Raw genomic sequence first — 1,153,433 nt, 5'->3', positions numbered from 1 at the left:
GAGTCAGCTGCATGTAAGGCAAGTGTCCTACCCCCTATAATATTACTCAACCAGAATGTCTGTTCTTTTCTTTTCTTTCTTTCTTTTTTTTTGAGTCTGCAGTGCTCAGTGGTTACTCCTGGCTCTGTGCTCAAGATCATATGTGATGCCAGGATTTGAAACATTGTTGCTGCAATCGGATTGAAACCTTTTCAGCTGAAATTTTCCTTAGTAAATAGTCTCTAGCTAGAACGGAGCTTGGAAAATATCTAGTAGAATTTACAAGATGAGTGATGAAGTTTGGCATCATGGTCTGATTGTTTTGAATAGCCCTTGTTGTGTTTCCTCGAAAGATGTGAGAGATAGCACAGAAGTCAAGGCACATGTCTTGCATGTGACTATGGCAGAAACAACAACAACAACAAAAAACAACATTGAGCAATCTTGCAGTACTCTATGTTGTGGAAAGACTTTATTTCATAAAACTGCTAAATGTTTATAAAGAAAGGGTGCTTCAGATTTGATATCAAATTGCATACAGGCCACCAAAATAATAATAGTATAACAACTAGTTTAATTTAAAAATGCACCCTATGGGGGGCTGGAGCAATAGCACAGCCAGTATGGCGTTTGCCTTGCACGGGGCTGAACTGGGTTCAATTCCCAGCATCTCATATGGTCCCCTGAGCACCACCAGGGGTGATTCCTGAGCGCAGAGGCAGGAGTAATCCCTGTGCATTTCCAGGTGTGACCCAAAAAGCAAAAAAAAAAATGCACCCTACTGCTAAACTATTCTATGTAGCACCATAGTTCCATTGTTCATCGAATTGCTCGAGCGGGCACCAGTAATGTCTCCATTGTGAGACTTGTTGTTACTGTTTTTGGCATATGGAATACGCCACAAGTAGCTTGCCAGGCTCTGCCATGTGGGCGGGATACTCTCAATAGCTTGCCAGGCTCTCTGAAAGGGACAGAGGAATTGAATCTGGGTCGGCTGTGTGCAAGGCAAACACCATACCTGCTGTGCTATCGCTCCAGGCTTCTCTGTATTTAATCTTTTTAGCTGTCTAGAGAAGAATACGGCAGCAGGTTGAAATAATCTTCCCAAATCAACTAGCTAGTAGAAAGGTGATCTCCGTATTGATTTATGTTGTTGTTTTTGTTTGGGGGACAAACTTTGGAATGCTCAGGGCTTACACCTGGCACTGCTCAGGACACACTCCTGACAGGCCCAGGAGATCATATGGGTTGCTGAGGATGAAACTCAAGTCAGCTGCATAGAAGGCAAGTGCCCTACCAGCTGTGAGATCATGGCCCTTGAATGTTGAACCCGTGCATGGCCCTTGAATGTCAAACCCTTGAATTTTGAACCCTGTGAGACCATGGCCCTTGAATGTTGAATCCTTTCATCATAATGTTTGCTTGGGTAATACATATGGTGGGAATAAAAAGTAAGAGTAGTGAATGGGGTACAGCTTATAGGACTGCAGCATATGATTTTCACACAGGAGATCTGGCTTGATTCCTAATGCCACACAGTATTTTTTAGCACCAGTGGGTGTGACCCCATAGATGTCTTGGACCTTGCTATAAGCTATGCATTTATTCATGTATTTAACATTTATTTACTCTGTACTTACTGAGTGCCCATCACTGTTCTAGACACTAAGGATATAATGGAATCTGGAATAGCTCAGTTTGAGGCTGGAGAAATAGTACAGCGGGTAGGGTGCTTTCCTCCCATACAGCAGACCCAGGGTTCAATTCCTGGTACCTCAGATGGTCCAACAAGCCCAGCCAGAAATTATCCCTAAGCTCAGAGCCAGGAGTAAGCCCAGAGCATTGCCAGGTGTGACCCAAAATCCCAAAAACCAAAAACAGAACTTTGGAATGCAGATATTCTTCCACATCCCCTTGTCACTCCAGGTGCAAGGGACTGTAGCTCATGTTGCCAGGCTGCTTGGCCTTGGATTCCCCTCCGGAGGCTTGGACTGTTAGACTTGCAAACATGACAAGAACAATGTAGTGTTTGATGTCTTGGATATCCTCCTGTAACCCACTTCTCCCCGTTAATGCTTTCTTTGTACTGAGTGCATGTGTGTAAGTAGGATAGTGAATGAAAGAGGCTGCAGGGTGCTTCTTCGCGCTTCTCTGCCTGAGCGAGCAAGGAGCCACTCTAGCAAATCTCATTTCTCTCAAGTCTCTTATCACAGGGCCCCTGACTGAAAGAATATTCACACAACACAGAACCCAAAGCCAAAAGCCAGAGTATCTCAGTTATTTCAATGTTTATATTTTATTTCTAGTCACCATATTAAAAAAATGTTAATAATATGATTTTGTGCACTTAACATTCCAGCACCACACCCTCCACCAGTTTCCCAGCATTTAACCATGTGTACTCTCTCCACATCCCTCCTCACCCCAACCTTCTTACTGAAGATGAGTTCTCAATTCTACTGCTTTTGGCCATTTGTTACTTCCTCATTATGTTACTTTATGTCTCACATATGAGAGAGATCATTCTGTGTCTGTCCCTCCTGCCTTCTGACTACTTGGTTACCTTCAGATATATCCACATAGAAGTACATTTCATGATTACATTTTTTTCCTTAAAGTTGAGTAGCATTCCACTATATATATATATGCACCATAGTTTCTTTATCTAGTCATATGTTCTTGGATACTTGGATTGTTATCAATTTGGACTATTGTGAATAGTGCTGCAATGAACATAGGCAGCAAATGACTTTTCTGAATTTAATGCTTGGGTCTTTGGATGCCAAGAAATAGAATCACTAGGTTATATAAAAAGTCCTTTTGTTAGTATTCTGAGAAACCTCCATAATTCTTTCTGTAGAAACATTAGTCAAATAATTTTTACCAGTCTAACGATGAAGATACTCAGCAAAGAGTCAATATCAGGCCACCTTTCTACTAATATTATCTAATTAATATTAACTAACTTCTACATATTAGAAACCTCATATTGTTTTCATGTCCTCTTTTTCACTAGCAATACATTTTTAAGATATGCACTACTGCTTAATTCATTTTCACCACTCTGTAGTATTTTATTAGCTAAAAAGACCATGATTTCTTTTTTTTCTCATTGTGATAAACATATAAGTTGGAAACAACTTAAATGTAAAGTTCTTTGACTTATTTTACATATACCTTAAGTTATTTAGATTTTGCCATTCATAGCTTCCTTCAACCCTATTTCAATGATTATCGTGATTATCTGAGATATACAACTACTATCTCAGAAAGTAGTTTAAAGAGAGAGACAGCATTGCAATAGTAACTAAGTTTGTTTGTGTTAATTAAATTACAGCTTGTACATCATGTGATAAAGTTTACAAATGAAACTAATTAAAATTTTCTAAATAGGGAATAGCCAGATATAACCTGAGGCCCAGGTTATATTTCATAACCCAAATATTTTATAGTACCAATGAGTTTATAAAAGAAGCAAATAAGTAGTTACCTATAGAAAAATACTTTTATATTAAATTCTTAGGGGAATACAGTAGGTTCACCTTTAAAATTAGTTGCATATTGCAAAAAAAGGCACCAAATCAGACCTTGTTACACACACACTCTTTTTTTTCTTTTTAATTTTTATTTATTTTACTTAATTTTTTTTTTATTGGTTCACTGTGAGAACAGTTACAAAGATTTCAGGATTAAGTCTCAGTCACACAATGATCAAACACCCATTCCTTCACCAGTGCACATGTTCCACCACCAAGAACCCCAGTATGACCCCCTCCAGCTCCCCACCCTGCCTGTGTGGCAGATGACTTTCACTTTACTCTCTCTTTATTTTGATTACATTCATTTTTTGACAAAAATCCTATTATTATTTATTTGGAATTTTCCCCTAACAATCAGACCCGCCAAAAAGTCATCATTAGATAATTTGTTTTCCATTGCTGATAATGAAGAGCATATGATGTCGCATGGCTGTGAGAGCGGCTGCACAGTTCTGGAATTCTGGTATTTTAGTAACTAAGTCCAGAGGTATTTCTGCCAGAAGCCGCTGCATTCCGAGATTGGTTTGTGTACCTCTGGGATCATGGCTGTTAGGAGGGAAGGAGCCATTCATGGATGGCTGCTTGGGGTCTCATTTTGGTGGGGAGCAGGGCCGGTTCTTCCCCCCACCCATAGTGAGATTTCCTATGTGCCTGTTCACTGAAAGTTCTCACCTCTCTGTCCAGTTGGCTCTGAAAGTTTGTAGTTCCCATGCTGCTGCAAAGGGGAAAAGGCCAAGGGACAAAAACCCTTCCCCTCCCGGGGCTGCATGGGGCCATAGCTAGGTTCACAGTCCAGGAGCATTTCTGCCAGCAGCTGCTGCGTTTCTGAGATTGGTTTGTGTGCTTCTGGAATCATAGCTGTTCAGAGGTGGAGGAGCCGTTCCTGAGTGGTTATTTTTTTTGCATATAAGGAAAGGCCCTGCGGCTGCATAAGCAGCTACACGGTTTGGAGAAATAGTCCTGGCCCCCACATACCAGAACCACGTTAGTAGAAGCTCGGTGTCACTGGGACTCCATCTGGAGAAGGCGGGGAGACTGCACCTGCTCCATCTGGGGCACCCCGGTGTTATTGGTTGGTTTGGGGTCTGGAGCATTCTCTGATGTGTGGTACCCACCGGCCAGGATTCTTCACTGCTGAGTGTGGCAAATTGGAGCCAGGGGCAGGCTGAAGGAGTGACTTCTGAGGTTAGGGGCAGGCTGGAGATGCCCAGTTCCAGTGCCCCCATGTGTTTTGGAGAAATAGTCCTGGTCCCCACATACCGGAGCCATGTTAGTAGAAGCTCGGTGTCACTGGGATTCCATCTGGAGAAGGCGGGGAGACTGCACCTGCTCCCTCTGGGGCACCCCAGTCACACACACACTCTTAACCTCTCAGTCTTCAGTTCTGAATTATAAAAAGTTTTTATTTTCAGTCGCAATTTTTTCAGAATATTTTAGAAATATTTGTTTCATGAACCCGGAGGTATATATATTAGTATGACCTAACTATGAGAATTATTGTCCTCTCCCCAAATATTTTCCCTTTTGGTTATCACTTAAGCTGCAAATAATTTCCCGGAAAGCTTACACTTTCTCTTCCGTGGCTAAAGATAATGTGTGTTTAATTTGAGTGATACAAAGCTTGACAGATGACTTGTAAGCTAGAAAACAGAGCTCGTAATTTTAGATACTTGAAGCATATAAAATCACTTATTTTTACTTAATTATACTTCAATCTTTCCAATGTTCTTGAAGTGTCAACGTTTTTCCTTTTCATGATTTGTACTACATTTTCTTTAAAAAAAAAAAAAAACAGGGGCTGGAGCGATAGCACAGAGAATAGAGAGTTTGCCTTGCACGCAGCCGACCCGGGTTTGAATCCCAGCATCCCATATGGTTCCCTGAGCACCGCCAGGAGTAATTCCTGAGTGAAGAGCCAGGAGAAACCCCTGTGCATTGCCAGGTATAACCCAAAAACAAAACAAAACAACCTAATCATTGAAGTCCCTAAAACAACATAGAATGTGGATCTTTTTACCCCACTCAACTCCAACTCATAAATGCGGTTAACTTCCTAAAACCTGCAGGTAGTCTCACCCCCGCCCCCCTCTTCTGTATTGACTGGTGGTTCTCTCTCATTGCTTTTCTGTTTCACCACTGACACCAAGATGAAGAGGAATTTATTCACTCGTCTTAATACTTATATCTTCTGTCAAGACTTCATCCAAAACCAATACTTTTTCTTTCAAACATTTTCTCTTTGCTTCCCTTGACTCAAAAGACAATGATCCTGTTTCCCAGAAGTTCTCCTAGTTTAAGACAAAACAGTTATACCTTAATTTTTTTAGTATATGGCTGATAACAGTGAACCAACTTCCCTTTGCCACTCAAGAATTTGAGTGGTACTAATTGGAGTATTAGAACATGTGTAACAATCAAATATGGGTTTACTAATAAGGCTTAATTAGGCACTGTGCCAAATTTATACCTGCCGTATAGTTCTTTCCTTAAAGTAATTCTTGATACTATAGGTGCAACAAACTTAAAAACAGGTCATGTTATGGTGATGCTATGATGCTATTGTAAAGGTATTTACACCACAATTAGAGATCCAGAAAATATGAACCTGCTGTTGTGAAGATATTGATAAGACAGAGATGCAGAAAGTAGAAGTTAAACAAATGGTCATAACAGAAGGTACCATTTTCCCATTTAATTGTAGTTCATTTGCATGCATTAAAATGCACATATTTTATGTGAACAGTTCGATCAATTATAATAACTGCATACATATGTGTACCACTCTACCAATCAGGAGAGCCAACATTGTCATCATCATTCTTCCTCCCTTCAAAAGGTAATCTTTGTTCTAATTAGCATCTCTCTAGGTTTTACTCTGCCCAACATTTCTCAGTTGAATTCTGCAGTTAGTACACTTCTGTGCTTTGCCCTAATTTATCCTGATATTTTGGAGACTTATCCTCGTTTGGGGTATCAGTATTTCATTCCTCTTTATTGATAAGTAGTATTTTATCACATGAATGGATCATATAATCTGTGTACAAATCACCTTGTAGTAAATCTTGTAGTTTCTAATTTTAGATAGTAAGGCACCACCTGTTTGTGTTATATATTGCAAATATTTTCTGCCAATTTGTAATTTATTTCGACTTTTGTTACATTTTTAATAAAGAGGAGATGCAAAGCAGTAGGAAGTTCTCATCAGTATCTGAGCATAATATCTATATATTCACAAAAACTAAGGAATAACAGTATGCATTATTAACTTTGCTACAGATATTTCAAATTTTTTACCAGTTTTTTCCCACTGGTGTTTCTTTAAGAAACTACTCTAGTATCCCATATTCCGTTGAGTTACCATGTCTCCTTAACCTTTGTCATCTTTGAAGAATCACCAATCTTTCTTTATTTTTCACAATTTTTGCAATTTTGGAAGATACCTCCTGCTAATTTTTGTAGGATTGATGCCTGTTAAAGTGGATTTGTTTGATTTTTTTTTACATGTGGTTGGTAAGAAGTTATGTTTTATTGTTAAAGATAGCTTTGAGGTGATGTCTTCTCAGTGTATAATATGAAGGGATATGATGGTTGTGTTAACTTGGATGATTTGTTCAAGGTGGTGGAGACAAAATTTATTTATTACAAAGTCTACATTTTCTGGCTGTAATTAATGCTTGGGGAAAGATACATTGAAACTATGTGAATATTCGTGTCTGGTTTTGTTCTTGTTTGTTTCTTTGGGGACTTACCTACAGTGCTCATGGCTTACTCCTTGCTCTATGCTCAGAGATCACTCCTGGAGGGGTTCAGGGGACCATGTGTGGCATGAAAGGCAAGAGAAACCCTACCTACTGTACTATCTCTTTGACATTTTGAACAGTCTCTATCTTAAGGTGTTTTTGTTTTACTATCAGAGTATGTTGCCTACAACAAATATTAATTTGTTTCCCAATGGCTGTTTTTTAAGTCCTTACTTTTTCTGTATGTATGAATTGAAATTTTCCATAAGAACTGTTCCTATTCCCATTTGTTATATAATGAATATGGACTCATAATATATATTACTTATAAATATTGATATTTTAATATTTAAGATGTACCATCTTTGCCTTTAGGAATCCTTTCATATTAGCATATGTGACTTTTTTGACAGATATTTTATTAAGCACTTTCTTTCTGGCATTGTAAGATGCTTCAGGCATCGATTTTTTTCCTGCTCTTATAAAAACACCTCTGTACAAAATGACCTGATTCCTTTCATTAGGAAATGGCAGTTTAAATAGTAAATAGAACAGTTTTATTTACTGTTCTATTTAAATAAATAGAAATTTATTTAAAAGTTATTAAAAATTAAATAAATAGAAATTTGGTTTTCAGGATTTGTCGCCTATTATTGAATGTAACTTTTAGTCTTTCTGATTGGATAAAGCTGAGAAACATATATATATATAAACCTCTTAATTCACATTAATTTATTTCTGTATGTGTAATTATGATGAAATCATATGTCAATACTGATATCTCTAACAATACAGCATACTGGGTTTTCCCTCTTGGGTTTATTCTATCTTTTGCCTTTTCCATCTTTATTATTCTTCCTCTGACAGTGATAATTATGCATGACTCTCATTTTCTAAAATATAAACAAATTTTTTCAGTTCTCGCTCATACTTCAGGGGTTCAGAACACTTAACTATACTTCTAGGATTGTTTGTCAAGGGGAGGGTGGGGTCTTAAGCAATGTTCAGGCAAGTAGGACAGACAGTTCAATGCTGTGGCTACCACCAGGACTAGACCCGGCAATGCTTGGTGGATGGTGCAGTGGTGGGGTTTAAACTTAAAGTCCTGGGACCCTCTCGCCTAAAGACTTTGATTCCAAAGATGTAACACTTTTGGGCATCTAGCGCAACATCCGATAGCGATGCACTGGGACACCAAACTGGGCTACAACTCTCTGCTGCCGGGGGTGGATTTTTTTTTCCTCCCCACCCTGTCTTCCTGCACGGAAAGCAGCGGGCTGGCGGCACCCATGTGGCAGGCGCCATCTTCTGGGACTCCAGACCCACAGGTATTCAGATTTTACTTTGGGGGCTCCCAGAAACTCATGGGAAGGGGGCGTAACCGGCACGCCCTCGGCCCAGATAAATCCAGAGCCGCTGAGCGCGAATCGGACCCTCTCGCCTAAAGACTTTGAATTCAGAGACTTCTTACAGCAATGCACTGGGACTGTGAGCTGGGCTATGTAATTTCTGGCAGAATTTTCCCTGGACTTTATACAGAAATCCAAAACCAAGACTTAACATTTATAATTGTCAGCAATGTGAAACGGTTCCATTTGAACAGGTCTGACTTGGGGGGGAAACTCCAAATAATAACAGTAAGTTTTTGTTGAAATATTGAAGGTTTTTAATGTAGCAGCCACCTCTGGACTGTGAACTAAGCAAAAGCCCCACGCTGGCCGACGCGGCGTGGCGTACACCATACTATGAGGCACAGGAAGGGGGATGAGGGGGAAAAAGGAAAATAAAAAAGGGAAAAGGAAAAAGAAAAAGAGAGAGAGAGAGAGTTATGTCAACTATAGTGAGTTTTGTGTTGAATTATGGAATGTAATCAAGGTAAAGAAAAAATGAAGTGAAATTCATTAGTTATACAGTAGGGAGTAGGGGGTGGGGGCGGGGGTATACTGGGGTTTCTGGTGGTGGAATATGGGCACTGGTGAAGGGATGGGTGTTTGAATATTGTATAACTGACATATAAACCTGAGAACTTTGTAACTTTCCACATGGTGATTTAATAAAAATTTTTTAAAAAATTAAAAAAAATAATAAAATAAACTTAAAGTCCTGTGCATGTAAGGCATGCACTGCTGCCTATTGCTCTGGCCCCCCAAAACACTAGAGTATTCAGTCAAAATTTGTTCATTTGATCAAATTGCCAAGTGATGCTTAGAAGACCTGGAAGCTATATCTGATGATAAACAGCCAACTAAGTTGCTGTTTTAGTGGTGCTAGGGAGGCCACTAGAACCACACCTGGACATGCTTAGGGACCTTTGTTGCTACAACTGGTGCTGTCTGGGAAGCCACATGGTGCCAGAAGTTGAACTCTGAACAAGGACACTGCCTCACTGCTGCCCTATCTCCCCATCAAGATGTTTTAAAAGTTACTTAGATTAGTTTTATTTTCCAGTCTCTTGGGTGAGTTTGTGATACATTTGCATGCTCTAAAGTTTGTTTGCCATGCTCTAACTTTTGTCTTTCCCTGTTCTGATTTTTAGAAAGTCTGTGGTATTTAGATTTGAGTTTTGGCCAATGCATAGAGCCATGTCTGTGTAAGCATAAGCTATCACCACACTGTTCTACCTGCAATACATGATGCATCATCCATATAAGAAATGATATTTATTATATTTTTGTTTTTTTTCTATGCTGAATGGTCAGAAGATAGCTGGCAGTCTTCTTAGAGTTCAGCAATAGGCTATGAATTTGACTGTAATGAACTAATTAGTAATTTGGAGAAATAACCATTTTGAACATTTCCTTCAGTACTTACTGATCCATGCTGACTTTGCTGGCAAACGTGTCTGCTGCTTTGATGCTATTTATATGAAAGATCTGAATCAAATTGTGTATCATCCCAATTGTAAAAAGGTGAACGTTGTTTCATATTGAAGTCCCAAACTTGCTTCTGAATACTAGGGTCTAATAAATTTTTCTCAATATTAGACCATACTCCAATATTCCTCATGTTTATAAAGTTAAAGAAGTGAAAAAACATAGGATAAATCTATATGCAAGAAAACTCATTTAAAAAGAATACGTGCTATTTCAAATATCTCAGTTTGTGGGTATCAGGGGCATAATATCAAATCAATTTCCTTTCTTTCTCTTTCTTTTTCTCTTTCTTTCTTTCTTTCTTTCTTTCTTTCTTTCTTTCTTTCTTTCTTTCTTTCTTTCTTTCTTTCTTTCTCTCTCTCTCTTTCTTTTCTTTCTCTTTCTCTTTCTCTCTTTCTTCCTCTTTCTTTCTTTCTTTCTTTCTTTCTTTCTTTCTTTCTTTTTCTTTTTTTTTTTTTTTATTTATTTTTTTTTGTTTGTTTGCATATTTTTTTTTTATTTTTATTTTTATTTTTATTTTTTTTTTTTACAGTTACAGATTTATACACTTTTGTGCTTATACTTCCCTCATACAAAGTTCGGGAACCCATCCCTTCAACAGTGCCCATTCTCCACCACCCGTAAACCCGGCGTCCCTCCCACCCTCCCCACTCCCATCTCCCCCCCACCCCACCCTGCCACTGTGGCAGGGCATTCCCTTCTGTTCTCTCTCTCTAATTAGCTGTTGTGGTTTGCAATAAAGGTGTTGAGTGGCCGCTGTGTTCAGTCTCTAGCCCTCATTCAGCCCGCAACTCCTTTCCCCCACATGGCCTTCAACTACAATGTAGTTGGTGATCGCTTCTCTGAGTTGCCCTTTCCCCGGAACGTGAGGCCAGCCGAGAAGCCATGGGGTCAACCTCCTGGTACTTATTTCTACGGTTCTTGGGTATTAGTCTCCCACTCTGATATTCTATATACCATAGATGAGTGCAGTCTTTCTATGTCTGTCTCTCTCTTTCTGACTCATTTCACTCAGCATGAAACTTTTCATGCCCATCCACTTAACTACAAAATTCTTGACTTCCTTTTTTCTAACAGCTGCATAGTATTCCATTGTATAGATGTACCAAAGTTTCCTCAACCAGTCATCCGTTTTGGGGCATTCGGGTTTTTTCCAGATTCTGGCTATTGTAAACAGTGCTGCGATGAACATACATGTGCAGATGTTGTTTCGATTGTACTTTTTTGCCTCTCTGGGATATATTCCCAGCAGTGGTATTGCTGGGTCAAATGGGAGCTCAACCTCTAGTTTTCTGAGAGTCGTCCATACTGTTTTCCAAAAGGGCTGAACTAGCCGGCATTCCCACCAGCAGTGTAGAAGGGTCCCTTTCTCCCAACATCCTCTCCAACAGCGGTTGCTTTTGTTCTTTTGGATGTGTGCCAGTCTCTGTGGTGTGAGGTGGTATCTCATGGTTGTTTTGATCTGCATCTCTCTGATGATTAGTGATGAAGAGCATTTTTCATGTGCTTTTTTGACATTTGTATTTCTTCCTTGAGAAAATTTTTGTTCATTTCATTGCCCCATTTTTTGATGGGGTTATATGTTTTCTTCTTGTAGAGTCCAACCAATGCCTTGTATATCTTTGATATCAATTCCTTTTCTGATGGGTATTGGGTGAATATTTTTCCCATTTCGTAGATTGTCTTTGTATTTTGGTCACTGTATATTTTGCGGTGCAGAAGCTTCTTAGTTTAATATAGTCCCATTTGTTTATCTCTGTTTCCACTTGGTTGGTCAGTGGCATGTCCTCTTTGAATATACCGTTAGCTTCAATGTTGTGGAGAGATTTGCCAACCTTGTCTTCAATGTACCGTATGGATTCTGGTCTGATGTTGAGGTCTTTAATTCATTTTGATCTGACTTTTATGCATGGTCATAGGTTGAGATCTAAACCCAATTTTTGCAAGTGGTTGTCCAGTTATGCCAGCACCATTTGTTGAAGAGGTTTTCTTTGCTCCACTTCACATTTCTTGCTCCCTTATCAAAGATTAGATGTTCATACAATTAGGGTTGCAGCTCTGTTTACAATAGCCAGAATCTGGAAAAAACCCGATTGCCCTAGAACAGATGACTGGCTAAAGAAAATTTGGTACATCTACACAATGGAATACTATGCTGCTGTTAGAAAAGATGAAGTCATGACCTTTGCATATAAGTGGATCAACATGGAAAGTATCATGCTAAGTGAAGTGAGTCAGAAAGAGAGAGACAGACATAGAAATATTACACGCATCTGTGGAATATAAAATAACAGAATAGGAGACTAACACACAAGAATAGTAGAGATAAGTACCAGGAAGTTGGCTCCAAGGCTTGGAAGCTGGGCTAACATGCTGGAGGAAGGGTCAGCTCACATAGAGAAGGGAACACCAAGTAAAGTGGTGACCCTCACGGGATGGGAGATGCACACTCAAAATAGAATATAGACCAAACACAATGGCCACGCAGTGCCTCTATTGCAAACCACAGCACCCAAAAGGAGAGAAAGATCAAAAGGGAATGACCTGCCACAGAAGTGGGGTGGGGTGGAGGGGATGGGATGAGAGGGTGGGAGGGATACTGGGAACACTGGTGGAGGGAACTGAGTACTGGTGGAGGGAAGTAAACAAAATGCAAACATGAAAGCTCATAAGTTTGTAACAGTAACACATGGTGATTCATTTGTGTGAATAAAAGTCTACAAAAAAAAATTTTGTGAATTAAGAATTCAGTTGCAGTTTCCCTGAGTTTTCTGGCTCAGGGTCTCTAACAATGCTGTACTCAAATTATGTGCTAGGATTGTCATCACAAGACTTTTCTGAAACAGGGTCATCCAAACTCACCATCTTGATTGTTGGAAAGATCTGGCTCCTCAGAGGATACTACTTAATAGTTTCCATAGATACCTTTTCGTTTGAATCTCTCTCAGTAGGGATGCACATCATGTGGCAATTTCCCTCATCAGTGCAAAAATGACAGGAACAAGAGCGCACTAGTAAGACCTGGGTCATAATGTTTTTTTTTAACTAATCTTGGAAATGCCATCCTGACATTTTAGCTTTTTCCCACTATTGGAAACATGCCATGATGCCACTAAGTTTCCCAAAATTACTTAGGAATTATCTGTATTTGGACTCAGACTTTATTAACAAAGACCCTTCAGTAATTTGAAAACTAAGATATTAGAATGTTTAATAAAAACCTGTCAGAAATTAGACAAGCTTAATTTTAATTTTTTCTAGATAAAGCTACTTTTCACAAACATTTTAAATGAAAATGTGTGTTAGTTAGATGTTTGTGATGCCACATTGATATTTAACCCTCCAAAATTCTACATGAGTACTCGGTCATGTGAAAAGCAAATTCTCCATGAAATTGTGCAACTAAAACAAAAATACAAATAAACTGATAATGAAGCATATCTAATATGGTAACTTTTTTACCTCCTAACTTTATTTGAATTTAAAACATAATATATCTACATTGTTTTTATAATACTAGTTTTAGACACAAATTTATTCATGCTAATGAGATGCCATTAAGTGCAATTATGAAGCCAGGTAAGAATTCACACAAGCAAAGGTTTACACATGTGTAAAAACTAAAACAACATTGAGAACCACTAATGTAGATTAACTTTATTCATCCAGATTAACTTTACTTTGGGCTTGTAAAGAGAATATTTTAGCAAGAGATATTTTTAGTAAAGATTATTTTCCTGAATAATAAAATAGCCAATAGAATTAAAGACTGCTTTTCTATAATAGTTAAAATATTTAAGATTCATACTCTAAGGTATAGCACGATATTGAAGTGACCTTATTAATCGTTCACAAGTAGAATATGTATAATTCCATTTTTAAGTTGAAGAGATTGCTGTGCCCCATGTTTGTTCAGAAGTGCCCTTTGCAAAAGCTGAAACTGAAATATGCAGTGTAAAATCTGAACAGTGAATCAGCCTTTAGCCCCTTGAACAAATCAATTGTTGAAATGGTTTTTATTTCTTTCTTATTTCCCCTCCACATTAGTGATCTCTTCTGTAACCTTTAGCACATGCATTAGCATGAACCTTTGGGATGCCCACAACCTTTCATTCCTGCTTTTTTGAAATGGAGAAATCAAATGTATTCTATATTTTTTTACCACATCATACTGAGATTTCTATCTCACAGAATAACAAACTATATAGGCATGTATAGCTTCAATCCCTTGGCAATATCATGACCATTAGTATTATATCTTGGTAACTAGTTGACATTAAATCCAAATTACTCATTATCTTTCAAGGCTTCTCAATTCACATACGATGCTGAATTTTGGTGGTGTCACTTTTGTAGCAGTTAAGACAATGATTGTGAGCAATGTTTTTCTGCCTTTAAAGCTGGTCCACACTGAACTGGAAACTTCCTATTTCTCTAATTGATCTATGTGTTCTTAAACGTAAGTGAACAACATAACAAAAAGTATGGCAAGTTAGTTTTCACAAATTCAAACAACATTTACTGCTCTAATAAGCAATACTATGAGATATTCTTAAGTATGGTCTAAGTTATGTGAAGTTTCACGCATGAGGGAGGTAATCGGTCTGTACATAAAAACATTTGGAGGGGTTGCTATGTTGGTAACTATGCTAAAGCTTCTACCACGTTGTGATGTCTGGGGGTTGGAGTTATTGGATTTCTTCTATTGTCTTTCTAAAATTGTCTTTTCTTCTTCTTTTTTCCTGGTTACCAGCTTGCATCCCACGGATTCTTTAAATTAAAACTTATAATGTGATGATTCCAAGCAGTTTTCTATATTTATACAAAGGTTCATGGTACTATATGTATGAGCACACAGCAGGTGCTCAGAAATATTTCTTTAGCAGATTGAAAGAACCATAAAAACATGTTTTCAGGGCTGGGGAGATGGTTCAAAGGACTGGGATATCTATGTTGCCTGTGGGAGCCCTAGGCCCTATGTCCCACACACCATGGTCCATTGAATACCACAAAGTACACCTCCCAAGTACTGATTTGGAAGTAGCCTCCAAACAGCACTAGGTGTGCTTCTTTTTTTTTCTCACTTAAATAAGATGGTAACTTTCACCTACCCCTCTTTCTGGAGCCGTATACATCACTCTTCCTCAAAGATAAGGATGCAGAAAGTGCACAGAAGAAAATTATTCAAGAATTTATAAAAGTGGGGTTTTATTTTTGCTTTTTGGGTCACACCCAGCCACGCACAGGGGTTAATCCTGTCTCTGTACTCGGGAATTACTCCTGGCGGTGGTCAGGGGATCATATGAGATGCTGGGATTTGAACCTGGGTCAGCTGCGTGCAAGGCAAATGCCCTACCTGCTGTGCTATCACTCCAGCCCCAAGAATTTATAAAAGTGTTTTAACGAAAGATACCTAAGATGCATGTTGATTTGCATTTATGATGGCATAATGACATGGCATAGGTTTTAACACTTATTCACTTTTGCTCAATTTCTCTTCCTTTAGCTTTCTAGTTTATAACATATACAAAGTAGAGCTTCTTTGGTGGCAGCTGCACCATCCTGACCTCTTTGGACCCTGTGCTTTGTCTTTTGACTCATTTCAGCAATGTGGTTTTGTGATGCTCCATAATCAGCTCTTTTTGACCCATTGAAATGCAGAAGAATCATCAGTCAATCAAAACTGCATTTTATTCTTCCTATGATCAGTGTTATATTAGATGCTCAGTATTTCAAAACTACAGAAAATGTTAAGTCACTTCTCTCCAGGTACTAATTTAAGAGCACAAACAATCAAGGATAATTAAGTCTAACTAGGTGGCTTTTCTGGGGTTTGGTATTACTGACACTCTTCATGTCAGCTGCAGAGGCCAAGTTGATGAATAGCGGATAGCATTTATTCAATAGTGTAGGCCACTATTTTTTGCCCCTGACCAACCAGGGACAAGTTGGGTTTTCAAGGTTGTAGGAAAGATCAATGAGAATTACACAGGGAATGGGGGTAAGGATCCTGGGCTTCTTTCTCTTGGTGTTTTTTGCCTTGGAAAATTGATGTACCACTTAAAAAACTTAATTAAATCATAGTGAGATACACAGTTACAAAATTGTCCATTATGTCGTACAATGTTTTAACACCTGTCCCTTCACCAGTGTACATTTCTCACCACCAATGTCCCCCATTTCCCTCCTTCTACCCCCACCCGGGTCTATCTCTATGGCACACACACCCCTCTCTTTCATATTCTTTTTTTCTGTCTCTCTCGCTCTTAGTGTATCTTTACATGAATATGAATCTTGACATATATTTTCTATGAATAATATATATGGTCATTTCCACACTTTTGTTTGTTTTTTTTGGAGCCCACACCTGGCACGGCTCAGGGCTTACTCTTGGCTCTCTGCTCAGGCATCATACCTGGCAAGGCTCAGAGGACCATATGTTGTGCTGGAGGTAGAACCCATTGGTTGCGTTTAAGGCAAGAACCCTACTCACTCTACTATCACTCCAGCCTTATGGTCATTCCCACTTTTTCTGATATCCACGGTCTCATCCCAGCAGTGCTTTCCAGCAACCAGTATAGCTTCAGGGCAGAACTACTAGCTATTTGAAAAACTGATTCCTCTTGGGTCACTGAATGTTAGCTACTACTATAACAGCTCTTCTTACATCCTTTTTAGAAGCAGACAGGGTATTATGATTAATGCATTGTAACATTTTAAAACCTTAAAGCAAGTACATCAGAAAGCCACTGTCACAGAAGCTTCTGCAGAAAAGGGAAAAGACTTTCAATGCAGTCCGAAAAGGAAGCTAGGAATGCTCTTATTTCCCTCCATATCCTTTTGTAGCATAGAATATTTATGCTCTAAGGAAGGGTTACAAAGTAATTACAAATTACTTTGTAATTTTTAAGAAAATGTTTTTATATTTACCAAGGTACTGTATTTGGCAACACTGTTAATGATCATTTCATGCGTCTCCATTCTAACACCACACCCATGGCCAGTTACCTGCTTTGCTCCACCAGGTTTCGAAGGCCCTTTCCTATGATTTACAAGTTCCCCCAATTATGTACTAATGAATTGCTCGTCTCCTAATTGCATCTGTAAAAGCAATTGCTATATCTGTGTATAGCTATAAAACTGTATTTCTATATAGAGAATAATACAAAGCTATACCAGTGGGCATATCCTGAAACTCTTTTAATAAAGTATCAAATGAGTGATTTTCATAAAAAAAGGAGAAAACTCCCCATTTGTACCTGAGGAAAATTACCCACAGGAAATAAAATTCAGAGTGTGATAAGGTCCAGATCAAGTGTCTAGCATTGTTCTTTTTTTTTTTTTTTTTGCTTTTTGGGTCACACCCAGTGATGCTCAGGGTTACTCCTGGCTTTGCACACAGGAATTACTCCTGGCAGTACTTGGGGGACCATATGGGATACCGGGGATCGAACCCGGATCGGCTGCGTGCAAGGCAAACACCCTACCCACTGTGCTATCACTCCGGCCCCATAGCATTGTTCTTTAGTTATGATGGCATTGATTGTGATAGCACCTACTTAAACTAGCACTAAAAGGGACGGTCAATTTTATTGTCATCCCAGATCAGTAAGTAAAGTATAATCAAACCTCCTGGAGATCAGTACTGGAAATGAGGCACTCTTACAGGTTGGTTCCCTTCATCTTGTCACTTAGAGTCAACTTCATTTTGTTTTGTTTTTGTTTTATTTTGAGACCACACCCTATAGAGTTCAGAGACTATTCCTGGCTCTGTGCTAAAAAACGCCCTTTGACAGTGCTCTGGATATCATATGTGGTGGCAGGGATTTGAAACAGAGTCAACAGGATGCAAGGTAGTGCCTTAGCTCCTGCACTACTTTGGTGTGAACCCACACTTTTATTTTGTTTTCCTAACCAGTTCATTTTGCTTGTTCACATTGGATATTGCATAGTCAATAATTTTTTGGTTGCTCAGAGATAAGCATTGCCTTTTTATTTCCTATATCCACCTGAGAGCATTTTATTCATAAGTTGATTCAAATTCTTGGGACAATCTCATGGATGGTTAATGGGTTTGGAATCAGACATTCATACCTGATTCTTTTGTAAGTTTCATTTCCGTTTGTTGCTTATTTTGGCTCACATCATATGTGTGGTGCTTATATATTTTTTTAAAAAGATTTAATTTTATGGAGTCAGGTATTGCATAAGGCATACACTTTCCTTTTGAGCCACATGCCATGCCTGATGCTTATGTATTTTTCTTGTGGAATTGCAGGGATCATGCTGCAATGTGATCCCATTTTTTAGTTGTGGTACATGCTAGGACATCTCACTCTTTAGTTTTGGTGCCTGCAGCCATATCTAGTTGTGCAGCCTGACAATTTTCACACTTTTTTCAAACTAGGGCTTGTCAGCAACAGAACCACTGGGGGAGTATATTCAGTATATATGAGGAAGGAGCACTAGAGATTGAATTATTTGTCTCACATTACATGATAGCTACCTAACCACTGAGCAAACCATTTTTGGATTACACCTAGTGGTGATTAGGAATTACACCTGAAGTTCATGCTCAGGGATCACTCCTGGTAGTGCACAGGACAGGGAAGCTAATTTGGTGCTAGGGATTGAAAAAGGGTGACTGGAGCCAGGGCAAATGCCCTAGACACTAGATTATCTCTCAGGCTTTTTGACTCTTAGTAGTTTGGAGGCAGTACAGGTACAGGCAACAAAAGAGATCTAGGAAAACCCATTCAGATAGATTTTTAAAATTTTATTGAATCACTGTGAGATAGTTACAAGCGTTCATGTTTGGTTTACAATCTCACAATGATCAAACACCCATCCCTCCACCAATGCACATTCCCCACCACCAATACCCCAGTATACTCCCCCTTTCCCACCTTCCCCCTGCCTCCATGGCAGACAATATATCCATACTCTCTCTACTTTTGGGCACTATGGCTTGAAACAGAAACTGAGAGGTCATCATGTTTGGTCCATTATTTACTTTCGGCAACATCTTCCATCCCGACTGATTTCTCTGCCCATCATTTTCTTAGTGATCCCTTCCCTATTCTATCTGCCTTCTCCTCTCCGCTCATGAAGCAGACTTCCATCTATGGGGAAATCCTCCTAGCCCTTGTATTTACTGTCCTTGGGTGTGAGCCTCATGTGATGTTTTTCTACATTCTACAAATGAGTGCAGTCCTTCTATGTCTGTCCCTCTCTTTCTAACTCATTTCACTTAGCAAGATACTCTCCATGTCTACCCATTTATAAGCAAATTTCATGACTTCATCTCTCCTAACAGCTGCATAGTATTACATTGTGTAGATGTACCAAAGTTTCTTTAACCAGTCATCTTTTCTAGGACACTTAGATTATTTCCAGATTTTGGCTATTGTGAACAGTGCTGCAATGAACATATAGGTACAGATGTCATTTCTACTGTGTGTTTTTGCATCCTCAGGATATATTCCCAGAAGTGGTATTGTGGGATCATATGGAAGCTCAATTTTCAGTTTTTGAAGGACTGTCCATATTATTTTCCAGAAAGGCTGGACCAGTCGGCATTCCCACTAACAGTGAATGAGCATCCTTTTTCCCCCACATCCATGCCAGCACTGGTTGCTTTTCTTCTTTTGAATGTGTGCCAGTCTCTGTGGTGTAAGATGATATCTCATTGTTGTTTTGATTTGCATCTTCCTGATGACTAGGGATGTAGAGCATTTTTTCATGTGCCTTTTGGCCATTTGTATTTCTTTTTTTGAGGAAACTTCTGTTCATTTTTTCTCTCCATTTTTTGATGGGGTTGGAGGTTTTTTTCTTATACAATTCTACTAGTGTTTGTACATCCTGGATATTAATCCCTTATCAGATGGGTATTGGGTAAATATTCTTTCCCATTCTGTGGGCTCTTTCTGTATTTTGGTCACTGTTTCTTTTGAAGTGGAGAAGCTTCTAAGTTTGATGTAGTCCCATTTGTTTATGTTTGCTTCCACTTGCATGGTCAGTGCTGTTTCATCCTTAAAGATGCCTTTAGCTTCAATGCCATGGAGAGTTCTGCCTACATTTTCCTCTATGTACCTTATAGATTCATGTCTGATATTGAGGTTTTTAATCCACTTTGATCTGACTTTTGTGCCTGGCATTAGACAGAGGTCAGAGTTCAGTTTTTTGCAGGTAGCTATCCAGTTTTCCCAGCACCACTTGTTGAAGAGGCTTTCCTTGTTCCACTTCACAATCCTTTGTCAAAGATTAAGTGGCCATATATTTGGTGGTCTGTGACAGAATATTTAACTCTGTTCCACTGGTCTGCAGGTCTGTTTCTAGCCTAATAGCATGCTGTTTTAATTAGTACTGCTTTGTAGTAGAGTTTGTAGGGAACATGATGCCACCTATCTTCTTTTTCCCAATGATTGCTTTAGCTATTCATGGGGTTTTATTGTTGCTTATGAATTTCAGGAGTGTCTTGTCTTGTATCACTTGTCATCCTGTTGCTCATCAATTTGCTTGACCAGGCACCAGCAATGTCTCCATTGTGAGACTTCTTGTTACTGTTTTTGGCATATTGTATATGCCACGGTAGCTTGCCAGGCTCTGCCGTGCAGGTGAGATACTCTTGGTAGCTTGCCAGTCTCTCCAAGAGGGGTGGACGAATCGAACCTGGGTCGGCCTTGTGCAGGCAAACACCCTACCTATTGTGCTATTGCTCCAGCCCATATATATATCTGTGTGTATATATATATATATATTAAGTATCAGGCTAGAGAGGCTGAAGCATGATAGTACAGGGTATGGGGCATTTGCCTTGCATGTGGATAACCTGGGTTTCATCCCATATGTCCCCCCTGCAGCACCTCCAGGAATAATCTTGGAATAATGCCAGTATGCCACCCCTCCCCCATAATAAACAAAATCAAGCTAGAGAGTACAGCGGTTAAGGTGATTGCCTTGCATGCAGTGGATCCTGGCTTAATGCCTGCACCACTTATACTTTGAGCACTGTCAGGCATGACCCTTGAAGACAGCCAGGTGTGGCCCAAACTTATTCCATCTCCCCTCCCCCTACCTTCCAACCCTTTCCTGCCTACCTGAAAAATGAAAGTAAACAAAAATTCATTTCTTAAGGATTTTTCTCAAAGGGTTTTGCAAACAGGTTCAATCCCCAGCATTGCAATCCTCCAAACAGCCCTGGGAGTGCCATTTCATCCCTAGAACTGCCTAGTGTGGCCTCCAAAAATCCAAAATATCCATTAACCAAGTCCTTGGCTAAGTCCTCTGTGATCCTGCGGAGGCATTACTGGGGGCTGCCTGAGAGTGCACTTCCTACCAGACGCCTGATGTCCTAAGTCCCCCCAGGGTCACTAGCCAAGGTAACTGTACTGGGGACAGGATGATGGCTTTTTTTGGAGGACAGATTTTGATGAAGAATCCCAAGACACACATGGCAAATGATAGTGGCCACCATGCCCTAAGGAGGAGCGCCTTGCTGGCACTGCCCTCTTATCTTCCAGATGTGGAAATGATGCACTGAGTGTGAACTGTCTGTTTTGGAGACTGCAGGTTTCCATGATTTCCAATTAGGAATGTCCGATACAAGAGCTCAGGAGTTTATTTTCTCCTGAACAGCAGCAAGGCACTGGAAATAAAATGGCCAGCTGACCCAGTCGGTGTTTCTAATATCTTCACAAACATGTCGGAAGAGGGTTAGTGGAAAAGTATTTCCTCCCTCTCTCACGTCATCCTTACTACTACTCTTCTCTACTGATGACCATTGTGTGCCTGCCTCTATGTCTGAAACTGAGGACCAGCTGCCCTGCACTGCTAACTACCTTTCCTGTCCTGGATTTCCATCTGTTCTGGTATTAACCTCCCTGAGATAGCCACTTCTCTGACACTGATGAAGAATCACTGATGGGGAAACTGCATATGCTCCTTCCGAGAGCAAGTCTAACCTCCAACACCTGGGAACTGAGTCCCTGTTTCCTCTGCCCCTCTTGGAGAGCCTGGCAAGCTACCAACAGTATCTCGCATCTCGCCTGCATGGCAGAGCCTGGCAAGCTCCCCGTGGTGTATTAGATATGCCAAAAACAGTAACAAGTCTCATAATGGAGACGTTACTGGTAGCCACTCTAGCAAATAGATGAGCAACGGATGACAGTGATACAGTGATACAGTGATTGTTTTGTTTTTAGTTCACACTCAGCAGCGTTCAATAATTATTCCCAGCCAGCACAGTGGTCCAGGGTCATTTCTGAGGGTACTCTGGAAGTCATGCAGTGCCAGAAATTGATCCCAGGCCTTATACATGCAAGGCAAATACAGTACCATTGAGCCACTTTCTTGACCTCTTAAAATCCTGTTCAAATGAAAACTTTTAGAAATGTGTCTTCTACCTTATTTGTTGGTACCTACTATATACATATATGCAACACACAGGCCCTTGCTAATAATGCTGGTGGTTAGAATAATTGCATTCTCAGGATGCTGGTGATGATTATGATACCATCTTTCAGCAGTTCGCTGTATAAGTTATTCTCTGAAAGGTGAGGTTGTTTGCTCTGATGATCTCTAAATATTTTACTCAGGGATGTCTGGTATATATTTTTTCTATCTTCTTCCATTTCCTACTGCTGTCAGTGACTCATTTTGTTAATATCCTGCTTTTACTTCTCTTCCCAATTACTGTAGGGCATTTGCCTTACACACAGATAACCTAACTTTGATCTCCAGCATCCCTTATAGTCCCCTGGGCACCTCCAGGAGTGATTTCCTGAGTGCAGAGCCAAAAGTAACCCCTGAGCATCACCCTGTGTGCCTCCCTTCCCCCCAAACAGTAAAGACTAGCAGAACTAGAACCAACGGTTCTTGGGGTCCATGTGGTGTAGGGTATCAAACCCAAGGCCATGGCTATGTGCCTGCTAGGTTTGTGTTCTATCACTTGAGCACTGTCCCCAGTCCTTCTTCATTGTCTTTGACCCTATACCCTTTATTATTTTGCATCCCTGTCTGTTTCCTCTTGTTAAAATGTGATATGCTGGGGCAGTGGACGTAGTGCTATAGGTAGGGTGCATCCTTTGCATGCAGTTGATCTGGGTTCAATCCCTGGCACTGAATATGGTTCCCCAAGCCCTGCCAGGAGTGAGCCCTGAACATTGCTGGATGTATCCCGCCCCTGCACACCCTCCCCTCTCTCTCTCTCTCTCTCTCTCTCTCTCTCTCTCTCACACACACACACACACACACATACACACACACACATACACACACACACACACAAGGTATCTGGTACTTAGGTCTCTATGCCCAGTCCAGAAAGTCCCTATTCTTTTCAGAAGTCAGGGTAAACGGCAATCACCTGGGTTCTGGACCTGAGAAGGTTGCTGGGTTTTGTCTATTTCTTTGAAAAATGTCATGGGTATCCTGATAGGGAGCGCATTAAATTTGTATAGTGCTTTGGGCAGTATTGCCATTTTGATAGTGTTAATTCTCCCTATCCATGAGCAGGGGATATGTGTCCATTTCCTAGTGTCCTCTTTAATTTCTTGAAGTAGTGTTTTGTAATTTTCCTTGTATAGGTCCTTCACCTCTTTGGTTAAGCTGATTCCAAGGTACTTGATTTCCATTCAGACAGATTTTGTCGTATAAAAATAACTGTAGCTAACCACTGATTCTTTAAACTGTAAAGGGAGAAGCAAATAAAATTATGTGCCATTGGGGAAGTTGGCAAGACTGCTTGAAGAGTTAGTTAGTGGTCAGGTAAGTTGCAGTGTGTGTTAGCTGGTAATTCTGAGACTATAGCTATTTCACTTTAAATTCCCTCCAGCTTATACTAAGAACTTTATCCCCAAAGTGCATTAAGATATGAGCACTAAATAAATGACTTATTTGGAGGGTTATTAGAAATTATATGGTTTTTAAGCTACTAGGATATATAAAAAGTGGACTATTGCCTTGACTTGTGCAGGAGAAAAATGATACAGCTGTTTGTTTCCAAGTGTTGAGGTATTAGTGCTTAATCTTGACATTTAGAGATAGCATCATTTTTTAATTCCAAAGGCAAATAAGTCTTAAAAGCACTGCAAAAAGGGTAAATAAAATGTGTGTTGGGGGGAATAACAGATTAGCTCAATTGCTAACTTGAAATAATTACTTTTTATAACATTAATATACTTAATTTATGACTTCCTTAAAAAACTATTCTCATTTTCACTTTGGAAATTCTGGGATATAGGGAGCATTGCTTAACTGTACTACTTATAATTTTGAGTATATATCAGAACTTAGACATCATTCAAAAATAAATGTTAACTAGTTGCTCTTATTTAACATTCTACACAAATTGTGGGTTGGGTATCTATCTAATGAAGTTCTTTTTAATGAACTCTGTAGACACTATGAAATACAAATTGAAAAAAAACCAACTGCTCATCCTTGCTCTTAAAATGCTGTTCATGAAGCAGGACCTGACATTTTCCGTGTAACCACCTCACTCTCCTATAACATGTTTCTACAGACTAATTCTGCTGTAACCTGAGGCACTATGACTAGCAGAGATGTTATTTCTGGCATCATGTGTCAGGGTGGACAGCTAGTTACATATAAAATTGCTTAATGAATTAAGATAACTTTTATTTAAAGGAATTTATTGTATTCTTATAAGAACTATTTTGAGAACAACTATGATTCTTAATAACTTTTATCATCATCTTATTGGGTGAATCATTTGGATAATTTATGTGACTTATCTGTTGGGACACTCACAGACAAAAAGTATAATATTCCAGTGAGGTCTCTTTCTACCTCTAAGATGGCTTATGGTCAAGTGAATGCCAACTGATTTTAATCATCTAAAATATTTAGCTAAATAGCACTGCTGATCTTATGAAGAAATCTCAAAGTAGATTAAATATGGCTCACCACTATTTCTCACAGTTCCCAAAATTTTCACATTGTCCATACAAACAAAAATTATTTGACAAAAACTTCAGAGTCAATGCTCTGTTTCAAACCATATGCACTTTCATTGATATTTTTATTAGCATTTTTTATTCCTATATCAAATCTTTATACACTATTAATCTCTTTAACCAAAGTTTTTTCATTTTTGTGGTGTCTTTTAGTTGCAGATTTTTTGCTTACATATTAGTTTTATCTCCTCACACTGTATTATGAGCATCTTTAACATAAAAATATTTCTTATATCTCTATACATGCTAAAATTTGTTCACCAAATTAATGTATATCTACTAACTTCTCAAGAGACATGTCATGAATGAGTAAGGATGTATGTTTTCACACAGCTAGGACTCCTTATCAGCTTGTATGCGTGTTTAATCTCCATATCTGGTATTTTATATACTAAGAAGTTTTTTTTCACTATTACTATCATACTTTAGCTAATGAAATAGGTATGTTAAAATGGTGGGGGATAAAAAAAGAAATACATATGTAATTCACTCTATATCTTGCTAGCAAATGCAGACAATTTATAACTTTATTTTTTGTGTTCCTTGTGTCTTGTGACATAATCTAGGAATAGAAAGTCTCTTATGAATATTTTATATAATGTGAATTTTAAAATTTTTGTTCATGGTTTCATATGAATAAATCTGTTTTTCTTATTATTTTATTTTTAAAATGTTTTTAATTAAATCTTTAAGTAAAGTAAGAGATATATAATCTTTTTCTTTGGATCAATTTGATTTCATTAGTAAATATATTAGAGAAGTACAAATTGGAAATTGAGAGATCAGTTCAAAGTGATCAGGTAAGAAATTGTAAATCAGGGTCTAATTGAATGGCATTGGGGTTGGAGAAAATTGGGATAGATTTGATTAATATTTAGTATATAGAACAACACATTTTAATGATTGAATTTAAGACACAGTCAGAAACATGGTTTGTGTTTTGAAATATTTCTCTGATTGCAATGTAGCCAGAGAATAATAGAGTTATTGGGAAAAACCAAGAGAAATCAATAGAAGAGGTGGGAAGAACTGAGTTGACTTAATAGGAATTTACTGTAGTTGTCCATGGTGGTAGCTTAGAATAGTCAGGAGCAGCACAAATATATAAAAATGAACTGATTCAAGATAATACTGTATTTATAAAGATAACTTGTGTGTGATGACTTAGATGATAGAGAAGGTGGATGGAAAGGAGATGGTCAAGAATGGCTCTGATGTGTGGTAAGATGCGTGAATAAATGTTTGGTACAGAATTAAGGAGACTGGTGTATTTGGGAATATCACATGTTTATTTCTTACATGTTTATTTTGACATGCATTTGGAGCACCTAAAAAGGTTTTTCAAGTGAGTAGGTACATGTGTCTAGAGCTATGAAAGGAGATCTGGGTCGAGGATATACAATGTGAAGCATCTACTTTAAACGATGGAAATGGATGCATTTGTCAGGGCGAGCATAAAAGAAAGCTGTGTATTTAGATGAGAAAATCTCCAGCATTTGCACTCTGGGTTATGAAAGGTAAACTTGAAAAGAAGATAGAATAACTGGATTAGGGAATGTAATGTTTTAAAGAGGGGTACCCCAATTAATGTTGGCCCCAAGACATAGGAAGAAGAAGGAAGGAAAGAGTGGAGGCAAGGGAAGAATAGACCGATGAGAAGAACCAGAGGCCAGGTCAGGGGGGTAGTTTCAAAGGTGGTGTTAAGGAATGATAGAAACAAATATCCAAACCACAGAGTCTACAACACTGAAATCAAAATACCCAGACTTTAGCAAGCAAACTTAGAAAGATGCCTGTCAGGAGGGCAGGCTGGAGTGGGGGATGGGATACTGGAGGGAATCTGGGAACATTGGTGGAGGGATGACACTGGTGGTGAAATTAGTTTAGCAATATTGAAAGTCTAAAACTGAACTACAAATAACATTGTAAATTACAATGCCTTAGTACAAAATGTGGAAAAAGAAAAAAAAAGAAATAAAAGGCATCTTGCACAGGATTTCAAAGTAAAACAAATGATCTAATTTATTTCCCCATGTTATTAATGTAGAGAGTATATAAGCATTGTATTTACTAATGTAAAAGCTACAATTTTGCCTATCATAGACATGATGAAACTCAATAACAAAACCTGTCTAGTGGTTAGTCACAGAAAATGTTATTAAACCAGAATGTAAATATCATTTACCAATAAATCATGCAGATATTCACTTCAATAAAAGGAAGGAAGGAGAAAAGGAAAAGGTAAAGGAGATGGTGAAGTGACTAGTGTTGATTTCCACTGGCTGGATAAAGAATAAACAGGGTATTCATCGTAGAGCATTTCCCCCCCTCTTGTTTCTGACCAAAATAGATATTTTCTTGTTCTAATATGTTGTCTGATTCATTTGTGGAGACTCTTCTGATAAGCCAAGAATTCCATTTCATCAGCAAGTGCTCAGTGTCTAAGCTTTAGAAACTATGCTAATTTTTCTTTTGAATTAATATTGCAAATATATTTGCAACAGCAGATTTTTTGGAAATGTAATTCTAGAATTCACTCTATCCTATTTCTCTGTTAAAAAGATCTTTCACACTTTCACAAATAGTATTTTCTGAAATGATTGTATCCTTGAAAAGCTGGCTCCCCTACACACAGAGATGCACTCTGTAAAAATTTCTCTTTCTTACAGCAGCTTCACTAGAAGTTGTGCTTTAACTGTTCTTTGACCATATCTTATTAGAAGATAGGGAAATCTTAAGATAACAAAGTACAAAGATATTAAGTCTTGTAGTAAGGGGTGTGACTTAGTGGTCATCCATATACATTGCATATGTGAAGCCCTGGGATTTTAGTTCTGGTCTGAGAACAACAACACCATGTCTTAGAATTTTATCATCACTGTGATCCCATTGCTCATTCATTTGCTCAAGCAGGCACCAGTAACATCTCCATGGTGAGATTTGTTGTTACTGTTGTTACTGGCAACTTGTTGTTACTGGCATATCAAATACGCCACGGGTAGCTTGCCAGGCTCTGCCATGCAGGCAGGATACTCATGGTAGCTTGCTGGGCTCTCTGAGAGGGGCGGAGGTATCAAACCCGGGTCGGCCACGTGCAAGGCAAATGCCCTACCCACTGCGCCATGCTCCAGCCCCATCATTATTACTATTATTTTTTTAATTGAGTTACTGTGAAATACACAATTACAAAGCTGTTCATGATTGGGTTTCAGTTGTATAATGATCCAATACCCATCCCTCAACCAGTGCACATTTTCCACCACCAATGACCCCAGTTTCCCTCCAGCCACCCCACCCTCGCCCAACCTGCCTTTATGACTCTGTGGCCTCTCTCTCTCTTTTCTCTTCCCCCTTCTTTCTTTTTCCTCTCTCTCTTCTCTCCTCTCTCCCCTTTCTCTTTTTCTCTCTCTCTCCTCTCTCTCTCTCCATTCCATTAGTCTCCTGAGTCTTTGTTCAATGTTCAACTGCAGGGAGACCAGAGGAGCTAGCAAAAAGGGAACCTGGAGCCTCCCCAGAATGGTGACTAGACATCCATCTTAAGTGACATTCCTTTCTCAGACTAGTCTGTGGGCTCAAATTCACACCCATGACACTCACCTTCCAGGAATGATAAGGAGTATCAGTAGGCACATGGATCACAAAGTCAGGCTTCCCAAAGATACCGAGGGAAACAATCAGAGCCCATCAACAAAATGTTGGGTGCCCAGGAGTCAAGATGCCTTTTGGTCTCCAGCACAAGACATACAAGTGTTGGTGGCTGCATTAGTGAAACACCTGTCACTGTCAGCTGCCTGGCTTTCCCTTGCCCCTAAATGCCATTCACTGCTGTGGATTCTTCAATGGGCGCCCCCACTTTACATAATTAACAAAAGAATTTTTCATAACAATTTTATATTCTTTACATAAGAATTTTATAATTCTTCCTATTATAGCATCTTAGGTACCAGAAACAATAGCACTGGGGAGTTCATAGTCTTTCTCTCTCAAACAGCTTTGTTTCATGCAGTAATAATCATTTTTATAGCTTGTTACCAAAGTAGTATAATGTCTAGTCTAAGTTAAATAATTTTTAATTAAAATTGGTTTCATATTTTGTGTGAGTTCTAGGGACATTGCCTTACAAATCAACATCTGTGTGTGTTACATTATAATAGACATCAAAAGTCTATTTTCTTTGGGGGTGGGGCACACTCAGCCATGGTCAGGACTTACTCCTCGCTCTGCACTCAGAGATCACTTCTGGTGGACTTGGGGGAACCATATGGGATCCTGGGAATTGAACCCAGGTTGGCCATTGACAAGGCAGGCACCCTATCTGCCATACTATCTTTCTGATAGTACAAAGAACCAGCTTTTGTTCTTAATACTGCTTGTCAAGTGTGCTTTATAGAAAGGCCAATTAATGGAGACTAAGAATTATCTTAGATGGTTTCCTTCAAATTAATAGCTTTTTTATTAATTTGAAATTAACCTTTCAAATTAATTCCTTCAAATTAATAGACAAAAACAAAATTAAAGCCCACTGTACTATTGTTCTGACACCTCAAAAGTCTATTTTCTGTATCACCATACAATCAATCCCTTGAGGTCGACATTTTAAAGTAGGTATATTAATTTAATAATAACTTACAAAGTACATGTAGCATTTGGCCATTGAAATAATTATGAATCCTGGCTCATTAATTTGTTCACAGGAAGTTAATCGTGTGAATATAAAAATAACTGTAGGAATACTACTCAATAATAAAAAGGAGAGAATAACAAGTACTCAATAAGATAGCTGAATCTCAATCACTTTTCTGAGTAAAAGAAGTCAGGCAACAAAACTGAAAGGTTTAGTATTATTTCAGAAAATGCAAATTTATCAATAGTAGCAGCAATTAAGTAAATGGGTACTAAGGATTGGGAGGGATCTAAAATGGATTATTAGCAATTAACTATGATCAGGAAAAAACTTTAGTAGATAATGGAAAAACATTCTTTTTGTTGTAGTGATATTTTTAAATATCAAAACAAATTGAACTGCTTTTTCAAATATCTAAGGCTCATTTATTTCAATTATTCCTTAATGAATTATTTTCACCACCTCATCATGGCAAGGGTGTGGCAATGGTACCAGCTGGCGAAGAGCAAACCAACAGGTGCTGCACAGAGTTGCAGGCAGGTGCAGGGCTGGACTCCTTGCATTGACTGTGTAGATCTGGCCAGTACTTTCTGTACATGAGCAGCACGTCTATGCACAAGGTGTGTGGTGTGTTTGTCAGCATAAAGATCATTGCAACATACCACCCGCATGGCAGAGTCTGGCAAGCTATCCGTGGCGTATTTAAAATACCAAAAACAGTAACAAAAATGGGCCCCGTTCCCCTGACCTCGGAAGAGCCTCCAATACAGCAATGTTGAGAAGGAAGAGCAAGGAAAGGCTGCTAAAATCTCAGGGTCTAACTAGGCTGCCAAAACGAAGAAGGACTAAAATGACTGTCTGAACTTTTAATGCATGTATGCTGGCATTGGAAGCATCCATCGGGGACCTGATGGTGCAAGCACATAAGATCAAGTACGACATCATTGGATTGACCAAGACAAGAAGGTATCTATCACATCATGCTGTTTTCAACACCGGAGAAGAACTTTTCCTTGGAACATGCGACAGTAGAGGCGTCGATGGTATTGGTGGAAGGAGGAAGAGAGTGGCGTGGAATGCCTTCAAGAGCATTGAAGAAGTTGTTCTTCAATGGACAAAGAAACTCCAGCTCTGGGCACATCTTTTAAAATTTTTTTTTTATTTAATGAATCACCGTGAGATAGTTACAAGCTTTCATGTTTGGGTTACAATCTCACAATGATCAAACACCCATCCCTCCACTAGTGCACATTCCCCACCACCGATATCTTTTTGACTCATCGTTCTTCCTGTGCTAACCCATGCCTTAGAGACCTCAGAGACTGAGCCCTAGGAAAACAGGATGAGAATGCTATTTGGGTATCCCAAAGAGAAATTGAAAGAGATATGCTTGGAGTATCACCTTTCACTCAAGTAAGAGAAGGAGTCTGGAATCTGGAATCTGGAGTTCCGACCTCTGTCGACGATGGAAAATCCGGGACACTGTCTCGTTTGCCAAGGCATCAAAAATCAGATGAGCCGGACACATAATGCGATTTGGAGTTGACTGCTGGACTAGAGCTGTTACCAACTGGATTCCACAGGATGTCAAAAGAATGCCTAGCCTCCCACCTACAAGATGGTCAGGTCAGACTTACCTCTCAAATGCCCTTCAGTTCTAGGCAATAAAAACTAATTCCAAATGTAGATTTAAGGAAGTCCTGTTGTAGTTAGGAACAAGTCAAGATTGGGGATTTTTTTGTTTGTTTGTTTAAATGTACCATTCAGTTGTCAGATGTAGCGTTGTGAATGGAACATGATTGTATTTGATATGAGATTATTTGATGGTAAGCATTACAAAATGTTTTATGTTTCCAAACGTATGATTTTTCCAATATTTTAATTACAGAATTGAATAATAACAAATATGTTATTGAATTATTGCGATCCATATTAAATAGAAATCACTTAAAAATACTTTGCCTCAATCTATTTTCAATGATGAAGCCGAACATTTTGCCTACAGTTTTTCTAGGATGCATTTAAAAGTAATATCTTTGTTTTCATTAAAAAAATTTTGCCACGGATGGGCTCATATTTAATGAACATCTTTTGTAATCTTTCTGAAAAATTTGAAATACTTTCTTATAAATGTATTTTATTGGTAAAGAATAATGCTTCAAAATTTAAATGGAGTTAAAATGATAACTTTTATGATTGTTCTGTTTTGGATATTTTCTATATAGAAAATACAAAAATATTTTTACAACCTCTGTTTTCACTTACTAATTCTTGAAAAAATATGTTAATTCCTGATCTAGTAAGAATAGATCTTTTTCCTATGTCCACTTTATTTTGCATGTTTGTTTTGGGTCATAGCTGGAAATGCTCAGGTCTTACTCCTGATACTACTCTCAAGGATCACTCCTGGCAGGCTTTGAGAACTATACAAAATGCTGGAGATTGATCCTAGGTCAACTGCATACAGATCAAGTGTTTCTGTTCCTAGTGTTATCTCTCAGACCCCAATGCTTTTTTAATTTAATCCTGGCACTCAGGTGCATGCTACAATGCCAACACAGTGTTGCCAATAATCTGACTGTTAGAATGCATCCTTCACATTTTTTTAATTATACAGAATCCTAGCAGAATTACAGAAACCAAAAGATAATGCAAGGAACATATGCTTATGTATAACTTCATAAATTGCAACCCCCCTTAATGCTAATTGGAGATTTAATAGGTATACATTTTACCTGTAAAGTAATATAATTGAAAAGTGATGATGTGAAACTGTGAACATTACTTACCTAAACAGCATGATATCATCATACTCTGTTATCTGTGCTTTCACTTTACAAGGTTTCAGTTACCGAGGGTCAACAGAAATCTGTAAATATGACATGCAATAAGATATCTAAAGAGAAATCACATGCTTATAATTTTTATTATAGTATAAAGTTATGATCTATTTTATTATTAGCTGTTAGTAATATTTCTGTGCTAATTTATATAGTAAAACTTTATCACAGATAAACATATGTAAGAAAAGTTAGATGCATATATCTGTTTGTATATGTAGATATAATTCTATATTTTCTATGGCTGGCTTCTGCCATTGACTTAGACGTCTGGGAATCTATTTTCTCACAGAGCCCAGCATTCCAGGATTCTACTGTACTCAACTAGCCACAGATTTATTTTTTTCTGTAAGCTTGTATGAGTTTTTAATTGTTGCTGAAAAAATTCCCGTAATGGGTGGTATAAAGCTGCATAATAATGTGAACTGTAGTGATGATATATTACAAAAGGGTTTTCTAGATGAAAAAATCCAATTTTGGTTCATAATACTAAAAAAAGGATGGGGCAAATCTCTGCTGGCTGTTTCAGAAAGAATCCATTCCTTGTTCTTTCAGTTTATAGAGGTCTACCCAGTATTCCTTGGTTCATGAACTCCTTTATCTTCAAACCAGCCAGATTTTCACTTTGCATCAGCTTTCTCTTTTTCTCAGCCAGAAGAAATAAAGTTTCTTTAATCATTTAAGAAATCAAGTAATCAGGTTGGACCAAATAGCACAATTCAGAATAATTTTCCTTTCCCTAGGTCTTCGACCTAAGTAAAACTGCAAAGTCTTTTTTGCAATGTCAGACAATTTAGTCACAGAATCCAAGGATTACCTATCATTTGGGTGAGATGCTAAAGCACTTAGGTACTAAAATTAGTCACTATCACATAGGTGGCAAAAGGGCAGGGGAGATGGAATTAATGGGCATGCTTTAGAGTGTTGCTGGAATTATCTATAGAGGCATCATCAAATGAGAAAGGAATTTATCAAGAGAAAGAAAGGTAGGTATTAGGATTACACTTTTTCGTTGCCAGACTTGCATATAAAGAGATCTCCTCTTTGTTCATTTAATATTTTAATAAACTAATTACACTGATAGACTGTTCTATCATCTGTTTCGCAATCTGGGGAGCAGATGCAACCCCATTATTGTGGTACTTGAAGTTCTGTATCAAACAGTTATGAGAATTAGTCGAAAACTATTAGGGTAAAATACAACTAGGTTAACAGATAATTTTTAAAACCAGAAGTTCTTGACGGGGTGTATTTGGGGGAAATGACAATATTACCGATCATATAAGCTGAACCAAATATCTATTCAGTAGAATCCTTTTTATCTGAACAGATAAAAGTTTGATAAGTGACTATCAATAAGTAGAAGAGCACATTTATTTCAAGCCTTTAAATTAGCAAAATTAAAAACTTCGGTTTTCACACAACTAAGTTGATAAAGGAAAACAGATTAAACTTTAAAATCTTGTAAAACATTACTGATTATTATCCTCTTTGTTTTCATTAATTAAATGTCTTTAGTTTCTTACAGATTCTTTTAAACTATTTTGTTACTTAAATTGATTTTAACAAATGAGCTGGATAAATTAATATTCAAGTCAATCTAATACTTGTAAGTATAACTGGATTTGATAGTCTTAAAATTAATTGTAGCTTGAGTTCTATCATCAATTTTCAAACTATTAAAATAATGACAAATGAATTAAGCTGAGATCCAAACAGAGTAGGAAGGTAATTTTACATGTTTTGCAAAAGTCCTCAGCTTCATACAAAATTTTAAAAATGCAGTCCCTTGCATAGCTTTCAAAGCAATTAGTTTTATATCCCATAGATAGTCAACTTATACAACATAAATATTTGATCAATTTCATAATTCATTTGGAATTGTAAATTAATGCTACAACTTTATCTGCATCATTTTCTTAACCCTCCTCCTAGATTGGGTCAGACAACATAGAATACAAAATCTGCTTGTATTATTTGTGTCTAGAAGAGGAAAGAGAATGGCTGACAGAAGTAGTTATCTGGAAGGGTATTGATGCTATTTAAATGTCTACCATGTACTCAATACACTACTTTATGTTTTATACATATTTCCATGACATTTTGAATTATTGTCTAGACAATAAAATCAAGAATTAGAGTAACTCAAAACTTAATTGGAGATCAAAACTTTCCCAAAGTCTTATAATCTGACTTGAACTCACAAGGACTTGCCTTTAAAACTTTGTTTTCATTTTTCCTTCTAAAATAGAAAGGCCTACCTTGTTCCCTCAAAAAGAAGAGATATGTGTTCCTCATTCCCAAAGCAGATTGAATCCCTCAAAAGTTGACATGGACTAGTTAGCAGGATTGTCAAAAGAACCTCAGCTTTTCCAAATCTGAAGGATTTCACATCAAAGAGGCTATATACTTTCTGGTTCTGTCACCTGTTCACTCTAACTGGGGTTCTCTTTATTCCCAAATTATGAACCTCTTCTGGGAGCCTAGCAGTCTGCCATGTTTTCTGTGAGTGTAGGTCAATCAAATTTACTCTCAGATCTTCTTTTTTTTTTTTAAAGAAATATTTTATTGAACCACCGTGAAAACAAGAAAAAAATACAAAGCTTTCAGGTTTAAGTCACAGTCAAATACTGATTAAACCACCATCCCTTCACCAGTGCACCCGTTCCACCACCAAGAACCCCAATACACCCCCCTCCCACCCCACCTCCCATCTAAGTAGCTAATGATATTCCCATTATTCTCTATATATATTGAGTACATTTCATATTTCCATACAGAACTCACTATTATTGATTGGAAATTTTCCCCAACAATCAGGCCTGCCGAATAGGCATCATCTAATAATTTCTCTTCATTGGTAAGAGTGAAGACTTTGAGTCTGCGTGGCCGCAATAGCGGCCGCGCGGTTTTGGGTTTCTAATATTTTAGCTCAGTTCACAGTCAAAATGGATGGCTGCAAGCATCCGCTCTGGTGCCAAAATGGGTTAGGAGACCTCAGGATCACAGTCAATAGGCGCGGAGGCTCTGCTTCTCGTGCCGCGGCTCTCGGTTCATCTCTGGGCAGAAGGCGCGCCAGGAACACCCTCCCTCCCAGGACCACCTACAGGCTACGTCACTAAAGAAAGTCCTACCTCCTGGTGGAGGGGTCTTAGAGGGTGGCTCTCACCGCGTGGCTGCTGCCGCTGCCGCCATTTTCGCTCAGAAAAATGGGGTGGAGAGGGAAAAAAATCCCTCCCTGGCCTGCACAAGGTTGTAGCTCAGTTCACAGTCAAAATGCATGGCTCAAGCATCCGCTCTCTCAGATCTTCTTAGCCTATCACTCTGTCTGAGATTTCCTTAATTGTTCTGGTTCTCTGCTCATTTTTGCTTTTCTTAACTCATCAAGGATAGGTGGACCAAAATAACTTTAACTGATTTTTTTACAGAATTTCTTCAACTGTGTGCATTATATTTGAAATTAGATAATAACAAGAATGATCACATAAACTACTTAATGAAGGAAAAACATGTTGACAGAAAGAACAGGTGGACAGATATGAATAAAATTATCTTCAACATTATTTTATTTGATAAATATTAATTATATTCATGGCATATTTATTATAGGTAGAGCATTACCAGATTATTAATTATATTCATGGCATACTTATTATAGGTAGAGCATTACCAGATGCTGTTTCTTGATATAATATTCTTAGCTTCTAACAGTAGTGTTTATAGAGAATTTGTAATCATATGACAATAATATTTATAACATTTTAAAAACAAGATGATATTATCTTAGTTATGAAAATGCTTACAAATTCTAAACAAAATTGCTAGCATGTTAACAGTAGTTGCCTGGGGATTTCTAGTTTATTGCTGGCATTTTTTTCTGCCTTATTATATTCGTTCAATATTTAAAGTTGCTCTGATAGGAAAGAAACGCAAAGTTTTATTAGCATTTTCAAGTGACCAATGAGTAAACAAAATATTCTCCTGTCCAGATGGCAATTATGTTGTAAGTTAATTGAATAGGTTAGCCTTCTGTTTGGAGTAAAGCCAGCAGAAGCAGGTAGAGACCATGAACCTACCTTCCATTTTATCTAGCAACAGGGGGTAAAAAAGCATTAGAAAAGTTATGGCAACAAAATATTTTCCACCATGGTATGTCAATAAAAGGTAGATTGGCAATCTTTTAAAGTGTATGTTTCTGACATTGAAATGCAATATTTGTTGTATAAGAAATAATTTAACAACTATATAATTTTGAAATGAAACACAAATATCTTACTTCGTTCACTTTGTTCTGTCTTCCTTTTCTGAAAAACTAACTCTAGCCAGAGAACCCAGTAAATCGTACAGAAATTCAGGAAAGAGCTGTAAAGCATCACTTCATCTAGGAATGGGAAGGGGTGAAGAAGAGAAAGAGTAGAGGGGTCTTTCTGTGATGAGGTGACTCTGGAATCTCAATAATAGAAGTACTGATAATTTCAGAGCTAACCTACTAAAATTTCATTTAATTTATGAGCTATCAATTAAAAATTAAATTTTAATCTTATAAATCTCAGTTTGAGATTTATAAATCTCAGTTTGAGATTTATATAAGTATCCAATGACTTAAGGGTTGTAAATTTATACAAATATTTATATTTTTATCTTCAGTTAGATAGACTTTAAAGAGCAGCTTGTTTCAGAGAAAAATATAAAATACTTTATTTTATAAAGCAGAGAATATAGACTCTCATGTTTCTGTATATCTCCTCTCCCACTCTCAAAATCACATGCTATAGTGACTCACTTGTTATTTTTTTTTTTTAGTTTTTGGGTCACACCCGGTGATGCACAGGGGTTACTCCTGGCTCTTCACTCAGGAATTACCCCTGGCGGTGCTCAGGGGACCATATGGGATGCTGGGATTAGAACCTGGGTCGGCCACGTGCAAGGCAAACGCCCTATCCACTGTGCTATCGCTCCAGCCCCACACTTGTTATTGTTAAACATCCATTGTGAACCAGAAGTTTGTAGTTTCTTTACATTAAGATTCATTCCTGTTGTTACATAGTCAATGGATTTAGAAAAATATTTAATAACAAGCATCTAGCATTATGCCCTTACACAGAATAGTTTCACTGCCCAAAGGATTTCCTATAGTCTGCCTATTTGCACTTCACTTTTCTAGCTCCCAGAAACCACTTATTACTTTTATGGTCTCCATAGTTTTGCCTTTTCTCCCATAAATTATATGGCTGAAAATAAGCAGTACAGTCTTTTCAGATTGGCTTCTTTCACTTAGCCATATACAAATTAGGTTTTCTATATCTTTCAAAGACTTGATATCACAGTTCTATTTAGTGATGAAAATATTTTATTGCCTGCATATACCAAATTTACTGAAAGTTGTCTTAGCTTTCAACTTTGGGCAACTATGAATAAATCTGCTTTAAACATCTGTATGCCGAGGTTAATGGCCATACACTTTTGACTCCTTTAAATTAGTAGCAAGGGGCTCTATTGCTGTGATTTATGTGTTTTGTAAGTTTTGCCAAATTGTTCTTTAGAGTAACTGTACTATTTGGTTAGCATTCCTACCTACAAACAAAAAAATAGTAAGAGACTATTTTTAAAGATCTACATCCTTACCAATGTTTGGAGTTGCATGCTTGGATTTTAGTCATTCTCATAGGTGCATATTTTATTATTTTCATTTACAGCTCCCCATGCTGTTTAATATGTTTGAAATAATTTTTCATATATTTGTTATCTATAGATCTTCTTTGAGTTCTCTGTTCAGATCTTTGGCCTGTGTTTAAATTGGGTTGTTTTCTTACTGAGATTTAAAGGACTCTTTATACACTTTAGAAACCAGTCTTTTATCTGTTGTATCTTTTGAAAATATTTTCCCAGTCTGTGCCTTGTATCTTCAATTCCTGAGAGTGTTTTTCATCTACTATAAAAAGTTTAACTTTAAAGAATCCCAGCTTATTAATTAGTTCTTTTATGGATCCTGATTTTGGTGTTGTATTTGAAAGGCCACTAACATATTTAGAGTTAATTCTTTCTATGTTATTTTCAGAAATTTTTATGGTCTTAACTTTTGCATTTTGGCTTGTTATCCATGTAGAATTTTTTAGCTCATTTTTAAAAAATGTTTTATTTGTGAATCACCGTGAGCTACAGTTACAGACTTGCAAACTTCCATGCTTGCATTTCAGTCATACAATGGTCGAGTGCCCATCCCTTCACCAGTACCCATTTTCCACCACCAAAGGTCCCAGCATTGCTCCCACAACCCCCATACCGTTCTCCCCCCACCCCACCCCACCTCTGTGGCAGGGCATTCCCTTTTGCTCTCTCTCTCCTTTTGAGTGTTGTGCTTTGCAGTAGAGGTATTAAGTGGCCATCATGTTTGGTCAATAGTCTACTTTCAATCTGCCTCTCCCATCCTGAACGGGCCCTCCTAGCACCCTTTACTTGGTGGTCCCTTCTCTATCTAGCTTCCCTTTCCCCCATCATGTGAGGCTGGCTTCTAAACTGTGGAGTAATCCTCCTGGTACTTATCTCTACTGTTCTTGGATGTTAGTCTCCCATTCTGTTCTTTTTCTTTTGTATTACCAATTATTGCAAATATTTATCCTATTTTTTAAAATTTATCAAACTATACATATTTACTATTTACTATACATATATAAAACTGTATTATAATTAAGAACAAAATGACATTTTAGTCATATAATAAAACAAAAACTGATCGTCAGTCTAATTTGGGCATTCTGGGAAAATTGAAGCTCTGACTTCAAAGTAATCTCAATGTAGACATAAGATTATTTATACTGTTTAAAATGAGATCCTGAGAAGTATTCATTTTCCCCACTCAACTTGCCTGCCAGAACTCTGGGCTGCTCTAAAGCCCCACACAGAGAAACAATTCTCATAGCTAGAAACCTGGAAGATATATACTAAAACATTCCCCATTATGTTTTTTTATATTCCACAAATGAGTACAATTTTTCTATGTCTAGCCCTCTTTTTCATGTAGAATTAATTTTTATGTTAAACATAAGGTCTGCATCTAGAGTCACTTCTTGTTCATGTGGATGTCTAGTTGTTAGTGCCATTTGTTGAAAAGGTCATTTTTCTCAATTCTATTAGCTGGGTGACAAAATTATTTGACTGCATTTCTATTTCTGTATTCTCTAATATGAGTCATTGATCTATTTACCTATTCTTTAGCAATGCCTCACTATATTGAGGAGACTTTATTTTCAAGTTTAATAAGGGTATTATATAGCTGAATTTAATAAACATTTCCTAAAATCTAAAATAGTGTTCTTTTGGAGTATTTCTTTAAATGCTACACAGTGCTACAGATATAGAAAGCTTAGTGTTGGAAAGATGAAAAATACTCTTTAGTGGCAACAATATGATTTCATTCTAAATGTGGCCAGGTAAGAAAGAAAAGACGGAAAGGTGGGAGGAAGGAAGGAAGGGAGGGAGGGAGGGAGGGAGGGAGGGAGGGAGGGAGGGAGGGAGGGAGGGAGGGAGAAATTCTTGATATTATAGATTGTCTTAGCCATATTCTAGGATGAAATATTTAAAATAACTTTTGGGTTCATTTCATGATAAAAATAAATGTAGCAATTTTTTTTTCTGATTGACATTCTTTTGGTGCTTTGATTTTGGTAAAGTTTGTTTTAGAATATTGTCCTATTCTTGAATCTTTGGCACATATCTGATCAACTGCAGGAGATACAGCCCAAAATATTGATTCCCAGTAGCCAGAGTCACAAAGACTGATTTATAAGTTGTAATGTTCACGAATCATTGATTTGTAGTGGGAGTTACATTTACTATAGTAACTGGGTCAGTTAACTGTACAAGACACTTTTTTGGTAAGTAAATGTATTCCGGTGACCAAATTATAGATAAGAAACTTGTTGGAGGCTATGAAGTTAGAGGTTTGGTAGTTAAATATTAACACTATTTCTTTCTAGCTAGGGAGCCAGATAATTTATTCCTTGATCCTCCAGGGATGTTTTCCTATTAGAGGAATCAAAGATTCACATCTCACCTTAAAATATTTTATTCTACCACTCTTTACTCTAGATTATTTTCAGTTAATATACCATATTGTCAAATAATTCTTTATGAAGCATTTTTCTACATCTAATATCTATGGCATATTTTATATTTCATTTGGCTCTGAATTCATCCTGTTTTAAAAATCTCTCTCACTTATAAATAAACTGAGAATAATGACAGATTACAATGAAATCCAGCTATTGTGTGTTGACTCGACCATTTATTTAATGTCAGAGCATGAGGCTTTGATTTTGAATTACAACCTATTCTTTGTCTTCCTGTTTATTTTCCTGTGACTTATTGAATGAGATTATTGAATGAGTAACTATCTTCCTGTAACTTATTGAAAGTTATCTGAGACCTGAATTTTGATTTTATATTTTAGTTTTATCATTTACAAGTAATAGTTGTTAGTTATTTTTGCTTTTTTCTTGATCTACAATCCACTTTCTTTTGTGAATAATTTATTCTAAGAGTTTGTCCTTCAAGTTCCTTCATTGTTCAGTTAATGGACTGAATGACAGTGATAGAAATACCACATTTAGTTTTTAATCCTACAACTCACATTTGCCCAAAAAAAGAAAGAGAGGGAATTATTTTTTGTCATTTTTATCAACCATGATATAGTTTGATGAAAATGAACACCTATGCATTTCACTTGTAAATTGACATGTCAACATATAAGTTGCAAGAGGTATGTCATTCTAACAAAATGAAAAGAATTCAATATTCCTGTTGTCTTTCCTTGTTTTCACTTATATTCAGGCTGTTAAAGGGAAAATAACTAAAAATCCAGAATTAGAAAAATGAAATTGTTTTGATTCTTTCCAAGCACACTTTAATTTAGGGTGCATGTGCTAGATAGTTTCCTTTGACTATGGCTACTAAAAAGTAAAAATTATTTTCTCCTTAACAATCTGTACTGTGACAGGTCATTTCTATTTGCATTAAAAATAAAACTATTATATTGATATATTTTGAGAAAATGTTTATTTTCACATTTTAAGTCTATTTGTATAAGACAGGTAAAGAAATATGACAAATTTTCATGAACATGGCACAGAAGTGGATTATGGAACTCACTTCAGAAAGTTTAGGAGTCATAAACATTATAGTGATAAGGAAATGGGAAATAAGCAAGAGTGTTGTGAGTTGTGAGTCCTTTTGAAATGAAAAAAGTATCTAGAAAAGCTCTGTGGAAATCTAGTGCAGGGTTAAGTCACTTGTCTACATGCAGCTGGTCCCAGTTTGATTTCCTAATACCATATATGGTCCCCTGAGCACTGCTAGATGTGGCCCCAAGACAAACAAACCAATGCACATTGAAATAAAGAAGTAAAGATTCAAATTGTGGTACATTCATATTCCACACTAGGTTCTATTTCTTTGAGAGTCCCAGGGAATGCCTTCGAATATTTGTCAGGCCAGTGGAGGATCCTACCCAATTAAAAACTCTCAAATTCCAATCTTATGTAAGTTAATGTAAGAATGAATTGTTCTCTAACAACCTTGGTAAGCTAATTAAATAGGAAGTTAATATTAAAGAGAAAATGCACTATTAGTACCAATACAATGTCCTTCTATATTAGACCTGGTTTCATTACCTTCCTAAAATCTTAACTAGACCACCACTGGTCTATGTTTCCTATTGTTGAAAGTTTGCTCTGGCTTTCTGCTGAGCTTTCATGGTGTTTGCCTGAGCTTCAATTACAGAGCACAGCAGTACTGTTTATGTCAAAGTCCCCATTACTTTGTTTGCTGAAGTATAAACTAATTTTCATTCTGAGCCAATAGAAATCTGCCTAATCTCTAACTGGCCCTGGAAAAGAAAATGATTAGGTTCTTTTATTTAGGGGTATTAAATACTACTTTTAGAATGGGCATATTATTGAAGTGAAAATTGTTTGTTAAATAGTTATGACAACTATGTTATGCCTGAATTGCTAATAAGATGAGATGAATGTATTAATTGCAAATTGATGTTAAAATAGAATTTATAAACAACTTTATTAATCTTCCCTCAGTTATCCTGGATTTGTGTTAAGAAAACCTTAAATAGGGGCTGGAGCGATAGCACAGCAGGTAGGGCATTTGCCTTGCACATGGCTGACCTGGGTTCGATTCCTAGCATCCCATATGGTCCCCTGAGCACGGCCAGGAGTAATTCCTGAGTGCAGAGCCAGGAGTAACCCCTGTGCATTGCTGGGTGTAACCCAAAAGAAAAAAAAAAGAAAACCTTAAATTACACTCTATACTTATGCAAAAACACAACAACACAACGTGATAAAACTAGCCTTTTTTGTTTGGAGTTTTTGTTTCTTTTGTGTTTGGTTCGCTCCTAGCAGGCTTACGGGACTGTATCAGGTGTGCCAGAGATCAAACCTGCAGAGTGTGTGTGTAAGGCAATCACCTTACCTGCCGTACCATCTTTCCAGCCCCACTTATATTTTTAAAGAATAACTATTCTCCATTAGTATGAACACTTTCGTATAGGTCATTAGTTAAAATATATTGAAACTTAAACCTTAAACATTTAATAGTTAAAATATGGGTAAAATTCTCAGATAAAAATATTTTCAAGGGGAAATTTACAAAAAGCACATAAAACTCTAATCCTAAAACATAACTATAGGCCCTTTGCTGTTGTTTTGTTTTGGGGGTCTTGCCAGTGTTCTTAGGGCTTATGCCTGGCTCTGTGGTCAGGGGTCACTAATGGCAGATAGAGCTCAGGGTACCATATGGGGTGCTGGGGATTGAATTTGGGTCAGATGGGTGCAAGGCAGACACCCTACCAACTGTCCTTACTCTCTGCCCCTATAGCTATTTTTGGAGACAAGATAATGTAAAACATGAAGTTGTAAAGTTAGATTTTAAAATACAACAAGCTGGGCCAGAGTAGGGTAGAGCACGTGCACTGCATGTGCTGATCCAGCTTTGATCCCTCACACCCCATATAGTCCCCTGAGCACTGCCAGGAGTGACTCCTGAGTGCAGAACCAAGAGTAAGCCCAGAGTACCACTGCATATGGCCCAGAAAGACCAAACAAACAAACAAATAAAAATAAGACAAGCCAATTCAAATAATTTTGATTTATCCTATAATTTGTTCAATATTAGTAAATTCATTAATCAAAGATATTCAGATCACAAACAAGTGAACCTAGGAGCATGAATGTTATATAAAATAAAGTCATTTAATAAAAATTCACAAAAATGTATAAAACTACTAAAATGTAAACATAAGGATTCTTCTTTGACATAATCCAAGGCAATATGCATATCTATCTAAAAATTGTTTCTTTTAACATAAAATGGCAAACTATTGTCATGGTATGTTGGCAAAATATTTTTTAATATTCTGAGTGGTTTGAAAATTGAAATGTTATATTGACCCTAGCACATTAGTATTATAATAACCAGGAAAATTTAGTGGTAGTAGTTAATAATGTTTCTGGAGATTGAACTTAGTGTCACACACATGCAATGAGCCATATCCTCATTCCAAAATAGAAATAACTTTCAATGAAGACTCCTGTAAAGTCAAAACACACAATATAAATAAACAACAAAAATGCCCTATTATAAAGTTATTGAGAAATTATGATAATACTTATACTAGATTGTAATAAATATCTAAAAATAATCCACAAATAATATAAATTTTGAATAAAATTTAGCAATAAAAAGCAAATGTGAATGACATATGTGTTGTGGAAAACTAAAGTTCACAAGTACCAATACTTTCGAACTTCCTATTTAAAATAATGCTTTTCCCAAAGAGAAGATTTGAATTTTTGAAAAATATATCACTACTTAAGAACCCTAATATTTTTTCATCTTTTAAAAAATTTTATTGAATAACTGTGAGATAGTTCCACTTTCATGTTTGGGTTACAATCACACAATGATCAAACACCCATAACTCCACCAGTGCACATTCCCCACCACCAATATTCCCAGTATACCCCCCCTTTTCCCACCCTCCCCCTGCCTCCATGGCAGACAATATTCCCCATACTCTCTCTACTTTTGGGCATTATGGATTGCAACACAGACACAGAGAGTTCATCATGTTTGGTTCATCATCTACTTTCAGCACACATCTCCAATCCCGACTGATTCATTCCAGTCATCATTTTCTTAGTGATCCCTTCCCTATTCCATCTGCCTTCTCTCTGCTTATGAAGCAGGCTTCCAGCTATGGGGCAATCCTCCTGGCCCTTGTATTTACTGTCCTTGGGTGTCAGCCTCATGTGATGTTCTTCTACATTCCACAAATGAGTGCAGTCTTTCTCTGTCTGTCCCTCTCTTTTTGACTGATTTCACTTACCATGATACTTTCCATGTTTATCCATTTATAAGCAAATTTCATGACTTCATCTCTCCTAACAGCTGCATAGTATTCCATTGTGTAGATGTACCAGTCATATGAAGAACCCTAATTTTTAAGTACATATACCTTCCACTCCCTAAAAGAGGAAAAACGGGCATTATAAAGGCATTATAAAATAAATGACTAACAACTTAGGAGTCAAGTTTAGTTAGATGCATATTTTACACAACTTGCTGTAATATTTACAAATATTTAAAATATAAATATAAATTTAAGATACAGAGTTGATTATCAGTTCTCAATTGCTAAAAGATTAATAAATTTAATTATACAAGCCTTTTTAAAAGTATACTGAAAGAAGCAAAATATTTTGATAATTAAATTAGGCACTTGAAGAACAGAGCAAATATTTCTCAAGAGAATACATTAATGTAAAACATACATACACATTTTTGTAATATGTTATAGGTAATGTTTATGTTAAAAATATACCATAGAAGTGTGTTATTTGACAAGAGATACATTTGATTTAAATCAAAGATCAAACCAAACAAGTTTAACAGTGGAGTTTTGCTTGTAATGTGAAACTAAAAGTAAAATAATCTATTGTACTCAGGAGAAGTTAAAAGAACAAACAAAGGAAGAAGAAAAAGTAAAAAGTAAAGGGTTGAATGTCTCACCTGATGAGCTTAAAAATCATAAAATCATTGTTCACGTGTATTGCAGCAGTCAGTCCCCCCAAAAAACAATCTAAAATATTATTAATATTTACAAAAGTTTTCAGTAATTCCATTCTGACATTTCACTTTAACCCACAGGAAGCACAAAGCCAAAACCATTAATCTTCTAATTAATAAAATATATAGCTCAACAGATTTATTTGAGAAAAATTAGAAGCAAAGAAATGAAGAAAATAAAGCATGTTAATAATGTTGCATAGTAATAACAAAGGAATATTTTGCAGAAGTTATTGACATAATTTTAAAAAGTGGAAATACCTTAGTGAAGAACCAGGAGTAAGCGCTGAGAACCTCTACTTTAGGGCTGGGTAGGTAACTTAAAGAGCTGGAGCACATGCCTTGTCTGCATGCTGAAGGCCCAGATTTGATCACTGTTAGCTCATGGTCTCCAGACCACTACGAGGAGTAACTTCCAAGAAAGCCAGAAGTGAGCTCCTGAGTACCACCATTATGGTAATACAGCAGTAAGTAGCAAAGTAAGTCTATCTCTTTCATTTCTGCCTGGGAGACTAGGCACTTGAAACAGTGAGGATATGCAAACAATTAGGATAAAAATCAAACATCCTTTTTATTAAACATCCTTTTTATAGGGCAACCATAAAACCCAATGAGAAAATTATATACTTGAAATACAAAATGGTAAAATTCAGTGTACTTGTACTGCCTTTCACAGATGTGCTCCTTATGTTAATAGAGAAAATTGTGAAGAAACATCCTCATCAGGAATAAGCCTTGATTGAATAAAGCAACTTCTAAAAGAATAATTATAATATATTGTTCTACAATAATTTGTGGTATATGCTGATAATAATATTTGGCTGGGAATAAGAAGAAAAGTCATTATCATCTAAAGACAGAAAGAAAGCCAGGAAACTCACCTTACCTTTAAAGAATCTACTCATGTAAGAGCTCCCATTACATGCATGTATATATATCATCATTATCATCATCCTGTTGATTGTTCAAATTTCTTGAGTGATCTCAGTAATGTCTCCATTCATCCTAGCCCTGAGATTTTAGAAGCCTCTCTTTACTCATTCTTCCCAACAATGCCACATTGGAGGCTCTTTCAGGGTCAAGGGAATGAGACCCATCATTGTTACTGATTTTGGCCTATGAATATACCATGTGGAGTTTGCGATATATATGTATATATGTATATATATACACACACACATGCACACACATTTAGAATGATGCTGTAGAATGATTTTTTTTAATTTTTTTTATTGAATCACCATGAAAATAGTTACAAAGCTTTCAGGTTCAAGTCTCAGTCACTCAATGATCAGATCCCCATCCCTTCACCAGTGTACATGTTCCACCACCAAGAACCCCAGTATACCCCCCACCTCCCCCCACCTGTGTGGCTAATGATCTTCACTTTATTCTCCCTATACTTTGAATGCATTCAATATTTCAACAGAAAACTATTATTATTTAGAATTTTCCCCCAACAATCAAACCCGCTGAAAAGGTATCATTTGATAATTTGTTTTCCATTGCTGAGAGTGAAGAATATATGAGCTCTGGTTTTGGATTTCTGATATTTTAGCTCACTTCACAGTTTCGTGTGTGGCTGCTCCGGATCTCGTCTGGGCGAAGAGCATGTCGGTAACACCCCCATCCCAAGATCTCCTGCATGCCACGTCACTGCAAGCTCATACCTCTGGGTAGTGGGTTCTAGAAGATGGCAGTTGCCACATGGGTGCCGCCACCACCGCTGCCACCACTCCCTCCAAAAGGAAAGGTCTAGAGAGAAAAACCTTTCCCCTCCCAGGGCAGCATGGGGTTGTAGCTCAGTTCACAGTCTAGATGCATTTCTATAAGAAGCCACTGGGTGCCAAAAATGATTAGTAGACCTCCAGGATCATAGTCTTTAAGGAGCAGAAGAGCCATTTCAGGCACTGACATCCAGGCATGACAGAACAATTCAAATTTCTGAGTGTGGATTTAAGTATTAGTATTTTTAAGTCTCCTAAGAGATACCAATATGTACCCCCCAAGAGAAGGCCAATGATGAGAAATAGTGCCTTTGTAAAATATTAATGATTCAAAAGCTATTTCATAAAATAGGGGTTACAAAGGGAAGTGTAAGTTATTTTTTGCATAACAATATTTTCAGTGGTATTCTCAAGCAACTCTAAAATTTTATTTTATTTTATTTATATTACTTTTTGGGTAACACCTGGTGATACTCAGGGGTTACTTCTGGCTCATGCACTCAGGAATTACTCCTGGTGGTACTTGCGGGACCATATGGGATTCTGGAAATCGAACTCAGGTCTGCCGTGTGCAAGGCAAATGCCCTATCCGCTGTACTAATGCTCCAGCCCCTCTACTAACATTTTTAAATATAAAGGACTGATTCACACTTCTAAGGAGAAAAAATGCTACATTTAAAACACATGATCATTTGGAGTTTTCTTTTGTTTGGCCATTTTTATACAACTGGGAAGAAGAAATTTATCTGTTTACTTTATGAAAACATAACACTAGGGTGATAACAAAAGACAATTAACATTTGTTAGTTACATGAATAGCAGTTGCTTTCAACTCTGGCCTATTGTTATCATGTGCCAATGCAGGCCCAATCACAAACCATATTTTCTCATACTTAAGATAAAAACAGATTCAGATTGAATACAAATTCAGAAAATATTTAGATTTGAAATCAATTTGATTTTTAAAGAACCCAATGCATTTCAACAATGTAATCAAAAGTAATTTATAGTAGTTTTAATAACAGATTCAATCTAAATGGCAGTCTTTGGTTTAAGGTAAGTCAATTGAGGCCCCCTTATCAATGAACTTTAAGTCATGTGAGAAAGACTTAGTCACTGACTATAAAAATAAATAGTACAAATTGATTTGAGACAATTTTAGTTGTCTCAAATTGTCTCAAATCAGGTCAAATTGGTTCCACAACAGCAGCTGACAGTGCTGGTCACACACACACACACACACACACACACACACACACGGATGGTCTGAGCTTTATGGCCATCTGAACAGCCATAAGTCAGTTCACAGATTTGCCATTTGTTCAACACACCATTTTCCCACTACCCTGGCTCCCAATATGTGAGTCATTGTTTAACAGAGATTTTTAAAAACACTTAGCAAGTCATCAAAATTCAGTAGGCACTTTAGAAACAGAGACTGGGCTAATTCACATATCAATCGGTGTGCACTCCTATAAAGTCGTGATCATTTTCTATTTCATTTTTGCCTATATTACCCTCTACATCTAGAAGAACCTAACTTGTTGTACTCTATTCTTTCCCGGCTGTGTTTTTGCTTGCCCTGTAGTGCATTCTATTCTGTCCTGAGTTCTGCTGCCCAGATCATATTCTAACAGACCTAAACTGTTATGTCCATTGGGTTGCAGTCTAAACTGGGGTCTGTCTAAACCTGGGGGTTATTCTTAGGGACATGAGTTCTCACATGTCACTGTCACTGTCATCCTGTTGCTCATCGATTTGCTCAAGTGGGGATCAGTAACATCTCCATGTGAGACTTGTTACTGTTTTTGGCATATCAAATATGCCATGGGTAGCTTGCCAGGCTCTCCAAGAGGGGTGGAGGAATCAAACCCGGGTCAGCTGCGTGAAAGGCGAACATCCTAACCACTGTGCTATCGCTCAGTATTTAATACTCATTTAGTCTCAGGCTATTGACCAGAGATTTTTAAAAAATTTTTAAATTTTATTTAATCATCATGAGATAGTTACAAGCTTTCATGTTTGGGTTATAATCACACAATGATTAAACACACATCTCTCCACCAGTGCACATTCCCTACCACCAATATCCCTGGTATACCCCCCCTTTTCCACCCTCCCCCTGCTTCCATGGCAGACAATATTCCCCATACTCTCTCTCTAATTTTGGGCATTATAGCTTGCAACATAGACACTGAGAGGTCATCACGTTTGGTCCATTATCTACTTTCGGCACACATCTCCCATCCAAACTGATTCCTCCAGCCATCATTTTCTTAGTGATCCCTTCTCTATTCCATCTGCCTTCTCTGTTCCACTCATGAAGCAGTCTTCCAGTCATGGTGCAATCCCCCTGGCCCGTGTATCTACTGTCCTTGGGTGTCAGCCTCATGTGATGTTATTTTATATTCCACAAATGAGTGCAGTCCCTCTATGTCTGTCCCTCTCTTTCTGACTCATTTCACTTAGCATGATACTCTCCATGTCTATCCATGTATAAGAAAATTTCATGACTTCATCTCTCCTAACAGCTGCATAGTATTCCATTGTATAGATGTACCAAAGTTTCTTTAACCAGTCATCTGTTTTAGAGCATTTGGGTAGTTTCCAGATTTTGGCTACTGTGAACAGCGCTGCAATGAATATATAGGTACAGATGTCATATCTACTGTGCTTTTTTGCATCCTTGGGATATATTCCCAGAAGTGGCATTGTGGGGTCATATGGAAGCTCAATTTCTAGTTTTTGAAGGACTGTCCATATTGTTTTCCAGAAAGGCTGGACCGGTCAGCATTCCTACCAACAATGAAGGAGCGTCCCTTTTTCCCCACATCCACACCAGCACTGGTTGCTTTTGTTCTTTTGAATGTGTGCCATTCTCTGTGGTCTGAGATGATATCTTATCGTTGTTTTGATTTGCATCTCTCTGATGACTAGCAATGTAGAGCATTTTTTCATGTGCCTTTTGGCCATTTGTATTTCTTTTTTGAGGAAACTTCTGTTCATTTATTCTCCCCATTTTTTGATGGGGTTGGAGTTTTTTTTCTTATACAATTCTACTTGTGTCTTGTACATCCTGGATATTAATCCCTTATCAGATGGGTATTGGGTAAATATTCTTTCCCATTCTGTGGGCTCTTTCTGTATTTTGGTCACTGTTTCTTTTGAAGTGCAGAAGCTTCTTAGTTTGATGTAGTCCCATTTTTTTATGTTTGTTTCCACTTGCATGGTCAGTGCTGTTTAATCCTTAAAGATGCTTTTAGCTTCAATGTCATGGAGAGTTCTGCCTACATTTTCTTCTATGAACCTTAAAGATTCATGTCTGATATTGAGGTCTATAATCCACTTTGATCTGACTTTTGTGCCTGGCATTAGACAGATTGACCAGAGATTTGATAATCAATAAATCCTTACATCAAATCACCTCTTATAAAAAGCATGGCAAGTTCTATTGTCTCTAGAAGGTCTTCTAAATCAGTGTTTCTCAACTGTTTTCCAATTGTGTCCCCCTTTCCGACCTTGTTTTTTTTCCTGTGGGGCCCCTGACCTACTGGTTGACCTGCCTAATATCATGCTGTGCTCCACCCCACCATGCCCCATTTGCTTGATGCCCCATTTCACCTGTGTGCTTGGAATATACTGGGGGCCAACAAGAGGCCATATAGCACCGTGTTAAAAATCCCTGCTCTGAAGTGAGAGAAGATGAGAACTGACAGAACAAAGAGGCCTAATTTTAATCACATCTTAAGCTTGGAATGAATTTCCCTTGTTGAACCATGTATAACTTATGCATGTGCAAACCACATCTACCTCTTGCTAATACCATGATGAAAATAGCTCATGGACTCTTTCCTGTGATGGAAACTGGTTTGGGGCAAGAAGTGGGTCAGAAAGTATGTTCTCCTCTGCCTGACCAGACTCAAGGTAGTGACTAGTATTTGTCAATCCTCCAGAAGATCAGAATCTTTGTTAAAACAATGATTGCTGGGCTTCTTTCTCATAGCTTTTGATACAGTGTGGAGAGTGGATCTGAAAATTTGAATTTCTAGTAAGCTTTCAAATGTTGTTGCTGCTGCTATTATTGTTGCTGTTGCCCACTGTTGAGCAATTCATCTTATATCTTTAATTTTATTTTTCTCACCAAACTTTTTGTTTCTGAATTGGTTGCGAGTATTCTTTTGGTGTGTTTGTTAATGTGCTTCATAGAATTAATCCAAAACATAAATGCTGGATAAAAATTATAATATCTCTTCAGAGGGGTTGGCAGAAGGGACCCTTTGGTTTTATTAATTGGCAATTTTGAGGAGTCACTTGAGATCATTTCTCTAAAAGTTTCATTGGCAATCAACATACATTTCAGCACTTCAAAATATCTTGGCATGCTTATAAATGCAGTAACTGATGGATTCCAGGGCCGTCCTGCAGAAGTTTAAACATGAATGTGCAGGTTACCTGGTTGAAAGCTTGTTGTGTATTGTTTTATTTCTCATACTATTTTCTAGGACAGTGGACTCATGAGGCACATTGTGGAAGTTGTTTATGATTTCCTTGTGCTTATGATATTAGTAGCTAGAGCTGCCATTTGTTAGGGTGGCACAGACCCAGTAATTGAACTCTCTAAGGGTCAGAATTACAGAGATGGGGGAAAACGTTGGAGTATTTAATTCAGCAGGACATTTTGTCTGTCTTGTTTACTGGGAGGGATACTGTGTGTTAGCTGTATGAGTATCATTTGGAAGCAGTCAGCCACAGAACTGACCAGTGCTTCAGATCACAGACTAAGGCATTAAAATCTCCTAGGCAACTTACTGAGAGGGAGAAGAGAATGCCTGGGTTCCTTCCCAAGCTAAACAAATTTCACGCTCCATGGATGTAGTGTAGCATTTACATTAAAAAATCTCCCTGAGTGGTTCTCAAATTTTGGTCTGCATCAGAATGAGATACAGTCTTGTTGGAGCTATGCAATTACATATGTAGAGTTTGGATTGGGTCCAGGTGAGTTGCCAGCAATGTGTTTTTCTAGCAGCTGTCCAAGTTATGTTACTGCTGCTATTACTGCACTTTTACTTTGATTTGGGGGCCACAGCAGCTTAACTCAGGACTTCCTCCTGGTTCTTAGCTCATGGGGATCGTAGGCAATGCCAGAAAGTTTGTTCTTGTTCCAGCTCTTCATCTCTGCACGAGTACTTTGCAAAGCACTGATTTTAGAGGTTACTGTGTGCAACTTCCACGTGGGCTATGGCTCTGAGGAGAGGCTGCCTTTTCTCTGAGCTCAGCTGCTGTCACTTCACTAAACATGGCTAGCTAACTATTAACTCTTAAATCTGCCTGATGCCTTTTATACAGAATTTTATTTTGGAGGGGGAGTGATTTGTGCTGTTACTTTGAAGTCCATTCAATTAAATGTCAATTTCATTTTGCATAAGCAAAACTAATGTTATATTAAAAACTCACCTTAGCCATTTCTAACTGCCTAAATCAGTTTGAAAGAATGCTATTTTTGCTGACATTTTTACTACATTTTTTCCTGAATTTTTATTTATCACACCCTTAAATTGAAGAAAAATGACAACAGTGGGTCTAAAATGAATTAGAACCATTAGGCAGGGCTTTTTCCAATTATATCTTCCTTGTGTAACAAATTCCATAATCATATTATGAGGTGAACCATTCCGGGAAAGATTATCTTTGCCAGAATGTCTAAAGATCATCCTCCTGTTCAATAAGCATAGCTTTCAAATCATGATTCTTACCTTCCCCTTGTTTTGAGTGTTTTTTAAACAAAGCATATTTTTCAGACATGCATGAACATTGATATTCTGACTGCACTAAATGCTCTAGCCTCTATTGCTAGTGTAATGAGCAGAGCAGGCCTGCCAGACATAACCGTATTCCTATTACTGGCTGTCTACATTTGGGAAAATTAATTGGTCTCTCCCACTCTTGTTTTATCTATAAAATGGGAAAGTACTTCCTCTCACAAGGTTATTTCAAGGATCAAATAAGGAAAACCAAATTTCCAGTAGAATGGCTGCTAATAGTGCCATATTATTGGGAGATGTTATTTTGTGTTGGCAATAATTTGTCTAAGAAGTTCTAATAAGTTTATGTGTTGTGAGAGGAGAACAAGTGAGAACTAGATTTTCACTGCAATCCATAGAACAAAATCAAGTGAATCATGGATTCATTGCATGTCTAAAGTATGATTTTTATGTTAGAAGCTTAAGTATGCATCACATGAAGGAAACATTTGTAGATATATTCAGATTGTGAAATAATTCTAGTAAATATAAATACTTTTATTTTTAGTGCTTTACATTTACATGGTTGCATATAAATAGGCCCTGTTTTCAATAAGAATCTTAGGTCCATTTAGGCTAATTTAAATAAAATTCTATTTTTAAGAGACGGATAAACTTTATAATAAAATCAAGATTGGATTTTTAAAATCTTCATGTAAATCATCACACGGCTTATGCTTTGTAAGTCTATGCTTATATACCAGTCAACTAAATCTTTAAAATGCAGTCTTCTCTTCTTTCTGAGAAGGTTTTTGGAATTTCGTCCTCTGTTGGCAGAAGTGACTCATATTTAGGCTGCTGTAGTTTTTCCAAAGCTGACACCAGGATGAAAGAATAAAGTTGATGAGAACAAAAAGGTCAGAACAAAAATGTGTATAATTATAATTATATGGATAGACAGTTTTTTTAAATGTAAGCTAAGTCGTAGTTGGCAGAAACCATTTCTATGCTCAGTCTTCAACTTTGACACATAAAGCTCTAGAAATTCATCATTTCAATACTAGTTGACCTCTAAAAATAAATAATTTAGATCTTGCAAGTGCATTTCTTTTTAAATGGACATTAAGAAACTATTTTTTTCAGAACTCAAAGGTAGAATATTATTTTATTTTTATGTCCTAGATCTTTTTTCTCAAACCAAAGGATATCTCAACTGTCAAGACATGAACTGAGGACAAAAAATAAAGATCTAAATTATATGAACTCTTTCATAATTATTGATACTTCTTCAAGTAGGCTTGTATGTTGCAGATCATGTATAGTCATGTTGGTCCAACATTGTTTCATAAAATACGTTGGTGGTTTTGTAATTTCAAATCAATTAACCCTGTTTAGTTTTCTGTTGGTCTTCAAATCTGACTATAAAGTACTATGCAGTTGTAATACATAAAATATTTATTAATAGTTATAACAACTTTATATAATCTCAGAATTATTAAGAAATACAGATAATTACTTTTAATCAGTGTGCTAATTTTTATTTTAATTTCTTATTAAGGAATTATAATTTACGAAGTTATAGTTGAATTTCAGGCATGCAATGTTCTAACACTAATCCACCAATGTCAAATTCTTTCCAATAGTATTCCCAACTACCTTTCCATTCACCAGCCTCCCTCCTTGACAGACATATTTTTAAGTTTTGGTGTTGTAATCTGGATTTCCTTCTTTTAGTGTGATTGGTTCTGTGCTTTGGATATATGTATATCACAGCTTTACAACATTTATGTGTCTGAGGCTCCTGACCTCTACCCTATTACAGGTAATAGGTATACCCTGTTACCTTCCATCTGCCTCTTCTTACATTCCCCTCAATTTTTTTACTTCCTTGTCCTGAAACATACAAGCCTACTTTAAATTATAAGTAGTTCATATAATCTCTATTGTTTTGTTCTCAATTCATGTCTTGACAGCTGAGATATCTTTCAGTTTGAGAGAAAGATCCAAGACATAAAAATAAAATAATATTCTACATTTGAGTTCTAAAACAATCTAGGTTCTTAATGTCCATTTCAGAAGCTACCTCAGCTGGCATGGGTTTTTAGAGCAGAGTGGAGGAGATGCTCACATGAGATGGGGTTCCCCCAGAGTTCAGAGACTCGGGGAAGTCTCCAAGTGGACTGATCTGTTGATTTAAATAACTGAACTTTATTATATTTAATTGATGATTTTAAACACTACAGTTACATAGAAAATAATTTGAAAACTTGCAGCATATTGGATGTGGATTTAATTTGTGACAACAAATTGTACAGTTATTTCTTGGTTTGTTTTAGGAAGACATTTCAAGTTTGCTCTATTTACAAAGCTTTAACAACTCTCTTCAGTGTTTCAGAATAAAGAAGCGTGTAAACAAAATTGAAGCTATTTCAATATAGTTAATTCAATGTAGAATTGTAGGGAGAATAGAGGATCAGATTTCTCTTGAGATTACCTGCTGATGGTAGATTTATTTTCCCACAGAAACATAAAAATTGATCCCTGAGGGTAGCTATATGATTTCCTATAATTGCTTTGTACTGTAAAATGCAGTATGTGTAGGAAGTTCCCTATACATATATCCACTTCATGTAATGGAAACAGTAAACTAAAGTCTTGATTTTCAGTAGCATGGAATCTAGTACATAATAGCTCTTGAAGATATATTAAGCACATTGATTTTTTTTTAATTTAAGATGTTACTTAAGATGAATGAAGGTCTGCCAATGTGATAGTTACAGTAGATAGGGCATTTTCATGCACTTCACCTACCTGGATTTGATCTCCAGCACCCTATATAGTTTCCGGAGCTCACTGAAAGTGATCCCTAAGCATAGAGCTAGAAGAAACCCTGAGCACCACAAGGTATGGCCCCCAAACTGAAGGAATAAATAAATAAAAATCACTGAAGGCTAATCTTGCTAGGGAATTTGATTCAATAGAAGATATAATTTTTAAGCTTTAAAATCTAGCATATCTTTGAAAAGCATCACTGACAATGGGGGTCTTACTTTTGTCTCTTTCTTTTTTATTTTATTTGAAGCAACATGATTGACAACACCTTAAAGATAGTGTCCCAACACTACACCTTTCAGCAGTGCTTCCCTTCCACCATGTCTCAGGGTCTCACTCCATCACCCCTACACTTTACCCTCAGTAAACTCAGTTTTGTAAGCCAGTTCTCAGATTATGTTGTCTTTGACCATTTGTTATTCCAATACCTCACTTCTTTATAAGGAAAAAATATTTAAACCTGCCATCTGTAAGTTAATTCAAGAACTTAAAAAAAAACTCAGGGGCCAGAGCAGTAGCACGGTGGGTAGGGCGTTTGCCTTGCACATGGCCAATCCAGGTTCGACTCCCAGCATCCCATATGGTCCCCTGAGCACCGCCAGGAGTAATTCCTGAATGCAGAGCCAGGAGTAACCCCTGCATTGCCAAGTGTGACCCATAAAAAAGAAAAAAAAACTCGGTGGCAATTTATTAATGAACTCATAGATCTTTTATAAATTTATATTGTAAATGCCATTAGGTAAGCATTCCAAATTTAAAAGATAGAGAATTCTCTATAATCTTTTTATTTTTAATTTTTAAAAATTTTTAATGAATCACCATGAGATATAGTTACAGACATAAAGTTTCATGATTATGTTCCAGTCATACAATGATCGAGTACCCATCCCTCCACTGGTGTCCATTCTCCATCACCAATGCTGTCAGTATCCCTCCCGCCACCCCCCAACCCACACTTCTTCTATGGCAGGCACATTCTCTTTTACTCTCTCTCTCTCTCTCTCTCTCTCTCTCTCTCTCTCTCTCTCTCTCTCTTTGGGTGTTACTGTTTGCAATACAAGTACTAAGTGGTCATCATGTTCAGTCTATTGTCTACTTTAAGCACACATCTGCCATTCTGAGCGAGTCCTTTAAGCATTATTTATTTGGTAGTCCCTTCTCTATCTCGGATTTCTTATCCCCAGCATGCGAGGCTGTCTTCCAAGCCATGGAGCAATCTTTCTAGCCCTTATCTCTTATCTCTACTATGTTGGGTGTTAGTTTCCATTATGTTACTTTATATTCCACAAATGACTGAAGTCATTCTAGGTCTGTCCTCTCTCTGACTCATTTCACTTAGCATGATACTCTCCATTTAGATCCACTTACAAGAAAATTTCATGACTTCATCTTTTCTAACAGCTGCATAGTATTCCATTGTGTAGACTTACCAAAGTTTCTTTAACCAGCCGTCTGTTCTCGGGCACTTGGGTTTTTTCCAGATTCTGGCTACTGTTAACAGTGCTGTAATGAATATACTAGTACAGATATCATTTCTACTATACTTTTTTGCATCTCCGGGATATATTCCCAGAAGTGGTATTGCTGGGTCAAATGGGAGCTCAATTTCTGGTTTTCTGAAAAATGTCCATATTGTTTTCCAAAATGGGCTGAGCCAGTCGGCATTCACACCAGCAGTGAAGAAGAATCCCCTTTTCCCCATATCCATGCCAACACCAGTTGCTTTTGTTCTTTTGGATGTGGGCAAGTCTCTGTGGTGTGAGATGATATCTCATTGTTTTGATATTCATCTCCCTGATGATTAGTGATGAAGAGCATTAATTCATGTGCTTTTTGGCCATTAGGATTTTTTCTTTGAGAAAGTTTCTGTTCATTTCATTGCCCCATTTTCTGATGGTATTGGATGTTTTCTTCTTGTAGAGTTCAACCCGTGCCTTATATATCCTTGATATTAACCCATTATCAGATGGATATTGAGTGAATGTCCTTTCCCATTCTGCAGACTGTCTTTGTATTCTGGTCACTGCTTCTTTTGAAGTACAGAGCCTTCTTATTTGTTTAACTCAGTTTCCACTTGCTTGGTCAGTGGCATTTCATCTTTGAAGTTACCTTTAGCTTCAATGTCGTGGCATGTTTTGCTGGCATTTTCTTCAGTGTACCTTATAAATTCTGGTCTGGTGTTGAGGTCTTTAATCCATTTTTATCTGACCTTTATGCATGGTGTTAGGTAGAGGTCTGAGCACATTTTTTTTTGCATTTAGCTGTTCAGTTTTGCCAGCACCATTTGATAAAGAGGTTTTCCATGCTCCATTTCATTTATTTTTTTGCTCCCTTATCAAAGATTACATGATCATATGTTTGAAGGTGTGTATAAGGATATTAAACCCTATTCCATTGGTTTGAGGCTCTGCCTTTGTTCCAGTACCATGCTGTTTTAACTACTGCTGCTTTGTAGTAGTTTGAGGTCGGAGGAGGTGATGCCTTCCATCTTTTTTCCCCAAGAATTGCTTTGGCTAATCTTGTCCCATATGAAATTTAGGAGTGTTTGATCTATTTCTGTGAAGAATGTCCGGGTACCCTTATAGGAATTGAATTGAATTTGTATAGTGCTTTTGGGAGTATTGACATTTTGACAATGTTAATTCTCCCAATCCATGAGCAAGGAGTGTGTTTCCATTACCTTGTGTCCTCTTTTATTTCTTGAAGTATAATTTTGTAGTTTTCTTTGTACAGGTCCTTTACCTCCTTGGTTAAACTGATTCCAAAGTATTTGATTTTTTGAGGCATGGCTGTGAAGGGGATTGCTTTTTTTCATATCACTTACTTTTCTCTCATTATTTGCATATAGAAAAGCCATGAACGTTTGGTTATTGATTTTATAGCCTGTGACTTTACCATGCAAGTCTATTGTTTCTAGGAACTTCTTGGTAGAGGCCTTGGGGTTCTCTAAATATAGTATCATATCATCTGCAAATAGTGAGAGCTTGATTTCCTCCTTTTCTATCTGGATGCCTTTAATATCTTTTTCTTGTCTAACCGCTATTGCAAGTATTTCCAGTACTATATGGAATGGAAGTGGTGAGAGTGAGCATCCTTGTCTTGTCCCTGAACTTAGAGGAAGGGCTCTTAGTTTTTACCCATTGAGGATAATGCTTGCTATAGGCTTGTGGTAGATGGCTTTGACTATATTGAGGAAAGTTCCTTCAATTCCCATTTTGGTAAGAGTTTTCATCATAAACAGGTGCTGATCTTGTCAAATGCTTTCTCTGCATCTATTGATATTATCATATGGTTTTTATCTTTTTTATTGATATGATTATTATGTTGATTGATTTCCAAATGTTAAACCATCCTTGCATCCCCGGGGTGAATCCCACTTGGTCCTGGTGTATGATCTTTTTCATGAGTTTTGGATTTTGTTTGCTAGGATTTTGTTGAGGCTCTTTGCATCTGTGTTCATCAGGGATATCAGCCTGTAATTTTCTTTATTTGTGGTGGATCTGTTTGCTTTTGGTATTAGGATGATATGTGCCTCATGGCAACTGTTTTGGAGGGTTTCTGTTTCTTCAATTTCCTGGAAAAGCTTGAAAAGAACTGAAAATAGATCCTCTTTAAATGTTTGGAAGAATTCTCTAGTGAATCCATCTGGACCTTGGCTTTTGTTTTTGGAAAGACTTTTGATTACAGTTTGAATTTCCTTGATAGTATTAGGTCTATTCAGGTATTCCAAATCTTCTAGGTTCAACCTTGGGAGGTTATAGGAATCCAGGAGTTTATACATTTCTTCTAGGTTCTCTTATTTCATGACATACAGATTTTTAAAGTAATATCTAATGATCTTTTGAATTTCTTTGGTTTCTGTTGCGACGTCTTTTCATTTCTTATTCTTTGTGAGTCTTGATAATGGTTTATCAATCTTTTTTATTTTCTCAAAGAATCAGCTCTTGATTTCACCAATCTTTCACATTGTTTTTTTGCTTCCATGTTGTTTATTTCTGCTCTAAGTTTTATTATCTCTTTCCTTCTGCCTGGTTTGGGCTCCTTTTGTAGGTTCTTTTCCAAGATCTTGAGCTGTGATGTCAGGTTGTTTATGTGGACCCTTTCTTCCTTCCTGAGAAATGCTTGCAGTGCTATAAATTTTCCCCTTAACACTGCTTTAGCTGTGTCCCACAGGTTCTGGTAGTACAGTCATCATTCTCATTTGTTTCCAGTTATCTTTTGATTTCTTTCTTATTTCTTCCCTGACCCACTCATTGTGCAGTATTGTTATTTAGTTTCCAGGTGTTTGATTTGATTCTCTGAGTCTGTGTGTGATTGACTTCTATCTTCAGTGCATCGTGGTCTGAAAAGATGATTGAAGGGTTTGAGCGATGGCACAGCGGGTAGGGCATTTGCCTTGCACACGGCCGACCCAGGTTTGATTCCCAGCATCCCATATAGTCCCTGGAGCATTGCTAGGAGTAATTCCTGAGTACATGAGCCAGGAGTAACCCCTGGGCATCTCTGGGTGTGACCCAAACAGCAAAAAAAAATTAATACAGTTTATATTTTCCTAATTCTATTGAGGTATGCTTTGTGACCAAGCACATGGTCTATCTTGGAAAATGTTCTGTGTGCACTGAAAACGAATGTGTATTTGGTTTTTTGGTATGGGAGGTCCTGTATAAATCTATTAGCCCTCTCTCTTCTCTTTCTTCCTTAAAATCCAGTACTTCTTTGCTGAGTTTTAATCTTGCTGATCTATCCAGAGGTGATAAGGTGGTCTTGAAGTCTCCAACTACTGTTGTATTGCTACCAATGTCCTCCTTGAATTCTATTAACAGGTGTTTTAAGTATGTAGCTGGTCCCTCATTGGGTGTGTATGTTTAGGAGTGTGATTTTTTCCTGCTGTGCATGTCTCTTGATTATTAAAAAATGGGCGTCACTGTCCCTTCTGGTCTTTTTTAACCTGAAATCTGTGTTGTTGGATACTTGTATGGCCACTCCAGCTATTTTGAGAGAGTTGTTTGCTTACAGGATTGTTTTCTGTCCTTTGACTTTAAGTCTGTGTTTGCTCTCACTGTTCAGATGTGTTTCTTGTAGGCAGCAGAATGTTGGGTTCAGTTTTTTAATCCATTTGCCACTCTGTGTCTCTTAATTGGTACATTTAGACCATAGACATTGAGAGAGGTTATTGTCATGGGGTTTTGTGCCATCTTTCTGTAGAGGTTTCTTGTCTTACAGTAGCCCCTTTAATCCTTTTAAGGTTGGTTTTGGGTCTATGAATTTCCTGAGCTGTTGTTTGTCCATGAAATAGTGTATCATTCCTTTTAGTTTGCATGAGAGCTTAGCTGGATAAAGTATTTTTGGCGAAGCATTCATTTCATTGAGTTTTTTCACTATATCCCACCAGTGTGTTCAGGCTTGGAAGGTTTCCTCTGTTAAATCTGTTGTAAATCTAAGGGGTGCTCCTTTGTATGTGACATCCTTCTTTGACCTTGCTGCTTGCAGTATTGTGTCTCTATCCCTGGTATCTGTCATTCTGATTATGTTATGTCTTGGAGTCTTTTTATTAGGGCCTCTTTTAGCTGGCACACTTTGGGGTCCTTGGATCTGTATGGCTGCATTCTCCAGCTCTGGGAACTTCTTAGCAATGATACCTTTAACTATGGTTGCCTCCCTGTCCTTTTGGTACTCTGATGATTCTTATGTTGTTCCTCTTGGGTTCTTCCCCTAGGTCTCTGATTCACCCTAGAGCTATTTTGAAGACTTTTCCCATTGTATGTTGTTGTCTGTATGCTTTCTGCAGCTTAACCTCACTGATTCTGTCTTTGGCTGTACTTATTCTACTGTTGAGGGAACCCACTGTGTTTTATATTTCATCTACCACATCCTTTGTTAGTGACACTTCTGTTTATAGCTTTCTTATTTCTGCTCTCATTTCTTCCTGTATTTTATTGGCTGTCCATTCCACTGTTTTTTTCATGTCCTCTAATTTACTGGATGTCTGTTCCATTGTTTCTTTGAGTTCATTGATCATCCTAAGCATTTTATCTCTGAATTCTTTATTGGGCAATTGTATTTGTGGGTCATCCCTGTTGAGGCTCCTGGACTCTTCTCTTCATCCACTCCTTGGGGTGAGGATTTACACTTTTTCTTTATGTTGTTATGGTAGTATGGAGGTGCGACCCTCCAGTTCACTATCAGTGTACCTCTTTCTCTGCAAGAAAGGTTTCTGGATGAGCTCAGTCTATGGTGGTCACCTTTCTCCCCTTCCTCTTTGGTGCTCCTCTGTGACTTATGTGAGGCTTCTAGTGAAGATTCAGAGGGTGTGTTCTTTTTTGGGGGAGGGCTCACACCCATTGATGCACAGGGGTTGCTTCTGGCTCATACACTCAGGAATTACTTCTGGTGGTGCTCTGGGGGACCATATGGGTTGCTGGGAATTGAACCCTGGTTGGCAGTATGCAAGGCAAATGCCCTACCCATTGTGCTATCGCTTCAGCCCCAGGGTGTGTTCTTTTATATTAGGCTTGTTCAGTTTCTTGTGTTCACCGTTATTTTGGTGAGATTGTAATAGGCTACTAGACTATTGGCCTAATGTGAATGGAATAGCCAGGATATTAGAATAAGGTAATGAAGATTAAAATGCGAGTCCAGAGCACTGGGAAGGGGAAAAATAACTGCGGCTGCCCCACTGCCACATAGTACCTGTAAGGAATTTGGCCTCATCAGTATTAAAGTCCCACTTCTGATGCAGTCTAATGCTTGCTGTAGAAGTCCTCTGGCCCAGGTGCTTCAGGACATCTTGGACAAGGAGGTGTGGGTGTTCTTGCATGTCCTGGGTCTTTCTAGAAGTATTTTTCAGCTCTTAAAGCATACATTGGAAAACATATAAACAGAATTCTATAGTCATAAGTTAGTGGGTTATTTTGACTTAGCTGTATGGAACTAAAAGGATTAAATACACTACTTGTTAAATGTGTATCATACGTATATCTTCACTCAACAATTTGAGAAAATTTAATCCTTGAGAAAATATTAAATTGTTTATGTAAGCTACGAAATGTTTATACCAACAATTAAATTCAGAAAGACTCCAATTAAATAATTTCCTAGCCCATGAGTAGACAGGCATCCAGGTTGTATGCTTCTATGCTAGTGCAATTAAAACAAGCCTGCACTTCATGCATTTTGGAAATGTGTTTATTTTGGAAATATAAACTCTCTGGTGGTTTGGGAACCACCAACAAGGATATACTTAAATTAAAATTTTGTAAGGCTATTATTTAAATTACTATTCTTCTGGTTACCTGAGGATTAATATTTCTCTATCATAGATCTCCATTTAAGAGTCATGAAATGAGATATAGTGTTAATGGTCTCCTCATTCCTCATAGCTACAAGCACACAGAGTTGGAATTTTGTCTTTTTAGAAATTACACTCTTTTTTCTCTCTCTCTCCCTTACATTGTAGTTTGCAAAACTACATAAATTTAGATTATTTTTGCTCCCGTTTATCTAGAGTTCTTTTATGTTTTTTTCCCCAGAAACGTTCCTGTCTGTCCTATATTTATAAGAACAGCAAGAACAGTTCAGGTGAATATATGTTGTTGTCTTAATGAAAAGAAAATTCTAGTGTTGGAGAGACAGTACAGCAGTTAGGGCAATTGCCTTGCATGTGACTATCCCTGAGTTCAAGGGACTGAACATATAGCGCTAGGGACTGAACTTAGAGCCCACCAGGAGTGATCTCTGAGTGTAAAGCCAGGAGAAAGCCCTGGGCACAGTATAGTGGCCCAAAAGACAAAAAAAAAACAATAAAACAAAAACCCTAAAACAAAAAAAGAAAAGAAAGGACAGTGTTTGTTCGCTTAATTTTTAAAATTTTATTGAATCACTGTGAGCTAGTTACAAGCTTTCATTTCTGGGTTACAATCTCACAGTGATCAAACACCCATCCCTCCACCAGTGTACATTCCCCACCACCAATATCCTGGTTATACCCCCCCTTTCCCACCCTAAGAAAGGACAGTGTTTAACACAATGTTTTACCCAATAACATAGGTGAGGTTTGTTTGCCAATTCCAACTTTCTAGGTAAAGGGGCTATTTTTTGTTTTTGTTTTTGTTTTTTGGGTCATACCTGGCAATACATACAGCTTACTCCTGGCTCTGCACTTAGGAATTACTCCTGGTAATGCTCAGGGTACCATAAGGTATGCTGGGAATCAATCTTGGGTTGGCCGCATGCAAAACAAACACACAAACACCTACCCACTGTGCTATTGCTCCAGCCCTGGTAAAGGGGCTCTTTAGATTTTCTGAGACCAGGCACATTTCACGTTAAAACTAAAAATCAACCAAAACATTGGAATAGTTTCTTTTTCACTTTAATATATCTTCTTATCTTCCTTTCTTGTCTTTTTCTTTCTTAATTCCCTCCCTACCTAACTTCCTAATTATTCTCTTTATATCCTTCTTTGTTTTGTCTTTTTTTTACTTTTATACTTTTAAATTTTGTTTTACATTATAGGTACATACCTATAATTTAATACCTTTATATTATAAAGGTAGTGTAAGGAATCTCCATATACCATTCAACTGACTACCCCTCAATCTACATCTTACATACTGCTGCATTTATCATTACTCTTCCTTTTATATTTTTCATTCACTTCAATCCTCTATCCCAACTCTTGTTAAGCACCCTATATTATAGGAGTGATTTACATTAATGAAAATAATGCATATTGGGGCTGGAGCGATAGCACAGTGGGTAGGGCGTTTGCCTTGCACGCAGCCAACCCGGGTTCGAATCCCAGCATCCCATATGGTCCACCTGAGCACCGCCAGGGGTGATTCCTGAGTGCAGAGCCAGGAGTAACACCTGTGCATCACTGGGTGTGACCCAAAAAGCAAAAAACAAAAAGAAAAAAGAAAAGAAAATAATGATAATGCATATTTCTACAAGAATATAATTGAAGCTCTTAGCTCATGTTCTTGTTCTTCCCCTCTGTTTTTACAACAGTTATACCCTGGTAGTGTGCATATATATGTGCACTCAGTTTTTATAATGTGAGCTACATTTGACAGTGTTTGGGAAGTTGGAGCACTCCCAGCAGATCATGGCTGTCTTAGATTGGCACTGCTGGGCTTCAGATTGTTTTAGGGACCACCAGGGCTGTACCCAGCAATGCTGCAAGACCACCAGGGATATATCTGAGTTTGTGGAGAAACATGCAGTATCAGGGATCAAAAGGATGGTTTTGTACCTGCTAGGCATGTAGTCTACCAGTTCCACTTGAATTATCTCCCTAGCCCCAAATAGTATACTTTTATGAATAACTTTATTCTTCATAAAATAACTTCAATTTCCATTATAATATTATTAATACATGCTTTTAGAGATTTGTACCAGTGGATTCTCAGCACCCAAAATTGATTCTTTGAGTGCTTATGTCAATTCTGACTTATTCCAATTCAGTCTTAACTCCCTCTTTTTTCAGCCAGCTTCCATGACAATATTTTTAGAATGTATATCTAAATCATGACATTCTTCTGCTTCATATCTTCCTGTGATTCCTAATTAAGGGGCTATGTTGTTCCCAAACAAAGCCATGTGTTAAGGCAATGATGCCCCAGGCATTGCAGTGAACTCACCTGGATACCAAGGGATGGACTAAGAAATCAATGACTCCGGTGAACACTCTGTGTACCAGGTGCTCTAGGTAGTATAGTTTCAACATTAAATTGCCTATGTGCCTCTTATGTCGTTTTCATAAAGCTGCACTTTTTCTGTTAGCTGTAATGAAAAGAAAGTGCCACACTAAGATGTAAAATAAGGGTTGTAGAGATAGTGGGTAAGGCACCTGCCTTGCGTGCTGCCCACTGGGGTTTGATCTCCTGTATCACATATAGTTTCTTGGGCTCTGCCAGAAGTAATCCCTGAACACAAAATCAAAAGTAACACCTTTACACAGCCAGGTATGCCTCCCAAAAAAGAAAATGTGGGGAACAGAGGATAATACACTGAGTAAGATGCTTGCCTTGATGCAGCCATCCCACATTTGATTTCTGGCACCAAGTATGGTCCCCCATGCACTGCCAGGAGTGATCCCTTAGCATAGAGCATACAGGAATAATTCTTCAGATAGCAGAGTATGGCCCACAAAATAAACATAATTTTAAATCGAAATGATAAACAAATAATGAGATAGGACTGGGATGATAGCACAATGGTTTAAGCACATACTTTGCATGAAGGAAGCCGAAGTTCCATCACTGACACCTTATTCTCCTCCAGAGTCTGCAGGGAGCCCCTGAGTACAAAGCCAGTAATAGTCCCAGTCAAAACAAAGCAAAAAAAACATTAAATACAGATAAGTTATAGGGTCTACCACATCTAACACAAATCTGAGGATATTCAACCAAACATATCCTATTCTCTAAATAGTGTGACAATTTTAGGATGGAATTTAAAATGCTGTTTTTCTATTTGTTTGTACGAGATTTTAAATGATTACTAAGCTTTTAGAGCAAAAGTATTTTTATTACAACTGCTCATGAAGAAAGGTGCTGGTTAGGTATGCTTTGTTTTTTATTAGTGAATCAGCGTGAGGTACAGTTACAAACTTATGAATTTTCATATTTGAATTTCATACAGTGGTCATTTACATCTGCACACCAGTGCCCATTATCCTCCACCAGTGTTACCAGTATCCCTCCCACCACCCCCACTCCAACACCCACCCCCTGACCCTGCCTCTGCGGCAGGGCATTCCCTTTTGTTCTTGCTCCTTTTGGGTGTTGTAGTTTGCAATAGAGGTATTGAGTGCCCATCATGTTCAGTCTATAGTCTACTTTCAGCATGTATCTTTCAACCCAAGTGGGTTTTCCCAACATCCTCTACCAGATGTTCCCTTCTCTATCTCAGCTACCTTTTCCCACAGCATGTGAGGCCAGTTTCAAACCTCTGTAGCCAACTGGAATCTATGTTGTTTGATACTAGTAAGGCCACCCCAGCATTTTTGAGGGAGTTGTTTGCTTGCAGGATTGTTTTACATCCTCTGACTTTGAGTCTGTGTTTGTTCTGGCTGTTCAGATGTGTTTCTTATAGACAGCAGAATGTTGGTTTCAGTCTCTGAATCCATTTTGCCACTCTGTGTCTCTTAATTGGTGAATTTAGACCATTGACATTGAGAGAGTTCATTGTTATGGAGTTTTGTGCCACCTTTCTGTAAGGGTTTGTTGTGCTTATAGGGGGTTTTCTTGTCTTACAGTAGCCCCTTTAGTCCTTCTTTTAGGTTTGGTTTTGAGTCTATGAAGTTCCTGAGCTGTTGTTTATGCACAAAATACTGTATCATTCCTTTGAGTTTGAATGAGAGTTTAGCCAGATTATGTATTCTTTTTTTAAAAAAAATTAAATTTTATTGAATCACTGTGAGATAGTTACAAGCTTTCATATTTGGGTTACAATCTCACAATGATCAAACACCCATCCTTCCACCAGTGCATATTCCCCACCACCAGTATCCCGGATATATGCCCCCTTTCCAACCCTCCCCCTGCCTCTATGGCAGACAGTATTCCCCATACTCTTTCTCTACTTTTGGGCTTTATAGCTTGCAAAATAGACACTGAGAGGTCATCATGTTTGGTCCATTATCTATTTTCGGCATGCATCTCCTATCCAAACTGTTTCCTCCAGCCATCACTTTCTTAGTGATCCCTTCTCTATTCCATCTGCCTTCTCTGTTCCACTCATGAAGCAGTCTTCCAGCTATGGGGCAATCCCCCTGGCCCGTGTATCTACTGCCCTTGGGTGTCAGCCTCATGTGATGCTATTTTATACTTCACAAATGAGTGCAGTTCCTCTATGTCTGTCCCTCTCTTTCTGACTCATTTCAATTAGCATAATACTCTCCTTGTTTATCCATTTATAAACAAATTTCATGACTTCATCTCTCCTAACAGCTGCATAGTATTCCACTGTATAGATGTACCAAAGTTTCTTTAATGAGTCATCTGTTTTAGGGCACTTGGGTTGTTTCCAGATTTTGGCTATTGTGAACAGTGCTGCAATGAATATATAGGTACAGATGTCATATCTACTGTGCTTTTTTGCATCCTCAGGATATATTCCTAGAAGTGGTTTTACAGGGTCATATGGAAGCTCAGTTAATGTATTCTTGGTGAAGCATTCATTTCATTGAAATTTTTCACTATATCCCACCATTGCCTTCAGGCTTGGAGGGTTTCCTCTGATAGGTCTTCTGTGAATCTAAGGGGTGCTCCTTTGTATGTGATTTCCTTCTTTGACCTTGCTGCTTGCAGTATTGTCTTTCTATCCATGACATCTATCATTCTAACTATGATATGCTTTGGAGTTTTTTTGTTAGGGTCTCTTTTAGCTGGCACCTTTCAGGCTCCTTGAATCTGGATGGCTGCATTCTCCAGCTCTGGGAACTTTTCAGCAATGATTCCTTTGACTGTGGCTTTTTCATTGGGGTTGCTTCTCTGCCCTTCTGGTACTCCAATGATTCTAATGTTGTTCCTCTTGAAATAATCCCCTAGGACTCTGATTTGCCCTAGAGCCATTTTGAGGCTCTCCCCATTGTTTGTTGTTGCCTGTAGGCTTCCTTTTGCTCATCTTCAAGCTCACTAATTCTGTCTTAGGCTGTAGCCATTCTATGTTGAGGGCACCCACTGAGTTTTTATTTCACCTATGAATCCTCGTGACATTTCATTTAGTAGCTTTTTTGTTTCTGCTCTCATTTCTTCCTGTATTTTCTGGGCTGTAAAAAACTATCTGCCAGGGGTCGACCGGGAAAAAGCCCCGGCGGCTCTCCATCGACCACCCCCTGGGTTTCTGGGGTTCAGTCCCGGGCGCTTGCCCAGCTGGAGCGGCCTGGGCCATGGGGCAAAATACCTCTTAAGGTGTTTTTCTCCTCTCCTTATTCCAAACACTCGTTAACATCTTAATACTAGTTATTTTTGTATGACATAGAAAGAGATACATTGAAGCTTGCAAGGCAGCTCTCCTGGCAACATCTTGCCACAGACTCAGACTACAGCACTTAGGCCAGATCAATCATTCCTCACCCTAGCAGGGTCTGAATCGAGTTATTACTTTTGGGATCATGACAGCATTTGTCCATGACCAAGCTCTTATAGTTGAGCATTAGGCGCTTTGGCCAGGCCCATCTCGATGCCAGGGTAGCACATAACTCACTGCTTGCCCTGGTTCCGTCTTGTCCCTCCTCAGGACACTGCTCTTGGGGGTGCTAAAAAGTAAGGGCAACTGAGGCTTAGGTCGAGATAAAAGATGCCCAGGAGGAAAATATCATGTAGAGTCAAATGACTCCCAGGTTACAAAAGCATAGCATTTGCTAAGTCTTCCTGTGTCCATACAAATGGACATGGCTCTGAATAAACTGTAAAGGACTAAAGGAGAAGAGAAAAACAATATTTACAAGTCAACAGAACACAAAGAAAGAGGTTACAAATAAACACAGAGGAATGGGAGCACTGTTATGGGAGTAACTCAATAAACCTAAACTACCTGAGGCTGTGTTATCCTACACTGGGCTGTCTGTTCCATTGTTTCTTTCAGGTCCTCCTTTAATTTAATGGATACCTGTTTTATCTTTACATTGAGTTCATTGAACATCTTCAGCATTTCATCTTTAATTCTTTATTGGAAAGCGCAGGTTTGTGGGAAATGCCTATTGAGGCTTCTTGACTCTGTTCTTCATCCTCTCCTTGTGGTGGGGATTTACACTCTTTCTTCATGTTATTGTGGTGGTATGGAGGAGAGACCTTCGAGATCACTATCCCTGTTCCCTCTTGTTGCGAGCAAGGATTCTGGATGGGCTAGGTCAATGGTGGTCACCTTTTTATTTTCCCCTTCTAGAACATATCCTTCCTAGACGTTCCTCTGTTCCTTACGTGAGGCCTCAAGTGATGCTTTCAGAGAATGTGCTCTTTTACACTGGGCTTGTACAACTGCTTGTATTGGTATTTTCGTGAAATTAGAATAGACTTGTGGCTTATTGGCCTACTGGTTTTGGGATAGCTAGAATATTACTCATGGACATGGGTGATGAAGACTGAGATGTAACAACCGATTGTTCGGTTTGAGGAAAATAACGGTGGCAGGCTCCAAAATAGGCCACGCCCACTTCTGCGGAGGCCACGCCCACTACAGAGATGTGGTTTGGGTGCCTGGGTGTTGGCGGGGCGGTGATGGCAGCCTATTGGTTCACTGACCTGCCGGAGGGTGGCAAAGGGGCAGATGGGTCGGCGCTTGGGGAGAAAGGGAGTTCGGAGTCCAAAGGGAAGACGGGGTGCTATGCTTGTTTTTTAAATTTAACTCTCAATTAAGAGAAAAGGAAAAGGAAAAACTGAGCATATGAGTGCCACATCAAAATTAGCAAATATCTAATCTACATAAATAAAATTCAAGCTTTATGGAAAGTCATGCCAACTGCTTCAGTATAAAGTTTTTTATTTTAAAATAAGAAAATTATGTTGTGTATGTATTTTTTAGGCTTCAATTTCTTCTTCTATAGTATGAACTAATTTTAGTATCTAATGCATCTTAGGCAATTTATTGAATTGAAGTAGATTATAAATCAATACATCTCAGGAACAGATTAAGTAGTCCAACAATTATCATAGTTATGGCATATGTAGAATTAAAATGTGAATGACCCAATATCTTCAGATTCCTAAACAAAACTATTTCCATCTTAAAACATACCAAAATGGTTTAATAAATTTACAGTGATTGAAATCATGTCAAACAATTTCAGATTACAGTGACATGAAACTACAAGAAGAAGAAAGAGGGGTACTACATATTTGTAGAGAATTAACTTGCTAGCAAACAATTGCTGGGCTAACAAGGAAATTAAAACTGAAATATTTTAAAACCTGTTGATGAATGAAAATGATGACATGGCTTATTAGACTTTGAGATGTAGTACTAGGGGCAAAGTTTGTATTAATACAGGTGATCCTCAGGAAATGAGACAAATTACAAATAAAATCTAAATTCATACCCAAAGGAATTAGAAAAAATTCAAAAGGACTAATCAAAAGTCAGTAAACTGAGGACTTGGAGAGATAATATAGTAGTTAAGGCACATGCCAACACAGGTTTGATCTCATCAGTGGTCCTTCCTCTGAGCTCACCAAATGAAGATCTAGGAGTAAGCCCTGAGCACAGCTGGAAGTGACCCAAAAAACAAAACTAAAACAAAACTCACTAGACTGAAGCCTACTTTATTAAAACCAAAGCAAGAATTAATTAAGTAGAAATAAATGACAACCTAAGTGGTCAATGAAAGCAAAAGCTGATTATTGAAAAATATAAAGAAAATTAAGTATTTAACCAGACTCACAAAGAACACACAAGCAAAATCAGAAATTGAAGAATTATTAAGGTATATTATAATAATTCCAAAGATCATGACAGATTGTTACAAACCTGGCAAATAATTGGACAGTCTAGAAAAAACAGACAAATTCTTAGAAACATACACACTCCAAGTTGCAAGCCCTAATGCCCAAAAGTAGAGAGAGAGTGTGGGGAACATTATCTGCCATGGAGGAAGGGGGAGGTTGGGAAGTGGGGGTATACTTGGGATATTGGTTGTGGGAAATGTGTACTGGAGGGATGGGTGTTTGATCACTGTGTGATTGTAACTCAAACATGAAAGCTTGTAAGTATCTCACAGTAATTCAATAAAATTAGAAAAACAGAGAGAGAGACAACCTGAACAGACTTGGAAGAACAAGAGTAGAAGAGTGGACACGAAAGAATCTCGAAACTGAGCAGTTTGATGCAGAGATGACTTGGGACTTTGCCTCAGATGGGAACAGGCATTGTTCCTCCACCTGCCCCTAGGAATACTGGCGGCCACCAACTTCCAGAACCCAATGAGAACCCAGGTACATGGGATCAGTGACAGCAAACTCCACATCTCAGTGGAAAGGAGATGGGCCAGTCCTTCTTATCTCTCAGTCCTTATGGGACCCTGGAGGTCATGCCCACAAACAGCCTCCGGCTATTTAAGCTCCTTAACAGCCATGATCCAGTGACACACAAAAGAATGTTGGAACTGAGCAACTCTGCAGAGATTTCTCTGGATTCTAACAATCTAAAATTTTAGAATTCCAGGATTGCGTGGCCGCTCTTGCAGCCATGTGACATCTTATGCTATAACAAAAAGTACAAAATAAATTATCCAGCATCTGTCTTTTCGGCAGGTTTGAGTGGTGGCAGGAAAATTCAATGTAATGGTGGTAAGAATGTGTAATGGTGGTGGGAATAGTGTTGAAATATTGAATGTAATCCATTATGGTGAACAAATTTATGAAAATTGCATTGTGGCACTGTGGTGACCTCTAGTGAAGTAGCACTCTAGCACTGTGGTACCATTGTTCATTGATTTGCTCGAGTGGGCACCAGTAACATCTCCATTGTGAGATTTGTTTCTGTTTTTGGCATATTGAATATGCCACGGGTAGCTTGCCAGGCTCTGCCATGCAGGCGGGATACTCTTGGTAGCTTGCCAGGCTCTTCGAGAGGGACTGAGGAATCGAACCCAGGTCAGCTGTGTGCAAGGGCAACACCCTACCTGCTGTGTTATTGCTCCATTCCCTTATGAAAATTTGAAAATATACATTTTAATGAAAATTTTAAAAAAACAATAGTGGAAGAGTGACATAAAAATCTTCCCACCTAACAAAGATCCAGAAACACCATTTGTAAATTTTACCAAATTTGAAGAAGGTTTAGTACCTAGCCTTCTCAAACTCTCCTACAAAATTTACACTACTTCAGAAAATAACAGAGGACATGAGGAAATGGAAAGATATCCCCTGCTCATGGATTGGAAGAATTAATATTGTCAAAATAGCAATATTCCCCAAAGCATTGTACAAATTCAATGTGATCACTATAAGGATACCCATGACCTTCTTCAAAGAAATGGAGCAAACACTCCATTTCTTTATTTCCACTCCATATGGAACAATAAGCCCCCACGAATAGCTAAAGCAATTCTTGGGAAAAGGAAAATGGGAGGAATCAACCTCCCCAACTTCAAACTCTACTACAAAGTGGTAATAGTTAAAACAGCATGGTACTGGAACAAAGGCAGAACCGCAGACCAATGGAAAAGGGTTGAATATTCTGACACACCATCCCAAATATATGAGCATCTAATCTTTGATAGGAGAGCAAGAAATGTGAAGTGGAGCAAGAAGAGCATTTTTAACAAATTGTGCTGGCAAAACTGGATAGCTACATGCAAAAAAATGGTCTCAGATCTCCACCTCTCACCATGTATAAAAGTCAGATCAAAATGGATTAAAGACCTCAACATCAGACCAGAATCCATAAGGTACATTGAAGACAAGGTCGGTAAAACCCTTCACGACATTGAAGCCAACGGTATCTTCAAAGATGACACACCACTGGCCAAGCAAGTGAAAACAGAGATAAGTAAATGGGACTATCTTAACCTCAGAAGCTACTACACCTCAAAAGAAACAGTGACCAAAGTACAAAGACAGTCTACAGAATGGGAAAGGATATTCACTCAATACCCATCCGATAAGGGGTTGATATCAAGGATATACAAGGCACTGGTTGAACTCCACAAGAATTAACTGCCAACCTGATCAAAATATGGGGTGATGAAATGAACAGAAACTTTCTCAAAGAAGAAATCCGAGTGGCTCAGAGGCACATGAGAAAATGTTCTGCATCACTAATCATCAGGGAGATGCAGATCAAAACAACCATGAGATACCACCTCACACTGCAGAGAATGGCACACATCCAAAAGAACAAAAGCAACTGCTGTTGGAGAGGATGTGGGGAGAAAGGGACCCTTGTGCTCTGCTGGTGGGAATGCCTACTTGTTCAGCCCTTTTGGGGCTGAGTGCTTCTCAAAAAATTAGAAATTGAGCTCCCATTTGACCCTGCAATACCACTCCTGGGAATATATCCTGAAGAGGCAAAAGGTACAGTAGAAATGACATCTGCACTTGCATGTTCATTGAAGCACTGCTTACAATAGCCAAAATCTGGAAAAAACCGGAGTGCCCAAAAACAGATGACAGTTAAAGAAATTTTGATACATCTACCTAATGGAATACTTTGCAGCTATTAGAAAAGATGAAGTCATAAAATTTGCATATAAGTGGATCAACATGGAAAATATCATGTTGAGTGAAATGAGTCAGAAAGAAAGAGGCAGACATAGAAAGATCACACTCATCTGTGGAATATAAAGTAGCAAATGGGAGACTAACACCCAAGAGTAGTAGAGATAAGAACCATGAGGTCTGCCCCACAGCTTGGAAACTGGCCTCACATGCTGGGGGAAAAGGCAACTGAGATAGAGAAGGGAACATCTGGTAGAGGATGTTGAGAGAACTCACTCAGGTTGAAAAATGCGTGCTGAAAGTAGACTATAGACCGAACATGATGGGCGATCAATACCTCTATTGCAAACTACAACATCCAACAGGAGAGAGAACAAAAGGAAATGCCTGCCGCAGAGGCAGGGTGGGGTGGTGGATGTTGGGGTGGGGATGGTGAGAGGGATACTGGGAACATTGGTGGAGAAGAATGGGCACTGGCGGAGGGATGTAAACGAAATGCAAACATGAAAGTCCTACAAAATTGAAGTAAAGTGAAAATTAAAAATACATTCTAAGAAGCCAGTTCACCCTGATTCTGAAACTACACAAGGACATCAGACAAAGAAAACCACAGATCAATATCCCTGATGAACAGAGATACAAAAATCCTCCACAAAATTCAAACAAGCCACTATATTAAAAGAATCATTGAATAGATCAAGTACAGTTTATTTCAAAAGTACAAGCATGGTTCAATATAAATCAATAAATGTGTAGACCACATCAACAAAAGGAAGTATAAAAAATAAATTTCAATAGTTGAAGAAAATTTATCCTTCTATGATAAAACCCTCAATAAAAGAATGTACCAAATTTAATAAAATTCATATTTGAAAATCCATAGCCAACATCATAAACAATGGCAAAAACTGAAAGCTTTTCTTCTAAGATTAGCACTAGTATTCAGTTGTTTGTATTAGATATAACAACAAGATCAATTAGATAAAAACATATAATACTAATATAAATTGGAAAGGAAGAAATAATACTATTAGTGTCTGAAAGTGATAATATACATAAAACGTTTCCAAGTCTCCAATGAAAAAACATTAGAGTAATAAATGAGTATTGTAAAGTGGTGGACTAAAGAACTAATATTTTAAAAAGCTTATTTAACAGATCATAAACTAAGAGAAAGAAGAATTAGGAAAATCAGTTTCATTAAATGCTCTATCAAAATAATTAAGTTTTTTGTATTTATTTTTACTATTTTTATAGCAGTATTAATATTTGGATAAATTTGATCAAAAGAAGTGAATTACATGTGTGTACTCAGAAAGCTATAATAGGGACTGTTAAAATAGAAGATAAAAAAATAGAAATAAATTCCTTGATCATGGATTTGTAATAATTGTCATCAAAATGACCGTATGACCTAAAGCAATATACAAATTAACTGAAATCCCTATAAAACTCAGTAGTATTCTTTACATAGACCAAAAAAAGTTGGAACTATAACAGACACTGAACTTCAAAAACACTACTGAGCGAAAGAGAACAAATGTGAACGTATCACCTTCCCTGACTTCAAACTACAATACAAAGCAATATTAATTAAAATAATTTTTAATAACTAAAATTTAATCGAGTGAAAAAACATCAATGAAACCCAGAAAAGAGTCTTGAAATAACATCAAACATATATGGGTAGCTAATTTATGGCAGAGGAGCCAAGCATTTACAACAAAGCAAGGAAAGACTTTAATAAATGTTGCTAGAAAACAGAATGGTCATATGCAAAACAAAAAAGAAGAAATTAGATCACTCTAGCACTCTACATAAAATTTAATTCAAATGGATTAAAGACTTATATCTAAGACATTAACTATAAAATGTATAAAAATACAGATGATATGATCCTTGATAATCAGTTTTCAAAATATATTTAATGCCTTAACTCCTACTGCAAGGGAAATATAAGCAAACATAATCAATGTACTACCTTAAACTAAAAATGTTTCTGCACAGTGAAAGAAACTTACATGAAATAAAGCTGAAGAGCTTAGATAGTAGGGTGCTTACCTGTGGCTGAACTAGCATGGCTTATTGTACCCTTAGCCCTGCTAGGAGTGAACATACAGCCAGGAGTAAGTCTTGAACATTTCCGGGTGTGACCCCCAAAGGAAAAATAACAAACCCACAAAAAACAACAATATATATCCCGTGAAATATATGATGGCACAGTATATTTTAAAAAGTGTTTTAAAAATATTTAAATAATTCATAACTTAATAATAAAAAATTAACTGATGAAAAATAAGAAGAGGACCTGAATAGATAGTTCCCTAAAGACATAGAGATGGTCAGCAGCCACAGAAAAGATGTTCAGCAATTTTTATTATGAGAAAATGCAGATCAAAACAATAGGCTATCACTTCACACCTGTGAGAATGACTATTATCCCAAAGACAAGAAGGAAGAAATATGTTGGAGGGAATATGGGAAGAATTATACTCTATCAGTAAGAATGTAAGTTGGTGTAGCAAATAATATAGGATTATAGAGTCCTCAGAAAAATAGAAATTTCATGTGGTCCATTTATTTTGTTTACTTATCATGGCAGAGCCTGGCAAGCTACCCATGGCGTATTCATATGCCAAAAACAGTAACAAGTCTCACAATGGAGATATTACTAGCGCCAGCTCAAGCAAATTGATTAACAACAGGACTACAGTGCTACAGTGCTACCCCAAAACTAAAAGTACATTTTATTCTATTATATTTTGGGGTTTGGGAGCCACATCCAGTTGTTCTTAGGGAACTCCTGGCAGTGCTCAAGAGACCATTTGTAGAGTCAGGGATCGAACCTGGGTTGGTTGCATGCAAGGAGAGTGGATTACACAGGGTGCTATCTCTCCCACCCTAAAAACACTACTAGTTTCAGAGATAAACCCCTGGGGTTTCTGTTGTTCTTTCTGGGCCACATCTGGTAGTGCTCAGGACTTACTCCTGGCTCTGTGCTTAGGGAATCATTCCTGACAGGTTTTGGGGTATCCTGTGGTATCCAGAATCGATCCTAGGACAGCTATTTGCAAGGCAAACGTCTTAATCTCTGTATTCTTGCTCATGCTACTACACCTCCATTTTGGTTGATGCATTGCTAAGAACTGGGAACAATAGCACTCATCAATTGATGAATAAAGAAAATTTGATATATGTGTATGATTGAGTACTATTTAGCAATGAAATAAGATAAAATCCTGCCATTTGCAACAACATGGAAAGACCTAGAAAGTTATCAGGGAAAGTAAGCAAGATGTAGAAAGATATGTACCACGGGCTACAGTGATAGTACAGTAGTACAGGGTAGCAAGTAGGGCATTTGCCTTGCATGAAACTGACCTGGGTTCAATCTCTGGCATCCTTTTGGTCCCTGAAGCCATCAGGACTCATTCCTGAGTGTAGAGCCAGTAACAACCCCTGAGCACTGCTGGATGTAGACTCCAAACAACAAAAACAAAAGTTCACTCATACATGGTATATAATACTTTGTAATATATGATAAAATAGATATACCAAGTAAAGCAAAAATAAACATTTGAACTGTAAGACCAATTAGAGTTACCACATGTTAAGGAGAAAGTAACTAAAATCTGGACAAAGGTAATAAATGTATGATGAAGAAAAAAATTAGAGAAAGTGAGAGAAAGAAGGCATAGAGGCAGGCTGGCAGGAGGGAGGGGGGAGGGGATGGGAAGTAAACCGGGGACATGGGTGCTGGAAAATGTACACATGTGGAGGGATGGGTATTGGAACACTGTTTGACTGAAACATAATTATGGACATCTTTGTAAAGGTCTATCTCATAGTTATTCAGTAATAAAATCTAAAAAAAATAAAGTAATTAGGCTTTCAGTGACAAACTTAAGGTAGTATTGTAGCACTGTAGCACTGTCATCCAGTTGTTAATTTATTTGCTCAAGCGGGCACCAGTAATGTCTCCATTGTGAGACTTGTTGTTACTATTTTTGGCATATCGAATATGCCACACGCAGCTTGATAGGCTCTGCCATGCAGGCGGGATACTCTCAGTAGCTTGCCGAGCTCTCCAAGAGGGATGGAGGAATTGAACCTGGGTGGCCGCATACAAGGCAAACACTCTACCCGCTGTGCTATCGCTGTAGTCATATATATACACATATGTATATGCATATATATATATTTTTCCCCCCACTAATGCACATCTGAAATTTATGCTACAATGCAATATTACTTCAATTTTTTAAAAAAGAAATACTGAGTGCTAGTGTTGCTTAACTTAAAGTTTTCCTACTTTATACTGGCCAAGTGAGAATTCTGCCACACTTTACCTATAGATCGTTTCCTATACTCTACAAGCAATATAAATTGTTGTTTTATTTTTCATCATTTAGAAGGTGAGTATTAGAAAGTACTTAGAGTAGAAAAACCCTTCTTTGTTCAAGGATAAAAATGTAAAAAATCATATCCATTACAGATTTTTAGTTTTTGTTTTCCTTCAGACAAAGACTAATCTGATATTACATTTGTTTAAAAAAATAAAAAGACTAGCATAATGAATTGTTTGTCTTACCAAAAAAAAAATAGTAGGACAATGTAGGCTATAATTTAAATTATTTCTTATTCTCACATTGTTGTTTTTTAATTCTTTTTCTTATTTTTCTGGACAGAAAAACTATATAAAATTACTTAGATTTATTCTGCAGGTGAAAGCACATTTGCTTAATGACGCAAGTACACTAAAGGAGGCCTGTGTTGAGCTTGAAAGACGTAGAGAGAGAGCATAGATGTGACATTAAAAGGTCTTTTCCTGAGTCGCTACCTGCCGTTTGGTCTTGGGCTTTGTCCAAGGAGTGATGGGGCATCTGTTAGGCTCTAATTTTCTAACATCAAGAAAAACAGAACTTTAAAAATGAGTAGATGGTAGTCCCAGAAACTTAAAATTGTGAACTTTAATTTATTTTTTTAATTTAAGCAACAAAAAATATTTCATCAGATTAGTTTTAAAGTCTCTTCTTGTTGTATATGCTAATGAGTATCATTCTGTGTCACATCTTAGTATTTTATGGCACTTTCAAATATTCCAATTGTGATACATTTGAAGGTACTGAAAAAGAGGTATAAGAGATGCCTCTAAAATCTCAAAGAAACAAAGAAACAGAGTCAAACTTGAGCCTGGATCTTAGGACATTGAATTTTGAATTTCTCTCACTGTATCACTTTCATGCTGTAACATATGCTTTTTAAGTTTATGGAGAAATCAAGATATATTTTCATATCCCAGAAGAAAACGTTATAATCCTTTTTTGGGAAATAAACACAAAGACTTCCAGTGCATGTTAGAGTTAATTAACTCTGATCTCATAACTTAAAGTAACATTTTATTGTTAGCCACATATATATATATTTTCATTTCATTTAAGAATCAACATTTGGTATAAACTCTTTATTCTATAGTGTTATACTCTATCGATTCTCTGATATGGCATTAAATTTTTATTTGCAAACTTTGAAAGTATCAACATCATTCCCCATTGTTGTATTTAATTCATTCTTATCCTGCTGAGCTTTATGTTACTTCCACAAAAATCTAGCAAGATTTCTCCTTAGCTACTTACATTACTGACTTGACTGCACACATTGAAAATGTATTGTGAAACATATCATGTATACAAAAGTATGTTTAGCAAGTTTAAATAATAAAAGTTAAAATTTATAGGTACTTTCAGCATCAAGATTATAACAATAGCACATGATCTGTATCATGGATATTTTCTGCGTGCTCCTCCCAACTCTCTTTCTAAGATGATTGCATTTGATTTGGGTAATAATCATTTCTTTGTATGCCTAAACAATGTAAGTTAGTTTCATCTTTTTTGTTGTTCTTTTCATCTGAACTGAGTCATGCTGTATAGATGTCTTTGGTAACTTGCCTTTCATTTTATAATATATATTAAGATTCATCTGTGTCAATGAATATAACTGTGATTCAGTCACGCTCACTTCAGTACAGAATTTCATTGTAGGAATAAATCACAATTTATTTCTGCATCATCTTGCTGATTGATATTTAAGTTGTTTACAGTTCTTTGCTACTATAAATTCTATTGCTATGAACAATTTCATATGCTTGCTGGTGTCTCTATGTCAGGGTCTTTCCAAGGTTTAGACCTACAATTTGGTATTACTCAGACACAAGAAAATATTATATTCAACTCTACTATGAAATACCAATTTATTTTCCATACTGATTATATCAAATTATATTTTCTTCCGTTGACACATGAAAATTCATAGGATTTTTGTATCCTGAATATTGTCAGACTTAAAAAAATTTGGTAGTGTGGCAGGTGTGAAATGGTACCTCCTTAAGATTTATATTTGCATTTCCTTATTAAAAGAGTGAGTCTTCTGTCATATTTATTGGGCATTCCCACTTTTCTCTTTTGGGAGAGTGGTTCTTGTTTTCTCTACCATTAGGCTGTTTGTGTTAGTTTTAGTGATAAACTGTTCTATTGTTAATTTTATATACACTTCATCATACATTGAGAAAACATTTACCAGTTTGGGACAATAATTTCTTAGTTCTTGATAAATACAATTTTAAAATTTTAATCTAGTTGAATTTATCATTCTTATTCTTCATGGTGTATTTTGTTTTGGAGCCACACCCAGCAGTCCTTGGGCTTACCTGGCTATGTGCTCAGGGATCACTCTGATTGGTGTTCAGAGGACCACATGGGGTGCCAGGGATCAATCCAGGTCAGCTATGTGCAAGACAAGACTGTGCTCCCAGTACAATTTTCTTGACCACAAACATCAGCTTTAGTTTTTATGAAACTGGATATTAAGAATTTTCTACCTTAATGTCACAAAAGAATTCTATATATATTCCAAATAGTTTGCAGCATTTAACTATTCATATTAAACTTATTGAATTAACTTTCATATGTATTTAAAAAATTCACTTTGTGTTTCAATATGGATTTATAATTAATCTAGCAAAATTGTTTCCAAATTATTTTGGAAAACTATGCCTATTCTTTATAGATGTGCAATATGAACTTTGCCATAAATCCATAAATGTACAACATAATGAATTTATGGGCCTTGCCATAAATCCATAAATCCATAAATGTACTTTTTTCGCCTGCTCATTTCTTGATGTATTGGCCTTCTCTAGTTTTAAATTGCTGTATCTTCATAGTAAGTCAACATCACATCCACTTCCACCACAGTCCATTGGATCGTCTGACCCCTTCAATCCATTTCTGCCCCATCGGTGTTACCTAAGAACTCAGTTCTCTGATCCAAGTCTAAGCACTTGTTTTTTTTTTTTTTCTGTTGCACATTGTTCCCTTGTTTTGCTTCATTTGGGTGAAAATTTCCAAGAGTTGTCTTTCTCCTTCTGACTTATTTTACTTACCATGATTCCCTCCAGTTCCATTCTTGTAGCAAAAGGGAATTTTTTATCTTTCTAGTAGCTGATTATTTATTGCTTCTGTATCACATCTTCCTTTTGTTTGTTCCTTATGTATATTTAATTTTAATTTGTTGATTTTATATGTGTGCTGCCTTATAGCTTAGGTGTCAGGATTACAATGGTGTTCAAGTTTATGGTGTTGATGGACAAACACTGCACAGCACTGCTGTCCATGTGCCTATAACCCTCACCACCATCCCTCTGACACCTCTGGTCTGACTCCCCTTCCAACCATCCCCCTGTTATTTCTTGGTTGACAATTACAGTTTTGGTGCAGACTGTTACTTCCTTTGGCACAGTCCATGTATACGGCTTAATGTTCACAATTGTGCATTTTTTAAATAAATACATTATGGTCATGATATATTTTGTTATTTTGTACTCTGTTTGGAATGCCATTTTGTTGAGTGCTTTCATATGTATTTTTATAATAAGGGTTAGCCTGTTATTTTTTCCCCTGCATTTGCATGTCTGCCTTTAATATTTAGATTCATAAAATGATTTGAAGAGTTTTTCTCTCATTTTAGTCCCTAAAAGTAATAATATATTGTGATATATTCAGTAACTTGAAGAATTGTATAGCTCGCTTATAAAATGCTTTGGATGTATACTTGAAAACTTATTCTTTAGAAAGTGATTTATTATTGGAACAAGCGCAATAGTACATTGTGTAGAGTGCTTGCCTTGCACACACCTGAACTGAGTTCCATCTCCAACATGCTGCTTGGTTCCTCGAACCCTGCCAGAACTGACCCCTGACTGCAGACCCAGGTGTAATACCTGAGACCTGAGCACTGGGTGTGGTCCAGGAAATGATTTATTATTTTAAATATTAGATTGCCCAAATTTCCTATTTATTTTGAATAAATATTAATAATTTACATATTACTAAAACTGTGTTCTTTCACCCTCACTTTATATATTTAGTTGTATCTTATTGCTTGTAATATTTTCTTATCTTCAAAATTATTACTTTTACTTCCAATATTAGTTTTCCTTAAAACTTTAATTTTTTAAAATATCTCTTTCAAGAGATAATATTGCCAAATGTTTTTAGCTTCAATAAACAAAAGATTTTGACTTTATGGATTCTCACTTTTGTATTTTGAGTTTTCTATTTTTATTTTTTTCTTTATGTTTTCCCAAATATATTTGCAGATTAAAAAAATTCTCCCTTTTTTGCCTTTTAAAATGAACTTAGTCTATTTTATTTTATTTATTTTTTTTTTAATTTTTTAAAAAATTCATTTTATTGAATCACCATGTGGAAAGTTACAAAGTTCTCAGGCTTATGTCTCAGTTATACAATGCTCAAACACCCGTCCTTTTACCAGTGCCCATATTCCACCACCAAAAAAACCCCAGTATACCTCCCACTCCCCCACCCCCTCACCCCCCACCCCCGTCTTCATAACTGGTAAATTTCACTTCATTTTCTCTTTACCTTGATTACATTCCATATTTCAACACAAAACTCACTATTGTTGGAGTTTCAACACAGAACTCACTATTCTTGTTGGAGTTTACCTCCCAAAGATACAGCCCTACTGTCAAGGAAGCATTTTTTTTTAAATTTATTTATTTTTAATTAGAGAATCACCGTGAGGGTACAGTTACAGATTTATACACTTTTGTGCTTATACTTCCCTCATACAAAGTTTGGGAACCCATCCTTAGTCTATTTTAGTACTTGTGTATGAATGCACAAATTGTATTTCAAAGTGAGCCTTAGTGGCTTATATATTGTAATTTTATCATTTTTGACATATGACAATTTTATTTCATTTTATTATTCTATAATTAGAATTATACTGTTTAATTTGTATTTTTCTACTATTTTATTTTTTTCTGCTCTTGTTTTCTTCCACTTTTTCTTTTTTGTTTTAATTTCACTGTAGTAAGAAAACATGATCAATGTGATATTTCTGAAATGTGGTGAAATTTTTTTATGTTCTAAATTGAAATTTTTTTCTAAATGTCCCATGTAAATGAATTTAAGAAATACATATTTATTGTTAATTGCATCATTTTATTTTATCATTCAAGATAGTTTATTTTATCATTCATTATAGTTATGTTTCATTTTCAGGTGTTCTCCATTCCCAATTTTAAATAAATAGAAATTTTGCTATTCTTTTTTTAACTATAGGATATTTGCATGTGAATTTCTATTTATTAGTGGACCATCTTGAACTGTTTTAAATGTGTGAAACAAATTTTGAGAAGTACTAAGTAATTGTACTTTAGATACTCCTCTTCCTGTTAGTCTTGCCTCTGTTAGGAGATTTGAATTTATCTCTGCATCTGTATTGCACTTTCTCGTTCTGTTACTGAGCCTTCTGGTTTCTTAATTTTGTTGCTAAATTCTCATTCGAGCAATTTCTTTGATTTTTGAAATTTACAGTTTTCTTGTTTTCTTTTTTCATTTTTTATATATTTTATTTTCATAAAGTGATTCACAATAGTTCATTACAGATAATATTCAAACACCAATCCCACCACTGATCACCTTCCCAATACAATAAGAGGGAAGTGTGTGAAAGTTATTGTATTTCATTGTGTAGCTATTTAAACCCATATGTAAGAGAAAACAAGCAAGTGTGCTACTTTTGGTAAGTAAGTGGGCAAGAGTATAAGCAAATGCAGTCACATGCTCCAGGAAATTCTGTGTAGCTCTCTTCTGGGAGCTTTAGTTTAAATTCTCTGGGTCTTGGTTGTTAATGAGATTACATGGCACTAGGGGCAGTTTGTGGGTGTGACTGCCAAGCTTCTAGAAAACTGTGGAACTGGGGAGAGGAGGCCTATTCCCGATCTGAGATGGCTTGGAGATCTCAGTTACAGGTCCTGCATTACCTGGATTTTTCTGCTGGTTCCCTCTTGGGTGAGGCTCGACTGAGCATGTGGTGGTGGTTGAGCATTGAGCATGGTGGTGGTTGAGTTCTGGAGGTTTTCAGCTTGCCATGGTTCTGCATGGGGTGGGGAGGAAAACTCAACTCACCTCCCTCCGAGGTGCCCCAGTTCAGTTTTCTTAGAGATTGCTTATATCTTGTTACACTCACTTCTTAATTAGGATATAACTTTTATTATTCTTTTTATCTGTAGAAGCTTTATTGCTTTTTTTCCTCTAATATATTTTTGAGTCCCGGGTTTGATTCCTCCACCTCTCTCAGAGAGCCCGGCAAGCTACTGAGAGTATCTTGCCCACATGGCAGAACCTGGCAAGCTACCTGTGGTGTATTTGATATGCCAAAAACAGTAACAAGTCTCACAATGGAGACATTACTGGTGCTGCTCGAGCAAATCGATGAGCAATGGGATGACAGTGATAGTGATAATGATATTTTGAATAATATGTTTTCAGTACTCATTTCTCTATGGCAGCTAGCATATTTATATTTACTAGATATTTGTGACTTACAAAATTGAGCATGTGGTTTACAGTTTCTTTTGAGTCACTATTTCTTGAAATTTTTTGGAAATACTTTCAGGTTATCTTTTGCAGTGTGCTCTTTCAGTAACTGACTTGCTTTGAACGTTTTGCTAGAGGCATTATCCATCCATTGTCTCTATGAGTTGAATATAGACATGGACTTTTGAGCAGGCCAGATTATGTTACCTACATTTTCCCAAATCCCAATTGGGTTTGGAGATAAAAAGTATCAGAGTATGTCCCCCTCATTTCCACAGAGTCAAGATCGAGAGGACAGTATAACCTCAGCAGGAGCTACTTTTCTAGCTCAAATACTTGAGAAAGTCTAGTTTCTAGAGCCATATTTTTGTCTGACCAACTATCTCTAACTTTAACTTTTTCTCCTATTTTCTCTCTATGCAACCATCAAAAACCAGCTTCTGGAAAACGATGGATTATTCCCAGGATAAACACTGACATCACTGATCACTGTTGCTTCCCTCTTCACTGTATTTTCACCAGTGCTTTTATTCTATTTTTTTTCTTTTTGACGGTAGCAATTGTAACAGATTTGAAATGATGTTTAACTAAGGCTTTGATTTGCATTTCCCTGATAACCTACATGTTCAGCATCTTTTCATGAACCTTTGGTAACATATACGTCTTATTTGGAAAATTCCTTTTACTTCTGCTGTTTTTGAAAGTCAGATGTTTTTTTACTGTTAAGGTTAATCAATTCTTTATGCATTTTTGATATTAGCACCTTGCCATATATGCTTTCAGATATTGTATCCCATTTAATATTTGTTTTTGATGTCATATCCAAACTTTTTTTTTGCCAAGACAAATGTTATGGGGCTCACCACTATGTTTTCTTCTAGGTATTTTTTATGGTTTCAGCCCTTATATTCAGTTATCTAATCATTTTGAGTTTATGTTTATGTGTAATGTAAGATAGTGATCAAGTTTCATTGTTTTAAATGTGATTGTCCAGTTGTCTCAACACCAGTTATTAAAAAACTGCATTCAGGGGCTAAAGCGATAGCACAGCGGGTAGGGCATTTGTCTTCGCATGCAGCCGACCCGGGTTCAATTCCCAGCATTCCATGTGGTCCCCTAAACACCGCCAGGAGTAATTCCTGAGTGCATATGAGCCAGGAGTAACCCCTATGCAATTCCGGGTGTGATCCAAAAAGCAAAAAAAAAAAAAAAAAAAACACCTGCATTCAACATTGTATATTTTAGACTTTCTGCAATAAGTTAAATGATCATATATGCATGGCTTGATTTCCTGGCTCTATTCTGTTACATCAACTTATGTGACTGTTTTTATACTAATGGAATATTATTTGGATTATTAAAACTTTGTTAACGAATTTTTATTTTTTAATTTATATATTTTTACTTTTAAAGTTATTTTTTGGTTTACAATACTATTAGTAATGGTATCTCATCATTTTGATACCCCACCTGTCACCAGTTTACATATTTTTCCTTTACATATTTTTAAATCAGGCAACATGATGTCTCCATCTATCCTCTTTATTCTCGAGATTTCTTTGACTATTCAGTATTTTTTGTGGTTCAATTCACATATGAATATCATTCTTTCTATTTAAATGATATTGGAATTTTGATAGGAATTGCATTCATTCTATAATTTGTTTTAGATCACATGGTCATTTAAATAATATTCTTTCAAACAATAAGTACAGATTATCTTTACATTTATTCATCTTTAATTAGTTTCTTACAGTTTTCAACATTCAGACTTTTTATCTCTTTGGTCAACATTATTTTAGGTATTTTATTCTTTCTAATGCAATTCCACATGGGAACATTTTTCCAAATGCCTGTTTTGATAGTTTGTTTTTTCATGTATAAAAATACAATTAATTTTTGTACAGTATTATATTTACCATCATTTAAATAAAAATTCAGGGATTTTAAGGGGAATAATAAGGTAGAATTCTTCACTTTAAGGAAGGAACAAATTTTATAAAAATTTCATCCAGCCAGCAAAGAATAAATAGCAGTAATAAACACTGAGAATTAGATTTACCTCACCAAATAACATCATTTGACATAATTTTAAGGGCAGGATCTTTGAATATATCATAAATGTCTGAATTAACTAGCCTAGGATTTCTCAGAAATGTGAACTTGCCTGCAACTCTTTCTTGTAGAGTTCCCTTCCCAGCTCTTGCTGTCACATTGGGCAACTTGCCTCACCTCTTTAGTTCCTGTTTCTGTACTTAGTAAACAAGTTAATGAAGGTTTATCTGTCTTATGTAGCTGTTGTAAGAAAGATCACATTCAGTTGTACTTGCAATGAGTAACTGAAGGGTCACTACTAGGCCAGATCTAATGTTTCTGATAAATGACACCGTGTTCTATGGTTCTGAAATGTGTTTGTTTTGTGCATTGAAGAGCAATGTCTAAGTATTAACACCTCCCCTTCTACAGCCCCTAGAAAATTCAGAACCTCTTCTCTGTTGTGCCCTTACTATATTGAATATTGTCTTACTTAGACATTGTATTTCTCGGATTAGATAGTAAAATTTCAGAGGATCGGTGTCCTTATAGGGTTGATTTATATTAATTATTCAATATATTTTCAATCTTTTGCAAGAATTATGTTCTTCACTCATTCAGCAAGATTTTGGCCCCTACACAAAGAAAGGCTTCTAGGATCTAGGGTGTATATAATCAGTGAGCAAGAGTTACAAGGCCATACTTTTACAGAATTTATGATGACTTAAGGGCAACAGAAGAATAAATAGATGAATTAATAAGGATCATAAATAGTGGTAAGTGCTTTAGAATCTCTCGAGGGATGTGGGACAAAAAGCAGCAGTTTGGCCAAGATGGTCAGACATGTCCTCTGTGAGAAGTGACACTTGCCCAGCCAGGGCTATAGTGCACGGGTGAAGGCATTTGCCTTGCACATGGCTGAACGTGGTTTGATCCCCAGCACCACAGCATATGGTCCCCACCCTCCCATCACAGCTTTGCCAGGAGTGATTCCTGAGCATCAACAGGTGTGGCCCAGTTCACTCCTCTGCCCCCCATAAAAGAAATGACTCTTCAGCTTGAGAACAGTGAAGAGAAACTAGGCAAGCAAGGGCATGAAATAAGAAGACTCCGAGAAGGGGAGAGAATGGCATTTTGTAAAGCAGAAGACTGGTGTAGCAGGGAGGTAACAAAGCATGGGACAATACTAGATGAAATGTGAGAAGTCGATCAGAGCTCCAGATTTAATGCAAGATTTTTTTTCTTAACCGTGCCAGGTGGAACTAAAGAGGATTTAGCATTCTGACTTTTCTTTCATTTCTCTCTTTTTCCTTTGAACTCAATGCCATTCACTTTGCTTATGTTTCTGGTGTCTGTGAATATTTTATTTCCTATCTCAGCCTTCCAGACTCATTCTAAATCTTGCTTCAAATGATCAACAGAGCTATTTTGATTAGTAAGATATTAGAGAAATATATTCATGGGTTACTAGAATCTGTGGGAAGAGTTCTCTCTCTCTCTCTCTCTTTCTGGAAGACATATTCTACAAAGAAAGCTTTGCAGATGAAGGGCAGATCACAGCAAGATTCTGGCTTCTTGCAACAAACAGATTGCAAATCTGAATAAATTACATGCCCTCCCTTGGTTTAGCTTAATTTGAATTACTACTGTCTAATAAGACTTTCCTGAACTGTTAATCATGCTTTATCAACAAGTTGATTGGGATGCTTTAAAATTATGATTACTGAGCAGATGTAAAGAAATTAATTACAGAATCTTTGAGGCTATTATATTTTTCTATCCCAATCTAGAGTTTAGGATAGGAAATTCTTTTTTGTTTTTGTTTTCGTGTCACAACTGGCACTGCTCAGGGCTTAGACCTGTCTCTGTGCTCAGGGATCATTCCTAGAGGGTTCAGGGGACGCTATCAGATGCTGGGGATCAAACCCAGATCTGCCTTGTGCAAGGCCAGCACCCTACTTGCTGTCCTATCACTCCTAGAAAAGAAAATTCTTTCTGTTTTTAAAATTTTATTTTATTGAATCACCATGAGATACAGTTACAAGTGTTCATGTTGAGTTACAATCATAAAATGTTCAAACACCCATCCCTCCACCAGTGCACGTTCCCCACCACTAATCTCCTCAGCATACCCCTCCTTGCCCACTCTCTCCCTGCCTCGGTATCTGTGTTGCAAACCATAATGCCCAAAAGTAGAGAGAGAGCGTGTAGGAAAAGAAAATTCTTATGGTTTTAGGAGTAATTGTCAAATCTCACTATGAGAAGCTGGGCTCTCATTCAGTATAGGAGAAGGAAGAAAGAGTGAATGGGAGGGAGAGAAGAGACAGATGAGAAGCAATAGGAGCCAAGTCAGAAAAGTCAGGTAAAAGGTTGGTGTTAAGGAATAATAGAGTCCAGTATCCAAACCACAGAGTCAGCAACAGTGAAGTCAAGAGTGACACAAATTTTTACCAACTGAACTTTCGGATATGCCTGTCGAGAGAGCAGACTGCAGAGGGGTCAGTGGTAGCGGAAAGGAAGGAAACCTGGAACACAGGTGGAAGAAAATTCACATAGGTGGTAGGATTGGTGCCGTAATATTGTTTGTCTAAAACTTCACTATGAATGACTTTTTAAAACATAGTGTTTTAATTTAAATTAAATAAATAAATAAATAAATAAATAAAAGGAGGTGGGGGAAAAGTAGGGCCCTTAATCCTGTAGCTTCAGGTTTTCCAAAATGTTGATATAAGGCCACTAATTTCTAGAGCCACATTGGTTTGTGCATTAGAGGAAAGAAATATTTGTAGAAAGGTTACAGGCCAGAGTGAATGATTTTTTTTTTCTGTGACATTTTAAATCTGCTTTTGTCAATTGGATATTACCGTTTTAAAATTATAGGGCATAATGGCTTTATTTGCACCTGTAGTGTAATCATTAGGGGTAACTAGATGCCAGTCTTCTGTGAGGCCTGGTTGTGAAATTTGGTACAACCCCCGGCTGGGAATTCGGCTAAAGAAATCATCAGGGCAAATAAAGTGGGTGTGAAGACTGGTGATGTGGGCTCTTGCTCACAACCAAGAGTGCTGTGTCTGATGTCTGAGCACTCTCGAGCACTTTGACCCAAACAACTCAGGCATTATTTGATTTTAATTAAGTAATCCTTGGATGAAATGGCTTTTCATTCAACTTTGTTAAGTGTGAGGGCTTGCTGGGCCTTGCTTCACTCCGGCTTTGCCAAGTAAATGATTGGCAGTCACGGGCCAGAGCAAGACATTTATTTCAGTCTCTTGATGGCACTCCTTCAGCCAAATAATGGACGGATTTTCTACTCTGAGAATTATTCTGTTTGCACTGTGTTTCTTTGCTTATGTGGGTACATATAAAAAAAAAAAAAACAACAGTAAAGAGAAGGCACAGCTCTTTACACTATGTAGAGTGGGCCCTCTAGTGGATGATGGTCAGTATGCAGGTGCTTTGAAAAGCATTGGAAATCTACTGTCAGGTAACATCAGACACATACCAACAGAACTGGCATAAGCTTAGTAGAATCTAAAATTGCCATAGTTGGAGATACCTGTCTCTTTAAGAATGAAAAATATTTTGCATGTGTTTTTAAAAATATGCAAATAGGTAAACACGACAGGATTCCTCCTTTATCAGCTCATGTTCTGGACTTAATGATTCTGTTTTTTTAAAAAACTTAATTAAATTTAATGTTTTTCTTTTGTTTGGGGTCCACACCTGGATATTCTCAGGAATCACTCCTGGTAGGGTTCTTAGGACAGTATGCGGTGCCAGGGATCGAACTAGGATATGCTGTAAACAAGGCAAAAACCCTTACCGGCTGTGCTATCTCCCCAGCCCCCAGGTGGGTGGTATTTTTCATGTATAACCTGTTTCATTATACTTCTGAGTACACAGTCCCACCACTCAGAGGCATCTAAAGCAAACTAAGTATCCTGCTGTTAGACAAGTCAGGAATTGTCTTCCCACGTTTTCATAAGTAAGGATGGTTTGATGGGAGAGCGGAGCTGCAAGGTCTCTACCAGTGATTCTTAGCCAAATGCACTGTTGGTTCAATGAGTGGGTTTGAGGATGTGGCTCTATGGTGCTAAGGATACCTACCCACCCTCCCTCCCCACCCCCAACACACACAGTGCTGGGTCCTCCAGGACTGCAGCTAGTGGATGCTTGGGGGACCATGTGGTGTGTGGGAATGGAACCAAAGGTAACTGTACTCAAGGCATGTGCTTTAACTCTCTTCTTGCGAATCTATTAATACGATTTCTCTCTGGCCCACGGTGATTGAATTTAAGTTGAACTCTTTGGTCTCCATGTACTTGCAATATTCAAAGCACTGGGCTATGAGCTTGAATCACTAGTTGCTTTTTATATGAAAATACAGGTTACCTTTTAGTTTTGCAAGAAATCTACTTTGATTAAAAATCTAAGGTGATATGTTTTTAAATATATCGAGCATTTATCCCCTTTCCATTTAAATGCTTCTGCTGTGTTATTCTTTTTTCTCTTTACACATCCCTTTGAGGCTGGGGCTACAGAAGGAGGAAACATTGGGCCATGAGTTTTAGTAAGTGTCTCAGAGTGACTGGGAGGGTTCAAACCCAAGTATGAAGTCTATTTGGAATTTTCACATTCTGAATGGCAGCGGGAGGACAGTCAGAGAGGAGATCTGATTTCCAAGAGAAGAATTAGAGTAGAAAGAAGCAGCTGAATGTAGAAACTCAGGAAACATTAGAGGTGAGCAGACTGGGAGAGTGAGGAAGCAGTTCCTAAGCAGGGACAAAACTCAGGACTGAATCAACCTGCAGTACAGCACCACAGTCTCCCTGGGCAAGAGCAGTCCAGAGTGACCCAGAGGGTTCTGCTCCCAAACAGCTAAATTTAGTGACTCATTCATTATCTTTCCCAAAGACAAGGGGTTGTTTCACAGGAGAGAATGGATAAGAGTGGCATTCTGAAATAAAACTGAAGCCGTGAATGTTAAGTTCTCCTGCCGCTGAGCCTCCAACAAGAAAGAGCATGCTGCTTGCTTTCATTCTAAATTCTGATACAGATGGTGCTAACAGATGTTTCCAAACACAGACTTCTGAAAATCACAACTCTACTTGAAGTTTCAAACATAAATAGGCACAGCTTTTCTAGTGCATTGGCATACCTCTTGTTTAGAAATAGTCCAGACTCTCAGCTATTTGGGGTGGGCTAACCTCTGTAGAAAGATAATTTTTTTTTTACATTTAGATGAGCTTTACTGTTGGAAATATTCATGTGCACTTGAGTGTGGCTTTCTTCTGTATCATTCATGACCTTGATGTGAAATAAAAGAATATGGTGGTGCAAGGATGCAACAAATTCAAATAATTCAAATAATAGGATAAACATTTCTCCAGTTAAGAAGACGTGGTCTATGAGATATACATTACAATAAAAATGACAAGTAAAAATGACTTACCTGTAAATCACCATGAGAAGAATCCATTCAATTTCGGAATATTTATTCATTCAATTATGAGGGCACAACATAATAGATACTGTATCTGGAAAGATAACAATGAACAAAATTACAGGTGCTGAGGACATAGTGAAGACAAGATAAATTCTTACCTACGCTGATAGAGTAGATAAAGGAAAATATAAAAGAAACATAAAAGAAACACACAAACACTCAAGTGAAATGATATTTGCTATAAAGAAATCAAGCAGGGGAATGACAAGGAGAATTACTTTGAATTTAAGTATGGTGGTCAGAGAATCAATCCTTGAAGATGCACCATTTAAAGTGAATATGTGAAAGAAAGGAGTCAGCCTTTTAATCTATGCATTGTGTCAGGCCATGTGAACACCATATGTAAAGATGCTTAGACAATGCAGGGGTGTGGGAGATAACCAGACAAACTTTTATAGTCTATTCAGATCTTTCTTTAAAATTTTTTAAATTTCGGGTTGGAGAATAGCACAGTGGGGAGGGCGTTTACCTTGCACACAGTCAACTCAGGTTCGATTCCCAGCATCCCAAATGGTTCCCCGAACACCGCCAGGAGTAATTCCTGAGCGCAAAGCCAGGAGTAACCCCTGTGCATTGCCAGGTGTGACCCAAAAAGAAAAAACCAAAATTAAAAGAACTTTAAATCTCTTTAATTTTTACTAAATTGCATAAATTTATATGATTTATTTCATGTATATTTTAAAATTCATTAGTTTAGAATTATCCATACTATTTATTTTTTAAATTGATATATCTGTAAAAATACAATTTTAAATATTTTTAAATTAGTTTATTTATTTACAGTTTTGTGAAATGTCAGGAGTCTCATTCTCTTCATGTCTGTCACCACCTCCACAATCAAAACAGATATCTCATATAGGTGGAATATAAAGAAACATAGTAGGGAACAAAACATGGCCAATTTCTTAAAAACTAGAGATTTGTCTACTGAGAGTGGGAGTGATTAGGACGGGCATTTGGGACACTGGTGACTGGTGGCAGGCCCGGGTGGAACTCAACATGTGAGGGTGTGGTGTTAGAGCAATGTATGAATGAAAAATATAATTAATCGTACTATAAATTATGATCCCTCAAAATGACAAGATAGAATAAAATAAAAATTTAAACAAATCAAGCCAAACCAAAAGAATCCACTTATAATTTATTATAGCAGCAGTAGGAAACTAACAACAATTATTATTTGTGTAAATAAAACACCATACATTTACTAAAAATGATTGAATTATACTGTAAAAGATTAAATTTGTATGTTTCATAAGTAATATTTCTATAAAGCTTCTGTTTAAACTGCAAAATGAAATAAATATAAGTTCTTTTTCAAAATTGTTAGGTGGGCAAATATTTAATTAAACCACAGTTGCCTTTGAAGACCTCAATAAGCCAACATATACTTAAGTTCTGTTGTGTAATTATCCATACTTGAATTTTTGCATAAGGTATTTTTTGCCCAGTGGATACCACATCAGCTGTTGATACTTTCCCCAGGGAGGGGCTTGCTTTTCTTTGCCTGTGTGAACATTTTGGCCTTAGTAGTTGAGCCAAAAGAAATATTTGTAGTAAAGGACTATCTGTTAAAGAAACAGTTTCTTTCTTTCATTTCCACTATGAGGTATTCTTTAGTCATTTGACTGGAAGAAAATAATGACCATAAGTGATAATAATTGTGTGTTGTGTGTGTGTGTACATACATGTACAACCTAAACTGAATATATTTGGTAAGAAGAGAATTTGAGGAGTAAGTGTAATCATTGCCAATCTAATTACTAAAAATTAATGCCTTATCATTGTTTGAACATGTATTGCTCAACTGTTGAAATTAACATATATGTTATGTTTATGTGTCATATTTTCCTCACACATTGTTTCTTCTTATCTGTATTTCTGCTGATGCTCAACTTTTCTTATTTATGGAGAAATTTTTTGTCCTCACATATGAACATGTTAGAATATAATCATTAACCTCTTGTCATGCTCATTTCCTGTCTTGTATTTTTGATCAAACCTCTTCGTTTCTTTATATATTGTCACTATTTGTATCATATATGATTAAAAAAATTCCAGCAATTACATACACTTCAACCTAGTTTATGTCTTTGATATCAAACTTAGAATGTTGTATTTATTCCAAGTTACATGGAGTTTTATCTATACTTCCTCATGCCTAATAACAAATACTTGTTCTTTTATGAATTTTGTATCTTTGAAATGAATACCATATATCCTCTACAGTTTCAAATGATCCAACTAATAGAGTAATTATTTTTACATATTTCAACCTCCTTGATGTGGCACTGAGAGAAATAATAAAACCCCAAATCAAAGTGTGTTGGACTGTTTTGTATTATTATTTTATACTCTGATTTTTGATTCTGATCATTTTTCAACTTTTCTGATTTTGTTTTATTTTGTTTTTCTTTTCTTTTTATTTGAGGCACCTTAATTTATAACACTGCTCTTGACAGGATTTCAGGAGTACAACATTCCAACCATGCTAGAATGTCTGCTTCCCTCCAGAAAATCTCAGAGTCCCCCTCCCAGCCTCATCCCCCATGTTTCTCACCCTCCAGTCTCACATTTCTGAGACTATTTACTGTTTAGCTATTTCACATGTTTATCATGATGAAGTATTTTCCTATATGCATATTTTACTCTTCATTTTAGTTAAATAAGAGCTGTGTCTGCTGACAAAAACAACAGGAAAAATATTATGAGATTTAGGTTGGCCTGTGGACATTTCTATTTGAGGAGATATTCTGCAATTTTCTTGATCATATGAGTATATTCTAGTCCATTAAAATACATAGTGGCCGGAGTAATAGTGCAGGAGGTAGGGTGCTTGCCTTGCATGTGGTGGACCAGGAATATATCCATGGCATCCCATATGGTTCCCTGAGCACTGCCAGATGTGGCCCAAACCCCTCTCCCTGAAATAAAAAATAAAATGCATTCATAAGCTGTTGAATTCTCTGTATTATACTATAGTTTACTGCACATATCTTCCTTTTCCTAATTATGTTTTAAAAAATCAAGAAATCCATTTATAATTCTTTTTGTTGTTGTTGTTGTTGTTTTGCTTTTTGGGTCACACCCAGCAGTGCACGGGGGTTACTCCCGGCTCTGTACTCAGGAATTACTACTGGCAGTGCTCAGGGGACCATATGGGATGCTGGGATTCAAACCCGGGTTGGCTGCATGCAAGGCAAACGCCCTACCCGCTGTGCTATTGCTCCAGCCTCAAGAAATCCATTTATACCTCTTAATTTGTTGCATTAACTTGTTCAAAAATGTCCTCTCATGCATATTTTTGCAGCTACTCTAATTGATTATAAGTCATTTTAGAAGACAAAAATAAGAAACATGAGGATTTTTACCAGTTATTAGCATACGTGCACTGGGAGAATTTTAAGTTGTCATTTGTCAGGCCAAGTCCCACTGGATGAGCAGTGGGCAAAGGCAGGCCCAAGCAGGAATCCAGGGGTGGAAGATATGGACTCTGGGGTCAGGAAAGTCTCTCATAGGACAATTTCTGTATCCACTCATCTGTGCTTGAGTTGCTTCTAGAGCTTGGCTTTGGATAATAACTCTACAATAAACGGGTGTGTAACTCTTTATGATTTTGTATTTCTGAGTGAAATGCCGAGTAATTGATCATTTAGTACCTCTCTGTTCAGCCTTTTAAGATTGCTTCATACAGTATTTCTAAGGATTTAAACCAGGTTACATCTCTACCAACAGGAAAGATCCCTGCCAACTACATCCATGTCAACATTGTTTATTTCCAGCCTTATGGGTAGAAGTCTTTGAACTGGTTTCTGGCAGTTGCTCATTGTGATTTGGATTTCCTTTTTCCTAATAGTAATTGTTGAGAAATACTCCTTCATAAACCTATAGGTCATTGTTTTTGAAGAAGTATCTGTTCACCTTCTCACCTCAGTGTTTATGGGGTTGTTTCTTTGCTGTTAAATGTTGTGAATATTCTCTATATCTCTGCCATTAACCCTGTATCAGATTTATGGAATGAGGATATTTTCCAATTTAGTAAGATATCTTCCTACTGTTATTACTTTACTTCATAGTGCAGACTTAAGAAAAAAAAATGTTTTGTTTTTTGGATCCAGTGGCCCTCAGGGATTATTCCTGGATCTGTTTGTTGAGAATTGAACCTGGGTAGGTCACGTGAAAGGCAAACACCCTATCTGCAGAAACTTTATTATTTGGCATAGTGCCATTTGTTCATTTTGGTCTTCACACCATTGAAGGTAACTCATTGAAGATACCTTTGAAGTCAGAATTTATTTTTAGTTTTTTGAGATGTCATATATCATAGAGTTCTGCTTAGGATTTCCTCAATGTGTTTATATAAATTCAGGTCTAATATTGTGGGATAAGATCCTTTTGAATTAAATTTCATGAATGATGTAATATTTGGGTCTAAATTCTTTATTTAAAAATTTTTTTGATCCGACTATTTGTTTCTTTTTATCCCTTGGCATGTGACTAACTTGTATTCCCATCACTGTTGAAGAGATTTTCTTGCTCCATTTCATATATTTTACTTCTTTGTCATAAACTATCCACACATGAGGACTTACTTATGAGCTCTCAATTCAGGTACATTGATTTGAGAGTTTGCGTTGATTCCAATACCACACATAATCTTGATTACTATAATTTTATAGTAGAATTTAAAACCTGAGAATTCATTGACTCCCATCTTATTTTTTTCTTATAATGTCTTGATTCTTTGGGGATTTTATGATACAATACAAAATTTAGCAGTACTTATTTGTTTGGTATTGTTTTGGTTTTTTGTTTAGCTTGAGTTGGTTGGTTGGTTTTTGGGGGCCACACCTGGTGGTGCTCAAGATTTATTCTTTGCTTTGCAATCTGGGATCACTCTTGTAGAGACTTGGGGAACCCTATAGGGAGCTTGGGGAACAAACAGGATTGGCTATGTGTAGGGCGAGTGCCCTATCTGTCATACTCTCTTTCAAGCCCAGCAGTATTTGTTTGACTTTTACCTCTGAGGAATTCCTGGGTAATTTGGATGATGCTTGCATTGACTCTACAGAGTACTTGGGAGGGATGGTCACTTTAATGAAGTTAATTATTCCAGTCTGTGACCATAAGATGTTTCTATTTCCTTATGTCTTTTATTTATTTAATTATTACTTATAGTTTCTCTTAATGTCTTTTACTTCCTATAAGTTTATCTCTATATATACTTTATATTTTGCCTAATTGTAAATGAGATCATTTTTCTGATTTCTTTCTCTTTATCATCATTTGACAATAAAATTGCAACAGGCTTCTTTACATTTTTTTTCAGCCTGCCTACAATAAACTTTTTGTGTCTAGAAATTTTTTATCGAGTAGTTAGTATATTTTATGCATGATTTTATATAATATGCAAATAGTTATTGTTTTACTTCTTTTTGAGTTTAAGTCCTTTAATTTCTCTTTCTTTAGTAATTGCTGTAGCTAGGACTTCCAATACTAATAAAATAATCATGGTGAAAGTGAAATTTTAGTGACATATACTACATTTTAAAAAGCTTAATAAAGCATGCACTTTAAGAACTGTAAAAAAAACACATGTGTATAATTCACTAATAATTAGAAATATATTTACCACTCTTTTTCTTTCATCTTCTATCCTACGTGGGCCTTGGCAGGGGCTGTTATCCTAAATGCCATGTTAGTTGTTCTCTTGATTTTCTTAATAACTTAAAAAAGTAAATCTTTATAGGAATTCTAAGTGGCACAGTTTTATCTGTTCATTTAACTTATATGATAATACAATGAAACTGTATACAACATACATTTTAAAGTCATATAATTCTATTTGTTTTATATTTTCCTTGATGAAAATAACTTAAATTTATTCTTTTTTATACTAACCTATGTTCCATTTTCAAAAAAATAGTTTCAGAACTTCTTATTTTTATATTTTATTTTGAGGCATATATAAGTTCTGATATTATTTTAGAATAAATTATGGAAGTGAATTTTCTAACTCATGTGTTAACCACGTTTAATTTTCTTACATGAAATTTAAAGTAGTTTTCTACTGTTTTTGTGTCCAGTTATAGTGTATTACAGTTCTCTTTACAATGTATTCATGCAACACATAGAATTATTTTCTTTTGTTAGTTTTGGGGCATATATATTATCATTTTATGATTTTAATTTAGACTTCCTTGATTTCTAGAATAGTTATATATTATTTTTTGCCAGGAATCAAATCCAGGGCCCACAGATGCAAGGTATGCATGCTGTCATGGAGTCACAACTAGCCTTTAAGTTTTTTTAATGAGTTATCTTATTGGAAAAAAAATAGGAAGTAGAGCCTGGAGTGATAGTACCATTGATGGTGTGCTTGCCTTCTATGTGGTCAATCTGGGTTGATCTCCAGCAGTCTATATGGTTCCTCTAAGAACAGCCGGGAGTGGTCTCTAAGCGCAGAACCAGGAGTAAGCTTTGAGCATTGATGGTTGTGGACTCCTCTCCACCCCTAAAAAGAAGTTAGTCTTTTAAAACTTAGTTAAAATATACATTTTTCTTCCCAGTAAAAACAGAACTCTCCTAATTCTAACTTTTAAAAAATTATTATTAATATTTTACTTTAATGAATCACCGTAAGATACAGTTACAGACTTACAAACTTTTGTGCTTATGTTTCAGCCATACAATGTTCGAGTACCCATTCCTCCACCAGTGCCCATCCTCCACCACCAATGTTCCCACTATCCCTCCTACATTCCCCCTCCAATCTCTGTGGCAGGTGGATTTCCTGTTCTCTCTCTCTCTTTCTCTCTCTCTCTCTCCCTCTCGCTCTCCCTCTTCCTCGCTCTCCCCTTTAGGGTATTGTGGTCTGCAATGCAGGTATTAAGTGGCCATCATGTTCTGTTCAGTCTATAGTCTACTCTCAGTACACATCTCCCATCCCTGGCGGGTCTTCCAAGCATCCTTTACTTGGTGGTCCCTTCTCCATCTGAATGCCCTTTACCCCAGCATGTGAGGCCGATTTCCAGGTCATGGAGAAATCTTCCTGTTTCTTCTCTACTATCTTTGGGTTTTAGTCTCCCATTTTGTTATTTTATATTCCACAAATGAGTGCAATCTTCCTATGTCTGTCCCTCTCTTTCCGACTCATTTCACTTAGCATGATACTCTCCATGTTAATCCACTTATAATTGATGCAGCTTTTGATTTCATTGATCTTTCAGATTGTTTTTTCGGCTTCCATGTCATTGATTTCTGCTCTAAGTTTTATTATGTCTTTTCTTCTGTCTTGTTTGGGCTCCTTTTGTAGGTCCTTTTCCAAAATCTTGAGCTGTGAAGTCAGGTTGTTCATGTAGGTCCTTTCTTCTTTCCTGAGAAATGCTTGCAGAGCTATAAATTTTCCCCTTAACACTGCTTTAGCTGTGTCCCACAGGTTCTGATAGTTCATGTCATCATTATCATTTGTTTCCAGTTATCTTTTGATTTCTTCCTTATTTCCTCCCTGACCCACTCATTGTTCAATATTGAGTTATTTAGTTTCCAGGTGTTTGATTTGATTCTCCGAGTCTGTGTGTGATTGACTTCTATCTTCAGTGCATCATGGTCTGAAAAGATGGTTTATACAGTTTCTATCTTTCTGATTCTATTGAGGTACGTTTTGTGGCCCAGTACATGGTCTAATTTGGAAAATGTTCCATGTGCACTGGAAAAGAATGTTTATTCTTTTTATGGGGATGTAAATCCCTGTATAGATCTAGTAGCCCTCTCTCTTCTATTTCTTCCTTCAAAGCCAGTGTTTCCTTGCTGAGTTTTAATCTTATTGAACTATCCAGAGGTGATAGGTGGTCTTGAAGTCTCCAACTACTATTGTGTTGCTAGCAATGTCTTCCTTAAAATCTGTTAGCAGTTGTTTTAAGTATCTAGCTGGTCCATCATTGGGTCATATACACTTAGGAGAGTGATTTCTTCCTGCTGTACATATCCTTTGATTATTAAAAAATGCCCTTTGCTGCCCCTTCTAATCTTTTTCGACCTGAAATCTATGTTGTTGGATATTAGTATGGCCACCCTGGCTTTTTTGAGGGAATTGCTTGCTTGCAGGATTTTTTTTCCATCCTTTGACTTTGAGTCTCTGTTTGCTCTGACTGTTCAGATGTGTTTCTTGTAGGCAGCACAATGTTGGTTCAGTTTCTGGATCCATTTTTCTGCTCTGTGTCTCTTGATGGTACATTTAGACCATCAACATTGACAGAGATTATTGTTATGCGTTTTGTGCCATCTTTCTGTAGGGGTTTGATGTGCTTGTAGAGGTTTTTCATATCTTACAGTAGCCCCTTTAATCCCTTTTTTAAGTTTGGTCTTGAGTCTGTGAAGTTGCTGAGCTGTTGTTTATCCATAAAATAGTGTGTTGTTCCTTCGAGATTGAGTGAAAGTTTACCTGGATAAAGTATTCTTGATAAGGTGTTCATTTCATTGAATTTTTTCACTATATTCCACCATTGTCTTTGTGCTTGAAGGATTTCCTCTGATAGGTCTACTGTAAATCTAAGGGGTGCTCCCTTGTATGTGATTTCCTTCTTTGACCTTGCTGCTTGCAGTATTGTGTCTCTGTATGTGGCATCCATCATTCTGATTATGATATGTCTTGGTTTCTTTTTATTAGGTCTCATTTAGCTGGCACCCTTCAGGCTCCTTGGATCTGGATGGCTGTATTCTCCAGCTCTGGGAACTTTTCAGCAATGATTTCTTTAACTGTGGCTTTTTCATTAGGGTTGCCTCCCTGTCCTTCTGATACTCCGATGATTCTAATGTTGTTTCTCTTGGCATCATCCCCTAGGTTTCTGATTAGCCCTAGAGCTATTTTGAGGTCTTTTCACATTGCTTATTGTTGCCTGTAAGCTTTTTGGCTCCTACTTTGAATCCCATCAAATGTGGTGCGGTACTCTTAGAGTATGGGTAGGTTGTGTTCTATGAAATGTTCAGGAAAAGGTTCACTTGTGGGTGATGCTCTACCCGAGTATGTGAAGAGCGGCTGTGGGCATGGTGGTTATTGAGTTCTGGAGGTTATCAACTGTGGGGGCTGTGTCCCTTGGGGTGGAAAGGGCTCTCACCCACCTCCCTGTGGGGCACCCCGAGTGAAATAGACCAGCATGGGGTCTGACAGCATGGTTATGGTGAGCGTCAGTGTTATGCTCCCTTCCAGGAGAGAAGGTCATGCGATCTGGGTGGTGGCCGATGATGAGATTATCTGGCACTAGTCAGGGGTGGCTCATGGGCATGACAGCTGTGTTGCTGGAGACCTTAGCATGGTGGGGGATATGGGCATAGGGTCTCTGTTCCAGGTTCCGTTGAACCCAGAGTTCTCAGTCACAAAGTTTCGCAAACCTGGGTTTTCTGGAGGTTCACTCGTGGGTGAGGTTTGGCCCAAGTATGTGGAGCATGGCTATAAGCATGGTGGTGCTTGAGTTCAGATAGCATGTCCTTCTCTCCCCGAAGGGAACATAGCATGATGCCTGCCATAACCCTGTCCCAGAATCCCGCACCAGGCTGTTTCACTTGGGGCGCCCCAGAGGGGCTCTTCCCTGTCCCAAGGGACCAAGTGCTGGCAGCTGAAAACCTCCAGAGTTTTGTGTAGTTTACTGCCAATTAGACTTTTAAGTTTTATAGCCTTTATTTTAATGCATAAGTTTGGTTTTTGATAACTTTTAAATAATGACTTTTGCTACTAAGATTCTATCACCGATAGATTCTGTGAACTTTAAAAGTCTGCTTCTCAAAATGAGACATCTATTTCCATGGTATCTTGATCATAGAAGTGAAAATAAAAGATAAGAAATCACTTTCTTTCTGTACTCAGGCATTGTTTCAGCAGAATGCTTCTCATTTCAATTTACTACCCATGGGCATCCCTTACCACATTTCCTCTGAAGTTTATCTGAGTTTTCTAAGTTTTGAAATAAAAGGGATTTTCTCCAAATTATGTTTGAGACCATCCAGCTGACAAAGCAAAGCTAAATTAGTAGTCCTGATCTGCTTATTATGAGAGAGGATAAGGGCCAAGAAGGGTCACCTGCTTGGCTCCCAGTGGTAGGGAATAAATCCATCTTCCTACTTTTTCTCCTTTTGTCATACTTCTGCTCATAACTTTTCCTTCACACCCTGATTCAAGGAGATTGATTCACTTGCTGTTCAGGTGGAAAAATTACTCTACTCTGTGGGTTTGGGCCTTTGTCTAGGGCTTCTGGGACAACAGTTGCACTTCTGATTGAAGATGTCAGTAAGCTCTGTTTGTTAGGCTAGTCATAGTCCAATCAGACCAGGACTAGCAGGAGCCCTTTGTGAGTTTTTGAGGTTTAAGATTTTCTGGTCACTTCCTATGCCACCACCCCTACCAGATTCTTTTCTTCTGACCCACTTCAGAGACATGTCCCTCACTTAGCATCATTTCTCAAAAATACACACATTCTATTTTCCTTTAAAAAATGACCTCTCTTCCCTTTTTCCATTACCCTGGTAAACTGGTGCTAAGTTTGCATCTGAAGTGGAGGAATAGAAAAATATGTTTAGTCAAAAAATAAGAGAGTCACTTCATCTGTAATTTTCTGAATTCAGTAATTTAATTTTGGCGCCAAAGGGGGTTAGTAAATTTTTTTTAATTAAGGCACTGCAATTTACAGAGTTACTCGGAGTTGAGTTTCAGAATATTCCCACAGCAATCCCACTCAATTGTAAGCACGTTATTTACTTCCAAGGTGCAACATCAATTGATGATATAGCTGGGGTGGTTTTAGATTTCAGTTTAGTGAGTCGCTTGAAATTAGTACATAGGAAAATCTCTGAGAGGCTAGCCACTGGCTAAGTGAGGAGGCAGTGGAGGAAAGCTGCAGCAATAGTACAGAATCAAATAATTAGCCTCCTGCTGGAATAGAGAAAGGAAAGTGAAATACCCCAAAGATGCCTCTGCTGTTAATATCAAGGAATTTGCTCATTATGTTCAAACGCTCATAACTTAGAAGGAGTTCTAGGCTACAGAGCATAAAGGGATGAACAAATTAGAAAATGAAAAGCAAATAAGTTTTGAAACCAAGGCTTAAAACAAATGGCATGGGTAAGGAAATATTAGAAGTTAAATGCGCTAAGAGGGCCAAAAAGGTAGTACAGACTAGGTGCTTAACTTACATTGCATGGGGCTGTGCCCAGGACACTGATTTGAATCTTCCCAACAGGAACCAAAGGTCTGACGAACAAGCCTAGAGCCAGGAGTGGCCCCTGGTTATTGTGGGTATGGCCAAAAAAAGAAATTAAGTGAAATCAAATATGCCTTGAACTTTGGTCTATTTATTTATTTATTTTGATTTTGGGGTCACACCCAGTGATGCACAGGGGTTACTCCTGGCTCATGAACTCACGTGTTACTCCTGGCAGTGCTTGAGGGGCCATATGGGATGCTGGGAATCGAACCAAGTTGGCCATGTGCAAGGCAAATGCCCTACTGATGCTATCAATCCAGCCCCAAACGGGTCAATTTAATGTACGCAATCAAATGAGAACAATAAAGTTATTACTATTTAGCTCACACATTCACTTAAATATTATAATTTTAGAAATATAATGTAATATTTTGGAAATATAATATTGGAAACACTGTAATATTAAATATTGTAATATTTAAGTGACATACATATGTTCACTCTTTATTTATTTTATTTTTTTAAACGTTTTATTAAATCACCATGTGGAAAGTTACAAAGTTCTCAGGTTTATGTCTCAGTTATACAATATTCAAACACCCATCCCTTCACCAGTGCCCATATTCCACCACCAAAAACCCCAGTATACCCCCCCACCCTCACACCCCACCCCCGACTGTATAACTAATGAATTTCACTTCATTTTCTCTTTACCTTGATTACGTTCCATATTTCAACACAAAACTCACTATTGTTGGAGTTTCCACCAAGAAAGACAGCCCTACTACCAAGGAAGCATTTGATAATTAGTTTTCCATTGCTGGGAATGAAGAGATATGTAGCCCCACTGCTCCAAGTACATAACTCTTTTTTTTCCCCTTTTTCCTTTTCCTTTTCCCCCCCCACCCCCCTTCCTGTGCCTCATAGTATGGTGTATGCCACGCTGCGTTTCTCCCTGAAAATGGGAAACAACCTGGAAACAGGGATATTTCCTCTTCTCGGCCGGCGTGGGGCTTTTGCTTAGTTCACAGTCCAGAGAGGTGACTGCTACATTAATAACCTTCAATATTTCAAGAAAAACTTACTGTTGTTATTTGGAGTTTCCCCCCCAAGTCAGACCTGTTCAAAAGGAACCATTTCACATTGCTGACAATTATAGATGTTAAGACTTGGTTTTGGATTTCTGTATAAAGTCCAGGGAAAATTCTGCCAGAAATTGCATAGCCCAGCTCACAGTCCCAGTGCATTGCTGTAAGAAGGCTCTGGAATCAAAGTCTTTAGGTGCAGAGGGTCCGCTTCACTGTCAGCAGCTCCGAATTTATCTGGGCCGAGGACGTGCCGGTTACACCCCTTCCCATGAGTCCCTAGGAGCCCCAAGTGTAAAAATCGAATACCTCTGGGTTAGGATTCTTAGAAGATGGTGCCTGCCATGTGGGTGCCGCCACCGTTTTCCATGCAGGAAGACAGGGTGGGGAGGAAAAATCCACCCCCGGGCAGCACAGAGTTGCAGCCCAGTTCGCGGTCCCAGTGCATTGCTATTAGAAGCTGCGCTGGATCCCCTAATGTGTTAGGTCTCTGGAATCAAAGTCTTTAGGCACAGAGGGTCCGCTTCACTGTCAGCAGCTCCGAATTTATCTGGGCCGAGGACGTGCCGGTTATACCCCCTTCCCATGAGTCCCTAGGAGCCCCAAGTGTAAAAATCGAATACCTCTGGGTTAGGACTCTTAGAAGATGTCGCCTGCCATGTGGGTGCCGCCGCTGCCGCCGTCCATATGTTCACTCTTTAAAAATAATCCTTGAAGGGTCCCTCTGCTCCTAAAGACTATGATCTGAGAGGTCTTTTAACCCATTTTGGCACCCAGAGCAGCTTCTTACGGAAATGCATCTAGATTGTGAGCTGTGCTACAACCCGGTGCCGCCTGGGGAGGGATTTTCCCTCTCCACCCTGTTTTTCTGGCGGAAAATGGCGGCAGCGGCAACATCCATGTGACAAGAGCCACTTCCTAAGACTCCCAACCCAGAGTAAAGCAGAATTTGCAGATATTCCAGGACTCAACTGGTGTTCCATAGATAAGTACAGTGGAAAGTTATATCCATTACAGAAGTCCTGGGACTCCAGGATCACCAATGGGTGATGAAACAGCAATGACACCAAGACCCTACAGGAACATTGCACATGGAAGCTCATAAATGACTTTCTCTCAAAAAAAAAAATCCTTGAAAAGTTGAACTAGAGAAATGGCTCAAAGGGTTGCATATGGTAGGTCCTGGTTTGATTCCCTATACTACATGATTTACTGAGCACTGCTTTGAGTGACTCCTGAGCACAATGAAAAGTAGACCTTGAACAGTACCGGGTATGGCCTTCAAACCAAAACAAGTATCGGCTTTACTAATTTGTAGTTCCACCTTTTATCCAAATAGTTCTCAGTTCTAAAGGATGTAAGATAAGTTCAAAAGCTGTGTGAGAAATTAAACTTCACATAACAATGCAAGTCATGTGACTACTACATGGAATCTCAATATGAATTATATTCTATATTGAATTTATGTTGAAATTAAAGTCATATAATAATTTTATATATTACAAATATATGTCATATATGGGCTGGAGTGATAGTACAATGGGAAATGCTTACCTTGCATGTGGCCAACCCAGATTCAATCTTCAGCATCTCACCTAGTCCCCAAGCTCATTAAGAGTTATCCCTAAGCACAGAGCCAGGAGTAAGCCCTGAGCACTGCCAGGTGTTGTCAGCCAAACCAAAAATAAATATATTTTATAATGCATGATAACTTCATTAACTTTTATTTTTCATTTTTTATGAAAATTCTAATTAATCATTCCTTAATTCATATTAGAATATTAAAGATACCATCCTTGGCGGTAAGAGACTTAAGTGAGCATTTTAGACTTATTAAAAATCTTTGTTTTCTATAATTCAAATTAAAAATATTCTTTGTTAGGACACCAAGTAGTTAGATCTAAACATTCTCTTTTCCCATATTAATGAGAAATGATACATCCACACAGCCAACATGCTTCTGAGATTTTTTTTTAAATTGGGCATTAAGCAGATTTTTAAAATATACCTTGTCATGGAAAAACTCTGGGGAGAGAGATGAAATAAGATGAAATGCTTCCATAATTTGAAAATAAAGGCAAAAATGAAGATTAAGGAAAGTCAGAGAAGCATGATGGGCACATGTATAGACCTGAATTTGCTTCTCTGGATTCTTACTCAAGTTTGTTCAAGGCCAACCTCAACCTACACACACACAAATTTTCTTGCCTCAACATTATCTTAGGTAAAATGGTCACCCATTTTATGTTTTTGAACATGGTTTTAGAATATGTATGCATGAAAACTCATTGCCAGTATTGTAACTATGGTGCTTCAATGAAAGAGAGGGAGGGAGGGAAGGTAGCAGGCAGCCAAGCCTCATTTCACTGTTGGTGGGACTATCAACTGGTTCACCTTCAATGGAAAAGAATATAAAAAGTCCTCAAAAAATTAAATATAGCTTTAATGTAATCCAGTGATTCTACTCCTTGGCACATATTCCAAAAGCACAAAACATCAACTCAAAATATATTTGTATGCTATGTCCATTGCAATAGAAACCAAAATCTGGAAACAACTCAAGTGCCCCAAAACAGAGAAGTTGACAAATTGTGGTGTATATGTCTCTGTCACTGTCACTGTCATCCCATTGCTCATCGATTTGCTCGAGCAGGCACCAGTAACGTCTCCATTGTGAGACTTGTTGGTACTGTTTTTGGCATCTTGAATACTCCATGGGGAGCTTGCCAGGCTCTGCCATGCAGGTAAGATACTCTTTGTAGCTTGCTGGGCTCTCCAAAAGGAACGGAGGAATCAAACCCAGGTCGATCATCTTGCATGGCAAATGCCCTACCCACTGTGCTTAGATATAAGCAAACATGACATTTTTCAGTTTGTTATTCAAGGTATATTATACCAGTCAACTTTTCCTTAAGTCCCTAAACACCTAAAAATATTTCTGGAATAATATTAAAAGAACTGACATTCTTGGAATGCACTTTGTGAAATATGCTATTATTTGCATTTCAGGGCCTTCAAAATTGCATTCATGTATAAATTACAGTACAAATTCTTTACCATGCTTATGAGAGTTTCTACAATCAGCATCTATTCTACTTTGATTCCATGCCTTGCATCTTTTCTCTCAAACATACCCCTTATTATGGCTCCACTAAACTATATCTAGATCCCTGTCATTAATATTGCCATACCTTGTTAGTTCTGCTAGCTCTACTAATAAAATTTCCCCTTGTCTTTTTTTGCTTGGCAAACTCTACTTCATACTTTAAGATAGGGTGCAAATAATATCTCCTTTGTAAAACTTAACCTGACCAGCCCAATCTGTCAGTCTCTGCTTTATAGCCACCCTCCCCTTCCCCCCAGTATTTGTCACTCTTGTAGTTTAAGTTATCTTTTTAAGACCTTCTGTGCTAGGCTGGAAGCTTCCCCATATTTTGATGTTTGTTAATTTTGTGCCCTGAAACTTAGCACGTATGTGGTGATCATTAGAGATCACCACTCTCTTGTCAGAGGTAAGAGCTATGCTGCAATAAAGTTTGCTTGTCCACCATTTCATTATGTTCCCGTTTGGTAAATAATATATGGCAACTTCAGGGATTAAAATATTGCCAGGAGAAACAGCATTTGAATTTCAACTTCACTGTTGAAATTCAACCTACTATAAAAGTTATCTTCCAATCAACGGGTAGGCTTTTATAACTTTAAGGCTGATTTTTACCTCTTCGCTTTTATGCTTTCATGGTCACCATACCTTTAAATAAAAAATAGGAGAAGGCTTCAGAGGGACTGAAATCATTATTGAATATGTCACATCTCCAATATTGGAATGAGATCAAAGGAGAAGCAATAAATAGGTCTCTCCTCCCTCCCTTTTGATTTAACCAGTCACTCCTGGTTGGCTGTAGATCATTCACTTTTGAAAACAAGATAATTGTGGCAACAGCTGTCTATAAGAAGCATAGAACAGAGTACGCTTTATCCCTGGAGAAAAGATCAGAGGATGAAATTGCTCAGAAAATTAACCTTATATAGTTTTACAATTAAGATGAGAATACAGAACCATTAATATTGCACATAAGAAAATAGCTGGAACAGGATAAAATACTTTGCCAAAGGCCCAAGCATCAAAGATTTATGCTTTATAGTTTATAGTAAGGTATGCTTATGCCAGTCTTTAAAAACAGTTGAAACAGACTAGAGAAATAATCTAGAGTAGGCTTTAAGATCATCAGGCAAGAGATCTTTGGGCTTTGTAATTTAAATATTACATACACCACATCTCTGCAACACTGAGGTGTATGAGGCCCCTAACCCATGTCCCTATTAACTGCTGCCTATGTCTTCCTACTAAAACCTTGATTTCTTACCTTTCCTGTCCTTCTCGTTTCTTTTTTTTTTGTCCTTCTCATTTCTATGCCTTAATATCAAGAGTAATATAGGCATTCCAGCATTCCTTTGTCTTGTTTTTCTGTCTGCCACAGATATGTGAAATCATCTGGCACTTGGTTTTTTCTTTCTTCTTTTCATTTACTTAACACAATATCCTCTACTTCCATCCAGTTACAGCAAACTGCACAATTTCATCCTTCCTTGCAGCTTTATAGTTTTCATTGTACATATAGACCACACCTTCATTATCCTCTTAACTGTCATCTAGGTTAAAGTTGCAATGAACAATGACATACATAAGTTCTTTTGAATGAATGTTTTTATGTCCTGGAAGGGATAGATTCAAAGAAGTAGAATTACTGGGTCAGATAGAAGTTCTAGCTTTTACTTCTCTGAGAAGTGTCTATACTCTTTTTCTATTGGAGTTAAACTAGACAACATTTCCTCCAACAGTGGATGAGTATTGTTTTTTTTACCACATCCCGACAACATAGGTTGTGAAGACATCTAGGAGCTGGACGAATTCTACAGGGGTTAAGGCAACTCTTTTATCTATGATGACCTCTGTTCAATGCTCTAGCATCCTGAGCATCTCTCAGCACAGCCCTGGAGCACTGGCACCTTCCAACTATACCACTGAATGTGCTCCTGGGGCCCAGAGCACCATTGTGGTGGCCCAGACTATCCCTAGCACAGTATACATGGCCCAAGCAATAAAGTATACTAAGCCCTTTCAATAAACCAGCTGATGAAGAAACTCTAGAGGTAGACTTCCCTCCCTCCAAAACATATATTTAAAATAAGAGACATTAAGAGATATAAGGGCTGGAGCGATAGCACAACGGTAAGGTGTTCACCTTTCACGCGGCCAACCAGTGTTCGATTCCTCCACCCCTCTCGGAGAGCCCGGCAAGCTACCGAGAGTATCACGCCTGCACGATAGAGCCTGGCAAGCTACCCATGGAGTACTCGATATGCCAAAAACAGTAACATTAAGTCTCACAATGAGAGACGTTACTGGTGCCCGCTTGAACAGACTGATGAGCAACAGAATGACAGTGACAGTGACAGTGAAGATATCTCAAAGAAGTGGGAGCATGCCTTACATGTGGAAACCCTGAGTTTGATGCCTGGCACTGCATACCCTGCCACAGCACAGCCAAACCCAGCAGGATCATATAGCCCACTGAGTGGCCCCAGAGCACCTCTGGGGAGTCCCTCTCAAAAGTCCAGAAAGGGGGAAAAGTAAACTGTGAAAAATGTGACAATACTGTCCTCTCCTTTAATTCATCCTTCCATTCAGACATCTGTATGTCCTTGCATTCATCCAACAGTACTTGGGATCCTTGGGAGCAAATAAAATCATTTTACTCCTGGTAAATTTCTCCCTTGGATTTGTATTACTCATTAACTACAAATCAAATTGCTACCCCGAACTAAAATAAGTTTTTTTTACAAAAAAAAATAGAAATGACTTCTTTTTATTGAGGTCTGTGATTTATAGTGTTGTGAGTGTTTTCTCTTGCATACCTAAAAAAAACTTCTGTGAATTTCCTGTCCCCTCTGTCCTCAGGTCAATAACAATGTCAATAACAATTTTCCCCTTGTGCTTTGACTCCTCTGCCATTCCCTTCATTGTATGTACACGATTCTTTTCCTTCTGTTCTTGGCTTCTGCAATTCACTCTGCTAGCTCCTTCTCTTGTTTCACATCATTGCTAAAATGTCATTTCCCTAGAAAAAGCCCATGTTGAAACCTCTAATCATTGTCCCCTTTAAGCTTCAAAGCACTGGTACAGAGAGATAATACAGTGGGTTGGAAATTTGCTTTGTGCCAGACTGACCCAAGTTTGGTCCCCAGTGCTTCATGTGATTCCCCAAGCCTTCCAGGAGTGATCCCTGATCACAGCCAGGTGTGGCCCAAAAGCAAAACAATAAACAACTAAAACTTTCAAAGCTCTCTTTCAAAGTAGGACTCTGTCTAATTTGACAAATGCAACCCTGAATAAGACATAAAAATCAAGCTCAGTACATGTGTTTTGAATGAATAAACATGTACAACTCTACTCCTATACTGTAAAGCAAGTGCATGTCTAGTTTGCAGTTTTTTGATTGAAGATAAGTACATATTTTGGATATTGGTGATAATGCCTTTTTAATGAAAACAAATCAATTATGATGTCTATTACATATAAAAAGAAAAAAGAGCAATGCCAATAACAAAACCTGAAAATCCATGATGTCAGGATTAGGTACAGTTATAAATGTTGGTTAAATTTGAACTTGTTATGGATAAATTTCCTAAAATAATTAGAAGATGAAATGTAATACTTTCAAGAATTCTCATTTACCCCTTAGAATTGACTGAAACTCCATTATTTAGAATTAACGAATCTGTCATTATTCTAGGACTAGAGCGATAGCACAGCAGGTAGGGCATTTATTTGCCTTGCACGTGGCCGACCCATGTTCGATTCCTCCATCCCTCTCAGAGAGCTCGGCAAACTACCAAAAGTATCCTGCCTGCACTGCAGCCTGGCGAGCACCCCGTGGCGTATTCAATATGCCAAAAAAAAGTAACAACAAGTCTCACAATGGAGACGTTACTGATGCCTGTTGGAGCAAATTGATGAACAGGAGGACAGTGCTAACGTGTTACAGTCATTATTCTAAGTGGCACAATGAAGGTTGTTCATGGATTTACATTATCAGTGCCATAGGAGACTTAGTTATTAAGCCTGATGTCACGAACCATACAGAAGACCAATTTTTATATTTATTCACTTTGAATAGTTTTATCAGTTTAAAATTATTCCTAATATTGGCCACCAGAGGGCAAAAGATGAGAAGTTTCCCTATTTGAAGAATTCTTTCTTCTGCCACTTGATGGCATCTGTCCATTGTTTTAAAGAACTATTGACCTACTCATTCTGATTTCTTTTGTTTCCTGACTGCATTGTTCTCATTCTGCAAGGTTTTTAATTTTGTCTATCACTCATTCTCCTGTCTGCAATATCAGGAAAGCCCCGAAAGAGAAGGCCTTTAGGACATTCCTTTGAGGGATATTAATCGTGAACATTTATTGTAATTGCTTAAAATGCTTTTTAAGGCAAATGGTTTTTCTTCTTGCAATGTTTAATAGAAATGGTATAGGATTCTTCAATATTTTGGGAAAATTATAATGAATTAAATGTGTGATTTGTTTTTGTTTAAAGATTTTGTAATTTTCTTGTACTGTAGCATATTGACTTGTAAAATTATAATTTCATAAAGGAAACACTAACTTGTATCCTTAATAGTAAAATTACCTCCTACCATTATTAAAAAATCCTCTTACTTTAAAAAATGTTTAATGTGAAAATACACAATACCAGAGTTCTGGTGTAATTTAGAATTTAAAACTATGCTTGCAGACAAATGAATATTTAAATTGTATTTCTTTTCTTAAATGTTGGCCATATTACAGCACCAGGGATTAAACCAAGTCACTATTAGGTACCTACCTCTCCAGCCCCAATTTGTTCTTATAATAGAAATTTCTGTTGACATTCTTTGGGTGATTATACCTCCAGAGGTCATTCTTTGAGAGCATTTTAAAGATGCTCCAGATTGAATATGGGGAGATAATACAGTGGGTAAGACACTTGGCTTGAACATAATCAAACCGGGTTTGATGCTTGACCTCCCATCTGGTCCCCTGACCCACCAGGGGTACAGAGCCAGGAATAATCCCTGAGCACTACTGGGTGTATTCCCAAAACAAAACAAAGATGTTCCAGATAAATTTTGCTGTTAACAGTTTGCAAATGAAATGAGCAAGTTTTACAAGTGCTATTTTAAGTTTTTAGAAAAAAACACAATTTTCATTGCCTATGTTGAAAAGAATAATAGACATAGTAAAGCTTATTAGAGATGATCTCTTTTGAAATCTATTTTCAGAATCTTTATGAGAAAGTTTGTGTCTTCAAGTAGATTTTCTTTTACTTTGTACTAAAAATGACTGTCTTCCACAATATACCGAACTTGCATTTATGATATTTAGGCTCTTTTGCAATGTTAGTACAACCTAGTATGTATATAGCAATAATTGGAGATACACTGCATGTTTTGTTGTTGTTGTTTTGTTTTTTCTTTGAAAAAAAACCTGGTTTAATGACAGTGAAAGAGCTTTGTAAGTAGCTATAAATATGGACTTGATGTCTTCTGAATCCTATTTAAATAGGTTTAAATGATATTTGCTTTAAGTTTAAATGACAAACAACAACTCTATTAAAATAGAATGATGTATAAGAAAAATGTTATCTCAAATAGAAGTAAAGACTGAAGCATTGCAGTTACCTGCTTGGTTAGTGCAGAGCTGATGACTCTCCGTTCTGTCTTTTCTTTCTATTTCTGTTAGATTTCATTTTTATCTTTTGACTTATTCCCTTGTAGACACTGGATAGTTTTTATTTCCAGGAGTCATATCTAAATACTTTTCTGCCAGAAGAAAGAAAATATTGTCTATCCATACCCTGAGTACCTGTAGTTAAGTCCTGAGGTCTCACAGGGCAGGAATAGTTACGTAAGGGGCTGGAGAGTTAATACAGTGCGTAGGGCACTTTGACATGACCAACCCAGGTTTGATCCTTGGCACCTCATATAGTCCCTTGAGCACTACTAGGAGTGATCCCTGAGTGCAGAACCAGGAATAAGCCCTGAGAACTGTAGGGTGTGGTACAAAAACAAAAAAAAGTTATATACCTTTCTAAACTCAGTTTACAAATGAGTCACATAGTAAAAGAAAAATTTTCCAGTCAAACTCACTCAAGAATGATAGATGGGCTTTGAGTAAGCAATTAGTTTCTGGTACCCTAGGTTTTTCCTCAGTTATTAGGAGTTTTGCAGGGCTTGAGCAAATTCAGTAACCAGATAAGAGAACAGTTTGCTTAAAATCTTTTTTTTCTGTTTTTTTTTTTTGCTTTTTGTTTTTGGGGTCACATCCAGCAATGCACAGGGGTTAACTCCTGGCTCTGCACTCAGTAATTTCTCCTGATGGTGCTCAGGGGACCATTGGGATACTGGGAATCGAACCCGGGTCGATCATGTGCAAGGCAAATGCCCTACCCACTGTGCTATCGCTCCAGACCCTTAAAATCTATTTTTGTGTTTTTTTGTGGACCATATGTAGTAGCAGATGTGCTGGGGAGGAAAGGGGTGTTGGACTTTGTGATGCAGGCAATTGAATGTGGACCTACTCATAGAAAGCATTCACACTAGCTAGCTCTTGAATCAGTTTTGGGAATTATGGTCCATTATTAGCCTTTGGGATCTCAACAGTCAGCTCTGGAAAAGCTGGTTTCCATTGTGTTTTCTCAGTATTTTACTATTATGTCTACTTGAAAACCTCAACTTAGCTGGTGAAAATAGATTATTAGTTATAAATATTTGGAGTTCTGGGTTTCTCATTTTAAACTTGAGTTCATAATAGTTGAATTTCATATTTCTACAGATAATGTCTTTCCAGGGCATCATTGTTGATGAGAATGCAGAATTTATTCTGCATTCCACTATTCAGTTTCACACAGCAGATGTTTGCTCACTCTGAGCTTGTGTCACCAAGGAAATAAAGGTCAACTCAATATGAGACCAAGTGACTGATCTTCCCTTTATGATCGGCGTCTTTCCTCCTTCCCACCTATGTTGAAGAATAACTCTTCTCCCCCAATGTTTGTGATTCCATTTTTGTTTGTTTGTTTGGGGGCCACATCCAACAGTGCTCAGAGCTTATGCCTGGCTCTGCACTCAGAGACGATTCCTAATTGGGGCTCTGGGAACCATAGGGAATGCAGGGGATTGAACCTGGGTTGGCCACACACAAGGCAAGTGCCCCCCACACTCTACTATTTCTTCGGCCCTTGTGATTCCATTCACTGCTTACTCCTTGAACCTTGACATCTCAGTCTTACAGTCAACAAGGCTGGCTACTGGTGACTTGGTTTCATCCCTTTGACACCCACAGCAATGACTTGACCATTTTCATTGGCAATTTCTCTCCAATTTCACTCCACTCTCTATTGCAAGTATTGTTTTACTGAAGTAATTTTGATTCTTGAAACTCAGTAGATTATGTATCCCTGAATGTGTTTGTCCAGTCCTCTCACTTTTATAATAGAGTTTCTGTTTTGTTATTTTAGGGGAGTATTAAGTATTCTGAGAAGTAACCTTTCAGTAATCTATATTTGTTTTGAAGTACATGAGAATTACAGGGTGCACATAAATCTTAAAGAGGCTAAAATGGTGGTAACAAAGTACCAAGTGCAGAGAGAACACTAATTAAAGTGTCTTACAACCAAATCTTCCTGATGTTAGGGTGGATAAATTAGAACTGTGTGAATTTATAGAGAGTGAATATGATTTGGCAGAATGAATCCCTTTATTATTCACACCCTGAAAGTAGGTTGAAAAAATTGTAGGCGAGTGTCAGTTAATTTTGTGAAACTAGTTATTTGTACAAATGACTGTTAAATAAAGTCAATTCAATCCTTGGTATTCTTTGTTGAAGCCATTGTTTGTGTTTCTCTTTTAGATAAAATATCTCAATTAATCTATTTTATATTATGGCCAAGACTGAAGATCATGGGGAAGCATTTTATTTTCCAGATACACCTACTAAAAATATAAAAGGAAAGCATTTTTAAGAAATTTTAATTAGTTTGGATAATGCTCTATTAACTGTTCTACTGTTGATTTCATTGATATTTGTTTTTTTTTTGGAGGCACATCTCCTGGAGGTGGTGCTCTGGTCTTATTCCTCGCTTAATGCTCAGGGATCATTCCTGGTGGGCTTAGGGGACCATATGGGAGGATATTGAGGATTAAACTCAGATAAACTGTATGCAAGGAAATCACCTTACCCACTATACTCTCTCTCTGGCTCCTGTTTTCATTGATCTCATCCATTCACAGATCTAAAACATAATCATTCTTCTTTGCACACTTGACAAACTTGTCTTTTACAATGGGTTTCTAGTATAGAAATCAATGGAAAAAATGTTTAATCATTAAAAATTCTAACAAACTCTGGAAAACAACATAAAATGCTCTTCAAAAGCCATTATAATGAGTCAGAGAGATAATAAAGTGACTGTTTGCCTTGTAGATAGCCTACCTGGGTTTGATTCCTGGGAAAACATCTGACCCCCCTCCCTGTTCAAGGAACAATCCCTGAACACAGAGCCAGAAGTCAGCCCTAAGCAATGTCAGGTGTGTGGCTTAAAAATTAAGACACAATTCACTGTTTCTCTTAAGGTGCAGAAGCTTCTTAGTTTGAGAAAGAAAGAGACAGACATAGAAATATTGCACTCATATGTGGAATATAATATAACTGAGAAGTACAAGTTGGCAGTGATGCAATTTCTGGCAGATATTTCTCTGGACTTAGTTACTAAAATACTAAAATCAGAAACCCAAATCCGTGAGGCTGCTAAGTGCGGTCACTCGACCTCATACCTCTTCATTCTCAGCAATGGAAAACAAAATATCAAATGCTTCCTTTTCAGCAGGTCCGACTTTAGGGGGGAGACACTCCAAACAATAATAATGAGTTTTGTTGAAATATTGAATGTAATCAAAGTGAAAGTAAAGTGAAATTTATCAGTTACACAGGCGGGGGGGGGCTAGGCATGTGGGGGTGTGGGGGACTCGGGGTGTGGGGGGATGGGGTAGAGCTGTACTGTGATTCTTGGTGGTAGAATATGTGCACTGGTGAAGGGATGGATGTTCGAGCATTGTATAACTGAGACTTAAACCTGAAAACTTTGTAACTTTCCACATGGTGACTCATAAGAAAATTAAAAAAAAAAATTAAGACACAATTATACTATTAAAGCTTTCACTGAATTACTTGTCTGTATATCAGGTAATCAAATAAGGATCCAAATTATTCAGCAATTCATTCTGTTAAGGCCCACCTGAGTCTTATTGTACAACTCTTTAAAAGTTTTCATTGATTAATTTTGTGCTTTCAAAGTAACATTGAGTGGGTTTCAGGTCCCGTTCTTAGTGATACACAGTTAACTCTGCTGGAGAGTTCCATGCCCAGACCCAGCCATGGGACACTGCTTTGGCCGATTGGTTCTAGAAAACACAAAACTACACCAGAAGTGTTCAGGGGCCACATTATTTAAAACTACAAACATTTTTCAATTCCTTCTTTATCAATTTAATGATTGTGAGTTTTGCTTTACTGAGAAAACAAAATATTCTCCTTTGTTTCATCCTAAATTTTTATAATTTTCTTCTGTTTTCTCTTGTATCTGAAATGGAGTCCTTTTCCCTTCCAATAACACATGTATATTCATGATAACACCTGTAACATCTGTTTCTGTCCCCTGAGCCTTTAGCCACTATCCTTTCATTACCAGGGTGAACACTTTAAGGCACTGTCAGTTCTTTCTAGGAGTTTCTTTCTTTTTTAAAAAAAAAATTTATTGAATCACATGTGAAAAGTTACAAAGCTTTCAGTCTTAAGTTAGTCATACAATGATCAAACAGCCATCCCTTCACCAGTGCACATGTTCCACCAGCAAGAACCCCAGTGTACCTCCCATCCCACCCACCCCCTGCCTGTGTGGCTAATAATAGTCACTTTACTCTCTATCCTTTGATTATATTCAATATTTCCACAGAAAACTCGCTATTATTATTTGGAATTTTCCCCCAACAATCAGACCTGTCGAAAAGGCAGCATTTGATAATTTGTTTTCCATTGCTGAGATGAAGAGCATATAAGGTTTTGGATTTTTGATATTTTAGTAATTAAGTCCAGAGAAATTTCTGCCAGAAGTCACATCATTGCAAGCTCGTACCTCTGTTTAGTGGGCCTTATAAGATGGCCGTTGCCATGTCGCCAGGGAAAGGAAAGGCCAAGAGAGAAAAACCTTTCCCGTCCCGATGTGGCATGGGACCATAGCTTAGTTCACAGTCTAGAGGCATTTCTGGAAGAAGCCGCTGGTGCCCAAAGTAGTTAGTTGACCTCCGGGATCATGGGCATTCAGGAACGGAGAGGAGAGGCCGCTCATGTGCGGCCACTCGGGGTCACATCTAGGTGGAGAGCTGTCCAGGAGTTTCTTATTAAGTGATTTCTAATTCCTGGTCTTTCAAAAGATTCCTAAGTTTTCAGTCCAAGTTTTAGAATTTTCACCACTGCATTGCTGCCCTGCTTATAACCTCTCTCTCTACCCATCTGTTTGTTTGGTTTTAGGCCAAACCAGGTGGTGCTCAGGGCTTGCTCCTGGCTCTGCATTCAGGGATCACTGTTGGCAGTGCTCAGGGGACTACATGTGAATCAAACCTGGGCTGGCCAGGTTTGATGTAAGGCAAGCATCATGCTCACTGACTATCTTCAACACCTTAAAACATCTACTTTACATGCTTCTAGCCAATTTATTCTCCTTATAAATTCCTCCAGGTATGTTCCTAAAACAATTGAAATTATTTTTACTTTTATCTAAAAGCATTCATTCAGTGCATCCCTGTAGAACAATGATTCAATTTAGATGCCTTCGAATTTCATTCACAGTCTTTTTCAGTCTGACATAAAACTGTCTTTCCAAAATCTCTTTCCAGATTATTCTTTGATTTACACAAATTGTATTTACCATTTCTATGCCAGTCTTTGTGATAGGCATGTAACTGTTCGTGTTGTCTCATCAACCCAGGTGGTTCTCTCAACCAAAACTGAACAATTAAATCTCTACTCTTTCAAGATACACTTGGAATGTCATGTGGATTCTCACAAACTTTGCCTTCTCCATCAGTCAGTATTAGCAAAACTGTAATTCTCTGTAGGTCCCTGTACTCCTAATATAAATTCCATATAGTGCTTTCAGGTTGTTTTATTTATCCTCTTTTTAATCCTGGCCACTAGTTCATTTGCATTTTCCCTTTGACTGACACTGTTGAGGAGGGTAACTGAGTCTTATTTATCCAGAGAGCCATTTATATTATCTGTGTTCCAAAGTACTGAGCAGAGTACTTTAAACATAGTAGGAACTCAATAATTTCTGGACTACTGCTTGACTGAAATAACCTGTTATTCATATCATCTGGCTTTTAAAAAGTTAGATATTTACAATTTAATGACATTTATAGTAAGATAAAACACAATATACAAATGTTCAATGCACTGGATTTCCTCTAATGTAGTTTTCTTCTATGGATTTTCAATATTCAATTAAAGAATATTGATCCTTTTAGCATTTAAGGTAGCAGGGACAGTTTCAGGCAGCTTGAAGGACTTATCCCATGCACATTACAAATATTGTCATTTTTGTTTTGTTTGCTATGACACAATCAAGGTATTCAGTACATGGGGAATCCAATCAGAAAGGCTGGATTACAAATCAGATTCTGAAACTAAGATGATTCAAACTTTTGATCCTTGGTTTTATTTTTTAGATTTAGATAAATGGAGTTCCTACTTTGGAAAACTCTGCTCTGACCTCTCTTTAGATGTACCTTTCATCACAAGATCAGGAGTCCAGGGGAAGTGATTGTCTGGTGTAGGATTACATAGCCTCAGGTAGTTTAGGCTTATTGGGTTACTCCCATTACAGTGCTCCCATTCCTCTTTGTTTATTTGTAGCTTCTTTCTTAGTGTTCTGTTGACTTGTAAATAATGTTTTTCTCTTCTCCTTGAGTCCTTTGCATAGTTTATTCAGAGCAATGTCCTTTTTGTATGGACACAGGAAGACTTAGCAAATGCTATACTTTTATAACCTGGGAGTCATTTGACTCTACATGATATTTTCCTCCTGGGTATCTGTTCTCTCAACCTAAGCCTCAGCTGCCCTTACTTCCTAGCAATCCCCAAAGCAGGGTCCCGACGAGGGACGAGACGGACCCAGGGCAAGCGGTGAGTTGTGATGGCATTGAGATGGGCCTGGCCAAAGTGCCTAATGCTTAACTGTAAGTTAAGAGCTTGATCATGGACAAATGTTGTCATGATCCAAACAGTGATAACTAGATTTGGACCCTGCTAGGGTTAGGAGTAATTAATCTGGCCTGAGTGCTGTGGTCTGAGCCTGTGGCAAGATGTTGCCAGGAGAGCTGCCTTGCAAGCCTCAATGTATCTCTTGCTATGTCCTTACAAAAATAACTAGTATTAAGATGTAAATAAGTTTTTGGACTAAGGAAAAGAAAAAAAAAACACCTTAAGAGTCAGGAAGGGCTTTGGAATGCCCTGCCCTCAGGAAGGGCTTTCTTATGTTGATTTTGCTACCTGGCTGGGTGTAGCCTAATGGGCAAGGTGGGAGAGAGAAGTAGGAGGAGAGACAGAGAAGCCAGAGAAAATCTGGAGTAGATCGAGAGAGAGGACGGAGCTGGGAGTGCGGGAGATGAGAAAGATGGAAGATTGAACAAACGGTAACTAATCAGCAACCAGCTTGGTCCTCGTTCTTCCTTCGCCTGTCCTTGGCCAACGGCTGTCCTGATCCAGCACATACACAATGGTTCCAGAGCACCAAATGTGGGTGGTGAGACACAGCCTCCCGGAGAGCCCCTGAGTGCACGCGCCCTTCGGCGAGCTTTAGGTTTTTACAGTCTGGAACATGGCTCTTCCCCAAATTCCTGGGACTTCTGCTCAGATGACCTAATGGTGCCTCTGAGATCCTGTTTCCTGAGTTTCTTCTTCAGTGGTAGGACATAGCCACAAAGCGTGCAGCAGGAAGAGCTGTTTAATAGCCACAAAGTGTTCAGTAGGGAGATCTGTTTAATGGGACATGAATTGAACATTGTAATTTAAGCTGAGACGTCCACACAGTATGACCATGATGACCCTTGCATGTGAGACACAAGCAGAGGCTGTGAGATACAAGCGGAGGCTGTGAGATAAGAGAATGGAGGTACAATGTTTCTGTATAGAACTTAGGTGATTCGAAAATTCAAGCTTGATCTTACATTCACTTATGAATTCAGCATAATTCAACATATAAAGATAAGAGTAGATGAGATCTAGAGACATATTAGAGAAGGTAAGTCACTTGCTTTGCACATAGCTAACCTCCTTTTGACCCTTGGCACCACATGTGGTCTCCTAAGCCCCATCAGGAGTGAACTCTGAGTACAGAGCCAGTAGTAAATTCTGAGCATAGCCGGGTGTGACCTAAAAACAAAGGAAGTATAAAGAACATGCTTTGTGTAACAGTTTATTAAGTTGGCTTATCGTTTTTGAGTGTTTAAACTCATGGTACATGGGTCTCCGTTTGTCTTTGCCTTAGCCATAGAAACAGTAATGTCAATTATCTCACTTCCTGGCTGCCAATAAAACATGATAATGTCATCACAGTAAATTGTCAATGCTTAGTAAGTGATCAATAACTACATGTTTCATTGGTAAAAATTTTCTTTACTCATTTGTTAAAAATATTTTTATTAATATATAGTGTGCCAAACATAATTTAGGTGACAATGACAGAGCGGATTCTCATCCTAATGAAGCCCACATTTTAAAGAGACAAACCATAATGACAGAGAATCAGTAAAGTTGCAATTTATGATAAGAACAATAAAGACATTATATGCTAGAAAGTGATTGGGCAGGCAGCACAATGCAGCAAGGAGAGGACAGTTGAACCATGAGACTGATTATAGCTAGAAGGAACCTCCATATCAAGCTCAAATCATTCAAGTTCCAGATGGTGGAAATATCAGTTCCATATGAGCAAGAATCTGGGGACTGGATAGTTCAATGAGACAGGTGGCAGTGCCTGCCACTATGTCTGGCTTCATTTGTGTGGTATGAAAACCATAAATAGGAGCAAGTCATTGGTGCTTAATTCTACATATAATCAGCTGACATTTTTCTTTGAGAAAATGGGAAATCACTAGAGGCCATTGACCACAGGGAGAGCTAATCTGATTCACACTTCTAAAAGCTCAATTCATTGCAGGAATGAATGGTGAAAACTGGTAATCCTGAGTGATAGAAGGGCAAGAGTAGAAGTAACAAAATTAGTGAGAAAATTATTACAAAAGGTCAGGTACGAAAAAAAAAATCTCAAGACTCAGGAATATGTAAGACATACAGAAAATTTTGAAAAATGTTTGCCCCAAGCCTCAACTAGGCTAATATTAAAATCCCTTGTCCTATCCTTGTTCATAAAATATATATTTTTGAGGCAATAAGTAAATTAACATGGAAACTTTACATTATAATGGTGTCAGCAACCTTCAAAATAGTGTGTAAATCAAAACTAATCCAGGGGCTGGAGCAATAGCACAGTGGGTAGGGCATTTGCCTTGCATGCGGCTGACCTAGGTTTGATTCCCAGCATCCCATATGGTCCCCTGAATCAGGGGTGATTCCTGAGTACAGAGCCAGGAGTAACCCCTGTGCATCGCCAGGTGTGACCCAAAAAGCAAAAAAAAAGACACCTAATCCAATTAAAATCCAAGAATTATTATTTTTTTTAAAAAGTTCCAGGCAAAGAGTAGATATGGGAATGATGAGAGCTCTGATTGCAATAACAAGAGTAGTACTGCTAATTTAAAATTAATGTCAATAATACTATCAGTTTGAAAGAAATAACAATAATAGTATAGATTGATATTGCTTTGTCATGTTCTATATTGAAATTGATAGATATAGGACTTTAATCAACTTGAATTCTCACAAGAAATCCAAATTCTTTATTGATGTGCTATTCTATAAACAAAAGTCCCATTTGAAATATCAAGCATTTTCTTCACTTATTTCTTATTTTATTAAAACTTTTTCCTATTGAGACATATTTTTTTTACAAGTGTTAACATTTTTGGTTTTGATGTACACAATTGCCTTACCTTGACACCACCAAAGTGCCCAGGCTCCCTGACTAATGTCTTTATGTTATATCCAGTTCACCTCTGATTTCCCCTTCAGTGTCCCCTTTGCTTAGTATCCTCAGTTCTGTAATCATTGACCCAAAGTTTTCTATCATTTTATACTATTTATTCTCTTATGTTGTTTCTCTGTATGCTACAAATATGTGAGATTATACAATATTTGTCTTTTTCTTCAGACTATTATGCTTAGCATAATACATCCAGTCTCACCAAGTTGCAGCAAATGACATGATTTTATCTTTTCTTTTCTGGTGAATGCATAGTTTTTATATATATTATACATTATATATTATATACGTAATGTACCCGGACATATACAGTGCACAAAGACACACACATTTATATGTGTACATTATATATGTGTATATATATATGTATATATATACATACACACACAACTTCTTTATCCAATCATCTGGGAACACTTGGGTTGCTTCCATATCCTAGCTATGAATAAGTGCTGTAATGAATATAGCTGTGCATATATATTTTTAATTAAGTTTTTGTGTTTTGACATCTTTTTCATTTAATCAAATTATGTCCTAGACTTTAAGCGCAGTGCTATGAACTTAGAGGAGCTGTTGGACTGCATAGAACAAGAACTTTTTTAGTTAACTAGTGATCACATAAAACCGGCCCCTCAGTACTTCAAGTCATCCTCTGGGACACCAACAGTTGCCCAAAACGAAATCAGTGAGCCTTTGTTTTATTATCTGCATGGACCCAAACTATAGTTGCCTGTTTCCCTTTGACTTCTGGTCTGTATGGCAGTCTTGAGCTAGGTATTGCTTAGTACTTTTTTGCTGTTGAAAAACAATAGAATCTAGAAGATTGCTTTCTTAGTCTATCTGCTAAAAAGAAAGAAAGATTTAAAGCTGTTGAAGGCAGAGAATTCCAAGTGGATGCATATGCAAATGAGATAGATGTTTTTGTCTTAAAATCTCCTTACAAAAGCAATAATACATCTGAGTTATCCGATGTTATGTGCCTCCTGGTGCTGGAGATCTGATATAATGAATGTCCTGAGAATAGCCACCTGAGACGGATTTTCTCATAGGGATATTTTAAATCAACACCAATTTAGATCAAGTTTAGAGTTTATCTCTAAAGCCTTTCATTATAAAGTGAGTCTGCATATATGATGTTATTTTCCTATGACTTCTGATATTTTATAGGATGGATTTAGATGAATAAGCTTATAAAGAGCTCATGTGCTACACAATAGATTTCTAATGTATTCTGTATAAATGTTATTAAATGAATCTAGGCTTCAATCAGGAACTATTTTAAAAGTTTGAAGGAATTGAAATTTTGGCTATGTGCTGTTAAAGCAAAGGCCACCTTCAACTATTATGAAAGGAGCTAGGAAGAGCTTAAGCAGGAAAAACTGTCAGCTTTGCCCGTTGTCACTGTAGATTTTAAATTTAAAGGTGTGAAACAAGAGAACTGGTGAGTATGTGACTGTCCTTCCCCAAAGTTCAAGGTCTATTTGAAAGTGTTTGAATTTAAGTGCAGTAATGTATTCTGCTACTAACTTTAAACCCTACAGAGAAGTGATAATTTTGAGTATTTTCCTCCATTTGCATTTCTCTTGGAAGCCAAGTAACACAGAACATTTTTAAAAGCTTTTTATGCCTTTAGAAAGAAAAGAAATAATCTTAAAAGGACAAGATGTTCATAAAAAGTTCTAATGACCAACTAATCATATAAAGCATGATCTACATTGTAGGAATTTCTTGCCATAGAAAATGTAGTTTTCTTCTAGGAGCCAAAAGAGTTCAATTAAAATTTTATTCCTGACATGACCTAGATACCACTCTATGAATTCGTTTTAGCAGGCTAATTCTACAATGGATAGACTACAGACTTCTGTTTTGTTTTATTTTGGCTTTTCTAAAAATGTTGGTATTCTCTCTCTTTTCTTGCCAGTCCTCATTTTTTCATCTCCCCCTTTTCCTTTCTGAATCTACTTTTAATGTTAAAAAACATTATAAAAGTCTTAGGCAAATAATTTTTCCTAAGTTTTCTGTTTCAAAGAAATTACATTCATTTCTCTTACTTTTTAATTCTGAATACTCAATGCAACCAGTAAGCACTTAAGTCAAAATTTTATTGACACTTTCATAAACTATATTAGTCAATATATACTGATAAAAGATGTTAAATTAAGTAAAAATATGTCTTCAGTAATAGTAAATCTTGTATAATAGTTGGATTTACAATGTATATATATATATATATTTACCCATTCAAGATTCTCTTATTTATTGCTTACTCTGGTGTTAAATGATATGGCAGAGATAAGAACATGACCATGGCATAATTCCAGTCCTTTAGGAATTTGTAATTCATAAATCTCTTTTGGTTTTCATTTTGAATATTATAATTTAACTAAAGACTTCCTAAAAATCATTTTGAATTAAAAAATTATTTATGATATAAGTACCTATAACAGGTGCAAAATGGAATACATTTAAAATTTATTCAATTCCAGTGGGAAAGAACATTTTCATATCTGTAATAAATTTTATGATAATTGAATTATTTTGAGCTATATTTAAGTTGCAAAGGTCTCTGCATTGAATCCTTGACAAAAGAATAAAACCTTTCAAGGGAATAAATTCTTATGTAGCAAATGTTGTAAATAAGTTTCACAAGCTGTCCTAATTGACTCCATTTTTCTATACACAATTAAAGTCCTTTAACAAAGATCTAAATAGAAAAGGCAAATTTTGAAAACTCAAATTCATAGGGCTTTTTTATGATAACAATAGTTTCAATTCATAACTTTTGTATTTGGTATACTAAAGGACAAGAAGTTGATAAACTGCATAAAATATGTGTTCCTCATCTCTCACTGAAAGTAAATAAAATAAAGGTTATGAATAAATTACTCATTCTAAGAAAGGCATAACCAATTATTATTCTAAAGAATGAATAAGTACATTGTGTATTCTCTTAAATTATATTCTGACATATGTATCAAAGGAAATAGGCAAATATTTTCTGTAACTAGTGCAATCTCTGTTTTTGCTTTTGTTTTTGTTTTTGTTTTCTAATTAGTGAATCACCATGAGGTACAGTTATAGGCTTACAAACTTTCGTGCTTGTGTTTCAGTCATACAATGATGGAGTATTCATCCCTCCACCAGTGCCCATTTTCCACCACCAATGGTCTCAGCAACCCTCCCCCACCCCCACCCCATCCCCTCCACCCCACCCTGCCTCAGTGGTGGGCATTCCCTTTTGCTCTCTATCTCCTTTTGGATGTTGTGGTTTGCGATAGAGGTATTGAGTGGTCATCATGCTTGGTCTATAGTCTACTTTTGGCACAGATCTTTCAACCCAAATGGGTCCTCCCAACATCCTTTAGTTGGTGTTCCCTTCTGTATCTCAGTTGCCTTTTCCTCCAGCATTTGAGGCCTGTTTCCAAGCCGTGGAGCACACCTCCTGGTCCTTATCTCTACTACTCTTGAGTGTTAGTCTCCCATTCTGTTAGTTTATATTCTGCAGATGAGTGCATTCTTTCTATGCCTATCCCTCTCTTTCTGACTCATTTCTCTTAACATGATACTTTCCATCTTCACTTATATGCAAATTTCATGACTTCATCTTTTCTAACAGCAGCCTATTCCATAGTGTAGATGTACAAAAGTTTCTTTAACCAGTCATCTGTTCTCAGGCACTTGTTTTTTTTCCAGATTTTGGCTGTTGTAAACAGTGCAGCAATGAACATACAAGTGCAGATGTCATTTCAACTATACTTTTTTGTCTCTCTGGGATATATTCCCAGGAGTGGTATTGCTGAGTCAAATGACTTTTAATGTAAAACATAGTCTTATTTATTTTTTGCCATTTTATTATCTATAATTTCTTAAAAATAACCAGTTTATGACTTTGGAATCATAAATCCATGGATTGATAGGGTAGTATATTTTTCTAATGACTATTAAGCTGCAATAAATATAATTTAATATTTTATTGATTCAACTTTTCTAGTGATATTTACATTTCAAGAGCTATTAGTTTTGAAATGCTTATCTAGGAAAATATCTTTAAAATATACAAATAGTTGTTGTAATTCTGTTTCAGGGCAACAATAAGACTCCTGAGATATACTAGAGAAGAGAGAAATCCTAAATACTCCACATTTAAAAAGTATATAGATAATTGATTGTATGATGTTCAGGATCTTGAAAATCCAATATTTCCTTGGCTTACTTGACAAAATTCAAGCTTACATATATTATAGATATATTTAATTTATAATTGATTTGTGGGTGATCTGGCAGTGACATGGTACCCCATTGATCCCTCAGGTTGATTTGTCTCATCTGACTGGCTGGGTGGGTATATCATTACCTCCTGACTACTCCATGTCTGTCACTCCCTACACTACATGTACAGATTAAGAGGATGGCCTTTCCAAAATAATGATGGCATGGCCTTTGGTCAACGATATATGAATAGCTGCATTCTCTTGCTCCAAATCAACTTTCAAGAGTAAAGATATACAATGCCTGGGCTGGAGAGATAGTACAGTAGGTAAGGTGCTCTCTTTGCACAAACTAGACCCAAGTTCAATCACTGATATCTCATATGATCTTCTGAGCACTGCCAGAAGTAATTCCTGAATGTAGAGCCAGGAGTAACCCCTGGTCATTGTCAGGTGTGGCCCCCAAACTTAAAAAGAATCAAAGCACAATACCAGTATTTATATTTATGGGACCTTTATTTTCCACTATAACCTTAGAAATAGAACTTCCTTACTCAGGTAAATATTGAACAGTGGGAACTGGAGACTAATTGGTGCTTGAGAAATGAGGGAAAGGGAAATGTAAAGTTAAGTAAATATTCCACAATGTAAAATGGGAGGATACTGCAGTGTGGTTTGAATAGTTTTTCAGTAGTTAAGATAGTAACTTGATTTATGTCATTATGTAATACTTGAATGGGGACAGATAGCTTCATTACACATGTTATGAAATAATATGTAGAAAAAGATGATCCAGACTCACTCCTAGAAAGATCAGACATCATTCTGGCAGACATTATTTATAGTCCTTACAAGATGAAATAAAAGAAGGTTTTTTTTCCCCTGAGGAGAAAATAGATATCCCAATATATAATACTGATAGTATTAGTATTAAATAAAGCAGCAACTGCTGGTAGCTGCTTTATTCTTCATGAGAATAGAGTATAGAAATGAAGAAAAGTTTGAAATATTTTAGGATTTTTGCTACTCCCTCATTTCTATAGGCAAGTATACATGTCAGAGATATAACCTATACTCACCAAGGGATAATATAAAATTAAAAAAAATTTTAAATCATTTTGTGGAGGTAGTTTCCTTCTATTTTATATGGGGGAGACATGTTGATACTAAAAATGCTGTCACAACTAAAATAGTATTATCTTTATTTTGCCTTAATGTCTTTTAAATGTACTGGAGCGAGAGAACAGCAGGTAGGGCATTTGCCTTGCATGTGGCTGACCTGGGTTCGATTCCTACGCCCCTCTTGGAGAGCCTGGCAAGCTACCAAGAGTTTCCTGCCTGCATGGCAGAACCTGGCAAGCTACCCATGGCTTGTTTGATATGCCAAAAACAGTAACAACAAGTCTCAAATGGAGACGTTACTGGTACCCACTTGAGCAAATCGATGAATAGCGGAATGATGGTGATACAGTCTATTAAATTAAATTAATCTCCTAGACAATAGAATCAATAAAAATATATAATTTGGGCTCTGGCTATCCATGACCCTACCCCATGCCAAGTTGTAAGAAAATTGAGCAATTTCTAAAACAATGTTCTTGGATGAAGAAAGATTTATAAAAATTGTGAGAAATGCTTCCTTAAAAAGTAATCTAAGACCTAAAGAGGCAGTACAGCAGATAAGGTACTTGCCTTGAATGCAGCTGATCTGGATCAGATTCTGGGCACCACTCAGGCTTCTTAAAGTACCACCAGAAATGATCCCTGAGCACGGAACTAAGTAAGAGCTCAGTCTAATCTACAATTAGAAAAATTCCACTATCATGATTGAATTCTGGATAATGTACCAAGCAGTGTGTATCATTATGATTTAATTTTTGGATAATGTACAAAGCAGTATGCATCAACAAAAAATCCTTTTGTAAATACAGGAACCTAATCTGAGTATTTTAGTGTTGAAAAACTCTAGGAAACATCCCAGATTGCCACCCCTTAGAGTACTTGTTCAACAGTACATATATAACATATAAACATCAGTGTCTAAGCCTTTAACTGGCAATTTCCGATGTGATTAAAACAATTTACTGAAATCAGTTTAGTGAGGCAAAAAAACTCACATATCCTATTAGTGGTGTTCAGAAATCTGGAACTGTAGAAATAAAACATAGATACTTCCTTAATTCATTTTTTCCTCTGTTCCATCCACAGTCAAACTATCCTAATTTATAAAGTTATTTGTTCACTTGTTTGTTTCCAGATTTTTTTTTATTGAATCACCATGAGCCACACTTTAAAAAATTTCATGTTTGAGTTTCAGTCATATGATGATTGAACACCCATCCCTCCACCAGTGTACATTTTCCACCACCACTATCCCCAGTATCCCTCCCCCCCATCTCAGCCCTCCCCATGCCTCTATGGCAGACAGTTTCTCTCTTACTCTTTCTCTATTTATGGGCATTATGGTTTGCAATATGGATAAAGAGAGGCCATCATGTTTGGTCTTTTATCTAGTTTCAGCACACATCTTCCATCCCGAAAGATTCCTCCAACCATGTTGATCTCTGTCCCAGCTGCCTTTCCCAGCTCATAAGGCAGGTTTCCAACCATGGAGCAATCTTCATGGCCCTTTCTCTACTATCCTTGGGTGTTAGTCTCATATTATGATATTTTATATTCCATAAATGAGTGCAGTCATTCTATGTCTGTCTCTCTCTGTGCACTCTCTCTGTATTTTGGTCTCTGTTTCTTTTGAGGTATATAAGCTTCTTAGCTTAATGTAGTCCCATTTGTTTATGTTTTCAACAAATATATTGATTTACCACTATTATACAGCAGGAACTGGGGATATATAATGGGCAATATATATAAAAGCCCTCATTATCATGAATCTCTCAAGTCTCATGAGGAATATAGGCAATAATAATTATGTGTCATGTTCTGTGATGAAAAACAAATAACATGGAAAATTGGGGTATAATGAAGGAGGAAGGAAGCTTAAAACAGAATGGGTAGCCAGGGAAGTTCTCTCTGAAAAGAGTTATTTGAGTAGTGGCCTGAATAACTGAATAAGGAAACCATGTGATAATACAGCAGAAGGATTTTCCAAAGAGAATAGCATGGGCAAGGTCTGTGATAATAAGTCAAGCCTAATAGAGGAGGAGGCTGGAGTGAATAAAGGTGTAGATGTTAGACTGAGTGGTTGACAGGGGGCCAGATCTGATGGGGAGAACTTTGTTTATAAGGCATTTGAAGTTAGTTCTTGGTCTTGGTGTTTTCTCTTTAAAGCCTAATATTTATATGTAGATAAAGATAAAATAATAGTTTGGTCCCCATTTGTTTAAGGAATTCCTGGTAAGAATTTTATTTCTGGTTTTCGGTTTTGGGGTCACACCCAGCAGTTTTCAGGAGTTACTCCTGATTCTGCACTCAGGAATTACTCCTGGCAGATACAAGGCACTGTATGGGATGCCAAGAATCAAATCCAGGTTGGCTATCTGCAAGGCAAGGGCCTTACCCACTGTACATTCTCTCTGACTCCTAGTAAGTATTTTAAATACCTGCTTTTATATAAATCTAAGAACAATGTATAGCTGTGTGAAGTTGGGTAACTGGGTTTTATGAACTAAGTAGCATGATATCGAAACCTTCTGTTCAAATGGTTTTGAATGTGGTTGCACTTGGAGACAGGGTCTTTTTTTTTTTTTTAGCTCTTCCCATTGTTTTATTTATTTATTTATTTTTGCAGACACAGATACTTAATGTTTTTTACACAAAGCCAATGTTACAAAGACAAAAATGACTTTTTCTCCTTCTACATTTGCTTCCCCCTCTTTTTTTTAAAAAAAAAAAACTGAATCACCCTGATCACCATGAGATACAGTTACAGACTTGCAAACTTTCATGATTATGCTTCAGTCATACAATGATGGAGCACCCATCCCTCCACCAGTGCCCATTTTCCACCTCCAATGTTCCCAGTATCCCTCCTGCTACCCCCACCCCATCCCACCCCCTCCCTATGTGTCAGGTGCATTCCTTCTTACTCTCTCTCTCTCCTTTTTTTTTTCTTATGAATTTTTTATTTTTAATTAATGAATCACCATGAGGGTACAGTTACGGATTTATACACATTTGTGCTTATGCTTCCCCCATACAAAGTTCGGGAACCCATCCCTTCACCAGTGCCCATACTCCACCACCAGTAAACCCAGCATCCCTCCCATCCTCCCCAATCCCATCTCCCCCCACCCCACCCTGTCACTGTAGCAGGGCATTCCCTTCTGTTCTCTCCCTCTAATTAGCTGTTGTGGTTTGCAATAAAGGTGTTGAGTGGCCACTGTGCTCAGTCTCTAGCCCTCATTCAGCCCGCAACTCCCTTCTCTCACATGGCCTTCGACTACATTATAGTTGGTGATCCCTTCTCTGAGTTGCCCTTTCCCCAGAATGTGAGGCCAGCCTCCTAGCCATGGAGTCAACCTCCTGGTAGTTGTTTCTACAATTCTTGGGTGTTAGTCTCCCACTCTGTTATTCTATATGCCATAGATGAGTGGAGACAGGGTCTTTAAATGAGTGATTACTTTGACACAATATCATTATGGTGAGCCCTAATCTAACATGGCTGATGCCCTGTAAAAGGAAGTGATTGGGAAAACCATGTGAGACACAGGGAGAAGATGGATCACCTTTATACTACAAGAACTTGAGCAGAAACCACCTTGCCAATAACATGAACTCAAATCCTAATCTTCAAAACTATGAGAAAATAATAATTTTGGAGGTGGGGAAGGTGATGGACAGCACTTCTAAGCAGTGTTCAGGGGGCCCACGAGGTCACTCTCAGTGCTACCAAGTCAACTGGGCTGGATTGTTCATTGCTCAGTTCCTGCAATGCAGTGTTGCTCAGGCTGTTGCAGGACCATATTGGGAGGTTGTCAGGGTCTCCTGGACTATACTGACCAGTGCAGGGAATGGGGGATGGGGCATGCAGTACCAGGGATTGAACTCAGGGCCCCTAGCACATAAGGCTTGCATGCAAGCTTTATGTTTCTCCATTCCTGGAGAAAATTAAGTTCTTTGTTTAAACCACCTAGTCTATGATATGCTCTGGCAACCCTAGAAAACTCATCTGGAGTTTTCAAAATGTTATAATTAGGCTACTTTGTCCCTAAAGTACCCTGAGAAATAATCCTTACCTCCTATCACCACCCTTGGAGTGTTCCCTCACACATGTAATCTCTAGAAAATAATGAATTCCTAAACTAGGTCATGAATTATGCTTTCATCATGCTTTCTTAAGGATTATTCATTCTGGACAAAATCAACTGCCACAATATTTTTAAAATTACTTTTATTTATTAAGGGAGAAGTATTGGGCCATACTCCACTGTGCTCAGGGCTTCCTCCTGGCTCTGCATTCAGGGATCACTCATGGCTGGCTTGGGACCATATGAGGTTTCAGGGATCAAACCTGGGTCAGCCATGTGCAAGGCAAATGCCCTGTTTGCTGTCTATTGCTCCAGTGCACCTGTCACATTATAAGAACATACAAATAGATTTTCATGTGGCTATAAACTGTGTGAAATACATAGACATGATCGTGAATAGCCTTAGAATCAGACAATGCAGGACACTGATATGGATATTTTTCTTGTGGGGGGGGTACTTTGATGAGGGTTTCACCCAGTGGTGCTCAGTGATCAATCATGTAGGTGCTCAGGAGACAACATATTATGCCATGGATTGAATCAGGGCTGGCTTCATACAAAAAAAGCACTTTAATTCCAGTACCATCTCTCTGGCCCTCCATAAAAAGTTTTGAGCTGGATCTACCCAACCAAGATGCTGTTGAATTCCCTGATCCATAGGCATCATTCAATAATGAAGTGTACAGTTGCAATATACTAATACTGGGAGTAATCTGTTATGAAACAGTAGATAAGTGAGATAAGAATTAAAATGGAACTCAGTGAGATAGCTGTATTCCTTCTTATAAATCTGAAAGTAGGTCAATGGGATTTTATTCAGCATGAATTAAGGGAAAATACTTTAGTGCTTCACTGAAAAAGGAAATGGCAAGCCAGGAACTGAAGAAGTCCAGCTGATTTTTTGGTTAGTGTTTTTGAAATTGTGGCTTCATGGGAACCTTGGAAAACTTCCTAATGCTCGTAATAGCCTACTGAATTTACTTAGTTTTGAATATGTATTCACATGTATTTAAATTATTTGGAAAATGGCATATTTTTTGGTAACTTGCTGAAATTTTCATAAAACAGCAGAAAGAAAATAAAGTACAGTGCATTTGATAAAGTTCATAGTGATTTGTTATTCTTTTTAAGAATTCAAAGAGGAATATGAAAACCATTTGATATTAAGGGGACATTGTTATTACTAGATTTGTTAATTCAGTTGTCCTACACTCTTAAAGATAATGTATACTGCAGGACAGTAAAACAAAGATCCTGGCTTGCCTCATCCTGCTACATGGAACAATTTCTTTGACTTTTAGTAACATGGACATTTTAATTATGTCAAGTCTTCTGATTCACAAATAAAGGATATTTTCTCATTCCTTTGTACCTTTCATTTCTTTTAGCAACTTCTAATAGATTTTGGTGTATAGATTTTCATCTCTTTGGTTAAATTTATTTCAAATTATTTCATTGTTTTTATACAATTGTAAATGGGACTTTCACTTTATTTCCCTTTCTGTTAATTATTTGCATATAGAAACACAACAAATTTTACACATTCAGTTTAGAGCTATAACTTCTTTGCATTTGTCTAATAATTTTAATAGCTTTCACTGAGGTCTTTGGGATTTTCTATATATAATACATTAACTGCAAACTGTATAGATTCTTGTTTTTCTTTTCAATTTGAAGGAGTTTTCAATCTTTTAGTTATCTAAGTGCTTTCTGCTAGGACTCCAATACTACATTACAGTAATGGAAAATGTGGACAAATATTTTTTCCCCTCTGAACTGAGAGGGAAAACTTTTATATGGTTGTTTGCTATATAGCATGATATTGGATGTAGGTTCTTCGCATAACCATTACTACATTGAACTGAGTCCTATATTCATTTTATTGGGAGTTTTTATTATTTAAATATTTGAAATCTTGTCAAATGCTTTCTCTTCATCTCTTGATATAACATGGCTTTTGTCTTTTTATTGGTGCAGTGCATTTATTTCACATTGATTTGCTTATATTGAACCATCCTTGCATCCTTGAAATAAATACAACTTGATTATAATGTTAATTCTTATGTATAAGAGAGTGGTACACCTGGAGGTTCTCAGGGACTACTCCCAGCACTTTTCTCAGGGGTGACTAATTGGTAGTGCTTTGGGGGGCCACAGAGACAAAGATCAAATCCAAGTCTCTCACATGCAGAGCACTCTCAGCTGTCTTAGTGATCTTGTAGTGTATGATTCTTCTCATCTTTGTTGGGTGATTGTCAACTCATTGTTGAATCTAGTTTTCTGTATCTAGTTATTTTGTTGAGCATTTAATAATACCAGTAATGTTTTTTCCATTTGTTATATTCTATTTTTTATTAAGTTCTATCTTATTTATTTATTTATTTATTCTTTTATTGAATCACCATGTGGAAAGTTACAAAGCTTTCAGGTTTAAGTCTCAGTTATACAATGCTCAAACACCCATCCCTTCACCAGTGCACATATTCCACCACCAAGAATTACAGTATACCTCCCTCCTCCCCCCCACCTCTCCAGCCCCCCACCCCGCATGTGTAACTGGTAAATTTCACTTTACTTTCACTTTACTTTCATTCAATATTTCAAAAAAAACTCACTATTATTGATTTGGAGTTTCTCCCCCCTAAAGTCAACCTGCTGAAAAGAAAGCATTTGATAATTTGTTTTCCATTGATGAGAATGAAGAGATATGAGGTCGAGAGGCCGCACTAGCAGCCGCATGGTTTTGGATTTCTGTATTTTAGTATTTTAGTAACTAAATCCAGAGAAATATCTACCACAAATTGCATCATTGTAAGCTTATACCTCTCAGCTACTTTATATTCCACATATGGGTGCAATCTTTCTATGTCTGTCTCTTTCTTTCTGGCTCATTTCACTCAGCATGATACTTTCCATGTTGATCCTTTTATATGCAAATTTCATGACTTTATGTTTTCTGACAGCTACATAGTATTCCATTGTGTAGATATACCAGAGTTTCTTTACATTTGTTATATTCTTATCTGGTTCTGAAATCAAGGCTTTTTTCTGCTTTTCAGTTTTATGGATATTTCGGAGGGATAAGTATTCATTGTTTATCTAGTGTTTGCTAGAATTCATTAAGTCATCTGGTCCTGGGATTTTGTGTTTTAGGAGGTTCTTTATTGTTGTTTTAATTTCATTATTTATGATGGATCCATTTGGGCATTTTGTTTCTTTCTGATTTAGACTTGGAATCAGGGTTGGTCATTTCTTGTGGGTTGCTCACATTTGTTTCCTATAATTGTTCAAAATGTTCTCCTGTGATCCTATATATACTTATCTGCAATATACTTTGAAACTTTTCTTGATTTCTACTAATTTCTGTTTTGTTCTTTTTCTCTTCTTTGTGATTCTGACAATTTTTTTAAATGTTATTAGTTTTTTTAAAAAGGTTTTTAGGGACTGGAGTTATAGTTCAGTTGGTAGGACATTTGCCTTGCACATGACCAACTTGGGTTCAACCCTCAGCATCCTATATGGCCCCCTGAAAATCATCAGGAATGATCCTTAATCATGGTACCATGAGTAACCTGAGCATTACCAGGTGTGACAGCACCCAGCCCCTTAAAAAATATAAAATGGCTCTTCATTTGTCTTGTGCATGCTTTTTAAATTTATTGCTTTTCATGTCTGCTCAAATTTTTATTATTCCATCTATTGACTTTGTTTTTCTTTTCCTTTATTTTTTTGTTCCTAGTTCCCTTTGGTAAAATTTGGTGCAAATATGTTTTTTCCTGAGTCTCTCCCCTCCCCAGGTAGGCCTATGTTGTTCTAAACCTTCCCTTATTACTGCTTTTATTACATAGTTCTGCCTTCATTTTCATTCACCTCAAAGTATTGATTTACTTCATTTTTTAATTTCATATTGAACCAATAGTTGCTTATTTTCTAAAAATGTATACAGTTTTTCCTTTTTGGTCAAACCTGGCAATACTCAGAGGTTACTTCTGGCTCTGCACTCAGGAATTACTCCTGGCGGTACTTGGGAACCACATGGGATTCCGGGGATGGAAACTGGATTGACTGCATGCAAGGCAAATGCCCTACCTGCTGTACTATCGCTCCGGTCTCTAAATTTATACATTTTTACTGATTAATACCATTAAGATCTAAAAAGGAAGTTTTTGACATGACTTTAATATTCATAAATTTGTTAGAACTAGGTTTTGTTTCCACTCTATATTCTATCTTTGACAATATTACATGAGCACATGAAAGGAATATGTATTTTGGTATTTGGAGATTGGGGTGTTCTGTAAAATCCTATTAAGTCCATCTAGACTAATTTGTCACTCTTAGCCATTGTTTTCCTTGGTGAATTTCTGCCTAGTTGTTATCTATTGCTATAAATGGAATGGTAAAGTCCTCTGCCATTACTGTCTTACTGTTAACCTCTCCTTTCAGATGTTAAAAGTTAACTTTGTATATTTCAGAGCTGCTATGTTGGGTACATCTATATTATTAATTGTAAAAACACAAGTCAATATGCTTCTGTTTCTTTTAGATTTGGTTAAAATACCACTAGTTGTGTAACTTTGCCCTAGGAAACAGCTAGTTATAAAGTCTTCTGTGCTCCTACAGGACTTTCAAAAACAGATCAGGAAGTAGTCAATGAAATGTAAGCTACCTTTCCCAGTCTAGTTTTCTTTCATTCATCTCTGTATCTCTAAAACTAAGAGCAATGACTGATGCTATAAGTGCTCAATAAATGTGTGGTGGGTGAATTATTGGGGGATAAATGTAAGAAGAATAAAAAATACACAGGTAAACAGATGAAGAACTTAAATATCTGTGATGAAAGTTAATATTCACTCTTGTTGGTATTTCTCTCTACCTCTATTTTTCTCTTTGTTTTGGGTCACACATAGCTATGCTCAGGGCTTACTCCTGGCTCTGTGTTTAGGGATCACCCCTGGTGGTGCTTGGGGGGGCTGTATGTGATGTTAGGGATGTAGCTAGCACATTACCATTGTACTCTCTCATCCCTTGTGCTATTACAGAACAAATTTCATAGATGATGAAGAACTTTAGCAGTTTAGCTTTGGGTTATTAATCCAAAAACTTTATGGCCCGTGTATTCAATTGATTCTACAAACACGCAGTGAGCTAATAGTAAGTGCTAAGTGCTGTTCACTTATAGAAATAAGATGATAGATTTTTCCATTCTTTGGTCAAATTTATTGGGAGAAGGATATAGCTAATATAAAAATGCTAGGTACCATATTTATTTTAATGAAAACATGCCCTTTTCTTATCTCTTAATTATATCCCAGAGAAAATAATGATCAAATTAACAAATTTTCTTTCCCTGTATTGACTAGAGGTCATTATTAAATCATATACTAAAGTATAAATGCAAAGGCACAATCAAATTTCCAACAGTTTGCCAAAGAATGGAGTTAAATTTTGTTATTTTATGTTGGTCAAGGTATATAATAAGTGGAATAGCACTTTATATAGCTAAAATGTAAAAAAGATTTACAGTATTTGGGGGGTGGGCTTTACCGTCAGTGCTTTAAACTTATTCCTGTTTCTGTGGTCAGCAGATACTTCTAATAATCCTTGGGGGACCATGTGCAGTTTTGGGGAACAGACCAAGGCTGGCCACATACAAGTGACCTAACCACTATACTATTTATCTGGTCCCTGATTTGTCATCCTTTATTCTATTATCACTCACCAAGGACAAGGGATAAGATAGAGCAATAAGCATAAATGTTCTTAATCCATTTTAATCTGTTGGACAGGTATTTATAAAATTAATTTATTATAAGTGTACACAATTCAGTAGAATAATCATTAATATGATAATTTATCATATTTATATTTTAATAAAAATCACATTCGTGAGTAAATAACCAGAAGTTTTTAATAACTTTTCTTATTTGGAAGTCAAATTTGTCAACAATTACAGATTTTAGTAATACTCAAGGTATAAGTTCTCACTAAAATATCAAATGATTAGCTTACATGGTGCTGTCCAGCTTCCAACAATTTCCTTTTGTTACATCATTAATTATAACATATATCTCTATCCTCCCATCCTGGGAATACACTAGGCAAGACACTCCCTTATGTTGTCAGTAAAGTGTTACTCTGTAAAAAATGCCTTTGTCTGTTTTACACTGAAATTTTTGTTTATTCTGACATCAAAAAATTAAAACCATAAAAACCCTTTAAAACAATATGTGAGAATATGCTTATGCAATTAAAATAACCCGTGGAAAAATAATACTAATTACCTTCCGAGGTAGAACAGAGATTTTATTCTATTTCACTATTTCAAATTTAGGAGGAAATATGCCTCCTAAATTTGCCACTTTCTTTTTTCAAATTGAATCACCATGAGCTACAGTTACAAAGTGTTCATGTTTGAGTTTTAGTCGTATAATGATCGAACATCCAGTGCACATTTTTCACCACCAATGTCCCCAGTATCCCCCCACCCCGTCTCCCATCCCTCCACCTGAGTCTATGGCAGACAATTTCCCTCTTATTTTCTCTCTACTTTGGGGCATTATGGTTTGCAATACAGATACTGAGAGGCCATCATGTTTGGTCCTTTACTTTCAGCACACATCTCCCATCCCAAGAGATCCCTCCAGCCTTGTTGATCTCTTTTCTATCCCAGCTGCCTTATCCCCCAGCTCATGAGGAAGGCTTTCAACCATGGGGCAATCTTCCTGGCCCTTATCTCTTCTGTTCTTGGTTGTTAGTCTCATGTTATTTTATATTCAACAAATGATTTTGGTCATTCTATGTCTGTCCCTCTCTTTCTGACTCTTTTCACTTAGCATGATACTCTCCATGACCATCCACTTATAAGCAAATTTCATGACTTCATCTTTCCTAAACTACTTTCTATTTTTAAAAAAAATTTTGTCATACACCATTATTTACCAAGATTTTCATAATATGGTTGTTTCAGGGATTAAATGTTCCAACACCAATCCCACCACCAATGTGACCTTCCTTTAATGTTCCTAGTTTCCCGCTTACTACCACACCCTGCCTCTTTATCAGACACAAACAAATTTACTTCATATTGATTGCCATTACAGTGCAAGCAGAACTATAAAAATTTAGATCAATCAAATTCAATTTGTGATAATTGTCATATTTCACAATGGTGTTGTTGAATTTGAGGATTTATTGAGCTTGTTGGTGTGACTAGAGCCTTCTGTGTTACTGTGTTTGCTCATTGAGCTGGTGGTCATTTATACAATTTTCTCCTCAGATTCACTGTGACCTGGGGCTGACAGTACTGTGAAATTTTGAGGTGTCCTAATTTCCAGGAGCCATGTGCTCTAGGAGTTATGGTGTTAGAACCTGATGAGGTTCAACTTGATAAGGTTCAGTTGTGGAGCCAGGCTATTGGAGCCTGTGCTGTGCCTTCAGGCAGAGAGAGGAACTGCCCACCCCCATTTCAAAAAGACCCCAGAGTTTTCAGATCAGACCAGTCTACCTAGGGAGATTGAGCATCACATTCTTTTCAAGTTCAGTTGTCTAATCACAGTCTTTGTATTCAAAAGGATATCAAGAAAATTTATGATACCCCTTGGTAATTTGAATCCTGTCTTTAGTTAAGATAACACCAGAACAGACATTTCTAAACTTGCATTGCTTCTGAAGGGAATTTCTTAAGCTGCAACGTAAGAGAAGCTAAGGTTCTGTGATATAACTTGGCTTTGCAGACTTTTCCAAATGGAACTACAGAGAATCCTATTGTGATCATACAAACAAGATGCCATGCAAGAACAGCCTTTTGTCTGCAATGTTGGCTTTTCTGAATGCTTTAAAATGGGTGCCATAAACCTCTTTTCCACATACAAGTTAAAGGCAAAGTACATTGAGAAATAGAAGTTTTAAAGATAAGGTGAAAATATTTGTGGTGCTTAGAGATTTCACTCACTTAACTAACACTTTCTGAACAACTCCTTTAAATCAGACTTTTGCATTAAGCATGGATATAATACTTGAGTTTGTAGCTTTGAATATTTTTCTTGATTTGTTTTGTTAAATGTAGACAAATATATAAAATATCTACTATGAAGTTAAATGCTTAAAACAAAAGTCTGATTAAAAGTAGCTGTTCACAAAGTATTAACTAGAAAACAGTAGATATGTAGATTATTCTCATTATTTTCCTACTACAAACAATGCTGTCATGAACGTTTGTACACAAATATTTTCTTGACTTATAATTTCATTGTTTTGGAGGGAGAGTAAACCACAGCCAACTGTGCTCAGAGTTTACTCTTGGCTCTGATCTGAGACATCACTCTTGGTGGGCTTGGGGGACCATATGGGTTGCTAGGATCAAACCCAGGTCAGCAAATTGTATGACTTCATTTTGCCTAAAGCTGTGTAGTGTTCCAATATAGATATACATTTCTTTGTACACTCATCTGTTCTCAGGGACTTGGGTTGTTTCCAGATTCTGGTTATTGTGAATAGTGCTCCAATGAACATAGGACTGCAGATGCTTTTCTGCATTGAGTTTTTGGGCCACAGGGTATATTCTCAGGAGCAGTATTGTAAGTCATATAGAAGCTCAATTTCTAGCTTTTTGAGGGATGTCCATATTGTTTTTCAGAATGGCTGGACCAACCAACATTCCCTCCAGGAGTAGAATAAGAGTCCCTTTCTCTCCACATGCATACCAGAACCGGTGTTCTTTTTGATGTGTATTAGTTTCTGTGGTGTGAGATATCTCATTGTTTTGATTTGCATCTCCCTGATAATGATGTAGAGCATTTTTAATGACCCCCTTGGCCATTTGTATTTCTTATCTGAAGAAGTTTTTGTTCATCTCACTACAATTACCACTACAAAATGGTGGTAATTAAAACAGCATGGTATTGGAATAAAGACAGACCCTCAGATCAATGGAATAAACTTGAATATCCTGAAATTGATCTTCATGGATATGATCAGTTAATTTACCATAAAGGAGTAAAACATATGAAGTGGAGCAAGGAAAGACTTTTCAACAAGCAGTGCTGGGAAAACCAGTCAGCTACATGCAAAAAAATAAACTCAGATCTCTTTCTAACACCATACACAGAAATCAAATCAAATTGGATAAAAGACCTTGATATCACACCAGAATCCATAAGGTACAAAGAAGAAACAATATAGGCAGAACTGTCCATGACATTGAAGCTAAAGGTATCTTCAAGGATAAAACACTACTGACCACGCAAGTGAAGACAAAAATAAACAAATGGGACTACATTAAACCAAAAAACTTCTGCACTTCCAAGGATATGATGACTAAAATATTATGACAGCCCTCGGAATGGGAAAACTTATTTACCCATCATTTATCTGAAAGGGGTTAGTATCTAAGACATATAAAGCAGTGTATTTATATGTCTTAGATACTTATTCTTGACTTCTTAAAAGTCAATGAATAGAATTACTTATTTATACAAAAAAAAGTAGTTTTAGACTACTGGAAAACAGAGGCCAGAACTCAGCCTTCAAATAAAAGTTTAACAGTCGAAGATTGTTATTTATAATGACTTTTGAAAGTACACCCACTTTATAGAGTCTAGATTTCCCATTTGTGTCATATTCCTTCCTTCAAAGCATGAAGTCAAAAGATAAACTATAATCTAGTGATTCATGACACCTTTCTAGCACATAATGAAATATTATTTGTTCTGCACTTAAACTTCATAGAGCGAGGAAAAATTAAAGTAAATATCTAAATCAGTAATTGGCAGGTTTCCTGCTAAGGGCCAGCCAGGAAATATTTTAGGAGTATGTACCATGCTCCTTGGAACAGAAAAGCATCCAGAGGTGGAAGATGAATGACTATCATGACATAGTCAATAAAACCTTATCCATGAACACTGGTGCTAAAATTTTATATAATTATCATGTATTATATAATAATATCCTTTTAAACAACTTGAGATAATAAAAGTTCTGATCTCCTGAGCTACACAGAAACAAGGAATTAACCAGATTTGGTCTACAGCCAGGAACTTGTAGGCCTACTGGAGTAGTTCTCCCTCTGTATAAGTAGATTTTCTTTGCTTGTCTCCCAAATTTGTCCAAACTCACTGCTTTAAGTAGCACTGTAGCACTGTTGTTTTGTTGTTCATCGACTTGCTCGAGCGGGCACCAGTAACGTCCCCATTCTGAGACTTGTTGTTACTGTTTTTGGTATATCGAATATGCCATGGGTAGCTTGCCAGGCTCTGCCGTGCGGGCGCAATACTCTCAGTAGCTTGCTGGGCTCTCTGAGAAGGACGGAGGAATCAAACCCAGGTTGGCCCCATGCATGGCAAACACCCTACCCTCTGGGCTATCGCTCCAATCCAACTGCTTTAAGTACGGTAGCAATATTTGGCAGACCATAGGCAGGAAATTAGATGGGTTCTATTACCTTCTCTGTTAGTTTGAGATTACTTTGTGAGGTCCTCCCCACCTGTCCTGCCTTTTTTGTCCAATTGCTTTGTTATTCGTACTAAGAAGAGAGAAATAAGTTCTGGAACAAAACAAGTTCTCATTCTCACTCCCTCTCCACTTCCCTCTCTTTCCTCCTCGCTCAGCCTCCCTCCTGCTCTCTATCTTTATCTCTGCAATTTAAAATTTCTTCTTCCTCCTTTAGCTCACAAAATGACTTTTGGAACTAGTTTCTGCATCTGAGAGTTAATGTAAGAAATAAAACTCGCTTATGTAAGGCAAACATACACTTCCTAATACTTATAGAGAAATCACAAGCTTATTCCTTGAAAAGCTAGCAGTTTTAGCAGTCATGATGCTGAATAAATATGGGACATCATCAGTTTGCTAATTATTCTTTTCCACTCTAACATTGGCTAGAATTCAATTCTTAGCTATGGCATGTGAATAATTAAAAGATTGAAGCTTCATGATTTACATTGTGTCTGTATATGTTGTCTATAGGCACTTAAATTCTTCCTAAGTAATTTCATGGATTGTTACCAAAAATACTGAGATTTGTACAAATGGAAATATTTTAGGTTTAATGGGATTTCTAGGATATGTAATAAAACTTTGTCATGACTTTTAAATCATGGAGTGTTATAATTATGTTTATATGGTTTTTATCTGTTTTGGTTTTTATCTTGGGAAATGGGACAATAAAAATGAGGAGTAGCTAGTTTATAAGTAGTGTAGAAAAGTAGAAATGGGATTGTGACATGAGATCTGATCCTAGAGTAGTACATACTTTTGATTAGATTCTTTAGAAAATTTCTTATGTAATTGCTCTTTATGCAAGCCCTAGTAACATCAACAAGAATAGGAGACTCAATTCTGATAGACATCAAAGACTCAGTAAATTCCTGGTACTTTATTGAAACAATATCATAGTAAATATTAGTGTAAACTAAATTGGGCTTTCATAAACAATGTGTACTATGTATTTTTAATTACCTTTTTACACACCCACCACAAAAACATTCCAGGTGTTTGTTTTATCTTCCTCTGCAGGAATATTTTCTTCATTTATTCCAAAATATTGCATGAAGAATAAAAGTCAACATCTAACATTTGACTCAATGTTTCAAAAGCACTTAAAAAATCTTTCTCTTTCATTTTATTTTATTCTTTTGCCTGTTTGTTTGCATTTTTGATTCTTGGGCCACACTCAGCTATGCTCAGGGCTCATCCTTGACTCTTCTCTCAGGGATCACTTATGATGGATGGGGGCTCAGACCATATGGAGTGTGGGGGTCAAACCTGGGGTTTGATTTTCCCTATTGGACCGCCCTCTTCTAAAAAGTAATTCAAAGCCAGAACAGACAGAGGAAGAGTATGAGAAGTGAGAGGGGATGAGAAAATAGTAGGGAGATTTGGCAATTGAGTTCACTAAAGAAACTGATCTTGAAAACAGAGTTAAGATGAATTAGAAAGAGTTAAGGAAATAGAGTGAGCCATGTCATCAAATATTAAGGGGAGTTCAAAAAGGGCACCAGTGACCTTTTCCAAGTATATTCAATAGAGTCTAAAACAAATAAATCAATCTCTTAGCTGTTAAACACAGTTCCTGGAGGATATATAATAAGAGCTCAGAAAACAAACATTATTTTTCTGTAGTAAGGAGCTCCTATCAAGTGTAATGCTAAGTTTTATTAGGGTGCTTGATTGAAGAAAATCAGTGAATGGTCTTCAGTTTAATCTGGGGAAATAGAGATTTCTGTCTGCAGCACTATGGTGATCACAGTGGTTATATCACTGGAGAATAGGAGTGAAAAAGCAAAGTGGCCCAGAAAAAATGAAATTTTGATTCTCTGTATGTAGTTAGTTGTGGAGACCTATTTCATAAGTCAGTGAATGTCACAGATAGATGGAAATTGTGACATTTTCTTTACCATTCTTCAAAGTTTCTATACAAAATTTAAATGTTTATTTTGCCTCACATTTTGTTATTCTACCTTTCTCTCCTTATAGAGGAGCATCAGTTACCTAGATGATTTGTAATGTCCAGATCTTTCATGAATTAAAGAAAATCATCCAATGTGAAAAGAGGCTTATTATCTCTAAACTGATTGCACCATTTTTGACAAAAGCTTCACTATGATATGTGGACATACATGGGTAGATGTATTTTCATCGATGTGGGACAAAAAGATCTTTTATTCAACCGGCATAAATTCACTGAATGTTTGTTACTCAGTTCATGGGGGCAGTGTGTGTTGCTGTTCTCCAGGAGATATATTCAAGGACAAAATCTCATATAAGTGCTTAGCATTCTAAATTTCTTCTAGATCAATCCAAGAATGGAATTTCATCTAAGGGTGTATTGCTTTCTCCTTTCCTTAGCCAGTATTTATTTAAACAATCATATTAAATTTACTTCTTATATTTCTAGTCATTTTGTATGGACACAGTAAGAGATATATTAAGCTTAAAGGTAGTTTTATTTTTTTTTTCTTTTTGGGTCACACCTGGCGATGCACAGGGGTCACTCCTGTCTCTACACTCAGGAATTACTCCTGGCCATGCTCAGGGGACCATATGGGATGCTGCGAATCAAACCCGGGTCGGCCATGTGCAAGGCAAATGCCCCACCCACTGTGCTATTGCTCCAGCCCCTTAAAGGTAGCTCTTCCTGGGGACATCTTACTATATATCTCAGACTACAGTGCTCAGGTCAATTTAGTCTTTCCTAACCCAACAGGGTCCTTATTCACACTTATTTTGGGATTATGATAGAGTTTGTTCCATGAACATGCTCTTATTATACTTCTTATGGGACTTAGCCTGTTCCTTTTAGATGCCAGGATAGCTTATAGCTTGCCCTGGGTCCATTCTTGTCCCTCTTTGCAACCCCCTTTTGGGGTGTTAGGAATTAAGGGCAACTGAGGCTTAAGTCAAATAAATATGATATTTACCCAGGAGTAAAATTATTTGAAGTCAATTAACTCCCAAGTTGCAAAAGCATAGTATGAACTGTCTTTCTGTGACTATATGAAAAGGACATTACACTAAAATAAACTATGCAAAAGACATAAAGGAAAGAGGAAAACAATATTTCACTTATATACATGAAATCCAGAGCCCTAAGGAGAATTTGACGCTACAGGTTACAGGGTCTGATTTGGGTATATAAGTGATCAACAGGGTAAGAAGAGCACAAAGGAGAGGTTAAAGAAAAACACAGAGGATGGGCAGTGCCTGATGAACTGTGTGTGCTTCAGGAGCACTGTGGTGGAAGGAAATCAGTAAACCTAAGCTCCCTGTGTGGGGAGAAAGGACAAACCAATGTTATTTCTTAAAAAGCTTAGATCTGTAATCCAACAAGTATGGACTTAACATGTTCTATATTGTCATAGCTGCCTTGTCTACATTGAGCAACTGTGTAAAATAACACGGAACTGAACTAAACTTACAAATGCTTGCTGTACTAAATTACAAGCACAACCAAGTCCATGTCCTCTTAACACAGATAACAGGGCAGAAGACATGTGTTTGGTTTGTTCTTTCAAATCCTGCCATCTTTCCTGGCCATTAGGGAACTTAATTTATGAAATTAATCACGTGTATCACTCGTATCACTTGTCATCCTGTTATTCGTCGATTTGTTCGAGCGGGTGCCAATAACATCTCCATTCGCCCCGGTTGCATGCTTGTATAGCCCAGTGGCATCTGCTTGATCCAGGAACACAAGGGATCACTAAGAATATGATGGCTGGAGGAACCAGTTGGGATGGGAGATGCATGCCAAAAGTAGATAATGGACCAAACATGATGACCTCTCAGTGTCTGTGTTGCAAGCTATAATGCCCAAAATTAGAGAGAGAGTATGGGGAATATTGTCTACCTTAGAGGCAGGGAGAGAGTGGGGGAGGGGGGTATACCCGGTGGGAATGTGCACTGGTGGAGGGATGGGTGTTTGATCATTGTGAGATTGTAACCCAAACATGAAAGCTTGTAACTATCTCACAGTGATTCAATAAAATTTAAAAATTTTTTTTAAAAAAGAGCCTCAAACTGTTTATTCAGGGTCTTGACAAAGAAGTCTGACTATCTCGTAGGTAGGTGGCCACGCCATCTTTTGACGTCCCATGGAATCCAGTTGGTAACAGCTCTAGTCCAACGGTCATCTCTAAATCACATTACGTGTCCGGCCCATCTTATTTTCGACTCCTTGGCAAACAAGACAGTGTCTCTGATGCTTAATCATCTATGGAGGTCAGAATTCTGAATTCCTTCTCTCACTTGAGTGAAACATGATACTCCAAGCATCACTCTTTCAATTCCTCTTTGGGATACCTGAATAGCATTCTTATCTTGCTTTTGTAGGGCCCAGGTCTCTGAGGCATATGTTAGTGCAGGAAGAACGATGGAGTCGAAAAGTTGTGCCCAGAGCCGGGGGTTCTTCGTCCTCTTAACCACTTCTTCAATGCTGTTGAAGGTGTTCCATGCCGCTCTCTTCCTCCTGCACAGTTCAAGTGTCAGGCTCTTTGTCATGTTGAGTTCTTAACTTAGGTACACAATAACTGCTGCATTCAGAAATGTTTATTCCATTGAGGGAAAATGGAACATCAGGAACTAGTCCGTTTCTCATGAACATTGTCTTTGTGAGATTCAGCTGCAGTCTGACTTTTCCACACTCACGGTTGAAGTTGGCCAGCATTCGTGATATTGGCTGATTTGGTGTTATTAAAACGATGTCATCAGCGAAGCAGAGGTGGTGTAGTTGCCGACCGTCTATCTTCACTCCCATTCCTTCACATTCTAGTCATCACATGATGGTCTCGAGGGTGGCTCTGAAGAGTTTTGGTGAAATGGTGTCGCCCTGCCGAACCCCTCTCTTTTCGTTGATTACTTCTTTGTAGAATGGTGAGATCCTGGTGGTGAATCCATAATACAGCTCACGGAGGATCCTGATGTACTGAATTTGAACATTCTGTTTGGCTAGGGCTTTGATGACCACTTCAGTTTCAACAGAATCAAAGGCCTTCTTTAAATCAATGAAAATTAGACAGAGCGGCATCTTGAACTCTCCCGAAACCTCAATGAGCTTGGTCACCATGTGGATATGGTCAATTGTGCTGAATCTTTTTTGGAATGTGGCTTGCTCTCATGGTTGTCCTTTGTCTAGTGTTCTGCCAATCCTATTCAGAATGACTTGAGTGAATAACTTGTAGATGATGAACAACAGGCAGATTGTGCGATAGTTGCCTGTGTTGTGGATGTCTCCCTTCTTGTACAACAGGACAGTCCTTCTGGTTTTCCATTGGGACGGAACCTTGCATTCAGACGGGTAGTGTGTGAAGAGCCGAGCCAGTGTATTGACGAGTACTGGCGGCAGATTCTTCAGGTGCTCGGGTCTGACCTTGTCTGGACCGGGTGCTGTACACTTCTTTACCAACAAAACGTTGTGTCTGATTTTGGAAGGGAGAACAAATGCTGGGAATGACATATCCATCCTGCAAAATTTGGTATGTGGGCAGGTGGACATGGCTATCAAAGAGATCTGAGTAGAAGTCGTGAATATTCCTCTCCATTGCCCTTCTGGAAGATGTAATAGATACATCAGGATCAGAGGGCAATCATCTTGGTCTTGTAGTTGGCAAAGGACAGGCAAATACTTTTCCTGGCTTCTGCCACATCGGCCTACACTGTTGCTCTTCTCTTCTCTCTTTTTGTGGCTTTCTCTCTCTCTCTCTCTCTCTCTCTCTCTCTCTCTCTCTCTCTCTCTCTCTCTCTCTCTCTCCATTCCTTACACAATCATGGAGGTGCTGATCCAGTTGATCATATTCCTCGTCAATCTTGTCAACAACGGCATCTTCCCATATTCCTGTAATAGTGCCAAAGAGCTCCCGGCTGGTGGTCGTCTAGGAGTTCCCTTCTTAAACTTTGCAGCCCTTTCTTCTCACTCCATGAAGTAAAATTTCGCATGAAGGAGACAATGGTCTGATCCCATTTGGAATTTTGGGACAACAGCAACATTGGTAGGGCAAAACCATTGATTGAATATGATGTGGTCAATTTTGTTGTGGAACTGCCCACTGGGAGATCCAATGTCCAACGATTAGATTCAACTTTCTGGAACTTCGAGTTACCATGGATGGTCTTGGTCAACATGATGAACTCAGACAGTCTCTCACCCTGTTTGTTCCATTCTCGGCAGTGGGGTCCCAATGTGGACTTCTTTGGGTGACCTTCTAAGTCCTACCTTGGCATTAAAATCACCGACAATGACCTTGTAGAAGGTGCAGTCTTCTTTATAGAACTTCTCCAGCTCCATGTAGAACCTCTCAATTTCTTCTTCGTAGTAGTTGGATGTTGGTGCATAAACAATGAAGATAGAAACTGCCAGCAATGAGCCACATCTATTCAAATGTGTCTGGTTCGGGTTGTTAGGCATTTGAACTAATCAATGCTCATGGCCAAATTCGTGTTGATAAGGACACCAACACCACAGATACCTCTACTGTCGCATGTTCCAAGGAACAGTTCTTCTCCAGAGTTGAAAACGGTGTGATGTGTTCAATGCCTTCTCGTCTCGGTCAATCCAATGATGTCGTACTTGGTCTTCCGCGCTTGCACCATCAGGTCCTTGATGGATGCTTCCAATGCCAGCATACGTGCGTTAAAAGTGCAGTCATTTTAGTGCTTCTTCGTTTGGGCAGCCTAGTTAGGCCCTGAGATTTTATCAGCCTTTCCTTGTTCATCCTTCTTAATGCTGCCATATTGGGGCGCTTTCAGGGTCAGGGGAATGAGGCCCATTGTTGTTACTGTTTTTGGCATATCGAATATGCAATGGGTAGCTTGCCAGACTCTGCCATGCGGGAGGGATATTCTCAGTAGCTTGCCGGGCTCTCCAAGAGGAATGGAGGCTTTTAGGGAAGCCTCTAATCGCCATTATAGGTATTCTGATGGTTCACACCATATTTGAACTCCATCACATATGGTGCGGTATTGATGGAAAATGAGTAGGAAGTGTTTGTGGTGTGTCCGAAAAGTGGCCTGGAGCATGGCGGCAGTTGGGTAGTGAAGGTCCGCCTGTGAGGAATTTATCTGGTGCTAGCAGGGTGGGTTTTATGGGTGTGATCCCTGGGTTGCCATCAATCAAGAGGGGGAAAATCGACAGCTGATTTGTGAAACATTTTTGGAATTATCATGACTGAAAGATTAATTGATGGTGATGGCTCTTGACAGTGCTCAGAGGACCTAATCACTACTCTTGGCGCTAAGGCTCTCTGCATTGCTGTGCTGCTGTGCTGCTCCAATCCAGTGATGTTGGGGGCCACCAGGCAGGAGTGTTTGATTGGAGCAGGGCCACACTCAGCAGTGCTAAGGGTGCTCTGTGATGTCAGGGATCAAACTCAGGGCCTATTGCATGCAAGTGTGAACTTGAGCCTTCTGTCTATTTCCCACCCTTCAGATTCATTTTCATATTGAGACAAGAATCAAGCTGCTGGCAGAATGTGCTCTCACACTGTTTTTTGCCATTTTGCTGACACTTGCAGCAGATCTCAGGATGTGGTTTCACATCTGTCATACCATTAGAGTCCAAGAAGACAACCCCCAGGTAGGGGGTTATATATAAGAAATGGTGCATAGAGTTACTTCTTAGGAAAAATCCCATCCATATCTCAGCTAACCAATAAGTTTCCCTGTTCCTTACCCCTGACCACTTTAAACAAAATCAAATACCATACAAAACTCAAGGAAGTTGCCCCCACAGAGGGAGTTTGTTCCCTGTCCTCTTTGCTACCTGTATTTTGTCTTTTGTCCCCAGTAAAATCCATTTGAATACAGTCTCATTTTTCCACTGTTACCTCATTGTAACTGACTGGTTCTTTAAATAATAATAATAATAATAATAATAAAATTGGGTGGTTTCATTCAACAGTGTTTAGGGCTTACTCTGTACTCCAGGATCCTTCCTAGAAATATTGGAGGCTATATGAGATGCAAGGGATCAAATCCACATCATGGAAGGAAGAGCCTTATCTGTTACAGCAGCTATCCAGCCCCTAACTAACCTTCATCTTAGGAATCCCAGATATCAAGTAAAGGCTACTGATGATTGACAGACTGGCAAGTTTTTCTCACTGAAGTACTGTTGGTAAAGGTTGATTTAAAATCCATCTGTGGGGGCTGGAGAGATAGCACAGCAGGTAGGGCGTTTGCCTTGCACGCGGCCGACCCGGGTTCAAATCCCAGCATCCCATATGGTCCCCTGAGCACGGCCAGGGGTAATTCCTGAGTGCATGAGCCAGGAGTGACCCCTGTGCGTTGCCAGGTGTGACCCAAAAAGAAAAAAAATAAAAATAAAAAAATAATAAAATCCATCTGTGGGCCAGAGTGATCGTATTATGGTCAGGGTTCTTACAGGCTGCTGACCTTAGTAATATCCCTAGTATTCCATATGATCTCACGTGCCCATCAGGAGTGATTCCTGAGTGCAGAACTAGAAAAAACTTCTGAGACTGGATGTGATCCCAAAACAAAAACAAACAAAACCCCAAAAAAAGCCCATTGAAAATATTACATGTTTCCCTTTCTTGAATTTTTAAAACAGGCTGTTTTTTATTTCTTTATTTCTATCCAGAAATAAGAAAGATTTCTTATTCACAGTAATAAGAAAGATTCAATTTTATATATACATACTTAGCAAAAACACTGTACCTGTTTGTGAAAAACTTCTGGTAGGGGGCGACTGGCGAGAGAGCCCCCTAGGCTCTCCCCTTAGGCCGCCCCCAGGTTTCAGGGGTGGCCGGGCCATGGGGCAGACGGAGGAGGAAACGAGGGCCACGCCGTTTGATTGATCAGATGCCATTTATTCCATTTTCTCCACGCACCTGTTCTAGTCTCTCTGAGCTCCCCATTTCTCCTGTCTCCTCTCTCTCCCCCAGCATTCTTTCTTCCTAGCTCCTTACTCCTCCATCCCCACTCTCTGGAATCTCCTCCTCTTCACTAGTCTCTCCCACTACTTGTCTCTCTCCACCTTGCCCTCTAGGCTACACACAGTCAGGTAGCAAAATCAACATAAGAAAGCCCATCCTGAGGTTCAAAGGAAACACCACCTAGGAGCATTCCAAAGCCCTTCCTGAGGGCCTGCAGGCAAAATACCTCTTATGGTATTTTTCTCCTTTCCTCAGTCCAAAAACTCAGTCAACATCTTAATACTAATTATTTTTGTCTGGACACAGTAAGAGATACATTGAGGCTTGCAGGGCAGCTTTCCTGGGAACATCTTGCAGACTCAGACTACAGCGCTCAGGCCAGATTAATCATTCCTAACCCTAGCAGGGTCTGAATCTAGTTATTACTTTTGGGATTATGATAGCATTTGTCCATGACCAAGCTCTTAACTTACAGTTAAGTATTAGGCACTTTGGTCAGGTCCATCTCAATGCCAGGGTAGCATATAACTCACCGCTTTCCCTGGGTCCGTCCCGTCCCTCATCTGGAACCTGCTTTTGGGAGTGCTAGGAAGCAAGGGCAGCTGAGGCTTAGGTCAAGAGAACAGAAGCCCAGGAGGAAAAAGTCCTGCAAAATCAAATGACTCCCAGGTTACAAAAGCATAGCATTTGCTACAGTCTTCCTGTGCCCATACAAAAGGACATGGCTCTGAATAAACTATGCAGAGGACTCAAGGAGAAGAGAAAAACAATATTTACAAGTCAATGGAACACAAAGAAAGAAGTTACAAATAAACACAGGGGAAAGTTTCCAATAAACCTAAACTACCTGAGGCCATGTTATCCTACACCTGTTCATCAATATTGTGTCGTTTTTAAATCAGCATTAAGAGACAGGCATTATTTATTATCTATATTTTACAAGATTAAAAGAGTAAAACAGTGATGTTGAATAACTTGTTCATCAGTACAAACCATGTGAATAGCTATAGATTTGCCCTGCTTTTCAAAAGTTTGCATTATGGGGCTGGAGTGAGGCCAACCTGGGTTTGATCCCTGGCATCTCATTTGGTCTCTGAGCCTCCCAGGAGTGGTCTCTGAGGACAAAGCCAGGACAATCCCTGAACACTGCCAGGTGGGCTCAAAAACAAACAAACAAACAATAGAGTCTCTTGCCCCCAGGCCTGGCTGTCTTCCCCAGGGGCCCCTCGGAGGGGATGGGCTCCAGCTTCCCTCCCCACCCTGAGCAGAGCTCCCGGCAGCCAAAGACCACCGGAACCTAGCTGCAGCATCTATGCTGGAGGCCCCTCTCCACACTTTGTGGCTGCATGATATCTTTAGCCTACTTCTCCCTTTGGGATAAACTGGCAATCCTTTGAGAGTTTCCTGCATACATGGGACAGCCTTGCAAGCTTCCCATGGTGCATTCATATGCAAAATCCAGTAACAAGCTGGATCTCATTCCCCTGACCCTGAAGAGCCCCCAGTGCAACATCGTTAGGAGGGCCGAGTTGATATAGACTTCTAAGATCTCAGGGAAAGGACGAAATGAGATGTTACTGAGCCTGCCTGAGAAATCGGTGATTAATGGGATATTGTGATCGTGATCGTGATCCTGTCTGGCTTTTGTGAACAATTGTCATTAGTGCCTGTTTTCACTAACTGAAAGAAAACTGAAGAGTTATACCTTTGGGTTGGTTTGCTTGCTTTTGGTTTGGGGCCACACTTGGTGGTGCTCAGGATTTACTCCTGCTCTGCACTCAATGATCTCTCCTGACAATGTGAGGGAGACCTTCTGGGGTACCCTGGAATCGAATTTAGGTCTGGTGCATGCAAGGCAAGCACCCTATCCTGCTACACTATCTCTCTAGCTCCCATTGAGTTACATCTTTGTGACAAAAGAAAATACAAATAGAGCACTCAGACTTTGTTTATTTAACAGCCAATCAGGAGGCCCGTGCACCTGGAGCAGCTAGAGTGGCATCGCCACGTTCCTTTCTTGGAACTACCTTATATGTACACACTATGTATTTATCACATTGTTGTTGTTTTAAATTTTACTCTATTTAGTACTATATTAACTAATATATGTTGTATGGTATGATTGGTAAGTTATTTGGGGAGTCTCAAATATAATTTTGGGTGATAAGAATAAGACCACATTCAGAGGTGCTGTACTCCAAGGGCTAAGAAGTCCTGGGAGACTATGAAGTACCAGGAATCCCACCTGGGTGGGCTGCATGCATGGAAAGCATACACCTTAAGCCTTATATAACTTTCCAGTGCTTTAACCGTTCCTTATACTATTCTCCCCACTCTCCCAACTTTTAAAAATATACAGTAATGATAATTTCTTATTTCACACCAGGTTTTAGGGAAACTTCCATAGGAAAGCTCTTCTTTTGTGTAGTAGCAGAAACGTTGATGTCCATATCAAATGTAAAGAAACTTGGTGACTCCTGGACCATGTGGTTGACCACAGTTCCAAGACATTTGCCTCAAACAGTTCTGTAGGTGAGGAGAGAAATGCACCCCTTGCCTAGTTCTTCAGTGCTTTGCAAACTCTGGAACTCAGTTTTCACTATGCAGCATTATTTTTCTTAATATCACAGGGTAACATCAAAAGGCTCATCCTGTAGATGAAATAAAATGGAAAACTATCATTTTGCCTGAACACTGTGACTACAGTGACAGCACTCTAGGGATAGGGTCAGTCTCTGCATGTCAGCACTATAAATGAGCCCTGGTGCTATGTTAATGTATTCTTAATTAAAATTCCCCTTTCTAATCAGATTGAAAAATATGAAAGTTGTTTGATGGACCTACTCTTGGCCAGGGTGTTGGGGAGCATTCCTCACATATGGCTGCCAGAAGTGGAAGATGCTACAATATTGGTTATTTTATGCTCAAATAAAAAATGTGCAATGTTTGTCTTGAACATTCTTGACCCTTCTAGAAACTTATTGTATACATATGCTTGCATCATGTTCCAACGATGTTTATGCCACTGCTTAGGTTTTTTTTTTTAATTGGAAATAACCAAGTGTACTATCCATTTATCATGAATTATGAGTCATACAATTAAAGACTTTAAAAAAAACAAAAGGATGTAGAGGAATTAATTTGTTTTTCTGAGAGATGGATGAGATTTTCCTGGGAAGCAACTTTGTACTCCATTTCTTGTATATACACTCTTATCTTGGATTTGTTCCCATGGATTCTAATGGTATGACAGATGTGAAACCACATCTTGAGATCTGCTGCAAGTATCAGCAAAATGGCCAAAAAAACAGTGTGACAGCACATCATGACAGCTACTTGGTTCTCATCTCAATATGAAAATGAATCTGGGGGTGGAAGATAGAGGGCTCAAGTTCACACTTGCATGCAGTAGGCCCTGAGTTTGATCCCTGACATCACAGAGCATCCTCAGCACTGCTGAATGCGGCCCTGCCCCAACCAAACACCACCTGCCTGGTGGCCCCCAACAGTAGCAACACAGCAGCACAGCAATGCTGAGAGCCTTAGCACTGACACATCAGACCTGCATGGTCAGGCTGCGGATCTCCAAGAGTAGTGCCCGGGTCCCTGAGCACTGTTAAGAGCCCTCACCACCAATTAATATTTTAGTCATGAAATTCCAAAAAAGTTTCACAAATCAGCTGTCAATTTTTTTTCCTCTCGATTGTTTTTGATTTCACTTTCATACACTTTAAGTAACAGAGTGATTTCCCTAAGGGGATGAAAATGGCAAGATTTGAAAGAAACAACCAAATACTTGTCTTCTACCCAGATATCTGTACTGATCATTCAGTCATGATTCATTTTTTGTATTTTTCTGTCAAACAATTCATTGTGAGACAGAAATCAGTTGCCTTTCCATAAGTTAGTTTGTAAGCTAAAAGTCCTTGGAGATTAGAAGTTAAGATAAATGCTCAATCTAAGAAAAGAGATGATATCAATTTTAAAATAAATTGAGGTTTTAACTGTCTTTTAAACATTTGCATAGATTTTTTAAAATTCATGGTTTAAAAATAATTATTTTATCTTAATTAAGTTCCTTATTATTGTGAATAACCTAGAAATTAAAATATTTGATAAGAATAATTTCCTTAAAATATGAGACCATGACATACCTCATATTTTTTAATTTTTAATTTTTTAATTTTAATGAATCACCGTGAGATACAGTTATGGACTCACAAGCTTTCATTATTAAGTTTAAAATTTTATTGAATCACCATGAGATAGAATATTGCAAAACTGTTCCTGATTGAGTTTCAGTCATACAGTATTCCAATACCCATCACTCCACCAGTGTAGTTTCTCAGCACCAATGTCCCCAGTTTCCCTCCTACCCCCCAGAACCACCCCCAACCCCACCTGCCTCTATGGCAGGCACCTCTCCCTTTCTTCTCTCCCTTTCTTTTTTCTTTCTCTCTGTCTCTCTCTGTCTCTTTTTGTCTCTGTCTCGCGCTCTCTCTCTCTTTTTGTTTTAGACATCATGGTTTGTAATACAGATGCTGAAATGTTATCATGTATATCCCTTCAACATTCAGTTCTTGTTCAGAGTGATCATTTCCAACTAATGTTTTCACAATGGATCCTCCTCTATACCAACTACCCTCCACCCATCATACCCTTGTAGTAATTTTCAACCATTGAACTGTCCTCCTGGTCCATTTTCCCTGGTCTTAGATATTAGTTTCATACTTTATTTTTTAATATCCACAAGTGAATAGTTATTAAATATCTGTACCTCTCCTTCTATTTTATCAGCATGACATTCTCCAGGTCCATTCATTTATAAGCAAATTCCATAACACTTTTCACACATACATGCTTTATTCTCTCCAAGTGTTTTTGCTAATCAAAATGATTAATGAGCCTAGAGATAAATTATTTTGTTGATGTAAGCCTCAGTTTCCTGGTCTATAAGATGCAAATTTATGGGCCAAATAGTTGGGGTTAAGGTCCTTGCCTTTCATGCAGCTGCCACTATTTTGATCCCTGGCATTGTGTGGTCCCTAGAGCACCATAGTGAGCTACTCATGAACACAGAACTGGGAGTCGCCCTGAGTACTGCTGAATAGAACACACCACACTGCACCGCCAAATATGGATTTATACTTAGTAGCAGGATAATGCCTATACTGAAAAAAAAGTGGCCCAGAACATTGCACACAATAAATGTTTAATTGTGAAAATAGTTTTCAAACATTATTTGAGTTGTATTGGGCACTTTACAAGAAGCTTCATCCAAAGGTTATCTTAAGTAATATCTCAATAATAGAAGCCATATCTATGTCAGCAATGGGGTCATTCTCCACATGGCCCAAGCAGCTTTGCAGGAAACAAAGAGGTAAGTTAGAGGTCACTTTACATGAAAATATAAGTATTTGTGCAATTTATACAAATTAATAACCTTGCTTCAGATCAGTGTATCATATTATGTTTTTCAGTGGTAAAAAACAAGAAGTGATTAAAAATGAACAAGTGGTTGTATTGATTTAGCACTCAACATTGCTCTGATTTTACTTCTTTACAGTATCTCCTCACTCCTTTAATGAACCAGTTGCACAGGAAATTTTATTTCTGAAGTTTGTGCTTATCCCACAGCAACTTTTATGTCCTCCAAAGTTCCCTATGTTTTGAGAGAATAATCTAAAAGATCACTTTATTTCTCATTGCATGCATTTATCTCATCAGTGCATAATTGTGCAGATGGAATACCAAAAGACCTAGGTCTGTTATTCTACATCTGGATGTCTGCACTTGTACTCTATGCAGATGTGTGTATATGTGTAAGTGTATGTACCGATTGCTAATTTCTTACTGTTCCTCGTGCATTTTTATACAAATGAAACTGATTCTTTCATCAATGAGAAAAAAGATCTAGTTGTAAATTCTCCAGTAAGCAAAAATGTGAAATAAAATATGGATGAGTGGGCTGGAGAGATAGTACAGCCTATAAGGCACTGGCCTTGAATACAGCTGGTCAGGGTTTGATTCCTGGCTTACACATATGATTCTCTTCACCTCTTCAAGAGTGAATATAAAGTAACAGAATGGGAGACTAATACCCAAGAACAGTAGAGATAAGTTCCAGGAGGATTACTCCACAGCTTAGAAGCCAGCCTTGCATGTTTGGGGAAAAGGCAGCTCAGATAGAGAAGGGACCACCAAGTAAAGGGTGTTAGGAGGGCCTGTTCAGGATGGGAAAATGGGTGCTGAAAATAGACTACAGACCAAATATGATGACCATTTAATACCTCTACTACAAACCACAACACTCAAAAGGAGAGAGAGCAAAAGGGAATGCCCTGCCACAGAGGCGGGGGGACGGGGGACGTGGGAGTGGTGAGAGGGATACTGGGATCATTGGTGGTGGAAAATGGGCACTGGTGGAGGGATGGGCACTCGATCATTCTTTGCTACCTGGGGACCCACACTTGTGATATCTCGATGAGCACCCCAGGAGCTTCTTCTGAATATTTGTATTACAATTTTGGCTGTTGCTAAATGGATGCATCTGGAGAGTAGTGTGCTGAGTGAAGTTAGAAGGAGAGGGACAGACACAGACTTATCTCTCTCATATGCGGGTTATAAAGAAACATTAAGGAACTAACAAATGGCCAAAGTTCAACAGAGCATAAGAAGTGGTCTATAGACTGAGTATACCATCACAGAGCTTAGGGGTTAAGGAGAGGCACAGAGTGTAGCAGAGGGAACTGGGCACTCTGGTGGAGGGTATGATATTGGAAAGTTGTATGTGTGATATTCTGTCATAATCAGCATCCTCAATTCCAGTGCCTCGAGCAAACAAGCATAACTGGGCTCAAGGGTCAGAGCACATGCCAGCTGCTCAAGACTTCGAGTTACATTTCAGCTCTACATTGCCATCACCACCACCACCCGGTACTGTCAGTTTATTATCATGATAGCCCTAGAATTTTCAGCTGTGCCCCTTCCCAAAAGTTGTTGTCTTCTGGTATAATTAGAAAATTTCCCTGATTTTGGTGGCACTGATGTAGTACTCTGTGACAAAGATGTGGCAAAACTATTATAGTGTGATTCACTTCTTGAATTAATTGCTGCTTAATTACCTATATTGTATTATGGGTAAAAGTGAAACTGGAAAACTATTACCTGTATGTTTTTTCTTCTAAGATTTAATCCATATTCCACAAAGGTGAAACATCTTACACTTTTTTTTTTATTTCAGATGACCCCATAGGCTACATGTTATTGACACACTTGTAAAAGAACAGAGTGAATTGAGAAAATTAAGCCACTTATATCATTCCTATTATTAGTCCGGTTAGTGAGTCATGTTATTAACCACTGTGATATGATAAAAATGGAAGAGGGAGAAAGTTTCCTCACTGTGTGAGTATATGGATGTGAAAGGGGTCAAAATAAATCATATTTAACATTACTTGTGAAATTAGCAGGAAATGAGTAAGCAAAACCTAAAAAAAGGATAGGTTAGTATATAATGAGGAAAAATAGTATGCATTGCAGCTGTCCTTGGCTGGGACTGTATCCAGTGCAGTTTTCAAGACAAGGAGCCAATAATTGTAAAAGAAAGGAAATTAAACAGCAGAAGAGCAAAGACACTTTTAAAAGAGTTGGCTGCCTAAGTATCATGTTAAGTGAACTGAGTCACAAAGGGATAGACATAGAAAGATTGCACTCATTTGTGGAACATAAAGTAACAGAATGGGAGACTAACACCCAAGAACAGTAGAGGTAAGTACCAGGAGGATTACTGCACAGCTTAGAAGCCAGCCTCACATGCTGGGAGAAAAGGCAGCTCATATAGAGGACCACCAAAGGACCATCAAAAGGACCACCAAGTAAAGGGTGCTAGGGGGGCCCGCTCGGGATGGGAGATGAGGGCTGAAAGTAGACTATAGACTGTACATGATGGCCACTTAATACCTCTACTGCAAACCACAACATCCAAAAGGAGAGAGAGAGCAAAAGGGAATGCCCTGCCACAGAGGCAGGGTGGGATGGGGGGAGGACGGGGAGGGGGTGGTGGAAGAGATGCTGGGAACTTTGGTGGTGGAAAATGGTCACTAGTGGAAGGATGGGCACTTGGCCATTGTGTGACTGAAATGCAAGCATGAAAGTTTGTAAGTCTGTAACTGTACCTCACAGTGATTCACTAATAAAAAAATTAAAGAAAAAAAGAATTGGTTGCCTAGAGGTAGAAGCACTCCAATATCACCATGCTGAGAAGGACTGCCTGGAGGAGGCCTGATTGAAGTGAGGTCTCCTACTCCCTTCCGCCTTTACTCTCCTTAGAGTACCTAATCAATTCCCACAGCATAGACCAGGAGCTTGGCTTGCAGTGTTCACAGATTGAGCTTATCTACTGGGGTACACATTGTGTACACATGTACACATAACATTTATTAGATTTTTTTTTTGCTCTTATCCAAATGATGTGTGATAGGTAACCTCCCAAAGGACATTTGTCTCTATACAACCCACCACCCCTCACGCACTGTCTAGTATATTAAAATTCTAATTAGAATTAGATTAATTAAAGTCTGTTTTTCATCATACCTCTTTGAGAGTGAGTTTAATAATTCCATTTCTAAATGTGTTTTTAAACTTCCAGAGTGTTCAATAGCGAGAATATTTGGTAATGTGAGTAAGCTATTACACGAGTTTATGTTTTATTGTGTTTAATATACTCAAATGAGATTCAAAACTTCCTTAGAAAAATGTCTTCTAGGACAAATTGTTTTTTTGTGTTTTTGATTGTCACATGTATGAAGCTAGAACCCTCCACTATATTGATGTCTACTTGCCATTAAAAATAAAATTAGATAGTAATTGGTGATGTAGACTTATTTAAAGACTCAGAGGAGCGCATTCAGACTTGAAAGTAGTTCTTCCAGTGCACTCTCTGCCACTCTCTTCAGGTACCAGCCCCGGTAGGGGTTCTTTCCCTGGGGCCACAAACCCTTGGTCTTCAGGGGACGGGAATTGAAGGATTCGGCACAACAACCAAAGCTGAATTGTTCCATGCACTCTCTGCCACTCTCTTCAGGTACCAGACTGGGTCGAGGCTCCTGCTCGGAGTCGCAGCCGCTTTAGCCGCGAGCAAGAGAGTTAGTTACTCTCTCCCTTCCATATCCCACAAGAACCAGAAGTTACTGTCTTAGCTGGAACTTTCACCAGGTTAGCTTAACCAACAGAAACACATTAGCCAATATCTCATTAAGCCCACCTAAATTAGTATTGCATCATAAACAGAATAGTAACAGTGAGCGTGAAAGGTTGAGCCACATAGGTCACAATGGTAAAGCAATGCAGATTCCCACCAAGCTTACTTGTTGAAGAGGCTAGCCCAGAAGACCCCAACAGCAATGAAGTGATATACAACCTCTCTGACAAGGAATTTAGAAAGGAGCTACTGAGGATGTTTAGGGAGCTAAAAGAAACAATGAAAAGCAATGCCAATAAAATACAAGAAGATTTGAAGGTAGAGATGTGGAAAATACAAATGGAAATGTCAGATGTGAAAAACCTGGTAGGCGAATTTGAAAACTCACTGGATGGCCTCAGCCGCAGAGTAACAGCTGCAGAGGACAGAATTAGTGAGCTCGAAGATGAAATCCAGAGACTGTCTAGAAAACAACATAAAATGGAAAAGAGACTGACAATCCGGGAACAGATGGCAAGAAAAGATTGTGATGAAGCCAATAAGAGTAACATAAAAATTATTGGAGTCCAGGAGTGACAGGAAGAAAACCCTGATGAAGAAGAAACTGTCAAAGACATCATTGCTACGATGTTCCTAGAGCTGAAGAAAACATGTGACCATATTCAGAAGGCCTGAAGGGTACCAGCTAGAAAAAATCCAAATAAAAATACCCCAAGACACATCCTGATCTAAATGACCAAAACCTTAGATAGAGACAAAATCCTGAAAGCAGCAAGATCAAAGAAAGAAATCGCCTATCAAGGAGCATCCTTAATATTCACAGCTGACTTGTCTGATGAAACCCTCATGGCCTGAAAACAGTGGTGGGATATAGTGAAAAATCACAATGAAATAAATGCCTCTCCAAAAATACTTTACCCAGATAGACTCTCATTCATAACAGACAGAACAGCATACAGCTTCACAGATAAACAACAGCTCAGGAACTTCATAGACTCCAAACCATGGTTACAAGAACAACTGAATGGACTACTTGAAGACAAGTCAAGACCCTCAAATACACCAAACTTCAGCAGAAAAATGGGACACAACCCCATATCAATAATCTCTCTTAATGTCAATGGGTTAAATGCACCAATTAAAAGACACAGAGTGGCAGGATGGATTAGAAAATTGAACCCAACATTCTGCCTGCAAGAAACACATCTCAACAGTCAGAGCAAACACAGGTTCAAGGTCAAAGGCTGGAAAACAATCCTACAGGTGAACAACTCCCATAAAAAAAGCTGGGGTAGCCATCTTACTATCAGACCACATTGATTTCAGGCTGAAGAAGGTCACAAGAGACAGTGAAGGTCATTTCTTATTGATAAAAGGATCTGTACAACAGGAAAAACTAACAATACTAAGTATATATATGCACGTAATGAGGGATCGCAAAGTCCTTAAAACAACTACACATAGACTTGAAGAAAGACATTGATTGCAACACAATACTAGTGGGAGACTTCAACACTGCTTTATCACCTCTCGATAGATCAACCAGACTCAAACTTAGCAAGGACATACAGCATCTGAAGGAAGAAATGGAAGAAAGGGATTTAGTAGATATATACAGGAACACTTCATCCTCAAAAAGCTGAATATACATTCTTCTCAAAGGTGCATGGAACATTCTCCAAGACAGACCACATGCTGAGCCACAAAACATACCTCCATAAAATTAAGAAGATAGAGATTGTATCAATGATCTTCTCAGACCACTATGTGCTGAAATTAGAAATACATCACACACACAAACAGAAAATGAAATCAAACTCCTGGAAATTAAACAACTCACTATGGGACAATGAATGGCTTAGAAAGAAAATCAAAGAGGAGATCAAAAATTTCCTGGAAACGAACAAAAATAAGGACATGAGTTACCAAAACCTATGGGACACAGCAAAAGCTGTGTTAAGAGGAAAGTGCATAGCTCTACAAGCATTCCTCAGGAAGGAGGAGCGAGCCCACATAAGTAACCTAACCTCACAGCTTAAGACCTTGGAGAATGACCAACAAAAGGAGCCCAATTCAAACAGGAGGAATAAAATAAGAAAACTCAGAGCAGAAATAAATGAGATGGAAACCTAAAAAACAATCTGAAAGATCAATGAAACCAAGAGCTGGTTCTTTGAGAAAATAAACAAGATCGATAAACCTCTAGCAAGACTCACAAAAAAAGGGAGAGAGAAAACCCTAATAAACTGAATCAGAAATGAAAAGGGGGACATTACAACAGAAACTACAGAAATTCAAAGGATCTTCAGAGATTACTTTGAGAATCTTTATACCATGAAACACGAAAACCTCGAGGAAATAGATAAATTCCTAGATTCCTATAGCCTCCCAAAGCTGAACCAAGAAGACCTGGAATACCTGAACAGACCTATCACCGTAAAGGAAATTGAAACGCATTTTTTTCCCCCGCGCCACCAAGTTCATACCTGTCTAAATGTCCATAAGATGGCATACACCACGCCACTTCCTCCAAGAGGGAAGAAAAACCAAGGAGGAAGGATATTTCCCTCCTTAGCTGATGTGGGGCAAAAGCTTAGTTCACAGTCAGGGGACATGGCTGCGAGCACTTGCTGGGTTCAGAAGTAATCTAGCTGGCTCTGGTTCATGGGCAGTCTCGGGCTGGGGCTGGTACCGGCTCCAGCTCACACTCCGCCGAGATTCGAAACGGGTGGCCATGCATTTGCATGGCCTCTTTACTGCTGAACGACCAAGATCCAGAGCCAGCTAGATTACTTCTGAACCCAGCAAGTGCTCGCAGCCATGTCCCCAGAATTGGAACTAAGTTTTTGCTTTATGCTGCCCCAGGAAGGGAAATGATGAAATTTCCCACTTAAATCTCCATGTACTTAATTACTAAAACGCAGAAATCCTAAACCGCACAGCCACTACCATGGCCGCTCGACCTTTTACCTCTTCATTTTTATTAGTGGAGAACTAATTATCAAATGTTTCCTTGTCAATAGGGCCGTATTTTGGGGGAATAAGCTCCAAGAAGAATAGTGAATTCTGTGTTGAAACCCCAACAACAATAGTGAGTTTTGGGTTGAAATATGAAATGTAATCAAGGTAAAGAGAAAATGAAGTGAATTTTATCAGTTATGCATGTGGAGGTGGGGGTGGGTGGTGGGAGGGTCTGTATTTTTTTTTTTTTTGGTGGTGGAATATGGGCACCAGTGAAGGGACGGGTGTTTGAGCATTGTATAACTGAGACATAAGCCTGAGAACTTTGTAACTTTCCACATGGTGATTCAATAAAATAAATTTAAAAAATAAAGGAAATTGAAACGGGAATCAAAAGTCTCCCCAAGCACAAAAGTCCTGGCCCAGATGGATTCACTAGTGAATTCTTCCAAACCTGTAAAGAGGACTTACTCCCAATCCTCTTTAAGCTTTTCCAGGAAATTGAAGTATCAAAAACACTTCCAAACAGTTTCTATGAAGCAAATATCACCCTGGTACCAAAAACAGACAAAGGTAACACAAAGAAAGAGAATTACAGACTGATATCCCTGATGAACACAGATGTAAAGATCCTCAACAAAATATTAGCAAACAGAATCCAAGGATTCATCAAAAAGATCATACAACATGACCAAGTAGGATTCATCCCAGGGATGCAAGGATGGATTAACATTCGCAACTCAACATAATTCATCATATTAATAAAAGAAATAGTAAAAACCATATGATCATATCAATAGATGCAGAGAAAGCATTTGACAAGATTCAGCACCCATTTATGATAAAAACTCTCAGCAGAATGGGCATCAAAGGAACTTTTCTCAGTATAGTCAAAGCCATCTACCAAAAGCCCATGGCAAGTATCATTCTCAAGGGGGAAAAACTGAAATCCTTCCCTCTAAGATAGGGCACAAGGCAAAGTTGCCCACTTTCACCACTCCTATTCAACATAGTACTGGAAGTCCTGGCTATAGCAGTTAGACAAAAAAAGATATCAAGGGCATACAGATAGGAAAGGATGAGATCAAGTTATCACTATTTGCAGATGATATGATACTATATTTGGAAAACCCTGAAGACTCTACAGAAAAGCTCCTAGAAACAATAAGTCGATATAGTAAAGTGGGAAGCTACAAAATCAACACCCAAAAGTCTATGGCTTTCATATATACAAATAATGAAAGAGAAGAAATAGACATTAAAAAGACATCCCGTTCACAATAGTACCTCAGAAAATCAAGTACCTTGGAATCAACCAAAGATGTGAAGGACCTATACAAGGAAAATTACAAAACACTACTTCAAGAAGTAATGGAGGACACTAGGAAATGGAGACACATCCCCTGCTCATGGATAAGGAGAATTAACATTATCAAAATGGCAATACTGCTCAAGCACTATACAAATTTAATGCAGTCCCTATCAGAATACCCATGACATTTTTTTAAAGAAATAGACAAAACACTCCTGAAATTTATATGGAACAATTTTTATGGAGCAATATGGAAATTTTATGGAAAAGTATGGAAATGTTTATGAAACAATAAACCCCCACGAATAGCTAAAGCAATCCTTGAAAAAAGATGGGTGGCGTCGCCTTCCCCAACTTCAAACTCTACTACAAAGCAGTAGTAATTAAAATAGCATGGTATTGGGATAAAAACAGATCTGCAGACCAATGGAACAGAGTTGAATATCCTGTCACAGATCCCCAAATATATGGCCACTTAATCTTTGACCGAGGAGCAAGAAATGCAAAGTAGAACAAGGAAAGCATCTTCAACAAGTGGTGCTGGGAAAACTGGATAGCTACCTGCAAAAAGAATGAACTCTGACCTCTGTCTAATGCCAGGCACAAAAGTCAGATCAAAGTGGATTAAAGATCTCAGTATCAGACATGAATCTATAAAGTTCATAGAAGAAAATGTAGGCAGAACTCTCCATGGCATTGAAGCTAAAAGCATCTTTAAGGATGAAACAGCACTGACCATGCAAGTGGAAGCAAACATAAACAAATGGGACTACATCAAACTAAGAAGCTTCTGCACTTCAAAAGAAACAGTGGCCAAAATACAGAAAGAGCCCACAGAATGGAAAAGAATATTCTCCCAATACCCATCTGATAAGGGATTAATATCCAGGATATACAAGACACTAGTAGAATTGTATAAGAACAACACCTCCAACACCATCAAAAAATGGGGAGAAGAAATGAACAGAAGTTTCCTCAAAAAAGAAATACAAATGGCCAAAAGGCACATGATAAAATGCTCCACATTGCTAGTCATCAGGGAGATGTTAATCAAAACAACAATAAGATATCATCTCACACCACAGAGACTGGCACACATTCAAAAGAACAAAAGCAATCAGTACTCTCGTGGATGTGGGGAAAAAAGGACACTCCTTCAATTTTGGTGGGAATGCCGACTGGTCCAGCCTTTCTGGAAAACAATATGAACAGTCCTTCAAAAACTAGAAATTGAGCTTCCATATGACCCTGCAATACCACTTTTGGGAATATATCCCAAGGATGCAAAAAAACACAGTAGAAATTACATCTATACCTATATATTCATTGCAGCACTGTTCACAGTAGCCAAAATATGGAAACAATCTGAATGCCCTAAAACAGATGACTGTTTAAAGAAACTTTGGTACGTCTATAAAATGGAATACTGTGCAGCGGTTAGGAGAGATGAAGTCATGAAGTTTGCTTATAAATGGATAAACATGGAGAGTATCATGCTAAGTGAAATGAGTCAGAAAGAGGACAGACATAGAAGGACTACACTCATTTGTGGAGTATAAAATAATGTCACATGAGGCTGACACCCAAAGACCATAGATACAAGGGCCAGGGGGATTGCCCCATAGCTGGAACACTGCTTTATGAGTGGAGGGGAGAAGGCAGATGGAATAGAGAAGGGATCACTAAGAAAATGATGGCTGGAGGAACGAGTTGGGATGGGAGATGCATGCCAAAAGTAGATAATGGACCAAACATGATGACCTCTAAGTATCTGTGTTGCAAGCCATAATGCCCAGAAGTAGAGAGAATATGGGGAATATTGTCTGCCATAGAGGCAGGGGGAGGGTGGGATAAGGGGGGGGGGGTTATACCAAGGATATTTTTCGTGGGGAATGTGCACTGGTGAAGGGGTGGGTGTTTGGTCATCGTGAGATTGTAACCCAACCATAAAAGCTTATACCTATCTCGTGGAGTTCAACCAGTGCATTGTATACCCTTGTTATCAACCCTTTATCGGATGCATACTGCATAAATATCCTTTCCCATTCTGTAGATTGTCTTTGTATTTTGGTCACTGTTTCTTTTGAGTTGCAGAAGCTTCTTAGTTTGAGATAGTCCCATTTATTTATCTTTGTTTTCACTTGATTGGCCAGTGGCGTGTCAGCTTTGAAGATACCTTTGGCTTCAATGTCGTGGAGGGTTTTGCTGACATTATCTTCAATGTACCTTAGGGATTCTGGTCTGATGTTGAGGTCTTTAATCCATTTTGATCTGATTTTTGTACATGGTGATAGATGGAGGTCTAAGCCCATTTTTTTTGCATGTAGCTGTCCAGTTTTGCCAGCACAATTTGTTAAACATGCTTTCCTTGCTCCACTTCACATTTCTTGCTCCCTTATCAAAGATTAGATGATCATATATTTGGGGGTGTATGTCAGAGTTTTCAACCCTATTCCATTGGTCTGCAGCTCTACCTTTATTCCAATACCATGCTGTTTTAATGACTACCGCTTTGTAGTAGAGTTGGAAGTTGGGGAGGTTGATTCCTCCCATTTTCTTTTTCCCAAGGATTGCTTTAGCTATTTTGGGGGCTTATTGTTCCATAAGAATTTCAGGAGCGCTTGCTTCATTTCTTTGAAGAATGTGAAGGGTATCCCTATAGGGATCACATTGAATTTGTACAATGCTTTGGGGAGAATTGCCATTTTGACACTGCCAACCCAATCAAAAAATGGGGTGATGAAATGAACAGAAACTTTTCCAAAGAAGAAATCCGAATGGCTGAGAGGCACATGAGAAAATGTTCAACATCACTAATTATCAGGGAGATGCAGATCAAAACAACAATGAGATATCATTTCACACCACAGAGACTGGCCCACATCCCAAAAAACAAAAGCAACCGGTGTTGGCGTGGATGTGGGGAGAAAGGGACTCTCCTTCACTGCCGGTGGGAATGCCGACTCGTTCAGCCCTTTTGGAAAACAATATGAACGATTCTCAAAAAGTTAGAAATTGAGCTCCCATTTGACCCAGCAATACCACTCCTGGGAATATATCCCGGAGAGGCAAAAAGGTATAGTAGAGATGACATCTGCATTTCCATGTTCATTGCCGCTCTATTTACAATAGTCACAATATGGAAAAACCAGAGTGCCCGAGAACAGATGATTGGCTAAAGAAACTCTGGTATATTTACACAATGGAATACTATGTAGCTGTCAGAAAACATGAAGTCATGAAATTTGCATATAAGTGGATCAACATGGAAAGTATCATGCTGAGTGAAATGAGTCAGAAAGAAAGAGACAGACATAGAAAGATCGCACTCATATGTGGAATATAAAGTAGCTGAGAGGTACAAGCTTACAGTGTTGCGATTCCTGGCAGACATTTCTCTGGACTTAGTTACTAAAATACTAAAATACAGAAATCCAAAACTATGCTGCTGCTAGTGCGACCTCCTGACCTCATATCTCTTCATTCTCAGCAATGGAAAACAAATTACCAAATGCTTTCTTTTCAGCAGATGGACTTTAGGGGGGAGAAACTCCAAATCAATAATAGTGAATTTTTTTTGTTTAAATATTGAATGTAATCAAAGTAAAGTGAAAGTAAAGTGAAATTTACCAGTTACACATGCGGGTGGGGGGCTGGGGAGGTGGGGGGAAGGGGGGAGGTATATCGTGATTCTTGGTGGTAGAATATGTGCACTGGTGAAGGGATGGGTGTTTGAGCATTGTATAACTGAGACTTTAACCTGAACGCTTTGTAACTTTCCCATGGTGAATTAATAAAAGAATTTAATAAAAAGCTTATACCTATCTCACAGTAATTTAATAAAATTTAAACAAAATTTTAAAAAGTAGTTCTTCCTTTTGTGGCTGCTGTTTGAGAAGAAAAGTTTAATGGATCTGGAAGTGGATGCCTTTCTACTGGTGTGCGACCTGATGGATTAACATTCCTATTTGCAACACACAAACACATGTACCAAATATTGCTCTCTCTCTTTTAACTTAGGAAACACTCTAGGGGTCAGAGAAATAGTACAGCAAGTAGGACACTTGTGTTACATGCAAGCCTATCCAGGTTCAATCCCTGGAAGACCATGTAGTCCCTCAACCACTGCCAGGAGTAACTCCTAAGTGCAGAACCAGGAGTAACCCCTGAGCTTTGCCATGTGTGGCCCCCAAAACTTAAAAAAATAGAAATAACTCAGGAGAGCTAGTTGTTTAGCTTCAATATGTAGGAGTAAAGAACTGAATATTATATTCAACACATACTTCAAGCCCAAGTGTATGTTTGTATGGATCTGACAACATATGACCCATACCAAAAGTAAAAAAGACCTTTTAACATACAATATGTAAAAGTTGGTGGCAGGCATCCTGTTGGAGCTTATAGTTTTCATAATTCAATCTTCTTTAAAATGGCCTGTTGCTTTAACTAGGGGATATAGCTCAGGGGTAGAACACTTGCCTGCTATGTGTGAGACCTGAATGTGATTCCTAGCACTGCAGAAAAAAAATAACAAAAACCCTTGTTTTTCAAATACACAGGTCTCTATAGAGCCCATGGGTACCAGTTCTGTATGGAGTGGCCCAAGAATTTTTATTTCTCAAAACATGAGGTGATTATGGCATAGTTAGCACAGGTAATGCTAGGGAATAATCCCCAAATTGTACTTTACACTAAGATGGGCTTTCAATATTACTTGGGACCAGATATTTGAAGACACGTTATATTTCTCAGTTACTAGTTTACTTCCAGAAACTCTATCTGAGTAATTGTGTTTGGCTGAGAGAAGAAACAATCATGATAACGAAATCCCATTAATCATCGATTTCTCGAGTGACTCAGTAACCTCTCCATTAGTCCTTTTCCCTCAGATCTTAGAAGTCTCTCTCCACTCAGCCCTCCCAATGATGTTGCATTAGAGGATCCCAGGGGAATGGGATCCAGCTTGTTACTGGATTTAGCATATGAACACACCATGGGAAGCTTGCAAGGCTGTCTCATGTGGGCAGGAAACTCTCAGAAGCTTGCCAGTTTCTCTCAGAGGGAGAAGTAGGCTACAAGATATCGTGCGGCCTCGAAGTGGCCATGCGCTTCTGGGAGCTCGCTTTTAAGTCTCTGGATGTTGGCCGTTGATGGGATTACACACACCTGGGTTCCCCTGCCGGTACCTTCATGTGTGAGGCCCATCCGAACGTGTGGAGAGGGGTCTCAAGCATGGCTGTAGCTAGGTTCCGGTGGTCTTCGCCGCCGGGAGCCCTGCTTGGGGTGGGGAGGGAAGCTGGAGCCCATCCCCTCCGAGGGGCCCTGGGGAAGACAGCCAGGCCTGCGGGCAAGAGACTCTCTGCATCACTCTCTTCTGGGAGCTCACTTTTAAGTCTCTGGATGTCTGGATGTCTCTCTCTCCAACATCCAGAGAGAAGAAAAGGGAAGTAAAAAGTGGACTCTTCTTCATTGTTAAAAGACAATGATAAATTTGATATAACTTTCGTATGCTTTGAAAAGAAAAACCAATCTCTAGGAATGTAGTAGTTATAGTATTTACATCAAAGAGAGGATTACATGGAGATAATGAAATACTTTCCATAGTATTTCACTTGATATTAGATAATAAGATATATAATAAACATCTGCATTCTGTTTACTATCAGTCTGTTATGATGTAAACTGCACAAATCTTGTTGCGGCTTTAATTTTTTTTTTCTTTTTGGGTAATACCTGGCAATGCACAGGGGTTACTCCTGGCTCTGCACTCAGGAATCACCCCGGCGGTGCTCGGAGGACCATATGGGATGCTGGGAATTGAACCCGGGTTGGCCCAGGGCAAGGCAAATGCCCTACCCGCTGTACTATTGCTCCAGCCCCATGCAGCATTAATTTTAAATAGAGTCAGTCGACTCAAGGGCTTGGCTTAACAGCCTACTTATCATTTTGTGGTTTGAAGAAATGTTATTTTCTAAACAAATAAGAAAATAATTATTTTTCCCTGCTATTATTTTAAATTTAGGATTTGTGATTTACAGTTATTTATAATTGTTTCCAGTATACTGTTTTTTCAACACCAATCTCATCACCAGTGTCAACTTCCCTCCACCAGTGCACATTTTCCCTTGGTTACCCCCCAGTCTGCTTACTTGACAGGCACATTTTTAGTTTGGTTATTATAGTTTGTATCTCCTGTTTTCAGTTTTGTTGGGTCTATAGTGGTCCATATATATATATATATATATGTATATATATATATATATATATATATATACACCTCACTGTATCACTGTCATGCCATTGCTCATCAATTTGCTCAAGCAGTCACCAGTAATGTCTCCATTGTGACACTTGTTGTTACTGTTTTTGACATATCAAATACACCACAGGTAGCTTGCCAGTCTCCATCATGTGGGCGAGATACTTCAGAGCTTGCCGGGCTCTCTCGAGAGGGGTGGAGGAATTGAACCCGGATTGGTCGCATGCAAAGCAGATGCCCTACCTGCTGTACTATTGCTCCAGCATATAGATAGATAGATAGATAGATAGATAGATAGATAGATAGATAGATATGTAATATGTGTGTATATATGTATATATACATATATATATACATAAAACACCTCTGCACCATGAGTGTGTCTGAAACCCCTGTCCCTGTGCTTTACCCTCTACCTTCCTTTACTTCCTCTCCTCCCTTCAGTTTAATTCCTTCTCTATCCTCGGTTTTATAGCCCAGATTCCAGAGTAATCTAGTTATTCTTCTTTGACACAAGGTTAACCAAGACATCTACTATTATTTCTATTTTAGTTTGTTTTGGATTTTTGTTTTGTTTTATTGTTTGAGGGCCACACCCAGCCCATGCTCAGAGCTCACTGCTGGTTCTGCGCTGAGGGATCCTCCCGGAGAGTTCTGAGGATCATATAGGGGTGCCAGAAATCAAAGCCAGGTCAGTCACATGCAAGGCAAGTGTCCTACCAACTGTACTATCACTTTGGCCTACTAATTTTTTTAGATAAGCAAGAATTTGATGAAAAATGTTACTGTCACTGTCATCCCATTGCTCATCAATTTGCTGGAGTGGGCACCAGTAACGTCTCCATTTTGAGACTTCTTGTTACTGTTTTTGGCATATAAAATATGCCACAGGTAGTTTGCCAGTCTCTGCTGTGCAGGCCAAATACTCTCGTTAGCTTGTTGGGCTCTCCGAGAGGGGTGCAGGAATCAAACTTGGGTTGGTCGCATGCAAGGCAAATGCGTGCACGGCAAATGCCCTACCACTGTGCTATCGCTCCAGCCCATGAAACTCTATGAAAAATGTATTTTCAAAAGAGCCATATTTCACAGGGTTCAACATTGTAGACGGTTGTGATCATAATAAAAAGTCAGCTTCCATAGTATATAAATTAAAACCTTTGTCTGAATGTCAAATGACTGGGGTAATTCCTTTGTTCTTAAGATGATCACAGATCTTTCTTGTTGTATAAATTAAGCTTATTTTTTAAAGCATAGTTAAATTAATTTTAATGAAATTGAATCCAACTTCTGAAGATTCTGGTTTCTTAAATGAGGGCAGTTTTGTTAACCCCCTGTGATAAAATTAGCATGATGAAAATAAACCCTGTAAGCCTTCAGGAACCCTTTGCTTTTATGATAGCAACTCAATTCTCATGGGACTGAACATATGAACCTTTAAATAGCACTTTTATTCTGTAATTAGAAGATTTGTTACTCCAGAATTTTGGAGGGGGTCGGAAAGGGACTCTTTTTTAACAATTATTAGCCTTTTATTTACTCTAACTGCCTAATCCTGGGACTTAGAACTTTGTACTGAGGTCAAAACATGTGATTCTCATTTTTTTATAAGAAGAAATATCTATGAGACAGTCTTTATTCCTTTTGGCAAATTATTTTTTGGAACAGACAACAGACAGAGCAAATGACTTAATATTTCAACAAGGTGTGGGGAGCTAGTTCAAAGGGCTAGAGTAGAGTATTTGTTTATTGAAGCCTCCAAGTTCTGTAGGGGGGTGACACTGTAGGGAGTGACCCATAAATTGCCAGGTTAGTGCTGCCAAGTGTGGCTCACTCACAAGCACACACACATATGCACACACACACGCGCACACACACACACACATGCACTCACGCACAAATGCATGCAAATGCCCATCTGTATCCTCACATGTATTCCCTGATATTCCAGTGGGAACAGTATGGAGCTATATAGTCACTCACCTTTCAGACTCCTTCCAATTCTTTCCACTCAGATACATACCCAGATATCAATTTTATTTTATGACATCTTTATAGATATCCAGTTGAGGCATTTCAATTTGTATTTCTTATTCAATGCATACTTTCTTTTTTTTAATTTTTAAAATTTTATTGAATCATAGTGAGATAGTTCCAGGCTTTCATGTTTGGGTTACAATCTCACAATGATCAAACACCCATCCCTCCACCAGTGCAAATTCCCCACCACCAATATCCCGGGTATACCCCCCCTTTCCCACCCTCTCCCTGCCTCTAAGCAGACAATATTCCCCATACTCCCTCTCTACTTTTGGTCAATGCATACTTTCAAATGGTCAGTTTCTTTCTATAATGAAGGCCAGGCTATGACCCATACTTTACCAAAATTAACTATACAAATCTTCTTCCTGGTCAGGGGGGCAAGCATTGGATATCATCCACAGTGGGCAGTTATGGGCAGTTAGGTACAGTTTGAGGGGTGGGAGAACTTTCTGCTGTTCACTGCAAGAAGATAAACTTCTTGGGGAGGACAAGGCACTGAGTGTTTTTTTTTTATTTCTGAAAAGATTGGTAGGTCAAATAAGTTTGGAACCTTTGCTAGAGAATTCTACCCAGAAAAAATTCCATTTCAGATTAACTAAATTGATAACACATTGAGAATTTTGCCCCTGTCTGAAAAAAGTGGATGATAAAGATCTCACTTGTATTGTCTGATGGAAAGTCTTTTATATTCTACTGAGAGATAGGTGATGTCTAACTCACTAGCCCAGCACAGTAACTTCCTGCAGTCAGGCTCACGGCATCCAAGAAACGTGAGTGCCATATGGCAGATCCTTCTGCTATTGTCAGGTGGATCACTAGAATCTGCTTTCTATTTTGGGAGGAAAATTTGATTTCATATGATTTTATAATATCATTATGATCTTATATTTTTGTTTCACAGGTTGTTTATGGAAAAATATATTCCCCAAATGAAAAATTCACCACATAGGAGTATCTGCTACAAGCAGAATATTTGATTGCTGTGGCAACTGCTTTGTCGTCACTCCAAATCCCATGGGTATTCACTTGAGTCAGTGTCCTACCCATTCAGAGAAAGCAAGGAGTCTAGTTTCCTTAGTACCTTGCCTGAAACACTTCAATTTGCACTGTTAATGTTTTCTAAATAGATTTTGTTTTTAAGATGCTTATTGCTTCAGAATCATATAAAATTCTCAAATCCAAAGGAAAAAGCTAGTGAATCCTCTGTTGTATTTTGTATGATAAACATAGGCATTTGGTTCCTATTAAGACAAATCAAAGTCAAGTACAGATTGAGAGCAGAAACATGGAGAGATCACCTGAAATGTTGGAGGTGGTATTAACTTTTGATTTTTGCTAGGCACATGGAAGTCTGTCTGGTGACTTAATTCTCTTTGGGTTTCAGAATTGTGATATTCTAATCTTCTTGTGTTTCTGTGGGGAATCTATCCAGTGATTCTCAGCCAACTGGAGCCATGGTTTAATGAGAGGGCATCATGGTGCCAGGTATTTCCAGGTTGCTCCGAAAGTACTTATGGGGGCCTCAGGGCTGCACCAGGTGATGCTCAGGGGGAGCAGGTGATGCAGGGATTGGACTGGAGTCATGTTCCCCATAAGACAAGGCCTGTGCAATAATATAACCTGTTCTTTGTCTCAGGCCCTAGTTTATTTGAACATTTTCCTTGTTTATTGATCCTTTTGAGTCCAGTCTGACTAGTTCAGGCCTGTCCAGACCTTCATACTGAAACCAACAAAGCTATTTCAACCAGCCTATTGCATTTTATATCACGTTGTGCTGTCTCAGCTTTGTTCACTTTTCTTTCCTCCAAAATTGTTTTGTTGTTTCCTCAAAAATAGGGCAAAGGATGTAAGAAACTAATGACATAGTTCAATATCTTTTGGAAGTGCCCTTATATCTGGTTCAGTATTCAAGTTCACATTTTAAAAAGTTTTACTAAATGTAATAAAAGCTTACTCTGTTCTCCTAAGAGTGGTTTAAAATATAACATTCAAGTTCAGAGTCTAGGTTCTATGGCTGTTGCCATGTCATTGAGGAAATAGAATAGATGGTCTTGTCTTCATAGGAGGAACCCTTCCAAAGGAAGAGAGGATATATGCTGCCAGATTATCAGAGAACAGCAATCAGGCCTTTTTGTTTCTCTTTTTGGTACAATTAATGCAGTTCATATTAATCCTTGCTCGGTGTTTAAGGTTCACTTCCAGCAGTGCTCGGGGAACAATGTGGTACTGGGAATAGAATCCAGCTCCCAAATCAAAGCATGTGCTCCAGCTGTTTAAGCTATCTCTCTGGCCCTTGAGAGGTGTCAGTCCTTTCCCCACCCCCAAAGGAATCATACCTGGCGGGGTCTGGGGGACCTTTGCCAGGGATCAAATGGAGTCAGTAGTGTGTAAGGCAAGGGCATGCTGTACTAATTCTCCAGCCCGTAAGGATTTCTTTTGTTATGAATGAGGGTGGGGGAATGTTAATATGTATATTGTTAAATGTTTGTTGTTTTCATTGAATCACTGCAAATTACAGAGTGACACATTTATGATTGAGTTCCAGGTGTATAATGTTCAGACACCAATTCCTTTTCCAGTATCCACTTCCCTCCACCAATATCCCAATTTTCCCTTGTATTCATCCACCTCCCACCCCTCCTGCCTTCCTCTATGGTAGATACTTTATACATCCTCTTAGCATCCTATTCTTCTGCAGAGTGGCCATGTCCCTCCACCAATGTTGTATTGTAGTCTTTCTTGACTTATTCCATCCCTCACTCCCCAGTGGCAAGCTTCCTACTGGAAATCCATTCTCATACTCTGTTTCTATTGCTTTTAAGCATTTGTCATTCTTCTGCTATGTTTCTTTATATCCCACATATTCTGTGTTTGTGTCTCACCCTCTGACTATCTTCACTCAGCATAATGCTCTCCAGATCCAGCTACATAGCAGAAAATTATATAACTTCATCTTTCTTATGACTGAGTATGTTTCCATTGTGTATATATACCAGAATTTCTTTACTGGGCCTTCTGTTCTTGGACACTTGGGTTGTTTCCATATTTTGGGGTTTGTGAATAGTGCTGCAATTAAGATAGCAGTGCATATGTCTTTTCTGCTTGCGCATTTGGACCTATAGGGTATAGTTCAAAGAGTGGAATGGCTGGGTCATATGAAAGTTCAATTCGTAGTTTTTTGAGAAATGTCGATATTCATTTTCAAAAGGCTATACCTTTTGAAGTCAACATTCTCCTCAGCTGTGAACATGGATTCCTATTTTCCCCATATCTATGCTACACTGGTTGCTTTTGTTCTTTTTGATGTGTTCCAGTCTCTGGAGTGAGGTGATATCTCATTTTGATTTGCATCTTCCTGATGATTAGTGATGCAGAGCATTTTTATGTGCCTTCTGGCCATTTGTATTTCTTCTTTGAAAAAGTTTCTGTTAATTTCTTCTCCCTATTTTTTAATAGAGTTGGGTTTATTTTTCACCAATGCTTTGTATATCCTAGGTATCTATTTGTATCAAATGAATGGTGGGGAACACCATGAGGTGTCTTGGTATTCTGGTCATCATTTCCTTTGAGCTACAGATGACTTAATTTAAAGTAGTTCCATTTATATATTTTTGTGGAGTTGATTTTTTTCTCTTTTGGGTCAGACCTGGCAATGCACAGGGGCTACTCCTGGCTCTGCACTCCGGAATTACTCATGGTTGTGCTCAGGGGACCATATGGGATGCTGGGAATCAAACCCGGGTCAGCCGTGTGCAAGGCAAATGACCTATCCGCTGTGCTATCATTCCAGCCTCTGGAGTTGATATTTTTAATAACTACTAGACTTAGTGTAAGTGGTTGATGACTAAGAAATGCTTGCGAATACTATGACATTAGCTTAGTATGCTTTTTGTTTGATAATAAAAGATTGTTAAAATAAAATAATTGATGAATGGAATGATAGTATAGGGAGTAAGATGCATACCTTGCATGTGGTACACCCAGTTTGATCCCCAGCACCATAGAGTACTCCCAAGTATCTCTGAGTGAAGCCTCTGGAGACCCCCAGCACTGCTGGAATAACCCACATAATCACCAGCATTGCTGCACCCATGCAGCACCACACTCACACATTGAATCCCTGGTGTGGTAGCTGGGGATTGCTAGGGTGGTCCCTGGGGACCCCTGGACACCATGCAGGAGTTCCATCCCAAATAAAAGAAATGTACTGAATCTAAAGTTGCTTTTTTCTCTCATCATTCTTCATTCCTGTGACTTGTCTTCTCATAGTATACCTTTTCCATAAAGTAGTGAAGTAGTTTTACAGATGGAGGATAATAATTCAAAGAAAACTTTATATTTAAAGAAAGAAAATAGAGGTGAAAACATAAAGGAAATTTGTGTCCTAAAGAAAACCAAGGGTGACCCTGAGGTGGTTTAGTGTAAGGTGAAAAAAAGATGATACAGCATTAATTTATAGGATGATAAATTGAGATGTAGGGGACCCCAGAGTGAAGTGTCATAATTGTTCCTTTTTTTCAATGATTTACTTTTTAAGTACTATTTCTAAATACCAGTACATAAAAGAAATAATAGTTCACATGAAACACAGTCTTAAGTATTTCTGCAAATATGTTTTACAGCAAATTATTTATTTATAAGATCATGTCACTTTTAGAGCTATTGAACCTTAAAAGTCTTTGTAAAAAAGCCAAAAATTGTATTTCCCAGACACTTTATTGAGGAATACTAAACAATGATTAATTTGACCAAAAAAATTGCCTGAAATCTTTCACCATTAATGGAACCATATTTTATTTTTACTTCCCTTTCATTTTAAATGCTTTATATATTTCCTACTTTATCCAGAAAAATCTAAGTAAAATTATGGGAAATAGCATTGTATTTATACTGTCCAAACCCAACTATATTGATTATACCCTCTTTCTGTTAATCAGCTTCCATGTTATATTTTGAATAATGATATATGTAAAACAAATGCAGAAGAGTTCTATCTTGAAGTATGGTATTGTCAATATTAGATGCAAGGATACATTAAGTCATGTGTTATCCATTGGAACATTTGCCATCATCTTAAAGATTAATCTACTTTTTCAACATTATGGATCTATGATGAAAATCTTCTACAGAGGAAAATAAATTCCAAGAACTACCAAGCAGAATAATGCATATATTTGTACTGAGTTTAAAATTATGTCTTAGTTCATTCTGAAACATCTTTGGTAAGCAAAAGCAGTTTCATCAAGAGTAATCTTGTTTTGGGGTTGGAACAATAGCACAGCAGGTAGGGTGTTTGTCTTGCACATGGCTAACCCAAGTTCAATTCCCAGCATCCCATATGGCCCCCCCCAAGCATCACCAGGAGTAGTTCCTGAGTGCAGATCCAGGAGTAACCCCTGAGCATCGCCAGGTGTGACCAAAAAAAAAAAAGAAAAAAAGAGTAATCTTGTTTTAAATTAATGTTTTCCATTTACAAAACAATAGATTGCTATAACTTAAAGTATGCCAAGCAAAAGATGATAACTTCATAAAATTCAATGGAAGATGATTTTTTGTGGTGCTTCCATATTTTTGAAAAACAGGTCTTTATGTTATACTCTTAATGTCAGAAGAAACAAGATAAAAATCTTAAAATTCAGTGAAATTTGGGTCTGTATTGAATAACTTTTAGAATTAGGCCCCGCTATTAGTTGAATTATCTTTAAGTTGGGTGCTTGTGGGAAGGAAAAAAAACTACATTTTTTAAATTCATGAATTATAGGGTATCCCTATCTCTAAGTATGAAAATATGGCATTCCGTGCATTAAAATTATATAACCAGAGAATTATGGTTTGCCTACCTTCTATCACTTATCCCCTTTTGGCTCAGATTTTAAATGTTAGTCTGTCGATGTCTTTTACATTTGATTATCTCAACATCTATGTGAAAACCAATTTGACCCCTCTGTTCTCTGGCTTGTTCCTTTTCGGATGGTACACTCACCTGTTTCACAGACTGAATTTCTCACTGAAATTTACCAGTGAGTATTGTTTTGTTTCAGAAGTCTTTCACTGATCCTCTTTCCTTTTTGTACTATCCTCACTGACTGCCTGTCAATGGAGACCAGTCATCATTCAAGTCTACCTGTCACAGCAAGATCATTGTCTGTCTTCTATAACATCATATAACTATATGTCTTTTACTTTCAACCCTCATTTTATTTGAGATTACTTCCTTACCCACCGGCCTCAGATCCCTGGATCCTTGATCTGCTTCAGTTTCCCATTTGTACTTATGATGCATGTATTGCTTTCAGCTCATGATTCTGCTACTCAATTGAAGGCTAATAGGAGAAGAACTATACTTTTCTTTCCTGCAACTCTAAATTTACTCCCTCAGAGATTACCTGGGATCACTCTTCCTCTTATTTCATCACTGCCTTTCCAAACTCCCAAGTTGCTATCAAAGATAATCTCTTTGGTGGGATTTTTTTTCTTTCTCTTTGGTCCTGCTCATCTCCATCCACCACTTCCTCCCCCACAGTGTGTCTCTCCCCATACCTCATTCCTCCATAGAATTCTTGCCATTCTTCCGGCCATTCTCGTAACAGGGCTGCATGCCTCTTGATCTCTCATGAAACTTCCACTTCCACTTTCTAAACTACTGTCAAACAAGAATATGTTACAAATAAAACAGACAAAAAAAACAAATAATTTTTACTGAATTCCACTGTTCTTCCTTAATATTCTCATACTTGACTCTTTTCCCACCTCCCGTTTTTATGAGCTGTCAGGCTGTGTGGTCCTCACTTGGTTTCACATCAGTTTCATCAGAAACATCTCTTATGTCCTTGAACTCTGGCTCTTAACCTTGTTTGTTGAAATTATCTTTGTCAAAATGGTCAGCTCTGATCCCGCTCCTGTTACATGATGACTTCTCCTTACTCCTAACTCTACTTTCAAATGGTTGTAAAATTGCCTTTAATCATTTTTGCTCCTGCTTCTTGTCTTGGCATTCTCCTGATCCAGCTGTTAACTATATTTTTATATTCCCCAAGTATTCCTTTACACAAATGTCTCTACAACTCCATTTTCTAAAGTCAATTGGTTCTTTCAACCTAACTTTTATTTATTTTGATTTGGGGTCATTACTATCTGTTTGCAAAAGCTACTTTTAGCTGGATGCTCAGGAGTCATACCAAAGTGTATAGGAACCCATGTACTCAGGTTTGAATCTGTGTTCCTGCATGCACGGTATGTACTTTAACCCTCTGAGCTAGCTCCTTGGAATTCAACTTAATTCTCATATAAGTCCTTCAGTTTTCCCCTTATGCATGGTGCCCGCTCAAGCAAATCAATGAGCAATGGGATGACAGAGATACAGTGATGCATATTTTCAGTTATTTTCTTCCTAAACATTTCCCTCCTTGACCCTTCTTTCTCACTTGGCTCTATATTTCCAATTCCTTTTACTTTAAATTTTGAGAAAATATATAATATAATCCGAATAGGAGCATACTCTTTGGGATGAATACTAGAAAAATAATATGCAGAGTCATATTCATATTATATGCAGAAGTTATTATTTCTACCAATTCTGCAATATTTTCTTTTTTAGAAAGTACATTGTATTTCTGATGATTATTGGGATCCGGTTTATTGTAGAGTGCAGGGAATGTGGAATGACTTTATTTTTAGCTGTGTCTAATGCAAAAGCAATGCCCAGATCATGTCAATTATTTGATAATCAAATTCATTGTCTGTTTTACAAGTAAAGGTTCACAAGTAAGAACAGTAATTTTAAAAAGTAAATTGGGCTTCCTAGGTAATATATTTAAAAACAAAAGTTGACTCAAGCTGACCTACAGCCACTTCAATATTGTTCTTAAATGAGATAAAGGTAGAAAAGGAACCCTATTTGAACAGTTTCTGATTTGTTCATCTCTGAAGTATCTTTATCACTGATAGTGATCATCTCTTTCCATATGCAGCTAAGGAATTTTCCACTAAGAATCAAGATGTCTCCACCAATAAAGAATCAATGATCCTTTTTCAAATATAGGAGTCACATTTGCCAGCTCTGTTTTTCAGAATTAGAATCTAGCAAAACTCAATTCATTCCTTTCATTACCATCAAATATGACTTAAGAAATAAATATATAACCTTTCCATAAAAGTTTTACATGACACATGAGAACTTATAATGAAATGAAGACCTGAAAAAGAGTTTAAACCTACAGGTGTTTTTAATTAAACCAAATCATGTTGTAATTCTCATGTTTGAATTTGTTCCTTTAAAAATCAACATCCGTGGCTCTGGACAGATAGTAGAGCAGATAGGGCACTTTCCTTGCATGCAGCTGACCCAGGTTTGATCCCTATATCCCATATGATCCCTGGAGCACTGCCAAAAGCAATTACTGAGTACAGAGCTAGAAGTAACCCCAGAGCATTGCCATATATGAACCTCAAACAAAAAGTAAATAAAATCGACATCTGTATGTCATACCTTGAGGTTACCATACAAGACTATTTTTACATTTGGTCTATTGTTTAGTGGATAGCTGTGTAGAAGTGGAATCAATCAGAGTATGAGGTAGATATGGTAAAGTGGGGGGCCCTAGCCAGACCTTTTTATTCAGATTGTTCTGAGCACCTCTCTGTCTTTGAAGCTAAGCTTCTTTTTTTCTCTGGAAATGAAGGGAACACCTCTTATATCTGAGGTTCTGACATTACAAATTGTCTCCAAAAAGAAATTGTGCAGAAAAAGTCAGAGTGGCTTCCCATGCTACTGATTTTTCTTTACTCCACTTTTTAAAAAGTGTGTGCAGATGCATATTTTGGACCATATCAGTGATAATTTCCTTTATTTTTTATTCTTACTGCCTTATTCCGTATCTCAGAAAATGAATTATAACATTCCATTATGGAAATGTGTATTTGAAACAGTAGTGTTATTTTAGGGGGTTGGGCTCCCAGGCAGTGCTCAGAAACTCAGGGGTCTCCCAGTGTTGTACCTAGGGATGCTTGTTGTGCTAGTGATCAAAACCTAGGTTGAACACTTGCAATGCATGCTGGGGTCTGAACCACAGTACTCTGTCTTCTACTTCCAAGACTCTTTAAACTGATCATTAAATGTATGTGTGTGTGTAAGTTTGGGGAATGTCAGACAGTTAAATTGCTATGCGTAAGAAATAGGTGGGAACATTAGAAGTTTAAAAGGAAGGTCAGGATAAATGGAAAAGAACCTAAAATGGAAAGCCCCATAGAGGGCTGGTGAATGGTCTGGAGGAAAGGGAACTTGTCAAATAGGTAATTGTAAAGTGTGCTGAAGGGAGTAATGAAACCCAGCCTCCTACTCCAAAGCTTTTTTGGGGAAAAAAAAGTTTATTTGCTACAGCAAATTAAGACAAGGAAGATGGCAGGATCTCAAATCCAATTCCATTCAGTCCTTAAGCAGTGTTTGAAGTGAGTTACAAGGAAATGCAAATATGTTATCAATCAGATCAAGAAAGAAAGATGGGGTCCGGGCTTTGTTATGGTTATAGGAATTTATTGCACCAGACTTTGTGGCATCTTGAAAGTTGTCAGTCATTCTGTCTGTGGCTCAAGGAAGAAGAAAGGACTCAAAGGAGAGAGGAACAACTGTTTCAAACACATATACCAAATATGGTTGGAAGCTTGCCAACAAATGATGGTGGTGGGTGCAGTTAAGATAGAGAAGGGACCACTATGACAATGATAGTTTGTAAATCAGCACTTACAAACTGGGTGCTGAAAGGGATAAACATGATAACCTTTCAGTGCCTGTATTGCAAACCATAATGCCCAAAATGAGAGAGAGAGAAAGGGAGAGAGAGAAAGAGAGAGAGAGAGAGAGAGAGAGAGAGTAACAGGCTGGAGAAAGGAACTAGAAAGGAAAATAGGAAGGGAACTTTGGTGGTGGGAACTGAATATTGGTGAAGGGATAGGTGTTGTTTGAACATTGTATGACTAAACCCAATCATGAACAATTTTGTAACATTTATCTCATGGTGATTCAATTAAAATACATATATACCAAATATATATAATATATTTATATATTTTATATATATTCCCATATATCTATTTGTTTCTTATTAAGGGATCATTGATTTGAATTGAATAACCAGAGTTGAGTTTCAGACATACTGTTCCATCATCAATCCCACTACCAGTGTCCTTCCACCAGTGTCCCCAGATTCCTTCCACTCCCCCACTCACCTTCCTGACAGACAAATTTTTAAGTTTGACTATCATAGTTTGCATCTCATACTTTCAGTTTCTATTTTAACAGTTAGGGTGCACTACATTATGGGAAATCATGCATATTCACAATGATTCTTGTCACTGTCATCCCCGCCCCCCTTGCTCATCTATTTGCTAGAGCAGGCACCAGTAAGGTCTCCATTGTGATTCTTAGCTAAGCAAAATCAACAAGGTGAGAAAACAATGAAAAACTTCAGGAGCTTGGGGCATTCTCACAGTAAGATACAATGCCCTTCTTTGTCATGCTGTAAAGCAGTTAAATCTATTTGTTCACTGTCCATTTTCAGTGTAAACCAATTTTCTGGGGCAAATGTAAAGAATCCTGCATACTTACAGCCTTATTCCATGCACATGAGGTGAGAGAGTTCACAGTGCAAAAGCCACAGCCAATGCCATTGTTTGCTGTTCATATTCATTATATTCATATTCATTATATTCATAGCACAGCAAACAACATATGCTCCAGGTATAGATTAATGTGTGGTGAAAAATGCAGTTCTAATACACAAGGGTAGTAGAGATAGGGACCAGGAGGTCTGCCCCACAGCTTGGAAACTGGCCTCACATGGTGGGGAAAAAGGCATCTGAGATAGAGAAGGGAACACCAAGTAGAGGATGTTGGGAGGACCCATTCGGGTTGAAAGATAAATGCTGAAAGTAGACTATAGACCAAATATGGAGGCCACTCAGTACCTCTATTGAAAACTACAACACCCAAAAGGAGAGAGAACTAAAGGGAATGCCCTGCCTCAGGGGCAAGGTGGAGTTTTAGGGGTGGGCGAAGGGTTACTGGGATCATTGGTGGAGATGGAGAATGGGCACTGGTGGAGGGATAGATAAATGATCACTGTATGACTGAAATACAAACACGAAAGTTCATAAGTTTGTAACTGTACCTCACGGTGATTCACTAATAAATTTTTTTTTAAAAAAATGCAGTTCTATGATGAGACAGTCAGAATCTGTCTACATGTAAAGAATGCATTTTACATTAAAAAAGCAGGCAGATCATCATCACCAAGGGGTTGGTTCCCTCAAAATTTGTCCAGGGACCAGAAAGATAGTACAGTAGGTAGTTACACCCAGATTTGGTCCCCAGCACCACCTATAGTCACGTACATCCCATCTGAAGTGATCCCTGAGCACCTCTGGGTATGGCCCCAAACTCCCTGCAAAAAAAGTGTTCAGAACAGGGAGACATAGTTCAAAGAAAGAAAAGAAAAACACACAAACTCTTAGCTATATTTTTTCTTTCCATACTGGTACACTTCTGTGGTTTGTTTTGCCCATTTGTGCCCAATTACTACAAAATGTCTTTGTGCTTCAGATACCTTCTGAAGATATCACCCATATGTGATATCCTTGCTTTCCTTTCCACTACCTCTTCTTCTTCTTACACTGCTCCCTGATTCAGTCCATTGCAGCTTGGTAGTAAGAATCAGTTTACATAATCTGCTACTTCATGCACATCATGTTGAGTAACTGCCACAGTTAGAGTGAGGCAGCTTTGATCTTTCCCGCTGGCGGCTTCACAATTGCAGATTATGAAGCCCTGTCTGACAGCAGTCTCTTTGACCTTGAAGCATGACATCAATGACAATAATTAAGAAAATTTAGTCAGCTTGGTTAACTTGTTTGTTTTTACCAATTCTACTATCATGAATAAATGCGTTTCCCTTCCCTCCATATTTCTGCATGGCTGATTTCTGCTGATGCCTTTAAGACTTGGTCCAGGAACAATTTCTTGCAAAGGATTTTTGTATGATACTGAACTCAGTTAGATGCCTAAAACTGCCACATAACCCAGCCCTAGAAAACCAAATTCACTTTCAGACTCTGTGAATGGCACCTCCTGAATATTTTTCAGCCACAACCAAGCACAGGATGCAGCAGCCTTCAGTATGGCACTGTCACACCCCACAGGTACCCTCTGATTTCCCCTTTCCTTTTTTTTTTTCTATTTCTATCTCTATTTCCTAACCTTTTGCAAGTATTTTGAAGACAGGGATTCTGAATTAATTTCTGCTTGTTGTAAGTAATGATTACAATTATTTTTAATTTGGAAAGGGCACAACTGGCAGTGTTCAGGGCTTAAGCCACCTGGCAGAACAATACTGGTTCCAGGAATCAAACCCACATAATTTGTGTGTGAGGCAAGCACCTCATCCACTTTCCTATCTCTGTGGCCCTTAGATTAAGTGTTATTTTATTCAGGAAAAAATTGAAATTGAATGGAACAATTTTGTAAAATTCACACCTTAATGATGGCTCCAAAGAACTAGGTTTAAACCCTGGGTGGAGGTGTTCAGATTTTCTTCCCATTTCTATTGATCCCAAATACTGGGTGTACATTTTCTATGAGTTTTAGAAAAAAATTATTTTGTGCTTTGGCTCCCACCTGGTCATACTCAAATCTTACTCTTCATTTTGTGTTCAGGGATCATTCCTGGTGGTGCTCAGAGGAGCATATGTGGTGCTGAGGATCAAATGGGGGTCAGCCACATAGAAGACAAGCACCTTCCTCTGTGTTCTCTCTCTCTGGCCCCCAGTCCTACAAAATCCTGAATGCTTCTGCTCCCCATCACTGTAGCTGAGTAGTCTTTCATCTAATGTAAAGTTAGTTGTTCATTGGCCATTATCACCTGATTCCCTGACTTTTTTGAAATTTATTTCTTTTTATATTGAGTCACCATGATATACAGTTAGAAAGCTTTCTTTTCTTCTTCCTGTTTTTTTGCTCGTTGGGTCACATCCAGCAATGCTCAGGTGTTACTCCTGGCTCTGCACTCAGGAATTACTCCTATAGGTGCTGGGCAGCCATATGGGATGCTAGGGATCGAACCCAGATTGGCTACATGCAAGGAAAACGCCCTACCCGCTGTGCTATCGATCCAGTCCCAGTTAGAAAGCTTTCATGATCAGCTTTCAGTCATACAATGTTCCAACACCCATCCCTCTACCTCTATTGGTGGTGTACATTTCCCACCACCAATATTTCCTTATCCTCCCTGACTCCATCCTCCACCCCCCACCTCAAGCCTATCTCTATTGCAATCTCTCTGTCTCTCTCTATCCCTCTCTCCTTCTCTTCTTCACCCTCTCTCCCCTGCCCCCCCCCCACTGGGCATTATGGTTTGCAATACAGATACTGACAGGCTATCATGTTTGGTCCTTTACTCACTTTAAGCATTCATTTCCCACCCAGAGTGATCCCTTCCAACCATCATTGTCATAATGGCCCCTTCTCTATCCCAGCCGCCCTCTCCCACAGTCCTTGAGGCAGGCTTCCAACCATGGACCATTCGTCCTGGCCTTTGTTTCAATTGTCCTTGGGTGTTATGGTTTTTTTTTAATATCCCACAAATGAGTGCAGTTATAAGCAAATTTTATGATTTGATTTTTTTCTAACAGTATTATATAGTATTCCATTGGGTAGGTATACCATAGTTTCTTTAACCAGTCATCTGTTCTCAGGCACTTAGGTTGTTTCTAGATTCTGGCTATTGTGAACTGTGCTGCAATGAAGATATAAGTGCAGATGTAATCTCTGCTGTTGATTTCATGACTTTTAAAAACTTTCTAGAAAAGGCATCTCTTACCATTCTCTACACTTGACACTGAAAATTAGGAATAAAATGAAAAAGTTGGTTTGTATTTTTTATCGTTATATTCCTCACCTCTGCCTTCCTTCCCCAGAAGGGGGTAAATCATAGGTTAAATGATATACTTATGTAATTAAATACTTGTCTACTTGAAACAAAATAACCAATTATAAATTTTCCCTCTAGTTATATTTTCCACTTGTTTAGACATAATTTTCTGTTGACTTTCCTGATCCATACCCTCAATCTATGATGGGTCTCATCCCCTTGACCCTGAAGAACTTCTAACGTGGCACCCTTGGGAAGGACAAGTAAAGAGAGGCTGCTAAAATCTCAGGACTAGGATGAATGGAGACATTACTGGATGAGCAAATTATTGATCAACGGGATGACAGTGATACAGTGATACCCTCAATATGTATGCACAGACCTGTTCTATACATCAGTTGTCTGATGCACATAAAATGGTAGTTACTAAAGACTTTCCCTTTCCAATCTCCTTCTAAGGAGAATGATTTAGGAAGTCCTACTTTTTGCCATCAAGAAACAAGATTTGAGAGACACATTTGACAGATATTTTGCGGGGAGAGAGGAGGAGCCACTCCCAGTGGTAGCTTATTCCTGGCTCTCCACTCAGAATCACTCCTGGTGGGCTTGGGGAACCATATGGAGTGTCAAACCCAATTTGGCTGTGTGAAAGGCAAATGCCCTTTGTACTATGTACTGTACTATTGCTCCAGCCCCTAGACATATATTTTTATACTGTACACAGTCATCCCAAAGGAAATCACATGAGAAAAATAAGCTAACTGGATAAATCATCTAGCTAATTGGGTCAGCTAAAACAGACATTTCTTAAAAAACTATTGTCTGAATGTTGTTCTATTGGTTTTAAATAAATAATTGACTAGTCCAAAGAATACTTTATATATATCTCATTTCACTTAACTCCAAATGTTAGCCATAATTGACTTGGCCTTTCCTTCCTTCCTTCCTTCCTTCCTTCCTTCCTTCCTTCCTTCCTTCCTTCCTTCCTTCCTTCCTTCCTTCCTTCCTTCCTTCCTCCCTCCCTTCCTTCTTCCCTTCCTCCCTCCCTCCCTTCTTCCCTTCCTCCCTCCCTCCCTTCCTCCCTCCCTCCCTTCCTCCCTCCCTCCCTCCCTCCCTTCCTCCCTCCCTTCCTCCCTCCCTCCCTCCCTCCCTTTCTTCCTCCCTTCCTCCCTTCCTTCCTTCCTTCCTCCCTCCCTCCCTCCCTCCCTCCCTCCCTCCCTCCCTCCCTTCCTTCCTTCCTTCCTTCCTTCCTTCCTTCCTTCCTTCCTTCCTTCCTTCTTTCCTTCCTTCCTTCCTTTATTCGTTTCTTCCCCCCTCCATCAGTCCCTTCCTTTTCTTGCTTTCACTTTTCATTCTTTTCTTGTGGGGGGGACACACCCTAGTGTACTCAGGGCTTACTTCTGGCTTTATGCTCAAAGGTTCACTCCTGAAGGGGTTCAGGGAACCATCTGTGGTACCAGGAATCAAATCCAGGTTGACTGTTTGCAGGCAGGACAAGTGACTTACTCATTTTTTTTTGACAGTAGAAAATTGTATTGTAATATAGAGAAAAGGAACTCCCCGTCAAGAGGAACTTAGTATAGTTCAGACTTACTCATGTTTTATCTCTCCAGATCATTTTTCTTTTCTCTTCTTTTCACAAATACTCTTTTTATCTTTGAATGATCACATTTTACAGGCCAACTCTATTGATAGTTATTAAGCATGAGAGCAAAATAGTCACTGAAATTCTTGAAATTCTTTTATCATTCATCTCATTTTACCCCAAACAAGATAAGAAATTTGAGTGGTGTTGACAATACCTAAGAAATTTCTATATTAATTCCTGTAATGCAGTTAATTAATTCAATTTAATCTTGAATCTTTGTCTCTATAAGTTTCCAAATATTTCACTTTTTTTAGAACTAGATTTAATTTTATATCCACAATAGAATGTAGTTGATTTACATTTGAGTTTCTGCATTGATAAACCACTAATCCTCATCTCTTCAAAACACTGCTTTGAGCAATAGAAAGAATAAAAACATATTTTTATTTTTTCAGTCACAGTTTTCGTCAATCATGTTGACTTTTATTCCATTTTATTTTAGACAATCAACTTTTCTGAACACTAGGGTTATTCTGTTTAAAAGATATTTTATTATTGAATCACCGTGAGATACACGGTTACAAAGTTGTACATGATTGGGTTTCAGTCATACAAGTTTCTATCACCAGTCCCTTCAACAGTGTAAATTTCTCACCATCAATGTGCCTGGTTTCCCTCCTAGCCCCTCCCCACAGCCTACTTCTGTGATAAGTAGCTCTCTCTCTCTCTCTCTCTCTCTCTCTCTCTCTCTCTCTCTCTCTCTCTCTCTCTCTCTCTCTTCCCCTTCCTCTCACACCCTCACCCCACCATTTACTGTCAATATGGTTTGAAATACAGGCACTGAAAGCTTACATATTTGTCACTTTACCTACTTTCAGCACTCAGTTCTTGTTCAGAGTGATCATTTCTATCTTTGGCATAGTGATCCCTTCTCTATCATATATGCCCTCCCCACTGCCATTAATTTTAATCATTGAAACTCAGGCTATGATTGTGGCTACTTGAACTTTGACAAGAGTATAATGTCTCCATCCTATACACTAGATCATCATTCCCTTTTCTTCTGGAGGATGAATCCCTGGAAATGGGAAGAGAGGAATGGTGGGGGGTTGTTTTGTAACTGGACTACTCATAATTCTTCCTGTTCCATTGATACTCTTGAGGGATGGTCTTTATTTCTTTCCCCTGATTTTATTTTATTTTAATAAAGGAGCAATAGCACAGTGGGTAGGGTGCTTGCCTTGCATGTGGCCAACCCAGGTTTGATTCCTCCACCCCTCTCAGAGAGCCCGGCAAGCTATGGAGAGTATCCCACCCACACAGCAGAGCTTGGCAAGCTATCCGTGGTGTATTCAATAAGCCAAAAACAGTAAGAAAATTATGGCTGGAGGAATCAGTCGGGATGGGAGATGTGTGCCGAAAGTAGATAATGGACCAAACATGATGATCTCTCAGTGTCTGTGTTGCAAGCCATAATGCCCAAAAGGAGAGAGAGAGTATGGGTAATATTGTCTGCCATGGAGGCAGGGGGAGGGTGGGAAAGGGGGGGTATACCGGGGATATTGGTGGGGGGAATGTGCACTGGTGGAGGGATGGGTGTTTGATCATTGTGTGATTATAACCCAAACATCAAAACTTGTAACTATGTCACAGAGATTCAATTATTTTTTTTAAAAGTAACAAGTCTCACAATGGAGATGTTACTGGTACTCACTTGAACAAATCGATGAACGATGGGACTACAATGCTACAATGCTATGGTTCACAGTAATTTACCATATTCAGTATTCCAACACCTATCCCACCACCATAACACCTTCCCACCCCTTTTACTTATCCCACCACCACCCAAGCCTGTCATGTAGAGTAAAAAACTCACATGGATGCTTTTGCTCCAAGGTTCTGAGATTTTAGATAGGATGATATAACCTGTGGCTCTCTTGTGAGATTTATCTGTCATGTCTGAATTGTGGCCAGCGTTAATGAGTTTGAATGGCGCCATAGATGGCACATGTGTGTGACTCTTAGGCTCCTGGAATACAGGGATATAGATGGAGGTCACTCATTCCCAACTCCACAAGAGCCTGGAGGTTCTGGTCACAAAAGCTGTATACTTGAGGTGTGAAGTACTCAACCTGAACCTGTGGAGATTGGTAGTGAGCATGGATGCGATAGGGTTCTGGAGGTTTTCAGCTGCCAGGGTTCTGCTGAGGCAGGTGGAGGGACTAGACTGACTGCCCCTCCAGGTGTACTAGATGAACTTCAGCCTGGAGTGGCATATGGGTTCATCTTGGTAACTGTGACTCTTTTTTTTTCTTTCTTTTTGTGTCACACCCGGCAATGCACAGGGGTTACTCCTGACTCTGCACTCAGGAATTACTCTTGGCAGTGCTCAGGGGACAATATTGGATGCTGGGAATCGAACCTGGGTCAGCCGCATGCAAGGCAAATGCCCTACCCTCTGTGCTATCACTCCAGCCCCACTGTGGCCCTCTTGCAAGATTTATTTGAAGGTCTTAAATAAATGTCTTACATGTTGGTGTTGAAAGACTTTGGGGGAAGAGTGAGAGGTGTTGCTCTTCTTCTTTTTAGTGATTTCTGTTGCTGAGTCTCTTGCCATGAAAGGCTGCTCAGTTTCTTGAGTCCTCTCAGAAGGGATGTTCCCAGTGTATTCTCCTGGTGGGTTTTTTTCTCTTCTTCTAGCCTTCTTTCTCTTTCATAGAGGGCAACTGGGATCTTTTCCTGTGCTCCCTGATGGCCTCTGAAAACTGAGAAGGGGCTACTGTTCCATTTTTTCGATATAATGTGCATTAGTTCATTTAACATCTGCTGACAGACTAGCTTAACATTCTTCTTGTCTTCAGACAGCACTTGTCCAGAAAAATGCACCAGATTCTATGTGTTCATCCCACATACCAGATGATGGATATGTATCTCACCGAAGAACTTTCTCTCCACATTCCACTCCCATGCAGGAATCAACTAGCTGGAATCCCTTGTCAATCACTATGAGTCTCTGCCTTTCCTGAAGTGCTAGACTTTCAGAACAAATTGTTCTTACCTTTCTCTTATGTTAGGGTAAGGCTGAATACCTGCCCACCACAATCCTGTGGAATCAAAGATTTCCGCTGTTTTCCTTTGTGAACCTGGGGAATATAGTGCAGGGAGGAAGGTCAATGATGGAGGGAGCTGTCTGCCCTTTCTTAATAAATCCCTGTGTGGAGAAACACTTTGACTGACCTGTTTGTACCATTTTTCTGTGTACTTTCTAAAAAATAAAAGGTTCCACATTGCATTAAGCTAGAATGAGCATGGGAAGGAGTGGGAGGGGAGGGCACTATTTATGTGATATTTATCTTTGAATTTCAATCTACCTTGTCACTGTCACTGTCATCCTGTTGCTCATCGATTTGTTCGAGCAGGCACCAGTAACGTCTCTCATTGAGAGACTTATTGTTACTGTTATTGGCATATCCAATACGCCACAGGTAGCTTGCTAGGCTCTGCCACTCGGGCTTGATACTCTCGGTAGCTTGCCGGGCTCTCCAAGAGGGGTGGAGGAATAGAATTCGGGTCAGCCGAGTGAAAGGTGAACGGCCCAACCGCTGTGCTATCGCTCCAGCCCAATCTACCTTGACATATCAATATTTGTAACTTCTTTCCACCCCAATAACCATCACACTAACAACAAAATGATAGTGCAAACAATAATAGCAAACATTTAACTGGCGCTTACTGTAAGCCAGGGCATTATTCTAAAAACTGGGATGCATCTACTACCCATCAACCCTACTGCTCACAGCAATGCAGGTTTGTGAAAGTAGGTATAGAGTTCTTAAGGAACTGTCCTTGATCATATGGCTGACCAGGGGTGACCCTGAGACTTGAGCCCACCATACTGGCCTTAAAGCTCCTCCAATCTGATTGTGCTTGTGAAACATATGGCATCACCGTGAACAGGTGTTGGTAGAAAAGCCCGTATTAACAGGGAAAATTTGCTAAATCAGGATTGATATGTGAAAGAACATATCAAATTTTAATCTTAATAAAATACTTTATTTAGGAAAAACATCAGATTACAGCTGCAACTTCATAAATTTTTGTCCACCTCAGCAAACATGAAACTTTATGGATTCGCATATAAGCAAAAAGATTAACCATGCAAGATTGAAAACATTATAGCAATTCCTTTCACAAAGGGTCAAAATTATTACATTATAAGTTACTCTTTTGCATGTATTCAATGTGTTTATGAAGGTACCTTTTCAAAGGTTCTACACTCAATCATTGTCTACTCTAAAATGCTAACTTAAATCTCAACTTTTCTTAATTGGAAATGGAATTTGATCAAACAACATTTTAACATTCAGTCAGATATTGTTAGGAAAATAAATTTATTATTGTCATTTTGCATCTTCTTAAAAATCATTGATAATTTCAGGTTGGAGAGATAGTGTTGAAGAGAAAGGTGCTTGCTTTGCATCTTGTCAACCCCTGTTGTAATCCATACACCACATATGGTCCCCTGAATACTGTTAGTCACTGCTGAGCAAAAGAGCCAGAGCACTTCTTGGTGTGATCCAAAAACAAACAAACAAAAAAACTGAGAATCTCTACCTAGTTTTAAGCAAATACCTTTGGAGAAAATGTCTTCTTTGTTGCACTCACTTTTTCTCTCTCCCCACTGCTGTGCCCTCATTTTCTTACGTTTTTTTTTCTTTTTGGGTCACACCCGGCGATGCACTGGGCTTACTCCTGGTTATGCATTCAGGAATTACCCTTGGCAGTGCTCAGGGGATCATATGGGATGCTGGGAATCGAACCTGGGTTGGCCACGTGCAAGGCAATTGCCCTACCCACTGTGCTATCGCTCCAGCCCCTGTGCCCTCATTTTTACCCAGTGTTTCCCTTTCTTTCTTCCTGCAGCATCAGCTGCAAAGAGTGCAGATTTCTCCTCCTGTCCAGCTGTGGGATCCTCAACCTCTGTTCCTTCTTTGACCATTTCTCTTCACCTCTCACAGCAGGTATCTGAGGAAAATGGAGCACTCTTCACAAAACTAATAGACCTCTTCACAAAAATAAAACCAATCAATTTACATGAAGAAGTTTTGTTTTCTTTTTATTTGTTTTTTTGTTTTTTTAAAGAATTGTTCTTTGGGCATTCCAAACTGTGTTTAGGGTGAACTCTTGACTCTGCTCAGAGGTCACCTATGACAGTATCAGATAAAACCAGGGTTGGCCAGGCACTATGCAATTGCCTTACCCTCTGCGCCATTTCTTGGGCCTCCTGAGAATTAGTTTTTCACAAGTTTTTTTCTCTAACCCATTCAACACAAATTTCTGTCAAGCATTTCTAATTGCTACAGAAATGAGTAAATTCAGCGGAATGGGGGGCTGGTGCAGTGGCTTTTAGCAAACTGACTTTAAATGAAGTGGCCATTGAAAGAGCTGATGAAATGGAAAATTACCTTTGGGGTGATGATCTGAGGCTGCGCTGGTTTCTGTCTTCCTGGTTGTTCAGCTTGGACATCATGAGTAATAACAGCATGCTCTGTGCTAAGCTCATTTTGTGTGGCATCTGTTACTTGATAGAAACAGTACTGACTTCTGTTGGAAAAACTTTGGGTTCCTATGATCATGTGTACTCTGCATCTGCTTGCTCACAGCTTAGTTTTAGGTCTATGTAATGTATGTATATGTGTACATATGGGTGATATTTAAAATGATACATGTAAAATCTGTTTGTTAGTAATAGGTTAGAGTTAGGGAATTAAAACTAGGGGATCAGGATTAGAGTTGTAAGCAATTAGATTTAGTACTAATTCTTGGTGCTTCAATGAAATTTGTTGGTACAATAGTCATTTACTTCCATATGGCCAAATCTAGCAAATAGAGAACTCTCAATATATTTTTTGCTAATCCTATTGAGGGGGAGGGGATATATTCACCATTTCTTGCTCTTTAAAATCTCTTCCTTAGTTTTCCAAATTTGTGACTTCTCTGACTTTTGGGTTTGGGGTCACACTTATTGGTGCTCAGGGCTTACTCCTGACCCTTTGCTTAGGGATCACTCCTGGCAAGCTTGATGAATCATATGGGATGCCTAGAATAAAACCCAGCTCTGTCATTTGCAAAGCAAGTACCCTACCTGCTTACTATGGCTCCAGCACTAGACAAATCCAACTATTTATTATCTCAATTTTATTCTTGATTTTTTATCATCTCTCTCCAATTTCTCATTTTTCTTTTTCTTTTTTTGCTTTTTGGGTCACACCTGGTAATGCATAGGGGTTACTCCTGGTTCTACACTCAGGAATTAGTCCTGGTGGTGCTCAAGGATATTGGGATATTGGGAATCGGACCTGGGTCAGCCACATGCAGGGCAAGTGCCCTACCTGCTGTGCTATCGCTCCAGCCCCCTCAAGTTTTCATTTTTCTAGTTTCTAGTGGTCACTCTGTACTATCCCCTAGGGTCATGTTAGTCATTAAATTCTGCATTTCCATTTCCCATATCAATACCAATTAGTCTCTTCTTGCTCCCATATCTCCCCATCATAACATTTCTTCGGTCCTACAACTGAATCAGTTATCTCCTAGATCACAGCAACTGCTCCTGAATCTTTTCTTTCCATTCTCATCTTCCTCTACTTTTTCACACTTTGGCCTTCAAAAGAACTTTTTTTTTTTTGCTTTTTGGTCACACCCAGCAATAACCTAGTTCTGCCTCAGGAGTTACTCCTAAGAGTGCAAGGCAAACACCCAACCCTCTGTGCTATTGCTCCAGCTCTTTTGAAAGAAACTTCTAACATGCAATACTAAGAAAGTCACTTATCTGGCTAAAAGTTGTCAGTAGTTGTCTATTCTCTTAAGAAAAAAGAGAGTCATTTTCTTAGTATACATATAAGAGCTTCATAACTTGACTTCTACTCAACTCTATTACATTTAATTTTTTTTGACCTGTATCCATCACTCCAGAGGTAGGTAACAAGGTAACATTTTTAAAAATGTATCATGTAGATTACTGTTTTCAAGCTCCGTGCTTGTTCTGCAAGATCCATGTGAAGCATTATTCCAATCTAGAATTTCTTCCTCTGTATTCCTATAGCTGCGTCTATAGATATATCTCTACCTTAATGCTTATCAAACAGTTATGAAATAGTATCTTCTGTTTCTTTCACTGAATGTAAATCCTATTTACTTTATCTCACTAAAATCTATCCCAGTAAATAGTAGGTAATCAGTATTTAGCAGATTATTAGCATATAAATGAATACATTTATTATCATAATAATGTGAAAATTAAGATGCCAGACTTTTTCTCAGTTAAAAAGTTCAAATGATTCATCTGAATGATTCCATTTATATAATAATATTTCTATTTTCAAATCTCCTTTGGCTCTAGGGGATTTGCACTCTTATTAATGAAATTTTGAGTAATGTTGTGTAAAGAATTATGTCCTGTAAAGTATGCCAATTTTTATTGACTTTGATTTTAAGTATATAAAATACATAGTAAAAGAAACTGCAGTCTTAATGGTTGGGTTTATGGTGATTTTCTTATCCTATTTATATAACTTCAAATTATTATTTTGTGGTAGATAAGGAACATGTAGATTTTCAAGAAATTATAAATGTATTTATTATAAATTCATCTTTCTATAATCTCCTGTGCAGTCATTTTATTGTAATAAGATTGCTTTAAAGAATATTCTAGTCTCAGCATATGCTCTGTAAGATGAAAATGAGAAACTTTTAGGTATTTTTCTTGTCACTGTGCAACATTTTATATTAATAAAAAAATCTCCTTTTGAAATAATTTCTTAGACTATATTTCAAAAAACTTATACCTTTTCTAAAAGTCTAAAATGAGAGGAATCAGAGGTTTCTTTATTTGCCCCTTCCTTGACATGTTTCCAGATGCTCAACAGTTACTGGAACTACGTCGCAAGTCTACATTCCTAAAACTTTCCTTTCAATTTTACCGCATTTAAAATATTTTCAGGGCTGGAGTGGTAGTATAGTGACTAGGGTTATTGCCTGGCCAGCAGTTAACATGGGTTCGATCTCCAGCACCACATATGGTGGTGTCATATGTGATGACCTGTCATGAATGATCCCTGAGCAAATAGCTAGACTTAAGTCCTGAGCACAGCTGGGCATGGACCTCAAAATAACAAAAGACCTTCAGTTCACTAAGCCTTCTGCAAAGCCTCCTTGTTTCTGTATTTAAAGCTATAATACAACAGAGAACAGGAAGTAAAATAGTGGTGATTTGTTTTCTGTTATTTGTTTTAATTTCCTTGGCATTAGAACACCTTGAGAATCTGATATAGGTAACATAGTAACATACAAACATAACGACATGTGTAGGGGAAAATTAGATCATTGCTAACCTTCTAGAATCAATGGAATTCTGCTTAACTATGGAATAAGATTTAGTAATTACTAAAGTTAAGGATGTTATGTTGAGATATAGAAGAAGATGAAGCCAAACCAGAGTTAATCAAGAATATGGGTAGTGGGGAGTTGTATTCTATGATATTAATTGCAATTTTATCTTAAGGAAACATTGTAACTTATGATCTAAAGGATACTATATAACTAAAACTAGTAATCAGAATTTTGTTTTTTATTTAATAGATAAAGGAATTTTTTCTTTCAGGAGTAGTTCTACTTCTGGAGAACACTGAATTTGTAGTCACAACTTTGCTAGTAAAAGTCCCTATATATACTATATATAGAAAACCTCAAATTAATTTTTCTTTTGGGGGATTTTTTTGAACTGCATATGGCTGTGCTCAAGGAGAATTGCTAGTGGTGCTTGGGAGACCATATGTTGGTGTTGGTGATCAAACATCAAACTAGAGTTGATACACGGCAAGTGCCCAAATCCCTGTACCATCTCTTCAGCCCTGGAAAACTTATATTTAGTTAAATTGAATTCATTTGCATTAAATTGAAAGTAGTTAAGTACCATTCTCTATGAAATGTAAGGTTTGTTTGGGCTTTATGTTTGTCTAATAAAATCACAAAATTATGAAGTTTTATCTCATGTGTATGCCTTTCACTGTCAACATTGTCCTAGGCTCTAAACAAACAAGGAATATGATTTTTTTTAAAATGACTATCAAATCTTAGCATGGGAAATAGTCTGCAAATGTCACAATTCAGTCATACTTTGTGGAATTACATCTATGCAACAATGCAACAAAGCAGTTTTATTAAATGTAAAACATAGTATAATCAATCGTTTGTAATTGCCAGTACATGGATTGGTACAGGTCCACAGGTAGAAATAGATTTGGGAATCATCCCAAAATCATTAGCTATTTTGTTGTTGCTTTGGTTTTGGGATTATGCTTGGCAGTGTTCAGGGTTTACTCCTGGCATGGGGTTACCTTGTGATACTAGGGACAGACAGGACCCTGTACTTCCACACATAAAGTCTGGGCTCCAGCCCTTTGAGCCATCTCCTGGCCCCAGGAAATTTTCTGGTTTCAATGACTGAATCTCTAATGACTTTATCTAATGACTTCTAGATAATGACTTATCTAAAATTAAAAAAATTAATGACTTTTTTTTAGGTAATGACTTAATCTGGGCTGGAGCGATAGCACAGCTGTTGGGCTTTCGCCTTTCACGCAGCCAACCCGTGTTAAATTCCTCCGCCCCTCTCAGAGAGCCCGGCAAGCTACTGAGAGTATCGAGCCCGCTCGGCAGAGCCTGGCAAGTTACCCATGCATACTGGATATGCCAAAAACAGTAACAATAAATCTCTCAATGAGAGATGTTACTGGTGCCCGATTGAACAAATCGATGAGCAACGGGATGACAGTGACTTAATCTAATGAATCTTTATCCAGTGTCGTAAGATCAGTTATATTTTTTGTTTGTTTGGGAAACATGGGGTCTCTAAAGAGAAATGTGGGAAGGCTTCACAAAACAAGATGGACTTGAGTAATCTTCAGGAATAGTTGGATTTTGACAAGTGTGAGATTGAAAAATTAAATTTTACTGAAAAAAAACATGTTCTGATCAAAAATATAGATACTAGAGAGAGTAAAGAGAATGGCCATTGTAGTCTTGGGTTTAGGCAGAGATGGCATTGTGTGAAAGAAGGAAATTAACTAAATTGTAGAATTTACTCTGCATTTTATATTCAAAATAATGTAGCAATTATTATATGCAAGTGGAGTGAAGCAAGGGGCTGATAATAATAGAGAATTATCAGAGTTTTATAAGGTTATTATGTGATATGATTTTTTTAAAGTAAGGGACAGAGAGAGAGAGAATACAAGAGGTAAGTTTCTTAGCCTCACATGCTGCTGATCCTGGATCCCTAAGCACCAGCAGGAGTAAACCCTGAGTACTACCAGAAATGGTCCCAACTCACTCCCCTCCAAAAATTTTATTTAAAGCAGTGTAAGTGGATTGCTATGTCCCATAAGATAAAAAGTTGTCACTGTATTTGAGTAGTTCAATGATAATTCAATGAGAAAGTAATATTTGAGCAAAAACCTGAGATGAGTAGGAGAATCATTCAGGTATGATAGGGTAGAATGATTTAAAGACAATGGTTAAGGCGAAGGACTCGGAATTTGTGTAAATAAGAGAGAAGTAAAAATTAGGGAGAGAGGTATAGTGGTATTTGGTGAGTGCAAGGGAATATTTGTCTGTTTTCCAGAAAAAAAAGAATCAATAAAGTTTCTGTTATTTGATTGATTTATTTTGTTTGTTTTGGGGCTACACCTAGGAGTGCTCAGGGCTGAATCCTGGGTTCAATTCCCAGTGCCCCATATGGTCTCCCAACCCACTAGGACTGATCACTGAGTGCAGAGTCAGGGGTAAGCTCTGAACACAGTCAAGTATAAACCCCCAAACAACACATATTTAAATGAACAAGGAAGTAAAAGTTCTGGATTCATATCTAAGCTTCACCCCTCAGTATGCATCTGGTTAAGTTTTGAACTTTAATATTCTTTCCTATTAAATTAGGATAGTCACATATATATATATATATATATTGTTGAGGGTTTTTTTTGTCTTTCGTTTTTGTTTTTTTTGGGGGGGGGAGTCACATCCAGCGATACACAGGGGTTATTCCTGACTCATACACTCAGGAATTACTCCTGGTGGTGCTTGGGGGACCATATGGGATGCTGAGAATCAAACCCGGGGCCACATGCAAGGCAAACAACCTACCCGCTGTGCTATTCCTCCAGCCCCTATTGTAGAGTTTTTGGAAAAATTGAATATAACAATATTTTGCACTAAATAAACTTTTTTGGAGGGTGGCTGGAGATATAGTACAGTGGGCATATAGCAAGTATAGTACACTTGTTTTGCATGGAACTGATCTAGGTTTGATCCCCTGAAACATATATGGTTACTTGAGCCCACCAGGAGTGATTCCTGAGTGCAGAGCCAGGAGTTAACCCTGAGCACTTTAGGCCCCAAAATATAAAAGCAAATTTAAAATTTTTAAAAGCTTTCCATTTTTATTAATCAAATATGCTAGGACCTTTTTTAGTGTGGTTTGGATGAATTTTAATTTATCAAAGTTTAAGTCTAAGCCATGCAACATATCTTAGAATGTGCACAGGGGCCAGAGAGAGAGAGAGAGAGAGAGAGAGAGAGAGAGAGAGAGAGAGAGAGAGAGAGAGAGAGTACAGTGGAAAGTGTTTGCCTTGCATGCAGTCAGCTGGATTCCCATCCTCAACACTATATATGATCCCTTGACCCCTGCCAGGATTGATTATGAGAGCAGAAACAGAAATAATCCCTAACCTTGGAAGGGTGTGGCCCAAGCCTCTATTCCCTAACAAAAGAATATACATGATATAGCTCAATGTATAATATGACAATGAGATTTCACTATGAAAAGAATATTACCAGTCTGACATGTGAAATTGAATTAACCTCACTTAACCCAGATGAAGGTCCTGAAGTGCCAAATGCAGAAATTTTTTTTTACAATCTGTCCTGATAGTTTTTGCATGATTTAATTATTTCAGTTTCAACAATCTGTGTGTTCTTCAGCTTAGAGTCTCTGCTAAACTACTTGTTACCTCCTATTCACAAAAGAATAGCTAAAAATAGCCTCTCTTTAACCCAGTTCCTTTTTATTACTTAAAATCTGCACTCAGATACTAAAGCATTAGCTAAATATTAGGCCATCACAAACCTATTTTTGTTTTATTATAATATTTAAAGGCAATAATAATATAACAAAAGAAGCACAGGCTAGTAGAGTGTCTGCTTTTTGAGCTTTTGATCTGAGTTTTGAGTTTATATAATAGCATATATTAGTATAAAATCAGAATGGCTTTGCTATCTATGCAGTGTTATAAGATTCTTTGGAGAGTGTCATTGGTTTGATTTTACTTTGCTTTTACTGGGAAAGAAGCAAAAATTGGACTATCTGTATGTGGGCTGGAAAATAGAAACTAACAGCTTTTAAAATTGACAGCTATTGTATTTTAAATGTTTTGAAAGACTTTTAAAGATATTTAGGTAGCATTAAAGGTGCAGTCATAGTGCTGGTTTCCAGACCCAGGTCCAGCAGGGATGTGTGGAGATGTCCAATTACCAGCAAGCATTTATGAGACCCCAGTAGTGCACTCAGGAATTCAACTCTCCTCTGACACCACCAGGAGATACTATCAGATTCTGTAAGTTAAGGGTTCGGTCTCCCCAGCTCCTCATCCACTTCAGACACTGATTACAATGTTATGCCATGGCCATGACTGTGCTTCTGTCCCATCCGCTCCGGAGACGAGATTCCCACCTCCTTCTCAGACATCAGGTTCCAGCTGAAAGCCCAGATTACTCTTTTCTGGTTTTGACCAATTACTGTAAACTAAAGATTCCCAAGCTACCCACTTCAGGTGAAAACAGCATATAAAACTCAGGAGACCTGCTTGTGCATCTGATGGTCAATATACTACCAAGGGTATTATCTAGGATGCGCCACCTTGCCGGACAAGGTACAAGAAAAATTTGCTTCTGTGCCCTGTTCAGGCTCATGCTTTTCTCCAAATACCCATTTTTACCCATCCAGCTCCTTCTTTTGGATTGTTTGTTTTCCTCTGGGGGCTATATCCATGATGCTCAGGGGGCACTCCTCTGTGATGGTCAGAGGTCCATGTGGTGCCAGAAATTGAACTGGGGCCTCCAGCATGCAGAGCATGCCTTCAGCTGGTTGAACTATCTCTCCACCTCACCTTGGGTTTCTATGGGCCTTCATTACTTAGGTGTAACTGATTAGCTCATTGAATATTTGCAATCGAAGTCAGTCTACCCTCCATGGAGAGAGTGGGACTGGTGAGGTTAGGGGTGAGGAAGTATTGCAAAGGAAATCTGGGACTGGAATTTCCAACTATTTATTTACCAAGTTGCCTTTCCAAAGGTTACCTTCACTAATGTAACAGAGATATCATCATCACTCACTCCACTCAATTCAGTTTCCCAGAATTTGGGGCCTGTGAAAACCAAATGCATATGAGCAATACATATTGCCTGTAAATCACAATTTCAATTTGCTTCTGGTTTATTATTGTCAGAGATTATAACTGGCAGTTGTTGGGGAGCCAGCAGGACCACACCTGTGGAACCCAGAGCTTCAAACTAGCAAGACATGTGCTCTATAAACTTGAGTCCACATTCCCCAAACAGCTCCTGGATTCTGATTATGAGACATTGCTGTTTATTTAGGTGATAGTCTTCTATCAGACTATAACATCTAGTTATAGTTAGTACAGGAAACCAAAATGTTCCCTAATACTGTGTAGATGTTATGCTTTTTTTGTTGATAATGTACTATTGTTCATCTTCTGTTAATGTGTGGAAAATAGATTTAATGTCCAAAGCAGTCTGATCATGTCCAGTGTGGATTGTTAGAATCAGGGAAGTCCATGAGGAAGTCCATGATTGTAACAGGGAATCCATGGATTCCCTGTAATGGATATGGAAATAAGGCATAAGTGGAGCATTCTTGTTCTAGAGAGAGAGTGCAGTAGTCAGAGCATTTATCTTACCCTTATCCAACCTGGTCTGATCCCCATATGGTCCCCTGAGCACCACCAGGAGTCATCCCTGAGCACAGATCCAGGAGTAAGCCCTGAAGCACAGTCAGGTGTGCCTCTTCAAATAAAAATTAAAGAAATTTGTTCTGCAGAGATATAGTATAAAGATTTAAGGTGTTGATTAGAATGCAGCTGAGACTGTGACCCTGGTTCAAATCCTGGCACCACATATGGTTTTCCTTGCCCTCCCAGAATAGCCCTGAGTAAAATAAAAGAAGTGGAAAATGTAAATGTTTGATCAAATGTGCTGTGTTGGAGATTTGACTAGAATTTCATTATTCATAAACAGAATTCTTATGTCTGCATAATCTCAGATGTAGCTAAGGTTATGATTTAAAGGATTTTAAAGTAATTTGGCTTAGAAGAATAGTTGCTATGAAAATGCCTATTTTTACATCAAATATTATCACTTTTTTCCACAATAATTTGAAATTCATTCACAAGTGATATTGACCATTCCTTCATTAGAATTTGAACATTTTCAATAGGCTTAAATGTTTCTAATCCTATCTGTGAAGTTTCTATTTCTCTTGAGACTTCTGAAGAATGTAGAAAGTTCTCTTAAGATGAGGACATACTGACTGAAATGTAAGCACGGAAGTTTTTAAGTCTGTAACTATACCCCATGGTGATTCATTAAAAAAAGGATAAGAATACACCATTTCAAAATAAATATAAATGCAGTTTATCTTACTCATAATTCAAAAAACATTTAAAAATAATTACATGGAAATTGTTATATGGCTACCAACCTAATCGCTATCAATTTTGAGAGCAAGAGATTTGATTTGCTTTTCAAAAGTGCAGGGATTGGGGAAATGACTCAGAGGCTTGGAGCATATGCTGTGCAAGTATGAACTTCGGGTTCCAGCACTACATGAATCCATGAGCACTCATTGGGAGGCATCCCCCAAGCTTTAAACCAGGAATAACCTCTAAACACTATCCTATTTACCCCCAAACAAATAAACAATGTAGGTGGAATAAGACTAGGTTTTTCGTTTAGCATTTTATGACCGTAATTAATTTAGTTTAGGATTTTGTTTGTTTGTTTGTTCTGTGGGGAAAGGTTTGGGACACATCTGACTTTGCCTAGGGATAACTCTCGTGGTCTCAGGGAACCATGCCTGAGATCACACCTGGGTCGGTATGCATGCAAGGCAGTCGCCCTACCCACTGTACTATCTCTCCAGCTCCCATAACTAGTGTTAATTTGAAATTGTTTTTTCTGCAGTTTAGTTAAACTCTGGAATTATGAAACACAAGGTTGTGTGTGTTTTTTGGTTTTTGGTTTTGATTTTTGGTTTTTTTTTTCTGAGATTTGAACTTTGCCATTGCAGCTCCCTACAGGTTAACTCCCCGCGTGTCAAAATAAAGTTCTACCTGAAGTTTGGGTACTCGCTTTATGGAGAGGTGGCTGCATAAACCTCAAATTGCTAAACATTAAAGAATTTGGACAGGGATGCCTTAAATTAGTCTATGTGCAAGGAAATCCGGTTGTTCTGTGACAGTAATATTGAAGGTTCTAGAGAAGGGACGATAATGAAAAAGATAATAGGAAATGGTCACTCTGGATAGGAACAGTGTGCTGAAAGTAGGTAAAGGAGCAAACATGATAATCTCTCAGTATCTGTGTTGCAGACCATAGTGTCCAGAAGGAATGAGACAGGGGTGGAGGGAGAGGGAAAAGGAGAGAGAGTGAGAGAAGGAAAGTACCTGCCATAGAGCCATAGAGGCAGGCCAGGGTACGTAGGGTAACAGGAGAGAAACTGGGGTCATAGGTGGTAGGAAATGGACACTGGTTAAGGGATGGGTGTTGGATCATTGTATGACTGAAACCCTGTAATGAACAACTTTGTAACTGTGTATCTCATGGTGACTCATTTAAAAAAAATAAAAATTAAAATGTAATAATTTTTTATTATTAAAAAATATTGAAAGTTCTTTATACGATGAACACAGTGAAGAATTCTGTATTATTGTGGGGTGTGTGGTAACAAGTACAGACTTCAAAGTCCAGTGAGCCAGAAAGCAAGTCTCATCCCCCTGATTTTGAGCCAGGTTCTAGGCTAGTCTTGATTCTTTTTTTTGTCTCAGCTGTAAAATTACCCTAAGATAAAAGAACAGTGGAGTGCACTGGGGTTTTTTCCAAAGTAAGAGTGTTAAGGAAGTACACACATGAAAGGAAAATTTAGGGCCAGAGATATAGCTCAGCGGTAGAGTACTGGCCTTACAAGTTTGAGGTCCTGTGTTCAATCCCCAGGACCATCTCCCTGCCTCCAAATTCATTTTTTTTTCTTTTTTGGGTCACACCCATCTATGCTCAGGGGTTACTCCTGACTTTGCACTCAGGAATCATTCCTGGTGGTGCTCAGGGGACCATATGGAATGCTGGAAATTGAATCCGGGTTGGCCACATGCAAGGCAAATGCCCTACCTGCTATGCTATTGTTCCAGTCCTTCTGCCCCCAATTCTTTAAAAAATTGAATCTATTAAATAATTTAATGATGCCACTTCCATATCGCTTTTACATATTAACAGTAGATGCACTGAATTTAGCATCAGGAAAGTATTTAAAATGGAATACAATCATATGACAAGCATTGTTATGATTAACTGCCAGAGAGAGAGAGAGAGAGAGAAAGAGAGAGAGAGAGAGAGAGAGAGAGAGAGAGAGAGAGAGAGAGTGTAGGGGGCTTACTCCCAGCAATGCATTGGGCTTACTCTCTGCTCAGGGAACACTCCTGATGGGTTGAGAGGACCATATGGAATGCCAGGGTAACCTGTGTACAAGGCAAGCACTTTACCTTGTATGATCATTCTGCTCCCACCCCCATGAACTGCTTTTCCTGGGTTTTGTATTGCAGGGCTATACATGAAGCTGACCTGAAAGAGTGTCCAAAAGCTGCTCGTTTGGTTGTGGTGTGAAAGAGTGAGAGAATGGTAATGGTTGACCTTGTAAGAGTTAGGTGCTTTGCAGTTCTCTAAATTTACCATTTAAAAATTTACAGTTAGTACTGAAATTTACCATTTCAGTACTAACCGTACTGAAACCATTATTACTTCTACTGGACTGTCAATGGGCATCCTGTTTTATTCTATGGCCACCAAACACAGTGCCTGATATCGAATAGATCTTCTGGAAAGAATTGAAATGCAAGTGCCAAGTCATCCAAATATTACTTATTTTGAAAGCTCAGACAGATCTCTGTTCTGATAGGCTAGATGAGTGAATAGTATATTTTAATAAATGATGGAATGGTCTGTTTGACTTATATGTTAGCCTCAAGCCTTCTTTGGCTGCTAAAAGGCCAGGTTATCATTTCAATATGAATGCAGAAAATTTCCATGCATTATTTCCCACCTGTTCTTGTCATATGTATTTCAGTTCATTTTAAATGTATGAATTGAGATTTATAAATTAAAGAAATATGTATTGTTTATATTATTTTCAGTGTACATTAATAGTTTGCTTAAGTGAAACAGAACTTTTGCAGGGGGGAGAGTAATTTTGTATCTTCTCTCCCATTTTTAAAGATTTCTTTGAGATTGAGTTCTTTTAACCATGATTATTTACTTACACAAATACAATCATGATTTCTTAAACATTAAAAATAAATCTGTCAGGTCAGTAAGTCCTTAGAACCAATATACAATTTATCAATATTCAGCTCTTTTCTTGAGAATACATAGCATATGACCTCTAAAATGATTTCATTTTTAGTAGTGGCCTTGCTTGAAAAATAAATCTCCACATTCCTATGCAGTAAATCTCAGGAACATTTCCATTACAGTTTACAGCAGAGCAAGTTGACGATAATAAAATTCTTATCAATAAGGAGTTTACAGTTGTATATGTGATTAAGGACATGCACTTCTGGTTATTTATAGCATATGTCTTGAAGTAAAGAACCCCCATTATCATAAAATCAGCTATGACACATAAAGTTAAAAGCAAGCCATCACTCTTACACCACTTCTGGAAGGAAAGAGAGATATGTCATAGTGTGGTTTTTGTAACATACGTTTTTCACTAGTTGATGACACATAGTGAAGGAAAAATCTCTCAACTGTCATGTGAGAACTAGGGCCTTGTTTTTTGCACTAATGGGAACATGAAATAATGTTCGTCACTTTTCTTTTTCACTTTCATTCCATATTACTACATATAGGATCCTCTGCCTTTTTAAGAAGTATTTTGGGGGTCTCACCCAGCAGGCTCACGGACTGCTTCTGACTTGGTACTTCTGACTCAGGGTCCCTTTCAGCAGTTCTTAGGAGATGTTTGTTGCTGATCATAAAACCCCGATTCCTACCACCGAATCAGAGGCGCCTTCCTATTGATTTCTCACTCTTGCCCTGTCTCAGTTTAAAAATTAATTTTCACTTTACTGCCCTTTCACACTTTCTTTTCATTTGCTTTTAATAAGACTTTAGTGGGGCACAGCAAAACACCTCAGTATATTTATGGGATTAACCATATCAACTACTTGAATTCTAGTTTCATCTACCATTTAAAACACTCCTCTTATTTCTCCCACATCCCTTTCACTCTAGAAATCACTAGTTTTCACTCTAAGCCTTAAATTTTGTTTATTTATATGGTTTGCTTGCTTAAGTTATTCATATTCCATATTGTGAAACTGTCTGGTAATTGATTTCAATTTTTTACTTATTTCATTCACTTTAATTGACTCAATTTTCACCCATTTTGCCCCAAATTACACAATTTGATCTTTGTTAATGACAGAGTAGTATTCCACTTAGAATATATGCAATAACTTCTTTATCTAGCCATCAGAGGGTGGACTTTTGTATTGATGACCTCTTTTAGATATAGTAAATAATTTTTCTATGAATTTACAAGTATGTTACACTTTTAAATAAATGTTTTCAGATATTTCAGATAATTGTTTGGAAAAGAAATCATTGGATAACATAGGATTTCCATTTTAATTTTTTTTATTAATCTCCTTGGAATTATCTAATGAGGCTGCCCCAGTTTACATTTTGCCAACAGTATCTCAGGAGGATTTTTTCCACCATTTTCTCACCAATATTTGTTGTTTATAACCTTTTTGATATATCCAATACTTACCAATGTGGCAATATCTCATAGTTTGCTTGTTTTTCCCTAATAATAAATGATGTTGAACATTTTCTTTTCTATGCTTGTGAACCTCTGCATAACATTTTTCCAGGAGTCTCTGTTCAAATCTTCTGTTCATGTTTTGCTGGGATTGCTTGTTTTTTGTCATGAAGTTTTGTGAGTTCTTTATATATTCTGCATGTCAGTCAATTGGCAGTTGTATGATGTGGAAATAAACATCTTTTTCAGTTGCTAGATATTAACTTTTTAATGGCAGCTAAATAGCCCTTTATTAATGCTTACATAATATATTTATACCATTCTCCTAAAAGTGGAAATATATATTCTTGCCAAACTTTTGCTACTGTGAACAATAATGCAAAAATATCTGTGTGCATGTATCATTGATCTCATGGATGAATACTTGAAAAATAAATTCCTAGCAATAAAATTGCTAGGTACTTACAATTCTGAGGGGAGAAATATGGCATCTATACACTTTTTGTTGACACAGCTATTGTTACAATTAAGAGCATTTGAAAACATTTTGTATTCTATACTTCTTGAGTATTTTTGTTTTCTTTTATGCACCTTATTTTACTGTTTTTTGTGTGTTTTGTAATTTGTTTGTTTGTGGGTCACACCCAGCAATGTTCAGGGATTACTATAGGCTCTTCACTTAGGAATCACTCGTGGGGGTTCTTGGGGTACCATATGGGATGCCAGGGATCAAACCTGGGCCAGCCATGTGTAAGGCAAGTGCCCTACCTACTGAACTCTCTCCAGCTCTATCTTCTATGTATTTTTTTTTGGCTTTTTTGGGTCACACCCAGCGATGCACAGGGGTCACTCCTGGCTCATGCACTCAGGAATTACTCCTGGCAGTGCTCGGGGGACCATATGGGATGCTGGGATTTGAACCCGGGTCGGCTGCGTGCAAGGCAAACGCCCTACCCGCTGTGCTATCACTCCAGCCCCCTCTTCTATGTATTTTAACCTCAGATTGTTAATCTTTTAATTTTAAGTTTTACATGAAACGTGTACAGTACTGTTAATGACAGGGTTTCATGCACAAAATTTTCCTGCAGAGAGTCTATTTTTTTGCCACATCTTCTTAAGGTGCCTTCCCAACCACCACTCCTTGTCTCCACCTTGTTAAATTCAGATTATTGGTCTTTATCTGATTTGTTAAGACCTTTTTACTCTTTCATAATAGAAAGCATATGTCATTGTGAGAAGGCATAATGAATTTGAACATTGTTTTTCTTCTTCTGTCATTTATCTTGAGATATTTTAATGACATTTTGCCAACAAGGAACTTTTTAATTTTATGACATCTTATTGAGACTCTTCTCACACACATATTTGTTTATGGTAGTGTTAACTGGCATTAGTTTGATAAGAAATAGATATTCAGCCACAGTGTTTCCCAGATGGTTTCCCAGTTGTCTCAACACCATTTAATCTACTTTTCTACTGATTAAATATACTACTTGTAAAATGAAGTTCCATGTGTGTTTGTATTTATGTGTAGACTTTATTCTGTTCCATTGCTCTGTATTGGTATGCAACTGAATAAAATATTTTAATACTAGTTGACTTATAATAAAATTCATTTATAACTTATATATTTTTTCCTTCTTTTGGGTCACACCAACGATGCACTTGGGTTACTCCTGGCTCTGCATTCAGGAATTATCCCTGGCAGTGTTCAGAGAATCATAGGGGATGCTGGGAATCAAACCCAGTTAGCCATGTGCAAGGCAAATGCGCTACCCACTGTGCTATTGCTCTAGCCCCTATATAATAAAATTTAATATCTAATTTTATAAATTAATTTTATAATAAAATTTATAATAAAATTTCCAGTTCCCCAGAATTTCTTGCTAAAATTTTCTTTTTATACATATTTATTTTTCCATACAAATTAAACATACAGTGCAGTATAGGTTTTAAGAAAATTTGGGATTGCGCTTGCAGTTTGTGTATCATTTTCTTAAGTGCTACTCATTTATGGTTTTAGTGGGAGGCTCTTTCATTGAATTTTGGCACCAGATCCATATTACAATATCTTTTTAGATAATTTGAAAGTCTTTTCTCTTTTTCTATGCATTAGAACTATTTAAAGTGTATGATTGCTCTCCAGTGTTGAATACCTGATATCCCTTTGAAACTACATCTTCCTTAAAGTTTCTTTTTATCTATGGGACTGGAGCAATAGTACAGCAGGGAGGGTGTTTGTCTTGCATGTAGCTGACAGGGATTCAATTCTCAGCATCCCATATTGTCCTCTGAGCACTGCCAGGAGTAATTTCTGAGAGCATGAGCCAGGAGTAACCCCTATGTGACCCAAAAAGCAAAAAAAAAAAAAAGTTTCTTTTTATCTAGTAAGACTGGTGCTTTTTCAAAGATAAAAGAAGTGATGGGAAATTGTTCTAATATTTTCTCAATTTTGTATTATCAGTATTTCATATTCTGTTTTTTCTTGATCAATGTTTTTGATAAAGATTATACATTTTGGTCATGTTTACATCTGTACTACTCACTTACAGAGAATCTTGAGAGGAAGTAATATTCAGAGGACAGCAGAGTAGAGTCTTCTCTCAGATCTCACACATGAATAGTTTCCTTCAGTATCAATATTACTTACCAGAATCATATATTTTGTTGTTTTTTTATTAACCAAAGGTAAACCTATTTTGGGATATCATAATCACCCAAAACTTATAATTTATTTGGAATTCACTCTTGATTTGGTATATTCTGTGACTTAGAACAAATGTATCTGCATATGTCCATCTTGTGATTAAAGTAGATTATTTCCCTTCCCTAAAGATCCTCTTTCCTACATTAACTCATTTTTCTCTCACTCTAGTCAATTTTAAATTATGTTTTCCTGATTAACTGTATATTTTTACGAATTTCCAAGTTCATTTTCAAATTGCTGAGAATAATGGTGTTTTGGTTTTGTTTTTCTTGTTTGGGGGCCACACCCAGCAGTATTCAGAGCTTTATTCTTGGCTCTGCTCTCAGGGATCACTCCTGATGGTGTTCGGAGGACTCTATGAGGTGTCGGGGATAGATCCTGGGTCAGCCACTTGCAATGCCAGTCAGTGTCTTACCTGCTGTGCTATCTCCCCAGCTCTAATGGTAGTTTTATTACCTTTAATTCCCTTGTTGGTGATCATTATTACCTCTTTCATTCAATATGTGTGTGTGTGTGTGTGTGTGTGTGCATGTACTTATTCCTATTTGTCTTGGCTGTGTTTTATTATGTACTTCTTAAACAGAACCATCTCCAATATCTTTAAATCCTAGAAAACTTCTGTATTTTAATTATCAGTTTTCATTTTTCTTTACTATTTCTTTCTTTCTGTGTTTTGGTCTTGTATTACTCTTCTCTTTAAAATTTCTGTGTAAGTTTGCATAATTATGATATAATGCTTTATTTTGTTAAAAGTATTTTGTACTATATATTTTGTTTTAAATCTGACTTTGCTAATTTTCATTATTTTGTATTCTAAGTATTGTGTACTTTTACATATATTTTCTCTTTAATTCAAATGTATTTATGTTTGGGAAATTTTATTGTGGCATTATATATGATTTAATGCTATGTTAATTTTTTGTGACATCAACATAAATTCCAAAAAAGTATTATTTTTTTATTTATAGATTATATTCTATATATTGATTAATTGACTTATATCAATAAATGTATCACTTTTGTCTTTTAGGTATAATATTTCTGTAAACTGGGAAACAGAAATTAAAATTTTCTGCTAGGTTATGTGCCAACTTCCATATCTTCTTATGTTTCTTGTAGTGTTTGACTTATAAATATTAATAATATTTTATTCTTACATACCATAACTTAAATCATCAGTGCACTGAACACTTAATTATCACTAAATGATTTAAAACATGTCTGTGTCAGAAAATACTTTTCTGTTTTTGTTTAATGCTTATTGTCCTGATTTTAACCTATTTGATATTAATTTGTGATCCTTAAGATCCTTTTGTTTTCATTTCCTTAAACAACTTAGTTTACCCTTTCATTTTCAATCATCTTTAATCACTTTGTTTTCAGTGTTTTTTTATACTTGAAAATTTTATTTTCAAAAACATCTTTTTCTGTGTAAAAGGGTATTCTTTAATGAGCTATGTCACCTAGCATAATACCTTGTGCTGTGTGTTTCATTTCCATTTATTCAGAAAAAATTCACTATCTCACCTCTGAAGACAGTATTTATACATTTATTTATTGGTTTGGGGTCACACCCATCTGTGCTCAGGGCTTCCTCCTGTCTCTGAATTCAAGGATCACTCCTGGCAATGCTTTGGTGACCATATATGGTGCCAGCAATCAAACTCAGTTGTGTATAAAGTGAACAACTTACCAACTATAATATCTCTGGTCCCTGTAAGTCATATTTAATTTAGTATCTCTCTATTTCTTCTACTTTCCTTCACAATATAGAATAACTATGTTTTAATTAGTCCATACATTTATATCTTTGAATGTCCAGATCTTTACTTAGTCCTTATATTTATATCTTTGAATATCCAGCTATAAAAAGAGAGCATCAGCATACCTCCATTATCATTTCCTTGTTTCTCATTTAAGTTTCTTATTTATGTGTTTTAGAGTTCTATTAGAATAATGAATATAGGTTTGATTTCTTTTTATTTGTCTTAGAGCTCAGTAACTACAAGTCATTTTCATTAGCTATGCATATTTTATTTTCCTCTTCAGGTAAAATTTATTCTCTGACTTTCTAAATTCTCAAAAAAGTTTTCTTGAGGCAGTCAGTATTTTCCTATTTCTATTAGTCTATTCAAAAACAGAATTTGTAGTCAAGTTACTGCTTTGCTGATAATCAAATTCTCTTTTGGTGAAGGGAGGATTGACCACAGTCAGCAAGTCCTTGGAGGCTATTCCTGGCTCTGTGAACAGGAGTGAGCCCTGGCTGTGCTTGTGGAAACATACACAGTGCTGGGAAGTAAACTGGGATCAGCTATATACCAGGAAACCCTTGTACTATCTGGCCCTGTGTATTAAATTCTTAATTCATTTTCTGATTCATGACTTCACTCTACAACCTGCCAATTATACTATTCTTCTCTGAAGAATTCTTTGAACAATTGACAGAAAAAAAAGAGTAAATTTAAAAGCATACACACAAAATAATAAATTTTAAATAAAGTCTTCCAATAGAAAGCATTTCAAATAAGCGTTCAGGAGGATACCTCAGTTAGATCTGAAAGCGATATTGTTGTATATCACAGAGCAAAGCGATGGCACAGTGGGTAGGGTATTTGCCTTACATGTGGCTGATATGGGTCCAATTCCTCCACCCCTCTCCGGGAGACCGCCAAGTTACCAAGAGTATCTTGCCTGCATCACAGAGCCTGGCAAGCTACCTATGGCATATTCAATATGCCAAAAACAGTAACAAATCTCACAATAGAGATGTTACTGGTGCCTGCTCAAGCAAATCGATGAGCAATGGGATAACAGTAGTACAGTGATATAGTGATATATATATATATTATGTATGTATATTATATATAGATATAAAGTACTGGGTTCCAAGAGGGTTAGGAAAATGTGAAATTATGAATTGATTTTTATGATATTTATTTTAAAAGATTTGGGCAAATGCATAATTCATTTTAAAATATTCTAGAAATTAAAGTGATATTCTACTATGTTAAACAATACCTTATAATTTAAGCTAATTAAAAAATTTGTTCTGGAGGGGCTGGGACGATAGTGCATTGGATAAGGTGCTTGCCTTGCATGCATCAGACCCAGGTTCTATCTGTGGTACCACATATGTTCCCATGGGGCCCACCAGGAGTGATCCCTGAGCAACAGCCAGCAGTTTGGGTATGGCCCCAAACCAGTGGGGGAGGATAGAGAGAGATTTGTTTTGCAGAAAGATAGTACAAAGTTTTAAAGTGTTTTCTTAGCATGCCATTGAGATGGTGACTCTGATTCAAATTCTGGTGCTAATATGGTCCTCCTAGCCCTGCCAGAATGGTCCCTGAGCACAGAGCAGGTGAAGTGCTTGAGAGTCTGAACACAGAACCAGGTAGGCTTCAGTCCCTGAGCCCTGCTAGGGGTGCCTCTCTCCCCAAACAATTATTCTGTGAAATTTTCTATTCCTTATGAACTCAAGAAATATGTGATTTTTCTACTACATTTGGGTGGGAGAACTATTTGAGGACAGTAGGAAAGCAGAAGATTTTAAATTTTCAGATGATTCCACCCCATCACTGGTTGACATAGGCATTTTGAGAAGTGATAGTTCAAGACCAAAAAAATTGTAGCAGTGACAGGAGAAGAAAACATTGTTGACTTTGTTTACCAAGAAAGTCTTGGTGACGTAATTTTTCAGCTAAATACGGTTTTGTTAAATTGAAGAGGACAGAGAAAGCGTCGCCAGATACCTAGAAAATAAAACAGTGGCCAGAAATCGCCACATAGCCAGTCTGCCTGTGAAGCCGCTCTGTAGTGTTGCTGTGTCTCAGGCAGGTGTGAGAGAGGAGTCGTGCACCAACATTTCTCCAGAAACAGTGTTCTGTTCTGTCTTGATGCTGCAGGGTTACAAATGAAGTTATTCTTGCAGTCTGTTATGTATTTAGACCTCTTGAAACAGGCTGGATTCCGAAATGCTATCTTAACCTGATTTCCTTTCACGCTGGAGATTGTTTTTGAAAGAATCACTTGGCATGCAGTCGGATCTCTAGAGGGTTTCTGTCAAGTGTGGACATTGTCAAGTGTGGACATATGACTTCAGTGAAGCTCTGAAACAGAGTTCCCTGATGAGGAAGAGCACTTAAGTTCGGTTTAAGTTAACTTTGTCCCAGCCAGTAGAAATGTATTGGCCTCTGTGTTTGTCTACATGCCAAGGTGTGGGAGAGGGGATCGGATGGGGTGTGGGATATGTCATTTGTTTCACTATTTAAGAGAAATAGTTACTTGAACTATGTTACAGTTATATTTTTATACTTCTTTATGGAATTTATGTTCTAAATGTTCCAACGTCTCTTTTATAAACACCTGCCTGTTTTATTTTATTCTTATTTATTTATTTGGCTTTTGAGGTCACACCCAGTGATGCACAGGGTTTACTCCTGGCTCATGCACTCAGGAATTACTCCTGGCAGTGCTCAGGGGGCCATATGGGATGCTGGGGATCAAATCCTAGTCGGCCATGTGCAAGGCAAACATCCTACCTGCTGTACTATCGCTCCAACCCCACCTGCCTATTTTTAATCAGGAGTAAATTAACCCATGCTGTTCATGGGTTAATTGCCATGTCTTTTTAAAATAGTAATGTATAGGTCTTTCTGTTTTCTAAGATATAACTATAGATAAGTTGCATATTTTCATTTTTTATTTTATCTGGCAAGGTTTTGTTTCATATTCTGAATTGGGGAAACACACACTAAATAAGATAACACACATAGATTTCAAAAGCAAATGGATGCATTGGTTTACAGAGGGGGGAAAACAGCCTACTAAAACTATGTAAAGTAGAAAGAAGTGAATGGTAGTTCTATGGTGTGCTTGGTATTTACAGGGCTTAAGGTTTCTTAAGCATTCAATTTTTTTCCCCAAAAATCTTTTGTCTCCCAGAATAAACCATTAATAGATTGCCTTTGATGCTGTTTTGTGTGCTTTCTTTTCTTTTCTTTTTCTTGGGGAGTGAGGGAGTGGTTCAGGCCACTTCTTCTGGCAGTGCTCAGGGGTTGCTCCTGGCTCTGTGCTCAGGAGTCACTCCTGGGGCTGCCCCAGACACTATGTGGGGAGCTGAGAATGAACCTGGGTCAGCGGCATGCAAGGCCCTCCTCTCTGTACTGTCTCTCTGGCTCTCTCCCTTTTCTCATAACCAACATTCATCCAACTCAAGAAAATTTAATTTTAGCATATTCTATGTGAAGTTTATGAAATGTTTGTAAATTTGAGACTTCAAGCTATTTGATTTGTAAAACAAGAATGATGTAAGGTCCTTCTGAATACTAATTGGGGCAATATAGGACTTAGCAAAATGCCTTGCAGAAAAACAATTGTAATAATAGTGCTTGGCATATATTAGTTGCTAAAATTATTGCAATTAACAATAAACTTTTTAAATATGGGAGCTAAATCTTTTAAATTTCTCTCCCTGGAGAGTACAAACAATGTTTTACTTTGGAACAATTATTTAACCTATACTTGTTCAATTAAAAGATAAGCTTCTGTTCACCTATTGATTTATATATCCATTCATTTTTATTACACCTTTCTCAATCTTCTCCTTACAAACTTGAAGAACAAAGTACTTCTGAACATATAAACTAAATTGATAAAAAAATAAATATGGTGGGTGTTGGAGAGTCACTGTCACTGTCATCCCGTTGCTCATCGATTTGTTCAAGAGGGCACCAGTAATGTCTCTCATTGTGAGACTTATTGTTACTGTTTTTGGCATATCCAATACGCCACGGGTAGCTTGCCAGGCTCTGCCGTGTGAGCTTGATACTCTCGGTAGCTTGCTGGACTCTCCGAGAGGGGCAGAGGAATCGAACACAGGTCGGCCGCGTGAAAGGTGAACGCCCAACCGTTGTGCTATTGCTCCAGCCTGTTGGAGAGTAGGAAACAAAATATTTTTTCTGTACATTTTTGCAAAGATTACTAAAGACATTTCTTGTTTTAAAAACTGTATTTAATATCAAGCAAGAAATACAGGGTTCTCTAATCTTATTTAAAAATATATTGAATCATGCCTTTTAGGTTGCCAGTGAACTACTGGCAACTACTTACTCAAACTAGCTTAAGCAAAAAGGGGGACATTTGACTCCAATTCTGAAAAGGTTTAGTTAGTGTTATTCATCTTGGATAGACCAGATCCAGGAGATCATGTTCTAGGTTCTGCTGACTCCAATTTGACTACTCATAGTCTTTCTCTTTGTGAGGGCAGGAAAACATCAAGGAACCACAGACACATCTGAATCAGCTTCGTGGTCTTAGCATTAGCATTAGTAGTAACAATTCCACGTATATTTACAGGAGTTCCTGGGAATCCAGTGTGAGTCCCAGTCCCAGTTTTTAACCCATTACTCTGGACCATTCTGCAATACTCAAGTTGTGTCAGCAGGAAACATACACAATTGGCTACCTTTAGAAAAGAATTGTGTTTCTAGAAAAAATTAAGAAGATGCGGTTAAGGCATGATAACTTATCTCTACAACTCAGCAAAACCTTACTAACTTCAACCTCAGTAATAAGATGAACAGTGCACTGCCTTGATTTTAGTAATACTAATGGTATCTCAGTGTTTGCATAGGTCCCAAATAATCATATTTTAGGTATTAAATAGATAGCTATTTGTGTATAAATTATACCTTAATAAATTTTGGAGTGGTTATAATTAAAAATATTATTTTTATGTATCAGTCATTTATACAAACACCAAAAGTAGATTTGTAGGGTCATGTATAAATTTAAAACAAAAAATAAGATGAAGCATTTCAGAGACATCTTGAAATATTTCAAATGAATAGATACTGAAACTCTACAGTTAAACTTCACAATAGGTTATATTGATTTCTGCATTTTGTCAATAAGTTCTTTCTTTCATTTTCTTTTCTCTTTCCAGCTTGTTAAGGTTTGATTTTGTGCTCTAGAATTTTTTGCCCAAAACTTGTCAAATTCAGCCAGATGATAAACACCTTACAGGTAAATGTCCACATGGACATTTGTGTTAACCTTTTCAGATGACACACATTTAGAACAGAAGACTTTTTTTTTTCAGTACATCTGAACTCCTTTGTCAATTTTCTGACCTTGCTGTATCCTTGAACCACCTGGACGACAAGTTTCCTGAGGAAGGGCCTGGAGTAGCTGTTGTCTTTCTGCTATAGCTCCTTGGAGAATCAGATGACAAACTCTATTCACTGTATGAAGGGGCATTGAAATAGGCTTACATTTTTATGATATGGTCCAAGGTCAGAAATAGGTTGAACTGGGGCTGGAGCAATAGCACAGTGGGTAGGGCGTTTGCTTTGCACGCGGCCGACCGGGGTTCGATTCCCAGCATCCCATATGGTCTCCTGAGCACCGCCAGGCATTAATTCCTGAATGCATGAGCCAGGAGTAACCCCTATGCATTGCCAGGTGTGACCCAAAAAGCAAAAAAAAAAAAGAAAAGAAAAGAACAGAAATAGGTTGAACTTTGTGGTATCTGTTTACCTGCCACTGTGCTGGATAAAAACAAGCTGTTAGAACAACAGTGAAACATAAATGAATTCTGGGGATGTGGTGACAATAGTTAACAATACTATATGGTATACTTAAGAATTACCAAAGGAGGGGCTGTAGCGATAGCACAACGGGTAGGGCATTTGCCTTGAACGCGCTGCAGACCAGGATTCGATTCTCAGCATTTGGTCTCTTGAGCACTGCCAGGAGTAAATCCTGTGCATCGCCAAGTGTGACCCAAAAAGCAAAAATTTAAAAAAAAGAATTACCAAAGGAATAAATTTTGAATGTTCTCACTCCAGAAATAAAAAATGGTCTTGGATGTGTTATCTAGTCAAATGGCTATCATTTTATATTGAATTATATTTAAATCACCCCAGTGTACACAATATACATGTAAATTATATCTTACAACTGAAACAAAAGGAATATCTGAGTATGAATCAAATAGGTAAAAGTGTGGTAACATTTTGTTTTGCTTTCCATAATACACAAAGGAAAGTATTTTATCTGCAAGCAGAGAATTGAACTAAAGAACAATTATAGTCTGAATGATTAACATACAAGAAAGATCGAGTCAAATTCAATCAGATTAACCTCATAAAACTTATAAAGAACCATATTATGAGTCAGACTCTTAGTTTTTTAGAATTTTTCTCCATCATAACTTAGTATTGTGGGGAATTTTTTTTAATGTGGTGCTTTGAGTATGCTTTAAGAATTTTTTATTGTTAAAAGAAAATTTAGAGACTAATGGAAAATTTGGATCCTATAATTAAAACGTATTTCTTTCAACATTTTTCTATATATTACTTATAATTAAAATATATGTGAGCAGGGGACAAAGCGTTAATGCAACAGGTAGGGCACTTGGCTTGCACATGGCCAACCCAGGTTCAAGTCCTGGTATCCCATAAGATCCCCTGAGCAACAACAGGAGCCATTTCTGAGTATAGACTAAGAAGTTACCCTTGAGCATTGCTAGGTGTGACTTAAAAGCAATAATAATAAAAAATAGCATGTTAGTGACAGTATATATGCTTTTTCATATTGATTAGAGTGAAAGTTAGAATTCTATATGGAAAATGGAATAGGAAATTAGGGTGCCTGTTTTCTTCTTTCCCTATGATACTAAGATTATTATTGATATATTCAATTTTATATTTTGAATAACAATTATTCAAAATTAATATATTTTTAATTAACAATTATTCAAAATAATTGTTAATGGGGCTGGATAGAATAGGGGTTAGGGTGTTTATGTTGCACATGGCCGACCCGGATTCAATTCCCAGCATTCCATATGGTCCCCTGAGCACTGCCAGGAGTAATTCCTGAGTGCAAAGCCAGGAGTAACCCCTGAGCATTGCCGGGTGTGACAGCAAAAAAATATATATATTATTATTATTTTCCCAGAAACCTACATTTTCCTGAGGACACCTCCAGGCTTCATACCTGCTTACAGAGCTTACAGGGAATCCTGAATGAACAGTTAGGACATCATTTGCATGTATTCTAGAATTCATTTTCAAAATTTCTTATAAAGGAACTTATACCTCTCACACCTCTTATGAAGGCAGAAATAAAAGGACCCCTTGTCTGAATGCCCTGATTTACTATTTATTCTACACAATTTTTTAATTGAATCACCATGAGATACACTTACAAAGCGTTCATGTTTGAGTTTCAGTCATACAATGATCGAACACCCATCTCTCCACCAGTGCACATTCCCCACCACCAATGTCTCCTGTATCCCCCCACATTACAGCCCTCCCCCTGCTTCTGTGGCAGACAATTTCCCCCATACTCTCTCTCTACTTTGGCGTATTATGGTTTGTAGTATAGATACTGAGAGGCTATCACATTTGGTCCTTTATCTACTTTCAGCATACATCTCCCATCCCAAATGATTCCTCCATCATTGTCTTAGTGATCCCTTCTCTATCCCAGCTGCCTTATCCCCCAGCTCATGAGGCAGGCTCATGGAGCAATATTCCTGGCCCTGGTATCTACTGTACTTGAGTGTCAGATTCATATTATGTTATTTTATATTCCACAAATGAGTATAGTTATTCTATGGCTGTTCTTCTCTGACTCATTTCACTTAGCATGATACTCTCCATGACCATTCCATTTATAAGCAAATTTCATGACTTCATCTTTCCTAACAGCTGCATTGTATTCCATTGTGTAGACTCTTTTTTCCTTTTTCTTTTTCTTTTTTTTTTCTTTTTGGGTCACACCTGGTGATGCACAGGGGTTACTCCTGGCTCTGCACTCAGGAACCACTTCTGGTGTTGCTCAGGGGACCATATGGGATTTTGGGAATCGAACCGTGGTCGGCCGCGTGCAAGGCAAACCCCTTACCCGCTATGCTATTGCTCCAGCCCCCATTGTGTAGACTCTTAATGTTAATCAGGGGCTGGAGCGGCAGCATAGCCGGTAGGGTGTTTGCCTTGCACTCAGCCAACCCAGGTTCAAATCCCAGCATCCCATATGGTCCCCTGAACACCGCCAGGGGTAATTCCTGAGTGCAGAGCCAGGAGTAAGCCCTGTGCATCGCCGGGTGTGACCCAAAAAGAAAAAAAAAAAAGACTCTTAATGTTAATCAGTGTGAATCTGTTCTAGTTTGTTGTCTCCATTTTGGTGTCTACAGTAGCATGTATTTTGGTGTCTACAGTAGTATGTATATTTTCCAATTTTGGTGTCTATAGTTGCATTTTGATTTCTACACTACCATGTATATTTTCTTCAGTTTTTGTATCTTCTTTCCCTTTGTCACATTAGAAGAATGTAATTCTTTATTTCTTGCTCTTTATTACAATTATGTTCATAAACAGTTTTTCCAGTTTCTCTGACAAAGGTATTCAAAACATATCCTAATGTGTGATTTGCTGGAAAGATTTTGTTGCTGTTGTTGGACTGTTAGCTAATGGATATTTATAGACACAAATGATTTTATCTCATTACAACTTTTTAAATAATTAACATATTCCTGGTAACGCATCTCTTTGAAACTCAAGAATATAAACCTAGTTGCCATGGATAGTGCATACAGAAGCTTATTTCAATGATTTGTTATAAATCTATTTATTGTTAGTAGAGAAATGTAGTTTAACCCAAAGTAATGATGTTGTGATATCCTTATTTCTCATGAATGCTGTTTGTGTGTGTTTGTTCTTGGCCTATACACGACGGTGACCAGGTCTTACTCCTGAATCTGTGCTCAGGCATAAGTTCTGACTCAGGGACTGTATGTGGTTCAGGAAATTCAAAATGGGTAGAACCTTACCATCAAAGTAACAGGAGTAATTCACACCTCTGGTCCCAAAAATTGTTGGGTTTTTTTCTTCCCTCTTAGAGATATTTTATTGCCAAAGGGCAACAGTTTAAATTCTGTGTCAAAAATGACTGATCAGTGATCTGGGTTCACTTTTGCTACATTTACTTTCTCCAGCTGATATGTCAAGTAAGGTTTATATATAACCTTCAGAATAATGCTCATTCTAATGAATTAGATAAACCCACTAGGGAATTCATAGAAATCTAATTGACTCTGAGTGGGGGAAAAATAAAATCTTATCTTTCCTAAGAAAAGTTTCAAATCTCACTATACTTTGCCTATTTTAAGGTCATAATAGCAATTATTCATGAGACCAGAAGCAAAAACAAATTAACTGATATCCAAGAAAAATAAATCCATGAATGAATAGGTAGGATCAGAAACAGAGTTTTCCATGAGCAGAGTTGGGAAGAAAGATTTGGGAAAGTTTTTTAATTTGGGGAAGAGGTCGAGGTCAAGGTCAGATGGGACTTGTTAAAGAAATTAGTTTCAATAGAACGTGCTGCTGTTAAGTGTACCTGATCAAATTTAAATAAATAATTTCCTTGTTTCTTATACTTTTTTTCTCCCATGTACTGGGAAATGAAGTATTGTTTTCTGTGGATTTGGACATATTTTCTAAGGGCCAGAAAAGAAGGAATATTTTGTTGAAATATTACAGAAAATATATGTGAGAAGTGTCCAATATGAAAAGAAATTATTTAGAATATATTTTAAGTGACAACTTACTTAAACAATCTAATAGCTAATGGGATAAACTTCTACCAGTGGAAAAATACAAAAACTATTTTGAAGACTATGTACTATTTATATAAAGTAACAGAATGTGACAGTGCATGAAAAATGCATCTTCACATAGGCAGAAGAGACAACTTAAATTGCCAGACAAGCTTCTTTTTATAAATTATCAGTGAAAAGAAAATCTGAGGATGTTATCTTTGTTGAAATTTTTATGCTGAAATTAGCTTGAATTTCTGAAAATTTGACTTAAATATTAAAATGTAAACATGCAATTTGATCTCAGATTAGGTATGTATTATATATGAATTACCAACAAAATGCTTTTATACATAAGCATCTTGTTCTTAGCCTTTTTAATTTACATGTATTTATATATAGTTGGTTCAGAATATTGGAAAATTCATAAGCAGCACCTTAATCATATTAGGTATCTGGTTTTTACTTGTTGGAATTGGCACTACTGAATGAATTTTTCAAATATGGCTTGCTGAATTTTTGGTGTTGTGAATTTGAAAGCAGAAATAAAATGTCAGCCTAAACTATTCCACTACTTAGATGTCTAGATAGTTTGAGTCATAGTATGATGCCTCTTTGGCATAAACATTATAGTAATTTCTGCATAATCTGTCTCCTTGGAGAAATGAAAAAAGAGGCAGCGGTAGGGCATTTGCCTTGCATGCGGTCAATCCAGGTTCGATTCCTCCAGCCCTCTCAGAGAGCCTGGCAAGCTATGGAGAGTATCTCACCTGCTTGGCAGAGCCTGGCAAGATACCCGTGGTGTATTCAGTATGCCAAAAACAGTAACAACAAGTCTCACAATGGAGATATTACTGGAATGTAATGCCCGCTGGAACAAATCCATAAGCAACAGGATGACAGTGACAGTGACAGTTGGTGGATTCTATAATTTTATAAAAGAACCATTGACTTCTCCCATAGTATAGTCGAAATAGATGTAAGTGTACTGCTTTGCAGGAGATAGAAAGCTTTGAGTAATGGGGGATAGGCTTGATGTATAACTATGCTGCACTATCAGAACATAGTAGGACAGAACTTGGAGTCAGGGGCAGTGTCATAGAGGTGACGTGACATGTGAGCTCTTGAGAGGATGATCTCAAGTTTGGTGGGGGGGCAGGGGGAATAACTGAGGAAGGTGAAGGTGCAGCTGACCCTGTTACTTTCTCACCTATATCCATTTGGCCCATTAATATGAACTGACCCAGAATGCAGAAGCTAGTGTATTTCTTTGCTTTAGAACTACTGATCCCTAAAATCATGCTTGAGTCTGGAAGGGTGAATGAATAATTCTGTTCCCATTCAGAAGCTTTTAATCAATGCATGAAGAAGTTGGCGTACAAATGCCCCGTTCCCTCAGCCCACTGACAACTCTGAGAAACGGGTTCTCTATCATTGTGAAAGCTTGTACCACACAAGTTATATGAGAATCCAGATTATCAATGAAATAACTACAACATTCTTGTTATGTTTCCCTTATGTGAATATATTTGCATATCATAGATCTAGGAATGTACCAATTTCCAAGATATTAAAAAAAAACTCAAGTTCAACAATAAAAAATGTCATTGAACTTGAGGGACAACAAAAAAATGGGGAAAGTAACTTACCCTAGAAGACATATACTGGTCAATAGGCACATGAAAAAGCACTTACCATCACTCACCAGGGAAATGCAAATCAAATAACAAATTACACAGTAGACTAGCCTATATCAAAAACCTACAGACAACCAATGTTGGCAATGGTGCAGTGACAAATGAAATATCATTCACCATGGTTAGAAATATTGTCTGGATGAACCTTTATGGAAAACACTATATAAACTTCTCAAAAAATTGAAAAATAGAATTACTAAGATTCAGAAATTAGACTTCTTGATCTACCACTAACACAAAACATTAACTCTCTTCTCTCTCTATATATGTATATATATATATATACACACACCCATACATATATATATATGCACACTATGTTTACTGTGGCAATGTTTGCAGTAACCAAGATCTGAAAGCAATCTATATATCCAAAAAGAGATGAAAGGATAAATAAATTTTGGTTTCTTTAGAATTCTAGTTAATTCTAAAAGTTGAATTCACAATAGAATTCTACTCAGCTGAAAGTAAAGATAAAATTATTTTCAGGAAGCCACACCCAACTGTGCCCAGAGATTACTCCTGGCTCTGTGCTTTGCATCACTTCAGGAGATCATGTGGGGTACCAGAGATCTAACTGGGGTTGGCTGCATGCAGTGCGAGCACCTTCACTTTCTGTACTATATCTCCAGCCCCAAATTTAGAATACTGAAGTTGCTACAACTTGAATGGATTTAGAGATTGTCATATAAAGCAAAATAGCTTAGAGGGATAAGGACAAATGTAACATGGTCTCTTCATATGTGGAATATAAAGGAACAAAACAAGAGAATGGACAGTATCCTAGGATAACTAATTTGGGGAATTTGACTACAGAACAAGGTTGCCAAGCAAGTGGGTGATGGATTGAGGGATGGTAGTAAAATAAATAGACCAGAAGTAACAGAAGGACAGTAGCGGACAGTCCTGAGCACTTTGGTTGTAGTGAAGGTGCAGAAATTTTGCACATCAGAAGGATAAATGTTAACACTTTTGTAGCTATGTTAGCTCAAGTACAAATCTGGGGGGGAAGTGTTAATCATAGTAATATTATGAAATCCATTGATCCAAGTTTTCAGAAATATGCTTTAAGTGCTATCATATTTTACCAGAGAGATGTGCTTTTTTTCCCCTCCAAATTTTGGCCTCTGTGCTCAGAGATTACTCCTAGAGGGGTTTAGGGATAATTACCAGCTGTGCTCTCTGTAATCTACCATAGAATTTCAGATATCCTATATATAAAGTCATTGACTTTGATTATTCCATGGTTTTGTTTGAAAATCCTCTCTAACATAACAAATAAAGGATTACAAAAGGATATTGAAATTGAGATTATTTTTTAAAGTTCTACTTTGAAATCTTTAGTAATAAAGAGACTAGAATCAAACTTTAGGTAAAATGGCAGAGACAGCAATCCCCAAACTAAACCTAAATGTTTATACTTTGTCAAAATCATTTTAAGCATTAAAATCCATATTAAAGTTAAATTTCAGTAGTTTTCTATTTATGTTATATGCTCAAAATGCAAATTTTGCAAGAATATCAAAGTTCTACTCAATGTTATATTAAAGTTCTGAGTTAATGATGAAAAGTTATAATACGTTCACTGTATCACTGTCATCCCATTGTTCATCGATTTGCTTCAGTGGGCGCCAGTAATATCTCCATTCATCCTAGTCCTGAGATTTTATCAGCCTCGCTTTACTCATCCTGCCCAATGGTGCTGCATTGGAGGCTCTATCAGGGTCAGGGGAATGAGACCCATCATTGTTACTGGTTTTGTCATATCGAATACAATATGGGGAACTTGCCAAGCTCTGCATGCAGGCAGGATACTCTCAATAGCTTGCTGGGTTCTCTGAGAGGGAGAACTAGACAATAAAACATTAATAATAAAATATTAATTATTAGAGATATCAGAAACAAGAATATATTAATCATCTATCTTAGTTTTCCTATGGAAATTTTAAGTGTCAAGATGTATCAAATTCGATATATATGATTTATGTATTTATAAACATAAAAAGACAAAAATAGGACAAGCATAGTCACAAGCCTTTGGACTCCCAAATTACATCTGAAAAGAATCAACTGCTTTATTCCTCTAGTAAAAATCACAGGTTTTTAACAGTTCTGCTACTGTTATTTTCACTAAAATGTGTTCCATATTAACAGATATAATTTTCCTGTGTATATATTTCTCAGTTGTTTAGCACTAGTCCCATTTTTTTTTCACTTTCTCCAGGACCTGGTAGCAATTCTGTAGGCACTTGGGTATATGGATAGATCAATAACGAGAAAATGAATGAAGAATGTTGAAAATAGTAATTCAGGGCAATTAGATGATGTTGGCTTTAAAAGTGCAATGACACTGAACTATTTTTTAAACATTATCACTCTAGGACAGGTAAAAGGCAAGGATTTGGAGGTATCAAAATGCCAAAATGAGGAATAAAAGATTAGAATATGTAGAGTTGGGTCCATGAAGATAGTACAGGAGATTAAGGGTTTACATTACATGTGTCAGATTCTAGTTCTATCCCCAGCAAAAAATTAGGAGAAAGCAAAAAAAAAAGAAGAGAGAGAGAAAGGTTACTTTACTTTTAAATACTGCCATTTCCATTAAAATAAATGACAATGTAAGTTAGAGATTTCAAACATCAGAGGCAAGTGCTTGGTTTAAGTAGTCTCTGCTACTTCCTAGTTCTAGAACTTTGAGGAAGTTCACTTTGTGTTCTTCTGTCTTTACTATTTGCTTCATATAATTGTTTATACTAATGCATAAGATTGTAAATACAGAAAACTTTTTAATTGCTAAGGAAGAAAGCCATTTAATTTTCTTGTATAAATAGATGTCTTAGAAGATTCCAGGTTGGTTAGAAACAGAATATGAAGTCACTGGACTGTCAGTTCTCAATTTTTTTTTAACTTTTCCCTAATGACATGATTAGGGAGAACAGTTCAGGGATCCGTTCAGGCCTCCACTCCTTTAAGGAGAGCATTCCAAAGGTAAAGAACAAAAGAATGGACAGGAAGAGGTTTGGCAAGGGTATGAAGTAAACTCAATGCATTCCTCAATTTTCAGAAAGAAAAATCTCGCCCCCCAACCTCAACATCATATCAGTTCCTTTTCCTTTTTGAACAGAATTAACTGCATAGAAGGATTTTTAAAAAAACAAGCAACTTTTCTTTCAGAAAAACAAGTATAAAACATTGTGAATGACAATTGGGTCAAGAGTGTGTGTCATGATTTTTAATAAGGATTATTACAACAAAGAACAGATTTTATATTGCTATTATCAAATACTTACTGTTCTGTAAGTACTCATACTATTGTTTTTATTACTCTGAACTTCACTGAGGATACTAATACCAGTATAAGTTAAGGTTTACCATTGTGAAGTAGGCTTATTCCCTGCTACTCATAATTTATTTTAGAAATTGCTTATAGATCAGACAAGACTTTTATCCTTGGATCACTTCCTCCCCCATTTCTTGATCTGAACTCTTTGTTTTTAATGCAAATAGTCACTTAGAAAAGGTAGTAGGTTTCAGTTTCTATTAGTAGTATCTAAACAGCAATTTTTCAGTTTCTATTAGTAGTATCTAAACAGCAATTTTTCTAAAATATCAATTTAGGTGAATGAAAATTTTTGTTTTAAGTATTTTCCAGCTCTCCACAGAAATTAGTTAATCGTATCTCCAAGTTTTATAATTTATAAACTTTTTCTTGTAAAAAAATCTCCAGAGATAGTATTTTGCCACATAGTCATTTCTATGTGGGCTGTTTTATTAAAAGAAAAGCTCATCTAATATGCTCTTACCATCAACTTAAGAGTTTGAGGACATTTCAGCTGCTACAACAGGAATTATGGGGAGAGAGAACAATATTTTGGAAAGACAGAATAACTTGTATTCAGGGAATCAAAACAACAGAGAAAATAAATCCTGACAAGATAACAAGTAACTTCTACAAAAAGTGAATGACCAAAGTTATTAAAAAATATGCACTCAATGGGGCTGGAGCAATAGCACAGCGGGTAGGGTGTTTGCCTTGTACTCGGCCAACACATGTTCTATTCCCAGCATCCCATATGGTCTCCGGAGCAACGCCAGAAGTGGTTCCTGAGTGCAGAGCCAGGAGTAACCCCTGTGCACCGCCAGGTGTGACCCCCCAAAAAAATATGCACCCAAGTTTATTCCACTAGCATATTCAGAAACCCATTTAAATAAGTATATTACTCAGGAAGCTGTTCTATACATGATATAGTCTAACATAGCTTACTTGTAAAGTCAGGAGCCTTTAGAAATGGTATTTTTTTACATTTGCAAGTGTGAAAATAATCACATTTAAAAATCAATATTGGAGCAATGTAAATGTGCATGACTGAAATGTATAATTTCTATATACTTGATAGGATCAGATGATCAATCAGATGACTGTGTGAATTTAATAGCACTGTAGCACTGTTGTCCCATTTTTCATCAATTTGCTCAGGCGGGTACAAGTAACGTCTCCATTATGAGACTTGCTGTTACTGTTTTTATCATATCGTATACGTCACGGGTAGCTTGCCAGGCTCTGCCATGCAGGCAGGATACTCTCCATAGCTTGCTGGGCTCTCCGAGAAGAACAGAAGAATTGAACCCGGGTCGGTTGTGTACAAGGCAAACACCCTACCCACTGTGCTATGACTCCAATCCGTGAATTTAATAAATAGTTAAAGTATTAGGGATGCAAAGTGATAGTACTAGGGGCTAGGATTCTCGGTTGCACGCATCCAACCTCACTTCAGTCTCCATCACTATGAACTCTCCTTTGAGAGGACCCCCAACACAACTGGAATGATCCTAAGACCCCCTAATCCAAAATATTAGGGAAATGGAACTGCTATCTAGAACTGTTATTGTTAATATGCTATGGTCCTGGTTTTTTAAAAAGAAATAATAGAATTATTATTATTGGGCTCGGGATAGTTAGCAAGAATTGATTAGAAAGCTAAGTAGGGTTAAAGAGTGAAAATTACTGAAAAATAGGTTTTAATCATACTATGATCCTAGGACCCAAACTACATACTCATGTGGATGAGTCCATATAACATAACTGTTCTGTATTTTTCAAAACGAGTGTCCATGTTTGGCATCAATGTAGAGTATTTTAGGCACTTAGAAGAGAGCCTTGATTTATCAATTTTGAATCATTTCCTGCATAACTTTCAGCCACTCCACCAAAGCAAGGTTTGTAGATATAGGAGTGATCCAGGAGCACCAATAAGTAAACCTCCTCCCCACCAAAAATATTAACTTGTATGATTTATCTCAGAGGCTCTTTGTCTACTATTTATCTAGCACTCACATGCTATGTGAACTTTAACTTGTGGTCTCAAGTAATATGCTGATGTGTAGACTATATATTAATCTCTTCCTTCTCAGCACCTGGCACAGTACTGGACATATAACTGAAATTCAGGAATTGGCTGAATTAATAAGTTTGACCAAGTGGTATAGTCAATATTAATCACTTTCAGTGTCATTTTCATAAATCTACTAAAGTCATATTTATGATTAGGCTATAAGTATGATATCAATATATTCTTGATCCAGAGGAATATACTATTCCACAGAAAATAAGAAATAATATTTATATATATCAATGACCCTAGAAATGTGAATCTTTTTAACTCAACTAAAAAAGTAAAGCAAATCTAAAATTTGCTGATGTTTTTCTTTTGCCTGAAGCTAAGCATATGTTCAGATCTCTGTGGCCCAGATGTTTCACAGCATAAACTCTTGCAGCATGCAAAAAGCTCCACTTGCATTTACAATTCCACATAGTTTTGGGTCAGTTTAGACTCTTAGGATATCTGTTTCATGGACTCTCTAGTAAATCACTTCACATGGGCATTATATTATATTTACAACAGGTAATTTTGAATATATTTTATTTGTTGCAGTCCTAAAATTTAGAATGAATAAATAAATATAGGGAGGAATTAGTCTTCAAATTTAAGTGTTAGTTTTGGAAAAACTCAACAGATAATTTTACTCTTAACCTATATCCTAAGGCCTAAAATGGAATGTGCTCTGTGAAGTTCAGGAAGATACTTGGTGTTTATTACTGGAGATGTATCCAGCTTCTTTGCCTTGTGCATTGCTCCACCTATTTTTCTTTTTTGATTAGTGAATATCCGTGCAGTACCATTACAGACTTATAAACTTCTGTGCTTGCATTTCAGTCATACAATGATTGAGTACCCATCCCTCCACCAGTGCTCATTTTCCACCACCAATGATCCCAGCATCCCTCCCACCACCCCTACCTTGTTCCCCCCCACCCCCGGCCGCACTCCACCCCACCTCTGTAGCAGGGCATTGCCTTTTGCTCTTTCTCTCCTTTTGGGTGTTGTGGTTCAGTAGAGGTATTAGGTGGCCATCATGTTCCTCTATAGTCTTTCTGCCCGCCTTTCCCAACCCCAAGCAGGCCCTTCAAGCACCCTTTACTTGGTGGTCTCATCTCTATCTGAACTGCCTTTTCCCCCAGCATTTGAGGCTGACTTCTAAGCTGTGAAGTAATCCTCCTGGTACTTATCTCTGCTGTTCTTGGGTGTTAGTCTCCCATTCTGTTACTTTATATTCTACAAATGAGTGCAATCTTTCTATGTCTGGTCCTCTCTTTCTGACTCATTTCACTTAACATAATACTTTCCATGTTCTCCACCTATATGCAAATTTCATGACTTAATCTTTTCTAACAGCTGCATAGTATTCCATTGAGTAGATGTACCAAAGTTTCTTTAATTAGTCATCTGTTCTCGGGCGCTTGGGTTCTTTCCAGATTCTATATATTGTAAGCAGTACTGCAATGAACATATAAGTGCAGATGTCACTTCTACTATACTTTTTTGAATCTCTGGGATATATTCCCAAAAGTGGTATTGCTGGGTCAAATAGGAGCTCAATTTCTAATTTCTTGAGAAGCTTCCATACTATTCTCCAAAAGAGCTGAACCATTCGGCATTCCCACCAGTGGTCTGTATTGCTCCACTTTTCTATTTACATATCTTCATGATTTCTGCTGCTCACTTCAGCTCAATCAGAACTGAAAAGTGAGAGATAGTAAAATTTATGAAAATAAGCAATTAGAAGAGTAAGTAAAGACTTTCTGCCCAGTATATGGACAAGATTCAAATAGAAAATGACCATATTATAAGTCCCAAAATAATGTCTCGCTTCAGATAAATGCTTGATTTAAAATTGTCATAATCAAAAAAATAATAAAATTGCTATAATCAGTCATTCCAGATATTTTAGGTGTTTTTTTCTGTATTTCTGATGAGTTCCTTTTATTGACTTTTTTTCTTTGCTTATTTGCGTCCTGCCCATCTTTTTTACCTTGAGGATTCAATCAATTTCAAGCTGTATCCTACCCACCTCGCACCCTAATTGGTCTGGTGCCAGGTTGACAGTGGTTGACTCATACTTGCTCAATTTTCTGGCTACCAGTCCAGATACTGGCTCTGATTATCAAAGTCTCTAGTGACTTAGACTCTGGCAAACTAATAAATGTATGCTGTACTTGTTCAGTAGTCAGTAAAGTTTGTGACAGAGATGAAGGCCACACCAAATGCTGCAGTTCTTCATTCATTCGAGTCTGGGTGACAGTTTTAAAGGTATCTGATTTTCTACTCTATGGGAACAGTGTGTCTAAGGAAAAAAAACATAAGACTACTGTAAAATGTGAAGTAATGAGTTTCATTTAGAAAGACTATAGATCAAATCATGAAATAAGAGAACTCTGTATTTACACTTGCTGTTAAAGAAATTTTATCACATTACTTTGGTAGACCAATGGTCTATGGGATTGTAGTTTGGTTAAGTATCATTAGGGAAATTTTAGTCAAAGTATTTTAAAATGTAATAAAAAAAGGGTGGGTTAGAGAGAATAAAAACTTAGAAAGGTGCAGAAATAAGTAAATGCAAATGAAGTACTTTATAGAAAGAGCAAAAAACATTAGGAAGAAAAAGAACCAAAATGGTGTTAAAATCTGAAAGCATAGAATATCTTGAAACTGTCTTTCAAAGTATATAAATGAGCATTTACCTGAGTTGGGTCAAAGGTGATTTTCCTCAGAAAAACATTTATTGCAGGAGCTTCAAAGAAAAGTATAGCTCAATTTGTATGTAAATATGTTCAAATTTTCTTTTAAGTAACAAAAAGAATATAAGAGCAAGTATAAAATTAATAACACTAGGCATTTATATGACAATGATTTTTTTCATTGTAAACTGATACATGTTTATAAATTAATAAGATAAATAAAACACATAAAAAAGAAGCTAGCTACTAGAGTTACTAATGTCGCTGAAAAAATAAAACTTTATAAATCACCAGATAAATTCATTTCTTTTTTTTATGATGAACTTGGGTAAAAAATACCCTATATACTTAGTTTGTCAGGAATTTAGTAATAGGGCCATTTTTATGCATGGCTAAGGGGCATGTAAAATGGTACATCATTTCTGGGTAGCAATTTGGAAATACCTATAAAAAGTCTAAAAATATTCATGACATTTATTCTTACCCTAAATTACACCTTAAGGAACTAATCAGAGTTAGGTATAAAAAATGTATAATCAAGCATATCCATAATACTATCCTTTGTAGCAATAAAAATGAGAACAGACTCGTTATCTTGCAGTGAATAAAATAACACAATAGAATTTTATATAAACACTTACTACTGTCCTAAGAATATTCAACAGCATGGAAATCAACTTATGGTGCAATATTTATGTTAAGCTACATGTGAAGTATGATTCCTAAAGTGCTTGATGGAATTTCCACATAGCACATAAATCATTTGTCAGTAACAAAATTACATTTTTTAGTTTTTTTACACTATATGAATTAAATTCTACATAAAATATTTTGCATAATTAAGGTAAAACAATTAATATATTATCCTCAGATTTATTATAATATAAAAATTCATTAAGTTTTAATTATAATTTGAATTTCAGCATTACACTTTGCTGGGTATAATTTTGATGAATTCCAGCATTATATACACTTGATTACCATTATAATCAAGGTAAAGAACATTATTATCATCTTAAAAAATTTCTAGTGTTCTCTGCAGTTAATTCCACTTACTAAGCAATCTCCAGAAGCCATTTGTCTCTTACATATAAAAAAATTACATATTATTTTATATGTAATTTATATGATTTTCAAATTTATCCAGGCTTTAGTATATGATGATATTTTATGTTGAGATTGTATGTTTAAAGGGGTGTTTAATACATCGATAACTCAAATAATTAATCTTGAAGTGAAAAACTATAAAGAATGATGATGAGAGAGGCTGAAGAAATAGTACAGAGGACAGGGCACTTGCCTAGCTTGCAGCCAACCCAGGTTCTATCTGCACCCGTGATGGTCTGTCAAACTCGCCAGGAATGATTCCTGAGCACAAAACTGAGAATACCCTTAAAACTATTGGGTTTGGTGCCAAAACAAAATACGAAGAAACAAAAAGAATAATGATAAGAGCATGGATCTTGAGTCTGAAGAAATTGAAAGATCTATTTACAATTTCTGATTCATGGTTTGCCTGTCTGTAATAAGAAGTTAATAATAGCAAGATTCCTACCCATGCTTCAGCATCTTCATGGGGAATAAATCACAAGAAACTTGTTAAACTACTTTGTGAAATACAAACATTAGTTTCTGCTTTAATTATGATCACATATCTGACTGTTATTGCTGATGTGTGCATAAATGTTCCTGTCTCCTTCCAAAAAAGATTACTCCCGCATCCCAGTCTGAGTCTCGGACCCAGACCATCCCAGCCACTCCCCCCCACCCCAGACTGCTACCCTGGCTGGCCTAACGCTGACCCCCAGCACCGAAGCCGTTTTCTCTTCTGGCCCAGATGTGCGATGTCCCCCGATCTGCCCTTCCTGATCCCCAGACAACCTCTCAGATTCAGCTATTATGCTGCAAGGGGCGTGGCCTAGCCGCAGGGGCGTGGCCTCGGTTAAAGTGGGCGTGGTCTCGGCCAAAGGGGGGTGGCATCTTTGGGGGCCTGCAGCCGCTCATGTGGCCGTAGTTATTTTCTCAACACCCAGAAATCTGTTGTTACATCTCAGCCTTCATTACCCATGTTCATGAGTAACATCCTAGCTATCCAAAAACCAGTAGGACAAGAGACCACTAATCTATCCTAATTTCACTCAAATGCCAATGAATACAAGTACCTGTGTAAAGCCCAATGTAAAAGAGCATATTCTCCGAAAGCATCACATGAGGCCTCACATAAGGATTAGAGGAACATCTAAGAGGAAGGACATGTTCTAGAAGGGTAAAATAAAAAGGTAACCACATTGACCGAGCCCAGGTAGAATCCCTTTTCACAACAAGAGGGAACAGGGATAGTGAACTTGAAGGTCCCTCTTCCATACCACCACAACAACATAAAGAAATAGCGCAAATCCCCATCATAAGGAGAGGACAATGAAAGGAGTCCAGAAGCTTCAATAGGTGTTTCCTACAAACTTGAGCTTTGTGATAAAGAATTCAGAGTTGAAATGCTGAAGATGTTCAATGAACTCAACGTAAAGATTGAAAAAGTATCCATTAAATTAAAAGAGGACCTGACAGAAGCAGTAGAATAGACAGCCAAGAAAATACGGAAAGAAATGAGAGCAAAAATAAAAAAGCTACAAAAAGAAATGTCAGGAATGAAGGATTCCATAGACGAAATAAAAAACTCAGTGGGTGCCCTCAACAATAGAATAGCTATAGCAGAAGACAGAATCAGTGAGCTTGAAGATGAGCTGCAGGAAGCCTATAGGCAACAACAATGGAAAGAGACCTCAAAATAGCTCTAGGGCGAATCAGAGTCCTAGGAGATGATTTCAAGAGGAACAACATTAGAATCATCAGAGTATCAGAAGGATAGGGAACCAACCCCAATGAAAAAGCCAGTCAAGGAAATTATTGCTGGAAAGTTCCCAGAGCTGGAGAATGCAGCCATCCAGATTCAAGGAGCCTGAATGGTGCCAGCTAAAAGAGACCCTAACAGAAAAACTCCAAGACATATCATAGAATAATGGACGTCATGGATAGAGATACAATACTACAAACAGCAAGGTCAAAGAAGGAAATCACATACAAAGGAGCACCCCTTAGATTCACAGCAGATCTATCAGAGGAAACTAAGCCCAAAGGCAGTAGTGGGATATAGTGAAAAAACTCAATGAAATGAACCTTCAACAAGAATACTTTATCCGGCTAAACTCTCATTCAAGCTTGAAGGAACAATACACTATTTTGTGGATAAACAACAGCTCAGGAACTTCAAAGACTTAAAACCAAAACTAAAAGGACTAAAGGGGCTATAAGACAAGAAAACCCCCTACGAGAACAACAATCCTGTAGAGGAAGATGGTGCAAAATCCCATAACAATAATCTCTCTCAATGTCAGTGGTCTAAATTCACCAATTAAGAGACAGAGTGGCAAAATGGATTTAGAGACTCAACCCAGCATTCTGCTGCCTGCTAGAAACACATCTGAATAGCCAGTACAAACACAGACTCAAAGTCAAAGGATGGAAAACAATCCTGCAACCAAAAAGGATTACTTGTGTCTCAGAAAGATATGTTCTGGTGTTTTCTTTAAATCAATTACTCTCAGGGAGATGTGTGAAGATGGGACAGTTCAGGTTTTCACAAATGATAAATGATTAAATTCTCCAGCATAAATAAATATTTTTTGGATTCTGGTTTTGATACCTATGCTTTCCATTTTATTCTTTTACATTTGCTTTCCAAATTTTCCTGCATAAATCTTGGGTTCTATCAGAGGGTTAGTCTAAGAAATCCTCCTTTAATTTATTGTTTTAATATTTAAATGTCATTCTTGGAATTTTCAAGGTAATGCAATTAGGTATATGGAAATTAAAAGGTAATGAAATATCAATGTGTCTGAACCAGTTTGCAAATAAAGAGTAGAAACAATGAAATAACTTTTAAGAGCTTGAAAGAAAATATAATATAGACAGGTCGGGTTATTTATTTATAAATTATTCATTCTATAGTCAACAATCTTTTCTGTTTTTCTTTTTTCTTTTATTTGCAAATCCCAATAAAAATGGAACCAGGCTCTCATCCAGGTTCTGTATATCTGCTTTACCTCTGAAACACATCTTTAGTCCAATCACCGAGTTTTGATTAAGATTTTATCATGTTTTAGACACTTTATAGGACTCCCAGGTTCATAATTACCATAAAAGGCATTGCATTTCAGTGGGAAATGAAGACCAAAAATAAAGCAGTTAACTAAATGGTTATAAATCCTCCTGTGCCTAAAAAAAAAAAAAAAAAAAAAAAAACCTGAAACAAAGAGATCCAAAATTAAAGGCTCAAGAGGAATCAAGGTTGAATTCTCAGTTTAGCTGTAAACTGAGACCCGAAGTACTCATTCCTAATATTGTGACAAAGTAGATAAAATAGTATTAGAAGCAGTGATGATGTGTGTGAATTTCCGATTACAGGAGGTAAAGAGACTAGAAGAAATCATTGTTGCAGAAGCATAAGGAGGGAGAACAGCCAGAGTTAAAGTTAGGGAGTTAAACAGAATCAAATCAGTCCGAGTACTACAGACTGAATGGAAGCATTTGGTTTTTATCCAGGGGGAGAATGGGATAGCTTTTCTTATTTGAGTGACTTGATTTAGTTTAATCTTGGGTATTTTTTATAATATTGAGCTGATCCTTCTTTTATTTATTCTATTTGCGGTGGCAGAGATTGAACCCAGGGCCTCAAGGGCCTCAGTCCTTGCAAGACAAGTGTTCTCCTCAGGGCTAAATCAGACCCTGATCATGCTCCCGTGTTTGATCTGTAGCCACTTACTCTCAATGAATTTAATTCAGATGCAAATATTAAAGATTTATCTATCTGTAATTTTCTAAAACAATAATTTTTCAAGATTTTCTCCTTGGGATAATTGCAGGAACTTCAGAACATTAGTTATTTCCTCTATTATCAACTCTCCACTTCCTTCATGAAGAATTCCCAGGGACAGCTGCGCTCCCGGGGACAGCTGGGTCCCAGGCAGGCAACTGCCTTCCCATGCCAGCACTGCTATCTTTTAGTGGGTGGCTCTGCCTGGATTTAGAATCTGACTTATGGGCTCATTTAAAAGCTATTATAAATCAAATTCTTCTTTAATACCTTCACTTTATAACTTAATGGCATCAAGGTCATTATTCCAGTTTGATAATACATTATTTTCTCCCCAGATACTTCCTACATTTCATAGAAAGGTCAAGTAACCTTGAATAATTATTATCATTTTACATATATGATTATACAGATACCCTTGCAATTTAGTTATAAAGATTATCAGGTTTTCTGAATTATCATATCTTTTGTGTGATGTAAACCTCCTGTGGCCTGAAAAAACCTTCATAATATTGTCATTCAGTCCTGAAAGTCAATAGGTCATGCTATCATAAGCTATCTCAGTAGAATATCTGAAAATAATTCTGCTGCCTAGATGAACTTTTATTTTTATTTTTATATTAAACATTATATAGGATGTCAAAACATGACTGAAACTCACTGTGTCAACTTGGGCAAGTGTTTACATTTCTGCATCTCAATTTCCTGATATAGAAAATGCAGATGGTGACAAAAGTAAAAGGAGTAGTAAGAATTAAATTAGTGTGTGTATGTATATATACACAAATATATATATACATATACATATAATGTATTTGTATATATATTTGTACATATGTAGGAAGCAACTAGTCCACATTTGTAAGAATAATGAGAGTTCCTTAGTAGCATTCATTTTCCCACTTAATAAATACTGTGTCTCCAGCATCTTGATCTATACTGGATAAATTTTCTCACCAGAAAGACCTGAATTTCTGGACACTACTTCAACTAGGTAGAACTGGAGAAGAAAGGAAGGACTGCAAAAGTCATGAGTTAAAACAATGCCAAAGTAAAATGCATTAGGGAATCCAGAGCCTTGGGTCTTTGTTTGCCTGTTAGATTCTGAAGTTAAAGTGGATTCATTATGTTCCTTTACTTCTTTTCTGATTGTGTCAGGGAACAAATACTATCTTCCTTTGGGAAAGACACAGGATACTTGTATAAATGTTTTTCTAAAATTTGGTTGTAGCATATTGAAGCAGGTAAGAACACACAGTACAACATCATATCCACAGATTATAGAACCAAAGAAATGTGAATTCCAGTCTGTTTAACTAGCTATGTGACTTTCTCCAACTTTTTCTTTTTTAAACTTCTCTGGGTCTCTGCTTCCCTGAAACTATTTCCTCATCTGAAATATGAGGAAAATAATGCTGAAAGTTTCATAGGCTTTTATGGAAAAAAGAGATTAATTGTGAATTTAGAAGGAATGAACCATGCACATTATAGCATTATAGTATGAAGTGTTCATATTGTTATCTTAACATTATTGTATGTTATTAAGATAATTGTATATTACAATATTAGCTTTATATTTAAAGATTATGTGATCATATTTAAAAATTATGCGAATAGCAGAGGAGGTAAGTCACTTGCCTTGCAGTTGGCTGACCCCATTTTGATCCCTGTTGTCACATATGGTGACAACAATACGTCACCGCCAGGAATAGCTCCTGAGCACTGCTGGCTGTTGACCAAACCCTGCCCCGACCCCAGAGGGAAAAAAATGTTATGTAAGTTTCCAGATGACTTAATATGGATTCAAACCCAGTTCTCCCTGACTTCAAAATTCATGTTACTTTAAGTTTTATATTTATATATATACACACACACATATACACACACATGAATACACGAATAGACAGTACAGAGATGGAAGCACTTGATTTGCATGGGAGCAATCCCAGTTCTATCTCTGTACCACATAGTTGCTGAGCACTGCTTGCTTGAAATGTTCCTCTAAATACAGAGCCAGAAAGAGCTGCTATGTACCACCAGGTGTGGGCCTCCTGTTTCCCTCAAGTAAATAAAAAAAGAAAAGCAAAACAAACCCGAAATGGTCATGTACCTCTCTATCTCTCTATCTCAAATTACATAATTTCTGAAGCTATCATCAATGGAAATTAAAAGTGAAAGACCCATGGTCGTTAAAAATTTGATACCAGAATAAAAATAACAATGATACATTTCACATATGCTAAAACAAAAACAGAAAAATATGGCTTTAATTAGGTTCCTTGATTAATTTTCTGTCACTTGGAGCTACTGCTTTGAGGATTTTCCAGATTACAAATCTGTTTCCAAAAGTAAGAGGTCCTTATGGTTAAATCCAGTGCTGGTTTAAGTATGTCAAGCCCAGATGTGCAAAGGGCCAGGCTCTTTGTTCTTTAGGGGAGGAATAAGATAGTGGTAGAAAGTATATGTGGGGCTTGAGCTTGAACTTGTTTTTTTGTTTCAGTATCCAATATTCAAAAGATCTTTTTGTTTTGTTTTGTTTTTTATGCACACCCTGCAGTGCTCAGGGAACATGCCAGTACTGTGGATCAAATTCTGGACAACTGCATGCAAAACCTGTGCTCTAGTCCTTCCAGAAATCTCTCCAGCCCCTAGACAAAGGATTTCAATGCTGAAATGTTAGCAGTGAAATCTGAAATTCTCCTTTTACTAATATAATTTATTTAGATATTAACTGGAGATTCAGTGCTTAAAACCTCCCTCTTTTCCAGAGTTTCTATTCATGATTCTTTTATGAACTTGGTTAGAAATATGGTATTTCCAATGAAGATTTACATAAAATATCCAGTGTGTAGGTGAGTATAAACATCTAGGTTTAGAATAAAGAATAGCAACAGTAACAAATAGCTTTTCAGATCTTAGAATTCTACAAATAAGAAGTTTAGAAATGAACATCTTAAATTCTATTGTTTTTAGGAGGTCTCCGTGGGTCTTTGTTTAAATTTCAGAATAGGAGCCGAAATGATAGTATAGTAGGTAAGACATTTGCCTTGCATGTGGCCGACCCAGGTTCTATCCCCAGCATCTCGTATGGTACCCCAAGCACTGCCAGGAGTACTTCCTCAGTGCAGACCCAGGAGTAACATCTGAGCAACACCAGGTGTGATCCAAAAAGCAAAAAAGTTTAAATAATAATAAATAAAAAAGTAAAATTTCAGGATCATAGCAAGAAATCATCTGCCTTGTGAATGGAAGTTTAAGAATCTCAAAGTGGGGCTGGAGCAATAGCTCAGTGGGTAGGGCATTTGCCTTGCATGAGGCCTACCTGGATTCAATTCCCAGCATCCCATATGTTCCACTGAGCACCACCAGGGGTAATTCTTGAGTGCAGAGCCAAGAGTAACCCCTGTGTATCGCCTGGTGTGACCCAAAAAAGCAATAAATAAATAAATAATAAAAAAGAAGAATCTCAAAGTTTGAATGAGGATGCATTTTCATATTTGGTCTTTGAGTAGTGTGTGTGTGTGTGTGTGTGTGTGTGTGTGTGTGAGTGTGTGTGTGTGTGTGTGTTTTCAGTGAGACAGAAGCTGCTTATATACCTTAATGTCTTGTAAAGTGAAACATTTTGCACATTAAAATTTTGCACCCTATTAGTGGAAGATTTTTTCCTTCTGTTCCTCTGAGAGAAAAGCTGTAAGCAAATCCAGGTGTTCTCACCTATACTCTGAAGTTTATCCTCTTACTGAAAGAAAGAAAAGAGGAAATGAGAGTGTTTCCCTTTGCTTTCCCTAGAGCAGTGACTTTGGGCTACATGGCTTCAAAGCACTATTAACAAGTAACAATTAAGAATTTTCAGTTCTTGGGGGCTGGAGCGATAGCACAACGGGTAGGGCATTTGCCTTGCACATGGCCAACCCCTTTTTGATTCCCAGCATCCCATATGGTCCCCTGAGCACCACCGGAAGTAATTCCTGAGTGAGTGAGCCAGGAATCACCTCCTGTGCATCGCCGGGTGTGACCCAAAAAGGAAAAAAAAAGGAATTTTCAGTTCTTTTAACTGAAATACTATGTGGTAAAATACTATGTGGTATTTTACCTCTAAGGACCCTGCACATATTAGCTCATTACTCTGCAGTATTCCTTAGACATAAATAGTATTGTAACCCCCAATTTGCATATGAAAAAACTAACACTTGGGAAGGTGAAGAGACTTCCTAAATGATATGTCAAAAGTTAAATTGGGTTTCAATCCAGGCCACTAGAGTCTGGTCTGTGCTCTGTTTTAAACTACTTGCCAGTATCTCTATGGAAAGAATTAACAATCCTCCTCATCCTCTTCTTCCTCCTTTTTCTCCTCCTTTCCCCCATTTAAATGTATTTTACTTACATCAGCACTATGATAATTATCATTTGCCTGTGACTGCTGTGACCCCCTTATATATCACTAAAGCTTAAACCAGGAGGGCAACGGGGAGGGCTAGAGAGCTAGTGAGAGATGGGTCTTGGGTTTAAAAGGACTTTTACTTCAAAGCTGGAGACACAAATGAGGAAAAAGAAGCACAGATTGGCCAATTTTGTCCATGTCTTGGTAACATAAACTTCCTATTAGCTAGGATTTAATTTTTCCTATAAAATGGAGTTTCTATTTTGCACCCTTAGGGAGGTAGGTGGGGGAAGAGAGAATACATATGTATGATATCTGTATGTGACATTTATTATTTAAATTGTATAAAATAAATTCATTCATTCTTGAACATTATTTTTAGAATAATCATTTTTAAATTATTCAAGTGAATTTCCTCTCAAAGTTCCTAAAAGATTGTTGTAAAAAAGTTATTCAAGGAATTTAAGAGAATTATTTTCTATTCTATTTAATGTGCCCTATAATATAACAATATTTTACTGGTGAAGTAACTGTATCCTTTTATGTGAAGAAGAATTTTTTGTTTGTTTTTTGGGGTGCCTGCCTGTCATCAGGACTTACTCCTGGTTCTGTGCTCACGTATCATTCCTGGTAGGCTTAGTGGACCATATGGCCTGCCAGGAATCAAACCCAGGTTGGCCATGTGCAAGGCAAATGCCCTACCTGCTATATATACTATTTCTCTGGTCCTGAAGAAGGATTATATTTTTGGGATTTGGGGATCATACCCAGCAGTATTCAGGATTTATTCTTGTCTTGGTGCTGAGGAATCACTCCTGTTGGTGCAGGTGATCGGATCAAGTATGACCACATGCAAGATAAAGACCTTACCTCCTGAACTCTCTCAGCACTACATGAAAAAGAATTTAAGGTTCAATATATCTATTGTAGAGAAGAGGAGGTTTGAGTGGAGCTTCGTGTCTATATTTCACACATAAAGTACCACCTGAAAGTTACAAGGGCTATATGTTACTACTCTTAGAGCTTTCTGTCAACCAGAACTGTCCAACCAAGGAATGGCCTTGCCCCTTCCCTGTTGTAGTGTTTGTTCAGAAGGTAAACAGCAGGCTGGGAAGCTGGGAAAGAGAAAACAATATTAGGAGGTTAATGGGATAGACAACTGTTCTTATTTTGAGATCTTTTCATTTTCATGCAGAAAGAGTTCTTAACAAAGCCAGTCAGTTATTTTAATGGATTGTAATCTGTTTAAGATTATTAGCTACAAGAGATGCCAATATGAGAAAATAAGTTAAAATTTACTTTATTAATTTCAAAAACATATTTGAGAGACTGGGGAGGTAATACAGGGTTAAGCACTTGCCTTTATGTGGCAGGCAATTGTTAGATTGTTAGATCCCTGGCAGAGATATTGCCCCCCCAGGACTGCTAGATGTGACAAGTGAGTACAGAGGCAAGAGTAGCCCATGGGAACCGATGGGGTAGTACCCAGAATGATTAAAAAACAGGGAACAGAGTGATAGTTTGGGAGGTAAGACACCCTGCATGTCAATGACCCCAATTTCATCTCTAGCGCCATACATGGTGTCCTTAGCATTGTAGATGTGGCTCAAGTGTCAAGGGGGAACAATAGCACATTTGAAAATCATTAAGATTTGCTCTGCAAGCTTATATAAAACAGAGGTCAAATATTTCATAATGTATTATATAAATGGACTGGAGTGATAGCACAGTGGGTAGGGCATTTGCCTTGCACATGGCCGACCCAGATTCAATTCGTCTGTCCCTCTAAGAGACCCCGGCAAGCTACCGAGAGTATCCCGCCCGTATGGCAGAGCCTGGCAAGCTACTCGTGGCATGTTCAATATGCCAAAAACAGTAACAACAAATCTCACAATGGAGACATTACTGGTGCCCGCTTGAGCAAATCGATGAACAATGGGACAACAGTGCTACAGTGCTATATAAATGGGGCTAGAGAGGTAGTACAGTGAATAAAGTGCATCACATATGATTCCCTGAGCCCTGTCAGGAGTGATCCCAAGCAAAACTAGGAGTAAGTCCTTAGCATCACTGGGTGTAGCCAAAAAATAAATAAAAAATACGTACATATACATTTATATATTTGTTTATACAGAGAGAAATATCTCTATACTTTTGAACTTTATTTGTATGTGGTTAAATAAATAGGAGTAACTTATTTTGATAGATAACAAATTACTATCACATTTATAGTACAAATGATTTCTAATAAAAATCCTGAATTATCAAATACTAAGCTAATAAGTGGGTCTAATCATAAAGCAAATAGGATACTCATACTGAATTATAAAATATTGAGGCAAGTGAAGTTATCTCCAAAGGATTGCCACTGGACTGGTTCTGGTATTTCCTTGGGCTGTTTAAATATCACCTTCTGCACTCTGTACTCTCTATTTGCTCCTGAAAATGTAGGGTTTAATTAATATTCAGATACTATGAACTTCAGTGCTAAGATTACAGACCAAAAAATTTTATTAAAGCAGTTTTCAAGTATAGAAAACACATTTCAGAGCAGAAGGTTTTGGAATACTCCACACATATTTCTGGTCCTCTCTTTTCTGTTTTTCTAGGCTTTTGTTAATTAACCCCTTTCATATGTAAGGTATACAAAGGAACACTGTACAAAGTGGTGCAGTGCTAAGTTGAGGATACCCTGATTTTTTTTTTAAAGAAACAACACACTTTTCAAAAGAAAGAAATGTGGACCATAATGTGGTTTATTTTGGCAATGAGAGTACTCAGATCTCAACATGATTTTTTTGAGGGGCCAGGGGGCAGGCCCAGTGGTGCTCAGAGGAGCTGGAGCAATAGCACAGCAGGTAGGGTGTTGCTTTGCACGAGGCCGATCCAGGTTCGATTCCCAGCATCCCATATGGTCTTCCGAGCACCGCCAGGAGTAATTCCTGAGTGCATGAGCCAGGAGTAACCCCTGTGCATCTCCAGGTGTGACCCAAAAGGCAAAAAAAAAAAAAAAAAAACCAAGAAAACAAAAACAGAACAAAAAAAAAAACAACAACAGTGGTGCTCAGAGCTTACACTCTATATTCAGGGATCACTCCTGAAAGGGTTTAGGACCAGATTAGGGTGATAGGGTTCAAACCCGGGTTGGTAGCATGCAAGCCAAGTGCTCTACTCAATGTTCTATCACTTCAGGTCCCTCACTATGATTTTTAAATGTACTTTTCTATATACAGGAAAAAAACAAAGATGATCAGCAGGAAATGGTTTATGTTTATAGCAGAGTTTGTTCAAAGTCAACTTTGATGTGAAGAAATTTAATGTACTTATTTTGCTATTTTTTAAGATACTGAAGACAATTATGAGTTGGAGCGATAGCACAGCAGATAGGGTGTTTGCTTTGCATGTGGCCAACCCAGATTTGATTCCTCCACCCCTTTTGGAGAGCTCGGCAAGCTACCCAGAGTATCTCACCCACAGGGTGGAGCCTGGAAAGCTATCAGTGGTATATTCGGTATGCCAAAAACAGTAACAAGTCTCATAATGGAGACATTACTGGTGCCCGCTTAAGCAAATTGATGAGCAATGGGATGACAATGATATAGTAATACAGTGATACTGAAGACAATTATGGTTGTGTCAGACTTTTTAGTCTGTTAGAATTTTGTCTGTAAATCTGAAAGCATCTGCAATCATAGCACTTATAAATAATCACTTGGGATATAGAAGTTAAACTTCAGGGCTGAGCTTGTTCCACTCCTGCTTTTTCTTCACTAGATTAGGTGAGTCTCTCAAATCTTAGAAGTCATTATTTTATGTGAAAATTTTATTTTTGGAGGGGAAATGGGGTGTCCTGAAAAGCCTACTTCTGACTTTTGATAACCAGAGCTCTGGCATGAACTACTCTAAGGATGAAAGAAAAACCTCCTCATGCTACATCATCATTCTTTGATCTTCCCCTTATTTGCAGTGGATTCTTCAAGTCATTTCCCCAGAGATCGTGTGCTTCTCTCCTTTAATTGCGATAGAGAGAGAGAGAGTCCTTCTACTTCCCCAGTCTACATTACTATTTTCTTTTACCAAATATATTCGGTAAAAATTAAAGGGACAAGGAGGATCAAAGAGGGTGTGTTTCTGTGTTTCTAGAATGGTGCTGTCTGGTTTTGGTGGATTCCTCTACATGTGGAACAGAGAGGGTGAGGAATGACAACTGCAGTGTTTCAGTATTTTAATGGAACAGACTTTTTACAGGGACCTCAAATCATTTACTACCTCAGAGAGGTTGGACCTTGTAGCTTTGTAGTAACCTCATGAATACTACACAGTCCTGGTGTCTGAGGAGCCCATACTGCCCCTGTAGTCTTCTGACATTGCCTTTGCCCTATTGATTGAACTTACCATAATTTACAGGAGACATGCAGTTTTATTTTTCTTGTTTGACTTCATTACCTAGCATTATCAGTAAGTACCCTAGTACCTACTTAATAGAAATGATTAGGAAGTTTGTACCTCCCTGATATCATGGCATAAAGAATTTAGTATGTTCCAGGAACTTTCCTAAATGCTTTGACCATAATTACCTGGAAAGTCTTCACAACAAATTTATATGTGCTTTTTCTTTATTAGTTGTTTTGCAAATGAAAACTCTAAAACACAAAGAAGGTGAGAAATTGCTGAAGAGTGGAACCAGAATTGGAATTTGAATATGCAGACTGATCCCAGAATCCCTGGTGCTAGCTACTGGCATTGTCATGCCAGAGTAATCATTTGAAAGAAATGCTAGTACACACTTCAACTTTTATATAATACCCATCACTGAGAAAGCTGCGGCAAGGCACTGGCTTTAGTGCCTTGACCCCTTGAATCGATAAGAGAACTTGGAGAGAAGCCAAAGCTCTTCTTTGCAGCCAAGGAGTAATTTAGCATTGCATTCAAATTCAGAATTTATTGGTTGTGCAGCTTAGTTGGGTTGCTAATTTCTCTGGACCTCACTTGCTTAATCTGTGAAATGGGAGTTGGACAATAAGTTCTCCTTCACAGTGTTTTGTAGTTATGAAATTATGCAGTGCATGGAGCGTAGCTACCAGAATGTTAGAATGCACATAGGCTGCTATTGTTTCCAACCCCCTTTTAATCCTTTGAAGAAATGGAATTGTGACAGAAAGTGAAACCAATTGTGTGAGAGATCTATGTGATATCATTTAATAATGCCATTTAATATAATGGAATTATTTAATGGACGTGTATCAGATATAAGTGTTCAACTACATTTCAATGAACATTTTCTGCCACACTGTCCTTGGATTCGTGGCACAGGACCACTGTGAAGGAAACAGTGTGCAATGCGGCACATTGGGTATTTAATAATATGCCAGGGAGGGTCCATGTTGTCCCAAATTCTGAACTACATCTGGGTCCTAAGAATCACATCTGTTCTCACCTCTCTCCACTTTGCCTCAGAATGCACAATAATCTTGTAACTGGGAGTTACCAGTTCTCTCAGACTTAATTAGAACAGAAAAGCCATACTGTCAAAGGGTGGAACAGGAGGAGGAAAGTAAGACAGCAGTTCCCTAAGGATTTTAATTCTCAGGGGCTGCAAAAGAGCAATTGCACCCTCTGAGGTTTGATGCGTGGGGGGACTGAAGCTCTTTCCTTCCCAACAACCCCAACTGCCCTGTGGCAGTGAAACTGTCAGGTTTCTTCCTTCAAATCAAAAAGTTCCCCTTGATTTTCATTCACCACGGGACCCTTAACGACCAAAAATATACCAGTACAGCAACTCTCTTATAAAAGTCATGCCTCTTTCACTGGATCCTGGGTTTGGGAAACCCACTTGAGGGAACTCCACGTTCTTGAGAAAGCACACTCCAAGGCACAGTAAGGGTTAAAGTTGGTTATAGAGAGACTTTCCAGGAGGGAATTAGCCCCAATTTAGGACCTGCCATTTCTAAAGAAGCCAAAAATTCAGGTGATGCTGCTTTCGATGAGGGAAATAACTTACCTCCTCCAGAGTGTGGTGTGTGTGTGTGTGTGTGTGTGTGTGTGTGTGTGTGTGTGTTTGCTGATCTGTCATTTGTCTATCTTTCATTCATATCCTCTGTGTAGCAGACTGAATGTAATCAATCACCGTCCATCAAAACCCAACACACTACAGCGATTCCTTTCACTCCAGCCCAGTTTCCCAATAGCTCTCCATTGATTATGACCCAGCAGTCAAAAGGCAAGTGTTTCTCTTATCTTTCAGAGGCATCCTCCCCCTCCATCCTAGCCCCTCCTCCCGTGCCAGTTTCCAGCCCTCAAAGATGCTTTGTGCAAGAAAGTGCGAGTTCCCTGTTGTGGCTTTATTGATGTTTCCTTTTGCTCTCTTCCGGGCTCCCCCGCCCCAACCTAGGCGAGCCGAGCAAACGGTCCGGGTTTTCCCCCAATGCCTGACTTGCCTTTTGCTGGGAGGAGAGCGGGAGAGGGAGCGCGCATTCGGAGCGGGTTGCTCTGACTCCAACCACAGGCTGCTTCATGCAGGCTGTCCCTCTCCTTCCAACCCGTGCATCCCCTCCCAGAAGCAGCAGGCAGGGTGCCTCCATTCAGCCACGTTTGGTATGCATGAGCACGGCTGCAGGCAGCGGGGAGGCGGCTTTCTTAAGAAGGTTCAGTGGCTCAGGCAACGCCTCTTGACTAGTCTCCCAAGTTCCAGGAAGCCTCTGCCCTGATGGAATTTGCAGGTGTGGAGATGACCATGGGATGCCAGGGCCGTGGGGGACGGTTTCTCTTCTAGACATTGCTCAGGGTTGCAGTTTCGGGTGTGACCGTGGAATTTGCAAAGGGTCATGAATCAAACGGATGCTCCTCGACCCCTAAACTGGACCATCCGGAAGCTGTGCCACGCAGCCTTTCTCCCATCTGTCAGACTTCTGAAGGTACTGTAAACTTGCTGCTTTGGCTCTCGTTCTGCTTTTCGGGTCTAAATCGACAACTTCGCACTCTGCCGGGGATGCACCTTTAGGGGAGCCCCAAGGCATGCGGTTCTGGCTCCAGTGCCTTTGGCTAGAGAGGTTCTCAGCACCACTTGTGTCCCGGTGTCAGGAAGATGGTCAGAGCCACGTTTGCGAGTGAGATTATGGTGGCAGAGTATGGGCTGCCTGAAAGCTCTCCCCTCCTCTTAAACATTCCTAAAATAGAATTAATTAACTTCTTTGGATGAGTGGGAACCGGAGTGGGAGTGAAATCTCTTACTCCCGTGTGTTTGGCTTCTGGGTGGTTTTTTTTTTCCTCCCTCCCTCTCCCTGGGGAAGCCCTTCCACCCACTTTTCCTTTAAATGGAACCTAGGAGAACAAAGGATTCTCCTCATTATTTTTAAAACTCTTGCCCTTAGGTGATAGCTCAGGTGAAACCTGAATAAGAACCTCATCAGATTGTGGCATTTAATGTGCCTTTGTTTTTGAAACCAGCTTCATCATTTTAGCCAGCTAAGTGAAGTCAGTAATGGGAAAGTATAGTCAAATGCAGGTGCATCGCGTGTCCTGTGCTTTCTCAGCAGCTGAGTTACACAAAAGGAAGGTACTACACCTGAGCTGGAGTCCTTCCCTCTTGTAAGTGGCTCTCTTCTCACATACACACACACACACACACACACACACACACACACACACAAAGACTGGAAAAGTCCCACAATGCCTTAATTATCTCCCCTTCGCCATTTGCCTCATAGGGAAAGAAATACAAATACAATTTAAAAGGTGCAGAAAATAAGTATTTCCCTACAGAAAAGAAAATGTGGCAACACTTATTTCACACCCATTTGAAGATTAAAAGATGAGTTTTTAATTTTCTTTCCTGTAATAAATATGACATTGTGATTTAATTGCCTCTGGATATTAAATCCAGCCAGCAACAATGAAAGATGAACAAATTAGCCCTGAATAAATTGTGCTTGAATATTTGTGTGTGTGTGTGTGTGTGTGTGTGTGTTTTCTGGTGGGCTTAAGTGAATGTGAACAACTAATTTTATGCAACTAAAAGGTAATTCAGTATAGAATTACCCATTGTCTGAATTTTCTTTATGTTTTTAAATGTAAATTTATATAAAGGATGACCCGTATCAATAAATCGAGAAGCATTTAGGAGAAAAAGCAGGTTTGAACTTGTGGAGTGGGAGAGTAACTTTCTTGGTTTAAAGTGCTTTCATGGTATTGGAATAACATGTGTGATAAGGCATGAAAAATAATGAGGCCAGGTAACTAATAAATGAATATAAATTTTCCTTTAGAACTTCTACTAAAACAAGGATCTGGGGCAAAATATATCTTGCAACTTGCCAACATAAACCTACTATCACTGAGAAAACTGATTCCAGCTGTCAGATGAGCAATGAGAAATACTTTTTTTAGTTCAAATAATTTACTTATTTTACCTTCAGATAGTACTTTTTAATTTATAATGGTCTTAATATTGTGACATTGTTAAGATAATATGTATATTCTATATTGTCCCCAGTATATTTTTTATTTATATCCTCTTTCACTAGAAAACGTTATTAGTCGTTTGTAGTCAGAATCAACAGAAGTATCTATTTGGGGGGGCTTACTTTTTTGGGGGGAGAGATGTCGTGTTTATTAAGTGAAAGTACTATTTATGTTATACACCTACATATATTATTGACACACAGGTCAATCATTCTATCCACATGATCCTTTAAAAAATAATTTATCCTCTAAAAGTACATTGAAGGAGTCTTTCCAATCTGTTCAAAATTCAAAAGTCAGTTTTACTAGAGAACTCTTTTTCCAAATGACTTCACATATAAATTCATTTCAAACTCTTGAGACAAAAAGTGACACTGAATTTTTTCAGTAATATTTAAAGAAAACAAAAAATGCTTTTGTGTATGAGTAAAGGTATTCCTGGCTTTCTGGTCCTGAGTTGCTATCTGACCAATCCCAACCCCTTTATTTTGCTTTGTTAGCCCCTATGCACTCTTGAACTGCTTTCGTATTTTGAGTAAGGTAGAATGTCTGAATAATCACATGGCTAATGTTCTCCCTGTTTTCTTTAGAAACTAAATATATAATTACAGTAATTTCTACCATTTTTTAACTTCCTATTTCCTCCCTCCACCAACCCCTCTTTTCAGTTTCTTATAGCTCCTTCCCCATATACAACCACCTTGTTAATTTGAGGGATGATTTCTCTGGGCATCCAAGAGTCTATTTAAATAATAAATTTACTAGCCCAATTTTCCTATTCAACAGGTAACTTTTGTTTCCCTTCCAAATGTTACTCTCATATGATATTATCCTTTCCAGAGTACTGACTTTTCGGTCAATGCATTGTAGGGCAGGAGGGCATGATTCAATTTAGTTAAACTCATGTCATCCACCATTTCTGACACATTGGGCTCAAGCCAAGTTCATTTCCCATTTTTTCCTTGAGAAGATGTGTTTCTTTGTTAACTTACTTTAGTACCACACTAATGGTTATAATTATGTTTCCTGTATTTACCACTTCCTAATGGAAGCTGGCTACTAAAGGGGAAGTTCAGCATTCAAAACCCAGTGAATACTGAAATATGCTTATTTTTTTTCTCAAAACATATCACTTATACTTTTGCCAATCTCAGAGCAAATTTTGAACTTGCCAACCAGCTCTCATTTTGCTTTTGGGATTGCATTTGGAAATAACATACGAAAGTGAATTTCTGGACAGGCACAAGATGATGATAGCCAAAAGACAGAGGCTGTTGTCAGACAGACACATTTCAAATGGGAATCATTCCAAACTGTTTCTCTGGTTGTTGTTTGTTTCATACTTACATGTTTCAAGATTTTATCTTACTATTAATTTTTGAAAAGTCAAGTTTATTCCGGTGACAGAATGTTTTAAACATGTTTCTTATTTATTAGCAGGTCTTTTTCAGCCATTGTTTTATTTGGGAGATATTCTTTTTATAACTTCTGTTGAATTTCAAAATTAAATTTAGAGCAAAGAAATTTATTTTGAAGTCTCATATTCTTACTAAGGGGAAATCTTCTGAAAAGTGGGTTGTATTTGGGGAAAGGAAAGCTATATACTTACTATGAAATTTGTATGTTTAAACCACTTTATTGATGCCAATGAGGTAATCTGTATCATTTTAGTATGTGTCCAAGTTTTATGATAGGAAATTGCATGATTCTGATCACTTTGAGCAACATTAAATGAATATTTAATAAATTTTATTCTGGGCAAGTAGGCCTAAACTAATGTTCTTCATTTGATTGTGTTCCCAGCTAGCTGTGTGGCCTTAGGTGAGTTATTAACCTCTTTGGAATTGGTGTCCTCCTCTTTAAAATGAAGAGTTTAGATCTTGACTTAGGTCTGATGTTTGGTTCCTGTGAAGATGGCTGTGCACTGTGTCATAGAAAGCTATAGTCCACTGGAGTCAACAAATAATTGTAAACTGGGATATTAAAATAAACAGACTAGAAAAATCAGCAGTGTTTAAGTTCCAGAGGGCCTTGTTTTCCTAGCTTTTGTACAGCATCCTGAAAGTGTCTAGATGGAAGATGCTAGGATCTGGAGTTGACAAATTAGAAACATTGAGATTAATGAGGACCTGTACCAAGGCAATAGAAATAAAGTAAATGAAACAAAACATTCTACAATTCATTAGTTGCGGTGAAGGGAAGAATTTTATGTCATTTCTGAATTTTTAATCTTTGCACTATAACTAGATGATGATCTCAGTGACTAATTTATTAGCCTAAGTGTCTTTGTAAAGGTCCCAAGGAGGGAGGCCATAGCATCTCACTTTGTGTTTGCTCTTTGGTTTAGCTAGAAAGGATATGGCAGTTATTGAATAGAATAGTAGGAATAACAAAAAGTGGGGAATCAAGTTCCATGTTATATATGAATGAATATAAAATCTTCTGAATGCCTGGTAATAGAACTCTTTGAAATAGATAAAAGACCATCAGTAGTATTTTTGATGCTCCTATACTGTATTTTGATAATTTTTACCCCGCCTTTCTGTAAAACTATGAATTATAAACTCCAAATTTTAAAAATCTATATAAGATGTCAGATTTCTCTTCTTCTTTTTTTTTTAGCTCTTTTAGCTATTGCTTAAAAAAAATATTAATGAAAGTGACTGGGTAACCCAAGGGAAAAAATTGTAAGAACACTGATTAGGTTAGGCTTCCATATCCATACAAATTTTACACTATTGCCAATGTTTTCTACTCCCATAATTTCATGTGATAGTTAATAATTGTTAATAATGTTCATGTTACTATCCTTGAACATAGCAAGAATCTCATGATAAAATGAATTGGGCTTGTCTTTAGTTTATACAAGTTATTCTAGAAACAGTTTTTTGGTGGTGTTCTCCAACTTCTAGAAAACAATTCTATTGAAATTTGCCACAACTGTGACATATTTGTGATCCTCAAGTTTTTCCATCACACAAAAAGTTCTGACTTTTTAATGTTGTATAGAATTCTATGACTAAACCAGAGTTTTTGCTTAGCTTGGCCAAGGTACTTCTGAACAACATGCTAGTGAGTGGCAGTTAAATTTCCAGAGCAAAAGAGAAAACAAACATCTATTAGACTTAGATACATGACAATGAAGAGTGGAGCCAGGGACTTGCTATGAACCAATTTCACTAAGTGCCTTTAAGACAGGAACTTTGCTAATTGCTTTTAGGAAAACATAGTGTATTGCCAGGCAAATTTTACAGGATAGTAATAAGAAATCTGTGTCTTTCCAGCTGGGCTTGCCAAATGCTGATACATTTTATGAAGTGAGAGCAAGAGTTCAGTGGCACAGCACCTGCCTAATATGAGGCCACAGCTTCAATCCCTAGCACCACCTTATATGCCAAGTTCCATCTCCTCAATCCTGGTGACAATGTCACTGGTTTTTCCCTAGTGTCCCTGGTAGACTGTGGCTAAGTGTGTGTGACCACGATCTGATAGGACACCCTGGGTCACAAAAACAGCAGAGGATGAGGGAAGTGAATGGATTCATTTTTCCAAATTGGGATTTTTTAAAATGAAGTAATGAGATAAAGAAAAGAAAAAAGAAAATCTGCCCAAGCTAAAACTCAGGAGAGAGGAAAAACTGGTGTGAATTCACTGGAAGCTTTGACTCAGACTGCTGAACCATCACCATGTGACTTGCCTTTTTGTGAAAAGTTCCTCAGGCAGGCTAAAGGAAATTCCTGAGGCAATGAGAAGCCCCGGGTCTCTCTGGAGAATGCTGCTTCCTGAGGCTCTGCGCTGAGGAAGAATAGAGGAAGAATAATGAAAATGTGCGGTTGCTGGGGAAGGAAGGAAGATGTGGCAGGGACATCAAGGTCCAGAATCACCAGGTTCAGGAGCAACTTGTAGAGTCCCGGTAGCACAATCCAAGGGGCAAACTCTCATTCTCCAGGGAAAGGATTCCCCCTTCCCTGGTTATTACATCCTGCACAGAAGGGGCTGAGCTGAAATGGCTGCCGACTTGACCTCAATTAACTCCAAGATCTTCTACAGATAGCTAAAGAATATTCTTTCTCCTTTTCCTTTACTAAATGTGAAAAAAGATTGAAAGGAGGAGCAGAGCTTTGTAAGACAGAGGGAACCAGCGCAATGCTTAAAAATCTCTTAGGGAACTGGGGAGTAAAGCAGATATCCAGGCCCACCTCCAGGGCTGCTGGCCCAATAGGTAGCTAGTAGGCTTAGGAAATAGCACCTTAAGAAGCTCTTTCAGGGATGCTGATACATATTACCTACAGCTGATCAAAGGACCGTGCACATACACATTGGGAAACAAGTTGTTGAAGGTTTAGATGAGCTGGAAGAAAACTGTTAAGTGTCCTATGTTTTGCTAGCGTCTAAGCAGAACATATTATGTCTTAGTTAATAGAGAAAGCAAAAGGTTTTAAGTAAATAGTTCACAAAGTCTTAAAACTTAGGAAAGAAGAGATAGAGGAGCATGTAGAGTGGGTGCTTACTTCCTTGCACACAGACAACCTGGGTTCTATCGTAGGCACCCCTAGGAGTAATCCCTGAGTGCAGGAATAAGCCCTGAGCACCTCCAGGTGTGGTCCTCAAATAAAAATAACGTTAATTACTGAGAGGTCAGCTAAAGAAATACATTGAATTTAGCTGTCCTGATTTGGTTTATAAATGATAAACAATCATAATCTGAAGACATTTTTGTCCCGATTATTTTTGTGTGTCTTTATGTGGTCTTTTGTGTATTTTAAAAGTAATTTTTAGGGCTGGAGCGATTGCACAGCGGGTAGGGCGTTTGATTTGCACGCGGCCGACCCGGGTTCTAATCCCAGCATCCCATATGGTTCCCTGAGCACCGCCGGGGTAATTCCTGAGTGAAGAGCCAGGAGTAACCCCTGTGCATCACCGGGTGTGACCCAAAAACAAAAAAAAAAGTAATTTTTATCATTTAAAATAAAATCTTAGATTTATTTTGCTTTGGCTTTGTTTTGGGGCCCACACCTGGCAGTGCTCAGGGCTTACTCCTGGCTCTGTGCTCAGAAATAATTCCTGGCAGGGCTCAGGGTACTACACAGGGTACCAAAATTGACAACACTCCCAAGTGTGGCCTACCAATATATTAAATGCAAGTAAAACTAAGATGTTGTCATGATCAACATTTTTCAGAAATTCCCCTTATCCTTTAGAGTAAACTAGAAGCTCCTTGGTGGTATATAAGCCGTCAGTTATCTCTGTCAACGTCACTACTTCCCTATTGTGTTTTTTTTTTCCTTCCTCAAATAACGAATTCTTTATAGCTGGGCCTTTTTGTGCAAGCTATTTTCACTGCCTTGAAAATGTGAACCACACCTCCTACCTAACTCTTGTCTTCTTTTAATACTCAGCTCATGAAAGCTGGAAGGATTTAGAAAAAAAGTCCTGAATCCCCAAAGCCAGTTTAGTTTCCCTTTTTATACTTGTCCATAAAATTGGTGGATATTTCTACCTGAGCTTTTAGCATATTGTCATATTATCAGGTCTTCCAATTCATTCTGAAGGTCTTAAAGTTGGGGAAAAAACTTAAACAATTTGGTGAGTACAATATTTTGCAGAAAACAACATAGATGAATTGCTTTGGAAAAGTTAGATGTTGGAGGGAATAGATAACCGTGCCTTTTATGCAGTGCTCAAAGATCTCTATTTAGAAATCATAAATGGAATTAAAAGGTCTTGGCATTTTTATTCAATTAAAGTTGAAACCGACATGCTTCACATATTTCCTAAATTAAGAGATTAAACTAGCAATTAGTGTTCAGTAAAGTGACATAAGATATCCACACTTAAGTAAAAACTATTGGTCAGTTATACCAGATATTTGGATGAAGCTACTTATTGGAAAGGAAAGTAAGAGATTGAAATAACTTTATTTATGGATTATGTCAATAAAAAGTCATTTTTAAATTTAGTGATAATAGATTGTAACATACTACTTTTAGTAATATTGGCAGGATTTTTCCATGAATTAGAGACATCACTAATAGAAGAAGAAAAGCTAACTTTAAACTTTATGAAGAAACTTTTTTTGCTGTAACCATTAATATTGCTTTGGCAAACTTCTAGAGACAACTACATAGATATAAAACTAGGAAATAGTTGATAGTTTAAACTGTGAATTAGGATTTCTTTTTCTTTAGTTTTGGTGATTTTACAGTGCCAGGTATAATGGAAAGAAATGTTAGTTTATCAGGTTCTTACTGGGTTAAAATAGGTCAAAGTCATAACATTCCATGTGAAAGAAATCAGAATAAGTAAAAAAAAAAACCATATCCTTTATGGGTTCAAAGATCAATGTGACTATAAATAAGGTAAATAATTATTCCTGAAAGTATATATAATAATCTACATTTTTCTAGAAAAAAGATATGAATAAAAGTATTTAGAAGAGTTTCCAGCAGTCATATAGGTGCTCTTAAAAAACACCAGCTCTACAGGACTTGCTCATGAATAATGAAGACTTGAACAGTTGGGGCTTCAGCTATTTAAATTTTGCTTCTTGAATATTTTAGATTAGCCTAATTAATTTTTTTTATAATGGCTTTTCAGGCGCGCGGGGGGGGGGGGAGAGAGAGTGAGAGTGAGTGAGTGAGTCAGTCAGTCCTCAGCACCACATCCCCTGAGCACTATGAGGAGTCACTCTTGAATACAGGCCAGAAAGAGCTTCTGAGCTCTGCTGGGTATCCCCCAGGCCCTGACCCTGACATAATAAAAGTATTTTCATACTCAGCACTATGGATATTTTGATCTGAATAAGTGTGTGAGTGTGTGTGTGTGTGTGTGTGTGTGTGTGTGTGTGTGTGTGTGTTTGGACCACACCCAGCTGTGTTCAGAGTTTAGTACTGGCTCTGTGCTCAGGGATCAACTCCTGGTGGTATCAGGGGACAGAATGGGATGCTGAGGATAAAACTCAGGTTGGCCGAATGCAGGGCAAGCACCCTACCTGCTCTATTATGGCCCCAGGTCAATATTAATAAATTGCTTATGAAGCTATCTCCTAAGCACTATAAGCTGTGTATCATATTTTGTCTTTATCTAAGGATACCAGGAACATCTTCATAACTCCCACACTGTACTCCACAACTAAAAATGTCTAGACATTTCTAAATGTCCTCTGGGTGGCAAAAGTTACCTTCAGTTGAGCACCTCTGCTTTAGTCACTAAAGGTGATATTTTAAGAGTTGAGTAGGTCATTGATTTCACTGAAATCCCAGCAGAGACTTTCTAGTGATGTGAAGGGGATGTTGCCATATTAGACATAATGTCTTTTTCATTTTATAACAGACTGAGATTTAACTTACATTTGGAATGTTTCCTGATCAAATTCTATTCCCTAAATATAAACTATTTTTTCATCTTACCATCAGTCATCTTCTTATATATTGATTGTGGCCAATTTGGAAATATTTGAAATTTATGTATATGTATATATATATTACACATATATATGCACATTCATACTAGTTTTTGTGAGTGAAATGCTGAACAAATTTTTATTGATATATTAACTGAAATATTTAACTTCTACCATTTTTCTACTCTAACTTCTAGTCATACTATTTGACCAAGGCAACAAAACTTAATTTCAATGAATAAAGTAAAAATATTTCATATCATTAAAATAAATGCTTCGAATGATGTTAGCATATGTGGACATTCAAAGACCTTGATAATTTCAGTAATTTGTAAGAAATCTATAATATTTGGGGCAGGAGTAATATAATAATGACTTGGGCACTTACCTTGCGTGTGACCAACCATAATTTGATCCCTGATGCTGTATATGGTTCCCCACATCCTTCCTGGAATGACTACTGAACACAGAACCAGAAATAAGACCTGAGCACTGCTGGGTGTGGCTCAAACACCAAAAAAAAAAAAAAAAAAGAAAGAAAAAGAAAAAGAAAAAAAGAACAGAGAAAGTTAATTGGTTTAATTTTTAAATGACTGTAATTAATACTAATCTTCACCATTAATTTAAGCATAATTAAGTGAAAGGGGGAAAACTAGGTTTTAGAGGAAAATGTGCATTAGCTAATATTCTTGCTGAATTGCCTAGACTAGTTTTTATTTTATGTCTTTAGCATTTCCTAGAAGTCCCAGAGAACACTTTGTTTTATTTTACTATAAGTCTGCAACTGTATATAAATCTGAAGCTGGGAAGAGGATCTTCACCAGACCATTTTGGAACCATGGTCTTGACCTTAAGCCCCCAGAACTATAAGAAACTATATTTTTCTGCTATAATTTTCTGCTATAAAACTATAATTTTCTGCTAATTAAAACTCACTCAGTGGCTCAGAAGATGGCTCAGTGGTTTAAAGCACAACTTTGTGAGTTCAAACCCTAGTGCCTCCACATGTACCAAAGTAGTTATGACAGCTACACAATCTGAGATCCCAGTGAGAGAAAAGAAATGAGGGCCAGAGCAATACAGTGGGTAGGGCTCTTTCCTTGCAAGCTGCCAACCTAGGTTTGATCTCTAGCATCCCATATAGACCCTTGAGCCCACCAGGAATGATACCTGAATGCAGAGCCAGGAGTAAGCCGTGAACAGCCAGGTGTGACCCAGATACAAAAATGAAATGAAAGTAAAGCTAAAGTAAAGCTACCCAGTCTGTGGAATTTTGTTGTCAGTCCATATGGACCAAAATACATCATTGTCATTGTCATCCCGTTGCTCATCGATTTGCTCGAGTGGGCACCAGTAACGTCTCCATTGTGAGACTTGTTACTGTTTTTGGCATATTGAATACACCACAGGTAGCTTGCCAGACTCTGCCATGCGGGCGAGATACTCTCAGTAGGCTTGCTGGGCTCTCTGAGAGGGGCAGAGGAATTGAACCCGGGTTGGCCACGTGCAAGCGAACGACCTACCGCGGTGCTATTGCTCCAGCCCACCAAAATACATAGAATTTAGAATTTCATTTAGTTGCCACATGTGACCAGTAGGCTGCAGTTGCCAGCTGTGAGGTGATAGCAAGTCTTTTCCATCCCTAACATTCTTGAATTGAAGGAGGTGTGACAGTAAAACTGTTTTATGGCCTCTGTACTCAAATACTACTTTGATAGTAGAAAGCTCTAACTGTGAACTGTCAACTCCCTGTAAAGATATTTTATGTTCATAGGGGAACAGTGTTTGATTCACTCTCTGTATCACAATGCCATTCATTGTCAGTAAATGATGTGGCAGGGAGATATTTGTTTACTCTTACAAAGAGAAAACCTCACTTCTTCAGAAGACAGCCTCATTCCCAAATTTTGTAGAAATGAATAGATGAAAGCAAAATGATATTAAAACTTAACATTTGAAAAGTCCTTTTTAAACTGAAGATTGCTTTGCTTACTGTAAAATGAGCCTGTACTTCATAGCAGTCCTGTGCAACAAATGTGGTAGACACAATTACTCCGCCTTTTATTATTTTTTGGTTGAATCTTCATGAAACACACAGTTACAAAGTTGTTCATGATTGAGTTTCAGTCATGCAGTCTTCCAATACCCGTCCCTTCACTAGTAAACTAGTAAACATTTCCTGCTACCAATATTCCCTGTCTATGGCAGATGCTTTTCTTCTCTCTCTCTCTCTCTCTCTTCTTTCTCCCCGCTTTCTCTTCTCCCCCACTCCCTGCTCTCTTCCCCCCTTTCTTTTTCCCCCCTCCTCTCCTCCTCTCTCCTTTTTTCTTTTATTACTCCACATTTTAGCTGAAGAACATATGGCTCAGATTAATTAATCCACATATTATGGGACTTTTCTAATTTGAAATTTAGAATTTTCTGTTTGCACCTATATGCAGTGAAGTTATAGGAAAATTTCTTCTCTGCCTATTATCTCTCTTCACTTGCACCACAAGCAGAATATAGAGTGATTCCATGTATTGATATTATGAACAAATAAATAATTTTGTACTTGACAACAAGAATATTGAAAGACATATTCTCAAAATGGTCATGTTTTGTTGCTCAAATATTAACACATTTAAGCTTTACATAGGGCTGGAGCGATAGCACAGTGGGTAGGGCATTTGCCTTGCACGTGGCTGACCTGGGTTTGATTCCTCCATCCCTCTCAGAGAGCCCAGCAAGCTACCGAGAGTACCCCGCCTGCATGGCAGAGCCTGACAAGCTACCCGTGGTGTATTCGATATGCCAAAAACAGTAATAAGTCTCACAGTGGAGACGTTACTAGTGCTTGCTCGAGCAAATCAATGAGCAATGGGATGACAGTGATATATAATTTATATGCAGCTACTTGCATTTTGTAATTTTATATGTAGTTCCTATTAGGGTTCTACAGTAAAGTAATGAATACATATGTATATATACACACATACACATACACATATATACATATACACTCATCTATAAGTATATATGTATTCATTTTAAAAGTTTTTAAAAAAATGGGTTTTGACCCACACCTGGCTGTGCTTGGGGGTACTTCCAGTTCTGTGATCGGGAACCATATAGTGCCACAAATCAAACTGGGGTCTGCTGCATGCAAGGTAAAAGCCTTAACCATTATACCATCTATCTGGCATCTAAAGATATTTAAGGAGTTGGCTCATGTGACTACAGGATTAGAAAGCCTCCAATTTAATGGTGGAGACTAGAAAGCCAGACATTCAACTCTAAAGGCATTTTTCTGAGAACCAGGAAAAACCAATGCTGCAAATGCAGTCCAAAGTCATATTGTTGGAGAATTCCATCAGCTTGGGAAGATTTAGTCTTTCGCTCTTTTCAGGTTTTCAGTGAATCAGAAATGACCCACCTCCTTTATAAAGGTTAATTGACTCCAATCAGTCACTAACTTAAATGTAAATATAATATAAAATATGCTCACAGAAGAACCAAAATAATATCATATCAAGTATCTGCCACTTAGTCCTAGACAAGTTGACAGTTACCTATCACATGAGACCTTTTTTTGGCCTGCTGCATATTGTTCTGAGGTCTCACACTTGCAAGCACTTTGCTGCTGAGCTGCATTCCCCAATCCAAATAGGTCATATTAAAGATATATTAAAATTATTAATCTGCATGTAGTTTGCTGAAAAATAGCAGGAAGTAGCTCATGTTAACTTGAATGTTTTCCTGTGTAATTAATCTGTTTAACTGCCATTCCATTGCTCATCGATTTGTTCGAGCGGGCACCAGTAACGTCTCTCATTGAGATACTTATTGTTACTGTTTTTGGCATATCCAATATGCACGGGTAGTTTGCCAGGCTATGCCATGCGGGCCCCATACTCTTGGTAGCTTGCCAGGCTCTCTGAGAAGGGCGGAGGAATCGAACACAGGTCTGCCGAGTGAAAGGCGAATGCCCAACCGCTGTGCTATCGCTCCAGCCCTTGGTTAATCTGTAGACTGTTCAGTAACAGGATATCCAGACAACACAGCAACACAGTCTCTATTAGTTATAGAACTATAGTTTGTCATACTCTAAGCTTTTTGTTTTCTATATAGCTCAGCTTATTCTGTTTTGTTACTTTGCTATTTTGCTACCTTTTGCCCAGTACACATTATATAAGATCCGTGACATTTCTTACATCATATCAATTTGTTTCTCCCTTTCTTCTAGGAAATCTCATTGACTCAGGTTTGGTCAGATTTCCATTCTTTTTTTTTCTTTTTGAGTCACACCCAGTGATGCACAGGGGTTACTCCTGGCTCTGCACTCAGGAATTACTCCTGGCGGTGCTCGGGGGACCATATGGGATGCTGGGAATCGAACCTGGGTCGGACGCGTGCAAGGCAAATGCCCTACCCGTTGTGCTATTGCTCCAGCCCCAGATTCCCATTCTTACCTAGAGAACTATTGTCAAAGAAATTAAATAACCAAATATAAAGCAATCACCTCCACCCATTCTTCTAGTAGGTGAGACAGATTCCCTTAGTAAGGCTGTGAGCACCATGCTTCACTAATTCAATTAACAGGAATTCCCTAAACACATGTTTTGGAAGCTTAATGGTTCTGGAAATTACCCAGGTCTTAATAGGTGCTGCAAGGAATCCCAAAGTAAGATTTCACTGCAAGTGTAGATAACCAGTTACCCTACACTTTTGGTACCATACAGACACTGATTCTGGCAGAGAAACTTTGAAAACCTGGGGAAGATTGTAGGATTCTTCACCATTGAAGGAACATCATCAAATCATGAGTAAATACTTTGAGACCCACTATAAGATAGCATGATGGGTTCCACGGAGCCCATGAAATCCTCCTATGAACTTCCCCATTGTTTATGTTTTCACTACTGAGAGGTTCTATAGTGCTTTTACTGGGGTTTATCAACTATTAGAGGGAATGAAACCATAATGTTTTCTAATTTGTATCTCTATAAGAAGAGCATAAAAATAGCCTGTTGTTTTATATAGGCAGTAACTGGATTGAGAATTGAAATTATGATTTATGATTTTTTTAAAAAAACAGCCATGTTTAGAATGTTCAGATGAAGCAAAATTAATGTTTTAATCAGAATATTTCTATTTTGACTATAGAGACAAGGGCCAGGGAGATTGCTGTATGGTTGGAAGCCAGCCTCATGAGCTGGGGGGAGAAGGCAGCTGGAATAGAGCAGGGATCACTAAGTCAATGATGGTTGGAGGGATTGCTCAGGATGGAAGATGTGTGCTGAAAGTAGATAAAGGACCAAACATGACGGCTTCCCACTATCTGTATTTTAAGCCATAATATCCATAAGGAGAGAGAGAGAGTAAGGGGGAAATTGTCTGCCATAGAGGGTGGGGGTGGGGTGGGACATGAGACAGGGTTAGGGGAGGGATATTGGAGATATTGGTGCTGGAAAATGTACACCAGTGAAGGGATGGGTGTTTTATCATTGTACAACTGAAACATGAAAGTTTTGTAACTGTAGCTCACAGTGATTCAATTAAAAAAAAACAACAGAATATTCTGTTGTCCTGTTTTTGTCAGATTCTTTGTGTTAATAGTGGCCACCCCTAGTGGTGCTAAAAGGTGGGGTTATAGAGATGTGGCCTTTAGTGGTGTAGTGCTTGCGTGCATTGGTCTAGCAGTGTGACAGGCCACACCAGGGTCAAACCTGGTATTGTGTGTGTTTGGTGGGGATAAGCAGGGCTATACTGGTGGTTCTTGGAGATCATGTGGCAGCTTGGATCAAATTCAGGGCCTTGTACATGCTACCCACGTGCTCAATCACAGCTCTCTTTCTGGTCCTGCTGATATTGTTTTGAAGAGGAGACATTTTTAATAAGTTTTGTGTTATATATACCTGACTAGTAATTTTCCAAGCAGGAACAAAACAGGAACAGAAATAAGCTTTAAATAAGTGTTTTGTTTCAAGTTCTTCAAAATGAACTTGACTGACACACAATGTTCCAACACCAGTACATCAGTGCGCCATGATTGATTTGTATATGATTTATCCTACCTAAATAAATTGAAATCATTTAAAGTAAAAAATAATTAAAAATATTTCATTTTGTTCCATGATTTACAAATACTGTCAATGATATAATTTTATGCATACAACACTCCAACACCACACCTCGCATTCAAGTGTCTATTTCCCTCCACCACTATTGTAGGGTCCTCCCCTCAACTCTCTCCCGCCAAATCAGTTTTTAACCCCTATTCATTTTTAAAGATTCTTCACTGCTTACTAATTCTATGTGTGAGAAAATATGCAAAGGTCTTACAAATTAAAAACTGTAAATTACAAAGCCCTTGATAGAAAGTGCTAATAATAGATACAGAGATATAGATAAACAAGTTGGAATTGATGCTGTGTCTTGATAGATGTTTTAATACAGCTGAGGACAGATAAAGGGTAGCAAATGCAACTGAGACAGTAGACAAATACCTTTTACTATCTTTTAGAAAAGGTATTTCTGATGTAGGTATTAAATTCCCTATGGGAATTTGGAATATTCCATGCAATCAGAGAGGAAATTATAAAGGTGAGGAGACATTCTAGAAGGTTTGGGTCATGAAAGGACTAGCAGGAGGGAAACTGGGCTATGGACTGTTAGGGAATGCCCTGGTAAGGAGGAGTGTGATGAGAGTGGTGTGAAGCTCAGGGACTGTTGCTGGTGGTGGGTGTGGGGTATATTTATATTGCACTGGTGTACAGCTCGTACTCACTTAACAGTCTGCCCAGTTTAGGCTGCTCACGTTGAAGTGCAATGTAGACTCCCCCTCACCCTCTGCCTCAGAGAAGCCCGGAGATAGCAACATTCCCCCCAGCTGTGCCAATGCAGAGGCAAACCCAGATTCATTAGTCATTAAAAGTAAGAATTGTTCATCAGCAGCAGGATGCTCTATTAAGAGGGTAACACCACAGGAGGGATCTTTGTTTTCCTTTCTGTGTGTGTGTATGTGTGTCTGTGTTTGTGTTTGTCCCCTGGAAAAATCATTTTCTATATTCAAACAACTTTGCAAACTAACTCATCATGAAGAAATGTTTTGTCCTGTTTTCTCCATTTTAAAATGTCTTTATCTACAGTGATAATAGCCATATGAGAATTATAGTAAAACAAGAGTTTTGGCACAGAATCTCTGGCTCTTGGCAGCTATAAAATATGAGGCAAAGGGAATATTGAGCTTAGTTTGCAGTTGTTAGTAGTAGCATATTACTGAGCAGGGGGAGCTGTATATTATGATATATCTGATGTATTCAATAAGCCAATTAATGCTAAACATCTGGACTGTTTATACCTAAATCCACTACTCTGGGGCAGCTGTCCCTCAACTATCCTACAGAAGTCACTAGCAACAGATCTACTGAAGCAAACAATTTAAGAAGGGATATCATCAAAATCCCTTCTTAAATTGAGGGTAATGTGCTTGCTTTATATTGTGTCTGCCTTATTCCATTGAACATATTTCTGATAGCTTTCCATTTTTTAGCTGTAATATCATGAATAAATATACTATTGATACCTTTTCCTTTTACTGAAAATTTGCATTATTTTCCATTTTGAGCACTTATGAACAAAACTACTGTGAACATACTTTTGAACATATGCACCTATTTGTCTTGATTGTCTACTAGGAACTGAATTCCTACATTACAGGATAAGTACATGTGTAGCCTTAGTAGAAGCTCTCAAGGAGTTTTTCCAGACAATCCTAGCATCTTATATTCCCCCTTTCCACATACACATTATTTGAAAGCTTCAGTTGCTGCATACATATATCAAAATAGGCTTTGTTTTAAAATGTTAATGGGCATAAAGTTGTTATTACTACGTCATAATTTTGTTTGCTTGATGAGCAGTATAGTGTCAAATTTCACAGGAGAAAATAGTTTTTGATATAATAACGAGAGTTAAGGTTGATCCCTGGCACCACGAGGTACTGGTGCCTCCCTTCTCCTGGCACTGAGCCCCAAGACCCTCACTGCTAGGCTGAGCATTGCAGAGAAAGGCCTTAACACCAAACGCCAGTATTGCTGTTTATGGTTCCTATGAGAATTATTTGCTTTAGCCCCAGAATTGTGTTAAAAACACAAAGTACTGGAAGGGAAAGTCTGCATTCATATGTCAGAGGTTTATAGAGGTAAAGGAAAAGAAGAGGTAAAGCTTTTGGACTGGATGCAGCACTCCAAAGTGTTATTCAAAAAAATATTTTTTTCAACACTACCAATCTCCATGCTAAGCAGTAGCAATATAAATATGACAGTATCTGTACATTCTAGAGTCTGACCAATTAATGTAGAAATTGACATTAACAATTAGTCATTGTGACCAGAATGTGAAAGAAATGAACTTCACTTGAGTAAAAGACATGATAGAATGGATTGATGATATTGGGGGTTAGATCTTCAAAGATGATTAGGATTCCAATAGGGAAAAAGGAGGAATGGGAGGGTAGTCCAGGTGAAAGTCCATAAGCACTGTTGGGTGATTCGAAGTAGATCAGTGCAGTTGAGTAGATGAGAGAGAAAAGGGGGCAATATGCAAGAGTAGGGTAGAAAATTAGAAGGGTCTCTTATGCAATATTCAGCCAAACTTTGTAATTTGTTTTTAAGGAAGTTCGTATTCACTGTGGAGGAAAATAAATCCAACAAATATTGGCAGAAATCAACCTTCCCAAAGTCTGAGTTAGGCACAAGGAGTACAATGATAAAAAAGAGAAAATTGCTCCTGACTCTCAAAGGACCTTAGACCAACATAAAAACAATGGTTGCTGATTCAAGGTTTTCTCTCTGTTGAAAGGGAGTTAGAAGTACAAGAAGGGGAACTTTGGCTTTAGCTCTGAAAGAACACATTATATTCACTACTGAGATAAAAACAACAACACCAAAACTCCATGCTGTGAACCAAAAACTTAATGTATCTATAATGTCATTCTGATTTGCTTTGGTATGGAAATGATGCTTGAGATATATTTGAATTCTGCTAGAAACTTCCACTGTCACAGATGCATTGTTGAAAGCACATCATATTCCTGTAAAAAAAAAAAGCTGGAATAGAGTCCTGGATTGTTTCTTCTAAACAGCACAGAGAGGAAAGTGTTGAACTTTGCATGACCTTTGCAGTTTTGCTCTCAATAATGCAAGAGATGGATGCTGCACGTGGCTTTGTCACGCAGCAGAAAGGCTGTAGTAACAGGTACCTGTGACCTAAATAATCTTTGACCATTGAACTTTTTCTAAAGTGAAGATGGCACATCTATCATTTGAATATTAAACTAATCACCAACCTAGATCAGAAATCTGACAAAGACCACATTTACAACATTTTAGTCTCAGAAAGAGATGTCTTAGATCAAGTTTTGCACATTGAAGACATTATATTTCACGTGCAAATTGCTTCCAGGAGAAGTTTTATTTCCTTCAATGAACTTGAACTAATTCCTTAGTAATTACTCATCCCACCCTATGCACTCCCATTTTCCCTCTATTTCTGTCATCAGTTATACACGCATACACAATTTTCATATGCAAATTGAATATGCACTGATTCCTCCAGGCATTAAGAACAGTGTTAACAATTATTTGAGATGGCTTCAGCAAATTTTCTTGCATCAGTTTCCTTTGGAAGGAGGAAGCCTAAGAACTAGGAAAGTATCTTGGGCCAGGTGTGTTGGAAGATTATGGGCCGCTGAATAACGTGGGGTTCTCAAGCCACTAAATACCTACAACCACATCAAGAGCAATGAGCATGTATTATTCATGTAAATGTAGTCCACAACATTTACATAGAAGTCAATGATGTTCATATGTCTGACTAAGTAAATGAGTATGCAGAAAGTAAAGACATGGATCTGTATTTGAAAAAAATGAGCAATAAAGGAGTGTGGATGGGTTTTAGTGTGTAAATGGCCCCAGAGAAAATTTTTAGTTTTTTTTTTTCTAAGAGAAAGCAACCAGAGAGAAAGAAATTTAAAATTGAGTATGATTTGAAAAGGAAAAAAAAGTACAAGTCAAAAGCCAATGCAAGGAGATTTCTTGGGATCAGGGAAGTCTTATGATGGCTACAATAAAGCTGTGTGGAAGTGAAAGGGTGAGAAATGGTATTTCACCTTCCAAGTCAAAAAAAAAATTGTTCTCAAAGACAAAAATTCTGATGGGGAATAAAAGAAAATTGCTGATTTATGCTTTAATCATCCAAAATAATTGTAATTAGGAATTAGGAAAATTTGTTATTGCATGTTATATACTTTTAAGGTTGTATGGCTTTTGTTTATTTGTTTGTTTGGGATCACTCCTGGCAGTACTCAGGGCTTATTTCTGGCTCTGTGCTCAGTGCCAATCCTAGCAGGGCTCGAGGGACCATATGGAGTGCTGCAGCTCAAACCCAGATTGGCTGAGTGCAAGATATGCACTTTTCTAGATGTTCTATTGGTCTTGCCCTTACTATTATATAATTGATAATTATTTCATCTTTCCCTCAATAGTGTGAGCTTAAGCGTGGATGCACTATGCATTTGGTGGCCGAGAACCACCTCCCTGACCTCCGCAGCAGAGGAACAAAGTGACAGGGGACCACAGACTGATGTTCAAAATGACCTGTGTAATGCAGAGCTGTTATCAAACTTACACACATCTGAGGGAGTTCAAGGTATAAGATCGCACATAGGTGTGATTGATCATTTACAAAGGTAAATGATCAATTGCTTCAATAGAGGCAATTCTCTTGGGGGGGACTAACTCAAGAAGACACCTTTGTCTCCAGGGACATCCATATTGCTTTTATCTTTCCCTTTAATTGTACATCATCATCATCATCATTATTCTGTTGATCAGAGGTCTAAGTAACGTCTCCATTCGTCCTAACCCTAAGATTTTAGAAGCCTCTCTTTACTCGTCCTTTCCTGCTCTTTCAGGGTCAAAGGAATGAGATCCATCATTGTTACTGGTTTTGGCATATGAATACACCATGGGGAGTTTTTGAGGCTCTCCCATGTGGGCAGGAAACTCTCAGTAGCTTGCCAGACTCTCCCAGAGGGAGAAGTAGGCCATAAGGGAGAACTAGACCATAACCAAGCTTCCGGGAGCTTGGTTTAAAGTCTCTGGATGTTGGCCATTGGTGGGATTACACGGTGCCAGGGGCAGTCCCTTGGTGTGCCTGCCTAGTTACTGGAAGATGGGAAATCTGGGCGGAAGATGCCCAGTCCCAATCGGAGCAGGCCTGGAGGTCTCGGCCCTGAGTCCCACACCCCTGGTTTCCTCAGCTGGTTCCTTCATGCGTGAGGCTTGTCTGAACGTGTGGAGAGGGCCCTTGAGCATGGCTGTGGCTAGGCTCCAGAGTCTTTGGCCTTGGAAGCTCTGCTCAGGACAGGGAGGGAAACTAAAGCCCACCCCCTCCGAGGGGCCCTGGGAAACACAGCCAGGCTCGGGGGCAAGAGACTCCCTGCATATTAAACAATTTGTACATACTAAACAATTAAATTTACTTCTTATTAATACCCAGGTGTAGATAAATTTCAGAGTCAGTCAACTCCCAGATATTAGGAGCACAGAACTAATGGTCTTTCTGTGTTTAAGCAAAGGTGAAGATATGGATGTGGTACCACTGAACTACCAGTGCCTAAGAAAATGTTTGGCTCATTGTTGCCAATTAGTATTGGTTCACAGACTTGCCCAGTAAAGGAGTTAAAGTTGGAAAAATTGTAATAACAGAAAATCAAAAGAGAGTGTATGCAAACCATGATGAAACAGAAATATAAATTCTTTGAACTATGGCCAAGGAGGTCTGACCTGCTGCTGTGTTGGGTGATAATTCTAAAATAAAGCCATGTTCATTGTATCACTGATGGGAGAGACTACAACACACTGTCCGGAAATTAATATCCACCATCAGAGATGTAGAGAATCATAGGCATTCAGTAAGACTGCTGATGTCCAAATCTCCACTCAGTTGCTAATAAACTGAGCAATAGCTTAGCTTCTTTATATTTGTTTTCTCATCTATAAGGGAAATTTTAACCCCTCCCCCATTTTCCTAGAGCTATGATAATCAAATGTACATAGCCTCTAGATCAAGATCTTCCAAAGAGAAAAATGCTAAAAACAGTAGCTAATTTATTTGATGTTGAATGTATGAAAGGAAACCTAATCATAATATAAATGTTTCTTATCTTTAGAGTCTAAATGCTGCTTATAGCTAGAGTCTAAACTGCCTTTTCTGTCCTAGTATAGAAGCAGCCAATGCAAGAGACTTTAGATTTCTCGGGAAACAACACTTTTAAAGATTGAATCAAGGGCCAAGGCAGTGGCTCAAAGGTGGATCAATTCCTGGTGCCACATGGTCCCTGAATACCAACTAGAGCTTTTCCAGAGCACTAAGTTGGATATAGGCTCAAAGCACCAAAGGGTGTGATCCCAAACCACAACCCCCACACCAAAAGAAAAAAATCCCAATAAATATAAACTTGTATTAGTTAAAAGTGCTCATATTTAAAGAATGGTAGTATGGTGTTGTTTTAACCCTAAACACTTTATGAGATAGGTGTTGTAAGTTAAGTATGTTGATCTTGTACAATACAGTTTTAAGCTGCTTAAATTCACTTATAAACACATTTTCTTTAAGAAGACATTATGTAGATTTTTATATTTAGAAATACAACATAATACTATAAATGTATTTTCTCTGGACTTTTATTGTTTGGAGACCACACCAGGTGGTGTCTGGAGTTACTCCTGGCTCTGTGCTCAGGGATCACTCCTGGTAATGTTGGAGGAACCATGTGCGGTACCTGAGATCAAACCTATGTTGGCCACATTTGCCCTTCCTCTGTTCTATCTCTGTGGTCCATTTTATGAATGTCTTAATCATTTTATGTTATACTTATAAGAATACAGTATATGATACTGTATACAACTATAGTATATAATACTGTAATATTCAAAATATATAATACTATAGTATTCAAAATATATATTTATCAACTGTTTATTTACCCTCCTGCCAACAGCAAGCTAGTATTAATTAAGTTTGGAGAGAATCAGTAACTACATGCAGATTTTTCAATTTCACAGTGGGTTGGTATCCCTAACCCATCAGTTGTTTAACGTCAGACAATAGTGTGGAAAGGGGAGCACTCATTCTTGTATAACACTGGAGATATTAGAAGTCTGAACTAGCACTGAGTTTGTTTCACTGTTCAAAGCAGTTTTAGTATAATGACAAAGGATAGTGCCTGAGAGACAAAGCAGCAGGTAAACTGCTTGCTTGGCTTATGCGTCATCAAAGTTTGATCCTGGTACCACATATGGTTCCCTGAGCGCTGCCAGGAGTGATTACTTAGCACAGACCTAGGAGTAAGCCCTGAGCAAAGCTGCATGTGATCCCAAAACCAAAAAAGTAAAATTAAAGCCCAAAGAATAGAGAACATATATGTCTCTAGTCTTTAGAGTTCATCCTGGTCCAGTGACATATAATATCAAAGGGAAAACAGAAAATTCAGAAAGAAAACAATTCCATGAGGGAATAGTGTGGGAAGAGCATAACGTTGGGATGTTGTTTTAAGCATGAATTTCAGTGGAGCTGGATTTGCACCTTTGTACAATTCTAAGAGGTGTTACATTGACCACTACACTATCCAGGGGGCTGCAAGAAATCCTTGAAAGTGCCCTAATGGGAAGTAGAAGTCCTATGTAGAAGTAGTGGAATCCATGCATAAAATGTTATAAATGAAAAGCTATACTAAAATATGTCTGTTTATAAATTCCAGACCAGTGGTTGGAGGAATAAAAATTCAAGAGCTAAAAAGAATGTATCTGGTCATCTAGACCTATTTTATCCCGCTTAATCTCTGATTCATGAAGCTAAATGATGTTCCCCAAGGTTGCCTGCCTTAAGAATCTGTTTTGAAAACTTCAGTGATCAGGAAGCTTCAGCAAGCATATAGCCTTTACTTACTAGCATGAGGTGAAGTGTGGCCAAGCCAAAGGGTATAGGAAAGTGGTCTCATTCAACCAGAAAGCACAATATAAACAACCAGCCTCACCATCTTGGTTTGTTTCTCATCTTACATCTGTTCTTCTCTCTCTCTTTAAGCATCTCCAGGTAACCAATTATGTGAAGACTTTTCTTAATTCCTACACACCAGTTCAATCAATGTAGTGCCACTAGATTCACACTGAGAATCTCTAGTTTCTACTCCTTAAATTGTGTATTTTTTTTTCATTTCATTATGTGTTTTGGTTTGGGATTTTGTTAATAAACTGGGGATGTCTGATATTAACTATGTCCCTAAAAAAGGAGCTGATGGAATAGTGATAACATTACTCATGCTCTGGGGTAGAAAAGAGAGTCATCATTACACAGTGAAAGTCTCGTGGCTTGAATACACATCAAAGAGGCCACGCATGTGTTGATTGTTATTGCCTCTCATCTCTGTCTCTTTACTACTGGAACACTTGAGAATCCTGGATGGTTTTTAGACTCTTCCCTCCCTGAGTTCATTTAACCTTACTGGGTTGATTTAATCATAGATCTTCTCCTCTCCCCACATTTCTAGCGTCATGCCATCTGTGATATTTGGCAATAGTTTCATACAAAGTACTCTTTGGCCCCAGTATCTATCAGTTTGGGTGACTCTGGAAATAATTTCATCTGTTGGCATATATTTAAGCCATAATTGAATATTTTGTCATCTATCATATTATGATAATCATCTTCATTCTATATGGCATGGTTGTGTACTTGAACCTATGTAAACAGCTAATTTTACGCTTTAAACTGTAGAGGCACATTAGCATTAATAGTAGAATTCTTTTTCCTATTGGGTGTACATTTAACTCTGGAAGAAATTTAAGTTATGTACCTAAATATATAGAAAGAGTGTATAGAAAGAGTGAGAGCATGTAATATTTATTTTTATTTTAGGCATTGTAGTTTATACTGTTCTTAATAGTGGGGTTCATGCATAGAATGCTCCACATTCTGTACATGTCAGATTCTCTCCACATTGCCCCAGTGATGTCCCATACACCCCAAACATCTGCTATCTCCCCTTCAGTATTGAGCTTCCTTATGAAAATCAGTTCTCAATATCTATTGCCTTTGGAAATTTTCTATGTTTATGTCATATTGATTTAAATTTTTGTACTATATTGATGTATAACACATGTGAAAGAGGTCATTCTGTATCTATGCCTTTCCTTCTGACTAATTTCACTCAGCCTGATACTGAGTCCAGATCCAGTCACATGGCAGCAAATTATATTTCTTCTATTCCTATACACAAGTAGTATTCCATTGTGTGCAATGCTATAGTTTCTTTTTCCAGTCATCCTGGATATTTAGGTTGCTTCCAGATTTTGACTAATGTGAATAGTTCTGCAATGAACATAACAGTGCAAATGTCTTTTCTAAATAGAATTTTTGTGCCCTTGGGGTAATCACCAAGAAGTGGAATTTCTGTATTATATGGAAGCTCAATTCTTATGTTTTTTTTGAGAAATATTTGTATTGTTTTCCAAAAAGTTTGGGCCAGTCAATGTTTCCACCAGCAGTGAGTGAGGTCTCTTTCCCACATACTAACTAACACTGTTTGCTTTGTTCTTTAGAGTGAGTGTCAGTCTCACTGGTGTGAGATGATATTTCATTGTTATTTCAATATGTATTTTTCTGATGCTAGTGACGCAGGGTATGTTGTATCTTATATCTATATGCTTCTTGTATCTATTGTACATCTCTATGACTTTTGTGAGGACATTTCTGTTCCTTTCTTCCCATTTCTTTGAGGGGGTTAATATTTTTTTCTTAAGTTTTGCCAGTGCTTTACATATCTTTGATATTAAACTTTGTTAATTGAGAGTGGTAGGCAAATATCCCCCACACACTTTATGGGGTATCTTTTTATTCTTTTTATAATTCTTTTCTGCTGCATAAACTTCTTAGTTTTATTTAGTGCCATTTGTTTATCTTTGCTTCCATTTGGTTGATCAATGGAATTTAACATTGAAAATGCCTCTAGATTTAGTATCTATGAGTGTTCTGTATATGCTCTTCTTAAAATAATTTATGGATCCAGCTCTGATAACAGATCTTTAGTACATTTTAATTGACTTTTTGGGTATGGTATGAGATAGAGGGCTGATTTAATATTTTTTTTTATCTCTGGCCAGCCAGTTTTTCTATTTGTTGAAGAGTTTTCCTTTGTTGCACTTTGCTACTTTATCAAAGATTAACTTTCCATATGCTTGATTATCTGTCTCTTGACTCTGACCTTCATTCCATTGGTCTGAGCATTTGTCTATATTTCAGTACCATGCTGTTTGATTATTGTGTCTTTTTTGTATAATTTAAAGTTAGACATAGAGAAGTCGTCAACCTTCTTCATCCCTAGTTTTGTTTTAGCAATTCTGAACTTTTTATTACATCATATAACTTTCAGCAGTATTTGGTCTATGTCTTCGAAATATCATAGACCTGGCTGGAACTATAATACATCAGGTAAGACACTTGCTTTGCATATGGCTGTTGTGGGTTCAATTGTTGGCATCATGTAAAGGTAATGGTACCCTGAGCCCTGCCAAGAGTGATCCTTGAGCACAGAGCCAGGAGTAAGCCCTGATCACAACCACGTTTAACCCCCAAAACCAAAAACAAGCAAAAATATCCAGGGTACTTTCATGGAAACTGCATTGAAAATGTATAGTACTTGAGTAGGATAGTAATATTGACAATATTAATTTTTCCAACAATGACATAAGATGTGTTTCCATTTCTTTGTGTCTTTTAAATTTTATTTTAGTAGTGACACTCTGTTTCTCTAGATTGGTGAATTCAGTGCCTTGACATTGAGTGAGATTACTGAGAGGTTTGTATTATCTTTTAAAGATGCTTTTTTGTTTTTTATTGCTTTTTGGGTCACACCCGGCAATGCACAGGGGTTACTAATGCTCATGCACTCAGGAATTACTCCTGGCGATGTTCTCGGGACCATGTGGGAGGCTGGGAATTGAATCTGGACTGGCTGTGTGAAGGCAAACACCCTACCCGCTGTGCTACCGCTCCAGCCCCTAAAGATGCTTCTTTAATTCTTCTTGCAAAACTGATTTTGAGGCTATGAAGTCCTTAAGCTGTTGTTTGTCTATAGAATTTTGTATCATTCAAATATGAATAACAATCTAGCTGTCAGAGTTTTTGGTAAGGTGTTCATTTCATTCATCTTTTTTCACTATATCACATCATTATTCTCTGATCAGTACAATCTTATTCAATAGATCTGCTGTGAATATTATGGGATTTCCTTTGATTTTGCTACTTGCACTAATTCATTATTGTCTTTGGTTTTTGTCACTCTGATAACAATGTATCTTGGAATTTTTCTCTTTGTATCTACTTTATATGGAAACTTTCCAGTCTCTTAAGTCTAATGCACATGCTACTCAACTCTGGAATTATCTCATCTATGATTGATTTGTGGTTCTTCATTGAATTTGTATATAAATTCTTTAGGAACTCCATTAATTTTTATATTGTATCTCTTGAAATCATCGCATAATTCTCTGGTGTATGGTTCATTTTTTCACTCTCCATCTTCTAATTTTTTTTTTGGATTTCCTGCATTCCATCTCGTAGGTCACCTTATCTTTCCTCAGTTACTATTACTATCCTATTGAAGACTTCCATTGTGTTTTTTATTTTACCTATAATACTTTTCATTTCTGTTCTCTTCTGTTCATAGATTTCTCAATTATACTCACACATGTTCTTGTGCATTATTGAATAGCTGAACCATTGTTTCTTTGTGCTCATTAAATATCTGCATTTAGTGCCCTTAACGACACTCCACTGGGGATATTGGTGTCTTCAGAGTGAGAATAGAGGAATAGAAGTCTATTCAGGAAGGAGATGTTTGTACTCCATTGGGTCATTTTATGTCTCTGTTAATTGGTGGAACTAGATAAGCACTGTCAGGTGGCAGTACATTGTAGCTCAAACTGAAAGTTGGTTATGATAAAATAGTTTGAATGTTACAATTATTTCTGTCAGCATAAACAACTTTTATATGTTTACTCTTCTTATTTGTTTTGGGATGGTCATACCTGTTAGTGCAGAGTTTACTTCTGACTCTATGGTCAGGCATCACTTATGACAGTGCTCAGGGACCTTGATCAGCTGTGTAAAGGAAAGAATCCTACCTCCTGTACTGTCTGTCCAGCTCCTGGAACTCCATTATTAAAAGGAACAACCATGGTAAAGCAAAGATGACTGAGTCGTTTTGACACGAAAACTGTTATAGTCAAGAAGATTCAGAAACTGCTATATTACTTGGTCTCTGGCCAATAAGGTTGTGGGAATTGTCTTCTCTAAAGATCTACCTACATTGTGCCAAAATGCAGTATGTGGTCAATAAGGGGGCTGTTACAACATGACTGGGTTACTTTAGCAATTGTTCTAGAGACAAAATTTGTTGATGTGTGAATTTCAAATTTTTGTTTTCTCTTAACTACCACCATGTAGTGTCTTCACAGAAATTGTAAGTATATGTTAAGTTGACAGTCCTAGTCAGGAAGTTGACTTTAATTTTAAAGGTCTTTTTGTTTATAGACAATGGCAGTCACACTACAGATAAAATCTGCCCATGCCATGTTATATATGTGTGCTTCTGTTGTATTTTATTTCACTGGGGATGCATATGTGTATGGCAATCATAGTATTAATTTTCAATGTGAATTTCAAATTGAGGAAACATGATGTACAACAGTGTACATGCTTACAATCTAACCACATGCTTGTGGTTTTGTCTTATAAAACTTGCTGCTCCAAAGTGCCCTAAACCACATCTCTCCCTATGTCTTTTCTTGATCACCCTAGATTTCACCTCTTTTACTCCACCCCCACTCATTGATAATTTCAGTTCTATTGTTAGCATTCAAGGGTTGTAAATTATAAAGAAAATTAGTTCCACTTAAAGTTAAATTTGGTCCTGGAGAAGAAATGACAATGCTGATCTTAGAAACATAATCCTGCTTAAATACCAACTGCTACAGATGTAGGTGGGTCCTGGATTCCAGGTTCTTGTTCTTTTGGACACAAGAATATCATGGCAGGGGCTGGAGCAATAGCACAGCAGGTAGGGCATTTTCCTTTCACGTGGCCAACCTGGGTTCTATTCCCAGCAACCCATATGGTCCCCTGAGAACCACCAGGAGTAATTCCTGGGTGAAAAGCCAGGAGTAACCCATGTGCATCACCAGGTGTGACCCAAAAAGGAAAAAAAAAGAATATTATGGCAGAGAGTTAAGATAAAACATGAAGGGGCAGTGTACCAGAATGGACAGTCCCCACACATCCTGGGTATGTAAGTGTCCACTTCAGAAAGGAGAACCAAGTGGCTAGAGAGAGTGTTCAGGGTTAAGGAACTTGCCTTGCATACAGTCAGTCCTGTATGTAATTCCCAGACCTGCATATGATCCCTAGAATAATCTCTGAGCACTGAGAGGTAGGAGTAAGCTCTGAGTACCCTAGATGTGACCCCACAACAAAGCAAATAAATAAATAAGGGGAAGTAGGAAGGAGAGCTCCATAAGTGCAAGTAGTTGGGGCCAAAAAGGGGAAACACAAAATTTCTTTTTTCACCTCATTTTATGGTGTCATAATGTTTATTCAATATGTTTTATTCCTTCCTTTCCTATTCTCTCCCATTATCCTCCCACATACCCATGTCTGAGGTCCTGATCATAGTTGATTTGCTATGGTAACTATGATATTGTCATGACATCTGTTGACGTGATTTTAAAATGTTCAAGTTTCATGATTGTAGAATGAGAAAAATTTTGCTATCTACCCCAGGTGCCCTGCGCTACTCTGCACCCTTCTCCCAGGTTCTATGTTCTTTTATGAAAGATATGAACAGAAAAGAAAATCTGGCAAATGGTTCTATCACTTATGCATGATGAGGTCAGTTTGACTCCTTCTGATTTCATTAAATAAGCCAATCTTTTGTTAGAGAAAACAGGAGAGTTTTTGTTCACAGAAATTTTAAGAGCCAAATGTAATCAGAAACTTGGTCCAAGAAGTGAAAAGGGAAATGGTAATATGTCCTTTGAGCCTTAGTTGAGATAAAATCCAAGGCATTTCCCAGGGCTTGGATTACAGGCCATTTGGTAGATAGTCATCTCTGAGGATGATTAGGGTTCCTCTTCTGAATACAAAGTGGTTGTTTTGGATAGAGTACTAACAGGATTCAAGTCCTCCTTAGAGTAGTGTGTACTTCTAGGAGAGCTTCATGGTAGGTTTTTTTTTTCCCTCGGCCTTTCCTTTAATCCCACATTATATTCCAGGGGATCAGTATTATTCAGAAGGAGTGAAAATAGCAAGAGCATTTTACTTCACATCATTTTATTAAAATGTTAATGAGAAAAGTGAATCCCATTCAGTAATGGAATACAGGATTTTATTTGTGTACTTGGTTTTAGCATACATTATTTCACTCAATCTCTAAGAACCTATTGATCACTATGAGCAAGGAATTACTATATTGCTGAGTTGAGTGTACTTTGTTCTGAGGATAGATTTGTTTTCCTCTAATCCATATGTGATTAAAGTTTGAATTTTAGAATGTGCCTTTGTAATAACATCTAACTTACCACTGCACATTACCATGTGGCAGAACACTGTGCTTAATACTTTCACATATTCTTGTCATTCAATCTTCCCAATCACAACTGGACATAAAATCTTGCTCTGTACTACATAAAATCCAGAACAGCATTTCCGAATGTGGGTGATGGCTTGCTCTTGGAGCACTGCAGCACCCACAAGATTGATAGAAGCCTCAGGTGCAATTGTGGGGTGCTTTCTGTTTGCTTGCTTAAAGAAGGTAAATTTTCAGGTGTTTGCTACATAATTGTTTTTTCTCTAAAGAGTGTGATAGGTTAAATAAATTTGGGAACCTATGGTCTAGATTATAAATTGTGTTACTGGTAAATGGTTGCTGTAGTTTTAAAGCAGACTTTAGTCTTAATCACTAGCTGATTTTCTTCTACTCTAGTCTTCTTACTAAAAATCTTCTGTTTCATCATGGAATTTTAAAGGAGTATCTAAAACCAGAAAGCACAAAAAGTACAGGAAATAGAAGAGAAATAGAGAAGCTGTCAAGCTAATTAAATGGGAATATGCCGAACTAGAATAAGAGTCAATTTTTTTTTAATTCTAAAGTCTGGCAGGGATAATTTCTAAAAAAGGAGGGACCCTGTCTATTCTTTGCTTACATTCTTAGTACTTAGCACAGGGCTTAACACAATGGAGACAATCAAATATTTTTAAATAAATGAATATTTATATTATCCCATTTATCACAACTAATATAAGACCTTCATTATAATAGCAACCAAAGAGAAGAGGATGCTGATTTTGTTAACTCAAATGATTGCTGCCATAATGGTCTTAAGGATTCAGAAATGTAAAATCAGAACAAAAGAAATAGAACACTTAATTTATTTAGTCTTTTTATTCCAGGCTCCTAAGAAATATAATTGACATCATTTGTATGCCCCTTACTAATTAGAAATTGACATTTAAAATTAGGTATATTTTCTAATTTATAAAGATTATGAAAGAAAAAAAAATGAAATCTAAGTAAAGAAGTTAGTCGGTCATATTGTCATTAGGGAAACAGATTTGTGAGAAATTACATTTAAATTTCAATAAATCTATTTTGTCTTATGTTTATCATGAAGATGAATTGTCAATATTATTTTCTACTCTTTCAAAACCTTCCTCTGGGCTGAGAGATAGTAAGTCACTTGCCTTTCCTATGGTTGATTCTGGTTCAATTCCTGAGTGCCACTAGGAGTGGCCTCTGAGCAAAAACCCAGGAGTAAAACCTGAACACCGCCCTATGTAGCAGCTTCCCCTTCAACAAATAAAATTAAATTAAATTAAAGTATCCTTGCTCAGGTTGCTCTATTGCACAAATCCAGAGGGTGCCATTCTACTGTGGTGAATGTATATGCCTCCCTAGGCTTAAGGAATGTTCTGGCTTTATAACATCAACAGCTGTTCCTTTCTGTCTCTCTTTATAGACTATGTAGGCCAAAGCAATAGATTCTTACTTGAAAAAAATCTATTGAAGAATTTCTATGTCACTATTATGTCATTTTACTTTAGTATTTATTGAGTACCTATGTCACATTCTGGGTTAGAACTTCCAGATAAGTAAAACATCATCTCTAAAAAAAGATTAACCATCAAAAAAAAAAAAGACAAAAAAAAAAAAAAGATTGACCATCAGTCAGAATGAAAAGTACTAAAGTGACAGAATCTTTAACCACAGACAGATATGATTGATGATATAGAGGAACAGAAACATAGATGTATGTACATGCTTCTGTTTTGGGTAGTTAGAAACCAAGGCTATTATAACATTTAAAACTTGGGGCATCTAATCAAAATTCCTTATCCCTCATCATTCATAATAGTCAAAAGTTCTCTTTCCCCATCTACAGGCTTTCCAATACTTGAAGATGCTGATCTTTTATACAATGGCGAGCCTTCCTTTTCTGTAGTAATACAGGAACTAGTGCTTTTGTTTTTATCAGCTGTGGATCTTTATGAGATCTGAAAAAATGATCCGATCCTCAGTAATTTAAAGCATAAATTCATTGAATTGGGTCCTATAAGTAAAATTCCCAGGAGTTGTTCAGCTCAAGTAACAGTGTCTCTAGGATCCAATTTCTCTAGTTTCAGCTTTTTATAATTTGTCATTTGGGTTGTTTCTGCCCTGGTAGCACAGATAGCAGCAATAATACCAGATTTCTACAATCATGTTAGGAGTCTCTAATCAGGTTCCATGCAAATCCAAAGTACCCATTGTCAAAATGGGTGTGACACTGACCTTGAATTGGGAAGAATTACTTTTTTTGAATTATTATAGATTAGGTCACATTTTTACAACAGAATTAACATTTATAATTTTGATGCATTGTTACCATGCCTCTCCTCTACCAAATTCCCTTAATTACACTTTCAACCAAAGTCTTTATGGTAATTTATTTTTTTTAATTTTTTAAAAATTTTTTATTTGAGAATCACTGTGATGTACAGTTACAAACTTATGAACTTTTGTATTTGCATTTCACTCATACAGTGATCTAAAATATCACCCATCCCTCCACCAGTGCCCATTCACCTCCACCAATGTTCCCAGTATCCCTCTCACTACCCCCAACCCATCCCTCACCACCCTACCCTGCCTCTGCAGCAGGGTATTCCCTTTTGTTCTCTCTCCTTTTGGGTGTTGTAATTTGCAATAGAGGTATTGAGTGGCCTTCATGTTCGGTCTATAGTCTACTTTTGGTTCGCATCTTCCAACCCGAATGGGTCCTCCCAACATCCTCTATTTGGTGTTCCCTTCTCTATCTGGGCTGCCTTTTCCCCTAGAATGTGAGGCCAGTTTCCAAGCTGTGGGGCAGACCTCCTGGTCCTTATCTCTACTACTCTTGGGTGTTAGTCTCCCACTCTGTTACTTTACATTCCACAGATGAGTATGATCTTTCTATGTCTGTCACTCTCTTTCTGACTCATTTCACTTAACATGATACTTTCCATGTTGATCCACTTATATGCAAATTTCCTGACTTCATCTTTTCTAACAGCTGCATAGTATTATATTGTGTAGATGTACCAAAGTTTTTTTTTTCTTTCTTTCTTTTTTTTTTCCTTACTTTTTTTTCTTATTATTGGAGCAACATGGTTTACAATAGTGTTACTATTTGTGCTATTGGTGCAAAGACGTACTGAATATTACCCCCACAACTAAAGTTCCCCAAATCCCTTCACAATTTTCTTTTTTTTTTAATTTTTATTAGTAAATCACTGTGGGGTACAGTTACAAACTTACGAACTTTCATGTTTGTATTTGGTTTATATCCCTCCACTAGTGCTCATTCTCCTCCACCAATGTTCCCAGTATCCCTCTGACCACCCCCACCACCCCACCCTCCCTCTGCAGCAGGGCATTCCCTTTTGTTCTCTCTCCTGTTGGATGTTGTAGTTTGCAATAGAGGTATTGAGTGACCATCATGTTCGGTCTATAGTCCACTTTTGGTACTCAGCTTTCAACCCGAGTGAGTCCTCCCAATATTCTCTACTAGGTGTTCCCTTCTCTATCTCTGCTGCCTTTTATCCCAGCATGTGAGGCCAGTTTCCAAGCTGTGGGGCAGACCTCCTGGTTCTAATCTCTACTACTCTTGGGTGTTAGTGTCTCATTCTGCTACTTTATATTCCACATATGAGGGTGATCTTTCTATGTCTGTCTCTTTCTTTCTGATTCATTTCACTCAACATGATACTCTCCATGTTGATCCACATATAGGTAAATTTCATGACTTCATCTTTTCTAACAGTTGCATAGTATTCCATTGTGTAGATGTACCAAAGTTTCTTTAACCAGTCATCTGTTTTTGGGCACTCTGGTTTTTCCAGATTTTGGCTATTGTAAATAGTGCTGCAATGAACATAGAAATGCAGATGTCATTTCTACTATACCTTTTTGCCTCTCCGGGCTATATTCCCAGAAGTGGTATTGCTGGGTCAAATGGGAGCTCAATATCTAATTTTTTGAGAATCATTCATATCGTTTTCCAAAAGGGCCGAACCAGTCGGCATTCCCACCAGCAGTGAAGGAGAGTCCCTTTCTCCCCACATCCATGCCAACACCAGCTGCTTTTGTTTTTTTGGATGTGGACCAGTCTCTGTGGTGTGAGATATCTCATTGTTGTTTTGATCTGTATCTCCCTAATGATTAGTGATGTAGAGCATTTTCTCATGTGCCTCTCAGCCATTCGGATTTCTTCTTTGGGAAAGTTTCTGTTCATTTTATCACCCCATTTTTTGATTGGGTTGGCAGTTTTCTTCTTGTGGAATTCAACCAGTGCCTTGTATATCCTTGATATCAACCCCTTATCAGATGGGTACTGGGTAAATATTCTTTCCCATTCTGTAGGCTGTCTTTGTACTTTGATCACTGTTTCTTTTGAGGTGCAGAAGCTTCTTAATTTAAGATGGCCCCATTTATTTATCTCTGTTTTCACTTGCTTGGCCAGTGGCATGTCATCTTTGAAGATACCGTTGGCTTCAATGTCGTGGAGGGTTTTGCCAACCTTGTCTTCAATGTACCTTATGGATTGTGGTCTGATGTTGAGGTCTTTAATCCATTTTGATCTGACTTTTGTACATGATGATAGGTGGAGATCTGAGCCCATTTTTTTGCATGTGGCTTTCCAGTTTTGCCAGCACCATTTATTAAAGAGGCTTTCATTGCTCCACTTCACATTTCTTGCTCCCTTATCAAAGATTAGATGTTCAGAGAATTTCAATGTGTGTAGGGATATTCCACCCTGTTCCATTGGTCTGTGGCTTTGCCTTTGTTCCAGTACCATGCTGTTTTAATTGTTACCACTTTTTAGTAAGAGTTTGAGGTTGGGGAAGGTGATGCCTCCCATCATCTTTTTCCCTAGAATTGCTTTAGCTATTCCTGGGCATTTGTTGTTCCATAAGAATTTCACATGGATGTACCAAAGTTTCTTTAACCAGTCATCTATTTTTGGGCACTCCGGTTTTTTCCAGATTTTGGCTATTGTAAACAGTGCTGCAATGAACATACAAATGCAGATGTCATTTCTACTGTAGTTTATGGTACTTTAAATCTATACTTTCTTCATACGCCAATGTCCTCATCTTTTGTTGGTAATCTCACTTTGTTCCAAAGTCAAGGGTTTGTCATCATTAGAGAATGTGTTCCCTTGATGTGTCTTTTGTATATCACAGAGGAATAAGATTATCTAGTATTTGTCTTTCTATTTCTGACTTATTTTGCTTAACATGATGCTCTTAGTTCAATCTAAGTTGCAGTGAACAGTAAGATTTTTTCTTTTCTTGTTGTTGCGTAGTATGCGTGTGTGTATATTTGCCACACTAATGATTTATTCATCTGTCATTGGACATTCAAGGTTTTTTTCATATCCTGGATGCTATTCTAAGAGTTGTAATGAACATTGATATGCATATATCCTTTACAATTAATGTTATGTGTTTGGGAGGTAGGTGTTAAGGCGTGGAATGGCTTTGTCATGTCAAAGCTCTATTCTTAATGGTTTAAGAGGCCCCCATATTGTTTATGCAGAGGCTGAACTAGATGACATTCCCACCAACAATGAATGAAGGTTCCTTTTTAACCTCCTTCCCAGCAATGCTGGTTATTTTTATTCTTTTTGATATATGTCATTCTCACTGATATCAGATGATATCATATCATTGTTTTGGTTTGAATTTCTCTGATATTAAGTGATTATAAACACTTTTTGATATGCCTACTATACATGCATCTGTTCTCTTTGGGGAAGTATCTGTTCACCTCTTTCCCCAATTTTTTAATGGAGTAATTGGTACTTCTGTTGTGAGATTTGTGAATACTTTATAGATATGGGCTATCTGACTTTTAGTGTGAAAATAAATTTCTCCCAAGCATTTTATTTTAGCTCAAGGGTTTTTTGTCTAATTTTTTCATATAAAACATTTTAGTTTGACATTGTTGCATTCGTTTCTTTATTATCTTTACCAATGAAGATAAATTACTGAAACTCTAAAACTCATATCCTAGAGGATTTGGCCTGTGTTTCCCTTAATGTATTTTATGGATTCTCTTCTTCAATCCACTTTGAACCAATTTTAGTGTCTGTGTGAGGTATGGATCCTATTTCATTTGTATATGGTTATCCAATTTTAAGGAAGGATTCTTTAGCTGCAGAGTAGACAGTGAAACAGAAAAAAGGAAATGTTTCTTCAGAAGTTTGGATTCCAATTCTTGTAAATGGAGTAAAAGAAGTTTTGTGTAGCAGAAACAATTCAGTCTAGGTATGGTTTCCAAAAGAAGAAATATGACCTTCTTCATCTAACCTTTGCCCTTATTAGCACTTTTGTAATAAAAGGGATTAGAGAAGTAACGCAGCAAGTAGGGTGTTTTCCTTGCAAGTGGCTGACTCTAGTTAGATCCTCAGTATCAGATATGGTTGCTGAGCCCTGTCAGGAATGATCCTTGAGCATAGAACAAGAGAGAAACCCTTAGTGCCAATGGATGTACCTTCAGAACAAAACTTAGCAGAGCAGAGAATAAGGTGCCCTGACTGCCAGGAAATTGTAAACATGGCTCTGGTACTTCAGGGTGTTACTTATCAAGCCACTTAGAGCAATAGGGAAATCAGTATTCATTAAGCAAAACTTAATTTAGAATGCAGAAAATAACTGCATTTTTTATGTAGCTTATTCAAAAAGAAAAATGACAGAGAACTGAAAAATCTCTTGCTATAGTTATAAATCAAGAATTTAAAAAATTTATTGGAGCCTTTAAAAATTATTACAGTGGCTGGAAATAAGGTAAGTCACTTTTATTGCATTCCGTTGACATGGGTTAGAGCCCCAACAGCTCTTAATATGCTTCAGGCACACCTCCAGGGGTCTCTCCTGAGAAGAAAATCAGTAATTATCCTAAGCGCTGCTAACTACAGACCAACAAATAAATAAATAAACAAAAATTATTGCAGATGGATGCATTACTAAATTTATTAGGCACTTTCTATATGTCGAGTTCAATACTATTTTCCATTCTTATTTAATTTTCTCAGTTATGAAGTAGGTAGTAACTATCTTCATTATACAAATGTGAACACTGAGGTTTGGAAAAGTTAAATAGTGAATGAGCAACAGTGTCAGACTTGAATTCTGATGTGCTTTGAGAAACAATGACTTAACCTGGGCTCTCGGCTTCTTCTAGGAATAGGAATAGACCCGAAGCAACACGTTCGTGCCATTGCTTTGGGGCTTGTCAGTGAAAATAAAAAGAGTATAAAAGTTTGCGACACATATGTTAGGGACACATACTTTGATAGTTATAAAATCATGCCAAGGTGCTGGTGGGTCTAGAAATTGGTAGATGGGAAGGCATGTGTTAAGAAAGAGTGGCATAATGTTTCTGACAATTATAAAAGAAAAATCTGTGTTTGTGCCTTCAAAAACAAGCAATTCTTTCTGTTCTGGAAGCCTGAAGTGGGGGAACTGTGTGACAGCAGAATCAGGTTCTGGTGAGCGCCCTTTTCTCCTTCCCACATGGAGCTTCTAACTATGAGTTTCCGTGATGGGGAGAGGAGGGGAGGGAAGAAGATGATGGAGATGAAAGGAGAGCAAGGGGAGGACAACAGAGGAGAGGAAGGAACAAACTCGTGTCTCATTGTAGCAAAGCATTGATCCTATTATAAGGATTCTACACTCATGAACGCATTACTACTCAAAGTCACCACCTTTAAGTACCTGCATATTGGAATTAGATTTTAATATAAAATTTTTCTATTTAACCCAAAGTATCTTTGGGAAACCAGATTGTAGCTCTGGAATTATACATTCCCTGCTGAATAGATGCTGTGGTATTTCAGGTAGACAGTTTGTAACTAAGGAAAGAATGTCTAAAGAATTGTTCTTTGGCATGCGCTGTTCCTTCTGTCAAGAATGCTTCTCCATTATGTACATGTTTAAATATAATCCATCTTGAAACCTTAAAATGTTACTTAGACTCTAAGGACTTGCTTCATTGCCTTTGTCGCTGTAGTCAGACAAGTAGCTTCTTCCAGTAATTCCCCAAATCCAATTCTGTCCCTAAGACACTATTCTGCCTTGCACTAATGTGGAGATATTATCTATGACTCCACATGTAGCTCTCTGAAATATTTAGCTACCTTCACCCTGAACCAGTTTGATGCCCCATTTGAAGCCTGAACGCAGCCAACTCCGTAGACTCCTGTTTCATAGCGGACAGGAGGATGGAGCACTGAGACGCCGTTTCCGGAAGTCTTCAACAGAGAACTGAGATCCTGTTCTGGGGGGCATAGTCTTGCATTAAGTGGAAAATATTTTATTCAAGTCTCAAGACACCATTTTATTCTGAATCTATGAAAGCATACATTTATAACTATTTTGTGATTTTTAAAATTTTATTCAAATATTATTTGATTCTATGGCAGAAAAATAGCCCTAGATGAATTTCTGGATCTTAAGTATCTAGATATCTCTATTTAAAGATATATATTTATAACTCTAAATAGAAAAATTTGTATAGCATTTGTGTTTGTACTATATTTTAGTATGTGTTTATACTATATGTTTATTCTGTATATGTGATTAAATTTTTTGTAAAATTAGTTCTATTTTATTGTTGTATAAAGCTACATATATAATATATGTATATACATTTAAATATATTATGTATAGCATATATAACAATACACATTTCCTGTTTATGTAAATGCATGGTGCATATGTCTATATTATACAGACATAAAGTTACTTACACGTTTAGCTTGTAATTTGAGGCTGATTTTCATCCTGGTAAGCAAGTAAAATGAAATCAGGATTTTTTTTGAGAAAATGGACTAGAGGAAAAAGGGAACAGAACATTAGAGGTGTCTCCTTCACTCTCAAGTCTCCAATACCAGCTCATTCGTCTCTCTTTCCACCTCTGGTCTACTGGTGTTATCAGTCAAACTCAATATATAAATAAAAATAGAAAGCATCAATAGAGTGTTTTCCAAAACTCAAGAAGTAAAACAAATTTGTCAGGAGAGGAAAAACTGGGTGAAGAGATGGTGTAAACGTTTAGATCTCGTATGAGCTCACCTTAATCCACATAAGAGAGTTTATTTGGGGCTAGTTAACAATGAGGAAAATTCAGTATGCTTTTGAAGTGCTGCTACTTATATCTAGACAGTCCTCTCCTTACTTGGCACAGACAGTTTCAAATTTTCTAAAATTAAGTAATGGTGGCTAGCTTAAGTCTAGACCCAGAAAGAAAACTTATTGACACATTTGGAAATATTTTGATAGTCAAGCAACTGCCGTTAACTCGTAAAATAATCTGCCATTAGTTTTTGTTTATATATTGTGTTGACTTTCAAAGGCATTTCATATTATTCTTTATAAATGTGATAAAATGGATCCTGGGATAAATTAGTATCATTTGAGCTTATATATAATTTCTGTTCCTGTTTCATAAAAATGGAGCTTTTCCTTGCCAGTTGGAAAAGTCCCACTCAACCTTTAAAATCTGTTTGAACAGTTTCTCTTGAACCCCATTTTCTTTCTATTAAAACTGAGATATAGTTATCAGATCATACTAATTTTAGATATAGTCATTCAATATTGTGTATATTTCAGACTCATCATCACCCTAAGTCTAATCCTCATGGTTACAAATACACTGAAATTTACTTCTTGTGATGAGTATTTTGAAGATTTGCTCTTTTGGTAACTTTCAAATATGTACAGTAATATAAAATATAATATTGTATAGCAAATGTTCTGCCATCTCAATAGTATGGGCTCACAAATGCTCCTGTAGACTAAAGCTTGTCTCACGTGTCTTTCTATATTGGCTATCAAGTCATTGTAACTGAACAGGTGTGGATGAAATTCATTGTTGACTGGAGTTCACTGAGAACCAGTTTCTTTTTTGTCTTTGTCTTTCTAGCACCTAATCAAGTACAGTGAAGACAGTAAACACTTAAAGAATAAAAACACTGTATGGGTTAAGGCAGATGGGCTGCCATGCATGTGATTTCTTCTTATCAACATTTGAATCCAAAGAACACCATGTCTGCATTTTGGGGGCTTTTCAAATATTTGAGCTTCCAATACTTATTTGTTCTGTATTCATGCAAACTGTAATTCTCAAAATACAGTTACACCATGTACTCACCCTGAAATCATTTATTAGTTATTAAGTGTGTTCCTAGTCTTTATGCACAGTAGAATTGGCTTTAATGTGCAGCAGCCTATGTTTAAAATCTACTTTGCTGATTAAAAGAAGGAAATGAGCTTTCACTTGCTTGTTTGCTCTCTCCCAATGCTTATTAATCTATGTGCATTTACTTGACTAAAGAATGTACTCAGTCATGCAGTGAGGTGCAAACAAGGCCCACCACATGCAATCCACTGTTGAGTTCCATGGGAGTCCAGAAAGAAATAAAATGGGCTCTTCCCTACAGGAGATTAAAGGGAGGCAGAGAACAGATATAACTGCAAATACATTTTTTTAAATAAAAAGAGCACTGAAATACATGCCCTCTCAATGTGAATAAAAAGACTGGTAGAACAAGAAAAGAAAAAATTAATTCCTTTGGGTAGAATCTGAAAAAAAAACTTTCAGGGGGAATGGCATTTAAATTGAACTTTGTATTATATAGTATTTAAGCATTGTACAGTATAAGCAGTATAGAGAAGGGATTTTATGAGAGGCAAGCATATTTTGGTTAAAAGGTTGTAAACAACAAAATTAGAGCTATTGGTTGGCAAACGTTGCGTGTGGGAGTGACTATGGGACATATTAGACTGGAAAATAAGGTTTGGGTCAAAATTTATCAGTAAATTTAATGACAAATTTTATTGAGTTCTCTGGTTATAATGTCTCAGATATCCATGAAATATTGAAAAGTTTTGAGGGAAGTAAAGAAAGCAACAAGCTGTGGTATTAAAGAGATAATGAAAAAATTAGATGAAAGTAAAACAAGGGACAGACAATTCAGGTATTCAGAAGTTTTCCAAATAGGAGCCATAACAGAATCAATGGTTGGTGAATATATAAACATGGTAATTTCTTAAGGAAATAAAATGCTCAGATATAAACCTCTTCTCAAGTAAAGATTAGTATTGGGACAAAGTTTGAGAGGTATATATTGTGTAAATGAAGAAGGCACTTGCTCTCAGAGTGACCAGACAAATGCATGAAAAGGTGACTTAACTTTAAAAAAATATTTTTAATCATTGTTTAGGTCAAATGGTTGCAATAGTGTGAATTTGCATGATTTTGATGAACAAGTTTCTGTACCTTTACTGCCACGAAAGTGCCCAAGGCCTTCCAGCACTCTCTTTCTTTTGGCACTTGCCCTCCCTCTTCATCATGGCTCACATCATGGTGTGAGATGCTATATCATTGTCATTTTGATTTGCATTTTGCTTATAAATAAGTTTCAATGAAAATGTTTTATCCTTACTGACTGTGTTTCTTCTTAAGGGAATAAACTCTACACCTGTTTAATGCTACACCTCATTTTTATTTTTATTTTTTATTTTTTATTTATTTATTTATTTTTGGTGGAGATGCCGGGGAACTACACCTCATTTTTAATTGAACTATTTATACTGATGTTTTTGAGTTTTGTGAATGTTATATATTTTACCTGTGGTATAAATTTTTTTCATTCAGTATGGTGTCTTTTTTTTTTTGCTTTGGTTTTGATTTGGGGACCACATCTGGATGTACAGGACTTCTTCCTGGCTCTGTGCTGAGTGATCATTCCTGTCAAGTCTTGTAGAATCATATGGGGACTACAGATTAAACCTGCATTGGCTGGAAACACTGTACCTGCTGTATTATCTCTCTATACTTCCATAGGGATTTGTAAAAGCCAAATTGTATTTTCCATGCAAAATCTTTTCATGTGATATCATTTGCTCTATTTGTTTTTGTTGTCTTTACTAGTGGAGTCACATCATTGAAAACACTTCTGAGCTCTACGTCCTACAGAATTCTGTGTTTCCCTCAGCATATTTTATGGAATCTATTCTAATCTCAAAATCCATTTGCAATTAACCCATTTCCAATTCACTTTTGTTAATGGTGCAAAATATGGATCTGGTTATATATTTTTGCCTCTGACTTTCCAGTTTTCCCAACACAATTCCTGAAGAAGTTTCCTTATTCTACTTCACATTCCCAGAAACTTTATCATAAATTAACTGTCCATCTATTTTAGGCTAATCTCTGGGTTTTCAGTTCTATTCTTCACCTTAACCGAGTTCTGACCTTGGTTAGAAAATTAAATTAGCACCACTATATGACATTTCCAGAATATTAAACATATTTTCTTAGGAGAACTTTTAAAGCAGATGATTGGATTCATTCCTTGGGTCACTATTTTCAATTTCCCTAAGAGAGGAGAAAGACTGATTTGCATAGAAGAGTTTCTCCATCCTGAGATATTACTGTGAACCAGACCAATTAGGAAAAGACCTTACTTTTCTATAGCCTGTAGCATCTACTTATCGTAATGGCACAAGTGTAATGATGCCCAGGTCTTTGACCTCATTTGACTTAGATTTTCTTTTTTATTTCTCTTTTCATTTTTACTTTAACTTAATTTTATTTTTTTAATTTAGATTTTCAATCTGAGGCAGAGATCAATGATGAGTGCTAAACTCTGAGCAATGAATTTGTTTGATGTGTCAAGGGCCCAGTGTGATAATCTGGACTTAGCTTCATTTTTAAAGTTACTGAAGAGAAGAGAAAAAGAACAAGCCTTTTTTAATGTGACGGGACATTTGCTCAGTCATGGCTAAGATCTCTTCATATTATTACAAATTCATTCTTGGTTTCTTATGTGAAGCTATTAAAACCACATATTTTAAAAGCAGCTATTATTTTATAAATATATTGCGTGGTTCATTATTTAAAATAGTATACATGCAGCAGAGAATTCCTATTCACCCCGAGTCCACCACTGTGTTTCTCATCCCAGAAACAAAAAATATTCAGAAACCACCTAGGATAACCTTGGTACATTGTTATCCATTGAATATACTTTGCTTTCTTCTTTCCTTTGAAAATTCTCCTTCTTCTGTAGGAATACTTACTTGTGCCCCTAAAAAGACTGATTCTATATCACTTTATTTCAAAATTCCGTCAGTGAAATATTTTTATACAGTATTATGTGACTATCCTAGACCAGTTGATTGGTTCAAATGAGCACAGAGCATGGGTAAACCAAAACATCAAAATAAATAAACTTTACCATCACTTGTAAAGTTGTATTAAATTATATTACATTTATGCCTATAACCTATGTATATATTTCATCTTAAATGTTTATTGGTATCTATATGTACACACATATGTGTACATACAAACCATATCTCCTTCAATTCAACATAGATCTACTAATTAAAAAACCAAAATAATACATAGTCATTAAACATAGGGGGTACATTTATATATTTAAAATACTTCCTTGTTCATCAGAAATAGCACTATGAGGTCAGAGCAATTGGTGCTTATAATTTCATGATACTAGGCTTGTAAAATACATTTGTTCAGAAAAATATAGAGGAAAAATGGGGTTTGGAAAACAGCACAGACTTTGACTCTATCAGGCTTGGGTTTCAACAAACCGTCTCCAAGCCCTGTGACCTTGAGTATCTCTTCTGCCTTTCTGAATGTTTGTTTCAGTTATTAAATTGTCCCTGTGTGATGTTGTTAAGCATGAGATGAGATGGTGTATGCAAATCATCCAACATAGTTTCTGATACATGATAGACTCTCTACTCAATAAATGGCAAGAAATATTATCAGGTTGATATCAGTTACATTATTTGAAATTATTTTCATCTCATGTAATCAGATGAAACTCTTCCCTCTGTATATTTATTCCAAGGAATTCTATGGGATTTCAGATTCATTCCTCCTCTGAGTACAGTGGATTCTATGAAATGACTTACCTGTCACACTGCAGAATCTCATATTGGAATGTACATATTGAGATGTTTGAAAGATTTCCCAAGTTGGTAAAAACTAGGAATCTTCATGTAAAAGTCTCTACTTAAGACCTTTTTTTGAGATAACCTAAGATGTTCTCTGTCCCATTTCTGTCATTCCTTCCTGCTACTCTGAAAATCTCTTACAATATAAGTAAAATTTGGTACCACAATGTGTTTTTATATAATTTTCTTATCTCTGCCACCACAAAGATACCGTTCATGGTAAACTGATATTAGTGGTTAAATTATTATATTTTCACTTCTTTCCCCGACACCTATCATTTTAATTCAAATACCAACCTTTTTCTTCTTCCTTGATTTAAGAAGGAATTGGGCTCTTGAACAACGCTTAATTCACTAACCATAGAATCAGGGACCTTATAGCTGCAAGGTATTTTTACAAAGCACCTTGTTCAACTTTATTTTTTATACATAGGATGAAGTGGAAGGGTGGAGGTGTTTTAAGAAAGACATTCAGGCACATCGTGTGGTGTCGCTCAATAGTTTCTGTGACTTATGTCTTAAAACAATCATAGGTTTTCTTAGTTTTCTAGAATCAAATTAGAAAACAACAAACAACTTTTAGTAAACTTGTAAACTTCCACTCAGTTCCTTATGTCAGTAGTTGTTACATAAGAAGACATTGTAGAAAAGTTAAAATGAAACAGTCTTGCCAATGAAATAACATTCTATAAATGTTTTTAAAAATGGCATCTGAGAAGATATTAAAGTGCATGTGGCTGACCCAGGTTTGGTCCTCCTGAGCATAGCCAGGCATGGCCCCTAAACAAAACAAAAGAAAAAGATAAGGCATCTTTTAATTGATTTTCTAAATTTCAAAATTCTTTTTTTCTCTTTTAACATCTGTATGTATAGTATTAGGAATAAGTACTCATTAAAGCAACCAAATAACCATCCATATTCACCGAGGGAATGTCCTTTTTCCTTTTAAAGTATTTTCATGATCCTTGAGGTTGGTTCCATGGGTTAGTCAGGACTATATAATTGTTAGCTGAACACATAGTTAACTAAATTGGTGTCTGAGAAACCCTACCTATTTCATGTAAATGTTAATAGCCAGAGAGATGCATTCTATTCAATGGGATTTATTTGAAAAGAACAATTGATGTTGTTGCATCTGAGCAAGAATGTGAAGTTTACTTAGTAGAAAAATAAAACTATTGGTGGGTAGGCAGATGTGGCTTTTATTTCTAAATTCTAACTCTCCTATATGATGGGGTGCTAAAGACAATGTAGCTAAGAAAAGAGCAGAATGTAAGTTAGGTCTTTGTGCGCTTTCATTAGAACTACTTAATACCAAATGAACACTCCGAGATTGGAAAAACCGATGGTAATCATTTCAGAAATAGCTTTCAAAGCATGTAGTTAAACTCAGTCTCTTAATTCTAAGTGTTCCCTTGTGTACATGTGTGTTTTCAAGTAACAATGGCATAAACCATTTTCATCTAGATACTCTACCAGAGATCCTTTTTAATGAAAGCTCTTTTATTAAACTCACACTTGCTTTCTTAGCAATGCCATAAAAATTTCCAATAAAGGGCTCTTGTCTTGGCACCTTGCAAATCTTTTTCTGATTCTCCTGAGTCTCTTAAAGCCTCCTTTTCTTTGATCCCTTATATTTGATATTGATTCAGCACTTTTATGCACTGGGTACAATTCTAAGCATTTAATCCTTTTAGCAACTACTAGAAAGTGACTCTTATGATTCTATTTTAAAAGCAAACTAAAACACAGAGGTCAGCTGCTTTGCACGCATGCAGCAAGAGAGAGCCGAGCCAGTAGCAGATCTTTTTAATTACTTCCATAAATTGCCTCACTGGTTGACTATCAATTCCCAATCAACATGACTCTACTCTGTTTTTCCAGGTAGTTTTCTCTCTCTGTCTTTCTCTGTCTCCTTCTGTATCCATCTCTGTCTCTGTGTCTCTGTCTCTATCTCTGTCTGTCTGTCTGTCTGTCTGTCTGTCTCTCTCACTTTTCTTTATATCTGGGTGCAGGAAAAGGTTTGAGTAATACCTATGATGGTTCAGGCTTACTTCAGGGGCTATGATTAAGGGTCACTCCATGACAGTGCTCAGGGGACTATGCAATGTTGGGGACTAAACCTGGCCCTCCCATGTGTAAAGTGGATGTACTTGTCATTTCAGTTACCTCTCTCCAACCCTCCAAGTAGTTTCATAATATGCATTGGTCCTCTTTATGTATTTGTTTTTGTAGCATTCATACATTCGAAGACAATAAATTTTTATTTGATAAAGATCAGTTTATCTTTAGGTTCAAAAATATGAGTGCAGGGGTTTTCCAGGTGTTCCCGAATTCAGAGTCCTACAACTCCTTCCAAAGAAGTAGTCCTACAACATACAAACCATGAATTTCTGTTCTTTCCCTTCATTGCCTCCTCACCTTTGGTTCTGATCTTTTTAGGGGCACTTTTGACACCAGAAAGTGTAAGTGGATGAAGTGCAAGATCAGCTACTCAGTGAAAACAGGGATTTAAAGGAATTTTAAACCTGCTGTGTTTATATAAGATCAGCTAATAATTTGCTAGTGTGATCCTTTATGCATTAACAGAGGGGGCTAGAGAGATACTACAGATGGAAGGGCATTTACCTTGCACTCATCCCACCCAGGTTCTATCCCCAGTATCCCTTATGGTCCCTCAAGCTCCACCAGGAGTAATTCCTGAGTGCAGAGCAAGGAGTAACTCTGAGCATTGCCAGGGAGGCCAAAATAAAACAAACAACAGCAACAAACAATTATTCTTTCTGTCACTTCTCTCTGAGATGGTGAAGTTGTTTTAATTTGCCCTTGGTATCTATAAGATATTGGTTTCAGGATCCTTCCTCACCTTGGCTCCTAGCAAAATCCAAAGATGTTCATGTCCCTTATAGTCTATCCTTTGCTTCCTTGAGTTCTGCAACTTCAGCCTCATGGTTCAAATATAAAGGTGGATCCTGCAGATAGAAAAAACTAGATGTAAATAGATAAAGTTAGTTCAAACTGGTGCTATTCAATGATCAACTTTCTTTCTCCCTTTCTCCCTCCCCTCTCTCTGTCCCTCCCTCTCTCTTTCTCTCTCTCTTTCTCTATTTCTTTCCTTTCTCTCCTTCCTTATTCCTTCCTTCCTTCCTTCCTTCCTTCCTTCCTTCCTTCCTTCCTTCCTCCCTCCCTCCCTCCCTCCCTCCCTCCCTCCCTCCCTCCCTCTCTCTCTCTCTCTCTCTCTCTCTCTTTCTTTCTTTCTTTCTTTCTTTCTTTCTTTCTTTCTTTCTTTCTTTCTTTCTTTCTTTCTTTCTTTCTTTCTTTCTTTCTTTCTTTCTCTCTTTCTCTCTTTTCTTTCTTCACCACTCAGGTACTTTACCAAAACATAAAACAAACAGACAAAGCACTCCAAAACACAGTTACCAACCCTGATGATCACAAGTATTTCTTCTCCTTGAAAGGTTTGTATTTTGCAATTGGAACTGGTCAGACTGATTCTGAGACTTTTCTTCTCTCTCTCCCCAGAAATTCCATATGGATGGAAAGATAGACTGATTAGACCTGATAAGAAGTTAGTTCTCTTTCCACTCAATTGTTTCTACTCACTTTTAGTTATCCTGAAGGATTCTGGAGCTGTAGTAGTGGGAAAGTGGCCCTTTAGGCAGTGAATTCATTAATGCAGAAAAAAGGATTATGGAGCCAGAGAAATAGTATAGGGGTTAAGGCACAAGTGCTCAGTCTGATTCAAATCCTCAGCATTACCAGGAGTGATTCCTGAGCATAGATCCAGGAGTACGAGCTGAGCACTGCTGGGTTTGGCTCCAAAATTAAAAGGAAGGAAAGGAAGGAAGGGAGGGAGGGAGGGAGGGAGGGAGGGAGGGAGGGAGGGAGGGAGGGAGGGGAAGGAGGGAAGGTGGCACTTTCTCCTTGCTTTGTTTTCCGTAGGTTTTGATGTTTCCTTGATATTCCTACCTGGATTTTTAGGCTATAAATTGAAATGTTTGAGGGAAATATTCCCACTAAAATTCTAGGCTCATGGATTAAACTTTATAGCAGCTGCCTGCCAGCATAAATCCTCTCATTACACTATTTTGAAAAGGAAGATGATTAGGGGAAGGTGTGTTTAATAGTTCCTTTCACATTTCAAATTTTCTAATGAAATATACCTACATGCGTGTATATATTTAAATACTTTAAAAATATTTTAAGTCATGGTAATTTCTGTTCTTTTAAGTTGTAAATGAAAAAAGAATATTATCCATGGCAAAATTTTTAAAAGGTATAAGACATTCAAAGAAAAATATTATGACCTATCATCACCAATAATTCATTTCAAATCCTCCTTCCAAGAGGCGATTACCACAAAACATGCTTTCTGATTTCTCCTACAATTTGCTATCTATAAACAAAAGTGTATAAATGCATACATGGGAAGATATCTACAAATTATTCTGTAAAGTGTGTGCATTATTTTTAAATTTTTTATCATTTGGGGTCATACTAAGAGCTGCTTAGAGCTTTCTCCAGGCTTTGTGTTCATGGTGACACACCTAGCAGGTCTCTAGGGATTTTATTTGGATCAAGTTGGGGACGCTACATGCAAGACAAACACTGAACCCTCTGTACTGTCACTCCACCCCCTGTGTTGTATCTTTTAGTAAAATTATATCTGGTAGTCACATAGTCACATTCATATGTATTTTTTTTTAATTTGGGGTCCTACCCAGTGGTGATCAGAGCTTTCTCCAAGCTCTGTGGTCAAGGATCAGTTCTGGCAGGTTTGGGGGACCATATGGAGTATTCAAATGGAGCCCAGGTTGGTCACATACAAGGCAAATTCTCTATCCACCATATTATTGCTCTAGCCTGGTATTTAGTCAATTATTTTAGCACATATATACATTTCTATTTCAAATATGTTCCTTAATTTATATGAAAAATAATCTAAAGATAGTGATTTCTGTAAAGAGACAAAAAATTTGAAAGGGGAGGCATTACTGTTGATGCTTGGGGTTACTTCTGGCAATACTGAGGGGAGCATATGGTGCTGGGAATGGAACTGGGGTTCATCACATGCAACATAAGCTCTTTAACCCCTGGACGTTGAACCATCTAGGTTTTTGAAATATAAATAGCATCAGTAAAAGTAAGCAAAGAACATGATTTTTTTCTGTCACTTGTTCATGACATGTTTAAAATTATTTTCTACGGGTGAGTTTGTTAACTCAAAAGATACCTATATTTAAAACTTTTGATAAGCATTTCCAAACTACCGTCCATGAAGTTTGGGTGATTGGCTAGTATTTGGAAAATCACAAGGGTATTAAAAGTAATAAAGTCATACGATTACAAATTAAATGATCAAGTCATAATTATGAATTAAATGAATGTTACAAAGTACTGAAAATATAGAAAAGTAACTGAAATGGAGTTAAAAACAATAACTAGGTTAGTTCAGTTTGTGAAACACGTAGTACCTGCTGTATGCTAAGCAATGTTGGAGGAGAATGAAGTGGAGCGCGTGAAGCAGAAAGTGAGCACGAGAGCTGGAGAGATAATATAGTGAGTGAGGCACGTTTGCCTCGCACACTGCCAGATGGGTTTGATCTCTGAATCCCGTAGAGTTCCCTAAACCTTGCCAAGAAGTAACCCCAGAGTGCAGAGTCAGTACTAAGTCCTGAGTACTCGGGATGGTGCGGCTCCAAAAAACAAACCCAAACAAGCGAACACAATTAAGCCTATTTGCTTTCCTGTCTCCCTTAAGGGGTCCCCAGTCCACTAGAGCAGGTGGAATTGTGGTTAAAAGTGCAAGCTTTAGTTACTCAAGTGAGAAGTTTTAAGAAAGGTTTAGAGTTAGTAAAGTGAAGTTCATTTTATTGTACTTTTATTTCTACTTCAATCTGTAACTTTTTAGCATAATCAGGGAAAACTGACAAGGTGCTGTTCCTTGTTAAACTGGTTGAATTCTAAAGTGGGGTTTAAAGTCCTTTTAAAGATCACAGTAACTTGCCTCACAGAAACATGGCATACATTATTTCAATTCCTAAGGGCAAATCTTACCAAAATATGGCAGAAATATTCTGTACCTGTGGCTTAAGACATAGCCATATTGTAAATTTTGTATTGGAAACAGATAATTAAACAAAATATGTAAACTTTTGTTTTTTAAGTCAGTACTTTACCATCAATGCCTATATTTGAAGACTGGGTATTTGTTACAAGTGGACTAAGGGTTTTTTTTTTTTTTGAGAAACCCTTAGACTAAAGGGTACTGTTTTGTTTCTTTAGGAACTTTCAGGAATTTGCCAACATTGATTGTGTAATCACAAAAAAAGAAAAGATGAGGATCCTCTGGTGGCTGCTGCTGCTACTGGACACCTGTGTGCGTTCCGTAGCCCTGAGTCGCCTACCCATTTCCCCACCTCCCCAGGGCCCCCCAACAGAGACACAGAGAGACGAGGAGGAGACAGGGAGGCTGGGGCCCATAGTCAGGTGGTGAAAATGGCCTGTTTAATGCAGAGTTGCTAGCATACTTATAGAACATCTGAAGGGGGGTTGAGGTAAGCACAGGTGTGATGGTCATTTACATAGATTAACATTTGGCAGAGGAAATTGTTTTAGGGAGATCAACTCAAGGAGACACTCTGTCTCCCAGGGACAACTGCATTGCTTTTATGTTTCCCTCTAATTGATACTAGCAGTTGTTTGGATAAACACAGTAAGAGACAAAGATCCCAACACTTAGTTCTCTGGGCTGAGAGCAAACAAGGCTTTAAACACTTGGTTGTCTGGGCTCTGAGTGCAAGCAAGGATTTTACCATAAATCCCAGACTAAGTCCTCAGGCCAGTTCAGCTAGTTTGGGGGAGTCCTGTCTCTAAAGTTGTAACAGTTTGCATGAAAACCATGCATTTATGCTTTCTAGAATGTCCCATTTCTCTGCCGGGTAGTTTTGCCACTCGCCCCAGGTCCATCCCAGTCCCACGGCGGGACCTCCCCTTTGGGGTGTCAGGAACTACAGAAACTGAAGCCTGAGTCATGTAGTTATGATCAAGTAATTATGTCCAGGAGCAGATATATTTCAGAGTCATTCAACTCCCAAATATTAGGAGCATAGCAGTAATGGTCTGTCTGTGTTTAACCAAAGAACACTGCTCTACCGTAAAGTATAAAAAGGCTATAGGGGAAACAGAAAAGCAAATACAAATATACAGCACTTCAAATACAAAGCAGTATCAATACAAGTTCAGAATTACCAGAAAGTTTTGTTTTACAAGCAATCGAGATTAACATGGGGGACTGTGACAATGGAGGTAAAATACAAGGGAAAGTTTACAAATAAGCTTTAACTAAATTAGGGATGCTAGCAAGGGTAATATAAATTCCTCTAGGAGGAGAAAAGGAGACAATTCACTAATTAAGCCTAAAGCACTTAGGGTTAATATGCAACACAAAGGGGAGGTTGAGGATGGACTTTGACTAAATTAAGGATGTTAGCAAGGGCATGGTAAGCTTCTCTGGGAGGAGGAAAGGGGTAATTCACTGATAAAACCTAAAGCACTTAGGGTTGATATCCAACAGTTAATGTTTATTTCTGCATCTCAGTCTACTTCTAGGTTTCCAGTATTAATTTGGGGCTATTCCAAAGTCACTTCTTTAATTCCCGTTGCCAGGAGCACCCTCTGTCTGTCCTGTCTGCTTCAGTAGTACTTATCTTAAAGAAATGATTTTAAGTAGTGGAAGTACCTCAAAGTTATTTGAAAATCTTGGAAATGCAGATTTCTGGGTACCACACTGAAGAACTGATGCTTCTAAGTTAGACCCCAGTAATGAGTATCTGTCTAAATAAATGTAGAGTCCAGATGACACAATGCCTGCAAGATTTAAGAACAGCTACAAGGTTGGACTATATCAAAAAATCTTGGGTGAGAGGGAAGAAAAATTGTAATAGTATGTATTTCCTGATATAAGAAACATCTGTTTATATTTCTAATGTTTATGATATTACTTGCCTTTTAGAAAAGTGTATTCTCCTCTTTTGGAAAAGCACATAACGTAAATTTTCTGTGCTTGGGGACAGGATGATAAACAAGGCAAATCCCTAATGCCTCTGGGTTTGTTTGCCTCTCTCTCTCTCTCTCTCTCTCTCTCTCTCTCTCTCTCTCTCTCATGTGTGTATTGCTTTTTGGTTTTTTTAATTTTGGGGCCTCCCCCTGGGGAGTTCAGGGCTTACTCATGGCTCTGTGTTCTGGGATCACTCCTGACGGGATTGAGGGATTGAACCTGGGTAGGCCATGTGCATGGTAAGCACCCTACCCACAGTACTATCACTCTCGCCCCTCTCAATTTGTTCTCTGGTTTTGGATTTCTCCAAAGACCCTGATAAATATTTCTCAATCACACTGCACCTCAGTCTGAGCTGAACTAATGCTATCTTTTTTAAGCACCCCAGGTGATACTCAAGGAGAGAAGTATTGAGAACCCTGCTCAGATATATTGGAGGTTAAAGAGTTAACAGCTATTATCTCCAGCTATTTTCCTTTCCCAACCATTTTACACACCCCCTTCACCCCTCCTCCCCACCAGCACCATCTCAACCCCCAGATTTCTGGCTCAGGGGAAGATAATCACTGTCATCATCACTGTCATCCCATTGCTCATCGATTTGCTGGAGCAGGCACCAGTAATGTCTCCATTGTGAGACTTGTTACTGCTTTTGGCATATCGAATATGTCACGGGTAGTTTGACAGGCTCTGCCGTGCAGGTGGGATACTTTCTGTGGCCTGCTGGGCTCTCCCAGAGAGACAGTGGAATAGAACCCAGGTTGGCCACATGCAAGGCAACCGCCCTACCCGCTGTGATATCACTCCAGTATTGTCAAACATTTTGCTGATGGGGGAGGAGCATACTGCTCTCAGTGCCAATAAGTGAAGACTGCTAAGAGCAGCAGAGCAAAGATCTTCAGTGACTCCCAGAGGCGTTTTCCTACTTCCCAGTTAATGGCTCCTGCAGGGAACTCTCCACCCAGTCCAGGAAGCTGAGAACAGATAAAAGCTTTTTTCTCCTTTTCCCTAGGATGGCAGCTTGACCCACTAGCAAATAGCCTATTGTTTTCATTATAATAGTGAGTGATGTGATAGTAAATGTTTAACAAGTACCCTGAAAAAACCTGCAATCCTTGATTGATAACATTTGCTAATTTCAAGCTGTGAATACACTGCTCTAGTTGATTTCAAACCAGGGCAGTTTAACTAAGGACTTGTAAGTTTCCTTGAAAACTAAATAATTGACTGGCCCTGTGTGAGCCTCCTTTAGCAGGGCTCCAGTGTCTGTTTCCCCAACTCTTACACCTCCTATATTAAGACATAAAAATTTTTCTAAAGTGCATTTAATATAAAGATGTAGTTGGCACTTTATATAAGAGATCTATTGATTAAGCAAAGACACAAACTGGGATGAAGATTGAAACTCGAGTTTCATTGTTTTTCTCCTGAGCGGGGGTTTTCATCTTTGTCCTGTTTGTGTTTCACTTATAGTGACAAGTTTTCTTCATGCTAGTAAATTTAGTTTTTAAAAATGTGTATTTTATTGGTATTAAGGTAGTATTTGTGTAGGAGCAGTGGTGGTGGTTCTCTGTGTTGGTCCATGGTCCCCAGGTTCTTTAATATTTTCACTCTTGAATATTATTCAATATTGAGTGTTATTCAATATTCAAGAGTGAAAATATTGAATAATAAAGGTGCTCAGATTCAGAGTTAGAAATAGGTTTATTGAAATAAGGGAACGAAAGGGAGAAACTTAGTATGAGACTCAGTAAGTATAAACAGTTTAGTGGGAGGTTATAGGAAAACTGGATCTTTGTGTTAGCATCAAGTGACAGGAATATTTACAATCAGTGCAAGGAATATACAGGGTAGTCAGACTTTGGATGATCTATTTGGCCATTGGCCTTAGGTATTACCCATTGTCTTTTAGTCTTCTTGAGTCTAAGGTCTGGGGTAAAAATCTATGATTTTGGACAATTGTTACTTTGCCCTTCATCAGAAAGAGTCAAAGAATTTGCAGGAATATTAAAAATGTAGGATGGGAGCAGTTACAATGAACTTATCACAACAGCTGGCAAAGGGAAACTCAGACTTCCTCTTTTATTATGGTTCCAGTAGTGCTAATATCTGTGCATTTAGTGTAGAAAGTTATTGTACCACCACCACCTTCAAAATGTATCCCCCCCACTATCTTAATGTCACTTCTAAAGAATCTCTATTGACCTGATTATGACAAAAATAGTGTATGTTATTTTTATTGCAATGGATTCTGTTGGGCTGGAGCGATAGCACAGCGGTTGGGCATTCGCCTTTCATGCGGCTGACTGGAGTTTGATTCCTCTGCCCCTCTCGGAGAGCCGGGCAAGCTACCTGTATCACTCCTGGGGGTGGGGTGGGGTGTCAGGGGAATTGGATATGCCAAAAACAGTAACAATAAGTCTCTCAATGAGAGACATTACTGGTGCCCACTCGAACAAATCGATGAGCAATGGGATGACAGTGACAGATTCTGTTATAAAATTTATGCCAAAAGAGTTGCAGTTTTCCTTCAACTGGAAAAAAATCAATATTTTCCATTTTTAAAAAATATATGGCTATTTGTATATCGTTTATGGCTTATTTGTACCCCACAAATCATTAATTAAGAACTATAAGATTCTTTAATACATAACTATAGTAGTTCTACAGAACTATAGTAGTTATTTAATAGAACTATAGTAATGCTATGTAGAGTATATGGTCACTCATAATATGAAAGTTTAGTTTTTAAAGATTAAAACTGATGCATGGAAATTAAATCCATCAAATAATATTGGGAATGAATTTTATTTCCCTTAACATGTATTATCTAAATCTGCATGAGAGAACAAGTTTGCATAGAAAAGCAAAGATGACTGTGTCATGCAAATATTCATAAATGAACTTATACAATTGGACTCTAATCAAACAAACCTTTCCTTGTCTATTTAAACACTAAATAAAATTCAGTGAAACGGATCCCAAAAGGAAAATGGAAATTCTTTATTGTGTTAACTTCATCAATGGCAATGTTAGTGGATAGTTCAAATTTTCTATAATGCCATAAATGAATTATGTCATGAGTTAACCAAATGAAGAAGAAAATAAATCTAAGAATGAAGGCAGGATGTTTCATAGAATGATTCACTTCTTCAAAAGTGAACTATTTTGTATTAAAATCTTGAGAGAAGCCTTTGCAATAATTAATAAATATTTTGCCAAAAGTTTATCTATTGTGACTCACTATAAAGTATCCTGTAATTTTCTTAGAAAAGTTAACTATATTCCCATCTAGCATAAACAAAACAACCAGAAATACTAAAACAAAACCAAAAATACTAGAACTACTTGTACTAAAAACAACAGACTAATCATTCTAAGAATTTGCACATAAACGGATTTCTTATCTAGGTTTGCTCTTTCATATGCAAGTTATTTTCATAATTTGAATATCATTTTTCTTGGATAAAGTTCCATTCAAGTTTTTTTTTTATCTTTATAGTCAAAAATTGTTTTTGTCTTTCAAGTTAGCTTTCCTCTGGTAATGTATATTCTTAAATAAAGTCATCCACATTGATATCCTCTTAAATTCTAGCCAGAATTTGCCAAATCTTTAAATTGCATGTGACTTATTTGGATTGGGTAGAAAGGTAGTAGTCTCAAGAGGGGAATTGCTGCCTTTCTCTTTACCCACCTTGGAACTAACTGGTTAGGAATGAATTGATAAGTCTCCTATTAGTACCCTCCAGAGTACAAACACTTGCATCTCACCAGCTTCACCTGGCAATTATCAAATTGCTGGAGTCCCATTTCATCTTAATGATGCATAAATAAAAGGAAAACCAGTCTTACCTCTGCATAGTTTATCCATTGCCTGCCCTCAAAGAAATGAATTTCAGGAAGAAGATAAATAATGAAGCAAGACTAGTTTATTTGGAAAATATGAGGGGAGAGAAAGAAAATTACTGCATCCAGTGAGAATACAAACTTCTCCAGAATGGAGAGAACCATCAACACATCTGGAGTAGAGCTGTGGGCAAATCCCCAAGATGGAGAATGCAAGAAATAAAATCACAGAGAGGAATTCTACACCTCACAGAGATGTGGGCAACCCCAGACTGGGAAAAGGCACATCTGCCTTTTGTAAAATTTGTTGTTATTGGTTTTTCCAGTCTGTTGCTAAAGTGCTGTCAACTTGAGGATTGAAACTCTCTATGGTTTTATTAGCATAAACTTTGTTCGTGCACTGCAGACTGGAATGATAGCACAGCGGGTAGGGCATTTGCCTTGCACGCAGCTGACCCGGGTTCGATTCCTCCATTCCTCCTGGAGAGCCCAGCAAACTATGAGAGAATCCCATCCGCACAGCAGAACCTGGCAAGCTACCCATGGAGTACTCGATATGCCAAAAACAGTAACAACATGTCTCACAATGGAGATGTTACTGGTGCCCGCTCGAACAAATCGATGAACAATGGGATGACAGTGTGACAGTGACAGTGCACTGTGGTCTCTCCTTGGGGTGTGCTTGGGGGGGATTCCAGCTGATGTTCTAGAAATCTGCATCTCAAAGGTTTTTCTGGCTTTCACATGGGTTCCTTATTTCAAAGGACTTTATGTTAGTGAGGGAGGCATATATGAAGAGAGGAGAAAAGAGTCGGCAGCCTCCTGAAAGGGGTCCACCTTATCCTGTTTTCCCACCTAGGACTCATGAATGTCTGTGATGAACCCCGGCACAGTACAGACCTTAGGTCTACAGCTCCACAAGGCAGTTGCCAACTGCACCTGAGTCCCACTTGTTCTGCCGGGTGTGGAAATTGTCCCCACCACCCAGTATCTCGGGAAGTCATGGAATTCAGGCTGAAGCAAGAAATTTATCTTTGCAAGAAAGGAAATTCAGTCCTAAATTCTACCCAGGTTTGCCAGAAACATCACCTTCCCTGACAGCAAAGAGTTCCAGGAGACAAATAGTGAGGTACAACGCTGTTACTTGGAGATGCAGAGGAAGGAAAGAGAAAGACATTATGCATTCAAAAGAGAACCTGTCTTTCTCCACTGGGGAGAAATAGTATTTGATTACACATCTCAGGTGGAAAAGTGGACCATCTCCAGTATGGGGAAACACCATGGCTGGCAGACAGCTTCAAAGGTTTTCTCCTAAACTACCCTTAAAGGGGGCTTTCTATATAGATAAGAGTTTATTGCTAGAGCATTTCAGGGGAAGATCTTGAAATTTTTGGTGTTCAGCCTTCATGTTCTTCTTGAAATTTTTTGTTCCTGATGGAACTTCTCTTCAGAGGGGGTCCAGCCTTCTCTGGACTGGTATTGGTGCCAGCTAGTGTCTTATTAGCTCCTGAGTTCACAAAGTGTGTCTGGCCATAATGCTCTTTGGCTATTTTAGGCTAATGACAGAGTAACTTCTTTAATTTTCTTAAAAAATTGTTGTTTGTTTTTGGTCAACATCCAGTGATGTTCAGGGCTTACTCCTTTCTTTGTGCTCAGGGATCACTCCTGGCAGAGTTGAGGGAGCATTTTGGGGTACTGGAGATCGAATCTGGGTTGGCTGCATGCAAAGCAAGCACCCTCCCTGCTGTACTAGCACTCCAGCCCCAGAGTATTTCCATCCCCCTCAAAAATAAAAGAAACACTCTTTGTGTGTGTGTGTGTGTGTCATAGAGCTATTTATTTTAAATATTTGAGGCCAGATACACATTAAATAATAAGTTACATGAAATAATGGACATGCAAGTGGTGAAATGCAGCAGATTTTTCATTATTCATAGCCCCTGAGTACATATCTCTACATGTGGAAGAAGACTGCTTAAGTATAAATATCTGAATCTCCTTTTTGAGACTTTTTTTTATGTCTGTTGGCTCAGAGTATGTCTTGCACAGTCATTGACAGCAATGTTAAAAACTTAATTATACCAGTCATAGTTCTCAAGCAATGAGAAGCAGGAATTTGATTTTTAAATCTCAGAGTTTCTCCAATTCATCTCCATGGGAGTAAGATCCAGTGCCCAGATTAGTATTGGTTTGATTATCACCATTCACTTTTCATCTTTCTTTCTTTTTTTTTAATTTATTTATTTTTAATTAGAGAATCACCGTGAGGGTACAGTTACAGATTTATACACTTTTGTGCTTATACTTCCCTCATACAAAGTTCGGGAACCCATCCCTTCACCAGTGCCCATTCTCCACCACCCGTAAACCCAGTGTCCCTCCCACCCTCCCCAATCCCATATCCCCCCCACCCCACCCTGCCACTGTGGCAAGGCATTCCCTTCTGTTCTCTCTCTCTAATTAGCTGTTGTGGTTTGCAATAAAGGTGTTGAGTGGCCGCTGTGCTCAGTCTCTAGCCCTCATTCAGCCCGCAACTCCCTTCCCCCACATGGCCTTCGACTACAATGTAGTTGGTGATCGCTTCTCTGAGTTGACCTTTCCCCGGAACATGAGGCCAGCCTCGAAGCCATAGAGTCAACCTCCTGGTACTTATTTCTACAGTTCTTGGGTGTTAGTCTCCCACTCTGTTATTCTATATACCATAGATGAGTGCAATCTTTCTATGTCTGTCTCTCTCTTTCTGACTCATTTCACTCAGCATGAAACTTTTCATGCCCATCCACTTAACTACAAAATTCTTGACCTCCTTTTTTCTAACAGCTGCATAGTATTCCATTGTATAGATGTACCAAAGTTTCCTCAACCAGTCATCCGTTCTGGGGCATTCGGGTTTTTTCCAGATTCTGGCTATTGTAAACAGTGCTGCAATGAAAGAAACACTCTTTTAATACTTGCAAAACCATTAACAACATTGTAAAAAAAAACAATAAAAGTTTAAAATTTATAACTTTTCATTAGATATGAAGTAACTAAAATGGGAAGGTGGTAACTTGTTAAGCAGGGCAAGTGGGATTTGAATACAGGTTGTTGATGCTGAAGCCAATGTTTATCTTTGATATCGTAGGTCAAGGAATATCAAAACTCATAATACATCAAAATCTCGTGGTGAAATAACCAAATATTCCCTCCACCTTATTTTTTAATTTAATTTTATTTTTATAAAGTTGTTCACAGTATTTAATTACATTTAATATTCGAACACCAATCCCACCACCATTACACCTTCCCACCACCATATTTCAGATGTTTCCATCCTGAACTCAAATCCCTGCCCCCAAGACAGAACTGAGATAATTTATTTTGTATTGCTTGTTATGAATAATCCACTAAAAATGATCCAAAAATTGTTTCTTAGAGGAAAGTATATGAAGATTGTTGAATTTCACCCAGAAGCCATTAAGCCCTTCTATAAGAGATTAATAACATGTTGTTAAAGGTTGAGTCATATGCATATGTATATATATACATATATACATATATATATCTTCTGAATATTTCCTCCTAAGATTGATTGTCTTCTTAAATGTAGTGGGTTACTCTTGGTATATTAGTGGTGTGAGGTATGTGATGTTCAGGAATAGTTTCACTCATGGATGAGACTCGTTCAAGCATGTAGAGAGCGGCCATGAGCATGGCAGCAATTGAGTCCTGGAGGTTTTTGACTGCTGGGGCTGGCTCCATTGGGGCTGGGAGGGAAACTCACCAGCCCCCTTCTGGGTTGCCCCAGATGAAACAGACTGGCATGGGGTCTGGAGCCATGGCTATGGTGTATCATTCTCTGCTCTCTTTCAAGAGACTTACTGTTGAGTCTCTAGATCATGGCCACTGATGAGATATGGCACCAAACCTCTCCCCATCTATCTACTTTAACACCTTGACACTGGCACATATCACCATTGGCTCACACTTGACTGTGGTTTTAATTAACACAAGTTACAACACCAGTGTCAATGTGATAAAACAGAAAATAGGAACACATATAAACAAATATGTACAGCAGAAAACTCCCTTCCTAATAATTGGCTTACTTGTGTATATTTGTAATTAGAAAATAAGACCAGTGTAATAAAGAATGGCCTACACTGCCTCATGCAGAAGAATTTTATACAACATTTGGACAGTATTTTCTTTTGTTTTTGTGCCACACCCAGCAGTGCTCAAGGCTTACTCCAATCTCTGCTTAGGGACCACTCCTGGCAGACTCAGGGAACCAAATGGGATGCTAGGGATTGAACCGGGTCTGCCACAAACAATCTTGCCCACTGTACAATCTCTACAACCCCCGAGAACAACACTTTAAATTAGAGCTAACTGTATACAGTGCTTACCTGTTCTGATAGCTACAAAAATAGAACTAATTGCAGGCTGTTGAGTTACATTGTTAACACTAATCATGGTGCTATTTGCTTCTGTTAGCCAGATGGAGGGAATAAAGCACGTTGCAACTCCTAAAGTTATTTATTATATTTTGAAGCTCAAGCTAATGGAACCAAAATGATGCATTATTTACAGTGAAGAAAAATGGTCCAGTAAAGAAAATGTGAATTAGAACTGTTTTGTGATATGATGCTCATCTTTCCTTCAGTTAGTCATTCTCCAGCTTTTAAATAGCTACTTAGGGAAATCAAGTCAAGATAATCATAAATGCCTTTGTATCACTATAAAATTCAGTCTTTCTTTTTCAGCATTATCTCAGCATTATTTTCTAGGATTCAAGAAATAAATTAGTATTTAATTCAAGTATCACGGAGGCTCTCCAATACATAAGCTGACAGTATGAAAGCAAAGTTCTCAAATACTGCTTTAATATGGTATAATATAATAAATAAAGGATTTTTTGGTGGAGGTTCACACCTGGCTGTTATCAGAAATTACTTCTGGCTCTGCAATCAAGGATCACTCCTGGGGGTGGGGTGGGGTGTCAGGGGAATGTGGTAATTGAACCAGGGTTAGCCATGTGTGAGTCAAGAGCATTAGCCACTATATTATCTCTCCAATCCATAGGAATGAAGATATTCTTAACAGATTAGTTTATTTTCCTCTGGCATTATGTGGAGTGGAACGGGGAAGAGACATTGCAGCTCATTTTAAAATCTTAAGGAAAAAATGAATGGGCATATTGGAACAGAAGTATTAGTTGAAGCTACAGCTCTCACCAGCAAAATTAAAGCAATTAGATAGTGTCAGGGGCTAATCACTGATGAGACCTTTGTTTTTTCTAGCTCAGTGCTGGGAAATTACTTGAGGGGCTGAGATCACAGTATGATATAATATATTTCTCTCCAAAAACTAGAAGTCTTTCTTTCATCCTCTAGTGAAAACCATGACACTTATCTTATTTTTCTTTTGTCTTAACTTTCCAGGTCAGTGCTACAATTTTCAGTAAAATTCAGAATTTTGTGTTCCATCTCTTCTTCCTCCTAGACATTAATCCTTATCCTTATTCGACTTTCCCTTCTCAGTCTCTTATTGGGTATTTCAACTTCTTGTTTCTGTGCAATATACTGTGTGTTGTTTTAACTTTTGTATACTTATTTTCATTCTGTAAGGATTATAACTGCCTGGGCTCTATAATTAGGTAGTGAGGATCCAGATTGGCAGTACTTGGGGTGAGTTATTCGTGTGCTCATGGGTGGTCCCTGGTGGTGCTCATGGAACCTATTGTGGTGCAGAGATCAAACCAGTATTAGTCATTTGCAAGGCAAGCACATTAACCCCCCATATTATCTCTTAGGCCAATAGATCCAGATTTGATTTCATTTAAAATTCCTATATTTGGGAGAGCTTGAGAGATAGTACAGTGGGTCTGTTACTTGACTTGCATGCAACTGACCCAGGATTGATGCCTGGAACTCTATAGGCTTCCCTCACCCCTCCAGTAGTTATTTCTGAACACCATGATTGGAGTAAACCCTGAGGACAACTAGGTGTGGCCCCCAAACAAGCAAACAAACAGACAAACAAAGGTAATATATCTCAAGTAAAGAAATGGCTGTCATCATTTTTTTTATCCATACTGATGAGTAAGAGTGGTGTCACCTCTTGAGGATTGCTGTGAGGATTAGGTGAATTATGTACATACATATAACATGTATATGTTAAGAGCTTTAGAACTTAACTTTTTTTTTTCTGGTGCTGGGGAAAGATCTGGATTCAGCAGTACTCAGGTTCTGTTCTGGCTGTGTTTCAAAGTAAATCTACTGAGGGACTGGAGTGATAGTACAGTGGGGAGGGCGTTTGTCTTGCACGTGGCCAACCTAGGTTTGATTCCCAGCATCCCATATGGTCTCCTGAGCACCAACAGGACTAATTCCTGAGTGCAAAGCCAGGAGTAACCCCTGTCCATTGCTGGGCACGACCCAAAAAGCAAAAAACCCAAACCAAACCAAAACAAAACAGTCAATCTACTGAGTCTCAGGACATACCAGAGTTCAAACAGGGATCAGTCACATGCAAGGCAACTACCCTATCCCCTGTATCAGTGTTCTGACCCAGAAACTAGCTTCTTAAACTATGACTTACAACTCCATATTGGATCTCATAACTTTTTTTTTTCTTTAAAAAAATTTGGTTTTGGCCTTGGGGCCATGCCCAATGCTGCTTAGGGATTACACCCAAATTAGTGCTCTAGGAATCTTGGTTTTCTGGGGAATGAAAGTATATGCAAAGTGTATGTTCAATTCAGGTATCCTTCTCTCCAGACTATGTATAACTTTTAGGTGTGTTTTTTTTTTGTTTTGGGGTCAAACCCCGACAGTGATCAGGTCTTACTCCTGACTCTGGGCTCAAGGATCTATCCTGGAGGTGCCTCGGGGGATCAAACCCAGGGCCCTATTCAGTGCACTATTATTGCAATGCCCAGGCCCTGCAAACTTCGAAAATATTTATGTAAAAAATAGATTTATCTATGATTCATTATCAACAAGTATTTGATTGGCATACTTCATATGCTTATAAACCTAGAATCACATAAAAATATTTCAGGGAGAAAAGGGTGACAAGATAGAAGTTTAAGAAGCCTTGTGTTAGCAAGGGGATAGCCACTGAGTAAGATTTCAGGAAATATTGATGCTTAAAGAAGTGAATGGGCACACATGTTCTGGCAAGAGAATAGTCAAGTAAGTGTAAGATAAAAATACTTAGGGCATGGATGAGGTTCAGAAGTAAAACACTTGCTTAGGATCTGTAAGTTCCTGGATTCAATCCCTAGCACTGTAAGGAATAAAACAAGATTCAAAAAAATGCTTTGTAGCAGTGATAGATTTAAATTCCTTAACTTAAAACCCACTAATGGATACTCATCCAAAAAGCCAAATTAAATCCTGACATTCACCAGCTGTAGTAGCAAGACAAGAAAGTTCAATTAGGGTGTAAGTTGCCATGAATGGAGCATTTCATGAACTTCTGGAAGTGTGTGGGTTACTCTATATAAACTAACCAGATGGTTATGAGTATTGTCATTGTAGTTTCAGTTGCCTCCTCTCTGAAGATTGATTTCACAGTTTGGGATATATTAATCCTAGAATTACTGACTTATTAAGAGATTAGTTCTAGGGGCCAGAGTTAGTACAGAAGTAGGACAATTTCCTTGAATGTGGCCTACCTGGGTTTGATCCTCAGCACCCTATAAGGCCCCCTGAGCACAGCCTGCAGTAAACCCTGAGCACCACTAGGTGTGGCCTCCAAACAGCAATAACAACAACAGAATAGAGTTTAATTCTACCTAAATAGGAGATCCACTACCCTCCACCCTAACTAATTTTTTCAACTTCTCTTGTACCTCCTTCCTTTCTACTTTCATAACACCAAGGTGTAGATGTCAGTGATGTTCCTCAAAGGAGGAAAGTAAGTATACTAGGTCTGATCTTTCCTGATTTCCTCTAAATGCACCATATCTTCCCAGAGTAATAAGCTCTACTCTGCATCTTCATGCCACAGCACATATTAATATCTTTCCTGTTACCTGCTTACAATGCAGGTTGTTTTTTTTTCAAGCTAAGTAAAGCAGTTTTATGCAGATATTGTACAAATTACAATGCAGGCTTAAGGGAATTAATGAATCCTCCAACAGCTTACAATTGGTTGGTGACAGAGTTGAATTTGTACATTTTTCTATGTGGTACCAAGGTCCATTCTCTAATAGATAAAATCTACTATATCGCTATTCTATCACAGAGTATGTGGATGAGACATATCTAGATCTGGCCTTAACTGGAAATCTATAGCCTAGCTCTCAGTTGTTGGTGTGTTTTTGACTACCTCTCCACATGCATTTCCTTCAAGCAATACTCGGGGATCTCAGGAACCACTTTTGGCAATACTCAGTCAACAGGAATGGGGGCCAAGAATGTGAAGCTCATTGGGCCCTGAAGTACCAGGGACAAGGCAGTAAGGCCTCTAGGATTACATCCAGCAATTGTGCAGGAGGCCACGGAGTACCAGGGATTGAACTGTCCTGGATTTGCGTGCAGCCTAAGACCTAAACTATCTTTGCACCTTCTATTTCATAGCTTCTTTAATTGTGACCCATATGAAGTCACATGACTGAATATGGGAGTTGTGAAAATTTTGTTTTAGGATGCATTTATAATTTATTACCAGTAATTTTTGGGTTTTTTTGGAACATACCTGGTGGTGTGCTCAGGGAAAACTCTGGCAGGTCTAAAGGACATATGGAGTGCCAGGGATTGAACCTGGGTCAGCCAATTGCAGGGCAAGTGCCTTACCCACTGTACTACCTTTGATCAGTAATCACTGTCACTGTCACTGTCACCCCGTTGCTCTTCAATTTGCTCAAACGGGCACTAGTAACATCTCCATTGTGAGACTTGTTGTTACTGTTTTTGGCATATCGAATATGCCACGGGTGGCTTCCAGGCTCTGTCATGTGGGTGGGATACTCTTGGTAGTTTGCTGGGCTCTCCAAGAAGGGCGGGGGAATCAAACCCGGGTCGGCCACGTGTAAGGCAAATACCCTGCCTGCTGTACTTGTTAGATTATGTAGTTTGTGATGCTTGTACCCTGTAAAATTTTTTCAGACAAAAAGTAATTGCCAGTGGAAAAAGTTTAAGAAGGCTTGGTCTATAACAATGGCAATTAAAATATGCTTTGCATTTTAATTACCCACTGAAACTCTTTTTTTTTTTTTTTTTGCCACTACCTACAGTGCCCCAGGGAGCCGGCCAGACACTGCCAGCATGCATAGCTTATGTTCCAGCCCTTTGAGTCATCTCTCCAGCCCCTCTGTTGTAAATTTTTAACATAAGGTTTTCTTGGATAGTTGAGTAACATTGGTTTCATTGTTATGACTATAATGTGTGGCTACAAGCATATTACAAGCTATGGTCTTTCACCTTTTTTTTTTTCAGGACACACCCAGCAGTGCTCAGGCCTTATTTCTGGCTCTGTGCTCAGGGATCATTCCTGGCAATGTTCAGGGAACCAAATGGGGTGCTAGGGACTAAACATAGATTGGCCATGTGCAAAGCAAGCACTCTATCCACTGTACTATCTCTCTGGTCCCCATTATCTGTTACTCTTGATCATCCTGTCCAATCTTCATTCTGCACAGCTAAGCTAATTCTCTAAAGCCTTTTATGGGCTGGGAAGATAGCTTGAAGGTCCTGAGCACATACTGGCATGCCTGGGGTTCCAGCAATATATGTCTTCCTTAGCACCGACAGGATGTAACCCTGGGGATCCCAGCACCGCTGGATATTTTCCCCAAAACACTCATTTTTATCCAGACATTTTACTAAAGTGCAATCTGTGCTTTTGTAACTTTCACAAAGTATGATGGTTCAAATAAGAGAAAAGTTTGTCTTTCAAGTAATAATTCAGGAATAGCATGCAGTTTGGCCTTCTTCAAAACACAAATATTTGGCAAATGTTGCTTCGTTCTGAGAAAGGACCTAAGAAGCTGCCAAGATGAAGAGATGACCCAGAAAAGGCACCCTTTAATATTATTCGCATTATTTTGCTTTGGAGGTCACACTCAGCAATGCACAGGGGATACTCCTGACTCTACACTCAGGAATTACTCCTGGTGGTGCTCAGGTGACCATATGGGATGCTGGGAATTGAATCCCAGTTGGCCATGTGCAAAGCAAATGCCCTATCTAACATGCTATCGCTTCAACCCCAATATTACTTTTATTAATGGTGTTTTTTCTGGTGATGTAGGGGTAGTTCCAGGATTATTCCTGACTCTGTGCTCCGTGATCACTCCTCTTGGTTGTCAAGGGAGCCCTATGCAGGCTGGAAGTTGAACTAGGGACAATCACATAAAAGGCAAAAGCCCTATGTACTGGACTATCTCTTACTCCCAGAAAAGGGCAAATTTTACTGCCTCTCATCTTATAAGCTTCAACTGATTCACACTAACTTAAACAAACTCAGCTTAATTAGCAACAGGACAAATGAAACTTCTAATCAAGTGACTGCTGAGGTTTTGCTGCTGAAGGAAAGAATGGAAAACAATGGTGAGGTGCAACTAGTGGCCTTGATGCTTCACTCCCAAACAATAGAACCTCTAAGATTCCCTTTGTCTCTTAATTTGAAGCTGACCTTTCTGATGAAATCATTACATTGTTTTCCTTCTGAAGACCCACCAACATAGAATTATACCAGTTTTAGGGCTAAGGAAGAAATATTATGGAATAAAAATTATGAGCCAAGGCAAGACATTAAAATTTTTTAAATATTTTTTATTTTATTGAATCTCTGTGAGACAGAGCATTGCAAAGTTGTTAATGATCGAGTTTTAAGTCATACAATGTTCCAACACCCATCCCTCCAGCAGTGTAATTTCCTACCACCAATGTCCCCAGTTTCCCTCCCACCTCCCCCAAAACCCCGCCTGCCTTTACTTTATGGCAGGCATCTCTCTCTCTCTTTCTCTCTCTCTCTTTGTCTCTCTCTCCCCATCTTTCTTTTTCTTTCTTGCTTTAAGCATTATGGTTTGCAATACAGATCTTGAAAGGTTATCATGTATATCCCTTTACCTACTTTCAACAGCCAGTTTTTGTCCATTTCCAACTAATGTTATCATAATGGACCCTCCTCTATCTTAACTACCCTCCACCCACACACCCTTATAGTAATTATTTCCAAACATTGATCATTTGTGTTGCATGCAGCTAACCCCAGTTAGAATTCTTGGGCACCACATGCACTTCCCTGAGCGCCAGGGGTCACTCCTGAGCACAGATCCAGGAATAGCCTCTGAGCACTGCTAGAACTTTCCCAAATTCCCTCCCCACAAAAACAGCAACATGGTCTTGGTTTATATGCAAATCTGTGTCTCACAGGCCTATCAGTGACTTGGGAAAATATCTATCTTTTAATATAGAGTATGTGGCAGATATGACAAGGAAAATGAGATCTGTTCATACTAATTATAGAAAAAAAAGGGCTTGGATTTATATAATTAAAAAAAACTGCAATAACTACATTGAAAGAATATTTGGGGAATTAAATATCTCTCTCCTCTTCAAACTTCATGATTTTTTAAAGTGACTATGTTATTTGTTTGCACAGCTATAGTTGATGGTGAATAGTTGATGAATCAGAGTTTTGAAAACACAGTAGCACTGCACTGTAGCACTGTCGTCCCATTGTTCGATTTGCTCAAGCGGCCACCAGTATTGTCTCCATTGTGAGACTTGTTGTTACTGTTTTTGGCATATTGAATACGCCATGGGTAGCTTGCCAGGCTCTGCCATATGGGAGGGATACTCTTGGTAGCTTGCCGGTTCTCTGAGAGGGACAGAGGAATCAAACACTGGTTGGCTGCGTGCAAGCCAAACACCCTACCCGCTGTGCTATCACTCCATTATATTTTTAAAATATTATTATGATTTTGCATAATTTTGATAAATTTTTAAAAGACAATGTATCTAATAAGAAATCTGGCTGAAGAAAATTTTGGGAACAAAAAAAAACCTTATAGAAATTGCAGTGGGTTTTCCACAAGCTGCTGCAAAGCTGAACAGCAAAGAGGAGACATATCTGTCTATTCTCTATTAGCAGTGGAAAGTTATGTAGCTAAACTTCTTGTGCTGTGCGTCATTCATGACCAGAAGAAATAGACAATGTGCATAAAACCAATACATAAATCTAGCTGCACAAATAGGTTCACCCATAGGTTACAGACTTCTATTTTGTTTTCTGCTGATCCAAGACATTTCTCCTCTCATTTCAGGAACAAATTACTGATACATTTTCATAATAACACCTCATCTAGATATAATCCCCCTTAATTTGCAAGTTAATTTAGGTGATGGGATTTTTGGCAACTAATAAAGTGAAGACCAATAATTTTATGGTTCACATTCAATAAAATCTAAGTTAAGTTGAAGACTGATGACTTGGCATGTTAAATGAATAGAAGGTGACTTTAAATACAGCTTTCTTTGCTTTCTTTGCTTATAATGTTTATGTTAGGGGAAGAGATGAAAGGTATCCTTTCTTAAAATTTAATTTTAGGATATAGCCAGGAGCTTCTGTTCCTGCTTACCTATCTCTCCTATGCTGACTTCCTCTGATTACAACTTTATTACTTTCTTTATGCATCCAGATAGAGATGCATGTATCTCCATATAAATCTATATAAATACAGACTCTTACTCCCCAGGGCTTCCCTCTTCATTTAAAGAAGTAGAATGCAACTTACTATATTACTGCTGTGTACTTTGTTTTCCTCATGTAAGTTATCTTGGAGAACTTTTGCCATGAGTATGTTGTGTTGGCAGCTTCTTTGTTCTCTTATATAGTAACATACTTTTATATAGTTTATATGTGTCAGAGTTTAGTTAACCCCCCTGGAAAATTATTTAGTTAAAACCTCAGCTACTCTGAAGGCCTAATTATCTTGGCTTGTTTTTGTTTTTGTTTTCAGAAAAGGGCAGAACTCTAGGAGCTTCTGCCATGCTTCCATGTAGGTGATCTCTCTCTTACCAGATCTATTTGATGGGTTCATATTTTATTACCACAATGAAAATAACAATATTAGTTCTTCTGCATGGTGTACTATTTTTGAAAAATATCCTTTTTTCCATATGCTCACAAGTACTGTTTTCTATGCCAAGGGTTTTCAATTTGAGAACGAAGAGAATAATTTGATGCCTTTGAAACTGCAGTTTCCTCAGCATATCTGGGTGAGGTTGAGAATCCAGCAATTCTGGTAGACTGGCTGCAGCATAGCCATTCCCAGGGAAGGTAAGAGGGGAAAGGTGTTGCAGCCTTCATTTTGAACACACACTCCGAATGAATTGGTGCTGTGGTGCCTGGGCTCCCCTAACTCACAGCTGGACACCATCTCTAGGGACTCTTCTTATTTGTGTAGGGCATGCTGTGTGGCAGTTGGCAGCATTCCCTGATTCCAATGCCACCTGGTGTAGATGAAGCTTTGCGACAGGTTTTGTTCTCCAGGGTACATTGCACCCTTATTCTCTAGTGGACCCAGCAAAGCAAAGCTGAATACCTCTTGTGCCTTTGGGATTGAAAAAGAATACAGTTCTTGGTAGCAAATTAGCATATAAATAAGTGCTGTTGAAGTCTAAACTCCTAAATGCACCAGGAATTGGAAGTGTGTGTGAGGGTTTAATTAGAAAGTTCTTGCCGTCTCCTGTGAGACAGAAAACAAAAATCTTCAGTGAGGAAGGATTGCTTCTTGAACTTAACTTTCTCATATTTCCACCACTGTTAGGTCAGGAATCGTAAGAATGAGAATCATGCACGAACACTAACTACAGTACAATGCCAAAGTTTGTAGATCTATCAGAGATCATATAACCAATTATTCTTTCCCTGAAGTTCTTAGAAGGGGCCAAAAAAAGATCATAGGCCCCTGTGACCACTTGAAATCTTAATGAGTCTTAGCAAGAGTTTCTAATCTCAAAACAACTAAACCAACTAAAATGATTGTCTGAAATTAAGCTTCTCTCCCTTTCCGTCTCTCCCTCCCCACCCCCTCCTGCCTCCCTCCCTCCCTCCCTCCCTCCTTCCCAGAACTACTCTTGACTATGTGTTCAAGTATCACATCTGGTAATACTCGGGAAACCATATGTAATACCGGGGTTTGAACCAGGGTCAGCAGCATGTAGAGCAAGCACTTTACCCACTGTGCTATTTGGTACTTGGAACTTTCATTTTTGCCAATGAGAAAGTAGTGCTCCAAAGGGTTCCAATGATTTACCCCCATCACATGATTATTTATAGCAAGTAAGAGATCCAGACCATAGACCTTTTTCTTTCTAGGTGGAGGGCCTCCAAAGTAAAGTTCCTGGGAAAGGGACTACTCCCCATAAAACTCAGCCAATCAGAGCATCTGTTTACTTCTAGGGCCTAAGAATTCAGAGCAATTCAGGGAATCACCGGGGTCACCCCAGCATCCTGGGATAAGAGTTTCCCTGGTTATACTCAGCAATGTTTGGGGGGTCTCTGCAGCATCAGGGATAGAACCAAGGGCCCTAGTAGTGCCATTGCCAAGATCTGCACTTCTTCTACATGAAGTGTTAAATAAGCACATGCTTTGCACTTGTTATTATTAAGTCTTTACATATTAACTCATCTGTTTCATGCTATCACTTGTAAAATACATGGTATTATCATCATTCTCATGCTGTTCATGAGAAAATAAGTCATAGATAAATTTAATTGCCAGAATCTCTTTGTTTAAATTATAGCAGTTTTCATAATTATGCTATGTCATTTTTTGTGAAATCATCATTAAACCAGCTGGATGATATTAGCTGACATTTTTGGTGGGGAGATTGGGTCACAGCTGGCAGTGCTATGGCTTTGTGATCAGGGTCACTCATGAAAATGACTGGGGGTCATACTGGAGTCCAGAGTGAATTGGGGTGAATCACATTCAAGGAAAGCTCCAGAACCCCATGCTATCTCTCCATATCCTCCTAAAAGTTTTGCAATTACATGAAACATGTGAGAAAGAAACTGAACTTTATTTTAGATAACATTTGCATTGGAACATGAAGTCTAAAATGAAGAAATATCATTGAGATATTTTTAGTAAAGAAAGACTAGATGATTATATACTAAAGTGTCAATGATTTTTATCTCTGGACAGTGCTATTTAATGCATTTTTATTTTTGTTTGCTATTTTTCTGTTTCCAAATTTTCTCTAAAGCAAATCTGCTACTTTGATAGTCATAAAGAAAATAAACATAGAAACATTTCACTCAGAACCACAGAAATTCATTGCTTTTAGTTTTTGACTCAAAACCATTGAATGGGATCGTGACTTCTAAAATATTTAGTGTTAGATTTTGGCCTCCTGGAAAGACACTCTTGTGAATTTTCAAAGCACATTCATACCATGGCAATTTCAAGGGCTGACAGAAAAATCTGAATGGTTTCATGGGTTGACTAGAACACTAACCCCTAAGTAGCACCAATACCTAAAATCAATGGAAGGTAAAATATTTCATCCGCATCTATTCTTAAAATAATGAATAAGGTGGGTTGTTAGAATTAACTTTTTAAGTAGAGAGGTCAATGAAGATTCAGCAAGATGATGAGATTTGATGAAAGGGAAGGAAAGGGTGCCAGGAATGATTGAAAATCGAAGAACTTTAAGAGAGATGATATAGGGAAAGTAATCTGGAGAATGACTTATGTGAAACTGTGATTTCCTTATCTTAATAAAATAAAAGTAATTTCATATGCAACAGTCTTCTGCACTAGTCAGCAATGATTTATCACTGTGTGTCTTGATTTGCCAAAACTCTGACTTGTTAATTAGACAGCAGCAGGAAATGTGACCCTACTCTCTATAGAAGGCCTTCGGGAGCTCTCTCTGTTTCATGCTGTCACTACACAATATTAGTACAGCTTAACAAGTGAACCCCCTCTGTCAAGACCCCATTTACGAAACATTTTTAGAATCTACTGAAAGCCTGTATCAAGGAGTTTGTTTGCTTTTAGGTTTCAGGTTAGTGAACAATTTTTGGAATGTCTGCCAAGAATGTCTTTCTTAGCATATTTCTTTGTGTGAAAATCAGACCAGACCTTAGTTTCTGAGGAAACTCAGCATGTCTCCTGTATCTCAAGCCAGGGCATGTCTCAAAACTATGTCATAGACTAGTTTGTCAGTTAGTGATAAAATTTAAGCAATTTAAAAAAAATAAGGGGCCAGGAATGTGTTAGGGCATTTGCCTTGCATACATGAGCCTTGGATTAGATTCTTTTGTTTTTCGGTTTTTGTTTTGGGAACACACCATGCAGTGCTCAGGGCTAACTCCTGGCTCTGCACTCAGAGATCACTCCCTAAGGTCTCAAGGGACCTTATGGGATGCTGAGGATCAAACCCAGGTCAGGTACCTGTAAGTCAAGGCTCCTCACCTGCTGTGCTATGTCTCCAGTCCTTAAGGTTGGATTGTTGTTACTGCATGACCTCTGAACACCACCAAGTCTGGCCTCTGCACCATAAAAGCTGAAAAACTAACCCAGCAATTTTTCTCTATGCTTAAGACCCAGATTGTGGTGCTGAGTCTGTCAGGACACTTACCTTTGAATATCTGGTCTCTTTCTTACTATTGCACTTTGAGATATCATTTCCTACTCTAGCCAATATATCAATCACAGACATGCTATGTAAACTTGGGTAATCTCCTTAATCTCCTGGGTTCCAGGTTTGTTTCAGGTAATTGAGATAATAATATGAATAATTTTTAGGTAAATTATATTTGCATTGGTAGAAAATTTTAATGCTTTTTCTAAAAAATGAATTCACTGAACTTCATGGTATGCTGTCAAAATATTAAGAACATGTTTGTGGTCTCTTTAGAAAAATGCAGTGAACAACTGTCACACATTTCTATGATTGTGATGTGATTATCTTGTTCAGCCAATCAGTAGTAACTAATCAATCAATTCAAATGGTCTCCCAGATCTCCTACTGTACAGCACACTCACTCATTCATGCAGTCATTCACTCATTCATACACTCATCAAAGTGTATTTAACACTCATCAAAATGTATTCAAGTGTATTTTTACTCATTTGCAATAAGATTTTGAGGATTGAGGAGACTAATGAGAGCATAAGACTTCTAAAAAATATACTGCTGGAAGAACTTTCAACCAACTAGAGGCAATTTGAATAATTTAGAATAAAAAAAATACCCTTAGTTGGTGATCTTACTTAAACATGCAATTTTAAAATTAATTTTAAAATTTGGGGCGTGCTGTGTTTCGGAGCCCTGAAGCCACTTGTAAGTGACAGCAGGCCTGACTGTGTAGGGTGGATGGTTCAATGATCAGCCTGCTGTGCTGCTCAGACCCAGTGTTGCTGGGGTCTTTCACTGCTCTCCAGAATGCTGCTTGGGGACAATAAGGTGCTGAAGAGAAAACTTGGGGTGTCATGACATGTTCATCAGTCCTTTATTTATTTATTATTTTTATTTATTTTTAAATTATTTTTAATTTTATTGAATCACCGTGAGATAGTTACAAGCTTTCATGTTTGGGTTACAATCACACAATGATCAGACACCCATCCCTCCACCAGTGCATATTCCCCACCACCAATATCCCCAGTATACCCCCCCTTTCCCACCCTCCCCCTGCCTCCATGGCAGACAATAGTCCCCATACTCTCTCTACTTTTGGGCATTATGGCTTGCAACACAGACACTGAGAGGTCAACATGTTTAGTCCATTATCTACTTTAGGGACGCATCTCCCATCCCAACTGATTCCTCCAGTCATCATTTTCTTAGTGATCCCTTCTCTATTCCATCTGCCTCCTCTCCTCCGCTCATGAAGCAGTCTTACAGCTATGAAGCAATCCTCCTGGCCCTTGTATCTACGGTCCTTGGGTGTCAGCCTCATGTGATGTTATTCTATACTCCATAAATGAGTGCAGTCCTTCTATGTCTGTCCTTCTCTTTCTGACTCATTTCACTTAGCATGATACTCTCCATGTCTATCCATGTATAAGAAAATTTCATGACTTCATCTCTCCTAACAGCTACATAGTATTCCATTGTGTAGATGTACCAAAGTTTCTTTAACCAGTCATCTGTTTTAGGGCACTTAGGGTGTTTCCAGATTTTGGCTAGTGTGAATAGTGCTGCAATGAATATATATGTACAGATGTCATATCTACTATGCTTTTTTGCATCCTCGGGATATATTCCTAGAAGTGGTATTGTGGGGTCATATGGAAGCTCAAATTCTAGTTTTTGAAGGACTTTCCATACTGTTTTCCAGAAAGGCTGGACCAGTCAGCATTCTAACCAATAGTGAAAGAGCATCCCTTTTTCCCCACATCCACACCAGCACTCACTAGTTGCTTTTGTTCTTTTGAATGTGTGCCAGTCTCTGTGGTGTGAGATGATATGTCATTGTTGTTTTGATTTGCATCTTCCTGATGACTAGCGATATGGAGCATTTTTTCATGTGCTTTTGACCATTTGTATTTCTTTTTTGAGGAAATTTCTGTTCATTTTTTCTTCCCATTTTTCGATGGGGTTGGAGGTTTTTTCTTATACAATTCTACTAGTGTCTTATATATCCTTGATATTAATCCCTTATCAGATGGGTATTGGGTAAATATTCTTTCCCAATCTGTGGGCTCTTTCTGTATTTTGGTCACTGTTTCTTTTGAAGTGCAGAAACTTCTTAGTTTGATGTAGTCCCATTTGTTTATGTTTGCTTCCACTTGCATGGTCAGTGCTGTTTCATCCTTAAAGATGCTTTTAGTTTCAATGTCATGGAGAGTTCTGCCTACATTTTCCTCTATGTACCTTATAGATTCATGTCTGATATTGAAGTCTTTAATCCACTTTGATCTGACTTTTGTGCCTGGCATTAGACAGAGGTCAGAGTTCATTTTTCTGCAGTTTTCCTAGCACCACTTGTTGAAGATGCTTTCCTTGTTCCACTTTGCATTTCTTGCTCCTTGTCAAAGATTAAGTGGTTGTATATTTGGGGGGTCTGTGACAGGGGTCTGTGACAGGATATTCAACTCTGTTCCATTGGTCTGCTGGTCTGTTTCTAGCCCAATATCATGCTGTTTTAATTACTACTGCTTTGTAGTAAAGTTTGAAGTTGGGGAGGGTGATGCCACCCATCTTCTTTTTCCCAAGGATTGCCTTAGCTATTTGTAAGGGTTTATTATTCCATATGAGTTTCAGGAGTGTTTTGTCTATTTCTTTGAAAAATGTCATGGGTATCCTGATAGGGACTGCATTAAATTTATATACTGGTTTGGTCAGTATTGCCATTTTGATAATGTTACTTGTCCCTATCCATGAGCAGGGAATGTGTCTCCATTTTCTAGTGTCCTCTATTATTTCTTGAAGTAGTGGTTTATAATTTTCCTTGTATAGGTACTTCACATCTTTGGTTAAGCTGATTCCAAGATACTTGATTTTCTGAAGTACTATTAGTTCACCAGTCCTTTAAACAACCTTTTTGGGTCCTAAATTTAAGATTTTTTTATGTGACTATTACCTTTGATGATAAAATTCCGTTTTATAGCATGGTTCATTGTTACAGTAGTTTGACCAAATGTCAGCCATGGTATGAAAGATTTGATTTATGAAGAGCCCTGCTTAAGAGCTATTTCTACCGCATAGGAAGCAGGAAGCTTCCTGAGTTCTCCCTTCATTTCATTATCTTAATAACAATCTCTTCTAAATAGAAAGAAAAGATATATTTATTAACAGCGTGCCCTGCAGTGTCAGGGCCCACCAGGAGCTACTGCTTGGGGATCTTCAAGGCTACACCCAAAACTGTTTTTTTGGGTGGCTGGAGGGGTTGCTCCAGATTTACACCTGTTCATGCTGAAGAAATAATGAGGTTCAGTAATCAAACCTGAAGGGATAATGAGGTTTACTGATCAAACAGTGGTACTATCTCCAAGGTCCCTAAAACTGCTATTATTGTTTTAGGGGGAAAGGTTTTGGCACCAAATCTACTGGAGTCCCAGCTGTCAGCTCTGTGCTCAGGAGTGACCCCTGGTGGTGTTTGAGGGAACATATGTGTTGCCCAGGATCCCTGCCCAACTCCTACCCCCCAAATTTTCCTTTATTAAAGCACTGTGAGTTACAAAGTTATTTATAGTTTTTAACATACAATATTCTGCCACCAGTAACAATTTTCCTCAACCAATGTTCCCAGGTTCTCTCTCTTACCTGCCCAGCCCCAACCCCAACCTGCCATCTTGACAGATACCTTTAAATGTTGGTTATTAAAGTTTGAGTCTCATGAGTTCATTGTTGACTCTCTGGTTTGGCTATTTAGCTTTGTCATTCCTTAACACCACCAATGTATCTGAATCCCTTTAATCCCTGACCTCATTGCTTCTTGTGGATCTGTTTTTTTCCTTCTCCTCCCTATGGTGATGGCCACTTTGGACACAGGCAAAGCAAGCACCTTACCTCCTGTATTATCTCTCTAGCCCTAACTATTGTTTGAAAGCAATTTTTTGCTTCCATATCATAAGAATTTCAAAGACTTCTCAACTACTTATTTTTCCCTTAGCATTTTGATCAGGTAATCTATGCTGCTTTCTGATTCCAGCTCTTTTCCACATCTCTAGTTCAGTGACTTGCAGACTTTCCCAGACCTCTCTTTCATTTTGTCCATTGCAGAGCACACCTATAGATTAAGCATTCCATATCACCTTGAAAACAAAAGTCCTGTATTCCATGCACACTCTCTGGTTCCCATGATCAGTCAGAGGAAAGTCAACCTTCTTTGGCTACATTCTAGGCTGTGTTCAGCTGGAATCCAGTCCACCCATCCAACACTACCTTATATTATTACCTTAATTACATCCTTCTGTCAGTCTCTTTGCATTTATGTACAGTCTCAATTCTACCAGCAATGTGTTCCCACCTCAGATCATTAAAGCACACCCTTCCTTGTATAGCAGGTCTTCAAATAGGGTTTTTCATTCATTTTTCTTTCTTCTTTTGTTTTGTTTTGTTTTGTTTGGGCCACACTCGCAAGCTCAGTCTTACTCCTATGTCTAGGCTCAGGGATAAGTCCTAGAAAAGCTAAGGAGACAAGACGTGATGTGATGCTGGGGATCAAACCCTGACCATTCATATACAAGGCAAGTGCCTTACCATTGTACTATTTCTCTGGCTTCATTTTTCATCCCAGTGTTGATAGGGAGAGGGTAAATCTGGCAATTAACAAAAGGACATAATTTTGAAACCTGATTTCCTTCTTTATTTATTTATTTATTTATTTTATTGTTTTGTGTAAAGTTGCAATTTCTAAGCACCTATAAGTGCCTGGTAATTATTTAATGATTTTATAACAGGATTCCAGTAAAAATAAGCAAAGATGGGCACATTGTATTGTTCCACATCAGTAAGAATATCCACAGGAATAGCATGCTCAAATCCTTCAAAAGCTCAGGGTTAAGCAGTTTTCAAATCTCCCAAGAATAGTTCATGGGTAATAAGAGGGTGCTAAAATAGGAATTCAGATCCACTTTGGTAGTGTGGCTAGAGTGACAAGATTCTATGGAAGGGAGAGCAGTAGTGGCATTTGGTTGTTTACTTTAGAAAACAAGATTTGCCTCACATACCAGTTTTTATACCATCAATATTTTATTGCTATTTTTCCCCCTCCTAAGAACAAGCATAAGACTGAGTATATTGAATTTCTATTAATTCAGAGTTAAAAGTGCTTAGTAAGCAAAATGAACAGTTTTAAACCTTGCTCCACTGACTGTAGTAAAGTTGGCAAATGTTTTATAAAATTTGCTTTATATGGTTTTCCAGTCTGTTTATGTTGATATCTCTTATAATTGACATAACATAATGTATAAGGAAAAGGCATATTCTCCTTGGCCTTGAACAACTGAAAGATATAAATAGAAGTCTACCTGTATGATAACATTAGCTTGTTTAACATACAGATATGAAACTAAATGCCTTTAAGACCACCTTATTAGACACATTGGCACAATGTGCATTTTAACAAAGTAAATATAGATAAGAACATTGTAAAATTGGCATTCTAAACTATTGAAGGTTAAGAAGACATGTTCCTGAAAAATTCAGAGCAATGTCACTGCAGATTGCAGATAGAAGTTTAATATTGATTATTAATTATTTATTAATAATTAATATATAATTAATTATTAATATAATTATTAATTATATAAAAATTTGTATATGTCTTTAAATATTCACTATCCTACAGTAGATCACTGTAGACATTGGAGCTTAGAATAGTCTTACTCCTAAGTAAAGCAAGGGCAGAGATTAAAGTTACCTAGAGTAGAGGGACCTTTCAAATCTGCCTTTGTAAACTCTTCTTAGTCATTAAGAAAGCTTTGGTTCCAGTGCTCACTTAACAATGCTCAGGTCACACTGGGGATCAGGGGTCTCCAAGAGCAGTCCTTTCTCCAATTTGGTTACTTCCTAGGAAAACACAAAAGACACAGCCAATTGTATACTTAAGGCTAACCTTCATGTCAGAAAGAACACAAGGGAAAATCAGCAACAGGATAGATGTGTGGGGTAAATAAAGTCTGAGAACAAACTCAAGTACAAACCCAGTTTATGTTTTCTGCCAGCAAAGTCACTGGGCGTGCTAATCACTTCAGAATGGCTTATCACAGTGTGCATGAAATGCTGTTTGCCTGGATGGTATGTCAGACACTCAGATCCCATTCCCCCCACCTGCCCCTCATTGGGAGCTAGTTATAGAGGTATCCTTTGGCCAGCTCATGTAAAATGTTCAGCATAAAAATAATGTTTGGAAAAAACCTTGCAATCTATGAAACACTCCTTTTAGTTTGGGGAATGGGGGGTGGGGAACCTTCTCGGTGTTCCTGTTTCCAATTGCAGCCAAGCGCCTGCCTCACAGAGGCAGCTCTCTAGCTCTCATGCCAACCTACCTTGGCTGGGCTGATTTTTTCTATACACTCTCCAAGTCCCATGTGCAACTGCCTTTGAGGACCGATAGATGAGAGTGTTTCACATCATCAAGCCACCTCAATTCTTAATCCTTCGTTTTAAAGATGACAGTCTACGTGGCCTTCCCTGGAGTCATCTCTGTCAATCTCTGCAGCTACATCTTCTGCAGACATGGACAGTTGGTAATAAGGCAACAACAGTCAGTGCCTTTTAATTCTTTCAAGTGCTCCCAGTGACTCCTAATTCAAAGCTTCATACACACTGTACCTTACTGAAGGTCATGCTCAGCTTGCAACACAACCATACCTCAGATATTGAGGAATATCTTCTTTGACTTTCCTGGAAAGAATCGGGCCCATTTGTTATACTCAGAGGACTCTGTTCTAGGTGGCATTAAAGATGGTTATTACTAAACAGTTATTGACTGTTACTATTCACCTTTATATAACAGTTACTATACACCTTTATATAACTTTCCCCCCTGCTAGCTATGTTTCCTTGTTTTGTTTGAGTTTGAGGGCCATCTGGCTGTGCTCAGATTTACTTCTCTTCTGTGTTTAGGATAAATTCTGATGGGTGGTACTAGGGATTGAATAGGTTTGGTAGCTTGCAAGGTTACCACCCGTATTATCTCTTTCCTTCTGTGTCATCTCTCCACCTTATCTCACCTATATTAGCTCTGTCATCCATTTTGTCCTGTATTTTATTTCATGTATTAGTTCTCTGACCCTAGGTATAGGTTTTTTTATGAATTGGAATTGTTTATATTTTTGTCTGCAGCTGTTTTATTGAATAATTAGTGCCTTATGTTCAAGAAAGGAATACATTTCTTTCACTTTTATTGTTTTTGACAGTGAAGTAAGGCATGATGTCTTTATGAATAAATGTACCAGGATGCATTTTTTGATATTTGAACAGATTTTGAGATCTCAGGTAAGTAGAGTATTTCCACATAGGGACATTTCCAACACAAAGGTTATATACAGGGGAACCTGGAGCCCCTGGTTGGACTGGAGTTGAAACCTAGACTTCTACTGAGTGACTTAAAACTGAGCCTACAAGTATTTTTCTGTCTGTAAAGTGGGTATAATAAATCAACCTTAAGACTTGGAAGCTTGGCATAGTCATATTAAGCATATAAAGTGCTGAACACAAAGGATGTTTTCAACCCAAGGACAATAGATACAGGGTCAGGAAGATTGCGTCACGGTTGGAAGTCTGCCTTGTGAGCTGGGGAGAAGGCAGCTAGGATAGAGGAAGGATCATTAAGTCAATGATGGTTGGAGAGATCACTTGGGATGGGAGACGTGTGCAGAAAGTAGATAAAGGATCAAAATGAAGGCCTCTCAATATCTGTATTGTAAACCATAATGCCCATAAGTAGAGAGAGAGAGGGAGAGAAAGAGGGAAATTGTCTGCCTTAGAGGTAGGGGAAGGGATGGGGCAGGGAGGGGGGACAATCTATCCTTGGCCAATCTATCTTGGGCCATTCTATCTTGGGCCAATTTATCTGAAGACAATCAATCTGCGGCGAATCTGTCAGTGGCCAATCTGTCTTGGACCATTTGCCTTCGGGCAACTATGTTGGAACAATTAATCTTGGGCCAAACTACCTCATGTCAATCTATCTCGAGGGTCTCAGGGGGCCAGCAGGGGTGCTGTCCAGCTGGATATGGAACCCAGGTTGACCACCTGCAAGGCAAGTGCCCTGCCCACTTTACTATCTCTCCAGCCCCAAACATCCAGGACATTTACCAGCCAAGTTTCGCCTGACACTTAAAAAATTGTGTTTAGTTGGTTGGTTTTTATTTGGACTGGGGACATTGGTGGTAAAAAATGTGCACTAGTAGAGGGATGGGTGTTCAATCATTGTATGACTGGAACTCAAACATGAAAGCTTTATAAGTGAAGCTCATGGTGATTCAATTAAAAAATAGCACGTTAGCACTGTCATCCTGTTGTTCATTGATTTGCTTGAGTGGGCACCAGTAACATCTCCATTGTGAGACTTGTTGTTACTGTTTTTGGCATATCAAATATACCATGGGTAGATTGCTAGGCTCTACCGTGCGGGTGGGATACTCTGGGTAGCTTGCCAGGCTCTCTGAGAGGGATGGAGGAATTGAAACTGGGTTGACTGCATGCAACGCAAATGCCCTACCTGCTGTGCTATCACTCCAGTCCAATTGAAAAATAAATAAAATAAAAACAAAGGAAGTTTTCAAAATGGTAACCTTGTCTAGAATTTTCAAAGTGGGTGAGAGGAAGGAGCCTGGGATGAGAAACAAAAACAGTTTTCTATGCCACACTCCTACTCTTTCTTTCTTCAGGGGTTTTCAACATATGTTCCCCCCCAGCCCAGCCCAGCCGTTCTGTTCACAGGTTCCTAACTTACACCTAGAAGCAGAGGATTAATTAACACTGACTTCTAGTATTATTTCTTCCACAAGTTATTTTTAGCCAAATAGATAACTCTTACAATTTTAAAGATATTCTATGTATGTATTACAATATTAAAATCCAATGACAGGCAGGAGGATATTTTAGGAAATTGGCATAAATTTCATCAGGTGGGCTAAATGTAACCTTCTCTGCCATCCCCAATCTGTTCAGGCTCCCTGTGACGAGACTCTCTCTAAGAACTGTGCACTCTAATAGCCTGCAAACCAAGCTATCATCCATTTCTGCACTGCCTTAACCCTCTGCTGCCTTGCCCTAGTCTGGCTTCCTAATTTCTATTTTAATATCAAATCCTTAAAGAATCGGTAGGAGGATGGAAGGGACAGAGAATGTGTCTTAAAAAAATAGTATAAACCTGCCTTCCCCATCAGTAGTGCTACAGATTTTAAGATACTACCACGTGGCTGCACAACTTTCATAAAGCATGTACCTAAGTAGCTTTTGGGAAGATATCAAGGCATATGCTGGCCTATGTCCTGACTTCTTTCTGTTCATAAATGTTAACAGTTTGTAGTGTGGTGTTTCACACAGTGTGCTAATCGTACCGCTGATGACTCACAAGATAGATTTTGATGCTGTTCGATGAGTAATTTTTACTCTGATCTTGTATTCTCAATTATAGTTTTGTATATTCTTGTTCAGTGGGGCATAAAATTATATTTATTTTAAAATTATAGTTATTGCCATTAAGCTTCATAAAATCAGATATTTCATATCGCTTGATAATATTAAGGTCTAAATCTAAGTCTCTTACATGAAAAGAATTCAACAAATAATAGTGTAGGAAGCAGGTAGGGATGATAAAAATGTTATTAGTGACACAGAATGAATATAATTAGAAAAAAGATCCAAATAGAAAGGCTGGGCTTTCCTCTTATGATAACTCCATTCACATTTCAAATCCATTAAGGCTTCTCTAAGTTTATGCATATCTCCTCCATAAAATGGCAATGATAATACTTGACCTTAAAGACAAGTTTGAAAATTAGAGTTAATAATATGATGTGTCAAACACATCATTGTCACTCCATATATAGAAATTATTACTTTTAACACTTTAAAACCATTAGAAGAAATGTCATTCTTATCAAGAAGATAAAAAAGTCTAGAGAGTAAAAAGCAAGACAAAAAGATGGGCCACCTCTACTTAAATGAGAGCTTATATCCATGTCATGAAGTAATAGCTTAGCTGATCCTGCTTATCACGCTTCATTATCTGACACTAACTTCAACTACAAGAGCAGAATGAGGGAGTAATCTGGGCAAAGCTAAACTAGACTTTACACAAATATAGATTTGATGGTTCATTGTGAGAGTTTCAGCTCAAAGTGCAGAGATAAAGACCACCCCCTCCTTGACCCCTTCTTCAGAAGAAAGAGAGAGAGTGCACTCAGACCCATGATCGAGAGAAAAAGAACTGCTGAGAAAGGAATAGAAGTTCAGTTTTAAGATCTTATGAGCTCATTACATGGGCATCTGGAGACTTAATAAAGTTCAAGTGTCACTGCAGATTGAATCTGTTGTCTTATTCCTTTATTTTGTTGAAACACAAGACTAAGCACTTCTCGCTGCTGTTTTTCTTCTTTAGTACCCTGATTTGATTATCCCTATAAGGAATTCAGGTTCTGGAGTACTAAACACCATGCAGGTTACAGGAGTTCTTGAGGGTTGCTGTAACAGACTGCTACATGCTAGATGGCTTAACCAACAAAAATGAATTCTCTCACTATTGTGGAGGCTGGAATTCTAAGATCAAGGTGCTTATACAGTGGCTTTTTTCTGTGGTCACTTTCCTTAGCTTGCTGGTGGCTGTCTCCTCATTATGTATTCAACAATCTCCCCTTTGTGTTTTCCTGCATCCAAATTACCTCTTCATATACCAGTCATTTTGGATGAAGGTACCTCTACTAAATAAATTATTTGATGATTTAGATAGAACATAAAACAGCAGTTTTATGAACATAACAGAAATTACTGTTGCTATTATATGGACTTGCATAAAAAAATAGCTGAGCTGAATTAAATTCCATTTTGCTTCCCAATGCCCTCAGTCAGCCTCAAGGGCAAAATAAAAAGATTTTGTGAACTTTATGAGTTCATACCTATGAAGGAACATTGCTGAAATGTGGCCTCCAATAAAAGGAAGTAGAGTTTTATGGGCATCTTGAATAACCAAAGATACAGAACTCTACATGTAGGAAACATCCTCAGCCTATCAACAAAACCAGGCTCTCACCCTCTTAGGGACCATTACATTTGCTTAACATCCACTTAACTTCCTAGGTTCTGTCAGGAAAGTCACTTCACTCTCAGAACCAAATTTTCCATCTCAAGTAAGGTGGCTCATACACCATGCTAAAGGTATATAGATGTCATTTGTGAAAGCAAAACTATTATCAAACTGAGCTAGGAGGAATTAAGTCCTCTCCCTGAAGGTAAGACCTAAATGCAGCCATTTTAAGATCCCTTCTGTGCTAAAAATTCGAGGGCTTTTTAATTGGTTCTGATTCTAAAGCTTCTGAATTGGCTGAAGACACTTTTATACTCCAGTGTTTGAAATTCCTTTAACCCGCTTGGTAATGCTTGGCCAATAACATATGTGAGTGCTTTTTGTACTTCTAGCCTTTAGGAGTCCTGCTCTAGGGGGATGAGAGTCATTACCTGGCCTGGTCTGGCAGCCATCCAGGGGGCTCTACTGGTTGCAAGTATAGGGGTTTGACCAGACTCCAGAAAATCCTTGTGACTGAGAGGTAATTGGATTCTTAAATAGGAATTTTACAATATGTTCAAATTGTCAGAAAATCTCTCTAACCTCCAACAGAGTGGAAAAATAACACACATTTTTCAAATAGGCACAAGAATTGGTGGTAGCAACCGTGCCTCTGCTGTAATTTTGTGTTTCATGCGCAATGAGCCAGCTGAAGCTCATTCTCGGCCTCTGTGACCTTGAGAGGAGACCTTAAATTCTCAGGCTACATACTGTGTGTCCTTTACAATAAATCCACAGACTTCTTAGACAACTTCCTTTCAGTGTCTGTGCAACTGGACTGACAGAGCCATTTAGAAGAATGTGATAGATGGTACTGTGTATGTGAGGGTAACAAACCATAGTGACCTAACTGAGAAAAACCAGAATTTCACAGTCATATGAATGAGTTGGCATAGCTCAGGCTGTCATCCTCTCTTTCAGCAGGAAATTGAAATTAATTATTCTGAGACCCCCATCAAGTATTTAATTGCAAGTTTCTGAATATCTATGATAGCCTGGTAGAGAACCATCTTCCTCTTTTCCTACTTAACTTTTTTTCATAACAAGATTCTAAAATGTATTGTAATTTATTTTCTTTTTGGGTCACACTTGGTGATGCTCAGGGGTTACTACTGGCTGTGCACTCAGGAATCACTCCTGGCAGTGCTCAGGGGACCATAGGGGATGTTGGGAATTGAACCCAGGTTGGCCACATGCAAGGCAAATGCCCTACTCACTGTGTGCTATCGCTACAGCCCCTATATTGTAAAACCTTATATGCATCATTGATGCATTAAGAGTTACTGAGATCCACTCTGGATAGTAGTTAATGTTCTTCTGTTATTTTGGGGTAATGATAGTGTACCATTTTCCTATGAAAACAGAAATTCTGGTGTTCAAAACTTCTGATTAGTCAAAAGAAATAATTATTTCACATGGACTTAGGAGAAATTAATTTTTTTTAGTGATAGTGAGAAGTGGTTTGCATTGCACTGAATAAAATAATGATGGTACACTGGTCATTTGCAATAAACTCAGACTTGAAGTTTTAGAATGCGTCAGAAGATTGTATGGTTTTGGATTCATCTCACTAATAGAAGTAATTCAAATTCTAATAGAAGCAGAAGCAAAATTAGTATATATTAGTATTTAAAAGTTATTATTTATGCTAGATATTACTCAGTCTAAAGATCACAGAACATGAGAACAATTATGTCAATGCAATTGACAATATATCTTACAGTATTGCAAATTGAACATAGCATTTTTCCTTACTGACATAGATCCAGGTGTCAGAATCCTTTCTCTGCATGGATTGTTGCTACCAGTGACTGAGAGTCCCTCCAGACCTAAGTGTTATGGTTTATCTCTCTATCATTCAAGGAAACTGTCTCCCAACTTCAGTTTACCAAGATCCAGCCTGGTACAAGCTTTGGTGCACACTTCCTCAAAGACAGATATGAGTTCTAAGTAGCACTGCACTGTAACAATGTTGTCCTGTTGTTCATCGATTTGCTTGAGCAGGCAATGGATACCAGTAACGTATCCATTGTGAGACTTGTCCTGTTTTTGGTATATCGAATATGCCACAGGTAGCTTGCCAGGCTCTGTCATGCAGGTGGGATACTCTCAGTAGCTTGCCGGGCTCTCTGAGAGGGACATAGGAATCAAACCTGGGCTGGCCATGTGCAAGGCAAACGCCCTACCTGCTGTGCTAGTTCTAAGTAATACATTTAATTTTACTTGATTTAGATGAATGAGTCCATATCTCTTTCTTGTGGCTTTATTTTAAATTCTACCTCAAACAACCACCTTGTAAATCCTTAGTTATAAACCCTCACTTCCATTTATTAGCTGTGTGATATCGCCCACATTTCTTAACTTACCTAATTCTCAAGTATGAAATGGAGATAATATGTATGATTCCCTCTTTAACATGAGAACAATGTATGATCTAAGTTTTCACTGTTCTCCATGACCCAGAACCAATCACCAATAATAACATAAGGCTGCCTTTATGTATTTTTTGTACCCTCCCTGGCTTTTTACCTCTTCTGACTTGGATATTCCTATATGAGGAATATGTTTGATTAAGAAATTTCATACAAAACCAGCTGAGTAATGTCAGTCTTAAACACTAATTAGATGAAATAAAATAATAATAAATTTTCCTTCAAGACCTTAGTTAATTATGAGTTTGGAATGAACACTAAAACTGTATTCTATAATCCATAGTGTCAAAAAAATACCTTGGGGCTGGAGCAATAGTACAGTGGGTAGAGTGCTTGACTTGAACATAGCCATCTCAATTTCAATCCTGGCATCCATTATGCTTCCCTGAGCACAGCCAGGAGTAACCCCTGATTACAAAGCCAGGAATAAGCTCTGAACACAGCCATAGTGACCCAAAACAGGGGAAAGGGAAAGAGGGAAAGTGGGAGAGAGGGAGGAAGGGGGGAGGGAGGGAGGCAGGGAAGAAGGAAAGGAGGAAAGAATGAAGGGAAGGAGGGAGGGAGGGAGGGAGGGAGGGAGGGAGGGAGGGAGGGAGGAAGGAAGGAAGGAAGGAAGGAAGGAAGGAAGGAAGGAAGGAAGGAAGGAAGGAAGGAAGGAAGGAAGGAAGGAAGGAAGGAAGGAAGACAATCTGTGTATTTAATACTCAGAATACACATGAGAAATAAGTCCCTCACATTCACACTCATAAGCTTTAGTTTTCCTATCCATGAAATGAGAGCCCTGGCTAGTGTTCTAAAAATGGTCTCTATTCATCCCAGGGGAAATTCTGGTGCACAGAGATACATGACAGTGCTGGGTTTGGGGATATATTTTTCAACTTTCAAATTTCTTTTTTAAATATTTTAATTATTGACTTTCCATCATATTATTTTCTTTGAACAAAGTTTTGCAGTATCAAGAATTACTAATTTGGTGCTCTGCAGTCTGTCAATCAATTGGTTTGCACTTAATCAGCATGTCTTTGAGCATCTCTTTAAAAACACTAAAACATGCTTAAGTCCCATGTAGATGACTACATGCACTAGAACACATTCATTGTCTTGCTTTAAGGATTGTTTTAAGGTTGATAGTCTCATCTCCATTTTTCAGATCAAGAAGTTGAGTCTCAAAGAAGTAAGCCACATATCCAAAGATACACAGGGAGAAACAGACTACACAGATACTCTGATTCTTCAACCAGAGTTTATTGTAAGGGAAAAAAGAGAGAGAAAAAATGTGGGGGTGGTTAGTCTTATTCTGCATTCCAAATGTGTATTTGGAGTCCATTAATGTACAATGCCTTTCCCATTCTGTCTTATCAACTGCCCTTGCTACATTAGAAACTTATTTGGATCCCTCTCTTATGAAGTGATGTCCAGAGGCATTATAAGGGAGATCTGGGCTTTGAAATAAAATAAATTTATTCAATTTTGTGGCTCACCTCTGTTCTGTCTGGCCCCATTTGTTAGTACTGAAAACTAACAAAATTAGCATCCATCAGAGTCCAGGAGACTTTTAGATATGGTATGTAAACTGAAATTGGTCTGAAGAATGTAACACTTTAGTCAACAAGTAAGCACTGTCCTCTGATTGTTCATCAATTTGCTTGAGCGGGGGGCATCAGTAACATCTCCATTGTGAGACTTGTTACTGTTTTTGGCATATTGAATATGCCACAGGTATCTTGCCAGGCTCTGCCGTGTGGGCAGGATACTCTTGGTAGCTTGCCTGACTCTCCAAGAGAGACGAAGGAATTGAACCTGGGTTGACTGCATGCAAGACAAACACCCTACCTGCTGTGCTATGGCTCCAGTCCAACATATTACTATATGATATTACTATATGATTTTTAATTTAAATAAAATTTTTATAACAAGGTGCTCTTTCTACCTAGAGCTTAGCCAACATTACTGTAAGAGCTATGCCTTGTTTTCTGTCTTTCCCCTTCCTCCCGAGTTTCTTCTTTTGATGACTTTAGAACTCAGATGAGAAAGATTTGCATTTCTACCTTCATCACAGTGTTTCATCCCTGCCCTATTAAAATATACAAATTGTGCTTTGTTTCCAGTTCAATTTTTTACTTATTTTTAAAAATGTATCCCCTCCCTTCCTTCTCTCTTCTTTTTTGGGGGTCCTTATCTTAGTTTTATTTGGCGGCTCTATATATGGGCTTTATTTTGGTAAGTCAGGGCTTGCTTACTCCTGACCCTTCAATCAGGAATCACTCTTTGCGGGGGGGGGGAGGGTGGGGTGTGGCTAGGGAGACCTTAGTGGTGCTGGGAATCAAACCTGGGTTGACCATGTGCAAGGCAAGCACCTAACCTGTTGGACTATTACTCAAGCTCCTGTTTTGTTGTTGTTCTGATGACAGGGAGTTGTGTACTCTGGGTTGTGGTACTTGCTGAGGGTCACCTGCTTGGTTGCAGGACTTGCACAGTGCTCCCCAGGGCTTGTATACTTTTGTATAGTACTTATACATATCTTGGTTGCAGTGGACTAGAGATTACATACTTTGTGCTGGTATGAGGAATCTCACACTGCAGTGATAAGGATTATGTTCAATGCATGGAGAACTGCATCAGGGATCAAACTCATGGCCTTATGCTTGTAAATGGAGGCACGTCTGCCACTGAACTATCACTGAGCAACTAAGGTTTAAAATTCCCTGTTGCTAAATTACATCTGGAACGTATAAATGTCTCACAAGATAATAAATACCATTTACATGCAAAAATAGTAATTGATATTTTTCTATGTCTGAAGAACTTTTCTGCATATTAGTAAAATAGTGATCACAAAGTTACAATATTCATAAAAACAATTTCCAATTTCCAATTTGCCTTGTTTCATATTATGTACGTGACACTCTGGAAGAGCTTTGTAGGCTACAATTAATCAGATTTTTATGTATCTTCTTGTTCCAGGTCCAGTTATTTTCATTTATTTTATTCCATTTAGTTCTCACAAAAGCCAGGAGGAAAAGAGTGTGTGCATATGAATAAAAATTAACATGGAATCCATGTTAATACATTTTTTAAGTGTATAGCTTGTTATTGCTGACAATAGTTACCATTTTGAACAGCAGATCTGTGTAGAGGTTATTTATATCCCCCAACATCACAAATGAGGGAACTGCGTCTCAGAGAGGGAAATAACTTTCTCAGACATAAGGAGCTGTGAAGCATAGGAAATAGGCCTCCAGAACCACTACTCTTTTCTACTACACTATTATTTGTAGCTTTTATCCATGAACTTGTATTGGCCCACACTTGTAGTGGTTGAAAATTCCTACATCCTACCACCATGCCTCCACTGCCCTCAAGGAATCCAGCCTAGTGGTGACAGGACACAGATCTGTTAAGTGGCAACCATCTTCAAGGATCTGTTTGTTTGACCATTAAAACCAGGTCATATGTATAGGTCTTCCAGCTGACTGGAGTTTCCTAGGGTATTCCTTACAACTTACTCTCATGAGCCAAACAATACTTAGTTAATTAGGTTTCTACATAATTATAAGGAAAAAAGTTTTAGGAGCTAAAACTCAATTTTTAGATATGGATAATGTCCACATATGATATAGTTTCCCCCTGTCCTAAGAGATGAACGTTTAGATCTATTGATAGAACTAAACTTCCTGACCTTTGTGGCTATCACCAGGTACAAAGCAGGATCATCAACAGAAGGATCAAGTCACAAGCATGTCAGAAAATTCTTGGGGTCACATGAAGTCACTTACTGTGCTTGTGACAACCTGAGCAAGAGTGTGCTACAAATGTCAGTGCAGCAAAGTTAGGGTGCAGAAAGTGAGGGTCCTCTACCTACTCTGGTGGAAAACTCATTCATCCTATTTCCCTGGAGGGGAAAGATCATGGCAAAGCTATTTTATAAGATGACATTTAAGAATGTGAGTTTGAAGAGAATGAATAATTTCCATCTGCTTTCATCTCATAATAGCTAACACAGGACTGAAAGGAGCCATAGCTCAAGCTTCTGATGAAAAATCATATGTCCCCTGTACATTAGCAATAAGTGATTTTCCATACCTTCAGTTATTTAATACTCCATAGACATTCATCTTGTCATTCCTCTCATATCAGCACCAATGTGAAAGTTTTTTCTGATCTCTGAAGCATCTCAAATACTGGACCCTGCTTTTCAGTCACCTTCAGTTTCAATACATGGGGTTGAGTGCCTGCATGTATTCACTTCCTTTTCAATGCAAGGCTAAGATTTAACCTATGCAAAAGCACAATAGATTCACAAACTCAAATGGGGGTGAGTGAGGCAAGCCTCTCCCAATGGCTCTAGTGATGGCCAAGTGTCTAGAGAAGCAATAGAACCAAGTGAAAATTCCTCTAATAAATGTGAGCTGCAAGACTGTTGCCAAAAGTATATACCACCCTGCATGCCTGTTTAGGGAAGACATATTGCACACTTCTTATGAGTGAAGTACCCCAAGACATATGGATTTGAAGCCATTTATTCTGCCTTGAGTGATAACTGACCAAATTTAGACTAGAATGATTACTCAATTATTTAACCTGTGCTGCAGTTGAGAACTCAATAACTAAGTATTCTGAAAAGTTGAAAAATAATGTTAGCTATCTTGATAGTAAATGCATTGAGCACTAACTGTTAGAGCGGAATAATAACCTAAGCTGTGAATAGGGCAGAGTGATGAAAATACTAAGCACCTTTATAAAAAGTGCAAATAAATACTAAATAAAATATACTGGAGTTGAATAAAGATATGACTAGAGTGAAAAGTGTAATAATTCACTCACTTATTCAATATAAATAAAACAGTTATGTGTCAGGCACTCTAGAACACTTTGGTGAAGAAGAAAGTCCAATTCTGTGTTAACACCATGCTTTTGTTCTAGTGGATACAACCAGTAGTCTTGTATTTATTTGGAAAGCACAGTGGTTTTCTCTGGAAATTGCAATGTGAGTAAACTTGCAGTTCTACAAGGAATATTTCACTAATCATGAAGTTTTGTGCTTAGGATGAACCAGCAATTCATATCTTCTCTAGATACCTTTCAAGTGGAAGAGTTAAATAAAAAGTATGATTTATCTTATTTAGAGACTAGCCAGAGTTGCAAGGATTTTGAACAACCTTCTTTCGACTAGAAGTTTTCAATCTGCACAAGATGCTAATTGATTCTTTCCCCCTCATTTGAAAACAGTTGTTTACATATTAACTGACCAGATTACAAATGGTCAGTTTGTATACATCATATGTATACAATGATCAGTTTGTATATATCACACAAATGGTTATCATTACATCATTACAAATGGTCAGTTTGTATATATCATACAAAAATATGATAAATGTCTTAGTTCATCCTTCTAATCAGCTGTCAGTCTGGTCCTCCCTGTTGCCAGGATCTCCATCTTCTACAAATGGGTGCTCTTTTTCATCCTACCCTATAGAGAAGACAATTTGAAGATCCAGAGAAAGTTGTTTGCCCTTTCAAAATGTTTTTCCAAGAGTGTAGATCTCATGAATCAGATCCTTCAGGCAGATGATTCCATGTTTACCAAAAGTTCATCCAATCAATGCAGTATCTGTCAGGGAAACTTGATGCTTGTGGATTTTGCCAGATCCCCACTTGAAGGTCAATTCATTTACTGACTTCATGTTTGGGTACCCTCATGTATTATGTGCTTCCACAATCAGCATGTTCAGTGAAGCCTTTTTGGGTTTAACAGGTGCTATAGATGATCTGGCAAAGGCAGGAAGCTGCAGCACCTTTCAAACCTTGGGGCTCACCCCTTTGGTACCTCTCTGATCCTGATGACAAAAGCCAGTCTGGATTCTATAAAAAGTCAAGGTTGCCAGCTTTTCTCTCCATCTGAGCTATGAATCTCTGTCCTGTACATCTGTCTAGATCCTTTGTGATAGTGCTTCATTTTTTCATAGATCAGCTTCCTCCTTGTCCTTCAAAGCATCTAGCGCAAAAATGCATCTTTTGGTCTTTCGCAGGCACTAAATCTTCAACACCACAAAATTCTCTTTCACATTTTCTTCAGGGTTACTGGTACATCAGGAATATAAGGAAATACCCATTAACCTCTAATAATATTCATTCCATTTGAATGTGCTCCTTACTCTGACTAATTTAATACCTTTCTTATTTACCAGAAAACCTTTTCATTAAATGTCATTAAATCTCTCTCTCTCTCTCTCTCTTTCTCACACACACACAAGAAGGAGAGAGAGGGAGAGAGAGCGTACACATAAATATATACTCCCTGCAAAATAAATAGTCCTGAGGAATTTATCTTCACAAAACACTGAAATATCAGCATGCTGTTCACCTCCAAGATATTACAAGAGAAAGTTCTTAGAATTACAAGGGTAAGACTATTTTAGTTTGCTCATGAAGTTTGTGGTATTTGGTGCTTATTACTTTAAAGAATCATTTTGCACTTTTAAAAGTAAATGTCATGTTATTTAGGGGGGAAATGGACCACAACTATGTAATTCCAAAGACCTGATAGAATGTTAACTATGGTCTATTCTGATCAGTCTTTGACTGGGTGCCCCAGACAAATATATCTATTTAGTATAATATGTTGCTTTAGCAACACTTTCAAGTCCTGGAAAATCCATCTTACAATATAAGGGCCTATGAGTTGGGTGTGTAGTTAATTTTCTTTTTCCCACCTTCCATGTATTGCTAAAAAGACCTTTCCAGAAAAAAAGTGTCTCACAAAGTGAGAATAGAGATGGTGAGGGTGAAGAACTGAGCTGAAAACAGGCAGCAAATAACTGGCATCGTCTAGGGAATTCACTTGGGAGAGAAGGCAGCGAACCAGATAACAATATCCAAATGTTTGAAATAGAGGCATCCCTTTTCTTGGCACATTATGGGCAAACTAAGATACTATTAAATTGTCTTTAATTTCATAAAGAGAAACTATCCAAATTATCAAACTTGCAATCAGTCAAGTGGTGTTTCTGATCATGAGTTCTTCAGAAGTACTGTTCCTAAGGAGTCTTTGTCATGTCACGGTCATATGAATGGGAAAATACCTTAGGCCATAGAACTTCCTTGGAAAGTACACAGTGGTAATTGAGAAAATCAAGGACGTGGTAAAGAGGCATTATTGTTCATTTTGTTTGTCACATTTCCCCTAATGATTTGTCATATTTCCCCAATCTTAAGAGTTGGCAGCCATTCATTTCCCTCAGAGATGATGTTACACAGTATGCTAAGCTCTGTGGGAAACACCCTAAACTACTCTTGTCTAATAATTCCTTATCCTGTAATTGGAACTTTTCACTATTGGAAGCAAATCGACATTGCTTTTTTTTAAATCTCTATTCCAAGAAAATTCTAATCTTTGTTGCTCCAAAGTTAGTAAATTTCTTTTCTGCATGCTGTCATCTCCATCTGCTCTTTCCCCTTCCTTTCCATTGCTTAGTGCTGGTTATGAAACCCATAAACCAGATCAAAATCAGAATTTATTTAACATGCAGATTTTTATGGAGCATTTTAAATGTAAGAACTTGTACTAGGTACTCAGACCAGAAAGAAAAATGTAAAAGATAATTTCCTCTGTTCAAGGATTTTGCAGTCTAGTTGAGGAAAAGAAATTGTGCACATTATTATAAAATCTTGCAATGTGACACTTCCATCAAAAAGGTGTAAAGGGGATGAAAATGAGGAAAGAGATTAACTAAAGAGGATGTGAAAGAGAATCAGCATACTTTAGGTTGTGTGAAATCATAAAAAATAAAATTATAGATAGATATAATAAAAATAACATATACTAGTGACCCTTAAATGGAGAACTTGGGTGAATAAAATAACAGGGAACATAGAAACTAAATATGAAAAAGAAGTTAGGTTTAGTATTTCTTAAACTAAATCTGAAAAAAGTAGTCATATGTGCAAGCTCATAAGTAAAAATTTAACATGAAAGATAGGAATTAGAGTCATTGAATGTCTTTAGATGATATAATCAAAACATTGAGAATATTACATTTGTAGAAATTACTAGAAAAATACAAGTGAATTATGAATATATGTTGAAACTATTGATAAGTTATTAGAAATGTGAATAATATGAATAATACAAGATTTGACAAATACTCATAGAGTTAAGAAAAAAATTGAAAAGTCTGAGTCTTTGAGCTTGCTGTCTATAGAAAGATTCTAAATTTGTAAATTCTAGAAAGAGTCCTAAAAAGTTGAAAGCAATTTCTGAAATGATGAAGATAAGACATTTGGGTTTTAAAATATTCCTTCTAAAAAACCATGAAGCAGATAAAGCATGATTATAGATAGTGTGACAGTAAACATTGCTGCACAAATGTTTTTTTATGAATAGAGTTCCTGGGTCTTTGGATGATGTGGAATAAATGGAATTACTAGATTATGTGGAAGCTTGATTCTTTTTTGAGAACTATTCATATTGTTTGATTCTTACTTTTTTGAGAGCTACTCATATTGTTTTCCAAAAAAGGCTGGATGAATTGGTATTCCCACCAGCAGTTAATGACAGTCCTTTTACCTTCATGTCTATGCCCACATTGGATATTTTAGTTCTTTTTGAAGTGAATCAATTTTTATCAGCATGAGATGATAACTCATTGTTTGATTTATATTTCCATGATGAGGAGGAATATAGAGCATTTGTTCAAATATCTTTGCCTATCTTTATGTCTTCTTTGAATAAGTTTTTGATCATCTCTTCTCCAGTTTTTTGTGAGGTTGATTGTATTTATTGCCAACTACAACTGCATGTGTATTTTGGATATAAACCATTATCAGATGAGTGGTGGCTAAATATTTTCTCCCAGTTTTGGAATGCCTTTTATTCTGATCATCATCCTTTCATGGTGGAGAAGTTTCTTAGTTTAATGTAGTTCCATTTTTTAATCTTTGCTTCTGTTTGTTTAGCCAATGCCATTGATGTATTGATGGTGCCACTATATTAAATGCAATGAAGCATTCTATGTTTTACTCAACATAATTTATGTAGTCAGGTCTCATATAAAGATCTCTCATTGTATTTGGTGGGGTAGGAGTTCATACTCAGAGGTGCTCAGGGCTTACTCTGCCTCTGTTCAGGGATAGTTCCTGGCATGGCCCACAGGATTATAGGGCATCCCAGGGATTACTCCTGGGTTAGCCCTGTTCAAAGGTAGTGCCTTACCCCTTGTACTATTTTGACACCTGATATCAGGTCTTTAATCCACTTTGTTCTTAGTGTGAGATAGGATGCTAAGTACATTTATTTTTACATGTGATTTACCAATCCCAAGAACTATTTATTGAAGAGATTTTTCTTGCTCTACTTCATACTTTTGCCCCCTTTGTGAGAGATTAATTGTTTATATATTTGAAGATATGTATCTGGGATTTTAGTTCTATTTAATTGGTCTGATAATATTTCTTCATTCCAGTATCAACTATTTTGATTACTATAGCTTTATATTATTGCTTATAAAGTTGGGGAAATACAAACCTCCCATTTTTCTTTTCCTAGGATTTCTTTAGGTATTCTGGGGGTTTTATTACTTAATATATATGTAAATAGCATTGGGTCTGTGTCTTATAAAATTTTCATGAATTCTTTTTTGTAATAGGGACTGCAGTGAATCTGTGTGGTGGACAATGACCTTTATTACAAAAATCAGAAAACAGTTTTTGTTCCCTTACCTAGTTTTGTTATATCCCACCTATGAATAAACTCATTAGACAATTTGTTCAATTAAAACAAATATTTAGATATAATTGAGGTAACCCTGCATATGGGAGTATATGGACTAAATTGTTTCAATGGACTGTGGCAAAAGGATATTGGCACTTGGTATGGGATGGTAACATTATACGTGAAAGCTTATGAACTTTAAAGTCATCATAAACTCATGTACTCAATAAAAATGTTTAATGGCTATAGAGGTATTGAGATAGACTGAGAGAATGCAAGTATAAGAGTTGTTTGTAAACATTGAGAGTGGTTTCAAGAAGCAATGGTTCTGACTGTTGGACACATGGAATTCTTTGCCAAATTTATGAAAATACAGATTGCTGACCCACTTTTCTCCCTAGCCATTGCTGAAAATTTTCATTTTTCAGACGTGCAGTGAGGTCAGGAATTTCAATTTTTAACAGATTCCTTTTTGATGCTGATATTGCTAGTCCAGCAATCACACTTTGAGAACTAATTCAGTAGCATAATAGAAGAGTCTAAGTTTGTAGAATGTAAAAAAATTATAGAATAAATGATAGATATTAGGTGTTTCTGCAGCAAGTTGAGGCAAGTTTTTTGAACGTAATAACTCTCACCTCCCACAGAGCCCTGTGCTTTTTATTTATCTATATTAGACCTCAGGAAGTATCGATACATTTAAGTCATATTTTTTTCTTGCCTTAGTAGTTAAGACTTCTTAAATGTAGCCTTAAAAATGGTTAGCTTTTCTATACTCCCACATCTCTTCCACCTAGATACTGTCCAAAATTTGATTTCATATCTAAAATGTACCAGTTTATAGCCATCACTTCTTAACTTCAAAGTTGGAATACTGCGGTATTTGAGCTTCTCTGCCTCCCCCCAATTAGCATTAAAGGATCAGGAAAGAATGTGTCAGACATTAGGGTTTTTGCTTTAAAATTGCAGCAATATATGTACTCTCAAATTTATGTGCTTAAAATCCCAAGATCTGTTCTGCAAATATATCTAAATGTGTATGTCCCTCATAAAGCCACCAGAATTTGGCAAAAAAAAACATGTGCCTCTACCAAATGCAGTCATGCTCATGCATAATTCCAGGAAATACAAATTAATGCAACTCTTGCAGTTTAGAAAAGTCATTTCAAAGTCTATGGAGTGGTTTCCTTCATGATACTGACTTTTACTACCTATAATTTAATATGCCCTGGTACTTCCTGGTGAACTGTTTATGGCCCTTTTACTTTTTCCAGCTGCCAGGAATGTATTGCTTATTTAAATTAATTTTTTCCTCTCTTATTCAAACCTTTTAAGCACTCTGCTCTTTGCAAAATTGACTCTCACCTGGGTAAGGAGAGAATGAAGTGTTACACAAATGTAATCAAAGGCTGTCAGAAGACCAGAGTGTCTGTTAATGATTAGATGCCAGCTGCAGGACACCCAGAGGTCACTTAATTTACATGTAAATATCAGTTTAGATACAGGACATAGAGCAATGAAATTTCAAGAACTACTAAATAATACTATAAGAAGAAAGGAGGTATTATAGAAAGCTTAGTTTGTCCTTATCAGTAATACTGAGATATTTATTGAACACCTATTAGTTGCTTAAGAGAGAGTAGGCTAAATAATAAAGCACATTTGAATCTGAAATATTACCCTTTTTTTGTGACAAGACAAAAATAGCATAAAATAGCAAGAGTGATTTTTTCAATTGGTTTCTGACTGGCGTGAGATATTTTTAAGTGATTTGTAAAAATTGAGGGGCCAAAAAAAATGAGGGGCCATAGAGAGATAGTACAATGAGTGGGCACTTGCCTTGCACATGGATGACTCAGGTTTGATCCCTAGCACCCCATATAGTTCTGTGAGCCCCACCAGGAGTGATCCCTGAGCACAGAACCAGGAGTAATCCCTAAGAACTATTGTACGTGACCATAACAAACAAAAGACATACATGCTCAGGACATGTATGTCAACAGACAGATTGAGATATTGCACTGTGGAAGTTTGTTGAGTTAATTGAATGCAGTAAATCCAAAATTTATTTGACTATTATACTCCTACTGACCCCTGCCTTTTTCCTTTTGAAATAGCACTTCCAGTATTTTAAGGTTCATATTTTAACATATGAGTATGGAAAAGATAAAATTAGACAACTGGAAACTCATCTCAATTTTTGATTTTTATTTATCTGAACTCTAAAATAGGAAATGCTAATAATATAAAGACTCAGAGACTAAATTGGACCTTTACTTTTAAATAAACCCATCAATGTATTTTCCCAAATTCTCTTTTATAGTAAGGACATAAACTTTTATAAAAAATAGTATAATAATCTCATTTAGAAAATGGATGCAAAGACAATATGATCTAATATACATATTCTGATTTTGACAGAAATTTCTTTCTGCCTAGAAAAATTCTTCAACCTTTCCTTGTCCCTTATGACTTTGATAATTTCTAAAAGCATACTCATTTTTTTATTTTTTATTTTTTTATTTTTATTGAATCACCATGTGGAAAGTTACAAAGCTTTCAGGCTTAAGTCTCAGTTATACAATGCTTGAACACCCATCCCTTCACCAGTGCACATATTCCACCACCAAGAACCACAGTAAACCTCCCCCCCACCCCCAAGTCCCCAGCCCCCCACCCCGCTTGTGTAGCTGATAAATTTTACTTTACTTTCTCTTTACTTTGATTACATTCAATATTTCAACAACAACAAAAAACTATTATTGTTTGGAGTTCGCCCCCCCACCCCACCAAGTCGGACCTGCTGGAAAAGAAGCATTTGATAATTCATTTTCCATTGCTGATGCTCAGTTTTTTTGGCAATATTTTCAATAGCTGAGTTTGTCTGATTACCATTTGATGATCCTATTCAGGTTATGCATTTTTGTCATACAAGTATTATGACATTTTTGCCATTATCAGTGTGTATCTGGAGGCCTATTTCTCATCATTGGTAATAATATTCCCTTTTGGGGGGGGAATAGCCCATCCATTGGTGCCCAGGAACTTCTCTTGGTTCCATGCTCAAAGGTCACTTCTGGTTGTAGTCAAAGAACCAGACCTGACTTGAGCTGAGGCTCCAATCAGATTAGCTGATGCAAGGCTCATGCCTTACCTACTGTACTTCTCTCAACTTTCCATGCTTTTGATTTTTATCACTAGGTTAAAGTGGTATCTTCTAGATATACATTATAGCTATGTATATATCTATTCTAAACAACATTTTTACTACTGGTTTTAATGTCTACTGATAATTACTTCTGATGTTACCAAGTGGTGACATTTTAAATTTTAACTCAAATGTGATTTTTAAAGTAATTGTGTGTTCAAAGAGATGTTACTCTAGATAAATGAGTCTACTTTGCAAAATGCCACCCTGAAGTAAAAATGTTTTGTATACAGAATGAGAAAACATCCCCAACACCCAGCTGCGTCTGTTAATGCCATGGGGATGGCACTGCTGAGAAGGTCTAGGAAACACAAGCAGGCTGATAAACAATTTTGAATTTCTCACTTCTGTTATGGAAAAAGCTTTTGTGCCCTGATGTTTGCCTTTAAAAAGCATTTTATGAACTATTATGTGCATTAGGATGAACTAGTTTTATGAATTCTAACTCTATCTGGCCAATAGGACTTGTTTTTGCTTAACAAATTTCGTCTTGTGCTTTTATTCAAGCAAAAAGCTTGTTTATAGATGATTAAAAGTAAATTGGAAGCCTTGAAAACCTTATTTGACATAGCGACAGGCTTTCTTGTCTCTGTATAGGGACTCTACCTCTGTTCTCTTACTTGAAAGTTAGAGCAAATAATTCATTATTATAATACCTGTGAGGGGTATTGAACAAATGTTCAGTCACCTCTTTTAGTATGGTCCTCATTAGAATTTTAAACATTGTATTTTAAAAAAAGAATTTTGTACACCATTGAAGTATAATATTTTCTTGTGATTTCCTATTCCCAGGTATTTATATAATATTCTATGTATTCTCATATAATACAAAACTACCTTGTGAGAAATTATCCCCATTTACAGAGACAAGGGCTATGTACTCTTCATTTCATAACCAATATGTATAAATTCTACCTTTAAATATTGAGAGTTGAAACTCATTCTTGTTTCTTTTAGTGTATGTAATATTATGATTGAGACTTGATCACATTTGCAGCCACGTTTGACATTTCTTGACCCAACATGTTCTCATAATCATACATTCTTTGATGCCTAAGCATAGGGTTTAGATTTTTTATTTCTGTAAATTCATTGATATTACTAAAAAACATGTATGGCTACTATGATTCATAAACTTTGCTTTTAACTATGGATACAAAAACCTGACAGACAGACATCTACAGTTCATGTAACTATGTTTTAGGAGCAACACATAATTTAGAAAGACAAAAAATTACTTAAAAATGTCATACTTTTAAAAATTGAATCACCATAAGATACAGTTACAAGCTTTCATGTTTGAGTTTCAACCATACAATGATCAAGCACCCATCCGTCCACCAGTCACATTCTCTACCACCAATTCCCCCAATATACCCCTCCCTTTCCCACCCTCCCCATGCCTCCATGACAGACAATTTCCCCCATACTCTCTTTCTACTTTGGGGCATTATGGTTGGAAATACAGATACTGAGAGTCTATCATGTTTGGTCCCTTATCTGCTTTCAGCACACATCTCCCATCCTAAACAATTCCTCCAACCATAATTGTCTTATGATCCCTTCTCTATTCCAACTGCTTTCTCCTCTCAGCTCATGAGACAGGATTTCAATTATGGGACAATATTCCTGGCCCTTGTGTCTACTCTTTTGGGTGTCAGTCTCATATTATGTTGTTTTGTATTTCATAAATGAGTGCAGTCCTTCTATGTCTGTCCCTCTCTTTCACTTAGCATGATACCTTCCATGTCTGCCATAAATTTTTGACACTAATGGAATTATTGTTGTGTTTTTGGCTTTGTTTGGTCTTTTGTATTTGGGCCACACCTGGTGCTGCTCAAGGTATAATCCTAGTTCTGCACTCAGGAAATATTCCTGGCAGGGCATAGGGGACCACATAGGGTGCAAAGGATTGAATCCAGGTCAGACCTGTGCAAGGCTAGTGCCCTACTCACTGTAATATCTCTCCACTGCCGTTACTGTGTTGTTACTGCTCTGGGTTCTGCATGTGTACTCTTCTGGTTTAGTACCTTCTGGATTCTAGTTTTGAATTTTCATTCTGTAGGAGAAAGTTGAAGTTTATGTATATATAACATATATATGAATTTTTATAAGACCAAACACAAGAAAATTGAGTCAAGATTAAATTCTATGATGTATCTTAATTCAAAGTTCATTATCCTTATACCACCTTATACTCAAGATAAGGCTAATGAATCTTATAAGGTTTATTATATCTTATATTTTGAGTGCATTAAGAGCATCCAATCTTAGCTTAAGAATAGTGTCTAAATGTGGATAAAAACTACCTTGCTTTTTTTAAAACTTGATTTTATTCTTGATTTATTAATTCAAAAATGGGATATATACATATACTACATGGTATATATACATATTCATGCATATGTATTTACTATTATTATTATTATTACTTCTTCTTTGGTGTTTGACCATACCTGGTTGTGCTCAGAGATAACTCTTGGCAGAACCCTGGGACTGTATGTGGTTCTGAGAATCAGACCTGGCTCAGCAATGTTCAGGGCAGGTGCCCTTCCTGCTGTACTATTTCTCCAGCTCCAGTAAGATTACTTTAGAGGAAATTTGGCTAGATATTGGAACCTGGCTATTGAGGGCAGAGTAGAATAATAATTTTTTGTCACCATAGTGTGGTTGTCTGTTCTGCCATATCCCCCAATGACTTCATCTAGTCTTCATACTGAGCCCTTTTCTGCCTGAGACATTAGCACAAAGTTTGCACTCTGCATGAAATGTTGTAGCTCTCCAGTTCTGGAACAAGCAATCTCCTACGATTACTTCAAGTCTCCGTGTAAATATGACTTTTTCAGAAAACGTTCTCTGACCTTTCCTTTGTTCTTGTGCCCTTCTGAAATGTAAATTCTGTTAGGTCAAGGCTCTCCTGAATCCATATGCTTATCACATACTAGATACTCAGTTCACAACTGTCAAGTAGATGGATAAATGGAAGGAGGAAATACAAGTTTAGTGGAAATGTGTTTGTATATCTCTTCAGCTACTCCCTTGACGCATTGAGTAAACTCTTTCCTCTCATTGTATCCCAAAAACCTTAACTGAGAGTTAGAATTCAAACTTCAATCTGAGTAGCATTTCAGATTTCTTCACTCTTCATTCTCCATGATTACAATTGCTAGTAAATAGGTGTTCTCAAATGCCTAATGTGCACTCTTTGCCTCTCTTGTGACTTTATAAACAGCAAATCAACCAGCACTGAACAATGTAAATCTTGTTTGAAAACACTATAGTTTGTCACTCAGCTTTCTATCTTCTGGGCTCTTTAAGACATGAAAATTTTAGGGTCTGGAAGATAGGACAGTAAGTAAGGTGCTTACCTTGCATACAGTTGACCCGGGTTTGATCCTGCAACCCATATGATTCCCCAAGTCCACCAGGAGTGATCCCTGATCCCAAATTTAGTAATAAGCCCTGAGCACCACTGAGCTTGGCCCTAAAACAATAACCAACCAAAACAAATCCCATGAAAATTCAGGAGAGTAATCAAATCAGTTCTTGTTGCCTTGAAATTAATAAGCACTACTATATTTTGACTAAAAACAAAGACAATTAAATAGCAAGAGCTTTAGTAGCAAGAATTAAACAATTTTTCACTTCTATGCATGCATAAATATCACTTTCTAGAAGACTGGATGTTGTTATATGGGTTTTTCTTGAGTAGGATTCGCTTATGGTATCTGCACTTAGGATTATGAGTGGGCAGGCAGGAAGAATAGCAGAGCCCTTAAAGATGGTTGGAGTGAAAAACTGCTGGGCTCTTTTTGTACCTTACTGATCAGGTCTGATGTGACACATTTCTCTGAGAGGCTTCTGCATGTACCTGTCACATAATACTAGTATTTTCCAATTTATCAAAAATGGCTTGAACCCTGTAATCAGTTACAGTGGAAACACCTGAGTAAGCAACAAATAGACTCTCCTGACTCCATAATGGAAAAGTTGTGTGGAACAGATGGCTAAGGACCAGTGTTTTGGTTTTGGTTGTGGTTGTTGTTGTTTTTTTGCCTACCTTTATTACATAAACATACATACGTTACATAAACATATCACATGCATCCATACAAGTACTCATGAACACATAAAACTTCACTGAGTATTAGGAGGCTTTTAGATGATATCATGTAATCTCTAGAACCCCTGGATTTATGTTGTATAATCATACTTTAAATGTAGTCTTTCCTGGGATGCAATTTGTACTATTTCAAGGATAGCTACTAACTAATTAAATTTGTCCTCCTACCTGACTAGCCAACTCTTTTGTTGTTGTTGTTTTGGAGTAAGACCCAGGAATGGTCAGGAATTACTCCTGTCTTTGCGCTGAGGAGTCACACTCAGGGGACCATATGGGATGCTGGGAATTGAACCTGGGTTGGCCACGTACAAGGCAAACACCCTACCTGCTGTGCTATAGCTCCAGCCCCCGCCAACTCTTATATACATTATCATCCAAGTGTTGACCATCTCCTCACTGTTCTAAATTGGAAATGATCATAATAATTGATCAGTATGAAGTTATGTTCAATTAAAGTCCCATAGAGGAAAATAGATAAATGTAGAGTAAATAAAATAGATAAATGTAACATATCTATTACAGAACATATGGAATGCTCTCTATAGCTTTGTAATATTACTGATCACTGTATCACCGTATCACTGTATCACTGCCATCTCATTGTTCATCAGTTTTCTTGAGCAGGCCCTGGTAATGTCTCCGTTCGTCCCAGCCCTGAGATTTTAGCAGCCTCTCCTTGTCTTTCCCAACGATTGGAGGCTCTTTCAGGGTCAGGGTAATGAGACCTGTTATTGTTACTGCTTTTGACATATTGAATACACCATGGGGAGCTTGCCAGGCTCTGCCTTGCAGTCAAGATACTCTCAGTAGCTTGCCGGGCTCTCCCCTCTATGATAATGTGCCGCGTGGCTGCAAAGTGCCTCGAGGTCCAGGAATATGTTCACTAATGCATAAGGCTCTGTCTGAGCGTGTGGAAAGCGGCCTGGAGCGTGGAGGTGGTTGGGTAGTGGAGGTTAGCTGCCGGGGCTGGATCCCTTGGGGCAAGGAGGGCTCTCACCCGCCCCCTTCTGGGGTTCCCCAAGTGAAAACAGCCTGGCGTGGAGTCCAGTGGCATGGTTATGGGGGCCTCATTTTATCTTCCCTTTCAGGAGAAGCAGCTGTGAATTCTGATACTTCTCTTATTGCTGTTGTTGTTTGTCAAGAGCTATTTATATCAGTTAAGTTTCATACTTTTGGTATCTCGGTCATAAACTTCCCTTAATCATAGATGCATAATAAATGTTTGCAATCCTGTTCTAATGTATTGTCCTAAATTTTGCATAATTGAAAGTGTAAATTTGTGTATTTTTAAAAAAATGTCTTTGCTTTTATTTATATTTGTCTGCCTGTGTCTAATGCTCTCCAGCTCCTGTTCTTATCTCCTAGGCCCACAGTAGTTGAATCGTTCTATGCTACTAACTATTCTTGCAAGTTGCTTCCTAAAGATGAGAAGATACTTTTTCTTCAAACTATTGCACACTGAGCTTTATTTCAAAACTTCTCTTAATCTGGGCAAAGGTCCAGAGGCTTCTGTTTCAAAGAGTTCTCCTCAGGCGAAATAAATTAAGGGAGTTCCCTCATGCATTTACTGACTCCTTCAAAAATATTGTGCCAGAAAACATGTAATGAGTCTTTTTCCTGCTAATTTTTTAGTTAATGCCTATCATGGGAAAATAAATAAAGAAACTGAAAACTTTTTTTAAAGAAACAACTAAGATAGTTAATTTATTCACAAATACATGAAATTTGATTGCATTGGGTATTTGTGCTCTCACTAATAGCCATCTCAATGATGCCTAAGATATGTGTTTTCTCAAGAAAGTTGAAGAGGCATCATTTACAGAGATGTGACCTGTAGGCCGTGCTTCATGCATCCTAATTAAGTAAAGCAGTCACTGAAATTACTTTCTGTCATCTGGATAAGAAGCAATTAGAATTACATTTCAGGTTGCCTATTTGATTAGGGAATAAGGTATTGTATTTAACTGAATCTTTCAATCAACTAAGGGTTAATAAACACACATGTAGTTGTAAACATTGTAATGTGGTAAAAAGGTAAATCTATGTAGAAGGAGGTTTTAAAAAACAGACTTCACTTTCAAGATAAATAAGAGTTGATAATAATTTCTGTTCTATACCAAGTAAAATGTGGTCAGAGGTCATGCGGGGGAAGGGTGATTCGTGCCGAATATAGACTAGAGACTGAACACAATGGCCACTCAACACCTTTATTGCAAACCACAACACCTAATCAGAGAGAGAGAGATCAAAAGGGAATACCCTGCAATAGTGGCAGTGTGGGGTGGGGGGAGACAGGACTGGGGAGGGTGGGAGAGATGCTTGGTTTACTGGTGGTAGAGAATAGGCACTGGTGAAGGGATGGGTTCTCGAACTTTGTATGGGGGAAACATGAGCACAAAAATGTATAAATCTGTAACTGTACCCTCACGTTGATTCACTAATTAAAAATAAATAAATTATTTAAAAAATTTTTGTTCTATTACTAAAATAATTTTAAAACATATCAACAAGTTGAATTTTAAAAGGTATGCCATAAATTCAGTTACAATAGATTTTTTGTAAAGCATTTTCTACTTAAAAAATATTCCACCATAATTAATACTCAGACTCTTCCATAGATACTCAATTCTTCAAAAATTTCAGTTTTTTCCTTCTAAGCCATCTTAACTAAACTAGTCCCCACATCCCAACAAAAGCTTAATGAAGGAACAAAATTTTATAATTTGTTTTGATGCAATTGGCAAATGTATGTCTTATAGTACCAAGTCTTGAATTATATTAATATTTTCTGAAACAATTTTAAAGACCTGAACCCAATGGAATTTTTGGTTATTGTATATTTCTTTTCCTGATTAATCTATGATTTTTTATAAATTACTGATTAGTTAATGGTACAGTAAGCAGAATGGTTTTTAACCGATTTTTTTTAAATAAATAAAAGTGTAATTTTTTCAAATTAGTTTTATAAATTGAATCACAGTGAGATACACATAGTTGTTCATGATTAGGTTTGAGTCATATAATGTTCCATAACCAGTCCCTTCAGTTTCCCTCCCTAACCCTCTCCTCTTTCCCCCTTTATGGCAGACACTTTTCTTCTCTCTCTCTCTCTCTCTCTCTCTCTCTCTCAACACCCTCCTTTCTTTCTTTACTCCCTCCCTCCTTTCCTCCACTCTTTGGGCATTGTTGTTTGCAATATATATACTGAAAGTTTATCAAGTATATCCCTTTCCCTACTTTCAACACTCAGTTCTTGTCCAAAATAATCATTTCTTACTATTATTAAACAAATAATTTGACACCCTACATCATTTTCCATTTAAGCTATAACAGCTCAAGTATTGAATCCTATGAATCGTGCATAGAGGTTACTCCAAAACCAATTAGAAAATCCTCTTACTAAACTTGTGTAGAATGAAACATTAACTTTCTTTACTACATGTTTCTTTCTGTGTACAAAAATTAAGTTCAATGAAAGATTTCAGGCAACTTTTTCATCATTTTTTCCAAAAGCCCTAGGGCTGTTGATCAAATTGAATGAGAACTAGATCTATAACTATTACAAACAGAGTGGGGCCATGGCCACTATAAAATTCAGAAAGAAGAGATTCTGGATGCTGATTTGAAGATGTTAAAGCCAGCTGTGAGTTCCACAGACCTTGCTGTCAGCACAGTCTGCTTCTCACAACTCGTTCTGTTTGCTTTCTTAACAGTTTAGGACCCCATTTCATTATTTCTTATGTTCCCTTACTTTTGAGAGGATCTCAAAACTGCTTGAGAGAGACAGAGACACAGAGACAGAGACAGAGTCAGAGAGACAGACAAACAGGGGAGGGGGAGAGAGAAAGAGAGAGAGAAAGAGAGAGAGAGAGAGAGAGAGATATTACTCCTTAGTAGAATCTTGGGTGGGTCTCAAATTATGGTTGATTACATATATTTTATCAAAGATCAACGCATTTAGGATAACATTAGCCCAGTGTTTCAGCCTTGACCCTCAAGCTGAGAATTTTACATATTAAGCATAAATATCCTATCATCCCTGTAGAGTATTACTTGGTATAGTAGGGGATTTTAGGATGTGGGTGGGATTGAACCACACTCAGCAGCTCAGAGGCTGTTCCTGGCTCTGTGCTCAGAGGTGACCCTTGGTGTGCAGGGAACTAAATGCACCACTGGGATCAAACTGCAGTCATTCACCTGGATGCAAGGCAAGTCCTTGTGTCTTCTATACTGTCTCATCCATTATATCTCTTATATTAGTGCCCCTGTTTCTCTTTTAACATTGCAAAATATATAAATGACTACAAAAACACTAAAAGTATGCTTGACTTTTCTGTTTGGTTGGTTTTTGGTCCCTACCTGAATGTCCTTGAAAGACCACGTGGTGCCAGGGATTGAACATGGGGCTCTTCCTGCATACAAAGCATGTACTTTTCTGTTCTCTATATCTCTGAGTATTTTATTTATTCAATTGTTTGTTTTTGTAGTGCAAATACAAATGAAATATATGTTGTTTACCTTTCATTATCTATGTATACCTTGTATATTTATCTATCCATAGATACTTAGGTTAATTTGTATCATAATAGTGTTTGCATATATTTGGGGTAAATGCCTAAATGTGATGCTGGACTGTAGCATTTTAATTTCTCAGCATGGAGTAGTGAGGAGTCCTTGGTGTACCATGTATAATCTGGGAGTTATTGGAAAGATTATAGAGATGCCTACAAAAGTCTGAAAATTCATGAGTTTAATAATTCAGCATTTGGTTTATAAGTATTTTTACCACTAACAAATGCTTTATGCCTTTATAATTTCTTTTTAAATAATAAATTTGCATAATAAATACAATAATTAAAGTAACCAGGACAAATAATTTTAATTAATTTGGTTTCCATAGCCCAGGTAAACGTACTAAATAGTGCTGAGTATATACAGGGTGCTGAATTAATAAATTTATTAATTCCACTTATGTTTGTCCATCTATGTTAGCATTGTTACAATTGATTTTATTAGTTTTTATTTTGTTTTTTGAGGGACCACACCTGCTAGTTCTCAGGGCTGACTCCTGGCTCTGTGCTCAGGGATTCTCTTAGTGGGATTTGGGAAACTATCTGGGGATAGAACCTGGTTCTGCTGCATGCAATGCAAAGTCTGTACTGTAACAGACTTCGAAGAAAATAATATGTCTTTACTACAGTGCTGTTTTATGTTCTTAAATCATTTAACTGGAGTAACCAAGAAAATCAAGCTTTATTTATTGTAATTATAATTTAGAACCTTGTCACAGAAAAATATTATATTTTCTTCTTTTCCGCTTACCAAATAATGTGTCTGTCATCTCTGAGTAAAAAATATAAAATGACAAAAAAAATGACAGAAAATTAAGATGCAAATAATCTTTTGATTAAATTCAGTCAAAGAAATTTATTCCAAACGGATTGGAATAATGGAATAATGGAATAATGATGGAATAAATCTTTCATCCTGAAGGTAGATTATTTTCAAATAATATTGATAACTACCCCTGATTATAAAAGTAATATAATAAAAATTTTTAGAAAATATAATAAAAAATTAGAAATTGAACTTACCACCAAGACCTAAGATAACCAAAATTTAGTCAATCATTGACATTTATTTGTAAGACGTGTTTGATTTACCAAATGCATACTACTCATTAGAAAAAGAGTGCTAAAAGAGACATTCTTACCTTCTTTTTTGGCTTTTTGAGTTACATCCAGTGATGCACAGGGGTTACTCCTGGCTCTGCACTCAGGAACTCCTGGTGGTGCTCAGGGGACTATATGGGATGATGGGAATCGAACCTGGGTCAGCCGCGTGCAAAGCAAACACCCTGCCCACTGTGCTACCACTCCAGCCCTGAGACATTCTTACTTTTATAGAAAATTTGAACATATAATTTGAAGTATTTGTAACCATGGGGTAGGATTAGCTACTTTTAGTTCTTGGTCTATTTCCTGCCATACAACTTAAATGATGAGTATACAAAGCAATTTACTGACCCAAATTCTCTATTATGTCAGGTAAATGTTCTTTTTTGAATTGCAGTTATCTGTCTCACTATTGTTATAAAATCTGTTAAGTATTGGCATTTGAGCTGTTGCCTTACATAAAATCTGAAATGACTTAATAAGAACTTTCGATTCCCAGCATCCCATATGGTCCCCTGAGCACCACCAGGGGTAATTACTGAGTTCAGAGCCAGGAGTGACCCCTGTACATCGTCGGGTGTGACCCCCCCCCCAAAAAAAAAGAACTTGCTGAAGTTCTCTCATAATCCATCATAACATATTTTGATTTATAAAGACAATATAATGCTTAGAGGATTGCTGTCAAGAATATATATATGCAATAAAAGAAATTATTTTTTCTATCATTAGCTTCAATCCTTTAAAATTATTACATAATTCTCTTATATTTTCATATGTTAGTTGCATCTGGAATAAATTTCTTTGACTGAATTTAATCAACAGATTATTTGCATCTTAATTTTCTGTCATTTTATATTTTGACCATCTTTCAACTTGTAGCTTTAACTCCACACATTATTTATTTATTTTTAATTGAACCACTGTGAGATACACAGTTACAAAGTTGTTCATGATTGGTTTCAGAGGCACAATGTTCCAACACTATTCCCTTCTTCAGTGTATATTTCCCAATGTCCCAGTTTCTCTCCTGCCCCCCTTCCCCATAGCCTGCCTCTATGACACTTTTTCTCTCTCTCCCTCTCACTCTTGCTCTCACTCTTTCCTTTTTTCCATATATGATTTAATGTGTTTTTTGCCACTGTGAATACACAGAACATATAAAATAAATTGTGAAATCTATAAATATACAAAACAGACAAAATAATCTCCTCTAATAATATCAAGCTGATTTCTAATATTTCTTTTCTACTGATTTCTAATATTTTTAATATTTCTTTTCTGCTCCAAATGGAGTACCATTTGGTCTTATTTTGTTTTCTCTGTTGTGGGGAAACCATACCCTGCAGTGTTCTGAGGCTACTCCGGGCTCTGTGCCCAGGGGCCCTTTTTCCTTGCTGCTCTTGGGATTCAGATTTGACTCTAGTAATAAAATTCTGCACCAAAGAACTTAAATGAAAAGAGATCATTTAAGCAATGCAGTAAAAATAAATTTCAAATTCACCATACAAAGTAATGAATATATGAGAGATGGAACTGGCCATATCTAAAAGTGATATATGTCAGTATAAACAACAAAAATGGAAGACTAAAACAGATCAATATGTGAATGGTGACATTCTAGAGAAGTCTCATTAAGGGAGAGTAGAAATGATAAATCCGCAGACCTAAATCCTACTCACCCTGGAGTTACTGACAGAGAGGGCAGCACTGCAGAAGATGAAATGCCCTTTAGTGACATTAACAGGAGTTACACAATAGACCGGATTCTGATTTCCCACTGTGCCAGATTTTTATGTTTCCATGGCTGTATGTTGTATCTGGTGTGCCAACAGTGATGGCTGCCAAGTCAATGGAACCTTATTAAAAGGTAAATGTGCCCATCCTGCCAACATGGCATTTTCCTAGGACTGATCATATGTACTTCATTAGAAAATAGGAGTTTCCTATAGCTCTAGGCCATAAATTTAAGAAATAGTTATTTCTTTTCCATGAATCATGTATTCCTTGCCACTAGAGCCCAGGATCATAGAGTAGAACTCTCATGGCAGTCATTGTATCAATTCAGGGCTGTTTTCACAGTGCCCTATATAGCAATTTAACAAGCAGAGCTGGTCTATCTATAGAGGATTTAGAGCTGGCAACTTCGGTCATTACTGTCTGCCAGTCTTCCTTGGTAAATAAGATTGCAAAATGAGCAAATTCTTTTTATCAGTGGCTCAGAAAATGATGATTATAGATTCACTTGGGAGAATAAATGTTGTGTTATCTAAGATGGCTTGTGCTTTGGCAAAATGTGAATAAGTTTGGTGCTGAGTGGGTGAAGAGATTGCAGAGTTAGCTGTAATTTGTGATAAACCTAAAACAAACTTATGTTGGAAATGAAAGGCAGAAAAAAAGCAATAATTTGGAGTGAGTTGTAGTGATGAACCAATATCCCTCTACATAATATTGCATTTACCTGATGGGGAAGTAGATATTTATATAATACTATGTTTCTTTGGCCTGCTTTCAAATGTTTCAGAAATCAGAGATGTAGGCATAGTAACTACTCCAGAAAATGTGGGTAAGCTCAGAGTGAAAGATAAAAATGCAATAAATGACATGAAAAGTAGAAAATGTTATTGTTTATATTATTGCTTGCTAAAAATTCTATTTGCTAGTATGATATGATACAGTTATAAAATAACCCATATTGTCTCTCCATCTCCATCCCTCTATTAACTTATTTAGTCTTCATGATAATTTCTTTTTTTGCTTTGAGCCACACCTGGCTGTGCTCAGGCCATAGTCCTGCATCTGCATTCAGAAATCACATCTGGCAGTGCTTAGGGGACCATGTGAGATGCTGGGGATCAAACTGGGTAGGATGCATGCAGTGTAAGCACCTTATACACTATACTATCTTTCTAGTCTCTCATAACAGATTCAATAGCTTCATATATTATAAGAAACTTGAGACAGAGAATACACAATAATTTGCTCATTGTGATACTGTTACTAATTAACAAGTTAATATAGAATCTCAGTAAGTATGAATCCAGTGTTTGCTTTTAAAAGCAAATTTGGTTTACAGTAGGAATGTAGGAATACAGTCTTATACCTTTTTGCCTGTTTTCTACATAGCTGCCATCATCAAAGTACCAGTGCCCATCTATTACACTTCATTTGACCCTGTAAGCCTTTTTGTCTCTTTACCATGTCCCTTAGTAACCTTATTTCTGTAGTCAACTTCTAAGGATTTTTCATAGTCTAAGGGGCCATTTTTTTCATTCCATGTATGAGAGAGGTAATCCAATATTGTTTTGATCATATAACTTAATCAACTGATAATAATCCCCTATAGTACCATCCATATTGTTGCAAATGGTAAGATTTCACCTATTTTCCTTGTTTGAGGTGGGAGAACTTTTCTAAGTATAATCCTTGAGTTATACTGAGTGGTTTAATACTAGGGCATTGTTGGGTTCTGTGGTGCTTGAGATTACCTCGACCACCCTAGTAGTGCTTGGGAACTAGAAGGACCACAACCTATGATACTAAGGGGCTTTCAAGGACAATACCCCTGATGCTCAGGGAACCATGTGGTTGGGATTGACTGCATGCACGGCATATGCCTTAAACCCTGTACTATCTCTTTAGCCCAAGATTTTCCTATAGCTATCACACACTTAGTAAGTACCCTACTTGTGTATTTTGTGTGACAATATATTCTATTCAAGAAGGTACTATAGGGCTCAAGAGATCATATAGTGATTAAGGTGCTTCCTTGCCTTGTTGTCATTAATCCAGATTTGTTCTGGCACCACAAGGTCTCCTGAACTCTACCTAGAGTGACCCTACATAAACCCTGCACAGAACTAGGAGTAGACATAGCCTAATATGATTCCTTCCCCCACCCTGCCTCACTACTGAAAAAGAAGATATGTAACATAACTTCCTAGATTTTCATTTCTCATTTTGTAAAACTTGATTAAACTTCATGCTGAAATATCAATTGGTCTTACCAAGTATATCTCCCAGTTCTCTGGTATCATTATTGAAAGTCCTTGGTTTTGGTACTATACCAAGTAGTGCTCAGTGGTCACTCCTGGAGGTATTAGGGGCCCCCTCAGTGTTGGACCTACCACATGCAAAGCATGTGTTTTTTCTGTTAAGTTTTTTCTTCTTTTCCAGAATCCCATAATTGCTTCAGTTTGCCCCATTTTCCTAATGTCTGCCTATTTGTCTACATAAAAACCTAATTGCAATTTTTAAGACAAATTTGAAGTCACACACAATTCTAAGAAATAATCGGAATCTTCTATTATTTGTATTGAATCATCATGAGATAGAGAGTTGTAAAAGCTATTCATGGTCAGGCTTTAGTCATACAGTGTTCCAACACTCAACCCTCCACCAGTGTACATTTCCCATCACCAATGTCCCCAGTATCCTTCTCTCTCATTTCTTCCTCTCTCTCTCTCCCTCTCTCTCTCTCTCTCTCCCTCCCTCCCCGCCTTGCTTTTGGGCAATATGGCTTGCAATACAGAACTGAGAGACTGAAAGGCTATTATATTTGTTCCTATTTTCAGCACACAATTTTTTTTTTCTTTTTGGGTCACACCCAGCAATACACAGGGGTTATTCCTGGCTCTGCACTCAGGAATTACTCCTGGTGGTGCTCAGGAACTATATGGGATGCTGGGACTCGAACCCAGGTTGGCCACGTGCAAGGCAAAAAAGATATTGCACTGTGGCAATACTGTGCTATTGCTCCAGCCCCTACAGCACACAATTCTTATCCAGAGTGATCATTTCCAGCTATCATTGTCATAGTGTTCCCTTCTCTATCCCAACTGCCCTCTCCCCCAGCACTTGAGGCTGACTTCCAACTATGGACCAATCCTCCTGGCCCTTGTTTCTACTGTCCTTGGGTATTAATCTCATGTTACACACACACACACACACACCACTGTCACTGTCATCCCGTTGCTCATCGATTGGCTGGAGCCATCACCAGTAATGTCTCCATTGTGAGACTTGTTGTCACTGTTTTTGGCATATCGAATCCGCCATGGGTAGCTTTCCAGGCTCTGCCATGTGGGCGAGATACTCTTCGTAGCTTGCTGGGCCCTCCGAGAGGGGTGGAGGAATTGAACCCAGGTCAGCCACATGCAAGCCAAAGGCTACCCTACCGCTGTGCTATTTCTCACACCTCATACATACATACATATATATATACATATATATATACACACACATATATAATACAGATCCTTTTATCCTTTACTCAAACTCCTCCAGTAGACAGATCTTTCAAAAACCATATCACAATGTTACAACTAGGAAAAAGATATTGCACGATCCACCAACCTTATTTAGATTTGCCAGGTTTTACTTGAACTTTTTGTGTTTCATTCTATATAATTTTATCATATGTATATATTTTTGTGCCAATTCTACAGCCAAAATGAAGAATTCCATCACCCCAAGGATCTTGTGTTGCCCTTTTTATAACCTCACTCCCTCTCGCCTTTCCTCTTCCCTGTTTTCTAATCCCACAAATCTATTCTCCTCTTCTAATTTTTTTCTTTAAAACTTTAATAGTATTGTGCTTGAGTGTGAACCAGTAATGTCTCCATTGTGAGACTTATTGTTTCTGTTTGTGGCATGTCGAATATGCCATGGATAGCTTGTCAGGCTCTGTCATGCAGGGGGAATACTCTCGGTAGCCTTCCGGGCTCTCCAAGAGGCATGGAGGAATTGAACCCAGGTCGGCTGTGTTCAAGGCAAACACCCTACCCACTGTGTTATCGCTCCAGTCCAAAACTTTAAGATAAATGAAATAATACAATAGGTAATTTGGAGAATGAAGTTTTCACTCAGAATAATCTCCCAGAGATTATTAATAATAATTACTAATAATAAGAAGCAAAAATTATTACAAACCTAGAGTCTGCTAAATTGTATACATATACATACACACATAAAAATTTAAAATCATAATGCCTTCTTTTATTACTCAATAGTATTTCACAGTTGGCTTAACAATTTCATCCATTGGAAGACTCTTAATACATTAAAAATAAAGTTCTCTGAATATTAATGCATAATATTAATATTCTCTGAATAATAATAATAAAATACATTAATACTAATGTATTTTATGTAAGCATGTTTTCATTTCTCTAGGATAGGATTAGGTTATACATTAATCAATGTTTAGTTCTATAAGAAATTGCTAAACTATCTTCCAGAGCAATTCTATAATTTAATATTCACCTCAGAAATCTATGAGCCATCTGTGGTTTTCCCCATTATTATATTACCATCACTAGTTTTCTATTTTAGTGGTGTGGATAAGTTTGTAGTGGTAGCTCATTGTGATTTTAATTTACATTTCTCTGATGACTCATGGTGTTGAACACTTTTTCATGTGCTTATTTGCCATATTCAGTTCCTTCTCTGTGAAATGTCCATTTATTTGGCTAATTTTCTATGCATGTTGTTTGGGTTTTGCTGTTAAGTTTTATGGCTTATTTATATATTCTAGGCACATCTTTTGCTAGTAGGTAGGCGATTTGCCAATATCTTAATCGCTTTTGCAGTATGTCCTTTTATCTTACAATTAGGAATTTTTACAAAACAAATTAATTTGATGAGGTCCAAGTGTATTTTTCCCTTTGGGGATCATGATTTTGCTGTGAAGGTTGAGGTTGAGGCTCACCTACTTACTCCTTTTACCTGTAGCATCCATCTCCTCTAATAATCACTTACAGAATGTTTCCTAATGAATGACTTTTGCATCCTATCAAAGATCAGTTGTACTTATTGTGTGGATGTATTCCTGGATTCTCTATTTGGTTCCATACATCTCTGTGCATAACTTTCATTAAATACCTCACTGTACTTATATATAGTAAGATTTCATTCTGGGTAATGTGATTTATTCTATTTTATTCTTTTTCAAGTTTGCTGTAACTATCTTATATTTAGTTTGTAATGTTAATTTGTAATAAAAAGCCACAGACCTTAATCCAATCACCCTTTCCTCAGCCTCTGAAAGAATATAAAACAATTAGTTGCAATTTAGTTTCTTTTGGTTATTGACTTAATCTCTTAATAAGTGATTATATTGCTTTGTGTCCTCAACAGGGGGAGTTGAGGGGTAGGGACTAGCCTACATCCCTGGGTGCTCAGGGCTATTCCATGCTCTGTGCTTATGGATCACTATGCTTTTGAGACCATATGTGGTACCTGGGATTGAATTGGGATTAGTCATGTGCAAGGCAAGTGCCTAAACTCCTGTTATATACCTCTGCCTCCTCTCTCTTTCTCTCTCTCTGTGTCTCTGTGTGTGTCTCTGCCTCTCTTTATCAACTTTTATCAATGCTTTTACCTCATCTATATTTACCCCATCTACAAATTCCTAGTTTACTTATGTACAGATCAGTTTTATCATTGCATCCATTTGTTTAATCCATTTTCAGTTTAGTCACTGTCACCATGCACTTTCAATAGATATACTTGAACCCTCATGGTTTTCTTAATAATTTATTTTTATAAAGTTGTTCACAATAATTGATTACATTCAATATTCCAACACCAAAGCCACTATCATTATTTTGAAATTTCCCACACCACCCAAGCCTGCCCCAAAGGCAGATTCTAGATAATTTATTTTGTATTGATTGTTAAATAATCTTCTAAAAATGATCCAAAAAGTTTTCCTAAGAGGTAAGTGTGTGAAGATTCTTGTATCTCACCTTGGGGCTATTAAACCCTTGTATAAGATATTACTAACATGTTGTTACAGGTTGAGTCTGTGTGGTAGTTTTTTTTCTTAGTCAAAATTGGCTGCCTTCTATTTACCCTCCCCCCCATCAAATTGGTGTGGTACTCTTGGCACATCAGTGGCATAGAGTATGAGATGTCGCTCCAGGAATTCTAAAATTTTAAATAGGGTGACACAACTGGTGACATGTAATAGCATAGCCTTGTTCTCCCTCTTAGAGAACCTGACAAGCTACCAAGAGTGTATTGCCCGCATGGGAGAGCCTTGCATGCTCCCCATGGCGTATTTATATACCCAGTACAGTAAAAGATATATACATACCTCTCGGAAAGCCTGGCAAGCTACCGAGAGTATCCCACCTTCACGGCAGAGCCTGGCAAGCTACCCATGGCGTATTCGATATGCCAAAAACAGTAACAATAGGTCTCATTCCCCTGACCCTGAAAGAGCCTCCAATCGTTGGGAAAGAGGAGTAAGGAGTGGCTGCTAAAATCTCAGGACTGAGTATAATAGAGACATAACTGATGCCCACTTGAGTAAATTGACGAACAACGGGATGACAGTGATACAGTGACACAACTGAACTTAAATTTTTAACTAAATGGTGACTTTGGGGTCACCATTTAGTGACCCCAAAACATCAGAAACATCTCTGCAGTTTGTTGCTCTCTTCCAAGATTTATTTGTAAGTGTCTGGATCAAGGCCATTAATGGGCTTATATTGGGCTAGAGGCAGTTTGTGGGAGTAACTGTCAGGGTCTGGGAAGAACAGGAATGTGGGGGGAGGTCTCCCATTCCCAACTCTGTAAGAGAACACGCAACCCGGAGATTCTTCTTCCAGCTATTTATTAAGAAACCTTCTCATGCAAACAGGAAAAAGGACGAACGAAGCATGGACTAAGGACGAACTAAGGAAAAGGAACCAGGGGGTCCTAGCTAGGCAGCTTCCCTCCTTATATATCTCTCGCTGCTTGTTCTCGCCCACGTGTCTGCATCTGATAGGTTAGTTACAGCTTATGGGCGTGGCAAGACATCCTGTTTCCTTATTAGGAATGGTTTTCGAAGCACACAGGTGTTGTTTACCAAGAAAGGTGCAATTTACAAGCACAGTGCAACTGTTGTTGCAAAGCACGGTCCCGTGGAGGCTCTCCACACAACTCCATGTGAGCCTGGAGATTTTGGTCACAAAATCCGGATACCTGAGTTTTTCAGCAGGTTCATCCTCACGCGTGAGGGGCTCATTGCCACCAAAAGGAAGGCTGAGAGAGGAAAACCTTTCCTCTCCCAGGGCGGCATGGGGCTGTAGATTAGTTCACAGTCTAGAGGCATTTCTGCAGGAAGCTGCTGGGTGCCAAAAGTAGTTAGTGGGCCTCCGGGATCATGGTCTTTTAGGAGTGGAGGAGCCATTCGTGTGCAGTCACTCAGGGTCTCATCCAGGCGGTGAGTCAAATTATTTGTTTTATATGTCCTCATTCTCAACATTTGTTGTTTTATAATAGTTGTTGTGTTTGTTAAAAATTCAGTTTTAACAGTGGAAAATCAATCACTAGATTTTACAAAATAATAAAGGTTTAAATGTAAAGTTCTCTACTGTGCCAAATAGTAACTCATGAATCATCCCAGTACAAATGTTTCTAAGACTGTGTTGAAACAGAATACTTTTACCAGTTGCTCAAAATTATGTCATATTTGGGGCTGGAGAAACAGCACAAAGGGCAGGGCACTTGACCTACATGTCATTTGATCCCCTGTTCCACATATAGATCCCTGAGCTCTGCCATGAGCAGTCTCTCAGCACAGAGCCAGGAGTAATCCAGGTACAACCCCAAAACACAGAAAAATATCATGTCATATCTGAGGCTGGAGAGATAGAGTGGATAGGGCACTTGCCCTGCAGGCATTTGACCCAGCACCACACATAGTTCCCCCTGCACAGCTAGGGGTGATCCCTGAGTACAAAGCCAGGAGTGAGCCCTGAATATGCCAGGTGTGGTTGCCCCCCACTTCACAAAGAAAATTTTTGCACTGTTATATTTCTCTTATTTCTCATAGTCATCATTATAGTTGATTTCATTTGTTTGCTTTTGGGTCACACCCAGCAGTGTTCAGAGCTTGCTCCTGACTCTGTGCTCAGGGCTCAGTAATGGCATTCTAGGGAACCTTATGGGACACCTGGGATTAAACCTGGGTTGGCCACATGCAAGGCAAACTCCCTACCAGCTGTATTATTACTACAGCCCCTATAATTGTTTTTAGTGTATTTGAAGATAATTTTTTGCTTATTTGCTTATCTTTCCTGGTGTGCCCACCTTTTACATTAATTTTTAGATTTGTCTGGTTACAGTTTATATATACTTATGTGTATGTTTTTGGCTTAAATATACCAACAAACTTTTTGTTTACTGTATATCTGACTTCTCATGTTTTTTGTTTTCTTTGCTGTGTTCTTTCATTTAGAAAGTTAATCACTTTACGTAAGAAAGTCAAAAAACCCGTAGAGATAAGGCTGTCTCAGTGTGACAGGGCTATCTTATTAATGTCTAATGGGCAAATTTTTATGATGGACTATAATTTGCATAAGCATTAGGCTAGCTGAGTTTAATTTATATAGCAAATGTAAAAATATTTCTACCTATATGCAAGACAATATCTGGCATGTGGTGGGACAATGTCTGCTGAATCAGTTGATTCTAAATCTTGTATTTACAGACTAATGTTCCAATAGGCACATATACACATATATATTCTTCTTATTAAGAATATTCTCATTATTAAGAATATTCTCTCAGAATAAAATGCTGAAGCATTTTAAGATTGTTATATCAGCATATATATACACCTATGTATATATATATATGTATATGTTTGTGTGCTATGTAAGAGCAAAGTATATGTTTCCTAATAAGATACCACTTCATACCCATCAGTATGCCCATTATTTAGGGTGGCAGAAAATAAGACTTTCATGAGAATGTACAGGAGATGGAACTCTTATGTGCTATTGATGGGAACATCAAATAGTACAGCTAATGTGGAAAACAGTATGGTGGCTTCTCTATGAACTATATGTTAAATTATACCATAGAATATCATTTTATTATTTGTTTGCTTGGAAAGGGACACACCTGGCATTGCTCATGGCTTACTCCTGACTCTCTGCTCAGTACTCACTCCTGGCAATGCTCAGGGTACCATATGAGGTGCCAGAGATTGAACTCAGATCTGCCATGTGCAAGACAAGTGCCTTACCTGCTAAATAATATCTCTAACCCTTACCGGTAAACTTCTTGATTATGATATTGATATTATAATTGTAAAGGAGAATATTCTCATTATTAAGAATGCTGAAGTATTTTAAGATTAAGTATACTTTAATAAATTATATAAAATTATAATATAAACATAATATATTAATATGTTAAAGTGTATCTTATCTACCACATGCATTCAAATAGTTCTGAATGATATATGTACATAGAGGATCAACATCTACCATTAGGTGTTCACTATGCTACTATTACAACTCAAAATCAAATTTGAAATTATTTAAATAAAAAGTTGAGGGATAAATCAAATAAGATCTTTAATTTAGAACTGTCTTACTTTGTAACTCATTAAAATTTGGATTTATTTTAATAATACTCGAAAGACAACATTCATTAACTACAAAAAAAGTATTTGTAAAATTACTACAGAACAGACTCCAAATAATAGGGGAAAATGAGTAAAGAGGAAAAAATGTTTCAGAAACTGGATACAGATTTAATAAAGCTATCAACATAGAATAATTTTGTGATGTGTCTTTCTAAAAGACTTGTTCTTTCATTGCCTTTGAGAACTCTCATGAAAAAGAAATGATATCGCTCATATGGTCTCTTGGAGACTGACAATACTCTGGAAAGTTCATAAACCAAAGCCACTGGCTTCAGTTTTAATCTAGAGAAGTATTTATAGCAACTAATGATTGCTTATAACATATAATGTGTAAAATTAAGTAGCACATGAGTCTGGGAATGTTTCCTTGATAAAATTATGTCAAACGTGAATTGTAAAGCGTGGATAGAGCTAACTAGGCAAAGTGGGTGAATATTCCAAGCAAAAAGAACATGTACAAAGAGACAAAATAAAATGGAACATGGTACATGGAAAATGGAACATGGTACATGGTAAAATGGTACATGGTAAAATGGAACATGGTACATGGAAATGGAACATGGTACATTTAAGAAGCAGAAGAAGGCCAGTATTGTTGGAATACAGAAAGGAAAAGGTGATTTAAAAGAAATCTGAAAGTTTTTCCTGCTTTTTTTTCTCTTTCATTAAAACATTAAAACACTCCCAAAAATAATCAAAACAAACAACCCTTACCCAAATTCCTCTTTAAATACTACTTTCCCTCACTGAACGTTTATTTATACTTTTTTCTCCCACTTCAATCTCAATCGATCCCTTTGTACTTCTGCAAAAGTATGTTGAGAGCCACAGAGAAAAGCCAGAAGGCCACAGGTGATGCACTATTCAGCTCTTTGCAAATGAGCCCAAGGTAGCAGCCACCATTGCCATACATCTAACTCTTCCCTTGTTTCTGTGACACCCACTCTCTTCATAACTCTACTATTTTTTTCTCAGTTTCCTTTGACTGCTGGTTAGTTCCAAAAACCATTTGTCACTAGAAAGAAAATTATGACTAGGTATCAGGCTGCTAAATTTTCCCATGCATCTAGGAGTGTACATCTGCCTATGTTGATCAGAAGAGAAATGCATGATGCTGTGACTATTTGTCTCACTTTATTGAAAGAAAACTCCTTGTCCTCTTCCCTTCTTTTTCCCTTGCTGCAAGTACTTCTATGTTTTTCAGTCTTGTTTCTACTTTCCTCTATTTGTATTGGCTTGTCAACCGCAAGAGGGCACCCAAGACCCAGCTACCTGGTTTGGGCATTCTTGCTCTCCCAAAGGGGTTTTCCTTAGTTCCATAGAGTTACACAAAGGTCCACGGGGAAGGTTCGATTAAACTCGTCCACACATATGCTACTGCCAACTGAATAACAAAGACAAAATAGAACTTGAGTATGTTCTATGTTGCTCCACCCACATGGCATCTATTGCCTGATGGGAGCAACATGGAACCTCAATCATGTCTAAATCCTTGACCTTGGATTTTAAAGGTGGAGGAAGAAGCTAGAGAAAGAGGTAGACTAGAGTCTTAGTCTTTTGGCAGTAGTGAAGGTGCAATATACCACTGCACAGATTAAACCATGACCATTTACACTATTGTAACCATGTCATCTAAACTTCAATAGTAACATAAACAAGGAACAACAAAAGAGAAAGGAGTAGGTGCCTAGACACATATAGATTAACGGTGCCACTGTTAATATCATTTTAAAAGATGTTAATATTCTAAAAATCCTTCTGTTAACAGAACTTTTTTCCTTTGAATTAAACATTGAAAAAAAACAATTTTTATAAGCTAGGAATTGGTGATATATATATTTTTTGAGGGGATGAACAAGAGGAGAGTGTTGGTTTTAGTGTTTGCAATGTCTCTTATGTCCCTATTCTCTTTTGGGAAGAGGGGCCCCCAAATTGCTCAGGATACCTGAGGATTTTCCCTTTGATCTTTAGCCAGTCATGTTGATGGCACCATGTGGGGGTCTGAGGATGCAGAGCTTCTCATGCCCCATGGTGCTGTGGATTATCTAGGCCACCTGGTTTTGCTTCAGGGTTTTCCATAACTGCATCCAGTAGTGCTTGATGTGTGCTGGGGACCATACCAGGGTCAGTGGCATACAAGGCAAGAACCTTAACCCCTGTACTATATCGCTGGCCCCTTGATTTATTTTCTTAATAGATATTGTAGGTGCCAGAATTTTAAGAAGTAACTCAACATGCTTGTTTCTACCGCCTTTGCCTTGCATGCAGCTGATCAGGATTCTAATCCTGGCACCAAATATGACCTCCAAGCCCTGCCATTAGTTATACCTAAACAAAGAGCCAGGAGCAAATTCTGAGAACCACGGGGTATGGCCTAAAAGCCAAATAATAATAATAACTTAATAAAAAAACAAACACAAAACCCCGAGAAAGAATTATTTATGTCTTTTTTCTGTATTTTTGTATTTTTTCAGTTACTTCAGAATTCTGTAAATTGAATCAGAAGGCTTGGTAACTACTAGATTGCTAATAGATCTGTCTCCACATTGATCACTTCCCCTACCACAGCTCTTACTCTTCCTTGTGACTAATTTTGGGGTAACTAGAACACTCACAATCAGCATTCACACAATTACCTGTCACTAACCACCCAAAGTTTCATATACTAGCATCAGAATTTCATCTACTAACACAGAAGGCATTTAGTGCTAAAGAGAGTCAGGCAGTCAGACCACCATTTTGTTTTTTGCATGTCATTTGTGGAGAAACTTCTCACGACTTGTGTTTTGTTTATCTAGCTCACTTTGTATAGATTATAATGAATATTATCAGACTGATACCAAGCATATTTCTCTTGAGGGAATGACATGAATGACATACTGGAAGACAGAGGGAGTCCAATTTATCTTGATTCGGTGGAGATTTTTGTTCTATACATGCTAATGAAAGAAAATGTGGAAAATGGTGTACCTCACATTTTAGTGAAGTGTCAATTCCTGAGATAAATTGAAGATGTACAATTTCATTGCCTGCTTCTTATTAACTCTATGAGGAGTCTTGCACAATGAAGTAAAGGCAAGAGCCCTACTCTTTATTTTTCTTTCTTTGTTTATTTTGGGACCATACCAAGCAGTGCTCAAAGCTTACTACTGGCTCTTTGCTCAGTGATCACTCCTGGTGGTGCTCATATGAACCTATGAACCTGGGTCAGCTTCATACAAAGCAAGTGACCTACCTGCTGAACTATCACTCCGATCCCAAGAGCCCTATCCTTTATGATGATAAATATTTTTTTTTATTTAACCAGCAGACTATTTAAGTCTGGAGAAAATAAAACGGATAAATTTAAGTATTAACTGCAGAGGAAAATCAAATAAAAAAGCAAACTTGACACTTCTCTAGTTCCCTGGAAGATTGACAAGAAATTTCTTCTTGTGGTATAGATACACATTAAAATTATTTTTCATGTACCACATTACCTCAGGGGATTATTTTTACACCAGAAGTGCCTGATCATGGTCAGAAATTGGTTTAGCACTTTCTTTATTTTATTTCCCCAAACTTTGGAAATGACTAAAGAAAAAATAATAACTAAAATGAGATGGAAATCAACACATCAACCTCAGTGTTCAACTAAATAGAATCAAACAGAATTTTAAGGCTCTGAATTATAAACTCATTCCATTTGACTTGATTTTCGGGTCCCAATGAGCCAAAACTGACTTATGTGTCTTGGATTCACTGCTTTGAAGTGAAGAATAAAACCACTTATGGACTCCCGATGGGAATGCATTATACTGAGAAATCACTTCCTGTTTATCTTGAAGGGGTTCCCTTCTTTAAAAGAAATCCTAATTTGGGTCAACTGTCTCTGCAGTGGCCAGCCTTGACAGTTTTCTCGGGATATGCAAGATCAGAAAAGCACCAGACTTATGCAATTTAGGACACCAAAGATTTGCACAACCTCTGCCTTTTCTAAGTATTCCGATTTTTAAACTGGCCTGAATGCTGAGGTCAGAGAAAACACACATTTTCCCCAGTGAACTTCTGCTGAACCAATTTCCATTTGAGAGAGTTTCTGATGCTCCTGAAAGCCATAGGAGCACGGTTCTGTGTAAATATTTGAGAATTGCCCAGAAGAGTGGCATCTTTTTCTAACATGACACTGCAAGGTATGAGAGTGTAAAAATAATCCTAGAATCAACATGAGTCAAATGCTGTACTTATCCATTCTCTAGATAGGGAACAAAAACCCAAAATGCCACTTTGCCATAAATAACAGGCAATTAAAGTATGCCAAATCCATGAACCTATGCATGGTAGCCAAGTGTTCTCAAGAAGCATCATTATGAAGGACTAATTACGTTGGTGTTTCCAGCCTTTCATTTCCCCCAATGCTACCTACTGAACTCTTGACACTTTGTATTTGAAAAGAAGTGAAGGGGTTTTGAGTTCTCTCCTAGATTCATACAGAAAATATTACCACTTCTGCTTATTCTTTCAAATCACTGTCAGATCAGAAGATTGTGTGCCTATCCTGGTACATTTCTGTAGAATTTGGACACAAGCCGATGCCTGAAACAGTCTGGACAAGAAAGGGTGGATATGTCAAGACGATCGCAGTCACACAGCTAAACAAATCCATCCAAGGGAAAGTCCACATACAATCTGTTTCAGGTGATGGACAGCAGGCGAGAGGTCAATGACTTCATAATTCTTTCTAGTGAGGCCCCGTGGGAGAAAAAGCAGCAACTCTGATTCAGCTTTGTTCCATGCTTTCATTCTAGCCTCTTCCTTTCTTGAAAGGCAGCTGGAATTGAATGAAAATGTAGAATTTATCTCAGGGTGAAACTGAGAGGGCCGCAGACTTGAAAGGGGAATGTGGCTGTGAGTTAGGCAGAGATCAGGAGTACTAATCATCCAGTGCCTTGAATATTTTTTTACATTTTACTTTGGTGCTTTATATCAGGCCCCTATGCAACAAAATGTGCCAGGAAACATGGACATGATGAGTATATTCTGTGGATTATTGCTTAGGGATGCAAGGGCAGAATGTAAAGTTTAACAGACACAAAGACCATAATGGTAAAAATAAATAGAAAGAAGCTCAAGTATTTCTAAACCACACCATCAAAATTGAACATGTCACACTATTGAGATGTTCTAAGGGTTAATAATAGACCCATCCTCTTCATGGGAATAATGTAAGTAGTATCATATGGGAAAGAGAGAGAGTTTGATATAAATAACTCAATAAAATGGAATAAATGAATAAACTAAAACTAGAACAATTAGAAACATAATGTATATACTTTATAAATAGAGAATAATATTAAAATGTATGTTTAAGTAATAGTCATAACCTAAGATCAGGAACAGGCTTGAAGGCATACAAACAAGGCATTTATTGTTACAGTGTGGGCTGTGGGTTGTAGACTGTGGAATATTCTATTGTGAGACTTGGAGAAATCTTGTTGACTACTTAGGAAAGAGATATAAGAAGAGTACGAAGACTGTAAATAATTTTCAGTTCAGAGATGAAGGAACCCACAGCAGATCAGGAAAGGTAAATAAAACCTCCCCCAAATTGTAAAAATTCTGGTAGAAATCTATAGTGGATTATAACTACCATTGATACTCAGGAACCTTGACAATGGCATTCTGTCTAATTGTATTTAGCTGGTCCCTCATATGTATATGTTTAAGAGTGTGATTTCCTCCTATTGTACATAGCCCTTGATAAATATAAAATGACCCTCCCTGTCCCTTCTAATCTTTTTCAACCTATGAAATCTATGTTGTCGAATACTTGTATGTCCACCCCAGTTTTTTTGAGTGGGTTGTTTGCTTTCAGGTTTGTTTTCCATCCTTTGACTTTGAATCTGTGTTTGCTCTGACTGTTCAGATGTGTTTCTTGTAGGCAGCAGAATGTTGAGTTCAGTTTCTGAATCCATTTTGCCACTCTGTGTTTCTTAATTAGTGTATTTAGACCATTGATATTGAGAGAGATTATTGTCATGGGGTTTTGTGCTATCTTTCTGTAGGGTTTGCTGTTCTTGTAAGGTTTTTTCTTGTCTTACAGTAGCCCCTTTAGTCCTTCTTTTACATTTGGTTTTGAGTCTATGAAGTTCCTGAGCTGTTGTTTATCCATGAAATAGTGTACTGTTCCTTCGAGTGTGAGTGAGAGTTTAGCCAGATAAAGTATTCTTGGTGAGGTGTTCATTTCGTTGAGCTTTTTTTTTTTCACTATATCCCACCATTGTCTTCGGGCTTGGAGGGTTTCCTCTGATATGTCTGCTGTAAGTCTAAGGGGTACTCCTTTGTATGTGATTTCCTTCTTTGACCTTGCTGCTTGCAGTATTGTGTCTCTATCCATGGCATCCATCATTCTATCATATGCTTTGGAGTGTTTTTATTAGGGTCTCTTTTCAGAAGCTGGCACCCTTCTGGCTCTTTGGATCTGGATGCCTGTGTTCTCTAACTCTGGGAACTTTTCAGCAATGATTTCTTTAACTGTAGATTTTTCATTGGGGTTGCCTACCTGTTCTTCTGGTACTCTGATGATTCTAATGTTGTTCCTCTTGGAATCATCCCCTAGTTCTCTGATTCGCCTTAGAGCTATTTTGAGGTCTTTTCCCATTATTTGTTGTTGCCTGTATGATTTCTGCAGCTCATCTTCAAGTTCACTGACTCTGTCTTCTGCTGTAGCCATTTTATTGTTGAGGGCACCTATTGAGTTTTTTATTTCATCTACCGAAACTTTTATTAGTGACATTTCTGATTGTAGCTTTCTTATTTCTGCTTTCATTTCTTCTTGTATTTTGTTGGCTGTCTTCTGCTGTTTCTTTCATTTCCTCCTGTAATTTTCTGGATGTCTGCTCTATTGTTTGAGTTCCTTGAACATCCTCAGCATTTTATCTCGAAATCCTTTATCAGAAAGATCGTATTTGTGGGTACCACCTGTTGAGAATTCTGGACTCTTTTCTTCATCCTCTCCTCATTGTGCGGATTTGCGCTGTTTCTTCATGTTGCTGTGGTTGTATAGGGGTAAAAACTTCCAGCTCACTAGTACTCGTTCCTCTTATTGTAAGGAAGGATTCTGGATGAGCTCGGTCATTGATGGCAACCCTTCTCCCCTTCTATAATATGTCCTTGCTCTCAGAGATTTTTCTGTGATTTATGATAGGCATCTAGTGAACCTGTACAGAAGAGCAGCGGGGGCTAGTTTGGCAGTAACTCTGGCCGGTGCCCTCAGGGATCTGTCTGAATGGCAGGAGATGGTTGTACCTGTACAGAAGAGTAGCCGGGCTAGGTAGGTCCAGATTGCACGTTTTTAAAAAGTGGCTGGAGTTTGTTATTAATGGATGTAGAATTGCTTAGGGTAATTCATTTCACTCACTTTAAAATCACAAATTCTACTGACTCATGTGATGAGGATACTATATTATTTAATTAAGGAAAGATCATTATTAAACTTTCAATAGAAATAGCCAAAAAGGGCCCACCAACCCTTAGAAATCTAAGCATATACTCACAGAAAGAGAAATCTGCATATAATTGTGAAAGGTTAAGAAGTTGGTTCTAGGGGCCGGAGTGATAGTATAGTGGGTAGGGCATTTATCTTGCAGGCGGTTCAATCCCTGGCATCCATATGATACCCTGAGCACCGCCAGAAGTAATTCTTGAGTATAGAGCCAGGCATAACCCCTGAGCATCGCTGGGTGTGACCCAAAAAAGCAAAATAAATAAATAAATAAATAAATAAATAAAAGATGTTTGATCCAGCAACTCACCTGACTCAGTCTATACAGAGGGACAGGGAGGGTCATTTTCTATTTATCAAGGGCTATGTACAATAGGACAAAATCACACTCTTAAACATATACATACCTATGAGGGACCAGCTAAATATTTAAAACAACTGCTAACAGATTTTAAGGTAGACATCCCTAGCAACACAATAGTAGTCAGAGACTTCAACGCCACCTTATCACCTCTGGATAGATCAACAAGAACAAAACTCAGCAAGAAAACACTGGCTCTGAAGGAAGAAATGGAAGAGAGGGCTAATAGACCTATACAGGGCTTTACACCCCCCAAAAAGGAAGAAGACACATTCTTTGCCAGTGCACATGGAACATTTTCCAAAATAGACCATGTGCTGGGTCACAAAACATACCTCAATAGAATTGGGAAGATACACATTGTATCAACTATATTTTCAGACTCAATATCTATCTGATAAGGGGTCAATATCAAAGAGATATAAGGCACTGGTTGAACTCTACAAGAAGGAAACAACCAATCCCATCAGTAAATGAGGCGAAGAAATGAACAGAAACTTTCTCAAGGAAAAAATATGAATAGCCAAAAGGCACATGAAAAATGCTCTTCATCACTAATCATCAGGGAGATGCAGATCAAAACAACTATGAGGTACCATTTGTTGATCTCTGTTTTTACTAGATTGCTTAGTTCCGTGTCACCTTTGAAGATACCTTTATCTTCAGTATCGTGGAGGGTTTCGCCGACCTTGTCTTCAATGTACCTTATGGTTTGTGGTCTAATGTTGAGGTCTTTAATCCATTTTGATCTGACTTTTGTGCATGGTGTCAGGTCAAGGTCTAAACCCATTTTTTTGCATGTGGTTGTCCAGTTGTGCCAGCACCATTTGTTAAAGAGGCTTTCCTTGCTCCACTTCACATCTCTTGCTCCCTTATCAAAGATTAGATGGTTATACATTTGGGGTTGTGTGTAGGGATATTCCACTCTGTTCCATTGGTCTACGGCTCTGCCTTTGTTCCAGTACCATGCTGTTTTAATTGTTACTGCTTTGTAGTAAAGATTGAGGTTGGGGATGGTGATGCCTCCCATCATCTTTTTCCCAAGAATTGTTTTAGCTATCCTTGGACGTTTGTTATTCCATATGAATTTTAGGATTGCTTGATCCATTTCTTTGAAGAGTGTCATGGGTATATTTATAGGGATCGCATTGAATCTGTATAATGCTTTAGGGAGTATTGCCATTTTGACAACATTGATTCTCCCTATCCACGAGCAGGGTATATGTTTCCATTTCCTCATGTCTTCTTTGATTTCATGGAGTAGCGTTTTGTAGTTTTCTTTGTAAAGGTCTTTTACTTCCTTGGTTAAGCTGATTCCGAGGTACTTGATTTTCTGGGGCACGATTGTGAATGGGATTGCTTTTTTCATGTCCCTTTCCTCTGCCTCATTGTTTGCATATATGAAGGCCATGGATTTTTGGGTATTGATTTTGTAGCCTGCAACTTTACTGTATAAGTCTATTGTTTCTAAGAGTTTCTTAGTAGAGGTTTTAGGCTTCTCTAGATATAGTATCATGTCGTCTGCGAATAGTGAGAGTTTGATTTCTTCCCTTCCTATCTGGATGCCCTTAATCTCTTTTTCTTGTCTAATAGCTATCGCAAGTACTTCCAGTACTATATTGAAGAGGAGTGGTGAGAGTGGGCATCCTTGTCTTGTGCCTGATCTCAGAGGAAAGGCCCTTAGTTTTTCCCCGTTGAGGATAATGCTTGCCGTAGGCTTGTGATAGATGGCTTCGACTATCTTGAGGAAAGTCCAAAGACTATCCACAGAATGGGAAAGGATATTTACACAATACCCATCAGATAAGGGGTTGATATCAATGGTATATAAAGCACTGGTTGAACTCTACAAGAAGAAAACATCCAACCCCATCAAAAAATGGGGCGAAGAAATGAATAGAAACTTTACCAAGGAAGAAATACGAATGGCCAAAAGGCACATGAAAAAGTGCTCTGCATCACTAATCATCAGAGAGATGCAGATCAAAACAACCATGAGATACCTCCTCACACCACAGAGACTAGCACACATCCAAAAGAACAAAAGCAACCGCTGTTGGAGAGGATGTGGGGAGAAAGGGACCCTTCTTCACTGCTGGTGGGAATGCCGACTGGTTCAGCCCTTCTGGAAAACAATTTGGACAACTCTCAAAAAATTAGATATTGAATTCCCATTTGACCCAGCAATACCACTGCTGGGAATATATCCCAGAGAGGCAAAAAAGTACAATCGAAACAACATCTGCACATGTATGTTCATCGCAGCACTGTTTACAATAGCCAGAATCTGGAAAAAACCCGAATGCCCCAGAATGGATGACTGGTTGAGCAAACTTTGGTACATCTATACAATGGAATACTATGCAGCTGTTAGAAAAAAGGAGGTCAAGAATTTTGTAGTTAAGTGGATGGGCATGAAAAGTTTCATGCTGAGTGAAATGAGTCAGAAAGAGAGAGACATAGAAAGATTGCACTCATCTATGGTATATAGAATAACAGAGCAGGAGACTAACACCCAAGAACTGTAGAAATAAGTACCAGGAGGTTGACTCCATGGCTTCGAGGCTGGCCTCACGTTCTGGGGAAAGGTCAACTCAGAGAAGCGATCACCAACTACATTGTAGTCGAAGGCCATGTGGGGGAAGGGAGTTGCGGGCTGAATGAGGGCTAGAGACTGAACACAGGGGCCACTCAACACCTTTATTGCAAACCACAACAGCTAATTAGAGAGAGAGAACAGAAGGGAATGCCTTGCCACAGTGGCAGGGTGGGGTGGGGGGGAGATGGGATTGGGGAGGGTGGGAGGGACGCTGGGTTTACGGGTGGTGGAGAATGGGCACTGGTGAAGGGATGGGTTCCCGAACTTTGTATGAGGGAAGTATAAGCACAAATAGTGTATAAATCTGTAAATGTCCCCTCACAGTGATTCTCTAATTAAAAATAAATAAATTAAAAAAATATTTTTAAAGGAAAAAAAAAACAACTATGAGGTACCACCTCACACCATAGAGACTGGCCCACATCCAAAAGAACAAAAGCAGCCAGTGTTGGTGTGGATGTGGGGAGAAAAGGACACTCCTACACTCCTGGTGGGAATCCGACTGGTTCAGCCCTTTTGGAAACAATATTGACGCTTCTCAAAAAATTAGAAATTGAGCTCGCATTTGACCCAGCAATACCACTTTTGGGAATATATCCCAAAGAAGCAAAAACGTATAGTAGAAATGACATCGCACTTGTGTCTTCATCGCAGCACTATTTACAATAGCCATAATCTGGAAAAAATCCGAGTGCCCGAGAACAGACGACTGGTTAAAGAAACTTTGGTACACCTACACAATGGAATACTATGCAGCTGTTAGAAAAGATGAAGTCATGAACTTTGCATATAAGTGGGTCAACATGGAATATATGCTAAGTGAAGTGAGTCAGGAAGAGAGAGACAGAAATAGAATGATTGCACTCATCTATGGAATATAAAATAACGAATAGGAGACTAACACCTAAGAATAGTAGAGATAAGTACCAGGATATTGGCTGCACAGCACGTAAGCTGGCCTCACATGCTGGGGGAAAAGGCAGCTCAGATAGAGAAGGGAATACAAGTAACGTATAGTTGGAGGACCCACTCGGGATGGGAGATGTGTGCTGAAAGTAGACTATAGATTGAACACAGTGGCCACTTAGTATCTCTCTTGCAAACCACAGCATCCAAAAGGAGAGAAAGAACAAAAGAGAATGCCCTGCCACAGAGCTGGGTAGGGTGGGAGGGATACTGGGATCATCGGCTCTGGAGAATGTGCACTGATGGAGGGATGGGTACTCGATCATTGTATGACTGAAACACAAGCATAAAAATATGTAAATCTGTAACTGTACCCTCACAGTGATTCACTAATAAAAAAATAAATTAATTAAAAATTGTTTTAAACATTAATATTTTTAAAGTGAATTCTGAGGGATGCCAAGAAATAGGACAGTAGGTAAGGCACTTGCTCTGCATGCAGCTAATCTGGGCTCGATTCCATGCCTGAGTCCCACCAGGAGTGATTGATGAGCACAGAGTGAGAAGTAAGGCATGAGCACAGCCAAGTATGGCCCAATCTCTCCCACTCATTCCCAACCTATTCTTTATTATAATGAAATGGCACAGAGAGCTAACAGATCTAGGAGAATTATAGAGGGGAAATGTCAGTAGTAAAGTTTCTTCATGAAAATTTCAGAAACAATAGTAATTAGCAACCAAAGTGGAATACCTAGACAGGACAGTTAAGTACATTATGATGCTTGTGTGTGAGTTTGTGTATATGGGGGCAGACAACAGCTGGGTTTTGCAGAGCTTTATTTTGAGCTATTATTTTTAGGAGTTTGCATGCTGAGTTCATTCGTCATCTAGCCCACACATCTGGAAAGATGCTGGGAACCTCTGACATAGCTAATTAAAACAAATGGCTCTCGTTATGATAATATGAATGGCTAGGCAAGCAACATCTCACTCTTCCTTACCAGGTTCTACCAACATCTAATGGAAGAAAAACACCCACAATTCTTGCCTACCCTAGTTATTACAAGAGTGCTTGATGTACAGAGCTGACAAATGCCAGACAAAAAGAGGTTTAACTAAAAAGAAAGATGGTTCATTGTATTGGGTGTGGACACAGTTGGAGGTTTTATTTTAAAGGGATCATCTAAAATGAGCTTCATCTCCCTTCTGCCCTGATCTCATCTGCCCTGATCTAAAGAAAATGTGTTTGCATTGCTGACTTGCATGCATTTAAAAAAATAAATCCTTTCAGGAAACCTTGATGAGAATGATTCAAAGAGAGTTAATTAGATCTTCTAACCCTAGAAAATGCTGGCTGTTTGAAATATGGTCAGCACCTATTTGTTGCAGTATAAGGACTCCTAGACTAGCTTTCAGTCAAATATAAGTAAAAACTGATGAGATGAGAGAGGAAGAGAAGAGTTGGGAGGGTTTGAGAAGGAAGAAGTGATGGAATGAAAGAAGGGAGCAGTGATCATGGAAACATACTCAGCAGAAATTCCCTGTATTTGTCTTGCTAGTGGTTGTTCATTAAGAACATCCCGGTGGATCCAATGAATCCCCTATGAAAATACACAGAAAAACATGTTCATACTATGCATAAAAATAGGAAAGGTTTTGATATTAAACTTATCTATATTTCTAATATATCAGCCAGGATAAAGAAATTCTATGCCCTTTTGTTCTTACATTCACAGTAGCTGTAAGTTTATTAAATAGCATGCACAGGAAAGCCAGACAGCAGGAATATTGCTAGCCCACATGTTAACTAACTCAAATGAGAGGATTTCAATGCTTTACCCATGAGCCCTAGATTCTGAGCAAGCTGCTAAGATTCCAGTAAAGTAGGCTGGTAGGAGGAAATGGGAAAACAAATATGGGGAAGAATATCTATAGGCATATATTTGAGAGGATTATGCATGCTCACATATTTGCATATTAGAGAGCAGAAAGTAGAGTTAATTTGTAGAAAAGAGTACTTTCCAAGTAAACAGAGGAAGTAAATTAAAAAATATTTTAAGCAGCTTTTGAGAAAGAAATAAGAGAAAGATAGAACAGAGTGGAAAATCTGTCAGTTCTTTAGCACAAGTGTCAGGAACAGTGGGGAAAAAATTATCTTTTGTGTTGTCTATAGCATTGTAGCACTGTCATACCTTTGTTCATCGATTTGCTCGAGCGGGCACCAATAACATATCCATTGTGAGACTTGTTGTTACTGTTTTTGGCATATCGAATATGCCACGGGTAGCTTGCCAGGCTCTGCCATGCCGGCAGAATACTCTCAATAGCTTGCCGGGCTCTCCAAGAGGGACAGAGGAATCGAACCCTGGTCAGCTGCATGCAAGGCAAACACCCTACCCTCTGTGCTATGGCTCCAGCCCATATCCAGGTAAATTTTCTAGAAATAACCCACAGTATCTGGAGCTAACATTATAGCCCAAGATGTTTTATATCGATGGCTAACACTTTTAAAACATGTCTTATATGTAACATATTTAGATTGTATGTATTACTTTAGTATACTCTACATATTTATTCCATTGAAAACTTTTGGGAGACACCAAGTATTTTGTCCAGAATTATGTAACCAATAAATAGTAGAGTCAGATTTCAACTCAAGGCTGGATGATTATTTGTTTGCGCATTTATTATTTTATTTTATAATTATTAATTATCATAATTAAGTTTCTGAGTGCTCCAAATTTGTTTCTTTCTTTGCATTTTTCCTTTCACTTTTGATGTTTCTTGCATTGATTCTTGTAATGTGATAGTACAGTCTTCCCTTCCAGACAGTGTGGATTGTTTGAGTAGGAAAAGATGGCTGCCTAAGGTGATGTGAGGGTACTGGTATGGTGACACAGGAGGGGGGGGGGGTCCAGCTCAAGGAGAGTTTCCTTCTGCATGGTTCAGCATCTCCATGCAAATTCTATGAACGGAGGCCAGCATCGGCAAAGATTCCTGGGGTCTTTAATGGCAGTACTTCTTGAATGTCTGTAGCAGCATTCAGGAACACTGGGTTATTTGTTCTAGAAGTCTGCCAAGGACCAGCCAACCAGCTGTACTCTTGCAAAATATTTTGGCCAGGAACTACCTCTTGGCACTTTGTCTGGCTTACCAGCACCTGAGGCATGATGGATAGCCAGCCCAGTGTCTGCTCTATACAAGTCTGTGTAATAATCACTGATCTGGGACCTGGAGCCTGGTTGCTTACATAACCACAGCAGTTCTGGGATCTGGGTGCTGGGTCATCTGCAGCTATTCACATTCAGTGCCTGAGGCATGAGTGCACATTGAGTAGTCACAGAGCCAAGTACTGGAGTATGGTTATTTGCAGAGTGACAATAGCTCTGATACCTAGGGAATTTGCTAGCCCACATGGCCATGTGTGATATGTAAGCACATACCAAGCAACCAGGAAAGTGGGTGTGGGGCATGAACATGTGAGTGGCAATAGAAGTGCTGAATTAACAGGATAGTGGCAGTTTTGAGGGGCATGTGGCAACAATGGCTGTTGCTGACCTCAGTGCAGAAATTTGCCAGTGTTCTTTGTGGAACAAGCGACTGTGTCTACCCTGATGGACACTGCAAGTTTCATCACTCGGGAAGAAATGTATTTGTGATACTCGTGAGAGGACAAGAAACCCAGTATATGGCTCATCATTTACAGCATTGCAGGCCAGAAGACTTACATTGGTCAAACACCCATGGGAATAATTTGAGAAGATTCTGAGAATCTTTGAATGCTAACGCTTGGTTCACTGCACTTTTTTCTTCATGCCACAGTGACCAGGCCTATTCTGTTAAAAACCGTTCCATTATCACCCTGAAATTTATAAATTGTTTTTTCAAAACATACAGAAAACCCTGCATGTATAACTGAAGGGTGGGGAATGGAGTAGTCCCAAAGGGCTGGCTTCCTCCAAGTCCTTAGAGTCTTCTGTCCATATTTCACTACAAATTGCCTTCCCAGGGTCATAGAACAGTGGTGGGAAAGCCCATACGAACTTTATATGTTGAAAATCATGCTGTGTCCTTCTTAAAGCTCTCCAATTGCTTCCCGTAGTACTTGGGAGTGGGTGGAGGGATTCAAACTTCTTACACCGGCTTGTCATGTCATGAAGCCTCTGACTTCACATCCTCCTGAGATTTACTTATTTACACTTCAGGCACACCACTTTCATATTCCTCCAACAATATGCACACATTGATCTTTTACTGGTCAATTATTTCTCTTTCCTTTGCCCAGATTTTTCTTTGCCCATCTCTTTCCACAGCAGAATCCTTCTCTATATTCAGCTCTCAGCTCAGTTGTCTTCCCAAAGGAACATTCTCTGACACCCCCGATTCTACTTTGACCTACTTAATTCTTTGCATTTGCACTTCTCAACATCTGAGGTTTCACTTACTCATTTATTTGGTTGTTTTCCTATTTATTTATTCACACATTTGTTCACTTACTCATTTCTACAACACACCCTCAAGAACTTCAGTATCAATCTGGTCCCCGCAACCAGCATATGGCTGTTTAAATTAAATTAACTACAATTTTGAAATGAATTCAATTCCTCTATCACACTGGATATGTTTGAAAGGCTCATTGCCCACATATGGATAATGGTTATTACATTGAACAATGCAGATATACATTTCCATTACTGCAGAAATTTCTATCAGACAGGACTGATAGAAAAGCTTCAGAAGAACAGTGACAGAGTTTATCTTAATAACTGTTGAATCCCCCAGACAGTGTCTGATATGTAGCAAATTAACTCTTGAATAGTTGAATGAGTACATGAGGTAAGTAAATGGTGTAAATAAAAAGAGGTCTTAATCATCAGGAGTTACCACTTGATGACAAATGAAAGAGCTAAGCTGTTGATTTAATCTCTCTGTTTTTTTTTTTTTGTCAAGAAGTCTTCTCTGGAACATTCTAGAATTGTAAATTAGACAAGCCCTAGATACCAGGAAAAGTCAGAACTAATATTTGGAGAGTACCATCTTTGTTTCACAAAGAAACTATCAGCCAAGTGAATGAGCTAGTCCAAATTCCCATTTAAATTAGCGTCCTAGGTATTAACATAAAATCAGCTTTGACTTGGGATTGATTTACTTATTTAATACTTGTGCCCAGTGGGCGAATTTATGTACATAAAAGGCCCATGATATAAGTTCAAGTTACAAGGTACACACACGGTCTAAAATAAGTAGACATGTAAACATACAACTGTGATAGCCTGGGCCAAGTCTTCCAATACAAGTAGGAGGATGACTTTGTTCCCTCTAAGGAAATTTAGGTTAAGGGAGTAACATAAGAACTTCATTTTATGAAGACTTCTTCAGAGCAGTTTCATTATTCTTGTGTGTATGTCTGACCCTTTTGGTTATTTGGGAAAGTCTATAATTTCCTTCACAAGATTTAATTAAAAAGGGGGAGGGAAAGCTGGAATGACAATACAGTGATTAGAATGTTTGCCTTGCATGCAGCCAACTCTAGTTCTATCCCGGGATGGTCTCTTGAGCCTCACCAGGTGTGATTCCTGAGTACCTGTCAGTTGCAGTCCCAAAACCAAATACCAGATAAATAAATAATTTTAAATAAAAATACATAAGTCTTCAAAGAAGACAAACTAGATTAAAATACAATAAGCAGAATAAGAAGTAGAAACCAAATTTGTGGTACAGTAATACATGTTTCTTCTTCATTAAATGTATTCAATAATGATCTAGCAGCAGCTGTAGAAACTATGATTGTTTGGAATAGAGCAGAGCACACATGCCATTTGAGGTTATTTGCTGCAGCTGTATTGAGTTACAGAAATGTCTGTGATTTTATATGAAGCCAAACTCACTGCTTCTGCAAATGATATGTTTGTTTGTTTTCTCCATGATAGAAGGCTATGGTAAATTCCAATTAGAGATGATTAAAAATAAAGTTATAATTTCCTTTAGTCATGTGATTGGACCATTAAATTCTATTCCTGAATCCAGATTGAGATTGGAAATGTAGAACATGTACTTGAGGATGGAAAGAATTGAGGTGGGTGTTATAATGCTGGAGGCAGGGAAAGCAATTAGGAAGATACTGTCATCATTTACTTGAAAAATGAAACTGTGTGTTTCCATTAAAACCAAGGTACCACAAAACACTTTTAAAACAGGTCATTTCAAGGGTAATTATTTGTATATGAAATCATTTATTGTAAGACTCTTGTAAATATAACCCTCTATTTTATTCACTTTAATTGCATTAAAAACTTTGAGATAGAAAACTAGAGGCACAGTACTTCTCTGAGAAATACAGTTGTGTTAGTTCTATTTTAAAGTGGATTTGGATCTTGGCCAAATAAAAACTGAGTACAGTTGATCCTTGAATAACCTGGGGGTCAAGGTCACCAAGTTTCATTTCTACTCCACAAAGTTGAAAACTACAGTATAAGGTGACTCCCCCTAAACTTAACAACTAATAACTTGCTTTTGACAAGCCTTTCATAGTTAAGTTTTCATTGTCAATTCACAACACCTTGTTTGCTTTATATATTATTTTGTATTCTAACAGTAAAATAAGGTAGAGAAATTAAAATACTACTAAGGGAATCACATGGAAAGTACATTTGTAGTATTATACCATTTTTATTTATACTAGTCTAATAGCATCTGTTTGAAGAAAAATACAAATATAAGTGAAACCCTACAATTCATTACCATGTGGTTCAAAGATCAGTTGTTATTTTACCATATATTGCTGTAGGAAAAAGATCTCTTTAGTACTTTTTATAAACTTGTTTTTCTTTTAAACATGAACCTATGCTCGAGAACACATGTACATGCATGAACACATGTTTACATGTATGTCTGCACATATGCATATATTGTTATAGGCTTGCATATATGACTATATGTTTTATGCATAGGAGTAGGTATGCATATATGTTCATAAGCACATGTTCACATTGTATGTTTGTATGTGTTCATATACATGAACACAAATGGTTTAATATCTTGGCATTGGCAATAATGAGAAATAGTCCAGTTCTGAAATAAGTGAATTTTGTCGATTTGTGTTAAATATTTCAAATGCAGGATATTTTAGGACTGAGAACATGTAATAAAGGAACAGGGCTCCTGAGAGTTACCTTTAAGATCTGCTTATTTCATGATTTGAACTTCTGTTTTGATGTGAAGTCTTAAGCTATACTGTCTGTTTTATGGGAACTTTTGGAGTTTTCTAAGCTCTAGGCAGAAGTTTCAAAGCATATTTTCCTATCCTCCATTTTTATTTTCAATAGCGGTGTTAGAGGGAAATATTGGAGAAGGAAGGGTTTGAACTCAATTATTACTCCAGTTATTACTAATCTTTGCATTTTGCCTCTGCATACAAAGACCACTTGCTTTGACATGAAGGTCTTCCAACTTTTGCTGAGCACAGAGCTTTGTATACATTTGGTCTGTATGTGAAATCAAACAACAGGTTTTGGCATATAAATGCTTAGTACAGCTTAAATGTTATTATTACCTACATATGAAATGCATGCATACTCTCTTTATAAATGGAAGTGTTTATATGCAATAGCTTTGTAGCTTTGTTATAAAATAAGAAATTATGCATCTATTAGATATGACTTAATTGAAAATAGAGACATAGTTTACTTCTATTTGAAATGCACTGAAAGATAGAGTTTTGATGAATGTTCATATTCCTTGTCTAAACAATACAAATCAATTGGGATTAAGCTTGAACAACATATGAAGCCCACTGTTCTTATTGAACTCCCAATATTTTCAAAGAAAATCTTGATCTCAGTCCCGGTCAGAAGGGCAAAAAGCATGAACTCCTTTCCCCATACTATATCGAAGAACAAAAAAAAAAATGAAAATTCAACAACAGTGAGGAGAGAGAAAGCTCTTCACAGCTGTAGGCCGTTGGGGATTGCTATTTCACTGAGTTAAAAGTTCAGTTGCTATCGCTTCTAGATTTCTAGCTAACCCTGTGGGCAAAATGGGAAGGTTACTTTGCTGTAGGGCATTTCAAACAAACTGAAAGAGATGGAGTGAAAGAGATGTGCGTTTATGGGTTCCTTGGTGATATGTCAAAAGAGTGAATCTGCTGTTATTCCTTCCATTTTTCCCTTGGAAGATAAGAGCTGTCACTTCTTATTTATCTTATAGATGGAAGCATTGGTGTATGGTGAAAAAGGAAGAAGTAGAATTTGTTCTTGAAAAAGTATCCCATAATGATACAATACAATCTCATCTTATATACCTTTTCAGTTATCACATGGCCAATTATCATAACCTAATAGGCTTAACAGTAATGTCTGCTTATTACTTTTTACAGTTCTGCACATCAGAAATCTGGCATAGTGTGACTGGAATTATAGTCCAGGGTATCATAGGCTGAAGTCAATGTGTCAGTCAAATTTATATTTATTTAGAAACCAACTAGGAAAAGAGAGTGCTCTCTTCAAAGAGTTTTTCCAGGTTGTTTCAGAATATATTTCCTTGTCAATGTAGAACTGAGGCTGTCTTTGTCTTGTTGACTCTTAGCTAGAGAATATTCTCACATCCTTGTCACAAACTCATATAGGTCATACAGAGCCAAACATTGGTATTGACTTTGCTACTATACCTGACTTCCTGTTGGGTAATAAGCAAGCGAAGGACTATTCAGGGCCTCCTGCTATTCTGTCAAGCCAATCAGAATAATCTTGTATTAAGATGAACTGATTTGGGACAATAACTACTTGAGCAAAATTCTTTTGCAGCAGTACATATATTTGTGTTTAACTCAATATCCTGGAATCTTTGGGGACCATCTTAAATGTCTCCCTAAATATATACATATGAAAGGTATAAGCTTGCAGGCACTCAAATAGCAGGATGGATATTTAATAAGAATCTACCATGGTAAGGTTATTCTTTTCTATGCGTGTCTTTTGGGAGAAGAGGGGCACATCAGCTGTGTTCAGGTCTATGCTTTGTCTACACTTTGTCTATGCTCAGGTAGTGCTCCAGACAGTTACAGGGATCCACCCAGACCTCCTGTCTGAAAGCTTATATTCAGCCCATTGAACTATCTCTCTGGCCCATAGAGAGCTGATTTTCTTGGGCTTCCATTCTAGACTGTGGGCTAATGGAAACCTTACATTGATTAGCATTTCTTTTTTCATTGTTTTTCTGACCCTTCCATTTTACAAATTCGACAATGAAGGCTCCTTGGTTTCAATAAAGCATCTAAGGGTCACAGAGCATTATCATATCTTGTAAGAATTACAGGAATCCTTTGAGAGAGTCTAATTAGTCTGGAACCATGTAAGGTTTGAACCACAGATAGAAATAGTTTGGGAAAAATTCCTGAAAATCAAATTGAAAATAGATTTTAAGGAAAAGGTGTAATGTGGAAGAGACAGCAATAACCACCAAAATATCATCATCTAGCTATTCTATTAGACCCTTTATCCAATGACCAAATCCACATAACTTATGCTGTCCCTGTTGGGTAGAGAAATGTGAGGTTTTAGAGTCATACATTGGAGCAGGAACAGGAAATGGCTAAAGTTAATTTTCTCAACATAGCTTCTAGAAAGTAAGAGGTTTATGCCTAGAATAGTATCTGGGGAATTTTAAGAAAATAAGATACCAAATTAATAATTCATTCCTCTTGAAAGTGAAATAGAGAAAAGGAAATGAACTGTTATCTAAGTCTGTCAAAATAGACTTGTAGAAATTAAACAAATAAACTATACTGATATAAGAAAGAAAGGAGAAGCTGAAGTGAGGAGGGGCTTGCTTTTGCACATGACTCACCCTTTAAAGCAGCTTTATGAAAAAGAGAAAGGAGCAAAGACACTTTTGTGGGTTATGGCAGTGTGCAAGGGGGCACCAGCAGCTGGCTTTGCCTCTATTTTAGTGTTAGATTTAGTGTTAGATGTCCTGCCTTTCATATTTCCTCCCAATCTCCTCCTCAAATGGATTGGGATATATTAGACCATCTCTGACCACTTTCACGGGTTGTCAAGGTAACTATTAAACTGTCAGAGCACCAGTAGTTATGATTTTGATGTTAAAGTATTATAATGATGTACTGAGCTACATTAGCACAGCTGTCACCTAGGACTAACCTGGGCTTGCTCCCTGGTTGTAATAAAAGGAGAGACCTTGCAGGGAACATAAAACTGTGTGGAATTTGGCCTCACCATAAATTTGGCCATGGTGAAGGTCTGCTGGACATTTTGTTAAAACACTAGGAAAATGTGTTTCCTAGCATTTAAAGTTTCACTTCTCTCTGTCTTTTTTCATACTCTCATGACCTCAGACATACCATTAACCATCTTCAGAGCCAACATGTGTGAAATGTGATAGTAAATACTTTTCATGGGAAATGTCTTTTCACAATAATTAGATAATGTCATCAATTACACAGATGGTGCATCCCCAGTACAGATACTTGAGAATATTTGTCTTATCATCATTGGACCATTTCCTCTGGTAATCCCAGCAGTTTTTATTTTTATGACCCAAATTAAATTACTAAATAATATCATCAGATATTTGGGAAGGCACCCTTTAAGCTTATCCTTCAACTTTACTATCTCTCTTCTCCTTTGTCAAGCAGGAAATAAATGAGTGGAGGTGCTTGGATGATATTAGGGCCTATTGTTTTCCCTGCTGTGTTTGTAACCTACCTTTGTTTCTCTGTTTACACTAGTTCAAAGAGATGAGAAAATCCATTATTCTAGCACTGCAAGTCTTCTATGTAAATTTTGGTTAATTAAAATTTCAGGCTATTTACAGAAACAACTTCATTTAGCATATTTCACTCTTAAAATATACTCAATTATGCAAGGGTGAAACTGATACCTATATAAAGTCTGATTTTTCTTATGGATATAAACTTTTTCAATACAGTTGTCTTTGTTCCCAAGTGATAAAACAATAGCCAGACCAAACAATTTAATGTTGAGTCACAAAGCTGATCAACTTCCGATCTAGAAAAAGTATGGTTCTCATCACCCACCATCTCCTTCAACCAGTGTCTCACTTTAGGATCTGTTATTTATAATGCACCACTCTTGATTATCCTTGGACTAAGCCAATATGAAATGCTTTGAACACTTTTAGAAAGGTGTGGGTAGTGTTTGGTGGATAGGTGATAACTATACCTGCCTAGATAGGTTTCTAATTCTCCAAATTTGGGTGGAGGAGGAAACTCTCAGGAGGTGATCAAGTGACCCGAGTCATCACTCCCAAAAATTCTTGAACAACTGGTTATAAGAAAACAGAAAATTAAAATAAAATGCATATGACTTGTCCAAAAGTATGCAGCTAATGTACAGTGCATTTAGGGAATAAAAGCAGTGTGATTCTAGAGCTTCCACTTTTGACATCCCGCTATAATCCCTCCTGTGTCTGGTTTTAATGACTGGACTCACAATCTACAAGTTTAGCATGCAAAGTACAATGAGCAGAGCACATATAAAATAAAATTCTGACCCATAAGATGCAGCAACTGGCCAGGAATCCAGTCCATTATAGTTACCAGTCTGAGAAGTCAGATGACCAGCTCTGTCACTGTCATCCAGTTGCTCACCGATTTGTGATTTGCTCGAGCGGACACCAGTAACGTCTCCATTGTGAAAATTGTTGTTACTGTTTTTGGCATATCAAATATGCCACAGGTAGCTTGCCAGGCTCTGCTGTGCAGGTGAGATACTCTTGGTAGCTTGCTGGGCTCTCCGAGAGGGCCAGAGTATTCCAACCTTGGTCGGCTGCCTGCAAGGCAAATGCCCTACAGCTGTGCTATCACTCCAGCAACCAGCTCTACCAATAGATTTAAGAAGCTGTATAGTAATCCCTGTAACAATAATTCCAAACAACTGGTACTTGAAAAATAACTGATATCTTTTCTTCTTCTTTTGCTCCTATTTTCACTATAAGCCCAATGTAAAGTACCCCAATGTAGATATCATTATGCAATTACGCAAAATGCCCACTTCTTCATTGCACTTATAGCTCCTTTAGACTAATAACCTCTAGTTAGGGTATACCTAAAGCCTTTCTCTTTCTTTGCTATGGAGCATTCCCTATCCTCTCTGTCAAACACCTGTGACGATACTAACGCTCTTGTTCTGAGTAAATAGGCTTTGTTTGTTCTTGAATTGGTGCTCTGTTTATTTCCACATAAATGTCTTGGATAAGAAAATAAATGCTAGAATGAGAATATGAGTCTTGGATAGGATGTACCAGAAGGTTTTGAGTATTGAAGTTCATTCTTAAGTAGGCACTCCCATATGTTAATCTGAAATCCCTACACTGTGAAGTGAATATAAGGTTTTTTAGGAAAATTCACGAAGTGAAAAGATTCAAGGTATGAGAAGTAATCCTAAAAAAAAATCCTACTTGTAATATGTAAAAGAATGTAGCATCAGCTACTAAAAATGGGGAAAGATTGTGGGAAAGGGCTAGCAAGCTAGTGCATCAGGTAAGGCACTTGTCTTCCACTCAGCTGAACTCGATCCCCAGCACCCTATATGGTCCTCTGGACTCCACCAAGTATGATCCTTGAGCACAGAACCAGGAGTAAGTCCTGAGAATCAGTGGATATAGTTCCAAAGCAAACAAAAATAGATGGTAGGGGATAGGAGAAAACCAGGCAGTTGAATTATGAATGTTAAAGGAAGAGATATTTTAATTTTTTTTTTGCTTTTTGGGTCACACCCAGAAATGCACAGGAGTCACTCCTGGCTCATGCACTCAGGAATCACCCCTGGCGGTGCTCAGGGGACCATATGGGATGCTGGGATTTGAACCCGGGTCGGCCGCGTGCAAGGCAAACACCCTACCCACTGTGCTATCACTCCAGCCCCGAGATATTTTAACTTTGTTGCAAATATTTTTAGGGCATTTGGGGAGACAGCCACCAGTACTCAAGGTTTACTCCTGGATTTGTGCTCAGGGACACTCCTTCTGGAGTTTAAAGACTGCTACAGCATAGCAGGGATCCAACAGAGTCAGCCACATAATTGGCAAGTGCCCCACCCACTGTACTATCTCTCTGGCCCAGGAAGAGAAATATTTAAAAATTATTTTTAAGAGAATTAAGTGACAAACAACATGCTTCTGTGCCTTGAGTGAACATAGAAATATGGGAGTCCATTGTGCCCTAAGATAAACTAGTTAAATATGTGGATTCCAGAAGAATGGAGTCAGAATTAGAAAACATGAGGAAACGAAAACTAAACTTTAGAGAAGTTTCCACAAATTGGGGTGCAAAGAGCATGCTGGGATGGAGTAAGATATAAAGATAAGAGGTTACCTGAGACAATGAATCTATGGGTGTCCATGTGAGTCCATTTAAAAGGAGTGGGCTGGGTCAGAGAGGTATAGAGGTTCTGGTGATTACCTCCCACACAGCCAAGTTTCCCTGCACCCACCAGGACTAATCCCTGAGCACAGAGCTAGGAGTGAGCCCTGCACACAGCTGGGCATGGCCCTAAAACCAAGAAATAACATAACATAACAAACATAATATAAAGGAGTGTATTGATTTTAAGGAAGAGGATACTCATCTATCTTCTATCTAGATGGTTATAAGTTCCATTAAAAGACTGGAGGGAAAGGGATCTAAAGCTTAGATGATAGAGGAATAACTTCTAATCTAATAGGAGAGAAGATGAATACTATTGTCTAAGTTAGAGTTCATTTGGAAAGCTATTTTTTCAGTAGTCTGAAGGTATAAATATTTCAAACAGTCACTATGGAAATTGAAGAGGTGGTTTATCAGGGAAGTGATGTATAGTAAGTCAAGCATAGTTTAAAAAACCTTTTTGAGTTTTACAACCTTAAATTTATAGTTATATCAGTAAATTGATTTAAGAATGTAGAATTATGCATCATAACTGACTTGGAGCAATAAAGTCAACAGAAAGAGACCAACCAAGGTGGGCTGAGTGGGAAAAAGAACATTCCTGGAATGAGGTTAAATTTGTTTGGAGGGTATATAACCCAATTAATTTTTGATGGTAAACTATCCCTAGTCCTAAAAGGTTTCAGAAAGACTAGAAAGCTTTACCAGATTAGCTTGAGTCACTTCAGTGTATCAGGTTGCCTTAGAATAGTCTCCTAAAAATACTTTTAGTGTTTTATTGGATGGAAGCCAATTTGCTTGGGGAATAATACAAAGACAACATTTTCAAAGATTTGTATGCTTTCAAGTAGTCTTGGAGGTCTCAGCCTCGGGTCCCACACACCTGGGTTCCTCTGCCAGTACCTTCATGCTTGAGGCTTGTCCGAATGTGTGGAGAGGGGCCTGGAGCATGGCTGTGGCTAGGCTCTTGAGGTCTTCGGTCTCAGGAGCTCTGCTTGGGTCAGGGAGGGAAGTTGAAGCCCACCCCTTCCAAGGAGCTCTGGGGAAAACAGCCAGGTGCGGCGGGCAAGAGACACACATCGGATCGGAACTGGGCCTCTTTTGCCCAGATTTCCCATTTTCCAGTAGCTAGGCGGTCACACCCAGGAACTGCCCCCAGCACCATGTAATCCCACTAACAGCCAACATCCAGAGACTTAAAAACAAGCTCCCGAAAGAGAGTGACGCAGAGAGTCTCTTGCCCGAGTGCCTGGCTGTCTTCCCCGGGGCCCCTGGGAGGGGGTGGGCTCCAGCTTCCCTCCCTGCCCCGAGCAGAGCTCTCCTGACCCTGAAAGAGCCTCCAATTCGGCATCGTTAGGGAGGACAAGTAAAGAGAGGCTTCTAAAATCTTAGGGCTGGGATGAATGGAGACGTTACTGAGACCACTTGAGAAATTCGATGATCAACGGGATGATGATGATGATGATGATGATGATGATGATGATGATGATGATGATATATGCTTCCAATTTTTTCTATTGCTTTTTTGAAATGTATGTTATATGTATCTTAGGAGCATGAGTTTCAAAATGAAACAAGGAAAAACATGATATCACTGTTGCATAATAATAATTATTATTAGCATTAATAGAGTACTTACAATGAGCAAGACATCCCAATCACTCTTGGGCAACAGAAAGACTAGAAAGCTTTACCAGATTAGCTTGAGTCACTTCCCAAGTGCCATGTAATTTAGATAACACCATGATTTCCTCTTGCAGCCGATGAAAGCAATGTTTGTAAAGGCTTGTAAAGTTTGTAAGTGACTCCTGGTGCTATGGCTTTTAGGAAGTGATGGGGTAGGATGGCAACTCAGAACCTTCTCAGGCAAAATTGTAATGCCAGCAAAAGTGATTGTCAGCCTCTTTCCAGTTCGTTTGACAACTTGCCTCCCTTTCAGTTTTATTTTCTCATATCTTGTCTGGCCCTCTCACCTCCCTGAGATAACACATCTATCCAACTGAGGCAACGAAGCAATCTTGGTTAATGGGTTAATCATGTTCTCCCAGACATCATATTCATAATTGATTAGGAACCATTCTGGAGACAGTGGCTTAAATCAAAGGAATGGCCCCAGTGGAGCTTTTAATCTCCCACTTTAAGCTATTCTGTACTATAAAACTGCAGAAGAGATAGCAATACTGTGTTCACACATTATGGTCATAAAATCAAAATTTCAGAAGCTTAGGATGAAGTCTATCTCAACATTTTAATATATCAATAAAAATGAACAGGTCTGGATGAATGGGAGAGCAGGGTATGACACAAATTTTGTTTTCTTCAAAGCTCATGCTAGTTAGGAGGCTAGTACTTTGATTTGACTGTTGAACTTTGCTATCAGAAGAGATTACAGATACTCTTGTTCATTTAGACGTGAATACTCTTATGCATGCATTGAAATTGCTTTAAATTTTGTTCTTGTGTGTTTAGTTGCAGCTTTATAATAAAGTATAATTAACAAAATTGCAATATATTTAAAATTTATATCATAATGATTTAATAATTATATATGTTGGAAATTGATTGTCCTCAATTAATCAATGCATCCATTATTTCATCTATTGTTTCTTGGTGTGAAATATATTTCTTAACAAACTGGACATATTCCACTTTCTGAATCTGAAAACATAATAGAAAATGAAAAAGAGGGAGAAAAGGCCACGGCAGTGGCCTATATCTTCATAGTGAAATAACATTGACTTAGAAGTTCAGCAGAAACAGCATAAAATACCCAAAGATTGGTTCCCACATAAAAAAATCTTGTGGACCAGGGAGATAAGTCAAAGGGCTAGTATGCAGGTTTGAATGCCAGAGGCCTAGTTCAACCCCAACATTTTGTTCTCTGAGCACCACCAAGAGCATCATCTGAGCACTTATGTGGAAGTAGCTCCTAAACACTGCTAGTAGGGCTCCCAAACAAAACCAAAAGAGTTTGGTAAATTTTTAAAGAGAGTATATTAAGACAAAGCAGTTGAAAATACATTTTGTTTATTTGTTTGGCTAATGTGGTTATTCTCAGGGCTTACTCCTGACTCTACAGCCAGGGATCACACCTGGCAGTGCTTGGGGATCATATGCAGTGCCAGGGATCAACTGAATCTGGATTTGTTGCATCATTTTTTGTGGGGTATTTTTCAAAATTTTATTTTATTAAATCACCATGAATTACAAAGTCGTTCATAGTTGGGTTTTTGACATACAATGTTCCATCCCCAATCCTACCGCCAGTGTTAATTTCCCTCCACCAGTGTTCCCAAGTTCCCTCTCCGACCCTCCCCTAACCCCACTCCAGCTCCAGCCTGACATCTTAACAGGTACCTTTTAAAGTTGGTTATTAAAGTTGGGTCTTGTGATTTCAGTGTTGTTGACTCTGTGGTTTGGATATTTAGCACTATCTTTCCTTAAGACCACCAATGTGCCTGGGTCCCCTTAGCCCCTAACCCCATTGTTTCTCATCTATCTCTTCACTCCTCCCCTTAACTCTTTTTCTTTCCTTTCCTTTCTATACACTGAGGCAGAGCGTGATCTAGACATCCTCACCTTAGACCCTTGCTTATTCTCATGCAGTTACTCTAAATGCCACATATAAGTGATATGATCCTTGTATTCATCATTCTTCTTCTGGTTTACTTCATTTAACATGGTATCTTTCAGTTCCACACATGTTGCAGAAAATCGCATTATTTAATAATTCTTTATATCTGTGTGTTTTTCCATTGTGTATATATAAAACATCTTCATGATCCACTGATCTGCCATTGGACGTCTAGGTTGATTCCAAATATCAATTATTTTACTGCAGTAGTGCTGCAATGAATAGTGGTGCACATACATCCTTTTGAATGAATGTTTCTCCGTTGTGGGGATACATACTCAAAAGTGGCATTGATGGGTAGTAGAGTACCTCAATTTTATTTTATTTTATTTTATTTTTTTTTTGTTCTTTAGTCAGTACATGTTTATTGAGAATGTACTGGGTGCCAGAGTACCTCAATTTTAAATTTATTGAGTACACTCCATACTGTTTTCTACAGGGCTTGAACCCCTGACGGCATATGTTTTGTCAGGACTGGAATGATACTGAACAAATGAATTGGGAATATAGGAGATGGGAGCCAGATGAGTCAAGATAGAGGAATAAATCTATCAGTCAGTTTGGACAGAGACTGAAGCAAAATAAGAACATGGAGCAGATGTCAGAGAACCCCAGGGAACAGCAAACAGAAGTGAGCAGAGGGAGTAAGAAAAATACGAACACCTACACACAGCCGGTGTTGATTAGCTTTCTACACAAGAAACACAAAGGAAAATCACTTTAAAATCACTTTAGAAAAGCAAAGGGAAAAAATATGAAAATTCTCCCAGACTTCCCCCCGCCCATCATCTATCTCTCTTATTTCTAACATGCATTTCTCCCATGTTGTTGTTCCCTCTGGTCTTATTATCCTCTCTGTTATCACTCAAATGTTTCTTTTTCTTTTTTGCCCTCCGATGATCTTCAGAAATCCCACTTCCTCCATAAACTCTTTCTTGACTAAATGAAAAGAGCTCATGCTGACTTTTCCTCCTTAGAGCAGACTATCAGCATGTCTCCTAGTGCACAGCATGTCTGCCTGGCTGCCGAGAGCTATCCTTGATGTAAATACAGCATGACCAGTGCTTTCAACAACCCATTAGCTGTTGACTCATCATGCAGTGTACATGTATTTATATGTGTGCACATGTAACCATGTGCATGTAAGCATGTGCACAACAGTGATTTAATGGACTTTAAAATGTATAAGCTGTGACTGGAGAGATAAAACATGAGGTAGGAGGCTGCCTTTGCATGTACCTCACCTGAGTACCATCTGTGGCATTCCATGTGATCCTCCAAACATCACCAAAAGTGATTCCTGACTGCAGAACCAGGAGTAACCCCTGAACATCATCAGGTATGTCCCCCAAACCAAAAACTAGGATAAAATAACTCCTACTCATAATGTGATGTGGAGATGGAGTCCTTATGTTAAATGTGCTCTTATGGGTGGTATACTAATCGTGGTATACTAATCTTATAGGACTATAGCCCTAGAAGAAGAGGGAGAAAACTAGCCCACTAAACCCTAATGAGCTCTCCATTCCAAATATAGCCACCAAGACCCCAAATATAGCAATACTGCAAGTTACAGTTTCTACCGGACAAAGTTGGAGTGAATTTATCTAATAACCTCGAGGACTGAGCTTCTCTGCCAATTAGGCCTGTATTTTTCACATTCTTTAGCATTTCTCTTTTTAACTAGAGCTCTAACCACTCTCTGCTACTCCGTGAGGACATAGTGAGAATACAGGTAAAGAATTCTCATTAGAAACTGATCCCTGGTACCTCCAGAAGTGATCTCCGAGCACAGAGCCAGGAGTAAACCTTACATACCACTGGTTGTGGCCCCAAAACAAGAAAAAATAAATAAACTGAACCCCACATTTTGAAATTTTCAATTTCCAGTGTTGAGAAGATTGATTTCTGTTGTTTAAGTCACCCAATCTGGGATATTTTGCCTAGCAGTTAAGTGACAACATTAAGAAGAATATTGGCTGAATTTAGGTCATCCACATTAGAATGAAACTCCCACAAGGCAAAGGTTGCTAATTTAATGCTATTCACAATAAGGAGCATGGTACTTTTGTGAAGTTAGGACTTTTTAGTACCAGTAAGTTCTGCTTTTAATTCAGTGGTGATGGATATCTCCTTCCTATTTTGCTCTAGGAATCAGATAACTCCCCTTTTACCATCTCTTCTACCTCCCCTGAACTTCCAATTACCTGTGACCAAGATCCCAAATATAGCAATACTGTGAGTAATGGATTCTACAGGACAAAGTTGGAGTGAATTTAATTTATTTCACTACCTCAAGGACTTAGTTCCTCTGCCAATTAGGCATGGATCTTTCATATTCTTTAGTATTTCTCTTAAATTTACAGCTCAAACCAGTCACGTGCATTTTTATGTAGAATTTTTGAAATTGTTGTAGAACTCAACACGGATAAACTATTTTAAGTAAGAACTGCAGTTATTAAGAAATGGGTGTTGTGTGACAGCCTAATCCAAAATGTGCTTCACTACCTTAATCACTGTTGAAAAACTGCCTAGGAGAAGCCTGGAAATTAGATGCTGTTAAAAGGGGTGGAAGGACAATGCTTCATTCTCCTCTGGCCTTGCACACCCACTCACTGGTAATTTACATCCCCACATCCTTGTGGTGACTCAGAAAGAAAGAGGGCAAGCCCTGTAGGGCTTCTCTTCAAGGGGGGAATAAATGAGCCCTAACAAATGTATACTCTGAACCACTAACATTCCAATATAGCAACATGGACTCCCTAAAAGAATTTTATTAACAAAGTTGGCCTCCAAAGGGAAAAATGCATGCATTTGCCTGCTGTAAGACTTCAGAGGCGAAATAAAGGAGAAAATGGCAGTGAGCAATTAGGCAGGCAAATTGATGGCTACATTCCCTTTGTGGGGTGAGGGCAAGAGGGAGCTCGTATTGAGGTCTTTTTTTTCCTTCTCTCTTTCTCTGTTTTTTTTTGGGGGGGGGAGTTATGGAGATGGGGCACACCAAAAGATGCTTAGGGCTGACACCTGACTCTCTGGTCAGGTATCATTCATGGCAGGGCTTGGGGGCATCGTATGGGATACTGGGTATCAAACCCTGGCCAGCTGCATGCAACGCAAACAGCGTACATATTATACTCTTGTTCCCCAAGATCTTTGTTCTCTTAAAATCACTTGTTTTCCTACATTATACATCAACACCCTAAAAGCCTTTCTTGTATGAGATTTTGACTTGTATGTATTAATTGACAAAACTGATTCCCAGTTCTTACAGGGTGCTTGCCTATCAGGGAGAACGCAGAGGAGCGCAGGCTCAAACCCAGCTAGTGGCATTCCCTCCTTAGTCTCATCTCACCAAAGAGGTTCTGAAGTCATGTGCCAGGACCCAGCGCTGTAAACTCACCTGGAACCATAGCTCTTCCTCTACATGTCTACCTGTCCAGCACTGCAACTTGGCTGAGATTAGAGATTGTAAGATATAAACAAGACTAAATTAAATTGCCATCTATTTATCACCTTAACTTGTACACTTAAGAGAGTGGAAGAGTGAGTTAGTGGCACACACCAGGGTAATAGCACAAACCAAGCATATCTCGAGTGAATGGAGGTATGTGTTTACCTTAGTCCAGAAAACATAGAAAAGGTAAAAGTTGTTTTTTCATTATAGAAATGAGACTTGAAAACAACAAATTTATCTGAGTACATGTAAAAAATAAACACTATCTATCCCACGTATGCACAAGCTCAGTGCCTTGTGTTTTAACAGGCTTTCCAAGTGATTATAAGTGCTAGTATTTAAGATCCATTGTGCTAAGTCCTAAAGCAAGCTTACTAGGGAGATTTCCAAGAAATTTGCTGGTTGTGACTTTCTCTCTGATAGAAAAAGAAGCATAGATATATCTAAGAGCATCTGCAGATAACTGATAATCCCACTATATTTCACAGAAGTCTAGCAGTTGTTTATTAGAGCCTTCACATGTTGACTAGTTGCCTGAGTCTGAATGAGGTAATATCTATAGGAGTCACTTGTAGGATTTTGTAAAAATTTAGTTTCTTATAAGTAGACCTCCTGGAAAGCATGTATATTGTCTGTCTTTCAAATATGTATGTTGAACCAACACAGTTGCAGAAGGTCAAATGTAAGAGGAAAGGCAGGACTTCTTGGCTGTATGACTTTGAGCCATCAAATTCTAAATATTCATATATCATTTTAGTTATCAATGTTGCATTATCAAACAACTCACAAATCCCTTTGGTGAGAGAGACAAGAGTCACAGATTTCTTGCTGTGCATTATGTCTATCATGGTCTGGTGGGATTAAAGGATTGAGAATTTTTAGGGTCTAGAGCTAGAAATTAACTAAAAAACCAGAGTTCCTATTCCCCTCCCCCCAAAAAAATTTCCAAATGGATTTGAGGTGTGGAAAAGGTGGTCAGACTAACTGAAATAAGTCATAAGAAGAATAAATATCAGCATCTCAAGCATACATGGGATATAGAAAAATAAAGTGGGAAATAAAGTGGAAGATAAACAAACCCTTTCTTTGACTCTAACTGAAGAGCTGGGGTTACCAGAGGTACGAACTAGAAAACTACATTGGATGCAGTGCGGTACGATGTAAAATGACCCCTAACGCATCTCTTCCTTTGATTTTTTGCACTGGAGACCATGGCATATGCAAGTCAAGTTCTCTATCATTAAGATAAATCCCCAGCCCATAAAAAGAACAGTATTTTAAACAAACATTATCTCAATATTTAAAGACAAAACAAGTAAAACTCCCAAACATTGCATGTAGTGACACTCAGAACTATTACAATGACAATGTAAGCTCCCCTGCATCACTCAGCACTTTGATCTTTGCTGATCTGTGTGTTCCTACCCATTGTCTCCATAATATTCTTGAAGATTTGACCTCATTTTGAAATCAGTATTACATTTCTTCGTGGTGCTTCAGATATCTCACCTTTTTAGCATCTTCTTTTTAGGTATGTAGTTTTAAAATATAAGAAATACTTGACAAACATTAGTGATTATGTCAACTGTTTGCCTCAGAAATCACATTTCTGCCTCTAATTTTGTTGTCCTCATTTACTGATGTATGAAATGCTAGTGGAATTACATGATACTCTCCTGAAAGAATTTTAGATTTGGGGATTATTATTATTTGGTTTTGGGGTCATATCTGGTAGTTCTCAGGGCTTACTCCTAGATCTGCATTCAGGAATTGCTCCTGACAGGCTCAAGGGACCATACAGAATGCTGAGAATTGAACCTAAATTAGCCACATGCAAGGCAAGCACCTTACCTATGCTATACTATCTCTTAAGCTCTTGATTTGGTAATTATTTTAAGGCACTCCACAAGAAAAAACCCTTTAAGGAAAAAAAGGTAAAGTTTTTTTTTTTTTTAATAAAGAATGCTCATCTCCATGCAAAGGAAAAAGTGTTCTAGAAAAGTAGTTTACAACCTTTTTTAAAATTGAGGATTGGCAGTTAATTACAATCACTGTGATTTTCAACCTTCCACACTAGTAAAACAGCACCAGTCAGCAGGAAGGTGGTTGAAAAGCAAAATTTAAGAGTATCTCTCAGCACTGTAGCACTGTCATCCCGTTGTTCATCGATTTGCTAGAGCGGGCACCAGTAATGTCTCCATTGTGAGACTTGTTACTGTTTTTTGACATATCGAATATGCTTGCCAGGCTCTGCCATGCGGGTGAGATACTCTCAGTAGCTTGTGGGGCTCTCCAAGAAGAATGGGGGAATCGAACCTGGGTCGGCTGCGTGCAAGGCAAACACCCTACCTGCTGTGCTATCACTCCAGCCCCTGTGCTATCGCTCCAGCCCCTGTGCTATTGCTCCAGCCCATATCTCAGCAACCAAACCTTAATCTGGAAGTAAAAACCTTTCTCATGCTCACAACTCATTAGCCAGAACTATGTGAAGTTCTTACTTTACATTGTTCATTGGTTCTTAGAAACTTACTTTAAGTGAAACATTATACAAGAAAAGCAGTTTCTTGAATAAATATAATTTTAATCCACGTCATCTAGGATTTACTTTTCTCACTAATGTTATCACAAGTAATGCTAATGGCATTATTCAAGGGCATACTGCATTTACGTCCATAATCCAATCGGCCATCAGCTATTAAACAGCATAAATTGCCTGCTATGAAATGTTCGTGAGTGGGATAATAGATGAAGAGGTATAACAGGAGAGATAAGATGACCCCATCTCAGAGTGAGGAAACAAATTATTTGACCCCAAGGTGACGGTGTGTTGGACTATCACTGGTAGCAAGATGCAGTGCACATCTAACCTGACCTTAAAAATAGCTGCTTGGGTTTCAGATTCTTTCTGTTCTAAAAAATCACTCTCTTTACATGACGATTTCAAGAAACTTCCAGTGAAATAACAATCTTCAGGTTTTGTTTCTTCCCAGGGAATATCGATGCAGATAACTTCATTTCAGCTTGTTTTTCACTGACATTTGTGGGAAAGTTATCAAGTGACATTTAGGAACAATTGTTCTTCCTTATGAAATCTGGATACTGTCCAACTTCAGATATTTTGTCTTAAAGACACTTGACAGGCAGAATTAGTACCCCTAAAACTTCAGTACACACACACATACACACAAACCAAACAAGTAGACAAACAACAACAACAAAAACGCTGTCTACCACCAAAACAAACGTGTTTCCATTTCTTATCATTGATGTTTTATTAAGTTGTTTAAATTAGTCTGCTAGCAAATTAACACCAAATTAAATGCCTTATCCCATGACAGGAACTTGTGCTGGCAGTATTTCAGGAATGTATACTGCAAACAAGGACAGCACAAGTAACATTGAAGTGCTATAAGCTTTTCTGTTGAAGATACATTACATAAATAGCATTACTGTTGGGGAAAAGGGAAAGAACACTAGCTTTGGTAAATACTCCACTGTATTTAAAGGCAGTGGAGTTGGCTTGGAGCTTGTTTTTCTTAAGCTCAACATGCCGAATTGCATTTGCTTTGGTCAGGAGATGAAAACTTAAGCACACAGTAGTTAGTTTTGAGATGTGTACATGACATATTTTTAATTTATCCTGGACATAGTTCTTATGAATGAAATTATAGATAAGCGATGGCTAACTTCCCTCAACATAAGATAGGTTTTGTCTTATTTTTTTATACTCATAGCAATATTTCTAAAATATTTGTCACATAAATATTTCCCTTTACATTTAAAGTAATGTGAGCCTTCCTCTTAAAGTATATTCACTCTAGATTTGAAAGAGAGCATGACATGGTGATTCACAAATGAGAAATTTGACTCAGAAAGATTGTTCAGAATTTGTCCTCTCTTCCTTGCCAAAAACTAGGATCCTTTATTCTCAGGGAAGAAAATATCTTAGTAACAACTATTATTTATAGACCATTTGCTGTATATCACTACAGTAGGGCATTCTTTCATTGAATCCACACAGTAATTCACTGGGGTTAAGACTATTATTCTGCACATTTTTTTAACCAAAGAAAAAAATAACCAAAGAGAAAATAGAGTTACAGAGATTAAGGGACTTCTCCAAGGTCACAAAGCTGGCTTGTGAAGAATTGAGAAGCAAAACATTAAATGCAGTATGCTTTTAAAATTTTCCTTAAAGGCTGTTTTTAAAATATATATACATATATATAAACACTTTCAAAGAAATGAAATTCTTTGGGAAATATTCTCATTTTATAATTTAGAGAAAATTCTCCAGGAACCCTTGAGTAGATAGGAGCCAGAAACCTTTCAGATCTAGGTGCCTATGGCTGTGTTACACCTTGAGAATTCTTCTACTGTCAGGCAAGTGGTAACTGTGATAGGCTTCGATTGTTTTGACTGATGGTAAAATGTGTGTGCGCGCGTGTGTGCATGCTCATGTGCACACAGTCGTGCACAACAATCAAACTCACAGTCTTGGCATTTGAGTTCTACACTCAACAATACTCCTATCCTCTAAGATGCTTTTGAATGTCTCAACTTTACCATTTACATGGGTATTCTGCATCCTGAAAACTCTTTTCTGAGTGTGTGTATGTGAACTAATTACATCACTGCAGAGTAAGAGAAGCTGAGTTCCCTATTGTCTGTTTTCTTCGGCAGTGTACACAACCTTCACTTCCTGAGGTGAAGCAATTCTGAGCTCTCCTTTCTAGGACTGTCTGGAGAATCTCAGCAGTCTTCTCTACACTGGGGGAGAGTGATTCTTACTAAATCATTGCACTGTTAAATATAGTAAAATGATCTGTGTGAGTATGCTCAATACAATGAAATATAGAATTGCCTCTAGATTCTGTCACAGACTGGAAAGGAGATTAGAGTCAGGAAAGAATTTATAGAAAGAAGTAAAACTAAAACGTGCCCTGGGCACTGTGCTAGATCCTTTAGGCAATTGATCATCAGGAAACTTATTAGCCATATTCTTACAAATAAGGGTCTGAGACCAGGGAAGTTATTTATTGATATATCTAGAGTATTATAATTATACAGATTCCCAGATCTTTGGAATCAGATATGTTTTGTATTTTTTATATTGTTAAAAAGTGACACTGCAGAATGCCAGTTGTATTCTATAGCATCCTGTAGAATAATAGTTTAAGAGACTTAAACAGTATCTTATAATTAAATACTATATTAAATTTATGTACACTATGTAGGATTAAAAGCTTCTATAAATTTAGTTTTTATTCTATTGCTCAGTAAATTAGAAAAATAATTCTTACTTAAATTTTAGTCATTTTTAGTTTTGAACATCATATTGGGGTCTGCAGATGACAAATCATTCTTTAAATGCTTTTATTTTTTTGAGGCTGCTCAGCAAAATGAGTAATGATGAAGATGAAGATGAGGATGTTTCCCAACCACCAATTTGCCACACAGATAAGCTTTGATGATTGGAACATTCGATCGAGTCCCATTTCCTCCCAGCTTTCTTTTTGCTTTAGTCTGTTATAATTAACTGCACTACCTATTATCAGAACACAAGATGATGAGCAAGTGTCATTCAGGACAATAATGTGAGCTTTAAAAAAAGAATTTCCCTCAGAGAAGAGCAGACCAAAAGAGAGTGAGGAAATTGCTCATCCCCCACCCACAAAAAAGTTCATCAGCTTTGAAACATCTCAAATGATAATAAATGAGCCTAAGGATCTAGAAGAAGTGACTGGCAGACCTTACAGACTTAAAGGAACTTAGGAATTTACCTTAATTTACTTTTTATTTAAAGAGGGTCTCTTACAGCTCTGATGTAGTGGAAAATGCTTCATATTTAATTCAGGATATTGATCCTACTCAACTTCTTCCCCAATATAGTCCATAATTTATTTTCATTTGTAAATATTACCTGATTTTTTATAGGAATAGTTGACATATTATAGGGCTAATATTTATAACTTATATTCAATATAGTTTATATTCAATATAGCTCCTATTAGCTACATTTAATTGACAAGAAAATGGAGGTTTAGAAAGGGTAACTATTTTAACTTACCAAAGATGAAGAGTAAATGATCTGCCACTGGTGATTAGATTCATTGTAATTTGATGCAAAAATCAGTGCATCTTTACTTTAAAGCTAGAATTCATGGTCTTCCATTTCTCGTCATGCCTGTTTAATTGATACTCTGACTTTGTAATTAACATGAGAATACTGAGTCTGCTATACAGCTTAGAAACTCAAAGACCTGATTTTGAATCTGTGCTTTATCTTATATTAGTCAATGAACTGTGAGTAGAAGGAATAGTAATAGAAGTATTTATTATCATTCCCTAGTATCAAACATATCAAGTAGTGTTTTAATATATTTATAGATAATTAAATATGTAAATTATGCATTACATAGTACTCATATAGGTGTATACCATGGATTATGACCCCACTTTGTTTGCATGGGGTTTATGACATAATGTGGACTTGAATTTTGCACAGTACATTGTAGAAATTAATAGATCCTTCCACTATACTAATAAAATAATTCTTATGCAAAAAAATTGCAAAAATCCTAAATAGAGTTCCCTGTTAACTGTATCAATGCACATTTGTATCTTAATAATAGTAGGAAATGTTTAAGGATAAGGCAAATGTGAGTTCCTACTCCTCTTCATTGGGGTTTACCTGGAAAATCTGCTGGTTTTATGGAATATTCTTTGAGATATAATACTAGATGTTGAAGTCCAACAAAATCCTACAAGTACATTATCACTCACACTGCTATGTATGACCATTGTGTAATACAGTCTCTTTGGTTCAAAAATATTTCTAATTTACCATTTTATAATACCCCTGAGTTTGTGTTCCAAACCACTCAGGGGTTTGGACCACATCCAGCAGTACTCAGAACCTCTCCTGGGATTGGAGCTCAAGATTGACCCCTGATGGTACCCAAGGAAATCATATAAAGTGCTGGGGATAGTAGAACATGGGATAATAGAATTCAAGGATTTCTCCCTTAACTCCTGTAAAATCTCCCCAGACACAAGTAAGATATTTATTTTAAATAAAAATGTTTTAGTAGCTGGAGAGATAGTACAGCAGGTAGGGTACTTGCTTTGCATATAGCTAACCTGGCATCAGTTCCTGGCACCTCATATGGTCTTCCCAATGCCCACCAGGAGTAACCCTTAAGCACCTCCAACTATGGCTCAACACCCCCCCACCCCTTTAAAAAAGTATTTTAAAGTTATGTACCTTAATTCTATGGCCTGTGTCTCATCCTTATTCTATGCACTTTAAGATTTCAACCTACCCGGTCAAGGTTTCTCTTTCATGAAATCCCCCCGGACCTCCCTCCTCTCAGGCCCACAGGGATCTTTCTGTTCTCTGACCTGTCTGAACACTGACTGTCCCCAAGGAACTGAGGCTTTGAAATAGTCTCTAAGGAAATGGAATTATGCAGAATTAAAATGTCCCACATTTTACAGAGTTGAATAGGATTAGAGTGAAATTTGTAAGAAAACCATGGTTTTAAAAGAAAAGGCAGTATTTCCTCATTAAAGTTCCGGAAGAATTCAGAAAGGGAAACTGCCTCATTTCTTTCTTTTCACTTGATTTTTTTCCTCTTCTTTTACTTTCCCTTTTTTTCTTTTATGCCTGATGGCCCAACTTAACTCAAAATAGTAGAAATTTCACTCACCCTAAATAGATGTTAAGTTGAGTCTATAAAACTCCAGCCCAGATTTACATTTAAATTTCTCATGTATCACTTTGTAAAAATACAACTGAAAAAAAATTGACCCTCTTCCTTGTGTGAATCCTTGATGTGTTTAGTTTTAAGCCTATGTATTTCCAAGCATACTTAAATCTATGGATTTCTAGTTCAAAACAACTTCTTTTTAAAATGGGAGGGTGCTATTTAGAACTGAAACTTAGTACAGTATTTACTGTTGGTAGGTCCCATCTATTGATAGAAAATCACAGTGCAATGATTGCCCCATTTAAAGTATCATAAATATTTAGTGCTCCCCTGGAAAGTTGAGATGAATCTTGACATCAATTAAAATATTGTACATGCTAACGAAAAATGCTCATAAGTCACTTATACTAGGAATTTGAAAAAATAAAAGATTAAGGCATGGTACTGTGCTATCTTGGAAGAACTAGGATAAATGGCAAGAAAGGGTGAATGGGAAAGCTAGAGTAGTTAAGATCCACAATCATAAACTATAGGTAAAAAAAGATTCTGTCAGATAGTAATTTAGTTAAAAACAATCATACACCCAATGTGATTTTCATTATAACAACTAGAGTTAGGCAAAAAAATAGATTAAAACACAAACACTAATTTCTACTATGTCATTAATTAGAAAAGATTATTTTGGTTTTGAAAATTCTTATGATTTACTAAACTAGGACTATAGGGCTGTAGCACTGTCATCCCGTTGTTCATCAATTTGCTCAAGCAGGCACCAGTAACATCTCCATTGTGAGACTTGTTACTGTCTTTGGCATATCAAATACACCATAGGTAGCTTGCCAGGCTCTACTGTGTGGGCAAGATACTCTTGGTAGCTTGCTGGGCTGTCTGAGAGGGATGGAGTAATCGAACCCGTCTTAGCAGCATGCAAGGCAAATGCCCTACCCACTGTGCTATTGTTCCAGTTCCAAACTAGGACTATACAGCTAAGAATGAATAAAATGTAGAGCATCATTTATTTGAAAATATGTGGTCAATTACAACATCATGAGTTATTGAATAGTCAAAGATAGGAATCATATCTGTGGCTTTGACTTAAACTTATGGTATATACTCAGAATAATATTAAAAATTTTTCTGTAGGGATCTGGAGAGAGAGTATAGTGAATAAGTAGGATACTTGCCTTGCATATGGTTGACCTCATTTAATCCCAAGCATCACATAGCATCCTTTGAGCACAGATCTAGGAGTAAACTCTGAGCATAGAGCCAGGAGTCAAACCATGAGCACAGCTGGATATAGACAACCTCCCTACACCCTCAGAAAACACAATTTTTTTTTTCTACAGGCTTCTCAACCAGATTATTCCTACCCATACATAGGACCCGGAATGTAGTACAGTCATGTATCATTTAACAAGAAATGTTTAAGCAAGCAGTTTAATCATTGTGCAAACACCAGAGTTTAGTTCCTATAAAACTAGACTATATGGTACAGTCTGTTGGGATTACCATAATATAGGGAGTTTATCATTGACAGGAATGTCCGTCATTAAATTATATGTGACTATTTCTATGACTTTTATAAATGCTTGCTGTCCAGAGTAATCAGGGTTAAATAAAACAGAATAAAGAAACATAGTGAATAAATAATAATGTCAGCAAGATTATTATCTTGACTTTAGCTATATGTTAACATTAATTCAAATTCCTTGTGGCTTTTATTTATTTTTGTTCCTTTATTGGAATAGGGGGCTTTTTAAGTGGTGCTCAGGAGACCCTGAGATCCCCTCCTGGCTATTGTAGGTCAACCAACTATTCTGAGTGAGGGCTTGAGAATGTGGAGGATGCAGTACTGATGGGCCCCAAGCCAGAGATTTTCCAGGCCACCTTGATGGTCCTCAGTACCTCCAGAACCATACCTGGTAATGCCTGGGGGACCATGTGGTGCCAGTAATGTAACCAGGTCAGACACATGCAAGGCATGCACCTTAATCTCTGTACTATCTCTCTGGTCCCACAACATAGCTTTTAAACTCTTCCCATTCCATTCATAATCAATGAATTGATTACTAATAAAAAATTCATTAATGAATAACTTATATTCATTTACTTATAGCTTTTTATTTGAGCCTATCCTTTGTTCCAGATGCTAACTACATCTAGCTCCTAGGGTTTATGATCTATCAGGATAAACATATTAGCAATTAAGAAAAATATAATAATAACCGGGATAAATTGTTTTGACTAATGTGCAAGAGTAGAATACTATGCTAAAATAGCATGCCTATGTGAACAAAAATTTTACTTTCTTTGAGAAATTACTACACTAAATTGATTTGTGTTAATGATTTGCTCACAGAGCATGAAATTTAAAATCGAACTTGGAAACTTCTCTTATTCACAGAAGATACTGCCAGCAGAAACACATTTAGTAAGAAGAAAATATAAACGTGATAACAATCTTATTAAGACATAATTATCCTTTATTAGTCAAAAACAAGAAGACTCAATTTCATATTATTTCCTTTTTAAAACTATATCTAAAAATGTAATTAAATCAGATGTACCCTTTGCATCTTGCCTCTTTTTATGGAGACACTGTTTTTATATCTGTAAAATGGGAAACAATGTCTACCTCATACTATGGATAGGTGAATGATGTTGGAATTATGCAATGTGTACGGATGTGTCACCCAAACAAATGCCTGAGAAGGTGTTATATACTCCCATGTTCTGAGTTCACAAACAGTGTCTATAAGATGGCATCAATTTTATAAACAACTGGTATCCTGATACATATTGTGGCCATAATGCAACTTGCATGGCACTTAATCCTGTGGGTTAATTTTCTTCCATGCTACTTTCTCTAGAATAGTGATTTCTCTCTATTCATCTGGAAACAGCTCATTTGGCTTGTGCTCTGGAAGAATATAGAAGTGAATGACTAAAACCAGAGATAACAATAATTACAAATCATTTTTCATGAAAACTTATTATATAGCCAGCAATCAACATATCATTCCATCTGTATTATCTCATTTCATTCTCACCACAGCTGAATGAGGAAAATATTTGTCTTGTCACTACTGTAGAAATGAAACATTGAATCCAGAAAGATTTCAAAGATTTCCAACTTCTAGGATGAAGTTAGAATTTCAACCTAGGAAGTTCTCCCTCAGAATGTGAGCCTTTAACTGCTAGTGTACAGTCTTCTAGTTCAGGCAAATAAAATCCTATTATTCATATTTATTATTCTCTGATTTATTGGAATTTCAAAAGTACATTTAGGATTTATTATTTTTCCGTATCTAATGGACTGGAGCAATAGCACAGCGGTAGGGCGTTTGCCTTGCACACGACCAACTCGGGTTTGATTCCTCCATCCCTCTCGGAGAGCCCAGCAAGCTACCGAGAGTATCTTGCCCACACAGCAGAGCCTGGCAAGCTCCCCATGGCATATTTGATATGCTAAAAAAAAAAACACTCGGTAGCAAAAAAAGAGAGGGGGGTGGGCTGTAGCGATAGCACAGTGGGTAGGGCATTCACCTTGCACGTGGCTGATCTGATTCGATTCCCAGCATCCCATATGGTCCCCTGACACTGCCAGGAGAAATTCCTGAGTGCAGGTCCAGGAATAACCCCTGTGAATTACCAGGTGTGACCCAAAATAAAAAAAAAACAGTAACAAGTCTCACAATGGTGCCCGCTCTAGTAAATCGATGAACAACTGGACGACAGTGCATATCTAATAATCGTTGTTAATCATTTCCTCTTGGAAGTTTAAAAGAATGATTTTTTTTGCAAATCATGCATAGTTTACTAACATGAGTGAGTACCGTTTTTAGATCTTGTCAGTTCTTTTAGAGAGGTTGTAAGTTTGTAGATTTCAACTTATCATTGGCAAGAATGTTGATTGAAAATATAATGAGAAATTCCTCTTAACTTTACTTGGGAATGCTCTCAGTATCCATAACTGAATAGAGCTTAGAGGATACAGGATGCAAAAATGTCTCATTAAAAGCTCTAAAATTTAAATTTCATCTTCCTGTGTTATACCTGCACAAGAGTATGACATGTTATCTGTGAAAGGGCTTTGGGAATTTTAGTGCTGCTTTAATTCCATAGCCATTTTCTTCTTCCTATTTTTATATCTTAGACTATTTCTAAGTCTGTTTCATTATTCACCAATAATCATAGCTTTGTAGGTAATTCTGTGATGCTTATTCATAAATCTAGAAAGTATTCTTTCAGATTTTCTGCTAGATATGTTTTTTGTATTTGCTAATAAGAAGGGACTCTGGAAATCTTATAATAAATCCTTTATTAAAAATATAGTATCTTTAAATGTCTCAATTTACAGAATTAAAAAGTAACAAATATCTATTTGTGCACAATTCCTTGCTAAGTACTGCAAGAAAAATAAGAAAATAGAATAGGTGCTATCCTCAGAGTAGTTGAAATTCAGTTGTGGGGTGTAGGGTAAAATAATCACAGAGGCAAGAGATAGCATAGTGGGCATGTGCATGGGGTTTAATCTACAGTGGTTTAATCTACAGCCCTTATGGTCCGCTAACCCAGCAGGAGTGATCCCTAACCACAGGACCAGATGTAAGCCCTGAGCACCATTGAGTGTGGCCTCAAAACAAAGGCAAAACAAAATAAAAATATAGAAATTTCATTATCACTTCACAGCCTGTGTAGAAGAAGATACCTGAGTTTGTCTGAAAAAATTACAGAAGATACCCAGAGAGAACAGAACTCACTCAGTTAATAAAGAGGAGCTTAAAAGGACATCTGCAGGGTTACACCTAGCTGAGAGAACCAGAGAGAAAGTTCAGTGGTTAGGGCACATACCTTGCACATGGCCAAGCTGGCTTCAGTCCTTGACACTCCATTTGGTCCTCTGAGCCCTACCAGAAGTGATCTTTGAGCACAAAGCCAGGAGTAAAACCTGAGTACGTTGGCTGTGGCCCCCAGACAAGCAAAAACCCTGACTGAAGAAAAATCCCAAGAAAAGAGAAGATAGATGAATGCACTTGGTTCCAACTGAATTTATAATAAAGGATGGAATACTCCAGTTTATTTGCTTTGTTTGGCTGGTTGCAATTTTCAGATATTGGAGAATTTATGCAGTCTCTTTCCCCCACACACCTGGTTGTCCTCTCTGGGTCCCCTCAAAAGGGATGGGTTGCCTTTCCCTCCCTGCCCTAAGCAGAGCCTTGACCAGTTGAAGACCTCCAGAACCCCAGCCACAGCCATGCTCAAGGCCACTCTCCACACATTTTGACGAGCCTCACGCATGAAGGGACCGGCAGAAGAACCTAGGTGTGTGAGACCCGAGACTGAGATCTCTGAGCCTGCTCAGACTGGGACTGGGCCTTCTCCACCCAGACCCTCCATTTTCCAGTAGCTTGGCAGCCACACCCACAAACTGCCCCGGTGCCGTGTAATCCCGTCAACGGCCAACATCCAGAGACTATAAGACCAAGCTACTGGAAGCGCAGAGTGGCCATGCAACATCTAATAGCCTTATTCTCCCTCTTGGAGAACCTGAAAAGCTACCAAGAGTCTATTGCCCACATGGGAGAACCTTGCAAGCTCCCTATGGCATATTCATATCCCACATACAGTAAAAGATATATACATACCTCTAGGAGAGCCCGGCAAGCTACTGAGAGTTTTCTGCCCTTACAGCAGAGCCTGGCAAGCTACCCATGGTGTTTTCGATATGCCAAAACCAGTAATGATAGGTCTATTCCCCTGACCCTGAAAGAGCCTCCAATTGTTGGGAAAGATGAGTAAGGAGAGGCTGCTAAAATCTCAGGGCTGAGTGTAATAGAGATATTACTGGTGCCCGCTCGAGTAAATAGACAATGGGATGACAATGATATATGACAGTGACAGTGACAGGGAGCATTTACAAGTTGAAGGTCTCTGACAACCCTGTGTTGGGCAACATCAGTGCCATTTTTCCAACAGTATCTATAGCACAGTGATAGGGCATTTGCCTTTCATGTGATCAACCCAGGTTCAATTACTCCATCCCTCTCGGACAGCCCAGCAAGCTACCAAGAGTATCTTGCCCACACAGTAGAGCCTGGCAAGCTACCTATGGTGCATTTGATATGCCAAAGACAGTAACAACAAGTCTCACAATGGACATGTTACTGGTGTCCGCTCGAGCAAATCAGTGAGCAACGGGATGACAGTGACAGTAACAGTGATGTACTCACCTAGTGAATCTGCATCATTAAATTAAAGTATATACTTTAAAATGAAAAAAATGCTATTTCACACTATTACATGAACCTAGCTATTTATATACACTGGAATACAAAAAATTTCTGAGGCTTTAGTGTAAGCTAGTAATTTTGCTGTGCTGGTCTGGAACTCAACCTCCAATATTGACTAATTGTACTTCTACCATAGTTTTGGGCTGAAGCAATACAACAGCGGTAGGGAGTTTGCCTTTCACGCGGCCAACCCATGTTCGATTCCTTCGCCCCTCTCGGAGAGCCGGGCAAGCTACGGAGAGTATCTCACCTGCACAGCAGAGCTGGCAAGTTACCTGTGGCGTATTGGATTGCCAAAAACAGTAACAAATAAGTTTCACAATTGAGAGACGTTACTGGTGCCTACTCGAACAAATCGATGAGCAATGGGATGACAGTGACAGTGACCACAATTTTATCTTTTTGAGATAACACAAATTATTATCTAATTGTTCTATAGGTGAAAATTTCGAAGTTGATCCAGTGGCTAAAATCAAGGTACTAGCAAAACTGTGTTCCTTCTGAATGCTCTTTCCCTGGCCCTTTGAGTTCCTACAGCCCACCAGCAGACTTGACCTTTGGCTTCCTTCTTTCAATTCAGAACACATTACTCTAACCTCTGCCTCTGGCATCACATGGCCTCTGATGCTGACCCTCTTTCCTTCTCCTCTTAAGGGTTCTACAATCCTATATGTGCCCTCCAGAATAATCAAATATTATCTCCTCATCCAAAACTTACATTTGCCCAGTCCCTTTTGCCAGGTTACACAATTCAAGGTTCTTGAGCGCATAATATCTGTAGGCGACTTTTTTTTTAAGTTTTTAATATTTTTTTATATAATAATATTTTAAGTTTTTATTTATTTTTAATTAGAGAATCACCGTGAGGGTACAGTTACAGATTTATACACTTTTGTGCTTATACTTCCCTCATACAAAGTTCGGGAACCCATCCCTTCACCAGTGCCCATTCTCCACCACCCGTAAACCCAGCGTCCCTCCCACCCTCCCCAATCCCATCTCCCCCCCAACCCACCCTGCCACTGTGGCAGGGCATTCCCTTCTGTTCTCTCTCTCTAATTAGCTCTTGTGGTTTGCAATAAAGGTGTTGAGTGGCCGCTGTGCTCAGTCTCTAGCCCTCATTCAGCCCGCAACTCCCTTCCCCAACATGGCCTTCGTCTACAATGTAGTTGGTGATCGCTTCTCTGAGTTGCCCTTTCCCCGGAACATGAGGCCAGCCTCGAAGCCATGGGGTCAACCTCCTGGTACTTATTTCTACAGTTCTTGGGTATTAGTCTCCCACTCTGATATTCTATATACCATAGATGAGTGCAGTCTTTCTATGTCTGTCTCTCTCTTTCTGACTCATTTCACTCAGCATGAAACTTTTCATGCCCATCCACTTAACTACAAAATTCTTGACTTCCTTTTTTCTAACAGCTGCATAGTATTCCATTGTATAGATGTACCAAAGTTTCCTCAACCAGTCATCCGTTTTGGGGCATTCGGGTTTTTTCCAGATTCTGGCTATTGTAAACAGTGCTGCGATGAACATACATGTGCAGATGTTGTTTCGATTGTACTTTTTTGCCTCTCTGGGATATATTCCCAGCAGTGGTATTGCTGGGTCAAATGGGAATTCAATATCTAATTTTTTGAGAATCGTCCAAATTGTTTTCCAGAAGGGCTGAACCAGTCGGCATTCCCACCAGCAGTGAAGAAGGGTCCCTTTCTCCCCACATCCTCTCCAACAGCGGTTGCTTTTGTTCTTTTGGATGTGTGCTAATCTCTGTGGTGTGAGGTGGTATCTCATGGTTGTTTTGATCTGCATCTCTCTGATGATTAGTGATGCAGAGCACTTTTTCATGTGCCTTTTGGCCATTCGTATTTCTTCCTTGGTAAAGTTTCTGTTCATTTCTTCACCCCATTTTTTGATGGGGTTGGATGTTTTCTTCTTGTAGAGTTCAACCAGTGCTTTATATACCATTGATATCAACCCCTTATCTGATGGGTATTGTGTAAATATCCTTTCCCATTCTGTGGATAGTCTTTGTATTCTGGTCACTGTATATCTTGCGGTGCAGAAGCTTTTTAGTTTAATGTAGTCCCATTTGTTGATCTCTGTTTTTACTAGATTGCTTAGTTCCGTGTCACCTTTGAAGATACCTTTATCTTCAATATCGTGGAGGGTTTTGCCGACCTTGTCTTCAATGTACCTTATGGTTTGTGGTCTAATGTTGAGGTCTTTAATCCATTTTGATCTGACTTTTGTGCATGGTGTCAGGTCAAGGTCTAAACCCATTTTTTTGCATGTGGTTGTCCAGTTGTGCCAGCACCATTTGTTAAAGAGGCTTTCCTTGCTCCACTTCACATCTCTTGCTCCCTTATCAAAGATTAGATGATCATACATTTGGGGTTGTGTGTAGGGATATTCCACCTGTTCCATTGGTTGTAGGCGACTTTTAAACTATTGTTTTATACTATGGATTATAAATGTATATTATTTATAATTATAATTATAAATTACTTTATATTATTATAAATATAAATTATAAAATATAAAAAACTATTTTATACTATGAATACAGTCTGCACCATATGGAGGCGATGTTTGAGTGACAGGCTTTAAAGTTTATCCTGCATGCCATGGAACACTGAACATTTCAGTGTAGTAAGTGTTATGAACAAAACATTAAAAGACAGCAACAGTCAGAGCAACCTAGAGACAGAATCCAATCCAAATAGTACTGAATGTGTCACAAGAAAGTATGGCTGCAGTGTGTTTCCTTTCAGTATGTGTGTGCATATGTGAGTGGGTGTGTGGTGTAATGGTTCCCACACAAACTTCCACACCAAAGGTTGTGAACACAGTCTTAGTCTGTTTTCAGAAGATATTTGCCTACTATGATTGTTTCCATTGATGGCGGGAACTGTCATGTAGAGGTGACTTGAAGAATAAGATTTAATGAATATGAAGCTTGAATAATGGTCAAAAATCTGAATGGTGTTCAGAGCTTAAGATGTTGCTCATTAACTCACTCCTCTCTCTGTTGTTTTCCCTTTTCCACAAGATCCAGAATTTGAAGTGAGTTGTCACACATAGTGAGTTTTGATTTACATAGTGAGACTTTTACTCATAGTGAGACTTTTTTTTTTATTTACATAGTGACACTTTTACTCATGTGAAGCCACATCTACATATCTATATTGTAGAATATACTATTACGATATTCAATAGCAAATCTACATATCTATATGTAGATGTGGCTTCACATGAATGTGCAAAAGGTAAAAAGAAAAGCCCAAAATTCAAATGAATTGGCCAAACTGAAATTGACCTAGAGTTGTGCTCTCCCTTTTTAAAATTTAATTTAATTTTTTGTTTATTTAGGAGATGCATCAAAAACATTAAGACAAGTACTAGATGACAAAATCTAATACATAGTTTAGAATTAAACATGCCTGAATTGTTTAACTCATTGAAGTTCCTATCGTCAGCATCATTGCTTATCTAGGGTAAAGCAATTATGATGGGATCAGACAGCTCTACCCAATTGCCTGGTGAGATTTGATAGCATGAAATTTTCATAACATGAAAATCCCTATTTTCAGCGATAGGAGAGAAAATTATAGTGTTAGTGTTCAGATTTGATGAATTACAACATACTCTGAAATGGATGGGTTTTGCGATATGAAAAATCCCTCTTTCCAAGGCTGAGTGGGGCAGCAGTTATTTTGGTATTGTTTAACTATTACGATATTCAATAGCAAAGAAAGAGCTTCAGAAATAAGCCCAGAAGTCTCTGAGGGAAAACATAAATATTCAGTTGTGCTTTTAAAGACTTGCTATTTTCATTCCTAATTGTGTTTACCTTTTAAACAACAACAAACAGAAGCCCAAAACTTGGCAGAGGACTGGTTTTCAGTAGAACGTACTCCTTGCCTGCCAAATGAACATGGCTTTCTTTCTCACTTGGTTCTCTTTCCTTTCTTTAAATGATACTTTCCATTTCTTTCATTCAAAACACCCAGGCTTTAGGTTTTGGGTGTCCCAAAAGGATAAATTAAGGACTGTGCTTAATATTTTTATTTCCATTATTGTTATACTATTGCAATGTATTATAGTAGGCATCCATCAAGAATCAGAGTATAGGGTCACTAGAAACATACTAAATTAAGTATGTTAAGGATCTTAACATAGTTTATAAATTTAGTAGCAAAATAATTACTATTAGTTTAATACAGCTTTTGTATTTAAAATTAGTATAAAAAGTAAATGGAATTCTATTCTTGAGATAATTAATAATAATGAATTTGTGCACATTTTGCCATCTTTAAAGAATTTCACACGCTATTTAATAAAGCCCAAACGAACAACCTTTGAGCCTGTTTCCTATCTTGGAGTATAGGCCAGAGAGAATGAGTGCCCTGAAGTCATTGGTCTCACATGGTATCTACAACCCAAGAAGAAAGAGGTTTCAAGTCGATTATTCCCTGCCATCCCAAGTACCTTTCTGGACTTAATCTGAAAATCTGTCACAAGACTTCACATTTAGTTGTGTGTCTCATGCATACTTGAGATGCTGGTTGTTGGTCCCTCTTTCCTTTTAATCCAGAGACTATCTTCAAGGGAAGTTGATTCTCAAGGAGATTCTTGATATTTTTACATAGTATCTTTTTAGGTAGGCTAGTGTTTAGCAAAAGAATGACAAAGAAATAGAGGGACACTTTAATATTATAGTATAGAAGTCTTTATTCTACATGTATGAAAGTCTGCCTCTTCTTACAGATTATATTTACGTAGATACAATAGACCAAATCTCTGGAATTTTGGGGTTTGGAAAGCAGGATAGCTGCTGGGTTTGGACCGAGAACTTGAATTATTTTGAAATTTCAGGAAACTAACAGGAATAAATACTTATTGACCAACTATGAGCTAGACATTTTACTGAATAATTTAAATACCTATTTTATTTGATATATTCTTTGAAACAAAATATGTGCCTCATAGATGTAAGTTATAAGAATTTGCAAGAAATCAACCAAAGACATAATTGTACCACAACTATTACATGGCATATATGGAAATTTGAATTAAGTCTTTTGACCCCAGAGCACTTACTAACTTGACAATAATAACATCAGGGTCTGTGGGTGCTAGGTAGCACATGCTTTATAAGTTCTTACCAGGTCTTAATACTCATGTGTTCTGCCCTTAAGTTGATTTCCTTACTACTATAGGCAAGTTTAGTGAAGAGCACTCGCCTTAAAAATAAAACTTCAAGATTTAGTAGAATTCATGATTTAATAAACTATTTAAACTTTCATTTACTTACATATGCTATATACATTAACAAATCTATATCATTGGTGCTAAATTCCTATAGATGTTCAGTATATTCATCTTTGTTCTGAGAGCTTACATCTAATACATGTGTGGACATATTTAAATCATATATTTTTCCTCTTCAAAATTACTAAACTTAGAAATATTGAACTAATAATTCCTTTGGATGAAAGATGCATATATCAGTAGAGTTTTGGCTATATTTATTGATAGAGCTTTAAAAAGATTAATCCTAAGAGATACTTAAATTTTCCATGATTAATATACTAAGTATAGATTGTTCTCTCTTTTTCTCAACATCACAGGATTCCTTATTTTTATTCTGAGTTTATATGATTGAGTAAGCAAACATCTATGAACCTCTGGTTCCCAAGTGGGTACCCTTCAAATGACATTATTACATAGTCCAGTTAGAATTGAATGTTAAGAGTTCCTTTGATATGAATACTGAGTTTATAATAGATTATTGGCTAATTGGTGTTGGGCACTGCAAATTGTCAGAGATAATTATATATTGTCACTCATTGTTATTATAAATACTCATACATCAAGTCCATTAGGTGCCAAATAACAATCATAAGCTACTCCCTGTTAAGCTTGCCTTTATTCATTGAGTTTGTTATGTTAATTTGAAGAATGGGATTCAAAGCATTGACAAAAACTTGAATTCTATTAATGGAAAACAAAGATGGTAACTCAGAATTTTGGGGACATTTACTATTGGAAAATTTCCCAGAGAGTTGTCATGCAGAGTTACATGCAGAGTTGTCATCTTATTTAGTGAACTTGTAGAGTATTCTCAGATGCCTTGAAAGATCAGCAGTCAAAGTGACAAAATTCTAGTCTTATCTCATTCTCTGATTTTCTACATAATCTCAAATCACTAAATTTCTAGATCTCAAATTTTGCACTTATAAAAGGAAATTATTAATGATGCCAGTCTTAAAGGTATAAAATTATTGTAAAAATCAAGTGATATATACATTTGTGAATTTTAATGTGTTAAGAAATATGTTAATTTACCATAGGAGACTAACATCCAAGAATAGTAGAAATAAGAACAAGGAGGTTTGCCCCTGACTTGGAAGCCTGCCTCATATGCTGGGGGAAAAAAAGCTCAGATAGAGAAAGGAACAGCAAGTAAAAGGTGTTTGGAGGATCTGCTTGGGTTGGGAGATGCATGCCAAATGTAGACTATAGATGGAACACAATGGCCACTCAATGCTTCTATTGCAAACCACAACAACCAAAAGTAGAGAGAGAACAGAGGGGAATGCCCTACCACAGAGGCACAGATAACATCAACTGTCTTCCTGTGTCTATACAAAAAGGACATTGTTAAATAAGCCATGCAAATGACATAAAGGAAAGAGAAAAGCAATATAGGATTATTAATGCCTGATGGAATTGGGCGTGCCTCAGTTGCACTGTTGTGGGAGTGGCTCAATAAACCTTAAGCTCCCTGAGGGAAGAGCAAGGACGACCCAATGTTATCCAACGAAATAGTCCTCATCTTTCTATAGTCTCTTGTATAATGAGAGACTAGTTTCCAAAAAAAATGCTACTTCCTTGCTAGAAACCAGGTTCAATCCCCAGAAACACATGGTCCCCTGAGCATCACCTGGAATGGCTTTTCAAAAGCAAACTGGAAATAAATTCTGAGCACTGCTGGGTATGACCCATCCCCCAAAGTCAGCTAAAGGCAGAGTGGTGATTATATATATATATAATATAGCACAGCGAAGTAGGGTGTTCGCCTTGCATGTGGCCAACCTGAGTTTGGTTCCTCTGCCCCTCTCAGAGAGCCTGGCAAGCTACCGAGAGTATCTCGTCCCCACGGCAGAGCCTGGCAAGCTCCCTGTGGTGTATTTGATTTGCCAAAAACAGTAACAACAAGTCTCACTCTGGAGATGTTACTGGTGCCCGCTTGAGCAAATTGATGAGCAACGGGATGACAGTGACAGTGACAGATGATAAACATATGTGTATGATTGTCATTTGTTTATAGGAAATTAAATATGAACATGACAATTGAAAATGCCACAGAAGCAAAGAGTTGGGTGAGTGGGGTGGAAATGCTTCTGGTTTTCAAGTACTCTAGAAGTGCAGGAAATTCAGAAAAGGTGTAGCTGATGTTCTTATTTCCCCAAAACTCCCAAGAGACTGACAGGTGCTCACTTCAAAAGATCCCCCTAAACTCCAACAGCATCTGGCAGTGTTCACTGGCTGCTGCTGGAGAATGAAGGCTTCTGTGCCTCTGCGCCCCACATCTCCTGCTGCTGCTTCCTGTGGGCTGTATTTGCAGTGGAACCCAGCTGGCAAGGAATCTCGGGAAGTAGGTCCCAGGCTGGGATGTGTGCTGTGAAGTTGTCAGTTGCCAAGCTGACATAATACTATTGATGGTGTCCTGCAAAACCACTGCTTTAATAACTCAAGAAAAGTCTGAGGTTTAAAAACAATGATTTTTACACCAAAAAGATGGAATTATTTGAAACAGTGAAGCTAGACTTTAGTTCTGAGTCATCAAACACTATGCTATTTTTATAGCCTTAATTTTTCAATGATTTTACCATTTATTAAAAAATGATTTTAAATTAAAGACAATAGGCATACAATCTGTGTAGGACTTTCCCCCAAATAGTATTTGTCAGTATACATTTCTCTGTATTTCTTTAAAGGATTTATATCTTCAGGGACATCTTTGTTATCCTGGTCTTCAAAGACATAGTAAGAGTATTTGCTGGTGGTATTGTGCAATGTTTCCTTAGTTATCCTTTTACGGCTCTCAGCCCCCTTCTGGATGATTATATTGGCAAAGGCAGCATGAGATCTGCAATTTGAACTTGCCCACATGGCTGTATCAGTTTGCATTGACTTATTTCTTCTTGGTCCGGATCATTGTGTTTTGACCAACTTCTAAATCTGGGTGCTCAGAGAACCGTAAATGGTGTTGGGAATTGAACCTGGGTTGACTGCTTGCAAAGCAAGTATCTTACCTGATATGCACTGCTAGGTGTGCCCATAATACCCCCTGCACTCTACTTCCCCAATACACTATACAGTAGAACATGGCCTCAAACAGAAAATAAAATTCCTACACAAGGCTATAAATCTCGTACAGTTGGGGAGGACATATTTTTTAGTCAGATAGTATCGTAGGTGCAAAGCCAAATCTTTTGTAGCCAAGAGAGGACTGAAAGTTGCAATGTATAGGGAACTTCTCCCCAAATCAGAAAGTATACATTCTGTTTTCTGAAGGGAATCTGTATGTGTTCAGGATGAAACATTTGAAAAAGCTTGACAATGTCACATGTTTTTTTAAAAATATTTTTGTGTCCTCACTTTAGCTGATTTTTATTTTCCCAAGAAATGGATAAAAATATCACCCACAATATTTTCTCCCTGGTGGATTGGCTCACTCAGAACTGATTCCACTGAAAGAATACCTACAGTCCCCACGCCCTAATTTTAGAAGCTGGATAACAGCTTCCTCATCACAACTTCAGCTGGTTAGGACCCTGCAAAGCAGAAGTTCTTTGGAACCAAATGATTGTTAAATTCTCAGGCAAACTCTCCACAAAAAGAAAAGACAAGGTTGTGGAAGTCCTGTCAGTAACATTAAAGCAGGAGGCATTTCAGGTGCCGTAAGTTTAGACCATCAGTGTTCAATTTTAACCAACATATCCTTAACCAGAATAGCTGTTCTTATTTTTGACCTTATTTTTATTTTACTTGTATCAAATGAAGAGACTTTTTTCCAGTCATTGACATATTTGGAGAGAAAGAGTGTTTCAGGGAGTTTAATTCAATTTTATCACTTCCCTGCCTAAAAATTCTTCTGTGTCTCATCTCTCTTAAATTTGGATGAGGTACAAAGTCTTTCACTTGACCTTACTGAGCCTCCCAGTTGCCTGTTTCACTCACCTACCCACACCTCTCCCACTCATCTTCCACAGACTTTCTTCTCCCTAGCTTTAATGACCCACAGTCTTTTCCAACAACACTGCTACCCCCTTTACTGGACTCCTTATTTTACACCTCCTGCCTCATTTCCTTATTTAATCACCCAGAGGAATTCCTGCTTAACTTTCAGAAAAAAAGACATGAAACTCCTCTGAAAATTGACCAAGTCTTATTTATCTCCCACTTCATGGCTCCTGTTAGAAAATGCTGAAAATAATTAGTATGCCTGAAAATAAGCTGTATATCTCACTTATATGTTATATCTCATTTATGAGTCATTTAAATTATATTGGTTTAAACGAGCTATATAATTTTACCTTTCCCCATATTATCTTTATCCTAGGGCAAGAATTTTTTGATTGTGCTATGTGAACAATTATTAGAAGTTGCTCATTTATTATTTTTTTTGTGACATCTGACCAGCAAAACTCTTTTGGGCCATTAACAATCCTTAAAGACTTATATATGAATTCCACCTATAAAAACACTTAACACTCCATTAATAATTAACATAATTTTATTTGTGGGAGCAAGCCCATCTCTCCCAGCTTATGGATCCAGGCTGTAAGAAAAGCAATAAAAATTGTTATTAAATTAAAATGTGCTTTAATAAGTGCCATAAATTCATCAATGATTGGAGTCCTAGTGGAAAGACAGTGAAAAGATTTCTTAAAGAAATCTGGATTCATTGGTGATTAGGAAAGTGGTGTCTCTATCCAAGTCATTGCATTTGTTTGCCAAAGGTAGATTCAGGGCTTCTTTGATTTTGGATCCAGGGAGCCTTCTGACTTTCTGGACTTTGGCATGCCCCACAAAAACACTGTCAGCACATAATCAGATTTGAGGTCTAGAGTGAAACTTGAAATGACCAGAAAATTTAAAGGGGTGGTGGAGGGGAGGAGATGTGTGTGTCTGTGGCGGGGTGGGGGGGGGGCACATAGACTAACTTAAATAATGATTTATTTGAATATTTATTAGGTGGTTTGTTTATTTCAATAGGGTTTCAGGAGGCTAGAATAATAGTACAATGGGCAGGATGTGTGACTTGCCCATTGACAACCAGGGTTTGATTCTGTTTAATTCCCCATACCACATATGGTCCCCTGACCCTCCCAGGAGTAAGCCTTGAGCAGGGACAAGTGTGGCCAAAACCAAAAGCAAAAAATTTGGTTCTCATTATCAAAACACTTGTCTTGTTGAACAGTGATAGGAAACATGAAATAACAATCAGGATTTTCTTCAGATATTTCTTTATCCAATACAATCTTTGTTTCTCTGAGTTTATTACAAATAAGAATAGATTGTAGTGGAAATATTATACATGAAATCGATGCCCCTATGTAAACAGTAACATGTACATTCTTTCTTGTTTCAAAATTCCAAAAGGTTCATCATGATATAAATTCCTGATGTATAGAGTAAGTGCAATGAAAAAGTGCTAACAATATGATATGTGCTTATTATAACTGTGTTAGTCTATCACTTAATGTACACATGCTTTTCTTTACTATATGTATAATACATATTTTGAAACACAGGAAATTTCTCTAATCTGTCATTTTATTACTTAGAGGCTAATAGCATACTGCAACTATACTCTTTCAAATATATATGTATACATATATATACATATATATTGCAGATTTGGTGACATTTATTCAACTAAATAATATCCCCAAATGTTATCATTACTTATTGACATTCTGTCTACCCATGTATTTAAATACAATCACAAAACATCTACTAACAATGTCTCCTAACTTGAAAACTTATTCATCAAAAACACCTAGCAATTTAATCAACCTAGGTTGAATTAAATCAAATAATTTTTTATAAGAGGTGAGCAAAACTTCAAGAAGGAATCATTCAAAAAGCATGATTTTTAAAGTAACAAGGCAGGTGTGCTATAAGAAAAGATTTTTACGCAGTAGGATATTTAAAAAAATTATTTTAGGCATTTGATTTATAATGTTAAATGTAGAGTTTCATGCATAAAACATTCTAGTACCACACCCTCCACCAGAGTATCCATTTCCCTCCACCATTGTCTCAGCCACCAACCTCCTCACTCCCACCATGGTTATCTTTTTGCTGAAGAATAGTTCTCAGTTTCCCTTGCCTTTGGGCCATTTGTTATTCCCCTATTGTAACAGACACTGTAACACTGTCATGGATTGTTCATTGATTTGCTTGAGCGGGCACCAGTAACGTCTCCATTGTGAGACTTGTTGTTACTGTTTTTGACATATGGAATACACCATGGGTAGCTTGCCAGGCTTTGTTATGCAGGCAGGATACTCTTGGTAGCTTGCCGGGCTCTCCAAGAGGGATGGAGGAATTCAACCCGGGTCGGCCACATGCAAGGCAAATGCCCTATCACTGTGCTATTGCTCCAGTCCTACTCCTCTACTATGTTTCTTTATATTCCATATATGAGAAAGATCATTCTGTGTCCCTCCCTCTCCTTCTGACTAACTTCACTCAATGATACCTTCCAGATCCATCCATATAGCAGCAAATTACATGATTTCATCTTTTCTTGCAGTCAAGTAGTATTCCATTGTGTATATGTATCAGAGTTTATTGAGTCATTGGTTCTTGGACTCTTGTGTTGTTTCCAGATTTGGGGTATTGTGAGTAGTGCAATTGTGTTTTCTGAATAGAGTTTCTGGGCCCTTGGGGTAGATGACAAGAAGTGGAATTGCTGGGTCATATAGAAGCTCAAGTCCTAATTTTTTGAGAAATACCCACATTGTTTTTTGAAATGGTCAGGCCAGTTGACACTCCCACCAGCTGTGAATGAGGGTCCCTTTTTCTTCACATCCACTCAACACCGATCGTTTTATTCTTTGTAATATGTGCTAGTCTAACTGGTGTGATATGATTTCTGATTGTTTGGTTGGCATTTCCTTAATTTAAGTGATTCTGAACACCTTTTTATATACCTTTTGGCCATCTGTATGTTTTTCAAAAAAGTTTCTGTTCCTTTCTCCCCCACAACCATCTACTTACAATGGATGAATTTAAAAGATCAATAGAATTTGTAGGTCGTGCTATTGACTTGCTTCTTTTCCTTCTTTTTGTCAATTCTATTGGCCTCAGAATCTATCTGCCCACTGATTATGGAGTGACCTGTCATCTTAGTGTCTTGATGAAGCTTGTTTCTTAAAAAGGTGATTTTCCAGAGAGTTCTCATGTAATCCAAGTAATGCTGAGTGCTCTCAGTTTTTTCAGCTGCCTTATTTTTCCTTGTGTGTTAGATATCTCTGGCACAGAAAATATGTTACTCAGATTTATAAAAATATTGTAGAGATTTGCTCATCTAATTTTGATGAATCAAATAAAAATTGTATATAACCACATGAAAATAAAACTGTAAGCTTCCAGCAGCTCTTTATTAAGAACAAATAGAAATTTTTGTCAAAGGAATTTTGGGGCACAAATCACATTCTGCTGTGAGTTGAAATGTCTCAGTATTATGGCATTATTTACAAATAAAGCAATTCTGCTACTTAAATATTTTCTAAATTGTTTAAGTAAGTCAGCATTAGATGTTTTCTAGCAATAGCAGTGCTACTTAGTCTGTTATCTCAGTTTTATAGAAAGAACATGATTTCTGATTTTTGGGGTCACCAAATCTTAGTAAATAAGGTATGAACATCTCATGAGGCATGTCAAAGTAATTTGCAATAGCATTCTTCCAAACTGTGGTGCCAAATTTGCATTCAGGGAACTTCCAAGTTTCACACTGACTGTCAACAGGAGCCAGTTTATTCCTTAACTTCAGCTCAAAAAGAAAAAGCAGACCTAGCTTGGCCAGACAACGATTCCATGTGACTGATAAAGGACAGAATGCTTACCACCAGAAACAAAAGTTTAACGTATTCCAGAAAGCTGCAGCTTTTTCAATAATTCATAGGAATACCTATCTGAACCATTATGTTATCTTTCTTAAAATCCTCCATTGGCTCCTAATTTATTGTATTTAGGGTTAAATTCAACCCCCAAGTACTGTAAAGTCTCTCCAAGATCACATTTCCTCTAACCTTTTTGGTCTAATTTTCTTCTTTCACCTGAAGCCAAAAAGCATGTAGAAGTCCTTGTAGTTCTTCACATGCACCCCACCTTTCACTCATACTACCTCTGCTTAGAACACTGTTCCATCTCACCCAAACCACAACCATCAAGGGTTTTAGAGTCCCTATACTATGAAAACTTTTGGATATATTGGATGATTTTGGCACCCACAAGATTTTTTGTTCCATTTTCTTCTTATTCCATTGAGATTTTATGCTATTTATGGGGGGAAATGGCAACATATTTATCACTGTATTTCCACTGCTCAGAATAGTGTTCAACAGATTGGAAAGTAATTTTTAAACATTGAATAAAACATTGGCCAAGTCATAAAAAGAAATGACCTTATACTATTACAGATGCTTATTCATAAATTCTATAATAATATACTTTAAAATCACTTCAATGGAAGATTTTGGAAATGGAAATATTGAAACAAATTTTCATAAAGGGAAACAGTTTCGTTGATTCTAAAAGTAATGCAATCTAATTTACATACTGGAAATACAAACAATATAGGAAATAGAAAAGAAAATTGAATGGCTACCTACATATAATAACTGTTGATATTCTCTGTTATGTTCTGTACTTTTAATGTAAGGATATTTTTCAAATAATATAATAGAGATTGTATTTGTACAGTTTTATACCCTACAATTTAAATTTTGAGATGGACATTTTTCTTAGTCAATAAATGTAGATAATAATGAGAAAAGTAATATTTAATAGGCAAAGATATTATTCTAAGTTCTTTTCACATATTAACTCATGTAATTTCAAAACAAGCTTGTTGTACACAGTTAACTTTGTCTTACTGATAACATAGTTAAAGCACAGAGAGGTCATGTAAATTGCCCAAGTTTACACAGTTAATAAGTGACTGAACCTTTATTTGAGCCTAGGCAAAATCTATGTTCAGAACTACTAAACATCACTACCGCATATCTCATCTTGAATGAATGCATAGTTTCAGGTTGTAAGCATGACTAAATTTTTACAATTCTGTTTTTATTAAATTCTGTTTTATTTTTAGGATATTTTCTCCAAGTATTCTAAAAGGATAAAAAAACTTGATAAAAAGATGTGATTATCTTTCTGCAATGATCCAGATTTTACCTTGTGATAAAATTCATTTTCAAAATGTTCTTTTCCCTTTGGCTAAGATGCTACTGCTAATTGTGCTTCTTGTCAGTTCTACAAATTCATTACCTCTTTATTGGCCAGTCTAGTTCACTGATCCCTAACTTGTTATCCATTACCATTGTGTTTGATTTCTTTTTATTAAAGAAATGAAGTTTTAATAAAATATGCATCTGATAATTAATTATTTAGTGTTACCATTCTCACCCCTAGTTTCATGTAATCTCCATGAAATTATAGGTTATGTCTATTTTATAGAGCAGTTTGTTAAGGTATTTCTTAATACAAGGCCCATAATATAGTATTTGAATTTATATTTAAATTCTTGAGTAAACAACAATTTTATTTTATTTTACTTCTTAAAAATTATTTAGTTTATTGAATCACCATGTGGAAAGTTACAAAGTTCTCAGCATATGTCTCAGTTATACAATGCTCAAACACCCGTCCCTTCACCAGTGCCCATATTCCACCACCCAAAACCCCAGTATACCTCCCACCCCCCACCCCCCACCCCCACCTGCATAACTGATAAATTTCACTTTATTTTCTCTTTACCTTGATTACATTCCATATTTCAACACACAAACTCACTATTGTTGTTGGAGTTTTCCCCCCCAAAGAAAACAGCCCTACTGACAAAGAAGCATTTGATAATTTGTTTTCCATTGCTGAGAATTGAAGAGATATGAAGTTGCGTGGCCGCAGTAGTGGCCGCACGGTTTAGGATTTCTGTATTTTAGTATTTTAGTAATTAAGTCCAGGGAGATTTACGTTAGAAATTGCATAATTTCCCTTCCTGGGGCAGTATGGGGCAATGGCTTAGTATACAGTCTAGAGACATGGCTGCACCAAAGTGTGGCCGCCTGGGTCGAGTCCCAACGGAGCAAGAGCTGGTATCGGCCCCGGCTCAAGACTGCCCAAGTGTCCTGCGAACAGCAATTTTACGTATAATTGCTGACCAAAAAGATGTCATGAAAATTTAAGCTAAGGCAACTGGCTTTATGTCCCTAATATCAATGTCCAGAAATCTTTTAGAATCAGCATAAGAGCAGACTGAATATAATAAAAGCATATTTAAAACAGAAATAATGCCTTCCTAAATTAGTTACCAGTCTTGGAAATACAGTAAATGAATTAGGGAAGGGGAAAATCAGTATCCTAAGCACTATAAATTCAGTAGGACCAGGGACATTAGGGCCTGGCCACCAAACATGAACAGTGGGTAGAAAAACAATTGCTAGAAATATGTCAATTCTGTTTGCTGCTTCTATATTCTTCATGACCATGGTGTTTTTGTAAATGTTGTCTCCGACTGAAAATAGATCCATTCATCTTTAACCTATAATTCAGACTACTAGTCAGAGTTTCAATTCTTTTCTTTTTTAATTGTTTTTACATAAATTGAAAAGGATTTTTTGATCTACAGATAAATAGGTAAAGGTGGATTGCGTTATGACTCATGTACTGGGGTGGGGGGAGCAGGAGGGATATAGGGGATGTTAGTGGTGGGAAATGTACATGATGGAGGGATGGGTGTTAGAACATTGTATGACTGAAACTCAATCATTAAAGTTTTGTAACTGTATCTCATGGTGATTCAGTAAATAAATAAAATCAGAAGAGAGACTCTTGTAGCTGCAGGTGATGCAAACCGAACTCCAGCAGACCCATGCAAATTATTTTTCAGTCATTTATTTTTAATTTTTTTATTAAATCATGGTGAGATAAACAGTTATAAAGTTGTCCATGGTTGGGTTTCAATCATAGTAAACCACAGAACATATTGCACTACAGAAGGAAGGAAGGAAGGCAAAGAGGGAGGGAGGAAGGAAAGGGAGGGAGGAAGGGAAGGAAGGAAGGAAGGAAGGAAGGAAGGAAGGAAGGAAGGAAGGAAGGAAGGAAGGAGGAAGGAAGGAAGGAAGGACTTGATGGTGAAATTACAACTATATTCCTTATGATAATTATGTTATTGTTTATGAAATCAAGTTATGTTAATTAAGGTGTTATTCCTCTGAACTTCTATAAACATAAACAGGACCAATCAAGTGCTTTACAAATGATGATTCTTAGATTAACGTCTTTCCTGAGTTTGTTTTGCTGCCCAAAGCCCTGGAGGAATGTAGGAAACAGGTGTGTTTTACTTTCATGTGCTAACAGTTAAAGCAAAAGTGAAAACCCCAAAATTACATTTATGCATTGTCCTACAAAAGACATCCTTTCCTATTGTGATTATTCTACACACATACCCAGCTTTCTTCCCCACATGCCTGGCTCAGTGTCTGATACACGGATTGTGCAGTCACTAAAGAACCGTGTCATGGTGCCTGAAGAAGTAGGTCAGCTTTCCTATTGTCTTCCCTGTCTCCTCCTCTGAGCCCTGAGCCTGCCTGCAGAGCCAAGATAACTTTTCATTCCACTCCAAATGGCAACAAAAGGAGGAGGAAAATAAGAACCCTTTTCTCTTCTCTACTATCAGAGATTAATTCCCTAAGTTGGAAAAGAGAAATGTTAATAAAAAGTAAAAACAGTAAATACCCTTCATTTCTAAGTTACAATTATAACTGCCTAGCAGGAGACTGTTGTTTACAAAAACTAATATAAGGACATTTTTTACTGTTACTATTTACTGTTGTAAACATTATTTACAAAAATAAATACTAATTTTATATTTATTTACAAAAATAAGTTTAACAATTTCTAAAATAAATAAAATTTTAATTAAATAAAATAAATAAAATCAAAATATGGGCTCACAGAGAAAAATAAGCTTTCGACCTAAAAACATGTTTTAGTCATCATATAACTTCACAGAAGGTATCCATCTATATAAAACTAAAATGTTCAATTTTATTAGCCCTCAAAGAAATGTAAAGGAAAAGTGCAACAACACTTTTCAAAATAGATAGCTATAATAAAAGTGACCACTTTCCTTCCCCCTCAAAAAAGTAGAATTCCACATCATAAGCATTTTGCAATCACTTGTACTGAATATTCTATGTTCATCCTTTGTTAATACTTCCTTCATACTTCAGGGGTTCACTCATAAGTAGATATCAAATGAAAATTTGTTGGCACATTCACAAAAAAGCATGCATAAAATGTTTATTCCAGGACTACAGGTCATAACTTAAATCTAGGAACTGCTGAGATTACTTGTGAACAGTTAGAGTATTACATAAGTTGTAAACTTACAAATGAAATCCCATACAATAGTGAGAGTAAAGGATGTTTGTCTAACATAAGGTAGACGAGTGGATGTCACAGACAAAATACTTAGTAGAACAGATGAGATAGAAAAGGTCACATATCCAATTCCTTTTACAAAAAGAAAAGAAAAAAAACAGAGAAGACAAAATGTGAAAATTCAGACTATTGGCTATAAATCAGAGGTCAGGGTCATATGACTAGAAAGAAGCATAAATGAGGGTGTTTTTTTTTTGCCAAACATATGTGCAGTGTTTGAAAATCCTTAATTTTAATTTAAAAATTCTAATTTTTTCAGTTATTATATGCACATCCTTAAACATAAAACAAATAGCAACACACTAAATCCTCATAACAATCAAAGACACCACTATGTTTATGATCATCTTTGCTTTATGGAGGAAGAAGCTGAAAAATGAAGATTTAATAACATTCCCAAGGTCCTACAGCTGGGACATGTTGAATTCTGATGTCTAATTCAGTCCTGTCCTTAACAGTATTCAGTGCTACTTGCCTAGAACTTAACATCGTTTAACTCCCACTTTCCCTTTTATAAAATCAGAATATGTATACATCAAGACTTGTTTTAAGGATTAAATGATCTAATAGCCTATGACAGTTATTCATGATTACTTAATTAACTCATAAGAACTCCAACTCTGACTAGAGTTTGCTGTAGAACTTTTCACTTCAAGATAAAGAAGTTTGTCCACTGTATCTTTTCTAATTCCCGTTTCTGGTCCCATTGATTCTTGTCCTTCAGACCCTACTCTGTATCATCTTTATATCTCCTTCTCTACTCTCTGGCCAGTTCTGCCAATTTACTAAAATTTCCTTGCCCTAACAGTACAGAATCCTCTATCTATTTTAAATTTATTTTAAATTTGACTTATCTTTGGATTGCCACCACTCATTGGTGTCTTACTGGCAAGCAAGAACACATCTATTTAATATTATTATTCCAATGTAAGTCAGTTAATATTATAACAATAATCTGCTGATACCAAATAAAGGAATCTAATGTTGGGAATGCCAAGCATCTAGCTACTTGGGGAAACACTTGGGGTAGGAGAGTGTCTTGTAATAATACATTCCCTATACACCACAAATGTTTCTTGGCATTTTCCATTGTCTGTACTAATTGACATGGGTACATTTCATTGAGTCTTCCCAGCAGTATAGTAGAGTGGGTAGTAAGAATTTTGCTCATTGTAAATGAGAAAACTGATGTTTCATGGAGTTAAATTCATCTATTTGACAAATATGTAACAATGAAATCACCCTGTATTGTGTATTTTTCTGAGCTCTCTGAAGCTTGTGCTCCTGTGATAAGAGAATGGTCATACACAAAAGTGACATACAAGTGTATATAGAGCTAATTTCATGTAGTGGTTCCTTTTGTGCAAAAGTAAGAAAAGGAGGTAATGGGATTGAAAGAGACTGAGAAGAAAGACAAGGGCTCTATTTTGTCCTGAGACAATCAAGATAAATTCTCCTGTGCTTTCTCACATTCTATGAATGGTATTTTCCTATTTAGTCTGCTTTTTTTTTGTCTGTTCTGTTTTGGGGCTACACCCTGTAGTTCTCAGAGCTTTCTCCTGTTTTTTTCATTCAGGGATCACTCTGACAGGGCTTGGAGTACTATATGGAGTGCCTGGGGATTAAACCCAGGCCAACCACATGTAAGGCAAATACCCTACCCCCTATATTATCTCTTCAGCCTTCACTAACCTACTTTCATTGATATACTTACATGAATTTTTAAAGTAACTTTTCTCTGTGTAATGGAAATTGATACAATTTTTATGACTACCAACACTGGTATAGCGAACACCAATATTTCCTTGTGTAAACCACCGAAGATGACTGCTAAAAGTTTAAAGTTCAGGGATTTGTGTTTTCCTTCTGATCATTTTAATCAAGAAAAATTTGGAAATGAAAGACCAAAAGAAAATTGGAAGTCATGTTTTATGTGTATTTTTACTGTATATCTTTAAATCAAGTTTCCTTTGTGGTATATATATATATATATAAGCTGTCAATATGGAGAAATTTGAGTTGGTGCCAGATAACCTTCTTATCCACCCTTGACCAGTAAAGGGTCAAGGGTCTCTTCACCAGAACTGTGAAGAGAAGGGAAAGTTTTTACAAAGAAAGTCTAGAACAAAGCAAGCTCATGACTTTTTTCATTGAAGAAAAAATAGATCAGAGGGGGGAAAAAAGATAAAATTGAAAGGAAAGAGAAAGGTAAGAGGAAATTAGCACTATGGAAATGAAAGAGAGGGTTGTGAATTCTGTGGTCTAATTCAGTTGAATGCACTCAGGAGTCAGAGAAGGAAATAAAGAACACCAAAGAAAGACATTCCTTGCTCCAAGGTTGTTTCTCACTTAGCTTGTGACTTCCTTTTTGCTTATTGGAGGCAGGATTATTCAAGCAGGGTGATCATTAGTACTGCTGCTGTGTGTTTTCTCTTTTCTGGCTTTTATTCATCCACCTCCAACACTCCAACTACTTCCTTCTTTGTATTGCCAACTGGAGCAGAGGCCAGATTAAACATACTTTGTTGGTACTTGAATAACCCCATGGAGTCATACTTGCATGAAAAAATACCCTAAAAGCATCTCATTATGACTGATCCACAAAATTGTTACCTGGGGTCATTTTGCAGTCTTAGGTCTACACAAAATTTTTTAACTAAATAGCAAAATAGTTAAGTTTAATAAAATATGACTAAATTCAAAGGCAGAGTTCGGTAATTGTGATAGTTGTGTGTAATGTATTAGAATTTTTCTCATAAGATGACACACATATAGTTACTAAAAATTGCTTTTGTATAAATAAAACAAAATACTTTCTCAATCCTAAAAATGAAAATCATTGAATGAATATAAAAAAAATTTTTTAAAGGCACAGTTGTAAAATAAGACCAAACTGGAATTATCTGTAATATAATCAAAACATATTGGGTAAAACTTTTGTTTAGTTTTTTTTTTTTTTGAAGACCACCAGGTTATTCTCAGGCTTACTCCTAGCTCCTGGCAGGGGAGCATGAGTACCATTTGGAGTGCTGAGGATAAAAACCAGATTGGCTGCATGCAAGGCAATGGTTTTACTCACTGTACTATCTCTCCAGTTTGGTGGTGTCAGCTCTTGCTGAGCACCATGACTAAATGCAATGGTAGTCATTCATTCAATTCCTACATCTTAAAAAATATGTAATCCATTAGAAAATTCTTGAAGAGTTTTCATAAAGTGAAATTCACACAAATTTTGTCTAAATGTTCTTAATGAGTAAACAAATCAAAGGGAAGAAAGATTCTACTTCAGCCAATATCCATTCATCATCTCCTATGGTGATGATGAAATAACCTTATTTCATTAACAAAGGCATGCAGTACTAGCCGCTCACATTTGAATGTGGTTTGATTAACACAAATTTCAATGCCAGCATCAAGGTGTCCAGCATTCCCTCAACATAGACCTTACTAACCCTATTTAACAAATAAGGAAAACCATGGGTCATGTAAATTGAGTTTGTCAAACTTCCACAGTAAGTAAGCAGTAGAATCTGTATCAAAATTCAATTCTAGAATAGCAAAAACAAAACCTTCTTCTGTGTTAATATATTCTTCCAGTTAGGAAACATTAATTGATGGTTCACTCAACTGACTCATTTTTGATCCCCCAAACCAGTAGTTCTAACGTTTTAGTGATTATCAGATTCATCTGGGGAATATAACGCCTCTTCCTCCTTTAAGTGAGTTGATGTTCTTTTTTAACTCTTCATCAAAATTTGAGAGATGCTGGTCAAATCCATCTAAACTTCAGATCATCTACAGAGGTGAGTTGTTGACCCAAAGTCTTGGGAGTAACCTTCTGAAAAAGAAATGGTTATGTTTGAACGCATCTGTCTCAATTAAAGGCTGGTTGATTGGTCTTGCTAGTGCTTGTCTGAGTTACATGATTTGTCCCACAGTAAAAAAAATAAATAAATACCATCCAAAGGGAAAGTTAAAAAGCTGCATGTAATAAGATTTTAAAATAAATTCTTACAGGTTTAAGGGAAAATAAATTATTATGAGATTGTCAAGGTATTGATTCTTTTTAGAAAGATCAAGACAGATTGTTGTTGTTTTTTTTTACTAGAAACATAATCAGAGATTAAAAAAATAGTTATGAAATCGAGGAGTCAAGACAAACAATTGTAGCTCTTTTTCAAAGAGTCCACTGAATTCTCTAAAGTGCCTGAGATTCAAGGGAACAAAACCTTATGCTCAAGAAATTTTGAATCAGTGAACCAGCAAGATTTAGAGATGACAATGGGCTGCTTTCTTGCTCAATTACCTACCCATTAACTCCAATCATGCTTTCATTATATTTCAATAAAATCCTAATAAGCTTTCAAAGGAATTTAAAGAGCTACTATAGCTTGACTATGAAAACATACTCTTCATGTATTGGTGATGATGGGCAAAGTGGTTTGCCTTTGCATATCTGAGTTTTCCTCATATATAAATTGAAAATAATAATTCTCTAATACAGAATATTATAATAAATTTCAAATAAGTTCATACTATGCAATTTTAATAATACAATTCTGTCACATAAATTCTTTTCTGGAAAACTATTATTTCTGGTTCTTAGTTTCAAAAGTCCCATAGGAGTGCCAATACCTACTGAATCCATAAAATTACTATAGGAAAAGTTGAAACCATTCAACTGAGAGCAAGTATTGTTTGTTTTAAATACTGAAACATCATCCAGATCCCTTATTTTAGCGTAACATTAGTTAGAAAGTAGCTTCCTATAATGATACTGTAGAATCTAGTTCATTAAGTGAGATTCCAAAGGACTTTATGTACCATATGCCTTAATGTTTCAAGGAAAAAAATCATACTATTTATTACTAAAATTAATTAGTTTACCTTAAAGAGTGGATATGCTGAGAAGGGAATCCAATGACCAGAAAATGACTCAATAAAGATGTTTGAAAAAGATTATAGCTGTTATACTTCATAATTTAACATGCAATTTAAACTAAAATGTCTCTCCTTTAGATTTCCTGTTTTAAAAAAATAAAATTTAATTGGATTTATCATATGAAAATTTCTATTCTAATATTTCACTTTTAAAATCAAACCTTGTGGGTACTTCTGATCACTGTAACCCAATTAGGGGTTTGTTGATTTATCTCAAAATATGTTTCTTTGAAGAATTAAGGTAAATTTCTCTGTTGCTAGTCAGATTCTGTATTGCTCTAAGCAAATTGGGCTGACTAATGTTTACTCTGTTGTGGAAGTCAGAGTGATAAGTCATTAATCTTCCTGAATAATTAACATACTTTAGAAAAAGGGAAAAAGTAATAATGACATCAGAGGAAAGTTTCGGGACTCTTAAGTAATTAAGCAATAGTAGGTTCGTTCACACATTTACTTGGAAAAGTTGTCATCAATAAAGCAATAACTTTGTACAAAGTATTAAAATTCTGATTTTGTAGTATTTGCTATTTGGTATGAATTGAATATTTGATGAACAAAGCAAAACTGTAAACTAGCTTATTTGAGGTGCTCCTAGAGACCCTTTGGCTCTTCTCTTCCCTTCTTTACCTAAAGTCATCATTTGCTACATCCCACCTTTCACTAAGAAGAGTGGCTCTGAAGAGCTGTTGTACTTTAACACAGCAATAGTTTAGTAACATATTGTTTGCATAACATATTACACCACAAGGTGAAGCAAAAGCAAAAATGAATATAATATCATGGAATTCTAGCCACTTCGACACTGTAGCAGAGGTAGAAAGGAATACTGTTATTGGTAATTGCTAACCTTTACAATGAGAAAGGGCTGAAATTGACAATGACATGTAAAGAACCATCAGAGAACAAAAAATCTGCAAAAAGTATAGAGGAAGAATTGGCATAGAGAAAGGAAAAAAATCAGAACCAAATTGAGTAATTTTTCCAAAAGGAGAGAGAACCTCAAGGACAATATTCCAGTTAGCATTGGCAGCTGGGAAGGGTTTAACTAAGTTAGTGCTTATAAAGTGTCAGTGGAGTTAATAACAAAAATACATTGGTATTTTTCAGGTATAAAATTGGTATTTTTCAGGTATAAAATACCTGAGAGAGAGCAATTTCAGGTCTCAGGGAACTGAAAAGGAACAATAACTCAAGAACTTAAGGAAGTAGAGATTACTTCTAGAGAGATTTCTTCTCTCTGTAATAAGAGATTATATCTTTATTTTCTTTTTCTAATAGACTCACCGTGAGGTACAGTAACAAAGCTTTCGTGTTTGAGTTTCGATCATATAGTCATTCAACACCCATCCCTTCACCAGTGCACATTATCCACCACCAAAATCCCCAGTAGCCCCCTCCCCCATTTCACACCTCCCCCTGCCTATGTGGCAGACAATTTGCACAATATTTTTTCTCTACTTTAGTTACCTTCAGTATTTCGAGACCAGTCCCACCAGCCCTCATACCTGCCGAAAAGGCAATGCTAGACAATGTGTTTTGTATTGTTTGTTAGGGATGCAATATAATGTCGCACGGCTGCTCTAGGAATTCTAAAATTTTAATTAGGGTCTGAAGAGGTTGCTGCAGCAAGTTGCTTGGGACCAAGGTTCGTTTGTGGGTCTCTGGATCTTGGCCGTGTGAGAGCTTAAGTAGATGGTGGCGGGGTGTGATATCATCTCAGAGTCCCTGGGCGGCGGGATAGAGGAGTGCCCACTCTTCCCCTCTCTCTGAGACCTGGCGTTTGGTATGACCGTCACTCGAACCTGGAACTTATGGCTGGCTTCTAGAAAATGGCTGTCGCCAGAGTTCCCAGGGGGTGGGTGGAGGGACGGCACCTACCCCAGTCTGGAGCAGCCCTGTGGAAAAGGCCTACTGAGAAGTCCTGGGACATTTCTATCTCTGCAGCAAGTTGCTTGGGACCAAGGTTTGTTTGTGTGTCTCTGGGTCCTGGCCATGTGGGAGCTTAAGTAGCCGGTGGCTGGGTGTGACATCATCTCAGAGTCCCGGAGTGGGGCGATGGAGGGAGATTATATCTTTAGTAGATACTTTGGAATATACCTAGATCTCTATAGTTATTTTTTAAATCAAATTAACAATATTATCATTTTCAGGTATACAGCATTATTAATCAACATGTTCACCACTTAAAGTCCATTTCCATTCTTCACGGTACAGTTTACCAGATTTACCAGCCCCTTTTCTTCTTATAAGAACAAATTGGTCTTATAGTCTATAGTTTGTTCTTGTTTTATTTCACTTATTTGTTAATTTCATTTCATCACAATTCACATATGAATCAAATAATTTAGTGTCTGCTTTTCTCTGATTTATTTCATTAAGAATAATAAATTGGGAGTGAGGCAGAGATATAGTACATACAGTGGGTAGGACACTTGCCTGGTACACAGCTGACCCAGCTACAATCTCCAGCACCGGGTATGGCCCCCGCTAGGAGTGATCTCTGAGCAGAGACACAAGTAAGCCCCGAGCACAGCCAGTTGTGGTTCAGAAACAAAAGCAAAAACAAAAGAGAATAATAAGTTCATCCAGGTGTACCAAAAGCAAGGCTTCATCTTTTTATAACTGAATAGTATTTCATGTGTGTAATATATTCCACACCTTCTTTATCCAGTCACCTGTTGGTAGGTATTAGGGATATTTCTAACTCTTGGCTACTTTAGTAAAACTGCTATGAGTATGGAATTGCTTAAATATTTTCAAGTTAGTATTTTCATATTCTCCAAATATTTCAGTGTTATCAAATGCAATTTGTGTTTTAACTTTCTTAAATCCTCATACTGTTTCCCATGACAACTGCACCAATAAACATTCCCACTAATAGTATATGAGGAATTCCTTTACTCTACATCTTCTCCAACATTTTTTATTTCTTATATTCTTGATGAAAGTAATTCTCATAGGTTTGAGGTAATATCTCATTCTTGTTTTGTTTTTTATTTTCCTTATAATTATAAATGATGGACATTTATTTCAGGTTCCTTTTGGCCAGCCTCTTTGTGTCTTCCCTAAAGAAATATCTTTTTATATTCTTTCACCATTTTCTAATTAAATTGTTTAGGCTTTCTGAAGATTTTTTTGTTCTGATTTTTTGAGACATTTCATTTATTAACTAATTATCATATATATGATTTGTAGTATCTTCTCTCATTAAGTATGATGCCTAATTCTCTTGGTGATAGTTTTGTTCATGGTGCAGAAACCTTTTATTTTTAAATGTATGTTCCATTTGTTTATTCTTCCTTTGTTTCCTTGTTATTGGAAAAATTCCCAAAGACACTTCCTAAGACTAATGTCAGGGAGCAGAGTGTTTATGTTTCCTTGTGTATATTTTATAGTTTCACATCTTGTTTTGAGTATTTAATTCATTGTGAAGTAGTATCTATGTCTTGTGTATGATAGTGGATTAATTTCACCATGTTGCTTATGACTGTGCAGTTTTCCAAACACAGATTATTATTTCAGTACCATTTATTTCCTGGTTCCTCTATATGAACTTAGTTCTTCGCCAAAAGTAGTTTCTATAGTATGTGTGGCTTTATTTATGACTTTATCTTCCCAAAATTTTGCTACCCTTAGTCAGAAGATCTAGTCAGGGACTTAGCTGATTTCTGCAGGACCTATGAATCACAGGTTACAGATTCAGCTGCAGATAAAATTGCTGGCCCCTTCTACTTTGAGAACTGGAAGTGAATTTTACTATTCTTCCAGTTAATATTGAGATACAGGTTATTTACCATAGTGGTGAAAAACTTGGCTCCTTTTTTCAAAAATTTAATAAATCAAACTTATACTTAGTCTTATTTATAAATATTTAAGTATCTATTTATTTTTGGCATTAGACTGGTTGTTAAGTATAGTTCAGTTTTCAGGGTTCCTGTTTTACACTCATCAGAAATACATAGAACACCTATCAGTAAGATATGAGAGATAATTAGGGGCAAAATATTTTAATGGATTATTGCAAACATTTTCATTAAACATTGGTTAAAAGATAGGTGTGATTGTAGCAGCCTATAAAGTGTCAAAACTTCCTGTTAAGATGGTATTTTCTAATGGTTATATGTATGTTCAAAGATTGTATAGGTCAACCTTGTTGTTTAAAATATTCTGGTAACATTCTTTATTTTACCCACCATTTACTGGATACCATGACACTCTAGCACTGTATAAGAAACCAGTATGTTCCTAAAAATGAATTGGATCCTTTGCCCTTAAGATGTTTAACTGGAAGGCAAAGCAATTAACAGAATGGTCAACTATAACCTGATTATAGTAATGATGGTGATAATGATGATGATGATGGTGATGGTGATGATGACTGGTTGTGGATTCACAGTGGTTTCAGGGAAGCTCCCAGCAACAGCCTGGTGATACAAATCTGACAGTTCATTTCTTGGATTCTGCAGTGTTGGGGATTATAAGATCATTCTTGCTGGTGTTTGGGTGCCCTGAGGGTTCTATCCAGAATTGGTTTATAGGCCATTTGGTGTATGCCAGACACGTGCTCTACCCCTTTGAGCTGTCTCCATGGACCTGAAAACTTGGTAATGATGACCAAGGTTAAATATTCAGATTTTTGAGAGAGTTACAAGCCTAGAGAAAACTGCTTATAAAATTGGGCAAGTTTCCAAAGAAATATACTTCAATGGGGTGAAAAGTAGTTAGTGAAGAAGGAGAAGCAGTGAATTTAGAAGGTGATAAAATGGGGTGAGATGGAGATCATGTTATAATCATAAATTAGGGAAGTATGGCAAGAATTATCTATGAAATGGATGGGAGTGCGTCTTTGGAGGGCTTTGCAGAAATTTTCACTTCATTTGAAGGGAATTGCACTTCATTGGAAAGAGTTTTTTATCCTGCATTTTCTAACCTGAATTCTCTAGTCTCAACTATAGCAATTTTATTAGTTCCTGAGCACTCTGGTTTTCATGGCCATTCCATCACATGGCTCATAAAATCCATGGTTTTATTTCCTGTAACTGTGCTTCAATATCACACTTCCTCCTTAAATGAACTAAGGGTTAAAGAAACAGATCTTTGATTTATGCTGTGACAGAAAAGGAAATTTTATTGTATTCAGCATTTTATATACATTATTCTAGTTAATTATTTAAGCAAGTCCACACTGTTGGATGCTATTCATTTCTCATATTTAGGATGAGAAAGTTTTTTTTTATTTTTTTAAATTTTATTGAATCACCATGAGATAGTTATAAGATTTCATGTTTGAGTTACAATTTCACAATGATCAAACACCCATCCCTCCACCAGTGCACATTCTCCACCACAGATATCCCGGGTATACTTCCCCTTTCCCACCCTCCCCCTGCCTCTATGGCAGACAATATCCCCCATACTCTCTCTCTACTTTTTGGGCATTATGGCTTGCAACATAAACACTTAGAGGTCATCATGTTTGGTCCATTATCTACTTTTGGCATGCATCTCCCATCCCAACTGGCTCCTCCAGCCATCATTTTCTAGTGATCCCTTCTCTATTCATCTGCCTTCTAGGATGAGAAAGTTTTAAAATATGATTCTTAATATGAATTTCACTAGTCCAAATTCACTAAATTCACTATAATAATTATTATGATAGTATGACTTACCTTAATGGATTCAAGTTCTGTATGTGTATGTATAAATATAGTTTGTGTGTGTAAGCATACATATATGTTTATATATTGTTTTGATCTTAATAACTGAGGTATTTTAGTTCTATTTAGAGATAAGAAACTAAAACCAAGAAATGGTAAATAATTGTTCATGCAGAGCTGGGATTAGAACTCAAGTCAAGCTCATTCCTAAACTTCTTTTTCCTAAAATTGTCACATAAGCTCATATTCTGCAAATAGGACACAGCTATGCCACTGCATCATTCTTTCCTTTTAGTCAGGGCACAGTAGGTAATTCATGGTAAGATTTTCTGTGAGAGCCAAATAACTTTCTCTTCCAAACTGTGTTTCACATACGAAAAATTCGCTTCTATTTTGTCTGTTGAGAATGTTTAGAACTCAGGCCATGATCCATTTTCCTTTCCTTATGCCAAACACCTATTTTATTTTATTTTTTGGTTTTGGGGTCACACCCAGCGGTGCTTAAGCCTTACTCCTGACTCTGTGTTCAGAGATCACCCCTGGTGATGCTCGAAAACCATATGGTGGGGCCAGGGACCTAACTCGGGTATGCTGCATGCAAGACGAACTCTACTCACTGTACTATCACTCCGGCCTCAATACTAAATTTTTAAGGAGACTGCTTCTCTTCAGTTCAAACATTAAAGATATTAATATGCGACATGAGGATTATGACTGCTTGATTTATTAGCAGTTATTATTTCTAATTTGTGTATCATACTTAATAATAGAATAAAGCCTGAGGCTATATGGCACAGAACCACAAAAGTTTATGCTTTAAATTAAAGGATGGTTCTGGCATGTAATATACAAAGAAGGCAGAGCTGGGAAATAAATATTGTGTTCTGCTTCACAGAATATTAGATCCATAAGATGTTATTATATTAACCGGGTTTTTTCAGAGAAACAGAACTATAAGGACAATAGATGGACAAATAGATAGACGGAAAGACAGATAGAAGGATAGATAAAGTACATACCCAATTGTCTAGTAGGTATGCCCACCTTAAAATATACCTCTATTCCTCTATAGGCTTATATGTTTTTATATCCATATCAGTCAATGTACATAAAAATTTTAACAGTTTCCCTTTAAACAGTGTGGAGCATCATACATTGAAAATATCTGAGAATAATTTTGGATTCTTCAAAACTTAACTTAGTCATCCCCTGGACCCTGAGGAGACAGTTTTCAGGATCCGTACCTCTCCTGCTGCATGCATATCATTCTTCATAGATGCTCACTCTTTGAAGATGTAGTCTGGCCTCTGTATCAGTTTGTTATGACTTGAATCTATTTCTTTCTGATAATTTTCTATGCTGCAAATATATATACAAACCAGAGAAACAGAAAATGGTCCTGACTTTGACTTTATTCAGTGAAATATTTTCCCACAGGCTTTATTGTTTTAATTTGGAGTCGGTGAATAATTCTTTGAATAGAGGTCTATTTTCTAGATTCTGTCACTAACCATTTTTTGTCATCAGGAGTTCATACTGTTTTTGTCTTAACTGTTCTTTTTCTTTTTATTTCTTTCTTTTTTCTTTCTTTCGGTTGGGGACACCTATGGTGCTCTGAGATTGCTCCTGACAGTACTCCAGCGGCCTTGCAGTGCTGGGAATGAAGTACAGTCATTAGGGCAAGCATTATATATAGATCCATATTATATGTAGATAGAGAGATACATCATATATTCACATACATACATACAACATGCACATACACACTATCTCTCTGGTCCCAAAACTTCACATTGTTAAAGCAATTAAAAAAATGTTTTGTGTGGGGGCATACTTGGTGTTGCTCAGGGTTTACTACTGGCTCTGTGTTCATGGATCATTTCTGGTAGTACTGGTGGGGACCATATGTGGTGCCACAGATACAACCAGGTCAACTACATGCAAGGTTAACACTGCAATTCTGTACTATCTTCCAGCCCCACGCCATTCTTTTGTCTTAATCATGGTCACATTTTCTTTGAAATGCTTTTTTGAATACAGTACTTTAAATTATATAATCTTTGTGGGTTTTTTGTTTTATTTTTGGAAAGTACCCAGAAGTTAGAATATTTTGAGGTTTACTCATATGTTTTCACAAATGCGAATTACACATTTCAAATTGTTCTTAAAACATGACTTATGCGTGCATATAAATGCTTTTACTATAAGGATAATTATCATTATGCTAGAAACCCCACTGAACATAACTTTCTGAAAAATCCAAACATTGTTTACTAGAGTTGCATTACTCATCATTATCCTTACATAACTCATAAAAATGTATGAAATAATTCTGTTACATTCAAAAACAAAAGCATCGCTTTGGGGGGAAAACTAAATGTTATGGTTCTTTAACCATTCCAGAGTGTGGAAGTTATGGTTATTGGTTCTGCAAAGTTTAAACTTAACCTGCATTTTCTCAGCTCTGACTATTGCATGATATATATGAATATGTATATTATACTTTTCCCCACCTACATCCTTTTTCCTAAGCTTTCTGGTTCCTAAAACTATATATAAACAAACTGGCAACATTTTGTCTCATTATTTGTCTCATTATTAAGTGAATGTTTAAAGTAAACAGTATTTTCGCCTTTACCAAAGGATTGGTGGCAACCCTTTTTTGTTATACTGTAGTTTAAATCATATTTTATTATAAAATAGCGATAAATTATGTTTTAAGATATTACTACTATGTACAAACCTGCATTTCATTTTGTAACAATTCCTAATGTGGTAATGAGAATATATGATGTTCTATTTTATCTATAACTATAGTTTATTGTGGGCTTGAATATTGGAATATTGTAGCTTGAATGCTAAGGCTTAGTATAGAGGTCAACAGTTATCTGTTACAGCCTTAAATTTTCAAAAACAGATGTAGGACAAAGATAATTATAGGAAGACTAAAAAGATAACAAGAGCAACAATTTTCTGAAGGTTTCCTGGCACTGCTGAATCTACTGGGTTTTTTTTTGTATAGCTCCTTATATAATCTAGATTAGGTGACAAGATGGGGATTTTTAAACTATAATTTTGGGAGAATTGCTAAAAATAGCCACTGTTTACCGAAGCTTCCAGAATAACGCATTATGAGAGAAATTTTACAAATGTGACATTATTTCTATCGTTTATCCCCTCCCATTCATCCTAATCCTCAGCTGTCTCCTGGGGATCCCTTTACATCTCCTGAAACCCCCAAACAGAAAATTGTAGAAAGTAACAGGGTGAGAAGCCCAAGCTATAGAATCCTAATTTTACTATTTACTATGGACTTGAGCGATAGCACAGCCGGTAGGGTGTTTGCCTTGCATGTGGCCAACTCGGGTTTGATTCCTCCTCCCCTCCTGGAGAGCCCGGAAAGCTACCAAGAGTATCTCTCCCCTAAGGCAGAGCCTGGCAAGCTACCCATGGCATATTCAATATGTTAAAAACAGTAACAACAAGTCCCACAATGGAGACATTATTGGATTAGTGCCCACTTGAGCAAATCAATGAACAATGGGAGGACAGTGCTACAGTGCTAACTACTTGCAGGAATTGTACTTTATCTTTTTACATTTTCTAAACTTCTATTGCTACATAGAAAATATGGGTATAAAAGTGTGTACCTCATAAAACTGTTGTGAAGAATAAATTCTATTATGTTCAATGAATGGTTAATTCTTAAAATTCCACAGTTTATTTATTTATTTTTTTAATAAATTTATTTATTTTTAATTAATGAATCACCATGAGGGTACAGTTACAGATTTATACACATCTGTGCTTATGCTTCCCCCATACAAAGTTCAGGAACCCATCCCTTCACCAGTGCCCATACTCCACCACCAGTAAACCCAGCATCCCTCCCATCCTCCCCAATCCCATCTCCCCCCACCCCACCCTGTCACTGTGACAGGGCATTCCCTTCTGTTCTCTCCCTCTAATTAGCTATTGTGGTTTGCAATAAAGGTGTTGAGTGGCCACTGTGCTCAGTCTCTAGCCCTCATTCAGCCCGCAACTCCCTTCTCCCACATGGCCTTCGACTACATTATAGTTGGTGATCCCTTCTCTGAGTTGCCCTTTCCCCAGAATGTGAGGCCAGCCTCCTAGCCATGGAGTCAACCTCCTGGTAGTTGTTTCTACAATTCTTGGGTGTTAGTCTCCCACTCTGTTATTCTATATGTCATAGATGAGTGCAATCTTTCTATGTCTGTCTCTCTCTTTCTGACTCATTTCACTTAGCATGAAACTTTTCATGCCGATCCACTTAAATAAAAAATTTGTGACCTCCTTTTTTCTAACAGCTGCATAGTATTCCATTGTATAGATGTACCAAAGTTTCCTCAACCAGTCATCCGTTCTAGGGCATTCGGGTTTTTTCCAGATTCTGGCTATTGTAAACAGTGCTGCGATGAACATACATGTGCATATGTCATTTCGATTATACTTTTTTGCCTCTCTGGGATATATTCCCAGCAGTGGTATTGCTGGGTCAAATGGGAGCTCAATTTCTAATTTTTTGAGAATCGTCCATATTGTTTTCCAGGAGGGCTGAACCAGTCGGCATTCCCACCAGCAGTGTAGAAGGGTCCCTTTCTCGCCACATCCTCTCCAACAGTGGTTGCTTTTGTTCTTTTGGATGTGCGCTAGTCTCTGTGGTGTGAGGTGGTATCTTGTGGTTGTTTTGATCTGCATCTCTCTGATGATTAGTGATGTAGAGCACTTTTTCATGTGCCTTTTGGCCATTCGTATTTCTTCTTTGGTAAAGTTTCTGTTCATTTCTTTGCCCCATTTTTTTATGGGGTTGGATGTTTTCTTCTTGTAGAGTTCAACCAGTGCTTTATATACCATTGATATCAACCCCTTATCTGATGGGTATTGTGTAAATATCCTTTCCCATTCTGTGGATAGTCTTTGGATTCTGGTCACTGTATCTTTTGCGGTGCAGAAGCTTTTTAGTTTAATGTAGTCCCATTTGTTGATCTCTGTTTTTACTAGATTGCTTAGTTCTGTGTCACCTTTGAAGATACCTTTATCTTCAATATCGTGGAGGGTTTTGCCGACCTTGTCTTCAATGTACCTTATGGTTTACCACAGTTTATTTTTTTAGACAAATTTTAGAAATAAAATGCTGACATTGAATCCTATTTTTATACAGGGAAAAGAGACTGATGAAAGTGTCCAAAGACAATGTAAACAAAACCAGCACTCTTTAATTGTATCCAAGCACTTGGAGATGCTCTTGTTTAAGATCAGTATCTTTTTGAATGAAGTATGTGAAAAGCAAATATTCTCTGACTGTGTTAAAGATATATAGAATGTCTAGTTGTCAACCACCACCAGGTGTATTTGACTACAAAGAGATTCAGCGGGAACCAAGCAGAGTGTATGATCTTTAATAAAACTTTTCTCAAGAGCAATCCAGAATATGCGATTCTGTAAAGCACGCGTTATTATATGACTCCTAATACTTGAAATAAAAGTATAAGAAAGAGTTAGATTTTCTTTTTGTTTTGTTAGTTTGGGGTTTTTTTGTTTGCTTGCTTGTTTGTCTCTTTGTTTGGGGGCCACACACGGTGGTATTAAGGGCTTATTCCTTCGTCTATGCTCAGCAATCACTCCTCATGGTGTTTAGGGAACAAAATGGGATGTAGAAGTTCAAACCTGGTTCAGCTTTATGTAAAACAATGCCCTGCTCACTGTACTATCTCTCTGTCCTGCGTTTAAGAGATGACAGGGAATAAAAAGACAATATTTACACTGTTGGAACTTTTCAGCCACCAACTAAATAAACCAACAGCCTACTTTTGACTTTTGCAAATATGACTGGAAAATAATAAGACTGTAGATTAATTTCTTTTAAGACTGCCCTGCCAAGTTTTTTTTTCCTGTACAGTGCAGAAAAGCATGGTTAGCCAATTGACTAGGGATAATATTTTTTTCACATGTGCTGCTATGTCAATTAGGAACTGGAGGCTTTTCTTAGGGCTACCTTGGCTGTAAGCTATCAGAACTCATAGAAGCTAGATTCTATGGTAGGTTATTGGCAGGAGAACCACTCAGATATACAAGGGTAAAAAGGAAGGTCAGCCATGTTTCATGATGTTGCATAACCCTTGTCCTCTCTGTTCACACACTTACTTTGTGTAAATCTGTATGTCAATTAAAGATATCAATTTCCATACACAATTAAGTAAACAGAAAAGCAATCCTCTTGCTGCTTGATATTCCCATATTACATTTTATTTCAAATATCTTAAGGTAATTTTGTCAAAGAAAATGTCATAATTAACTGTATTTAATCTGGAATTAATGATAGATTCCCTTGTGATCAGGGATCTATTCCACATTGGTCTGTAGCTATCATTAAAAACTCAGATCACCTGTATTAAATCTACTATATGTCTTGTTCAACAATTCAGCAGAATTGAAGAGAAGGTGCTGTCTTTTAATAAAGGATTTGGGGCATCATCTGTTCAGACACATCCAAACATTACCTATAGAGCATTAACCTGCTATTTTGCAAAAAGCATTATCTGTAGGCCACAAATGAGAAAAATTGAGGTTATAAGACATCAGATTTACATCTCAATGTACCATGGAAGTCACAGAAACAGCATTAAATCCCAGATCTGTCTGTTTCTATCTCTGCTTCTGTTTCTCCCTGTATCTCTCTGTTTCTTTGTCTCTCTTTTTTTTTCTTTCTGTGTCTCTGTCTCTGTTTCTCTGTCTAATACACACATAGAACCCGAAGATTCTCTTCTTTCCATTTTGATGTATTTTCTAAATATCCAAATGACCTGCAAAGATGGAAGCAATTATTTGTGGACAATTAAAACAAAAAAAATTAACATCTTCAAAATTGTTTCTCTGCTTTCAAAGAACCTATTTATAATACTGAAAATAAAACAAAGAAAATAATAAAAGTAAATAGTGCCTATAAATGCTATTGGAAACTATAAATTAATAGATGGTGAGAGAACTACTTTAAAGATGAAAAACTCCCTTTTTTAAATCCTTGTTTAATACCCAAATGGAAAAGAGAGACAACTATGCGATTCATAGTTTTGCTCTAAAACACTTATGCTGGCAAGGACTATTACATGCTGTGACTTTGCCAAATCTCATTTTTTTTTTAGTACAAAATGGGCCACTTCCAACTCTGTGCCCAGGCCCAAGAGAAACACTGGGATGAAGATTTTTAGGAGAACTGTATTCAGAGAAATCTTTGCAAGTAGCAAAGATCATTAAACAAACCACTAGAAACTGGCAAGCCAAGAAAATAGGCAATGAGACATTTTCTTTCCCTCCATAAAAAAAATCTTAATGTACTTTTCTAATTAAAATAAAATTACATCAGAAGTTTGGATGCTTTAAGTCTTTGGTAATTGTATTGAATTTTTTTTTCAACTTTTCTCATGCTGTGAATCTCCTGAAATTTTGTCATTGGTCTCCACAGCTGTTGGAAAATTGCATCATGGAAGGCATTTACCAGTTTTGGATACATTACAGTTTTGCAGCTTAATGTATTTTTCACCTCCTGCATGAAAAATATAATAGTATGAAAGTAAATTTTATTTTTAATAAGAAATGGAAGGAGACTCATGATTCCATATAAGAGAACTTTATAGGTCCCTCAGATTCCTCTGAAGAAAGACCTGAAAAGAACTAAGATATAATATATTCAGATGCAAATAAAGAGGAAAACATATTTTTAGCTTTCTTAATTTTTCTACATAGTTTGTTTAGGGGTCACACCTGGCAATAGTTCATGGTGACTCCTGGCTCTGTGCTCAGGATTTGCTTCTGCTGGTGCTCAGTGGGCCATTTGGGATGCTGGGGATCAAACCTTGGTGGCCGGGTGTACTTGCACTATCTTTGACCCCCTATATTTTGGAGAACTCCAAATTTTAATGGTCATTAAATAAATCTGTGGTATAAGTAAATCGAGTAAAACTTTTCTGGATGTCGTCTAATAAATTGTATCAATTTTCTTTTAACTCTTACTATATGTGTGTGTAAAGTTCACATTAACGATTAATGGGTTTTCAGGGACTCAAGAGATAGTACAGTGGGTAAGGCACTTGCTTTGCACATGGCAAACCCTCATTCAATCTCCAACACCCCATATGTTTCCCCAAGCAGAGAGTTAGGAGTAAGCCTTGAGCACCACTAGGTTTGGCCCAAATTAACAATGACAAACACAAAAAAGATTAATGGGTTTTCAAACTCTTAGGCGATAACAACAAAATGTCGGTTACCAGAGTGAAAGGAAGGAGAATGGGACAATACCTAAAAGTATCTATTGTAAATTGGGTGATGGAAACTAGAATTTTGATGGTTATTATAATGTACATAAAGTATCAATTAATGCTATGTACAAGAAAGTTATAATAATGTTATAATCCAATGTTCACTGTCACTGTCGTCCATTGTTCATTGGTTTGCTTGAGTGGGCACCAGTAATGTCTCCGTTGTGAGACTTGTTGTTACTGTTTTTGTCATATCGAATACACTGGGTAGCTTGCCAGGCTCTACCGTGTGGGCGGGATATTCTCCCTAGCTTGCCGGGCTTTCTGAGAGGAATGGAGGGAAGGAATATGCAAGGCAAACTCCCTACCCACTGTGCTATCGCTCCAGTCCTGGAATCCAATGTTACTTCTATAATTTTTAAAAGAAGATAACTTTCTAGCATGTTATAATAAAATAGGGTATAAAATATTTAGAAGCAATAAAATTCCTTAAATATAATGATCTTGGAAGAATATTGGAATGCATTTTTACTTTGCTTGAAAAGAAGTTTCCATAGACGCGGTGCATGGGTAGGTTAGCACTCAGCCTTATATCTGGAGATTTTCTGATTAAATCCAATGCCTGCTGTGGGGAAAGCTGTCAACACAGATCTCCTCCAATTGGGAGCTTTAGCTGACATGTTCTGAAGTGTAGATGTTTGTGATCTCTTTAAAATGATTTCCTTAATTCTTTCTCACCCAGAACTGAGATTGCCAGTTACAGCATGGTCAGAAGTAACACAACCAAATGTACTCAATAGCTCTGTAGAAGGCTAAGTAAATTACAACAAATTTCAAAAGCAGCTTAAAAATAATGGGCTACAGAGAAATCATTATGTTTGCTAACTTCTATTATTAAGTCACAGACTGTATGTAAAATGATTTTGCAAGTGCCTCTATTTCTCTGAGGCAGTGTCATATGAAGAAAAACTTGTGGCTTTTTTTAGGGGGAGTACCAGGGAATCAAACCCAGGGCCTCACAAAGTTGTAGCTTTTTATGGGATGTTTTATGATTTTTAAAAAAATAGTCTGTCTTTGCTATTTGTTTTCCTTTTCTTCAAATGTGCAACTTTTGCTTTTGTGAAACCATTTTTTTTTCTTGCCCGAATGCCTGGCTGTCTTCTCCGGGGCCCCTCGGAGGGGATGGGCTCCAGCTTCCCTCCCAACCCCGAGCAGAGCTCCCGGCAGCCGAAGACCACTGGAACCTAGCTACAGCCATGATCGAGGCCCTTCTCCACAAGTTCGGACAGGCCTCATGCATGAAGGTACCGGCAGAGGAACCCAGGTGTGTGTAATCCCATCAACAGCCAACATCCAGAGAGAGACTTAAAAGCAAGCTCTCAGAAGATATACAGATATCTTGTAGCCTACTTCTCCCTCTGGGAGAAACTGGCAAGTTTCTGAGAGTTTCCTGCCCACATGGGACAGCCTTGCAAGCTTTCCCATGGTGTATTCATATGCTAAATCCAGTAACAAGCTGGATCTCAAGCCCCTGACTGTGAAAGAGCCCCCAGTGTGACATCCTTGGGAGGGCAGAGTGGAGATAGACTTCTAAGATCTCAGGGAAAGGACAAAATGAGAAGCCCACTCGAGAAATCAATGATTAACGGGATTTCGTGATTCGTGATTTTTTTTATGTGTTTGAGACTCTCTATGGGAATCATAGATACATGAGTTCTCAGAAGAAAAGGTTTTGAAGATTAGTATCTCTGAATTATATAAGCAGAAATCTTTACAAATAAAACAATCTCACAAATATATGACTTTGGACTAGACATGAATTATTTTTCAAAAAAATTTAGGAGTTGTGATTTACAATGCTGTCAATAACAAAGTTTCAGTCCTGAATAGTTAACAAATGCTATTTTATTTCACTTTGATTTTGAGTTCATGTCACTTATCACTAGGCAAACTCACCTTTATCCTTTACTTTCATATTTTGTCATAGCAGGTTTGATAAGGAAACAATTTATGTTGTCAATTATCTATGTCTTTGATTATTAACCACTTTGCTAGCAGCCTTTGATTATTTTTGGTCTTTTTAAAATCCAGATGGCTTGTCTATGCAGATTATAAGTAATTATCTGAGAAGTGCATGTATTAAGTTGATTTTTAAAGTGGTTTGGTCTATTCAATGTTTGTTTTCGTGCAAACCTTTTTGTTTCCTAACACCACGAATAGATTATGAGATGCCTTATTAAAACTGAACCCTCAGGGCTATTTAGAGGTACACAGACATATACCTCTCTATAAAGAGCTGTATATATTGAGGTGTAATACCTCTGTATATATAGGTAGGACACTTACTTTGCTTGTGACTGACCTGGGTTTAATCCCCATCACCCTACCAGGAGTGATTCCTGAACAGAGACAGGAGTAAGCTCTGAGCACTGCCTCATGTGCCCCTCCCCACAATGAACAAAACTAAGCCCTCAATTAAACTGGCAATGTTTACAAAGTGGTTGAATTTGGCTCATCTACACACTATGAGCAATTTCTGAACCCATGAAAGGTACAGTTGTCCTCCAACTCCTACCTGCATTTAAGGGAACTTCTAATTTGTATTGACAGTGAGAAATATTTCCAACTGGGGTGGCTGAAAGGAGATATTGTGCGTCTTCTTCATCTGAACTTCAAATTAATTTGGAAAATGAGTCACTGTTGGTATCTGAGGTATCTGATACATATTTGACCAACAGTTGCTGTGATAGTTAACAGTGATACCACAGGAGCCCTGTTGAGTCTTCAAATCTGTCCAGTGGCTCAGAATCTTTTCCTAGCTGCCATCCTAAGTTATATCTCTGACTCCTATGGCCTCCTCCAAGCACTTCGTGCCTCTAGGGAAAGGTTCTGTTCAAGACAGCCCTGCTGCGTGGTATGGATTCATCATTCATTTGCCTTCCACATTCTCAAAAACACATCAATAACCAAGCATAGGCTTCTATTTTTGGTGGAGCATGCTGTCTCATTTTCAAGTTCAATTTGGGGCCTGTAAGCAATTTCGGTAATACCTATGTGCAAAGTAAACTTCCGTGAACATTCTTAAGCAATCCTACTCCAGTCAACCGAAAGTTATAATTTGCTGTGTAGCAAATTTAAATGTTGGAAGAACAGCACCACCTGCTGGAGAGGGGTAGGTAGGGAAACACTCAATACGCTCTGTATTGGTGAACCTGGTGGGTTCTTGCTGAGCTCAAATGTGTTTAGAGGTCTGTGTTCAGTGATTCACATTATGAAATGGCAATTTTGCTATTTCAAAGACAATGAGCTTTTATGTTGTAGTGGAAAGAATTTGTAAGGCTTCTGGTCTCTGTTGAGTGTGTGTGTGTGTGTGTGTGTGTGTGTGTGTGTGTGTGTAACCTTGAGGAAATTGGTTCTTTAAAATAAGTGCCATAGGTATGGTACAGGGCACTTGTTTTGCATGCATTCAACCCTGATTTGATCCCCGGTACCACATTCGGTCTCCTGAGAACTTCCAGGGTCACTTCTGAGCAGAGATTCAGTAATTGTCCTTGAGCATGACCCAAACCGCTCTCCCTCAAATAAAAAGTAAAATGAAATAAAAATGTTCTATCTACAGATCTCAGGAGTAAGGAGGACAAAATGGCTCCTCAACTACTTAGCTCATATGGTCAGCTGAGAAAAAAGCTTAGTACCTTGGAATCACTCTAGAATTATAAGGTATAGATATCAGTGCTTCACTTAGTGCTGAAATGTTAGTGTTTTTACTCAGTGATATCTGTAGCACTGTAGTACTGTCATACTCACCGATTCTCTAGAGCAGGCACCAGTAACGTCTCCATTGTGAGACTTGTTACTGGTTTTGGCATATAGGATATGCCACAGGTGGCTTCCCAGGTTCTGCTATGAGGGTGTGATACTCTCGGTAGCTTGCCAGGCTCTCTGGGAGGGACGGAGGAATCGAACCTGGGTCGGCCATGTGCAAGGCAAACACCCTACCCACAGTGCATTACTCTAGTCCGGTGATATCTGTAAGACACAGAATTAGTCTGTTTGACTGAAAAAGAGCTCTACCTATCAGGAAAGCCATTTGACAATGAAAGAGAAAGCTTTAGAAAACATTTGTTTAATTTAATTCAAGAAATAAACTTCTAAAAATGGAAGATTTATAGGTTCATAAATAAAGGTTTGTCCAACATTACTTATGGTGGTGAAATAGTAGGAATATAACTGATGATTACCAGTAAAGAATGGATGCATGATGCCATAATGTCCAAAAGTAGAGTATGGGGAATATTGTCTGCCATGGAGGCAGGGTAAGGGCGGGAAAGGGGGAGTATACCTGGAATATCGGTGGTGGGGAATGTGCACTGGTGTAGGGATGGGTGTTTGATCATTGTGAGATTGTAACCCAAACATGAAAGCTTGTAACTATCTCATGGTGATTCAATAAAATTTTTAAAAAATAACAACAATGAGACCTAAAAAAAAATGAATGCATGACAGTAAAATACTGTGCAGTAGTATAATGCCATGTTGGACCTGTAAAGGCAAAAGGAAATATTCACAATATAATCATAAGTACAGGTCATGACCATAGAAGATCATTATCATAATTTTAGAAAGAAAAAGAAAAGATGGAATTAAGGGAGAAAAAGAGATATTGTCAGCATTAATTATCTCTGTTAATAGTGTCCACTATTAGGCCAGAGAGCCCGGCAAGCTACCGAGAGTATCTCGTCCACACAGCAGAGCTACCCATGGCATATTTGATATGCCAAAAACAGTAACAACAAGTCTCACAATGGACATGTTATTGGTGCCCGCTCAAGCAAATCGATGTGCAACGAAATGACAGTGACAGTGGTACAGTGATTAGGCCAGAGAGATAGTAGAGTGAGTAGTGCGTTTGCCTTGCATGCAGCTGGCTGAATTCAATACCTGCCAGGTCCTGTGGTTCCCCAAGTTCTGTCAAGAGTGATTCTGAGCTGGCAGATGTATGCTGAAAGTAGAGTAAGGAGCAACATGATGGCCTCTCATTTTTTTTTTTTTTGCAAACTGTAATGCCCCAAAGTAGAGAGAAAGAAGGAAGGTTCCTGCCACAGAGGCAGGGGGTGGGATGGATGGGGGTGGCAGAAGGGCTAGTGGGAACATTGGTGGTGGTGGAAAATGAGCACTGATGAAGGGATGGGTGTTCAATCATTGTATGACTGAAACTCAATCATGAACACTTTGTAACTGTATCTCACAGTAATTCAATAGAAAATGTTAACAATTAAAAAATTAAAAAGTTAAAAAATCAATGTAGCAAAATGTCTTACTATAATGTCTTATTTACCTGCATTTGAATTCTAACTAACCACTTTCTTTTTATAAATACTTACTCTCAAATCTCCCTATTTCTATTTGTATAATGATCTTTTTTATTTATTGTTTTATTAATGAGTTGTATAATGATCTTTAAACCTCATTCCACAAGAAATTATAAAAATATATAAAATAAGTAAAATAAAATATTCAATAAAATTAAAAATTCTATTAAGAAAAGAGAGTGATCCTGAGCACAAAGCCAGGAGTAAGTCCTGAGCACAGAAAAGTGTGACCCACAAAGAAACAAACAAAAACCAGTATTTTCAGTACTGTTGACATTATGACATTCTGATACATGGTGTATCTGCCATGCTGTCTGTGTAGGACTATCTTGTCATTGGCCTGTTTTTGGCATCTGCCTCGACTCCTGTCTCTTGTGCTGCAGCATAGTCTCCGGAGTTGTGCTATTAAAAATCTCCAAATATAGCAAAAGTCTTCCTGGAACCCAAATCACCCTCGGTTGAGAACAGTTGGTTTAAAGGAAAATGGTAAAAAATAAATGGTGGTTCTTTTTTTCTTTAAGCACCACATGACCAATAAACTAGTAAACATCAAATGGAAATATTGAAAATCAAAAATCGGTTCTCCAGAGTCTTTCTTAAAGAACGTTCTCGGGAAGTGGAGTTAACATCTGGTGAGAGGATCTCATAGGACTGAAGGCAACGTTTTCTGACAGAGGTCCCTAAGGAACAAAGCATTGTTTTGTTTCTGGTTTTGCTTTATTTTTTTTAGCTATATTTCTTTATATTTAGCTATATTTTTTTACATTTAGCTTTATTTCTTTAGCTATATTTCTTTACATTTAGTTATATTTCTTTACATATTTAGCTATATTTCTTTACATTCATTTCATGGCAAAGTAAGCTCATTTTTATCACTTAAATTAGTGATTTTATCACCATATTTTTGTACAGTGAGCATTAACAATTTGTATCAGGAGAGAAAAATATATTTTCAAAAACACTTGGAGGAGACTTAGAAGCAAGTGCTCTAATTCTGGAGAGTGTTGTCAAAAGAGAACTCTGAATAGCACCTTTTTCTCTTTGTAATCTCTCCATTATCTTATATGGGATACATCTGAATACTTGCCATATATTTTGACATGAACAGAGATTGAAAATTATGAAACAATATGAAGATGAAACTTGTCTAAGTAATGTTTACCTTCAGGTTTTCTAGGCTTTATGTGTTTCAACTAACTCTAGCCAAATTGCCAAAGAAATTAATAAGTCAAGTAATTTGTAGGCTCTAGCTAATTGTCTCTAGAGATGAACCGTAGGCCCAGTAATCTCTATTTAGAAAGCTGAAGAGCTGAAGTCGAAAGACAGACTGCAATTACTATTGAGGGTACCTTATAGATAAGTGGACCATCCGCACTGTTCAATGTACTCATGGCAAATGAGATTTTTTTGTCAGATATATTTGCAGTATCTCTTCTTTTCCACAGGCCTCAAATATTACATCCTGTATGACATGCTGGTTACCTGCAAAATCCCCCTTTGAAAAATAGCCTATTTGGAGATCCAAGCTCAATATGTGAAGAGAAAATGAGCTTGAGACCACTTAGTGGCACAACAATAACTGAAATCAAATAAAAATGAGCAAGCTGTTTCCCATTCTGATTTTTCTAAATGAAATTTCTCATCACTGGAGTATCAGTGTGTGATGCTTTAGCCACCAGCAAAGTTAAAGGAGTGGTAATAAATTCTGAGAGCACTGATTTAGTAAGGGTAGGGGCGAAAGGTAATCAATGGAAAGTATTGCATTTCCTCAGATAAAGTGATAAAATATCTGCAAAAGATCTGAAGAAATACAGAATATAAAGATTCACCTTGCAAGTTAAGCTCCCTTTTCTTAACAGTGCTATTGAAGCATAATTTAAGTGGCCTTAAATTAATTTAAGTGTGCTAGTCATTTATTTTTAAGAAATTTACCAAACACAGCACAGCATCTACCCCACTTCTGAGCACAAAATGGAGAGACGCACCCAAGTGCGCGGCGCGGCTGGCGGGGGATCGAGGGCGGGGAAGTACCGGTCTCCGCCCACATCGGACACTTAAAGAGAGTGCAGCCACGTGGGCTTTCCCATTTCTCCGCGCCCGCACCCCCAGAATGACTGACGAAGAGGATGGAGCTGCTTGGGACACCGGCAGCCCACCAGCAACCTGCAGTATGTGACTTGAGAGTTTCCGCCAGGTCCCCCGTGCGGAAATCTCTCTCTCTCTCTCCTTCAACTTTTTCCCTGGACTTTAGACAGAAACCCAAAACCGCGCGGCCTAATGTCATCTTAGTATCAGCAGTATGTAATGGTTCCTTCTTAATGGGTCGGACTTTTGTGGGTGATCCTAACAAGAATAGTAAGTATTTTGTTGAAATATTGAAGGCAATCAAAATGGTAGCCATCTCTCTAGACTGAACTAAGCTATATCCCCACGCTGGCTGAGAAGAAATATCCTTCTTTCTCGGGAAGAAACGTGGCGTGGTGTCAAACATAGTGTGATGTCCATTAAGCAAACAGACCTGGTGGCGTGGGAATGGGAAATAAGGGGAAAAATTAGGTACATGGACCAGCGGGACGCTGGTGGTATCTCGAGCCGGAGCCGATATCAGCGCAAGAGCTTTGGTTCCAGAACCTGCTTCCAGACACTCTACTAGACTATCAACTAAGCCAGAGCCCCACGCCGGCTGATGACGGGAAATAACCATCCTCTTCGGTTTTTTTTCCTTTTGTCAGACAGCGTGGCGATTACTAAACAGGCGTGAACTCGGTGGCGCGGGGCAAGGGGGAAAAAGAAAAGTTATGTAACAAACAGCAGGACTTAATATCTCTATATGCTTAGTAATGGAGAATTATCAAATGCCTCATTGGCAATAGGACTGTCTTTTTCTTTTTGGGGGGAAACCCCAGCAACGGTAGTGAGTTGTGTGTTGAAACATGGAATGTAATCGAGATAAGCGCAAATGAAGTGAAACTTATCACGTATAAGGGTGGGGACTAGGGAGGTGGGAGGGGGCGGCAGATAGACTGGGGGGGTTGGGGATGGAAGATGGGCACTGGTGAAGGGAGGGGTGTTTGAATATTGTATAACTGACATAATCCTGAGAACTTTGTAACCCTCCACTTGGTGATTCAATTAAAAAAAAATAAAAAAAAAATAAAAAGAAAAAGAAAAAAAAAAAAGAAATTTACCAAACAGAGTAGCTGTTGCAACTGCATTTCTTTGGAATCCTAGCATTTGAAAGTCTAAGTTAGTAACGTAATTTGTGGAGATTTGGCAGGGTAGAGGGTGTAATGGTGAATAAAGACAGGATTTGGAAAAGTAGTATTTATTCAGAATCAATTTTCTTTTGCCAACAAATAACTATAAATGCATATAGTTAAGTCAAAGCAAAGGTGCCTAGGTTCTAATGATGTTGATTAATAGCTAACTTAGGATCAATGACCCCTCCCCCATCTCAAAGGACAGCCAATGACACTGAGGACACCCAGAGCTGCTAAATAACCCTCATCCCCATGATTGCACAGGTTACCCTTACTCCACCATTCCCCAAAAAGAATGATTGTTTCCCAAAAGACAGAAGTGCTGAGATGTGTGTGTATATGTGTGTGAAAGAGAGAGATAGGGGTGGGTTTGGGATGATGGGAGGGAATCTGGAGACACTGGTGCTGGGAAATGTACACTGCTGGAGGAATGGGTGTTGGAATACCGTATGACTGAAATCCAATCATGAACAGCTTTATAAAGGTCTTTGTATGGGTCTACCTCACAGTGATTCAATAAAAAAGTTTAAGAAAAATAAAGACACCTTCATTAAACTCAAATTTGTGGGACTGGACAGATAATACAGGGTTAAGGCACCTACCTTGTATGGGACCAACACTGGTTGACTTCCAGTGTCTCATATGGTCAGTCTCCTAAGCCCCACCAGGAGTGATCCCTAAGCACAGAGCCAGGAATTATCCCTGAGCACCATCAGATGTGGCCTTCAACATAGCAAAAATAAGTTAAATAGATAAGCCTTGCTTCTCTGGTCCACATTGCCTAAGATGTGGACTTTCTTACTTTCGGGGCACATGTCTCTCCCCATTGTGGGGAAATGGCCCCACACATATCTGCTTGGGCTGTGTACTTGTGCTTTCCATTCTAGAGAAGCACATGTTCTATTTTAGGCATGTATTTCTCTTTCTCTTCTTTTCCCTCCCTTTACTTCCCTAATAAACTTGTTTTACTTCAATAAATGAACAAATTTGTGCATTTGCTATACCCTATCTTGAGTAAACTATCAGGCAGTTTTTATGTCTTCTCCAACAATTGCACAAAAGAAAAAGATCCAAGATCGCTGTTAAGGACTTGAACTCACTTGACACAATCATCTAATTCCAATCTCATCTATTCATAATAAAACTAATCTCCAACAGTTTCTTTCACCTCACTCATCATGCCTGCTGAAACCTGTTAAAAGCAAGGTCTGGTTAGCCAATTCTTTGTTCCCATCTTTCCCAGCCTAGATTATAGTCTCTGAACTGCTATTTTCAAGTGTTTAAAGGTCTAGCCCAGACTGCCAAGGAATTACACTACTGGTACTGTTGCAAAGTGACATCGGAACTTTCATGCATATGACTGGACAATACAGATGTTTTCATTCATAGGATATTGTTGCTGTATTCTGCAGTCCATTCTGCATCCCTAACACCTCCACTAACTCCCTTGATTCAATGCATCTTTTTGGCTATGTAAGATCTCCTTTTGCTAACATGACTTTCCAGTAGTCATTATTCTCCTTTGAAGCTTCCATTCACCTCTCATGTACTCCTCTGTAAAATCACTTTTGAGAGTTTCTCAGGACTTAGTGCATGCTTTGCTTGAAGGAGTCCTGTTTCCATTCCCAGAACATCATTTGCCTCCCAAGACTCACTAGGAGAATGACCCCAAGCACAGAGCCAGGAGTAGTCCCTTAGCACCATCAAGTATAGCTCAATAAAAAAACATAATCTGAATAGATATTGCAGAAGTTAGGGTATTTTTTTGCATGCAGCTGACCTGAATTTTGTCCCCAGAACCAGTTATGGTCCCCAAGCCCTGCCAGAAGTGATTTCTGAGCATAAAGCAGCCAGGGATAAGTCCTATATACTACCAGGAGTGAGATCTGAGCAAATTATTAGAAATGAGTACTGAACACAGCTAGTTATAGCCCCCAAATAAAACAAAATTAAAAAGAAGAAACAGAACCAAAAAGACTTTGGGCAACTCTGATTCATGAGGTCCATCATTAGTTCCCAATAATATTGCAAATGTCACAAATTATCTCAAAACTTAGTTATTTAAAATAATACTTTCATTTCATAGTTTCTGTAGTAGAGAAATCCAGGATGACTTCACTTGCCTCTAATTCAATCACTCACAAAACCATAATCAGAATGTTGCCTAGGACTTCTGTCTCATTTAAAAGCTATGCAGGGGGGCTGGAGTGATAGCACAGCGGGTAGGGCGTTTGCCTTGCACGCGGCCGACCCGGGTTCGATTCCCAGCATCCCATATGGTCCCCTGAGCACCGCCAGGGGTAATTCCTGAGTGCAGAGCCAGGAGTGACCCTTGTGCATCGCCAGGTGTGACCCAAAAAGCAAAAAAAAAAAAAAAAAAAAATAAAAGCTATGCAGGGAGAACATCTTTTTTCCCAGCTCTTCCATGTGGTTGTTGGCAAGATTCAATTCCATGCTGACTGCTGCACCAAGGCCACTTTCTGATCTTGGCCGTGTGAACCTATCCATATGGTTACTCATGACAAGCAGCTTGCTTCATCAGACAGAGCAAGAAAACAACCAGAAGCAGCAAAGAGACTTAAACCTGCTAAAGTTAGAAATACAGTCACTACCGAACTCTTCTCCATTGAAGTGAAGCCTTTTTATCCACTTCAATCTATTGCTTATGTAAGAGAAAAACAACCCCTATTTCCTTTGCAGTGGAGAAATTTTATAACAATTCAATACGTTCACTTGTATTTGTTTGTGTTGATCTCCAAGTTGTGGAGATGCTGACAGCATCAATGTCTAAATCAGCCTTTAGACATTAGCAAAACTGAGACAGGAAATCCTATATTTTAATATCCTATCACCCTTTAAAGGTAATAGAGAATAGAGCAGCAGACTGTAACATTTTATTTAAGTACACTGTGCAACATAGAATTTTAGAACAGGAACTATGATGAAACTGGAAGAATCGAATGGCTTGTCTAGAAGAACACAATCACTCGTTCAATTACAAAGAATAAAGAGAACAGAGGTGTGAAAGAATTGAGTCTACATGTTAACAGAAATCAATATGAGAGGTGATCAAATTTTTAGGAATAAAAAAAGGTGCTTAATCATAAGAAATGAAACATGTACATGAATGGAAAATTAAGTATATTTGCTTGGCAACACTTCTTTGGCCATAATGAGTAGGAATGTTTAACAAAGAGTATGTAGCCTTTATTTGGAAAGTTTGCTTAAAATGAATATTATTTGTCTACAATGAAATTTTATCAACTCTAGCTAAAATAGAAAGGAACAATTAAAAAATATTCAAGTCAAAAGCACCATCTTTTGATAGTATTAGATTTGGAGATATCAATGTTGCCTTTTATTTGTAAAATGACAATGAAGGCAGATACCTGTTTGATCATATTTGGGATCTCACGCATTGGTTGACTCTGATGTTTGCAAGACAAAATAACCTAATGACATGTTTCTCAGACAAATTGATCATTAAGCAATGAATTTCTGTATTTCTCTGAGACTTTACACAATGACAATGCAACCAAATGTCATCAGTCCTTTTCACCATTGAATTCAGCACTCTCAGAGACCAGGCTAAATGGAGGGCATTCAGTTAGTCCCTCCCATATGCTCTTAACAGAAAACAAAACTATGTAGCATCCCTACTTTAAGGTTTTCTTATCATTTCTTCCCTGTGATAGATTCATAAATTCTAAAAGTCCTTATAGACATAGGAAAGAACTGTGATCTGCATAAAATATTACATTCTCAACATTTTTTCATAGAAATATTCAACAATAAAAATGATCTATTGTAAAAGAAAAATAGTCATTATTTTAATCTTTTAAAAAATTACTATATTCTACTATTATTATTTATGACTAGAAAATTCAGGGGGTTGCCAAAAGTGAAATAGACCCCTTATTAAAATCCAGGTTATAATGTAGGATAAATGCCTATCTGTATACTGATCATCTCTTGGGCATATTTTTTAGCTGTAGAGGTGACAGATAGTTATTTGTTGTTTGTCTAATTTCCAGGTTGGAGTTGATGCTCCATTTATTGTTAAAATCTTGTTGACGTATTTGTATTGTAGGAAGTTACTCTTCAGATAAATCTAATGTAACTCACTGAGAGAAAAGGGATAAGTACCACTAAATAGAGGCTATTCCCTTGACTGGTTTTAATGATAGTGAAAATTATAACAGTGGTACTTTGCTTCTGAAAGATGCTAATAATTGCTGCTGATCTCTATATAAAGGAAATAGAGACTTTTATTTTGTCATGGAAGTGTTTATTTTTTGCACTGTTTATTTTGATTTATGAGGTTTATTTTTTGCCTTCCCTTCTTTATTATTGTTGGAATGACTGGAGGTTTCTCTGGTGGTGGAGCTTTCACACTCAGTTGTGGAGCTGAACAGGGGTCATGCATCTTAATTGTGCATGCTCTTAGCTGTAGTGCTCCCAGTGGGTACAGTACTCACATTTTAGCTATGGTCCTGGCACATAACTGACGGTGGTCTCCTCCAAAAAAGACTTTTTTTGCTTTTTTGGGTCACACCCAGTGATGCACAGGGGTTATTCCTGGTTCATGCACTCAGAAATTACTCCTGGCGGTGCTCGGGGGACTATATGGGATGCTGGGAATCGAACTCAGGTTGGCCGCATGCAAGGCAAACACTCTACCCGCTGTGCTATTGCTCCAGCCCCAGACATTCTTTCATAACTGGGAAACAGATAAATGATAACAGTGTTGATATTAATTGGTATGTTGGACTGGCAGTGCAGGGATCAAACTCATGACCTCATTCCCACAAGGGTAAATGTTTTGATCTTGAGACATCCCCAGGTCCCTGTTGAGATATGTTCTATTTTAAGAAATTTTATTTACATATTATAATTGTCCTGGCAAACAAATTTCACATTTATAAGAAACATTAGTAGAGCATAATTTGGAGCCTTAGCTGTTTTTAATTTTGTCCTATTCAGTAGCCTTGGCCTTTTCCAACATGTTTTAATTATTTCCTATCAGCCAAGTTTCTTTTGACAACAGTGTTCAGCATCAAGTTAAAATATAAACTTTTAAAATGTGTGAAAAGGTTTCATAAACTGGTTCCTTGGCTTTTTTTGTTTTGGTTAGTGGCAAATGTTGAATCGAGCAAAATAATAAGTAGTATAACTATGTTCAATGATGGAATGGAAAAATGTGGAAATAAAATTATGTGCATGATATCAGAAAATGATACACAGAGAAATTAAGATTTCTTTTTAAAGAACCACATATAATTTTTAGAGCTAAAAAGAAAAAAATCTAATATTTAAAATTCTTTAAACTTAACAGAATGGAAATAACAAGGAAAGAATCAGTTAATTTCAAAATTAAAAATTCCTGCTCTTCCAGGAGGTCTGATCCACAGCTTGGAAACTGGCCTCACATGCTGGGGGAAAAGGCAGCAGAGACAGAGAAGGAAACACCTAGTAGAGAATGTTGGGAGGACCCACTTGGGTTGAAAGCCTCGTACCAAAAGTGGACTATAGAACAAATACGATGGTCACTCAATACCTCTATTGCAAACTACAACATCCAACAAGAGAGTAACAAAAGGGAATGCCCTGCCACAGAGGCAGGGTGGGATGGTGGGAGGAATACTGGGAACATTGGTGGAGGAGAATGGGCACTGGTGGAGGGATATAAACCAAACACAAACATGAAAGTTCATAAGTTTGTAACTGTACCCCATAGTGAGTTACTAATAAAAATTAAGAAAGAAGAAAAGAAAAAATATTCCTGTTCTTATTTTCCTTCTCTCCCACATTATATGTATTTTTTTCCTTTGGTATCTTGCCAATTTCAGGTGGGGATTTTTTGTCTTTTTAAAGATGACTCAAATTTTCTTTAGAGAGCCAGTTTAGTGGTGTTATATTCCTTTAACTGTTATTTGTTTGAAAAGCTTTTTATTGCTCCTTCAAATCTGGGTCATGCCTTACTCTGGTAGAGTATTCTTGGTTGGAGTCTTTTCCATTTAGAACCTTTTACATAGCATGCCACATCTTTCTGGCTTTTGGAGAAATCTGCTTACATAAATTCCCTAGTATATGACTTTTCATGTCATTTAAATTGCTTTTATTTAATCAAAGAACTGAGATGTACAAACATGTACAAAGTTACTGATAACTGAGTCTTAGACATATGATATTTTAATATTAATCCCACCATTGATGTCAACTTCCCTCCACCATTGTTCCCCCTTCTCTCTCCCACCACTTAACCCCACCCCACCTACTACATCGACAGGCACATTTCATAATTGGATTGTTGTAGTTTAGATAAGATCTCATTTTTTCAGTTCGTTGAGTCTGTGCTTTGTATATATAGCTATATCACTCTCCCACATCACTGGTTTGGCCAAACTCCCAACTTACTTCCCTTTTTCATTTTCTTTCTTCCTCCCCTGTATTTCTTTCCTTCTCTGTCCTCCCTATAATCTAGGGTCAAGGATGATCTAAGCATCACCTCTTCCTTCACTACATTACATTTATTAGTTATTATACATACTATGGCCAAGTGAAGTTATCCTATGTTTGTCCTTCTTCTGGCTTACTTCACTCAACATAATATTTTCCAATTTCAACCAGGTTTCAGTTAAATGCATGATTTTATTGTTCCTTGCAGCTTTGAGCTTTTTAAAAACTGCATTTAGTGTTCTCTTTTTTCTCTGATTTTTGTCATTTTAATTATTATGTGTCTTGTTGTACATCTCTTTGGCTTTGAGTTTGTTTTATTTGAAACTCCTAAACTTGCTGAATCTGTGTGGGTCTTACTCCTTTGCAGCTTAAGGAAATTCTCAGCTATTATTTCTTCAAATGGGAATTTTGTCCCATATGTGTTATCATCATTGTCATTTAATGGATTCTGTCTTCCTTTTGATGTCCTTTTGGGGATGGTTTCTACTACTTAATATTCAAGCATATTGATTTAGTTTTTTTCACTTCTTTTGTTCGGCTGTTGTGTTTTAGTTCATTTTCTGTGTCATTTAGCATATAACTTCTCTGAATTTTTCTCAACTTTTCTCTCATATTTTCTCCAACTCATCATTTCAGTTAGCATCATTAAGACAGTTGCTTTGAAGTCTTCTTCAAGTAACATGCTTAACTCTTTTGCATTAGTTTTTCTTGAATGTTGTCTTGAACTATCTTGAACTATAAGTGTAGATGAGTTCCTCTGTCTCCCCTTTAGATATGATGCTGTAAGAGCCTGCCTGGAGCTCTGGTGCACACAAGTTATAAAGGGAGTTGTTGGTGAAAAGAAGGTTAAGGTCACCAATATTTACCAGCTACCAGACAACTTCTAATATAAATTCCTGAATAGTAGCCATAAAGTCTCATGGGGAGAAGAAGGGTAAGAGTTTATACTTCAGGGGCAGGGCCAGCTGGGAAAAGCATCCAGCCTTTCATGGGGCAGCAAGAGAACTCAACAGGCTGCGGGGACCCCCTGGATAACTGACCATGCTTTGGTAGATGCAGAGGATATTTTCTATTTGTAGCCACATAGCTTGCTAGCAGTCAGATGTGGATTAACAAGAGCCACCTCTGTTTGTCTATAAGAAGAAAGCACTCTTGAGAATTATTTCTCATTTCCTGCCAGCTCAGCTATTTACTCGAGATGGTGGAACTTTCCCTTAGAGATACGACCTTGGGCTCTGTTACTAAAGAGAATAAGTTCCAACATGGCATCTACAAGTAAAATTGTCAACAAGATTTGGATAGCTCACCAAGATGATGCCAACCAATGACTCCAATTCCTATCTATACCCTATAGGATTTTGCCTCCCATTCCAGTGTTGGGATTGGGATGCCAGACATTTTGCACCAAAACACCCTCATCCAATGTTTTGGATCTCAGAACTTTCTTCCTGTTTGACAATGGTGGAGGGAAGAAGACATATGGATGCTGGAATAGTCCATGCCTGAACTCATACTACTAAGTTTCTAAATTATGATGCCCAGCTTAAGTTATTTTAAAAAAGAAAATCTTCCTGTTTGTAGCCTATTGATAAAGAGAGGGATTTCTTTCTTGCCAAGGGCATGTCTTTGTCTTCAAACTATGGGTTAAACCTTTGGTTCCCTGTTGTAGAAGTTTTGTCAGAGTTTAGGTAATTTTCTGTGTATACTGATTCAAATTTTGTGTAGAATTTTTTTGTGTTTATGGAAAGAGGAGCCCCCCCCAACACTTAGCTATCCTCCATGTTGACTTAGACATATTATTAATGTCATTTAATATGTTACTGTGCTTTGATCTCTCCAGAAATTTAATATGGTATGCTGTAATCTCAAATGTAATTAGCTCTAGAACCCTTTCAAGTAATATTTTGTAGAAATAATGTCATAAAAGCATAGATTTAGAAACATGTTTATCATTGTCATCACTGTCATCCCATTGCTCATCGATTTGCTCGAGAGGGCACCAGTAGTGTCCCCATTGTGAGATTTGTTGTTACTGTTACTGTTTTTGGCATATGGAATACACCACAGGTAACTTGCCAGGCTCTGCCGTGCTGGTGAGATACTCTCGGTAGCTTGATGGGCTCTCCAAGAGGGACGGAGGAATTGAACCTGGGTCAGCTGCATGCAAGGCAAATGGCCTACTATCACTCCAGTCCAGAAACATGTTGGGGAACAGTTATCCCCAATATGCCCAGACATATTTATTGTGCACTGGGTCCAGGCAAGAGCCTGGCCTTGGGGCAAAGGAGGATGAGTGCATGGAGAAACCTCTCTGGAAGCAGTTGATCATAGCTCACTTTATTGCCAAATACACACATTCTTTTTTTTTTTTTTTTTTTTTGCTTTTTGGGTCACACCTGGCGATGCACAGGGGTTACTCCTGGCTCTGCACTCAGGAATTACCCCTGGCGGTGCTCAGGGGACCATATGGGATGCTGGGATTCGAACCCGGGTTGGCCGCGTGCAAGGCAAACGCCCTACCCGCTGTGCTATCACTCCAGCCCCCAAATACACACATTCTTAAATAGGATGCCCAACTACATAGAGCTTAACATTATTGGATTATCACTTTTTCCTCTCTGCTTTGTTCCCCCCATCCTGCCCGTCCCATCCATTCCCCTTCAAGGTTATCTGTCGTGGTTGGAATGACTTTCTTAAGGTGTACATGATGGTTTCTGCATTTTAGGGGTGATGTGGGGGGTCAAGTGAGGCTCAAGGCCAAACACATGATGCAGGCGCCCTGTTTTGCTATTTTTGCCCAGTTACTCCCTCTTGTGAGGTTTCATTTCAGGGCCACTTTGCAAGGTTGTGTTTTTTCCTGCTCCAGTGCCCATCACCCTGCTCCACAGAAACATTATTCTAGAATGTGACCTCTATTATATGTGAAGCCTTAAAAACTCTAGCTGAGAAAAAAATGAATAATTAATGACTGACAGGAGCCATATCTCTTTGTAATTGGTGTTTGGAAATGACTTTTTAGGATTACTGGTCTCTGTCCGGCATATCTTGAAATCTGCCAGAATAGTTGAGTTTTTGCTTATTTATTTTACTAACACCGTGAATGAAACAGGTGCATGTAATTTAGGAATCATTAGAAGGAAATTTTCTTGAGTTATAAAGGAAACTTCAACTTCCCAAAGAAAAAAAATTTTTGGCTTTTTGGGTCACACTGACAATGGTTGGGGGTTACCCCTGGTTCTGTACTCAGGGGACCATATGGGATGCCTAGGATCAAATCTAGGCCGGCCACATGCAAAGCAAACACCCTACCTACTGTACTATTGCTCCGGCCCCTTTCCAAGGAAAATAAATCAAAATTTTAGAAAATACTTTAAATATATATATTTTTAATTTTATTGAGTCACCATGAGATAGTTACAAGCTTTCATGTTTGGGTTACAATCTCACAATGATCAAACACCCATCCCTCCACCAGTGCACATTCCCCACCAACAATATCCCCAGTATACCCCCCTTTTCCACCCTCCCCCTGCCTCTAAGGCAGACAATATTCCCCATGCTCTCTCTCTACTTTGGGGCATTATAGCTTGCAACAGACACTGAGAGGTCATCATGTTTGGTCCATTATCTACTTTCAGCACACATCTCCCATCCCAACTGGTTCCTCCAGCCATCATTTTCTAGTGATCCCTTCTCTATTCCATCTGCCTTCTCCCCTCCACTCATGAAGCAGTCTTCCAGCTATGGGCAATCCCCCTGGCCCTTGTATCTACCATCCTTGGGTGTCAACCTCATGTGATGCTAAGTGAAATGAGTCAGAAAGAGAGAGACAGACATAGAAGGACTGCACTCATTTGTGGAGTGTAGAATATTTTAAATATTTTATTAATCTACAAAGAAGCAGTAATCAATGCAAACATCCTTAACTTTTCATCTAAAGTAGCTTAAATTAGAAATTCCGTACCTTTGAAGAGAAACTGTTTTAAGTGATTATCATATGATTAAAGCTAAGTATATAAAGCCTATTGTAACTTTCCTTGAAAACATGCCATCTAGTGATATTTTGTAGGGAAAGTCAGTACTCTTCCAGGTTCACTAAAACAATCTATTCAATTATACATAGATTAAATGGTGTTGTTATGTCCTGGGAAATGGGTGGTTAGGTGATTTTTATAATTGTGTGAATACCATAGAGTATGCTTGCATAATCATAGCTACTACACTCTTAGGTTATATACAGTGACTATGGCCATTGGTGACATATGACTATATTTGTTGGTCATGTATTCCATATCTAGAGAGATTCAAATTGTTCAACTTTTGGGGGTTCTTTTTTTCCTTTGGTTTGGGGACCACACCTGGCTGTGCTTACTATCTTTCCACTGCTTCTACTTCTAACCCGCTTCACTCTTAGAGTCCACATTACTTATAGTTAGTATAAGTTGTGAACTAGATAGAAAAAGTAGGCTCATAATGAATAACTGAGTTATACTTCTATGATTAGGACTAAAATGTGTTATTTTTTGTAATATTAAGACTAATACCCAAAAACACTAGAAACAAGGGCCAGAAGGACTGCTCCATGAATGAAAGCTTGCCACAAGTATAAGGGCAGGGAGAGGGCATTTTGGATAGAGAAGTGACCTCGATGACGGTGGTAGTTGGAAATAATCACTCTGGACAAGAACTGAGTGCTGAAAGTTGACAAATATGATAACCTATTAGTATCTGTATTGCAAACCATAATGCCCAGAAGGACAAAGAGAGGGGAGGAGAGGGAGGGAGAGAAGGAGGGGGGAAGAGAGAGAGAGGCAGAGACAGAGACAGAGAGACAGAGAGAGCCCGAGAAAGAGAGAAGGAAAATAAAAGTGCCTGCCATAGAGGCAAGCTGGGGAAGGGGTGGGGGCTGGTGGCAGGAAGGAAATTGGTGACATTGGTTGTGTGGAATGTGCACTGGTGAATGGATAGGTGCTGGAACATTATATGATTGAAACCAAATCATAAACAACTTTGTAACTGTGTATCTCATAGTGATCCAATTTTGAAAAGGGGGAAAATGTGTTAAATTTTCTCAAAAAACGTTTCTAGTTTTGATTTATGTGCTTGTGTGTTTGCTTGTTTTAGTCAGGTATTCAGTCAGCAAGTAATATGGCTTGGCCTGTGTTTTTGATAATCAGTCTTGCCAAATAAGTGAGCAATCTTTATATTTGAATTAATGCATTTTAATTAGCAAAAGGAAATATATGACAAGTTTAAGTCTTACATAATTCTATATTTCAAATAATATAATTTTTCTTTCTGTGCTTGAATTTATGCAGTGATCTCAACTGAGTATTGAAATAAACTCATTTAGATGAAGTACCTGCTACATGGCAGTGATGCCACCCAGACTACGGCAAATTACATCCTTGTGTTTATTGTCTTAGAATTCTAGCTAATAGGATCAATAATATTCTATGAATAGAGTTTGACTTAACACACTGTGGTTTCATATTCAACATTTTTGGTTTAACTTGTAAAATGAGTTAAATAAACTCATTTTAAACTCATAAATAAATAAATATTTATTTATTTATTTTTTAATAAATAAATAAACTCATCTATAAATCAAGCATCTTTCAGTTTCCTTTTAAAAGAAAAATGTATGTTGATTCATAATTGGGTTCCTTTGTTTTGATTAATGCTATGCATACACATATATCCCTAAGAAAGCTTTGAAAAGAGTACGTTAAAGGGAGATTACCTTTATAAATGAGCTAGATGAAAATTTTCATCAATGTCCAGAATTTCGGGTGCCAGCAGAGTGTACAGGGATTTACACATAATGGAGGTAATCCCCACAACCAATGTGTCAGTCATTTCTCTATGTATTTATTAATACCCTGACTCTCATTTAAATAGGCAGGAAATCTCAGATCTTTGCTTTAATACAAAGCTCTGCTGATGGGCCAATTTTGTCCAGGCCTTTAGCACCTTTGTCTCTGTTTCATGAGCTGGAAAAAAGACCCATTCTATCTGAAATGTTAACATTTCAACACAGGAAAGGATAGTCAGGTACAAATCAAGTCAGAGTCATCTTTCCTTTGTACTGGATTTGGTTTCTGAATTCCTTCCTGGAAAGGAGTTCCGGCTGTAATGTTCCCTTTGCCAACAATGTGGATAGCATCTTTACAGCTTTGCCTTACATTTTCAGCGGAACACAGTATGCCTTGTATTACTGGATTTTATGTGTTTGGGGTTACACCAGTCTGTAAAACTGGAGGCAAGAGAAGGGACTGACATGAGACTGTGTAGTCTCTCAATAGGTTTTGTGACTTATTCGAGTAAGTTTCAAGTCAACAACTTTCTCGCCCCCGGAAACAGTACACTGCTAATTACAGTCATTCACTCATCTAGGATATGTTAGGATCAGATGCCGTGATTTAGTCACTTGAGACCCCAGCTCCTAGTGAAATTCCTGAGGCTGCAAATATCCTCAAAAACTTGATAAGTGAATGGGTTGTGTTTTGCTTTTGGTAGTTTCTCTCTGAAGCAAAAGAAAATGCAGCTGAGGTAACTCATTCAAATAGGTATAAGGTTGGAGAAAAAAACAGACCCAACTTGTCTTATACAGGCATAAGGAATTTGGATATCTTGTGTAAAATCTGAACATCTTTCCTTCTCCTCTAAGCTCCCAGATTAAATTTAGTGGACTTCAAACAACACAATGAATGTTAACCAGTGCCCATTCAGCCCACAGTGGTCACTGAACATGTAATGTCAGACACAAGGGAAATGAGGCATCCTAAATCTTGATTGTGATTATTTAAGCATAACCACAGCTTGCTGAACATGAACAGATGAAGGGGCATGTCTGGACTAGGGCTAGAGTCATTATTGACCTTGCAAGATTGTACTTATTTGCACCCTAGACTTCTGATTTTGCCTTTGCTATATGTAATTTGTTTGCTAGCGTGGTATATCCATTTCTTTATCAACTACAAAATGTTCAAAAGGAGTTTTGGTAAAGGAGAATAGCATAAGAATAGTTGTATTGTTCACTAGATATTTAATGTTAACTCACACGTACGCCAACTACACAATAACAAGAATATTAAGCCTAAAACCTGTGTTGTGTGGTCACCTGTATCCTCTCATCCTAATGATAGAGCAAGCGCAAAATGTGACATTTATTAAAGTAGATGATTATGATGAACAACAAAGTTTATAATGGTGATAAGCTTAAAGTTTATGGATTCTACTTTCACATAGGTGTTCTCATGCACTTCTGTCAGAAGTCATCAGTGGACTACTCTGTCATTAATCAACTATTAATAATGTGGAACTAAAAGTCTCTGGGGCTAGAAAGATAGTATGGGAGGTAATATGCTTGCCTTGTACATTGTTGACCCCAGTTTTACCCTGGACACTGCATATGCTTCCTGAGTAGTGCCAGGTAGTACAGAAAACAAAACAGTACAGCAGCAATTAACTCATCTCCTCCCAATTCTTTCATACCCTTTGGTTCTTGGATAACATTGGGTTGTTCTTGCTCCTCCCATAGGGAGCTTAAGGTTTATTGAGCTACTCCCACAACAGTGACCCTGAGGCACACCCAATTCTATCAAGCACTGGTAATCCTATATTGTTTTCTCTTTCCTTTATGTCACTTGCATGGTTCATTCAGCAATGTCCTTTTTTTGTAGACACAAGAAGATGGTTGATGTTATGCTTTCATAACATGGGAGTTAATTGACTCCAAATTTTTATTCCTTGGCATCGATATTTAGTTGACTTAAGCCTCAGTTGCCCTTAGTTTCTAGCACTCCAAAGGCAGGGTCCTGACAAAGGGACTGGATGAACCCAGGGCAAGCTGTAAGCAACCCTGGCATCAAAAGGGGACAAGCTAAACACCATAAGTATAATAAGTTAAGAGCATGGTCATGAGACAAACTTTGTCATGACCCAAAAAGAACTAGCTGAATAAGGACCCTTCTGGGGTTAGGAAAGATTAATCTGGCCTAAGCACTATAGTCTGGGTAATTAGTGAGATGTCCCCAGGAAGAGTCAACCTTTAAGCTTAATATATCGCTTACTGTGTTCATATAAAATGACTAGAAATATTATAAGAAGTAAATTTACTGTTATTGTTTAAATGGATTAATAGCTGAGGAGAGGAGAAAGCAATACACCCTAGATGGAATCTGCCCTTGAGCAGATCTCCTAGTAATCTAGAGTGCTGAACCCTCAGATGAAATTTTGTCCTTGAGTTAATCTCCTAGAACTTCTCCTGAAGTAGTGGCTTTACCTCTGTTGTTATGACAATGTTCAACCCCACCTATGTGTACCCCACCCTTCATGATTTCTATATTACTATTCTGTAAGGAGTAAGAGGGGACTGGACGAGAACCAAGAGGACTTTGAAGTCTACAAGAAGACTAGGTTGATGGAACTATGATGACTGGGACTACAACCAAAACTACAACTATGATTGTGTGATGAGGGAGAGATCAGACCACACTGGGGAAGAGAGAGAAATAAACTGATTACTGACCAGCCTGGGGCCCTGTTTCTGTTCCCCCTGTCCTTTGTCCATCTGTCACCATGGGTCAGCCAGGGGTCTGACTCTCAACCACTGAACCACTTGAGTCCCTCATAGCCATCCACTCCTTTCCTTGAAACTCACATTTCATAACCTGAAAAGGTTAATACTTCAAATGCTTTAAATTATTCAATAGCTAATGATCATTTGTAGCTTCACTATATATGCTTCATTGCTGCTCCTTTTCCAGCAGAAAAAATACTAAAAATTTTTGAATACTCAAGTTTGTTACTCATAGTATATTCCAAATTCTTTATTATGTTTTACCACCATGTTGCTAATTGAAGTAATAATTAATTAATTGTAATAGAAAAAAAGAGTTGGATCTTTATATATAGATAATTTGACTCCACAAATGAAGTCTTCTGTTTAAAGTGGGTTTCCTCTATTTATATTTGATAGTATTATAAATTGAATCCCCCAAAGAGGGATTTTTCTCTCCAAGTTTTCTTTGTTATATCAAGAAATGCTTCAGGGTCAGTATCCAATCTCCCATGCTCTCAGCTCTAGAATCAATGGTGTTTCCTCTGGTTTTATTTGTGTAACACAGCCGCATCCACCATGATTGTATAGGTTATCATCCCATACATTTTTTCTTGATATCTTATTTAGATTAGGTTTCCATTCTTGTTTCTTCTTTATTTACTTCTTTATTCATGTCATCTTCATTTTAGGCTATCCTGTTCCAATTTGGAACAAGTAAGTTTGCAAATATCCCTGAGCCAAAGGCTAATGTTAAGACAAAGCAATCAGTGATTTCTGTTGAAAACAAATGAGAATGAGGTTACCCTCTATAGCCCACTGAGGAAATTAAAGAAAAGAATTTGGAAGGTTTTTCAGAACTTCACAGAGCTAAATTGTTCGTTATGTTTCTGGCCAAAGAAGAAAATACTACCCTGTGACTGTCTCAGTGAGCCCTATCAAAAACAAAATCTATTCACATAGATTTTGAAATCAAGTTGCTTTGTTAGCCACTCAGGCATTATCTGCTCCAGCAAGAAGAAAAGTTCTGCAAAGGGCTTGCACAAAATGGGAGGATGTTCGAGTGAGAAAGAGGATAGGGAGACTATCAGCAAAAGAAGTGTAAGATTTCAGGTCCAGTCATTTTCCTTCAAGAGAACACAGGGACTCCTCCCAAGAGATGACTTATTAATGCTAACCCACAAGCTCCAGAAGTAATGGTGTAGAATTTTCCTTATAGGAGACGCTGAAACTGTAGTAAGGTCTTAAGTCTTTTGTTTTGTTTTGTTTTTAAGAGTTTTTTTTAATTGTTTTATTAATGAGTCACCGTGAGGGTGCAGTTACAGAGTTTCGTGCCTGTGTTACAGTTATACAATACTCGAGTACCCATCCCTCTACCAGTCCCATTCTCCTCCACCAATGGCCCCAGAGTCCCTCCCCCCCATGCTATCTTCCCCCTACCCCCTCTGATAGGGAATTCTCCATTGTTGTCTCTCTCCTTTTGGGTGTTGTGGTTTGTAATGGAGGTACTGGGTGGCTGTTCAATCTATAGTCTGCTTTTAACCCACCTCTCCCATCCCGAGAGGATTCTCCACTACACTTTAGTTGGTGTTTCCTTCTCTATCTGAGCTTCCCTCTCCCCCACATGTGAGGTCAGCTTCCAAGCTGTGGAGCAAGCCTCCTGGTACTTATTGCTACTATTCTTGGGTGTTAGTCTCCCATTCTGTTGTTTTATATTCCGCACATGTGTGCAATTTTTCTATGTCTGTCTCTTTCTTTCTGACTCATTTCACTTAGCATGATACTTTCCATGTTTATCCACTTATATGCAAAGTTTATGACTTCATCCTTTCTGACAGCTGCATAGTATTCCATTGTGTAGATGTACCAAAGTTCCTTTAACCAGTCATCTGTTCTTGGGCATTCGGGTTTTTTCCATATTCTGGCTATTATAAACAGTGCTGTGATGGACATACAGGTGCAGATGTCATTTCGACTGTACTTTTTTGCCTCTCTGGGATATATTTCTAAAACAGTATAGCTAGGTCAAATGGGAGCTCAATTTCTAATTTTTTGAGAAGTGACCATATTGTTTTCCAAAAGGGCTGAACCAGTCGACATTCCCACCAGCAGTGTAGGAGGGTTCCTTTCTCCCCACATCCACGCCAACAGCAGTTGCTTTTGTTCTTTTGGATGTGAGCCAGAAATTGTTGAACTGCAACCTACACTTTTATGTTTTTCATTTAATTTTCTAGAGGCTTCCTAATTGTCCTCTAATAAGTTTGATTTTATCAATAGCATTGTTTGTGATTTATATATTTAGAACTTGGTGTTTCTTCCTATGATAAATTTAAGGCCATTTTAACTTGACTTTCCTTGAAATATTTATTTTTTCCAAAAATAGAAAAGGATAATAAGAATTTATGCAGTGCTGATACTTAAACTTTATGCATATATTTAAAGTACTCAAAATACTCTCAGTAATGCGGTGTTTTCTTTTTTCTTTTTTTGCTTTTTGGGTCACACCTGGTGATGCACAAGGGTTACTCCTGGTTCTGCACTCAGGAATTACTCCTGATGGTGCTCAGGGGACCATATGAGATGCTGGGATTTGAACCCGGGTCAGCCGCGTGCAAGGCAAACGCCCTACCCGCTGTGCTATCGCTCCAGCCCCCCAATGCGGTGTTTTCTTATGGAGATCAGAACTGGTAAAAATCCATATGAGTTCCTACACAGCTTGGACATGAAGATCCTTTTGAACTTGCTAAAACAGTTGCCAAGCTGTACCCAGGACCCTCTTAACTGGCATAGCCTGACAATTAATTTCTGTCACCAAATTTTGAGGTTCTCAGGTTGGTAATACTCCTTGGAGGAAAAAATTAGTTGCAAACTTAACTTAGGATACATTTGTCTTTGTTGCAGAAAAGAATATGAAGATGGCTTAGAGGAATAGCTCAACATGATGGAGAACATGTTTTGCATGCAGGAGGTCTGGGCTCAATGCCTTTAGATACCTTTTAGACCTATAAATACTGAGACAGGAGTAGCACATATGCACTACTGCATGTGGCCCCCAAACAAAATAGAACAAAACCAAGAAACAACCAAAGAGCTGAAGTAAAAATCAAGTAGTAGAGCATAAGAAAATTGTATTTGAGGAATACCTACCTAAGAAAGGGGTGCAGCATCTCCAAAATAGGATGCCACAGCTGCCTAGGGAAATTGTATAGCATTTTTTTGGTTTGTTTTATTTTCTCAGCATTATATATCTTAGGCTGAGATTATTTTCCTTGAAGTTATCAAGGAAAAGGACTTTGAGATCTGGTGGTCTCATTATTCTCTTTGTCTCAGGAAGGCATTGTTCCTGCCTGTTATTTATTGTCAGAGTTCAATCTCCATCCTGATCTGGCTGGCCTCATAGATTACATTTCCCAACTTTCTTGGGTTTTGTGGCTTCCTGAAAGTTACTACCAAGAGACCACCTGACTGGCTACTTACCTTTATTTAGTAATAGTGTAATCAACACCAGTCTCTTTAAGTATGCAGTTATCCAGTGACTGGCTGACTAATCCACTCATTTATCCATCCATGTATTTATTCTTTCTTCAAACATTGTGACTTTTCTATGCTAACAGAACACTAAGACCCATCTACAGTAAGAAAGTAGTTACTAGTAGAGATCAAAACACAATCAAATAAGTGTTATCACAATGATAGTAGCACCTAAGGATACACTGACTTGCAAGAATGATTGTTCTGTTCTTGTGGCAATATTAGAATGAAAAAATTTTAATAGATAAATTGAGTTTTATAAGACAACAGATTCATATGAGGTGAGGGAATGGGCAAGAATAGCATTTTGGTAAGAGGAAGCAGTAAAAGAAAGATCAAGAAACCTGAACCAAACAGTGCCATCCAAAATATCACGGTAACAACTAAATAGAAGCTTCCTTGGCAAGAAAACAACTTAGAAACTTGGTAAGCATGTCTAATTGCCACAAGCTATAGAATAAACTTAAAGGAGAGGAAGTGAGATCAGTTTTATTTCTGGTAAGTTAGGTGGTTAGTAATCTGTACACATTTAGTTTTTCAGGAAAACTATATTTATAAGGGGTAACAATGGGCATGCACAGATGAGAAACACACAATGAACATACATTATCATACATCGCAAGTACAGAAAATGGTGGATAAACTTCACTAGGAGTGTGGTTTTAGTATAATAACCAGGTGAAAGGTAACTGTAAGTCAACAAAGGGTTCTGTTAAGTAGTCTCCACTGGGTGGTATGGTCCAGGACCCTTAACAGGACAGAAATATTCATTAAATTCTGTCCTAGTTATAGTCAAAGACAAAAGATTGTCAGTAGATGGCTTCTCCCTGAGAGGATTACATATTCTCCAAACTACAAGTTTCAGGAAAGTTTATCTGTCTTAACCCTAGAGAGACTCTCTTAGTTTAGGAGGAAAAGTTGCACAAAGGTACAAAAATTTTCTGTATTTTGATTATAGTACTTTGGAGTTGGACAAGTGGTTCTGTGGCTCAACTGTGAAATATGAGACAGAGTCATAATTAAAGATAAATAAGTAAAAAAGAAAAGAGTCAAAATCCCAATAAAGAATTTTTTCCCCAGGGTTGCGCACCTAGTGATACTCAGGGATTACTCGTGGCTCTACACTTAGGAATCACTCCTGGTGGTGCTCATGAACCATACAGGATGTCAGGTATTGAACCAAATTGGCTATGTGCAAGAAAAGTGCCTTACCTGCTGTACTATCTCTGTAACCTGTAGGAACGTTGCATAAAACTGTTGGTAATACAAGTTCCTGGAGCACATGACCAAATTTCCTGCCATACTCTTTTAATTACATAATAACTATAAGAATGTCTCTAGGAATGACAAAGATTCTAAAGCTGTGGCATGCATGAAAGGGTTACAATCAATGATTATAATTTATGTTACCATAGACAAAATATTACCAGAGACATATTCGATATGCCAAAAACAGTAACGATAGGTCTCATTTCCATGACCCTGAAAGAGCCTCCAATCATTCAGAAAGATAAGTAAAGGAGGCTGCTAAAATCTCAGGGATGAGTGTAATAGAGACGTTACTGGTGCCCGCTCGAGTAAATCAACAAACAATGGGTTGACAGTGATATAGTGATAGACAAAATTAAATCTCTCTCTGGCTCAGTATTGGTTTCTCTTACTGCTTTTCTGTCCCGGATGCTCTGATAATTCTTAGGCCTTTCTTTTTGTGGCTCATGCCCTGTTCTTCACTCTCTAGGATCATCAGATCTCAGATTCTCTGAGCACTTTTTGTAGGCACTGGCTTGGCTTCATTTATTTCACTGATAATTTCCTACAGAGAAATAGCACACTTATTTCTGTGGCATAGGCTCCATATTGATAACAAGCTTGCCAAGTAGGTACACACTTCCCAAAACAATTTGGACTACCTTCTTTTCTTATAAGGGTTTGAATTTTGTTGTTCACCCCAAATTCTATCAGTTGCTTTTGCTGTTCTCTGACTGCTTTCAAACTGGTAGAAGTAGAGAACAACCCAAGTAAATATTTCCAAAATATTTACTTGAAAATGTATTGTGAGCTGCTTAGTGAGAATTAAAGCTCTCACAATATCCAAATAAAAATGGTTTTAATGAATTGCTATGTCACTGTCGCTGTCATCCCATTGCTCGTCGATTTGCTCAAGCGGACATCAGTAACTTCTTCATTGTGAGACTTGTTACTGTTTTTGGCATATTGAGTATGCCATGGGTAGCTTGCCAGGTTTTGCTGGGCCAGCGAAATACTCTTGTTAGCTTGCGGGCTCTCAGAGCGGGTGGAGGAATCAAACCTGGGTCGGCTGCGTGCAAGGCAAATGCCCTACCTGCTGCACTATCACTTCAGCATATAGCACTTGTCAGGGACCTGATTCAAGCGAGGTGTCTTCACAGCTTGTAAATCCCCATAAAGTGGAGTTAATGCTTTATTGTTTCTTGTTGTCTTTGGTTTAATGACAACTGCCTAGAGATTTTGAGTCTTTCTCTACCTTACCAGCTTGACCCTCCTTGGTTTTCACTGATATTAAGAGCCAATGATCTGGTACATAGCAACTACAGAGATGTTCTTCTTGGGGCCTGAAGCGATAGTACAGTGAAGAGTGCTTGCCTTGCATGTGGCCAACCCGAGTTCAATCCCCAGTGTCTCATATGCTCCCCTGAGCACTACCATGAGTAGTTCTTAAGTATAGATCCAGGAGTAATCCCTGAGCATTGCCAAGTATGGCCCCCCAAAAAAGAATAATGAAAAACAGTGTTCTCCTAGGTTCACAACAGAATTTAGAAAGCCATAGTTTATGACTGGAGCAATAGCACAGTGGGTAGGGCGTTTGCCTTGCATGCATCTGACCCAGGTTCAATTCCTCTATCCCTCTCAGAGAGCCTGGCAAGTTACTGAGAGTATCCCGCCCTCATGGCAGAGCCTGGCAAGTTACCCGTAACGTATTCAATATGCCAAAACAGTAACAATAAGTCTCACAATGGAGACATTACTGGTGCCCACTCAAGCAAATTGATGAACAATAGGACGACAGTGCAGTGCTACAGTGCTATCATTATCATCCTGTTGATTGTCGAATTTCTCAAGCAATCTCAGTAACGTCTTAATTAGTCCTAGGCCTGAGATTTTAAGAGATTCTCTTTATCCTCCTTCCCAATGATGCTGCATTGAGGCTCTTTCAGGGTCAGAGGAATGAGATCCAGCATTGTTCCCGGTTTTGGCATATGAATACACCATGGGAAGTTTGCGAGGCTCTCCCATGTGGGCAGGAAAACTCTAGGTAGTTTGCCAGGTTCTCCCAGAGGGAGAAGTAGGGTATAAGATGTCTTCTGGGAGCTTGGTTTTAAGTCTCTGGATGTTGGCTGTTGGTGGGATTACACAGCATTGGGGCTGGTCCCTGGGTGTGACCTCAGGGATAGTTATTGGAAAATGGGAAATGTGGGTGGAAGAGGCCCACTCCCAGTCCGAGCAGGCTTGGAGGTCTCAGCCCCGGGTCCCACACACCTGGGTTCCTCTGCTGGTACCTTCATATGTGAGGCTCGTCCGAACGTGTGGATAGGGGACCTAGACCTCCAGAGCCTAGCCACAGCCATGCTCAAGGTCCCTCTCCCACTTGTTCGGATGAGCTACAGTTTATTTAATTTACAGTTTATTTAATTTACTTCTCTCTTGGAGGTTATTACCCCATATGCTGGTGCTCAGGCTCAGAAGCTACAGAGCTTAGTAAACAAGGGTTAGCTCCTGGTGGTGCTCAGGAATTGACCCTGGCCTCTAGTGTGTGCATTATGAACTCCAGCCCTCTGACTTATGTCCCCAGTCCTGTTTGTTCAGTTTTATGGAAGTTCATAAGTGGTACCAGGAGAACCCATGGGTTCTGGTAATGTTAGTCAACCCAGCCAGCAAGCTGCTCAAGTCCATCATAGTGGCAATCATGCCAGCAGTTACTGGGGACCTCCAGGGCCTTTTCCTGGCAATGTTCAGGAAATCATGTAGTATCAGGAATTGAACCCAGATCCTTGCATGCACCTTAACTCCTGCACTACCTTCCCAGCCACCATTTGTTTGCTGCTGGTATTACAATTTCCTCTGTACAACTCAACTAAGACATTTTGGGTCTTTTACTCTATGACATTTCTTAGAGGTCTTTAGAGTAACTATCCAACATAATTAAAGATGTCCACAACGAACTTTTGGAAAAGTAAAGCCTGATGTTCACTATCCTCTATGTACTTCAATTTTCTCATCTGTCAAAAAGATTAATCAAAGGTGTTCATATCTCTAAGTGCTCTTTGGTAAAAAGCATTTTAAAAAAGTACTTCCCTGTGACACAGGAAATTTTGTAAATTGGAGAAATTGGTTTTAATATACTACAAATCTCTTGGTTTAGGAATTAGTCACTACAAATCTATCATTGTTATTTGCTAGTGGTAATCTTTTAATTAAAAAAATTCTGCCTAACCTAATTCAAGAGTGATATACAAAGATCTTTTAGGCTTTTATTAATAAATATTAAAATGAATATTGAAAGACAATGAAATCTTAGTAATGATTAAACTGCTATTTTTTTTACCTTTGTTGTTACTAAAAATGCTCATCTTTGTATATTCACAAATTGAACAGTATTTTCGGTCTAATAAATAATGTGCATTCACTTTTGTGTTCTTTTCTTTTCAAGCATCTATTTTCTATAACTGTGCCTCATAAAAGAAAAAGAATATATGATAATCATCTGCTTAATGTGATTTGTATTCACAGCTGAAGTTGAAAATTTATCCAGTTCCTGATAAATACAGCAAGGGTTTTGCCAGTGCTGTAGAGCTAGTCTATATGACAACATTACATGCAGTTTGAAATGAGTGGTTCCAAATTATCCAGTTATTCTGGTACTATGTAGAATATTTCTTACAGCTTTGGACTTTATAACTTTTTTAGGAATTGGCCTCTGTGTTATCTTTATCTTTTTTTAAAATTTATTTTGCTATACTGGGAATTTAACTCAATTCTCATTCATGAAAGGTATGCACTTTACCTCTATCCTATCATTCATTCTAAAGTACTCTGTATGTCTAAGAACCTTTCTTGTGACACATAAATTATACTTTTATGATTCCTGTTTATTCTTTTGGCTGCCTGCTACCTGGTCATTTGGCTAATAATGTACTTTGTAAAAGCGGGTGTTTGTCTTATGCAATGAAATCCGCCCAGAGTTCTGTATTTAATTCCTTCAATCAGAATTTATAGTGATCTTATACTATTTCCTTCTCCAGTCAAATTTTCCAATGTATTTTAAGAGATAATCCCTGTTTTCTCGGCACTCCAAGGCCTGCTCTCTGGTCCATATGTTGTAGTATGCTACAAATATAATTTAACTTTCTGAGGTTATTTCTCTTTCTTAAAATATGCCCTATATGTAGATTCCTCTAAAATAGTTTGCAATATGGTAAATTCACTAAAAGTAGAGTCAGTTTATTTTAATTTGTTGGGGGGATTGGTATAACATGAAGTAGAAAATTTTCTTAAAGAATTTATTCAAGCAAATAGAATTTTTTATAATCTAGTTGTCTTAGTATAAATTTCAGGAGTTATCACAAGTTATGCTTAATCAATTCATAATATTAGATAATTCTGATTTATATATGATGTGTGAAGAAAAACAAAAAATGGAATTCCAGTTAGATAGTAATTATGTAATTTCATTTTTAATAGCTTGAACAGTGAATGTGTTCCTCTGGAATTCTGGTGGAATCTAAACTATTTTATAGATAGATGTGCCTATTTAGCATGGACCAGGTGGTACCATCCAGTAATAAAACTATTAACATAGTTCTAGAAAGTTATCAGCATAAGGCATAAAAAAAAAATTAAACTGAGAGGTAATGGGGAATTCTGTAACAGAAAATGTGGCACTGGGTGGCTTAGAGCCCAGATGTTCGGACTAGCAAATATACCACTGATATTTATGCAGCATTTGACACTTTACAAAGTGCTTTATGGAAAATATCTCATCCTATGTTCAGTATATCTGAGAGCTAGAGACTAATTTGTCTTCTCTGACAGTGTGAAGGAAGAAAAGTTGTGTAATTGTAAGAATATTCCCAAATCCTAATCTAGCACCAGGAAAGTCAGCAATCAAACTGATGTCTGCTCTAAGACTTGTGCTCTTGTTATCATTTCAAAATCAGGCCATTAGAAACAAAGCCTGAGCACTTTGTGAGTCATATTAGAACCAATGTAAGATTCAGGAAAACAAAGACCCTCAAAATATATTATAAAAATCAGTGTTATAACAATATAACTAGTACTTATATAATCAACTGTTAAGTACAATGTTAGTAGTTTTTCACTAAATCCATGTCATAAATATTAATTGTATTATGACAGTAATGAATGATAGCCTAAACATTTAAAGATACAGGGTCCTAGAGAAGCTCAGTGTCACATTTTCTATCCTTACAGAATTCTCAAATGCCATAACCTATTTTGTCTTTATATTCAATGTTTCCTTGGCCTATACGTCATAAATGAATAACAAAAATAGTATATGGCAAACAGAGGAGGTGTCTATGGTTGATGAGTAAATAATAGATGGAAAATGACTATAGTGTGTCCAGTTTTTGTTCCAAAGACATATACCATAATTTATACAGACATGTTTCAGGAGATGCAAATGGCATAAAGAGAACAGAGTAGTGTGGCCCCAAAAATTCCATAGACCATCACAGGATTCCACCAGGATATAAATTCACCTCCTAGCTTAGAGCAACAATTTGCTGGATCCTACACTTGCCCTATCAGGGTCATTGGACAACCCCATTGAAAGTGTTTGCTTTTGTTTTTTTATGTAACACTTCTCAGAATGTTTTTGCCAACATACATTATGCTTCAGAAAACTCAAAGTAAAGAAGGACAGATATAGAATGAGCTCTTATTATGGTAGGATATAAAGAAACATAGTAAATGAATAACAAATGGCAAAGACAACAGAACATGAGAACTGGTCTATAAAATTGATCTTGCCAATGAGAGAGGGAAGCAAGGATGGTAGAAGTGCGGAGGAGGGGTAGGAGAGGGGAACGCTGAGACAATGATGGAGGGAACTGAACACTCTGAGAGTTTGCAGTGTTGGAATATTGAATGCAGGGAATCCTATCATTAATTATACTGCAAATCACTGTGAATCAAATAAAATCCTTTTTAAATGAAGGCTTCAAATTCAAAGTACAATAATAAAACTTTAAAATGTGCCTGCAGAAGCTGGAACAGTAGTACAGGGGTTAAGAAGCTTGCCTTGCACAAAATCAACCTGGGTTTGATACCCAGCATTTCACATGCTTCCCTGAGCCTGCCAGGAGTGATCCATGAGCACAAAGTCACGAGTAAGCACCACAAGGTGTGGCCCAAAAACAGCTGCCCAGGAGGGTGACTGGGGAGTGGTGTGGGAGTGAAACTGGGGACATTGATAGAGGGAACTTGATACTGGTGATGCAATTGTGAGAACATGTGTGCCTAATACTCAACTATGAAAAGAGCAGAGTGGAAAACTTCAGGTCCTTCCAAACATAATGACCTCTCAGTGTCTGTGTTGCAAGCCATAATGTCCAAAAGTAGAGAGAGAGTATGGGGAATATTGTCTGCCTTAGAGGCAGGGGGAGGGTGGGAAAGGGGGGGTATACTGGGGATATTGGTGGTGGAGAATGTGCACTGGTGGAGGGATGGGTGTTTGATCATTGTGAGATTGAACCCAAACATGAAAGCTTGTAACTATGTCTCGGTGATTCAATAAAATAAAAAAAAAATTTTTTAAAAGAAAACTTCAGGTCCTTGTATCTTACTGGTCTGTACTCATTCTGGTGCTATGATTCCGAGCAACACACTCTTTCCTTGTTTGTAATTTAGGAGCTTGTGCATATCCACCACAAAATTGATTGCTAATTGTTAAGTTGTTGTAAAGCAGACTTTTTTGTCATCATTTTTTGCAAATATCACTATCACTGTCATCCCATTGCTCATCAATTGGCTCGAGCAGGCACCATTAAGGTCTCCATTGTGAGACTTGTTGTTACTGTTTTTGGCATATCAAATATACCACGGGCAGCTTGCCAAGCTCTGCCATTCAGGCGGGATACTCTCGGTAGCTTGCTGGGCTCTCCGAGAGGGGCGGAAGAATTGAACCTGGGTAGGCTGCAGGCAAGGCAAACGCCCTACTACTGTGCTATCATTTTATTTTTATTTTAGACCATATTCCTAATAGACACAATGTGTGAATGTGTTGGTGTGTGTATATGTGGTATCATAATGGACAGTTGTGTACCTGCAAGCATTGGTGCATGTCTACTGTATTTGCACATTAATATCATATAAGAAAATCTGCATCTTTGTGGCTAACAAGGAGCAGATACCAGTGCTGAAATTTGGTGCAGGTTATAGACTGCCTTTCATTCTATTTAATATGCTCTCTTCTACCTGTTCCAAAAAAAGAAAAATTATCAAGTTCCTAGACATCCATGTCCTAAATTTCCCTCCAATATAGTGCTATTTTTGTATATGTGGAGAAAATTCTTAAGCATATTATAACTTTTGGTATTTTACACTAGAATAAATTTGTGCTTTCCTTGTCAGAGTTTTCAACTTCTTTTAAATAAGAGAGGCTTAGAATGCTTTGCATTAGACGTCTTTGTGTCCCAGGCCCTCTTTTTGAGAAAAGAGAAAGAATCCTTTGATGTAAATCTTTTTTGATGTAATCCTTTTCTAATATTAATCTTATTCACTCTGTGTCAATCTTTAATTACCATTAGCCCTTTAATCTGACCATGTGCAAGATTTGAGGTGTGCTTTGCTATCACAGTAATATGACTCCAACTGCATGAACTAGTCTACCCTTTCCAATTAGTAAGATTATAGAGCCTTACCTATTGAAGACCTAGAAGGTAAAGCTTCCATACCAAAATCTCCATGTACCTCACTTGCTGTCTCTGTGTCTCTTCACTCACTTGCTTTTTCAAGCTAAAGTTCTCTTTGGACATGAATTCTTTTCTTTCTCCCAACCCCCACTTGCATTTTTCTTAGCGAGTTTCATTTAATAAAAACTATCATGCTTCAGTTAAAAAAAATCTCTATTAAAACTATCTCTAGTGTACCCAGAAGCCCCTGGCTATCACTACAGGGAATCATGATACTTACATTATGCTATTTTATATCATTATAACATATTTCTATGAAAATATAAAGAGCACCCAATATTGTAGCCATGCATGTTCTTTATTTCCTGAAACCAACAAAAGTCCTATGACTTGAATAGGAATTCTTTTAAATTGATTTCTTTAAAGTGGGGTTACTTGCATTTCAATTACTTGCCTAGGATTCCTGCTGACAACAGGAATTAGACCCAAATATGAGTTAGAGTTTAGACTCATGAATAGTCTGCATGATTTACCAACAAATCTGCACAGCTTGGTTAGAAATTCCTTGCAATGTAGAACACCTGTGGGAAGTAATTTCCTTAACAAATATGTTTTCATTGTACTAGGGAATGCCAACTCTTAGATGTTTATTATAGCACTGGAAAGGATCCTTTGCAAGTAGATAGGTAACCCTATCTGATGCTCCCCCCGCCCCCAACACACACAGAGAGGTTATAGATAGTGCTTTGTGTTTATTTAAAAGTGCATCTGGGGGGGCTGGAGCAATAGTACACGCAACTGACCCTGATTCAATTCCCAGCATCCCATATGATCCCCCAAGCACCGCCAGGAGTAATTCCTGAGTGCAAAGCCAAGATTAACCCCTATGCATTGCCGGGTGTGACCGAAAAAGCAATAAATAAATAAATAAATAAATAAATAAATAAATAAAATGCATCTTGGGGCTGGAGAAAGAGTACAGATTGCATGTGGCTGACCTTGGATCAATGTTTGACACTACATGGCCACCTGAGCATTCCTGCTGCCTCCTTCCCCCTTGCCCCAGCATCACTGGGTGTGATCCTCGTAGCCCTGGGCACACCAGAGTGACCTAGGTACCACAGGGCCCAAGAAGTACCACATCTTAGAGCCCAAGCAGTACCATATCCTCAGCAATACCACCTGTAGCACTGAATTCCAGCTTAGTTTTCCAAGTACCACTAGGCCCCCTGAGGACTACGTGGGAGATCTCTCTTCCAAGATGGCATCTCACGCTGGTGATCTAACTCTGTGGTTGTGCATTTGCCCTGCTAGTGTGAAGACCTGTGTTTGATTCCTGGCAGCATGAAGAAAGTAAAATTAAAAAAATAAAATTTCACCTCTGATTGTAGTATGCTAACAATCTGATAAATAGAATCAATGGTATTTACTGCATTTAACTTATGGGCATATGTGAGTGGGTAATGATGAAGTTATTTTTCTTTAGGTATCTAAAAAGTAACCAGAGAAAGGAATCCGCAGTACTCTTTTCTTTTTATTTTCCATTCTGTCACACACTGTGGTTGGCATATCAATTTTTGTATTTTTTCACTTATATTCAAACCTAGATTTAGAACCAAAATCAAAATTGTTTCTTTATTGGAAACTCAACATGTAGACCCTGATTCATGGGTGGTTCTGACCACCTGTGAACATAGTTTTTTATAAACACAGATTGACCAATTTGTTACTTCTTTTTATGAGGTCAAATAGGGAAGTCAAATGCTTGAATGTAAAGAGAGAACAATGGATTAATTTTTTTAATTATAAGAGCATAAAATATTGATGTAACCAAACTGAAGACAATTAAATTTCTGAGGTTTATAGTCTTAGTAATAGTCAGCTAAAACTATTCCCTTGAAAGTAATAAAATGCCAGAAATTGGCTTGATCTCAAACTTAAGTTCTGATCCCTTTATTATTAAGGTATAAAGTGCTGATTGAGGGGGAGTCCCCCTTAAGGCTAGCTACTTTGCCAGTCAATAGATGCCTAGTTTAATGTCCTGACTCAGTAAGAGCTTCAGCCTTGGAAGTTATTCAGAATTATTAACTCATGCCCGTATTGTATATCACCTTGTTGGTTAAGTCGATAAATTCTCTATCTCCATAAAAGTTAATTCTAAATAGAGAGCCAGAGAAATAGTATAGTGGGTAAGTTCTTGACTTGTACACAGCTGACCCAGGTTTAATCCCAAGCATCCCATATGATCCTCTGAGCTTCATCAGAAGAGATTCCTAGTGCAGAGCCAGGAGTAACCCTCTGGACTCCTCAACTCCCGTGAATCTCTTGCCTCAGCCTCTCAAAGAGCTGGAACTGGAGCTCCTGCCATCATATCCCCTGGAACTATGTTTTCCATCATCTGCCTCTGTACTGTGCTTTACTGTTCTCTGAATAACATTGCTTACATGTTTATGGGACACGTTTCTTAGCAGTTTTCTGAAAAAATATGTAAAAGAGGTTAAGTTTCAATACATTATAATTTCTCAAAGTTTATTATCACAGCTTACTGAAAGTTACTTTTCTTATAATCATTACCTCCTAATTTTGTTGCTTTGATTTTATTTATAAGACCTATTTCATGTTGTTTGAAACTTTCACAGTCCTCTGTTTTCCCCAGTCATTGGAACTTCTACAGTGTTCTACTTTGTGAATTCTCATGTACAATTCACTGAGTATGCAGTGACACCTTAAATCGATTTAGAAATTTGTTATGCAATCTTGATACTGTGGATTCACTGACTTTTGAAAACATTTCTCCCTTGGTGCTCTAGAATTGGGTGGGGGAGGGAGTAGAGGTGGGTAAGTCTTCACTACTGAGTCTCTAGGTTTATCTTCCTATTTCTCTGTTCTATTTTCTAAGAAATATTCTTACTTTTGTCTTCTAGTGCTTCTATTTAACTTACATTTCCCCTATCACATCTCAGTGTCCTTGTTTCCAAAATGTCCTTTATTGTAGTCTCGCTTCTTCTACACATGGGTCCTTATCTTTCTGGGGGTACTGATTATACATATTTTCCTTTTTGCTTTGCTTTGTTCTGGGTCCTTTGTGCTTTGTGTTCATTTCCATGGTCACTGACTTTCAGGTCAGAGATTTTCTCAAGTCCTAATAGGCCTTGGCTGAATTATTATATGAAAAATAAGGCACTAAAAATACAAACTGGAAAGTTTTATGATGAATTTGGAGTGTTTGACTGGCATGATCTTTTCAGTGTAGAACCAATACTTTGTTGGGAGAGTCTCCAAACCCAAATAATTAGGATCCTAATTGGTGTCCTTTAGTTTTTTCAAAGAAATTTTCTCTAATGCCCCTGTTGTGATAGAAGTGAGCAAGGGATTGTGGGGAGTAGTTAGGCTACTTTCCATGTCCTGGAAGTGAGGCAAACAAGGAATAGAGCTGCGGGGTGGCCAGGTGAGAATCTCTGGTTTGTTTATAAACTTCAGCTTGAACTCTATGTTTACAGTCTAGTATCACAAGTCTCTTGGAAATTATTTGTCTCTTAAAGACTAAGCTTTTATATAATGCCAGGAGGTTGGCTCCATAGCTTAGAAGCGGGCCTTACATATTGGTGGAAAGTCATCCCAGATAGAGAAGGGAACACCAAGTAAAATGTTATTGAAGATCCTGCGTGGGGTGGGAGATGCGTGAGACTAGAGACTGAACACGATGGTCACTCAATGCCCCTGTTGCAAACCACAATACCCAAAAGGAGAAAGAGAGAATAAATTGGAATGCCCTGCCACAGAGGCGGGGTTGGGTAGGGGGATGGCATGGGGGGTGGGAGGGATACTGGGTTCATTAGTGGTGGAGAATGGTCACTGGTGGAGGGATGGGCTCTCCAACATTGCATGAGGGAAAAACAAGCACGAAAAGGTGTGACTCTGTAACTGTACCCTCACTGTGACTCACTAAAAATAAATAAATAAATAAATAAATAAGACTAAGCTCTTAAGAAAATACAGACCTTGTCTTCAGCCTTGGTGGGAGAGGGGTAGTTTCTTGGCTCTGCAAAACAGAGAAAGAAATTTGGCTGTTTTCTTTAAGACTTCCAACCAATTGTCCTGTATGGACTTAGCCACAGAATCCTACCCACATGCCAATCTTCAGGATACATAGTATTTCAGAACAGAGGATGTGGTTCAAGTGGTAGGGCACATGCCTGTGTGCATGAGGTCCTGGGTTTAATTTCTGCTACCCACCTCCAGCACAAAAACCACATCAACCACCACAATAACCCTCATGTCTCTTCTACTCCTAAACTTGTCAGAATTCAACAGAGTGAATCAGCTTATTTCTTACTGAAACACCCTATTCAGTTCCTTAGCTTAAAAATCATTCCCAGTCTCTATTATATCACTTTCCATTTATGCACTTTGAAGTTTTCAAATATATTGTTGGCATCTAATCTATATTCCTACCTCTTTCTCCATTCTCTTGTCCTTGCAGATTTTATTTTAGTTACTGTTGGTATGGTTTTTTAAAAAATTATTATTTCAGGATACCATGTGATAGAAAGTAGGAAAATTCAAGGACTGGAGAGATAGTAGAGCAGGTAAGGTGCTTCCTTTGCACACAGCAAACCTGGGATTGATCTCTGGCATCCTATATGGTCGCTCAGGCACCGCCAGTAGTAATTCCTGAACACAGTGCCAGGAGTAACTTCTGAGTATCAGTAGGTGTGGTCCCAAAACCAAAACAAAAGAAACTAGAAAAATTATATATTTAATCATCCATGTTTGAGCAGAATTATAAAATAAGTCCTCTCCCCCTATTCCAGTATGGACATCATCACTTCCTTTTGTTTTCTGGGCCACACCCAGTTACACTCAGGAATTACTTCTGGCTCTATACTCAGGGACTACTCCTTTCAGGCTCAGGGAACCATATGGGATGCCAAGGATTGAATCAGGGTCAGGCATGTCCAAGTTAAGTGACCTACCCACTCTATTATCGCTCCAACCTCAGTTACGCTTTAACTTAGGCAAAGGTCAGTCAGAAGTGTTTCATATCTCCTTCTTATTCTTTTCTTCATTATTTTTGGGGGCTGCCTTATGCCACACAGCTGTGCTCAGGGCTTACTCCTGGCTGTGTACTCAGGAACCACTCCTGGCAGGCTCATATGCACATACATACACATAACTAAAAATAAAAACAAAAAATACTCAACTATCATTAGCCCAGTAAGAAATTTAAAAGATATATGCAATAATAATTCAAATTTTTTTAGGTCACTACTCTGTACTAAGTGGTTAGAGGAGCTTATTGTAAAGATTGAAGCTAAACTTCCTTTAGTCATATAAGGTCTAATTATTACAGTGATTTGGGGAGGGCTAAATCTGTTAGTACACTTTTTTGGTTCCATGAAGCATGCTACAATCCGTGCCACATGCAATTAAAGAATGGTTCAAATGGCAATCTGCAGAGCTTTGAAGATATCTGTGGGAAATAGGCTGTTTGGATGTTCATTACTGTTGTAACAGATTAGAAGTGACATTGGTTGAAAAAAAATAAAACACCAAGCACCAGCAACTCATCATTCTGGTCCAATTGACCAGTAAGGGCATTCACAGTTGTCATGTTGCAGTTGCACAGTTGTGACATTATTTTTCATCAAATAATGATATAGGAATGGTACACAATACTTTTATGTAATCTGATCATCTCTCTGCATCTGTCAAAATTTGAGTCTTCAAGCAAATCAATGTATATGTATGCATGTAGTAACAGAAGTAAAATGAAAAAAAAAGTCTTTGGTGGGTAAAGAAAAAATGTTTTGATATTTGAGTAGTAAAGGCTGAAACATTCAGGTACCCAAAAACTGTAAGCATAGTGCCTGGCTCCCCAACATTAATATAAATTAGCATAATAATATCAGTATAAAAAATTTAAAGTTGACTGCCCAACTTCATTCTTGTCATTTCTGATATACATATAAATTCTCTGTAATAATTTATTAAATAAGTAATTTATAACGGCCTAAGTATCACTCACTCACTCACTCACTCACTCACTCACTGTCATCCCATTGCTCATCAATTTGTTTAAGCGGGCACCAGTAACATCTTTCATTGTGAGACTTGTTGTTACTGTTTTTGGCATATCAAATACAGCACAGGTAGCTTGCCAGGCTCTGCCTTTCAGGCTCTATACTCTCGGTAGCTTTCCAGGCTCTCTGAGAAAGGCAGAGGAATCAAACACGGGTCAGCCGCATGAAAGGCGAACACCCTACTGCTATGCTATCGCTCCAGCCCAGCCTAAGTATCACAACATTTTATTAAATCAAGATTAGTATCCTGTGCTCATTCTTAAAGGTCCTGAAGTTGAGAACATTTTATATTTATAATCTTTATTAAGTTTTGTTAGAACTTTAGATAAATAATAATATAGTTAAGAATAGTTTTTGTCAGTCAACAATGAAGTCTTCCAGGTCACTATACAATGAGTAGGATTCTTATCTTGCACAGAGCAAACTTGGGTTCAATCCCCAGCACCACATATGGTCTCCTGAGACCCATCAGGAGTGATCCCTGAGTGCAGAGCCAGAAGTAAGCCTTGAGCATTACTGGGTTTGTCCCCAAAACAAAAACAAACAAAAAAGGAATGACCTTCTGCCCACTCTACCTTGGTTTTGGTTTAATTATCTATTAAAAATGCTGATACAAAACAATAGAATAAAGTTTCAAAGAATGATCATCACTTCATCTTCATATTTAATCTATTGTCTACATCTCTTCCTTTAGCACTCAAGGTAGATGTGGTAGTAGAAATAGACATATTAGCGCTGCATTAAGAATGGAAGGTTAGGATAAACTTGACCTGCTATACAACATAAAGTAAGGGCTCAAGACAATGAGGGAAAGATGGAGATAAGTTAATTGCTGCAAATTACTACAATTGTTAAGCCAATAATAAGGTAATTCCTAAAACCTAGGACTGCTTGGGAATTCCCTTAATAACAATTCTGCCAAAGGTGTTGCATAGCATCTACTGACTTGTTGCTGTTCAGTCAGTACTTGAGGTATAATTCATATCTCTCAAAGAAAGGGAAAACACCAAAGTGAACATAGGTTTGAGTTTTGTGTAATGGGGGTTGCACATAAATAATATGAACACCAAAGTGAATGTGAGTATTTTTGGGCAATTGGGGTTCATATGAATAATGTGGGCACTTCATCTTACTAATTTTAACTATAGTTAAAGATCTAATGCAAGTGGTATGTTCTAAAATATTTATGGCTAATGTCCTGGTACTGAAGTGTTGCTGTATGTCTAGAACATGCATTTAATTTTATTTCATAATTCTTGGAGAGTAAGTTATAATATATTGATCAAGAAATAAACAATGATGTGCTTTAATGGCACATTTATATTCATTTACATAGTGTTGTTAAGGCTCAACTTGCAGTTTCCCTGTGCTAAGTATTTGTGACTTGGGCTTGGTCTTTGGAATCAAGGAGAAAAGAAATAGTTTTTTTAAAAAATCAGAGACCAGAGTGATAGTACAGCAGGAAAGGCGCTTGCCTTGCATATCCCAGTTACATCCTGCACCTCATATGGTCCCCAAAGCATCCACTACAGGTGATCCCCTAGTACAGAGACAGGAATAAGCCCTGAACACCACCTAGGTGAGGCCCCAAACAAATAAACCAAAGTATCAGTTGCAAGACAGTTCTGAAAAAAATAGGTTCTAGGAAGATGCAGAAGTAAATATGCCATGAACAAGACAGGAACTATGACAAATACAGTTGGAAATGAACACTATGGATAAGAACTGCATGCTGAAAGTAGGTAAAGGAACAAACTTGATTCCCTCTCAGTATCTGTATTGCAAACCATAATGACACCACAAAAAGGGGAAAGAGAGTGAGAGTGAGAGAGAGAGAGAGAGAGAGAGAGAGAGAGTGAGAGAGAGAGAGAGAGAAGTGCCTGTCATAGAGACAGACAGCCTGACAGCAGGGGAATGGGGTGGCGGGCGGGAAACTAAGGTTATGGGAAATGTACACTGGTGGTATTGGAACATTGTATGATAGAAACTGGTTCAAACAGTTTTGTAACTGTATCTCACAGTGATTCAATCAAAAAAATTAAGTGCATAATGCGTGCTGAAAGTAGACTAGAAACTGAACATGATGGCCACTCAATACCCCTATTGCAAACCACAACATCCAAAAGGAGAGATAGAGAGAACAAATTGGATGCCCTGCCACAGAGGTGGGGTGGGGTGGGGGGATGGGGTGGGGAAGTGGGAGGGATACTGGCTTCATTGGTGGTGGAGAATGGGCACTGGTGGAGGGATGGGCTCTCAAACATTGTATGAGGGAAACACAAGCACGAAAATGTGTGAATCTGTAACTGTATCCTCATGGTGACTCACTAATTAAAAAATAAATAATTTTTTAAAAATACCATAATAAAAAAAGATGCTTTTTTTTCTAAAAAAAAAAAGAATTTCTTAAGATAATCAGAAAAGTCAAGAAAAACTTTTGTGATGATAAATTTTGAGCTAAGATTTTAGGGGAGTTAAATTCTCTGGGAAATCAAGTGGGGAAAAAGATATTCAAGCCTTAGGGAGGTGATGGGACAGGCAGAAGCAAATAAACAAAGGTGTAACATCGATTAATGGGAAGAATTGCCTAATTTTGCAAAGAGTGAGAGTCATTGGCAATTTAATAGTAGATGAAGGTAGACATTTGTTTTTTATTTAGAACCTGGCTCACAGATATTTGAAGGTGACAGCAAAATATTTGAACAATAGGGAAAGATACTAATCCATTCTTCACAGAGGTTTGTCACCAGTCATTTTGTTTTATTTATTTTATACTTATTTTAGGCACTATGCTACGTGGTATTCTAAATGTTAGGGTTTATTGCATACAATGTTTCAACACAGCACAGTCAGTGATTTTGAATCTGAGCAAAGTATTTCCTGAAGGGACATTTGACAATTCCTTGAGACAATTTGGTTGTCACAAGTGCAGATAGAGATATTTACTTGTGGATAGAAATCACTAATGTTGCTACACAGCCTGCAAGGAACAGGATGGCCTCCGCGCAACAATTAACTGGGCAATCTCTAATGCCAATAGTTCTGACGTGGAGAACTCTGGCTAAAAAGTATAATTCTTATGGAAGAGAGTGGGTTCCCAAATTATGCACTGGGAACCATGTACTGAGAGAATCAAATTGGGATTGACCTCATGCAAGGGATGTACCTTAATCTCTGGACTATCTTTCCAACCCACACATTTTATGTCAGTGTGAAAGATGGGGAAGGAAAGCACTGCAGACGGAGAGTCTGTCTGTCTTATCAGGAAAACTGCAGTAATCATGTGGGATGAAATTAGAAAAAATAAATTAACAAAGCTGTGGGTAGCTGCAGAGATGTCTCCAGACCCTGTGCCAGGCTGAGTCTCATCCGGAACACCCAGGAATAGGGTGTGTGAGCCCACCATCTTCTCAGACTCCCAGCAATTGAAAACTCTCCATAACCCAATTGCTGCTATGCTCATGGCTGAACTCCACAAGCTTGGGGCAAGCCTCATTCGGAAATGAACCTGTTGAAGAACCCAGGTATGCAGTTTTCATGACTGAAATCTTCAGGGTCTCATGGAATTGGGGATGGGTGACATATCCCCATCTCCCTGTTCTTCCAGGATCCTCGCAATCATACCCATGATCTACCTCTGGCAACATATAAGCTCATTGACCAGCCATGATCCAGAGACTTATAAATAAATCTTGAAGGAGATCAGCAAGCTGCAGAAATGCTTCCAGATCCCAAAGTCATTATCCAGTTAAAAATTTAACTCCAGAACTGTATAACCCCATTCAAAATTTTATAATTTCTGGAGCACTGCATCTCCTACTCTATACCACTGATATACCAGGAGTATCATACCACATTGGGTGGGATGTAAAGTAGAAGGTAACTAGTCTTGATTAAGAAAATATTAATACACAAGGTTAACCTGTATCAAGATATGTATATATAAATATATAAATATAAAGATATAAATATATCTCTCATATAAGTGTTTGATTGCTCCAGTTTTTGTGAGATATAACAATCTTCACATACTTTCTTCTAAGGAAATCTTTTTTGATCGTTTTTAGCAAACTATTCATAATATGCAAAGCAAAATAAATTATTTATGCTATTGGAGAAGACTTAGGCAGTAGTTGGGAAAATTGGAAATAATGTTGGTGGGAAGGTATAATGGTGATGGGATTGGTGTTGAATATTGAATGTAATAAATCATGGACAATTTTATAAAAATAAAATTTTTAAAAGCTGTGAGTTTAGTATATTATAAGTAAACTAAAGTGTGCAACTTAGAAACTCAGATTCCAAATCAATGATTAAAGGAAGTAAAATTGGCATCAGTGTTGCTTAGAGAGTCTTTTTACAAGACTACCTCTGGCTGGTATTTAAAAATTGAGAATGACAAAAACCCATGCTCACCAAGAGATTTAGAGTCAATCTGCAAAAAACCATAATTCCTGGGATCATTTTTAGCATCTGTTTAACCTCATATCATTGATTTCAAACTGCAATTCTAATACATCAGGATATTTATGATTATCTTGGAGGATTGCTTTAATTTTTTCAATTATAAAAATTAGAATGATACATATTCCCCAGAGCCATGCAACAGGGACATAAATTAAATACATTTATGATTTTGAAAAAAAAAATCCAGAGGCCTATTCTAGCCTTCAATACATAGGAAGTGTTTGCAATGTTTATATAAAATACTTTGTCTCTTAATGTGGCCCCTTTTACTGCATGCTGGGACGTTCACTGGTTCAGCCCTCACTTGCCTGGTCAGCGTATTCTCAGATGAATGGCTAATTCAGTTCTGCGTGACTTCACCAGGTCACTGCATCCCAGGGAGAAATCAGAAATTTGCCTTGTGGGTTTCTGGGGTGGCCAACACTTTTCTGCCAGAATATTTTTCAACTATTATTAAGCTTCTCTCTGAATATGAGTCAGGGTTAAAGATAACATTCTTTTCCTTTTTCCCCAAAGATCTTCAATGAATTAGTAGTTTTTGTAATAAATATGGGAAAAATATACATAATCTGGTTTTTTTTTCTTTAAAGAACTAAATCAAAGAGTTTGAATTTGGATATGATACTTGGCAAGGGATCAGTACAAACCCTACCCTAACATAAAAACATCCCTAGGAAGCCCTTCATGATAAATGACGAAGGGTAGGACTAAAAGGGAATGAATCCATCAGGCCCTTTATTGAAGTCACTGAAGTATGTTTTCAAGACAGTCCAGAAAAAGCTGCCTAAATGCTGAGAATCAAGTTTTTTTTATGTCATATTATTAGTAAATGGGAAAGTCAGTACTTAAAGCCAGTTCTTCTGACCCAAATACTTTAAGTCATCCAAAGCAAATCATATCTTCTCTCCAAATGTCAGTTTCTTATAACATTGGACTCGGGTAGGTCAGATGGGAATACTACACTTAAGAGCTAGATCTGTGAATTATGAGAAAATTTAGCTTAGGAAGTATATTTTGGTTCATATTTCATTCATTTTACTATTACCTTTCCAACCCATACTTAAGATTATTCAAGTCACCCGAGATAAAGGAAAATTGCAAAACCTAGTGATTGACTAGAATTGAAAGGAGAAATTTTTCAGAAAGCAGAACTCCTCTCTCCATATCTGTCTTTCGTGGGCTTCCTGATTTTTCACATCAGTATTTCTGATTTTTGTTAGAGAACGCTGAGACCTATGATCCTCTCTCTTACTTTCTGCATAAGTATGTGTGCGCCTGTCTGTAGGGAACTGTCTTTTCCTCTGTGTTAATTCCTTATGGTTCCTTATTTTCTCTCACTTCAGATTTCCATACAAAGGAATATAAGCTTCTCTTAGGGAACCAGTTATTGGTTAAAATAGTAACCACATGTGATTTTTTTCACATGTGAATTTTTTTAAATTCTAAAGCATAACATCACCACTCACCTACTAGGTCTATTAAGATATAAGCCTAAAGAGTAAGTGAAAATATCATCATAATAAAAATGTCCAGATATAGGCAAACAGGTATTGATTGAGATTCTGAATACATTTGTTTGAATACTTCTGGAAACTCTGGCTTTAACATCTTATATCTTATGTGTATTTCCGTGTGTGTGTGTGTGTGTGTGTGTGTGTGTGTGTGTGTATTGTTTTGGTTTTGGTTTTGGGTCACACCTGTCAGTGCACAGCATAGTATTCAGGTTGACCACGTGCAAGGTAAGAACCTTAACTGCTGTACTATCACTCCAACCCCACATAGGTGTCTGAGGTACGTATGTAATATATAAGTACATACATTATATACTAAATATAAGGATATTAGTGTTACCATCCTACTGTTATGTGTCATAAGGAACATCAAGGAATTTAAGTGTTTTAGTTAAATTAAGTTTTATATCTTAATTTTAAAATGTTCAATTGAGTTGAGTATTTGTCTTGTGCAGATAGGTCCCAAACTAGTATTTCTAAATGGGGGTGGGGGTCAGTATTTCAAAACCAAGCAATTTCAAGGAGCCCACAAGTGAAAACTGCATAAACAGAGAGTCATGGCTTGAGACTGGAGCCAAGCAGTAAGATTAGGTTGGGCGGGGGTAGAGGGACATAGAAAAGCAACCAGGTTAGAAGGGGGCCATAGACAGAGAAAGTTGCAAAAGACTGGTGTAAGATAATACCCATTTGGAAACAAATTCACTTGTTATTCAGATGAAGAATCTGAGCCAGCCTTCCTTCTCCTTTGCTCTGTACAGTATTGTGAAGTTGCTGGTAATAGTTGTTACAACCCACAACTAACCATCCTGAAGTTACTCGGTAGAATTTTTAAGGGAGAACTTTATCATTAATCCAAGGTAGCGCTTATATGATCAACTCCCCCTCATGTAGCATTCTTTACTGCCTAGTTTGTAATGCTGCTAGAATAGGACACACCTGGGAGGAGTCCCGAGAGCTTCCTTTTCATCTAGCAGTGACACCCTATGCATACAACTGAACCAATGAAGTGAAGAGCCTGCTGTGCCATGACACTAAGTTAATTTATCTAGTTGACTGATTTGGGCTTGATGTTTGATGTGGCCAAGAATCTGTCAGCTCATAAGTCATCATTTTATTCATTGATGCAATCTCAATATGTTGACTCAGTCCTTTTTAGCTAACACAACCCTGTTATACTCTGGCTAGGAGGAACTTTCTAGAACTTGAAGACTTGTGATAGTATTGTTTTCAGAATAGACTTTAGCGATTATTCAAGATAATACACTTGTTTGTTAGATTAACAGACTACCTAAATATACTGGCACTATTAATTGCTAAAAAATCATAGGGAAGACATTATTTTTACCTTCACAATACTTATGGGCAAGGACATGTTTGGACTATTTTAAAGAAAATGGAAATACGACTAAGGTAGGCCACAGCTTTAAATGTTTTTCTCATTGTTGCTTACGTTTTATTTCTTTCACATTTATTTTTAGTTTTTCTCTAAGTATAATGCAATTTGCAAGTGATGGGATTTGAGAGAAATGGAAAACTAAAGGCAGTTCTATAAAGAGAACTGTAGAAATGTCCAAAAGTACCATTGTGATGTCACCTTTCATTAGCTCAAAGAGGGGATGTAATTATTCTGCTAAGTCTTCATTTGCTATTTGAGAGCAACAAATTAAATCCTACTAATCTACCTCACTGGATGGTACTTACTCAAAGTAAGAGGCTTCAATTATCAACAGCTTAATAAACTTACTAATCTGCATTAAATGAAGTCCTTTGAAAAATCATATTGAAACAATGCTCAAATCATAATCAGCCAGACTGGATCCGCAGCCTGCTGCGGCCGAGTCCCAGAATGCACTGTGTAATCACATTCCATGTTACTTAAATCTGGAAAATTCCTAATGGCTCATTGTGATTTTTTTTCCTTTTGTGGTCACATTAATTCAGAGATTCCTTTTTTTTAATCCAAAGAAAATTGGCATTTAGGTACAAGTCAAACAGGAATGTAATTTAAAACTACTTAAATTCAGTCACCTATTATAAAAAGAACGCTTACAAGAGTTGAAGTCTGTGTACAGCAAACCAGCACCCAATGCTAATAAGCTTCTTAGAACACTCTGAGAATACAAGGTCATCATCATGTTATCAATTCCAACTAGAGATTGTTGTGAAGTAATAAGGGATGAGCAGCATTCTTTAGGTTTGCTGAAGGGGAAGCTGATACAATGGAATGATTTTTCTCCACTTATGTGAAACACCAGCAGGCTACCACTTCATCTCTCTTTTCTATGCTAAGTAGATCAGGCAAGAGGAGCCTGTAAAAACAAAATCACAGAGTTGTTCAGTAGTCACACAGATATTTACTAAATTACCTCTATTGGGATTTAGTGCAGAAGGTCAAGCCTATAGTAATAATGCCGTGAAGGTACTACCATGTCAATTAGGTATTGAATGTTAAATAATGAGCAAAGTAGTACAAATGAGGATAGAATTTTTGCATATAAGAGCACAAAGAAGGGGATCCATAAAATGCAACTGAACAAAGCACTTCAAGATTTTGTCCACAGTCCTGTGTCTAATGAATAATTTAAAACCAGTATAGGCCATATACAAATATATATGTGAAAATGCCAACTAATATCTATCCATTTAGGATTCTATTTGCATAACTTAAAGGGGTTTTTATGGAGTTTTTGGTTGTTTGCTTTTTGGGTCACACCTGGTGATGCTCAGGGGGTTACTCTGGCTCTGCACTCAACAACTATTCCTCATGGTGCTCAGTGGACCACATAGGATTCTGGGGATTGAACCTAGGTCAGCCGAGTACAAGGCAAATGCCCTTCCTGCTGTACTATCACTTCAACCCCTGCACAATTTAGCTTTTAACACAAAAATGAAAACTTTTTCCTGGATATTTTTCTATTGGATACAACAAAAAAATAGCAAGGACCATCATTTAAATGCCATATTTTCAAAAACTTTTGATCTTTTTATTATTTGAACTATGTTGATAAATATTATTTTCAGATTATCTACATCATTCTGTACTTTCTAAGCTTTGAGAATTTTTTTTGGACATAGGGGATGTTTAACATTATCTAGCTTCAGAGGGAAATGTAATTGATCAGCAATTATACATTTTGACAAGTGGCCGGACTTAAAAAATGACAATAAGAAAAGACAGTGTACCCCCAAAATAGCATTTGACAATCTGGAACTTTTCCCATCTTTTCCTTAGACAATGGAATATTAATTTTGGCATCCAGCCATAAGAATGATAGTATAAACTAATTGTCCTCCAAATTTGCTATTAAGCTGTAATGACCCCCCTCCAAAAGAATAGTAGAGATTTAATATATTTTTATACGTTGGGGGGTGGGTATTTTATAATGGTTTATGTAACATACAGTTGGTAAAAGCTATATGGAATATTTCTACTAGATTTCACTGATTGAAAAGATAAAAATCATGTCTCAGGTTGTGCATGTGCCCTGAAGTGCGATCTGGTGTAATCATCTGTCAACTTGGTAGTAATACTAGAAGACCGACAGTTATATTTTGCCTGTTATGTTAAGGCTTGACAGTTTCACTGGTGCAGAACAGGTTAGTAAAATAGAAGAGCAAGTTGTTCCTGTAATTTAAAAATACTTTATCTGCAATTGAATGAGTTTCTTGGTAACTGCATAATAGTATTCACTACTTTATAAATGTTTACAAAAGCTATACAGGGTGCCAGGCATTACATTTAGGAAAGAAGGTAAAGGGTAAATGAATGCAGTTTCTGCCCTGAATTTGTTTAGGGCATAGCATAAGGAGAGAGGATAACAACACATCATTAATCAAGACAGAAAGGGCTAATGGGCAGAGAAAGAGTGAGGTACTTGGAGGTCAAGGAAGGAAATGCTTTCCAGTACAGACACTAAAACAAAAGAAACGGGAGACAGAAAGCTAGGGCATATGAGAATAGGTAGTTAAACTGAAACCATCTCCCTTAAATTAGGGAAGGAGGGAAGAGCAAGTTATTTAGTTCAGTGAAATGTGACAGGGATATTTAATGTACCTACTCATGCTGAGAACTCTAGTCACTGCAAGATTTGGCTCAAAGACATCATATGGTCCAAAATGATTCTACAGTCTCATGAGTACCCCTGCCTGGACACTTATACTGTCCACCTGACTTCTATCTACATGGTTTACTTGCTCAAGAAGTACCACTGAACAAATCACCTCTCCTCCTCCACAAGGTCACCTCTAGCATCCTTCGAGGCAACCTATCTGTAACAGAAAGTTCTTACTTCACTAGTTGGTTATGAGGCCAATACATAAAAATAATTAGACCAGTGTAGGCATAGTATCAGGGCTATAAACCTCACTGCTGTTATGAAACTTGCTATTATAAAATGATACTATAACCTTTCATACATTGGATTCATTTCCCTCCAGCATAGAGCTTTTTCAACTTTAATTTGATTCTCAGGTGATTTTTTCTGCAGGGCTCACACCCGGCAATGCACAGGGGTTAATTCCTGGCTCTTCACTCAGGAATTACTCCTGGCGGTGCTCAGGGAAACATATGGGATGCTGAGAATTGAACCTGGGTCGGCTGCATGCAAGGCAAACACCCTACCGGCTGTGCTATCGCTCCAGCCTCTCTCATATGATTCTGAAAGTGCAAGTTATTTTTCCGTAGGTCTAAAGTAGTACACCTAAAATCTGCATTTCTAGCAAGTTTCCAAAGGAAATAATCTTCCAAAAGAGATTTTTTTGGTTTTGATTTTGTAAGGGGCAGGGTTTTATTGGGGGAGGGGGGTGCAGGGGCAGATAGACATACCAAGCTATGCTCAAGGCTTACTCCTGCTTCTGGTTCTGCACTCAGTAATTACTCCTGGCAGTACTCCGGGTGTGGGGGATTGACCCAAGATGACCATACACAAGGCAATTACCATACTCATCATACTGTATCTACCACTCTGGCCAAGCTTCCAGATGTTGGCGCTACCGGCCCTTGGAGTACTTGAACAAATGCTGGCCTGTAAACAGTTTGTTAGTGATGAAAGAAGTGTAAAAATTGGGAGAAATCTTCAAAAACTTATATGACAATTTGTCATTGCCACAAAATCTATACTCATATTAATTTCAAGGGCATTTACAAAATTAGCAGTTTATAAGGATTAAAATTTTAAATAATCCCTTTAAAGCATTTGATAAGTTCTCCAGAACACAGAATAAACTAAAATAATTATTCAGGATCATTTGTGCCTCCCAAAAGAACTTCATAAAAGGTTGGTGTTCAACAGACATTCTTGAATGCTGTTATAAATTTAAAATAAGTAAATTCGGCCCTGTTTGCCCCCTGATTTTTTTGTTTGTTTCTTTTTGTTTTGTTTTGTCTTTTGTGCCACATCTGGCTGTGCTCAGGGCTTACTCCTGGCTATGCACTCAAAGATCACTCCTGGCAGTGCTCAAGGGACCATACTGGATGCCTGAATCAAACCTTGGTCAGCTGTGTGCAAGGGAAATGCCTTACCTGCTGTACTAACACTCTGGCCAAGATAAGTACCTTGATCCCTGTGCTATCTCTCCTTCCCCAAAATTGACATTTGAAATAGAAAGTCATTTATTCACAAATTTCTCTACCCACCCAAAATGTCAAAAATTATTTGTATTCCTAAAAGAGTGGTGTTTTAATTAAAGACTGTTCCATCATGTTTTTGCTCTTTTTATATGGAGCAGCTGCCTTTTTGATAACCTTGAACTGGGTTGTCTCTGTTTTGTCAAGTAGTAATTAGAAGTCACTGAATGATTTGGGGGGTGAGGGTTATGTAGTGCCTGAGTTAATTTGTTCTTTGCAAAGGTCTCTATCATCTGGAAAACAATATGGACAGTCCTTCAAAAACTAGAACTTGAGCTTCCATATGACCCCGCAATACCACTTCTGAAAATATATCCCAAGGATGCAAAAAGCACAGTAGAAATGACTTCTGTACCTACATGTTCATTGCCGCACTGTTCATAACAGCCAAAATCTGGAAACAACCCAAGTGCCCTAGAACAGATGACTGGTTAAAGAAACTTTGGTACATCTACACAATGGAATACTATGCAGCTGTTAGGAGAGATGAAGTCATGAAATTTTATTATAAATGGATAGACATGGAGAGTATCAAGCTAAGTGAAATGAGTCAGAAAGAGAGGGACAGACATAGAAGGACTATACTCATTTATAGAGTATAAAATAACATCCCATGAGGCTGACACCCAAGGACAGTAGATACAAGGGCCAGGAGGATTGCCCCATAGCTGGAAGACTGCTTTTTGAGCAGAGGGGAGAAGGCAGATGGAATAGAGAAGGGATCACTAAGAAAATGATGGCTGGAGGAGCCAGTTGGGATGGGAGATGCATGCCGAAAGTAGATAATGGACCAAACATGATGACCTCTCAGTGTCTGTGTTGCAAGCCATAATGCCCAAAAGTAGAGAGAGAGTATGGGGAATATTGTCTGCCATGGAGGCAGAGGTAGGGTGGGAATGGGGGTGCATACCCGGGATATTGGTGGTGGGGAATGTGCACTGGTGGAGGGATGGGTGTTTGATCATTGTGTGATTGTAACCCAAACATGAAAGCTCGTAACTATCTCACAGTGATTCAATAAAATTTTTTCAAAAGGTCTCTATCAGTAAAACTATTCTTTATAAGAAATTTAATTGTGAATATGATTATATTAAATATTTGGCAAAACCCATAGAAAATACATCATAAAACGTTAACCCTAATATAAACTATGGATTTTAGTATCATTGATCCGTTCATCCATTGGAGCAAATTCTAGCATATTGATGCAAGATGTTAAATCACATTAGAAAGAAGGGGGCAAGTTGGATTATACATATGAGAACTTGCTGTACTTCTTCTTCAGTTTCCTCTAAACTTCAAATTGTTCTAAGAAAAAGTATTTCTATTTTTTAAGAAAAAGTAACTATTGTTGCTGGGTAAGGAATAGAATTGGGGACCAATACAGTCAACTTTTTAAAAGTAGAATTATTAGTATTACTACTTTTGAATGGATCTTGATATCAGAAATTCATTTTGCATCAAATATTCAAAACTTGGAAATCTATATTAGAGTAAAATGGTAAAGTATGGAGGAAGAAAAAAATCATATTATCATTCAATGAACCACAGATTGAAGCCTAAACCTACATTTTATACTATTAACATTTAAAGAAACTGCCTTTGAATTTTGAATTTGTGTTATTTCTGTGTGCTCTGAGTTTAAATTAATATTATATAGGGAAAAGCTAATATATGTATTAGTATCTTCAGAACCCAAAGTCTTTCTGAGAGATTTTATAAAAACATACTAAAGTAAGAATAAATTTTACGGGTTACTTTGGTAATAAACATATAAGAATGTTTGGCAATATTTTGAAGCTAGGTCAAATATTCATGACCGGTCTTAACTTATCACATTGTATAACATAACAGCGTGAATTTATGGGTGATTTTATTTTCTATCTAGCAATCTAGTAATTTGACAGAGAAAGATGACTATCAGACAGAAATTCATTTATGCTGCGTAAACTGGTTACCTAATAATTTTTCATTTTCAGGAGAAAGAATATTTTTATACTTACACTGCCTTAACTCTATGCTTATAACTTATTTTTGAAGATAAAATGGGAATTGTTTTATCTCCATCTTTCCAATTAAACATTTCTTGTAGGCTTAAAAAATATGAATATGCTCTGTGAACTCTATATACTCTGACCCGAATGATCATCAAGATTTGATTTTTCATTTTTTATGGAGTGAGAGCAAGAGAATATCAAGAATCCTGAAAATTCTCTGTGACAGATATGAGTATTATTAATTAATCAGAATAATGGTTTAATAATACTTGAGATCTTATTGAAAGAGAATCAGAACATTGTGTGTGTGCCAAGTTGTTAAAACAGGGCATTCTTAAGAATGGTTGAAGTCTGAGAGAATTCTTGCAGGGATTATTGATTAATTCAAATCCCTTCATGGATTTTGTGCTTAGTAGGGAAAACCTTGTGCTCTCTAACATTTTTGTTTGGTCATTAAAAGAATAATAGGCCTGTGAATTCATAAAAGTTAAAATTAAAGAAGAGCTTATTTTCAAAAAGCCTTTACATCCATGTCACCAAGAGTTGTCAGATTCTAACTCCCAGAATCCTCAGCTCCAAGAATTGGAGTTAACCTTGAAGATCACCAGGATTAAGTCACTTCCCCAAGGTCACATGCCTAGTTTTCAACAAGTCATGACTGGGTTGCATGTCTCGGGAGTTTTAATCAGTCACATTTCCACTGAGCTCTGCTTACTACTGCTTTGAAAGAATAAAGAAAAATCAGCATTTCAGAATTAAAATCCCCTGACCAAATTTTAGTTTATTCCACCTGGTGATAAAGAACTGGACTTTACAGTCACCCATTGATTAAACCAAATCAGCACTCTTTCAGATAATTAGAACTGATGATAAACAAGTTAAAAATAATAAATTTTAAAAATGTAAAAAAGAGACTGACATTCATAGTATTTAATACTGATACGAAATTTATAAAAAACTAATACTGATACCAATCCTGACCTAAAAACTACTACAAATCTAAGTATTACTCTTCATCTATTCTCACTCACTGCTTTTCTCAAAATCATCATCCTTCTGGGATGAAAGTGGTAAATACATACGCATATACACACACACACACTCACACAATGTGGCTAACAAAACAGAAATTAACCTCTGAATTGACATCATTACTTGTAATGTATTCTCCCTTATACATAATATAATATGCTCAAATTCTATTACTCGGCACATTTCATTGACTCCTGAGAAAATCAGAATTGTGTGAGGCATAAAGGCTCAGCAGAATTTAGAATTCACCAGATGATGTTACATTTCATCTCTTCTATACTAACAAAAAATTAAGTTTTATTTCCCAGGGGCCCAGCCTACATAACTCAGAAACTCCTCCTGCTCACTTGTTTTGTGCCAGCATTATCTCACTGACCTCACTGTTAATGCTTTCTTTCCCGTTTTTTTTTTTTTGCGGGTGTGTGCTACGGGTGGAAGGCAGAGTTTGCAGACAAGGGTTGTTGTACAGGGCAGTGCTCAGGCTCTTTCTGACTCTGTTCTCAAGGATGACTGACCTCTGGTGGTGCTGAAGGATCATACATGATGCTGGGAACCAAACCCAGGTTGCCTACAAGCAAGGCAAGCACCTTACCTCTTCAACAATCTCTCTGGCCCCTGATACTGTTTTCCAATAAGCAGTCTATTATTTTAAACTTCATATTTAAACCTCATGACCAATGAGAAATATATCAAATCTCACTCTCATTGTTTGTTGGTCATAATTTAGTCTTTCATTTCTTCCTCCTCTAGGTGAAACTCATCCAAGATGTTTTGGTTTGGTTTTGTTTTACAACAATTTATCAGGTCAGACAATATTGAAGTTGGGTTATTGTTATTTTTGTTTTTGTTTTGGTTGATGAAGGCAGTGAGTTTCCTAAGTGGGTGCACATGGTTTATAAAATTTTACAGTGCTGTTTGTGGGTGTACATTATAATCAAACTGTTAGCTACTTCTTGATGAGAAACAGAGGTCTAAATTTTCATTTAAATCACCTCTTAGACTCAGTGAAATATGTATTTTTCAAAAAGTTAGAGTGACTTAAATCACAACTAAGAATGAAAAAGAAATAGCATTTCTAAAAGCAGTCATAAGTTATCAGAGATGGAGATTTTTCTCTACCCTAGTAGAGACATAGGAGAATTTATTCTATTGGGCTATGCCATTCGCTGATACAAACATTTTTCATAATGTTTAATTATTGTAAGCCCAAGTTTTTTATTTAAATAATGAAATTTTATAATACTTTATCATATAGAGCAAGGTGAATACTATAAGACATATCTTAGATAGAGGCATTCTGTGAATTGTAGAATAAAATAAATGTTACTGCAAATAAATAATTTGCTGTATAATGAAAAAGCTTCCCAAAGAAAAATGAAAATACATTTAAGTCATTTTTAATATACCCTTGGGATTAACACTCTTTTATATATTCACATTATTTCTACATAAAAATGTTGAACTTATTTAGGTGGAATTAATATAGTATGGTCTATTAATAAAAGATGAGTCTTATAACTATGTAGAGTAAGTTATTTGAAACTTTTCCTAATCTAATGGTACAAGTATAATCAAATTCTATGTTGAGGTTCATATCATTTAAGTTTATAGGCTGCAAAGTAAGTTTTTAGTGCAAATAATTTCAATTCATAATAAATTATTTCTGAAAGATGAATAATTTGGGGTGAAAAATTGATATTCCTAAAGAAACTATGTTAAAAATGGAGGGAAGAAGGAAGTGTGGCAGGTTAGAAAATAAAATGCTAGTTGTGCCATACTATGCCATCCATTTCCACTGTGTATTTACAGTAGAAATTGGATGATTACAACTCTCAACATGAAAATAATTATAGTTTTATATGACTTTTCCCCCAGTGAAAGTAGGAGCAAAGTATAGAGTTGGGACAATAGTTGTGATTTATCCTGTCTGACAGCTGACACCCAAGAATTTCGAAGAATACAGTGTATTCTTCGCAGTATTTGGAAGAACAAAGTACATACTACACATTAGGAAGGGACCTGGTATTCCAGCTAAACATATCAATAATGGATCAATGATAGCCAAAGGTTTAAAAGTGCGGAGATTTTTGATGCTTTTGGTAAACTATCAATGATTTAGTTTCCTGGAACATATTATGTCTAAAAGTTTGGTGGGAAACTGAGATAACTAGACAAAATAAATAGACAAAAATTCCTTTAGAGCCAGACTTTGAAGGCTTTCAGTGCTGACTGGCTCCACCATGGTGGAAATGAAGGACCATTGAGAGTATTGGCCAACAATAAATTCATAATATTTTTAGGTAGAACAATCAATGTGGAGGTAACTGGTTTAGTCATGTGACTCTCACATTGTTGTACATTTAGGACAATGGCAACTGGGAGTGTTAGAGAACACAGTCCGTTCATTTTCAAGCATTAATATAAAAACAAGGTGGGATGGAGAGAAATAGTACAGGGGATAAATCATTTGCCTTGCACACAACTGACTCAGTCTCCACCAACACATAACATTCTCTGAGCCCTGCCAGAAGTGATTCTTGAGCACAGGCTAGGGTTAAACTCAGAGCACAAGGATCTATAACTTACTCTCCCCTCCCCCTCCCAAACAAAAAAATATTAAATTTACAAATAAGATGATAGTATCAGGTGAACCTATGTTTCCTACAGGGGGACTTCTAGGGAGGCACCCAAATGGACACTTTAAGTAGTTGAATCCATATTAATATACAAATACTATATAGGCAAATGCAAAGTTGCAAGTGAACAAATTACCTTTTGGGGGGATAATCCATTTTATTTGGGGAGTTATTTAAAAATTAACTTCTAAAGTATTTTTAAATAAGTAAGTATCATGATGGTAATAAAAGTAACTTAAGCTTAGAAAACATGGAACCAATCTTTCTTAAATGTCCCTTAGACTCTGTGTTTTTATTATGTAAATTTTATTAGGCACAAGTCCTTTCCTTACCTGCTGTACTATTTCTTGAGCCCATATTTTCACACTTTAACTGAGGTGCAAGAAATTAAAAGCTGCACAATAATTAAAGTGTACAAATGTGCAAATGATATGTCTAAACCTCCTATGCATCCAACTGTTCAAGGTGCTGGGTTCTACTCCCAGTAATGTATACTCTAGTGAGAGGCACAGGAAAAACATGAACATGTAAAGATATAATGTCAGATCACAGGAAGGGCTATGAAGAAAGTAGAGGAGAGTAAGAGTAGAGGAGGTAATAGGATGGTCAAGGAAGACTCTCTTGGTGATCTAATGGAGGGACCAAGCTGAGATGTCAGATACGAAGCTGTGCTGGCATAAGAAATAATGAAAATTTGTCTGGTCTCATTGGAGTAACATCCAAAACAAGCTAGTAGTGTTACTTTTAAAACCTGGTTCTTCTTTTTTTACATTTTAAAACTGTATTTAGTCACCATGATTTAGAGTACTGTCGATAATACAACATTCCAAGAACACAGAGAACCCTTTTCCCTCTGCCATTGTCTAGAGTCCCCCATTGTCCTTCAAGTCCCTCCCTTTACTCTCCCCACCACCACCATGCTCCCACCTTGCATCTCCCCATCTTCCCACCACGGTAAGCTCAGTACTAAAGACAAGTTCACAGATTTTGTTGCTTTGGGCCATTTGTTATTCTCTTACGATGCTTCTTTATATTCCATATATGAGGGAGTTCATTCTGTTTCTGTCCCTCTTTCTGGATGACTCACTCAGCATGATTCTCAACAGTTCCATCCACATACTGGCAAAGTACAGTCATCTTTTCTTACAGATGGATAGTTTTCCATTGTGTATATATACCATAGTTTCTTTATCCAGTCATCTGCTCTTGGATTTTGGATTGTTACCAGATTTGGGCTACTGTGAATAGGGCTGTAATGAACATAAGAGCACAAATGTCTTTCTGACTAATATTTTTAGAACTTTGGAGTAGATGCCAAGAAGTAAAATTGCTGGGTTATATGGGAGCTCAATTCCTGTTTGGATTTTTATTTGTTTGTTTGTTTTTGAGAAATGTCCTTACTGTTTTCCGAAAGAATTGAACCAGGTGACATTCCCAGTAGCAATGGATGACATTTCTTTTCCCCTACATCTACACCAGCACTTATTGTTTCAGTTCTTTTTGATGTGTGCCAATCCTCCTAGTATGAGATGATATTTTATTTTTTTATTTGCATTTCCCTGGTATCTGTAGTGAAGAGCCTGGTTCTTAAGACCGTCTCTCCCCCACCTAGCCCCTAATACAAAGACCCTCTTTTTCTAGACCTTCAATTGGTCAGTACATATCAATTTTATCCACTCCCTATTTTGTCATAATACAGCCATACCCATTTGTTTTTCTCTCATCTGTGACTACTTCTCTGCTGCAACATAGTTGAAGAATATGACAAAGACCATAAATCCCCAAAGAAACTAAAATAGCTACTGTATGGCTCCTTATGGAAAATTGTTTTGTTAACCCAGCTCTATATTATACTTTTTTTTTCTCAATGCCAAATGATCACTAGAAGAAAAAGCTCTGGGCATCTTTATAGTGTGAATTTCCTAAGTCAAAATTTATATTTTTCTTGAAAAAGGTTATATCTTTCTTGTTGTTTGGGGCAATGGTGCTCAGGGCTTACTCCTGGCTCTGTGCTCAGAGATAACTCCTCGTCTCAAGGGATCATATGGGGTTCCAGGAATCAAATCCACATTGTCTGCATGCAAGCAAGCACCCTACCTGCTGTACTATCACTTCAGCCCTCAATATTTCTCTTTTAAGATGAGTCTTGTAACCGGAAACCTTTTAGAATATTCTTTTTGAGTATAATTTTTCAAAATGATAAAAGAAAAGGAAGGGACATAAAGATTGGAGTGGAGAATAATCACAGTTTCCATTACACTTGTGGTTTCTTCTTTTTAGTATTCAAATTATATTCTCTCTAAACTGTATCTGAAACAGACTGGTAATATATCCTGTCAGGAGTTGCATTGTTGGGTGATGCACATAATTTTTAGAAGATCCATATGGACAGCGTGGCCCAGAGCTACAAGTCTCTTTGGAACTAATTACTTCCTTACATCAAAGGTCTTGAAGATCATTGTGACCTCATAGGAAAAAATGGTTGCACCAACTTTACCTGAGGTTTCCTTTTTCTCTTAAACAAAATGCTTATTTTTTTTGTAAATAATATTTTTATGTTGAAAATATTTTATATAATCTATATTTTGAGTCAGGCACTAAATTTTTTCTCTTCCCTTTCTTATTTCTTTTTTACCCTTTTGTTCCTACCCCTTTCCTCTCTTTCCTTTAAATCCTAGAAAAGTTACCCTATACATTATAGAACTTGACTCTACAAATATTCCTCTTGTGTCTTTTAACTGAAAGTCATACTAACTTTTTTTGTGAATTCTACTTTTCATTAACTTCCTATTTTCATAAAAAAAAGTTTAAAAGGTGTTGGTGGGGAGTAAACAGAAAATTAAATCTTGCAGTTCACTGAAACTAGAATAGAACTGAAGGGCATAGTTCTGAGAAAAATAATCATAGAGAAGAAAATCAATAAAAAAGAGAAGCACTGGGTGATTTCAGTGGTCTGTGATGGAAACAAGAATATAAACAATATCAATTATTAACACACTTCAGGGTAGAGAACTGAGAGAACCAGGATGGGAGGAGGATAGTGGATGGACAGAAGGTGACACAGGGGCTTCTGAGCAGCCCAATGGTGGTGAGGTTAGGTAATTGTGTATGCCAAGACCATAAATGTCAACACTATTAAAACACATAACCTAAATCACTGTATCACTGCATCACTGCCATCCCATTGCTCATGCCTGAGCGGGCACCACTAATGTCTTCATTGTGAGACTTGTTGTTACTGGTTTTGGCATATCGAATATGCCATGAGTAGCTTGCCAGGCTCTGTCATGTGGGTGGGATACTCTCAATAGCTTGCTGGGCTCTCCGGGAGGGACGAAGGAATTGAACCCGGGTCAGCCACGTGCAAGCACCCTACCTGCTGTGCTATCACTCCAGCCCATAAACTAAATAAAAATAAAAATTTTAAGTATATGTAAATGTTTTGAAACAAGTCATACTTTTCTGACTATAAATATATGGCTTGGGGGTTGAGGGGGAATCTGGAAAATAAGAAAATAAAACAAAAGCAAATAAAATAAAAATAGGTTAGTGTCCCAATTATGAACAGCTTTTTAACTGTTTCTCACTGTGATTTAATTAAAAAATATTTTTTAAAGAAATAATAGAAAAGCAGAAAGAAGTAGATTAGTGTCTTCTTTAAGTCTGATTTCCATCTTCCCTTACCCTCTTAAGGTCTGCTTTTCTTTTCTTTTTTTTCTTTTTGGGTCACACCTGGTGATGCACAGAGGTTACCCCTGACTCTGCCCCCAGGAATTACTCCTGACGGTGCTCAGGGGACCATATGGGATGCTGGGAATCAAACCCAGGTCGGCCTCATGCAAGGCAAATGCCCTACCCACTGTGCTATCAGTCCAGCCCACAAGGTCTGTTTTTCTAACATAAAAACAGAAGAATGTATTTCTCTACGTGGTTAATATTCTGAAACTTGAGTTTGATCTTCAGATGTTGTGAACCATAGTTTAATTAGCTTCATAGTAAAGAACCTTTCATTTGTTTTCAATTATTCTGTATTTTAAAGTATGCTGCAGTGAACATCTTGTGGGTTTTTATCTCTGCTGATTCCTTTAGACTGCCTTCTTGGCACTGTTACAGCTGCTTGGAATAAGGCAATTACTAGATTTGAGTTCTCCATTGTGTGTTTATTGCTAAAGCTCAGCCCAATGCCCTATTTGGTTCTTGCTTGCCATAGTATTTCCTCAGTTGAAAGCTTGAATGCCACCAAATAGTTTATTATCCCTTAACTTTCGGGAATCCTTGGTGAGACAACAGAAGATTTAGTAGAAATTTGACATAGAAGCAAAAAAGAAATCCAAAGACCAAATTCAAGTTTGAAATGGATCCTTCCATGTACATTACAGCTCTGTCAGGGGCCACATGACACTGGGAATTTTGAGAGAAGATTCTGAAGAAATGAAAATCAAAGATGTCTTGGGAATTTACAGTCCTCAGGGTGATCTTGAATTTCACCTCTCAGCTAAACTGTATAATGATTATTTCTTTCAGAAATGAAGGACTTTCATGTTAGCGTTTTCAAAAGCAGTTTTGTTGTGTTGAGATTTGAGCTCTTTGCTTCCCTAATTTGTTCACTTCTGTAGTTCAGAGAAAGCATGATCTAGAAAATCCACCCACGGATGGAAGATGGGACTGGAAAGCCCCCATCAGCCTGTGAGCCAGCATTTCTCAGTTGGATCAGCCTAGAAATAGCTACAGTCTGCCCCTGTATGCAGGAGTGATCATAACTCATATTTTTATTTTTAAATAGGGAAATAGATTTTCTAATCACATGGTTGCAGTTAGTAGAGGGGTAGGGAGAGGGGAGGGCCCACAAGAAGTGTAATCAAACAACTTTGATCATTTTAGAAGTTGTGGAAGATCACTCACAAATTCCATTTTGATTTTCTTTGGTGTCCTGTTCGGCATCCAGCTATCCCTTTGACGTGGTGGCATTTCTAGCTGTTCTCTTAAAAAGAAATGCTATCGTTCCATTCTTTAGAGACAAAAGAACAATGCTGCTTGTGTGTCTAAACCACTGAGAACATTAATACACTGTTTCTTTAGAAGGATTTGCTTTCCAAAGTCGAACTTTTCAGAACTCAGTACACCTTATCACACTTTCTCAAACCTTCTCTGAAAATGGAAAAAGAAAAAGCAGGAGGGGGCGGGGGGGTGTGGGGAGAGGAACAGGGGAGGGCCTGTCAGGACTTGTGCCAGTTAAATCCGATCTCTCCAGGGATTTGTTTTTCTGGCGTCAGATTAAATGTTCAAATCAAGCCTTGTTTGAGGGCTGAGAGGGAATGTCGAGGGGATTCTTAGTGTGTCTAATCCCGAAGTGGCACATTCCACGAGGCTAATCTGCCCAAATTTATTGCTTACTTGAAACGTCTTTTGGGGGAAGAGCCAGGCAAGTGACTTTTTTTTTCCAGTGGGCGGTCATAAGAGCATTATTAACAGGATGACCAGCCCCAGTCGCTGCAAAATGAAAGCAACAGGAGCTGCTGTGGTTCTGCTTTTGCCACCACCCAGTCTGTGCTCAGGTAAAAGGATTTCATCTAACTTGCCTTTTCACCCAAATAGTGAGTTCGGGAACCTGGAAAAACACCAAAGGAATGTCCAGGGAGGTGCTGAGGGAAAGAAAAAGGCAAAATGGAACATAGACATTCAGTACTTTTTGGACTTTGGTTTACTGTTCTGCTTAGCACAGAGTGTACATGTGGAATATAATAATCGCAGACTGAAGGGTATCATCAACTTTGCTTGTAGTTTGTACCTAGAATGGGTAGACTCTCTCAATTTGTAATTTGTCTGAGTTGTTACCTTTCTGTTAAATGGCCCTGGGAAGGGTTAGGTAGCATTTTCTGAGAATTTGTGGAGCCAGATCTCATACATTTTCCATATATGTACTTGTTAGCCATTCTTTCCCAAAGAAGTTTTTGATCTTGTAGCTAAGTGAAAAGCTATGAAATCCAGAAGCTGACGGTAAGTAGTTAGAGATAAAATAATGTATTGGACTAATATTTTTAACAAGGCCTTTGTGAAAAAAAAAAAGTTTAAAGTGCTAAACTTTAAACTAAATTTAAATAAATTTATTTTCTTTCTAATTTTGTTTTTCAGATATTTTGTTGGTTTATAATTATTACCGTGTTTTATGAACTAGATACTTGATGTATAATTAGCACTTTGCTTTGGGGTAACCATTGTACTTTGTACAAAATGTGAATGTCATCATTTTTTTTGTTTTGAATAAGATGTCCTTTAATTATTAGCCTCTGAAAATTACTTCCTTGTTACATATCACACATGACTGATAATGCAGAAAGACAAGAAAGAAAATAGCCGTTCACAAACTCAGTCATGGTTATGTGACCATTGTACCTTTGAAAAGGAATGTGAAGAAATAATTTTCTTATGGCCAATAGAAGTTCTTTTTTTCTGAGTACACAAGACTTCCAAAGTATATTTTAAAATAAAATATTTTAAAACATGGGGTCCACTGGAACTTTGCATTAGAAGAGAATTAAAAGTTTAGAAAAAAATCATGGCATGTCAAAACTATTTCATGCTTTCTAATAGCAGGGATAGCCATTCTGTGCTCACTGAGTTGATGCTGAAGCCAAGTATAAAGCTTCACACAGAGCATTTCAAAGCCTTGGATCAAAAGGAAAGGGAATTAGTTTAGGGAACAAGTTAAACCATGATTATACATCAAATATGCCTTCTCCAAGAAAATAATTTTAAAAATCGACTGTCTGTCCACACTGAAGACCTGAATAAAAACACAATAAAGCAGAGCCCACAATAGAGCAAATTATATTTTGTAGAATTGCTAATTCATGTGTTTTATATTCTTTCTATTAAGCATTATACTTTTCTTCTCAAAAAAGGAATCAAGTTCAATTGAATAATGGAAAGCCTTTTTTATATTATGCTTCTTCACCCCTTCTCATCCCTAATTTTCTGTGTCATTGACAGGGAAACGGTTAATATGCTAATAATAACACATAGAAGCCAATCCTTCATTTCTTCCCTAACAATGAGCTAACTTTTCACTCTTGTAAAGATAATTTAGTTGCAGAATTACTCAAAAATACTTTATACTTGAAGATGAGCAATTTTTATGTAGTTTCTTACTGCAGAACATCTGATTATAACTTCTAAGACCTCCAAGTGATTTTCTAATTGGGAAGTTATGTAGGTGCCCTTGGGAAGTAGAGCTCATCTGTCATAGCCCCCCATATTCTCAAGCTGGGAATCCTTTGGTGATTACAGTTCTTTGTCATACCTATTATAGTGATGTCCTTTTTTCACTTTTACGTTTTCATATTCTGATGCTTTTCTAATGTCCCACCCTAATCCGTTACCCAATGAGGAAGAGAAGAGAGCAAAGTTTAGCTACTATATGGACTGTACAGGTGACATGAGGAGGGCAAAATCATAACAATGGATTGGTTTGAAGACATGCCCTCAGAAATCCAGTTTTGCACAAGTAATAAGACACTCCGAGGCACACCCAAATGGCTCTGACCTTATCAATAGTATTTAGGTCAATATTTTTTCATAGAAGAGGCAGTTTAGCAGTGGGTAAGAATGTGAACTCTGGTATTTCTTATGTTTCTTATATTTCTCTTAGATTCTTCATATTCAAATTCTGGCCATAAAATTTACTCACTGTATCTAACTCAGTTCCTCATGGGAGTTTCCTTGCATGATTCTTATAAAAATCCATATTCTAGAGAGATTATGAGAAATAAAATCTATAGAAAATCTGTGGAAAAATACATATTTTTGGCACTGTGAGAAATAAAGGCTATTCATTGTTACTAATGAAAGAGCTCCTCCTAAATCTAAGGCACTTTTTCTGAATCATCAACTTTGATTCCTACATAGGTCTCCAAAGTAACTATGAGTATCCCTGGTGAAGTTAAATAATTGTTCTTTATGCCACACTAATGGCCTACCAGGTTTTCTGAGGGTATATCATTTTCAATGCAAAGTCAGATCAATTTATATCAGATTTGAGACAGAAATATCTAACACTCTCTCCTGACTTTTCATCTGAAATTTTGGGACAGAAATAGTCCAAATAAGTTCTTTGTCTTACAATAAGAGGTAGAGATAGCCAATCAATTACTTTGTATACTTAATGTTATTATTAGTGGGCCATATTGCAGATAGAGAGAACAGAATCATGGAAAGCTTGAGCTTGTCCAAGTCACAGAGTCTCACAGAACTTTTATTTGAAGGGTCATATTCTGCAATCCTTAGGAGCCACTCCTGACTCAGTACTCAAGGGTCACTCATGGCAGTGCTTAGGGGACCATACGTGCTAGGGATTAAACCCAGGCCTTTACATGCTAAGCATGCACTCCATTTGTTTTAACTCTTTTTCCAGCTCCACGGCACTTTTTCATTCTATGAACCTCAAGTTCTGCTCACCATCTTGCCATTTCCAGCTCTCTGCCAGGGAAAATTAAAGTACCGAAATCCCAGGCCCTATTCCCCAAAGATTCTGAACACTAGCCAACTTGGGTCACAAAGAGAAAAAAAGTAGAGTGCACTTTCCCTTTCTGCTTCCCAGGTGTAGGAAAAGATGGTTTCAAATGTCCACTAAGAATATTTTTACCTTCTTTCTGCCAAGAGATATTATCAATGAAAGTATTCAGTGTCTAGGAAAAATCACAGCCTGTGAATAGTTTGGCTTCCAGCCTTTTTACAAAGATAAAGGCTCATTTTCTATGCTGCTAAGCTCGTTTCTGTTGCAAAAAATGTAGTCACTAGCTTTTCCTCTATCTTTGAGAAGAAAAACCTTTGATAAGGCATACTGGGATTTTTCTCAAACCCAGCTGACCAAAAAGACTGCAATGCTATTTTTGTGGTGTGAGTCTGCAGAGAACCCTCCAAACCCCCAACATTTCTGAGAAAGGGTCGGTTCTCACTTTCATGAGAACAGTGCATAGATTCAGAAATCATGCAACCTGAATCATGCAACCTGATTGTTATCAGGACAAAAGCAGTGCACATTTTTAAATGCTACTTTTAAAATGCATATTTCTGTAAGTACTAAACTACTGAGTTCCATGCCATATATTTGCATGAGCTTCCACTGGGGAGGGAAAGGGGATGTACATCTTTAAGGGGCTGAAGATGATCCAGACCTTTTCATAGTTTATACCTTGGGTCTTTGGCAAAGTCAATATTAATAGTGGCAGCAAAGAGGGATTGTAAGAGTTAACTCTGGTCACTTACACCAGCCAAATAAACAGCTCAGTTGTGCTTTGACCCTGCATATTTTTAAAGTATGAACTTAGCACTGGTGTTAAGTTCGAGAGAAGGAGAAACATTATAGAAATAGTACTCAAGTTGCTTTGGTAATTTTTATCTGAAATGCTTAGAGAAGGAATCCTTTGTGTAGTTAACGAGCACTGGATTTCATCGAAGATTTTTCTACTATTTCAAATGCTGGGTAGGAAAAGAGGGAAAGGGGTGAAAAATGGAAGGTCTGCTGAGAGACAAAGATGGTACAGTTTGCTGGAACTTCCTTCACCTATTTGGGAATGCATCTCAGTGGTGAAGCTTCTGGGTGGACAGTTTCAACGAAGTTCTTTGGCAAAGACTATTTTCTGTGCTTAAAAACTTGTGGCAATAGCAGCAAAGGGCTGTCTCTCTCCCTTCCAAAGGTATTATCCATGACATTTGGAATATGATGAAGACGTTCATCTTCTTTGTACTTCATTTCTATTTTGTTCTTTTCTTCCTTTGTGTTTAAGCATTGCTAATTTGGATTTTGGAAGAAGCATGGGCTTTTGTGTTGTAATTTTCTTATCATTTTTCTTTCCTTCTACAAGGAAAATCTAATAGAAGTTTCTGCTATGAAAACTTTATTTATTTGGATGGAATTCTTCATAACACTGATTGCTTTTTATAGAGAGGATTATCAACATGTTTTTATGATTTTTTGTTGTTTCTGTAAATAATGTTGATCTCTGCCCTTCAAAAGTCAGTGAATTTGCATCTGGTTCCATCTCTACCATTTTTTAAAGTGTTCATCTGGGAGCCTAATCCAGGAATAGTTTACTCTGGGATGTGCAAATGTTTGTGTGTGAAATAATCATAATTTCATTTTGTTTATGAGATATCAGTCTATTTTGTAGTTATGAAATTTTTCTTCCTACTTAAAATTAAAATACTTGAGTTTTATTTCACCTTTGTGTTTTTTTTCTTTTTTTCAGGCTCAAAAATCCTGGATAGAAAGAGCATTTTATAAAAGAGAATGTGTTCACATCATACCCAGCACCAAAGACCCCCATAGGTAATCTTGCTTTCTCTGTAGTGTATCAGAAACATGGAGTGTCAATGGGAGGAACAAACAGTAGGAATTCCTGTCCATTGCAAAGAAACTAGTGTCAAATTTAAATTTATCTTTATTGTTTCTAAACATCTTTGAGTCCTCTGTGTGTGTGTATGTGTGTGTGTATAAATTCTATAGGAGACAGTACAGAATAAAAATATGCTACTTAGGAAGAACCTAACAATAGTCTGTAAAAAAAGTTTGTTTGTTTATTAGCATGGGTAAAAAAATGGAAATACTGGTTTTCCATTTTTTAATATTTCCCTTTTAAGTATCTTATCAAAATGCTTAGTTTGTTCCCACTAACATATATAGATGCATGCATAGAGACTCTAACTCATATAGACTATCTATGTGAAGTATTGAGCAAACTACCGAATCTTCAATATATAATTTTAAATCCTAAAATAGATACCACTTTTTAATATTTATTAAATGGTGATAATATAGCAGTGTTACTACTAATTGTCAAAGTGAACTATGAAGGACATTTTCCTGATATGAGGCATGAATTTTAAGCTTTTTGATATATCATGAATATTTTCTTCCTTTTTTGAAGACTAAGCCTGAACAGTTTTTATAATCAGAACTGAATATTTAACAGTAAATATCAATTGGAGCAAACAATTAGATTGTGATTTGTATATGAGTAATATTTTATTTACTTGGATTTTTAATTTTTATTTCATATTTTAACCTGCATATTCAATTATAAAATTCTTCTCTTTAAGAAGTGAGGAGAGAGAAATAATTAAACTTAGAGGGTTTTTGTTCATATACTCTAATCCTAAATTAATATGTCAGAAGTTGTACTGGAGCAATAGTGCAGTGTGTAGGGCACTTGCATTGCAATTTGACTAACCTGGGCTCAGTCCCTGGCACCATACATGATCCCCTGAGCACTGACAGAAGTGAGCTCTGAGTGCACAGCCAGGAGCAAGCCCTGAGCATCACTGTTGTGCCCCCCCGCAAACCAATAATAACCAAAAAAAGTTAGAAAGAAGTCAAAGAAGTGGGCGGGAACACCAGAAGTATCTTACTGTTTAAACAGATAAAGAAAGTCAAGGAAGATGTAAAAAATATGTATGTTAAGTGAATTATGAGTTTATTTTTAGTGTTGATACCATCACATAACGGTATTCCACCTGAAAATGCTTTGAACTGCTTCTGCTTGTGGATTTCCCCAATATACTGCTTTAAGTGTGATTCTAATGACATGAGCTCATGGGGTTCATCTTGGATTCTTATGTTATAGGTGTTGCTGTGGGCGTCTCATAGGCCAACACGTTGGCCTCACTCCTAGTATCTCCGTTCTCCAGAATGAAAAAAATGAAAGTCGCCTCTCCAGAAATGACATCCAGTCTGAGAAGTGGTCCATCAGCAAGCACACTCAACTCAGCCCAACAGATGCTTTTGGGACTATCGAGTTCCAAGGAGGCGGCCATTCCAACAAAGCCATGGTAATTGGAAAATCGTTTAGTCAAGTTTCAAATTCTCTATCGAGTCCTGCAGGGAAGTGCTGGAGAGCCGGAGATTTGGTCTGTAGGCCAGATCCCCACACTGCCGCTAGCTGGCTGGATGACCTGTTCTGATTGGATTGCCCATAAATGTCTCTGCTCTTCCTTTATCAAATGGGCTGGGAAAAAAATCTTCCTCCAAGGATATCCAAAACAGCATTATGAGATCAGACACAATAACTATTGTTATTATTCATCAGAACAAAGTGTTCTAGAGTTAGCTACTATTCATTATGTCACTTTCTTGGTCTCATTCATTAAGACATAAATGGCTTACCAACTTTTTTGATGTAAAAAAATGCTTTTCCTATAGATAACTAACATTTCTCTCAATACAAGTTAAAAATGATTCTCCCAGGTAAGACTTTTCTTCTCTGTATTAACAAAAATCTTTCCACCTAAAATGACTTGGGAAATCCTCCAAGCAACTATTTCAATATTGCTATTTTGTGTATGTCTGCACATATATAAATATATATATACACATACATGTATGTATATATAAAATTCTATTTTGTGTATGTGTATACATATATACATATATGCAGACACACACATGTATGTACATATAAAATATATATATATACATTTTAAAGGGGACTTTGTGAAATATACAGTTTACTTTTAAATGTGCTGTCATCATGGATCTCTCTCCCACTCTGGCTGACATATTTTGTCAGGAATAAGTGTATCAGAGGAAGCTGTATTGCAACAAGTATACTTCTAACTAGAGAGAAGCAGAGGGAAACAGAGAGAGAGACAGAGACAGAGACAGAGACAGAGAGAGACAGAGGAGTGGTAGCACAATAGATGTGCCTGTTTCAGATATCTCATGGAGTTTTCTGAGTTTGAAGAAGAAATTTTGCTGAGAGAAGCATATTGAAAAATGCAGGAAAGTCACATCACATCAGTTACAATCTAAAATTGTTCAATAAATCCACCTCTCATCTCTTTTTCTCTCCCTTTGTTCCTTCCTCTCAGCAGTATGTTCTTCACCAAGAATGCCTGACTAAGCTATTCTCACCATTCTTAGCTAAGAAGCTTAATTCTGAAATATAGATTAAAATAAAGCTAATGTGCGCTATCTATCAGAAATTTAAAAAGAAAAAAGAGCCTGTTACCTCCGGCAAGGTCAGGGGAAACAATGAAAGGGCTACTTCGTCTTGGCCTGTGTAGACCCAAGGGAAGTGGAGATTTGGCAACTTCCTCATCTATGGAGGTGTTGTAGTAGCTTACTAGAGATGATTCAGGGTTTCTATTTAGCCCAGTATATGAGATTGAACACTGCATTAAATAAAATGCAAGTTCCCCTATATGAAAATTATTTCCAATTGAAAAAAATGGCTTAAGGAACAAAACTCATTCCAGAGTGACAGACCCAGAGCCTCCATAGGTGCTAGGATGGGTACAGTTATCTCAGATCAAGACCAGAGACATATGTAAGCGACTTGTTAATTGTTAGTATATAAAAATGTTTGTTTGTTTTGGGAGATTGATTTTGCTAGATTGACCGAACCTAGCAGTGTTCAGGGCTTACTCCTAGCTCTGCACTCAGGAACCACTCCTAACAAAGCTCAGAGAAGCGTATGTGGTGCCACATTTTGAACCCAGGTTGATGCATGCAAGGCAAGAAAGGCAAGATTATTTTTTTTTGCTTTTTGGGTCACACTCAGCGATGCACAGGGGTTACTCCTGGCTCTGCACTCAGGAATTACTCCTGGCGGTGCTCAGGGGATCATATGGGATGCTGAGATTCGAACTCGGGTCGGCTGTGTGCAAGGCAAATGCCCTACCCACTGTGCTATCACTCTAGCCCTGCAAGGCAAGATTCTTACTTCACTATTCTTACCTTACAATCCCTCTGGCTTACTATTTAATAATCCATAGCTCTGGCTTAGTGTTATTACTTAAATGACAGTGACATAAGGAGTCAACTTTAAAATTTTTAGATATCTCATCAATAATTTTGCTTATTTCTTCAAGACCACATAAACCTACACATGTTTATTCTCAGAATTGGATAACTGTGGAGATTCTAATTACCATGATACAATGAATGTGAGGCAAGTGCTTAAGGCACTGATTTCAGAGAGTTTGCAGATCAAAGGAAAAGACAGTCACTATTTTCACCACGTGATGTTCTTGATTAAAATTTAATCTTAAGTACTTAAAATTTAAATAATTTAAGACTCATACACAAGTGGCATGCTGGTTTTTCAAAATATGATAGATCATGGGGCAGGAGAGATAGTACAGCAAATTGGGTGCTTGCCTTCTACACAGATGACCTGGGTTCAATCCCTGGTATCCTATATGGTTGCCTGAGCACCACCAGGAATAATTTCTGAATGCAGAGCCAGGAGCAAGTCAGAATTTGCTGGGTGTGCCCCCAACAAAAGTCTAATAGACCACAAAAAATCTATTTTATCATCAAAACTTCTATAAGAATTAGATGTTCTGGCTAGTAGTTGAAAGATAAAGATTCTAAATACAGTGAGTATTTATCACATAATCATCATGTTTGCTGTGTGACATAGGGAAATTTTCTTAAATCTCAAGGACCTCACTAAATCTGTTCTGTTGTCTAAGAAGAATAATGCTACTATAACAAGTATCAAATGAGATGGCATATGAATACATTGGCACAGTGCCAACCACATGAGAGGTGTTATATTGACATTTAACTTTCTCCCCTTTTTTTGGTGGTCTAAGGAGGGGTGGGAGTTGGGTCTCATCTCTTCTCAGTGCTTACTCTTGGCTCTCTGCTCAGGGATCACTCTTGATGGTGCTCAGGGGACTATCAGCTAAAGATCCAACCTAAATTGTCCATGTACAAACTTACTCTCTTCTCGGCCCTCCCAGAAATATTTTTAATTGAAATATTTTAATTTTTAATTTTAATTTTTAATTATCTGTTTATAGACTCTAGTTTTTGAAATTCTTTTTTTGGTTTGTTTTTTTTGGAAGTCATACCAGCAGTGGTGAGGGATTATTCCTGGCTCTGTGCTCAGGAATCATTTCTGGTAGTGTTCAGAGGTTAAATGATATATGGTGTAGAATATTGAACTGGGCCAACCACATTCAAGACATGGCACTTTTAAAAAAATTTTATTGAATTACCATGAGATAGTTACAAGCTTTCATGTTTGGGTTACAATCTCACAATGATCAAACACCCATCCCTCTACCAGTGCACATTCCCCACCACCAATATTGCTGGTACACCCCCCCTTTCCCATCCTCCCCCTGCCTCCATGGCAGACAATATTCCCCATACTCTCTCTCTACTTTTGGGCATTATGGCTTGCAACACAGACACTGAGAGGTCATCATGTTTGGTCCATTATCTATTTTCGCCATCAAGGCATGCACTTTAACCTCTGTACTATCACTCCAGCCTTAACTCCCATTCTTAGCCCTACCAGTGTTTGTTTTGCCTTGAAGCTATAAAAAACAAATTAAAAAAAATTCTTACTTTGGGCATTTATTTAGATGCATTAATTTTGGCATATTTTTGAAAGGAGCAAATGCATTTTCCCTGTTAACAATTTAGTTCAGATGACCCCCAAAGCATTGAAAAGTCTGAACCCCGCTAGGTATGCCTCAGCCCTGTCTAATCCCCCAATCTCTGAAGTTCTGATTTTTTTTTTCCACCCAATGGTTGGGCACAAAATCTGAAGGCACATTGTGGGTTTTATAGCCTGTCAGTGGTTTTTGATACGGTCTAATTGATGTAATTTCTCAATGTTTCAGTTTCTTCATCTGCAAAGTGGGAGTAGTTATCCTATTTGATAGAACAAAAGCAAGAATTCACGAAATCAAATCACATGAAATCCTGTTAGTCACCGATTTCTCAGGCGGGCTCAGTAACCTCTCATTTTGTCCTCTCCCTCAGATATTAGAAGTCTATTTCCACTCAGCCCTCCCAAAGATTGTAGCACTGGGGCCTCTTTCACAGTCAGGGGAATGAGATCCAGCTTGTTACTGGATTTAGCATATGAATACACCATGGAAAGCTTGCAAGGCTGTCCCATGTGGGCAGGAAACTCTCAGAAACTTGCCAGTTTCTCCCAGAGGGAGAAGTAGGCTACAAGATATCGCGTGGCCGCAAAGCGGCTGCACGCTTCTGAGAGCTTGCTTTTATGTCTCTCTCTGGATGTTGGCCGTTGATGGGATTACAAACACCTGGGTTCCTCTGTGGGTATAACGCATGACGCCTGTCTGAACCTGTGGAGAGGGGCCTCGAGCATGGCTGTAGCTAGATTCCAGTGGTCTTCAGCTTCCGGGAGCTCTGCTCGAGGTGGGAAGAAAGTTGGGGCCCATCCTCTCCGAGGGGCCCCGGGGAAGACAGCCAGGCGTGCGGGCAAGAGACTCTCTGCAAGAATTAAATAAATTAATATGTATTATGTGCTTGGAACAGCACCTGGCGTTATATTGAGATAAAGGATTGCTGTGTCATTACTCCTACATAGTTAGAAAGAGACTATGATCCATTAAAATAAGATGCATGAGAGGTGAGAGAAATAGTACAGCAGTAGGGCGTTTGCTTGCATGTGATCAACCCAGATTCAATCCATAGCACCGTGACACCACATATGGTCGCCTGAGCCCTGCCAGGAGTGATCCTAGGGCGCAGAGTCAGGAGTAACTCCTGAGGAACACCAGTTGTAACCAAAATCTTCCCCCACATTTTTTTAAAATCAAAACTAAATAAGATGTACGGCCTTGGAGTCAGAACTGGACCCAGACAAATCTTTACTCTCTCATCATCTAGCTAGAATTTCTTGGTTTTAGCCAGTTAACTAGCTAAGATTCAAGTATATATATATATGTGTATATATATATGTAGGTATATACATATACACATATAGTATATAATATCTATGCATTTATATGTATATGCATATATACATACTTTATATGTGTGTATATAAAACTATATATGTGCATTTATAACTTTATAGATGTATATATGTACATACAGACATATATACATACATATATGTACATACGTATATATGTATATATCACTGTCACTGTATCGCTGTCATCCTGTTGCTCACCGAATTGCTTGAGCAGGCACCAGTAACGTCTTGTTGTTACTGTTTTTGGCATATTGAATACGCCATGGGTAGTTTGCCAGGCTCTGCCGTGCAGGCAAGATACTCTCCATAACTTGCCAGGCTCTCTGAGAGGGGCGGAGGAATCGGACCCAGGTCGGCCGTGTGCAAGGCAAACACCCTACCCGCTGTGCTATCACTCCAGCCCATATATGTGTATATGTATGCATAACTGATATAAAGGAGGTTCGGTTTATTTTTCTCAGGTTTTAAAAAGAATATAAGATCACCCAATATTGGGGCCAAAGCAATAGTATAGCAGGTAAGGTGTTTGCTTGCTCATGACTGATCATCCCTACCCAGAGCCAGCCAGGCAGTCCCTCAACAAAGACAGGTATGGACCATAAACCACAATATAGGTAGATAGATACTTGCGAAAAATTAAAGCAATAGTGCAATGAGGCAAGTTCTGTAAGTTTCTGTGAAGCCAGACTTATATTAGACTATTTCTGCAGGAATAATATACTGTATAAGCTGTCAGCTCACTGCTCTGTTCCATTTACTGACAGCATTAGTGACAGTCCCTAGCAGGAGGCGATAAATCATATTACACACCTAGACTTCCTCATTAAGTCAGTCTCCTGCACCCACTCATTCCAGCAAGCCAGAAAGTGAGATGCTGTTTTCTGATGGCTTCTCTGCCTTACTCTTTACAGAGCTCAACAATTAGATTACTATTGTGGGTGTGGCCTTTATTCTTTTTATGACTAATAAAACCAAATTCTTTCTCATTAAGTGGCTTTTCTCTACCTGAGATATTTCTCTTCCTAAAAATTTCTCATGAATTTGAGAAAAGAATTTGACTGAATACCAAATTACCAATATACATTCCAATAACCAAATGAGCTTATTGGAATGTGTATTCATACATATATATGAGTGTGTGTGTGTATATATATACATATAAGTATGTATATATATGTATATACAGGATCACAGGGACCACATGGGGTATTGGGATGGAACCCAAAGGTCATCTTCATGCAAGACAAGTGCCCTACTCACCGTACTTTCTTTGGCCCTGGGTGCAACTATTAAAGTACTTTTGTAACAGTATTATGGCTCTGTAGCAAAGAATAGTGATGAGTATATTAATGATAATACTAAAAGTACATATAAGATCCACTGTGTGCCATCATTGTACCAAACATTTATACATGTGATTTCATTTCATAATTATGACAGTAATATTTCTGTACATACACTGAACTCCAGAATAGTAATTCTATCCTCATGATCCAGCATCACCTTCTACTGGTGAATGTGATCATATGCATAATAGTTCAAGGAATGTACCAACAAACAGACCTTTTACTTCACTCCAAAAGAGTAAACATGTGGACATTGTGCTTTGACGATCCCCCTAAGCCGCACAAACTTCCATAGAGCCCAGAGTTGTCTAGATAATCAGATAGCTGAGATCAACTAAAAATTTGTAGAGCTCAGTATAAAATGCAAATCTAAGTTCCAACTTGGGCTAGAAATTTACTCCCCCTTCCCATAGCCAACCATCAGTGAATAGCTAGATCACCCCCTGTGGAATCACCTTTTCCTGTGGGGAGTGTTCTAGTCACCCAGCAGAGGTAGGATTTTTCATCAAGCATGCCTTGACCCTGCCAACCCACAGCAGGGATCTCTACTTCATTGTCTTGCCTTGAAATGCTATAAATCACATGCCCCAAACTGACCCTCTCTTCTTAGCAACACCCAGGGCCCAACCAAGAATAGAACATGATGGCACCCCTTCACGCTCTGGGTAGTTCTGGAGAGGAAAAGGTAGAGTGGCCATTCCCAGAGGTGGGGCAGATAGCTGGCCCTGTAGCAAAGAGGCAGCCTACAAACCAATGTCCCAGGTCCTTCTCAGATGTTTTATTGGCCCACTGAACTTTTCTTCAAATTTAAAACTTAAGTGTGTAATCACCAGGCAGCTAACAAAGATGCCAATGACTCTCGCCACCTGTGTTCTGTGATCTGGGGCCACTCCCGCTGCCCCCCTCCACCCAAGATGACCAGTGCTGGAAACGAGGAAACATGGACCAGGCTGGTTGGTGATCAGTTGCTGTTTATTCCATTCTCCCAAAGCATCTGTTCCAGTCTCACTAAGTCTCTCTTGCTAGTCTCTCCAAGCTCCAGCTCGCCACCTTGGTCTCTTCCTAGTCTCTCTCCATCTCCTCCCCAACTCCCTGCATTGGGGCTAGCAACCACACCTCAGTCCCATATCACAATCAACATATGAAAGACCTTCCTGATCAAGGCATATTAGACTCAAGGGCAAAAGGCTATTTAGGGGTTTTTCTCCTTTCCTTGGTCCAGCAATCATTTAATTAACATCTTAATTAACATTTTAATTCTACTTCTTAGTATGTTATTTTGTATGGACACAGTAAGAGATACATTAAGCTTGTAGGGTGGCTCTCCTGGGGACATCTCGCTATAGATCTCAGACTATAGTGCTCAGGCCCGATTAATCATTCCTAATCATAGCAAGGGACCTATCTAGTTGTTACTTTTGGATCATGACAGAATTTGTCTATGACCATGCTTTTAACTTCACTGTCACTGTCATCCAGTTGCTCATCGATTTGTTCTAGCAGGCACCAGTAACATCTCTCATTGAGAGACTTATTGTTACTGTTTTTGGCATATCCAATACGCACGGGTAGCTTGCTAGGCACTGCCGCTCGGGCTCGATACTCTTGGTAGCTTGCTGGGCTCTCTGAGAGGGGCAGAGGAATCAAACTCGGGTCGGCCGCGTGCTATCGGCTCTTAACTTATAGTTAGTATTACAGAGCTTTGGCCTGTCCCATTTCGATGCCAGGGTAGCTCACAGCTTGCCTTGGGTCTATCCAGTCCCTCATCAGGACCCTGATTTGGGGGTGTTAGGAAGTAAGGGCAACTGAGACTTAAGTCCAGAGAACAAATGCCCAGGACTGAATTCCCTTTCAGAGTCAATTAGCTCCTAAGTTACATAAGCATTGCATCAACTGTCTTCTTGTATACAAAAAGAACATTACTCTGAATTAGACTGGAATAATAGTACAGTGGGTAGGGCATTTGCCTTGCACATGGCCAACCTGGGTTCAATTCTTCCATCCCTCTCAGAGAGCCCGGCAAGCTACTGAGTCTCACCATGGAAATGTCACTGGTGCCTCCTTGAGCAAATCTATGAACAACTGGATGACAGTGCTACAGTGCTACTCTGAATTAACTATGCAAAGGACTTAAGGAGAAGATAAAAGCAATAATTACAAGTTAACAGAGTCTGATTAAGGTGATTGACAGGTTGGGGAAGCAGAGCACAAAGAGGTTGCAAATAAACACAGAGGAATGGGAGCACTGTGGTGGGAGTAGCCCAATAAACCTAAACTCCCTGTGGCAATGCAGAAAGGACAAACCAATGTTATCCTATACTTAAAGAAAAGGCTGGAAGGATAATATAGCAGGTCAGGCTCTGGCCTTACATACACAGACCCAGATTTGATCTCTTAAACTCATACAGCATGGCCAGGAGAAATATCTGAGCTCAGAGCCAAGAGTAAGCCCTGAACACAGCCGGGTGTAGCCCCCAAACCAATGAATAAATAAAACTGAAGGCAAAGATTATGAGAAATTTCAGAGTAGTGAATGCAGAGCATTAAACCACATCCACCACCCTCCTGAAGAGTGTCACTGCCCTGGTCACAGCCCCGAGAGCTCTAAGGTTACGTCTGGTTGCCCAGGGAACCTCAGAACATCCAGAATGAGGGACACTTTTCTCTATTCTAATAAGATAAAGGAAGGCCCACTTTCTTTGTTGATTACAACCAAATATTAAACAGTGGTTAATCTCAACCATTTATCTAGACACAAAGAGCGTTTTGTCCACATTGAAAATCTGCAAACTTGGCCCTGGAATTTTTTCTCTCTAGTCAAAGGGTGAAATGGCCCTTCAATCCAATGTTTTGTTTTGTTGTTAGGAGACTGTTAATGCTGTGCTTAATGGTGGTTTCTATACATCTTAGCCTTTCCAGCAACTCACCATGCAATTGGATAAAGGGAAATCAGTAACTACTGTCTGTTGAAAGAGTGATCGTATATGGACAGAAAAGGCATGTTTAATTATTCAGCAAGCTTAAGATAAAACAGACTCACTAACAGTATGTTCTTGGTCCCCTGCTCCTGTCAAGAATGATGTTTCGGAGACAGCCTCACAAGTAGTGCTCAATGGGCACAGAGTTCATTCCCAGTGATACTGTCAACCTGAACAGCAATTATGTTCTGTGGCCTGAGAATATGATGCTATGTAGATCCTGTGGTACCAGGAGCACGAAGGCCACACAGCAGTGCTTGAGAGGTCAGATGAGGTGGTTTTCAATTTAGAAGTTCAAAATATCTGGTGGGGCTATTACACATATACCTGTATACCCTTGTATATACATCTATCCCTGTTCAAGAAGCACTCTCAAGAAATTTCCTTTACGTGGGTGGGATAGAAGCTAGATATCTAATATTTTAAAAAAGATATCCAATGTTATTCTACTGTTTATCCAAGCTTAAAAATATTAAAAAGACAGAGAGTAAGGGGCACAAGGGGTAAGGCACCTTCTTTGCATGTAGTTCCATCTACCACAGCCCTGGTTTGAGTCCCCATACCACAGATGGTCCCCCAAATCCTGGCCAGGGATCAGCTCTGAGAAGAAAGCCAGGCATAGCCATTAGCAATGCCAGGTGTAGTCCCAAATTTTTCCATTTAAAATTTCAAATGCCTAATAATCCCAATCCCTCTTTTTGACAGAAAATTAGAGTCCAGAATAGAATTTTTCCCCTAATACTCCACTATTATTTCTAATAGTCCACTACTATTTCTAATAGTCCACACACAAAATATTTTTTTTCTAATAGAAAATTTTTTTTCTAATTTTAACAGCCAAGTTTCTTCTGGAACTAAATCTCCTTGAAATTCCCCATCTGTTCTATTTCTTCTCTGTTGTGTCTACCTGGTACAGACTATAATAGATGTTTTAAAAAATTGTTATACTCCTAGTTCTTTCATATCAGTTTAGGAAACTTTGTTGTAGAATTATAAAGTCACTGTTAATAAAGCAAATCAAAAGGTGTTAGGAAAAAACAAGGTGGGGAAGAGTTCTTTATGAAATGAAAACTCAGGATAATAGAACCATTTTTTTTCCTGAGCCCCGTTGAGTACTTTTTATATCTCTGCTATCCTCATTTCCTGGGCTTGAGAGGCTTTAATGTAATAGCAATGAAATCAGCATCTTTCAAACTTTCCAGAGAGAAATTGATAAGAGAAGATGTTCAAAAGTAGCCATGAGCAAAGAATTTTCACTCCCTTTGCCTCTCTCCACCAAACCACATTTCACCAAATTTCATGTCCATAATCCCCACCCCAAGGTAGTTTTATCTCTTGGAGATGCTGGTCATTAATAAAAATGCCTCATTAAAAAAAAAGGGGGGGCACTGGAGCGATAGCACAGCGGGTAGGGTGTTTGCCTTGCATGCAGCCAACCCAGGTTCGATTCCCAGCATCCCATATGGTCCCCTGAGCACCACCAGGGGTAATTTCTGAGTGCAGAGCCAGGAGTAACCCTTCTGCATCGATGGGTGTGACCCAAAAGCAAAAAAAAAAAAAAAAAAGAAGAGGCGAACTAAGGGGGAAAAATACCAAGACACCAAAACTTTAGTTTCAGGTAACAAGCATATTCTGTTGGCTAACATGTAACTTTATGAAACTGCTTAGAGTACAATAGCAATATGGCCTGACAACAGTCATTGAGTCTTTTTTGTCCGTGACTAAAGCCATAGGAGTTCTAGAAAAGGAAGCAATACTGTGCTTGATTAGACAGATCTTATTTGCTTACTAATCATCTCTTCTAATTGTTGCTGAGCTGACGTGCAGACTAGGCAAGATAACCTAATTAAGGACTTGTATTTAAACCTCTCAAATCACCCACATAATTCTCCTCAGGTTTTCCCTTGCTATTTACTTTACTTATTTGATCGGGTTGAGCCCTTTATTATAGCTTCTATGTAACTTGATAATTACTTCTCTTCTAGGCCTCATGTCCACACTTATGAGTCAGTCAGAATTAAAATCTTGTTCTCTGAGCCTGTGGGTGGAGGGTAATGAGAGGGGGTGAGAGGGAGTGGGACAGGCTGTGAGGAAGATACTGAGCTAGAAGCTATCAGTTGCCCCTAATAAGTATCTTCACCCTTATACCTTTATGATGCTGTGAGATTTTATTTTATTTTTTTAATTTGGCCTGTGTTATACAAATTTGTTTTGGGTCTCATCACTGAATGGCACACAGAAAATATAAAATTAAATAACTCCAGCATTACAAAACAAGATAGTAATCACAGACCATGACTAGGAAGCAACTTTGCATAAGCAGGATAAGATATTTGAGGGGTTTTTATAGTCACTTCATTTATTTCCAATTTTTACCTTGTACTCTAGCTGTTGAGGTGGCAGTAACTTTGGAAGGCATTTTTGAGAGAGAATAAAACTGGAATTTATTACTTAAGCTTCTGATCCCTAACTGTAGGTGACAGAGCTGGAAGAACCAGTTCATCTCCAGAAAATCCAACCAGCATTTTTTCAAATTCTCGTTGTTTGCTTCTAGAAAATTTTATACTTAGAACCCCTGGAGTGTGTCCATATTTGAAACAAAGTTTTAGATTATTTCTAAGTGTTTGATCTAGTATATAAACACCAATCCCCTAGAAATACTACCATTTAGTATTGAGGAAGTACAAAATAACATAAAAAAAATTACAATGTTATTTTCACTTCCAAAGTTTTTGTGTTATCAAGCTGAGAAGCCAGTGAATGTCTGCATTCCAACTATTTTTATTCGAGGGAAATTTTACCCATATTAAACCACCATAAGCATTAAATGTCCCTAAACCAAAGGTTTTGTGGACTTTAAAGCTTATATAAGCAAAATTGTCCCAACAGTCTGATATGACATATTTTGCTTAACCCCAGTTTTAATTAAAAGTGCTCACTCTTTGTGGCTCACTTGGCCACAGAAAGTTTGGAAATGAAATGATGCTTGTTGCCTGCTCAACAGAAAGCAAAAAGGTGCAAGTCTTCCATGACAGGGTCAGAAAAAAGACATTAGAAATACTGTGAAGAAAGATTAAGCAGGAGTGGCATTCCATTACTCAGAACAAGTGCTACTTAGAAAGACCAATTGATTATTTCCAAGAATTAAAGATGGCTTTGCAGTATTGGAGAAATTTTCATTTGCCGTTTCCAAGAGCATAGCTAGATCAATTATTTTTCTAGAGCTGTTGTTCCAAGAGCACAGCTAGATTCACTGTATTACAGTTTCATTTATAAAGCTAGGCAAAATTATGTGGTAAAAATCTGGGGCAAAGGAGTAACTGATTAATTACCAGAGACAAATTGTTCCACATATGCTCAAGTTTAGAATACTAAAAGTTTATTACTGTGATTTAATTAAACAATGTCAGTCTAAATAATACTATCTCCTATCCCAGACTTTATAACTACCCATGCTGGAAGTTATAAAACAACACTGTGTGGTTTGTGACACATTTCTGATCTCCAAGTTTAGTTCAGGGGTGAAAATAAAGTGAAATCTTTGATGTTAAGTGATAACATTTCTAAAGATGAAGCAATAAGAGTGATTTGAGTAAAATTTGCGGTGATGGACTAGAGATAGTGCAGTGGTAAGGCACTGCCTTCATCACTGAGCTGACCCAGGTTCGAGCCCTGGCCCTGGGTTCCTTAAGCACTGCCATGAGTGATCCCTGAGTAGAGGAGTCAAAATAAGGTGGTCTGTAAACCAAAGAACAAAGCTGCAGTGAAATTGTCTACTGAGTAAGAAGATCTGAAGCACCATGCAGGGTAAAACCTGAAGAACTCTACTTGTCCGAGCACTCCACCCTTCCAAACAAAAGAAAATCTCCAGTTTTCTATAACACTCATACTGAATTTCTTTTTCTAAGCTTGTGGTCTAGAATTCAAAGTGTGTTTTCTTATAAAGATCAAACTGTATTCATTGGCCTTAGGGACACCTAATAACTGATCAAATAGTGCAATTTCCACTAGAGTGTACCTCTGTTGTTTACAGAGCATTCCTGCAGCCTTTTTCTGAATATCATTAGCTCATCACCCAGCCTTTCTGCTCCTTGGCACCTACACTAGTGATAGAAAGGGAAAGGGGAAGATAATTTCACGTGTGGGTAATTTATTTGAGCCCAGTTTATCTCTAGAAATTAAAAATTGAGGAACTGGGGCCCAGAGAGAGCTTAAAGGGCTCAAACATTTGCCTGGAAGGTGCTCGGTCCAAGGTTAAACTCCGAACACCTCTGAGCACTCTTGTGTTTGACCTCGGAATCTCCAACACCTTGGGTCCTGCCAGGTTGCATTACCATGGTAAACCATCAGACATCAGAGCCAGACTGAGTTTCATCAGGATTGGCCTCTGAGCACTGCCCAAGAGCTTTCCCTGCAAAAATAAAACTGAGGAACTGAGGGCAAATGGGTGGAGGATGACTTATAACTAGAGCAGTGGTCGGATTTTTTGACTCTGGACAAGTATTCTCTACCAGCATCTACACAGTTACTCCCCAGATAACCCAGAGTTAAGAAACCAAGATTTGTTTTATAGGACAGACTAGTCAAAGAGCAAAAGTCAAGTTATTTGCATCATTATCAGCAGAAGTAATTTATAAGGTGAACATTTATAACCTTTTACTAATCAGCAAGTATCGATGTTTCTACTAGGCACTTTCCATACATTAACCTTCACTGTGTCGTGTGGTATCGTTCCTGTTACACAATCAAAATCACTTGGTGAAGTGATTTCTAGATCTTGTATCTAATATTCTAGTGTGAGGCTGAACTTGATAGGAAAAACAGAAATGAGAGGCACATGTCTCCACATTGGAGTGATTAATGCCCAGGGGACAAAATTTAGTGTGTGCAATACGAAGGCATCTAGTAATTAATGAGTTCACAATTGGATGATCAAAATTGCTTATCTTGACAAGTAAACTAGCTTCTAATTTCAAATCACATTGACCATGTAGCAGAAATTGATTAAACACTCAGGACATAACCTCTGATGACCTAGACGTTGTCAGTTCAGCACTTGAATCTTGAGTTAGCACTTGAGTCTTGAGTATTACAAGTACCTGGAGAGTTTCTAAAATCATTAAAAAATAAAAGTTTCCAGATAATCATAAAGTGTGATTTTATCTTAGTTTTTAATTAGTCTTCTCTCCCATTAACTTGAGTTTTTATATGATGACATGAACAAAAAGTAACATTGATTTATTTAAATATTTCCCTCTTCCTTAAAAAAAATAAACCTTTCTTTTCTTCTCTAAGGACACAGTAAATCACAAACAATAACAGACATCAAAAGAGTCTTCAATATTTGTCTTATTTTTTAGCTTCTGTAAAATTAGGGGTGGAATGTAGTGATTCAGGTATTCCTTGTATAAGAATTAGACCTGGACAAAGATTTTGGTAGTTGGGGAAACCTTACTAATGGGTGCACCTTCCAACTTGCGTCTAAGGAATTTCCTACTTGTTTTCACCTGAGTAATTCTTTCAGTGTCACTGTTTTCTCTTTTATTTTTACTTTGTTTTAGAATATTGCATTCTTGATTTCAGTTGGCTCAATGACACACACAAAGCACACCATTTAAAATCTGTGGATCCAGAAAGTGTTATATATAACCCTTTCTATTCATGTGGCCTGGGTGGCTAGTTGGAAAATCAAAACCTCAAGCCTCACTCCAGATCTTTAAATCAGAACTTGAGTTGTTCACAAAATCCCTGGGTAAGTCAAACATATTAGGACAAAAAGAGAAGCATAACCAAAGGCCAGAGAATCAGCACAATCAGCCTTGTCCTGCTCGAAGCCAAGCATGGTTTCCCATGAGTCCCACCTAAGTGAGACTGAGCACAGCCACGTGTGTCTCAGAATTCAGAAGCAAAATTGAAGCACAGCCCCACCAGGAATTTCCACTGTCACTGTAGCCTTAATTATGGACTAGATCGTTTATTAGTTACTTCATAGTGACTCTGAAATCCCAGTCATTCACCTTCCCTAGGTTTAGATCAAATCTGTAAAGTGGAAAAATTTAATAAGATGATTTCTTATCCCCATGTGCTAAGATATTTCTGGGCTTTCTTTTTTTAATTTCTAAGATTGTAACCACTTCATAAGCACTTTGAAAAGACTTAGCAAAAGTCATAGTTAGGTCAAACATGGACACTTTTCTCAAAGATCTGGATGCCTAAAGAGGCAGATTCAACACAAAATATAAACAGGACCTCAGAATGAGCTTTAATTCTCCAGAAAAGTCAAATAAATGCCTTTGAAGGAAAAGAATGACAGATGCAAAAGAGACAGAATTTCCTTGGACTTGGGAAACAATACTAGCCAAAAGAAAGGAGTAGAGGGAAGCATCTAAGAAACTAGCATAAGGCTAAAATTTGGAGGGACCTTAACAGGTATAATGGGAGTTCACATATGCAATTCAAAGGTGAAATCATCAAAAAGCCAATAAAGATTGCCTTGTTGGTTTAAGAAGGCACAAAGAGACCTTGTTACCAGAATGCAAACTGATATCCTTGTAAATAGAATTTGTTCTGCAATTGATCACTGAAGAGGGAAAGATCTCATTGAAAGCAAGGTTTTGTGACTAGATCATTGCAATTTGGATACTTACTCTATGATCCAGAGCTGTCCCTTAATATTACAAATTAGACTGCTCTTATCACTTCATGTTTATAATCAATTTTGGCTTAAATTTGATGTACATTACTTATATGCTCTTTTGCAATTCTGAATTCTTGGAATTACATGGCAAATACTTGTAATTCCAAGTTATGTATGACATCCTGTGTCATGTATTTGGGATTACATAAATTTTTCCAGGATTCAACGGGACCACCAGAAGCAGAGATCCTGTACCTGCTATCCCCCAATCTCCAATGACCCAGGGATCACACCCATAAGCCACACCCTGCCATACCCTGCCAGCACCAGATAAGCTCCTCATCAGCCACCCTCCAGATCTCAATGGCTGCTCCTCCCAGATGGGAGTATAAAATGAGTCCCCCATAGCCATGCCACCAGACTCTGCACCAGGCTGTTTTCACTGGGGGGGGGGGATGTTAGGGGGTGGGGCAGAGAGGGGCGGGTGAGAACCTTCCCCACCCCAAGGGACCCAGCCCCGGCAGCCGACCTCCACTACCCAACCACCGCCATGCTCCAGGCCACTTTCCAGATGCTCCGGCCGAGCCTCATGCATGAATGAAATCCCACAGAACCCAGATAATGTGGAACTTTGTGACCTTTTACTCTGGACTCAATGGGACCTAGATGCAGAGATCCTCTCTGCCACTCCCTGCAGGCACCAGACACATTATAAGACACTTCCTACACTTCCTACACATTTTCCATAATTACCACACCATATTTGATGGATATATATATATACACACACACACATGTATATGCTACTCAGAGAGCCCAGCAAGCTACCGAGAGTATCCCGCCTGCATGGGCAGAGCCTGGCAAGCTACCTGTGGCATATTTGATATGCCAAAAACAGTAATGATAGATCTCATTCACCTGACCCTGAAAGAGCCTCCAATCATTGGGAAAGATGAGTAAGGAGAGGCTGCAAAATATCAGGGCTGGGAGGAATAGAGACGTTACTGATGCCCGCTCAAGTAAATCCACAAACAATGGGATGACAGTGATTCAGTGATACAATGAACTTTTGCCTGATTCCCTAATTTAATTAGGGAGTTATAAATTCTAACTGTTCGAGGCCGTGGGACATCTTATAGCGTACTTCTCCCTCTGAGAGAACTAGGAGGCTAACGAGAGTTTCCTGCCCACATGGAAGAGCCTTGCAAATTCCCTGTGGCATATTCATATGCCAAAACCAGTAACAATGCTGGGTCTCATTCCCCTGACCCTGAAAGACCTCCAGTGCGGCATCGCTGGGAAGGATGAGTAAGAAGAGGCTTCTAAAATCTCAGGCTAGGATGAATGGAGACGTTACTGAGACTGCTCAAGAAATTTCACAATCAACGGGATGATGATGATGATGATGAAATGTTCACAATATCCTCTTTTCTTTTAAGCTTTTTGGGTCACACCCGGCATTGCACAGGAGTTACTCCTGGCTTATGCACTCAGGAATTACTCCTGGCAGTGCTCAGGGGACCATATGGGATGCTGGGAATCAAACCTGGGTCAGCCGCATGCAAAGCAAACACCCTATCCACTGTGCTATTGATCCAGCCTGTGCTCGTTTTTCAAAAATGTGTTTTTGCAACTAAAGGATCCAAACTGACAGATGAAGATAATATCCATTTTCTCTACCCATTGTTGCTGTGTGAGCAATAAATCCTTGACCAATAACTATTTTTTTTATAGACAATCTGTCTCTTTCTAGCCACTTTCAAAACTTTTCCCCCTCCTTTCTGTGTTCTGAATGGTGTGTGTCTGGGTATGATAACTTTGTATTTATCTTGCTTGAATTCATTGAGTTTTCTAGATGGAAAGCTGCTGTCTCAACAATACTTACGACATTTTCTGCAAATATCTATTAAAGTTTGCATCTTCCCACTATCTCTTTTACATCTATTCAGAATTCTGATTTACCTTCAAATAATCAAATTTTCTTTTATGTTTACAATTATTTTGTTTTTCTAAGTTTATTTACTCCCCCCTCCCACCCAGCAGCCACAACCCCTGTCATAAGTGCATCTGATTTGTAGGTTATTTATCAAAAGTGTTTTTAATTTAAATTATTAGATTTTCATATCTTGAGTTGGGGGCAAGGTGTGTTTGTTTACATTAGAGGCCTGTGGTTATTTGTTGCTTTCTCTTAATCCTTATTTATAGATGCAATTTTATTTGTATTATTTTTATGTGGCGGGGTCTGGGGAATATGTGGTATGGAAGATCAAGCCTCAGGCTCCTGAATGTGAACAATGGACCATTTGGACCTTCACGGTGGCCCTTGTTTATTTCTTTTTAAAAAGAGCGTATTAGGACCAGAGCAATAGAACAGCAGTAGGATGGCTGCCTGGTGCACAGCCAACCAGGTTTGATCCTCAGCACCACACAGTCCTCTGAGCCCCACCAAGAGGGATCCCTAAGCACAGAGCCAGAAGTAAACCCTGAGCAACGCCAGGCATGGTGCCCCCACACAAAAGAGAAGCATACTAAAGATAATCATTTTAACTTCTTTGATCGTTTAAAGAAGATTTGAAGACTATAGTCTACTACCTATTATTCTTCGTTGTTGCTTGGTTTTGTTTTAGCTCCTTGATTGCTGCTTCACTTCCTTATGTAATTTTTAGTTTTAATTTTTTTCTATGAAATGCTATTTTCTCATGAAAATTATATGAGTCTTGCATGATGCTTCATTCCTTCAAAAGTATTTGTGCTTGTGCCCATTAGTTTTCTGGGGCAATTCACTATACCCTCCCAGAACTGTTTCACACTGAATCCTCTATCTGATGTTTCTTTTTTGTGTGTGTGTGTGTGTTTTTTGGTTTGTTGGGGGGCGATGCACAGGGGTTATTCCTGGCTCATGCACTCAGGAATTACTCCTGGTGGTGCTTGGGGGGACCATATGGAATGCTGGGAATCGAACCCCGGTCGGCCACTTGCAAGGCAATGCCCTACCCGCTGTGCTATTGCTCCAGCCCCTGTTTGATGTTTCTTAATCCACACTGAAAGCACAAATAGCAATCAAACATGTGAGGGCGTGCTCTTATTAAATAATCAAAGGGAAACTACTTCTCAGCCCACGTAAAATCAAAGTCAAGAAAGGTAGATTACCTTGCCTATTCCTTTGGTTCGTAGTTGGTTTTTCTTCCTTATATTAGAGATTTTTTTATCTTTGATTTTTTTGATATTTGAGTTTTCTTCCTTATACTAGACTTTTTACTTTTCTCCCTTATTCTAAAGAGTGAAGCCCTTTGAAGTGGTCCAGTTGAAGAGGGACACTTCATTCTTCAGAAAAGCAGAGTCTCTTAAGAGTTTAGGAGAAGCCTTTGGAGCTAGCACCTGGTTCAGTCCTTCCTTCTATTCTATAGTTCCAGCTTCTATTTTTTCTACAAATCTAAATATTTTGAATTTTTCATCCTAAATCAGCAATGTATTTTAAAAGACTACCAAATCTAAGTGCTTGATAGTTCAGTTGTTTTCAGCTAGAGATTCCAGATTTTGTATAATTAAACTGAGACCTACATGAGTATACATTACAGTTGCACAAATGTTTAATATTGTTTGTGGCTTTTTATTCACAAATACTTATTATTATAAATTTATATGTGACTGTACCTAATAATATCTGGATACCTGCTTACATTTCAATTTTTTTTCAATTCCTCTACGAGAAAAATTGAAATGTCTCCTGCCTCTCTTCTTTGAATATAAAGAAAATACATGCATTTATGATAGAGTAAAATGAACACATATACTGTTACCTTCCTTTAAATTCTCATTAAGTTGTATAAAACTGTAGGCTTTCACAACCTCTAAAAAGAATAGGGTCACAGACATAGAAAGATTGCACTCATCTGTGGAATATAAAATGGCAGAGTAGGAGATTAATACCCAAGAATAGTAGTTTATAATACCAGGAGGTTGTCTCCATGGCTTGGAAGCTAGCCTCACACGCTGGGGGAAAGTCATCCCAGATAGAGAAGGGAGCACCAAGTAAAATGTGATTGGAAATCCCGAGCGGGGAGGGAGATGCACGCTGAAAGTAGACTAGAGACTGTACATGATGGCCACTCAACACCCCTATTGCAAACCACGACACCCAAAAGGAGAGAGAGAGAACAAATTGGAATGATCTGCCACAGAGGCGGAGTGGGGTGGGGGGATGGGATAGGGGTGTGGGAGGGATACTGGGTTCATAAGTGGTGGAAAATGGACACTGGTGGAAGGATGGGCTCTCGAACATTGCATGAGGGTAAAACAAGCACAAAAATGTGTGAATCTGTAACTGTACCCTCACTGTGACTCACTAATTTAAAAATAAATAAATTTAAAAAAATAAATAAAACCAAAGGACAGTAGAGCCAAGGGCCAAAAAGACTGCTCCACAGTTGGAAGTCTGCCTCATGATCTGGGGGAGAAGGCAGACAAAGGATCACTAAGTGAATGATGGTTGGATAGATTGATTAGGATGGGAGATGTGAGCTGAGAGTAGATAAAGGACCAAACATGATGGCCTTTCATTATCTGTATTGCAAACCATAATGTTCCTAGGTAGAGAGAGAATAAAAGGAAAATTGTCTGCCATAGAGGCAGGGAGAAGGGTGGGACAGTAGAGTGGGGGGATACTGGGGACATTGGTGTTGGGAAATGTGCACTGGTGGGGGGATGGTTGTTTGATCATTGTATGACTGAAACTCAATCATGAAAGCTTTGTAACTGTAGCTCACGGTGATTCAATAAAAATATTTTTTTCTTTAAAAAAAATAATAAAGCAACCTTCATTTTATCTAAAAAAAGAATAGGGTCACAGAGACAATTACATCTAGGCCCAGTTGTTCTTAAAAGGACTACTTATACTGAAAATATTAGAAACATTTGGGCTCTTGCACAAAGGTTAATTTTGGTAAAATATAAACCTTTAAGTACCCAATCTTGTGACAGGTGTACTTTAGAAAATTTAAGAAAACCTTTTAAAATAGTGAATTCCTTTGTCTGATAAAAGCTCTTTAGGTAAAGCTAATGATTCATCCTTCTTCAAACATCTGATTTTATATGTAAAACATTTTCTTCAAATAGTGACATACAGATCTGCCATCAAACCTATCTCCCTAATTAGTGGTTGTTCTTCTTCTAGTATGTGCGAGTATCTTTTGATACAAAACCGGATCTTCTCCTGCACCTGATGACCAAGGAATGGCAGTTAGAGCTTCCTAAGCTTCTCATCTCTGTCCATGGTGGCCTCCAGAACTTTGAGCTCCAGCCAAAACTCAAGCAGGTCTTTGGGAAAGGTCTCATCAAAGCAGCCATGACAACTGGAGCATGGATATTCACTGGAGGGGTTAACACAGGTAATTGTAAGTGGACAAAGAAAACGTAAGGTCATGAGAACACTTTGACTAAAATCACTTTTCCTGAAATTAGACATGTTTATTCAATTTCTTCTGCTATCCATTGGGTCCAGAATTGCTGTTTATCTCTTCTTATTGCATCTTCATTCTTTACCTAACTGATAACTATACTGTTATTTCTCAATCAAAAATCACTTATACATAAGAAACGGTTTGAAATACTTAATACTTGGTTGTATAGAAACTTTTTAAATCAATAATGAAATCTCACAGAGTATTTTCAATACCTAAATTTTATAAATAAATACTCAAGAATTCCTTAAATAACCTTTGCTCTAAATTAAAGTTCTACCTCTGTTCTTTAAATGATTCTAACTTTGATGCAAATAGCTTTATTTTTTGGTAAAATACCCTTTCCACTTAGGACATAAATTGTGACAGTAAAATATGGAAATTGTGTCTATTAGTCGAGATATCTTATTAAATGATATCTGAACCAATGAAAGACACACCCATTCCAAATTACAGTTTTTTCTATCTGCCAAATGAATTCCTACATAGTGATACAGGCAGGCTGCCAAATCATTTCTCGGCAAACCCACTTATAGTTAAGTGCTTCTCTGCTCTGTAGAACATGATTAATTTCACAACACAATACAATAATCACAACAGACATTGAGATGGATATCTGTAAATTATTTTCAGTATTTTCCCCTGCCTGAGTTAGAAGTACCAATTGGAAGAATACAAGTCATACTGCAGTAAGTTCATTCAAACTTGATTTAAGACTCAAAAGTCTGTTTATGGGAGCACATTGTAGAAAGTAGGTCACAGCCCTGGACCAACCAAATAAAATGTTAGATGAATAATGTTTGGGCTTATAATTTGGATGATGCGTAAGGAAGATCTACCCTCAAATCACCAATACCTAGAGTCTGTGAAGATTCAGTGCACAATTCCAGTGTTACATTTTAATAGTGTACCTTGCTTCATTGCCCTTCACTTTTGTTTGGGAGTGGGGGGTGGGAATAAGGTCACACATGGCTGTGTCCAAGGCTTACTTCTAGCTTTGTGCTCAGGGATCACTCCTGGAAGTGCTCAGGGAATAAGATATGTTGCTGGGAATTGAACCTGAGTCAGTCATATACAGGGCAAGTGCTTTACCCACTGTACTATCTCTCAGGCCCCTCATTTTGCCTTTCTCTGAAGTCATGACACCATCTATAAACTAAGATTCTAACATTTCATATTCAGTCAGCTCTTTACTGTATATCCTCTATCAGTCAAATATCTACTGACATGTTTTATTTTGCATTTCAATAATTATTTAGGATTTAAGCTGTAACTTCCAATCTAGCAAGCAATATTGTCTATGATTTTTCAGTCTTTTGACTCATGGAGTACTCTGCATTTCATCTAGAAACCATCTCAAAATTCCTAATGGCTCAAAAGAAAACATTTTTTCTGGAACATTGTTAAATATTTTTATGATTATGAGATTTCAAACAGTATCAAAAAGTACAGTTACTCTGAAAAAAATAAAGTACAAATATTCGGACCCAAGAGTTCTTCTCTGAGTTCAGTGCCAATTCAATGCCATAACCAAAGAAAGCTTCCAATGGGGTCATGCGCGGGTAAGTAAAAGTAATTGTAGAATAATGGCAATTGGAGGGTCATATCACAAAGTTTAATTTCTGCTCCAGGACTTGCCCCAAAAGGAGTTCTGCATATTAAGGGGGTGGGGGAAGGTACTCATAACAGTGCTTTACATTTGCATTTATTTTAACTTGGAAGATTCACACATAAGTTAGTAAATGGAGTTAATATTCTTCTCAATATCCCCAGCATACCTCGACATGAATTAATGGCTCTTTACACTAATTTGTTATTTGACCATTTAAATGCTATTTTGCGTGGTCTTATAAATATTTCAGATTACATTGTTCACACAGATTTCTTCTTTCTCATAAGAAATGACTGAGTTAAGTGCATGACTTCTGAGTCTTTACTCTGTACAAACCCCAGAGACTGATGGAGATGCATAAGATAATTAACCTCCAATTTTCCTCTTGAGAAAATTGACTTATCAGAAGAACACCCTCATAATTGTGTTTAAGATATGTTATGTAATATAGTGACCTATTCAGGATATGCAAGTTGCAAACCTGTTCAAATCAGACAAAAACCTATCTAACTATGTTTTTATAGAAGACATGGCACTAGGGAGCTGGAGAGATAGTACAGTGGGTATTGCTAACTCTCTCGTGACCTGCGTGTGGCCAAACCTGGTTTTGGCACCTCCTTATATAGTCCCCTGAGATTCTCCAAGAGTAGTTACTTCAGAGCCAGAAGTAAGCCCTGAATGCCACTGAGTAATTCCAAAAATGAAAAAATTGGGGGTTAGGGGGGTAGAATATAATCGTTTCCTAAAAGAATGAATGGAACTGTGATAAGAATAAGCAATTCCTCTTCAGAATATATTTTATTGCTTTTATAAAAGTTATCATTTGAAAGGGAGATTGAATAATTATAAATTGTCTTATTTAAATTGTTGAGAAAATAAAAAGCGAAGTTCCCTGTGATCTTTCTTCAGAGTATAAATTCACTTTACTTTGGGCTTGTTTTTTCCTTGTTCTCTCTGGGAGTCCCATATTCTCAGAATTAGCATCCTTCCTCACTAAAACTTTTTCCCATTTATAAAGGAAGAAAAAAGAAATAGGTTTGTTACCCTTTTTTTTTTGCTTTTTGGGTCGCACCCGGTGATGCTCAGGGTTTACTCCTGGCTCTGCATCTCAGGAATTACTCCTGGCGGTGCTCGGGGGACCATATAGGATGCTAGGAATCGAACCTGGGTCAGCCGCATGCAAGGAAAATGCCCTACACACTATGCTATTGCTCCAGCCCCTGGTTTCCTACCCTTTTATAAACTAAATTTCCTCATTTTTAAATTGGTGAGGAAGGCCAGGGTGATGGGAAAGGCCATATAAAGAAGAAATAATTAACATGGGTATTATTTTTTCTTTTTCAAATTTTATTTTTATAAAGTTGTTCACAATAATTTGTTGCATTTAATATTCCATCACGAATTCCACCACCATTATACCTACTTACCACCATATTTTGAAAGTTTCCACTCCAACCACCAAAGCCTTTTACCATAGCAGAACTTAAATAATTCATTTTGTATTTCTTATTATGAATAATCCACTAAAGATGATCCCAAAAAAATTTACATAGAGGAAAGTGTGTAAAGATTGTTTTATTTCACCCTGTTGCCATTAAGCCCTTATATAAGATATTACTAATATGTTGTTAAAGGTTGAGCCTTGTATGCATACACACAAACACACACACACACACACACATACACATATATATTTTTTTCTTCCCAAGATGAGTTGCCCCCTAGGTTATATTCCATCAAATGTAGTATGTTACTCTTGATACATCAGTGGTGTAGAATATGAGATGTTGCATTCATAGCCACGTGCTCCAGAAATTCTAAAACTCTAAATAGTGTTATACAGCTGAGGTTAATTTATTTATTTTTTTTTCTGGTTAGAATTATTTTTTTTTTGACTTTTTAATTTTTTTTTATTTTTTTTAATTTATTTTATTGAATCACCAAGTGGAAAGTTACAAATTTCTCAGGCTTATATCTCAGTTATACAATGCTCAAACACCCATCCCTTCACCAGTGCCCATATTCCACCACCAATAAAAACAAAAACAAAACAAAAACAAAAACAAAAAACAGTATACATCCCACCCCTCACCCCTCACCCCCCAAACCCCCCCCCCGTGCGTGACTGATAATTTCACTTCCTTTTCTCTTTACCTTGATTACATTCCAGATTTCAACACACAACTCACTATTGTTGTTGGAGTTTCAAAACAGACTCACCATTTTGTTGGAATTTATCCCCCAAGAATACAGCTCTATTAACAAGGAAATATTTGATAATAAGTTTTCCACTGATGAGAATGAAGAGATAAAATGTTTACAATTTCTGTATAATAGTAATTAAGTCCGCGGAGATTTAAGTTGGAAAATGAATCATTTCCCTTCCTGGAACAGCATGTAGCAAAAGCTTAGATCACAGTCTCCATACATGGTTGCAAGCACTTGCTGGAACCCCAAATCCTAAAGCTGTCTCTGGCTCCTGCTCGTTCCACATCCACCAGCTGTGCAGAGGCATGGGCACCCGGGTCGAAACTCGGCCAGAGCCCGGGCTCCGGCCCGGGCTGAGACTCCAGCTGAGGTTAATTTAATATTTTTTAATTGAATGGTGACTTTGGAGTCTGGAGGCATCTTTATGGCATATCGTTCTGTGTTGCTCTCTTTCAAGAGATTTATTTCTGAGTCTCTTAATCATGGTTATTAATGAGCATATATGGCACCAGATGCAGTTCCTGGGCATGACTGCCAGGCTACCAGAAACACAGGGTGATGGGGGGAGGTCACCCATTCCTGATTCCGTGCAAGCCTGGAGATTTGAGTCACAAGTACTGCATACTTAGGTCTTACAGCAGATTCACTCATGGATGAGGCTTGTCAGAACCTGTAATAATGGACATTTTTTAAAGTATTTTATTTTTTGGTGTTTGGGCTACTGGTGGTGCTCAGGATATATTCCTGACTCTTGCTCAGAGTTCACTCATGGCAATACTTAAGGGACCCTATGGGGTACTGGTGATTGAACCCAGGTTGATGGAATATGAACATGCTGTACTATCACTCCAGCCCCTAAAGAACATATTTTAGGTTTTCCACAGTCTATGATAAATATTTTTAAGTAGGTCTTCCACACTATATTAATACATATAAGCAAAATCAATATTAACAAAATATGAACTCATACATATATTGTGGTATAAATTTAATATTATCTGTGATATATTTCATGTACTTTACTTAAAGTATTGGAGGTCATACTAAAATACTAACACGTCATCATTCTTAATCCATAATTAATATACATATTACATGATACAACAGAAAATATTCTTTTTTTAAAACTTGTATTTTTTATAGACATTTCTCTTTTTTTCAAAAAAACCCAAGTAAGAAATGCGTTGCTAGACTTCATATACAGATCTGGCAAATATAATTGGCATTAAAGACACAAGTTTACATGCTCTCCTAAATGCATATAATTTAAGTAGGACTATGTCAAAATATAAAAATTAATGCATTTAAAAATCTAACAGCCATTTTCCCAATATTAAAATGATGGAAAGTAATTGCTTTAAAAGACTAAAGTAATTTTTATATTTCCTCCTAGGTGTTATTCGTCATGTTGGAGATGCTTTGAAGGACCATGCATCTAAGTCCCGAGGAAAGATATGTACCATAGGAATCGCTCCTTGGGGGATTGTAGAAAATCAAGAGGATCTGATCGGAAGAGATGTAAGTCTTGAGAATTTTTTCTATATGTGAATTCTTGTAAAAGCAATATTTAAAAGTACAACAAAATTTGCATATTATACTACTGTTTTTTATCCCCACCTTTCTAAAGAAAGTAATGTTAGGAATGGTTTATTGGGAGAATATTTTCCAACATCTTATCTCCATAGACTACAATGGTAAGTCTTTCAAACAGGGAAGAGCCTAAGGCATCCTCTGAGTTTGCACCAAGCTTTTTCTCGCCTATCAGTTCATTTTGCAAGTGCTCTTGCATGATTATTTTAGAATGGTTGACAAAAGTTCACTCTGATGCTTTAAATGAGTTCTCTTCTTTTTTTTCTTGTTATTTTGTTTTGGGGGGGCCACACCCATTGATGCTCAGGGGTTACTCCTGACTCTGCAGAAATTACTCCTGATGGTGCTTGGGGACCATATGGGATGCCTGGAATCAAACCTATATCTGCCGCATACAAGGTACCCTACCTGCTATACTATCACTATGGCCCCATATGAGATCTCTTAGGCTTCTGTTTGGTCTGAGTTCTTTCACTTTACAACAGAAGAAACGTCTTTCCATCCAAGTTTGGGGGTCTTTATTCATCTTTTCTTTCCTAAATGCTTGGGTAAAAAAATATCACAGTTTGGGGCCGGAGCGATAGCACAGCGGGTAGGGCGTTTGCCTTGCACGCGGCCGACCTGGGTTCGATCCCCGGCATCCCATATGGTCCCCCAAGCACTGCCAGGAGCAATTCCTGAGTGCAAAGCCAGGAGTAACCCCTGAGCATCGCTGGGTGTGACCCAAAAAGCAAAATAAATAAATAAATAAATAAATAAATAAATAAATAAATAGATAGATAGATAAATAAATAAATAAATAAAGAATATCACAGTCAGGTTCTTTATTTCCCATATGGAAACTTGTTCATCTTTGACAAACTCAGCTGGGTGACAACTTCTCTTTGCTATTCTGATGACCAGAGTCACATATTAATGACTTAACTATCTTGCAAGAAAAAAAATAGTCTCATTTTTATTCTGAGTCATCATCTTACTGATATTCCTCACAGAAATAACAACTAACTCTGTCTCTCTCTGTCTCTCTGCCTCTTTCTTTCTCACTCTTTCTCTCTCTCCTTCCTTCTCTCCTTCCTTCCCTCCCTCCCCCCTGCCTCTCTGCTCTCTTTTCTTCCCTCACTTCTCATTTCTTAAAGCACAAGCAGGTAGTTCCCAACATCTCTGGGAAGATATTTTTTTCTCCTAGTAAACAACTGATTTTCTCTCCATGTAACACCTCTCAAAATACAATTAATAGAAATTGTATTTATACTGTGTACAGATTGCCATACTTTTTTTCATTTTATTTTCCTCCCAAAATATTTGTAAATGAATTATTTAGCATTATCTATAACAGATCAATACAGTTCTCCCTTTCCAATCAAGACCTGCCACAGAACGTAACAAATGTGCTAAGTAGTTTTTCTAAAAAACATATCTTTATGAGCCAAAAAAAAAATAAAGATAGACTAAATCGGGGATTACTAATTAACTGGCAGTAAACAGCTTCTATTTTTGGCAATACAATGAACCCATCATATTTCAGTGTTTCAATGTAACACAATATGTGAAAATTTTAATGCAGTGCTAAATTCTTTGGAATAAAAACTAAATATTATCTTGGTATGGCCCATAGCAAAATCAGAGACGAACCAAAAAAAAAAATTCCTCAAATATTTTGCAACACAAACACTCCTTAAATCCTTCAAAACTTCAAGGTGATACAAGTGTTCATATCAGTGTTACCAATTTACAGGTGGAAACTTTCATTTATAAATAATACATAGAATAAAAAATGAAAATTTAATTTTATTGATATGTAATATAAACTATTAAATAGTGGCTTTATTTGTCTAATTTGACTCTATTTATCATTGACAAATTGATATTTTTTATTTTTATCCCTACCTTTCTCAAGAAGCAGTTTCCAAAACATTATGTGGAGAGCTGGAAAAGGTACAGAGATGAAGGCACTTGCCTTGCATGTAAATTGGCCCTATTTCAATCCCAAGCACACTTACGGTCCCCCAAGCACCGTCATTAGTGATCCCTAAGCACATAGTCAGGAGTAAGCCCTGAGCACTTCCAGCTGTGATGCCTAAATCCCTGCAGAAAAAAAAGATAAAATATTATATAGGTTAAATTTAAAAGATAAATAAGTATTACCAACTTTTTAATCTTTTACCAGTCTTTGCTGAAATGTAGTTGAACTAATACTTGCCTTAGATTACACATTAACTTTTAAATGTCTAGAGCAAATGTCCTTCTTTAAAGAACTAGATGTTAAAATATCACCCAAAACGCAAGTATTTAACAGTAGATTTTTATTAACAAATGAGTCATTTAAAATGCTGATTATTCAGAAATTATTTTTAAATACCTAGGTTTAGTATCTCTGTTGTAAACCTAAGTTGACATTATTCAGTTCTGTCAAGCAAAAAGCTATTTTGGAACTTTCTTATTCAGATGAACTACGAATAAATGTAAATTTATTATTGTTTTTTCAAGAGAAGTTGAATGTTTGCTTCCATAATTGCCTTGGTCATTTAAGCATTTGCAGTAAATACTAGCCTACTGTTTTTTTTTTGTTGTTGTTAATTTGTTTGTTTTGAAAATTCCATGTGATTGAAGAAAGATATTGTGTATATAATTTTGTTTAGTGTTTTTGTTTTGTGGCCACACCCTGTGGTTCTCTTTTTTTTTTCTTTTATTTATTTATTTATTTATTTTTTAATTTTATCACCATGTGGAAAGTTACAGAGTTCTCAGATTTATGTCTCAGTTATACCGTATTCAAACACCATCCCTTCACCAGTGCCCATATTCCACCACCAAAATCCCCGGTATACCCCCTACCCCCCACCCCAACTGTATAATTGATGAATTTCACTTCATTTTCTCTTCACCTTGATTACGTTCCATATTTCAACACAAAACTCACTATTGATGTTGGAGTTATACCCCCAAACAAGATAACCCTATTAAGGAAGAATTTGATAGTTTTCCATTAAAAGATTGTATGTTCTCAGGTTTTAGAAAAGGTCGTGCGGCAGCATTAGCGGATGTGTCCCAGTCTCGAATCCCAGAGCCTTGTTAGTTGCTGCTCAGTGTCGCCAGGGCTCCATCTGGAGAAGGTGTGCTGGCTGCACCTCCTCCTTCCGGCTCCCCGGTGTTGCTGGCCCCAGTTCGGGTCCGGAGCATTTTCCGGGCCGCGTTGCTCACCAGAATGCCTGCCGCTTCTCTGTTGATTGTGGCAAGATGGCGCCGAGCACACCCTGTGGTTCTCAAAGCTTACTTCTGGCTCTGTGTTCCAGGATCATTCCTGGTGAAGCTTGGGTGACTATATTGTATGCCAGGGATTGAATCCAGGTGGGCTGCATGTAAGACAAGTTCCCTACCCATTGTGCTGTTCTCTAGCACTGATTCAATAATATTTACATGCTTTGCCTAGTTAGAGGAATATGCCTGTTTATTTTTTTCTAATTTTAGTTTCTTCTCAAAATTCATCCCCTTCCTTCCCCCTTTCCTTCTTTTTCTAGTTCTTCCTAATTGTGTGCCAATAGAAATTTAAATATTCTTCTGCTAGCGGGACTTAGTTACATTGTCTGACTTCTCAATGAGAAACCATCTTAATCCCAGAACAGAAAAAAGAAAAAACTACTCTTAGATTCAGTAAAATGTGCACATTCATTGTCCCTGTTTACAAGGGCTTAAGATAGATTTTTCTCGAGGACTGAAGTGATAGCACAGCAAGTAGGGCATTTGCCTTGCACGTGGCCGACCCGGGTTTGATTCCTCACTCCCTCTCGGAAAAACCGGCAAGCTACCTAGAGTATCCCGCCCGCTTGGCAAAGCCTGGCAAGCTATCCATGGCGTATTTAATATGCCAAAAACAGTAACAACATGTCTCACAATGGAGACGTTATTGGTGCCTGCTCGAGCAAATCGATGAACAACAGGAGGACAGAGCTACAGTGATAATTAAGAGCAGTTTTCTTTTGGATTGTAGGAGAATCATGTAAAAGCAAACCACAGCTCACAATAATCATGCAAATCTTCTGAGAAATAGTAGAAAAGGAAATCGCACTGGCAGGTTGTAGAGTACAAATGAAATTCACGTTTGATAGAAAAGATGTTTTAAAAATAATCTCTTAGGAAAACACTTGTATTTTAGTTTCCAGTAACTGACCAAAATCTATTGAGTTTTGATTACTCTGTTACATAAACCCATGAAACTGAGGAATTGGAATATTAATAGGATTCCTCAGAGTTCTGTTATAAAGCAAAAGCATTATTTTCAGTGTGGAGGATTTAAGACAATATGATGAAAATTTATATGTGATAATTATTCTAATGTGATCATTAAAATGAAGAGAAGGGAGTGAGTTATTCAGGACAAAGGGGACTATATGTGGTGAAGACAGAATTAGGCTTTTAGTGGCGAACTTATTGTAGCATATTATTTTGAAATATACACAACTGAAAAATACAATATTATAATGTTATACTATTCCCATTTGAAGAATATAAAGTAAAATAATGATAGAAAGAAATAACTCTTAGTAATAAGATATTAGGTTGTCTTGACAGATAAAAAGTGTCAATAAAATATTGGTAGTCACCAATGAAAAATCCCTCTAAAAATAAAAATAAACTAAGTGAAAGTGTTGATTGGTGAGTTTTCTAAGTAGTTATAATAAATTTCATAGAAAGCTTTAATATAGTACCTTCTCTCACTTTTATTCCAATTTAATCAGTCTCACATTTGATAGAGAAGACATTTTAAAAATAATCTTTAAAAATCAGATAGTAAAGAAAACTGTTAAATATATTTGCCACTTCAGAACTGAATCAAAATGCAATCATTCATAAACTAGTATTGCACTTTTGTTAAGCACTCCAGAATTATATTAAATGTTCCAAAAATATCAAGGGAAATCTGGGGTATTTAAATGAAATAAACAAAAACATGAGGAAAAGGAAAGTCTTTATTTCTTATACTAGACTATTGTACAGTAGATTTATTTTCAAGCTAATGGAAAATATAGATCATTTTATGGCTGTGAGGCTGAATCTTACATGAGATTTTTGAGAAACTGAGCATTTGAGCACTTTTTGTTGATATAAGTAAAAGACAGCAGTTGTCATGTATCTTGGAATTTGAGCATTCTTTTGGAGTTTAAGAATAAGTGTAGGGTCTGGAGCAATAGCACAGAGGGGTGGGGCATTTGCCTTGCACATGCGACCCGGGTTTGATCCCCAGCATCCCATATGGTCCCGTGAGCACCACCAGGAGTAATTCCTGAGTGCATTAGCCAGGAGTAACCCCTGTGCATCGACGAATGTGACCCAAAAAGCAAAAAAAAATTATCTTTACTCATATATAATTTACAAAATACCTCTGAAATTTAAAAGACACTTTTTTATTTTATCTTGATACTAAAAATTTTGCTTGGGTGCATTTTTTCAACACATCACATTTATAATTTTTAAATTGCATTGATGCTTAATGATATATTCAACTTTACCAAGCTCTATATTTATTCTCATAATTTTATAGCTTTAAAAGTTTTTAATATTTGGGATTGGAGCGACAGTATAGACATTAAGGTGCGTCCTGCACATCATATATGGTCCCCCAAGCACCACTAGGGGACACTCCCGAGCACAAATCCAGGATTAACCTGGCTTTGTGACATTAACCTGTTATCACTGATGTGGCCCAAAAACTCACCCATCCCCACCCCTATAGTTCTTATGTTTAACTGAAGCTGTTCTCTTGATGCCACCGCTATATTTGAAGAAAAATCAATTCTAGTAATATAATCTATTGATTATTTAGATGAGGTTTTCAGTACATTTTTTAGTACATTATTTTAGTACATTATTTAGGTGAGGTTTTCATACATTTTTCCCTTATCTCTGTGGCAAAGCAAATATAACTTCATATTATAAACTCAGAAAACCTCCCAGTAGTGGTCCTTGCTTATAATTTACTAGATTTTGACAATATTAGATAAGATTGGTCCAGAGGCTGTGAGGAGGAGTTTCAAGAGATCCATCCAAGTCAGTTACTATTATATAGGATGAAATTTCATGACCTTAAAGGGTCAGGTCCCTACTACATTCACTTGCAAGAAAATGACATTTCAGTGAAGATTGTGTTGGATTGATATTTGGATATGTTGATTTCAAAGTTCTTTTGAGATATATATGTGAAAAATTCCCAATAAGCCAGTTGATACTCAAGATCTTGATACTCAAGATCAAAGACTGTATACACACCTATATTCAAAAGAGATTTGTGTATAGATGATCATTAAAACTATTGTATTAGATAGGATCACCAATGAAGACTGCATAAAGTAAGAAAAATGGAGTCTACAAAGCAGTCCTGATGAGCTCCAACATTTGAAAATCACGTAATGTTTGCAAAGAAGATCAAGAGAAGGACTGAGTGGTAGGAGAAAGTCTAGAGAGATTTATAGAAGTCAAGAAATAGAATATCCATTTAAGAATGGAACTCAAGGTCAAGTATTATGTAGAAGTTAAAGATAAGGAGTCAGAAATCTTGGCCCATTTTATCATTAGATATAATTGACATACATCACTGGCCAGATTAGTTTCAGAAAAATTGTGATGTTATAATGAAAAACATTCCAATAAGTGATGAAAGAGAAGTAGAGATATAAGGTAGAAACTATCTTTTAATGGTTTGTGTGTGAATGAATATTAATGCAGCTTAAGGGAACCATGATTTGAGAAGGACCATAATTTTATTCAAGAACTGATCTTGTTTATAAATACTTATACGTGTATATATTTGCATCTGTATTTTCATATATAGCACTGTAGCACTGTTGTCCCATTGGTCATCAATTTGCTCGGGCAGCCACCAGTAACTTCTCCATTGTGAGACTTGTTGTTACTGTTTTTGGAATATTGAATACATGTACATATTTGAACTTACATGAATGAGCTTGTTTATACTATGTAGTATATATAGTTGAAAAGGATATAAGAATAGTAAAGAGGTTATTGATTAAGTCATTGGCTGATCTTAAGGTCACAAATTAAAGAAATTAACTGTTTTGTACCCTTGTAGCTGAAGGAGAGAAGGAAAAACTGTGTGTGCAAAGGAGTGCTCAAGTTAGGGTATTAATAATTTGGCCCCTGACACCAAAGGACAATAGACATAAGGGCCAGGAGCATTGCCCCATAGCTGTAAGCCTGTTTTTTGAGCGGAGGAGAGGAGGCAGATGGAATAGAGAAGGGATCACTAAGAAAATGAGGCTGGAGGAATAAGTCGGGATGGGAGATGTGTGCTAAAAGTAGATAACAGACCAAAAATGATGACCTCTCAGTGTCTGTGTTGCAAGCCATAATGACCAAAAGTAGAGAGAGAGTATGGGGAATATTGTCTGCCATGGAGGCAGGAAGATGGTGGGAAAGGGGGGTATACTGGAGATATTGGTGGTGGGGAATGTGCACTGGTGGAGGGATGGGTGTTTGATCATTGTGTGATTATAACCCAAACATGAAAGCCTGTAACTATCACACAGTGATTCAATAAAATTTAAAAAATAATAATTTGGCCTGGTAGATTATAATTTTCTATTGAGATAACAAAAACAACAACAAAAATCACACCAACACTACTGTATGATCTAATATTAGTACTTATTTAAGTACTTTTGCACATTAAATTCTCACAATAGCACCTCTCAGAAGTTATTTTCAGTGTCACTATCTTCCCATTTTTCTGAGAGCTAAGTACAGAGGTGAATAATTTGCCCTGTGTTATAGGTGACAAAAAAAAAATTACTTGTTGTTAAACCTTGGCAGATTAGCAAACAAGCATTCTTCCCTATGTGCAATATACTTCTCTGTCGTAATAGTGTCTATTATTTCTTCGAGTTCATTTGTGACTCAAAATCACACTATTCTGTGATTTTTTTTCTGTCTCATGCGAAACCCCAGAAAAGTGGCTAAAATCATTAATGATCTCCTTTTATACTTGGATACACACAAAGGGTAAATAACCTGCTTAAGTCCATTCAGTTGGCAAGAAGGTAGGGATAGAAGTCAGATCATCTGACAAATAAGAAAAAATAATACAGAGGTCAGTATGTGAAGATATTGGACCATGGTGGTCAGAGTCTTGATGAGAGCAGAAACCAGAACTGACATGAGTCCTGGAAGGTAATAACAGGTACACAGAGCACACATGTGGTGGGGTGAGGAGAAGAAGGAAGCTAGAGAGAAGATAGTGATGGTAAAAATGATGATGCATCGGCCAGTCCACAATAGAGGAGATACTGGGAAACCTTAAAGATTATGATGTTACTAGAAAATTGCATGAGTTATATGTTGCTGTATAAAAAATTACTCCCAAACTTAATGGCTTCATACATTTTTTTCCTCATCCATTGTTTTTATGTGTCAGGAATTTATGCAGAGCTCCTCAGCATGGTTCTGACTTAGGATTTCTCAAGATAACAATGAAGAGGTCAATTGGAACTGTGTCATTAGGAGGATTAAGTGGGACTACCTCACTCTCTTCTTCATTCAGATGGTCATTGGGAGGGTTCTTTGATATGTGGACTTCTCTGGAATGTTACTTTACTAACATCGCAGCTGGATTTCCCCAAAGTGAAAAATCCAGGAGGAAGCTAGGATGAACCTTATTTGGATCAAGTTTCTAAGTCATATACCATAACTTCCATTGTATTATATTTCTAAAAAGTAAGTCACTGAATCCAGCCCAAATCAAAGAATAATTTTCAAGGAATGTCTGACTTTTCTTTAAATCACCCCACTCAGACATGATTATTTCTAAGATGAATAACTCTTTTAAGAACTCAGGGTCTTTATCCCATGGCCAGGATGCCCTATGATGGTACAAGCTTTCTTCGCCTCACAATCAGGCAAAAGGAAGTGAGCCTATTCAAGTGAAAAGACTAAAAAAAGATTTCAACTCTCTGTAGCTCACAAGTCAAGGGACACATTTTCAAAGTAATGCAGCAAAACATAATTGAGCTTCCCTCAGATTTTAGTGGGAGTCACATAGCTGAAGCATTAGGCACTCACTGGGGATAGATCCCAAGGTTTGCTGGTTTCTTGATCAGCTGAGAGGGAGCAGCTGGGTTTCACTATGACCCTGCCTTATACCCAGGCTCACAATAGAGCTGCCTGAATAAGAAATAATAAGCCAGTACTCCCACTCACTCTGTCCCCTCTGTGAATATGAGGACATGCAGTGCCTTTATTTATTTTTTTTTATTTCATTATCTCCATCCCCATGTTTCTTTATCTCAAACATAAAGGTTGTTTCTAACTTCTCAGCTGCACTCCTCATCCCTCTGAGAAATGCGTGCCTGATTCCTGAGCGAACCTTGTGGCTCATTTTGTTCCTCCTCCAAAGCACAAATGCTATTGTCCCAGGGCCTTCATGACCTCAGTATTCTATAGGGTTCTAGATGACTCATCTGGAAATAATCTGACCACAGTCAGAAGAATTTTAATGCTCAGCTGAGATACTGGCAAATATGTCCAGCAGTTAAATCATAATGTGCGCTATAAATTTATAATTGTGCTGGATCCTCTGCTTTCCCTCTAAATGTCTGCTGGTCTAGTAAGGAATTAAAGAAAACCAAAGGAATTGCAAGGAGAATTATTTCTTGGGTCAAAATCTGACCAGCAGTGTTACTCTTTTGTATCACTATAATCTGATAGATTTTGTTTGATTTGGGGCTGCACCTGGTTAAGTTCAGGGCTTATTCCTGGCTCTGTGGTCAGGGGACTATATACAGTACTGGGATCTAAATCAGCATCAACTGTATGCCAGCAAGTGTCTTACACATTATACCCTCTCTCTGGTCCAAGCTGATTTGGTTTTATATGAACATAAAATGGATTGATCCATGTGAAAGTGTCTATTTCAGGCCCTGGCATAAAGAGGTCAACAAATACTAATTTTCTAATTTTCTTCTTGTCTAAATTAAAAGCATAGTGTTATTAGGAGAGAAGGTATGGCTGGTAATTCATACATCTCCCTCCCTGAGATTTGCCTAGAGTATGGTGACATATACTTCATCTGGTAATAAAGCCTAGAATTGCAAAGGGTCTCTGAATGATGAGTAAATGATTAATCTCAATTCCATTTTGTTTGGAAAAGGTGTCCTAGGTAACCGAACTTCCTTTTCACGTAGAAAACACCACAAATGGAAAAGACCCTAAAAAAAAGGAGAAAGCTGTTTTTATGTAGATACCATGTGGAAGGACATTGTCTGCACTTAATTTGAAAAATGCAAATAAACTTTTTAATCCATACTATGCAGATTCAGTTTTAGAATAGAACACTTCTAGAAATAATATGGAAGATTGATTAATAAATAAAAAATCTCCTATTCACACTTGAGAAACAAGAAAGAGATGCAAAATGTGTTATGGGTGTTGTGATCTATGATGATACCCATAGTATTAGATGTATAAAATCCACTACATAATGTGTTTCTTCTAAGTATAGATACTAAAATATTTATCAAGCTCAAGAGATTACTTGTTGTGTAGCCCTCCTACCACTATTCAGTCTGTCTCAGCACAGATTCTTCACTGAAACTATAAAACCAGAACTTGTATTTGAGTGATTTTTCTTCTCAAGTCTTTTGAGGATGATACATACCCTAAACTAGTCTGTATTTTTAGCAAAGAAGAGGCACAATATGCACAACATCTCTCATGGTGGTTGATTCTCTCAGGAAACACTGGCTGTAAAACAATAATGTAATATATGTAAGTCATGAACACATCATAATTGGTCTTACTGCACCGGTGCATGCATCCACTCACGCATTTCCAAAAAGAGTCCTCTATTTTGAACTTTTAACACTGAAAGCAGATACATTACCTCTAAGACTTGTCAAAGGAAAAATTCATTTATATTCATATGATAAAAAGACATTTTTTCTATTGAAAAAACATAACAGGAAGATCAGCAAATCTTTTGTATATATGCAAATTATAACTCAAACAGAAATAGACTGTTGTTTTGTTTGTTATAAAGAATACTAAGTAGATGTTGTAGGCAAGTTAGACCAAAATGCCTTCCTCTGGAGTACTCAGAAAGTTATTTTCAAGTTTGCCATTAACCAACAAATAGTTCTAAAGCATCGTCCTCTTCCATTATCTGGGAGCTCTTGGCACAAAGCACTGTGTATTTGGTGAGTTGGTTGCTATTTTTCCCTTATTTATATTGAATTACATTTAATTACCTTGGGTATAAAAGAAGAGTTATTGATCTGTCTCTCGTTTTAGTCATTGGCAGGGATTTGGAATTCCAGTATATTGCTGGTCAATAACAACTATAATAATAATAATAAGTATGTTTGAAATGAATTTGTATATATACACTGCCAGCTAGGAGTCTGAAATGGCTTTAGGTTGTTTGCACATATAATGTCATCAAATCCCCATGAGGTAAGTGGTTACATCTCCACTACAGGTTTAAAAGTGAGACTCAGGTCACATAGCCATTGCAAAACAGGGATTCACATATGTTACCTGAATCAAATGTTTAGATTTTCCCTGGTATCAGGGCATATTTTCTTAGTGATGACTGCAGAATTAGAATATTTTGCTCATTTTTTTATACGAGTTCCTCAGAAGACAAGATCTTTATCATATGACCCTCTTTAACTTTCTCTCATATAAGAATAAAAGAAATAAGGAGCAGTTGAGATGAAGAAATGAAAATTTATGAGTGATAATGTGAACTTGACCTCCTGGTCATAACGGATTCAAGTGTACAGATTTCCCTAAGAGTTGCTGCACCATGTTTCACCAGAAAAGAAGGTCAGATCTCAGAAGACAGAAGCACTAATGTACTTAGAGTGCAGTAATGGAAGAAAACACATATATTAGAATGTAGTCAGATGATTTAATTATGCTCTGATTCTCAGATTGTAGTGATATGTCAGCTTTGGTCAGAATTATTTCTGCTCCTTTATTCATTTCAAATTTTTACTTTCAATAATGGCCTTAAGTTAAGGGTCTCAGTAACAAAAAAAAAAAATCTTCAGGTCTCAGCTAGACCAAGTGTCTAGGGATGACTATCATACATATTTAACTTCCAGGCAATCCATTCTCTCCTGCCTCCCACAAAACTATTTTGGGTCTTCTTCCTTCTTGGTATGGGGCCTAGAGCAGATCTGCTATGAGAAAAAAGAGACCAGAAACAAAAGCATTTCCTTTTGTCCAAAAGCACAATGCAGAGGCACTCTAAGAATAAGAGGAAGTATTTTTGCTTTATTTTTTTTAACAAAGCATTAATATTTATTAACTTGCACTCTGCTCTGGAATGAATGTTTTATGATCAAAAATGAGTAGCAGCAAGATGGGAATTTCACCTCTAAGTTCCCGACTTTCCAAGTGACAAAGAATTCTGGATGGGTTGAAAAAACCACTGACTCCATATTTTAAGAGGAGCCATTCAGTCATCTAGACAAAGGAGTAATTGAATATTGTTCCTTGTGATTACTGGAAACAAGAATCTAAAAGTTATGTCCTTCCTTTATCAATAAGAGCTAACTGAAATGAAGTTATGAATCAAGGTTATATTAACACCAGATTAATACATAGGACATATGTCAAAAGAACTGATGGATATTTCAAAATTTAGTGACACATCTTAAATTTAGATTAGTTCCATTTTCAAAGAATTCAGAAAAGAGGGGGTTTTTTCTTTACTTTTGAACAAAAACATGTCTGTCTCAAAATCTCCTATTCATTCACTATTTGTTGAATAAATTCTATTTGTCAAGCACACAGAAATGTGGGTTTTGAAATCAGTATCAACATCTGAAAAATGACTTTCATGAGATTTTTACGCTTCAAGATTGCCTTTACTAAACCACTTTGTAATTCCTTAAACAAGCCACTCGATCTTAATAAAGCTTTTTATGGTGAATTATTACATGCTTAAAATAAAAAGTGTCTCAACTCTGTAATTAATGTGCAGAGTAAAGGTGCGGAAATAAATACTCAGTAGTATTTGTATCTGTCCTGTCAATTCCAATGATTCAGTACAGGGATAAATATCTTCAGACTATGTAAAAAAAAAATGACCTTGTTGAATTATCCTTTTCATAGCCTGAGAGAAGTTTTTTCCAAAATATTTTAATAGTATAGATGCTGGAGATGTAATACTGGAAAAGGCACTTGCCTTGCACACAGATTTTCCTGGTTTGATCTCCAGCACCATATATAGTTCCCCAATACTGCCAAAAGGATCCATGAGCACTGTTGTGTGCCAGTCCCCTTTCCCAATTAAAAAAAAAGTATATTTACCATCAAACATATTGTTTACATTGGGTATAAATTTGGGGAACTTCTTTATTTCTTTTGTCCAGGGTCAGAGGAGATGCTGGGATTATATCAGGGGTGAAACTCAGGACCTCACACATGCAAAATAAGCACTGAGTTAGAACACCCCATCAGCCCCCAGGCATAACCTTTGAAATCAGATAAACCTGATGTGTATTCTGGTTCTGTGTAAACTCTTAAAGAAAAATCTACCTTACCTGTTTCTTTATCTGTCATATAAACATAACAGCCAGCACTTTATATATTGCAAGGAACACATATAAAATAACTAGATTATAATAGACTTTGCTTTTTATATCACAAATCAGAAGAGCCACACTAAGCATTGCTTTTTTGGATCACATAATTCACCAGTAAATTTTCGAAAGGAACAAAAAGATTGAAATAAATACTTTGGGTCAGGTTTATAGTCATCTCAGGACATTTATTTTCCAACCAACATTTCCACCTGCATGAAGTGTCTAATGGTAATGGTGTTGATTTTAAATAACTCATCTTTAAATTCAGAAAGGGTCTGATAGACATCATCTCTCTTTACCCCACCCACACCAGCTCCATTCTCCAGAATCATGCTTGCCTTGCTGTACCTAAAAGATTATGGAAATCATGGGAAAGAGAAGGAAGGAAATAAAATAACTAAGAATAAAAAATGCTTTTGTTTAATCAATAAGAAATCAACTTGCAAGTGAAACAACCATTCATGCACATGTCTCTGAGTATAAGAAAAGCACAAATACTAGTTTCTGTATGAATTAAGTAAATAAACCATTGTTTGCTTTGAAGGGAACACAATCCATACATCTTGCCCTTTCCCATAACTGTCATGAGAAGACGCTGCTGACTGTGCTTTCCAGGGACCATAGAATTGATTTCTCTTTTCTTTCTCTCTTTCTCATTCTCCTCTTCTTTCCTTTCTTTGATTTCTGCCTGTTTCTTTTAAAATCCTGCAGGTTGTCCGGCCCTATCAGACCATGTCCAATCCCATGAGCAAGCTCACTGTTCTCAACAGCATGCATTCTCATTTCATCCTGGCTGACAACGGAACCACTGGAAAATATGGAGCTGAGGTGAAACTTCGAAGACAACTGGAAAAACATATTTCACTCCAGAAGATAAACACAAGTAAGTAGGTTCCCATTCTCACTGCCATAGCTCCTAGGAAGATAACGAAGAGTGAGCACCTTTAAGTGCACCATGCAGGCATATTAAGAAAACTTGAGCATGGATCATTATTTCTACTGGGCCCAGTGCTTAGAATTAGAGGAAATTGTACGATGGAGGAAGCTGGGAGGTAGGAGACATGATTATACGATTAGTGAACTTAAGCTCATTTACTAGGCATGAAAAAATCCAACTCCATCTGAGATTTGTAAATGCAGATAAGCTTTTCTCTCCAAACTTTTCCTATTTCCTTTCAGAATACCCTAAGGAGGAAAAGCTCCTTGGGGAAATTGTTCTGTTTATTAAGCAATTTTTGTAGCTAAAAATAAAGAAGTAAAAAGGATAAAAGCAGGTTTTGATCATAGCAGGGATCTGGCTGTTCTAAGGCAATTGATATTGTCTAAAATAAACCGTCATGTGTAACCAACTTGATGATGCTCTAACTCTATGTATTTATTCATTGTCTCTGTCATGTATGTGTATTTAATACATGTGTCTACATATGTGTACTGTACAGTACATATATGAGTGGCTTTCCTTTAACACAAGTACACATATGTCTTGTGCTGTATTTATTGTGTACACATTTTTTTAACCATGAAAAGCAAACATAGCAAACTCAGTAGATCAATAAGTGGCTGGCACTAAAATATGATAGAGGTATTAAAATAACCTACTGGCCTTCCTCATAAACTAAAGTTCTATTTGTTTTCATGTTTTCACAAGGTAACATCCAAGGACACAGGACTGGCTCAAACTCTGTGGTTATTATGTCTTACAGTAGAAACCTAGATTGTGTTGATTGACTTTTAAGGTCTTCAATTGAAACAATAGAAAACTTCTCTTTAGCTAAATCCACTTTCAAGTTACTCAGCTTGGCCAAATGGCTTTACTCTTGTCTTGGCTTTGTCTGCAGTGGTCACAAATGGTTTTGCATGTTAGAGATCCTTCCTCAAACTGAAATGTTCTACCTCACAGATTACTCACTCCTTCCAGCCTATCTTTCCTGATTCTACTTTGTAGGAAATACTGCTTTTTAAGACAGTCAAGTTTTGTGCCTTCATCTGTTTCACAGGGAAGTATGGAATAGTCGATTTTGGTATAGTGGCTAAGGTCAAAGTTGCACAGGGGAAATTCTCTGCTATTGGAGAATTCTCAACTGTCTTTGCCAAGAGACAAAGTGATATCCTGTGATATCTTATGGGTAAAGAAATATAGAAAGACTAAAGAGCTGGACCAGAGACCAGGATAGATCAGTTGTAATAACGCATATAAACAATGGGCAGTAGATTTTCTTCTACAAATATTGAATTTTATTATAACATTTGATAAAATAAGAAAATGGCGTATTTACTTAGGGCTTCAGAGACTGCACACATACCATTCTGCATACTTACTCTTCTTCCACTGTAATGTTAAGAATAAAACCCTAAATAGGAGTGACCTAAAAGCTCAAGGAGAAAGAAGTGGTTAGGAGAGACAAGGAGCATTATTGAGGGGTAAGTTCAGTGCTCAGTAATGAAACAAAAGCTATCCAGTCAAGCAAAGCATGGTATTGCTCTAGATCCTAGTGGCAGGTGGGCCAGTTAGTGGTAATGGGAGAAGAGCTGGGTGTGGGCTGAATAAGTAATATTCCAGCCAGGGGTAGTTGAACCTAACACTGAGCTTGGAGCCCCGACCTGCATTACAGGCTGCCCCAAGAGAAAATACTTTTCTCTACTCCATCTTCCCTGAGAAAAAAACATGTGTAACATATGTGCTTGGTGGGGCCTGTCTCCAAAGCTCAAAGAGGTTGGTGCCTCTTCAGAAGTGGTGCAAGAAAGTATCTAGAGAGCAGCCTGGCCTCACTGAGGAGTCCATCCCAGCTGCATGGAGTTGAAAACCAAAGCAAAGTGAATGATCACATTGGTGCTGGAAATCAGGGTTCTCAAGCACACACTGTATCCTGTTGTTGAAGACATCAAGCCCTGGATTATTAACTGCATGTTAGCACGTTGACAAGGGGACACACAGTCAAGGGTCTAAGATGCAAACTAAGGGAAAGACACAGACCCAGATGCCAAGCCGATCAGAGAAGCTGGCTTGAGACTCTGGGAATGCTCCAAGGCCACAAACAGAATAAAGCTTAGAGTTTGAGTGGAGGCTGAGCCGACAGAATGAGTTCAGTGGCTGGAACTGGAAGTGGATCCATGCAGATGGAGCCAGATGGCCATTGCAATCATCATTATTTATAAATCTAATTTTCCTCCTGGCTTTGGGAACTATATTGAGGCTTCATTTTAATCCACAGACTTTCATTTGGTGAAAATAATTAAATGGCAAGAAGAAGGTTAAAGGTGCTCAGCAGAGATCCCTGAGGTTACAGGAAGTTAAATGGCACAGGGTTGAATATTTGTCAGTGACATAGTGAATGATGTCAAGAGTCAACTCCCGCCCTAGTTCCAGCCCAGAACTGAGTGACTGGCTTATTCCAGTTTGCCTACAGCTTTTTGGGTTTCAGAATTGAGAGTTTCGTGAACCTGAAACCCTCAATCACAAGGAACAAAGATGATGAGTGATCCCCCAAAGCAAGGAACCCAAGATTTTAAGCACTGCTTCTTTCATAACTGCAAGAGAATCGGTGAGGGAAAAAAACTTATGGAGTGACCCAAGCCCATAAAATAGGACCAAAACTAGAGGTCTCCATTCCATTAGCAAAGAAGCGAAGCATGCACTGAGAATACATGAGCTTCAGAATAGTAGTCCAAGAGGAGAAAAGTCAGTGTTTAGAACAGAATATGAATCGTTGATGTACTTCTTAGTAGATGTTCTAGAACAATCCTACTTTCAATCTGGTGAATATTAGTTCTTTTATATAAGTAGGAACAATGCAGTTAGTCCTATTGAAAGTTGAATCTTATTCATAAGTACATTCATATATTTAATTCTAAATCTCTTTTCAAACATTTAGGAAATCTAAAATACAGTAATGGAACTCCATTTCTGGAGGCCACAATTTAATCTCCTGATAGCTAGACACTATAATAAAATATACTGTACTACCATCACACCATTAGAAATATGCTCACCCCTAATATACAATTAAGTCTTGAATAGCACCCTTTTGAACTAAAAGAGTCCAGTTATAAATGATTTTTTTAAATATGCAAATGTAGGCCAGAGAGATGGTGCAGGGTTGTGGCCCATGCCTTGTATGCAGCCAACCCCCATTTCTTACCAGGCACTGTCCTACAGGACCTTGAGCATTACAGCTTGGCCTGGAGAATCCTCTGCACTGCATGGCCTCAGCCACACCATATCCTTATGCCCTTGCACTGAACCACCAGCCAGGTTGTCTGAGAATAACTGAAAGAAGACCTCTGGACCTCCTAAACTTTCTGAGTACCATATGGGCCCCCCATATATATGTATTTTATACACACACACATACACACACACGTGTGTGTGTGTTTTCTCTTCCTTATGCTTTTCTTAATAACATGATTTTTCTCTAACTTTTTAATTTTGTTTTTGTCTTTTTGGCTGCAGCTGGCAGTGCTCAGGGATTACTCCTGGCTCTGGCTCTGTGCTGAGGAATTGATTGCTTCTGGCATGGTTCCATGAACCATATAGGGTGCCGAGGATCAAACCTGGGTCTCGTGTGTGCTAGGCAAGCACCTATTTGCTATACTATTACTCCAGTTGCAAATTTTCGGTACTTAAATTTTTATTTTCTTTTAGGCATTGTGGTTTACAATGCTTCTCTGGCTTACTTTTAGTGCAAGAACTTATATAATACATATACAAAATAATATGCTAAATATTTTATTGATAAGAGTTCTAGTGAACAGCTCATTAGTAAAGTTTTATAAAACTTCAACGGTAGTACTTGAATTTTCATAGGCCTGGAGGAAAAGGGGGTTCAACTCCCTTAGCTTTCCATTGTTCCAGGATTGATTGTATCTAGAAAGGCCCTAGGGCTGTCTTATAATACTCAGCATTTTCCTCTTTTGCTGTCATTCTTCCTCCTCCCTTCAGAGTGAGCTGTGTATCATGATAACCTTCCATTAAATCTAGTTCTAACAGAAATGACAAAGTTCCAGAGAATAATTTTCTTAAATGTTAACTGAATTCTGTCCAGGGGACCTTTATGCCTCTCTCATCAATATGCCAGTTGTCACTAATACATGTTAAAAGCCCTAGAATTTTTGCTTTCTCTTGGCATTCTGGCATCTGATATCTTCTCCCCTCCCTCCACTCATTGCTGCTGTCAACAGCCAGTCCTAAATTATCACCTCTGGTTACTTGAAAGATTTCATCTTAAAGAAAACTCCTTCTAAATGTTCCAGTTTTAAAGACACCTGCTTTTGAACACTTCCATCCACAATTTTTCACATTTTGAATGTATTACACATTTCTAGTTTAACATGAAAGAACTTAAACAATTCTTATAATCAATTAAAGAGATATTTATTAAACTCCTACTATTTGCCACTAATGATTAAGTTGTTAGAAAAAAAAAAACCACTAACCAATTCACTGAGCTTAAATCAAGAGGGGCAAATAGACAGCAAGTGACTAAATAAGTAAATACAGGAAGCCTAATAGGTAAGCGCTATTTAGGAATATAAGACAGGAAGGGACCAGGAGATAGCTCAGAGACTTGATCCTCCTGAACTGTTCAGGAGGGCACCCCCAAGCATTGCCTGTGATTAGCCTCTGAGCATATGAGGTATGGCTGAGAAACTGAGAAAGTAAATAAATGAATAAATGAATGAATGAGCAAATAAAGCAGCATATTGAGGTGACAAGTGAGAGCATAATTTTTGGAGGTATGAGACTCTGCACTTGATCTCTAGTGCCACATGCTTCCTACCACCTCACAATTTATTGTAGAAAAACTTACAATAAAGCAGAGGGAGTTATATGCACATATACTAATGTGCACGTGTGTGCACTTGCCTATTTATATTGGGCGGATAGCATCACTCAGGAGAGGCTTCTAAAAGAGGTGACATGTAATCAGAGAAGTGAATGGAACCTAGGAGCCAGCTATGGAAAGAGCTTTCTGGGATAGTGAAAGCAAGGACAAAGGCACCAGGTGTTTCAAGATGAATAAAAGACCTTTGTAAAACGCTGGGTATTATTCCAACAGAGTTATGATCTGGCAGGCTATAGGATTTCCCAGATGATTTAAAAACTCACTCTGCTGTTATTGTGATCAGACTGATAGGAGACAAGATTAAAAGCAGGGAGATGCTTCTAGGAAGCTTTCAGTAATACAGGTGAGAGATGTTGGTGGTTTGAATTAGAATGGTAGCAGGAGGTTGCAAAAAATAGTTCATGGTTTAGTTGAATTAAGAATATTCACATTTTTGTATGACTGTCACTGCAACCCATGCCAGAACTTTTTGTTTTTCTTTTTTTTCCTTTATGGTTTATTTTTGTTTTTGTTTCGTTTGGGGGCCATATTTGGTGGTGCCAGGATTTACTTCTGGCTCTGCGCTTGCAAGGCAAGCATTGTATCCACTGTACTGTTCTCTCCAGCCCAATCTCCAGAACTTTTTCATCATTTAAACTGGGGCCAGAGCGATAGAACAACAGGTAGGGCGTTTGCCTTGCATGCGGTCGACCCGGGTTTGATCCCTGGCATCCCATATGATCTCCCAGCACTGTCAGAAGTAATTCCTGAGTGCAGAGCCAGGAGTGACCCCTAAGCACTGCCGGGTGTGACCCAAAAAGCAATATATATTTTGCTTTTATATATATATAAATATATATATGTACTGAAGCTGTCTACTTAGTGTCAAACACTAAGTCTCCATTATCCACTCCCTAATGCCCCAGTAACAACTATTCTGCTTTCTCTTTATGAATTTGCTTCTCCTAGTTCTAAGTGGAACTAGTTCCTGTTGATCCTAGATATATATTCTGAATGTAGATCTAAAGGACTTGCTAGCAAATTGGGCTTTCAGGAAAGGGACAGAAACATCAGGGATGATGCACAGTCATCATCATTCTCAGAGACATCAGGGTATTCTTAAAATGTGGGACTAAGTACGATCTACTGGGTGGAGTGTGATCCCATCACAAAGAAGAAGAGGCTGAAAACCAACTTCAGAGAAACCATACCAATGTACTTGAGAAAAAGTGAATGGATGATGTTCAGGGCAAAACAGAAGAATGAGGTGTTGAGTACAACAGCAGACATTTCATTCTCTACAATAAAGTATGGGCACAGATGTGGGGTGAATGGAACATATCCTGCTAGGAAGATAAGAAGTTCTCTATAAATTGTTTCTATATCTATTTAAGAATACAGGAAATCATCAGTGTGTGCATGAAAGGAGAGCAAGTGCATGAGAGAGAAATTTAGGGAAAGAAATGCAGCTCAGTTATTATTGTAGACTGGGAGAGTGAAGGGATTGGGGAAATGTCAATTACCCTGCAGCAACTGGCCCACAGTGATAGATGTGATAGTGAATTTAATGTGGCATGAATGATCAGAGTTGTGTGTCTTGCAGCTATGTTCAGCTTGAAGAGCAGAATAGACATACACTTGGATGGAATGCATGTCAGAACTTTGCCTGGCAGAGAGGAAAAAGGGAGAGAAAGGCAAGAGGCTAAGAATATGTGTACTGTATATATCTTTATCCCAAGGATATGATCAATGCAGATTAGTGAGAGCTATATTGTCTTTGCTATGAGTGTAAAGTCACTCATCTAAAAGATCAAAGGAGAGTAGTTAAAACAAAGATGACCCACAGATTTAATTAGTACTGTCCAAGTAACACACACTAACTTTTAACTATTTAAGCAACGATCACATAACTAATCCTTTGTATTTTATTCCTTTCACATATCATATGAAAGTAGTAAATTGAGTCAATGGAGCATACTGCTGGAAACATAGTAGCTGCTCAATAAACACATGTTAGCTAAATGACTAAAAACCAAGGGACTGCTCCAAAAAGTTGCATGTAAGAGGCCTAATTAAAAATTAAGATATTAAAGTCTTGAGCATATCGCCTAAGCATTCTTGTTTTTTAATTTCAAACACTACAAAACTAGGAATTATAATTTCCTTCTGCAACTATCAGCAAACCAGTCTCTACATTTGTCACTAATCGTGTCTTACAGAGATGTATGAGTTTGTGCATATATACCTAGATACATACAACTATATTATCCTCTGGATGTTTTTGAATGAAATCCAAACGATAGATCATTTCAGAAATAAATAAATGTGCCCATTCCAAAGCATTTATTAACTTTTATTCAACCCACATAGGATATATTCTAAGTATTTTCTAACTCAATTTCAACGTAATGCAAATATTCATCATCATCATCCCATTGATCGTCGAATTTCTCGAGTGGTCTCAGTAATGTCTCCATTTGTCCTAGCCCTGAGATTTTAGAAGCCTCTCTTTACTCATGCTTTCCAATGGTGCCACATTGGAGGCTCTTTCAGGGTCAGGGGAATGAGACCCATCATTGTTACTGATGCAAATATAAATCTAATATTTTTATAATTCTTTCAAAATATAAACAATGATGACATTTTTGCATGCCTTATCTAAAAGTGTGACAAGTACCTTTTTAGCACCAAATTCTACTCTTAGTTAGTCAAAAATATTTAAATAAATATTATTTTTAAATAAATATTACTTTTCAATTCTTATTTTTAAAATTTATTTATTTAATTTGAATAATTGAGGTAATAGCTGGCAAGAGTATGAATTCTGTATGATTTAGGGGTACAGTACTATCATGTATGCCACATAAATGTTAATAACTGTCCACCACAATCTATTAGGAATCTTTTCTTCTGTTCTCCACATCCCACCTTAAGTAGCCTCAGTTTGTCATAAATTAAGGATTTGTTTTTTCTTTTTTTGTGTGCTTTTTTTTATGGAGAGAGGATTGGTTTTGATATTACTCATGGAAGTGCTCAGGGTTTATTCTTAACTCTGCTCAAGGATCACTCTTGGCAAGGTGAGCTCCTTTGGACCATAAGGGTTTGTTTTTACCTACCTACTAACTTTGTTTCTTATATATATGGGTTTAGTGAAATATTCTGGTCTTTTTCTGGTTTATTTTGCTTAGCATGACACCCTCTAGTTCCATCTATGTTGTAGCAAAAGATTTTATCATTTCTTATACTTGAGTAGTAATCTACTATGTATATAAACCACAGTTTTTTTATCCACTCATCTTTTGGTTGCTTGTATTGTTTCCAGATCTTGTCAATTATAAATAGTACTGCAATGAGTACAGGTGCACATATATCTTTTAGATTGCTGTTTATGAGTCTTGGGATATATACCTAAGAGCAAAATTGCTAGATCATACAGTGATTCAATTTTAAAATCTTTGAGTAATCTCATAGTGTTTTCGATACTGAGTCAGATTACTTTTCCACCAAGAGTTGATGAGGGTTACTTCCACATCCAAGCAAGAACTTGTGGCTTATGTGCAGATGTAGATAATTCTGATGTACATCAGTGTGATGTGATACCTCGCCATCCTTAATAATAAAGAATACTGAGCATTTTTTTTTTTGCATCTGTATATCTTCTTTGGTGATGTGCCTGTTAAGACAATAAAATATAATGTATTATAAGCATGTATTAGTCCTATGTTAACAGTATGGCATGTAAATATTTTTCCATTCACTCAGATGACTTTCTCTTTTAAGAAATTTCTTTTGCAATGCAGAAAGTTTTTAGTTTGACATAATCCCATTGCTTACTTGTATTTTTGTTTTTCTTTGCCAATAGAGTTGAATCACTAAGATACCACTGATGTTAATATCATAGCATTTTTTCTGTGCTTTCTTTAGCATAATTTATGAACTCAGCTCAAGCATCTCAATATTTAATACACTTTGAGTTTTGCACATAGTGTGAGACAGTGGTTCATTTTTTAATTCTATAAATGTAACTAACCAGTATTCCTGGCATCAGTAAAAGTCCTTTTCCCATTTTATGTTTTCGGTTCGTTTGTTGTAACTAACTGTATATGGGAGTTTATCTCAGGTTTTTCAATTTTTTTCCATTAGTCTGGGAATATGTTTTCATGCCAGTACTACATGGCTTTGATTACTACAGCTATGTGGTACAGTTTAAAGTCGGGGGATGTAATGTCTTCTATTTTTTCTATTCTTAGGGTTTATTTCAGTTTTCATAATTTAGTGGGGTTTGCATAATTCTCTTACAACTATTTTCCTTAGATTTCGTTTCTGCATCTCTTCTCAGGGATAATTTCTTATCATGTTCTGGTTAAATGAGTCGACATTCTAAAAGATTCTGGCCTGTAGCAATTCAGAAATATTGGTTCCCTTCCTGCCTTTTCCATGGTACATCAGTCCCCAAAGGGAACTCATGGCTTGAGTTGATAAAGATGACTGCCATAGAGGTTTCAGCCTAAAACCCTTACTCAAAGCCCATCAGAGTTTAGAGTTGGCTAATATCTATATTAGATATTAGAATGTATTTTTCCTAATATCTAATAGGTATATTAGATATACCTATTGGAATATCTATATCAGAATATCTATACCACAAAGAGAATGTGACTTTGTTATGCAGAAGCTGTGTGTCTCTAGTTACAGAAAAGTTCCAAATGAAAAATGAGGCTACAAATTAAAATCTGAAACGTATCAGCAAGACTCTGAACCTTACTTGTTGAAAAGGAATTCATTTGCATTCTTGGCCATTACAGCAACAACCAGAAGAATTTTTTGTTATCCTATATTGTAGAAAATATATTCTAAACAGTAGTTGTTTCTCCTGCTAGGATAGAAATAATACAATGGTGAATATATAACCTTTCATTAGAAACTTAAATATGTTCATGTCTTGCAGGATGTCAGTTCAGATTGTTGGCTACTCTATAGGTTTTAGATATCAGAACTTAGACTAAATGTGAATTGGTTGAGATCATATGCTTAAGGTTTATTTTTGGACCAATATCAGATTTTATGCTTATAATTTTCTGTTTTATTTTTTTTAAATGGCATCACAACAAGGAGACAGAAATCTAATTTTCTTTGAACTTTATTTGATGCAAGTGTTATTCCCTGTGCTTGAATTTTATTTTAGGTTTGGTTGAATATAAATTTTATTTAGATTGTACATCTAATTATATTGTGAATATTAACTTTGGTTGTAGGGAATTTCATCATGAAGCTAGAATTTTCTGACTTTTACATCTTCCTACTATCAATTGAAATCTCCAGTAGACTATACCCTGTCTGCAGACGTATACCTTCAGGGGAGTCGTTATAAATAAACCCATCTTTCGCATCCCCTTATGGACTGTCTGTCTGGGTGGAGTTTAGATTTCTGTAGCTGGTGTTTGTGCTAGTGTCAGGGTTTGTATGAAAGAGAATTTGATGTTCTGCTGTTCCTTTGTCCCAGAATGACCATTGACATTTGTGCACGTCCTCATCTTATGAAGCCTCCAAGAATACTTTTCTCTATAACAGCAGACTAAAATGCCTTGGCATTTCCAAGTCAGCAAGTAGCAGAAATTATTTCAGAATTTGTAAAACACAATCAAATTTGGTATTTGATGACATGACTTAGTAAGAGTTCTCCAGACTCCAAAGCAGTCATTTCCTGTAATCTCTAAGTCATCATAACTCGTCATCAATTAGTCTGTACTTAACACAAGCTAACAAAAATAATAATGATTAGAATCGTCTCTCAGTAGCAGAGGATGTCACCTCTGATGAGTTGTATTATTATTGGAAATAAATAGTTTCCCCTCTCTATATATGTGTGATATGCAAGTTGCTTTTACAAGCTGATGCAGACTGAGTCAAATCCATTACAGGGAATCTCATTAAAAAGTTCATCTCTGAGTCAACACACACCAGTTTAAAAAATTTAGTTTCAGAGAAGTATTCATGGCTGCATCATTTGATTCTTAGATGCTATACCACCAATTTCTCTTTTTTGGGGGGGGAGGGTTGGGCCACACCCAGAAATGCTCAGAGGTTACTCCTGGCTCTGCACTCAGGAATTACTTCTGGCGGTGCTTGGGGGACCATATGGCATGCCGGGGATCGAACCCAGGTCAGCCATGTGCAAGGCAAACACCCTATTCACTCTACTATCTCTTTGGTTTTTAAACATGGTTGTATTGATTCTAAGCCCAGGTAGCAATGTATCCTTTAGAAAGCACTTAAAATACTAGATGGGATTTGTAAATACAATTTCTAGTGCTCCTGAATAACACAAGAGGGATAGGAATGTGAATATTTTACCATGTACAGGATATTTTAATATGAAGGCTTCTTTCCAGTACCTGTCACTTTTCTCTGGAAAAACTACTTTGTGTTTGAGTTTTTTCTTTTCACTTTCAGGTCTTTCCAATGACCTGCATCTGATTCAGAAGTTTCACACCCTCCCACAGGATTTTACTCTAGTTTAAAAGCATACAAACAGCAGCAATAGAGAGCCAAGGATGAGCTTCAAAATAGCTAACAACCTCTGAAGCCTTTGGTATCCTCAACCCACAGCACAGGTTGAATGTCAGCCCAGATTCCCTGCAGATTCTGACACCATTTGTTGGGAAGTGTTTTCTTAGGTCTGTCTTCAGGTGCTCTGACTCTGTTCGCTTCTGAGTAAGACCCCAAGTGATCCCCTATGTTAAAAGCTGCCAGAATATTTGAAAGTTGTAAATGGACTTGACTTGCCATAATGACTGTAAAGAAGCTTTTTTTCATTTGAAGAGACACATTGATCTGACTCTTGGAGCAAATCAGATCAGAATTTCCAATTCAGCAGCAGCAGCGCCCGTTCTCAGTACTGCTGCTGTATTGGCTTCAGGCTCAGTGACTCCAGAAAGGCACTCAACCCTGGGAATTCTGCTGTCAGCGTCCTGGTTACTCAAAGAAATCCTCCAATCCACCGTGAGAGCTGACTTGGGGATAAAGGCAGAGGCCCCGAAATGGGTTTGCTCTACCCATAGCTCCCTAGAGAGAAGGCTTACTAAAACTCATTGCCCATAGAATGGTTGAATAAATCAAGGTTCTAGTGGAATAAAAAGTTTGAAATTACAGAGAGAGAACTTTGATATTTGATCTATAAACTACTAAGAATTATTTTGGAAGTAAGGAGTAGAGAGGAGGAAATATCAATCTTGAATGAAGGAATAAATTCATGAAATAAAACACTGTAATGCAGTGATTTTTAAAAATTCACATTCCATCACTAGCAGGCCTAGATTGTACTACCATCATTTTTTTCTAGATTGTTGTTTTTAAGACATATTAAAAATTTTCAACGTTGGGTTATGAAAAAAATTACTTGGAAATTTGACAGAAGTAGTATTGTACCACTGGCATTCTAAATAAACTTATCACCTCTCTGTTACCTAAACTAACATTAATGTTATGTATTGCAAGTGCTCAATAGGGTTGTGAGTTAAGCATGAAAGAAATTTAAGTAATTTAAGAAATTTCAGTATTATTATAATATGTTAATTTGTGGTTTAAAAGATCTAAAATGTATTTGCAATTTTCAATACCATTGAACTAAGCATACAGTTTCCCAAAGACTATTTAAAGATTGTCATCATTTATGTAATAATAGATATAATAACTACTATATACACCTGTATCTTACTAATTTTTATCTTATTGTTGTTGCTAGTATCATTTATTTGTGAAGTAATGAACATAGTACAAAGAGGGAAGCAGATGGCAAAGATAGTCTAAGGAATGGGTTACTAATGAAAACTTCCTTCCGGAGAGTTTTTCATTTTGGAGTAAAGTAGATATCCACACAGTAAGAGGTTACAGTTAGCATGAAACTATTGAGTCCCTTGTCCAAGGTTAAGGCTGAAATCTGGAGGGCCACATTACCCACTGAGCATTGATCACTGTCATCCCGCTGCTCACCAATTTGTTTGAGCAGGCACCAGTAACGTCTCTCATTGAGAGACTTATTGTTACTGTTTTTGGCATATCCAATACGTACGGGTAGCTTGCCAGGCTCTGCTGCGTGGGCTGGATATTCTCGGTAGCTTGCCTGGCTCTCCGAGAGGGGCAAAGGAATCGAAGTCGGGTCAGCCGCGTGAAAGACGAACGCCCAACTGCTGTGCTATCGCTCTAGCCCTCACTGAGCATTGGTACAACTCAGAATTGTTTTTCATTATTTAGATCATAGATTCTACTGCTATAATAATGACCTCAAACAACAGATGCCTAAATGAGACCTGAGTTTATCCCTATAGCTCTGACATTATAAGCATGATTTTAGATCTGGGGGTGTGATCTCTGTGGTCACAATGTTGGAGTCTCAGATTCTTTCTTAATTTGCCTAGCCTCTCACTCTTTCCAAATGTTCATCTATACTATTATATCTACATTCTTGCCAACAGAAAAGGAAGCAAGAGAAAGGCATAGTCTTCCTTTTCAGGCATTGGATGTATCAAATTTAGTTATATGTTCTCACCTAGTGAAAATGGGACTAGAATATATAGTATTTAATCAGCTAAAATTCTATCACTACAAAGGAAGGAAAGAATAAATATTGGGATACCACAAGCACAACTTTTTTTCTGCATCTTTTCATAGCATTTCATATGGTATTAATAATTGACTAAAATTGGCATATGAAACAAAAATAAATAAACACACTCAGAAATGCAGTGTACCTTTATAATTCAATATATTCATTGGAACACCTAAATAATTCCCATACCCTGCTTTATGTAATTATATCACTCCTTACCTGTGTTTTGGAGCTATATACTTGAAGAATTTTTCACTAACTGGATATTACAAGTTTCTTTGAAATCAGATATAGAAAAACTGTTCAAAACTATATAAGTATTTTAGAGCATTCTGGTTTAGTAACTTGGTTTTTTTTTTTTTTTTGGATTTTGGGGTCACATCTGGTCATGTTCAGGGGATCATATGTGATTCTAGGGATTGAACCCAGGTTGGCCATGTGCAAGACAAACACTCTACCCAGTGTACTATCACTCTGCCCCCTAGTTTAAATAACTTTTAACTTAATTAACCCAAATAAATTCTCTTAGCCTTGAGATAAGTACATATGTCACATTATACATCAAGCATGTGTATTCCATAATGGGTCCTTTATCACAAATACTTTTGCACAGGTGCAAGAGCAGCAGTACAATGGGTAGGACTTTGCCTTGCACGTGGTCAACCCAGGTTTGATTCCTGACACCCAATGTAGTCCCTTTAGTATTGCCAGGAGAAATTCCTGAGAGCAAAGTCTGAGTAAGCCCTGAGCACACCAGGTGTTTTCCCTTCAAAAATTATGCAGTTTGGGGGCCAGAGCGATAGCACAGCAGGTAGGGCATTTGCCTTGCACGCGGCCGACCTGGGTTCGATCCCCGGCATCCCATATGGTCCCCCAAGCACCGCCAGGAGTAATTCCTGAGTGCAAAGCCAGGAGTAACCCCTGAGCATCGCTGGGTGTGACCAAACAAACAAACAAATAAAAAAAATTATGCAGTTTTGCACATCATTTGGGAACATTTAACTCTCAAAATATTAAGAATAAATAGGATAGATTCTAATTTTCTATAAAACTGCAAATTTTGCTCTAATGTTTCATAGATAAATAGTAAAAATAATGTTTACATGATCATGATTTTAGTAGTAGACAATAAAATAGAGATTGATTCGACTTTTAGGTCTATTTAAGGGTTACAATCTATTGAGGATAAAGGAGAACAGATGTGTTTTAGAATTAAGAGAAGGTTGTTTTCTAACTCTATAGAAGAAATATTTGAGGAGAGCAAATTAGTTTGCTTTGAATTAAAGTGTTTTCATCATAATTTGATATTCTTATACTTTAATTAGTCCTAAGTATAAAAGTCTTGCAATAGAGGCCAGAGCAATAGTCCAACAGGTAAGGTGCTTAGCTTGCATACAACCAGCCAGGGTTCAATTTCTGGCATCCCACATGGTCCCCCAACACCACCACTGAGTATCGAGTCATGAGTATGCCCTGAGCATTTGTTGTTGGCCCAAAACAACAACAATAACAAATTTTGAGATACGACCACTGCTGCCGAGTCTTGAACTCTTAGGAATGCTAGTGAATTGAGAGTGTTTGTTAATACGAACAGTTACCAACAGTGGACATTTTCTTAAATAAATGCAAATTGAATCACCTTGATTTAAAGATTAATATAGAGGCCTGAGAGACTGTACAGTGGATAGGGTACTTGCCTTGCATGCAGCCAACACAGGTTCAGTCCCAGCACCACACATGATCTGTTAAGACCTGCCAGGAGTGATCCCTGAGCAAGGGGCCAGGAATAAGCCCTAAACACCATAGGGTATGGTCCAAAAATTTTAAAATAATAAAAATAAGGATCAAAATTATCTGAGCCATTATTAAATCTAAGCCCAGATCATTTTTCTTTTGATTTAAATTTATGTTATTCAACAAAACCTAAAAGGTAGAGCTATCAGCAGTTATAGGGAATTAGGATTTTCCTTCTATCACGATGAGTGAATGAAGTCTACTCTTACCTTACACATTGAATATTTCACTGGGAATATCTTTGAAAATAAATCCCACTTCTCTTCTCTGGCTTCTTTACATGCAAAACAACTATCTTACCCTGTTTCTGGCAGATCTGCTTTCTCTTCATCTTTTTTCAATATGAAATTCAGAACTATTATAATTTTTCTATATATGAGGCTAATTTTTTCAATAAGCTAATGATATATATACAAGAAAAGGTAAATATGAACCCCTTAAGAGAAAATAAGGAAAATTTATTCACAAACAAATGAAATATGATAGCAAAATGTGTTTGAATTTAATTGGTGAAAACCAAAATTTAAAACCATGTTTTGTCTATAAGTATATGTGGATATATGTTTTCAAACATTTTTGTATATACACAAATATTAACAACTTTAACTATCCATATTAATTCTTTTTTTCATTTTGGGTCACACCCGGCGATGCTCAGGGGTTACCCTATTAAATTTTAAATGTACAGGATCTGGAGAGAGAGTGCAGCAGTTAAGTTGCTTGCCTTGAACATGTCAGATCCAGGTTCGATCCCAGGAACTGCATAGGATCCCCCAAAGTCACCAGAGGTGATCCCTAAGTCAGCTGGTGTGGCCCAAATAGGAACAAAATTTAAGTGTAAATACCGTTGTCTTTTTATTTCAAGATTTTTTAATTGAATCATTGTGAGATAGATCCTTTCAAAGCTGTGCAAGTGTACATATCATTTGGCTCTGTAATTTTACTTCTACAAATTTGTTCTATTTAACAAGAATTTTTATTAAATTTATGAATTTTTGTTAAATATTGTTTACAATAATAAAAATAGAAATAATATAAGGATTCATGAACGAGTGACTAATTAAACAGATTTAGTGTATACATTTTTGATATATCCTGAAATTATAAGTTATACAGTAGATTCATTTGGTCTAATATAGAAAGGCATCTGGGGTATAGTTTTTTCCTTTTCTCAAGTTAAATACCTGCTATCCAATTGGACAATTATATTTATAAGCATACTTAAAAATTTATAAATAGAGGTATAATAAAATGGATGTATAATATAAAAAAGGACACAGGTGAACAACGATTAGTTAAAGTATCAGGGAGGAAAACTTTAAATGTGAGAAGGGAAGGAGAAAAAAAGAGGAGGAGAAAGAAGGAAATATCAAGGAGAAAGAAGAAAAGAAAGAAGAGAGGAAGAAATAAAGGATCCTAATATATTCTTTAGTCCACTGTGCTTTTAAGATTCTCTGTATGAGGCTATAGAAATAATATTTCAAGTAAATTGCCTTGCATGCTGCCTACCCTGGCCACTACTTATGGTCCCCCAAACACTGCCAGAAGTGATCCTTGGGCACAGAGCCAGGAATAGTAGGACCTGAACACTGCCAACCCAAAATAAACAAAAATACTCTGTATGGAGTCAAAGTACATATATATATATATATGTATATATACATATAAATAAGGAATTATTCAGCTTTTCAAATGACAGTAAAAAAAGAGAAATCAAAATATATAATTTGTGATACATATTGATTACTCTATAATACTTACCATTGGCAATGATTCTATTACCATGTCAGTGTCTACTCTGCCCTTGTGGCTGCAGTATGCAAAATACTGTAGCAGCTGCAAGACAAATAAAGCATAACTGTGTACTTCAAGATTTAGAGATTTTCAAGTATATTAATAATACTAGTATCTTTTGTTAAAATTTTTTAAATTTTATTGAATTATCGTGAGATAGTTATAAGCTTCCATGTTTGGGTTACAATCTCACAATGATCAAACACCCATCCCTCCACCAGTGCACATTCCCCACCACCAATATCCCAGGCATACCCCGCTTTCCCACATTTCTCCTGCCTCTAAGGCAGACAGTATTCCCAAGACTCTCTCTATTTTTGGGCATTATAGCTTGCAACACAGACACTGAGAGCTCATCATGTTTGGTCCATTATCTACTTTAGGGACGCATCTCCCATCCCAACTGGTTCCTCCAGCCATCATTTTCTTAGTGATCCCTTCTCTATTCCATCTGCCTTCTCCCCTCCACTCATGAAGCAGGCTTCCAGCTATGGGGCAATCCCCCTGGCCCTTGTATCTACCGTCCTTGGGTGTCAGCCTCATGTGATGCTACCCTACACTCCACAAATGAGTGCAGTCCTTCTATGTCTGTCCCTCTCTTTCTGACTCATTTCACTTAGCATGATACTCTCCATGTTTATCCATTTATAAGCAAATTTCATGACTTCATCTCTCCTAACAGCTGCATAGTATTTCATTGTGTAGATGTACCAAAGTTTCTTTAACCAGTCATCTGTTTTAGGGTACTAGGGTTATTTCCATATTTTGGCTATTGTGAACAGTGCTGCAATGAATATACAGGTACAGATGTCATTTCTACTGTGCTCTTTTGCATCCTCAGGATATATTCCCAGAACTGGTATTGCAGGGTCATATGGAAGCTCAGTTTCTAGTTTTTGAAGGACTGTCCATATTGTTTTCCAGAAAGGCTGGACCAGTTGGCATTCGCAACAACAGTGAAGGAGCATCCCTTTCCCCCCACTTCCACACCAGCATTGGTTGCTTTTGCTCTTTTGAATGTGTGCCAGTCTCTGTGGTGTGAGATGATATCTCATTGTTGTTTTGATTTGTATATCCCTGATGACTAGGGATGTGGAGCATTTTTTCATGTGCCTTTGGGCCATTTGTATTTCTTTTTTGAGGAAACTTCTGTTCATTTCTTCTCCCCATTTTTTTGATGGGGTTGGAGGTTTTTTTCTTATATAATTCTACAAGTATCTTGTATATCCTGGATATTAATCCCTTATCAGATGGGTATTGGGTAAATATTCTTTCCCATTCTGTGGGCTCTTTCTGTATTTTGGTCACTGTTTCTTTTGAAGTGCAGAAGCTACTTAGTTTGATGTAGTCCCATTTGTTTATGTTTGCTTCCACTTGCATGGTCAGTGCTGTTTCATCCTTAAAGATGCTTTTAGCTTCAATGTTATGGAGAGTTTTGCCTATATTTTCTTCTATGAGCCTTATAGATTCATGTCTGATATTGAGGGTTTTAATCCACTTGGATCTGACTTTTGTGCCTGGCATTAGGCAGAGGTCAGAGTTGATTTTTTTGCAGGTAGGTTTCCAGTTTTTCCAGAACCAGTTGTTGAAGAGGCTTTCCTTGTTCCACTTTACTTTTCTTGGTCTTTGTCAAAGATTAAGTGGTCATATATTTGGGGGTCTGTGAAAGGATATTCAACTCTGTTCCATTGGTCTGCAAGTCTATTTTTATCCCAATACCATGCTGCTTTAATTACGACTGCTTTGTAGTAGAGTTTGAAGTTGGGGAAGGTGAAGCCACCCATCTTCTTTTTTCCAAGGATTGCTTTAGCTATTCATGCGGGTTTATTGTTCCATATAAATTTCAGAAGTGTTAAGGCCTGTCTAAACACTTTGCAAGAAATAACAGAGTTAATGCTTACAGAAACTCTGAAGTGAATGCTGATTTTTCTAACCTTTGGCCATTGAGAAAACTGATGCACCAAGAGATTAAGCAATGGCCCCAGGTCCAGCTGCTCAGAGAATGACTTCCCAAGGTGGTGTACTGAACCCATGCTTTCATAGTTTGGAGAGACATACACTCTAAAACAGTAAAGCACAATTTAATGATAAAATTACAATGAGTTCAGACAGAGCATTTCTGAGTGGGTTGTTTATTCATAGGATATATGTTGGCACTTTCCTTCAGGTAAGTTCTTGATAGGTAATGGATGATAGGGATGCAGCTGAAAGCTTTCAACAGCCAGATTTTTAGCCTACAGCATGGCATCTAATTTGATTTTTATTAAACTGTTTATCCTTTTCTAACTACAGAAGAAAATTTCAGCTTCAAATATTAAAAAAGGATTGTATATGAGCTGGGATTTGTTTTTTAGAAAGTAGGGAAAAGATATCTGTTTTATTGTTTATATTTCTACCAAATCCCTTTAACAGGGTGATGGAGGAGTTGAGTATAAAGCCAGAATCATAAAACAAGTATTGCATACAGCGATTTTTACATATATACTTATATTCATTTTTATTTATTTCCTCCTTTTAATTTATTTATTTATTTCTTCTTAATTATTTGGTAAGCAAGATACTTTTTATTGAATGAAATTTTCATAGAAAAAAATGTGAGGTGAGATTAAGAATGAAACTAATGTGTCGAAGAGAGAACATGGTCATCTCCAGAGTGGAAAGGTGGCAAGCAAAGAGACAGAGACAAACAAGCAATAATTCATGTTCAAGGGAGAACACAGTCATGAAGAGGAAGCAGGTTGTCTTCTTTATTTGTTATGGAACACTTTCTAGTTAAAAGGTGAAATGAACTAGCCCAGCTTTCACCGGACCTTGCAACTTCAAGTTCCTAGTGTGCTTCTCCTTATTTATGATCAGCACAATTTGAGTTTGGGAAACTTTCTTACTCCATGTAACACAGATAGGGGAAGTCAAATAGGGCAAAGGGGACAAATGGAGGTTAAAGAATAGACTTGAACTTTAGGGATAGATTTGAACTCTTTCACAATAAAACTTCAACAGTTATACAATGTTGTATTTCTACACATTGTTTTGAAAGATGCACATATAAAACTTAAGCAATGTGATGTGACTTCAATTTTAAAATGAGAGAAAAAAGAGAAAGAAAGAGAAAGAAAAAGAGAGGAAGGAAGGAAGGAAGGGAGGGGGAGAGGGAGGGACAGGTGGGAGGGAGGGAGGGAAGGAGGGAGGGAGGGAGGGAGGGAGGGAGGGAGGGTTCTTCACATACCTAAACAATAAACACAGATGAAATACTTAGGGTGTAGAGCTCATTTTCTTTATCTTTGGAGGGTTTGAGGTCATATCTGGGCAGTGCCCATCAGCTACTACCAGTGCACTGGGGATTGAAGCCAGACTGCCCACATACAAAGTATGCCTTCATTCATTCCAGGTATATCTCTCAGGCCCTTACTGGCTTATTTTCATTCAAGATCCTTACCACTTTAGTTTGTGTATGTATGTGTGTGTGATGGATGAGGGGGAGTTACTTTGTGTATGGGGGGTCACAGTCCTATGCTCAGAGGTAATGCTTAGGGGTTATTCTTGGTTCTACACTCAGAAATCACTTCTGGAGGTATTAAGGGAACCATATGAGAAGCTGGAGACCTAACCTGGGTCACACACATGCAAGGCAAACACACTACACACTAGACTAGTGCTCTGGCCCACTACCTTATTTTTATTAATTTTCCCTCCATTTATCTCTTGAGACATTTTCCCTACTGTATCTTGAAGAGCAGGGAGAGATAGTTGGAATGATTATCAACAACCTGATACCTAGGCATTTCCATTTTTAAACATGCATCAAATTTTCAGTTAATCTGCTGATCTCTTCTAAGATGTTAATTTAACTTTTATCAGAGTTTATAACTAGTATGAAGAAAATTTTTAAAAAACCAACGGAAAATACCAGTTTTCTGTTTATCCTTCAGTAAAGACTTATCCAAGCCTGTTTTGTACTTGGTTTCCTAAACAAATGTTTGTGCTAAACTATGTTGTTGCCTATTTGCATCTTTGTTCATAGCATTTTGTAAGGGCTGTAATTGTACCAGTGATAGAGCAGGCTGAGAAGGCGTGTGCTCCAGGAATGTGCTCAATACAGAAATACGTAGTATTTCCTTGCGGTTTGTTATTTTTACATTTAACAAAAGAACCTAGAAGAATCAGCTCTTCCATTGTGTGTTCTGAGGCAAGGATTTTCTATTTTCTCCCAATAGGTACATCCTTTTGTGTGTGTGTGTGGGGGGGGGGGATTGGGAAGAGGAGCTTCTGTGAATCCCATCTTGTGATGCTTGGGAGCTACTTCTAGTATAGTGTTTGGAGGTTACCTCCATAATAGTACTCAAGAGTTCCTCTCAGGGATGTTCATATTGGTGTGCTGAGGATAGAACCCAGGTGCCAATATGCAAAGTATGTGCTCTAGCGCTTTGAGCCATCTCCCTGGTTCTAGTAAGCACATGCTTATAGAACAGTATGTATGCAAAAAGATTATGTAATGCTTGCAAAAAGAGAATGTGAAGAGTTAGGTTAGGAGCTACCATGCCTCTTTCAGACCAGTTTTACTAATCTGACCACTAACTCTCAACTATTCCCTCAACTTGAGACCATTCTCAAAGCTGATCTTAGGAGTTAGGACCATAAGACCTCATGAATATAAGCATTTCCATCAATATTGTTTCTCTAAAGGGAGCAAAAAGTGGGACAGAAGCAGAACTAGTCAAGTTTATGGAAGTCTCCACTGACGACTAGATTTGAAATGAGATGTTTCCTAAATCATCTATCTCAAAGTAGCTAGTTCAGTAAGTGAACTCCAGACGCATTATACTGCCATTATATTTATCTCTCATTTTTGGGTGGAATAGCCCAAAGTGGGCTTTTGTTGTTAAACCTATCATAATGAAATAACATGACAATTTTGATAGATTTGTATATATGTATATATGCATATATATACAAATCTATCAAAATTCATATACATATGTACAAATCTATCAAAATATATTATATAAGTATATAATATATACTATATAGATACACATACATAGAACATGTAATATATCTATATTTATATAGCAGATATAATTTACAGACAAAATATGTTACTATAGCTGTTCTTCATTAGTCATTTTCTGGGCAAATGAGACAAGGGCAAGGAAATCTGAGGATAAATAGTATTGACATGTTGGCATTGGTTTCAATTCCTATTTAAAGGGAAAATAAATATATACCTTTCTGAAAAAGTACTTCTTTTAGGTCAAAAGTATTTTATTACTTGGAAATAAAATACTTTATGTCTAGAGATACAAAAATGTGAAAAGGAGAGAAGCAGGAATCCAGTTCTTGGTCATCGTTGAAAGATGCAGAGTAGAAAGATTGACAATGATTATTATAATTTATTTAACAACTAATATTTTTTGAAGATGTACTAAGTACTAATCATTGTGACACACATTTGCCATGCATTAACTCACTTGATTTTTCACCACTATAATATCTGTCTAATTTGAAACAATAAGGAGACTTTTCCAGCAAAAGAAGGTGTTGATTTAAAAGATCTGGTTAGTTGGAGAGATGATGGGGCAGAAGAAAACTGATATAGAAAGTCTGAGTGATGCTTTACATATGTTTTAAATGTGCAGCTTGGGTTGCCATCACATATATAAATTTATATAACTTGAGTGATCGGTCTGCTTTAATTAAATGTGTATCTGACCATTGGGTTGTAGAAATTTCAAAGATTTTATTTTTTGACAGGATGCCTGCCGTTTTTCTCTCTTGACTCCCGCTTGTTTTATTCATTTTGGGGTAGTTGCCAATTAGAACCAATTGGTAAGTATGATTAATGGACAACATGAATTTTTCTCTTACACCCCAAATAAGAAAATTAACCATAGAAGCAATTATTTCCTTTCAAATTTCCTTAACACTCTTCTTCCCTATACTGTTGCTTATCTATCTCTTCTAGACTTCCAGCCACTTAGTTGTGAACAACTTAGTTATTCTCTATTACTTATTCCTGTTTATTGCATTTGTCATGGTAATTACCACTTATGACAGGAAATATAGAAATAAGCATTTATTGAGTTGTTCTGGGCACAATGCTAGGTATTTTTACATTTACTATCTCTTTTTATATACACAAAATTTCAAGTTAGGACATATGAGTTTCCTTTTTCTATAGTGGATGTGATGCATCTGAATTGCTAACACTTTGTTGTAATTCCAGTTAGCCATGTACAGAGATGCAAATCTAGGCAGATGTGATTCCAAAATCTTTACTCTTTTACCCCATAATAACTTGGTAGCATTTCCTCAGTTATAAAGAAACTCCCCTAAATTTTAATCATATTGGAGAATTTGGGAACCAATATTTCACTCAACAATTATTTGAACATCAGCTTTGTGCCAGACATGAGTTGATCATTGCTTCATTGGATGGAATTAGTCATCAGCACAACTGTGGGAAGAGAATAGTGCTAAGAGGCAAGATGGTGGAAGAATTCCTAGGAATAAATGGGGATGTAATAGAATAGGGCAGTGGCACAGAGGATGGGCTAGACACAAACAGAGGAGCTCCTGATCCTGTACCCATGGCTACAGTCTTTCTTCATGTGACTCGTGGACTTCCCTTTGTCATCCTATGCCTGAGAATATATGAAGGAGGCTGGGAAGGCAAAGGGACGTTCAATTGTCATCACTGGCATCTTTTCTGATCATTGCACCATCATCAAATACATTAGGATAACCATGACATAAAATTTTCCATCATAACTGTTTCATGGTATTTAACTTCAGTTTTATAAATTAAAGGTTCATCCAGGGATCCCTTGAAGTATGAAGTAACAAAGTTAAATATACTGATGACCCTGTGTCAAACCATAAGACTTGAAAAAGATGTTAAACTTCCTCTGGAAGTATATATATGTATTATTGCCTTCTGCCAATGTTCTGACTTACTCAGTGAAAATCTCAGACTTTCTGCTGCCAGTAGATGTACCCTGTCAAGACCAGCCAAAATACAACTACAAAACTGATCAGTTACCTCTGGACTGTGATGATTTGCCAATTTTTCAGATGCTCTCAATTCAAAGTGTAATTTCTCTGCCATTCAAATAAAATTTCCCCTAAAGAATGGGGTACATGAGGAAGCACATTTGTTTAAACATCTGTTCTCTTTTCATCTTGAGAAATGGCACAAATTTACTGGGCTACTGAGATGTTTGTCATGCTTGCTAACAAAGTTTCTTTGTCCATCCAGACAATAATCAAAAGAAATGCCTTGCAAAGAGTAGAAAAAAAAGATTTAGTAAAATGTATTTCTTGGTGTTTACCTGTATTTTTCTTTGGTCTGATTAATTTTTCACATTGGGATAACTTATTCAGGCACCGGGACAGTTCCTGTCAACAAATTAGTCTAAACAGAGACACTATTCAACATTCTAATAAGATTTATTTGGTTCTTTTACATGAGGAAGGGACAAAAGAATACTAAGATCTCCTTTCAGATTAGAAAGATTTATACTGCAAATGTTTGATAAGCATTTTGGTATGAAAGTCAGTCAAGCTTATGGTCTCTGACCAAATCTATAAGATTCCTATCAGGATTAAACTTCTCAGTGAGACTCAATCTCTTCCTTATTCCACTGCTAAAAAAAGAACTTCCACATGTTTTATCTGCTGTTTTTCTTACTTTTCTTCTCATAATAGATATAAACTTTATATTATACTTATTCCACGCTACTTTCAGTTTCCTTTAAATGACACAATTTCTTATTTGTACTTTTGTCCTGTATTACCTTTGCTAAAATTCCAACTTCTCCCCAACTCTCTCAAAATACCTATCCTCCAAATTCCTAGGAAATTCTTCTCTTGTCTGAAACCTTTTGAGAAATGGCCCTTTCATTCTATGTTTCTGCCAGACTCAGTTAGTCATCACGTCTTCCGTGTATACCTGCAACACTATGCAAACCTTAGACCTGACAGTCCTTTTCTTCTTGGACTGGCTCTCTGCCAGCTGGCTGCACCATCTCTAGATTGTGAGCTCCTTGGGAGCAGAACTTGAGTCTTATTTGTCATCTTGCAAATATAGAGTCATTCCTGGCACATGCTCAATAAATTTTCATTGTTAATATTGTTATTTGGTTTTCTGGCCTTATTTTTAGCTCTGACTTGTCACCATGACATAAAAACATAATAGAGATGAGCTATTAAAAACTATTCAGAAGAAATAAAAAATAATGAGATAGATTCAGGGAAGATAAATAAATAGGAGCATGCATTGGTAAAGACCATTATACATGCTTCTGACTGTCATGGGCAGAAGAGCATTTGTTCTGGGAAATTTGACCATTTCCTTGTGTTATAAATCATTGTTGAAACAGTGCCATATTAGGAATTTAGATTCTAAAGATACACATTTTTTGTAGCAGACAATTCCATCATGCCTTCATTATTTCCATTTACACAGAAAAGAAATAACTATTGATTTTTCCCACTTACTTAAAGTGATAATTGCCCATGACTGCTTTTCACTCTAGATTAGGATCAGTTCATTGGTAGAGGTGCATGCTAACTTTAGAAAGTTAGACAAACATAAAATAAATAGGAAAACTTGTGCTGACTGAGTACTTTCCTGCTATAATCAGTTTTTCAGTGAAATATATTTAGAGAAGATAAGCTATGCCATTCTCTCAGAGTCTATTAAAATGGTGGGAGACTTCAGTCTGCTTGAAATGGTAAGGTCAAGAAATTTATCATAGAACCATTCAAATATCCTTGCTAGAATTTAAAATAATATGTGTATTGCTTCAAGCTATTTTTTATAGTTGGGAGCACACCAAGCAGTGCTCAAGGGTTTTTCCTCACTCTGCACCGAAAAATTACTCCCGGTGGAACTCAGGGGACCACATGGAATGCCAAGGATCAAACCTGACTTAGACATATGCAAGGGAAGCACCCTCCCTGCCATACTATCACTCCAGACCTGCGTCAAGCTATTATTTGGGTCATTTCAAGCCACTGAAACTGGTAGATAGAAAAGTGAAATGTAGCTCTAAGTTGAATAACTAACTAGAAATTGCTCCCAGGATATCACTAATAAAGTTAATATAGGCCTTAACAATAAAAATCATTCAGCGACCAAAGCACATGTTTTGCATGTGGAAAGCCCAGGTTCCATCCCTTGCACCACTGAGCATATCGAGGAGTGACCCCCCACCCACTACCATTGAGAAATTGGAAGAAAACCTCATTCAGAGTTGGTTGTGCCAACCCCCCCAAAAAAATTATTTAATCTTTCATTTTGCCTAAAACATTCATATGTGAGAAAAATGAGGAAATAGAAATATTATAACCTAGTACTAGCTAAAGAAGCAAGCAGCTGACTCCCGTTACCCCCCAACCCCTCTTTTGGGGGCATCTGTAGCTGAAACAAATAAGCTGCTGCACTCAGAGAACAGACACTCTGGTCTGTGAAGAGGCCAGATTTCCAAAGCTAAGTGCTGTTCCACATGCCACAACCTGCAGGCAAATACTGAAACCCTAAATCTCAGACTGAGCAACCAAAATTCCTTTTCTCTGATGGGCCTTGATTTATCTGAGTCCCCATGAACTCAGTGGACAATTCCTGCAAAGAAAAGGCAGTGGTATAAAAGCAAGTTCACCTGTGTTAAAACAGAGGCATGGAGGGTAAGAATTGAAGAGTCAGGTTTTTGGGTCGTCAAACAAATCTAAACTGAATTCTGCCTCATTAGCAGCATTTCTTACACCCAGAAAGAAAATGCAGAAAGCAAATCTCCACTCTGGTGCACTCATAATTTATTATGAAATCATGGGAGCAGGGATTATGATGAGAGACATAATTAAACACATTGTGACCCCATCAGATGCTTGAAGAGAATATGGAATACCTCACCCTGTATTTCTAGTCTGAGACTTTGCTTTCTTAGTATAGAAGGGGAACAGGACTCTTTTCTAAATTTTAATCTTTTGATTGACATATTCATTATTCAAGGAATAAGAACTGTTGCAGTGAGAATAAGTTATTGTTTACAAAATGAATTGGTAGAAAATGTCATACAAATTTTTTTCTTAAATCAGTTCAGTACTAACTTCCTTCCCATCAAGATCTGGTAAATTTAATTTTAATCTATAGTAGATCTCTCCTCTGTTTTCTCCACCCTCCCGATTCTCTTCACTTCCCCTGCTGTCTCTTTCCTCTTTTCCTCTTCTGTCCCTCAATCACACTCTCTTCTACCCCCTTCCCTCCCTTCTCCTCCTCTTGTCCTATTTTCTCCCTCTTACCCTTCACCCATCTCTATGGCATCCATCTGCCTCTCAACTTCTACTCTATCCTGTTCAACTCTCATGCATATCTGGAAAATCAGAAAAGGGCATTTTAACTCCCCTCACCCAAAGTTATCACTAGTTTATCACTGGTGCAATAGAGATCCATCCTGCTTGGTGAATAAACACACATACACACTCATAAGGCTCTGATGCTTCATCTCAATAAAGTCAGTAGAGGTCTTTGCTTTATCACTCAGGCCCTGGACTCAGCAGCCTCAGGCTCAGGACCCCAAAATGCAATTCACAAAAATTTCCCTCAGACCTAGTACTTTTGCCCATCACTGCTTTATGGAGTTTGCATTTGTATGTATGGAGTAGAAAATATATAAACAACATGGAGTATTGGATAGTGATATGTGATAGGAAAGAAATAAAGCAGTGAAGGGCAAAAAGTGTGGGGAAGAGATAGCATTTTTCAAGAAAGTGGTGGGAAAGTCAGTCTAGAAAAGGGGATGTAACTGGAGATATAAGACAGTGGGTAAGGCACTTACCTTGCACACAGCTGACATGGGTTCCATCCTTAATACTATATATGGTTCCCTGAACCCCTCCAGGAGTCATCCCTGAGCACCAATCCAGCAGTAAGCTACTGAGCACTGCCAAAGAAAAAAGGAAAGAAGGAAGGAAGGGAAGAGGGAAGGAAGGAAGGAAGGAAGGAAGGAAGGAAGGAAGGAAGGAAGGAAGGAAGGAAGGAAGGAAGGAAGGAAGGAAGGAAGGAAGGAAGGAAGGAAGGAAGGAAAGGAGGGAGGGAGGGAGGGAGGGAGGGAAGGAGGGAGGGAGGAAGGGAGAAACTGAATGCTATTTGTGTGATGATTATACTGGAGAAGTCCATTTTTGGTTGAAGAAACAGCAATAAAAAGTGCTAATGTAGGAATGTGGGCAGCTGTTTGAAGAACATCAAAAGATCTGTGTGACCCTATGAAATGAACAAGGAGAAGAGTAAGAAAAGAGCCAGAGAGGGAACAAAGGGCCAGATCCAGTGAAGATTAAAAGACCTTTGACTTTTACCAATGAAATGGGAGCTTGAGATTTTTTAACAAAACTGGAAATGACCTTATGTATTTTGACAGAATAGCTTTACCTGCTGAGTTGAGAGCCGCCTAAATGTGGAACAGGCACCAAAGCAGCAACAACAGTGAAGAGAAAAGGGCAATACTCTAAGCCAAGGTTAATGATGACTTAGTCTAGAGATGGTAGCAGTTGAGAAGGGCAAGAAGCTATCCTAGTCTGGCTATTATTAGCAGGCAAGCAAAATTTACCATCAAATTGAAATTGGCATGTAACAGGAAACAATTCAAAGAGAATTCCTAGCTTAAGTGACTGATCAGTTTGCAGCATGGGGTTACCTTTTTCAAGGATCGTGAAGATTATGTGAGGAGGATGACAAGTAGGAACCAATCTCAGGAACATAGCACTGGGCCTGTCAAATGAAGATGAGATGACCACAGCATATGTGCAGGTATGAGGACAGCTGTAACTTCAATGGGGATATAGGTCTGGAAATTGTCAGCGCATACATGGTACATGAAAAGACATGAGTGGACATGATCTGCAAGAGAGTGGGTAGGGAAAGGACAGGAGAGGACTAATAACTGAGCCCTGCAGCAGAGGTGAGGAGAAACCAGCAAAGGATCTGAAGGAGCAGCTAGTGAGGACATCAGGAAGCCAATGGTGTCTAGAAAGAAGCCAAGACCTGCGCACAGTTTGGTGTGGCTCCCAACTCCCAAAATTAAATACATAAATACATTCTAAAAATGAAGTCTCACACACACACAGAGAGGATAATTCCTACAGCTATCCATCTTGAGAAAGATTGATGCAATCGTCCTGGAGTACTTCCTGGAGCAAATAAAGATATAAATCTATGGGGTGAGAGTGAAATATCTGTGATGTTTTCACAAGGCTATGTTAATGTCTGAACCAGGAGTTAATAAATTTGGTTGGTAAAATGTCAGATTTTCCAGGTGCAAGAGAGACAGTTCAGTAGGTAGGGTTCTTGTCTTGCACAGGGATAACCCAGTTTTGATCCCCATCGTTCCATATGTTCCCCTGAGCACCACTAGGAATGATCCCTGTGCACAGAGCCAGGAGGAAGCCCTAAGCACAGCTCCAAAAAATCGCCCCCCTTCAAAAAAAAAAAAAGTCAATTTTTCAGCCTAAGGGAACAAAAATTCTCTTGCCATACTCAACTCTGCCATTGCAGAAAGAAGCCAGTGACACTACCTAAGAAAATTAGCATGGACATGAACATGTTCTAATAAAGCTTTATTCACAGAGACAAGATTTGGCCCTTGGCCATAGCATGCGAACCTTTGGGGGATAAATAATATGATAAAAATGAGTCACAAAAGGCCTGAGTATGTCTGTAATTACTGATAAACTAACCAAGTTGGAGATCTGACCAAATCCAAGGAGTGACACCCATATTTGATGCATGTGACTGCCATAATGTCGCCCTTACTGGGAAATATGTACCATTTTTGCAGTTCAGCCTCTAAAACCAACTTTCTTAAGGAAGCCTTGACCATCATCTTGTTTCACAAGGGCATTTACTGCACTCCTGGAAATCACTTCTATGTTTTCCATTGGAAAAAAAAAATGCTCGTTTCAGAAAGGACTCAGAAGCTTTGGAGGTCCACCGAGCAGTGTGTGTTTCTACTCCTCCAGCTGATTCTGCTAAAGCAAATGCACACCACACTCCCTCCTCAGGATATTTTTTAGTATGCAAACTAATGTGTCACACAATGGAATCAGAGGAGTAACTCCTTATAGTCACCTTCTCACAGAGAGAAAGAGAGAGAGATGTATATGGATTTATCTCTTCTATAAAACATTAATGGACTATCAGTGATATTAGCATTTATTATTGTGGTCAAATGATTCTTGGCAGCAGTAGCAGGAATAAATAAATGACTAAAAATGGTAGAATAAGATAATGAGGTTAAACACCTTCAGTGATTAAGACCTCATGTACCCACTGCCTGCCTCTGGGTCATAACTACCTCCTAATGCCTGATTCTGTACTCTGGCTCACTTAAGTGATAGAATGTAACGATGCATTCATTCATAAGGGAGCAAAGTAAAGGGGATTGATTTCCAGCACTATCAAGGGTTTCCAAGAACACAGAGGAACTTTAAATTGATATTTCTCACCTACAAGCATTATGCAGGTATGTTGTATAACTGGTACCCTTTTCCTTTGATCTGATTTTTCTCTGGAGCTCCATCCCTCTGTGCTGTGTATCTGGATGAAGGAGTAGGAAGGAATATCTCTGACAATGAGCAACTGCAGTTTCTGTGGAGTGGAGAATCTGTTTCCAAGGATGACAGTAGCAAATATTTGCCTTCTTTTTTTGTTTGTTTGTTTGTTTTTCTTTTTGGGTCACACCTGGTGATGCACAGGGGTTACTCCTGGCTCTGCACTCAGGAATCACCCCTCAGTGCTCAGGGGACCATATGGGATGCTGGGAATCAAACCCAGGTTGGTCAAGTGCAAGGCAAACACCCTACCTGCTGTGCTGTGCTATCGCTCCAGCCTCATATTTGCCTTCTTATGCCAGGAATTGATGCAATAAAGGAACTATACACAAACATACAATATTTTCTAATAGCTGAAGTTTGCATCTATTTTTGAAAACTGCCAGAATTGAATTAGAGACTTTACAATGTGAGACTGATCAGATGGTTTGTCAAAAACTAACTAATTCTGGTCTTTACCTCTCGTTCCTGAGTGGTTATAAATTATGACCCCCTTTGCTTACAAAAGTGCCCCATTATTTGTATAAGAAGTTATATGGTCACCCTCATGAGCTACAATCCAGTAGAGTAGAGTGTAATACTCTGTTTCTGAAGATGTCTTTTTCTGAAGCCCAGTTCAGAAATGCAGTTTACTCTCTATGCCTCAGTATCTATACTGAGGGGAAAACAAAGGGGAAACAGTTATCCCTATTAGAGGATTATATACAGATATGGAAGTCACCTGGCTAAATGCCACCAGCACCCACTAAATGCTTAGTGAAGAAAAGAGAAGAGAAGCTACTAGACTCCATTGCCCTTGGGTACTTTTCCTTTATGTCTTCATTCACTGCGCCCAGAAATTTACTAACAACCTTGATGTGACTCCATTTGATATTTTCTTATTTAATTTAATTTATTTAGTTTAGCTTTGGGGCCACATCTGTCTGTGCTCAGAACTTACTCCTGGTTCTGTACTCAGGGATTACTCCTGACAGTGCTCTGAGGTCTGTATAGAGTGTCAGGGTCAGCAACATGCAAGGCAAACACTCCACCCACTGTACTTACCTCTTTGGTCCCTGAAATTAGCTTTCTTTAAGTGTTCAAATTGTGAAATTATCCTGAAAAGGTGATGGTAGATCAAATAAGTTTGGGAATCTCTCAATTCAAATAGACTCACCTAAGAAGTTTCAGTTCAACTGTCTTGTACTTCCAAATCAAACCTGTGCTACCTCTCAGTATTAGAATCTGCTAGAGTGACAATTATATCCTGACCACTAGAGAAAAGATATAAACAAAGGTTTGCATTCTTTGCATTCTTATCCTAGAGTGGTTATCACAAACCTGGTTACTCAGTTCTGCGCATGGAGAGGAGTAAATGTATCATGCTGAAAAAATTCCTTCCCTACAGAAATTTGAAGTCAGAGCAATGCATGTGCCCCAAATCTACCACCCATATTTATGACTAAAGATTTTCTTATCATAAATACTGGATTAGAGTAGGCTTGACATGTTTTATATTGGAAAAGATGCCAAATAATCACACACACACACACACACGCACACACTCACACACAATTTTATCATTTGCCCAACTAGAGGCAAAAAAAATGGATTAAGTACCATTAGTGGTTAGTCTGATCAGTACCCTTTCTTGGCATCATGTATGATAATGGCAGCTATTTTAGTAACCTTGGTGGGGAATGAAGGGCAATCCTAGCCTTCTGGCTTTTCAACAACATCTAAGCTGCTAAAAAACATCAATCATCTCAGAGGGAACAGAATTAGGTTTCCATTTCAGCCATATAGTTCCCTATTTATTTCAACTGCTGCAAATAATGGCTTTTAGCAGCACCCTTCTAGCAAGAAGAAGAATGCAAACCTTGGTATATATCTTTTCACTAGAGGTCGAGATACATTGTCACTTCCGCGCTCAGTCTTATACTGAGAGATAGCATAGGTTTGATTTGGACGTACAGGTTAGTTGAACTGAAACTTATTATGTGAGTCTGTTTGAGTCTAGAGATTCCCAAATTTAATTGGCCTACCAGGCCCCCTTCAGGATAAAAATACCACTCAGTGTTCCCCTGGAAATATTCCTTCTTTAATGGAACAGAAAGGGCTCCCAATTGCAGTAAAGCGGTTACCCTTGGCATTATTCCATCCTTGTTCAGGGGGGCAATATCCCCTCAACCCCCGCCCACTGCAATAAACATTGAACTAGACCCTGTAACTTCATCCAGAGGTACAAATGTGAACCCCATTCGGGTCCTCAGCACAGTTTCTCTAGGTCTCTGATCATCACCAAGGGTCCGTAGTTAAGGCCTATGAAAGTGCACTGCTTAAGTGACTAGCATCCCCACTTTCCTTGGGATACAGCAAAATATTGAGACATGAGTTTCCAATGTATTCCTTTTCCTTCAACAGTGCTATTCTCCACACCCAGGCCTGAGGCTTTTAGTCAACTTCAGTTTTGTTTGATTTTGAATGCATTTATTTGAACTAAAGGAGAAGAGCTCTGTGGGACCAAGAATGCTGCCTCTGAGGGAAGGAGGTCTCTATCCCAAGATTGTGCAATTTAGTGAAGAAAACTTTCATCAAAGAAAGGTAGAATAAAATAACTACAAAAAACAAATGTCGCTTTTTTTTTTTTAAGTCAACAGTAAGACTACAAAGGAATGAATAATGAATAGTGCCTGAGGGAGTGAGGAAGGGCCTCTGAAATTGGCAGCATTTGAACTGGACTTTGAAGACTGAGTTGGTCTTTCTGAGAAGCCACAGTAAATAATACATCTCTTCCTTATCCAAATTCTCAACAATTCTAGAAATAAAAGAAGCACTTGATGGAACCCAATATACCATATTTAGCTGGGGGGGAGGGCATGTTAGCAGACACAGGCTTTAGGTCTCTGGGATAATGACTCGTCAGAATTAGGCAATACCCCCCTCTCCTATGAGTCTTCTGCTTTCCACCTGATAATAGATACCCTGGAGAAACTTGGGGATCTCAGGCTTCAAGCAGACAGATGCCAAAAAGAGCAAAGCTGAGTGAGCAAACCCTGTCACTCTCAAAGTTAGCAAGCAGGCAGAGAATGTGCTTGGGGAAAATTCTTCCTCATGAAACCAGGAGTAGGGAAAGAAACACCTCTAGGGAAATTAGTGTGGCCAAGTGTAAGTAAAACCTCATCCTAGCTGGAAGGTGGAGAAGAATCTGCTGAAAGCAGAATCACACTAACAGGCTCTGAGCACAGATGAGGCTGAAAGACTTATGCCAGAACACAGGGACCCTTGTCAGTCACCCAGAAACCGGGCTTTTAACATAATTCCTGGTTCTGTGAAAAAATTGTCTTGAACACCATTTACATCACAAATGAGGGTCCTTGATCTCAGGTCAGTTGGTTGAGAGACAAGTTCTTATAAAGTTTTTTTATATGTAAAATGATTTTCATTTTTAATATTCTTCCTTCCTCAAGCACCCCAAATTTTAGTGAGAAACTACTATCTGTCCTGGGAATACAAAGATTAACCTGCCTAATAGAGAAAAGAGATGCCCAACATGGAATCAGTAACATAAAACTTGACGAGATGCTTAGAGTATGTTTTGTTAATGCCATTAATTGATTGATAGAATGATAAAATATATTCCTTGCCATGGGACTTTTAGAACTAAATACTAAATAAATCTAAATACTGTAAGAATATACAATGGAGCTAGAGAGATAGAATACTGCGTAGGGTGCTTGCCTTGCACAGGACCAATCTGGGTTCAATCTCCAGTACCACATGTAGTCCCCTGAGCACTGCCAGGCATAATCCCTGACTAGAGACCAAGGTGTGAACCCTGAGCACTGCCAGGTGTGGCCCCACTTCACAAAAAATAAAAGAATCCACAGATGCATGAATGATTAATTGGTGAGATGAAAGAGAAATGTGAAGATTTCTTTGAATCCTGGAATTCGAAATATGTAAAATTTAGTAAAGAGAAATGTTTCTTAAGAGAGAGTAGAAATTTCTGCAGCAGGGAGGGAGAAGTAGTTACTATGTAGATCACTGCAGAGATATTTTGTTTCCAAGCAAATCTTCCTAGTCTGCCAGTGTGTCCACTCTGTCCCTGCTCTCTCCCTCTGCCTCTCATATACAAGCTTTTCACTCTCACTTTGATGATATGATATCATAAAAGATTTTTATTTTAAATGTACAAATGATTCATGGAGATAGAAGAAAATAAATGCCTCTTTAATGTTTAAAACATATGGAGGTTCTGATGAACAATTTGAAAGAGGCTTATAATACACAAACAAATAATATACTTAGCAAGATAAATTCCTTTATCTTGTATCCGAAAGGTTAAACTGACACAATGGCAAAATCTTTCACTCTTATGCAGGCCACGTACACCATTTTGTCATTACCAATATTTCCTTCTCTCCTACCGTCTCTCTCTCCTATCGACCTCTGCCTTGTATAATAGGTAGTCCACGGATTTCCAGTCTGTAATTCCCCTGGTAGCTCAGCTGCTTACTAGTTCTACCAAAAAGTCAAAGGAACTGTACAGGCTGTGGGTCTAGATCCTGGAACATTTATGAGGAAATGTGGACAAAAGTATTACAAAGTAAAATGAGTTAGAACTGCTCTGATACCCTTATATTTGAGAAGGCAGAGATGCCTTTTGATGTGGGTTCTGAACAGAGCAGAAAACTATTGCTTTGTTTCTGGAATTTTCTATTGCTTTGTTTGGGAGAAGATAATACTGGCTCTTCCATGAAAGTTATAGTCTCGCCTTACAACTCAGGGGATGGACAGTTTCTTTTCAACTGGGAGATTCGCTTGGAATGTTGCTTGGATATCCTGATAATACAAGGACATTAATAGAATATTTCAGAGAGGTCTGGTCATAAGGGAATAACTGTTTCACATTGATTAAGTCAGCTAGTTTATTAGCATATAATTTGTTAGGAATCAGTTTATGGGTTTTGTTATCTGGCATTTACAACTTTGCTCAACCCACAGAACACAAAATATTTACATAGACCCATTCAGGAAGAGCCTTGGGGAGTGATACAAAATGTCATCTAGCCAAAAGAAGAAATTTAACCTTTTGGATACAAGATAAAGGAATTTGTCTTGCTAAGTATATTATTTGTTTGTGTATTATAAGCCTCTTTCAAATTGTTCATCAGAGCCTCCTTTTGTTTTAAACATTAAAGAGGCATTTATTTTCTTCTATCTTCATGAGTTATTTGTACAGTTAAAGTAGAAATCTTTTATGATATCAATATTTATATTTGTAAAAGAATCTTTATATTGATGTTTATCCAAACCGTACCATTCTTATTAGACAACACTGCATCACTGTATCACTGTCATTCCATTGCTCATCGATTTGCTTGAGCATGCACCAGTAATGTCTCCATTGTGAGACTTGTTACTGTTTTTGGCATATCGAATATTCGATATGCCATTAGACAACAAACTGTTCTAAATAACTCATCTGTTACTCAAAAGAGCCCATTAAATTATGTACCTGCTCTGCGTGTTACCACCTTTCTTAGGAGTACAAAAATATATTTGGGGTATACCAATATATCCATCAGGGTGAGTTTCTGCCCTTCCAGCGTCCGATTTCAGATTGCTTGAGAAGTGGAGGGAAGCCATGCTGTCAAAGACTAGAGGCAGTTAGGTCAAACAGACTGGAGCTGTGGCTTCCAACCTTTCATCCATAGACAGTGCTGGCCTGGAGCTGCACAAAGACCAAAAAGCACTGGATGAGAATGTGCCAGTGAAAAGGAAGGCAAGCGGCAAAAGACCCATCATGACTGAAGGCAGGCCTGGTGTTGAGAATCTGCATCCCAGGACCAGGACCAGACAGCTCCTGGCCAGACCCGGGCAGTTTCATCTCAGAAAACCTTCATCTGAGGGAATGGACAAGGCCTAGACCTCCAGCACACAGGGCAAGCTGCAATGGGGTTGTGTCCAGGTCCCCTGAGATCAGGGCTGGCAGGGAACATGCAGGTGTTCAAGCTGGGGTGGAGAAGACGGTGTTCCTCAGGAATGAAAGACACACAGGGAATAGTGATTGCTTTCTCTACTCCCGGACTCTCTGCAAAGGCGGGCTCTAAACCCTTTGTGTTGTTAGTTGAAGTTTCTGATATACCACACTGGCAACTCCTCTCTTTGACTGAAGTGGAGCAACTAACTTTTACTTGTAAACAGGATTCCCACATGGCCATTAATTATGCTCTAAAAGGAAGGTTCTCCTGACACCTCTGCAGAGAAAGCCATGGACTCATAAATTTCAACCTGAATATTCTCTTTTTTGTTTGTTTTTGATTTGGGATCACTCCCAGATTTCAGGGCTCCTGATTCTATGCTCAGGGATCATTCCTGGCAGTGCTCAGGGGACTATGTGGGATGCCAGAGATCAAACCCTGGCTGGTCACATGCCAGGGGTGCGCCCTACGATCTCTTTACCCCCTGAATATTGCTCTTAAAGTCCTACATTCCCCACCCAAGTCTCAACTATTCCAAATTGCATTTAGACAAGGGACTCACAAATAGTTTCTTCCTTTGACAATATCTTAATGATGAAAAAAAGTAGTGCATGAGCACCTTCAGGCTGGTTAGGGACATGGGAAGACTTGAGAGTCCTTAAGTCTTTAGAGTCAGCAGAGGTGAGCCTGGGGGAAAGGAATGTGACAGCAGTAAGAAAAAATTAGCTCAAAATAGATAAAGGAGTAATTTTTATAAGGAAACAAAGATGGGTCTACAGGAAAGTTGGAAAACTTTGACCCATCTCAGAGGCTTAAAATGTTTTATTCATTTTTAAATGTTTGAAAACAAATCCAAAGGATATTTGGGGACATAGGAAAACTACATTAAATTCAAATTTGATGACTGATATAAAAATCCCATTTTTTCTCATTAGTTGACTGTTCATACAAAACTGTGTTTTGAAATTCATCTATGAACATTCTGTAGAAGTTTATTTTCTCTCTTATTATGTAACTATTCGCAGAATGTGCTCTGTTTTGCCAGGTCACTGTTTGGCCTGCAAAGCCTGAAATACTAACTAATCCTTTCAAGAAAAAAGCATGAAAAAATCTGTCTGCCTCTAGTGCTTGCTCTAGTGGAGACTCTGCAAGAACTGAAAGCAAGTGATTATAACTGAACTGATGAGTCACCAATAACCCAAATAACTTGAGTTCCTTCTCCTCTCCTTCTTTCTTCTTCCTCTCCTCCCTCCTCCACCTCCTCCCTCTGCCTCATTCTCTTTTGTTGTTGTTTACTCACTCACTCACTGTCATCCCATTGCTCATTGATTTGTTCGAGCAGGCACCAGTAATGTCTCTCACTGTGAGACTTTTTGTTACCTTTTTTGGCATATCCAATATGCCACGGGTAGCTTGCCAGGCTCTGCAGTGGGGGCAAGATACTGTCAGAAGCTTGCGGGGCTCTCCGAGAGGGCCGGAGGAATCAAACACGGGTTGGCCACGTGGAAGGCGAATGCCCTGCTGCTGTGCTATTGCTCCAGCCCTTGTTGTTTACCAAATTTTATTCAAGAACTCATATAAAGAACTTAAGATAAATGAGCTTTAATCTTCATCCTCTCTTTTCTTCATCCTGGTTAATCTGGAAGTAACGCAACACAACCAGCAACTCTCTTTGCTGTTAAACAGCATGTGCAACCAATCACTTAGGTTATTCTTCAAATATTCTTTGTGAGATATTTCAAATACCTTTTGTAAAATAATAATCTTGCCCTTACTCTGTTCAATGGTCACAGTACTGCCACCCAGTATTGCCAATTTTGTTGTTCATCTTGATTTGCTCCTGAAAAAAACTGCTTGAAATTTGCAACATCCATGATTTCATCTTCCAGAGGGTGGCTGCAGTCCAGGGAGAATTTAAGAACTTGCTTGCTTTCCCCCCACCCCCTGCCTTTCCCCCACCTCTGCCATGCACAAGCTTTTTTATGGACACCATGGAAGCAGCAGAGGCAGAAAGCCCTCTGCCTCATTCTCCTTCCCATCGCTGTTCCTCTCCTCCCTTCCTCCCCCTTTTTCTCCTCCTTCTTTCTCCCTTGTCTCCCTCTCTCTCCATTTTTCTATCTTCTTCTCCCTCTCCTCCTTCTCCCTCTCTCTCATTTTTCTCCCTTCTTCTCCCTCTCCTCCTTCTCCCTCTCCTATTGTTCCCTCTCTGTCTCCCTTATGACATCTGTCTCTTCCTCCCTCATGCACTCACAGCTTTTTTCTCTCTCACTCTGGCCACTTGAGCCCTCCTTTGTAATGCCCTATGCTCCCCTCTTTCCTTTCTGCATCCAGCCTTCTTTGCTTGATTATTTACCATCTGATGGTGGTTCCCCAGAGTCACCACTAGTAGAGGTTCCATCCCACTCTGTACACCTCCCCGTTACTCCTATTTTGTGCAAGATCTGCATTCCAATAAGTCAGGTATGGCCCTCTGCACATCAGGGTTCCACCTCTAATTCAACCAAGAATTTTAAGAAAAGTCAAATATGACTGTCTTTTTGTGCTGAGGACAGATCAGTTCCCTCCTCAAGGAATACAGAGAGGGAGTACATGGTAGGCATCTATTTGGCTGGCTTGGAATTTCTCATTCACGTTGCCCATCTCCAGTTTTGTCCTTTGGTCTCTGTCATGTGGAAAAGCAGAAGAAGGAAGACAATACCCCAAATGAAAATTAATCGGTAAATACTAGTGCAGGATTCCTATGAAAATATCTGCACCATTTATAATGCACAAAATAGATTAGTTCAACCATATTGAAAATAGACAAAAAGGGGTTTCACATACTAATTTAATTATTTTATATTCTAAATCCTCAGGATCAGATATACTATGCATCATCAGTTTTCAATCTTTTATCACTTCCAAGAGAAGCACTCTTGTTAATCCAGAACCTTTGTTTTAGTAATCTTGACAGCCCCATATCTCCAGCCAAATTTGCTGAAATTTTAAATGTTGAGAGAGAATATACATATGTGAGTATTCTAGAATGTTAGTAGTAAATTTAAATATAGAAAGAACATATGTGAAAGGGAAACTAAGTTAAATATCAAAAGGGAATTTCTATAGAGGTTGGTGATGATGACAGAAATAAACAATTAAGAAATCTACATTAATTTTGCCCCTACCTCATCTTAAAGTGATTTAGAAATGCATGCCTTTGGAAGCTGCAACCTCAGGGAAAAACCTTAGCCATCTTTTAAGGATTTTTCTTTCCCATTAGAAATAGGTAAGTATAAGTGAAGTATCTTACTGTGAGTGCTTTTATTTTGACTGCTTAATAGTTTATGCGTGGCATTATAAGTTTTTGGTATATAATTCTAAGTGTTTTCCTAAGCATTGATTTAAGTTCATAATTATAGTGACAGAAATACTGAAAAATAATATATAAGATTGGTTGGAATGGAGTTTGGTTTACCAGTAAGGTAAATCATAAGGATTTTCCAGAAGAAATTTGTGTTATTCATTTTTTAAGTCAGATGAGACACATGCATTAATAGTTTCTTTTCCTTGAATAGATACTGTAAGTGTGTCTCCAAGACATTGAAAGATCTAATATATCTGCTCCCATTAAAAAGTGAAAGCTTTTTAGATAGACAGATAGATATATGATAGATAGATAGATAGATAGATAGATAGATAGATAGATAGATAGATAGATAGATAGATATTTCATTTCTAGTTGTTTTCTTAGGCTCATACTTTTTTGGTAGTGCAAAGATTTTAGTCATGTTTCCTTATGCAAAATACAGCATATTAAGGTATTACCTTTAGATACAATAATAGTCTCCAGTTGCATCTGAATATTTAGGTCTGTACTGGTAATCCTAATTGTAAAGAAGTAAGGTACCTTAAATTTTAATAATAATAGTTTTAAGTTTTCTCAGTCACAGCTTTCATAAATTATGCAGCTTTCACAAATCATGCCACAGATTTCAGACCATAGAAGGGAAATACAAAATAGTTGCAGACATTAAGAATCTAAATCTGTGGGAAACTGGTCTCTTCAAATTTCAATCAATGTTTCTCAAGTGAACAGTATATTTGTGTCCTTTAAGATAAGGAAAATGCACTGGAGAGATAGAAGAGGGTGTAATGACGTTTCTTGCATGCCACCACACCCAATTTCATTCTCAGCACCACCTGGCCTATGGACACCACCAGGAGTAACTCCAATGCACAGAGCCAAGTGGCCTCTGATATCTTCCAGGTATAATCCAAAACCCAAATAAATATATAAAGAAATAAAGCAAATGATCTAATACATCCGCTTCCATGAAAGAGTGAGAGCTCTTTTAGTTCAAATTAGATGCCTTTATCATCTATATACATATCCTATCTAGTTGTTTTCTTGGGCTAAGCATAGGATTGTACTTATTGTGCTCTTGTCTTTCTATCAAAACAGTATTTGCTAATGTCCCCTAGGATAGCATAAGACTTTCAAAACCTCAAGATCCTGGGGGGTTAATGGGCTTTTATGGTCCATTGAATAGTTGAAATACAAGAAATGGTGGCCATGGGCTGGAGGGATAGTACAGTGGGTAGGGCATTTGTCTGGCATTCCACATGGTCCTCTGAGCACCACCAGGATTAATTCCTGAATACAGAACCTGAGTATCCCCAGGTGTGACCCTCTCCCCCCCCAACAAAAAGGAAAAAAAAGAAATGGTGACCAGAGTTTTTACTGGTAGCATAAACAACTGAATGAAAGACTAGGGTTATTCGAGTGGGATGTTACATTAGAAGAATGTGTTTAATGTATTTTCATTTTTTGCCAATTTTACATATGAAAACACAAAATTAGGCAACAAGATATAAAGTCTCACTCTATTCATAATTTTGAAGCAGTTGAGTTCTCCATAATTTTTTATTTTTGTGTTTGGTTACTGGGGACAAGAGGTGGCCCATAGCTGATTGTGCTCATGAACCATTCCTGACTGTGCTCAGGAATGACCCCTAGCAGTACTCAGAGAACTACATGGTGACTGGAATTTGAACCAGGGTTGCAGCCACCACAACCACATGTAAGGCAAGTGCCTTACTGTCTCTTAGGCTCTACCTAGAATTTTTAAATCATCAACAATTATATAATCTCAGAGTTGATGCACTACTGAATTAATTATCTATGTGTTATTATACATGGTTTTAGCTAATGAACAGAAATGTTCATTATAACTAACAGATTTTTTTTAATATTTCAAGATCTTCAAACAGTCATCTGTCACACAAAAGTGGAGTTCTCTTTTCTTACCTTATATTGTAATGATCATGTCACCTTGCTCAATGAGATTTACCTAAAAAATCAAACTTTATCCTCCAAATCTGTATAAATATGCACCATTTCCAAACAGTAAACCTATTGGTCCCTAGGGCCATAGGCATTTAAAATCATATTATAGTGATGTTGGCATCAAATTATTTTGTTCAAACAAAGCATATTCAGGTAATCACTACAACACACTACATGTTTTCACAAAGGCATATATTGATCTTAGGTTACAAGTTCATGTCAATAAAATGATTTTTAAACAATGGAAGGGAGACTTTTAGAATGTTGTCTGTCTTCTACTTCTACCACTTCTCTTTCTTACAATACTGTACTGAGATTCTACCGAAGAGCAGTTAAAGGTTCTACTTAAACAAAGTCTACTTTCTACAAGGAACAATTCATTACGTTTGTTTGTAATTTGAAAGCCCTGGATCTGTCTGGAATCCTGTTGAATATAGCTGCTAACCCTTTACCAAGTTCATGTTTTCTGAAGGCTAACATGTATTCCAATTCCAAATGACAAAGCATCTTAGCCTCTTCCTGCTTAAGCAACTTTATTTTACTTTAAAATTAATGATACTATAAATCTCTTTGAACTACTGCAAGTCTTTGGTTATGTTAGAAAATGAAAAATTATTGCAAACAATTAAAGAGGTAACCTACTTTCCACCCAAAACCAAATAACAAATATTCATAAAAAGGTTCTTAGGGTTGACAAAATTTTTACCTAATTCACACTATGCTATTAACTATGAATCTATGAAACCATGCTTCTTGTTAATAGCCAGTTCATTTAGCTAAACAAGACATGAGATTGTGAGAATATCCAAACTAAGTCATATTAATTTTTCTGTTAAAAAGAAAGTGGCCTGTGATCCTACTGAACATATAGTGAATTTCCTAAGTGGTTTGGTTTGATTTGGGAGTCACACCTGGCAATGTTCAGGAGTTACTCCTGGCTCTGCACTCAGGAATTATTCCTGGAGGTGCTCGGGGGACCATGTAAGATGCTGGGGATCGAACCTGGGTCAGCCATGTGCAAGGCAAGCACCCTACCTGCTGTACTATCTCTCCAGCCCCTATAATGTTTTTGTTTATATTTTTGATGGGAGGCTCCTAAGTGATGCTCAGGAGTCCTAGATACCCCACCCACAACTCTCAACCAACTAGATGAGGTTCAATGCAAGTGCTTAAAGATACAGCACCTCTCTGGTCAGCCCTGAGGTGCAGACAGCTACTGGGACCATCAAAGCACTGTTCGGGGGACCTCAGAGCCACAACCAGCAGTTTTAAAAGGGTCATATGATTCTTAAGATTGAACCAGAAATAGCTGTATGCACGCTTAACTATGTCTCTGACACCTTAAATGTTTTCTTTATGGCACCAATTTTTAAAAATCATCCCTTATTTTTTGTTTGTTTTAAGTCCTATCCTAGCAGTTTTCAGAGATTACTACTGGTAGTGTGCAAGGCAAGCATTCTACCAGCTGTACTATCACTATGGCCCTCTTGATATTTTTAATGTTGTTTTTTACTAAGGAAATAATATTCTACAGATTCTAATTTATAAATTTCTATAACTATGTCTTAATATCCTGTTCAAATTGTCATTTAGAACAAATAAATAGAAAAAAATAAAGAAAAACAGGGAAAAGAGAGAAGATGGCAGAAGCAAAATGAGTTATTCAATACAAGTGCTTTGCTTTCTAAAATGTAGGCCAAGAAAGTTCATAAACTGGGCAACTCCCTTTTCAGAAAAATTAACATCACTCACTGTCCCTCTGAAATTTTACCTTTTTAGATAAACAGAAAACATCTTCCAGTTGTACCCCCCTTCCAATTCCCTTGGGGCGTGGCAGTCAGCAGAGAAGGGAGGATGACCTACTTTGGGAAATATTGTTTTAGGCACTCAGTATAACTGGTATAAATGATGTAATTCCCTAGAGGATGTTGAGTTTTCTTTCAATACCCATTTTGGAATTTGTTTCAGAAACCTTGGTGGAACTCCTTTTAAAAATTGTGTCACGTGCTCTTTGTGGATTCCTCACTATATTTAATTTTGGGGTGGGATCTTTAGGGATTCATTGGTAAACTAATGATAGGCTTCAAGGATCCATGAAACTGTTAAATTGTATTAAAAAATTTTGTACCTATCTATATATGATCTTATTTAGCTAGAGAAAAGCTCAGTAGCCTGCATCAGATTCACAAAATTATTCCAAAATCCTTGTCCTCAAAACTTAGTCTAAGTACCACTATTCTAAGTTATTATTGAAGTTTCAATATTTTCTTTACTCAGCAACAAAGACAAAGTTAGGGACTGGAGCTATAGTACAGTGGGTAGGGCATTTGCCTTGCACGCATCTGACCCAGATTCGATTCCCAGTATCCCATATGGTCCCCCAAGCACTGCCAGGAGTAATCCCTGAGTACAGAGCCAGGATTAACCTCTGAGCACTGCCGGGTGTGACCCAAAAAAGCAAAAAAATAAAGAAACAAACAAACAGGCAAAGTGTATATATATATGTGTGTGTGTGTGTGTGTGTGTGTGTGTGTGTGTGTGTGTGTGTGTGTGTGTGTGTGTGTGCAAGTTTAATTTAGGATTTGCATGATATTGTTTGGAATAGTTTTATTCTCTTATCACCCATAAATAAGGTCAAAATGCTTTTTTGTATAATCTATGTGATCTTTAATTGTCTATGAAATAAATTTATGTGTATTTTCACTTAAAAAAAAGTAGGAATAAATTTAGAAGCATAGATAATTTTGAGGTAGTCATTATTGGCGGAAAAATCTGGTGGGGCTGAAGAAATAGTACAGTGAGTAAGGCTCTTGACAAAAGTTCAATCCACAGAGCTGCATATGATCCCCCAAGCCCACCAGGAGTGATCCTTGAGTGCGGAGTAAATCCTAAACAGATTGGGATATGCTCTGACAAAAGAGATGCTATTTAATATTTTGCTCCATTTCATTTTTAGCACTAAAATCTATGTGCATATATGTATATTAGTGTAGTTGTTTTCATGATTTTAATTGATAGCAACTTCATTCCAAATATAGGGAAAATGTCATCTAAAATGCTACCATAACAATTTAATATATTTGACAAATACGTTGGCAGGAAATAAACTGACAATTTGCTACTCTGAAAATTCTTTATTCTTATACATTCTGTCAAAGGAGAGAGTTTCCCCAGCCATCTTACTTATTGTCTACTACTGGACTTCAAATCACTGGAATACTCTAGAAGGTCCATTTTAGGACTTTTCCCGTTGCAAGTTAGTTTTTAATCTTAATAGTGACTTTTAGCAGGAACTTACTTAATCCTTGTAATCAGCAGTAATGGGGAAAATATTATAGACAACCAACCAAGTTTTCAAGTGATCTTTTGTCTAAGTCACTAAGGAATCCTCGGTAAAAGGAAAGTAACAAGACCTTCCACTTACCTCCTCTGGTTTCTAGGAATAACTCTCAAAACCTCTCATACACAGAACACTCTGATAAGATTAAGGGCTATTTTTCTCTCCTCCAATTCACTCTTGGGGGACAAAAAAATATCTTGGCATCTTGCCTCATTGTCATTTACAATCTACCATTGTCATTTTCTTATCATTTCAAAATGTAGATTTAAAACAGCACCTATTATTATTTAACTAGCATTTTGAACCCTGTTGCTTTAAGATGAAAATCAAACTGTAAAAAACACTGAGAGGAGATAAGGCCTAGGAGACTGAGTGTATATACTGTGCTTAGAAGTAAAACAGGTCACATGAATCAAATAAAATCACTTACTAATGGAGAAAGAAATCAAATCCCAAACTATTATTTCTTAAGGATAAGCATTTTCTTGATAAAAGATAAAACCATAGCAAAAGGGGGAAAAGGAAAAGATAGACAACTAAAGTATTTGTACTTTTCTTTAGTTCATATTTACAAAACGTTGTCGTAGAATTTGGATAGATTTCTTCTTTAAGATAGCTGTTTTGTGTACCCTACAAAACCCACTCATAATTTGTGGGACTACTCATTGCACTGTGAGAATGTACAGAGAACAAATTAATAGACTGAGCAAATGGGAGTTACTCAATGGTCTCTGATGATACTGAGAAGTCATTTAAAATGAAGTTAATTTCTTTTTCATCATGTCTCTCTCAAACATTTATTTTTAATATTTCTCTTTAATAGCTTTCGTTGAATTATATGTAAGTCTGATGTTGAGGCAGTTTTTATTTGAAAGCATATGCACAGGCCTGTTCTTCAAGCCCGTACTCTCCCTTGAACACGTCCCTGGCTTGCTTGTTTTTGTCTCTGCTTGCTTTGTCCACCCTGTAGAAGCCCATGTTCTCTTTGGAACATGTACTTTCTTTTCTTCTCTCCCCGCACATCTTTCTAAGTAAGTTTAAATTTAAAAAAAATTCCTTCATATAAAAAAGGGCAAGTATAACTTAAATATCTTAGAAAGAGTCTGTGGAAATCCTCATCTCAGCTTAATTCATGTTCCTGTGCCTCGTTCAAATAGGAATACAGCAGTGGCAGATGCAGACACTCTCTCGTGGGTACATTACTATGACTGTTATGCTGCTAAGAATCAATAAGCAAGTCAATCACTTAGAAATATGTAGACTTAAGTATAGGAAAGGAAAAATAACGCACTGAGGAAAGTGGCAAGAGGTGGAGGAGTGATAAAAGAGTTAAGAGGAAAGGACCATGGTCACATTGACGGCATAGAGCTGTTGGATACTATATGCCTGAACCACAGAACCAACAACACTGAAAGCACTGGATCCAAACTCCAACAACCAAATTTAAAAAATGTGCCTGTCAAGAGGCAGGGTCTACGAGCTGGGGAGGGGACTGGGGACACTGGTGGAAGGAAGTTGACACCTGATGGGATTGGTGATGCAGTATTGTCTACCTGAAATTCAATTATAGTCGTTTCTTTAATCGTGGTGCCTTAATAAAAACCTTAAAAAAGAAAATAAATAGTTGATCAACAAGTTAAAATGTCTCCAGCTGATATTGATAGTCTAATAAGAACCACTTAGTTCTTTTCTTAGCACTGCAAAAACTTCAGTGAAATGGTATTTTTACTATATTTTAGGCTCCATGATTTACAATACCATGAATGGTTGGGTTTCTTGAATAAAACTTTCCAGCACTACACCCTCCACCAGTCCCTCTACCCCCCTGTACCACAGTCCCAATGTCACACTCCTATCCTTTTCCTAAACCCCCATTCACCCCATAAGAGCTTCCTGCTGAAGATCAGTTCTTAGTTTCTGTTGCCTTGGCATATATTATTCCCCGTATATATGAGACACATATATATATTATGTGTGTGTGTATGTGTGTGTATCACGGAAGAGCCTGGTAAGCTACCCGTGGCGTACTCGATATGCCAAAAACAGTAACAACAACAGTCCTCATTACCCTGATCCTGAAGGAGCCCCCAATACACCATCGGCCTACACCAGCACGAGACAGGGACAAATGGAGACGTTATTGGCACCCACTTGAGCAAATTGATGAGCAACGGGATGACAGTGATACAGTGACAGTGATATATATTTATACCCCACATATAAGAGAGACCACTCTGTTTCTGTGCCTCTATTTCTGACAAACTTCATTCAACCTGATATTCTCCAGATACATTTATGTAGCAGAAAATTGCATAATTTTATCTTTTTATCTTTTCTTATAATCAAGTAGTATCCTGTTATGTATGTGTGTGTGTATATATATAGAGAGAGAGAGAGAAAGAGAAAGAGAGAGAGAGAGAAAGAGAGAGAGAGAGAGAGAGAGCGCTTCTTTATCCAGTCACCTGTCCTTGGACACTTGGATTGTTTTCAGATTTTTGCTATTGTGAAGAGTGCTGTAATAAACATGAGTTTGCATGTTTATTACATAAATAAACATGTTTATTACAGCACTATTTGTCTTTTCTAAATAGTCATTTTGGACCCTGGGGTAGATGTCAAGAAGTGGAACTGCTGAATCATATGGTTAGTTCAACTCTTAGTTTCTAAAAGAAGTGTCCATTTTGTTTTCCAAAAATGCTAGGCCAGTTGACATTACTACCAGCATGAATGAGGGCCTCTTTTCCCCCATATCTGTATCAACATTGACTGATTTTGTTCTTGTTTTGGTATGTGTCAGTCTCACTGGTGTAATATGATTTCTCATTGTTATTATTTGCATTTGCCTAATGAAAAGAGATGCAGAGCATTTTTTCAATATAACTTCTGGTCTTTTAGCCATCTGTATGTTTCCTTTGAGGAAGTTTTTGTTCATTTGTTCTCTCATTTTTTTTTTTTGCTGGATAAAAGCAAGTACCTGGGAATCAGCTTAACAAAAGAAGTGACACACTTATGCAAAGAAAACTATGATTTACTACCTAAGGAAATAAAAGAAAAAGTGAGGAAATAAAAGCATATCTTCTGTTCATGGTTGGAAAGATTAATATTGTCAAAATGACAAACTTGCTGAGGCATTATATAGATTCAGTGCAGTTCCTATAAAAATGCCCATCACATACTTTAAGACATAGATTAAAAGATGTTGAATTTTATATAAAATAATAATTCTCCCACTCCCCAAACAGCCAAAGCAATACTAGGGGAAAATAAAATGGGAGGCTTCTCTTTTCCCCAACTTCAAACTAGACTACAAAACTATAGTAATGAAAATCATGTGGTACTGTAATAAGGACAAACTATCAGACTAATGGAATAGGATAGATATAGAGACAGATCTTTAAGTGTATAAACAATCATCGATAAAGTGGCTAAAAGTATAAAGTGGAGCAAACAAATCTTCAACAAATGGTGTTGAGAAAACCTGGTCAGTTATATTCAGAGAAATAAGGTCAGACCCCTTTCTAATGCTGTTGACAAAAGTAAAATCAAAATGGATTAAAGACCTCACTGTTAAACCTGAATTCATAGTTTATATGTAGAAAACATTGGTAGAACTCTTTGTGACATTGGATCTAGAGGCAGCTTCAGTGATTCCCTGCCTGCGGCCAAGCCAATAGACTCAAAGATAAACAAATGGGACTGTATTAAACAAAGCTTCTGCACCACAAAAGAAACAATGACCTGAAAAAAGGCCATTCCAAAGAGTGGGATATTTTCCCACTATTCATCTGATAAAGGGTTAATAGCTAAAATATATGAAACACTGGTAGAACTTTACAAGAAAAAAACTACCAATACCATTAAAAGGGGAGGGGTGGAATTTTTAATTTTCCTTATTCATATAGGGAGCAGCCTCTGAATACATATAAGTCTTGTGTAAGATCACATTTGGTTCCTGATCCTTTGGCTTGTGGCCCAGTGTGTCATCTACTAACAATTGTTTTCTGCCACTCCTCTCTCTTTCCGATGTCCCCTTAAACCCATCCACAAAATCTGGTAATCTGTACCTGAACCCATAACTGCCCTTGGGAACTGTGGAAGAAAACAGTCAAGTAGACTTTCAAAAGGGTGAACTCTGCTAAAGGGTTTTCTATACATTTTCACTTCATATTTTCCCGTCATATGTTATGACCTCCCCTGTGCTCAGTAATTTTAGTTTGTGCTTTTTGTTTCTCTTTTTCCTTTTCTTTTTCTTTCTTTGCTGGCTTTGTGTTATTTTCTCCTTTTGTTTTTTTTTCTTTTTTTTTTTTTTGATTGCAGGAATTGGTCAAGGTGTTCCAGTGGTGGCGCTGATTGTAGAAGGAGGACCCAATGTGATCTCAATTGTCTTGGAGTACCTGCGAGACACTCCTCCAGTACCAGTTGTTGTCTGTGATGGGAGTGGACGGGCATCTGACATCCTGGCATTTGGACATAAATACTCAGAAGAAGGAGGGTAGGTAATTTTCTAGGCCCCATAGGAGACTTATGAGTGCAAGGTCTGTGTTCCATTCTTAGCCAAGTAGGCATTGGTTGACTAAGATGATAGTCTTGGGAGGATGGGAATGAATAAATTTCCACTTCATGGGAACTTGTTGTGGGAAATTCCCTGCATGCTCCATGAGACCACAGTGATCCTAATTAGGAGTGGGGGGAGGGCACATGGGATGTGGTCTCATTTCTGTTCTCTTTGTCACTTTGTTCCTTTATTTTCCTCCAAGAAGTAAAAGTAGTCATTGTGTTTTTGCATGAAGCACAGCTAACCTGGACCTTAGAGTACAAATTAGTAACATGGGAGGAATAGAACACATGGGCTCTGAACTGGGCCTTCAAACACCAGGATCATAACAAGTTGCTCCATGTTCATAAATGCTAAATATTTGCAAAAAGAACTTGTGGGCAGCCTTTATTGTCAGAATGCTCTAGGTCTAAACATGGTATTTGTAATGGTAGCCACTGTTATGGCATGGTAACCACTATGATGAAATCTCTGTGATGGAACCTACCTGACCCCATAGGGGTCAGTGCCTCAGTGTACTGCTCTGGGTCTGTCAGCCCTAGTGCTGCTCCTTAATGCCTCCAAACCCAGGCAGTACTTTCTATCACATCCTTCCTCTCCAGTATGAGATTCAACTCTAAATGGTAAAGTAAAGGCACCCTAACAGGTTATTCAAAGTAATTTATCTGAAAGTCTGAATGAAGTTGCAAAGAAAACACAAGGGCTGGGGAGATAGTCCAGCATGTAGGGCTTTTGCCCAACCCTTGTTGGATCCCCAGCATCCCTTATGATCCCCCATACACTATCAACAGTGATCCCTGAGTGCAGATTCAGGAGAAAGTCCTGAGTACAGGTGGATGTAGCTTAAAATCTGAGAGAGAGAGAGAGAGAGAGAGAGAACTTGAGAGAGACTTGAAGTTGTATATAAAAAAAATTCTCAATCTTATCAGGCTTCTTAACACATGAAACTTGCAGAAGAAATGATCCCAAAGGAGTTTTTTTTTTCAATCTCTTTTACAAATATAGTGTCTACTGGTACTGTATACTGTATTACTGTCATTGTATCACTCTCATCCCCTTGTTCATCGATTTACTCAAGCATGCACCAGTAAAGCCTCTATTACACTCAGCCCTGAGATTTTAGCAGCCTCTCCTTATTTGTCTTTCCCAACGATTGGAGGCTCTTTCAGTGTCAGGAGGCTTTCAATGAGACCAATCATTACTGTTTTTGGCATATCAAATATGCCAAGGGTAGCTTGCCAGGTTCTGCCGTGCAGGCCGGATACTCTCGGTAGCTTGCCAGTCTCTGCGAGAGGTATGTATATATCTGTTACTATATTTGGAATATGAATATGCCACAGGGGCAATAGACTCTTGGTAGCTTGTCAGAATCTCCAAGAGAGAGAACTAGGCTATAAGATGTTGTGTGGCCTCAATGCGGCCATGCACTTCCAGGAGCTTGGTTTTATAGTCTCTGTATGTTAGCCATTGATGGAATTACACGGCACTGGTGAGAGTGGGGGCAGTTTCTGGGTGTGACTGCCTAGCTACTGGAAAATGGAGGATCTGGGTGGAAGAGGCCCAGTCCTGATCCAAGCAGCCTCAGGGACTTTGGTCCCAGGTCCCCCACACCTGGGTTCCTCCGCCGGCTTCCCTGTGCGTAAGGCTTGTTTGAATGTGTGGAAAGTGACTTTGAGCATGGCTGTGTCTGGGTTTGGGAGGTCCTCAACTGTCAAGGCTCTTCTCTCAGCAAGGAGGGAAACACAATCCATCCCCTCCGAGGGGCCTCGGTGAAGACAGCCAGGCACAGGGTTAAGAGACTATGTTGCTCTCTTCTGGGAGCTTCGTTTTATAGATATAAAAATACCATGCACTCAGATATGAGAAATTTCCTAGTCCTACACTCAAGAGCTCACAGCAAGCCCAGCATGCATATCATTATAATAAATATGATGAGTGAATTACTGTCCATCAACAAATAATGTGGGGATATAAGGGAGAGGAAGGTTGCACCGGAGGTGGCATAGTGGCATGTTATGGCCATTTTGTTGGTATGAAGTTACTGTGTATATCAATACCATAAACTTGAACACCACTGTGACCCTCTCACCAAAACTATAATTTAAAAATTAATCAAATAAAATACACTATGGATCTCCCCAGATGATAGATGAGACTGCTGACTTTGGAAAACTCCCTGCTTCTCTATCTCCTCCAGCCAGAGAAATTAAGAAGTGCAACACTAACTCAATATCAAGGCTGTTCTTATTCCTCTCTCTCTCTCCCAGAAGTCCTACCTCCCACCTCTGCCTGAGCATGGAAAATAGCCCACTTCCCAAGTTAGCGTATAAACCTAAATATGTGGGAAATGAAATGTGGAATAATGAATGGAGCAGGGCCTCAGGATAGCGTTGTAAATGCTGACAGTGACTTTAGGTCCTTTTACAGCCTTTGATATGAAAAAATGGAAGCTTCTTAGCATGAATTTGGAGTATGCTGACTGGCAATTGTACTAAAATTACTTTTCTATATTCCTCTTTGATAATAAATATTGATCCACTTTGTAGCTAAAATGACTAAAATGCCTAAACGCGTCCATGGTCATTTCCAAGCACAGTTCAGTATAACTACTTTAGCTTTGTTTTTATGAAAAATATAATTATAATTCTCACTGACTTAATGACAGCCATTATTTTGGGTCAGAGAAATAATACACCAGGTAGGGGGCCTTGCCTTGCATACAGCTGACCCAGTTCAATCACGATCACCCCATATGATCCCCCAAGCCCACCAGGAGTGATTCCTGAGTGCTCGGTCAGAAGTAACCCCTGAGCCCCACTGGGTGTGCCCCATCGCGCCTCCCCAAGAATTCTAACATTATCTCCTTTTTACAGAAGTAAAATAATTACAGAGGCTTTAACTTTGCTTATTGTTTGCATTCTGAATACTCCTTTCCTTCCAGAAAATTAATAAGAAAGCAGGCATCCTGCTCATCCTATAAGAAGTTCTAAGTCTATGGGGTCAGAGGAATAGTACAGCAAGAAGGGGATTTTCCTTGCATGTGGCTGATCCAGGTTTGATCCCCAGCTTCCAATATATCCACTGAGTCCACCAAGAGTGACTCCTGAACTCAGAGCCAGAAGTAAGCCCTGAGGTTCTCCTGCTCTGGCCCCCAGACAAAACAAAACAAACAGAAAAACAAGTTCTAGTTCTATCCTCGATATAAGTCTGAGTCTATTCGCATTTTTTGATAATTATAATGGACCCTGTACCAGGAAAATAATGAAGTCTTTGGTAAGTTATCTTTCCTGATTCTGTTATAATATGAGAGAAATATTATACATTTAAGAGTTGGGTATAACTATTATTTAACAAGTTACGTGATAAGAGCACAGATATATTAAATATTTTCCCACACAATACAGAATCCCAGGCCAGTATTCTTTCCAGTATATTGTAGAAATTCACTGAAATGTATTTTGGTATACTGATTAGTTTTTCTCCTATAGGCCTTCATTAATATTGTCTTTTAAAATATATGTAAAATTAAGTTGTCATTGACTTTCTCTTTCCATTTAAATTTTTTATTTATTCTGAGTATATAGAGTATAGATGTGCATTCTAATAGTAAACCAATGTACAAGTGACAAGTAATAGTAAACCAATATACAAGTGACAATGTCACTGTCACTGTCATCCCTTTGCTCATCAATTTGTTTGAGCGGGCACCAGTAATGTCTCTCATCGAAAGACTTATTGTTACTGTTTTTGGCATATCCAATACGCACGGGTAGCTTGCCAGGCTCTGCCGCACAGGCTCAATACTCTCGGTAGCTTGCTGGGCTCTCCGAGAAAGGCAGAGGAATCGAACTTGGGTTAGCCGTGTGAAAGGCGAACTCCCAACTGCTGTGCTATCGCTCCAGCCCAATGTAACACTGCATTATGTGAATTCCTTTCCTTCCTTCACCTATATAGGGATTGAAAAACATCTGGTTCTTTAAACTTCAGTTGGCAGTTCTAGTTTTAAAACTAAGGTTTAGTCTTAGTTCTAATCACTTTATAGTCAAAATATTCACAAGTACAATTTATATGGGATCTATAAAATATAATCCATGACTGATTATCAGAACTGAAAGTCATACACATAACTAGTATTGATATAAATCATGATCACAAAATCCCGTTAATCACCAATTTCTCAGGCGGGCTCAGTAACCTCTCATTTTGTCCTTTCCCTGAGATTTTAGAAGTCTATCTCAAGATAGACTTAGAAGTCTATCTCAGCCCTCCTAACAATGTCGTACTGAGGGCTCTTTCAGGGTCAGGGGAATGAGATCCAGCTTGTTACTGGATTTAGCATATGAATACACCATGGGAAGCTTGCAAGGCTGTCCCATGTGGGCAGGAAACTCTCAGAAGATTGCCAGTTTCTCCCAGAGGGAAAAGTAGGCTACAAAATATCCTGTGGCCGAAAAGTGGCCGCACGCTTCTGAGAGCTTGCTTTTAAGTCTCTCTCTGGATGTTGGCCGTTGATGGGATTACACACACCTGGGTTCCTTGCCGGTACCTTCATGAATGAGGATTGTCTGAACGTGTGGAGAGGGGCCTCAGCATGACTGTAGCTAGGTTCCTGTGGTCTTTGGCTGCCAGGAGCTCTGCTCAGGGTGGGGAGGGAAACTGGAGCCCATCCCTTCCAAGGGGCCCCGGGGAAGACAGCCTGGCATGCGGGCAAGAGACTCTTTATCTTTTATTATTTATTCAGATAAATAATTAAAATATCATTTTATATTTTGGAAGTTATTAAAATTAAAACACTTTGCATGTTAAGCCATGTTTAGAAGTGTTTCTAAGTAAAGATAATGTATATATAATATATGCAGAGCATTGTGAAAAAGGTGATATCTTGTTCAGTAAAACTAAATTTATTTCAATCACATGAATTAGGTATATTAATAATTTGCCTTTAAATTTCATTATTTATTATATTCAAAAAATATGGATTTGAAAAATAATCACTCTGCAAGCCAATTATAATTGGCAAAACTGATTAACTTTTTCAGACAAGATTACTTGAAGTAGGAAAAAAACAATCATGACACAAATTGATTTGGATAATTAGAAGAAAACTGCAGTTAAATTCTCAGTTTTACCTTTTCCCCACCCCTATCTCTGTGCAGAGGCTTGAGCAAACTACTTGAAAGAAAAGATCATGCTCTGTTTTTTTCTTATTATCATACTACGTTTTCCTATTTCTCATCTGCCCAGATTTAGAATGAGTCAGAATTTGGGGCTGGAGTGATAGCACAGCTGGTAGGGCATTTGCCTTGCACAAGGCTGACCCGGGTTCAATTCCCAGCCTCCCATATGTTCCCCTGAGCACAGCCAGAAATAATTCCTGAGTGCAGAGCCAGGAGTGACCCCTGAGCATTGCTGGGTGTGACCCAAAAAGCAAAAAAAATAAAAATAGAATGAGTCAGAATTTGCTTTTACATAAATAATTGCTTAAGAAATATCCAATTTTATTTCTGAATCATGAGTGACTAAACACTATAAATACAAATAGATTTATGCTATCCAAGTGGCATGAGATTCAATTGCCTGATTTTTTTTTTAAATAAGATTCCACTTTTTGTTCTTTACAAAACAAAACGATCAATTTTATGTGTAGCTAGGAACTCCTTGTTTGTAAGTGTCTTGAACCTGGGTCAGAAATTATTTACCTGATAAATGTCAACCTAAGTCTCTGCATTAAAAAAATACATATATATGTATATATATATATATATATATATATATAGCTTATTTGTCACTGAGCAAATACTTCACCGATGAAAAATGTCAGTGTGAAAAAGACATCTGAATGGAGATGTGTTCTGGGGTGATGCCTACCCCACCCCCCATTCATCCGGACTTAATCACTGAAGTTCAGGTTTATTTTGGTATCTTTTCCCCTAATATAGTAATTGGATTATTATTTTTAGATAACTAGGACAAGAAGCAGAATCTGTGGGAGTAGAAAGCCTTAAAGCTTTTAAGCAATCTAGTTCTATCTTTGGGAAAGTTCTCAGAGGCAAGTACTAGAAGTTCACATTCTGTGTCTCATGCAATTTTTATTAAATATTGGGAAGAATATGATTATTATCTTGCTCTTAAAAGGGAGGGAATAAATCAGATGCTGCAAACAACAATTTAAAAAATGTGTTTTAAAATTGAAGGGCACTCTCTGATGCTACATTATAAAAGCAAAAGTGGAACACACAATGGAGACTTCTAAAAAACATAGAAAAGAAAAAATATGTTGAATGGTTTCAAATGATATAACTACATCCTGTGATTGAAGTGACAAAAATTTATTTCTCTCCAATTCACATTGAAAAGGACCCAAGATGGGGAAGATAACTGTGTTAGAATCCAGGTCGAGTCTCTATTCCCTTGGGTCTGTCATCCAGTGTGGTGGTCACTAATATTTCCTTCTATTGCTCAAGAGACCGCCTTCTAAAGCTAAAGGGTGCCATAGCCCTATCATTTGTCTCTATCACGTCCGCTGAAAGAAATTGATTTTGATGGTTTGTATTCCAGCATGATTTAGACATAATTGGAATGTCAAGTGAGAAAGGAGGAAACAAATATGAAACATGTTCACTTCAACTGTTCATTTTCGTTTTTGATAATTTCACCTTGCCTTGTCTCTTTTCTAAAATTTCCAGTAAGATGGCATGTCAAACCTTGGTAATGTTTTATAACTTTCTCAGAACTGAAGTGAGAAAAGCTGGGAAAAACAATTATCCAACAAATAACATGGGTAGCTTTATTTAGAAAATTGTTGTTTTTGTAAACTGCTTTCTCAAGGTCACATTTATTGAGTGGTTACTAAGTGCTTGGAAGATTTAGGGGATAAAATTTAAGACATGGTCCTAATTGTCTAGGAATTTATATGAAGCTTAAAACAACACAGTAAGATAGAGAGGTCAGTTTACTATGATATATGTGTAATGTGCGGTAAGAGCACAAAGAAACAAAACATTTGAATTCGGCATTTCTGAAAGTATATTCAGTGACGTTACTTATCCACAAAATGTTGGGGTAATCTCTCTGTTGCTCTTCCTCTACCTTTCAATCAAAAACTGAATCTAACTGGGATCAGCATAAATATCTGAGGAAGAGCTAGTACTTAACTCTTGCTTATGTAATTTAACAGAGTCAGTCTGATTTGGAATGCAAAAGAAGTCAATAAGAACCAACAAATCCTGTGAGATAGTACGATGGCACTTTGTGCAGTAGTACAATCTGTATGCAACTCTGCATGATACCCTCTCCCGACAAAATTAATAGTGTGGGCCTTAAAAATCCAGGAATGCATTCAACATTTATGTGAATGAAGTGCAAATAATAAAGAGTCTCCGTATTAAATCCTTCTAAATGGAACTTTAATTTTGAGTCAACTACAGGTTTTAATGTTGGAGCGATAATACAGCAAGTAGGGCACTTGCCTTGCACACAGTTGACCCAGATTTGATCCCCAGCACCCCATATGGTCCCCAAGCACAGCGAGGAGAAATCCCTAAGTGCAGTGCCAGGAGTAATCCCTGAGGATTTCCAGGTGTGACTGAAATCCCCCCAACACACACACACACACACACACACACACACACACACACACACAACTGCAGCTACAAGAAACAGTAAATTAACATCACACCTACTATTGTCATTAATAATAGATAGTGTTTCTCTTGCTTTAATGAATTTTCTGAGATTCCCCCGTGCAATTCTGAATTGTTGATTGAATTGTCACAAGATTTATTAAAACTATAAAGACAGTGACCACTTGCTACAAAAGCTATAACCAGAGAAATACTAAAAATGCATTAAAGTAGCATACAAGGTTAACTCATGTCTGTACCAGTTTAGACATCACTGCAAGACAAGTACCTAGACACCATAAATATAAAGAGATTCATGATTCTATGAATATCTCTGTTCAGTTTCAATAAATCCATTTTAATTGTTCTAATTGTGAGGCAACTGTCCTAGAGTGAATGTACATATTTACTGTATTTTCTGGGGATATTAAGCAAAAATCAAGAGTATTCTGAAAATAGTGACATCTAAAGATCTTGAGTAAATATAAGTGTGTAGATTTCTCTAAGTCTATGAGACCACAATTTATTGCCTTGTGGCAAATTTAAAATTGTGATTCATTTACCACTTGAATATTTTTGGTTTTAAGTTTTGGTAGTCTAATTGTTTTATGATTTCTAGTGCAGGGGTGACCATTTATTTTCCTGTTTAGTGCCAATTTTAACCAACTAGTACTTATTTCCTGAAAATGACATGTTAAGAATAGTTCTATAGGGGCCCTGTAAGATGGCTCAGAAGTTAAGGCACTTGTCCTACAGTGCTGTCTCAACTGGCTCAATCCCTGACACCTGCATTTGGCCTTTCAATTACTGCCTGGAGTAATTCCTGAGAGAAAAGCCAGGAACAGCCCTGAAGTACTGCTGGGTGTGGCTTAAATATTCCCCTGCCACCACCACTTCCCCCAAAAAAAGAATAATTCTGAAAACACATCGGTGATAGATTGGCAATGATACTAAGAAAGACATTTATAGCCAATAGACCACAAATGTCCTCTCCTCCTCAAGAATGAAAATAAAAGTCATAAACACAATGCTATCAGTCATCCAGGGAATAATCAGCAGTGCACTGCACAGTGAAACACGAACAATTAGAAAGTTATCTCCAGGGCATTGGTGGACAGAAGTAGACACTGGTGAAGGAATTGGTGTAGAAACATTGTATTCCTGAAACCCAGTCATCGGTTTGTAATTCATGGTGAATTTTTTAAAAAGAAACTAATCTCAATACTTAGAAAATAGTCCATTTTTATTGGCACTATGAAGCTCAGTGGTTTATAAATTATTCAATGATATAAGAGTTTCCACATTCACATAAAGAATAAGGAAGGAAAAGAAATTATTATAGACTAATGTTTGTCTATGGATGAAAAGCAATGAACAATTGCATATGGATAATCTGTGAAAAAAGAAAAATATTTAAAAACAGGAACTAATATTTCAGAGAATATATGCAAAAAGGTGAAGAGAGTTATGCTTTGACTCATTGATAGAATATTTCAGAGAATATATACAAAAAGGTGAAGAGAGTTATGTTTTGACTCATTGATAGAATAGAATGTGGAGTTAATAGTATTTTGGCAAGTTATAAATTAATTTAAAGGTAATTTCTATTTAGAAGTCCTTTTCTCCAGACTTTTGACCCTCTCCTCATTTCCTCCAATGCTAATTAAAATTAGCACTGTTGGTGGACAAGCCTCCCAAGCAGTACTCAAGAAGCCAGGGGATCATTCCCAGTGAATCTCAGCCAGTGGTTCAGTGTAAGAGCCCACAGATTCAATACTGGTCACTCCAGTGGTGCTTGGGTCCTCTCAGACTTCACTCTGCTATGTGCAGAAAGCCATGTCATACTGCAGTTGAACCAGAGACATGTAAGCCATAAACTCTATCAAATTGGCCCTGAAATTATTTGTTATCTTTAAAGTTCCCATATACAAAAGATTTGTCTAAACACTTCGTTTCATAAACGCTTTTATCCCATTTGTCAACAAGGAAAGTAAGAACAGAATGGTTAGGAACTTTCGTTCAAAACTTCATAATCTGCCCAGGCCAATTTGAGCTGGAACTTGTGTTTTTTGTTTATTTTTGAGGCACACCTGGCAGTACTCAGGATCTCCTCCACATTCTGTGAGTAGGGGTTGCTCCAGGCATTGCAGAAGATCATGCAGTGCCTGAGATCAAAGCCACTCTCCCATAATAGTGAGTTTTGTTGAAATATTGTATGCAATCAAAGTGAAAGTAAAGTGAAATTTATTAGTTACACAGGCGGGGGGGGCTTAGGGTGGGGGGGCTAGGGGCGTGGGGGGGTTTGGGGTGTGAGGGGGCGGGGTGGAGCTATACTGGGATTCTTGGTGGTGGAATATGAGCACTGGTGAAGGGATGGGTATTCGAGCATTGTATAATGGAGATTTAAACCTGAAAACTTTGTAACTTTGTAACTTTCCACAATAAAAAATTTAAAAAAAAAATAAAAAAAAATAAAAAAAAAGCCACTCTCCCACATGCATACATGCAGAGCATACATTCAGCCCACGGAGCCCACTCTCAATCCCTCCCTCCCTCCCTCCCTCCCTCTTTCTTTCTCTCTCTCTCTCCCTCCCTCCCTTTCTCCTCCCTCCCGCTCTCTATCTGTCTGTCTCTCTGTATCTGTCTCTGTCTCTGTCTCTGTCTCTGTCTCTGTCTCTCTCTCTCTCTCTCTCTCTCTCTCTCTCTCTCTCTCTCTCTCTCTCTCTTCCCTCCCACGCCCCGCCAATACATGGTCTTTGCAATTACCCATAAGTCCTCCTAGGATCCTAGGAAGGTAAAATTCAGTAACTAGAGGAAGTTTGCTGCTGCAAAACTGAGTTCTTTCTCTGTCGCTCTCTGTCTCTTTTTCTTTCTCTATCTCTCTCTAGGCAGTGCCCAGTGCTTACTCCTAGCTCTGCACTCAAAGATCACTCTTGATGATGTTCAAGGGACAAAATGGGGTGAAGGGAATAGAAATTGAGTTGGTTGCATCCAAGGCAAGCAGTGCATTACCCACTGTACTATATTTCCAGCCCCAAGAACTAAGTTCTTTTAAACAGAGCAGACTATACCCAATTTCCATCTCATCCTCTACAATTTCAATATTTCCCCATTTTCTAAAATGCTGGCTAATTTTTCTTCTGAATGAAGGTGTATCCAACATGAAAGCATGTGGATGCACCAGTGCCAGTGTTTTTCCTGTACAAATTGCCCTTCTATCTCAGAGTAGCCCTGATTTTTTCTATTTTAGAAATCTGAAACAATAGACATTTGACTCTTCCTTTTGCCTGGCTGTGTATTGTATTTATCTGGTGGGATTTCTCTTGGAATGAACTCAGAGGATGTGTTTTCCATACAATTTTGGCAGCAGAGAAGCTACCTGAGTATGTGGCTGTCCCTGTATCCTTTGGCTACACTTTTTTCCTCTATTCAAAGAGACCCAAAAGTGATGTGAGGATACGAAGAAAAATATCCCACCACTTTTGGTTGTGCCTTAATCTGAATACTAAACGTTGATCAAAGCATGCATGTACTTTTTTGAAGACGTTCCTTACACGTAAACTTCAACAAGTACAAATGGTAGGATAATAAAGGTATTCATGAAAAAAGGCAGTGCTTAGGTCATGATGATATGTAAAACATTTATTGTACAGATAATTTTGTGGGTAATTTATTTAGGAAGAGGTATAGATAGGAAAATTATTTTCTACACCATGATCTCTAACACCTCAGCTGGAGAGGTTTGAATGACTGAAGATGTCTATCAAGGTCCAATTGATGGGGCTTGATGGGAGAAGATGCGGGTCAAAAGACAGAGAAAATGCTTTGCATTTTGGATACCCTGATTCTATTCCTAGCACCACATGGTTCACTGTGCACTTCCAAGAGCGACTCTGAGCACTGAGTCAGAAGAGTTCTCTCTGAGCATTGCTGAGTATCCCCAAACCAAACCAAAATTAAACAAAAATTCAACTGGAGCTTTCTGTCTGGGCCTCAGTTTTCCATCTGGAACTGGGGCATCCAACAAGGCTCTTTGTTTCCATTTCTAGTGTCTGATCAGGAATGGTTGAAAGAACTAAGGGCAGGCTGTCACTGCTACCCCTGGTGGCATAAAGGTAGTTAGACGTTTTACACGTCACCTGGCTTCTTTCAAAACGAAAATCTCAAGAAACAGTGTTAAAAAGGGCGTTGGCAGAAACTTCCAGGCTTTAACAAATCTCATTATGAGAGTCCCAATAACTTTCTTATATTCAGCTAATGAAGATAACTAAGAGCCCCAGACTCAAGAAGGAGGAAGAGATCCTATCTTTTGATCAGAGATAACTATAAGCATACAGATAAAACAAATATATTGATGTCTTGATCTAGGAGTCTGGCAACTCATCAAGTGATCTGTACAAATACAACACTGCATGGCAATGATATGCATTGATAAATACCCATAGTTGCCTTGTTTTAAATTCACTCTTGTAACAGTTGATTAAATGTAAAGTATCATATATTTTTTAAAGATTGGTCAAGGGATGGGAGAGAGAAAAAGGGCAGTCAATAGTCACTCATAAGTATTTTGAAAATGTTGATAAAAGCAGAGAATTTACAACTGCTTTCTTTCTTGATCTAGATGCCTATTTGCATTTTTTAGTGCCTATTACTACTACCACTACCACACACACACACACACACACACACACACACACACACACACACACACACACCCTGACCTAAGCACTGCCTTTTTTATGAATATGAGTTCCATGATGCCTAGATGAGAGCGTTTATCTCTCTACCCTTCGCATGGTTCTTGGCACACAGGAGGCCTCTACTATGTACTGAATGTAAGCATAAATAAGTGTGCAGATGTCTCCATGAAGTTCTGCAAGGCTCCACTATAGATACACCACCAAATCTGCTAAGCATCTCTATTTCCCAAGGAAGTGAATGGCTTTAGTTCTCAGAAGGGAAAAAAATTATTTCTCTATACTGGATTGGAAATGATCTTACATCAGAGGGCTCACCAGGTGTGCTGATCTCAGAAGAGAACTGTCCACTGCATCCAGAGGTCCCACTGATTGTGCACTTAACAAGATGGAAGATGTCAGTGAACAAGAATCTTTATAGGACTGTGTTATAATAATAGCAAATATGTATGTCAAGCTTGCTGTGGAAGGCCCTTTACAAAGATAAAATTATTTCACATTTCCAAGTCTATGGAGATATGTTACTGCTATGATTCTCATTTTACATACATATCCCCAAAATATATGAAAGAACAAAGTAGCTTGCAGAAGATCACATAGCAAGTGACAGCTGAACTACAGACAGCCTGATCATGGCAACTATAACCTTTTGTTCACAATGTTATCCTGTCTCTCTGGAAAGAATCATGCTGTTACTTATGATCTAGTGCCATGCCATCGGAAGGAAGTGATAACTCACTAAACATGAAGATAAAAAAGAAGGGAAAAATACCATTCTCTACAACATTAGGCCAAATGTGTCATCTTTATGTGTCCTTAATGCTATAGTTACTAATTAGCCTTGACTTCAAGTAAATAATGACATTTGATTTTGCTATGAGGCAGTAAAGATTTCATTGGAAATGATGTCTTTTAGTTTTGTTATTTTGGGGCTGGAGCAATAGCACAGCAGTTGGGTGTTCGCCTTTCATGCAGCCAACCCGAGTTCGATTCCTCCGCCCCTCTCGGAGAGCCCAGCAAGCTACCGAGAGTATCGAGCCTGCATGGCAGAGTCTGGCAAGCTACCCGTGCATATTGGATATGCCAAAAACAGTAACAATAAGTCTCTCAATGAGAGACATTACTGGTGCCCACTCGAACAAATCGATGAGCAACGGGATGACAGTGATTTGGGGGCCACACTCAGCGGTGCTTAGGGGCTACTCCAAGTTCAGTGCTAGGAGTGCCCCAGGCAGTACTCTGCAGAGCATGTCACCAGCCCACCGAGCTATCTCCCCAGCCTGACAAATTATGTCTTTCAAACACCAACTGAGAATGCAATCCCAGTACTCCTCATACCCCCTTGGTCTTTTACAGACGTAAATTCTAACCCTGTGGCAGCTGAGGATCTATTTGGGGAACCTAGAGAGACTAAGTAGAACTCACTAATTCTGAAAATTGTCAAAATGACCAACACAAAGGGAAAGATGAGAGACACACCTTTGAGAAAACAACATTTTTCCTTTGGCCGCATACCTGAGGATCTACAGGAAACATGATGTAGCCTAAAGGGAGTGGGCACTGTTCAAAAAAAATTGTTCCCATGGCAAAACCAGAAGAGTCTACAGTATTACCCAGCATGAGGTTGGCATTGTCAGATGCAAGTCAAGGGCAAGAAAATAAATGTTTGTATTACATTACTTAATAGCATTCTAAGAGCTGAGACAGCTTCCTGAAACTTGTGAAGGAAAAAGAGAGAAAACTAAGGAAGCCAAGGAGAAAGGGACTTTTGTTCAACTGAGGCACTAGCCTGTTCCTCCCAGAAGACTCTTTGTGAGAACCTATGGAAAGGACCCTGGGTTACTGGAATCCATTCCCTGTGAATTCATGGCATGATGGATGGGTTTTTTAAATAAAAATATTGGGGCCAAAGAGATAATGCAGTGGGTAAGGTCTTACCTAGCATATGGCTGACCGGGTTTGTCCTCAGCATTTCATATGGTCTTTTGAACCCTACCAGTCCCTACCAGGACTATTGCTGTGTATGGCACAAAAACCAAAACACATAAAATGGAAAAGACCTCTAGACTACTAAAATAAGTTAAATGTGGCAATATTAACAACCTAAATTTATGTAAATAAAATTTTATTTTTAAATTAATATTTTTATTCATTTTGTATTTGAATAAATTAATAGAGAATGTTTTGGCAGGGTTTGAAAAGGCTTCCTCTCCTCAAAAGTCAAGATCTTTGAATCTCAATGAATTCTAAATGCATTTTCTAATTACTAAATCTAGGAACAAATTCTAATTTTGGCAGATAAAAAATTGAGAGAAGTGACTACATTTGAGCTGTATAACTAGCAGTTAAACTGAATACTAATTGAAAACTGGGATATTTTAGTGGTTACTTGAAGAACTGGATGGACATTGACCCATTTCAAAATCTGTGACTCATTTAACAAACTCCTCACTTTTTAAAAAATCATAGATCATTAGAATTTAAATGAAGACAGAAATGCCATATATATTTCCCTCACTTTAACAACTACATTTTCTAAATCAGAAATCCTTCTAATTTGAGGTGTACCAAAAATAATATTAGTACATATGGAGTCACAAATTAACAGTTTCCATAAATAAGCACAAAGTTTGTCAAAGATATAATTTTAGACCTGAAAATTCACATAATACTATGACTATGTTTTGATGTCAAGAAATGTTCAATTGCTGGTTTAGTGCCATAAAAAGGAAATCTAAAATAGAAATCTAAAGTTCTATTTTTGCCAACAATTAAAATATCACAGTAAAATATTTTTAATTGTTCCAGTGTTGTACACTGAAAATATAAATTAAGAAGAGCTAATTTAAGAAAGCAACAATTTCAAGATTGTGTCAAAAAGAAAATATCTAGGTCAGCATAGCAAATACGTGTGAAATATTGGAAGCAAAAATAATCTTTAATAATCTAACTGAACTTTATCACTGTTCTCATTTCCTAGTTTTCCCTTAATTTCTCCACCTTGATTGATTTCTTTCAGATGTTCTCTCCATACAACAAAAAGTAAAAACCATTTACAACAAATATACTTGAATTTTGACTTCTAGCGAAGATAATTAGAAACCTGAAATTTGTATTTATAGATTTCAAACAGAAAAAAATAGTGCTGTGGATGAAGTTTTAGTTCAATAGACCCAATACAAGCATTGCAGTCAATGCAAGCATAAAGAACGTGTCTGAGTCATGGTCTTCCCTGTGCAAAATGAAATTCATGTTTCTCTCACAAATTGTAGTGAAGATAAAGTGGGATTATCTCTGTCACCTGTTGTATGCCATAGCTTACAATTTTCTGTGTACATTTCAATTACACGGAATATTTTTAAATGCCAGTGTACCAAGCAATCTAACAAAAGTATAGTACACAGTAGATGTGGTTTCTTTGCTTAAAGCAAAAGTTTGACAAATATTGAGCAGCTCTTATGACACAGCAGCATGAAAGATAAAATATATAGGTCAGGGAGATAGTTCAAGGAGCTAGGAGATGGTTCAGGGGCTGGGATTCATGCTCCATGTGTAAGATATCCAGATTCAAACCAGGTATTTCATAGCCCCCTGAACACTGCTGGGTATCATTCCTGAGCACCAAGTGTGGAAGTAGCTTCCAAATACTGCCAAGTTGGCCCTTGAGAAAATGAGAGGGAGAGAAAAAGTGAGAGAGAAGGCTTCTCTCTTGATGCAATCAGAAAAACAGAATATGGACAGGAATGATGGTGACATAATGTTTAATGAACATATATTAATACTTTGGAAAGACAAAATCACCTTTGTTTTACCTAAAACCATCTGCTCCATCCATGATAAGCATCCTATTCTTTGGAAAAAGCAAATTCTACTTTGGTTTGTATTCCTAAATGCTTTAGCCAAAGCCACAACTTCAATCCATTGCAAAATAGGGCTAAAAATTATATGGTTCTCAAATGTCTTTCAGTTCTTATAACCACAGAAGACTGTAATCAACTAAGATACACATCATTCCTCAATTTTTACCAAGTGACAGACCGCATACAAGTGACAGATAGGTTTTTCAAACAGTTAATGGCCTCAGGGAACTGAGATTTCATTACATATGGTTGTCAGCAGAAAAAAATTGTGATGTTATCAAAATTAGACACCTGCAGACAAATGATTGAATCTGTCATACGGCTAATCAGGAGTCTTCTCTGTTCCTAATCTCATACAAGTATGTGTGCTTGAGATGTCTGAACTTCTTAGAAACATCTGTGTGGGTTCATAGGAAAGTAAACACAGATTCATGACTTTACTCTCCAAAAAAATCAATTGGCAACACATGTAAAACCATGGTCGCTCACTATCTTAAACCTTACAGTGGGTTCTTATTGCCGGAGAGAGAAAATCCAAGATCTCTAATATGATGTTGGAAGTTTCTCATAATCTTATAACTGCACTCCCCTTTTGGAGTGGCATTTTGTTCTCTTTCCTTTGCTTTCTATGCTCCAATGACACTGACATTTTATTTTCTCCATGCCAGAACTACGTATCCTGTTTTATCTGCCAAGAATGCCTCTATTAGGCCCCACTCTACCCTGTTCCCATCCCTGCTAATGTTCATTCATTCTTCAAAACAGTGTTTCCTCAAAGGATTCACCCCTTTACCCCTAGATTAGATTCATCTCTCATAAGTGTTTCTGTTCTTGGCCACTGTTGTTCACAGTTGAAATGCCAGCTCAGGTCTTTCCACACCCGTGATATGGACGTTCACTGAGCTTGGAGAGTACATCTTATCTATCCCAGTTTCCAGTAACGCAGTGCATCAGTGTGTGACACTGAATTGTCATCATTAGGCTGTTTTAAGTGAGTGAATGAGTAGCTTCCGACTCATCCGCACCTGGGCCCACAAAGCCCTCTAGAATAATTTAATAATGTTGAGAGTGGTTCTAGGCCATTGTCTTTTTCTAAATGGGAATATTCATGATATCAGTCTTCCTGGGATCAGGGAAAAGGGAAACACAATCCTGTTTCCCTCTGAGTGGCTTCCCAGGATCCTTGGGATAATTCTACCCTGGGGATTGTGTCCTGCCCATACAGGGTCACCATAATATCTTATCAGGTTTAAGTGAATTCTTACCCACGCTGCAGCACAACAGGCTACCTATATGAAAACATTTTTAAGCCTTCCCTCTTTTGTAACAACAGAATTTTTCATGCTTTCGTGTTAAAGGAAGTTTCATAATTTCCTGTACAAGTAGCCACATTTATGAGAAAATCATTGGTGTAGTGCACTTGGTGTAACAAGAGGCAGATGCTACCATGGAAACAGCTCTGGACAAGGAATCAGCACAATGAGATTCTCGTCCAGGCCCTGCCTCTTCCTTGTTGAGTGACTTTAAGCACCTGCCTCTTCAAGACTTAAATGTCCTCCTCTTTAAATTGTATACATTTCTAGCCTTTAATGTTGCTTCAAGCGCCAGCTGAAATAATTGTATTCTACTATCGCATATAGAAGTTAGTGGTATTTTATGAAAGATACTTTCAAACTGTAAAATAGCAGACAACTTATGATACTTCTGTCACTATTCCTTGAAAGCAATGTCATCTTCCTGGGTCTGAGCAGTACCTGCTAATAACAAAGTCAATTTTTATTCGATGACCCACAGAGGTAACTCAATTCTCCCCAGGCTAGTAAGAGAGCAGATAAATATTAGAGATTAGTCCATATTCCATAGATAATTAAACACTGTTTGGATGGAATAAATCCTCCTTTCTTAATTTTCTGTAGTATGAAAACAATCTTTAAAATATTGTTTTCTTTCAAATATTCAATATAATACTTCCTTAAGGGTTAGATTTGGATTGACTGGTATACAGTAATGTTAAACATAAATAAATGAGTGAAGTGGAAGGGAAGATAAACTGTGACCTATATGGAATGATTTCAGAGGAAATATGAGCCCTCATCCAACTCAGGAATCCATTACTGAGATGTAGCTTATATTTCCACAATTAAGATAGAAATTCAAAGTTGAAATCTAAGTCTCTTTCAAATAAACAGGGCAGCAAATTCTTACCAAGGTGCAAATGATTTATTGAAGACATAAATGAACAAGACATTAGCTTCATACCATACAAAACAAGGAGACAAAAAAGTCATCAATCTTCTTACTTTATTGTTTTAGGCTCTAAAATATTAAAATGAATTTGTGGGGGAGGAGTTGATTACATCTGGCTGTGCTCAGAGTTTACTCCTGACTCTGCTCAGGGGTCACTCCTGGTGGTGCTCAGAACATATGTAGTGTCAGGGATTGAACCCAGTTAGCTGCATGTAAGACAAGAATTCTACCCACTGTACACTCTCTCCCACTTTAACACAGGTTTTCTATTGTACGTTTGTTATTTTTTAAAATTTATTTATCACAGTCTCACTATTGTGAGAAAATACAATAGAAATAATTCTCACCTATGATAAATCTTCATAATACTTTCCTATGTCAAATATCATGTCTTAATAGGAAATAGATTGACCTGGTTTGGGCATTGTTTTTCAATTGCAGACTTATAAACGAATCTTTGAGGGATCAGCTGTTGGTGACCATCCAGAAGACTTTTACATACACTCGAACGCAAGCTCAGCATCTGTTCATCATCCTCATGGAGTGCATGAAGAAGAAGGAACTGGTATGTGTCTTGAGTTTCCTGTGGTGACTCACAACAATGCTCTCTGTGTGTCTAACCATTTCCTTGAATCATGAACCAACATTTTTCCCCCCGCCAAGCTCTAAATTTTCCTTAGACTTCTACTGGCTCTGGTAGTTGCCTTCCCCCAGTAGTTAAGACTTGTGCTCTGTGCCTGAATTAAATGAAGTGTGTGCAGTGATGTTTTCGTATCATTTTCTTTTGAAGCTCACCCAAATGTTTCTTATTGCCTCCATTAAATGAAAGAAAATAGGTTTCCTCCTAGGAAATCCTTCAGTTGAGCCTCTCATATTGGGGGTTTCACCTTGTTTGAGAGCTATGAATTGAATCATTGGTGTGCTTATTGTTTTTACTTTGTTAAGGGCACAGGGTCCAGATTGATATGCTGATCTGTACAAGTGAAAAGTGGAGAAAGTACCTAAGGAATACTGGAAATGTCTATAATTTCTAAGTGTCTTCTAATAATTGCTGAAATAATTATATATGTGGGATTATTTATTTATAAATATATAAATAATTATATGTGTGGGAAGCGTGTTCAAAAATGTGTTCAAAAGCTCTCTACTGGGGTAAACAGAAATAACATGAGCTGACATGCAATAAGCAATTGCCGTATGCCAGGCAGGACATCCTTATACCCAGGAACTCATGTGGCATTTTCAAATATCCCAGTGAGAGGATGCAATTAATGACCCACTCACCTTGAAAATGAGGAGACAGACTCAGTTGGTAAATTTGAAACTAGGATTTCAAATTAGTGGTGTTTAAATCACTGTGGGAAGTGTTTTTATTCAGATATTATCTCACTGAAGCGAATGTAGTGTGTTGCCTACTCTGGGTAGATTCCAATGGGACTTGGACAAGCAGAAACTAATCTCAAAGGTTGTTTGAGCCCAACTGCTGTCAGGGAAGATTTAGGAACAGTTTAAAGCTGAGAAGTGGTAGGTTTTAGACATTCCATCTGGTCCCCAAGAATAGCCAGGAGCCATTCCTGGGTGCAGAGCCAGGAGTAACCCCTGAGCATTGCCAGATGTGACCCTCAAAAAAAAAAATCACAACCCCTGTTTAAAAGGTCACCTACATTTTCTTATTTGGCAGGGGGTGAGGTGTATTTTGGACCATATCCAGCTCGGGGCTAACTCCTGGCTCTGTGCTTAGGGATCTATCACTCCTAACATGCTTAGGGGATCATATGCAGCACTGGAATTTAAACCAGGATTGGTAGGAAGCAAGGCAAACACTTAAAAAACCACACCATCTCTGCAGCTTCGGTTACATTTTAATCTGAGATATTTATTGAGATAAATTTGATAGATCCCTTGGCAAAGGCTATGTGACCTTAAGTAACAAATTTTTCTTACATTTATGGCTGGGCAGATATTATTGGGATTCTAATACTACAAATGTAATTAAGAATACTCCACTTTTGAGGAACTATTTTTCAGCAGTGGTAGAGGATAAATGGGTACTTTTATTTATTCATTTTATTTTTTATTTATTTGCCTTTTGGGTCACACCTGGCAATGCACAGGAGTTACTCCTGCACCCAGGAATTACCCCTGGCGGTGCTCAGGGGACCATATGGGATGCTGGGAATTGAACCCGGGTCAGCCACATGCAAGGCAAACGTCCTACCTGCTGTGATACTGCTCCAGCTCAGATGGGTACTTTTAAAAGAAGGTGATGGGGCCATATAATGGGTAGGGTGCTTTCTTTGTATGCATCTGACCTGGCTTCAATCTTTGGTGCCAGTACCCATATGATTCCCCTGAGCCCCACCATGAGTGATCCCTGAGCACAAAGCCAGTTGTAAGCCCTGCGCACCAGCAGGTGTAGTCCAGAATGCAAAAATAAGAAAATGAAGGTGGACAGGAGACAGATGTTGTTTTTCTCCTTTTGAAGGGATGATGCAATAGATGGATGGTTGGAAGAGGTGAGAAGAGTGCACAGCCAGAAAGGGCCACTCCAGAGCTGGTGGGTGGGAAGCTCAAGCAGTGTCTACACAATGTGCTGCATGGCTTAGCATTTGAAACAAGAACACACTGCAGAATCTAGTTCCTTTTCACTCTTAAGCATCCATTTGATTCTCTTCATAGGAAGAATATAATCTAAGATCAGTCTGGCCATTGGAACCGGTGCCTTCGTCCTAGAGGGAAGAATTCTACTGGCTTCTTCCCTTGGCTTCTCCTGTGGCGCTTTGGTCTACTACCCATATTCTAGCAAAAGCCTTGCCCCATCACCAGTTCTGAGTCTCTAGCTCCAAGCAAGGGCAATCTAGGTCCTTTTAGTTAAAGAATATTGCTTGGACTCAGCACCATGTGCAATGCACATGACTCTGAACAAATCATATTGGAGAATGGGCCCATCCAGCTAGGAGTTAACTATTTTCCGTTCCATATTGATGGCTCCTCTGACTTGCTGTCCTCCACACTCCTGCACCCAGACCTCCTGGGTGGTATGCCATTCACTCCACCAGTTATACCTGGAAATCCAACCTCCACTCAAAACCAGTGCAAATGCAACATGTTAAAGTCAGCTGTCCCCCTACCACCTTCACTTTATTCTGATTAATCCTGAATGCCACAACCTCCAAAATTCACTACCCTAATACCAAATGCCTGAGATCATTTATGTGGAAGCATATTTTAAAGTGTGGTTTTCATTGTCCCACACCTACTTCAAAGCCCAAGTCCTTCAACGTCTTTTGTCCTATCTCTGTGTACTTCTACTTCTTTGTACCACTCACATCATGGAATCATGTGTTTCTAATTCAGGTAGACCTTCCATTTCAGTGGCCATTTCACCTCTAATGAAAAGATACTCCATATAACTTTTCCATGTTAATCTGCCTGCTTTTGGTGAAGGAGTAATTTTAACTTATTCATGGCTTTTGATATGATAATATGAGCTTTCATCTTTCATTCCTATGGTGGGTTCTCATTTGCAATGACAATTCTAAAATCTAGATCATCAAACATCCCCACTAGGCTAGTGAGTGCATCTATCTGGTCCATCAACTCAGTATACACAGAAAGGAAGATGCGCTGAATTTTCCTTATTTTTCATTTCACTAGCCCTGAACAAATACAGTGACCTCTTAGTACCTGCACTGCAAGCCATAGTGCACAAAAGGAAAAGGAGAGAGAGAGAGCAAGAAGGAGAGTGCCTCCCATAGAGGGAGGCTTGGGATAAAGGGTGGGGTGTTAGGGGATGTTGGGTGGGAAATGTTCTCTGTTGGAGGAATGGGTGCTGGATCATTGTATGACCAAAATCCAATTATGAACAGCTTTGTAATGGTCTATCTCATGGACATCCTATTTAAAAAAAATTTAATTAATTTCACCAGTAGATATAGAGAAGTAATTTAAGGACAGTTAGAAGGGGCTATGGGTCTCCCTTATTTGGAAAATGATGAACAGACAACCTCTAAAGCTAAACTTAATTGATAACTGATGTGTCCTAGAAGCTGAAGTGTAATCCTGAATTATCATCACGTTCTCACTTGGGTAAGGCCCTCAAACACAAGGAAAAGCCAAGAACAGAAAATATGCTCACTGAATATAGGAACGAAAAATATCAGACCATCAGGTCCATATCACTTCCAGCAATTTCTCTATATCATTTAACAATATCAGCCTGACACCTTCAAATGTACATTCCTGTGGATTACATGGGATTATCCTGATTCTTTCCTATGTCTTACTATTTTCCTATGTTTACTTACCTTTCTGTTGCTCATACACCTTCCTCTACTCCACTTTATAAATAATGTTTGAGAAAGGTCAATTCTTGTTTCTTTCTCTTTTTGTTTGTGATTCTGAATTTAACTATTATTTCATGCCAGCTCCCAAATGTGCAAATATCTAGGGTATCTTCCCTCAAGTTTCTGCATTTCCATATTAATTCATAGCTTCATTTTTTCCTTGCCTGGACAGTACTACTCCCTATTTAACCTGGTCTCCTCTAAATTGGTATCTCAACCACCCATCTGAGTCACTGCACAGTCATAGCATAGTTTTCTATAAGATGCAGATAGTAAATGTTTCCAGTTTTATGTGCCACATACAGTCTCTGCCACATTTTTCTGCACTTCTTGTTAAACAATGCTTTAAGTTACAACAACCATTCTCAACCTATAAGTCATAGAGAAACAGACCATAGACCAAGTTTGACCCATAAACTGTGTTGCCTGTCCCAAATATTGTAATGCTATATATTTTTTGCTGAAGTACAGAACTAATCATATCACTCTTCCTAATATAAAGTATGATGTTTTATAGTCTCTGTCTTAAATTCTGTTTTTTTTTCTTTAATGTATCCTCCATGCTAACCAAACTGATCTCTTCTCAGTCATTTTTCCTGTGCTTGTTCAAGCTTAGAGGACTGTGTAACCATAACCAACTGCCAAACATAGTATGCACGCATATGTACATATGGATTCATATATCTGAAACAAAAATACACTTTGTTCCAGGACTGTAGAATTGTGTAGCACATAGGGATTGCTTTGTATGTAGCCAATATGGTACAATTCATGCTATACCCCATCTAGTCCCCTGAGACCACCAAGAGTGATCCCTGAGTGCAGAACCAAGAATAAGTCCTGAATACTGTCAGATGTGGCTCCGAAACTAAAATAAATAAATACACTTTTTTTATTTTTTTAATTTTAATTAATTTATTTATTTTTAATTCGTGAATCACCCTGAGGGCACATTTACAGATTTATACACTTTTGTGCTTATGCTTCCCTCATACAAAGTTTGGGAACCCATCCCTTCACCAGTGCCCATTCTCCACCACCAGTAAACCCAGCATCCCTCCCACCCTCCCCGATCCCATCTCCCCCCACCCCACCCTGCCACTGTGGCAGGGCATTCCCTTCTGTTCTCTCTCTCTAATTAGCTGTTGTGGTTTGCAATAAAGGTGTTGAGTGGCCACTGTGCTCAGTCTCTAGCCCTCATTCAGCCCACAACTCCCTTCCCCCATATGGCCTTCGACTACATTATAGTTGGTGATCCCTTCTCTGAGTTGCCCTTTCCCCAGAATGTGAGGCCAGCCTCCAAGCCATGGAGTCAACCTCCTAGTACTTATTTCTACAATTCTTGGGTGTTAGTCTCCCACTCTGTTATTCTATATACCCTAGGTGAGTACAATCTTTCTATGTCTGTCTCTCTCTTTCTGACTCATTTCACTCAGCATGAAACTTTTCATGCCCATCCACTTAAATACAAAATTCGTGACCTCCTTTTTTCTGACAGCTGCATAGTATTCCATTGTATAGATGTACCAAAGTTTCCTCAGCCAGTCATCCGTTCTAGGGCATTCGGGTTTTTTCCAGATTCTGGCTATTGTAAATAGTGCTGCGATGAATATACATGTGCAGATGTTGTTTCGATTATACTTTTTTGCCTCTCTGGGATATATTCCCAGCAGTGGTATTGCTGGGTCAAATGGGAGCTCAACCTCTAATTTTTTGAGAGTCGTCCATATTGTTTTCCAGAAGGGCTGAACCAGTCGGCATTCCCACCAGCAGTGTAGAAGGGTCCCTTTCTCCCCACATCCTCTCCAACAGCGGTTGCTTTTGTTCTTTTGGATGTGTGCTAGTCTCTGTGGTGTGAGGTGGTATCTCATGGTTGTTTTGATCTGCATCTCTCTGATGATTAGTGATGTAGAGCACTTTTTCATGTGCCTTTTGGCCATTCGTATTTCTTCCTTGGTAAAGTTTCTGTTCATTTCTTTGCCCCATTTTTTGATGGGGTTGGATGTTTTCTTCTTGTAGAGTTCAACCAATGCTTTATATACCATTGATATCAACCCCTTATCTGATGGGTATTGTGTAAATATCCTTTCCCATTCTGTGGATAGTCTTTGGATTCTGGTCACTGTATCTTTTGCGGTGCAGAAGCTTTTTAGTTTAATGTAGTCCCATTTGTTGATCTCTGTTTTTACTAGATTGCTTAGTTCTGTGTCACCTTTGAAGATACCTTTATCTTCAATATCGTGGAGGGTTTTGCCGACCTTGTCTTCAATGTACCTTATGGTTTGTGGTCGAATGTTGAGGTCTTTAATCCATTTTGATCTGACTTTTGTGCATGGTGTCAGGTTAAGGTCTAAGCCCATTTTTTTGCATGTAGTTGTCCAGTTGTTCCAGCACCATTTGTTGAAGAGACTTTCCTTGTTCCACTTCACATCTCTTGCTCCCTTATCAAAGATTAGATGATCATACATTTGGGGTTGTGTGTAGGGATATTCCACCCTGTTCCATTGGTCTACGGCTCTGCCTTTGTTCCAGTACCATGCTGTTTTAATTGTTACTGCTTTGTAGTAGAGTTTGAGGTTGGGGAGGGTGATGCCTCCCATCATCTTTTTCCCAAGAATTGTTTTAGCTATCCGTGGGCGTTTGTTGTTCCATATAAATTTTAGGATTGCTTGATCCATTTCTTTGAAGAATGTCATGGGTATACTTATAGGGATCGCGTTGAATCTGTATAATGCTTTGGGGAGTATTGTCATTTTGACAATATTGATTCTCCCTATCCATGAGCAAGGTATATGTTTCCATTTTCTCATGTCTTCTTTTATTTCATGGAGTAGCGTTTTATAGTTTTCTTTGTAGAGGTCTTTTACATCCTTGGTTAAGCTGATTCCGAGGTACTTGATTTTCTGGGGCACGATTGTGAATGGGATTGCTTTTTTCGTGTCCCTATCCTCTGCCTCATTGTTTGTATATAGGAAAGCCATGGATTTTTGCGTATTGATTTTGTAGCCTGCAACTTTACTGTATAAGTCTATTGTTTCTAAGAGTTTCTTAGTAGAGGCTTTGGGCTCCTCTAGATATAGTATCATATCATCTGCAAATAGTGAGAGTTTGATTTCTTCCTTTCCTATCTGGATGCCCTTGATCTCTTTTTCTTGTCTAACAGCTATCGCAAGTACTTCCAGTACTATATTGAAGAGAAGTGGTGAGAGTGGGCATCCTTGTCTTGTGCCTGATCTTAGAGGAAAGGCCCTTAGTTTTTCTCCATTATGAATAATGCTTGCCGTAGGCTTGTGGTAGATGGTTTCGACTATCTTGAGGAAAGTTCCTCCAAAACCCATTTTGGTGAGAGTTTTCATCATGAACGGATGTTGGATCTTGTCGAATGCTTTCTCTGCATCTATTGATATGATCATATGGTTTTTATCTTTACTTTTGTTGATATGATGGATTATGTTGATCGATTTCCGGATGTTAAACCATCCCTGCATCCCCGGGATGAATCCCACTTGGTCATGGTGTATGATCTTCTTGATGAGTTGTTGGATCCTATTTGCTAGTATTTTGTTGAGGATCTTCGCATCGGTGTTCATCAGGGATATTGGTCTATAATTTTCTTTCTTAGTGGTGTCTTTGTTTGGTTTTGGTATTAGGGCGATGTGTGCTTCATAGAAACTGTTTGGGAGAGTTCCTGTTTTTTCAATTTCCTGGAAAAGCTTGAGGAAAATTGGCAACAGGTCTTCTTGGAATGTTTGAAAGAATTCACCAGTGAATCCATCTGGGCCTGGGCTTTTGCTTTTGGGGAGATTTTTTATTACAGTTTCAATTTCCTTAACATTAATGGGTCTATTCAAGTATTCCAAGTCTTCTTTGTTCAGACTTGGGAGATTATAGGAGTCAAGGAATTCATCCATTTCTTTTAGGTTCTCTTGTTTTGTGGCGTATAGACCTTCGAAGTAGTCTCTAATGATCTTTTGAATCTCACTGGTTTCTGTTATAATGTCCCCCTTTTCATTTCTGATTCGATTTATTAGGGTTCTGTCTCTCTCTTTATTTGTGAGTCTTGCTAGCGGTTTATCAATCTTATTTATTTTCTCGAAGAACCAGCTCTTTGTTTCATTGATCTTTCGGATTGTCTTTTTGGTTTCAATGTCATTAATTTCGGCTCTAATTTTTATTATTTCTTTCCTTCGGTCTGGTTTGGGTTCCTTTTTCTGGTCCTTTTCTAAGGTCTTGAGCTGTGAAGTCAAATTCTCTATGTGGGCCCTTTCTTCCCTCCTGAGGAATGCTTGGAGAGCTATAAATTTTCCCCTTAACACGGCTTTAGCTGCGTCCCATGGGTTTTGATAACTCGTGTCCTCATTTTCATTTGTTTCTAAGTATTTCTTGATTTCTTCTTTGATTTCCTTTCTGACCCGCTCATTGTTCAGCATTGAGTTGTTTAGTTTCCAGGTGTTTGATTTGGTTCTCCATGTCGGTGTGTGGTTGGCTTCTATCTTCAGCGCTTCGTGGTCTGAAAAGATGGTTGATACAATTTCTATTTTTCTGATTCTATTGAGGTATGTTCTGGGGCCCAGTACATGGTCTATCTATTTTGGAAAATGTTCCGTGTGCACTGGAAAAGAATGTGTATTCTTTCTTTTGGGGGTGTAAAGCCCTGTATAGGTCTATTAGGCCTCTCTCTTCAATTTCTTCTTTCAGAGTCAGTGTTTCCTTGCTGAGTTTTGTTCTTGTTGATCTATCCAGAGGTGATAGGGGGATATTGAAGTCTCCAACTACTATTGTGCTGTTAGTGATGTCCTCTTTGAGGTCTGTAAGGAGTTGTTTTAAGTATTTAGCCGGTCGTTCATTGGGTGCGTATATGTTTAAGAGTGTGATTTCCTCCTGTTGTACATATCCCTTGATGAATAGAAAGTGGCCTTCGCTGTCCCTTCTAATCTTTTTCAACCTGAAATCTATATTGTCGTATACTAGGATGGCCACTCCAGCTTTTTTAAGGGAGTTGTTTGCTTGCAGGATTGTTTTCCATCCTTTGACTTTGAGTCTGTGTTTACTCTGTTTGTTCAGGTGTGTTTCTTGTAAACAGCAGAATGTTGGGTTTAATTTCCGGATCCATTTTGCCACTCTGTGTCTCTTGATAGGTGCATTTAGGCCATTGACATTGAGAGAGATTATTGTGATGGGGTTTTGTGTCATCTTTCTGTGGGGTTAGTTGTTCTTATGGGGTTCCTCCTTAGCTTACAGTAGCCCCTTTAGACCTTCTTTTAAGTTTGGTTTTGAGTCTATGAAGTTCCTGAGCTGTTGTTTATCTGAGAAATAGTGTATGGTTCCTTCGAGTTTGAGTGAGAGTTTAGCCGGATAAAGTATTCTTGGTGAGGCATTCATTTCGTTGAGTTTTTTCACTATGTCCCACCATTGTCTTCGGGCTCGGAGAGTTTCCTCTGACAGATCGGCCGTAAATCTGAGGGGTGCTCCTTTGTATGTGATTTCCCTCTTTGACCTTGCTACTTGTAGAATTGTGTCTCTATCTACAGCATCCGCCATTCTGACTATGATATGCCTTGGAGTCTTTTTATTTGGGTCTCTTTTTGCTGGTACTCTTCGGACTTCTTGTATCTGGACGCCTGCCTTCTCCAGCTCTGGGAATTTCTTAGTAATGATGTCTTTGACTATGTTTTTTTCATTGGGGTTACTTCCCTGTGGTTCTGGTACTCCAATGATTCTTATGTTGTTCCTCTTGAAGTCATCCCCCAGGGCTCTGATTCGCTCTATAGCCATTTTGAGGTCTTTGGCCATTATTTGTTGCTGTCTGTAAGCTTTCTGCAGCTCATCCTCAAGCTCGCTGATTCTGTCTTCGGCTGTAGTCATTCTGCTGTTGAGGGCATCTAGTGAGATTTTTATTTCATCTACCGATTCCTTTATTTGTGAGACTTCCGTTCGAAGGTTTGAAATTTCTGCTCTCATTTCTGCTCTCATTTCTTCCTGTATTTTCTTGGTAGACCGTTCCAGCGCTTCATTCATCTCCTCCCTTAATTTATTGGATGTCTGTTCCATATTTGCTTGGAGTAGGTTGACTCTCCTCCAGATTTCCTCTCTGAATTGTTTATCTGAGAGGTCGTAGATGTTGGGAGACTCTTTTGAGGTTTCTAGTATCTTTTCTTCTCCCTCTCTTCCTGGAGGGGATTTTCGCTGCTTCTTCATATTGTTATGGAAGTATAGGATTGGAACTTTGTAGGTGTTTATTCCTACTACCTCTTGCTGAGAGAAGGAGGGGGCTCTGTTTGTGCTATTGCTGATGGCAGCTTTATTCCTATTCTAGAAGTCTTCCTTACACTCAGCCTTTTCTTTCTGATTGATGTTGGGGCTTTAATGAAGACTTAAGGCTAAGTTGTCTTTACGAAAGCTTGCTAAGCTTCTCTTATTCACTGATAATTTTTCTAAACTTAGAGCTGATAGGCTAGTTCGCATAAGTGAATGAGATGTGTTAAAGCGATTTTCAAAGCAAGAAGACGATACCTAATGTGCTAAGGTAGGAAATAATATCTGCGGCCGCTCTGGCAGGAGGCCACGCCCCTTTTTAGACCACGCCCCTTTCCGGCCACGCCCCCGTTTCTTCCTAGCAGGGGCTCCTGGGACGTGGGTCCCCTGGGAAATGGCCGGGTTGGAGGGAGCCGGGCGGACGGGAAAGCTGGGGCGGTGGGACTCAGGAATTGGCGGCAGTGGCAAGGGTCAATAAATACACTTTGTTCCTTTGTTCACTATTCTCTTGTTATTTATACCTAAAATTACTATGTCTCTAAATTTCTACATAAGTTCTTAAGAGTAGATCTATCTGAATTGTCATCCTGTTTCCCGTGCACTCATTAACCCTTAATTATACACAGTACCCTAGTATTTACAGCACACTCAATAAATTTTTGCATAAAGGATAAGCTGAATGAATGAATTTAGACGAATATATATTAGTAGGAGATATGCATATTTATTATCCATAAGCTGTCTTAAAATCTCTCTAATACAGTGGCACATCTCCCTAGGGAATCATAAATTTGGTTTGTGTGCTTAAATTTAATTCAGTTCCATCTGCTTAAGTTAATGTTAGACTTATGGGAGGTATTCTAATATGGTGGGTATAAGGAACAAGATCCAAAAGCAGATAAACCTGGACTGAAATTCTGGATTCATTACTAAATTAATCTTCATTAAGTTCCTGGACTCTCAGCTTTAAAAATGAAAAAATATAGTGAGTGTTACCCTTGTGCCCATGTGTTCTAGAATCTGCATTAGTTCTTGTGTCTTTTATATGAGACTGGGGGGTGTGGGGGGGGAGTGCATCCACATCAAGCAATGCTCACTCCTGGTGGGACTGGGGGCTCTATGTGATGCTGAGAATCAGACCTGGGTCAGCTTTCTTGCAAGGCAAGCACTTTACCTGCTGTTCTATCTCTCCAGCCCCAATCCAATCTTGTGTCTTTTTACTAGTCAAGATTTTTTATTCTCTCGAGAGAACAAATTGGAATGCCCTGCCACAGAGGTGGGGTGGGGTGGAGGGATGGGATTGGGAGGTGGGAGGGATACTGGGTTCATTTGTGGTGGAGAATTTATACTGGTGGAGGGATGGGCTCTCAAATATTGCATGAGGGAAAAGGGGAAAAACAAGCACAAAAATGTGTGAATCTGTAACTGTACCCTCACTGTGACTCACTAATTGAAAAAAATAGTTACTGGAAATAAAGTATTTCTAAACATTTTGAAAAAAAAGATTTTTATTCTCTCTATCTCTCTTTCTCTCTCTCTCTCTCTCACATACACACACACATATACACATGCACATACAGAATGAGACAAATATCCCTAGCACAGTAGCACAGTATGCACAGTATCAAGACTTGTGTGATATTTGACCCATCAAATACAAGGCCAAGCTCTCCGCAGATGTTCCTCCCATGGCTCCCCACCCTTTGCTTAGTGGTGTCAGGCTGTAGAGCTGCTGGATCTCTCTTAGACATTAAGGAGGCATCAGATGCATTATCTGTGCCCCATAGATAAGTGCTTAGACCTGATTCTGCTGATTCCTGAGGAAGGGATATTTAGTTCCTTTATAGACACACATTTAATACTTAATTTTATGTCCAACACACCCTCTGATCAAATTTAGAAACTAAGGAGCAATCTTTACCTATATTTTCCTAGATTCACAATAACCAAGCAAGTATGACTTGGCAACAGAGAGATTCCTCTCCTGTAAATAGGTGTCCTCCATATGAGAAAGTTCAAGGATAAGCTGAATGATTTGTGGGGATTTTTGCTTTTGTTTTGGCTTAGAAAAATAGGTGTTTGTGAGACTTTGGGTTTGTTTTCAGTTGTCTGCAGCCCACACCCATCAATTTTCAGAGTTTACTTGGGGGCAAGACCCTCAGGGCTCCAGCCTGCAAAGCATACCTTCCTGTTCTCTGAGCCATTGCCCTGGATCTTGTGAGATCTTTAGTACTTGAGCAGGGACAGTATAACTCAGCAGGTTAAGAATCTCAGCATCATGTCAGATAGACTCTTATCCCAATTACCCAAGCATCCAAATTTCTGGGAGAACTATCATTTCAGAATGTGTAAGAACATTGAAGAACATTGCACTGAGGGACTCCCAGCAAACCCTTATTAACTTGACTATCATTAGAGTTATTCCACGAGCAGCCAAGAATTCAGTTTTTCTCAACCTTATTCTGACTCTAACCCCCTTTCTTACTTTAATTTCTTTCTGTGCCTCTACCCTGCCAACTGAACCCTCTGGTCTCATCCCATGGCCTCCCTTTTTACATGATTTTCACCTGTGGCCCCTTTGTAATATCTTGGGGGCCATATGATCCTGCTTGAGAAATACTGACCCAGAAACTACTGTGCATCTACACAGCTATCTTCCTCACTCGTGTGTTTTCTCTGATCTCAGTTAAAGTTGCTCATGAGGCAGTTTGACTTAAGTAACCTATCACCCCCATTTTCAGGGTGCATATTCTACCTCTGATCATCTTTTTTTTCACTGAAACACCATGAGATAGTTACAAAGCTTTCATGTTTGAGTTTCAGTCATACAATGATTGAACACCTATCCCTCCACCATTGCACATTTTCCACAACCAATGTCCCCAGCATCCACCCACATACACCTCCCCCTGCCTCTATGGCAGACAATACTGTCGCTATACTTTTGGGCATTATGGTTTGCAATACAGATACTGAGGGACTATCACATTTGTCCTTTATCTACTCTCAGCACACATCTCCCATCCCAAACTAACCCTCCAACCATCATTGACTTAGTGATCCTCTGATCATCTTAATGACCAGAGCATAGACAAGAAGACACATTGACACAGTCTCCCTAGTGACAGGAATGGAGTAAGTGGTGACTTCCAATGACGAGTGACTAACAAGCACAGTAGAACTCCTAGGGTCATGAGAGAAAGAAAACTGGTAGAATGGAAAAAAGTGTATGGTCCAAATGGCTAAAAGTGTATCATATGTCAAATTTGTAAAACTGTTGTCCCCAATATTTTAATTATTTTATATTTTATATTATATTATATCAAATATTTTAGGGGAAAACAAATGCTCTTGCACTCGATGCCAAATTTTACCTAGCTACTTTTAAATTTATTTGAATACCAATTTAACGTAGTTTAAGTATAAACATTTTAAGTCACACAGTGGAAAGAAAATACAGAAATGATATTGCTCCATTAATCTCTCACAAAAAATAAAAATAGAAAAGAAAAGGTCTGGGGCTGAAATGATAGTATAGGTAGAGACCTTACATTGCACACGGCTGACCCAGGTTTGATCCCTAGCAACATATACATATGTGGTCCCTAAGCCCCACCAGGAGTGAGCCCCAGCTCAGAAACTGGAGTCAACCCTGAGCATTGCAGGGTGTGGCCCCAAAACAAAAGGTCTTCTTTGTGTTTTACAAAGATAATTTGTTAGAAGTTCTGAAATACACACACAAATATCTTGCCCCTCCCCCCACTTCCTTTCCTTTTTCCTTGAGATGTCTGGAGGAGTGTTATACATGCTGAGTCACAGTGTGCCAGAGATTTCACACCTAGTTGTGGTGCTGGGGGTCAAAAATCATGCTACTGCCTGAATTGCAAGTTTATATGTAGGGTGGTGCAAGGATCAAACTCGAAGCCTCATTCCTACCAGTCAGACAGTCTACCACAGAGTTACATTCCAAGTTCCTCTGTAACTTTTAAATGGATGCACATTCACATACATCATTAACAGCTTTGCACAATGCTTCCATTTTAAATGACAACCATGCATTTCAGAAAATTTCAGAAAATCACCAACTAATGAATGACCTTAGAACTACTTACAATCAGACCCAAAATTCATTAGTTCATAAAGTATGAAGATAATTACCAAATTTGTAGTTTGATATAGAGTGAGAACATGGAACCAAGAAATGTAATAGAAAAGAAATCTTTTTTGAGACTGATCCTAAACCAAACTGTTACTTTGTTAATATTCTAGTACCTGCTCCTTTGCAGCATTGCTCCCAGAGATGTCCAGATACTCTCTTTGGAAACCCTACCAATATTTCCCCCAAATTCTTCTTTCAGCATCACTGATCTCTCACTTCTTATAATACCAACTTCTCACTGCCAAGGAGCTTGCTTGGGATTCCAGAGGCCAGCACCAGTTTTGATTTTAAATTCACATACGTGGAATTGATAGCTCTTTGGCAACTCTGTAGCCTAATTGAACTTTCCATAGAGAGCATATTTTAAACCAAAATAATATTTATTAGGTAACTTCAAGGAATTAAAGAGGGAAATACAGGTGGTAATAATGGGAAAGGGATAGATTGTCACTTGGGTTGTAGTTTCTTTTGAAAATCTTCAGGTATCTTTTCTCATATGCAAGGGCATCGTCATATGGGTAAAGGCAAAGATAAAGAACTGTAAGTATAAAAGACCTAATACATGCCTTCCCTGGTTCAAACTCATATTAGTTCTCTAACCTTTTCCTAGCAACACTTCATTTGACTAGAAGTAGCAGGACTAGATATTGAAAAGAATCACTTTCAGAATAGACTTATTCCTATCTTATCCCTTCTTTCACTTTGGTTCCATAAAATTGCCTGTAAATTTTGCTGTGATTTTGCTTTATTTTTGTTTGTTTGGGTGTCACACCAAATAGTCCTCAGGGATTATTCCTGATTCTGTTCTATTAGGCTTGGGAAACCAAATAAGATGCTGCGGATCAAAACCAGATCAGCCACATGCAAGGCAAATAGCCTACCCGCTGTATTATCTCTCCAACCCCTATTTTGATGGGGTTTGGGGTTTTGGCTTTGGTTTAGTTTTACTGAATCATCATGAGGTACAGTTACTAAGCTTTCATGTTTGAGTTTCAGTCATACAATGATCAAACACCCATCCTTCCACCAGTGCACATTTTCTACCACCAATGTTCCCAGTATCCCTCCCCCTATCCTCTACGCGCCCCCCAAGACCCCCTGCATCTATGGCAGAAAATTTCCCTCTTACTCTCTCTCTGCTTTGGGGCATTATGGTTTTTAGTACAGATCCTGAGAGGCATCATGTTTGGGCCTTTATCTACTTTTGGAAAACATCTCCCATCCCATGCTATCCTTCTAACCATAATTGACTTAGTGATTCCTTCTCTATCCCAGCTGCCTTCCCCCTCAGTTCATGAGGCAGGCTTCCAACTGTGGAGCAATCTTCCTGGCTTGTGTCTCTACTGTCCTTGGGTGTTAGTCTCATACTGTTATTTTATACTCCACAAATGAGTGCAGTCCTCCTATGTCTGTTCCTCTCTTCCTGACGCATTTCACTTAGCATGATACTGTCCATGTCCTTCCACTTCTAAGCATATTTCAACTTCATCTTTCCTAACAGCTGCATAGTATTCCATTGTGTAGATGTACCAAAGTTTCTTTAACCAGTTGTCTGTTCTCGGGTACTTTGGTTGTTTCCAGATTCTGGCTACTGTGAACAGTGTTGCAATGAACATCCAGATGCAGATGTCATTTCTATTGTGCTCTTTTTCACCCTCGGGATATATTCCCAAAAGTGGTATTGCAGGGTCATATGAAGCTTAATTTCTAGTTTTTTGAGGAATGCTCATAATGTTTTCCAGAAAGGCTCAACCAGTCAACATTCCCACCAACAATGAAAGAGAGTCTCTTTCTCCCAACATCCGCATCAGCACTGGTCATTCTTGTTTTTTTTTTGATGTGTGCCAGTCTGTGTGGTGTAAGATGATATTTCATTGTTGTTTTGATTTGCATCTCCCTGATGATTGGTGATGTAGAGCATTTTTTCATATGCCTTTTGGCCATTTGTATTTATTTTTTGAAGAAGTTTCTGTTCATTTTTTCTTCGCATTTGTTGGTGGGGTTGGAGTTTTGTTTCTTATGCAGTTCTACTAATGTCTGGTATATCCTGGATATAAACCCCTTGCCTGATGGGTATTGAGTAAATAATTTTTCCCATTTTGTGTGTTCTCTCTGTATTTTTGTTTGATGGGTTTTTGATCCATAGCATTGGAATTAGGAAGAGGGAAGATGAGGACTGAATGGGGCAATAAAAATGAAGGGTTTAGAGAGGATGTTTCTGTGCACGAATATTTGCAAACCAGGAGTCTGAAAACCAGATAATTCCTCTTGCTAATCAATACAAATATAACACCTCCTATCCGTTGAACTCATTCATCCGGAAATCCTGCTGTATTTGTGTTTATGCTTCTTCTTATTAAAAGTGAGTCTCAGGAAATGAATGCAGCTGTCTCCACTAACCAAAAGCAGAGTATTTCTATGAAAGCTTATGCGCTTTTTAAAATAGCAAAACATAAAATAGCAATTGCCAATTTATAAGAACAATTTTTGAGCATTTTCAGGCCCTAAGGAAACATAAGATAACACGAAATTTAAACAAAAACTACCATATGGTCAAAATATGATATGACGGTGGCCCACCATCCCCTGCCCTGCCCCGGGACAAAGTACAAATCATTTGTGTGTGGTATGATTTCCCTTACTGGAACTAGGCAGATAGTGAGCATGTAGGGTGACTGAGAGGTGGAGGTGGTGGTGTGTTAAGCTCACAAACTGAGATGATGGGAAGTACTGGAAACTTTCGTATAAGAAACCAGGTATTAAGATCCTATCATTGTCCCTAAATCCAGGGCAGTGACTGAAATGTCCTTAGCACCTCCCCCTTTGCTTGTCTGCTTATTGTCACACATTTATTTTTTAGTCACAAAAGTCTTCATAGGATCTGAAAACATTCTGTAAGCTTGTCCTAAACCTACGCTCCCTTTAAAAACTATGTCAGACTTTTTTTTATAATCACTGTAACACCATGTGACTCAGCAAAACTCTCGGGTTCAGGGATTGGATAGTGTGGCAGGTTATACCCATTTGCTGTGCAACTGGCAGAACCAGGCTTGATCCCTAACAACATATATGGCTCCCCAAGCCCTGCCAGGAGTAATCCCTGATCACAGAATCAGGAGTAACCAGGAGCACTGTGAGCTGTGTCTCAAAAACAAACAAAAAGTAACATGTTTAGGAGCAGAGAAATGGCACAGGAGATAAGGCACTTGCCTTTCATGTGGTCAATCTCGTTTGATCTCCAGCACCACATTCAGCCTCCCATTGGGGCCTTCAGCGCTTATATTTGGGTTTTACATTAAAATTAACACCTTTAACAAGCTATTCTAGGCTGTTGTGATATCTTAGGGTACATCCTGCTAATGAGAACTAAATCAAAATAAAGCTCTAACGCTAGCAGCTACAGAGCTAAGTGGAGATGTGTTGCATAGTTCCATTTCCCAGGAAGCAGTTTGGCAGGAGCACACCTGTGGGCACACAGCCAAAAATCTAACACTGAACACTATTTTCTCTTTTGTTATAAAAGTGAACATCCTCTTCAGTTTGGTTTTGGTTAACAAAAACAGATATCAATATAGCTCTTCCCTAAGCCAGGTGGCATGACTCAGACTTTTGAAACATGGAAAACACTGATCTATTCATCAAACTTTCAGGTTCTCAAGGACTATTAACTAGAAATGGACCACATGTTGCAACACACACACACACACACACACTTTATTCTTTTTTTTTATACTTTATTTATTTTTAATTAGTGAGTCACCGTGAGGGTACAGTTACGGATTTATACATTTTTGTGCTCATGTTTCTCCCTTACAAAGTTTGATAACCCATCCCTTCACCAGTGCCCATTCTTTACCACCAGTAAACCCAACATCCCTCCCCCCCTCCCCAGTCCCGTCTCCCCCCACCCCACACTGCCACTGTGGCAGGGTATTCCCTTTTGTTCTCTCTCTCTGATTAGGTATTGTGGTTTGCAATAAAGGTGTTGAGTGGCCATTCTGTTCAGTCTCTAGCCTACCTTCTGCCCTGCATCACCCTTCCCCCGCATGACCTCCGACCACATTTTACTTGGTGTTGCATTCTCTGAGTTGCCCAGAATGAGAGACCAGCCTCCAAGCCATGGAGTCAACCTCCTGGTACTTATTTCTACTATTCTTGGGACACACACTTTATTCTCTGCCTGCACAAACCCCAAATCTTCACCTGAGAAAATAGCCCTGATGAGGAAAGACAATTGTGGACTGCTTAAAAATTAGCACTGTAGCACTGTTGTAGCACTATTGTCTCATTGTTCATCAATTTGCTTGAGCAGGCACCAGTAAAGTCTCCATTGTGAGACTTGTTGTTACTGTTTTAGGCATATCAAATATACCATGGGTAGCTTGCCAGGCTCTGCCATGCAGGCGGGATACTCTTGGTAGCTTGCCGGGCTCTCCAAGAGGGATGGAGGAATAGAACCCTGGTCGGCCTTGTACAAGGCAAATGCCCTACCCGCTGTGCTATTGCTCCAGTTAAAAATGATCTGATGTTATTATCTCTGTTTCTTTTGGAACTTACATGCTATTCATGACCATCTTCTCTCTGAAATGGGAATTAGACAATTTTATTCCCTAATCTCCCCTTTCATCTTAAATAGTATTACCCTTCTCTTCCCTTAACATCTGCTCTTTTCTCTTTCTGCTTTCTTTATTGTCCAACTCCCCTGTTAGTTGTTAGCACACAGCTATGGACTGGTGGCAAGTCTCAGTTCTCACATCAGAGCTTGTCTATTATACTTATTTCCAAGATAATTTGAGTGACACTGTTTGCCCTATCTTTTCAGCATGTGCACCGGCCTATGGTGGCCATATATTCATAATATTATTCTCCTGTGCCTTCCTCCACCCCCTCCACCTCCTTCTACATCTCCCCCTCCTCCTTCTTCTTTTTTAATTCATAGAAACAGAGGTTTGGTGTATTATGAAAATGAAACAGCAATAGTTCTGTCTTGGCTGCATATTAAAATCATGTGGGGAGCTTTAAAACTTACTGCTGCCTGAGTTCTACCCCTGGAGATTCTGCTAGAAATGACCAGTACTGTGGCCTGCATGTAAAATATGTTAAAAGCTTCCCTACTGGGACTTTCAGAGAGAAGGAACTTCTGCTTCATTGCCACTTACACATTCTATTCCCTTCTGGGTCTTTGGACCTAGACAAGGTCTGGTCTTATTTGCCACAGGAGATGGGCTTCATTTTTCTGCCAAAAAAAGCCATTAAGTTCATTTATAAACTTTCACATTGAGAGTCGTTTGGTAGAAGTTGGAACAGAAGAAGAGCATAAAAATAAAATTGGCCCAGCTCTCTGGGAGATTATGGTCACTTCCTTCTCTCCGCAAGCACTCGGCCCTACTTCTGACAGGGATAAGAATGATTGTTGGGGCCTGCCTTGGCACAGGGGCTTTCTGCGCATGCCCACTTGAGGGAAAAAGGCAAGCGGAACCACCTTCAGGTGAAGGAAAGGGAAAAAAAGTGGAAAGAGTTAAAGGAGCTTAAAGGGAATAAAACGAGATCTAGCGTGCCCCCCCCCCGATTTGTCTAATTTTATCTTCCCCACAACATTAAGAGATGGGTAGTATCATTCCCATCTTTCCCTCTGCCCTTTCTCATTGCTCTCCTAACTCCAATTCTCTATGGGCTCCATTTCAGATCCTACGCTGATACTTTGCACACTGATTAAGTTCTCATTTAGCATCATCTACAGAGTCTTAGAAAATTTTAGTGAATAGGAATTTAAAATTGTTTTCATCTTACCAATGTTTCTATAACACATATATTATGGTTTCAAAAAAAATCTCTGGCTTCTAAATGAACACCCCCATTTCTTCTAATATGAAATCATACACTGTGTTTATTTATATCTTTTCCAATCTGCTTACTTTAGTTCAGGCTAGATATGGCCAGAACTTGTCCTGGAAGCTGCAGGCAGAAGGCAGAAATTATGTGGGTCCTTTGCAGGGTACCACACACACACACACACACACACACACACACACACACACACACACACACACACACAAACTCAAACATACACACATACACTCAAACTGAGACAGTCAGGGCACACCCATAACATCATGTACATGTACATCTTTGGAGATGGGGGGCAGGGGAGGGGGGGAAGGGGAGGCAGATAGTACCTTGAGAACATCTCTGCTGATGTGGAAAGAGCATCAGACCACACAGATACTGACTGCTTGAGGCAGATACTGATTTTCTTATCAATGTTTTACTGAAAGGACATTAAAAAAAACAATGTCATTTAGGGGCTTGAGCGAAAATTCAGTGAACTGGCACTTGCTTTGCATGTGTCCAACCCAAATTCAATCCCCAGCACCCTGTATGGTTCCCTGGTCTCTGCCAGGAGTTATCCCTGAACATAGAGCCAGGAGTAAGCCCTGAACACCGGGTGTGACCCGAAAACCAAAATACAAACAAACAAAACAATTCCATTCACGGGCGGAGTGTATTTCATTTAAGACTCAAAACAGCCTTATGAGATAAATGATCTCTAATTTTACAGACTAAGTTCTCAGGAATTGGCCTTCATTCTCTTTTTGGTTTGGGGGGCTACACCCAGAGATGCTCAGGGCTCTGCACTAAGGGATCACTCTTAGAGGGGCTCCAGGACAGTATGCAGTGCCAGGGATCAAATCTGATTAATCGGGCACAAGATAAAACACTACTGTCTCTCCCTCCCTGGAACTGGCTTTCCTCCTGAAGCCAGCCTCACAACATAATACCTAGGACCCATGTGCAGATGCATCAACTTCCAAAGCCTTTTCTTCTTTTCACTCTATGATGCTGTCTCTAAGGAACTAGAGCTAGCCTGTCAGGATAATCTTTCCAAAGGATCAAATGACAATGCTCCTTGTTTATCTTTCTTCCTTTCCTTTTGTGTGTTCATTTTTTCTCCCTGGGCCCTCCATTTCACAATTGCCATAATCATGTACTTTCACTGACAGGAAATACAGTGAATAATCCCTGGCAGAAAGTAGTTTCTGAAAACACTAAAGTCAGAAAGTCACTGTCAATGGTAAATTCTGTCTATGACTCTTGCAGAAATTTCCTCTTCTAGGGAACACTAAGTAATATGTGATTGGAGATCCCACGCGGGGAGGGAGATGCGTGCTGAAAGTAGACGAGAGACTGAATAGGATGACCACTCAATACCCCTATTGCAAACCACAACGCCCAAAAGGAAATAGAGATATAAAATTGGAATGCCCCGCAAGAGGTGGGGTGGGGTGGGGTTGGGGGGATGGGATTGGGGGATGGGAGGGATACTGGGTTCGTTGGTGGTGGAGAATGGACACTGGTGGAGGGATGGACTCTCAAACATTGCATGAGGGAAAAACAAGCACGAAAATGTGTGAATCTGTAACTGTACCCTCACTGTGACTCACTAATTAAAAAATGACTAAATTTAAATTAAAAAAAAGAAAAGAAAAAAGAAGAAATTTCCTCTTCTAATACTTCTATTTCTAGTACCTCAAAGTACTATACTCTGCAGCTATATCCTTAGACAGATGCTCCTGAATTGGCTGAGTCTGCTAGGAAAGAGAACAGGGCCCACTTAGCAACTCCACCAGCATCCCTCAAACCCAGGACTCACAAGAACCAACCTGTTGGACCTAGAGAGTTTAGCAGATTGGGCTCTTGCCTTGCACATTGCCAACCTGGATTCAGTCTCCAGCACACTATACGATGCCCCACTGAGCACAGAGTCAGTCAATCCTGACACACTGCCGGATGTGGAAAGAGAGAGAGAGAGAGAGAGAGAGAGAGAGAGAGAGAGAGAGAGAGAGAGAGAGAAAGAAAAAAATCTTGCAAGTTCCTTCAGCCACAAAAGAATGGAAATAGGACTTATCAACAATCACCAGGACTTGTCACCAATCTGTCTGTGGCTTTAAATGAACATGTTCCAATCCTGCTAAGACAGAGTGTTTCTCCAAACTCCGATTTTTAACCAGACTTCAACCATCTGCCATCCGTGAGCCATAATCTCTTTGTCTTCCTCTTCATTGGTCCTCAGAAGCTTCTCCATCCACACTGCAGCTGTTCCCTCCATGTGTGGGTTGATTCTGTCACTCTGCCAGCTTAGCATACTTAGTTCCAATAGAATAAGAGGAAAATTATCTAAACCTCCTTATAACCTGCCAATAAACCCCAGATACCCTGTGGACCAAATACACAGAGGGTCGGGAATCAGAATATTTGCCAGGTCTAGCCTGCATCATACACAAATAAACATGGACATATGTACCCAAAACTCAATGCATAAAAATAAAATCCAAAGAGGACATAAATCTTTTTAAAGCCAAATCACCACACATGCCAACAAATTGTAAATGTTGAACAAAGTTCAGGAAACACTGATAGTCTCTGTGGGCTGGACAGCAGCTTAAATAAAACATTCATTCACATTCAAGTTAGGGAACCCTTCTAAATCATACAAAGCAAGGGAAAGTCTGTCTGTTACCTGCCATAGTCTTTTGTTCACCAAGCTACTTTTGCCATCATTAATCTCACAGACATATACTGAGTGTCTGTCATATGATGCTCAGTCTTCTTCTTGGTGCTGAGATAAAACAGGGTGGTACTTGTCCTCATTTACATAACATTCCATGAAGAAGCTATAGTAAAGTAATCATTTGTAATATATGTAAAAGTGTCTGGAAGTGCTACGTATGTAAAATGAAAACTTTTAAAACAAGATGAGCCAATAGAGAGCAGCGAGATGGAATGTAACAAGATAAAGTAGGATAAGCCCCTGAGGGAAAGGGTTTTTCTGAAGAAATTCCCTATCAGAATAGTTCCTGCAGTCACTGACTATAGAAAGAGGGGAACTGGGGGCCAGAGAGACTGTACAATGGGTAAGGCTCTTTCTTGCCTTTCATACAGCTGACCCAGGTTCTATTCCTCGGCATCCCATATAGTCCCCAGAGCTTACCAGGATTTACCCTTTAACACAGTGGGGTGTGGCCCAAAAGCCAAAAAAAATCAATAAAGAGGGGAATTGGAGATTTCACCCTAAATGTATCAACTTTATTAAGGTGATAAATTAATGGAGTTAACTAACTTAAGAGAGCCAGGTGCCAAGCAAAGAGCAAGAGGCAAAACATCCCAGAAAGAAAAATGAATATGTGCAAAACTCCCAGAGAGGAGTATACCTGTAGTAAAGTGAGAAGGATGTGTGCCAGGATAAAAAAAATTCTGTTTTATAGGGTGGCCATGATATATGATATTGGAGAAAGAACTAAGGACTAGAAAGCACTGGGTTCAGCTGAACATGGCAGGATATGGGTTTTATTCTGAGTGCCATGGGAAGCTATTGGCTTTAGGCAAAGCAATAACACAATCAAATTAGGTGCTTAAAGATTAACTTTGTTATCTGCAAATATGGAATGTCATTTATCCAGAATGATCTAGATAAAAAGTGATAATCACTTGGATTGGGGGAGAAACAATGAGAAGTGGGTGGAAAATGGGCACTGGTAAAAGGATGGGCACTCGATCATTGTATAACTGAAATGCAAGCACGAAAGTTTGTAAGTCTGTAACTGTACCTCATGGTGATTCACTAATAAAACATTTTTAAAAAATAGAGTCAGCAGGATTGCAATGAATTGATAAGGGAGAGAGGGGGACATGACTATTCCCAGCTTTTTTGCCATCCTAAACAAGTAGAAAAATGGTAGTATTGGTGACTGAGCTGGAGAAAAATGGGTAAAGCTGAGTTTAAGAATAAGTGTAGGCAAACCATAAGGTACATTGAAGACAAGGTAGGCAAAACCCTCCAGGATATTGAAGATAAAGGTATCTTCAAAGATGACACGGAACTAAGCAATCTAGTAAAAACAGAGATCAACAAATGGGACTACATTAAACTAAAAAGCTTCTGCACCGCAAAAGAAACAGCGACCAGAATACAAAGACTATCTACAGAATGGGAAAGGATATTTACACAATACCCATCATATAAGGGGTTGATATCAAGGGTATATAAAGCACTGGTTGAACTCTACAAGAAGAAAACATCCAACCCCATCAAAAAATGGGGCGAAGAAATGAACAGAAACTTTACCAAGGAAGAGATACGAATGGCCAAAAGACACATGAAAAAGTGCTCTACATCACTAATCGTCAGAGAGATGCAGATCAAAACAACCATGAGATACCACCTCACACCACAGAGGCTAGCACACATCCAAAAGAACAAAAGCAACCGCTGTTGGAGAGGATGTGGGGAGAAAGGGACCCTTCTACACTGCTGGTGGGAATGCCGGCTAGTTCAGCCCTTTTGGAAAACAGTATGGACGACTCTCAAAAAACTAGAGGTTGAGCTCCCATTTGACCCAGCAATACCACTGCTGGGAATATATCCCAGAAAAGCCAAAAAGTATAGTCGAAGTGACATATGCACTTATATGTTCACCGCAGCACTGTTTACAATAGCCAGAATCTGGAAAAAACCCGAGTGCCCTAGAACAGATGACTGGTTGAAGAAACTCTGGTACATATATACAATGGAATACTATGCAGCTGTTAGAAAAAATGAGGTCATGACGTTTGCATATAAGTGGATCTACATGGAAAGTATCATGCTAAGTGAAATGAGTCAGAAAGAGAGAGACAGACATAGAAAGATTGCACTCATCTGTGGAATATAGAATAATAGACTATAAGACGAACACCCAAGAATAGTAGAAATAAGTACCAGGAGGTTGTCACCATGGCTTGGAGGCTGTTCTCTCACTCTGGGCAACTCAGAGAAGGGAACAGCAAGTAAAATGTGGTTGTTGGTCATGTGGGGGAAAGATGATGCGGGCCAAATATAGACTAGAGACTGAACGCAATGGCCACTCAACACCTTTATTGCAAACCACAACACCTAACCAGAGAGAGAGAACAAAAGGGAATTCCCTGCCATAGTGGCAGGGTGGGGTGGGGGGAGACGGGACTGGGAAGGGGGGGTGGGATGTTGGGTTTACTGGTGGTGGAGAATGGGCACTGGTGAAGGGATGGGTTATCAAACTCTGTAAGGGAGAAACAGGAGCACAAAAATGTATAAATCTGTAACTGTACCCTCACGTTGACTCACTAATTAAAAATAAACTATAAAAAAAAAAAAAAGAAATCAAAGGGATGAAGTTTCCTTTAGTGAACAGAGTAAAATAGCAGAATTCTTGATGCCTACTAATATATTAAACCAACTTAAAAATCAATAAATTAACACAAAATAAAAAAAAAAAAAGAATAAGTGTAGGGTCTGGAGCAATAGCACAGCAGGTAGGGCATTTACCTTGCATGAGGCCGACCCAGGTTCGATTCCAAGCATCCCATATGGTCCCCTGAGCACCACCAGAAGTAATTTCTGAGTGCAGAGCCAGGAGTAACCCCTTTCGGGTCCGGGTGTGACCCAAAAAGGCAATCAATCAATCAATCAATCAATCATTAAATGAATAAATATAAGCCTGAAGGTTTTGTTTGCTTGTTTGTTTGTTTGTTCTGGCACAAGAAGCCCATTTAACATCAAAGTAGAACTATCAGTGAGGTGCCTGGATTTATTAACCTGCATATCAGGGAGCAATTACAGTGGAAGTTATGAATTTGAGACAAATGAGCATATTTATCTTTAATCTACAATGATTACATATTTGATCCAAGAGACCAAGAGGTAGTTTAGGGACCTGGAGCTCATGCTTTGCATGTGCAAAAACCCAAGTCCAATCCCTAGCTCTGGATGGCTTCCTGAGCACTGCAAGGAAGTGGGTCCAACCACCACTGGGTCCAAGAAATATCACATCACCTGGACAAGCACTGAATCATGCAGTTTGGTGGGCCAACTTCACCAGTAGTGACCCCATGATGCCCTGGGCAATGCTTAGGAGGCCCCTAAAATACTTTTTAAATAACAGAATAACAAAAGTCAAAAACTGACACCAGATTCAGCAAGTTGGAATCACTGGTGTACTTGAGTGAAAAGTGTAGTTTCAGTATAACTATGGGAGAAAATACTGAAGGGAATACACGACAGCAGTAAGGAACGAAAATATTTTTTTAGGAACTTTGAAATAAAAGAATAAAAAACAGGGGGCTGGAGCAATAGCACAGCGGGTAGGGCATTTGCCTTGCATGCGGCTGACCCGGGTTCGTATCCCAGTATCCCATATGGTCCCCCGAGCACAGCCAGGAGCAATTCCTGAGTGCATGAGCCAGGAGTAACCCCTGTGCATCGCCAGGTGTGACCTAAAAACCAAAAAAAAAAAAAAAAGAAAAGAATAAAAAACAATAAAAGAAGGCAAGAAGCTGCAAGAAGAGAGTTCAAGAGATGATGGTCATAACTCTTGTCTCTGAAAGTATTTGTCATGCATGACCCTTAAATACTTAGCTTAACCAATATTGGAAGGCACAGGGCAGAGATGTTTGTAGTTATCTGCATTTTCTTCTAAACCCAAGAGAAATGGCACCAAATATCTCTGGCCTGGTATTACTGAGGAATCAAAAGGCAATAAGTATTGCCATTATTATCATCATCATTATGATGGAAAGGCTTCCTATTGAGTACTAGGAAATAATATTTACACATTTAAATCCACTTTTGGAACTAGGTATTACTGAGCTAGAATCTATGGTATTTTCTGTTTCCCTGAGCACATTCAGGAGTGACCCTGAACACAGAGCCAGCAGCCGCCCTCCAGCACTGCCAGCTGTTAGCCCACCCTGCCTCCTCCAAAGAAGTTATTATTATCATCTTTCTTCTCTGTAGTTTGGCAAAATTAAGCAATTTTCCCAGGGGACAGAGAGTTGTGTAGCAGCATTAAGGCTTTAATCCAGGCATGTTTGTATTAAAAATTGTTTTCTTTCCACTTCTCTTTTCTAATGCATGAAAGACAGGCTTTTAATTTGCTAGCCTGAAAGTCTCACTCCCAAATAACCTGATTAGATGAAATACTCAATTTAAATGATCTCAAGGTTCCACTCAGGACTGTTTTTCTCGGATTCTGTGAGTTATTTACACATGAGAGTTTTCTTTTGTATTTCAAATTAATTCCACATTTCTCAGTAAGCATCTTAAATTTCAGTATTAGTGTAGCACTTTGATCCAGCTTATATTCTCTATTATAAGAGGAATAAATACTTATTAAAAAAAGATATTTGTTATTGAAAAGTTATTTAAAAATACATTTGTTATTGAGACTAACAAAATTTTAAAGAAAAACTATCTCAGACCTACAAACACCAAAATTTTTTTTTGTTAAAATTCCTTGTAAAGTATTTTTGTTAATGTAAAATGTTGTAAAATTTATTCTGTGGGTGGGAGAGATACAGTAGGTAAGGTAATTGCTTTGCACGTGGCGACCCAGCTCCAATCCCTGGGATCCCATGTGATATCCCAAGCCCACTAGGAGTGATCCATGAATGCAGAGCCAGGAGTAACCCCTGAACACCACCAAGGGTGGCCCACCCCCCAACCCAAATCAATATAGAAATGAAATGTATTTTGTTTTGAACAAAATGTACAATAGTATTATGTAACTATGCACAGTGATATCTTGTATTGATCATTAAATGCTTGCAGTTGTCCTGCTTTTTATCAGCATATATACTTTAACGTTAAATCATTATTTCATAGTGGGACTTCCCCTCTCTCCCTCCCAGCCTCAAAAAGACATAAAATGAAGTTGGAAACTTGGGAAAAGATAGAGCTCCTAAACCATTTTAGCTGTACTTTTACTTTTTTTTAACTCTTTTTTTCTTTTTTTTTGGCCACACCCAGTGGGTTCAGGGGCTGTTCCTGGAAATTTACTGAAGGAATGGAGTTTGGGTGGGGGTATGGTCCAAAACATCAGCATATGAACCATGCATGTGACTGGCCCATTGAGCTCTACCCAGACCCTAGTCCTAGCCATTATTATGGAAAATAATGGAAAAGAGAAAGTTTATGATTATAACGCTAACTAAATCAGTGCTAGAATTTCTTTCCCCATTTTCACCAAGGTTCTTTTTTTTGGTGAGGGCTGAGTCACCCAGGCTCAGAGACTGCTCCCAACTCAAGGGTCACTCCTGGTGATGCTCTCGGGACAATGTGGAGCCATTGATTGAATCCAGGCATCCTGCACACAAAATATGTGTTTAGCCAAGTTGAACTATCTCTCCGCCCATGGTTCTTTTTTTTTCTCCAATTTTTATTTAGGCTTAGGGATATATAATTCTGATAATAATAGAAATTCTGACTTACTGTGTTTTAACACCACACCTGCTATTGAGTGTCAAGGTCCCCTTCTAGCCCTGCACCTCACCCTCTTGGTAGACTCAGTTCTGTAAGCCCACTCTCAAATGCCATTGACCCATTGTTATTCTTTTATTATGTTTTATTATACTCCATATATGAGACATCATTTTATATTTGTCCCTTTTGGTCTAACTTCACTCAATATGGTTCTCTCTCTCTCTCTTACTCTTTCTCTCATTCCATCCAGGTTGCAGAAATTTTATGACTTCATTTTATAGTTGATTAGTATAAATTTCTAATTTATACACATACTAAAATTTATCATCTTATTTATTCCTGCGCTGTTGTATTATTTCCAGATCTTGGCTATTGTGAGTAGCACTGAAGCAAACATTGGAGTGCAAATCTTTTTGAAATAGGATATTGAGGCTCTTGGAATAGATTCCCAGAGTGGAACTACTAAGTCATATGGAAGCTCAAGCTTTTGGAGGTCTCCATACTATTTTCCCTAGAGGCTAACCAGATGTCAATCCCATTAACAGCAATTGAGGATTCCTTTTCCCCATACGTCTCCACAAGCACTAGTTATATCAACTCTTGAAGTACACCAATATCCCTGATGCAATATTCCTTATCTTGTTTTGATTTGCATTTCCTGATGAGGTTACTCAGAGCACTTTTTCATATGTCTATTGACCATCATGGTTCTTAAGATTATTTCATGACAAGTATAAACTTTGGGATCATCCTATTAATATATCCTGTTTTTATAAAAAAAAAAAACTTTAGATTTAGTACTTTCCCAGCTCTGTATTTTCCTAAACAGAACCTGTCCTAACCATTAAAACCAAGCATGTGATTTGTATTCTGAAGCCTAGGATTCTGTCGCAAGCACTGTACACTCACCTGAGCAACAAATCTAAGTTTCCACCAAATACCACTAGGCATGAATATTTAAAAATTAGTATTTGTGTCCAGAGATATGGTACAATAGATGGGAAATTTGGCTTACAGGGAGTCCATATAATCACCACCAAGAGCGATTCCTGAGCATAGAGCCAGGGGTAAGCCCTGAGCACCATTGGGTATCACCCCAAAACAAAACAGAAAAGATAAATATTTTTAAATAATACAAAAATTTTATTGCAAATGAATGCTTCTTATGAGTATCTATTAATGACTATACAGTATTGAACCATTTGTACAGAGGGCAATTGTTTAATATTCTAATGCTAAGTTGACCATAACTAATTGACACCTTTCACCTATGAGGATTATATAATACCATTTATTTTATTTTATTTCTTGTCTTCCTTCCCATGCCTTTGCTTATGCTGTAATGACCAAGGCAGCACCACATACTTTGGTCACAGTGCTGTGCAAGGGAGCACACTCGATTGTAGTGTCCCAGAGACTGAGTGGTTGTTGCATCAAGAATCACAAACAAATGTCCATTGCCAGGGAAAACGGGCCAGGAGGACTGGTCAATGAATGGTCAATGGTGTGGGAGATTAAGATGGTAGTTAGGATAGAGGAGGATCCATTATGACAATATTAGTTGGAAATGAACACTCTGGATAAGAACTAGGTATTGAAAACAGGTAAAAGGATATGATGATAACCCTTCAGCATCTTTATCACAGACCATAATGCCTAAAATGAGAGGGAAAAGGAAAAGAGAGAGAAGCGAGAGGTGCCTGCCATAGAGGCAGGCTGGAGTTGCGGTGGCTTGAAGGGGTAGGAGGGAAACGGGAAATTATACTGGTGGAGGGATGGGTGTTGGAACATTGTATGATTGAAACCCAACCATGAACAATTTTGAAATGCTCTCTCTCACAGTGATTCGATTTAAAAAAGGAAAAAGAAGGAATCACAAACAGCATTGCCTCTGGGATCCTACTAGGCCTGTGGTGGTGCAGGGGATCCAACTCACGACCTGCTGCCTGAAAAGCAGGTTCTCTACCATTGAATTACTCCAGGATCCCTATAACTAATTTTCATTCATTTATAGTCCAAACACTTTGTGGGGCTAAGTGAGTAGTGCATGGATTCTTAGCACCATGGATTCTGACTTCATTAAATCTATTTAAAAAACCTTAGTCCTTTTTTCCCATCTATTTGAAGGACTCACAGGATAAGAAGTAATTGTTAAGGCTGGAGTGATAGTACAGCGGGTAGGGCATTTGCCTTGCACATGGCCGACCTGAGTTTGATTCCCAGCATCCCATATGCTCCCCTGAGCACAGCCAGGAGTAATTCCTAAGTGCAAAGCCAGGAGTAACCCCTGTGCATCGCCGGGTGTGACTCAAAAAACAAAGAAAAAAAAAAGCAAATAAAAAATAAAAAAAAGTAAGTGGCCATGGATTTGAAGTATATATATATATATATATATATATATATATATATATATATATATATAAAGAAATAGTTGATGACAAAAGAAGCACAAAAACTTATCCTATATTTGACATGTGATGAAGTCAGTCTTTCACTGATGTACTCCTGTCGGTTCCCTTGTGTTTGAAATTGCATTCTCTATGTTAATGTTATAATGCTGACTGTAAAAGTCCCATTTGAGTCTGCTGTTTAATGGATAGAAAATAGTAGGCACAGTAACTTGCATACCAGCTGTTGACTAACAAAGCACAGACCTATGATTGAAGAGATCTATGGTCACTCACTGAAGAGTATTCTTTATGGACAATAAGAGCTGTGTCTAAGATAATGTTAGAAGCCCATTAAAGTCACCGAGATAATTCTCTTCCATTCTTTCCTACATGCTTTATTTTTCTCTGTGTCTTTCATTTTCTTTTGAGTTGTTTTACTTGTAGTATTAACCAAACAGATCCAAATCTGGCCTGAAGTTTTGTTAAACAATTTTGTTTTGTTAAACAATATGGGAATCAAACAATTAATGGATTATTTTTTCTTTTCTGTTTTTTTTTCTCCTAGAAAATCTATATTTTCTCTCATACTTTTTCTATTATTTTCTCTGTGCTTTTGAAAGTAAGAAATATAACCTTTGGATTTTGGTAGAAGTAAAATACTGGGAAATATAAAGGAAAGTGTCTTTATTTTAGGAGTGGACACATTCTCTTCCTTAATTCATAATTTTAAACAGTTTATAGCCACATGACTAACATCTATTCTGCATAAGAATATATTTGAGAAAGAGAGCAACTATTTGGGGAATAATGAATTTATGGTAGCAGTTGTTAGAACAACTGGCCTTCAGCCTGTCCAAACATTATCTCAGATTTATAACATTAAATTACTGTATCAGAATGAGCCTTAGGGGAGCTGAAACAACCAATTGACAAGCTGTTCGGTTCCCTGTGAAGACTGAGTTGGTCTCTCTCCTTCTGGTTCCAAAGCATTCAATACTGAGTCAAGTTTTAAAACCCCAGGGGAAATTACCTGCATATTATCATTTCATCATTCTTCATTATAAAAATAAAAATAAAACAAACACTAAAGTTATTTGCATGGAGCAAGACAATACCATTATTCTTATGCTTCTCTTTGGTGCTGTGGGCTCTTAACACCTCTGGGTAAGTTTCTATTTACCTGTTAACCTGACCTACTTGCCTGAGGTTATTGTTACTTCAAATAACCTCCAAAAAACTTGACAACAAGAGATGGGGGAGGCACAGAAAAAAAAAAAAACTGGAAGGAATAACTGTGATTATGTTCACTCCCTTCTTTTACAAGTAAGAAACTCAGACTTTGTCATCAGCACCACAATGGCATTTATGAACACTTAGCATTCTAGCTGCTTTGATGTATTTCAATCTCTATCAAGCTAGTTCAGTTTTTCCAAGAATATGCCAGACTTTTTTCTGACTGATTTATGCATATGAATTAATAGCTCTCAGAATAATGCATGAAGGAGATATTGTTATTATCCTTTCCAGAAAAACAAACATATAACTTTCCTGAGTCCACATAACTGGTTAAGAGAGCGCATATATGGCATGTCTAAATATTATTAGATTATCTAAGGTAACTAATAAGTTAATGTATCATTTGTGCTATGATAAAATTATAATAAACTATATGATAATTAATAGGATGCTACACAGTGAAACTTATAAAATCCATTTTCCCCAAAGGTTCTATGATCAAGTAATTCATTCAAATGTGTTACAATAAATCATCACCTGTTGAACAGCAGGAAAATAGAACTTGGCATAACTATGTTCATAAAACAGATGTTCTGATTTCACTAGGTATCAAATAAGAACACAAAGCTTGTATGTGGGGATGGGGTTCAAAAGTATCTATTGAATCACAACACGTTTCATTGTTAAAGTCAAAATAGTAGATGGATCATATGGATCTATGGACCATGTATATATTTTTTAATTTTATTGAATCACCATGAGATAGTTACAAGCTTTCATGTTTGGGTTACAATCACACAATGATCCAACACCCATCTTTCCACCAGTGCACATTCCCCCCCACCAGTGTACCCAGTACAACCCCCCTTTCCCACCCTCCCCCCATGGCAGACAATATTCCCCATATACTCTCTCTACTTTTGGGTATTATGGCTTGCAACACAGACACTGAAAGGTCATCATGTTTTGTCCATTATCTACTTTTAGAACATATTTTTATAATGAAAATCTAGGCGGCTGGAGTGATGGCACAGATGATAGGATGCCTTGCACATGGCAGACCCGGGTTCTATCCCCAGCATCCCACATGGTTCCCTGAGCATTCAGAAGTGATTCCTGAGTGTATGAGCCAGGAGTAACCCCTGTGCATTGCCGGGTGTGACCCAAAAAGAAAAAAAATACCTAAAGTCTAGACTAATGAATAGCCTTTGAACATGAGCTAATGACTAGATAAAATATGAGCTAATGACTAGATAAAGCATCTAAATAGGGGTAATTCTAGAAAAGGTTTTCCTAGTCATTATGTGTGTTTAATGTGTGTAAATAGTCTGTGTATTTGGTGTGTGTGCGTATAATATGTAAAATGCTTCTTATGTTTCATTCCTACTTGAATATTTGTACAATATTATAAACTGCCTATATTTAAAACTGTCGGTATGGGGCTGGAGCAATAGCACAGCGGGTAGGGCATTTGTCTTGCACGCGGTCGACCTGGGTTCAACTCCCAGCATCCCATATAGTCCCTCAAGCACCGCCAGGAGTCATTCCTAAGTGCATAAGCCAGGAATAACCCCTATGCATCGCTAGGTGTGACCCACAAAACAAAAAAGACAAACAAACAAAACTGTTGGTAAAACCCATAAAATATTTAAGTTGGAGTGAGAGCAGTGCACCAAATATACTTTCATAAGTCAGTGTGTTACCAGTCTACTTCTGCTGATAAGAAGTCTACCCCCTACACCCATTTTCTTCATGCCAGGAGTGCCTCCTTCCTTCTTCTGTGTCATAAAGTGTATAAAAATATATTCTGACGGGCTGGACAGATAGAATAATGAGTAAGGTGCTTGCCTTGCATGCAACTGATCTTGGTTTGATCCCCTGCATCACATATAGTCCCCCAAGCACTGCCAGGAGTGATCCTTGAGCACAGAGCCAGGAATTAGTCCTGAACACAGCCTTGATGTGGCCCCCAAACCAAAGGAAATAAAGTATACCCAAGACAACTTTCAGAAAGCTGCCCGTTGGCCTCTTCTTTATTAAGAAGGTTCTTTCATAATCTCCACCACACTGGCCTCGGTGGAGTGTGCTCAGTGAAGCAGGGTTACAAAGCAATTGAAACCCAATTGGATTGGGCCTCTATCAGCAGCTGGTTACTTGAAATTACAAACTGGAATCTTTGGAATGAAACTTGTCATGCCCAGCAAAGCTGCTGACAGCCTGTCACATCTGGGAATTCTTGGAGGAATTGAACTCACCTGACAGATGGACTCAGAAAAAAACAAACAACTTGGAAACTGCTCCCCCAAACCTCCTGAGCCCTATGGTTCTATGAATGCTGGTGGCAGAGGGCCATCTGTCTCATTAGGTCTTAGTGGAAGGGTGTTCCTGCTGTAGGGGACCATTTCTTAAGAGTATGAGATACTAGGCTAAATATTATGGTTTTGAGAAATGAAAGGCTTTCTAATTCTTCCTATTGCCTCCTTTATTTCAGATCTTACTCATTTTTATTAGGCTTTAGGAGTTATGGTAGCCATGCACAATCTGAATTTGCTCTTACCTGCTCTTTCATATTGACAAATATAATTATGAAGAAACCTGGATGATGTCATCTCAGTCTTAATACAAGCTCAGTGCTTCTTTTCTAAAGGGTGACTTAAAATAAAATCACTGATTTTCATTTTAATGAATTTGAAATTTCCACAGTGTCTGTAACAAACATGCTAAGTTTTCCTTCATTCAGAAGTCTTAAAGGCCTGCTGAGTGGTACATAAATGTTTAACTTTTCCCCACAGCTAAATTTATCTATATTTAACTGCTAACATTATCCATTGTTTCTTACTGTAAACCACTATGTTGAGGGAAAAAATGCTTCAATAACACTTTCCTTATAATCTGTATAAGGATGATATATGTAAAAAAAAACTATTACTTTTTAAATTTACAGAAATGCTTTCATGATCTAGTTTTTAATACTTTATTTTTTTTTGTTTAAGCTTTCAAGTTGTGAAAATTTGAGCAGTCTCACATACCTGTAATTCCTTATCTATGGGGGAAATTCTATGTAGAATCATGGTTTTGTTAAAATTTAATGAGTTGGCTAAACATGGATAAAGAAAAAATCATTTAAAGGCTGGCACAGTACAGAAAGATAGATAAACACACACACACACACACACACACACACATACACACACACACAGAAGTTAAAATCCTTTAAACAGGTCTTTACATTAGTGTGTCTGGTACTCTAAAGACTCCTATTTAATATTTTTGGAAGGAAGGGGAGATGTTGGAAAGAGAAGGAGATGTTGAAAATAGAACCAGACATGCAACTTATATATAGAGATATATAGAGAGAGACTCGGTGTTAGAAAGCTTCTTAAATGTTCCTATGCATCTCTCCATACTTAACTTTTAAGTTGAGGGATGTTTTGCTGCAATGGACCAATAAGGAAGAGGTTAAGAGAAAAAGAAACAACTCTACTGATGTCCAGAAATAAATACCACAGTGACAGGCTTAAAGACATGTGCTTGACTGAAAATAATTACATTCTACTTTGTTCCCCTGTTACCAAAATTAAGTGCAGGAGCTTTATAATTGCTAGCTCAAAATAGACATGTTTTCTTACCATTCTACCATGCCTATTTTGGGGTGTGTGTGGAGGGGAGGGATGACTTTCTTTAGCAGCTTGCTTTACTATACCCTGGTTCTACTTCTGGGCATCTAGGTAATTCTCTATTTGAAAACATAAAATCCAATGTATCCTATGGTAAATAATAAAATTTGTTTGAGTATTCTAACAGATCAGAAGGTGCCCTTGCTCAAGCAGTAAAAGGGAATTTAAGACTACATGTTAATCCCCTTTCTTTGAAACCAGTTCTGTTGTTTTGTGTTTCCCTTAACTGTTAGATAATGGTCTTCTGGGAAAAAAAGAGTAAGTAAGATCTGAAATTTAGAGAACAAAAGGAAGAGCAATTATTATATTAATCTTTTCTTTTCCTGAGCTTTCTCAGGGATCATTCCTGGAGGGACTCAGGAGACCATATGTGGTACTGGGGTTGAATCAAGATCATCCACATGCACTGGGAATGTCTGGTGAATCACCCAGCAAAGAGGGCAAGAAGGCCTTCAACCATTTCACATTGGAGACTGTGAATCTGTTTCTTCTTTTTCCGTTTTGGGGATATCTGCTGGAAAATAGAACTCAGGGCCTCAAACATACAAGATGTGCTCACTGCTTCCCCCACACACACCCTTTTTTCTTATCTGTGTGTACTAGTTATTTTTATAGTGATAGCACTGTAGCACTGTGGTCACATTGTTCATCAATTTGCTCAAGTAGGCACCATTAACGCCTTCATTGAGAGACCTGTTGTTACTGCTTTTGACAAATTGAATACGCTGCAAGTAGCTTGCCAGACTCTGCAGTGTAGGCAGGATACTCTTGGTAGCTTGCTGGGCTATCCAAGAGGGACAGAGGAATTGAACCCGGATCAGCCGCGTGCAAGGCAAATGCCCTTCCTGCTGTGCTGTCATTCTAGCCCAGTGATATTCTAGGAAAAGGAGACTAAAATTTGTTGGGAACCACTGGTGTCAAGTATGGTTGTGACCATTTTAATCCATTTTCTTTTAATTTATTATTCATCACAACATTGATAAAGTTTTTTTAGGAATTATAATGTTCTAAGAGGATAATTAAATTCAAAAAAAAGAAAAATAAGATATCTGATATTCTAAATAGGTACTAATAGTTTATGATGGCTTCCCTTACTTACTCTCTGGGAATATTTCTCAGATTCTGCAGTGTATTTGTAATTCCTGAAAGGTATGCTTGACCATTCCTGCAGGACTAAGAAGTATATACTTTCTTGGTTCAAGTTTCCTGGTCAGCTTGTTTAATATAAGTCCTGCCATGTGGCTCATATTACCATGGTGTGGTACACACACATAGACTGAGCTTCTTATTGCTACAAGAGGTTAACTGAATGTGTAGAAAACCACCCTTAATTTTTACTCTCCAGAAGGGTCAATTTGATAAAGGTTCTGTTAATCTTAGGTTCTCTGTGTACACAAAATTGATCTGTAGCCTCAAAATCTTACCCAATCCTTCCCTTTCTCCACCTTTCAGTATATCCCCAGAGCCCTGATGAATATCCAAAGGCATTTGAACAAAGAGCTCATTCTTTTTTCGCTGCCCAATGTGCAGAGTTTTCCAGGGAAGAGACATTACTTATCTGGTTTCACTGTAGGGCAGAACTCTGTTTGAATCCTACTCCCTCCCACTCCTACCCCCACTCCACCCCCCTCCATTGGAAGGGCAGCCGTGAACTCTTTCACTCAAAAAGGAAGGAAGCAAGCTTTAGATAACCATCACCTTCTCCCAGTCATCCTGTCTTCCCTGTTTCTGTCAAGAGCAGGTCAATGCTGCCAGCACAGAGGCTGAAAAACACAGAGTCATCTTTGATACCTGCCTATGCCTTGTCTAGCCAAAGGGAAACACACCTTGTGATCCTCCATCACAGAGCCACCTCCTAATCTTGACCCTTGTTGTTTGATCTCAAAACCGCTGCAACAAGACTGAGTCTGGCCCTCCCTCTAATCCCCTCTGAGGTTTATCCTCCTCTTCTAGCATTTGCTATTAGTGAAGTAGCTTAGAAAGGATGGGAGCAAACCTTTGATTCTATAAGACTCTGAGATCCAATCTTGACTTTGTCATTTACCAGATAAACACTCCTTCTAGAATTTGTGTGAGGATGAACAATATGAAATATACATTATGCTTAGTCCAAGGCTTAATATGTACTGAGTTGCGTCCAAATTCCTTAATACTGAAGATCTTGTACAGTTTAGCCTCGATTTTTCTTTATAAGTCACCTTCCCTTTATTGAATGCTCCAGAGAAGTCCACTATTTTCACATAATGCTTTTTTTGTACTTTGCAATTTATTTATTTTTTTAAGTTGTTCACAAAATTTATTACATTCAATATCCTAGCACCAATCCCACCACCATTATACCTTCCCATCACCAGTATTTCAGATTTTCCAGCCACCACCCAAGTCTGCCCCAAAGGCAGATCCTAAATAATTTACTTTGTATGGCTTGTTATGAACAATCTGCTAAAAATGATCCAAAAAAGTTTCTTAGAGGAAAGTGTATGAAGATTTTATAGTTCACTCTGAAGACATTATGCTTTTGTATAAGAGATTACTAACATGTTACAGGTTGGGCCTTGTGTGCTAATTATTTTTTATCAAAATTGATTGCCTTCTACTTTACACCCCATCAAATGTGGTGTGCTACTCTTAGTACATCAGTGGCATGGAGTATGAGATGTTGTTCCTGGAATTCTAAAATTTTAAATAGGGTGATAGAACTGGAGTTAAATTTTTAACTGGATGGTGACTTTGGGGTCTTGGAGGCATCTCTGCAGCTTCTGACTCTCTTCCAAGATTTATTTGTGAGTGTCTTGATTATGGTCGTTAATGAGCTTATATGGTACCAGAGGCAGTTCATGGGCATGACTGCCAGGCTCCCAGAAGAGCAGGGAGATGCAGGGGAGGTCACCCATTCCTGACTCTGAGATCCTGGAGATTTCAGTCACAAATCCCACATACCTGGGTTTTTCAGCAGATTCATTCTCATGCGTTTACATAATGTTTTTAATATTTACTTTCCTCATCATTTTCTTCTTCTGTGCCTACCTACTACAAAATTTCCTTATTGAAATTCCAACAACTCCACCAATTCTACATCAAGGTTTGTCCTGCTCTACAAAGTCTTTGTTACTATAGCCAAATTGGCCTTTATCTGGTTAGCCAGATATTTTTTCCCTAGGGGGAATTTTGTGGCCTTTTTCACAGTTTTCTAATCTTGATTGTTGGAATCCCTTATTTGCCCCTCAAATGCTTTTACCTCTGCTATGTGGACATAGACTAGGGAACATAAGACATTGAACAATTAAACAATCCTGAGACACATAGACAGGAAAGAATTCCTCTGCCTCAGAGAGAAATGCCTTTCTTCAACAGCTATTCTGAAAAAGCTAATAATCCCATATTGAATCCAGGACCTTCCACATATATGTGCTCTACACAGAATTACATCCCTGGGACCACAAAGAGAATTTTCTTTTCAGCATATAAGAGCAAATTAATTTTATAATTATGGGGAGAGGCAGATAGATAGTACAGAGGGTAGGGTGCTTGTCTTGCACACAGCTGGTTCAGGTTTAATCCCTTTACCCCATATGGTCCCCTGAGCCTCCTAGGAGTGATCCCTGAGTACAGAGCCAAGGTTGATCCTGGTATAGCCAAGGTTGATCCTGGTATGGCCCAAAAAAGAGAAGAAGGGAGGAAGGAAGGGAGGGAGGGAGGGAGGGAGGGAGGGAGGGAGGGAGGGAGGGAGGGAAAGAAGGAAGGAAGGAAGGAAGGAAGGAAGGAAGGAAGGAAGGAAGGAAGGAAGGAAGGAAGGAAGGAAGGAAGGAAGGAAGGAAGGGAGGGAGGGAGGAAAGGAAGGAAGGAAGGAAGGAAGGAAGGAAGGAAGGAAGGAAGGAAGGAAGGAAGGAAGGAAGGAAGGAAGGAAGGAAGGAAGGAAGGAAGGAAGGAAGGAAGGAAGGAAGGAAAGGAGGGTGGGAGGAAAGGAGGGTGGGAGGAAAGGAGGGAGGGAGTCTGCAAGGGAAAGTACTGAAACATTAACCATGGTTATTTCAAGTTGGTTGAATTAAAGGAGAGAGCTTGTTGTAGCTCAGCATCACTGTCTTATAAAAAAAAAAATTTTTTAACTCTGATTCCCATTGCAAAGGGTTTGACCTTCACAGTTAACAGTGAAGGTTGGGCATCTACCTTTCACCTGTTCAATAAGAGGAAACAGAACTGTTAGTAATGGCCCAAGGATAGAGGGATTGTTTGGCATTAGAGAGAAACAAAAGAGCTGATAGACTGCTTTTTCTTTGAATGAATTCCATCTGAACTTGAGAGAATGGAAAACTTTTCAAAATAAGGCTTATTGTATGCTGGTATAATTTGACCTCCATGGGCCCAGGACTTTCCCCATTTGCCAAATGTCATGATCTTCTTTTGTCAGGTCAGAAAAAGCAGTTTCATGGGAGAACTGCCTTCCTCCCACCAGCTTTATTTTTAACTTGCCAAGCCAGTTAAGGGGAAACCTAACCAGGGTTGCTTTTTGTTTCCCTTTTATTTCCATTCTTGTCTCATGACAAAAGAGACTCTTTATTCTTTGCAAGTTGGGGGAAGGGAGAGAAGGGAAGAAAAAGGCAACATCTCCAAGTCAGCATTTCAGCATTGTGTAAATAAACAAGGGATTTTTCTCTGCTGTTGGACTGACAGCCTGACTCTTTGGACAAGGATGGGGAAACAGTCCTAGAAAATGTAAAAACTTAAAGGCACAGATAATCTGGGGGGTGTTCGACTTCTCCTAGATGGTCTTCTCCTAGATGACTTTCTCTATTATTGGCCTTTGGTTAAGACAATAATAATTATGCTGAAATATAACCTGCCTTTCCTTTTTTTTTTAACATTTTTCTTTTTTTTTTGTAAAAAAGTTTACAAATATTTTTACTCCAATATACACAGAGTTCAGAATTATCTCCTCACACCCCAGAATGTTTTGGCATCAGTTCAGCATGTTCTTCAAACCAGGTGTGTGCACATGTGCACAAAGCATCCAGGAGGTTTTCTTATTTACCTTCTTTCACGCTAGGAACCAAAATCAGGGGCTACAGGAGGGGGGGTTGGAGAAGGGATGCGAGGGAGCACACCCAGCAGTGCTCAGAGCTTGCTCCTGACTCTGCTCTCAGGGATCACTCCTGGCAGGACTTGGGACATCATAAATGGTACCAGGGAATGAACCTGAGTCTGCTGCATGCAAAGATTCTTGCCTTACCATCTGTGTTATCTCTCTGGCCTAGGAACTAATTTTTCATACTATTTTTAATGACCATATGGGAACATTCTTAACCTGCAGATCTGCCTAGGAAGTGAATCCTAATGCTTTAGATCTGAGTGCTCCTGGAATATAGCACTGGAATGTAGTGCTATCTTACCCTGGAACTACATGTGTCTATTAGATGAAAACAAGGATCACTCTCTGAGTGGAAAATAATTCAGGGACATGTAGGTTCCTTCCAAACACTGAACATGTGTTATGGACCAGCCCTGCCCTCCCTATGCCATCTGGTCCAGCTGGGACAATAGAAAAATTATTATGACACTTGCTAAAGATGGTGAAGGGGACCAGAGAGATAGTACAACACGAAAGGCACTTGACTTGCATGTGGCTGACCCGGGTTCAATCCCCAGCATTTCATATGGTCCCCTGAGCACTGCCAGGCGTAATCCTTGAATGCAGAGTGAGTAGTAATTCCTGAGCATCGCTGTGTGTAGCCCCAACACAAAGCAAAAAAATTAAAAAGATGGTAAGGAAGCTTTTATTTAAAGGATTTCTACAATGAAATTGCAGTCAGAGAGATCAAGTTTAATTCTTAATAAACCAATGAAAAGTGGGGATTTATAGTTAAGGAATAAAGGAAGAGGGGCAAGTGAATGGAAAATTACAAAAAGAGTAGTGATTCTTGCTAAACTGAACTAACAGATTCTTGTTGAAAGCATGCTAGAGGTGATCAGATATCATTTGGGGGAAGTGAAGAACAAGGAATCTGAACAAATGACCCAAAAATGATTAAAGGTGGACAGATAAGAAGAGTGGATAATTTTCAGTAAACTTAAGAGAATTTTTGCTAAAACTGGGTAATACAAAATAAACATAACAGTCAAATGTGGGACCCTGGTAGAGAAGAGATTTTTAGAGGAACCTAACTAAACTTCAGTCAACGAGAGGGTCTACACCAAATACCATTATTGTGCAAGTCACAGTTGAATTCAAGATAAAAATTTCATTCTGCAACACTCACTTAGTACCTATAATTAACCAAGCATTCTACTGAGTAATGGGGATGTGGAAATGGAAAGAGCACCCTGGTTTGTCAAGAGATCAGAGATATTGGAGGAGGCATCAAGCAAACAGGAGATGGTACCCTCACACCAGGCTGACTTGTTTCCAGGGTACCTCTGCCTGTCCTGGCTGCACAGCCTTCCACATGGCATTCTGACTGCTCCACCTCAAGGCCATTGGCTAGGAAATGCCAATGACAGCTGGAACTAGATGATAGAGATTTGTGGGATCGGCTAAAGCCTAGTTTATGAAATGCTTGCACAGTAAATGACACATTATAAATACCCAATAAATGGCCATTGTAGTACTATTAAGTAGCATAATAGTCATATTGCCATCATTGATGTCGGCAATGTTTATGCTTAGCTACACTGGCAATAATAGCAGTGCTGGGAGAGAGGTAAATTTACGCAGTAGAGAGGAAGTGAAGGAAATACACACCTAACCCAGATGAAGGATGACTAGAATCAACATGAATTTACAGGAGTTGAAACTTTAATTGTGCATAAGGATAGGGGCTTCGAAGCAGACAGAGCTTCAGGGTCAAGGCACACCAGCAGGGAGACAAAAGTTATTGCTATTCCCAGCTGAAATTTCTCCCCAAAATTAGAAGATAAGGAGCTTAGCCTCTGCCCATCTTTTGCCTCATCACAAAATCCATAGGACTACTTCTTCCTATTCTGTGTATTTGTTTCCTTATGATTATAGTGTCTCCCAAAGTGGGAAAAATAGTCCCCAAGGCATGCGAAGACTATGAGGGTATGAGAGTTTGTAGCCATGAGTGCAATTATCCAGTTTTCTGGGAGAGAAAGACATGGTAAGGAGAGTGCCGTTCTTTCTCTTGATTTCCTTGAACAGCTTTGAAAGCTACAGTGTCTCAATAAATATTCCTGGTGGGGGGGGGCGGGAATGTGCCTATCAAGGAGGCAGACAGGGGCTAAGAGTGAGGGTTTGGAGGGAACCTGAGGACACTGGCTAAGGGAAGTTGACACAGGTAGTGCGATTGATACTAGAGCACTGCACTGTAAGAACGAAATTTGAGTCTATGAATACATTTGTAAATCATGGTGCCTTTAAAAAAAGGTAGATTTTCACGGGGGTGGATGAGTCTTTTTTCTTTTCTTTCTGAAAAGGGGACAGTAGGCCAAATAGTTTTGGGAATCTCTGCTTTAGACTACAAAAGATTAGTCAGTCTTGGATCCAGAGATCCCTTGGTTGAATTCCTGACCTATAATTAGCAATTTTTTTTTATTGTGACATGACTTATCTGCTAAGTAGTAATAATATTAAACAAAAAAAATTATCCAAAGCTCATGGTCACCAAATGAATTCATTTGTATCTCTCTCATATCAGAGCTCTCACTAACCTTGAACATATGCAGCGTTCAAAGGATTAATATTAAAATTAGAACAGTAAAACCAGGGAAAATTTACAAGCACAATCTATTTTTAATATATTGCTTGTAACTTTTCCAAGGAAAGTATTAGGGTCAAATGTTACTAGTAATTAGTACAGGCAAACAGAGGGGGCATAAGAATTGATCTTGCTCAAAGCTCATCTGGCACCAGGTGTAAATGCAATTTTCTTTTTCATTTTCCATTGCTGTTTTTGTACAATCAGTTTTGAAAGTGCCACTCCTCTGCTAAGTAACTGGGTGAGAGAACAATGGTAGTCAATCACAGGTAGCCCAATGAACACTGGGCTGTCTTAACAGTGGACAGTCCTCCTGGCCCTTATTTCTAGTCATTGGATATTGGGTTCATGTTGTTTTTTCTCTCTTTTATATCCCACAAATGAGTGCAGTCATTCTATGTCTGCCCCTCTCTTTCTGACTTATTTCACTTAGCATGATACTCTCCATAACCAGCCACTTATAAACAAATTTCATGACTTCATCTTTCCTAACAGCTGCATAGTATCCCATTGTGTAGATGTACCAAAGTTTCTTTAACCTGTCATTTCTCAAGCACTTGGGTTTTTTCCAGGTTCTGGCTATTGTGAACAGTGCTGCAATGAACATTCAGGTGCAGATGTCATTTATACTGTGTTTTTTTCCACCCTCAGCATATATTCCCAGAAGTGATATTGCAGGGTCTTATGGAAGCTCAGTTTCTAGTTTTTTAATGAATGCCCATATTGTTTTTCAAAGAGGCTGAACCAGTCAGCATCACCACCAACAATGAAAGAGAGTCCCTTTCTCCCCCCCTACATCAGTGCCAGAACTGGTTGTTCTTGTTCTTTTGAATGTGTGCCAGTCTCTGTGGTGTGAGATGATATCACATTGTTGTTTTGATTTTCATCTCCCTGATGATTAGTGATGTAGAGCATTTTTTTCATATGCCTTTTGGCCATTTGTATTTCTTTTTTGAGGAAGTTTCTCTTCATTTCTTCTCCTCATTTTTTGATGGGGTTGGAGGTTTTTTTCTTGTGCAGTTCTACTAACGTTTGGTATAACCTGGATATTAACCACTTACCTGATGTGTATTGGGTAAATAATTTTTCCCGTTCCATGGGTTCTCTCTATATTTTGGTTTGATGGGTTTTCGATCCATAGCATTGAAGTTAGGAAAAAGAAAGATGAGAATTGAAAAGACAATAAAAATGAAGGGTTTCATAAAAAAATGGGGAGAAGAAATGAACAGAAGTTTCCTCAAAAAAGAAATACAAATGGCCAAAAAGCACATGAAAAATGCTCCATATCGCTAGTCATCATGGATATGCAAATCAAAACAACAATGAGATATCATCTCACACCACAGAGACTGGTACACATTCAAAAGAATAAAACCAACCAGTGCTGGCATGGATGTGGGGGAAAAGGAATGCTCTTTCACTGTTGGTGGGAATGCCGACTGGTCCAGCCTTGCTGGAAAACAATATGGACAGTCCTTCAAAAACTAGAAATTGAGCTTCCATATGACCCCGCAATACCACTTCTGGGAATATATCCTGAGGATGCAAAAGAGCACAGTATAAATGACATCTGTACCTGTATATTCATTGCAGCACTGTTCACAATAGCCAAAATCTGGAAACAACCCTAGTACCCTAAAACAGATGACTGTTTAAAGAAACTTTGGTACATCTACACCATGGAATACTATGCAGCTGTTAGGGGAGATGAAGTCATGAAATTTGCTTATAAATAGATAAACATGGAGAGTATCATGCTAAGTGAAATGAGTCAGAAAGAAAGGGACAGACATAGAGGGACTGCACTCATTTGTGGAGTGTGGGGTAGCATCACATGAGGCTGACACCAAGGACGGTAGATACAAGGGCCAGGGGGATTGCTCCATAGCTGGAAGACTGCTTCATGAGTGGAGGGGAGTAGGCAGATGGAATAGAGAAGGGATCACTAAGAAAATGATGGCTGGAGGAGCCAGTTGGGATGGGAGATGCATGCCAAAAGTAGATAATGGACCAAACATGATGACCTCTCAGTGTCTGTGTTGCAAGCTATAATGCCCAAAAATAGAGAGAGTCTTGGGAATATTGTCTGCCTTAGAGGCAGGGCAAGGGTGGGAAAGGGAAGTATACCTGGGATATTAGTGGTGGGGAATGTGCACTGGTGGAGGGATGATCATTGTGAGATTGTAACCCAAACATGAAAGCTTGTAACGATCTCTTGTAACAAAAAAATAAATGGTCTATGGCCATGCTGGGGGAAAAGGCAGCTCAGATAGAGAAGGCAACACCAAGTAAAAGAATGTTGGGAGGAACCATTCTGGTTGAAAGATGCGTGCCAAAAGTAGACTATAGACTAAACACGATGGCCGCTCAATACCTCTATTGCAAACCACAACACCCCAAAAAAGAGAGAACAAAAGGGAATTTCCCACCTCTGAGGCAGGGTGGGGTGGTGGGGAATGGCATGGGAGTAGTGGGGAGGGATGCTGGAAACATTGGTAAGAGAGAATGGGCACTGGTGGAGGGATGAGTAAACAATCATTGTATGACTGTAATGCAAACACGAAAGTGTTTAAGTTTGTAATTGTACCCCATAGTGATTCACTTTTTTAAAAAAAAATGAAGGGTTTAGAGAGGATGTTTCTGTTCATAGATATTTGCAGACCAGGAGTCTGAAAACCAGACTCTTTCTCTTGCTAATCAATACAAATATAACACCTCCTGTCAGTTGAACTCATTCATACAGACATTCTGCTGTATTTGTGTTTATGCTTTTTCTTTTTAAAAGTGAGCCTTAGGGGTATTAGGTAAATATTCTTTCCCATTCCATGGGCTCTCTGTATTTTGGTCACTGTTTTCTTTGAGATGCAGAAGCTTCTTAGTTTAATGTAGTCCCATTTGTTTATGTTTGTTTTGACTTGCTTGATCAGTGGTGTTTCATCCTTAAAGATGCTTTTAGCTTCATGTCATGGAGGACTCTGCAGACATTTTTCTCTATGTACCTTATGGATTTATGTCTGATATTGAAATCTTTAATCAACTTTAATCTAACTTTTGTGTCTGGCATTAGACAGAGGTCAGAGTTCATTTTTTTGCAGGTAGATATCCAGTTTTCCAGCACCATTGTTGAAGAGGCTTTCTTTGATCCACTTCACATTTCTTGCTCTTTTATCAAATATTAAGTAATCATATATTTGGGAGTCTGTGACAGAATATTCAACTCTGTTCCATTGGTCTGCGGTCTGTTTCTAATCCAATACCATGTTGTTTTAATTACTACTGCTTCGTAATACAATTTGAAGTTGGGTAAGGTGATGCCATGCATATTCTTTTTCCCAAGGATTGACTTAGGTATTTGTGGAGGTTTATTGTTCCATATGAATTTCAGGATTGCTTTGTCTATTTCTTTGAAGAATGTCATGGGTATCCTGATAGGGACATCATTAAATCTACATAGTGCTTTGGGGAGTATTGCCATTTGGTAATGTTAATCCTCCCTATCCATGAGTGGGAAATGTGTCTCTATTTCCCAGTGTTCTCTTTTATTTCTTGAAATAGTGTTTTGAAAGCTTTTTTGTACAGGTCCTTTACCTTTTCAGTTAAGCTGATTCTGAGTTATTTGATTTTCTGAAGCACTATTGTGAATGGGATTTTAAAAAATATTTCTTTCTCTCTTTCATTATTTGTACATAGGAAAGCCATGGACTTTTGGGTGATACTCATTTTCTAACAAAAACTGTACTCATTATATTCCACTGATCTTCAGTATGCCCATTTCCAGGTGTATTTGAATGTTCTCCTCCTCCTCCGCATATAATTAACAAGTTCATTTTGAGATGGAATTACCATTGGTGAAAAATTAACTTTGGGAATTTTATCAACCAAAGGGAATTTATTTTGTTGTGTACTGGGGAGCAAACAAGAATATATTTTTCAGGCCGTTGCCTTCTATTTTAAAATATATTATTCTCTTCTCTGTATTAACTCATCTTCATGCCAAAGTGAAAACTGAAGTCAGTGTCTACTTAAAAACCTGTTATTAATAGACAAGATTCCTGTGAGATCTCTTATCAGTGCTCGTATGTCATTCTTTATCTTGACAAATAGAAATTTTTACATGTTCTGTTAGTATTCAGTTGTTATAAATGATTGTGAACTTTAATAATCAGGTAAATATTTTGCTAAAGTAGTGATTTTTAAAAAATAATTGCATTGCAGTGATTGAATTAGTTTCAAAGTCTAATTTTTTTTTGTTCTTGTTTGTAGCCTTAAAAACATATTGCTGGGGCTTATGAAGAAATTGAAAAAAAAGAAAAGAAATTGAATGAACAAATAAGAAACATCTCTGAGATGTGTCTTTTAGAAAGTTTGTTTCATATCCATGAGTCTATTGGTTAACATTATGGGTAAACTTTCTAAATAACTGCAAGATCATCAGAACCTTGCAGATTTTTGTGCCACTTTGATATTTTTCAGACATGTTACAGAACATTGTCAATGTCAGATATCATCTCTCACATACCTAAGACAGCATGAAATGACTGTAGACTCTCCCTGTCTATTTTTGATAGAATGAGCCAAAATGTCCTTGCAGCTCATAGATGTATTTCAGTCTAATATCATGGTTATTTTCCTTTTCAAACACTCACCTCAGTCTCCATGTCTATTTCCATGGATTTATTGTTCACTGTGACATAAATATCAATGACAAATTAAGCTAATCAATGGACATCTTTAAAGGAAGTCAGCTTAATTTTATGATTATATTTTTCCATCTTGTTTAAGATGAGCTAGCTTTTAGAACTGGGAAGTTCATGATCAATTCAATCACATTTGTTCTATTTTGTACTTAAGTGATAAATATGCTTCTGTGTTATCTAGAAAATTATCAGACCATCTTTACACATGCAATTACTTTTCACAAATAATTTCCACACTTTTTATTTCTCTATACTATATTCCTGCTTCAAGTCTTTTTGTGTACTCTGGTTTAATCTACATGGAATCAAAGGATTAGATATTTTGTGTTCATTGTTGAGAAACATTGTTGAGTTCATTGGCACACATGTTTTTAAAACATCAAATTATATTAACTTTCAATAAATATTTTTATAACTCTGGCAGTCCAGTTTCCATCTCATAATGACTAAGTGTTCAACCCTGAGTAATAACATAAAGTCAGTAGATACTTGTGTTAAAATGAACTCTTAAACTATTGGTGTATTAGAGTATACTAATATACTAATTCACCATTTCAGTTTAGCTATGTTACCATTCTTTTATATGAAATGTATTTCCTTTTAATTTTTGGTTTCTACAAACCAAACTCCAGACAAACCCTTTGATCCTTCTGCTCAATAAATACTTACTAGTGGGGGCTGGAGAGATAGCACAGAGGGTGGGGCATTTGCCTCGCACGAGGCTGACTTGGGTTCGATTACCAGAATGCCATATGGTCCCTGAGCACCACCAGGAGTAATTCCAGAGTGCATGAGCCAGGAGTAATTCCTGTGCATTGCCGAGTGTGACCCAAAAAGAAAAAAAAAAGAAATACTAGTGATCATGCCTGGGAAAAGGACCACTCTATAATACAGAGACATAATGTGCAAACACAAGCAATGAAGTGGTTAGAAGCTGCTACAGAGTAAAATGAGAGCACAAGAAAGTGAGAATCCTATCCTACTTGTATAGGAGGTCCTTCTTGGTGGTGTATTTAAATGAAAGATTTGGAATTTGTTTGTCAAGTAGTGAAAATAATATTCCTCCAAGAGAACTAATGAATAAAGACCAAGAGGCTAAAAACAGCATTGCTAGGTCTAAAAATAACAAGTTGCTTGGCATTAAGTGTAGGGGTGAGTGGTGATTGTAGTATCCAGAGCATGGCCATGAGGGTATGTCTATGGGCATTGAGACTAAAAAATAGCCAGAAGTATGATATTGACCTTCCTTGAATATCCTGTTAAAAGTTTCTAGCATTGTGTCATAGGCAATGGAGGCCAAAGTTTCTAGCTATGATAGTTTTTTTTAAAGATAAGAAATGTGGTATAATCAGGAATACTATATAAGTAGCTACAAGGGGAATAGAATGGAAGGACCAATATAAGGAAGACCTGTCAGGAAACTTTTGGGATGCTAATTCAGACTGAACATAGGATGCTAAGGACTGAACAGTGAGAAAGATGGTTCCATTAGAGAAGGAAGCAACAGGAGTGAGAAGCACTGCTTTCGAGAGTCTTCATTCTAACATACCTTGTTTTACTTCCCTTGTCTTTCCTCTCTAGAATGATCTAGTAGTAAGTTCCATAGAGGTAGGAGTTGTTTGTGGGCTGTGTTCACTGCTCAAGAAATGCATTTTCAGTGAGTCAACTGTGGGTAGAGGGTGGTCAGGTCCTCACATTGATGGAGGAAAAACAAATGAGGGCAAATAAGCTGGTTAACAGGTTGGAGAGTCCAAGACTGGAGGAATCCTGTCAGTTTGGGTGAAGAGGGAGAGAAGACATCACTCCACCCCAGTCAAGCTCAAAGGCTACACCCGGTTCTGTGCTTAGAGGGGTCGATTCCCAGATGCTCAGGGCGATGCTCAGGGAGTCACATGCTGTGCCAAAGATCAAAACTGGGTTAGCTGCATCCAAGGAAAGCACATGATATCCTCTACTGTCTCTCCAGCAGGACCCTGTCATTTTAAAAGACTTAGGTTCCCTTCAATGTGAGAACCAAATTTTGTTTAGGATAAGGCAATGTGTCCTTAAGCAAGCTTAAGATATAAAATGTCAAACTGGGGATGAGGAGAGGCTAAGAAAATGCTTGATTGTTCTTTTTTAGAATCCTGACCAGACACTTTAATTTTCTGTATTCCATAATGCTTTGCTTAAATAGTCAAGCTTAATCTGTCACATTCTTAAGGTACACATTGAAATATCCCTTTTATTTGCTTATTATTTGGGAGCCTACACCTGGTGGTGCTCAGGGCTTACTCCCGGCTGTGCTCAGGGGCCATGTGTGGGTGTCAGGAATCAAACCAGAGTTGGCTGCAAGGTAGGTACCTTATTCTGTACTATCTTTCCAGCCCTGAAAATAACCCTTTTATAATATACAAAATCAAAATTAAAAAAATTAAGTCTATAAAGTAATTAGATGGATTTTTGCTTATTTTAAATGTTTGTATTAAAAAGTGAAACAATGAGAAATAAAACAGACATTGTTTAAATCCCTATTAGTGCTCAGCTTAAAGAAAAAAATAGAAGATGTCATTTGTACATACAAAAAATTTTTAGAAATTTCTTCAATATAAAAGCCAACATCAAAACTCATTTCCAAATCTGTATAGGATAAAAGCATATGCTGTGAAGTTAAAAGTTATTTCACTTGCCACACAAAAAATGAAATAATTGATTGGAGGGGTGAATAAGTTGGGAGTAAGAAAGCATCCAGGAAACAGAATCAGAGCAATGAATTAAAGAACTTTTTCCAAAATAACTGAGTCAAAAAATTCCCTTTCTCTGAGTTTTGTTCTATAGATATATTTGCTATATGCATCAAAGGACATTCCCTGCAGTGGTGCTTATAATGGCAAAAGATTGAAAAGAATCCAAATGTTCACCAATAGAAGGGTTAGATAATGGCACATCATGTGAAGTCATGCATTGCTTAATGACTATTTAGTTAGTATGGTGGTGGTCTCAGTAGGCTATACCATATGACTGTAGACCATGTAGGGCTGTAAAATAACACTCTGATGTTCATGTAATGATGAAATTAGCTAACTACACATATATCAGAATGATCCCCAAGTGCTAAGGAATCCTGACTATAATGAAGCACTCAACAGCTAACAACTAGAGAGCACATCTATACAAAACTAGAATCTCTTCAGGATACATTGTCATATGGAAAGAGAAAAGTATAAAATATTGCATAAAACTTGCTACTACTGAGTAAAACTGGGGTATATATGCTCTCTTTACTTATGCATAGAAAAACTCTAAAAGTGATCTTGTTTTTTGCCTTTGTTGAGAGTATCAGAAAAAATGACAGAGAAGAGATTCTATTTTCACTATACATCTCTTCACGTTAAAATTTTTGCCATGTGCTTATATTTATATGATCTATTCAAATATATGACTTTTAGAGGAAAAGAGAGATAAAAGTGAATTGATAAGAAAATACAGAAAATAGATAAAAAATCAGACGAAATACCAGTAATTACACTAAATGTAGCAGGATTGTTTTATAGTAAAAGAGAGCTACTCACGTACAGAATACACATTAGGTTTCCGGCGCTGTGTGTTTCATACCTTGGCCTGTTTTCCCTGGTGGCTCAGTTGCTGCTGTCATCTTCCAGAGGCCTAGGGATAGCCAGGGAGGGGCCCGCAGTGATGAGACACACAGGGCCTTATGGGATGGGGGTGGAGCCGGCCCTTTCCCCACCTATGAGATCCTGAGTTGCCTTCCACGAACGAGCCCTGTGGCTGCTGATGGAGCTGCTTATTGGCCATGATCCCAAAGACTCAGAAACAATGCTCAGAACACAGTGGCTTTTGGCAAAAATCCCTCCAGATTTAATTATTAAAACTTCAGAATTCCAAAATCGCACAGCCGCAATAGTGACAGAGCATCATCATGTGCAATTCATAATCAGCAATAGAAAACGAATTGTCTAATGTTGCCTTTTTGGCAGACCTGAGTGTTGGGGTTAAATCCCAAATAATAATGGTGGGTCTGGTGTCGAAATATTGAATGTAATCAAAGTAGAGAGAGAGTAACATGGAAATCATCTGCCACACAAGTAGGGGGAGGGTGTGGGATGGGGGGGATACTAGGGTTTTTTTGGTGGTGGAAAATGTGCACTGGTGAAGGGTCAGGTGTTTCATCATTGTATGACTGAAACTGAAACCGAAAACTTTGTAACTGCTCTCACGTGTTTCAATAAAAATACATACATACATACATACATAAATAAATAAATAAAAAGAGAGCTATTCAGAGTAAAGGAGAGAACTATTCCTGTCCTACATGAAATAACATGTTTGTCTTGCGGGTAGTCTACTTGGGTTTGATGCCTGGGCAAATGTCAGCACCTGAGCACTGCCAGGAATGACTCCTAAGCACAAAGCCAGAAATAAGCTCTGAACACCACCAGGTGTGGCCCTCTCCAAAAACAAAGGGAATAAAATGCATATAGTATTTTAATAAAGAATTGGTAGTACATCAATCTAATACTATATTGTATATATTAAAATAGAAAAGACAGAAATAAAGTGGCTGAGAACTCAACCTAAGAATCTAGGTCTAGAAAAAGGCTAAGTGTGAGGAGATAGAGAAAGAAAGAGAGAGAAAGAGAAAGAGAGAGAGAGAAAACCAGGATGAGGGCACTTGCCTAGCATGTAGCCAACCACTATTAGATCCCCAGTATCACACATGTTCTAAGGGCTACCAGGAGTGATCCCTGAGCACAGAACCAGGAGTAAGTCCTGAGTATTGCCAGATGTGGCCCCAAAAAACAAAAAGAAAATGACTAAGAGAGCAAAAATTAAAGAAATGAATGGACAGTAATAATGACAAAAGTAGAAAATAATAACTTCAAGTTGTAGGTAGTGATATGAATTCATAGAATGGAAAAAAGATGCTTTAAAATGTCCATGATTCCAATTGAGTGAAATAAAGTTTTTAAATTACCATATGATACTAGAAAAAGGATATTTTAAATTCTATGTTGAACTGAAGATCAGGGCAAGATGTTAGATTTTCTGGGAAGATAAATATACTTGAGACAAATTGAGGCATAAAATATAAACTGATGATTAACTGTTGAAAATACATAAATGTAATTGATAAAATACTCCCTAAAAAGCTATAATGCTAATTTCTAAGCAACTGAACTTGCCAAAGGAGCATTTCTTTCTTATGTCAACAACAAAATTTGCTTCTTTGTTGCGGGGTCACACTTGACTGTGCTCAGGGCTTACTTCTGGCACTGAGCTCAGAAATCACTCCTGGCCAGCTCAGAGACCATATTGGGTGCCAGGGATGAAACCCAGGTCACTTTCATGCAATAATTGCTATACTATCACTCCAAATCCAACAAGGAATATTTAAGAATACCCAATTTTCTGTATTTCTGCCAACAGTGGGATGTGGTATGAGACAACTCAGGTTTTGTTGCTTGACTTTACCTTTCGAAGGTTAACATATAAATTTCATATTTGACATTTTCAAAGTTTTCTAATTTCAAATAAGACTGTGTAGGGGTGACAAAGAAGTAGCTCAATGGACTGGAGCATATGTCTGACTTGTATGTGGCCCTGGGTCCTATCCCAGCCAACACCCTGAGGCTTCTTGGCACCACTATGATCCTGGAAATCTCCAGCCCCGAGGGTCTCCAAGCAATAATGCTTCTCTGACCAGAGCACTGAAGTAGTCAGGCAGGTACAGCAGAGCTTGGAATCACCAGCAGTGTTCATGAGCAATGGGACGGTCCCCTCACCCTAGAGAATAAAAGAGAGTTTTAGGGTAGTGATTCAGGCCTAATATCTTAAATCAACTCAAGGCAAAAACACAGAAAGAATTTTTATGTCTGTATATTACTGTTTTCCCTTGGCACTCTCTTTCCCTCTTTCAAAATTTGATTTAAGCAACCAAGACAATGGCACGGACAAAGGGGAACCAGCCCTTTCACGTCCACTTTCCACAAGAAGTGAAGACCTAGCATGAGTGACAAATGGCAAACGTAGTCACATCTCTCTCATTCATTCCCTGAAATCCTTCAGCAATCCTTCCCTATGCACCTTCCTTTCTTCCTCAAATCTATTTTTAGGGAAGTCTGATAATTCTAAGTTTCAGAGTAAATTCATTGTATCTATTTTCTTTTGCAAAAGCATTTGCATCTAATCTATGAATGCTAATTAGGCAGTGAAATTTAAGCATGTGCAGAACAAGTAGGTCAGATGTTTAAGGATTCTGTTTGATGCCTAATTTCTGAAATCTAAAGTGGTGAGCTCAGATGGCAACCTGATTCTGCTCAGGTTGCTGCCAACTAAACACATGACAATCCATTTAGACCAAATCTTTGCTTAGATAGCCAACATTCTACTTTTTTCCCTTGGTTATTTCTCTAGTGAGCCCCCAATGTGCTTCTGAATTCAGGCACCCCTTTCTGAGTTCAGACCAGAGAGCAATTATCTTTCTTAATCTAAATGCATTCTGGGAGGGGAATGTGGGACATCCAACCCTGTTTGGGTGGATGTCCCAATAATCTAAAATAATGGTTAAAGCAAAATAATGGTTGTACAGAATCAATATTTCAATGTGAATATAATGAGGCCACTGCACATCTCTACCAGACAGTCTTGCCAGAAAGTGTAACTATGACTCAAGAGTCAAACACCATGTTTTGATGGACTTTGTCTAGTTTTCTATTCATATTTTTCATTTTTATCCCAAATGTCTATAAAGATATTTTAATTTGCATTCTCTGCATTACTCCAAGCTCTGACATCAGGACATAAACAGGCATTCGTCATCTTACAGATCCTCTAATATGATCTCTCTTTTGACTTCTCCCCAGTGCTTTTTTGGAGGGGGAGTGGTAGAAGTGGGGTGGTGGGTTGTGCCACACACAGCAGGACTCAAGGGCTATTCTTGACTAGGTCACTCTTGGTGGTGTCTTAGGGACTGTATGCAGTACCTAAGTTTGAACCAGTGTCCACTGCATGCAAGTGCCTTATCCCTATGCTATCTCTTCTGGCCCATTCCTCTAGGTATTTAAGGAACAAGGCAAAAATATAAAAGTACAGAGTCCAAGTAACAGCCATTGTAACTTACTCTTAACTCAAATTACTTTGTATGGAGATAGTAGACAATATTTTCCAAGATAACTGATAAACTAACAGTCTATTGTTCTGTATCTATTCTCCCCATTCAGTGGCAAAATTTAGAGATCAGAAAATCCCGTAAAGTTTAACACCCTGTAGTTAGTAAGAGCCAGCACTATTATTTTTCTATTTTACACATAGAGAAACTTCCATACTAAGAATTTAATTGAATAGTAATTCAATGTCGATATCCAAATAACCTTTTAGGTGCAGGAGAGATAGTAAAGGCTTAAAGTGCTTGCTTTAATTATAGCCAAACCCTTTTAAATCCTCAACACCTCCAGTGAAGACATAAGATACTCTTAGCATTACATGAAAAGTCATCCCAAAATTACACACTGATGAAAATAAATTTTAAGAATGAAATGAAATAAGTCTTTCAATTCACTCTTCTTTCTTTCTGTTTTTTTATGTCAATTCTCAACACTCTCTTCCTCACTGTTCATTCCCAGAAAATAGTGCTGTCCCCTCTCCAAGGTAATCAAAAGAAAAGACATTTCTGTGTTAATTTCTTTCCCTCATTATGGGCTAAATTACTGTGACATTATCCTTTGTGGAGTGGAAGGGAACTTATAGGTTATTGATAGGATTGAAAGCTCTAGAATGATTCCAGTGTTGAAATCCTTTACTATTAGTAAGTGTAGTGATAGCCACTGTGCACACATGCACAGAGAGAGAGAGAGAGAGAGAGAGAGAGAGAGAGAGAGAACCACTTACTAAAGGACATACTGGATAGCTTTTTTTAAATTGAATCACTGTGAGATACACAGTTACAAAGATGTTCATGACTGAATCTCAATCATAAAATGTTTGAACACCTGTTTCTTCATGAGTGTACATTTCACACTACCAGTGTCCCCAGTTTTCCACCTGCCCACCAGCCGTCTCTGAAAACTGCCTCTATAGCAAACACGGTTCTCCTTTATCTCTCTCTGTGTCTCTCTCTGTCTCTGTATCTCTCTGCCTCTCTGTCTCTGTCTCTCTCTGTCTCTGTCTCTGTCTTTCTCTGTCTCTGTCTCTGTCTCTCTCTCTCTCCCTCCCTCTCTTTTGTTCCCCACCCCTCATTTTCCTTTTAGGCTTCGTGGTTTGTAATAGTTACTGAAAGGATATAATATATATCACTTTACTTCCTTTCACCACTCAGTTTTTGTTCCAAATGATTATTTCCAAGTATCATTGTCATAGTGTTCCCTTCTCTGTCCTAGCTACATTCTCTCTCACCCTTTGTGGCAAGCTTCCTACCATGGACCAGTCCTCCTGGCCCTTGTTTCTACTCTCTTTGGGTATTCACATACTAAGCTTTTGTTATATTTTAATATATATATAAAATTTATGTATACATATATATTTTGCAAATGAATACAATTATGCTTGTCCCTTTCCCTCAGACTCATTTAACTCAGCATGATGTTTGCATGTCCATCAATGTATAAGCAAACTTTAAGACTTCATTTTTCCTAACAAGGATAGCTATTTCTAACATTTACCAGCCCAGAACTTACATTATGGTCTATACATTTTGTAGGATCTAAAATTTTTCATTACAAAGCTGAGTTGATGAATGAGGTCATGTTCCTTGGTCTCTGTTGTTGCCCTTATTGTAATGATAAGCAAGACAATTACCTAAGGTGGCCACCGCTCAAAGGTTATTGAGACTTCTCTCTTTTAACAAATTGCAGATTTCTCTGATTTAATGCTTTTTATGATTACTTTCTCCCTGATTAAGAATCTATCTTATAGATGGTAATGTTGTCTTTATTCAGAAATGGTCTCTTTGATTTAACTTTTTGGGTGGGAGAAAACTGTGCTGCTAATGGCCATCTTGTCTCAAATTGCAGATAACAGTATTTCGGATGGGATCAGAAGGACACCAGGACATTGATCTAGCTATCCTGACAGCTTTGCTCAAAGGTAAACGTTTCTATGTCGAAAGAGTGCAAAGAGTTAAATAGACCAATATGTAACTTTTTATCTTCTAATAATGGATATAAACACAAATAATGCGATGACATATTCAATTATGGTACTATATGGATTCTCTTGTAACACTTTCTTATTACTATTAAACTCTCATAGAATAGACCTATTATACTATGGCTCAATTTCATGAAGTTTAAATAAACTGCTATTTAGTCATATTCATTGAATCTTAAATAGATACATAAAAGTTCATTTAAGTAATGTGCTGAGTTATCTGAGATTTTTAAAATAATTCTGCCAGAGATATCATACAGCAGATAAGCCACTTGCTGTATATCTAATCAACCTGGGTTCTATTTCTGGAACCACATATGGCCCTTCAAGCCCTGAAAGGAGAATCCTGAAGCCAGAATTAAGGCCTCAGAATATCCAGGTGTGGTCCAAAAAAATCAAACTACAGTAACTATTATCCTATTTTTTTTAACTATTTGAAACGCCATAGAAAACAAATGAGAGGAAAAAAGAAATGTACCACTAAAATAGGCTAGTGCATTGTTATGCATGAGCATTAAGTTTAACTCTAAACTTTCTAGAAGTCCAGGCAAAAATAGAAATGCTCTTAAATGTATGGTTTTCCTTCATGAAGTGAGTTTGTCCTGTTCTCAGTCCCAGTATTACAGAGAGGGCCCTACATGTGCTCAGCCACACCCAAGGGAAACATAGTTTCCTCCAGACTCAAAGGATCAAACCTAACCTCTGATTCTCCTTAAAAGATATATAAGATTTGACTAAAATGTTTTGGTAAACAACCACTCTTGTCAGTCCTGAAGTGAGAACTGGAACAATCAGACCAAACCTAACCCTAAAACCTTGTTTGTTTAGGGGCTGGAGCAATAGTACAGAGGGTAGGGCGTTTGCATTGTACGCGGCCAACCCGAGTTTGATTCCCAGCATCCCATATGGTCACCCAGCACTGCCAGGAGGAATTCCTGAGTGCATGAGCCAGGAGTAACCCCTGTGCATCATCAGGTGTGAACCAAAAAGAAAAAGAAAAATTTAAAAACCAAAACCTTGCTTGTTTAGAGCTATCTCTCCATTCTCCTTGAGCCCATACTTTGCCTGCTGCATTATCACATGGCGGATCACCACCTTCCTCACTCCAAGTTTTATCCAGCAAAGAACGTGCTTTGATTATTACTGCTTTCTCAGCCCCTCACACAATCCCAATAAACATGGAAGCATTCAGTCACCCTTTGTTTTAAAATGAATGAATTACCCAATGATTGATTCAGTGACAGATTTAGCAGCATTCCAGAAGGAAACCTCAGTCTAGCAACAATTACTCTAATTTCTGCTCTATTTACTCTTCTACCGCCATCATTTTTTTCCCTTGTGTACATGTGATGTTCTAACTACTGTGCTAAGTGTGATGCTTTTTGAAATTACAGTAAATGTTCATTATTACAACTGTATCATATAGGAGTTGCTTCTAATTTCACTTTATAGATGGGGTAAGTGAAGCTAAAAGAGGTTGAAGTTATTCAGGTTAACATGCCTGGACTTAGATCAACGTCTAATTCTTAACTGTACATATGTCTGAGAAGTCATATATGCATGATTCCTGTGAGTCTTGAAGCTGTTGATCCTTTTCCCTTATTCCGCCAAATATATATGTGTGTGTGTGTGTACACAATATCCTGATCACACTTCAATAATGTCACAATCCCATGAAGTGTTGTGTTCAGACTGAGAATCTCTATTTTAAGGCAGTTCGTTCCAGTGAACTAAAATATTTCACACGTGTAGAAGAGTTTAGGAACCACGCATGAACCAAACTAAACTAAATAAACTAAACTCATGATCTGGACTCCATTTGTAAGAAACATAATTAAAACTTCAAGAGAAATAACTCTCAGATACTTGCTTTCTTTACATTTATAAAAAGTAATTATAGGAGGGCTGGAGAGATAGGATAGTGGATAGGGTACTTGCTTTGCATACAGCCAATATCCAAGTTCAGTCCCCAGAACCATAAGGTCCCCAAGCCTGCTAGGAGTAATCTGAGTCCAGAGCCAGAAATAAGCCCTGAGCACTACTGGGTGTGGCCCATAAGCCAAAAAATTTTAATTCAAACTTTTAAAAATCTAATAAAACTAGTAACAAATATTTGTTGAGCACTGCTAGGTTCCAAACACCTTTAGATGAGTTCTATGTACAAATTCACTTCATTTTTACAACAATTTGATGAACTGTTTATTACAAAGTCAATTTTCTTTTTTTTTTTTTTTTTTTTTTTAATTTTTAAAGAAATATTTTATTGAACCACAGTGAAAACAAAAAAATACAAAGCTTTCAGGTTTAAGTCACAGTCAAATACTGATTAAACCACCATCCCTTCACCAGTGCACCCGTTCCACCACCAAGAAACCAAATACACCCCCCTCCCACCCCTCCCCCCATCTAAGTAGCTGATGATACTCCCATTATTCTCTCTCTATATTGAGTACATTTCATATTTCCATACAGAACTCACTATTGTTGATTGGAAATTTTCCCCAACAATCAGGCCTGCTGAATAAGCATCATCTAATAATTTCTCTTCCTTGGTAAAGGTGAAGACTTTGAGTCCGCGCGGCCGTAATAGCGGCCGCGCGGTTTTGGGTTTCTAATATTTTAGCTCAGTTCACAGTCAAAATGGATGGCTGCAAGAATCTGCTCTGGTGCCAAAATGGGTTAGGAGACCTCAGGATCACAGTCAGTAGGCGGGAGGCTCTGCTTCTCGTGCCGCGGCTCTTGGTTCATCTCTGGGCGGAAGGCGCGCCGGGAACACCTCCCCTCCCAGGATCACCTACAGGCTACGTCACTAAAGAAAGTCCTACCTCCTGGTGTAGGGGTCTTAGAGGGTGGCTCTCACCGCGTGGCTGCTGCCGCTGCCGCCATTTTCACTCAGAAAAATGGGGTGGAGAGGGAAAAAAAAATCCCTTCCCGGGCTGCACGAGGTTGTAGTTCAGTTCGCAGTCAAAATGCATGGCTGCAAGAATCTGCTCTGGTGCCAAAATGGGTTAGGAGACCTCAGGATCACAGTCAGTAGGCGGGAGGCTCTGCTTCTCGTGCCGCGGCTCTTGGTTCATCTCTGGGCAGAAGACAAAGTCAATTTTCTAGATAAGGAAATTAAGTACAGAGCATTTCAGTGGTGAATTGGCCTGTAAGTGTTACTTACAGTCAGCCTAAACCTCTAATCCCATAATCCCAGAACACACACACAGCATCTTATGTCATTGGCAATAAAAAGTGGAACACCACCTTTAACACCTTGAACCTGAATTCATAGCAAATAGAGAAGGGCCCCTTTTATCTATAAAAGCGTATCAGTCATCATAACTTCTTTTATTGAAAATTTTCACTTTTCACCACTTAGTGAGACTTAAATATGTGCTTTACCTATGGATTATTGGGGTGGGGGGTTCTTTTTTTCTGGGGGGGGGGAATAACACCCAGCAGTGATCTGACAGTTCAGATCATTGAACTGGGCTAGACTGCATGCAAGGCAAGCACCTTCATCCTTGCATTCTCTCTTTGGTCCAAAAAGTCTGTTCTATTACAGAATACTTCTCCAGCTATTTTAAAACACACCATATGAAATACATGTTACGTTATTATGAAGAAATTATATATATGTGGCTTTAATCAAGTAAATGAAATAATTTTTATTCTAATTACTTAAGTGATAAAAGGATAATTTTTATTCTAGTCTGCTCTATACTTTACTACTGATATATACCACTAATTGATTTTATGACCCACTAAATCTACAGTTTAGAAGATGTTGCCATAGAAGATTAAAGAAAATCATGATTATTCTAAGAAATTAACATTTCTAATAACTGTAATGAATATTATTTATGAAGCAATTGATGCTAATGAGAATGTATGCCTTTAAAATATTTTGGCATATCAACTCTATTTTGCAGAGGCTTTTAAATGCTCTGTGATTTTGACCCAGTTGATTAGGGAAGGATATCCAGCATACTTTTGCTCACTTCCTTGCAGGTCAAAAGTAAACTTCCATCAGTTTTAGATTATTTAATTTATTAAATTATTCTTTCCATAATTAAAAAAAGTATTCCTCCATGCATGTTGCTTGGTTTAACACTTTTACACTCTGCTCAGTTTTCAGTTATCTGATTAATGAGGAATCTTTGTATACTTGTTTCTATTCTGTCATCTGAAATTCTCTTCTCTCTCTCTCTCTCTCTCTCTCTCTCTCTCTCTCTCTCTCCCTCTCTCTCCCCTCCCCCTCCCCATTTGTTTGTTTTGAGGTGTTTTGAGGCCACTCCTAGCTCTGGGCTCAGGGATCATTTCTAGAAGTAGCTCAGGGGACCTTATGAGATGCCAGGGATCGGAAATGAGTCAGCCATGTGCAAGGCAAACACTCTACCCACTGTATCATTCTAGACCCTGTCCTCTGAAAATTTCACAAGTTAGGTAGGACTTGGAAATAGTGACAAAATTAACTAACTATTGTTCCCTAAATCCAGAGCCTGAAGTGGAGAAACACACAAGAGAACCATAAGGTAGCCGGGGGCTTTAGGTCTTTGCTGTTCCTGGTTTATGCCGTTCCATTTGCTTATCACATTGGGTTTCCTTTGCTTCATCTGTGTGTGTTAAAGGGGTGCTGCTTCTATAGTACTGACTTCAGAAGTTACTTTCCAAAACTGAAGACAAAAAGAAAATATGTTGTTTCAGAGGCTGAAGAAGCTTCTTCAGATGCCAACTTGAGGTAGCTTCTGAGCATAAGTGGTGCCACACTTCTCTTTGGCATTGAGTTAAACACTATCCAAGAGGGAATGTCAGAGTAAAGCTTGCTGACTCCTCTCCATTTCAGTATTCCTCTCCCCTGCCACACACAACCCAGGGACCCAAGGAACTGGTGCTTAGTGTAATTGTTAAAGAAAATATAGGACTTGTAATGTTTAAGAAAAAAAAGAACATAAGTTTAGCATAAGTATGTCCCAAACCTTGCATGGGGCATACTTATTCTTCAAAAATAAAGCCAAGTTGAAACAAATAGTAAAACACCATGCTTATTACTTATCTGAAATTTCAACTTTTTACTTGCACTGTCTTTTTTTTTCTGTCATGCTGCCCTACTCAGAGAGGCCCGAAGCCATTAAGATTTCTATGCTTTGGGGCTGGAGAGCTGTACAGTGGGCAGGGCACTTGCCTTGCATGTTACTAACCTGGAATCAAACCCCAGCATCCCATGTGTCCCCTGAGCATCACCAGGAATAATTATTAAGTACAGAGCCAGGAATTACCCCTGAGCATTGTTGCAGGTGTGACCCAAAACCAAGGTGTGTACTTATATACGTTGGGAGGTTTTCTAGAATTTGTGAGCTTTATCTACCTCCTTCCTTCTCTCAGTCAGCCATATCTAAAACATAGTAAGAAGAGGTTTAAACAGGAAAGGACCCCAAATCTACCTTAATAAACTGTCCAGGGCTAACCACCTGCTTTCTCACTTGCCTGGTCTTATCTGCATCCCTCTGACAGCAGGACAAACCCCAGCTCCAGGCTCAGTGATGTCTGAAAGCATCTGCTCATTGCAGTGATTCTAAGTGGATAAGTCCACCCATTCTGTGGATAAATTACCCTCAATCTTTATTAGCTTTTCTTAATTTTATAAGTAAAAATCTTTTGGGTATATATTATCATTCCTAGGTATGCACTCAAGTATAATATGATAATGACTGCCCCATCAATGAAACATTCTTTATCTTTGGGTTTAATCCCCCTTGGTAATAAAGTGTATGTGTGACATAGGGAGAGAGAAAGCTTCTCAAGACCTTCAAGTCTATGAAAAACAAGGGATCCCTGAGCTCAGAGCCAGAAGTAAGCCTTGAGCACCACTGGGTGTGACCAAAAAATCAAAAGCAAAAGAAATAGAGATTTAAAAAATTTTTGAACTTCAAATAAAAAATGAATAAAAACTTAAAAAGAAGCAAATAACTTGCACATTTTGAAAAGGCTTCTGAATGCATGCACCACCTGACTCTTTTGAACTATAAATGCACTTATTATCACAAAGTAGTACTAACATCAATAGACAACTAAAATTTGAAAGAGTATGCCTTATTTTTTAAGTGACTGCATTAAACCATAGTAAAACAAAACAATTTGTCACATTCTGAAATTGTTTTTTTTTATAATTTATTTATTTTTAATTAGAGAATCACCGTGAGGGTACAGTTACAGATTTATACACTTTTGTGCTTATACTTCCCTCATACAAAGTTTGGGAACCCATCCCTTCACCAGTGCCCATTCTCCACCACCCATAAACCCGGCGTCCCTCCCACCCTCCCCACTCCCATCTCCCCCCCACCCCACCCTGCCACTGTGGCAGGGCATTCCCTTCTGTTCTCTCTCTCTAATTAGCTGTTGTGGTTTGCAATAAAGGTGTTGAGTGGCTGCTGTGCTCAGTCTCTAGCCCTCATTCAGCCCGCAACTCCCTTCCCCCACATGGCCTTCAACTACAATGTAGTTGGTGATCGCTTCTCTGAGTTGCCCTTTCCCCGGAACGTGAGGCCAGCCGCGAAGCCATGGGGTCAACCTCCTGGTACTTATTTCTACGGTTCTTGGGTATTAGTCTCCCACTCTGATATTCTATATACCATAGATGAGTGCAGTCTTTCTATGTCTGTCTCTCTCTTTCTGACTCATTTCACTCAGCATGAAACTTTTCATGCCCATCCACTTAACTACAAAATTCTTGACTTCCTTTTTTCTAACAGCTGCATAGTATTCCATTGTATAGATGTACCAAAGTTTCCTCAACCAGTCATCCGTTTTGGGGCATTCGGGTTTTTTCCAGATTCTGGCTATTGTAAACAGTGCTGCGATGAACATACATGTGCAGATGTTGTTTCGATTGTACTTTTTTGATTCTCTGGGATATATTCCCAGCAGTGGTATTGTTGATGGCCACTAACAATATAGACAAGCTAGATCTCCCAAGTAACTGATATTCTTGATACTAAAAATTGATTAAACTTCAATAAATCATGAACAGGTTTTATGGTAACTTGTTATGGCTCTGCTTTGAAAAAAACTATATATATATATATATATATGTATAGTTTTGTACAAAACATTCATGGTGCTTCCCTTTCAGTGTTATTTATTTTAACGTAAAACTGTTTAGGTAGTCTTATTTAGAACAAAATAAGAGAGACATTTGTGTTGCCACTTTCAAAATTTATATAAAATGCAAGGAAACTATAATCAAATATTATTCAAATGGAATTACTAAAATTTTATTCAAAGACAGTTTACCCAAGTGCAAATATACAGCATATTCACTTTATTTTAGGCTTAAAGGGGCACAGAGAGAGTAAACTGTGGAACAGTAGTGAAATATTTCTATCAGTGACTAAATTTCTAAGGCCAGGTAACTTTTACAATGCTATTGTTATAAAAGTATTTATTAGTCTGTCTCTGCATGTGGCTACTTTAAGTCTTTCTGGTATCTTTTAACTTGTAAGAAGAGGCTCCTCAAATGCATTAGTCTCCTGAAGGTTTATTTTATCCCTTTAGTCAAAGTCACTGATGTCCAGAATGTGTTTTTCATTTGCAATTAGAGACTTAGCATGGGTACACCCGTTTGTCTCTGGTCTTTTATTACCACCTCACCCCAAAACCATCATGAAGCTCCTTTACCTGGCTACTCCCACGTATCCATATATTCTAGTAAACTCCAGCCAAAGAGTCAATGAAAGTTTCACAATCATATGGCTAACCAACGGCAGCATCACAGCTTACTGGTGTTCCCTCTGTTCGATTCAGTTTTATGTAACGTTTATGATACTCTCAAAGATCCAGCACTCGTTGGCTCAAATTGCCATACTGATGTCAAGCATTTGCTCTAGGATTGTGGGGTTTCCTCTGCCCCAATAGTATATCAAGAACATCAACTTCCTTAAAACCACTACCAAGGTCCTTGGCTACCAGACACAGTATCTTGGAAATAAAACTAGGAAGCCCACAATTTCACCTGATGTAAATAATGTCTTGTCTCACACTCGTTGATCCCCTGATGAAATATAGCTTCAATAAGACATTTTTCTCAGTTATAAGGGAAAGAAATTATTCAGATTTATCCAAAATAAACAATAGATTTGATGAGTCTCAAAACCAGAAAGTGTAAGAGTATGCTGAGTTCAGACTAAGTGGGATACAGGCATCAACTGATGTCTTCAGGGGTTGTACTCTGAAGCATCTCTGAGACGCCTGTCACAAAATGCTCATCAGCCGTGTCAGCTTTGTTCTTAACCAATAGAGTAAATTTCAGTTAAAGCATACAACAGCAATTTGAAAAATACATCTTTCAGATCAGGGAGCTGTCTGAGATGACTAATGTGCTTGCTTTGCATGTGGAAGTCTAGGGTTTGATCCCAAGTGCCGCATGGTGCTTGAGCACTGACAGGAGCAAGCCCAAGGGTGCCAGGTGCAGGCAGTAGTCCCCAGCACTGCTTGGTGTGGCCCCAAACCAAACAAATTGAAAGAGACAGGGAGGACTTAGATTTGTCCCCTTGGATATGTGCCCTTTCTTGTGGCTAAGGACATAGAAAAATTCTTATAACTTGAAATGAGAGATGATGTTTGATTGTCAACATCACAGTGTTATAGGTTCCCAACAGTGATAACAAAAAGACATCCTATAGTCTGGAAGGGAAAAGGAAAAGAGTGCTGCTAAGACCAAAAACAAGTTTTAAAATACTATGTAGGCCAGAGAGATAGTAAAGGGCTTAATGTGCTTCCATAGCATGTAGTGACCCAAATTCAATCCCTGAGACCTGAAGATCCCTTAGCCTTGCCCTTGAGGTCCCTGAGCATCACTGGATGGTCCAGATAATCCCCAGAACAGGAAAGAACAGCCTGACCATCACCAATCCTCAGACCTCAATCCTGCTGGCCCAGTTGGTCAGTAATCATGGATGGAGTCCCCAGGTCCCCTAAGCACCACTTGGGAAAATCTCATAAATAATAGGCATTTTATTGCCCCTCAGCATTGTTGTGTGGTCAAGATATCCACCAGGTGCTACAGCAGTACCAAGGTGGCCGTCAGCACTGACCGAAGCACTAAAACATCATTTCACACAGGTTCAGGACCCAGTACCAATGGGGTTGCCACTGAAGTCCCAACACATCTAGGAAAGCAAAATAATGAGGGTGAAAGAATGTAAAAATTATCTCAAATGCAAGCAATTCAGAGCACATTCATATAACAGGAATAAATTATTTAAGTAAAAAAAATAAGAAGTACATCAAATTGATATAAATCAGGGGTCAGGTGTTCACTCAAACATGCTCATCAAATGATGAGTAGATCTAAATATTGAATTTGTTCATATTACATTAAAAGTTCTTTACTATCATAGCAAAGATTCATTCTTTTCAGTGCTAATGTTCAATACTTAACTATTTCTATAAAAGTTATAAAAATATATTATGTTCTTTCCATTTGATTCAAGATCAAAATCTATTTCTATTTTTGCCATGTAGGGAGGCCCATACACAGCAGTGTGGGAGGAATTGTAAGCTTGGTGTTCAGGGCTCAGCATCGCTCAGGGGAACATGCAGTACCAAGGTTAGAACCCCAGGGTACCTGAATACAAAGTACCTGATCCAACCCTTTGAGCTAGCTTCCCTTCTCCATCATTTCTTTAAGAAAAAGAAAAGAAAATCCTATAAAGGCCAAATCACCCAAACTTTCCCCATTAGATTCCTTTCACCCAGTCTGCTACTATGCCCAACCCATTCATTTAACACCATGAGACCACTCTGTTAAGAACTTTTCATGGTAAGATTGATAGCCATATTTGAAGTACCACTTCACCCTGTTGAACAAGTTAAACTCAGTTTCCTAATCTATAACATGGAGTTGGTTCTAACTTCTTCCTCACTGGCACTTTAACAACTTAAATTATGCAAGTACTTAACACTGAACCTGGAAAAATCTGTATAATAAATTGTCTGAATGAGGAAGAAGAGTGGGAAGATGAGGAAGAGGAAATAGAAGAGGTCAAGCTAGAAATGAGGGCAAGGACCCAATTTGCTTTACTTGCACCCATAAAAATATATCCACAGCATCCAGTTCATGGTAGGTGATCAAAAAATACATATATATATATATATATATATATATATATATATATATATAGTTAAACTCACGAATGGATAATAAACAGGCTTTGGGTTTGTTATCGTGGTTCAGTCAAGTGAGGAGCATGGGAGGTATACTGGAGTAAAGAATCTTCACCTCTCTACTCAACCCATCTTGGTCATAAGCTCTCGGGAAAATACCTGGCCTTGATCAGCTCTTTCCCAACCTCAGCCAGTCTTTGGGTACATCACCTTTACCTCACAAAAAGGAATCCCAGGAGGAGGCAAATTAGTGAAGCAAGGTTATATTTTAACTTATTTAGAAAGATGTGATGGGAGAGAGAAAAATACATGTTAACGAGAGCACAGACTTCTCTAGAGTGGAAATAGGCAAGCAAAGAAACATTGAGAGATATGAGATAAGTGTTCAAGAGAGAATACTTAACTCCTCACTTTAAGATTAAGTTTTACTCTGCCTAAATTAGTGATAAGCAGGGCAGCCCTGAACAATATTTTGTTTATACAATCCTGTTAGGGAATATAATTTATGTTTTTTTTTAAGTCTGTATCTTTCATCTCTGTTAAAGTCCTGTAAATCTTTTTCATGCAGTTAAAACATTTTTTTTGTTTTTCTGAAAAATAATTCCCAAGATGGCATTTCCAATGGTGATAAATACTGTTACTATGTATTATGTATTCCCTGTATCTGAACACTTGTTGCTGCCTCACAAGAAAATAGAACTTTTATGTTAAAAATAAAGTCTGTTCTTTTTGAAAAAAAAAAGAGCAAGCCAAAAATGACTTTTGGAAGGAGTTTTCATAGTTTTTCCAAATGGGTTTTCCTAGAAACCCATTTCCATTCATTTGGGCATTATTGCAGGAAAGTCTTGCACTGTTGATGGCCTTTTCACAATCTCATAGATTCTTCTTGTAGTTTCTCCTTTCCTCCTCTGGGTGGGTCCTTAGATTTCTGCATCTGGGTGGTACATCAGTTTCTCTTCTCCAAAAGTCTCAGAATTTGTATCAATCAACGGGATGTGGCCATCATACCTTTGGGCTACTTCAGAGTTACAAAATTGCTTCTGAAGTTTCCAAAAGTACATTGCCAGGGTCCCCTTACCTATCCATTTACAACAGATTCAGATTAGATATACATTTAAATTTTAGTGTTTTGCTTTTGCTGGCTGTGGCACAAACTAATCTATTTAATCTCTATACATGATAGTTCTCTTCCCTGTGTAAACAAAAATCTGATATAAAGGACATATAAAATGATTAACCTGGAAGTCTTTTTTATTTTAATTTTTTTTTAATTTTATTGAATCACCGTGAGATAGTTACAAGCTTTCAGGTTTGGGTTACAATCTCACAATGATCAAACACCCATCCCTCCACCAGTGCACATTCCCCACCACCAGTATCCTGGGTATTACCCCCTTTTCCCACCCTCCCCCTGCTTCTATGGCAGACAATATTACCCATACTCTCTCTCTATTTTTGGGCATTATAACTTGCAACACAGACACTGAGAGGTCATCATGTTTGGTCCATTATCTACTTTCGGCATGCATCTCCCATGAGAGTCTCTATGGTAAAAACTTAACATCCAGTACTTCCATATACTTTCTATATACTTTCTCTTCAAAACCAACCTTTAAAAATTTCTGAGGAACTGACAGTTCCAAACCTCATAAGAACCATGAAATGTGGAGTTTAAAAGGAACTGTACATTTGAAAATAAAACAGAGCAAAACAAAACATTGATTATTTTATAAGGATTCGGAACTGACCACGAAAAAGGAATTTAATCTTGAAAATGGTTGAACAAAGTCTAGGCTGCTTTAAAATGGCAAGATGATTTCCTAAAAGATCCAAAGATATCTTGGACCAATAACAGAGACTAAAGTAGATACCCATTTTAGACATTTCTGATTGTCTCTAATAGAAAAATATGCATTTAAAAACTGAAATATATTAATCCTTTTATTTGTGTATGGCATTACAATTCCCAAAGCAATTTCCTTCACATTTTATAATGTAATCTTCAGAATTAATTGAAATGGTTGCTAGGCAAATGGTCACAAACTACAACTTTCTTCAGCATAAAAATGGGTAGTATTACCAATTATGCATGGAAAGCTAGAAGAAATTGCTGTGGCCAGCTGAAAGTATCATCACTCTAGTTACAAACCCACCTTTCAATTAGGAAGTTTTCAGGGGGAAAATGACTGGATCTTCTTTGCCCCCATATTGTAATATCCACAAAAATGTTTGAGATAAAATACATTCAGTAAGTATCTATTGATTGAATAATATACAATTTAGTCCTAATCTAATTAATTAGTAGCCAAAATCACATAAACTAAAGATGAGACCTCCATTCCCCTGGAAATTTTGTAAACGTAAAATCTAACCTCTCAACTCAATGATCCACAAAACTACAAATCCCACACCTACTTCAGGATTTCCTAATAATCAGAAATGACTCAAGTTCTCTCCTTGATCATGCCTGCTTTTCAGGCACCCAGAAAATCAAAAAGAGACAAATATAAAGGAATGAGTTCATGTTTTTGTTATTGGGTTCTTAATGTTTTTGTTTTTGTTTTTGTTTGGGGGATGGGGGTGGGCCACACCCACAGGTGCTCAGGGTTTGCTCCTGGCTCTGCACTCAGGGATTATTTCTGACAGTGTTCAGGGGACTATAAATGGTGCCAGGGATCAAACCCAGGTCAGCTTCATGCAAGGCCTTACCTGCTACACTATCTCTCTGGCCCCAGAGTTGAGGTATTTTTCAAAGAAGCAACCAGAATTCCCTATCTTCTCTCAAATTTCCAAAGCCTTCTCCTAGCAATGAATAAAGGCTTCTTTCTCTAAAGGAGGGATAACAGATTCTCTGCATAATAGGATAATAGGCATAGATGAGGACTGAGCTACAGTATTGAAAATAAAAACACTGGATCCATTCACACTGCATACTGAGATCCCAGTCTTCTTTGCCCCATGGAGATTGAAGGTGATTGGTTGGGGTCTTTGTCCTGCAGGCAGAGATTGGTAAAAAGTTGTCTATAAAACCTGATCCTCTAAGAAAAATGGCCTAAAGAAACTATGATGACTTTTGCCCATTCAATGAGACCAATCTGTTTATTTTATAATGATGTTCAAAATTGATCATCACCGCTCAAGTTCTAGGGACTTTCAATAAGAATTTAGGGCCGCACTTTTGTATATGAACAAGATGAGCAGATAACCAAGGACAGCCAGATAGATAAGAAAGAGTTATAATATAAAATATGACTGTAGAAATAAAAACAAGCAGAGAAATTAAAACTTGAAGCAAACTACTTGGAAGGAAGAAGGAAACCATTAGTCATTTATGGATTGGAGCATAGCACAGTAGGTAGGGCATTTGCCTTGCACTCAGCCGACCCGGGTTCAATTCCCAGCATCCCATATGATTTCCCGAACACCGCCAGGAGTAATTCCTGGGTTCATAAGCTAGGAGTAACCCCTGTGCAATGCTGGGTGTGACCCAAAAAAACAAACAAAAAAATAGTCATTTATAATACAAAAAAGATATTCCAGAAAAAGAAAAAAGTCATTTGTATCTTGACATAAGTCAGAGAATACCTAACACTTTCAAAATTATCCTATATTTAGTTCAAGAAAAAATAACTTTTACAAATTAAAAATAATTAAAAATAATAACATAAAATAAATTTAAAATTAGGTGATAAGGTTTAAAAGTTCTTTCATAAAATCCTGAAAGAGAAGAATGAAAGGAAAGAGAATAAAAGAGAAAGAAACATTAGAACCCTAATTCCAGAAAATGTCCAATATGTGTCCAGCATACATTTCCAGATGATAAAGGCACACTTATGACACAAGACATCCTATTATGTTATAATAGTGCAAATCATGGGTGGCCAGAATATACTTATATTGTAGGGGCTTCAAAGAGGAAAACTGGTTGCCTGCCAAGCACCAGAAGTCAGAATACATGGGACTTCTATACAACCATGCAGAAAATCTTTGAGCAATTCCCTTAAGACTCTATCACTGTCACTGTCACTGTCACCCCGTTGCTCATCGATTTGCTCAAGCGGGCACCAGAAACGTCGTTACTATTTTTGGCATATCGAATGCGCCACAGGTAGCTTGCCAGGCTCTGCTGTGCAGACGAGATACTCTAGGTAGTTTTCCAGGCTCTCCGAGAGGGGTGGAAAATCAAACCCAGGTCAGCTGCATGCTAGACAAATGCCCTACCTGCTGTGCTATCGCTAAGACTCTAATGAACATTTATTTATAATCTAAAATTTTCTGTCTAGTGTACCATCATTTGTAAAAGTAGAATCACTACATTATCATACATAAGTTCTCAAAAACTTTACTTCCCATGAAACCATGTCTTCAGAAATCATTCGATTTATTCCATCAAAAAAAAGAAATTACAAAACAGTGGTGAAAAATGTACACTGGTATTGGGAGGGGTGTTGGAACCTTATATGAAAGAAACCCGATCATGAATAAGTTTGTAGCAGTGTTTATCATAGTGAATCAAAAAAGGCATGAGCGAATAGCAAAACATCAGAGACACAATGCAAGAAACTCAAGGTTTAGCAACCTAGCCAGGAGTTTGAAAATTTCTGCATGAGAAATGTAGAAGACAGCTCAGCAAAAGCAAAGGCAGGAGCTGGTAGATCTTCTGGGACATAAACAAGGAAATAATCTGTATGTCATTTATGCTACTTTCTGCCAACTAAAGAAAATAACAAGACCAGACCAGATTTGGCGCAAGAAAGAGTATCCCAAGAGTGTGAATACTGGAAGCTATCTTCAAAGACTTGCTACTATGGAAATCCAAAATAACCAGATACAAGAAGAGAAGTGGTTGCCTCTGGGAAGAAAGGAATGGAGCAGTAAAACATAATTTTTTTCTAAGAATCTTATAAAATTAGATAACTCTACACTCTGTGTATGTATGACTTTAATAAAACTGAAGTACAACATGATCCTTGGGTTACCTATTCTCAAAGAAAGAAACAGAATGAATGAAAGAAGAGAGAATTGAAGTCAGAAAATAATCAATGCAATAATTCTAGGAAATGTTCTGGAACTCCAGGGCATATGTTCCTATAGAATCTGGCTAAAAATCACAATATAAAAGTTGCAAATATTTTTATTTACATGCTTATGTAGATGAATTACTTTTTGGTAGACCACAAGCAAGCAGATAAGCCTAATAGAATTTTCTTTTTTCTTTTCTTTATTCTTTTTTCTTTTTATTCCCTCTTCTGTTTCATATTGATAACACTTTCCTTGGATGCTTTTTTCCCCTTTTCCTCACTTTGTTTCACATTGGTAACTTGTTCTCAATTTTGCATATTGCATACAGAAGCACTTGTATAAAAGTTTGTAAGAGGAGGTCTTTACAAATGATTGGTTTCTTGCATTGCAGAAAGAGCACAATAAAGAGGACTTGTCCATTCAGGTAGTCAACAAAAAGGACAACAAAAAGGATAACATAATAATAACATATGGTATTAATTATAAGCCATATAATTTTATTTGTACTTGCTGCTTTCATATGTTATCAGGACATGGTGAAATAATTATCAGAGTCCCTACAGAAACTCAACAAATGCCATCACCTAAATGACCTGACTTTATGAGGTTTTTCATGCAGTTTTAGTCCACAAAAGCTGAGTCCTCTGTCTCTGAAAGTCAAACTAAACACTTTTTTTTCTTTTCAAAACTAATGAGACACGATATAAAAAACCGTTCCACTTGAGACCAAAGTCATCGTACAGGGGTAGTGTACTTGTTTGCACATGGATCACCCAGGTTCAACACCCCAACACACAGATGGTCTCCTGAACCCACTAGGAGTAACCCCTGAGCACAGAACTAGGACTAAAGCCTTGAGCACAGCCTGGTGTGACAGAAAAGAAAAAGAAGGGAAGGGAAGGAGAGAGGAGGGAAATAAAGGGAAGGAGCAAAATAAAAGGAATCCACTAAATACAAGTAAAACAAGACGAAATTTATTTGTTCCCTCCTGCCACCGCCAACCTAGGAGCTAGGGAACAGAGGGACTCAGAGAGAGTGCATTCAGATCTTGATCTAGGCTGATAGGAAGCCTGGCCTTCAGTCCCTAAAGATGCTAGAGTATCAAAAAATGGGGAGAAGAAATGAACAGAAGTTTCCTCAAAAAAAAAAAATACAAATGGCCAAAAGGCACATGAAAAAATGCTCCACATCCCTAGTCATCAGGGAGATGCAAATCAAAACAACAACAAAATACCATCTCACACCACAGAGACTGGCACACATTCAAAAGAATAAAACCAACCAGTGCTGGCATGGATGCGGGGGAAAAGGAATGCTCTTTCAGTGTTGGTGGGAATGCCGACTGGTCCAGCCTTTCTGAAAAACAATATGGATAGTCCTTCAAAAACTAGAAATTGAGCTTCCATATGACCCTGCAATACCACTTCTGGGACTGTATCCTGAGGATGCAAAAGAGCACAGTAGAAATGACATCTGTACCTGTATATTCATTGCAGCACTGTTCACAATAGCCAAAATCTGGAAACAACCCGAGTGCCCTAAAACAGATGACTGGTTAAAGAAACTTTGGTACATCTACACAATGGAATACTATGCAGCTGTTAGGAGAGATGAAGTCATGAATTTACTTATAAAGGATAAACATGAAGAGTATCATGCTAAGTGAAATGAGTCAGAAAAAGAGGGACAGACATAGAGGGACTGCACTCATTTGTGGAGTGTGGGGTAGCATCACATGAGGCTGACACCCAAGGACGGTAAATACAAGGGCCAGGGGGATTGCCCCATAGCTGGAAGACTGCTTCATGAGCGGAGGGGAGAAGGCAGATGGAATAGAGAAGGGATCACTAAGAAAATGATGGCTGGAGGAGCCAGTTGGGATGGGAGATACATGCCGAAAGTAATGGACCAAACATGATGACCTCTCAGTGTCTGTGTTGCAAGCTATAATGCCCAAAAGTAGAGAGAGAGTATGGGGAATATTGTCTGCCATGGAGGCAGGGGGAGGGTGGGAAAAGGGGGGTATACCTGGGATATTGGTGGTGGGAAATGTGCACTGGTGGAGGGATGGCCATAAACCATTCATTCAAAAAAATGAATGGTTTATGGCCATGCTGGGGGAAAAGGCAGCTCAGATAGAGAAGGCAACACCAAGTAAAAGAATGTTGGGAGGAACCATTCTGGTTGAAAGATGCGTGCCAAAAGTAGACTATAGACTAAACACGATGGCCGCTCAATACCTCTATTGCAAACCACAACACCCCAAAGAATAGAGAATAAAAGGGAATGTCCTACCTCATTGTGAGATTGTAACCCAAACATAAAAGCTTGTAACTATCTCACAGTGATTCAATAAATTTTTAAAAAAAAATTTTTAAAAAGATGCTTGAGTAGCTCACATGGGTCTGAGAAAGCTCAGCAAATTATTGCGGTTGCAAGCCCAGAAGTTCTTTACTCCAGGCAGTCTGGGGAGGGGCCAAAAAGGCTAAATGCATTTTCCTAATGGTAGGTGGTTAATGGTCTTCTTAAGGAGGCACCCCAGGATGTAGTCAGGGCTACCCACCCAGCCATAAAAACATACCCAGTCTTCTCGACCTATCTATATTCCTACTCAAACTAATCCTATAACACAACCACGTTCTTACAAGCCAAGGCATATATATCTAAACCCAAATTCTCGAGGGTTGTTTTTGGTTTGGGGTGTTTAGTTTGGTTTGGGGTTTAGTTTGGGGGCTACACCTGGCAGTGCTCCTGGCTCTGCCCTCAGGAACTACCCCTGGTGGAGTAGAAGGGATCATGCGTGATATCGGGATCAAACCAGGTCGGCTGTATGCAAGGCAAGCTCCCTACATGCTGTACTCTTGCCCCAGCACCCAGATTCTCATGTTTTAATAAATATAGCTCTTCTTATTTTATAATTTAGAATCTAAAAACTTCCATTTACTTAGAGAAGTGTCTAGGCGCAAACCTAAATAGGAGGTATTTTATTGACTCCATACACTCTGCCTAGAAACCACTCTTAATGTCATTTGTCATCTCTGAAGCGTCTCGAAATCCTGGATAAGTAGGGGGCTGTCAGCACTTAATTCTGAGAAGTACTCTTTTATTATACAGTGTATTTTTCTTTCATGAAAATTCTGTGAGAAGTCATATTTCACATCCAGCCCAGTAGAAAACTAAGAGATTGGGTGGTTCTGTTCTCCATCAAGTGAGTCTGCGTGGGGCTGCAATTATTAACCTGACAATGGGTTAAATTATTACTTATTCTAGTGAATTTATTGTTGGATATATAAAATACTAAAACCATTTACATAATGCTTTAATTTTACAAAACAATTCTCAGTCTATGAGCCTAGTTAATCTTTAAAGCAATTGTTTAATGGAGATTTTATTGACTATATTTTATACATGCAGAAACTCAGCATAAAGAGGATAAGTAACTTTCCTTAGCCCCCATGGGAGATAAATAAGCTTAAGGCACTATTTAACTTGCCACATACCTGCTCTCAACTAACCAAGAACCTCATGCAGTTTCACATTGAGCCAGGCAGCTGCCATCTTCCTGGCATCTCATCTAGCTGTCTAAGAGGTCAATGTAGCTATATTAATATAGGGAAGACTCCTAAATCTCAGACTACCAACTATGTACAAATGCTATAAAATCTGAAAGAAGTGCACCACATAATATCAAGTGCAAATAAAATGACTGCAAGACTCAACTAAAAGAGATGCCTGAATTTGGGGGAGTTTTATTCCAGAGGCAGCATTTGAAATACATATCTACATAGAGAGGAACATAATATATATAGTACAATGATTACTTCCTCTGAGGAATTTTTAATTGAGAAAACTTATTTTACAATTTTACCTGGAGACCGGAGAGATACTACAGCATAGGGTGTTTGCCTTGCACTAGACCAGCCAGGGTTGGATCCCCAGCATCTCATATGATCCCCCCTGCCTGCCAGGAGTAATTCCTGAGTGCAGAGCCAGGAGTAACCTCTGAGCACTGCCAGGTGTGGCCCAAAACACAAGAAAAGTAAAATAAATTTTATATATAATTTTAAAATCTTATCTGTAGATTTTTTCAGAACCCCAAAATAAACAGGATATAACAAAGTTATTAATATCATACAGGTAGCATCATGTTATCCTAATTGGTCACATGCCAAGAATCGGGAGTCAAAATGATTATAAATTAAATGTATTATACATTTTTAAATGACTATAAAATGCTTTGGAAATTATCTGTACATAGTATCTTTTAAATGGTATTCTGCTTTTCTTGGTCCTATAACTTCCTAATCAGGGAAAGAATGAGAAATACTTTTATAAAAGAAATTCTTTTACAAACATCAGTTGTTTAAGCTTTAAGAATACTCATTTGCCCAACCTGTTTAAAATGGAGAGCAATGCTAGTGATTGCCAGGAGGGATGAGTAGGGATGGACAGGCTGAAAAGGACAGGGCAGTGAGGAAAGTGGATGGAACCCAATTCAAAACCAATCTTCACTCTCTGGGAGGAAGTGAAAACTGAGTTCACTTGGAGTCCCTGCAGAAAATGGCCTAGACTATGAAACTTAATCCTTCAAAGGACTAAAAACACTTATTAAACAAAACTTCAAAGAGAATCTAAGAGAAAAACAAAAACAAAACAATCATACTTATGGTAAGATGTTTCTTGAAAGGAACTGGGTGGGGGATTCGGGGAGGAAGGCAGTATTTTGGACCACACTAGGGGCTGTGCTCAGGGGTCCCTTTGGGTGGGGCAGGGGAATCCAACCTTGGGTGACCACATGCAAGACAAGCATCTTAACCCTTATTCCATCTCTCCAGCACCAAGGAGGGTATGCTTCTTTAAATTTGATTCAGCCTGGTATTTTCCTATGCCTAAAATAAAGATGAGCAGAGAATTGGAATTCAGTGAAAATCTGTTGATTTGTTGAGTTAAATAATGCCCTCAGGGGTTCCATCACTCTTCCATAAAGATAGCCCCTCTCCCTTCCTCAGTCCTGAAAGGATTAACATGAAGTCCCCAGGATTCTGCTCTGAATCCAAACTGCCTGAACCTGACCCTCTGCTCTAGCACTTTCCACTTATTGCACATTGACAAGATTTTTTTTTGCCTTAGTTTCCTCCTCTATACAAAGAAATAATGATACCTCATAGACTATTTAAGACTCCAATACATTAGCACTTAGAAATAGTATCTGGTACAAATTAAGCAGCAGCAAAATAATACATCAGTTAAACACAAAACCTCATCTTTCCATAGTGCTCTTTTACTCAGCTGCCAGTTTTGTCTTTTACAAGTTAAATCTGAACCTCTTCAGCTAAAGTGAATCCATTTTTTCCTGATCCTTTTTAAGAAACTTGCTCCTGGGAACCTACTTCATGTTATTTTTAGCAAGAGGAGATAATTCTCATCCAGGGCAAGAAAGTAGAGTAAAAGATAAATTACACTCTGACCTCTCCATCTCCAATTTTTGTGGGTGTTTCAAGTTTAAAATTTGGTGTTCCTCCATGTAGCATTCCTGAGAGGCTTCCCAGGGAAGGCAAGTATCTCCTCTCTGGCAGACAGTTGAAGTTGTAGCCTAGCAACACAAGTCACGTGAGGAGAGCTTTCCTTCCACCTTCCACCTTCAGGGTTTCCTTCCACATTCAGGGTTCACATACAGGTAGGGAATCTGTTGTCTTGAAATGAATGTGTGAATGTGTTTTCCTTAGTGGAGATCTCCTTGGATTTAGTTGCAACATTTATAACTGAAGCATATTGATGAGGATGAATGGAGGCCCTAGAAAAAAAAGGCTAGTTCAGACAAGCTTCTCTTGATAAGACAAGAAAAAAATCAAAGAAACCAATAAAAGAAAATATGGCCTAATGATGATAGAAATAGGTAGTATAATCCTGTATATCACAACATTATGACATCTTGAGGGACTTAGCAAGGCTGACAAATCCTGGTGCCTCTATTGCCCCAGTGCTTCTGGCAGGACCACACTTAAGTCAGGTCAGATCGCTCACCTGACTTGTTTTATTTGGAAACTCACCCAAAGAGTTTTCACAGTTCTATTTGTAAACTTAAGTGTTTGTTTTGCTAGTGTTCACTTCATCCCTTTCTCACTGCAGCTCCTTGGCTGTCTTTGGAGACAGCCTTGGATTTAAGCCTGGATCTGCAGATTCCCCTACTTTTCCAAGCCTCTGATTTTCAATCTTTGAAGTGGGAGTAAATTCACTATTTATGGTTTTGCTTTGTTTTGTTTTGCTGAGCATTGAATGAAAAAATATATGTAAAATGTCTAGGATATGATTAGCTCCCAATGTGTGATAGGAATTATTTTTATATAGTTCCTGCTATCAGAGATATTGTATATTCTATCTGTCCCCTTAATTGGATCCTTCTTTAGTCTTTACTTCTTTATTTTAATTAATTTTATTTTAGTGACTGTGATTTATAATTTTACAATACTGCCAATGATGGGATTTCTTGCATACAGCATTTCAATATTATATATCCTTACCCGGTTCGATTCCTCCACCCCTCTTGGAGAGCCCAGCAAGCTACTGAGAGTAACCCACCTGCATGGCAGAGCCTGGCAAGCTACCCGTGGTGTATTTGATATGCCAAAAACAGTAACAAGTCTCATAATGGAGACGTTACTGGTGCCCACTTGAGCAAATCAATGAACGATGAACAGTGACAATGATACAGTGATATCCCACCAGAGTATCTATTTTCTTCTACCATTGGCCCCCTGTTCCCTCCGCATCTTAAAGCTGTTCCCTCTCCCCAGCATGATAAGCTCAGTTCTCTAAACTGCTTTTCAGGTTCTGTTTCTTTTGGTCACTTATTCCGTTATTATGCTTCTTTATAGCCCATATATGTATGAGAGAGATCATTCTGTTGCTGCCCCTCTCCTTCTGGCTGACTTTACTCAGCCTTCTGTCAAATCTATGGAGTATCATGTCAGGTCTACACATATATATCTTTTCTCTATGAATAACTGTTGAATTTAACTCATATCCTAGCTTCCTATGCTATCCCCTGTTCTGAGGCATGCATATGTAAGCTCATCATTCCTTCCAGAAAATTTTCAAAAGTCAATAATCACAAAAGAAGGGCAAAAACAAGAAAGCTCCTGTTTTAGTAGAAATAGATGATGTCTAAAATATGGTGTATGTGTGAGCTATTGTGGGGTGAAAAGTTGAAAATTGAAGGAAAAATCCAAAATATGCAATTCCCAGACATATAAAACACCCTAAGGTGCGAAGTTCTCCTTTGTCGGGAGCAGCAAGTGCAGGGGACAAGAGTTGGAGGCAGGATAACCTCATGCTCCTTACGAACAGGAATAGATAAAGTATCTACTTAGTAAATTACCTAGTTAGCACTTATCTGTAGGAAGGAGTTTGTGGTAGCTGGGAAGAAAGCTTTATGTTGTAAATAACTCACCTGGAGTGCTAAGCTCTTGATTACTAACTGAATGATAAATAATTTTTTTAAAAAGATCAGCGTGCAGGTATATTTAAGAAAAAATTACTAAAGAGAAAAAATGTATTCACTGAAGGGTAATACTTATAATAAAAATATTTCTGGGGAACAGGTGAATATTTTGGATAAATATTTCACTATTAACTTAAATTTTTAAAAATCTCAGTGAATCATTTATCTCTGAAGAAATACTCCAAAGATGAAGTACCAACATTCAGGTAAGAATAGACCAGGCATCTAGAGAAGATAAAAAAAGAGTATAGTATACTCAGGAGTAATGTAGAGATGGGATCAGATTGTCAAAAAGTAAAAAGGAACCAAGACTGGTGCAAGACCAGATGTGCAATGTGGAAAATCTAGAGCAGAATGCAAATGGTTTGTGATCAGAAAAGTGTACAAAAGTAGAATAAAATCAAAATATTTAATTGGATTTAAAAATAAATTATATTTCTAAAATACAGAAAATAGAGTTCTAATTATGCTAAACATCAAGCATAATTGATTTTTTCAAAAAAGAAAACAAAATGCATCAGAACAAATTTTTTTGATATGATCATATAATTTTAAAATTAAATTGTTATTAAAATTGATGTCCATAAAACATATACAGTCATTAAAACTAACATTATCTCAATAAAAATTTCTAAACACTATATAGATCAGGGGCTGGAGAGATAGAACAGCAGGCAGAGCACTTGCCCTACACGCAACCAACCTGGATTCTTACCCTGGCACCCCAGATGGTCCCCTGGACACTGCCAGGAGTGATCCCTAAATGCAGAGCCAGGAGTTACCCCTAAGCATATCCAGGTGTGGCCCCAAAACCCAAACTTAAACAAAACCTAATCCAGTTTGAACTAGTATTAATTCACAGTAGAAAACCATTGTTTTATATATTTAAAGGACCATCTATGCCAAAAAAAAAATTAGTCAACTCATTACAGAGGTGAAAACTCTAGTAGGAACACACATATTCATTGCCTGGAGATAATAGAACAATAGACTTTATATTTAACCAATACTACTCAGCAAAGACTGTTTTAAAAGCATATAAAACATCCTAGAACTCATGGAGCATTGTTCCCATAAATTCTTTAAAATATTACTGGAGAAGAATTCAACCTATCAACCTAGATATAGCTGGGAGTACTGTGGCTAATCATGCATTAATTCTAAGCAAGCACTAATACCAGAATCTAATAGAACCAAGACTAAAATTTGTAACAGGCATTTAAATAACAGAAATGAATGTAAACGTTATTTTCCATAACACTGTAGAAATTGTTAATACCATAAAAATAATTTGAGAGGAAGAAGGATGAAGATCAAGTTGATAGACATAACAGAATCTGTGGATTTCACCTACTGTAATGAAAATTATGAAAGACTCACAACACAAATATTAATAATTTAAATATAAGCCTATATAACAGCACAGAGTGAACTATTAAAATGTAATGCTACATTTTAAGATTATAAGAATATAATAATACTAATTTTATCATTGCCACAGTACAAAACTAAGGAGAATCGTCTAGAAATTTAAAATTAGAGTCCTCATCCCAGAACTGAATCGGAATCTCTATTTAAATAAGATCATTCTGATAAATTATGTGCATATTCAAGTTTGAGAAACCTACTCTACACTGCAAGAGTTAAAAGAAGAAATCTTGCTTTCTCTAGCTCTGATTTTCTGTTGATGTTCTGTTTCTCTCAAATGTTATTTGAGTAGTTCTGCATTAGTCTTTTATTTTCACTGTAACAAATTACCTCAAAATTTGGGACTTAAAACAACAAAAATGTATTCACTTACAATTCTGAATCATTGCATGAAATGGTATCTCTCCATAGTCTACCACTCTCCTATAGAATGTAATTGCTTAAGATAAAGAAGTCTATTTTATCATTTTGGTGCTCATTCTGTCTTAGTGTTCTTCATGTGAGAAAGCATGAAATTAATATCTTTGAGTTCTTAAATGAATATGCAAATGAGCTAGTGAATGAATTAGTGTATTATCTAGAGGTTCTTAATCTGGTTTTCACATTAGAATCACTTTGAGGAGCTTTTAAAAGCTGCAATGCCCAGGACCAATTAAACCAGAATCTCTGAGGAAAGGAAGTCCCAGGCAGTGTACATATTAAACTCCAGGCAATTCCAGTATGCAGGCACAATTGGGAAAAGTGACCCATCATCCTATGTAGAACCAAGGGATCTCAAAGGGTCTGATAATTCCAGTGCTAAGCTGTGACTGTCACCCTCCTTGAGAACCATTGATCTAAGCTGTCGCCTAACACCATTCTTGAGTGATATGTTTTCAATTTTCCAAAAGCCAAAACTTATTGGCTTCTTGCTTTGATTTGAACTCACCTAATTACATTCAGGCCCTGTAGCTCCTGTTGACCTCCATGACTGCTTCCTGCTAAGTGTTCTTGTTCAGGCTTGTGCTGCTACCATTGACTTCAGTGACATGCCAATTTGTGGTATACAAATGGCAAAGAGAATAATTACGGTATTACAGCGGTAACCAATAGAGTAATAAAGTAGAAAGTGCTACTATTACTAATGCAGCTCCAATAAGTTTTGTGGGTTTTATTTCCTCCTTTACTATGAGCTTTTATTTTATCTACTTTCTACTTTATGTGAGTTTTTATTTTCTCCTTTAGAATGATTATCATCCCTTTTGACACCTTCTATGTATCATTTATGTGAGTCAGTGTGTAGTATCCATTGTCATCTAAAGACAGAAGAAATTATTTCCTTAATGGAAGAAATCCTTAGTCAACTGAATTAGTATTCACCATACTAAACACGATTCAATTTACTACAAGGATGTGGTTTAGACTGACTCTATCTGTGTGTGAACACTGGTATTGCAAGTGCCCTAAAACTGATAAAGGTGTGACCCCAAAAGCAAAAAAATAATAATAATAATTTTTAAAAATAAATAAACTGATAAAGGAAGTGTAGTATGTCAGTTGTGTAGGATTCTGTGCTTCAAAGGGGAAGCCCAGATCACAATAAACTCAGATCCCATCCCAGCCCTGTTGAATCAGAATCTCTGGAGGTCAGCTCAAGAAAAAAAAAAAGTATGTTGAAAACCTTTCTAAGTGATTTGTATACAAGCTCAGCTTTATTCTTTTTAGATTACTCACTTATTCTTTAATTTAGTTGGGGGCCACACCCAGCAGTGCTCAGGGATTACTCCTGGCCCTGCTTTCAAGAATCTCTCCTACTATTGCTTGGGGGACCATGTGGGGTGCCAGGGATTGAACTCAGGCTGGCTAGCTGCAGGCCAAACAGCCTACTCTCTGTGCTGTCTCTGTAGCTCTGCATGCTCAGTTTTAAGAAGCACCCCGCTGAGAGGACACTTGTCATCTAAAGTCAGTATCTCAGAGGCGAGGGAGGACAATGAGAATTAGCAGAGGAATGGGCCCACTGCAGATGCTCCCTTACTCAGCTGCACACGTTAGAGAGATATGGAGAGCTTTAAAAATGGTAGAATGATGACAGGTGTGGATTTAAATGTTTTTTGTTTGTTTTGGTTTTTGGCAATACTCAGGGGACACCGGGAAGTACTGCTGACAATGCTAGGGATCAAACCCAGGTCAGCCATGTGTAAGACAAACGCCCTACCACTGTACTATCCCTTTGGCCCCATGGTCCGCAGAACTTTCCAAAAGCTTCCCTCCCGATTCTAACATGCAGGCGCATTTAGGAATTGCTAAGACAGCTTCATCGGCAGCAGAGCTATCACCAGCTTTTGGTTTCTGGTGTCCCCTGCCGCATAGCCCTGCAGAGTGAGCAGCTCAGGGCTTGCTCGCCAGCTTTCTCCACCCTGTCAGAGTTGAAGGAATGAAGGAGTTGCTCCCTGCTCCTGCGTGTGCTGTTCACCTCTGGTCTGCTAAGCGCGTGTTCCATAGACTCTCACTTCATAAGCTGGGAGGCACGGAGCCTGGCCTCTCCTGAGCTCGTGTCTCCACCTGCCAAGTGGAGACAGTAAAAGCCAAATGTGAATATTATTTCAAACACTTCCTAAAATAACATGTGAAAGTGCTGGATACTTTTCCGAGCACAGGTGAGCTGTTCCAAACACCTGAGCCAGGTGCTGTCTCTGCCCCTTGCCTTGTGCTGGCGGGATGTCAGCAGTGTGTACTGGGCAAGAGTTTAGGGATGTCTCTTGCTCAGGGCACCAAGGCGGCTGATAAATTGTAAAAATTTTTTCCACATATAAATACACTTCCTCTCAGTCTTATATTGGGAGTGGAAAAACCAAGCAGGAAGTAAGGCAACTTTGCCTTGCATGCAGTCGGTCCCGACTCAGTTCCCGCCATTGGATAGTCCCCCCAAGCAAACCAAGGCTGACTGAGCCTGGAGTAGTCTCCAAGCACTATGTGGCCTAAAACTCACATATGTATGTGGTCCAAACATATGTATGTACTCCAAAAACATGTGTATGTAGTTCATATGTGTATGTGATCCAAAAAATAAAAAGAGGAAAAAGAAGGGACTGGAGCAATAGTACAGCAGATACTATTTGCCTTGTTTGTAGTTGACTTCATTCAATCCCTGGCAAAGCACATGGCCCCTGAGCACTACAAGTAGTGATCTCTGAGCACAGAACAAAACTGAGTATGGTCCAAGGAGAGAGAGAGGAGAGAGACAGAGGCAGAGGGAGAGAGAGAGAGAGAGAGAGAGAAGAATAAGAAGAGAGAAATAATTTGTATACAGTGGAAGGTCTTTATTGCCAAAAAGAGGGAAGGACAAGGTTGTAAGCAAGAACTGAAATAGGTAAGTTGAAATGAAAGTACAGGAGGTAAAGTGCTTGCCTGGCATGAGGCAGACATTAATGTGATTCCAACACTGATGTGAATCTCACAAGCATAGAGTCAGCCTAGCCCCTGAGCACCACCAAGTGTGCTTCAACAGCACCACCCGACCAAAGTCTCATAGCTCAATCACATTAACAGGATAAAATTCATTGTGCCCATTCCACAGGTGATAAAAGGTGATTTGATATATGTCCAGGGTTGTCAGTCAACTGCACCTCAATATTAGGGGGAAGGAAGAGATGACGCACAGCAGTCCTCCCCGGGAGCACTGAACCTTCCTCAGAGATGATGGCCCTTAGTGATGTTTTCATTTTCCTTTCTATGAAAGTTGCCACTGTACCTTGTAATCTGTTATAGAATCCCGTGCAGCTGATTCTAGAATCTCAAAAACTATAGGCTCTGTTATATGTAAGTGAATTTATTTGTGGAGTCAGAAAGCTAGCACAGCTGTTAAGGTGCTTGCCTTGCAAACAGCCAACCACTGTTTGATCCTCGGCACTGCAGACAGTCCACCAGGCCTCTCCAGGAGTGACCTCTGATAATAGAGCCAGAAATAACCTCTGAGCACCTGCGGGTTTGGTGCACCCCACAATCCCACAATAAATAAAGAACTTATTTGCTATCTACATTCTGGTATAAAGGAGACAAACAGAGCATACTGCTGCTATGATTGGTAACCAGATGATCCAATTTGCAAAACATACACTCACACATAAAGGGTTGCTTAGAGAAGCTAAGTGTCATCCACTTTTAAAATAAAAGACTCAAGATCCCTGACAGTTTCCTAATGTTCTCTCCACTGTAAAATGACTCACAGGTTCAGTAGCATATATGTACAGCTATGTTGTATGTACTCGGGCAAGCTCAATACTAATAGAATTTTCTTTGATGATGGACATAGAGTCATCTGTATTCTATATCGACATTGTCCAATTCTCCACGTCTCCAAATAGAGTTATTATCGCTGCAAGTTTGACTTGTGTAAGGTGTTTAAAACTGTAATCAATAATAGATAGTACAGGGGATAAGGAGCTAAACTTGCCTGTGCCTGGGATCAATCCCAGGTCAGCTGAGTGCAAGGCAATACCTGCTCCCTCTCCCAAAAACCTTTAATCAGTGTGTTGCTGTTAGTGAGCTCGATCCTCACCAGTGGAGGTGAAGGGCTCCCTGGATGCCCTAAGAAGCGGGGAGGAGAGAGGCAGCTGTCTTGAGAAAGGGGGAAGAATCTACCCCTTCCACCTCTACCCACCTCGGTCACTCAAGGAAGTTCCTGGGGAACTTAGGACTGCTGAGAGTTCTTTTTTTTTTTTTTTTTTTGCTTTTTGGGTCACACCTGGCGATGCACAGGGGTTACTCCCGGCTCTGCACTCAAGAATCACTCCTGGCGGTGCTCAGGGGACCATATGGGATGCTGGGAATCGAACCCGGGTCGGTCGCGTGCAAGGCAAATGCCCTACCCGCTGTGCTATTGCTCCAGCCCCAGGACTGCTGAGAGTTCTTGATGAAACCCTGCACAGCACAGATGTGAAGTCAGTGGGCCCCCATGGGTGGCTTACGTGATGCGGAGAAGAGAGAGGGTCTCATTCTTCTGATCACCCTCTGCCACCCCAGAACTGGGAAGGCTAGGACTGAAGTCGGCAAATGAGCCCGCCTGTGGCATGGGCCAGAATTTCTGCCAGCCCCACTACATGGCCATCAAGCCACATCTGATGTTCACATGGTCTTCTCGGCACGTGATTAATCCCCACCACCTGATTTCTCATCGCGGTAGACTCCAGCTGGAGAGAGGAACTGCTCTTTGCACGAAAAGAAAGTCAGTCCTAGGCCTCACCCAGGGCTTCCAGGATGTTATCCTTCTTACAGAAAATAACTTCAAAAATAGTCAAGCAGTGAAGTAAAAACAGGTTTTATTTAGAGATTTTGAGGAAGGAGAGGGAGAGAAAGAGAGAGATAGTAATGCACTCAAGAGAGAGAGAATGAGAGAGCTACTCCAAAAAGAGAGCCATGAATGGCCTTTAAGATTAGCTTTTATATGGATTTTTCTCAGGTTGCCTTGGTCTGGAGTTTTCTGCCAGAAGTGTGGGTAATTCAAGTATTGCCACAAAGGAAGAGCTTTGAGGTTTTCTATGGAGCTCCTTCAAGTCCTTCTTGCAATCTCTATCTTTGCAGAAGTTTGTCATCCAGGGATATCAGGATATCCCTGGAGAAAAGCACTTAACTTCTGGTGCTCTATTCTTTTTTTTTTATTAGTTTATTTTTAATTAGAGAGTCATCGTGAGGGTACAGTTACAGATCCATACATCTTTGTGCTCATGTTTCCCCCATACAAAGTTCAATAACCCATCCCTTCACCAGTGCCCATTCTCCACCACCAGTAAACCCAACATCCCTCCCCCTCTCCCCAGTCCCGTCTCCCCCCACCCCACCCTGCCACTATGGCAGGGAATTCCCTTTTGTTCTCTCTTTCTGATTAGGTGTTGTGGTTTGCAATAAAGGTGTTGAGTGGCCATTGTGTTCAGTCTCTAGTCTGTATTCAGCCCGCATCACCCTTCCCCCACATGACCTCCAACCACATTTTACTTGGTGGTCCCTTCCCTGAGTTACCCAGAATGAGAGACCAGCCTCCAAGCCATGGAGACAATCTCCTGGTACTTATTTCTACTATTCTTGGACGTTAGTCTTATAGTCTATTATTCTATATTCCACAGATGAGTGCAATCTTTCTATGTCTGTCTCTCTCTTTCTGACTCATTTCACTTAGCATGATACTTTCCATGTTGATCCACTTATATGCAAATGTCATGACCTCATTTTTTCTAACAGCTGCATAGTATTCCATTGTATAGATGTACCAGAGTTTCTTCAACCAGTCATCTGTTCTAGGGCACTCGGGTTTTTTCCAGATTCTGGCTATTGTAAACAGTGCTGCGGTGAACATATAAGTGCATATGTCACTTCGGCTATACTTTTTGGCTTTTCTGGGATATATTCCCAGCAGTGGTATTGCTGGGTCAAATGGGAGCTCAACCTCTAGTTTTTTGAGAATCGTCCATACTGTTTTCCAAAAGGGCTGAACTAGCCGGCATTCCCACCAGCAGTGTAGAAGGGTCCCTTTCTCGCCACATCCTCTCCAACAGCGGTTGCTTTTGCTATTTTGGATGTGTGCTAGTCTCTGTGGTGTGAGGTGGTATCTCATGGTTGTTTTGATCTGCATCTCTCTGACAATTAGTGATGTAGAGCACTTTTTCATGTGCCTTTTGGCCATTCGTATCTCTTCCTTGGTAAAGTTTCTGTTCATTTCTTCGCCCCATTTTTTGATGGGGTTGGATGTTTTCTTCTTGTAGAGTTCAACCAGTACTTTATATACCCTTGATATCAACCCCTTATCTGATGGGTATTGTGTAAATATCCTTTCCCATTCTGTAGATAGTCTTTGTATTCTGGTCACTGTATCTTTTGCGGTGCAGAAGCTTTTTAGTTTAATGTAGTCCCATTTGTTGATCTCTGTTTTTACTAGATTGCTTAGTTCTGTGTCATCTTTGAAGATACCTTTGTCTTCAATATCCTGGAGGGTTTTGCCTACCTTGTCTTCAATGTACCTTATGGTTTGTGGTCTGATGTTGAGGTCTTTAATCCATTTTGATCTGACTTTTGTGCATGGTGTCAGGTCGAGTTCTAAGCCCATTTTTTTGCATGTGGTTGTCCAGTTGTGCCAGCACCATTTGTTAAAGAGACTTTCCTTGCTCCACTTCACATCTCTTGCTCCTTTATCAAAGATTAGATGATCATACATTTGGAGTTGTGTGTAGGGATATTCCACCCTGTTCCATTGGTCTACAGCTCTGCCTTTGTTCCAGTACCATGTTGTTTTAATTGTTACCGCTTTGTAGTAGAGTTTAAGGTTGGGGAGGGTGATGCCTCCCATCATCTTTTTCCCAAGAATTGTTTTAGCTATCCGTGGGCGTTTATTGTTCCATATAAATTTCAGGATTGCTTGCTTCTGGTGCTCTATTCTTAAATCATTATCAAAGCCTTGGTCTGTGCATTCCTGGCTCTTCTCTTCTCAGAGATCCACCCATGCTAGTGCCTGGAATTCTGCATCTCAGTGGTTTTCCAGGCTCCTGATGGGAATTTCAAAGACCTCCATGTGTACATGCTGGTTTAGGTTTCAGATACTGTTTTCCTCACATACATTACCAGGGCCCAGCCCCAGCCCCTTCTTGCCAGCAACAAATGTATTCATTTAAACTAATGTTTATTCATTTAGTTTTAAATAACAGAATGTGAATAGCCCAGATCTAAAGACATGGGAACCACTGGTAGTTGATTGACCATGCTTTGACTAGCAAGACTAAAGCAGCTAGCTTTGAAAAAGAGTTCAGAAGGTACTTTGAGAGAAAGGCAAATAAGTGGCTCAGGGCTTGCTTCCTCCTTGGACCCACACAAATTAGTACCAAGGGCACCATCCCCTCAATATACAATGCAATATGCATTGTCCAGTATACAGTGAAGTCTAGGGTGCTGTGATTATTAGAAATAATATGTGTTGCAGAGCCATAGTTATCATTCCCTCCAGTGCATGCAAAATTATATGGAAGCCTGTGAAAATGCAGGTTGTTATTTTGTAGGCCTGGGGAGGGGCCTAAGGTTTCTAACCAGTTCCCAGGTGATGCTCCTGGTTTATGGGCTACACTTGAACCAGCAAGATGGTGGAATGGTCATTGGCAAGTGAGTGGCTTGGGCTCTTTCCTGCCACCTCACCCGCCACTCAACAGTGTCTGGAGACAGTTTTGTTTGTCAAACTCAAGTAACTCTTGACATCTAAGATTTTAAGATGGTTTGAACCCAGGAATGCCGCTAAATAATCTAAATATTCTGCATTTAGGTATACGACCATGCTCATAATTACAATTTATCTTGCTCAAATGTCAGTAGAGGCAAGGTGGCGATCTTCCCGCTGTTGAGTGGCATGGGCTTTGGGGAAGGGGGACTGAGTGGGAGAGTGGGAGAGTGGGTCTTGGCACTGATGATTGTTTTCTCTCTCCTACTTGTCTACACACAGGAGCCAATGCCTCAGCCCCAGATCAACTGAGCTTAGCTTTAGCCTGGAACAGAGTGGACATCGCCCGCAGCCAGATCTTTATTTATGGGCAACAATGGCCGGTAGAGTATACGTCATCATCCCTGAAAAGCCCGCCTGCTTGGCGAGGATATTCACTTTTTAAGTGGCTGGGAGAACCTTTGATTTCTCCTTAGGATGTTAACGTTCCTTTGTAGCCAAGTCTCTCTCTACTTAAGAAAACACTGCCACCTGCTGGTAGACATCACAAACCACAAATGAGCGCAGGTGCAAACGTTCCATTCACTTCAGTGGCCTTGCGTAGCTATTTTCCAATTCCAACTCTATATTTTTTAAGCCTCCATAAATAGAAAAACAAATCTATATTAACTGCAGTTAAATGAAGAGTAGAATGAATTTCTTATTGTCCTTTAGGAAGACAAAAGAAGAGACTGTGGTTTCCCGGCAGTGGCACCCCACGTCGGGGCAAGTCCGCATGGTTCCATCGGCGTGCAGAATTAGCAGCTTTCCTCACGCAGGTGCCATCTGGTCCTGGTCCTGGTGTAGGTCCCCCCTACTCCTGAGAACACCAGAGAGGGAACAAAGGCTTTATATAACTGTTCTTGGATTGTTTCCCTCAATTGACTCCACCAAAAATTAAAAATTGGAAAATTGGCCTTTGGGTTGTGCATGCATGCATGTCCTCAGGAGGCAAAGGCAGCCTGTGTTTCTGTGTCTGAAATTGCCGTAGAATAATCCCTCCATGCCCAGGTCTTTACTCTCACTCTTTTGCTGCCTGGAGCAAGCTTCTGCCTGGGATTGAGCTCCTGTCTTCAGTTATTGCTAATGGGTTGAATGCTAGTGTGAAAAGATTTCTTAAGGCATCTGGACACTGGGGAACTTTTTGTGGGGGATTAAATAAAGATTCTAGCCAGTGAAAAATCCAAATAAGGAGGCTATTCTATTTTCTTTTTTTGGTAAGTGATATTCTCACCTCCATCATCACCAATTCTACACAGAAACACAACATTCACTTAGGTCCTTTGGTCTGCTTACTTGCATCCTTTTTCTTAATCAACCAGAGGCCTTTTTCAAAATCAATGAAGATGGTAATAAAGCAGAATGTCACTAATTTTAGTACGTCCCTGGTGTTGCTAAAGTTTGGGAGAGGAAAAGTCGTAAAATATCATAGTGTTTCAGGTGCAGAACATACAAGAGACTTGGGGAGGAAAGAACTTTTAGGAGTAGCTATCCTTTATTTCTAAGTGAAAAAAACAAATCCTAAAACATAGAAGATATAGTCATGGTCCCCCAAGGGGAGATGGAAACGTCTTGCTAACAACTTCTAGGAGGTTTTGCTTGTTTGTTGATTAGGGTGGGAGGGGGGTGATTGTTTTGTTCTACTGCTTTGGTTGGGATTTTTGGATTTGGGGTGGGGGTATTTTGAGAGGGGTTGGTGAGTATCATACTTGGTGATACTCCTGATTTTACACTGAGGAATTGCTCCTGGCGGTGCTCAGGGAACCATATGGAATTCCAGGAGGATTGAACCTGGGTTGGCCACATGCAAGGCAATGCCCTCCCTGCTGTACTATCGCGCTGGCCCCACTCGCATCTTCTTCAATGTACTAAAGAGTTACTAGATGTCAAAGACACTCACCTTGAAGCTGTTCAGGTAAACTCCAAAGAGCTGCATCCTTCGAGCCCAGGGAAGACTAACTCAGTTACTTGATTTGCAGGTGGGTTCTCTGGAACAAGCCATGTTGGATGCCCTAGTTCTGGACAGAGTGGATTTTGTGAAATTACTCATAGAGAATGGAGTAAGCATGCACCGTTTTCTCACCATCTCCAGACTAGAAGAATTGTACAATACGGTAGGACCAAGCTAAGGCATTTTCTCTTTTCTCTCTACATTCTTTGTTTTACTTCTCCTGCCTTCCACGTGTGTGAGTCTCCTCCCTTCCTTCCAAATGCATGGACCATTGCTCATAAATGCCCCCTGAGACCTGTGTAGACAACAAACAGCAAGTTGCCGGGATTCCACTTGTTTTAACTGCTCAGTTGTCAGCATCTAAAGCAGAAAGTTTTGTGATCATTCAAAAATCGGGGCCAGGCAGGTAGTATAGCAGGTTAGGTGTGCACCGTCTTGCTCATGGCTGACCTGGGTTCATTCCTAGGCACTCCATATGATCCCCCGAGTCCTGAGTGCATTTAAGCATCACTGAAGAAGTACTGATTTAAATCCAAGCATCAGGCATCAGAGGCTGGTTAACACACCATCTTGTTATCCTCAGAATGATAAAATTCTTTCCTTTTCAACTACAATGGAATAAAATGTAGAATACCTCTTATTTGAAGTTGCCTCCCAAAAGAATTTTTGTAATAATTTAAGGTGCTTGCTAGGGATAAGGAGTAATCAGAAGAATAACTACTATTATGAAGAAATCGAGAGTATTCAATGCATACAGTCCATAGTCTCTGGGCTGAATTCAGATACTAACATCTGGTGATGTTTAAAGAATAGACATTATTTTTTCCCAGTTCACAGATAAGACAACTAAGACTACAAAGTCAATTTATTCAAATCATAAATTCTTTAAGTACAAAAAGAAGCCAGTACTGAGCTAATGCGCCTTCATATCATCTGCCATAATGCTTCTCTGTCCCTCCTCTCAGGGCACCAATGAGATAAAGCCTTTTGACTGCCCCAGTGATGGCAGTGTCAGGTGGCATCCTCCCAGATCTGTCTCATTCCCATGGCCCAAAGTAGAAAACAGGTTAGCAGAAAGGCTCCACATTTCTGGCTTTGCAGCAGATTTTTCTTGGTTCAGCTTTACTGACCTTCAATAAGAACATTGGACCGAAATGATGGAGTAGGAAACCTGAATTCCATCCCCCAGTAATGATCAGCATTGGCCGGTTATCCGTCAGAGAGAAGATGACTCTGGGCCACACATTTCAGAATAACATAAAACCTAAGAATAACCACAGGAAAGGGAAGGAGGTGAGATTCATTTCACCAGCTCAGTGCCAAGAGGGAACTCGCAGCTAGAAAGGAAAAGCAGGTAAGTGAGCAGCTTCTCCAGCCTGTGGGGGGACAGCACACAAGAATGCTCTTGGATTTCTCACTCCACACAGAGACTGTGTCATGACAGCTAGGAGGAAGGAAGAAGAAGAAGACCAGGGGCCACCAGTGTCATCTGCACAGTGACAAGAGCCAGTTCTTAGTGACCTGTTTTGCAGAGGAGCCAAATCAGTTTTCCCACTAAAAAAATCCATGGCCAGCTCATCCATCCTGGACCACTTGCAGGTTTCACCCATTTTAAACCTACCAGTATTTGCATCTGCAGATGGCAGTTATCTGCATACTTATCCCAGGCCCTCTCACTTATCTGTTGTGGCGCCTAGGATCCACACCAGCAAGCCTGTATCTCAACAACAAAGCAAGTGCAAGACACCAGCTGAGACACTCTCTGCCACACAGAGACTGATCCCTACTCTTGTGTGCACTGAGCTCTAGAACCTTCTACTCTGCATCTGCATTCTGTTGACATGACACATACCTGCAGTCTCCGTGGTACGTGCCTTTGGCTAGATGCTGCAATCAGACATGCTTACAACCAATGCAAGCCACACCTTATTTGGCCCTTTCTCCTGTCACCAATCCATACCACGGGGATGATAGGTAGCATGCAGTGAGTATCTACAGTTCTGAAGCAGCACATTTCCTGCAAGACTCTGATTACACATTAGTCTGTCACTAGTCCCCACTGTTATATACCCATGGCAAGATCCTAGAATCACAGGAGTGCATGTCAACAGTCAAGGCACCCAAAGCAACTTCTGAACTAGCTTCAGGCCTGTATCTTGTAACTAGCCTGCACTATATGGTTTGCTTACCCCTGAACCCCACCGTTCTGACTCCTCTCAACATCTTCCATGGCTATTTTCATGCCCTAATGGAATGCAAGCCAACAGTCAGGGTTCTGCAGTTGCCACTGGACCTATACTTGGCCTCTGTCACTAGGTGTGTGTTTGCAGCCAGTCCCTGCCACCATACAGGTACCTGCAATTGTCTTCAACTGCTCTGCATATATATCGCACCAGCTCCATTTTCTCTGTCTGCCTTAGATCCCAGTCAGTGGGCCTGGAGACACTGAGGACCCCAACAACCACTGCAGACACTGAAAAGCTCTTGTGCTCACCAAGAACCATGCAGTTTTAGATGCTGTGGGTCCCCTAAACTAGGCTGACAAGACATCATCCTCAGGCAGACTCAGACACCACAGACCCTACATATGCCACTCTTCACCGCCAGAGCTGAACTCAAGGTACACTCCAGTTTGCCCCCTGCTATAGTCAAGAGCTTTTCTTACCCCGTGCGTCCATCAAATCTGGAAGAGGTGGTTGCTGCTTCAAATGTGCAGACACCTATGGAAGGCTCCAGGGATCGCCTTCAATGAGAGAACATGACTCCCTCAAAAAAGCACAGTAAACTTCCAGGAACTGACCTTCATTGAGCCACATTAATTTCCCAATGAAGTAGTCTAAATACTTGTTCTAAAGCCATTCTGACACTGCAGGAGAGCAAAGATCAAGACTTTTTGATCCATGAGAATTTTTTGTTTCTTTTTGGGTCGACTCAGTGGTGCTCAGGATTTATTCCTGGTTCTGTGATCAGGGATCGCTCCCAGGGGGATCAAGAGACCATCTAGCGTGCCAGGAATTGAACTGGGGCCCACTGCATGCAATGCAAGTGTCTTGATCCCTGTACTTTCTCTCGAGCCCCAATTCTTTCCAAATTTTTGAAACTTAAAAATGCAATGACTGAACTGAAAATTTCAATAGAGAGAAAAGAACAAAGGAAAGAATCCATGAGCGTGAACACATTATTTTAAAAGATCTAATTAGAGAAGAATTAAAGGGAATGAAGAAGACCTTTGATGTTTATGGAACACAATGCAGAAAAACAGTATGCGCAAGATTGGAGTCCTGAAAAATTAAAAAGGAGGGAGGAGGATGAATTATTAATTTTAAGTAATGATTGAGAACTTTCCAAACCTGTAAAGAGATTTGAGCATGCATGAAATTGATATGACCCCCAAATTTGAATACAAACGTTTTTCTAAAACATATTATCCTAAAATTGTATAAAATCAAAGAATAAAGAAGAAATCATAGGCAGCAAAAGAAAAAAAATCCCTTATTTTTAAGTAGGTATCTTGCAGACCAGGAGGATGTGGAGAAATATATCTTAAATGCTAAAAGGAAAATAAAAGACAACCAAAAATACTTTGAACTGCAAAATTGTCTTTTCTAAGTGAAGGTAAGATAAAGAGATTCCTCAAAGAACAAAAACTGAGAGAACTGATCACCATTAAAACTTTTTTTACAATAAATTCTGAAATCAGGTCTTCAAGCTGAATTGGAAGGATGTGAATTAGTTTCATGAAAAACACACAACACAGAGACAAAGGTAAGTATAGATCGTCTGTTGCAAAATTCTCTAGTACTGTATGTATTCTGGATTGAGCACCTAAATTTACTACATGAATTCCAAGACCAAAGGAGTTTTATTTGGGGACAGTGGGGTGTGGTGGTGTTTGCGTCACACCCGGCATCGCTTGGAGCTTACTCTGGCCAATCACTCCTGGGGTGATTGCCTTGAGTAAAGGATAACTCCTGGCAGGGCTTAGGGGACCATCTGGGGTGCTGGGGATTAAACTGGGGTCAGCCAGATGCAAGGCAAGTTCCCTACCTGCTGCACTATCACTCCAATCATAAGACCAACGTATTTTTTAAAGCCATTGTTATTGTGAGGTCGAGATGCCACATACTCGGCTTGTTGCTCACACACTCTAATTGCAGTTCTTGCCAGAGCTACACACTAGAGCTGCATCCGTGCACTCTTCAGTTGCAACGCCTGCCAAGGCTTGCACACTTAGTGGCAGTCTTGCTTCCTGTTTGATTTCAGTGTTTTCCAGAGGATACACAAGGATTTGGAGGGGCACACACTGATGTGTTTCTCCCCAGAGACTACCCATTTTTCCTTTAGTTGTGGTGCCTATACATGCTTGGTTGCAACGTGCTGCAAATCATATGCTTTGCCGTGGTATCAGGAATCACAAACAGTGCCACACAGCTAGAATCTTACTCTGCATGTGGAATGGTCCTGGGACTCCAACTTGCAGCTTCATGCCTGCAAAACGGGGATTCCATCACTAAGCCATTCCTGGACTTTCATTCATTTAGTAATACACACAGTATTAAAAGGTGTAAATAGTGAAACATGAAAGACAGAAAATGGAGAGGTTGTAGTAAAAATGGTAGGGTGTACTTTGTGGATGCAGTAGTCTTACAGTTATAAGATATTGCAAGTAAGTGAGTGGGAGACATAGCACAAGGCTGAAAATACTTTGTGGCTGACTCCAGTTCAATCCCCGATACCACTCAAGGATCCCCAAGTACCCCAGGAATGATACCCAAGTGCAGAGACAAGAGTAAGCCCTGAGCACTGCAGGGTATGGCACAATAACCCCAAAAGAAAATATTTATTTCAAGTAAGCTTCAGGGTTACCATAAAACAAAAATTTAAGGTAGATTCACACAATATAGTAAGAAAAGAGTCAAAGCATATCACTACAGAAAATCATCATTTCACAAAGGAAGGCCAGACATAAGGGATAAAGGAACTAAGATATCATTCTTCTCTGACTACAAAATGGAGTGAAAAAATACTCCCACAATCATTTTACAAGATCAGCACTACCTTAATATTAAACCCCATATGAGAAAACTATTTTTTTTACAAAAAAGGAAACAGTAAGTCAATTACTCTGATGAATGTAGGTGTGAAATTTCTCAACAAAATACTAGAAAACTGAATTCAACAGCATATTAAAGTTGAGCACTTTGTGAACAACACAGTGTGGGTGACCCCTGCCAGTTCTGCAACCAAAATATACACAAGCACCACAACTAAATTGTGTAATTGACAGTGAGCACTGCAGTAGTGTGTGTGTGTGTGTGTGTGACACATTTCACTGCGATAAACATCAGGGAAGAGATGGAACTAACGTCCACTCGTTTATTACTGTCTTTAAAAATCAATGGTGAGACAGGACAGGATGCCAGTAATAATAACTAAAGCCTGTTGAGTACCGGGTCCTGTTTAATAGCTTTATAAACATTTCATCCTTTTGATTCTCACAACAGCACTGTTTGAGAAATGGTATATTTGTTCCCAAGTAGGTGATAAGATTGAGTGTTAGTTAGAACACTTCCCTGTGGTCTCAGCAGCAGAACCAGGCATTCTGACTCTACATCAACGTAAGACTTTACATATCCCATTCCCTTCTCTCACATCTGCATGATGATGTTGAGTTTGAGCCCAGGGATGGGCATAATACTAATGTGTTCCAGTCGTGCTAAAACATTTGCCAGCACTGAGATCAGTCACCGGATTTAGCAAACAAAAATACAGGACGTTCAGTTGGATTTGAAGTTGAGATCAACAACCAGTAATTTTAGTATAGACATGTCCCATGCCTTGCCTGGAGTATGCTTGTATCACAAATGAGTCTTGGTCTGTCTGAAATTTAGTTAGTGGGAAACCCTCTATTTGATCTAGTATCCCTAGCCCAGAAAACACAATAGGATGGCAAGACATTTTCACTTGATCCATATCAAATGGATGTAAATTTGCTACATACAAAAATGTGACATATAAACGTTCCTCTTTTCTCTAAATCTTTCCTTTCCTCAAAAGTACATGTAGTGTTTCCTTTAGAGCAAAATTTTATACTCACAATATTATTAACATTTATTTTGATGTACAAAATTACTGCACCTTCACTTCTATCAAGGCATATTAAAAGTGATAGGCGCATTGCCACTGTCTTTACGTCATTTCTCATCCCATTCTAAAGAATGATATTTTGCAGTATTTAATTAAAGCAATATGGAATGGAATCCAAACTTTCCTATGTTCAAAAAGTAAAGGATTATAAAAACATAGGCAAGGTCCTGTCGTCTCTGACTGTTTTGACGTGAGGTCATTTGATTTATTGTGTTGAGAATTGTATGGCCCACAAAGTCTGAAATATTATGTGGCCCTGAACAGAACATGATTGCTGCTTTGGATCATTTCCGGTTCATTATTGATAGCCATCAAATTGCAATCAGCAACATGCCAACATGTATCTCTAGTGCAGTAAATTTGCCCTTCCATCTCCCCATCTGCAAAACTAGCCCCTGACATAATGCATTGGCAGGGCTGTCCAAAGCATTGGAGGCCAGCTTCACGTTAAACCCTCCAATGCTTTGTCCTGAGACCCTACCCCCACCCCAACTCTACCAGTGCATTTATTTAGGAAAAAGAAATAGGGACAACTGAGCAACTAGAACAAGGTTCATCTTAACAAACTACCCCTCCCCTGATCAGAACCCTTCCTTCCAGATCCTTCTTGCCTTGTCCCAGAGAGCCCCTGACTAGCAAAACTGTTTGATTCTTCTTTATTGTTTTCAGAGACATGGGCCCTCAAATACATTGTACCACTTGGTGAGGGACGTCAAAAAGGTAAGCACCCTCTCGACTCCAGGTCGGAGGCCCTGTGTGGACCTGCTTGCTAGGACTAGAAAGTACCTCTGTTTTGCATGAGCTGCTAGTGTTTTTCTGCCCCCGCCTGCCACCGCACCCTCATTTCAAGATACAGTGTGTGTGCGCGTGCGTGCGTGCCTGCGTGCGTGCAAGCATACCTGTGTGTCTTCTAACTCAAACATCTGCTTATAACGCAGCTGCGATTCAATTTCCAGTCTCCATGGTTCTCGATGCTTTGGTTGGACACAGTGCTTTTGGGTAGTGGGTCTCTAGGCTTTCTGCCATGCCATGTGGATTTATGCCATTACCTACACTTTTCCATATGCCCTTTCACTGATTGGGGAGCTGCCTGCCTGACCATAAGAGACCTCCTCATTTCTAACTCCTGATGGCATGTGCCCCTGGCACGACTAGCTTTAGAGAATGTAGTGAGCATAGCTCAGAGTGTCTCAGAGCTGCAGGAAAGAAGGCACTGCATTCCATTCTGCTGATGCGTTCAGGACATTTGAGCACATTTATCATCTCATTTGATGGGATGGGGAGAGCAGTAGGGAGTTTTGGAGAGCAGTAGGTTTGGTCAGGTGGAATTCTTTCCACATCAGGAGGCTGAAATGCCAGCAGCAAATGAAATTGGGACATGGTTAGTGAAGATTAAGGGTTAGAGCTTAGATTCTAGAAAATAGAACCATTGTCTAATCCCTATGATAGATGAGAGGAGAGGCATGGTGAAGGCAGCTGCTTTATCTCAGCTGCATGTCTGCATCTTTGCTGCACAGAATCTCTTTCAGAGACAATCTCTTTCAGGTACTGAACCTTCTCAGCATCTTCAAAAAAAATTTTTTATTCCAAAGGACCACACACACACACACACACACACACACACACACATACACACATGCACGCACACACACACCAGTACACCCACCCCCCAGCTTGTAGCAATTCTTCACCCAAATCCACAAAGTCAGGTCAGAAAGAGACTATAATTCCTCCTGCTTTGGACATTTTTCACCAAAACTGACATTCAGTGGTCTGTCACCACTTTTAATGTGTTCCTTCAAGTGACCTTAGGATGGAGATAGAGTACAAGGAGTAAGGTACAGGGCTTGCATGTGGTAGCCCCAGGTTCAATTCCTGCTGCTGCAAAACTAAACCGTGAGAAGGCAACAAAAGGCTCTGAGGCTGCTTATAATGAACCTCTTATCCGGTTCAACATGGGTTACCCAGCCTCAGTGTTGCTTAGCAATGACAGAAAACCAACTTAATGACCCTTGACCCACGTCCACACAATGGTGATGAAGAGTCTTGTCTGTGAGTGAGCAGTGGAGTCTGAAATTCTTTTACACTGAGAGAAAGAGATCTGGCATAATCTGGGACCCAACCCAACAGCAATTCCCCCAAGCTTACATCTTCACTTAGGCTGCCCAATTCCTACTATAAGTTTACCTACTCTCAACAAACCCACTTCCCTCTAGTCTTCCAGTTTTATTTTATTCACTCTGGCTGCAAATGGCCTAAGGAGTAACCAGGGAGAAATATCTGAGAAGATCAAAAGAGTACACACCCCACATGTATTCTTTTCCAAGGTATTTGTTCCATGTGTTCAATAAAATATATTCGGCTTTTTCTAAACTAATAAGTAGGGTGCCCTCCCCATCACTGTAAGCTAGTGGGTGTCCCTGGAGTGACCAGAGTGCATTCTGAGGGGACAGCTTTTCCTGTTCGTCAGACCCAGCCATTGGTCAATCCAAATCTTCACCTCCATCACCCAGAATCCAGTCTGATTTTCATAGATATCTTGCAGATAGATTTCCTGGAGAATAAATGCTTCAAATACTTCTGATTTGGTTCTCTTCTTCATAGGACTCTAATTTGCAAAGTAATTTTCTCTTTCCTGAAATGTCACACTGCTCTTACATTGACTCCTTACTTGCATTAGAAACTACAGAGGGTATTATATTATATTTTTTAACTTCTTCAGTAAAGTTGTGCACTCATAAATGGAAGAACAGAAAGAATAGGATGGTGAGAATTTGGGAAGAAGGAATATTAGTTAGGATTCATTTTATTTCTCTTTCAAGTGTTATCCAAATGCTGGAACAAGAATATTGCTATATAAACACTCATTTACTTCCTAATTTAGTAACTGGAAATAATAATCACAAAACACCCAGAATAGTGTTGAAATGGTTTGGGAATAATTTATCATTTTCCCTGAGAAGTGATTATCAATCAGGTGGGGAAGTAAAGGAAATCTCTCTGTTCTTTCTTTCCTTGGGAAGAAATAAGAGGAAATACCCATTACATTTATTTCTAAGATAAAAGGGAAAAATCCATGTTAGAAGACTAACCTAGGTAGCATGGGTCAGAACAATAGTACAGTGGGTAGAGCACTTGCCTTGCATGTGGCTGACCTAAGTCCTATCCCCAGCACCACATATGGTCACCCAGCCTCACCAGGAGCACAGAGCTAGGAGTAAACGCTGAGCACCACTGGGTATGGCCCAAAAACAAAACAAAGAAAAAAAGTAACAATGGCAGAGCCTAAGAAGCCAGAGTACACTTTGTTTTGGTCTTATTATATAACACATGTGGAGAATGAAAAATAAGAGGGTTCTGCCTTTTTTGTTATTGTTATGAGTGAAAGGAAAAATAAGCCTCTTTCCTCAGATTTCCAGCATTTTAGGCCAATCTGATATGCAAAATCTTGAAAAAAAATTTAGGATGCCAAGAAAATCTTGAATAGTTTAAGCAATTTTCACAATTAAGGAACATAATAATTAGCATGTGCTTTGTGCTTTACAAAGCTAGGACCTCATGTACATATTAATTGATTTAACCTGTGACAAAAATTAATCAGTAAATTATAAGCTCTGATACCAAATGCTGTTTGTGAGTCAGGAACACAGCCCTGGACCTGAAACAGTGTTTGATCATGTGTCTGTAACATTAACTGGAAATAACACTTATGAACGCAGGGAATGCACTTAGTATTACCAGATCGTGGAAAAGCAATGGACGTGACAACTTCAAAGCCAGCTAATCTTTGAAACCTACAGATAGGGAGGCAGAGGATCATTCCCCCACTAGTTCCAAAATCTCAAATTATTCAGATCTAGGGAACAATTTAGGAACAGAGAGGTAAAAGAGTTATTCAGTATCAGTGAGAAATTGAACATGATACAAATCAATCCCACTCCCTGGGCTGTTTTTCATGCATAAATCCATGGGCTGCACCAACGCTCTCATTGAAACCAGAGTAGCCCACGTCTGTCTGCTTTTTGTGAAATCTAACTGCTATTGCAGTAGCTAACTGTCTGCTCAATTTGTGCCTCTGTATGTTTTCAGGTAGAAGTTTTGATTTCTTAAGTTTTATGTGCTCATACCTCAGGTCACCTATACTCTCCCTCCCTTCCTAGGAAAGGAGGATGATATTTGAGTATTATTTAAAGACAGTAGTGAAATGATAATAATTGTTAACTTACTTATATGGGAATCAAGACTCAGAGCTTTGCAGAATGAAAAAAATAGAACTTTTCAGACATATTTTGAGGGCAGAGAAAGGATATCTTCATAATCCTATCTACTAAATTCATGCAAATTTGTAAAAGTATTCTTATTTTTGTAGTGATTGCCCAGTCTGTTTCCATACTAAACATTGAGTGAATGTCCTTAATCTCAATGAATTCTGAAGGAAGAGAATTTACTCTCCTCTCCCTCAGGAAATCTGACAATCAGGGACCATCATCCACCTTTCTTTTATCAGGAGGAAATGGTCTCTCTTTTTTTGAAGACGTGTTATGAGTTTCCAATAAAACAAACTGCAATCTGAGCATGACATCGTAAGCTGATATGGGAAAGCAGGGTTCATTTAGAAATGCCAACCTATTGAGTGACTTTAACCTGGTCCTTTCACTAAAACGCCCTTCTCAGTCACAGTCTGGACTAAAAACTCACTGTAGAATCATAGCTCAAGAGCATGGGGTAAGGGAGGAAAGGTGTTTTCAAGCTATCTAATTACGCCTACCCATATATCCAAGCTTCTCTGTTTGATTCTGTGGATCGGATGGAGTCACGTGGCTCGCTATGCATTATTAAGGCATGAAATGGGAAGTAATTGAACAATTATCAGAGGCTTTGCCAATTACCAGCATGATTACCATGAGGCAGAGCAGGGAAGACAAATCCAGCAGACTGAGTGAGAATTACTCTGAGTTGTTTGTTCATCTCCTCTTTGAAAAGGGTTGAGCTGGGAAGACTCCTCCACAAGGGTTTGGGGATTACCTGTTGGTGTGGACAGAGCCCTCATTAGCTCTGATTTTTCAGACCAGCCATCAGGGTGCTGAGCCAGTCCTAACTAGCCCCATTCACATCCCTAGTCCAGGGGCAGGGGGAGGCGGTGGTTCTGGGAAACTCAAATCCATCCTAGGTGCTCTGCCCTGTGACCTGCAACGGAAACATAGGAGTCCCTGGACCGCTAGGATCGTCGAAGAAACTATGACCAATTAGGTTCTTTTCAGTGTGTTCACTAAAAACCAGAGAATGCAAAGAATGTGGGGAGCGAGGAACAGAGTGAATCCCCAGTTTCCTCTTGCTGCTTATCCCCTCGCCTCTGGCTGGAGTCCTGCGGGGCCTCGGGGGTCTCACCACTGCCAGCACCTCCAGCACGCCCCCTGGCACACCTTCTCTGTCGCCCTGGGCGACTGAAAACTCATTCCTTCCATAACACCTATTTTCCCTCTCCATTCCTCCTAGTAAGAACTCTAAAGTCAATTTCCCCTTTCTTTCCTCTCTCCCAAGGGCCCGGGAAGTTTAACAGACACATTCAGCCTTGCAGGCTAAAATCAAACATATACAGGGTAGAGTTAGCGCTACCTTCTATGGCTGCCACTTTAACAAGCACATCCAACTCTCTCCTTGGCTGCAAATTCACCCACCTCCTGGATGTGAGACCGGTGGCACTGTATCACCTATTACCCACATCAGAGCAGGCAGGAAAATACAGGTGCGCAGAGAACGTTGGTTAGATGAACGTCGCCCCCTCGTGGTCAAACAGAATATAGGCCAGTTCCGTTTTCAGGTTTTCAAGCAAAACTTGGTAAAGAAAGAATGGTCCCAGAATTCTCTCTCCAGCCACAGAGATTCAAACATAAACCATTCTTAATAATCATGCACTAAAGAATAGGCTTCTAGTAATAAGAAAAACCCAGGTTAGTACAGAGATCTGCGTGGCTTTCTACCAAAGACAAAGCCATCTGAGTAGTAGAAAATGGAAGGAAGAGAAAGGGCGTAGAGGATAGAGCAGGAAGAGAAAAGGAAGATATTTCAGGCAGGGGCACTTTCCCACAGTGGGAGAGAAGGAAGTTCTTACCACACAGATGACCTCCCTAGTGCAGCCCAGGAAACTCGAGGTTGATGAGTTTTAAACAGGGTCCAAGAGATACTATAGTAGGTAAGGCATTTGTGTAACACACAGCAGACCCAGGTTCCATCCCTGGCACCATATATGGTAACCCAAGAAATACCAGGAATGATCCCTGAGCTCAGAATCAGCACTTAGCAATACTGGGTGTGGTACCAAAAAAATAATAATTCACTGAAAAATAAAATACTTTCCATGCTTTCGACCCAAGTGCAATCCTTAGCACTGTATGGACTTCAAGCACCCCCAAGAGTGACCCCAAGCAGAGTCTAGAGTAACTTCCAAACACTACCAGGCACAACCCAAAAGTTAAACTCAAGAAACAGGATGTCACTGTGGGGAAAGGCTGGAACTTCAGTGAGGGACAGGATAAACACCTCCACTTAGGGCCAATTCTTTTTATTGAAAATGAAGAATTCAGCCCCTTCTTTGGTGATATCTACCCCGTTAGCACCTCATCAATAGTCACTTGCAAAAGGTGACGATTGCCTTTATTTTAATTTATTTTTCAGTCCCACTCTTTGAGACACCGTGAAAGCATAGATGTTGCCTTTTATTACTGGTCTTTATCTAATGTTGGTGTCATGATTTGTAGAATTCAGACTGATGTCCACAGAGACGTCTCTCAACAACAAATCTATAGGTGTTGGCTCACTCTCACTGGTGTCTTAAATTTAGAAAATTCTTACAGGATCCAAAAATAGGTATAGTTGAATCGATTTACTTTTGAGAGCATGACAATAGATTTGGTGGGGTGAAGGGGATTTTTCTGAAATGCAGCCTATAAAGATTATGGAGGTCAGTCCCCTAAACAGGGAAGAAAAAACTGAGGGAAGAAGCTTGGAAAGTGACTGATTTTTGTAAAGAAAACAGAGTGCCCAGACAGATGGCATGGGGCCAGTGTTTCTTTGCTGATTTGCTGTTGAAATTTTTGTTGATTTGGCTTGGTTTGAGGCCACACCCAGTGGTGGTGCTCAGGGGCTATACTCAGCCTGATATGCTCAGGATAACCCCAGCAGCGCTTGGGGGAGCATGCAGTTCTGGGGACCAAACCTGGGTCCCTACATACAGAGCATATGCTCAGCCTGTTGAGCTGTCTCAAGGCCTCAGTGTCCTTTCTCCTTTCTGCCTCTCAGTGAGGAGGAAAGAACCCTGATGTGGCCACCCTCCTCCTAGGCTCATCATTTTGAAGCCAAATGCATCACGGCTGAGGCTGCCCAGGTGTGCTCTGGCTTTGTGGTTCTTCTACTTTTGAAATCGCAGCTAGTCTAGAGGTCAGAGAGAACCCCACCATACAGAACCTGCCTCTGTGGTTACTGGTTTCACAGTCTAAGAGAAAAGTGCGGGTGGGCATGGATGATATTGTAAACTCAGTTGAAAAGTTAGTGACCTTCAAACCAAACTTTCTCCAAGTGCCCATTGGTATTTCTGCCACGTTTTGCATAAAGAAGTCAGATCACTAGTTTTCCACGATGGCCTGAGGAGAGATTTACTAAGCAATTAAGTGAGACTGAGGAGAGACTCTACAAAACAAGGAGGTTTTCTGAGAAAGGTGCCAAGGAGAGCATGGCCGTTTTGTGAAGGGACAATTTGGCTAATACAATGGCTCTCAAAGTGGGTTGTGCTAGGTCAGGGACCTGAGGGTCTTGTGTTTCCAAGTGATTTTACATCACAGAAGATGCCCTCCAACAGCTTCATTTCCTGAATGAGTTTTAACTAGATTCCCAAACCTGCCTGAGTCCCACCCCAGCCAGAGATTTCCCAATAGGCGCCATGCCAGTGAGGTGGAATCTCATGGGCATGACTCAGAGTGGGGACAGCAAAGGCAATGGACTGGTGAGCTTTCAGGGCTGCCTCTTCCCTCTTGTCCAGCTGTGAGCACCAATGCAGCACTAGATACACTCGAAGTCAGATTTCCACAGCAGCCTGGGACGCGTCCCACCAGGATGCGTCACATGTCAAAGCTAGTTAATGCTGCTACTGAGAACAAATATTCACAAACCCAAACTAGACTTGAACCCAACCATATGGATTCACTTTACCATTTGACTCATTCACAGTTTTGACCAAAGACACATATGTGCACAGACTCTTTCTCTCTTTCTCTCCTTCTTTCTTTCTTTCTTTCTTTCTTTCTTTCTTTCTTTCTTTCTTTCTTTCTTTCTTTCTTTCTTTCTTTCTTTCTTTCTTTCTTTCTGTTTCTTTCTTTCTCTTTCTTTATTTCTTTCTTACTTTCTTTCTCTTTCTTTCTTTCTTTCTTACTTTCTTTCTCTTTCTTTCTTTCTTTCTTTCTTTCTTTCTTTCTTTCTTTCTTTCTTTCTTTCTCTTTCTTTCTTTCTTTCCATCTTTCTGTCTCTGTCTGTCTATATTTCTCTCTGTCTCTCTGTCTATCTCTGTCTCTCTCTCACATACACACACACATGCATGCACAATGCACATGCTCACTCCATGGCTACCTCATACTAAGTACTATTAAAGGCACTGAGAATACAAGGACAAATAAAATACTAAAAAATATGAAGTGATATGTTTGACAGAATGCAGCTGGCCACCCTTAACCCTGAGTCCCTCAGTGATTGCAGATCACAGGGAAAGCAGAACGAGGCTAATGAAAACCCACCCTGAGTTTAGCAGAAACAACTTCATCTAATTTGCTGATAGGAATGACCCTATTTTGTAATTGCCCGATTCTGCAGAGTATTTCTTCCCAGAGCCTTCCTTATTACTAAACTAGAAGTTCGACCAATTCTGGTGTGTAGAAGGAGCATGCAGAGGGTGAGAGAGTGATCTGAAGGCTGGCTGTCATGCTATGCTGCAGGAGGGAGGCCTGGGTTTCATCCCTAGCACTGCAAGAGCACCTCCAGGAACAAGACTCTAGCACAGAGCCCCACGCGCGCGCGCACACACACACACACACACACCACCTAGAAAGAAAACTATGTGCAAGGAGAGAAGTAGAACAGGATCCAAACCTCCTCACCAAGTCCTCAGGAGACCCTTACACCGTGTGACCATTGGCCCCAAGCCTCTACTGTGAAGGAACAGAAATCCCACATGGCCTCCATGGCCTCTTGGAGAACCAAACTGTGGTGGCCCTTGGGCCTCTTAAGAACAGAGTGCAGGACCCAGGACCCAGGCTTTCACACACCGCCCTCAAGCAGGAAGCACCCTCTGCGTCAGTACCCAGCCCGAGAGATCCAGCACCAGCACCAACACCCCCGGTGACTCAGCCAGTGCTCAAACGCTCAATATTTCCCAGCAAGGAAACTGATACAGCCACTGTCCATATGCCTATAGAGGTCCCTTTAAAATCAAAAACGGGGGGTGGGGTGCGGAGCCGGAGCAATGGCACAGCGGGTAGGGCGTTTGCCTTGCACGCGGCCAACCTGGGTTCCATTCCCAGCATCCCATATGGTCCTCTGAGCACTGCCAGGGGTGATTCCTGAGTGCAGAGCCAGGAGTAACCCCTGTGCATTGCCGGGTGTGACCCAAAAAGCAAAAGTAAATAAATAGATAAATAAAAGCAGAAACAGGCATGAGTGACTAAGAATAATAAAGGTTTCCAGTTTTGTTTCTACATGCAGCAGGCCCCTAAAGGGTATACCAAATGTCTCTTAAGAAGCACTCTTCTCTTTGAAAGAAAATCCTTAATTCTGAGAACAGCTGATACAATTGATTCTCATGCTCCTCCCCATTCCTCTTTAAACACACACATACACACACAAATGACTTCACAAGTATAAAGGACTTCGCCCGACGATTCAAATCCTCTCTCCCTCTTTCACTCTTCTTTTTATAGAGAAGGGGCCAGCTGTCAGGGCTGGAGGGCACAGCAGGTCAGGCACTTGCCTTGCCTTGAATACAACCAACCCAGTTCAGCTCCCAGCACTGCATAGGTTTCCCCCTAGGCACCTCCAGGAGTATTCCCTGAGCACAGAGCAAGGAGTAAACCCTGGGCACTGCTGGGTGCTCCCCCCAAGAAACACCTCCCCCACCCAAAAAAAGGTGCCACATGAAAAATTTTTATAAAAGACTATCAGAGCTCTAAACTTGTCCTGTCTGATTAACATCCTGGTAATCTCAGTGCTCTTCTGGAAGGAGTCTTCATTTCATTGTGTGAAGGAACAGTGTGAAGGATCTGGATTCCAAGCCCAACAGAGGGAGTGGGGGATGGGGCCACGTGGAGGAACCCTAGAGCCCAGCGGCAGGGACAGATAGCATTTGCCTTGTGTTTCTCTCTGCTACCCTGGTGTTTTTATCTCCCCAGCTGAAGACTTGAAATAAATATTTTGATTTTCTGTTATTGCCGACGATTACTGCATCTTCTTATTTAACTTATGTCTTCTTTCCAAGCGAGAATATCCAGGTTTCGGTTGGATCTATTTTAAGGTGAATTAATTAACCAGCCTAATAATACATTCATATGTTTCTTTTTTATCATTAATTTTTACTCTAAAATACAGAGTACGCGGGCTAGAACCCCTAGTAAACCACGTTGTCTTTTGGATTTGTTTCTTTCTTCGTTTCCTTCTTCCCTGCTAGGGGAACCTGCCCCCGGACTACAGAATCAGCCTGATTGACATCGGCCTGGTGATCGAGTACCTGATGGGCGGGGCCTACCGCTGCAACTACACTCGCAAGCGCTTCCGGACCCTCTACCACAATCTTTTCGGACCCAAGAGGGTGAGGCTGGTCCCCAATTCCTGTTCCTGGGCTCCTGGGGGCGAAGGGGGTGGGGGGACTGAACTGGTTTGAGGTCTGGTTTCTTAGTTTTCATCTCCAAGACGGAGATCAGAGGAGGAAGTGCGGTTCTCCCTTTCTCTGCAGTCAAAACCGTTTTTTTCAAAGGCCGCGCGGTGTTGCCTGGGGAAATTCCTCCCCAGGTCCAATTCAAATCATTCGGTGGCACTAAGGGGGCTGGAGCACGAGTTTTGCATGCGGGAGGCCGGGGTTTGATCACTCTGGTGCCAAGTCTGGATTAGCCCGACTGCGGCCCAAAATAAAATTCAAAAACAAAAATGGAGATTGAGCCTGAATGATCAGAGAATAGAATTAGTTGTTCAACTCATTATCTCCCTCGGAAGTCTTCAAGGTGTCAATCTGTTCTGTTTTGTTTTGTTTGGGGTCCATACCCTGTGGTGCTCGGCACTTCCTCCTGGTGGGCTCCGGGGGCCATGTGAGATGCTGGGGATTGAACTCAGGTGGGCATGCTGCCCGCTGTACTATCTCTCTGGTCTCTCAAGGTTTGGGTCTTGGGCTCTGTTTATAAGCTTAAAAATTAATAAGGGTGTCTGGAGATCACAGACATTAGGTCGTGTGCAAGGCAGGCCGAGACTCAGTTGGATTCCCACCCCCCCCCCCACACACACACACGTGGTCTATCAGCACCTACGGGTATAGCTCTGGAGTCTTCCAGACTTTGCCAGCATGCCCTGGTGGTCCCTGGCACATCAGGACCTGAGCAGCGGCACATCCTCTGTTCCCCAGAATTAATAAGGACCCCCCAAATTTTTATCCCAGTAATTTAAATATCCCAGAAATTTACCTATTGATTTATGCTAGAAATTAAAATAGACTATTGAAGGTACTTGTTTCATTTTGAGATAATCCGTCTAGCTCATCATATGTTCATATAAATAACTTCATTCTCAAAGTGGTCAGAGCGGCATTATTTTTTACCCTTTTTATTCACAATTTTCAAGATTTTCATATCCCTTTCTTCAGTTCATTATGAGATATTCTGATTATAATAAATGAAAATTATTACACCACAAAATATGAAAGTAACAATTTTTACAGATAATTATTCATTTTTTAGTACTAAGGCAAAATTCAACAAATGGCAAATCCTTAAAGATCAGTTGCAATGTGAAATATGAAAGAGTGGCAATGAACATTCCATGCCATTCTTACATTAGGATCTAGTTGGTATCTCAAGCACTTTTTGTGAAATCTTGCAACACCATATATTGGTCATTATAAAATATTGAGCCTCTGAGTTATGCAGATCTTACAAACATTGATACATCTCATTATGCAGTTTCGAAACTTCAGTTTCATTCATATCATATCCCGTTTCATCAGAAAACAAAGTTAAAAACAAACAAAAAAAAAAACACAGTCAAAAGTGTGGAGGAGAGAACACAATTTTCTCCAAATTCTAATTTTTCCTCATTTCTGCTTAGAAAGTTTAAATTTTGTCATTGGAAAAAATATTGTCGGTTTCCTGGAAAAAAAATGAATGACTTCATTCATTCCCCAAGATGTCTGCCATATGTCCAAGTCAAAATAATAGTTTGTCTACCAGTGATTCCTTCAAGGAGATATCCAAGAAAGTGACCACAACTCAATCCAAATTGTCAAGTGTTTTGCCTTAGGACAAGCATCAGAGTGTCACAGTTCAGTAGCTAACAGAAGTACTTTTCATCTCTCTCAGAATAGCTTTTTTAATATAATGAAGGGTAGAGAATTAATGAAATTAAAGTTGCTTTTTTTCTAGCTCTCATCAAGAACTCGTGTGTGTGTGTGTGTGTGTGTGTGTGTGTGTGTGTGTGTTTTGAGACAGGGAAGGCCTGAACCATACTGGGCAGTGCCTGGCTTTATACTTGGGTTGCTCCTGGAAGTGCTCAGGGAGCTTGTCATGCCAAAGACTGAACTCGGGCCTCCTGCGTGCAAACTGTGTGCTCCAGTCCTTTGACGTTTTTTCCATTCCATCATCAAGGAATTATTAGGTGAAACTGGCTCTTTTTTTATCTAAAATTCAAATATTTCTCAGTGAAATTTGATGACAACTATTCAAGTTTGTTACCACTGCTTTATTCTTGTTAAGACAGACAGCAATTTTATTCATTATTATTTCACACCATCACTACAACTGTTAACTGTGTCAGAACTTAAGGATACCTTAGCATTGTTAGGAAATTAATTTTGACTTTACAGGTTCCCTAATAAGGTCTCAGGAAAGACTTCTCTGAAAAAGTATCATGGTCCATGGACCACATTTTGAAAACTGCTCTCCTAGCTGGGGTAGGCATGATTTTCATTTAGAATAAAGCTTATTATCTGATTATGAAACTTTTTTTGTGACACTAGAATAGAACTTTGAAAGCACCCAAAATTATAAATATAAAAAAGAAGTAGTGATCATTTGAAGGAAGAAAGAGAAAAGGAAAGGGAGAAAGGAATGGGGATCAAGTGATTCCTATTTGAATGGTCCAATAAAATTTGGAGGAACTTTAAGTATTCTCATTACTTAATTGGTCAACTTTTGTATTGGCACCAAGCATTCTGTAATCCTTAAATACAGGTATGGTATTCCTGAACTCAGAGATGTAATTTTCTGTTTGTTCTTGTTAAATATAAACTGGGTTCTGTAACTAACTGGGTTCCCTGCTATCTCCATCTTGGTCTATGATTATACTGTACATACCCAAGCATGCTCAGTACTGCTGCTGTATGTGATGCCACTTTTCATGCCATGTGACACCATTCCACTAGTGACATATATTCCTCTCCCTGATCATGGGGTTAAATCCAGCATGGATAGATAGATAGATAGATAGATAGATAGATAGATAGATAGATATAGATATATACATATGTATGTATATATATATGTATATATATATATATATATATATATCACTGCATCACTGTCATCCTGTTGCTCATCGATTTGCTCGAGCAGGCACCAGTAACATTTCCATCGTGAGACTTGTTGTTACTGTTTTTGGCATATTGAATATGCCACAGGTAGCTTGCCAGGTTCTGCCAGGCAGGCGGGATATTCTTGGTAGCTTGCCAGGTTCTCCGAGAGGGACGGAGGAATTGAACCCGGGTCAGCCGCATGCAAGGCAAATGCCCTACCTGCTGTGCTATCACTCTGGAGAGAGAGAGAGAGAGAGAGAGAGAGAGAGAGAGATAGGTAGATAGAGAGAGAGAGAGATTTGTATTTCTGAAACATATCCTAGGTCTCCAGATAATAAGGGTCTTTCAGAGGTTTGTGAAACTTCTTATGGGTTGACTCTAGTGAACTGCTCAGTCACCACTTGAAATCATGGAGATGTGGGCATTCACTTTTGGTCCACAAAAGAGCATGTAAAATAGAGTTTTTATATTTGATGATCTCATAATGCCTCTCCGGGTTCCTCAGTTTCTGTGATTCATCAAAATAATTAATTCTTTAATTCTCTCTGAATTCTAGTGAATGGACTTCCCTAGTGTCTTTTTATTTGGTGAAATGAATAAGTGCTCTATGTTGTAACAATGCTATCCTATTGCCTATTTAAACGCAGTGGGATTCTTTTCTTGTGTGAAGAAAGGTCTAACTTTGTGCACCACCTTTGTTTTTAACAGCCTAAAGCCTTGAAACTGCTGGGAATGGAGGTAAGTGTTTGCTCACATTTTTAGAGTCAATTATTTGTTCTCATATAAATTCATTTCAGTGATAATAGGAATAAATAATTCTAAGCAAGGAGGTCAATGTCTTCCCAGTTGTCAAGGGGGCAGATCAAAGTGGCTTTAGAAATTCTACCACGAGCTTACAGTAGCATTGCAAAGAAAGAAACAGATTCTTTTTTAAATACTAACTTGAAAAGGAAACATTTATTTCAGTATGTAAAATTTATTCATGGACATTTACAAATGGCAATAGATCCAAAGGTCAGAAATACTTCAAAAATTCATCTAATGGGGGAAAAATCTCAAAATGATCCATTTCCTGTATTTTGTTTGGGTAGTTATTGTCATGGGTGCAAAAGGTAGCATAGGCTATCCTTGTCCTTTCAATGCAAATGGAACTGCTGTCAGGAGGAACAAATCACCCTACTGTGTTTGGGGCGAGTGGGAAATGGGCAAAAGTAAAACAAAAAATAATTTGCCCATTAGAAGGTACTTTTTAAAAATTAAAATATAACCCTGACATGTTCCCATAGACCTATGCTTGAACATTTACCATAGTTTGTTTTTGAATTAGGCATTATGAATAAGTTTGTGAGTTCTTTTAAGACGGGGGCTGGCCACAGTCATCTCTGCATCTATCCCCGAGCTGGGCCAGCAGTAGATCCACAATGACTATTCACTGAATTGATTTATTTCCAACGTCCTTGAAATTCTAGGATGACGTTCCCTTGAGACGAGGAAGAAAGACAACTAAGAAGCGTGAAGAAGAAGTGGACATTGACTTAGATGACCCTGAGATCAACCACTTCCCTTTCCCTTTCCACGAGCTGATGGTGTGGGCTGTCCTGATGAAGCGGCAGAAGATGGCCCTGTTCTTCTGGCAGCACGGCGAGGAGGCCATGGCCAAGGCCCTGGTGGCCTGCAAGCTCTGCAAGGCCATGGCTCACGAGGCCTCCGAAAATGACATGGTTGATGACATCTCCCAGGAGCTGAATCACAACTCCAGGTCGGCCAGCCCAACAAACAGGGTGGTCAGGAGAAGAGAAGGAAAGGGAGACCCAGATGTGTTGAGTCTGGGCTACCCCAAACTTAAAGATGAGACAGAGGCAGTATTCCCAATAGGACACTCAAGGAGTGGCCACAGATAGTCAACCTTTCTAGATAGAGGTACCTACAGAGATTTAGATTTTATTCCATCCTGCCAATTGCCCTGGGATAGGCCCTTTTGCTATGCATATTTTGAAGCTTAGACTGGAGTGGTTGCACAGCAGGTAGGGCATTTGCCTTTTTGCCTTGCACAAGGCCGACCAAGGTTCGATTCCTCTGCCACTCTCGGAGAGCCCAGCAAGCTACAGAAAGTGTCCCACCCACATGGCAGAGCCTGGCAAGCTCCCTGTGACATATTCGATATGCCAGAAACAGGAACAACAACTCGCACAAATGGAGACATTACTGGTATCCGTTCAAGCAACTTGATGGACAACAGAATGACAGTGACAGTGACATTCTGAAGCTGGAGAAATGGGGGTGGGGGGAATTAAGAAACTTGCCATACCTATGGTATGCATAGGTCTGTCAAATTAAGAAGACCTACCGTAACCAAAGTGTTGATGTTTTGGTCTGCCTTTCTCTACCCATACGACTTAAACTGGGAACCTTGAGCACAGGAGTCATGCTTTGTTTGCTGTACTCCCCTAGTCTAAATATGGGATCTGGTGCATCATAGATGCTTAGTACATGTCTGCTGGATCCACAAATGAGTGAGACAACATAGCAGTCTAGTTGGGGTTGGCCATTGGATCTCCACTTTTGTCACCCAAGTCTCCAAGATGGTCTAAGCTATACTGGGATTCTTGGTAGTGGAATATGAGCACTGGTGAAGGGATGGGTATTCGAGCATTGTATAACTGAGATTTAAACCTGAAAACTTTGTAACTTTGTAACTTTCCACAATAAAAAATTTTAAAAAAAAATAAAAAAAAAAGATGGTCTAAAAGATACTTCCTCCCACTCTGTCTTTCAGGGACTTTGGGCAGCTGGCTGTAGAGCTCCTAGACCAGTCCTATAAGCAGGACGAGCAGCTGGCCATGAAACTACTGACGTATGAGCTGAAAAACTGGAGCAATGCCACGTGCCTGCAGCTGGCTGTGGCTGCCAAGCACCGAGACTTCATCGCACACACATGTAGCCAGATGTTGCTCACAGACATGTGGATGGGCCGGCTCCGAATGCGCAAGAACTCAGGCCTCAAGGTCAGTGCACCCAAAAGGCCCGTGAGGATAGAGGGTGGTTGGAGCCTTCAAGCAGAATCTGCAATAGTTAGGTATTCTCTGATCTTGGGGTGGCAGTACTCAAGTCCTACTCCACATCACAGATTTTCATATGCGGGGCTATTCTTCACATAGAAGTTAGGACCTCTTGGACATTCTGATAAATCAGCACTGCTAGAGATATCACCTAAACATGGTTTGGTTTTGTTTTGTTTTGTTTTGTTTTTTCAGAAAATCTGAAGCAATGGTCACATTAAAAGACCATTGCTCTTGCAAAAGCTATTCCCCTGTGACAAAGAGACATTTGCTTTTGTCAACTACACTTGAGAAAATATTTTAACTAAAATTTTAAAAGATGAACTAGATACGCATACAGACACTGCTTATAATGCAACCTACTCTGAAGTGAAGATTAATGAACTTTAGGTCAGGGGATAGAACCTGTGTTCAAGTGTGCTTTTTAAAATGAAGACATATAAATTTTCAAGTAGATGACTGGCAGTGATTATCTGTAGGATGCAAGGTATGTGAAACCAGATGACATGTGGCTTGTTGCTTTTTTCTGTTTCCTTCCTTCAATATAATATTTTTTAAAAAAACAAACTGAGGAGCCAGAGTGATGGTACAGTGGGTAGGGCTTTGCCTTGCACGAGGCTGACCCAGGTTCAATCCCCAGCACTCCATATAGTTCCCTAAACCCTGCCCTCTAGGGCTGACTCCTGAGCTTAGAGAGCCACGAGCAAATCCTGAGCACAACCAGGTGTGGCATAAAAACAAATTGAACTGAAAGAAGGAAAAGAAAGAGAGGGAGGAGAATGGAAAATTTGTTATAAAATGTTCTATCTGTTAAGAGCAGAGGTTCCCAAACTTATTTGACCTACCACCACTACTTCTTTCCAGAAAGAAATTTATTCAGTTTCCACCTATGAAATCTATTTTCTTCAAGGGAATAAGAGAAAGTAGCCCCCAAACTTCCCTGAGACTACTACTGGCCCCCAGGAGAGTTCCAGTGCACTCTTGCTATGGTATCACCCACTTTGGGACACTATTCACTAGTATAACTGGCCAGGCTCAAATTTACAAAGATTTTTCTAATCTAGGCAACTCTGAGGCCAACCCAAAGCAGAAGGGGGCCACCACACTATTACTAGAAGCCACTGTGACTGAAACACTCCCTCCCCACCCCAAGCCCTTTCTCCTGGCCCAGAACCACTGACGGATCTTTAAAATGGGCCAGCGGTGTTCCGTGGCCACATTGCTAGTAACTGCCAACCTAGCTCTCAGGACAGGGTATAATGTACTTAAAGGCTGCCAGAATGTCACCGGAGTCTTCCTGGACCTGACAGGCACCATGGGTTTGGGGTCACCACTCTCCCTTTTCCCTTAGCTGATCTCTGTCCCTGGGTGCCTTGGAGCACAGTTCCTCATTACTGAAGGGCCATTTCATCCTAAGTATCCCTGCAAGATCTCTCTTAGCCCCTTACTCTGGTTCTGTTTCTTCAAGGGGGGTTAGGTACAGAAGACTTCTACAGGAGAATCATTTAAGTCTGAGGGAAGTGGGAGATTTAAGGACAATCAGATGGTGGTTTCACCATTCAGAAAAGCACTCATTCATTCCATGGCAAGTGGAGAATGTGATTGCTCTCGCAGGAAAAGGGCCCATGTGTGTAGCAAGTTGACAGCAACGCATACTAGCAGTGGATCACACTTGGATGTGGCTTAACATATTGACATGAGCACTGTATTATGTTAACTAAGCTGCACACAAGTGTGAGCGACTGGTGGTATGCACAGGTGGCATCAACATGTTAATTAACACAACTGCCGTGTGCTGGCATTAACGTATAATGTCATCACAAGGAGCTTTAAGCAAGTTGCCTATACTTGAGAGAAATAAAGTGCTAGATTTTCTGGCAGCGTTTTTACAATGGCATTTTGATTGTGAAATGCTGAATCCAGAACCCATGTAATGTGTGTGTGTGTGTGTGTGTGTGTGTGTGTGTATGTATGTATGTGTGTGTGTGAGTTCCTGTGAAAGGGAGAAAAGTGGTACGGGGGGGTTAGTTGCAAATGCCAGGGGATGCTGTATAAAAACAGCATGCTTTCCTGCATGGGCAAGGATGCTTTCCTGCTCCTGCAAGGCCAACTAGGAGCAGCATTTTTTTTAGAGACAGATGACTGGCACATGGTCAGCCCCACTCGACACATTAGCAACTAAACACCAGTGGGCATACATAGAAATTGGTTCCACCAAAGTAATGCTATATAATGACTAAATGGCGATCTGATTCTTCATTGTTTTTGCCTTAGGTGGAGTCACTTTTTCCTCATTTCCCCCATGCAAAAAGACTAGTAATCGGGTAAGATGTTTTTGGGTAATGCTATATTTCTCTAAAGTCAGGCTGAGCTACAGTGCCTAATGGTTGTATTTAGTCATTCAGAGAGCCACACCTTATCCCTGTGCATACATATGCATACATAAACACCACACCCCAGAGGCCCTCTGATTCTAAGCAATCCCCCTGATCTTGATCCTTTAAATGTGATTATTATTATTATCATTGTTATTGCTTTAGGTAATTCTGGGAATTCTACTTCCTCCTTCAATTCTCAGCTTGGAGTTCAAGAACAAAGATGACATGCCCTACATGTCTCAGGCTCAGGAAATTCATCTCCAAGAGAAGGAGCCAGAGGAGCCAGAAAAGCCCTCAAAGGAAAAAGATGAAGAGGACATGGAACTGACAGTAAGAAAAGACACACAGGGGCCAGAGCGATAGTACAGCGGGTAGGGCGTTTGCCTTGCATGCGGCCGACCGGGATTCGATTCCCAGCATCCCATATGGTCCCCCAAGCACCACCAGAAGTAATTCCTGACTGCAAAGCCAGGAGTAACCTCTGTGCAATGCCAGGTGTGACTCAAAAAGCAAAAAAAGAAAAAAAGAAAAGACACACAGTACATGGTCCCTGAGGAGTGTTCCCCATCTGTTTGTCCTAGTGACATGGCTTGAGATGTGAGAACCCTTCGGAACAGCCTCCCACTAGTTGTTTTCCTTTAAGTTTGAGACCAGAGTCATATAAACATCCTTCCTGTGCATGAAGAACATGACGATAGGGACCAATTCCATGTGCATTCCTTTCACTAGAGTCACTGGTACAGAAACACTCAAGGAAATTCAGAACCAAGACACCTGAAAATGTTCCAAACAGGCAAGGCTTCATGACCCAGGTGAGCTGGCAGTCTCAGCACACTGAGGAGGAAAGAGAGGCAGTGCCTGGGGAGCAGCTGGCTTCCCTGAGCCGAAACTGCTCAGCTGATGAGAAGCCTCTGTCGTTTTGGGGGTCAGGTTCACAAATGCAGGACTAATTGAATTTTGAGGTTTGTATGGAAGGTTTTTATTAGCTCTTCCCGGTATAATTATAGTGCATGGATGCTTTGTTCTGCAGGGGACTGGGGCAGCTGGGCATGGGACAGCTTCCCACAACCTCCGCCTGAGCAGCGTGACTGCAACTGGATTGAATCCAAAGTCTAAAAATATCAAATGCAGCAAAAGGGACAAACAAAGCTCCGTAGCTTTGAAGACACCAAGTAACAACTTCACAGGACTTCCTCGCTCTTCCCCATCCTCCCTACCACCCTGCCCATTCACCAGGGTGACTCAGAAGTTATAAGGTTAAGAAAACAAAAATTGGCTTGGCTCAGGTGACAAAAGGCCTTTGCATTATGATCCTAGTGGGACCACCCTGTGAATAGTTCTTCCTCCAGATAAATAAGATTTCCTTGCAGCAGGCCTTTCCTAAAAATCTATTTTCAGGCACAAGCTGAGCCCCAAGTATAGCAGGGCATACACACACACACACACACACACACACACACACACACACGGAGCCACTCCTTTGATTGAGTCATCATTCATAGCTTTTTGGCTTGAGTGAAATGTCAATGTTTCCTTTCAGTTTCAGGATTTTTCTAAAAAATAAGTGGAAAAATGTTCTTACCTCTGTGATGGGAATAGTTGATGGTCTTCTCTACCTTAGAATAATCTTTGAGCTCCTTCTGGAATAGGAAATGGGATTTTGATCATTAGCCAAGATGTGGCGGCAGGAAAGCCATCTGTTGAAAATTTCACTGGAGAGAGAAAAACTGTACCCTGAAGCCAGAATCTTGTCCCATCACCTACTGTTCAGACCTCAGGCAGAGTTTCTAAACCTCTATCATAGGAGCTATAACATCATCTAGCTCAAAGTATATGTATAAACTCTGTAGACAGGTACCTGGCAGAGGCAAACCTTGATAGGTGTTTGCTAATATTGTTATAATGGTACTGCCTTTGCATACTGTTCCTCATGGAATCCTCACAACCATCTCCTGAGTTCAATGCTCTATTAACTCATTTAACAGATGAGAAATTAGAGACTCTGGGTAATTTCCCATAGTTATACAGTTGCAAAATTTGGATAAGAATCAAGGCATGGAGATTCCACTAGCCTCAGTTTTAACTGATGGGCTTTAGAGATTTAAAATTTTCCATCCTAGTGGGCTATAGAGATAGTACAAGGATGAAGACACTTGTAGAGCATGCTGTTGACCCCAGTTCAATCCCCAGCACCACCAGGAGTGAATGATCCCAGACACAGAGCCACTAAGCACCACTGAATGTGGTTCAAAAGACAATAACAGCAACAACAATAAAAACTTTTTTTCATCCTAAACCCAAATGTAGGCACTTAGTTTGATTTTATCAATCAAATCCCAAAGAGACTTCAGGAATGGAATGGCCTTGTCATTGGCACATGCTCTAGGGAGGCAGCTAGAAGGGGAATCAGCATTATTTCTGGGTTGGGGTCTAAAGAAAGGAAACAAAAAAGATGGTTCCTTTCTTTTCTAAGTCTAGAGTTTTGAGGCTTGATCTTTCAAGAAGCCATAAAAGATGCGTCTCTAGATTTAGAGCAAATTCAGCTTCCCAGACAAGAGGTCCTGTGTTTGTTTACTGAAACCTTGTGGAAAACTCCACAAAATAATGTTTGCCTGAGCTTTATCCCTACAGTGAGCAGAGACAAGGAAAGGCGAGGAGGACCTTGTAGGCTGGCCACATTGGGCTTCAGGATAGCATCTTTGGATCAGAATTTCCTTTGACTCTAAGGAACCCATCTCTACTCCAGCAAGGTCCCAGCTGTTTTGGACAGAATTGGAGAAACTGTTAAGCCCTCTATACCTTTTATAGGATTGGTGTTTTTAGTTTCTGTGTTACTAATATATCCTCTCATGAAAATGTATGTTTTCCCTTGTCCTTTCCAAAACTCTACACAGTTCCAGCCAGAGTTTGCCTCATTTTAGTAGCCGTTAGGAGTTCAGTTCACCTCAAAAGATCTTTCTCAGTCTTGGCATCTGTGTTCAGCCAGCAAGATTCTCAAGTTCATACTGTACAATTTTGCCTGCTTTTGACTCTGTTCATTCTTCTTTAGGGAATGTCGTCAAAGGAAATGTTTAACTACTGGGAAAAAGAAATCAGCAAAATCAGCAAGATAAGCTGCTTAGGCTAGAATTAATGAAATGTCAAAAAATGCTTTACTTAAGCCCATGAAAGACAGTCCTGAAAATACACCTGCTTTGGAATATATATGAATAGTTAAGGCAAAACAAATTGTATTTTTGTTCTTATTTTACCTGAACTGACAGATAAATGTCTTGTACTTTGCATAATAAAGTTTAAATATGACCACAGACCCAAGGCTTTCTTACAGACCTTTCAACAATGTTTCTGACCCTACAGTTTACCTGCTTTAGATAGCTGAAACCCTCCTAGCTACCTTAACTTACATCTCATTGTATTCCCAATGGCATTGTATTGTGTTTTATATAAATATGTATATATATAATGTATATATGTAGGATAATTATGTTACATAAATTATGGGTACAAAGAGACAAATATCACGTAACCTAAGAGTTTCTTGAGGTCAGTGATCAATATATATAGAACTCATTGCTTGTCTACTGAACTAATTCATCACAAAGATTAACTAGGCTCACTGATCAAAATAAATGCTTCCATTGGCTGGAATATGGAATGCTACCTATTCATTAACTCAAAGTACTTTTCCAGCCAGAAGGTTCATGAAGGAATGAAAGTCACGTCACCCTCCTCGGAAATCCCAAAGGCTATAGCTAAATCATTGCAAATTGTTACATCTTTGAGTTAAGTTAATCTTTGAAGCCCTGACAAAACTAGAATCTGTATGTTTAGGCAAGGTAGTTTTAAATGAGAATTATCTATTGGATGTCCCTTTTCTCAACTTCAAAAAAAAAGCACAACTTAAAGCACTTCTATAATTAGATCTCCCTACTTTAAACTCCTATTCCTAGGACTTTTCCTCATTCCAAATCCTTGTCACTCTCTAAGCAGTTATAAAGTTTCACCCTATTCACACATTTAATAAAAAATTCACTTCCCAAACACTGTAGAACTAACTTTATCTTAGGATAGTATTGAATAAACCCAAGAAATTATGCAGTGATAGACTCGTAATGGCATTAGCTGCTCATGTGAGTGGGGTTAAAGGTGGGGGAATGAGGGGATCTGGAAGGAGATCAAACTAGATTATTTTAGTCAAGTCGCAGGAATATCTCAGTTTACTTTAAGCTCAATAGGCTGAACACCAGCTTTGCACACAAGAGGCCTAAGATTAAATCCAAATATTATGGCCAAATCAAAGCAAAACAAAACAAAAGTAGCTATAAAAAATAGAAAACTATAAAAACTGACTGAAAAAAATGCTATAGAAACTATTGAAGAAAGTGTCCAGAAGATGGCTTAGGGGCTTATAATAAAGCACCCAGGGCAAGTGTAAGATTGTGTACTCGGTCCCTGGAGAGCATGCAAAGCATGCATGATGGGATCCTGGAGAGCCACACTATCTAGGGACCCTCAACAGATGTGGTTCAAAATAAAACACAGGCCGGAGAGATATAGCTCAAAGGGCCAGAGCATGTTCCTTGCATACACAGGGCCCCAGGTTCCATCTCCACCATCACATGGTCTCCTGAGCATCACCAGTTTTAGACTTAGATGGCCTGCAGCATTAGTGGGAGTGACACTCTGCCTCTCCCCCCCACACACACACAAAACAGAAAAATTAATGTTTAATGATTACTCATTACTAAGTACTCCAGATGCTGGTTGATTTGGAGATCAGGCCTTCAGTAGGTGCTGCCATTGTTCCCCCTATTTCTGTTCAAGAAACCTATTCTCAGGGAGGTGAAAAGACTCACCTAAGTGCCATGGATTCCAAGTGTCAAGTTAGGATTCAGTTCCCTTCTGAGGCAGCCCTAGCCTGGAACTCTTTACCATTAGGATCTCTGATCTGCTTTGGGGCATCCTGTCTCTTGCCACACAAAGTGCCAAGTGATTGCCTCCTCTCAAAAGTTGGCCTTTAGGGCAATGCTCACTTATTCGAGTTATTTTTGTTTCTGACATCGTAGTGATTGAGAAGGAAACAATTGCAAGCTTAAGAAAATCTTCAGTAGCTTGGGACTTGGGGGTCTCTCCAGGGCAGGCTGGACTTCTGATCCTTCCTCATCCACTCCTGCCAGGAGCATGAAAAAGAACACAAATCAGCAGTCATGAAAGTTTCACAGCAAATCTAGTTATATTCTAAAGGTCCAGGGAAATGTTTCCACCTTGCTGAATTCCAGGCCCTTCTGCTAACTTAACCTCTTGAATATCCAAAGTCTTTGAATACATTAGGTATTACTGGCCCAAATTACCTTTGAGTTTAGAGTTCTTCTCATGAATGGATGCTGAATACAAACCCAGAAATACCTGTCTCAGATTATGCATGGAGAGAGGGAATAAGAAGAAAGAGCAGATCCTGGCTTCCCAGGCTACACACATTCCCTCTCAGCAAGATTTTCCCTGTCATCTGTAGTCCAGAGTTCCCAAGATGAATGAGATGAGACTAGTCCAAAAATACCCCCAAGGTTTTCCCTCCCAGGTAAAACCAAACCAACAAACAAGAATCACCACGAGTTCTTTGCTTCTATGTATGCTACAAATAGCATGTAGGAAAAGCATGTCTTCATCTCCAGGGGGCCTTGGACCAAGCATTTGCATTCCAAGAGCATCTTTGCTTGTCTGCAAACTGAACACAATGATCTTAGAGCCCTGCCATGATGGTATCAATTCTCTTCCATTATAGGCAATGTTGGGAAGAAACAGCGGGGAGTCCTCCAGGAAGAAGGATGAAGAGGAAGTTCAGAGTAGACACCGGTTAATCCCCTTAGGCAGAAAAATCTATGAGTTCTATAATGCACCTATTGTAAAGTTTTGGTTCTACACGGTAAGCATCTTTCCTTTGCTACTTGCTAATGAATGAATGCAGAGAACCCAGGTCACCACCTCCTGCACTTGGCCAGTCCTCTGAGGACCACCGAGACAGGGATGAAAATTGTCGACCTGGCTTTTCCAATAACTTCGCAAGAGGTGTGGAGTTTGTGAGGCAGCTTCTGTGGTTTCTGCATTTTCATCCTTGCAGAAAAGAGAAGAAAAGGTAAAGAAGTGAGAACTAACAGAAATAGAAGTGAGAGGAGTATGAGTAGAGTCTAGCAGGAAAACGTATGTCCTTTTACAAAACACTTTTGTTTTCTGGGTTGGTGATGCTAGATCATCAGAAGTGCTCTGTTTTGATGCCTGTCCTGGTCTGGGGGCACATTTGGTGGGTCAGGGTTAATAAAGTGTTACAAAGTAACAACACTTAAGATGGGTAACACAAATGCCCTAGCCCCAACCTGGAAGTTTCACCGTATACCCTTTTTCTTCTTCTTTTTCTTTCTTTCTTTCTTTCTTTCTTTCTTTCTTTCTTTCTTTCTTTCTTTCTTTCTTTCTTTCTTTCTTTCTTTCTTTCTTTCTTTCTTTCTTTTTCTTTCTTTCTCTCTCTCTTTCTTTCTTTCTTTCTTCCTTTCTTTCTTTCTTTCTTCTTTTTTTTTTTTGCTCTGACACAATTAATACTATGCAACCTATTGGCAGACTTTGTTTAGTTCGTTGCAAGCACATCGTGTAAAACTTTTCTGTCCACAGATGTGTCCCTAAAACAGTCTCCTGATATGGTAGAATGACTCAACTGTTGGCTTTATGCATCAGTTTTCCATGATACCCTAAGCTTGAGGTGAGCTCTCTCAGCTTCTCTCCAGCGCAGTGGAACTGGGCCACATGAAGGCTGGGGTGCCTAGATTCTGGTTATTTGCCATAACTACTGTATACCAGTCATCTGAGTCACCAGCACGCCATCTGACTCTCCACCTCAGCTGAGCAGCCATATGCCCTGTGTCTATCTTGTATGCTACTTGAGCTTGGCTTTCTTCAAACAAGATTTTCTCAGCTTTAGGACTTGTGACATTTGGGACAGACCTTTCTTGATGGATGGGGTTGTCTTGTATATTTGAAGCATATTTAGCAGCGTCCCAGGCAAATACTAGATGCCAGTAGCACTCTTGAGCCCCAAATGTGACAACTAAAATGTCTCCATACATTGCCAAATATCCTGAGGGTGGGGTAAAATCATTAAAATAGACAAACTGCACTCTAGAAAGAGAAAAATGATCAAAATACAAAGAGTAGTTTTTTTAGTGAAGTGAAAACTCAAATGATTAATGTTCAGAAAGAAAAGAAATTCTTCCTCAAAGCAAACAACTAAGGCAGACAAAAATCATACCTATTTATAGAAATGATGCAACTCTATATTCTTACTACGTTGCAGAAAACAACTGAGTGGTGACATGCAGGTACTTTGGAGTCAGACAGTCTGCATAGGAAGCCTGTCTGAGTCTCCTAGTATCATTGTGCAACTAAAGGCAAGTTACTTTAACACTCTGTCCCCACTTTCCTTAAGAGAGGGGTAAGAATAGTACCTACTTGTAGGGTTTAATAAAGATTAAATGTGTTAAAATATGTAAGGCACTTTGAACAGTGCCTGGAGCATGGAGGCATAATACAACTACAGCGCTGCTGATATTCCCAGACTGGCGGTTTGACACAGCAATACTCAGCGTTCCATCCACCCCTCCACACAACCACACTGTAATATCATTTACCAAACACCTACTATGAGACACTCTTAGGTGCTAATTTTTATTAAGATTCTATTTTCCATGCTCTTTACAACCAGGTCTGTACTTTCTCTTATAGTATAATGTCCCAATTGTTTCAACCTGGTGCAGAGCTTGCAAACTATAACCCACAGGCCAGATCCAATCAACTGCTGATTATTTGTAGCCTGTAAGCAAAGAATGGTCCTTGTTTCTAGGGTTGAAATAATATTTTAAAATACCTTGTGACAGATGGAAATTATAAGAAATTCTCATTTCAGTGCCCACAAATAGTCTGATTGGATCACAGCCAGAGTTATTTGTAAGCCAGTAATCTGATTGCCTTTGTGCTCTAACCTTAGAGATGCTTAGTTGCACTAAAGACTATCTGGCCTCAAGGCTTTTAAGAATTAACTGGCTGGAGCCAGAGAAATAACTCAGTAGATGAAGTGCATGCTTTGCATATGGGAGGCATGGGTTTGATCCCATAACTGCTTGGTGTCCTGAGCATTACCAGGAGTACCACCTGTATCCTGCTAGGCATTGCCTCCAAACACACCAGGTTCCACTGCATACTACTCCCAGATTTCGATTGTCATTGGTCTGGGCCATTATGACATTTCTATGATCCCAGCTGGTTATAATGAGTAGTCCTGGTAAAGAGCCACTGCCCCATTGGTGAGACAATGAAGAGATCCGGGAGCTTGCCTTGCATGCAGCCAATGCTGGCTCGATTGCAGAAAGTACATATGATCCTCTGAGCACCACTAGAAGTGAATCCTGAGCACAGAGCCAGCAGCTGGCCCTAAGCATGCTGAGTGTGGCCCAAAACCCAATAATTAAATGAGTAGGTAAATAAATACATAAACATAAATAGAAAAAATAAAGAACCATTGCTCCAGATAATGAGGGTGACTTTTAGAGCAGTTTTTTAAAATCATGTCCATGTTGATAAGGGATTTTGTTCAAAATTCAAATCCCCTATCCCTTCAAAAACTCACTAAATAAAACATTCAAATAGGAATTTGAGTACTCTAAGTTTACCAAACTTCCCAGGTGAGCTTCTGTTCTGCTTGGCTTGTATCATATGTGGCAGGCAGTCAAGCTGCCTATAGGAAGTGTGGAGTCTGTGCGTCCAGCTCCTTTTTCCATGGCTGCCCGGGTCAGCCACACCGGCCGAGACTGTATGCCCCAGTCATGTTCCATTCTGTTTATACATAAGATTCAGGAAATAATAGTTATGTTCTGACACATAAACACCAAGAAAGTGAATGGAGAGGAAGATATTTTCTAATATTTTAAATCCTCAGATATTTGAAAAGAAGACTTGGCTTTAGCTTAGCAGTTTCATTTTATGCCATTCATTTCTTCTTCATAAGAGTATTTCCTAGGGTCAGAAAGATAGCACAGTGCATAGGGCACTTGCCTTGCACACAGCCAACCCAGGCTCGATCCCCAACATCCCCATATGGTCCATAAACCCCACCCAGAGTGATCCCTGAGCACAGAGCCAGGAGAAAGCCCTGAGCATCACTGGGTGTGACAAAAAAAAAAAAACACAACACAAGAGTATTTCCCACTCTGATTTTCAAAAAGTTCTAAATGATAGGATACGACTTACTTTCATATAAACTTATTGTCATTTCTTAGCAAGTTTCCTGGGGAGCAGGTAAAGTTTCTTCTGTTCCAAAAAGAAAGCAGGCAGAAATCCAACTGGCTCCCATACCCAGTTGTGATGAGAATCCGTTTCAAATACCCAGTTAGAGAAGATGCCAACTGGAGGCATGAAGTGCACTCTGGGCTGCTCCAGCGTGACAGACTCCTTCCTGGTAACATCCCCACCCCCATCTGCTCTCCAGGGACAGGAGAAAAAGTCGTGGGAAGAAGTGAGGAATGGCAAAGTCTCACCAGAAATCCACAGGACACCATACCAGTCTTGCACTGTGCAGGAATTAGGCATTTTCTAAGTGCAGGAATTAGGCATATTCTAAGTGCAGGAATTAGGCATTTTGATTATCAGAAATGACCCAGGTTTGATTCCTCCATCCCTCTCAGAGAGCCCAGCATGCTACCGAGAATATCCCAACTGCACAGCAGAGCCTGGCAAGCTACCCGTGGCATATTCGATATGCCAAAAACAGTAACAAGTCTCATAATGGAAATGTTACTGGTGCCCGCTGGAGCAAATTGATGGACAACAGGACAACATTGCTACAGTGCTATATTTTAAATATACATCACTGTCACTGTTACTATCATCCCATTGCTCATCGATTTGCTCAAGCTGGCACCAGTAACGTCTCCATTGTAAGACTTGTTACTGTTTTTGGCATATCGAATATGCCACAGGTAGCTTGCCAGGCTCTGTTGTGTGGATGGGATACTCTTGGTAGCTTGCCAGGCACTCCGAGAGGGGAGGAGGAATCGAACCCGGGTCGGCCGTGTGCAAGGCAAGCACCCTATCGCTCCAGCCCTTAAATATACATAAGCAAATAAAATACAAATTTTCAAGGGAGTCCCACTCATACTAGAATATCTTTGTTGTTTTTTTGTTTTTGTGCTACACCCAAAACTTCTTAAAATTATGTTTGTAATCAGAGCCTTGGTAGACTGCATACAACTTGCTCAATTTCATGCATACATACACACACTATTAAAACACCCCATAGAAAGTCTTTGGAGGCCCCATGACTGTGCTGGGTTCTTAGAACTCAACTTGCTTCAAAGACAGCAGCTCATCCTCTGTGTGCCATTGAAATATGGTTAAAACTCCATTTTCAGAAGTTCATGTTTTGTTAATTTTCCACAAAAATATTATAGCCTGATTTTGGAAGACATGGTTACTTTAGAGTCCACTGCGATTTAAAGAAGTAGGAGCTAAAAATGATGAAAGGGAGGAAGCATAAATAATAATATGTGTAGTTTTCTTTAGAAAGGAGCAGAGGTGTAAATGGTTAATCAGGGACCAAAAGGAAACAAGGAATAAGGTAAGAAGAATCAAGAGGAATAAAACTTTTTTGAAAAACAATAGATGAGTAATATCAGCCACCACTCATCAGATGTCTATCAGAGGATAGATACATAATTTCCCTACACTTCCCCCCCCAACTCAATAAAATCAAGAGTAATCATGCCAGTCACCACATGGAGGTGAAGTGATTTGTCCAAAATGAAATGGCATGGGAGTCCAGCTGGTATTTTGAATTTCACTGACTTCATTTCAGTATTCCTTCCACTAAACATTAATATGTCCCCCAACAAATACACTAGATCTGTATTGAGAGGATGGAGAAAGTTTAAATACTAAAGTGCAGAGATTCTGGAAGGATTGTGGGCCTGTACAAAAGAATTGTCACTGAACTAACAGGTGACAAGATAAAAAGATAAAACTGGGCAGTCAACAAGATTCATTTCACCTAGAAGGAATGGAGTTTTCTTGAACAAACAGAAGAAAGCAGTCAGAAGGAGAGAGGAATTTTAAGTCACAAAAAAGTTGGGAGCCTATTTTAGAGACTAACGCTGATGTCTTTGTATTTTATAAAATCCATTACTCGTAGGTCTGGCAGGGAAAACCAGTGTACAATGATAAACAGAAACCGTATTTTAAAAATTATATTTTAAACAACATCGTATACAGTCTGAAGCAGAGCACATCCATGGAAGGTGAAGTTTCCACAATCTGCTCGTGATTGTGAAGGTGGGGAGGGAAGGATCAGCAGCTTGGGGTAGTGGTCTGTCCAGAAGAGACAGTTGTTCAAGAGCACATATCTCAGCTGGAGAGAGAACCTTTCAGCATCAAAGTTACTTAATTGCTTCCAACCTCATCATGATGCCATTGAACTTTGACGCATTACCCTTCAAGAGATTGGAAATCATGTGGTTATATCAGTAAGTGCATGAATGTAATAGGGGTTCAGAAAATATATTAGAGTCATATTCAGAATCTATTCATTTACCAAAAAAAGTAAGAAATAAAAAGAAGAAAGATGGTGGCCCAGTTAGAGCAAGCAAATTTTCTCTAGCTCTATGGCAGCTCCATTCTGTACCTTTCAGCCACACTGCATCCATTTTTGCAGCTATCTCCACTTCATGTCCTCCCCAAACCTTCAAAGTCTCAACCCTTTTGCCTCTATCACATCCTGTTCTTTACTCAATGGCTCGGAAGAGTACAGAAGACTGGAACCAACTCAATCATAGTTCCTACACTGCCTCCAGGGCTCCTCAAGCATCTTATTCAACCTGAACACTCTTTGAGAGAGAATTTAAACATATATACACACACACACACACACACACACGCGCGCGCGCACACACACACACACACACACACACACACATATATATATATATGTATACATATATATATATGTCATTATCCCTAAGATGAATCCTTTCCCAGGAGCTTCTGAGACCTTTAAGTTAACCCTCCCAGCCCCACTGCATGTCACTCCTGTGGACATTACTGGATCCTCAGGTGACAAATACCAAGTCCAAGAAGTTCTCCTGTAAGCTATCCACTTCCATCCAAGTACCTAAGAGCCCTCTGAGAATGACCCATCACTCCAAGCCATAGCAGGCCACACATATTCACACTTCTATAGAGTACTTAGTTTCTCTTACTCTGTTTCAAAGAAGCAGAAACCAGGAGGGGGTATGACAACTTGCATAGGGCAAGAAAATGGTGCAATGGGAAATGGGAAAAGCCATCCCAAGAATTAAGAAAACTAAGCATATTGAGGCAGGAGAGAAAAAAATAAAACATTAACTCAAAAGGAAATGAAAGTCCAAGATATTTTCATGTGAGTATGAACAATTTGCAGTTATAGTGCTTCCCAGAGCAGTTCTTTCCATTGAACATTTAATCTTCTGGGCATACATCAGGCAAAACCCCATTGTCCTGGCTTCATTCGAGAGGCTTGTGCAATGGCAGCGCCTCAGAGAAAAGATTGCTGTTTAGCCAGAAAGATTTTTTTTTAAGTCAATAATTGCTTTAAAAAAAAAAGGATGCATTGCAGCTATGGCACAAAGTTCTGACCCAGAAACATATGTAAGGGTCAAAGGAAATTTCATAGTAAAGTACGTCAATGTTGCCCTCTTTTCTGGTCATTTGATATTTAGAGCTTTTAGTTCATTTCACCATGAATTTCTCATCCTTGCTGACCTTGCTCTCTCAGTTTTGTGTGGTGGCCTTGCCCAAGGGCAGGGATGTGGGTCTCAGCAACCCGAGCTCTGTCTTGTGTTTCCTTACAGCTGGCTTACATCGGATACCTGATGCTCTTCAACTATATCGTGTTAGTGAAGATGGAGCGCTGGCCATCCACCCAGGAATGGATTGTCATTTCCTATATCTTCACTCTGGGGATAGAAAAGATGAGAGAGGTAAACCACTTCTCCTGAAAGTGAGCAGGGGAGAAAGACAATGTTCAAGATGTCTGTGGATGGGAGGGAGTGGGGGGCCAAATAAAGCCAGGCACTATTTCTACAGTGCTGCCTCCAAATTCCCAAACTGATCTTGAAGACTGCATTCCCTCCCCCACCCCTTCTTTTTCTTTTTTTCGTTGTAAACAGGCTTCTTTTCATTCTCTTAACTTTGGTTTTCGGCCACATCTGGCTGTGCTCAGGGATCACTCCTGGTGGGACTCGGGGAGCCACCATATGGTTATTGGGGATGGAACCCGGGCCGGCTGCGTATAAGGCAAGTGCCTTATACTATCATTCCAGCCCCCCTTTTCCCCCTTCTTTAACAAATCTGGGGAGGCTTTTCAGTCAGAGAGTTGCCCTGATGCTGAGAATTTCATCCATTTTCTTCTAACAGCTCTGCCGTTGCCTTCCAGTACGCACCATTCTCCCTCCACCCCGTTAGTCCCTATAAACACATCTTCTACACTGTTCAAGTTTTGGAGTCTTTTTAAAAACCTTTTCATTCTTTAACTCCCATGGTAACCCCTCATTCTGAGTTCTTTTGCACACGGTCCACCCACACACCCACACCTGCAGTTTGCTGGGTGCTTTTCTGCAGCTCCTGGAAGAACAGAACAGCGCTTTCATTCAATGCTGTGCCTCTGCTTTATTTCTGCTCAACATTCCATGCGTGCGCCCCAGCACCAAGGTGAATCCAGCTCTGTTTTTCAATCTGTTGAGGCAGAGGATATATGATGCCCTGACTCCTCTGTCCACCCCTGTTGCCTAAAGGGAGCCTGGCTACCACCACCCCCAGGAGGCTTCTGAAGCCAAAGCAAAACGTTAGGCAGGGACCAGCTGCTGAATGTGGCGCGACCGTCCAGCAGGGGGCTCCGCAGCCCCGCTCCTGCGCTTGGCACTCGCCCTTCCGGGAGAGGAGCGCCCGGGAGGCAGGTCCGCCCACTGACCTTCCCCTACTTCTGCTTGCCGCAGGAGAGGCCTTTCGGGAAAGAAGTGTCTCTTTTCTAATCCACTGCCCTCGCAAGCACACTGGAACGATCCTAGTTCTCGTAAGGGAGCTGGGGGTGGGGGTGGGGGAGGCTCAATATTTTGGATCCTAGGAAAAGGATTGTTTTTTTAATCTGCAAATGCACCATGCTGTCATCATGAAAACAAGTGAAAACGTCCTTAAATCTTGAGGTCCAGAGAGGAAAACCGAGAGTCACTTACAGGCAGTCTCTTGGGAGATAAGCAGGTGAAAGGCTGAGAGAGAAACAGATGGGTGGATGGGTGGATGGATGGATGATAAATAGGAAGATGGATGGATAGAAATAAAGATCAATACATAGATAAGTAGAGCAACCCTTCTCCAGTTTTTTGTTTAAATTTTGTTTGGGGGAGTCGGGGTTGGGCCAGGGGCCACACCTGACAGTGCTCAGGGCTTACTCCTGGTTCTGGGCTCAGGGATCACTCCTGGAAGGCTCATGTACCATATGGAGTGCTGGGGATCAAACCCAGGTTGCATGCAAGGCATCATGATTTGCTTAAAACAACAACAACAACAACAACAACCAAAAAAAAAAAAAAAACTGCCGTGGGGATATTTGAAGTCTAACCAGTAAAGCTCCATCCTGAGAATCTAGAGAGGGCTTCTGTGTCCCATTTATCAGGGCATGGATTATTTTTTTAAATGAATACCTGACTTGCTCTTTTTTTAACTGGTTGTCTACATTTAGCTCTCCCCCTTCAGAGCAACGTCTGCTTCCTGACCAGTCTGTGGATTTCCAATTGGTGGAGGGGAAAAAAACACGAGAAATGTGTTTGTGGTGTGACCTGAGGCCTGCTCAGGGCCCCAAGGCTGTGAAGGGCAATTTGCTCCCCAGCATTTAACGCCCAAACGCATATTCCTCACCCATGATAAGCAGAAAAGGGCAAGACTTCAGCAGGGCGCTTGGCCTCCCTCCAGGGACTAGCCTGGAAGAGACAGGGAGCAGTCTGTACTCGGTGGACTGTTCTGTAAGAGGCTGCCAGGTCGGCGGGCTGCCAGCAACCTCAAGGCCGGCAGATCCATTTCTCCTGAGGCTGCACAAAATAGCAAGGGGGGCGGGTCTTTGGAGCCTGGGGTTAGCCGGGGGTTAATCTGAGAGTCTTTCCTGCTTCTTAGGAAGCTGCCAGGAGGGAGGGAGGGAAGGGCTGACCACTTAGCATCTCAATGTTTTCTCTTCCCCTCCTCTGGCAGAACCCTCACTCCGGTGTCCTGAATCCATTTCAGAGATGCTGAGCCACCCAGGTCCTTCCCCCATCTCAGCCCAGCCGCCTTTGGCCTTCTGAGGCCTCTCGCTTTGATACCCTGATACCCAAGATGCAAACCTGGTGATTTCAATGCTTAAGCCCTGTAGTGCTAGGGGCCACTAGAACTAGACTCTAAGATACTGGGGGTCGGGGTCCCATGCAGTGCTCGGATTGAACTCAGGGCCTTGTCGGTAAGAATTTTGGGTTATATCCTCCAGCTCTATAAAAATCACTTTTGTTATTTCTGTTCTGGGGAGTATGCTTAGGGTTTACTCCTGACTCTGTGCCCAGGGGACCATATGGGGTGCTGTGAATTACCTGGTTAGCACATGCAAGGCAAATGCCCTACTTGTATGTCTCTGACCTAACCATCACTTTTATATAAATCTAGAAACCAAAAACTTCATGTGACTCATTTTATTGAGACACATACTCTTGTGATGGTTTAGAACTGTCTCTGAGGCATGTCTGTAGTAAAAGAACTTCTGTGAAAACTCAACAATTTAAAAACAAAACAATAGAGGGACAGGATGTGGCTCAAATGATAGAGCATGTACCTTGGACAGGTGAGGCCCAAGTCCCCTGCACTACATGGCACCTGCCTACAGCACCATGAGGTAAACCCTTACAACTATAAAATAAATAATTTTTAAAGAAAAAGTTAAAATACCTTGGGGCTGGAGCGATAGCACAGCGGGTAGGGCATTTGCCTTGCACAAGGCCAACCTGAGTTCAATACCCGGTATCCCTTATGGTCCCCCAAGCATTGCCAGGAGTAACTCCTGAGTGCAGAACCAGGAGTAACCCCTGAGCATTGCTGTGTGTGGCCCAAAAGAAAAAAAACATTTAAATACCAAGAAGGCCAGGAGTTAGGTAGGAGCGAAAATTTATGTCAGCTGTGTGCAAAAACAAAAGCGAACGCCAACCACCATTAAGCACAATAGAGCAGGATATGCCTATATTTGAAAAACTCGGGGCTGGAGTTATACTGTGTTTTCCTTGCACACTGCTGACCCGGGCTCAATCCTCAGTATCCCATATGGTCCCCGAAGCACCGCCAGGAGTGATCCCTGAGCACAGAGACAGGTGTAAGTCCTGAACATTGCTAGGTGTGAACCCACACCCTCCATAAAAGGTGTAGAATGGGCCCCTATGTTGAACAGTTTTAGGAAAGTGTGGACAAAGGACTAGAACAACTAAGCCATTCCTTACTCCCAGGCCACACTTACTGGTATTTGCCCATTGAACGGGAGTTGGAGGTGAGGACTAACTGGGGCATAGCACCAGAAGTGCAAGAATTTCTACTGCAAGAATTCTTCCTCAGTCTGATTCCCAGGACAACCTGGGAGCTTGTTAGAAGTATAAATTCTCAAGACCCATACAAGGCACATTAGAACAGAAACTGCAGAATTGATTTGGCCCTCAGGTCTTCAGCAGTCCTTCAGGGGATTCATAGATAAAACCAAGTTCTAGGAACCTTGAGCTAGGCTCTGGGACTGATGCACTACAAGAGATAAAGAATGAGACCATCTCAGGCCAAGGTTACAATCACTAAAGGGACAGGTTCAAGGAAACAGCAACAGATTAAAGCTGTTCCAGACCTTTCCTCTCCTTTGAGAGATCCTGAGTCAAGAAAGGGGTGGGTCATGGAAAGCTAGAAAAGAAAGAGATCTTGGGAGTAAACACAATGATTCATGAAGTTATTCTTGCTGTATAACCTCAGAAAGATGACTGCCTACCACCCAGGGAAAGCTGTGGGACAGGGTGGGGGTGGGAGCAACTCCCTCTAACTCAGCTGGGCACTTTGTAGAGGATGTGGTTGCAGAAAGATAAGTAGGGGTTCTACCCAACTTATCTTTCTATCTATCTATCTCTATCCAGTTAAGATAGATAAGAACTAGAAAATTACATTACACTGAGGCCTCAATGCAAGTCACTCAACAAACTTGGTTCTCTACTGTGTAATAGGCCCTCAGAGTTTACCATCTAGGGGAGAAAGATGGACCAAGAGCTAGCTGGACATGAGTAGATGATGGATAATTAGCTAGATAACAGATAAATACACATATATAGGCATACGAAGTTGATTTCTTATAATGATAAACTTTTCGAACATAGTACAAGGGGAAGCACACTTTGTTTTGCACACAGCTGACCCCAATTTGATTCTCAAGACAGCATATGGTCCCCTAAGCACAGCCAGGAATGATCCCTGAGCACACATCCAGGAGTAATCCCTGTGTATAGCAAGGTGTGACCCCCAAACCTGAACAAATAAATTAAAAGGCATGTAAATGGGGTCATATATGAGGGAGGTTTTGGGGAATGTGGAAAACTGCAGCTAGGTCATTCAGAAATAGTCTTCCTATGACAGGAAAATTGAGCAGGAACTTTGAGATGAGGAGGGAAGAGGTATAGAATGCTGGGAGGAGAAAGGAGCAATTATGAAGGTGCTGAACACAAAATGGACTTATTACACTTAAGTACAGATTCCTTCTGGTAACTGGGAAGGTGATAAGGAAACTATAGTAGGCCAGAAGATGAGACCCCAATAATGAGTTTGGCTCTTTTTCTACTAGTAGTGGAGCTATTAGAAGGTATAAGGCAATGATCATAATTGAATGTTTAAGAAATGGTTCTGCTTCACTTGTATCTGAAGTGTCTCTTTTCTTATTTTAAAGTATAATTTATCTTCAATATGAAGGCAAGGAAGTAAGCAACTCCTTCTGAGTAAAACTTGATGAACTTTCTCATACATGTACAAATGAGTCACTACTGCCCAAATTTTAGAATTTTTGTTTGTTTGTTTCAGTTTTTAAAATATTATTAAAACAAAATCACTGTCACTGTCATCCTGTTGCTCATTGATTTGTTTGAGCGGGCACCAGTAACATCTCTCATTGTGAGACTTATTGTTACTGTTTTTGGCATATCCAATACGCCACTGGTAGTTTGCTAGGCTCTGCCTTGCGGGCGCGATACTCTTGGTAGCTTGGCGGGCTCTCAGAGAGGGGCAGAGGAATAGAACATGGGTCGGCCGCATGAAAGGCGAACGCCCTACCACTGTGCTATGGCTCCAGCCCATTAAAACAAAATAAATAAATAAAATAAAATAAAATATTATTAAAACATAGCTTCAATACTACAAGGGTATGATGATATTTGATGATAGCATCAGAACCTGGACATAATACATATATGTATTACATATATATATAAAATATACCTGGACATAATATTATATATGTATATATTCTGTCCACTATAAAATGTATCATTTCTAAGGAACTGTTCTATCTTTACAGAAGCAAAAGCACCTGCAGAGATAAACCTATCTGACTTCCTCATGCTACGCATCATCCCCATAACATCTATGCATTTAACCCTCATGCCATGCCTACTTTTGAAACATTCTCTATGCCTTCTGCTTTAAGTCCACCCGGTCCGCTCAGAGGGTCCAGTGCGTAGGGCTTAGGTTTTAGAAGATCATTCTGTGGGATGCTCAGAAAATACCTTGGAGTGCAGAAGACAACAATGTCTGCAGGGGGATCCATTGGAAGGCTGTTCCAATCACCAGTTAGAGATGTGATGGGGGCTGAGAATAGAGTGGCAGCAGTGGAGGTGGTGAGAAGTGGTTGGATTGGGTTGTATTTAGAAATGGAGGTGATAGGATATGTTGATGCAGAGTGTGTGGGTGTGAAAAGGAATAAAGGAGTTCTTCTAAGTTACTCAGTATGGCGATGCTGTTTCCTGAGATAGAAAAGGATTTTGAAAACTTCCAGGATATTAGGAATCAATAATTTTATGTAAGGAAATGCTAAGGGCTGGAGTGATAGCACAGCGGTTGGGCTTTCACCTTTCATGCCACCGACCCGTGTTGGATTCCTCCGCCCCTCTCAGAGAGCCGGGCAAGCTACTGAGAGTATTGAGCCCACGCGGCAGAGCCTGGCAAGCTACCAGTGGTGTATTGGATATGCCAAAAAACAGTAACAATAAGTCTCTCAATGAGAGACGTTACTGGTGCCCTCTCGAACAAATCGATGAGCAATGGGATGACAGTGACAGTGAAGGAAATGCTAATTAGTGCCTCCAAATTATAAGGCAATCAAATAATTAAATTTACTGCTTATCTCTACCTCTGATGAGTTACATCTGAATATCTCTAGATTAGGCTCAGCTTATTATTTGAAAATATTCAGGGAGACACAACAAAATGAAAGAAACTACTGATGTCCACTAACCTATCAAGAACTTCCCAATAGGACTAAAATCTAGACTAACATTAAGCCTAAACCTACTCTCCTTCCTGCCTTCTAGATCCTGATGTCAGAGCCAGGGAAGCTACTGCAGAAAGTAAAGGTGTGGCTACAAGAGTACTGGAATGTCACAGACCTTATAGCCATCCTACTCTTCTCTGTTGGAATGATCCTTCGTCTCCAAGACCAGCCCTTCAGGAGTGATGGCAGGGTCATCTATTGTGTGAACATCATTTATTGGTACATCCGCCTATTAGACATCTTCGGCGTGAACAAGTATTTGGGCCCATATGTAATGATGATTGGAAAAATGGTAAGCAGAGTCCTCTGTGCCCACATTAAAAATTCTCAAGGGAACAGTCCTTAGAGTAGGAATAAGGAACTACTTTGAGTGAACTTGCATTCAATGCCTAATTCAATGGTCCTGGTTTTATTTTTTAAATCCTTTTGAGTATTCATAAATTTAAGTACACCTAATTCATAATTGGAGAATTGGATACCAATTACCACCAATTCACTTTCTGGTATATGCATTCTATATGGTTGAAAATGAGAGAAACAGAGAAGTATTTACAGATGGTATAGACACTCTGTGATGTGTGATGTGTGAAGAATAGCAGGAACACAGAAGACCACGTTTACCAGGGAAGATTTTGAAGGAGTGAGTTTCCATTTAACATTATTTTCCATAAGAAAATTTTTCTATAAAAAATTAAGATTTTTTTTCTATTGAGGCACCATGCTTTACAAAGTTATTTTCGGCATACAAGTTCCAACACTAATCCCTTCCCCAGTGTCTACTTCCCTCCACCAATGTCCCCAGTTTCCCTCCCACTCACCAGCCTGCCTCTATGGTAGATGTTTTTGTTTTTCCTTTTAGGCACTGTCATTTACAATAGTATAATTAATAAAGTTTCATCCATGACACTCTACCTTCTCCTAGGACCATCTCCTGCTTCATCGTTTTAGTTTCCCCTCCGAGCTCTGTTACCCCTGGCTCCATCATAAGTTTCCTTTTGAGGACCCATCTCAGGTTCTCAGCATCGATTACCTTTAGGCATTTGCTATTTCCCTACTATGTTTCTTTATATCTGGGGTGTTTCTAAATGAATTTTTTGCTATTGTTATTTAATGCCTTTTCCCCACAGACGGGAGGAAAATATTTATTTGAGCTATGATTTGAATTAGGTTGAGTTTGAGTTGGACATTAAATTCTTTCAGTATGTCATATTTTGTTACATTATTGGAAAATGATGTTTAAGAACTTGTTTTCAGAATTATGTTCTTACCTATATGATTCTTTAAAAAAAGAATTCCATGTGGAAAACTAGTTTTCATAAGTAGAAACATTGCTGCTTCCACATATGTGGATGTAGACCTGTTCTAACATTCCTTGACTATCCATGAGTTTCTTAGATTTTCTCCAAAGACTAAATCCTGTCATCAGTGGGCAGCAGCAGTGTATACAAAAAACTTCTCTGTGAATACTGCCCACTCCATTTCCATCGTAAGAGCTAATGAAACCACAATTGGTCAATAAGTAGTCTTCTTTTAAATCATTCTCATTTCAGTTTTATTGCATACATCATTGCTGCTGACCTTTTCCATCAGCAAATCAATATTTATGATGATGATGATGATGATATGTGTATGTGTATATGAATGCTAAATAATCAATATTCTTCTCATAAAACACTTACAAGCTCATGCAATGGAAGAAATAATTTAAATCCAAAATCAAGGGATTATGAAAATTCAGGCTTTTACTTAGCCCTTTTGAGACTCAGTTTATTCGTGTTTTAAGTAATAATAAATGAAAATCCTGAAAGATAGCAGTGTTGGTAACATGATATATGTGAATTAACCAAGAGACTGACTCATAATAGTTAGTTGATAAGTTGCATCTATATCCTCATGTTCATATTATGTTTGGCAAATTACAATGAAAAAACATACAGTGTTAAGGATATTCCAGAACATGTAAAGAATCCAATACCTTTTGTATAAAGATCGGCATTTATTGCTTGATCATACTGCTTATTACATCATCTTTGTATATAGTGATGAATTTGAGATTGTGGTGAAAAGTCCCATGTTTAAAAATAGTTTCAACTTAGAATGTTGTGGACAAAATTTAGGAGAAAGGATCTATGGACACTTCTCCAATTTATATACAAAAATGTATGGATATATGAATTTGCTGAATGGAGAGAACACATTCCCATGAAATTCACAAATATAACCTCAAATGTATTCAATGTAAGTGAAGAACTATAACATCTGCATAATTAAGCCAAGTTTTCTCAACCTTCACACAACTAATATTTTATATTAGATAATTACTTGTTCTGAGGAGCTGTAAACATTATATGATGTTTACATAATGCATTATAGGATGCAATATAGGGCGTGCACAAATATACACACATATATCCACTATTACAATAAGGATCTGAGAGATAGTACAGGTGGTGAAGTGCTTCCTTGCATATGAGTAACCCAAGTTTGGTTCCTGCAACTGTATATAGTCCCTAGATCACAAATAGGAGTAAGCCCTGAACACAGGTGGATATAGCCCAAGAATATCAAAGGAAAATAATATCTCCTGACTTTGCCATTTGTCTTCTGAGAGGCAAAATTGTGCTCTGTTGAAAACTACTCCATTAGCCAATTGCATAATCTGATCAGCTCTTTTTTCTAATAGATTATTGCCTTTTTTATTTCAATAAAAAGTATATGAAAAGAGCCCAAAAAAAACAAAAACTGAAAGTTTTAAATAGGTAGTTGCTAACTTTCATTTAGGTACTTGAAATAATTAAAGTCATACTAGATTTTGAAAGTCAGATTATTTCAAAATCCACATCTATCATTTTAATGATGACATAATTATCCCACATTTGACTGGAATGAAACTTTACTATAAAGTGAACAAAAGAGATGTACTCCATTTCTCTACCTCCTATCTTATGAATGATTTCACTTATCACTCAAGAATAAGTAGAAAATGAGAATATTTAGGGGCTTAGTTCCTTTAATGAGGCTCTTAGGATAATTAGTTTAATAATTGAGTCACTGATCCAGAAGATAGATAAAATTTACTTATAGAATTTATTAGTGAGTCAGATAGACTTCCAGGCTGGAGGATTAACAAAATGTGCCTGGATATGAATGCATTAAAAAATAAAGAACCTTGGGAAGTTCCTATTCAGATTAGTAAAACCCTAAATTTCCTCATAATTCACTGGGTCCTGTGGCTTTAGGGGACATCCGGATTCAAAGAGTTCTGTAAGTAATCATGATTGTTAAATTGGTTCTATGAAATCTGTGTTGTATAAGAAAGAAGGGGACAAAATGCCTCCCCTCATGAAAACCTGCACGTCCATTGATGCCAGTCGGTCTGCAAGTCCAGGATCATACACAATCCCCTGATAGAATCCTGACTCTTTTCCTTCACATTCCCTTTCTAGATGGAATTCTCCAAGTTTAGTACTAAGCTCACTTATATAATGCTGAATAATAATAACAGCTATGAAATAGGCTTTTAATATCTTTATTTAGCCATTTAAGTAAACTCAGCCCGTGCAAGGGACAAAGACAGGGTTCAAACTTCAGATCAGTGTCTGACTACCTTCCAACTGTCATAATTATGTATGAAATTTACTGAGAGCTAACTATGTTGAGTATTTAATATTATCTCATTCAATCCTTTCAAAATTAACACACATTCATTCTTATTACTCATATCTCCATTTTACAAATAAAAAAGAACAAGATTAAGCATACCAAAAAATCTAGTTATTTTTACTATCAGAGAAAAATGAAAACTCAGGTAGTCTGACATCTGGGTATATGTGCTTAGCAATACAGTATTTATTTTCCTCAATAGAACATAGCCATAGGGTGTTTACATAAAGAAGACAAAATCAGGTCTCTTAATATGAAACTAATTAAAAAGTTAGTTTTAAAGACAGAAGTGATCAGCCCAAGTTCTTGGTAATAGTTTTCTATGTCTACATGTCTGCACTCTGCACTATTACATTTCAACACTTGGAAGGTAAGATTTGAAATAGAGTTGAGTTTTTTTGGAGAATGTTTCTCCTCATTGATTGTCTTGACCCTTTGGATATCACAATCCAATTACAATGAAAACAATCCTGAAAAATTAAATTAAAACAGTGGCTGTATTTACTGGCTAAATTTTCTTGGGTCAAACTGGCTTCTAAATTTTGTGGTTTGCTCTACCAACATCTTTAAATCATTATAAGTAAACAGGACAGAAAAAAGCCATTCATATTTTTCCATTGATAAAACTTTTTATAAATAAATGATGAAAGAATTTTACAAAATAAAGAGAAAGGGAGAAGATTTTTTTAAAGCCCATGTTTCCTATAAAATTGTTTCAACACTGCTGGCTTGCTCACTTTAAGAGAGTTTTGAGGCCACTATGTTGTGAAAGAAATAGCTAATAACTAATTAACTGGCATATTTTTTAAGTCAGCAAACAAATCAAATTTTGGAAATTCTCTTAGTTTCAAAATCAGACAATATTTGAAAGATGGACCTTGAAATTGCCTTTCAGTTCATTGGCTTAAAATATATTGAGCCACTGGTATCAAAAAGCATATAGGAAGATTTTAATAGATTGGTTGGGTCTGGGGTCACACCTCACAGTGTTCAGATATTTCTTACTCAGTGCTCAGGAACCACTCCCAGAAGTGCTCAGGAGAACATATGGTACTCTTCCTTCTCTCTCTCTCTCTCTTCCCCCCCTTTTACTCTCTCTCTCCCACTCTTGCTCTCGCTCTCTCCCTCTTTCTCTCACTCTCTCTCGTTTACTTCTATCAGTATCACTAGTGGTGTTCAGCCTCAAGTATTCTGAATTCACATCATTACAGAATGAAAGGGCATATCCTTCCCCCAGCTTCAGTTGAAGGAAATTCAGAGAGGGGATTTTGGTTGGCGTGTCCTGTGTCACGTGCCTACTTCCTATCACTGTTGCCAACAGATGAGTACCATGATTAACCTAGCCTGGAAAAGTGGCCTATCTTTGTGGCCAAAATGGGTGGGAACGGTTTCTAAAAGAAGTAGGTAATGGGTTCTGGCCAGGCAAAATAGTAGTTACTACATCCTCCTCTATTTTTGGTGATAAAAGGAAAGTAATTTGGCATATGAGAAGCAGATCCCAGATAACATGTATCATAAGACCAAGCAAAAAACAAAGGCATAAAGAGGAATAACAGATAGCAGACTTGAAAGCGGTTGAGAACTTCATAAACATGCTAGGATGAAAATTCAACATTTCAGCAGCAGGCACAGGAATGATCTATTAAGCTCCTTGATTCTAATGCCAAAGAAAACACACCCTACATAACTGATAAAATATACTGCAGAGTAGAGAAAGTAAGAGTAAGAAAGAAAGTTCTCTGAGAGATTGGTTTGTGGTAGAACATATTATAATAAGGCAAGGCCACGGGAATGAGATGATATATAACGGATATTTGTTGTCCCGGCTTTGTTTACAAATGGCTCTATGTTGGGACTTGCCAACTCATTATCCTTTCAGAAGTTGGGGATTTACGGTATTGCAGGAGTTTTTGAAATAGTTCAATTATCCCAATTTCAATTTTGCTAAGAAGAGAGAGGCCCGAAGAGAACATTTGTTTCCCCCAGGAGCAGAGAAAAATGACTGTAGAGACCCAAACTTCTGTGTTATGTGATATACTGTGCTTAACCTTGACTAATTCCCATACAGCAATGGAAATTTTAATGAGTTTTGAGTTGCTGAGAAGTATCTGAAGAGACTGATTTCAGTAGACCAGGGATTCTCTTGCCTGGACATTGCTCCCTGTCTAAGCATCCCAGTCTGCAACCTCCCAAGTAAACCTCCTTCAAAGATTCTCACTGAGGCCAGCCTTTATGGGGATACTCAATCATATGGGTTTGTTTTTTCTCTCTCTCTGCTTCTCCACCTTCCAGATGATAGACATGATGTACTTTGTCATCATTATGTTGGTGGTGCTGATGAGTTTTGGGGTCGCCAGGCAAGCCATTCTCTTTCCCAATGAGGAACCATCATGGAAGTTGGCCAAGAACATCTTCTACATGCCCTATTGGATGATATATGGGGAAGTGTTTGCAGACCAGATAGACCGTAAGCAAGTTTATGATTCTCATACACCAAAGTCAGGTATTTAACTTCAATTGGGTCATGTCTTTTCCAAGTTCATTTGTTCGTTCTCAATAAATGGCTCAAGATAGAGGACTGATTTCTAGCTTGCTATCTTGAGGGGGAGAAAATCAATTACAAAAGGGGAATATATAATTTTAGTCCTCGGGTGTTTCTCCAGGTATGTCCTTTCTGTGACACAAATAGACATCTGGTGTGCCAAATTTGATCAAGAAATGAACCATTTACAAAAGATCTAAATTCTCTGGGGATTCAAAATCTCAGGGCCATGTGTTGACTCTTTCAATATTAGGAATATATTATATCACAGTACCCACCTCTCCCCCATTCCTCAGCCTTTAAAAAGAAATTCCTTAGGTTTGACTTCAGAACAAATAAACAATTCTCGATTTCACCATCAGGCTTCAAGAGCGAGGGCAAACATCTGCATGGTGTTTTCTTTACACTGGAAACTATTCTCCTGCTCCTTTTCCCACTGTCTTAAATTATGTGCTATGTAGATGCAAAAAAAGCTAGTATTCATTGCTTGGAAGTATGGAAAATGCCTTAGGTTCTAAACGAGTTGCTCGCTGCTAATGCCAGAAAAAAAATTATATCTATATCATGAAGTGATTCAGTGTGGGGGAAAAATGCCAACAGGCCCCTATGTTTCATGTCCTAATAGAGGCTGATTCATGATAATAAACACTCCTCCTGTGTGGAGTTTGAAGACAATTGTATCCCAGGAGTCTGTTCCAGTGTTTTATTTGGACCAAATGTCAGGACACACTAGGCATTAGAAATGATTGGGAAGAAAGCATCAGGAAAGAAGTATATTTCAGTGCGGAGGAGTTGGATCCTGGGAGCAACTCTCTCTCATTTTCCCTGAGGAGTTTAGTTCTAGAAATATTATTTCTCCAACATTGTTGAATTAACATTTTTCAAACATTTTTTGCTGACAGGCCAGCCCTCTGCACCTTGGACTGTGGACATGGATTAGGGTTACATAACCAGATAGTAGAGCTTAGTAAGAGTGGGCGCAGAGACTAGCAGATAGTCAGCAAGACGCCCCCATCACCCCCCACACAGTCTCAGCAGGTAGGACTGAGACCATTAGTATTAGGACAAATCGTGAATCCTCCAGGCCTGTTAAAAGCATGTCTACACTGGCAATAGGATGCCAGCACATCATTTTCCCTCCCCGAATAAATTCTGAACAAATACTCTTTCCTTCTCAATGAGTTATCTGTGGTGAGAATGCCTTAGGAGAACAGATACTCATTTCATGAGACTAAACAACTCACCAAAGACGATGTCTTATCCCTTGCCCCTGTTGATTGTGATATCTTTGGTTGACAATGAGCAGCTTTCATGCAAACAACTTTCCAGGGTTTGGGGAAAACTCCTGAGGATCTTTCAAACAATTCCTAAAGGGAAAAAGAACTTCAAAATACTCCAAGCACACACCTATGATCATTCTCCTTAGAGATTATCTGTTTTTCTCCCAAAGAAATTGTTTTCTACTTCATATTATTTTGCCTTGCTAGTTTTCCTTTCTTCCCCCAAATGAAACTGAGTTCCCATGGGTGTATTGATAGTGCAACATTTGGGGATAGGAGAAAGAGGGAGGTTTAGGTATGTTTGATAAATGGGATTTTGTCTGTCCCTCTACAAGTGGCCATTTATTGATGTTGTACTATGAACTCAGCCTAGTGCAACAAACACCACCATCTGGCTGAATAAGAAGAGTTATTATTGTTACTTTAATAGAAGGGCTGATTGTAGTTTAGAACTGAAACCCCCTCAGAGATGGAAGAGAGGTGTTGAATGTACAGAAGTTAAGAAAATAGCTTCCCTACTCTATTCATGAGATCTGTGGTATTTTACGTGTATAAATTTCCAATGCTGAATCCCAGTATCTTACTGCCCCAGCCTTGGATGGATGTGACCTGTGCGACACCCTTCCCCAACTACTTAGCTGCCTTTCTAACGTTCTGAAATTGACTGCAATGGTAGCCACTGTTCTAAGCTAAATCAGCCAGTTTTCTGTTTAACACGCTAAAGAGTATTTGTCCTTTCTCAAATGGGACAGAAGGTTTCCCCTCCCTCAATCTGGCCAAAGCCTTTGAACATCCTTGTCCTCTTAATGATTTAATGCTCTTGTTATGACACCCGGTAAGTCCCCAGGGGAACCGGGTGACTCCCCCTACCCAGTCAGAATTTCCCAGGAGACCAAGTATGGAGCTATTTGAGAAAGGTATAAATCAGTCCTGCTGCCCTGCAGTGTCTTGCTCTTCTCTGTGCCGTGTCCAGGTTGGTTGTGAAGCATGTGTTCAGGCTGATTGGATCTCATATCCACCTGGACCCACCCACAACCCCGCCCAGGCTCCCCCAATCCATCCTGTGGGTGTTCCCCTCTATGAGCTCTTCATTCACGAACAGCTTCCCACAGTTACTGGTTTCTAATGTAAATGCACAATGCACGCGCGCCATGTTCTACCTCTTTGTTTTCAACTCCAAAATTGCTATACCCATTTCATGTTTGGGGAAATCATCCCTTTGAATTTAGATGAATAATTCTGGGTCTATAATGGTGCCCTTGGGATGGGTTCCTAAGCTCTGTCTTCAACCTCAAAAGGGAGGGCAGCATTAATGCCTTCACTTCTGGGAGATGATGTTATTCAAAAACAAATTTTATTTTTATATTTATTCTGGTTGTTCTTAGTATTTGTCCTAGTCCCAGAGACTGTCTATAAGGTGGGGGGAAAAACCCTAAAATTAGACTTGTAAGGTTACTTTTCAAATGTGTTTAAAAATGAAAATTGAAAGCAACAGAAAAGAATGGAGTCACTGAGAAAAAAAAATCACACAATAATCTAAAAATTCACCCCTCCAAACCTGATTGGACTAGCATAAATAATCATCCAGCCTTAATCTATGCTCTCTGTAGATATTAAGTGACTATTTTAGCATCAGGAAGAAAAGAGAGGGCAGGAATGTGATGAAATCAGAAGATAGTGAAATTGGGGACAGGATAGTGATGATCAATTCTACCTGCAATCTTTGACCAGTGAGTGCCCCCATTCACCGATGGGCACTGAACTCGATGCTATTTGGTGAGCTAGGTTTTGTTTCAAGTAGTCTCAAATCTTCTCAGGTGTCTATCTTTTATTTAATATCAGTTCTCTAAAAGCAAGCCTAGAGGCTTCCATGAGGTGACTTGAACCCCTGGTTGGAACTAAATGCATTTCTACTGAATGACGATGCCCGTGAGGCAGACTCGTTAAGGTGTCCATGTTTCATGACTTCTAAATGCTAGTCAAGATCCTGCTAGAGCAGTGGGATGATATGGGGTGAGGGGGCATAGGGTGGAGGGAGCTCTTGGGAGGAAAGTTGAAGCACAGTAAGTACATTTTGAACACATTTATGTTGATGCCAGGGCAAAGCTAAAAGGAGGTGGATACTTTCCAAACAGATACTTTCTGTTTTGGTGTATGAGGTGTGTGAACATGCACCTTTGCTGGCGGAGGGAATGGATTGTCTGGTTTCCTCAAGCCCCTAAGTGAATTATACTTTCCTTTACTTTTGGGCATCCTTCTCTTGCTGTTGTACCCTCAGATTATCCAGGCTTTACAGGGTGGGGGGCGGGGGTGAATCATCCTCTTGAATGCAATCGGGTCTAAATTTAGTGTTTCTTTTCCCTCTCTGAGCACAAGTTAGGGTAGTAATGTAAAAGCAGAATATCAAAAATTTCTTTCTTCATGACAACTTAATATTATCTGGCTATTTCCATTGACTACAAATTAACTATCCAATCTACTCAATGCATGGGTCAAATAATTTTCTCTGTTATAGCCTAGAATTTTTCCATCTGAAATGAATAAGTGGTCTGAAGTAGGAGAGTGGGTGTGTCATTTTGGTTTGACTTTTTTGTTTTATTTATTTAATTGTTAACCTATTATAAGTTTTTTGATGAAAAATTGTTAGGGTCAGAGAGAGCATTCCAATAACATTGCTAGCATCAAAGATGTTCTGGGATTTGTCCCCAGCACTGTACCCGTCAGTCCAAAGCAACTGGATGTGGCTCTAGTGACCCTGGAACATTGCTGGGCGTGACCCCTATACAAAGGAATTAAAATTTTTAAATATTTGCTCTTTAGTACCTCCCACTGGTCTCTGGGCTGCTGCCTGGTGTTCAAGTGTTATTTCTGTTAGAAAGCAGAAGCATCTATGTCACATAAAACTAAAACACTCTCCTGTGTTACCATTCTTCTTCCAAGGATTTGCTTCTCACTTCCAGTGTGGAAATGAGGAAAATGTGAAGCCAGTCTCTATAACATGCCTGCTTAAGGTGAAGCATAGGAGGGCAGAAAGGAGAAGATGAGGATTGTTCTGCATTTGGGCCCGTGCATGCTGGCACAGGGAACTCCAGGTCTCTGCATCTGTTTGGTATTCAGCACTGACCTTCTCTAATGAATTCAGAGCACACTAATGCCTAACAGCTAAGGCATGGGGAGTGTTGCCTGACCAAGGAAAGTATTTTCAAAGAGAAAAATTTAAGCCAGTGCCAGCTTTGGGGAAAGCAAGGACTGTTGTGTTGGGTTTTGTTTTGACAAATTGCTAAGGAAGCAAGCCAATACAATGCGCCACCCCTATTTTCTGTCCCTGAAAGTCAACTAACATTTTTGAGAATACCCTCCCAACTTGTTTACTCATACAAACTGAGTTTCCATGGATTTACAAATAGAAGAGCTATCTGCAGACTTTTGCAAAGATTCAGGATTCTTTTGTGATCAACATTTTTTCCAATATGATAATGTTCATGCAACCTTTATTCAGTTGATATGCATTTTGACCCTATAATAACCTTGACTCTAAGGTACTAAAATGTATGACAGAGATATTGTTCTGAAGAAATTCATAGTCTAGAAGCAGTAGATTAGCATTGAAACAGATTTGAGATGCAGCCCAAGGAGGAAAGTAGTTCTCCCTGCATGAGAACAAGGTCATTACAGAAGAAGCTTTATAAAAGATGGAAAGTTTGAGCTGAACCCAGAACTGGGAGCAGATACTTACTAGGTACATGGGAACAGAAAAAATGGCATTCCCAACAGATGTTCTATGAGAAGTTCTAGACTGCAGATATTTCAGTCTAACTGCAAAGTGAGAGGCAGGAGGAGAAAAGTAGGACAGATGGATCTAGTGAGAGATAGGGGGATCTATCCTGATCATCCATGATCTTGTGCTTGATGCTGAGGGTAGTTCCACAATTTCATATATGTTTTAGTCAAAGCTATTCAGCAAAAAAGGGGAAAGGGTCTAAAACAAGGAGTGGGATAGAAAATGAAAAGACTTTAAGCAGTTAGAATGAAGAAGTAGACAGCATGAAATGTTAGAGGGTCAAACCAGAAAGCCTGGTACAGGAAGTGGTGTCAAATAAGGATTTAAAGGGAAGAGCTGGGCCCGAGAGACAGTAGAGCAGTAAGGTGCTTAGCCAGCATGCACTAGATCCAATCCCTGGCATTGCCTATGCTCCCTCAGCAACCTCAAGGAGTAATCCCTAGACACAGAGCCAGGAATAAAACCTGAGCACTGTGGAATACACTGCAACCCCATTACAAGATAAAAATGGAAGACCAGGGGTGCAGGGAGACAGCGTAAATTGCCACCTCTAACCCTACATGACTCCTCAGCACTGCTGGGTATAGCCCAAGAGGCACCAGAACACTACTAGGTGTGACCGTGGTGGCCCTCAGCATCATAGTCCATCTGGTCAGATGACAGAGTATTGTCAGGAGTGGGCTTCAAGGACCCCTTGAGGACAGTTTGGGAGACCTTCCAACCAATGGCAGAACTGGACATCATTTCAAAGAATTAAAAGGATGTCATTTACTGAAATAGAACACCTGGGAGTTGTACCTATGAGGGAAGGGATTTTTTACTCTTAGATTGAGTTTGAAGTTCTCATGGGGATTCCTGGAAGCCATTTTTCAAAAAGGCTATTTTGTACATAGACCCTGAAACTCCAAAGAAAGACATGGACTGAAGATACAGATATGGGGTCAATTGAAGTTGTGTGAGTGGGTGAGTTGGGCATGAGCACAAGACGAGATCAGCATATCAGAGCTGAACCCTGAGAATGGGAGCATTAACAGGCAATGCAAGAGACCAGTTCAATTTGCAAGTATTTAGAAAAGTCTGCTCCATTCTTTAGGAAGCCTCTGGAGACTTTTCCCAGAGAGTTTTCATTTCAGTAGTGTGTACAAAAAACAATTAATGTGATTTTAGAGTAAATAAGCGTAGGATCACAAAATGGGCACTGTGGTAGAACACATGTCTTGCATTGTGAGATGTTAGGATGTTGGGTTTAATACTCAACAAAGTGCATGCATGTGTACATACATGCACAAGCAAAAATCAAAGCACCTACTAGGGGAGATAAATGATAAAGGGGTGGGGTGTGTGTGTGTGTGTGTGTGTGTGTGCACGTGCGCGCATGCTCGTGCTTATGTTTTATAGAGGTGAGGTAGGAGAAAGAAAAATGTCAATGAGGTGGGGTTTTGAGAAGAATGTTTTGTAATCACTGCTCAGCAAAACCACTGTTGCTGTATATAACAAAAAATTGCTTAGGGCTACCTATTTGCATAGTTAGGTTATGTGTTTTCTCAGTCAAGACTCAGCAACTCAGATATAGTATCAGGAATGAGAAATAGTTGCATTAATCTAAGGCTGAAGCTTTGTTATGCTAGTATGGGAGAAAAAAAGGTGGGTTTATGGTATTTTGAGATGTTTGCCATGGTCTTGCAGTATGAAATCTAGAAGGGGGCAAGAAATTAAAATATGATGTTGTTGGGTACCTAGAAAGGACATTTAGAACATTATGGAGAACTAAGAATCTTGTTCCTAAACTAATGATAGCTGTTTGAGTCATAGAATGGCGAATTAGCATTCAGAATAAAAAGACAGAGCAATTTAGGAAAAATAATCATGTCCAAGGGCAGCTATAAGATTTCCACCTATGCTGAAATTGAGGTCAAACATCTTGAAGCTAGGTTTTTCTATGTTTTTCAGATATAGTTAAAGTTGTCCATAATAATGACATGAGGGGAGATGAAAGACAGATTTGTCAGGAAAACTGGAAACTCAAAGGAGAAGGGGATTTTTTGCACAAGAGTCCAAACAGTGATTGAGAAGAGGTTATCAATGAGTATCAACAAGAATGTCAACAGGCCTGGGAAAAACCACTGACAGAGTGTGTAGTAGGCATGCAATTTGGATTTGAGGTTACAGAAAGGTGGTGATCTTCCTATAATGCAGGTTTTAGTTAAGGCAAGTTCAAGAGAGTGAAGAGTAGTCTTAGAAATGCAGTGCAGGAAAAAACAATATGAGCTGTGGTACAGTATTAGGGCATATCCTTTACATGTATGAAGACCTGAGTTCAATCCCTGATATCTCTCCCTCAAAAAGTGTGAAAAAAGCAGTGGAATTTAATCTTTGGTGAGAAGGGTATTTAAGAAGCATGCAGGGCCAAGAGGGGCAGAAGGAAAGGGGGTAATAAAGAAAATAATTGTGAGCAGAATGCCCAGCCTTCTATGAGGTTAATATCCACGGGGAAGCAAGTCAATTTGAGAGTTGGCATTTGAAGACTGTAGGATGATGGGTAGATATAGTATGGTAGGTAAAATTTTTTCGGAGTTTTGAGTTAGCTAAAGTTCAGAGCCCTAACAGAGTAAGAGATGAGGTAAGTTGAAGCCAATGAATAGGAGGTCTGAAGATCTCATAAACAATTTAGTCTGCTAAGGTTTTGAAGATAGTGTTTTGGGGCCAAATTGTTCTGGAGGATGAAACTGGAGACTTTCTGAAGTGCTGGTGAGAATGACCAAATTCTGAAGAATAATTTGTAACTGAAGAATAAGTCTCCCCTTTCTTTGTTGTGTTGTAATGACTTACAAGGGAGGCGAGGGGGCGGGGGCAGTAGCACTGGCTACCATACTCCAGCAGGAGGTGCTGGGGACTAAATTTACACATAAAAGGCTGGCGTTCTACCAGGGAATCACTTCCCAAGTCAGGTTCTGCCTTTGAAATTAGCAGTGGTCTTTGACATTAAAGAAGTATCATTAATCATCTTTCACAGAGTGAGCTCTTATTAGCACTTTGGAGTAGTTCGGTTTTCTTATGCCTGTCTTATGCCTGCCCGGCTGGAGTGATAGCACAGAGGGTAGGGCATTTGCCTTGCACACGGCCGACCCGGGTTCAATCCCTCCATCCCTCTCAGAGAGCCCGACAAGCTCCCAAGAGTATCTCACCTGGAGATACCCGTGGCATATTCGATATGCCAAAAGCAGTTAACAACAAGTCTCACAATGGAGACATTATTGGTGCCCACTTGAGCAAATCGATGAGCAACGAGATGACAGTGACAGTGCAGACTAAATTTAAAATAAATTTGAGTGCTTGGACTATCTTCGCAATTTTTCAGTGTTTGCTGAAACTGCCTTTAACAATGTTTTTTGGCATACTGTGGGTTTTAAGTGACTTCAATGCCTGGCTTTTCTGTATGATCACGAATAGTCTTAGCAAGTCATACTTGGACTATAGAAAATAAAACACCAGCAGATGGGCTATATTTTAATTTTATTTAAGAAAAAACTTCAAAGCACATCCCCAAAAGTGGTACTTGTGGGAGAAAAATTGACTTCCCATATAGTTGTTGGCACTATTTTATTACCTATGGAGATTTAATTCATCACTGGGAAGAAAAAAATGTAAATTGTTTATACTCCTCTGTATATAAGCAAGGCAATAGAACTTTGTCCTCTAAAAGCTCTTGCAACTTGTCTTCTTAAAAAATATATGTATATATTCCTTTTTCAAATTTGAAGCACCGTGGTTAATAGTACTGCTTACAGACTTCATGCATACAGAGTTCCAACACATCACCAGAGTGCCCACCTCCCTCCACCAGTACCACAGGACTCCTCCCATCCATACCTCCCCGACCTAAGTAAGCTTAGTTCTGTAAGCCAGCACTCGAGTTCTGATAACTTTGGTCACTCATTGCTCCCTTACTATGCTTCTTTATATCCCACGTATGAGAGAGCTCATTCTACATCTACCTACTTCTTCTGAGGACTCCATTCAGTATTATATCTCAAATTTCATCCATTACAGTGGCAAATCATATGATTTGGGGGGTTTTATTTATTATTTATTTATTTATTAATGAATCACCATGAGGTACAGTTACAAACTGACAAACTTTCATGATTACGTTTCATGCAATGACTGAGTACCCATCCTTCCACCAGTACCCATTCTCCACCATCAATGTTCCCAGTATCCCTCCCACCACCCCTACTCCATCCCCCCTACCTGCCTGTGTGGCAGGCACTTTCCCTTTTACTCTCTCTCTCCTTTTGGATGTTATGGTTTGCAATACAGGTAGTAAGCGGCCATGTTTTCTTCTTGTAGAGTTCAACCAGTGCTTTATATACCATTGATATTAACCCCTTATCTGATGGGTATTGTGTAAATATCCTTTCCCATTCTGTGGGATAGTCTTTGTATTCTGGTCACTGTATCTTTTGCGGTGCAGAAGCTTTTTAGTTTAATGTAGTCCCATTTGTTGATCTCTGTTTTTACTAGATTGCTTAGTTCCGTGTCACCTTTGAAGATACCTTTATCTTCAATATCGTGGAGGGTTTTGCCGACCTTGTCTTCAATGTACCTTATGGTTTGTGGTCTAATGTTGAGGTCTTTAATCCATTTTGATCTGACTTTTGTGCATGGTGTCAGGTCAAGGTCTAAGCCCATTTTTTTGCATGTGGTTGTCCAGTTGTGCCAGCACTATTTGTTAAAGAGACTTTCCTTGCTCCACTTCACATCTCTTGCTCCCTTATGGAAGATTAGATGATCATACATTTGGGGTTGTGTGTAGGGATATTCCACCCTGTTCCATTGGTCTACGGCTCTGCCTTTGTTCCAGTACCATGCTGTTTTAATTGTTACTGCTTTGTAGTAAAGTTTGAGGTTGGGGAAGGTGATGCCTCCCATCATCTTTTCCCCAATAATTGTTTTAGCTCTCCTTGGACGTTTGTTGTTCCATATGAATTTTAAGTTTGCTTGATCCATTTCTTTGAAGAATGTCATCCAACCCCATCAAAAAATGGGGCAAAGAAATGAACAGAAACTTTACCAAGGAAGAAATACGAATGGCCAAAAGGCACGTGAAAAAGTGCTCTACATCACTAATCATCAGAGAGATGCAGATCAAAGCAACCATGAGATACCACCTCACACCACAGAGACTAGCACACATCCAAAAGAACAAAAGCAACCGCTGTTGGAGAGGATGTGGGGAGAAAGGGACCCTTCTACACTGCTGGTGGGAATGCCGACTGGTTCGGCCCTTCTGGAAAACAATATGGACGATTCTCAAAAAATTAGATATTGAGCTCCCATTTGACCCAGCAATACCACTGCTGGGAATATATCCCAGAGAGGCAAAAAAGTATAATCAAAACGACATCTGCACATGTATGTTCATCGCAGCACTGTTTACAATAGCCAAAATCTGGAAAAAACCCGAATGCCCTAGAACGGATGACTGGTTGAGGAAACTTTGGTACATCTATACAACGGAATACTATGCAGCTGTTAGAAAAAAGGAGGTCATGAATTTTGTATTTAAGTGGACCGGCATGAAAAGTTTCATGCTGAGTGAAATGAGTCAGAAAGAGAGAGACAGACATAGAAAGATTGCACACATCTATGGTATATAGAATAACAGAGCGGGAGACTAACACCCAAGAATTGTAGAAATAAGTACCAGGCGGAGCCGGAGCAATAGCACAGCGGGTAGGGCGTTTGCCTTGCACGCGGCCGACCCAGGTTCGATCCCCGGCATCCCATATGGTCCCCCAAGCACCGCCAGGAGTAATTCCTGAGTGCAGAGCCAGGAGTAACCCCTGAGCATCGCTGGGTGTGACCCAAAAAGCAAAAAAAAAAAAGAAAGAAGTACCAGGAGGTTGACTCCATGGCTTGGAGGCTGGCCTCACATTCTGGGGAAAGGGCAACTCAGAGAAGGGATCACCAACTTTAATGCAGTCGAAGGCCATGTGGGGGAAGGGAATTGCGGGCTGAATGTGGGTTAGAGACTGAGCACAGTGGCCACTCAACACCTTTATTGCAAAACACAACAGCTAATTAGAGAGAGAGAACAGAAGGGAATGCCCTGCCACAGTGGCAGGGTGGGGTGGGGGGAGATGGGACTGGGAGGGTGGGAGGGATGCTGGGTTTACTGGTGGTGGAGAATGGGCACTGGTGAAGGGATGGGTTCCTGAACTTTGTATGAAGGAAGCATAAGCACAAAAGTGTATACATCTGTAACTGTACCCTCACGGTGATTCACTAATTAAAAAAAAGTAAATTTAAATTTAAAATAAAATAAAATAAAATAAAAAACCTGCTAAGATTGGACCCTCAAAAAAAAAAAACAGGTAGTAAGTGGCCATCACGTTTGGTCTGTAGTCTACTTTCAGCACAGCTGAGTAATATTCCATTGCATATATACACAAGAGTTTCTTTATTCATCACCTATTTTTAGCAAATCTCAGTTGTTTCCAAATCTTGGCTATTGTAAATAGTGTTGCATTGACAAAAGAGCACAAATGCTTTCTTTTGTGGTTATTTTTGTTTATTTGGTTTGTGTTTTGGAGCTACATCCAGCAGTCCTCATGGGTTTCTTCTAGCTTTGCACTCAGCAATCACACCTGGTAGATTTGGGGGACCATATGGGATGCCCAGGATCAAACCTAGGCTGGCTTCATGCAAGGCAGTGCCTAACTTCCTGTATTATCACTCCAACCCCACACAAATGCTTTTTTGAAATAGTGTTTTGGGGCTCTTGGAGTCAATGCCAAAACGTGAAATTACTAGATCAACAAAGAAGTTCAAATCTTAGTGTTTTTCAAAGTGTCTATACTGTTTTGCAAAGAGGTTCAGCCAGAAAACATTCCCACCAACTGTGGATGAGAGGAATTTATCTTCTTTAACTCGCACAAAAAGTATCTAACAATGGAATCCTGACTAAGCCAATAATGAGGCACCTCAGAAATAATTTATGTACACAAAATAAGGTATACTCCAAGCATGTTTATGATGTAATCAGTCATTAAAACAATATCTTATGGGTCTAGAGAGATAGTCCAAAGATTAAAACACATGGCTGATCTTGGTTCTATCCCCAGCACTGCATATGGTTCCCAAACACCTCTAGGAGTGATCCCTAACCTCAGAGTCAGCAGTAAACCCTGAGATCTGCTGGTGTTGCCTAAAACCCCAAACAGCAACAGAAACTCAGTAAGTAGAAGCAGTGAATCAAGACACATTCATGTGGTGGTGTTACTGAAGTCCAGATAATGTTCAACATTTTTCATTTTATAATATGAGGAACAAAAAGTAATTTTACTTAGTCCAAAGCTGGGGTGTATCTGGGACTGGGACACCGAGTATAATACTGGACACACTGTCCTCCAGGACAGTCCAGAATATATTCATCTGGAGATGAGAGCTAAACTAATCAAGAGAATGAATAAAAGGCTATAATTTGAAGACATTTCTAAAAGATTGGGATTCTTTACTCAGAAAGATGAAAGTGAGCGTGTTTGATGTCTAGGAGCTCCCCAAGTGAATCCATGGATAAAATGAGCAATAAAATATGGATAATGGGCCTTCAATTCCCAGTTTACTTGAACCAAGTATCCCTTGAAGTATGAAAGTGATAAACTTAGCTCAAGTAAAAGTGATACTATTCTAAAAGATGAAATAGAAATTTGTGGGCTCTATTTTCCCCCAAGCAATTCTATAGATAAAATTATATGGTTTTAATGAGAATTTTAAATATTTATTTTTAATTATAAAAAGGTAAAATAATAAAAACTGACTGGGTTTTATTTTTTTACATCCCCCCCACACCCCATTCACTGTCTTTTGAAGGGAAGGGCAAAGGACTTCCTATGAGCAACGGACTAAGATGATTCTGCTATACAATGAGAACCCTAATCATTGAAATATACAAATGATTTGAAATGGCCCTTATTCCCAAGTCCCTTGTACACACTAATAAAGAAGACATCAGTCTGACCTGTAGCATCCCAGCCTTTTACCCAGATAGCTCTCATTCTTCTTTACCAAAGGTTTGTGTTCTATTTTCTAGTTTTGCAATGCCTCAATACTTAGGATATTTAACCATCATTAGATCGTTGTCCTTGAGCAGCTAACACCTCCACCACCCAGTCTGAAATGTCTATGAGTGTTTGTATTTCCAGGATGCACATACTACCAATTGATGAAGGAAAGGTGCAGAGAGTATAAGAGTCTAGTTCCCTTGGCTCTTGTTTAAGTGGGGAAAATTGGAAAAAAAACTTTCAGCACTGAAAACACTTCTTGATCATGAGACACATTTGGTCCCCAGAGCTCCCTACAGGATTCAGAGCAGGCTTGGGCATGTAAGACTGCACACATTTTGTTTTTGTGCTGTTCCCTAGTCTGCTTCTTCTACACTAGACAGATGCTCAACGAAGCATTTTGTCTGAGCAAATTACTGTCACTGAGTTTGAAACTGTTTGGGGTCCCTCCTAGAAGAACTTCACCCTACAGAGGTGCTTGGGCTCCAAGTCTCCTCAAATCCAACCTAAAATATGCATTGGAAGCTCAGGCGTCTTCCTTGCGTACAGAGTAGGGAGTCCATGCGCACCTCTTCTATATATAAAGCTGGTGTCTTTCTAGTCATCTGTAGTAACAAGCTGACAACATAAAATTCTCCCTCATTACAGATGAGAAAGACTTATTTGCACCTTGTACTTCTTTAACACCTGAAATTAATGCTATAATTCAAGGCATAATGTTCTCAGGCACCACTGAAAGAAATCATCCTTGAAGCTGGAATGTTCATTCCAGCCTTAGGATCTTTTATTCCACCATATTTCTCAAGTCCCTCTTCCACACTAGGCAGGTCTGATGGGGAAATGGTAAAATATATAGGCACTGTCCTTGTTTTTAAGGAGTTTGTCATTTCAGCCTGCGGTCAGAAAACTTTATCTGTAAGGTGGTATTGAGAGCCACACCACCACTATCATATTCCTCAGTGCAACAATAAGTGAACTTATGGGCATGGCTGTGTCCTAGTAATACTTAGTTTCTTTTATTTCCTGTCAGAATAGGAGGTATGCCAGATCTGCTCCTGATCATGGTTTGCTAACCTTTGTCTAAATGGGCAGATGAATATAGCATGTCCTTCCCACTTACTCCGATGGAGCACAGCGTGGCAATGGAGCTCCAGCATGGGTCTACTTCCTCATTATTTGAAGTCTTTCCTAATCCAAACACATGACTTTATGCCTTTATTTCTTCCAGAAAAAAGTTACTGATTCAAATAAAACAAGGGAGGTTGTCTATTCTTGAGTTAGTCTTTGAATAATATCATTTTGGCCATACTGTTTCATAATATCATAGAGAAGGAAAAACAGCCCTGGTCAAGTTGAGCAGAGAGAGGGGGTGGGGGGGCTTATTTTTCTATCACTTAGCTTTTACTTTCATTGCACATTCTTATATTATTCTAAAATGTGCTTTTGTGCCACAGGCTTTTGCTTAAACCATGTTTCCAAAAGCCTCTGAAATAATGTCAATTGAAGAGTTTCTGCATAAGGAAATCACAGTTTGACTATGACTCCCAGGCCAAAACTACAGATGCCACTAGGAAAATCATCCTTTTCCTATTTGAGCATCATTCCCTACCAAATTTGGCAGAGGGTCATGATCTCGGGCTCACCCATCCTTAGCTTCAGTGGATGAGGAGTGTGATTGGAGACAGGATGGAAGCCCAGAGTCAACTGGCCACACAGATTGCCGTTAAAATGTCCATTTTCTTAGTCATCCTGACTCTTCAGGCCCCATGAATGGATGAAGTAGCCCCATAGGCCTAAATCTTAGACACAGGTTTGATCTGGAACCCAGAAACTTCTAACAGAACTGCCAGTCAAACATGGGCCTGAGCCCACAAATCACCTGCAGGCTGGGATTCACTGCCAGACCCCACCACCTTCGTGCACAGACAAACTTCTCTCTGTAGCATTCCTGCTTCTGACAAGACATTTTTGTTGGATTTTTGTTATTTTTGTTTTATTTTGTTTTGCAAAATTTTATTTTGTCTTTTGGACCACACCTGGTGATGCTAAAGGGACTGTACAGTGTTGGGGGTCAAACCCAAGCTTCCCACATGGGCTCAGACCTTCAAGCTCCCTTTCTCTCTCTTTCTGTGTCCACACTGAGATATTTATGCCTGTTCCCCAAATCCTCTTATCTCTTACACCCTCTACTAATGCTGGTATATTTGGATCACAGAGTAGAGGATTAATAACTATTTCTGGGATTTGCTCTCTTTATCCTCCTTCCCAATAAAGAGCAAACCCCGATGAAAAGACAAGTAAAAAAAAATGAATACCACTGCACTGATTTCAGTCATCTTATAAGACAAAATGCCCAAAATGAAAATAGATGTATTGACTCCAAGACTGCTAGATGTCCTGTCCATGTTTCAAAGGAAATATTGTATGTGAGGGCATCTTTATCTAGTGTAATTAATCATACCACAAGGTTGCTACAGGGATTCCAGTGACAACTTAGTAGAAATTTCTCCAGAACTGTCCTACTCAGGAGGAACTTCTGTGGTGATAGAGATCAGCCTAGAGCTGATGTGATGCTGCAGCTTCCCATCACACACGTGGCTGGTGAGCCCTTGAGATGTTACCAGCATGAATGAGAAAGATGATTTTGGGTGGGGGGTTAGCTGAGTCCCCACACAGTGCTCAAGGACATAGCCAACTAGGATATTAGGGCAAATAGGACTGTTGTCCAATGCTTATGTCTGGTGATGCTGGAGGTCACCAGAGGAATTCCATACGTGCTCAGGAGCCTCTAGAGCTTACACCTGTAATATTCCAGGGTCAGATGGGGCCAGGGACCATGACCCTGCAAGACTGACTTTGAACTGTCTCTCCAGTCCAAGAAAGTGAAATTTTAATCATTTAAATTTTATTTAAATTCACTTAAAGAGCTTCAAGCTACATGTGACTCCCATATTGTACAACTCAGTTCTAGAGTACTCAGAACCATGAGTGTGCTAGCAGCATGAGAGCAGGGACCATCTCCTTTGCCATGTTTGCTGCTGCAGCCTCAGTTTCTGGCGTATAGTAGGTACACAAAAATAGTTGACACTTGAAATCAAGCCACTAAAAACAAGGACTACAAAGAAATTAAGTCTGTCATCTGCTTTCCCTATTAAAAAGAAAATATAGGGCTAGAGAGATGTGAAGCACAAATTTTGCATTCTCAAGACCCCAAATTCAATCCTCAGCACTGCATGTGCCCTCACAGTGAGCCCTGGTGACCCTTAGCATCTTAGACAAAAGCAGCACTACATCACCAGTCCAAGCACCAAATCCTCAGGTCACAAACAGTGCTGAGGTCACTGGGAGTAGCCTCCTGACCCTTGAGAACTGCTGGGGAGTATATGTACATATATATGTGTATATATATACATATATATACTATATATATTGTAATGAGTATATATAAGGGAATTGGAAAAGCCAAAGAACCCACTATTTCAGTGAAAGGGATCAAAAGGAGTTACATTTATTATAAAAGAAATCAAAATTTTAGATCAAGGTAACATTGTCATCATGGCTTCGCATATACTAAGAAAGGAAAACCAAAAGGGAACTTAGAGCTCATAACTCCCAAAATGTAACTGAACTGGTATTTAAGATGAAAATTACAGCTAGGCTGAAAAATTATTCATTGAGCAAGTCACTTTTTTAGTCTATGAACAGAAAAACATATTGGAGTCTATATGAAATAAAGCAGAAAAGGAGGGAGGTTATCGAAGGGAAGGAGGTGGGAAGGGAAGGATGGGGGAGGAGGAAGAAAGGAAGAAGGGAGAAAGGGAGGGAAAAAGGAAGAAATGGAGGTATGGAGGAAGGGAGGGAAGAAGAAGGGAGAATTGGAAGGTGGGAAGAAAGGGAGAAGGAAGGAAGGAAGGAAGGAAGGAAGGAAGGAAGGAAGGAAGGAAGGAAGGAAGGAAGGAAGGAAGGAAGGAAGGAAGGAAGGAAGGAAGGAAGGAAGGAAGGAAGGAAGAGGTACGAAGGAAAAGGAAGGAAGAAAAGGGAGAGAGGAAAGGAGGGAGCGAGGGAGGAAAGGAGGGAGTGAGGGAGGAAAGGAGGGAGCGAGGGAGGAAAGGAGGGAGTGAGGGAGGAAAGGAGGGAGCGAGGGAGGAAAGGAGGGAGTGAGGGAGGAAAGGAGGGAGAGAAGGAGGGAGGAAGGGAGGGAGAGAGGCACTAGACTGGTCCTTGTTTTCTGAGAGCAGTTGAGAAGGGAGAGAGCACTGTATAAGCCCAGCAGTGGAAGGTGAGACCTAAGTAGAGAGCCCTGCCAACTCTGCAGTGCCACTGGAGGTGGTTTCTATGCCTCTTGTTACTACAGTACTACAGGCTTTGTCAAAGGCATCATGTTCTAACCAAATGCACTGAGGCAGATGGCTGATTTCCACTCAAAGCAGAGCTCTTCTGAGAAAGTGGCAAGATTTTAATGGATCTGTATTAACAGTAACCCCCAAACAAACCCATCTCCATGCAGATTAACTCTTAGAGCATAACCCCAGTAAAGTTCACACATCAATAGCATTTCTCAAATGTGACAGTGACCAAATAAGCCTACAGTCTCAGAAAGCAGGGAGGAATGGGGGCGGGAGGAAGATGCTCAAGGTCTTTTAAAAAGTATCATCCAGTAGAGAAAATAGTTTTCTGTAGCTAGTTTTTGACCCACATCAGCCTAGTGATGTTTGACTGGCCAGCTTGGGTTTCAGCCAAATGTTTGGTATCAAGACAATCAGACTGAAGGTTCAAGCTGAGGACATGCTTGGCAGAAGACCCCAATAACTTCAGGTCAGATACAGATCTTAAGTCCACATCTTACGGCATGCTCAGTCCTAGTAGATGGCATCTGCTGATGAGTTAAGACTAGCAGACACTTTTTCTTGACCGGGATTGACGTTCCATGACTCTTTGTGTCACACTAAACAGATGTTTTATGGGTTTCTCTGCATCAGTGCCACCATGTAACCTAGGAAGGAATACACAGGCATCCAGCTCTCATTGTACAGATTGACTTTGGGTGGATTCATGCTAGGAGCAAGTATGTGCCAGTCACTGAGACAGCAGCTGGAATTCTAACAGTGACACACTTCATTGCCTCAGCTTTGGAAAAAAAAATCATTTAATGGGGGAAGGTTGCCAAGCAAACAAATCATTGCAAAGCAGCATAATATAGAATTCCATAGAGGTGGTGCCTAAGGACTTAGTTCAAAATGAGGCCCATGCTTTGATTTGGGGATGGGCAGGAAAGGGAATTTGGCCAAGTAGAGAAAAACAAGATAGGACAAAGTATGGGCAGAGAAAGTTTCTAAGAGTAATAGTTTAATTCAATCACAAAGGAATTCTTATTTGGGGGCCACACCCAGCAGTGTTCAGGGCTGACTCCTGGCTCTGCTTTAGGGATCACTCCTGGTGGGAATTGGGGGGCCCTAATGGGCACCAAGTACCGAATCTGGGTCAGCCACGTGTATGGCAAGCATCTTATCCACTCTGGTCCCTGATCACCAAGGATTTTTAGTGTATTCCAGACAGATCCTTGGAGGGAATCGGGACAGAGGGGTCATCATAGTTGGAGAAGGGAGACAGAGGAGCTGGGTGTGGGTACAGGGAAGTGGAACTTCTGCTCTGATTCAGCCTGTTCAAAGTCAGCTACTCTACCCCACCCCTTCAGTCTTGTGTCTGTGCATGTGCGCACACACACACACACACACACACACACTGCTCGCACCTTGAAGATAACACATGTGGGTTCTCCCTGGTTTCTGTGTGTCCACTGGACACTATGCATTTGTTGCAAGGTGGGGATCAGTGTCTGCATCCTTCTCTCCCACACTGGAGATTAGAAAGAAATAGATTATAAGGGCTTTGTCTGTGAAACTAAAGGATTTGGATATTTTTGTGGAACACGCATGGTTCACCTTGTGTCCTTTCTAAGTGAAGGCTCTAGTTTATGGAATTCCTAAGTTGCATTAGCAAGTAGGGAGCTTACACATGGAAAATACACAAACCCAATCAATGTTCATTTAGGAAAACAGGTTAAGTTGTAGAAAAGCCCTCGGATTGTAAATATCTTCCCAAAGAGGAGCAGGAAGCTTCAGAAAGTCAAAATATCCCCGAAGAGGTTAAAGCTTCTGATTCTTCTTCCCTTAATGAGAAGTTTCTGAATCTTTCATCTGAACCCTCCAACTAGCTGAAGTCAGCATCCAGGGAGTAAGGGTGAAAGTGGGGGCAGGTAATGAGGCAGATGGCTCTGGCTGGGTGAGGCAAACTCAGAGCAGCCAGAGGGCACTGCCCAGTGACTGTGTGCCTGGAGGGTAGGGCCAGTGTTGGGGGAGGCTCTGAGAGAGAAGTGACTGAGAAAACAGTTTTGCTTACAGAACAGTTTTGCCAAGGGTCCTGGCAGATGCCCAGCTCGCCTCCAAAACCCAGCTTCCCTGCAGCCTGCATGAAGTTGCTGATGTCGGAATTTAAATATCAGGACTCTTGAGGTTCTGAAAGCCTCAGGCTTCCCCCCAGTGAGGTCCACACTCACTACACCAGCTTTTGACTTCAGCCAGGTTTCTCTTGTCCACACCCAGGAAACTGAGGTGTGATGGAATGGAGGGAAGACAGAGGAAAGGCGACTGTGCATCCAGGTAATACTCTCGAGCCACTTTTCCTTTGACTCACTCTCTGCTTATGCACGTACATTGAATGTCTGTCTCTCGGGATGCTTAAAGGTTGAAAACTCTTTAAACCGGACAAACAATAGAAGTTGGAATCCTTCTCAGAAATTCTCTTGGACCCACAAAATACTGTCCTCTAGTGACAGCTACCTGGCTTGTTCTCAGGCAGGCAGGGAGCCCCACTGTACACCTTCAGGAAACATTTGGCAGTGTCCAGAAGCACTTTCAGGCGTCACATAAGAATCACTGCACGCATCCAGTGGGAGAGGCCGGGCATGATACCACACATTCCACAGTGCCTAGAACAGCTCCTGAGATAAAGAATTATCCTATCCACATATCTCTAGTGCTGAGGCTGAGAAAAGCTGGGGAATAGAAATGTCAACTTCTTATAGTTGCTTTGCAATTAAAATTATCACAGGGCAGCCACTCAGAACATCTACGAAGTCCTAAGGGACAAATCAGAGAAGATCCCAAATCCTCCTAATCTGAAGCCAAGAGCAGAGGAGCACAGAGCCCCTACTTCTATCCAGAGAACTTCACAGCTGCTCCCTGGGCTCTGCTCAGTCTTCAGATCAGAGATTGTCAGGGCATGAGTAATTGTGTTGTGAACAAGATAGAAAACCACTTTGGGCAAGCATTAATAGGTTCTGCCTTCTTCTCCTATACCTCAAGCAGTGCTGGGTAGGGTATTAAAAAAATAAAATAAAATAAAATAAAATAAAATGAAGCATGAAGCCCACAGGTTTTACTGAGTGGCACAGGTTCCACACTGTTAAAAGTATGATCTTCTCTTTATGATCCCAGATCCAATAGCAAGTGTGGGATCCCTACAAGCACTGCACCCAAGATGTGCAAGCACTTGTCACCCAAAAGGGAGGGGAAGCTTAATACCAAGGCATACTGAATGATAAGGTATTTTTGGTAGAAATTGGAAGGATAGAGTGGAAACACAGAGTTTAGATAGAACAAATCCAGCAAAAATGGCAATGAAGAAGTGAGCTTATTTAACTTTTACTCAGCAAGTCTGCAGACCCAGGCAAGATCTAGCAAACTCCAGTTCTTCCCAAGTTTGTATCTGAGGGATGCCCATAATTTTTCCCCACCGGGGCCATAGCCAGGAATGCTGGAGTGGGCCACCAGAGTCACTATCAATATGTGCTCCAGGAGGCTGTGCTTTCAGTTCTTCAACTCAGAATTTCCCAGGTGCTAAGCCCAAAATCACCCTTTCAAATTGTCTCCTGGCCCTAATGATAGTGTTTGGGGTTTGGATTTTGTTTCAGTTTAATTTGGGTTATGGTATTTGGTTTTAGGGTCACACCCAACAGGGCTCAGGACTTATTCCTGCCTCTGAGCTCCTGGATCACATTGAGTGGAGCTCAGGAGAGCCTATAAGAAGCCAGGGATTGAAGATGGGTCAGTCACAAAATCTTATATTAGGAGACAAAGTGTTTTGAGTGTGCTGGGAGTGTAGTTCAACTGCAGAGCACTTGTCATTTGTGTGTGAGTCTTTAAGTTCAATCCTCAGAAACATCAGAAGGAAAATAGTGCTTTAGATGACTTCAAAGTCCTCCAGATTTGTTTGTTTTTCTCAATCTAGACCATCATTAAGGCTGAGAAGGAAAGAGCCACATTCCCCGCTTTTAAACATTTGCTGGAGCCAGTGATTCTCCCCAGAGTAGAACACAGGGTCCAGCTTTACAAAATCACAGCCCTTGAAGGAAAAGAAGAAAACCTATGACATGCCCTTTTTAATATTCTGAAAAAAAGGCATTAGATGTAAATTGCTACTGTGAACTGAATGGTTATGAAAGTGTCACCAGCAAGCTCATTGCTGACAAGTACTTCAAAGTCACTTATGCCACCTAAGGAACATAGTGTGTGACTGCTGAAGGAACTCTACATGGTGCATGCGGTTCTATTATATAGCAAGTAATTGAATATACGGGGTGAGGGACACCTCTATCAAACAGGTCATGCACGAAAGGACTAGACTTTCTTTCCTGGATTCGAGATTATAAACCTATCAGGAGTGGAGATAAGATAACCAAGTGTCGAAAATGCCACTGTGCTTTTGAAAAATGCACAGCAGTTGTACTTAAGCAGATTGTACTGAGTATAAGGATGCCCGAGTTCTTTGTTCACTGTCAAAAGTGTGACAAAGGCTGTGTCATGAGTTTCACGGGCTTCTCCTGATATTTCTAGGCAAAGAAAAGTCAATTAACTTTTGTTGCAATCCTATTACAATGCCTGGCATCGAACTAGGCACATGACATACTGCAGCCCGTTTAGTCCTGGTTTTCTATTGACTTACACAAAGATCAGAGATAGATTCCCAGTACCACACAGCTCAGAGGGTGGGGGCGGTAGAGGTGGAACTGGAACCCAGGCCTAGTTCACACCAGAACCAGTACTTTTGTTTCTACATTACAACAGAAGGAAACTTCCATTTGATCCCTCAGTTCTTCTCTTTCCACTGTGCCTTTCTGTAGAGTTTGGACCACAGTCATTTATTTACTTAGCAATTACTTAATGAGTGCTCTAGTTGGCACTAGGGAGGAAAGAGTGGTAAACCTGAGAGGCCTCATCTATTTTCCTCCCAGGAGCTACATTCTACTGTGGGCAGGAGAAAGGTAGATCGTAAGTCAGCAACAAAGTAGAGACCTTTGTACAGTAATAATTTCTATGAATAAAACTTGGCTTGGTAATATATGGGATAAGGAGTTGGGGATGCAATTTTATGAAGTACAATCAGTGAAAACCTTTGTAGAGATCATTGAACTGAAATATGAAAGATAAAAAAAAAATGGCCAAAACTCGGGAAAGCATGACTGAGGGAACAGCATGGACAAAATCCCTGTGGTGGGGCCAGAGAGATAGTACAGTGGTTAGAGTGCTTGTTTTGTCCTTAGTTTGATCCCCAGCACCAAGAGTGAACCCTGAATGAAGAGCTAGGAGTAAGCCCTGAGCACCACCAGTTATCATACCCAAAACAAACAACAACAGCAATGAGGAATGAGGTAGAAAGAAGTATTTAAACAGGATCAGAAAGAAAGCCATTGGCTGGGAGCTGGAGCAATAGTATAGCAGGTAGGACACTTGTCTTGAACCGCCAACTTGGGTTTGATCCTGGCATTCCATGTGGTCCCCCAAACCCCCACCACCAGGAGTAAACCCTGAGCACATTGCCGGGAGTATTGCCCTGAGTATCTCCTGATGTCCAGCAAAACAAAACCAAACAAAAAGTAAAATAAAAAGTATAATACTGGGCTGGAAAGGTGAGTATGTTTTACATGTTGGAGGCCTGGGTTCTATCCCTAGAACCATATAGTCTCCTGAACACTATTTAAAGCAATCTCCAAATACTGAGCCAGGAGCATTCCCAAGCATTTTCAGGTATGGAACATAAATGAAAATGAACAAACTCAAAATGTACAGTATTGGGACTCAAGGATATGACTAAATGGTAGAGTCCTATTTTTTAGTCCCAGGTAAGGGCCACATGTTCAAACCCTGACACTGTCCTGTCATAAGTATGATTTATCATTTGTCATCCTAAAGCAATAAGCAGAGCCATAGTCCTACAAGCACTGCAACCAAGATGCATGAGCACTGATACCAAGGTATGTGTGACACCCCGCCTTTCCCCAGGATATTGCAACAAAAATAATGGAAAGGGAAGAGAAGGGAAGACTAATAATACCAAGAAATACCCAGAGGTAAGGTATTGTTAGTATAAACAGGAAGGATAAAGTGAAAGTACCTGTAGAGTTGAGTTTCATGAAGCAGAAGCTTGCAAAGCTATTACTGCCTCAGAAAAAACAGCTCAAATAAGATTCAGGAGCCTGAAGTCATGCAGAGAGAAAGGTGCCTTCCAGCTTCTCTATTGCATTGTGAACCTTCGAATCAAACCATTGAAACAACTAAGCCAAACCAAGTAATATTAGATAGCATCCACTCTCCTCCTCGCTCCAAAAGACAAACCAAGCTTCTGTTACTACCACACATCTTGAAGCAGGTTATTTTGCTTTTTTTTTAAATTTTTATTTGTGAATCACCGTGAGGTACAGTTACAAACTAATGAACTTTCATGTTTGCATTTTGTTTATACCCCTCCACCAGTGCCCATTCTCCTCCACCAATTTTCCCAGTGTCCCTCCCACCTTCCCACCCCAACCCCCACCCACCCCACCTCTGTGGCAGGGCATTCCCTTTTGTTCTCTCTCTCTCCTTTTGGGTATTGTGGTTTTCAATAGAGTCACTGAGTGGCATCGTGTTTGGTCTATAGTCTATTTTCAGCGTGCATCTCCTATCCCATGCGGGCCCTCAAACCACACTTTACCTGGTGTTCCATTCTCTATCTGAGCTGCCCCTTCCTCCAGCGTGCGAGGCCAGCTACTAAGCCTTGGAGCCAACCTCCTGGTACTTCTCTCTAATATTATTGGGTATTAGTCTCCTATTCTGTTATTTTATATTCCACAGATGAGTGCAATCTTCCTATGTCTGTCTCTCTTTCTGACTCATTTCACTTAGCATGATACTTCCCATGTTGATCCATTTATATGCAAAAGTCATGACTTCATCTTTTCTAACAACAGCATAGTATTCCATTGTGTAGATGTACCAAAGTTTTTTTAACCAGTCATCTGTTCTCAGGCACTCGGGTTTTTTCCAGATACTGACTATTGTAAACAGTGCTGCAATGAACATTCGAGTGCAGATGTCATTTCAACTATACTATTTTGCCTCTCCGGGATATATATCCAGGAGTGGTATCGCTGGGTCAAATGGGAACTCAATTTCTAATTTTTTGAGAAGCGACCATAATGTTTTCCAAAAGGGCTGAACCAATCGGAATTCCCACCAACAGTGTAGAAGGCTCCCTTTCTCCCTACATCCTCGCCAACAGCAGTTGTTTCTGTTCTTTTGGATGTGTGCCAGTCTCTGTGGTGTGAGGTGGTATCTCATGGTTATTTTGATCTTTATCTATGATGATTAGTGATGAAGAGCATTTTTTCATGTGCCTTTTTGCCATTCATATTTCTTTCTTGTGAAAATTTCTGTTCATTTCATTGCCCCATTTTTTGATGGGGTTGGATATTTTCTTCTCGTAGATTTGAACCAGTGCCTTGTATATCCTTGATATCAGCCCCTTATCTGATGGGTATTGGGTGAATATACTTTCCCATTTGGTAAATTGTCTTTGAATTTTGGTCACTGTATCTTTTTCAGTGCAGAAGCTTCTTAGTTTAATATAATCCCATTTATTTATCTCTGTTTCCACTTGGTTGGTCAGTGGCATGTCATCTTTGAAGATACCATTAGCTTCGATGTCGTGGAGGGTTTTGCCAACCATGTCTTTGATGTACCTTATGGATTTTGGTCTGATGTTAAGGTCTTTAATCCATTTTGGTCTGATGTTTGTGCATGGTAATAGGTCGAGATCTAAACCCATTTTTTAGCAAGTGGTTGTCCAGTTATACTAGCACCATTTGTTAAAGAGGCTTTCTTTGCTCCACTTCACATTTCTTGCTCCTTTATCAAAGATTAGATGTTCATACAATTGAGGTTGTGTATAGGGATATTCCACCCTGTTCCATTGGTCTGCGGATCTGCCTTTGGTACAGTATAATGCTATTTTGATTATTACCACTTTATAGTAGAGTTTGAGGCTGGGGAGGGTGATGCCTCCCATTGTCTTTTTCCCAAGGATTGCTTTAGCTATTCGTGGGCGTTCATTGTTCCATATGTATTTTAGGAGTGTTTGCTCCATTCCTTTGAAGTTTTTCATGGGTATCCTTATAGGAATCGCATTGATTCTGTATAGTGCTTTGGGGAGTATTGCCATTTTGACCATGTTAATTCTTCCTATCCATGAGCAGGGAATATGTTTTCATTTCCTCATGTCCTCTTTTATTTCATGGATTAGCATTTTGTAGTTTTCTTTGTAGAGATCCTTGACCTCCTTAGTTAGGCTGATTCTGAGGTACTTGATTTTCTGGGGCACAATTGTGAATGGGATTTTTTTTTTATGTCACTTTCCTCTGTCTCGTTATTTGCTTATAGGAAGGCCATGGATTTTTGGGTATTGATTTTATAACCTGTGACTTTATTGTACAAGTCTATTGTTTCTAGGAGTTTCTTGGTAGAGGTTTTAGATTTCCTAGGTATAATATCATATCATCTGCGAATAGTGAGAGCTTGATTTCTTCCTTTCCTATCTGTATGCCTTTAATGACTTTTTCTTGCCTGATTGCTATTGCAAGTACTTCCAATACTATGTTAAACAGAAGTGGCGAGAGTGGATATCCTTGTCTTGTCCCTGATTATAGAGGGAAGGCCTTATGTTTTTCTCCATTGAGGAAAATGCTTGCCATGGGTTTGTGGTAGATGGCTTTGACTATCTTGAGGAAAGTTCTCTCACCATTTTGGTGAGAGTTTTCATCATAAATGGGTGTTGGAGCTTGTCAAATGCTTTCTCTGTGTCTATTGAAATGATAATATGGTTTTTATCTTTGCTTTTGTTGATATGATGGATTCTGTTGACTGATTTCCAAATGTTAAACCATCCTTGCATCCCTGGGATGAATTCCACTTGGTCGTGGTGTATGATCTTTTTGATTAGTTGTTGTATTCTATTTGCTAGTATTTTGTTGAGGATCTTTGCATCCATGTTCATTAGGGATATTGGCCTTTAGTTTTCCTTGTTAGTGGTGTCTTTGTTTGCTTTTGATATTAGGGAGATATGTGCCTCATAGAAACTGTTTGGGAGAGTTTCTGTTTCTTCAATTTCCTGGAAAAGCTTGAGGAGAACTGGTAACAGGTCCTCTTTAAATGTTTGGAAGAATTCACTAGTGAATCCATCTGAACTTGGGCATTTTTTGGAGGGGAGACTTTTGATTACAGTTCCAATTTCCTTGATATTAATGTGTCTATTCAGATATTCCAAGTCTTCTTGGTTCAGTCTTGGGAGGTGATAGGAATCCAGGAATTTACATGATAGGTTCTCTTGTTTCGTGGCATACAGACTTTCAAAGTAGTCTCTGATGATCTTTTGAGTTGCCATAGCTTCTGTTGTGATGACCCCTTTTCCATTTCTGATTCGGTTTATTAGGGTTCTCTCTTTCTCTTTCTTTGTGAGTCTTGCTAGTGGTTTATCAATCTTGCTTATTTTCTCAAAGAACCAGCTCTTGGTTTCATTGACCTTTCAGATTGTTTTCTGGGTTTTCATGTCATTAATTTCTGCTCTAAGTTTTATTATTTTTTTCCTTGGGCCAGGTTGGGGTTCTCTTTGTTGATATTTTTCTAAGGTCTTGAGCTGTGAAATCAAGTTATCTATGTAGGCCCTTTCTTCCTTCCTGAGGAATGCTTGCAAAGCTATAAATGTTCCTCTTCACACAGCTTTAGCTGAGTCCCATAGGTTTTGGTAGTTTGTGTCTTCATTCTCATTTGTTTCCAGGTATGTTTTGATTTCATCCTTGACTTCATTCCTGACCCACTCATTATTCAACACTGAGTTGTTTAATTTCCAGTTGTTTGATTTGGTTCTCTGAGTCTGTATGTGATTAGCTTCTATCTTCAGTGCATTGTGGTCTGAAAAAATAGTTGATACAATTTCTATCTTCTTGATTCTATTGAGGTATGTTTTGTGACCCAGCACATGGTCTATTTTCGAAAATGTTTCATGTGCACTGGAAAAGAATATGTATTCTTTCTTTTGGGGGTGTAAGGCCCTGTATAGGTCTGTTAGCCCTCTCTCTTCTATTTCTTCCTTCAGAGCCAGTGTTTCCTTGCTGAGTTTTGTTCTTGTTGATCTATCCAGAGGTGACAAGGCAGTGTTGAAGTCTCCAGCTACTATTGTATTGCTGGCAATATCCTCCTTAAAATCTGTTAGCAGTTGTTTTAAGTATTTAGCTGATCTCTTATTAGGTGCATATACATTTAAGAGTGTGATTTCTTCCTGTTGTACATAACCCTTGATAACTAAAAAATGGCCTTCTATGTCCCTTCTGATCTTTTTCAACCTGAAATCTATGTTGTCAGATATTAGTATGGCCACCCCAGCTTTTTTGAGGGAATTGTTGCTTGCAAGTTTGTTTTTCATCCTTTAACTTTGAGTCTGTGTTTGTTCTGATTGTTCAGATGTGTTTCTTGTAGGCAGCAGAATGTTGGCTTCAGTTTCTGGATCCATTTTGCCACTCTGTGTCTCTTGATAGGTACATTTAGACCATTGACATTGAGAGACTATTGTCACGGGGTTTTGTGCCATCTTTCTATACAGATTTGTTACGCTTATGGGTGTTTTCTTTCTTGTCTTACAGGAGCCCTTTTAGTACTTCTTTCAAGTTTGGTTTTGAATCTATGAAGTTCCTGAGTTGTTGTTTATCTATAAAATGGTGTATCGTTCCATCAAGTTTGAGTGAGAGTTTGGCTGGATAAAGTATTCTTGTTGAGGCATTCATTTCATTGAGTTTTTCCACTATAACCCACCATTGTCTTCATGTTTGGAGGGTTTCCTCTGATAGGTCTGCTGTAAATCTAAGGGGTGCTCCTTTGTATGTGATTTCTTTCTTTGACCTTGCTGCTTGCAATATTGCATCTCTATCTGCAGCATCCATCATTCTGACTATGATATGCCTTGGAGTGTTTTTATTAGGATTTCTTTTAGCTGGCACCCTTATGGCTTCTTGTATCTGGATGCTTGCATTCTCTAACTCTGGGACCTTTTCAGCAATGATTAACTGTGGTTTTTTCACTGGGGTTGGTTCCCTATCCTTCCGGTACTCCGATGATTCTAATCTTGGAATCATTTCCTAGGTCTGTAATTTACCTTAGAGCTATTTTGAGGTCTTTCTCCATTGTTTGTTGTTTCTTGTATGATTTTTGCTGCTCATCTTCAAGTTCGCTGATTCTGTCTTCGGCCATAGACATTCTACTGTTGAGGGCACCCATTGAGTTTTTAAGTTCATCTATCGAATCCTTCATTTGTGACATTTCTTTTTATAGTTTCTTATTTCTGCTCTCATTTCTTCTTGTATTTTCTCAGCAATCTGTTTCCCCATTTCTTTAACTTCTTCCTTTAATTTTCTGTATGACTGTTCCATTGATTCTTTGAGTTCCTTGAACATCCTCAGCATTTCATCTTGGAATTCTTTGTCAGAGAGGTCATGTTTGTGGATACCACCTGTTGAGAATTCGGAACTCTTTTCTTCCCCCTTTACTCCTAGTGGAGATTTGCATTGTTTCTTCATGCAGATCTATAGAGGTAAAGCCTTTAAGTTCTCTGGCACTGTTCCCTCTTATTGCCAGAAAGAGTTCTGAGTAAGTTCGATCAACAATGGTCAACCTTCTCCTCGCTTAGAGTACGTCTTTCCTCTTGGACATTATTCTGTGCCTTATGATAGGCATCTAGTGCAGCATTGGAGGAGATCTTGTTTCCTATTGATTTTTATGCAACTTCTTGTATACACTTGTTTTTTGGTGAAATTGGAGTAGGCCAGAAGGTTATTATCATATTATGTTTGAAGTAGCCAGGACACTTTCCACAGAATTAGATTATAAAGGTTAGGATGGGAGTCCAAAGTGCTGGGAGTGGAAAATATAACTGCAGCTGCACAGAAAGCCATGCCTTCTTTTGATGAGGCCATTCCCTCTTCAGTGAGGCCACACCCCCAGCCAGTCCCGTTGTTAATGTCACCGTAGACACAGATGCCCGCTGCTGGGCTGGTCCTGGCAGTATGCTTTGGAAAGTGCAGGGCTAGATGGGAAGGGAGGGTGCTGCAAGTCACAGACCTGTTGAAAGGAACAGCGATGCTGGTGCAGGCGTAGAAGGCACAGGTGAGGGCAGGTGTCCACTCTATTTTGCTTCTTTTTATCCTAGTACAGTACCTTTCGGACGATCTAATATGATCTTGGGCAACTCACACAATTATTCACCCCTTATGGGTTCAGCAAATATTTGGAAGCTTCTCTGTTTCAAGTGCTAATATGTGTTCTGGAGGTATAGGAATGAGTAGGGTAAATGAAGAGCCTGCCATCTTAGGAACTATCAGCATAGTAGAGGTGTGAGATATTAAATACAGAATCAGAAGATGGAAAGATAGTACGGCTGGTAGGACACTAGCCTTGCATGCAACCAACCTGGATTCAATCCCCAGTACATGTGGTTCCACCTCCCATACCCCACAACCTCAAAAGGAAGTAAGCCCTGAACACCACAGCATGTGACCCAAAACACAATAAAACAAAACAAACTCCACAGAATCACAAAATAAATACTCAAACAAGAACTCTGATAAGCTCTGATCATAAAATTCTGATTATGAAATACAGGACAAACTACAAAAGTAGTGCAAGAATTAAGGCATTTGCCTTGCATGAAGCTGACCATGATTTAATCCCCTGCACCAGAGGATTACCTTGAGTACAGAACCAGGAAGCCCCTGAGCACTGCTGGGTATGGCCCCCAGTCAAAACCACCCAACAGTCAAGAATAACAAGAAGACATATTAGTGGCCCAGGACAAGGTTCTTTGAGGAAGTGACCTTTAGGCTAAGTTGTGCAAAGTAAGAACTTTTCAAGCAATGAGTGAAGAACTTGAGGCAGCATGGGGCTGTTGGGGGTGTGGGAGGGGGTGGATGGAAGCAATCCTATGTCAAAGCAAGAAATAAATAACTCATAGCTGATGTTGCAAGAGTCCAGCTAGAAACATGATTAAGATATGTCAGAATCTGAGAGAAGACCAATGTCATGGAAGCACGATATGCAAAGGGAACAAGAGAAAGAAGTTAAGCTGGAAAGGCATGTTAAGGTCAAAATAGTAAAGGATCTTAGGGACAATTGTGAAGGTACGAATTTACTCCTGTGCTTGGGGGCTGGAACGGTAGTACAGCAGGTAGGGTGTCTGCCTTGCATGCGGCTGGCCTGAGTTTGATCCCTGGCATCCCATATGTCCCCTGACCACCACCATGAGTAATTCCCGATTGCAGAGCTGGGAATAACCCCTGAGCACCACCAGGTGTGACCCAAAAACCAAAAAAAAAAAATTACTCCAATGCTTAATGGGAAATCTATGAAGTGGTTTGTGCAGGAATTGAGTTGTGATAATTGATGGTGCCTGTTTGTGTGAGCACATGTTCATGGATATGTGTGTGTGTGAGAGAGAGAGAGATTGAGAAAGAAAGAGTGTATATGATGCGATATGAATTGCATAACTGATTTGATTTCAGCATTGGCCCAAGTGTTTCCAATAAATATTGTTGAGAGGTCCACAAGCTGCCAATGATGCAGATATGGAACTAGCAATCATGAACTCTGGGCTATTTTTTCTCTAGTGCTGACTGCATGGATCTGAGTCAGGTCCTAGCTAAATAATAAAGTTGTTGGATTTAAATGTTGGTATATCCTAGGACAGTCTGGCCCCTGTATTTTGGAAATTATGTCAAAACGTGAAGGATGTTGTGGCTTGCTCTAATAGGGAGGGAAATGGGGCCCAGGGAGGGTATGTGTCCTGTAATGTATAAGACAACCCTACAATCAATCATTGTTCTCTGTTCTGCATAGCTTTCCAATATTCTAGTAGACATTTCTGTAGGTGAAAAACCTGGTTACAATTATCTTAGCCTAACTCTATTTTACATTTAAAGACACAATAGTTTAGCATGTTTTTAATAAGCCATGAATTTTTCCATGGAAATTGAGGGGATGGTATTTTGTTTATTTTGGAATGCTCCCAATGGCTGTTGTCCTTTTTCAGTAAATCCACTCACTTGCAACAATGCTCCTCATTGTAGGTAGATTTTCTATTGATCCACTTCTGTTTGCTTCCTTCATAGAGACTGCTCACATAGTGTAAGTATCTGACCCCTTAATTATGACTTTAAAAATATTTCAAAATATTTCAAAATATTTTGTTATATCAGATGAGTACTGATATGACAAAACATTTATTATTTTCTTAAAAATTTCTTTAATTTTATTTTCCTTTATATTAAAATTAGTACACTTTAGTAATTCTTCCATGATTATGTGCATAGGTAAATCATACCATTAGTAAATTTTCTTTAATAATAGTGAATGATGGGATAAAACATTTATTTTTAAAAAGACTTGTTGAGTGTAATAATGTTAACAACTGAACAAGTCTATTCAGTTCTTGAGGGTATTATTTTAAGACTCCAGCTGCTTTTATTTTGTATGTCTTTTACACACAGAAATTTCTGTAAAATTGTATTCTGCTGGGTCAGAAAGATAGTACTGCACGTAAGATTATTGCTCCTTGTATTATGTCTTTTTAAAATGGTTGTATAAGATATGTAATGGTTACACACAGGTCAGTTACATACACCACACACACACACACACACACACACACACACACACACACACACACACATACACATATGAATCCCTGCATTCACCTCTAAAGTTCTGGTGTCATTCCACTATCAACCCAACCCTTCTATCCATTCTTCCTGCCTTCCATCCCCATTCTTTCCAGCACAGTTTTCACTGAATCTAAGAATTACTTTTGATTGGTTGTTATTGTTGTTGTTGTTGTTTCAGTTTTGCCAGTTTCCTTTGGTCATCTCTATTCCATAAGAATGAAACCATTTGGCAATTGTCTCTTACTGCCCTGTTTCATTTGGTATAATCACCTCAAGTTCCATCCATTTTATTCCTAAAGGTATTACTTAATTTTTTTAAATCACAGAGTAGTGTTCCACTGAATATCTATTCTCCAGCTTCTTTTTCCAGTCTTCTCTTAATGTACATTTAGCTTGGCTCCAGATTTTGACTATTTTGAACAATACTGCTGTAAATATAGTGGTGGAATATATTTTTGATTTGGTATTTTTATATTCTCCAGATAAATGCCTGAGGGCATTGTGGGATTTTTATGGTGCATACATTTTTATTTAATTAAGGAATATCCATACCATTTTCCATAGAGGTGCACCAACTTATATTCACACCAACAGTTGAATATAAGTTCCTTTTTTTCCCCCATATTCTTGCAAACACTTGTTTCCAATCCTTTTTGTATAGGTCATTCTACAGTGAGGTGATATCTAATTTGGTTTTTATTTGCATTGAAGTTCAATAACCTGGATAAAAGGGGAGTTTCCAGTCAAACTCTAAATAGATGTGGAGGGATTTGCACTGTGGAGGGCACACAGACTTTGTATACCCTGGCCAACTCAAAACTAATGACATTGTTCTTCAGAGAGAGTAGAAAATTGATTTTATTATATATTTGAAAATGAGTCACTGTCACTGTCATCCCATTGCTCATCAATTTGTTCGAGCGGGCACCAGTAACATCTCTCGTTGAGAGACTTTATTGCTACTGTTTTTGGCATATCCAATACGCACGGGTAGCTTGCCAGGCTCTGCCTTGTGGGCTCCATACTCTCAGTAGCTTGCCGGGCTCTCCGAGAGGGGCAGAGGAATCGAACTCTGGTCAGCCGCGTGAAAGGCGAAAGCTCAACCGCTGTGCTGTCACTCCAGCCCATATTTGAAAATAAGCAAGGAAATAAAAGAAAACATAAAAGACAATGAGCAAAGGAATGTGTGAAAGACTAAAAGATTAGACTATAAAAGGTATTTGAAATGCCCTATACTGTTTTGAGGTTTTGGTTTTTTATTTGTTGTTGGTTTGTTTTGTTGTTTTGTCTTTTTTATTTGCTTGGGCCAGATACAGTGGTGCTCAGAATTTATGCCTGGTTCTATGATCACTCCTGTCAGGGCTCAAGGAATATGTGTGATGTGGGGAATCCAACCCAGGTCAGTCACATGCAAAGCAAGTGTCCAGTCAACTATACTATCAACCACTCTGGCCCATGAGTGTTCAATTCTAGAGATATTTAGAATCAACTCTTAATGAGCTTCTAGTTATTTGTGAAATTTTGGTGTGTGGACATGCTATATTCAACAATGAAATGGCTGTGTCACATGTTTCAATATTCAATTTTCTTACTTAATTTCACCAAGATTTTCTTTTCTTTTCTTTTCTTTTCTTTTTTTTTTTTGCTTTTTGGGTCACACCTGGTGATGCACAGGGGTTACTCCTGGCTCTGCACTCAGGAATTACCCCTGGTGGTGCTCAGAGGACTACATGGGATGCTGGGAATCGAACCCAGGTCGGCCACATGCAAGGCAAATGTCCTACCCGCTGTGCTATTGCTCTGGCCCCCATCACCAAGATTTTCTAAAACAGAAAGAAAAATATTTGAATGTTTCTCTCCAGCATATTTATTTTTAATGTTATTGAATAATATAAATGAAAACAACCTATTTTTTTTTATTTTTTATTGTGGAAAGTTACAAAGTTACAAAGTTTTCAGGTTTAAATCTCAGTTATACAATGCTCGAATACCCATCCCTTCACCAGTGCTCATATTCCACCACCAAGAATCCCAGTATAGCTCCACCCCGCCCCCTCACACCCCAAACCCCCCCACGCCCCTAGCCCCCCCACCCTAAGCCCCCCCCCGCCTGTGTAACTAATAAATTTCACTTTACTTTCACTTTGATTGCATACAATATTTCAACAAAACTCACTATTATTGTTTGGAGAGTCTCTCCCCTAAAGTCAGACCTGCTGAAAAGGAAGCATTAGATAATTTGTTTTCCATTGCTGAGGATGAAGAAGTGTGAGGTCGAGTGACCACACTTAGCGGCCTCTCAGTTTTGGGTTTCTGTAATTTAGTATTTTAGTAATTAAGTCCAGAGAGATATCTGCCAGAAGTTGCATCATTGCCAACTTGTACTTCTCAGTTACATTATATTCCACATATGAGTGCAATCTTTCTATGTCTGTCTCTTTCTTTCTGACTCATTTCACTCAACATGATACTTTCCATGTTGATCCACTTGTATGCAAATTTCATGACTTCATGTTTCCTGACAGCTACATAGTATTCCATTGTGTAAATATACCAGAGTTTCTTTTGCCAATCATCTGTTTTCGGGCACTCTGGTTTTTTCCATATTGTGGCTATTGTGAACAGAGCGGCAATGAACATGGAAATGCAGATGTCATCTCTACTATACCTTTTTGCCTCTCCGGGATATATTCCCAGGAGCGGTATTGCTGGGTCAAATGGGAGCTCAATTTCTAACTTTTTGAGAATCGTCCATATTGTTTTCCAAAAGGGCTGAACCAGTCGACATTCCCACCAGCAGTGAAGGAGAGTCCCTTTCTCCCCACATCCACGCCAACACCGGTTGCTTTTGTTTTTGGGGATGTGGGCCAGTCTCTGTGGTGTGAGATGATATCTCATTGTTGGAAAACAACCTATTTTAAACACCAATTACATTCATTTTTTAAAAAACATAGATTTTTAAAAATAAATTTCATTTTTTTATTTATGTACAATAGTTTAAGTTGGGCTACTATGGATTACCTAGCAAGAAGATTTTTTTCTTTTTTTAAAATTCTTTTTATCAAATCATCATGAGATACACAGTTCATGATTGGGTTTCAGTTACACAATGTTCCAACACTCCTCCCTTCACCAAGTACATTTCCTACCACCAATGTACAAGAAGATTCTATACAAATACAAAGTGACAGGTTATAAAGTAATTCTAATCTTGAGCATTAATAAATTCAGACAACCTAATACAACCTAATAAGTTATATGTATAACCTGTACACATATATACACACATATAGAAAATCCTTAACTTTAAATATTTAAATCTCAAAAAAAGAGCAAATTACATCTCGTGAACTCTTGTTCAACAATCACATTCTAGCTAAGTTTCACTGAAATATAACTGAGAATGGAGACAGATATAAACAAGATACAGATATATAATTTAATTAATTCAAGTGAAAATTTAAGTAATAAACTAAAAATAACAGTGCACTAAATCATTTGTGGAATTACTGTTCGTTGGCCCCATGTATCTACCACTGTATTTTGTATTATTTTTGCTCTTGAAATACATAAACTCGACTGTAGACATCTTGAACGGTCTCAGATACTGATACACTGACTCCCACCTTCTGATAAAGTCAAATCCTTGGCTTGATATTCCTCTACTTAATATTGCTGCTTCCTTTTATAATCTGTGATCAGTTGAAGCCGTGCATTTCCATAGCAACCATCTATAAAACTAGTTGTTACACTCACCTTAGTAACACGAAATAAGAAGGCTATTCTTCATGACTACATAGCTGAATAGATTGGCTTTGTCTGTTGCTCATTATTTGTTCATTGCTCATACATTATTTTAGTCTGGCCCTGAACCTCTTCCAACTGAGATCCTATTGCGAATCCAACCCTACAGTGTGAAATGAATCAGTCATGTTTGGTGCAAATAGTTTTGCCCAAGAAAACTGCTTGTTCTTGGACCCACCCAAGTGAAATGGAGAAATTTCAGTTTACAGGATTAAAAACAGGCTATTTACACAGTTAACTAAAATAAATGACACCCAAAGGAGATGTTAATCAAGTCTTTGAGCCTGTGGCCAGAGTACCTTGTCTAATTTATCTAAATGGTACTTCTGCATGCCCCTCCCAGAGAACATCAGCTTACTCATTTCCAAAAGTACCATCAAACAAGATTTTTTAAAAGGAGGGGGGAAGCTTTTTCATTTCTTGCATTTGTGGTGATAAATATGCATTTCCATTTACGAATGTTATCATCTTCCTAGCTGGATCTCTAAAGTAAGCATGTTAGTTTTTAAAAATAAGTTTCGGGGTTGGAGTGATAGCACAGCAGGTAGGGCATTGGCCTTGCATGTGGCCAATCCGGGTTCGATTCCCAGCATCCCATATGGTTCCCTGAGCATCACCAGGTGTAATTCCTGAGTGCTGAGCTAGGAGTGACCCTTGTGCATCGCCCAGTGTGACCCAAAAAGAAAAATAAGTTATAGTCAACTTAGTCTCAAAAGTCTTTATAACATGGAATAAGTATTACTTTTGGATGTTACCATCAACAGTCACTGACCTAGATAAAAGAATAAAACATGAAGAGACACTAAATCTATGTCTAAACATTCAAACCATCTTGACTTAATTTTATTGATGCTGAGAATTAAACCCTAGGCCTCACACATACGCAAACAGACACTCACCCATTGTGCTACATCCCTGGCCAACTATGTTAACTAAATTCTTTTCCAATTCTATATCAGGACAAAAATATAGTGTGATGAGTTAGATGAAATCTTGTACTGAAGAGATAACACAAAGAGTAGAGCACATGCCTGTCATCTGGGCAGCCATGTTCAATCTCTGGCAGTTGATGGCCTCCTGATCATCAATAGGTGTGGCCCTGATGGCCCCACCCAGCATTTCTGAATTCTAGCCATACAATAATGATTAAAGAGCTAATGCTATCTTAAGTTAGAATCCAGGCCCTGAGCCCTCCTGTTTACTTAGTATCACTGAGCAAGTTACTTGCTAATTTGCACCTCCAGTTACTCATCTGTGTAATGGACTTATCAATACCTACACAATATGAAATGAATTATGTCTTACCCTGACCTCATTTTTGCACCCTGAATATTAATTTAAATTGGCTATGGGAGGCAATTAGATTTAGATGAGATCTTGAGAATAGGCCCTCATGACGGGATGAGTATCTGTATAAGAAAAGTCAGCAAAGATCTTGCTTCCTCTACCAATGAGGATGCACTGGATAGCAACAAATCTGGAAAATAGTTCTACTGGGGAACAGAATCAGCTGTCATCTTTATTTTGAATATCCATCCCATTCTCCAAACTTATAAAAAAATAAATGTTTACTGTTTTAAGTCACTCAAAATATAGTATTTTATATTTTGAACTAAGATGGGCTGGAGCAATAGCACAGCGTTAGGGCATTTGCCTTTCACTCGGCTGACCTGTGATCGATTCCTCCACCCCTCTTGGAGAGCCCGGCAAGCTACCGAGAGTATCCTGCCTGCACAGCAGAGCCTGGCAAGCTACCTGTGGCATATTGGATATGCCAAAAACAGTAACAATAAGTCTCACAATGAGAGACGTTACTGGTGCCCACTCAAATCGATGAGCAAAGGGATGACAGTGACAGTGAACTAAGATACTACTTTAAATTTTCCTATATTTCAGTTGAAATGTATAAAGCACGCAGAATAATGCCTTGAATTATTATTCAAGTATTTTATGAACCATAAAATCAAATTTATAAAAGTAAATAAATATGAGCATTTAAAAGTATTTGTATCATTTTGTCTTAATTATTATTCTCTATAACATTAGTATATCTTTATAAAAATGTGTTTATTATTAAGACAACCAGTCTAATAAATTTGGTGACATCTGGCATAAAAATCTACACATTCATCTACTATAGTTATAACCATAATTATTTGCTATATAGTTATAAATGCTTGAATTTTAATTTGAAACTTGCTTCATCAGCCCCACGTTTTAATCAACACTTTAAAAAGTTGCCGAGAAAATCCTGGCCATCTGCCCTTTGTCTGTCCACATTGTCATGTCCTATTGTGAACTCAAAGAACAATGATTACTCTCATTCCAATAAATGTTGGTTTTATGCTGCCTTAAATGGAATTGCATTTTATATTGAAATTTACTGCTATCACTTCAAATGGAAAATGCTTACATGAGACTCTATAACTGATCAGTTAACATCGATCAAATTGGACTTGGCCCATAACTTATTTTCACTTCCCTCTCTCTTCTGTGTATGGATGCACACACACAACACACACACACACACGCACACACACATATGTATTTCATCGTTCAGTAAGTAGCATAAAGCTTGAGCATTAACCATCTCCTTTTTACCACATAGTTGCACAAGGAAGAAAGGAAGGACACTTAACTGAAACAGTTAACAATTCCCAAGTTCCCAGTCTGGTCCACCAGAGCCCAGAGAACATCTTTTATTTCAGAAAGAACATCTTTCCTGGGCAAAGAATCACATGGAAAAAGCCCACTTGTTTCCTTATTCTGTGGGACCTAAAAACAAGCCAATTTTATACTGTTTGTGGTTTAGTTTTCAGAGTTTCCCACAGGTCTATTCAGACCCACTTGGCCAAAGGAAATGCCAGCACACAGCATTGTTTATTTTGAGTAGAACTGCGTGAAGCATAAGCTTATTAAAAATGAGATGGTCATATTGTTACAAAACAAATACAGGTCAGCTTTTGTACATCACTCAGTTGAACTTTGAGTAATGGCAGGGGGAAATCATCTTCTTTCCAAACATTCTAATCAACATGGTCAGTACTGTTGAGCATTTGTGGAACAACATTTTTTCATGGTGTGTGTGTGTGTGTGTGTGTGTGTGTGTGTGGTTTTGTCCAGGTCAAAGACGAAAATACAGATTGTATATAAATCATCTACTTCGCTTAAGACAGAAATAACCTTTCTATATTTCCAAAGAAAGAAATGAGAATTTAAATCATTTCTCTTTATATACTTTGTGATGCATTTGCACACAGATGAGTAAAGCTGCCAAGGAAAGAAATCAGGCTAGCCACCGCTTCCAGCGATGAGTTGATTTTCCTGGCACAGAAAAGATTAAGCAACATAAAGAATAGCGGGGTTTACCTGTAACTAAGCTCCATGTTCTTTCACAGCCCTATACAACAATAGTGTGTACTCAGCACAACAACTCGAGCTGCATTGAGAAAAGCTGGGATTTTTCTCATTATGATCTTTGTTCCCTCTCCCAAGCCTCATCCTGTATGTGTTTTGTTTATCTGTAAAGTTTGGTCTTACTCAAATTGGATTAGAAACCAATTAGTAGGCTACTATTCACACAATAAAGGCAGGTGAGCTAAGTCCATTGGTAGGATTGATGGAGAGACTAGGTGAGCCCAGAAATATTCAGGGTTTTTTTTTATGGTAAATAGATGAAAACAGAATCTGACCTTGCAGACCTCAGAGAAACCAAATCAGTCTCCTTTAGCTCTCTGCTGGGAACAGACAGTAAGCCCTGATTTAGGAGCATCTGGGATGTATTTGGGGGGGAAACAGAAACGAACACAGAGAAGTGCTAAGGAGCAACAAGAAACTGGCTGGGAGTTAGGATGATGAAGAGATTTACTCCATTTCTATAATCAAGCCAATAGAGAACTGCAGTCAATAGTAATGTCTTATCACTACCTGACAGGATCCAACTGGGTGGTGGTACTGTTGGGGTGAAGGTTGGTGGTGGCTATTCTTCCAAGGTCCCATATGATGCTCTCCCTCTCCCACCCTATGTTCTCTCTCTTCTCTGGTGCTCTGCCTGGTTCATCTCACACACAGCACATCAACAACAATACAACTTGTTGGTGGTTTGCAGAATACAATAGCTGTACCCCTGCCCATTTGTCCTGGAAGTGCCTGCTGCTGCTTAGGGCCACCTTCACTGGGGACCTCTTGTTTGTCTTGAGGCTACACCCAGCAGTGCTCAGCAATCACTCCTGGAAGTGCTCAATGGACCATGTGGGGCACCAGGGATTGAACCAGGTTGGCATAGTGCATGACAAGCTCCATACTTGCTGCACTATCACTCTGCCCACCCCCCACACACACACACACACACTCCTCCCTACCCCTAGAGCTTCTTGGCCATTTTCTGCATATGAGTTGCGAGTCTGCTCACATCTCGCCTTCTTAGTAGGAATCCCATATATCCACACACACTCATTTATGATCCTTCTTGCTCTGCTTTACCTTTTCTCTCTAGTGTTTCTCGGCCGGAGCGTCCAGAAAGCAGACTGGGGCATGAAAGCGGTTGGGTGGTGGAGGTCGGTTGCCAGGGCTGGGTCCCTTTGGGTGGGGAGGGTTCTCACCCGCCTCCCTCTGGGGCGCCTCGACTGAAAACAGCCTGGCATGAAGCCAAGCCTCACGCATGAATGAAGTCCCATAGAACCCAGATAATGCAGAATTCTGTGACCTTGGACTCTGGACTCAACGGGACCAGGGATGGAAGCAGTGATCCTCTGCCTGCTATCCCCCAATCTCCAGTGACCCAGGGATCACACCCATAAGCCCCTGCCACACCCTGCTGGCACCAGATAATCTCCTCATTAGCCAGTCTCCAGATCTCAGAAGCTGCCCCTCCCAGATGGGAGTATAAAATGAGGCCCCCCTAGCCATGCCACCAGACTCCATGCCAGGCTATTTTCACTCAGGGTGCCCCAAATTGGGGCAGATGAGAACCCTCCTGCCCCAAGGGACTCAGCCCCCGCAGCCGACCTGCTCTACCCACACTCGAGCTCGCTTTCCAGACCTTCGCAACTGAGCGATACATTATAAGACACTTCCTACCCATTTTCCATAATTCTGTCACTGTATCACTGTCATCCCATTGCTCATCGATTTGCTCGAGTGGGCACCAGTAACATCTCCATTGTGAGACTTGTTGTTACTGTTTTTGGCATATCAAATACAACATGGGTAGCTTGCCAGACTCTACCGTGCGGGTGAGATACTCTCAGTAGCTTGCCAGACTCTCTGAGAGGGACAGAGGACTCAAACCTGGGTCGGCTGCATGCAAGGCAAACGCCCTATCCACTGTGCTATAGTAGGCAACAAATCATAGAGAGTTACATATATATGTATATCTCAGAGAGTCCAGCAAGCTACCGAGAATATCCCGCTCGCACAGACAGAGACTGGCAAGCTACCCATGGAATGTTCAATATGCCAAAAACAGTAACGATCGGTCTGATTCCCCTGACCCTGAAAGAGCCTCCAGTCATTGGGAAAGATGAGTAAGGAGAGGCTGCTAAAATCTCAGGGCTGTGAGGAATAGAGACGTTACTGTGCCTGCTCAAGTAAATCGATGAACAATGGGATGACAGTGACACAGTGATAGTGCTCCTCACCTTTTAGTACACTACACATTTATGTATTTTTATGCTATTGATTATTTTCTGTCCAGACACTGTTATACCTGTCCCTCACCATCATCGCCCTAAGAACAGAGATCTTTGTTCTTGGGTATCCCAAGTATTGAGAACAAACTCTGGTACACAGAAGGAGCTCCACAAATACTTGTGGAATGAATGATGAGGGAAATTTGCATATAGTATCATTATCATTATTAATATTATTTCTATTATTTTTAATTTAAATTCACATTTTATTAAAAAGTAATAATAGGATGGGAACAACAAAGTAACCATAATTTAGATTATTATTAACATTATGGTATAAATGTATTAATCTTGAATATTCAGCTGTGGATCCAAGTCATCTTGAGAACATCTATTCTTTACTTTCCACAAAAAATTTGAGGCCATGACACTTTTGATATTTCATGACTCCAAAAATTCCAAGGACTGCAGTTATTTCAAAGACTATTCCCTTGGTTAATTCTATTATACATTTTATAGATAATTTCTACATTTGTACTATTAAGTATTTCCTCCACATAGCACATCTTTATAATAAGGCAATTCAAAGACATGTAGGTGATTTTGGTCTTCTCATTACATCAATTAAATGTATACATATTATAAATTTACAAAGTTATAAATTATTTTACATTTTGGGTAAGTATAGCCCTCTTTGGATCTTTAGTTCAGTTTTACATTCAGCACTTAATAAAACACAATTTGAAATGAAAAGCTTTATTCTATCTAATTTATATGATCAAATATCAAAGGCTATATTGAAAATAAATGAAAAATCCTTGAACAGATATACACACAGATGTTATTGACATGGACGCTGAGTAAACTGTCCAGTGGAAGACCACTGGGCTCTCATGGGGCCAGCTGCCTTCATACCACATTGATTCTCGGAAGACTGGGGGCATCGTTGGAGGGCCAGGACCTTAGTAAAGGCTTGGGAAAGACCCTTGCTGGGTCTCAATGCAGCCAGTGTCTTCTCTAGCTCTTTATCAGAACCACCTCTAGCCGGTTTCTTCTGATGTCTGCCTGGATTTCTTTGCGAGTTGAGCAGGTCTGGTTCTGGATTTCTTTGCACAGGTCTTCATTCCATAATTTGCAGTCATGGTTAGACAGACTTGATCTTCAATACAGACATAGTTTGTTTGGCCACACGTTTGGAGCATCTTTTCTTTTTCTCAGTCAGTTTGCTCTCCAGCATCAAGTGGTGGTCCAGGGCTTTCTGCTTCTCCTTTAGTTTCAGAATCTCATTGTCCAGGCATTTCTTCTGTGCCTCGAAGGTGACCTCCTTTGTGACAAGAGTTATCATTTTTTCTTGAAGCCTTCCAACCACCTCCTGTTCCTTGGATTTCTCTCCTCTCTTTTTCCTCCTACTCCCAAGATTCAGGCGGGGCAGTTGGGGATTCCCTGTCAGTTCTGGGTTCCCTTCATCCTGGCAGGGTTCTCCCCAGCTCCCTGGAGAAGGCTGTTGACTGTGGGTACCTTGGGGAAGTGCAGGAGTCAGGCCTGGGCTCTTTGGGCTCTTTGGGTCCCTTTCCCGGGAGTTCACAATGTGAGATATGACCGGTTGTTCAGGTGGCTGAAGTTTCCCCCTCACCTGAATTTGCAGGCCTTTATGAAAATACCATTTGGCAAGAGCCTTAAGAGTGTGCCAAGCCATCAGTTCAGAGCCTCTCAGTGCTGCTCTGGAGCGTAAAGCAGGCCAGCCCCTTGACCAAACAATGGGATCCTGGAAACCATGAAAGTCAGTTGCTTGGGGGAGGGGAGGCTTGCCAAGGTCTAAGTGTCAATCCTGCTTTGCTATGAAGGTGAAAGTGGATGGGGCAAAAGTATAGCAGGCAGGGCACTGGCCCTGAATATGGCTGACCTTGGTTTGATTCCCCAGGAGTGACCCCTGAGCCCAGAGCCAGGTGTAAGCCCTGAACATCACCTGGTGTGCCCCCAAACTTAAACATAAAATGAAAAAGCAGAAATTAGTGCCTGACTTTCCAGGGGAGGGCAATAGGCCTGACTGCAGCCAGAATCATTTACACTTTGGGTCATATCAGGTCCTTCAGCAAATCAGAGTCTAAGAGCGGAGCCTCATTGTGTCACCAAGGGCACACTGTGTCACTAAGAAAATATCTGCTCCCAAACTACTTTCAATCAATGATTAATAATAAAGTAATTACTATAGCTCTCTTTTTCTATTTGCTTATTGGGCTATACCTGGCTCTGAGCTCAGGAATCACTTCTCGTGGTGCTCAGGGGACCGACCATATGGGATGCTGGTGAAGTCAGGGCCCCCACAGGTGGCTTATGTGAGGTGGAAAGGAGAGAGATGGTCACATTCTCCCAATCTACCTCTGTCACTGTCTGGGAAGGCTCGGTAGGACTGATAAAGTGTCCCTTCTTGACAGGACCATGAGTCCCGCCAACCCCACTAGGAGCTGTCCAGCCACATCTGATGCCCGCTTGATCTGCATAGCACCGGATTTCTCAGGGATATCTGAACTCAACCCCACCCCGGGGATGGTGGTAAATCCCCACCACCCGATTTCTCAGGGATATCTGAACTCAACCTGGAGCAAGGAGTTGCTCTTTGCAGAAGAAAACCAGTCCTTGGCCTTACCCAGGCCTTCTGAGTTCTTGTCTTTCTCAAAGAAGAGAATTTCAGGAGTAAATGAGCAGTGAAGAATAAAACAGATTTGGAGGCTTTTTGAGGAAAGGAGAGGAGAGGAGGGGAGGGGAGGGGAGAGGAGGGGAGGGGAGAAGAGTAAGGAGAAGAGAGGAGGGGAGGGGAGGGGAGAGGAGGGGGGAGGGGAGAGAAGGGGAGGGGAGGGGAGAGGAGGGGAGGAGAGAGGAGGGGAGGGGAGAGGAGGGGACAGGGAAGGGGAGGAGAGGAGAGGAGAGGAGAGGAGAGGAGAGGAGAGGAGAGGAGAGGAGAGGAGAGGAGAGGAGAGGAGAGGAGAGGAGAGGAGAGGAGAGGAGAGGAGAGGGGAGGGGAGGGGAGGGGAGGGGAGGGGAGGGGAGGGGAGGGGAGGGGAGGGGAGGGGAGGGGAGGGGAGGGGAGGGGAGGGGAGGGGGAGGGGAGGGGAGGGGAAGGGAGAGAGAGACTCAAGAGAGAAAGTGGGCTTCTCCAAAGGTAGAGAGCCCCAGTACACATCTCAAGAAGGGAGATGCTGGTGACACATGTGCTTGGGCACCACATGTGCTTGTACGTGTGGACACAAGTAGCACATGGGCTCAGGCAGCATATGTACCCTTATTTCTATTATTATTATTGTCTTACATTGGGTGGAGGTTCTGAGTCTCAGACACAGTTAGCAACTTACCCGGTAACACACAGATGAGTCTTAGGTCAGACCTAAAATTCAAACTGAGACCATCTACCTTTAGTGCCTTGTGTTCAGTGACTTCAAGGAATGATGTAGTGAAATGGATCAGTTTCAAATAAATTTATGACCAAGATACTAACAATGATGTGATTATCTAAAAGATTCTAACCATGGCACCAGACAGAGTTAAGGCATGTGCCTTCTATATGGGCAACTGTGGTTCAGTCCCTGATACCACATATGGTTTGCCAAACACTGCTAGGAGTGATCTCTGAGCACAGAGTGAGAGTGAGTGAGTCATGAGCATCACTGGATATGCCCTCAAAAACACACAAAACTCCAAAAGATTCCAACCACAATTAACAGCAGTGTCTTTCCCATTTTTCTGCTTTCTATGCCATCTACACCACTTCTCCATTTGACAGGCAAGTGAGGTTTTTATTTTTAACAGATAAATAGTTCAAGATGAGAGACCAGAGGGCTAGTACACAGCTCAAGGCACTTGCTTTGCGCTGGATGACTGCTATGTTCCCCAGCACCACATATATTCCGCTGAGCACCATTAGAGCCAGGAGAAAGCCCCGAGCACTCCAGGGCATGGTCAAAAAGAAAAAAAAATAACTATTTAAAAACAAAGCATTTTGCCTTGTTTTTTAACTGATACATAATGATGTTGTCTTACGTAAAGCTAAAGTTGTCAATCCACTGGTCAAGGTGTACAGTCACCCAACTATTTTATCAGGGACAGTACAGTGGGTTCCCTTACATATGGTCCACCGAACACCACCAGGAGTGATTCCTGAGTACAGAGCCAGGAATAATCCCTGAGCATCACTGGGAATGGCGCAAAAACCAAAAATAAAATTAATTGAAACTATTTTATCATGGTGATGGTGCTGTTATCTAACTTGGAGTCATAACCATAGTATGAAAGAGATGGACTCTGGCCTCTGAGACCACCCAGAACTGTATTGGTATATACATGCATGGAACATGGGCTATGATCAGGATTCTTTGCTTTTTGATTAGCATCAGGTGAAGTGCTGTCAGTGGGGGTGAGGGGGTGGAATTTGTGTAAACAGTAAACATAAAATAAACATAAACATATGGGAAGATGGACATAAAAGTAAAGTGGGAGAAGGCAGACTAGAACCTGGGTTCTGGGAAGGCACTTCCTAGAGCAATGAGAGGCATCCTGGTAAGCCAGCAAGTCAGAACCAGGAACGAACTCTGAGTACAAACAGATTTATTAAATTGTCACTTCTCAGTGAACTTGCAAACAGTGGCAGCGGGAATTTGTGTGTGTTTGCCTATGCCATACTAAAGACATGAGCCAACCTTGATTATCTCTCTTCATGTCATACAACCACAGGGGCAAAATCCCAAAAGTCCCATGGGGCTGGTAGGTAGAGCCTGGTCTCCCTGGCATACACAGAGGGACGCACAGTCTGATGGGACCCATCCTTCTGAGCACATGGACAGCTCTGGTTTTGTTTGGATATTTATTTTTTCTGAAAAGGAATTTCTTTTTAACAAGTCGTGAAATATGAACCTCTGGTCAAGTAGCATTTTCCCATTATTACTCTTTTTTTAAGCTGCTATAGTGGCGACCATGATTTACAAAGTTATTCACAGATGAGTTTTAGACATACAGTGTTTCAGTACTGACCCCTCCACCAGTTGTGAACTTCCCTCTAGCAGGGTTCCTAGGTCCCCTCCCGCCACCTTCCCCACCCCCAGCTTACATCTCCACCCGCAGCATTTTTAGTTCAGTTGTTAAAATTTGTTTCTAATGATTTCAGTGTTGTTGACTCTGGTTGGGATAGTTGGTTATATATTTCTTTATATCACTGAAGTACCTGACACCGTTTGAATCCTTCCCTGCTCTTCCTCCCTCTTCCCTCCACTCCAACATTGCTTCCTGTCTGTCCCTTCTTTCCCCCACCCCCATTCCTTTCCTTTTCTGTTTTAAGGTTGCTGTTTTTAATATAAAACACTTGCTCTTGGAGAAGGTCCTGGCTCTTCTTTCTTTAAATATCCCAAGGGAGCAGGAAAAACATCGTGCAATTCCATTTTAAACAAAATAACTCTCATGGACCAGAGAGATAGTACAGGCATAAGGTACTTTCCTTGCACGTGCATGGCCTGGGGTCAATCCCTAGAACCACATATGGTCTCTTTAGTTATCACTGAGCACAGAGCCAGGAGTAAGCCCTGATCACTGCCAAATATGGCCCTGAAGACAACAACAAAAAAATACTGGATCCATAAATTATTTTGTGGAACACATAGTTAGAACACTTCATGACATTAAATTTAAAGGTGCCTTTAATGATTTTATTTCATTAGTCAAACAAATAGGAGCAATGATAAACGAATGGTACTATATCAAACTAAGAAACCTCTTTACCACAAAAGAAACAGTGACCAGAATAATAAGACAGAGCCAGGAGTAAGCACTGAGCACTGTTGGTGTGGCTCCCCAAAGAAAAATTTAAAAGAAAACAGTGTAAAAAGACAGCCCACAAGCTAGGAGAAAATATTTTCCTTCCCAGCACTCATCTTATAAAGGGTTAGTATCTACGATACATAAGACACTGGTAGTACTCAACAACCAACCCCATTTAAAAAAAATGGGTGGAAGTGACAGAAATTTCCTCAAAGAAGGCACAAAATTGGTCAAAGTATATATGATAAAAGGCCCTGCCATCACTTTTCTTCAGGGAAATGCAAATCAAAGCAATAAAGAGATATCACCTTATACCAGTGCAACTGGTACACACAACAAAGAATAAAAACAACCAGCATTGGTGTGGATGTGGGGGAAAGAGACCCTAATCCACTGCTGGTGGGAATGTTGACTGATCCAAACTTTTTGGAAACAAAATATGGACACCTGCCCCAAAAAACTAGTAATTGAGCTTTTATATGAGCCAGCAATCCATTTCTCAACATTTACCCCAAGGATACACAAACTCTATTTAGGAAAGGTATTTCCACTCCTTTGTCCCTTGCAGCAATACTCACAGTATCTAAAATATGGAAACAATCTAAGTTTCCAAGATCAGATGATTGGATAAAGAAACTGTGGCACTTAAACACAATGGAATACTACTCAGCTCTAAGAAAAGGTGAAATCATGCTATTTGCTTCTATATGGATGGATCTGGAGAGCATCTTGCTGAGTGTAATTAGTCAGAAGAAGAGGGACAGACACAGAATGATTTCTCTCAGGTGGGAGATATAAAGAAATATACTAGGAGAATGAAAATGTCCCAAAACAACAGAAACTTGAGATCTGGTTTTTCACAGGAAGCTTACCACCGGAGCAGGAGGGTTGTGGGGGGATATGATGGGGGGCTGAAGGGGAGAACACTAAGACAGTGAATGAGGACTGTGTGTTGGAGGGTGTGGTGCTGGAATGCTTTATGCACGAAACCAAATCCTACCATCAACAGTATTCTAAGCCACAGTGCCTAAAATTTAGTTACATTTAAAAAGGCTACTATATTTCTTCTTGTGCAACAAGGCTAAGGTAACATGCACCCATGAGCAACTTCCATGGTTAAAGTACTGAGACTGGAATTGAGCTCCCAAAACTATAAGGTAAAGGAGGTCTTTTCCTTCCCCATTGCTCTGGAAGGGGTCTTATTGTGACCTGAAGAGTTAGTGACAAGAACCTCACTGTCAAGAATGAGGAAGGGGCACAGCACTAATACAGCAGGTAAGGCACTTCCCTTGCACACAGCCACCCCAGTTTCAATCCCTGACATCCCATATGGAACCCTGAGAACCACTAGGAGTGATCCCTGAACACAGAATCAGGAATAACTCTTGAGCAATGCTGGGTATGCCCCACCCCCCATAAAAAGAGTTACAGTAGAGGTGAAGTGACAGAACTTAATGGTGACAATTGTGTCTCCATGTAAAGGTAGCTATATAGAATAACAAGAATATGGAACCAGTTATACAAAAATCTAGGAAAATCACTCATGTATTTGACTTTTTCTTTGAATTCTTTTATTGGTTTTGGTCTAAAGAAGAAAATATCTTATGTAGTCTTATTTTTCTTAAACAAATATCAAAAGGAATGAGGTGAGCCTTCAGTAAAATTGTGAGCTGAACGCTTTTGTTTTTTTTCCTTCTAACCCTTTCCTGAGTTCACAACTTCCTTCAAACTGGACCCTTCCTAATTGCCAGGAGTTCCCAGTGTTCTGGATCTTTGCTGCCTCTGATGAAATTCCTGGCCTGAGAAACATTCTTTCAAAGGTCTTAATGACTGTGTTCTCATCTAAAGAAGAACATCAATTGTAAAAGAACAAAACCCACTCAACCAGGAAGGATTGACTATAAAGTGTCTAAGAGGAAACCTCAAAGACATTCAAAGACAGGAAATAAACAGTGACATGAGCTCACTGGAAATGGTTTAGGGGAAGTCAGTCTGAAGGCAGGACTACTCTTGTCTGCCTCTCTCTCTCTCTCCTTGTCTCTAACCTCAATCAACTTTGTTCTCTCGTGTTCTCTGACACTCCCTGCTTTCCTTTTACCTTGCCCCTCCCTCTCTCAATGGCTTGCTTTGCTTTTACAGGACTTGACATGGTTCTGATGATATCTAATCCATCAGTCAAGTACCTGCTATCATCTAACTAAAGTCTGCACACACAGCTCCATTTGTAAAGAGGGACTGTCCAGTCCTTGGTTGTGTTCCCCTATGGGCAATGAAAGGAACTGAACTGAATTAGGCTGGGGAAAGGTAAAGAAGGGAGAACAAGGCAACCTGTAAGACCTAGGGCTTCTTTTGGCACTGTGAGTAGGGCAAGAGAAATGGAGTACATAACGGTATTTATTGTTCTCATTTATTGACAATACATATTTATAATGTACTTATAAATACATTGATCCACAGTCATGCCCAAGGCCACTCTCCACACATTCAGATGAGTCTCATGCATGAAGGGACCGGCAGAGGAACCCAGGTGTGTGGGACCTGGGACTGAGATCTCCAAGCCTGCTTGGATTGGGACTGGGCCTTCTCCACCCAGACCCCCCATTTTCCAGTAGCTTAGCAGACACACCCACAAACTGCCCCTGGCGCCGTGTAATCCCACCAACGGCCAACATCCAGAGACTGTAAGACCAAGCTCCCAGAAGTGCGCTGCCGCAAAGCGGCCGCACAACATCTAATAGCCTTGTTCTCCCTTTTGGAGAACCTGACAAGCTACAAAGAGTCTATGGCCCACATGGGAGAGCCTTGAAAGCCCCCCATGGCATATTAATATCCCAAATACAGTAAAAGATATATACATACCTCTCGGAGAGCCCGGCAAGTTACTGAGAATATCCCACCCACACGGCAGAGCCTGGCAAGCTACCCATGGCGTATTTGATATGCCAAAAACAATAACAATAGGTCTCATTACCCTGACCTTGAAAGAGCTTCCAGTCGTTGGGATAGACGGGTAAAGAGAGGTTGCTAAAATCTCAGGGTTGAGTGTAATAGAGACGTTACTGGTGCCCTCTTGAGTAAATCGGTGAACAACGGGATGACAGTGATACAGTAATACATATTTATAATGCTGTAAAACAAATTATGCCCTCCATCCCCCAGAAAGCAGTAGCTTAATTCCGAAAACATTTATTTATTTATTTATTTATTTGGTTTTGGTTTTGGTTTGGGGCCACATCCAACAATGCTCAGGACTTACCCCAGGCTCTGTCTTCAGAGATTATTCCTGGTGGGTTTAGAGGACCATATTAGGTGGCAAGAATTGAGCCCAGGTTAGCTGTGTGCAAGGCTAATGCCCTACCTGTTGTATGATCGCTCCAGCAACTGAAAGCATTTATTGACCCCAGGAACCAATAAATTTGATGGATAGTTCCTTGGCTCTTGGCTCACATTAGTCATATGCCAAGGAGTCAGCTGACTCTTAGCTGATCCAGAGCAGTGTCAGCCCAGTGAACAGAAGTTACTGAGATCAGGGCTACTGTGTTTCATTCACCAGCATGCTAGCTCAGGCTCATTTCTTGAGGTGAGGAGTAGAAGAATGCAAACAGAAACAGATTTTTTTTTTCAAGGCTCTTTTTGGGTCACATTTGTTAGTATGCTATTCACCAAAGAAACGGTCATTGCCAAGATCAAAATCAAGAGACAAGTAAATAGTTCCAATGAGTTTAGCAAAAGAAACTATCAAGTCACATGGCAAAGGAGCTTGGATACGGGGTGAGAGAAATCTTGGGCCTATAAATGCAATGAGTCTGCTCCAACATAGCAACAAACTCCCTAACTTGAACAGGCTGGTAGAGATACAAATCTTTTCCTGGCAAGATTCGCACAGAATCATTCTGACATGAATTCCTGGTACCAAATTATAAGCTACCAAAGTTGAAATTTTGAAACCTTCTCAAATAACAGCAAATAAATAACAACTATCTCTCACGAGAGCAATTGTAGAGAAGAGCTCAAACACAGAAACACTAGAGCAACGGTGTTGTTGGTGGGGATGGTGGGAGTCCGTTGGTGGTAAGTGGGAGTCCACAAGAGAGAGAAAGCTCTGCTGCCCCCTGCATGGCCCACCACAACCTCAATCGGTGACGTGTGGGAGGTCAGGACTGGAGAAAACCTGCTTGAGCTCTAGTGGTACTTGGAGGTTACTCCCAGCTTGGTGTTCAGGATGGGGGAACATGCAGTGCTGGACTAGAACCAGGGCTCCTGCAGTGCACATGTGTGCTCCAGCCCTTTAAAGGATCTTGCTGGGATTGCTGTTTAGTGATAAAGCACTGGTCTTGATTGTGAGATCCTGACTTCATTCCCAGTACTGCAAAAAAAAAAAAAAAAGTTGGGGGTGTGCTGAGATATAGTACAGGGAATAAGATGTTTGCCTTTCACCTCCAGGTGGATCCCCAGCTCTGCATGTGATCCCCTGAGCACCCCCAGGAGTGATCTCTGAGAGTGATCTCTGAGCACAGAGCACACAGAGCATAGGAATAAGCCCTGAGCACGGCTGGGTGTGACCCAACATCTCCCATCCCCCAACTTTAAAAATTTAAAACTTCCAGTGGTGTTCTTTCATATTCTTGGTGGTTTTATTTTGTCTTTTTGTCTTTTTTGCTTTGGGGCCTATTTGTTGGCTATGCTCAGGGCTTTTTCCTGTCTTTGTACTCAGGGATCATTCCTGGCAGTGCTTGGGAAGATAATCTGGGATGCGAATGCAGTTGACTGCAGGCAAAGCAAGCACCCTACCCACTGTATTCCTTGTTTTAGATTCTTTTTTTCTTTTTCCTTTTTATTTCTCTTTTGCTTTTTGGGTCACACCCAGCGATGCACAGGAGTTACTCCTGACTCTGCACTCAGGAATTACTCCTGGCCGTGCTCAGGGAACCATATGGGATACTGGGAATCAAACCCTAGTCAGCCAGCATGCAAGGCGAAACACCCTACCCACTGTGCTAACACTCCAGCCCCTTCTTTCAGTTTCTTATCAGGGTCTTTTGTTCTTGCTGAAGCTACTCCTTTCCTTCTCCCTTGTCTGAAGCTGGAGCTCACAGCACAAACGCTTCTTCAGATCTTGTCTTGGTTTTATTGCCTCCCCAAACTTACTACCAAGAGGTCACCCCTGCCTGCCTTAGCCTGTTCCCTGTCTATCTGCCTCCCCCCATAGATAGTTCATAGGAAACAAAATTACCTCCTTTTCTCCACTACAATACATGCCCTTTCCCACCTGCAACTCACACACAACATACCTATGCTGTGACATCCTGCTTTCTGATGGAGCTTCTTTCTTTTTTGTTTTTTAAGAGGCTTACTAAATTTAGTAATTTTTTTTGAGAAGCTTAAAGCTAAAAGTGTGTACAAATAGCAGGTAGATCAGAAACTATGAAGAGTTAGAAGCTCTGTCACTGGTGCTATAGGTACCCCTCTTGTAGCTGGGCTGATTTTGGCAGTGGTAGTAGTTATTTGCTTGTTTTGTTTTTTTTTTTTTAGTCGAAATGGGATAAGGTCATTATAAGTTGTAGATAGTGTGTTTCTGGGTTAGATAATATAGTCTGGAGGACTATACTTCTTTTTTGCTCCTCTTTGTAGAATCATAAAGTAATAGAATATCCAGATTATAAGAGGCTCAAAAATATTTGAGGGCTAGAGAGAATGCAGTGATTAAGACTCATGCCTTTCATACATCCCACCCCTTTTTGGTCCCCAGCACCACAGATAGTCCTATAGGCACCACCAGGAGTGATCCCTAAGCACAGAGCTGAGTGTGGCCCAGACTCCCCCCAAATCATGTAATTTAGCATTTCCCAGCCTTCATTCAGTCAAGTAACACCTGCTCTCCCCTTTAATACTTATAATTAAATCAGTTCATTCTTAAGCCTAAATTAACTTGCCTTAAAGTCCTATAGTATAGCATATGTAAACAGAAGTTAACCAGAAAATAAGCAGAATAAAGAAACAGCACTGTTACATAATTGTGTCCAGCTGTTTGAACCTTCAATCTGCAGTCTTTGCTAAAAGACTCATATATACCTTAGTATATATGAAGGAAGTATTAAAGAAATACTGTTCCTTGAAGGGTCAAAGCAACAGTGCAGAGGACAAGGCACATGACTTGTATGCCACTGACCTGGGTTCAGTCCGCAGCACTCCATATGGTCTCCTGATCCTCATCAGGAGTGATCCATGAGCTCAGAGCCTGGAGTAAACCCTGAAACTGTTGGGTGGCTGAACTTGAGAGAGAAAGAAAGAGAGCAGATGAGAGAGAGAAGAGAAAGTCCTTCAGCAGACACAGCCTCTTTGCTGGACTCAGGAAGACAGAGTAGACATACTCAGACTGTGGGGAACAGCCATAATCCAAGTCCCTCTACTTGCAGACGGAGGAATAAAATCTCCTTCCTGTCTTTGCATCATATCACCACAAATTTGCATCTTTCCCAGCAAGTTGGATTGGGGAAAAGAAAAAACTGAACCCCCAAAACTGTCAGGCTATGTTGTTAGAGCATGTCTTTAACTCTACCGAGCTGGGAAAACCTGGTTTTTCAATGGTCAGCTCCTCTTGTCCTTCAAGAGAGGACACTGATGAGAGCCATGGAAAGAAATAGGAAGTACCCCATATTTTCATGAGGAAAAGTTCTGGCTGGATCAAGCACTATAAAAAAATTCTTAGATCAAAACCCTTCTTGAAAGACAAAGACGGGCAAAGGAAGGATTGTGTCAGGTAAAGATCCAAGGAGCAGAGCTCTCTAAATCTAATTCACCCTTGGAGTTAGTGATAGGAACGGTACTAATGGATTCTAAATCCTCCCTGCAGACTCTAAGGATTTTTAGAGGGAGGTGGATACATTTTCTTTGTCACATTATCTTTTCAGGATGGATTTTTAGTCAAAAATCCCTCCTTTAACAAAATAGGATAAAAGGACTTGTACACTCAGCTAAGTTCTTTATTTCATTGCCTGTTATTTAGAATAAACTTTTGGAGACATTTTTGCAGACAAGGGAGGAGGGAGAGTTCTCCAAGAAGTACCCTTTTCTGTCATATTTTGTTTGTTTGGTGGCCACACCTTGATGGTGCTCACAGAGTCCTCTGGGATGGTGCTCAGAGGTCGCTCCTGACAGTGCTGGGGGCCCAAGTGGAGCAGGGCATTCCACATTCAGAGCATACACATTAGGAATTACTTTTCCCACTTTGTTTTTCATATTTTATTGTATTTTGCTTTATTTTTGGTTTGGGGTCCAAACCCAGCAGTACTCAGCACTGACTCCTGGCTCTGTGCTCAGGATCACTCCTAGAAGTGCTTAGGGGCACATATGTGGTATCAGGGATCGAACCCAGGCAAACTGCATGTCCTAACTGCTGAACTGTCTCTCTGGCCCCTGTGTGTCATATTTTGAAGGTTATTATTATGTTATACATATCACACGTATTTCCTAACACTGATTATTTCAAACACTGATTATTTCAAACAGTAGTTCATAAACTATTTTCAATTTCTCTTACTTTGGGGCAAAATGTGCTTTGTGTGCTAAACTAATACTTATCCTTCCCATTTATACTAAGATAAGATCAAAAAGCCAAATATTCAGGGTCATGGGTATCTATATCTAATACTATTATAAATATCAAAATTCCTTCTCTATACTTCAAACTTTAGTGTTCCATATATTTGTTATCTCATCTGAACAATTCAGGTCAAGTTAAGTTAATGGAAGCAAAAAAGAAAAAAAGCTGAGGTACTTTTCAACCTCTCTACATATACTTAATCATTAAAAGGTCCCTCTTACCCCAAGTAGTCTCTTTCTTTGAAGCCACAGAGGAAACAGTCTTTGTGGTTATTGAGGCTTATATTGACATCTTAACCTTTTCTGGCTTTTAAGATACTGACAAACGTATTAAAACTTTCTTTCTGGGACTCAATTCTTCATCCTTAAAGTAGGAGCAATCTTATCTATCACTTTAGTATCTTGAAGATTAAAATAAGACAATCTAAGTGTAGCTCCCATTGCATTTGGATAAGTGATAGGTAGACCCTAGGATTATTGCTTTCAAGCAGTATGAGGCAAATCAAGTACACACAGGCGTTGAGGTCACATTCAGGGCAAGGCCCATTTCTGCTTCATTCATAATGGGCTCTCCACACCAAGTCCCATTTGCACAGAGCAGAAACACACACACTATCTTAGATGAATAGGAGATGATCTAACTAGCTATGTTCTGGGGGAAGGCATGTCACCCCTCAATGTGTGTTCCCTCAACTGTGAAGCAGAGAATATATCTAATAATAATGTATTAAATAATACAAAAATAATACATTTCTTACGGACTTGCTGGGAAACATAACTGCTATAGCCAATGTGAAGTGCCCCACAGAGAAGATGGCACATGCTGTGTTTTCTATAATATTTATTCCTAAATCTGTTGTCCTTTCCTTTTAAGGATCCCAAACAGAAAGAACTAAGATCAGTATTTCCTAAGGAAGTCCATGTTAAGAGCTATATCATTTAGACATAGTTTTTATTTAGACACCATGATTCACATAGCTGTTTATAATAGTTTTCAAGCATGCAGTGTTCCTGCCTCCAATCTCACTGCCCCATGTCCTCATTCTTCCATCACTTGCTCCAGATTTCCTCATTCCCATCCACCCTCATCTTGATTCCTAACAAATATGTCTTAAATTTAATTGTACTTTGTTCCTGTGCTTATAGAAATATTGGGTTTAATAGTATATTTTTATCACCTCTCCAAGTAGGATCCAAGGCCCCAATCCTTTCCTCTATGTTACTTCAGACTTCTTTTTCTTGTTTTTCCCTCTATATTTTTCCTTCGTTGATCACTATTTTTTTTGTAAACTGGAGTCAGTGTTTTACCCACCTTTGCTACCTACCATTCCCTTTCCATGAGAATATCTGGTATTTGTCCTTGTCCTTATGACTTGTTTCACTTAACATAGGCTCTTCCAGTTCTATCCAAATTGTAGCCAATTGAATAATCTCATCCTCCCTTGTGGCTGCATTGCATTCAGTTGTGTGTGTTGTGTGTGTGCACCACAACCTTATTATCCATTAAGAACTATATACTTTTAATTGAATCACTGTGAAATAGAGCACTAAAAAGCTATTTATGATTGGGTTTCAGTCATACAATGGTCCAACACTTATCCCTCCACCAGTGTAACTTCCCAGTACCAGTGTACCCAATTTCTCTCCCATCCCTTCAAGCCACCTCCCACCCCTGACTGCCTCTATGGCAGGCACTACTCTATCTCTCTCTCTGTCTCTCTTTCATTTTAGGCATTATGGTTTGCAATACAGATGCTGAAAGGTTATCATACATATCCCTTTTCATACTTTCAGCACTCAATTCTTGTCCAGAGTGATCATTTCCAATTAATGTTGTCATAATGGATTCTCCTCTATCTTAATTACCCACACCTATGTGGCAATTTTCAACCATTGACCAGTCCTCCTGGCCCATTCTCCATGACCTTGGACATTAGCTTCATCCTTTTTTTTTAATATCCCACAAATAAATGCAGTCATTCTATATCTGTCCTTCTCCTTCTGACTCATTTCACTCAGTATGATACTTTCCAAGTCCATCTATTGGTAAACAAATTTCATGACCTCATTATTCCTAACAGCTGTGTATTATTCCACTGTGTAGATATACCATGGTTTCTTTATTCATCTATCTATCTGTTCTAGGGCACTCAGGACACTTTTTCCAGATTCTGGCTATTTTGAACAGTGCTGCAATGAACATAGAAGTACAAATGGTTTCTGCTGTGTGGTTTTTAATATGCCCCCAGGGTATATTCCCAGAAGTGGTATTGCTAGGTCAAATGAAAGCTAAATTTCTAGTTTTTTGAGGAATGTACATATTGTTTTCTGAATCATTCAGGAATTCAGGAATTTAGTCAGCTTATCTACTAACAGTGAATGAGGTACCTTTCTTCCTGCATTCGTGCCAGCACGGCTTGAAGAACTATATTTTAAAATAGTCTATGGGATTATCTGAGATCCAGGATGTATGTGGAAGTAGTCCCTAAATACCCCTGGGGTAGTCCTTTGTCCAAAAAAGATTCTGAAAAAATAAGTGGTTTTATCCTTTTTTAATTCATGAATAAATATGAGGTAATATAGGTCAAGTATAAGCAAAAACCATATGGACATTAAAAAGGTTCTAAATGGTGGCACAGAAATTATATTTAATCCTAGACTTATTATATGGTGGAGGAAAGTGTATTGTTTATGACTTACTCCTGGCTTTGTGCTCAGGAATTATTTATAGATGGTGCCTAGGAGACTGTATGCAGTGCCAGGGACAGATCCTAAGTCAGTCAGGTGCAAGGCAAGCACCCTACTCACTGTACTATATCTCTTGCAAACACATTCTTATTATTGAAGATGCTAAGAGAAAGATTTCATCTCTTGTGTGTACTTCAATTGCTTGGTTGTGCTTTCAGGAGCCTTGTATTGAAAAGAATTTCAAGAATAACTTTATTCAAAAATAAAGAGTATCCTGATTGATCAGCAACATCTGTTATGAGTACAAGGCATGTATAATGACTGTTGTGATGTGGGGAGATTTCCACAACAGCATTCAGAAGAGAGATTTGTTCTAGTTTTTGTCAAATATCAGGCATATGCATTTAACTGCAAAAATTGATGATTCAAAAACAAACCAAGAATTTATTTTTTCTCTCTGTTTTTACTCTCATAGGAACCATCTCATATTAACAGGTCACAGTAACACTTATCATGGTGAAATAAGTAGCAAAACAGACACTGGACAGTGAAATTGACCAGATGTAACCCTTACATGAATGTCTGGCATTGTAGGTCAAATGTACAGAGATGAGATATTTCTGCCTGCATTCATTCACAGAATATCTTTGAGCACCTACTATGTGCCAGCCAGTGATCTTTGTTTAATGAACAAAAAAGAAAAAAATCCTTTTTCCACAAATCTTATATTCCAGTAAAGAATGTTGTTGGGTCTTTTGTTTTTTAAGCTATTATAAAACTTGACCTATGATTTAAAAACGATTAGAAGGCAGCTCATACAGAACATGTTCAGAAAAGGAAGGACTTTCTTACTATCATCTGCATACTCTGAAATGATTTTTGTTTTGAATTTATCTTTATTTATCTTTGTTCTGAAGCCCGGTTATTGATTTTATTTCTACTTATGAAGCCATCTTAGTGGAAATGACATTTCTAACTTCCTGCCCTACGTGTCAAAACAAACCTCATAATAGACCATAGAGAGTCTGAATCTGAAAATATTGATCCCTTCGAATTTGGTCACAGCTGCATCAATGTAACCATCCTACTCTGTATATAAATTCCCACCCTGAGGCTCCTGTGGCTTAATATATTTAGGATAAACTTATAGAACAAGGTTTTATGTATTTTGAGAGCAGTTGGCTGCATCCTGGTGCTTGAGCTAAGCTTTACTACAGCATATGTCCTACCCATTTCAAAGTAAGTGGGAATCATTAGTTTCTAAGCCAGTGGCCCCATTGATGATCAGTGTAGAAATCTAAAGTTTTATTATGCCTGAGAGAAGATGGGGGCAAGTGCCTCTGAGTCCTGAAACCCTGACACTGGATTCAACTTTAGGATCACATCAGCTTTTATCCTGTCTCTTTTAATCTTTCAGTTACGTTGTGACTCTAAATGCAGCTTCTCAGGAGCGGAGTATCTCTTAGGAGTGGGGTCTTTAATCACTCATCTATAGAAAAGGAATATAAGTAAGGAATAGCAATATTAGTCAAGATTTCATTGCAAACCCAATTCAAACTCACGCATGAAGAAAAGGAAGTTTATGATTTGAATAGTGAAGTTGTCTGGATCTAGGTAGGGCCAGACCAAGATTGTTTTCCTTCTCTCTGATGGAGCCTGAATGCTCCATCATTCTCTGCTTGGTGACCTCTGACTGCACTGAAAAGCAGAAGAAAATCTTATTTACACTAGTTCCAGCAAAAGCACCAGTTAAGCTCATAGGTTTGATTGGTCATGCTAGAGTCACAAACTCGTCTCTGAACCAATCACTACAACTAGAGGATTAAAACACTCATTGATCTCTTCAATGTGGAATTGGAATATGTTTACTCAAAAGTCATGGACTAACTCTGAGTTCAGGTGACCCCATAGAGAACATCAGGATGTTCTTAAACATTAAAGAGTAATGTATACCATGCAGGTGAGCTGAAATATCCACTATAAGAACTATCACCAAAAAACAAGGAGGCAACAACATGCCATTGGTATAAGCTGGTGGTGACTATATATTTTTTCCTTGCAAGAAGACTGAGAATAAAATCTTTCAAGTATCATGATCCAAAAGAAGAAAAGAGGAGGGACAGTAGTAACAACCAGTCCACATGCCCCTATACACCCATCCATATGCGTTATTGGGGCAGGGAGCATTTTCTAGGAAGATAAATTCCCAGAAACTGGTACCACGTGATAATGGAGATAACTGATCCCTCATCCTGAATTGGCTGCATGTCAGGATTTTACGGTACTCATTCATCAGTGACAAATGTCTGTAAGTTGGAGTCACAGCCCTTTCCAGTGCAGATGGGAACTATTGCACAGCAATATTTTGCACTAACTGCCACATGTAGTGTTTGCTGCCTCTTTGCTGATATGGCCAGTGGCAGGATGTTTCATGATGAGTTGTTTTTATTATCATTGTCGCTGTCACCACCATCATAATTCAACTATACTGCACTTGTTGCTGTGGAATCGAGGTGGTGGTCCTCAGGGCTAATCCTTCAGTCTTCTCTGTGTGATGTAGGCCAGAGGGGCTGCACAGATTTTGTGGAGCTTCTTCAGAATTCACACTCTACAACAATGCAATGCCCTCTGCTCTTTCTGTGCCCCTACTCTAGCATGGGATCTTTAACAACAGTTTGTCTCTTCGATCCCCAGTATCTCCTGTACCAAACCTATGACAACCACTTCATAAAAAATTTTTGAGGGGCTGGAGCGATAGCACAGCAGGTAGGGCATTTGCCTTGCATGCGGCAACCCGGGTTCTAATCCCAGCATCCCATATGGTCCCCTGAGCACCGCCAGGGGTAATTCCTGAGTGAAAAGCCAGGAGTAACCCCTGTGCATCGCCGGGTGTGACCTAAAAACAACAAAAAAAATTTTTTAATAAGATCTATGCTTAGTGATTGCAAATCCTGAGAACTAAGACACAGTCCCAATTGTGAGAAACAGTCTACTAGTTACAAAAATAGAAATTGTGCTGATATCAGCTGATATTAATCAATGATTAGGAGCTAGATATATGTCCATTACCTCACTTAATGATCTTGACAACCTCCTCTTCCCTCCCATGATGACTATCCCATTTCATAGATTAAGAAGCTGAAGTTAATGAAGTAAGTTAAAGTTGCAATATTTGAAAATAAGGGAATCAGACTTGATTTCCAGGTCTGTTTGATTATAATTATGTCCCTAACCACTGAAGTAATAATACCTTCTCTATAAGGGAAGAATGAATAAAAGCTGGGGAAAATGTAATAGATTAATACCCAGTGGGAGGGTTAATACAGAGCTCCCAGAGCCAATCACATCAAGCTTATATCAAATCCTGCATAAAAATATTAAGCTTATCCATTTTTTTAGCATATAGGCACCTTTGTGGAATGAAGCAGAGTAAGTGAACAGACATATAAAGAAAGGATGATGGCACTATTTGGAGGTCCAAGGAATGCACATGGGGCATGTAAAAACCAACAGCATGTACTCTTGAGCTCTTGTTCTCCTATAATTGAGAGAGGGCATCATGGAGGAAGTGTCTTTATGTCTCAGTAACCATGGTGTCAAATGAGCAAGAGAGATATGCTCTGGCTCCCACACACTTATTTTACATTATCCCAAAATGCAAAGTGAAATCTCGGAGTGCCACCAAGAAATGAATATTGCTAAGTTCACATTTGTAAACAATCAGTACTGTTTGTCACCCAACTTTGTATCTACTTTCCCTTGGAGACTTGAGCAGGAGACAGTGGAAAAGACATAGTACTAGTGATAGCCCCTTTGTAACACTAGGCTACAAGGAAGGGATAGAGTGAGGAGAAAAATGTTTAGCTGAGTAAAAAAGCCAAAGAAATGTTTTCATATGTCCTGTGACCAAGTAGGTAACAGACCCTTGGTGCTTAGGTAGAGGCTGGGGTTTCTGGGAGAGGAGCTAAAGAAGTCAATGACCACTCAGAGCCCAACTGTCTATCTTGAGTAGGTCTGCAGAGCTATGAGAAATATCTACTGGTGACCAAAAAACATATTTTGTCCACGTGATCTCCTTCATTCATTCAACAACCATATGGTAGATATGTGTGCTATGTATACACTCAGGCCAGTTATGGGAAAACAGGAAGAGCAATTTTCCACTGAGAGAGATTGGATTCAAGTCTGAATACCAGCAAAAGTGGAAACAAATAGCCAAAGAGCATGGAGAGGACCAGTGAATGGGAAAAGCACTGGGGAAAAAAGATACTTCATAGAATGGGAGAAAATATTTGCCCACCATTAATATGAAAAAGGAAAAATATCTAAGATACATAAAATTATTGGAAAACAACAAAAATTCAATCCCATTAAAAATTGAGAAAGATGACTAGATGAATAGTCCTTTAAAAAAGACATACTAGGCTGGAATGATAGTAGAGAAGATAAGGCACTTGCCTTGCATGTGGCCAACCTGGGTTGGATCCCCAGCACCACATATGGACCTCCAAGCCCACCAGGAGTTATCACTGACACAGAACCAGGAGTAACCCCTGAGCACAACCAGGTGTAACCCCAAAACTAAACAAAAAATATACAAGTGACCAATAGGTATATGAAAAAACATGCTCTCCATCACTTACAATCAGACAATCAGGGAAATGCCAATCAAAGCAATGAGATGCCACCTCACACTAGTGAGACTGGCACATATTTAACAAAAAAAAGTACAATAACTATAGTGCTAGTGTGACTCTAGGGAAAAAGGAATTCTTATCCTCAGATAGTGGCAATGTTGCCTGGTTCAATCTCTTTGAAAAACACAATGGACACTTCTCAAAAACAAAACAAAAATAAAAATAAGTTTCCTTATGACCCCTTCCCCACATATACCCTAAAGATCCAAAAACAGTATTTCAAAAAGAGTTTTTTGCCCCTATAGTAATTGTAGCACTATTTATAATAGCCAAGATCTGGAAATAACCCAGGTGCCCAAGAACAAATGAGTAGATAAAGAACCTGTGGTATATATACAGAATACTCAGATATAAGAAAAGGTGTGCTGTACACGTCTTTACTAATGAAATGGCATGTTGGATTTCGGAAGGGAGAACGTTGGGAATGACATGTCTATCCTGGGGAATTTGGTATGTGGGCAGATGCACGTGACTATCAAAGAGATCTGAGTAGAAGTTGTGAATAATCCTCTCCATTGCCCTTCTGGAAGATGTGATAGATCCATCAGAACGTTGTAGGGCAGTCATTTTGGTCTTGTAGTTGGAAAAGGACAGGCAAGCATTGAAAATACTTTTCCCAGCTTCTGCTGCATCAGCCAACACTGTTGCCCTTCTTTCTTTGAGATCTTCCTTTATTGCTTCTCTGCATAGCTTTGTGAGCTCAGATATTAGCTTCTGATTGCCTGAGGCTTGTGCCAAACCACGTTGGCAAATGAGCTCGAGAGTTTCCAAAGACAGGTGTCTGTTTGTGGATTTCCCACTCTCAGCATTCTTCACACAGTCATGGAGGTGCTGAATCAGTCGATCTGTATTCCTCATCAATGTTGTCAACAACGGCATCTTTCCACATTGTCAAAATAGTGCCAATGAGCTCCCAGTTGGTGGTCATTCTGGGAGTTCTCTTCTTAAACTTACACTATATAGACCTTTTTCTACACTCTGTGAAGTAGAATTTTGCATGAAGGAGATGGTGGTCTGATCCCCTTTGGAATTTGGGGACAACAGCAACATCGGTCAGGCAAAACCGTCAATTGAAAATGATGTGGTCAATTTTGTTGTGGAACTGTCCATCGGGAGACTCCCCTGTCCAGCGTTTAGATTCTGGAACTTTGAGTTACCATGGATGGTCTTGGTCGACATGATGAACTCAGACAGTGTCTCACCCTGTTCGTTCCATTAGGCTATGGGTCCTGATGTGGAGTTCTTTGGGCAACCCTCTTGATCCTATCTTGACATTAAAATCACTGACAATGATCTTATAGAAGGTGTGGTCTTCTTTATAGAACTTCTCCAGCTCCGTGTAGAACTCCTCAATTTCTTCTTCATCATAGTTAGATGTTGGTGCATAGACAAAGAAGATAAAAACTGCGAATAGCGAGCCACATCTATTCAAGTGTACAGTCATTCGATTCAGGTTGTTAGGCATTCGAATGAATTGGTGCTCATGGCCAAGTTCGTGTTGACAAGGACACCAACACCACCGATGCCTCTATGGTCTCATGTTCCAAGGAACAGTTCTTCTACCCGTTGGAAACAGCATGTTGTAATCGATGCCTTCTCATCTCAGTCAGACCAATGATGTCGTACACAGAACCAGGAGTAGCGCTTGCACCATCAGGTCCTCAATGCATGCTTCTGATGCCAGCATACATCGGAAAGCAGCCTGAGCATGGCCGTGGCTGGGTAGTGGAGGTAGTGGAGCTTAGCCAGTGAGGTATTTATCTGGTGCTGGTAGGATGGGTTGTCTGGTGGTTATCGGTAAAGACGTGTACAGCACCTGGTCCAGACAAGGTCAGACCCGAACACCTGAAGAATATGCCACCAGTGCTCATCAATACACTGGCTCAGTTCTTCATATGCTACTTGTCCAAACGCAAGGTTCTGTTTCGATGGAAAACCAGCAGGACTATTCTGTTGTACAAGAAGGGAGATATCCATGACATCAACAACTATCGCCCAATCTGCCTGTTGTCCGTCATCTACAAGTTGTTCACTCGAGTCATCCTGAATAGAATAGGCAGAACACTAGACAAAGGACAACCATGCAAGCAAGGCAAGTTCTGAAAAGGATTCAGCACAATATCGACCATATCCACACAGTGACCAAGCTCACTGACGTTCCGCAAGAGTTCAAGATGCCGCTCGGTCTAACATTCATTGATTTAAAGGCCTTTGATTCTGTTGAGACTGAAACGGTCATTGAAGCCCTAACCAAACAGGGCACTCAAACTCATTACATCAGGATCCTCTATAAGCTGTATTATGGATTCACCACCAGGATGTCACCATTCTACAAGGAAGTAATCATCAACATAAAGAGAGGGGTTTGGCAGGGTGATACCATTTCACCGAAACTCTTCAGTGCTACCCTCGAGAACATCATGCGATGACTGGAATGGGAAGGAATGGGAGTGAAGATAGACGGTCAGCAACTACACCACCTCCTCTTTGCTGATGACATAATTCTAATAACACCAAACATTAGCCAAGTGGCACAAATCCTGGCTGACTTCGACTGCGAGTGTGGAAAAGTTGGACTGTAGCTGAATCTCACCAAGACAATATTCATGAAAAACGAACTAGTCCCTGATGCTCCATTTTCTCTCAACAGAACAAACATCTCTGAATGCAGCAGCTATGTGTACCTGGGTTGAGAACTCAACATGAGGAATGGCTTGGCGCCAGAACTGTGCAGGAGGAAGAAAGCAGCATGGAACACCTTCAAGAGCGTCAAAGACGTGGTTAAGAGGACAAAGAACCTCTGACTCCGGGCACATCTTTTTGACTCCACCATTCTTCCTGCATTAACATATGCCTCAGAGACCTGAGCCCTACAAAAACAGGTCGAGAACGCTATTAGGGTATCCCAAAGTGGAATTGAAAGAGCTATGCTTGGAATATCACATTTCACTCAAGTGAGAGAAGGAATCCAGAGTTCTGACTTCCGTCGACGATCCAGAATCAGGGACACTGTCTCGTTTGCCAAGGCATCGAAAATTAGATGGGCCGGACACGTAACGTGATTTAGAGATGACCGCTGGACTAGAGCTGTTACCGACTGGATTCCACAGAACATAAAAGACCGCATGCCATCCACCTATGAGTTGGTCAGACTTCTTCATCAAAACCCTGAACGAACGGTTTGAGGCTCTTCATGTTCCTGGAGTGAGAAGATACCATTGGGATACTCTAGCATGCGACAGGGACAAATGGAGACATTACTGGCACCCACTTGAGCAAACCGAAGATCACCAAGATGACAAGTGATACAAGAAAAGGTGAAATCACAATTTTGCCACTACATGCATAGAGTCTCATGCTGAGAGAAGCTAGTTAGAAGGACAGAAATGAATCAAAACTGATCTTCATCATATGTAGAGTAGAAAAAAAAAGTAAGAAAGAAACAAATGATAAAATACAGCAGGACTGGAGAGTTGGTCTACAGAACTGAGCTTTTCAAGAGGGGTCCCTGGGACATTGGTAGAGGGAAGTGAGCACTCCAGTGGTGGGTGTGGTATTAGAACTGTGTATGCAGGAAACTATCATTAACAGTGCTGTAAATGACAGTACCTCAATAAAAATAGGAGGAGGAAGGAAATTGGTCATCAGGGGAGTCTGGGAAAGGTCATAGGGGTAGGGTTCTGAAGAAACAGATAAAAAGATTTTTCTGAAAGCAGGCCAAAGTGATCAGACATCTTGGGGGCACAACTGGTAAGGGAAAAGGAACTTGATCAGATATCTATGGTGGTCAAATAACAAGGGTAGGGGCTTTGTCTGAATTAATTTAGCAGATTTCTTCCTCAAATTGGACAATGTGTCAGCCAGTACAGAAGTACAGAAGTCTGAAAGCCAAAATGTGGTTGAAAAAGAGCTCAGAAAAACTTGAGTGGAGATTCGCCACAGAGACAATAACTATGCCAGTTCTTGCTGGAAGAGGTAGAAAGTAAGAAAGTGGCTGGTGGAGCTTCAGAAAGCTAAGTGAGTTCTGCAAATTGAATAAGATTTAAAGATTCACCCAAAAGAAGCATGGCATTGGAAGCAAGGTGTTAGGGAAGCTTGGGGAAGCAAAAGCTCTGGCATGGATCACATTTAGGAAGTAGGACAGAGCATGTCTAGGAACTGCAAGATAAAACATCCAGTTTATGCTCCAGGAAAAAGGTGAAAAGTGGCCAGAGGCGGAATTCAAACTTCTTTCAGGAGCCAAAGCCTGGGTGGGTGACTCTGTCACTGGGCTTTCTTCCAGGGGAAGAAATGACAGGACCTCTTACAGGGCATTTGAAAGAGCACCATAGCCACCAATAATACAAAGGATGCTGGCTCCTAGAGCAGACCCAACTCCAACATCCACTCATCTTGTAGGTAGACAACAAGATGAGTACGTTAGCCATCTTTCTCTGACCATAAAAGCAAGGAATGTGACTCAGTGGAGAAGCACATGGCTTGTAGTGTGAGATCCTGAATTTGACACCCTCACCCCAAGTACACCAACAATATCAAGAACAATAATAACAATAGCAACATAGCAACAACAAAAACCCCAGGAAGTTGATGCCCTGGTATTGTTACCACCTTCACAGACTGAGATGATGAATTTTGGACTTAAGAACATGTCACAAATGACAAATTTACAGATTTGTAGAGATAGCTCAGTAGAATGAGCACATGCTTTTCATGTATGAGGCCTGAGTTTGATACCTGGTACCACATGTCACTGCAACCCCTGATCATTGAACCATTAGCAGCTCAAAAGCACCTCCAAGTATGACCAAAACTCATCCCCCCAAATTCCATAATTTTTAAAAAATTTTTAGTTTTTATTTTTTTTTATTAAATCACCATGTGGAAAGTTACAAAGCTTTCAGGTTTAAGTTTCAGTTACACAATGCTCGAACACTCATCCCTTCACCAGTGCACATATTCTACCACCAAGAACCACAGTAAACCCCCCACCTCCCTAAGTTTTAGGGACTCAACTTATTTTTTGGCTTCTTGGGTCACACTTGGTGATGCTCAGGGGTTATGCCTGGCTCTGCACTCAGGAATTATTCCTGGTGGTGCTCAGGGGACCATATGGGATGCTGAGGATTAAACCCGGGTCAGCTGCATGCAAGGCAAACGCCTACCCACTGTACTATGGCTCCAGCTCCCCAAATTACATAATTTTTACTGTATAATTCTAGCTCAGTGGATTCACTTTAGGGAGTACTACTGAGGAAGTTTAAAAAGAAATACTGATAACTTGGCCACCAGCATCATCAATTCTGTTCTGTTGATTGAGACAGAGCTGACCATTGGCTGTTTTGGGGTGTTTTGTTTCCAAATTTTAGAGGGCCTCCTCAATTGTGCTTAGGACCTAGAGGCCATTCCCAGTGATACTTGATTCGATTCAGTTGTACTTCAGCTAGGCCTAGCCACTCAATTCAGCATGGGGGTGGGGATGAGTTTATACCAGTTGGTGTTCAGCAAGTTTTTTGCCTGCAATGATGCACTCCACCTCTTTGAGCTGTCTTCTTAACCCTGAACATTTGTGATTTTGTTTTTATTTTGGAGCTACACCCACTGGTCCTCAGGACTTACTCTTGGCTCTGTGCTCAGGGATCACTCCTGGTGGTGCCCATATGCAGGGCAGGGGATTGAACTGGGGTTAGCTGCATGCAAAGCAAAAGCCTTAACCTCTGTGCTCTTTCTCCAGTCCCCACTATTGTCATTTTTTTCAACTTTCCTTCCCCCCATGTCAGCAAGGTGGGAAATCAATAATACAGTACACAGCACAACCCAGTACCAAAAATTCTTGAGAAAAAGAATAGATTTGCTTTGCCAGGTGTTCCAGCTGAGAAGATTCTAGGTCAGCTTTGCAAATCTTCCTGGAAGATCTTCAAAAGTTGCCTGTGGCAACTGCAGAGACCTCTTAGCACCCCCTCCACCCCGCCCCATAATCAGATAGCTTAGGACCCTGTGCTAAAGCCAAGAAAAAAGGAGGGAAGGTCCAGCTTCTTCCTGTGCACAAAAGGGCATGGCCTGGCCTGAGCCCTGGGTCCTGCAGCCTGTGGCACTGAGGAAACTTGTCAGGGTTCTTTTCTCTGAAAGCTCCAAGCAGGCCTTATTAGCACTTTACTCACACTCACCCAGTCCCACACACCCCCTTCCTCCTCATCCCCACCAACTCTCCTTTGCCCAGTTATTCAGTGCAATTGGTTTTGTTCCCTGGGCTCTGAAAGGCACATTCTCGGAATGGAAATGCTGCCTCAAGGACAGCATGGCCAGAGACTCCCAAGGCTGGGCTGGCAGCCCTCACAACCCCCCTGGGGAAATCCCACCCATCAGGAGCACCCGGGGGACAAGTGTTCTGAAGAGCTGTCAGTGTGGCCCTGAGCGGGTCCTTCTGCATGGACCCAGGAGGTCCTTACTGAGAGTCTCCAGCACGTACCGGCTGCTTTGTGTTAACTCCCATGTATAGTCGCGAAGGCTGCTGATCCCCCTGCTGTCACTTCTGGCCCCCACAGCACATTTTGAAAGTAACTCCATGGGGCCAGGAGACTGTGTTCTTGGCTGCACCCCAGAAAACTCACAGCAGGTTTCCTAAGAGGCCTCCCCCAGTGCTCCGTGGCAGTGTCAAGGATCAGGGATGGGGTGAACAAGCGAGGACTGCACCCACCTCCTCCAGCCCCTTGGGCTATTCATGACGCTTTCATTTTTCTCTTTTGGCTTTTGTGGAATTTCTTGTTGTTCCGTTTGTTCTGAGATGGCTGTGTTTTTCCTTCATCTTGAAAACACAAGACCAAACCCTCTGCTTCAAATCAGTCTCCTTGGCTTTCACATAGCCTGCGCTTCTCACTGGGTGCCTGTGTTGCTTCCTTCAGCTCCATGTGGACAGAACGAGACCCGGGAAGATGGTAAAATAATCCAGCTGCCTCCCTGCAAGACAGGGGCGTGGATCGTGCCAGCCATCATGGCCTGCTACCTTCTCGTGGCCAATATTTTGCTGGTCAACCTGCTCATTGCTGTCTTTAAGTAAGTGGAACCTTTCTAGGGGTGCTGGGGAACAGGTGGTGGGGACGGGGTGGGTGTGGTGCCCCACCTCACTCTCTGTGCTCTCCATTTCAGCAATACATTCTTTGAAGTCAAATCAATATCCAATCAAGTGTGGAAGTTTCAGAGGTATCAGCTCATCATGACTTTCCATGAAAGGCCGGTTCTGCCCCCACCTCTGATTATCTTCAGCCACATGACCATGATATTCCAGCACCTGTGCTGCCGCTGGAGGAAACATGAGAGCGACCCCGACGAGAGAGACTATGGCCTGAGTAAGAGCCCACTGACGGTGCAGAGCAGGAATCCCTCCTGCCTCCTGCAGCACTCTGTGGCCCCCGGTTCCCTCTGCTTTCTGCAGATGGTTCTGGAGATTTGGGGGCTGGGGTGAGAGTAGCAGAGGATGCTTTCATGAGAATTAGGACTGGAAAAAGATGATGATAGAGCATTCAGATATCTCCGTGATAGACTGAAATAGAGCATTCTTAGTCTAACATCTTTCTTTCTTTCTCTTCTCCTTTCCTTCCTTCTCTTCTTCCTTTCTTCCATCTTCCTTTAATTCATTCCTTTTCTCCCTTTCTTCCTTCATTCCTTTGTTCATCCATTCCTTCATTTCTCCCTCCTTCCAACCTTTCTTTCTCTTTCTTGCTCATTCTTTTCCTTTCTTTATTTTTCCTTCCTTCCTTCCATTCTTCCTTCTTTTCTTTTTCTTTCATTCTTCCTTTTCCTTTCTTCCTTCCCCTTCCTTCCTCCCTCCCTCCTTTCCTTTCTTCCTTTCTCCCTCCCTTCTTCCCTCCCTCCATCCTTCCCTCCTTCCCTCCCTCCCTCCTTCCCTCTCTTCCTCCCTCTCTCTCTCCTTCCCTCCCTCCCTCCCTCCCTTCTTTCCTCTCTTCCTCCCTCCCTCCCTCCCTCCCTTCCTTCCTTCTTTCCTTCCTTCCTTCCTTCCTTCCTTCCTTCCTTCCTTCCTTCCTTCCTTCCTTCCTTCCTTCCTTCCTTCCACTTCTGTGATACAGAGAGAAAGGTATATTTTAAGAGGTACTTACAGGATCCAAGGGTTCAAGGGCCACTCCCAGCAATACTCAGCCACTTGGGCTTTCATTTCAGTGCTGGGGCCCAAGGATACAGAGCTTCTCAGGCCCTGTGGTTCTGGGTACCACCAGGGCTACATTCAGAAATGGTCAGGAATCCATTTCGCGTCTGGGATGGAACTTCGGTCAGGCACATACTAGGCATACACCCTAACTGCTGCACTATGTTCCAGCCCCAGTCTTATATCTTTCTTAATTAGATGAAAACCAAACTCCCAGAGGTCTATTTAAATTCTCTTATAGTTTCTACATTTCTTAATATTGCAGAGACATCCCATGGCACACAGCTTTCATACTGATACACAGTGCTGCATGGGATAAATATACAGGTTGTTACCTAAGTTGACTTGCAAATGACTAGGTTTGACTTCCTATATTATTTCCAAACAGACCATTGTTTTAGGCTTGAACCATTTTTCCAAGAAGTTCTCCTCTGTACTTCATGACAAAACCAATTTTGCTTTCTATCACTTGCAGACAGAGGACTTTCTATCATCTGCCTTGTTTGGGAGGGGGAATGGGTGTCTTAAAGGAGGCTTTATTGGCCTCGGGAAGAAGTTCCTCATTGTATAGGATTGTCCTATACATTGCAGGAGATTTAGCACATCCAGCCTCCTTAGATTGTATACCAAGAGCTCCTGCAGATTCCTGAATGTCCTTTGGGTACCAGTCACAGCTGAGAACCACTGGGAATCTAACCCCATGTAAACAAGCAATTATATGGTACCCAGTGTGTCAGCAAGACCTCCTACACTAAATCTCCTAAACCAGAGCCTCAGATGCAGGCCTGATAATTACCTCACAGTGATAACTACTGTATCTAAAGTTTGACACTGAAGCCCTCTAATCAACTGCTTCTCTAAGTCTGCAGCTTTTTAGAACTTCCCTAACCTGGCAATCAACACTTGACTTCTTTCCAGATATTCATACTGGCAAGTTCTAGGCCCCTTTCCCTGACCTTAATTTACATAAGGAATGTCAGTAGGCGCCAAACAGCAGATGTCATTGCCTTGCCTTTCCTGCCCTCCCTCAAATCTCTCCTTTTTCCCCACAGAACTCTTCATAACTGATGATGAGCTTAAGAAAGTACATGATTTTGAAGAGCAATGCATAGAGGAATACTTTAGAGAGAAGGATGACCGATTCAACTCTTCCAATGACGAGAGGATACGGGTGACTTCAGAAAGGTGTGTTCTATGGGCATGTGTATGTGATGTTCTCTGCTGTGACATGTTTTCTCAATCATTCCATTTGCCTGGCCACAAAAAAGCTACTTGTGCTTATTTTTATTATTACTATTATTATTATTATTCAAGACATTGATGACCTTTTGACAGAACAGAACATTGCCTACAAATCAAATTTCCAGACTTGGAGATCCAGCACTTCTCTAGCAGACCGTAGCAGCCACCCTCTTAAACACAAGAGATGTTGAGTCCAGGACAGAACAAAAACAGGAAAGACTGACCAGATACAAACCAAGAGAGACCCAGCCCAGTTCAAGGTCTTCTCTCAGACTTAATGCTTAAACTACAGCCTGTAGCCTCTTCTCCCAAGGGTAAAATGATCCTGGTTTATGGGATCATTTTAAGGGTCATTTAAGGGTCTGGTTTATGTGGATGTTCATTACCTTCAGGATAAACAGGAGGAGGAATGTGAACTGAGTATAACAGATGTGTTTGGGGTTTATTTCTTTTTAATTGTTTTTTTTCCTTCTTAATAGGTAAGAAGTGCAATGATAAAAGCAGGTCTTTACCCTGACATATACTATTCTGTTTTTGTTTTTGGACCACACTTGGTGGTGGATTTACTCCTGACTCTGTGCTCAGGGATCACTTGTGTTGGGCTCAAGATACCATATGAGGTGCCAGGGATCCCACCTGGGTTGGCTGCATGCAAGGCAAATGCCCTACCCCACTGTTCTATTGTTTCAGCCCCATAACAACATGCTTTTAAAGAATTCTAAGGAACTGGAAGACCGTTCAAAGGATTAGTCTACATGCTTTATATATGGAAGCCTCTGGTTTACTCCCCAGCACTGCATGGTCTCCAATATCACACACTGTTTAACCACTGAGATCTGCTGGCTGTGGACAAAACACTAATCGATTAACTAATTATCTAATACCTAAAAACAGATGATTTTGTGAGCCAGCCGGCCTGTGAGGAAAATCTTAAAAGAGAAGGGTATCCTTCCAATGTAATGAATCTCGCACAAGCAAACAAACTTTACAACTTTGTTTTTCTCATTTTGCTGTAATATTCAAGACTTGGCATTTGGGAACTGTTGTTCTCAAGAATACCAGAGTGTTACAAAGCACTGGTGAATCTTTAAATTTTAAGTATTTGCAATATAAAGATGGTAGAAGCAAATTATAAATAGTAAGGGAGGATTGTGCACTAATGACTTTGGTTGATCTAACTCAGACATCTAGGATTTTATCTAGTTTTCATGAAATGAAATTTCATGAAATGACATTTTGTTTTGCTTCCCCCTTTCATGCATTATCTAGTGATTCTGCAAAAATTATATAAATGGCAATTTTCTGGCCCTTTATTCCTTTAAAGAATGCAGTCTAGATAAGTAGGTATAGATGCCTCATGCCTGTGAGTGATCATATCCATAGGTGCTCAGCTAATATTAATAAAGTTTGAAGCCAAGCACAGATTTTATACACATCTGTCATTACAAAGGAGAGCACTTTATGATTATATGATGTGAAGCAATTTTCTGGCAAACAAAAGAAAGGACCACAAATCTGAAGATCTTCTCATCCTGAGGCCTTGAAAAAGCTATTTATTAATCTCTATGCAGTTGTATGGCTTCCAGAAAATTGTGCTTGGTGGACACATTGCCCAGTGCTCAGAAGGATTCCAAAGGGCTGTGTGCAGGAGCTTTTAAAATGCTTTTGGAATTCAGAAATGTCAAGACCTAAAGTAAAGCAAGGTGGAAGAAGTATTGAGATAAAAGGAACACTGCTTCTCTGGGAAGGAGCATGAGAGGTGGGAATAGAAGATCCTGGAAACCTACTGTGAACCAATTGTGAGCCTTTTGTATTGAAACAAAAAGGAACTCTAAGGGCTATACCTGAGTCTTACTCCTTCATACCTGGGAACATTTGAAGGAATGGTCCTCTCTGTGCCCTTACAAAAATCCTACTCTCATACAGGGCAGCACATGGGAGCAAGCCCAGAAATCCAGGTCCAAGTGTCAGTCTACCCTCCTTGAAGCCAAGGTATTAGCTGACTGTCTAGAACCATGAAGGCCTCAGAACCAAGTGTAGATGCTAGAGACAGAACCCTAAATCAGGCCTAATTCTCCTCTTACTTTTCTCTATCATGGGTTTTATTTGGGGAAGGATTGTTTGAGGGTTTTTCTGATTTATTTTGTTTTGTGTTGTGGTAGTTTAGATTTGTTTTGAACTTAGAACAGAAAAGTAACATTTAAATATTAGTTTCTCTCTCATTTTTCTTTCTTTTTGGGCTATACCCAGCAGTGCTTAGGGGTTACTCCTTGCTCTGCACTCAGGAATTACTCCTGGCGGTGCATGGGGAACCATATAGGATTCTGGGGATTGAACCCAGGTCAATTGCGTGTAAGGCAATTGCCCACCCACTGTACTATTGCTTTGCCACCTAGAGTTGCTCTTTTCCTAATAGAAATACCCTGATTGAAAGTGTCCCTTCGATAAATTATAACTAGGACCTTGGGGGACTGGAGAAATAGCACAGAGGGTAGAGTACTTACCTTGCATGCAGTCAGACCAGATTCAATCAAAGTCAGCTCATATGCTCCCCCACACCCTGCCAGGAATGATCTCTGAGTGCTGAACCAGGAATAAGCCCTGAGCACCATGAGTGTTGTCCTATTCACACATACCCCAAAAAAAAACCAAAAAATAGTCCTTAATTTACATGAGCTGATTCAATATCTTTAAATTTCCTGTGAAATACTCTTTTTTGTTGAGTTAATTTGGTTTATTATTCTCTCATCTGAAGGACTCTTTAGATCCTGATTTTATTGTTCAGTGTATCACTTTTTCATCTTATTCTTCTTATGGCATTGCTTATTTGATAAACATCCCTACTTTGCCTTCCATATAACTCACCAAAGTTTCACCGACTTGATCGCAGTGAACCAGAACAGAATCAAGACGTTACACAACTCTAAAAGAATACCTTGTGTGCAAACCTTATCACACTATCTTAATATCACTCATTTGGTTAATCTTGCAATTCACATTTCTCCAGTTGGCTGAGTGTCAAACACCCTGCTAAAGTCAGTATATCCCATCAGAAATATTGTGAATCTGTGTCAATCTCACCCATGTAGTCTTCTCTTAATGCTACCATTTTTTAATTCTCAAAAAACAAGATTGGCTCAATTGCCTACTAACCCATTCTATGCTGCTACATAGATTTGATGCTTAACTCCCATAATTCCAACCATCCCAAAATCTATGAATATCAGGAAACTATATTTAGTCTAAAACTACCTTAGTCTTCTAGTGTTACTTTTTATTTCACACTGATTCTAAGGGCTTATCTATACTTTCTAGTGATTGCAACTCTAATTTCTTTTCTGAATTTTTTTTCTCATTTAAAGCAGAATTTGCAAATGGTGGCTCCAGGTCATCATGAGGTTTGCTAGGAAAGTGTGGGCTCACAGACATTTTTCAGATTTATGCCACATGCCTGCACACTGTAGTACTGAAGGACTGAAGGTGAAATGCTTCAATCTTAAAGGCTCTCTGTTTCACTAACTTCTTGGTTTGCATATTGACAGATGTGTAATTTTCCGAACCCTGGCTTAAAACTTCCAGATCATTCTCACCTGCAGTCCACATCAGCCTCCAAATGTCAGGCATCACTTACCAGAGGTCAGGCCCATTTACACTTAATCTTTCATGTATATTACTTTTAAATTTTGTTTGTTTATTTGTTTTTTGGGGTCACACCTGACTATATCAAATACACCACAGGTAGCTTGCCAGGCTCTGCCATGTGGGTGAGATACTCTCAGTAGCTTGCTGGACTCTCCAAGAGGGGCAGAGGAATCGAACCTGGGTCAGCCATGTGAAAGGCAAAAGCCCTACCACTGTGCTATCGCTCCTACTGGCCCAATTTTTTTTTAATTAAGAGGAACTTAATTAGAGTGCTAGCTCCTACATGGGGCCAGAACATATAGTACAGGGATTAAGGCACATTCCTTGTAAGTAGCTGACCCCAGTTCAGGCCCCAGCACCATCTGGTCCCAGACATTGTTGGTTCAGCCTCGGAGCCCTGAACTCCACTGGGGTACTCCCAAGTAATCCCAGGCACTTCACATTCATACTGAACCACTGTTATATTTGGCTGAAAATCACCAGGAGTGGCCTGCTTGGGAGACCCCAAAATAACAACAAATAAAGCTCTTACACCATAACCCTTTCAATTACATCCATAACCAAAAGATCTTATCATTCAATGATCTAATGATGAGGTAGTTAAACACATGCAGAAAATGGAGATGAAAATGGAGAAAAAGTTCATTCCCCTTCCCTTCCCTGTTGCTACTGTCCAATACCCAGGCTCCCACACTTACCTCTCAGAGCCACACACTTCGCTCAAACATGTGCTCACTAGTGGTCTCAGTCGGGTTATGACTGTTTTACATCTTTTAACTGTTCTTGCCAAAGTTCACATATTTGCGTTTCTGTGATCACACACCTGCCTGGGTACCAAAACTCACGTATCCATTTTGATACTGGGGGTCTGAGACTGCAGATCCATCGAAACAACACTCAGTGTATGTGGACAGCACCAGACATTGAACTTGTGACCCCACACTGGCAAAGCAAGTCTTTTGAACCACTGAGTTATTTCATAAGCTCACTAGCTTCTTTTCTTATTTTTTAGGAGGGAGATCTGGGCCACATCCAGAGGTGCTCAATGGTTATTCCTTGCTCTGCACTCAGGAATTACTCCTAACAGGGCTCAGGGGGCCATCTGGGATGCTGGGCACCATATCCAAGTCAGTTGCATACAAGGCAAATGCCCTACCTGCTATACTATTGCTCCAGCCCTTTTCTTTTAAAGTCAAGTATTAAGGGTTGGAGGGGTCTTGGGTGGCAGTTTCCTGGGTCTGCTCCTAGCTCAGTTCATAAGGGTAACTCCTAGTGGTTCTTGGAGCACCAAACAAGTGGTTTGATATTTGGTGCCAATAATCAAACCCAGGGCCTCATACATGCAAGGCAAGTGCTCTGTCCCTGAGCCATCTCTGGCCTAAAAATTTAAGTCTCACATGCCTATGCATTTATGAATCCATGAAAGAGTTAAAATTCCACAAAGACGGCTCCTTGACCCTGTTCTAACAGTTCTTCCCCTGGTTCAATTCTCAGCCATGCTTCTTTTCCTGAGCTCTGGACATTGCCACATTTTTGCTTTATTCGAGTATTTTCATTCCTCCTAGGGCCTCTTCTTCTCTCCTTCCACCCCTATGGGGTCCTAAAACTTAGAGTCAAGTTCACTGCTCACAGTCTCTGGTGTTGCCTCTTGCTGGCACTTGGCTCTGCTTCTTGCCTGATCATTTTCTCTGCAGTGTTGGGGCCTGGAGCTCAAGACAGGTGGGATGGGATGCAGGGAAGGAGATAGTCACAATGCAGGGAGCTATTTCCTATTGTTCAGGCCAATCATTACACGCAGTTGTCCTTAGAAGAGAAGACTCAGCTCTTTCCACATCACCCTGTGTACACTAGATTCCAGGAAAGGACAGGAGAAAAAATGCATGCTGCCTTTTGGTATTCTGCCAACACTAAAAACTCAGGAAACATAGAACCTGAAATCTACAAAAAGGAAAAGTCTCCTTCTACAAAAACTCCTGGTCTTTCTTGTTCCTGACTTGAATGAAGTATTTTATCCATTTACTTTTGGCATTTGTGATCGTCGTGACTTTTGGCATTGCCATAAATGAAATCACAATACTTACAAAATCAAACTCCATAGGTTAGATGGGAAAGAAAGAAACAAAGTGAGGAAGGAAGGGAGGAAGGAAGGAAGGAAGGAAGGAAGGAAGGAAGGAAGGAAGGAAGGAAGGAAGGAAGGAAGGAAGGAAGGAAGGAAGGAAGGAAAGAAGGCATAGTAAGCTCTAAGATACACAAATTTGATTTGTGTTTGGGCCACACCAGGCTATGCTCAGGACTTATTTCTGGCTCTAGTGCTCAGGTGGGGACTACATGAGATGCCTGGGAATCAAACCATGGTGGGATGAGTTCAAGACAAGCAAAATATATAAACTTATTATTACAGGTAACTTGTTTCCTGAAATGTTAATACCACAAAACTACATGAAAATGATATGATTTATATTTTCCTTCAGAGCTGGCTGACTAGGCTTGCCCAGGTAGAGAATAGCTCACTTTACAAGTTGTTGTATGTTTTAGCACTAAGCTTGGAGGGCAGGATGAAGCTGGACCCTGGGAGGTGCTGGGTGGATGATGGGGCAGGAGGAATAAGCAAAAGAGAAAGTATTTCCAAATCAAGGTTCTACTGAAAGCATTCCAGATTCCTGGGTGGGGTGAAGGGAAGTTCAAGAGTGAAAGGAAGCTTGGGGGTGAAAGAGCAGAATGGGTGGAGAAGGTGGGATTGATGCTGAGAGGCAGAAATGTATCTCCAAAACTCACACAACCCCTGGCCAGCAGAGGAGCAAACTTCCTTAAGAACCAACAGAGCCCTCTGAGTGGGGAGACCCACTGGCCATTCGTGCCTTCTGGCACTGGAATATGTGTCTTTATAGAGAGGCTGTGACTATGGTCACAGCAACTGTGGAAAAGGGGCGGGGCTGAGCTCTAAGCTCAGCTGTTCTTTATGAAGCACATCCTGCACATGCAGGCTCATTCTGGAATTGAGGATGCTTAGGAAACAGAATGGAGAATACCTTCCCCTGCTCTAGAAAAGTTGCAAATGAATCTCACTTAGAACTTCCCCAAATTTTGTCCTTGAGGATTTACAAGTGGAATTTTGAATTTAAAACCATAACTTGGCTTTAGTTTATCCTTTCTAAGTTGTGCATGCCCAAATACGGGACAATTTTATTTTTAAAAAGTAATCTCTGTCTTTAAATAAGGGGCAGGCAACCTAGATTACATCATTGAAATCAAGTTTCTAGCAGTGATTGACTGAATGAACACTCACTCACACTGGCAAGTATTGGTGTAACAATAGAGATAGAAGCAATAATATGAGATATACCACACCCTTGAGACTATCCAACAGCCAGAGAAATGGCACAGGGGTTACCCTGTTCAATTCTGGGCACCATATATAGAGTCATCCTGGAGCACAGAGCCGGGAGTGAGCCCTGAGCACCACTAGGTGTGAACCAGAAGCAAAACAAAACAAAATTCCAGTGAGAAGGGTCAACGCATCTAGAAACAGCTGTGTACAAGGCATCAGTGATAAGCTGGTGGGAAAGACAGAGAAAGCGAAGAATAATTTACTCCTTGATGCTGCAGACCTTACCACCAACAACTTTATGTAATCCTAGCTAAATTTCTTGTTGTTTATTTTTCCTGTATTAATAAAAGAATTGGGCTAGATCAATAGTAGGACCTGATTTTGGAGACATCAAATTCTAAAAAGATTATTATGAATAACAAAAAAATCTACAGAAATGCAGAATACAAATAACTCCAGCCATAAAATACATTTTTCTGTTATCAGATAGCTACCTTCTGAAATCCTGAGATCAAAATTCAACACTTTCCTTTAATAGGGCCAACTTACTTAGGTCATTAAAGCTTGCACCAACCTACAGTTAAATCTGGGAGCAGATAAGGGAGTTGAAAGGGTGATACTTAGGTCCTACCATATTTCACTAGGGATTATGAAACTTGCCCATTGAACACGGTTTTTCACTGAGACCAGAGAGATAGTACAGAGGATAAGGCGCTTGCCTTGAACGTGGCTGACCCCAGTTAGAGCACCTAAGCTACTCCAAGAGTGATTCCCAAGTACAGAGCCAGGAGTAAGCCCTGAGCACCGCCCACTGAGCACTGCCACGTGTGGTCCAAACTGCCCCACAGCTCTGCATCAAAATACAGAGTTTTGCTTAGGAAAGGAGCTGTAGGGTTGCAAGGGTAGGGTTTTGCCTTGAAAGGAGATTGATAGTTTGAAGCCACTGGATTTGGTAGCCTTGAAAACTTCCTGCAACAGGGAAAGATTTGGATTTGAGAAAGATGCGGTGATTCTGGCTTCACTGCAGCCCTTTCTCGCAGCAGCCCGTAGGTGCTGGATGCCTCCCGCATGTCCTTACAGTGCTCCTGCACAACAGTGGCCCGAAGTGACCCTCCCTTTCTCACACGCAGGGTGGAGAACATGTCCATGCGGCTGGAGGAGGTGAACGAGAGAGAGCACTGCATGAAGGCGTCGCTGCAGACCGTGGACATCCGCCTGGCTCAGCTTGAGGACCTCATCGGGCGCATGGCCACCGCCCTGGAGCGCCTGACCGGTCTGGAGCGGGCCGAGTCCAACAAAATTCGCTCACGGACCTCCTCGGACTGCACAGACGCAGCCTACATCGTTCGCCAGAGCAGTTTCAACAGCCAGGAGGGCAACACCTTCAAGCTCCAAGAGAGTATCGACCCTGCAGGTGAGGAGACCTTGTCCCCAACTTCTCCCACCCTAATGCCCCGTATGCGAAGCCATTCCTTTTATTCGGTCAATGTGAAAGACAAAGGTGGTGTAGACAAGTTGGAGAGTCTGTTTAAAGAGAGGTCCCTGAGCCTGCACCGGGCGACTAGTTCCCACTCGGTAGCGAAGGAACCCAAAGCACCCGCCGCCCCGGCCAACACCCTGGCCATTGTCCCCGATTCCCGGAGGCCGTCTTCGTGCATCGACATCTACGTCTCAGCCATGGACGAGCTCCAAAGTGACATGGACCCGCTGGACCCGTCTATGAACATCCTGGGGCTGGGCGAGCCAAGTTTCTGCAGCCCGCTGGCCTCGGCGGCCCCCTCCAGCAGTGCCTATGCCACCCTGGCCCCCAGCGACCGACCTCCGAGCCGCAGCCTCGACTGCGAGGACATCACCTCCCTGGACACCAGATCCTTCTCTTCGGACTATGCCCACCTCCCAGAGGGTCACAACCCCTGGGACGCAGAGCCCCCCCTGTACCACACCATCGAGCGCTCCAAGAGCAGCCGCTACCTGGCCGCCGCGCCCTTCCTGCTGGAAGAAGCCCCCATCGTGAAGTCGCACAGCTTCATGTTCTCCCCGTCGAGGAGCTACTACACCAACTTCGGGGTGCCGGTGAAGACGGCGGAATACACGAGCATCACGGACTGTATCGACACGCGCTGCGTCCACGCCCCGCAGGCCATCGCTGACCGCACCGCCTTCCTCGGGGGGCTGGGGGGCAAAGCGGAGGACGCGTCGTGCTGCCACCCCGAGCGAGAGGCGGAGCTGAGCCACCCCAGCTCCGACAGCGATGAGAACGAGCCCAAAGGCCCTAGAGGCCCGCCCGAGGGGCCCCTGCAGGACCCCGACGATGCCCAGCGCAGTGCCCTGGCCAACAACATCACCGTGCCCAAGATCGAGCGCGCCAACAGCTACTCCGCCGAGGAGCCCAGCGCGTCCTACGCGCACACCAGGAAGAGCTTCTCCATCAGCGACAGACTCGACCGGCCGCGGAACACGACCAGTCTGCGAAACCCCTTCCAGAGAAGTAAGTCCTCCAAGCCAGAAGGCCGAGGGGACAGCCTGTCCATGCGGAGACTGTCCAGAACGTCCGCTTTCCACAGCTTTGAAAGCAAGCACAACTAAAACCTGCTTGGTGCGCAGTGCAGAAAGGCTCCAGAATCCAGCCACCTCCGCCCCACATTCACACCCCCTAATTCCTCCTGATCGCCACCATTTCCCCCTCCCTGGCAACATAACCTGCTTCATTCTTAGTTGAGCAAACCAAGCAATGCCTTGAAAGGTGACTTCTGGGCCAGCGATCAAGAAAATTTTTGATCTGACCCAGTGCCTAACGCAGGGGGATATAAGGCATGTTCGCTTTTGATGGGCAGGGAGGGGAGAGAGGGAGAAGAAGGGTAAAGAGATGAATGTGCATCGCTAGGCGCTTCAGAAAGCTGTGCTCTGGGAATCACGGGGCTTCAACATGCTCCATGCCAGGAGGCATTTTTGCATTTCGAATGGTAACCAAGAGTTTTAGGAGGCAGGGCTAAATTGCAAAATAAAATAAAATAAAGTAGCCAGTTTACAAATGAGATATTCTAAACTTCCATTCTGTTTTCTTTTCACATTGGCTCCATCACTGGTGACTGATGAAGAGCATCCTTTTTATTCAGTATAAGCCGGCAGCAAGCAGTTCTACCTAACGTCTTACATCCTTCTCATGCCAACACTTCTGTAATTGATCATTATAAAGAAAACACCAGGTAACAGTCCTAGTTCACCTGTCTTATATATTCACTTCTGGTGCCACAACTGTTTTCTCTCTTTTGAAGAAAATGATGGAAAAGAAATGCCTTTTTTTTATTGCAATCAAAATGAAAGAAGAATTCATGTTTTTAAAAAAAAAGTCTAGTGGTTAATTATATACAGGGGGCATCCAAGTATAATTAAGCAAGTTCAAGATGAATGTAATTAAATAATTTTATATTTTGAATTTTATTTTGTATCTCACCTTCCATTGATGCACTTATTCACTGTATATGTGATAGTAAACTTAAATTTAAAAAAAAACAGGCAGAACTCACCTTGAATTGCCATATGGGATATAGTTCTATTCTCACCCTCCATGTCATGTTATTCTGTTGTGTAACCTTCATCATTTGCATGAATCCACCATGTCTTCTGAGCCTCTGCAAGATGTAACTGCCAATTTTTCATACCACTCATCACATGACCATTTTGTATGTGAATCTCCGGTTACATGTGGATATTTTCATACTTAAGAGTTTTGCCATTTAATCTGGGCTCTCTATCAGTTGAATTGGAATTTTTCAAGGGCTGGTGTCTTTTTTATGGATGTTCCAAAGTTATTTTTAAGGAAGTTTCACAATCATAAATAACTTTAGAATTGACTGGGCATGGGGTAACAACCCAAAGCCATTAGCTGCTGATATGCCATGAATATTTTTCTTATACATGGAGCTATAGAAAAGATACATTATAATAAAGTAGAGAGCAAATAAACCATAGAAAGAGTTCTATAGTATACACCACATATATAAATGAATATGCATTTACACAGAGAGACATGTTAATGTATAGTATATAAACAGATACAGAGGCTTAGACTTTTCTATCATCTTGAGATGTAACAAGAAATTTTTAATATCTAACGGGTTCCACTGGAAGAGTTCATGATAATATCTGGAAAATGTTGAAATTAGTTTTTTAATCCCCATGATTCAGGAATTAACTTTCCTAACCAAACTAGCATTGCCAAAATGACTCTATGTACCTACCCTCTGCCTTTTTGAGAAGGCTGGGGTGGGGGGGTCATTCAAGAAAACACTTGCTATCTAATCTCATTTAGTTTTATTTCTCTTGCATAAAATGATTCCACCATGTTCAATCTGATAGATTGTGCAATTTTAACCAGAAAAAAATTATAGGTACTAGAATATAGGCACATGCTTCTAGATCAGGACCTAGCGTTTGAATAATCTGCTGAGAGAAACCTTGATGCCCAAACCTTGGCATTTCTAATGCAATCACTGTGATTTAAAACTGAAGAACATCTTTTGAAAAATGTCTTTATGTTCCAGCTCCAAATGTGGTCCTTTTGTTTAGTTGTACTTATGAACTTCAAACTTCCTCACTACATGAAACCAAGTAAATTCAAGGACAAATACCCTAGCTTCTACCTACTTAAAAAAAATCATTCTAACAAGATTTTCAGGTGTAGAAATAGTGATGAGGCCACATATAAAGAAGAAAGAAGTCCTTTTTTAACTCAGAGATGCTTCAGTAAACCAGAGACAAGCAACTCAGTCCCTCATATATAATTTCTCTAGAAATATTTGTTTTTATTGGACACCCCACCACCACACATACATTAACTATTTCTCCTCAGCTAATGTATATTCAGTCTAAGAATAATTCCATTGCCCTTCAACTTCCTTAAGTCACCAATCTCTATAAGAATCTGATGAAAGTTCTGGGTCTTCCTGGAAAACAATATACATACATTTCAAGTTGCAATATAGACCTAAAGGGGTTATGTACCCCTAGATCTATGGTGACGGAGTAAGGAAGAAGAGCCATGTTACTGCACAATCAATAGAGTTGTAACGGGCACTTTATTTGAGACCATTTCTCTGTGATTCTCAGGAAGGCTTCGTCTTAGCAGCAGTTTCAACTGAAATTTTTGTTAGTTCTGTTCCTGAGGTTAGATTTTGCTAGTTTGATGTACATACACCCTCACATTTGGTTGATTCTAAGTATGAACACACTTACAAAGTCGGCAAGCTCTCTGAGTCCATGGGGGAATCCAAGAAGGAGATGAAACCATAATTCTTTGACCACAGAAAAGGACATCATGGCACCTCCATGGCCTCATTCTGGAACAGATTGCAAGTGGGGGAAAGAAATGATGAACTCAAGTGTTTCCATTCATCATCATTTCTGGAGAGAACAGATCAAGACCTGGCACACAAAGCACTTAACAGTCCTGACCTTGTGACTATCTGGTTCTTTTCTTGTGCATGAAAATGAAGTTTAAACATCTCTTGTGAAGTGTGTGATATATAGAAGCCAAATTTAAATGATTAAACATGACCTGTGTAACTTTCATGAGCCATTTATCTTTCCTGTGCACATACATGTGTGTTACGTTTTATTCCATTTCTTTCCATTTGGGCGTTTTCTGCATATCAATGTGGCATTGATTCTGTGGCCTTGTAAAGTCAGCTTATGTTCAGCTCAATTATTCCACCATGTCCCTGATCGAGGGGACGTTAATTACCTGTCTCTGTGAATTAAACAGCTCGTGAGCAGCAATTTATTGAGGAACATAAATAAAATCATAGGGAGCTGAAGGAAGTAATAGCTTTAGTTTAATCATCTTAGGGGCCAATTTTTATATACTACCATATGTAATGATTTGTTCTAAATTGCTTGTTCCTTTTAGAAAAAAATGAAAGATGTTTTATGAAAATGACCATGGAAATGTCCTGATTAATTAACATACTTTATATTTATAAACCCTTTCCCCGATAGATTTGAATGAGAAGCTGGAAAGCTTGAGCACAATTGTCATGGCAGTTTGTATAGTTCTCCAAGCCAAAAGGTGTATTTGTGAATGCATTGATAATACAGCACTTTATAGAAATGGATTTATTTTTAAGTCTATGCTTCTAGATCTAGGATATTATTTAGCACTTTGAAAGTCCCCCCTCCTTTAAAATTATATAAGGGTAATCAAATGGGAAAAATGTATTTGTAAAAACATAAAATGTGTTTCTGCTGAATGTTTCAAGTGCATTCTAAAGATGGTTTCCATAGATAATATTATGGTAGATAACTGGATAGTACATTTATTCTACTTTATGAGTCCATACAGTCTAATCTTCCTGAATGTGAATGTTGGACTGTTTAACTTCTTTCATCATGATAAATAATATCCAGTCATCCATCATGCTATCTATAGGCTATACCATTCAATATGTTGAACAATGCCATATGATAAAACACATGTAAACATATATGTAACTGGTTTTAACCCAGCATAGTTGTAGCATGTGGTTATATTAATGAACGTTACAGGACAGCTTTATAATCATTACAAATCTGTAACATTCAATAAAGAAGCACATGTTGCAAGGATTAATTATGTTCTCAACTCCATGTTATTTAGCTTTCTTGTAAAATGAGTGTTTTGTTTCTGATCTCTTTTAAGTTTTTCACATCCCTGTAGACCACTGTAAAATATTTGTATAGGCTGATGTACATTCTCTAACCAGCCCTGCAAACTGTGGTAGGCAAGTTGTGATTTTGTGAACGATAGCCTGGAATATTATGCAAAAAGACTAATGACAAATGAACTTCAAATATGAACTCCAGTTGAATTAGCTGTTTGTTTACATCTGCTGACCCAATGCAGGAGTGTACAATATTTTATAAATATGTTCATTTAGTAACACTAATATGTTCATTTCTGGATAAAGTGATGCTAATGTGTAAGTGGTTATATACTTGTTCCAAATATTGCATTCTAACTCACTATTCTTTAACAATATCAATGTGACTTAAGTGAAGTAATCCCTCTCCAAATCCAGTCTTAATTTTGTGGCAACAAAATGCATGCACAGCTATATGCATTTGTTTTGATTTTTTAAAAGGCATTCAACATTTTACTATTGCCTGCTTTGACACTTAAACCAGTTAGGAACTCACTCAAATTATTGGACTTCTTACACTGTTTGGGGATTATGTTCAGTTTTTTTAAGTTAAAAATACCAAAAAAGTAACAAGAGTTTTTTAAAAGACTTTTTTAAGGCTCTGAACAAATAAAACAGAAGTATTAACCACAGAGTATAGACATGTGGGACTTGGAGAGAGCTAGCCCACACTACTTGGGTTTACCAAGGTCTAGGTGTTGGTGCATCTGTGATATATGAAAGGTGTGTTTCTGTTTAAGTCCCCTGGGTATAAATTGCTAAACTAGAAAAGAAAGTGAGAAATTTATTTGTGGCAGTGCAAAAGTCCATGGATTATTATAAGCAAGTGGTCCCAGAATACAACATGGGACCTCCCAACTACCTATGGCTTTTTTCACTTGGGAGTCTAGCCTTGGGGTGGGCTACTGAGTTACTGAGTGTTGAATCAAACACTTGGTGAGTCTGTAGAGTTTCCCATTTAAAGAAATCACATTTTGTTATTAAAAGTTGTTCAATTTCTGGAAAATGAGGCACCAATTTGTAGTAAGCACTCCTCTAAGGAGCAGAGCAGACGCTGCTCTTAGCCTGTAATAGCTCGTGCATTCTATTTCCCACATTGGAATTAACCAAGGAGGGGTTGGTTTCAACCTAAGGAAAACTTACTTTTCTTTCCTTTTCTTTGAAATTCATTTGAAAATGAAACTATGCTACCTTTTCTCCGATGAATTCCTTGCATTGGTTACTGCTAATGAACTCTAGACATTACAATATCTGTATGTCATCTAAAAGAGGCTTTTAGTGGCAAAGGAAACTAGAGGGCAATAAGAGCAAAGCAAATTTTTCCTCCCCTAATTCACCTCATCTATTGGCTCCTTTAAACTTTCAAGCTATTGCCAGTTTTCACAGTGTCCATGTGCTGGAAAGTGAGAGCATGTAGAGCCAGAAGTCCATGTGTAGACTTGGTAAAGAGCCACAACAGCAAACTTGGCCCAGGCCTTCATCTGAGGAGGTGGACTACTGAGAGTGAAGTGGCCCAGGGAAGGTTCTGCCTCGATTCTGTGCCACTACCTCCACCTCTTAACTTTCTGTCTCTTGGCCCAGCGCAATATGTGTTGTTATCAGATCAATAGACACCAACTCCCAAAAACCTAAAACCCTGGCACAAAAAGCTGAAATATTGGATATTTGGAATGAGTCAACCATTCACAACTTGTCCCAGCCCCACTAATGCAGCCACTCTCCCCAACTCCCATTCCCAACTCTACCCCATACTTTGAACATGGCTGGTGTTGCATTGGCCTCATATCCAATTTTTTGCCTATCTGATTCCTAAAAGACTTCCCTCACATCTTCACTGCAGCTTCCCATAAATCAAAACCAGCCATCTGCATTTAGGTTGTGGAGTTGCAAGTCTAAATATGGGCAAGGGCTGGATCCAGAATACAAATGTGTCAATTGGACGAGTGAAAGACAACAGGAAGAAGGAGGGTGTGTAGGGCATGAGAGAACATGTGTCCCACTACAAAGACATTCATACTCAGATTTGCAAACACTGTGCTAGCCAAACAAATGTGTCTGCCAGCAACATTCAGTCCCAAAGGCAATAGTTTGGGACCTCTGATTTAAAGCCAACAATACGATCGTATTATTGATTCTGAGTTAATGAGTGTGTTTTGTTACTATACAAAATGCACTGGGTACTGAGGTTGGGGTGGGGGGAAGGAACTTGCCCTTTGCAGGGTTATTCCTTTTTTGCCTGAATGATATATGCATGTATATTTGCTAGCTGCATTATTCTGGATCCAAATGCTGGATCGTTGTGGGGGAGATTCAGAAGAGTCCCGTATCATTTTATCAAGGCTTCTCTGCTTCCTATCACAACAGCATCTGGCCCAAATTTATATTGCTGCTACTACTGTGCAAAACAGAACCAGCAGTATGCTGTACTCATAACTGTTTCATAATATAGCACTTAGACTCTCATTTGTAAAGTCCTAACCATAGTTTCTAATGGGGGAAAATAATTCCAATATCATTTTTAACTGAATTCCTATAAATAAGACAATTTTGAAATTGGATTTGTTAAATATATATATACATCTTTTCTTTTTTGTGTATGGATAGACAGCAGTCTGCATATTTACCAACATTATAAATATATAGATACTTAGAGAAATTGTTCTTTTTTAAAAGTCTATTATTGGATTCACAATGCACTTTGAGCTTGTTTGTTTAGATATGTAATTTGAAGCAGAAGTTGGCAGATACCACGGGAAAAACTTTCTGAGATTTCTGTAACAAATGTTTTGCAATAAAAAAAAAAACCTCAGTAGTTCAAAACATGACTTAGACTTTCTTGTGCGTTTATTTACCGCCATCTGATCTCCACAAGTTTTATGCCAAGAACTTTGGGGTACACAGAGCTCATTGTCTAGGGCTCCATAAATTACTTGAAAAACAGAGGTTGCAAACTAGTGGTCTATTGTGGACCTAGTACACAGAGAGGGTTCTCTTGGCCCACATGGTATTTTTTATTTTTAATTTTGTAACATTTCAAAACTGATAACCCACATCTAATTTCAAAATAATGGCTTCACTTGAAAAATCTTAAGTTCTAGGAAACTGAGACCTATGTTCCCACATGAAAAGAGTTACCTAGTCTTGGCCTCCTAGCTGCCTCTTGAGAAGAACTGTATTCTCTCCATGATACCACCATCCCTGTGACTTCCTCCTGTGTTTTACAGCTGGCTCCCTTCTCTCATTAACATTACCTGAAAGGTCTCTCTCTACACTGAGTATTTACCCTTACACTAAAGAATGCAAAAAGGTGGTGGATATTCTAAAATTTCTAAGTAGGAAAAGCAGAAAGATAGCTTTTAGATGACAGAAACATGAGAACATGTCTTCACAATAACAGGCAAGATTTTATAATACACCTTTAGAGTATATTATTGTGAAATTTAATTGACTGAGCATGAGGCAAAATTCTCAATCTCACACCTATTAAATAATGCTGGTTTCAGCTCCTGCTTCCCTCACAAAAAAAGTATGCAGTGAAACTTGCCCTTTTAGATATCTAGATTTCAGGTATCAGCAGGAAGAGAATAACACACTTAAACACACACACACGTAATTCTTTATATGTGTGTGTGTCTGTGTGTGTCTGTGTGTGTGTAGCAATGTGTTAAGCACCTCCTGTGTTCCCTGGCCCTACTATGTGCCCACCTACCAGTGTGCCACCTCGGAGGATCAATCAAGTTGTAATAAAATGTAATTCTTGGAGGGACCAGAGAGATAGTATAACAGGTAAGGTGCTTGCTTTATGTACCGCTGACCCAGGTTCCATCCTTGGTACCCCATAGGGTCCTAGAGACCCACCAGGAGTGATCTCTGAGAGAAGAACCAGGAATAATTCCTGAGCACTGCTAGGTGTGGCCCAAAACAAACAAACAAACAAAACAAAACTAATCATAGGCTTGTAATTGGGTTTAATGACCTAAGAATAATGTGTAGAACATAAGAGTTTAAAAAGTCCTAAGAATAACAGTGGTCCATCACTGAAGTCAAGGAAGTTACTGTGAAGAGGGCTCCACTGGAATGTTTAAAAAAAATAAATACAGAGTTTAACTAATCAGAGGAGGAAGACTCTCCAAGTTAGGAGAAGCAATTTGACCAGCTCTATTTGACAGCATTTCATCCCAATTAGAACTCCAGGAAGCCCCAGCTTTATGAATTTCATCCCCAGCTTGAACCTCAGTTTTGAGAATGTGGCTTTACTTTAACAAGCATCTTAATCTTTAATTTCTCCTTTTGGTTCTATCTCTTTTTTTTTTAATGATTGGCTCAGTTCTCTGCCAGGAACCTGTTTATGTTCTCAAGTATATGCATTTATGTAAAATATACAATATTTGCCTATATAATCTTCAATTTACTGGAAAATTAGCTAAGCTGTTGCCTAAAAAATTCTCATATTTAGACCCAAGTTGGAATTCCCTGAAGGAGATATTGGTGGTGGTGGAAAATTAAATTGTCTTAAGCTAATTTTCATTACTTAGTTTTTTAAATCACCCTATTTGGTCAGAACTTTACCATATAAATGCCTGGGTTGTTATGCTCATTAATGAAGAGCCATCAACAATTGTTTTATTCTTCCTGTTTACTTACTCGACCTCTGTCCAAACATTCAGCCAATTCTTCTGTTAGAGTCTGAAAATATATTTCAACTACAGTCTGGAAGACTTGAGTTGTACCAGAATCACAATCTTACAATATACTGTCAGACTAAAACACGTTATAGTCCCCCATAAAGGCCATCCCTCATAATCATAAGCTATTGCTACAGCATTCTATGTCTGAAGTAATAAACACCCATTTTGTTTTATTTTTAAAATAGTGGGTATTTATTTTCTAGGATTGCTTTAACAAAAACCACAGAAAAGGTGGTTTCAATAAGTAAAATTTTTCTCAGTTCTGGAGGCCAGAATTCAGGGATCAGTTCTTTTGAGGCCTTTGAAAAAGACTCTGTTCCATGTCTATTTTCTAGAATTCCAGTGATTTTTCTGGAAATTCTTGGCATTTCCTGACTTGCAGACACATAATATTAATCTCTATGTTCCTTTTTCACATGATGTTCTCCCTGTTTGCTATCCATGTCCCAATTTCCCCATTTTATAAAGATGCCAGTATGGGACTCACTCTTTTCCAATGTGGCCCCATCTTAACTAATGATATATGCAATATGTCTACTCTCATTCTGAGGTCAACTTCTGAGTCAGTAGGAAATATAACTTCAACATATGCTGGAGTGGGCAAGTAATTTTTATATAGCAAATATGAAAGTATGAGGGAGATCATTTATCTTTAAAATATTTTACAGTGAAAAACTAAAATGTGGGGACTGGGAGATGACCCAGTGGCTAAAGTGTTTGGATTGTGAACATGAGGTCATAAATTCAAGTGCCTGATAATTCCAAATATGCTGAGCATGATCCTGAGGGAAGGGGAGAGTTGGGGGGGAGGCGAATCATAATTAGAATCAAGACTCACTCGAGGCTGGAGTGATAGCACAGCAGGTAGGGCATTTGCCTTGCACTCGGTTGACTCGGGTTTGATTCCCAGCATCCCATATGGTCCCCTGAGCACTGCCTCCAGGAGTGATTCCTGAGTGCAGAGCCAGGAGTAACCCCTGTGCATCACCAGGTGTGACCCAAAAAGCAAAAAAAATAAAAAATAAAAATTAAGACTCAAATTGAAATACCATATTATGAACCAATAGAATAAAAAAGTGAAAATGTCATTGGCATAGTATTGTCTTTTTATTTTTATGTTAATATTCTTAGAAAGTTACAGAATTTTATATTTTAACAGGATTCACATATATTTCAATCATATGGACAAAGAAATTATAAATGCTAATTGTGAAATTGAATGTTCTAATATCATAAGAGTGGAAATATCTTTCTTTGTTTCTAGGTTGGAGCATTTAAGCTTCTTATTTGTTAGATGCATTTACCCTTAGAACAGTCAGGTATAGGCTCATGTTCTAACTTCATGGATATATAAATTCCAGGAGAGGACTGGACTTATACCTGAACGATAGCTATGAACTCACTCTATGCTCCTACACAGGGTGAATTATTCTGTCTTTTAAAAAGGATATACAAAGCTGCAGAGATAGCAGTGGGATTAAGGCTTTAACTTGCCTTGCACACAGCAGACCCCAATTTGAATGCCAGCACAACATATGATCCCTGAAGCACTGACAGGAGTGATTCCTGAGCACAGAGCAAGGTGTAAGTCCTGAGCACCACTAAGTGTGTCCCCCAAACCAAAATTAAATTAAAAGTAGCACTATTGTCCCGTTGTTCATCAATTTGCCCAAGCGGGCACCAGTAAATTAAAAGTAAAAAAAAAAAAAGAAAAAAAAAAACCTACAGATCATAATAGTCTAATCCAATTTTTCTAAAGACTAAACCAGCTCTACAGAGTTAGGCATGTTTTTACATGAATAGTAAAAATACTGGGAAAATAACCTGTAGCACTGTAGCACTGTCGTCCTGTTGTTCATCGATTTGCTGGAGCGGGCACCAGTAACGTCTCCATTGTGAGACTTGTTGTTACTGTTTTTGTCATATCAAATATGCCACAGGTAGCTTGCCAGGCTCTGCCGTGCAGGTGGAATACTCTCGGTAACTTGCCGGGCTCTCTGAGAGGGATGGAGGAATCGAACCCAGGTTGGCCATGTGCAAGGCAAACGCCCTACCTGCTGTGCTATCACTCCAGTCCAGGGAAAATAAACAAAATAAACAAAAAGAGATAATAAGTAAAATAAATAACTTTTCATAGAACTTTTTTCTTCTAAAAACTTAAATACTCTTTTAAGAATAAGATTTAAAAATAATAATAATAAGATTAAGTGACCTAAGTAAATGTGGTTTAAGTATCGATAGACATAATCCAAAGGTTTCCTTTGTGCCCTTTCTGTTCAAACACGTGTTCCAGATATCCTCACAATAATCATAAACCTTGTAATGCCAAGTCATCTCCTCCAAGAACGTGTAAATTTGGGAGAGAGAAAAAAAAAGTGATAGTGCCAATGGTTTAACAACTGATGTCGAGAAATTGTAATTTTAAGCATAAGCGCAATCAATGCCTTTTGAGCAGCTACTTTGTTCCTCTGAAAGAACTGAAAATTTCATTAAAAAGGCAAGACAGTCATAACTAAAAAGATAATTACATGTTATAGTTATTTAATTAGAACTGTTGAAAAATGGGGATGAGCAGCCCAGGCTTAGCTCATCGACATGAAGTGTTCAAGCAAAATGGCCACAGTCAGGCAACGTGTGGATGGTTTGCCATATTTGGGTAAGGAAATAGGCTACATAATATGCTCTGCTCTTAGAATTTAGAGAAAAGAAGTTCTCATAGAATTTATAGAAAAGAATAGACATTTTAGCCTGGCAAGGCCTAACTAAATAGTCAGAACTAAAGAAAACAGAAGATGAGAGTTAAACATTTTGAAGGCTGAAATCCAAGGTGAAATAAAGGGGTAGCTACAAGGATAACAAGACATCTGAATAGAGCAGAGTACTCATATTAGAAATTATATTCATTTAATATGATCAGTCTGTCTATAAAATTGATGTTATTTATTTTATTTTAATGTTATGAAGGGCTGAAGCAATAGTACAGCGGTAGGGCGTTTGCCTTGCACGCGGCCAACCCAGGATTGATTCCTCTGCCCCTCTCAGAGAGCCTGGCAAGCTACCGAGAGTATCTTGCCCGCACGGCAGAGCCTGGCAAGCTACCTGTGGCATATTCGATATGCCAAAAACAGTAACAACAAGTCTCAAGATGGAGACCTTACTGGTGCCCGCTCAAGCAAATTGATGAGCAATGGGATGACAGTGACAGTGACAGTGAATATTGTGAAAGCCGGACTGGTGCAATAGCACAGCGGGTAGGGCTTTTGCCTTGCATGTGGCTGACATAGGTTCAATTCCCTGTCCCTCTCGGACAGCCCAGCAAGCTACCGAGAGTATCTCGCCGGCATGACAGAACCTGGTAAGCTACCCATGGCATATTCGATATGCCAAAAACAGTAACAAGTCTCAATGGAGACGTTACTGGTGTCAACTCAAGCAAATCGATGAACAACAGGATGACAGTGCTATGACAGTTATGAAAGCACCAGGATTTACAAAGTTAACCACGGTTGAGTTTTAGAGCTACAATGTTCCAGCACCAACCTCAGCATCATTGTCAACTTCTTTCCACCAGGATTTCCAGGTTCCCTTCCATTCTACCCCCAGACTTCCACTGTGCTAGGCAATTTTGGTTGAAGTTTGATTCTCTTGTTTCCAGTGTTGTTGAGTCTGGTTTGGCTACTTAGCTATCCCATTCCTTTACACTACTGATATACTCAAGTTCCCTTTACCCCTGCTCCCTGTTGCTTCCCATCTGTATTTCCTTTACCCCTTGATTTCTTTTCTTCTCTGTTCGTCTCCTTTCTATACTCTGGGGCCAAGGGTGATCTATATGTCCCCTCTTTGAAACATCTCATTCCCTATTTCAGTTAGTCACTCATATAAATAGTCACATGTAAATGGGAACAGTCTGTGTTTGTTCTTCTTTTTCTCGCTTACTTCATTTAATGTGATATCTTCAGGTTCAATTCATGTTGTTGTGAATTGGATGATTTCATCATTCCTTGGCTAGAGTGATAGCACAGCAGGTAGGGCATTTGCCTTGCACGCGGCCGACCCGGGTTTGATTCCTCCATCCCTCTCAGAGAGGCTGACAAGCTACCAAGAGCATCCCACCCACATAGCAGAACCTAGCAAGCTACCTGTGGCATATTCTATATGCCAAAAACAGTAACAAGTCTTACAATGGAGACGTTACTGGTGCCTGCGCAAGCAAATTGATAAACAACAAGACGACAGTGCTACAGTGCTACAGTGCTACATCATTCCTTACAGCTGTCTAACATTTCATTGTGTATATGTATACCACATCTTCATGATCCACTTATCATTTAACACTAGGCTGATTCCATATGTTAGCTATTGTACTAAGTGCTGCAATGAATAATAGTGCACGTATGTCTTTATGAATGAGTGGGGGATTTTTTGTATATCACAGGGGTAGATATTCAGAAGTGCAATTGTTGGACTGTATGGCAGCTCAATTCTTAGTTTATTGAGAAGTCTCCGTACTGTTTTCCATAAAGACTGACCCATACAAACGATCCTACCATCAGTGGATTCGAGTTCCTTTTCCACCACAATCCTGCCAATACAGATTGTTCACAGTATTTCTGACGTATGCCATTCTCACTGATGTGAGAAAATATCTAATTGTCATCTTGATTTGGATTTACCAAATAATAGTGATGAGCATTTTTAATGTGTCCATTGACCATATATTGGTCTTCTTAAGAAGTTCTTGTTCATTTCCTCTCCCCATTTTTTGGTAGGGTTTTTGGATTTTTTTTTCTTGATCAGTGTGAGTACTTTACATATCCTGGATATTAACCATTTATCTGATGTGTTGAATGCAAATATTTCCTTCCATTAAGTTATTTGTTCTTTAGTTTTAGCCCCTATTTCTTTTCTATGAAGAAACTCTTTAATTTGATGTAGTCCCACAATTTATATTTTGTCTTTGCCAATAACATTGTATTATTGAAGACAACTTTGAGTTGTCTTCAGATCTTGTGACATTCTGCCTAATTCTCTTCATGAGCTGAAAACTGCAAACATCCTTCAAAAGCTAGATGAAATAGGTTCCTCCCCTTCAATCTCCAGAAAGAACCAGATCTGCTACCATCTTAATTTTATCTAATCAAGACTCTATTTTTTTTCTTTTTTTTTTTGGTGTGAAGGGGTTTGTTTTGGGCTAACACCCAGCAGTGCTCTGCACTCACAGATCACTTAATTCTGGCTTCACACTTATAGAGCACTCCTGGTGGGTTAGGGGGATCATATGTGGTAGAAGGGATTCAACCAGGGTCAGTCATGTGCAGGATAAGTGTCCTAACCACTGTACTATCACTCTGGCCCCTCATGGCTCATTCTTCTTTTCTGACCTCCAGAGCTATGAGAGATTAAGTCACTGCTTTTACGATTTAATATAGCAGGATAGAAAATAAATAGACTTCTACTGAACACCTTTTTTTAAATCAAGAAAGATCTTTCTATGTCTGTCTCTTTATTTCTGATTCATTTCACTCAACATGATACTTTCTATGTTGATCCACTTATATGCAAATTTCATGACTTCATGCTTTCTAACAGCTGCATAGTATTCCATTGTGTAGATGTACTAAAGTTTCTTTAACCAGTCATCTGTTTTTGGGCACTCCGGTTTTTTCCAGATTGTGGCTATTGTAAACAGTGCTGCAATGAACATAGAAATGCAAATGTCATTTCTACTATACCTTTTTGCTTAGGGGGGGCGGGGGCGTGGGGGTTGGGGGGAGGTTTACTGTGGTTCTTGGTGGTGGAATATGTGCACTGGTGAAGGGATGGGTGTTTGAGCATTGTGTAACTGAGACTTGAGCCTGAAAGCTTTGTAACTTTCCACATGGTGATTCAATTAAAAAAAAAAAAAGAGGGGCCGGAGCGATAGCACAGTGGGTAGGGCATTTGCCTTGCACGCGGCCGACCCGGGTTCGATCCCCGGCATCCCATATGGTCCCCCAAGCACCGCCAGGAGTAATTCCTGAGTGCAAAGCCAGGAGTAACCCCTGAGCATCACTGGGTGTGACCCAAAAAGAAAAAAAAAAGAGAGAGAGATCTTTTATTTGCAACCACAAAAGTTTATGTTTTATACCTTCTTTTTTTGTTTGTGTTTGTTTTTATTTTGGATTGGGACTGGGCCTCTTTCTCCCATATTTCCCATTTTCCAGTAGCTAGGCAGTCACACCCATGGACTGCCCCCGGCACCATGTAATCTCACCAACAGCCAACATCCAGAGACTTAAAACTAAGCTCCCAGAAGAGAGTGACACAAAGAGTCTCTTTGTGTCACTCCCACGCCTGGCTGTCTTCCCCAGGGCCCCTTGGAGGGGGTGGGCTTCAGCTTCCCTCCCCGCCCCAAGCAGAGCTCCCGTGGCCAAAGACCTTTAGAGCCTAGCCACAACCATGCTCAAGGTCCCTCTCCACATATTCAGACGAGCTTCACGCATGAAGGTACCGGCAGAGTATCCAGATGTGTGGGACCCGTAGCTGAGACCTCCAAGCCTGCTGATCAGGACTGGGCCTCTTCCATCCAGATTTCCCAGTCTCCAGTAGCTAGGCGGTCACACCCAGGGACTGCCCCAGGTGCCATGTAGTCCCACCAACAGCCAACATCCAGAGACTTAAAACCAAGCTCCTGGAACATCTTATAGCCTACTTCTCCCTCTGGGAGAACCTAGCAAGCTACCAAGAGTTTCCTGCCCACATGGGAGAACCTCACACACTCCCCATGGTGTATTCATATGCCAAATGTTCATATGCCAGTAACAATGCTGGGTCTCATTCCTGTGACCCTGAAAGAGCCTTCAATGTGTCATCATTGGGAAGGATGAGTAAAGAGAGGCTTCTAAAATCTCAGAGCTAGGATGAATGGAGACGTTACTGAGACCGCTTGAGAAATTTGACGATCAATGGGATGATGATGATGATGATGATGGTGATGATGATGATGATGATGATTTATTCTGGAGTGGATACTGGAGGGTGCTCATGCCTTACTCCAGCTCTGCACTCAGGGATCACTCCTGATGGGTTCAGAGGACCATATGTGGTTCTGGGAATCAAACCAGGGTTGGCTGCATGCAATACAAGCATTTTATCCACTGTAGTATCTCTCTGGCCCCTGTATTATTATACCTTCTTCTAATACTAAGGTATCACAGACCATAGACATGCTGCCAAACTGATACCATATTTAGTGTGGGAGAGAAATACTGCCACATTTTGTATCTCTCCAACTAGACCATGAGCACCTTGCCACAGTTCCCCGTACCTGAATTAGTACCTACACACTGAATTAAGGAGAAAAAATAAATGAAAAAACTGTTCCTACCCCAGAAACTTGCCAGTCTAGAAGAAACAGATATGTCTATACAAATCAGAGTTTTAAAAGTACCATAAATGAATTATATGAAGTGTAGAATATAGAATATTCTTAATACACACTGAAATTTGAAAAAAACTAAAGAGCAGAGTTGAGGAAAACTAGGAAGGCTTCGCGGAGTTGGCATATGCACTTAATTGCCTTAGCCATCGAAAATGGAGTTTCAGGACCAAATAGAGGAAGAAGGTAGAATCCAGGCATGAGTTATAGCATGACTTGATATCAGAGAGTTAGCTTGATAGTTAGAGGTGTATGACTTGCATGCATCATGAACAGAGTCAATCCCTGACAGTCCACTGGTTTAGCCTTGGTGGCTCCTAATACCAATAATCTGAACAGCACTAAGTCACTGGGTCTGAAGATGGAACAATCAAGTGGAGTTGGAGGAGTATTTACCCCAGAACTCCCTAGGCATTTTTTTGGAGACCTGGGGGGAAAGTAAAGATTGACTGAAGAAAGTCACAGTAACATGATAATACAACAAAGCACAGAAAAACAAGAAAGTAATTCACAATGCCTAGATTATAGGCCCACATCATTTATATGGGAGAAGATGAATCTAAAAAATTTCATCTAGCTAAGAGTTAAAGATAACATTCAGCTGAATGGGGAAGTAAGAGCAGAAGCCAACATTGTCAATTGATAGGACTTGCCAGTGGAGTAAAAAGGTTCAAGGACTGGATGAAGCAAATCATGAAGATTAAGGTCTACTTGATATGGTGAGGGGGGGCGGGGAAGGAAACCAATGAAAAGGGGATAAATGAAGATTCTGAGATTTGATTCTCAAATGTGCAAATTATATTAAAATGCAATCCATTAATGAACACACAAATGAATTATGGAGTAAATGAGTGACGAGTTGTTTTGAACAGTTGAATGAAGGTTTCTGGTTCACAAATGGACAAGAAAGAATAAATATGAGACAGAAGATAAATCTGACCATATTGAATGTGGACTGGAAAGTAGTTTTGGAGACTAGTCATATATGCTTTAATCACCAAAGCATTTTGTGATTGTGGTACATCTGAGTAAACCCTTGGTGAGGTTCCAGTTTGAGAAGATTAATAAATCCAAATCTTGTCTTTAAAAAACACTTAGAATGTGGCCTGAATATCAGAGAGGTGATTGGAAGAGACTACTAATCAGGAGTTTCGTTGTGTAGGGGACTCCACCTGGTCTCTGGATGCTCATAAAGAGCTGAGAGTAAGAGAAAGTAGAAGGTAGACTGGAGAAGAGCACAGCATCCCACACAATCCAAAGGCACCCACAGACATTCTCAGGAGACAGCTTCATGACCTATCAGGCCCTCCTGTTACTTGAAGCCTTTCAACAATGACTTAAATGGTACTATTCTTGATTATGATCATTTTCTAACACCCCCATACACCTCTCATTCTCTGAGATAAACTTAGAGAATCTTTGCTCTCTTATTTTCATATATGGTAAGCAATAGCAATGTTTCACCAAAATCAGTGCTTTCTCTCTTTCAGAACAGAAAAAGAACTTTCTTTTGCAGTGGTTTTGCAAAGGGACCCATATTTTTTTTAAATAGGAGAGGGAGTCAGTGGGAATGGTAAATGGGGGAAATGATGGCTTTTGTTGACATTGATACTTCTCAAAGATAATTTTTTTCCTTAGATCTCAAATGCCAAGAAACCCATCTGGTTCTCCCCATGCCACTGGCTTCTAGAGCCTGCAGGGGCTACTTCTAAATTATGTTGCCTTCTTAGGGATTTCAACCAGACATGTCTCTGCTATTTGGGGTTTCTATGCTGACAGCAAAAACTCCCTGGTGGCTCCATTTCATTCAACCAATTTTACTGGGCCATTAGCTCAGTCTGCAGTGGCAGGAAATCAGGTCAATTCTATAAAGTATATAGACATTCCAAAAATTTCAATAACTGCTTTTCCCCCTAATTTGTTCTCTCAGTTTCTCTGTAATGTGGGGTTTAGAGGTTGGGCCAGATCGGTGGATTTTAAATTGCCTTTCAATTTCTTGAGTTATAACCACATATGGGAATTTGTTGAAAGCCAGAAACCCTTCCTAGGTAAAAAGACTTAGATGTGGAAAACTGTTAAATGGGCTCATAAAATTACTAGAACTCATCTATAGTTACCAAGGAAAGAATCTATCATACCAGGTTAAGAACTAAATGTCCCTCTAGCTTTAAAAAACTCTGAGATGCCATGCAGTCTGGCAAAGCAAAATGTACATATAGTCACTTTGACACATCTGTCTGCAGAAGAAATTAGGCTGACAGCTGGATGAGCCATGAGCAGCAGGCGCTCAACCATCCTCGGCCACAGCTGCTGCAAACGTACTGATGTTGGCAAGGTAAGATCCGGAATCAAATCAGCTCATTCCAATTAAGGCAATGAGAACAGTGTGCACCTTCATATTTCTTGCAAAGCAAAAATCCTTCCGCTTTCCAACTGGAAGCTTAGCTGTGAATGAAAATTAACTAACAGTCTTGTCACTTACCTCGTTTGTCTCAGAGGCTCTCTGCCTCCACTGGGTGCAGTATTGTCTGCTGGTGAGAAAGACTCCTCTGTGAACACCCACCTTTCCCCTCATGACTTGATGGGACTGACGCAGAACTAGATTTCCTCTCTGACACACCAGATATTCTAGGTAGACAGACTTTATCTGTGTTTTTTGAAACCAGCAAATGCTGCCATTCTTCAATGTGCTCTTCAATTTAGAAAAATCTCTGAAATTTTTCCCTGAATTTTTTAATCCTCGTGTCTTACTAAGTAAAAGTCTAGTATCATCTCATTTTTTTATATTACTGTTGTCCATACTTGATGTGACCGAGGATCCCAGGAATGCAAGGACCCAGCATGATAAGCACATGCTCTCCAACACTTTGAGCCAACTCCTCAACCCTGGTTATCAAAGCTTGAGTTTCCTTTTTAACTCTTTGTTATAAACATTTCAAACATAGAGAAGAAAGATTGATGTAATAGTATAATGAACATTTTATACCCTCTCTGCTCAATAATTATTGATATTTTGTTTCACTTTGCTCTTTTCACAGACTTTTTCAAAAATCATATGAAAGTCAGTTGCGTTAATTAGAATACCTCCTTTCTACATACTTCATAATTTATCTCCTAATAATAATGGCATTCTCCTCCATAACCTCATTATCATTATCATGCCTAAGAAAATGAGTAGTAATCCTTAATGTCGTCTAATATTGGGTCCATACTCAAATTTCCTAAGTTGTTTCCATTTTTAACTTTGCAGCTAATTTTTACGTTCAAAATCACATTTGGTTGGTATACCTTTCAAACTTTTAGTCTTGCACAGTCTCCCAGCAAACATTTTTTTTCACAGCATTTATTTATCTGATCTGCTTTATTTATATGGTTTTAGACCATAACCAGCAGCACTTGTGAGCTACTTCCTGACGTAGTCCTATCCCCACTCTCCTGCCTCTCTGAGTGTTTGCAAACCTTGTGCTTGCAGCTCTTTGGACTCTGGTCTACCCAAGAGTAACTGCTCAATTGAAGCATATTCAGTGGAAGGAATCAGTGAATCCTGACATCAGACTTCTGCCTACTATATTTATTTGCACAAAGCAAGTAATATTTAATTGTAGTCCATATATATCTTTTCCAAATACATTTTTACTAAGAAAATAGCTCTTAAAAAACATAGACAAGGCACATTTTATGGTCATTTTTTAAAGTCACTAAATAAAATAGATAGGGCAGGATGATTGGGAATCATAAATATCTATTTCCTAGATTCTGTATAAGCTATTGAAATGCTTAAATGCTTACCAATTTGACATCACAAAGGAACAGCCACAATATTCCATTACTTACTTTCTGACACCAGGTAATCTATCTCACCCAACTCACCTGTTGGAAAGCAAATGGCTCCACTAAGCAATTCAGAAGATGACACATAGAGAGCAAAGTCTTTGCTGGCTGTAGTTTATCCATTTTGACTCCCGTAAGGGCCAAGCAGAGCAGGCATGAGTGAGGAGATATTCCATGTGACCTCCAAGAAGGAGTTTGCTACAAACCAGGATCTCTACACCAGTCCAACTTCGAGAGACAGAATCAACAATTTCATTTCCACCTGTTTACTAAGCTATTTAGTATCTTAATTACTTGAACCAAGAGGCACTCAAAAAAAAAACACTCTAATGGTATGTCATTTTGGTTCCCTATTTGCAACTTTAAAAGTTGGTAAAAGATGGCCATCATATACCGATTGCTTAGAATATGTTTTCTCATTAAACTCCACAACACAATTATAAAGTGGGCATTGTGTATATAATGAAAGATTATATCTTGTGCTGAACAATACACAAATATCAGCTGTCAGAGTTGAGGTATAATCCCAGGTATAATCCCAGGCCTATGTAGCTGGAAAGTTTGATAACTCTTGTCCTTCCTTCTAAAAAGTCTCTCTTCTATTGTTTAAGGACATGTGTTAACAGGTAGGCACCAATTTTTTTTCTTTATCTCAATAGGGTGAATATGCTGCCCGAGCCCATGTGCTGCTTGTGCCCATGTGGCCGAGCACATGTGCCAGAGCACATATGTTGCCCATATCTCCCCTCTTGAGATGTGTACTTTCATGCTTTCGTGTCTAGCTGATAAGATGCTTTCTTGATGTATGAGAACTGTGAATGCCTTCTTAATTGGGAATGTTTGTTTTCTTGATAATTTGCTTTTGTATGCCTTTGTTCACTTTGGAATGTTTGAAGTTACTTTTGCCTTTGGAATTGTTTTTCTTTGAGCTTGCTCCTGAGGCCCGAGTGCCCAGGATGGCTGTATAAACCCTTGGCTGCAAACACCCGGGGTCGAGCTCCGATCTGAGTCAAGATGTCTCGGCCCCAGCTAGCTGGAATAATGTCTCGGCCCCAGCCAGCTGGTAAAATAAAATCTCCATGTGCGGTTTGCTTTCCCGCTGGACTCTTTGTCTCTCTGAATATTGAGGGATGGTTTTCGGTACTACCATTTGGAGGCTACAGCGAGATGAACTGATCACGCCAAAATTTCCGAGAGACAAATCGGACCCCGGGAACTGATATAGATATAGATATAGATATAGATATAGATATAGATATAGATATAGATATAGATATAGATATAGATATAGATTTCATTTCATTTCCACCTGTTTACCGCCCCCCCTGGAAACCGTGGCGAGAGGCCTGGCCAACCTCCTCTGGAGGCGGTTAGAGTTGTGACCCTGGAGTCTCCACTTCTGGAAGTCGTGGGAGACGTCCCCGACGTCAGGAAGTCGAGCCGTAGTGAGATTTGGATGCCGTTTGGGCGATTGACCAACGATCTGTCTGGTTCAAGTAAAAGGAGCCAGAGTGTAAGTGTGTGGTGGACCGGTCCGAATGAGTGTGATTCTCCCTGCAAAGTCTGTTTTTGTGCCTGCTATATGGTAACCTGGACTGGGGCGATAGCACAGAGGGTAGGGTGTTTGCCTTGCACAAACACCCAGGTCCGGTTTCGACCCAGGTTCGATTCCTCCACCCCTCACAGAAAGCCTGGCAACCTACCAAGAGTATCTCACCTGCATGGCAGAGCATGGCAAGCTACTGTGGCACATTTGATATGCCAAAAATAGTAATAACAAGTCTCACAATGGAGACATTACTAGTGCCCGCTCGAGGAAATCAATGAGCAATGGTATGACAGTGATACCTTGATATAGCCATACCTCAATAGATGTCACAAGTCCACATAGAACTTAAGCAAGTCAATAGCTTCTTTTTTTCAAAAGAGGCCATTCCTAACGATGTCGGTGTATGGGTGGCAGTTACTGCCAACAGTACTCAGCCCACACAGATCACTCCAAAAATGCTTGCTTGGAGAGCCTATGGTGCTGGAAATAAAATTTAAGGCACATTCTAGGCATGTACTTTACCACTTGAAATATCTTCTGACTCTGCAAGGTATCTGCTTGAAACAATGGAAAGCTTGTTGACTGTCATCTTCTACAATGGTTTACTCTCCATTCTGTTCTACTCCAGAAAGCACATCAACACTCAAACGAGTGGTGTGTCATTTAATTTTATACTAAGTAAATATTGCAAACGTTTCCATATACCTAAAATATTATATGATCACTGACTCTTTTATTATAACTCTTTTATCACGGGGGTAGAAGTGGGGGGACAGTGAACAGAGAAGATAAGTATTTTGCTCAGGCTATACCATCTCCAGGTGTTTACCAAACTTATGTTATCTGAGACAAGTCTTACTTCTTACCATAACATGTTCTTGAGGTAACTGGTAGATGTCCTACCATAACACCTACCAGTTCCTCCAAGAAAAAATCTTGCTCTTCTTCCTCTTGACCTCCTTCTCTGTGTCCTGTCCCCTTCGTGTACTTTCATGCCATCTTCTCACTCTATGTCTGCATTGCCAACAGGCAGAGACCACCTTTCTTCTCACCCACTCCCACCTACAGTACCTCTTGTAACTACTTACTCAGAGAAAATATAATCCAGCCCATAGTGAGATTGAGGTGCTGGCTTCATGCTAACTGCTTCAGGCAATGATTTATAAATAGTTTGATCTTGCTATGCTTTCTATTCTTCAAAGTTATTGGGCATTCCGAAGAACTCCAAAAGAAACAAACAAAATTAGTGAGAAGAATAGAGAATAGCACAGTTTTATATGTTTACAATCTTCTTTAGCAACTGACTTAATAGAAGACAGCTGGATTCTCAAATCTGCTTTTACATTTGATCTATTGTAATATCACATCATGTAGCCTCTGGAAAACTCCACTAAACATTCATGAGAGAATCAGAGTTAAAAAGGCAAATAGCTTCTTAGCATTACTGTGAAGATAGTTTTGATTTTGCAGACTCACTGAAAGGGCTTCCAGAATGCCCCAGGTGCTTCAGAGTCCTACACCGAAAATTACTGCACAAAGAAATATGTTCTAATTCTGATGACCACGTACCAGTTATGTGACCTTGGGCATGAATTTATGTATAACAGTGATCTTGGCACAAATAGTAAATATGTTTTTTTTGTGAGGTTTTTTTTTTTTTGCTTTTTTTTTGTTTCTTGGATCACACCTGGCAATGCATAGGGGTTACTCCTAGCTCTGAACTCAGGAATTACCACTGAAGGTGCTCAGGGAACTATATGGGATGCTGGGAATTGAACCTTCGGCCACATGCAAAGCAAACGCCCTACCCGCTGTGCTATTGCTCCAGCCCCCAGTAAATATGTTTTCTAAAGCAATTTCTCCCAATGACATTTATGTAACAATACATATTGCAGAGTAATAGTACAGAAGAATAGTACCTTACCATAGAGAATGCTTCTCTAAAGATAAGATACTAAGTAGACAAGGAACAGAGATAGAGAATATATTGGAAAACTTGATAATATGGGTTATCTCTTGAGGTATTCCTTCCTTTCCTCCCTTGTTTCACATAACCCATGGAACTACTTTTTGGGAAAATCCCAACTATGGATGCATAGATTCTACTTGGTCCAGCAATAGCATACACAAGCCAATCCATTCACACTGACACATCAAGACCCACCTCTAACTACAGTATTGAACAGGAAATCTTCTGAGATCTTGCCCTCTGGAAATGAATCCTTTTGATTGGATAACCTATTTGAGCCTACTGTTCAACCTTTTTCTCTTGATCTTAACCAAGATCCCCTAGGGTACCTTAACCTCCTACCAACTCATGACATAGGTATGGGTAGGGTCTGTGACTGAACTCAATATATTTTCTCATCAGATAATGAGCAGGAATTCTTAGACTCAGTTCTTTGGGAATTGTTTCTGTGAGTATTATAAATAATAGAATATGGTCTGCATTTAAAATTGTAAAAACTGTTTTTGGCTTCCTGGCATTTCTATTCAGTCATTTTCACAGTCATGTAGCACCGAGAGTCAACACTAAGGTCATATTTCTGCCACCAAGGAAACGGGTCCAAAGACCTTCTGTTTGTAATCTTAATTGCGTCAGCCTGCCCAACTCCTAAGGGAATCAAAGACCTGAAGAAGGATGATGGGGTCCCAGCAGCCTTGACTTAGAAGTCCTCTGAATTTCAGCTTGAATACTCTTGGAAACTTATGTCTGAAATGTTTGGTGGAGGGAAAGTTTGCTAAGGGTAGAAACATAAATGCCAATGTCTGTTGCCTTAATGAGATGTTGCCAATCGGATCATCTGGCAAGTAGCATAAGTGAGAGTCACTGGCAGATGAAGACTATGATGAGCATGACAGCACACAGTCTACCAACAGGGGGCAGCACCTTCAGGTGACAGCTGCAGAGCATCCTATGTAGCCAACCCTGTGTACAATCTGATTTCCTTTTGTTTTCCTTTGGGATTATTAGGGGAGGGCCACATCTGGTGGTGCTTAGGGTTTCCTTTTGTGTTCAAGGATCAGTCTTGGCAGTGCTGAAATTGAAACCAGGTTGGCCACTTGCTAAACTATCTTTCCAGCCTCCAATTCTGACTTTTTCTCTTTTGGTCAACAATGCTCAGAGGTTACTCCTGGCTCTGCACTGAGGAATTATTCTGGCAGTGCTTGGGGAACCATATGGGATGCCAGGTATCGAACGTGGATCAGCCACGTGCAAGGCAAATGCCCTACCCACTGTACTATTGTTCCAGCTCCAAATTCTGACTTTTTAATCACTATCACTATCACTATCATCCCATTGATCATTGATTTGCTCAAGCAGGCCCAGTAATGTCTCCATTCATCCTACCCCTGAGATTTTAGCAGCCTCTCTTTACTCATCCTTCCCAATGGTGCTGCATTAGAGGCTCTTTCACGGTCAGGAGAATGAGACGCATTATTGTTACTATAATTGTCATATGAATACTCCACGGAAAGCTTGTCAGGCTCTCCCCTGCGGGCAGGAAACTCTCAGTAGCTTGCCAGGTTCTCCGAGAGGGAAAACTAGGGTATAAGATGTTGAGGCCCTGTGATTCTGGGAGCTTGGTTTTATAGTCTCTGGATGTTGCCGTTGATGGGATTACAGGACACTGGTGCAGTTTGTGGGTGTGGCTGCCAAACTACTGGAAAATAGGGGATCTCTAAGTGAAGACACATTTGAACATGTCGAAAAATGTATCTCCCTGGCCACAGAGAATCCAGGGATGAGCCTGTCTTCCAGTCAGACCACTCAAAACAGCCCATCAGGTCATTAGGGCTGCTCAGCCCAGACCAAGGCACTGGGCCTATGGCACTGGACCTGAGAGAATATGCTGGCAGCTGCGGCCCTGGAGAAAGTCTGACTGACTTTTTAAAGAAACCAGAATTCTGCATTGTTTATGTGAAATCGCCAAAGATGTAAATGGCAACACATTAAAAAAATTATTTTTAAAAAACATTTGTTTCATGATTTCAATGAAACTATACATTGCCACATTGTGTCCTACAGTCCCACAACCTAGTTCTCATAATGCAAGTGCTGCTTCAACCCAGAATACTATGGATTCTGCCTGACATTATCCAGGGCTCAGTTTTTCTTTGTTTCTATCTTCCATGATGATGAAAATTTGCAATTTGTATCATCAGAGAACATTAGAACAATAACTGATAAATTGCAGTTTCAGCTGCAGATTTGCTATACTTTTAACTAATCTGAAATGTCTGCTCAAGAACATTCTTCTCATGTAAGGTTGCAGAGATCAGCAAGTAATTATGGCCTTGGGGTTCTCTTACTTCAATTACCACTGCTGTTTCTACCCTGATCTCCCAGAATCCATTGCTGCCTAACATGGTCAATACTTTTCTCATGGTATCTCTTAGCAAATATAAGTCAAAGTGAAAGTTTAAATCAAACCATCATTTAACCTAATCTATATCCTAGCACAAAGTCAATGGCAAATCACAGCAATGAGCAGAAAACAAAGATAAACACTATAAAAATCACCTTAATTTACAAAGTATGACTCCATTCCAGCTACAGGGAGTTCATAAAAAAAAAAAAAGATGTTAATGCTTTAATGGAATGCCTTCAGGAGCATTAAAAAAGTGGTTAAGAGGATGAAGAAACTCCAGCTCTGGGCACATCTTTTTGACTCCACCGTTTTTCCTGCACTAACATACGCCTCAGAGACCTAGGCCCTACTAAAACAGGATGAGAACACTATTCCCAAAGAGGAATCAAAAGATTGCTCCATAGCATGCTTGGAGTATCACGTTTCACTCAAGTGAGAGAAGGAATCTGGAGTTCCAACAATCAAGAACAATCCGTCAACAATCAAGAACCAGGGACAATCAAGAACACATTGTTTGCCAAGGCATCAAAAATAAGATGGGCCAGACACATAATGTGATTTAGAGACGACCACTGGACAAGAGCTGTTCCCAACTGGATTCCACAGGACATAAAAGACCGCATGGCCTATGAGATAGGTTATCTCATAGGCCACGTGACCTATGAGATGGTCAGATTTCTTCGTCAAAACCCTGAACAAACAATTTGAGGCTCTTTGTGTTCCTGGATCGAGCAGATACCATTGGGCTACAGTAGCACACGACAGGACAAATGGAGATGTTACTGGCACCCGCTCAAGCAAATCGAAGATCAACAAGATGACAAGTAACAAGTGACAATGCTCTAGTAAAGCTACTATCTGTGTTGCTGTAAACAATGTACAATATGATTTTATAGATTTTCACCTTTTATATATGATGCTACCATAGTCTATAATCTTTTATTCAAAATTAGGCTTTTTAATATATGTTGTTATATATTGATCTGATTAATTTCTGTCAAATGCTCTATAGATTTCTACTTACTTTAAAATATCATAAATAATAGTCATTCTTCTTTTGAGGGACACTTTAGCCTTTTTTATTACCCTCTAAAGAATGATGTTTTCTGCCTTCATCATTAAGAATGTCCTTAGAAAAGAAGTTGTCAGATTATAGTGAAAACACTTCCTTCTTTTTCAGATCTTGCCAAATTATCTTTTGTAAGTATAACAATCAACATTTCTACCAAAGTTTTTAAAAAGGTTCTTGTTTTCTCCTGTATGATCCTAAAGATTGTTGTGATTTTGATAATGCCTGATTCCAATTTAAAATATGCCTTTGGGCCCAGAGTGATAATACAGTGGGTATGGCATTTTCCTTTTATACAGCAACCCAGGTTTGACCCCTAGGTCCCCATATGAGCCCCTGAGCACACCAGGAGTGATTCATGAGTGCAAAGCTAGGATTAAGTCCTGAGCACTGCCAAGTGTGGCCCAAAGCCCCCCAAAAACAAAATAAATTAAAATATGCCCTTTTAGTAATGTGTAATATCTCTAAAAACCACTCAGGATATCTTCAAGACAAACTGTTAAGAACTTAAGTTAAGGAGGGAGTAAATTATTTATGGTAGACTGTCATTTATCTAAGTGAGGGGAGATTAAGCAAAAATGCATATTTTCTTGATTTTTAAAATGAAATAATAATCATTTTCCCCAGGTACTAATAATAGAAGAAATAGGTAGAAGAAACAGGGAAAAAGTTAGAATTCTTTGACAATAACTTATTTTGCAAATTCAACTTTAATAGCTTGCATAATTCCAAGCTTGCTTGGATTGGGACTGGGGTTCTTCTGCCCAGATCCCCAATTTTCCAGTAGCAAGGCAGTCACACCCAGAAACTGCCCCTGGTGCCATGTAATCCCATCAATGGCCAACATCCAGAGACTATAAAACCAAGCTCCTGGAAGAGAGCCATGCAGAGTCTCTTGCCCCCATGCCTGGCTGTATTCACTGGCGCCCCTCGGAGGGAGTGGGTTGAGTTTCCCTCCCCGCCCCAAGCAGAGCCCCGGCAGCTGAATACCTCCAGAATCCAGCCACAGCCGTACTCAAGGCCCCTCTCCACATGTTCGGATGAGCCTCACGCATGAAGGAACCGGCAGAGGAACTCAGGTGTGTGGGACCCGGGGCTGAGATCTCCAAGCCTGCTCAGATTGGGACTGGGCCTCTTCCGCCCAGATCCCCCATTTTCCAGTAACTAGGCAGTCACACCCAGAAACTGCCCCCGGCACATGGCCAACATCCAGAGACTATAAAACCAAGCTCCCAGAAGCATGCGGCTGCTTTGTAGCCTGGTTCTCCTTCTCAGAGAACCTGGCAAGCTACCGAGAGTTTTCCTGCCCTCATGGGAGAGCCTGGCAAGCTCCCCGTGTTGTATTCATATGCCAAATACAGTAACAATGATGAGTCTCATTCTCCTGACCCTGAAAGAGCCTCTAATGCAGCACCATTGGAAAGGACAAGTAAAGAGAGGCTGCTAAGATCTCAGGGCTAGGACGAATGGAGACATTACTGGGCCCGCTCAAGCAAATCGAGGATCAACAGGATGATAGTGATAGTCATAGTAATAATTCAAAACAAATAAAAAGTTTTAGCTAAAATAAAATAATCGTAACATTTATGGGTATAGCCACACAGAGATGAACAATTGCAAACCACTTGATTAAGAATTGTTTTTAAAAAATCACTTATTTTTAGTAATTCTGTAGCAGTTATTTTGTAGGTATCACTTTAATATGTATATTGTGAAATAAAGCAATTTAGTACTATCTCTCAGTACTAATCTCTGTACTACCTCTCAAGTCCCTAAAATGTTCATTTTTCATAAAAAAAGAAAAACAATGAAAACTGATAAATTTATATGAAATCCCATAAAGCTAAATTTAAACACAATGTGGAGCAATAGCACAGCGGTAGGGCATTTGCCTTGCTCGCAGTCAACCCGGATTCAATTCCTCCGCCCCCTCAGAGAGACCGGCAAGCTCCCGAGAGTATCTAACCCTCATGGCAGAGCCTGGCAAGCTACCCGTGGTGTGTTCAATATGCCAAAAACAGTAACAACTCTCAAGATGGAGACATTACTGGTACCCGCTCGAGCAAATTGATGATGAGCAAAGGAATGACAGTGACAGTGATATGTTCTATATTTTAAAAATTAACTCCATAGTTGTCTCCTAAAAAATAATCTTATAAAAAATTAACAGAATTTGAGCATCTAGACTTGAGATAAAAGTACAGAAAATGAACAAAAAACAACCTTTCTACCTCAGAACAAGAAAGCTATCAGAGATTCCTAGGATCACTAAAAATTTAGGAACCAATCTCTGATCAAAACTGGGGAAATTTTGTTAACAAGAAAGATAAAAGTTGCAATCAATTAAAAGGTTTCAATTTGTATGTTCATAATAATTTTGTATCATCTTACGAATGGCCAAAAAGCACATGAAAAAGTGCTCTACATCACTAGTCGTCAGAGAGATGCAGATCAAAACAATGAGATACCACCTCACACCACAGAGACTAGCACACATCCAAAAAAACAAAAGCAACCGCTGTTGGAGAGGATGTGGGGAGAAAGGGACCCTTCTACACTGCTGGTGGGAATGCCGGCTAGTTCAGCCCTTTTGGAAAACAGTATGGACGATTCTCAAAAAACTAGAGGTTGAGCTCCCATTTGACCCAGCAATACCACTGCTGGGAATATATCCCAGAAAAGCCAAAAAGTATAGTCGAAGTGACATATGCACTTATATGTTCACCGCAGCATTGTTTACAATAGCCAGAAGCTGGAAAAAACCCGAGTGCCCTAGAACAGATGACTGGTTGAAGAAACTCTGGTACATCTATACAATGGAATACTATGCAGCTGTTAGAAAAAATGAGGTCATGACGTTTGCATATAAGTGGATCAACATGGAAAGTATCATGCTAAGTGAAATGAGTCAGAAAGAGAGAGACAGACATAGAAAGATTGCACTCATCTGTGGAATATAGAATAATAGACTATAAGACTAACACCCAAGAATAGTAGAAATAAGTACCAGGAGATTGTTTCCATGGCTTGGAGGCTGGTCTCTCATTCTGGGTAACTCAGGGAAGGGACCACCAAGCAAAATGTGGTTGGAGGTCATGTGGGGGAAGGGTGAGGCGGGCGGAATACAGACTAGAGACTGAACACAATGGCCACTCAACACCTCTTTTGCAAATCACAACACCTAATCAGAGAGAGAGAACAAAAGGGAATTCCCTGCCATAGTGGCAGGGTGGGGTGGGGGGAGTCGGGTCTGGGGAGGGGGGGAGGGATGTTGGGTTTACGGGTGGTGGAGAATGGGCACTGGTGAAGGGATGGGTTATTGAACTTTGTATGGGGGAAGCATGAGCATAAAGATGTATGGATCTGTAACTGTACCCTCACGATGACTCTCTAATTAAAAATAAACTAATAAAACTAAAAAAAAATAAAAAAAAATAATTTTGTATCATCTTTATTGGTTACTTTGGGAGGAAGCCAGGAAACGATCTTAGTATCTTGAAAACTAGTAACAAGGAAAAAAGTCAACGTGTACTCTGTCAAAGCAAACATGTATTCTGTCAACCAACTAATTGACATGAAGTGCTTCTCTTTACAGATACATCCGAGCCCACAAATAATAATAAAATTAGAATGCCACCACTTACAAACCTAATGAATCAACATTGTCAGGCCATGCCTGTCAATGGCTGCTTAAAGCCTCTAGGGAAAGAGAACTGGATAGAAAACACAACACCAATTCTGAAGACTTAGCAACATGTAGAATGTAAAAGAAGGAAAATCTGACCAAGCCTCTAGGCCTAGCTACAAATTGCCACATACCTCAGGGGATCAAGAAACAAATTAAATGACCTCAATGGAATATGTAAGAGAGTCAGGAATATTGCAATTTACCAGATGCTCTGTGTTGGTACTGCTGCTAAACTACTAAAATGCTCAATGGGTTCTGAAGACCCTTGGCAATGCAGCTACTTCCAGTGAAACTGAACCATCTCACAACTCAGATTGTTTCTCCCATCCTTGACCTCCACACTTATCCTTAGAATAAACCCCACCAAATGAACTGAAGCTCTTGAGCATGCCTTTTTTTCAACAACAATAAAAAATGGCAACCTAAACACCAAAAAGAGGTACACAATTCTCTTCCCTAAGCCTTGAACACAAGCACTTTCCACCACAGGCACACCCAGTGAATTTGGGTAACATTGTGAGCCTATATTGAATGGAGGATCAAGAAAGAAGATTAAGTCTAGAAGGGTTTGATTTCTTCAAGATCAATGATGCTATGAAAATTTTCTATCTTTCCAGTACTTTGGGAACATTCAGAATGCTAGATAATATCTTTCACTTCCCAGAGCGTTATTATTTATGTTTAAAAATTAAAACTTAAGGAATCTCTCCAGAAAGCATTATCATGCTGAGGGCTATGGCTTCTGTACAGGGAGGACATTTCTGATATATTGTGAACATAGCATTAAAGAGATGAAACAATTTCTTAAAAGAGAGTCTAAATAAAGCAGAACAGCTCCCCTGCTTCACATGGTGTCTCTATCTTTTCCATATTTAGTGAGCAAGAGTCAAAAATATCAAAACTCCTGGGAAATTCTCAGTAAAAGAATTTATTTTTACTCAGCATAATTTAGTTCCATTTGTGGCTTTATCGTGCAAGGCTCAGGATTCCTCTACTTGAAAGAGAGAGAAGAGGAGGGGGAGAGAAAGAAATGATCCATAATTATCAGTGATTCAAAGATTCCTGTATGATTTGGCCATTTTTCAGCACATTTATACAAAATTAGGAAAACGGTATCAGAAAATGAATTCAACCCTGGTCTTAAATAGCAAACATCCTTAGATGAAGAATTCCAGACTGCAATTTCACTTTTATACATCGCTGATGATAGAAAAGTTTATATCATTTATGACCAGATGACAAAAAAGCAAACTTGTGATAAATAATATCGTGTAATGAGCTAGATGTTGATTTTAATTGCCCTTAATTCACTCTGCAAGCCAAACATAAAGCAAGACTCTGGAGAAAGTAAGAACTTTTTAAATCCAAAAGTCTGAGCTCATGTTGTACATGAGGCCAGAGAACAGGATTTGACTGAGTTCTTCTCTATATCCAGAGAAGACAGTTTCCCCTCGCCCCCAATAACAAACTATATCTACTATCCTGAAATATTGGCCAATGTTAAAATATTGAATATACAGCAAGATTTGCAGTTCTCGTTAGTACATAACTCCAAACACTAGCTAGGAAGGGAATTCTATGGATCAAGACACCACCTTTGCAATCTTGCTTAATTGATTACCTCTCCAGTCCCATTGGGGGTTAGGTCCTCAACAAAGAAATTTGAGGGGAGGGACTTAGTTAGTTCATAACAAGCAGATAGGTCACTTGTGGGTCATCTCTATTCCCAAGATTATTTGCTAACTTTTAAAATCAATCATTATGGTTGGAGGGGTAGCTTGGAATGGGAGATGTGTGCTGAACATAGATAAGGGACCAAACGTGATATCCTCTCAGTATCTATATTGCAATCCTCCAATCTCCAGTGACTCAGGGATCACACCCATAAACCACACCCTGCCACACCCTACCTCCTAGTTGACCACCCTCCAGATCTCAACGGCTGCTCCTCCCAGACAGTAGTATAAAATGAGGCCCCCATATCCATGCCACCAGACTCCACGCCAAGTTGTTTTCACTCCTGGTGCCCCAGAGGGAGGAGGGTGAGAACCCTCCCCGCCCCAAGGGACCCAGCTCCGGCAGCTGACCTCCACTACCAAACTGCAGCCATGCTCCAGGCCACTTTCTGGACACATTATAAGACACTTCCTACCCATTTTCCATAATTATCACACCATATTTGATGGAGTTCAATCAGTAGGCAACAAATCATAGAGAGTAATATATACACACACACATATATATATACATATACATACACACACACACACACACACACATACCTCTCAGAGAGCCCAGCAAGCTACTGAGAATATCCCACTGCATGTGCAGAGCCTGAGAAACTACCCATGGCATATTCAATATGCCAAAAACAGTAACGATAGGTCTCATTCCCCTGACCCTAAAAGAGTCTCCAATCACTGGGAAAGACGAGTAAGGAGAGGCTGCTAAAATCTCAGGGGGCGCTGGAGCAATAGCACAGTGGGTAGGGTGTTTGCCTTGCAACACGGCCGACCCAAGTTCGATTCCCAGCATCCCATATGGTCCGCTGAGCACTGCCAGGAGTAATTCCTGAGTGCAAAGCCAGGAGTAACCCCTGTGCATCACCAGATGTGACCCAAAAAGCAAAAAACAAACAAACTAACTAACAAAAAATCTCAGGGCTGTGAGGAATAGAGATGATAGTGATACAGTGATCTATATTGCAAACTACAATGCCCAAAAATAGAGAGAGAGTATGGGGGAAATTGTCTGCCATAGATGCAAGGGGAGGGGTGGGATGGGGGGAGAGAAACTGGGGACATTGGTGGTGGAAAATATGCACTGGTGGAGATGGGTGTTTGGTCATTGTATGACTGAAACTCAAACATGAAAACTCAAACATGAAAGCTTTATAACCATATGTCACAGTAGCACTGTAACACTGTCGTCCCGTTGTTCATTGATTTGCTTGAGTGGGCACCAATAACATATCCATTGTGAGACTTGTTGTTACTATTTTTGGTCTACCTCGCACGGGTAGCTTGTGAGGCTCTGCCATATAGGCGGGATAGTCTTGGTAGCTTGCCAAGAGGGACAAAGAAATCAAACCCGGGTTGGCCGTGTGAAAGGCAAATGCACTACCCGCTGGGCTATCACTCCCGTGCATGTCACAGTAATTCAATAAAAAAAAAAACAATCATTAGTAATGAACAACAACAATAACAACAAAAAACAATAGCATAAACAAAACACCAAGAGCAAATACTACTTTAAACACAACAACACAGAAATAATTATTTTATCCATCACTTTATCACTGTATCACTGTCATCCCATGGTTCAACGATTTGCTTGAGCAGGTGCCAGTAACATCTTGATTTGTTTCTTTCGTGTGCTGGTGTAGCCCAATGGCCTCTGTTCGCTCCAGGAACATGAAGAGCACGTTGTTGTTACTGTTTTTGGCATATCAAATACGTCGCGGGTAGATTGCCACAGAAGCTCAGCAACTAGGAAACAACAAGCTGGACCTCATCAGAGACCCAATTGGTCAGTACCTTGAGCTTGAGCATCCTGCTTCTTGAATTGTGAGAAATAAACCTGTGTTGTTTAAACCATCCAATTCATAGTGTTTTTTTTCTTTACAGTCATTGAGCAGACTAATGTAGCACCACTTTTAAAACTGCCACACAGAAGCTACATTTCAGGTTTCAAATCTAGTATGCTAGCAGTCATACAAATTGGGTTGGACAGAGTTCTAAAAAATTCTGATATTGAGATATCTCATATTCTGTCACTGGTGGAATGGGTCTGCGGTACTGGAACTCAATGGGAAAATAATCTAAATCTGTCACCACCTGGAATGTATTTGTGGGACTAGGTAGGAGAGTGAACAGACACATAAATTATATGTACCCCTGACTCACACCCCTGCTTATGGGCAGCATCCCAGTTAGAGGCAAAAGAACAAATGCACTGCTTTCACTAACTTGTCTGCATTTAACCAGTAACAAAGAAGGAAAAAATAAGCCACCTTCAATATCTAAGCCTGGGTTTACTCACACCCATAACTAGTGACAGAAAGCTCTTCTTCTCCCAGAAAGGCCAGTTAACACAACAAATAAAATGCATATGCAAAGACTATGCAAAACCAAACGGTACATAAACATCAATTTAATTTAATAGATTAAAGAGAAAATGATAAGATGCAGGAGGGATAGTACAGCAGGTAGAGCACTTGCCTTACATGTGACCAGTCCGGTTCTATCCCTGGCATCCAATATGGTCCCCCAAGCCTACCAGGAGTGATCACTGAGCACAGAGCCAGGAGTAAATTCTGAGCACAGCTGGATGTGCCCCACACACACACACATAAAGAAAACAAAAATAATACAAAATTTTAATGATATTTTCACTTCTTATAAATGACTTTTCAATTCCACCCATGTGATTACTTCTGGCTCAAATCCACACAGAGGCGTTCCAATATGATCAAGGAAATAAAACCAGATGGAATCATTGTGGGGTTTTTGCTAAAGGAGGGATTAGTTTAGAAAGTTTCACTAATTAATTTTATGCATTTATCCATCAAGAATTTGAGCTATAAATTTGAACTGCAACTATAAATCATCACTTGTCATCCTGTTGATCTTCAATTTGCTCGAGCGGGCACCAGTAATGTCTCCATCTGTCCCTGTCGCGTGCTAGTGCAGCCCAATGATATCTGCTCGCTCCAGGCACAGGAAGAGCCCCAAATCGTTTATTCAGGGATTTGACAAAGAAAACTGACCATCTAGTTGGTGGGCAGCCACGAGGTCTTCTGACTTCCTGTGGAATCCAGTCGGGAACAGCTCTACTGCAGCAGTCATCTCTGAATCGCATTACATGACCGGCCCATCTGATTTTTGATGCCTTGGTAAACGAGACAACATCCCTGATCCTTGACTGTCAATGGAGGTCAGAACTCCTGATTCCTTCTCTCACTTGAGTGAGACGTGATATTCCCAGCATAGCTCTTTCGATTCCTCTTTGGGATACCCTAATAGCGTTCTCATCCTGTTTTCGTAGGGCCCAGGTCTCTGAGGCATATGTTAGTAGAGGAAGAACGGTGGAATCAAAAAGATGTGCCCGGAGTCGGAGGTTCTTCGTTCTCTTAACCACCTCTTCAACACTCTTGAAGGCATTCCATGCTGCTCTCTTCCTCCTGCGCAGTTCTGGCACCAAGTCATTCCTCATGTTGATTTCTCGACCCAGGTATACATGGCTGCTGCATTCGGAGATGTTCGTTCCATTGAGAGCAAATGGAGCTTCAGGGACTAATTCGTTTTTCATGAACATAGTCTTGTTGAGATTCAGCTGCAATCCGACCTTTCCACACTCGTAGTCGAAGTTGACCAGCATTTGTGCCGCTTGGCCAATGTTTGGTGTTATGGGAACAATGTTATCAGCGAAGCGGAGGTGGTGTAATTGCTGACCGTCTATCTTCACTCCCATTCTTCCCATTCCAGTCATCGCATGATGTTCTTGAACGTGGCACTGAAGAATTTCGGTGAAATGGTATCACACTGCCGCACCCCTCTCTTTACATCAATGACCACTTCCTTGTAGAATGGTGAGATCCTGGTGGTGAATCTACAATACAGCTCATGGAGGATTTTGATATACTGAGTTTGAATGCTCTGTTTGGCCAGGGCTTCGATGACCGCCTCAGTCTCAACAGAATCGAAGGCTTTCTTTAAGTCGATGAACGTTAGACAGAGAGGCATCTTGAACTCTCGCGAAACTTCAATGAGTTTGGTCACTGTGTGGATATGGTCTATCATGCTGAATCCCCTTCGAAACTTGGCTTGCTCGCACGGTTGTCCTTCATCTAGTGTTCTGCCTATTCTATTCAGGATGACACGAGTGAACAACTTGTAGACAACAGACAGCAGGCAGATTGGGCGATCGTTGCTGATGTCATGGATGTCTCCCTTCTTTTACAACAGAACGGTCCTACTGGTTTTCCACTGATATGGAACCTTGCATTCAGACAGGTAGTGTGTGAAGAGTCGAGCCAGTGTATTGATGAGTACTGGTGGCAGATTCTTCAGGTGTTCAGGAACGATCAGGGTGAGAGAATGTCTGAATTCATCATGTCAACCAAGACTATCCATGGTAACTCACAGTTCCAGAAGGCGGAATCTAAATGTTGGACATGGGAGTCTCCCGGTGGACAGTTCCACAATGAAATTGACCACATCATGTTCAATCGAAGGTTTTGCCTGACCGATGTCACTGTTGTCCCAAAATTCCAAACGGGATCAGACCACCATCTCCTTCGTGCAAAATTCTACTTCACAGAACGAGGAGAAAAGTCTGCAAAATTTAAGTCTAAGAATGACCACCAACTGGAAGCTCTTTGGCACTATTTTTGCAACGTGGGAAGATGCTGTCCTTGACAATGTCAATGAGGAATACGATCAACTGGTTCAGCACCTCCATGGCTGTGCAAAGAATGCCGAGAGTGAGAAAGCCACAAACAGACGCCTGTCTTCAGAAACTCTCGAGCTCATTCATCAGCGTGGTTTGGCATGAGCCTCAGGCAACCACAAGCTAACATCCGAGCTGACAAAGCTCTGCAGAGATTCGATAAAGGAAGACCTCAAAGAGAGAAGAGCAGCAGTGTTGGCCAGTGCAGCAGAAGCCAGGAAAAGTATTCACAATGCTCGCCTGTCCTTCGCCAACTACAAGACCAAGATGACTGCCCTCCGACATCCCGATAGATTTATCACATTTTCCGGAAAGGCAATGGAGAGGATTATTCACGACTTCTACTCAGATCTCTTTGACAGCCATGTCCACCTGCCCACATACCAAATTCCGCAGGATGGATATGTCACTCCCAACGTTCTCCCTTCTGAAATCTGACATGCCATTTCGTTGGTAAAGACATGTACAGTACCTGGTCCGGACAAGGTCAGACCCAAACTATAAATCATATAGGATAATATATAATAAGTATCCACAGAATCCAAAGGAAAGAGTACAGAACTATCAAGAAAAAAAAATGGAAAATGAAGATTTGAGTTTCCTGGCAAGTGAGGGAAACATGAAACAACACAGTTATCTAACTCTCACCTTCAGAAAAGAGGAAAAAGAAAGAAGACTTGAGAATTGCAATCAAGGGTCAGAAATGTGACATCAGTTGAGTACATGACTTAGATATCTGAGGGCCTGGGTTCAACCCCAGCACTACAAAAAAAGATGTGAGGGAAAAAATGATCTGAGAGAAAGCCAAGGGGCATTCACAGGGTCTCAAGATCCATTCCTGGCACCATGAGGTCCTCAAGTATCATTGGACATAGCCCTCAAGGCCAGCACCACCGAGTATGATCCTGCATTACTGGGGTGTCCCAGCAGGTTCCCAACACTAAAGAACTTGAATAGCACCATAACCTGGGTTCCTAGCACTGAACCATCCAGCCCAACTGACCAAGTATTTCTGGAGTGGCCCCTGGGGCTCCTGAGCACTGCTTGTGTGTTTCCTAGATCAAAGTAAAGAAAATGAAATTAAAATCCAAGAAACTTTGTCCACCGTGCAGAAGGTGGCTAATATTCTTCCCCTGACCCACTCTTCCCTGTTTGCCCATGTAAATGTGGATCTGGCAGCCCATTCCTCTCCAGAAAACTTAAACACTGAAAGAGTGTCACCTAGTGCCAGGATGTAGTTAAATTCTGGAACAATTTATGGCAGTGCCCAGGAGGCAGCATGATGAATGTAGGAAACACTAAAGCCTCTTCAGGGTCGTGTTTCCCTATTGGCTGTGTGGCCATTAACTCTTTGAGGCATGGGTCTCTGGGCTGTAAGAAAGAAGAAATTGAACAATCTTGGAAAATTGTGATGAGGACAGGAAAAGTATTTGGCAAAAACTTACCTGCCAAGCACCAATGACCCACAAGGTCCACAAATGTATCTAAGATATTGATGCCCAGCATGTGACCAATGCATGCTAAGCTCACAATGCTCTGTCATATTTCATATGTCTATGGACATACTGCAGGACTTAGAAGTCCTAGAAATAAAACGCTCTATAAGGAGAGCCTCTTCTACAAGTGTTGCTGCTACACTGAGTGTAACCACATGCAAAATAAAAAATAAGACAAAATTAGATTCTTATCTCATGCTGTAAATGGATTAAAGACCTTGATGCCAAACCTGTTTCTAGAAAATACATTGAAGGAAATACAGGCAGGATCTCTGGAGGGTCTTGCCCTCAAAGAAGTTTTTAGATATTATACCACTGGCATAGAAAACAAAAGCAGAAATAAACAAATGGGAACATCAAACTAAAAACCTGCACTGTGAAAGAAATGAGGCATAAAATAATAAGACATTCTACAGATTAGGAGAAAATATTTACACATCATACATCAAAGAGCTAATATCCAAGATATATAAAGCACTTTCAACACTCAACAACAACCCCATCAAAAATGGGGCTGGGGACACAAGTATAAACAAATACTTCTTCAAAGAAAACATTAAGATGGCCATCAGGCATATGAAAAAACTGTTCATCGTCACTGCTTACTGCTTATCAGAAAAATGTGGATCAAAATGATAATGATGTATCGCCTCACACCAGCAATAATGGTCTATATCAAAAAAAGGCTGAAAACAGTAAGTGCTGGTGGGGATGTGGTGAATCAGAAACTCTCACTTACTGATGGTGGGACTTTGAAAAACAGTTTGGAAACTTCTGCAAAAATTCTGAATTTGTCCTTCCACTCAACCCAGTGATTCTACTCTTAAGTATCTACCTCAAGAACACAAAAATGTTAACCCAAATAAGACATGTTCATCACAACATGATTTTCACTAGCCAATATCTGAGAAAAACCCCAGTGTTCAGCAGCAGATGAATGGATAAAGGAACTGCCATGCATATACACACAATGGAATATTACTCAGCTATGAGAAAAGCTGAAACCATGCCATTTTATATAACTTGGATGGACCAGAGGGTATTCAGCTAAATGAAGTGAGTCAGAAAATAAAAGACAAACACCAAATTATCTCACTCATACGCAGAGTATAAAGAAACAAAACAAGAGATTACACAATCCCCAATGGAAACAAATGAGAAATGATCAATAGAACTGGGAAAGAAGGAGGTTTGGGTTGGAAGGAGGAAAGGAGTGAGGAGGATAAAAGGGATCATGGAACAAGAATGGCGGGGTCTTAGACACACTGGCGGAGGGATTGGCAGAGCAGCACTGCAAGAATGAAACAATGACTCCAACACCATTGTAAACTATGATACCTCAATTTAACACTCATTAAAAAAAAAAGAAAAAGGCACAAAATATTCAGTTTTAGTTTATTTTAAGTCAGATTTCCCAGACTTCCTAAACAGCATGCCTCTATTATCCATTCTTTGGGAACACTAAAGTAACTCAATGTTCTAAAGTTGAAGATGATTTTCTGACACCCCAGGAGATGCACGGAATTTTCTTGAACATATTATTAATTATAACTATTGGGGTAAAAGTGGTGGGAGGGAACTGGGTATTCCTGTTATCAAGTGGGCAGGGTTAAATTTCAAACATCCTACAATGAACGGGAGAGCAGTCCTACTAAACAATTATATGACTATGAGTGCCAATAGTTCCTAAACTCACCCATTCCTTAGGATACTTACATGGTACATCTAATTCTATCATTTCTCATTGCACTGTTGGGACTCAAACTCAACACCTCCAACACTTGAGACATGTGCACTACTTCTGAACCACACTCCTTACCCCACCCCCAACATTCTTATTCTTATATTCAGAGAACCATTATCATGGTCCTATTGTCAAGGAAACCAGAACTTCCTTTCTATTTCCAGTCCTGCTAGTTGCACTAATTTATATATCCATCTGGCACCCACAATTTCATCAACTACCTACAGGGCCCATCCTCAACCTTTCCAGTGCTGAGTACATCCTGGGACATTGTCATAATTTCACAGTGGACTTCATGTCTTTGCTAATCCTACCAACTTTCCAATTCTCTTTAGGAATGCCCATTCTTGAATTTCCTCCAAGACTGTAGGTCCTCCTTGAAATATACCACCAGATCCATATCTAATATTCCAGATCTAGGGCACCCTGGCAGTGAGTTGGATGCTTCCCAAAAGGAGACCACTCCTCTACCAGTACATTTTTTAGTCTACATTCACTTCTCCAGCTGCAGTTGGGGCATAAAATGTCACCTCATAATTATAGTTTATAAACCATCTTTACATCTGTCATCATCATCATCATCATCATCATCATCATCATCATCACATTGATCATCAACTTTCTCAAGCGGTCTCAGTAACGTCTCCATTCGTCCTAGGCCTGAGATTTTAGAAGCCTCCCTTTACTCCTCCTTTCCAATGGTGCCTCATTGGAGGCTCTTTCAGGGTCAGATGAATGAGACCCATCATTGTTACTGGTTTTGGCATATGAATACACCAACTGGGGAGTTTGCGAGGCTCTCCAATGTGGGTAGAAAACTCTTGGTAGCTTGCCAGTTCTCCCAGAGGGAGAACTAAGCTAAAAGATGTCGCATGGCCACTTTGCGGCCATGCACTTCTGGGAGCTTAGTTTTATAGTCTCTGGATGTTGGGCATTGGTGGGATTACACAGCGCTGGGGGCAGTTTCTGGGTGCGACCGCCTAACTACTGGAAAATGGGGGATCTGGGCGGAAGAGGCCCAGTCCTGATCCAAGCAGGCTTGGAGGTCTCAGCACTGGGTCCCACACACCTGGGGTCTAATGCCGGTTCCTTCATGGATGAGGCTCGTCCGAATGTGTGGAGAGGGGCCTTGAGCATGGCTGTGGCTAGCCACTGGAGGTCTTTGGCCACAGGAGCTCTGCTCGGGGCAGGGAGGGAAACTGAAACCCAGCCTCTCCAAGGGGCCCTAGGCACGGGGGCAAGAGACTCTCCTAGCCACAGCCATGCTCAAGGCCCCTCTCCACACATTCAGACGATCCTCACGCATGAAGGAACCGGCAGAGGAACCCAGGTGCGTGGGACCCGGGGCTGAGACCTCCAAGCCTGCTCAGATCGGGACTGGGCCTCTTCCGCCCAGATCCCCCATTTTCCAGTAGCTAGACGTTCACACCCAGAAACTGCCCCCAGCACCATGTAATCCCACCAACGGTCCACACCCAGAGACTATAAAACAAAGCTCCCAGAAGAGAGCGAAGCAGAGAGTCTCTTGCCCTCGCGTCTGGCTGTCTTCCCCGGGGCCCCTGGAGGGGCTGGGTTTTAGTTTCCCTCCCCACCCCAAGCAGATCTTTACATCTGTAGCACAGACAAATATCAGTTAAATTTTACCTAAAACTTAATTTTCCCTATGATTAAGCTAATATTTCAATTCAGTGGCAGAAACTTATTTTTTTTACTCACCGTGAGATTCAGTTACAAAGCTTTCATGTTGAGTTTAAGTCATACAATGATCGAACACCCATCCCTCAACCTGTGCACATTTTCTACCAACAATGTCCTGAAACTTGATTTCAGTCTTCCAACTCCCTGTAGATTCCGAATTCCTCAGAGTGACCAAAAACTTGGGATAAAGAGTCACCTGTTCCTCCTTGTCACCAATGGGCCCTTGCACACAATCTTCTACTATGCAGTTATGGTTCTTCTTGAGGCCCACCAGTTCTCTGTGCCTTATCCCTGTCCCTCTCAGAAGCAAAAACTTCTGTATGAAGTGCTCATACTATGCTAGGCTTTGTCTGAGGTTCCTCACACCCCACACAATACTGAGCACTGTTTCGGGCTCTGTCTTCATGCCCTCTGCCTTCAACTTCTTCAGTCTCCCTGGGACTTCAGGATTCTTTATCCAAACTTGGTTTGAGGACATGCAGAGCATGTAGGACATGTAGGATAGCATCTTGAGGCTGACACCCAAGGACAGTGGATACAAGGGCCAGAAGGATTGCCCCATAGCTGGAAGACTGTTTCATGAGCAGGGTGGGGGAAGGCAGATGGAATAGAGAAGGGATCACTAAGAACATGATGGCTGGAGAAACCAGTTGGGATGGGAGATCCATACCGAAAGTAGATAGTGGACCAAACATGATGACCTCTCAGTGTCTGTGTTGCAAGCCATAATGCCCAAAAGTAGAGAGAGAGTATGGGGAATATTGTCTGCCACGAAGGCAGGGGGAGGGTGGGAAAGGGGGGGAGTATACCTGGGATATTGGTGGTGGGGAATGTGCACTGGTGAAGGATGGGTGTTTGATCATTGTGAGATTGTAACCCAAACATGAAAGCTTGTAACTATCTCATGGTGATTCAATAAAATTTAAAAAGAAAATTGTTTTTTTTCTTGAATTGCCCTCTTTACCAGAATTTTTTTAAATAATGTAGGAGTACTGATATTTATTCAGCCACTGATTAAGCCGATTGAATTGGGCTTGAACTCCACTCTACCAGAATTTTTAAAAGTCTGTGGGTTTCTTGGCAGTTGCTCTGCATTTTTGCTGACTCATTGATTCACCAAGGAAATGAAAGCAGGAGGTCTTTACCCTAAAGTCAGGGAAAAGTGAGGGAATACACAGAAGATGAGGAAAGAAACTTTGGATAAATCTCAAAATGTAATTATCTCATAATAGTGAGTCACCAGTTGCTTCTGAAATCACTATAGTAGTTGGTCAATGTCTTCTGTATCCAATATTGTTAAGGGTTAAAGTCTCACATCCTTGAAGAACTGGTGTAGGGAGAAAAAATTTGATTTTACTTGCTAACTTCAATTCTCTTGCCCGAGTGCCTGGCTGTCTTCCCCAGGGCCCCTCGGAGGGGGTGGGCTCCAGCTTCCCTACCTGCCCCGGGCAAAGCTCCCGAAGCCAAAGACCACCAGAGCCTAGCCACAGCCATGCTCAAGGCCCCTCTCCACATGTTTGGATGAGCATCACGCATGAAGGTACCAGCAGATGAACCCAGATGTATGGGACCTGGGGCTGAGACCTCCAAGCCTGCTTGGATTGGGACTGGGCCTCTTCCCCCCAGATTTCCCATTCTCCAGTAGCTAGGCGGTCACACCCAGGGACTGCCCCAGGTGCCATGTAATCCCATCAATGGCCATCATCCAGAGACTTAAAACCAAGCTGCTGGAAGACATTTTATAGCCTACTTCTCCCTCTGGGAGAACCTGGCAAGTTACTGAGAGTTTCCTGCCCATCTGGGAGAGCCTCGCAAACTACCCATGGTGTATTCATATGCCAAAACCAGTAACAAAGCTGGGTCTCATTCCCCTGACCCTGAAAGAGCCTCCAGTGCGGCATCGGTGGGAAGGACGTTGGAAAGGACAAATAAAGAGAGGCTTCTAAAATCTCAGGGCTACGATGAATGGAGACATTACTGAGACTGCTCAAGAAATTCAACAATCAATGGGATGATGATGATGATGATGATGATGATGATGATGATGATGATGATGATGATGATGAACTCCAATTCAATGACGTGGCTTCCTGGTATGATATTTAAAAGGTTCTTTGGCAAAAATTGATTAGTTACCACTGCCCATGGGTCAAGAAGGGGAAATTTGGGCCAGAAAGTAAAGTGGGTAAAGCACTTGCCTTGCATGAGGTTGACCTGGGTTTAATCCCTGTCATTGCATATGGTCCTCTGAGCACCACCAGGAATGATACCTGAGTGCAGAGCCAAGAGTAAACCCTGAGTACTCCCAGGTGTAGCCCAAAACCCAAATAAGAAAAACAGGGGGAGGGAGGATAGCACTAGTGCTAAGAGCTTACTGTTATCTGCAGTTTATAGATTTGTCTGGAAAATCATCCCCAGATTATAGGAGCAGATTTGCTAGAGGCTTAAAAAAGCATATGAAAATAAGGAACCCCAAATGTAAAGGACATTTGATGAAAGAAAGATAGGATCACCCCACGATCAGTGCTCCGAAGATCCCTCCCTGGGACTAGGACTCTGACATGGACAAACCAGAGGATCTAAAGCATATTGTCCCCTCACTCCTCCCCTATTCCCAGCTCTTTCCCCAGGGGTAGGGGGCAGAATTTATGGCATCTGTCCCCGTTGAAACAAGTACATACACTCAACTGTCCAAATGAGTTATTATTCTAGGAGCAATGGGAGTCACTAATGGTCTTCAAATAGAAGAATGCAAAAGGGCCTTGAGTGCAATGAATTCAGAAGCCACAGAGAGAATGGTCTACGGCAGAGAGTTCCAAGACAACTTTCAAGAAACTCCTTGTACCATTAGCCTCTGCTTTCACTTTTAGGGAAGCAATAGGTTTGCAAAAGTCAAAGCTCCTTGGCTTTGGAGAGACAATATAGGACTAAGGCAGTTGCCTTCCACATGGCAGACTCATGTTGGAACCCTGGCACTACATAAGGTCCCCTGGAGTACCTTCAGGAATGATCCCTGAACACAGAGCCAGGAGCAAGGCCATGGTGTGGTCCAATCCTCTTCCCCACAGAATCAAAGCATAGGATGCTGTTTGTCTGGTCTAATCCAAGGAAATTGAGATGGAAAGCCTGGAAGGAGAGAGAATGCATCCAGTCCTAGCACGGTCTGTGGCAGGAGTTACTGAGCCTGCCCCCTACTGGGCACCTGTGTGGCTAAGCAGGAACTTCTGATCATGGAAGTATAGTGTAGCACCTAGGCCATCATGAAAAGGTAGCTGTACCTGTCCCTCTGGGCTTTTCTCCAGGGTTCAGAATATTTCCTCCAAGGCTTAAACAGTTTCTCCTACTGGAGCAAACTAAAGAAGAAAGGAACAAATTTGGACACAGCACAGAGAGATGGCCACAAAGAAATCAACTCTGTTCTGGGGTTGCTTTTGACCTACCAAGGCAGGAGACGTGAGGACGTAGAATGGACGGGGCAGAATCCAACATCCTGGTGGTGTGAGGGAATAGGAAGCACTGAAATAGCATATCTCCTCTGTGGGGTTTTCTCCCTCAGCAAGGTTTGGAGAGCCTTATGTCTATCCTTCCCTCCTCCCTTCTTCCCACACAGATTGCCTTTTCCCTTTTGTTTTCCCTTTCCTTTTCCCTTTCCCTGGCCCAATTTGCCTCTCTTGTTTCTCTCTTTGCTCTCTCTTTTCCTCATCCCTCCACCAAAAGCCTGATAAAAATAGAAATGTAACTCTGGGTTAACCTGAAGTGCAAAATCCCCTGAGTAGGATACTATGGCCATCTCTCCCGGACTTCGATCCCAGCATTCCATGGGCGAGCATCCCAGGATAATAGCCAAGCTCTCCAGAATGGCCTCTTTCACACACACACGCCTCGTGTCTCACTCACTAGTCAGAGAAATACTTGGGTTCTGTGTTTTTAACTCTCTCCCTTGGACCTGCTCATTTTTCTTGAGGATATATGAGGTGAGCTGGCAAGCTGGTCAATCATTATGCTGATTGGGATCAGTTGGCCCTTCAACAATTCAACCACTCTGAGTGCAAAAAGCTATAGAAACAGGAGGACATTGCAAAACTTGTGAGGTAGCTAGCTTGGGGTGCAGATTCAATGACTAACTTGGGGTGAAGATCCAGCTGTGGTGTTCAAAAGCATGAGACAGCTGGGAACTCAGGGAAGTAAGATGGGGACAAGAGGAAAGTGCCTCAAGGCAGGCAGAGGAAAGGGACATTTCAGGTATGGACAGCAGAACAAAGGCCCAGACGAAACTGAGTGTGTACTTGCTGGGGACTGGACCTTGAGGGAGCAGGTCAGCCTCAATGGGACAGAGAGATTGGGCTGAGGTGGTGAGAGGGAAAACTAGAAAGCTGAATTGGAGCCATCAGTAGAAGTCCTTAAATGCCAAAATTAGTGTTTGGAATTCAGCCCAACCACAAGAGAGAGAGAGAGAGAGAGAGAGAAGAAAAGTTGTTGAGAGGTGAAGATCATTACCAAAGTAATGTGTAAGAAGATATCAAATAGGACTTTTCTGGTTTTATACTCAGCACTCAGTTCTCAGCTAAAAAAAAAAAAAAGTAGCTAAAAGGGGCTGGAGTGATAGCACAGCGAGTAGGGCATTTGCCTTGCATGCGGCTGACCCGGGTTCAATTCCCAGCATCCCATATAGTCCCTCAAGCACCGCCAGAAGTAATTCCTGAGTGCAGAACCAGGAGTAACCCCTGTGCATTGCCAGGTGTGGTGCAAAAAGAAAAAAAGAGTAGCTAAATGAAACAAATGGTAAAAAAGAAAATGCAGGGGGATGGGGAGAGTTCAGAGGTCACATTCATCCAGGACTGTGATAGTCCTACTATCATCACCCACCCCAGATTTTATAAATATTTCTGTTGGGGGTAGGAGGAAAAGGAAGATTAGGGCAGCAGGTGAGAAGGCAGCTGTGACTCGGCTCTGCCTCTGCCAATGACAGCACTGGATGGGGTTCCTGTGGGGCCCCAGGGCATCTCAAAAGTAGCTGGACTTCAAAACACAGGGACCATATATCCCATGTGCATTTCTATGAAAATGTCCCAAATTGGCAAATTTAGATACAGAAAGCAGATGAGTGTTTGCCAGATGCTAAAGAGAAGGGGAAGGGGCTGGAGTGATAGCACAGCGGGGAGGGTGTTTACCTTGCATGCAGCTGACCCGGGTTCGATTCCCAGCTTCCCGTATAGTCCCCTGAGCACCGCCAAGAGTAATTCCTGAGTGCAGAGTCAGGAATAACCCCTGTGGATCGCCAGGTGTGACCCAAAAAGAAAAAAAAAGGGGGGGGAAACAGGGAGTAACTCTTTAAAAGATAGAGGTTTCCTTTGGGGAGTTGAAATGTTCTGGAACTAGGTGGTGAGGATGGTCATGCAACACCACTAAAATGTGTCCTTTCAAATAAGTCAATGCAGAAATATCATCTTAAGTACATTGGATGACAGTCATTTTTAAAAGTATCTAGACTTACACCATCTTATGAATTGTTTGTCCAGAGGTTGCCTGCAAAGTACTGATATTTAGAAACTTGATGCTATGTAGTGTATTTCCAATAATGTGATGACAAAGGAAACATGGGCACCTTTTGTCAGAGAACTAACCCAGGAAACGTCAGAAGAACTCATCCACATACCCCGTGACAATCATCAATAATGTTCACAAATAATTCCAAAGTGCTCAATAATGTTCCCAAATATTTCCAAAGATCATATGGCATGATTGTACTTCCTTAACCCATTCTAGAAAAGAAGGGTCATGTTATGGCCAATAAGATGGCATCACAAGTCATTCCTACCGCAAAGTTTTAGTCCAGTTTGCATTCCTGCCCACCCCAGCCCTGATCCGCGACAGTAGTCTGGAAATGTTGGGGACAGTACTCTGAGGATGTGGTGAGTCGAGTTTCTGCTGACCAGCAGTGAACATGCAGCTTGAAGGAGAAGTGAGCCTTTGCTGAACTAAGTTTTTCAAGTTTTGGGGTGTTTTGTGGCCCTATCTTAATCTAGCTCATCCCGGAAGAATTTATATTTGGACTCTGTCAAGAGTTCTTGAAGTGCCCTTGGTGCTAACTAGAATCACTAGAGGCAAAGAGAGTCAAAAATTATCTCAGCAGCTAGTTATTGGAAGAGACTTATCAAAAAAAAAAGAAGAAAAAACATGACTAGTTTTCATAATCATATTACTTTTTACTGTCATCTTATAATCATTTCAACTGATTGCAAAAAGCCTACAATAAATGAATGCACTGATTGTAAAAATAATAATAGTAATAAAAAATAAAGAAATTTGTCACTTTCCCATTTTCTACTTCCTTCTCCAACACATAGATGCCAGAAAGCAGGAACAGAAAGTGAAAAAGTACTCACATGTCTTCCTCCTGGAGGGTAGAAGAGATGAGAATTAAATCGGGACAAAATTAAATTTGTGTGGGCTTTTTTAACTGAGGTGTAATTGGCATATAACATTTGATTAGATACAGTGATAGTTTCAGGTGTGCAACATAATGATTTGCTATTGGTAAAGATATTGCAAAATGATTGCCAATAAGTGGCAATCTTATTGGAGTCTAATGAATACCCATCACTTCATACCTCACAAATATGTCTGTTTGTTTGTTTGGGGGCCACATCTGGTAAAACTCAGGGATTATTCCTGGTTCTGCACTCAGATATTAGTCCTGGTGGTGCTCAAGAGACTATATGGGATTCTGGGAATTGAAATTGAATCCAGGTCAGCTGTGTGCATGGCAAACATTTACCAACTATACTATCACTCTGGGCCCTAAAAATATTTTTTTGACGATGGAAACTTTAAGATCCATCACCAAAAAAATAAGTCTGAGTAGCATATTACTAATTATAATCATCTTGCTATGCATAATTTTGTTTTATAACTGAAAGTTTGAACTTTTCACCCTTTCACCCATCCCCTGTCTTTGGTAATCAGTAATCAGAAGTTCTCAATAAGCTTCTGTTTAAGGTGTTTTTTTTTTAATTTCATATATAAGCGAAAACATGGTATTTGTATTTCTCTGACTTATTTCAATTAGCATAATGTCCTCAGGATCAATCCGTGTTGTACCTAATGGCAAGATCTTTTTTTTAATAGCTGAATCATCTGAAATTAAATTTTAACCACACTCGACGGGTAAATTGGGATGACCTACCTGCAATGAATGCTTCCTGAGTGACAGGAAAGGGCAAATCTACAGAATTTGACTAAAGGATCGGTCAGGTTCTCAACAAGAAGCAAATGTCACTCTCAAATAGAGGCAATCTAGATATAAGACACGATTTTTCACAGGCCCAAAAAAGAGAGGTGAGAGAGAGACAGAGACAGAGACAGAGGCAGAGACAGATAGAGAGGCAGAGAGAGAGAGAGAGAAAGAGAGACAGAGAAGTGTCTGCCACAGAGGCAGGTGGGTGGGGAGGGGTTGAGTGGCAGGAGAGAGACTGAGGACATTGGTGGTGGGGAAAGCACACTGGTGGAGGGACAGGTGTTGGAGCAGTATGTGATGGAAACCCAATCATGAACAACTTTGTTACTGTGTATCTTACAGTGATTCAATTTAAAAAATTTAAATTAAAAAAAAATTTAAGGGAGAGGCTATTGCTGAGAGAAGCTGTATTCTACGGACAGAAACAAAGCCACGGCCCACACTCTGCTCATCTGGGAGGCAACCAGAGATAAATAACACAATTTTATCTTCCCCTGCCCTCCAGTTTCCTGACAGTGCTTCCTAAAGGAACCGACCAGGAAGCTAGACTGCTAGGAAACCTTATCCAGAACAACCCATCTCCCAGGGCTTGGAATGTGGTGGATGAGGACTAACCACGGACAAATGTCAATGATCCAGATTATTCTCTCTCTCTCTTCTGAGCAGGGCTGCTCCTTAAATTGGATCCAGATGTTTTAGGAAGTTTATTTTCCTATGTCATTCCACCTGGGCGATAGCGATAGCACAATGGGTAGGGCATTTGCCTTGCACGTGGCTGACCCAGGTTCGATTCCTCTCTCCCTCTCAGAGAGCCCAGCAAGCTACCAAGAGTATCCTGTCCACAGGGCAGAGCCTAGCAAGCTACCTGTGGCATATTCAATATGCCAAAAACAGTAACAACAAGTCTCACAATGGAGATGTTACTGGTGCCCACTTGAGCAAATCGACGAGCAATGGGATGACAGTGAAACAGTGATTCCAGCTGAGACAGAATTGAGTGAACATAGTAGAACCATTTAAGAAAACACTATAATAGTTTTTATCAGAATGGAGGAAGGGGGTGAAAGAAATGGCTTCCTGAAGAAAGGGCAGGCTTTAAAAGAGGAAGTAACCTGGGCACAAGGTAGCCAAAGCAAAGCACAGGGAGGAGTCCTGCATTTCTATCTCTTTTTTTTTTCCATCTCTTTTTTTTTCCATCTTGAGGGTCCCTAGTGATGATCCAGGGAGCTCTCACAAAGAGTCACAAGGATGGAAGCTTCATTCATTATAGTTCCGACCAAAAAACAGATGCAGACTCAGAAGAGTTGAAATGCAAAGAATGTAATGAAAGGATGATACATGGTGTAAGGAGGATTAAGGGAGTCACAAGGAAATAAGGCTCACAGAGACCCATCCTGGGTTTCAGGACATTGTTTCCGTTCCTGTGCCTGAAAGATAAGAGAGGGTGAGGGGACACGAGAGAGCCCCAACCAAGAGCTGGGACTGCAGAAGAACACAGCCCCTGCTAGACCCTGGCTGCAGTGGAGGGACAGATGGTCAGAGGTGGTCAACACACCACCCATAGTTCACGCATCCTCCAGTCTCCTGCTGTGCCCCCTAAAGGGTGAACCCCCTACAAAGCCAGTTCAAGGGAGTCCAGGCAAGGTTGATATTGAACAGTAGGATAATGGGGACATATCCAAGGAAATTCTATTTAGAGGAAGTGGAGGAGCAAGAGAACAGTGAAGAAATGCCAGCTAAGAGAGTTGGTATATTCTGGGGAAAGAAGACAGATGAGGTAAGAATAACAGTGTGGAGAAAAGGTGCTTTCTGCACATGCTTTAAGTGAAGACCCAATTCACATACACCCATACTACTGAAGTCGGGGTGAGCAGCTAATCCCAGTTCATATGGTGTTGAAAAGTATCTGTCATTTCAGGTGCCCCCAAAGATACCAACAATGAAGTGAATGGGGCCATGAAGTTACAACACAATAACATTGCAAGCTCCTGTTGGCTTTCAAAATCCATCTTTCACACAAGAATGGAGTGATAATTTTCAAAAAAAAAAGGAAACTACAGATTATTAGTATAGTTCATTGATGATTTTAACATGTTTAGTACTAGTATTTGTTACTAGTTATTGTTAAATCCAGGTTTTTAAAGTCCTCTCATCCTCTTCACCATTAGCAACACCAAAATCATACAGAACTACAATATCTCAAAGCTCCCCATATTCATCTGACAGTGGAAATTATGCCTCACCACTGTATCACTGCCCCATAGTTCACCTATTTGCTCGAGCAGGTGCCAATAACGTCTCCATTTGTCCCTGTCTCATGCTAGTGTAGCCTAATGGCTTATTGGGGGCTCTTTCAGTATCAGGGGAATGAGGACCATCGTTGTTACTGTTTTTGGCATATCGAGTACATCACACAGGTAGCTTGCTAGGCTCTGCTGTGCTTTAGTTTTTAATATACTAAAAATTTTAGTATATTAAATATTATATTATATATAATATATTTCATTATATTATATATTATCTTATGTAAATATTATGTTTAGTATATTAAATAATAGCATAAATTTTAGTATATTAAAATTATGCCTCATAATTGTATAAATGTCTGTTTATATAATAAAATTATATAATTTTTTACAAAACAAAAGAATGGGGTGATATTCTAGGAATAGAAAGACTTTCAATCTAGTAGCAAAGCCTACTCTATTGCTTTCCTGACTCCCTGGAGATGGGTTGGATCTAGTTCAAGTAATTTGTTTCAGGAATTGCTGTTGCCAAGATATTTTAGAATCGCAAACAGTGGTGATCAACTTAGGTGGGCATGCGGAGGCCTGTTAGTCCTTTTTCCTGGGCATTTCAGAGAAACCAGCATCTGGCTTTCCAGCCACTGCCAGTTGTGGTCAACCAATGCCCAACCTTCCTTTAAAGGCTTAGGTGACCACTATAACAGCTGTCATCAGAACAGTTCAAGAAGAAGGGTTCTCTTCAGGGCAGTTGGAATGGTGTGCCAGGAGCATCTGCAAAAGCCAACAGAGAACTGGATCACCAGTGGGTACATAACTAAAAGAAACCAGACAGATGGTTATAACCAGCAAACAGAAAAGAAAAAAAACCTCGAAAAAGAGGAAATGTCTTAGAAGGGTTTGCCAGGAACATGAGTTTGACTTCTAGGTTTCAACCTACCCAGTGTTCCGTCACCAAAGTTAGGGTCACAGGGGAAAGCTGTGACCCACCTGACTATGTGAGACGTGTGAACACTGCACAGAGAAGCCTCTTACCCCAACCCACCTACCTTCCTGCTAAGGAGCCAAAACAAGTTGAAATTTATCATGATTTTAACTAAGTAATACAACCAAGCAAACATAAGTGTCATGATTTGGGGATTCCCAGATCCATCTCCTCTTTGTTTATCACTTTGTTTATCAGATATCAACAGAGTACCCAAGACTCTCTTCTCTTACCATCTGTCTGGAGGATAGATTCTAAAGATTAGGGCTCAATCTCCCAAGACTGCAGAGGCCAGTCACAAACTTAGATGATTACCTGTGACAATTGGGCTGTACATTGGAGCTTCCTATAAACCCCTCTCCTCAGGTTCAACCAGTTTGTTAGTGTGACTCATAGAACTTTATAAACCAAATTACTCTCAGGGTGACCAAAGGATACTTGAGGATACGTGCTAACAGTCAGATGAAGAGGTACAGAGGGCAACATTTGGAGAAAAGAACACAACCTCCTAAATCTCCATGTGCTCACAAACCCGAAACCACTCTCCAAGCCCTCTCCTCTTGGGTTTTTCTGGAGGATGCTCTACTTAGGCATGATTAATTGCTCGTCATCGGTTATTGAGCTCAATCTCTAGCCCCTCTCCCCTCAGCAGAGGTGAAGGACTGCCACTGTGAGTTCCAACCTTCAAAACAATCTCAGAGTTGGTTCTCCAAGAAACCTGCCCACATCCTCAGATGCTTCCCCCAAAGTCACCTAATGCATTAACAAAGGGCCCCTGCACCCTTCTCAACAAGTTGGAAAATCCAAAGGTTTGAGGAGTTGTGAACCATGAACTATGGAACAAGACCAAATATGAAAGAAATACAAATGGCTCATCTGAATGACCGTTTCTTATAAATCACAATATCATAGTCACCGAAAAAAAAAAGAGAGGGGATCAAGTTGACATTCTTTTTCTTTGAAATCCACATGCCAAGCCATGTTACTTAAAAATTGAGGAAGATTTCACACTAAGATGCTATATATGCTTATAAATCCCTGGCCAAATTCTTTCCAGTTGCTAACAGTACATTTACTCTTCACATCTTGCTTTGAAAGGCACAGAATCATAATCAGAACATGAGTGGGAGAAACTCAGGGTAAAATATAATAGTAATTTTATCCAAAAAATCCCTCATTTTTGTTTAGCCCTTCATATATTTTTTTCAGTGCTTCCCATGTAACCAGAGAGATAGTATGGCAGGTAAGGCACTTACCTTGCATGCAGCCAATGCAGATTGAATCCCCAGCACCCCATATGGTCCCCTGAGCACTACCAGAAATGATTCCTGATTGCAGAACCAGGAGTAATATCTGAGCTCTTCAGGGTGTGACCCTAAAACAAAACAAACAAACAAACAAACAAAAATACCTTCCAGGCCAAGGAGATAGTACAGCAATAAAGCACCCACCTTGCACTTGGTTGACCCTAGTTTGATCCCAGCACCACAGAGAATTCCCAAAGCACCACCAGGAATTATCCCTGAGTACCACCAGGAGTGGCCCCAAAATAAAAACAAACAAATTTTTAAAAAGTACTTTCCTGCAGAGGATTTTCTCAAGTCTCAGAGAAACACTGAGGTCAAATTGGGTAAAGATCTTCTTTCCCTGAACCAGAGAGAATGAGCAATGTACTGCATAGAGGAGGTGTGGGTTCACTTGCAGCACAGGGGTGTTTTCTTTCCCATTTAACAATTATGAATCCGAGACCCAGAGAGAAGGCACTAACATCTCAGTATTTTGCTCTCAAAATCTCTGATCTTTGCAATCTATTGCTTTTTAAACCTACACATTTAGAAATGCTTGTAGATATGGAGTTGGACATCCAGTGTCTATTCTGCCAGTGACCTACGTCACATAACAACAATTTTCCTCTGGGAATCTGCCACTTCCCTTTACTTCAGCCCAAGGAGAAATAGACCAGCTGTTTGGAGTACTGCCATACTGCTTAGCTGAGGGATATGGCCCACCAGAGTCAACAAGGAGCAAGACATTTATAGCACCTGAGCCAGGAAAGATGCCCACATGGTTTTCCCTGGTCATGTATTGGGAAGATGGTGTGACTGGAGTTATTAGTGGCTGAGACCTCCAAGCCTGCTCGGATCAGGACTGGGCCTCTTCTGCCCAGATTCCCCATTTTCCAGTAGCTAGGTGGTCACACCCAGGGACTGCCCAGGCGCTGTGTAATCCCACCAACGGCCAACATCCAGAGACTATAAAACCAAGCTCCCAGAAGCGTGACATCTTATAGCTTAGTTCTCTTCCCTGGCAAGCTACTGAGAGTTTCCTGCCCACATGGGAGAGCCTCGCAAACTCCCCATGGCATATTCATATGCCAAAACCAGTAACAATGATGGGCCTCATTCCCCTAACCCTGAAAGAGCCTCCAATGCGGCACCATTGGAAAGGACAAGTAAAGAGAGGCTTCTCAAATCTCAGGGCTAGGATGAATGGAGACATTACTGAGACCGCTTGAAAAATTCGATGATCAACAGGATGATGATGATGATGATGATGATGATGATGATGATGATGATGTTGATGATGATGATGTTGATGATGATGATGATGTTGATGATGATGATGATGATGATGATGTTGATGATGATAATGATGATGATGATGATGATGATGATGATGATGATGATGTTGATGATGATGATGTTGATGATGATCTTGCCCCATGTGGAATATGTGAACTGACAACAAATTAACACTTCAGGGACCAGAGCAATAATACAGAGTAGGACACATGCTTTGCAAATGTCAACCCAGGTTGAATCCCCACCATCCTTTACGATTGCCTGAACCCACCAGGAGTGATCCCTGAGCACAGAGTCAGGAGAAACCAGTGAGCACTGCTGGATGTGCTCCCTCAAAAAAATCAAAACTTTTGATTCTCACTAATCTGGGCAATTAAAACATAGTCTGGAAGTGTTTGAGACTGATCTCTGGCATGTTCAGACACAGTCACCTTAAGAAGCTCAAAAGCAGCCAAAAGATACAGACTCCTGGGGCTGGGGCAATAGCACAGCAGGTAGGGCGTTTGCCTTGCACTCGGCCGACCCAGGTTCGATTCCCAGCATCCCATATGGTCCCCTGAGCACTGCCAGGGGTGGTTCCTAAGTGCAGAGCCAGGAGTAACCCCTGTGCATAGCCAGGTGTGGCCCAAAAAGCAAAAAAAAAAAAAAGATACAGACTCCTGAATACTGATACTTAACCAATATCATTGTTCAAACAACTTTTCACCTGATTTCCATATGACATTAGGAATTTGACTGACTTGCACCTGCTTTGTTCAATGGGCCACTAAACAGAACTTAATATACTTCTAAACCTAATTTGCATAGCTGACCAGGATAAGAACTAGGGCAGCCTTAGTATATGGATATAAGCCTCACCCACTGGGACAACTAGAACCATGTTCATTGGCTTGAACCTGTTTCTCCTGAAATACAGTTCTAAGAAAATCCTCAAATTAACACTTATATGTTGTTCCACCAACGTCTCATTCGTTCTTAGATAACAATGAATAAAGCCAATATGGATAAAGACAACCAAGAAGTGACTGAGGAGAAAGACACATTTGAGCCTGTGAATTGGATCATACTTTTTCTTTGTACTTTTACTTTGTCTACAGGAGGGCATTGGGCCACAGTCGGTAGTGTTGAGGGCTTCCCCCAGCTATGTTCTTGGGGGTCCTAATAGTGATGCCAGGAACTGATTGGGATCAACTGCATACAAGGCAAACTTCTGCATCAGCAGGTACCTAAGCACAGTTGGAACATGGTTCTGCCTCTGCCAGGGGAAGCGTTATCATCATTATCACACCCACAACCCACAATTTCCAAATTCCAGCAGCATTGGCTCCCCAACTGGTATCTGGGCAAACTAGGTTGCTTTTCTAGAAACTTTTCTAGGTTACTCAGAGGAACCTATAATTAGGCAGAGAATGGCACTGAAGGACTTTCTAGAACCTATCTTTGGCAATAGACTTTTAGGGGGTTCCTAGTTCTGAGGATAGCATGTCAGCGTGACACAGAGGAGGGAGAAACTACCTGAACTAGCCTAGACTTTTAATTGGCAGGAACAAAGGATGTGATTCAAGAGTCTTGGATGGTAAGGGTAATATAATATGCTCAAGCAAAGGGAAAGATGAAAGTACTTGGGGTCCTTGAGAGATAGACCTCTGGTGGTCTAAAGATGTGTTTCCAAGGTAAGAAGAGATTCTCTGACAAGTTCTCTTCTTTATTAGGTTCTGAAGTCCCAAGACTGAGAACAGCAGAGTAGGTCTCACCGCTGGGTCCACAGCCAAAATGTTATCTCAGAATCTTCTGTGAGGGCCCAGAGCAATAGTACAGGGGGTAGGGCATTTTCCTTGCATGCCACCAACCAGGACTTGATCCCCAGCATCCCATATGATCTCTCGAGCATTACTAGGAGTAATTCCTGAGTGCAGAGCCAGGAGTAATCCCTGATCATGCCGGGTATGCCTCCCCCACAAAATATCTTCTAAGAGCATGAGGACAAAACAGTCTTACTCAATTCTCCCTCAGCACCACCTGCTTCCACGATATAATTCTAATCTTCTCCAGATTCCTTTTTTTCTCTTATCTTAAACCCTCTATCTTGTTTCTCCAAGGATCTCATTTGTTAGATACAATTTATGTTACAGAAGTTGCCCAGCACCCACATTCCTTCATGACTCTCCCTTTCTCCTGCTGCTGCCCCACCCTGACCCCACCCATGGACCCTGGCCCCAGCTCTGCCTGCCTGGGTCTGAGGTTTACCAGCTTATTTTGGTCTAGTCAAAGTATCTGGGAAGGTTCCTTCCAGGTCAGAGCTCTGCAAACCTCTTCATCAGCCCTGTCAACGTCTTAAAGTTTAGGAAATTCCAGGGGGCAAAGAGATGGTCTAGTGGGTAGGGCACTTGCCTTGCATGCAACCAACCTGGGCTGAATCCCTGGAGTCACATAGGGTTCCCCAAGCCTGTCAAGAGTGATCCCTGAGTGCAGAGTCAAAAGTGAGCCCTGAGCATTGGTGGCTGTGGCACAAAATCAAAACAAAACAAAAAGTTTAGAAAACTCTAGAAACCAATATACTGATGTTCTCTAGTTCTACTGAAAATAGAGAACCCTGCTCCTTAGCAAAATAGTCTACAGAGAAGCTAGTCAGTCAAAAAAAAATTATAATTGAGAAGAATAGTAAGTCGTATAAATGGAGTGTGAAAACAAAAGTTAATCATTGAAGGGAGAGGCCACACCTGATAATGCTCAAATGCTATTCCTATCTCAGTGCATCAGGGCCACTCCTGATAATATTCAGGAACTGGGCTTCAGCATTCAAAGCATGCACTCAAATCCATTGAGCTATCACTCTGGCCACAATAACGAAATTTTAAGCTCACCTCTAAGCAATTTTAGGGTTCACAGAATGATAATCTGGAGGTCTAGGTCTGAAATGTGACTTTCGGTTGTGTTCTTAATATTGAGATATTCCACACACAAATTCTCATGTCTTCTTCCCAGAAACAAAATATTCTGACAGCACTTGTTCTAGATTCATTGCACAAGGATCTGCAAGAAGAGGGATAACGTTACTCCCTTGAGATAAGATTCCCTCTTCACCCCAGATCTATTGTTCCTGGTTGCCAAGCCTCCTGCCCTTCTCCAGAATTACCCCTGTGATTCCACCCTCAGGCAGGTATGTGAAGCTACAAATCATTGTTTAGAAAGCACTTTCTTCCACTACCACCACAGCTACATAATCTATTTAGACTACACCACAGTCTATGGAAGTGGTCAGCCCAACAGAAACATTGCTTGCTCGCTTCCCACCCCACCCACACCCCCACCTGCACTCACCGTATTACTGTCATCCCGTTGCTCATAGATTTGCTCAAGCACGCAGCAGTAACATCTCCATTGTGAGACTTGTTGTTACTGTTTTTGGCATATCGAATACGCCAGGAGTAGCTTGCCAGGCTTTGCCATGCGGGCGAGATACTCTCAGTAGCTTGCCGGGCTCTCCGAGAAGGGTGGAGGACTCAAATCCGGGTCGGCCTCATGCAAGGCAAACACCCTACCCGCTGTGCTATCTCTCCAGACCTGAGAATCAAATCTAGGACCTCAGGCTATCACTGAGCCACTTCCTTGGTCCCTAAATAAAAGATTTTCCCAAACTTCTTTGTAACAAAATTAGTTTCTACAACTGATAGAAAATAAATTCTAGGGGCCGAAGAGATAGTACAGTGGGTAGGGCACTTGCCTTGCATCTGAACAACTGAGTTTGATCCCAGGCAACCCCATATCATCCCTGAGCACCTACCGAAGCACAGATCTAGGAGTGAGCTTATAGCACCTCCAGGTGTGGGAAGGAAGGAAGGAAGGAAGGAAGGAAGGAAGGAAGGAAGGAAGGAAGGAAGGAAGGAAGGAAGGAAGGAAGGAAGGAAGGAAGGAAGGAAGGAAGAAGGAAGGAAGGAAGGAAGGAAGGAAGAAGGAAGGAAGGAAGGGAGGGAGGGAGGGAAGGAGGGAGAGAGGGACAGAGGGAAGGAGGGAAGGAGGGACGGAGGAAGGGAAGAAGGGAGGGAGGAAGGGAAGGAGGGTGGGAGGAAGGCAAGGAGGGAGGGAGGAAGGGAAGGAGAGAGGGAGGAAGGAAGGAAATTCTGGTGGTGGTAAACTGCTTAAACAAAACTTGGATTCGGCCTTTTATATTCCTTTTTAGAAACTGGTCCAAAAAAGATCTTACACCATGGCACAATATGAATACCTGGGATTTTTTTTTTCTTTTTGGGTCATACCCGGCGATACACGGGGGTTACTCCTGACTCTGCACTCAGGAATTACTTCTGGAGGTTCTCGGGGGACCATTTGGGATGCACAGGGGTTACTCCTGGCTCTGCACTGGGGAATTACTCCTGGCGGTTCTCGGGGGACCATTTGGGATGCTGGGAATCGAACCCAGGTCAGTTGCATGCAAGGCAAACGCCCTACCGCTATACTATCACTCCAGCCCCCCTGGGAACATTTTTAATGCCAATATGCATCCCAAACCACATTATTCAGACTCTTAAGGGGTGGGGCCTAGGCAACAAACACTTTTTTTGGGGGGGGTCACACCTGGCGATGCACAGGGGTCACTCTTGACTCTGCACTCAGGAATTACTCCTGGCAGTGCTCAGGGGACCATATGGGATGATGGCAATCAAACCCGGGTCGGCCGCGTGCAAGGCAAATGCCCTACCCATTGTGCTATCACTCCAGCCCTGCAACAAACACTTTTTAAATCCCAAGAGAGTCTATCGTGCCCCCAAAGTGGCCCAGAGAACCTCTACCTTAGAGTCTACTCTGAAATCCCTGAGTATCCAGCCTCTGGGGAGAAAGGAAAGTAAATCGTAGATTTTTCAACCCCTGATTATGGGAAACAAATATACTTTACTGCCAGTTCTTTCAAGACTAAGGGACCCCAGAATATTTGAAGGGAGGAGAGGTGTTGTTCTACTCCCCAAAAGAATATCTACTCACATGCAGAACCATGGTCAGTCTCACTACTTCTAAGATCTCCTCTGAAATAACAACTGTTTATGGGACTTCTTAGCAGAAGGTCACCAAAATTATTTTATTATGACTTGACTACAGAGGGATTTAGCTAAAAGGGGCCGAAGAGGGCACCAATATTCCAATCAGATAGAAGCACTTAGAGCGAAGAAGGGACACCTTCCGTCACCTGGAACAGCTCCAGCTTCAAACTGAGCAAGGGTGTGTCCACATGTGACCTCCCAGAATCTAAATGCAGCCACAGGAAGTCGGCTGGGACATTTAAGGTGAAGCTGTGATTTAGCTCCTGGCTTCACCTGCTCTGTCAAAAGCATTTTGAAATGTTTCCAGTCCCTGACTTTGAAGACTGACAATAGGTCAAGAATCAGAGGCTTAACTGTTGGAGGAAAGGTACCTCCCAGCACAGAAATCCTTGCTCAGTCCTCCACCTGGGGATGAACTTAGCATTGTATCAGGAATACAGAAGTTTTTGTCTCTTTGTTTGAGCATATACTAGAAAAATCAATGCTTCAAAGTACTCATGATCACTGAAAGTTTTTATTAAGCTGTTACTGGCTTATAACTTTAGTACAAGATATACTAAAACTATTTGGTATAATTTCAAGTTGTTTCTTATTAAATATATTCATGCATTGATTGTTAAGAACTTTGAAAAGACAATACATTCTCAGGAGTTACCTCTCACCCATAGGCATTATTAAACTATCACCCGTAGGCATTATTAAAATAAAGGTCTTTCTCTGTGAACCTTATCATCATCACTTACAGTTTATAAGCCAACTAGAGGCCATCATGTTTGGTCCTTTGTCTACAAACATGATGGCCTCTCATTAGCTGCACTGTAAACCATAATGGCCCCAAAATAGAGAGACCATAAGAAACTGCCTACCATAGAGGCAGGGGTGGGGTGGGGTGGGATGGGGATGCAAGAGGGCTATGGGGACATTGGTGGTGGGGAAAGTTACACTGGTGGAAGGATGGATGTTTGATGATTATATGCCGAAACTCAATCATGAAAGTTTTTTATCTCATGGTGATTCAGTTAAAAAATAAAAAAAAAGCCAACTAGAGACATATAACCGTTAGCTACTGCTCAAAATTGGGATTTGGTCTCATCTGAGATATGCCTGTCATGCCAAATGAGGGTAGAAAATATCTACCACTTGTAGAGTTGCAAAACCAATCAAAATGCCCAAACTGACCACTCATACCAGTGCCTGGCCTATACACACCAGCACAGAAGTTCCAGGTAAATACTGGGAAGAAACGTGTTAGATACTGTGTAATGAATTAGATAGGAAAAAAGGCAGGGATCCTTCATGACCAGGATCCTGCTAAGTCAATGGACTCACTTTGACCTTCAACATCACCTGAGCTAGAATGAATATCAGTCTAGGCTAGTTAGAGAAACCCTTTCAGATCAGATGCCAGGGAGCGGTTTTCAGAGCTGCTTTTCACTTGCACGGAGGATGAAGGATACACTGCAATCGTTTGAATTCTTTTAGCTGCAGGTTACTGAATGTCAATTGAAAATGATCAAAACAAAAGGACAATTTACTGACTTCAAGACAGTAGTGGGCTGGATCTAAGGATCCAAAAGATGTTATCTAAAATGAGTCACTTTCTATGCTAGGACTCCGGTTTTCTGCCTTGTTGGCTTCAACCTCAGATGTACACTCTACAAATGGTGTCAACAATAATTACACAAGCTCCTGGTTCATCTTCCACAATCTCAGCACACCCATAAAGTGCTAGCGTGGAGATGGGGCTCAATTCCACTGCCCTAGTCAGGGCCATACACCCTTCTCTGAGCCACACTCAGTGACAGGGGGCTGCAGTTCACTCACTGACCAGGCCTCTGTCACGAGCCCTCTCCTTCAAGAAGAGGAAGCTGGTCCTGCTCAGAAAACATAGAAAAAAACTGGGGGATTTCTAGAAGAAAACTGTGTGTCTTTATAGAAGTTGATGGCTGAAACAACAGCTCTCTACCATCTGTGATGGCCCTAAGAATCCTTATTACCAATGTCATCCAATGAACTGTGTCTGAAACTTAATATAAGTTCAATATATAGTTTCTAAATGAATAAGTGAATTTAATTGAGGGCATAAAGAATGAACCATTCATATATTTTATAGTAGCTTGGTGATATTCTTAAATGGACTGCTGATACATAAGCAAAGATACAAGAGATGATCCGGGCATGAGATGCGACCCTGGCACCCTCCTCGATGCTGAGTATGATCCCAGCATTGGAATCTCCCATGCCACAGCAATGCAAGCTCTCTTGGGGAACTGAAACCATATGCATGTGATCATTACAGACCCCAGCAAGCATCACATCAGAACAGCAGCTGGAAGGGAAGATGGGTAGGTAGGTTAAAACATTTTTTTTTAAGATGCAAATGTAAAACAATGATGGGAAGCCCTAAGAACAGAGGCAAGAATTGAACTGAGACTCGAAGGATGGAGAGGAATAGCGGACAAGAGAAAGAGTACATTTCAGATGGGGCTACAACCAACACCCAGATTCTCTGATCAGACTTGTCCCATGCATACAGGGCCAGAGAAACACATTGCCAGCTTGAGTTGAGTGTAAGGGAGGAGTGGGAGAGGGACAGTTAGGGATAAGGAGAGAATGGGGTCCATGGAGAGTCAGGATGGTCACTTGAAGAGTAGGCAGTGGGGCAGCAGCAGAAAGGTGAGTAGGCACTGCAGGAAGCAAGCAGCTCCACTTAGGACAGAAGGAGTTGGAGGTGTCAGCAGGAAGTCAGAAGTAGGCGAGGGTGATGACTGTGCAGCTTGGAATAAGCCTCCTGGCAATGCTGAGGATGCTGAGGATGGATGGATTACGGGGCAGTCATGAAAGTAGACAGCTGGTGCGAAGGCCATTCATTTCCAGGAAAAGGTAAGGAGAAATAAGTCTACCCCTTTACACAGCCTTTTCCAAGCCCACCTCAAAAGCCATTCACCAGCCCAATCCCAAACTTTCTCTCTCTCTTGTGTCTTTTGCTCCACCCACTAACTGAACAAAGTCAGATTCCTGATTAACATCAAGAAACTATTGGGAGACCACTCTTGGCATTTTCCAGAAATCTGCTGTCACTTTGGGGGGTTCTTGGTCCCAACTGTCCTCAGAGGCCACAAACAGGTGTACAGCTGGCAGTGCCAAGAAAGTCATGCAGTGTTGGGCATTGAACCTAGAGCTTCACATACAAGACACATATTCTTCCACTTTAACTGCTTTTTTTTTAATGCCTGGAGGATCCACTGAGAAAAGTAATGAAGAGCACATAAAAAAATACCAATGCTCTCTAGAAAGCACCCAAGGGACAGTTGAGGTGATACAGAGACTCAGATAATCCAAAGGAAATAGAGGCTGATGCCCTACATTGTGAACCTACTGAGTTTGAACATCAGCTTCATTGTTAACTCGGTGTCAACCATGGACAAATTCTTACTCCTCATCTGGGTGCTTCTCCTCTGTAACATGAGGTAATAATTACATTTTTCAGAGGCTTATTATTATTAATTGTATTAATAATGTGTGTAAGCACCTGACTCAATAAACATCTAGTGTTATTGTTGTCCTTTGCAGCAAGAAACTTTACTGGTAAAACTCACCAACCTCCTCCTAAAAAAGCTAGAAATTCTTCCACGGAAGGAGGCTCTTCTATCCTCCTCAGGCTGGGCTGAGCCCTGCTCTCTCCTGAAAGATGCCAACCGCTAGAGGGAGAGTGAGCTTCCAGAAACCCACAGCCTCCTACCCCACTGCCTTTTACAGTGCAGAGAGCCACAGGGCTCTGCAGGCTCCTCGCCACAGGCTCTGATATTATTTTACTGGCTCACAACTGATATCTTCACTTTCAGTGAAAAGAATAAAATAGAATATGGTACTTTGTAGAAGATACAGATAGGTCCTGTTTCATAAAAACCTTTACTTTACTTATATAATTAGAAAAGTATATGTGTATCCTGGGCCACAGTATAAAATTTATTTCTTGCTAAGGCTCATGATCACAAAGGATTTGATACATACTACTGTAAAAGATTTATATGCAGGAGGAGAAAAAGTGTTTTGATACTTAGAAGATACCAAAGAGGTAATATTCAAGTGAGTCATTCTCCTTTATTAAAGAAGAATCAGAGGGCTGGATATAGCCTTGCATACAGTGACCCAGGTTCCATTCCTGGCACCCCAACTATTTCCTTATGCCTCACTAGGAGTGACTCCTGAGCACATAGCCAGGTATAAGCTCTAAGCACCACCAGGTGTGGCCCATAAAAAAAATAAATTAAAAAATAATAAAGAAAGCAGAATAAAACACAGGATGGGGAGTTAGATTTAATTAATAGTATCCCTTATTGTTAGGAATTTATATTATTTTTCCAAGCTCATGTTTAAAATTTATTAATAGAAGTACCTCTCAGAGCTATAAATGTTCTGCACAGCTCACTTTCAATGGGATCTTTATTCCCAAGGATTTTATTGATTCCTATATATGTCTAAATCCTGAATTGCCTCTAGGTATAACTGGATATCTGGAATTCTCTCCCCAGATGTCCCATAGGTACCTTCAATTCAAACTACCTGAAACTTGCTGTATCATCTCTGTTTTATTAAAAGAAAATTAAACATGCTTTCTGTGTTCCTTCACCTGGTTCTTGGGTTTCTTTAGCATCTTCAGATGCTAAAACAAATTATCAATGATTGGCTAGTATACAAACAACAGAAAAATAATTTTCAAAGTTCTGAAAGCTGGAAGTCCAAGATCACTCCATTAGTATGATTGGTTGCAGACCCTGATCTGGGCTGGGAACATCTCACCACATTCTCACATAGTAGCGGAAGTTAGGGAGAGGCTTAGGTTTTCTGTTACGATGCACTAATACTGCTTATGAGGGCTCCATCCTCATGATATAAGCAATTCTGAAAGGCACCACCTTCTCATACCATCATTTGTAAAGGTTAGAATTCCAATGTTTCAGTTGAGGAAACATTCAGACCATAGCAGTCATTCTTGCATCTCAGTATTTCACATGAAAAAATTCATTTGAAAAAATTCAAATGTTGTCAAGTGTCTTAATCCCCTGTATCATCACCAAGTCCAATCATTTTTACCTTCTTGCCTCATCTAGCCAAAGGATTTGCTTCTCCCAATCTCACAATTCTAAGTGGTTTGTGATCTTTTTGTTGTTTGTTTGTTTGTTTGTTTCTTTCTTTCTTTAGGGACCACACCTGGTGGTGCTCAGGGTTCACTCTTGGTTCTGTGCTCAAGGATCACTTACGGTTTTTCTATTGAGAAACCATAATAGGTACTGGGCCAGTTACCTGCATGGCAAATATCCTGACTGCTGTGCTATCTAAGCAGCTATGATTTATGGCAAGTATGCAATGAAAGTTTACAAGTTGAGTAAACTAATTATCTAATGCTCTGATAGTATGCTGACTTTAAAAAAAAAAAAGCAGGGGGGAGGGGAGGTTCACAGTAACTCCAGAAACTGCAGCACCATCTAAAAATCTTTGAAGTTGGGGGGAAACTTCAAACAATAATAGTGAGTTTTTTGTTGAAACTTTGAAGGTAATCAAAGTAAAGTGAAATCTATCAGCTACACAGGCGGGGAGGGGCGGGGAGGTATACTGGGGCTCCTGGTGGTGGAAAGTGTGCACTGGTGATGGGATGGGTGTTGAGCCTTGTATAACGGAGACTTAAGACTGAAAGCTCTGTTACTTTCCACATGGTGATTCAATAAAAAATAAATAAATAAATAAATAATAAAAATAAAATAAAAATCTCTGAAGTAAAGATGATATGAATGCTCATTGTCAACAATGAGCCAGATCCACAAGATCTAGCCTCTGAGACAGGTGGTGGTGGAGTGTTCCAGAAAAGAAACTTCCATTGGCCCAGCAGTTTTGCATTTAACATTCATAAATGACTCTGCACGTACAAAGACTCCTTTTTCATTTCCTTTTTGGGTCACACTGGACAATGCACTGGGCGTGTTTTGTTTTGTTTTCTTTTTTTTTTGCACTCAGGAATTACTACTGCGGTGCTCAGGGGACCATATGGGATGCTGGGAATCGAACCCGGGTCGGCTACGTGCAAGGCAAATGCCCTACCTGCTGTGCTATCACTCCAGCCCCTGAATCAAAGACTCTTTAAAATGCAGCTCCCACAAAGTCGTGCTTCTGTTTCACCAGTGGTTTTCAAGCCCTTTAAGTATGAAGAAAGGAATCCACTGCTATGAAAAACAACTTCCAGGTGGTGCAGAAAGATAGCTCAACAGACTCGAGTGTGCAAGTGTGTGCGTGCTTTGTATGAAGGAGGCCCAGGTTCAACCCTTGACACCACTTACTGGTGCTCTGCCAGGAATGGGCCCTGAGCACTACCAGATATGGACCCCCAAACACATAATATCAGATGGAAAATTATTGCTGCCTGTCTTATGGAGGTCTCACCCTCAGACCCTACAGACTGCCCCCAAATGGGAGACACAAGCCTTAGACCAGCTGAAGATGGTTTCAGATGACATATCTTGAGCCACTTGACCAAGCCTTGGCAGCTTCTCATGTTGATAATTTATATGAAAGCCAAAGGCCCAACATCTTTTCAGCTCTCTCAAGTCAGAGCATGTAGCACATCACGGAACACTGTTTGCAATGTCAGAATAGCCAAAAATCTGAGAGAGGTCACAGGCACTGTGGAGTGGGCAGTGGGGCTGCGGGCTTTCCATTCCCTCCTAGGAAAATAGCTTGAAGGAAATTCCTAAGAGGAAAAAAACAAAACAAAACAGGGAGAGACAGTGACAGACTTGTTAATTTCCAAAGTGGACGCCCCAACTGATTTAGAGAGAGAACATCTCAGGCATTTTGTTCTTCCAAGAATTGTAATGCTTGGGATTTTTAATTTGGGATAGTGTACAGAGCTTGGTTTGGCCAAAATCAGAGAAAACAGAATGATTGCAACAATTTGGGGGGTTATCTTCGATGTCTTTTCCCCTCTGTGTCTGTGTGGTTCCTCAAAGTGGGTTGGAAAAGTTCAAGCTCAGTTCACAGAAGAGAACATTCTGTACTCTGCACAACAGGCTGGCCTGCTCTCTGAGAAACAAAATCAACAGCATGATCTCAGCCGCAGAGGCAGGCACTATGCCGCCAGCCCACAGCCCCAGCGTGTGAATAGATGGGCTGCAAAAGGTGTCTGCTGGACAGAACACATTGAAGGAGCATGCACACATGTACACACACTCATGCACACATATGCAGAATCACATCTCACATATGTGCACATGTACACATATGTACACACTCACACATGCATACACTCACACATGCATACACTCACATGCATTGGCATAGATGTACACATGTGCACACACATGTATATGTGGACATACATTCATGTGTGTGAGCATGCACACTCACACACATGTGCACATGCATGCAGGCATAGGTGTTCACACCTGCATGCATGTGCACATGTAGGCATACACTCACACGTGTTTGCACACACTCACACACATGCAAACTCCCACACAGGCACATGTGCACAGACTCACTCATATGCACACTCTCATATATTCATTCACACATGTGCACACACACACACATGCATGCACATACACCCTCAGTGTGCAGAGAAGGGAAAGACCTGGGGGCTAACTTCTCCCCTCAGGGTCAAGAAAGTTGTTTGGTATTTCTCTTGGGTGAGTTCAACGCAGCTAAAACATTTCTGAGGAGGGGTTGGAGCGATAGCACAGCAGGTAGGGTGTTTGTCTTGCACACGGCCAACCTGGGTTTGGTTCCCAGCTTCCCATATGGTCCCCCAGCACCACCTGGAGTAATTCCTGAGTGCATGAGCCAGGAGTAACCCCTGAGCATCGCCGGGTGTGACCCAAAAAACAAATAAACAAAAAATTCTGAGGAAACAGCCCCTTGCTTGAACACTTCTGCTCCAACTTTGATTGGAGCTTTTCAAATCTGTTTGGATGCAATCAGCTGACAGCCTTGACACTTAATAGCTGCCGCCGTCTCTACTGGGAGCAGCCGGGAATGAGGAGAGATCTGTCTTCTTCCTTGTTGCCCCACCCCCAGTCCTCAGCTTTTCCATTTCTTTTCTGCATCCCTGGCTCTTTCTACTTTCGTCTAGAATATGCAGCGTGCACTGTGTTGAGTGCCTGCTATGTGCCAGGGACTGGCCGTAGGATCACTCATCCCTATAGAAAAGTTTCCGGGTGATGTGGCAGCCTGGCCTTGCACCTCCCGAGCAGGACACGGGGAGCAGCGTGCGCAGGAAGGCGGGCGGGGCGGGCAGAGTCATGAGCCTGATGTGTAGAAGGCCCGGAACACGGGTGGGCGTAGCTGTGTGTGACAAAGCTGACATCTGGAGGGGGGCTGCTTCCCGGTGCTCTTTCCAGCTGCCTTCCTGCCTGCTTGCCAGAGAGAGGGAGAGAGAGAGAGAAGAAAAAGAAAGGAAATGGGAAAAAAAAAGAGTAAGCAGCTGCCCTCAGCCTCCTTCACAGCTCCCCGCTCCCCATTCCTGGTTCAGGAAGCTGAGGGAGGCCTCCTGTGGGATAGGGCCAGGGCTGGACAAGGGCCCCTGAGTCCAGTTTCACTGCCGGGACCACCTCAGAGGCACCTCAGACTTTGTGGCCCAGAGTCTTGGCCCGCAGCCACGAGCTGAGGCAAGAAACACCCATTTTATGGCATTAATAACTGCTGCGGCACTTAAGGAAAGAATATGCCTTTGCTGAGCCTCGAACAGGTGTCTCATAAGCCGTCACCGTTGTTCTTCTTACCATAAGCACTGTCCAGAGAAAGCTGTAACTGGGCCGCGGGTTAAAAATGTTCATCAGTGTGTCCTCTCCACGGTGTTCTTGCCCACGTGTTTTCACAATTTATTGACGGAGTGAATGTTTACTGAGCACCTGCACAACCCCTGTGCCCTCAGCCAGGCACTGCCCAGGCTCGGGGCCAGCAGCCTTGTCCTCGGGAAGCTTCCTCGCCTTTCAGGGCAGGCGGCTCAGCTGGCACAGGATCGCCGGCCACAGACCCGGGGCCTGAGGAAACCTCAAAGCCTCCCTTTTCTCACACACAGCTGCTTCCCAAGTCCTCTCAAGCCCCAGACCTTCTAAGTCCTCCAGGGATGAGGGGGTGCGGGGGGGGAGATGGCTGGGGGCAAGGCCGGGCCGGGAACCGTCCTGATGTAAGCCATTTCTCCGGACTGCTCTTCCAGAATGTAAACACCCTTGCTCACTTCAGAACTGGAGCTCCTGCCAAGACTTTGAAAAACAAGTTACACAAGCACCTTTGGGGTGGCTGGACATGCCACATCACGGCTGCTGCTACATGGGGAGGAGAAGGGGGAAGGGGAGGGAGAGTGGCCTCAAGGACTCGGTCAGGGACAGGACGTGAACTTATAAATACAAAGCTCACTGGGCCAGGAGTCCAAGAAAACAGAAGCTCTCAGATACTGTACCAGGCCTAAGCAAAGAGGCTATCACTAAAGAAAACATCACAGGCCACCCTGCCATCATCCCTGATCCCAACCAGGGCCCAGCAGAGAAATCACCTGCCAATACAGCCAGGTAGCAGATGAGAATGAGACTTTCTGAGTCCTGGCCACTGGGACATTGTAAATCCTTTCTTCCCCATATATATCACCCCCTGACTTGTACCCACTTTTTTAAGAACCCTATTTAAAATCTTGGCAGCAGACAATCAGTCTCAAAAACACTTTTTCCCCCAGAGGCCACATTTGCCAAGAGCTACTCTCCACTGCAGTCAGTTGCAGATGGATCATCTCAGAGCCTGCCCTGGGCAGTGAAAGCAAAACCTTGGGAATGAATCTGAGGGTAGATCAGCTAAAGCAACCCAGGCACTAGGCAAGAAACCAAAATCTCAGAGGGGGTAAAAAAAAAAAAAAGGGAAGTAGTTCCCAGACAATTAAGCGAGTGCTCATACCAACCCACACATACTTGAGGGGCGGGTGCCTAGGAGAATGACGTCCATGGCTTATTCATTGTGTGCCAGGTGCTTTACATACATTCTCTCACTTAATCCCCACATGTCCCAGTAGAGCAGATCGTGATGTTATCCCAGGCTCGATAAGCTTAAATATCTGACCCAAGTGCATGGTACAGCTTGCTCTTGAATCCAAGTCTAACCGGCTTGAAATTCCTTTCATTTTACTATTGTTCGGCCTCCCCATAGGCAATCACCTCTTTAGAATACTATTAGACCCACCTTGTATTTATCTTTGACAGTTTCAGGAGCTAAAGTTTCAAGGGAAGTCCTTGCACCTATTCCCAGTCTCCAGTCCCATATGTTTTCCCTTCTACCCGGATATATACAATCAGTCTGTCATTATTCAGTACATAGAAGAGACAACTATGACAATGATAGTTGGAAATGATCACTCTGGACAAGAACTGAGTGCTGAAAGGAGGTAAAAATTACATGATAACATTTTAGTGCCTGTGTTGCAAAACATAATGCCCAAAAGAAAAAAAGAGAGAGGAGGAAGAGGATGAGGAAGAGAAGGAAAAGGAGGAGGATCTGATGTAGAGGCAGGCTGGGGGTGGGGTGGAGGGTGGCGAGATGGAAACTGGTGACATTGGTGGTGGGAAATGTACACTGTTAAAGATGGGTGTTGGAACATTGTATGACTGAAATCCAGTCATGAACAACTTTTAGCTTTATATCTCACAGTGATTCAATTTTTTAAAAATCAGTCACAGTTATTGAACAGCATGGGTTTTGCTCTCTGAGAGACAGAAAGATGATCTAGACATCCGTAGTGTCTTCAAGGAATTGATAATCTGCCAGGAAAGGCTAGGTTGATCTGAAATAGCATATACAACTGTGATTAGTTTCTTATTAATTATCCAAATAACTCCCAAATCTAACTAGCATAACAGCTGCCCATATTTTATGCCCATTATGAGTAAGTGGATTCTTCATTCAAAGACCCAAACTGATGAGCACTTTCTCAGGTAATTCAGACACAGCCCACCTATGGGAGAGACCATCATGATCACTCTTTAATGCTTCACACTCTGGCACCTTCCCCAAAGGAGCTTGGGTCAGGCCTGCTCACATGGCAAATAGCCATACATAACTTCAAGGGGTTAGATAAGTACAAATCTGTCACAAATCTATAAATGGAAAAGGAGAAAATGTTAAAAGGATTGGTAAATAGACCCAATAATGACCACATTCTGGGAAGAAGCCTCAGCTCAAAACCTCATCCTCCCAAATCCCACTAGAAGGTCAGGTTGAATGATTAAGCACCATCAGAATGGACTCACTCAAAGTTTATGTGCCAAGAACCCTAGACTTACCTGTACCAGAGACCTCCAAAGTATCTGAGGAAGTAAGGACCTGCAGTCAGCTATAAGGAGAATGGAGTAGATAGAGCTACAGACCACCCAGGCTTCAATGGGGTAAGGGCACTCCACTCCAACCACCCTCACGAGCAGCTTTGGGTAGTTCACACCTGCAGAAACAATGGTAACAGAAGCTTAAGAGCAACAATGTCCACAGGATGCTTAGGGATCCCAACCTAGCTAGGTGGAATGCGAGGCTCAGAGAGAAATGACAGTTGGCTAAAGCAGTAGTTGAGAAAGTCTGAAAGATCTTTAAATAAAAGGAAAGCATGGTTCGGATGGAACTGGTAGGGATTTTAGTCTGTGGCTATATCCTCTCACTTATTTTATCTCTTATTTCACAATTTTTTAATTTGTTTTACCTTTGCAGATGTGAAGATCCTTCCTACCCTCAAGTAACTCCCACCTTTAGAGGAAGACGTGTGTTTGATTTATTGCACTTGCCTTTTAAGAGGGACTGGTCTCAAAGAAATACTCTGATAAACAGACCCTAAAACTTGAAGAATATGAGTTGATAAAGTAGAAAGAGCTGATGTAAACTGGTTAACTGGGATGGTGGTTGGGCAGACAGCGAGGAATCCAGTGTGGAAGAAACTCAGAGAAGACTGGAGTTAAGACCTTTTGCAATGGGAGAAGAGGCTTTTGGGATAATGGGCACATTTAGTTAGGGGGGATTTTTTGTCGGGGATTTTTGGGACATTTAGCCATCTGGTGGTTAGTGTAAATCCTCCACTTTTCTCCCTCATGAACATCTGAGTAAAATCTGCATTACTACTAACACTTCAGGAACTGGCTTGAGAGGTCACAGAGGGTAACAGGGCAGCAAAGAATTGTTGATCATCTCCTCAAAGCATATAAGCAGGGACTTCCCAAGAGAGCACAGTCAAGTTTGTGTAAAATCTGAGCAACCAAATTTGCTCAGGATACAGCAGCAATTACAGGAAAGGGAGAGTTAGTCAAGAACGTTTTGGGGTTTTGTTTGTTCGCTTGTTTATTTGGGGGCCACACTTGGCAATGCTCAGGGATTGGTCCTGTCTCTGCACTCAGGAATCACTCCGATCAGTGCTCAGGGGATGCCAGAGATCAAGCCTGAGTTGGCCTGACTTGGCTGCATGCAATGCAAAAGCACCTGATCAGCTGTACTATCTCTCCAGACCCAAGAAAGTTTTATGAAAGAGATTAAAAGTGATGCTGGCACCAGGTGTTAAAATATCAGAAGGTATTCCAGGCTCACCTAGACCAATGGAAAGTATTCCAGCCCAGAGCAGCAAGCACAAAGGTACTGGGACTTGAAACAACAGGTTTATGTTTGTTTTATTTGTTTGTCTGAGTGGAGGGGTCACACTTGCTACTGTTCAATCCTAACTTCTGTCTCTGTGCTCAGGCATCACACCTGGAGGGGTTCTGAAGACCATATGGGATGCCAGGAATGGAAACTAGAATGGTTGCATGCAAGGCAAGTGCTTTACCAACTATGCTATCTCACCAGTCCCTGAAGCAGCTGGTATATTAGAGCTATGCTAAGCAAGTGTTGATGGACAAAATATGATGGATAAAATCAGGGGAAAAGTTCAATAATATAATCCAATCTGTAGAATTTGTGGAAATAAGTACCTTCAAATTTACTCATTAGAAAAAAAAAGGTTAGTTGGTTGAATACATATCTCATATGTGAGAAACCCTGAGGATTCTGCATCACACACACACACAACACTTACTAACTTTTAAGTATTTTCCAGTTTTCGTATTGAATAAACAAATATCTTGTTTTGAATTGGTAAAAGCTGGGAAGCTCATGATTAAAAAGAAATGGTGACTCTGGAGATAAACTTTTCTTCCTTCTTTTCCTTTTTTTACTTAGCTTTTGGTTTTGTGCCACATGTGGGTGTGCTCAGGAGTTACTCCTACCGCTGGGCTCAGGGATCAATCCTGGGGTTTGAACCCAGGTCTGCCACAAGCAAGGCAAGTGCCTATACTATCTCATCAGCCCAGAGAGATGAACTTTTCTATAGCTTTCTGACTTGTTTCAACAATTCACCATGCACATCTCTCACCCTAGTATCTACCTTGCTGCTAAGCATCACTTCTCTGTGTTCAGTGGATACTCCTGTGTCCTGGAAGGGGAAGGATTGTCTCAGACAGCAGCACACAGAAGCAGAAAGCTGTGACTAGTAAACCTTAAGTCTTGATTTATAGCTAACTGTTAGGAAAAGTACTCTCCACTGATCACATCAGGAAGTATCCTGAGTGTGGGATGTGAGCATATGTGTGTGCGGGTGTATAGTTTAACGATCCACCTGGGAGATCTCTAAATCAGCATTTATTCCTCTGATCTTATATACTCACATGGCACCTTTCCCCTCAAATGCTTTCAAAGCAGTCTGGAAATTTTTATCACTGAGAAATCACCCTTGTTGGAATAAAATAGCCACTTTCTAATGAAAATGGGAGACTGGGTGTACTTTTGTTAAGTAGAGGGATCCAACAATGTGTATTTAATTCAGAATATGTGGATATTTGGGTATTTAAATAACAGTATAACTCATTAAAATGTTACTCAAATTTTTTTTTTTCAATTTGGGTCACACCCTGCGATGCTCAGGAGTTATTCCTGGCTCTGCACTCAGGAATTACTTCTGGCAGTGCTTGGGGGACCATATGGGATGCCAGGGATCAAACCCAGGTCGGCCACATGCAATGCAAATGCCCTACTCGCTCCAGCCCCCAAAATTGTTATTCAAAGTTTCAATCCACTCAAATCATACCCAGGTTTCTAGGCCCACTGCTAGATTCAACTCCACAGCCGACGCTCAATTTCAGTCTCCTGGAGCAAACTGCTTCCCTCCATTCCCAGAACAGAAGTGGGTGGGGGCCATTGTGCCACCCTTGGGAGTGATACATCATGTATTTCTGGCCCAGTCAGATGCTCAGTGAGTCCCTGCAAGAAAATTCAAGAACCTTCAGTCATTCTGTCATTTAGAATATATTTACTGAGCAATTACTATGCTCTAGAAACTCTGTCAGGGTGCAAGAGATAGCGCTTAGAGGACAAGAGACAACAGCCATCCTTGTCCCAGCAACCTAGGAGGAGGAAGTGAATGGAGTGATCACGCAGGTCACTGTAGACTGAGACCCACAGTAAGTTCAGTAGGGGACAGTTCTGAGAGCATCACCGGGCACTTCACCTGGGCCAGTTCAAATTTTCATCTGAGGGAAGAGTACGAGTTAGGCAAATAAGCAGTATGCACACATGTTTATATACTTCCCTTCGTTCATTCACTTTATTCATTCCATCCTTCCCTTGCCCTCTCTCTCTGCCTCTCCCTCCCTCCCTCTCCCTCCCTCCCTCCCTTTCTTCCTCCCTCCCTCCCTCCCTCCCTTTCTTCCTCCCTCCCTCCCTCCCTCCCTTTCTTCCTCCCTCCCTCCCTCCTTTCCTTTCTTCTTCCCTTCTTCCTTCCATCTTTCCTTCCTTTCTTTTTTCTTTCTGTTTTGGGCACACGCAGCAATACTCAGGGCTTACTCCTGGTTGTGGGCTCAGGGGTCACTCCTGGCATATTTGGTGGTGGTGGGGTCAGGGAGGGGGTGGCAGGGATACCATATGTGGTGTCAGGGATTGAACCCAGGTCAACTGCATGCAAAACAAGAGGCTTCCCCACTATACTGCCTCTAGTCCCTCCATTTCTTCCTTAGCTGAACAGCTAATAAACAGAATTTTGCCTGTGTTTGGAGCCAACCCTGAGTTACAGATTCTTGTTCTAACAGGAAAGGTCCCCAAGGAGCACTGTTAGTGAGACTGGAGAGATTGGACAGGGGTTAAGGCAATGATCTTGCACAATACTGATCCCAGTTTCATCCCCAGCACCGCATGGTCTCCTGAGCATCTCTGGGAGGAATCCCAAGTCCAGGACCAGAAACAGGCCGTTGGCACCCCAGGGTGTGGTCCATAAGCCAAACTAAAAAGGAATCCTGGTAGAAGAGTGGAAGAGCAGGATTGAGTCATGCTGAAAGTCAAAAGAACAAGGAGGGACGCATAGGAGATGGGACAGGTGAAGCTGGGGGGTCGGGGAGGGGGAGGGGGTGGCTTCTCCTCTTCCCTGATCAGTCACCAGAAAAATCCCAGCCACTTCCTGAAATTTTCCAATCCCTGGGCTGGGAAGCAAAGTGATTCCAGTAGCCTGGAGACTATTTAGCTGAGCCAGTGAGCACTGAAGGCAAAGCAGTGAGAGTGTGGGAGAATGAAAGGGACATGGGGCAGGGGGGGGGGATGTGCATAGACCACTGGGCTGTTTGCCCCACGGGACATGGGTGAGATGGAACCGTGCTTCTGAGACATAGCACAGTGTCTGGTGTACTCTAAGTGCTCAGCAAATATTAGCTCTCACTGAAATTCTGTTTAGTGACTTGGCCTTGGTGTGGCCTGAGAGACAGGCTCTGCTTTGCCTAGTTACTGTCTGCCTCCACAGGAAGTTCCTCTCCTCCCCACCGTGGCCCGCCACATCTCCTGAGTCAAGCACTCATATAAATATTGCAATATATATTTATAGTCCCCACGATTGTCACAATTTGCTGAGCCCATAAGAGAAGCAAACAAATCACCCTGTCATCTCATGTTTGATGTTCTATCATTCACCCAGGCTTTGTCTCTGCCCATCCTCCTGGGCGCTAGGTGCTCAGAAATTCATGTGCCCGGCTGCCTTCTAAACACGATCAGGACTAATCTGATGAGATTCTGAACCCTGCATTTCCCAAGCGAGTGGATAGAATTTTTCAACCGGAGGACTTCCTTTATCAGCTCATCTTACTGAGGTGGTATAGACAGACCTGAGACTCCAACAATCAGCATTTCAATAAGAAGGAATGAATTACAGATAAACAATAAGAGTGAATCACAAAAACATCCTGGGTGACAATAGAATGTGCATGGTACAATCTCATGTATTGGAAGTTCCAGAACAGGCAAATTAGGAAGAGAGTGGGTGTGTGCCTAAACTGGGGTGGGGGTGGGGGGTCCAAACGCCTAAGGGAATTTGGGGAGAGTCGACACTTGTTGCAAGTCAAAACTCAATGACTGGTATGTTTAAATTGGGTAAATTTTTGTTTTGCTTTGTTTTGTTTGTTTGGTGGCCACACCCACCGGTGCTCAAAATCTGTTCCTGATTCTGTGCTCAAGAACAACCCCTAAGGGACCTGGAGCAGTAGCACAGTGGGTAGGGCATTTGCCTTGCACATGGCCAACTCGGGTTCGATTCCCAGCATCCCATATGGTCCCTTAAGCACCGCCAGGAGTAATTCCTGAGTGCAGAGCCAGGAGTAACCCTTGTGCATCACCGGGTGTGACCCAAAAAGAAAAAAAAAAAAGAAGAACAACTTCTAGAGAACCCAGAGCTATAGTACAACTATTTGCCTTGCACAGGGCAGACCTGGGTGGCAGACCTGGAACTCGATTCCTGGCATCACATACAGTCCCTCCAGGCACCACTAGGAGTAAGTCCTGAGTGCAGAGGCAGGAGTAACCCCCAAGCATCTCCCAGTATGGTTGGGAAAAATCCAAATCAAAAAACAAACATACAAAGAATGATCTCTGGAGGTTTCCAGGGGACCATATGTGATGCCAGAGATTGAACCCAGGTGGCTGCAGGCAAGACAAGCAATTTACCCTGTACTAACTCTCTAGCCCTGAAGTGAGTTTACTTATTACATGTATATTAGGCCACAATACAATTTATTTTAAAATTAAATAAATAGGGACTAATGACATACACGCCTTGCAAGTATGAGACCATGAGTTTGAGCCCTGAAATACCCACACATCTCTAAGTGCAATCCCAGTCACACATGTGGTCCCAATCAGGATCCCCAACCCTAAAGAGCATGACCCTTGGTGAGCACCACAACCAAGAGTGTGAGTACGACACCCGAATGCCTGCGGCCTCTGGCCACTGCAACAACAACAAAAAGGAAAGGAAAGGGAAATTTTAAAAATAGTTTTGAGGGCCAGATAGTACAATGGGTAGGGCACTTACCTTGAACATAGCAGACCAGGCTTCAATTCCTGGCATGCTACATGGTCCCTCAAGCCCTGCCAGGAGTGAGCCCTGTGTGCTGAGCCAGGAACAAACCTTGACCACAACCGGATGTGCTTCCTCCTCTCTCCTCTACCAGCAAAAAGACCCTCTGGCCCTGGAGGAATAACTCAGTGTCTTAGAATGTGATTGGCAAGTGCCAGGTTGTGAGTTCACTCCCTCGGGTCACCACTTGTGCTGAGCATGATCCTAGCAGTTGACTGACGACTTTGCTGCCTGCAGTCCCTGGCCTGAACAGCAATTTCTGGCCAACAACAGTCAGGCAATTGTGCACAAGCCCCAGAAGCACAACAACTGAAAGCTGGGTGAGCGCCTTCACCAGGAAAAGCCACCCTGGCAAGCACAGGTGCACTGCAGAAACTCCTGGTGAGCCCCGTGACCAGAATGTCTGTGAGGTCTATAGCTAAGGAGTGCAATAATGAAGTAAATGTCGGGGTCATACATCCAGACTTGGGTGAGACCCTTGTTCATCACAACAACAAAGGGAAAGAAAGGCAGAAACCAAAAACGTACCTAAATTAATGAGTAAAACAGCACTATAGCACTGTCTTAGCACTGTCTTCCCGTTGTACATCGATTTGCTCAATCAGGCACCAGTAACATCTCCATTGTGAGACTTGTTGTTACTGCTTTTGGCATATCAAATATGCCACCAGTAGCTTGCCAGGCTCTGCCATGCGGGCGGGATACTCTCGGTAGCTTGCCAGCCTCTCCGAGAGGGACGGAAGAATCGAACCCGGGTCGGCCGCATGCAAGGCAAACGCTCCACCTGCTGTGCTTCCCAGGTAATTTTTAAATTTTCTAAATGAGTAAAATAAAAGAAATAAATCAATGGGTATATGATGGCCTGACCAAGGGACCAAGAGCAGAGCCAGGCTCACAGACAGAATCAATCCCTCCAGCACCACACATACAAAGTAGCCTTTGACTTCTTGCTCATTTCACCCTCCATTTTTTTCCCCATTTAACAAGAAGTTAGTCTGTTCTTTGCATTATGGAAGAGAACAGTGACCATGAGAATCTTAAAAAAAAAAAAATCCTCAGGGGCTGGAGCAATAGCACAGCCGGTAGGGCGTTTGCCTTGCACGTGGCCGACCCGGGTTCGATCCCTGGCATCCCATATGGTCCCCCAAGCACTGCCAGGAGTAATTCCTGAGTGCAGAGCCAGGAGTAACCCCTGAGCATCGCTGGGTGTGACCCAAAAAGAAAAAAAAAATCCTCAAATCATTAATTTACATCTGGTGGCCCCAGAATGTGTCCTGTCACCTAGCAGGTATCTGAGGAAGGACATGGCAGCTTACTATCCTGAATTTACACTTCCGGTGAAGTTGCCAAGTTCCTAGCAAGAATTAAATTGTGGGAAGCTTGGGGAGCATTTCATTTTTTCCGCTGACCCACTTCTTCCTTCCCTGCATCCCAGGACAAAAGGGTCTTGCACAACCTTCCTTCCAATGGAGCTAGGGAGTGAGGGGCCTTTTTGGGAGGAGCCAGCTCCTTGCAGGCAGCATAAACAGAAAAAGGTGAGAGACTCAAAGGCATCACAACAAGTTTGCTTGCAAATAAAGTGGAATCAGCAACTTGCAGATAATTAAGAATAGAGCCTGCGAAAAGTCCTTTCTTGTATGTTGGGTGCATTTTAGCAGGCTTTGATCATCCTATCCTGGCAACCCGTTCCCAAGCCCTGCTCTCCCAAGATAAAGGTTTGTTTTCTGGGGTTTGCCAACCCCACCGACTGGCATGTTGGTGGTGGTGGTTGTGGTTTGGAGTCACACTTAACAGTCCTCCGGGTTTACTCCTGGTTCTGCTTTCAGGGATCACTCCTGAAGGGGCGTAGGGCACCAAGGGGGTACCAAGAATCAAACATGGGTTGACTTTGCGCGAGGCAAGCACCCAACCCACTGTTCAATCTCTCTGGCCCAAGCACCGTGTACTTCATCCTTCCCAGCACTGCCGCCACAAGACAACACTGCCGCCACAAGAGAGGTCAAATGCCTGAGCACTAGTCTGGTCCTAGCTGGAAGGTCTTCGCATCAGAGGATCTGCAAACCTCACACTTGCCTCCATTCCAGCTGCTAAAACAGCTCATGACAGGCACTCAGTCAATCACTGTGGTGCTGGTAGGTTCTGAACACATGGTCACAGAGTTTACTTAAGGTTTTGGAATTTTTACACACAAACAGGAAAATTCAAGTGCTTCCAGAGGGAACTCCACCCAGATAGAGGTCTTGCAGGAAATAGCAAAAACTGTCCAGATCTACACTGAAATCAATTCTGGCCTGAAGACAAGTGCTCAGGAGCAGATCATTTCAAAGCTGTGGAATGATGTGCAAAATTCAAGGTTTCATAAGGATTTCTCCTTCAGAGCCAGGCGATAGTCTCCAAGAATGTGTGTGTGTGTGTGTGTGTGTGTGTGTGTGTGTGTGTGTGTGTGTGTGTGTAGATAAGTGGGAGAGAAACAGGAAAAGCTTCAGTTCTCTGCAGAAGACTGAAGTTAGAGTTGATGCAGCAGACTGAGCTGCCTAGATGCTCGGTCACCGACATGGCCACAGAACACCTTCTGCCCTGCCCTAGTGAAATGACCACACAACACCTGGGCTACTGTAAAGATCTACCACTTCTCAAAAGTTGACACACATTTTAGCTGCCTGCATTCTTGGGAACAACAACAAATTTTCCCTGAAACTTTTGGTCAACAGAACTAGAGGAAGGAATGAGGAAATTCTAAATTAAAAACTCTAAATTGCTCCTTGTTATTCAAACTCCAGCTTCCAGTGAATCAGGCCACTCTCTTTCTTCTTTCCCATGGCCTCTTGGGTATTCACCCCTGACTCATTTACCCGACTCAAATGAGAGAACACAGCAAGCCTTAAGTATGCTCAGTGCTACGCCACACATTAGCAACATTGGAATTAGGAAAGAAATCATCAGCTGAAATGTGCCTTTGAGACTATCTGCATTCTGACTTTTCGTAAGTCTAACATAGCTGTCTACAAAAATGAAAATGTGTTCATTGATGGATGGCTGCCTTCTTTCACAAAAATGCTTAGTTAAGAAGTGACCCCATTAGACGAAGATAGTCTAGGGAATAAGGCACTTGCCTTGATGTAGCAGACCCCTGTTCCATCCCCAGCACCACATATGGTACCCCTAATCACTGCTGCACAGAACTCAAAAACAAAACAAAAAGAAAGTGACTTGCGGGTGTGAGCGTGTGGCTCAGCAGTAGAGCGCTTTGTTTTTCATGTATGAGACCCCAGGTTTGATTCTCAGCATCAGAAAGAAGAAACAATCTCATTTATATACCCAATGCCATGACCCAGACCCATCAAATAGCGTCCATTCAATTTAGATAATAAATAGTGCCAATACTTAAAGAAAAGCACCAAAATTGCACAACAGGATCAATTCTTGGTAAAAGTTTAGTTATATCTATCCTAATCTTACCAGTCATTCATTAAGTCATTCATTTAACAAAAGAGCAAAAACTTTGGAATTGGGTTTGAATTCTGAACTTCTTTGACTAAGGATAGAAGCCTGGGCAAAGAATATGTCCCTTTTTTGGTAAATCGCAGGTCACAATAATTCCTATCTTGAAGATTTACCATGAATGCAAATGGTTTCATTGGGAATAATCAAAATAGTAATGATTGTACTGCAAAGTCTGCACTATATATAACATATAAAACAATTGTATTGCAAAACCTGAAATGTGCAAATGTTACTATAATTAGACGATTTGCTCTTCTCCTTCAGGGGTCCTCATGCACATGTGACTATAAGTGGGGCAGAATAACCATCTTATCTCATGGCACTCCTCAATTTAAGAATGTTCTCTCCTTAGGGCTGGAGAGATCATAAAGTAGGTAGAGTATGCATAGCTCTTGCATACAACCAACCCATGTTGCAATAGTACAGGGGGTTGCCATGCATGCAGTCAATCGGGGTTTGATTCACGGTTCATGTGGCGTCCAGAGCACCACCAGAAGTGATCCCTGAGCACAGAGCCAGGAGTAAGTCCTGAGCACTGCTTGGGTGTGGCCCCCAAACAAAAACAAACCACCTTAAGGTCTTATGTGGATGTCCTTGACCTCACACTGTTGTGCCACCAACATTGACTGGGATCATATGAAGATAGTTTTGAAGTTTTGTAAAGGACTATTTCAAATGAAACAACCCATCCCCTGCAAATGAAGCTCCCATGACTGTTTTTGGAGGAAAAGAAAGAATTTGAGAAAACAGGAACTGAAAAACAATGATACAAGTTACCAAAGCAAATACTTAGGAAACCCAATTTAAGCATCTCAAATCAGATCTTTCGAGCAGCAGTGTTGTGGTGAGCACAAAAACTCCCCTAAATATGTCTGTGCTTAACCACAATTCAAGCACAGTGTTTTGTAGATAAAATGGGCCAATACATTCAATAAATATTTATCATGCTTTCCATGGGATAGGCAAGAGGAGAGAACCAAACATGAAACATATGTGGCACTCTGCTAAAAGAATTTGTCTAGCAAATACTTGAGTTGTTTTGAAACCTAAAAAGTTTTTGATATCTGCTCCAGTTTATCAGCTTCCAAAGCACTTCACCTGCCCCGCTCTCAAAAGAAAGAGCAGTTCCTCAAGGGCCTGCAGATGACCTTGCTTGCCAGAGATGGAAATCAGTAAGGAAAGGTCCATGACAACCCTCCACTCAACCGTTTCCCTCACAACACCCACTAGAGCAAGAGTGCCAAGCTCACAGAATATTCTGCTCTCCATGCAGATACAAATTTATAACTCTGTCTAGTATTGTCACACCTACTGTCTAGTACCGCACACATTTCCTCTAAAGGGTACAAAACTGACGGTAGTTGTCTATATAATCCTTGCATTTGTTGATATCACTTATCTGTGGCATATGGAATGACATAACAAGGGAAGTAAGGTACCAAAAGTGGACAAATCAGACTATAGAAATGAAAACGCCAGAAGGAAAAAAAATGGAGAAGGGAGTAAGAAGGGGTCTACAAGGAGCCCAAGAGATAGTACAGTGTGTAGGGCATTTGCCTTGCACATAGCAAACCTGGATTTGATCCCCCAGCACCCTATATGGTCCCTTAAGCACCGTCAGCAGTGATCCCTGAGTGCATAGCCAGGAGTAATCCCTGAGCACTACCAGGTGTGGCCCAGAAACTAAATATGGGGGTGAGGGGTGTTAGGGGGTGGACAGAATGTAGCAGGGCCAAGGTCAGGGTCTTTGGAACTGGAGTACATGTATGTATGTAACCACATACTGTGACCCAAAACCACAACAATTAAACTCTAAAATGCACGTATTAAAAAGAAAGTTCATGGGGTTGAAGAGAACCTGGGAAGGACTGCGGAAAGAAGTTAATGGTGATGGTGTGACTGGTCTTGGGACATTGTAGGCCTGAAATACCATTATGGACACATTTTTAAATCATGGTGCTAATTTTTTAAAAATGTATTTGAAAAAAATAAAATAAAAGATCATTGACAAGACAGGTAGCCTGCTTGGTTAGAATGCCTGGACCCCTACCCAGATGCAGAATACAGAGCTATCCTACAGCTGAGGGCTTTCTGCATCTTCTTGATGATGAACTCTTTGCATCTTCAAACTTCACCACCTTTCTCCTCCTACCATATCTTTCTCTGACCACCTACAAGTCGTTGGTGATTTTTTTCAGAGTATTCATCTAGAGAAGAGTTCAGAAATAATTACAGAGACCTCACACAAGTTGAGAGAAGAATTCTGAGAGACAGCACAATGGACTGAGAACATGCTTGGTATGAAGGAGGCCTGGGTTCAATCCCTGACATGATATGTTCCTTTGATCAATACTGGGGGTGCCCTCCCGAGTACTGAGCCAGGAGTAGTCCCATAGCATTGCCAGGCATCATCTCCAAATCAATAATAATCACTACAGCACAGACCACCTTACTTACTAAGAAAAAAAAGCAGGAAGGTAATGCTCTCCAGGTCATAAACCAGTGGTGTGGTCAGAAAAATGACCCAGAGTGTTATGTTCTTGCCATCCATATAGTCTCTGTGAAAGGAAATTCACTCTCTAGTTGGCAGAGACTTGATTCAATGTGCCAACTCGGATACAGCAGAGATACAGAAATAGTTCCTTGTCTGTTTATTTTACTTTAATTTGTTCTTACTGATTTAATTTTACTTGTTTACTGAGATGCTAGTGTTGGAAGCCCGAACCTACAGCTGTGAGACAGACTCTACCACTAAGTCACATCCCCGGCTCAACTTTAAATCTTAAGAGGTACTCTCAAGGGGCTGGAGTGATAGTACAGCAGGTAGGGCATTTGCCTTGCACTCGGTCGACCCGGATTCAATTCCCAGCATCCCATATGGTTCCCCAGCACCGCCAGGAGTAATTCCTGAGCATAGAGCCAGGAGTAACCCCTGAGCATCGATGGGTTGACCCAAAAAGAAAAAAAAAAGAAGAGATACTCTCAAGAAATGAAGAAGAAATGTTTAATTATATTTAGCAAATGAATGTGTACACACACACTCCTTTGTGTGCATATATGTATCTAATTGTATCATTAAACCATAATACATGTCTTTTAAAATTGTCTTCATTGTTGTTTTGGGGTTACATCCAACAGTGCTCAGGTTTTACTCCTGGCTCAGGGTCCACTCCTGGAGGTGGAGTGTATTATATGTAGTAACAGTGTTTGTCCTTCTCCTTCTGGTTCATTTCACTCAGCATGATACCTTCCAGGCCCATCCAAATTGAAACAAACTTCAGATTTCATCTTTTTTTACATCCACATAGCATTTCATTGTGTAAGTATACCACAATGTGGGGGGTTTGTTTTGTTTTTTGGTGGTTTTGTTTACTTGTTTTGGGGAGTTTTATTGTTGTTGCTTATTGGGAGTTTTGGGGTTTCTTTTCTTTGTGGGTCACATCTGGTGATGTTCAGGGGTTACTCCTGGCTCTGCATTCAGGATCTCTCCTGGTGATGCTTGGGGGATCATATAGGATGCTGGAGATTAAACCAGGTTGGCCACATGCAAGACAAATGCCCTACCCACTGTACTCTCTCTCCAGCCCCAATATATCATAACTTCTTAATCCATGCCTCTGTTGTTGGATTTTTGTGTTGTATCCATATCCTGGCTATTGTGCAAAGAGCTGCAATGAACACAGGTGTGCATATGTCTTCTCAGATTAGTGATTTTGTATTTCAGAAGTAAATATCAAGAAGTGGAATTGTCATAAGAAAGTTCTATTCTTGGTTTTTGGGATTTCGGGGTGAAGGGGGCTTGGTTTGTTTTGAGGCCACACCCAGCTGTGCTTAGGGCTTACTTCTGGTGGACTTCAGGGATCATATGGGGTCCTGGGATTGATAGGGTTAGCCTCATGCAAGGCAAGTACCCTACCCACCAAACCATCACTACAGCCACTCTAATCTTAGTTTTTGTGAAATCTTTATACTGTTTTCCATAGAGAATAAACCAGACATTCTCATCAGCAGTGAATGATGGTTCCTTTTTCACCATATTTCCCCAACACTGGCTGTTTCCAGCATTTTTTATATATGGCATTTTGTATGCTAAATTTATATATGTATACATATATATGCATATGTATATATACATGCCTTCCTCATTGGTGTGAGATGTTATCTTCTTGTTCTGATTTGCAGTTCCCTGATAATCAGTGACCATAAGCACTTTCTCATCTACTTTTTAGCTATCTACATGTTGTCTCTTGGAAGTCTCTATTAATCCTCTCACTCCACTACTTGATTGGGTTATTGATTTCTCTGTTGCTGGGATTTATATACTTTGGATATTAGTCCTTTGTCTGATGAATTGTAATCCCTCAACTCATTCCCTTCTCTCAGACTCATCATCTCCTTTGCAACCTGTCGTCCCCTGGGAGGGATAAGAAAGAGTGTTTGGAAAAGCCAGGAGTGATGTTATAGTATAAGGTTCCTCCCCATGGAAGTGACTCCACGCAGATTGGTGGGGTTTTAAGCTTCTCCCCAGTATGAGCCAAGACACCAGCACACCACAGGCCATAGTGTCAGACTTCGATACCTTTAGAAACAATCAAAAGAGAGGTCAGTCCTCATATCTCTTCATTCTCAGCAATGGAAAACAAATTATCAAATGCTTCCTTTTCAGCAGGTCCGACTTTAGGGGGAAGAAACTCCAAACAGTAATGGTGAGTTTTTTGTTGAAATATTGAATGTAATCAAAGTAAAGTGAAAGTAAAGTGAAATTTATCAGTTACACAGGTGGGGTGGGGGGCTGGGAAGTGGGGGTGAGGGGAGGTATACTGTGATTCTTGGTGGTGGAATATGTGCACTGGTGAAGGGATGGGTGTTTGAGCATTGTGTAACTGAGACTTAAACCTAAAAGCTTTCTAACTTTCCACATGGTGATTCAATAAAAGAATAAATTAAAAAAGAGAGAGAGAGAGAGAGAGGACAGAGCGATAGAACAGTGAGCAGGGTACTTGCTCTGCAAGGGACCAACCGGGGTTTGATCCCTGGCACCCCATTGGTCCCCTAAGTACCCCCAAGAGTCATCTCTAAATGCAGAGTCAGGGTAATCCCTGGGCATAGCCGGATGTGGCCTTCACACACACACACACACACACACACACACACACACACAAATATAAAACTCACATAGAAGAAAAGAAAACAAGAAAAATGTTTGTTTGTTTTTTATTTTTAAAGAAAGAAGAAAAAGAACATCTTTTCCAAGGGAACTCCTCTTCCACCCAACTTGTCCTCTTTTGAATTTTCTGGTCTCTGTTTACAGTCTCTTGGGGCTGAACTTCTGTATTTGGGGTCATGGTGTTCTTGCATGAGAGGAAGGAAAAACAGTTAAACAGTTAACCCCAGCTTTGGTTTATTGTCATTGTTTATTTCAAATGACTTGGTGAGAGTGGTGCTTTCCACAGAACAGATCATGGTCAAGGCAGAGCGAGTCAGCTTAGTGTGTTGGTGAAAAATGTCTCTGTCTCTGCCTGAGCCCCCGAAAACGATGCAGAGCACAAGCAAAAATATTCTAAAGCAAGGCATGGCCTCACATTACTTTTCAGAATGAGAAAAAAAGACTGAATGAGCCTAGAACACACTTTCAGATTCACAAGACTCAACAGACCCTAAAAATTTTCACTCATACATTCACCCAGCAAACAGTGCCAATGGACACTACAGAGGCAGGAGGCCCTGTAGCAGAGGCTGGAAACAGGCAAGCTCCAACCCTAATGAAATCCTTATCTCTCCATTAGTCAAAGAAAACTTTGAGAATCTACTCTGGCAGACACTCCACAAACATCTAAGACTTACTATTCCAACCCAATGAATGCCACAATAGGAAGTCCTACCACCAAAGTGTCCAAAAGCTAGGCTCAAGAGATGAGTTAATATGATGATATTAACTCAAGATGATAACCTACTTGCTTTTTGTAAGGCAAAAGCACCTTGCAAGTAAGAAGGCTGTGAGTCTGGTGCTTGGTGCTGCTCATAGGCACCAAGGGTGGTCTCTGCAATTCAGGGCCCTTGGTTCCACAGCAGAGCATGCCATCTCTATAACACAGTGAGCACCACAATTAAAGTGCATGACTAGGAAGCCCCCTGCCATCTTGCCGGCAGAGAAACAGTCCAGCATCACAACTCCAAGAAAACATGAAACAGCTAAACCTCCCTGGGTAGACTGGTCCGGACTGAGAACTCTGGGGCCTTCTTGGAATGGGGGAGGGCAGCTTCCCCTTTCTGTTGTAAGGGACAGTAGTCCACAGCTATACCCAATACCCACCAACATAGTAACGGCCCACCCCCACAACTGAACCTCATCAAACTGCCAAGCCACCAAGTTGTCCCAGATATACAGCTCCTAGACCGTGCAGCCACGGCACCTCAAATTTTCATTCTACTGTTGGCCTAGCAGGATACCAATAAATCTGATGGAAAAGTTGCATATTTTCCTAAAACAGTAACTCAGAAGGCTTAACTAGCACTAACCAGCACAGTAGGTCCTTAGACAATGAGTTTAGTAGCATCATTGTGAGATATAAAAATCATCACAAACTGACTCTTACTCACCTAAGATTTGATAATTTCATTTCCCTTTGTGTTCTAACAAACAATATGAAGTAAATACTGCCTCCAAAGGGGCAGGCTGGGGTGGTGGGTGGGAAACTGAGACATTGGTGGATAGACTGTCACAATGTGCTGGGATTGGATTTGGGACATTTCATGCCTGAAACAACAGCATTATGAGCAATTTTATAAACTACGGGGTTATAATAAAACACTGTAGCAAAAAGATGTTCAGGCAGCACAGTCAGGAGTGTGTGTGTGACCACCACAGTCAAAAGCCGTGTGTGCCAACCACAGTCAGGAGCACAGGTGTACCCAGCACGGTCAGGAGCATGTGTGTAACTACTACAGTGATCCCCAGTGACTCCTACAAGCACAGTGTGCCCAAGAGACAAATGAATGCCATTCCCAGTGAGCACTTGTGCAAGCACAACTAAACAGTGCAACTCCCAGAACACTATGGCCAAGTGTGAGAGCACCACAATTAGGTACAACCACCCATTCCCACAACAATAGCAGCAAAGGGAAGGAGGAAGAGGAAGCCTGTTCCGTTAGAGAAAAGGTTACTTTGGATTGTCCAGGAGTGGTGGAGAGTTTCAAAAATCAAAGCAATTGATTGACTCAACAAAAAATTGATATTGCTTGTTGAAGATTATATAACTTCTGAAGAGGGATTGGTAAGCATTACTCTCAAATAGGTAAAGCCATTCTAAAAAACATTTTTTTGCCAGTTTAAAAAACATGAAAGTGATGAGAATCTGCATCCTTCCCTTTATTGAGATATGACTGCTGACCTGACCATGTCTCTTAGAGAGATGGATTCGTACATTTTTAGACACCATAGAAAGATTCTTTCTGCCTGGCTTTCTTCAGAGCATTGTACATTTTGATAAAATTGTGAAACACAGCAGGCAAAAGAATAAAGGCTCTCCCCTTCTTTAGTCTCAATATAACTGTGTGCAAAAGGGCAGAAAGCCAAAAATTTTTAAAAGTTCATATCCAGAAACTCAGTGCCAGTTGTAACTCCCTAATGAGCAAAACTTTCTGAGCCACTTACTCCTTCATTCATTTTGCTATTGCAAATCCTAGCATGGAACTAGACACTAATTGGTGCTCAGGGAAGGGAGGGAGAGAGGGAGGGAAGGAAGGAAGGAAGGAAGGAAGGAAGGAAGGAAGGAAGGAAGGAAGGAAGGAAGGAAGGAAGGAAGGAAGGAAGGAAGGAAGGAAGGGAGGTAGGGAGGGAGGGAGGGAGGGAGGGAGGGAGGGAGGGAGGGAGGGAGGGAGGGAGGGAGGAAGGAAGGAAGGAAGGAAGGAAGGAAGGAAGGAAGGAAGGAAGGAAGGAAGGAAGGAAGGAAGGAAGGAAGGAAGGAAGGAAGGAAGGAAGGAAGGAAGAGATTTATCCAGGTCTTTATCATCTCCTTTGAAATTGCTTATAAATTTTGTCTTGCATTTTTCACTCTTCTTACTTATCTGTTTCTGATTTATTCACCACTGAAAGAACCCAAGAGAACTTCAAACTCCTAAACTATATCATAAATTAGTAGATGCCACTAGTCATATGCCTACATCCTTCGCTTTTCAATGTTTACTAACCTAATTTCCTAACTTCAAAAGCTATATTTGTTTTTTTAACTTGTTTTTGTTTGAGGGGGCGACACTCAGTGGTGTGCAAGGGGTTACTTCCAGTTCTCTGCTCAGAAGTCACTATGGTGTTGCCTGTGGGACTTTGTGGTACATGGGATAGAACCAAGTTTCTATCTTTGCGGCTACATGAAAGAGCTTAACACCTGTACTAGCTTTCCAGCCCCATAACCTATATTTTTTTACCAGAATAATTTCTCTGGTCCTGAAACTTCTTTGTCCATCTTTGCAGCAAGCTAGAAACACAAGACACTCTCATGTGTCATAATAGAGCTCAAGCACTGAAGGACAAGATTAACTGTATAAATAACCCAGCTCTCTTGTCTTAAGTGGGAGAACTTGAAGAGCATATTCTATAGTGACTCCCAGAGTTCTGCAGAGCAATTAAGCTTCAGTTGTTCACAATGATAACTCCATGTATAATGCATCCTTTATTGGATGTCTGCCATTTTCTAACTCAATTCCCTCACTCCTTTATAGATGTTTTCTTGGGTCATATCCTGAATAAATTACTTGCACTCCAATCCTTGATTCATGATCTGCCTCTATGGGAAGCCACACTAAGGCAATACTACTTCAAGACTACAGTTATTTCCCAGCAAACTACTCATTACTCTTAGGGAACTTGAATGTAAATAGACATTTGAAGCGTTAGAGATCAGATAACCATCCACAGAGATGCTAACAGGTTGCAAGAGGACACTTAAACTCAGAGTTGTGGATTGATACCTTCTTTTACCGACCCCATAGCCTTCAAGTTCCCTGAAATACAAAAAGTGACCAAGTCTTTCTTGGTTCATCCTATAAACTCCTTGTTTATCACCATCGCAGGGGATACTTTTGACATATCTGCTTCTTGGATGAATGAACCAGTCATTTGAAACCTGGATTTAAAAATTCATGTTCCAATCACTGTATCACTGTCATCCCACTGATCATCGATTTGCTTGAGCAGGCCCAGTAACGTCTCCATTTATTCTAGCCTTGAGATTTTAGCAGCGTCTCTTTACTTGTCCTTCCCAATGGTGGACATTATTAGACGCATTAGAGGCTCTTCAGGATCAGGGAAATGAGACCCATCATTGTTACTGTATTTGGCATATGAATATGCCACGGGGAGCTTGCCAGGCTCTCCCCCGTGTGGGCAGGCATGTTCCAAAATTCAAAATAATTAAAATGTATATCCACAGGGAAATATAAAGAGAACCATGGTATATACCCACAATTAATACCATATATAGCTACCAAAGAAAAATTGGGAGCTGAAAAGATATTGCAGCGGGTAGGGTGCTTGCTTTGCATGTGACTGCCCAGGGCTCAACTCCCAGCATCCCACACAGTCCCCTGAGCTCTTCCAGGAGTGATCCCTGAATGCAGAGCCAGAAGAAAGCCTTGAGCACAGCTGGCTGTGACACAAAAACAACATGACCTTAAATACAATAAATTTTAAAAATACTATGAGGTAGCTCCTGGGCACCATTAATTGGAGAAACAAAATTAACTTTTGTATTCTGAAAAGATCATAAATCTGCCTAGGAATGTTCTAAAAGTCAAATCAAGAGACAGAATGGGTATACCAACATCAATATTTGCTTTGAAACAATGACAAGATAGGAAAAATAATATGCAGATTAACAATAAATCTCATTATTCCTTCTCCACATAAAAAGTTCTATTTCCAAAGTTGGTTTATATATTTAATTCACTTTCACATGATTAATATGGCATTGACAAGTGGAGTCAGATATTCTGATATATGAATTACAAAATGACTTCTAAGGCGGCCATCTCTCTCTACAGAAATATAATTCTTAGGAAGATTATAAATATATAAATATAAGTCTTAGGAAGGTAACCAATCTCTAAGATAAATCTTCACCCCTGCATGACCCCATCTCTTAATATTCACACCCTTGTGCAATTCATACCCTCTTAAGCATAGGCTAAATTAGGGATGACCAACTTTCCAGGTTTGTACAAACCTTGGGGAGGTGGGGGTGGTCCTTTCAAGTTGGACTTTCAGTGTAGTGAAAGGAAAGTCCTTGGCAAACATGAATGAGTTAGTCATCTTAACAATTAAGGGACTCACTTCTAAAGGATGAAATGTAGCTTATTCCATTGAAACATGCGTCATATTTGTGTATTTTTACTATAGCAATCAGAATTTGACTGATTTTTTTTTTTAGTTAGTGGGACGCAGTAGGCAATGTTCAGGGGTTACTCTGGGGTCTGTACTCAGGAATTACATCTGGTGGTGCTCAGAGGACATGGGATCTGGGAATTGCACCCAGGTTGGATGTATGCAAGGAAAGCACTTTACCCTCTGTACTATCTCTCTAACCCCAGAACTTGACTGATTTCTAGCTCAATTTTCTTCACAGAGCTGACTATGAACATTTAGTCCTCCCCTCCTGAGGCAACAATGTTCCAGGCATAGCTCATGAATATCTTAGGCTTGTATCTTCTAAGCTACAGTCCTAAGACTTCCAATAGTGCTTGTCTGGTTCCAATCCACCAGGTCTGGGTTTTTCGGTTAACAGTTAAGTCAACTGATCTCAATGTTGCATATAATCAAAGAATCATGAAATTAGAAAAGAGCTCAATGAGATTCCTTCAAGTATAAATTTAATGAAACTGCATGCCCAATTGAAGAGGCAACCCTTAGTACCTTTTCCTCCCCCTACCAAAGGGAAATAACAAAGGCAGAAACCCACTGAGGCGTTCACTTTAAACTTTGCAGAATGGAAATGTTCACAAAGAGGAATAGGAAGAATAAGAAAATAAACCCATAATTCTTGCATCCATCTCCCATTTTCAACAATTACCAAATCAAAGCTAATTTTATTGCCTTGCTTGCCTCACTTCCCTCTTTATGCACCTCACATTCACCAGGACCCTGTGGGTTATTATGAAGCAATTTTCAGACATAACATTTGGTATATAGCTCAGCACACATCTATAAAAGATGAAATGAGAACTCTTGGGTTTTTTTTTAAGCATGATCACAATGCGTTCCTTTTTTTGCCACACCCAATAGTGCTCAGGGCTACCTCCTGGCTCTGTACTCTGAACTCTGTACTCCTAGTGGTGCTGGAGAATTGCATGGGGTGCAGTGAATTGAACCCGAGTCAGCTGTGTGTAAGGTAAATGCCCTATTTGTTGTACTATTGCTCCAGCCTCCACAATATATTCATACGACAAAATTTCCATTTAATTATTCCTTAATGTTACAAAATATCCAAGTTAACTTCCTATTAACTCTCATGTTCTGTTTGTTTACTTTAAAATTAGTTTGTTTGTATCAAGATCCAAACAAGGTCAACATATCATATTTGGGTGGGTGTTTTGTGGGTGAGTGTGGTGCTGGGAATAATCCCAGGGTCTCACACATGCGAGTTAAGTGGTCTACTGCTGAACTATATCCCAGGTTCTGGTATGTTTCTTAAATCTATTTTAATTTATGGCTTTTCCCACTAACTGCCACCACTCTCCTATCTGCCCTACTCTGGACAAGCAGTATGGCCTAAGGTTTAATAAACATTTTGATTTAGGACTCACAAATAATAATTTTATATAGATATAATTATATATATAATACTCGAAGAGGCAGACTTGGTTTTAGGGCCAGAGCAACAGCTGGTAGATAGGATGCTTGCTTTGCACATGGCCAACCGAATTCAATTCCCATACAGTCCCCTGAGCACCACCAGGAGCGATCCCTGTACCCAAAGCCAGGAGTCCTGTGCACTACAAGGTGTGACCCAAAAACAAAAACAAAAAGGAATAAGAAAAAAGAACATTCTGTATACTTGGACATGGTTCCACATTAAAGCACCAAGCACCAAATTTTATCAAGGAAAGATGGTCTGATTATATGCTGTCCTGGAGGAGATAGGAGTCAATTTCACACTACAGTTGATATAACACTTTTTTTAAACACTACGATTGGGAAATGTTTCACGAAAGTCAATAAATATTTTGCTCCATTGATGCTGCCCTTGCCATCACTTTTAAATAATAAATATGGAAGAGAAAGCGTTTCAAAGGCGACACACATCAGTTTACATACATGCTGGGCACCAAGGCCTTCCTAAAATGCCTTGAACTCTTTCCTATTTCTGCCTCTGCAATGGAATAAAACTAATGCTTCACAGGAGTGGCTCACTGAGGCCTCCACCCCCCACCCCTCACCCCACCCCAAGCTGAGGCTCATCTGTAGAGAGTGAGTGTGAAGTGGAAACATAGGGAGTAACAGATATCTGTGAATTTATCTGGGTCATCAGGATGCTATTAACTGCAGGATTTTGACAAGAATGCTGTGAAATCTCCTCCCCAGGAAGCTGATTCCCCCAGCCTGCTTACTCTCCAGACCCATCCCCCAGGGCTTACACTCACCTCCTGCACTTCACACCTGAGCAGACGTTTGCCCTGGAAACCAGGAAGAAAGTGTGAGTCTCTTTAATGCTCTGACCTGGGAAGGGTCCCAGCATTGGGCCCTGCCAGCATTTCAAAGCCAATGGCACCTTCTCATGATTTGAGTCAATTAACAAGAGATTCCAATCTGGCCTGGAAGGATGGGCCTGCCAGAAGGGCGCTGGAGCAACAGCTGGAATAAAAGTAATAAAAACAACTACAGAGCAATTGGTGCAAATGTCCAGGCCAGCACAAACACATTGACCCTTGTAAACCTTGCCGTGAACTTGGAGGAGTTGATCCAGACTGCCCTTGGGAGGGTTGGGTGGCGGCTGCCTTCTGGTTAATTCTCCCAACTTTCCAATGGTTTCTATTGCCCAATCCTCAATGATGTGATGTGATATGATGCTAAAAGTAGCTTTTGTCTTAAGTGGAAGATACCATGCTCACTCCTGAGGTGGAAGGACCGTGAACAGGTCCTAGTCTGGGCTGTATCCATCTTGAGTGCAATTGGAGGCAGTATTTATTCACTGAAGGGGAGCTGAGTGGCTTTTTTTTTTCCTGAAAAGGAGGTGGTAGGTCAACTAAGTTTGGAAACCTCTGTTCCAGTGGATCAAGTAGCTAGACCAGTCATCCTTCGGTCTAGGCAGCCCCTCTCTCCATGCAGCTCCCTGCAGCAATGAATGAAACTGTCTTCTGTATCCACGATGGTGGAGCCAGAGATTCTGATGCTAAGCCGTCTGTTTTTTAAATGCACTGCAGCTTTAAGAAGGAGAGCTAAGTAGCCCCTCAAACTAAAAAGACAGACAGAGCCAAAAGAAGTAAATGTTAATATTTCAGGCCCAACAATTTATTCTTTTCTCCTCCTTTGCTTTAAATGGTTCTGGGTGTACTCTCCCTGTTTACACAAAAGCCAATGACTCTCACAAGATAAATGGGCTCTCTGTAAACTCACAGCTGGATAAGCTGCAGAAAAGTTCTGCGGTGATTAATAGATTAAGACCACAACTCAGCTCACACAGACAAAGCAACAGCACTGATCAAAATTTTGTTACTACTGGAGATAAGGGACCAAATGATCCTCAACTCAGACTGAAAACGGGGCGGGCAGAGAATGCTACTAAATTTGAAAAGAACAGTGAGCAAGATTTCCTTTTATTCATATCAACTTGCAACTGTGTGGGTTGTTTTCTTTAATGACTGTTTTCCTGGCAACCTGGATATAGCTCCTTGTTAGAGGCCCACATAGCAAGCTTGAGGTCCAGAGTTCAAACCCTGAGCACCAAGAGAGTGAATGGACCCATTCCTCCCACTGCAGCTGTGTGCGCCCTTGAACATCATAGCAACAGAGGGAAAGGGCAGGGAAAACAATTTTTCAAATGTAACTTTCATTGATCTAGAGCAATAGCACAATGGGTAAAGCACTTGTCTAGCATGTAGTCAGCCTAGGTTCAATTCCCAGCACCCTATATAAGCCCCTCCAGGAGTTATCCTTGAGTAGAGAATCAGGAGTAAGTCCTGAGCACCGCTGAGAATGGCACAAAACCAAGAATAAACAAACCCAAAAAGTGCTTTCATGAAGATAGTGGATATTCTTGAGGAGGAAGGGGTTGGCAGGACAAAAAGACAAGCTACTAAGAAGAGATTAAAGGACCAGATTGAGAATACAGAGGCTAAGGGGCTTGCTTGCATGGGACTAACCTGGGTTCAATCCCTGGGACTCCATATTGTTCCCTGAGCACCACCGGAGTGATTCCTGAGCTCAGAACCAGGATTAAGACTTGAGCACCACGAGGTATGATCCCAAAACCAATTAAAAAAAAGAAGTTGCAAAAGTTTTTTCAGTATTTCCTTTTATGGACATCTCAAAGAACTTCATGTTCCTTAGAGCATATCCCTTCGCCTCGTGCTTCTGAGTTATCAGGTATGATTGTTCTAGAAACAGAGAATGCAATCTCACCTAGCCAAATGTATACAGACTGGGGGGTGTGGATGGGGAGGAGAGTTGGGTTGGGGTTGGAAGGAAATATCATGTCTGCAGTCCATCATCCAAAACAGAAAACGAAGGACAAGCCCTGGGCCTCCCAGCTCATGCATTGTCCGTATCCAGGTAGACGGCGGCTCCAGTCTACAGAATAAGGCCTGTTCTCTCCACCCACCATGGCCTCCCCCCACTGCACTCATCGTGGCTCTCTGGGCTCCATTCTTGCCCTCTTCCTGCTGCTCCTGAACAAAATTTTATATACAAATGTTACTATTTACACACACACACGCACACACACGAGCACACAATTAGGCTCAGCTCCTTGCTAGGCTTATCATTTGACCTCTCCACCCTGCACCTCCATGCATGTACTGTACCACCACTGCACCTGCAGCCTAAACCCCAGTACTCAGAGGCTCCTGTGTTATTCCACACCTCTTGTCTCTGCCAACAAGGTATGTTTGTCCTCTCTACCTACAAGGTATGTTTCCCCTTATTCTCCTAGCAAACATGTGCTCTGACTATACCTTGCTCTTCTTCTTCTGCTCTCTGAGATCCTGTAAGCTCCTCCCATGCTCCACACTCACCACTAGTGTGTATAGATAACAGTAGATAGATTCAGAATATAAAACAAAACATAGTATGTGTATAAAACCCAAAGATAGTGGAAGCAAGGGCCAAAAGGACAGGTCGTTAATAGGAAGCTTGCCACAAAGAGGTTGTGGGAGCACAGTTAGGACAGAGAAAGCGCCACTATGACAAGGGCAGATGGAAATGATCACTCTGGACAAAAACTGGCTGGAAGGAGGTAAAGTGATATGCATGTTACCCTTTCAGTAACAGTACTGCAAACCTCTGTGCCTAAAAGGAAAATGAGAGAGAGAGAGAGAGAAAGAGAGAGAGAGAGAAGAATAGTGCCTGAATAGTGCCTGCCAGAGAGGCAGGCTGTGGGGACTGTACAGGGAGGATGGGCATGAGGAAACCTGGGGATATGGGTGGTAGGAAATGTGCACTGGTGAAGGATTGGCTGTTGGAACATTGTATGGCTGGATCCCTGTCATAAATAAGTTTGTAACTGTATATCACACAGTGATTGAATAAAATTAAAAAATTAAATTGGTTATCAAAAAACATCCCAAAATATTAGATAGACTTAGGGCTGGAAAAAGTGAGTACATTACTTGCTTTGCAACTGGTTGATCTGGATTCAATCTCTGGCACCCCATATGGTCCCCTGATCCCTGCCAGAAATGATCCCTGAGTGCAGAGTCAAGAAGAAACCCTGAGGGGCTGGAGCAATAGCACAGCGGGGAGGGCGCTTGCCTTGCACGTGGCTGACCCAGGCTGACCCAGGTTCGATTCCCAGCATCCCATGTGGTCCCCTGAGCACCGCCAGGGGTAATTCCTGAGTGCAGAGCCAGGAGTAACCCCTGTGCATCGCCGGGTGTGACCCAAAAAGCAAAAAAAAAAAAGAAGAAGAAACCCTGAATACTACTGGGTGTGGCCAAAAAAATTGTATATATATATATATATATATATATATGTGTGTGTGTGTGTGTATAAATGTATTATACATATATAATGTTTATATATACAATATTTATTATATCTGTATATTAGACCCTTCTGACACAACTGAAAAAGATTAGTATATTATTTATTCTTAGGTAAAATCTCCTTTTTGGGCTATAAATACCTAAAAACAAGTGACTGTGCCCCATTTTAATTTGAATTCCTAAAGTCTTACACAGTTCCCGACCACGCTAGGGTGCTCAATAAATATCTTCTCCATTGAATTTAATTGGCCCAATCAAAAACCCAATAAAACTTATTAGTTGGCTCTTGTACCTCCACTGTTCTATTTTGCTTCCTATCCAATCATGGTGAACACTCGAGCACTTCCAGCTGAAGAATTGCTGGCTGCCAAAACAACCTTTCTTTACTAATAAAGTACTCATTGGCCAGGCCTGTGCTTCGGCAGCCAATATTGATGCCAACAACTCTCACCATTACACACTGCTTGTGCCAACACCGGCCTGAATCTGAGGGCAAAGTGAGCATAGATACTAGAAAGCAGTCCTATCACTCAGTTCATGGAGACATTTTTGGGCATCTCTAAAAACTGCAGGCAGCAGACACCCTTGCCTCAAAGGTGGATACTTGCCCTCCTTCAAGCCAACCACCCATTCCCCAAATGTCTTTGCAATCTAACTTTTGTTTCCTTTCCCTAGAACTTCCCTTCTTGGAGGTTGCTCTTCTAGCTCAGCATGAAAGAGAATCACCTGGCTAAAGTATTCAATGGAGAACTGCCCTGGCTCAGTGCTGGACACTAGCATTCACACTGCTCAGGGCCACCTGTCACTGAAAATGGAGAGAAAAGAGCACAGGGTGACAGAAAGCACTGTTTTATAAATGAAGCTAGAGCACTTGCCTGGCATATGCGAGGCCCTGTGGGAGCAGCCTGGCACTGCACACGAATTAAAATTGAAGGAAAATGCACAGCATTCAGAATGATCCCAGTTTAAATGATGTTGGGCAAATGTCAAATGTTATAGAAGTTACTTGGAGATCAACAAGTCAAGGTTTCCATAGAACCCATGGGAAACTGAGAATCAGATAGGGCAAGCGGCTTGCCCAAGATCACACAGCAATTGACAATGAACTTGGCTTCAGCTGGGGCTTTTCTCATTTCCATATTTCAGCTTGGAAAAGAATCCAGGATTCCCTACACCTCTGCCCAACCCATCCCCTATCTGCTCCATTGCTTTGAAGGGGGCTGCATTTTTAATCCAGTGGCCTATTTAAACTGTCCCTGGGACTCCTCAGTAGTTATAGACATGTCCCTGTTCAACGCACCTGAGAGAGGTTCCATCTAAGTCATAGCTTCTGAACTTGCACCAGACCTGAATTTCGGTTTTACTTTGTTGTTGTTGTTGTTGTTTGGTTGTCACTGTTGTTGTTTTGTTTTAGGGGCCACACCCAGCAGTGCTCAAGATTTACTCGTAGATCTGCACTCAGAGGTCACTCTTGGTGGGCTTGGGGAAACAAATGGGGCTGCTGGGACCAAATCCTGGTCAGTCGCATTCAAGGCAACTATACTACTGCTCGGTCCCACCTTTCTTTTTTCTGTTTTTTTTTTTTGGGGGGTGGGGGGTGGAGGGCACACGTGGCAGTGCTCAGAGCTTACTTCTGGCTCTGCAGTCAGGAATCAATTGTAGAGGAGCTTGAGAAACCCATACAGAGTGCAGGGATTAATCCTGGATCGGCCACACGAAAAGCAAGCGTCCTCACCACTTTATTATTGCTCCAGCCTAGATTTCTTTTTAACATGGAATCTTAGTCCTTAGATTGTCTTTTGTTTGGGTTTGTTTGTTTGTTTGTTTATTTGGTTTCATTTCACATGTCTGGAGCTGAAGAAGTCTTTTTGGTTTTTGGTTTTTAAACTTCATCATTCATTCCTTTGTCAAGTAAAAATTTAGGACCACTAAGACTAGCAACCTTTTTTTCAGATGTTTTGGAACCTAGAGAGTGTGTGCTATTATAAAATGTGGAATTTCTCACTTCTGATTCCCTGGCAACCCCATCATTCCTAATTTTAAGAAGAAAAGGTTGCCAGCAGAGGTATGAATGTGCTGGCCAGGCTTCCCACCACAGTACAGGCTTCTAGAAAGCACATGAAGGTCGCTCAAGGTCACTGACATCTGCCTCACCCAGGGTCCGCACCCCAGAGTCAAAACTTCTGACCAGGAAAGGATGAACGCACAGAATTCACAGCAAGGAAAAAAAAGAGAGAGAGAGAGAGAGAGAGAGGCTCATGACCCTGAATGACTCAGCCCCGGCCCTGCAAGGTGAAAGCCAATTCGTGTCTGCACCATCTCTTCATCCAGGACACAAGAGTGATAACACTCGACTCCATTTCAGGTGACAAGCAACGCTTATCGCACACTGCAAGTCTGAAAGTGCTAAGAGAAGACAGGCCGGCTTTAGAAAATAACTCAGACATGATATTCCCCCTTAAGTGGTTCTGTCGAGTAAAATTACCTTTTCGGCCCAGTGTGGTAATATGAACTATGAGCTGCTGACATCTTAAACCCCTGTTCATATAACTTGGGCTTGAATGGGTGACTTCACTCAGGGTGGGTACCTCGATGGATAATTTATTGAAATCAGCTCCACACATACATACGCATAAATGTGAGCGCGTGCGCGCGCACACACACACACACACACACACACACACACACACACACACACAGCTTTCTCGGGTCAGTTGATTCTCTTAGTCTCCAAACCCATCCCAAATCATTACAACAGAGCTTTCAAGAAAGCAAGCATCTCCACAAGAAAAGTCATCAAGGTTTTCAACTAAAAACCCCAAATACAAGGAATTGAACACTAAAAATGTGCAGAAGAAAATCGGTCTGTGAGCCAAACGTCCCCTGATCACTGCAGACATACACTGACATGAACTTCTGTGCCATCTTTGTCCAGCTCCTCCTCGTGTACCAGCTGCTGGCAAACACACATTCCTGATGAGTCAAGTGACTGAGAAAGAACCAAATGCCTCCAGGAGCTTTCACAGTCCCCAGGCCTAACTGAGAAAGGGGGAAATGGACCTCCCCTCACTGGAAGCAGGGGCTGACTCTTTATTTTTTTTTTTATTTTTTAAAGTTATTTATTTTATTGAATCACCATGTGAAAAGTTATAAAGTTCTCAGGCTTAAGTCTCAATTATACAATACTCAAACACTCATCCCTTCACCAGTGCCCATATTCCACCACGAAAAAACCCCAGTATACTTCCCACCCCCGTCCCACACCCCCGCCTGCGTAACTGATAAATTTCACTTCATTTTCTCTTTACCTTGATTACATTTCATATTTCAACCCAAAACTCACTATTGTTGTTGGAGTTTCCCCCCAAAAAAGACAGCGCTACTGCCAAGGAAGCATTTGATAATTAGTTTTCCATTGCTGAGAATGAAGAGACATGAAGTCCAACTGTTCCAAGTACATAACTCCTTTTTTTTTCTCTCCTTTCCGTGCCACCAAGTTTGTGCCTGCTTAATAGTCCTCATAATATGGCGGACACCACGCCGCTTCTCCCCAAAAAGGGAAAAAAAAAAAAACAAGAAAGAAGGATATTTTTCCTTCTCGGCCAGCGTGGGGCTATGGCTTAGTTTACAGTCTAGAGACATGGCTGCAAGCAGTTTTTGGGACCAAAAGTAGTCTAGTTGGCGTCCGGATCCTGGTCAATCAGCAGCAAAGCAGCCACACAAAAGTGTGGCCATCCGGGTCGAGTCTCAGTGGAGAGCGCACCGGTATTGGCCCCAGCCCGAGACTGCCCAAGTGTCCCACTGTTCCAAGTACATAATTTTTTTCTTTTTTTTTTCTCCTTCCCATGCCACCAAGTTTGTACCTGCTTAATAGATCTCATAATATGGTGGACGGCACCATGCCGCTTCTCCCCGAAAAGGGAAAAAAATCTGAGAAAGAAGGGTATTTCCTCTCCTCAGCCAGCGTGGGGCTATGGCTTAGTTCACAGTCTAGAGACATGGCTGCTACTTTGATTACCTTCAATATTTCAACAAAAAACTCAACTATTATTGTTTGGAATTTCCCCCCAAAGTCAGACCTGCTAAAAAGGATCCATTTCACATTGCTGACAATTAAGAGATATTAGGTTTTGGATTTCTGTAAAGTCCAGGGAAGATTCTGCCAGAAATTGCATCACTGCAAGCTTTTACTTCCCTTTTGTGGTGCTCATAAGATGGAAAAGCCTGGAGAGAGAAACCCTACCCCCTAGCGCCGCATGGGGCAGTGGCTCAGTTCACAGTCTAGAGGCATTTCTGCGAGCTGCTGGTGTCCAAAGTAGTTCAGTTGGCCTTCAGGATCATGCTTGTGCAGCAGCAGAAAAGCGGGGGCTGACTCTTGACTGCTGTGCTGAACAGGACTGATTCTAGAACCCTAGAGCACCCCATCCCCAGCTTCCTGCCCTCATCTTCCTGCTTCTTGCTTGCAGTTGGAAAACCCCAGGATGGGGCGGTGGGGGTGGCAAGAGGACCCCGTGGAGCTGGACCATAAAGGAGAAGGGCCACAGGAAGGTACATGGCCGACCTGAGAACCTCACAGTGTGTTCTGTTCTGAACAGACTTCTTGGCGTGGGGGGAACAGACCCCCTGGAGACCCAAGAGGCCCCAGATTTTCAGGCAGTGCTCACTCACCCGGCCATCCTTTAGACCCCAAGGTGAGTCATAGGGAGCCAGATGGAAGGAATCCTGAGTTAGGGGCCAGGAAAGCAGGAGGACAGGGGCGCCTGGAGTGACGGAGTGGAGAGAAGTGGCAGTTGGTTCTGGGCCTGCAAATCCCAGCAGGGTCGTGAGTGAGACGGGGAGACCCAGGCTGGGTATCCAGAGGCTTCGTGGAGGGAGGGCGGGGGAGGGCCCCTAGGTGAGCACCCTCTGCAGGGAAGCCAGGTGCCTGCAAGAGTCTCCCAGCTGTAGTGTGTCCCTAGGGGACCTGTCCTAACTAATGGCCTGCAGCCCAGGGCAGCGCAGGGGTTCCCCAGGAATGTTGAAGGAGGGGTGCTCAGGTGGAGGTGGTAGGGTTCTGGAAAGTGTGAAGGAGCTTGCCTTCAGGTTGGTTCAGGTTGGTTGGACTGTTGGGACTTGTGAGGTTGGGCCACACCTGCTGGCAGCAGAACTCACCCAACCATGCCGGGGCACTTCTCAGGGAGAGCCAGTGATCTGCACCACAGTGGGGCGGTGGCAGCAGAGTCCTTTAGCCTGGACCTCTGGGCTCTCTCATCTCGAGGAACTTTACCAAGAGCATTATGAGCTGGGGTGCAGTCCTGAGAGGAAGTCCCAAAGGTGGAGGGGGTGTGGGGGTGGGTGTTCACATAAATGGGCTTCTTTACACACCCTGCCTCTCAGTGACAGAAATTTCAAAGGAGTGCTCTTGAGGACACCAGCATAAGTTCCCATTATACTTCTAGGGTCACCCACTCTGTTTCTGGGGGCCCCAGGGGGTAAAGAAAGGCAAAGGTCTTGACTATCTGGGTTTTAGGGTGGTTGGGCCACACCTAGTGGTGCTCAGGCCTATTCCTGGCCCTGTGCTCATGGATCACTCCTGAAAGGTCTTAGAGGACCTTATCCAATATCAGAAATGGAACACAGGTCAGATGCATATACAGCAAGAGCCTTACCTGCTATTATAGCTCCCTGGCCCAAAGGCCTTGTCTGGAGTGGAGGTCTAACTTGCCAGCCCAAGGATGCCTGGGCACTTGGGAGGTAGCTGTGGGGTTCATCAATGCTTCTCTGATTCTGCAGAGTAGGGTCATAAGGTTTGGAAAAGAAGGAGCAAGAGGGAGACACTCAGGAGTTGCTACCAGTCCCTGCCAAGGCATCCAGGGTCCCCCCACACACCCAACTGAAAGGTTACTATGAAAAGCCTTGACTACAGGGAACAACAAAAGCCCAAAGGCAACAGAAATGAAGAACATGAGAACTGGTCTTCAGTTGGAAGCTTGCCAGAAGGGTGGGAGAGGGAGGGGGAAAGGACAGGGACAAAAACACTATAACAATGGCAGAGGATCAATAGGGAGGAGGAGAGGGTGTGGAGAGGTGGGAAAGTGTTACTCATAAGACCCTATCAGTAACAGTACTTTAGGCCACACACAGTATATATCAGTGCATATATATATGTATGTATATATACATATATATGTATGTGTGTATATACACACATATATATGCATACACATATATGTGTGTGTTTGTGTGTATATAAATATATACATATATACCATATATATAAAGTGCCTGTGAAAGAGTGGGAGGAAAACTTGGCACATCTGTGGAGGAAAGTGGGCACTGGTGAAGAGACTGGTGTTGGAACATTGTATCACTGAAATTTAATCATGATCATGAGTTTCAATTTATGGAGACAAAATTTTGAAAGGAAGAAAGAAAGGAGAAGGAAGGAAGGAAGGAAGGAAGGAAGGAAGGAAGGAAGGAAGGAAGGAAGGAAGGAAGGAAGGAAGGAAGGAAGGAAGGAAGGAAGGAAGGAAGGAAGGAAGGAAGGAAGGAGGGAGGGAGGGACAAAGGGGGGAGGGAAGGAGAAAGGAAGGGAAGGAAGGAAGGAAGAAAGGAAGGAAGGAAGGAAGGAAGGAAGGAAGGAAGGAAGGAAGGAAGGAAGGAAGGAAGGAAGGAAGGAAGGAAGGAAGGAAGGAAGGAAGGAAGGAAGGAAGGAAGGAAGGAAGGAAGGAAAGGCACTGACTATGAGTCATCTCAGAAGTACAGGGCCACAAAGGTGTCCATCTCCTGCCATGTCCGACCCCATGGAGCTGAAGTTGTTTGGCGAGATGTGCGGTTCTCTTCTTTCCATCTGTGAAATCTTCAGACTTGGGTTTCACTCTCACTTCCATGGGTCAGTGGAGGAAACATGGTCCTGGGCTTCACACACAGCAGTAAACAACAGCGGAACAAATGAAACTTCAAAGAAGGGAGATGAGAAAGAACTAGGAAAGAAGGATCCCCCCTCGGGGGATGATCAATGTAAGGAATAGTTTTCTGTTCCAGGCCACGTGGAGTTGAGAGGAAGTGAGGCAAGGAGTGTCTGGGCCTTTGCCAGCTTCAAGGCAAAGGAAGTCAGTCAGTTCCTCACAGGCCTTCAGCTAGGGAGCTGCAGGGGAAATCTGGCCAGCCAGTCCGAGAGAACATCAGAGGGCCTGTTTGCCCATGAGTTCATGGGAGTAGAGAACCCCGCACAATTAGACCAGTCTTTGCAGAGACAGAGAATTACAAGTGGACAAAACAGAGGAACCCACTGAGTGGACTTGGAGCTTGAGGGGATCGCACTCTGACCAAATTCCTGTCTGCGCTCTCATTTTTCTCAGTTGTTGTCTGAGGGCACACCCAGAGGGGTCCGAGGGTCACTCCTGGCTCAGTGCTCAGGGATCACGCCTGGTGGTTGGCAGAGCGCCATGCTGTGCCAGAGCTGAAACCCAGGCCCCCGAACACAACGCCCAGCTCCACCAAGCTAGTTCTCCAGCCTCCTGCTCTGTAAATGCAGGTGAGTGTGGCTGTCAGAGCAAGATGTAGAGCAAGTTCCTCAGAAGAGTTAAATCATACCTTGCACCTGGCTCTCTGCAGAACCTAAGATGCCAGGCCAGGGGGAGGCTGTGGAAACAACAGGGGTCTTGACTCAGGCTGCTCTAACAAAATACCACAGCCCGGGGGACTTACCCAACAGACCTGAATTCCTCCCTGATCTGGAAGCGGGTAAGTCCAAATGAAGATGCCAGCCAAGTTGGTTCCTGGCGAGAGCTTTCTTCCGGCTTCACAGATGGCTGCCTGCTTGCTGAGTCCTAACGTGGCAGGGAAAGACAGATCACCTCTCGGGTTTCTCTTTTAAGGACACTAATTTCACTCATAAGGGCTCTGCCCGTATGGTCTAATTCCCTAGGGTCTGACCTCTGAATATGATCTCTTTAGGTATTACAGCTTCAGGTGGAGATACACTTTTAGTTCAAGGACCATTAGTACCGTTTTTTAATTATTAAAATTTTCAGAGCACAGAAAAAAAGTAACACATACCAAAACACCCACCATTCAGACTTCATAAAAGTGAATACCATCTTAGCTCTGGATCTTTATTCAAAATGTCACATCTACACTTGGAAACTCATCTGGAACCTGCCCATAGACTGTTTCCACATGAAGCTAGCTCAATTATGAAATGTACAAGTTTATCCCGTCAATCTTTTGATATTTTTACCACACCAATATGTATCCATAAATAATATTTTGCAATGCTCTGAGTGATTTTTAATATTTCCATAAACATAGTATCTTAAAACTTCCTTATGTTTTTATAAATGTAAACATTATGCTTTTGAGATTAGCCCATATCATTACATGCAGACATAATTTATTCATTGAATTATTGTATTCCATTCCTTTAGATGAATAGGCCTCTATAATCCTGAAGAGGGGGAGTGACAAAGGCAGCATTGTTTCTGACTTCAGTCCAAAAGCTTCTAGACTTTCAACATAACGTTCCATTTTTTTAATAAATCTTTGGAACTAATGCTTACTCATATAAAAGCTATTCCTCTTATTTCTAATTTATGTTTTTATCTTGAATAAGTTTTTAAACCTGTTTCTTAAATTTGTTAGGATAATTTTTTCCTCCTTTTTTCTGATTATGGCAGTGTCCAGGAAGAGACCCAATAATCCCCAATATCTTGGTATCCTCATCTCTCATCCTGCTTCCGGCCATTTCCAGTATGGACTGGGTCTGATACCACTTCTAAGGATAATGTGGCAGCAGTGATGATGGGCTCTCTCTAAGATTAGTTCATTTATTTTTCTGTTTCTTAAAAAATATGTCAGGACTGGAGCAATAGCACAGTGGGTAGGGCATTTGCCTTGCACACGGCTGACCCAGGTTTGATTCCCAGCATCCCATATGGTCCCCTGACTATTGCCAGGGGTAATTCCTGAGTGCAGAGCCAGGAGTAACCCCTGCACACCGCTGGGTGTGACCCAAAAAGCAAAAATAAATAAATAAAATAAGTTAAGTCCATTTTTTGTCTTTTGCTATAAGAAACTTGTTCTCCAGGAATTATCTGATTCTTAAAGATTTAGTCAAACTTGATTTTAAATAATCTTAATTTGGTGCAATCACTTAAATAAATCACTTATATAAATCACTTTATATATATATATATATATATATATCAGGACAAAGGACAGAGAGATAGTGAGATAGTGCAGTGGGTAAGGCACTTGCCTTGCATGCAGCCAATCTGAGTTCAATCCCCAGCATCCTACATGGTTTCCCCAGCACTGTCTGGAGTAATTCCTGAGTGCAGAGCCAGGAGTTAAGCACAAAACATCGCCAGGTATAGCCCTAAAGCCAAAACAAAACAAAACAAAACAAAATTATCAAGACAATATTTTAAGTGGTTTGTGGCTGGACTGATAGCACAGTAGGGCGTTTGCCTTACTTGCAGCCGACCCGGGTTCAATTCCCAGCATCCCATATGGTCCCCTGAGCATTGCCAGGGGTAATTCCCTATTGCAAAGTCAGGAGTAACCCCTGAAAAAAAAAAATATATATATATATTAAGTGGTTTCTAATAAGTTTTTTTTGCTTTGCTTTTTAGAAGATAAAGGAAGTCCCACTTTGGGCCCAAGTATTAAGTAATAAATCTGTCACTGTCACTGTCATCCCATTGCTCATCTATTTGCTTGAGTGGGCACCAGTAACATCTCCACTGTGAGATTTGTTGTTACTGGTTTTGGCATATCAAATATGCCATGGGTAACTTGCCAGGCTCTGCCGTGCGGGCAAGATACTCTCGATAGCTTGCCAAGATACTCTCGATAGCTTGCCAAGAGTGGTGGAGGCTCTCCGAGAGTGGTGGAGGAATCGAACCCGGGTTGGCCACGTGCAAGGTGAACGCCCTACCCGCTGCGCTATCACTCCAGACCAGCAATACATCTATTTTTATTTTTATTTTATTTTATTTTAATTTTCCTTTTCCCTTCCCCTGTATTGTATCCTTGATAACTAGGGGTTGCCTACACTCAGCTGTGGCTGGCTTGGTGGAGCTGCCAGAATTAAATTCAGGCGTGTGGACTGAAATTGGAATCAAACTCTCAGCGTGACTGGTCTCACACTTGCAAGGAAGGCACTCTGCACTGAGCCAGCCCTGGGCCTCTACATCTAGATTTGAGTCCCTGAGCATTTATCGGTCCTATTCCTGGAAAAATAATACAACCCTCTTTCTCCACTATTTCTACCTGTTTCCGGAGCCAGGACTCAGCAGATCTGCTACTTCACACTTACTCACTATTTGTCTTTCTGCCCCATTTCTGATCAACAAATGCTTATTTTGTCTTCAAGCATGGCGATGTCTGTTATATTTTCTCATTTTATGTTTTGTCTAGCATCAAAGCAAAGATAGTAAGTGACTGGAGCATAAAATTACAATGCAATTTTGACAGAAGATTTCATTCATTCTTGTGCTAAAATACAAACAGCTTTGTGTAGATGGAAAAATTTAATACTTGTGGAAGAACAAGGATCTTGGAACTTGATTCCAACTTGCAGGGTCAGTAATTTTGGCGTTAGTTCCCATGCCCTTCCAAAGTGGGGAGTATGGAGGAATATTTAATTTTACTGTTGGTTATATGACAAGGAAAGGGGTGGTGGTGGTCACTACCAACCCAAGTGACCCACAACAGCAAGAGCTCTTTCTTGAATGGGCTAGCACTCTCTGCAAGGTAACCAGCTAAAGACTTTACCCCGATGTTGTTAAGTCAACACACATTTGAAATGTCAAAACCAGCCCTCACAGATTTCACCTTGAATTCACGGGATATCCATCCGAGAGTAGGAGAGTTGGGTGATGTGACAGCAGTGGAGGTGGTAGCTCCATGTTTAGTCATTAAGTAGGTACTATCCACACTAAGCTTTCTGAGAGAACTTTGCCATTAAATATAAGGAAAAACATTTCCTGTTAAAATATAGATGCAGAGGATGCATATACATTTCTGTGAGTTTTTATTATGAAATGATTATCTTCAGAGAAATAACCAGAACTTGTTCATTGGAATTATGCCACTGTAAAATAGGTTGATGACTGAAGAGTATAAATAGTACCCAGCCTTCCACAAAGTGACAAAGTAGGATGAAGTTTCTCAAACAAGAATCTTGTCACCACACCTGTTATATATCTGTAACAACCAGTAAGAGTGGCTAGAATGCTTGTCTGCCCGTCCTCTGTACTAGCCATCACCTCCTCCACTATCTTGTGCTCCCAGGAGTCTCCAGCTTCTGGAATATAAGTAGGGGCTCCCACTGACAGTGTCATTCATTTACCCATTCTCCAAACATTTTTTCCTATGCTTTCTTTTACATGGGTTGGAGCGATAGCACAGCAGGTAGGGAGTTTGCCTTGCATGTAGCCAACCCATGTTCGATTCCTCTGTCCCTCTCGGAGAACCCGGCAAGCTACCAAGAGTATCCCACCCACACAGCAGAGCCTGGCAAGCTACCCATGGTGTATTCGATATGCCAAAACAGTAATAAGTCTCAATTGGAGAACTTACTGGTGCCGCTGGAGCAAATAGATGAGCAAAAGGATGTGATACAGTGATACAGTGATTCTTTTACATATTAGCAACTTTGCTCTGCAACAGCTCTACAAAGTTATCTTCTGTTTTTTTACTTTCTTTTTGATCTACAGTATCTTGTTGACTCAAGAAGCTCACTAAAACTCATAATGAGCCAGCAGTAATATTTATGAGGGTGGCAAGCAAACATCCCACTCACCCATTTCCTTGGCACAATGGTTAGTTGTTGGAATATTATTAGAACTATAAATTTAAATAGTAAACCCTATTTGTAAAAACCTGACTTTGCATACATGTGTCCAATGAGAAAAATTAAGAGGGAGCAGGATGTATGACTTTTGGACTTTCAGGCATTTTCATGTCAAATTTTATTTTCCCCTAAAGGTATTTTTATGTGATGTAATTTTGTTAATTTAATTCAATGTTTGGAGAGCCAAGGATCAAACCCAGGTGCTCACAACTAAGAGGTACATATTCTGCTGTTAAGTCATGCCTATTATTTTTATTTTTTATTTAGTGTGAATTCAAAACCTATTAGTAAAATAAACGTTGTTTTTCTTTTTTTTTGGGGGGAGGGGGTGAAGGAACCACACCTAGCAGTGCCCAAGCCTTACTCCTGACTTTGTGCTCAGGATTCACTCCTAGCATGGCTCAAGAAACCACATGCGGTGTCAATGATTCAACCTGGATTGGCCACATGCAAGTCAAGTTCCCTTCATCACCCTAGCCCTCAAAGTTGGAGCGATAGCACAGCGGGTAGGACATTTGCTTTGCACTCGGCTGACCTGGGTATGATTCCTCCGATCCTCTCGGAGAGCCCAGCAAGCTACCGAGAGTATCTCGCCCGCACAGCAGAGCCTGAAGCTACCTGTGGCGTATTCCATATGCCAAAAACAGTAACAAGTTTTACAATAGAGACGTTACTGGTGCCCACTCAAGCAAATCAATGAGCAATGGGATGACAGTGATATAGTGATCTTTTATATACAGGTTTAACTACAAATTACCTGTCTATTACTTAATTAAATGTATATAGTTCAACTGATCTATTTTTTTGTTCTAGATGTGAAAATTGTTTATCTTAGGATGGCATAAAAGACAAGGTTTTTTTATTCCCATAAAAATGAATAGGTATCCTTATAGGGACTGCATTGAGTCTGTAAGGATTCTTATTAATTTTTATGGGAAAAAAATCCTCCCCTGCATAACGGTGAATAGGCTTGGGGCTCTAGCAAGTGTCATGTTTGTTTTGCATGTGACTAAGCCAGGTTTGATTCCCAGCATCCCAGATGGTTCCCTGAGCACTGCCAGGGGTAATTCCTGAGCTCAGAGCTAGGAGTGACCTCTGAGCATTGCTGGGTGTGACCCAAAAGCAAAATTTAAAAAATCACTTGGTTGAGCCATAAAAATCACAAATTTAAGGAGCTCCAATGCCTGACCAAAATGCAGAAGTAGTTTTTTTTTTAAATAATAGTAGGTGTTTTTGTTTAAAAATACCAAAATGACGTCCTCAGAAGACTAAATTGAAATACAAATTAAGGGTGTTTAGTGGCAGATAAGCATACAGATATCCTAAGCTTTTCAAAGGTTTAAGTAATGCCACTTGGCTTCTTCAAACTAATGTTAACATTAGTGCCTCGTTTCCATTAATCAAAATCCAAAAGGGAATTTGCCTTTTTGAACAGTGCTCTGTGCTTTTATGACAGAGCAAAATAACATTTGAGACTGTTTTTGCAAAGAAAGGCAGAACACTGGAACCGTGGGGGCCACTATGGTAGGCTTCCTCAGAACCATAATCAGCATTAGCCACCATCATGAACTATGTGTGTGAATATCTAAGCTTTGTCTCAAATATGCTGTGCATTAGTTAGCAAATGTTTCTGTCCTAAGGTACCAAAAAATCCTAAGAGAGATTGTGTAAGGTGTTACACTTTGCATCGATCAAGGAGAACCTCCAGACAACCTCCGATGTCTCAGCCGAAAACACCACCTCACCACCTCTCAGCCTCCTTGGGTGCTTGCTCTCCTCCCAGTTCTCATAAGTGTAACTCTATGGGACACATTACTACTTTCTGTAGCCTAGAGTCTATGTATTTATCATCTCATTCCCACTTTTATTATATGTCGGTGCCTTTTTAGTTTTTATGTATTAGCTGCTATGATTTGGTCAGTTATTTGGGATGTATTGGAGTGCCCAATAAAACATTCCATAATAACAAGTTCATAATAACTGCTTCTTCGCTTGACACTCTGTCAGCGTTACACTCTGTCAGCTTGCAAAAAGTTTCATAAGAACAATCCATTTTTGTAGGGTGGGGGATGCCTAAGCTATGTGCACAGGAGCCTAGAAGACCCTGGAAATCCAAAGATGAATTGAACATAGAGCCTGCCTCCAGCTCATTCTCTAAGAGAGACCCATGGGTAAACAATAATTCAGAAAGCAATGAGCTAAGACAGATACTAGGGATTCAGTTTTTATGTACTACTAGGCAGGCACCACCAGCATTCCTGCTTCTCTGGCAGACCAGTAGGACAGACACTGCAAACAAGGGCATGGCCCTGCAGGGCGGCCACCCCTGCCTGAAGTCAGAACCTTCCCAGAGTTCCCGCAGCCCTGCTGCCACCTCTCAAGCATAGGGCTTGGACGGTGGCCACACACTTTCTTCCTCCCAGAGCCTGGGAGCCCAGCTGCCCCCAAGGGCTACAGGGGGAGTGAATGGAAAGAAATAGCTGTCTAAAACAAACCAAAAAGAAAAGAAATATACTAACGATCCAGGGAGGAAAGTTGTGTGAGGTCAGAAGGAGGAGGCAAGCTCTAGGTCAGCAATTGAGTTTAATGTAAGAAATAGCTCAAGGCTTTGTTCACTCCTTCAGCAAAACAATAGTACTTACATCCTTTTTTTTTTAATTTTCTTTTAGAATTCTGCTGGTTAACTAGGCTGTTAATCTGCAATGCTGGGGGGGGGCAGAGCAATAGTATAGCAGGTAGGGTGTTTGCCATGCATGCAGCAAACCTGGGTTCCATTCCCTGGCATCCCATGTGGTCCCCTGAGCACTGCCAGGGAGTAATTCCTGAGTGGAGAGTCAGGAGTAACCCTGAGCATCGCCAGGTGTGACCCTGCCAAAAAAAAAATCTGCAATACAGTAAATTAGTTTTTTGCTAACAATCATCCCACTGTCTGTTAGGCAACTCCATTGGACTATCCCAAAAACACTCAAACTCAACTAACTCACCTTAACCCTAATTCTTTATTTTCACCTACAGATTTATGTGATACACAACTGTCGTTCCTAAAACCTAGGAAATATCCTTATCCCCTGCCTTGCCTTTTTTTTTTTTTTTTTTTTGCTTTTTGGTTCACAGCAAGCGATGCTCAGGGGTTACTCCTGGCGGTGCTCGGAGTAACCCCCATACTCCTGGGGGACCATATGGGATACTGGGAATCGAACCCGGGTTGGCCGCATGCAAGGCATATGCCCTACCCACTGTGTTATCGCTCCAGCCCCCCAGCCTTGCCTTTGTCTACCAAATCTGGCCTCCCTCTCTTTGTTGCCACTACCAAACTCTTTCATCTCTTTCCTAACACTTACCTCCCTTCCTCTAACCTTGGTTACCTTCAATTCATGGTTTGAGTTCTTTGGCTGGGGAGGTGGGGGGCGGGGGTCCTCTAAAACATTTCTGGGGGCTATGAAGGCTACAGTGCTCAGAAGGCTATGTGAAGGCAGAGATGAAAAGTGTCCCTGCTCTCCAACCCTCTAAGTTATCTCCCCAACCAATTCATTCTTTCACCTGTAAAGACTGGCATTTCCAAAATACAAATCAAATTCTCTTTAGTGACTAAAGACCCCAGAGACTTTCCATTGCCCCGTGATAAAGGCCACAAAGGTATTCAAAGTCCTTTAAAATGGAAACCATTTCCTTTCTAGCCACACCTTTATCCACTGTGGTTTCCTCCGGGGACACTTAATTTAATGTCTTATAGTCAGTGAGATTTTCCACCTCAATTTCTTTAGACTTGCTGCTTCCTCTTCTTGGACCCTCTCACCATCCATATTTCTTCCCACCTAACTCCAGACCTTCTGTCCTCCTCCCAGTACTCTCACAAACTGAGCGACCTTGTAACTTTTTTTTTTTTGCTTTTTTTGCTTTTTGGGTCACACCTGGAAATCCACAGGTGTAACTCCTGGCTCTGCACTCAGGAATTTCCCCTGACGGTGCTCAGGGGACCATATGGGATACTGGGAATCGAACCCGGGTCAGCCGCGTGCAAGGCAAATGCCCTTACCTGCTGTGCTATTGCTCCAGTCCCTTATAACTTTTTTTTCTCAGCACCCTTCCATTCTCCTGGAGCAGCAGCAATCCAACTTGCCTTTGGGATTTGAACGTTGGGAAAGTAGGGGATTATGTGTGCCCTGTTCATCTTCAAATCTTTCGTGCCACTTCTGACATATAAGCAGACACCCAACATATTGCAAAACAAAGGAAGGAAGGAAGGAAGGAAGGAAGGAAGGAAGGAAGGAAGGAAGGAAGGAAGGAAGGAAGGAAGGAAGGAAGGAAGGAAGGAAGGAAGGAAGGAAGGAAGGAAGAGAGGAAGGAAGGAAGGATGGAAGGAAGGAAGGAAGGAAGGAAGGAAGGAAGGAAGGAAGGGAGGGAGGGAGGGAGGGAGGAAGGAAGGAAGGAAGGAAGGAAGGAAGGAAGGAAGGAAGGAAGGAAGGAAGGAAGGAAGGAAGGAAGGAAGGAAGGAAGGAAGGAAGGAAGGAAGGAAGGGGTACTTTACAGCTGTGGTTAATTGCCTCTGGGCTCCATGCTAAAACTCAGGAAATGGATTGCTAACAAGAACTTTTTTAGATTTATGACAGGCATAGGGAGGTCTAGCTAAAGGTACCTTCACCCACCATGGCTTTTCTGGGTCCCTAAAAGGGCACATATACTGATTCTGGGTTCCTGATGAGGACCCCTACCTTCTCTCTACCTGCTCACCTCCTTAAATGACAGAGTTACCCTTGGGGTGATGCCTTAATGGAACACCTCTACCAAAATCTCAAGACCCTCCTCAAAAATACCTTCTCCATTCCTTTTATTTACTTTTGGTTTGTTGGCCACACCCAGTAGTGCTCAAGACTTACTCTTGGATCTGCACTCAGGGATCACTGCTGATGGGGTTCTGGGGATGATTTGTGGTGCTGGGAATAGAACCTGGGTTGGCTCATGCAAGGCAAGCACCATATTTGTTGTATTATTGCTTTACCCCTTTCCCCATTTCTTTTATTCTTGCTTAATTACTCAGAGCCAATACCACACCAATGTAGACAGACTGCCAGGAGCACGTCCAAGAGATTTCACCTAGTAACCTACCTGCTGCTCCTTATAAAACCCCAAAGTGCTGCTGAGCATTAGACCCATCATTTTCTCCATATTACACTACTGAAAGAACGATACAAAATTAATGCGATCAAAAGTCAAAACCAAGCAATATGACAGACTTTAGAACAACCAGCGCACTCCACCACATGTTTCCTTCTTGAAGAAGTTGAGGGAGAGAAAGGACATGAAGAGATTCAAAAAGGGAATTGGGGTTGAAATACTAGAGAACAAGTTCATTAATGTTCCTGTTCTTCCTTTTGGAATATTAGGTAGTACTTATAGGACAGTCTTAAGAACTTGACTATAACCAATTTATGGTTATGGTGTCATAATCAATTTATGGTTTCCCAGATAACTCTCTTGATTCCTAAGTAGTTCAAATTGATGTGAATCTTTTGACGAGCAACTCAGCAACACACGGCAGTCCTGGCATTTTCCTCATTGCTCTCAGCTCTGTCTTGCCTTCTGTGATGTGCTCTATAGAACCAGGTCAATAATTTGCAGAACTGGCACAAAATTAAAATGCCAGGCCCCTTATTCAAAAAGTATGATAAATTTCAAGACATCTCGGGGTTCCTGAAAGAATAGAGCCTGTGGGAGAGAGTGGTGGAATGTCTGTGGAGCCAGGCTTCAACTGTGTATGCAGTAGGTTGTCCCTGCAAACTCCTTTCCCAGACCTCTCTGCAACCTTGCTTTGATTAGGTCAATGAGAGTCATTGAAAGGGACGGGACCACAGAAAGCATCAAAGAAAAGACCTTTGTCTCCCTTTCCACTCTGGCTCTCCTTGCTCACAGTGCGCTTCATGTGGTGGCTCCAGCATCTACAGAGATGGGTGACCAGAAGTCCCAGTACCCGTCAGTGATCCCTGCAATAGTGTAGTGGTGTCAGTCGTCCCAACAGTCCATCAGTGTTGACACTGTGTCCTAGATTCTAATAATGCCTCTTCAAACTATTTGCCCCTCCAATCTTGAGTTGGCAGTGGCCTCCTACAGTTACTACTCTAGGAGGGTTTTCACCATTCTTTCCGGTCCTTTAGTCATCCAATAATAGCAATAATTCTTTAAATCAGGTCCCCAGATTGAAACAATTAGGCTAGGTTCTGTCTTTCAGATTGGACATTGATTGACAAAGCAGCAAAGTCTGTAAAATCATGTCTACCCATTGACCCAGATACTCAACTTCTAAGGACATATATAATAAATATAAGATGCAGTGGGAAAGAATCTAGCCAGAATTCCATTTTAGGGACCCAGGGAATAGCCCAGTAACTTATTGTGCTTGCTCCGATGATGAGGAATAGGGATCCCTGCCCACATTTTTAGCAGACTAACACCAAAGAGCGGGGCTGGCAAGGGGCAGCTAAGTCTGGGTGACATGACATAACCACGGAGTGCATCTGGGGTGTCCTTGAAATGGACCTAATCTCATTTTGTGACCTTGGTAGTCTGGGACCTTATGCCAAATGTGCTCATGTCCTTGAGGTGGCCCAAACCCTGCTGTGTGTAATAATATGCTTTGGAATTTCTGCATCTGTACTCGCCTGCCAGATGCCTGCAAATGCCCCAACCCCCACCAGATAGTCTATGAAAAAGCTTTGGCCTTTCTTCCGAACCCGGTACTGGAGCACAAGCTCAACTGGGTCCATTAGCATAATATAGCAGTGTTTTCCCCACTTTTGAAAGCATGTTGTTCGGTTTTTTGCGAGCTTCTGGTGGGGATTTCTGCAACACTGCAAGCACATGGCCAAGAGTATGATCTCTGGTGCTGAAGCATGTGCTGAATGGAGTCCTGATGGCTGTGTTGTTGGTGCCCAGCAGCTCAACCATCTGTGCTCTCCCTAGCACTGAAAATGCCTTCTGGCCACATCACAGCTAGGTGCATACGAGAACCACAATCAGACACGTGTGTGATCCCCCCCGCCACACATGCACACACACTACCACTACCACCGCCACCAGGTCAACACAACAAGGGGAAGGGGTGGAATGAGATAAAAATAAAGTCTAGGACTGGAGAGATGGTACAGAGGCTCAGGAACTCGCCTTACATGCAGCCAAATTGGTTCAATCCCCAGCACCACATATGGTCAGTCCTCAGAATACTACCAGAATAAACCGTTAGCAGAAAGGCAGGAGTCAGCCCTGAGCACTACTAGAAATGGCCCCTGGAAACAAAACAAAAAAGAAATTCTCCACAAATAAGCAATAAAGGAATTCTTATTCAACCCGATAAAAGGAATCTACAATAAAAACAACAACAAAAAATCCTTTGACTGATGTCATGCTTAATGGTTCTGGTTTCCTAGGCAACTCTATACACTGCCGAGTAGATTAAATTGGCATCAACTTGTGGAGACCAATTTGGCAATACCTAGCCAGAAGATCCTTTACTTATGTGCTTTCAGGTATGCAAGGGGCAAGGCAAAGATGCCCACTACCCCTTACTCCATCTAGCCAATGTATCACTAAAGATTTTATCAAGAACAGTGAGATAAGGAAAACAATAGAAGAAATTAAGTTCAGAAAAGAAGGGGGAAATATTTATTCATAGGAATATGATTCATAGCATATGATTGGGCTGGAGCAATAGTACAGCAGTAAGGCATTTGCCTTGCATGTGGCTGACCCAGATTCGATTCCTCCACCCCTCTCAGAGAGCCCAGCAAGCTACCAAGAGTATCTGGCAGAGCCTGGCAAGCTACCCATGGCATATTTGATATGCCAAAAACAGTAACAACAAGTCTCACAATGGAGACGTTACTGGTGCCTGCTCAAGCAAATCGATGAGCAACAGGATGACAGTGATACAGTGATACAGGAATATGATTGCATATGTAAAAAATAGTAAAATTGAAAACATAGAACTAGAACTAATAGGTATAGGTTGGATAAAATTAGTTTAGATCCATGGGCCAGAGCCATTGTGCAGTGGTTAGGGCATTTGCCTTGTGTGAAGCCAACTGGGGTTTGATTCCCTACCTCCATGTGGTCCTCTGCACATTGGCAGAACTCACTCCTAATTACAGAGCCAGGAGTTACTCCTGAGCACTTCCAGGTGTGGCTTCAAAACAAAAAAACAAACAAAACTAGCTCAGATCCAGACTGCAAAATTATGCACTGTAGCACTGTCGTCCCGTTGTTCATCAGTTTGCTCCAGCGGGCACCAGTAAGATTTCCATTGTAAGACTTGTTGTTACTGTTTTTGGCATATTGAATACACCATGGGTACCTTGCCAGGCTCTGCTATGTGAGTGGAATACTCCCGGTAGCTTGCCAGGCTCTCCAAGAGAGATGGAGGAATCGAACCTAGGTCAGCTGCATGCAAGGCAAACGCCCTACCCTCTGTGCTATCGCTCCAGTTCCTGAAAAAATTTTAACAGACCATTCACATAAAGGCACTAGTGGAAGCCATGATATGAAAGTTCTCTCTAACAATGAAATAACATTTGTAGTGGCACTGTAGTCCTGTTGTTCATCAGTTTGCTCAAGTGGGCACCAGCAACGTCTCCATTGTAAGACTTGTTACCGTTTTTGGCATATTGACTATGCCATGGGTAGCTTGCCAGGCTCTGCCGTGCGGGCGGGATACTCTCAGTAGCTTGCCAGACTCTGAGAGGGACAGAGGAATCGAGCCCCGGTCAGCCAGCCGAGTGCAAGGCAAACGCCCTACCTGCTGTGCTATTGTTCCAGTCTTGTGCTATTGCTCTAACATTTAGGAGCATAAAAACAGCCAATGACAGCATTAATAACACAAAACTTTTGCATGGCAGAACACAGTAAGCAAAATTAAAAGGCAAATGAAAAACTGGAAGAAGTACCGCAGATGCACATCACAGACAAAAAGTTGAAATCCAAATACAGAAAGGCTATAGGGGTAAGGTCTACAATGCAAAGGAAATGGCAGCAGATATGGATTTTTAAAATGAAAGAGCAGGCATGGAAAGATATTGCAATAGACTGTCAGCTCAGCATGCAGGAAGCCCAGGTTCAATCCCTGGCACCACATGGTCTCCAAACACCACCAGGGGCAAACAGAGCACTGGTAGGTTTGGAGAGAAAAAAAGAAAAGAAGAAAGAGAAAGAAAGGAAGTTTTAAAAAAGCAGAAAGGAAGGGAGGAAAGAAGGAAGGGAGGAAGGAAGAAAGGAAGAAAGAAATAATTGTTTTCAATTACACCTAGGAAATGAAAATTCAAAACACACTGAAATATGATTTTTATCCATCAGATAGTCAAAGATCTAACACTTATTTTGTGTGTGTGAGTTAGTTTACTGGACTTTGAAAATGATGTTAGTGGCCCCCATGGGTGCCTTATGTGAATCAGGGAGGAGAATGACGGTCATTTTCTCCCCATTCTCCTCTGTCACCCGGCACCCAAGATTACTGGGTTCTTATTGTCTTGCTTCGAAGAAAGGAATTTCAGGAGTAGACAAGAAGTGAAGTAAGTAGATTTTTGTTTGGAGGGTTTTAAGGTGTGGAGGGGGAGAAAGTGAGAGAGAACCCAGGGTGGAGAGGGCTCCTAGACATATCCCAGCATTGGACATGAAAGTACACACCTCAAGAGGGGAGATGTGGATGACACATGTGCTTGGCCACATGGGCGCAAGCAGCACATGGGCTCAGGCAGCATATGCGCCATCTAACACATTTTTAAGTTAGTCATTGATGATAAGTTAGAGAAACAGGCATTTTTTCACATTGCTAGTAGAAGTATAAAAACTGGCATGAGAGTCAGGAAGATAGCTTGAGACCACGCAACTCTGCATTCTTTGGACCAGACAAGTTGGTTGAGTATTGATGGAAGGGTCCCCAGACCCCAAAGCAGCACTATTTGTGAGTCATCCCCTGAGAAAAAGAAAAATGGATATAAAATCAAGAGAAGTAGGGCTGAAGAGATAGTATGGCAGGTAGGGCAGTTGCCTTGCATACAACTGATCTGGGTTCAATCCCCAGCACCCCGTATGGTCCCTGGATCCTTGAGCACAGAGTAATCCCTGAGCACAAAGACAGGAGTAAGTCCTGAACACCACTGGTCTGACCTAAAAACCAAAAGCAAAAAATAAAATAGAGACACAATTTAATTCATATAAAAATACAGCTGCAGTTGCCTTTCACTCCAGCAATTATCAAAAACTTGGGTCAGAGAGAGTACAATGGTTAGGGTGCTTACCTTACACACAGCCAACCCAGATTTGATCCTCAGGACCCCGAGAGCACACCAGGAGTAATCCCCAAGCATTGAACCACAGATAATCCCTGAGCACAGCCAATGATCACAGGTCAATATGTGACCTCCAAACCCACCCAAAAATTATCAAAAACTTTATCCTACAGGTGTATTACCCCAATGTGTAAGAAATTCATTTACTGTATGAGTTACTGTTTTAGGATCACACCCAGGAATGCTCAGGGCTTACTCCTGGCTCTGCATTCAAAGATCACTCTTGGCAGGGCTCAGGGGACCATATGGGGTGAAGATCAAACTTGGATTGACTGTGTGCAAGGTACTTACCCAACCCACTTTAACATTGCTCCAGCCCCTACTGTAGTAATTTATGAAACTCTTAAAGACCTGAGCTGAGCAGCAGAGAACTTGATAAGTAACTTAAGGTACATTTATATTAAAATTCTGCGACCAGAAAAGTGCATATTGATCTGCAGTGACCTTCAAAAATACAACCAAGAATACTGCTGTATTAACCATTTGTATAAAAATGTGGGCAAGACTAAGATACACATTACACACACAGGCTATATGGATATACATATATTTATATTTGCTTGGAGATACATAAAGTATTTCATGAGGTCTCAATTGAATATAGCAGGAAAACTCCTCATTTGAGGAAAAGGCTATGCTTTTGTTTCAACAGATGATAACCCCACTAACAAACTTTGGATCCCTTTACGTCTTATCAGAAGCAGAATTCAACCACCTGATTTGGATCTTAGACCTCCAGAGATTCTCTCTCTCTCTCTCTCTCTCTCTCTCTCTCTCTCTCTCTCTCTGTCTCTCTCTCTCTGTCTCTCTCTCTCTGTCTCTCTCTCTCTGTCTCTCTGTCTCTCTCTGTCTCTCTCTCTCTCTGTCTCTAAAACCAAAACCTAAGCCTTCCTTGGGCTGAAAAGCACTTGGATTTACATACCAAAGACTGGGCTGGGCTGCCACATGAAATCTACATTGTCAATTACAAACTAGGCAGCACCTGAAATCTACATCCCAAAGACTAGGCTGGGCCAGAGCCTGGTATCTACAATGTAACAATTCAAGCTTAAAAGGTTCAATAACAATAGCAGAACACCTATACTCTAGGACAGATTCTCTTTCAGCAGGACCCATCAATGATGAAATCCCATGGTTGTGTTTCTCCTCTCCTTGTCCAACAAACATATGAACATTCATAATATTAATCGTTTTGTATGGGCATAGCAAGAGATGCATTAAACTTTTAGAATTGCTCTCCTGGGGTCATCTCAATCTCAGACTACAGTGCTCAGGCCAGATTAGTCTTTCCTATCCCTAGCAGGGTCCTAGTCTCGTCATTACTTTAAGATCATGACAGCACTTGTCCATGATCAGACTCTTAACTTACAGTTAAGAATGAGGCACTTTGGCCAGGCCCATCTCGATACCAGGGTAGCACATAACTTACCACTTGCCCTGGGTCCGTCTCGTCCCCAGTTGGGACCCTGCCTTTTAGAGGGCTAGTGAGGGACTTAGCCAAAAGCAACAACAACAAAAGTGTAAGGTGAAGCTGTGGACAAGACCATAAATGTTGGCCTCCTCATGCTTACTACAGGCTGTGTCTTTACACAGAAAGGGGGGACATGGAAAAAGATTTCTTAAAGACCATAAATCTCAACATCACTGTAAACATAACCAAAAAAATTCTTAACCATAACAAAAATTTTTAATGAAAAAAGCAATCATAATCGTTAGTCGTTTCTGTAAAAGCTAACCAGACAGCTGAGGACAGACTTAGAAGAAGAGTTTTCAATATATAACCTTTTTGGAACTGAATGATGTGCTTACTTATTCAAAAATTACATTTTTAGGGGCCGGAGAGACATAGCAGTGGGAAAGGAACTTGCCTGCACAAACCTGAATCCCTGATACTGAATATGATCCCCCAAACCCTGCCAGGAGTACAGAGCCAGACTTAAGTCCTGAGCACTGCTGAGTATGGTCCTAGAACCAAATAGTAATGATGATGATGATGATGATGATGGTAATAATAATAATGATAACACATTTTAGATAGCAAAGTAAAAAAATGTAAAGGAATGGAGAAAAGTCATAGAAAACTGTTAACTGAAAAAGAGATTATAGGAAATAATAGACAACCTGATCTCACTTTTATGTTTTAAAAAATGCATAGATGTGCATAAAAAGGATGAAACTAATATATGCATAAATATGAACCTTGGCTACTGCTGGGTTTGTGAGATATTGCTGATTTTTATTTGTTTTCTTTTTATCTGTGTTTAAAATTCTTGAACAATGGAAGTGCATTTGTGATATAACAAGCAAGAGAGGAAAGTTATTAAGAAAGCCATACAAATTCATGGTTTCCCATCTCAGTGAGGCAGCTGCCGCCTGTTACCAACGATCCTATTACTCACACTAAGTCGACTCATATTTCCAACAGACAGAGCTCACACACTTGCTAGGAGGCATAAACCAGGCAGCTCATTCCAAAGACATGCATCGCACCCCATGGTCACTCTCTCCTGACCATAGTCACATTCCCCCAGCATCTCCCCCACCAACTACCTGACTCCACTAAACAAAGACAATACATTGCTTCCTGACTGTGGTCCCCTAGGCCTTGGTCCTATTCACCAGCAAACTTCCTCACCTTTTTAATGAAGCTCACTACTTCTTCCTACTGCAGCCAAAGACACAGCTTTCCCTTTTCTTCTTCCTGAAACTTTTATCCTCTGTACTTTGTTTTATCAATAACCGTTTCCTGCCATCTATCTTAAATTCCTTCCTTGCCACTAGCTCCTTCTCTTTGGAAATTCTTCCAAGTATTTGCAATCCTCAGGCCAGAGACAGTATAGGGATGAAGGGACTTGCTTTGCAAGCTGCCAATCACAGTTTGATCCCTGGCATTGCATATGTTCCCCTCAGCACATAGTCAGAAATAAGCTCTGAGGACTGCCAGGAGGGGTTCAGAAACAAATCAAAAAAATTTTAAGAGAGAAAAGATCTCAATCCACTTTTCTTCTCTCAACAGACCCCTACATCTGCTTTTTTCCTTAGCCATCCAACTTTTTGAAAAAGCATGCCAGAATTTCTGTTTACTTACAGTACATAGCTCAACTCACTTGATTTTCATTAATGCCCCACTAATTACTCAGAGAATTTTTTTCTAATTCTGTCCATTGTGAACGTCTTTGACTGCAAATAACAACTCCCAACTCACAATGTGCTTAAACACAAACAGTATCATTTCTCTTCTCATAACAAACCCAGAAGGTCAGTGCAAGCAATTCAGCACTTAATTAGTGAGGGACTTAAGACTGGCATCTCAGAAATTCTCTTGATTGCTCCTGGTCATAGGAGATCTAACAGTCATATCTTCACACCACTGTGCAGAGAGAGCTGAACAACTCTATAAACAGGATTTCTCTTTTTGTGCCTGGCCTGCATGGAGAAGAAGCTTTCAAGATGCTTTGGGAAGAAATGGGGGGCAGGGTCGAGGGCCTAGGTACACTGCTGGTGTAGAGGGTGGTTCAGCTCTATATCCAAACCGCAGTCAACAATACTGAACAAAGGAGATCCAAACCCAGCAACCAAACTTCAAAATGTGCCTGTCAAGGAGGCATGCTGGGGCATGGATGGATGGGTGTGAAACTGGACACACTGGTGGAGGGAAGTTGACACTGGTGGTGGGCCATTACTGTGACTGATAATGGAGCCCAAGTCACCCTTTTTTAAAAACAAATTTTATTGAATCACTGTGAGATACAATTACAAAGTTGTTTCTGACTAGGTTTCAGTCATACAATGTTCTAACACCTGTTCCTTCAGAGTGTACATTTCCCACCCCCTATGTCCCCAGCTTCCGTCCCCATCCAGTCTGCCTCTATGGTAGGTACTTTTCCTCTCCCCCCCTCTCTGTCTCTTTCTCTCTCCCTCTCTCTCTCTCTCTCCCCCTCCCTCCCTCTCTCTTTCTCTCTCCTTTTTGGCATTATGGTTTGTGATACAGGTACTGAAACGTTAGTCTGTTTGTCCCTTTACCTATTTTCAGCACTGTTCTTGTCCAGAGTGATCATTTCCAACTATCATTATCATAGTAGTCTCTTTATCCTAACTGCCCTCCCCCGACCACTTGTGGAAGCTTTCAACAGTGCAGTCCTCCTGGCCCTTATATCTACTGTCTTTGGATATTAGTCTCATACTAGTTTTTTAATATCCCACAAATGAGTGCAACCATTCTGTCTGTCCCTCTGACTCTGACTCAGTTAGTATGATGCTCTCTATATCTGTCGATTTATAAGCAAATTTCATGACTTCATTTTTCCTGGTGGCTGTGTGGTATTCCACTATGGTATATGGAATATGGAACTATGGTATATGGAATATGGAAGTATGCTATATGTACCATAGTTTCTTTATCCAGTCATCTGTTCTCGGCACTCGGATTGTTTCCAGATTCTCACTATTGTGAATTGTGCCAAGCCATGCTTTAAGCAGAGGAATCCTGAGACTTGACCATTATTTCTGGGTGTGCATTGCAGTGATTGTGTTGAGAAAAGCAGCAAGGGTGAGTGTGGAAGTAGGGCTGACAGAGAGAAGGTGACTTGCACTTAGCAATGCAAGGGAAGCGGAAATAGGGAAGGGGATGAGAAGTGCCTGCCCAGGATTTAGGAATAAAATGATAGCAGTTTATCGTGGATTCCCCATACACAGGATATTAAAGAGTGATTGAGAATAAAGTGGATAAAGTCTTGTTTGGTGCCTGAGCACATATGAACAGCAGAATGCCTTTATCTAAGATTGGGAACCAGTGGGGGAGCATTTTGGAAGGGGGGGTGGATATGCAGCACTTTTTTTTTATGTTTAATGAGGTTTTGTTTTGTTTTGTTTTGTTTGAGGGTCATACCTGGCAATACTCAGGGCTTACTCCTAGCGCTACACTCAGGAATCACTCCTGACAGTGCTCAGGGGACCCTGTGGGATGCCAGGGATCAAACTAGGGATGGCTACAAGCAAGATACTCTACCCGCTGTACTATTGCTCCGGCCCCTACTGTTTTTTTTTTTTTAAGTATCGGCTGACAGAAAGGCAATAGTTAATATTTTATGGGAGTTCATGACACTTTTATTCAGTGTGTAAAAGTTATCAAAACAAAACAATGCTGCTAATGCGTAGAGGCTATGTCATATAAAAATCAGAGACATAGACCAGACCCCATTGGGAGTGTTTCTGAAAGCTATGATCTTAAGTCTTTCCAACAAAAGTGATAGAGCAGTTCGACGTTAGTATGTTAAGTTTGAGATGCCTGTTGAGCTTCACATGACATGAGGAATAGATGATTGGGCAATCAAAAGTGGATTTCAAGAAAAGGTCTACCCCAAAGTAAAAACTTTGAAGTTGCCAGCATCTCCAAGCTCTGCAAGCCTTGAGGCTGGGCTGAGTTACATGGGAAGTGAATGCAGATAGTAAAGAGTGCCCAAGACTTGGAGCCAGAGAGGTAGTACAGTGGCTGGAGCATTTGCCTTGCACGTGGCTGACTCAATTCCTGGCATCCCATATGGTCCCCCAAGAACTGCCAGGAGTAATTCCCGAGTGCAGAGCCAGAAGTAGCCCCTGAGCATCGCTGGGTGTGACCCAAAAGGCCAAAAGAATAAAAAGTGCCTAGGACGGGGTCCATGTCCATAGGCAGCCCAACTTGTAAAATATGGGAAACCGAAAACATCACTGAAACAAAAGAATTCATTTGGTTTCTCTTCCTTGAAGTAAGTTCTTCTCTTGGCCCCAAGGATAGCAGATTCTCTTCCATCTCTCTTGCGACCCACTCCATGGTCATTGCTGTCTTTGTTTTAATGTGGATGAAGTGACATCATTGTCCAATTGATTTGGCAGCAGAGACTATTTGTGACACCTTGACAAGGGCAGTTTGGATGGAGCAACGGGGGGTGGGAATCTAACATAAGAATAAGAAACAATGGAGTGATGTGGACAGTAAATATGAGCAACTAGAAAGCGAAAGTCAAGAAAGAGGGAAAATCAACATGGAAATATGGGGTCACACATCTAGGCATACACATGATGAATAGAGGGAGAACATGAAATGTCTTATTTAGGAAAAGAGACTTTTGATAAGAAGGAAATGGGGGCCTGAAGAATTTGCAGTAAAGTTATTAAAGAGTCAAGGAAAGGGCCTCTGGTGACAGGTGGAAGGGTCTGTCTTAGCTAGGGGCAGGAGTGTCGCATCCACGCGCCAGGAGGGAAGGCAGGATCCAGACACAGAAATAGGGAATGCAGAAGCCACAAGCACTAAGTCAGGAGGAGCCCCTAGCACTGGAGGATGTGGCCTAACCCTTCCCTTCCAAAAAAGAAGGAAGCTACTGTGAAGGCTGGAGAAGGCTCATATCCAACTATTCTTGTCAAATTGCTTTTATTTTCTCAGTGTAAGAAGCAGCAAGATTATCAGCTGGGAGTGAAGAAGGGGAGGGGTGTTGGCTGAAGCTGGAAGGTGCAATGTATTCATTTCAGAGTGTGGGAAAGGAAGCCACTAGGGGGGACAGAAGGGCAGTGTGGAGCCACCACTGGAGATTTACCCCCTAAATTTAGTGACAACGACGACTAGCACACTCAGTTTTGTCCTGCTGTGGGGAGTTGGCCAGAATCCAGGTTCTGCTAGGTGGTCCCAGGAAACAGGAAATGAGAAGTGGAGGCAAGAGAGTGATGAAGCCACTAAGCTGATGGGAGTGTGAGAAGCAGAGGGCAAGAATGACCTGTGAAACAGTAAAATGGATGCTCAAGGGCAGGGGTGGGGGATGGGGGGTTTGAAGTGTTCAAATGGGTTATTGAAACAAATAAACTGGAAAGGAACAGAGGTGTATCAGGGACTCCAGTTCAGCAGAGAAGTTCAAGGTGGGTGCTGCTCTCAGGAATGAGAACAGCCACGGGTCTCCCAAGAACATTCATTGATGATGAACTGTCTGCAGGGATCCTACTACAGGGGCAACTGCCATAAGATTTCCACAGAGAGCTCAATTCCCTGAAGGCACTCTAACCCCTGTGGTAGGGGTAGGACCCTGAGTCAGGTGCTAGAATCTTCCCAGAAACTGGGGGAAATGCACTCTATCTCTACAGGAAGTGGTGGTGGTGGGGGGTTGCTCAGGGGGTGGAGATGTCTGAAAGCAGGTATCAAGCAAAGCAGTAGGGTTGGGGCACCTGTAAGCCTCTGGAAGGGCAGGGCTGGGCTGGTGGGCTAATAATTCTCCTGCTGGGGGTGGGTCTGCAGGTCACCGTGGGGGCTCCTCGTATTTCTATGTCCTTCCTTCCCACCTTTGGCAGCCAAGAGTCTGTCCTGGGTGAGGGCCCTTTTCAGGGCCAGGGGTCAGAAAGTAGGGCGCAGTCCGAACTTGGATTCCTTCTCTTGCCACCCAAGCACCCAGGCAGCATTTTTTGACGATTTCAAAGGACATTTCTAAGGTCCTTGTTCCTCCCTCTGCCTCTATGCAACGTTTGTGCTGCCGAAGGCCAAGGAAGCTGGTAACCATGGCAGTGGAACTGAGCGCTGGTGAAGAGGTGGTTCTTTAAATGGGGTGAACTTCAGGCAGGCGCCCCCGGGAGCTCAAGCCTCGGGGCCTCCCCGGAGTTCTTTGTTCATTCAGCTTCCTTGGGGGGAGTGGGGGGGAGAGAGAGAGAGAGGCAGAATTCCTCCTTGCTGGGAAGCAAGCTGGGAAAGGAAAGGCTTGGCCAGACCCCGTAAGGAGAGGGCGTGTCCCTGCGCGCAGATTGCTGGGCTCGGCCTGCAAACCACACTTGGCGGGGAACTTTGAGCCCCCGATGGCGGCGAACAGGACAGCCTGTGACGGCAAACGAGCCAGCTCTGCAGCATCCTGGAGGCCGAGTTCTTGCACGCAATGGACTTCCCGCTCACCCCTCCCTGGCCAGGTGGCCACTCACCAGGGTGGCCCAGAACCCCAGCCAAAAAGGCAGTCAGGCACGGGCACCCACAGGATGAGTCTGCGGTGCCAAAGGGGGGAAGGAGAGAGGAATGGCAGTAGGCGGAAGGGAGGCCTTGGCCGCATCCACGTTCCTGGACGGGTCTCCCCCCTCCCCACCCCCACCCCCAGCGCTTTTCTTTCCAGTGGATGCCCGAGGAGTGGACGCCGGGCAAAGCCTGGCAGGGCAGGGCGAAGCGGGGCGCCGCGCGGGCCGGGAGTCTCGTGACTGCAGTGTTTGCCGCAGGTTCTCCAGCTGCTGGGGCGACGGGCGCGGAGGAGGGAGCGGGCCGGGAGGAGGGAAGGAGCGAAGTAAACAGGAGACCACAGAGAGCGCCAGTTCCCTGCGTTCAGAGAACACCCGCCGCCCCCGGGCCCCGGTGGGAGGCTGCAAGTGTGGAAAGGAAGGCGGGCGGGGCGGGCCGCAGTCGAGCACGCACTTCTCGGCTGCGCACCGCCCACCTAGCCTGCCGCGACCCTCCAGCCCACTCTGCGGGGGGCAGGCGGCTCACGAGGTGCCCGCTCCCGAGACCGCGAGCTGGCTCAGTCGGGGGGTGAATCACCCCGCCGCGGGCCCCCGCACTCGGGAGGGGAACCGGGGGGCGGCCACGGGACCGGGGATCCGGGGAGTCGCCTCCGTGGAGGATCCGGGCCTGGCGGGTGCATCGAGTGTCCACCTGCACGGAGTGCACCCGGGGTGGTGGCGGTGCGAATTAGGCAGGACTTCTGGGGGAGGCGGCGGAGGGTCTGGCTGCGGGGAGGATGAGGGGGCGTGTACTGCGGCGGGATCGCGGGGTGCAGGCGGGCGGGGGCGGGGGCCAGGCTGCTGCCCGCGCGCGCGGGGTTATGCGAGGTAACGGCGAGCCAGGAGGAGGAGGAGGAGGGAGGCGCGGGGGCCGCGGGCCGGGGTGTCTGGCGCTCGTTGGACAAAGAGATGATGAAACGTGAGCGCTATATTTACCAAGGGGGAGGAGACAGGGAGGGGGAGGGGGTAAAAGGACAAACTGTTCCACAACAACCACAGGAAACACAGCCCATCTGACTCACCAGGAGGGCCGTGCCGACCCCCTCGTAGGCTGAGCCCCGAGATGGACGCGGGTGCTCCCAGAACAGACCCAAGCTGGGTGCGACCGCCGCGGGGGGAGGGCTGGATTTAGGAATAAAGGTGCGGGAGCGCCCCGGGCTGCCAATGCGCGCGCGCGCGCGCGTGGGGACTTGCGGGTCAGGGCCTGAGCGGAATGGCCGGAATGTTAGCCTCACTCCAGGGCCAGACCAGCGCAGGAAAAGATTTGCTTGCAAACTCTGCGGGCACAATTCCTGCAAAGTCATCTCCTCCCGCACAGCCCGGCCGGCCCGCCCCGCCCGCGAACAGCAGCGCCCGCCGCCCCCGCTCCCTCCTGCTAGCCCCGTGCGCGGCGCTCAGAGTTGGGGTGCGGTGCGGTACCGACTATGTTTAGAAGCTGATGTCATCTCGACACCCTACTCCGCAGTGATCCCAGGGGTACCGCGGGGCAGGTTTTCCTCTAACTCGCAGGCGTGGGGGATGGGAAAGGTGCCACCCAGCACGCACACCCCCCCCCAACACGCCCACATCATCTTACCCGAGTTTAAAAAAAAAAAAAAAAACACCACGCCGGAGTTATGAAACGTGGTGGGAGCGGTAGGCAAACGAGGCCGGCTTAAACCCCAGGGTTCGAGTCATCGAAGGCTACCCACCGACCCCCGCCCACTTCACCCACTCCAGCCCTAGGTCCGGCTCATTTCAAGGTTAGCTCACGTGGGCGCGGGCGCCCCGAGCTCCCTGCACGAGTTTGGGGCGGTTCCTCATCCCCCAATGTAGGGCAGTTTGTTCAACTGCAGTAAAGGGAGCTCGATGTTCCAGCAGGGAAGGGATTTCTGAGAACTGGGACTGTCCTCAGATGAACTCGCCTCCTCCGGCTGCTGCGGCGGCGGCGGCCGCCTGCCGGAGACTTTTTTTTTTTTTTTTAAAGGGCGATGCCAGAGCCGGGCGCGCGGCCCGCAAGTGGCTGCGCCGCCCGCCAGTCTGCGGCCCCAGCCGAGCGCCCGCCCCCGAGGCAGCGCGGCTGATTAGCGAGCGCCGCGCGGGGCTTCTCGGCGCGCCAGGGGGGCTGCGAGCTAAACTTATCCTCCTGCATATGCATGAACGGGTGGCCTTTCTGCTTGGCAAAAGAGAGGCCCGGAGTTGTGCGGAAGGCTGCTAAGTGGAGCGAGAGCAAAGTAGGGCGTCATGCAAGTTTTCTGGCGGGCGGGCGGGAATCCTCCCCCTCCACCCCCGAGAGGGGTGATAGCTCTTGTTACGGCCACGGGCATCTCACCCGATCAGGCTTTTTACCTGATTGTATTTCAAAGCCGTTGAACTTCGCCGGTGTGGGAAGCCTGATCCCTAAGGGGTCCGCCTCTTCCCTCCCCTAGCTCGCCACCTTCGTATTCCCCGACATTCACACAAGTGAACACTGCTTTCCCCTCGGTATGTCCTGTGTGCGTGGGGTGGGGGAGGGGCGTGGACACCGCCGGGCCTGGGGACTGAAGCCTGGATCCAGCCCAGAGTCAGGTCCGACATGTGATCCCCTACCCCCAGCGGCCCATCTGTTCTCCTCCTTCCTGCCCGCCTGCAGGCTGGCAGCTCGATCCGGCACTGTCCACGCCTCCTAAGCAGGAAAAAAGTGAGAAAAAGCCGGGGTTGGCAGAAACCAATCTTCGGAGTGAGATTTTAATCTAAATCCCCCTGGACCATGGGCGGGAGTGCAACCAGGCAATGTGTATTTCAAACGAAGCTCTAGATAATTAGCGCCATCCCACAGGTTGGAGAAAACTGCCCCTGGCTCTGGGTAGGCAGGGGACCTGGGAGTCAGCCTTGCCAGAAAATAGCCCCACCCCCTCCTTGCTTTGGGCTGCAGTGGAAAATTGGCCTAAAGGAAAAAGATGGGGTTCTGTGAGTTCCCCTGGCCACTTTACACAAACTATAGATGAAAGGAAAATCAAGACCAGGAAATTAAGAAAGTATTTACCCGGTTTTGGACAAATGTATACTCGTGACTTCTATCTCTTGGAATATCGATTTACAGTATTCTGATCTCTGCCGTAAAGCACTGGGTTTGTCGATGGATAGGAGATAAGAAGACCTAAGGGTTAAGACCCAAACCTTAGCCTTGTTTTTTGTTTTGTGTTGGACTTTTGGACCACACCCAGCGGTGCTCAGAGATCATTGGGGAGAAGCTGGGGAATCATGTGGGGTGTGGCATGGAACCATGGTTAACCACGTGCAAGATAAGCCTCCTTTCAACGGTGCTAGCTCTCTGGCCCACCTAGGAATATTGGGGGAGGTGGCAGAGGAGAGGCCACGGGGATCCTGAACGTATTTGGAGTTTGAAAGGGAATAAGGAGGGGGAAGGAGAAATATTAATCTAATCCCATCAATTCACAGATAATTCTCAAGAGGTTGCCGGAGTTCATACAGTCTTATCTCTCAGCCCTGTGGCAACCAGTTTCCCAGCTCTGTTAGGCCTGAACACTTGCTGTAAGAAACAGCTCACTGTAGGTATTCTGCCTCTTACAAGAGGTGAGAATAATTATGTTAAGACTCAAAGAAAACAAGGCTCAAATGTTCTGTCCTCAGGCCCATAAATCATTGCTCTGGAGTACTTGAGCTTGCTTATACTTGGGAATAAAGCCAAGACATAGGCAAACTCAGAAAAGAAAATACGTACTTAACAAAGTTGAAGTACAGGCAGGGTTTGAATCCTTATGTTCCTCCCAGTTGGCCTGTGTGAATTTGAAATCCACATTTACAAACAGTAACTTGGGGAAAACTGGCCTTATATACATGCTATATAGTATTACCTTACTACCAAATTATTTTAATCATGAGTAATTTATATAAATTTAGAATAATTTATTTTTTATTGGACCATTATATGCTGGCAAAACATAAAGGGTTTCAATCATAAAATTATTATAATATGCATCCCAGCACAGCAAAACAATGTTGTTTGAAAAATATAAGGGAAAAAAATCCTGATACAGAATTTATTACTTGTGATGAGTATGAGACTGTGTTTGACATATAAACTTTACTGAGGACTAGAGTTATTAGTTGTCTGTATTCCCTTATGCCTAGTTTACTGACAAAGATCTGAAGAGTAGATGAGTATGATGTCGGTGGGCCTCCGGGGTGACTTATGTGAAGCTGGGAGGAGAAAGACAGTCACTTTCCCCCATCCATCTCTGCCATCCCGGCCCAGGGTTACTGGGTTCCTGTCTCACCTCGCAAAAAAGGAATTTCAGAAGTAGACAAGCAGTGAAGAAAGTAGATTTTATTTGGAAGGTTTTTGAAGCTGTGGAGGGGGAGGGAGTGAGAGAGAAAGATATAGTAACATGCTCAAGAGGGTGGAGAGAGCCCCTACGACACATCCCAGCATTAGACATGAAAGTACAGATCTCAAGAGGGGAGATGTGGGCAACACATGTGTTCCAGTGCCACATGTGCTCAGCCACATGGGTGCAAGCATCATATACAAACCCTTTCTCTTTTCAAGCTGACTTTTATAGGCTCTGCTTGGGTTGTCTTGATCCGGAATGTTCTGGAGTCTTCTAGGGGCTGAATCACTAACGTTAATCGTATTAAGGGAGAGATCCTAGGGGTTGAGGAACTTCATGAGAAGGGGTCCAATCTCCTCACAGTCCGTTGCAGAAGGTTTTATCAGGTCTGTTTTCTGTATCCACAGGGTGGATCAGCCTTAGAATTTTCCTCCCAGAAGTTTTGATCTACGTTTCATTGCTGAGGGCCTTTCCCTACATCTATGTATCTATCTGCCTACATCAAGTGGAAATAGAGATAGGTTGTTTTTTGTTCTTTTTTTTTTTTTTTTTGCTCTTTTTGGGTCACACCCAGCGATGCTCAGGGGTCACTCCTGGCTCTGCACTCAGGAATTACCCCTGGCCGTGCTCAGGGGACCATATGAAATGCTGGGAATCGAACCCGGGTCGGCCGCGTACAAGGCAAATGCCCTACCCGCCGTGCTATCACTGCAGCCCCCCCCCCTTTTTTTTGCTTTTTTGATTTTACAATTCTAGAATTTCTTGGTTTCAAAATATAACTCAAAGTTGAGTCACGCAGCTATTTGGTGTGGAGTTAGTTTCTCTCTAACTAAAAAATCTTAGTTTTATGCTATTTATTATTTGTTTTGGTTTGGAGGCCATACCTTTGGTTTGGTGGTGCTCAGGGCTTACTCCTGGCTTTGGTGGTGCTGAGGGCTTACTCCTCACTCCTGATGGCTCGGGGGACAATATTGGGTGCTGGGGATCTAACCTGGGTTGGCCACTTGCAAGGCAAATAAATGCCCTACCTGCTTGCTATACCATTGCTCTGGCCCCACTATTACTTTATTTTATAATGCAAATGGATGAGTTGGAAGACTTTAGTATTTATGTTTAATCCAAATAATATTAGGAAGGGATACAAAGAGGAGAAAACAGCAGGGAAAGGTAGTTTTCTTCTGTGATGATTAAATTCTGGGATTACAAATTTCCAAGGAAGTACTCAGACTTTCTTCTCTGGAATGACTGACATTATCTCTAGAGCTAACTGAGGATGCACAGTGCATTGCCAGTTACAAGGCAAGTCTGAGAGACACCCTCTCTGTGATCACAGGAACCCAAGAGAGATCCTGTAGTTTGGCTGGACCTTAAGCAAGCAGAGGTGCAATTTCTAAATGTTTGACATATCCTTAGGGACAAAAATTGTCCCAGAAAATTCATGAAGTAGGCAAACTCCCCTGGGTTTTAGTGAATTCTTTTAGAAAATTAAGGGAATTGGACTACAACTCTAAAATGACTTTGAGTTACAATGTACCTACTTTACAGGATTTTTATAATTGTGGGCAGGGCGTTTGCCTTGCACGCAGTTGACCCGGGTTTGATTCCTCCATCCCTCTCAGAGAGCCCGGCAAGAAACCGAGAGTATCCCGCCTGCACAGCAGAGCCTGGCAAGCTACCCGAGGCATATTTGATATGCCAAAAACAGTAACAAGTCTCACAATGGAGACGTTACTGGTGCCCGCTTGAGCAAATTGATGGATGGGATGACAGTGCTACATTGCTAGGCACACAGAGAGCCCTGGAGCAGAGTAAGTTCTCTGGAGAGGGCAGGAACAAGGGGGCAGAAGAATGATAAAGTATATGGTTCACATGTATGAGGCAGTAGGTTTCATCCTGTTACTAAAATATGAAAAAAACAACAACCCACAACGGGGTGTGGGGGGAGAGAAGGGCGGGATAGAGTCATGTAATGTTGTTTTTGGTTGACCACACCCTCTTTATAACTTCCCTTTCCCCCGTCATTAGCTACTACAAATACTTTCCTGTAATGCTTCAAAAGCAGAGTCAAAATAAACTAGACTAGCCTCCAAACTGGGAGGGTTCTTTGTGGGGGGCGGAGGGGGGGGGACCCTTTCTTCTAAAGGAACTTAATGAAAGTTTGCCAAGTCTTAGCAGGGCAGTTGGAGCTTTGGATCTGCATCACAAAGAAATAGTTTCCTCTCACATACAATCAGGAAAGCAAAGATACTCTTTTGCTTTGGTTTGGGTTTTCCTTATGGGCCACACCCTGCAGCCCTGCTCAGGTGGTGCTGCAGGGAAGGGGGAGGAATGCGCCTCAGGCATGCGTGTACTCAAGCCCTCTGAGAAATCCCCTTGCCAGGAAAGCTAATGTATATTTAATCAATTGTGTTGAGAGGATGCCTCCTTGCAAGAGAATTTAACCCTGGGTTCTTTTCTTAGCTGGCAGGATGGAAAACAACCCAATCTTTCATTCAGTTAGAGAAGTTAATACAACTCAAACTGAGTTAATACAACTCAAAGATCCAAACTAATTGTTCTGGGGCTGGAGCAATAGCACAGTGGGTAGGGTGTTTGCCTTGCACTCGACTGACCCAGGTTCGATCCCCAGCATCCCCTTTGGTCCCCTGAGTATCGCCAACAGTAATTCCTGAGTACAGAGCCAGGAGTAACCCCCCCTACCTCCTCCCCACCCCCAAAAAGCCAAACTAACTGCTGATCAAGGACATGCCACAATCCTCTAAGGCCTTAAGTATCTCAGACTGATTCTAGATCTTGAAGAATCTTTAATATAGTCAATATTTCACAAAATCCAAGAGGTTGGTCACAAAGCACAAGGAATCAGAAGATGGTGCTTTTCACTGAAGTCTCACACATAAGTCTCACACTGTGTTTTAGCTGCATTTCTACAGTGAGGGAAGGGGTCCGTATTCTAACAGGCATAAAGGTGGGGTGAGGATGAGGTGGGAGGTGTTTGCAGAGAAAATGAGCCACAAATGATGTTAAAAATTGGGTTGTTTTTTGGCAGGGGTGAAAGGGGATGGAGAAATTGTACAGTGGGCAGGGGCTTGCCTTCCACAATCCATCCCCAGCATCCTGAATGGTCCTCGAGCATCACCAGGAGTAATTCCTGATTGCAGAGCCAAGATAAACCCCTGAGCATTGCTGGAGGTGGCCCCTAAATTTAAAAAATAATTTTTCCCCACAACAGTGTTTGAATACAAATTATCCGGAACCATGTCTCCACTTATTTCAAGGTGGGTTACAATAATTTCAAAACTAAATTACTTAGGATAAATTGCTCTAGAATAGTAGAGGAATTAAGAGGTGAGGGAGATTCAAAATTAGCAGATGAAGGCGTTTCAAAATAAGAAGAGACAGAAAGTCTATGGTTTAAAACAAACTTTTGTCAGCTCTGCATTTTTTAAGATACATTAGTCATAGTTAATGTATTGGATGGAAGAACTATTTGGTCTGTCCTGAAAGTATGCTTCATCCAAAATTTGAAAAAATGTAATCGATGCTTTTCCATCTGTGTTTATTCTTGAGTTAATTGACCTGCCATTAGGGTGCTTTATGATTGCTATTATTATTATTAATCTTCACTATATCCATGACCCTGCCCTAATGTACATATCAACTTTACTACCAGCAACGCCAAATACATGCATGGGATGTGTTCAGTTTCACTACAGCTCTTCGAGCTTACAAGTGTTGAGCGCTTGCTTTCGGAACGCCCATCTGATTGGCCGAGCCAATGTCAGTGACATCAACCAACTTACTTTTGATTGGAAGGCTGGTTGCTGGGACTGTAGCGTTTGCAGGAAGTCACTTAACTATTTGCTAGCTGGAAAACCGGAGCCGAAGTTGTCTCTTATCGGGAGGAGCGCAACTGACTAGGGAAGGCGCGTCCTACCGCTCCGCAAAGTGGAACGCGAGCCAGAAGGCATGCGCCGGCCACCAGAGCGAGGGGCGCGCCCGGAGCCGACCCGCCGCTCCTCTCCGGCCTCCCGGCTGTTACCCTTTTAAAGGTCCACGCTCGACGCTGGAGGGGTAGCACGAGGCATCGAAACGAAACAGCCGGATTGGCCGCACCGCGCAGTTCTAGACGCACCTCTCCACCGAAAGGCCGTTCTGACTGGCAGGGGGAGAAAGTAAACAGAGTTGAATCACCCTCCCCGCTGGCCAATTGGAGGGGGTTTGGATTGTGACGTGATGGGATTCTGCAAAATTGTTACTGAGCTAGAGAATGCCGGAACGGTGCGGACCGGCCAGAGTAGGGGCTCGAGAGCCGCCCGCGGACTGGGGGAAAAGTGTTTCTTAGACTTGGCGGTCGCTACGGCCCCGACCACCCACGTCGGGGTGGTGGGCTGAACGCTCCGAGGCTTCGGCTCCTGGGAGAGGCGGCGGAGGGCGTGTACCGCGCTTGCAGTTTCCTCTCGCCGCGCCTCGGGGGCGTTTTCAGTCGAATAAACTTGCGACCGCCACGTGTGGCATCTTTCCAAAGGAGCCGGCTCGCAGCGGCCGGCGCGCCCGTCGGGGGGGATCGCGCCCGGCGCGGGGCACGAGCGGCGGCGGCGGCAGCGCGGCGGAGCCCGGGGCCGTGGATGCTGCGTGCGGAGGCGCTGCCGGTTACGTAAAGATGAGGGGCTGAGGTCGCCTCGGCTCTCCTGCGAGTCGGAAGCGCCCCGCGCCCCCGCCCCCTTGGCCGCCGCGCCGCGCCGCGTTCGTCGTCCGAGACGAGGGCAGGGCGAGCCGAACCTCCGCAGCCGCCACCGCCAAGTTCGGCCGCGCCGCCGCCGCCGCCGGGGCCGCCGTCGCCCGCACCATGTCCGCGGCCGCCTACATGGACTTCGTGGCCGCCCAGTGTCTGGTCTCCATTTCGAACCGCGCTGCGGTGCCGGAGCACGGGGGCGCTCCGGACGCCGAGCGGCGGCGACTCCCGGAGCGCGAGGTGACCGCGGAGCACGGCGACCCGGGGGACACCTGGAAGGATTACTGCACGCTGGTCACCATCGCCAAGAGCTTGTTGGACCTGAACAAGTACCGACCCAACCAGACCCCCTCGGTGTGCAGCGACAGCCTGGAGAGTCCCGATGAGGACCTGGGATCCGACAGCGACGTGACCACCGAATCTGGGTCGAGTCCTTCCCACAGCCCCGAGGAGAGACAGGATCCTGGCGGCGCGCCCAGCCCGCTCTCCCTCCTCCACCCCGGAGTGGCCGCGAAGGGGAAACACGCCTCCGAGAAGAGGCACAAGTGCCCCTACAGCGGCTGTGGGAAAGTCTATGGCAAATCCTCCCACCTCAAAGCCCATTACAGAGTGCATACAGGTCAGCCGCGTCTCCCTCCCCGCGGGGTGGGGTGGGGTGCGGGGGTGGGGGTGGCCCTTCACCTTTGGCCCGGGCCGCTCGGGACGCCGCACTAGAGGGCGCGGACGGACTTGGCGCCCGCGCCGGGCCCGGCGAGAGTCGCACCGCGTCGGGGTGCGTGGCCGGCCGGCCCGCTCCTTGCGGGTGCCCCCCGCGTGGGGAACTGCCGCCGCCGGCGGGAGCCAGAGCCCGGCGCGCCAGCCCCCGCGCCCGCCGCTCGGCTGGGAGGTGCCGCCGCACCCCCCCCCCCGGGGTGCCCCGCCCCCGGACTCCCTGCAGCGGCCGCGGCGGGGCCGCCCCACCTGGGCAGGCGCGAGGGGGCGGCGACCCGCGTGTCTCCGGGTGACTTCTCGTGCGGGGTGGCAGCCCAGTGGCAGCAACCCGGGGCGAAGCGGCATGGAGTCTGTGTAGGGATGACTAAGGACTGGTTAGTCCCCCGCCAGCTGCGTGCTCGGCTACTTCTTGGGGTCTGCCTAGGTGGTTTTAAATTTGGCCCCGAGTCCCCAGAGAGCTTTAAAATAACTCTGCTCCAGGAGCAGAGGACTTTGATCCAGAGATGGTTGTGAGCTAACTTCACCATGCGTTAGCGTTTGCTTTTTTTTTCCCTTTTCTCCGTGGGAACGGGTTTTAGAGGTGCTGTTGTTTTCCTCCTAATCCCAACACCGCGGAGCCCAGCAGTTAGCAGGTGGCGGAGGAGGAGGTGGAGGAGGAGGAGAAGGAGGAGGAGGAGGAGGAAGAGGAGGAGGAGGAGGAGGAGGAGGAGGAGGAGGAGGTGCAGGGGGTGTGGTCCCCGCCGGAGGTCGAGGCCTGTTCAGGAACGCAGCGGACCTCCTGGAGGCCACGTGGAGAGGGGTCTCTCCCAGGCAAGAGCCTCAGGCCAGGCTGGCCCAAAGACCCGTGCAGTGGCCGGAAAGACCTCCTCACTCGGTGGGCTTCCGGAGAGACCCCTGGACTGGGGTCAGCCGGTTCTGTTGGTTCTGCGTACCAGACGCTGGAGAAAGTTGGGAGGCCTTCCCACTGGGCCCTGGGCCTCTCCATCTTCAGTCTGGCCCTGTCTTGCGACTGCTGTTCTGATAAGGAAGCCCTGGGCGCTGGGGATCGCCCCGTGAAAGCGCCCTCCCCCCTCCGGTTGTCCTTTGACTCCGGGTAGAAGAGGTTGTTGGCTGTTCTTTGGAAATGCACTGTCACTTTTTAATAGAATTGCGTGATTACTTTCCTAGGTGAGGCCCCAGGGCCTGTGGTTTCCAAAATGATCCTTGCCGGGTTTGCTTTGGCTTTGCTTTTGAAACTGAAGGCCACGTAAACTGCGTTTCGGGTTTTGTTTGCCTTGGACAGTGCCGGCTGGTGGGAAGGTGGCCGAGGGCAGGGGGGTGACGCTGGGTTCCCTCCCTCCCTCCCCCTCCACTGAATGGTGTATGGGCAGGTTTCGAGCTGTCGTCCCCGAGGAGAGCCCATTCTTTTTAAAGCTGGTATCTGGGAGGGTGTGCCTTGGGGGATGTGACCTTTCTGGAGGCACCCCAGGGGAAGCAGGGGTCTGCCACCCAGAGGGTGTTACTCACCAACAGCTGTTGGGCGGGCCAGCCCTGTCAGCCATGTTCCCGGAGTTGCGTTTTTCACATCAACACCCACAGCCACCTTGAGCAAAGGCACGTTCTCCTTCAGGGAGCTGCCCAGTGGTGCAGTTGGGAAGGCCTGCAGGGCTCGGAGTCTGGCAGCCTCCTAGGAGAAGATTCCCCGGCCCTCCGGCCCTTCCAGCCCACTGAGCTCCTCAGTGGTTTTCAGAAATGGCTGCTTAGGCTTCTGTGTGCGTGCGCCCGTGCGCTCTTTCCTGCTCCAGAAGGCCAGGCAGCTCAGCTGTTTCAGGGAACCCTTTTCCACAGTCACGAGTGGAGCATGAAGGGAAATGTTAGTCGGGTGTTCAGTGTTACAGTTTGTCTTTTGAAGCTAGATGATAGGATGGTTGCAGGGGTCTTATTGATGTTGATCAGAGGGTGTGGGGTGGGGAGGGCAGCTCCGTCAAGACCCGGTGGAACTAAGATCCACTCCCCCCAGCTTGTGTCAATATTTGCTGAAGAGAACTCCCACGAAAGCAGCTGTTTGTCGACACACCACATGAGAGACTTGAAGGAGGTCTCACGGGTTTGGAAGTTTCGAGAACAGATTCAAGTTACGGTGTCTCTGGAGGTGAGGTGCAGGGTAGGCTGGTGGTTTTTATTTTGCTGGCTTTAAATCCCCAAGGCCAGCCAGAGATAACAACTGGAATGTGCATTCTGTGTGCATTTAAAGGGCTAAAATAACAGCCACACCCCCTCACCCCACTCTCGGTGACCCGGCTCTGTGGAGCCTGTCAGGGATTTCAGTGCCCCGAGGAAGCTCAAGCTCCGTGTCCAGGGGGAAGGGAGCTCTGGCGGTGGACCCAGCTGGGTTCTGAGTTGCTCCCCTATTTCTCTACTTTGGAGACTGAGGCACGTTACTTGAGCTCAGAGTTTGCAGCCCAGAGGTCCACTACAGAATTTACTTTGAATTTGTTTGGCTTGGTGGACTTGGGGTTTTTTAAATTTTAATTAGTTTACCGATATGGAGAGCTGGAGTGATAGCACAGTTGGTAGGGCGTTTGCTTCTCACGAGGTTGACCTGGGTTCGATTCCTCCACCCCTTTCTGACTGAGATCCCGGCAAGCTGCGGAGAGTATCCCGCCCACACGACAGAGCCTGGCAAGCTACCCGTGGCGTATTTGATATGCCAAAAAAAACAGTAACAAGTCTCACAGTGGAGACGTTACTGGTGCCGGCTTGAGCAAATCAATGAACAACGGGAAAACAGTGCTACAGTGTGACTAATATGGAGAAATCAAAGGATTTCAGAACACAACTCCGGAATTCTGACTTTTCTGGAAAAGGTTGAAGGACCTGGCAGTGGTGGGCCCAAATTCCTGACTGTTAACAACTGGCTTGAGCCAGTCTTCCCTTGTATGGGCAGGGTCTCTTATTTTAATCTTTTTCCACCCTCTATTAACTGGAAGGTTTGCAGGCCCTTCTTTGGGCCTCAGTTAATCCATCCACAGGATCTGTCATAGAGCTACCAAGTTCTGGTGCAAAAATAATGTATATAAAGTGCCTACTGGCATTCCATATATGATAAACCCTCACGAAATGCTGCATTTTGGAGTTGATGTGTAATGGGGTGTTATCAAGGTCAGGAAAGAGTGCATACTTTTTTCTCTTAAGCAGCCATGGACAACTTACATTTTTTCCTACTATGCTGTTTCTTTAGCTCTCAAATAAGGTATCTTAAGTACTATGCCTCTGAAATTCAAGCAGTAGACCCATTTTTGGGGGGTGCAGTGGGCCCTATCCAGCAGTGATCAGGATTTATTCTGAGCCCTCTGATGGACCATATGGGGTGCCAGGGCTCAAAATGGAGTTGGCTGCATTCAAGTGCTCTAACCCCTGTACATTTCTCCAGCTCAGTAGACCCATTGTTACTCTAAAGAAAAAAGTGTGATGACAACTCTGCCTGCCCTTTCTCATTTCCACAATTTTTGAACGCTTTAGAGTATATTTATTTATTTATTTATTATGCTTTTTTGGGTCACAACCAGCGATGCACAGGGATTACTCAGGAATTACTCTTGGCAGTGCTCAGGGGACCATATGGGATGGTGGGAATCTAACCTGGGTCGGCTACGTGCAAGGCAAACGCCCTACCCACTGTGCTATTGCTCCAGTCCCAAGAGTACATTTATTTGTTTTAAAGTTTTATTGCTTTGGAAGCTGGAGAGATAGGCCACTTGCCTTGCATGTGGGGACCTGAGGATCTGGATTCAGTCCCCAGCCACTGCATCGCATAAGTTCTGGTCCCCCTGAGCACCAGCAGAAGTGCTCCATGAGCAGAGCCAGGAGTAAGTCCTGAACACCACTGGGTGTAGCCCAAAATCAGTAACCAAAAGTTACCGCATTATTGTTGATTTGCAGTAGTAAGGAATTTCTGGGTTTAGCATGCATCATATGTATGTACTTCTCAAATACATGTGTCACCGAAGTCCCCATGCCACCCCTCCCACCAAAAGAGATCCCTCTGCACATATCTCCCACCTGCCCCTTCCTTTGCCCTCCTGAAATCAGGACAGTTCTCACTGAATTCAGAGTACATTGTGATTCAGATTAACAAATAGACCCATGGGAGCACTCCATCTGAAACCACATTGAGCATGTTTTAAAATGCAACTAGTGTTAAGTTGATCCTGTTTCCTGGTTGCTGTCACCCAGTAAGTACCCAGGATCCCTTGTGTGCTGTCATGAGAGTGTCATGGATGTATCTTTTGGTGAAGGAAGCACCTACATTCAAATTCCCATTATATAGAATCACACGACGGTGATGTCCCAGTGATAGAAAGTTTAGACCTTATTCTGATGCCAGGCACAATTTTAGGGACTTGAAATCAGCATAATGACACTAGCTATAGAAAATCCCTAACCATCACATTGGTGTTATAGGGAGAATTTCTTTCTTTTTTTTTTTTTAACTATGCAGAACAGCAGGGGAGAAGAAAGAGCCTGTAAAATTAGGAGAGATAGGAGCTTCAGAAAGTCTTAGAGGGAGTGCCCATGCTTCCTCTTACCTACTGGAGCATTTCTCCTGAGTAGTGGGAAGATCTGGTAGCAGGTATGTGTGGATTAGCTCTTGCTGTGGAAGTGAGGTTCCGAATTCGGAAAAGACATTTTTGACTGCAGTAGGCACGTCGATCATTGTCATCTCTGACTCAGGTGAGGTCTTTTTGTGCCTCAAGTTGGCATTTCTTTGGTTGTACATGTGCCAGGCTTGCTCTGTAGTAGCTCTTGTCATCTTCTCCGCTGGTTTCAGAAAGTGTCATCAGACCAGAATGAGAGAGTGGCCCTCATTCTCCTGAGTGCTGCTTTTGGGGACAATCCCCTCCCCCCCAAAAAAGAGAAAGTGCCGTCTGCTTCCATTATCACCAGAAACAGGGTTCAGGGACATGGCAAGGTCTTGAGATAGCCTCTGGGCAATTACTCATAAACTGTAACCCCTCAGCCTGTCCCACTCTTTTCTGCAGGCCCATGGAAGCCCATGCCTTGACCTTTCAGGAGCCATCCTGTCTGCCCAGTCCTTTTCCACAGGGCTCCCCAAAGTGATGTGGTATGGGCACTTCTTCAGATGCTTCATCCAGGAGCTGTTGCCAGCCAAGGCCAAGTGGCACTGGTGCAGATGAGCATATTTCTACCATCCTTCTGTTTTCTCTTCTCCCGAGGAAACACACAGCGCGTTTCTCCCTCACAGTTGCCCTCCCCTTGTGCCATTTTAATGCCAAGGACATCATGTAGAATTGTGAAGTGCCACGGCCCTGTAGGAGACCACAAACCTCTGCAATGGCCAAGGACTTTTTCACCTGCCAAAGAACCATTTTTGCCCGAGTGAGATTGTCCAGATACAGTCTTGTGTATCCTGTTAAGGAAAAAAGAACAATCTCCCTTAGGAAAAGGGACAGCAGTATCTGCCCCCCACCCCGCCCCTTTCAGGCAGATTTCTAAGGATTCCAAGCTTCTAAAGGGTTCATTTCTGGGTCTGAATCAAGAGGCTAAAACCCCTTTGATTCCAAGGGAAGAGGGCCAGTCCACTACTCGAGCCCCAGCTCTGCTAGAAACTCCCTCTGCTGATTACAGCCTGTCAGGAACCCAGTAGTATTCCTAGTCCCTGCTGGGGCAAGGCCTACATGCTCTTCTTGTCTCCTTCACCCTTCTCTGCTGGGCTGTGCTAGCGGAGACAGACAGGATTGCCTTCCCGAAGCAGCGGCGGCCGCTGCAGGATTACGGTTTCACAGCAGAAAAAAAAATGCAAGTGAAGTCAGAGAGTCAAGCATTTGCCTGGGTTTGCCTCGTGTGCTTCTGAGGGTGAGAAGAAGGGAGGAGCCCAGGTAATAGGAAGAGGTGTGTATGTGGGGGGCACAGAGTACGGTTTAGATGGTGACACGCCAGTACTGTGAGGCGCAAGGCTGTCACCTGGAGGAGAGGAATGCTTAGATTTACGATCCTGTCTCAATTGTGGATGCTTAGCCTGAGTACTTGTCATTCTACAACATCTGTGAGACATTCCCAGGCTGAAGAAGCATCCTCTTGACGTGGTGTGTGCTGACAGTGGTCTTCCTCAGTCAGTTCAATGAGGAGCAAAGTGGGTGGGTGATTTTTCCCAGCATGCACTTCTTTAGGACCCCCCCTCCCTTGACGTCACCTCCCATGCACAGTCTAGAGCTGCCATTCTGTTCGAGCCCTTTGGGCAGCTTTTGGACTCCCTTAGGTCAGTGGCGTTCTTGATTAAAAAATGAATCCATCTATATACCAGCTTTGTTCATTTTTATGAGGCCTGGCTCCTAAATTTTCCTGATCTGTTATGGTGGTTGTCCCCCACCCTGGGCTGTTCCCAGGCTCAGAGAAAATCTGCCACGTTCCAGGCCTCTCAGCTGCTCAAATCCTCCCCCGTATCCAGCCCTCCCACCTTTTCCTAATGTTTCTCCAGCAAGCCCAGCGCCCACTGAAGAGCGTAAATTAGTGCCTAGTAATCAGTACAGAGGCACTTTCTGTTTCTATGCAACACACTCACAGGAGGGGAAAGAGGACGGGGCGGGGGGACACCCCAAAGATGGTTAAAAAGGGAAAGAAATGGGATTCTCGGGGGAGATCCAGAGCAATCCGGGGCTTAGCACCCACTGTGGCTCCACCCTACTTTCAGCTTGGGAAGTTAGAGGCCTGGGCAAAATTCAGAGGCCCCAAGAATAGAATGTGGGGGTTGGTTTCTTTTTTCTTCTCTTTTTTCTTTTTCTTTTTTTGGCCCCTCAGGCAGTGCTCAGGAGTTACTCCTGGCTCTGCACGCAGGAATCACTCCTGGAGGTGCATAGGGAACTATACAGGATTGAACTCAGGTTGCCACATGCAAGGCGAGCGCCCAACACACTCTGCTGTGGCTTCAGTCCCTAGAACGTGGAGGTTGGCAGTAACCTTGAGGGGTCATCACAGCCATTGTTTGGCCTGTGTGTAGAGAAACCTGAGCCCACCTTCAGATAAGTGGGGTGGGATGGAGGTGGTGGTGGGTGTTCGGGGTGGGGAGGGAGTGGAAGAGCCTTGAAGTCTTTGTGGAGAGGTTGTAGAGTTTGTGGTTCATCAGCCCAGGGTGGAAACTGGCTCTAGGTTTCCAAATGCCTGTGGTTTGGGAGCATTCCTGGAATTCTGCAGGAGCCTCAGTTGCCCCAGCAATCCAGTGATTGTCCAGGTGCTCAGAGGGGCTACTAGCAAAAAGCACTTTCACCTTATCTACCCAGAGCCTCTGGCATGGCCTGCATGTGGGTGCTCAGGAGACCAGACTTGGCTGGGAATTGTTGCAGTACGAATTCTCTCCCCTTCAGCGCCCCATGGCCTGAGGATTTCAGTCTGTGGCTACCATATTTTTATCTAGTGTGAAAAAGTGCTTTGAGTTAACCCAGTGAACCCAGTGAAAGGGCAGAGGTAGAGTGTGCTCTGGGGACTTTGCCCTTGGCCCTTTGACTGTGGAAACAGTGGCCCCAGGCTAATGGGGAGGTGGGAGGAGGAACTTCCTGCTCCTCCCTTCCTGCAGTCTCCTGAAACTTTAATACCTTTTTGGTGCATTAAGGCCAAGAGTAAACATTTGTCTTATCCCTGCCTCTAGCCATCCCCTGAGCAAATATGACTGACATTATTATGCATGGAGAATGCCTTTTGCACTGAGGGACTAGATGCGTCTATCTTTCCTAGATGCGGTCTTCTAAGGCCTCTGTTTCTGTCCGTGCTTAAAGCTGCCTTCCATGCTGAAGTCCCAGGACTCCGACCCACAGCCTCCTCTGTTCACCTGTGGTGAGGCCCTGGAGGTGAGGCTTGAACACCTGGGGCTGAGCTCCCTAAGGTTCTAGAATTCCCAGAACCTGTTTGTTAGCCATTGAAGGCCGAAGGTCACTGGGCCTTTGAAACTGATTTTAAAGCAAAATTGAGGATGATCACAAGGGACTGGAATGCATCCCCGAAATGGCCAGATGGAGGCTTTTTAAAAACATGAGGCTTTTTTTATTTTTTAAATTTTTTTAAATTTAAAAAATTTTTTTAATTTTAAAAAAGATGAAAGAGATGTGCACTTCAGCCAGAGGAAAGGGTTTGGAGCTCCAGGCAGCAGTATTTTGTGTTCAAGTTTTGAGGATCTTTCCCGGGTGAATCTCTGGTCACTCTGGAGACTGGAACCAACCTGAACCCAAGGGGCAGCCTCGGGGGCACACAGCAGACAAACATGCCTACATCCTGCTTGAGAGCCCTGGATAGTTCACTCAAGGAGAGAGTCTGGTAGGTCATCTTTATGTCCAGGGATTCAGGAAGGAAGCAATTTCACCATCTCTCCCTCCCAAGGATGCAGAGTCGGCAGAAAGTGTGATCAGAAAGGCAGCCCTCTCCCTGTGAGGGCCTGGGAAGGGCCTGGTCTGGGACGAGAGGCAAGAGGTAGAGGGCTTTGTTTAAGTCCTGCCCCTGCCACTTTCTCATTCTGAGCCTCAGGAGCTATCTTAATGTCTTAAGCCTCAGTTTTTGTTTTTTTGGGCTGCACACTGCTGTATGTTTAAGGCAGACACCCCACCTACTATACTATGTCTCCAGTCCCTCAGTTTACTCATCTGTAAAATGGAGCTGTCATTAGAAACCCATGTGTGGCTTAGTTCTGATGAGGCAGTTAGCATTTAGGGCCGGTCCTATCACTGAGTATTATCATTCAGAGCAGATACTGCTGTGTGTGTTGCCCAGAAGTCCTTGACGTTCCTAGCATTGGGGTTTAGAACCTCAGCTAAATTCATCCACGTAGTATTCCTTTAAATATGACTTGCCATGGTTATGCACAAAGGCCAATAGCGGACACCGAGGCTTGAATGAATATTAGTAATAATAACATTCAGCATTTCACTCTACTCCATCCACACTACTATAGTTCAAGTCACAAAAGTTCTAAGAAAGGTAGCAACATTCTCAATGTAATAGCAAGAATTGGACTTGAAATTGGATAACATAGAATTTATTCTGGAATTTTTCTAACAGATTTCTAGGTGTATGTAGATATCCACGAAGAATTGCTCACCTGGGTTTCTTATGTGTATGTGTTAGAGGGGTGTGGGGATGGGTGGGTGGTGCTTCTGAGCTGCAGACAGTCCTCTTACCTTCATTCAGGTAGCCTCCCCATGAAAGGAAGCCAAGAATGAGGGCACTAAAGTTGAGCCAGGGAGAGAGGTGGGTGCTGAGTACACTTGTGTCTTGAATACATTAAATTGCCCTGCCAATTCAGTAAGCCCCTGAGAACAATTCCCCTTTCCTACTGGTTCTAGCAAAAGTCCTTGGCTTCAAGGTCTTTAACTGAAATAGAAGTGTACACTCCATCCTTAAGCTGTTGTACAGCTGGGTCACACCCAACTTTTGGGACAGAGCCACCCCCCCCCCACACACACACATGTTGAATGACATAGACTTAAGAGTGGGGAAGGGATGTCTTCCAAAAGGAAATCCAAGTGTGTTGTATATCGAAAGAAGGACTAGCTACGTAAGACAGGTCATAATAACTACTTAGAACTACACAGGATGTTCGAGGGAGCAGAGTTTGGCAAAATGAGGGATAGAGCTGTCCTTCCTCTGGATTTTTCTCCCCTTTGATGACTAGAGTTCTGAATTGTCCCTGGAGTTCAACTTGAAAGATAGGTCAGGAGTGCATGGTGTAAATGGTTGTTGTAGAAGATAGATGGTTTCAGTGTGAATTTCTTGTGCTCAAGCAAATATCTGTAGGCCCTTGTCGTGAATGATATAAAGCCAGTACTAGAGGCCTGACATGAAACAAATTTAACAGCAGCAGACTGATCAGCTGCATTATTTACTTGGTTTTAATTCCAGTCTGTTCATTTCAATGCCCAAAGAATGAATTGTGTTTACATGAACATTTGTTACCCTACATGCTAATAGATAAAGGCTTCATCCTTACCAAGATGAGCTTTGTATACGGTAACTACCCCTGGCAATAAGAAGTTATTCTGTGTGTATTATGCCCAACAAGAATACCATGGCCAGTCATGAAACAAAACTTAGATTTCAAACCTCAACCTATAGCACCTGGGGGGTAATAACAGGGTTTAATGCATTTGCCTTGCATGCAGCTAACCCTAGTTTGATTCCCAGCACCACATGTATTTCCCTGAGCTCTCCAGTAATGATCCCTGAGTGCAGAGCTTGAATACAAGCCTGTGTACCAATGAATGTGGTCCAACCCCTATCTCCCACCCCCACACAAACACACATGACCAATGTACAAAACATAAAAATGCAGTCATAATTTGACTAACAGTTTTAGTTTTTTTTTTAATTTAGTTTTTATCATGTTGTTTTTGTGGTGCCAAGGATCAACCCAGCATCTCTACCATGCAACACATGTGTCTTACTGCTGAGCACCCTCCCCCATTCTACACATAGCAATGGGGGGGTGGTCTAGGGGAGACTAGGGGGGAGAGGTTTGGGGGGCTAACCACGTCCAGTAGTGTTCAGGGATCATTTGTATGCATGACCAAAATAACAAGAATTTTTTTAAGGTCTGGGGGAGGCCTTACCCAGTGTTGCTCAGAGATTACTCCTAACATTCAGTCAGGTACAACTCCTGGCAGTATTCATGGGACCATATGGCGTGTCAGGGATCAAACCTCTCTGGCCCAAATGTATTAACCTCTGTCCTAACTCTCTGGCCCTACCATGGTAATGTTAACAAAATTAGCAGGATGACAATCCAACAGCTAGCTTTCATATTTCTAATCAGTCAGCCATGTTTATCTGGCAGGCATTACCCAAACCATGTGAGTTCCACTCAAAAGAAATATGGGCAGTGCTCTTCTAACTAGAGTCCTTTCTTCTCAAAGTTCTTTACTCCCAGCTTTCAGTGCACTGTCTGGGATATCTGCCAGAGTGGAGACCTACAGGGAGGCAGGCTGCTGGCCAGGGCTGTCCGCTCTGACCTGTCTGTCTTCATGGGTTTTTGTTGACAAATCCCAGGACATGGGTTAGGGGCCTGTAGCATGTGTGAGTAGGAGCGAGGATGGTCACAGTCTGTCTGGTGCTTGCAGTAGGCAGATTTGAGCCCAGAGAGAAAAATTCAGAAACAGCTACTTGTCACTCTGATTCTTTAGGTCCCTCAACTCACTTGGCAGATAGAGTGGACTTCTTTTTATCTGTTCTGTGTTTCTCCTGCATTCTCTTTTTTTGCTTTTTCTTCTGTGAGCCAAAGACTTAAGCTCTCAGGATAGTAGTGATGGGAGGCTGTGCTGCTACATCATTATGCATAGCGGGAGACATTCCTGTGTCTGCTTAGAGTGCCATAAGTATAGGTGGGCCTCTGCAAAACAGCCTAGCACGAGGCAAGAACTCCTAGTGGCAATCCTGATCTGGCTGCAAAAAGCTAGTGCCCACAACAGAACTGAGGTTTCAAGCCCCTTCTCCCTCCTCCGGGGTTCGGAAGACCATCTTTGCAGTTCAGTGCCACAGTCTCCTTTCTCTGCAGTTGGATTCTTTTGGGGACGGATGCTTGCAGAATCGTCCTTTCTCCCTCTCCTGAGAATGGTGTCTGTTAGTGGTAGGCCCCAGGCTCTCCAGATGGGCCACCCACCTGCCTGCCATTCTGTGGCATGGTGATCTCTGCAGCAGTGTGTTCCAGCGCCTCTCTGCAGTGGCTGCAGGTGTTCACATCCTTGAACTGTAGCTTCTCCTAATTGTGTGGTTAGAGGGCCCCCGAGCGCCCAGTCCCTTTCCTGGGTATGGAAGGATAGACTTAGTAGGAAAGGGCTAAGACCCTTCTCAGGATCTGCTTCTCTTCTCTGCTTTTCGAGTGTAAGGCCTGGGCGGGGCTTCCCTAAAGGTTTCACACAGGGTGTGAACAAGCCGAGGGACAGTCCACATGGGGTCAGATGCCTTGAGGTCCCTCCTTGGAGTCTCTAGCCTTGTGCTTGCATCCTGTCTGCAGCCCAGAACTGGGTAGGAAGACATGGCAAATCAAGGGAGTCTGGAGATTGGGGAGAGGAGAATTCAAGTGGTAGAGACATGTGGAAGACCTTGAGTTTGATCTCCAGCATTGTGGGTGGTCCTTATTTTATTATTTATTGCTTTTTTGGTCATACCCACCAGTGCTCAGGGCTTACTCCTGGCTCTGCACGTAGAGATCACTTCTGGCAGAGCACAAGGGATCAAATGGGGTAGGGGATTAAATTCAAGGTCAACTCTCTATGCACAGCACTGCACTGTACTATCTCGATGGTCCTGGTGTGGCTCCTATTTTTAAAAAAAAATTTTTTTGAGGGGTACCAGAGATAGCCCAATAGGCTGAGTGCAAGGCTTTGCATGGAGGAAGCTCTGGTTTTGTCCCAAGTATTACATGGTCACCTGAGTCACCAATAAATTTGACTGCTATGCACAGAACCAAGAGTCGCCCCATGCCTCGAGCATAGCTAGATGTGGTCCACAAAGCAAAACAAAAGAACAAATTTAAAAAATAGTTCAAAGGACTTTCGGGACTCCCACATGAATATTTAAATCTCCTTTAAATCTCTGTGCACCAGATTGATGGGTTGATCTATCCCTGGCTCTGCATATGTTTTCCCAAGCACAGCCAGGAATAGTGCCTGAGCACTGCTGGGTGTGGCCCCCAAACAAGCAAGCAAAAAAAAACCACCTCTTTTCAGTAACTGCCTCACTGGATGGGTGACTACTTGCCTCTACTACTGAGGCCCACCCCTGGATCCTCCTTTTTCATTTTAAAATCGGTTTCTAAACTTAGGCAGCAACATACTTGTTTGAAATCTTTGATCCTTTCTCCCCCCCAAGGTAATGCATAGATAAAGTAGCGTCATGGCCTTTACAGAATTAGGAAAATTCCAGGTGAAAGACCCACTAGCTTTAGGTAGGGTCTTTGTGCTTCTTCACAACTGATCTTGTTTTATGCGTGTACATGAAAGAGGGCTCCGGAAACCAGTTGTAATCCTAGGCTAGGTCATCTTCCCTCAACTTGGCTTCATGGAAAAGATGCAGGCTTCAGTTCATGCTCAGAAAAAAATCACCCAAAATGCAGTGATTCAAAGGAGACAGACAGACAAGTTGGCTTGCACAAAGCCGATTCTACTTCATCCCTGAGCACCGCTGCTTCTCCCCCACCTCCTCCCACCTCCCGCCAAAATGTTGGCATTCAGGACAGTGTTGCTGTCCTTTGTATGTTGCCAGAGGTAAGTGCCTAGTAGGCATCTTATCACTTATTATTAATATCTGTTATTTCTCTGTGTAACCAGCCTCCTGGCGGCATCCTGGCTGGGGATGGGTGGAAAAACACAGGCCTGGGAATCAGCCCCATTGGGTCTGAGCAGGCCGCTACCTCTGTCCTTTGAGAGTTGCTGGAATAGGGATGCAGAGTCCGATCTCTTGCTGGCCTGACACTGGAGAAGAGGGCCAGAGACTGCCGTCCACCTTGCTGCCTGAGATGCCAGAGCCCTAACTTTCCCAGGCGTCAGTTGAGGTTGGGCGCCTGCAAGCCCCACTGGGATGGGCCAGCTTCCGGCACCCCAGCAGGCTCTGCGAGGAAGCGTGCGTGACGGACGTTTGGCCACACCCACTTTCCGGTGGCCACACCCACTTCCCTGGTGGCCACACCCACTTCCCCCGGCTCCGCTGCTCCAGCACCGCCTGGGCTGCCGCAAGGAGACCGGGAAGTGAAGTCTCGGGCGGGCGGTCTCTGTCGTGACTGCTGTCGCATAGCATCGAAATCTAAAAGGAAATCCAGCCACACGCAGGGCTCGGAGAGGCCGTAGTCATGGCAACGCGGAGGGTTGGGGAGGGGACAGCAGAATCTTTTCCCAGCCTAGCAAGCTGGCCAGTCTCCCAGAACGTAAATCGTGCGTGACCGTCTTCGGGTACAAGAGATCTTTAAAAGTTTATGCTCTCACTTTGGGGCCACACCCCAGCTCTGCTTGGTGGTGGTGGTGGTGGTGGTGGTGGTGATAGGAAGGGTCGCTGCTCCAGGGCGCACGTCAGTGTACGGGTCATCTCCTGCATGCAAAGCCTATTTATTACCAGCCCTTTGAGTTGTGGTCTCTCCTGTTTCCTGAACCACGCCCAGTGTTTCTTGGAGCTTACTCCTGCCTCTGTGCTCAGGATCCCTCCTGGTGGTGCTGGTGATGGAACTGAGGAAGACAAACGCTTAAAACCCCTGTGCTTTCTCACCAGCCCCCCCATTGTCTTAATTTTGGGGTCCAGAATTAAAGGTAACAGTTTATGCACGAAAGAGTTGTTTTCCCTGCATTCAGGTAAGGCTTGCACACCTCTTCCATCACATGTGTGTATGTGTGGGGGAGAGAGGGGCGTTCCTACTTTTTTTTTTTTTTTTTGCTTTTTGGGTCATACCCAGCAATGCTCAGGGGTTACTCCTGGCTCTGCACTCAGGAGTTACTCCTGGCGGTGCTTGGAGGACCATATGGAATGCCGGGGATTGAACCCGGTCGGCCGCATGCAAGGCAAACGCCCTACCCACTGTACTATTGCTCAAGCCCCTGCTCCTGCTCTTGAGGGCAGTAGAACAACACCCAAGCCGTGGCTTAATGGTTCTTTGGCTTGTTTTGGGTTTTCACTACACCCAGCGATGCTCAGGGGTTCTGCACTCAGGAATCCTGGCTCTGCACTCAGGAATCACTCCTGGCAGTGCTCCAGCACCATATGGGATGCCAGGGATCAAACTCGGGTGGGCTGCGTGCAAAGCAGGCTTCAAGTTGGTTTACTACTTCTTCAATCCCTCTGCTCGTTTCTGCCTGCAAGGTGACACAGTTTCCCCGTGGGGATGGAGGGTAGTGGAATTGGGGTGCTGGGGGGAGGGGGCCTGTTCTGTGGCTATGTGGCTATATGCCTTCCAGCTCTGTCCGTGAAGGAGGCTTTATTGGACTCTCGGTTTTTGCCCGGAGGCGCCTCATCAGCAGATCCCAGACCTGCGGCGGCGGCAGGGATCTGGCAATGCGGCCCTTATGGGAGGGAGGCGTCGTCTGTTCTGGTTGCAGCCATTTTTCCTCCCAGAGGGAACACCTCGGCAGGAAGGAGGGAGAACACAGATGTACGTTCTCACTTTCTAACAATTTGTGGAGGAAGGAAACAAAGATTCTTTTCTTTGGACCAGGGCTCCAGAGTGTTCCAGTAAATTCTCAGTAGAAAGCTTCCCCCCCCCTCGTGTTCCATGGGCCACATTCCTCATCAACCCATTTGTGGAAAAATTTCAACTCCAGCAGCATCATTGTTTCCTTTGTTTTCAGTAAGACTTCTTAGACTTCTTATAATGTGAAAATAACATTTTCAAAACGACTGTCCCATTAATTGATTTCACAATCCGTGTGTTCTTAGTGGTGAAAGAAATCAGAAAATATACGAGGAAATTACAGCAAGAAAAAGTTAATACTTTATCCCCTCATCTGTGGATAATTGCTATCAATATTTTATATAAGTTCTTTCAGGACTTTTTCTCTTCATAAATGTTCCTTCTCACACACACATCAAAGCACTTGCTGTTCTTTTTACTCAGTGGTGTATGGCTAACATCTTTGCATTTCATTATGTCACAATTTAGTACATATCGTAGCAGATTGTATTGGTACACTAATGTATAAAACCAATTCTTTATTATTATACAGTGAAGTTGTAACCAAATTTTAGCTTTGATAACTGTGCTATAGTATCCTTGTACTTACTTTTCTGTTCCCATATAATTATCACCAAAAGTAACTCATACAAAAATTCCTGTTTTGCCATGTGGCCCTGGATCAGTAATAGGCTCTATCTGCCCATGCAGTAGAAACCCCATTTCCTCATGCTTCCCTGAGGTTGTGACTCGGGGATTGTACACAGGGATTCAGAACTGGGTTGGCTGTGTGCAAGGCAAACATCTTACTTGCTTTACTATCTCTCTGGCCCTTAAATATACTTAAAAAGAAAAAGTCACACTGCTTAGAGCCAACAGGGATGAGCCCTTCAGAACTCAGGGCCTTACGCAAGGAGGCATGTGCTGTACTACTCGAGTTAGCTCTCCAGCCCTGAACATTCTCACATTTTTACCAGGGTAGTAAGCTTTCCCTGCACACAGCCAATGCTGATCAGTCTCCTGTACCACGTATTGTCCCCCAAAATCCCACCAGAAGTGATCCCTGAACTGAGAGCCAGGAGTAAGCCCTGAGCTCTGATCCAAACCCAAAACAAAACATTTTAACCATTCTGATAGGTTCTATTCTTTTTCTTAATTGACATGTTCTAATTATATTGAGCTTGATTATTTTTCATTTGTTTGTTGGCTACTAGAATATTTACCAGTGTGCCTTAATTGTATATTTTATCTCAGTGTGCATATTTGCATTCTTCCCCAGTTTTATTAAGTTGGGCTATTTATTTTCATTTTCAGGTATTCTTTTTTTTTGGGGGGGGGTGGTCACATCAGCCATGCTCAGTGGTCACATCAGCCATGCTCAGGGGCTACTCCTGGCTCTGCAATCGGAAATTATTCCTGGCAGTGCTGGGGGACCACATGGGATGCCAGGGATCGAATCTGAATTGGCCACATTCAAGGCAAATGGTCTACCCACTGCACTATTGCTCTGGCCCAAACATTCTTGTTTATCATATATATGGGGGTTTGTTTGTTTTTATTTTGGGCCCCAAACCAGTAGCACTCAGGGCTTACTTCTGGTACTGTGCTCAGGGATCATTGCTGGTGGGGTCTGGGGGACCATATGGGATGCCAGGGATTGAGTCACAGTCAGCCATGTGCAAGGCAAGTGCCCTACCTGCTGTACTATTGCTCGAGCCCTATATTATAGATTCTTAAACTTTTTATCATATTTTTAATTTACTGTTTGGGTTAGTACATATCTTTACCTTACATATTTTTTTTTTTTTGTCACAAAGAACTTTTAACCTTTTTTTTCTTTAATCTATTTCAAAGCTATTCTTTAAATTGGTTTCTGTCTGTGGTTGTATGTTTAGAAAGACTCCCCTCATTCCTAGATTCTAAAAATACTCACCTATATTTTCTTTTAAGGTTTTATTTTTTTTACACATGCATATATAGCCCCTTTAGAATTTAAATGAAAGATATAAGGTAGGAATCCAGATTTAGCTTTTTACCAGCTGCTTATGCCATCCATTGCACTAAGCATCCTTCTCTATGCTTATTTGAAATACCCCATTACTGTAGAATCTTGGGTTTACTTTCCGGCTCACCCCAATTCTACTAATTTGTCTTTCCTGTGCCTGTATCTCACTATCTTAATTATTGCGGCTTTAATCATCTATTTTAATAACTGGCATTGCAAGTGTTCACTTATTATTGTTCTTCTGCAAATTTTCTTGGCAAGTTGAGCATGTTTATTCCTCTAATTGAACTTTAGAATAATTTTGTCAAGTCCACAGGAACAAAAAAATTCCTGTGGTATGTATTAATTTCACAGATGAATCTGCATAGAAGTGCCACATTCATACCAGTGCGACTTATCATCCAAGGACATGGGAAATATTCCATGTGCTCTTTTTCTTTTTGCATCAAAATTTTATGGTGTTTTTAATGTACTTCCTGATTTTTTTTTAACTCTTAGTCTTATCCTGTGGTTGGTTGCAGTTTCTCTTTTGTATATTTATACTTAGGAATGCATGTTTAGTTTACATTGGTTTTCAGTTATTTAGCTCATATTTTTCAAATAGAAAGTTTCACCACTTGTAAATGATTCCCTTCCCCATTTACTTATTTTATTACCAAATTTCTCTTAGTAGCATTTCCTAAATGATCTTCATTAATTCTGCATTTTTTTGTGGTATGTGGGGGGCTCACCCTCTGGTAATTGTGCTTTACTATGGCTCTGTGCTTAGGAGTCACTCCCAGGGGTGCTCAGGGACCCCCTGCCACCTGATGTTGGATCCAACCTTGGACATGCTCTCAGCTTACTGAAAACTCTCTGGCCCTAAACAGTTTAACGATTGGACACATGTCCTTTAATGCTATGAATTTAAATGCTCTGAAGTTAAAACATAGCCTTCATTTTACTATTGACCACACTTGGGAGGGTTTCAGATATCTTTTATTCTTTTATTTTCCTAACAAGTTTCATTAACGGTACATATTAAATTATTAAATAATATTTTTGCATTTAACAAGGCAAGATATATGAGTATGGGGATGTATGTTAACATGGGGGCATATATCAGTATTCTCTCATTTCTGGGGAACGCTTGTTGCTTATTTATAATTTTTGAAAAATTACTTTTTCTTCTAAAAGAGATTTTGATTTGTATATCTGTAAGAGCCCATGGATTAATTTTTTTCCCCTCCCAGGAGTTCAGATAGATAGTACAGGAGGTAAGGTGCTTGCCTTGCATGTTGGTCCTGGTTCAACACTCAGCACCACATGGTCCTATGTTGCCAGATAGGCCTTGAGCATCACCAGGCTGGACCAGGGGATCCTGGGCACTGAGGACCCCATCTATGGTCTCTGCATTGAACTGCCAACCCTTTTTGGTGGAGAATTTCCAGAAGGTGACCTTGGGTCTTTGAGCACAGCCTGGGAGACCCAAAAGTAAGTAAGTAAATGAAACCAAGGGGCCGGAGTGATAGCACAGTGGGTAGGGCATTTGCCTTGCATGCAGCCAACCTGGGTTTGATCCCCAGCACCCCATATGGTCCCCCAAGCACCGCCAAGAGTAATTCCTGAGTGAGAGCCAGGAATAACCCTGAGCATTGCTGGGTGTGGCCCCCCAAAAAGCAAATAATAATAATAAATAAATAAATAAAACAAAATTTTTCCAGTGCTGGGGATTGAACCCCGAACCTCAACCCATGGGAGGCCCGTAATTTACCATAGGAGCAATGGCTTCTAACAACTGAACCCAGCTCCAGCCCTCAGAAGTCATGATTTTTAATATTTTTATTCATGATTTTTTAATTGGCATTTTTAGAGTTTTGTTTTCACCAGGATGCTGGAAGCAATGAAAGTGCTAGCTAGTGTTTGCTTTCTTAACCTCCTCACCTCTGTTAAGGTCAGACCATTTTAGGACCTTCCACAGGATTATGGAAAGTGAAGAGCAAAGCACGAAAGAGGGAGCCCTAGGCCAGGATCTTACTGGCAGCCAGTCTAAAGTTAGGGGAGTCTGGCCAGGCCTGGGGATATCCAGTTAGCAAACCCCACACTTGCCAAGAACATTGTCCTCTCTGTCTCTCTCTCTCTCTCTCCAGGGAGAACGCAGCATCATCCATTTTGATACTGCCTAGAAAAGTTCATTTCCCTAGGCCTGACCTCCTGAGCACCAGGTAGAGTGGTTTTGCTTGTTATTAAAAACCAAGAGCCAACATATCTGCTAAATAGACAAGCACAGAGCTGACAGTCCTCACCCCACTGCTCCCGAACCCACAGCAGGCCCAGGAGATGGCTGGAGGCCTCAGTACTCCCTGCAGAGCCCGTGTTTTACACATTTGGTGCCATGTTCAGTAGCCCAGTTTGATTAAGCTTCTTTTATGCTGGGAGTTGAGTCTGTTGGGGAGGGTGCCTAGCTTGTTGCTGAATGGGGAGGGGAGTGGTCTATAAATAACGAGAACCCAGAGAAACTCGCACTGTTAACAGTTCTGCTCTGGTAAAGCAGAGTTTATTGTGTCACCGCCTCTGGGTCTGTTTTCCTGTGAAGGCCAGAAATAAAGTACAAGTACATATCTGTTCCTTTTTCCCTCCCTGAGGAGCCTGCTAACTCTCTCATTAATACTAAAGGCAAGTTGAAAGATGCTTTAATTGATTGTTCCTTTACCATAGGAATTGTGTGGTGTGAAGAATGTTAACCAGCCTTTTTTGGAGGATGCTAAAAGAAGGGACCAACTTGAATTCCCTTTCCCTGCAGTTGCAGGAAGTCTTAGTCTCACTTCTTCCTTTCTGCTTGTCATCTTGTTTCCTTGTTTGTTTGTGGGCCACTCCCAGCTTACTCCTGGTAGTGCTCCCGGGACCATATATATATGCCAGGGATCCAACCCATGTTGGCTGAGTGCAAGACTAGTGCCCTACCTGCTGTATTATCATTCCAGTTCTCGACTTGTCATCTTTGGTCTGTTCATCCTTCAGTTCTCTGCAGAGGATTTCCCTGTCCCATACTCATGGATGTAAAACACATCATTTTTTAAGGTTCATTCTTGTTCTGTGGCTGTGGTTAATTCACATGCTGATGTGTCTTTCATTCGGATGTAGGCAGACTTTGTACTGGGTTAAAGAGGTAGATGATTTCAAAGGGCTGCAAGTGTAAGAACCTCTTCTCCCCACCATCCCCAAGACGAATTTAGTTCTCCTGCACATTGATTGTTTCATGAAGTATTATATTTGGAAGCCTTTAAGAGGGGCAGGGACACTCTCCAGTGGAATATGGATTCCTCCACCACCCATGACCAAATGCCATAGCTTTTTAACCCATTTTATGCCTGACTTCTGAAATCATTTGCACTTACAGACTTGGATGTCCACCAAATAAAAGTTCAGGTCGTAAGAGATCAGGGTCAGTCTGTGTTCAGTGAAGGACCAGATGGTGAATATTTCAGTCTTTGTGGGTCATATGATTGCAATCATAGCTTTTCAGCATCACTGTTCACTGTGAAAAAAGCAGCTGAGAGAATACACAAATGAATCGTGGTGGCTGTATTCCAAGAAAACGTAGCATGTAGATCCATAGAGACTCAGGGGTGAGGTGCTTGCCTTGCATGCAGCTGCTGGTTGGATCCTGAGCATTAAGCACTGGGGAACACCACTGGATTGTCACTCTGAACTTACTTCCCCCACAAAACTTTATATATGGACATAACATTTTGAATTTCATTTATTCTGCCACAAAATGTTATTATTTATTATCTCGGATTTCGTTATTCCCGTCCATCTGGGAAGAACTAAATATGGAAAATGGTGTCTCTGCCATTCTTAGTCTGTGAGCTTTACCAAAACAAACGGCAGATCAGATTTGGCCTCTGGGTTTGCTAACTTCCTCGTTACATCATTAGCTCATAGATTCTAATTCTTTTTTCAAAGGACCCCAGAAGAATTAGAATTATCCTGGATCTTTTATACTAGAGAGCAATCCACTTCCAAATAGATCATTCTTTAAGTGCTGGGAAACTGTTGAGTTGAGTTGTACAAATTAGATGAGTCTAACAAAGGCTGGTGAGGGCTCTGATTTGTGCTGGGCTCGGTGGGTGGCCAACTCTTTCCAAAATACTCAGTGAGAAGGACGCTTTGTGAGTGACAGCATCTGGGTTAGTAGCAAGGAGAACAGTGGCACAGTGATATCTGAGAGGGGTGGTGAAGGGTGGTTCCCCATAAGCTGGATTATAGAGGGGTGGTGAAAGGCGTTCCCCCATAAGCAGGATTGTAAGTGAGTTTATTGGGACTGGTCCTGGACTATACTTGAAATACATGTCAACCAAAAGTGTAAGCACATAAGAATTCTCCTGTACAGACTGTACAGCTGATCCAGATTTTATGGCTGCTTCACTATCACTTCCAGAAAGGCATCTGCAGACAGTAATGCCTTATTTCTTTTTCCAACTCTAGTGCACAAAAGAGCCTGTCCATACCACACTCGCCCCCCCTGGACACAGATCCATTCAAATAAGCCAACCCCCTCTCGTGTCTCACTGGAAAGAAGCATGTGCCAGTGTGTGAGCTAAGCTGCTCCACCACATTACCACTCCTCTTCCAAGGAAACCACCTCGGATGAGTTTTGTCCAAACAAAACTTTTTTGGCATTGAGAAAACCCGAGTGCTCCCTTAACACCAGAGTACGAAGGGGGCCCCCATCACGGAGGAGGAGTAGAGGGCATTTGTTTTGGATTATTTATTTGGATTAGGGTTTTGTTTTTGTTTTTGTTTTGGAGCCACATGAGTGGTGGACTCAGGGGACTGTGTGTGGTGGTGGGGTTCATCCTGAGGTGGCTGCATGGAATGCAGGCACTTCACCTACTGTACTGTCTCTCTGGTCCCAGTTTTGGCTTTACAATTCATCACTATGAATTTCAGACCTTTTTAATGTGCTTTACTGTAACATGTCTAGAAGAGCATTTCTTCTGAATCAGAGAGTTCAGTGTGGTGAGCACAAGCTTTTATTTCTTTTTAAATAAAAAAACTCCCCCCTGTACTTTATATAGACACTGTGGTTTACAAAGTTGCTTATAATGACTTGTTACTGATATTCAGTATTCCAACACCAGTCCAACCACCATTGAACCTTCTGTCCACCATAGTCTCTTAATTTTCCCAACCACCCCTTAAACCTGCCCCCATAGCAGGCTCTCAATAATTTATTTTATATTGCTTGTTAGAATAATTTGCTAACAGAATGGTCAACAAATGTTTCCTTAGAAAAAAGTGAATGGGGGCTGGAGTGATAGCACAGTGGGTAGGGCGTTTGCCTTGCACACAGCTGACCCGAGTTTGATTCCCAGCATCTCATATGGTCCCCTGAGCACTGCCAGGAGTAATTCTTGAGTGCATGAGCCAGGAGTAACCCCTGTGCAACACCGGGTATGACCCAAAAAGCAAAAAAAAAAAAAAAAAAAAAAAAAAAGAAGAAGAAAGTTAAGAAAGTTAGTGAAGATTGTTATATCTTACCATGGAGCCATTAAATTCTTGTATAAGATCACTGTCACTGTCATCTCGTTGCTCATCGATTTGTTCGAGCGGGCCCCAGTAATGTCTCTCATTGAGAGACTTATTGTTACTGTTTTTGGCATATCCAATACACCACGGGTAGCTTGCCAGGCTTTGCCGTGTGGGAGAGATACTCTCGCTAGCTTGCCAGGCTCTCCGTGGGGGCGGAGGAATCGAACACAGGTCAACCGCGGGAAAGGCGAACGCCCTACCGCTGTGCTATTGCTCCAGCCCTTGTATAAGATATCAAAGATATTTTTATGGGTTAAGCCTTCTGTGTTTATATTTTGGTAGTCGATATTGGTTTCCTTCTATATTACATTCCATCCAATCTGGTGTACTACTCATGGTTTACCAGTGTTGTAGAGTTTGAGATGTTGCTCCAAGATGTTCAAAATTTTTAATGGGGTGATACAAATGGAGTTAAATTTTTAACTGGGTGGCAGCTTTGAGGCATGTATGTCACTACTGGGACTTCCTGAAGTACAGGGAGGTTGGGGGAGGGGGTAGCCCGTTACGGACTCTGTGAAAGCCTACAGATTTCAGTCACAAAACTTGCATACCTGAGTTTTTCAGCAGATTAATTTCTGGGTGAGGTTCACACTGAGCAATGGAGTCCAGCCATGGGTATGGCAGCGATGATGGAATGTGGAGGTTTTTGACTGCCTAGGCTCTGTTTGGGCAGGTGCTGGGCTCACAGCCCTCCGGGGTGCTCTGGATAACTCAGCATTCTGTAGGGCCCAGAAGAATTTCTGCAATTTGTTGATCTCTTTCAAGATTTATTTATGAGTCTCTTTGTCATGGCTGATGAATGAGCTTACATGGTGCTGGAGATAGTTCATGGACGTGACTACTAGAGCTTCCAGAAGTACAGGAAGATGGGAGGAGGTAGCCCATCCCCAACTCCATGAAAGCCTGGAGATTTCAGTCAAAAACCCCGCATACTTGAGTTTTTCAGAAGGTTAATTTCTGGATCTGGCTCGTCCTGAACAGTGGAGTCCAGACAGGGCTGAATGCAACCTTGTATGTAGAGAGCTGGGGTCCATCCCCAGTACCATGTGGTCTCTTGAGAATCACTGCGGCCAAGCCTTCGAACACCAACCAGGTAGTAGCTTCTGAGATGCCCGGGTATGGCCCCAAAATACCAAAGAACATTCTTCCCTTGACAGTTCCTTAGAGTCAATGGGAACTTCTTTGTTTTATTTTTTTTGTGTGTGTGGTGATGGCTTTTTGGGGGCCACACTCAGTAATGCTTGGAGGCTACCCCTAACTCAGTAGAGTTTCTTCCACTGTGCTGAGTCTGGACTGGACTCAGCAGACCCTGTGGTGCTAGGGTTGGAACTCTGGGAATGTGACATTGTTCTTGCCACAAGATGTTTGGGTTTTTTGGGTTTTGACAGTCTGTCACCTTTTGTTCAGAGGTGCTCTGAGGTGGGTGAAAATGCTGTTGTTTGAGCCAACAGAAGGCACAAACACGTGGTTTTCAATTCCAGATTATTCATATACATATATAGTGTATATATGATATGTGAATTTGAAATTCTTTTTCTTTTGGACCCTCCCAAGACTTTGAGTATCTTGATGCATTATTCGCCTTAGCTACCATCCCCTTAGGGATGGGCTCAGCATTCACTGGTTTGATACTAGCATTTGCTGCTGCAGCTTTTCACTCCAGAGCTCATCAAAGATTTGTGCCTTGGTTTATCAGACAGAGCCAAGGAGACACATTTGTTTTGCCCACATTGAGTTTTCCCATAGAACTAGCAAGTTGTATAGGGCATCATGCCCAAGGCTCTGCTTGGAGAGAGAACAGCAAATAAAACCTTAGTCATGTCTCCATTGCCCCAGAGGTGATAGAGGTTTGGTTTTGTTGTCATTATCTTGATTTCAACATCCTCTCTGGCACGGGTTCCCAGAAGCTGGGGGTAACTTGGGGATGAATCAGAAGTACCACGCTGGACAGCTCCCAGCCTTGTGTCTCTGGATCCCAGGGAGGTAGGAATGGGAGTGAGAAAACAGTCACTTCTCCCACCTGCAATATTCCGTGCACACCTGGAGTCTGTGCGCTGAGCCTCGGAAGCAGCTGCTCTGGGCTGGGTGTGAGGAGGAGGTACTGGCTGGGAGCTCCAGGAGGCCATCACTCCCAGGAGAAATGAACAGAATTGCCACCTAAACAGTTGGCTCAGCCTTTCTGCTCAGACGTGTTTCCTTCAACGCTACAGAGCTCAGCACAGCACTCCTTCCTCCACCATGCCAGCTTCTAATGCTGGCCTGATTTCAAGCAGGGGCAGAGCTTAACTGCATTGTTTGTATGTATTGGGATCAAGGGCATGAGTCCAAGGAAAGTCATAGGAATGGAGGTGGGGTGTGGAAACCCTGTCAGGGGCACAGCCTCAGTCTCCCGATCTCTGTATTTTGCCACACTTAGTGAGATCCTGCAGATAGGGCTCCTATTCTGCCTGCACTGGTGCCATTGTTTTAGAGGAGTGTTGATTCTCTTATGAGGAATGGGGCAAAAGCTGGGATTGTTGAAACCAGAGGAAAGATTAGACCAACAGAGAGGTGTCTTAGGACATTTAAAGGAGTATTCTATGTTGGAGGGACCAAACATCAGCAATAAGGGCATGGGCACTAGAATATGGACTTGGCAGAGGGGCAGGTTTCACATTAGCAGGAGAGTTTTGTGGCAGAGATTGTCAGGTTGAACCTTGTGGGCTTGGGCTGGGGACATAACTCAGCAGTAGAGCATTTACCTTGTGTGTGCGAGAGCCTGAGTTTAAGCCCCCAGAATCACAGTAAATAAACAAATATAGGGGCTGGAGTGATAGTACAGCGGGTAGGGCATTTGCCTTGCACGCGGCCGACCCGGGTTCGATTCCCAACATCCCATATGGTCCCCTGAGCACCACCAGGAGTAATTCCTGAGTGCATGAGCCAGGAGTAACCCCTGTGCATCACCAGGTGTGACCCAAAAAGAAAAATAATAATAATAAATAAATATATAAAAGAAGCCTCTCCCTCCCTAAAAAGGAAAAGATGAAGATAAAAACATGGTGCTGAAAAAAAAAATGGTGCTGGAGAGATAACCTAACAGGTTGGAGTTCCCGCTTTGCATACAGGAGAGACTTGGGTTCGATCCTGGTCCAGAAAGTCCTGTGAGCATTCCTAGGTCTGATCCCAAAACCTAAAAGAAAAGGAAAAAAAGAGCAAATGGACATTCAAGTCAGATGTGGAAGCCTCTGTCACTAGACTTTGCTGGCCTGCAGGAATTGCTGGCTCCAGAGTGCAGGCGGCTGGAGCAGACACCTCAGCCTACTCAGCTCTTTCTCTCTACAGGGTCCAGAAATATCATGAAACCAGCAGCTGTATCAAATAAACCTGGCGGGGGGGGGGGGTTGTTGGTGGGGTGGTGGATAATTCACAAGGCTCTTGGGGGAACCATTAGATATAAACTAGCTTCTTCTATCTGCTTTGAGGAACCATCTCAGCAGTCATGGTAGTCTGCTTGGGGGCCACACCAAAGCACCAAGTCAGGGTGGCTTCAACTGAAACAGATCAGTGAGCCATATTTGTTTTGCCCACATTGAGTTTCCCATAGAACTAGCAAGTTGTATAGGGCATCATGCCCAAGGCTGCTTGGAGAGAGAGAGCAAATAAAACCTCAGCCATGTCTCCATTGCCCCGGAGGTGATAGAGGTAGCTCCTCAGTGTTCCACGGTGTTGGAAGGCCTGGGTGAAGGTGTTGGCAGGTTTCTTCTGAGTTTTCTTTCCTGGCTTTGCCCTGGGTTTCTTCTCCCTGCCTTATCCTTACCCAATCCTGCTGGTTTGTGGCACCCACCTCTGCCCCTTCAGATAAGGCACCAGACATTGGACCCAGGCCTACCCAGATGACCTCTTGGAACATGTGTTTGGGGCTTCATCCATCCATGCCTAGGGCTCCTTCCTGACAGTTTTTGTAGGGAATCTTGTGGTGGTAGGGATGGAATTCAGGCCTCTGGTCCAGGTCCTCTTGCCCCTGGTCCCTGGCCTAGTTCCCCAGCCCTTGTAAACCTCTTTACAGATTTTGTCCTCGGGTTGTACAGAAGGTAGTACAATGGGTAGGGTGCCTGGCATCCCCTCTGGTGCCCTGAGCCCACCCGGAGTGCCTCCTGAGTGCAGAGCCAGGAGCAACCCCTAAACATTGTGACCCATGTGACCCAACCCCAAACACAGTCCCATTCCGAGGAATGGGCTCCCGACTGGGGGCTGGGGGTGGCCTCACAGGCAGAGCATGGCCACCTTGTGGGCTGTCCGGTGGCACTGACTCATTTGTCTCCCGTCTCTATCCCCGCACAGGCGAGCGGCCCTTCCCCTGCACGTGGCCAGACTGCCTTAAAAAGTTCTCGCGCTCCGACGAGTTGACCCGCCACTACCGGACCCACACGGGGGAGAAGCAGTTCCGCTGCCCGCTGTGTGAGAAGCGCTTCATGCGGAGCGACCACCTCACCAAGCACGCCCGACGCCACACCGAGTTCCATCCCAGTATGATCAAGCGGTCGAAAAAGGCTCTGGCCAACCCCTTGTAAGGTGCTGCCCACGGAAGCCAGGGAGGGATGGACCCCAGAAAGATGAACCGACTCCCCACAAGTGGACAGATGGACCCGTGAAAATCAAGCCCCAGCAGAGACGCCCCCAGCGGCCGGCCCAAGCATCCCGGAGCATGGGCACTCTTCAGAGCCCCTCCCCCTGCATTGTTTTTTAAAAGCACATTGTAGCCTAAGATCAAAGTCCACACTTGGTCCCCGTGCAGAGGCAACTCAGTGTCTCTGACTGCTGGAGGGAAGGCAAATGCTTTTTTTCTCTTTCTCTCTCACTCTCTTTCTCCCCCCCTCCCTCTCTTTCCCTCTCTCTCCTTTATTCTGGGGGAGGGGTGATGGGGGGCGGAGCGTGGGGTGAGTCCGTCTCAGACTGGGGTAGAATTTTCAAGATTCAACACTGGTGTACATATGTCTGACGGGGTGCGTTGGACCTGTGGCTCCCACAGCGATTCTGGGCACTTCCTGCTTGCCGTTTCAGAATTGTTTTTTTCTTAGCCTTTCAATGTAACGACAAATGTGCTTCCGTTTCTTTAGCAAAACCACTCTCTTGAATCACGTTAACGTTTGAGATTACAAACCGCCATAGCACAGCTGTCTTTATGCAAGCAAGAGCACACCTACTCCAGCATGATCTGTCATCTAAAGACTCGACAACAAACCAACCAACAAAAGTTACTTCTAGTCCATGGGTAAGCGGAGTCTGAGTTTCTACTAATGGAGACAAGCCTGGAAAAAGGTCACACTAAGTACAGAACTTTCCGAACCTTGCTTCGTACGAATTGTACTTTCTTGAGCATAAGCTGCACTTTTATTTTCTAATGCAGAGGATGAATACGTTAAATACATGCTTTAAGGATAGTAGCAGACATTTTGTTTGGAACCATGTTATAATCTGCTTATTTTATAGTCTCCCCATTTCCCTAAGAAATCATGGCAGAGTTGTGAGGGCAGAATATTATACAACAGATGCTGAAGGAGAAGGAGGGTAGTGTTTAATTTTTTTAAGTTAAAAAACCAAGCAATTAACTCTACTAACCGTTCCCAAATGTCCAATCCTTTAGTTTAGCATCCTCCGAACTGTACCGCAATGCCACAATGGGAGCCGGTCTTGGAGTCTGTTGGGATTTCTTTGAATGGGTACCCAACAGTCACGAGTTCTGGAAACACCTATTTTGTAGGGGGAGAAGGTTTGCCAATCTCCATCCCGTGTCCCTACAAAACTCCCGTATCAGGTGCAAGAGTTATGCAAAAGGAAAAGGGAGAGGAAATGTGAAAAGGAAAACTATATCCCTATCAGTCGTGAGTGCCAAGAGAAAATACCACGGTGACGGTGATCTCAGGGGAACCTCGTCAACATCCTCCCGTTCTGAGAAAGGAAGTGCATATAGAACATGGCAGGCTGAAAACACATCACTGTACCTTTTCCGCCCGGAGCCTCACCACTATCTATCTTGTATCCAGGTGTCTAGAAATGGCCTAAACCACTACATCCATAATACGCCATGTACCTGAAAACTTAACTCTTGGCCTTCCCCAGAGGCCAGAAAAGAAACTGAGTTTTCAGAGGCAAGGAGAAACCTCAAATAGGGGAGTCAGCAGTGATCGTGGGGGAAATGTTTACATTAATTTTTTTCTTTCAGAAATAATACTTTCTGACAATTTTATCTGATCTGTCAAACAGGGAGCTCCGGTGCACTCGAGTTTATGCATGTGCTAGCAAATGTATTGTGTAAACGTAGGGTGCTACCTCTCAGTGAACCCGTTAGCTCACTGACACACCTGCTCATTTCAGGTTCCGAAGCAGTGTAGACACCTGCAGCAGGCGTGGGTCACAGCTGACTCCGACTTCCAATACAATAGCCATCACTAGCACGGTGTGTGTTTTAGTTTTCTTCTTTTTTTCTTCTTCTTTTTTTCGTCTAACCAACCTAGTTGCATTAGTGGTTCTATAAAGAGAACCTGCTTTTAACAGTAGGACTGGGCGCAGTCCGTGGGAGAAAAAGGAAAGTGTTTTCTCACGGGAAAACACGTCAGGAAAAATAAAAGAACACTTTCTACCTCTGTTTCAAATTTTTGAAACGCTTATTTTAAACCAAATTTTAATTTCTGTGTCCAAAATGAGTTTTCAGGACATCTGTTCTTCCATATGAAATAGGTTCGGCTGCCTGTTTCTGAACCGCACTCACGGAATGGTTCTGCTTGTGCTCCTCTGCGCGCTGCCTTTTAGTGAGTGAGGAACTTGGGGTTGCCTAGCAACCCCCAAACTTGTACAAACTCATCCTTCCCTCACAGAGAGAAATGAAGGAAAACCAAGCAAAGTCAGTGAAAGACAATCTTTGTAGTTTCCGAAGCAAATCTATATGTGGCTTTTGTCCAGCACTTAGATGGATGTCAATTCAGCAACTTCTTTAAAATAATGCACAATTTTTTCCCCAGCCCCCAAAGTTGCTACTTGCCTTTTCAAGTTGTTGAAGAACACACATTTGATATTCTCTTATATGTTAGAGTAATGTAACATATAAACTCAAGGCTTTTTATTCTTGTGATGAATCCTGTTTTAAAATGTCACAAAACAGGAACCAGCATTCTAATTAGATTTACTCTAGCAAGATATGGTTCAAATAGGACTACTAGAGTTCGTTGAACACTAAAACTATGAAACAAACTTTTTATATTAAAAAGACCATGGATTTAACTTATAAAAATCCAGATGCAGGATAGTAATTTTTGTTTACTTTTTTAACCAAACTCAAACTTTTGAAAGACTGTTGCAGGGGTTTCAAAGAGAAAGAGAAGTTGTTATATCTAATATTGTAAGTTGTTGACCTATTCTGGTAAATTAAATAGTTTTAGAGTTAAGAGAACTCCTCTCCTGGGTTAGGGAAGAAGAAAGCCCTTCACCAGTGTGGAATGATGCCCTGGCTTTAAGGTCTAGTTCTACATCATGCTTCTTTTGAAAATTATATTTGGTAGTTAATAATCACAGAAAACTGGTTCTTTAGTCGGTTTGCAGGTAGACTTAGCACAGCACTCATCACTCTGGATAGACTGAAATGTTCTTTCACACAGATGAATGATCTGTAACACTGTAAGATACTGATCTTTACAACTGTTTAATCAGTTTTATTTTTGTACAGTATTAGTGACCTAAGTTATTTTGCTGTCCCGTTTTTGTAAATCAAATGAAATTATAAAAGAGGATTCTGACAGTTGGTATTTTGTACATATGTATATATGTTGTCCAAATAAAAATAATAAAAACAATAAAGATTGGATTGTTCTAGCCACTGTGTTGTCTAGGAGCCGACTTCGAGAACTTTTCCTCATGGAAGTTTCTCCTTTGGCCTCTCAGGCCTTGATCAGGAGCAGATAGTTTTACCCAGGGCTCCCAGCATGCCTCGTTTCACAGGAACTGTGCGGGTTAACTATTTACAGACCTCTGAGGAGGTAGCATGGAGCTTGAAGACCATGTTGCACTGAAGGGAAGTATGTTTGTTTTCAGGTCAGTCATTAAAGAGGTTTATAAAGCTCCTAACAGTGATTGGGTATGCTAAGAACTGGTGAGAGGATGTTAGTCCCGGGTCATGCTCTGCTTCCTATAGGAACACACAAGTTCACTATTTACCATAGCCAAAATCTGGAAAAAACCCGAGTGCCCAAGAACAGATGACTAGTTAAAGAAACTTTGGTACATCTACACAATGGAATACTATGCAGCTGTTAGAAAAGATAAAGTCATAACATTTGCATATAAGTGGATCAACATGGAAAGTATCATGTTAAGTGAAATGAGTCAGAAAGAGAGGGATAGACATAGAAAGATTGCACTCATCTGTGGAATATAAAGTAATAGAATAGGAGACTAACACCCAAGAATAGTAGAAATAAGGACCAGGAGGTTTGCCCATGGCTTGGAAGCCGGTCTCACATGCTGGGGGAAAAGACAACTCAGAGAAAGGAACACTAACGGTGTTTGGAGGACCCGCTTGGGTTGAGAGATGCGTGCCGAATGTAGGCTATAGATAGAACACAATGGCCAATCAATGCCTCGATTGCAAACCACAACATCGAAAAGGAGAGACAGAACAAAAGGGAATGCCCTGCCACAGAGGTGGGGTGGGGGGTGGGGGGGTGGGAGGGATACTGGGATCATTGGTGGTGGAGAATGGGCACTGGTGGAGGGATGGGTACTTGATCATTGTATGACTGAAATTCAAGAAAGTTTGTAAATATGCATGCAAGTTTAGGTTTCAGAGGTGAGGATGATTGATGCTGATTGAAGATGAACACCAAAGTATATGTGTGTGAGGGGGTGGGGGAGAGAGAGAGGAGAGAGAGAGCGAGCACCAGAGATACCTCAGTGGTTTGAATGCAAAGACTGTTTGGTCCCCTGAACACTTGTCAAACACTGTCAGGAGCATCCCCTGAGCACAGAGCTGGGAGGAGCCCTTTGCCCTAGCACCATTGGGTGGGGCCCAAAAACAAAAGCCAAAAAGAAAGGTTGGTATTCATGGATGTGAGTGAACTGGATGTTACAAGACTATTGTCTGCCAGTCACAGTGCCAAAGCCTATTTTCTCAGGTCTCTATAATATAGATACGTGGTATGTATCTTTTTTTGTTTGGGGTCACACCTGGCTGTGCTCAAAGGTTACTTCTGGCTTTGTACACAGTAATCGCTCCTGGTGGTGCTCGAGGGACCTTATGGGGTGCCATGAATTGAACCTGGGTTTGACACATGCAAGGCAAGCGTTTATGCTTACCCAATGTCTATCTCTTCAGCCCCTGTATCTGCATATTTTAGATGAAGAAATGGACAGTCAGAAAACTTGGCAAGAGACATACCGTGTAAGTAGGAATGGTCTTTAAATCTGGGATGTGCTGAATCCAGCTCTCCACTGTTCTGTGCCTGAATTGGCAACAGGGACATTCTGAGGGTCACTTTCATTTGACCCATTTTATTGAGCAGTTGTTTGTTCTCAGATTATTTCACAAAAGTACGAACACCGGATAAGGCCTCTACATTCAAGGAGCTTCTGTGGAGGAGAAACATAATATTAACAAATATAATCCATGCCCTTCCAGAGCATTAGAAGGAAGGTAGTGTGGTGGGCTGCATGCCGGGGGAAAGCTGGAGTTAGAAAGGAGTTTCCCTAAGGTAACTTGAAGTTGGAACTTGGATGATCCGGAGGAGTCAGGCCTTGCCAAGATATTGAGAGTGAGAAGAGCCAGGAGCTCAGCAGAATGTGGTGAGGATTTTGGAAGACCTGAAGAAACGTGGAATGAAGGGAATTGAATCAAGATGGAAAGGGCTGGGAAGCTGCTGTGGCACCGGCCAGCTCGCCAGGTCCTGGCACTGCTAGTTGTAATGCGGCATTTGATTTAGATTCTAAGGCCAGGGGAATACTTTGGAAGGTTTAAAACCATTTTTTACTATCAGATGAAGATGTTAGCAAGCTCTTTCTGGGAGCAAGAAGGAAATGGACATGAAAGGGTGACAAAGTGGAGAGATCAGTGGGAGTTGTCTTTGGACCAGGTCACTAGCATTGTGCTAAAAAGATAGAAATTGTTGCAAAAATATATTGGACAAATAATCTTTTGGGCTTGGGAATGTTGGGGTGTCAGGGGCAGAGGATAAACTGTCCCAGGAACCACACGCATATTTCTGACCTGAGAATCCAATGGTGATTAATGTTGTTTGCTGAGTTGGCTGACAGGAGGGCGTTGCCTGAAGAAAAGATACAGACTCCTCTTTAAACTTGTGGTTGTACCTGTCAATTGTACCTGTTAGCTCATGAACATAAAAAGGGAATGAGAATATATATTAGTGTAGAGTTCAAGAATGATGGTTGCATTTGGAAGTTACAATCATATATGATAAACACTGAAGCCAGGAATGGATGAGGTGGCCTAGGGTTGAAGGTGGAGAATTGGTTAGTGGCTAGACAAAGGAGAAGGCAAGAAAAGTAGCTGAGAAATAACAAGACAGACGAAACCTAGAAAATTGCCTGAACATCAGAACTAGGCAGAGGGGACAGCAGCACAAGAGACAACAGTGTTAAATGGTACTGGGGTTGGTAAGACAACACCAAAAATGCCCAGTGTATTTCGGAATTGGGTTAATTGAGGACATATTAGAGCCATCTCTTTAGAATAGTAGGCCCTAATATCTATTTGGGTAAGGGGAGGAATAATCAGGAGGTGAAAAACATCAGTAGGAAAAATAATCAATTTTTTTTATTTTTTTGATCACACTCGGCGATGCACAGCAGTTACTCCTGGCTGTACACTCAGGAATTACTCCTGGCGGTGCTCAGGGGACCATGTGGGATGCTGGGAGTCAAACTCAGGTTGGCCGAGTGCAAGGCAAATGCCCTACCCACTGTGCTATTACTTCAGCCCCCAAAATAATCAATTCTTGAGCAAATTGTAGATAATGAAATGTGCATCATCTTTGATCTATACAGACATGTTTGAAATACAGGAAAAGCTAGCCCATAAAGGAAACACAAAAATAAGAAATAAGGCAAATAGAATCTTGTGTGCTACCTTACTTGAAGTTATATTTTTAATTTGTTCAGAAAACAATCATGTTATGTGTGTGTATATTTCACTAGAGGTTCACCTAACTTCCAAATAAAGTGATTTAACAAAGTGATTGATAGATATGGCAGATGTCAATGAAAATAATTCAGATATTTGAAAATAATACATAATAAGGAGAAAATAAGAGGAAATTACTTGATTTGCCAGTTCTTTGTAGAAGATAGAACAGTGCCTACTAAAAATAATTAAAAAATTGGGACAATTTAATGAAAATCATATTCAAAAAATAGATTATACCAATAGACATATTTTTCATACATATGGAATCTGTACAAAACAAGACATAATAAGACTATAAATAATGTATTTTAGAATGCATTTTCTAACCACAGGGCAATAAAGTAAACAATTTACAAAAATACATATTTTAAAATGCTAGACATTGAAATTTTACATCAAAGACAACATACAAATTATAACTACAGTTTAAGATATAAGAACAGAGAAAAACATTAGCTAAAATATACCCCAGAACTGTACTCGGAAAAATTCAAAACCTTACATGCTTTTATTATCCATGAACAAGCATAAATAAGCCAAGTGATGAATTGAAGAAGCCAGAAAGTGAACAAAATCTAGAAGACACAAGCAAAGAATAAAGTGGGATTGACATATAAACCAAGAGGAAGGTCTGAAAGGTCAATGAAAGTCACTTGACAAATTCAAAGGAGGGGGGAAGAGATATAAATGTGTGATCTTGTGTGTGTTTATATTTATTTTGGCTTGTACTGGTTGGTGCTCAGGGCTTACTCCTGGCTTACTACTGGCAGGTTCAGGGGGGTGCCAGGGATCCAACTCAGGTGCTGACACATGCAAGGCAAATGCCTTACCCCTGTATGATCCAGCCCCTAAATGTGTAATCTTACAAATGAATAGATATTAACTATAATATTTATCTGGTATAGCTAATATCTAGCAAAATTATTACAAGCTACTATTTTGGACACTTTGATTAAACATTTTTTAAAAGGAAAAACAAGGTTGATAGATATTATAATGGTATAGACCAGAACTATAAAATACTTAAGCAAATATCAGAACTGCAGCATCAGATCATTTTATAAGCAAACCTTTAAGGAGCCAACAGGTTTAGAATTATACTTTAAACATACAAGTTACTTGTATTCATAATATTCTTTGGGGATGGAGGAGGGGTTTAGGCCACATCAGCAGTGCTCATTGTCTACTTACAACATCCTTGCTTGTGTCGCTCCTGGTGATACTTAAGGGACTATGATACCTGGGTCTCTTTCATGCTCAGCTTGTTGAACTACCTCTCCTGCCCTGATCTTCCTATTGTTTCTATTTAAAAGTCAGTCCTGGAGGGGGCCAGAGTGATAGTACAGTGGGCAGGGAGCTTGCATTGTGTCAGGCTAACCGGGTTCTATCCCTGGCATCCCATATAATTCCCCCATGCACCTCCAGGAGTGATTTCTTTTTTCTTTTTCTTTTTTTGCTTTTTGAGTCACACCCAGCAATGCACAGGGATTACTCCTGGCTCATGCACTCAGGAATCACCCCTGGCGGTGCTCAGGGGACCATATGGGATGGTGGGATTTGAACCCGGGTCGGCCGCGTGCAAGGCAAACGCCCTACCCGCTGTGCTATCACTCCAGCCCCAGGAGTGATTTCTGAATGCAGAGCAAGGAGTAATTCCTGAGTACTGCCAAGTATGGTCCATAAAAATTAAATAGCACAGCGGTCGGGCGTTAGCCTTTCATGCGGCCGACCCGAGTTCGATTCCTCCACCCCTCTCAGAGAGCCTGGCAAGCTACTGAGAGTACCGAGCCCGAGCAGTGGAGCCTGGCAAGCTACCTGTGCATATTGGATATGTTAAAAACAGTAACAATAAGTCTCTCAATGAGAGATGTTACTGGTGCCCGCTCGAACGAATCGATGAGCAACAGGATGACAGTGACAGCGATGCCCTTGCTTAAACACTTTCAAAAATTTAGTCTTGGATTAAGACGAGCTTCAAGGGCTGGAGTGCGTGCCTGGAATACAGAGGCTCTGAGTTCCTTCCATTCTTGGTACTGTATGGTCTGCTGAGCATCACTGGGCATAGACTTGGCGATTCTAAATTAGCAGCAAGATAGCCCTGGTGTTCTCCCATCTGAGTCAAGCGACACTACAGAGCCAGCCTGAGTATGGCCCAGACAGTTGGACAAGACTCAGAAGTAGTAGCTCCCAGGTCTGCTGAGTGCTGCTTGGGAATTCCCACCCACCACAAAAATAACATTTAAAAATAAAATTTGATCTCATCATCCCTTTCCTGCATCAAGCTCCACCTTTCCTGGGACGCTTTCTATGACTTTCTGAGCAGGCTTAGATACATCTCCATTTACTACCATAAAGCACCAACATCTGGGGCCTGAGAGGTGAGGCAGGGTGCTCATATAGCAGGTTAGGTGCTCGGTTTGCACATGAGTTCCACCTCTGGCTTCCCCTATGTTCCCCCCGCACTGCCAGGAGTGATTTCTAAGTGCAGAGCCAGGAGAAACTCCTGAGCATAGCCAGGTGTGGCTCAAAAATGAAAACAAAACCCCACCAACATGCACTTACACACCACATTGTTTTTGAGACCCATGATGGTGTAAATTATAGTTTTAGGGATGTCTTCTCTTTTGCGTTCAATTAGAGACTACACCACAATTTATCCTATCATTGAATAATTCCTCCAAATTTTAACTGAGGAGTAGGGCTTCTGTTAGCATTTTGGTGAACATCTACACTCATTCCTTTGGGTACGTCCGTGGAATGGAACTGCTTAGAAGACAAGAGGGCAGAATTTTAAAAATTAAAAAAAATTTACAAGGCCCCTGAAATTCCATGTCTTTATGAGAGGGAGATTGTCTAGGTGGGAGCCTCAATAGAATTATGCAAGCTACTTGAAAAGTATTTCCTGCAGTTCAGAGCAGAAAGGGGAGTGGTTAGGGAAATTTGAAGTATGCAGGGACCTCCTGAGTAGTTGCTGGATTGATGGTATGGAGGTGCCCGACGGGACAGTGCACCTTAGAGCTGAAGATGCTCGCATCTGACAGCCAACAAGAAAAGCGATGCCTCAGTCCTCCAACCTCAAGGATCTGAGATTTACCATAACCGGAATGAGCAAAGCTGTTGATTACGCCTAAAAAACTAGCTGGGCATTACCTTGTTACCAATAGTATGAAACTCGGATAGGATAATTCGGCTGAATGTCATTGAACTTCTGACCTACAGAATTGTAAACTACTAACATTTTAAAATCCAGTTAGTTTGTGTTCATTTTTTATACAGCAGTAAAAATTGATAGTTTGCACATATTCATTTTTTACATTTTCTATTTATTAACTTATTTTTTTTATTGAATCACTGTGCGATACAGTTCCAAACTTTCATGATTAAGTTTCAGTCATACAATGATCAAGCACCCATCCTTCCACCAGTGCCCATTTTCCACTACTAATGTTCCCTCCTGCCACTCCCACCCTATCACACCCCAGTTGCCTCTGCAGCAGGCACCTTCCCTCTTATTCTCTCAACTTTGGGACATTATGATTTGCAATACAGATACTAAGAGGCCATCATGTTTGTTTGGTCTTTAGTCTACTTTTAGCATGTATGTCCCTTCCCAAGCGATTTCTCCAACCTTCATTTACTAAGTGGTCCTTTCTCCATCCCAACTGCCTTTTCTCTCAGCACATGAGGCTGGCTGCCAAACTGTGGCTCAATTCTCCTGGCCCTTATCTCTGCTGTCCTTAGGTGTTAGTCTTATATTGTTTTGTTTATATTCCACAAATGAGTGCAGTCATTCTATGTCTGTTGCTCTCTTTCTGACTCATTTCACTTAGCTCGATAGTCTCCAGGTACATCCACTTATAAGCAAATTTCCTTACTTCATGTTTTTTTAACAGCTGTATGGTATTCCATTTTGTAGATGTACCAAAGTTTCTTTAATCAGTCATATGTTTTCAGGCATTTGTGTATCATTTTAGTAGGTTTTATCAACAGTTTTTCAGAATACTAATTTTTATTTTTCACTAGCATCCTATGAACATTTCAGTTCTTTAAAGTCAATATATTGCTTTTACTGAAGCTCCAGAATTTAAGAATCTGTTAAAAACTGCAGATTAAACATCTAAATATTAATCTTAAAATTAAATGAAATGTGGCATTAAATTTTTTGAAAAATTAAAAAGTAAATTATAAGATCCATTTAACTATAAAATTGTGCATATACTTGCTGAAACCATGGCAAGTCTAAAGGATTATCATGAATGTCTGCAAAGATTTAGTTTGCAAAAATGCACATGGTAGTTTTGTTTATCAGAAAGAAAATCTGGGCAAAAAGTCAATACTCAGCTCTAGCGGAGCAATTCTACAACAATGAAATATGACAGAATATGATGTATGTACCATTATAAATGATGGAAACCAGTTTTTTACCAAGGATATTCTGTGGAACATTTATTTTCCAAGCATTCTGTTATAGAAGGAATCTGTGATTATTAAGTAAGTTTGGGGTGTCGGGTTTCTCTGCTAGAGAAAGCCTTTTGCAGTCCTTTGCTTTAATCAAATAGGCATTATTAACACCTGAGGGGCTGATCCAGCATAGATTTGCACAGACCTATTTGATTATGACTGCTTTGCTTTATTTTGAAAATTAGACTTTCAGAAATGACAGAAACATGTTCATGATACCTTTGGTGTTAAAAAAAAAGTTATGATACAGTTCCACTATAAAGCACATAGGAAGAAGGCTGGAAGGATTTAAAGAACACTACCCCTAAGAGTTCACTGTGATTATCTTGATAGACCATTTCTGTTGTGTCAAAGCTGCACTTGGCAGTGGCGCTACACTGAATGGAGCTGGCGGTGGTGAATGGGGTCCCTGTGGTACTCAGGATGTAAACAAAGCCTCATAAATGCAAGATATGAGTTTGACCCAGGCTACACCTCCTGCCCTGCCGGACAATTTGAAAATTGTGTTCCATGAGGCCAGGGCAATAGTAGGGTGTTTCCAGAGCCGAGTGAGTCTTGAGCACAGCCGAGTGTGGCCTCAGAAAAACAAAAAATATTATGTTTCTTTTCTGTATTTTTATAACATGAAGGTGACTATGTATTACATCTCTCTCTCTCTGTGTTTCTCGCTCTCTCTTCAATGTAAAAAAAGAAAGTGCCAGAACTTGATTTAAATATCACTTAGAATAGAAATATGAAAGCCTTAACTCTTATATGGGATGTTGACTTGCTACTGGGTTTGACCTAGTTATTGATCCTCTTTTAAACTGCTCTGACACAAACAAGCCAATCTGGGTGTCAAAGCCTGAAAGTGGTTTAATTTGGGGTAGTCTTTGGGGCTCCCCACTTACAGAATGTTCAAGTTCCTCCATCTGGGTGCTAATTCAGCTACCTGTCTGGCCCTGACATTAAATTCCTGGTTTTCATTTTCTGAGTGCAGCTCCTGCTTCTCCATCTTCATGTCTACTGAGTCCAGGTCAAGACACTGAAGGGAAGGTTTTCTCTCTGGGCTCCCAAGAGGTGTGTTTTATTATCATTATTATTTGAAATTATTCCTTGAATATGTATATGTCACTCGCCCTCTCCCCACCACCCTCACTGCTGTTTTCCATATTGTTGGGTTGTTGGCAGGTTGCAGATGGTGCTGGGCTGTGGTGCTTGCCAGGGTTTACTGACCTTTCAGGATATGCTCATGACGCCCAGCTATGGGGTGGTCAGAAAGTGCAATACTGGGACTGCGAAGCTGCCAGGACCATGCTTACTACATGTGGGATGCCGGGATATGAAATTGTGACTGTATGCTTGCAAAGCACTGTGCTTGCTCTACCTCCAAGCAGCGACGTGCATTTTCAGTGACTTTTCCTGCACTCTGGTTTGCAATCGAGCTAAGTGTCTAATCTAAGTATCTTTGAGAATGATAAGCATGCGGCTAGGGTTTTTTTCTTTAAACATAGGAAGCTTAGCACAGCAGGTAGGGTGTTTGCCTTGCACGTGGGCCGACCCGAGTTCGATTCCTCCATTCCTCTTGGAGAGCCCAGCAAGCTACTGAGAGTATCCTGCCTGCACGGCAGAGCCTGGCAAGCTACCCGTGGTGTAGTCAATATGCCAAAAACAGTAACAAGTCACACAATGGAGACATTTACTGGTGCCCGCTCGAGCAAATCGATGAACAACAGGATGACAGTGCTACAGTGCTTATGGGAAGCAAATTCACCTTTGTTTTCGTTTTAGAGCTACTTCCTAGCTTTGCTTAGGTCTTACAGAACACTCCCAGAAGTTTTCTTGGAACCATATGGTACTAGGGATCTCTCTGGGGCCTCCTACCCACAAGGCACACCCTTAGTCCTCTGAGCTAACTCTCCAGTCCTTAAATTCACTTTTTATTTTATTTTTTAATTTTTTAAGTTCTTTTTTTCCCCCCACTTGTTGGGTCACACCCAGCACTGCACAGGTATTACTCCTGGCTCTGCACTCAGGAGTTACTCCTGGCAGTGCTCGGGGGACCATATGGGATGCTGGGAATTGAACCCGGGTCGGCGGCGTGCAAGGCAAATGCCCTACTCGCTGTGCTATCGCTCCAGCCCCTAAATTCACTTTTAAAAAGGCTGTCATAAGCTATATTTCTGTGCTGGTCTTAGGTCATTAGTTTCGGGAGTCCTGAAAAATAACTTGACTATTACCAATTATGGATATGCCATTGACTTTTCCAGGGTATTTCTCTAGATGAGTCACCTTTATGTGTGTTTTGATTATAGTTATTTTTATTATCAAGGCTTAGATTTTTTTCTCTTCAGATCAGAGTCCTACAAAGGAATGTCCCAGTCTTTAAACATTTACTGTCCCCTTTGCTTTTTTTTTAATTTTAAAATTTTATTTTTAAGGTTGCTCACAATTGATGACATTCACTATTTCAACACCAACCCCACCACAATTACACTTCTCATCACCATTATTTTGAATTTTTCTACACCATTTAAGCTTGCCTACCACAGGCCGATGCTAGATACTCTGTTTTCTATTGCTTATTATGAATATCATGAGAGTTACATGGCCGTGTGCTCCTGGAATTCTAAAATTGTAAATGATTGGGTTCCAGAGACATCTCTGTAGGGAGCTAATCCATTTTGAGATTCATTTGTGAGTCTCTGGATCAAGGCTGTTGATGCACTTACATATTGCATGAAGGCAGTTTGTGGGCATGACAGCTAGAACCCCAAAGGGGCAGGGAGAGGGGAAGGGGCGGCCTCACCAGGACTGATCTCTGAGCACAGAGCCGGGAGTAAGCCCTGAGCACTACAGGGTTTGGGACCTCTCCTTTCGTCACCCAAATAATAAAGTATCTTCCAATTTTAATAATCTGAGATTTTTAATAAGTATTCTCATTTCAGATTGAGGCTGCCTCAACTTTACTTTTAAAACTGGAATTTCATTTTCCTGGCATCTTTGAGCCCCTACTACTGAAATTAGTGCATCTTCCTGATGATTGGTTCCCTCTTGTCTTTCCTACTAGGCTTCTGTAACTTATCTTGATGTAGCATGCTCCTACACACCTCTTACAGGGCTTCCCTACCCTATCAGCTTTTCAGATGGGCTCCATCAGTATTGGGGAAAGGAAGTGTTTCTTCTGCTAGGCTCTCTCAGTAAAACATACAAAAAGCATGCAGAAATCAAAACAGCAAAGATATCATCTCACACCACAGAGACTGGCACACATCAAAAAGAACAAGAACAACAACAAAAAAAGAACAAGAACAACCAGTGCTGGCATGGATGTGGGGAAGAAGGTACTCTCTTTCATGTTGGTGGGAATGCTGACCAGTCCAGCTTTTTTTTGAAAACAATATGGGCATTCCTTCAAAACCTAGAAATTGAGCTTCCATATGACCCCACTATACCACTTCTGGGAATATATCCCGAGGGTGCAAATAAGCACTGTAGAAATGACATCTGCACCTGTATGTTCATTGCAGCACTGTTCACAATAGCCAGAATCTGGAAACAACCTGAGTGCCCAAGAACAGATGATTGGTTAGAGAAACTTTGGTACATCTACACAATTGAATACTATGCAGATGTTAGGAAAGATGAAGTCATGATATTTGCTTAAAAGAGGATGGTCATGGAGAATGTCATGCTAAGTGAACTGAGTCAGAAAGAGAGACAGATATAAAAGGACTGCACTCATTTGTGGAATATAAAATATCATAATATGAGACCTATACCCAAGGACAGTAGAGACAAGGATCAAGAAGATTGCTCCATGGTTGGAAGCCTGTCATGAGCTGGGGGAGAAGGCAGTTGAGATAGAGAAGGGATCACTAAGTAAATGATGGTTGGAGGGATCGCTCGGGATGGGAGATGTGTGCTGAAAATAGATAAAGGACCAAACATTATGGCCTCTTAGTATCTATATTGCAAACCATAATGCTCATAAGTAGGGAGAAAGTAAGAGGAAAATTGTCTGCCATGGAGGTAGGGGGAGGGGTGGGGTGGAGTGGGGGGAGGGATATTGGGGACATTAGTGGTGGAAAATGTGACTGGTGGAGGGATGGGTGTTCAATCATTGTATGACTGAAACTCAAACATGAAGGTTTTGTAAGTGTAGCTCACAGTGAGAAAGAAAGAGAAAGAAAAAGAAAGAAAGAAAGAAAGAAAGAAAGAAAGAAAGAAAGAAAGAAAGAAAGAAAGAAAGAAAGAAAGAAAGAGAAAGAAAGAGAGAGAGAGAAAGAAAGAAAGAAAGAAGAAAGATAGAAAGAAAGAAAGAAAGAAAGAAAGAAAGAAAGAAAGAAAGAAAGAAAGAAAGAAAGAAAGAAAGAAAGAAAGAGGGAGGGAGGGAGGGAGGGAGGAAGGAAGGAAGGAAAGAAGGAAGGAGGGAGGGAGGGAGGAAGGAGGGAGGAAGGGAGGGAGGGAGGGAGGAGGGAGGGAGGGAGGAAGGAAGGAAGGAGGGAGGGAGGGAGGGAGGGAGGAAGGGAGGGAGGGAGGGAGGAAGGGAGGGAGGGAGGAAGGAAGGACTTCAGTGCAAGCCCTGGCAAGCCAGGAAGTTTGCTGACACCAGACAGCCAGTGCTGGCAGACCTCTGTGATTTCCAGCTCACTGTGCGGAGGGTTTCCTGTGGGGTTCATCAACTTTGAATCTTGCTTTTTGTTTGTTTGGGGGCCACATCCAGTTTTTCTCGGAGCTTCTTCTTGACTGTGTTCATGAATAACTCTTGGTGAGACTCTGGGATTGAACACAGGTTAGTTTGGGCAAGGCACGCACCATACCCACTCTATTAGTTCTCTGGTCTCTTTGTTTTGTTTTGGGGGGCTGTACCAGCAGTGTTCAGGGCTTACTCCTGGCTCTGCACTCAGGAATCACTCCTGGAGGGGTTCTGGAGACCATTTGGGATGCCAGGGATGGAACCTGGGTTGGTCACGTGCAAGGCAAGTGTCCTACCTGCTGTCTTATCTCTCTGGCCCCAGTTGTCTTCCAAAGCTTTCAGCCTAGTGTCCTGCCACAAAGCTGGTCAAATTTCTGTTACAAAGAGGATCCCCGCCCTAAAAGTTTGTTAAACAAAGGATTTTTTAATGGCTGACTTCATATTATTTTATGCTGCCATGCTGAGGTTATCTACTGTGATAACGTGAACAGCATTGCAAGATTTTATTGACCAATAATCCTTTGGGGGATTATTTTTCCAGCAGAAGTTGGGTAGTAATTTTAATGAACCAAAGATCGCTCACCCATAGAACTTGTTTGTTCCTTTCAGTTTGAAAGAGTTGAGTAATTTTAAGTGGGTTATACCTATTCTACTACTTAAGCAATACCTTCATTGTTTGAAAATTTTAATCACTGATTCCTATAAATTGCCCAAGCATATAAAAGAAATGTTTCCTACAATTAATTCACAGATATATGACATCTGTTTATTCCAGAGAGTGCTGCTAGTTTTAAAAAATATGTCTGTGGGTGTGTTTGTGTTTGTGTGTGTATGTGTATGTGTGTGTTTGTGTTTCGAAGAAAATCAAGGGCTGGAGTGATAGTATAGTGGTTTGGTAGTTTGCCTTGCCTTGCACATAGCTGACCTGGGTTTGATTCCCAGCATCCCAGATGGCCCCCTGAGGACCACCAGGAATGACCCCTAAGCAAGGAGCCAGGAGTAAGCCCTGAGCTTGGTGAGACCTAGAAGTAAAATAACAAAAACAAAAATCCACCAGTCCCTTTGTGTTCACTAAGTAACTTAAACCCTTAACTAACAGTTAATTTGCCACTGCCAGCTTGTCAGCACTTTCTGTGTTTTCTTTGAGTGTTTCTCTCACATCGAGTCAGCTTTAATAGGTTTTCTCCAAAATAAAAGTCAAGAATCAAAAAACATGATCACTTTTTATGGCTTATTTCTGAAGAGCTCAAAAAGCGCTTTATGAAAATCTGATGGTGAAAGGCATATGAACAAATGCCTCAACTAGATTCACTCACACAGTCATCTATAGAGAGGAGGCTGGAAACAAACCTACAAGATGGCCTATGAGTTTATATTAAAGAATGAAACAGAACATGTGTGTGATATGGGATACTCCCTAGACATACTTTGTAAGTAGCAGTATTCATTCAATTACTTTTGTGGGGGGGTTGGGGGAGCACACCTGGCAGTGCTCAGGTATTCTGGCTCTGCATGGAGGGATCACGCCTGGGGTTCAAGAGACCATATGTGGTGCCAGGAATTGAACCTGGGCCAGCCGTGTGCAAGGCAAATGTCTTAATCTCTGTACTATCTCTCCTGCCCTTTGTATCTATTTTGCTAGAAAAAATATTGATATAAAAAGATTAAAACCAAAGCTAGGAACATGTTTAAAAGAAGAACTGGCAAGAAAATCTGCCTCTCAAGCTAGAGGTTAGATTAAAAAAAAGAAAAGAAAAAGGAGTTGCTGCCCACGAACGGCTCCCCCGGCTCCTGAATGGCCATGATCCCAGAGGCACACAAACTAATCTTGGAACCCAGCAGCTTTTGGCAGAAATGCATCTGGACTGTGCATTAAACTATGGCACTGTGCCACCCTGGGTGGGGAAAGGTGTTTGTCCCTTCCACCTTTTCCCCTTGGTGGCGTGGTGGCCACCATCTTTCAGAGTCTATTGGACAGCCAGGTACAAGACTGCAGTTGACAAGACACTTGGAGGCTCCACGAGATGGGGGGTGGAACTGGTCCTTATCCCCATCCCCATGAGGCCCCGAGTTGCCACCCATGAATGGCTCCAGACATTACTAAAATATCAGAAATCCAAAATCATGTGCTATTGTGGCCATGAGACATCATATGCTCTTCATAATCAGCAATAGAAAACAAATTTTCTAATGATGCCTTTTCGGCAGGTCTGATTGTTGGGGAAAATTCCAAATAATAATGGTGGGTCTTTTGTCGAAATATTGAATGTATTCAAAGTAGAGAGAAAGTAAAGTGGAAATGATCTGCCACATAGGCAGGGTGGGGGGGGTGGAATAGGGGGTATACTGGGATTCTTGGTGGTGAAGCATGTGCACTGGTGAAGGGATGAGTGTTTGATCAAACTTAAACTGGAAAGCTTTGTAACTGCTCTCACGGTGATTCACTAATAAAAAAAATTAAGAAAATGTATTTAATGTAGAAAACAGCAGTAACTATTGATACAATTCTAGTATTAAAATTGACGAGATATCAAAGTTGCAATATTAAAATCAGTAGATCTAGAGAATAAAAATTTATGTGAACATTGTTTAGAAAGAAAAAAAAAGAAAAATAAAGAAAAAAATCAATGAAACAAGGCTGAAGTCCTTATGTCAGGGCTCAGCACCAAACCACGTGAGTGAGAGTCGAATCTTAGTGCTCCCATTTACCCACCGAGTGAAAAATTTCGCCTAGTGAAAAATTAACTTCTGAAAATTGGCACAAATACCATGACTTACCTAGTTAAAATGATTCAGTAAGATTATTATTATTGTCAAAGGGCCTGGCAGTGCTACTAATGTTGATACTAACATATTTTAAAAGATTGAGACTCCTTAGCCAAAGGGGAGAAGTGAGTCCTGTGTTTTGATAACATGAAGGAGCTCATAGAATCCCCACAGTAAGCCTGAAGGGGGCTGGGGGGAGCAGTGCAAACCTTGCATTGCAGATACTGAACTAAAAACATAGCAGCATTAAGTGGCCAAGCCAAGCGAGACTTTGGGGTTGCCTCCCCCAACCCCAGAAGCTCCTCTCGGCTTGGGAGAAGATATATGGGAGAAGATAGGAGGATCAATGGGATACTTTACAAACGATAATGAAGGAGAAGAATGGAACTGGCATAAGAAACACATTTTAAAGTTAGTTAAAACAGCAACAAAGTAACAAACAAATGCAAGCCCACCAACAAAACAGAAGAGGGAAAAATAATGAACATATGTATATTGTGTTTTTTTTTTTAAGTGTAGTGTTTCTGAAAACTGTCTTGGCTCTATACTGCAGAAATGGTATGTGAATGTGTACAATGCTGAGATAGCTTTTATAATTAAAACCTGTGAGAAAAAGATAGGAAATTGCTTTTGTGAAACGAAAAGCACATTACCAATAAGAGTATTGGGAATGAAGTAGTTTTTAACCGCTTTGGTTAATTGCTAAATAAGACCATTTTTATGGCAATAATCATTGGACTGTTCATTAAAGGAGAGGGAGATACATGGTAAACGGACAGGATGCATTTATCAAAACACAAAACAAAGCAAAACAGACTCCTTTTAATGGAGAAGCTCTTTGTTTCTACAGTTTTGGGTCTTGCTGATTTGGGGGTAGTGTGGATCTCTCTCCTGCAAGGACTGTCCCAGGACAGTCTCCAAGGGTAAGTGTTCTTCAGGATTAGATCAAAACCTGTGCAGCATTCCCAGCGCCCCGTGTCTGGCTGCTTGTAGCATCCTCTGCATCTCTCAGGTTGTCTGGTTATCTCACTCAAAATTCCTCTGTGTTTGGTGTCTGAAGAGCTGCGTCCCTGGGAGATGAGGAGCAGGAAGAGGAAGTAAAGACTCACACAATGAGAGTAGTTACGGTTTTCCACCGTGGCAGAGCATCAGCTCCAGAGATGTCGTAAGTAACATGTCCTCTGGTTTGGTTACTTTCATGATGGCTGCAGGAACCATGCTGGCTCGGCTCTGTGTCTCTTTTATCCATCACCCCTGAGCTGTGCACGTCCTGCGGGCACCACGTTTGAGAATTCAGCCACTCAGGAGCAACAGCCACGGCTAATGACCAGAAACGCTCCGCCCAGCCTCTCTGGGTTCTGAAGACTTCGTACTTCTTTTTATAAATTGGGCCTAGTCTCCTACAGAGTAAATTTACATTTCCACATCATGATCCTGAAGACACAAAGCAGGCCTCCTCCACCTGGGAGACATGTCTGTGGTCAGTAATTGATTACACTGGGCCTTCTGTTTCCCTGATGTATGTAGTCTATCTGTAAGATTGAACTTCTTTGCTAACTTCTGAAGCACATTTGGGTTGTATCAGTTGAGAATCTGTTCTTCTTCTATCATGAGGACGGATGAGTGGTTCTCGATTTGTTAGAGGAAGCATTCTGAGAGTTTTTGCCAAAACTACCTCAAGATGGTTTATGGAGATGGCCAGGAACTCCCAGAATCAACACAAGGTCCCCACAATAAACACAGTAAAGTGCATAAGTACATCAAACTTTGTCATGATCTGGAAAGAAAGCCTATTCTCTAAGTCTTCTTTTCCCTCCATCTATTAGCAGAGATAATCAGAAGTATTTTCAGGGAGGTCTCACTATTTTGCTAAATTAATGTACAGTCTTTGAGTTTTAGCTGACACAAGAAAATATACATATTCAGGGTCTGGAGAGAAAATACAGAAATAGCAACCCTGGTTCTACATCAGCAGCACTGTATATAGTCCCCCAAGCACTGCCCGGTGTGGCCCCCAAAGCTCCATCCCCTCAAGAAAAGAAAGAGCAACATAGGTGTACAATATAAGCTGTGACATGCATATGCCCATAAAACTCTCACAATCAAGATAATGAATATATTCATCAGCTGAGTTTCTCAGACCTCTCTAGAGAGATTATAATTGCTCCCTCCTATGCCTTCCAACCTACATCTGCCACATTCCCAGGTAGCTCTGTTTGCTATCACAATAAGTGAGTTTGCATTTCCTGTAATTTTGTATAAATAGACTGACACAGCATGTTCTGTTTGGGTGCAGGGAGAATGGTGTCTGACTTCTCTTGTTCAGCATTATTGAGGTTTATCCCTCTAGCATAGTTTGTCTATATATTGCCAGGTGAAGGGTTTGGATTGTTTTCATTTTGAAACTATTATTACATAGAAAGCTTTTTATAAATACTTATGGATATATGCCTTCAGTTCTCTTAGGTAAACACTTAGGCATGGAATATTTCTTTTTTGTGTGTGTATATTTTTTTAAGCTGGGCTGGAGTCCAGTGGGTAGGGTGTTTGCCTTGCACTCAGCCAACCCACGTTGAGTCGCCTGAGCACTGCCAGGACTGATCCCTGTGTGCAGAGCCAGGAGTAACCCCTGAGCACCACCACGTATGGGCCAAAAATTAAAAAGGAAAAAGTTGGTAATCTCTTTTTCCAGTGGAGGGAGCATTCTCCATTCCTATTAGCCTTTGTAGGAGAGTTCTTATATCTTCATATCTCTGTCAATACCTGGTAATAAATATCAGTTTACTTGTAGCCATTTTGGTGAGTGTATGGTGACATCACATTATGATTTTAGTTTGCATTGCTTGCAAGATTAATGATGGTGAACATTTCCTTTTTTGGTTTTTGGACCACTCCCAGTGATGCTCACTGTCACTGTATCACTGTCATCCCATTGCTCATCGATTTGCTTGAGCGGGCACTAGTAACATCTCCATTGTGAGACTTGTTACTGTTTTTGGTATATCGAATATGCCACGGTAGCTTGCCAGGCTCTGCCGTGCGGGCGAGATACTCTCGGTAGCTTGCCGCGCTCTCCGAGAGGGGTGGAGGAATCAAACCTGGGTCGGCCACGTGCAAGGCAAACGCCCTACCCACTGTGCTATTGCTCCAGCCAGTGTGATCCAATAAGAAAAAATTAAAAAGGTCTGTGGGATCTGCTAATCCACCCCTTGGCTCTGAGTCGAGGAAGCCCCGAAGGACTCTGGCTCGTGTGCTGTTTCCAAAGTTCTTTGGGGACACGGTTCATTAATCTTTCTTGAAGAGAGGCAGAGAGACTTAAAGCCAGCCTCTAGATTTTGTTCACGTTGTCTTTATCGAATCAGGACTGACCCAGTACCCCAGGCTGTGTAAAGGCAGCTTTTGATAGCCCAAGAAAGGACAGCCCACATGTCTGCCTGCCCACATGAAACTTGCTGGACATGCCACTTCAGGCGCCAGCCATAACTGCAGGCCACGTGATGCTCAGTCACCTCTCTGACATGGTGCTCAGGGGTTCCTTCTGAGAGTGCTCAGGGGACTATGCAGTGCCAGGAATTAACTCTAAACCTCTTGTATATAAAGTATATGTTCCAGCCCCTTGAACTCTTTTTCCAAAAATAAAAAAGATTTCCTTGTTTTTGGTGATACTGGGAACTGAACGTAGGGCCTCACATATATGAAGCCACCACCATGTTCCATCACTAAGCCACATCTCTGCTCTCAAGAGGTAATAGTTTTGCATCTTTGTTTGCTTGCTTGTTTTCAGGCCCACAGCCAGGGTGTGCAGGGGATCCTCCTAGTGGTGTTTGGCATCCTTCTTGGCAGTGCTCAGGGCATCGTGTGGTGCTGGAGATTGAACCTAGTTCTCCCACAAGCAAAACATGCACTCAGCCGTCTGAGTCTCTTCCCTAGAATTTAAATTCTACTTTTTTTCTTTTACTGTGTGAAGATTAAATCCAGGACCCCTACATATAAGGCAAATGTTTTTCCACTGAGCCACATCCTTGATCCTGTTAAACATTCCTTAATGTGTTTGTCATATATATTGGCAAATTTTCTATTGAAAATTTTTACCCATCTAAAAATTGGTTTAATTTAAAATTATTGATTTTTGAGAGTAATTTTCATATTCTGCTTGTTTTAGGGTCAGACTTGGAAGTGCTCAGATGTTATTCCAGGCCCTACAATCAGGGATCACTCCTGGTAGGCTCAGGGAACCATATAGGGTGCTAGGGATGAACTTGAGTTGGCTTTGTGCAAGGCAAGTGCCCTACCCTCTGTGCTATCGCTCTGGCCCTGAGTAATTTATATATTCTGAATACAATTGTTTTATCAGCTATGTGTTTTTCTAATAGTCTATTTTTCTAATAGACTATTTTTCTAATAGTCTATGGTTTATGGTTTTGGTTTTTTTTTTTTTGTTTTGGGGGCCACAGCCAGAGTGCTCAGGGGTTAGTACTGGCTCTGCACTCAGAAATTGAACCTGGGCCAGCTGCATGCAAGGCAAGTGCTCTATTGGCTGTACTCTCTCTCCAGTTCCATGGATTATGTTTTTATTTTACTTATTTTTATTATGAGCTAGAGTGATTGCAGGGCTCTCCGGAGCGATAGCACAGTGGGTAGGGTGTTTGCCTTGCACGCGGTCGACCCAGATTCGATTCCTCTGTCCTTGGAGAGCCCGGCAAGCTACCGAGATTATCCCAGCTGCACGGCAGAGCCTGGCAAGCTACCTGTGGCATATTCGATATGCCAAAAACAGTAACAAGTCTCCCAATGGAGATGTTACTGGTGCCCACTCGAGCAAATTGATGAACAACGGGATAACAGTGCTAAAGTGCTAGTTTTATTATTATGGTTTGGAGGCATACCTGGCAGTACTCAGGGTTTGCTGCTGACTCTGTGCTTTGGGGGTCATTTCAAATAGTGCTCAGGAGACCATATACTGCTGAGATTAAGCCCAGGTCCCCTGCATGCCAAGCAAGCATTCCATCCTGACCTATTGCTCTGACTCTGGCTTATGTTTCTATTTTTCTCATACCAATATCTTGCAGAAGTTTTTATTTTAATGAAGACTAGTTGAATAACTTTTTATTTCATGAACTTTGCCTAACTCAAGGTCACAAAGTGACCTAGAAATTTTAGTTTTGGGTTTTACACCTAAGTTCATTTTGAGTTAATTTTTGTGTGTTACAAAATATGCATCAAAGTTTCCTCTTCTCCCTTTATTTCTAACATATGGACATAGGATTAAGATATCATTTTCCAACTAAATTGTCTTGGCAGTTTTGTTGAAAATTGGTTCATAAATATATGTGCCTATTTCTGGACTCTTTATTTTTATTCCATTAATATGTTTATGTTTCTTCCAATTGCACCCCATCGTGGTTACTTTAGCCTTATCTTAATTATTGAAATCTGGTATTTTAGGCCGCAAACTTTGTTTTCTTCTTAAGAGTTGTTTTGAGTATTTTCAGTCTTCAATATCTGTATGAATATTTGTTATGTGTGAAGCAATAAAGTTTTTATTGAAACTTATTCAGAAAGATGAGGGAGAGAAAGCAGGAAGGCAAGTTTGAGAGTGGGAGAGAACACAGGGGCCTCTCCAGAGTGGAGAAAGGCTAGCAAAGAGACAAACAAGATACATGTTCAAGGGATAACAGGGGCCTGAAGAGGAAGCCCAGATGAGCTTTTTTTTATTTTTATTTTTATTTTTGGGTCACACCCGGCGATGCACAGGGGTTACTCCTGGTTCTGCACTCAGAAATTACTCCCGGCGGTGCTCAGGGATGCTGGGATTCGAACCCCGGTTGGCCTCGTGCAAGGCAAACGCCCTAGCTACTCTGCTATTGCTCTAGCCCCCCCCCCCCCCCCCGCACACACACCCATGAGCTTTTTAATTAGCTCAAGTCCTATAGAAATTTCTGCTAGGGTTTTGTTATTTAAGTTTTTTTTTTTTTTAATTGTTGAGGATGGGGTGAGTGCTGGAGTGATAGTACAATAGGGAAGGCCAAGCCTGATTCAATTCTCAGCGCCACATAGGATCAGCCAAACACTACCAAAGTGATCTCTGAACAGAGACAGGAGTGAGCCCTGAGCACTGACAAGTGTCCTCTCTCAAAACAAATAAACAAAACAACAACAAAATTGTAGCCACATACCCAACACACACACATACACATACACACACACATTCTCACGGCAATGGGGGCATGTGGTGCACTAGGATTTTACATGGCTTTGTTTTGAATCTAGAGATCAACCTGAGAAATCTATGTGTCTAGCAATACTGAGTTTTCAACTAAAGGACATGATATGTCTCCATTTATTTAGAACATTTTTCCTTTTCAGAGATTTCCATATGGAGGGCTTTTACATTTTGGGTTAGATTAATTGTTAAAAATTTTATGTTCGTATGCTTTATGGATTTGTAAAAACTAATTGTTTATTTTTAATTTTTCTTCATTACTAGTATAATAATTCGTGTATATTTTTATGCTGCAAATTTACTAAACTCACTATTGGTTCTACTGATTTAGGGGGAATTTAAAGGATATATATATATTTAAATTTTTCATTTTTTAATTGATTCACCATGAGCTACAGTAACAAAGCTTTCATCTTTGAGTTTCGATCATGCAGTCATCCAACACTTATCCCTTCACCAGTGCACATTATCCAACACCAAAATCCCCAGTATCCCGCCTCCCCCATTCCACATCTCCCCCTGCCTGTGCAGCAGACACTTTGCACAATATTCTCTTTCTCTACTTTATTTTGAGACCAGACCCAACACCACTCATACCTGCCGAAAAGGCAATGCTAGACAATGTGTTTTGTATTGTTTGTTTTGGATGCAATATAATGTTGTGCATTGCAAGAGCGGCCGTGCACTCTAGGAACTCTAAAATTTTGATAATTAGGGTCTGAAGAGATCACTGCAGCAAGTTGCTCGGGTCTGAGGTTTGTTTGTGTGTCTCTGGATCCTGGCCGTGTGGGAGCTTAAGTAGATGGTGGCCGGGTGTTGCATCAACTCAAAATCCCACTGGGGTGAGGGGAAGGAGGAGTGCCCACTCCTCCCCTGTCCTGTGAGGCCTGGCATTTGGCGCCACCACCGCTCGTACCTGGTGCTTATCGCTGACTTGTAGAAAATGGTGGTCCCCGGAGTTCCTAGAGGGTAGGCAGAGGGACGGCACCTACCCACATCTGAAGCAGCCCAGTGGAAACGACCTATTGCAAGTCCAGGGCCATCTCTGTCTCTGCAGCAAGTTGCTCAGGTCCAAGGTTCATTTGTGTGTCTCAAGGAGATAAATATTTATGTTTTTCACTGAGACTTTATCTTGACATGACTGAAGTGTTACTACCCTATGAGCACAGTAACTATTATTAAAGCAGATATAATGTGGGTAGTTTTAAAGATTAGAAACAATATGAACTAGCAAATAACCACCATCCAAACCATTATGAAAAATGTCTTAAAAAAAAGGGCGGGAGTGGGTGTGGGGATTTTAGATTGCATAAAACCCTCAGATTCCTTCTCACATATCTAGTCCTGGCTAGAGTGTAGCCAAGTGAAGACAGGATTTCTTTGACATAGAATGTCTAGCATAGCACTCTCTACACACCTAGGGTCCAGCCTGAGGCTCATTCAGTTATGTGCTGAGTTTAACTCACTCCAGGCAGTTGAAAAAGCATTCATGAAGATTTTCTCTTTATAGCCTTTCTTTGCTATGAGGCGGGTATGTCTGGGAATAGGTTCAGCATACAAGGCATTTGGGTCTGCCAGATCATTAAAAAAAAGATAGGATGATACCACTGACTATGTATGTGATAGAGGGGCTGCCAGAATTCATGCTCTTCAAGTATTCTGCATGCATTTGACAATCACCTCTATGCATTCATTCACAGATTGAGTCAACATAAGCTCTGCCTTCTGGCCTCTAGGCTGTACCACTAAGACGGTGTGAGACATCGCACCAAGATCTGTGGAGGCTCCGGCTGATCCTGGCTGCTGCATGGCCTGTATGGTTTTTATAACTCTTACTGATTTTCAGTATAAAGGATCATGACATTTGAAAGAAAGAAAACCCGTTTTATATCTATCCTTTTCAATCTGGGTAAATTTTATGTTTTCTCTTGCCTTATTGCACTGGCTAGAATCTTTAGTGTTGAGAATGGGCGTTCTTGTCTCAGGAAACGCACTGAGCAGGAGAGCATTTTATTGTTTCATTGTCAAGTATGATGCTAGTTGTAGGAATTTAAGTCAATGCCTTTATCAGGATAAACAACTTTCCTTTTACTCACAGTTTTCTGAATTTTTTTAAAAAAAATTTTAGTGTTTATCTTATAATTCTTTTTTTTTAAATTTATTTTTTAGTGAGTCACAGTGAGGGTACAGTTACAGATTCACACATTTTTGTTCTTGTTTTTCCCTCATGCAATGTTTAAGAGCCCATCTCTCCACCAGTGTCTATTCTCCACCACTAATGAATCCAGTATCCATCCACCCCCCAGTCCCATCCCCCCACCCCACCCCACCTCTGTGGTGGGGCATTCCAATTTGATATCTCTCTTTCCTTTTGGGTGTTGTGGTTTGCAATAGGGGTATGAGTGGTCATCCTGTTCAGTCTCTAGTCTACTTTCAGCACGCATCTCCCTTACCGCGCAGGATCTCCAATCACATATTATTTGGTGTTCCCCTCTCTATCTGGGATGACTTTCCCCCAGCGTGTGAGGCCAGCTTCCAAGCTATGGAGCCAAACTCCTGGTATTATATACTACCATTCTTGGGTATTAGTTTCATACTCTGTTGTTCTATATTCCACAGATGAGTGCAATCTTTCTATGTCTGTTCCTCTCTTTCTGGCTCATTTCACTTAGCATGATACTTTCCATGTTGATCCACTTATATGCAAAGTTCATGACTTCTGTACTTATATGTTCATCGCAGCACTGTTTACAATTGCCAGAATCTGGAAAAAACCCGAGTGCCCGAGAACAGACGACTGGTTAAAGAAACTTTGGTACATCTATACAATGGAATACTATGCAGTTTTCTGAATTTTTATTTAGCTTTCAGATGTTTAATCTCACATATTAGATTTCCTCAAGTGATGTTCTGCCTCTGTTGAGCTAATTATATGTAATATGTGTTTATAGATACTTTTTAGTTTGATAAATATCATTACGTGAATGCATTTTCAAATATTAAAACACTTTCCCCCCTTGGGAGAATCTCACTGTCCGTAGTATTTTAAATTTAATTTGCTAGAATTTAGTTTAAGAATCTTTGTCATCTGTGCTTATGAGGTAGATATACACTGCAATTTCTTATTTTTTTTAAGAGATGGGTTAACATCCAGCTGTACTCAGGTCTTACTCCTGGTTTTGTGCTCAGGGATTGTCCTGATGGGCTTGGGGGACCATAAGGGGTGCCAATAATCAAACCTGAGTCAGGGTTGCCTTGCAAATGCCTTTCCTGTTGTACTATCTCTCCTGCATAGTCTGCAATATCTTGGCAATGTTTCTCTAATTTTGATAAAAGGTTGCTTCTAGACTAGTATGAGTTTGAAAATATTTCCTACTTTTTAGTTCTCTGGAAGAATTATGACAAACTTAAAAGTTTTTAGTACAATCCAAAAGTGCAGTGCTATGGTCTGGAGTTTACGTTGTGGGAAAGTTTTAAACTACAAATTTAATTTCATGAATAGGTCAAGATCTATTCATGTCTTTACCTGTACAGGCTTTGGTGATTTGTGTTTTTCAGGAAATTTGCCCATTTCACCTAAGTATCAAGTATATTGGCTTTAAGTCATTAAGAATTTTCTATTCTTTTTATACTGATGGACTCTCTTAAGAATACCATTTTTTTATTTCTGACACTTACAACTAATGTATTCTTATACTATTTCCAAGTCAGTTAGGCATGCTTTATTTCATCTATCTACTGTGCTCTTTTTTTCCCCACCAATTTCTACTCTGATCCTTATTCTTTTCCTTCCCCAGCTTACCTTGGGTTTAATTTGCTCTTTAAAAAATTGAGTTAATTTTCCATGTAACATTGTGTAAACTTAAGGTGCACAGCATATTTGATACATTTATACATAGCTTTCCATTGTAGCAATATTAATATTACATAATTATATAGCATGGTATTATTATCTGTATTTATTATATAGTACATTAGATCTCTGTTTTATATATTGCTCATTATAAGTTTGTGCCCATAAACATGATTAGTTGTATCTCATTACCCCTCATCCCTCGTAACCACCATTTTACTTTCTGCATTTTACAGCTCTTTTCAACATGTAAATCATATCACATAGTACCTGTCTCTTTATTACTTAATTTGTCTAACACAATGTGCTCAAGGGCCACCTATGTTGCTGGAAGTGATAGACTATTTTCCTTTCTCATGACTGAAAACGATATTTCATAATCTGTATAGGCCACTTCTCTTTAGTCATTCAACCATTGAGTGCATTTGAATTGTGTAACTTTCTCTCAAAAATCATTCTCTGCTTTTTCCCCTCGGGAAACTTCCATATTCTCTTGAAAGTGTATCTCTCTTACTATCCCCTCACATTTCTCTAAAATTTTCAATAAAATCAATTTTGCTTCTCTAAAAACCGAAATACCCATAGGTAGCCCTTTTATTTTAGATAGCAATTCATTTTCCTCTAAGGTTCACATCCTTTTATTTTAGCCTGTTAAAAATCATGGATTAGCTTAAAAACTGTGATTTTTCTATGTTTGTGGTTCCATGGGTCAAATCCATGTCTCATTCGTGGAAGGCATATAGTTTACCACTGAACCACAACCAGGGCCCCTGTACTGTGATTTTGTTATCACGTTTTAGTAGCTATAATTATTGGAAGGGGGGTGAATTGGGCCATGCCTGAAGTGCTTAAGTCTTACTTCTGGTTCTGTGCTTGAGAAACCACATTAGTTGCCAGAATTCCAACTGGGTTCAACCACACACAAGTCAAATACCTTAACCCTGTTCTATCTTTCTGGCCTGGCCATATTTTGGTGGTGGGGTGGTGGAGGAGCTCAGGGCCCACTCCTGGCTCTGTGCTTAGAGATCACTCCTGACCGGGCTCAGATGGCCATATCTAGTGCCAGTTTCGAACCTTAATCAGCTATTTGCAAGGCAAAGGCCCTACCTGCCGTACGTCTCTCTGGTCTCTAATTTTATCACCGGAGTTGTGTGTACACATTTTTGTTTTCTTTTGAGGTCGCACCTGGCAGTGTTCTAGGTTGCTTGGGGAACCCTGCGGTGCTATGAGTGTATCGGAATGAAAGCTTGTGCTCCAGCCCTGTAATTTCTCTTCCTGGTCCCATAAAACTAACTGCGTGTATTTTTTTACTTTTGGTTTCAATTGGAAGCAAGCTCCCAGAAGAGAGCGACGCAGAGAGTCTCTTGCCTGCACGCCTGGCCGTCTTCCCCGGGGCCCCTCGGAGGGGATGGGCTCCAGCTTCCCTCCCTGCCCCGAGCAGAGCTCCCGGTGGCCGAAGACCACTGGAACTTAGCCACAGCCATGCTCAAGGCCCCTCTCCACACGTTCGGACAAACCTCACGCATGAAGGTACTGGCAGAGGAACCTAGGTGTGTGTAATCCTATCAATGGCCAACACCCAGAGACTTAAAAGCAAGCTCCCAGAAGCAATATCTTATAACCTACTTCTTCCTCTGGGAGAAACAAGCAAGCTACTGAGAGTTTCCTGCCCACATGGGACAGCCTCGCAAGCTTCCCATGGTGTATCCATATGCCAAAGTCAGTAACAAGCTGGATCTCATTCTCTTGACTCTGAAAGAGCCTCCAATGAGGCATCGTTGGGAAGGCCGAGTAGAGAGAGGTTTCTAAAATCTCAGGGATAGGATGAATGGAGAGGTTGCTGAGACCACTTGAGAAATTCGACGATCAACAGATTTTGTGATTCGTGATTCGTGATTCAATTGGAAGAGCTCCTTTTGACATTTCTTGTTAGGAAAGGCAGGAGTGTTCAACATTCTGTTTTTGTTTATTAGGAAGGCTTTATTTCTTTTTTTTTTTTTTTTTTTTTTTTTTGCTTTTTGGGTCACACCCGGCGATGCACAGGGGTTTCTCCTGGTTCTACACTCAGGAATTACTCCTGGCAGTGCTCAGGGGACCATATGGGATGCTGGGATTCGAACCCGGGTCGGCCGCGTGCAAGGCAAACGCCCTACCCGCTGTGCTATCGCTCCAGCCCCTGGCTTTATTTCTTTTTTATATCTGAAGGATAACTTTGTTGGATAATCTCAGCTGGAGATTTTTACCTTTCAATACCTTGAATATGTTATTCCATTCTCCTGGCTTATAGAATTTCTGCATCGCCTAATCTGGTAACCTAATGTGGAATTCTTTGTAGTTTGTTGCCTTTTAACTTCCCTGACTGCCTTTAAAATTATTTCTTCATTTTTGACTTTTGACAACTTTAACATAATTTGTCTGGGAAAAAATACTTCTTGCATTGAAATTATGTATTCTGTAGACATCATGAAGTGTCCAGTTAATTCTCTAGATTTGGAAAGTTCTCAGCTATTATTACGATTTTAATGGAGCTATTAACTCTCTTCTACTAAAATCACTAATTTTACGTTGGCTCTTCAAATGGAACCTGATAGCTTTTAGGTTTCTCCACTTAAAAATAATCTTAGTCCTGAAGCCTGGAATATGGCTCAATGTAAGGGTTTGCATTGTGAGGACACAAGTTCGATTCCTGACCCCCAATCCCCAATCAGATATGATCCTTGGCGCTGCCATTGTGACCCCAGCACTACAAGTGAGGTATTAGGGCTCCAAAACGAAGTGTGTGAGCACCAAAGCCAATTGTTCAAGTACCAAGTGTTGATACCTAAACTGCATTAATAGTAATAAAAAGAAAGCAGAGAAAAATATGTGGACATTAAACATTTATGTGTGCATAAAAACATGTGCATTTAAGCATTTTTAAAATGCACCTCAGTTTTCCTTTTCTATCAGAATCACTTCTAAATTCCTATCCTTGAACTCACTACTTTTATCTTACATTTCATGTACTCTATTTTCAGTGCTTTATTTTGGGGAGGTGGGGGCCTCTGAAGGCCTGGTGCTCCTCCTGCTAATCCTCAGTGATGGTGGTGCTCAAGCTCTAGAGTTTGGGGGTTGCTGTGGCATTTTGCACCTGGAAATGCTCAGTGGACCATGTTGTGCCAGAGATTGAACTACGTTCAGCCACATTCAAGGCATGCACGCGAGCCCTGTACTAACTCTCTAGCCCCTACTTCCAAAGCTATTTTATCAGCTCATCTATTAAGTTATTTGACTGTAGAATTGTTTGGGTCCTTGGGAAAAAAAAATCAGTATCTTTAGTAAAGTACTCCTATCCTCATTAATATTTTTCTGAGATTGATTTGCTTTTAGGAGTTTTATAATTTGTGACTAGACAGTGCTATTACATGTCTGGATGTTTTTAGTGGGAAACCACTAACTATGACGACATGTGTGCAAGCCATGCACCTGGGTGTGTGAGCCCTGGCATACCACCACCAGAATAAAGGCAAGGGAAGGAAAATGTACAAATAATAGTAATAGATAAGAGCTCTTCTCCTAAAAAACTGCTAGAGGGGCTGGAGCGATAGTACAGCGGGTAGAGCGCTTGCCTTTCCTTGAATGTGGCCAGACTAGGTTCAATCCCCAGCATCTCATATGGTCCCCTGAGACCTGCCAGGAGTAATTCCTGACCATAGAGCAAAGAGTAATCTCTGAGTGTGACCCCGCTTCCCCAAACCAAAGATAAATAAAATAAATTGAAAAGCTGCTGGAGTACTTAGCAATAGTCAAGATATGGAGAACAAACCAAATGCTCAACTGTGGAATGAATAGATCAAGAAGTTGTGGTATAAATACACAAGGGAATATTATGCACCTTTAAGAACAAAAATTATGCAATTTTCAGAAACATGGATGGAGCTAAAGGGTATTATGCTGAATTATAAATTCAGAAGGAGAGAGTTCAGAATGATCTCTAGTATGTGGGACTTAAAGATACACAGCAAGTCTGGTGGGAATGCTGACTGGTTCAGCCCTTCTGGAAAACAATTTGGACGACTCTCAAAAAATTAGATATTGAATTCCCATTTGACCCAGCAATACCACTGCTGGGAATATATCCCAGAGAGGCAAAAAAGTACAATCGAAACAACATCTGCACATGTATGTTCATCGCAGCACTGTTTACAATAGCCAGAATCTGGAAAAAACCCGAATGCCCCAGAACGGATGACTGGTTGAGGAAACTTTGGTACATCTATACAATGGAATACTATGCAGCTATTAGAAAAAAGGAGGTCAAGAATTTTGTAGTTAAGTGGATGGGCATGAAAAGTTTCATGCTGAGTGAAATGAGTCAGAAAGAGAGAGACAGACATAGAAAGATTGCACTCATCTAGGGTATATAGAATAACAGAGTGGGAGACTAACACCCAAGAACTGTAGAAATAAGTACCAGGAGGTTGACTCCATGGCTTCGAGGCTGGCCTCACGTTCCGGGGAAAGGTCAACTCAGAGAAGTGATCACCAACTACATTGTAGTCGAAGGCCATGTGGGGGAAGGGAGTTGTGGGCTGAATGAGGGCTAGAGACTGAGCACAGCGGCCACTCAACACCTTTACTGCAAACCACAACAGCTAATTAGAGAGAGAAAACAGAAGGGAATGCCTTGCCACAGTGGCAGGGTGGGGTGGGGGGGGGAGATGGGATTGGGGAGGGTGGGAGGGACACTGGGTTTACGGGTGGTGGAGAGTGGGCACTGGTGAAGGGATGGGTTCCCAAACTTTGTATGAGGGAAGTATAAGCACAAAAGTGTATAAATCTGTAACTGTACCCTCACGGTGATTCTCTAATTAAAAATAAATAAATTAAAAAAAAAAAGATACACAGCAAGAGAGCATTAAAGGGCCAAAGGCAACACAACAGGCAACTGAGCTGCTGGGGGAGGGGCATTGAAATGTTCCTGGGGGAGGGTGTTGGAGTCCTTGGGGGAGGGAGGTGGGTAAACTGGTGATGGATGTCGTGTTGGAATTATATGCATGAGAAACCATTTCTAGCTATTGTAAATTGTAGAACCTCAATCGCTAAAAAACCAAACAAAACAAAACAAAAGTAAGTAGAATGAAAAGCTGCTAGAGAAAAAAAATGGGAGGAAGTAGAGAGAAGAGTGGTACATGATTAGCATCTGAGCTCTGGGTATGCCGTGGTCAGGTAGGGGAATCTTGGGGTCAGAATATTATAGCCAAGTAGGGAGACTCAAGTGGCAGTCTTGGGTAGAAAGAGGAAAGGGGTTCCTTCAGTTTCTTAGCCTGCCTCTTCCCTTTCTTTTCCCTTCTCCCACTCTTTCCCAGAAAGAGCGCTGGGTCTTTCCAGCCATAATACTGATGTCCAGACCAATCCCACTTACCCCCTTTCCTTTGCCTTCTCCACTAGGAAAATTATACTGTCCTGACACCCCATGGGTGTCTGCACTGGGTGCTGCCAAGCACTTGCCTAGCTCCTCAACCTCTACCATGGTATGTTCATTTGGAATGTGCAGAGGGATGGATCTCGTGTGGGTCCCGGCGTGCTGTGCAGAGGTGCCTTTGTGTGGTTCCAAATAACCATGTGGTGGTAGGACGGTGGAGAGGGACAAAAGGAAGAACTCGTAAGACCAGGGTGCTGATGTCACCAACTTTCCCAGCTGCTTCTTCTAAGTAGGAGCTGAGGCCATGGATTTAAGAGTTTTCTAGTTTTTTAATATGGATGCTATTTGCTACTAAGTTTCCCCTAAGTCCTCTGAGCACCTCTGAACACTGCCAGGCATGGCCCCCAAACCAAAAAAAAAAAAAAAGCAAATGAACAAATAAATTTCCCCAAAGTCTTCCTTTATAGGCATCCCCTCAACTTTGATGTTTTATTATTTTTGTTCTCTTATAATACTTTCTGATTTCCCTTGCAAATGTTTTCTTCCATCCACATATTATTTAAGTATTTCATTTAGCTTCGATATACTTGGAGAATTCCCATAGATCTTTCTGTTGTTAATGTCAGCTTTAATTCCTTTGTGGCTAGAGTAGTTGCTTTTTATGACTTGAATCTTTAAAAAATTGAGTTTTATCACCCAGAATGACCTATCTTGGCCCATGTTCTATAGGCTCTTGTAAGAAATAAAAAAAAGCATTCTTTGTTGTTTGTTGTTCTACAAATGCTAGATAGAGCCAATTGTTCAAGCATTGCTAAAGTCTCCTGTTTAAGTATTCTATCAAATTTTGAGACAGGAATATTGAACTCTTCAATTTAGAGCACATATTTTAAATATGTATTAATTAGAAATTAATTAATTAAAACATAGTATATATATGTGTATATACTATGTTAAATTTGCCAATAAAAATTCACTTTATTATTCACTGTACAACTGACTCCTTTTACCAATTTGCCCACATCCCCTTCCATTCTGCTAACTGCTAGTTGGTCTTAGAATTAAAAGTTTAGTTTCATTTTGTAATCTATTTGCTTAGTTTCTCTGTATGCCACATGAATGAAATTATATGATGTTTGTCTTTCTCTGGTTTGTGGTTTATATCACAAAGCAAAAAATTTCACTAAGCATAATACCCTTTAGATCTATTTGTGTTATGGCAAATGACAAGATTTCATCTTCTTTTATGGCAAAGTAGTATTTTATTGTGTATAACATATCACTGTCACTGTGTCACTGTCATCCTGTTGCTCATCGATTGCTCGAGTGGGTGCCAGTAACATCTCCATTCGTCCCATCAAGTGCTAGTGTAGCCCAGTGGTATCTGCTCACTCCAGGAACACGAAGAGCATGTTATTGTTACTGTTTTTGGCATATCGAAATACATCACGGGTAGCTTGCCAGGCTCTGCTGTGTGTATAAGATATACTGCATTTTATCTGATTCATCTGTTGATGGACATGTAAGTAGTTTGTTTCCAGCTCATGGCTATTACATATATAATGAACACAGGGTATACATAACTCTCAAGTTAGTGAGTTATGCAGATGTTTGATAATTAGCTTTTGTTTTTGGGCCACACCCAGCGGTGCTCAGGGCTTATTCTTTGCTCTGCACTCAGGGGTCACTCCTGGCAGTGCTTAGGAGGCCACCCAGGGTGTCTGGGATTGAGCCTCAGTTGTCCCCATGCAAGGTGCCTTAAACCGCTGTACTATTGTGCTAGCCTCTGATAATTATATCTTATGGAATGTTTAATTTTGTGAGGAACCCCTGTACTGCTTCCTGTGACATTTATACCAATTTCCCAGCCCATCAACAGCAAACAATGGGGGTTTCCTTCTCTTCACATTCTCTCCGGCTTTAAATGTATTTTATCTTGAGAAAATAACCCAATGACAACGGTAGAACAAAGAACAGGAGAACAGGAAACAAAGAACAGTAGAAAACAGGACACTTGAGGAGGCTGAGGGTTAGGACAAGGAGGCGGGGCAATGTCTGTGCTGGAGGGAAGCACACAGCCAGGAGGAGGAGGTGCTGAAAGGCGGTGAAGTGTCACGTAGGAAACCCTGTGACAGTACTATAAACCACAGTGCAAAACCATCTATATAAAATGAAAAGCACCTCTCATAGAAGCAGACGGGTGGGTAGGAGACAAGTGGGAGCGGGGGAGCAGTGGTGGAAGGAAGTGGATGCTTCGGGATTGGTGTTGAAATATTGTATACCTGAAACACAATCATGAAAAGCTCTATAATTACACAGTGACCAAAAAAAAAAGATATCTAATTGTTCCTCCAAACAAAAGATGATTATAAGATCATATGTCCCCCAAAATGATATAGCCGTAAGCACTGCTGGTCCTCTCTTGGCCCACCTGTCCATATTGTCTTTGGAGAGTGTACATTCAGATTCTCTGCCTATTTTTTTTTTTAATTTTTATTGAGTCACCCTGATATAGCTACAAAGCTTTCATGTTTGATGTTCAGCCACAATGATCGATCACCCATCCCTCCACCAATGCAAACTTTCCACCACCAATATCCTCATTATCCTGCCCCCATCTTCCCATCTTCCATCCCAGTCCTTACCCTGCCTCTACGGCAGACAATTGCTCAAATACTCTCTTTAGTTTTGGGCATTATATTTTGCTCGGATATTCCCACCACCATTCTTCCCTGTCTCCCAGGTCTCTGCCTATTTTAATTTTTTTTGGTTTCGGAAATAAACCAAACTGGGTGAACTACACCCAGTTCACACCTAGCTCTGTACTCTCTCTCTCTCTGGCCCAATATTATTTCACTTAATGTTTAAATGGTCAATTTTTTTTTTTTTATTGAATCACCATGTGGAAAGTTACAAAGCTTTCAGGCTTAAGCCTCAGTTACACAATGCTCAAACAACCATCCCTTCACCAGTGCACATATTCCACAGTAAACCTCCCCCCCACTTCCCTGCCCCTCCCGCCCCCCACCCCATCTGTGTAGCCGATAAATTTCACTTTATTTTCTCTTTACTTTGATTACATTCAATATTTCAACAAAAAACTCACTATTATTGTTTGGAGATCCCCCCACCCCAAAGTCAGACCTGCTGGAAGGGAAGCATTTGATAATTTGTTTTCCATTGCTGAGAATGAAGAGATATGTGGTCGTGTGGCCACAATAGTGGCTGTGAGGTTTTGGATTTCTGTATTTTAGTATTTTAGTAACTAAGTCCAGAGAAATTTCTGCCAGTGTTGGATATCATTGGTTTGTCCTGCTCCCCTTGCCACAAGGAGCTTAGGTTTATCAGTCACACCCATCAAAGTGCTCCCGAGTCACTCCCATTCCTTTATCTGTAACCACTTATACGAGTTTATCTGCTCTTCCTCTAATCAAACTGTTAATTTGTAAGGTCATACCTTGCTAAGACAGTGAACTTGTATTGTAAGTTAATATTGTCTTTCTCCTCTCATGTCTTTTGAATAGTTTACCTTAAAACAATATCCTTTTTGTATGGACAAAAAAAGACATTTATTTTTATTATTTTTTTTAAATTTATTTATTTTTAATTAGAGAATCACCGTGAGGGTACAGTTACAGATTTATACACTTTTGTGCTTATACTTCCCTCATACAAAGTTCGGGAACCCATCCCTTCACCAGTGCCCATTCTCCACCACCCGTAAACCCAGCGTCCCTCCCACCCTCCCCAATCCCATCTCCCCCCCACCCCACCCTGCCACTGTGGCAGGGCATTCCCTTCTGTTCTCTCTATTTAGCTTCTACGGCCCGCAATAAAGGTGTTGAGTGGCCACTGTGCTCAGTCTCTAGCCCTCATTCAGCCCGCAACTCCCTTCCCCCACATGGCCTTCGACTACATTATAGTTGGTGATTGCTTCTCTGAGTTGCCCTTTCCCCAGAACGTGAGGCCGGCCTCGAAGCCATGGAGTCAACCTCCTGGTACTTATTTCTACAGTTCTTGGGTGTTAGTCTCCCACTCTGTTATTCTATATACCATAGATGAGTGCAATCTTTCTATATCTGTCTCTCTCTTTCTGACTCATTTCACTCAACATGAAACTTTTCATGCCCATCCACTTAACTACAAAATTCTTGACCTTTTTTCTAACAGCTGCATAGTATTCCATTGTATAGATGTACCAAAGTTTCCTCAACCAGTCATCCGTTCTGGGGCATTCGGGTTTTTTCCAGATTCTGGCTATTGTAAACAGTGCTGCGATGAACATACATGTGCAGATGTCGTTTCGATTATACTTTTTTGCCTCTCTGGGATATATTCCCAGCAGTGGTATTGCTGGGTCAAATGGGAGTTCAATATCTAATTTTTTGAGAATCGTCCAAATTGTTTTCCAGAAGGGCTGAACCAGTCGGCATTCCCACCAGCAGTGAAGAAGGGTCCCTTTCTCCCCACATCCTCTCCAACAGCGGTTGCTTTTGTTCTTTTGGATGTGTGCTAGTCTCTGTGGTGTGAGGTGGTATCTCATGGTTGTTTTGATCTGCATCTCTCTGATGATTAGTGATGTAGAGCACTTTTTCATGTGCCTTTTGGCCATTCGTATTTCTTCCTTGGTAAAGTTTCTGTTCATTTCTTCGCCCCATTTTTTGATGGGGTTGGATGTTTTCTTCTTGTAAAGTTCAACCAGTGCTTTATATACCATTGATATCAACCCCTTATCTGATGGGTATTGTGTAAATATCCTTTCCCATTCTGTGGATAGTCTTTGTATTCTGGTCACTGTATCTTTTGCGGTGCAGAAGCTTTTTAGTTTAATGTAGTCCCATTTGTTGATCTCTGTTTTTACTAGATTGCTTAGTTCCGTGTCGCCTTTGAAGATACCTTTATCTTCAATATCGTGGAGGGTTTTGCTGACCTTGTCTTCAATGTACCTTATGGTTTGTGGTCTAATGTTGAGGTCTTTAATCCATTTTGATCTGATTTTTGTGCATGGTGTCAGGTCAAGGTCTAAACCCATTTTTTTGCATGTGGTTGTCCAGTTGTGCCAGCACCATTTGTTAAAGAGGCTTTCCTTGCTCCATTTCACATCTCTTGCTCCCTTATCAAAGATTAGATGATCATACATTTGGGGTTGTGTGTAGGGATATTCCACCCTGTTCCATTGGTCTACAGCTCTGCCTTTGTTCCAGTACCATGCTGTTTTAATTGTTACTGCTTTGTAGTAAAGTTTGAGGTTGGGGAGGGTGATGCCTCCCATTGAAGAAAGACATTTATTAATATGCTTTGGTAACATGGGATTTAATTGGCTTCAAATATTATTCATTCCCGGGCATCTGCTTTCTTGACTTAAGTCTCAGCTGGCCTTACTTCCTAGCACCCTCAAAAGCAGGGTCCCAATGAGGGACGGGATGGACCCAGGGCAAGCAGTGAGTTGTGTGCTACCCTGGCATCGAGATGGGCCTGGCCAAAGCGCCTAATGCTTAACTATATATTAAGAGCTTGGTCATGGGCATGTCATGTCATGATCCAAAAGCAACAACGAGACTAGGGCCCTGCTAGGGCTAGGAAAGACTAATCTGGCCTGAGCACTGTAGTCTGAGATTGAGGTGACCCCCGGAGAGCAATTCTATAAGCTTAATGCGTCTCTTGCTATGTCCATACAAAATGATTTATAATATGAATACTTATATACTAGTCGGACAAAGAGAGGAGAAACACACCCATAGGATTCCGCTCTTGGGCGGATGTCCCGCTGAGAGAGATTTTGTCCTAGTGAAAGCATCCCCTAAGGGATAGAACTTTACCCCTATGGATTGTAACCACACCTACGCATAAGACCTGGCCCACCGCATCCGGAGTGGATGTGGGGGATTTAAGGTAGCTGTATGAGGGGGCTGGGGGAGAGTTCCAGTGGAAGCAGAGAGAGAGAATGAAGTAGGATGGGGGAGGAAGAAGCAGGAGGAGAATCAGAGGAGAATGGAGATGGGAATGGAATAAACTGCGATTGAGACCAACCATCTTGCCACCGTTCCTTCATTCGCCCTGTGCCTGGCTCGGCTGGAGACTACCGAACGCGGGTGGCGGGAGAGACAGCGCCGCTGCCCTGGGCCCTGTGCCTGGCTCAGTGCGGTGAGGCGCTCCCCCTGCGCCCCTTTTCCTTTTATTTTTGTGTTTTTACACAGTCAGAAGTAGCTCGTACCTCTCTGCTACATTATATTCCACATATGAGTGCAATCTTTCTATGTCTGTCTCTTTCTTTCTGTTAAATGGTCAATTCTTTTAAAGAGATTTAAATAATTTAATCTTACACATATACCCATGTAGTTATCAACTTCATGGGTTTTCATTTCTTCTATAGATCTGTATTTCACATGATATAATTTTATTTGTACTGAAACTTTCCTTTATTTTTATTTTTTATTAAGTCACCATGTGGAAAGTTACAGTTTCCAGGCTTATCTCGGTTATACACTGCTCGAACACCCATCCCTTTACCAGTGCCCATATTCCACCACCAAAAACCCCAGTATACCTCCCACCCGCCCCACCCCTACCCCCGTGAAACTTTCCTTTAAACATTTATTTTGCTGGCATTTTGGTGATGAATTTATTTTCTTGGTTTTTATATACTTAAAAAAGTATTTGGCTTTTGAGTTAGAAACACATCTTAAAGAATTCTTAGTTGAGTTTTTTTCTTTCAATACTGTAAATAAGCTTTTCCCTGTGGATACATATCCAATGAGAAATCTACTGTTAATCTTTGTTCTTTGGTATCTCATACATCTATTCTCCTTTGACTGCCCTTAAATTATTATATTAGTGTTTTTTAATTTTTTGGGGGCTGACACCTGGCATTGCTCAAGGCTTTCTCCTGACTCTGTGCTGAGAGTTATTCTGACAATGCTCAAGGGTCTATGCTGGGTGCTGGGAATTGAACCAAGGATGACCAAGTGCAAAGCAAGTAACTTAACCTCTTTACTGTGTCTCCTGAACCTATTGTTGGCTTTGAGCAACTTGACTTCCATATACCTGGTTACAGTTTCCTTTCTGTTCCTTGTGTTTGGTATTAATTAGGTTTCTTGTATGTTAAATTTTGTATTTTATGGAAAGGGGACAATTTTGTTTTTAATAATAATAGTAGTGATTTATGTATCACTCATACAGAAGAATGAAGTCTTTTATGGCAGCAAGAATCAGTATCCTGAATACTTACTAGAAAAATGAGTAATATATATGTAACTCATGTTTTTTAAGTATCTTTAAGACTTCTGATCATTTGTTTAGGGCATATGATTTCCTATCAAATTTTATAAAGCAATTTTAGAAATTAGCAATTGTATTAAGTTTTGTTTGTTTTGTTTTCTGGGCCATATGCAGCAATGTTCAGAAGTTCCTCCTGGCTTTGCACTGAGGAATTATTCTTTGTGAGCTCATAGGGTAACATGGGGTTCCAGGGATTGAACTTAGATCAGCTGCATGCAAAGAAAATATCCTACTTGCTGTATTATCTCTGCAGTCCCCAAACTAACAAATCTGCCTAGAACAACAACACAAATATATAAAACCTAAAGATGCTTAAAAAAAAGGAAAGCTCATATCATGGGCAAAAGACTACTTCATTAGTATGTACATATAATGTCTCCCCTAAAAATCAACATGAAAAAGTCCTTAGTAGAAAACAAGTACAGAACATAAATAGGTCATTCAAAGAATTAAATTTAAATGAGAAAATGAAGCTCATCCATATAATAAAAGTCAAAATGAAAAACAAAAACAAAGTTTACATATTCCATCAGACTTAGGAAAATCAAAATGCTTTGCAATATCTGATACATGGCATCAGATTAATTAAAAGACTGCATTACTGTAACACTGAATAAAAATAAAGTGGCTTAACAATGCCCACTTCTCTACTCAATAATATTTTGGGGCTGGAGAGGGAGCACAAAGGACTGAGCACAGACATTACACGTCAGAGGCACGGGTTCAATCCCTGGTGTCACATGGTCCCCTAATCACTGCCAGAGTGACTTTTTTTTTCTGCTTTTTGGGTCACACCCGGCAACGCACAGGGGTTACTCCTGGCTTTGCACTCAGGAATTACTCCTGGCAGTGCTCAGGAGACCATATGGGATGCTGGGAATCGAACCCAGGTCGGCTGCATGCAAGTCAAATGCCCTACCCACTATGCTATCGCTCCAGCCCCCAGAAGTGACTTCTGAACACAGAGCCAGGAGTAACCCCTAGCACCACTGGGTGTGGCCCCCAAAGAAAACCAAAATGCGCCCCTCCCCCCCTTTCTCCCCCAAGTATCATTTGGAGAGCTTTGCAATGTGGACCTAATCCTGAACCCTCTAGCGTAGCCTCCTTGAAGAGACTCTAAGCTCTGTGTCAGGAAGTCTGTGGATGGTGTGGAGAAAGTTTTCCAGGTGCTGATGCCACATCGCTAATGGGCCCTTTCAGTTGACCCCTGGATGCTTTCCAGTGGATTTTACTCCTTCTCCACTTCCACTGGGCTGGGTTGACGTCACGCCTGACCAGAGCACATGCACATTTCTTGTGCGCCAAAGGGCTGCTCCTCTGACTTTGCTCCTAGGCAAAGCTGCTCCTTCTCTCCCGACAGGAGGAGAGCATCAGCGAGGGTTGCAGCAGTTTCGACCTGAACAGCACATGAGTGCATGAGCTTGGAAAATATTTGTTCTATTTATGCTATCAAATTTTGAGGGGCTGATTTAATATGACTAGAAAATGAATTATGGTTCATATTCTCCTGCTTACTCAGGAAGCACTTGGGTTGGTCCTCCTGGATGAAGCACAGTAACACTGCCGAGTCACTGGAAGTCACCTGCTGATGTACTCTCAGGAGTAGTAACTCCATAACCAGCATAAATAAATGGCATTAGGGAGCCGCACAGACAAGATAACCTACATTATTTCCAGGCAAACAAACTCCTGAGAGCTATGTTGCTTCAAGTATCACTGAACTATGAACCATGACCATGAACACTTGAACTACGTTGTTCAAGTAACACTGTTGCTACTTTCCATGTTCCATGGGTTAGGCTATTAGCCCACGAAGGTGGCACTTGACTTTAAAGAAGTCCTGGTGCTTGTACCTGGACAGGTAAATAAGTGAACATACTGAACATTTACACCTCAGGCCCAGAGAGAGGACAGAAGTAGAGGGCCCTGCCTTGAATGTGGCTGACTCTGGTACCACGTATGAGCCTCTCATCACTTCCAGGAGTGACCCCAGAACACAGAAACAGGTAGAAGCACCCAGCATCACCCCAAAAACAAAACAAGTAATTCTCATTCTAAGTTTTTATCAAGAAATGAATAAACTACTTGTACTGAAAAACTTATAGTATTCCTTGAGATAAAATTGCTTGCCTGAAAATGACAAAGTGAAGAATTCTTTTAAGGATATGAAGAATGACTGGAGTTTTGCATTTTTTCCTCTGTTCTATAATGTGATTAGAAAAGAGTAATTTGGCCTGGTCACATAGTTAAACAGTAGAAATAAATTGTTCTGGAGTTCAAAGTACTCACAAGTATGTAAAACAAAAGGAGGGGATACTTTTATGTTCACAATTTTAAAAGTTACAGAAAAAAGTTTGTGTGAAGTCTCTCTTACATCTTGTTCTTCAGTTATCCAGCTCCTGTCTCCAGGGAAGATGCTGCTCATTTCTTTCTACACTATAGGAGATGGAAATTATGGCTGTGCTTATGTATGTTTGCATGTCTTCTTTTAAAACACAAATACAAAGTATGCCATACTATATTCTTCAAAACTTGGCTGGCTTAGCTGTTTTCATTGTTACATACTAGAGATCTGATAGTATCAGTAATAATAGTATCAGTATCTAAAAAGCTGTTTTAAGAGTCTTGATTTACTCTGGACAAGAACTGAGTGCTGAACGTAGGTAAAAGGACAAATGATAACCTTTCAATACCTGTATTGCAAACCTAATGCCCAAAGGAAGGGAGAAAAGGAGGATGGGAGGGAAGGTGGGAGGGAGAGTGTGTATGTGTGTTTTCATGTTCTTCAGATGAATCCCTCAAAGTGGAATTTCTGACTGAATGGTAACTCTATTAAAAAATTTTTTTTTGAGGGTGTGACATGCTTGGGTGCTCAGGGCTTACTCCTGGCTCTGGGCTCAGGGATTACTCCTGGCAGGGATCAGGGGATGATACGGAATGCTAGAGATAGAACCTAGGTCATCATGTGCAAAGCAAGCACCTTGCCCACTGTATAGTCATCTATAGTATTTTAAAGAATCACCATACTATTTTCCATAGAGACTGGACTGATTAACATTCCTACCAATAGTCTGAGGTTCTTCTCTGCACTCTCTTCAACATTTGTTCCTAGTCTTTCTAATATACCTAGGTTATTCTACAAGGTATGAAATGTTAACTCATTGTGGTTTTGATTTGCATGTTCCTGATAATCAGTGAAGCTAAATACTTTTTTTTCCCCATATACTTGTTAGCCATCTGGAAGTCTTCTTTGAAGATGTATCTATTTAAATCTTTGCCCATTTTAAAATTAGCTTTTTGTTTAAAGATCTTTATATATTTCACACATTAGTCCCTTATCAAATTTTTGCTTTACAAAAAATAATTTGCCATCGGTTTTCAATTTACTTAAGTTTTTAGGAGTATAATAAAACCAACCAAACAAAAAAACCTCACCACAACCTAGCAGCTACTTTTTTCTTTAACAATATTCAATAAAAACAAATATTTTTATCAGAATTTATTAACCAGTCCTCTATGTACTCTATTTTAATAAATAATACTGAATTTAGTATTTATGCATATGCTTAGAAATATATGAAATGAATATAAATAGGATAAAATTCCTATAAAGGGGTTGATTTGCTAGATCAACGGGGATACAAATACATTGTTAAATTCCTAACTTGATGGGTCACACCAACTTTACACTAACCAAAGGCATGTTTATATATTTCATCATGGGCTTGTCTGCTTCTTGAGCCTTGTCATTTCCCATGTCTCTCCTTGGCCTAGCACAATCTGCCTCTGAATTCCCATTCTATATATAAGCACTTGTAAAGTTAGTGACTTTGGACAAGTCAGTTTAATCTTTCTAAACCTTCTTCCTCAATGAAGACATATTCATTTTTTGTAGTTTCTTTCAAAAATGAAGATGTAGAAAGCAAGCATTACACAAATGGGAGGCAGAAAAATATTTTTATACATTCCACATAGAAATAGTGCTTGTACTTTCCCTCCACTTCTCCATTTCTATTCTTAGCAGAGCAACTGCTTGGATTTTATTATTGATCTACTTGCTTTCAGTATCTTTCTCACACGCCTTTATCTTCGGCTTCCAAATCTGATGGTCAAATAAATCTTTCTGAATTCAAATTCTAGATACATCATTCTCTGCTCTAAGAACAGCTATACAGGCTGTTGGGACTGTGAAGATGTTAGCTGGGGAGACCCGCCAGACCTCGAGCTGGAGCTGGTGCAGGAGGCTCAGATTCAACTTATAACATCACCAGGCCCCTCAAACACAGCTAGCAGAGCCCGTACCCTCTCCACCCCCCTCCCCAGTCAAAAGCGCCCACTGTGGGACTGGGGCAATACTACAGTGGGTAAGGTGCTTGCCTTGCACAGGGCCAATCCAGGTTCAATCTCCTATGGTCCCCTGAGCACTGCCAGGAGTAATCCCTGAGTGCAGAGCCAGGAGTAACCCCTGAGCATTGTCAGGTGTAGACCAATCCTCCCCCAAACCCCATAAAACCCCAAACAAAAGCAGCACCCTGGAGTACCACCAGATGTGGCTCCAAAACCAAACAATGAAAATCTGTACAAATATCCTTAGTCTTTTGAAAGTTTGTGTATTGCCCCTTTGGGTTTAAAATATATATATATATATATATATATTATATACAGCTGGAGCGATAGCACAGCAGGTAGGGCTTTTGCCTTGCACGCGGCCGACCTGGGTTTGATTCCTCTGTCCCTCTCCGAGAGCCCGGCAAGCTACTGAGAGTATCCCGTCTGTAGGGCAGAGCCTGGCAAGCTACCTGTGGTGTATTCAATATGCCAAAAACAGTAACAAGTCTCACAATGGAGATGTTACTGGTGCCCGCTCGAGCAAATTGATGAGCAACGGGATGACAGTGATACAGTGCTACAATGAGATATATCTATTGTATATATACACATATATATACACACACACATATATAAAATCTGCTTTAGTACCTTTTTTTGCTAATTGAAAGAATCTAGAGGATGTCCCCTCTGGTGACTAAAGGTCCAAGTGGAGAAATGTTCAGCGTGCTCTCTGCAGCAGCTGTTCTGGAGCAGAAAGCACCCAGAGCAGTGAGAACCGCAGTCAGGAGCCTTCTTGGGAACGACTCAATATAGGATGTGCACTTATCGTTATGTCCCACTTTCATCATGTTAATGTTATTTTAGGCTCAGTGTTCTTGATATAAGTTGGTAGAGGGTTGGGGGCTTTATTTTGATAAAATATATAAAATTCTGATGACAACACAAATTTTCTCATATAAATTAATGGCAATAGCTTTTTCTTTTGATGCCATTTCAGCTTACATATATATCAAAAGGGATGCACTGCTTTGGGATAGCAAGGGATGTCTGTATCACCAAGAAAATTTTGCACTTTATTCCCCATCATCCAGCCCCACAACCCCACCTTCCTGAGTGACTTCTCACTATTGTGTTGGTTGTTATAAATCCTTTTTTTGGTTTTGTTTTGTTTTTAGATACCTCCGGCAGTGCTCAGGGCTTATAATCTTGGCTCTGCCCTTAGAGATCACACCTGGTGACAAACCATGTGCAAGGCAAGGACCTTACTTGCTGTCCTATCTTTCTGTCCTCAGCTGTTAGGATTCTTTTAGAATATTCTGGCATATGCAATGATGTACATTGGTGGTGGCGGTGGGGCAGGAGGTGGTTCCCACATGGTGCCCGGGATGCCCAGAAACTCTCCTCCTCTTTGCCAGCTGGGACAGTGTTCCATGGGCTTGGGCCTATGGGTGGGCTGCTGCTTGGAGGCTGTAGTACTGGTACCATTGGGTCATTCTGGGGGTGCTTGGTAGCTTCCAGGACCTACCCAGCGGTTGTTGGGGCTTTCAGGACTGCATCTGGCAATACTCAGGGGACTATACAGTGCCAAGGACAAACCAGGTCAGCTGCATTCTTTTTGTTTGTTTTTTTAAAAAATCTTATTGAATCACCTTGAGATAGTTACAAGCTTTCATGTTTGGGTTACAATCTCACAATGATCAAACACCCATCCCTCCACCAGTGCACCAATATCCCACCACCAATATCCTGGTATACCCCCTTTCCCACCGTCCCCCTGCCATTATGGCCGACAATATTCCCCATACTCTCTACTTTTGGGCATTATAGCTTGCAACACAGACACTGAGAGGTCATCATGTTTGGTCCATTATCTACTTTCGGCATGCATCTCCCATTCCAACTGGTTCCTCCAGTCATCACTTTCTTAGTGATCCCTTCTCTATTCCATCTGCCTTATCCCCTCCGCTCATGAAGCAGTCTTCCAGCTATGGGGCAACCCCCCTGGCACTTCTATCTACTGTCCTTGGGTGTCAGCTTCATGTGATGTTATTTTATACTCCACAAATGAGTACAGTCCCTCTGTCTGCCCCTCTCTTTCTGACTCATTTCACTTAACATGGTATTCTCCATGTTTATCCATTTATAAGCAAATTTCATGACTACATCTCTCCTAACAGCTGCATAGTATTCCATTGTGTAGATGTAACAGCTGCAATCTTTACCCATGTGTCTCTCTGACCTTGTCATGTATTAGTTTAGTATAGTCAGTTGCCTTAGCCAGTAGCTTATAATTTTTTATTTTGGGGTCAAATCCAGGCCTCCTGCATGCAAAGCATGCACTTGAGTGCTCATTGAGCTGTCTCTCTCCCAGTAGGTTATACTTAATTTATTTACCTTTGAAATTTTGGGCCACAGCCAGTTGTGCTCAGGGCTTACTCCTGGTTCTGTGCTCGAGAATCGCTTCTGGCAGGGTTTGGAGGAACATTTATGGTGTTGGGGATTGAACATCTTTGACTGTACAGAAGGCAAATGCCTTATCCTCTATACTAGCTTAGCTCTCCAGCCCTAACTTAACACTCTAAACAGAAAGCCCATTTGAGTTTCCTATCATAAGTCTTCTCCTGTTCTATATTGGCCAATGTATTTTTAACTAGCACAATACAAGTAAGAAAGTTCTTGACTTGAAATCTGCGTATTATAAATAGATTTTTGCTGAGAAAAATAGTTATCTGAGAGGTACTAGTAGGTTGACTAAAATCATCAGTGTTTGCTTTTATTTTATAAAATGGTTATCCAGCAAATTCTGCACCCTTTACCTACAGGACTAATTTCTAAAGCTTAAAAAGCTCCCCTCAAACCTCAATCCTAAAACGTTGTGTCTAAGAATGTCTGGTTGCTGATACCCATTTAAAGGGATGTTATTATATCTGCTATGAATAAACCTTTTCCTACAGTGTGATCAAATCAACAAAATGACAGAGCTAGAACTTCACAAAGCCAAGTTAGTTGAACACTTTTGTGCTTGCTTATAATAAATATTTAATAAGCACCTATAGAAGTAGCAGAATTTGATCTAAGACTAATGTGTTACTGTATTCTCTTATAGGGTGGCGAGGAAACAGCTACCTAGTCCATGTTAAACTTAATGATTCTGTTAGTAAAAACTACAAGCTGTGCATGAAAAAATTGCTGTGGATTGACTGGGAATAACTGAACATAATTTTTTAATGACTTATCCTCCCTTCTCCTATTAAACAGCCCACAACAGCTTGCTTGCACGTTCTATTCTTTCTTATAGGCCAGCTGTGATACCCAAATTTCCAATTTTTTTCTCCACAGTCTTTCCAAATCTGAGGCAGACCCTATTCCTTTCCAATTCCAATAGTACTCAATCCACATCTAAAATGACTTTGTGGTTCATACTGATGCACTTGGTAGGTTAAATTTCTGGACAGTATAAAGCTAAGGGGTGATACTTTCTATATTACAAACTATGGAGGTAGGTGCTTGGCTGAGAGTAGATGTAAACAAGGACTGAACATATGCACAATAGAAAAAACATGCTCCAATCACTGTCAGTGTTGGGAAGAAGGGCATTCATTCATGCTACAATTACTAAGTACTTACCATGTACGAATAAGCATTTTTCTAGGCACTGGGAAGGTAGCAAGCAATACAGCAGTCACTACTTTCAGAAAACTCATAACTACTGGAGAAGACAAATACCAAATAAAATATGTAATGAAAAGTAGTGAGAAATGCTACAAGGGGGAAAAAAAAATGGGCTAAGAGTGGCTTGGGAATGCTATTTTCACTCACAATAAAGAGAGATATGAAAATCTTACAGGCTGTAACTCAGGACACAGGAAACCCACCAACTTTTTCCCCGAGAAACACTACTACCAAGCTTGTAGTAGTTGATTTATCCCTTTGGGTGAGTGGTAGACACTCCTGCCATCTACTTTCTCCTTGAAATAGTGTCTCAAAGTCACACAGCAAAAGATGACAGTCAAGCCTCTCTTGCTGGCCCTGTGACTTAAGTTCAGGCCAGAACAAATACAAGTTCTGTAGATGCTCTTAAGGGCAGTGGCCATGGGACTGGAGAGAGCTCTAAAAGCTGGAACGCATGAGGCCACTTTAACCCCATGGGTCACCTGGGCTGGGAGTAGCTGCGATCACAACCTACCCCATGTCCAGAAAGGCTGAGCATGGCCCCCAAACAAAATGGAGCTGTGTCAGTCCATGCCCAGCCCTGGTTCACTCCCCAGTCTCATATGGTTCCCTAAGCATTGCCAGCTACAGCCCTGGAGCTGTTCGAGGCAGTACTTCAGCAATGAGTGTGATGTAATAATATAAATTGAAGAGAGATGACCTTTTACTTCTCAAACAGCACTGTAAATCAGTATTACCTCAATTGGGAAAACAAATTGAATTTGATTTTTCAGCCCCATCTCGGCCATTTTACCAAAAGTCCAAGTACGGGGGGAAAATCAGAACGTTAACATTGGTAAACTTTCATTTCACCCCTAGAGAACAAAGTTGTTCTACATAATAATACATAGATCCAGAGACTATATAAAACAAAGCTCCTGGAAGAGAGCGAGGCAGAGTCTCTTGCACCTGTGCCTGGCTGTCTTCACCAGGGCCCCTTGGAGAGAGGCAGGTTGAATTTCCTTCCCTGCCCCAACCAGAGCCTCCGCAGCCGAAGACCTCTGGAACCCAGCCACAGCCATGCTCAAGGCCCCTCTCCACACGCTCAGACGAGCCTCACACATGAAAGAACTGGTAGAGGAACCCAAGTGTGCGGGACCTGGGGCTGAGATCTCCAAGCCTGCTCAGATTGGGACTAGGCCTCTTCCACCCAGATCCCCCATTTTCCAATAGCTTGGCAGCCACACCCACAAACTGCCCCAGCGTCGTGTAATCCCATCAACAGCCAAGATCCAGAGACTATAAAACAACGCTCCCAGAAGCCTCTTATAAGCCTAGTTCTCCCTCTCAAGAGAACTTGGCAAGGTACCGAGAGCATCCTATCCACACGGCAGAGCCTGGCAAGCTCTCCGTGGCGTATTCGATATGCCAAATACTGTAACAATGATGGGTCTCATTCCCCTTACCCCGAAAGAGCCTCCAATGTGGCACCACTGGAAAGAACAAGAAAAGCTGCTAAAATCTCAGGGCTATTACAAATGGAGATGTTACTGGCGCCCATTCGAGCAAATTGATGATCAATGGGATGATAGTGATACAGTGAACAATATATAAGAATGTGGGGAGAAGGGGGCTCTCCTTCACTGCTGGTGGGAATGCCGACTGGTTCAGCCCTTTTGGAAAACAATATGAACGTTTCTCAAAAAATTAGAAATTGAGCTCCCATTTGACCCAGCCGTATCACTTCTGGGAATATATCCTGGAGATGCAAAAAAGTACAGTAGAAATGATATCTGTACATTGCAGCACTATTTACAATAGCCAGAATCTGGAAAAAATGCAAATGCCTGAGAACAGATGACTGGTTAAAGAAACTCTGGGGGGAAAGGCAGTTGAGATAGAGAAGGGATAACCAAGTAAATGATGGTTGGAGGGCTTGCTCAGGATGGGAGATGTGTGCTGAAAGTAGACTATGGACTGAACATGATGGCCACTTAGTACCCATATTGCAAACCGTAACACCCAAAAGGATAGAGACTAAAAAGGAATGTGCCTGCCACAGAGGTAGGGGGAAACGGGTGGGTGGCGGGAGGGATAGTGGGAACATTGGTGGTGGAGAATGGGCACTGGTGGAGGGATGGGTACTTGATCACTGTATGACTGAAATGTAATCACGAAAGTTTGTAAGTCTGTAACTGTATCTCACAGTGATTCATTAAAAAAGTAGAGACTTTTGGTTCCAGCAACTGCTTGCAGCCATGTCTCTAGACTGTGAACTAAGCCATAGCCCCACGCCGGCCGAGGAGGGGAAAGATCCTTCTTTCTCGTTTTTATAACCCTTTTCGGGGAAAAGTGGCATGGCATATGCCATGTTATGAGGACCATTAAAAAAATAAATTAAAAAATAAAATTTAAACAAATGTATAAGAAAACACTTCAAAGGTGTAGCTTATAAACAAGTTACAGCATTCAGTTGCAAAATAAGGTACTTAGGCTCACAAGGTAAAGAATGTACCATGTGAAAGACCACTGGGACCAAATTAAGATCTCAAGTATTATGGAATAAAGTTTAAAGTGTGGGATTCTATCAGAATTCACTGGATAGTTTAATCGCATCTTCTCTTACAATGGAATGCTCTGCTTCATTACTCCTAAATAATCCTGGCGAGGAGTGACCCATGGCAGCCCGTCCCTCAACTTCTATACACACAGACCCAAGTGACTGTCACGAAAATATATGCACATGCTCTGGGGAGAAAAAAACCAAAGATTTACTAATTGAAGGGATGCCAATATCTGTGTGGAGAGGATCTTTCATTTTCAATGAAAATATTTTCAACCTGCCCACAAGCAGCCTTGCACATGAAGCTCTCAGAATGAGATGGTCAAAGGCTCTGCTAAGCTTCACTCAGTCCTCTAGAAGACAGTTCCTAGAGTGAAGTCAAGCAGTCCAGACTTGCTCTCTTTAGAATTAAAGTGCTTTAATAAGACCCAGATCAACTCAGTGTCCGAGAGCCTGTCAATCAACTGTGAGACCTGGAGTTCAGTCCTAAGTGCTGCTCACATGCACAGAGTGTGTTCTACTGTCTGGGATCCTCCAAGCAAGAACGTGCAGTGTCAAGAGCACTGCAGCAAGGGGTTTAAGCATGCCATAGGACGTGAGTACAGTATGGCCAGGAATGCAACCTCTGGCAAGCAGTTTTAACCAGAAGCTTCACAAGCACTAGAAGGGTGTCAGCCCTTGTGAGCATGTGTGTTAGCTCCGCAACTAAGTGTGCACTGCTAAGTGTGTGGGTACCACAACTGGATTGACAATCTCCTAGCAGTCATCAAACCAAGTGTGAATGTGAGAGAAAGAGAGAAGGAGGGAGAGGGTGGGGGGGAAAGAGAGAGAGAGAGAGAGAGAGAGAGAGAGAGAGAGAGAGAGAGAGAGAGAGAGAGAGAGAGAGAGAGAGAGAGAGAGAAAGGGGGAGAGAGGAAGAGGGGGAGAGGGTGGGGGAGAGAGACAGAAAGGAGGAGAGAGGGAGAGTGAGAGTGAGAGTGGGAGAGACGGAGAGACAGAGAGATATCTGGTCTCTATCAACAGTGAAGGGAAGGGGAAAAATACTAAAATCTTTCAGTCAATTGCCACAATTAATTTTGAAGCACTGAGTGCAGAATTATATCTGAACACTGCAATCAGTCCTCAGGGTGCTTGCCTCACATGTGGCTGACCTAGGTTCACTTCCTGACATTCCACATGGTCTTCTAAGTCCACCAGGAGTAAATGATTCCTAACTACCATACGCATGGCCCCCAAATCAAATTAAGTCCCAAATGCTTTAACTTTTCTGTTGGGACTAAAAAAAGCACAAATTATCAATGGAGCAGTCTCCTAAAATGCAAATTTTAAGTATTCTAAAAACATCATTAAACTAAAAGGTAGTGCAATAAATGATGGGTATTAATAAGGGAAGTTCTTTAGTATTTGAGAATGAAGAGACCTATAGTCCCCCAAGTCTCACTCAAAGCCAACAGGCTTCTACATTCTTGGTCCAACTGACAGTGTACCAACATTAAAATTATTTTTCTTGGGTGGAGGATTGAGTCATGCCAGCTATGCTCAGGGCTTCTTCCTGGCTCTATTCTGGATCATTCCTGGCAGTGCTCAGGAGTCAGGGATTGACCCTGAATTGACTGCATACAAGGTAAACACTTCAGTTGCCTCACTTTCTCTCTGGTCTCCATTACCTTTTCTTGGGGGTAGGGGGAGGTTGGCGGGGAAGGTCCTTAAATGAGAACTAAGTTACTCTGGAGAAAAAAATAAGAGAAAACACTTGTAAAGTAAAACTGTTCTGTTAAAAAAAAAAGACATTCAATAGACATATTGCAGTAAACTAAAAACCAAAAAGATTCTTCTTTTATTATCTATGGGGCAGTGTGTGTGTGGGGGGGCGTGGGTGGGCATAGAAGGTGGTGTTCAGATGATCATGTGAAGTGTCAGGGATCATTTTGGGCAAATGTCCTAACTGTTCTATTGCTGTGGCCCCCTGAAAAGATTTTTAAGGTTTAAAATACAAAAACAGTTCTCCTTTAAAACAAGATACACCAAAAGGATATGAAAATATGCATTTATTACCAACAAAGTAGCATTTCCCACAAATAGCGTTTTTTTTTTCACTTTCACAGATAATCACACAATTGGACAAAATTACATTTTTTACACAGTAAAGACTCATACAACAAAGAAAATAAGCACACAGGCCAAAAGACAATTTGAAAGTTGCAAGAAATCTTTCCCTTTTTACTCTGAATTGCTAAAAATCTCTTAATAGAGATTTAGTCAAATCAAGAAATATTTGGTCATTAGCAATATCTGCTTGCTACATTAGGGTTTTAAATATTCTATTAATCAAATCAGACTTTTATTTCAAGTTTTTATAATTTATATGTAATAAGAAATCAGCTTTTACAGAAAATATATGAAAGCTTTAAGTGGCCGAGACTCTAATGTACTGAGGTTATTCTTTTAATAATGTGCTTAACTGATACATAATTTGTCTTCACAGCTCAAAATTCAATAAAAAATTAAATATAACTTTGTCCATTAGAGAAACATAAATGCATACAAACAAGACATGGAATAGTTGTTGGCATACAAACTGAATTGTCGATCTTAAACAAGGGTCTAATTTTTAAGCTTCTTTATTACAGTTATTGATTTTTTAGGAATAAATGACCAGCACTAACTTAGACAATAAATGAAAGACATCATAAGCATGTATCATAATATTTTGGTGGAAAATAAGACAAAGACATTTGGTAACATTGATTTACCAAAATCTTAACAAAGTTTTCAATGTTTACATGACTTGCTCACACTAGCAAAATGTTTTTAAAAAATATTTTAATAGTACATGCATTAGCTTTAAGAGGCGGCTTTTTCTTTAAAAATGTTTATAAAGAAAAATACCATTTTAAAGAGAGACTGACAAATAGAGGACAGAATGTATGGTTCATTACTTTTTGATTTAATAAGAATATAAATTCCAGTGACTATTTAAGAATATAGAAAAACCCAAACAATGTCAGTCATCAATTTATACAGGCTACCAAGTCAAAAAAAAAAAAATTGTCATTACCAGTTCAGATCTAACTCATGGTTCTAATACCACATCTTCAAACTAGTCCGTTATCTTCCAAGATTTGTTTTTTTTTTAAAAGAATAGAATTTGCTTGGCACTGTTAATTAGTGTAATCCAGAAATAAATGATTTCCCCCCCTCCCCAGCAATTCTTTCACATGGAAAGAAGAGTTTAAGACTAGATTTTCTAAAATAATGGGGGCAGGATCAACACTCTAGGAAATGACCAATAAGCTCAAGTTCTAGAGACATTATGGTTTGAAACAAATCACTGCTTTCCCTCACTCTTTACACAATACTGAGAAATTTCAAATATAAACTGTAAAAATCAGTATATGAAATCTTAAGAAAAATCTTGCCAAAAATAATTATAAAAATGCTTTTAGAAATTTAAGATGTAAAATACAATCAACTTTAAATAAAAAAAAAAAAAACCCACACACTTTACAGGGTTATTCTTAAAAAACCCTTAGCACTTGATTTTATTCTGTCAATCTTTTGGTTGTATTTTGCATCATCTAGTGGCCACCTTGTGGCATATCAAAGTTCTGCTATCATTTTTGAACCCCAGTACATTTTTTTCCCCCCTTGAGACACTAATACACGATGATAGCATAAAGTTCCAGCAAAGGTTTTAAAAGGTCCATAAAATCTCATTTCCTACTGGAGATACACAGTCATCTCTTTTAATAGGAAAAAATTTAACAGATTAAAATTATTTTATACATTAGATCACACATGTCCATATCAATACTTAAATATGACACTAGGATAAAACTAGAACTCTTCATATGCAGAGTCATCTCGAGACTCTAAAAGTATAATTAAAGTTACATGGCAATTAAAGCTAAAGAGTTATCTTGTCAACTAGTGATTGATAACCCTTTCTGATTGTACCTGTGATTTGAAATAGCAAATACTCTTTTTCATGGGAAATGATGACTTAGGGCTAGGATGCTAAGGGCTCAAGTTCAACAAAGACAAAAGAAAAATTAATTTTTACTACCAGGTGATGCTCTGCAGTAAGAAGTTATTATGGATTTAGTAGCAGGTTTCTAAAAATAACCGATCTTTTACTCTTAATGAATTGCCATTTATTCAGTTGAGCCATACTTTTAGATAGGATATAACAGAAAATTCCAAAGTCCTCACCCTGTATTTTTATTAAGAAGGTTGAGTGAATGTAATACGGCGCCGCCGCCTTTGGAAAGCCTTTAAATTCCATCTGTTTGGTTCCAGCATATGAGGACCATTGTAGACAAATAATACTGTCATCTTGTCAGTATAAGGAAGATTTTGTAGGAGCTGAAAGTGTTAAAGCAGACAAACTGTCATACACAGTCCCTGTTTAGATGAGATTTAATTTTTTTTTGTAATTTTGTGGCATTATATACCATGATATTTTGAGAAGATTTCTATTAGTAATAATTGTTCTATTTTATTAGATAGAATCTCACTGTGCTTCATTTACCTATTAAACCACACACACATACTGATAACAGAACCTTTATATACTATTTGCAGGTTCAGAAAATTACTAGAGGGTATCCTGGAATATCTTCCCTATACTTCTGCGTGAGTGCCAGACTGCTATACACCAAGAAACTAAATTATCTAATCTGACATACAAATGGTCAAATATTTGATTTGAAACATTAATGAAATTCTTATGAAGCAACCCAACAAGTCTGTCTCCTCAAATAATGTGATTTTCCTTGAACTAGCACACCTGAAGCTTGGTCTAAGAAAAGTCTAAGTCCACATATCTTAGGAATTAGTACAAAAATTCTCTGGCTGAACACGATCAGACAACTAACTTCCTAGGTAAACACTTCAACTTATCTTTCCACCAACACCTCTCAAGCAACTTCTATGGTCAGACTCTGGGAGCTTCAAAAGTGCAAAAGGAGGCTTGGCTTATAGGTGAAAGTTTTTATATAAACAATAAGATATAAACAGATCTGACTATTCCACAGAGTAGCTGCTGGAAAAAAAAAGATAATTATACTATTGAATAAAAATATGAATTTATGATAGGTTCTTCAATTCTTTTCCATAAATACTTAAAAAGTTTCTATTAATAAGTCTTAAAGTGCATCTATTCACAGTTCAAATCTCAAAATTTTCCATTACAATAATTTTAACTTTTACTTCTGTTATTAAAAAAAAGTTGTTTTTAATCAAAGTGGATTTATGAACAGAAGATACTGGGATATTTATGAATTCCCTTCTGAAAAAAAGCAGTGGCGAATAAAAAAGGTGTACATCCAGACCCAGGCAAGATGTTTGTAGGTAAGAGGGTGAAAGTTGTAAAATGTGCATTCTTCTATCATCTTTTACAGGAAATAAAGGAATTTCTCTAGAAGAAATGCCAAGTATGGAGGGAATCTTAGTTTTACCACATAAAGCTAAGTCTCCTGCACTTTTCCCTGATACTGAGGTTTCTTATTAAACACACATATCATTGAAACTTTCCTCTTCTATTAGCATTTATTACTTTTATCCTTTTAGTTCCTATTTGGAGAAGGCTTTTGCTTCCATTTATGTATTGGATCAAAATCTGCACCATGATTAAGCCACAGATTTCTTGAGTATATGAGCAACTTTAGGCTACCACCTACCTTTGGTGTAATAAAGAAGTACTGAGATGTGTTTTCTTTACAAGCGGTATTTACAACCATTTCAAACACTCTTCTTTCATTGATTGGGTCCATTCCCTGAACAACAATAATGATTACAATTTAAGTCTTAGTGTTTATCTGAGACAATAAAAGCCAAGTAAAAGAACAAATACACTCTACCTGATTGATTTCATCAACTACTCTGAATGGACATCTATTAAGTTCCTGAAGTGCCATCAGATATAACATGGTAGAAACACTTCTTTCACCTCCACTTTGATGATGAGGAGTTAATTCATGCAGCTGAGTACTACTTCGGAATTTGACTCTAATTCGAATTCCATATTTATCATAGTCTTCCTATAAAACATTAAAAAGATTGAAGATCAGTTTCCTCCAATAATTTTTTTCACCTAACATTTTAAATAACCATTTTATTTTTTAGGAATTTCTGACATTGAAAATGTATTAATTTTTTTAAATCTCTGAGATAATGTTTTTTTAATACTATTAATGATGGTTCCATGTGTACATAATTTCAACACCAGGCCCAGCACCAGGGTACCTGCTTCTCTCTACCACGGTCTCAAAGGCCCCTCTCTTCCTTTTTTCCCCCTTTTCTTTCTTCTCATATTTATTGAATCACTGTGAGAACAGTAACAAAGCTTTCCAGTTTAAGTCTTGGTCATACAATGATCAAACACCCATCCCTTCACCAGTGCACATGTTCCACCACCAAGAACCCTGGTATACCTGTGTGGCAGATGACTTTCACTTTACTCTCTCTTTACTTTCATTCAATGTTTCAACAGAAAACCCATTATTATTATTTGGAATTTCCCCCCAACAATCAGACCTGCAGAAAAGGCATCATTTGATAATTTGTTTTCTATTGCTCGCAATGGAGAGAATATGATGTCGCGGCCGCGCGATTTTGGATTTCTGGTATTTTAATAATTAAGTCCAGAGGAATATCTGCCAGAAGCCGCTGGGTTCCGAAATTGGTTTGTGTGCCTCTGGGATCATGGCCGTTCAGGAGTGGAGGACCATTCATAGGCAGCCGCTTGGGGTCTCGTCTGGGGGGGGGTAGCAGCACCGGTTCCATCCCCGAATCCCGAGATTCCCTGTGTGCCTCGACACTGCAAACTCATACCTCTGTCCAATAGGCTCTCAAAGATGGCGGTCATCATGCTGCCACTGAAGGGAGAAGGTGGAAGGGACAATGCCCTTCCCCCTGGCCCCTCCCTTTAAGCCTCCTCTCCCTGAACCTTCTGTGAACCAAATCTCCAGTTCTGTTTTCTTCAGCCCTTTATGGCTACCTTACCATGATCTTTAAATCCTATATGAGAGATCATTATGTGTCTATCCCTTTCTTTCTTCCAGTAATTTGTTATTTAAAAACAGACCAAATAAATGAATTATAAGAACTTAACATTTAGTGATAAGTATGTGTATATATATTTTACTTTTAGATAATTAAGTTCTAGTTGCTATCTATAAGCTCTGGAGATCTCCTCGGATGTATTTTGATAAGGAAAATATTCAAATTAAGAATAACATTTTTTCCTTATTTCATACATAGGCTACTCAACATCAGTGAAAAGTCCTTTCATGGAAAGTCATTAATGATTCTAGTTAATCGTCTGCTAATTTTAAAGATTAGGCATCAATAATGAAAGTACCATGGAATGTGTCATGCTTAGAGAGATAGTTGTGTATATCACAGCAGAGGGTCAAGACTTCCCCCTACTTATTTGGTTCAGAAAAGTATATAGATACTAAAAGTGTACTTAGAAAATATTTATATTAAAACAAATATAATTAACAAAAAACTTACCACATAATGGATGTCACCAATTTTTTTTTGGGGGGGGCACTGTTTTGGGACCACACCTAGAGGAACTCAGGGTTTACTCCTGGCTCTGGGTTCAGGGATCACTCCAAGTGGTGTTCGGGAAAAATGAGGTGCTGAGGATTGAACCTGGGTCAGCCAGGTGCAAGGCAAGTGGCCTACCTGCTGTCCCATCTCTCTAGCCCCCAGCTTCACCCCACCCCCAGCCATTTTAGCTTTATCTCATTGAAGACTCTGTGTAAAAAGATTAGTTCTACAACTAGAACTGAGAAGTTCAGAATAGAACCATTCCAAGAAATAGGCCAAGAGGAAGTAAGAATGTCTATTTTGCAAGGGGGGCATGAAAAAGTCATGAAATTGACAAAGTCAAAAAGTCAATAAGAAGTACAAGAAATTGAGCTCCCATTTGACCCAGCAGTACCACTCTGGTAATAGACTGTGGGGGCCAAAAAACACACAGCAGAAATACCATCTGCACTCCTATGTTCATTGCAGCACTATTCACAATAGTCAGAATCTGGAAACAATTGAGTGCCCAAGAACAGATGAATGGATGAAGAAACTATGACACATCTACACAACAGAATACTATGCAGCTGTCAGGAAAAATGTAATCATGAAATTTGCCTCCAAATAGATGGACATGGAGAGTAACATGCTGAGTGAAATGAGTAAGAAGGAAAGGGGCAGATATAGAATGACTGCATTCATTTGTGGCATTCATTTGTAGAAGAATAATATCTGTGGCCAGCGAAAACAGGGGTTAGGAAGATTGATCAATGGTTGGAACTAACCATAAGTGTGTGTGGGGCTGAGGGTAGGTAAGAAAGATAGAGGAGAGACCGCTATGACAGTAATAGCTGGGAATGATCACTCTGGACAAGATCTGATGGTAAAAGTAGGTAAGGGATATTCTGGATTACCTCTCAGTATCAATATTGCAAACCAGAATGCCCAAAGAGAGAGAAGAAAAGTGCCTGTCACAGAGGCAGGCAGGGGGTGGGGAACTGGGGACCTGGGGACACTGGTGCTGGGAAATGTACACTTGTGGAGGGATGGGTGCTTGGAATACTGTATGACTGAAATCCAATCATGAACAGCTTTGTAAAAAAAAAAAAAATTTAAAAATAAAAAGACGTACTGTTAAGGATGTGAAGTTATCATTTAAAACAGAAATACTATCCAGAAGAAACAGCACATGGCAAAGTTATAGTACTATGCAACAGGACCTATACCAAAGAATGGGATTTCCAGATGCTTACTTGATCACATTTATTTAGTCAAGCTGTTTGATGAAACAGTTACTTTGAATTTGATGAAATTCTGAATTAATGCTACTTCCACCAGAGAGATGGTATTTAAGAACTTAGGTTCTTGTTTAATTCTTTCCCACCAGGTAGCTATGCGGCCTTTGTAAAGTATAAAGTTACCTTAAATTTCTGTGTATTTGTAAAACACAAGGGGACCATATGGGATAATGAGGATTGAACCTGGGTCTGCCACATGCAAGGCAAACACCCTACCCACTGTAGTTTCAGCTGATTACAAGACCTTTTTTTAGATAGAATGACCATGAGTATTAAAAAAGATGAAAAGTTCAAAGCGCCTGGCACACTGCTTGAATATAGGAATTATACTATAAATTATTACTGTTCATTCTAATGAGCCCAAAGACTATGTACACAACAATTACTGTGGGGTGGGGTGGGAGGGCTAATATTTCAGTCAAACTTAAAATAGAAATGGTGCTTGCTATCTCACAACTCGCACTAAGCAGATGAAGGAGTTATGGGCAAAGTTCTAAAGAGAGGAAGAGGTAATCTAGCAAGGTTTTCCTTCCTTCCTTCCTTCCCTCCCTCGCTCCCTCCCTCCCTCCTTCCTTTTTTTTTTTTTTTTTAAATTTTCGCTTTTTGGGTCACACTCAGAGACACTCAGGGGTACTCCTGGCTCTGCACTCAGTAATTACTCCTGGCGGTGCTCGGGGGACCATATGGGATACTGAGGATCAAACTCGGGTCTGCCGCATGGAAGGCAAACACCCTTCCCACTGTAGCTTCAGCCCCAGCAAGCTTTGTATATGTTACATAATGTATATGCAACATTGCATCCATGTCTGAGAGAAAAGTTTTTTTAAGAAAAATAGTATGCTTGGGCCTGAGTGACAGTATAGTTGGTATGGCATTTGCCTCGCATGTGGCCAAGCTAGGTTCCATCCCTGGTACCCCATATGGTTCCCAGAACCCCGCCAGGAGTAATTCCTGGGTACAGAGCCAGCAGCAAGCCTGGAACACTGACACGTGTAGTCCCAAAACAAAAAACGACAATATGAGAAAATTTCATAAATACACAATTAGTACACCAAAATAAGCCCAATCTCTCATCAACTAGCCTCAACTGTGATTAGTATATGACCAATATTATCTCATCTACACAATCCCTCCTTCTCACCTTTCCCAGAGTCTGAAGCCCAGCCCAGTTCATCCTTCAGCTTGCATGTGTTATGTTGCCAGTGATCACACACCACACGAGAGATGCACATATTCCACCACTGAGGTTTAGTTTTTTTTTTTTTTCCTTCAAACTTTGGCATTTTGGGGTCATACTCAAAGACACTCAGGGGTTACTCCTGGCTCTGCACTTAGCAATTACTCCTGGTGGTACATGGGTGACGCCATAGAGGATGCTTGGGATCAAATTTGGGCTGGCCCCAGGCAAGGCAAATGCGCTACCCTCTGTACTATCGCCCTGGCCCCTCTACCATTGAGTTTTATCTTTGGCTTTTCAATTTTTTTTTTGGGCCCCACCCAGCAGTGCTCAGGGGTTACTCCTGGCTCTGCACTCAGGAATTACTCCTAGTACTATTGCTCTGGCTTTCTTTTTGGCGTAGGGTGAGGGGTGGAATGGAGGGACCTCGTGGTGCTATGATTTTTGTTTTTAAATTTTACCCAGAACAGTAAAGCATGAATGTATAGAGCAAGAAATTAGTAGAAAATTTCAAAGTATCTCCATTCTTAAAAGCTTTTAAATACTTCTTTTCCTTAAATTCTTAATCAAAACGAAATTGCTGGTATTATGTTAAATAGATTAACTTGTTTATAACTACCTTCCGAGGATAGTGGTACAGTTATAAAGCAATGAATTTTCTCATGACAGCTGGAAGTGACCATTTTTCCAACTAGATATAAAAAGAGCTAGTAGGGTATTAGTCACTAATTTCAAATGTTACAAAAAAGTCAACCTGATGAAATCTCATAAAGTGGTCCTTTCCTTTTGGATAATTTAAGTAAGTGAAATTTTCGTAGGTAAAACTTTAGCGTAAATAAAAATTTGCATGTCCTCTAAGCACAAAATTATAACTACTTGCCAGGAAACATTTCAAATGCAGTTTTACCTCATTTTCTGTATGGAGATCAACTTCACCAGCACACTGCATGGAACTGAAAAAGTAGCTGAATTTTTCATTAATTTTCTCTACCAGCTCTTTTAGAGGATTAAGCCATCTTTCTTTTACCTGAAAATAAGGGCAGTAAGAAAAAATATTGAGAAAGAAGAGCTATTCCGATATGAAATTGGGCATGAAGTAAACTTAAATAGCAGTTACCAATGTGGCTATAAATAAATGTTGTATTTCAAGAAGTATATTTCATTTTGTATCATGTGACTGTCCCTTGATTAATTGAAAGCACGTGACAAAAACAAGATTAAAGAATTAAACAACTACCTGTGAAATGTTCTCCCTGTATTGATCCAATTCAACCTTCTTTATCTTTAGTTCCTCAGTTAACTGCTCTATTTCTTCTTCTCTTTTTGTATATTCCTCAACAACCTGGCAGGGAAAAAAACATTTATGATAAATCTACCAAAGCTTAAAATTATGGGAGATTTTGTATGAATTAAAAACACTGAGAAAGGCCAATTGAGCTGCATTATTTGTATATATTTAATTATGTTCTTATATGGAATCTGCCATTTTTTTATCCTTGGAAAAAATAGACACTGCAGTATTTCAGGTTAGCCCAAGTATTCTTTTTATAAAGACAAGGCAGAGAACACTGTGTTCCTTAGGAAGAATCTATTTAAAATTCTAATAGATTCAGAATCTGGCATTTAAAGCACATTGTTCCTGCTGTCTAGCTTATTATTACCAAGAGCGCTAGTACAGAGTGGGAGGCAAGTACTGGAGGGAACTGTGTGTGCATGTGTGTGCGTGCGTATGTGGAGGGTGGCAGTGAATGCAGCAGGCAACAGGGAAAAAAGCATACTGTAGGATTCAGTCCAGTGAAGCAAGATGCTCTTGATCTTTCTTCAGTTAATAATGCATCAATTTCATCCAATGTGTTTGGAAGATCCTGAAAAGCCTAAAATAGAAAAAAAAAAGTCCATCATTAGAGATATTATAGTAAAACAGTTTCATTCAAATAGTTAAAAGGAGAATTAATCTGCTAAGTATCTACTATGTGTTCAACAGCATGCTAGCATGTAAGGAATCAAATTCTTATTGATGTTCAGTATTAAGCAAGCAGCCCATTTCATATAGATTATGGATTTTAGCGAAAGAATATCAGTTCATGCTACAGGATCTACAAGAGAGAAGAAAGGTCTAGAATTCATCTCCAAGGCTTAAAAGCAAATGTCTAGGGAAAAGCAAGGCAGAAGGGAGAGAGAAGCTCAGATAAAGAATGAGCACTGCATACCATGGGGAGTGTGGAGTTGTGTCCATTTAGGATGGTGGGTACTTGCTGAATTGGTAGAATGGGTCCAGAATATGTGGGGCATTGAAAGAGAGCAAGAAGTTAGAACTTTATACTGTACTCAAGAAGAACTACAAAACCATCCTATGATTCCCATTACTTTGTAGATTGTTCTGAAAATGATACTATCTTCTAACAATACCATTCTCTGTAGGAAGGCGATCAGTACATTATTTTGCTTTATGATATACAAAGTTTACATATTGCAAAGTACAAAATGAATACTGAAACCTTGACACAGTGTTAGTATTTTGAAGTTTTCAGTCCTCTGGAGCTTCAGATACAGTATGTAGATCTTACTGACTCTCAGATTCAAATTCCTCTACCCACTAACTGTCTGGTAACACTTAATTCTCTAATAAGCATCTTAAACTAACATGGTGAAACAGAAATTGTTATTTTGCCCATCTTTTCCTTTCTTTTGTGCTACTTGTTTCTCCTTCATTTTAGTAAATGGCAAAATTTAGGACTTTTCTCTTATTCTTCCCTTCAAGTCTATTAGAAAGTTCTGCTAATAGATTTGAAGGGAAGTCTATTCACAGAAACCTCAAATTTGTAAACTTTTCTGTCAAGTCTTCCACCCTAATCCATGCCACAAGAATCTCTTGCCTGGCCAAAGCAATGATCATCTAAATGGTTTCCGTTATTTATAATTTCCATTATTTATTATGTAATATCCTTACTTCTATTACACATAGCAGTTAGTGCTCTTTTTATCGTGAAGTTAGAAACATCAGTCTTCTGTTTAAAATCCTCCTGAGGACTGCATCTCAGAATATAACCCATATTTCTTTTATGGTCTGTAAGATGTCATAGGACCTGATTTCTGCTTGGATTATAATTTTCTTCTATTCATTCACATCTCATCTAAAACAGTAATTTCTCACTGAAGCCTTTCTGATCAGCTTCCCATTTCTGTCACTCTATCCTCTTGCTATAATTTTCTTCTTGGTACCTCTTGCTAAGTGACATTAGTTATTGACTTCAGTTTTTTTCAGTCTGTCCCAGCTCTCATATTAGAGTATAGATTTCAGTAGAGAAGTATATTCAGCTTGTCAATGCTTAATATACAGCAAGTAACATTATGATTCAATATATAAATTACCTTTCATTACTTTCTTATCAAGAATAGAATTATAGTACTTTCTGAAAGAAAAATATCAAATGTCTTAATAGAAACAGTTGCTTCTTGTCTAGTGAATTCTGACTATGTACCTTAAGAGTTAAATCCATTACCTATGGATTCTATGTCTGAAATGGAATAATAAGCTCTTTGAGGATTTGAAAGTTATAATCCAAATTAGGTTTTTTAGTCCTGTTTGTATCTTGGGTAAATTATTTTATTATTAAAATAGGCAAAATTTGAAATTAAGCATCAAACCACAATACCAGATACTTAAAAATTCACTTTCTTATTCTAACATTATTCAAATTTAGTCCGAAATTTAATGTTAGGATGTTGAATTTTACACTGTATTCTAAGAGAATAGGCACCAAAGCAAGGTAATTACCCCCACTTGTTAGATGAAGGTTAAGGTCATGGGACTATGCAATTCACAGTGGAACTTAGACTGAAAGGCAGCATCTCTTCATTTTACTAACTCAGTGATACGTCAGCACTGGAACTATAATGGAAAGAAGGACTCAACTCTTTTTTTTCCGTTACAAACAGTATTACCCCCAAATTCAACTTCTTAGGAACCAAAAGTAGCAATTTCCAAGAAAATATTTTTAATGCCTGCCTTTGTTTTTCTGGATATCACCTCTATTTACTGCTTCTTGTCTCTCAATTACTGTTACTTCATTTCCTTATTTCTTTTTTATTTATTTACTGTTACTTTGTTTTCATGAAAAACTATACCCCAACTCTACCTCTTAATGGTAGCATGGGAGAAAAACTATTTTTTTGCAAGAATGAATTAGTTATGGTACCAATAATTTTGCAAGGTGATACCTTAGTTTTAATAATTTCAGTATTAATAAGACTTTGTGCCTTAATTTGAACATAGTATAAAAATCTGTGATGCCAAATGACTTGACATACAAACTCAGCTTCAAAATGGAGGGAAAAAGTCAAATTTTGTGGGGCATATTTTCATGGTCTATTGCAATGTCTAATGAACTTCTGGCTTAAAAATATTAACACTTAGCACTATATATTTTTTATACTTACTGTCTGATATTCTTGAGGAACGGTCTGCTCTGCACTCAGGTTACATACTTGCCTCGCTCTCTTCATAAGTTCCTTGCATTTCTGTAACAGTGTCAGTCTATTTTCATCCAACTCAATGAAATGTTGCTATGAAAAGAAAAAGTGTTTTATTGGTATGTTATAGTGATATCAGAGGGCTTCTATTAAACTAGTATACTGTATTACTAAATTGTTATTTATGGTAAGCAATTCATCTGAAAATTCTCAAGTCAGGACTGCTTATATAATAAAGGTTTAAGTTTGCACCCACCCCTTAAAATATATTACCACATAAATGAGATTTCCCTAATGCATGAGCTCTGCAATTTAAATTAAATGGTATTTATATGAAGCAGCTTAACTTAGTTTTACAGAATTCCACTCCAGTAAAATTTCTAAAATGCACATTACATCCAAAAATTCAGCACTCAAATGTAGGTTGAACTTCTTAACCGTGATAGTTTTCTAAGTTCTTTCGATGTAGTGATCATTTACTCATGGGTTCATTCACTCTTTCCTAAAATCATTACTAAGAACTACTGACTGCCAGTATTTTATTACGCATTTATTACAGGTGAGTAAAGAGGAAAAAAAACTAAAACCATTATAAAGAAAATAGCCAACATTTTCTGAAAACTTGTGCTAGGTCCATCATTCTTTGTTTTCTCACAGTAACACTGTACAGTAATATCTCCACTTGGCACATTAAAATGTCATAAACTCAGATGCACACTCAGTTGGAGGCTATCAAGATTCACATCCATGCCTACCAAAGAATTCACACTCCTTTCATTACAGCACAGTGTTCTTAATGGGAGTGGCTGGCAAGGAGTAAAGCAAAGAATAGGTGTGTGGGAGGGCCTGGGGATGCCAACAGCGGTCCTGGACGCTTCGACAAGTCAACAGTCTTAAGAGGACTAGAAGTTACCACAGCTGAAGGCATTCCCAGGATAGATGATACCAAAAGGTATGGGAACCTCAGAGGTCTGCTTATTTAGGAAACTAGAAATCTAACCTGGTTAGAGAAAAAGACATAAAGGATTGAAGTGCACAATGGGCAAGGGCTAGCTGTAAGCATTTCAAGGGTAATGAGGAAGGTACCATGGCATGCCTTGTGTGGGTCAAACATAATAAACATCATCTTACAAGCTGACCAATTCTCGTTATGAACTTAAAAAAGATTGCCTGTTCTACATGTAGCTTGCAGATATTAAGAAACATTTTCAAGGTTACAGAACTGGTGAGCAGGATCTTAAAAAAAAATTCTAGCTCACTTTCTACTGAACCTCAAACTTTGGGCTGACAAAAGTACCTGGGAGGAGGGGGTTGGATAAAGACTCAATAGTATTGAAGTACCAGCTGCAGGCCAGATCTATTCAATTAAAGTTACCTGCACAGACTAAGACCCCTCCCAACCCCTCTCTCCTGTAAACAACAAAAGCCCGGACTATATTAACAAGGTTCTCAGGTGACTTTTTAGAGGTAGAAAGGTCACGCAAATGCTGCTCAGGAGCCTGGGGATCGCTTCTAGCAATTTTCTCCTGACCTGCCTGCTGAGGCCCTTCAGGGCTGCACTTGGCAATGCTTGGGGGTGCATGTGGTGCCAGGGATTGAACTGGGTTGGCCACATGCAACCTCTGTACTACATACCTCTGATCCCGCTCAGATCATTTTTTCACACTGAAGTTTCAGGGCAAAGAAAGTTAAGTGAAAACAACAGGCAAAATAAAGGGATATGTACACTATAGAGAAAACTAAAAGCAAAGCGTTTATATTAATTACTCAGTACTATGGTTTTCTTCATTAAATTCTCAGTATTATTGAGCCTTTACCTTTATCCCTCTCCTTGAGAGAAACAAAATGTTATAAAAAAAAAAAAAAACCGTTTCATCTCTACTCCTTCATACTTAAAAAATAAGCAAGAGACAGAGAGGATATCAGAGAAAATGTTTTCTCTCTACACATACATATCGGTGGATATAACTTTTCAATCCATTCTTGTTTATATTTTTCCTTTTGAGGAAGTGCAAAAGGGAAAGAATATCAAATTGCTTGAATTTAATGTAACATAAAATCCAACTGATGAAAAAAGCTTTATGTATATTTCTGTTTCAAGTCTAGTGTTTTGTTTTTCTTTTTTTTTTTCTTTTTTTTGCTTTTTGGGCCACACTCGGCAATGCACAGGGATTACTCCTGGCTCTGCACTCAAAAATCACCCCAACGGTGCTCAGGAGACCATATGGGATGCTGGGAATCGAACCCGGGTCGGCCGCATTCAAGGCAAATGCCCTACCCATTGTGCTATTGCTCCAGCCCCTCAAGTCTAGTACTTAACAGTTAATAAAGAACCAGAATGACAGTTCAAAGGGCCAAGGGGAAGCACTGCCCACAGGAGGCCCAGTTTCTTTGACTCTGGCACCAGCAGATTCCTGAGCATTGCCAGCAGCAACCCCTAGGCACTGCAAGCTGTGGTGTAACGAACAAAAATATAGTAGTAAGAGTATTGGGGCTGCAGCCATAGTACAGCAGGTAAGGTGCTTGCTTGGAAATGGTGTTCCTGGGTTCAATCCCCAGCACTGCATATGGTCCCAGAGTTCACCAGGAGTGATTTCCGAGCACAGAGTAAGGAGTAAATCCTGAGTATCGTTGAGCGTGGCCCACCCACCAAAAAAACCCACCAAAACCAGAATATTGAAAATATTTCCTTTCTATGTAGGCAGAACTCTCCATGACATTGAAGCTAAAAGCATCTTTAAGGATGAAACAGCACTGACCATGCAAGTGGAAGCAAACATAAACAAATGGGACATTAAACTAAGAAGCTTCTGCACTCCAAATGAAACAGTGACCAAAATACAGAAAGAGCCCACAGAATGGGAAAGAATATTTACCCAATACCCATCTGATAAGGGATTAATATCAAGGATATACAAGACACTAGTAGAATTATATAAGAAAAAACCTCCAACCCCATCAAAAAATGGGGAGAAGAAATGAACAGAAGTTTCCTCAAAACAGAAATACAAATGGCCAAAAGGCACATGAAAAAGTGCTCCACATTGCTAGTAATCAGGGAGATGCAAATCAAAACAACAATGAGATTATCATCTCACACCACAAAGACTGGCACACATTCAAAAGAACAAAAGCAACCAGTGCTGGTGTGGATGTGGGGGAAAAGGGACGCTCCTTCACTGTTGGTGGGAATGCCAACTGGTCCAGCCTTTCTGGAAAACAATATGGACAGTCTTTCAAAAACTAGAAATTGAGCTTCCATGTGACCCTGCAATACCACTTCTGGGAATATATTCTGAGGAGGCAAAAAAGCAAAATAGAAATGACATCTGTACCTATATATTCATTGCAGCACTGTTCACAATAGCCAAACTATGGAAACAATCCAAGTGTCCTAAAACAGATAACTGGTTAAACAAACTTTGGTACATCTACCAATGGAATACTATGCAGTTATTAGGAGAGACGAAGTCATGAAATTTGCTTATAAATGGAGAAACATTGAGAGTATCATGCTAAGTGAAATGAGTAAGAAAGAGAGGGACAAACAGAGGGACTGCACTCATTTGTGGAGTATAAAATAACATCACATGAGGCTGACACCCAAGGACAATGGATATAAGGGCCAGGGGGATTGCCCCGTAGCTGGAAGACTGCTTCATGAACCGAGGGGAGAAGGCAGATGGAACAGAGAAAGGATCACTAAGAAGACAATGCTGCAGGAACCAGATGGAATGGGAGATGCATGCCGAAAGTAGATAATGGACCAAACATGATGACCTCTCAGTGTGTTGCAAGCCATAATGCCCCAAAGTAGAGAGAGAGTATGGGGAATATTGTCTGCCATAGAGGCAGGAGGAGGGTGGGAAAGGGGGGTATACCGGGATATTGGTGTTGGGGAATGTGCACTGGTGGACGGATGGGTGTTTGATCATTGTGAGATTGTAAACCAAACATGAAAGCTTGTAACTATCACACAGTGATTCAATAAAATTAATCACAGTGATTCAATAAAATTAAAAATAAAAAATAAAAAAGAAAATATTTCCTTTCTAAAAGGCATAACTTTTGAGAAAATGGAAAATTTACATATTGACCCCATAAATATACCAGGAAATATTAAATATATTCTGAAAGAAAATAAATATTATCTTTTGTATAAAATTCATTTTTTAGAAAGTTCAGTTGCATGAAAGGTATATAAGATAAATAACTTAATCTTTAACAAGAAAAATCTTCTCTAAGAGGGCCCTCTAGTGGAAGAAATTAGATTTATAGAACTTGCTTACATATTAATGTCCAAAAAAAGTTAAGATCTAGGCAGCATAAATGCAATAAAACGTAAGTTGCAATACTCGGGGATTACTCCTGGAAGTTCTGATCTGAGGGAACACGCCTGGCTCTGGGCTCTGGGTACCATCTGGGATGCCAGGGACCAAAACTGGGTTGGTCACATGCAAGGCAAATACCCTATCCACTGTCTGGTAGAACTTTTCAATTTCAACTAAAATAAAATCTCACTTGCCCCCTCAGATTTTGTTCTAATATACAATCACACAAAATACATATTACTTTGTTTTTATTTTTTGCCGTGATAGGGATCTACCCTAGGTTAGATCTTGCATTCAAGGCATACACTTATACTGAGTCATAAAAATATGTATTCCTGGCCCTGGAATACATATTTTTGAGATATAAAAACAATCATTCCTTAACAGAGTGGGAGACTAACACCCAAGAACTGTAGAAATAAGTACCAGGAGGTTGACTCCATGGCTTCGAGGCTGGCCTCACGTTCCGGGGAAAGGTCAACTCAGAGAAGCAATCACCAACTACATTGTAGTCGAAGGCCATGTGGGGGAAGGGAGTTGCGGGCTGAATGAGGGCTAGAGACTGAGCACAGCGGCCACTCAACACCTTTATTGCAAACCACAACAGCTAATTAGAGAGAGAGAACAGAAGGGAATGCCTTGCCACAGTGGCAGGGTGGGGTGGAGGGGAGATGGGATTGGGGAGGGTGGGAGGGACACTGGGTTTACGGGTGGTGGAGAATGGGCACTGGTGAAGGGATGGGTTCCCGAACTTTGTATGAGGGAAGTATAAGCACAAAAGTGTATAAATCTGTAACTGTACCCTCACGGTGATTCTCTAATTAAAAATAAATAAATTAAAAAAAAAACAATCATTCTTAATATGAACTTGAAATTTTAATGTCAAATTTGAAATGCAGAGATTATTTTATATTTTAATTAGTTACAAGTTCTATTTTAATCTAGAGGTAAACAATGAAAGGCAATAATATACTCATGCATTGTTTTCTTGGGGTTGTAAAGATAGTACAGGCATGGCTCTTGACTCGCATATGGCTGACCTGGATTAGATCCCCAGCACTCCATTACTGGTCCCCCAGTCTCACCAGGAGTGATCTCTGAGTAAGCCCTCCATTGCTGGGAGTTGCCCAAAAACAAAACCAAAAACTTTGCAAACAAAAAAAATAATTATTTTTTACAAAATGATGCATATCAGGCCAAAGAGACAGTACAGCAGGTCAAGCGCTTGTCTTGCATGTGGGCAACCTGGGTTCAATCCCTAGCACCTGGGGTGTGGGGGGAGGGGGGAAAAAACAAAACAACACTGAAGAACCTGAACTTCATTAGCCCAATGCCATACATTCAGCCCCCAATTTCCGCTGTGGTTTACTGGACTCCTAAAAATTCAGAATGACTAAAGCTACTTATAAGGCTGTTCTCTCCGGACACAAAAAACAAATCTCAGACCCAAGCAACTTGCGGCAGAGATGGCTCTGGACTTCAGTCCAAAATATTGAAGGTAACAGGCCATTTTCGCTGGGTCACTGCAATTGGGGGCAGGTGCTGTCCCTCCGCCTGCCCCCTAGGAATCCCGGTGGCCACCATCTTTTAGAACTCAGCAAAAAGCTCCAGGTATGGGTGATGGTGGCGGCAAACACCAGGCCTCAAGAGACAGGGGAGGAGTTGGCCCTTCTCCTCCCCTCCCCCTATGGGACTCTGAGATGATGCCCACATCTGGCCACTGTCTAGTTAAGCTCCCACATGGCCATGATCCAGAGACACACACATGAATCTCAGACCCGTGCAACTTGCTGCAGCGATCTCTCCAGACCCCAATATTAAAATTTTAGAATTCCTAGAGCGCGTGGCCACTCAACATTATATTGTATCCATAACAATCAATACAGAACACATTGTCTAGAGTTGCTTTTTTGGCAGGTATGAGTGGTGGTGGGACTGGTCTCAAAATATTGAAGGTAACAAAAGTAGAGAAAGAGTATTGTGCAAAGTGTCTGCCACACAGGCAAGGGTAGGCGTGGAATGGAGGCGGGGGGCTGAAGGGGGACACTGGGGATTTTGGTGGTGGAAAATGTGCACTGTTGAAGAAATGGGTGTTTGATGACTGTATGATTGAAGCTCAAACACGAAGGCTTTTTACCTCATGGTGAATCAATAAAAAGGGGGGGAAGGGCTGCTCTCTCCTTTTCCTTCCTTTCCCCTGGTTGGAATCAGCTTTCAAGTCTCTGGACTTGCTGGGAACCAACCAATCCTGTACTAAACCTGCCCTTTAGTTCTCTGTGGCTATGTTAGTTTGTGTCTATATACTCTAAGATATTTATGTCATTTCATCTGACAATCCGCATCCTTTAAAATAATCTAATTTTTTGGTTTGTTTCTGGGCCACACCTGGCTCTCCTCAGGGCTTATCCCTGGGGCTCAGCCCTCAAGGATCACACCTGGTAGGCTCGACATCCTTATGGGATGCCAGGGATCAAACTCAGGTCAGCCAAATGTATGGCAAGCACTCAACCCTGTAACTCTGGCTCCCAAACTGTGACGGTTTAAATAATGCATTCTACTGAGTTCAGTGAATCATTTTAATCAACTGCTGAACCTGAGGGGATCATGGGAACCCTAGAATTTCTAGCCAGTTATTAGAAGTACAGATGACATGGTACAGGAACCCTCAATCTGCAGCTGGCATGTGGAACTGGAGAGTCTTACAGAGCTGTATCCTCACTTACACAGTCTGAAACTAACTCCTGGCATTTTGTGTGAGGATATACAACTTAAAACTTAGTTTGGTTGTGTAAGTTGTCCAGGGGTGATTTATTTTTGTGTTATCCTTCTGGCTCTTATTAAGGGAAGGATTTAGAAGACCAAACAATTAAGCAACTGTCACTATCACTTCAATGCCAGCTCCTCTGCAGAATTTAAATAAACTTAGACTAGCATATTCCCCCCCAACCGCAAACTATTTCAGTATTTATCCTCATTTCACAGATAAATATTAACAGAAGATTAAATTGCTGAGACTACATACTAAGTCCTCTCAATGTTGATTAGAATTCATCTGTAATTTACTTTATGAGATGTGAAAAATGTGATTAAAGTCACCAGGATCTTTTGGTAATAGTAATTACTCTTAAATTTTCTTTTTTGAAAGTTATTGCCTCTCTCTGAATCAAATGACATAAAACACATAGTAAAGTGTTCAGATATTGGTTACTTTTTAGCAGTATGTGTTAAATTTGTATGTTAAATTTATGCTGCAAATGGTATGCTGTAGAGATAATTTATTTTCAAATTAACCATAAAGTAATGAAAGGAAAAATTTTACCTCTCTGAGACGAAGCTGTGATGCTGCAGCCATATAATCAGATTCTAGTTTATTCTTCTCAGAGATCACTGTAGTATTTTGAAGTATTAAATCTACTTTTTGTATTTGCAAAGAAGTACACATCTATGAACAAAACCCCATAAGTTTAGTTTGTTTTACAAAGGACAGTATTTAAAAAAGTTAAACACCATAAAATAATTTTTTTCCTAATGTGCTTGCTACACCTCTTCCCAAACAGCTTCTTTTCTAATTATTTCTTATGAGAATTTTAAAAGTTTTCCTTTATATTTAATCAGGTCATCCAGAACATTTCATGAGTGATTTTTTTTAAAGGTGGCAGGCTTGGGCCCCACCTGGCAGTGCTCAAAGGACTATATGGGACGCTGGGGTTCATCCAGGTCAGCTGTGCACAAGGCCAGCACTTACCTGCTGTACTATCTCTCTGGCCACTCGTGAGTAATTTTAAACTAATCTATTGGCCTATATAAGACACAAGCTAAATTTACTGATAAAATTTCTTGTTAAGACCTTATTATTTTATCTTCCTGCTAGAAAAAATATGGCAAAAATTAAGTCAGGGATATGACTCAGCGTAGAACACACACCTCTAATGTGTGAGGTCTGAGGGCAATATGTTTTAAAAGTTTTACCTTCATCAGGTGTGTTAATTCAGTAACAAGTTTTGCTTTCTGGACATTTATTTCCTTGATTTTGGTGCTTGCTTTTCGTTCTTCCTCTTCAAGGTTACAAGTGTCCTGTTCCATCAGCTTTAAACTGTATAAAACGTATAATGAAATCGGATATAAACAAGATTTGTGTCTAAATCTTTAAGTCACTGGTTGTTTTACAATGTTACTCAGATAGATAGACTGCTAGCTTCTAAATTAAACAATCACTTCAAACAACCACTCAAGATCAAATGGTATTTAAGATATATTATGTGCCAGCATAGTTGGTTGATGCTTCAGCAATGGTGTATTAGGAGCCAGAACCTAGAAATGAACCTCTCTTTGTCATTAATGAGTAGTGTAAATGAACAAGTTACTCTGAGTTTCAGTTTTTGTGTTTATAAATTGTATTTATAAATTTTATTTTATAATTTTATAATGTATAAATACATTATAAAATGTATTTATACAATTTATAAATTATAAATTGTATTTGATATTGTAAACAATATCAAATAGAACTATGAATATTTAAAAAAACTGTAACATGCTTAATATTATAGTGTCTGGCAATGATTGACAGATGTTAGCTATTACTATTATCATTTCAAAATAGTCCCTCCCTAAGGAGACTCAATAAATAGGTCAAAAAATCCCCAATGGAACATTATATGACTGAAACCCAATCACGAACAACATTTGTAACTGTGTATTATAACTGTGATTCAATAATTTTTTTTTTTTTTTTTTTTGCTTTTTGGGTCACACCTGGAGACGCACAGGGGTTACTCCTGGCTCTGCACTCAGGGATTACTCCTGGTGTGCTCAGAGGACCATATGGGATGCTGGGAATTGAACCCGGGTCGGCCGCGTGCAAGGCAAACACCCTACACACTGTGCTTTCACTCCAGCCCCCCATTTTTTTAAAAAAGAAAACTATTTTTAAAAAAATTTATTGAATTACTGTGAGATAGTTATAAGCTTTCATGTCTGGGTTACAAGCACACAATGATCAAACACCCCTCCCTCCACCAGTGCACATTCCCCACCACCAATATCCCCGGTATACCTCCTTTCCTACCTTTCCACTGCCTCCATGTCAGACAATATTTCTCATACCCTCTACTTTTGGGCATTATGGCTTACAACACAGACACTGAGAGGTCATCATGTTGGTCCATTATATACTTTCGGCACACATCTCCCATCTCAACTGATTCCTCCAGCCATCATTCTCTTAGTGATCCCTTTTCTATTCCATCTGCCTCCTCCCCTCCATTCATGAAGCAGGCTTCCAGCTATAGGGAAATCCTCCTGGCCCTTGTATCTACTGTCCTTGCGTGTCAGCCTCATGTGATGTTCTTCTATACTCCACAAATGAGTGCAGTCCTTCTATGTCTGTCCCTCTATTTCTGATTCATTTTACAAAAGAACAAATTTTCAGATTAAAAAAATAAAGGTTCAAATGCTAACTAAGATCACAGACATTAAGTGGTATGACATATGGACACTGAAGTTCAAGTTCTTTGCACTACATTTGAAAGATCTACATAATTTGGTGAACCAATATTTTTCAAATGAACAATGCATCTGCTTGATGTAACAAAACTGTTCATGGATAAAAATTTCACTTCAAGTGCAATGGATTTTAATGCAGAGTATGCAACTTCACTAATGAATTCAGATTCCAGAGTAATAAAGGCTTAATAAGCCATGTCTTAGCAAGCTTTGAGGTCATAGTAAGGAACAGTCACAATTATCTGAAACATTTATTAAAATAGTACTGTACTTAAAAAAAAAATGTTTTTTGAGTCACACCCAGTGATGCTCAGGGATCACTCCTGGCAGGACTTGGCAGGGTGCTGGGGATAAACTGGTCTGCCACATGCAAGGCAAGGGCTTTACTTGCTACACTCTCTCTCCAGCTCCCCTAAAAAAATGACACCATCTCTTTTGTTTATTTTTGGGCCAGAAGTGCTGAGGGTTGACTTCTAGCTCTGTGCTCAGATTTAACTAATAAATTAAGGGGAACATAAAGAGTGCTGGGGATCAAACTCAGGTCAGTCATGTGCAAGGCAAATGCCCTCACCACTGTACTATTACTCTGACCCCAATAATACTTCATTTCTAACACAGCAGACCCCCAAACAATGCATGGATTTTTACTTCCCCAAAACTTAACTACAGTGCTACTTTTCTAATATTAACTGCAATAAACCCTACTGCTAATGCAGATAAAACATTTTGTAAATAGATCATTTATTATCTTCTTGAAATAAAGTAATCTTCAAGAAGGAAAACATTAAGGGAAAAACAAGAGAAAATACATCTGAAGAATACTGTACTGTATTTGCCACTATTGCAAATTCTATGTGTGTTTTCAAGGAAGTGGGCCTGTGTTGTTCGAGGGTGAACTGTACATATCTATGTGAGGTCAGATTTCCTATGCTTCAATCAAAGTGTGACACAACACACTGAATAATCACAGAAGAATTAAAGGAAAATCTGACTTAATCTAGAGAGACACAGTATTACTCTTCTTGCTAAAAGTCTTTTGAGAAGAGAGCTGAAAGTTACCTTCCCAGTTTGGAACTAATTTTTTGCTCCAACTGTCTTTTCTTAGTCTTCCTTTCAAGAAGCTCCTTTTTCTTTTGTCTAAGTTCATTGTCTTTATGTTCAAGATGTTTATTTGTGTCACGTAAGGAAACCAGTGCTGATTCTACTGCTTGCAATTTTCTATTAATTTCCTATGGAATATTAATGATTAATATTAAAAACAATTCCAGTTAAAACATAAATTGAGCTTAAAATTTTTTCTTTGAATACTCAAACATAATTACCAACCTTTAGCTGCTCTTCTAAGTGTCTTCTTTGCTCAAGATCCACAGTGACTGTGAGAAACTGGGCTACTTTTAGGGATGTGTTACTGGAGATAACTTTGTTGGAATAAAAAGAAGTTTTCACGACATACTTTTCTTCTGCTGTATAGATTTGCTTTAATCGGGTTTCTTGTATCACCTTCAATTGTAAAACAAATATTAGCATCACATCGGTTAGTAAGTTGAAAGGAACTAGAGGTAAAAAATACACATCAAAAATATTTTTAAAACAAGTGGCCAGAAAATAATAAATAAAAACTACAGGTGGAGTCATAGAAAAACCTGTCTTAGAAGAGATTTCTTCCCTGCTTCTGCCTGTCATAAAAGTAAGTTTTGAGCATTTGTATTACAGGAAAAGTCAAAAGCATTAGGAGAATGTAATACTAATACTAGCTAGGAAAATGAGATCCTATAAAGGGTGGCCATTTACATGTAAGATAATCTTAAGTGTAAGTTTGAGAATACTGTTTATAAAAGTAAGAATTTAAACAATAAAATTATTAATATAATGTTTGTTAAGCAAAGTAGAATGAGAGAAGAATACTAGGAATTTTAACTTTGCAGGTTTTGACTTTATTCAGTTACCCTACTCATATTATTAAATTACTCTAGGTACCTTCCCCATCATTTCTACCCTAAAACACTAGACAACAGTTAATGTTCTGTTATTGAAAACTTAAAACAGGGCTATGGAGACAGCTCAAAGGGCTGGATCGCATGTCTTGCACAAAAAAAGTCCCAATTCTGATTCCCTGCACTGCATGATCCCCAGATTGTCTTGAAGACTCCAGAAAAGAACTGTGTCACCAGCCCAAGTGGCCCAAGCACTGAACCATCATGTCTGGTGGGCTGAGTATGGCTAAAAGTGCTTCCGAGGCCTTCTGAGCACCAGGGGCAGTGGGGCCTATTGGAAATACCCTCCTCCCCTCACATAACACACAAAACAATTTCATGTTGTTAAATCTGCATAATAATACACTTCCTTAATTTTGGCTTTAATCTCTGCTAAATGTTTTAGCAAACCTGTTTTTTGGGTACAGACTTAGTACTTACCCGTTCAATTCGCTCCCTGGTTCTCTCAGTTCCTACAGGAACTTCATGAATATGATACTGGCAGCAAAGGTAACTCATGACAGGATCAGGTGCGTCAAACAACTCACGCAGATAGGAGAAAAACCCATATTGTCTGAAAGGAAACACTTCTATCAGTTTGTTCTTTTCTGTTTAATTTGAAGCAAGAAGTTTTTATTGAAACTTATTTAGAAAGATAAGGGAGAAGTACATGTTCAAGAGAAAGCAAAAAATTCTCTAAGAGTGGAAATAAACAAGCAAAGAAACACTGAGACAAGCAAGTGAGATAGATACATGTTCAACAAAGGACATGGGCTTGGAGGGCAAGCCTCTCCTATTAGATTTTTCTTCTTAAATATTACTTTTAAAATGTAAGTGGTTAATAAACAACTGTCACTGTATCACTGTCATCCCGTTGCTCATCGATTTGCTCAAGCGGGCACCATTGTGAGACTTGTTGTTACTGTTTTTGGCATATCGAATACGCCACGGGGAGCTCGCCAGGCTCTGCCGTGTGGGCGAGATACTCTTGGTAGCTTGCCGGGCTCTCTCAGAGGGGCGGAGGGATTGAACCCAGGTTGGCTGAGTGCAAGGCAAATGCCCTACCCACTGTGCTATCGCTCCAGCCCATATTAACAACAGGGTAATACTTTTATCATTTTAGAATTACCTGTTAAGTGATTAATATTCATTTAATATTAATATTTTCCCCATTAGAACTTTAATATCAGTATATTTACGAGTATTAAATATTAATAATCTGTTCTTTTATTTCACTGTCTTTACATTTAGAATGCTTACTTATGTTTACTAGAGTTAAGGCATTTACTTCTAACTGTTTTATAATTCAGTCCCTGTTCCCAGCATTTGAGTTATCCTGAAGTAAATTCCACAAACACTGGACATTTTGACCTTTTGGGGAGCAGGGTCCTGATTATGTCTATTAGACCCAGTTCTTCCCATATGAAGAACCAAAATCACAGGAGTAGAACCAAGTATCTTTTCAAATCACAAAGCCCAAAAGGGTAGAAATAATCATAAAAAGAAAGTTGGGGGGTGAGGAGTTGGCAAAGCGATAGTACAGCAAGTAGGGCATTTCAATCCCCACATCACATACGGTCCTCTAAGCACCACCAAGAGTAATGCCTGAGTGCAAAGCCAGGAGCAACCCCTGAGCATCGCCCAACACAAAACAAAAAAAGAAATTATGGAAAGTGCCAACATTTTGAAACGGAACATCTCTTACTAGATAACATTTGGGTCAAAAAGAAAACACAAATCATCAGGAGCTAGGGAAATAGTACTATGGGGCACTGCATAGCAGTATAGGATTACATCAGGAAATAAGAAAAGCTCAGATCAATAACTAACCTCACAGCTGGAGAAACTATAAAGAGAATAACAAATGAATCCCAAAATAAGAAAGAAAAAAACCCTAAAACTCAGAGCAGAAATCAATGGCACAGAAATCAAGAAAATACAAAGGGTTGATAAAACCAGAAATTGAGAGAATAAGCAAGAGCAACAAACCCCTTAGCTCACAAAGAAAAAGATAAAACTCAAATAAACGCAATCAGAGATAAAGGGGAGAAATTACAATACCCCGGAAATAAAAAAAAGACCGTTAGAGCTTACTATGAACAGCTTTATGCCATTATGTGAGAGAAATAAAAAGAAACGGGTAACTTCTTAGAATCATCCAACCTGCCAAGACTGAATCAAGGGGAAACAGGAAACCTGAAGACAAATCATGAGTAAAATATTGAAACAGTAATAAAAACTTTCTCAAGAACAAAACCCCTATACTCTCTACTTTCGGGCATTATGGCTTGCCACACAGACACTGAGATTGTCTGCCATGGAGGCAGGGGGTGGTGGTAAAGGGGGGTATACTGGGGTAATAAAGAAAGTTTTAGAACACTGAAAAAAAAAAAAACGTGATTCAGATGGGTTCACTAGGAAGTTCTATCAAAATTTCTAATAAAATCTAGTAGTGCCCATATCCCTCAAGCTCTTTAAAAGTACCAAAAATACAGAAATCCTTCCCAACAGTATCCTAGTATCAAAAGCAGACAGATATTACTAAAAAAAATTTACAGACTGATATATCTGATGCACATCAACAAATGATCCTCAACAAAATCTTACTGAACCAAATCCAACAATAATTCAAAAGGACTGTACACCATAATCAAGCACTTTCACCCCAGGGATGAAAGGATAGTTCAATATATGCAATTTAATTACTGTAACATACCATATCCACAAAAGAGAAAGATCATATAATCATATCAAATGATACATAGATAGATGCTGAAGCAACACTTAGTTCCATAAATATCAACTACAGAAGCAACATACTTTGAAACAGTAATGGTCATTTATAACAAACCCAGAGTCAACATCATTTTCAATGGTAAAAAACAAAACCTTCCTCCTAAAATCAGGCACATGGGAAAGATGTCTACTTCATCTACTTTTATTCAATAGTTTTGGAAGTTTTTGACAGAGCAATCAGATGAGAAAAAGAAATCAAAGGGATGTAAAGTGGAAAGGATTGTCACTCTTCACAGATGACAAAAAAACCCTAAAAAACTCCAAAAAGCTCTGAGAAACAAAAAAAACAATACAGCAAGGTAGTAGGCTAAAAAAAAAAAAAAAAAATCAACACACAAAAATCCTGTGGAATTCTATATTCAAATAATGAACTAGAAGAAATAAGCTACCATTCAAGTTAGTTCCATAAATATCAAATACTTAGGAATCAACAAAGGATGGGAAACACTTTATCCCAGCTCTGCACACACAGGTTATTTCTGGCTTTGTTCGAAAGGATCATAAATGGTACTGGTGATTGAATGGGGTCGGCTAGGTGCCTTGTCCACTGTACTATCTTTCTAGCACATGAAAGATATATATTGAGAACTGTAAGTCATTACTGTAAGAAACAGGACACCAGGAAATGGAAATATATTCCATTGTTCATGGATTGCAAGAATTAACATTGTCAAAATACCTCCACATTCAAGTATGCAACCCAATATGTGTAGCAATCCATTGGTCTATTCCTGGTCTTAATTTCAGACCTATTTAGAGCACCTAAAAGACAACAATATGGTCTAAAACAAACTAATCCATGATAAAAAGATAATTAAAAATATATTTAAGAGGTAAATGATTACTCAGTCATTATTATTATTATTATCCAGGACTCCGCACTAGGCTGTTTTCACTCAGGATGCCCCAGAGGGGAGCAGGTGAGAACCCTCCCTGCCCCAAGGGACCCAGCTCCAGCAGCCGACCTCCACTACCCAACCGTTGCCATGCTCCAGGCCACTTTCCAGACACATTATAAGACACTTCCTACCCATTTTCCATAATTACCACACCATATTTGATGGAGTTCAGACAGTAGGCAACAAATCATAGAGAGTAATATACACATAACTCTCAGGGAGCCCGGCAAGCTATCGAGAGTATCCCACCCACACGGGCAGAGCCTGGCAAGCTACCCGTAGCATATTCGATATGCCAAAAACAGTAACGATAGGTCTCATTCCCCTGACCCTGAAAAAGCCTCCAATTGTTGGGAAAGATGAGTAAGGAGAGGCTGCTAAAACCTCAGGGCTGGGAGGAATAGAGATGTTACTGGTGCCCACTCGAATAAATCAAAGAACAACGGGATGACAGTGATACAGTGATTGTAACGAGTTCTAAGGATAACTAACCCAGACTTACTTCAGTTCATTCAGAGGTCTTGAAGGCGCTTTATCTGCATATGAATTCCTTGGAGCAATAACAGCATTTACTCTTAATTTTTTATTGTCACGAACCTGAATATTTGGACAAAAAAAAAAAGAGAGAGAGAGCCATTTTAATTACCATGTACTATCAATTAAAAAAAAAACCCTTTTGGGGAAGGACTACACCTGGATGTCACTCAGGGGTCACTTCTGGTGGGTCTTAGGGGAACATATGTGGTGCTGGGGATCAAACTAGGGTCTGATGCATGCAAGGCAAGCATCTTACTGGCTGTACTATTGTCTTTAGCCATAAAAATTATTTTAAACAATATTGCTGGCATTCCTGGGATGATTACAAACTTAGAAATAAAAATATATTATAATATTTACAAGAAAATATTTTTTGGGTGTGTGTGCTATACCGGTGATGCTCAGGGGTTACTCCTGGCATTGCACTTGATAATTATTACTGGTTCATGGGGGACCATATGGGATGCCAGGAATCGAACCTGGGTTGGCCACTTGCAAGGCAAGCACCATACTCGCTGAGTTATCTTCCCAGACCTATTTACAACAAAACTTTTTTCTGTGATCTTTTCTTCCCTTCCTTCCTTTTTTCCCTTTATTGTAGTGTTGGGGATTGAACCCACAGACACATGTTTGCAAGAAAAATATCCTACCATTAAGCTATGTCCCCAATCCCCTTTTTAGAAATAGCTAATGATAAATTCTGTCAAGTTAAGGAAGCAGTAATACTAAAGTTTCAGGATGAAAAGAAAGGAGGAACATTTCCCAAGTCATTTTATGGGGCTGGAAAGACAGTACAGAGGGTTAGGCACTTGGCTTCTAAGAGACCCTGGCACCGCATATGGTCCCTGAAGGCTCCTCAGGAGTGACCCCTGAAGGCAGAGCTAGCAGTAAACTCTGCATATAGTACGGTATGCCACTCCCCCATCCATCACCCAAATATCATATGATGACACCAGTATAATCCTGATATCCAAACCTAACCAGAACATCTTAATATCCCCATGAAAATATAACAAAATCCTTAACAAAGTACCTATCAGTAAACAAGATGAAGCAACATATAAGCAGAATGTGACTAGTTTATCGCAGGAATGCAACACTGGCATGACATTCACGAATTAAATGTATTAAGGTACAAAACTCATAGTGCAGTGGGTAGGGCATTCGCCCTGCATGCAACCGACCCGGGTTCAATTCTTCCGCCCCTCTCGGACAGCCTAGCAAGCTCCCAAGACTATCTCACCCGCATGGCAGAGCCTGGCAAGCTACCCATGGTGTATTTGATATGCCAAAAACAGTAACAAGTCTCACAATGGAGACGTTACTGGTGCCTGCTCGAGCAAATTGATGAGCAACGGGACGACAGTGATACAGTGATACAAAAGTCATATAATCATCTCTGTTGATGATGAAAAGAAAAATTTAACAGGCAATCATTATGGAAACTCAGCAAAGTAGGAATACAAGAAAACTTCCTCAACCTGACAAAGGGCTTCAATGAAAATTGTTGAGCAGACATAATACTAAATACTTAAGCACGGAATATCTTTCTCCCTAAGGACTGGGAACAACAGGGATCTTATCACTCCTCTTCAATATTGTCCTGGCAGTACTCAGCAATGTACTTAAGCCTGACAGAAGCAATGGCCAGGGAGACAGCTCAAAGGACGGGAGTGCATGCTTTGAATGCTGGAGCTCCAGGTTCCATTCCCAGCACGACATGTTCCACTGAGAAGCTGAGTGACCTCAAAGTACAGAGCCACAACAATCCCTGAATACCACCAGGTGTGGTCTAATCTCACCCACCTCAAGTGAATAAAGACCACAGAGTACTTTGTAAAATAATAAGATGGGGAGGGGAAAAAAGATTCCAAGACTTTAATTTCTGAAACAAAATAATGCTGAGAGAAATTAAGGCATGATAAAATGATGGAATGGAAAAATTCCATGGTGGCACAAATGAACAAATACACACTGAAGATAAGGACAACTTTTCATTGTGCTATAGAAATAAACACAAGTATGCAAAAAGTAGACAAGGCACCCTTTATTTGGATTGTAAATGAGAGTATCAGTATGAATACACAGTGTACTTTCACTCTCTTGTTCTCTAATCATAAAAATAAATATACATTGCCCTTCTGGAAAACAATATGGACGATTCTCAAAAAATTAGAAATTGACCTCCCATTTGACCCAGCAATACCACTGCTGGGAATATATCCCAGAGAGGCAAAAAAGTATAATCGAAATGGCATCTGCACATGTATGTTCATCGCAGCACTGTTTACAATAGCCAGAATCTGGAAAAAACCCGAATGCCCTAGAACGGATGACTGGTTGAGGAAACTTTGGTACATCTATACAATGGAATACTATGCAGCTGTTAGAAAAAAGGAGGTCACAAATTTTTTATTTAAGTGGATCGGCATGAAAAGTTTCATGCTAAGTGAAATGAGTCAGAAAGAGAGAGACAGACATAGAAAGATTGCACTCATCTATGACATATAGAATAACAGACTGGGAGACTAACACCCAAGAATTGTAGAAACAACTATCAGGAGGTTGACTCCATGGCTAGGAGGCTGGCCTCACATTCTGGGGAAAGGGCAACTCAGAGAAGGGATCACCAACTATAATGTAGTCGAAGGCCATGTGGGAGAAGGGAGTTGCGGGCTGAATGAGGGCTAGAGACTGAGCACAGTGGCCACTCAACACCTTTATTGCAAACCACAATAGCTAATTAGAGGGAGAGAACAGAAGGGAATGCCCTGCCACAGTGACAGGGTGGGGTGGGGGGGAGATGGGATTGGGGAGGATGGGAGGGATGCTGAGTTTACTGGTGGTGGAATATGGGCACTGGTGAAGGGATGGGTTCCCGAACTTTGTATGGGGGAAGCATAAGCACAGATGTGTATAAATCCGTAACTGTACCCTCATGGTGATTCATTAATTAAAAATAAATAAATTTATTTAAAAAAATAAATATAGATCGTAAGTGTATGTATATGAGGTCTTATAAGCAATATCAGTAGCAATGAGCACATACAGTACCAAAATTCTGGTTTCTAAAAGAACTAGGGCTCTATGGCAAAAAAAGGTTAGCTGTAAAAATCAAATCTCGCTCTGCCAAAAAAAAAAAAAAAAAAAAAAGCTGTGCTAAAAATACAATACCAACATAGCAATGGAATACAGGTCAACTCAAAGGTCTCAATAATCAAGTTTATGGCAATTTCAGAATTTAATAAGACATTATAAGACATAAAACCAAAATTCTATGATTGTATAATGAAAGGAAGAAAAAGCTTTTTCTACACCATGCAAACTAATAAAGAGTAGTTAAAATCATTAATAGTTCATAAATGAATATGTTGAACAGGACAGTTTCAGTCTCAAAGTCTATCTAACACGTGGTTACAAAAACAAAAATTTTATCTGTTTTGCCTTACTACTGGTTTAGAATAAAAATCTGTTCCATGCAATTGATTTATTCGGGGACAATTTAATCATTACATGTGATTTTCACATTTGCTCATATGCAATTATACCCACTGTTAGCAAACAAGTTTTCTCTACATGAATGCATAAAACAGCACCCATCTGCAGTGAACCGCATAGGAAAAATAATTCATGCAAATATTGACACTCTTCTCAAACATCCACCAGCTTTCTCTGTTCACTACGGTCACATTTGATATTACACCTTTTCATCCAATTTCAGGTGTTTGATAGTTGTTTTATTCACCTTTAACAAACAAAACCCTTCCAATATACCAACTCTGTTTTTTTTTTAAAAGACAAGACAGGGGAGGGGAGGAGTATACAGCGGAGAAGTCACTTGCCTTGCATGCACCCACCCCTGTCTGCAAACACCTCTGGGGTGGCCACGGCACCCCCAGCACCTAAGAGACAAAGCAGTGTGGCCTCCTGGGGTGCTGCACTGAACTGCTAGCCCAGCTAGCTGAACATTTCTGATGTGGGCCCTGGGTATTCCAAGTACCATTTAAGATCCTCTGCAACAAACACCTCGCCATACTCTATCTCTGAAGCTTTTAAAGAAGTAGAGGGCATATGCTAAACAGAAAGGAATCTCACTGATAAATATATAGCTAGCAATAAATGGTTTGTAACATACAGACATATAGCTATAAAATGAGATCTGTCTAAATACTCTTTCACTGATCACACCAGAGGAGGGCTCTTGCCTTGCATGCAGTCAATTGGGTTCAATCCCTGGCAACCTACATGGTCTCCTGAGCAAAGCCAGTAGTGCTTCCTGGAACAGTCAGTGTGGCCCAAAAACAAAGCAAAGTAAAAAACTTTATAAACTGATGAAACTTTTATAACCATCTTTTGAGACAGGTAATATTTCATCATGAGAAAACTAAGGTACAAAATATTTAGGCAACTTGCTCAAGTGAGCTACAAAACCAAAATTCATACCCTAGCAATCTTCAGGTAGAGTATATTCTCAACTACTATTAAACCCGGGTTTGCTTCCTTCACCCCTCTTGGAGAGCTGGCAAGCTACCGTGGCATATTCGATATGCCAAAAAAAGTAACAACAAGTCTCACAATGGGGACGTTACTGGTGCCTGCTCGAGCAACTCGATGAGCAACGGGATGACAATGACAGTGACTATTAAACCAGTCTGCCTTTCAAGTGACTTAGAGGCTAAGACAGTGGGTCTTTCAAGCAAAATAAGTGTTTCTTTTTCTTTTTTTTTGCGGTGCCAGGGAGTGAACCTAGGGCCTCACACCTGCAAGGTAGTACCATTAAGCTGTATCTAAATCCCTAGCTCTGGGGCTGGAGTGATAGCATAGCGGGTAGGGCGTTTGCCTTGCAAGCGGCCGACCCGGGTTCGATTCCCAGCATCCCATATGGTCCCCTGAGCACTGCCAGGAGTAATTCCTGAATGCAGAGCCAGGAGTAACCCCTGTGCATTGCCAGGTGTGACCCAAAAACCAAAAAAAAAAAAAAAAAAAAAAAAAATCCCTAGCTCTAAGATTCTTTTTTTTCAAAAATTTTTTTATTAGAGAATCACTGTGATGTAGTTACAAACTTATGAACTTTTGTGTTTGCATTTCACTCATACAGTGATTATTTATCCATCCCTCCACCAGTGCCCATTCACCTCCACCAATGATCCCAGCATCCCTCTCACCACCCCCGCACCACCCCACCCTGCCTCTGCAGCAGGGAATTCCCTTTTGTTCTCTCTCCTTTTGGGTATTATAGTTTGCAATAGAGGTATTGAGTGGCCTTTAAGATTCTCATTCTTTAAACAGAGGATTTATATTGATAAACAATATAATACTGATTTCCCCTTGAAAGAAAAGCTCAGCTTGTTTTAATATATTTTCAAAGAGGATATCTGATCCAAAAACCATCACATTAAATTTCTATCTCTTCAAAAGTGACAAATTACTCTTCATATTAACCTCAAATGATAATTCTAAAATGTCAGATAAAATTATGATTTTTTTCTCTCATAAAATGAACTCACTGGATAATACTGGTATAAAAGGGAAAGAAATTAGCAAAAGAGATTTTTTTACACAAGTTACTTATTATCATTAATCACTTTTCTAGCTCAAATTTTTTAAAAAGTATCCAGTCCAAGTATTAAGGTGATCAATACTTGCCTCTTTAAGGAAAACCTCCATATCTTCTTGACTTTCAAATACAAAAGCTCTCAAGTCATTTGATGGAATATGATTTTCAATGTATTTAGCATTTTTATTATCTTTCATATTGATCTAGACAAAACAAAAATAAAAATAAGCCAATTTTCAGGAAGCTCAAACTGATTACTAGAATACAACTATATTTACAATTATATTTAAAATCTTATTTCATTAAATTTAGTACACACAAAAAAAGACCAAAACAGAGAAAACTGCATTTAGAGGCAGTACTTTAAAACATCTACTTAGCCTTATTACCCAGAAATGTTCGTACATAGTAAAAAGCCATGACTTGAAAAGTACTTCTAGGAGGACTGGTTAATGGTTTGGAAGCTTGCCACAAGTTTGCGTGGGGTAAAGGACAGTCAGAAGGGACCAGTATGACAATAATAGTAGGAAATGATCATTATAGACAGGAACTGAGTGTTGAAAGTAGGTAAAAGGATATCTTTGAAAATTTTGTTCTTTTTTCACTCTGATCTTTCTATTATATTCACTTAATACAATAAAATTATGTTCCAGGGGCTGGAGCGATAGCAAACATCCAGGTAGGGTGTCTGCCCTGTACTTGGCCGACCAGAGTTTAATTCCCAGCATCCCATATGGCCCCCTGTGCACTGTCAGGAGTAATTTCTGAGTGTATGAGCTAGGAGTAACTCCTCTGCATTGCCGGGTGTGACCCCAAAAGCAAAAAAATTTATACTCTATTATATTTATAGAGTACAACTATAAATAAATTGTACACACATCTCGATTCTAGATTGGAATTTTAAAAATTAACTCATCAAAACAGACTAATTGACAAATCATGTATGATTGAAAATTTAATTTTATAAAGAACCAATAACTTGCCTATAGTGGTAACATTTCTACTATATCTTTTTTTCTTTCTTTCTTTTTGGGTCATACCCGGCGATGCACAGGGGTTACTCCTGGCTCTGCACTCAGGAATCACCCCTGGCGGTGCTCAGGGGACCATATGGGATGCTGGGAATCGAACCCGGGTTGGCCTCGTGCAAGGCAAACGCTCTACCCGATGTGCTATCGCTCCAGCCCCATTTCTACTATATTTTGAAGGGTCTCTGTGGGTTTAAAAAGGAAGAGGGAAGCAGGAAAGGGGAAGGTAATTTTAGCAGAGTTTGTCTCTATTTCAAAGAGACAGTACAGGCTAGCTATAATCCAACCTGGTGATAGGTTACTCTTAGAAAATCAACTGACAATGGAAGCCAAACCTAATAGCACTCTGAATTACTATTGAGACTGTCATTTGATAAAAACCAGTCAACAATTACATCTGCAAGCTAACTTAGTATACATGTTTTTCTTTTTCTTATGTTTTCTTTCAATCCTTCCAGATAAATTAAAGTAATAATGTCTATAACCAAATTAAGTATTACCTTCCTGATCTGGTAAAAATATTCTAATAATACTTGAGCAAAAAGTAAACATATTTTTATGCAAATTACTTTGCTAACATATATATAAGCCAAAACACTATATAATTTTAATGAGACATACCACAAACATGATCTCAAAAATTACAACTTTTTGTGATTCCTGAATTCTTTTCTACAAAAAATAATCCAGCAAGAACTCTTAAATTACATGAAGCAAATTTTAATTATGAGTAACATTATTATTATTATTTTTTCCCACACTAGTGGTGCTCAGGGGTCACTTCTGGTGAGACACGGGGGGCACTATGAGGTTGAACCCATGTTGGCCAATGAAAGGCAAATGCCCTACCTGCTGCCCTATCGCTTTGGTCCTTTAGTTTTTTGGTTTTTTTTTTTGCTTTTAGGGTCACACCCAGCGATGCTCAGGGGTTACTCCTGGCTTTGCACTCAGGAATTACTCCTGGCAGTGCTTGGGGGACCATATGGGATGCCGGGGATTGAACCCAGGTCGTCCGCGTGCAAGGCAAACGCCCTACCCGCTGTGCTATCGCTCCAGCCCCGGTCCTTTAGTTTTTAAAGTAAAATAATTTTATCTAGAGAAATATATACTTTAAGTATAAAATTCCATTGCTCATCGATTTGCTTGAGCGGGCACCAGTAACGTCTCCATTGTGAGACTTGTTACTGTTTTTGGCATATCGAATACGCCACGGGAAGCTTGTCAGGCTCTGCCATGAGGGCATGATACTCTCGGTAGCTTGCCGGGCTGTCCAAGAAGTATGGAGGAATCAAACCTGGGACGGCCTCGTGCAAGGCAAAGCCCCTACTCGCTGTGCTACCACTCTAGTTAATACCCACCAAACCAAGGCTTCAGCAGAGGCACCCACCCCGACCACCACAGCTACACCAAGGGCTCAACTCCGCCACCTCATGAATATTCTCTGCAGAAACACCAAACTCCAAGTAATTTCAGGTATGGGTGCTGGCACTGAAAACTCTGGTGTTTTTTCCAGAGTTTGGGTGGGCAGCCTCTATACCCCACACCCCAACCCCATACTTTCAGAAGCTCCAGCAGCCCCACCCACCAACCACCTCTGCCACTCCGTTGACTCACCCACACCATGAATCTGGAAATATCTAGACAGTGCAAAGCAACAAAAAGCTTAATAAATTCTTATACAAGGTCTTACAACCCTGCAATCAGATATTATAATGTTCACATAAGTTTATTTTCTAGATGTACTGATATTAATATTGCAACTTTGTTATCTCATCAGGTTTAATCCTAGAACTGTATTAACAGTTGTTGCTTTTTTCTACAATAAATTAAAAAACAATTCAGTTTTATTGGTTAAGGTTCTTTAAGATTCAGGTATAAATTCAGTGGCATACCAGATGCCGTGTTAGTAGAATCAAAAGAGTTCTTGAAACAAAAAAATTTATAAATTTGAAATTTATGATAACAAAACAGATGTGAACAAACTTTCTTACCGTGAGCATGATGGGCTCACAGACTCTTTGCTTAAATTTGTCTCTATTGTTTCTTAGCCATAAAACTGCATCGTAAGTGTCACGGTATCTCTGTCTCAACTTATCTTCCTTTTGATTCATAAGATTGTCAAAGCGTACAATATGATCATCCACATCTAAAATTGGAAAATAGAACAAAGTACTGCTTCACTGACAACTTAGTAAAAAATCTACTATAATCCATTATCATACTAATATGTCATATATATATATAGTATATATTAATATTCATTATAATCCGTTAACCTTAGATCTGAAAGTTACAACTATCACTCAGCACATGTTAGCACTGTTACAAAGATCTGCCCCAGAGAATTCTTATACTAAATTTCCAAACTCCTGATATAAAAGATGATCTTAAAGCTATAGTAAGTCATATATAAAAGAATGGGAAAACTTTAGATTTTTTTTCAGGTATCTGCTCAGAAATTCATCTTATGCAAGGAAGAAAAGCAAAGATGAATGAAATGGAACAAGTTTCAAAGGACAAGAAAATAGAGAACAGAACTTGATTTGAGAAAAACTAAGTGACTCCGCAAAGGAAATAAAGCAAAGTACTTTGAAAGGAATAAATCAATTGTTCTAGTCCAACAATGTTAGTCAGTGACAAACCATGGAACATGGCAGATGTATGAAACTGGGGTAAGAAACTAGAAGAACTGAACTGAGCTTCCTCAACAAGGTGGCATGAACATTTTAAAAATCGTTCTCAGGATTAGATGCAAGCTCACCAGCAAAGCTAATCTCCATTTTATGAACATATTTTCAATAAGTTCAATAAAACTTACTCTTTTTCTCTTTCTCTAGAGTTTCCCTTTCTCTTCTCTTGTCAATTATTTCACCTTCACATAATGCCTTTTCATCTTGAACTCGTCTCAGATCATTTGTAATGGCATCGATCTGGGGTTGAAGATTCTCACAGTTTTCTGTGTTCTTTAGTTCATTCTGCAAATCTTCTATCATTTTGCGGGTATTACTTATCCTCCTCTGTCGGTCATTCTCTTCATTTTGTTTTACTATTAGTGCTTGCTGAAGTTCCTCAATCTAAAATAAAACAAAAATGGATTGTTATTTATGAACATCTTTCCTTTAGAGCTATATTGTTTTAGAATGCAAACAAGCTATAAACATTAGTTTTCCTCACTAAAATAAAATGTATCCTAGCTAGAATTAGACTTGGCATTCCCACCAGATTATGTTTATCTTTGCTCACTGATATATCCCAGAGAACTAAAGTAGTGCACAGCATATAATTATCATTCAAGAATTGCTGAATAAACTGCTAAAAAGCCAAAGAGATTTTAAAATATTTGTAGGAAGCATATACGTACTTCACACCATAGCGAAAAGCTGAAAGTCATGTAGTATATGATACTTTCAATAAACAGTAAGAAAAGTGGTGATAAAGTCACCTACTAATATGAAATAATTCAATTACTTTTGTTCAATACTATTATAATTAATACCCAATAGTCGTCCTCATAAATCTATAAGTTTGTGTTTACTTATAATCACATTACTTTAAAAAAACCCAGATCATGTAAGGTGGATTTTTAATTAAAGCTATTAATAATTCTAAAACATATTTAAGATTTTGACTCACATATATATACACTTACACATTCAACAAATTCTTTCTGCCATGAAAGGCATTTCTTTATAGTAACAGATTTAAACTGCACGCTTTAACAAAAACTATGTATTTTTATTATGATTCAAAATGTAAATTAGAGAAAAATGAATTCTTTAGGACAGCAGAGATTTCCTCCCCCAAGATGCCACAAATAGTATTTTATCATCTATGTTCTTAACTGGCCCTGTTTACATTCAATGCCTACTCACCTATCTACAGGGTATATAGTTTTCACTAGGTGATTTCACTAAAAATATACTGTGGTTTCCTTAACCCTCACATCATTGCAAAATAGATTTTTAATACCTGCCCCAGGGCTACTCAATGAACAATGTGGTTCCAGGGATCAACCCAGGGTCAAGTGGCATGCAAGGCATACACCTTAACCTTGGTACTATCTCTCCAACCCTCAATCTTTGTTTTAAATTGCGATTTTATTTATTGAGAGAATATTACATTACAGGAATATTAAGACTAAAATTCAACTGATGTAAAAGGATCAAGGATACCCATCATTAAAGCCAAGGTTTGGGAGATCAATCACCATTTAAAGTCCTTTTCACAGGATCTAGAATTTTTCTTCAGTATCAGCCTCTTGGATGGGAGAGCTCCCAATGAGTGAGTGCTCTTTGCTAAAACAACCTGAATACCCAAAAGAATGTAAGGCATAAAACTACTGTAGTCTCTAGTTGGGGAGAAAAATCCAACACAATAAACTAAATGAAAATCACTGTCACTGTATCACTGTCATCCCGTTGCTCATCGATTGCTTGAGTGGGCACCAGTAACGTCTCCATTTGTCCTGTCGAGTGCTAGTATAGCCCAATGGCATCTGCTCGCTCCAGGAACATGAAGAGCACATTACTGTTACCGTTTATTTATGAAAATAAAAGTACAAAATATTAAAACTGGTTAAGAGTTAAAAGCAGTGACAAGGAAATTTTGAATAGGAAGTGCATACATTAAAAAGACATCTCACCTTGGGTCAGGGAGGTGGTACAACAAGGGCTTAGGGCGCCTACCAGGACTGGTCCGGGTTCAATTACTAGCACCACATAGCTTCTTGAATATTACAGGTTGTAGCTGGGAGGTCCCTGAGCATTTCTGAGTGTGTTCCTGAAGGCACTTGAAGACCAGTGGAGAGCTCAAGAGTGACTACAGCCTCCTGTTCTAGAACAGAGACCCAAGGTCTCACAAGCACCACTTGGGAGAGAATACTCCCATCCTCTCAAGAATATCAGAATGTCTATCTCAAGAACATAGTAAGAGCAAAATAAACCCATATCAAGTAGGAAAAAAAAGACAATAGACTTCAATGAAATTGAAAAGAAAAATAGAAAATCATTAAACAAAGCTATTTTTTTAGAAGGGGGAGAAGGAAACAAATTATGACTATTAGCGGGAAAACATATCACCTTATCACTAGAGATTACAGATTCAAAAGGCCTGCCCCCCCAAAAAATTTATTCACACCAATTTAACAACTCAGGAAAACAAACCAGGTAAGCTGATAAAAAAAACCCATTAACTACCACAATTCTTCAAACATTAAACTGTCATTATTACAAGCAAATTTAACCTATATGTTAAATGAAAAAAAAGAGAAATCTCCAGACACTTTAGAGTATCATTTGAGAATAATTGAGAATATTTAAAGAATTTTTCAGGGATACAGACATAGGTTTTATTCAGGAGCCCTAGATTTGACCCCCCACACTGTAAAGGCCCCTAAGACTCGAGAAATGACTCCTGAGGGTAGAGCTGAGAGTAGTCCCAAAGTATTGCTGTAACTGCTCCCTCCACCCCTCTCCTGGACCCCTCCAAATAAAAAACGTATACTCTTTTCCAAGCAAAAAAAAAAAAATTTCTCAATTAATTTTGTTTTTGTTTTTTGGTGAAGAAAGATAGTTTTTATTGAAACTTATTTAGAAAAACGTGAGGAGAGGGGAGATAAAGGTGTTCAAAGGGAGCATCTGGGGCCAGAGGGATAGTACAGCAACAGGGCATTTGCACCACAAGAGGCTGACCTGGGTTCGATTCCTGACATCCCATATGGTCCCCTGAGCACCGCCAGGAGTAATTCCTGAATGCAGAACCAGGAGTAACCCCTGAGCATTGCTGGGTGCAGCCCCCTTTCCCCTACCCCCGCCCTGCAAAGAGGGAGTATCTTTATAATGAAAATAAGCAAACAAAGAAACACAGAGACAAGAGAGTAAGATACGTGTTCGAGAAAGGAGCTTGAAGAGCAAATTCCGATTAGTTTTTCTAGAGCCAGTTTTTTTTTGGGGGGGGCGGGGGTCACACCCAGCAATGCACAGGGGTTACTCCTGGCTCTGCACTCAGGAATTACTCCCAGAGGTGCTCAGGGGACCATATGGGATGCTGGGAATCAAACCTGGGTCGGCCGCATGCAAGGCAATCACCCTACCCACTGTGCTATCACTCTAGCCCCTCTAGGGCCAATTTTAATCTGAATATCAAAAGCAGACAAACAGCATAAAAACTACAGGCTATCCCTTGTGAACACAGATTCAAAATATCTCTTTAATTATTAGCAAACAGAATAACAATCTGTGAAAAAGAATTCTGGACTGGAGTGATAGCACAGCAGGTAGGGGGTTTGCCTAGCTGGTGGCTAACCCGGGCTCGATTCATCCATCTCTCTCGGACAGCCTGGCAAGCTACTGAGAGTATCCTGCCCACACGGCAGAGCCTGGCAAACTACCCTGGCATATTTGATATGCCAAAAACAGTAACAAGTCTCACAATGGAGATGCTACTGGTGTCCGCTCAAGCAAATCAATGAACAACAGGACAGTGTTACAGTGAAAAAGAATTCTATGCCATAACTACGTAGGGCTTGATATTTCAGGAAGACAAAGCTGCTTTAATATTTAAAAAACAATGAATGAATTCTATCACGTTAACAAGAGATGAGAATGTACAACTGTATCAGTAAGATGCAGAAAAAGTTTTTGACAAAAGCCAGCACTCATTCATATTTAAAATTCTCAAAACCAGAAAAACAGTAAAATCTCCTGAAATAACATAATATTTAATGGTGTAAAACTAAAGGCTCTCCTCCTGGATCAGGAAGAAAGCAAAGATAATGTGTTCATGCTACTAGTCTTACTAATTCTACTTAGTGAAGAAAATAAATTATCATTCAAATCAGAATGAAATAATTAAGCTATTCAAATTTGGAGATGATAAACTGTATGTAGAAAATCCCATGGGGCAAGGGAAATACCTCAAGTGGAGGAGTGCATGCCTAGTATATCCAAAGCCCTAAGTTTGACTTCAGGCACCACATGCTCCTTGAGCACTGCCAGCATTAGTCCTTGAAAGAAAACAAAAAAAGTCTCCAAGGAGGGGTTGGGTGAAGGGGAGGGAGAAGCAGAGAAAAAGGGAGATAAGGAGGGAGGGAGGAAGGAAGGGAGGGGGAAGGGAGGGCGGGAGGGGGAGAGAGTGGGAGAGAGAGAGAGAGAGAGAGAGAGAGAGAGAGAGAGAGAGAATGAATCTAACAAAATAAAGAGTATTTTCTGTTATTCTGTTCTGGAGCGATAGCATAGTGGGTAGGGTGTTTGCCTTGCACACGGCCAACCTAGGTTTGATTCCCCTGTCCCTCTCGGGTATCCCGCCCGTATGGTAGAGCCTGGCAAGCTACCCATGGAGTATTCGACATAACAACCAAGCCCCACAATGGAGATGTTACTGGTGCCTGGTCGAGCAAATAGATGACGACAGTTTTGTTGTTAGAACACAATGCATATAAAAAAAGTCAAAGATCTAAATAAACGATATACTGTTTTCACAGACTGCAAAACTCAACCAAGATGAGTTGAATTCTCTCCTAACTATTATACATGCGCAATGCAATTCCACTAAAATCCCAGGAATAATACAAGACTTGTGATACCCTGGACAGAGTTCATTCAAGAAAAACACCAAATTTCTTTGAAATATGTTCCGTGGTATCTGAACACATTCCATTCCCACCCTTCTTGATCCAAGTTCCTCACCAACCTTGAAAACCAAGCTTTGAAAACTCAGTGAATTCAGCAGGCTAGCAGCCAACTGGTAAGGCCAGAACACAACTGGTGAGGCCAAGGACAATTCTTTCAGATTTTCCCTGGAGGCACTTGTAACTCACAGGAAAACTAGCAGCAAACAATAAATAAAAAAAAAAAATTTACAAGAAAAACCAAGAGGAGGAGATGCACATACAGATGAGTCTCTGGAAAAACCCCAGGGCCTGGAAAACCCAGGAGCACTGGTGGGCCTGTGTATGTGTGCTGTGTCTCTTTCCAAAAAGATCTGCGGCACTTCTAAACTGTCAGAGAATTGTTGCAAACCTTTAGGTAAAATGAAACAGGACAAGACAGCTTCATAAATTAACACTAGACATGAATCAAATTTCCAAGAGCACTGTTTTACTGTCATCCCGTTGTTCGTCGATTGACTCAAGCGGGCACCAGTAATGTCTCTATTAAACTCAGCCCTGAGATTTTAGAAGCCAGGTAATGACCCCAAAATAAAACACAATAAATAAAATATCTATAGAAGCTACTCAATACTAACAAAAAATTGCTACCTCTTCATAAGTCAAAGGAAATACGACGTAAAAATAACATGATGAAATAAACTCACAAGACAGTATTAAATCTAAGTGTAGACAGCAAAAAGTGCCATTTTAAATAAATGTTAAGTATCTGATAATACTGACATGTAAATAGAGGAAGTAAAAACTTGCTAATAATTTTGATCTTAAACAGTATAAAAATAGGGATGAAATTTTTAGAGGAAAAAATGTGTTAAAACTTGAGAACCAGCTGGCTAAGTTGAAATCTGTAACTTTGAACCTATAGGTAAAAAAATGAAATAAGAAAACCTTGAACAACAATAAGAGAAAAGGCAGGAAAAAGAACACAGTAAGCAGAAAAAACAAAATGGTAAAAGAGTACTCATTAAGTTCAACTACTGAAGAAAAGTGTCTCACACCAAATTGCAAAGAAAAATTAAACCACACCCAGTATACATTTTGTGTTGAAAAAAAAAATATCAAAACATAATGCAGAAAGACAGACTAGAAATTTGATCTCAAGAAAGCAAACATTAGTTAAAAAAAAAACCTTCTATTCTTATAGAAGCATTAAGGGACTGTATTTTAATGTATACTTTGTATCACACTTATTGTGTAGAAAGCTGTTCTGTTGCACATATACAATTAATAAAGACAGAATTCAGATTCTGAATCTGAATTCTGTCTTTAAACATTTTTGTTTTTGTTTTCAGATCACACTACACAATGGTTGTGGGCTGCTTCTCTCAAGGGTTGCTCCCAGAGATATTCAGAAGATGCATGTCAACAGGGATCAAATGCAGGCCTCCTGGTGAGCTCTCTATTCAGCCCTAAATTCTTTTTCTTAAGATCATGGGGGCAGAGTGATAGCACAGTGGGTAGGGCCTTTGCCTTGAACTGGGTCTACCTAGGTTCAATCACTGCCATCCCATATGGTCCCAGGAGTAATTCCTGAGTGCAGAGCCAGGAGTAACCCCTGAGCAAAGCTGGGTGTGACCCAAAAAGAAAAAAAAACCATAAAAGCTACATATATTAATAACAAAACAACAAAACAGAACTTGTAAAATAGAGATTGTAAAAGCCTATCTGGAGATACTCATGTCAAAACTTCTATATACACTTAAATGAAATACTGAAGTCAAAATGATAAAAGTCTTACACTGAAATTCAACAAAAGTACAATTAAGATATGTCAGATATAGCCCAATTCACTGTCACTGTCATCCCGTTGCTCATCGATTTGCTCAAGCGGGTGCCAATAACGTCTCCATTGTAAGACTTGTTACTGTTTTTGGCATATCGAATACGCTGTAGTTTGCCAGGCTCTGCCGTGTGGGTGAGATACTCTCGGTAGCTTGCTGGGCTGTCCGAGAGGGGTGGAGGAATCTAATCCAGGTCGACCGCGTACAAGACAAATCTCTACCCACTGTGCTAAAAACCATAAAAAGGAAAATTAAAAATGCTGACAATTCTGCCAAATATGAAAAGGGGAGGATTGCATATTCATCTAGGAATGTTGAGCATTAAAGGTTAGCATTACATGCAAAATCTCCAACACTCTGCCACAATGTGTTAAAACAGCAAGCATGATTTATGACAGGAATGTAAGGATGATACAACACTAGACAACCTGTGAACCAGGTATTCTTATCTGGAACCTTAGAGATAAAATCTTCACGATGTTCCTTTTAAAAACTGTAGCTAATAAAAATTTAAGTGAAAAAAGAGGGCTGTGGTTCAACATACAGATAAAGCAAGTAAAGGAGACATCTGCAAGTGAAACTGAAATGAGTAAGATAAAACAGTACAGAAACAACTGATTTAGAAGAAGTGTAAAGGATAGGGACACAGATGACTCATAAAAAAAACAAAAACAAAAAAACAAAAGACATCACATAGAATACAATAGTTTGTACCCTACTTCCTACTCTTATGAAACCTTTTCTAAACATATGCCCTGGGCAAAAACATACACTGGCACAAATACTGGCAGTCAAGCTTCTGCTATGGAATCTGAAACTAATTCTATGGAGAACTTAAATGACAAAGGTTTGAGATTTCAAGATAAAGACACAGAAGAAGTCTTCAACCACCAATTATCTCCAGGATGGATATTAAAAAATCAGCTTGTGGACAGTATTGGAAAATAAAATCTGACATATATTTGGGTATCTATATGCTAAAGCACCCACTTCCTTTCCCAATTATTCTAAAATAATTTTGCTTTTAAGTCCCCACTCATGCCCAAAGTTGTAACCAAATTTTTTTTTTTTTTTTTTTTTGCTTTTTGGGTCACACCTGGCAATGCACAGGGGTTACTCCTGGCTCTGCACTCAGGAATCACCCCTGTCGGTGCTCAGGGGATCATATGGGATGCTGGGAATCGAACCCGGGTCGGCCGCGTGCAAGGCAAACGCCCTACCCGCTGTGCTATTGCTCCAGCCCCCAATGTAACCAAATTTTCAATGCCCTACTTCTAGTAGAAATTACAGAAGTCATTATAATTTAGTCTCTGTTTTAAAGTAACTAGATCAATTTTTACCATTACTCCATTAAACACTAGAATCACCCAACTACAAAGATCATAATGTGTTATGAGTAGCACAGTAGCACTGTAGTCCCATTGTTCACTGATTTGCTCAAGCGGGCACTAGTAACGTCTCCATTGTGAGACTTGTTACTGTTTTTGGAATATCAAATATCTATGAGCAGTTTTGAACATTATTTCCTGGTTATCTTCTATGCAACTCTTTTCTTCCAAATCCCAGCGTCCCTCACAGATTCAGATTAGAGAATGAAAGGGGTATCTTAGACAATTGCAAATAAGAATATATCCCTAGAAAGAAGAATGTGTCTCAAACACAAAACAGTAAATTAGCATAATGAAAATATCAATATGAAATCTTACATGTTTATCTTTCCTTTCTATTATATCTTGTTTTTGTTTACATTTTTGAGATGTCTCCTTAATATCCATTGCCTGTAAGGTAAAACCAGAAGGAAGCAAGTTAATAAAAATGCAAGAAAGCCCATGTAACTGTCCATCTAAATCATTACGTAAGCTCATTCAAGTTTCCCCATGATTCCTTTTAAACAAAATTCAAATTTATCATCCAAAATACCAAGTTATTTGCAAATATACAAAAAGTTATTCCCATCAATACTGAATATATGCACATGTTTATCTCATCATGTTTACTTCACATAGTCCAAAAAACTTATAGAATAACAGGGTTCTGTTTAAAGTAGCTTAAAAATAATCTCTGCCCCCAACATCACGCTAAGGCTTAAAAGTCATAATCATAAAATCTTAAAATATTTACAAAATAGAGAAAACATTCTATAGGTCACTTTACTACTAAAAGAAACATGAATTAACCTCCTTCAATTGTGTGTATTAAAAACATAACAGTCATCACCAGGTGTGATCCAAAAAGCAAAAAAAAAAAGTTTAAAAACATAACAGTATACTAAGTTCACAGAATTTCTATGTCTCCAGGAATACTACTCTTCTCTAGTAATTAGTGATAAAATTTCACTTTCCTATTCATCTCTTGAAATTTCTACAAAGTAGCAGTCTTCCAACAGTAACAATTAAGACTCTCGGTCAGCTGAAGACACTTGTAACTTATTTTTTCATTTTTATCTATTTTTGTTTATTTTTTTATTTTTGGGTCACACCCGGCAATGCACAGGAGTTACTCCTGACTCATGCACTCAGAAATTACTCCTGCTGGTGCTCGGGGGCCATATGGGATGCTGGGAATCGGACCTGGATTGGCTGCATGCAAGGCAAATGCCCTACCTGCTGTGCTAGCATTCCAGCCTCAACACCTGTAACTTATTTTTGTATTTGCCAAAATACAAAAAAGTCTCCAAGGAGTCCGAAAGTACCTTCTCTTTGATTCTCGCCTCCAAGGTGTGGCGCTGCCTTTCACTTTCTTCAATGCGCCTCGCCAAGGGGATCTGCCCGTCTTTCAGCTTTCGGACCTCTTCCTTCACTCGGTCACGAACTCGTTTCACTTCTTCATATTCCTGACGAACATTTTCATATTCCTTGAAAATTAATTTCAAAAAGAGAAGTTAGTGCTCTGCTAGCTTAAACCCACAAATAAAATCAAGGTAGAGGCAAAAACCATGCTCATGAAAAGACTAGCAGCTATTCTTTTTGACAGATTTAATATACAATTTGTCCTCTCATATATTTTGAAACTTCCAAATACCAACATAATAATTTACTAAGAATGCTGAGAGTGAGTTTTATCACATTAAACTTTGACTTCCACCATCTTCAGAAATTTCTGAGTGGCTACTAAAACTAGATTTTCCTTTAGTCTGTAAGTAAAGAATATATTAAAAGTGAAAAACCCAGTTATGAAAAGTGAAAGTGAAAAAGCATACACCAAGAAAATGGGTCAAAGAGAAAACACGTCAACTAGTGGAAATGATGCTTGCTGTATCACAGGGATCAACATATGCTACAGGAGTAAGAACAGTGCTTAGACGGTAAGGGTAAGTAGAATGAGGAAAGAGATCAAAATCAAAAATAAACTGTATATCCAAAATCAATGAAAAGAATGGTGAAAACAATCTCAGGACAATAATGGGGGGCCGGCATACAAATAGTTCACAAAGATAAAGGGTAAGAGTAATAATAAGACATTAGAAAATAATTAAAATGAGCCAAAGAGGTTTAAAATTAATGAAATTATGAGAGAGGGTAAAATGGCATGTTGAGTAAAAGCCACATAGTCATTAATTTTTCTTATTTGCAATGATTATTATTACAAATGACTTGTTATTCATCCTAACTTTGTAACAAACATAAAACCTTATGTTCCATAGGCAATAAAATACATCATTACAGAAATGGATATAGTAGCCTTAGCAAACTTAGAAAGCATCTGAGTAAATTATTTTAAATAAGCTTTATAAGCTTCAGTTCACTCAAAGTTTTTTTTATACTTGTATAAACATATTTATGTAGTATTTTATATACGGGAACAATCTGCTGAAGATTCAAACCTGGAAGAATTAAAAAGTACAGATTGCAAAACTGTTGTCTGCAATACAAAAATATAGCATACATCTAGCTAACCATTTTGTAACAGATAAATTTATTATGATATATTGAACAAACATAAGCAAAGTATTTAATTTTATAGAGCAATTTAGTGCCTTACTTATAACTGTTATTCTACTAAGAGTAGTACCTTGTTTGTCTCTGATTATTGGGACTTACCACCCATGGCCTTTTTGCTTCAAGCATCTCAATTAAATCTAAGTGTCGTTTACGTTCATAAAATCGTTCTACATCTTGTTTATATCTCTCATTTCTCTGAACCATTTTCTCTAGATACTCGGTTTTCTCTTTGCATGAGGTCTAAAATAAAACATTTTTTTTAAAAAAACAATTTAAGACAACAGATCAAATCTTCTAATAATAAAAATATAAAAAAGGACAGCAAAATTTTACAATAAAGAATTTCATAAGCATTCTTACAAACTGAGTAAATCTAATATCTTGTTATAGCATAGGTTATGATAAGTCACATGTCTTTATGGAAGCCCTGACACATGTGAGCTAGAATTCCTCATCCTAGAAGTAAACTTGCCCCATTCTCCTCAAGGGTACAAACAATTCACTAATACATAATAGTACAAAAGCTACATAGCAATATTCAAATAAGTAACACTATGGTAATATGTTATAAACACCTATGAATATAAAGATTTACAAATGAGATAAAATTCAGTTCTAGTATTTTGAATTAACAATTGTTAAGATGTACTTAGAACCTAGTAGAACATGTGGTTTTCTTTCAGAAGATGGTTAAGAAGCTTAGGCGAATAATTCAGAAGCAAGGTTTAAACTGATGTCATGGAGAACAGTTAGTAGAGCCTATCTGTAGTAGGGTAGTGACCAAAGAAATGACAAAACAAAACTCCGATGAACTCCTCTGAGCATTCAGTTAGGAAGATAAAACAACAAAAATATTAAATTATAGCTGGAGAGATAAATCAATGGTTTAGATGCAGGAGACTGGGATTCAGTTCCTGCCAGCAGCCACAGATAAGTGTGTCCCAACAAGGAAACAGGAGAGGGAGATAAACAATGGCCAGATTGGGAATTGGTAAGGGTAGACAAGCTAATCTTGAAAAAGCTAAGAAAGAGATAAAGGAAGGAATGAGGTTGGTTGACAGGGAGGAAGAGAAGGAATAAGTTATTTATTATCCTCAACTACACTACAAACAGTTAAAATAGAAAAGAAAACATTTATGAAATTTCTCATCAAAAAAGTAATTTACTTTAGTTACTGGAACAGGGAAATCGATTAATTATATAAAATTTCAAATTTTGTTATAAAATTTGATTATTTTAAGTAATGCTACCTCCCTGAGTTTCAGAACCGCTTCAAACCTCAATAGACACACCAGGGGGATGTATGTTTCCCTACACCATCTCCCCTCATGCAACTAATAAAATGCAATTGGTTCTGCAGAGGTGCTATTCAAAAGCTATATGATATCTGCTTGTAAGCCTCAATTTATATCACTTGTCATCCTGTTGATCTTTCATTTGCTCGAGTGGGTGCCAGTAATGTCTCCATTCATCCCTGTCACATGCTAGTGTAGCCCAATGGCACCTACTCGCTCCAGGAACATGAAGAGCCTCAAACTGTTTGTTTAGGGTTTTGACGAAGAAGTCTGACCATCTCGTAGGTGGGCGACTCAGTCTTTTGACAGCCTGTGGAATCCAGTCAGTAACAGCTCTAGTCCAGCAATCGTCTCTGAACTGCATTACATGTCCGGCCCATCTGATTTTTGACGCCTTGGCAAACGAGACAACGTTCCTGATTCTTTATCGTCGATGGAGGTTGGAACTCCAGATTCCTTCTCTCACTTGAGTGAAACGTGACAGATAGTCCAAGCATAGCTCTTTTTGATTCCTCTTTGGGATAACCGAATAGTGTTCTCATGCTGTTTTTGTAGGGCCCAGGTCTCTGAGGCGTATGTTAGTGCAGAAAGTATGGTGGAGTCAAAAAGATGTGCCCAGAGCTGGAGGTTCTTTGTCCTCTTAACCACTTCTTTGACGCTCTTGAAGGCATTCCACACTGCTCTCTTCCTACTGCACAGTTCAGGTGCCAGGTCATTTGTCATGTTGAGTTCTTGACTTAGGTATACATAACTGCTGCATTCAGAGATATTTGTTCTGTTGAGGGAAAATGGAACAACAGGAACTAGTCCATTTCTCATGAACATTGTCTTCATGAGATTCAGCTGCAGTCTGACCTTTCCACATTCATGGTCAAAGTCGGCCAGCATTCATGCCACTTGGCTGATATTTGGTGTTATGAAAACGATGTCATTCATCAGCAAAGCGGAGGTGGTGTATTTGCTGACCATCTATCTTTACTCCTATTCCAGTCATCACATGATATTTTCGAGGGTGGCACTGAAGAATTTCAGTGAAATAGTGTCGCCCTGCCAAACCCCTTTCTTTATGTCAATGATCACTTCTTTGTAGAATGGTGAGATCCCGGTGGTGAATCTGTAATACAGCTCATGGAGTATCCTGATGTACTGAGTTTGAACACCCTGTTTGGCTAGGGCTTCGATGGCCACTTCAGTCTCAACAGAATCAAAGGCCTTCTTTAAGTCGATGAACGTTAGACAGAGCGGCATCTTTAACTCTTACAAAATCTCAATGAGCTTGGTCACTGTGTGGATATGGTCGATTGTGCTGAATACTTTTTGGAACCTGGCTTGCTCGCATGGTTGTCCTTCATCTAGTGTTCTGCCAATCCTATTCAGGATGACTCAAGTGAACAACTTGTAGACAACGGACAACAGGCAGATTGGGTGATAGTTGCCGATGTCGTGAATGTCCCCTTTTTGTGCAACAGTACAGTTCTGCTGGTTTTCCACTGGGATGGAACCTTGCATTCAGACAGGGAGCGTGTGAAGAGCCCAGCCAGTGTATTGATGAGTACTGGTGGCAGATTCTTCAGGTGTTCGGGTATGACCTTGTCTGGACCGGTGCTGTACGCTTCTTTACCGACAAAATGGTGTGTTGGATTTCGGAAGGGAGAACGCTGGGAATGACATATCCATCCTGCGGAATTTGGTATGTGGGCAGATGGACATGGCTATGAAAGAGATCCAAGTAGAAATCGTGGATCTGAGTAGAAGTCAAGGATAACCTTTTCCATTGCCCTTCTGGAAAATGTTATAGATCCATCAGGACATCGGAGGGCAGTCATTTTGGTCTTATAGTTGGCGAAGGACAGGTGGGTGTTGCAAATACTTTTCCCGGCTTCTGCTGCATCGGTCCACACTGCTGCTCTTCTCTCTTTGAGGGCTTCCTTTATCGCTTCTCTGCACAGCTTTGCGAGCTTGGACGTTAGCTTGAGGCTCACGCCAGACCACATTGGCAAATGAGTGTGAGAGTTTCAAGAGTTTCTGAAGACAGGCAACATTTTGTGGCTTTCTCTCTGCATTCCTCACACAATCATGGAGGTGCTGAACCAGTTGATTGTATTCCTCATCGATGTTGTCAATGATGGCATCTTCCCATATTGCTGCAGTAATGCCAAAGAGCTCCCAGTTGGTGGTTGTTCTGGGAGTTCTCTTCTTAACCTTTGCAGCCCTTTCTCCCCGCTCTGAGAAACAGAATTTCGCACGAAGGAGACAGTGGTCTGATCCTGTTTGGAATTATGGGACAGCAGCGACACCGGTCAGGCAAAACCATCAATTGAATATGATGTGGTCAATTTCATTGTGGAACTATCCATCAGGAGACTCCCATGTCCAGCATTTAGATTCAGCCTTCTGGAACTGTGAGTTACCATGGATGGTCTTGGTCAACATGATGAACTCAGACAGTCTCTCACCCTGTTTGTTCCATTCTAGGCTGTGGGTCCTGACATGGAGTTCTTCGGATGACCTTCTAGGTCATATCTTGGTGTTAAAATCACCGACAATGACCTGGTAGAAGGTGTAGTCTTCTTTATAGAACTTCTCCAGCTCTATGTAGAACTTCTCAATTTCTTCACCCTAGTTGGATGTTGGTGTGTAGATGACGAAGACAGAAACTGCTGGCAATGAACCATGTCTATTCAAATGTAAGCATCCAATTCAGGTTGTTAGGCATTCGAACGAATCAATGCTCATGGCTAAGGTCATGTTGACAAGGACACTGACACCACCGATGCCTCTACTGTTGCATGTTCCGGGGAACAGTTCTTCTCCAGTGCCAAAAACGGCGTGATGTTTTCACTGTCTTCTCATCTTGGTCAATCCAATGATGTCATACTTAATCTTCCGCGCTTGCACTATCAGGTCCTTGATAGATGCTTCCGATGCCAGCGTACGTGCGTTGAAAGTGCAAAAAGTCACTTTAATCCATTTTGGCACGCTAGTTCGGCCCTGAGATTTTATCTGCCTCTCCTTGTTCGTCCTTTAATGCTGCCGTATTTGGGGCTCTTTCAGGGTCAGGGGAATGAGGCTCATTGTTGTTATTGGTTTTGGCATACTGAATACGCCATGGGTAGCTTGCCAGGCTCTGCCATGTGGGTGTGATACTATTGGTAGCTTGCTAGGCTCTCTGAGAGGGATGAAAGCTTTTAGGGTGGCCTCCAATCGCCATTATAGATGTTCTGATGGTTCATACCATATTTGAACCCCATCAAATATGGTGCAGTAATGATGGAAAATGGGTAGGAAGAATTTATGATGTGTCCGGAAAAGCAGCATGGGGCGTGGCAGCATTGTGTACAATTTATATACAATGAATGAAATTTTTTAAAAATTTGCAATTTAACCAAGAAAAACATTTTATAATGCATTATTGCCTTTTTAAAAATTCAACTAATAACATACTTGATAAAACAATACATTTTACAAGTTTCACATTATCAATCTTTTTTCCTGGTTTGAATAAACTGAATAGTGCCTAGGACTCACATTTTTAGACAGCAGCCCAAAGGTCTTTGTTTTGTTCTTACTAACACCTTTTTATGTGACTTGTCCATAGTTAAAATGAGGTCTTGAGGCTGAGATTCATTAATTTAGGGAAAGGTAAAAGTAGAAAAAAAGTACTAGATTCTAGATGACATTTGACAGTCAAAATAGATTATTTAAATGAATTTATTAAAAAATTAAGCTAAGAAAATTGAAAAATAATCTAGAGATCACAATTTTTTCTATTAGCTTAATTTTTTACTAAATCCATTTTACTGCAAACCATAATCCCAAAAGAGCGGGGAATAGGGAGATAGGGGGAGGGAAGTGCCTACCATAAAGGCGGGGGTGGGTAGTTGGAGGGAAACTGCAGATTTTGGTGGTGGGAAATGTACACTGGTAAAGTGGTGAAGGGATGGGTGGAACATTGTATGACTGAAACCCAATCATGAACAGCTTTGTAACTGTGAAAAAAACTTAAAGATAATCTAACTTAAAAAATAGTAATACCTTTTAAACAATATATCCTTTTGGGTTTTGGGTTATACCTGGCTGTGCTCAGAGATCACTCCTAGTAATGTTCAAGGGGCTGTATGTGGCGCTAAGCACTGAACCAGGGTCAGCTGTGTGCAAGGCAAGGATCTGTCTTATTCCCTGTACTACCTTTATGGCTCCAATGTTACTGTTTTATACTTCTACTGCTGTATAGCAATGCCAGGTGTTTGGGTTTGGTTTAGTCTCTGGTTCATACCTAGCAGTTCTTGGGCGTTATGCCCTGCTAGATGCTCAAAGGTTACTCCTGGCAATGCTCAGAGAACCATGCAATACTACAGATAAAATCAGGTACTCCCACATGCAAACCATGTATTCCAGTTATTTGAGCAATCTTTCCAACCCCACTCTCATTTTTTGTCACTTGATTGTCAGCAATACAATCCTGGCAGGAAAAAAAAATCACAGATACATGAACTCACTCCATAAATGAGAACTGTTCATTTGTTTATGTTTTTTTTTTATTTTTTACAAGTTTTATTGAGAGACATAAAAGATTTTAATAAATAAAACCACAGAGTATTTATGGATTTACTTTTTAAAAAACTGAAAGGATTTTAGTATATCTTTTTTTTTTTTTACTACCTCCCCCCATTTGTTTATGTTATGACATAGAAATTGAGACGGGACAATTAATGAGTTGTCTAGTTCATCTCTATCTCAACTAATCTAGAGTACTTAACCTCTAGCTCTGGCATTAGCAGGTGGAGTCTAGCTGGGAGTAACTCTTGGGATACCAAACACTGCTTAGGAGAGCCTCCCAAAACAAATACCCTGTCCCCCAAACACAATGAATTGCCTTATTTATTTAAATACCTCTAGTTGTTTTTCTTTCTCCCTGAAGTTTTTGAGTTCACAGTGATATCTGTGCATTTCTGGGGGACCAATCGACTTTTCAGTTGCTTCCAAGAGTTCAATTTTACTGAGTTTAGCAAATTCTCCAACTTTATCCTGCAGCACAAACAATTATCAGCAACTATTTTTATTCACAAGTATCTTCAAAACAAATTTCATTCAATAATCACACTTGCTAAGATAACACCCATTTAAATGAAGCTTCTCGTGTGGATCTCAATATCTTTCATATATTAATACACTAATAAAAATAGATTAGCGTATAAACTGCCATGTTTTTGAGAACCTAAAAATATTGTACATGTAATAGGCTGAAAGTGCCTACATACACGTAACAAATAATTTGTGTATAAAGGAAAACATTTTTGGGCCGGAGCAATAATACAAGTGGGTAAGGCTTAACCATGCACACAGCAGACTGGGATCCAATCACCAGCATCTTATGTGATCCCCTCTGCTCACTCCAAAAGAAATACCTGAGTACAGAGCCAAAAGTCTGTCCTGAGCACCACCAGGTGAAGCCCAGAAAATAAGAATTTTTTTTTAAAGAGTAATTTATTTTTTTAAAAGATAGGTTCTTGGATTGATCTTTATCTCAAGATCTTTATCACACCTTATTCTGGAGAAGGTGTGGAATCCACTGGGGGGGAAAAAAAAAAGGCTTGCAATTTCCACATTTTTAACTTATATTTAACTAACAGGTACTCAAATCACCATCTGTTGTTGTTTTGTTCGGGGGCTATACCAGGCAGTGTTCAGGATTTATTATTGGGCCTATGCCAAGGGATTACTCCTGGAGGGGCTCAGGGGACCCTACGTGGTGCCAGGGATCAAACTGAGTAGGCTGTGTGCAAGGCAAGCGCCCTACTCACTGTACTAAGCCTATGGCCCAAATCACCATTGTTTCTGAAGAAAAAACAATTCATTGATAAGACAGACTCAAATATAAATTTTATTGTTTTTGTTTGGTTTGGGGGCTGCTCCTGGCAGTGCCCAGGGCTTACTCCTGGTTCTATGCTAAGAAATAACTTCTGGCAGGGCTTGGGGATGCTGGTGAGGGAACTGGGGTCAGCTGAGTGCAAGGCAAGCATCCTACTATCGCTACATCTCTCCAGCCCCATCAAATACAAATTTTAAAGGCGCCTGACTTTACCTTCATACCAAAATGTTCTAGCCTACTAAATGCTTTTTTAAAAAAAGCACACCTTGGGGGCTAAAGCAATAGCACAGCAGGTAGGGCATTTGCCTTGCACTCGGCTTGACCCAGGCTCGATTCCCAGCATCCCATATAGTCCCCTGAGCACCGCCAGGAGTAATTCCTGAGTGCAGAGCCAGGAATATGCTCTGTGCATCGCCGGTTGTGACCCAAAAAGCAAAATAAATAAACAAATAAAAGCACACCTATAGATTTAAGAGTCTTATTATAAGACTTAATATATTGTTTATCAACATTTTAAGAGACTACAGAAACTCTTATCTAAACAAATTACTGTAAAAAGACAAACTTAATTCCTTTATAATTTATACTTAAAGACATTTTGTTAATTCAAAATTTCCAAATTATTACAAATTAGATCATACTATATAAAAGATGATACACCCTTTCACAAAAAACTTAGTATTAACAATGCTATTTTCAGCTTGACCATTACAATATTCCTTTAAAATCACTTGCATTCTTATGCAGCATAAAGAAGAAACATTATATACAAAATTTCCTCAATACATTTTTTTCTTTCATACCTGAGGTAGAAATTGGCAAAGATTGCCCACTTGAATATTTAAGGCTGCAACTTGTTCTTCTACTACTTTCTGAGTTGTAGATTTTTTGTTGATGAACCAAAAGGACTGATTTTTTGCCACATCAATCTCACGGGTAATTATAAGATTTCCAGAAGTCCTGAACCTAGTTTAAAAAATAATTGAAACATTTTAACATTCAAAGTAATATTTTAGAAAATTTCCAAAATTCTCTTGTACACAGTTTCCAGATAGTATTATTATATTCCTATTCCTCCTGATATTATAATCCCTTGAAAAGGGAACCTTAAAGATTTACTAGCAACAATACATAATTGATCATATGGAAATCTTGACATTAAAACTAAACTGTTACAGTAAAATTATAGCCAATGCCAATCTAAATTCCCAAACACTGCCAGGAGACATCATCTGGAGTCATGTATTCTTTCAGCAGCATGCCACTCCCTAATCCACATGTGCTAACTGCAACTCAAAAATAGCAAGTGGATTCAGTAAAGCATATAAAGCTAAACTTTAGAATTTGTTCTATTTGGAAAATGAACTTTACAAAAGTATTTCCAACATCAAATGTAGCCTTCCTTATTGCTCTGAATTCTGAGGGGACTACATTATAGGGATAGTGAGAAACTTTAATAGAGAATCTGAAAGAAGGGTATTTACTTAGTTCTGGTTTTTAGAAGTACTAGTGCTCCACTCTCATCTATTCATCCATCTTCTTCACTGGGAACCAGCAGCATGTGGTAAAAAGATAAAATTGGTATCCACTGACTAAATGATAATTTGCAAACGTGTATACAAAGATTATATATACCACTACAGAGTACTTTAAACAGCAAGATTTTAGGGCTTAAAGAGTTTTAAACTTTCATTTCTAGCAGAATAACTAACCAAGGACCTTTCTGAGCCTCCTGCTATAAACAACTTAAAATAGGCACGATAGCACTGTTGTCCAGTTGTTCATCGATTTGCTCGAGTGGGGCACCAGTAATGTCTCCATTGTGCGACTTGTTACTGTGTTTGGCATATCGAATACGCCACGGTAGCTTGACAGGCTCTGCCATGTGGGCGGAATACTCTCAGTAGCTTGAAGGGCTCTCTGAGAGGGACAGAGGAATCAAACCTGGGTCGGCCGCATGCAAGGCAAACAAAATAGGTAAAATATTAAAATTATCTCTTCCATTTACGAGCTAGCATGAAAAGCAAGGAATGCTGGCCAAAATCTCAGCACACGTGGGAACCAAGAAGGGAAAAAAAGGATAAAGATGCCTTTCACCTTTAGGGCTGTAGTTCAACCTGTAGTTTTGTACGTTTATTTTCGTATAGCCTACATCTCCCTCTCAGAGAACCTGGCAAGGTGCCGAGAGCATCCTGCCTGCACGGCAGAGCCTGGCAAGCTCCCTGTGGCATATTCTTATGCCAAATACAGTAACAATGATGGGTCTCATTCCCCTTACCCTGAAAGAGCCTCCAATGCAGCACCACTGTGAAGAACGAGTAAAGAGAGGCTGCTAAAATCTTGGGGCTAGGGGGGCCGGAGCGATAGCACAGCGGGTAGGGCATTTGCCTTGCACGCGGCCAACCCGGGTTCGATCCCCGGCATCCCATATGGTCCCCCAAGCACCGCCAGGAGTAATTCCTGAGTGCAAAGCCAGGAGTAACCCCTGAGCATCGCTGGGTGTGACCCAAAAAGCAAAAAAAAAAAAAAAAAAATCTTGGGGCTAGGACGAATGGAGATGTTACTGGCGCCTGCTGGAGCAAATCGATGATCAACAGGATGACAGTGATACAGTGATTTTCATGTCATCCTGGGGGGAGGAGCTGTAGATAAAGCACAAAGCTCTCCAAGATGGAGATCTAATAGCAAACATCCCTAAAATGTTGGATTACCCTGTCAGGGTACTAAATGTTTTTCATCACTATCATCCCAACTAGAAACAGCAAGGTAAGATGCCTGTTTCAAACTATGGCTTGAAGTGTGAAAAAATAAAAATTTCTCCTGACAGCTTTTAATCACATTAGTCTGAAACTGCCTTCCTTGTATCTTGAAGTTATATGACACTACCATGGAGATTCAAAAATCCTCAGAATTCTGTGTATTGTGACCCTGGACTGAAAGCACCCAGTAGTCTGTAACTGAAGTAAACAGCAATTTCCTCTCCAGGGATCTACTTTTATCCTCAGAACAGTAACACAGGTAAGTCAAGAGAGCAAGAGCTACTCATGGAAGCACATCCAGACAAGAAAACTAAGCAACGAGGTTAGAACTACTCAGCATGTGCAAGGCTCTTAGTTCAAATCCCTCAATAACTGCAAGTCCAGCCCTTCCCTGGACATATCCTGGAGACAACTCGCAACAGCAGCTGAGGCCTGAGCGGCACTTCTCCGTATATAGGCTGAGCTTGGCCAGGAATAGACCCATGCTATAAGCATATGTGTGTGCGCGCAACCCCCCCCCCCAATAAAATTAATGGACTCAATAATGAGTATGTTTACTACATTTTAAGAAACAAAAAAATGAGGAGGGGTGAGGGGGGGAAAGCAGAGCCAGAAAAGAACCAAAGAGAAATGAATGTAGAATGCAACAGAGACATAAAAAGACAGATATCAAAGATATGAGGAGAATGGGTGAATAAGGCCTAGAACAATAGTACAACAAGTGAGGGTTTGCCTTTGACATGGCCAACTCAGGTTCGATTCCCAGCATCCCAGATGGTCTCCTGAAACACTGCCAGGAATAATTCCTGAGTGCAGACCTAGGAGTAACCCGAGTATTGCCGGGTGTGGCCCAAAACAAACAAACAAACAAACAAAAAAACAAAGAACAGGTGAATAAATGTCTAACAATTGTCTAACAAGAGTTCAAGGAAAAGGGAGAGGGTGAATGAATGGGTGACAAAATAAAAAAATAATAGATAAGAATTTTCCAAAATGATGGATGATACCAAGCCATAATCTTATGGTCATTAAATTCCAAGAAAAATAAACTAAAAAAAAATCCATACTTAAAAATATTTGGTGGTATCTCATAGTTGTTTTGATCTGCAACTCCCTGATGATTAGTGATGCAGAGCAGTTTTTCATGTGCCTTTTGGCCATTCGTATCTGTGATGTGTGGTGTCAGTCCACCTCACACCACAGAGAATGGCATACATCCAAAAGAACAAAAGAACACACCACTCTGTGGTGTTAGTCTACCTCACACCAAAGAATGGCACACATCCAAAAGAACAAAAGCAACCGCTGTTGGAGAGGATGTGGGGAGAAAGGGACCATTCTACATTGCTGGTGGGAATGCCAACTGGATCAGCCCTTTCAGAAAACAATATGGACACTTGTCAAAAAAGTAGAAATTGAGCTTCCATTTGATCCAGCAATACCACTTCTGGGAATATATCCAGAGAAACAACAAAGTATAGTCGAAATGACATCTGCACTTATATGTTCATCGAGGCACTGTTTACAATAGCCAGAATCTGGAAAAAACCTGAGTGTCCAAGAACAGATGACTGGTTAAAGAAACTTTGGTACATCTATACAATGGAATACTATGCAGCTGTTAGAAAAGATGAAGTCATGAACTTTGCATATAAGTGGATCAACATGGAAAGTATCATGCTAAGTGAAATGAGTCAGAAAGAGAGAGACAGACATAAAAAGATTGCACTCATCTCTGGAATATAAAATAACAAAGTAGGAGACTAACACCCAAGAATAGAAGTATATAATACAAGGAGGTTGGCTCCATGGCTTGGAAGCTGGCCTCACATGCTGGGAGAAAGGCAGCTCAGATAGAGTAGGAGATCCCGTGTGGGAAGGGAGATGTGTGCTGAAAGTAGACTAGAGACTGAACACGATGGCCACTCAATACCCCTTATGCAAACCACAACACCCAAAAGGAGAGAGAGAGAACAGAATGGAATACCCTGCTACAGAGGCAGGGTGGGGTGGGGGTGGGGGACAGGATTGGAGGGTGGGAGGGATACTGGGTTCATTGGTGGAGAATGGACACTGGTGTAGGGATGGGTTCTTGAACATTGTATGAGGGAAACACAAGCATGAAGATGGGTAAATTTGTAACTGTACCCTCACGGTGACTAATTAAAAAAATAAATTATAAAAAATAAAATTCTAATTGGGAAAAAAATGTGGTGTGAAACTATAAAACATCAAGTCAAATGATTTCACCCAAGTCTATTGAAAACAAATTATCAAAGTAACTAAGATAGTCACATGAGAAGATGTGATTTTATGCTGAGAAGGAAAAACAAACCATAAATGTAGAATTTGTATTTAGCAAACAAACCTTTCAAGATTTAGCTCAAAATAACAATTTTCAGACCCAAACTGCAATCTACTAACACCCTCATTAAAAGTAACATTCAAGAGTGTCATTCTGGCTGGAAAAAAGTCATCACAAAAGCACTGTAACACTGTTGTCCCATTGTTCATCAATTTGAGTGGGCACCAGTAACGTCTCCATTTGTGAGATTTGTTGTTACTGTTTTTGGCATATCGAATATGACACTGGTAGCTTGCCAGGCTCCGCTGTGTGGGAGAGATACCCTCAGTAGCTTGCCAGGCTCTTTGAGAGGGAGGGAGGAATCGAACCTGGGTTGGCCAACGTGCAAGGCAAACTCCCTACCCACTGCACTATCATCCAGTCCATCACAAAAGAAAGGATCAAAAATGCAAAAATAATCAAAGGCATTTTGTAGGATAACGTTGGTTTGTCCTTTCTCCCTGGCCACAAGGAACTTAGGTTTATCGGGTTACACCCATCACAGTGCTCCCAAGTCACTCCTATTGCTTTATTTATCTGTAAACTCTTCTCTGTGCTCTCCTCCCCAACCAGTTAATCACCTTTTCCCCTAATCAGATTCTGTTAAGGTGTAAGGTCAGATCCTCCCAAGAACACTTAACTTATAAGTTAAATATTGTTTTTCCCCGTTGTTTCCGTAGTTTACTTTAAAGCAATGTCCTTTCTGTATAGACACGGAAGACAGTTAACATTATGCACTTGTAACTTGGGAGTTAACTGCCACTTCTAGACATCTGCTTTCTCGACTTAAGCCTCAGTTGCCCTTAGTTCCTAGCACCCCAAAAGTAGGATCCTGGCAAGGGACTGAATGGAACCAAGGCAAGCTGTGAGCCATCCTGGCATTGAAATGGGCCAGGCAAAGCGCCACAATACTCAGCTATAAGTCAAGAGCATGGTCATGGGCAAACGCTGTCATGACCCAAAAGAGGTAACCGAATAAGGAGGCTGCTGGAGTTAGGAACACTAACCTGGCCTGAGGACTGTGGTCTGGAATATATAGTGAAATGTCCTCATGAAGAACCAAACTTTAAGCTTGAAAGATCTCTTACTGTGCTCATACAAAATGACATTGCTAGAAATAAATTTACTACAACTCAAGCAAATTGATGAGCAATGGGATGACAGTGACAGTGATTTAAGTGGATTACTAGCTGGGGAGGGCTGGAGTGATAGCATAGCAGTTGGGCTTTCGCCTTTCACGAGGCCGACCCGTGTTCGATTCCTCCATACGCTTTGTATGCAGGAGGCCTGGATCGGATCTGACAATACCAGGAGTGACCTCTGAAAATAGAGCTAGGAGTTACCCCTTCAGCACTGCTGGGTATGGACCCAAAACTAACAACAAATTTCAAAGGAGTAGCAACACAAAGACCGCATAGCTAGATGATTTATATCTATCTCTGCAATGCAGAAATCATAACAATGTATAAAAAGAAAATCATTACCTCAGATTTTGAAACAGCTTCTAATTACAAACCCATAATGAAAACTAAGAAACTTGAGAACTGAAAAATAGGTATATATACCAAATTTATGAAATGGAACCAAAGGATCACCAGAAGCAGCTGGGTGCATGAAGTGGAGGAAAGAAAGCATCCTCAACAGACTGTGGTAGGAAAACTGAATAGTCAAGTGTAAGAAAATGAAATTTGACCTGTATCTCACACCATACACAAAAGCTACTGTAAACTGAATTAAAGACCTCAATATTAAATTAGAATTCTTAAGATAGCACTGTAGCAGTGTCCTCCCGTTGTTCACTGATTTGCTCGAGCGGGCACCAGTAATGTCTCCGTTGTGAGACTTGCTGTTACTGGTTTTGGCATACGGAATATGCCAGGGATAGCCAGGCTCTGCCGTACAGGCAGGATACTCTCGGTAGCTTGCCAAGCTCTCCGAGAGGAACAAGAAATTGAATCCGGGTCAGCTGCATGCAAGGCAAACGCCCTACCCACTGTGCTATTGCGCTAGTCCCATCACTGACACTATTGCAAATTATGTGCCTAAATGTTTAAAAAAGCCTACACCCCTATTCTGACATAAATGTCAATTAACACCTCAGTTTTATCTTTTAGTTTTAAATACAAAAAGATTGGGGCCAGAGAGATAGAACAGCAGGTAAGGCACTTGCCTTGCACATAACTGACCTGGTTTGACCCCAGACATCCCATATGGTCCCTGGAGGATCACCAGTAGTGATTCCTGAATGCAGAACCAGGAATAACTCCTCAGCACTGCAAGGTACGGCCCCCAAACTTCCAAAAAGATAAAAAGGTACCTATATGGTGATAGGTTTTTATTACTGAATGAACGTCAGTTCTGTATATTTTCTGCTAAGTCAGATTAACCACAATTTTTGGAAGTATTACAACAATCATTTGCAATTTCTGTACTAAGTTTTAAGAAAGCAATCTCTGACTTTTAAGCAGAAAAGTAGACTGAAGGAGGCCGGAGAGATAGTAGAGTGGATAGGGGGCTTGCCTTATAAGCAGTGACCCAGGTATGATCCCCAATATTCCATATGATCCCCTGAGTACTGCCAGGAGTAATTCCCAGGTACAGAGCCAAGAGAAACCCCTGAGCATCACCAGGTATGCCCCCTAAACAAACAAAAAATAAATGAAAAAGGAAAGAATTCTTAAGATACATTGTGAAATACAGGCACAGTTTGTTCCAACTTCAGATCTCAAGGGTGTTTTCAAGGATGAGATTCCACTGGCAAGGAAAACAAATAGCCCTTTGACCTACGTCCCTGACCAATTATTCAGCTTTAAAGTGTACACTTCAATGTTCCTTTTAATCTGGTAAAATAAACCCAAGAAAATGAAACATTTAAATCATTTTAGACAGAGAAGGTAGGGGCACTTGTGCACGCAGCTGACCCAAGTTCTATCCCTGGCACCCCATAGAGTCCATGTTGCCCACCAAGAGTGACCTCTGAGCACAGACCCAGGAATTAAGCCCTGAGCCTAGTGAGGTATGGCTCCCAAACAAACAAAAACTTTAATGTAACTCATCATCACTGTAGCACTGTCATCCCGTTGTTCATCGATTTGCTCGAGTAGGCACCAGTAACGGCTCCATTGTGAGATTTGTTACTGTGTTTGGAATATTGAATACACCACGGGTAGTTTGCCAGGCTCTGCCATGTGGGCGGGATACTCCACTATTTCCAGAATATTTCATAACCATAAAAAAGGAGCCCAAACCCACTTGTCACTATTTTTTCAGTATTAAAATGATCAAAAAACTAATTTTTATGTGAACACTGTCAAGAACATTAAGTGGATCACAAAATGCATGAGTTTTGGACCAAGTATGTGGGTCAGCAACAGAACACTAGCCTTGTATGTGTAAGGTGCTTGGTCTGATCTCTAGCACTGCAAACACACACACACAATTTAAACCCTGATAGGCAACTAACATTTACTGCTTACACTCCCACAGTGAGTGACAGTAACACTATCAGCATGCCTTCATTATTACAAAATTTGTTTTTTAATTTCTCCAAATTGAGAAGAATAAAAGGCCTACTTTCTTTACTTAAAAACTAGCATAAATAGTCTGTTTATGTATCTACATTTTTAATTTTTAAAGTTTTAATCAGTGATTTATAATACCATTAATGATAGGGTTCATGCATGCTATCAAACACCAGACCTTCCACTGTTCCCTCCACCATTGTCTTACCCTACCTAACCTACAAACAGGCCACTCCCATACCTCCCACGCCTTCTCCCCAATATCCATGGTTAAGATCAGTTCTATAGATCAGTTCTCAGGTTCTATTGCTTTTCGCCACTTGTTAAGTCACTTACTATGTTTGTTTTTTTTGGGGGGGCCACACTTGACAGTGCTCAGGGCTCTGCTCTCAGGAAGTGCTCCTTATAAACAGTGCTCCTGACTGTCAAAGAACAGTATGAAGTATGGGGTTCTAACCAACATACACAGCATGCCAGGAAATGCCCTAACTACTGTAGTATATCTCTGGCTTACTATGCTTCTTTATATCCCATATATGAGAGAGATCATCCTATCTGTCTCCCTCCTTCTAATGAACTTCACTCAGCATCATACTCTCCAGATTGATCCACACAGCAGCAAACTGCATGATTTCGTCTCTTTTCACAATTGAGGAGCATTCCACTGTTATATGCACCACAGTTCCTTTGTATAGTTTTCTTTGGACACTTGGGTTGTTTCCAGATTTTGGTTAATATAAATAAACTGCAATGAACTATAGGAATGCAAGTATCTTTTCTGAATACAGGTTTTGGGATCTTAGGTAGATGCCAAGAAGGAGAAATGCTGGCTGGGTAATACAGAAGCTCTGAAGTTTTCTGACAAGTATCCAAACTGTTTTCCAAAAGAGTTCAACAATCAACATTCCCACTAGCCATGGATAAGGGTGCTTCTTTTGCTACATACATGCTGAAATTAGTTGTTTTCATTCCTTTTGCTGTATACCAATTCACTGATAGAAGGTGCTATCTCATTTTGATTTAAATTACTGTATCCTAATATTATATTCTTTTGCTCATTTTCTATTATGCTGTTTATAACTTAATATTTTAATAACTTTGAAACTTTTGTATGTTATTTGTGCTAAAATGTTTTGTCCCATGTCACTTATGTTTATAGTACCATTATTTTTAGCTAGACTCTTACAAAGTTTCAATTTTCTATTTTCCTTTGAATGGTTCATGGGTCAACTGTTCTGCTTAGAATATTACTCAGGGACCAGAATGATAGTATGGCAATAAGGGACTTGCCTAGCATGCAGCTAACTGGGGTTCAATCCCTGGCACTCCATTTGGTATTCCCAAATGCTGATTTTTCATTTGTTTGGGAGTGATACCTGGCAGTATTCAGGGATAACTCCTGGCTCTGCACTCCTGACAGGGCTCTGGGGAACACACAGGGTGCCAGGGATCAAACCCAGTTTGACTGTGTGCAAGGCAAGTGCCCTAACTACTGTACTATCTCTCCAGCCCCACTCAGTCTTTAATATAGCTAGATTTTACTTAAAAATAAATGTGTAAACTTACCTGTTGACAATCTTCTTGCAACTACCAAAATTTTACATGAACTTAAAAAGGGCAGATTATTTTAGGAACATAATAGGCTTCTCTATTTATTTAAATCATTTCTCTTATCAAAATTCTATTATCTTTAATAACTATAATTACTTAGTATTTTGTTTACTTCTATGAGTGTCTATTTACCAGCTCTACATAAATAAAACTTTTTTCAGCAATATCCAAGTAAAACACCATCCTCTACTGAAATGATAGCATTATTAAAAAATCTTTATGAACTATTTTAGCTAAAATAGTCTGTACTTTCTCTTTTTTGGAGGCAACACCCAGTGCAGCTTCAGTGTGTACTCCTGGCTCTGCACTCAAGATTTCACTCCTGGTGAGGCTTTGGGGTAGGGGTATATATGGAATGTTGGGGATCAAACTGTGGTTGGCCATATGCACATCCTGATTTCATCTTTTCTCATAATCTACACCTTACCCACTATACTACTGGACTTCTCTTGAAAGAAGATATGTCTTCTTTCCCTACATACATGCTGAAAGAAGTCCCTGCTCTGAAATCCCTTCAGACCCTCCATGACTTTCTATAAAAGTCTAAAATTAATCTAAATCAGTAACCTTCAATCCTTTCAACATTGAACAGTGGCGAAAATTTACTTCATAGACAACTAAGGCAGAAATACAAACCATTATTTATGGGATGCGTGGATAGCTCAAAGGACTGAAGTGTATAGTTTGCAGGCAGGTGGCCTGGCTGGGTTCAATCCCTAGCACTACATTGTTCCTCAACACTGAAGAGCAGCCCGAGACCACTTAGTGTAGCCCCCAAACCAGGAAGACAGCAAACATTATTTATAAGAATATTCATGCAAATATATACTTATATACGTAAGCATTTATAATCATACCATACAAAATTTTGATATACCATGTATTCTGTAGCCAAAAATTTTGTTTTTTTCACAGATGGGCAAGAAGCTTCTGCAGGCAAGTTTTTGAAAACCACCAAAACAAAGTACATACACTATGAATGTCAAATAGGATTAGCTGAATGCTTTTAAATTATTTTAAAGTATGATCAGAAGATTCAGTGAATATTTCTATTCCATCAGAAATGGCTGCCAAGTATGTAAATGGAGAATATATAGGTAGGAGGGGAAGAAATACTATAGTTATCAATTTCTATTATGAACAAGGGAAGAGGATACAGTGACATAAACATTAAGTATGCCATAAATGCAAACAAAAAGAACATGAATACAATTTCCAATAGTAGTCACTGTTACATAATACTACTCTAGAAGTAACCATTGTTAATACCTCGTGAATTTCTTTTATGACAAATACTTGTTATTCTATTTAAAAGTCATCAAAAGGGCATGGACAGAAACTAAGAAATAAAGGAAAAGGAGTTTCAGCAATTTCAACACTTACAATTCAATTTCAACCATGCCTTTGGTACATCCTCTCTTCACAAAAAAACCAACCTAAGATAAAAAAAGACAAGTGAGCTATATGATGACATCCGAGGTTAACAGTCTCAACAAACTCATACTTTGTCAGATCAAGATTCTTTCAGTAACTACTTGCAAGGTGCTCTGTCATCACTTTCTAACATTCTTCCCAGGTCTGAGCCTCTCCATTCCTGGTACCTACAAGTAATATTAGATACTATACCATTTCCTGAGCCCTCTGCAAGCCAGGAACTAAGCTGTTGGATATTAACCCTAAGTGTCTCAGGCTTCATCATTAAACTGCCTCATCTCCTCTTCCCAGAGAAACTTACAGAGTCCTTATGAGCACCCCTCATCTCCTGAGTTTATCTTTAACTTTTCCTTTGTGCTATAACTCTCACTGTTACATTCCCTAAGTCAGTCCTGGCTACTTGTAAGTCAAAACTTCTGGTGATTCTGGACTTTTTATTTAAAGTGAATTACTTGCTTTTCTATTTTCCCTATAGCCTTTTCATATTTTACTATACAGCAATGTTCTTTGCTTAACACAGGAAGACCATTAATGCTATGCTCCTAATATGTGGGAGTTGACTGACTCTGCAATAGATCTACTCCTGGACATCGATCATAATAACTTGAGGTCAGGGACAGTCTAGAAAACATAAAGCACAGTCTTGATGAAAGTCAGTATGATTTAAGAGACAGGACACCCATGGGGAAGGGTGAACTGGCCTGAGGACCTAGTCTGGGATTTGTAATAAAAACCATGCTTGCCCTCAGAGCCCAAAGAACTAAGTTTTGGAATCTAAATAATAATCATCTACCTGCCTGCTTGTCCTGTTGCCCATGGGAACTTTTTGGCTTTTTACAAATAAACCCTTTGGGGGTTGGGGGGGAGTGGAAGGAAGACTCATACAGAGGTGTATCAAATCTTTCTTATATTGGAGATTTCTATGGAGTCACAAAGATTAAATATTGACCACTCTAGTATTACCCATCATTACTAATTAAAATCTAATTATCAGCATCGTTTTCAAAAGGAATAGTATCACTACAATTAACATTAAAATACACATTTTGAGGTATATACACATGCACATAAGCACATAAAAGACACAGAAGCTAAAATGAAATGACTGTTTTGGTTTTTTGGCCACACCTGACAGGACTCAAGGGTATTGCTGGCATGGAATTGGTAGTCAACATGGTACCAGTGATCAAAACTGGATCTCTGACACGCATATCAGGCACTAATGCCCCAGCCACCTTGGGGGACACTACGGGGTGCCAGGTATTCCAGGCCCTGTAAGCAGTTACTTTAAAGGAGTGGAAAGCATGAGGATGGGAAGAGTGTACAAAAATTAAGACACCTGTCTTACTTGCTATTAACCACTATTCCATTCCAACACGTTTCTAAGCATCGAGCATCACTACATACAGCCCTAGAGACCCCTGAGCTACACAGGGGTGGCTGGGATAATCCCTGACACCCCCAATTCAGTTGGCAAAGAATCACAGAGAGGAATCATTTTGATGCTAACCCTGGTAGTGCTCAAGGATCACTCATGGCAATGCTCAGGGGATCATATGCACTGGCGGGGATAGACCTGGAGTCTGCCACATGCAAGGCAAATGCTTTAACCCCTGTATTATCTTTGGTTCCCAGGACACCAGGGATTGTACTCAGTCTGTCACTGCCAGGCAGACACTTTAAGTCACAGAACCATCTTCTGAATCCCCAATTAAGAATTCTTAACCACTTTTAATTCTTTATTTCTCAACTATCTTCAAAACTTACAGTGAGTAACCCACAATCCCTTTATGTGATGTGGCTTCTCTGTGAGACACAGTATTTTGACTTTTAAATGTCTATGGCTCTTCCCCACATTCAAGAATCCACCCCCACCTCATCCTTTCCATTGTGTACAATACTTGAAAGCCAGATTTTAAGTATAGGTAAGCAAATCTTCCCAAGAAAACAACTCCAGAGCTTATCTAAGTCTTTAGATTAATAGAATTCTATTTCTGCCCTTGGTAAATTTGCTTTGCCTATCCACAAACCTAGCAATACATTTTATAAGATATATTTATTTTGGTTTGGGGGGCCATACTTGGCTGACTTCTGGCTCTGTGCTCAGGGATCATTTCTAGCAGGGTTTGGGAGTCCACAGGGGATGTTGTGGACTGAACCTTGGTCAGCAACTTGCAAGGCAAGTACCCTACCTGCTCTATCATCGCTACAGCCCCAGATATACTGTATTTTAAGATTTTAAGTATCTCGTACTTGAATTCTCCAAATATTTAGTCAAAATACTTTTAGAAATGGAAAACCACAACTTCTCTGCATGTCAACTTTGCTGTTTATATTCAAGCACTAGCCATACGTAAGAAATTGAGGTACAGAAATTCATTTGTTACCAAAAAATGATTAACAGCTTAGAATTGTTTTGCTACTGCTGTATAAAGTACTTATGTTAACTCACCTTATCTGCTCGACCCATGAAAGCAGGTTTGCCTGCTAATCCAAGGCAAATGGCACACACAATGCTAGACTTTCCTGTTCCATTAGCTCCAATAATCATATTCAAATGGGGTCCAGGAGATACTTCACAGATATCATATGTTCTAGATTATAAAAAGATAACATTAATAAACAGAAGTAAGTGAAGACTTTATTTACAAAGTACATTTTCTTTATGTAACCTATAGGCTTCCACAAATCCCTTTTAGTGACAGAATTTTATTAAGAGTAAATAAAAGCCATAGAGGCAGGCTGGGATGGAGGTAGCAATGGGAGGGAAACTGGGGACACTGGTGCTGGGAAATTACAATGGTGAAGGGATGGGTGTTGGAACACTGTACGACTGAAATGCAATCATGAACAATTCTGTAATGCTCTATCTCACGCTGATTCAATTTAAAAAAGAGGGGCCAGGAAAATAGAAAAATGGAAAAAAGCAATAAATCTTTAGGGAAATATGACCTTTACAAACATAAGTCTGCTGGTGAGGTAGAACACTTGCTCTGCATGAACGAGGGTCTGGATTTGATGAGAGACATTAGGTGGGGAAAAAGATCAAATATCAGTCTGTTGAATAAAGCAAAGTTTTAACAGTACCTCTCTCTTTTTCTCTCTCTCTCCCCCTCTCTCTCCCCCCCTTTCTTTTTGAGTCACACCCAGCATTGCTCAGGGGTCACTCCTGGCAGTGTTTGGAGGACCATATGGGATGCTGAGGATCGAACGCAGGTCAGCCATGTGCAAGGCAAATGCCTTACCCACTGTACTATTGCTCCCAATCCGATTTATTCTTCCTTATAAGTAATAGACAATACAATGCATCAAAGCTCCCATACAAATAATTTTTTTTTAAGTTTCATATAAGCCACAGCTCACCTCTAACCTACAGACTTTACATTTATGTGTCTCTCAAATTAAAATACTTCAGAGCTGGTCGGGGAGGTGTAATGGGCATGAATGCCTTCCAGACACGAGGCTCTGAATGAGAACTCCAGTACCTGGAGCTGGAAAGTCAGCACAGAGGATAAAGTGCTTTGCAGGTGACCGAGCCAGGTTTCTAGGTTCAATCACCAGCATCCCATCTATTCATAAGAGCATCACTAGGAGTGATTCCTGAGTGCAGAGCCAGGAGTAAGCCCTGAACATTGCCAAGTGTGGTCAAACCAAAACAAAATCCAGTATCTCCCAATATGGTATGATCCTTACCCTACCCCTACTATGTGTGGCCCAGTGAGATCATGCCATCTACAACACCCAGAACCTTATTAAAAAACAAACAAACAAACAAAAAACCGATACTTCAGAGCAACTTCTCATATTTTAAAATTTGAAATAATCCAAGATATGTTCATTCCAATTAGAAAACTTTATAAATGTTAACCCAATAGTTTCATTTTATGGGGCTGGAGCGATAGCACAGCGGGTAGGGCATTTACCTTGCACGCGGCCAACCCAGGTTAGATTCCCAGCATCCCATATGGTCCCCTGAGCACTGCCAGGAGTAATTCCTGAGTTCAGATCCAGGAGTAACCCCTGTGCAACGCCAGTGTGGCCCAAAAAAAGCAAAATAAATAAATAAATAAAGTTTCATTTTATTAACTTAACAAAGTTGTTTTCCTTTACAATGCCGCCAGAGATCCAACAAAGAATTCACTGAAAACTGTATTAACATTAAGCCATGATACAATATCCCTCATAAAAGAAAACTACAAGTGCAAAAGCTATTAGCAATAGCAGCACCAATCCTATTCATCTATTAATTGCCAGGGACAGCTATTTACAATGTGACGCAAACTCTGATCCAAGTATTTATCTAACTTATCTTTGAATGGCCTACACAAATAGTCTTGCCCCAAAACCTTTCAGTTAGCTGCCATCTAATCCTCAAGAATAAACGCTGAGCTTGCTTCTAATCTGCTAAATATAAAATTAAACCAAGCACACCTCAAGTTTAGTACTCAAAAATGTTAGGTGGTAATAAAATAAATATAAGTCATTAAGGAGTGACCCCAATAAGTGCTCAGGGGACCATTAAGTGGTGCTGGCTTTAGTCAGAGCCACAGCAGCCCATGCAAGACAAGTGCTCTATCTCCTCTACCATCTCTTTGTTCAGGAACCATTTAATGATTAAAATATAACTAGTTTGGAACTTTCCACATTTGAAAAATCACCTGACTTAGAACTTTTATTTATTTATTTTGGCCACAGCAGGAAGTGCTCAGGAGACCATATGTGGCGCTAGGGCTAGAACCAGAGTTGGCCACGTGCAAGTGCCTTAAACCACTGCACTATTTCTCTAGGCCCATGACTTGGGAACTTCTTCATCCCAGTACATAAAGCCCCATTTTTTTTTTTTTTGTATGTGTGTAGGGGTGGGGGGTGGGAGGGGGCACATTAGGTAGTATTCAAGTCTAACTCCTGGCTCTGAACTCAGGGCAATCCTGGCAGGCTCTGGGGAACATATGGGCGGAAGGCGGGGCATGAGGTACCAGATATTGAACCCGGGTAAGACACAAGGAAGGCAAACACCCTTTCCACCAGTACTATCTCTCTCGCCCAAGCCCCCTTCTTTTTTTCTTTTTCCTCCTTTTTTAATTTAGGGAATCATGGGTGAGATACACTGTTTCAAGTTGTTCATGGTTGGGCTCCAGCCATACAATGTTTCAACAGTCCCTTCACCAGTTTTCATATCCCATCACCAATGTCTCCAGTCCTCCTGCCACCTGGCCCCAGCCTGCCTCTAAGAGGTGCTGGCACTTTTCTTCCTTCCCTCTCCCCACCTTTGATGCCCCATTCTTCTTCTTTTCTTTGGCTTTTTTTTGGGGGGGTCACACCCAGCGATGCTCAGGGGTTTCTCCTGGCTCTGCACTCAGGAATCACTTCTGGCAGTGGTGGGATAACATATGGGATGCTGCGGATCAAACCCAGGTCGGCCGCATGCAGGAAAAAGCCCTACCCACTGTGCTATCGCTCCAGTCCCAAAGCCCAATTCTTTTAACACTTGTATTTTAACAAGTTTTCTGTTCTCTTATTCAAATAGTGATGCCACTAGTATTTAAGAAAATATAACTGGCCAATGAAATAGTACAGGGTGTTAGATACTTGTCTTGCATGCAGCAGAACTGTTCAATGGGAGGGAAGAAAAAAAGTGGGAAAAACAATTTCTGATCTAAAATAGACAAATCTTATAAATGAAAAAATTCCCAAGCACAAAACAAAACCAAAAAACAAATTGCTCCAATAATACATTTATTGGGAATTCCTTATTTGTGTTTCTGAGCTCCCCCAGGGAAAATTTTTGTCAAAAGTTTGTCCTCTTCTCAAGTCTATATGCCCTGCCTACAATATAATCGAAAGCATGACTGAATTAGTATCTACAAGCTATAAATCGACCTGGACGACCGAGAGAGGCAGTTACTACCATCTTATTCTATTTGTATACCACACAACAATCACCTCAAATTAAACACATTCAAAATGAATTCAAAATGAATTCCAAGGTGGTCTTCTAGTTGAACCATCATTATTCTCCCATTGCTCAAATCGGAAACCTAGGTATTACTTTTTCACCATCTTTGATTTCATCTCTCTCATCATATGCACCTACCCTCTTATCATCCCATCAATCACCAAATCCTACTAGCAGATATGCAAATCAGATGTCATCTGTTAAAAGAGAAACAGGTGATACTTTGTAATTTAGTTCCACCTTCATCTTTTTCAAGCTTCATGAATTTTTTAATCAAACCATTAGTGTACCTTAGTGCATTTCTCTGTGTGTTATCTCCTTTCACCTGTGTACAAGCTGTTCCTTTGGTGGGTGCTCTGTCCATTCCCAACTGATTTGACTTGTTAAACTAACAAGTCAACTCTTTATTACTTTCTACTAGGCCATTTCGGTTCTGGAAACCAAGCCTTTTCTACTTCATTCCTAAAACCTAGAATTCCTTCTACTGTAAAATTAAACATTGCTTTATTCACTTTCCAGTTACCTTTCCTTCCTCCCCTCACAGACAAACACTAACTTAGCAGTCATCCACTCTTCCATGACTTGTAATGTCTTCTGTTTCCTGCTGTTGATAATCAAGAGGCCTAACTGCTGGCAGCTGTGGGCTCTCTTCAGCCCCGTTATCTAACTTCAATGTAGCAAGCGAAAGTTTGAAACGCTTCTTTCCCTTGGCTTCCTAGTTAACACTCTCCCTCTGTTCTCCTCTTACACCCCTGAACAGCTCCGGAACAGTTCCTTCTCTTGAGAGTTCCTCTTCTGGTCCTTAAGTACTGGAAATACTCCGGGATTCTATACTAAACCTTTGATTTCTCCTATTTACAATTCTTTCCGGGCGCTCTCGCCCACTCCTGCAACTTCAAGAATCTCCCAGACACAGGAATGGGTGATCTCTCACCTTCCTGTCAGCTCCAGACACTGACCCCTACTGCCTAGGGAAGACCCCTTTTCAGCTGATCTACTGGAAACTTTATGTCACAGGATCCAAAAGGAATTTATTATTATTCTCCTAAATTCTCTCTTCTAGAATGCACCCCACCTGGCCAATTAGCTGCACTCACTCCTCCGGGATCCCCGAGCTTCACAACTAATCTGTAGCCACATCCTGGCAAACCTCTTTTCTCTCTTTCCACTCCTACTCCTTGGGGTCTCACCCAGATCAGTTCTTGCTTTTCATTCTATGAAAGCCTTGTTGTGTTCCAAACTCGCCTGTTTCTAAATCAACTTTCCCGAGGCTTCTGGAAAGTCACCCTTAAAACGCTAGGTTGGGTCTCCGAGCCGACTTGGGGACTCCTTCGCATTTACTGAGGGTCGCGGCGACGCTCAGAAAATACCTGCCCACTTCTTGGGTGTAACCAGACTTCACCTTCACGCACATCCTACAGAATCCGACCTTTCCCCACAAAGACCCGACTGTTCCAAACAGTTCTTGGGCTGGCGACCCCTGGACTAAATTCCCAAAAGTATCACAATTACCAGCTGTTGTCTCACGCTCCGAGGGAGGGAGCCCGGGTCGCCAAGGGGGGGCTCCCCAGCAGCCCGACCGTTTTCTTGTACGTTTCAACGCGGGCGCGCAACCACCTGCCCGGCCCCATCCAGCCCGCAACTGCCTCCGCGAACAAGCGGCCCGCGGGCTCGAACTGTTGCTTTCCTCCAAGTTCCCGGGGCCCACGGCAGCCTGGCTGACTCGAGAGGACCGACCCTTCTTCCGTGCAGGCGCGCCAAGGCGGGGTCCCCTCCGGGGTCCGCTGGCCCACCGGGCGATGCCTTCCCACAACGTCGGCAGAACTGGGTGGGGGGAAAAAACAAGCCCACCTCGACGCACAGGACACCCGGCACACGGCACGGACGCACGGCCAGACCCCCGCCCCTCCCACCCCGCGGCCTCGCCCGGCCGGGCAGCCGCACGGCCTGCGGCCACTCACAAGAAGTTCTCCATCGCGATGCGCACGATCGAGCCCTCCACGAAGGGCCCGGACGCCTGCAGCGGCGGAGGCGCGGCCGCAGCCGCGGGCATCGGCACCGGCGCCGGCGGGGCCGAACTCCTTCGCTTGCTCGGGACCTCCGACGCAGAGTCTCTGGGGTGAGCTCTCTTGGAGGGGAGGGGGCCGGGGGCCGACGTCCTCCGGCTCGGAGTCGCCATCCCGCCTCCCTTTCCGCCCCGCAGCGGCTTCCGTTCCCACCGACCCGCAGCCCCGGCGCCGCCGCGGCGCCCAGCTCCCGCGCGAACTGCCCGACGCGCGACTCCGCCCGCGCGCCCGCCCGGCGCCTGCGCACTGCGCGCCGCTGGCGTCACGGCCCCCGCCCCCTCGGGCCCGCGGCCGTCCGCGCGCCGCCGGCGAGGCCCGCGGAGGCCGAACGCGGCCAGGGCCGCTTCCTTCTCTCGCTCCCTTTCCGCGTTCTGCCGTTTTGTTTTGTTTTGTTTTGTTTTTGTGATTCGGCAGCAACCGTCCGCCGCACTTAGCGTTGTAAAGGCCATTCCAGCGCTCCCGGAGTTTGGAGGCCCGCGGAGGGAGACGTTGGCGATGGCAACGGGGCGGGGACAGGGGGCCGCGGAGGGGCTGGACGTCATCGAGGCCACTCGCCGATTTCAGCCGTCGCCACCGGGCGAGCTTGATGCCTGACTTTAAGGGGCCTAAGTGAAACACAAAGCGAAAACAAAATCACTTCCCACCCGGGCCGTGTGCCGACCTCTTTAAGCACAGCATTGGGGGTCTTCAGCGCTGGCCCGCCCAGATTGGCCTCACTGCAGCACCACTCCTCACTCACTTTCTCACTGACACATCCCCCGCAGAGGTTTCTAGAAATGCCCGAGTAGAGCTAGAACGCAAACGTCATGGACCCCTCAGACCCACCAGCTCTCAGCCACCCCTGGTTAAGGATGAGGTGCAGAAGACCTGCATAGACCTTTTTCACCCAAACCAATCTCTCGTCTAGGCATCCGCGATCCAATCCGTGATCAGACTCATTTAAGACGGTGATAGGAAAAAATCAATGCGATAAAGCACTGGAAGGAACCTGTTAGGCAGAGGAAGATGGTTTAAACTAATCTCAAGGACAAGAACCACTTGCCATTAGCTGGAGAAATAGTACAGCCGCTAGGGCCCTTGCCTTGCCGAACTGGGTTTGGCTTCGGCAACCCTATGGTCTCCTAAGCACCGCCGGCCGTGGCCCCCCCAAACAAAAACACGAGTAGCTTGCATTAAATGAAAAAATTTCAAGCAAGGACAGCTACCTTGAACAGTAACAATGAAATTAGGTGACAAGATCAGTGACAATCTTCGCCATACTGGACTTGGGTAAAGCACTTAAGGGATCTGCAAAATGTTGCCCTCTCTCCTCTTCCAGATTGGGTCTGGTGGCTTTTAGTCAGTCACTCCCATTTTGCACACGTTTTCCGCTGCCTTTGGGGCACCCCAAAAGTTGCTCTCGTTGCACAGAAGCCCTGTTTGCCAAGCTTGTGTCATTTACGCCCACTTTCAAACCTTCCTACACAAGGTCAGTGCCTCAGCTTCTGACTTGATATTTGCTCTCCACTGTACTGTATCATCTTGTGGTTTGTTTCTGTTTACTTTGTATTTATGTGGACGGTGCTGTCACCTCCTCCACTAAACTCCCTTTCCTGTTCTCATTGGGGAATCTGCCTGTCTTGGCAAAAATGGGACTGACTCTGGAAAATGATCCTAGGAATGCACAGGCATACTCCCCTCTCTTGGTTTGCTCCTAATTGGCCTTCTCTACATCACCCTCCCAATTCTAACATCAGCCCGGATGGAGATTTCCATTGTGTTGTCAGTGCAAAACGCTGGGCCCAGACTCCTGCAGGGACCATCACGCAAGGGTTCCTGCTTCTAGTTCTGCTGACTCACAGATTAAGTGACTCCAACTAGGAGAGGCCTCAGTGAAAGGTTTTATGAAAGGCTCCTCTCTCCTCCTCTTGTGGGAAGTTTTGTGAAATGTTCCTCCTTTCTATATAGGTAGAAGCTTCCAATTCTACTCTATTGGGCAATAGTTTGAGGCTCCCTCACTTGGCGCAAAAGCAGGGAATATCTGCTTTGGCATTACCCTCCCCTTCCCCAACCCAGGTTCTTTTTCATGGGGCAGAGACTGTACTCTCCTTGCTTGGGTTTTCACCCACTGGGCCATGGCTTTATTCGCCATGCCTTGGGGGTAAAAACGCATACTGAGTGGTGGTGTTCTGGCTCATGGGACAAAGAGATTCAGGCCATTGGGGTTTTGCCCACGTGGAGGTAAAGCACCTCAGCACCAGGCGGCCTCTTCTGTTAATGACTTTGTTTCAACAAATGCAGTGGCAGTCAGCTGGGTGGGTCCCTATGTGTACTTAGAGATGCTGCAGGCAGGTCATGGCTGGGGGCCTCCTCTCCTGATCTTATCTGGGCCATCAGAGATGTGGTCAGACCCAAGGAACACAGGGACACCTTGTGCAGGGCTTCACACCACTGGTTTTTTACCCAGGGCGTTAGGTTATAGGCCTCGTGGGGTGTGGAGAAGTGGAGTGTTACTGTACCAGGGTGCCTTTTGTTCCTCATGAATCTGCACCTGTGAACTCAGCAGAAATTGGTTCAGAGGGTCTCTTTATCTCTTAGGAATTCCTTTAGGCAGGCTAACAATGGGATGCATCTCCCCCAATCTCTGGTCTCATTCTCCAAGGTTATTTTATAAGAACTTAGGTACATCTAAATCAGACTCATGGAACAAAGGGACCCCTTGTGCATGCAACTTGTGTCACTGGTTTTATTACCTCGTGGCCACAAAGTTTCAGGCTTAGTAAGAAGTGGATTGTCACAATATTGCCAATCACAGCAGAAATTGGCTTGGTGAGTCTCATTTACTCAAAGTGAGTTCAGGTAGGTCATGGGGCTGGGGGCAGTATCCTATGGTCTTTGGTCTCATCTCCCAGGACCATTCTCTGTGAACATGTTCTAGGCAGTACCACACCCTTGGTTTTCACCGGAAGTGGTGACACTACCCCGTGCCCATGAGTTTATAAGCACTGAGTGGAGGTTCTGTGCATTATGCTAGTGGATTCTTATTTAAACACCTGTCCTTGGTTAGTCATGGGACTCAAGGTCAGCATCCCTGCCACCTAGGGAGTGGCTCTTTGCACTTCATACATGGCTTTTCAACAGCTGTGCAATAGCACTCTGGCCCATGGAACTATAGATTTTCACATACTGCCTGAGATCTAGCTAATCCATGG

The 1,153,433-nt window shown here is 39.6% G+C and overlaps 3 protein-coding genes across 4 annotated transcripts; 2 read left to right on the top strand and 1 right to left on the bottom strand.

Annotated features, from left to right (window-relative positions):
- The first annotated feature begins 248,030 nt into the window (after positions 1 to 248,030).
- TRPM3 (transient receptor potential cation channel subfamily M member 3) lies at positions 248,031 to 856,707 on the top strand. Its single transcript, XM_012932570.2, is given in 28 exon segments — positions 248,031 to 248,560; positions 248,563 to 248,672; positions 520,646 to 520,725; positions 522,020 to 522,224; positions 543,281 to 543,494; positions 548,780 to 548,904; positions 563,289 to 563,460; positions 586,347 to 586,421; positions 613,147 to 613,321; positions 632,252 to 632,375; positions 689,560 to 689,632; positions 722,251 to 722,351; positions 723,987 to 724,121; positions 730,775 to 730,825; positions 740,622 to 740,657; positions 740,811 to 740,951; positions 744,624 to 744,653; positions 745,385 to 745,674; positions 746,692 to 746,920; positions 749,515 to 749,682; positions 755,135 to 755,275; positions 762,270 to 762,398; positions 769,029 to 769,280; positions 774,944 to 775,118; positions 844,518 to 844,668; positions 844,762 to 844,961; positions 846,829 to 846,961; positions 855,119 to 856,707. Coding segments are annotated over 28 exon segments (5,235 nt in total). The 5' UTR covers positions 248,031 to 248,496; the 3' UTR covers positions 856,575 to 856,707.
- Positions 856,708 to 992,636: 135,929 nt separating this feature from the next.
- On the top strand, positions 992,637 to 1,024,344 carry KLF9 (KLF transcription factor 9). Its single transcript, XM_004600116.2, has 2 exons — positions 992,637 to 993,703; positions 1,020,828 to 1,024,344. The coding sequence occupies exons 1-2, from the start codon at positions 993,199 to 993,201 to the stop codon at positions 1,021,055 to 1,021,057; spliced, it is 735 nt and encodes a 244-aa protein (XP_004600173.1). The 5' UTR covers positions 992,637 to 993,198; the 3' UTR covers positions 1,021,058 to 1,024,344.
- A 50,569-nt stretch (positions 1,024,345 to 1,074,913) lies between these two features.
- Positions 1,074,914 to 1,150,457, bottom strand: SMC5 (structural maintenance of chromosomes 5). Of its 2 annotated transcripts, XM_004600117.2 has the most exons (25): positions 1,150,138 to 1,150,457; positions 1,144,673 to 1,144,814; positions 1,142,170 to 1,142,222; positions 1,131,355 to 1,131,517; positions 1,129,573 to 1,129,707; positions 1,123,484 to 1,123,624; positions 1,122,136 to 1,122,297; positions 1,121,150 to 1,121,221; positions 1,112,815 to 1,113,070; positions 1,111,988 to 1,112,142; positions 1,109,058 to 1,109,171; positions 1,103,377 to 1,103,471; positions 1,099,621 to 1,099,753; positions 1,098,533 to 1,098,706; positions 1,098,266 to 1,098,435; positions 1,095,671 to 1,095,794; positions 1,095,021 to 1,095,143; positions 1,087,338 to 1,087,463; positions 1,085,108 to 1,085,152; positions 1,084,676 to 1,084,771; positions 1,084,135 to 1,084,239; positions 1,083,805 to 1,083,924; positions 1,078,742 to 1,078,921; positions 1,078,562 to 1,078,657; positions 1,074,914 to 1,077,245 (listed from the first exon to the last, which is right to left on the bottom strand). In XM_004600117.2, the coding sequence occupies exons 1-25, from the start codon at positions 1,150,353 to 1,150,355 to the stop codon at positions 1,077,105 to 1,077,107; spliced, it is 3,339 nt and encodes a 1,112-aa protein (XP_004600174.1). In that variant the 5' UTR covers positions 1,150,356 to 1,150,457; the 3' UTR covers positions 1,074,914 to 1,077,104. The 2 variants fall into 2 exon arrangements, with proteins under 2 accessions (XP_004600174.1, XP_054996590.1); XM_055140615.1 differs by lacking the exon at positions 1,129,573 to 1,129,707.
- Positions 1,150,458 to 1,153,433: the final 2,976 nt, after the last annotated feature.

Source organism: Sorex araneus, chromosome 1 (assembly GCF_027595985.1).
Source record: "Sorex araneus isolate mSorAra2 chromosome 1, mSorAra2.pri, whole genome shotgun sequence".
NCBI lineage: Eukaryota > Metazoa > Chordata > Mammalia > Eulipotyphla > Soricidae > Sorex > Sorex araneus.
This window is presented reverse-complemented; position numbering and strand designations above follow the sequence as displayed.

Coding starts and splice junctions, on each gene's coding strand:
- KLF9 (XM_004600116.2), top strand. CDS start 993,199: ATGTCCGCGGCCGCCTACATGGACTTCGTGGCCGCCCAGTGTCTGGTC. Junction 993,704..1,020,827: donor CCATTACAGAGTGCATACAG/GTCAGCCGCGTC, acceptor ATCCCCGCACAG/GCGAGCGGCCCTTCCCCTGC.
- SMC5 (XM_004600117.2), bottom strand. CDS start 1,150,355: ATGGCGACTCCGAGCCGGAGGACGTCGGCCCCCGGCCCCCTCCCCTCC. Junction 1,095,795..1,098,265: donor ATTAGTTCCAAACTGGGAAG/GTAACTTTCAGC, acceptor CGTTTTATACAG/TTTAAAGCTGATGGAACAGG. Junction 1,095,144..1,095,670: donor AATTAACACACCTGATGAAG/GTAAAACTTTTA, acceptor TTTTGTTCATAG/ATGTGTACTTCTTTGCAAAT.